Here is a 1,153,433-nt window from a genome sequence, read left to right as displayed (position 1 = left end):
CTCTGCCCTTGATGAGTGTAGGAGACACGTAGTCAGGCTCAGGAAAAGATCATTCTTTCCTTCCAGTGTCTTGTCCTCCTAATGCCATGATGAACCCCACAAGCTTTCTGGCCACCTACCATCCATCTTCTGGGGGCCACTAACCAGAACAAGCTCCTAGAGCTCACCGCACAGGAGTCTGAGGGCTGGGATCAGGGGAGGTATGTTTTCTCTCTCTCCTGGTCTGGTTGAGATGCTCTAAGTTGGTTTGTGGACCCCAAATTCAGCCTCCTTGTCTGCCAGGTGAACCCTTATCTGGGGTGATCACAAGCCCACTCTCCATAATGCTGCACTTGTTAATGCCTGGAATGCTAATGCCTGCTAGAAACAGCTGCTTAAATAGCACCAGGAAGGAGCTGCTGAACAGCCAGCCCCAAGTGGGGTGGTGGGGGAGGGCAGGAGCCGTGGTGGGCCGACTCCACGAGGTCCTGAGCTTGTGCCAGGCAGGAGGCATGGGGGAAGTCCATGGCTTTGACTTCAGGGACTCTGGGTCTGAGTCCTTCTCACCCCTTCCCTTTAGCTCATCCGCTCAGCACTCCATGGCCAACGTCCCGGGGAAGTTGCTAAGTGCTCAGCATTGACCATATACTCTCTCTGGCTCTAGGGCCCAGACAGAGACAATACCCCCAACCCGTGGCAGAGAGAGCTGGTTGGTTCTTGGGCCACCTGTGCACCAGGGCGCCTTGATGTGTGCCCAGACCCTGGTTCCAGACTAAGCTAAATCCCCATGGTCTACATCTGTGCCTCAGCAAACTTAGTACCTACTGGACCTGTTGCCACTTCCAGACCCACCTCCCCGGGAGGGTATTTGCAATGATCCAAAAGATGCCATTCGGTTCTACCCAACATACTTCTCTTGAGTACCTACTAGGGGAACAAGACCCAGCTTGTTCCTGCAGAACGAGGGAAGCAAAGAGCCACCATTTTGAAACAAAGAATTGTAGGAGCCCATGGAGAGAAGACTTGACTCTGCCTCAAGATGGGGGCTGCCAGGGACGGCCTCTGAGAAGGGATAATATGTGAATTGGGCCTTGAAGGATGAGTTGGATTTTTCCAGGTGAAAAATAGAGTGAGAGGTGGGGAAGGGGAACAACGGATGGGGAGAACAGCATGAGCAAAGGCCCGGGGGTGATGGGAGTGATGTCTGGAGTGTAAAGTTGGCGGTGCTGTGAGATGGGGCTGGGATCGCAGGTCGGAGTGAGTCGTGAAGGTCTTCCCTGCCAGCTAAGCATCACATCCTTTGTGCATGGGGCCAGGGGAGCTCCAGGAGGTTTCTAAGCAGGGGAGGGCAGCATGGCCCGAGTGCCTCTTTAGAACAACCAACATCAGGAGTGCCCAGCTCTGCTTTCTTCTCGGCCCCTCCTGTCATTATTCACCTGCTCCCGGCCACCCCCCCAGACCCAGTGCATCAGAGAAAGAGGGGCCGACGGAGCCGCACTACCGAGTTAATACAACCCCCCACCTCCAGGTGCCAGTGCCACGCCAGCCCAGGAGGGAGGCAGCCGTAACAAGAAAGGAGATGACAGATAAGAGAGGAGAAATGGCCACAGCAAGATGAAGGGAAGGCAGAAACTGGCAGAAAACAAACCAAGGTGTCAAGACAGAATCAATAACCATCACCGCGAGGAGAAGAAGATGGGATTCATTACAGAGAGGGTAAAACAGACATTACCCAGCCTGCCCACGAGGCTCACTGCCCAAGTGGAGGAATGTTCGACGAGGCAAGTGCTGACGGTGGGAATACTTGACAACACGGCAGCAAGGGAGAGAGGGAAGGGAGAGCGGGGAGACGGAGAGGAGCAGAGAAGGAGACACACGTGGTGGTCTGGGAGACACAGCCCGTGTGCAGGGCACCACCAGTCAGCTTGGTGCAGGTGCAGAGGGATGAATTTGTGGTGGCGTTGGACTGATTTTGCGCCCCGGTTCTTGGGCCTGGGGTGTGGAGGGACAGGGACCTTTCACACTATGGGGAGCTGGGACAGACCTAAAACTGTCGGAGTGAAAGCTAACGAGGGAGACAAAGGCACGCAGAACAACACAGACCAGTGTGCGCGGAGGCCCCTTGGAGGACAACCCACATCTTCCTGGACGAGGGGCTGAGAGCTGACCATGTTCACATCCGCCACCTTATCTTGTGCAGGGAGAATAGGAATCTGACCCCTGGGGTGGAAAGGTGTGCAAATGGGAGGAGGCTCTGTGTCCCGGGCCAGGACTAGGATTCCCCTCCCCTTCCTTCCCAGAGGCAGGCAGGACAGAGCCTTTCCCCCACACAGGCGGGGAAACTGATGCATAAGGAAGAGTCGAGTCTTCAGGTCACCCGAACTATAAAGGCAGAGTTGCTGCCAGGTCCCAGGGGAGACGGATTCCAGGGCAGCCTCCTCTGCAGCTGGACCAGGCAGAGGGGCAGGGTTGGGGTCGGGGGTCAGGCCGCCCCTGGGGTGGGAAAGAGGCTGGGTGTCAAAGCTAGCTGTAGGAGCTCAGCTAGGCAGAGGGGCAATCTTCAAGCCCGTGATCACAGTCATGACTACTATGGATCCAGCACCCAAGATGGAGTAGCTGGCCCTGATGGGGGGTTGGAATGATGGAAGGGGCAGCAGGGAGCCTCGGGGTGCTCTGGGGCTGACAGCAGTATCCTAGCCCTGGTGAGGAGGAGGTGTGAGACTAACCGAGCAGAGGCCCAGACCTGGAGAGACCAGAGTCTCAGAAAGCCTAGCAAACATAGGGCCTGGAATACCCGACCCTGCGTTATCTGTCCCAGAGCCCTGCAGACCAGCACTGGGCACCATGCTGGTGTAACCCAGAGCATCAGGCCAGAACCGCTAAGATCTACCAGTCCTATTGCTGAACCCAGGCCGGGGGTGGAGCCTACAGGTGGGAAGAGGGAAAGGGGGATGCTGTGCAGTGAGAAATCCCAGCCTCCGGAAGAGGCAGGCTGCAGAGGTCAGGACCCAGGCAGGTCCCGGGACCCAAGGCCCCACCCTCAGACCTGCCTGGATCTTCTCCACCCCGGGTTGCTAAGATGGGCTGGGTGAGAGCTTACCGAACGATGCACAGGGCCGCTGTGGGTAGGGGTGTTGGCATGCCAGAGGACAAAGGATCCAAGAGGAAACTCTGGCTGGACTCTGCACCCCCTAGTCATCCTGCACCTAAAAGGCAGGCACCTGCTATGGCTTGCCTGGAGAGTGCTGGTGTTTAAAGAGTGTACCTGTCAGGGTCAATCTGGAGAGTGAGCAAGATAAGAGCTGGGAGAGCCTTCAGGCCCCAGTGCACTCACACCAGGAGAGGCCGAGGCAGTCAGCCACATGGTTGCTGCTTAGACACGGTTCTGCCAGGCAGGGAGCCCAGAGAGTAATAATAGCGCCACCCAGCAGTTACGACGGTGTACTCACTACGTGCCCGTCACCGCGCTCAGTGCTATATGTACTTCACCTTGTTTGAACCACACACCTAAGAGTGTGCCCGTTTTAAAGAGGAGGAAACAGGTTCAGAGAAGTGATGGAACTGGCCCAAGGTCACACAGCCTTGAAGGGGTAGAACTAGGGTATGAACCCAGATGGTGTGGCTCCAGAACTCAAACCCTTACCCCATTGGGTTGTCTTCGTCCAAGGGCAATCCCTAAGCTCTTCAGATTTCTCCTTTTCAAAGCTGTCTGCAGCTGGACCTCTGAGCTGGCCCCTGTCCTACCAATACCTTGCAACCCCAAATCATCGGGCTTCTTGGCGTCACCTGGGGGTGGTGGGCCAGCTGCCTCTCAGCGCTCCAGGTCTACCCCACTCCTGGGCATTCCCCATTTCCTGGAAGGAAGGTTCTGGGCTCCCTGTGCCAGAGGGGGTGAGGACCAGTGGGTTCCGGGTCCCCTCTCCATCTCCCCACCCGCATCCCACCTCTCCATCCCTCCCACGGTGGGTCCCTTCATCCCTCCTGTCTTTGTCTCTCCCCCTGCATCCTGGCTTTCTTTCCTTTCTGTTGATCTTTTTATTTGTCTCTGTGTTCCTTGTAACATCTGCACCTTCCTCTCTGTCATTACATCCTGCGTCTTAGCCCGTGTCTTGCCTCTATCTTCCTATTTCTTTTTTTTTTTGTGCTTTCTACGTGCCTGGATTTGCCTCCGCCTCCCCTGTCTGTCATTCTCGTACACCTTGCAGAAAAGCCCTAGCCATATGGGGTGATGTGCTTGAGAGATCTGCTGCACGCAGGTATGGCCTGTAGGCTCTCCTCCACGCCCATGACCAGTTTCCTTCCCTTTCCCGGAGCCCGGCTCAGAGTGGGCGCAGTCCTGGGCTGAGCAGAGGAGCTCTTAGGAGAGCGAGGGGCTTTGATCACGGGCAGTCAGCATGGAGACAGCATCCTTGGCCTTTGGGGAAAGAGTGATGGGCTGGAGAGGAACAGGGGTAGTTGAGTTGAAAGCACACGGATACCAACAAAACTCTGGTTAAAACAATGAACTGGTGAGATATAATGAATACTGGTCCCTCTGAGCTTGGGGTGCTACGGATGTGTCCTGTCCTGCCCCACAATAAAAGATGCTCAAGCCCAGCCCCCACCCTGGGCCCGCCATGAGAGCAGCAAATCCAGACAAGCTCCTCCCTGGGGGCCCTAGGCCTAATGACTGTTTGCAGGGGAAGAGCCAGACTCACTGGCACCTGCCTGGACCGCTCTTTCCCCAGAAATTTGCGTGGCCTGCTCCTCACATCCCAAAAGGATTTTGCTGGGATGTCCCCCTGTCAGCTAAGCCTTCTCTGAAAACCCCATTTAAAATTGCCCCTGCCTCACCATCCCTCTCCCCTCCCCTGCTGCAATGTGCTTACCTTGTTCCACCTGTGTGATTCGGTTACTCTATGCCCTCCAGCCTGCGTGTCACCCCTCCCATCTCTCCGACCTACTGCCTCCCCAGAACCTTCCCTAGAGCCCGGTATGTAGTGGGTACTCAATAAATATTGGTTAAGTAAATGGGTACTCTGTATACCTGGGTTAGAAAATTTTGTTGTACCATGGAGATGGTTTGGCAATCTTTATGCATTTTTAAACATTTTTGTCCTTTTTTTTTTTTTCAGAATCTGAGTTATTTTCTTTTGTGTTTTTTAAATTTCTAATTCACATTCAGCCTATTCTTACTACTCCATACTGTTTAGATAATATAAATGGTCATAAAAAGTTAGAAATAACCCAAATACCCAATAACAGAGATTAGTTGGAAACCTATCTAGTATTACAAAACAGAATATATGATGAGATTCTATTTTTGTAAACTAAATCGGTAGGTATAGAGGTATTTATCTCTCATTATTTGGCAAAATGTTTTCTCAGGAACACGAGTATGGTTATTAATAGCTGCCAGATGAAAGGGGGACTCTAGAGTCAAAGAGTTTAGGGAACAACAAAGTTAAACAGATTTTTTAGCTGGGGATCTCTCCAGAGCTTTAAATTCATTTATGATGAAGATCACAATGAATATTCATTACAACGAATATTACAAGCTCCAAGAAGAAAATAGAATACGTAATACTTTTCAACCTTTGACCAGGTTTGTCATTGCTGTTAATGTTCCTGTTTTACAGCATGGAGGGACTGAAATTCTGGAACTTTGTTTGGGAAAGAGGTAAAATGTACACACACACACGAAGAAAAGAATCCAAGGTGTGTATACCAGCTGGTTGTGTCTGAATGGGTGGGCTTATAATTGTTTGTTATATTCTCTTTGCTTGTTTGTATTTCCCATCACATATATTTTTTGTAATAAGATAAAAAGAAGCATAAACAAAAAATAAAACCAAGTGAGACACTATTAAGGGAAAATCTCTGGAATGTTTCAATTTGGCAGTCTCCTCCCTCTTTTTTAAACATTTCTGATTTGTGTTCGGCCTGCCATGCTCTGCTTTTTATGTTTGCAATATCTTTATAATTTTTATCTTGAAAATTAGTTGAAAGTGGATGTTTCCAATCAACAGCCGTATTTTTTATGACCCATTCATCATCCTGACCAAAGAGTCATCTCTGGACCCAATCAGGCAGGGGGATGGGAGAAGGGGTTTGTGGGGGGACAATTGAGAGAAGAAGTGTAGACAAGTGGGAAAAGAGAGGGGGGAGGGCGGGGAGATGGGAAGGAGTGGGAGGAAAGAGGACTCAGAGAAATGGTGGAATAAACAGGAGGAGAGGAGGGAGGAATGGGCAGCGGTGGACATTCCCAGGAGTGTCGTCACGTGCCGAGCGTGGGAGCGGGGAATGGTGCACAAACCCAGAGAACTTACTGTCAGCACAGCCCCACAGGTGGGGCTCCTGAGGGTGGTGGCGGTGCCCACCTGAGCTGCCCTTTCTCCTGGAGCACAGAAGTGGGATCCCTGAGCTCCCGGCCAGGGTCTCCACGGAGGGGCATAATCCAGCTGGGTGGGGGCGGGAAGGGCTGGGCCACCTTCTCAAAGCCGCACGTGCAGTGAGCACACTGTTTTTACAGAGAATGTTTGTTATAAATGGACAAAAATAGATTTTTTTTTTAGAATCGCTCTTATTCACATGCTTTACATAAGATTGAGAAATGTCAATTGCCCACACCAGAGAACACATATTATTATGATGATGTGGAGACTGGAGGATATTATGCTGGGGTTAAAGCTGCCCCCGTCCTCAGCCCAGGGCCTGGCCTGTGTCAGGAATCGGTGTGGTCATGTCCTGCTCCAAACCAGGAACGGGGCGAAAATGGCCTCTGGAGGCCCCTTTCCAGCTTGCCAGTCCCTGAATCCACACACTGTGGTGAGGGCCAAGCCTCAGCTGCACCCCCTTCAGCCCCCAGGCTTGCCCTGGCCCTCATCATAATTACTAGGTCACATTCCTGGTGGGACCACCAGCGGCCAGCACGAGTCCTACCCCCCGCCCCCCTCAGATTTCATGTTTCTGATGGAGGGCTCTGGGGTGCGAGTGTGAAGGGAGAGGAGGAGAGGCTCCGGGGACCCAAACTTAGTGTCTGGAAAAGGGGGCAGGACTGGGCACTGGAGCCGCCCAGCACGACCCACCTCCCTGGAAGGAGCTCCATTCCCTCTTCCCGACCTCTTGGATTTTAAAACCCAGCAGGAAAGGCAGTCATGTCAATGAATGTAGATGTGAAAGGTACCAGAGGTGTCCCAGGTGGGACGGTGAGAGCAGGTGAGCAGGGGAGGGGCAGGGCCAGAGCCTGGGCCTGGAGGAGGTTCTGTGGCCATGGAGAGCACGGAGGGCGAACCAGGGAGGGTCCAGGGCTGGGGAGGCTGAGAGGGCACTGGGAGTGGCTGGAAGGAAAGGGGAGAGTGTGTGAATGCGTGCATGCATGTGCGTGTGCACGTGCGTGTGTGTCCTCCATCCACCTGCCACCCGTGGCAGTCAGTAGGGTAAGATCCTGACTATATCTGCCCTTGATTTGACCTTGGCCAAGTTCCTTTACCCTAACTTGCTGTCTCAGCCTCTTCCTCTGCAAAATGACAGTGACGGCACCTTCCTGGCAGGGTTATCGGTTAGGATTCCGTGAGGTCATCGGGAGCACTGAGATGAGAACTGACACATGACAGGTCCTCAGCACATGTTAATAGTAATACTGTCATTGACATTATTTTATCTGTCAGGAGGAGGACGTGACTTGCCCTAGGAAAGCGAAGCTTGAGATGCAGACGCCCCCTGCCGAGGCCCCACCCTTTTCTGCTTTGGGCAGGTTTTCAGCTGCACCCACCCCCATGGCATCAGAGAGGACAATGGAAGCATCCCCATGCTCCAGGGAATGACCTGGGATGGAGGGGCTAAGGTGTAGCACCCATCTCCCCATCCCATCTGGAGAAGCCCCTCAAGCAACCAGTGACAGATGGCGGTGCTTTGAGTGACTACTTCAATTTTAACTCTTTTCGATAATCCAGCGCCAGAAAGCCACATACTTTAAAACTGTCCCCGGATCATAGATCAGCCCAAAGAGACCGAGTCCAGTTCAGTTAATAACCTCTGGAAACCCCATCAATCACTGGGGGCAGCCCCTCCTTAGTGCACTCCATATTGACTCCTGGCAGAGATGAATGGACCATGACTCTTGGCGGCCCCTCTTGGGTGTTTGCAGCTCGCCTTCCTACAACCGCAACTTGGACTCATCTGAGCTGAACCCAGGGTGGCCAGAGGAGCAAAGGAATGACTGTCTCTTGGAGAGAAGAAGTTGGCATCTCATCCTGGCCCCCTCGCAGGGGACTCTCCTCCTTCCTGAACTCTCAAGGGTGGGGCCTTTCCTTGGCCCCCCAGCAACTGGGTAGAGCCCCAGACGGCGTCCGCCTCTCCTGCAGAAAACTCCTAAGACTCTGCTCCCCGGGAAGTAACCACACAGGGGAGAGCCAGGGACGTGTGGACATGGTGTGCTCCCCATTGGGTGGGAGCCCCCATCTGCAGCCAGCAGCGCTCAGGACTGTTCTGTTCTGCAGAAGCTGGGCCCTTCTCTGGAAGCTGTTTGGCCAGGGATGACATCCCCTCTGATGGAGACACCCGAGGCCTATGGGATCCTCTTTCCTGCCATCTTTTATACCCAGCCCTGCTGCCACCTGAGGACCTGTCCACACACCTGCCTCCGAAATTGTCACCCCACTGGCCTCACGTCAGTTCTCCCACACACCCAGCCAGAGGCCTGGTGGAAGTTTAGACCCATCCTGAGCACATCCCTCCTATATACAAAGCCTCTTTTCCAATGTCTCCCCACTACCTAGGGAATAGGGTCCAAGCTCCTTAGCCTGGTGTTCAAGCCTAAACTGACTCTGCCAGTTGGCTCAATACTTATTCCTCAGCCTGAACCCTTGGCTCAGGTCAGATGAATCATTCTTCTGTCGCCCACCACCATCTGGTACATTTCACGCTCACTCCCAACACTCATGAAACCTCCTCTCTGCCCTCTCCACCTATCCAGTTCTATCTGTTCCATAAGTCCCAGTTCAAGCTTCACCTCCTCCATGAAGTCCTCCTTGACTAGTCCAATCCTCACTCTGGCACTCTGGTGGCATGCACTGTGCACCTGGGCATGTGGCATGGGCAGCTCGGTATTGTAGCCCATCCTGCAGCGTCCTTGTCTTTGATTCTTTTACCCCAGATCTATCTCTACATATCCAGCTACCTCCCAGGCTTCACAGTGGCCTCCTCTGGGACCCACTGGCTCTTTGGAGGGTGATGGAACCAGATGGAAAGCCCAGGAGGCAGGAACTATGTTGTCTTCACCCCCATGTTCCCAGTACCTAGCTCCGAACCTATCACATAGTGGACAAAAGATATGGCTCAGTTAGATTGCTTTGAAATTCATCTTTACATCTTCAGTGGTACTAGTGCCTTCCGCCTTACACTGCAAATTATATTTTCTCTTGTTCTGTAACCTACTCACCATGTGGTTTCCCCGCAATATCAGCAAGGTGCCTTGCCGCAAATGCCAAACACTTGGACGAACCCTGGGATGAAGTCTCCTACAGGCATCCTTGAAAGTTCTCTTTGACTTATGGTAACCTAGATGCGTGTGGGAGGTGCCCTGTTTAGGGGTCTGATGTGCTTGGTTAAACAGCCCCTATCCCAGTGCACGCATACACTACATCTTCTTTACCCATTCATCTGTCGATGGACATTTCAGTTGCTTCCACATTCTGGCTATTGTGAATAGCCAAGTCAATCTATTGCTGTGATGGAATATTATTTTCTTCTTTTTTTTTCAGATTTTATTTATTTATATGAGAGAGAGCGAGAGAGAGAAAACACGAGCAGGGGGAGGGGCAGAGGGAGAAGCAGATTCCCCGCTGAGCAAGGAGCTCGATGAGGGACTTGATCCCAAGACCCTGAGATCATGACCTGAGCTGAAGGCAGATGCTTAACCGACTGAGCCCCCAGGTGCCCCGGAATATTATTTTCTTCTTAAAAAAGAAGAAAACCTTATCCTATGTGACAAGATGGATGAAACATTAAGACATTGGGTTAAATGAAATAAGCCAGTCACAGAAGTACATTTACTACGTGACTTCACTTATAGGAAGTCTCTAAAGCATAGAAGCAGAAGTAGAGTGGTGGTTGCCAGGGGCTGGAGGAGGTGGGGATGGGGACTTGCTGTTTCATGTGTATAAAGCTTCAGTTCGGCAAGATGAAAAAGTCCTAGAGTTCTGTTGTAACCGTTGTGCTCATAGTGAACAAGAAGGTACTGTATACTTAAAATTTTAAGGGGGTAAATCTCACGTTGTGTGGTTCTTTTCCCTACAATAAAAAAAAAAAAAAAAGAAGGAAAAATGTTTAGAGGAATGAAAGCAGTAAATCCGTTAAAAACAAAGCAAAACAAAACAAAGTAGCCCCTCAGCCTCACCATGCCCCTCCTGGGCCAGCAACCCTCTTCCTTCCTGCTTCTTCCTGCCCAGGACTGGCTGCAGACACGCAGCGTTGTGTTCTACAAAGAGCTCTGAGCCGAGACTTGCAAGATTTGGGTTTCTTGACTCTGCTCCTTACTAACTGTGTGGTGTGTGCAAAATATTTAAACTCCTTTCACTGAGCTTCCTTATCTTTGAAAATGGGGAGCATAGACATACCCAGTCCTGGCTCCCTCACACTGTGTGTGAATCTAATGAGCTCATGTTTGAGAAAGCACGTGGTAAATAATAAAGCATTATACAGGTTGCTATTATCATTCCAGTGAAGTTTCTGGCCAGCTGGAGGCTGGGGGTCAGAAGCCGTAGTGCCTCTTTCTGTTCGCTCATTTGAATTAGGAGCAGTCAAGATTGCAATAGAAGATGATCCTGGAGCCTGAGCTGTCCATGGGGCTGCGCTCCAGGTGGGACTGGATTCAGCTACAAGTAACCAAAAGAACAGAAGCTCCTATAAGGTAGGAGTTTATTTTTCTCTCACATGAAAATCTGGAGGCAGCCAGCGAATGTCAGGGAGGGACACTTTGGTCCATATATATCTCAGGACCCCCACGGTCCTTCCCACTTGCTCCTCTATCCCCCACTCAGAGCAATCTTTGTCCTCACTATTCAAGATGGCGACTGTCACAGCCATGGTCCAGGGGGCTTCACAGTCAAGTACGAAAGGGGCAAAGGGCATGCACACTGGCTATAATTTAGGGAAGACTCTCGGAAGCTGCCAGAAGATACTATTGCCTTCGGGCAGAACATAGACGCACGGTCACACTTCGCTGTGAGGGAGGCTGGGTTATGTAGTCTTCACTCTGGGCGGCACATGCCCAGGAAAATTCTACTGCCTTGGAAGGAGAGGAAAACGAATGTTGGGAGGAAAACCAGCATCTCTGTTGTGGGACGGAGAGGGGACAGCAGGGGAAGAGAGGCTGGTCAAAATCCATATTTTCCAGTTGGACTTGAAAGACTTTTATTACCATGTTTCTTTGTGCCAAAGACCTGGAGAGAAGGTTAATAGTGTGGATGCTGGTACTTGTCCCTTCAGACCAAGGAGCCACGGGGATGTCCCAGATTTCAGGACCCATGGTTTAGAAATGTGCCTCAGAGGCAGAGGTGCCCAAGTTATTTTTTCTGATAAAGCCAGAAGCAGGCTAGGTGATAAATGTGGTCTGGGACTCCTATCTCTATCTGTCCATCTGTCTGTCTATACATCACGACAGAGAGACCAGCGTATGAGGCTGTCTTAGCACTAAGTTGTGAGCCGCGGAACAACTGCCTGGAAAATAGCGGCCCCAAGCACTTCCCCATATGCCATCGTGTCCATTTCACAGGAGAAACTGAAGCGCTGAGAGATTCAAGTAACTTGCCCCAAATCACATCGCTTGTTAGTAAACCGAGCCAGGTGTGAACTTAGCGTCTTGCCTTCGAAATTCATGTTCTTACCACTGCACTAGGCTCTTCCTCCATCCGTGTGCCTGTGTGTCTGTCTCGTCAAGACAGACAGGGCTCCCCGTACCTCCCCTCTGCCTCTCCGCAAGGCCCCAAACCAGCCCTTTTCCTGAATCAGGAGGTCCTTTCCCAAGGCCTGCATTCCTCACCACTCTTCTTAAATATCACTTCCTCCAGAGAGCCTCCCTTTAATAACCCACGTGGTCTGGTCATGTCAACCCCGTTCATGCCCCTGTCCAGCAGGGGCTGGCTGGGCCCTAGTTTATGGGCCCCTGTCGTAGGTGGCCTGTGTATCTCTCCTGTGTTCCTGTCCTGTCTGCCGAACCCTAGAGTCAGTGGGCTCTAGTCACAGTGTTGGCCCTGGGGAGTCTTCTCTCTACCCTATGCAGACCCCTCCTCTACTCTGTGAATCTGGCCCCCTCCCCACAGCCCCGGGAACTACACTCCTTCCACCAGTCCCTCTGCACATAGAGCCTCCCCCCAGCCTCCCCTCTGGCCCCTACCCTGAGCCCATAAAGATGCTCAGGTCATCCCATGTGGTAAACAAAACTTCTCACTACCAGGATTCCTTTCCGGGTGCTGTTCTTCCTCCTTCCCTTTCTCAGCCAAGTGTCTTGAAAGAATAGTCCATACTTGATGCTTCTTTTTTCTTATTTCCCTTATCTCCTCCACCAAAGGTAGCCTGGCTGCTGCCTTTTTATGCAATTGACCTTGTCTGGTCAAGGTCACATACGACTTCATATTGCGTATCAATGGGCCCTTCTCAGCCCTTATCATCCCTTTACTCTCCATGGCATTTGATGCTATTAAGAGCTCCCTCCTTTTGGAGACTTTATCTGGCCAAGTTAGATTTGGGAGGTCTTAACCCAACCAAGGATGGGGTGCAGGTACTTGGATTGGCAAGTGTGGAGTTGAGAGAGGACTTAGGGCTGGAGGTGTGGAAAAATCTTTTCCCTGTGGAAAGCCCTCTCATGGCTCCCCTTTGCCCTAAGGCCAGAGTCTACCCTGGGAGGGGCCCTCTCAGCCCAGGCTGGGCAAGTTGGAAAAGTCAGGGGGTCCAGCCAAGCCTGGGGCCAAGTAGGAAGCCAAGTCCAAACCCGAAGAAAGGAGGTTCAAATAGGTTATCAACATCCAAGAGGCCAAGAGCAAGGGCAGCATTAATCCTTATCTGTGGTTCTCAGTTCAGTTTTTAGTACTTCTGCAAAATCTTTCCCACCTCTCTGAGCAGTTAGTCTCTCTGTTACAAGCTTCTACGGCACCAAGCACGTAGCTCCCCTTCATAGCACGGCTTCTAATTGACATTCGCTATTTACATTTCATATCTGTAATTTAAAAAAAATCACATGGATATTGCATTTGATATTTGTGATCTACATTTATGCATTTGATTATTAGATCGATGTTTGCCTCTTAGACTAAAAACTGCATGAGGGCAAGAGTGCTTCCTGTCCCGCTTTATGCCATGATGAGAGAGTAGAGGGATTGATGAGTATCCAGAGGAATCCCGGAGGTGGAGGAAGAAGAGCACAGAATGTTCAAGGTCAGGAGCAATTGCCTGGAACGTGCATTGTCTAAGACTGTTTTTTGTGGATTAGCGGAGGTGGGGCGTATGGGTGGGGCCGGGGAGTGCTGGTATGGGGGCGGAGTGCAGGATCTTTCCTTGCCTGGCTCCTTCCTGGCCTGGAGCCTCACCCCTCCCCACCTCCATCTCCATCTCCATCTCTGCCTCCATCTTTATAATTCTAAGACACTGTTTGTAGCTCCCATGAGTTGCAATTTCATACCCTTAACCTTTATTTATTCATGCTCTTTCCTCTTAATCTTCTGTTCTTACCCATGGCAAATTATTGTTTATCTTCCAAAACTAAACTCAGATGTCTCCTTCTCCAGACAGGCTTTCAAATCCTCCCAGACTTTGACGCTTTCTTCCGTTCCACACTATTCGGGGTCATTCTGTGTAAATGAGCTGGCAGCTCTGTGAAGGCAGGAGCTGTGTTCCTAGTCTTCACTATGCCCCCGGCACCTAGCACACGGTAGGCACTTAATAAGTGAGCGAATGTGTGAGTGAATGAATGGCAACCTAACCCAGATTTTTGGAAACAGTACTGAGTTCAAACAGCCTGTCTTATCATGCCTTACATGGATTCATAGTTGTCACACCATAGGTCCTGATTTTTCTCCTGGAAATTGTGGTTGCTGTAAAAATTGCACAGTATTTCCCAACCTAAGGTCTTTGGACCCCCAGGGAAAGTCATAATAAAAGGTTCTGAGAGCTTCTGTCAATGTCTCAAATAGCCCAACAGAAATCATACTGTTACCTGCACTCGGGCCATAAGGCTTACCTAAAACATCGGCTTTCTCTGCTTTTAGCTGGGATTGTGTCAACTCCGTGCGCTAACAGTGGTTATCTCATGCTCCTTGGGAGCTATGATTGGCTGGGGATGACATCATAGGAGTCCCTGGGGTCTGTGGAAGGAAAGACAATAAAAGAGATCCTGGGAAGTTAAAAGGTCGGAACCACAGCAGGGAGGATGGGGCTCTGGGCTCAGAATTAGGAGACAGGAGAGAACGCCCGTCTTCTCTGTGCTCCCCCCCGCTCCCCCCGTCTCTCCATCTGGAGAGTAGGAACACGCATCTCTGCCTTGAAGGTCAAACAAGGGCAAAGGTGCCTCCAAGAGGGCGAAGTGCTAATGGAGGAGCATGCCACCCTAGGAGGTCCCCAGGAGAGTGCAGGCAGAGGGAGAAGGAGAAGCACTTCCTTGAAGTTGGAGCATGGGATACAGAGAGGGGTGGAGTGGGTGTCATGCTGGGGGAGGTGGTCAGGCAGGTGTCAAGATTGTAAAAGGCAGTGAAAGCACACTAAGGGGTATGGACTATACGGTCCTTCATAGAAAAATCCAAAATCCGTATTGGCCCTCAATTAGGGTGGACGATGTGGATCCCAGTGCTTCCCTCAGTGCTTCTCAGGGAGTAATTTGGACTCAGCATCCACTGCAATGCCCCTCTTGCACTGTTGATTTCAGCCTGAAGCTCTGAAGGTTTCAGCCCAGTTGTGGCTCCCAGCACGCGGAGTCCCCGAGTCCCGAGTGCTTCCTGCAGAGGTGTGCATGGCAACCAGCCAGGTCGCTGGGACCAGATACCGGCACCATGGCAATGAGGGCCAGAGCCGGCGGAAGCCCCTGAGGATGACAGGGTGCCCTTGGCGGGAGGTGTGACTGTGTCCCAGCTGCGCTCTTCTGTCCAGAGCAGGGCAGAGGGAACACTCAGAGCTGCCACTCCCCCCCGCAGCCCCCGCACCCCCCCGCCCACCCGCCGCCGCCACCTCAGGTGTGTTCTGAAAACCCTTCATTCCTGGAGACCAAAGAAAATGCTGCCTTCCGGGGGGAAATCCCACCTTCCCCAAGTCCCAACTCAGAATGAATTCATTCTTTTTTTTAAAATTAATTAATTAATTAATTAATTTTTAAAAGATTTTATTTATTCATTTCAGACACAGAGATACAGAGAGAGAGAGAGAGCACATGAGCAGTGGGAGAGGCAGAGGGAGAGGAAGAAGCAGACTCCCCGCTGAGTCAGGAGCCCGATGCGGGGCTCGATCCCAGGACCCTGGGATCATGACCTGAGCCGAAGGCAGACGCTTAACCAACTGAGCCACCCAGGCACCCCGAATTCATTCTTTCACTGTGCTCGTACAACACCTTTCAGACACCTCTCCTTGCTACTTACTTTGCTCTGCCTCCTGTTTGGATGATTTCCTTTCTTGCCTGTCTCTCCCCGCCACTCCCCACCCCCAAGACCGAGCAGGGTTGCACCTTGCCTGCATTTGTATCTCGAGCCCTGAATGCTGAGCCCGGCAGCTAGGGCAGGGACCCAGTAAAAGTTGTTGATCGCGAGAGAAAAGGTCTTTTGTGGCCACATCTGATGTCTGATTTGAACCTGGCCTGGAAGTACCATGTATACACGGAGCACTGTTACCCCTCTCTTGGGCCCCGTTCTTCCTTCGTGTTTTCTCAGTGTCTACAGCAAGAGGAGTTGAAACGGTGCCCAGAGGGCCCCTTGGAGAAGGTTTCCTTGAAAACGTCAAAAGAGGGGCGCCTGGGCGGCTCAGTCGTTAAGCCTCTGCCTTCGGCTCAGGTCATGATCCCAGGGTCCTGGGATCGAGCCCTACATCGGACTCCCTGCTCAGCGGGAAGCCTGCTTCTCCCTCTCCCACTCCCCCTGCTTGTGTTCCCTCTCTCGCTGTCTCTCTCTGTCAAATAAATAGAAAAATTTAAAAAAAAATTAAAAAAAAAAAGAAAAGAAAACGTCAAAAGATATCTCCAGCGAGGACAACACAGAAGTCACCCCAGAGAAACTCAAGGTCTACAGCTAAAATTTCCCAAAAAGGTGATGATGTCAGCACTACTCTTTGGCCCCATTTTGTACCAAGCAGATTCTTGGAAACACAAAATCCTTCGGGATGTCCCCCTCCTCCTCTCTGAGCCCACTTCCTACTAGGAGCGCCCACATTGCTCTCCCCTCTCCACCTGGGGTGGAGGGAAACCCGCAGAGACCTAGCTGGTGCCTTGGCAGGGGTAGGACCAACTGAGGGAGTGTGTCTGCCGGTGGCCTCAGCAGGTGGGGACTTGCTTCAGGACTGTGTGATTCGGGGGCAGTGCCACACTCATCTTTAGGGACAAGGGAGCATCTGAGAGCAGCTTTTCCTCCCAAGTTCCCTCCAAGTCACTGCGCTGGAAAAACACTTGCCTCTGTCACTAGGCTGCACCTGTAAATAAATCGGAAGATAAAAGAGGCCTTTCTGCTTTTCAAACGATGACAGGCGCATCCTGGTAAATTGCCTTCATGCTTTTTTAATAGAAGTAAAAAGGTTTGGGTGGATTGCCTCGCCTAATACAGAAACACTTTTCTTTCATTTGAGCGGCCGCAGATGGGATAATGAACACATTTTTATCTGTGTCTCTAAACAGAATGCAAAGAACCCGGAGTTAGACAAACTTTCCTTTATGGCATTTCGAGGAAAAAGCTGGGAGTGGGTGGAAACCTCTTGGTGACAAACCTTGCAGGAACTGGGAGCTGAAGTTGAGGGATTTGCTCCCCCAAAGAGCAGGCAGCCTTCTCCTGGGCTGGAAGTGTGTTTGCTCCTGGGATGCAGAGACCCACTTCTGTATTTCAACCTCCATTTATTTACCTGCACGATGGAAGTCAGGTTCCCGATTTCTAGAATTATTGGGAAAGCACCGGCCCAGTTCAGCCACGTGGAGAGTGTTGAGTTAGCGCCAGTGAAAGCCTATCCTGGTTTGGTATCAGGATGTCCACATCACCCAGGCACACGTTCCTCCCAAGAAGCAGCCATTCAAGGGCACCCCCCTCCATAAAGAAGAAGGCTGGGTGAATGGTCTCTACAGGCCTGCCGGACGCCACCCATGTGGTCTGGCCACTGGGGGCCCCCCACATCTCTGCAGCCCCTCTTAGGGGCATGGACTTTCTGGAAGCTCCCTCCATCAACCCCTCCTCTGTGCCATTGCTTTGCATGTCCCATTCTGCTCTGCCGCTCTTTACCTGGACATCGGTCTTTCCTCCAAGAGTGGGAGAAAGCGAGCAAGCCTCATGCTGTTGATGATGTTATGCTCAGCACCCAGGGAAGTGCTGACAAATGTCAGGGACTGAAGGTTTGCGTCCCCCAAACTCCTATGTTGGAGCCCTAAACTGCCCATGTGATGGTATTTGGAGGTGAAGTTTGGGGGAGATAATAGGGTTAGATGGACCCCCATGTGGGATAACCCCCCACCATTATCTGAGCACACAGCAAAATGGCAGCCGCCTACAAGCCAGAGAAGAGACCTCAGAACGAAACTACCTTGTTGACACCTTTGTCTTGGACTTCCTGGCCTTCAGAACGATGAGAAATTTCTGTTGCTCAAGCTATTCAGTGTATGGTGTTTTGTTAGGGCATGTTTGTGGGTGAATGAATGAGTGGCCCCAAGAAGTTTGGTCTTCACACACTTGGGGTGAATAGTCAAGCCGACTGGGGTGCCTGGGAAGCAGGATGTGGCCGAGGCTCCGAAGCTGAGAACTCAGGCTGTCCCTGCGCCCACCCCACCACACAGGGTATGTGACCTTCGCTTCTGGCTGTGTGACCTTTAGCTTCTCATCCACCTCAAGGATATAAAAATAAGACGCAGAGAGATCAGTGAGGCTACTGGGAGGCTTTCTCTGGAGGGAGCTGTCAGTGGACTGTATCCCACCTCCCCCCATGGGAGAGGGGAGGGGGCTGCTTCCCTCCCACCTCCCCAAATGAGGGGACACGAAGGGAGCCCCTGAAGAGCTTGGCTAAGACCTGAGAAGGTCTAAAGGTGAAAGGATGTGGCTGGCCCGGGCGTGCAGATGCTGGGCAGAGAGGGACACAGTGACCTCAAACTGCAGTCCTCCTAGAGTCTGGAAAGGGCACCAAGAGAACCTCCTTCCTCTGGGCTGGTGCCCGCCTTGCAGATGGATGCAGGGAACTTTGAAGGCTTCGCGCCGGCACCAGAGGCTGGGCTATGCCCTTGGCTGCAGGACTGGAGGAGGCGGGGGGTCATAAGCCCCCAGGAGAGGAGGTGTCAGCACATCGAGGGAACCACAGGTGAGAGAACACACATGAGCCCCTGACAAGGGAAAGACTTGGCATTTGGAATCTGCCATGTCCAGAGGGTATGGAGGCCGTATTACCATCCTACAAGTCAAGTAAGACCTGCCCTGGCCTTCCCCCTCCCCCACTGCCCCATCTCCACCCTATCTGACCTTGGTGGGGGGTGGGGGGTCCCAACAACAGATCCGAGTGGAGGAAGAGTAGAACGAGAACATAGTGATAAAACCGTCCATCCCTGTGCCCACTCTGGGTTTCCAACGAGCGCAGGGCAAGCTGGGGGATGGGGGTTGCAGGCAGGATAGGAACTAGAGGCTGATGTTAGAACCACTTCGCCTTTTTTTTTTTTGTTTTTTAAACGGAGAGTCACTCCAGAAGCTATGAGGTTTTTCTAAGAGGTCCTCCAGTGGTCAGGGAAGAATGTGCTTGAAGGTGCTGTAACACAATGACAGAATGAAGCTGCTTTCTGCTTGCACCCTGGCAAATGCAGCTCCCCCGGCAGACGGATGGTACCGTGATCTGCCTGAGTGCTGGGGGAGGCCCAGGAGCACGCTCCCCAGAGGGGCAGCGGTCAGGGAGAGCGCTCGCAGCAACTCCTGGAGGTGTATGCTAGGTCTTCCGGCCGGCAAGCACCCGATAGCCGGCCTGATCCGGCCTACCGCGGAGTTCTGCAAGAGAGGGAAGGGGGTCTTCAAGATGTTCTTCCTAATCAAGACATGGCACATTTTTAACCTCATTAGAGGATAAGTCAGGCACCACGAGAGTTTAGAGGGAGCAAGGGCACGTTCATTTAGGCTGTTCCTTTACATGATTCTTTGCCTGGGGTTCCTTCTCAGCATGAAGTGGGTCCAAATAAGGGCAAAGAAAGGACTGTTGGGAGATTAGCCTCTGAGTAGTGCCTTTATTATTTTATTTATTTTTTTAATCCCCAATGTTCATTGCAATTTTTAGTTTCAATGCTCAGCCAATCTGGACAATCCATTGACATATGGAAAGACCCCCAACTCAGTCAAAACCCAATAGAAATTATCTTTGAATTAACCGTAGTTTTCAGGTTATACGCGTGGCTCCAGAAATAGAGAATTTGCAGTATTTATTTACTGGGTCAGTTTAACCCCTTCCAGACCACCCCTTCCTTTAATTCTTCCCCATGATGAGGACACTCTTGAATAGGGATAGGAAAATAAACACGGAGAGGGCTCTGGCTGGGCAGCGAAATGGAAATGTGTTTAAAGGGTGAGGAAAAAAAAACGATTTTGGGCAGTGAAGTTGGCAAAAAGAGATAAAGGGGATTTGATTAGAAGTGAGAGTTAAATGATAGTAAAGGTCTAGAGAAGCTGTGATCAATAAATATAAAGTTCAACCTCATTGCTTTTTTGTAGCTGAGAAGGGCCGAGCCCCTCCTGCCTCCTGCCACCAGGCCTCCAGCTGCAGATTGTGCTGGTGGATTCAGTTGATGAGGCCCTCTGACTCTGAACTTGAAATTCACTGAGTCTGGCCAGAGCTCTCGCTGAGGCAAAGAAGAGCGGACACCGCGTTCCCGCCATTCTGGCCCAGGTGCATACAGGAAAGCTACGTCTGCCGTGTTCTGGGGCTGCCCTGAACCAGCCCAGGGCTTCCTCTGGGGGATACTGTCCAGAGAATCCTAAATTCCACTGGACACACTGGTTTTAACACAGAATAGTTTAGCCCAAAGTAGAGACTTGTTTGTGTCAATACAAAATTCAGAGCCCCTATCCACTGGCTTTCTCAGCAATGAGTATATGCTTTGGAGAAAAATGAAGTGAGTTTCTCAAATATGATCTTCAGCCTATGAGAGTCAACAAAGGCCAGATGCCCACCCATGTGCCACCATTTGATGAGTCCAAGGTCATATATGCAGGGATAAAAGTATCGGTCTCTGTCTGTACCACCAAGATAGGATTTTGGACCTGGGTGCATGGCTGCCTAGGGTTCTCCATCAGTGCTCTTTGGGAGGGCCTGCAAGCCTGTCATTGAGAAAATTGTTCATTTTAACATTTTTCTGAAGTTTTCCATTTTCTTTTGACCCTCAAAGAGGCTTGGGCTTTCCCAAAAGGAGAAAACCACTGGTCTATCAAGTTCTATAATATCTATGAAGATACTCTGTTATATATGACTATATAGACCAACAGAGATAGGAATATTGAGGAAGTGAGAAGGAGGAGGGGGTTTTGTTATATTGCCTCTTAAAAGCAGGGGAAGATGCTCTGGGGAGGATTTCCTTCCATCTGTCTGTCCGTCCATCCATCCCCCATCGATGAATGTCTAATGTGTGCCAACACTATTAAGTCCAGAGGGTTTAGACACAGACGGCACAATGTGGTGGGGTAGATAGGTATATGCCAAAAAATGAAAACGGTGAAGTAATTTCTAGAATTGATGCCTTTTGGGGTACAAGTGGAGGTACACTGCGGGGAAGGAGAGAAGGGGCTCTGGTGGGCTTCGTAGAGGCTATGATGCTTGAGCCAGGTCCAAAAGGAAAAGTAGAGGCGATAGAATCTTTTTTCTTGGGTGTCTTTAAAGTAAAGATGCCCTCCTGGCCAAAGGCCGGGGCCAGAGAGCAAGACTTTAGAACAGCTGACTGTGCAGGGGAGGCCTGGGGATGTGTGCATGCTTGTTTACACACACTGTTGGCTGTGTGTTTTGTGTGCCTCTTGGGGAGCAGGCAGGGGAGGAGGGATGGAGAAAACGGAGGGGCTCTGTGCTCAGTATTCTCTGGCTTCCTGTTTTGCGTGGTCCCAGGCAGAGAGAGAAGAGCATGGGGCTCACTGGTGATTGACATGTCTTTTGGAGGAGAGAGACAGGCTAATAAATGGAGCACAGAACAGTGGGAGACAATCTGGGCAGGACACTGCTTCCTCATCTCCATCCCCAGCTGCATCTTGAGAGACAACGGATGGTGACCAGGCTGGCCCATAGATTGGAAGAGGCCAGAAGTGATTTTTCTCTCTCTCCCTCTCTGTCCACCTTCCCAGCAGGACCAGGAGTGGAGGGGGTAGGCCTCTGGGTAGTTGGCTCCTCCCCTAGGAGCAGGTGTGAATGAAGGCGTGGATCCAAGGAGGAGTGGGGGGCAAAGCGTTACTAAACATCTGCTCTTTTGGGTTTGGTTGGGAAGACCTTTCACAGCTGGCTTCTACGAAACCCACCCCATGCTAATAAAAGATTGAGAGAGGAAAGACCAACTCAGCCCCTAGCAGGCTGGGGGCCAGGGGAACTGTTGGCCGCCTGGAGGCGGGGCAGTCTTAGCGCTTGCTAACAGATGTGTGGATGAGAATCCAGAAACAGACTTACTCACAGAGATTAACCAGGGGCTCCTGCCCTCCAGGGTCCAGCTCTAATGAGCACTGATACAGAATGAGAAGGCAAGGGGAGGGACTTAAGACCCAGCTCTGTTCCTCTTGCTAATGGACAGGAGACAACAGGTGTTTGGAAAGAACCGACAACCCCTAAACGTGGAGTTAGACTCGTATTTTCACACTTAGAAGTATTTTTTAATGTCCAATAGTCTCCACGTCCGTTTGCTCTTCCCCGGAGCCCTGTGAGGCAGGTGTTTACATTAGTTAGCTGTCTTTCCAGACAGAAACACTGAGGCGCAGAGAGTGCTTTGACTTCAGTTGCAGGGCTAGCTGGAAGTGCCAGGTGCAATTTGGACTTCAAAGCTTTCTGGCTACAAAGCCCATGTGCTTTGCAACTAACCTGCCCGGCCCTTCGGAGCTTCTTGGCATTCACAGCTTGCCCCCGGCTCCCCAGGAGCCCCAGTACAGAGAGGCTGGAAACCTGTCCTTCCTTCATCTGAGGAGGGTAGAATAAGAGTGGGTGAGCAGGGATGTGCACATAGCATGCCCTCAGCAAATGCAGGGAGGAACAATGAAAGGCTCACATTTCTTTTAAATTATGCAGTGATATATGTAGTTACATTTAAAAGTCCACGCAGTGCGGATACAGCCTAAGTGCCCCTTCTACCCCCACCCCCCACTCCCAGGTCTTCGCTAGTGACAACTGGGGGATTGGTGTTCATCCTTACAGACAGGTGCCTCTCTCTCTAGGCACAACTAGAAACATTGGGTCTTTGTTTTTTACATAAATGGTAAAATGTGGTATTACGGCTTACAATTCACTCTTCGCACTTTTTTGCTTAACCATATGACTTGGAGAGATTTCAATTTCACTGCCTATAGAACTACCTCATTTTTAAACAGCTAAATAATATTACATTACATAGATATATATGTATACTTTACATATATGTATACGTGTGTATATTGTTTGACTATCTTCCTCTCTTGGACATTTGGGTCACGTGTTTTCCCACTGTTAGAAATAACGTAACAACAACAAAGAAACAACATAACAAAGGACATCTTTGTCCATGCTCTTCCATACATATAACTGAGGAATTCTCTAGGGGAGACACCCAGAAGTAAAATTCTTGGTAGAAAGGTAAGCGCATATTTAATTTGAATACTCTTTGCCAATTTACACTCCCAACAGCAGTGTTTCAGACTTCCCATTTCCCCACACCCTCTTGAACACTAGATATTATTAATGTTATACTTTTTTGCCAAAATAAAATATTTGATTTGATTTGATTTGAATTTCCCTGATTTCTATTAAACATTTTTCATGTGTTCACTGCTTATTTATCTTTCCTCTTCTCTGAATTACTTGTTTCTATTTTTTGCTTATTCTTACCATTTTTGTGGAAGCTCTTCATACATCCTGGATATTAATTCACATCTGTTATGCACGTTTCACATATTTCTCCCAGTCTGTCAATTACCTTTTAACTTTGTTTATAGTTTTTTTTTTTGTCAGACAGAAACAATTAGTTTTGACACAGTCAATTTATCAATTTTTTTCTTTTATGGTTTTGGTTTTATTGTGTCTTCCCTAAGAAGGTCTTTGCTACTCCAAGGTTATATATTTTTTTGAATTTTCTTCTAATATTTGCATAGTGTTCCCCTTGCTTATGAAGCTTAGTCAACTTGAAATTTATTATTTTGTTATGGTGGAAAGTGGGCTCTATTTTTTCCAAATCGATAGCTTCCATGGTCATTATTGGTGGCCCACCTAGTGTTTATTTCCACTTTCTCTAGATTTTCATTTAGGCATTCACCCCATCCCCATCTATCCCCTGGGCTTTGGGGCTAGGCCTCTTGAGTTTAGGGGTAATCCCATATACCTTGCCTAAACATCAGGATGGCGCCGTCTTGGTCATGGTGTTTCTTTCGGGATTATCAGTATGACACGGTTAAGGTGAGGGGAAGTTCACAGAGTGCACCTGGGTGAAATACTGTGCTCACTTCTCAAAGATAGCACTGGGAGGGAAAAAAAAAAGGCACTCGGAGAGGAAAAAAACAAAACCCAACAAACCCTTTCTTCCTTTGGATATCATGGTTTGTAGCTATGGATCCAGGAGCTACTATAGCTCTTTTGCTAACCATGAGAGAAGCCAGCCTGAGGATGAGACCACTTGCAGAGATGGGCACGGCTATGAACGAAGCCTCGAGAATGGAGTCAGAGCCACTGGGTTGGGCCAACCTTGAGGCCTTGCCACCACCTCATCTACCTCTGGGCTTCCTTATGCAAGCAATATGTTTCCTTATTGTGGAAGACTAGTTGAGTCAAGATCTCTGTTAAGGACAACAGGCAATCAGTTGATACAATGAGCAATTGTCCCAGTGCCACCTGTGACCCATTAGTCCATCCCCCCATCATTGGTTAGAAATGCTATCGTGCCATCATATACACCTGTACGTGCACGAACTCTGTATTATCTGTCCGTTCTCGGGCTGACATCTTGTCGTTCTCAGGACTGTGGCTGATGTAATTATACTATCTTTCATACTGCCAGGGTAGATCCCTCTTGCTCGTACTTCTTTTTCAACAACTGCCTGGCTATTCTTGTTCTTCTCTTCCAGATGAATTTAAATTAAGTTGATCAAATTCTGTAGAATTCGGTTGGGATTTTGACCAGAAGTGGCTTTGAATTTGGAGAATCATCATTTACCCAAGGCTGAGACTCCCTAGCCAGGAACATGAGATGCCTCTCCATTTCTGTAGATCCTCTTCTGTGATCCTCAGCAGAGTTTATAGTTTTTCCATAAAAGCCTTATTCATATCTCACTGGGTTCATTCCTTGGGACCTTAGAGGAATTTGTTGTTGTTGTTTGCTTTGGGTTTCTATTTTGCATATCTGTTTTTTTAAGTGGTGGCATGGAGGGAAGCTTTGGGTTTTGGTGTTTGTTCTGATACTTGACCATCATGCTGGAATCTTATTATCTAACAGTGTATCATTTCATTCTTTTGGATTTCCTAGGAAGATAATCATATTATCTGAAAATAACATTTTCCTCATTCATCCTTCTTTTATTTGTTCTCCGTCCTTCTTTTTCTTCCCTCAATGCAACCTCCGGAATCTTGTTTGAACAAAACGGGCATCCGTGTATTGTTTCCAGGCAGAATGGAGATGCTTCTAATGTTTTTTGGAAGTTCTGGAATTAAGCTTAATTTTCTTCCTGCATTGTTGAGCCTTTTTTTTTTTAATGAGGAAAATGTATAGAATTTTATCAAATGCTTTCTTGGTGCATACTGAGACAACCACATAGAATTTTCCTTTATCATGCAGTGAAGTATATTAACACATTTTATGATGTTGAATCAGCCTTTATTAGTAGGATAAACCCAAATTGCTTACGAGGTATAATTCTTTATGCATTGCTCAATTTGATTTACTAATATTTTATTTTGGATTGGGGCAGCAAAATTCAAAAGTGAGATGAGTCCTTAGTTTTTCCTTCTTGCTTGTTGCGCTCTCCTTATCTGTTTCGAATACGTCGCCGGACACTGCTTCTCAGTCCCTTCGGCTGGACCCTAACCCAGCATGCTCCGGGGCTCAAGCTTTGGTCTGCCTCCCTTCTCCCTCCACACCTACTCCCAGGTGATCTCCCCCAGACCCGTGGCTTTAGTACCATCTATATGCTGGCAGCTCCCAGATGTATAACTTGGGCCCAGTCTTGCCCATTTCCAGACTCATATAACTAGCATTCGTATACACTTAACATATCCAGAGCAGAATCCCTAATTTCCCCTCTGAAAGATGCTCCACCCACAACCCTTCCCAACTGGAAATGGCAACACCATCCTCTGGTTGCTCAGGCCAAAAACGTTGGAATCAATCTTAACTTCTCTTTGTCTTTCATACTTCACATCTAATCCATCAACAAACCCTTTGGTTTTCCCAGGACCTGACTGATCCCCATTGCCTCCAGCCAGCCCAAACTCTTATCTCATGTAGATTATTGCAATAGCGTCTAACCATCCTCCCAGCTTCCACTCTTGCTGCCCTTCAGTCTATGACACAGCATGGTGCTCCCCAACCCCTCCATCCTGGTCACTCTTCTATCCATGCTGGCCTCCATGTTTTTTCTCCATTATGCCGGGTGTGCTTCAGTCCCAGGGCTTTTGCACCTGCTGCTTCCTTTCCCTGGATCACCATATGTCTTTCTTCCTTATTTCCTTCAGGCCTGTGTTCAAATGATTCCTTATCCTGAGGATTTCCACAACCACCTTACAGATCATCGCAACTCTCACTTCCGCACTCCCTACATGCCTTATCCTGCTTCTTTTTGCCCCATAGCACTTACCTCCATTTGACATACTATATATTCATTTGTTCGTTCATTGTCTGTCTCCCCCAAATAGGATGTCATCTCCATGAAGGCAGAGACTTGCCTGTTTTGTTTGCTGCTGTATCTCCAGCACCAGGAATAATGCCTGCACATAATAGGATGTCTCACGAACATTTCTTGAAGTAAAGAACTATTTTTTCTTTTGCATTTGTGGGTTGACTCTAATGCCAGAGAATTTTACATGTATATCTCACTTTTATCCTTGAAAAATATTTGCAATGGAAAAGAGGACAGAATCATAGATGATGCTTTTCTTTTCCTTTTCTTCCTTTCTTTCTTTCTCTTTCTTTCTTTCTTTCTTCCTTTCTCTTTCTTTCTTTCTTTCTTCCTTCCTTTCTTTCTTTCTTTCTTTCTTTCTTTCTTTCTTTCTTTCTTTCTTTCTTTCTTTCTTTCTTTCTTTCTTTCTTTCTTTCTTTCTTTCTTTCTTTCTTTCTTTCTTTCTTTCTTTCTTTCTTTCTTTCTTTCTTTCTTTCTTTCTTTCCCCCTCACAGATGTGAAAGCTGAAGCCCAGAGAGCCTCAGGGATTTCTCAAGGTCAGAAGCCAGTTGATGGTTGTGTTGGGGTTGAATCTGTACCTCGTGTAGACCTGAGGGACTCCCAGGGTATCAGGGGCTGGGGAGCTGTCTGGAGCTGGAGGCATGGATCAGGTGAGATGAGAAGACTCTGTGACCCATCCTCCCTTACCTGCTGTCCTACTTTCTTAGAGATAAGACATTAGACAAGCCATTCGAGAGAGCACAGGTGGAGTTCCGGCTTTGTAATCAGTTGTTGACTCTGGGCGCTTGTAAACCAGGATGTTCCTATCTTGTGTGTGCGGACCACCTGCCGTTGGCCTCTCGGGGCCCCTCTCCGCCCTTCCTCATCCTGCTCTGGCCCACCCCACCCCCAGGCTCGCCCACTTGCACAGAGTCAATGAGCTTCCTTTCGCCTTGGCCCCAGATTGCTCTCTTGCAGGTGGCACCGACACAATTTTGGAGGACAGAACAGTAAGGTCTCGGATTTATTCCCCTGACTCCCTCCTTGCAGGATCCCCACAAGCCGGCTGTGTCCCTTGACTAACGGCCACAGCTCCTATCAGGCAGCCCCCTCCCCACCGCCCTGAAAGTTACTCTCTCCCTGCGCCAGTAAATTCTCCTTTTGTCATCCCTTCAGGCCCAGGGGAGGTGAGGGACCCTGCTGTTGCCAGTCTAGGGATGCTGCACTGGCCTTGGTTAGTTTCCTTAATCCTGCCTGCACCTCTGTAAATAGTTGTCAACTTCATGGGATGGAGATTGAGTGTGCCACCGCCCCCCTGGGGTCCGCGACTGACATTATGGCTCTAAGGACTCCCCAAGGTAACATAAGTGCCAGAGACAGCCCTTGGCACAAAGCAGAGGCTCTCCAAATGACCCTCTTCTCTTCTGGGAGAGCTGAAAGGGATGGTCGAAAGGCAGGACATGGAGGATGGGGCTGCAGGGGGGAGACCCGGGCTCTGCATCGTGGTGTAAGCACCACAGAAGAGAGAGGACCACTTCCAGGGCAGCGTGAGAGGAGCTCGGGTCCCCTCCTCCTCCTCACCTGGGTCCTGCAGTCAGGCCGACTCTGTAGTTGCTTTCAGGGCTGGAGGTGCAAGGTGAAGGAGGCAGGTGGGGACGGGGGAGGGTGGAGGCAACTTCCTGCAAACCTGCTCTGCTGCCATCTCGTAGCAATTAACAGCTCCTCGGTCCCACTGGCCTCCCCCAGGCCACCAGTGGGCTGAGACACAGCTGCCCATCCCCAGCCCTCCCTGCCCCGAGCTGCAGCCTGGCAGCCTCCGTCCATGCCCCAGCCTGGCAGCGGGAGACAGGGCTGTCAGATTGCATCACATCACTGCTTGAGCAGGAACCCCAGCTGGGCCAAGTGACCTTGTAGGTTTTGAGGATCATGGGCGGCGGGGAAGGAGATAAATAGCCTGGCTGGATGTATAGCAACTTTCCAGCCAGAGGAAGGTGGGAGCCAGCCCTCCCTTGAATACCAGCCACCCTCCCCCCATCTTGCAATCACTCTTTGGGATCTGTACCTTCAGGGACCTTGCAGCAGGTAGGAGTCAGGCTAGACTTCAGGGTGACCATTCTGATTCTCAAGGCGACAAGGAATTCCTTAACGAGGGAAGGAGAGGTTGTTCAGGGTAAGGAAGGTTCAACTCCTCTTGGAGCTCACATTCTCCGATGAGTAGTTGAATTACCACAGTTCACTTCTGCCAAGCACTTTGGTGTTTTAAATGCATGATCTCTCTTGAGCTTCACAACACCCCCACAAGGCAGGAATATTTAGCAGTATTTACTATAGCGGAGGAACCAGAAGCCCAGAGAAAGTTAAGTGAACTGTTCAAGAGGCAGAGAGGAGACTCGAATCCAACTTGGCGGACTCCATAACCAGATGACGACTTTCTCTGCAGGTTATTTTAAGTGATGAGATCATTTATTGCCTTTCTCTTCCTCCTCCCTCCAGCTCATTGACTGTGAGCAGCATGGAAACCAAAGTTAAGTCAAGGTTTGGTTTAATCTCATCTAGGTCAACTTCCTGGAAGAGGTGATAGGAAGGAGGTACAGTTGAGAATACCTTCTGTAGATTGGGGATCTTGAAAAAGAACAGCCATTCTGAATCTCAAAGGCCTGCTCCAGAGAGGTCACCGATCATTCCGAAGGAGCCCTTCCCCAGCTCACCTCTCCCTTGGCATGTGCACTGTTTTCCTTCCCCCATCTCTTTGGTGTCTTGGCAGCAGAAGGGATTTCAGTTAGACTTTGGGAAGGACTTCCTTATTCTTCCATTGAGAACCATCTTGTGCATCTTTATAACCTTCCAGGGAGATCACGGTGTGGATCAGGTTGCCGTTATTTGCCATTGTATTTGGGTTGAGCCCGTTCTCCTTTTGTCTTTTGTTTTTGCATTTTCCCCCCTAGTTGCCTATAGGCTTCCCTGATGCAGAGCAATCACCCCACGGGGCATGGCCCCGAAGCTGAGGGGTGGAGTGGAAGCTGTGTTTGAGGGTGACGGTGACATAATCTTGAAAAAGCTCCATCTGTCATCTCTGGCCTTTTCCTGTTTTAACAGCACTTATGGTCCCCGCCAACTGCTGAGGAATCTGTCGGTGGTTTAATTAGCCTATAACTCCAGCCTCCCCCACCATGCAAAAAAGCAATAAACAGCTTCCATCCTCTTAGTGGGGCTGGGCAACCACAGCAGGGGGAGCCACATGAGGCTCAGGGCCAATGAGGTCTTTGAGGGCAAATGAAGGACTCAGGGACCTGCAAGGAATGAGTCTTGACTCCCGCCTCCCCTCCCTGCTCGGGCCACGGGAGACCAGTTGGTGCGTTCAAAGGAAACATAACAACGACAATATAACAATCCCTCGTGTATCTACGGTGTTTTCCATTCAGCACGAGCTTTCTCTGACACTTTCTTATTAGGTACCACTCTGGACCTCAGTTTCTTCTTCTATGAAATGAAGGCATTGGGCTCAATGATTCCTGAAGTCTCTTCCCCATCCGGACTTTCTGTGGTTTCCGTTATCCTAATAAAACCCCAGGGATGCAACTGGATCTGGTGTCAGTAGCCTCATTTTATAACTGAGAATACCGAGGAGCAGAGAAGGGAAGTGGTTTGCCCTAGGTCGCTCAGAGAACCCTGCCAGAGCCGGGCCTGGCATGCGGTGAGGTGGCAAGAGGAAGGAGACACACCTTGACTTCTCAGCTCAAGGAGAGCGGAGGCAGAGGGGTGCTTGGAGGCCCCGAAGCTGTTCCTGGATCATTTTTGAGGAGGGGCCTGCCCTACTGCCCTGCAAGGAAGGGTGGCTGGGGAGGTCTGGGTGGTGAGGGACATAGCCAGGAATTTGTGCCCGAGAGCCTCCTTTAGAATGCCCGCTCCGCGGGGATGGTCTGTCCTGTTCACTGCCATGTCGCTACGGCCTAGAACAGTGTCTGCATGTAGGGGTGATCCAAAAATGCTAGTCAGTGAATGCGTGAGTGCATGGGCCCGGTGCCCGTGATCTCAGGGCCCCCTTCGCAATGCCCCGTTCTCCTTGTGCGGGGCCCGGACGCCGGAGTGCGTGCTGTCAGCAGAACATACTGGCCGTGGAGGGTTCTGAGATCAGACAAAATTCCCACATTTTTCTGGCTGCCTATAAGCACCCCCTGACTTCCTGCTTGCTTCCCTCACTTCACCCAGGCCCCTCAGAATGTGTGATGGATGCCCTGCCAGGGAGGAAGGGTTCGATCTGGGTTTCCAATCTCCTCTGGATGCACCACCACCAAAATACAATACACAATTACGGGGACACGATACATCAGTGATCACTGAGGGAAAGAAACCCCATTTGGACGGCAGAGCTAACGGCTGGTATCTAAACTTATGACTAGAGTCAGCTCTGAGCCCCTCTGGTTCTGCGGCAGGAAGCCAGTAGTCGCCCCCAGGGAACAACCCGGCGTTCCTTCACAAAGCCCAGCCACGTCCCCGTCCCTCCTTCCAGGCCCCAGAGCCCCAGCTCCTTCCGTTTCCCCTCCGGTGTGGCTGCTCGGGCCCTCGGGCTTCTCTGCCCTCCAGCATGTCTGTTGCAGGCACACAATCTTCCTGATTGCCCCCCTTTGCTGCCTTCCAGAGCCAGAACAAAAGACCCTCTCCTTCCAGGAGATCATCTGCTGGGCCACTTGGAGAACACAGTGGAGGTGACCAAGATCCCACCAGATAAGAGGCAGCTGTGGGGGCACCACAGGGATCCGAGGGCCACGGTTCCTGGCCTCTACCCTGCTGACCACTGGCTTCTCTTCCACCCAGAGACCCAGAGGCCTGAAATCACAACCAGGGGAGCACAGGAAATAAAAACCAGAGCCCACTCCAGAGCCTGCCTGTCTCAGGGACTGACCAGCTTCTGGATGGCCTCCTGCCATCTGTCTGGAGGCTGCATCTTCCTCCGTGCAGTATACACAGATCAGCCCAACAGAGCAGGTCCTCCCCTCAACATGCCCTCTTCTTCAGAGTTTTGAGACCTGGGGTGCATGGTCAGGAACCCCTGAAAGTGCACCACAGCTTGGGTGCATGTGTATGTCTGTACTTTTTCTGGCAAGAGTTTTCATAGCCTTCATCAATTTCCCCCAGCCCTTTAGGACAAAAACATTGCCTCTGCCTATGAAGGTGAGCAAGAGAGCAGAGCTACCTCAAATTGTGAGTAGGCATTTTGAAGTTTATTTTATTGCCTTGAGCCTTGAATTACATTTTTTTGGCACGTGGATGGGTCCTCTTTTCTGGTTTGATAAATAGGTTGGTCATTTGCACCCAGGTGCACACACAGAACTAACCTGCCCCGGAGCCTGGGTCACGATTCAACCCTGGAACAAGGAGGACACCAGCTAAACAACATCAGAGTGGAACCCAAGCCCCATCACAGCCCACCCCGCCCCAGCACCCAGTGCACAGTTGATAACCAGACTGGACGCCCACTGGGGTGACTGCCGTCCGAGGCCAGGGGTCCTTGCAGCATACCCTCTTTCCCCAAACCTGCGGGCTTTCGGGGAGACATAGCTGAGCCCCACTGCTAGCCATCCCATGAGGACCCCAGGCAAATCTGCTCATTTGTTTATGATAAGGCCTTCAGTCTCTGGATATTCCAGGAAGATAGCACTGAGCTCACTTGTCTCGCTGAGAAAACAGAAAGGCCTGGAGACCAAGAAGCATCCTCGAGGTCTGTTGATAAATACCACAGCTTTTCAGCCTGCTGAGACTCTATGATCTTTGTTGAATCACCTAATCTACTCAGCTAATTATGCCCCTTTTCCCTTCTCTGTCTCTCTCCTACTCTCCCTTCCTCGTCACAATGTGGCACTTTAGAAACCCTCTCAGAGGAATTTCAAGGAGCCGGCTGGGTCTCTGTGGAGTACACCGCATTATCTCATTACCATCTCGCCTGGCGATCGGATTCCGTTAGCTGACTCCCTTTATTAGCAGGCAAAGGCAAACTTATGAAATACCTTTAAACCTGGATTTCCTTAACAATGTATCATTGGAGAACTGACAGCCCTCGCTCACTTCCCTCTCCCAGAAAGAATTAAGATTGTTCCCAATTTAATCTCTCTTCTGCATCGGAGGCGGATATTTGTTATTTCAGCAGCAAACTTGTAGTAGAGGTTCTGAGGGAGGAGGCTTTGGGTTGTCTCAGAATAGCTTTGATAGGTGTCCCGTGTGCCGTTAGCGGACAGGGCTGGCCCTGGCTTCGAGGAGCCTGGGCAGAGGTCCCCAGTTCTACCCTTGATGGAAACGGCTACCGTCTCTGTAGTTCCAGGGACAGGTGTTGGGGTGATGGCTGGGTTCTCGCAGACACTTCTCACTGCAATGCACGGTAGTTCCTTAGCCTTCTGGCTTTCTGGAAGTCAGAGTCACCAGGCTGGCTCTTGATGGGGTTCTGACTGAGTGGTGTCCTAGCTCTAAACCCCGGGGTATGGTGCAGGGGTGCTGTTGGTGCCCTGCTCAGATCCCCATGGCTGGACTGGTGCACTCACCCCCCAGCTGAGTGTCGGCTGCTAAAGCTCACAGCTGTCCCCCTTCTCTAGAGAAAGAGCCTTAGATGAATAGGAGCCACCTGACCCCAGAGGGTAGTAACACACTGCGCTGCTCACCTTGCCTTAAGCCATTAGACTACGACTGACTCACACAGGGGTACAAAAGACCAGCCCCCTTGCCCCAAGGTGAGTCTGATTTTGCCGTATAACCCATGCTCCTGGGGTTCCAGCGGGACCAGGCTGAAGCTGATCTCAGCCCAGACCTCGTTCCCTCACCTGCTTCTCTTCTGCTTCCCCAGTAACTCACATTCCCTAGGCTCAGCCTCTAGGAAATGGTTGCATTTGGGCTGCTTGGATTTCTGGGCTCTGATGGGCCTCATCTGGAGTCACACTCGGTGCGTGTGGCAGGGAGTCGCCATGGACGGTCAAGGCTGGCGGGACCATGCAGTCAAGCCATGAGCAGTCACTGAGGCCCCATGGGCACTTCCTGAGCACCCTACCCCCATAGTGGACAGGTGTGGCTGGGAATGCCAGGGCCCCTAGCCTGCCTGGCAGGGGCTGCCTAGGACGCTGTCCCCCCCACCTCCCTGCCCACCCACCCTCGCCCCCACCACCTGCTAGTGGAGCACATAAGCCTCCCTTCGAGGCAGCTCTGAACCATGGCCTCTTAGATCTGCACGGCCCCCGCTAGAGCCGTGGAGCCTGACCAGGGTGCACCCTGCCAAGCACATCACATCCCTCCAGGCGCTCTGCATGGAGACGTGGAAGGCTGCAGAGGAGAGGGGGGAGGAACTGTGTTGGAAAATCCTATTATCTAGCCAGGCCCCCATTGATAGCCCATGCATGAAACCAATTTACAAAGTGTTGAGTCAAAGCCTCGTGGACCGCTTGTTCTCACGGGAGCCCGGCAATCACCCTGCCCATGGCCTCCGCGCACAGAATGCCAGGCCGCCCGCCGTCCACGCTGGCTCGCTCCAGAGCTGTCAGTCAGTGCCCTGGCTCCTGCTAATGTCGGGAGAATTTATTACTGTGACAGAAGAGAGACACTTGGAGGAAAGCATGATGATTTTCTGATCTCCACTTTGCTGGTGGCTTGAGCGAGCCCAAGCGAGATTCTTGGGGCTGTGAGCGTTTTCACAAGGTCCGTCCGTCTTCTGTCACTGGATTTGGGCAATGCCGTGGAGGCTCAGGTGGCACTTGTGATCTGGGACAAGGCACTTAACCTCCCTGAGCCTTGGCTTCCTTCTCTGGAAAAGGGAATGCCCTTCCCAGCTGGAGGTCAGGACTATACGAGATGGTGCCCACAAAAGTGTCCGGCGCATAGTAGGTCCTCACAGACATGTTTATTATCATTTTTCACCTCAGCCAAAACAGTTCATACAGTGGGCCAGGGGAGAAGAGGCTACTGCTTTTCTTTGTAGAATATTCTCTTAGGTCTTACATGTGTAACAGTCAAGAAACTCGTTTATTTAGCCGCGGTGTCTCCTGCTGGAAATTATTCTGGCCTCAAAAGAGAATACTACTCCTACTAGCTACCGCCACTATGGTCCTGACTGTGTGCCGGGCCCTGTTCTGAGTATTGCGCACACATTAAACCACCTCAGCCTCCCCATGTCCCTACGTGCTGGGTACTGTTACTATCCTATTTTATGGGGAAAACAAAGAGCAGCAATTGCCCAAAGCCATAGACCATAAGATGCATATCTTAAAGATTTTTTTTTTTTTTTATTTGACAGAGAGAGACACAGCAAGAGAGGGAACACAAGCAGGGGGAGTGGGAGAGGGAGAAGCAGGCTTCCTGCTGAGCAGAGAGCCCGATGCAGGGCTCGATCCCAGGACCCTGGGATCATGACCTGAGCCGAAGGCAGTCGCTTAACGACTGAGCCACCCAGGTGCCCCAAGATGCATATCTTAAATTCATTTAGCTGATTCGTGAGCTTCTCCCCTTCTATGGGAGATTCTCCACTCTGCTTCACCTTGTGAAGTGGACCCACCATCCCCTCAAGACTGCATCCCTCCACAAATTTCTGTCAGGTTTGAACAGAAATTGGGCCACCTCATCTTTGACCTTAGCCCCTTCCTAAAATGTCCTGGTGGAGTGGGGAGGGCCTCAGAGACAAGGGCCTGGCTGGGCCTATCAACCTCGCCTCCCTGCTCCAAACTGGGGCTCTGTCCACTAGGTCATATTTCACTCAACAGTCAATAAGGCTCCTCTTCCCCAGTCTCCCTCTCCAGGGGTTCTGCTCCTCAGTGGAGTGTATCCATCCCCCAGGGAGAGGGGCTCTGGTGCCTTCACCCAGGCAGTAAGAGCGTGCCTCCGGTCTTGGTGCTGAGCGTTCTGGCGCTGACACAGAAGAACACACCAACGTAACATGCAGGCTCTTGATGCAAGTCAAAACCAGGGCCTCAAATTCCCCATCTGTAAAATGGGCCTGAGAAAACAATAGCAGTATTGGGGGTGGGGTGGGAGGATTTAATGTGTCAAATACAGTATCTGGCACATAGGTTAAATAAAGCTTGGCCATTACAGTAGCCAGACTCAAGATTACAAACTGCCTTTCCTCCGCAGTTCGGGTCATCCCATTTATCCAGAGGAAAGTTCACATTTTTTTTTGTTCAAAACAGCCATAAAATTCAGTGCGTCGAAATCAGTGTGAGGCCTTTTTCTCCCAGCTTGGTCTACAACTCAATGCCAAGCCAGAGAGGAGAGTGGGAGGGAGGAGGGGTCTGGAGTGAGTGGGCAGGCCCGGGTACAGAGAGGAGAGATGTCCCTGGAGCTCAGATGTTTAGCGGTCTCCAGGTGAGTCTGTGGAGACCAGAGCTTGTTAGAAGCCTTTGCTAGCTGGCAGCAAACCAGGCCCCATTAGCTAACTAGGCCATCTCTGATGGGGCTTAGGGGGGCGGCCCTGACGGTCTGAGTACATGACATCCTCTAGACGCAGCTACACGACTCTTGTCCTGGGTGACATTTTGCAGACCGTCGGTGCAGGACCCCTCCCGGCCCTCCAGACTCCCCTAGCTGCCTGGGTGGGAGCAGGAGTGGAGAGCCCCCAGGGACTGAAGAAGGAGCACGGCTGGCTGCAAGTTCCCAGGACCGTGACTCTGCTCTGCGATCTACAGAACCCGAGCTAGCCTGTACAAATGCCCTCTTCATGGAACACAGAGGACCGCATCATGGAGGGAGAGCAGATTCTCCCAAAGGGGACCTTGCATCTCTTCTGTGACAGGGTAGATCCCATCAGCCTCTCAGCCTGGTGCTCTGCCCCCGGAGCTGGGCACCAGCCTCTGTTCTTTCTGTCACGAGGGTCCTCAGAATGGACCCCTGACTCTGTGTCCTGAGAGGTTGCTGACCTGGACGGACACCGTGGGCCTCTTTGTAAAAGCCAGGCAGGCCTGGGGAACCCCGGGGGCCGCCGAGGGGCATCTGAACTATGTGAAATGTGGATCTGCTCTGAAAGGAGTTTCTCAGCCACACAGACAAGAGGGCACCTGAGCCTGTGGAGAGCAGGCAGCCGAAACGAAGGCCTCCATTGACGGCTAGCACCAGTCCTGCCTGCCTCCCGGCCTTGGCTTTGAGGGGTCAGAAAATGCAGAGGAGAAGCCGCGGGGCCTATCCTCCCTTGGAGAGTGTCGTGGCTCTTGCTGAGCTGGATTTAGAGCCAGCAGGTCAGAGAGAGCTTCCGAATTTCTCTCTACCCGAGCAGGGCCTCTGGGTGCCCTCACGTTCTCACGGGCCGGCCTCCACCTACCGCCTACGACCCTGGTTGGAATTACCTGGGGGCTTTGAAAAAATACTGATGTCTGGTCCCTACCCAGAAATTCTCATTTTAATTAGAATGAGGTGTGGCCTGGGCACTGAGATTGTTAAAAGCTGCCTGGCCACATTCAATGTATAGCCAAGTCTGAGAACACTGGGGTCTCCACACACACAAAGACAGGGAGGGTTCTGGATCCTGGCTTTGTAACAGAGTATCTATCTCATCTCAAAAGTTGTCCTCAACTTCCCCAAATAGTGTTAGTATACCCTACTTAACAAGGAAATATTTTGAATGAGATTATTTTGGAGGAAATTGAGAAATTAAGCAAAGGAGTGCCTTTCATTAATAATAGAGAATTAATTGTATAATAATCAAGTATACAGTTAACTGTGCTCAACAGACAACATCTGTGGATTGTAACCAGAGGGTGGGGTTAAATGTCAGGAGACAGGTGGTCTGATGCAAATTACAAGTGCACATCCTTGAGGCCTTGGAAAAAACAAGAGAGTTTTATTCGTATTTATTTATTTATTTATTTATTTTTTGAGAAAGAGAACATGAGCAGGGTGGGGGAGGGGAGTAGAGGGAGAGGAAGAGAAACTCAAGCAGACTCCCTGCTGAGCACAGACCCCCCCACGGGGCTCCATCTCACGACCCTGAGATCATGACCTGAGCTGAAATCAAGAGTTGGACACGTAACCGACTGAGCCACCCAGGCGCCCCAAAACAAGACAATTTTTTAAAAATGCTTTTTACTTTGAAAAAGTTATGGTTTCATAGGAAGTTACAAAAATGGGAGGTCGCATGGGCCCTTTGCCCAGCTTCCCCCCAACAGTCACATTTTATAGAACTACGCATAATATAAAAACTAGGAAGTACACATGGGTGAATCCACAGACCTTATTAAAATGACAGACTTTTGGTTGACCTTTCATTCCTTGGTTTCTTCATTCCTTCAAAAAACCTTGATCAAGGCACCTGCCCAGTTGTATCCAAGTGTGGCCTGTGGATCACATGCGTCAGATTCATCTGAGAAACTCATGAGAAATGCAAATTCCTAGACCCCAGGCTCAGACCTACTGGATCACAGGGCACGAGAGTGGAACTGGAAAGTCAGCATTTTTAGCAAGTTTCCCAAGTAGTTCTTAGGTTCACAAAAGTTGGCAATCCTCTAACCGGCTCTATGGCTGACACTGGGCTTAGCACAAGAGAGACACTTAGGAAAGACCAGTTGTTGCCCTCCCAGGATAGAGGAGACACGTCCTAACAGCAATGACAGGGGCTGAAAGAGAGCCATGGGATCTAGCCACGTGCTTTGAGAGCACAAGGGAAAGATCTCTTGGGGTGGGGCGGATGGGCAGGAGTTGTGTAGGTTGGGCATATTTAAGTTGGGTCTTGATGGATGAGTAGAAGTTTGATAGTTGGACAAGACTGTAAAATCTCAACCATAGCTTTGGCATATTGTCTCCCGTTGCCTTTGAAGCTGATTTCCTGCCATGCGGGCTCCTTCCCAGCAGGGAGGTGTCTTGTCCATCTGCATATCCCTGATGCCTGGCACACTGAAGGCGCTCAATAAATGTTTGATGAATCGAAACACGAAAGCTCTGGCTGGCTGGGAGGATAGCGGGTGACCGAGTGGATGGGTGGGTGAATAGCTGGGGGATGGCTGGGTCCTTGCCTGAGCAGCCAGAGTGCAGCTGGGAGAGGCTGCATCCTGTCCCGAAAGGCTCAGCGGTGCTATGCCCTGAAGCCCTAAGGGGAGGAGCCGGAAGCCGTGTGAGAAGATGCAGCAGGGCTCATCCTGTAGAGCTACGCCCTGCACCCCGCAAGAACCCAGGGAGACAGCTGACTTGGAGTGTGAGCTAAGTGGCCTTCACCCTGGGGAGAAAAATAAAAAAGACATTTTTTGAAAGCACTCTCCTGCTCCTTGATAAGTTTATTAATTTTAAATGCCAGAGGCAGACTCGTAAACTCTCTCTTGGAGGATTATGGCCAGAGCCCCGCTTGCTGGAGAGAGCTGAGAGCCAGCCACTCCTGCTCTGGTTAGCAGAGAGAGCTGGAGTCCGCCGTTTCACACGGGGCCTTGCAAAGGTCATCCCTGCCATGTGGCGGACTCGGAAGGAGCCGAGGACCTCTGTTGCCTCTTTATTCTCCTCGCCTCTCCTGCTGGGCCTCGGGAGTCGTGAAGGAGGGCCTCTGGGTGCCAGCACTGGATCAGAGGATCCTGGGAGGAGGGGGGGCACATCTGACCGGAGGCAGAAGAACGAACGGCTGGGGGGAGCTCTCTGTTCTGAGGAACCCAAAGTATGATGCTTCAGCACTTGCACCTTAGCTTCCGACGATGCTTCTAGAAGATGCAGTCTGCAGTGCTGCTGGATCAGACTCCTGGGGTGGTGAGCACCCCAAAACTGCCTGTCTGCCATGCTTCTCAAGTAAATCACAGGCACGCCAAAGTTTGAGAACTTTGCTGTGGGGAGACCTTCTCACCAAGGCTGGATCTAAATAGCCCCAGAGGGTGGTCGTGGGAGACAGCTGAGGTTGCCAGCAAAGGAGGCAGCTGGTGAAGCCGGAACCGCTCAACGTCTCTGAGACCCTATTTGTCCGTTAACAAAACGGGAGTCATGGCCCCTACCTCAGAGGGTGGCGTGCAGATGAAGGGGGAGTTCTGAGCAGAGAGCCGGTGGGTAGGGGCCCCAAGTGTTGGTTGGGACAGGGCCAGGCACTGGAAAGCAAAGCCGGTCCCAGGGCTGGTGACTCGGGCCTGCAAGAAGTAGTGTGAGTTTCAAGAAACATATGTGCTGGGGGCGCCTGGGTGGCTCAGTCGGTTAAGCATCTGCCTTTGGCTCAGGTCATGATCTCAGGGGCCTGGGATCGAGCCCTGCATCGGGCTTCCCGCTCAGTGGGAAGCCTGCCACTCTGCCTACTTGAGCTCTCTCTCTATCTCTCTGTCAAATAAATAAATAAAATCTTAAAAAAAAAAAAAAAGAAATATATGCACTGGCCCCCCCTGAAATTTGTCATCTACCTTACATCCATTTCTCTTTTGCCAGCTGCGCTCTTTTTATGGATTCTGTTCTGTTATCTATAAAAATTTAGGGGCTGCTGGCCAATGATGTCCCGCTTGACCCCAAGCCATGCACTCGACATTTGTCATTAAGCATATTGTTTTATGGGGTGCCTGGGTGGCTCAGTTGGTTAAGTGACTGCCTTCAGCTCAGGTCATGATCTGGAGTCCAGGGATGGAGTCCCACATTGGGCACCCTGCTCAGCAGGGAGTCTGCTTCTCCCTCTGACCCTGTTCTCTCTCTCCTCTCATTCTCTCTCTCTCAAATAAATAAATAAAATCTTAAAAAAAAAAAGAGCATGTTGTTTTACTTAATGATCTTGTGTGCTTGGTCTAGGAGGGCGCTTGTCCCCTATCAGTAAAGAATGTGAGAAGCTTTGTTGAAAGGTGAAAAGCCAAGGTGCTTCTCGGATGAGGTCCCTGTGGGGAAAGAAAGAGAAAGAAAGTTTCAACCGTTATTCCAGTCAGAAGTGCATGAACCATCATAAAAGTCTGTATTGCTAACTTTTCGAGACAGGTTTATTGCATAACATATTGGGGAACGTTAATCAACATGGTTTATTTACTTCATTCTTGTGCCCATCCCATCTCTGACTGGAGGACACTTGTCAGAGGAACTCACCAGAATGTTTTCTCAGAGACCCACAGGGTTGGATGCCCTGTAATTCATTACCTTTTTTTTTCTTTTAAGATTTTATTTATTTATTTGACAGAGAGAGCACAAGCAGAGGGAGCAGGAGAAGGAGAGGGAGAAGCAGGCCCCCCACCGAGCAGGGAGCCCGAAGCGGGGCTCAATCCCAGGACCCTGGGACCATGACCCGAGCTGAAGGCAGACGCTCAACCATCTGAGCCACCCAGGTGCCCCCTCATTACCTTTTTTTATATTTATTTTTTTCCTGAGGAAATCTGAACACAGAGAAGTTGAACCTGTCGGGGGTGGAGGGGAGACTTCTGATCTATCCTAGGACATATAGACATTCAGACAATGGGGCCAGGAGGATTGGGCGGGTGACAAAGGGAGACTGTGCTCAGTTCCCATCGATGAAATGCCCAGCTCAGTGGAATCTCATATTTTAGAGAATTGCAGAGCTATTTGGTAATAATAAAGTCACGGTTTCAGAAGTGATTCACAGACTTGGATGAACATGAGGCATGATTTAGGTTTTGGGGTCATTTTTGGAGGTCCAACGTCAGGACATTCTGAAATGTCATAGCTTGTCACTAAGACTCCACAGTATCTCCAGAACTGTGGACTCAAATGTGTGACCCTTAGGCCCATCTTTGGACCATAGCAAGTTCTAGGAAAGCATCTTCTTAAACCTGGAGGCAGAAATGAACACATTCCACCATTCTTCAAAGAGTTCCGGGCATTAAAAAACAATATTCTCAGCTACTTGATCAAAACTGATCGATGACCCGCACCAGGCCCATGACCGTGCACTTCGATAGGAATAAAATTAATTAAATGGGGTGTGCGTTTTTTCACCCTTCAACATTTGTACTGCTGCTAAAAAATCTATACTTTTAAATATACTTCATTGTTATTCATTAAAACTGCGTGCGATCTGTAGTTACAGAGCCTCAATCACACAGGCCATCGCGGAAAAACCTGGGTATCTCAGGCTAATGTGCCTCCAGCAAGCAGATTGCTGTGTTCCCCAAACTGAGCAGCATTCTGCTTGAGGAGACAGAATAGTCATACGGCTAGGTTGAGCTGGCTCTTTCATAAACCTGGCAGAACGTGATCCACAGACCCCAGAGGACTCACTCTTAAACTGGGGCTGCAATAAAATGGCGGGCATAAATCAGGGCCAGGGATTTAAAGCGGTCGTTTTCATATACTGTGATGGGCCCCATCATTCCTTCCTTGTAACTCCGGCTCCCTCCCCGGCCTGCAGCTGCCCCTGGGTCTCCAGCCCTCTGTGGGATTCTCAGGACATTGTTCTTCCTTTAGCCCTTGCTTCTTCGGGGTCTCCCATCCCACATCTCCCGGTCCCCATTGTTCTCCAGGTCCGGCCCCCCTCCCCTGGCCTGCCTCCTCTAGCTTGGGCTGGCTTCCTCCCTCCTCCCCTCTGAGTTACTTCCAGAATGTTCACTGTCTGGGGGGAAAGTGTCCTTTGATGCCCATGGTTTTTCTATGATTCTATCAAAGATGAAAGAGATGGACCAAATGCCTGTGGTCACAATCAAGTGAAGTTCACGGGCAAATTGTGCCCCAAAGAAGCAAAGCCTAGAATGATCCATTATAGGCAATGGATTAATATCCGTGCTTGTTCTGCGCCTCGTGTCAAGGAGAGAGAGCATTCCCCTGCACTGTGCTTGGTGGTTCAGCTGATGCACGCCCCATGACAGGGAAGCAGGCAGCGGGACCCAGAGATCTGGGGTTATAGCCAGAGTTGCTAGCATTACAAAGAGTTGCTTTGATGTTTCCTATTTTGCCTTTACAATTCATTAAAATGATACAGGTGTCCCCAGAATGTCTTTGTTTAATATAGTCCTTTTCTCTAATATCTTTGGGTAAAATATATGCTTGAGGAAAATACACACTTCCCACCATATCACCTCATAGGCCCAGGGTCACAGCTCCCTGTTTGAGAAACAGACGTTCATTATCACAATTAATTTTTACCCATAATTCAGTCGTGCCCATGAGGCAAGTGAGGGACTGAGACTCATGAAGGTCAAGTGACTTTTTTCTGGGGTCATCCAAGCTTCGGATTAAAAATGTCATCCCAAATCCTGATGCCTACCCACTCCCATTCAATTGCTGTATTTTGCTTTCCCGTCCTGCAGGCCATCCTTGTCACTTGAAGAAGCAGCCTAAAACTTCCAAGCTGCTCAGGACATCCAGTTTTCAGAGAGTGTGGAGGGTGACCCCCCAAACCCCTGCTCCCCATGTCCCTGCGGCCACAGTGACAGCACGCAGCTGACCTGTCCCTTAGAGAGGCAGCTGGAAGTTCGGAGGGAGCGGAACATCCGTATAGTCAGATGGTGGATTCAGCTGTTGCCTCCAGGAATGACAATGGTCAGAGTCACTGGGGGCTGGGTAAGTTGGGTGCCCTTCGCAGAGAGGGACTGTCTGGATGCCCTGGGGGCCCCCCTGCGGAGGCTCCTCTGGTCCCCGGCAGCCTGGACCAAAGCACGGCTCTTGCTTGGCCTCCTGCTCCTGCCCGCGGAAGCCAGGTCACGGCTGGAGCCCTTTCTCCTTCAGGCATCAGCCCGGGCAGGGCCAGCTTGGGGGGTGGGGCAGGTGGTGGCGGCCGCGGAGGTGGTAGCCTGCGGCCCCGTAGGGCTGACCCCTGGCTGCAGTCTGATGTCGGGCAGCCAGGAGGGAAGCAGGGCCGGCTCTGGGGCTCTCCCCACACAGCCTCCCGGGGCTGCAGCCTCCGTCACCTCCGTCAAAGTCTTGATGAAGTTCAGGAGGACTGTTTGATGACATAGACTCCAGGCCACCCTTGGATGGACCCCCCTGCCCCCCAGGATGCCGTCCAGGTGCCTCCATCCAGCATGGTGAATTCCTCTCTGGCTCATTGCCCACTCTTCCTCTCCTCACTGACCCTTAGCCACCCCAAAGCTACCACTCTCTCGTGTTGCCCTAGTCCATGCTGGCCCCCGCTTATAGGGTAAGATTCAGCTTGAGCACTGCCTCTTCCAGGAAGGCCTCCCTGACCATCCCAGCCAGGGGCAGGCAGTCGGACTCTGTGCACCCACAGCCTTCACCCATTCACAGCTGTTAGCTCTCCTCCTGTGTCTCTAGCACTGGACTTTGAGCTCCTTGAGACCTCTTTTTCTCCAGTGCCATGTGGGAGGTGCTGAGTAAAAGTTTTTGGGTAAATAAACTTGCTACCGCATGGATTTGGCCAACAAGGAACCATGGGAGCGTGCCAACAATAGCCATAATGGCTGCCATTTATTGACCACAAACTGCGAGCCAGGCCCTGTGTAGGCAGGTGACACATATCAGCTCATCAAATTCTCAGTGCAGCCCTGTGAGATCTGTCATTCCCATTTCCCAAGTCTGGAAATGGAGCCTTAGTTTGCCTGAGGTCACGAGGCAAGGGGGCAGCAAAGCCAAGATTTCAACGGAGGTCTGTCTGATGGAAAAGTCTACACTTTGAGCCAGCATCAGACTTAGACAGGTGCCCAGTGTCCCTGGGTTTCCCATACCACAGCCTGCAGTGTGGGCTTGACTCGCATAACCCCTTGCAGACATCTGGGACAGCGCCTAGGACCCCAGGAGGCCTGGGGACATCTTCCCTGGGGACCTGCCACAGCAACAGTGTCTCTGTGACTGAGTTGCTTGGTGCCCTCTGCTCTCCCTGGTAGCTTTCGTCCCCACAACCCCCAGCCCCGCCCCGTCTCACTGCGGGGGAGGAGAAGATAAGTGTTAATATTATATGATCCACGATGGTTTGTGTGACAAGGAGTCGTTGTGTCTCTGAGGAGACTTGTCCTGGCCCGAGCAACGCTGGGCCTTGTCCTGTCTGCGGGAGCCCTGACGTTGATGAATGAGTCTTTCAAAGTCAGTCCCCACTTGCAGGAGAAGCCACATCTCCCAAGGAGTGTGGTGGCCGGCACGGGTCCACAGCCCTGTGGGCAAGATTGTGGCAGTTGGCTGGATGCCCCAGGAACCAGTCCTCAGAGAAGCAGAGGAGGGAGAGGACACGGTGGCCCTCGTCCCTGTGTCCCTAACGTCACATTGCAATGTTGTCTCCACCTTGGGCATCACTTTCCCCTCCTAGGGGAACGCAGCCACTCTTTGCAGAAGATGGGAGCTGCCATCTTGCTCCCAGACCTCCCGCTCCTGCTTTGCAGTCTATACTGGGGTGTGACCGTTCAGGGGGAGCAGGGAGGAGCCGAGGAAGGCAATGTGCCATGGGTTATTAGTTGACAAATGGGACTTTCACTATTGCTTCACTGAGGCTCCAAGCTGGGGACAATGGGTGACAAGTTCCTGCACATCGTGAAGACAGGGGAGTGTGCTGGATATCCCCCCCTCCCCCCAGTGTATCCCTGGAGCACAATTCTTCTCCACCCTGGTCCTGCCTGGCTGACCTGTACAGACAGCATCAGCTGGCCTCCTTGGCCCTGGGGTTTCGGGCTGACCTCAGCCAATGGGAGGCACCTGCAGGAGAGCTAAGGGCAGGAGGACAGAGGCCACGGTGTTTATTCCTCTGGTTCCTCTCTGCTTGGCCATGCTTTGAGAGGGGCTGGATCCTTCTAATAAAGGCTGTGTGCCTGTGTGACAATCCTAGATCTCCTAAGGTTCCAGAAACATCTCCCTCCCTTTGCCCCTTACACTCAAGATGTTTCCCAATCCCTCATAGTTTCCCGAACCCTGCCCACAGCTTTATAAACAATCTCTTCAGTTCTCTTCAGTTGTCCCCTCTGAGCATGCCCTGTTTCCCGCCAGGACCTGGCCCCGGAGACGCACTGCCAGACATAGCCAAAGCCTTACAGAGAGAGGGGGAAGCAGGTTCTGCAGCCCTCATCCCATCAGGCACCCCTCCTTGCAGAAGGAAGACAGTCTGACACTGAGAATTTTGGAGGAGAGCTGGTACTGTGAGTTTCCATTCCTCTGTCTATCCCAAGCCAAGTAAAGGAAGCTTCCAGAAAATCACATGTAGAAAGATTTTGTCTCCCAGCAGAAACAGTGGCACCCCCCCGCCCCACGCCTTGCTGGATGCTTACACTGTAGAAACTGAGAGACCTGTTTCTAATTCTCTTGGAGTGGAGCTCAGTCAAGCACCCGGAAGCTGCCTACATGGACAGAGTTTGGAGGTGCAAGGTTACCTCCTGAAGGCCAGATGGGTCATTACAGGTTGGCCAGGCTTGAGCTGTCTTGAAAGGTGCTACAGTGAACACTGGCTGGAAGGGGAGACCAGGCAGGATGTGTGGGGGCACCCCTGAGTTGCAGATGATGGGGAGTCCTGAGAGATCAGTGGGGAGCCCCCTGCCCCTGTCAGGGAACCATCTTATGCAGAAACTGTCTTGTTTCCCAGAGAATATCTCAAAGGCCCCACAAAATCTCCGCCCACCCGAGACAAAGCTTGCCTTCGGACATCTACCCGGTCATTCGGTAACCAGAGAACCAACAACAGCTTAAACCAAGTAAAAGGATCCTGGTCTCCCTGCCCTGACCATGGAGGAGCCAGATGAAGCAGAGAGTCGGGGCGGGGGAAGAGAAGGGCCAGGAGGAAGGATAAGCAGCAAGCTGCTTCCCTTCCCCACTGCAGGGTCTCAAGTCTGGGGTGGGTGCGGCCGGGGAAAGTGGGGAGAGCTTTCAATTGGATAGGAGACTGCGGTTTTTATTTGGGTTGAAATGGATTTTTTTTAACAAGTGAAAATAGACAATACTGAAGTTGATGGAAAAGTTATAGGATCATTTGGTAGTTCAATTTTAAATTTTTGGAGGAACCACTATACTGCTTTCCATAGCAGCTCTACCATTCGCATCTGCACCAACAGTATACAAAGGCCTCCTTTTCTCCACATCCTCACTGACATTTCTTATCTCTTGTCTTTTCTATAATAGCTATCCCAATAGGGGTGAGGTGATAACTTGTTGTTTCAATTTGCCTTTCCCTGATGATGAGTGATGCTGAGCGCCTTTTCATATACCCACTGGATTTGTATGTCTTCTTTGGGAAAATATCTATTCAGATTCTTTGTTCACTTTTTGATTGGATTATTTGCTCTTTTTTTTTTTTTGCTATTGAGTTGTATGAGTTTGTTATATATTTTAGATATTACTCTTTCTTTTTTATTATTATTATTATTTATTATTTTTTTTAAGATTTTATTTATTTATTTGACAGAGAGAGAGACAGCGAGAGCAGGAAGAGGGAGAGGGAGAAGCAGGCTTCCTGCTGAGCCGGGAGCCCGATGTGGGACTCGATCCCAGGACCCTGGGATCATGACCTGAGCCGAAGGCAGTCGCTTAACCATCTGAGCCACCCAGGCGCCCAGCTATTACTCTTTCTATATGGTTCGTGAATATCTTCTCCCATTCCATATGTTGCCTTTTCAATTTACTGATTGTTTCCTTTGCTGTGCAAAAGCTCTTTAGTTTAATGGGAGTGTATCTGAAGGAATTGAAATCAGTATCTTGAGGGGGTATTTGTACACCCATGTTCATTGTGGGACTAATCACAACAGCCAAGCTATGGAAGCAACCTAAATGTCCTTCAGTAGATGGGGAGCCTGGGTGGCCCAGTCTGTTGAGTATCCGACTCTTGATCTCAGGTCTTGATCTCAGAGTCGTGAGTTCAAACCCCACATTGGGCTCTATGATGGGCATGGAGCCTACTTTAAAAAAATGTCCTTCAGTGGATGAATGGATAAGGAAAATGTGATATACACATATAATGGAATATGATTCAGCCATGAGAAAGAAGGGAGTTCTACCATTTGCGACAACATGGGTGAATCTGGAAGGCATTGTGCTAAGTAAAGTAAGCCAGGAAGAGAAAGAAAAATACAGTGTGGTATTACTTATATATGGAATCTTTTTTTAAAAAGCCAATTTCCTAGAAAGAGAGAATAGAATGGTGGTTTCTAGGGGTTGGGGGAAAGAAGACATGGGGTGCTATAGGTCAAAGGTTACAAATTTTCACTTATAAGAAGAATAAGTTTGGAGGATCTAATGTACAGCATGTGACTGTAGTTAATAACATGGTATTATATCCTTGGAAGTTGCTGAGAGCAGACCTTAGTATTTTTACCAGACACACACATACGCACACACAAAGAGTTAATTACGTTAACTAGGGGAGGTGATGGATGTGTTAATTATCTTGGTCTTGGCAATCATTCTACAGTGCATATGTATATCAAATCATCACATTGTATACTTTAAATACATACAATTATGTTTGTCACAAAAAAGAAAAAAAGAAAATTTCTAGAATCTGCTTCTTGTGATGTGGGGGGGGTGTGTGGGCAGGGAGAGGACATCTGAGAGAGCAGGTCTGAATGTGGTAGAGAGGGGGAAAAGCTGTGTCCTCATTTTCCCACCTAGCCCGGTCATTTGATAAATTGGCTTTAAAGTCATTTAAGTCTTCGGGATTCTATGGAATAAATAAAAATATAAAAGGAAGTAATTATCCAACACAGGACTGAAACATATAGAGCAGGTGCTGATGTGACTACAAAGTTGAAGGGAGAGTGACAGGTCACCACCTGCAACCCAGGTCAGAGGACAAACTGCAGGTGGGACCTGCATTCGTCAACATGGCTCTTCTAACTCGTACTGAGCAGGGGCTATGCTGTGCATCACTGGGGGACATGTGTGCCTCGGACAGTGACGCAGACATGAATGCCATCCCCACCTCTGGGAACTCGTGGTCCAGTGGGATAGTTGATTAATCCGGTCCTTTATTGTTCTATAATTGTTCCCTTTGTTTCCCCCAAAGTAGTCAACTCCTAAGAACAGAATCCACAGCAGACAATTGCTTACACATTTACTGAATATCTACCACAGGCCAAGCTCTGTACTGACCTCGGACCTGACCAGGCACCAGCCTGTCCTAAGTCACGTGACTCTTAGCGCATGCTGGGCTCATGGCAGACACGCAATCAAAACTTCCATTTCCCTGCATAGATATGACGGACAGCAAGTAAACCCATCTGGGCAGGGGTGTGCAGGGTCTGTGTGAGTCCCTGGTTTCTTCTGGTCTGCCTTCATGCACCGTCCTGGATGTTTATTTTCCAAGCTTTGCTCGAAGTCCTATTCTTTTTTTTTTTTTTTTAAAGATTTTATTTATTTGACAGAAAGAGACACAGCAAGAGAGGGAACACAAGCAGGAGGAGTGGGAGAGGGAGAAGCAGGCTTCCCGTGGAGCAGGGAGCCCGATGCGGGGCTCGATTCCAGGACCCTGGGATCATGACCTGAGCCGAAGTCAGACGCTTAAAGACTGAGCCACCCAGGCGCCCCTCGAAATCCTATTCTATACGAGGTACATGGGAACATAGCCATGAATAAGACCTGATCCCTGCCTTCAAAGAACTTGGTACCCAGCATGAGAGATGATAAGTAAGCCCTAAGAGCAAACACACGTTAGACGCCACATAGAAGGTTGGGCTTCAGGGGAGTGTGGCGAGGGCAGGGATGGTTGGACCAGGAGAGGCTTCTAGGGAGGCCAGGAGAGGCTTCATATGGAGGCAATGCTGAAGCTGAGAAGTGAACGAAGAGAAGAGCATTCCAGGCAGAAGGAGCTGCTCAGGGAAATCCCAGAGTGCACTGGGGAAACGGTGGGTGTGGGGAACTGGGCAAGGGGCACACCTGGAGCCGTGGACAAGGGCCACATCATGCTCCACTTATAGCCTGTGCTAAGGGGTTTGGATGTCCCTCTTCCAGAAGCTACCTGTAAGTTTTCTTTTTTTTATTTATTTGATAGAGAGTGACGGTGAGAGCAGGAACACAAGCAGGGGGAGCGGGAGAGGGAGAAGCAGGCTTCCCGCTGACCAGGGAGCCTGATGCGGGGCTTGATCCCAGGACCCCGGGATCATGACCTGAGCCAAAGGCAGACGCTTAACGGCTGAGCCACCCAGGCGCCCCTACCTGTAAGTTTTAATTTAAGGAGGTGTTAGCATCAAATTGTCATCTGGAAAGATATCCTCTGGTGGCTGAGTGGAGCATGGGGTGTCAGGGAGGACGGAAAGTAGGAGGACTGGTTAGGAAGCTTGAAGCTGTGGTGATCATCCCGTCGAGACACAGGATGCAGAGGTAAGGCCAGAGGCCAGAACTTGCCAGACAAAGAATTGACCAGAACTAGCAGAAGAGTTGGGGGACTTGGAGGGGAGGCCAAATGGCTGGCGGACGGGTGGGGAAGCCTCATTCCAGCTGGTTCTGATCTGGCCACACTGCTGGAAGTAAACAAACCCCATAGCATAGGGAGGGAAGGCTAGGACCCCACCTGGGTGCTCAGAATCAACCAGGCCAAGCCCCCAGGGCCCAGGGCTGGCATCTGTGGGGCCCAGGATGGGCATCTGTGCTCCAGGCAGGCATCCTACAGGTCCTCTGCCTGGCCCAGGTCTATCTCCAGGCCTGGAGGCTGCAGCAGTGTTCCACAAAATTACATTTTCCTCTTAGAAGGCAGCCTTCGCAAACAGAGCATTACTTAATCGAGAAGATATTTAGATCTGTGTATCTCTTGTAAGGTACACGGCTCCCCATGGTGACATCTTAATGACCAGGGGCATGAAGAGGCAGGTAAATAATCTTTACCTTTGCTGCAGCCTGGGAATTCTCCTCGTTTGTCAGATATGATTAGCTGTTACCCTTCTGGTCCCCGCTTGTCATTCAGGTCCCCGCTTGTCACAGTCACACCCCTTTGGATGCTCACGCCTTGCTTTCTCTCCAGCTCTCTCTCCCTCTGGTGGCACCCTGACTGGCTAGTAATTTATGTATGACAATATGAGACTAATTCGGTTATTATGTCAAAGGGAAATTGAATCTAGGGTTTTAGTGCCGCATCTGGGAGAAATCTTCAAATGAATCTGGAGTGGAGAAAAAAGCCTCCGAGTTCGATTCATCCGCTTGTCACCCTGTCGGCAAGATTAAGTCATTATAGAGGGCTAAGCCAGGGCCAGAAATGGGAAAGGAGAGGAAGGAGATAAAGGGAATGGGAAGGGGGTGGGGGAGCCAACCGAGCACAGGGGGAGGAGGAGGAGAAGGCTGGTGCTGGGCTGGGCTGTGGGAGCAGAAGCCTGGATGCAGCGGGCCTGGGAGGAGGAGGAGGAGGGCTTCCTGCCTCTCTGGGGACTCCTTTATTTACCCACAATGGCGGTCCTAGCTGTGTGAGAGCCAGGGGACAGATGGACAGGGAGGAGGTTCAGTGGGAGGGCATTTATGCAAACATTAGCTTGTCTCTGCTCTCGGGTGTCTTAAACATTGTCTGAGTTAAAATCGGCCTCTCCTGCCTTCCGGGATGAGGGCGCTTTGCTCGGAGACAAAGTGGGCTGGTAGCATTTCTGGAGGCACCTAAGCTGCGGGATGAGGGGTTCCCCAGCCTCCTCACAGCGGCGGGGCCAAGGCGCAGAGTGCACCATGGGCTCGCGTGTCTAGGGGGCCGTGTGCATGTTCACTTTCAGTCCGGCGAGAGAAGAGGAGGTGGATGAGGCGGGTTCCTGGGAGCCTGGGTTGGAATAGTGGGGAAAGTGGACCCGTCAATGTACCTGCGACTTGAGGATCAAGGGATCTGATTCTCGGGAATTATGAGAATATTTTATAAGGTTTTCTGCCCTCCGAGACACTCAAACCCTGCTTACATTGGTCCAGTTGTTAATTCGATTTATTTTCGCTGCCATGATGGTATTCTCCACTCTTGAGCTTGTGGACATGTTTAGGTTCACTCTCACTGGTGGGTACGTTTCATTTCTCTCTCCCATACTATGGCTCTCCCACTCTTGGTGAACTAGGGTCTCTAAGTAACTCCTTCTAGCTGCTGGTCCTTCCTTCCCCAAAGGAAGATCATGGGGGGATTTGGCAAAGGGAGCCACCTTCACACCAAGAACATGAGTTGCCATGTTGGTTTCCTGTGGAAATTTGGGTACCCAGATTTGAGTGTTTTCCTAAACTTTGGATTCCGATTCTCATACATTGGGAGCACCTACTCACATGGGGAAACTGAATCGTGTGGCTACCATGACAACAGGTCTCCCCTCCAGCCTCAAAGTCATCCTTCTTGCTCCTTAGGCTCTCCCTCCCAGCCAGGAGGGGGCCCCAGAAAAGGATGCCAGAGGGTCCTCGACCTTGCTACTTCCTCTAGGCAGGATTTTAGGGGAATGATCAGGCCAGGAATGAATCAAGGCTCATTCCTACGTTTGTCCTTCTCTACCAGCCCTCTTCTTTCCCCTTTCCTGGCCTCTCCACAGAAAAACAACTCCCCGCCCCCCACCCCAAGAAAAAGGAGGAAGCTCAAATTAAAAAAGAAAGCAAGAATTCAAAATAACCCTCAGTTCTTAACTCACGTCAATTTGACTGTTTCTTCCACCACCCACACATCGGCTTCGACCAGACACCCACCTACCAGTACTTATGCAAAAGATATTGGCTACCGCTACTAACCCGAGAAACGTCTCGGCTCTGAGTGGTTTTGTTACCATCCCTCTCTCAGGCCTTTGTGCGTCGGGGGCTTTTTTCCATTCTAATGAGGGTCCCGGTGCCCTCAGAAGGACCTTGGGCTGTTGCAGTCTTGCACCCTCGTCTCCTGAGCAAGTAAGATGCGTAAGCGACTACCCCATCTCCGACCCCATCCACCACGCTGTCTAATCCTAAGCTTCTGTTAATTGGACTGTGTGATCTCAGGGATGGTTATTTATTAATAGATAATTTGGGGCCCTGGACAAGTTCATCATTACAACCCAAGGATCTGAGAGAAGCCAAGGAACAGATTGGTGTTGCTGAGCGTCAGAGGTAGGGTCTGTCTGAATTCCAGGCAGACCCTACCTTGAGTGTGGTGGAGAATAAAACCCTTCGTAATTCTCGGAGGGAAGTGGTCTCTATCCATATTAAAGCATATTAAAGTATTAAGTCCATGTGGTAGGCCTGCCCAACCCCATGGAGGGGCAAATGTCTCCTTAAGTTCACGGACATCCCAGGAGCCCTCAAATCCGCATTCCTGATAAGCTGGGTGTTCCTAGAAGGGCAAATTCTAGGGGAGAGCAAGCTTGTTGCAACCCCAACACTACGTTCCAGTCTGACGGGTCCTGGCATGGGCTTGTCATCAGGGGGCATTTCGTTCATTCTCCTGCTTCCCGGCCCAACTACAGATAAAATAGTCCGACAAACTATTGGGGGTGGGGGGTGCGGTAGGAGCTCTCCTCCTTCTAGAATCTTCTGGGGAAAGGGATGACACGGCTCCCTACAGTTGAGCACAACAATGCCAGCAGACCCACTCCTGAAATCCTCCCCAAAGCATCATACTGCAGATTCAGCCAGAAGAACCAGATGGTCAGAGTAGTCTGAGTAGACAGGTAGGGGGTGGCGATGCCCAGCCAAGGGACCTCATGCTGACTGCCCCCCTGCCCCGTCTCCCACCCTGGCTGTGCCCTAGCTCTGCTCCCAGAATGTCCCTCATGGGAGACTGAAACCAACACCCAAGCCACCTGTCAGTGTAGACCCTCCTGAGACCATGCAGGTAGTCCATTCAGGCCACTTGCTTCGGGGCAAGGCGGCCAAGCATGGCATTTCTGGAGACCCCAGCAGAACCTGCACGCCCTTCCCACTGTTGCTGGGAGGGGACCACCAGTGTTGGCTATCACTCTTGTACCAGTGGGGCCAGGGGGATATAGCCCCAGGAGCAGGGCCCAAACTGGGCAGTGAAAGCTGAGGGGACAAGAGGAGGGGCACTTGGACGAGATCCAAGTAGAGAGACTTTGGGTCTGCAATAAGGACAGGACCCCAGGGCACTGGCTGTGGGACACAGTTCTAGGACAGAACTAGGGACTGAAGACTTTTAGGGGCTGGGCTGAGGCTTGTGGGGGAGGATGGGACTGCGGCTGAAACCAAGGGCCTTCAGCTGAGGAGGGAGGAGGGGCTCTGAGGGAGGAGTGAGGAGACATGCAGGCTATTTCTGAGGAGGACTGATGCCCAGCCAGAGAAAAACCCAAATAAACCAAGGCTGGATTTAGGGATGAACTGGTTTACATTTTGCTAGTGGATCATTCTCTCTAGCTTTGCTTTCCTTAGGAATGTATTTAATTTTTAATTCTACGAGTAATACATGAATACATTCTTGTAAAAATTCAAAGAATACAAGGGAAGCAAAAGTCTTCATTACCTCCTTCCATCCCTCTCCCGTCCTTGAAGGAAATCCCCATTTTCAGTTCACTGTTTAGATAGATGCGTAGGTAGGTAGATAATAGCTAGAGATAAGGAGATACAGGTGGGTCGATGTTTATGGGGCTTGCCGTTTTCACTTGACAACTTCCTTGGTGTGATTTCCATGCCAGTGAAGAGATCCCCCTCATTCACTTAATTGTTTCATGGTGTTCCATCAGTAAGTGGTACCCACGTTTAACTGGAACCCTATTGATGGATATTTACTTTGTTGCTGTTGTTCTCTTATTATGTACAATAAGCATCCTTTTACACGGCTATGGCGGATTTGAAGATGGGTTTAGGAGTGACGGGTGGAGATAGGAGGCCCTTGGGATCGTTGGGGGGCCTGAGGTGTGGAGAAACGGGGCTGGGATTGAAGCAGGCCACGGAATACTCTCCAGACCACGCCTGTGCCTTGGCCAACTTCTCAGAGCAGCTGCTTCCAGTGGGGCCTGGGTGGCTCGTGCGGTTGGGTCTCAGTGCTGCCCCTCGATGGCAACCTGGAGACCCAGACTGTAGCTGGTACAAGAGGCCACGTTCCACCGTGACCGTCTTGCAGGACATGTGCCAACTCTGCAGCCCAGCCGGCTTCAGGCCAGTTAGAGTTTGAGCCTGACCCTGGCGTGAGAGCCTGAGAATCATTCTCTCCCTGCACCGATTTCCAACAGACTCGTTCTTTCTCGAAAAGGATCACAAACCATATTCCTGCAGTGGCCTCAGCTGAGGGACAGGTGCTATTTTGAGCTGTTTTCAGGAATTGGTTAATGCAGGGATGAGTGGGAAGGAAGGTACAAGGGCCTTTCTGGATGCAGGGCTGACGTCATGAGTGAGTTTACAGAGACGTGGTTTCCTGTGTGGCTTTGGGAACTGTTTCTTCCCCTGATCACGTGTTTCTGGGACAGTTGGGGAGGAGGTGACTTCTTTGTTTGCAAACCTTTCATGCAGCCTCAGGCCACCTTGGCCTTTGGTCTTGGTGGGCCATCTTAGAGTCAGGTGAAAGACACAGGCAGCCTGCCCAGGAGCCCAGAGAAAAGCAGTGAAGGGCAGGGGGTCTCCTTGTTTGTGTGCTATGACATCTATTGCGATCCCTTGTCTTTCTCCTGCTCCCCAATCTACCTGCCGATTGATGGACCTCCTCCCATGGCCCCGGCCTAGGGCAAGATGCTGTCCATGCTGCTGGCTGGCCTTGGAGAGGTAAGAGCAAGGGCGCTGGAGTCCTACATCAACTGAGTTTATATCTCGCCTCGTATTCTTGACACCTAACCTCTCTGTGCCTTGATGTTTCCATCTGAAAAATGGGTGCAATTATTAACCTACTTCTCCCCAGAGGGTTATAGTCCGGGCTTGGTGAGAGGGAGCAAATGCATCTGGGAGCGCAGGGCCTGGCAGATGGCAAATGCATAAGAGCTGGCATGATTATTGCATTGTGTTGTAATGCTCTCTTCAGCTTTCTGTTTCTTCCACCAGGTTTTGAGTCCTTTCCAGAGATCAAAATCATCTTCCTTGTCTCCTCAACACGGGTCCTCAAAATGGGTTTAATGAAAGGAAGTGCAGTGGGGGAAATATGGCCTCATTTCCTTTGCAGTTCCTCCCACCGAGGGTCTATTTCCCTGCCCCTCATCTGGTCTGGCCACGCGACCTGCTTTGACCAGTAGAATCCAGCAGAAGTGATGCCACGTGACCTCGGAGCCCAGACCTTACAAGCACTTGCAGCTTCTATGCCTTGGCTCTTGCTACCCTGTGGCTACCAGGTAAGGAAGCCTCCTGGAGGGTGTGAGACAGGTGGGGACAGAGGCCAGGCCACCGTCCCAACCATCCTTGCCATCCTGCTAGCCTCCAGGCATGCGAGCGAGGTGCCTGGAAGAAGCCTGGCCCCCAGCCATGTCTCTGATGGCAGCCACCAACCTGAGCCCTGGTGAGACCAGCAGAAGCCCAGCCCAAACTGCAGAATCATAAGCAAATAGATGGTTGCCATTTTAAAACACTGAGTACTGGGGTGGGTTTTTTTTTTTTTAATGTAGCCATAGATAAATGATATGGGAAGCTTGGGGCAAAGCCTTAGAGTTCATAAGTGACGAGAGGGAAAGCTAGGCATAGTCAGAATGGACCATAGAATTTCAGCAGGTAGAGTCGCCCAGGTTCAGAGAAAACAGTGTCGGTCCCATGTGCAGAGGCTGTACAAGGGAAGATGGCTCGGGAGGGCTGAGAGGCTCCCAAACACTGAGTTCGGATGCTGTGATCACAAATGAGGCTGATGGAAAAAGGGAGGCAGCATGTAGGGCAATGCCCCAGTCCAGGAGGAGCTCTGTGGTGAGCTCAGGCTGTAACAGGGGGCATGTTCCAAAACAGAGGGGAGATGGGTGGAGAGGAGGGTCCACATCCCAGGCAACCAGCAGCTTCGGGAAGGGTACAGTGACACCACAGTCCCGGGTGGCCTGGGAACACCAGGGACAGCGGATACATTAAAGATTTTTAAAGCCATTACAAGTGAGTGAGCCCCATTCTTTAGGGAGGAAATTATAACATTGAGAGAGGCCCAAGTGAAACCACATCCCTACCCTGCTTGTTTCCTATGAAGGAAAACATTCAGCATACGTGTTGCAGGGAGCCATGATCAAGGCAACGGGCCCCTGGAGCAGTGAGTGGCGCCACCACGCTCCTACCCGGGGAACTGCACGCAGCCTCTCAGCCTCCAGCCGCCATAGTTTTTGAACTGTCCGTGAGCATCTGGGCTTCATCTCAATTTCTTTTGTGCATCCATTAGGAAGACATGTCCTAAGGTATCAGAAAAGCCTAAGAGAGGTTATTTTTTGGGGTCTGGGCACACCTAAACATTTTTCCATATAAATGAATGGTAATGGCTTCTCCATTTTGCACCACTTTGGTTTACAAAAGGTTTCATAGGAACGCTACTTTTGGATAGCAGAGGAAACCTGTATATGCTTGGGATTTTTATTTCCAGGCTAAAGTGTGTTTCATCCCAATGCTCAGGAAGAGCTTCACGCAGGATGGACACATCGTCATCATCCCAGGGTGGTTGACCCACTGGCATCAGAATCCACCTGGACACTCTCGTTGAGAGCAGATTCCTGCCCCCAGCCTTCCCTTACCCAGCCTGAATCATCAGTCTCTAAGGTTGGGGACTGGAGACATCTATTTATTTAGCCAACACACACATACCACTTACTGGCACCATTCTAAACAATTTATACATACCTCTCCTTTAATCATTATAATGATTCCACGTGGGAGATCCTCTCATTACTTCTATTTTAGAGATAAGACAGTGGAGGCCTGGAGAGACTGAGTCACAGTAAGTGACAGAGCCCAGATTTGAGCATGGGCAATCTGGCTTCTGAATCCCCCATGCTGTGAACCACGACATGCCATGCAGCCTCTTGTAGATTTTAAACACAGGTATCCCTCTGGCACACTTACATTTGCAAATCACTGCTTTAAAGGATCCTGGGACCAGAAGAGGTAAATGGTGCCCCCATTTATTTCAAAAATGGGAGGGAGAGGAAGATCCCAAAGGCTGTCATCCTTGGTAAGACTCTAGCATTGGTTTTTTAAATAATAGATGGTTTATTTGGACACGAAGGGAAATGGTGAACCCCAGGAACCAACGCAGGCTCACGAAGCACGAGCCAAGCTAAAATCATCTCATTTATTTCTCAAGAGTGTGGCTGGACTAGAGGGTTGGAATGTAGTGAACATTTCCTGACATCGCTTCCACACCCAGATGACTGGTTCAGTTTGAGGCAGACCTAACAGGACTCAGCCAAGGAGACATGAAGACAGACTTGCTCAGAGCTTTGGAGAAGAGACAGTTTCTCTCTCCCTGGATGGGAACGAGGCGTGTTGCTCCAATTACTCTGGGAGCCAGCTTGTGAGCATGAGGGTAATCAGACTTGAAGAAGCTAATGCTGTGTGTCTCTTCCACAAACAGTGTTGGGAAAACTGGACAGCAGCATGCAGAAGAATGAAACTGGACCACTTTCTTATACCCTACACAAGAATAAACTCAAAATGGATTACAGACCTGCATGTGAGACCTGAAACCATAAAAATCCATGAAGAGGACACAGGCAATAACTTCTTTGACATTGTCCGTAGCAATTTCTTTCTAGATATGTCTCCTTGAAGCAAGAGAAACAAAAGCAAAAATAAGGTACTGGGACTACATCAAAGTAAAAAGCTTCTGCACAGCGAAGGAAACAATCAACAAAACTAAAAAACAACCTACTGACTGGGAGAAGATATTTGCAAATGACGTATCTGATAGTGGATTATATCCAAAATATATAAAGAACATATAAGACTCAACACCTCAAAACCAAATAATCCAATTAGAAAGTGGGCAGAAGACATGAATAGATATTTTTCAAAAAAAGACATACAGATGACCAACAGACACATGAGAAAATGCTCATCATCACTTACCATCAGGGAAATGCAAATCAAAACTACAGTGAGATATCACCTCACACCTGTCAGAAGGCTAAAATCAACAACACAAGAAACAACAGGTATTGGTAAGGATGTGGGAAGAAAGGAACACTCATGCACTGTTGGTGGGAATGCAAACTGGTACAGCCACTCTGGAAAACAGTATGGGGGTTCCTCAAAAAATTAAAAATAGAACCACCCCATGATCCAGCATTCACATTACTATTTACCCAAAGAATACAAAAACACTCATTCAGAGGTATACGGGCACCCCTATGCTTACAGTAGCATTATCTATAATAGACGACTTATGGAAACAACCCCAGTGTCTATCAATTAATGAATGGATAAAGAAGATGTAATATATACGATGGGATATTACTCGGCCATAAAAAGAACGAAATCTTGCCATTTACAATGACATGGATGGAACTAGAGAGTATTATGCTAAGCAAAATAAGTCAGAGAGACAAATACCATATGATTTCATGCACATGTGGAATTTAAGAAACAAAATAACAAGCAAAGGGGAAAAAAAGAGAAAGGGGGGCAAACCAAGAAACAGACTCTTAACTGTAGAGAGCAAACTGCTGGTGACCAGAGGGGAGGTGGGTGGGGGATGGGTGAACTAGGTGATGGGGATGAAGGAGGACACTTGTGATGAGCACCGGGTGATGTATGGAAGTGATAAATCACTATATTTGTACACTCGGAGCTAATATTACACTATATGTTAACTAACTGGAACTTAAATGAAAACAAACAAACAAAACAAAACAAAACAAACAAAAAGGTAATGTTGTGGATGGCAGACGAGATGGATAGAATCTGAGCCTCTGGGGACATCATCAAGCTACCGCATAGACCAATCCCGAAGCTGCATCCATCTCTGGGCTTCTTGTTATGTGAGACCAACAATCCCCTTACTGTTTAAACCAATTTGATTTAGGGTTTCTATAACCTGCAGGGAAAAGTCATCCTAACTGATATAAGGGGAATGAATGCCTTACCTATGAAACACTTCAATTTTAGAAAGTTATTGACCACAGCTTTCATCCTTATGGACAAAATGGAGAAACAAGGGCTAAATAATATCATCAAGAAGATTCACGACCAGTAGATCTAAAGTTGACCAGAGGCCAGGTAGAACAAGGTGGGTGGTACCTTTAGAGACAGCCAGGTGCGCACTCAGAAAGGCATACCTGTGCCTTTAAAAGGAGCCCCAGGCAGCAGGATTCAATCTTCTGGGATTCATTTGGACATTGCCTAAATTGGCTCATTTGTGGTGCATGCCTCAAACTCTAACTTTGGTATATAATCCCCTGAGCTACTGGCATTTCCAGACCTGATGCCACAACCCGGCACCCTTGCCTCCCGGACAGGTGTGATTTTTCCCGAGTTTGGCATTTCTCCCTTGACCTTACCCTTTTCTTCTGGATTGGAATTGACCTTTGCCCTCCACTTCTCCCAAAGCGACCCCTGGCGTATCTCTAGTCTTAGTCCATACAGAGCTGTGACTGGCCTTTGACATCGGGACTGGAGTAATGTTTCATAGATCAGTGTCACCTGGTAGGCAGTCTCTAGTAGATGGTACGAGTCTCAGCCCTTGAATCTTGGCCTGGCTTTGATCAATGACTTGGCATAGAAACTCAGCTTACGCAATTTGCAAACACCTCAAGCTGCAAGGCTAACGTACCACCTGACAAACTCTACTTCAAAACGATCTTAAACATAGTTGGAACAATAAGCTGAAAGCGTTGTTTTTGTTTCGTTTTGTTTTTTTATCTCAACTACCGATGTAGCTGATAGTAGTTTATGTAAAATAAAATCAGCTAAGTCAAATAAAACCCCGCAGTTTGTTTAAAACAGTCAGTGATGTGATGTTGCTGCCCAAAAGGTCAGTGGCATTTTAGGGATGCACCCTCCAAGTAAGGTGTCCAAACGATGGAGGTGATATCCCACAGAAAACAGAATTCTTTTGGGGGCTGTGTTTGGAAAAGGGCATCAAAGGAGAAGGACAAGTGTGGAGAGAAGGGAGGTATGGGTGGGGACAGGTGGGAGCCTCTGCAAAACTTGAGGTCAGATCTGGGGTCAGTTATAGGAAAGCAGAGTCTGGTTTATCCTGAGCAACAATTTCCTACACAATATAACTTAAGGCAAGTTAGTGTGACCTGACAGGGCAAGGACTAGAGAGTCAGACAGCCCCAGGTTCAAATCCTAGCTCTGCCCCACCCTAGACGTGTCACCGTGGACAAGCCAGTTTTTATGAGGCGCAGTCTAAGCTCCCGTTAGAAGGAGATTAGAAAGCTTACCTCGCTGGCTCAGCTGCCAGTCTACCTCACGTGCTTAGCATGGCACCGGGCACACGGTCCGTTCTCAGGAAATGATAGTTCTTAATAACAACAGTCAGATGGGGTTCCAAGTCGGGTAATAGGTTCTCCATCATTGCGGTGTTAAGCAGAGGCTGTGTGTCAACACGTCAGAATGTTAGAGAGGATTTTTATGCTCTAGGTTGGAGGTTGAAATAGCTGATTTGTAAGGCCCCTTCGAACTAGAATTTTGTGACTTTAAGTCATTATGAGAGCCCAGACTTCTGGTCGGGTCAGGGACAGTAATCTATTAGTGGGATGGAAATCCCCTGGTGGCCCAAGCGGAGAGAAGTTTCACTGTGTGAATTACTGTTCAAACATGCCATGTGCATGTGAGTGTATCTGTGTGTGTTTGCCCTTATGCGGGTATCTATGTGCACCTGCGTTTCCGTCCACGTGGGAGCGTGTGCGTGCCTGTGTTTGTGCGGGAGCGAGCACCACGCCAGACAACACCCATGCATCATGTGTGACAACACTCTACTTGGTGGCATGATACAAGTAGATTCTGCAGTGACCCGGGTCCATGTTCATCCCGGCGCCTCTGCCAAATCTACTGGCAGGAGGCGTGTCCCTCTGTTGATTTCTGGGATGTTTGTACTTGGAGGGGAAGTTTATCAATAAGGGCCACTGAGGGTCAGGCCTGTGAGCTGGCATCTGAATGCTTGGGGTTGGTACCCTAGGCTGGCCCTTCCGAAAACATTCTTCAAGCACGTGGGCTTTGGGTTCAGCCCCATGAATTCCTTCTCTAGGCTTCCTAGACTTTCCCTTCAGCCCCACTGATTCCCTCTCCAGACTTTCTAGACTTTCCCTTCAGCTCCATGGATTCCTTCTCTAGAATTTTTCCCCTTTAAGAAGCTTTTCCCAAACCCACCTGAGGCACCCTGTACCAATCTGCTACGTTACCCACCCCCTCCTGGAGGAAAAGCCTTTGACAGACACAGCATTGTTGGTGGTTCGTGCCCGAGGAGACCCGCCTTTACCCACGGGATCACTCGCTCACTGAACACAAGCGTGAGTCAAGACTGTGCCTACTACCACCAACAACATAGGGGCTTACAACTCACCGGGAAAGTCAGAGGCCAACAACCCCGTAGTATAAAAATGTTTCAGCCATGGCCAGGTTAAGGAATGGGGAGGAAGGAGCCAATCCCATCTCTCCTAGGACCCAGCATCTCCATTCACTTCTGCCCCGGGGCGGATGAAGGTCGGAATGCTGGTCCTGGGGTAACTTGGGTGTGGCAAAAATACCTTGGAAAAGGAGGCGTTCCTGGGAGACTGCCCATCATCCCACATGGGTAAGTGTCCAATAAAAACTGAATATTTTGCAGCAAGCTTCTGCAGTCTTCTCTCAGGTGATGTCTCGTGACCACAAGTTAGCTAGCACAATCTCCATTTTGCAGACATGAAGCCCAAGGCTCAGGGTGGTGGTGTGACTAGCCTTTCACCAAGTATGAGGTTCCAGAGCCAGGACTTCAAACCAAGTCCTTGAATTCCACATCCCACGTCCTTTCCAGCACATCTGCTCTCTCCTGCAAGCTGCCAGCGGGATGGGCCCTGGCTGTGGCTGGTCCGTCCTGCACTGTGGCATCCATCCCTCCTGGGCTCTCCCACACACGACTGGTGACTGGCTTGAGGGCCCTTGGGTGGTATTTCACTTGGCTGCATCTCGAGCTTGTTGACACCATGCACCACCTCTGGGGAACTCCTTTAGCTTAGCCTGCTCACTCACTTCCCGTCCTAGCTCCTAGCACAGGCAGGTTCCCTTTAGAATGCATCTGGAACACCCATGGCCGCTGGACAGGCTGGTCATGCAGTGGGGTGGCCGCTCCCCAGAGCAAGCCTAGAGGCTGAGTGGATGTGGGCAGCACGGAAGCCTCTCTCTGTTTCTGCATAATTTGGCCCTGTTGCCATGGGGTCCTTTATAAACTCTCTCTTGAGTTATTCCCTATTTATTGCTGTTATTACTATTGATCCAGCCTCTAAATAGCAGAGACCCCAAGGCTCAATTGAAACCATCAGTCACATCGATAATTCCCTTATCTGTAATATTGTCACTTCTGAGACTCTTGGGTTGACTCCCAATATCCTCGAGAGGTGAAGGAACTGGAAAAGAGGGAAACTGAGGCACAGAGAGATGAGGAGTTTGGCCGAAGTCCACAGAACAGAACGGGCCCCAGGCTCCTGATACTTCGCTTCCTTGCTCAGCTCCTGATAGTCTTGTCTCCTCTCCTGTTATGGGATGATCTGAGCTGGGTTGAGATTCTCAGCTCAGTCGAAGATTCCCCAGGGCCCCCACAAAGGCAAGGTGCCCTTTACAACAGAGTGTAGGCCTTCTGTATCTGTCTCTATTCCCCCAAGGCCCTGGTGGGCCTCAGCCCTGCCTCCCCGCTTTGTGCTTCAGACTCAAAGGGGATACAGTGAAGAGCTTTCCTGTTTTCTTCCATCCCAACCCCCGCCCCCCGGATATTGAGAGCTGCTTTGTGAAAGCCACAAGACTCTTTTTTGTAAATAGGGTTGGGGGGGCAGCTGGGGGTGGGTGTAACATCACAGATGCTTGCCTTTTCCATTCTGAGAATATTGGCAGGAGAAGAGGAGTTAAGGTGGTACGTGGGTACCCGAGTTTCCTTATATGCACAGAACAATGTGTCTTCCGGTGGGGGCATGATAACCTCTTTCGGCAGCCAGTGGGGAGCTGTTCTCTTCTTGGGGTCCACAGGCTGACAGCAGTGGCCATCCCCACTCTCCTGTTTCGAGGGAGAAGCTGGTGGCAAATGTGCGCAGTGTTCATGCTGGTTATTCAGCTCCAAAGTGTTTATACTAGCAGCATCCAAGACCGCCTCCATGGGGGACAACCACCAAGTAACTGCCTCTTCTCTAACATACTACTTCGCTCTTCCTTGGCCCTGTTTGTTTGAGTTCTAGGGGCATTTGTGCCCCTTCGAGCAGCCACGCCCTTCCCTGAGCCCCCATTTCAACTTCAGGCCAAGGGAACCTCACCTGTTGGGAGAGGCCGGCATGAGTCAAGCCCCCGTTTCCAATCCTCCGGGCTCATAAAACTCGCCACTCCATGCAGGATGGGGTGGTTCATCCCCTATTTCATCTCTGGGGGAGAGCAGGCGCAGACGCCGCTGATGGATGGGAAGTTTAGAAAACGAAGTCTTGGAAATCGATAGAAGAATATACAAGCTATGTATCATGTGAGCGCCTCTTCTCTGCTTGGCCGTAAATCAAAAGTAATGAATGGCAGGCTTCTGCAACCCAGGAGCCCTGCCCTTCCCTGAGTGTGGGGCTGGCTTCGTGCTTGGGTTTTCATAGTCTGAGCACATATTTTCTACTTCAATAGGCCTAAAAATAAGGGCTTTTACTGATTTTTTTCTTTTAGTGTCTCTGCCCCCACCTCAGCCCTTTTCCTCCATAATTTCCACGGCGCAGGCACTTGGCGTCCCTTGCAGAGGAGGGATGTGTTTTGAGATAAGCGGCCTCTGTGGCTTCGCGAATGGCCGGCTCATCCCCTGGGCTGTGTTCCTGCGATATTAGCAAACTCTGATCCTGCTGCAGTTTGAACACCTCGGCGCCTCCAAGATGATTATCTCTCAGGTTCCTCAGACAGGGGGCTGAGAGCAGCACTTGGCTAAGGAGCCACTCTGAGGAGATTTGCCCAGGGGGTTGGAGAGAAAGGGGGCAGCTGGAGGGCCCGGGGCCACACCTTCCCTGGGGCCCCTGCAGACCAGGTGGGGTCCATGCCTCTGTTCTCTCCCCCGCACCCCGACCATCTGTCCACACACCAGCCTCCCTCTGCCTCTTCTTTGAACACACCCTTCCCTCTTTCGCTAACTGAACCCCCCCTCTGGCTTCCTCCCCACAGCCCCCCACACATAGGGGCCTGTTTTCTTTCCCTCCATCCTGGGGCTGGAGGCAGAGGAGGGTCCTCCTGGCTCCTCACTGCTCAGCTCCCTGCCAATATCCTTCCCTCCTCCTGACAAACACCCAGATCTGAATCTAGGGTCAAAGACTCCACCACTTTAAATTATGATCCCTCAACTCAAGTGGGTGTTGGCTGCCAGCTGGCATCATTCATCATTTCTCTGGTCCATTCATTCTCCCATTCACCCTTCCTCTCTCTCTTTAAACCTCCAACTCCTCCCCTGCATCCTCATCTCCATGAATAACTTTGCTATCTAGTCACTGGAGAAGTGGGAAGGGCTTAAAGACAACCACAAGCTCTCTTCTCTACAACTGCCCTACCACCTCCTCTGTTTGCAAATTCTGCACCCATGCTGTGGACTGACCGCCCCTGCTCCTGGCCATGGCCAGCCCCCACCTGGCTTGTGCACCAGCCCCCACCGTCCCCCAGGCAGGGTCATCACCTGAACATGGTCCCTACCCCTACCCTACCTACATCACTAGTTTCTTATTCTTTCCTGCGCCACTCCTATCAACGTGCAAACCTGCTGTTATTTCTCCCCCATGAGAAAAGAAAAGAACAAAAAAGAAAAGAGGAAAAGCACTCTGTGCCCAGCTTCCTCCTCCAGCGGACAGCTACACTCCTCGAAAGAGCTGTCCACCTTCGTGTCTCTCATTCTTTGCCTCTGTTCTCCTTTAGAGCATTCAGAGGCTCGTCCTGCCAGCCTGCTCTGCCCCTGCATTCTTGTCAAGTCCAGAACGCTACGTTCCCCCGTGAGCCCCTAGTCTCCACTCTACTTGACCCATCGGCAGCATCTGGTGGTATTGATCACTCCCTACTTGTTCAAATGCTCTCTTCACAAGAGCGCAGGACCCCACACACTCCCGGTTTTCCTCTTTCATCGCTGGCTCCCCTTCATCTTGACATTGGAGGCCCCCAGCGCTTAGCCTGTGTGCCGTTTCTATTTTTCTCTCTGCACACAGCCTCTGGGTAATCTCATCCAGACACACGGCTTTAAGTTGGCTTTATGTAAAATCTATATGGTGGCGACTCCAAATTTATGGCTCCTCTGAACTCTGAGGACATGGACATGTCATGACATGTCACTCCCGGCCTAAGCCCTTCGGTGACTTCACTGCCTGCAGAATAAAGCCCCAAAGCCTGAATGGCCCATAAAGGTTCCTTTAGGCTTTTCCCCACTCCCTTTATTTCCCATCCTGAACTCTTGGTCTGGCCCTGCCCTACCCTCCTTGACACTCTGATTCTGTGGACATGCCACGCTGCCACTCACTCAGGCCCTTGCACACTGTTGTCCCCACCACAGACCCCAGCAATGCTCCCTCTCCTCCTCTGCTTGGCTAACTTCTACTTCTTCAGGTTGCACGGGCCCTTGGGGTGCTGTTCCTGCCACCACCCTCCCGGGGTGAGGGTAGATGCCCCTCCTAATGCTCACACGGCACCCTGGATTCCGGACGCTGGTGATGTGGAAACAAACAAGAGTGCACTCCCCTCAGGCTAACCCTCTCCACTTACTTTCCTGTGATCCACAGATCCAGAAAAGATCCAGTTCCTTTTCTGCTGAACACAATCCTAACCCAAACCCATCCCCAGTGCTGGTGGCGCTCCCGGCCTCTGGAAGACGTGATGGTGAGGTGCAGGACTGGAAGGACCTACTGTTCTCCAAACCCACACCCTTCTGGCCCATTTTTATCTACCGATATGTCCAGCAGGTATGTCTCCTCTTTAAGTTGGCGCTCACTCCTTCTAACCTCTGCGCCCCCAGATTTATTAATGTTTCCCACCCATCTGCTGGCTCAACCCCTATGACTGGCATTGTGGCCACTCACGGCCAATTCGGGACTCCCTGCTTAGAATGCCCTGGGGAGTGGGTGGTTGCGTGTATCTACCCCTCTGCATCCCCCACCCCATCCAGAGCCAGAACCCCTGCCTTCCACATCACAGGTCATCAATAAGTGGGGTGTTTTTTTTTTTGGGTGCTGTTCAGTGACTCAACCCACCTTCTCAGGGAAATCGTTCCTGACCGTGGCCCCCACTTCCCGCGTGGCTCTTCCAGTGACTCGTTTCTGTTGCTTAGAAATACATGGAAAGCCCCAGTTTGGCAGGAAGCACATCCAAGTCTGCGTCTCTGCTCTCTCCTCCCCATCCCCCAGGCATTGCCGGCGCCTCGTAGGTAGTGGGGGTAAAGCATGCTCCAACTGGGGCCGAGGCTGACGATTGCTGTTGCTGGTGGGGGCACAAAGCCTGCCTGCCTTTCTGTCCGAAGGCCTTCTAGACGCATAGGATGGTTTTCAGAGCCTTGATTCCTAAGACCTCATGCAGAGATTCCAGAAGCAGTCTGGAGACTGGCTTGTATTTCTCAAAGCAGGCTTCCTACAGCTCATCGCAATTCTTGGTGACACAGTCTCTTTTGACCCACCACACGCCCCTAGTTTGTCATCAGGTCGGTCCTCTCTCATCCACTTCCTCAGGGGCCCTTCTTTTGTCATAGGATTCTGGCTCTGAGGGAGCTTCCCACTGGAGGGGGAGGGGCAGATTAATTCTAAGAATCTCTCTAGGGGCCTCCCTAAAAGTGTAATTCAAGACAAATTGAAACCCCAGGACCTCATCCTTCAGAGCTCCAAGGCAGGAGATAGTCCCCGGGAACAGAAGTATTTAGCCAGTGAATTTAAGGAAGAATCTGTGCCCTTGATTCTTGGAAATATGAGCCCATAGACTGATTGAGCAGAGGATATAAGAGATCATTTGGTTCAGGGGCCCAAAATCAGATGCCACAGGGACCAGGAAGGGGATGGGAATGAGTAAATATAGGGTTCAGATGATAAATGACAACTGACACATGTCTTTAATGGTGGAGATTGTCTTTGCTTGGCTTCCCCCAGAAAGCAGAGCCCGAGGCAGAGGCTTATGTGCCATGATTTTATCAGGGAGTGCAAGAGTGAGGGCAAAGGGAGAGAGGCAGGGAAGAATGGTGAGGCGATATGAGGGTGTGTTATCCAGCTGGTCACCACCATGGGCCACTTTATTGCTCAATCTTAAAGAGTTACTCTCCAAAACCTGCAAAAACTGTCTGTCCAGGGTGAGACAGAAGGAAGATTTAGCTACCAGTTCCAGTATCCTGTTAGTCAAAGGTTGGCCCCACTGAGCACAAACTTCCCTTCTCTTCTGGACTGTAATCCATGAATGCCTATCCCCTCGGCATCCCGAGTCATGGTGTCAGCAGGGCTGGGGGTGAGAGATATGCAGCAGGCAGCACAGACCCGAGGCAAGACCCTCTTGGGTAGCACCTGCGTGGTGTCTGCTGAACCCATGCAGAGATACTCACCACTGCAGCAGGAAGAGATGTGGGTCAAGGTCAAATGCATCTGAAGTGGTGCCTAAGAGATGTAGATATTGTCCACCCCTGGCCGGATCCACCTTGACTTTCCGACATATCTGGCACTCAAAATACAAAATAAGACCTCTTTTTTTGTGAGCAGAGAACTTTCCCCTTTTCTGAAGAGGGGATGTCCTAGAATGTTCCAGACTCCTAGACCCACAATGTGGCAGACCCCTGGATTTTTGTCTGGTTATCTCCCACTTGTGGTTAACGAGTGTCTTACCAGGGCCTCCAGGCATGAAGGCATCATTGCAGTGAAACGGTGTGATGTTCTGCAGAATTCAAAATGATCCGGGTCCCTTTGGACCGCATTGTGACAGAGAACAAGAGAGTTAGCGTAGCCCTGGGGGAAGACAACAAATGTGTCCCCAGCACATGAAAATGAACTGCTTTTGATCCTCCCTATGGATGCAGAAATAGGCCTTTGCTTGATCAATAGTCTCATACAGATGCCAGGGGCTATTTGACCTACTCTAGTACAAGTACCACATCTGGCAGGGAAGCTGTAAGCGTGGCTGCCACCTGGTTAGGTTTATGTTCGTCCATAGCCGCTCCCCATGATCAGTTTGGTCTTAGCAGGGCCAGAACAGTGAGCCGAATGAGGATGTGATGGGGAGCACCAGTTCTACATCCTCTAAGTTTTTTTTTTTTTAAATTATTTGAACAGTATCTTTTTTTTTTTTTAAAGATTTTATTTATTTATTTATTTGAGAGAGAGAATGAGAGAGAGAGAGCACATGAGAGGGGAGAGGGTCAGAGGGAGAAGCAGACCCCCCGCTGAGCAGGGAGCCCGATGTGGGACTCGGTCCCGGGACTCCAGGATCATGACCTGAGCCGAAGGCAGTCGCTTAACCAACTGAGCCACCCAGGCGCCCATCCTCTAAGTTTTTAATGGTGGCACAAATCTCTGCAATTTCTCCCACAATGTGGCAATAATTCTTCTGATTTACTATCTTGGCTGGAACTGAGCTGGAGGGTAGTTTCAGAGCCTCCCACTTGGCCCATCCTACCATAATGGCCCTTCAGTCACATTAGTGGAACCAAATGCGAGGCTTCTTCCAGCTCCTTAGTATATCTATCCCAATTACACACTCAGGAACCAGGGAAATAACCACGGGGTTGGCCCATGGATCCATTGAAAGACAGACTTGGACCAAAGTCCCTTTGCCACCTGAACTCCAGAAGCCCCCACACTAACTGGGTGCCCACGATGGCAGGCAGGTCAAGTCCCATGTCAGTGTTGGCTCAGATGCAGTACCCAACAGTCCCTGGAAATGTGGGTGACATTGCCCAGGGCCTTAGATCTGGAAACCAAGGGAGGGTCTGATGTCATCCTTCTGCTTACCATTTCTTGATATTTAAAAATGTTACATAAGTTAAGGACTACCCTTGCCCACTGTCCCTTATTCTCACATCATGGCTGATTAGTCACCACCAAGTATTCTTACAGGTCAAGGCACCCTGGTTGCTATTCTAGCCTTGCTCCCCATTTTGTCTCTGACACTGCAGTGTTCCTACCTGGCCTCTGCCCTTCTAAAATCCTATCGTGCCCATTAGAGACAGGGAGTCCAGTTTCACCATCAGCTCCAGCCTGCTGGTGTTCCCCCCCTGTCCCAGCCCCACCGGGACATCCCTTATTGTCTTAGTGAGGGGCAGTTCCTCTGGGCATTCCTGGAGTTTCCAGCGCTGCCATAACAAAATACCAGAACCAGGAGGTTTAAAACAACAGAAATTTATTCTCTCACAATTTTGGAGGCCAGAAGTCTGAAATCAAGGTGTTGGCAGGCTCTCTCCAAAGGCCCTAAGGGAGGATCCTTCCTTGACTCTTTCAGTTCCCTGGGCTGTGGCCACATAACTCCAGTCTCTGTCTTTGCTTCTCTGTGTGTCCTCTCCTTATAAGGACACCAATTATATTAGGACTCACCCTAAGGACCTCATTTTAACTTGATTACATCTCCAAAGACCCTATTTCCACACAAGATCACATTCACAGGTGCTGGGAGTTAGGACTTCAACACATCTTTTTGGAGGACACAGTCAACTATAACTGTTGACAACAGTTTCCAGGTCCTTTGTAGAAAATCCATTCTAGAATTCTCTCTGAGCCTCCTGACCCCTTCTTTGATGATAAGCCAAGGAAATCCTGGTGTTTCTACTCAATTTCTGTAGCTTGTTGTCATGGCCAACTCTAAGACGCCATCCCGTCATATCGTCAGGACCAGATGTGAGATGACACTCGATCCTGAGTCCAGGGTGAGTGCTCCCACGTACTACATTCTCCCCTGCGTAGCTTCCCCTCCCCCACCATCTTCCTCCCCCCAGCACTGTCAAGCCCACGTCCACCTGTGCTCATCTAGCCCTGGCAGCTCTCGCTAGTCAGGACCTGCCATTCATTCAGCATATAAGCTCGTTCCTCCTGGAGCAGGACTGTATTTTCCAGCGCAGGCTCTTTGGAGACCTAACCCTGGTCATTGGCCCAGAGGCAACAAATGGTGATGGGGCAGATTTTGAGGGAAACAAGAATCATCTCGAGAGGTCCCTATCTCAGGTGAAGTCACTGCATGCTCTCCAGGCCAGGGGAGGCTTCTCCCTCTTCAGGGGGAAGGTGAATCCATTTGCCAGCATGACATGGCCAGGGCCCTGGAGATTTAAGATTCTCAGGCTCATCCATCCATATACTCCCATCCTGTGGGCTTCAGGATTCCGTGCTTGAGTTAGCAAGAGCCTATCCTTTCTTTTTTTTTTCCCAAGGCTTTCAAAATGCAGTTGATAAAAGGTTTTGTGCCACACAATCATTACTATTACTATTGCTCCAATACTGTTCAGATACCATGGCCCCGGTGTATCCCAATGCTTTACCTTCTGCCTGCTCATCTACCTAGGATTCCATAGTAAATGATGCCTCTGCACGCCAGGGGTTTTCCACCCAGCTGATCACCAAGCGATGGGGTTCGTAATGCCGGACCTCAGTGAGTAACCCAACTCTAAAACCCCACCTTGAGGGGCAGCAGTCTATGGCCACTCCTGATACCAGTGTCTTGGCGTGGGTTTCCGGAAAGCAGAGCCCGAAGCAACAGTCCATGCACTAGCTACTTCTTTACTAGGGAGTGCAATCCCAAGAAGGAAGAGGAGGCAGGGAGGGGAGAGCTACTAGAAGGACACATTACCGAGCAGACTGCTGCCAAGTGCGACTGATTGCTCAATCTTGCAAGACCATTTCGAGAAGCTGTATGTCTCAGGAGCATCTGCGGTGAGGGAGAAAAGGAAGAATTTTCCGCTAGCTCCCATTGTCCATTGATCAAAGTTTTGCCTCACTGAGCATTAACTCCCCCCACTTTTAGGTTGCACAAGTGTGGGTGCTGAGAGGGGTTCTGCAGGGTCCATAGCTCAACATGGCAAGGGAAACCCCGGGGTAGGTGGCGAGGGGCCGGGGTACAAGGTGCAAGCCCTGACTAGGCTCTGCCTGTGTCACCTGCATGAGGTCAGGCGGAGCCCACCCAGGGCTGGGAGCAGCGAAGGCTTTGAGACTGGAGACAGGGGGGGCCAAGAGGACGGAAGGTGCTGCATGCTCAGGGCTCAGGGAGGGATTAACGTCCCGTGGGGCCCATGGCAAAGCGGACAATGTGTGCTTCCTAAGGGAAGGAGCTGTATGTAGCCCCAGCTGACTGCACGGTCTGCTAGCTGTTTTTCAAGGAAGCTAGTGAGCTGAGTTTTCTGTTAAAGTTGACCATGAATTCAGATTTACAATATGATGTTTGCCAACACTGTGCAGGTCTAAGGAAGCATGTCTCACTATTGCTGGGTTCAGGGTGGGGGGCGGGGGGCGGCGGGGAGGGGGATGTCTGCTGGTTTGTGATTTCCTGTTCACTCATCTTATGAAACCAGGGCCACAAGGGGGTAAGGGGGTGGGTCGGGACCTGGTGTTAGGCCTCCTGCCCCCAGACCAGCGCTCTTTACTTTGGCAAGGTGCTGTCTTAGCGCTCACGGCCCCTAGCCTGTAGAAAGATCCCTCATCTTCCCTGAGCTGCCTCAGGGGCCTTTCTTCCACTGGGACCTAACTGCACAGGGGTGAAGCATCTTTTGGCCACATAGTGAATCCACCCCCTGCCCCATCCCTCACAGTGACGGCCCCTTGGCATCACATTGGTGCCGAGGACCCACGCCCCTGTGACTCTCAGCCTTGTTGGCCTGGCTAATGAGATAGAGCCGGTGGCTTCCCACCAACACTGCCAACCTGAGACCCGGGACCCATCCATCCTGCTTCCCCATTGCTGAGGATGCCCCGAGTGACAGATGAAGGGCCCCGGCCATGAATCATCTCGCTTACATTTCCCCATCTCCCAGCCAGCCTTGCAGAGCAGGGAAGATGAATGTCTGCAGAATCTCACCTGCTCTCTTGAATAATTCCCCTTTAAAAGAGGCCACTTATCAGTAATTCATTACTGGGCTTTGTTAGCATAAACAAGGCCTGGAGGTGGGGGGGGGGCTGCTCCCCGCTCCTCCTCCCAGCCCCCGCCACTTCTGCCTCCATCAGTCCCGTCACATGGGTTGACCTCCAACCTCAGCTCCACCTTCTTGCTGTGGAGAAAAGCAGAGCCAGGGTCTGGAGGAGAGCTGCTCCAGCTGGTGGTACCCATTCCAGCAGATGGCATACAGCTGTTTCTGGTGACATCTGGATGAGCACAATCAGTTCCAATTGACGATTTCTTTTAATCTTGAATTAAATGTCACATGTTGCCTCTTTCTCTTATGGCCCATATTCGCCCTTGTCTTGTGTTGACTCTAACCATGGCATAAGGTATTACTGGCTGGGGACCACTTTTCTGAAAGGCAACCTTGTCCCTCTGTGGCTTCTGTTTGTCAGTAGGAGCGTGAGGAACTACCTGGAACAGCAGAACTGACCCTGGGAAGGATGAACATCCAAATCACAAAACAAGGGCCATAGCAAATGGAGGTCAGTCTGGACTGGTCCTGCTCCCCTGGGGACCTTCTTGGTGGGGGTGGGGGCACCTGGAGGTGGTGGTTTCTGCAGTAGGTACATATCAGAGGTGTGATTCCAGAGGTGCCCTGTGGGGGCCCAGACAGGCAGGCAGGCCCCACCCCTCCTACTCCACGCAAAAGCAAAGAAGACAAGAAGAGGACCTCAGATGTCAGCTTAGTTTGTCCCCTAGTTGGAGACCATAGCTAACTTTTTTATGCTGCTACCAGGGGACCGGGAAGCAGAGATTTTTCTTGTGACCTCATCCCTCAGATCCAAGTCCCCCCACCCCCACCCCCCACCCCGCTTCTCATATCTGGCATCCCACAATGACCATGTTAGCATCACAGGGGCCATTCAAGGACACCAATTTTATAGCTCTCCCCTACCCCATCCATTCTCCAGCAGCTGTGGGGACATCTTGAAATCATAAATCTGAACATGCCACCCCTTCGATTAAAAACCTTGAATGGCTTCTAGTCACTGCCTTCAGGATCAAGCCTTACGGCCTGAATATGGCCTCTCATGTGCCCTGGCCTTTGCCTGCCCTTGACTCTCATCCTGCCCCTCCTCATCCTCCTCCTCGTTCATGCCACACAGGTCTTCTTGCAGTCTCTAGGGAGCCTTTAGCTTTTCCAACCCCAGGACCTTTGCACTTACTAGTCCCTCTGCCTGGAATGCAATTCCACTAACATAACTCCTATTTATCTTTTAGGTCTTAGCTTAAGTGCCAGGGCCCCAGGACCCCTCCTTACTGCCCCAGACTAGACTAGACGTGCCATGTTCTCCTGTAGCTCCCTGACTTCTCCCTTTCGTCAGTGCACCTAAAAATGGTTTGCTTATCCATTCTCCCCACCAGACCGCATGTCCACGAGACACGGGCACTGTGTCCTGTTCCTGCTCCTTCCCCAGTGGTGAGTCCAGAGATGGCCACAGAGGGCCCTTGGTGGAATGAATGAATGAGGGAGCACGCACACGTGGGAGAATAGGATCCGAGGCCTGACCAACATCTTCATGGTGGTCTCCCCACAGACTCCCCTCTCCCAGGCTCTGCCTCCACCATCCAAGAGGTCTGCCCTCTGTTCACACTCCCTCAGCCATAGCCATGTCTCCTGGTCTTTTCTGGTTCCTGGAAGGGCAAGGTCCTGGCTCTGACCGCAAGCCCACCTCCTCTCAGGCTTCAGGGTGAAATGGCTTTTTAAGGCCCAAGGACCCCAGCCCCACTGGCCTCTTCCTCCGGAGAGGGTGTCAGACCGCAGCGTCCCCACCCGGCCCAGCTGTGTCTCCTCCTCCCTCAGAAGTCTGGGTCCTCCATGGCTGGCCGGCTTCCACCCCCTCTCAGGGAAAGGCCCAGAGCTCACACTGCCTGTCATCTGGCTTTTCAAACTCCCATCTGGGGTCAGAGTTCATCTCAGACAGCACAGGCAGAGATTAAACAATACAGCACATTTGCAATTCAATTGCCACTCCATCCTTTTGTCTCCGGCGGCCTGAACCGAGACCTCAGTGTGGCATGATTTTAGGGAGGTTGGAGGATGTTTGTCACTGGATGGTGGTGTAATGACTGGTATCCTTGCTGCTAGGGGCCTGCTGTCCAGCGCTGGGTGCTAATATCCTTTCTCTGGGAACCCTGAGGACGTGGCTGTGGCATCATTTGCATAGATTTGCATATCCACTGCTGCCCTCTAACCCAGGATCTGCAACCTGGGGCTGGACAGCCAAGCTGGTCCTGGTCGTGGACTCTGCTGCTACCCCTTCCGTGACCCTCGCAGGCCACTCTGATGGTGTTGCTGCCGCTTGCTCATCCATAGTCCACCAGACAACGGCCGCTCGCCTGCGCCTCCCAGGGGTCCCCAGCTCACCCACGGGCACTGATACCCTGGACCTCTCCCAGGAGGACAGGAGTCCCCACCCAAATAAGCCTCCTGGAACCGGCCCCTGCATTTCCTAGGAGCAGAGAGGGGCTTCTCACTCCCATGGCCACGTTGGGGTCTCAATAACCGTTTTTCTTTCTTGACTTCTTTTTTTTTAAGATTTTTATTTATTTATTCATGAGAGACAGAGAGAGAGAGAGGCAGAGGGAGAAGCAGGCTCCCAAGGAGCAGAGAGCCCGATGCGGGACTCGATCCCAGGACTCTGGGATCATGACCTGAGCCGAAGGCAGACGCTTAACCATCTGAGCCACCCAGGCGCCCTCTTTCTTGACTTCTGATCCCAAAATGTGAAAGGCAGACAGGGCAGCAAGGAGGGAAACTGACCATGAAGTTACTCAGGGTTGGCAATGGGAGAGCCAAGTTCCAGAATGGGCCCAGTCCTGGGGAACTCTTGGGGGACTCTGGTCATGGCCCAGCCTCTCTGAGCAGGGTTGTCTTCTGGCCAATCCCCAAGAGACCAAGACACTAGGCAACGGTCTGAAGGCTCCAGTGGGCAAGGGCAGTTTCCCTTTCCCAGGCCTACAGAGGTAGAGACTTCATCAACATCTTTCCTCTGGGGTGCTCTCTCCTCCTCCACTGCCTGTTTCTGTTGGAGACCCCCGCGGCTCCCATTCCTCCTTCTAGGACACTGCCCTCCCTCATATGGCAGCCCACGTCCAGAACGTCACCACGTCCTGTCCTGTCCCACTATCTCTGCTACCATACTAGCTGAGGCTGGAAGGATCTTGCTGCCACCATGAGTGCAGGTTTTTAGCCCATCTTCCTGCCGACAGTCTGAGCAGAAAGTTTAATAGGTAGAAAAAGTGATTGTTTTCTGTTGGCTAGCGACAGCAGGTAGGATGGGTGATGATGAGGACACCTAGGGACAGAGAGGGGCCATAGGAAGAAGGTGACCCCAGCGAGATTCAGGGCAGGGCTCCAGCTTGGAAGGAGGGCGGGTGGATAAACAGGAGAGAGGAAACGCCCACCATTCAGTACTCTCCTCACACAAAGAGGGTTTTGCAAAGGCTCTCCCCTGTCCTTCTGGTTCATATGAAGCACAGTGAGCATCGATGGAGTCATTTTTCAAACCATAAAGCACTGCACACACATTTGTAATATTTTTCTTCTGTGCCATAGGTAGTGTTTGGGTTTTTCTTTTTCTTTTTCTTTTTTTTTTTTTCAGATTCTCTGCTGTTTAGCAAACACAAACTGTCTTCCCCAAAATGTAATTCTGGGGATGGACACCTTTAAAAATGTTATGCTCTGGTCAAATCCATAATGACTATTTTTTTCTATTGATGACTCCTAGTTTCAGTGAGTCACTGCCAAGAAAACTCACCTGGAGGCCAGAATTGTCTCTAATGGCCAGTCTAAGACAAGCATCCCAGCTTGAATCCTCTCCCTCCCAGATGGTAAGCTGCTTGGGAACTAGGATTGGATCCTTCCCATCTTTTATCTCGAGAACCCAGCACAGTGTCTGGCCCAGGTCAGACTCTCGGTGAGAGCATGGGGGATTCTGGTTCTGGAGCTCTACCACTCATTGTGTGAAGTTATTTCATGCTTTTGTGGCTCAATTTTCTATCTGTAAAATGGGAATGATCTCAGTAACCTATTTTATAGGGTTATCGTGATGATTTCTCCCTCCCTCCCTCCTTCCCTTCCCTCTCTGCCTCTTTCTCTCTCCCAGTTGGACCCAAACAGTTGTTCTGGCACTCAAAATCCCATGTGTCCTATAGCACGCTGCAGTCCACAGGGGCTCTCAAATACATTATCTCATTTATTCTGAAATAAGGGAATAGTAGCTTCTCCACCTCTCAGATGAGGATGCTGAGTTCAGATGTGGCCAGGACCATATAGCTAGTAGTTAGCAGACATAGGACTCAAACCAGGTTTTCTGACACCAAGTCTCGATTCCTTTGGGTTAAAAGAAGCCAGGCAGTAGTTCTGACATAAATGACATTTCCTCAGTCTGGTTCTAATACAGCTCCCAGATAGCCTGTCACTTCACATGGGGAGAAATCAGTCAAACCGGGTGTTTGGCACTGAGGGAAGCAAACAACCAGTAAAAACGCTGCATTTTCCTTTTTTCCCCAGGGGGCCTTTGGGGCAGGGCTCGGGGGCAGCCAGTGGAGGCAGGAGCTCAGTTTGACGTCCATCAGGAAAGAGCTGCGGGCGTGTCTGCAAGTGACCTCTGAGAATCGGCTGCCTCCAGATGCTGGGTTCCCCAAGATGAAGCAGTGAAAGAAGGGGACACTCACCGAGGGATTTCCCTGGGACAGGAGTGTCCCTGTGTGGGAGTACCTCTCACCCTCCCGACCACTTTCCTAAGAAGATAAGATGGTGACTGCTCTGGTTTCCCATTTTTAAGATGGATAAACTGAGGCTTGGCTTGCTCAAGGTCACGCAGCTAGTAGGTAATGAACACCCCACCGGCTGGGTGCACCCTCTCTTGTCTTGTTCTACAGCCCACCCTGGTTGTTTCTGGGCTCCAGAAGGGGCTTATGGACACCAGATGGCTCCCGTCACCAAGCGAGTCTCTGTGACGGGCCGGGCATACAAGCCGGGTACGTGGCCTCCCAGCCCCAGGCTGCTTCTTCGACCTCCCTTGAGGGTTTTCGGCACCGAAGAGGGAGCACTGGCTGCAAGACCCTGGGAGTCCTGGAATCCCAGCCCTACCTGAGAAAGTAAAGTTCCCGTCTGCCAAGGATGAGCGGGGCTCCTGCGAGGAGCGAGCTTCTGGGGTGGCTACGAAACGTCTGGTGACAACATTCGTGTCTAAAAATACAGCAGCCGAGAACCAGCTAATTACAGCCTCTGGAGTCATTCATAACTTGGCACGTCCCTGTTAAGCCGATCTCTCGCACGGATCCTCCACGGCAGCAACCACAGAGGAGGCCTCGTGTAGGTGGAAAGCCGCTCAGGAGGGCCCAGGAGCGGCCCTCAGCCCATCCATCCTTCCATCCTGGTAGCTGCCCCTTCCCACTGGTGCCAGAGAGCAGGAGTTTCTCGAGCCAGCTCCGCACCCCCAAGCATGCACACACACATGCCCTTGGCCACGCGCCTGTCGGGGGTCTACCCCCCCTGCCAGGGCCCTCCAAAGGTCAACGGTCTGGGTGTAACCTCATGATGAGTGAGCTCAGGAGAGATGCTCAGGGTCCAGCAGCGTGTTGCTGGGGGGCCTCTCTCCTGGGGCTACTGCAGGGTGCAGAGGTTCTGTGGAACTGGCATGTGGGCTAAGTAGGCATTGGACCCTACCCCTCCCTGCTCTGGGCCTCCCTCTCTCCTAGGGCCTCTCTCAGATGGTTGGAGCCTCTCCTATCAGGAGGCAGGCCACGACTCAATTGCAGAAAGGGTTGAATGATCTGAGGGGAGACCAGGCACAGCCCCTAGGGTGCCCCATTCCTGCCTGAATGCTCACAGTGGACACGGGGCACAGCAGAAATGGGAGAACGAATCCCACGTGGGGGGATGTCCCCACCCCCTCCAGGAGAAGGGATTCTTTTTAAATGAGGGAGGCATTCGGGGCGCCTGGGAGGCTCAGTCGGTTAAGCGTCTGCTTTCGGTTCAGGTCATGATCCCAGGGTCCTGGGATCATGCCCTGTCCCAGGTCACTTTGTGACTTCAAGCTACCTGCTCAGTGGGGAGTCTGCTTCTCCCCCTCTCTCTGCCCCTCCCCCTGCTCGTGCACAGGCTCTTGTTCTCTCTCTCTTTCTCAAGTAAATAAAAAAAATCTTAAAAAAAGATAAATAAATCAGGCAGGCATTTGAAAATACAAGGCCTAACTAACACTTGGATGGTATGTTTGATTTGCTGTCATAGACACAGTGCTCTGTGGTTCCCATATTAATTAGATGCAGTGGTATCTATGATTATGTCCACTTTATAGATAACTAAACAGAGATGCCGAGATGCTAAGTCATTTCCCAAGGCTACCCAAGTCATGACTAGCCTTGACCTCAAGGCTCAGCCTCACCTCCAGGAATCTTCCTGCTACACCCACAGGCCCAACTACTGCACCCCATGCCCACCTTTGAAGCTCGGATCGCCAGGCTGATTGCAGAAGACACCGCACTTGCTACTCCCCCCACACGGCACCAAATTCAACCTAAATTCAGCTGTTTGGCTTCGGAAATACATTTTAATCTCCCTGGGAAGCTGGATCCATTAGCCTATGACCTAGAAGAATAAGCCGGAGCCTAAGAGAAAGCAGGCAAAGGGAGAATAGGCAGGAAGGGAAACATCACAAGAGTTTTCCAGAGGGAGGCCATCTGCTTGTTGGTCAGCGCCTCTGACATGCCTGAGCCAGGTCAGCTGGGGCTCCGAGGGGTCAGGAGAGCACCAGGCCTGGCCCCTGGCTGTGGACGACACCTGACCCCCCAGGAGAACAGCACCCCAGGAACGGGCTGTTGCACACCTTCTTGCTAGTCAGCACCAGGCGTGATGGAGCACCCTGACATTCTTTAGCGAAAGTTCAGCGGGACCACGACTCAGGGCTCTGCATGAGGAATGAGGCTTAGGTGGAATCCTGGAATCCAGAAATTACAGATGAGAAAGAATGCCGAGGTCAGAAGCAGCCCATCCCCAGGGGCCGCGTGCAAGTTCTTCCTGGTAATAGACTTCCCCCTTATTCCTCCCGTTGGGGCTGCTACCTCCCTGAAGACCACTCCCCGGTGTTTGTGGAGAAGACACAGTTTGTAGGAATGAGAGGTCTGTGCCGATCCGTACTTGATTTGTTATGAAATTTATTAATCATTCAGAAGCCGGTGAAGAGGGGCGGACCGAGAGGCCTGAGCAGGGCAGGGAGGAGCGCTGGAACATTCCGGAGCTGGCTGCCGCCCCGGGGCAGTGGGGCACCGTGCGGTCTGAGCACTCACTTGCTGTGCAAACTTCGGCAAAATGTGAACCTCTCTGAGCCTCTGTTTCCCTATCTGCAACCTAGGCTGATGAGGTGCATGCGCAGGGCTGCAGGGAAGATTAGGGGGAGTTAGTAAAGGAGAGCCTCACTTGTGCCTGGGCCGTGGGAACTACTCCACACATTATTATCATCATTCCCCTTTCCTTTCCAGATCCACCTCTGTGTCTGTCAAACAGGGCTAATCAGGCTCTTTGTTTTGCTCACTGCTCACTCCACATTCCACCAACTTTTGCAGAGACACTCCTACACATCACACTCGCAGAGTAATGATGATGGAGACAGACAGGTTCTCTGACCTCACTGAGCCTACTGTCTTCATGAGTTTTCTGGAAAAAAATGGCTAAGAAGCTAATAAGGATGCTTCCCATTGGATGTGATGGTTGTCCTGCACACGTCGTGACCCTGTGACCCCTTGGGGACAAGAGACGGGTCACAGAAACAGGACGGCATTCCAAAGAGCGTGGAGTGTGGTCATGCAGCTTTCCCCCTCTGCCCCCTCCAGTGGCATGACTCCAGCACCATCCTATCCCAGCTACTTCCCTTGGGCCCAAGGTCACCATATCCCCTAGCACACCTCGGCTGGTATCGGCCGGAGGATGCTTTTACACACACACACACACACACACACACCTTCTAGTAGCATCTAAATCGGTCACTCTTAACCTTGCTGCACATCAGTGGTTCCCACCCAAGGCTGATGCCCAGCCACATCCAAGTCAGTTAAGTCAGAATGTATAGGAGTGGGACCCAGTCATCAGAATTATTTCCGGGGGCACCTGGGTGGATCAGTCTGTTGAGTGTCTGACTCTTGATTTTGGCTCAGGTCATGATCTCAGGGTCCTGAGATCGAGTCCCAAATTGGGCTCTGTGCTCAGTGCGGAGTCTGCTTGAGATTCTCTCTCTCCCTCTGCCTCTGCCCCTTATCCCTGCTCTCTCTAAAATAAATAAATAAATTTTTAAGAAGAAAAGAATTAATACTACTAACTAATACTCCTCTCACCAGGCGACAGTGAAGGTGAAACCAGACTTTGGGAGGGTGCTCTGGGAAGGCCTGCAGTGTGAGCAGCCTGGGCCCTCTGACCCTCCCAGCAGATGCAGGTCAGGGAAAGGCAGCAGGTATGAACATTTCCTTGGGGGCTAAGCACTGAGCGCACACCGAGGGTTTGCATTGCCCAAGGGGATGCTGGGAGGGTCACCTTGGTGAGTGTCCCGTGCGGAGTTCCCTTCTGACTAATGGGGACAGTCACCCTGAAGCTGAACTGTCAGCCCCCCTGCCTCCCCTCCTCCACCTTCTCGCCTTGTCCTCTCTCCGCTCCTTCATCCTGGCCCCGGTCCTGCTATCTCTACATGCTGCATTTCCAGGACCTTCTGCCCAATAAACATTTGTCGCCGGCAGGTGTCAGGGTTCGAGAGGGGCCTGTATTAATCACAGTGAGATACGTCCTGTCAAGAGTGCAGCCAAGGTCGTTTGAAGAGCGCTGGAGGGGAGCTGCCAGCCGCCGGCCGGGCCCACCAGACCAGTGCATGGAGCCCTGTCTGTGGCCTCAGGCCTGGACGGTCACCCAGAGGGCCGCCCAGATAGCACAGAGCCGTCCCTGACCTCACCTCCTTTATAACCTATATCGGGAGTGACACACGCCGGGCTTTAAAAGGCTTGCAAAGCAACATACAGACAAGTGCAAAGTAGTGAATCAGGGCTGAGGAAGTGGTGAAGAGGAAATTTCAGGTGAGAAGCAGACCTGGGGTAGGAAGAGGCCTAAATACGGAGTATCAGAGGAGGTTATGCCCTGCTAGTGGGGAGACCATAGGGAGGGGAGGGGAGGGCATTTGCAGGCAGTTTTATGAAACTTTTGTTTCAGTTTTGTGGGATGTGCATGCATGCATGTGGGTGCACTAGGCCCTGATAGAAAATGTATTTCTTACTGTGAATTGTGGTCTAAAAAGTGTGCACCACGGGGAGTCGGGCAGTCAAAGCTCGGGGTTTGAGATGAGCACAGGACTGACTTTGGTCCACGTGACTTCACCTTTCAGCAACTCCCTTCCCTGCCAGAAAACTGTGAATGCCTCTCCCTGCCCCACTCTTTACCTTCCCGGCTTTGCTGTGAGGCTGAAATAAGAATCTATACATGGAAGTGCTTTGTGTGCTGAAAATTCCAAGTAAGAAGAATCCATTCTCATTAGGTGAAGTCACTCAGAAACCTTGATTTTGGCTCAGGTCATGATCTCAGGGTCCTGAGATCGAGTCCCAAATTGGGCTCTGTGCTCAGTGCGGAGTCTGCTTGAGATTCTCTCTCTCCCTCTGCCTCTGCCCCTTATCCCTGCTCTCTCTTTCTCTCTCTCTAAAATAAATAAATAAATTTTTAAGAAGAAAAATAAGAGGTAGAGATAGACCTGGATTCTGAAGAAGATGGTGATAATGATGATCAGGACAGCCCAGCCTCAGATGGAGCTTGCCAGGTGCCTAGCATTGTCCTAGGAAGGGGCAGAATGTGGCCTGGGGGCAAGGAGGAGGCCAGGGAATCGGGACCAAGCCAGGTAACCAGAAAGCCTGGGTGCTGGGCCAGCAGCACTTGGTGAGTTACAGCAAACAGAAATGCTAAGGTGGGGTGCTGGGTGCTCCTCGGCACAAGGACAGCTAATCTGGAGAATGAATCAGCTAGCTACATTGGGGTGTCCCCAAAGCCCCCAGCAGGGGTGTGCTGAAATGTGTCCATCGGGTTCCCTTGCTGCAGGAGAGAGAAGAGCTGCAACCTTACTTTGAAGCCTGGTGACCTCCTTCAGCCAGCAGCGAAGCACCTGTTAGCTGGGAAGCTACTTGGAGCCAGAGTCTCTCCTCAGGAACACCAGACGCATCGCTCTGGGCAGACAGGCCCACCTGCAGCCAGGGAGATTCTCTTCTTCCTGGCCAGAGGCCCGCGCCCACCTCGGATGAGCCTGCCGAGGAGAAATCCCAGACCCCAGCCGGAAGGTTGTGATCAAGGAGCAATTGAACACTTGCTGCAGGAAATTGGAGCTGCCAATCCCCTAACAATTGGGGTATTTTTTTACACTCAGCATTTCACGAATGTATGGTAAGTGCTTGGGAATCACAGAGGTCCTATGAGTGCTCTGTATTACAAGTCAAATCCTGTTACCGCAAGTACCATTGCAATGGAACTTTTTGTATATGACAAAAGCAATTTCCATGTCCTAGTCGACGGCGCGCTTATTTCAAACAATATTCAATATGCTGACAGGGAAAGTTCCCTTCTCTGAGCGCTCGGCTTGCTGATTGTCCATTCTGCTCACTCTTTAATGCGCTCATGTACCATCTTGAACCATTCACTGTTGTTGGATGCTTATTATTCTTGCCGGCCCATCTGGATGAAGAAGTCCTCAAGGATGGAGCTGGTCCTGCCCTGGGGACCAGCATGTGTGGAGTGGAGCATGCTAGGCCTTTGCTGGTTCCCGCACCATGTTTCCTGCTCATCCACTACAAGTGTTACACTGGGTGTGAGATGACCATACCAGTAAGATTCAGGTCCTGCTCTCAAGGGGCTCCCAGACTGGCAGGGGGAACAGACAGCTAATTCAGGATGAGAAGTCCATCCTATAACAGGGCTCAGAGCAGGAATACCTGGAAGTGGCACCTCACACAGATCAAAGGGATCCAGGAAGACTTCCTGGAGGAGGTGACACCTAAAATACAACTTGACAGATGAGCAGGAGGTATCCAGGCAGGTTGTGGAGGGGGAGGGTCAGGGCAGTGGAGGGAGCTGGACTAGAATCCAGGGGTTGCATCAACACCTCAGTAACAGCTCACTTTTATTAAATTCTTGCCATTTCCAGCTCGAAATACAGGCTGTGATGATTTTATTTCATTTAAGCCTCACATCGACCGTACTATCCCCATTCTACAGATGAGGAAACTGAGGTTTTAAGAGGCTAAATATTTTGCCTAATTAATTTGCACAATCTGGGTATTAGCTGTCATTATTATTATCATAATAATCACTGTCAGTCTCCCAGCCTAAATTCACCTCTTCTGGTAAATTAGATTTCTGATTAACCTCACCTACGGACAAGGTCGCACTGCTAGTAGAGGGCAGTGTCAGGTTTTGAACCCAGTACTTAAGGCTGCAGAGGTGAGATCAGGACCCAGAATGGCTCCGGCAGGGGTGGGTGGGGCTGGTCACGAGGTAGGCAGGGTTGGCCGTGAGTGGCAGCCCTCCAAGGGGTCCAGGTGCAAAGGACATGCCCACTTGGGGCTTTAGAAAGAGTCCTCTGGCTTCACCACAAGGAATGTGTTTCGGGGGCACATCTGGAAGCAGGGAGATAGGTTAGGAGCTGTTTTCTCATCTGAGCAAGAGAGGTGGGCAGCCGAATTCAGGCCTCATCTGCATCAAGAAGTGAATGATAAAGGAGCATTGCAGGAGGTGGGCAAGGCGGGGCCCCAGACACACCGGCTGGTGCGGAGAAGGCAGCGTGGACCAGGGAAGAGACCCAATTCCAGAGGCTGGCTCTGCGGGGCGGGGCGGGCATCCGGAGGTCCCACTGCCCATGCCCAAGGGCGCTGGCGAGGCAGAAGGGGCTCTGGTGGCATGGTGGATATTTGGGTGGAAGGTGATGCTTACAGCCAAGTGGCAGTGGCCTCTGGTTCTGCGGGACCATCCCCTTCACTGCAGTGAAGTCCCCAGCTCCCCGGTGAGGATAAGGGTAGGCATCAGGTAAAGCCAGGCAGGCTACTTTCCAAATAGTCGGGAGTCAGAGGGTTAGGTCCAAAAAACAAGGACTAGCCAGATCACCATGAGCATGTTAGGGTAAGAAGTGTTAGGGCTGCAACCCTGGGATTTCAGGGGTGCCTGGCGCGCCCCACAGATAAAGACAGGGCTGGATTCATGGTGCACCCAAGGCAGCTGCCATCCTTCCTGAGGACCAGGGCACCAGTGACTCTATCTGGCTGGGCCCACAGGGGCGGCATCTTTGTTGGGCCCAGCCCAGTGGGGAGGAGGGCGTGGTGGGCACTTGGCAGGTGCAGGTTAGAACTGCGGTCTGGTATCAATTCCCAACTTACATCCCCACCCCCAACTTTCGAAGTCTGTGGTATTGACACTGTGTAGTGTTTGGAAATCCTAGAAGGAGACAAAGTGCTCAAGGGGATGATTCTAAAATAGGTAGTGATGCTCCCCAGCCAATACTTTGTGTGTTGTGGGGAGAGAAATATATCCAGAGACAGTGACACCAGAGCGCTACAGGAAAGCTCTAGAGAGAAGCGTCTCTTCTCTCCCTCATTAGGAGAGCACAGCAGTGTTCTAAATTCTTTAAAGTGGCTCTTCAGTCAAGGAGGAGTTTATAAAAATAATTTCCGCAGCAGGGAGGACAGCGGGTGACAGGCAGCAGCTGGGCGAGAGGTTGAGAGGTTGAGAGGCAGTTGCTGGTGGGTAAACAGGGCAGAGCCCTTAACCCCAGGGTTGAGCGGGGCAGGCTCCATCACAGGCAGCACTGGGCGGCCACGCAGCCCGCAGCAGGGAGGGGCTCGGCGGGCTGATGGCTGGGCTGACAACTGGCGGGTCCCCACCGCTGGCCTCTCAAGTCCCATCAGGGCTGGCTTCAGGTTGGTCACTCCTAGTCCATACAGAGCCTCTCCAAGTGGTAGGGCCAAGTGGTAGGGCCCACTGGGCAGGTGCAGCTCTGTCCCAGGATGCAGGCAGGGCACAGCCGAATCTGAGCCCCTTGGCCGGGTGCCCTGGTGTCGCGGTCCCCCAGGGACAGAAGGGGCATCCTGGTGACACGCTGGGAAAGAGAGCTTGCAAGCAGAACTGGAAAATCATAGCAACCCAAGAGGAACAAAGGCATTTTAAATGGGAAAAAAAGAAAAAAGTACATTTTAAGAGACAGAAACAGAGAAGGCTCCTGATTAGGCAAGGCAGCAATGGGGCATGGGGCAGGGGGAGGGGACAGCTGGAGCAGTCCCTTCCCCAGCTAGAGCGGGCTGCCAGTGGCCGGGTGCTATATTAACCGTAGCCTCGCTAAATCTGCACCCATAAACGTCTGGTGGAGGGAATGATGTAGAAGAGGAAAACACAACTCAGGGGTTCTCGTGATTTCCCGAGTCCTTTCAACAAGGCCAGGGAGAAATGGGAACGCAGGTCATCTGACTTCAAACCCAGCCCTTGTGTTAGGCAGCCTCCATGGTGTGGCAGATTGCAAAGGTGGACACCAAGGCGTCTCCCCTCCTTGGACCTGTCTGCCCCTTCTCCATTAAGAGGTCAGATTTATTCCCCGTCCCCTTGACCTAGGCTGGCCCTGTAACTGGGCTTTGGCCAACGGAATGCGGCAGAAGTGACCCGGAGCCGGGTCTAGGCCTAAAATCGGCATCGTGCAGAGACACACAGGCTGGACTGTTGGCTGCCGACAGACCACACGGCTCGGTGGGGCACAGGGAGAGGCAGAAGCCGGGCAGCCCTCCAGCCACCCCGTGTGCCAGACGCGGCAGCGAAGCCCTCTTGGATGCTCCAGCCCCAGCTAAAGGCAGCCTCACGAGGAGCCAGGCTGACACCGCACAGAGTAGAAGAGCTGCCCAGCGGAGCCCAGCTGCCCCCAGAATGGTGGTAAATAAGTCACTGCTGCTTCTTACACTGCGCTGCACAACCAAGACACCCAATTAGTGCCAGACTCTCCCCCTGGGGGGCTGATATTGGAAGGGTGCCCAGGCTGCCTTCCTGGCTCTGGTAACTGAACGACACCAGCCGGGAATGCTCTAGAGGGACTTGACGGCCATTCATCTTGTCCTTGTTTATCTAGAGAGACCCCGCTCTGCATCTAGGACTGTGCCTGCCCTGCCCTTCTTCCTCTCTGTCCTCTTGCCCACCTTGGGCTGGGAACTCCGCGAGGAGAGGACAGTGCTGTGCTCTGCTTTCTCTCCAGATGTGGGGACAAGTCTCTACACACCAAGGGTGCTTGGGTGTGATGTCGGCGCATTAGTCTGCCCGTCTAACTGGCTGACTATTAAGGTAAATACCCAAATCAGACTCCGCTGACCATCCACTGGAAGGAGCTCTTTAGTGGGTGACTTATTTCAGTGGGATGATTCAATTTCAGTTTGTATTTTGCTGTTAGAGCAGGAGAGCTTGGTCCAGCTGAGGAGGGCAGGCTTTTCAGCTTTTGCTGTATTGGTCTTTGCTCCATGGAAGCCATCCTAAGCGACCCAGAGGTTCCAGAATATGGCCCCACTTCCACCCCACCATCCACTAACTGGTGGTACCTTGTCATGCATGCTGTGTCCCAGCTAATAACGTGTTGTCATGTAAATTAATTATAAAATGACTAATGTCAGTTTCCCTTTCATCGGGGCAGGCAGAAGGACTGGGGACCTGGGAAGGGGATAGGAGAACTGTAAATGGAGCCACATCTTTTCCGTGGAGAGAAAACTCCACAGGATCCGGGCACTCCCAGCATTTCCCCACCTCCAGCCGCCTCCGTGAGCCGCTGCAGGGAGATTTTTCTGAATAATGGAACATTTTCTTGTTTTAATCAGATGCAATTTTGCAAGTAGTTTTTATGATTTAGCAAGTCCATTAAAACTGGCATTTGTTCTGCTCTGACACTTGAAAGGGGCTCCACAGAGCATAAACATTGGAAATTACTTGTAGGGAAAGACAGTATGAAAATTCCCCAGCCTGGGCCTGTTGTCTGAGAAATTCTGTTATCAAGCATCATGCCAGCTACCATGAGAGTCGCATGAGATATATGCTGCGTCCTCTTTACACACTAGCTGGGGGTGCTGGAGCTCAGGCAGCAATAAAGACTGGATGTTGTTCTCTTTCAGCACTTTTGGGCATCAGGAGGTGAGTAGGTTTTAAAGGGAACTCACTGGAAGGGCAGGTCATAAAGTGCAACATCTGAAGGAAGAGGGTGGGTGAACACATGCTTAAGGGCAAGCCTGGAAATTGCTTTCCGGCCCACAGTGAATGATAGGGTATATCAGTACGTAATTAAGAAGGTCAGTTTATCAATTACACTTGGTAGTCAGTTCTCAATTATCCGTGTACCGACAGATGACCAGGGTCAAATAAAAACTCTAATGAAACTCTCCTATTGCTCTCTCTGCTTCCCATCGGCCCTTGTCTCTGCACTGTCTTTGGGGAGCGTTTCTGCTCTCCCAATCAAGGCAAAAGCAATAGCAGAAAGGTAAAACCTGGCAGATCAAACTACATAAAAATAAGAATTTATGCAAAAACCAAACACTTCTATGAAAAAACAAACAGTGCCGGGCCAGCACAATAATCGATGTTATTGACCCACTATAGTACACTATAAAAAAAATTTTTTTTTTAATTTAAAAACAAGACTAAAGCAAAATATTTGCTCCCAACCTTCAGGCCAAGTGTTAATGTTTGAATATAAATAATTGATATGTAAATTGAAAGGAACATTCTAACAGTCAAGATGGGGTAGGGGTGGGGTGTGGAGAACAAACACAAAACAGGTAAAGGATATGAATGGCAACGCAAAGATTTTTTTTTAAACGAACATATGTTAGAAAGCGGAAGCTCACTTGTAATTAAAGAAACGTGAATATAAGATATAATTTGGACTTCCAGCTAACCACGGAGGATTGGGCATGTGTTTATTTCCTCTCCCTTCCAAATCCCCACTGCAATGAAAATAAGGAATAAAAGAAAGGCATAAACTCACAAGAGCCCAAAGAATAGGAGGGGAGGTGGTGGAGGAAGCCAAACACTGAAAAGAGTCTTCGGGAGGATGGGCAAAAGCCTGGGGGTTTGCCACTGAGCCCCAAAGCTCAGGAACTAGAAAGCGCCAGGGCTCAGGAATGGCCAGGAAAAACTCGGGGGGCAGAGCAGAGGTTCCATGGGCTGGAGAGAAGGATGTAGGGGTGGGTCGTTGTGGGATTTAGGGCTCAGAAAGAAGGGGCAGGACTTTCAGTTCAGCAGAGGGATGGCCTAGATAAGCAGATGCATGCCCAGGACAAAGACCTAGAAAGGCAAGTAACCCAACCGACTTTTAAGACAGTAAGAAAATTCACCTCAGAGCCAGACACAAGGCACCTGGGACAGAGCAGGAGGCACTTGAATTGACACATAGCAATTGTGTGATTTTGCCAGCTTTGGTGACCCAGGATGTGGGGTTAGTGCTTACATGGGGCCCGAGGACGAGGCTTTGGGCCTTCTCAGAAGGAGTGCTGGAATTGAGATCCCTGCATAGAGCCTTGGCCCTCAAGCGGTTATACTTCCACTGAAGAATGGGATAGAAGAGTCCACTGCTAGTGCAGAAGGATGACAAGGAAGCTTGTCCCAGGAAGAGTGGGGTAGAGGTCTCATCTGGTAATTTATAACCAGGGACCAATTCCTCATGCAGAATTGGTCTTCGACTTCATCCTAGCTTCATGCACAGAAATAAACAAGCTGATTAATTTATATTAAAAAGTGGTCCTGGGGGGCGCCTGGGTGGCTTAGTTGTTAAGCGTCTGCCTTAGGCTCAGGTCAGGATCCCAGGGTCCTGGGATTGAGCCCTGCATCGGGCTCCCTGCTCCGTGGGAAGCCTGCTTCTCCCTCTCCCACTCCTCCTGCTTGTGTTCCCTCTCTCGCTCTCTCTCTCTCTGTCAAATAAATAAATAAATAAATAAATAAATAAATAAATAAATATCTTAAAATAAATAAATAAATAAAAAATGGTCCTGGGTTGGTGGATAGATTTGGGACTCCTAACATAGGCAAACACGAGATGTCCTTAAAAGGACATTTTCTCATCTGGGGTTGCCCAGGATCCTAGAGATGAAATGCTGGGAGAGATGTATTTACAACACAAGTTAAAAACACATGAAGACCTTGGTGGTAGACGAAGGGAAGAAAGACGATTGCCACAGTGGAGACAAGAATGGGAATGTTTGACAGGTCTCACAGTAGTTAAAGGGGGGCAGGTTAGGGACGTGAGGGCAGATGGTAGTTGAGAATTTGCTGGAATTTATGAAGAATCCCAAGTAAGATAGATGAAACTAAATGCACACCGGGAAACATTACTGTGAAATTTCAGAGCACTGAAGGCAAAAAAGATATTTGAAATCAGCAGAGATAAAAGACACAGATTATCTAAAAGAACATTTGTACTGAAAATAGTGGAAGATTTGTCCAGAAAATACCAGAAGAATATATCTAAAGTTTGGAGAGAAAATAACTGCCAACCTTGAATTTTATACAACTCGAAGTCATTTTTTTCAAGAGTAAGGGTGAAGTAAAGACATTTTCAGATATGAAATGATGGAGAGTCTTTAACTGCAGAGCTTTGTTGAAAGTACTATTATGGAATGCACAAAAACACAGCAAAACCATCATAAAAAACATGGTACATGTCAACAAAATGAAAGAATCCTATGCTGTTCTTTAAAATAAAAGAGACAGACCACATAGTAATAATGACAAATTGAAGATATGAATCAAAGAGGAGTTAAACAAGAACAGGATAGAGAGGTTGGGGAAGGGGTGATGGGAGTTAAAATGAGGAGTTCCGAGACCCTCATTTTAGTTGAGAGGAAAAGAGAGACACTGATTAACTTTGGATTTTATGTTACATATAGATATTAAAAACTTAAGGGTACACACTTTTTTTTAAAGATTTTTTTATTTTTAAGTAATCTCTGCATCCAGCATGGGGCTCGAACTCACAACCTAGAGATCAAGAGTCACACGCTCTACTGACTGAACCAGCCAAGAGCCCCAAGGCTATACACTTCTAAAGTCAAAATAGAACGTGTAACTTCCAAAACCATAGGTGGAATAAGAGGATACTTTTTTACAAGCCTCAATTGTTCCAATAGGAGGCAAGAAAGAAAATAAAGCAAATAAAAAGCAGAGTGTGGTGGGTTATATTTTCTGAAAATGTCTACAACAATATTTCCAATCCCACATGTCCTTCCAGAACGTTGCCACTCCCCACCAAGAGGTAAAGTCTCATACTCCTCCCCTTGAACCTGGGCAGGACCTTGTTATTACCTTGAGAAACAGAATGTGGCGGAAATAATGCTCCATGATTTCTGAGGCTTGAGCATAAAAGGCAACATGCCTTCCACTTGGTGCGCTCTCTCAAGATTCTTGCCTTTTGAACTTGGCCACCAGCTTGTGAGGAACCCCCAGCCATACAGACAGCCTGTGTGTAGGTTGTTTGGTCTGATAGTCCCAGCCAACGTCAGCCCCTAGGGGGCAAGTTCTGAGACAAGTCTCACCTTCAGGTGTCCCAGAGGAGGCCCCAGATGTGGTGGAGCTGTGCCCTGTCCAGTTTCTGACCCACAGAATCCAGGAGGATAGTAAGTGTCTGCTTTATAACACTAAGTTTTGGAAAAATTTGTTATACAGACATAGCAATTGAAGTACAGTGTGAGTAAAAAAAGCCCAAAATAAGATGACAGCATTAAATCTAATATATAAATAATCATAAGAATGTAAACTGGTGAAACTCACTTGTTAAAACAAAGATTGTCAGGTTGAGTTTTTAAAAAAGGTTCGTCTTGTTTAGAAGTGATAGATCGTGAAGAAAAGGCACAGAAAAGTTGAACAAAAAAAAATTGGAAAAAAATATACCTGTCACATACCAATCCCAAGAACACTGGTGTGTAAGTATTTTATTGTACATTAACATAGCTTTTATTATTAAGAATAAAGATGGACACACACACAAAAGAATAGAAATGGACACCATATAATATTAAAAGGATCCATTTGCCATGAATATATAGAAATTCTAAATTTGTGTGAAGCGACTAATACAGCCTTAAAATATATAAAGTCAAGATTGACAGAATTCCAAGGAGAAATTTACATATCTAAAATCATAATGACAATTGTAACATAGCCCTCAGCAATTGATAGATTGATAAGCAGATAAAAATGAGTAAGGATTAAAGGTTTGAAAAAATAAAACCAAGATTGAGCTGCACTTAACAATTGGAGGACACATCTCCTTTTCAAGTGCTCATAACACACTTACAAAAACAGACCACGTGTGGGGTCCTAAAACAAGTCACAACAAACACCAAGGAACTAATATCATAAAGGCTGTGTACTCTGTCCAGAGTATAATTAGGTTAGCAATACATTTTTAAATCTTTTTAGAATATCCCGTGCAGTTATAATTTTTTTTTAAGTAGGCTCCACACTGGGCTTGAACATGGGGCTTGAATTCACGACCCTGAGATCAAGACCTGAGCTGAGATCAAGAGTTGGACACCAAACTGACTGAACCACCCAGGTGCCCCCAGTTATACATTTTAAAACATTTTTATTTATTTATTTATTTTTTAAAAAGATTTTATTTATTTATTTGAGAGAGAGAGAATGAGATAGAGAGAGCATGAGAGTGGGGAGGGTCAGAGGGAGAAGCCGACTCCCTGCCGAGCAGGGAGCCCGATGCGGGACTCGATCCCGGGACTCCAGGGTCATGACCTGAGCCGAAGGCAGTGGCTTAACCAACTGAGCCACCCAGGCGCCCCCATTTTAAAACATTTTTAAATAACTTGTGGGCCAAAGACAAAATAGAAAGGGGGAATTGGAAGACATTTAGACCTAAAAGAGAACAAATATATGAAGCATCAAAATATGAGGGATGCAGCTCTAGCAGTAATGCATGGGGGAGTATACAGCCTCAGATGCTTAGATCATTAGGAGGAAAGATTAAGCAGTTAATGAGCTAAGAGTTCATTTCAACACGCTGGAAAAAGAAGACAGGGTAAACCCAAAGAAAGTAGAAAGAAGATAAAGGCAGAAAATAATGAAATAGAAAATGTTTTAAGAGAAGAAGTCAATAAAACCAGAACCTGGTCCTTTGAAAAGACTAATGAAACAGACAAACTTCTGGCAGGATTGATGTGAGGGTAAGGGATGGGGAGACAGGGGGTACACACAAAGGTGGAAACGGAGATATAACTCCAGATATAGCAGAGAATTGAAAAATCATAAGATTCATATGAATATTTTTTTTAAATAACTAATACTCTAAGAACCATAGGTAAAATGTGTTTTCTAGAAAAAAGTAACTACTAAAACTTAGAAGAAAATTAGAAGGCAGAATAAACCTATAATTATTGAAGAAATTGGATAAGTAACTAAACATTCACCTGTATCAACAACCTTAGCCATGACCACAAAACATTGTTCTCAGGTGGTTTTATAGGGCGTGTCTCCCATATATTCGAGAGACAGAGAATCCCAGTCTTATACAAAATGTTCTAAATCAGTGCTTCTCAAACTTAAATGTGTGATCAAATCACCTGAGGGTTGTTCAAATGAAGATTCTTAGCTGTTGGGTTGAGGGTGGGGCTTAAGCTTCCACATTTCTTTTTTTTTTTTTAAAGATTTTATTTATTTTTTTGACAGAGAGACACAGCGAGAGAGGGAACACAAGCAGGAGGAGTGGGAGAGGGAGAAGCAGGCTTCCTGCTGAGCCGGGAGCCCGATGTGGGACTCGATCCCAGGACCCTGGGATCATGACCTGAGCCGAAGGCAGACGCTTAATGACTGAGCCACCTAGGCGCCCCAAGATTCCACATTTCTAAAAAGCTCCCAGGTTGTGTAGGTATTAAGGCTTCTAGAAATCACTAAGATAAGGATAAGCCAATAGAAACTTGGGCAAAAGTTATATACAGACATACCTCAGAGATATCGCAGGTTCGGTTCCAGACCACCACAATAAAGCACATATCATGATAAAGTGAGGCAAAGCAATTTTTTGGTTTCCCAGTGCCTATAAAAGTTATGTTTACACTATACTGTATTAAAGCGTGCAATAGCATTATGCCTAAAAAAGCAACATACATACCTTAATTTAAACATACTTTATTGCTAAAAAATGCAAACCTCATTTGAGCTTTTAGTGAGTCATCATCTTTTTGCTGGTGGAGGGTCCTGCCTTGGTGTCAACGGCCGCTGACTCATCAGCGTGGAGGTTGCTGAAGGCTGGGGCGGCTGGGGCAAGTTCTTAAAATAAGACAACAATGAAGTCTGCCACTTCGATGGGCTCTTCCTTTCACAAACCATCTCTCTGTAGCATGCGATGCTGTTTGATAACATTTTACCCACAGTAGAACTTCTTTCAAAATTGGAGTCAATCCTCTCAAACCTGCCGCAGCTTTATCAACTAAGTTAATGTAGTATTCTAAATCCTTTGTTGTCATTTCAACCATCTCCACAGAATCTTCCCCAGGAGTAGATTCTATCTCAAGAAACCAGTTTCTTTGCTCATCTGTAAGAAGCAACCCCTCATCCATTCAGGGTTTATCATGAGACTACAGCAACTCAGTCCCATCTTCAGGCTCCACTTCTGATTCTAGTTCTCTTGCTGTTTCCACCACATCTGCAGGTACTTCCTCCGCTGAAGCCTTGAACCCCTCAAAGTCATACATGAGGGTTGCAATCAAATTCTTCCCAACTCCTGTTAATGTTGGTATTTTGAGCTCTTCTCATGAATCACTAATGTTCTTAATGGCATCTAGAATGATGAATCCTTTCTAGAGGTTTTCAATTAATGTTGCCTAGCTCCATAGAGGAATCACTATCCACGGCAGCTATAGCCTTATGAAATGTATTTCTTGAATAATAAGACTTGAAAGTCAAAATGACTCCTTGATCCATGGGCTGCAGAATGGATGCTTTACTAGCAGACATGAAAACATTCATCTCAGGGCGCCTGGGTGGCTCAGTTGGTTAAGCGACTGCCTTCGGCTTGGGTCATGATCCTGGAGTCCCGGGATCGAGTCCCGCATCGGGCTCCCTGCTCAGCGGGGAGTCTGCTTCTCCCTCTGACCCTCCTCCCTCTCATGCTCTCTGTCTCTCATTCTCTCTGTCTCAAATAAATAAATAAAATCTTTAAAAAAAAAAAAAAAGAATGACTGAAATCTAAAAGAATGAAATGCTAGGGGCGCCTGGGTGGCTCAGTTGGTTAAGCGACTGCCTTCGGCTCAGGTCATGATCCTGGAGTCCGGGAATCGAGTCCCGCATCGGGCTCCCTGCTCAGCGGGGGGTCTGCTTCTCCCTCTGACCCTCCCCACTCTCATGTGCTCTCTCTCATTCTCTCTCTCAAATAAATAAATAAAATCTTTAAAAAAAAAAAAAGAAAGAAAGAAAACATTCATCTCATTTTACATCTCCATCAGAGCTCTTGGGTGACTAGGTACAATGTCAATGAGCGGTAGTATTTTGAAATAAATTTTCTGAGCAGTAGGTCTCAACCGTGGGCTTACAATATCCAGCAAACCATGTTGTAAACAGGCTTTGTTGTTCCATTTATGGCGCTCAGGCAGAGTGGATTTAACATGATTCTGAAGGGCCCTAGGATTCTGGAGTGGTAAGTGAGGACTGGCTTCAAGTTCAAGTCACCAGCCGCATGAGCCCCTGACAAGAGAGTCAGACTGAACTCGGAAGCCAGGCTTTGATTTCTCTCTAGCTATGAAAGTCCTAGAGGGCATCTTTGTCCAATAGAAGGCTGTGCAGTCTACACTGAAAGGTCTGTTGTTCCGTGGAGCCGCCTCCACTATCTGAGCTAGATCTTCTGGAGAACTTGCTGCAGCTTCTACTTCAGCACTCGCTGCTTCCACCTGCACTTCTACGTTATGGAGACGGCTTCTTTCCTTAAACCTCATGAACCCGCCCCTGCTAGCTTCACGCTTTGCTTCTGCAGCTTCCCCACCTCTCGCAGCCTTCACAGAATTGAAGAGACTCAGGGCCTTGCTCTGGATTAGGCTTTGGCTTAAGGAAATGTCAGGCTGGTTTGGTCTTCTATCCAGACCATTCACACTTTCTCCACATCAGCAATAAAGCTGTTTTGCTTTTTTATCATCCGCGTATTCACTGGAGTAGCGCCTTTAATTTCCTTTAAGAACTTTTCCTTTGTACTCACAGCTTGGTTAACTGGTGCGAGAGGTGTAGCTTTCAGCCTGTCTCGGCCTCGGACATGCCTTCCTCACTAAGCTCAATCATTTCGAGCTTTTGATTTAAAGTGAGAGATGTGCAATTCTTCCTTTCCCTTGAACATTTAGAGGCCATTGTAGGGTCATTAACTGGCCTAATTTTAGTACTTCTGCATCTCAGGGACTAGGGAGACTGGAGGGGAGGGAGAGAGATGGGGGGATGGCCTGGTTGGTGGGGCCGTCAGAACACACACAACATTTATCAATTAAGTTTGCTGTCTCACGTTGGTGTGATTCGTGGAGTCCCCAAGCAATTATAATCATAATACCAAAGATTGCCCATCACAGATCATAATAAATCTAATAATGATGAAAAAGTTGGAAATGCTGTGAGAATTACCAAAACGTGGCACAGAGACATTAAGTGAACAAATACTGTTGGGAAACAGTGCCGAAAGTCTGGCTCAGCACAGGAATGCCACAAACCTTCAATTTGTGAAAATTGCAATATCTGCAAAGCATAATAAAATGAGGTATGCCTGTGCATTGAGTCCGCAGAAGAGGAAGCTTGAATGCCAGTAAAAAGACGCCCAACCTGATTGTTAATAAGCAAATGCAAACTAAGAGTAAGCTACTGTTTCACATTAACCAGATTAGCAAATCTGGTTGGCTAAAAATATGAACTACTGGAAAATATGTGGACTCAGAAAGCCTTCCATTGTTGCTGATGGGTGGGAGGATTAATTGGTATATTTACTTTGGGGAACAATTTGCCAACATGTGTGAAGTTGAAAAACTGTATATGCCATGACACAGCATATGGGTCCAGAGAAATTTTGCACATGAACTCAGGGAGAAAAGTACAAGAATGTTCAGACTAGCAACTGTATGTAAGAGTGAGACATTGGAAACAATCTAAATTTCTGGTAACAGGAGAATAATTGAATGATTAAACGCTACACACCAGGAAGGCTCCATGTTGGACCTCAAAAACTGTTGAAAGAAGTAATTGGAAGATTCTTAGGTATACTTTGATACCCTTATATAAATACAAAATATTTAATGTAATAGCATATATTATATATCACATATATGTAGCAAATTATAAAAACATGCACGGGAGTGAAAAATACCAGTCAGCTGTGGTTGCAACTAGGGAGGCAGGGAAGGAGAATGGGGTAAGGGTTATATGCCAACTAAACCTATCACATTTTATTTATTTATTTATTTTAAAAGCTAGGAAGCAAATATAGCAAAATGGTATGAATGATTTAACAAAACTGAAGGGAAATATATACATATTTTGACATTATCCCCCATACTCACCTATATGTTTATAATAATTTATAATTATAATAGTAATAATATGTAACAAAGAGGGTATAGCAAATGAGAGATAATCTTAAATGTCTTAAAGGCAACAAGTGGTGAGGTGGTCACTGATAAAGCTAGAAAAAGAAGGATCTGCTACAGAGAATGTAGCCAACTTGTCCAGGGGAGCAGATTTTGATCTCAGATGTAAGGGACAACAGAGAATGAGGGTGCTATTTGGAGCTATATCAGGGAGGCTGATTGAAAATCCATGTACCAAATAGTAGCAGCCCATCCCCACACTGTGTAGAGTTCCTGGCAACCATATTTCTACCCTCCAGATCAAAAAAAAAGTTTCTTCTAAAAATAAACTGAATAACCCTAAAGCAAAGATCCTGCTTTACTGTGATACTTAGGTGTCTCCCGGTAAAAGGACTGGTTCATAGCCCAATCATCCTGAGATGAAGTGCATCAGCCAGCCAGTCCTGTCCGTGAACACAAAGCCCCTAAGTGGCTTTTTATTTTCTCATTCTTATATATGAAAAGATATCCAAGAATCCCAAACACTTGAGACTACAAAATAATAATAACAACAAAGAAAAACAAACCCCAGAAGATGACAGTTCAGGCAACAGAAAATAATTTTAAAACAAATACTAAAAAGATCAATTAGATCCTCAGGGAAATTAAGATGATATTGTGTACATGTAACAAGAACAGGATGCTATGAAAAAGGAATAATTAAAACAAAAAACCGTGGAAATGTATTTTTGTATTTATTTAAGATTTCCTAAATTTTAGAAATTTCATAGAAAGTTAATTTCAAAACAGTGTTATAAAAGAATTTCCCAGAATTGGAGAGGATAATTTGGATTCAGTGGTTCTATGGGGCACTCAAGAAAATGAGTGAAAATTGAGAAGGCTAAGGTTAAAGAACGCTGGGGTGGCTAGAACAGTGATATGGGGGAAGGAGATAGTAACAGGTCATCTACAGAGACTAGCATCTGACTGCTGTCACATTTTTCATCTGTAACATCGGGCTCCAGATGGCATTCAAGCGAGTCTTCAACGATCTGAATGGGAATCACTTTCAACCCCAGGAACCTAGAATTCTATACCTAATTGAGCACAACAGCCAAGCAAATATACTTTCAGGCACACAGGACTTGGGTAATTTATCTTTCATGTGTGCTTTCTTAGGGATTTAGTTGACGGCGTGCTCCTGAAAAATGTAATAAATCAAGAAAGAGGAAGATATGGGCTGGGGAAAGCACCGGATCTAACCTACAAGAACAGTAAGAGGTAATCCTGGGATGGCTGTCCTGGTCATCCAAAGAGCAACCAATCCAGATTGGAACAGGACGACTGAGGTGTCCAGGAAGAGGTTTTCAAGAAAAACAAGAAAGGCTTATAGAATACCTGATGTGATGAAACACTGGAGAAAAAGAAAAAACCCCAAAACAAAAACCCGAGGAATTCTATAAAGACAAACAATGCAAGACAAAAAGAAAGGAATTAGAAACTCTAGGGAGAATAAAAAGTTGTACAGAAAGGATGTGTGACTAATTTGATGAGGCAGTAAACAGTATTTCCATAAGCAAAGTAATAATTATTTATTGATTTTTACCAAAAATAGTAATCATGGAAAGATGAGAGAAGGAGGAGGTAAGATAATTAAACACTCAACCATCATCACAGGGCATCAATAAATAATGTGTAAAGTACATAAATCAAGACATTATCAGTAAAAACAGTATTTAGAGATACAAAAGTATTTACCAGAATAAATCAATTTAAAAGATAAAAAATGGTAGCCCCTCAGGAACAGGACTGAAATTGTTGACAAGGGTAGAACCAAAGACTTTTGTGGTTCATGATAAGCCTTCTGGTACTTTTGGCTTTTTAAATCATTTGTCCTGTTGTTTTTGTTTTTTAAATATTTTATTTTATCTTTTTATTTTTAAAAAAGATTTTATTTATTTATTTGTCAGAGAGAGAGAGAGCACAAGCTGGGGGAGTGGCAGGCAGAGGGAGAAGCAAGCTCCCCGCTAAGCAGGGAGCCCAATGCGGGACGCGATCCCAGGACCCCGGGATCATGACCTGAGCCGAAGGCAGATGCTTAACCGACTGAACCACCCAGGCGCCCACAACGGCACTTTTTAAAAATCCAATCTTTTACGCTTCAAACGTCATCAAAACCATTTTCAGGGGAAAACAAAATTTTCTGGACTTTACCTACTCTTATTTTGTGGTCTGCTATTGATTGATTTTGAGCGACCATGAGCAGGTGCCCTGTTACACTTTTTGGTTGCTTAGAATCCCTAAAGTTTTAGTTCAAGTCTAGCTCTGGAGGAGTTGAGATCATCTTCACCTCTGTATCCCGGCCCCTGTATTCCATTATCGAAGCCCAAGATTGTGTTGACCTTATCAACAGCCATACATACGCTATGGCTCAAGTTGAGCTTCGAGTAGGCTAAAGCCTCATGTTTGTCCCCTCCTTCCCCCATTTCATGAACTGCTGTCAAGTCATAGTATCACTGTTCCTTTTTTTTTTTTTAACAATTCCTTTTTTAACTCAAGTATGGGATTATCCATGCTGCTGTAACATTATTCCTTGGTTTCTGTCCGATACTATAATCTGCTCAGATGGTTTAAAATTTGACTCTAGCATCTTTCCCTCCCGACTTTAGGTCACCTAAAAATTGGATACACCTGCTTTCTAGGTCAATCTTCACTCCAAATCATTGATAAACATGTTGAACAGGATCGAGTACAAAACAGTCCTGTGGCATGTCCCCTAGGACTGCCCTACCAGTTGGGGACGGCTAATAGGTGGTGTGTGTGTTCTGACTGATGGCTGAGGGCTGCTTGGAGTCCTATGCCAGGAAGGATCACGAAGCTCCATCTGGATTCAGGGGAGAAGAGTGATGCAGTTGCTTAGCAATGCCAGCTTTGGGGAGGGCATGGTGGGGTCGGTGTCACAGATTGTCTTCCCTGCTCCAGAACAGCCTCCCATCCATTAAACAGTGTGATTTGCATTTGTTGTTCAATCTCCCTGAAGTCCACCTTTACCAAGTGCTGTCCCTCGGCCCACATTTCTCCACCTTGTTCATAAGGACCGGAGAGGCTTTGTCCATAATACTGTGGAATCGATACGCATTATGTCTGTAACATTCTCCTTATCTACCCGTCGAGTAACTTCATCCGAGGAGAAAATGAGGAGAGTCTGGGAGACTTCATTCTGGGTGAACCTGAGGCAGAGTTCCTCATGACCATCACTTCATTTTCTAAAATTGGGTGCAACATCTTTAGTTGCCTGTCTCCCAGATATTTTACCAGCTTCCAGGACTTCTCTAGATTTGTAGACAATGGCTCTGACATCCTATTTGTAAGTTTTCAGCACCAGAAAAGTAAGCCACTTGCACCTGGAGAGATGAATAGTGAAAGCAATCAATTCCCTTATTACCTTTACACCTATCAATTGCCATGTGTGTCGCTGTTGTATTCATTATAGAAATAATGCATGTCTATTAGAGAAAACCTGGACACTATGGAGAGATGGAAGGAAGAAAAATCACCCACGATTTCAGCTCCTTTTCCCTTGTACGATTCTTAAGAGTTTGCTTTTGTGTCATTTTATAGAGCTGTGACCATAATGTATGGACGACTTTGTCTTTTGAGTTTTCACATAACATTGTATCTTCAGAATTTTTCAAGTCGATATTAATTTTTAATCAGCATAATTTTTAATAGCTGCATAATATTCCATCTAGGGGATGTGTCATGGTTTATTTCACCATTCCACGACTACTACTGACCACTGAGGCCGTTTCCATCATTTTCCTACTTAAAATGCCCATTCTTTTATGTATTCATTATTACTAAAGTGGATTATGTGCCAGGCACTATGCTAGATGCAGGAGATGCAGAGATGAGCAGCCCTCAGGGAGTCAACATGGAATGACAATGGAAGAAGGGCATGTGGGGGCGGGGCATAAGCCCTCCCCGTGGGCAAGCTAGGGGAGGCTTCCTAGTAGAGGGAGGTGCGTGCAGATGCTTAGGAGCTTCTCGCGCCCTGGTAAGGAGTGAGATGCAAACCCAAGCAAGCTGCTAAAGCACTTCAAGCATGGTCAGAAGCCCTAAGTGTGAATTCCAGCTCTGCTCTTTTTTTTTTTTTTAGAATTCTCAAAGCTCCCTTTTATTCATCCTCAATATTCTAAGAAAATATGTAAAATTTGGTGAAAAAAATCTTGTTTATTTCTGTCATTTCTATATTTTCTAATTTTGTATTTTTTAAATCATTATGAGGTTGGGTTTAATTTTATTTTAATTTTTTTATTCTTATGTTAATCCCCATACATTACATCGTTAATTTTAGATGAAGTGTTCCATGATTCATTGTTTGTGCATAACACCTGGTGCTCCATGCAGAATGCGCCCTCCTCAATACCCACCACCAGTCCAGCTCTGCCCTTGCAAGCCCAGCACCCTTAGGCAAACCACGTAATTCCTGAGTCTCATTTTCTCTTTCTGGAAATTGAGGATACTAATTTATCTGCTACCTGCCTTCCAATGTTACGGTGAGAATCAAAGGAAGGTAATCGGTATTTTTGTGAAGTGGAGAGCACCGTAAAAAATGTGAAGCACTGTAGGAGAGGCTGGATAAATCCTCATAGAGTGGAATTCAATTCTCTCTCAGAAACCTGACTGCGAGTGGGGGCAGGGAAGGAGAAAGAGAGGACAGGGCTCACGGGTCTGCTCCTCCTGGACACTTTTAGCACAGTGATGGGAAGGTAGAGGAAGCTTGATCAAAGAGAGGCAATGAGTCAGAGGAGCTGCTTTCCAGACGAAACGTCTAGGCACAGTCCCTGTCCCCAACCCCCCTCCTCCAGGCGTCAGAGCCCAGCTACACCCCTGGTCTCTTGCTTTCCTTCTGGTACCAGGGTATAGAGTGAGAGCAGAGTTACTTCAAAGGCTGGCCTTCCTCCCGAACCCCTCCTACCCCAATTAATTCTTGCCAGGAGGTATTTGAGCTCTTTTGATCTTCTCCAGTCCCACTATGTAGCAATTTACATGGGAGCCTTGGAATGACATCTTGGGGAAGCCAGTTCTCTCTCTGTCCCAGTGGATCATATATAATACATACATTCATGCACACATGTACACACACACACACACACACACACACTGTGGAAACTTGCTGAAAAGTATCACTTCATAGGGCTGTTTATAAGCATTATCTCATTGGATTCTTACAAGCACTGTAAGAAGAAAATAATGGGATATTATTATCCCTATTTCACATAGGAGGAAGCTGTCAAACAAAATTTGCAAGGAGGCTGCAAGGCAAACAAAATTTATTGGGGTCTTTGGAAATGCAATCCGGGGAGACACAGATTCAGGAAAAAACCCAAATAGTGCTCTGCTGAGGGGGGAAACAGAGGGTCTTGAAAGGCAAAAAGGGGAATGCCAAGAAGGTTTACATAAACCGTTTGGCAAAAGTACGATTAGCTGAAAGAGTCTAGTATCTGTTGAATTTACATCTTGTTGTCTAGGGCTGCAAGAAGAAAGATACTGCAGTTTGGCAATGAGCTATATACTTGAAGTTCATGTTCTGTGCAGGGGTGGACATGCATAAACCCCACTCCCCTCATGGCTTCCCGGTTCCATTTGAGATGGGCTCTCCCAATGGGAGTGACCCCCATTTCAGGCTTTTCCTTTACAAAACAGAGGCTGAGAGAATTGAGATACCCTGCCCAAGAGCAGACAGTAAAAATAAGCAGAAGTCAGTCTTCTGACGTGATGCCCTGGACTTTTCTTTGCACCCCTCTAGGTCACATCTAGCAGGCAAGACTCAAAAGAGGTGGCCTCCAGCTGGGATAAAAGGATGGTGGGAGATGGACCTTAGCCTCACTCAGGAACCTTCCCCCAGCACCCTCCTTCCACTGTTTCCCGGCAACTTCCCCCGTGGGATGAGGGCTCGGAACAGATATTTTAAGTATGAAAATCTGCCCGTGGAAGCCCGGGAAGCCTGCAGTGACCCCAGAAACCCAGAAAGGGCCAGCTCCCCCTTCCTTCAGAATTGGACTTCGCACAACCCTCGAAGCCAGCAGATGAAAGGGGGACCTTGGGATATTTGGCGTGTTGCAATAACAGACAGACTCCAAACTGTCTTGGCAAGATCAAACCCCAAGGCTCAGGCTATGTAGGTAATTCCATCCTGAGGAATGTCTCTTGTTTCTTTGTTCTGGTTTTCACTTCTAATTTGAGGCAATAGGATAAATAAGCAAACAAATCTGAGTCGTAGGGAAAGAGACGCCTTGGGCTTTGACATTCTCTGCATTTTTGTCCCTAAACTTTTGCAAGCTACAACTGTCATTGAGGGGACGTGTGGGCTGAGGGTGCCAGAGGGCCAGATTGTCTTTCTCCAGAACAAAGCCATCCCTGTGGGATCTGAATTCTGGACAGAGGTGTTGGGGGTGATGGCAGGGTACTCAACCCTACCTCTGCCCAAACTCCCTGCTCTGATTGTCTCAAGGGACAGATAAGAGCTCTGGGGCCCATCTGTTCTCTCTCCCCTCCCCACAGGTATCTTGGGAAGGGCCCCTGAATAGACCAAAAGCCCTGGTGTCCTGTCTAGGGCCCCACATCTGAATTCCCTCTTGGCCCTCATCAAGTCGTGGAGTATTAAAAAATTACTCCGACCCCTGTGCTCCAGCATTTGTAAAGAAAACATCCCTGGTTAATGATTGGATCCATCTTTTGGGGGGAATCTTTGAGTTTAGCTGTGGGGAATGCATCTAAGAAGGTGGCATCTTGCCAGAAAAAAAAAAGTGCTATCAAAGAGAAAGAGGGTCTTCCCCCTAAGAGACCTGCATTTGTGAGGGAGACTCGGATGCATGTGATGGGCCCGGATATTGAGGAGAGTGAAGATTTTATCTGAGCTCTGCCAAGTGATGGTCACTAAAATGGTGTCTGCCCCATGGAGGAAAATCCAGAGATACGGAACTCTTGAAACCAACGGGGATAGGATGGGACCTTCAAGCCCCTGGAAACAAATGGCCCAGCTGCAACCCATTCTCCCCCTTGGCAATTCCCTAGTTTCTTGAAAGTATTATTGGAACCAAGTTCCAACTTTGTCTTCCCTATGCCATGGGGAAGAAAGAGGAGAATTCTGCCCCTTCCCTGAGGCTGAGTGCTATGAGAAAGCAGGCTAGGGTCAGCTGGAGCCAGATTGGAGGACCCCAAAGTAAAGAAGACTTTTAGATGCAGACAACACACATGGCCATCCACCCCACTGTACCAAGAAAATCTCACCAAGAGCCACTTTGGAAATTCTTGGTCTTATTTTTATTAAAGAAAGATGGCATTTATTTATAGTAGTACACTGACTAAAAGTTCATTTAGAATGATTTTTCCCTTGAACAAAGGGACAAAGGGCGGTAGGGGGCCTAAGAGTGAGAGATAGATACACTGGTTTGCAAACTTTTATGTTAGCCACAGAAACCTCTCCTCTTACCAAGATCTTCTGTGGGATGTCATTATTGAAGACGGATCAAAGTGGATGTGTTCTGGTTGAAGAGGGACATGAGGAAAAGTCTTTCCCACTTGGACCCTTTCTATTTCTCCTTCATCACCAATCATCCCTGAGGTACTTCCCAGAATCCTCAGGATCTATAGCAAGCATTTGAGAAGCATTAATTTTATCCAAACTCCCCACTCATAGATGATGAAACCTAAGTCCAGAGAATTGAGGTGACCTGCCCAGGCTGGTTAGCATACCAGTGGGACGCCAGCCCAAGGGTTCCAAAGTAGAGTTTCCCAAACGGTGGGCCATACCGCACTGATGAGCTGTTAGTAGGTCTCCAAGCTCGGCAGACCGACAGGTGGGGGTGGGGGCTGCTGAAGTACCCTTGCTAAGGTTCTTTGGAAAATAGCAGGAGTGGAGCAGGGTATGATGGTGTATCTTGTGGTCCTCCCCAGCAGTGACCCTGAGCAACTCCATCGCACTCTGCCACACTGTGACTTGCTAAACCTGGCCCAGGAGATAGATGCTCCTCTACCTGGTTATCTACTCGAATTGCCAGCTCAGAACAGGCCACCGCCATTTAGCTGCTGGGGGAGTTTTGGTTTGGAGTGCCCAAGTGCATGCCATAGACCCCATGGTGCTGCTAGACAGGGCTGGGGGCAGGGAGGGTGGGTGGGGCTGCTGGTAGATGCACTTCCAGCTAGTGTGTCTTCACCATACACTTCAACTCTGTATCTTCACGAATATCAGATGCTTCTAAACATTTACAGCCCCTGCGCCTTTTTAGTGGCATCCAAGCAAAGATGCAGGGCGAACGCTCTAACAATGCACACACCTCCTCCAAATTAGAGCCTCGGCATCATTTTAAATACTTGATATGAAAAAGCTCCATAGCATTCAAATACATTAGCATCATCACAAGATATTTTAACATTACATTTGTCACTGAAAGAAAAGGCAAAGCTCTCCGAGTGGCTTTAAATATAATTTCAGTGGCCGTGAAATGTTGAATGTGCTGCTGACTTGTGCACTTAAAGTTTCTTGTCAATGAAGATTATCAAGAATTTGAAGAGATCTGTATTGAAAACCTGGAACAAGAATTACATGGAGGCATTTCAAACATAAAACCCGATACAAAAGGTTATGTTCATGGAAACAATATTAAACTACCATCTAAAAATTAGAAAATGTTTTTGAATTTCCAAAATCTAAATTCTCTGCAAATTTAACTTTTTAAATATCATCCCTGATATTTTGTATTTTTATTCACTCCTTCGACAAATATGATTGGAGAGCCAGGCAATATTCCAGCTTTGGGGAATATATCCCTGAACAAACAGACAAAGACCTCTGTCCTTTGGAGTTTATATTTTAGTGGAGAGAGGCAAAGAAAAAGTAATAATATAATATAGCATGTGAGGTGATGAGTACTAAGGAAAAAATCAAGTGGAGTACAAGAGATTGAGGAAATAAGGTGGTCAGGGCAGGCCTTATCGAGAAGGTGACATTCAAACAAAGATTTGCAAGAAGTGAGGAAGTAAGCCATGCAGATATCTGGGCAGAGGAAAGACCAGGGGCAAAGGACCTGAGGCAGAGCACGTTTGGCATGTTCAGAGAACATCAAGGAGGCCTCTATGGCTGGAGAGGAGTGAGCATAAGAGAGTAGTTGAAGACGAGGTTAGGGAGGTGATGGAGGACAGATTATAAGGGGGCTTGTGGGACATTTTAAGAATGTCGCTCTTCACTCTGAGTAAACTGGGGAGCCATCTGGGGCTGGTAGCAGAAAAGCAACATTATCTGACACTCTCTAAGGATCACTCTGGCCATTGTATTGGGAAAAGCCTGCAGGTGTGGAGATCAGCGTAGGCGGACTGGTTAGGAGGCTATTGTAAGAATTCAGAGGAAAAGTGACAATGGTTTAGAAGAAAATGAGAGCAGTGAAAGTGGTTAGTTTGTGAACGTGTTCCAGAGGCAGAGGCCAGAGGATGTTCCGAGGTAGCCTGCGTACATACATACTACAGAATACAGAATACACACATCCATAGAATGTGTAGAGGATGTAGAATCTGAAAGAACAAGTAAAAGGTGACTCCACAGGTCTTAGCTTGAGCAGCTAGAAGGATAAACAAGACCATTGACTGCGTTGGGAGAGACAGCAGATACAGTGAGCTGGTGGTGACGGCAGGAGGCCCAGGTGTTGAGACGAAGGTACGCCATTTCTGAGATATCTATTATACTTGGAAGTGGAGACATCCAGCAGGTGGTTGGCTATCAAAGCCTAGAGTTCAGAGAGACTTTATTTTATTTATACCATAATAATATAATGTAAGGAAAATGTAATGCGCTTCCCCCTACCAAGCCATGCATCTCCCCCACCTCTCTCCCTCCCTCCCTCCTCACCACCCCTCCCTTTCTCAATTTTCTCAAGTTCACCCCAGTGTGCCGTCAGGTATTTTCATTTTCTATGGAGAAGTTTGGGAAGCATGTTCCCAATAACATGGGTCCCTAGGCATCCAGGAGCCCTGAGTTCTAATTTTGCTTTGCGCGTAGAACGGATAATCAGCATTGGGCATTGCCATGGAGGAACCCTTATTTCTGGTGGCATTGCCTCAGACTGACCAGAGTCGGTGTCCCACCAGTTGTTTGATATTTTGAACTTCACCACCCTGGTGGCGGTAGAGAGAGCATGTCACTCGGAGCCAGGAAGACATGGCTTTGTGCTTGCTTGACCTCTCACCTGCTTTGTGGTGGCTGGGAACACCGGTCTGGTTTGCTAGGTCATTAGGTGTTGGCGGCTCAGTTCTGGAATCCCCCTTCTGTATTTGGGAGCCCATCAAGTGATTCTTGGTAGGAGTCGGGATCCGCTGAAGGTGCCCTGACCCTGGCAGCATGACCTACTAACCCTCAGATGATACCACTTGGCACTTTGGATTTTAAGATAAGGATATAAAGGCACGGAACTCATTTGAAATGCAGTGGCCAAAGTGCCATCCAATGTCCAGTGCGGTGGTCTCCTGACGGACTGTTCTTGGTGTGGTCTTGACCCTCACTCAGCCATCTTGGTTCATGTGTGTCTTCTAAGCTTCCTATCCATTCTGTAAGCTATCAGCATCATCCCCTCAAATTTTCTTCTCTATTAAATTAGCTAGAGTCAGTTTTTGTTGCTTGCCATCATGAACTTTGAGGCACCGACCTAGGGCAGGCTACTTACCTCCTCTGAGTCTCATGTGGCTCTTGTTCTCAGTTCTCGCTACACGGAGGTACTATTGATTGTACAGAATGTAATGAGACAATAGCTTCAAGCACCTAGCATAGCACTTGGCAAACAGTAGCTACTCCAACACCATTATTTCCCGATAATAGAATTCTCTTTCCCTTGGCTGCCCTTGGTTCCTTCATCTTGGAAGTGGAGATGACAGAGAATGCAAATTCATCTCATTCTCTTAAAACTCTTAAGAGGACAGCAGACTGGTTCATAGGGTCACAAGACATGGGTCTGCTTAAAAGGCGAGAGAACTGGGAACAGTGCAAAATGAGGGCAGGAACGGGCTTGCTGGTGTCAGGAGGAGTCTCATTAGCTAGTCCATAACTCAGCAGATCATAGCGTATGTGCCCCTGGTTCCTGAGTGTTCTGCAGTGCGGGCGATGCAGCCTCATCCATCAGCCCGCCATGCAGAAACGCAGACAGGAGACACCGCAGTGATGCCTGAGTCAGCGTGGGGCAGTTAGTTGTGGGACGGAGGCTGAGGCAGAGTGAGGAGCCCGTTCCTCCAGCACCTGGCGTTTCTAAGGCTGTATTAGCAGGGGGCTGTCAATCTCTGGGCAGAAAAACAGGAGAGAGAAGGAAGAAACAATTGAGAATCAGACAGCATCGAGAGATGGAGCGAGAGGCTGGAGGACTATTTTAAGTAATGTTTGATAAATTACCTGCCTGTCCTGGCTTCCCCAGAAAGGAGATGCTGTGGAACTGATGTTTGCGTTTGACAACTCACCGAAAGAGCAGGCCACAGGGATGAGACAGACCAGGGCTGAAGGAGACACCTGTGTGCCGAGTAGGGGCTCAGGTGCGGGGCCATGTCCATTGGTCACAGGCGCACGTGTGACCTCACGTGCAGCATTGCGAGCACGCACACACACGTCTGGGTGCAGAGGGGCCGTGATGGCCATGCTCGTTCTTATGCACAGACATACGTAAAGTACACAGGCACGCCCACTCCATACTCCACGTGCTACCCACGGGTCCCTCCCCCTCCAGGTCAAGGACAGTGGCGAAAGGCATTCATTGGCAGCTAGGGTGCTGTTTCCAGGGAGGCAAGAGAAGATGCCCAACCAGGAGTAGGCACCTTAATTGCTGGGGTGGGGAGACAGGGGCATTGCAATTTTCCAGAAGTTAGCTGCTCCCTCCTGCATCTTGTCTAGATCTTTGTGCTGCCCTAGGGAACCCCCCAAAGCCTATTAACAAGGACAATTAATTTAATTAACAGCCTTCTGTGAAAGTGGTAAGAGAGCTGTAGCAAGGAGGCTTCTAAAGAGGGTACCTAGGCCTGAATGGGCACACAGCTTCTGCCCTGCCCTGCCTCTCTTGACATCTAACTCGCCCTCCCTGCTTCCCCCAACAGAACCATCTGGGCATGGGGTGAGCACATTGGATTCTCCATCTGTAAAATGGGGATACTATTACTGACTTCTGTCTGCCTCCCAGGGTTGTTATGAAATGAAAATGAGATTACGTCCATAAGCATGTTTTGCATTTCGTCAGGTGGCCTGGGGAACATACAGGCCAGCTGCTAAGAGAAGCTACAGGGTGTCATGCAAATTTGGAAGACCCTGGTTGGAGTCCCTGCCTTCTTGTGACTTAAGCAGAATGCCTCAAGCTCTTTTCTTCAGTTTTCTTGACACCCACCCTAGTCCACCTTGGTGTCATAAGGCGCCAACAAGACCACTCACGTGAAAGTGTTTTAAAACTGCCATGCAAGCCAACCTGGCTTGTTAAGCTAGTGATGGGACCTGGAACACCTGGCCTTTGCCGGGGCTGGGGCCAGGGCCGTGGGGTGGGGGGGGGGGGGGTGTTAGAACTAACTCAGTCATGGGCTAATAGCCGGGGTGCTGGCAATCTACAATTGCAGGGGGGCCTGCTGCCCAACTAAAGCCAGGCCCTTCTCGTGGAATATTCCAGAAGCCCCTGACCTGCTGGAAGGAGCTCAGTGGGGCTGTGACATCCCGTTTCTGGACCTCATGGCCAGAAAGGAAACGGGCTGGATGTTTCTTCTAGAAATCCCGCCAATGCCATGGGCTTTGCAACAAATCCAGTTTTCATCTTTCCTTCCTTTCCTGTAAGCCTGAGGATTCCCTACAAATAAGGTCTAGGAGACTCTGGACAGTCTGGAGGAATATAAACCGTAATGCCTCTTGAGTCTCCGAATGTCCAAATGCACAAGGCCATGCAGTGCTTGGGTTCCCTCACCTGTAACACGGAGACAGCATCGACCTCTCAGGGAAGCTGTGAAAATTCATCAAGAAAGGCCTCACCAGACAGACACGAGGCAAGGTTCCCACATGGCTCCTCAGTAACCGGGAGCTCACTGCTACTCACCAGCCTCTTGGCCCACGGCAGTCACTTTCCTGCCTCCGCAAAATGACAAAGCCTCCACGTGGAAGGCCTTTGGGGACAATCACACATGGCCAACATGGAAATGTTACCTCTGGGATGCCCTTTGGAATTCCCTTATGACAAGTAGCCCAATGGGAATCGGAGGCCTTGACGTGAACAGGGCTCAACCCAAATGTCACACAGTCCAGAAGATCGTGTCCCTGGACTAGAATCAAATGTGCCCTTTGCTATCTCTGGAGCCTCCACTGGCTTTTCTGACCAACAAGGCTAACAACTGTGCAAGGGGGATGCCCTGGGAATGATGTGTAAGAGGATCCAGGAGCCCCAGCTGGGTATTCCTAAGCCTTGTCCAGAGCAGGGGAGCAGGGCAGTTGAGAGGCTATAGCCAACACATGGCTGGGTGGGCTGGGAGGAAGGGAAGAATGTGCTGGATTGTTCCAACCTTCCAAGAGCCGTGGTAGCCAGCTGTGCGGCCTGGCCAGGGTGCCTCCTGCTCACTTCTCTGGGCCCTGCCCCTACTGATAGCTGGGGCCAAGGAGAGAAGACTCTTGAGTCAACAAGAGACAGCAGAAACCTTACCTTTCATCTCCCGCCCACTTGCTTTCTTGCTCGTGGCGGAAGATGGCCCAAGCATTTGTTCTTCCCTGAATGCTTACTGGGATCAATGTGCAAGCAGGCCCAGAGGGGAACCATGTAATGGGAACATCGTCTTCCAAGTTCCAAGCTCTCCCCCGGGATTCCAGAAGGCCTGCCGTGGCTGGCTGCCCAGTGAGAGCCCTACACAGATTTCTGCAGTATTGTCAGGATTCTCACCATAGGTACCAACTTGCTCCTCATCGGGCGGACACATCCATCTCTGCTCTGCCTGGGAAGGAACGGGCTGTAGAGGGAAGAACACAGAACTTGGGGCAGGAATCCCAGGGCCTCGCGCACCTCGGCCACTAAGTCACTGGGAGTGAGTCCTCATCTATAAAGTGCGATGCGTAGCATCTGCTGCGCTCGCTCCATGGGCTCAAACAAAACAGAATGCAAAAGCACTTTGAACGAGGGAAGACAAGATTTATGCATGGAACACCCGCTCCGTGGCAGGTACTTCACCTGCGTCTCCCCTCCTTACTGATCACTTGACGTGTGTCATCTCTGCGGTCCCTTCGGTGGCCTGATAGGTGGCTGGCTGTTCTCCTCCCCATTTTAGGGATGAGGGACTGAGCCCTGGAGAGATTAAATAGTATGCTCCGGGTCTCACGGGCAGGAAACGGGGAAGCTACAGCGTCCTGCAGCATCCACACCCTCCGGGAGCTGGTAAATGCAGAATCTCAGGCACCACGGCAGATCTAGGAATCAGAGTCTGCGTTTTAACAAGATCCCCAGCTACCTGCTCTACACCATGTGGGTTTCTGTCAAGTATTCAGATGCAAGCCCAAAATAAGGTGTTACAGTAGTATGGTCAATCATAGCATAATAACCTTTGGAGCAAACTCTCCCTGCAGGAAAAACTTGGGTTCCCGTTTCTTGGAATCAAATCTTACTTTCCCTGGCAATTTATCAGGAAGTCAGAAACCGCAGCCCTGACTGGGATGCTCCAGCAGCCCGGACAACAATTTCCAGCCCCACCCTGAGCCTGCGGCCGCTTCTCCTTCCTGGAAGTGAGGCAGGAAAAAAAATGCTGCTTGGATGATTCTGGAACTTGCTTCCTCGAGGAATTTCTAGCTGGGAAGACAGCCTTTGCAGCATTTTTCCTCCCCATTCCACACTGCCGGCCCCCCACCGGGTGGTGATTGCCTGCTTGGCCCATCTTGCAGGAGCCCTGCTAAGTGACTTGATCTCAGCTCCCTGCATTCGACTCGGAGAAGCAGGCCAGCTGCAGTTGCCCGGGCCTCCTGAGCCCCTCTCATGGGAGCTTTCCAGCATTTAGTTCTGCCACAGCCTCCCAACCAAAATTAACGGAGTCTCCCAGGGGCCCTCAAAGCTCTGCACCCACCCAAACACTCTGGCCCCCTGGCATTCAACAGCCAGCCAGTGGGGCGCAGAGCTTGACTCCCCTCCTCTCCCTCACTGTCCTCCAGGCCGCGGCTGGGCTGTTCCCAAGAAGAAGCCAGCCTAGACTGGGGTGACAAGCCTTGCCTCTGCTGCTTGGTGCAGGGCATGCGCCGTACAGAGGGACTGCCGGAGCACCATAGATGCCAAGCCTCACCTAGGAGGCTGCGGCACCTGAGCCTCCTCCCCAGGAAGCGAGGCCAGGTAGGTTAATCCGGGTGGTGGGTTTGTGGTGGTGACCGTGTAGCCCAGTGATCCAGTGGCCAAGCATTGGAATTGGACACCAGGGTTCATGTGCAAGTGTTCAGCAGTTAGCCTCTCGAGCTTCAGTTTCCCTATCTGTAAAATGGAAATAATAATGCTTAATAGCACCTGCCTCACCGAATGAGGATTTCATGAAATCATGAATGTTCGGGATTTAGCAGATGCTTGACAAATAGTAAGCACTTAATAAATTATGGCTGCCATTTTTATTCAGTGGGCTTGTCCCTGCTGCAGAACATGCATAAAAAAGAAACTCAAAAATAAAGAAACAGCTTATAAACAGGAGCCAATGAATATAGTTGTTCATTCAGAATGCCTACTGTGAGACCCTACTGCGTTCGGGGCATAGGATGTGGCCCTGCCTCGGGAGCTCACAGAGGGGAGCGGACTGGTGGTTGACATGCTTAGAATACAGGGTGAGAAGTGGTGCCCTGGGGGGGCATTTGACCTAGCCTGGTGACTGGGGAAGGGTTCTTGGGGGAAGGGGTTCCAGAACTGTCTTAGAAGATGAGGTAAGGAAGCCAGGAGGGACTGATGGAACAAGGGGGAGAAGGTAGAGCGTCACAGGAAGGAGATGGAGAGCACTCAGGCCCCGGAGGGTTAGAGCACTTGGGCCCAGGGTGGGGTGGGGGCACAGGGCAGGGCCAGACCGTGAAGGACCTGGTATGCAGGCCAGGGAGTGAATAATCTGAAAGGACTTCATCCAGAGCGCCTGGTGCACGTAGGTACTTGATAAATATTACTGTCGCTAAAGAAAAGATAATGCTAAGCCTCTGAAGGATTTTAAGCTAGGGAGTTACATGGTAAGTTATCAATTCGGGAAGCTCTCTCTGGGTGGCAGGGAGAGAGGCTGGCTGGGAGGAGACCCACGCCTAAGTCCAGGAAGGAGCTGACAGGGTGGGTGCAGGGGCCTGGGGAGCAGGGCACACGGGGCGGGCGGAACCAGCACCAGAGAAAGGCGTGGTGGGGTGGGGGTGGGGGGTCAGACAGGACGGCTCTAGAACACATTGTGGAGACACGGAAAAACAATAATCTGGTAGAGAAGAGAAAGCTAGTGGCTACCAGTCTGGGGGAGGAGAAGCGGGCAGGAGGAGAGGGGTGTGTGTGTGTGTGTGTGTGTGTGTGTGTGTGTTGGGGGGGGTGGTAGTAGGCATGTGGGAAAGACAGATTTGCTCACCCAGAATGTCCGGAGGAGAAGGACCATTGAAGGGGATGAAAAATCAGGACAGAAACGATTCCCTTGTGTCTGTCCCTGCGGCGTCAGCTTCCGGGCCCCTCCTGATCATCCTTCATGCCTCGAGCACTTACCGTGGGCCAGGCTCTGTGCAGGGACGGGGCAAGCAGAGAAGAAACATCTTGGCCCCTGTTCACCAGGCCCTCCCAGGGCAGGAATTGTTGACAGAGCCGTATCACTGTTCTCAGCTGTGCTGTAGAAAAGTCTCGGAGCTTGTGACTGCTCTCGACAGGGTTTGGGACAAAGATGCTGCTGGAAGCTCCGTGTTTTGCTGATAAATATGGCAAGGCTTTCACTAGAACATTCCACCACTCTGGAGGAAAGCGCCCAAAGAGCAAATTCTGCTGGTTAAAACCCTCCCTGGGGTCCCCAAATGGTTAGACATGCAGGGACAAAGCATCAAGGTGAGGATGCAGAAGGTTATGATGGGCTTGAGGGTGGGAGCCACAGGCCATAAATGCTCTACACAGGTAGAAAGTAGCACACCCCAGATTTGAACCCAGGTTAATCCCAAAGTCAGAAGGGCCAGACCCTACCTAATCACCGGCGTTCACCACGGGTCTTTACAGAATTTTTTAAAGGGGTTCTACAGGTGCATATGATGATGCTTCTCCTCTGCATGCAAAGTCCCGCGTGGAAACGCTGCGAAGGCCCACACTCCTCCTCCCCGCCTCACTCTGGCTGGTGGCCCCTCTCGCTCCCCTGTGCCCCCTCTGCCCGTGTCCCTTCCCTCCGCTACGGAGGGGGGGCAGGGTGTGTGGGACACCCAGGATAGCCAAGCCATTGTTTTGAGATTCATTTATTTTAATAACAGTTAAATCTCGCTGCATTCCCATCCGCAAGCCATCGATATTTCAGGACTATTGCTCATCCCAGGTTGGCAGAGATGGCCCCCTCCGTGTTGGAGGGTGGATTCCAGTTAAAAGTTCACCACAGAAAATTTGATGCCTAATAAATTGGAGCCTTCCCTGCTTTAAATCATTTTTAAACCACGACTGCCGCACAAAATATAATTATTACAAACTGGTCATTTGTAACAGAGAAATCTCATTAAAACGATTCCATGCTGGAAAGGCAGGTGGCGGGGGGGCGAGGGAAGGGGGTGGCAGAGGCAGGCGGAGGGGGCTGAAGGAGCCAGGAGGCTAAGGAAGGCTTGGAAAGGGCTGGGGGATGCTCTTAATTACAGATTGATTATTTCTGGTGACTGAGCACAGAATATAATCAATTCAACATTTCCAGACCAGAGCAGAAAGGGTGGGGACAGGCCGGATGACAAGGGCTGAGGGATCTTCCTGATCTCTATTCTGAGCCCAGCAGCTGGCTAAGGGGTGGGCTGCAGATGGGTCAGAGGGACACAGTATGGCACCAAGCCTCCCCCATCAGACTTCTGGCTAACCCCTTCTGGCTGCCAGGGAGGGAGCTGCGGCATTTGCTATAGGGGTTGTGGAGCTATTTGCTTCATCCATAGTAGAAAGGGACTGCAATCTTGTTGGAGCTGTGGCCAGTGATCAGGGAAACAGGATGTGGGACCAAACTCAAAGGGTTCACATCTCAGCTCTGACCATTGGGAGCCAGTACGTGGGGGCATCGATTCACCCAAAGTCCCCGAGCCTCAGTTTCCCAGTTTCCCAGTGAAATGGGCATAGTCTTGCCCTCCCAGAACTGCAGGGCTGTGCTAAGGATCACCTAAGACAAGGTTAATTACTTTAGCTGGCATAGAACACACCCTGGAAAATCTGTCCCATCTAAATTTCCTGACAAAGACTGAGGATGTGGAAAGAAGCTGCCAGAATGAAATTTCTTTCCTGGGAGAACGTTAAGAACAAGACAGGCCCTTCTCTCTCCCCAGGCAAGGTGTGGGGAGTCCTGGGTGGTCCTTCTCTGAGGCAGGGGCGGGGTGGGGGAGGTGGAGTCTGGCCCTGCCCTGCCGGGAACCAGCACATGAGGGGCTCTGGTGTGTTTATGGGGTCGGGGGCTTCACTTCGCCTGCTGCTGCCCCCTGGGATTGTTTACCCCTCCTCCACAGCCGCTCCGGGAAGCTCCACTAGGTACAGGGGGTGGGTGGGGGGGAGACACAGCCCCATCTCCGCTTGTCTGGGAGGCAGCCAAGGAAAGCTGCCTGGGAGAGGGGCAAGAAAATCCAGAGCAGCTTCCCTGTCTTTGCCCTCAGCTCCACGCCTGCTGAAGCAGGTGCCCTGAGCTCTTCCCCTTCGTCATCCCAGTGCCTCTGTCCCCAGCCCAGCCGCTGTGGTGGGGTTCAGTGCAGCCCAGGATACCCCCCCCCCCCGCTTGTTTCCCAGACTTCAGCCCCTCACCTCCGGGCTCAGCTCTGCTCAGGCCTTGGGGATCTGAACCAGGAGCTCCTTACTCCCTCCTTGCTCTGAGGAACCCCCCTGGGGAGGAGTTCCAGGCTCCTGCATCGTGGCGGGAACTGGAAAGAATACGGGTGATGTCTCAGTCCACTCAGGCCACTACAACAACATGCCACAGACATTCCTTACTCACCGTCCTGGAGGCTGAGAAGTCTAAGATTAAGAAGCCCGCAACTTTGCTTCTTGGCGAGGGCTCTTTCTCTGGCTTACAGAGAACCACCTACTGCACATCATGGACGTCGAGGCAGAGCTTGGGTCTCTCTTCCTCTTCCTCTTCTAATAAGGGCACTAATCTCATGATGGGGGCTCCACCCTCATGGCCTCATGTAAACTGAGTCGCCTCCCCTAGGCCCTACCTCCTAATACTTTCACACTGGGTATTAGGGCCTCCAGGTATAAATTTGGAGGGGGCACATTCAGCCCATCACAGATGGTCTCAGTCCTAGTAGGTCCTTGGGGGCAGGTGACCCCCCATCCCAGGGGACAGTTGCCTTCACATCTCCAGGCCTCGACACAGACAGTCAATCGCCTTACAAGGCGGACTCCCCCCCCACCTCCGGTTCTCTGTAAGCCTACGGAACATGGGCAGGTAGCCCATAGGCATGCGTGTGAGGACAGGTATGCACACACCTGCACTTGCCCTCTATCCCCCAGAAGCCGTCCAAGGGCAGGACCACAATTTCTCCCTGTCCCTAACCCCCACTCTGCCTACACATGGCAAGACCAACGCACGGGACAAAGATCCTCCCTTGGACCTGACCTTCCCCAGCACACTGGGTCTGAGCAACGCTTCCGCCGCGTGGCCTTGAGTAGGTCTCTAAACCCCTCTAGGGCTCGGCTTCCCCTTCTGTAAATTGGAGATGATGATAACAGCTGTCCCGCTTATTCAGGGAGGACAAAGGATAGGCGACGTGGCATTATTACGAGTGCCTTCGTCATACACCTTATCACTGCATGGCCCAGGGTCATGGGGGAAGCAGAGGAGGAAGAGGCCGTCCTCCTGATGGGAGTTCCTCAGTCCTCCCTGGGGACTGGAGGAGGAGGCGTCCAGGCTATGCTTACCCCCAGGGTCTCTGCCTTGGGCATGCATTCTGCAGGCATGTCTCCGTGATTGGCCGGTCAGCCCAGACCCCTGTAGGCTGGACGGGTTCAGCCAAGGGCCCACATGCAGGGGCCGGAGCGCACTGAAGGGGCACCTGTGTGCCTGTTGGTGGGACTCCAAAATAGCTCTGCAGCGCAGCGGTGGCCAGGACCAACCAGTACGTGTGGTCCGGGGTGGGCTGCTGCCTGAGGGTTGCCAGGGAGACCCTGGCTGCAGGGGCCCCCAGCCACTCGCCTCCCTGCCATGGAGACGGCGAGCTGGAGGCAGCAAGTCTAATGGAACAGGTGGCCCCCGCCATGGGCTTTGAGAAACCTCGGCAGCTCCCACACCCATCCCTGGGGGAGGGGGCGGCCTCGGGATCAATTTTCCGATTACAAAACCATGTTCAAATGTCAATTCCTTCTCTCCTGCTCGTGGGCTTTCTCCCTCCCCACCTCATCAGTCTATCCCTGTCCCTCTCTCCTGTTCCTGGCTTGCATTTCATGTTAGCACGACGCTGATCTTAGAAGAATGAAATTTGGCAGCCACCGAGTGCCTAATATGACCTCATCCTGTCTGGTGTTTTCGGGGAAGGACGCCTCCTGAAAGGCGGGGAATGCATGGGGGTGGGGCGCACAGGGGGACAGGCCAGGAAACCACGCTGGGGTGCTTGTGGGCTCTCTAGATTTTAATGGGCCTCCTGCCCACACAGGGGTTGGGAGGTCTGGGACTTTTCTCCTCAGTCAGACCCCCGCAGCCCAGCTTATTTCCATCTCTAAGGAAGACCAGGAGTTTGGGCCAACTCTGGCAGTTTCTAGAAAACTCTTCAAACTTCTTTAGTAGCAACAGCACATGGGTTCCCTTCCAGGTCTTCTGGTTAAGAACTGGGCTAGGGGGCTCTATTAAGGTCATCCCATCCAGCCCCGGTCTCCCCCACAGTGTCCGGGAAAATGGCTGCCCCCTCCAGGGCCACCAGCCCTCTCTCACTGCAATATAAGCCCCCGTCTGGGGGTCTGGGCTCACCAGAGAGGGAGAGAGGCGCCTGGCATCTCCTCAAAATGAACACCCAGGCCTTCATAGGAAGAGGGACCCTTCCAGCTTCTCCCCATCTCTGCCCTTTACATGGGCATTTTCCCATTAACTTTGTTAATCAAGCAATGTTAGTTTTTGGTTGTTTATGTTTAACATTACCCATTGACTATTTCTCCAGGTAAGCTGACAATGGAGAGCTATGACTCCTAGAAGTCACCAGCCCACAGGGAACAGTTCCTCTCATCAGCTCCTCAGGTCCTGACCTCTCAGCGGCCACCGTGCCCAGCCCCCCCACCATCTTCAGCACAGCCCTGGCCCCTCAATTGGATTCTCCACCACACTAGCATCCGCAGCCCTTCCCCTTCCTGCTCTGGGTACCCGGTTGTTGGCCCGCACACCCTGCCCACTGGCCCCACTCCACCCCACCCTGGCCATCTGTCCATCTGTTGGGCTTGCTGACTTGTATCTGCCTGTTTGATGTTCAAGCCGTCAGCTGTGACAATCATATCTGATCATTAATAATGCAATAATGGAACAGTGACTGGAGAGACACTTAGATAATCAGCTAGCGTAGGCTCATTAGTGGCACAGAACAATCACAGCGATGTAATAACAGATCCCAGGAAATTTCAATTAAACCTGGAACTTTGTTAGGGTTTCATTTTATTTTCAGCACGGCGAAGGACAACGTAATTGCAATCAACTAAAGCCAATGCAAATCTCCAAAAGAGACCCCTTCCCCTGGGTATGCTAAGGAATTAAGTCTCATTCTTCCTTAGCTCCTGCCCGTCTTGATTCTGAGCCATTTAATGAACTCCTTCTCTGCCCTGAAGAATGTTCCAGCTTCGGTCCCTAGCTTCTCTTAACAACAGGATCATTCTGGCTTCTGGCCGTAGTGGGAAAGATGATGATGCTAGGATTTAGCATTCATTGAGTGCTCAACATATGCTGGGCGTTATGCTAAGCCCTTTACATGGATTATCTCATTTAAAACTCAGTACAGTGTACAGAGGTACTCGTTAATATGGTCACCATTTTACCTACGAGGTCACTGAGTCTCAAAGTTAAGAAAGACTCTCTGGGTAGCACATCTTACAAATATTAGTGGTGTGGCCAGATACCCAAGCCAGATCCACACGGGTCCAAAGCCCACGATTACTTGCTCATTCCTTCTCTCTCTCTCTCTCTCTCCCCCCTCTCTCTCTTCCTCCTTCTCTCTCTCTTCCTCCCTGTCTCTCTCCTTTCTCTCTCGCTGCATTAGGTATTGGGGAGCCTAGAAATTTCAGAAAAAGGGTGGGCGGGGCGCCTGGGTGGCTCAGTCGTTAAGCGTCTGCCTTCGGCTCAGGTCATGATCCCAGGGTCCTGGGATCGAGCCCCGCATCGGGCTCCCTGCTCGGCGGGAAGCCTGCTTCTCCCTCTCCCACTCCCCCTGCTTGTGTTCCCTCTCTCGCTGTGTCTCTCTTTGTCAAATAAATAAATAAAACCTTTAAAAAAAAAAAAAAAGGAAAAGAAAAAGGGTGGGCAACCCAAGTACTGTACTGTGCAACGATCTCATGTGGGATCCTTGGCCTCCAGTCTAGGCTGGGGAGATTTTTAAAGAACGGTTTCTGTAAATGCTGCCTACATCAAACCATCCAATCAGACTCTCTGGGCATGGCATCCAGGCATCTTTATTTTCCCAAGGCTCCTTCGGTCATTCTAAAGTCCACTGTGCTTAAAACCTCACCCAGTGCTTCTCCACCTGGCTGGTGGGGACACAGATCTGGGCCACTGGCCTCGCCCTGCACCCCATGGGTCTGAGAGGGAAAGGGAGTCAGAACAAGGTTCCTTCTGGGAAGGTGTGTGATGACTCCCCTTCTATGACTTCAACTCCGGCTTCCATTTCCTCCTCCCCGACAGGAAGGGTTGGACGGGGCGGTCCCTAAGATGCCTGCTGGTTCCAGCGGTCTGCAGAGGTTTCCTAGAATAGGCAATGCCATATCTTAAGTTCATGAATTGCCATGGGCTTGTAGGGGAGATAATTCAGGGCCAGGAGTACCTTCCCAGAACCCCTTGTTTCTCTAAAGTCAAATCGCGTTATTTCATACTTGCCCTTAAATCGATTCACTTTTACTGAAAAGTTTTTAACAACGAAATTTTACCTCATTATTATATATGGGAAGCCATATCCCCTGCCACAGATTGAAGGTAACCATAAAAAGTTTGCCATTTAATTAATCTATATCATCAGGGGTGTGCGGAACAGCCCGTCTAAGCTCTGTTCTGCAAGCATGATCCCGATGGCTAACCAGATCCAGGTGGACGGCAGACCCCCTCCTCTCACTCCTACAGGAAAGAACCCTGTGGGAGGGTCTAAGCCTTGAAGGGAAGCTGTCTTTTTGTCCTACTGTTTGGGTGTCTTGTCCTTCCAGTGGGACGCAGTTCTAAATCTGCAGCATGACCCTTCTCTGAACCTCAGTTTTGACACCTGCAAAATGGGTGTCATGAGACACAAGATACATCTCGTGGGCTTCGTGGCGGTAGGAGCTTGCTTTCTCCTCTCCCAGCTCACAGGGGCAGGGGCAGAAGGGGCTAATGGAGAGAAAGAGAAGTCAGATGATTGTGTGGTGAGTGGAGGCACCTTTGAAAGGTCCTTGAACTTCAAAGTAGCAACCTCTCCAAACTCCCAGGAGACAACTTATCAGCCACAAAGCGCAACCCAGAGTTCTGGGAGTAGAGACCACTTCGACCCATCTGGGCCTCCTGTCTTCATCTGCAATACTTGTTACAGACTTGTTACTTACTAAGCCTCAGCTCAGCACTCACTGGAAGGACTATGACCCAGCCCTGCCTTTCCAGAGCTCCATTCCGGCGCCAGGGCAGATGCATGAACAAAGGTGCATGGGCACTTCGCTCAGTGCTGCCTTAAGGGGGCTGATCGCAGGGAAGGAAAGGAGTCGCTCAGCACACCTCCACAAGCTCTTGCCTTAAACTCCTCCATCGGAACAGAGCCTACACCTTCCCTGCATGGAATGCGAGTCTGTGGTCTTGTCTATTGGGGGTCCATTTATGAGTGGGAGCTTGCCTAGAGGTTAAGAGCACAGGCCTTGGGGCTGGCTCATTTTAGGATTTGTGTCACTCCAGGCAAAGTATTAACCTTTCTCAGCTTCAGGTTCCTTATCTGCAAAACAGGGATGCTATAAAGATTATGTGATATGTGCGGAGAAAGGGGAACCCTCCTACACTGTTGGTGGGAATGCAAGCTGGTGCAGCCACTCTGGAAAACTGTATGGAGGTTCCTCAAAAAGTTGAAAATAGAGCTACCATATGATCCAGCAATTGCACTACTGGGTATTTACCCCAAAGATACAAAAGTAGGGATCCGAAGGGGTACGTGCACCCCGATGTTTATAGCAGCAATGTCCACAATAGCCAAACTGTGGAAAGAGCCAAGATGTCCATCGACAGATGACTGGATAAAGAAGATGTGGTATATATATACAATGGAATATTATGCAGACATCAAAAGGAATGAGATCTTGCCATTTGCAACGACGTGGATGGAACTGGAGGGTATTATGTTGAGTGAAATAAGTCAAACAGAGAAAGACATGTATCATATGATCTCACTGATATGAGGAATTCTTAATCGCAGGAAACAAACGGAGGGTTGCTGGAGTGGAGGGTGGGGTGGGAGGGATGGGGTGACTGGGTGATAGACACTGGGGAGGGTATGTGCTCTGGTAAGCGCTGTGAATTGTGCAAGACTGTTGAATCTCAGATCTGTACCTCTGAAACAAATAATGCAATATATGTTAAGAAAAAAAGAAGAAGAAGAAGGTAGCAGGAGGGGAAGAATGAAGCGGGGGAAATCAGAGGGGTAGACGAACCATGAGAGACGATGGACTCTGAAAAACAAACAGGGCTCTAGAGGGGAGGGGGGTGGGAGGATGGGTTGGCCTGGTGGTGGGTATTGAGGAGGGCACATTCTGCATGGAGCACTGGGTGTTATGCACAAACAATGAATCATGGAACACTTCATCTAAAACAAATGATGTAATGTATGGAGATTAACATAAGAATAAAAAAAATAAAAAAAAAAGATTATGTGATATGATGTCTGTAAATTGCTCAGCAGACAGCATGACACAGCCCTCTAGGAACATTACTTGTAGTTATTATTGTACTTTCTGATAGAAATTCTAGTTTTGGAATGGAACAGCCCTGGATTCAAAGGCTGGGTCTACAGCTTGCTATCCATACGACTTTGAGCCTTGAGTTCTCATCCATAAAGAGAAGCAATTACAGTGGCTTCTCAGGCAAGGCTACAAACACAAGGTCCCTAATGCTGCCCACCTCCTTCCCCTGCTGGGCACAGAGAGGATGCCACATGCCCAGCAAGCATGGGGCAAGTCTAGGTGAAAAGTTCAAGGTTCACCTGTATGCCCCCGATTCCCTACTCTGCCCTAACTCAGCCCAAAGTGGGCCTTCAGACGTGCTGTTGCTTTTTTGACGTTCACTTTCATCACCACCCTGAGCCCCATGTCACCGAAAGGACAGACCCACCCTCCACAGCCAGATCAAGGCTGGCCTCCCAGTGTGGACAACACTGCCGTTGACCATGACAAGGGCCGTGTGCAGCCCATGGAGGAGGGGGCCGCTGCCCCAGGTCAGATCAAGGTGCAGAGCTGCAGGAAGGAGAGGGAAGGAGAAGGAAAGAGAAAAACATTCCCTCCTCTTCTTCTTCTCCTCTCAATCCCCCATTCCCTACCTGCTCATTTAAACCCTCAGAAGCTTCTCGAAACTCTTCAAGGGGACGCTGTGGCTTCCTCGCCGAAGACAGGTGTTTGAATTCTGTTTCTGCCTTTGCCAGGTGAACTTGGACGTCCCTGCTCAGAGCTGGAGAGGGTAGAGCTCTCCTCCAACCATCACCGTGAGCAGTAAATGAGAAATTTTCAGAGATGCAGCTTCTCTTCTTCCCCCCCTTTCTCCTCCTTTGAACCCATAGCTTTTCAGAAGCTACAAGATCTTTACTTCCTCTTCCTTCCCACCTCTGAGCCCCTTTCTGTCTCCCAGGCCAGGACTCCCTCACTGCCACCCACCTGGTGATACAGAAGCCATATTTTCAGGGGTCATGAACTCCTGGAACATTGGGACACTGACGGTGTTATTAATCGTTCGTCCTCTGGGTGCAGCCCACGGTAGACCGAAAGGCCCCTTTCCCAACAACTGGAGAAGATCCCTGACCCACCAACACTTAGACCAGAGTGCATGAACAAAGACATGATACCTCAGAAGGGCACACGGCACTGCCCAGTGCTCCTGAGCCAGGAGATGCCCCCTCCGGACCCCGTGGAGCCCCCATCCCTCTCGCCTGGCATTTCTGGCCAGAAGCCACCAGCCCGCGATCTACTCTGCGGCATCCCACACTCCATGCAAACAAGAGCCAGTGTGCAGTAAAAACCCTCCAGCAATTACCTTTGGAAACAGGGTGGAGAGTGTTGGGGACAGGAAGAGGAATTTATTTATTTGTTCTCTGTGCTTAGAGTTCATTTTTAAATTGTCCTTCTGTAGATAAAGGCATCTCTCCAGCAGCTCAGCCCAGATCACGGCAGCTAATCTGCATCCGGCAGATCAAAATAGCCTCCAAACCAGATGGAGACCCAGAGCACACCAGGAGAGCAGAACCGGTTCTAGCGCTGAACGTGGGGATTTAAATAGAGTCACGTGAAGCCTTTTTGGGATTTTTCTGGGACAAGAGGGGGTAAGGAGGGGAGACTGGGATTGCCAAGACTGGGAAGATGCAGGGAGGAGGGGGCAGAAGTTAAAGAAGGAAAGCAAGAATTCACACTGGCACTTGCCCCATAATTTTCTTCCCACCCTTGAGTGGGAGCAACCTTCCAGGAGGTCAGGGTATTCATGTGTCTGCAGTGCTCAGAGGGGAGCAAAGGAGGTGGGGGCTTTGCGTGTTTCCCAGACACAACAGGGTGCTGGAGAAGGCATGGCTCTGGGGCCAGACGTGCTTATGTTCTGCCCATGCAAACTTTGGATGAACTAAACTGCTCCCTCGAGCCTCAGCTTCCTGGTCTGTAAATTGGGATTATGATGTTTATCTTTTAGGATTTTGACAGGGCTTAAGATAAGGAATGGGTGTATCTATGTCTTCCCCAAATTCATATGTTGACATCCTAACTCCCAAGATGATGACATTAGGAGGTGGGCCTTTGGGAGGCCTTTAGGTCATGAGGGTGGAGCCCTCAGGAATAGGAGTAGTGTTTTTATAAAAGAGGCCCCGGAGAGCTCTCTAGCCCCTTCCACCACATGAGGACACGTTGAGAAGGCTTCCTGGCGTCCATGAACTAGGAAGTGGGCTCTCACGAGACACCGAATCTACCGGCACCTTGATTTTGGATTTCCCAGCTTCCAGATCTGTGAGAAATAACTGTTTATTGTTGAAGCTATCTGATCTAATCCTGGATTGCAATCCCGGAATCTGCCTCAGGGATGGGTGTGTAGGGGGACAAGCTAGAACCCTGCCCGGTAGAAGAGGAGAGGTTCCATTTGGGTCCTCACGGTCTTGACCCAAACTTCAGTCTCTTCTTGGATCCAGCCTCCCCCATCCTGGGGGCTCTGGTGTGCTTTCAGGCTGACAAATGGATGCCTACTTCCAGATTCAGGGTCCACTAGAGGGAAGGGGCCATGTCTGTTCACTGTATCCCCAGGGCCAAGTACAGTGCCTGGGACATAGGGGACACTCAGTAAACACGGGCTGATGGAATGATGGAGTGAGTGAATGATTCCAGAACAGGAGGAGAGCAGACTCTGACCAGAACCAATGACAAAACTTTGGAACAAGGCAAATGACTCTTTCAGGGCATTGTAGGAACTTCCCCAAATGCTCCCATCTGGCAGCTGCCCCAGCCCAGCTCTAGCCCAGCCCCAGCCCGTGGTCTGTCTGACTCCCTGGCTTGGGGTCACTCAGAAATGAACACAGCCAACCTGCCCTGTCTTGGGCTGTCTCCTCTGTGTTAATATAATCATCTGGTCTGGGGGGTCTGTGTTCCTACTGGAATGGGAACTCTTTGGGGGCAGGGAGAGTCTTGGGAAGCTCTAATCTTGGGTGCCGGGCACAAGGCCTGGCAGGTATTTGGTGGGAGGGCCGGCAGGAAAATGGCAGGGAGTGGGGGGAGGGGGGCGGGCCAGGTGCTGCACCAGGTGGGACAGGGTTCCTGCCGGTCCTGGGAGGGACCTGAAGCCCGGCTCCCACGGCAGCCACAGCGCGGCCCATCTCAGGCTTGCCCTTCCGGCCTGCTCTATCCGCATCCAGCATCCGGCCCCTGGCTCGCTGTGCTCCCCACAGCAGCCTGCCCTCGCGCCCGGCCTGGCCTCCCACTCACATGTTCATCCGTGACCAGTCCCCGGGGGCTGCCAGGACTTAATCAACTGCCGAGCTGCTAAGGCTGCCTTTGTTCCCAGCAGTTCAGGGAGGAAATCGATACCATTAATGGAGAAAATCTGGGTTGTGATGTGGAGACTGGGGAGGGGCCCTGTGGCCCTGAGAGTGGCCCACCTGCTGGGGATGGAGGGACTGAGCCCTGCGGGGAAGCAGAGAGAGCGGTCAGGCCCGAGGGCTCCAGGACTGGGTTGGGAGAGCAGAGTGACCACCTGAGAAGGCACAGAAATGCTAGAAGGGGAAGCTGGAGTCCCAGCGAACGAGCAGCACAGGTCCAGGTGTGCTGGGGAAGGGAGGGGGCAGAAGGCAGGAAGATGGGCGGACTGGTTGGCGGCAAGAAGCCAGAAGGAGCTGCAGGGAGAACATTGGCCTTCAACAGCCTGGGGACAGGAGCGTCAGGATGCCAGCCAGCCCAGTGAGCAGGGTGGCATGGCTTACACGGATTCCTCTGTGCTGAGGAGCGAGGAAGCTGGGGAGGAGTCTGAAACTGGAATGGTAGCAGCCGGCGTGATGAGATCAAGTGGGGAAGAAGAACCTGAGCACCACCAGGCTGGGCCCCAAGATGGGGCAGGACGCACAGGGAACCGCCATGCGGTCCTGTCTCGCTCACCCCACCCGTGCCTGCTCGCCCGTCCCCAGGCCCGCTGCCACATGCTGTCACTGTCAAAGGCCCCCACCCACGTGAAAGGCCCAGGGCACGGACTTGGTTCTGCACCAACTGGCTCTGTTTTGCCAGGCACCGTGCTCCTGTGTCCTGCTCCCTCCACCCTGGCGCTCAGCACAGGGGTGATGGTGACAAGGCCTGCAAATAGCTCTGTGTTTCCACTTTACACCTAGCAGCTGCCTGTCGTCTAAGGCAGCCTCCTTCCCACCTGGCCATCTGGCGGGGCACTCGCAGCTCTGGGCTCCCAGGAGGCCACTCAGCACTCCAGCCTCCCTGTGGGCTTGGGGCTGCTCAGCCCGCACTGGTCTTCTGCTTCCCTGGTCAGACCCAGAGCGCACGTCAGGGTGGGAGCCCGTCATTGCTGCATGGACACAAGGGGCCTACACCCGGAGGCCTGCCCCTGCACCTGCTCTGGGCCCTAACTTCATGCAAGTCCCTGCTCCTCCCAGATCCTGGGCTTCCTCACTTAGAAGGGAGACGGTGGTAACACTTGCCCTGCTACCTCACAGGACCCCGTGGAGCCCTTGAGGGGGGGAAACAGGTGCGCAAATACTGTATCAAGTGCGGGACATATGCAGTTATAAATGCCATGGGTACACACACACTTCCTATGACTCCTTCTCCAATCACACTTTACGGGAGCTCTTCCCTAGTGGCCAGAACGACCCTGAACTCTGTGAGAGGCACCGTCTGACCCTGCAGGTGTTTCAGGGTCAGAGGAAGCTAGAGGACGAAACATCACAAACATACACAGAAATGCACGATCTTGCTCTGTGCCTCTGCCAACCCCACCTCCACCCCCCGCCCACACCGTCTCTAAGGATGGAGTTTCACGGTCCCAACTGAGAAAAACAGATGCTCTTCCCAACGATCCCCCAGGATTGCAGACACCCAAGGCCTTGGTTGGAAGCTGGGGACCTAGCCAAGGGGGTGGGAGATGTGCTCGGTGTCCCTGGCCCGGGAAGTACAGGGAGGCAGCAGGTTGCAAGAACAGGGCTCCCGTGCTAGACAGAGAACAGGGTCCTTCGGCCCCTCGCCCGCCCTCAGACTATAGGGCTGGCTTCCCCCCACCCCCCACCAATCTCCGCCAAGAGTACCCAGGTGGAGCCCCACATGGCGCTTTGCAGACTGGCCAGCTCTCACACCTGGGAGGGGCATGAGAGCTCAGTGTCCCCCCCCTCCCTAAGAGCAGCACCAGAGAACAAGTCTGGGTGTGTGAACCATCTCCATCCTGCATTGTTTCCTCCCATTCCAGTGCCGCTGGGCCCGGCTAATGGCAAGAACCACTGCCCCCCTGTGGGGGGAGGGGAGGAGGCAGGTGTTCTGAGGCCTGGGGCCAGTGAGCTGTTCTCAGAGGGGGCAGGGCAGGGGTCTGATGTTGTTGTCGGGGAAAGACGCCAGCCGAGGGGGTTCATGCCAATGGGACTTACTGGAGGCAAGTCTCGGCAGGGCTTTTTGCTCAGCAGTCTAGAAAAGTGGCCTCAGCCTCGTCCCCAGCTCTGACCCAGGAAAAACCTCCCCTGGGCTTCCTAGCCAAGGCCTGCCACCCACCCTGGGGACCTGGGTCCGGGGCCAAGCAATGGTCAGGGAGGAGCACATTCCTATGGCACGCTCACATCCGACGTCCCCTCAGTGGCCAAGGCCGCCTCCGTGGCCTCCACCCAGCCTCGTCCCTGGGCTTCTGAGCTCCATGACCATGGCCACAGCCACAGAATCTGCTCTGCCACTCAGCAGTGAGAGGGCAGAAAGGTTTCTGAAGATGCTCGTTTTCCCATTTTTAACCACAGGAATCAGGATTGGCCCATGGCACAAGTGGGCATGTTAACCCTGGAATCAGAGCCACATGAGAGCTAGAAGGATCTTTAGAGTCATTCATTGCACATCCCTGATTTCATGGACCAGAGGGGCGCACACGCCCAAGAGTGCGTAGCTGGTAGGGACAGAGCCCATCCCGGAGGAAGTCCAACCTGTCCCCAGCCTCCTTCCCACTTGAGGCCCCTCTTCCTGCCTGTCCCTCAGGGTCCTGGGATGGGATCTCAAGGGCTGAGTGGTCCGCAATGCTTCTTGGAAACGTGCCTCTCAAAGGAGGAGCCCCGTGGGGACAGGTGACAGTGGCAGGATCAGAGAGGAGCCAGCTGGAACTACCACAGCTCTGGCCCAGCCGCCCAGGCAATTCTCCCCTGAGCTGTGATGTCACAGAGGAAGCACCGGCCATGAGTCGGGAGACCCAATCTGCTACGTGGAGCTGCGAGTAATGGAATCTCTCCAAACCTCTGTGCTCATCTGGAAAATGGGCGTGCTCTACCTCCTTCTCAGATTCATCGAGAGGGTAAAAAAGCACCCACATTTAGAGTGTGCAGCCAAGTGTGTGTGGTTCATAATAGGCACCCAACCATTGCTGGCCATTCCTCTTTGCACCCCCCTTTCCCTCTGTGGATTTGAACTGTGAAAGGGAGAAGTGAATTAAAATGATTTCTGTTGTATCTATGACCACCATCTCCAACCCGCGAGTCATTTTTTTTTTTTAAGATTTATTTATTTATTTGAGAGAGCGAGAATGAGAGGGGGGAGGGTCAGAGGGAGAAGCAGACTCCCTGCCGAGCAGGGAGCCCGATGCGGGACTCGATCCCAGGACTCCAGGATCATGACCTGAGCCGAAGGCAGTTGCTTAACCAACTGAGCCACCCAGGTGCTCCTAAATCTATCTCTTTTTTAAAAGATTTTATTTATTTATTTGAGAGAGAGAATGAGAGAGAGGAGGGTCAGAGGGAGAAGCAGACTCCCTGCCGAGCAGGGAGCCCGATGCGGGACTCGATCCCGGGACTGCAGGATCATGACCTGAGCCGAAGGCAGTCGCTTAACCAACTGAGCCACCCAGGCGCCCCCCGCGAGTCATTTTTAAAAATTCCCAGTGACTCGCTGGAGCCACACACACGTTCTGCAGAACAGCCCTTTGCCATACACACACACAAAGCCACACCGGGCTCTCTGACTCTGTCACAAAACGGAATTTCAGTCCTGGGTTACACGTGCCCTGGGAACATAGCATTCATGGGTTTTCAGGAACAGTTCTGATTTGTGCCTGTTCATCATCCCAACTGTGACATTTTTAGAAGGAAAGTGTTGCCAGGACAACAGGTATAAACCTGGAAGGGCCTTGGGAATCCTAGGAATACTCATCTGGGCCTCGAGCCTCAGCCTCGGGGTCAGGAAGCCTAGGCCACTCCCCTGCCTGGGATGCGCACGACTCTGGGTCTCTGCTCTAAAAAGTGTCCCGACCTTCACAACTCCCCGCTGCCCTATGATCAGCCACTTACTTCTCTGCCTCTCCCACTCACCCTGAGCAACTTAGGCATGAGCATCCTGTCCCTGACACTACCTGGCATATAGTATGTGCTCAATAAATACGGATGGCAAGGAAGAATGGATGAAGGCCTTGGCGAGGAGAGGGAAACCAGGCAGAGAGGAGGGGGTTAATGCAGCTGCTGCTGGAAGCTGGGAGAAGTCAGCTTAGCAGGAAAGAAGAGAGCTATTTTTTCCTACCAGGCAAGCCAGAGCAGGCTTCTTCTGCGCTTTCCCCTCCATCCCCGACGCACACATCTCTGAGCATGGCACCTGGTGGTTGGCCAGTGAGCTGACATCTTTGTGCCCACAGGTGACAGGCCTAGAGGGCAGCCAGTGCTTTGTTGAAAGGCTCTCAGAGTTGGAAAGTCTCTGTGCCCAGAAGAGGGACAGAAATTCAGAACCCCGAGGGGATTGCGCTCTCCCTCTCCAGACAGGGCCCGCCCCAGCCGCAGCATCCAGAGTGGGTCCCCCGTGCACCCTAGTGGGCTGCCCAGGTGCTGTCACTTGTCACTTGACAATGGAGAAGGATGTTTCTCTATTTTCCAGCTCAGATGAGCTTTCGAGGACGCTCTCTGGCTGGGATATAAATCCATTGAGAAAGCCCTGGAGGGAGACCCTTGCAAAGCCCTAAATTGGACACTAAAAACAGATAAAAGCCAATGGTTTAAAGGCTTTGTGTGAGCTCCATTTGGGGGAAGGAATGAAAACAGGGATTTCGTTTGTCCTCTCACACCAACACACTTCAGGCGGGTGTGGCCTGAGATTTTTTTTTTTTTTAAAGGTTTTATTTATTTATTTGCCAGAGAGAGACACAGCGAGAGAGGGAACACAAGCAGGGGGAGGGGAGAGGGAGAAGCAGGCTCCCCGCAGAGCAGGGAGCCCGATGCGGGACTCGATCCCAGGACCCTGGGATCATGACCTGAGCTGAAGGCAGTCGCTTAACCAACTGAGCCACCCAGGCGCCCTGTGGCCTGAGATTTTTTAAATCCTTTGTGTCCCTGTTGCATGGATCCGAGTGGCCAAGGAGCCAACGCTGGAGCGGGGTCCTGGAGCTAAGACAGCCTCAAGGGCCTGTTCCCCTGACCTCTCCAGCACCGCTGCCCGCACCCCTGTTGGGATGGCCAAGTACAGGGCTCAGCACTTGAATGACTGAATGCACCGACCCCAGCAGCTGCCCAGGGTTGAGCCGGGTCCAGGAATGCAGCATTTCCCTCGGGCGAGCCGGTCAAGTCGACACCTGCCACCTCTGCAACCCCAGAGCCCTCGCTTCCCGAGGCCCAGTCAGAGGACAGGCATGTCAAGTAAGAAAGTGTTGCAGCCTGTCTGGACATCACCTGCTCGCACACTTCTGGCTTTCTCAGCTGCTACATTGCAGCCAGCAGACCCGGAACGCAGCAAGGTGGAAAGGCCAAGATGAAAATTCCGAGTGGGTTTTGGCCCACCACACAGCGCGCAGTGCACGCTGGAGTGACCGGGGCACATGTCATCCTGCAGCCCTTCTTTAGGGTAAATCATGAAAAGTGCAGCTCTTCTGGTCAAAAGGATGGGCCGTCACTTCTGCAAAATATTGCGAGGGAGGGAAGAGGATCAGTGCTAATCTTATTCTAACTCAGTGGTTCTCAACCCACATATTAGAACGCTCCTCAGGATGCATTTTAAAATCCCAACATCAGGGCCACACCCCAGACGCACGAAATCACAAGTTCCGGGGTAAGACAGAGGCATCAACAGTCTCAAAGCTTCCAGATGATTTCAACACACGGCCAAAGCGGGCAACCACTGTTCTAATTGGCTAGACCTGTTAATGACCAGGTAGAGGCTGGGGTCAGTGGTTTCTGTATTTCTCAAGACTCTTGTCACTCCTGTCTTCATCCCCATCATTTAATTCAGACCTGAAGTGGAGGGAGAGGGGCTGGAGGGATGCCCAGTGATGAAGGTTAAGAATGTCACTGTTTCTTTCCCCCAGACACGGTGAACCTGACCTCAGTACAGTCTGCATTGGGATTTGCAGACTATGGAAACAGGCCACCGGGTCTGGGATTGTGCTGGACATGGGAGGGATGTTGGAAGTCATATAGGTCAAACATCCCTCTAGTTTTATAGGCGAAGACACCAAGGAGAGTGGGGATGTGGCCTACTAGGGTCACTGAGCACTTGTCCGAGTCCTGCACTCTATCCTTTACATGATAACACCTATCTTGGGGCTTCCAGCTCTGCACTGAATGGTGGGGGCCTGGGACAGCAAAGCCTTTTGGCCTCTGGTAACCTCTCTGTGAATACATTCCCCAAGACAGAGAGGAAAAGAGGAGTTGTCATAGCACCAAGTTTAACAGACGTGTTCTTGAAACTTGGCCCCGCCATTTAGAGGCTCTGTGACTTTGAAGCTGCTCTTAGCGTCTCTGAGCTTCTGTTCTACTCATCTATAAGAAAAGGAAACTATAACGATCGCACAGAGCTCTTCGGTAAGCGTTACGTGGGATAATGTGTCTAAAGTATCCGAGCTACACGAAGAGTTTAGCAAAAGCTACTTTCCATGCTTCCCTTCCCTCCTCCTGGTCCTTTCCTAGAACCAAGATGATGCTTCCTGCAGGCAGGATCGCTGCTCTCAGCCCCTGGAAGGGTGCTGACCTGGGCTGGTGTAGGATGTGTGTCCCCAAACACCCATAGAAAGCAAGCTTAAGGACCCTGCTCTTTCACCAAGAGAATCCCTTGCATTATACAGAAAGAGTAGGTCAGCTTCCTTTAAGCTTCATAGGGATGTTCCTAGCAGGTCAAGCCTCTGAGCAGAAGGTTCAGAGTTTCTGGCTGGCCCCTCCAGCCCCAGGTGTGGCATCCTTCGCAGCCATTGACCTAACTGCCCTGGAATTAAATGAAATAATTAACTGATTTATCAACAAATACCAATGGAATGCCTGCTGTGGGCCAGGGATAAAGGAGTGACAAGACAGACATAATTGTGGGCTCTCATGGAGCTTCCAGGTGAAGACAGATGCTAGACAAGCAATTTCAGTTTGGGGAGTATGTGCTATGATGGGGGAAAGAGATGGAGCTTTGGGAACACTAATGAGGAAAACTTACCCAGGCTCAGAAGCCAGGAAAACTTCCTGGAGGAGGTGACCACTATGCTAAGAACTAAAGGATAAGTAAGAATTATCTATGAGAATTTCCAGGGGGCTGAATCATGTTCTAGGAAAAAGGAAGAACAAACATAAGGGGTGAAGACTGTAGGTTCTAGAGAGAACCCTAGGCCGTGGAAGATCTGGTGGATTGTTGAGAGACACGCACACAAGAGCCAGCTAACCACAGACCTTTCAGTGCAGTGATCCTCAGGTCTGAGCACGTATTAGTCACCAAGGAAGCTGGTTAAGCACAGATTGCTGCCCAGGCCCCCAAGAGATTCAGTAGGTCTGGGGAGGGGTTTGCAAATTTGCATTTCTCCCAAGCTCCCAGGTGACACTGAGTGGCTGGGCCATGTGAGGTTGTGAGAGGGCTTGAAGAGGAGGGAGAACCATGAGGTATCTTCAGCTGAAGAAGTAGTCAGATCCCACCTGGCGGCAGTGCTAAGACCGATTGCTGTGGGGTGAGTGGGCACCTGCGGGCAGGGGACCTCAGCATCCCCTGTTGCTCCCCACTGCGACTGGGAGTAGACTCTCCACTCGGAACGGCTTCTGCTCGAACTAGATCAGGAGCACTCCGTAGGAAGACAACTTTCCATAGGCCCCTTGCGTTTGGGCAGGCCTTATGATTAACTGGCTTTATTCTGACCATCTTTTCGAGAATATTTGTATAGTGAGCAGCTTTGGAAGATGGAGACAGTGTGTCTCTGGAGCAAAGGAAAAGCTAGCTTAGCGTCCCGTATAAAAAGATAATGTCTCCTTCTGGGGCAAAGGTCGGGACGGCTTCTGTCCCATCATAAAAGGTTCAGGTTCCCTGAGCTCAGAATTCCTTCTGGGAGAGCAGACCACTGCACATGCACGTGCCACCCGGCCCTCTTCTGGTCACCCCGTAGGAACTGGGGATCCGTGCATGCTGACCCTTTGGCTACTGCCATCGCTCTGAGTAACGGCCTTTGGTCCCTCACCCGACGTCTCGTGTCTTCTGCCGGCATCCAGGAAGCTGTGGTGGGCTAACCGGTCAGCTGGTGAGTGTAGTAAAATCCGAGACCCTCCCAGCTCTCAACACCCCCCCCCATCCCATGGCTCCCCTCTGCCTCCCCCAGTGGCCTCTCTTGGCAGCCTCCCCCACCCCCACACGCCCACATAAAACTGCACCAGCCCCGCCTCCAATTCAGATTCTGCAATATCCACATGTCAGAGACTCCTCTCCAGGACTTTGTAGCCGTGGTTTGTGCATGGACCCTCCATGTTTGTCTGCAAGTGGGTTTTCTCTGAAGACTTCCATCCTCCAGGAATCCAGCGCTTGGGGGCAGCAATGGTATTTTCGTTTCTTTCTTTCTTTTTCTTTTTTTAAGATTTATTTATTTGAGAGAGAGAGGCAGAGAGAGCACGAGCAGGTGGGAGGGGCAGAGGGAGAGGGAGAAGCAGGGTCCCCGCTGAGCAGAGAGCCCAACACTGGGCTCCATCCCAGGACCCGCGAGATTACGACCTGAGCCAAAGACAGACGCTTAACCGACTGAGCCACCCCGGCGCCCCAGCAACAGCATTTCCATAGTCCCACATGTGCTTGGCTTGTACAGATCCTTAGGTACTTGTGCATCCATCACTGTATTTGACTTTTCCACTGTGCGGTGGGGGGGCGGGGGGCTGATTCAGTCCCCATTCTACGGTTAGGGAAGCAGATGCCCAGACATTGACACGCATCATTAGCAGGGGCAGGACCAGCTCCAAATCCCCTGATCTTTTCCACAACCCCACAGTTGTTGCTGTTTTCATGTTTTAATGTCAACCTGAGCCAAGCACGATTAGGTAGGTAAGGTCTGATGGCAGTTAAAAAAAAAAAATTCTACAAAGCCAAAGAGAAATGGTTCAGGAATTACATTAGCATTAATAATCGAGAGCTGACTGCCTGTACATTTAAATATTTCCAGACTTAGCTTTTACCCAAGGCTGGGAACAAAGCATGGGCCCCATCACATGCCCTTACACAAGGATGTGGTTGTGGGGGGGGGGGTTCCTTTTTAACAGTCCAAGAGAGGGGCTGTGCTTCCCAGGTGGCGGTGGGGTTTCAGGGGCAGGCTGCAGGCTCACTGCAGGCAGCAAATCTTGTTTTTGAACTGTAGATTGCCCCGTGTGATTGGAAAGTCAGAAGTGTAGCCAGGCCCCCTGCAGACCTATTTATGTAGAACTGGTCTCCTCTTTGAGGCTGAATAAACATCAGAGACTGCCCAGCCTATTGTCAAAGAAGGTGCCAACTTCAAACCAAAGCTGAACATTTGGGGAGCGCTGGAGCCCTGAAAGGCCCCCACCCCTGCCCCGGATGTGCTCAGGATTTCCTTCTCCGGCTTCCCGTCTGCAACCAGCCACATGAAACTTTTAGCACCTGCCTCCTCCTCGGCTCCTGTGAAGTTCAGTCCCTTTTTTTCCTCCACCACTTCCGTTTCATCTCTAAATGATCTAATATTAATGTTCTCGTCATTACAGTGTTCAGAAGAAAAGAACAGGTTTTTGTCCACAGAGAGAGGGAGTTGAGAAATTAATATAATATTTGTTCAGGATTGATTTCAAGCTGTAATCCCTGCTGCCAGAGAGACCCATCTGTTTAAAACTATCAGACACTAATTACCCAGAGCTCAAACACAATAGCAGGATTGAGGAGCGATGTCCTGATACTCCCACACAGACTTGCAATTTAGCATTGTTATTTATTAAGAGGAAAAAAAAATCTCTTCGTGAAGAAGGATCCCCCATCCACTTGACTGGCAGAGGTTCCCAGAGGACCGAGCGCAGTAGGGAAGAAGCCCGCAGAATTTCTTGATCAAAGACTGCCAGGAATTGCATTCATCTGGCTATAAAGGCCAAACCCACTCCAAACTCTTGTCCTCTTGCCTCTCCAACCCAGTCAGACACCCCACAGAACCAAGTCTTTGGTAAAGATACCATGATCCTCCGGGTAAACCAGGGTTGAAACTGCTGATTCATCTTTGAGTGCATTCTTTCTTTCATCCTCCTGCATAATCAGGTGCCAAGTCCCACAAAGTCTGTTTCTACCACTCCCTCACATCTGACCCTGCTCCTTCATTTTCAAGGCTAACACCCAAGTTCTTGGACAGTATTCCAAGTCATAGGTGTCCAACTCCTGTCTCTATCTCCTTCCAGTTGATCTATGTTAGGCTCCATTGCTACCTGAGTGGGAGAACAGTGAGGGGGGAGGGGGAGGAGGGAGAGAAGGTGGGGGAGGATGGAGAGGAGAAGGGAGAAGATGGAGAGGAAGAGAAGGAGGACAGGGAAGGATGGGGAAGAGAAGGGGGAGAAGGGGGTAGAGGAGGAAGGGGACCAAGAGGAGGAGGAGGATGGAGAGGAGGAGGAGGGGGAGGACAGAGAGGAAGCAAAGGAGAATAGGGAGGAGGAGGTGAAGAATGGAGAGGAAGAGGGGGAGAAGGAAGAAGAGCAGGGAGAGGACAAAGAGGAGGAGAAGGAAGATAGGGAAGAGGAGGGGAGAAAGGGTGGGAAGGAGGGAGAGGGAGGAGGTGGAGGAGGAGGGAGAGGACGGGGAGGAGGAGAGGGGAAGGGGGAGAAGGGCAGAGGAGGAGGAAAAGGAGGAGAGAAGCAGAAAATTGGCAGTAACATAGCTAATTAAGTCATTCACCTGTTCAAAAACCCTCAGTGGCCCCCCTGGGCCACCAAATAATTGGATATTTAACACCCTCCAAGCTCTGGCCTCAAGGCATTTCCAGCTTTCCTTCTTCCTACTCTTTTCATTCTGTGAATATATAATATGAAGTGGACCGTTCTAGTCCCCAGATTCACTGTGGATGTTCCTGTGTTCCCCCCTTTGTTAAATTCATTCTTACTCTATGGAAGGCCTGACCCTGCTCCTTATGCCCCCTCCTTCTCCAAGCCCTCCTTATCCCACAGCCAGATCTCTCTCCCTTCTCCTCTTCGTCACTGTAGGGTTTTATTTGGGTCGTGCTTTACCGTACCTATAATTTGCCTAATATCCGTGTGCGTATCCCTGTTATACTGGTCCTAGTAGACTGGACCCTTATTGAATTGCTGATCAGTATTCACGGAACTCCTGTTCTGTTCCAGACCCTGAGCAAGGTGCTGGGAAATAGCCATAAATGGAAGAGTTTCAGTTCTTTTATGAAGAGTACAGTGTGGGAAGATAGGCAGTAAATCACCCACGGATGTCACACACCACCACGAGGAGGCGCTCTGGGTCCTAACCAGGGGATGTACTAGCTGGGGTTGGGGGGTGTCTCCACGAAGAGGCAATATTTAAGGTAAGGATTATCGAGGCAAAGAGAGGAGAAGAACCTTTTTGTTTCTATTTTTTATCTGGAAGAAACAAGTTGTATCCAGGCTTTTCGGAGATCACACACAGGGTCCAGAAAGCTCCCGCTGGAAGCAGCATAAAGCACTGGAAACCTAGTGGGGAGGCTAACATAAGAGCTCGGATGTGGGGTAATAATGACCTAACCTCGGCTGGGGAGGAGGGGTCAAGTGTAAGGGATACTGAGGAAGGAGAATCACCAGAACTTCATTTCCAACTTGCTATTGGTGGAAGAAGAGGAAAAAGTCCAGGTTTCTGGATTTGCGGTGGATGGCAGTGCCCCCATCCAGGAGAGGATGTGTCAATATGTGAAAGCCCACTGGAAGTAGGTCAGAAAAGGAGTGCCATTTTGGATATACTGAGTCTGAGATTCTGCAGATGTTAGGAAACTTTTAGCACTTTCATAGGATCTGCCATGGGATTATGTGAAACCACTTTATTGAAATATAATTGACATATAATAAACTGCACATATTCAAAATGGAGTTTGGTAAGTTTTGACCCAGACCTACACCCACGAAACCATCACCACAGTCAAATAGGGAATATACCCATCACTCTAAAAGTTTCCTCCTGCCCACTGTAACGCCTCCTTCCTATCCCTCCCCACCTCTCCTCCCAGGCAACCACTGATCTGTTTTCTGCCACTATAGATTAATTTGTTTTTTTCCAAGATTTTATTTATTTATTTGTCAGATAAGAGAGAGAGAGAACAAGCAGGGGGTGCGGCAGGCAGAGGGAGAAGCAGGCACCCAGCTGAGCAAGGAGCCCGATGCGGGACTTGATCCCAGGACCCTGGGATCATGACCTGAGCCGAAGGCAGCTACTTAACAGACTGAGCCACCCAGGCATCCCTAGTTTGTGTTTTCTGGAGTTTTACGTAAATGAGAGCTTACAATACATACTCTTCCTTTGTGTGGCTTCTTTCATTCAGCATGATTATTTTGAGACTCTCCATGTTGTTCCATGTTTCATTAATTCATCCTTTTTTTATCAATGAGTAATATTCCATCGATTGGAGATACCACAATTTGTTTATTCGCTTACTGATGGGCATTTGGATTGTTTCCAGTTTGGAACTATTACAAAGCGAGCTGCCGTAAACATTCGTATACAAATCTTTCACCTGATAAAAAACTACGCATTTCCCTTTCTCTTGAGTAAATGCTCATGTGCGTGGCTGTAATCCCACAGTGGGATTCTGGCAAGCCGCCCCCCCACGCCCCCCCCACCCCCCCCCCCCAGTTCATGCAGGCTCCTCGGACAAAGGGCAGCGTCTCCCCAAGACTGCCCTCGCATCAGATGCCAGTCACAAGTTTGGGGATCCCCAGGCCCCCTGTACTTCTGACCAATTGGCCGCAAACCCAGACATTCTTACAACTTCCTCAGCTTTGATCATTCACCAGACGACCTCACAGAACTCTAGAAAGCATAATACTTACAGTTTATGATAAAGGATGCAAAGCAGGGCCAGCCAAATGAAGAGACATACGGGAGGGGAGAGGGTCTGGGAGGGTCTCGAATGCAGAGCTTTCAGCCCCTTCCTTTCTGGAATCCAGATACATTGCCCTCCTAGCATATGGATGTCTTCACCAACCAGGAGGCTCCACTGAGCATTGGTGCCCACAATTTTTATTGGGGTTTCATAATGTCGAAAGGGCTGATTGCATGCTTGGCCACGTGACTGAACTCACTCTCCAAACCTCCTTCTCTCTCTGGAGGACATTCAGGCCAAGTCACATAGCTCCAAGCCCAACCGTCTAGTGACAAGAACCAGCCCCCATCCTGAGTCATCTTTTTAGCATACACTCAGGTGTGGTCCCAATAACAAATGTATTCCTTTCAAGGATTTAGAAGCTCCCTCCTGGGAACCAAGAATAAAGATCTGTCAAATTCTTTGTGTACAACAATGGTGTTCTATAGTCAATAAATCTTTGTTAAATGTATTAATGACTAAATTAATAAATGAAAACCTGCAAAAAAATGAATGACCAGGAATAACTCTTTTTCGTTGCATACGAATGAAAACCATCTCCAACGAATTAAGCAAAATGTTGGCTTGCAAAGTGGAAAATAACGAAGAGTGTTCAAAGAATGAAGGGCTGAAGGTATCCAACCACCAGGAGCCAGAATCAGGAACCGGGGCCATCAGAAATCTGCCTCCCTGCATCCAGATCTCATTTCCATTTGTCTATTCCATCAGCAGAAAGGCTCTCGGTCCCCTTGTGACAGGGAAGACAGCCTTCAAATGCCCTGAGTCATAGCCTTTTCTTTTGCTTCGGCAATCTCTTAGCACAAATATGTAAGTTTGAAGGAAGAACTCTAATGGGCCCTATTTGGGTCATGTACTCAATTCTTGGTCTGATCACCGTCCCAAGGGAGGAGGTGACAATCCAGGCAGGGGTCACTTGCCTGTCCCTGTGGCCTGCTGTGGTGATTGACACACCAGTGAGAACCGTGGGGACTGGCGGGTCCCCCAAGGGAGAGATGGCAAACAGATAAACATCAAATATGCACTATACTTTGTGTCTATGTTCTAAAGTCTAGAAAGTGCTTCCACATACATTATTCCACGTAATCCTCACAGTGGTTAGGTGAAGTAGGATTGCACTTCACAGATAAGGGAATGAGGTTTGGTGAGGTTTAAGTTCAACTGAAAAATCAAGCTGCAGCTGGGACATATCGATTCCCTGGCTCCTCAGCCCCGACCCCCAGCCCACCCAGAACACCTCCCATAACCTCGAAGGCTCCCTCTCAAACTCCTTGGTGATGAGCTTGCCAGGTCTGAAATGTGGAGGAAACCAGAAGAACAAATGGGAAACACCCAAACTGCAGCTTGAATTATTGCAGTGTAACTAAGGGCACTCTTTCCGACTCTTCTGACAAAGAAATCCTGGATTCTCTTTGGCAGTAGGATCTATTTTCACGTGGCGAGGGTGGTCCCCCAAGGACCGTGTGTGCTCTTTCCAGGGGCAGAGACATTGAACTTACCAGGGTCTGTTCCAGCTCTAACCTTTGAAGCTGGAATGGAAACCAAGCTCGTTTCTGGCTTTTGATCTGAAGAGAACATAGAGAGAGCTGCATCGCTATCCTTTGGGAAGCTGGCCCTGCCTCCATGGTCGTCAGGAAGCCGTGTAGTATGTCCACGTCAGGACCGACGACTCCTCTGGGAGACTATCAAATTAAGACCCTTCAGTCGGAAGGCCTAATGCTATTGATTAAAGAACAGAAGCCAAAATCTGGACTCCCCTGGCCCTTGGCCGAACAGATTTATGTTCTCCCTGCCTCTAAATCTGGAGCTGGTACACACTGGCACCCCTAGGAACTCGGCACTCAGACAATCAGCAGAGCCCTCTCCCCTTTTCCTGGAACATTTCTGCATCAGCCTCGGTGAGGGGCTTGTCCTGATTCCAGGGCTGTCTGTGTGGCCTGGTGTCCCGTGACTTTATGAACAGTCACAAATATCACACGCAAGAGACCCCACTCAATTAAAAGAATTTGCAATGTATTTCATAATTTCACTGTCTTTGCAACTTTGGTGTTCTTTACATTGAGACAAACACCATGGACAGCTATTGAAATTGACCTGCTGGTCCAAACAATGGAACATTCTTCTTGACTGCCTGTCCAGCTCCTGTGTTTCCTCTGAAGGCACGGCTCTTGTGGGATGTGTGATGCCTTCCCTTGGTACATACAAAGCACTTATCACACAGCCCTGTGTATGTATGCATTTGTCTTCCCCAAGACTGTGAGTGCTTTTTCCCGCTGTTCTCACTGGTGTGTCAATCACCACAGCAGGCCACAGGGACAGGCAAGTGACCCCTGCCTGGATTGTCACCTCCTCCCTTGGGAAGAACGACCATGTTTTCTTATCTCAGCAGCCCCCGCCCCTGCTTTGCCTGTGACTGGTGGGGCTGGAAAATCAGCAAGTTGTTTGTTCAATGAAGAATTCAGTGAATGGATAAATGGGTTACTTGAGCAGATCAGGGCCTTTCCTCACTTTGAAATCTCTGTGGCCACTGGTCACAGGTTGGAGAACATTGATCAGAATCTCGGCCTAGAGCAACTGGTATGGGGGTCTCAGCATCCATTGAGCAGTAAGCCCACAAGCTACCTGTGCTCTCTCTGAGAAGCTATCTCCATTCCCACCACCTCTGGGGATTGCGCACGATGAAACAGAGATGCTAACAGGGAAACAGCCATTTCTGGGGCCTGCACCGAAGACGGAGGTGAGATGGAGTGATGTGGATAGAAGCCACAAAGGACGAAGGGACAACTGCCTGCAAAGCCTCACCTGCCAGACTCCTGGCCCTGGGGACAAGGGCAGCAAGACAGAACACAGCCTGCCTGGTCACTTCTAAGGGTAACTCCTAAAACCACAGAGGGCAGGATTTAGGTTACACCGATTCATTTGCACAGCAAGACCCCAGAAGTGGGGAGGTGGGGACAGACGGAGAATAGAAGTTCCTTTTCTTCAGTTCTTGGAAAAAGCTGTGACTTCTGCCACACCGTCACCCTCCCCAACCCAGGCAGAGAAGCCAGGGCTCCGTCCTGCCTGTAGGCAAGGGGAAAAGATTGGAATCGCCACCAGCAGAGAGAGAGGGTTGTGGGAATAGCCTGGCATTCAGTCGCCAGCATGCCGGGCGGCCACCGGGACAGCGTGGGGGGCTTCCCCAAGCCCCCATTCCAGGCTCAGCAGTGTCGTAATTAGAGGGCTCTCCTTCTTGACCTGAACAGAAGCGAGTGTACCCAGAGAGGCCCAGTCTTACCTGGAGGGAGGTGGGGGGGCTGCTGCTGGCTGTGATCCTTCCTCCCCTCCCGGTGGGTGTGAGGCTGGCGGGTGTGAGGCTGAGCCAGGTGCAGGAAGCAGCTGAATTAAACAATGTCACAGGGGTGGGAGGAGGGAGGGAGGGACGGTGGCGCTACAAGGAAATGCTCATTCTGACAAAAGGAAATCAAAGCCCCAGTGATCCCACAGGGAGGAAAGGTGAGCGGGAGGGAAATGAAATGGAAAATAGCAACAAATTGGAAATCGGGCACAGGGGTGGAGGGAGGGAACGTGGAGGCTCTCAAGCGGGGAGGCAGCTCCCTAAAGGGCTGGGCTTTCTGGAGAGGACCTGAGACCCTGACAGGTGGGAATCGCATTTCCCTGGACTCAAGGGGAGCCCAGAGTCTGCCGCTGTTGCCCAGAAGAGGGGGCCCGCGCGGAGGCACCTCTGGGCCTGGCAGTCCTCCCTCTGTTCCATGCGGAAGTCAACCTAGCAGTCACCTCGCAAAGCTGGTGGAGTCTATTGCAAAGAAGAATCTCCTGGGAAGGCGAAGGGCCTCCTGGGTACCCTTGAGAACATTCCCAATCTTGACTTCACTTCAGGGAAAGCGCTGGTAGCCAGACACATCTGTGCAGGTGCACGAAGAAGCCCGCGTGCAGTGTGGGCTCCACCAAGTTCCGCAGCCAAATGGTCCCCTGGCCTTGGCAGGTCCCCTGGGGCTTGAGCATCCTTGCTAGAAGGTTTTTATAGGCACAGGGCTCCTCTGACAAGGCCTCGTTCCAGGGTCCCGGAGCCACCTGTGGATGGCCTGGCTCCCTCTCTAATCTCCTGTTCCCCCCAGCATGGCCTCCCAGCTTCCTTGTGCCTGAGTCTCTGGCTCCTGCCTCCTGCACTGGGAAGGGCCCTCCTCCAGCATGTTGTCCCTGCTTCCTCCAAAAACCTTGGCAAGGGGCCACTGGGTGCTTCCTCCACGGCACTGCTCTGGGTGCCCTGTGCCTGTCACTTGGTCTCTCTCTCCTGTTTCTTCGAGCCTGCCTTAACCCAAGAGGCCCTTATAGCCAGCTCAGTCTCTTCCTTCCATGACCTCCCTCCCCTCTAAGCCTGGGGTTCAGGCCCAGAGTGAGTGCCCCACCAGCTGATGACTGGCTCCCCCGGGTCTGAACACCACCAGCAGGATCAGATTTGCAGGGCTAACTTGCTTTGGGGACAGCAGTTATGATGTCACTCTTAGAAACCAACATGCTGGCCTCAGGGTCATTCATGAGACCTGCGAAGTCACCTGGAAGGAAGGAGTCTGAACTGAGATGGATTTCCAGTGTTCATTTCCAGTCAAAAGGACTTAAAACTCTGTGTGAGAAGAGCCGTTTAAGGAGCTAGGGCTGTTCTCCTGGAGGAGGTTTATGTGCTAACACCTTCCAGTGTGAGCCAGGCTGTCATGGAACCGAGATTAGACTCCATCCTTGTGCTTCAGAGGGTAGAACCAGAGCTGGGATGGCGTGGTGGGGGGTACCAACTCAGTGTGGACAGACTTCAGCTCAGTGGTTGGAAAAGCCATTAGAACTTTTCAGGCCACCCTGAGCCTGAAAACATACTGAGCTCCCTGTTGCCAGAAGGTTATAAGTGCAGTGATGACCAACTTGTAGAGGAGGTGTAACTGTGGAATGGGGAGAAGGGTAGGCAGTTGGCAGAGAGGGAGAGGAAAAGGGATCAGATAACTTTCAAAGTCTTTTCAGCCCTGGACAATCTGACCATTACTATAGGACAATGGCTTTAAACAACAAAGGACTTCAAAGGCCTCCAGAAACAATGGTCCTAATCACGCAGCATAAACTCCAGAGGTCATCTTCTACCACCTCCCTGTCCTAGGTGGTCCCGTCCAGCCATGAGTGTATCAGGGCACAGGTGGGATTTCTGCGGGGGACAGTGGGAGGCTTGGTGACAGCAGGCGGAGAGGAGGCGAGCTCCCGGGCCGGGCACCGAGCTAGGGAAATCTTGCTGAGGGCCCCGTCCTCCGCCGTGAATGGGTAACAGCCCACAGATGTCCTCTTCGGGCTGGAGGGAGCTCGGCTCAGCTGGTGGCCGGGAGACAAGTGTCCCTCCATTGTAGAGCTGCCTCCCCAGCTGCTGACACAGGTGAGTTTGCAGACAGACTGAACCTACAGACGGATGAAAGTCGCTCGGAGACAAACACACACACACTCACAGAATTTCCTGAGCTTCAGCTGTTTGGAAGCTCCTGTCATAGACGCACCTCCAGAAAAGAGAAAGGAGATGAGCGGGAAGCGGCAGCTGCCGATAAAGGCTGGGGAAGTTTCCCCGGGGCTGGGACTCCTCTAGAATTCTCCTCCTTCATCATGGAAGCTTCCTTTCATTGGAACTGGGGAGTGGTTTGACTCATGATTGCAGTGCCTTCACTCCTCCAGGAGCAAGACGCTGGCTCTCGATGGAGATTTTCCCAGAACCCTCTGGGGGGCTAGCTCGTGCTGGCTAATGGGGCCAGGGCCCCTGAGATGCCAACCCTCTGAGCCTTGGAAGCATCTGGTGAGCTTCCCCCTTTCTGTACAGGTGGTTGGCGTCCTGTGGGCACAACCACAAGATCTCAGAGCAGGTCCAGGGCCAAATTGTCCTCCCGATGGTAGGACAAGGAGATTGACTGGGCTGAGGCCCCATTGCCCGAGTCTGTGCTGCTACTTAACTCTTGCTAGCTGATCCTTCAGACTCTGCTCTGCTGTCACCTCCTTGGCCCTGAGCCCCACGCCTGGTTGAGACACCACCTCTTTGTCCTCATCACCCGGACTTGCCTCTCCCTCTGCAGAGCACAGAATATAGTCTGTTTACTGTTCTACCTCACCCAGGAGACTCGGAGATCCTCCAGGGGCCTCTGCAGGGTCTGTTAAACGGAGTGAGTCTGCACTCAAGATTATAAATGGCTCAAGAGCAGAGCAGGGCGGGGACGAGGGTGAACAAGTGAGGCGCCCACTCTGGGGCTCCCCCAAGCCAGGTCGGCACCTGAGAGTGGATGCTTCCCTGTAACGCCTGGGCTCACTCAGCTCTTGGCCCTGGGGCGCAGAAAAGGAACGAATATTCACTGCTAAGAACCGACCCCATAGAGACAATACGTTATTTCACGTACTCCTCAGAGCAGCTACAGAAGATAGGTGCTGGCCTCTCTGAGGAAGCATGAAGCACTGGAGGCTGGGTACAGCCTTGGACCTTGCTGCTGGTCCCAGAGCTATGATAGAAGCCGAGACTGAGCCCCCAAGTGTTCCGAATGCAGAGGTCCATGCTCTTTGCAAGAACCCCACTGCCTCCAGCAACCATGAGCAGTTGCTGCCCCAGGTCACGTCAGAGCAGCTCTGAAGGGGAGTCTCTGGGACTTTAGAGGTCCTGGCTAACCCTGAAGGGACAGACGCCTACCACTCCAGACTTGACGGGAGCGAGGGTCGCTCAGACCAGTGCCCCCCAATCCTGACTCAGTAGTTCCGGTGGGGGCCTGGGCTCTCTGTGTGAACCAGGCTCCCCAGGAGATTCCAGTGCCCGCCTGCAGGGGAGGCCCCGTCCACAGCACCTCCTCACTGCCTCTGAGCCACAAGTCCTTGCTTGGGTCTGCCCTCATCTGCCAGCCGTGAAATGCACAGCCTCCCCTCTCATCCAGGCCTCCGTGGAGACCCTCTGCAGGCGCTTCCTGTCTGGGGCTGTCCAGGCTGCTAGCTCGCACTGCTGCTCAGGTGGGACCCCGGGGGTGGGGGGTGCGCTGGGGGGAGGGACATTTATTTTGCCCGTTGCCACAGGCTGAAGGAGCAGCCCCTGGAGGGGGCCAGGTACTACGGGGACCCTGCCCAGACTCAGAGAGCTGAGCCACGGGTAAGCATGGAGATCCATCAGCAGCACTACTGGGCCTGGATGGTTCTTCATCCTCGGCCCCACCGGTGGCTCTGGCTTCTGCCTTCACTGCCGTGCTCCCTTTCCACCAGGGATGGCCACGGAGAAGTGGGAGCAGACAGGGGTAACAGGATGCACCGAGGAGACCACTGAAGGGGTGCAGGAGCTCTTGGCAGCCTGAGCAGGTCCCGTGAGCTCCCGAAAGCTGGGCCCCGGCAGTGGCAGAGACCAGCCTTGCTCCAGGTTTCCAGAGAGAAGAAAGCATCCAGCGCTCAGGATGGATTCCAGGCGGTGCGATCAGCAGGTGGCCCAACTTGGAGCCAAACCATCTCCCCTGATGGAGCGACCAGAGGCCCACCAGGAGAGGATTTTCTGACCCCTCCCAGCCATCACTACCCTCGTTACCTCTCCCCTGCCTGAAGTCCTGGGTTAACAGTCCTCCATGGACCGCCCTGCCCCCCACAGGCTGCCTCCAGCCCAAACTACAGAACTTCGAACCTCACATATTTACCTTCCCAGGCACAGTGGTGAGAAGCCACAGGGTGCCGTGAAGGGGGAGCTCGGTACCACACAGAGACTCCAGGCCCCTGCCAGAGCTGAGTCGGGATTGGGGGGCACTGGCCAGAGCGACCACCTGCCCACACCCCTGCACTTACTGAGTTGAGAACCAGCCCCTCACCCTGGCTTTCCCGGGAATCCATGGTCCGGCCCAGGCTTCTTCCACCTTTTCTGTCCCCAGGTCTCCTGGAGGAGTCTCTGCTGCCCCTTCAACCCACCCTTCATTTCCCTATCTTCCACCCTCTTCTTCTGGACACCCCAGTCGCCTGCGCCCACTTCCCCTTGGTTCTATTCTTCACCCGCTAACATCTGACTGATCTTGAAGATCCATGTCAAGTGCTACCCACCTTCCCCTTCTCCTGTGCCCTAAGCCTTTGACCTCCCAGAGCTCTCGGCCTGGTGCTTGCCATGGCATTTGCATCAACCCCCTTCCCCCCCGCCCCCCCAGACACCCCAATCTAATCTATAAGGCCCTTGAGGGCGGAGAGCCCCCCATCCTCACTGCTGTGCTCCCCGCTGCCCACCTGACCCCTTCTACTCCAACAGTGCCTTCAACAACAGAGGCTCTTCCTTTCGCTGACCTTTGTAGACAGGAAGTTCTGCCTTACATCTAGCCTAATTCTGCCCTGCCTGTGGTTCATTTTCATTCCTCAGTGGAGATGGAAAACAGTGGATTATCTTCCCCTAAATAATGATGCTTCTTAGGCTTTAAGGCTATTATTAAATCACCTTTGAGCCACTTTCCTTCTCCAGGCTAAATAATTCCAGTTCTTTTCATGTTCCTTCAGAATGTTACCCGCCCCTCCCCCCCCGCCGCCCTATTATTAGCTTGGCCACACTTCTGAATTGGCCCCAGCTTCTCTACACCTGGAATGAAGAAGGCATTCAAGAGGGTAACAGAAAGAACTGAACTGAGGGCCTACTATGTGCCAGGGGCTACCTTCTCCCCTGCCCACACACACACTAAATATCATCTTCCTAGCCATAATGAGGTAGCTGTTCCTCACCCCATTCTATAGATGAGGAAACAGAGACTCGCTATGGTAGACACGGTTTCTCAATCTAGGCACTATTAACATTTGGGGTCCCACCATTCTCTGTTGTGGGGGCTGTCCTGTGCACTGCAGGATGTTTATTTAGCAGTATCCCTGGCCTCTACCCCATGATGCCGATAGCAAAATCACACTCCCAATTGGGACAATCAAAAATGTCTCTGGAGGGACGGCTGGGTGACTCAGTTTGTTAAGCGTCTGATTTTGGCTCAGGTCATGATCCCAGGACCCTGGGATCAAGCCCCATATCGGGCTCCCTGCTGAGCAGAGAGCCTGCTTCTCTCTCTCCCCCTACTCATGTTCTCTCGTTCTCTCTCTCTCTCTCTCAAATAAATAAGTAAAATCTTTAAAAAATGCCTCAAGACATTACCAAGTGTCCTTAGGGGGACAAAATCACCCCTTTTTGAAAACTACTGCGTTAGGGGGACTTCCCAGAGATCACTCAACTCCTAAGTAACAGACACTAAATTCAACTCTGTCAACTTCAAAGACTTTTCTTTCTTTCTACTACCTCCTTACAACCTCCTAAGACAGAGTCTCACCTGGGAAAATTATGGGAGAATATCATTATGTTTTCTGCTTTATCACTCCCTACCCTAACATTTAGTTCTCTCTCTCGGATCAACTAATAGATTACTTTGCTCCAGGCCTAACTAACCCCACACTCTCCAAGTTTACCTATCCTCAACTTGAAAACATTAGCTTGGGTCCACTGTGACCACAGGAACTTTCTTAATGTTCAGTCAATTTCTTTGTACCATTCATTTCAGTCCCACTGCAGGCACCTGGAGGCAAACAGCAAACTCCTCCCACTCCCCCAAGAGCCAAAGGTCTAACCTAGGGACTGGCCGTACACAGGAGCTGTTCCAACACTTTACTGGGAAAGCACACACTATTCTTGTACCAGCCCTAAGCAGGCATTTGGAAAGTAGGAACACCAAGTCCAGCGAGCAGTTGCTTAGACTGGAGATTCCAAGCAGCCAGTTTAAGGAATCCGCTGAGGGCACGGTGAGGATGCTGCCATCAACCAAGGCAGACGAATATTGTGGACTGCAAATTGTGACGGGGACATGCGTGCTGATGGGAGGCGGCGTCACGCAAGCAGGGGTCTGCATGCTGCACTTGCCATTTCTGTGCTCCAGACTAGCCCAGGGGCCCACGCTCTGCTCTGAGGCAGGTTCCCCGCTCCAGGTTTTACCTCCTCTCTTCCAGGTGCCAGAGGTGGGGGGAAATGCCAGGCTTGTACACAGCGGACTTTTCCCTCGTTCTCCCGGGCATTCACAGGAAGCCAGGCCCAGCCTTCCTGTAGCCCCTTCTTTTCCCTCCATCTGTCAAAATCAGACTTCTGCTCCAAGACCCATTCCAGCACTGCCCTCCAGCCCCTGTCTTTCAACCCCGCCAAACCAGTCTGCTGGTCTCACCCAAACATACAGTTTCCCCCGAACGTTCCTTTTCTCATCCATTCTCTCAACAGAGAGCTTCTGAGAATCTTCTCCGTCCTAGCACCATTCTAGACACTGGGGATACAGCAGCTTGCAAAACAGACAAAAATCCCTGCCCTCATTCTTGGGGGGAAAAGTTGACATTCTGGAGTTATTATTTCTACCTGGGTGCTTTGGCCTCATCCACCCCCTCTGAAACCTTAAAAACCCAACCCTTCCTTCCGCCATAGGTCTGACCTCACCTCCTCCATGAAGCCCTCCCTCTTCATCCCAGGCAATGTCACTCCTCATTCTGGACTTCTGTTGTCTTTCCTGTATGAGCCATGCTCACAGTGTCTGCATATAGGCATCACACGTTGCCTTTTATTACCTGTGTGTGTTTTGTCTCCCAACTATATGTAAGCTCCCTGGAGGGCAGGAAACAGGTCTGTTTTACCTCTGTAGCCTTGCAGCACCCAGCAGAGTAGCCTATGGAGGGAAATGGCATATTAGAAAAATAATAATAACTAGTATTGATGCATGCTTACAAAGGACCAACTGTTGTCCTAAGGACTTAATAAGTATCAGCTCATTTGATCCTGACAACAAGCCTACAGGGGTGGGGGGCAGGGGCTCGCGCAGGGGTAGGAACACAGGTGGAGGGGGCGGGGGCCGAAGCGGCAGAATAGAAAATACTGCGTGCCAGGAAGAGGTGGTGGCAGAACATGGGCTTCGGAGCAGGACCTGGACTGAAGTCCTGGCTCCGTCACCTCCCAGCTGGGTGACCTTGGCCAGGTGACTTCTCTTGTCTTGGCTCCTGTGTCCTCTCCAATGATGGGATGGCGACAGCATCCACGTCATAGAAGCGCATGACAATGACATGAACTAGTGCAGGTGGCACGCCCCAAGCACAGCGCCTGAGCCCCCCCAGAAGCACTCAACGCACGTGCCTGCTATTAATATTGGCCTTGTCATCGTTGTTACTCCCCCCTTTGGAAAATTGCTCACACCTGCTTCCTGTCCTATGGCTGCCCCAGCTCCCTGTTCCCACTCCACACACACACACACACACACACACACACACACACACACACCCTCCTTCCCACATCCTCCACCGAGCAGAGGAATCCTTGAGTGCAATATACTGAGAAGAGCCTCTTCAGTTGCCACCTTATTCCTCCCCTCCTAGCAAATGAGCCCTGAAACAAATAAATCCCAGACATCAGGTCTCATTTATAATGACCCAGGTCCCTGGGGCCAGAGAGGGGGCGGGAGCTCTCCCTGGGCGTTGCCAGAGCATCGAGGACTCAGAAATCCAAGAAGGCAGGGGGACAGCCCGGGAAGCCAGCTGCCAGGGAGATGCCACCACCTCTTCCTCAGCCACTACGGACATCTGGACATCGGCCGGGCGCTTGCACAAGAAGGCTCGTGATGCTACAAAGAAACACCAGCGGGCTCCATATGTGGGCGTAAAGCAATCTCCTGGGGGAAGCAGCTCTATTTATGTTGGCTATTCGTGCTAAGGGCCCGGTCACCCATTGTCTCTTTGGGTTGGGTGGCTCCGCAGCCCATGACCTTTGATCACTCCGTGTTTTGCAGGGTACCAGGAGCGCTAGACCCTCCACGTGGCTCATACTGTATGGCAGCCTCCTTCTCCCTGGCTTTCATCTACGCATCCCTCCATTTCTGCCTGTGGCAGGGAAGCATCAATGATATACTCCAATTATGTGATTATACATATTTTCACTAATTAATAATAATTCTTGCTACTCATCCTGCCAACTCCTGTTGGAAGACCTCAGAGGCCATTCGAGAGGAGAACTCAAAGCTTTGACACCAAGGAACGAATGAGCAAGGCCTGTGGAACTTCTGGGATGAAAGGGAAACTGAGTCACCATGAGGCACCTCCTCCAAGTCTGTGAGAGAAGGGACCACTGATTCTAAGACTTGGTTTTGTCTGGGTAGATTATTTACCCCAATGTATGGGACTGCTGGATGGTACTACTGCCTAGAGAAGTGGCAGGAAGAAGAAAGTAGTTTGGCCCAGGGGTGGTACTTTGTGGGTGTCACACTGGCGGATGTTCAGGTTAAAAGTTTCTCCTATTTACAGAAATCTGGATTTTTTTTGGTTACATATCATACTGTGTCCTCCCCTCCGGAGACTTATTAATACGCTGTGAGGGAAGTTATTTCATGATCTGGCCAAGAGCTTTGCTATATTTCCCAGGATCATATTTCAGATCAAGATGGCCCTGGGAGATCACCAGGTGCCGCCTCCTTGTTCTTCACAGAAAAAGCTTGAAGCCCAAGCCAATAAAAACTACAAGTATACCTCAACATCTCATCCATTGTCAAATTTAATTATCGAAGGAACACTGTGAGGTAAATTTTACTATCCCCAGATCACGGAGAAAGCTGGGGTCTTACGGACTTGGCCCAAGGTCACACTGCTTCTAAGTGACAGAGCTGTGACTAAAACCAGGTTCCAGTACATTCCAAAACCAATGACTTTTTCACTGTGTCATGTTGATAACACAGCCAATTAGTGGCAGAAGACTCGAGCACTTTGATGCATATGACAAATCCATGAGCTCTTGGAATAGAAGATAAGCCAAACTGACAAAGAGAACAAGACATTCCATCCTTAAGCTGAGTCTTCCTGAAGCCAAATTTCATTTTGACTGGTACAGTCAGACAGCAGTCCTAATCATTGAAAAAAAAAAAATCAATCAAAGCAGTTTGCAGACTGAACAGACTGATCGGTATAAGGGACCTGATGAGTTCGGGTCCTACGGTACATCCAGGCTGAGTTAAAGCCTTGAGTGATGTCCGGATTAGATTTGCACTTCCTTTAGAGACAACCTCACAGGACTGAGTCCCACCACCAGTGTGCTGTGCCCCAGCTCCCCTATTGCCCAGCTGCCTGGGGCCCGGACCAGCAGGGAGAGCTGGGCATGGTGGTCCCTCAGCCCTGCCCCCAGCCACAGCGGGGAAACCAAGGGTCAGGACCTTGTTCCTAGTGACTGCGGCCAAGAGCAGAGTTGGCTTCAGTGGACTTGGAAGTCAGAACTTACACCCAGGAACAAGAAAACCTAACAAAAGGAGGTGAAGCTCTGGGTCAGCCACTCCTCTCATCAACCCTCCAACCCCACAGGTTGGGCAGGGGATCCCAACAGAGAGGGGGCCAGTAGCCAAGCACTGAACCAGCCCCATCACAGAAAAGGGTCTGAGGCCCTGGCCCCTGCCCCAGCTGCTTCGTTCTGGGAAAACGACAAAACCCCAGCATTCCACTTCCTGATGGGAGGTCGTCTCCCTCTCATACCTACATCTTTTTATCAATTCCTCTCATAGAACTGATTTGCTGTACCATGAATGAATTTTCTGTATGATCTTCTATTGCCTCTATTAGAGGTTGAGAGAGTTGGTATCAAGGTGCCATTAGGTACACATAGATAAATGAATGGCCAATAAGTACGTGAAAAGATGTTCAACATCTTTAGTCATCAGGGAAATGCAAAATAAAATCATAATTAGATACCACTACACTTCCATTAGAATGACTGAAATCTAAAAGAATGAAATGCTAGGGGCGCCTGGGTGGCTCAGTTGGTTAAGCGACTGCCCTCGGCTCAGGTCATGATCCTGGAGTCCCGGGATCGAGTCCCGCATTGGGCTCCCTGCTCAGCAGGGGGTCTGCTTCTCCCTTGCCCTCTTCCCTCTCATGCTCTCTGTCTCTCATTCTCTCTCTCTCAAATAAATAAATAAAATCTTTAAAAATAAATAAATAAAAAAATAAAAGAATGAAATGCTGAGTGTTGCAAGGATATGGGATACCACACAGCCCCACGCAGTGGGCTCTCATCCATTACTGGTGGGAGTGTGAAATAGGACAACGCCCGTGTTGGGGAAATAGACAGTTTCTTAAAAAGATAAACACACAGTTACCCATACACTAGACCCAACATACACTGAACCCAACGTACACTAGATCCAACCATTCCACTTCTAGGTATTTACCCAAGAGAAATAAACATGTCTACACAAAGACCGGTAATGTACATTCATAGCAGACTGATATGTAATATCAAAAACTAGAAACAACCCAAATATCCATCAACAGGTAAAGAGATAAACAAACCATAGTTGTTATACAATCAGTGGAATATTGCTCAGGGAAAAGAAAAGGAAGGAACTGCTCACACATTCAACACAATGGATGCATCTCAAAAAAAATTATACTGAGTGAAATAAGGCGGATAAAAAGAGTACACAGTATATGCTTCCATTTATATGAAACTCTAGAAGAGAGAAATCTCAGCTATGGTGACAAGAAAGCAAATCAGTGATTGCCTGGGACCTCGAGTGGTAGGAGATCGGACAGAAAGGAGCACAGGGGAACTTTGGGGTAGTGGATACATTCATGTCATGATCGTGGTTGTGCTTACGAGAGGGGGTGCATCTGCCAGAACTCACTGAGCTTTACATGCTCAAAATAGGCCTATAACTTCTACCTCAATAAAGCTGCAGAAAAGCCATGTACAAGATCATTATGAACAACCTTAAGTTTGGATTTAAATAACACCTTTAAGTTAAGAATATTTAAATCTAACCCAAACTTAGAATAAAAAGAACAAATGTCAAATAAATGTTCAAAGAAGAATACACACATACACACACAGATGATATTATTGATGGACTCTGTCCTGGGGACCCAGGGATACCTGAAAGCTATCCCTAGGGAGATTCTTTAAAGAGATGGCATATATTGGGCGCCTGGGTGGCTCAGTTGGTTAAGCGACTGCCTTCGGCTCAGGTCATGATCCTGGAGTCCCGGGATCGAGTCCCGCGTCGGGCTCCCTGCTCGGCAGGGAGTGTGCTTCTCCCTCTGACCCTCCTCCCTCTCATGCTCTCTGTATCTCATTCTCTCTGTCTCAAATAAATAAATAAAATCTTAAAAAAAAAAAAAAGAGATGGCATATAAACAAAGGAGGAAAGCAAGACAAAGAGATAAGTTTTTTATCAGCCATCGTGTTGGCCCCAAACTCCATTGTGGAACCCTAGTAAGCTAGCCTAACCTGTGTCGACACATCCATTTGCAAAGCCAGGTGGTCTTGAATAGAATAAAACCACATGAGCCCCACCCCACTCTTGCTCCCAGTGCTCAGACCCAGGTCCTTGAATCTGCTCAGCTCCTGTAAGCCATGGCCACCAGCACCAGAGGCGACAGAGCCAGAAATGGGCTCACTCAGGTTTATTTCATCCCCTAGAGCATCACCCACTGGCAACTGCAGCCTAATCCATGGCCAGCAGCACATCCTTACTCTAAAACAGGACTCACAAATCAAAGTCCTACAAGGGTCCACAAATAAGGTAAAGAAATGGGCAAAGTGGGAACACTGTGAGACAAGAGGGAGTGGTGGGGACTGCAGTGGACCCAGGAATACCCAAGTCCTATGTGAATGGAGCACCATTCTGCAGGGCCAGTCCATTGTTGGCAAGTGTTGTTAGGCCTTCTGATTTCTCAAGAGAAGCCAAAAATTCAAGCTTTCATGTGAACTGTCTCAATTTTAAATATTGGCAATGAGTTTTTAAAATTTTAAACATGGTATGAGCCAAACAAAATACATGCTCAGGCCAAGGCAATGAAGAGCCACCAGGTTGTGATACTGGTCTAGAGGCTGTCGTGGTAGTGTCCAAGGGCTGAATTCACTACTGAAAAGATGCTGCTTAACCTCCCAGTCAAGACATAAATCCCCGAGTCAGCATTTCCAGCAAGTTCTTTGCCAGCTCATTCTTAAAACCTCCAGTGACTGAGAGATTGACCATTCCATCATGGGATGGGTCAGTTTATCCTCTACCCCTTCAGCTGGCTCTGACTCTTCCTCCAGGACTCAGCCAAGATGCTACCTACTGGAGGGAGCTTCCCCTGACCCCCATACTTAGACTGGATATTCCTCATGTTTACTCCCATGGCCCCCTAGACTTCCCCATCTCAATACTTTCCATATTGCATTACTTATCTGTCTGGCTCTAGGTGCAGAGCTCCTGGAGGGTGGGAGTTGGGGGAGAAGGTGTATATCCAGTGATTAATGCACACAATTTCTGATTGCAAGTGATAAAAATCTATCAGATTACTTAAGTAATCTTTAAAGTAATCTTTTAAAGTAATCTTTACTTTGCTTAAGTAAAAAGGAAATGTAGTCTCCACGTAAGTGGCCAGGAAGGCATAACCTGGACTCAGGCATGACTGAATCAGGGGTTCATACCATGTCTCGCTCCACTTCCAGCTCTGCTCTCCTCTACACGCTAACCTCCATCTCAGCATCCAGGTGGGAGCAAGACGGCGGCCACAGGGCGGTGATGCAAAGTGTACATGCGCATCATTATTATCCCCATTGTATGGATAAGGAAATGGAGACACAAGGTACTAAGTAACTTGCTCCAATCACACAGCTATGAAGTGAAGGAGGGAGGAGACAAAGGAAGCAGTTTGCCCCCAGAACCTGTGTGTTAGACTCCATATAATCCTCCCCCTCAAGATATGCCTTTTCCTTATTCACTTCCAGATGTGGCCTCCTAGGACCTGCAACCTTTGTCTAAGTGATGCAGCTAACATCCCCTCCCTGCCCCCTATAACATCAACAGTATATAATAGAGAGAACAGAGTCAGTTCTGATAAGCAAGAGAATGGGAAACACGGATGCAGGGGTGCCTGGGTGGCTCAGTCATTAGGCGTCTGCCTTCAGCTCCGGTCATGGTCCCTGGGTCCTGGGATCGAGCCCCGCATCGGGCTCCCTGCTCGGCGGGAAGCCTGCTTCTCCCTCTCCCGCTCCCCCTGCTTGTGTTCCCTCTCTCGCTGTCTCTCTCTCTGTCAAAAAATAAATAAAATCTTATTAAAAAAAAAAAAAAGGAAACACCAACACAGAGGGTACCGACCCATAGCACACCCCACTCTCAGTACCTGGTGGATAGCAAGGGTCTTTGCCCTTTGGTGTGTTTTCTGGGCAAGCTCCCTTGCCCACTCCTTCCATGGCCATGTTTGAGGTGGACATTGGGCAAGATGTAACCTCTAGAATGTAGCTCTCTACTTTATGAGGCAGTAGGGACCTGAGGACTGCCCTAGATGATGGTAACTTATACAGATTATTCAATAGATTGGGTGTTTCTCTTATAGAATAATTCCCTTGGGTCTTTAGTAGACTGTTGGTATTTGCTTCTGGTCTGGTCCATGGGTTTGTACCTGAAGCCAGAACTCTTGCTGAGGCACAGTCCTTGTAGGTGTAACCTGGCTGGTGCTCTGCCCGTCCCCCTAGCCAACAGGTTCCCAGCCTCCATCCTGGACTCCACCTTCCTAAGGTCATTGCAAACAATGGCCTTGGGGTACCAGGGGATTATTTAGCTCTTTGACTCCTACTGCATCCCTTTCATGGAGCAGGGGCTCATCACAGGAGGTGACTGGGAAGGGCCTAGGGGACCAGTGCATTCCCAGGACCTAATCTGATTTCTGCAGTTTCCCACTTTCCTGCCCTTACTCACACTCATTTTAGGTTGGGAAAGATAATTTAGATTTCCAACCTTGCAGGCCTTCAGATTTTTGGATTCTCAGCTGTTTTGGATTTCAGGTCACAGGCAGGAAGTGGCTCTCTCAGTCAAGCCTCATGGAAAAGCCCTCTGCTTTCAAGCAAGCCAGTTTCAACCTAAGCTTTGTCACTTCTCAATCGGGCCTTCCTGGAGGTCACTTCTGTGTGACGAGGCCCCATTCTTTCGGCCCAGGGAGCCCCATCCTCATTGCCCTGCACCCTACCTCCTCGCGGAGTGGTCTGTCACTTGCACGTTCCCACTCCTGGAACTAACATCTGTCCCAGTTTGGTTTAAGAGTAACAGGGTGCCTGGGTGGTTCAGATGGTTAGGCGTCTGCCTTCGGCTCAGGTCATGATCCCAGGGTCCTGGGGTGGAGTCCCGCATCAGGCTCCCTGCTCGGCGGGGAGTCTGCTTCTCCCTCTTCCTCGCTCTCTCTGTCTTTCATTAATAAATAAATAAAATCTTAAAAAAAAAAAAAAAAAGTAACAAAAGTGGGGGGGGTGGGCGGAATGCGTTGGCTCATCGATCTGAAAATCCAGTGTCTGGTTCCAGGCACAGCCGGATCGAGGACCTCACACAACGTCCCCAGGACATAGTCGCTCTGTTTCAGAGGTTTTTTTCTCAGCTTCCCTGTGGTTAGCAACATGTCACCCATAGTTCCAGACCTGTGTCCTCATCGATTAATATCCAGCAGGTTAAAGTTAGAGCTTTTCCAGTAACCAAACCAACCACCCCCGCTCCCCAGGGTCCACTCTCAGCTGGACCAGACTTGTCCCGGGTCCATCCTGCAATTGACCACAGTGCCTGGAGAAGCAGTGCTCTGATTGGCCAGGCCTGATCATGGGCCCGCCTCCGGAGGCGGAGTCAACTACCTGTCAGAAAGGGAAGGCGGTAAAAGGGACCTTTTTCACAGAGAAGCTGGGGTGCAGTTGCCTCCTGCAGGGCCGGTGGAGGCCAGGTGACCAAAACAGCAGGAGTCCATACCGCTGATGCTCAGTAAGCACTTCTCCTCTGAATGAACCCACGAGGGGACTCAGCGTCTGAACAGGAGTGGGAAAGGATGCTGGAAATACATGACCTCTGTTTTTTCTTCCTTACTCGGAAGTCCGAGCCAGCAAACATAGTGTGTCCTGAGAACATGTTTACACTAACGGTGAATTCCCAGGGATCCGAAGTGACAGATTCTCTCTGGATTATCCAGGTCGTGTGTTTAACCCCCGGCCAGGGTCCTCTGGTGCTGCAGGCCTCCAAGCAGAACCCACGACGCCAAACGAAATGACTTTGAAGTTCCCTTCATTCAACAAGGCCTTGCCCCGTTGCTCGCCCCCAAATTCACACGATGGAGCCCCAGCCCCAGGGTGACTATATTTGGACATAGGACCTTTATGGAAGCAAATAAGGTGAAAGAAGTCCTAAGGATAGGGCCGTGGTGCACTAGGATTCACACACACACACACACACCAAGGAAAGGCCATGTGAGCACAGAGCAAGGAGACCATCTGCAGGCCACAAAGCGGCTCTCACCAGGAAGGGAACCCTTAATCTCAGACTCCCCCACCTCCAGAACCGTGAGAAATAACACCCATTGCTTAAGCCACCCGGTCTATGGTATTTTGTCATAGCAGCCAGAGCCGACAAGACACCCATTTCCCAGCTATTACACAGTGTGCCCTCGGGGGAGGAGCTCATTTTAATGTCTGCCCAAGCAAAGCAGACATAGGAAAGCAAATCCACTTTTGGCAGGAGGAGGCAAGGGTGAGGCTGGGCTGGGAGGTCATAAAAATCCTCCAGAGCCAGACCTGAGTAGTCAGATGTGCACATGCCTGCGAGTGAGCACGCACCTCATGTGCGGTCTGGGCTTGTCTGCATTGCTGTCTCCAGCCCACTGGCATGGATACTCAGGACCTGACCGTCGTGGCGGGGCCACCACACTGTCTAACCCAATCTAAAGTAGGAAGTGGGGGCGCCTGGGTGGCTCGGTTGGTTGGGAGTCTGCCTTCAGCTCAGGTCATGATCCCAGCGTCCTGGGATCAAGTCCCACATCCCTGCAATGGGCTCCCGGCTCAGTGGGGAGCCTGCCTCTCCCTCTGCCTGCTGCTCCCCCTGCTTGTGCATGCTTTCTCCCTCTCTCTCTCTCTGACAAATAAATAAATAAAATCTTAAAAATAAATAAATAAAAATAAATTAGGAAGTGTGTGGACTCACTGTTGCTATCCATGAGCCTCTTCCAAATGTGCTTCCGGGCTGTCCTAAGCTGGGCTCCTGAAAAAAGGAAACACGTGCAAGGTATTTATGAGAGCAATGCTCCCTGGAGAAGCCAGTCAGATGGTGGGGCCATTAGCACGGGGAAGAGAAGAAACCAGGAAAGATTGTGATTTCAAGCAAAGCCCCAACTTCAGCCTGATTCCATGGAAAGCTCTGGAATGTAAATGACACTGCTGAGTTTTTTTTCCAACTCGAGGCAAAGGTACCGGGCTTTTGTGCCACCGTCTCGGAGGTGGTGGGTGAGGGTGAGGGGTGAGGTCCCTTCCCAGGCGCGTCCAGGTGAGGGGGCTCCAGGAGCCCCAGAGCCATCCTCTGGAGGCTGCCCGTGCAAGCTGTGAGCAACGGGGCATGCAAGCAGGGGCATGGGTACACAGAAAGATGAGAGGGACATGGGGGACCTAGTCCTCGGGTTCCTAACTCTGAGGCATTTCCCTCTACCTCCTCCACCTGGCTCCTGGTACCTTCCTGCTATGTGGGCTTTCCTTCGTTCCATCTCTCCAGTCTGCTCCAAGCTGGAGACGGGTGGCTTGCTGGAAATTGCCCTTGCGCTCGTCCACCCCCCAGGTCCCCAGCAGCGAGGAGCAGGACACTGAGTCCTGATTTCCCCTACATGTGCCGCTCTGCCAGGGCTGCCTTCTCGACAGATGGATTACAGCAAGTTCGCTTTCCATATCAATCGCGTCACAAATCATTAAGCATATTGACAGAGAGAGGAGCCAGCCTGTGTGCCCGCAAAGGGGTTGGTGTTTTTCCACTGCTGAGATGGAGGGGCCTCTTCTGCCCTGTTCTCAGTCAGGGGTCTCACCCCCTCCAGGGCCCAAGCCAGTGGCCCCACCAGGCTCCTTAGACCCACAGGGTGGGCAGAGTTCACGGTGATTTATCTATATCCCTGTCAGGGCCCTTCCACAGGCCACAGCCTTGCTCAGGGGCAAGCCCCTTGGCAGGGCCACCACAGGGCAGTCCAGCTCTGAATTCATCCAATAGCAAAAGCTGGTCTCATATATAGTCAGGGCCTCAGCCTGTGTAGACTGGGCTCCACACCTTCAAGGAGCCCCCAAGTTACTCCAAGGTCATATCGTCCAACCCCTACCACTGGGCAGGACCACATTTTTTGTACCATGAGAATCTCAGCGCTTTCTCACATTATCTCCTAAGCCGCAGAAAAACCCTACACAGTTCGTATTTTTATTGGTGTTTTACAGAATTGGCCCAGAGAAGTCCAAGGTCACACGGCTAAGAAGCAGCGGGGGCTGGGTTTCCAACTCAAGTATGTCTGGTGTTACAGTTGGTGTCGGTAACCACCACGCTATATTCTTTGCCTTTCAAGTCAGATTTCCCCCCTGTAATCCTGTTACACAGTCCTCAGTATACCTACCTTCTCATATCTAAATTAATTCCCTCTATTTGTACCAGAAACCCATCTCCTGTCTCTTTCATAGAGTCCACCTTTATAATAAACTTAATTTACTAGTGGACGGATGGATGGTGGCTCAACCCACTGCCTTTCCTTTTCCAGATACACTTTTTTTTCCCCAGGAGATTTTATTTATTTATTTGACACACAGAGAGGGAGACAGTGAGAGAGGGAACACAAGCAGGGGGAGTGGGAGAGGGAGAAGCAGGCTTCCCGCGGAGCAGGGAGCCCGATGCGGGGCTCGATCCCAGGACCCTGGGATCATGACTGGAGCCAAAGGCAGACACTTATCAACTGAGCCACCCAGGTGCCCCGAGATACACTTTTAATGTTTGAGCATACATGGAGGAAGAAGGGAGAGGAGAGGGGGAGGGAAAGAAGAGGAAAGGATTATGTGGTAGACAGAGTGACCCCCTCCCCTTAAAGATGTCCATAGGTGCGGGGCGCCTGGGTGGCTCAGATGGTTAAGCGTCTGCCTTCGGCTCAGGTCATGATCCCAGGGTCCTGGGATCGAGTCCCGCATCGGGCTCCCTGCTAGGCGGGGAGCCTGCTTCTCCCTCTGCCTCTGCCTCTCTCTCTCTCTCTGACTCTCATGAATAAATAAATAAAACATTAAAAAAAAAAAAAAAAGATGTCCACAGGCTCATTCTCAGAACCTGGGAATTGTTACCTTACCCGGTGAAAGGGACCTCTGCCAATGTGGTCAAGTGAAGGATCTTGAGATGGGAAGATTATCCTGGGTTATTTGGGTGGGCCCAGTGGAACCATAAGGGTCCTTAGAAGAGGGAACAGGGGTGTATCAGTGCCAGCAGAGGTCAGAGAGGGAGATTTGAAGATGCTACATGGCTGGCTTTGAAGCAGGAGGAAGAAGACACACACCAGGACAGGAGGAAGGCTTTGAGCACATGGAAGAGGCAAGGAAATGGGTTTTCCTGTCAGAGCTTGCAGAGAGAATGCCGCTTGGCTGACATCTTGACTTGGGCCCAGGGAGACTGATTTTGGACCTCTGACCTCCAGAACTCTAAGACAATAAATCTGTGTTGTTTAAAGCCACTCAGCTTGTGGTCACTTTTACAGGAGCAAGAGGAAGTTAACCCATGGAGTAAAACAAGACCATTGTCCAAACAGTTAGGAATCTGTTCTGGTGGCAGATTTCCACAGAGTCGTAAATCTGGGAGGAATCCTGAGAGCTCATCCAGCCTCACTTCCTCATTTCATACGCACAGGAATAAACTGTAACGTTGACAATTCTTCCGTACTTCAGTGTCTTCATCTGTACAATGGGCACGTCGACGGTCACCTCTCAGGAGTTTGTGAGCAGTAACTAAAAGACCATCTGTCTGGGGGCACCTGGGTGGCTCAGATGGTTAAGCTTCTGCCTTCAGCTCACGTCAGGATTCCAGGGTCCTGGGATCGAGCCCCACATCGAGCTCCTGGCTCAGCAGGAAGCCTGCTTCTCCCTCTCCCTCTGCCTCTCTCCCTGCTCATGCTCTCTCTCTCTCTCTCTCTCTCTGTATCTCTGTGTCTCAAATGAATAAATGAAATCTTAAAAAAAAAAAAAAAAAAAAAAAGACCATCTGTCTGTAAGCTATTGTCCCAGGGAGAGAGAAGCCCAGAGAGGTGAAGATTGCCCACAGGCACACGTTTAGCGGGCTTCAGAGCTGGGTCCCCGACGCCAGGCTAGTGAAACCTCTCCCCGGTTCTACACACTCAGCACTCCATTTCGTCAGTCAATAAACAGAGATTTGAGGTGGGAGCCTATAGCGAAGGGAGTGTGGGGAAAACTCCTCAAAACATTGCCAGGAGTCCCTCTAGCACCAGCTCCCAGGATCCTGGACCCCTGTCTGCTGAGCTTGACCTTGCAGGCTTGTGCAACCACTGTAGTCCCTCGGCGGATGCACAGAATACATTCATGGCCAGAGCATCACAAACACAGGGCATGCAATACTCCCTTCCCTCTGCCACAGTTCGAAGAGCTCTCCAAACCATCCCGGCCTCCTCCTCCAGGAAGTCTTCCCAGAGAGCAAGAGGAGAGTCCTCTGCTCCTCAACCTCACCTTCCTGGACAGGGCACAACCATATTAGCCTAAACTCAGTGGTTGTGCTCTCTGCCTGTTCTCTGCACGTTGTCTCCTTTTGTCTGTATCATGGGTCTGTTGGGGGATTATGAGCCAGGGGCTAAGTCCACAGTGTCCCCTTGGCACAGAACCCAGCCAGCACCCTGTGCCAATGAGAGTCTACTTGCACGACACCTCCTTAAATTCTGTCCCCCAGGTGCCTCATGCCTCACCCTAATCCAGGCCTGTGGGACAGTGTGCGGGCTCATGCCTGTCATTTTGCCATCCCTGAAGTCCTCCCCCACGGCTGCCCCCGTTCCCCCTTCCTTTGACCCCTGCCACACAGAGCCTTCCATCCCTTGCTCCATGACCCCTCCCTCCCTGGCCCCCCCCCCCCAACTAATGCATGAAGCCCCACACAGCATCCTCCCTGACACTCTCCTCCTCTGGCTCATGTGTCCTGTGTCCAAGAGCAGAATCCGTGTCTCTTGCAGAAGCCACCACAAAAGAATTGTGTTGTGATTTTCAAAGGAAATTGAAATCCTCTCTTTACTGCTTTCTAAATGAACCTTATAATTTTCTCCTGTCTATGACATCCCTATGAATTGCCGTGTGTGTGTGTGTGTGTGTGTGTGTGTGTGTTCATGTGGGAGAAAGCATGCACGAGCTCAGTGCCAGCCAGCACCAGGCTGGGCATGCATCTCTGGTGGATCAGATGAAGAACCACTGCCCTGACACGGCTGAGTGTGTGCTCTGTGGCCAGAAGCCACAGCTGTACCAAGCAGCCTTTCCCCACCCCACTCTCAGCCCCTCAGATTGAAGCCTCTGAAACGGAAATGGCTCGACCACATCTGGCCAGGGGATGGGACTAGCCCAACCTTTCAAGAGAACTCAAGGCTAGAGGGGTACAGCAGGGAGCCCTGGAAAGAATTAAAGGGCGGGAGGAAGGTCTCAGGAGACCAAGGACAGAGGTGGTCCTAGCAGAAAAGTCACAGAAGCATCTAGAAGAGAAGCATAGGGCTGGGGCCAGGAGGAGAAGAAGGAGCCCAGGCCAGGGCAACATGGGTGATGGACACATTGACTATACTTGTGGCATCTAGGTCTCCAGAAATCCCTGACCCTCCCTAAGTCTTGCTGTCATCCAAGGAGGCTGGGAAATCGGGGACCCCCTTGTCAGTCAGCAGGAGCAGGGAAAGGTGAGTCCAGGCAGATGGTGCGTCAGGGCCATACCTGCACCATTAGGAGCCGGCTGGTTCCCAAGTATCCTGCTCCAACTGAGGACAGTGGTCTTGGATATTTGGGCTATGAGTCTATAGAACATGGAGCCAGACTTTTTCTGCTACCCCAGAGGAGGAAACTAGGACCCACTGCTGAAAAAAGGTATCAAAGACTCTCATATCCTAAAACAATTAGGCTTAGACCACTCCTCAGGGTGTAGGAAGAGGCTACCCTGCTGGCTCTGTCCCCCTCACACTCCGTTTCTGCCATTGCTCCCTTCCCCGGGCCTAGGATCCACACCCCTGCCAGACAGAAGGACAGACGCAGGAGGAGTTGGTGCTCATCATGGCATGTGGCTGGGACGGATACATCGTCCATGGGTCAAGGGACACTGCAGAAGGTAATGGCCTAAACCACCTCGCTGGTAGACCCCCACAGGAGGGCAGCCCACCAGGCCAGGGGACCCCCAGAAGAGGATCACCCAGAGAAGCAGCACCGCCCCATGCCCTTAGTCAGTGCTAGGTGCAAGGCACATGTCCCTCCCCTCCCTGTCCTCACCTCCATATGGGAAGCCTCCCGCGGGGAGGGGGCTACAAGCATGGAGAGGGAACCTGCTAGAAGGAAGCTGTCCCATCCCCACCCCCCTGCACTCCAGGAGGAGGAGGAGGAGTGAAAAGCAAACCACCTCCAGCCCCACTCCAGGCCCCAGGGCCACAGGCGGTGAGGAGAGGTGAGTTGCAATCAGATGCAAGATGTGGATTCTTCAACTTGATTTATTTAATAACCAGAAAGAAGTTACAGAATCTGCCCAAGATATTGTCAAGGGACAGAAGAGGGAGATTCAAAAGAGTTCAGTTGAAAACAGTGACTTGAGAAAAAATTTTTAAATAAATATTTTATGTTTATGCTGAACTGAATTGAGCCTGAACGATAAACCAGTTACACAAGGGGCAGACTGTCTTCCACCAGCTCAAGGATGCCGGGGGGGGGGGGGGGGGGGGGGGGGCGGGGGGAGTATAGTTAAGGAAACAAACAAAGTAATACGTAAGGAAACCAGAATCCCAAGGAAGTCTTAACAGTGGGGCCGAGACGCCCGGATAGGAGAACCCTAGGGCTGTTCAGAAGCTGGAACTGTCCCGGACCGAGCAGAGCTTTGTGGTCGGGATTCAGATCCTGACTCTGCCCTTAATGGGCGATGTGAGCTTGGGAAAGCCATTAAGCTCCCCAGTGCCTCAGTTTTCTCATCCATAAAATAGAAGAGTAGCATCTACCCATAGGGTAGTTGTGAGGATTCAATGAGTCAGTATGATAAAAGTTCTTAGAACAGTGCCTGACCATGGCCACTTTCCTTCCCTCCGGTGTTCCGTCTTTGTGGCTTAGCTACCCTCCCTGCACCTGCCTCTCCCTCTGCCCCTCCCCCTGCCACCTGCGCCTAGCCCCACCTTCCACCCAGCCTTTTCTCTACCTCCCGGCCTCTCTCGCCCATCCCATCCTGACCCAGCCTGGCCCAGAATCGACATCAGGGCCTCTTGCTGTCTGTGCTCAGGCTCCAGCCACTGCTTCGGGGCTCACCATCTGATGCTTCCTGGATTCCTGGTTCAGGGGCTCAATCAAGCACAAGAAGCTGGAGGGCCCAGCCATCCTGGTTTAAGCTAGCTCCTCCCAGGCCACCCAACTCTTGGGGCCAGCATGGGGGCAGCACGTGATACAAAACATGGCCAAAGAGGCTGCCCCTTCAGCAGAGGCTGTGGGAGGGGCGCGAGGAGAGGGGCGCAGTTTCTCTTAGGATGAGCGGTGTGTGAGCCAGGCAGGCCTCATGATTCCCACACCTTGCACAAACAAGGAGACTTGTTCAGTCTGTCTCAAGGTTACCGTGATGGGAGGACTAGAAGAGCGTTAGGAAGACTCTACCAACAATAATGTGTCAGATGCCATCTGCGTGCTCAGGACAATGCTGTGTGACCTGCAGACCCGGCCGTGCAGGGCGGGAGGAAGGGGTAAGGGTGGTTCCAGCCCTCAGGGGAGGAGGCAGATGGGGTCGGACATAGACTTAGTGCCCCTTAGTACCCCAGGGCCTCTCCTTCCCTCCCTCCCCCCCACAGCACCACTTGCTAATGTGGCAGCTTGGACTTCCCCAAGCCCAGGACCCTGGGAGACTGGGGTCCCTGCTCCCCACCCTTCTTCTACCCCTTCAACACAGGGGCTCCTGCTGTGCGCGGGGCTTCTCTCCCCAAACCTGCCAGGTCTACTTCAGAGGAAGCTTTTCCTACCCCTCCCCACCCCCAACAGCCATGCAATTTCCGGGGCCCCCAGGTGGCCCACCTTTGTGTCTTTATTTTGTTCGCGTACTTACATATCAATCTAACTGAGTTCTTTGAAGGCAAGGATCATGGCTCATTCATCTCTATATTCTGGCCCCTGGTGGCTCAAAAAAAAAAAAAAACCTTTGTAAAATGAATAGCTGGCTACAGAAGGGCTGAAGTTGTCTGGGGAAGCTTCCCTAAAGAAGGAGAGCTCTGAGAAGGGGAGGACTGGGACGGGAGAAAGGAGGCAGGGGAAGATACTCACAGGAAACAATATGGGCAGAGGCAGGGACAGGGGACTGGGGGAATGCAGAGGCATGAGGGGGCCCTACAACAGGGGCGTGTAGGGGGAGCACGGGACAGTCGTGTCCCCCCACCCTCTGCCACCTCAGCCATCCGTCACTGGGCTCCTGCCTCTCCCGCCCCACCCCAAAGTCCTCCCAAGCCTCCCGACTTGACCCCCGCCCTGCATGTACCAAAAGGCTGTCCAGGGCAAGACTGATGCTAGGAGATCTCCCGAAGGAGCGAGCCGGCTCTAAGTGCCAGAGCAAACCCGCAGGTTGATTGGCCGTCTTTATCTTGACAGTGGCAGGATGGTCCTTCCCAGGAACCTGCTGGGAAACTGTCTCCGTACCTTGTCCAGCCAAGTCCTGTCCTCCTCTGGACAGCTCCCTGCACCTGTTCCTCCTGCGACCTCCAGCGTCATTCTGGGGTCATCGATTTCTTCTTTTTAAAGTTTGTTTATTTTTAAATAGTCTCTTTTTAAAAAATTTTTTATCGTTATGTTAATCCCCATACATTACATCATTAGTTTTAGATGAAGTGTTCCATGATTCATTGTTTGTGCATAACACCCAGTGCTCCATGCAGAACGTGCCCTCTTTAATACCCACTACCAGGCTAACCCATCCCCCCACGCCCCTCCCCTCTAGAACCCTCAGATTGTTTCTCAGAGTCCATAGTCTCTCAGGGTTCGTCTCCCCCTCCAATTTCTCCCCCTTCATTCTTCCCCTCCTGCTATCTTCTTCTTCTTTTTATTTTTAAATAGTCTTTACACCCAATGTGGGACTTGAACTCACAACTCCAAGATCAAGAGTTGCATGCTCTCCCAACTGAACCAACCAGGCACCCATTCTGGGGTCTTCTTTGATGCCAGTGGTGGAGGGCTCACCCATCCAAGGCCCCTTTACTCGAGATCAGGCAAACCAATCTTGTCACTGGCCTCAAAGAGGAAAAAAAAAGAAAGCATAAGATCTTAAAGGAATTCTTGCAAACTCCCACCATCCCTCCCTTTTCCTTCTTGGAGGACATTTCCTGTTTTGCCATGCTTCTCAGGTCTCAGACTGTCTTTTCTGCCTCAGCTACCATTGTAGGGACTCAGTGGAGTGAGAGTGGGGAAGACGCACACCACCTGAGCTCAGACTAAATGCCACTGGCTTGGTGGCATCACCTCACTTAAGCCACAGAGGGAGGTCTGAGTTCTCTCAGGTCACCCCTGGGAACTCTGGACCTTTCGCAAAGGAAGTCCTGGGATTTCAGAGGTTGGAAGAAAGCTCCTGTCGCCCCCGGGTTCCCCCCTCCCTGCCCATCCCCTGCCGCCTTCCCCGGCTATGGAGGAACCACCTGGGAGATGTTTGGATCATGAGATGCCCAGGCCCCAACCCTACAGATGGGGCTGGGGGAGTCTGGAGTTAGCCAGGTTGAGAAAACAGATGAGGACCCAAGGATAAGAAGAGAAGGGACTCGCCCCAGGTGAGTACTGAAGGAGGCTGGCCTAGAGGCTGGTCCTCCTGGCTCCTTGCCCTGTGCGTCCTGAGCTCCTCCAGGACAGCTCATCAAAGGCCCTGTCTCCTCCAAACCGGCTTGCCCCATCAGCCCTCAGTGGATGGGACTGCTGGTTCCTGGGTGCCCCTGGCCTCAGCCTCGGCTATCACAGGACAGAAGGAGGGTTCCCATTTCATGCACTGCCTTGTAATCGCCCGCCGCAGATGGAGACGCTAGCAGAAAGGGGCCCCGACTCCCTATCCCCAGAGCCTGGCCCCGCCTGGTCATGTGGAAGGCGTTCAGTATTTGTTGAGACAGTCTATTGAGGGGCTGGGTTCACGACTTCACTCCTTACACTTATGAGGACATTTGCCAGTTTTAAGGCCAATGCTTAACCCAAAGGCATCGCATGTTAATGGTGGGATTTTTGACAATTCTCACTCACCAGTCACCCCCCATTTCCTCCTTGTGGTGCCGTGGAGTTCTTGACTGAGAAGCCGGCTCCCCTTCGCTCTGCTCCTCATCCCTCCACCTGCCAGCTGAACACAAAGCCCCAGGCTCCACTCATTTGTGACGCCCTGCTTACGGATTTCTAGATTATGCGCAAAGCAAGGGAACCTGACAGGCTCATTCAGCAGCCTCTTCGGGCCTTGGCCAGGCCAGCAGCCGCCTCTAGCTGGGGTGTCCAGGAGACTGCTGGGGCAGAGGGAAGCAAATTCACTTCTGGGGGGGGAGTTGAACTGATGAGCGTATTGGTGCCTCTCACCGGCTGACTCCTTCTTTCTGCGGATAATCTCACGGGCCATGGAGCTTCCTGTGACAAGAGAGAGGCTTTGTTCCGGAGACAGTGCGGGCAGGCAGCTCGTGTTGGAAGGCTTTGCGAGATCTTCTGTAACCCTGCCAAGCCACCCCTTCACTGGAGCTGGACTCGTGAGAAAGAGGGGGGGCCAGCAGAGATAGGAGACAGACATCTGCTGTGATCCCAGCTACGCCAAGTGGAAAAGGCCATACAAATATTTTCCAAGTGATTGATTCCAAAGAAAGGTGCTGGTGAGAAAGGAAAAAAGGAGTCCCTTCCTGGGCCCACAGTCTGCTTGATGGATCATACATGTAATGACACAGGGCATCTGCTCATTCCCCATACCCCACCCACATCTGTCCCTAAAATGGGCTCTCTGGCCCCCTCCCTCCTCTGCTTCCCAAGGGCGTCAGAGTCCTTCTGCCTCCCTACCCAGAACATCTGGGATTCCAGGACCTGGAAAACTCACACCCTGGCCCTTCCTTGTCTTCTTCCTAAACAGCATTCCCTGAAAGCCACATCATGGCTTCTAACCCCACCCTACCCCCCAGCCCTGAGGCAGGTCATCCTTCTCTTGGACAGCTGAGGCAATCAGAGCTCAGAGTAATTAAGGAACTTGCCCAAGGTCGATGTAAGCAGCAGAGCCAGGAACCCCAACCAGGCCTGTCTGAGTTTCCACCCTGCCTCCATGAGAACAGAGACCCCCACACAGGCCTGCTCTGACCCAGCTCCTTCCACTCCTTCCTCTGGGTCCTGCTGCCCCAGGAGCAAGGCAAGGGTTGGGGGCGGGGCAAGAAGTCACCTTAAATCTTTTCCAGAACAAGATGGGGCATGAGCCAAGCAAACTCTAAGTGTCTACGTGAGAAAAACTGAGATATTTTTCATGAGGCCTGAGAAGTGTGTTAGGGTTCATCTCTGTGGGTTAAATAATTCTGGTCAGAAGACTGACTTTTCTTTACCTCTCAACTTTTAACTATGAAAAAAATGTATACATACAGGAAAGCTCAAAGAATAATACAGTTAAGAACCCATAGGCCCCAAATTTACATTCTACAATTAACATTTTGTCAAATTTGCTTTATCCAAGTATTTTTCTAGACCACTTGAGTATACGTTGCAGACATCAAGAGGTGTCCTAAATACTTCGGCCCCTATCTCTTAAAGAGAAGGACATTCTTTTACGCAACCAAATGTCACTCTCACACCTTAAAAAATTAATAATTTCCTAATATCATCCAATATCCAGCCCATATTCAAATGTCCACAATTATTCCAGAAATGTCTTCTATAGCCGTGTTTTAATAGCAGATGCCAAAGGTCAAACATGGCATTTGGTTGTTCTATCTGTTGAGTCTTCTTCCATCTTTAAAGTAGTCCCCCCCCCCTTTTTTTTTGTCATGACATTGACTTTTTGAGGCAGTTGAGCTGATGGGCTGGCAAAATGTCCCACTTTTTGAGCTCTCAGGGTTATTTCCTTATGGTGCCATTGAACTCCTTGCTTTATTCCCTGTATTTCCTGTAAACTGTACCTTAGATCCTGGGCTTGATTAGATTAAAGATTTTTGGTGACAAAACATCGATGGTAGCAGCTCCTAAGAGCCCCGCCTCCTGGTACTGACACCCTTGTGCAGTTGCCTCTCCTGGAGCGTGGGCTAGACTTTGGGATGCGCTTCTAATACATAGAATACGGCGAAAGTAATGGGTTGTCACTTCTGAGATTAGATTATCAAAAAGCTTTGGCTTCAGCTGTCATGGGTGTTTTCTCTTACTTTTGGGTTGTCCATCGTGGAGGAAGCTAGCTGAGACAGCCTCATCTGTCTGCCTCTCATCCTTTACCACATGCCGGGCAAACACTCCTGCCTTCTATTCAGCTGTGTTGAGTCAAATTACTTAGACTTACCTGCCTTTACCCATACCCTAACATATGTCAGGACTATGAGGATGAGGCAAGCATCTTTCTTTTTTTTCTTTGATGCTTTGGTTTTATTTTATTTTTTTATTTTTTAAGACTTTATTTTTAAGTAATCTCTACACCCCACGTAGGGCCTCGAACTCACAGCCCCAAGATCAAGAGCTGCATGCTCTGTGGACTGAGCCAGCCAGGCTCCTGGAAGATAAGTCAGGCACCTTTAAAAAGGAGCTTAGAATGTAATAGGGAAGATACAGATTGATGGAAGAGAATTGACAATGCAGAGATAGACCCTCACAGTTAGTAACTGGTTTTCAACAAGGGTGACAAGACAATTCAATGGAGAAAAAGATAGTTCTTTCAACAAATGGTGCAGGAGCAAATAAATATCCACAATGAATAAAGTCAGATTACTACCTCACACCATATACAAACATTAACTCAAAATGAATCAAACATCTACATGAAAGAGCTAAAAGTATAAAACTCTTAGAAAAAAATATAGGTGTACATCTTCATGATCTTGGATTAGACAATGGTTTCTCGCAAACAACAAAAGAAAAATATAAAGTGGATGTTATCAAAATGTCAAAGACACCATCAAGACAGTGCAAAGGTACCCACAGGATAGAAGGAAATCTTTGCAAATCATGTATCTAATAAGGGACTTGTGTCTAGAATATATAAAGAGCTATTAAAACTCTATAATAAGAAGACAAATAATCCAATTTAAAAATGGGCAAAGAATCTGAACAGTTCTCCAAAGAAGACCTATGAATGGCCAAGAAGCACATGCGAAGACGCTCAACATCATTAGTCATCAGAAAGATGCAAATTAAAACCACAATTAGGTGCCACTACACCCATTAAAATGGCTAAAATCTAAAAGTAGTTTAGATTTAAATTCAAAAGATGTTACGAATCAGAGTAACTTGGGTAAAGGGCACCAGGGTGCCCAGGATCTCTCCGTCTTATTCCTTACAATGGCATGTGAATCTACGATTATCTCACAATAAAAAGTTTCATTTTTTAAAATCCCATGCTGTTTATAATTTCATAGTGCAAGCTCCAGAAGATTAAATGGGGCTTTAAAAAAGCGTAAGTTGGGGCGCCTGGGTGGCTCAGTCGTTGAGCATCTGCCTTCGGCTCAGGTCATGGTCCCAGGGTCCTGGGATCGAGCCCCGCATCGGGCTCCCTGCTCAGCGGGAAGCCTGCTTCTCCCTCTCCCACTCCCCCTGCTTATATTCCCTCTCTTGCTGTCTCTCTGTCAAATAAATAAGTAAAATCTTTAAAAAATAAATTAAAAAAATTAAAAAGCGTAAGTTATATGTATATGCATAACATGTATCTTATGTGTATTATCGTATGTGTGGAAACACATAGGCCCACATACACAGAGAAGGGGGCATGCAGCTTCCATAAGTATGTGTTCAAGGCCCTTTGAAAGTCCAAAGGAGAGAAGATAGAAAACCACTAAGGGAAAGATTGCCTGGACTTAGGAGTTAATAGGATCTCATCTCCCTGATGCCCCTGAGGAGGGCATCACGTGCGCACCTGGGCATCTGCCTGCCACCTCCAGTCAATACACAACTCTTTGTTCCCTGTCTCTTGCTTTACCTCCCCTTTGTCATTGCCCTTCACTCACCAAGCCACTAGAGAACTCTATTAGAATGATTAATTGTGACTCTAGAGCAAACAATCCCCAAATCCCAGCATTAACTTCTGCTCAAAACTTGCACTTGGGATGTTTCTGATTGGGCAGCTCTCTGGGGAGGTTCTTCTCTTAGCGGTGGTCTGGACCTACACTGCCACCACCTTGTGGCTTCCAAGGTCACGCCAGCGCTGTCCAGGCAGCAAAGGAAAGAGAGAGCATAGTAATTGAATTGCACGAGGAGGAGATGAGCACTAGAAGCAGAGCACAACACTTCTGTCCATATTCTTCTGGCTGTAACTTAGAAATATGGCATCACCGGGGCACCTGGGTGGCTCAGTCATTAAGCATCTGCCTTCGGCTCAGGTCATGATCCCAGGGTCCTGGGATCGAGCCCCACATCGGGCTCCCTGCTCCACAGGAAGCCTGCTTCTCCCTCTCCTGCTCCCCCTGCTTGTGTTCCCTCTCTCACTCTCTCTCTCTCTCTCTGTATCAAATAAATAAATAAAATCTTAAAAAAAAAAGAAAAGAAAAGAAATATGGCATCACCTGTGAGGGAACTGGGACATGCAGTCCTCCTGTGTGCTTTTATGGCATCATTTCTGCCATGAGGATGCTTCCTAGTTGGTCCTACCAGGGGTCTGCATAGACGTCCGCGCCAAAGATGCTGTGCCCTGATCCTCCCATAACCCGTCTTTGAGATGCCGGAGCAGGGAGGATGGCTCACTCGGCACTCTGTTCTGCACTCTGCTACCCCCGGCCTGGGACTGCTCGGCGTGTACCCCAAGTTTCACAACGTGCCCATGGAAACAGCTCCTTCAGCTTCGGGCTTCAGTCCCCTCCCCACGTGAACCCCTGCTCGCCACCGGCCCACTCACTCATCCCCCTCCGCCTCCCCAAAGACTCACACAAAAAGGAACTTCTTTCCTTCTCTATTAGCCTAAAAATAAAACACCTGGCATATCATTTCAGAAGAGTAACACACTGAGGGGCTCTAGCCCTCCAGGCATGCAAGCAGCTGAGCTCTGCCCCTCACTCAGCAGTGGCCTGGGAGCCCTGCTCCAGGGGACAGTGATGCAATGGACCCAAAGGTGGTAAGGGAGGAGCACTGTGGTGTGAGCAGGATCAAATGGGCTCCGGCTCAGATGTCTTGTACTTACAGCGCCACGGGTGGGTGCATATATGGATCTGAAGCTCAGGAGAGAGATCTAGACCAGGGTACGCTATATATCTTATATGCGCTAGGATACAGATGCAGCTGCTGTTACAAAATGTGAAATAACAGTGGCTTGAATAGGACGAGGTTTCCTTCTCCATCATAAGCACAAGCAATCCAGGCTGGTGCGGAGCTCGAAGGAGTCAGGGCCCAGGCTCCTCCTGTCTCGTTGTGTGTGTGCAATCCAAGATGACTCACTACCATCTGCATTCCAGCAGACGGAAAGGGGACATCGGGCAAGGGAAGGGCAAGCCCCTTCCCTACAGGGCATAACCCTGAGAGATGCACTCATCACTTCTGCTCACATCCCAGAAACTGGTCACAAGGCTACATCAGGCTGCAAGGGGGTGCTGAGCAATGTGGCTACTATTCCAGGCAGCCATGTGCACAGACCATTTCTAGTACCGCGGAAGAAGGGCTGGGTGGACGTTCTGGGATGACTGGGAATCTCTGCCACACACCCCATCAGTAAAAACATTGTTGAGCACATACCCCCCAATATATGTGTATTTGTTCATAATTCATATGTGTCAGTATGTATATTATATATTTTTAAAGATATTTCCTTGGGGTGCCTGGGTGGCTTAGTTGGTTAAGTGGCTGACTCTTGATTTGGGCTCAGGTCATGATCTCAGGGTCATCAGATCGAGTCCCGCATCAGGCTCCACGCTCAGTGCAGTCTGCTTGTCCCTCTCCCTCTGCTCTTCCCCCTTGTTCACATTGTCTCTCTCTGTCTCTCTTAAATAAATAAATAAAATATTTTAAAAAAGACATTTTCTTTCTTACTTTTTAGATAAAAATAAAAGCAATATTTTCTTTTTATACCTCAAGAGATCCTCTAGCACACACCCCCTTGGAGAGTACTGGTCTAGACTAAAGATATAGGTTTATAAATCAACAGCAAATATGCAGCAAATAGCTGAAGCTCTACCTTTGGATAAGATCGTCCAAGGAGAGCATGGGCAGAGAAGGAGAAGAAAGTGCCAAGGATGGGAGATTAGGGAACATCAACATTTAAGATTTGGGCAGAAAGTAAAGAAGCAGGAATGATCTGAGAAACTGAGCAGGCCTCACTGAGAGGTAGGAGGAGAAATGAGATATAGCGGCCATAGGAAATCTGGGAAGAAGAGAATTTCAGAAAAAGCCATGCACAGCAAAGACGGAAAGGGGGCTGTGATTCACACATGTGAAAATCACTGGTAACCAGGCTGGGAAGTGACAAAACTCAGGATGAGTAAGTAAGGATTAGATGGTACTAGAAAAGAGGGAGCCATGGAGGATTATTGAGTAGGGGCGTCACAGGAGGACAGCTGAATGTAAGGAAGATGCCATGGGCATTTGTATGAAAAGTGGGTTAGAGGGGCCAGAGTCTGAAGTCTGGAGACCCACTAGGGTGTAAACTCAGACCAGGCTGACCAAGTCAAAATGGCCTCAAACACATTGCTTAGGAGAAATGGAAATGACCCAGTGACCAACTTGATATGGAGACTTATGGAGAAGGAAGAGAATATGGGCTCCAAGGTTGTGGGCCCTGGAAGCGGAGAGAGCGGAAGCACGACGACGGTTTGGTGAGGTTCTGGTGGGCAAATGCAATGCCGATCCCTGAGTGCCTGGTCTCCTGGCCCAGGCTCCTCTCGCATCCCTAGGCTTAAAAACTCTCATGGGCAGACTTCCCCAGCCCTGCCCCATGGTGCCAAGGATGTGGTCATGACTGCATAGTATCCTAGAGACCCACCGAGCAGCCAAGCCGCTTCCATGTGATGCCCGGGGGCTGTGAGATCGTCACGGAGGGCAGAGAGCTCTTCCTTCCCCTGCAGAGTCAGGCTCCATGAGATGCCAGCAGCAAAGGTCCCGTCAGCGGGCATGAAAGCAGGACACATCCGGGCCACAGTGCACCTCATCTCTGAGGCAACTGCACACCCAGCTCTAGGAGTCAGGACATAAATCAGCGCTTGCTAGAACGACCCTCAGCCCTTGACATGGCCTGTGTCTCTTGCCTACCTCCCATCATCAAGAAGTGGGTAAAAGGATCACTGATATGAGGAATTCTTTTTTTTTTTTTAATTTTATTCTTATGTTAATCCCCATACATTACATCATTAGTTTTAGATGAAGTGTTCCATGATTCATTGTTTGTGCACAACACCCAGTGCTCCATGCAGAACGTGCCCTCCTCAATACCCACCACCAGGCTAACCCATCCTCCCACCCCCCTCCCCTCTAGAACCCTCAGTTTGTTTTTCAGAGTCCATCGTCTCTCATGGTTCGTCTACCCCTCCGATTTCCCCCGCTTTATTCTTCCCCTCCCGCTACCTTCTTCTTCTTCTTTTTTTTTTTCTTAACATATATTGCATTATTTGTTTCAGAGGTACAGATCTGAGATTCAACAGTCTTGCACAATTCACAGCGCTTACCAGAGCACATACCCTCCCCAGTGTCTATCACCCAGTCACCCCATCCCTCCCACCCCACCCCCCACTCCAACAACACTCAGTTTGTTTCCTGCGATTAAGAATTCCTCATATCAGTGAGATCATATGATACATGTCTTTCTCTGTTTGACTTATTTCACTCAACATGATACCCTCCAGTTCCATCCACGTCGTTGCAAATGGCAAGATCTCATTCCTTTTGATGATTGCATAATATTCCATTGTATATATTGATATGAGGAATTCTTAATCTCAGGAAGCAAACTGAGGGGTGCTGGAGTGGGGGGTGGGGTGGGAGGGATGGGGTGACTGGGTGATGGACACTGGGGAGGGGATGGGCTCTGGTAAGCGCTGTGAATTGTGCAAGACTGTTGAATCTCAGATCTGTACCTCTGAAACAAATAATGCAATATATGTTAAGAAAAAAAAAAGAAGAAGAAGGTAGCGGGAGGGGAAGAATGAAGCGGGGGAAATCGGAGGGGTAGACGAACCATGAGAGACGATGGACTCTGAAAAACAAACAGGGTTCTGGAGGGGAGGGGGGTGGGAGGATGGGTTAGCCTGGTGGTGGGTATTGAGGAGGGCACATTCTGCATGGAGCACTGGGTGTTATGCACAAACAATGAATCATGGAACACTTCATCTAAAACTAATGATGTAATGTATGGGGATTAACATAAGAATAAAAAAAAAAGAAAACCTTAAAAAAAATAAAAATAAAAACTGCAAAAAAAAAAAAAAAAGAAGTGGGTAAAAGGAAAGAAAATGTAGTGAATCTGTAAGCACTTGAGGAAGGAGATGCTGTTCTCAACAGCAACAGTCTCCGTCCCTGAAGGAGGGCCCTCCACTGTGCTCTGCCTTGGGGGCCTCCCTGCGGGATTCTGGTCCAGTGGGCTTACGGGCTACACTGCCCCTGAAAGTCCTCCCTGGGGAGGCTCCCAAGCCCTCATGGACTGGATGGGAGTTGGATTGCAGGATAAGTCTGGCGAAAGGTATTCGGGGAGCTGCTCCATCGGACCTGGATGATTCTGGGCACCAGGAGGGAGGTACACTGTTCTCCCACCTCTCCCGGCCATGTCTCGGGCTCGACCTGACACTCTCCAGGGTGAGGGACTTCAGTGTGGTCCTGGGTGCTGAGGAGGCCCCTCCCTCAGGGGTCAAGAGAGACCCCAGCCCTGGATGGAGGTTCTAACTAAAGACTAATGGGGAGGCCCACCGACCTCCGCATAAGGAGCAAAGTCTACCGACCCAGCTGCCTCTGCATAATCCACAAATTATCTTAAAGATAAGATGGGAAGCAATGAATCTCATACAAAGGGCTAAGTTCTGATATTTGGGCTAAGTAATGCTAAAAACGTCAAGGATAAAACAGCTATATGGTACCCTGGATAAACGTGTTGGGGGGCACCATGGATTTCCTTGAGCATCTCAGAGGGTGGAATTCACTTACACTTGACGAGTCTCCACTCTGCACCCTGCCCACCCTCTGGATCTTGAAGGACTAAGGAGTTTAAGCAAAGAGTAGAAGGTGTCCCAGGCTGAAGGAACTGCTTGTCTCAGGGGACCAAGTGAGAGAAAGCATTCTATGCGGGCAGGATGAAATACATAGTGAAATTCTAGGTCAGTCTGGCCGTAGCAGAGGGAGGGAGGACAGCCGTAATACCAAGGCAGGAGAAGCTCTAGCCAGCTCAGGACATGCTTCTGTGGTGGGAGTTTGGGCTTTATCCAGAGGGCAATGTGGAGCCACTGAAACATTTTAAGCAGAGAGGAGACATGATCAGATTTGTTCTAGAAATGTAGCAGGGTGGTTTGTTAAGAATGTAATGTGGCAGAATAGCCTAGTGAAAGACTAGCTGTGTCTTGCTTTCTCCACTGTGGGCTCCTTGGTAAGGAATGAAAGGTATTTCCACCCCTCTTCCTCCTCACTCCCACCCCAGGAGGGGAGCCAAGCCATTGTATCTTTGAGGCCCGGGCTTTCCTTACCCACAGTGGGGAACTCACAGCAGTTTTTTGTGTTATAAGACAAGAAGGAAGAAGTTGCCAGGCCGGTCTGCATCTTTGTTTTAGAAGGCCTGGGTCCAGCCTGGGAGTGTTTGTGCTGAGAAGTGAGGAACTAGACCCAGAGGTTATGGGATGTGTGGGGACCTCCAGACAGTCTGAGAATAGCTGTGAACCCAGGGGAAGGAGGATATCTCATGGCTACCCTGCTGCCACGCAGCCCATTGCTCTCTCCTACCCAGGTGTTGATCCCCGGGGTTGGTTCTGAAGGTCGCTGACCACTGTGCATGGATGGGAAGTCCCCAGAGCAAGCTCCAGACCTAGGACTCGGGGTCCTGGCCCACCATGAAGCTCTGTGTGAGGTGGGGCCCATAATGGGCTCTTGGGCTTCATTTTCCTCATCGGTAAAACTCGTGCTTTGGACTTGATGTGGCACGCGGCTCCTTCTGGCCCGCATGTTCTGTGAGGTCCAAGCACACGCTTGAGTGGCCCAATGGAGCAGAATGCATTGTCAAAGCACAATGACAGGCACACAGAGCAGCCCAGGGGAGGGCCCAGAACCCCCCAGGAGTCTCTGGAGCCCAGCATCAGGCCCTGTAACTGGGGCACAGGAGGGCAAAAGCACCTGCTCCCGGGGTCCTGAACACACGAGGGGCAGCCACCCATAGGGAGGCCGACACCGGGAAAGGCCGTGGACTGTCAGACTGTCTCCAAAGTGCAGAAAATACTGCCAAGTTCATAGAAGGAGAACGTGGGAGAAAGGCTGGTGGGTCCGTGCAGGTGGGCGGTGCAGGTCAGGCCGAGCCTTGTCCTGGGGTGGGTCACACGGGCTCCTGCTGGCCTCGGGGCAGTCCCTACTGCTTAAGGGGGTAGTTTCAGCTTTTGCTTCAGGGTCTTTCGCCTGAGTTTAGAGAGCCATGGGACAGAAGAGCTTAACCAATTACAAAGTACGGACTGAGGTCAGAATGGAGGTAGTTACGTCCTCTTTCAGCCCCTGGGTCGTAAGGACACTGAGAAAGCAGCCACTCTGAGGGCGCCTCACGTGCAGGCGCTCCGCTGGGTGGACAACTGTCCGGCACCGGGCAGGACCCGGCAGACACCAGTGCCCGCGTGCTGACGGCCCCGAGAGCCCACCAGGGTCACTGGCCCTGACTCCGCGCTCCGCGGCCGCCCACTGCCCGCTACCTCTCAGGGACGCCCTTCCAATAAAAAGGCACTTTCAGAGGCTGTGGCTCATTTTCCATTCTCTTTCTCCAACCAATTCTCCTCTCTCTTCCTACTCGATTATCCACAAGTCTTCGTTTTGCCGATTGCCTTCCCCGGGGAATGGACTCCCCTGGACCAGTGGCCGGATGCCCTGGACGGTGGGAAAGGGAAGCAGTTAATGGCAGGAGAAATGTAACTAACTTGATTGAGGTTTATAATCTCGCCACATAGGATCGTCATTGGAGGGATTGTTACCCCCATTTTACAGATGAGCAAAATGAGGTCAAGGAGTAACATAACTTGCCCAAGATCACAAAAACAGTATGCAGGGAGGAAAAAAAATATTTTCCTCTCTCTAAACTTGGTTCTTCAGCTGTGGGCCTGTAATGAGACTGACCAAAGACAGATTAACAAGAGAAAACAAACAGAAATGTATTCATGTGTGCACCCTCCCATGTACACACGGGAGCACCCAACAATGAGTCACCCAGAGGGGTGGATAGACTTGGACTCACGCACCATCTTAGACCATCCAAAGGAGAGGGTGCTTCTGGGCAGAGGTGTTAAGCTGTGGGAAGGTGACCAGAAAAAATGGGGATGGGGGTGTCCAAGTTGTTTAGTAGGGTTTGGTTTGCAGATATAAGTCCGTGCATGGTCCACTGGAAGGAGTCCTGAAGAGTCTCCTCCCGTACAGGAGAGGGAGACACGTTTCCAAATGGAAATTGCCTTTATTGATGTAAACTCCCTTTACAAAGAAAACGTGTTCCCTGTTTTAGAGCTTTCCCTATACCTGCCAGCTCTCCATGGCCTTTAGCTCTAAATAATCCGTATGCCAGAGACATGTTTTGGGGGGGATCTCAAGTAATATCAGGATTTAAGTCCAAATATCTTTGGCTTTCTTTGAGTTTCCCTTCCCAGTCTCCCCTCAAATGTTTACTGACCATCTATTTTGTTCCAAACCCTGTACTGTACTCCTGGAGAGTCAAAGACCAAGGATACCACATGCAGCCTTCAGGCACTGCGATCTGTACGGGGGGGGGGGGGGGGGGGGGCGGCAGACCCCGAAACAAATGGTGTGATGTTTGGAGCGGGGGACTGGGGAGTGGACATCCCAGGGGTGTTCCAGAGGGTGGCCTGCAGTCTACCAGGCAGAGAAGGGGTCAGCACACGGGAAGGCTCCCGGGCGATGCCGTACCTCCGCACCTCCTGGGCTGCCATGCTTCCCACCAACATCCCTGGATGCCAGGACTGGTGTGAGGGTCACTGTGGTGCCTTTCCTCCCAGGGCCCCTTTCCAAGGGGCCCGGGGCCTAAGACTCTACCCCCAAGCCTGGCTTCCTGGGGGATGGCTCCGCCGGTGCGTGAGGCCCTCCTGACAGCCGCAGCCCCCCTCCCTCCCTCACTCGGATCTTCAGTTTAGCTAAGCTGCTGGGTCCCTTTGGGTTTGATACCATCTAATTGGTTGTGGCTAATCCCGTATTAACTCTCCCCACAGAAGCTAGAGGGCCTCTCCCCACCCTCCATCAAGTCCCAGCCCCTACAGAAGCTTCTGTTATCATGTTTATGAGCCTCCACAACCACAGACAGGCAAATTTGCATATAAATAACCTGCCGGCGCAGGAGGCTGAGCGAGGCACCTGGTAACGACTCTGTTTATTACTCAGGAGAGAGAAGAGGATCCGGAAGGCCTTGTGCTGGGTGGCCCAGTCGGGACGGTCACATTTCCACCTGCTGATTAGCTGAGAAAGAGGCTATGACTCTCAAAGTGCGAAGGAGGAGAAAACACGAAGTCTCTCAGTTCCTCCCTTTTGGGAAACCCTACACCAATCTACTCCGTCATCTGAGCCAGGAGGGCCGACCCTTGTCGCCAAGGCCCGCCCGGCCGGAGCATTCCATTCGAGCAGCCAGGGGTGGCCCTGGGCTTGATGCAGTTCGGAGATATGATGCAAAGGGAGATGGGTCACATCCTCAAAGAACGGTGTATGGCAGAGGACACGTCACAGACCTAGCAGGGGACCCTGAGCAGACAAGACTTTGGGATGAGGGCGGCGCACCGTGTGGCGAGGCCGGGAGGTGCTGGAGTGAGTCCTCACACCTGAGAAGGCTCCAGGGCAGGGGCATCTGGGCGGGTCCTTGAAGAAACAGAGACCTTGGTGGCCTGGGGGAGAGCAGAGGAGGAAGTATTCCAGTCCAGAGGGAACGAGGTCAGCAAAGGCACTAAATGAATGCATCGCCAAGTGGATGATCTGTCGGGGGTGGGGGTAGGGGGGGGAATAGGGAGATAAATTGGAAGAGCAGCAGAAGTTATGGTCTATGGGGTGCGCACATCACTAAGTTGTGACTTCATCTCTTAAACCTCAAAGGTTTTTGAAGACGGGAGTGACGTCAGTGGGGGGGGCAGGTCTGTGGGCTAAACCTCCCCCCAAATGTGGGATAGCCTCAGGCAGGGACGAATCACCCTTAGCAGAGGTCTGACATCTGTTAACACGCCAGCAAGGCTTAATTCAGAATAGGCTCTGCCCCGGAGACTGGGAAACTGGACATCAGTGAGCATCCAGAGTCTTAGAGGAGGCAGGGGTGAGGAGCACAGATTCAAAGGACAGGGAGTCTATGATTGGACTGTAGAAGTAAAATTAGAAAAAAAAATCTCTCGGGGCGCCTGGGTGGCTCAGTCGTTAAGCGTCTGCCTTCGGCTCAGGTCCTGATCCCAGGGTCCTCGGATCGAGTCCCACATAGGGCTCCCTGCTCGGCAGGAAGCCTGCTTCTCCCTCTCCCACTCCCCCTGCTTGTGTTCCTGCTCTCGCTATTTCTCTCTCTGTCAAATAAATAAATAAAATCTTTAAAAAAAAAAAGAAAGAAAAAAGAAAAAAAATCTCTCAACCCAGAAAACCTCTACAATGGTAGTGGGGACAGTTTCCTTATCGAATAAGCATTAAACCAGAATGTGATGCATATCACAGCTTATCCCCTAAGAGACTTCAAAGACAAAATGGAATCTCACCCTCTTGTATAGCACAGGGGAGAAAACCCTTTTTCTCTCTACCCTCCTAGGTTCAGTGGCTGGGTTCAGTTGGTATCAAACTGATAACCAGACAGATTAACCAGAAAATAAAAACGGTTTTAATTACACACACTCGCGCGCGGGAGTTCACAAAGAAAAATGTAGCTCGGAAAGGGAGCCAGAATTTAGGGACTTACTTCAGGCTACACAAAGAAAAATGGGCTTGGGGCTTGGCAGCGGGGAGGAGAGTTATGGGAAGGTGACCAGGAAACATATGGCAAACAAGGGTTTTTCAGTAGGGATTGTCACACAGATTGAAGTCTTTTCCTTTGATAAGAGCTGTTAAGAGTCTCCCCCTCCTGCTACAGGAGACGGAAACACTTGTACAAATGGAAATTTCCTTTACTGATGTCAAGTTTCTTGACAAAAGGGAAACTTATGCTCTGATTTTAGAGCTTTTCCTGCTTCTGCTGTTCCTCAGTGGCCTTCCAAATAATCCTTATGCCAGAGGGGCATCCTTTGGGGTGGCATATTCTGGTCCCCTTCAGTAGCCCGGCAGATACAACCCATTATATACATGCCCCTTGTTTATACACCATGATAGACAAGAACTCGTCCTCAAATAAGAGGTCTTGACAGCACCATTTGTCACACATATTTCATCCTGCCTCTACCTGGTAACTGGGCGACCATCTGCATTAGCTTATTGGCTTTATCCAGAAGAAAAACAAACGCATAATTTGTGACTGGAGGTGGTTCTGCAAATGGGAGCGAGGAACCCACCAAAGTTAGGCTCCTAGCCTCCCACAGGAGCTCAAGAGAGGGGGCCTATCTCCCTTGATGTTTGCATTTCAGAAAGGTGGCTTTCAGGTCTTTGAGGAAATGCCTGAGCTCTGAGACCAGCAGGAGACTGATCTAGCCATTATAAAGATTTCCATGCATTTGACAAGGACACAGGAAAAAACTCTGAAAGAAAAGTGAGAGGAGGAAGAGGTCCTCTCCTTATTTTCAATAGGGAGGAATACGCCTCCTATTTTAATTTATATTCACCCTTCCCAAACCAATAGGCTCAAGAGTAGCTGGGTCCTCCTGGGAGCCGCACTGACCGCCTCGTCAGACCAGTTCGAATCCCACCTCTGCCTTGTGCCCGCTGGTGGACAAGTCAACTCTCCTCACCTTTGAAATGCAGATTCGAATTGCCACCTCATAAGGTTGTGAGGAATAAATGAGGTAATATTGTAAAGTCACCTGGGGCACATTGGGCTTTAGGAAATACTGTCCTTTGAAATTAAAGCGTATGCTATCGTGAGGGTTGGAAGGGCGGGATGAAGGGTAGGTAGTTCACCAAATCCCAAAGCACCGAACCCGAGGGGACTCCTTGAACACTTACATCACATAGGTATGGAGCAGATCGAGGGGACCGCTCCTCTGAGCAGCTGGGCATAAATTCAGGGAGCTCATTTCCCTAAGAGGTGTCACAGTCTGTTAAGGAAGGGTTTAGGACACTCATGAATGCTGGCTCCAGAGGGGCTGTTAGGAAAGTGGCAGGTATTGGGGCATGATCCTAACTCTGAGGTTGACAGCTTCTAGGGCAAAGCCTCTCCCATAAAGTCCTAGCAACACTGTCACAGGCAAGCTCTGGCCAGACCCATGTATCACGGGTTTGGACTTAGAGGATAATTCTTCTATGTCTGTGCTCCACAGCTCACAGGTCCCCCAAATCCGCCAGGATGACAGGCTGCATTTGCAGTGGGATGGTCTCTACTGCTCCCTGGCCCCTTCTGCCATAAGGCCCGCGGCAGGACCCCTGCCCACCTGTGCTCCAGAAGGGCCATGTCCCTTAAGATGGGGGGAGGAGGGCCCAGCACAGCCATCGTGGTCAAATTTCATGTCCCTCTGCACTCTCTGGCCCCCTGCCCCTTTTGCGTCTGTGGGGGCTGCCTTCTTGTTGCCGTGGCAACCGCGTTCCCAGGGAGGAACTATCTTGGGATAGACATGCAGCCCCAAGATGAGGCCGCTGGAGCCAGAGGGAGGGAGTATCCTGTGGGGAAACCGCACTCTCTGGGCTTTTGACTGTTTGAGGCTGGGGAGAGGTTGAGAAGAGCCTTAGGCCACGGTGGCCCGCAGCTCTGGGGCTTTTCCCAGCTTGCTTTGGTGAGGGCAACCCACCTTGCCAGCACCTAGGGAGAGTCTGGAGGCTGAGAGGAGGAGAGACCCTCTCTTCCCTCCCATCTTCCCAGCTACCCTCTCTGGGAGTCAGAAAGTGGCTAGGGTAGGCCCAGACCAGAGCACTGGGTGGTAAAATCTGATGCCAGGGAGGGCGGGCTGGGAAGGAGAGGAGCCGGGGTGACAGAAGGAAGTAGATTTTCATCTGGGGTGGCTGCAGGGCAGAGGGGGGCTGGCAGAGCAGGTGACAGGATCAGGCCGGGTGATGGGGGTGACAGAGCCCACAGGGAGGACTGGAGCAGAGCTAAGCCGTGCGCTGGGGGCGGGGTGGGGGGGTGATTGAACGGCAGCTCGGGAGGGATTAAAGTGGGAGACACAGGATTTGCTGCAGAGCCCAGCGCCCTGATGGAGCACAGGACGCCTTGATGCCCAGGCTGAGATCGCAGGCCTGGAGAGGGGGAAGGCGGGGAGGAGGCTGATCGAGGCCCTTGGCAGGCAGGACTGGCTGGACACGTGCTCCGGGGACCGAGCTGCGGGCTGAGCCCATCCGTCCCTCGCTGAAGGCGTGGTGACAGAGAGGGCCCGGCGGAGGGCCGGCGGGCGGGTGGGCCCAGAAGCACAGCGCTGGCCCCGGAATGCAGCCTGCAAGCACGTTTTGCCCTTAATGTTCAAACCAATTCCAGGGCAGCTTTTCTCCGGAAAAGGAAGCGTGGTTCAAAGAGAACATAATGAATTGGCTGAAATAAATAGCTGATTAGTCGCAGATAATCTCAGAAGCTCCAGAGTGCAGGGAACAGCTCAGCAGCCCTGGCAGCCACCTCCCCCCGCTGCTGGACACAGCCTCCCCCCTCCCCGGGGGCAGGGCTGCAGGCTCAACCCGAAAGGAGGTCTCAAGGCCTGCAGTCTCAGACAGCAATCCTTCACTGCTGGGACAGCCCCCTGGCCGTCACCGAGGGGCCTGGCCTGTGGGGAGAAAACTAGGTGTATAGAAACAGCACGTGGGGGGCTAGAGTCCAGGCTCTAGAGCTGCCAACTTAGACAACTTCAATGGCCTCCCTGAAAAGGGAGATAAAATAGGGGCACCTGGGTGGCTCAGTCGTTAAGCGTCTGCCTTTGGCTCAGGTCATGATCTCAGGGTCCTGGGATCGAACCCTACATCGGGCTCCCTGCTCCACGGGAAGCCTGCTTCTCCCTCTCCCACTCCCCCTGCTTGTGTTCCCTCTCTCGCTGTGTCTCTGTTAAACGGGTAGGTAAGATCTTTAAAAAAAAAAAAAAAAGAAAAATTAAACTAATGTCTGCCCTGAGTGCTCCCAGGGCCTTTTCGAGAATCAAATGAGAAAGAGTATGGCACAAACTCTGACAATTGTTATGCATTAGACACGGGCCCCCCTAGGGGAAGGGGGTCTGTTTTGCTCACATTTGCACCCCCAGCCCCCGCCCGCATGTAACCTAATGCCTGGCACAAGTATTTGTTGAATGTTCTTGAATAAATGTGGACCATTCACGACCCCAGTGGTACCCCCCCCAGTCCTTCACAGGTGGACTGGTCACCAAAAAGTTGGGGGTCTAGTCTGGGGGCATTTGGTTGTGACGCTGCCCTAAAGCCAACCTCAGATGATGTTGGGATTGGCCATCATTTTGAATGAACCATAACTCTGTCGGCCTGGAACACAGAGAATGGGGAGTTATTTAAAATTTGATGGAGAAGGTGAGCCATGCACTAGATTTGCCTTCCGTGGTCCAGGAGCCTCACATCAAGAGCAGAGCTGGGCTCCTCCTCCGGGAACTCCTCTTCACCTCTTCTCCTCTTCTCAAATCTTTCGCCTTTTTCAGCTTTCTGATTCAGAAGCAGAGATGGGGAGGGACGGGGCATTTTATGACCTCCTTCTGCTACTCAGTCTGATACTTGGAGGCCACACAATGTATCAGTCATCTTAAGCTGCAGACACACTCCACATTAATTATAATTTAGAATAACTGGGAGTTAAGTGGCGGTTGACTAGTTGACATGTTTTGTAGACATGTAATCAAACATTTATTAATTTTGATTTTGCAGTTTTCTTTTGGCTTTGTGGGGCCAATCAGCTCTCTTTTCAGATACCAGACACTTCTGGAGGTCCTTCACTTCAGAGGACCCCGGCTCCCAAGCAGCTGGGGAAAGGGAGGAGCCATTGGGGTGCCGAGATACCCTATGCTCCCCTAGAGAGGGGAGAAGCAGCATGGCCTGTGGCTTCAGCGTTTTCATAGGAAATAGGACACGTGCATCTGGGCCTATATGCTGTGTGACCCTGGACAAGCTCTGTGACTTGTCTGGGCTTTAACTTGGAAGCCTTTGGAATAGAGTTTGAGAAACAGGGATGGAGGCTATAGGCAGAGAGCGGTCACTGGGCCTTTTCTCCCCCAGATCAGAAGATACGACTGCGAACATGTTGTGGAGGCTCAGGGCAGAGTGGTCTGGACACCTGCGAGATGAGCTAAACAAGGGGTGCCTGGCTGGCTCAGTCAGTTAAGCATCTGCCTTTGGCTCAGGTCATGATCACAGGGTCCTGGGATCGAGCCCTGCATCGGGCTCCTTGCTCAACAGAGAGCCTGCTTCTCCCTCTCCCTCTGCTGCTCCCCCTGCTTGTGCTCTCCTCTCTCTCTCTCTGTCAAATAAATAAATAAAATCTTAAAAAAAAAAAAAAGATGAGCTAACAAGCCTGTTTCCCCTGGGGAGACCCTGTGGGGGGAAGGTGGGGAGCTGGTACAACGGAACTGGGGTCTGTCTATGCCCTCTTTTGGTCTCCAGTGACCCTCACCAGTCATTTTATATGATTATTACCCTGTTTCCTGTCAGTCCGCGCACAAAGGGCCTGAGAAGGTGGGGCTCCGGCAATGCAGTTGTCTTCCTTCTGACAACTATGTGTGGCTTTTCCACACCACAGCCCATCCTGCAATTCTCTGCAGCCAACCGAGTGTCCTATAATTCAACTCTATTGTGACACTAACCACCCAGAGTTAGCGTCAGACCCCACAGGTTTCAGGGCTCAGCCCCACGAGATTGCCCCCACTTCGAACACCAGTCGCAAAAGTCCTGGGGATCACCCGGACTTCTGACTGACTGGCTATAAATCAGGGGTTCTCACAACCTCCTCTCGGGTGCAATAATTCCACAGAATGACTCACAGAACTCAGAAAAATGCTTTATTTATGTTTACCAGTTTATTAGAAAGGACATAGCCAAATGGCAGAGATGCTCAGGGCAAGGTCTGGGAGAAGGGTGGGGAAGCCAGCCTTCCATGCCCTCTCTGCCCGCCATTTTCCCAGCACATCAGTGAGTTCACCAGCCTGGAAGCTCTCCAAACCCTGTTGGTTAGGGCTTTCTTTCTTTCTTTCTTTCTTTTTTTTTAAGATTTCATTTATTTATTTGAGAGAGAGACAGAGATAGCAAGAGAGAGCACACGCGGGGAGGAGAGGGAGAAGCAGACTCCCCTGCTGAGCAGGGAGCCCGACGCGGGGCTCCATCCCAGGGCCCTGGGATCCTGACCTGAGCTGAAGGCAGACGCTTAACCGACTGAGCCACCCGGGCGTCCCTGGTTAGCGCTTTTTATGGAGGTTTCATTACAGAGGCATGACTGAGTAGATCAATAGCCATTGGTGATTGGAACTCAGCCTCCTGTCCCTCTCCCCCTCCCGGGACTGAAAGTTGTAACCCTCTAATCCCGGCCTGGGCTTTCTGGCCACCAGCCCCCATCCTGAAGCTGTCTGGTCCCCCACACACATTCCAACCCCTCTGGAGTCATAGCATTAGCACACAGAAGAAATGATACTCTTATCACTCAGGAGATTCTGAGGGCGTTAGGAGCTGTTGGCCAGGAACCCTGGACGAAGGCCAGAGGTTTTTATTTTATTTTGTCTCACAGTCTTTTTTATTATACCACAAGCAACTTGCAGCATTATCCTGCAGTCCTTGAGGGAGGACTAAGTGTGAGCCGAGCTTGAGTTTCTCAAACCTTCCCCCGATGCACATCTTTGGACCCCCAGGCAGACCCCAGGGTTTTTTTTTTCCAGATGTTTTCTACAGCCCCGTCCTGCTCATCATCCTTGTTAGTCAGGCCCTAAGAAGAAAGACCTAGAGAGACAGAAAGGAGGATAAAGACACTCTCCCATCTCCTTTGAGCCCCTTTCTCAAGCACCCGACTGTCTGTCCCCCTCTGTTTCCATGTCTGGGGAGTAGGACCCATGCATTCTCTGACATATAACAAGGCTAAGCCCAGTTTTCCCAGTTTGCCTGGCCTAGATGTCATGATAGGGACTTCTCTTCCTCCCTTTCCCACTCAAACATGCAAACACCCTGTCTCCCCAGAGGGTGGAGAGGCCAGAACAAGCTTCTGGGAGTGTGTGGACAGAGAAATGAAAACAAACTTGGCCCTTGGCGATTTTCCTTTTCAGGTTTTATAAGCCAGCCCAGTTTTGGAGTGAAATCGGATCCATGTGGGTCCTGATTCGTTTGCACACTGGGGAAGGGTTTGTGCATCAGAGAGATGGAGATCCCAGGGGCTTCTTTTAGTTGATTTAACAAATCCCTTTCAAGCTTTTATTTTTTCATTAGGAAGCAGAAGTAGCTTGTTCCCAAACGTACACACAGGCACATATACTACCCCCCAACCCCCGGAACTGGTTTAAAATTCTATACCTTTCCTAGCCCGCAGCCTGGAATGTCCCCATGAACCAAGAGTTAGGGGACAATTTTGCATCTTCTCCACTTAGCACCTGCTGAGAAATGGCCCAAGAAAGAAGTCTAGGAAGAATGTGCCGGAACTGGGTGGAAGGAGGCGGTGCCCTCCGGCCTGGGGAGGCCGGCACCACGAAGCCTCAAGACAACGTGGCTGCAGGCCCCCCTCTCATGTCTGGGTTCAATTTCAGTTTGGTGGGAGGGCCCCGGGCTAAGAACAAAAACTCAAAGGGGATGAGGGAGCCCTGAAACACACTCATGTCTTATGTCCTCAGTGGACCTGAGCATGCTGTCCTGTGACAATCTCGTTGTCCTGACTGACTGGGTGCACGTGCTCCGCACACAGCCCGCTGTGGGAGAATGAGCTTGGCCGGCAGGGAGGAGGGCAGGATCCTGGGACGGCCTCGCCTCTGAGGCCTGGACTGTGCCAAACAGCACAGCACCTCCATTGCCCAGCAAGCCACAGAGAGAGCGAGGTCCCTCTCCTTTCTCCCTCAGAAGGAAAGGAATCGGAGCAGCTTTGACTGGTTTTCAAATCAGTGGGTGTGAAAATGCACCCGGATCTTGGGCTATGAAATATGTCATTTTCATCTGTGCAATGTGTCCCCACTGACCTTATATCCTCCCCAAAGCTGGGGGACTTCCTCACCTCCTCCCTCTGATCTGCATCTGATTTGCTGGCAGGCCTCAGACCCATCTGCATCTCTTAGAGCCATTTCCTTCCACTTAGGAGTAAATGGTGGATCTAGGGAGCCGGGCTGATGGGAACCCCATTCACCCCAGTGGCCGGCACTCCTTCTGCCTTGCCCTTTTAGGACCCCGCCTAGCGAACACGGAGGTCCCAGTATGCCGAGATTTGCAGACTGCCTCTGTCTGCACCCACAATTCAATCACACGACCTGTCTGTGAGCATAAAAACGGATTTTCTCTTCTAATGACTCCCTTAACTGAGCTGATGGCCGCCCTCCCTCCGGGCCCTGCAGGCAAGAGAGCGGGAGAAAGATGGCCCTCTCCCCTCTGCATCACTCGGCCCCTCCTCCCCACCGTGTCTTTGAAGCAGAGGTGCCCAGATGGACACATTCCTTGAATGGGCCCAGAGCGGAGAAGAGGGGCGAGTGCGCTGAGCGACAGGAGGTGGGCTGCATGGTCCCCACGGGGCTCTCCCTCTCCTGCCAGCCCTATCTCAGTTCCATTAACCTTGCTCTGCGTGCGCTGTGTTAATGGGCTGAGAAGGATAGTTCACCCTGCTCGCCTGCCGAGAGGAGGGGCTGCTACTTGTTGCCAACCTCCCATCGGCTGGGAGGGCAGGACGCAGGGCCCAGGCAGGCCCCGACTTGTGGCCTGGCTCCCCGCTGCACCCCCAATCCCGGCCCCAGGGCGACGTGAAGGGCAGCCTGATGCTGACAGGGCTGGAGAGAAAAGTCCTTCCCTGATCCTCAGAGCCCCTCCTCAATAGCTAGGGAGACTCAATAATGTCAACTTGCTAAGTGCAGTTGGAGTCTCTGAAGAAACATCCCTTTGATTAACTCTTCCACTTCCGCTGGGTGGATCTCATAATTCACTCGGACGTTCGCGAGGAAGAGGAGGCTGTGTGGGGAGGATCCGCTGAAGCAGAGGGACAAGCCACGTGGCAAGCTGAATGTCACAGGCCTGAGCGGTCAGAGACCCAGCACGGGTGGTGCTTCCAGTGTCCTGAGTTGGAGATTTCTCCTTGCCACATTTCACGGAGTCATCTCTGAGAGTGGGACTAGACCCAGTTGCTAACTGAAGCTGGATCACAGTCTCAATGGACAAGGAAAGAATAAAGCTGTCGGCACGGGCTGGAGAAGTGAGAAGCCACAGAAGAGAAGGCAGGGAGAGTCTGGAAAGAAGAGCCATAAGCGCTGGCCCTTGTGGGGCCTTGGAAACCACATCTCGAGAGCTACCCTACAGCCCCCCCACCTCACCTCGTCTTCCTGTGTGAGCCCCATGCCCCAGCTCCTGTCCTGGGATGTTATCATGAATAGTCTTGTAGTCAATCTCCATATTCTGGACAGGCTCTGGATAAGCTGGGGAAATAGCCCAGGGTTTCCCAAATTTACCTGATTCGAAATCACCTGGGCAGTTTGTTAAACCTACAGATTCCTGGGTTCTTTCCCAGACCAAGGAACAGAGTCTCCAGGATGGATCAGTATATGCACTTTTCACAAACACCCAAAGTAGGTCTTCCAGCAAGTTGGGGAAATACTGGCTTACTCTCATCCTCCTTAATTCATCCATGCAAGTCAGCTGAGTTGAATGTGTAAAACCACATTGCTTCTAAAAGAGGGGGAAATGCCCATGTAGGGGCACAGCCAGGCAAAAAAAGGAAGTTGCACAAATTTCTTACTCCCGTTCCTCCCCAGCTCCAAGGCAGGATATTCAAACAGTTGGAGCAGTTCCCCCCAGGATGGGTATGATATCCATGACCCTTCCAGGACCATGAATTCACTGCTGCTGAGTTACCATCTTCAGTGGTAGGAAAGAGGAATATTTCAGTTCTGTATTAACTCCACTTGTCACCATATATTCATTTTCCTCTTCTGTGGTAATAGAATTTTATTGTGGTAATAGAATTTTTAGCTGAACACATAACAGCCCAAATAAAGAATACATTTCCAGCCTCCCTTGCAGCTATATGTGGTCACGCAACTAAGCTGTAGCCAACGGGATGTGAGCAAAAGTAATGTATGCAACTTATGGGTCAAGGCTGCTGGAAAAGGTGCATGCCCTGCCCTCCCCCTTTCTCCCTTCCTGGTTGGAACACAGAGCTGTGGGGAGGCATCTTGGCTCACATGAACAAGGGTGTATCAGACAGGGTTCTCCAGAGAAACAGAACCAATAGGATGTGTGTGTGTCTACATAATTAACATATATACTTGCATATATATTATATATTTACTTATACATATTAATAGACACACACAGAGATATAAAGAAATTTATTATAAGGAATTGACTCATGCAACTATGGAGGCTGACAAATCCCAGGATCTGCAGCCAGCAGACAGGAGCCCCAAGAGTGGTGAGGTTCCAGGCTGAGTCTGCAGGCCTGAGAACCAGGAGAGCTGATGGTGTGATTCTAGTCCAAAGGCTGGCAAGTTCGAGGTGCAGGAAAAGCCAATGCTTCAGTTCAGGTCTGAAGGCAGGAAAAGACCAATGTCCCAGCACAGAAGCAGTCAGGCAGGCAGGAGGAACACCCTCTTACTCCAGGGAAGGCCAACCTTTTGTTCCTCGGGCCTGCAGCTGAATGGATGAGGCCCACCCATATTAGGAAGGGCAATCTGCTTTACTTATGCTACCAATTTTTTTTTTTAAGATTTTATTTATTTATTTGACAGAGAGAGACACAGCGAGAGAGGGAACACAAGCAGGGGGAGCGGGAGAGGGGGAAGCAGGCTTCCTGCAGAGCAGGGAGTCCGATGCAGGGCTCGATCCCAGGACCCTGGGATCATGACCTGAGCCGAAGGCAGACGCTTTACGACTGAGCCACCCGGGCGCCCCTCATGCTACCAATTTAAATGCTGAATTTATCTGAAAGTACAGAAAACCCAGAATAACATTCAACCAAATATTTGGACACCCCATGGCCCAATCAAGTTGACACATAAGATTAACCATCACCAAGGACAACTTTAGGCATGCCAGAGAACAAGACTAAAAGGGCCTGCGGGGCAGGAAGCCTGCTTCCCCCTCTGCCACTCCCCCTGCTTGTGTTCCCTCTCTCGCTGTGTCTCTCTCTTCAAATAAATAAATAAAATCTTTTAAATAAAAAAGAAAAGTCTAAAAGGGCCTGGGTCCCTATCCTATGACACTCCCATACCAGCTCTGTGGTAGGAGAGAGAAATAAACTATTTTGTATAAGCCACTATATTTTGGATTTTGTTACAGCATACTGCAGCTGTATCTTAACTACAGGGTCTTAGTGTAATTTTTACCCAAGAGGTGTGTTCACCACAGCTGTCCCACTTTTATGGTGGGACTCAACTGTCCCTAGAAGGTTCCCCCAAATGCCTCCTATCCATCACAGCAGGACCTGCGCTTCATAGGTCCTTGTTCCAAGGGGCAGGACATTGGAAAGAGAAGTTGCCTCCTATGGGTATATCCAGTGACATCCTAGCATATTCCATACTCAGTGGATTTTTGAAAAAACCTTTCCTATAGTCAACAAAGTTAGTTTCAGTAATAATCATGAAATGAAACTAAAAGTACAGAAAAGAAACACAAAGAGTAAAAATGTTCTTATATTGAACTATATATATACATAAAATCAGTCCAATAAAAAAATAATAATATTTTAGGTAAATAATTTTCTAGTAATTAATAAGTGAATTTTAATAAAACCCAAACATTTGCAAATGGCACAATTTAGGCCATACTAAATTGCACCAATGATGTTATATTTTATCTTTTGGACTCATTCTTTACCTTTAAAACCATTAGCAATTAATACTTTTTAAAGAATAATACATTTTCATTTTAAAGATTTTTTTAAATTAAGCAACATATTTCATCTATTAAAAAAAAGAACGGAATTTAGGAATTCTTTATCGTTGTCATCATTATTGGTGCGGCAGCATTATATTTAATCAACAAGTATCTGCCAAGATATTTGTTCCGTGCCCAGCGCTATTCTAGGCCTGGCCAATTAGCAGTGAGCAAAACAGAAATCCCTGCCTTCATAAAGCTCAGTTCTGATGAGAGAGACATAGGCAAATATGGGAGTGAAAAGTTCCAAGAAGAAAACTAAGTCAGAGTCAGAAGGTGGGTGGTGACAAGGGTGTTTCTATGGGGCGGGGGGAGGGGGTAAGGGAAGGTCTCTGGGAGGAGGGGGCATAGGAGACTTGGACCCCATTTCCTACCTCCCCAGCTCAGGGCGTCAGGCCCCCTGGAATCCAAGACTGCAGGCCCTGAACTGAGCACCTGTTTCCAGGAGTGATGAGCACAAGGGGACCTTGGTGAACCCCAGGGCCTGACTACCTCTGAGTTCAGACACACGTTGTAGGGAGACAGGGGAAGGGGAAGAGACAGCCCCTGCCTTCAAGGGGACAGGCAAGCAGAGGAGGGAGGGCATAAGGCATGTACACAGGAACAGAGAAGTAATACCAATTAGCATGATGCAAACTGTCCATCTGTCAGGCAGGCTGCACGGGGGAAGGGGGAGCATCAGTGGTGTCTATGGTGATTCTACATCCAAGTCCAACCCACATGTCACAGGCTTCCTCATTCAGAAGTCAAAAGGTGGTCCCACTAAACTTAATGCCTAAATCTCAAGGCTCTGAGCCCCCAGCTGCGTGGTGGCAGGAAGGTCAGTCTTTTAGGGTGTCACTGTTCCCATAGCGTGCTGAGACTCTTCAGGGAAGTCCCATGTGGGCTCGGAGCCACTCTGGCCTTGTTCTCTGCATCCACCACCCAAGTCCCAGGGCCAGCAGCAGCCCTGCGACATTCTAGGGCTCCTTTCTTTTTTTTTTAAATTTTTTAATTGTTATGTTAATCACCACACATCACATCATTAGTTTTAGATGTAGTGTTCCATGATTCATTGTTTGCGTATAACACCCACTGCTCCATGCAGAACGTGCCCTCTTTAATACCCATCACCAGGCTAACCCATCCACCCACCCCCCTCCCTTCTAGAACCCTCCGTTTGTTTCTCAGAGTCCATTGTCTCTCATGGTTCATCTCCCCCTCCGATTCCCCCCCTTCATTCTTCCCCTCCTGCTATCTTCTTCTTTTTTTCTTAACATATATTGCATTATTTGTTTCAGAGGTACAGATCTGAGATTCAACAGTCTTGCACAATTCACAGCGCTTACCAGAGCACATACCCTCCCCAGTGTCTATCACCCAGTCACCCCATCCCTCCCACCCCACCCCCCACTCCAGCAACCCTCAGTTTGTTTCCTGAGATTAAGAATTCCTCATATCAGTGAGGTCATATGATACATGTCTTTCTCTGTTTGACTTATTTCGCTCAACATAATACCCTCCAGTTCCATCCACATCATTGCAAATGGCAAGATCTCATTCCTTTTGATGGCTGCATAATATTCCATTGTATATATATACCACTTCTTCTTTATCCATTCATCTGTCGATGGACATCTTGGCTCTTTCCACAGTTTGGCTATTGTGGACATTGCTGCTATAAACATCGGGGTGCACGTACCTAGGGCTCCTTTCTACTGCGGGTGTCTTGCCACTGCCAAGGCCACCGACACCATAGTGAAGAAGGCCTAGGGCAGAGACCGGGAAGGAGGCTCCTGATTTTGCCAGCCCTGGGGAAACTGAAACTCAGTACGGTTGCTGTCGCAAAGTGAAAAGGGAAATGCTTCCAGCACAGAGAGAAGGGCAATGTTCTACAGTTAGTCAAGCAGCACGCCCCTGGACAGGGTCGGGGGACGGCCTCCACGATGACCCCCATGCCTGGTGGCCATGCCAGAGCTCATAGTCCAGAACAGGCTCTGTTCCGATGAGCAATCCCCCCCCCCACCCCGCCCCGCTTCTCCCCCAGCTGCAACACTGACTTTGCAAACAAGGAGAATGTGTCTGCTTCCTCAGTCAAGGGCGGTCCCATGGCAAGGTTCCTGAGCACCCACGGCTTACAGAGATCTCAGTTCAAGGGCACATACAGCTCTTTTATCTCAAACCATACACATGTTAGCAAGGGGCTGGGGCAGGAAGACTGAGGTGCAGGACCAGAGACTAGGTCTGGCTTACCGTTCCTGATACCTTTCTCACTCAGGTGAGTTTGTTTTGAGTGTCCCTGACATTCTCTCATGTTATCTGTTTCCTTTGGGTCTCATCCCTCCCCTTGCTCCCTATAGCCCCCATCCTTCAGACATGTTTGCGTCCATGCTCCAAGAGTAGACCAGATTTGTCTTTTAATCCCTGGAAGGTCCCTGGCCTTCACATACATTTTGGGAGAGGGCCCCCCTCCGTGCCGCTAACAAGACCAATGGTCAGAAACACTCAACCCCAATACGAGGAGCAATGGGACCGAGTCCTAGCCGATGCCAAGATGCTCAGAATGTCCTGTTGCCCATGATGTGCATTTAGCTTCCAAAGGGGAAAGTCTCCACAGTGGGTGCTACCATCCTGAAAAACAGCATGCCTTTATGGACAATTGATTGAATATACTCTGGCACATGCATACAGTACCATGCAGCTGTAAAAAAAGAAAGAGGAAATCACTATGAATTGATATGGAGTGATTTCCAGATGTTATTGGGTGAAAAAGGCAAAGTGCAAGAGAGCGTGTGTGGTATGCTATCTTTCGTGTGAGAAATAAAGGAAAAGAAAAAAATGTACATATATCAGCTTAGGATTACAAAAGAAACAGAGGAAGTTTAAACCAGAAAATAATGAGGTGGATTATCTATAAGAAATGGGAAAGAATGATGCTATCGATGGAGTATTTGTGTCCCCCCCCACACACCCAGATTTCATATGTGGAAACCTAATCCCCAATGGGATGGTGTTAGTAAGTGGGGCCTCTGGGAGGTGACGAGGCCATGAGGATGGAGACCTCAAGAATGGGAAAACCCGGCCAAAAGGACCTACCATCTATGAACCAGGAAGCAGGCTCTCACCACACACCAAAATCTGCTGGGGCCTCAATCTTAGACTTCCAGCCTCTAGAACTCTAAGAAATAAATTTCTGTTGTGTGTAAGCCACTCAGTCCATGGGATTTGGTTATAGCAGCCTGATCAGACTAGACAGATGGTAGGGGGGAGGGTTATGGGAGAAAACCGTACCTCTGAGTGTATCTTTTATTTTTTTTTCAATCGTTTTGACTTTTGCAAGCATGTCAATAGTCTACAAATTCCAAAAATAAATTAAAATCAGTAAGAATGGGGAGAAAGGAAAAGATGGAAACAAATGAGCCTAATTATATTTCAAGAGAGGATCATAACCACACTGAAGGGGGGAAAAGAGAGAAAGAACAAATCCAAGTAACTTATAAAAATAGTTTTTGACTATTTACCCTCAGTCCGGTGCAGGATAGGGTGTGTGTGTGTGTGTGTGTGTGTGTTGGGGTGTGTTTTAAGAAATACACACTGAAGTGTTTAGGAGTAAAGAGCCACATGTATGTAACTTACCACAAATTGTTCAGAAAAAAATTATGTATGAGCATACAGACATATAAAACTATGTGTACATATAGTATATATACATATATATACACAAACAGAGGGAGAGAGAGAGAATAAAGAACAGAGTAGATGGGGTAAACTGTCAACAATAGGTGAATCTGGGGCGCCTGGGAGGCTCAGGCCGTTAAGCATCCAACTCTTGGTTTTGGCTCAGGTCATGATCTCAGGGTCATGAAATCAAGCCCACGTCAGGCTCTGTGCTCAGCACAGAGTCTCCTTGAGAGTCTTTCCCCCTCTTTCTCCCTCCCCCTCTGCTCCTCCCCCTTGTGCACTCATGCTTGCGTGCTCTCTCTCTCTTTCTCTCAAATAAATAAATATATAAACTCTTTTTAAAAATGGTTAACTCTAAGGAGAAGAGGGTTAGCTTTCTGTTAAAAATAAACAATAGGTAAATCTGGGCAAAGCATATGTGGATGTTCTTCGTATTATTTTTAGTTTTGCAACTTATGTGAGTTTGAAATTCTTTCCAAATAAAACGCTTTGACTTTTTTTTTTTTTGGCATGCTCCAATGCGCTGGTTCTTCTCATCCTCCCAACAACCCCATGAGGTGGCAGGACACGCCATGTTATTCTATGTCCCATTTTTACAGATGAGGAAGTGGACGCACGAGGATGCTGAGACACTGGCCAAGTATTACCCCCTGTCAAACGGGGTGGGGACCCTCCCCCCGAGGTGTCAGGCATCAGCTTCCTCCTGTGACAAGCACATACATTCTCCCATCCTCTCAGAATCCATTACGGTTCCTGCTAGTAATCTCTCTGGGAGGTAATGAGTTCCATAATTCTATTTCCGTGAGTTTATTACTCAGGCCTTTGAAACCCAAGGCGGAAGTCCACTTCTTCACTGATCCCCTGGCCCCGGTATCCCCTCCCGCGGCACGCCAGAGGTCCCTTATTTGTTCTCCCCAGGGCTGGGACACACACTTACTTCAGAACGGCTTGCATATTCTGTCCTTAGGTCCTATTTGTTTCTGTTTGTCTCCCTAAAGGGCAGGGACCAAGTATTGTTCCTCTGACCCTGAGCCCTGAGCTCTGTGCCCAGCCCTGAATGCTTGCCCAGTAAGAGGCTGTGGTGATGAATGAAACCTCCTCTTATTTGACCCAAACTCACCTCAATCAAGTCTCAAAGTGAGCCTTTCATCATGCAACTGGAATTAAGTAGGATTCAAGTTAATACTGTCTTGGCTGGCCTGCCTCACCAGCTCCTTTCTCTTTCTTGCAGAGGATTGCAGATTAAGGGCGAGTCCAGGCCACACAGAAGCAGGGTGGGGTCCCCCTCCCCCGAATACAATAAGGAAGAGCTTTCTAGTGAAAGTGGTCCAGAAGGGAGCAGAAAGCATCGAGTTCAGGGGATGGAGTGGTCTGTGGTCTTCCCAGCACGGCTCCGTATGGAGTGTGAGAAAGTGGATCTTCCAAATAAACCCCTGGATTTGAGACAAGGCTGAAATCTTATTTGAAGGGATTTGCTTTCGATTTCATTTTTTAAAATGCATTTTTAATAACAAGCCTATTCAATCAAAAAGGGGTATTTGACTGCTTGGAACAGCAGTGGGATCTCCCCCAACGTAATTTGGATCTATTCCTAAACCCACTTCCTTTGACTCTGCCAGCTCAGATCTGTCTTCAGTCGGTAACTCACAAAGCCTGTCGTCAGTGGTGAGGAAGAAATTCAGTGAGGAGCGCCCCTAAGTACATCGCCGGACCCATCCCTGTAAGGCAGGAGAGTAAATTCCCATTCACTGGACAGCAAGTGACATCACACAGATACTTTAAATGTTAGAGGGGGACGGACCCTGGGTCATATGGGCCCAGAACCTCTCACAGCACTGAGACCCACATGGCCGACCTTCGGGACCACCCATGGGGATGGACATGTTCCAGCTCCTGTGGCTGACCTGTCCTTCCTCTCATCGAGCAGGAGGCTGGACGTTCCTGGTTTTCTGGATCATGGAAGAAGCAATGAGCACTCCGATCTGACAGGCAAGTCCAGAGACTCTTGGATTAACTCTCCAAAGGAAACCAGGGAGGCCAGAGGTAGCGCTAACCTCTGGGGTTGAGCTGCTCTGAGTCAGTCTTGGTTGGGCCGTGGAAGTCAGCCGGAGGTCAGAGAGCTGGAGGCCCTGGACCTCGAACAGGTCTCAGTTAGACACAGCAGTTTTGCTGGGATCCCTCTAGCTCAGAAGAGGGAGCTGCGATCTAGGCCTCTGCGGCGAGCAGCGGTGTCCCTGTGGTGGAGTGGCCAGGGACAGGAGGTGCTAGCAGAACCCCACGGCACAAAGACAACCTGCAGGACTTGGGAGAACTTGACCAGGGCAGGAGCCTGGGTGTCAGAGCTGGCCGTGGCTGGCACCCCTAAGGCAGGGGTGGAAGATGAGGCGACGGTCATACCGAGATTGGGCCAAGTCAGCCTCTTCGCTCATGGGTACAAACGTGTGACACGTTCAGCTCAATGTTTTCCTAGAAACGTTCCTATCCTAGCAGAGTTTAGGTCATCTGGTAATCATATGCACCTTTTCCAGTCCCAGGACAAGGACAGAGTGAGGACCTAATGGAAATTCGATGTATTCTCAACACAGTGGCCCGAAGGATCCCGGAAGAGCTCTCCTCTGTCAAATCTCCCTGTGGCTTCCCATCACACCCCCCAAACCCTTACAGTAGCTGCAAAGCCCAGAGTGTTCTGGCCCCATTACTTCTTGGCCAGCAACCCCTGTGGGCCCCCCCCCTCATTCCAGCCAAGCGGGCCTCCCCCCTCTTCCCCCAGCTTGCCAGGCCTCAAGGCTTTAAGCTTGTTGTTCCCTCTGCCTGGGTCTGCTTCTCCCAGATGTCCCCATGGCTCTAGCCCTCACCTCCTACAGTCCGCTGAAGCATCATCTTCTCAGAAAGCCCTGCCTTGCTCACCCAATTTTAAATTGCAACACCCCCGCACTCCCTATGCGCCTCCTCTAAGTGTAGACCTTATTTCCCATCTGACGCACTAGGTGTTTAATGATCTGTTTATCACCTGGCTACCCCAGTAGAAAGCGAAGCTCTGTTATGTTTGGAATTTTTGCCTGTTTCACTGACCACTCACTCATGACGACCTAGAAGAGTGCCTGGCACACAGCAAATATAGCAAAATATCCACAGAATGAATGAAGGTGAAGAAGGTGAGCATTACTGGCTCCTAGCTTGACCGGCCACGTCGGCCTGGGCCCCTATCTGACCACCTTCTAACAGGGTTCTTCTCCCAGACCCCAAATTGGCTTAGCTCAGTTCCCGGCTCCTGACTCCCCTGCCTGCCTTCTGCCCTCTCCCACAGCCTAGCTCAGTCCCGTCCCATCCCCATGATAACAGAGGGGCTGAGACATGTGGGCCTAACCTCAGCATTTCCCCATTTCCCACAGCAGTGGATCCACCTGTCTCTGTAACAGCCTTCCTTGATTTGGAGACTCAGTTAGCAACCCAGTCCCTCTGGCCTCTTTCAAGCAAAGCAATCCCAATATCGTGTGTGTGTGTGTGTGTGTGTGTATCTTGGACCATGATACTTAGGCAAATAAGCCATCAATTTGGTCACAGCAGGTGACCCTCTAGCCACAAGGGAAGCCACCTCCAAAAGAAGGCTTGTCAGGGGGCAGGCAGGCTTCCTTCCCAATAAAGGCCTGCCTCGTAACCCTCTGCCATGGGCAAACGTGGCCGAGGTCTCCTCCCCATAGACTCATCAGTGAGCCAACACAAAAAAGAGCCCCTTTTTGAGCCTGCTCCCTAAATCAAAGGAACGTCTGCTTTCAGAATCATAAAGTACATGACGACCCAAAAGAGAAATTCAGTAGACACACGTCCCATTCTGCCAGAGCAATTCTTTCAAGGCTCACCGACGTTAACATCCAGAACTGGTGTCTAAACAGCCCCGCACAGACTCAAGGATTCTTCAAAGCAGTAGAGCAAAACAGAAACACCAGCCATCTGTCTCTTGAAATTTTCTAGGGGGGGCACCCCGTAGCTGGGAAGCCACGCAGAGGCAGGTTTCCAGTCGGAGATGCACCAAACTGAGTTCTGGGAGCAGGATCTTTCGGGAGGCCTTCCCTCCGCTGCTCTGGGTGTGAAGCAGGCGTATTTCCCACCCACTGCCTGGCCCCTGTCCACATCCAGTGGTCACAGCAGTGCGGGACCCTGCGGGAGCCAGAGAGAACCTACAAGAATGCTGACTAGGGAGAACAGATCCAGGCCCCCATCATTCTGAGCCAAATTCAGTGGAAATGAGACACTTTTCAAAAACAATTTCTGGGTAAGTGGTGGAAAAAAATAAGATCACCCTAAACACGTGGAGCAGAGAAAGGAGCAGCCCCATGAGTGTAGAGATGGGTCCTTGGCCCTCGGGGGGGGGCGAGCCCAGAGGACCGTTCCTCACACACCTTCAGTGCAGAGGCATCGGCTTGGACAATGACTTGTGTGGGTTGTCATGACGATGAAATTGAAACTGGGATAAACAATAGCCACTCAGCCAGCAGCCTCACCTCCAAGCTGACCTGTCATTATGCTAGCAGCTGCCTGGGTCTCAAGCAGGCATCAGGAGATGAGCATCTTGGGGGCAGGTTTTCATAACAGGTGGCCAAACATGAGGCTGGAAATCAACTGGGCCTTTTTGCTCCTTCTCGAGCTCAGCTAGGGAATCCAGCGGCCTCCTAGAAAAGGTCCCCGGAGCCGATGGAGGGACAACAAAGCACAGACAGTTAATGCCATGGGCCCAAAGACCCACAGCATGCCAGCAGGGAAGGCAAAGAACTGGGACCTCATCCTGAGTTCAAAACCTCAGAAATCGCTGCTCACGGGGGCGGGGGGCGGTGCAGGGGGCACTTCTAAAGCTCAACAGGACTTCCCGGCATTCCTCACCGAATGGACCAATGCGAAATTGAATTACTGTCCTGTTAGAACTTGAAAATCCCTCTGTAGTTCCAAGGCAGATGCAACTGCAGTCCTGTGACACTCTGTCCCACCCTCGCCGCGGGCTCTGCATGCCTCAGACTCCCAGCCTAAGCCCTCACCCACATCTGCAGGAGCTGAGCGCCAGGAAAGAGAATTGAATATGCCCCATCGGGCTCAACTTGGCTTTACAAAATGGTATTGTTATTTATATTTAATAGGGGCTTCAGAAAAAGCTGCAAATCCTAGGGCACAGCAGAAATGTAAATGCTAACTGATTGTTATTCTTACAGAAACTTAGAATTCAAAAGTTTAATCATCCTCATTAGCATAATTTGGGTGACTTCAGTCCATAACCTTACCCCGGACTTGATTATTTATGGCTCCCTGAACAGAAGTCAAAAATTAACTTCGATTTAATGTAACAATTCCATCCCCAGTATAATTTATAATGCAGATACGTTTGTCAAAAATAAATCAGGCTGCTTTGCCCATCTCAGAACAGGAAACCCAGAAAGAAATAGGAAGAGAATCCCTAATCTTTGGTTTCTGTAGTTGTTCGGGCTCACCCTACCCCTCCTCCAGTCTGTGCCTGCCCAGGGACAGGCTTTGAAGTAGGCTGAGGGCGTCAGTGTGCAGAGAAATCTATAGATCAAGACAGAAGGGCCGGGTGGTAGTGGGCATCCCTCGGGATAGACAGCTTGCTTCTCCTAAGGGTTTTATATCCCAGTAAGCAGTTTTCTAAGAAGATGCAAGGAGAAAACTTACCACAGGGGCTAGTCTGCTGGAAAGGCTGTGTGTGGAGAGCATACTCTCATGTCTTGCATGTGGTTGAGATATATCTGTTTATCCAGCATTCCTGTACTCAGTCCTCACAACAAGGGCTAGGGCCGATGGAAACTGAGGCCCAGAGAAGTTAAGCAACTTGTCCACATCCCATAGCTGGGAAAAGGTGGGGCTGGCCCTGGAATGCTGGGCTCCCGGCACCATCTGTCAGCAGCTGGTCCAGGAAGGCAGAGTTTAAGCACTCCATCAAGGGCTGGGGCTGACAATGGGGGACACTGCTCCCAGAGCAGACAGCAGTCATCCTCAAGACAGCACCAGCTCACCAATTCCCAAGAACTCAGAAGTGGCATTCACTACTCCTGCTTTCTAGAAAAACCCAGAAAATGTAGGTTTCCCAACCATGCAGCAAAAAGTACTGTAGAGAACCTCCCCAGAGGATGGGGTCATAGTCATGCTGGGATCCCCTTTATCCCACTTCACATAAATTTGCCTCTGAGATGTCCCAAGCTCTCCGCCAAGGAAGAAAGATCTTTCCACGGCCAGCACCAAGGAGCCGGGCTGGCGTGGCCATGCAGGCTCTCCCTCCGTGCTAATTCTCTGTCTGGACTGCTAAAACCACCCAGACGTGCCAAGCTTTAGCGGCAACAGGATTGCCTGCCAGTAACCAGCATCCTCTGCTTCCTCTTGCAAGCACCTACAGGCTGGGCAGTGCCAGCCCCCCTCTCCACGCCAGGCAGAGCCGGTGCCCCCTCAGAATGGGCAGCAGAGCAGTAGGCCACCAGCCAGGGCCTTGGCCAGTGGCTGGCAGGAAAGTGACCAAACTCAGATGATGCCATTTGGCTCTTTGGCTTCTGCAGTGGGAAAGATCTGGCCAAGAAGAGGTAAAAGCTGTTGGCAAACTATAAAGTTTGGGTTCTCTTGGTCCCAACTCAGCGGGGATAATCATGAGCTGGCATAGCTTTTCCTTATGTGAGTGTGTGTGTGTGTGTGTGTGTGTCTCTGTGCGCACGCACACGTGTCCTCATGCGTAATCACGTAGCTTTAACAGTTATGAAATTAAGATGAAACCAGGCCACCTGAAACTAACATAACACTGTATGTTAACTAACCAGAATTAAAATAAACACTTAAAAAAAAAAAAGACAAAACCAGGCCAAAAGTTGCATTGTGAAACAAGGCACCCAGGGCCTTGGATCCAACTGTGACCAATCTCAGATTGGGTCCCCATGATGCCAGAAAAATGAATTGATTCACCCAATTAGAACCACCAATTGGTTCATCCAGTTCAAATAACCACCTGATCCCAACATTGGAAAAAAAAAAGTCAGTTGTTAGAGCTCTTGTTAACCAAATACTCAAGGAGTTGGCTGAATTTGATGTTTTACCAACTGAAGGTGATGATGCTTTGGACCCACCTCCTTCAGGGTGTCACTTTGCTGAATGAGAGGCCATTCCTGCTTCCATTTCTGGAGATGCAATATTAATAATGACAAGAAAGCATAAGAGGTGCATCTACCACCAGCCAGTTCTCTATTGTGTACTCTGTATATGTTCTCCCAAGTAACCTTCACAACTCTATGAAAGCAGTGTTTTTATCATCCTGACTTTAAAGCCGAGAAAACTGAATATCAGAGCAATTAAGGAGCTTGCTTAAGGTCACAGAGCTAGTAAGCGACATGTGCAAGGCCCAGACCCATACCCATCCGGTTTCCCTCTTTACACTTGCTTACATGGATGCAGTTGTCTCCCAGCTAGATTGTAAGCTCCATGGCAAAGGGATCTGGATTCCCACATCTAAAACAGTGCCAGCATACAGGTCCGGAATAGGCTTTCAATGAATATCTACTAAGTCAGTAAACGATTGAATGAATAAATGAATGAGCCCCACCATCACTATGTCATGAAACCAAGGAGCTTTATACCCACACCCTGACCTGAAATCCCCAGGGCAGAGTAGCTAAGGATAGACACTGGGGGGGGGGGGGGGGGGGGGGGCAAGGGGGAGGTGTCCCCACGCCCTCTGCTCTCTGCAGGGTACAGGAGGGCAGAGGCTGCCAGCCATCTTGTCTCCTGGATATTGCCCTCACCACTCCGCCATGCAAGTTATCCCGTCCGCCATACGTCTCCCTGATGGGCCTCTGTGCTGAAACGCCCTGTGCCCCTTAGCGCCCGTTATCATGGCTTCATCTTTGCACAAGAGCTCTTAGGCCTGGACGGCGGATGGCTTCGGCAATTCTGGAAATCCAGACAGACAAGTTTCTACCTGGACTTGGGCTCAGTCAGTGACTGGATAAGAGGAGCCAGAAAGGAGACCTAGAAAGGAAGGTGCCTTCCGGTTTCTCATTCCCAACCATGCAGGGCCAGGGGCAAGGGACGCGCTAATGGCAGTGGGGAAACAGCAGTGGGAATATACCTGTTTGGGACCGATAGGAGCTGGGGTCTCCCATTCATCCCCTTGCTTCCAGGCGTGCCTGCACACAGCTCATCTGGGACACGCCTGTTCTTCCACAGCCCCCGGACAGGAAGCTCTCTGATATCATATCTACCCGCCACGTTCAGAACTGGGCAAGGCCACAGGAGTGGGGACATCCAACAATCTGACGATTCCCTCCAGGGCTCAGGACAGAACCAGCATCAGTTCTCAGCCTAGCTTCTCAAATATATGTGTTGTTACTGCTGCTGTCTTCAAAGACCCTGACTCCATTTATGCCTCGTTCCTTGCTCCTCCTCCTAGGACAAAAGACACGGAATAAATAAGAAGGCAGGCTTGACCCCTCCCTTGGCAGGGATAGGAATTTGCCAGAGTTGGGTAGGAACAGAAAGTTTTCAAGACAAATACCTTGGGCTTGCAAAATGCTTTATATTTGACAAAGCATTTTCTCATTTGAGCCCTGAAGCTGTGAGATATCAAGTCCATACGACAGATGAGAACACGGAAGCGAGGGGGCGCCTGGCTGGCGCAGTCGATTAAATGTCGGGGCACGATCTTGGGGTCCTGGGATCGAGCCCGGCGGAGGGCTCCCTGCTCAGTGGGGGGGTCTGCTTCCCCCTCTCCCCCTGCCCCTTCCTGCCCCGCTCGTTCTCTCTCTCTCAAATAAATAAAATCTTTGGGGGGGGCGGAGAACACAGGGGCTAGGCCAAGGCCACAAAGGTTTTCTAAGCCATCTTTCCGCTCCTCGTCACCTAGGTTCTCGGCCCCTGGAGAGCAGGAAGAGACAGTGGGGCTAAGAGGCCCCATCAGCAGTCCATTGCCCCCTTGGGAGAAGGTCGTGTGTCACAAAGCCTGCTGCATCCTGCTCTGCTTCTGCTCTGTGAGGGCTGGGGCGGGTGAAGGGTTAGTGGGCCATTATTCTGGGTGTATCTGTGAGGATGGTACAGGAGGGGATTACCATCTGAACCCCTAGAGGGAATCAGGCAGACTGCCCTCCCAGTGTGGGTGGGCCTCGTCTAATCAACTGAAGACGCGAATAGAACAAAAAGGAGGAGGAAGAGGAAACTCCCACTGTGTGCCTCTGGAGCTGGTGCTTCCGTTCTCTCCTGCTCTGGACTGGATCGAAACATGGGGTCCTCCTGGGTCTTGAGCCTAGCGGCTCTCGGCTGGAACCAGCCCACCGGCTCTCCCGCAGACCCAGCTTGCCCACGGCGGATCTGGGACTTGTCAGCCCCCATAATCACGTGAGCCAATTCCTTCCTGTAACTCTCTCTCCATTTCGATGTATCTGCATCTATGCCTGTCGGTTGTTTTCTGGAGAATCCTGACTCTTACAGGGTCCTGCCCAGGCTCTGAATGGGGAGATGAGCTGCAAAGCCAGGCTGAGCTGAGGTAGGCAGGCCTCCCATCCTGGCATCAATCAAGAGAGGAAGTGTTTTCTGCTCTCTTGCAAGGACTCCTCCTCGGAAACTGCCCTTTTTCCCACAAAGCATTTCTTCAAAAATATTTATTGACACCTGCCTTGGGGCAGGCGCTGTTTTTGGAGGATGGGTATATCCGTGAATGAAACAGACGAAGGTCCCTGCTCTCATGACCTCAGTTTCCATGGCAAATGTAATAAGGAAATTAGATAATATATTACAAGGTGAGAAATAGTATGACAAAAATTAAAAATTGCCTAGGGTGGGGGGCGGGGACCGGGTGTGGCGAGGGCGGGGGGACAAGTGTTGTGTTAGCCGGTGACGAGGAAGGCCTCCGGGGGAGTAAGGTTTGAGTGGAACTGAAGGAGGCAGAGGAACTAGCCCAGCAGGGACTTGGAGGAAGACAATCCAGGCAGGGAACAGCCAGTGCAAAGGCCCTGAGAGGAGACCTGCCTGGCGGGCACAAGGAACCACAAAGAGGCACAGTTGAGGACAGAAGGGCAGGCGATGGGGATGAGGCCGCAGAGGCGGGATGGCGCGGGGCCACTGGAAAGCCTTGAAAGGGGAGCCTCGGCAGGGCTTCTGACAGAGGAGGAGGTGATCTGCTTTTAAAGGGATCTCTTTGGCTATCTATTGACCCCTTCTGCAGGGGGGTCAAGGATAGATGCAGGAAGACAAGTCAGGAGGCTCTTGCCAAAATCCACGCCAGAGATGATGGTGGCCCTGCTCAAGGTGGTGTCAATGGTCAGATTCCAGATGGAGTCCGACAGCAGGTGGAGAGGCCCCCCCAGAGCGGAGCAGGCAAGTTCCCATCTTGGGTCCTTCTGCTCCCTGCCCAGGAACGTGCCCTACAGACACCTTTGTCCCTGGGTCCCCCCAGGGGATATGCCTAGTCACAGCTAGGAATAGTTTTTTATGGACAGAGTTGGGGAGGATGAGAAGGCCAAGCTCTACCCTCTTCCCCAACATTTGGAGCAGACATTAAGTCTGGATGGTACCATTCAAGTCCTAGAGCCAGGTGGGGGGCAAAAAGGAAGAGGATAGTGGTCAGTGGTATGCTGATAAGTGTTCAATGACTGGCTCTCTAGGAAAAAAAAAATGTGGCTATATGTGCATAATTTTGCTGATATAAAAAATAGGTTGCAAATATTTTACAAATACTAATAAAATGTACAATACCCTTTACTGTAAATTCTGCATAGACTGTGGGTTCTCACAAAATGCTTCTGTTGATTTTTGCAAAACTCGTAGCCAACCTATGGTTGCAATTGACAATGAGAGTAGTTCCCACCTGAATGTTGGTTAATATTTGCATTTACATTAATGGGTAAAAAGAAAGAGAAGCCACAAAGGTGTTCATCGGGAACTTTTTTCTGTTTGTCACCGATGTGAGTGACTTCTTCCCTGCATCTGATAATAGTCTTCAATTACTGCAAGAATATTTCCTCGATTTTTGGTGCCATTTACAATGTAATAGCTACACACACAAAACTCTTTTAAGTTCAATCTGCATTATTAAGATTTTCCCCATCACTGTTAAAGTCTAAACAAATAAAAAAACAATAAATGAAGACCTGACTCAAAGCATCTACTAATTTCCATGTTCTGGAGACTCCCACCCTGGCTGATCTCAATCTACCAACGTGACATTATCGAATGCGGATTTGGGAAGAGATGCTTAGCCATGCGCCATTATATAGTATTTCCAACATAAAGATACAGTTGATGTAAATAACCTCAGGAGTATAGATAATAGTAAAATGGAGTAAAATAATTAGGACTCAGTAATGAGTTTTGAGTATTTATTACCTTTGTGTTTAATATAACTTATTTAATTGTAAGTTTGTATAATTTAATTTTTAATAATGGCCATGTTTATCAACCAGCTTGCAAAATCACTGAAAGTTTAATAATCGTGGGCCAGTTCAAGGCAGCTCTAGCACCCGGTCGACTTTTTCAAACATCACCCGTCTTCCTTACGGAGAGATTCAGTAGCTACCTGTCAAAGAAATGGGGAAACTGAGGCAGAGGGGATGAGGTGAGATGCAGCTGAGGTCCTAGAGCAAGGCGGCCTCAGGGAGGAGTGGCTGGTCTCGGGTGGGGGAGGGTGGGGGAAAATCTGAGAGAGGCAGTTTCAGATGAGGGCGGTGAGGTCCGCGGAGGTTGTGGACGCGAAGGCGTTCAAGCCCATGGCCACATCACCACCACCAGCTCCCCTCAAGCTGCCTAGGCCAGCTTCTTCGAATGGGATCTTCTTAGTGAGTCTTCATGAAGAGACAGCCACACCCACGCTGGAGGCTGTGGTTGATTAACAAATTAGCTGCAAATCACTCGCCAATCAACATTCCTAACAAGTTCGCTGGCGTGATGGAAGATCTGCCCGAACCACCCTGCTCACGGAGTCAATATATGAGGATCGGGCCACAGGGAGTCAGGTGGAACGTCTGGCCCCATTGGCCCAAGGCATTAGTGTATCGGGAGCTGGCGGCCCAAGGATCCCAGCTGCACCTGCCGGGTAGGACCGGCTCTCCCTCGAGACAGCCCCCACACACTTCGTCCCCCTCAAGCCCTCGGGGTCCTGTTTCAGTTCCCCAGTTTCCTTCTTCACTCACCAGTGCCGCCAAACTTGAACTTCTGGGTCCCCAAAATGAGAGTCATGGTAGCAATGCCAGGCCCTCCCGAGCTCCCCAGGCCCACCCAGGACTTGAACATGAAAGGAGAGCAGTGTGTCGTCCCGAACAACCAGAGAGGATGAGCAGTGGCCTTGAGCACAATCGCCCTGAGTCTGGCTCAGCTTAGAAACCGAGGGCACAGCAGGTGTTCTCAGGTTCTGGATCCTGTAAGAGGTGGGGGCTGCAGGGAGAGCGGAGCCAGGGCCCGGCCAGAGAGTGGCCCACACCCCGGCTTCTGACCACCCAGCCCGGAGCCGTCTCTTCTGACTCCATTATCTGTGTGACCGTCGTGGGCAGGTTGAAAAACTTCTCTGAGTTTCCCATTTCTTCATGTTAAAAAATAAGTTAATAATACAATACATCCTTGGCTTTCATAAATTTAATATTTGGCCTTTGTTTGTTGTTGTTTTTAACTATCTAATGATCTGCCTGTTTGCCTGGGAAGCACCCACTCGCTGGCCCCGTTTGCCTTCCCAGAAGTCCTTGGTCTCCAGCTTCACCAGTCCTGATGAAAGCTTGGGAAGAAGGACCCAATGCCTCCTTCTAGCCTCCTGCTCCCCACTCCTCAGTCCAGAAGCTCGTTCCCCCAGTGGGACTTGGAATCTGGGTGCCTGTAGCTCAAGCCTTACAATTGATGGCAAAGCACCGGTAGCTCCACACCGGGATCTGTGTGGCCCTGAGTGGGCCAGCTCTGCCTACTCTCCTGATGTCCCTATTTTCCCAACCTTGGGGATGAGGGAACACGTGGGCCTGGGGGCCCCCCCAGACCGTGGGGCTCGGAGCTGGTTCTGCTACTGAATGGTTACTGAACACAAGCACGTGACGTGGCTTTTCTCTCTCCAAGTCTCCTTCCTGCCTTTTTCATGAGGGGTCTTATGGAAGATCACCTGGGACCACAGAGAGGACTGCCTGCCTGGGACTGGGGGCGCGTCTCCATCCTGCTCTCCCCTCCCTGCCCACCCCACCCCCTCAAGTTTCCCAGCCACTAGGGACAGCTCTGCTCCAGGAAGGAGCTGAAATCAGGCCCAGCTTAGCCTTGGGCAACTCCTGGCGGGGAGAAGCAGGGGGAGGTGAGCAGCAGGCTGGGAGGAACAGGGGTGAGCGGCAGATCAAGGGCAGCCAACACCAGAATGGGAAGGTAGGAGGGGAAGGAAGCGCTGACACAGCACTCAGTCTGCGAAGTTCTGCCATAAATCACTCTCAGGAGCAGCCTGCGAGCCCTCGCAGCTGGAGGGAGGAAATTCTAGATATCCCAGATTCTAAGCCTAGAACATTCTCCTGGAGGGCTGGGAAACTTGGTCAGCTCTTTGTTCTTGCTGGGGGGTCCTCAGTTTACCCCACTGAAAATGGGGAGCACTAGCCCCCTCCTCTTAGGCTCTGTGCAGAGACAATGTCCCCAGGAGCACTGAGGTCCCCACACAGAGGTGTGTACATAAGCAATGGGATTGTTATTAGTGATTATCGTTCCTGACAGCATTAGTAAAAAAAAAAAAAAAAAAAAAAAATCACACCGAGCTCAGGAACATGCTTGCTCTGGGGTGTGGAATCATAACTCATGTTTATGCAGCGCCTCACAGCATGAAAACCCCAGTCATGTGTATTTTTCTCATTTGATTCCCACAACAAGGCAGCAATGCAGTTAAGGTGGAGATCTTTCCTCTGGTTTTACAAACGGGGAGTTTTCAGTCTCCGGAGGTAAAAGGGCTGTCACTGGCCACTGAACCAGGTCGCTTGGGGGAGCGAGAACAACAACTCACATTTTCCCTTTCCACTGCCTCAACTCAAGACACTGGGAAACAGGGAACAAGCCGAATCCTGGGAAAGGGGGTATCACAGGCCTTTGGGGCCCAGGTTTGGCTCCCAAATGTCCTGCTTATCAGTGGAGTGGCCTCAGCTACTCCCTGGTATGATGGAGGTCATACAAGCAGTCCCCACCTCCTGGGGTCCTTGGATGGGTTAGGAGAAATAATGAATCAGGGGCTCAGCAAACTCCCAGCACAGAGTAAGTGCTCAGTTAACACCAGCAACCGGCTTTCTCATTCTTAAGCCTTAAGGGGGATGTGCTCTTGGTTTGCTTGCCAACTAGAGGCCAAGGGATGGATGTGGTGACAGCCCCCCCACCCAGTTCTCTCCTAGTTTGAGGGGCCCAGAAAGTCATTTCCATGTCTTTCTCACTTTTCCCCTCCAGGGCCACAAAAGCTGGCCTCACCAAAGGACCAGAGGACATCAGCAAGGTGATGGGCGTCCTGAGCTGAGGCAGAGGGAAGCCCGGATCTAGACCCTGGGGAGTGAAGAAGCTTCTGCTCTCACTCTGGGTTTGGAGCTGATCTGAGCCCAAGGCAGGCCCAGGAAAGAAGATCTGCTTCTCACCCAAGCCACGGAAGGGAGGAAGCTTGGGGGCAGTGCCAGGAGCATGGGCTCTGGTCCCGGCTGATCGGAAAGCTACCTCTGCCTCAGTTTCCTCAACTGTGAAGTGGAGTTATAGTACCATAGAGAGGATTAAATGTGGTTGTCTGGTAGAGAGGTTCCCTCTCTTCCTTCCCTGTGGAGGGCAGACCACCAGGCAGAGCAACCTAACGACCTGGCTTCTCTGTCTGTGAATGTCGCTGGGTAGGGTTCCCGGGGCTGGGACCCTCTCGTCAGGCAGGACTGACAGACGGGAGCGCTGGCCATGGGAGCGCGCAGGGGCCTCTCCCACGTCTTCAGGGCATACCAGCTGCCTCCGCCTCTCAGGGTATGCTCGCCCCCGACGCGATGACCCTCAGACACTGCCCTGGACCCTCCATGGCTGCCTGAGTTCCCTGGTCCCTAGCCCTCCTCCAGGGTCCCCTTGGCCTCCATGCCACACTCGGGCATTGCACGTGGCCTCGTCCTGCCCTGCTCACCCCCACGGTGGGCCAGCCAGGCAGGTGACGTGTTGCGAGACTCCCAGGGCTCCACTGTTAAGCAGTGTCATTTAGCCTGGGTTCTGTGTTTTGATTTTGCCCACCTGCATCTGTGTGCATTTAGATTAATCCTGTTAGCTAGCGGGAGCAGGGCTGCCTGCTATTTATGAGGAGTGCTTGTGTGATTCCCTTTGGACACGTAGCCACCTTCCCTGGGTGGAGAAGCCTCCAGTTTTCTTCTACCCACGGGTCCCGGGAGAGGCGTTGGCGTCCACTGAAGGGGCTGCCAGAGCCACCTGCATTCCGTCTCGCCCAGATCCACCCACCAGCCTGCACCGCCTCTTCCATCCTCAGCCCCTACCCACGGTCCCACTTTTATCGCACGGCCTTTGGTCTGCTGCAGCTCGGAGTCTAGGCTAAGCAGAAGCTTGCCCTGAGGGTGAAATGAGAGTATTTGTTGACAGCATTTGACAGGAGTCAGCCCTGGTGTGCCAGGCACAAGGCAGGAGGGGGGTGTGGTGGGCATCACCGGAAGCAGGGTCGGGCTCCGCTGTGATAGGTAAGGAACTGGTATCATTCCTATTTTGTAGGTGAGACAACTGAGGCCCAGAGAACTTGCTAAAGATGAGTGACCCCATGTCCGTGGGATTCTGGAGCTGAGAGCCGCGGTGGTGTATTGCCTTCCCAAGGTAGACAATCAGGGTGTGTTGAATGAATGAGTGACTTCACTGACAGGGACACCTTACTACCCCACGAAGCAGTCCGCTCTATTGCTGGATACCTCTAGTTCCTGCAAAATTCTTTCTTTCGTTGAGTAAACACTGTCTGCCCTTTATCATACCTCCTTCCCGCTAGCCCTGGTTCTGCCCGTAGCAGTCCCCTGATGCCGAGGGGCTCGGGTCACCACTGCTAACTCCAGCCCTGGGATCCAGCGGGGCCCCTCCCTCCCCCACTCATAGCCTCAGGCACAAGCCCAGGCCTGCCCAGGGACCACAGGGCTGAGTCTGGGGAGTGACTGCCTCCCCCTGGGTACAGAGAGAGCCAGAGCCCCCTCCCTAAGGAGCAGGAGCTAAGGCCTCCACGGGGAGATGAGGCTCTTGTCACGGTGATGTGGGAGCCATGGGTCCTGGCTTTGTAACCCCCCTCAGCCACCTGGTCAGGTTATGGCAGGAGCAGGACCCAGGTGAGAGCAGGTGGCTGGGAGGGGGTGCCCACGCTCATTCCAGCAATCTGAGCAATCCCACGCTTGGTTAGCTCTGCAATGACATGGCTTCGGAGCCGACCAGTTGTGGCCCCGAGGCTGACCTGACTCGTGAGACCCAGTCTCAGGCTGTGAGGCCTCCACAGCACGTGGGGGGCAGGTGGGCAGGGGGTGGGAAAACGTCAGGGCATGAGCCTCCCCACCCCCCACCAAGGAGTGCCACCAGCCTGTCGTGAAGTCAGGCAGGGGAGAGCACCCGAGTCCGCAGCCCGCCCCTCCAGACATGGTGGGAAGTCCGCCGGCCTGCAGGAATCATCCTGCCCCGGCCACCTCACCACAGCAGGGGTCCCAGCGCAGGGGCCCCCTTCGGTCTGCCTGTGAGGAGTCAGGCTGGGTGGGACAGGCTGGGACTGCCACCTCCTGCCTCTGGGACTGAGACCCTCAACAATCCAGGGCCTCTGGCCGCGTGCTGGATGCCGAGGGAGCTCCCCCCTGACACCAGGAGCCTGGAGAGCCATCGGTTCCAACAACACCCACCAGTCAGTGTGACAGTCGCGAGCCTGGGGCGGGGGTCAGGGAGAGTCGAGCTTGAATCCCGCGCCTGCAAGTTACTTCACTGCCCCGGCCTCAACTCGCATGTCTGTAAAGTGTGGATGTGTGATGCTTACCTCATCACCTCACAGGAGTCCTTCAAGCCAATCCCAAAAGCCGACATACCCTGTGATTCTAGATGTGTGATTGCTTACCTCGTCACCTCACAGGAGTCCTTCAAGCCAATCCCAAAAGCCGACATACCCTGTGATTCTATTTGTTTGGCATTCTTAAAATAGCAAAACGAAAGGAATGGAGAACAGATCAGTGGTTGCCAGGGGTCAGGGAAGAGGGGGGAAGGGGAGGTGAGGGTACCTACGGAAGGACAACAGAAGAGACCCTCGTGGAAAGAATGGAAATCAAGAGGGCGCCTGGGTGCTCAGTCCATTAGGCATCTGCCTTCAGCTCAGGTCATGATCCCAGCGTCCTGGGGTCGGGCTCCCTTCCCTTCTCAGTGGGGAGTCTGCTTCTCCCTCTGTCCCTCCCCCAACCCCCATGCTTGTGCTCTCTCTCTCTCTCTCTCTCTGTCTCTCTCAAATAAATAAATAAAATAAAATTTAAAAAGAATGGAAACCAAGGAAATGCTCTGCACCTGGACCACATCACTGTCCATAGCCTGCTTGTGATATTGTATTTGGGTTTTGCAAGATGGTGTTATTGGGGGCAACATGGGATCTCATTGTGTTATTTGTTACAACTGCATGTGAATCTTCAACTGTCTCAAAAAGCTCAATTTTTTAAAAGTAGTTATTTTATGTCTGGCGAAGATTGAGCATCTATAACATTCACTATTCATGCTCCCCATCCCCTTGTGTTCCTTTATGAACTGGTGGGCCTGGGGAATTGGCATCATATAAAACTGTCATGGCAAACAGGGGGGTAAGAAGAGCCTGACTAGGTGTTTAGCATTTTTTATTTCCCTGCCCTCCATGAGTGCCTAATAAATGCGCAGGTGATGGAATGAGTAAGTGAGTGAATGAACGAATGTCCATTACAGCAAGACAACTCATAACCTCTCAGGAGATGAAATGAAATGGATTTAAAGCAAGAGGTACTTAGGATAGACACAGGAGGGATCTTGCGGCCCCGAGACTGGCCAGCCCGAGTCCCTGCCTGGCTGTGTCCACCCCGGGCTGCACCATGGGGCGTGTCAGGGGAGGGGAAGTGGGCGGCGGGCCTCCGAGGACAGGAGCGCGACACACTTTAATTAGCCCAAGAGTAAATTACATCAGACGTAGAGAGCCCCGACTTCTCCCGACGGCTTGGGGAAAATGGAAGCCTAGCATTTTCAATTTAAGGTTTAGTTAGATAATACCTATTGGTGCCAGTAGATTACAGAGTGGATATTAAATCCTTCAGGATTTGGAATCGGAGCGTACAAATGGAATCCATAAGTAGGCGGAAGCTGCCAGAAGGAGCGGGCCCTCTGTCCTCAGCTAACGAGAAAGCCTCTCTGTGAAGGCTCAGTCAGCACAGACCGGGGTCCTAAAGCTCCTACCAACGGCTCCAGGGCAGTGAGGGAGGGTTGGTGATCATTCTGGGGGCTCCCTGAGCAAATTCTTCCCACGTTACAGGCACGGATGCCGGGCCCCCGTGCACCCCACATTTTAACAATCAGAATTGGAACTCACACCTCAGCTCCATCCAGCCCTTCCTCTCCTCTTCATCTGGTCAGCTCCTACACTACCTTCAAACTGGCTCAAGCCTCCCTCCTCCAGGAAGCCCCGAACTCCACTCAGATTCCTCCCTGAGCCCAAGGAGCCTGGACTTCGGGGTGTTGCCTTCACCGACGGTTATCTTCTTCAAGGACGACCTCATGCCCTCACCTCTCAGTCTTGGAAGGGAGTGACATGATCTATTCTGCACCCTCACTCCTAGGTGCACAGCGAGATCCAACACACATGAGCTGCACAAAAGGGGTGTTTACGTTACATTTGTATTGATTTGGGGGCAGCTGATGCATTTTGAATATGCAATACATTCACAGCCTTTGAGACTCAGAAAGTAGAGAAGGATCTGGGGCAGAAGGCTCCCTCCACCCTGCTTTGCAGGGCCCCAGCTTCTCCCCAGGGTAGCCAGTCTCTGGTGTATCCCTCTGGGCTCCAACCTCCAAGCAGATCGGGATGTCCCTTTGCCCCTTTCTTAACAAAACAGTAGGACACATTCCACGTTATTTCCCTCACCACCTTTCTTGGAGACTGTCCTCATTCCTGCGGGGGATATCTTCAGGTTTCCGTCATCTTTGAACCAGGAAGACCCTGCAGCTCCAAGGACGGGGAGCCAGTGGGACAGGGGGCTGTGAGGATGGACTCCAGGGTCCCCCCCTCTGCCCCCAGATGGGCGTGAGGTTGATGGGGCGCCTTGAGATGGCCTCTGAAGCTGACCTGGACCAGCAGGCTTGGGAGCATGAACACAGGGCCTCGGAGCCTTGGGCAGAGCCCGTGGGATGGCAGTGATGGTGTCATCATGGCTGGATGACATCCCTGGCAGGCCCAGCACGAAGTCTGGGGCTCGGTGAAGAAGGAGGATACAGCAGCTTATTAGTTTAAGCAGGATGAAATGTGTAAATTAATTACCCCGGCCACCCATGCGTGTAGTGGCTGGCCCCGCACTTGGGGAAGACAAGCATTAGCGTCCGTTCCTGCGGCCTGGTAACCCTGGCAGACGCGGCTAGGAGGGTCCCTGGCCCCCTGCCCACCTGGGGGAGGAAGGGTCCCAGCTCAGCCTGGCCGCAGGAGCCAGAGCCGGGTGGTCCTGCCGGATAATCGGGTCCTTCCCTGGGATGGTGAGCTTGAATTCTGCCTCCACCAGCAGCAAAAGCAGGGGTCAGAAGAGAACGGGCAGAGGGGGTAAAGGGCCCACCCTCTGTCCTGTTCTGGTCACCTGAGCTCTTATTTATCAGGTGATACAAGGTGCCAGTCACTGTGGTGACCCTTTACTAGCTTCCTTTCATCTGATCCTCACAAAAACCCCGAGTGGACTCCATTATGAGCCCCATTGCACAGACGAGAAAACCGAGGACCAGGAAGAATAAGTAACTTGTTCTACTGACCCAGCGGCCAACTGGCCGTGTCGGGATTCAGATCCAGGACAGCACACGGCCTCCCAGGGGGACAGACAGGCAAGGAGCCATCTCCGGGGTCATGTCACCCAAATGTGCCCTCCCTGCTTCCACACCCCTTGGCAGGAGTCCCTCCCCACCTCCACCGTAGCCCGGAAGCCCCCGCTGTTGAGCTGTGGCCTCCCTTCCCCCACAGCTGGGACCTGCTCGCCCACCCACCTCACCAGCCCAGGGGCTCTCTGCTCTCAGCCGGTTTCCCAAACTGCCTCATCCTCCTATACTCCTAGCCTCCATGGCTCTGCCCGTTCCTCCACCCGGACGGTCTACCCGCCACAATTGGCCCCATCGTCCGTGTCTCCGGCCGCCGTCATTGTCCAGCTGGACCTCCACTGTCCACAGCATCACCATCCATCCCAGAGCCCTCTTCTTGGGGCGCTAATCTGATCCCTCACCATCCTGCGGTGGCAACACCACACTTACAGGAAACCCCAACTCTCCGTGAGAGTTGTGTGATGGGACCCCGCCTCCCTCACCGCTGTCCAGTGTCCCCTCCTCAGCACCCCCAGCCAGCTGACCCCTGCCCTCCCCACACTTGCAGAAAACACTCTCCAACGCAGGTCCCCTGCTGGACGATCCTTACCCCCAGGTCCACCGCCCCCCCAGGAGAGCCCGCCTCCCTCAGCCCTGCTCCCCCATGTCCCTCTGCAGGGTACTTATCACATCTAAATCAGCCCGCATTCATTTATGACTTTATCCTCGGCTTCCCTGACGGGCAGTGCCTCCTGTCTCCCCGTGCCGAGGTCTTGGCACGCCATGAAGATTTAGGAATGGACAAGGAAACTCCCTCTGTCCCACCATCCTGAATCCTCAACCCAGCCCTCTCTCTCGCCTGGGCTTGCACAGTGGACCCAATCCTGGGCTTCAGGTTATCTGGTCCACGTCCCCCTCTAGGCAGGTCCCCACCTGAGCCATCAAAGACCCACAACCTCACCTCGCAAGGAATAATCATGAGTCCTTCTCAGGGACAGGCTCTCAAGGCCACGCCTTCCACTGATGGATCCGCCTTCGGCAAGTTGCCTGTAAGGACCAGGGTTTGCAGTCCACTAAGGGTCTTAACACGAAGATGGAACCAACCTCAGAGAAATGCAGTTTGCCCCCCCCCAGGCCAACCAAGAAGCCAGTGGGGAAACAAATTATCAGTCCACTTAGGATTAATTTCTTCACCATGTGTGAGCCAAAGACCTCCACAGCCTGGCTTCTGTCCTCCCTGGAGAGCCCCAGGGACTAGGGTGTCGTTCTCAGCCCTGGGGAGGGTTCCTGCCTCCCCACCACTCTCCCTCTTGCAAGAGGGTCTAGTGGTTCCCACGACCCTCAGCCCCACCCCCTCCTCCTTGCCTTTGCCCTTCTCAGCCTCCGCCTTGGCGGGGTGATGGGTTAGGAACCAGGGGCTGGCCCACGCACCCAGCAATTAGTGTTTATCTCCCTCGTATATGCGGCTGAACAACAGTTCATTTTCAAACTTAATAGTCAACATTCAGAAAGATAAAACTGCCTGGGTCCCTCCTGGGAGGCAATTTGAGGATTTGGTGGGAAGACCTGGATAGGAGCTGGGCTCACATCTCTGCCTCCAAGACCCTGCCCCCTCTGGACGTGCGTCCTGGCCCCAGCTTTTACCCTTCTGATCTCCCTGCACAATCAGGAGCAAGATACCAATCTCCCCACCTTGCAGGCAGGAAATCTGAGGCTGAAGGAAGCCAAGGGACTCTGCCCCTCAATTTTCTCCTGCCTTGGATTTTGAGGACTCTGGCTTTCTATTTACCACCTGGCTTGGTAGGCTGACCTGTAGAGTCCCCTCAACCTTCAGGGGCTGCAGGACTCAACCTGACATGGCCACCAGGCCCCCTCCCTCAGCATGCCCGCCTGCAGGGAGAGTCCAAGGGTAGCAGCCCCCCACATGGATGAGACCCTTCCCATGCCCCACACTGCAGTCCCCATGCCAGGCTGGGCGGGGTGAGGTGGGGTGAGCAGCAAGCCTCTCATTCCTGCTCGGCTGGGGGACTGCCGGCCTGTAATCACACATTCCACAGCCTGGGGCAAGGTCTATTTAGCTAATGAAGAAGGAGTGGAGAAAGGGGCTCCCCTGGTGGGAGGGCTGTGGGGCCCCGGTCCTGACAGTGGCTTGGGGAGGGAGGTTGAGTGCCCATAAACTGCAGCGAAATGCTGCCACCTGCTGGCCATGTCTCAGACTACAGGGAGCTGTGGAGCTGGTTCCGGGGCTGGGAAAGTGGAAACTGGCCCCCTTCCCCCAACCCCCCCATGGTCCCGAAAAGGCTGGGGAAAACGAGCTTGGTCCCGGGTTGGGATGCTGTTGTTGCTGCTATTGTTGTTGTTAGTCCGACAACAATATTACTGTGCCTCAGTTACTGAGCACTTGCTGGGGCCAGGTGCTTTGCACATTGTTTTTGTGTCCCCAGCAATCCTCTAAGATGCTGTTTGCTTCTGACAGGCTGGGTAGCTAGCCGAGGTCACACAGCTGGTGAGTGCCACAGGCGGGATTCTAACTCAGGCAGTCTGGCTCCAAACTGTCGCCCAAAGTCTGAATTCCAAGTGTCAGCTCCCCACAGGAATGTCCCGGATTACCCGCCCCCCCCCAACTGCTTCTTAGCCTCCAAGGCCTGCCCACATGCCCACACCCTTCTAGAACAAAAAGGAATAACCCCTGACGTCATGGAGTCCATATTGCAGTGGGTCCTGGAGATCCAGGCCCAGAGCAGGACTCAGATGCTTCTGAGACCCCCAGGCCCCCTCACCCCCTGCCCTTGTGAGCAGGGGAGGCTTCTGCTTGGGGAGGGGTCCAATCCCTGACTGGCAGGGTGTGGAGCTGAGGAGGGGCAGCTGGGCTGGGTAAGGGGCGCCTCGGGGATTTGAGAATCCAATCCACCTGGCTCTCAACCCCGTCCTGGTCACGGAGCCCCAGCTGGGATGGGAGCTCAATTTTCCAGTCCCTCCCAACCACCCTTGCTGCTGTGATCCTTACCCCACAAACTATTACAGCTGGGAGAGGACCTCAGGAATGATCCAGTGAAAATACCACCAACTTCTGTTGATGGAGAAGGAATGATCCACTGAAAACACCACCAACTTCTGTTGATGGAGAAGGTCAGGCCCAGAAAGGGCAAGCGGCTGGCTCAGATCACACAGCCCAAAGTGACTGAGCCAGGAAGAGAACTCCCAACTACCTGGCTAGGGCTCCCTGCTGAGCCCTAGTTCTGCTTCCCTCCTCCCCCAGCCCAGCCCCCTGAGGGTCCTCCCCCATCTGCCAGCAGGCTGCCCACAGCATGCCTGGAATTGCCTAAAGCCCAGAGCTAGTGGGGACCAGACACAGGGGAGCATGGACCAGGCTTGGCTGGTGCTGAGAGGAACAAGAATGGAAACAGTCTTGCTTCTCTCCTTTCTCTCCCTTTCTGGGGAGAGATGGCTCCCTTCCCCTCGACTCCCATCCCGGAGCCTGCAACGGTCCGATGTTTTCACTCGCTGAGGAGGGAGGCATTTGCAAGAAATGGAAGAAAGGATTCTCCCAGTTGCTTTCGAATCACAGCTCCAGTGGTAATGGAACTGGCGGGGAATGATGGGGAGAGCATGGTGCTCAGGGGACATCTCCACCCAGGCCCCAGCCAGGGGCCCAGGGCCCCTGGACGCGGCTGTCCTCCTGTCCTCCCACCATGCCAGCCTCCATACTACCAGTAGTTCCTGGTGAGGCCCCGGCCCAGGACAGGCAGGGGTCCAGGGAATTCAGCTGGACTCGGTCCCTCCCCTTCTTCCCTCCTCTGGAGCCGCGGCTTTGGGAAGGGCCCCAAATGTGGGGGGGCCAAGGCCTTTCCCCGAGAACTGAGCATCCCTAGAGCCCAGGAGCGTGACCCTCCTCCGCATCACAGCCACGGGGATTGCAGGTCCTAAAGCAGGTCCGGGAAGCTGCAGGGCACCAAGTGCTGGCCTGGGGAGGTGCTCCAGAGAGCATTGCTCATGGAACCAGACCCGGAGCAGGGGCTGGGGAAACAGCAGCAGCCGATCCAGGGGACACTGTCCTCACAGCTCCCAAGGGAAAGCACGGAGGGGGGGGGGGAGCATGCTGGTTCCATGGGAGGCAGCCTCCTTCCTGATGGCGCTGCACTCGGCCCCCTCACCATCCTCTCGTCTCCTACCCGCTCCCCTCTGCCCTCTTCGTCTGGCTCATTTCTCCCTTTCCTTTTCTGATCCCAAGGACCCCCTACCTCTACCTCCAGAAGCCTGGCCACTGGCCCAGCAGGGTGGGGAGAGGGAGGAGGGAAGGGGGTTGCCCCTCCACGATGCGCCAGCAGCTAGCTCATTTAGGTACTTTTACTAGGTGGCAGGGGAGAGGGCTGCTCCCCTGGTGTGGTTTGGCCTCAGGTGAGGAGCAGAGCAAGGAAGGACAGTGAGAATGAAGGGGCCTGGGGGGGCGGTCCTGGCCACACCAAGGAAAGAGTGCGTTTTGCTTGCACCCTCTTTCCCTCTCTTCCAAGTCATGCTTCCTCCTGTCTTGCTTACCTCTTCCAGGAAACCTTCCCTGACTACCCCTCCAGGCTCCTCTCCTTCCTGCATGCCCAAGCCCAGGAGGGTGCTGCCCTCAGGAGCCTGGTGGTTCTTCTGCCAGGCCTTGGCTGTGGGGTCCCCCTGCCCAGGAAGCTCTCCCCACCACAGAGAAGCCCCTGACCAGTCTCCACTCCAGCCTATACACAGCCATTCCTGGGGTCCTGCTCCCTGCCGGGGATGGGGACAGGGACAGGGGATGGGGACAGGGGACCCAGGATGGGGACAGGGGACCCAGGATGGGGACAGGGATGGGGTGGGGGATGGGGACAGGGGACCGAGGATGGGGACAGGGGATGGGGGCGGTCTGAGCACTCACAGGCCTCAGGGTATTCAGCGTACCCCAGGGTGCCCTACTCCCCCCATCCTCCCTTCTGTTCACTGTTAGTGAGGCCCACCAAGAACAAAGGTCCAGTCTCCTGCACTGCACCCCAGGGGCTCTGATGGGGTGAGAGGGAGACTTGATGGAGCCATGTCTTCTGGAGGAAAGAGGAAAGATGACCCCACACTAATCAGTGGTGGGAAAGTGTCCTGAAGACCTGCAACCAGTCCCTCTGGGGACCCTCTAGACATGTTTGTTCAATACAAAAGAAGTCCATGATCAATGGTTTATTCCAGAGGGGAAAGCCCAAGCTGAATGCCCCCCTTCTCCCCCTGGCCAGCTGGCCCCCGCCTCCTTGCCCCCAGGGCCCTTGGGAGGGATGGTGAGAGGAGGAAGGGCCCCACCTTGCTGCTCTTACTTTGGTCCCTCTCCAGGCCCTGCGCCCCATGACAGCGTGTGACATGGAAGGTAGTCAGAGGGAGGAGGAAGATGGATGGGGGCAGTGGATGAGGGTGGGCGGCGGTGGGTAAGCTACCCTTAGAAATAACAGCAGCAGTTACCTGGAAATTGCAAGTGACCAGCCGAGACACACCGTCCCCGGCCTGCTCACTTGCTGTCGCCAGGGAGGACACAGAACAGCAGGACAACCAGGATTCCAGAGGAAAATGGCATGTCCCTTGGGCAGCTGGGCCAGGAACTATGTTCATGGATGGATTATATCATGTTGAGGGAATTGCTTATCTCAGCAGGTAGAAGAGGGACCTATCTTGGCTAAGACCATCCTTGCAGCCAGGAGAGCCCATCCCCAGGGACCTCGGGACTCCGCGCGGTTACGGTGACGCCCGGCAAGGTGGGGATGATGCTGAGACCCTGAGAGCTTCCCCTCCACGGCGGCCCAGGGCTGCAGGCTCGGCCTCCTGTTGGGGCCGGGCTGGTGGGAAGGAGAAGTTGGGCCCACGTGGATGAGAGACGGGCAACTATCCTGGCCAAGCACCTACTGACCACATCACGGGGAAGAAGCCTTGGAGAGAAACGGCCAACAGGCCTCATGACAGCAGGGGCATGGGTGGGAGAGGCAGGCTGCCACCACGTGGGCCCCAGCAACCCCACCCAAGAGGAGGGTGGTGGATTAGGGGAGAGAAGCCAACCTATCTCCCACCCCTGCGATGGCTGGTCTCTGAGCACAGGAGAGATGGTGACCATTAGAAGTCCCAAAGCTGGAGAGGGGCCTGGATGGGGCCTGGCTGACGGGGGGACGGAGGAGGGGGTCCCCCTTCCACGCAGATGAGCACAGTAGCGAGAGCAGCAGGATCAGCCGGGGAGGGCAGGGGTGCCAGGGCCTCGGTGTGCTGCCTGTCTGGAACTCACGGGGCCTCGTTGGACCCCATCCCATTGCCTTTGTTGACATAGAAGGGCCGGTAGTGAGACTGTCGGGGAGGGGAGGGAAACAAGAGTAGTTAGGGAGGGCAGATGGCAGCAGAGCCGACCAGCCAGACCCACCCTAGCCTCACGTCCCCCCGGGGAAGCAGCGGTCCTCTGAACCCATGGTTCTAGGGGCCTGTGGCCCAACCCGCAGGCTCTATCTACCCAATATTATCAGAGTCTCCGGGTTCATATCCCACTCAGAGTTCATTCCCGCCAGCCGGCTGATGAGCATGAACCTCAGCCCCTCATCCAACCTTCTCTCCATGGCCTAGGAGCCCCCCTCCCCGCCCCAGCACCACCAGCTCCCTTTCGCACAGCATTGTCACCTCTCCAGAACTGCGCTGTGCTGTTACGTGTGCCCTGTATGGAAGGACTCGTGGGGTTTTTACAGCCGCCCAATTAAGTGGGTTCCTATTACCATGTCCATTTTATAGATGAACAAATCAAGGCACAGAGAGGCTAAGAAACTTGCCCAAGGCCACCCAGCTGGTGAGTAGGGGAGCTGGGATTCAAGCCCCGGCAGTCCAGCTCCACAGCTCCCCCACGACCCCCACAACCCCACCCATGTCTCCAGATTGCTCCTTGAGTCTCAAGGGCATCAGGCATTTGCTTCTGGGCTCTCCGCATGATTCCTCTGACAGAGAGGGTGCAGAGAAGGCAAATAACTGCCCAGCCCAACACGGAGGTGGGGTCCCCAAGCCCAGCCCCTTCGCCTCTCTCATCCTGGCCCCTCATTCAGGAAGCGGTCTCAGCACAGAGCCGGCAACAACCTTCCCAGCTCTGCTCTGCTCCCAGTCAGCTCCCTGGTTCAGGGTCATAGCACGTCAGAGCTGGATGGGCTATAGAATCATCCAGGCCCCCGACTCCTGTTACAGTTGTGAGAACTGCAGCAGAGGAAGAAAGGCTCGCAGGAGGCCACACAGCAAGTGGGTACAATGGTGAGGGCCACACCCCAGGCATCCTGACTCCCAGGACAACCTCCCTCCCACGCGAGCACCTGCATCCATTCTTCCGGCGCTGCATGCTAGCCACAGACATGGGAACCCTGCCCTGCCAAGCAAGTGTCTCAAGACGGTAATGAGCTTTCTCTGCTGAGACCCAGGCCCTGGGAGGTGGAAGAGTGTGTGGTAGGGAGGGCAAGGACTGAGTCCAGGAGCAAAACACCTCTTTTTTTCCTCCCCATATCTGCTTTTTGCAGTCCTGCTCTTGCAACGCCCCTGGGCCCAGCTCCAAATTACACACGCAATCACTTAGCTCCCATCACCAGCAAATTAAAGATTCTCTCCAATTAAACCAGCCCCAGTTGCCGTGGCCTGGAGCAAATCACCTCCCCATGCTCTGACCTCCAAATGCAAAGATGGCAGGGAACTGGGGACCTTAGCCCCTGTCCCCGGCTGAGCCCCTGCTGCCACCCATATCCCCCGGCAGCTGTCTGTCTGCCTCGGCCCCAGGAGAGAAGCTTTCAGGGCAGTGGAGTCAGCCTGTGAAGGAAGGCCCTGCTCACTGAGGTCCTGGGTGGGGGTCAGGTCGGAGGGGCATCAGGGACCACCGTATCTCAGTACTGCATTACAAAACTGCAGAAACAGAGTCTCAGAGAGGGAATCTGACTCACCTAGGATCCCCTGAGCTGGCCAGACCCCAAGGCCACGCTCCCCTCTTGTGTGGTTCTTCAATTCCCAGTTCAGGGACATTAGCCATTGAGCCCCTAAATATCTCTATTCCTGACTTTACAGGCTCTGCCTCACCATGTTATCACCCCAACGTCCTCTGTGCTGTCAGAGCTGGGGAATGGCCCCAGGAAGGTGGGACCCATCATTAGGATGTCTGTCCCCTGGACTGAGCATTTCACACTCGCAGAGCTGATGGGGACAAAGTCCCCATTCAGCAAGTACAGACACCCAGCAACCATTTGCCAAATTAAAGAATCAGGGCTGCCCACTTTACAGATTAGAAAACTGAGGCCCAGAAAGGGCATGCTTACCCAGATGCACTGCCTGTTAGCCCTGGGTCTCTGCTACCTTTCACTGAATGCAGGAATTCAGGCCCTGCTGCCCCCTCCCTCTGTCCGATGGCCCGGGGAGGTCACATCCTCCCACCACCTCCCCTGGGTGATTGATGACCAGCTGCCCCCCGGGGAGCCCCGTTCAGTGCCCATTCGGGACATGCCTATGCCCAGACAGGCTGTCCTGGCAGCCCCTCACTCACCAGCAAAGTCTGCTTGCCAGATTTCCAAGTCTGGGGCTGGGCCTTGGGGCTCTGGCTCCTGATGAGGGAAGGATAGCCTGCAGAGACAGGAGGCACTGGTCGGAGGAAGGAGGGCTGGCTGCTGGGGCCTCCGGGGAACACAGCAGCATGGGTACCATCTCCAAAGTGACCACCAAGCTCCAACCAGCCCACTACCAAGGGCAGCGACCCCTGAAGAGATGTGCAGCAGCTGGGGGGTGGGCACCGGGGGAAATCCTGGGGAGGCTGGCCAAAGGGAGGAGGCACCCAGGCAAACAGAGGGCGGAGGAAAAGGCCAGGTGGGCTGGGCCAGGCGGCAGGGGAGTGTCGCCTCCAAATCCAGGTCCGGATCAGGATCACATTATTCCGCAAGGATGTCCCCCCATGAGCCCTGAAGGTTCAGACCGCGGACCCCGCCCCTTCCCATGAGCACAACTGGCCAGGGTCTCCACCGGGAGGCGCCCTTTCCAACGGACTATGCTGCACGGCCAGGGCTCCCCCTCCCCACCGTGCAGACCTTCGCACAGGTCTTCTCGTTAACCCTCACCCCGTTTCTGGGAGAAGTTTGCCCTGAGCTGCACCTCCAGGAAGCGGCAGTCAGGATGCGAACCCAGGTTTTGCTGGATGCTGAAGCCCATCCTCATGTTCCTCCTGCCCGGTTCCAGGGCCTCTCGCCTGCCCGTTCTAGGAGCAGGAGGCTGGGGCCAGGGACAGGCAGTCACTTGCCATGTGGCTCAGGTCCACGGTTAAGACCGCAAGCCCACGGGGCCCGGAGCACGTGGGTGCTATCTGGGCCTGGTCCTCCCACCTGCCCTGCTCCCCCTCAGCCCAGTGGGATCTGTAAGGAGCTCTGGGCCACAGAACTGTGGAAAGCACTCCTGGTCTCAGCCATGGGCCTGCAGGGACAGGCCTCGGGGCCTGGGAAGGAACAGACTATGACCCCGACAGGAGAAGCTCAAGAAATAAATAGGGTCTGTCCTTGGTTGGGGCAGCCCAGAGCCCCGTTCCGGCTACTGTAAGGGAGGATGAGCCAGCCAGGCTGACCCTTCCCACCGTTTGCATTTAGCAAGAGGGTGGAGACGGAGCAGAGAACCCGGGTCTCTCCCTGCATTGGGGGTGGGGGGGCAGCCTTGGAAAGAGGGTTTCATGGGTCCTGAGTGGGAGGTGGAGAGAGGAGGAATTCAGATCTCAATTCGCAGTTCCCAGAAAGAAAAACCCACGCCAGCCACGCAGGAGAGGTGAGGATGGGGATGGGGGCAGGGGGTGGTCCAGAAGACCAGCCTTGTGCAGCAGACAGAAGTCCAGTGGAAGGGTGAGCTAGGGATGGTGCTGGGGGTGGGGGGGGATGCATCCCTCTTCCAGCAACTCTGGGGAGGAGGACCAGGACACCCTAGAAGTGGCAGAGAGCCCCAGAGGATGTCCCATCTGCCCTGCTGTGGGAGAGAGAAGGGGAGGGAAGACAGGCAGGTACCAGGATTATTTTTAAACCGCCCACTGCCGTCCAGTGGTTTGGAAAACTCTGTGGTGGCCTGTCCCAAGGTGGTGAACTGATAGGGGGCTTTCCCAGTGCCTGCTGGGAGAGAGAGAGGGATTAACAGCACAGCCTGGTCCCAGAAGGGGCCAGCAGCAGTCACACCTCAACCTGGGGTGCTGAGATGCGGGAGCCTCCCTCCAGGACTGCTGGAGTAGGAACAGGTGGGGGCCAGCCTCATGGGCGGGGCTCGGTGTATTTGAGGAGGGGCTCTCCTAGGGCAAGGTCTTTGCGGGGCGGGGGGCGGGGGGGCGCTGCAAGCCGATGGGGAGATACTCTGGAGCGTGAAAGCTCCAAATCACACCGGAGGTGACCGTCTTCCCTGACCTGTAGCCTTTGATCTAGGCTTGACCAGAGAGCAGGGAGGGACTGCTGGGAGCCAGACAGGTCAAGGCATGTGCCAGAGTTTCCCAGGCCTGGCTTGGGGAGAGGACATCCCCCGGGGGTCTTGCAGGCTGGGTCCCTCCAGTCATATTCACCTTCTAAGGTGAGCAAGGTGAGCCGGTCCTTCCAAGAATCCCTGCCCTGGGGATAGGCTGGGATTCCAGCCTGGAAGGGACAACTGAATGATAAAGCCACCTTCGAAGGCCACTGCTTGGGGGCCTGCCTGCCCTGCCCTCTCTCTTCCCTCTCCCTGACCCCAGCCAGCCCGGTATCCTTGCATCCAGGCCAGATGGTCTCGGGCGTCAGAAGACAGACTGGCTAACACCACAGCCCACAGAGCTGCCCCTAGGGCCTTTCAGAAGAGACAGGAGGGGCCTGGCCAACTCAGCCTGGTCTGGGGAGCTGAGTCAGACTTGGGAGGCTTTAGAGATCTAGTCTAGTCCTGCCTTTCTGGAAAAGGGCCTGACAGGACTCTGGCTCTGCAGGATGTGGCAGGCTGCTACGTGGCCACAGTGTTCTAGAGTCAACGGAGGCCGGCCGGCACTGGCTGAACAAAGCTAAACTTTCTGCAGCAGGAGGACTCAGTTAGGCCTGATGGAAGCCCGCTGGGGATGTCAGGGGCAGGGGTGGGGTGTGGCGTCCCCACCTCCCTGACAATGCAGCTCATTGTTAGGGACCAGCATTCGCTGAAACAAGCCCTGGGCTCAGGCTCCCCTGACAGCTGAGACTCGGATGGAGGAGGCAGCTCCCTGGCTCTCAGGTCGGGGTCTGTCCCCTCCAGGGTGGGTGGCTGGTAAGGGAGGGAGCGGAGGCTAGAGCAGAGCTTGGAGAGGGACAGGAAAGGCAGGGCGGGGCGGGGAGAGCTCACCTTTCAGGGAGAAGGAGGAGCTGCCTTGGACTGCAGGCCCCTCATCAGAGTTCTGAATGGTGGAGGAGTATTCCCAGACCCTGGAGCTGTAGTTACCTGGGGGGCACAGCAAGGCGCATCAGACCCGCGCAGCCTGGCATGGGGGTGGCGGGCAGGGCGAGACCATTTCTGTGAATCTGCCCAGCCCCTCGGCACGCTTCCTGCCAATCCTTCCCACCATCAAAGTTGTCCTAAACCACCAAGTGTCGGCCAGTCCCTGACGCCCCTGAAGGCCCACGGTGCTCAGACTCAGGTACCTAGTCCTTAACCAGCACACAGCCGATTTCGGGGGCTGCTGCCTGCCTGCCCCCCTCACCACCACCTCCACTTCCTGGCTTCACCTCCCTCAGCAACCCTCCAACACCCCACCTTCCATCTGGGCTGCCTCTGAGCTCCCGCCAACACCCCAGGCTCTCTCTTGCCCTAGGCACGATGCAGATACTCCACCTGCTTCCCATCCTTAACAAATGTGCTGGGTCTTCTGGTGTCAGCTTCCCTGTCCTCTTCCCCCAGTCTGTGTGTGCCTCAGCCCCAGGCCTCACGTCACTCTGCTCCCCATTTGTCCCCCCGTGTTATAGTGGCAAGTTTAATTGGGGGCAGGGGACACACCTATCTGGCCCAGCATCACATCCAGCGCCTGGTGTGAAGCCTGGTCCCTAGGAGATTTCATTGTATGGTTGATGGGTGAATGAAAGAACAAATAAATAAATATAAACACATGCTAAAACTTGGGGACAGAGGCAGTTGGTACAAGTCCTGACACTCTGTTTGCCAAGTGGAAGAGGCTGACGAGGGTCCGCTTAGAAGGACGCCCCTGCAGTCTAGAGGAGAGAGGCAGTGGGGAGGGTGTGGAAGGAACAGCAGGAGCACCATGAGGGCACTCAAGTCTGGGGGCTTCAGAGCCCCCCACAGATGACGCACCTGCCCCGGGCCCGCCCTCTCAGCAGCCCAGAGCACTGGGACTGTCCCCAGTCAGCTCACTCCATGGCGGAGGGCCCAGTCCTGGTTGGTGGTCCTCTCCCACAGCCGCCTGCAGGAGGGCGGGGGCCTGACATTGGGGCTCAGGAGTCAGAGGCGGCTGGGGGTGTCTGCCCGCCCCACTGTGAACCCCTGCCACATCCCAGTGGGCCCATCCACCCAGAGCTCCAAGGGGCCAGAGGCCCACCCTTTCATTCACTCGTTTGTCCACCCCTCCTCTCTTTTGACTCATGTTCCCTGAGCCCCTCCTTCTGGGCCGTGGGATTGCAGTAGTGAGCCAGAGAAACCCAGCTTCTGCTCTCCTGGAGTGCACAGCCTATCGTGCATGTGGGAGTAACCATGGGCATCCAACCCTGACACAGAGGCCTGGCCATTGCCCTGTCTACAGGTGCCCCTGACCCTCCAGATCTCTCAGGGCCCGTGTCCTCACTGAAGAAGCCCCCCACTCCCCACCTGAGACCTCCCGGGGCCGTGTCTGGTGGAGCTGCCCCAGGCCCACCCTCCCTGCACATGTCTGGCAGGCACCCCAGAGCCTCCAAAACCCTGGGCTCTTCAAGCGCATGGCCCTACACTTGGCACAAGGGTGCCCTCGCCACACTGGGCAGAGGGGTGTCTATGCTCAGTAGCTCTCCCTGAGGAAGCCACGGCTCCACCCCTCAATCACCTTTTCTGGGTCTTAAGGACGTGTCCCTCACCTGGCATGGCAGCAATACGTCCTGGATCTCCAGGGACGGCCCTGCTTTGTGTCCTACCATCCATCCCGCTTGCAGAAACTCTAGTCTGTCTTAACCATCATGATTTCTCAACACAGACGTGCACCCATCAGCAAAGGGCCCAGGTCCTCTGCAGGTCCTTGGGTCACAACACTTGCTAAACATAACCCCCCCTTCCGGTTTCCCTGACTCACTGTTCAGGGAGAAGAAGATCCTATGGACTCAGGGATTTCCAGGCTGCCTCCCCACAGCCTAACTGATGATGTCACACACCATCACACACACAGACACACACGCACACACACTTTGAGCTCAGTAGGACTCCTCCCTGCCTGTCTCTGGGTCCCTAAGCCCATCCCACCTCTCCACATTCCCCTCACATTGGGGAGTCCAGCCCCCCGGCCCCTGGCCCACCCCCCACAGGCCCTGCCCCTCCTTGTGCTGAGCCACTCTCTCACCTTTGGTGCCATAGAGATTGTTGAAGTTCTTCTGGTTGGTCTCCTTGGAGAGGCGGCTGGGGGACCCCGGCTGGTAGGCTGTCCTGGCCCCACCTGTGAAGCAGATGAGCTGAGTCAGCTTCAAGGCAGGCCCGTGGCTTCTGACTTGAGGGGGTTATGGGGGACTCCTTGTCCCCAGACAGCTCCTACTGCCTGTCCCAGGACCCGGGGTTCCACCACTAAGACAGCTCCTCTGGGTCTAGATTAGGCAGCTGCTTAATTTTCCCTCCTGATCAGGACACTTAAGAGTGAAAGGAAGACTATTAGTAAGTAAGCAGGAGCACCTGGAGCCTCCTGCATAGACAGGGACGTATGGTCACCCTACTTGGGCGGCTTTGAGGATCACCAAGGCTGGAGAAGCCGACACCTCCCTCCTGAGCCAGTTTCTGTGTGACGGAGACCCCAGAGGCTGGGAGATGGGGTGCCTGTGACAAAGGAGGATCATGGCAGCTGTGGGGGGCACAGGTGTTGGGCCCTTGGCCAGGTGAGGGCTCGCCAGTGATGATGAACCAGTGGCCACAAACATCTCCCAGGTGCTCCCCCTCCAGGAACAAGACCTCACATTGCTCAGGAGCCTCCGAATTTGGGTTCTCAGAACAATCTTGAGAGGATGGCAGAGTGGGCTCCATACTCCCACTTTACAGATGAAGAAGGCATGCTCCCCACATGTGTCCGGGTCCTTCGATCAGCTCCTCCCCTCCCACCTAACGAACACCCCGCTCCCGGATCTGGCCTGCCTGGCCAAGCACCTGCTGGTCCTTCTGTAAGCCTCTGCACCTATGGGTCCTCTCACCTGGGTGGCCTCTGTCCATCACGGTCATGCCTCTTTACTGAGCACACTGCCCGTCTTTCAGGGACCTGGAAACCAGCCTCCACTGGGAAGTCTTACTGCCTGAGCTCACTGCCCCAGAGCCCCCAGACTCATGCCAGTGGCCCTTGGGTGGCCTTATCTCCCAATCCCCTTGCTGACTCTCCCTGGCCCTTCCCTTGCCTCTACCCTGAGCCTGGGAGCTCCCAGAGGGCAGATTTCCTCCTTCCTCCTGTTCTCAGTGCAAGGGCAGGGACACCGGATGAACCTGTTTCTTCCACCTACAAATATCACCTCCTGACTCAGTGACAAGCTGAAAGACTTCCTAGCATCTGAGCTGAATTTCTCTCCTCTCAGGACCAAGGTCCCCAGGTCCTGGCTCAAGGACAATATCTTGGCAGGTGTTCCTCCCTCTGTCCCCTGTTGCTGCTCTGTTCCTCTCCCCACAAACTGCAGTGGAACCCACACCCCCCTCGGTCCCCTACGGAGCTGGGGGAACCAAGCAGGGACCAGCTGAGGGGATCAATGCACATCGGGGTCCTCAGAAGGACCGACCAGGGCAAGGGACACTGGGGAGGCTGGTTAATGCCGCTCACCGGCTCAAGGATTGGGCTGCAAGGACAGCGCCCTGGGAAGGGAAGGGGCCAGGCTGGCTGGCCTGGCCCACGCCAAGAATGTGGGGCAGGGGGGACTCGGCTGCCCAGGTGCCTCGCCAGGCCTCTGCCAGGGCCCAGGTGTTGTTTTCAAATTGGGTGGAGCAACAGAGGTTCCTCCCGCTGAGCTCATCTCTAAATCCCCTACGCCCTTCCCATGGTGTGTGTGTGTGTGTGTGTGTCTGAGGTGTATGAATCAGCGCTCAGGCCTGGGCGCTCCCCTGTCCCCAGCCCCTTCCCCACATCTCCCTGCCTCCTTTCTCGCTTTTCCCCACACCCCACTCTTCTGAAGACCACTCCATCACGCGTGCACACACACCCCCTCTATCTGAGGGCTGACACACCTGGCTCACCCCCCCTCCCCCTTATGTAACGGTCATTGTTGTGGTTTGTTGCTGGTGCAAAAAGATGCAATAGGTTTCCCCAGGCCAAGGACAGGCAGGCTCCGGTCTATACTCCACCCAGGCTGGCACAGGCCGGGACCATCCAGGATCCAGAGAGGGAGGGCTAAGGGCCAGGCGGCATGCCGGGAGGGAGAGGTGAGGAAAGGTAGACCAGCTGGCTATCTCCCTGTCCTTGAGGAGCAGAACGGCCCTCCCCCAGGACTACAACAACGCAAGCAGGAGCAGAACACAGCTCAGGCCCGGCAGATGGTTGCTGGAGAAAATAGCAGCCAGAAGACCCTCTGGAAGGAAAGGGAAGGATGTGTTCAGACTGGAGGCAGGGACTGGAGGGGAGGGAAGCCAGGAGGGGCAGGTGCCGGTAATTTATCTCTAACCTGGATGCTTCTGAGGGAGGAAGAGGGGACTGTTTTTGCTTCCACCAGGACAGCAGGTATGCGCCCGGACTTCCGCGGGCAAACCCAGTGACGGTCACTCTGGCAGGGCAGAACCCGGCTGAGTCTCCGGGCCCATGGCCCTGAGGGGCAGGCTGCTCTCTCTTACCCTTGGGTGTGAGGTACATGGAGTATCTCTTCATGGTATCAGGTGTGCCCCACTCGCTTGAGTAGCTGTTAGTGTAGGTGCTCATATAGCGGTGGTCAGCCCCTGGGAGAGACAGAGACCGGTCATCAGAGGGGCAGGTGGGGAGAAGCGGGCCCTTGGGGGCACCCTGGGCTCTGCTGAGTCAGCCCACAGCCCCTCCGTCCCAGGCAGAGGCGAGGTTCTCCAAACTCAGAGAAGACCACACCCTGCCCAGCATCCCCTCTGCTCCTGAGCTGCTAGGACGTGAGAGAGGGTCTGCAGGGATCCATCTACTTCCTTGGGCTGACCCCCATGAGTAAGACCGTAGGCACAGCACCTCGCAGTTTACAAGGTGCCACCGACATCCATCTCTTATTTGTTGGAGATCCTCACGCGTCAGACCAGGAAACTGAGGCTCAGGAGGTAAGTGAAGTTATTTGCCCAATGTCACATGGCCAATAAGGGCAGAGTTGGGGTGTGAGCCCTCATCCCTACATCCTCACTTTGTCCCATCCACTGTCAGCAGCCCACGGGGATGGAATGAGTTCCGAGCGTCGGCCTCTGTGGCCAGGGATCCAGCCAGCTGAGCAGAGGCGCGCAGAGGGGAGTGAGCTGTGTGGAGGGGCCCTGACTCTCCCCACTCCACTCCCCAGCCACCAGTATACCCTCAAACCCAGACAAATCGGTGGTGCCACGCTTGCCTTCCCCCAGCTGCCCCGCACCCCATTCCTTCCCCATCTTCCACATTCCCTCTGCCCCTCCCTCTCCCCCGGGCAAGAGAAGGAATGAGTGGCTCGGGCCCTCATCCTTCATCTCCACCACCTGCACCTAGCAGGGGTCTGACACACAGGAGGGCACTCCACGACAAACACGTGTCCTCCCAGGTGTTGGCCTGGCCCTTCCCACAGTGCTCCCCACCCCTGCCTGCCCCACAAGCTCAGGATGATGGTGGTCAGTCCCTGGGCCTTTGGGGTTAGGACTGAGTCCCTGGTCTGATGGGTAGGCTGGCATCCAGGAGGAGAGGAGGTCTGACTCTCTGGCCTCCCATCCCCCCCACCCCGCCCTATAGCCAGACACACTCCCAAGAGACCAACATGGAGGCCCCGGGGCCCCAGGCCCAGGTGCAAGGCCACTGACATGATCAGCACCCACCCTACTCCTCGCAGTGCCTCCCTGCACACTTTGCACAGGGCCCAGGGCCACAGCTGCTCAGAGGCCATGGTCAACACAGTTATGACCTAGAAATGGCACAGCGCATGAGCAGCAGGCAGAGGTCCCCGCAAGGCTCACAGGCCACCCTGGCCCAGTCAGGGCCACCCTCCTCCGTCTGGGCAGACCTCAGCGGAGGGGCTCCACCCCTGGGTTTGTACCCCAAGGACCGTGATCCTCACACTCCCCAGCCGCTCCGCTCGGCCACCAGCCACAGCAACTTCCCGGATGGGAAGACACGGGAGGCCGAGGAGCAGAGTGTGAATCCTAACTACATCCCCTGCTCAGCTGCGTGCCCTTTGAAAAGCTACTTCTCTGAGCCTCAGGCTTCTCATCTGTGAAATGCGGTGCATCCTGCAGGGAACGTGAGCCACGGTAAGTGAAGCGCTCACACAGAGCCGGCGCACCGGGAGTCCTCGGTCACTGTCGGCCACCACGGCTAATGCCATCGTAATTGTCATCAGAAGGAGGATTTCCGGATCCGAAAGCCACTGGAAGCCTAACGATTGTCTTGCTGCAGTGCCTCAGGGATCCTCAGGTGTGACTGAATGTCCCTCACATTTCACAGGGACACTGTGTGATGTCACCATCACCAGGATATATGGATGCCCCCCTAAGCCCCGGCCCATCGGCACACTATTATCCCCGTGTCATCCCCAAAGAATCACACGCTCCGCCTGGAGACAAAACACAGGGACCGCTTCCTTTTGGGTGTTTGGGGCCAGAAGTGTCCTTAAAGCCCTGTGCTGGGCCTCGGCCACCGGGTGGGGCCTTGGGGGAAAGTGCTCCAGCTTCAGGCCCTGAAGGGACTGCGCTGGGCTGCTGAGAAAAGACTTAATGGATTAGTTTCTCAGATGAAGAGGCTTTCGGTGAGGTGATTCACCTGGCCTCAGTGGGGGACGGGACAGCGTGACTCAGAAGAGAAACTGTCTTCAGGGGAGCGGGTGAATCACTGAGACACATGTGTCCCATTGTCCCCAGCCCAGCCCGTGAGGCCAGGTCCAGCCTCCGGGTTCAACACCACTCAGTGCGGCCATGGTGACAGGTCAGGTCTCCTTCCCAGCGTGATGCAGTTCTAGGTCACGTCTACTGGAGTCTGCAAAGTCACCAGGTTAGCACCTGGCCCTTACAAGTGGCAGCATCCACACAGGTGCTGGGCTGGGCCCCATAATCAGATGTAGCTCTGAACGAAATCAGTCCCTGGGTTTGATGGATGACCCACAGAGAGGAGACATCTGTGCAGCTAATGCCCAGATGCTTGCTGCCCTTGGGGGCCCTCGTAACACCACATAACCTTGGCAGCCGGTTCAGTGGAGGGTTACAATCCCTGAATCCTAGTCCCAACACCTTGCGTAGGACGGGCGGTTTGGGACAATGAGAGGCCGGCTGGCTAGATGCCAGCCCAGGCAGCAGGGATCGGCCTGGGAGGAAAGTGCCTACGGCCGTGGGGCAGGCCCACAGAGGACACCTACCGTTCTCCATGTGGTTCCTCTCGATGAAGTTACGGCTCAGTTCCGCCTTGCACATCTTCTCAACATGGCGCATGCACACATTGAGCAGGTCATCCTTGAAGTTGCCAAGTGACTGTCCCAGGCCCTCCCCCTCCAGCAGAACATGGTAGGTAGGCAGGGGTGGGGGGAGGGAGTAATTGCTCATCAATGCACCAAATTCCTACCAAGGAAGGAAAGAAGCCATTAACTTTCTAGGTCTTTAGTAGCTACGGGGACACTTCTCTGCAGGGAGCTCTCAGTCCAGCTGGAAGGCTCAACGCTGGGAGCCTTGTGGGTTCTAGACACAGCTCGGCTATGAAGTAGCTCCACTTGTCCTCACCTCATACCTTTCTCCTTCTGTAAAATGAAAGGGTTTGACCAAACTCCACTAGATGCTAACATCCCTGATGGTGCTAGTAGTCAGATATATGACTCCACGGTTCCCACCTCTTCAACCAGACATGTCATCCTACCTCACAGGGGTTTCTGAGAGCAACACAAGCTGTGACATCTTTGGGAGTGAAAGCACTGAGGAGATGCAAGGTATTTCTAGAATGTTCTGGGTCAGTCATGGTGCTACCGCCACCTTTACAAACTACCCTCTAAGCCTGCCTCTGCACTTTGTGCTTCTCGCCTCCCTTCTCCCCTCGCCGGAGAGTCCCTCCTCTTTCTGAAACCTTTATGCGCCTTTAAGACCTAGTTCAAATTCCACCTTCTCCACAAAGCTGTGTTACATTACTCCAGCATGCTTGCCCTTCCCAGAGCTTCCATGGGCACTTATCTCCTGAACCACACGCTTTATCATTTAATTACATACTCTTCTATATTGCTCTCTAATTGTACAGGTCTTATCTTCGCAGCTGGATTGCAGCTCCTTGGGGGCAAAAACCATGTCTTATACTTCTCTATTCTACACAGCACCTACCAGAGTCCTGGGCATGCAGTGGTACCCGAAACACTCTAGCAGTTGGAAGGATGAGTGGATGAATAGACAGACAGATAAGGTCAAGGATAACACATAGGCAGCACTTCTATGCCACGCCCCATACCCAAAGCAGACCTCACTAATCAACCCCACAACTCTTTCCTACTGAGCCTGGAGCACCGTTAGTACATATCAACTGAAGTTGGTACAAGGTGATATTTGCGTGCCATCTTTGGGGTAGGTAGGGAAATGGCTCAGATGGAAAAATTAAGTGGGCAGATGGAATGGAGCTTGGAAGGAAGGATGGATGGATGGATGGATGAAGGTTCTGGGAATGTGGATGTAAGGATTGAGGGATCGAATGGTAGAGGAGTTGCTTTGTACCTGCAGAAACAGCACCGAGTCACTGATGCTTTGCATCTGCTCCCTCGTCTGCTTGTCCTCATGCAGCACCTTGGCCCTCTCGTCCAGAGCATCCACGATCACCTTTATTTGGTCCACGGCATCCTGCTCCCGCTGTTCCAGTGTAGCCCTCACTTCCTCCTTTTGCTTCTCCAGGTCCCGCACCAGATCCTGGAAGTTTTGCTCCAGGAGAGACTTCTCACTGGTGGTGAAGCTCTGGGTCCAGAGTGAGAGGAGAGAGGAAGGAGGGTTTCGGGAATTTTAAAAACCTCCCGAGTGGGGTGTATCTTTAGGTTCCCAACCCAGAGTCAGAACCAGGACATTTCTACTGCCCCAACCCAGCAAGCCCGTTTGGCTAAGGATCTCATTCAAAGGCATCTTTGAATGTCAATAGAGATGGCCAGGTTCATTCACAGCCCACTCTTCTTTATCTATCTGTGACTCCTCCCCTGGGTGGGTTGACTTGAGCCATCATTCCAACCTTGGGCAACTCCATGGACCCAGAAGATACCCCATGAGTCAGGTGGCGCTCAATGAAACCTCAACTAGAACCAAACATCGTTCAGAAAGTGAATTGACAGGCTGTTTATGTAGCCAGGGTCAAGAGTCAGTGATTTCAGATAGTGGTTTGCAATTACTCAAACCATGGCAGACATGTATCCATCCAGCCATACTAGCACCAGTAAAAGGACAAGGTCATGCATTTGGTGGCTGGGTGGTCTGGTGCACGGAGTAGACACTGGAGGACACACCGGAGGACAGGTTGATCTAGGTTCTTTATTTGCTGGGATGGTGTCAACTGAGCATTAGCTGACAGACGAGATTCCACCTGAATGCCTGGCCCGGACTTAAAAAGGGAATTGGTGGGGATGCCAGGGGGGTGGGAGAACCCAGAAGAAAGAAGTGTGGAGTATAAATGGGGGCCTGAGGCCTGGAACAGGAGGCAACGCCTGCCCCCTCCCAGGTAGGACAGGCGGGGTGAGCATACAGCAAGACCATGGCCCCAGGGGCAGCTCACCTTGATGCGGTCCTTCTCCTTCTGCCACTTCTCAGCTTCATCCTCAATCTCGATGATCTTGAGCTGCAACTGTTCTTTTTGCAGGGACAGCTCTGTCTGCAGAGAAGGAGCCAGGGTTAGAGAAGTCCGGCGGGGGTAGGGAGGTGCAGGAGCATCAGAGAATCAGGGAGTGGGCCCAGCCAGGGAGCCAACTTGGGCAGGGCTCACCACTCAGCCCTTCAGCCTGTATTCTGCAAACAGTCACTGGGACCTCGGATATGCCAGGCCCCAAGCCTGTCACCAGGGATCTGGCAATAAGTCAAACTGTTGGATGTATGTCGCTATAAACTCGGGCCTCAGGGGCTAGGCGTCCCAGCCATGTCTTTATAAGGAGTAAACCTCTGCCACGTCCCCCCACCCAAAGTGAGCAGGAAGGTTAGTTCATTTATGGGGTTCCCACTCCTTTCAATGGACCTGAGGCCACCAGGGAGGGAAGGAAGCTTCTACCTCTTTCAAGCTTCAGGGAGAAAGGGGACCCAGCCCAGCCCAGTCCAGCCCAGGGAGTGTCCCATGGCAGGAACAGTGTGCAGCATTTCTCTGCCATGACGTGGGACCTGTGTTGCAAGCAGGAGCCCAGGCTGCAACCAGCAGGGATTCCGTCTGGACAGGCACAGCTGTAAACCTGTTTATGGGAAAGGCCGTGCAGTCCGCAGTTTGGGCAAGACAGGGACTTCTTTTCGGGGTCGGTGAGGTGGGGGAGGCAGTAAAGGGAGGAGGAGAGAAGACAAACAGACTCCAGGGATTCCCCACTCAGGGGAGGACGCAGCCTGCTGGGGTCTGGGGGTGGGGTTGGGAAGAGGACCGACGAGGTGCCTTGGGATGTGAGCTCTAATGGATACGGAAAGTACGGATAATATTTTCCTTCCATTGGGTTAATGCCTTCTCTGGAAAGCAGCTACAACAGAGACAGAAGGGGAGGCATGAAGCTAAGGCCAAGCTGATTCAGCCAGGCCAAGAGGCACCTCTTTGTTCTGCTGGGACCCCTGCCAGTGATCTCAAAACATCTTCCAGCTTAGAAAGACTGGTGGGTGATCTCCACCCGCAGGCAGGAAGACTAAGGCATCCAAGAACGCCTTAGGGTGCTCACAGTCTCCCCACTACCTTTTGAGCAGAGTTCCACGCCTTTCTCCAGCTATCTCTTTGAGGAACCCACAAGAAAAGTCAAGATGAGGAAGCCACAAGCCACTAGGAATGTGAGCTCTGTTGGCAAGGAGTCCTGAGCGGGGTACAGATATGTCGCACCTCTGGAGGGCTCCACCAGGCCGACGGGGTGCTGACTAGGGTCCCTCCACAGACACCCAGGGAAGTGGATTGGGAGTGGAGAGAGCTTCCCTGGCTTTCTTGGAAAGGCTGCCCAGAGGGTCAGGGAGCAGGTGGAGAAGATGGGGAAGGCCCGGACGAAGAGCTGTGGAGGTCCCGGACAGAAAACCCCTGATCCCACCCCACAACCCCTCTCTGCCCACACTCCTGGGCTCTCCAGGCAAGGAGACTCCAGGTTCTCAGGTAGCATCTGCCCCACCAGCAATGGGCAGCAAATCCCGCACCATGGAAAATGCTATCACCAGAGATGGACAATGATTGTCAGGAGGAAAGGAGTGAAAGGAGATGAGGGTGGGATTTGGCCTAGTTTCTGGAACAAAGCTGGGGAGAAGCCAGGAGCCAACAGACACAGTGCCGGGAAGGTGGAGAGCAGAGGACAGAGAGCAGATCCAGTGGCCTGGAAGGATCTGAGCCATAAAGAAGAGACAAACGACTGGACAATGGGTCTGTGCCAGGCACCTTGCCCATCCCAGGAGAGCTCCCAGCAAGGCCCCAGGTGAAGGGGAGAGCCGGAAGCCACCCCACTGCAGCTGACACCTCCTGACCCGGCTAGAGAGGGGGCATTGGTCCCTGGGTCTCTCAGCCCTACCTCAGCACCCCCAGAACAAGGTCTGATGGATGGGAAAGCAGAGAACGAAAGTTCATTCACTCCCATGCCCCAGGGCCTGTGGCTGAGGGTGGGGGAGGGCAGCCCTCCCATGAATGAGCACGGGTGAGCCAGGAAGGACCCCACCCAGAGCTGGGACTGGGAGTCCAAACATTTGAATCCAGTTACCACCACTTCTAAGCAGGTGGCCTCTGCAAGTGACTTAAGTTCTCTGTGCCTCAGTGGCTCTATCTTTTGTGGACATAGTGAGAGGTCTGCCCCCAGAGGCCATGGATGAGCTGGGAGTTGGGAGGTGAAGCTCTCAGAAAGTGCCCGGCACAGAGAGAGCCCCGGCCAGAGGTCCAGCGTCACGCTGTGCGGGGCACGGTCCCTGGGCTAGGAGCCGTGCCGGGTGCTCTCCCTCCTGCTGGGCTTGGAAGAGAGGGTGCAGGCCAGTGGGGCACAAGTGAGCGGGCGGGGGGGTGGGGTGGGCAGGTGTGATCAGGGGAGGCCTCGGTGGTGTTCAGCAGTGAGGACGGCAGGTGCCGCTGTATTGGGTCCGGGGATAGTGTGTAAGCTGTCGGGGTACAGGGAGAAGTGTGGGCCCAGAGGCCTGCATCGTGGAGAACTGACACTTGGAGGACAATGGGGAGAACAGAGCAGAGGGAGGGGACGGGAATGAGGGTAGGCTGACCTTGCCCGTGGGAAACGGTATGACCAGAGAAGGTTAAGGCCAGAGGACTCATGTGGGGTGAGCAGAGGTGCCGGGGCTACCTGCCAGGAGCCATGGGAGCATGAGGCTGGGTCGGGGCCTGCAGGTGAGAAGTCTCACCCGACAAGCGCGGATTCACTGGCCCAAGAGCAAGTGCAAAGGAAGGGGGTTAGAACAATGAAGAGCCCAGGCCAAGGGCAGAGGGAGTCAGACACTGGGGGTCCATCCTGCAGAAGAAAAGGAAGGAAGCAGGCAGCAGGGCCGGCTGAGGTGTGACGAGGAGGGCCAGAGGTGTTGGCCAGTGACCCAGGAGGGAAGGGCGGGAGCAGCCGATCTGGAAGCATGCAAGGGCAGGGTCGAAAGCGGAGACACACTGTCTGGAGCAGTGGGCGGAAGACTCAGTCAGGGGGGAGGAGAGACTCGGCTCCGTATTTCTTTGGGGCACGGGGGAAGTCGGACCCAGGCTGGGAGGGGGCCTTGCAAGACCAGACTTGCAGGACACAGTGGGCCCGGGGAAGGGGCCTTGGACTGGGAGCTCCGTGCGGCTACAAGGGTCCCTTCTTGCCTCTGGGATGAGGGCTCCCCTCTGCGGAGGAGGCTTTGGGGTGAGACCCCTGGGGGTGTATGCAGCATCTGTGTGGCTCTTGGCAACTTTTCCCTGCTAACAGGGCTGCCTGAAGCTGGAAAAGGCAGATGTGGGAAAGAATATAACATAGGAAGGCTCCAAGATAGTGGGTTCCCCCACAAAACTAGGAGAAGGAAGGACACTAATTGTATTATTGAGCACCAGCCTTTTTCTTCTTTCATCTGCAAGTGGTGTTACCCCATTTTACAGATGCAGAAACTAAGGCCTGAAAAGATTAGGAACTTTGCCCAAGTTTTCAGAGCTAGAAAGCCATTAAGGCCAAAATGTAACAATAGGAATCAGATCTCATTATGTGCCCTCTTAGCCTCTAGACTCTTCTCTGAATCTTCCAGACATTGTCCTCCCCTTCACGCCTGCTAACTTAAGCCTGCCTAGACTCCCCCAACCCACAGATGGTACAGTTTGGCCATCCTGCCTCTTTCCTCGTCAACCCTTTTTCCTCCCCGCACCCTCCTTCTCGCCCCCTGAGGCCCCAGCTCTCTCTCTCCCTCTCCCTCCTCCCTTGGCATCTGACGAAAGCCCCTGATATCTGATGGGACCTCAGCTCCCCCACCCCTCCATCCCCATCTACACCTCCCTCCTCAATTCCTCCCACTCCCGGTTCCTTCCCTCCACCCTGCCCAGGCCCATCCCTAAATGCCTCCTTTGTTCCTTTCTCCCACACTCGTCCAGTTGCCTCTCGTTCTGTTGCCTGGGATGGGCACGGAGGAGGCCACCCTGCCCGCAAATCCCTCTGGCCTTGGGGGAGCAGAGGTTTCCCTGAGAGCAGAGTGATGGCACAGCAGCGGGGGGTGCCCCAATCCAATGGGCCTTCCGCTGCAGACACCCCTGAGCACTCACTTGGACAGGTGTTACCTGCATGGCCCCCAGGGAAGGGGGGATGAGGCTGTGATCCTCCTCAGGCTTGATTTAACCACATGGGCCGTTGGCTCTGATATTTGCCAAATGAGCCAGTTAATTGCCAAATTTGTATTCTCAGGCAAACGGTAATTATCTGGATAAGAATCTGAAATGCTGGGTAGATTTCCCCATTTCCACCCAGATGTCAAATAGCCCAGTACTAGTCTGCGTGATGGGGGCTCCCAGTCCCTTCTGCTTCCTTGGGTGTCGGGACAGGGACCGCGCAAGACGGGGTAGACAGAGTAGCACCCAGCTGTCTCCAGACTGGCAGTGGGCCCTTGAGAAAGTCACCCCACATTTACCACGCCTCGATTTCCTCCTGGTGATGTTGGACAAGATACCTGATTCCCAACCTGGCTACACATCAGCATCACCAAGGGAGACTTAAAAATACAGATCCCAGGCCCCAACCCCCTGAATGAGAACCTCCTGGAGAAGGGCCCAGGCAGCTGAGTCTTGATTCTCCAGGTGATTCCAATCTGAGGATGCGCTCCCCCCCGTCGCGCCCCCACGCTCCCCAGGATAGCCTGCCATCCTGTGAAAACAAAGTGTAAAATGGTAGAGAGGAAACTGCCATCAGAAAAGTCTGAATCCTGGCTCTGCCACTCCATGCTGGGACTCTGGAGAAGTCTCTTGGCATCTTTGGGCCTATGTCTTCATCTCTAAAATAGATGCGGTAGCCCACACCCTGTGGTGATGTTGTCAGGAGTGACAGGTAAACAGCCGGTGCTCCATAAAAACCGGAATGTCTCCTCCCCTGCCTCCTGTCTCTAAAGAGGTTCCAAGATAAACTGCTTCCCCTCAGCATCCATGGAGGTCACCCCTCTCTGTTCTCGCCCACCCTGTCCCAGAGCAGGAGCTCCCCCACCAGCCCCTAACAGGATCCTTCCTGATACGATGCAGCAGGAGGGACTTGGGATAGACAGAAGGATGGGCCATGAGACACAGAAAAGGATGGGGGCGCCTGGGTGGCTCAGTTGTTAAGCGTCTGCCTTCGGCTCAGGTCATGATCCCAGGGTCCTGGGATCGAGCCCCGCATCGGGCTCCCTGCTCAGTGGGAGGCCTGCTTCTCCCTCTCCCGCTCCCCCTGCTTGTGTTCCCTCTCTCATTGTGTCTCTCTCTGTCAAATAAATAAATAAAATATTAAAAAAAAAAAAGAGACACAGAAAAGGATGGATAGGTACACTGTAATCTCATCAGCCTAATCCAGCCTGGGGAATGTCCAGAGGCAGAGGAGTGGACATCTGTAGGATCCCTTCTAACATTTGGAGTGGAATCGGAACATTCTGATCTTGGATCCACCAGAGAAGGATGGGCATGTTTTCACATCAAGTGGCCTTTGCTCCAATAGGGCCCCCGCTCAGAGGCTACAGGCAGAGTCGAAACCCAGGAGATGAGCACCCACGGTCCGGCTGTCACCTGCAGCCTCGTGCAACCATTCAAGATCGGTCTCAGATGACCTCACCCGGGCCTTCACCAGCTGGCCTGCTGAACAGGTTCTGGACAGGGCTCCTTGCAAAAAACTGTGTGTGGGCTGATGTTTGGGTCTACAGGGGATGCCTCCAAAGGAAGCCAGGATTGACATGCTTATTCATTTCAATCAGTCAACCCACTAACCCTGCTCGGTACCAATGTCCCCCACGTCTGACATTCCAGCAGAGCCAAGCCTAGACAAACAGCTGTGCTCCAGCCCAGTCTCCTGGCCACCCTGCACCCCTCCTTGACCACCCCTATGCCTCTGGGGTGTGCGTGCAGACAGACAGACACACACACACATGCACGTGCGCACGCGCACACACATGCTGTCTGAAGCTCCCGCTGTTTAAGTCACTCCAATTGATCAGACATTTTCCCCTGAAACCCCTGTAGAGCCCACATATCCTGAATCCCATCTCCTCAATGCCCTTCCCCTCAGTTGCTCTCAAATATTGGAAGAGAATTAGGGAACTTCTTCCTTACCCTCTACTAGCTTGGACAGGTCCCTCCCTCTCCCGGGGCCTGTGTCTGCAAGGTGAAGGAGGAGACGGAGGAGATTGCTAGGACTCCAGCCAGCCTCCATCCTGCCCGCTATGGTTTGATGTTGATCTACAGTTGCTTCTGTGTAACTGGGTGGATGCTCCCCGGGCTTGTTTGTGCGTCTGAGCTTTGCCTCCTGACCTACATTGTGAGCCCTCGAGGGCGAGGGCTCTGTCTCTGAGTCCTACAGTGGCTCCGAACACCTGAAGGTGAACTCCAAGTTCCCAGCGCCTCCACAGAGGGCTGCCCAAGACCCTTCAGCCCTCCAGGGGTACTCGGGTATTCTTTAGGTGACACTCTGGTTTCAGATGCAATTTGCGTGCAAACCCGACATATAAAACAGATAAATAAGCGTGTATATTGCTTGAAGTGGAAGTGGGCACCTGAGGCCACCGCCTTCTTGGCACCAATTTGCCCCCCTCCTCATCCCTGACATTTCCAAGAATCCTGGGACTCCGTGGGGGAATTTGAAGACCACCAATCTAGTCCAACACCTTGGGTTCACACACATAGGGAAACCAGGACTGAGAGAATGCAAGGGACTTGTCTGTGGTCCGATGGCTAACTAGAGGCAAAAACCAGGGCTGGAACTTGGTTGGCTCTCCCAGAACCTAGTCTGAGGCTCTGCAGTTTTTTGGGTTGCACCAGATGAAGATGATTGCCCCCTTGGTTCTGTTGTGGTTTCCCAAGGAACCTCCTGAAGGATGGGTTCCACCGCCCTGCCCCGTCACTGTCTCCCAGCCCGAGGCTTGAGGCCAGACTGGGGTGGGGTCACCGGGGAATTGGGAACACCTTCCTGGGCCAAACAAGGCTCCTGAAGAGGATCTTTGCGTCTTTTCCCATTTGTAACCCGTCTCTCTCTGCCCACGGGTGTGGGTGAGGGGCACAGAAAAAGGATCAGCTAACTCTTGGCCAGGAAGCCTGGGCGGGGAGGGGTCCCGGGCTGCCCCAATCGGAGGCGTAGAGAGAAGCTGTTGAGGAAGGCCACGTCCCCCGCATTGAGCACCAGGAGGTTCACCCCAGTGGGGGGCTGCCCAGTATCTGTGGGGCAAGGGGCAGCAACCCCAGCTGAGCCTTTGGCCCAGAACGCCTTCTCTCCGTGTGCAGCCCTTTCACAAGCCTCCACAAGCTTCTGCTCCTCCCCAGGGAGGTCCGGGCACCGTCACACGGACAGCCATCATGCAGATGCACTTGCCTGTCCCATATACAAACACAGGCACCAAACACCCGCTGCATATACAATACAGACACATATATGTACGTCCCACCCACCCACAAACTGCAGCCCTCCCCGAGCAGCGTCCCCTGACAGGCACGTGCACCTGCAACCACACACATTGAGCGCCAGGAGGTTCACCCCAGTGGGGGGCTGCCCAGTATCTGGAAAAAAAGCATTTAAGTGGACCCCAAATTCCCTCCTCCTCACCCACGACCCCTGCCCCAGCGCTCAGTCCTGCTCAGGTGGTAAGAATTCTCTCTCCCTAAAATAAAAAATAAAAAAGAAGAAACACTGCAGCCAGGCACAGAGCCCAGGCTTGAGCCCGGATGGATTCTCTGATCCGATTTGAACTTATCCTGTGACCTTGATCAAGCCCCCAGTCATTCCTGAGCCTCCATTTGCTCATGTAGGCAATGCCCCTGTCTCCTGAGGCCTTAGAGGATTAGGGAAACCCCCTCTGGCCCCCAGCGTGCAGGTGCAGAGGGGCGACAAATGGATTCGGAAAGAGCCAGGGACAGCAGAGACTCAAGGCCCCAAGCCCAGGAGCACCCAGGGGAGCAGATGCCCCTGCGAGTTACCTCCTTCTCGGCCTTGGCCTCTTCGACGGTCACCGTGCTGTGATTCTTGTGCTCTTGGAACATGCAGAGGTAGCAGATGCAGGTCTGGTCCGTCTGGCAGAAGAGCTCCATGGTCTTGCCGTGCAGGGGGCACTTGCGGGCCTCGAAGTCCCGGATGGGCTCGAGCAGCTTGTGGTCGCGGAAGGCGGCGCCCTCCAGGTGGGGCTTGAGGTGCGGCTCACAGAAGGAGGCCTGGCACACCAGGCAGGACTTGACGGCCTTCTGCTTATTGCCAATGCAGGAGTCACACAGGACCTCCTCGGAGCCCGACTTGGAGCGCAGGAGGCCGCCGTTGGCCCGGGGGTAGCTGTTCCGCCGGGCCTCCCCGGGCTCCACGATGGACACCATGGGCTTTCGGGGCTCCGAGAAGATGGACTTGCGCAGCTCCCCCTTCTCGGCGAAGGAGAGGGGCGGCTTCCTGCTGGCCCCCAGCTGGAGCCCGGCGTAGGGGGACCTCTTGCCGTCCCCAGAGTCCATGCTGAAGTAGCTGGAGCCCTTGTCGTCCACGGACTCGACAAACTGGATGATGGGCCGCCGCCACTCGTTCCCCGAGAACAGGGAGCTCTTGCCCTCCCCTGTCTTCAGGGCACCGCCCAGGCTCTTGCCCTCGGCCGCCTCCCCGCCGTGCCCGTTGGTGGTCTTGGCATCTTGGCCTTCGGCCTTGGCCCCATTCTCCAGGGTACCATTGGGGCCCAGGGGGTTGCGGGCATCCCTGGCTTCCGGGCTGGCCCCGTTGCTTCTGGAGGCATCTGTGGCTTCCATGGCCCGTCACTTGGCTGGTGTGTTTGGGACTTGCTGGGGCTGCAGGTGGGTGACCTCTCGGGCTGGCGTCTGCGCGGGGAGTGGGTCAGGTAGCCAGAACCCAGAGACACACCTATAGGGAACAGGGGGGAGGAGGTGGAGGAGGAGGGGGCGGAGGAGGGGGCGGAGGAGGAGGAGGGGAGAGGAGGAACAACCAGCCCAAGCCTGACGCAACGGGCCTGGAGAGCCGGCGGCTGGCTCCCGGAGCCAGCAGAGCGCCTCATTACACAGGGGGCCACGCCCTGCACATTCATACCTCACCCGATTTCTAAAGGACGTGGGGTTTTGTTTCTCCCCTGGTTTAATTATTTTCCACAGCTCAGCAACCAGTCTGCCTGCTCCTTTCTGACGCACCTTCTTCTCCCGAGGAAGCGGGGGACCTCTGTCCTCCTAGGTGGGCAGGCTTTGCTGAGCCAAGGGGCCCCTGGGGCGAAAGGTGAGGTGTCTGCCGAGGTCTACGGGACAGAGGGCTATTAACTGGGTCACGCAAGCCAGATAGCCTTATAATTTGCGGGCCCGGATTTCAGAGGAGAGATTTCCCACCCTGGGACAGTGGAGTTCCTCCTCACCTTAAGGAGAAAGGTGGGTCTGGTTGGATTTGGACTGGAGGATGGGCAGTGCAGTGACCTCTGATTATTGAACCCTATTTGCCAACTTCCAGGCACTGTCCTAGGTCTGTCACCTGCAGAGGCTCCTTTCCTCCCCACCACAACCTGTTCAAGTATCCTATTTCATAAACAAGAAAACTGAAGCTCCAAGAAGCTGCCTTACTGGCCTCAGTCAAGTGCTAGGGTTGAGATTTGAACCCAAGACCTTTGAGCTGCCAAAATCCCTTCTTTAGCTAGGGTGTCAGGGAGCCGCCCGAATGTCAATGACGTCTAGAAGTCCTGCCTGGCCCAGCGGCCCTAACGAGATGCATGCGGCCCTTAGGTCATTTCTTTCTTTCTTTTTTTTTTTAAATTGGAACTTTTTTCATATTTTCTAATAGTTATTTTTTTTACTAAGTTTTTTTTTTTTTAAAGATTTTATTTATTTATTCATGAGAGACAGAGAGAGAGAGGCAGAGGGAGAAGCAGGCTCCCCGCCTAGCAGGGAGCCCGACGCGGGACTCGATCCCAGGACCCCGGGATCATGACCTGAGCCGAAGGCAGACGCTTAACCATCTGAGCCACCCAGGCGCCCTTTACTAAGTTTTTTATTTTAATTCCAGTTAGTTAACATCCAGTGTGATATTAGTTTCAGGTATAGAATTTAGTGATTTGACGCTTCCGTAACAACACCCGGCGCTCCTCACAACAAGTGCCCTCCTTTCCTCATCCCCCTTCTTCCCCCCTTCCCGCCCCCCCCCAACTCCCGTTTTAGGAACCAGCAGTTCGTTCTCTGTAGCTAAGAGTCTGTTTCTTGGTTTCTCTCTCCTTTTTTTGTTGTTTATCCTTCTCTGCTCTGTTTTGTTTCCTAAATTCCACATAGGAGTGAAATCACATGGCATTTGTCGGCCCTTATGTTACTGCCATCAGAGCAGGTCAGAACCTGTTTGGACCGAAAGGACAGAGCAACATTCATGAGGAGAATGCAGGCAGCAACAGGCCAGGTGGCTGAGGCCCCAGGGCCCAAACACTTCACTCTCCTCTGTCTCCACAGCAGTTTTGCTGTGTGACTCAGAAAACCCGCCTGCCCTCCCTGGGCCAGGCCACAGGCAATACCCTCCAACAAGCAGCTGGTGAAGTGTAGCACTCGGTCAATCTCAGAAGTGAGCTGTTGGACTATGACATCATATAAATACAGACCTCAGGGAGCAAAGTGAGAAAAACTGCTCCCTCCGCTTTCTCTCTCTGACCACCCGCAGGAATACTGAACCCTCGGCTCTTGCCAAGACATGCCACCTCGTCACCTCTGGCGACAACCCACTGCCTTGCTCCTGGGCAGCCAGCACCCCCATCGAGGAAAGGGCTGGATGGGGCCCAGCTGCGGTGGCAGGCTCTGGGCTGTGTGGAGGGGAGTCGGTTTCCCGGTCCTCCCCTACCGTCCGGGTCGAGTTCTGGGAGCCCTGCCTCTTTGGCTCACTAGGCTGAACTCGCTAATCCTTTGCAATAACAGCCTCTGGGAACAGGAGCAGAGACAAGCTTTTCACAGAGCAGCCAGAGTTTTAAGAAGAGGTGTGGGATGGTGCTGGAGGGGTGGGGTTTCCTCTTACTTGAGGACTCTCTCCCCAGGCCCCACCAAGCCCCCTCTTGTTTGTACTCACTGGTTAAGTTGGCAGCAAAGGAACGTTTTTGTTCTAAAGGCCTTGAAAGAAAGGGATCCCATGAGCAACCTCGGTCACTCATGCCTCATCTTCTCCTGTTCACCCTCCAACCTCGCTTAAAGCCCTCCTGCTGCAACGCCTCTCGCTATGCCAGGTGCGGGTGGACTTTGGCTACGGCCCCTACCCTAGCCCTTGCAGGTTTAGGAGGTGAGAAGAGCGGGCAGGTGGGGCCTTCAGGGAAGTGTCCTTATGGAGCTGGGATGAAGTCAGCTCCTTCAGACGAGGCAGGCCCAGCCAGCCCCCAAGGAGTCCCTTTCTCCCACGCCCACCTACCTGCCCACCCCAAACTTCCTCCCAGGCTTCTTTCATGAGGCATCTCAAAGCTGTTCCCCTCCTAGAAGACTCCCCTGATTCAGCAGGTGGCACGGCCTCAGCCACCCATAGCTGTGGCCTGGTAAGCCCTGACTCCATCACCAGTCACCTCCAGATGAAAGAAGAAACCCCTTACAAGGAGGAAACTCCTCTGGCTTCCTTGGGATCCCAGGGTTGGGCGGCAGCTGCTGCCTCTGAACAAGGCTGTATCTAGAAACGTCCTCTAAAGGACTCGAAAGGGAAGAGACTTCACCACCTCCTTCAGCCATCCACATCAAGCTGGAGGACTGTTCACTGCCAGAAGTTCTTCTTTGAGTCTAACTTAAATATTCTATAAGGAAGGGAGTTAGCAATGAGGAACTGACCCTCCAGCCCAACGAAGGGCGAGATAGGGGACAACTGTATCCAGGAGGGGACAGATCTAGTCCAGTCTGAGTGCTTTTATGGTTCTTTTGACTTCCTGGCCTCTCTGTCCTAGAGTACCCTTAGTTGTAGACAGCAGCAAGAAGGCTGTGGTGATTCAAAACTTTATAGCAGTAAGAAAACTTCGGAAGTCTCATTTTCTCATTCTGCTATCTTCATAGTGTGGAGTTTATCCTGAAATCGGGAGGGTGGACTGTATATTAAGAATTCTCTAGATTGGGTGGGACTATTCCTGCCTTCAAATTATCTTCTTAGATGAACTTTAAAAACAGGACTGATTTCTACCTGCCTAGATTGTTCCAGGCCTCCACCTGCGGGGGAGGGAGCAAGGGAAGGGGAAGGGCCAGAGACCTATGCACATTTTCAGTGAGCCATGGTCCCAGCCTGGGGTGCAGAAGAAATGAGACACTGTCCCCGCCTTCAAGGGCCCTTTGGCCTACTGGATCCTCAGGATTCAAGCAATAGTCTTCTTACACTTCCTCCTACTCCAAGAGCCCCTCCTTTGCTCCTTCCAGGCCTTTCACCCCCTGAAAAGACACTGGGTCTTAACTGTAACTCTCAAGTTAGCAGAAGCAAGGAGGGGCCTCACCAGGGGCAAGCGGTCAGGTCTGGGTCTGGTGGCATAACCCTGACCGAGGACACCTTCAAGATGAGGAGCTCCACAGAGGGATCCGCCATCCCCATGTCCTCTGGCTTGGCACCTACCCAACACTTGCCTAGGACTCTGGGAAAAGGCCCATTGGATCAGATGGACTTCTCACCGTGGCTCCCCATCAACACCCATAAAGGAGGGGTGTGATCATTAGCTTTATGCGTCAACTTGGCAAAGCTGTAATACCTAGTTATTTAATCAAACACTAATCCAGGTGATGCAGTGGAGGGATTTTGTAGATGTGGTTAATACCTATAGTCAGTTGACTTTAAGTGACGATTATCCTCTATAAAGTGGTTGGATCTCATTGAATCAGTTGACAGGACTTAAGAGTAAAAACTGAGGTTTCCTAGAGGAGAAGAAATTCTGCCTCAAAACTATATCAGCAGCTCTGGCCTGAGTCTCCAACCTGCCAGTCTGCCCTCTGGATTTTGGACTTACCAGCTCCCACGATTACATGAGCCAATTCCTTGAAGTAAATCTCTTCATATAAATATATATCCTGTAGGTTCTGTTTCTCCATGAAATCCTGGCTGAGTCCTGCCACAGCCCCGCTCTGGTCACCTGGGGGATTGGAGAGGCTTCTCATGAGAAGGGGCCCTCCATCAGGGCCCTCAGACGTCGGCTTTCTGTGGGTACAGCTGGGTTGGGGTGAGAGTAGCATGCAGGGTAGGGGGTGCAGGGTTGGGGTGAAGGAGCCCTGGGACTCTCTTGGTGTGTGAATTTGGGCAAGTTACTTAATCTCTTGGAGTCAATTTCCTGGCCTACAAAATGAGGCTAATCACAGCTCCTTGGAAGGACTGCAGAGGGATTAAGGAGGTAACAGTTGTGAACATGCCAGGCTGGTGCACAGCTCACAAGAACTGCTCGACAGGGTTCTGTTTAAGGAAACACGAGCAGGGCTTTCCTCTGCTGGAGGAGGAGCTGTCTAGGGGACACTGGTCTTCCTTCCCCACTCCCCCCAGCCTGGGTGGGGCGAGGCCTTTAACCCTCTGTGCCTGGCTCTCCCCCGTGCATCTCCCAGGTACCTTCCAGCTCTGAAATTCTATGATTATAGGGTTGCATCCCACAGAGAAGGGCAGTGAAAATAATTAAAGACTTGGAAAACGCAACCGGAGAGGAAAGGGTGAATGAAGGCACTGGTATTATTTAGCCTGGAGACGGGTGGCTTAATAACACCCTTCTTAACCAGGGAGGGTTATTTGGATGTAGGCGCTGGCTGGCCAACTTCTCTCCCCTTCTCCAGAGGGCAAACAACAGCGAGCAGACACACAGCACCAGCTAGAGGGACTGGAGTCGGTCAGCGGGGTGTCTGTCCCACCTGAGCTAATGTATACTCCTTTAGAGGGTGGGGGAGGGGGTGCTGCGAGGGTGCTTTGCAGACCCGCCTTGTGGTTGGCCATGGATTGGGTGACCTCTGGGTTTCCTCCCTGCTGTTTGATTTCTGGAAACTAATTTCCCCAGAACTGTGAAATCTAGAAGGAAAAGAAAAACCTGAGAGCAGACAACAGGTGTGGTGAGGCCGGCCCAGAGGTTGGGAGGGGGTCAATCAGCTTGAGCCCCATGGAGCAGGGACAGTCATCAGAAGAATTCTGTGCCCTGGGCTGCTTCTAAGACCTCAGGAGGCACCTGTCCTCCCCATCCCCCTCCCACACACATTCAACCCGAACCTGCCCAGGTTCCGGCAGTGCTAACATCTCAGAAAGACATTAAGGAAAATAAAATGCACTTTTCATCCTGAGGCTGTGGTCAGTAGTTCTCTTCTTCCAGGAAACATGCAGACATGTCCAGTGCCCTCCCGGACCCCTGAGCTTCTTCCCCATCTCCATCATCAGTGACAATACTCTTACTATTTCTAACGGAGGGCAGACTCTCTGCCCCGCACATTACACAGATTACCCCTGATTTCACAACTCTCCCTGGTACATGATTCATGGTTCAGCTGAGGAAACAGGACAGAGAAGCCCAGAGAGGTGAAGCGGCTTGCCCACAGTCACGAAGCAGAGCTGGGACTCAGTCCTGTGCCATCCATCCACGCCATACCAAACTTCGCCACTAATCACCGAGATAGCATTATCCCCATCTTCCCAATGAGGAAATTAAGACTGAGAACTGGTCATGAAGATACCCCAGCGGCCAAACCTGAACATTTCCCCTAAGAACCTGAGGATGATGGAGGGCACCCCCCCTCCCCCCATCTGCAGGTCTCTCATCCCCACATAGGGAGGCAAGAAATCCTGCGAAGGTTCTCCAGTGGATGGCAGACAAGGTCACTCCCCTGTCCTTCAGAGGGATTGGACAGAGTAATATTAACAAACAGCATTCCTATCACTGCTTATTAAATATGTACCATGTAGCAGGCACTGGGCTCAACCCTGAACGTGGATTAGCTCACTCAACACTCCCGTGATCTCACAACGTGGGGACTTCCATCCTCCCCATGTTACAGAGGAGGAAACTGAGACATGGAACAGCTAAGTCACTTGCCCAAGGTCACAAGGTTAATAAGGAACAGAAGTGGGTTTTGAGCCCCACAGAATCTGGGGGCCGAGCTCTCCTTCCTACCCCTTAAACCGCATGATTAATCTTTTCCTCTGCAGCTAAGCACGCTAACTGATTTTAGAGTCGTACAGCAGCTACCTCGGTGGTGTCCAAAAATTCCTTCCGTGTCTTCCATGTTTTTCCAGTCTCTACTCCACCCCATGGCTGCTGCGGCCGCCACCCCGGCTCAGGCGTGGGGGAGGCCGCAGGAGAGGCCGTGAGGTCAGATCTGCCCTCCCGGCCCTGGCAAGGTCTGGCTTCCTGGGGACGGCCTCACCTGTGGGCATGACTGAGCCCACATTGGAACCGGAGCCAGACCCCCACCCATAGCACAGTCAGACCTGGGGCTAGAGCCACGGCCAGAACTAGACCCAGACCCAGAACCAGCGCCACAACCGGGACCAGAACAGGGACTGGAACTAGACACAGAGCCGCAACCAGAACCCGAACCAGGGCCAGAGCGCTCCCCGAAAGGCAAGGGGGGCCGAGGAGGCCGCCCGACCCCCCAGAGGCAGAGGCGTAAGTCACAGGGAAGAAGATGAGGCCAGCTCCACCTGAGCCACTGCCTGGCCGGAGGGCTATCTGGAGGGAGGACTGGTGGGACAAGGACGGGGCACAAACTGGGGAGCACCCAGGCACCAGCTCGGCACAATCCCACGCCAGTCCTGTGCTGTTCCAGGGGAGGCCGGCCCACCTGGGAGTCCTCCCGACCCGGGCAGAAGCACCAGTGCCCAGGGGAAGGGGGTGCACAGGGCAGGCTGGGTGTGGCCGCTCCGGCGGGGGAGCCGTCCTCCTCTCCTGGCCAGGCCCACCCTTCACACTCAAAGTCTAACCAAACGGAACTTTCCAGAAGGCCCTGCCATTGAGGACTCACCCTGGGGCTGTTTCACCTGCTGCAGCTTTGCCACTCCACCCACTTTGGGCCATCTCTATGGCCACCAGTGTCTAATTCAGTGCCTGGTACACAGTGGGTGCTCAGTAAATTCCTGTCGAGTTAATGGATGGTTAGAACCGAAGAAAAGAGAGAGCCAACTGTAGGCATCTTGTGTCCTACCCTAAAACTTGAGGGTTCCGGAGCCGTCCCAGGCGCTCAGCTGGTTGGTGGCAAGAACAATGGGGGAACAATGCTGACAGCAAGCATAGGCAGTTACCCCCATGGAAGACGGGGTGGGGCGGGGCGGCTCCGGGAAGGAGGTGGACTGGGGCGCAGGGAGGGGAACCCGGCTCAAATTCCCCTCAAATCTGACAGTTTCCAGGGAGGCCAGGTGAGGCGACATGTCTGGGCAGAGGCAGCCTGCCCGTCCTGTTACGGAGCGCTGGCTCGCAGAGAGCCATGTGCAACAAGAGCAGCCTGCCTCCTCCCAGGGGAGGCGGGAGGTGACAGAGCTGTGGGGAGCAAGAGAGGAGAAAGGCAAGAAGCAGCGCCTTCCGTAATCTCCCCAAAGCACGGCGCTTGCTGCGCAACCAACGACATCAAGACAACGCCCTGACCCAGACTGCGGCTGCCAGCGCCCTGGCTCAGCAGCCAACGGGAGCCATGGGCGGATGAAGGGCAGTGGGGTGGGGAGGGGAGGTGGCCAGGCAGGTGAGAAAGGGAAAGGGACGGGTCGGAGAGCAGTAGGAACGATGAAGCAGAACAGGAATGCAGTAGAGAGCAAGAACCCGAGTGCAGAAACGAGAGGGACAGGGAGGCAGATCAACGGGACAAAGCTCACGTCAAAATGAAATGTGCTTCCCAGCCTACAAAACCCTTTCCCCAGCATTGTCTCACATAACGCACAACAGCCCCGCAAGGCACAATTATCCTTTCCTTTCCTTTTATTTCACTTTTTATTATGGAAAACTTTCAGAAATACACAATGTAAACGTAATAGTATAATTTAGATCCCTAGGTACCCATCACCCCACTTCCACAATGATCAAGCTGTGCCATTCTCTGCATTTCCATTACATTTTCACCCACTCAATTTTTATTATTGACATTGCTAGTTTTTAGAAAAATTTGCATACATTAAAATGTACAAATATTAGCTGTGAAATGTTGATAAATCTTTTATCCAAGTAACCCACATCCCTGTCATAATATGGTACATTACCAACTCACTGGAAAATTCTCTCCTGTTCCTTCCCAGTCAATTTCACTACCCACCTCCACCCCAAATTAATCTCTTTTTTAAATTATTATTATTATTACTTAAGACCTTTATTGACAGGTGTTTGCTGTTTGTTGACTTTTTAAAATCAAATTGTAACTTTTATTACAAATTAAAACTGAGGTTCTTTAAAAAATCTCAACTTGACCAGATATAAAACGATTTAAAAACCTTTAAAGACGTATTGAGAAAAACCAGGCTTTAAACACACACACACACACACACACACTTACTTGTTAATTACTAAAAAGAGACCTCTTTAGATAAAAATAATAAAAACCCCAAGCTGCACAGACATCACAGATAGTTCTAGTTATCCAGTCAACAGGGAAAAATCACGCAACTTGAGGTCTTCAGCTCCAACCTTGTTCATTTCTTCCAGCTGAAGTTAATGTTCATTTCCTCTTGTTGGACTAACCCGATGATGGTAGCCATGGGAGGCCGCCATTGACTCAGCCCGCCCTGCTCAGCCTCAGGAGGGATCAGACAAGCAGACGAATTCTTAAGAGTAGAATTACCCAAAGAGTAGGTGTATGTTGAACTTTATAAAAACCTGTCAAACCTTTTTCCAGAGAGGTTACCCTGTTTTGCATTCCCACCCGCATGTATGTGCATTCTGGTTGCTCCACAGCCTTGTCAACATTTGGTTGTTGTCAGGCTTTTAAAATTTAGCCATTCTAGGGGCACCCAGCTGGCTCAGTCAGAGGAGCTTGCGACTCTGGATCTTGGTGTCATGAGTTCGAGCCCCACAATGGGTGTAGAGATTACTTAAATAAATAAAAACCTAAAAAAATAAAATAAAATAAAATTTAGCCATGCTGGTGGCTTCACTCCGATGATTAAGGATGTCAAGCAAGGGTTCGTGTGCTTATTGGCATTCACACATCTTCTTTTCTGAAGTATCTGTTCAAGTCTGTTGTCTATTGTTAATGGAGTTGCTTGCCTTTTTATTATTGAATTATAGGAGTTCTTTATATATTCTGGTAACAAGTCCTTTATCAGATATTGTTTTCTGACTATTTTCTCCAAATTTGTGGCTTCCCTATTAATTTTCTCAACGGTGTCCTCTTATCAAATCTATTAAGGCATAATTCACATAAGATTCACTAATTTTAAGGGAACAATTCAATGAGTTTTTAACAAAAGTGTAAAGTTCTGGAACCACCGTAAAATGCATGATCTGGAACTCCAAAAAGTCCCCTTGTGCTCCTTTGTAGGGAATCCCGCACCCCTAGCCCCTGCAAATCATCCATCTACTTTCTGACACTATAGTTCTAACTTTTCTAGAATGTCGTATAAATAGAATCTTGCAGTATATAATCATTTAGGTCTGGCTTCTTTCATTCAGTATAATGTTTTTGAGATTCATTCATGTTGCCTATACAAAAAGTTCCTTTTTATTGATGAGTAGTATCCCACTGTATGGATAATCCGCAATTTACTTATCCACTCACCACTTGATGGACATCTAGGTATTTGCATTTGCAGCTAATATAGATAAAGCTGTTGTGAATACTTACAAAAATGCCTTTGTGTGTTTATTTTTATTTCCCCTGGGGAAATACCTAAGAATGGGTTTGTTGGATCATATAATAAGAATGTGTTTAACTTTAGGGGCACCTGGGTGGCTCAGTCAGTTAAGCATCCAACTCTTGATCTCAGCTCAGGTCTTGATCTCAGTGTCGTGAGAGAGAAGAGTATGTTTTACTTTATAAGTAACTATCAAACTGGTTTCCAAAGTGGCTATGCCATTTTTCATTCCCATGAACTAACATGACTTCCAGTTGCTCCTCATCCTGCCAACACATGGTAGAATCAGTCTTTTTAAATCTTAGCTATTCTAGTGGTTTTGTAGTGGTACCTCAGTGTAATTTTAATATATGTCTATCCAATGATTCGTGATGTCAAGCTTCTTTTCATGTGTTTGCCATCTGCTTACATCTATGGGTGAAATGTTTCTCTAAATCTTTTGCCCAGTTTTTATTTTTATTTTTTTATTATTATGTTATATTAATCACCATACATCACATCACCAGTTTTTGATGTAGTGCTCCACGATTCGTTGTCTGCGTATAACACCCAGTGCTCCATGCAGAACGTGCCCTCTTTAATACCCATCACCAGCCTAACCCATCCTCCCACCCCCCTCCCCTCTAGAACCCTCAGTTTGTTTTTCAGAGTCCATTGTCTCTCATGGTTCCTCTCCCCCTCCGATTTCCCTCCCTTCATTCTTCCTCTCCTGCTATCTTCTTTTTTTTAACATATAATGTATTATTTGTTTCAGAGGTACAGATCTGTGATTCAACAGTCTTGCACAATTCACAGTGCTCACCATAGCACATACTCTCCCCAATGTCTATCACTCAGCCACCCCATCCCTCCCACCCCCCACCACTCTAGCAACCCTCAGTTTGTTTCCTGAGATTAAGAATTCCTCCTATCAGTGAGGTCATATGATACATGTCTTTCTCTGATTGACTTATTTCGCTCAGCATAACACCCTTCAGTTCCATCCACGTTGTTGCAAATTTGCCCAATTTTTAATCAGGTGGTTTGTCTTCTTATTAAGCAAAGAGAATTTTTTTTTTTAAATATTCTGGAGCCAAGTCCTTTATCAGATACATGTTTTGCAAATATTTCTTACCCCATTGTCACTTGCCTTACCATTTTTTAAAATGTGTCTTTTAAAAAGCAAATGGTTTTCATTTTGATAAATCTAATCTATTGATTTTTTTTTTTCTTGTAAGAGTTGTGCTTTCTGTGTCCTATCTAAAAAATCTTGGCTAACCCAAGATCACAAAGGTTTTAGGTCTTTGACCCTCCATTTCAAGTCAATTGTTGTTTATGGTATAAGACAAGGTTCTTTCTTTCTTTCTTTTTTTAAAAAGATTTTATTTATTTATTTGACAGAGAGAGAGACAGCCAAGAGAGGGAACACAAGCCAGGGAAGTGGGAGAGGGAGAAGCAGGCTTCCCACTGAGCAGGGAGCCTGAAGCAGGGCTCGATCCCAGGACCCTGGGATCATGACCTGAGCCAAAGGCAGACACTTAACAACTGAGCCACCCAGGTGCCTTCCTTCCTTTTTCTTTCTTTCTTTCCTTCTTTCTTTCTTTCTTTCTTTCTTTCTTTCTTTCTTTCTTTCTTTCTTTCTTTCCTTTCTCTCTTTCTTCCTTTCTTTCTTTTTAATATTTATTTATTTATTTATTTATTTATTTATTTATTTATTTGAACATTCAGCTGTTTCAGCAGCACTGTTTGTTGAAAAAAACTATCATTTCCCCCACTGAATTACCTTGGCACCTTTGTGAAAAATCAATTAACCATCTACATGTAAGTCTGTTTCTGGACTCTGTTCTGTTCCACTGATCTAAATGTCTACTCTATACCATAAGACACTATCTTAATTACTGTAATTTCACTGTAAGTCTTGAAACCAGGTAGTAATTCCTCCAACCTTGTTCTTTGTTTTTCATATTATTTTAGCTATTATAGTGCTTTGCATTTCCATATGAATTTTAGAATCAGCTTGTCAATTTCTCACAACACCTACTGGGAGTTTGGCTAGGAGTACGTAAAATCTGTAGATCAATTTGGGAGAATAGACATCTTACCGATATCAAATCTTCTGTCCACATACATGGCATATCTCTCTATTTAGATCTTCTTTAATTTCTGCCAGCAGTATTCTGTAGTTTTTAGCAGCTATATAAATTTTGCTAATTTGTCCCTAAGTATTTCACTTTCTTATGCTATTGTAAATGTTATTTTTAATTTAAATTTTCCAGTTGTTAATTTCTAATATAGAGAAATACAACTAATTTTTCTAAATTGAATTTGGATACTGCAACCTTTCTAAACTCACTTATTAGTCCTTAGTACCCTAGCTTATTTATGGGCTCCTTAAGATTTTCTAAACAAAAAAAATCATGTTGGCTATAAATAAAGACAATTTTGGATCTTCCCTTCAAAACAACATACCCTTTATTTCTTTTTCTTAAATTATTGCATTGGCTAGGACTTCTAGTACACTGTTGAATGGAAAAGTTGTAATGGCAGGAGTAAGGGAGATGGGAGAAAGTGGTCAACAGGTACAAACTTCCAGTTATAGTATGAATAAGTTCTGGGAATGTAATGCACAACATTGTGACCATAGTTAATAATACTGTATTCTATATTTGAAAATTGTTAAGAGAGTAGATCTTAAAAGCTCTCATCAAAGAAAAAAAGTTGTAACCATGTGAGGTGGTGGATGTCCACTAAACTTATTGTGGTGATCATTTTGCAATATTTATATTTATCAAATCATTATTCTATATACCTTAAACCAATACAATGTTATATGGCAATTATATCTCAGTAAAATGGGGGTAGGGGGAATAGTTATAACAGATATCCTTGCCTCTTCCTGATCTGAGAGGGAAAACAATCTCTCACCAAGTATGATGTTAGTTGTAAGTTGTTGTTTTTTTTTTTAAGATTTTATTTATTTATTTGACAGAGAGAAACACAGCGAGAGAGGGAACACAAGCAGGGGGAGTGGGAGAGGGAGAAGCAGGCTTCCTACAGAGCAGGGAGCCCGAAGCAGGGCTCGATCCCCGGACCCTGGGATCATGACCTGAGCCGAAGGCAGATGCTTAATGACTGAGCCACCCAGGTGCCCCTAGCTGTAGGTTTTTTATAGAAGTCTTTTTTTCAGATTGTGTAAATTGTCTTCTGTTCATAGTTTGCTGATGTGTCTTGATGTCGTTTTTCTTATTTTTATTCTACTTGGGTTCATTGGGGTTTTTTTTTGATCTGTGGTCTTAAGCTTTTTATCAAATCTGGAAACATTTTAGTCATGAATTTTTCAAACACTTTTTTCCTGCCCCCTTATGAGACTCTAATTACATGCATATTAGACTGCTTGCCATTGTTCCATAGATCACTGAAGCTCTGTTCATATTTTCCCAGTGTTTTTCTCGCTGGGCTTCATTTTGAATAATTGATATTGCTGGATCTTCAAGTTCATTGATCCTTTTTTCTGCAGTACATAACCTGCTAGTAATCCCTTCCTATGTATTTTTTATTTCAGATATTACATTTTCATCTCTGGAAGTTCCATTTGGGTCTTTTTATATTATCCATTTCTCTCACATTATGTTCGTGTCTTCCTCTACCTTCTGGAACCTGTGCAGCATCTTTATAATACCTCTTTTAACATTCTTATTTGCTAATTTTATTGTATATGTTTTTCTGTTGGTTGATTTGTCTCCTGATTATGGGTTGTATTTTCCTAATTCATTTATACTTAGAAATTTTTATTAAATGCTAGGCATTGTAAATTTTATGTGTTGGGTGGTGGTTTTTGTTGTGTGCTTTTTGTTGTGTGCTTTTTAACTTGTAAGCAGTTGGAGCCTTTTAAGCCTTGTGTTTAAGCTTCATTAAAGTGGATCCACAGCTGCCTTTAGACCAGGGTTAATTTAGCCCCACTCCTAAGGCAATGCCCTTCTGAGCATTCTAGCCAATGTCCCATTATAAGGTCTCTCCACTCTGGCCAGAGGGATAACAACTTCCAAGTTCTGTGTGGACTCCAGAACTTGTTCTGCTCACTCCTTTCCCTAGTTTTGGGCCATTTCCTTTCACATAGTATAGATCAGTAACCAGGCGAAGACTGAAGGGACCCCTCTGCAGATCTCCAGAGCTCTCTCTTTCTGTGTAGCTTCCTCTTCTTTGGCACCCTGCCTGTAAGTCCACCACCTTGGCTCCCTTCTACACCAGTCACTTTCTCCTCAATTCAATGAGGACACTAGGCTCTATTCAGCCTCTCTCTCCCTGTTCTGTAATCTGGAAGCTCCCTCCAGGAAATAAACTGAAGTATTTGTAAGGTTCACTTCATTTGTTCCCCTCTTCTCAAGGATCATGGCCCTGTACTGACTGTTGTCTAGTATCTAAAAAAATCTTTTATTATGTATTTTGTCTGGCTCTTTATTTTTTTTTTTAAAGATTTATTTATTCATTTGAGAGAGCGAGAATGAGAGAGAGTACATGAGAGGGGGGAGGGTCAGAGGGAGAAGCAGGCTCCTCGCCGAGCAGGGAGCCCGATGTGGGACTCGATCCCGGGACTCCAGGATCATGACCTGAGCCGAAGGCAGTTGCTTAACCAACTGAGCCACCCAGGCGCCCTTGTCCGGCTCTTTAATTGTTTAGGGTGTCATGGTAGATCTGGTCCCTGTTACTCCATCATGCTGAAAGCAGAAATATTTATTGATAAACACAGTTTTAGTTGTTGTTGTTTTAATTAAAGCTAATTTATTATTTTTTTCTTTTATGGTTATTGACTTGTGGGTCCTGTTCAAGACCTCTTTGTCTACCTTTGGATTTCAAAAATATTCTCTCTTATGCTTGCTTTAAAAAGTCTTTATAGTTCTTTTTTTTTTTAAAGATTTTATTTATTCATTCGAGACAGAGAGGTACACAGAGAGAGAGAGAGCATGAGCAGGGGAGAGGCAGAGGAGGAGGGGAAGCAGGCTCCCAGCTGAGCCAGGAGCCAGACATGGGGCTCGATCCCAGGACCCTGGAATCATGACCCGAGCCGAAGGCAGACGCTTTAACGACTGAGCCACCCAGGTGCCCCAAAGTCTTTATAGTTCTAATTGCTATATTTAGGTCTGTGATCCAACAGACTCTAATTTTTTTTATATATGGTATAAAGTTCAGTAGTCAAGGCTTACTTTTTTTTCTAGATAAAGATGTGCAATGTTTCAACACCACATGTTGAAAGGTTTTCTTTTCTCTATAGAACTGTTTTGATACCTCCATCCAAAATCAATTAGCTGAGTAAGTATAAGTCTATTTCTACAAGCTCTTTTGTGTTTCATTGATCTATTTGTCTATCCTTATGCCAATACAACACGGCTTTGATTGCTACAGCTTTATAGTAAGTTTTACAGTGATCTACCATAAATTCTTGAGCTTTGCTTTTCTTTTTCAGGATTATTTTGGTTCTTTTGAACTTCCACATAAATTTCAGAATAAGCCTATAAAATGCTACCAACAAAGCCTTCTAGGATTATGATGGGAATTACATTAAATCTGCAGATTAATTTGGCAAAAATCACATCTTATCAATGTTGAGTCTTTACAAATATTGTATATCTCTTCATTTATTTGGGTCTTCTTTTTTAAGATTTATTTATTAATTTGAGAGAGAATGCACACGGATGCTCACTTGCTCATGAGTGGGGCAAGGACAAAGGGAGAGAATCTTCAAGCAGACTCCCTGCTGAGCATGGAGCCCAACTTGGGGGTAGATCCCAAGACCCATGAAATCATGACCTGAGCTGAAACCAAGAGTTGGACACTAACCTGACTGAGCCACCCAGGCATCCATAGGTCTTCTTTAATTTCACTTAACAATGTTTCATAATTCTCAGTGCACAGTTCTTGCATATCTTTCATTAAGGGCTTTCCTAAACATTTTGTTATTTATAATAAGTGGAATTTTTTGTTTTCCAATTTTTTGCTGCTAGTATGTGAAATTACAATGTACATGTTTATATTGACCTCATGTCCTACAACTTTACCAGATTCACTTATTAGTTCTAGGAAGGTTTTTATCCATATAAACTATGATGTCATCTGTGAAAACATGCTGTTTTACTTCTTCCTTTCCAAAATTTATATTTTTTATTTATTTTTCTTGCCTTTTTGCAGTGACTATGATCGCCAGTACAGTGTTGAAGAGAACTAGTAAAAGTAGACATCCTGCTCTTATGGGGAAGTGTTCACTTTTTTGCCAGTAAGGATGATATTAGCTGTAGGTTTCATAAAATGCCCTTTATCAGATTGAGAAAGTCTCTTATTTTCCTAGTTTACTGAGAGTTTTTATCATGAACAGGTGGGATTTTGTCAAATGCTTTTTGCACATTTATTGAAATAATCATGAATTTTCTCCTTTATTCTGTAAATGAGGTGGATTATAATAATAGATTTACAAATATGAAGTTACAAACCTTATATAGTCAGATATATTTTATATATTGTTGGATTCAACTTGTGAATATTTTAATACATTTTTTACATATTTATATATATTGTTGGATTCAATTTGTAAATATTTTTTTCAAGACTTTTGTATATATGGGGTTTTTTCTTTCTAATTTTTATTTAAATTCTATTTAGTTAACATACAGTGAAATATTGGCTTCAGGAGCAGAATTCATTGATTCATCACTTACATACAACACCCAGTGCTCATCACAAGTGCCCTCCTTAATACCCATCACCCTTCTAGCCCATCCCCCACCCACCTCCCTCCATCAACCCTCAGTTTGTTCTCTGTCTTTAAGATTCTCTTGAATGGTTTGTTTCCCTCTCCCTTTTTTTCTTTTACCCCCCTCCCATATGTTCACTTGTTTTGTTTCTTAAATTCCACATACGAGTGAAATCATATAGTATTTGCCTTTCTTTGACTGACTTATTCCACTTAGCATAATTCACTCTAGCTCCAACCATGTCGTTGCAAACAGGATTTCATTCTTTTGATGGCTGAGTAATATTGTGTGTGTGTGTGTGTATACACACACATATATGTATATACACACATACCACATTTTCTTTATCCATTCATCAGTCTATGGACATTTGGGTTCTCTCCATAGTTTGGCTATTGTTGATAATGCTGTTATAAACATTGGGGCGCATGTACCCTTTAAAATCTGTATTTTTGTATCCTTTGGGTAAATACCTAATAGTACAATTGCTGGATTATAGGGTAATTCCATTTTTACCTTTTTGAGGAACCTCCATACTGTTCTCCAGAGTGGCTGCACCAGCTTGCATTCCCACCAACAGTGTAAGAGGGTTCCGTTTCTCTGCATCCTCACCAACACCTGTTGTTTCTTGTGTTGTTGACTTTAGCCATTCTGACGGGTGTGAGGTGATATCTCATTGTGGTCTTGATTTGTATTTCGCTGATGATGAGTGATGTTGAGCATCTTTTCATGTGTCTGTTAGCCATCTGGATGTCTTCTTTGGAAAAGTGTCTGTTCATGTCTTTGGCCCATTTCTTAACTGGATTATTTGTTTTTTTGGGTGTTGACTTTGATAAGTTTTTTATAGATTTTGGATACGAGCCCTTTATCAGATTTGTCATTTGCAAATATCTTCTCCCATTCCATAGCCTGCCTTTTAGTTTTGTTGATTGTTTTCTTCTCTGTGCAGCTTTTTATCTTGATGAAGTCCCAATGGTTTATTTTTGCTTTTGTTTCCCTTGCCTCTGGCGACGTGTCTAGTAAGAAGTTGCTACAGCTGAAGTCAAAGAGGTTGCTGCCTGTGTTCTCCTCTAGGATTTTGATGGTCTCATGTCTCACATTTAGGTCTTTCATCCATTTTGAATTTATTTTTGTGTATGGTGTAAGAAAGTGGTCCAATTTCATTCTTCTGCATGTTGCTGCCCAGTTTTCCCAACACCATTTGCTGAAAGACTGTGTTTTTTCCATTGGATATTTTTTCCTGCTTTGTCGAAGATTAGTTGAGCATATAGTAGTGGGTCCATTTCTGAATTTTCTATTCTGTTCCATTGATCTATGTGTCTGCTTTTGTGCCAGTACCATACTGTCTTGATCACTACAGCTTTGTAATAGAGCTTGAAATCTGGAATCATGATGTCTCCAGTTTTTCTTTTTCAGGATTGCTTTGGCTATTCAGGTTCTTTTGTGGTTCCATACAAATTTTAGGGTTGTTTGTTCTAGCTCTGTGAAAAATCCTGGTGATATTTTAATAGGGTTCACTGTATATATGTTTATGAGAGATAGTGGCCTATAATTTTCTTGTCTTTGTCAAATTTCTGTCTCAAGGTTATGTTGGACCCTGATAAGACTTGAGAAATGTTTCTGCTCACTATATTTTCTGAAAGACTTTGTATAGTATTCGTATTATTTCTTAAGTGTTTGATAAACAGTGAAACCATCTGGGCCTGGTATTTCCTTTGTGGAGAAGTTTTCTGTAACAAATTCAATGTACTGGATAGGTATAGGACTCTTTTGATTTTCTATTTCATTTTATGTGTGTTTTGATAGGTTTGACACTGTGGTAATCAAGAAGTAATGGAGTAGCAGGATGGCCAAAAAAGAAGAGATAGAATGTTTCCATGAGATCCAGCAGTTCCTGGAGGAGACCTATCATATTTCTCCTGGGGGAGAACAGGGGACATTTCAGGCACTAGGGAAGCAGGTTCTATTGGAGGACAGGGGGAATTCACTGGGTCTCACTAAGGACTTCCTGGTGACACTTTACAACACTGGATGAACCATCATGTGTTCTGAATACAAGCCCACAGAGAAACCTCAAAACTTAATCAGCATCCCAGAGAAGCGCCATATTTGGTAGACCCAAATATTACACATGCTTTACGGTAATAGCTGCACATTCATTACGGTAATAGCTAACTTTCTTGGTACAGCTGTGTGTGTGTGTGTGTGTGTGTGTCCTCAATATTTGAGTCTGCCAAATATGGTGTGAGGATGTCTTACAACCTGTGAGAATCTTATATACTGCATTGATATTATGCTTCCTGTTTCAGTCTCCTGTAAGTTTGTTTATCGTGAATTGGTTTCCTGGAGATAGATTGCCTCCAGTTGCACTGACAGAATCAAGCTTCAGGTTGTGAAAGCAATGGACACACTACAGATTTCAGTGATACCCCTCCCCCACACACACACATACACATAGTAGGTACTGCTCCCTTTTGAAGGCCTGACACGGGATCTAGCCTGGCACACGGTGGCTTGAGGTGGTACAAGAAATGAGGAGGGGCTGGACCAAGGGCTGAATCCCACATACACATGTCATCTTGGATATTGCATCTGTGTGACCCTGTCCCCATCACCACCCTGGACTTGTCAGGAGCCTCCTGCTGCGCTCCCCACAGTGACTCTGACCCACTCCAATTCATTCTCCATTAGGCAGCCAGAGGGAACTTTCTGAAACAAATTTGATCTTGCATTCACCTCTTTCCTTCACATGCTTGCCCAACCGAAGTCCCTTCATGACTTCCCATCTCTCTCTTGGGTAAAGACCCAAGTCCTTAAGATGGTCCAAAGCCTGCAAAGTCTGGCTGGACCATTGCATCTTCAGAGCGTAACACACAGCAGAAGCTTATTGAATGAATGGCATCCTTAGGTGACGAATGCTCTGAGTGCCATCCTAATACCCCCTCAGTCTGTGGTGCAGATTAAGTAACTCCGGTGAAAGTGCTCCCTAAAGCGGGAAAGCGCTACAAAGTAGTGTGTGTCTTAATGAAGTGGAACGTGGGAAGGATGGAAGCGGAGGGGACGGGCCCGGGCGCGCGGGCGCCCCCGTGTGGCGAGGCCGGGCCGGTGCGGAGGCGGCTGGGAGCTGGGAGGGTGGGAAGCCGGTGGCGCCCAGGCTCTCAGCGCTCCCGGGCCTGCCCCGGCTCGCTCGGCTTTGATGGCTGTTTCCGCCCCCCCACCCCACAAAGGCTTGTTTCATGCCCAACGCTGGAATGGGCCTTGTGTTTGCCCTCGGGCTCCCGGCAGCCGGCGGATGGGGGACCTGAGTTCGGTGAAGAGTGAGCATCTGGGGGTGGCAGGGGCCTGAGCTCCAGAGGTTCTGTGGAGCATGGGAGGAGGGGCGTGGGGAGGACGAGGCCCAGCCTGAGCAAGGCGGCTAAGGGCTGTTCTGAAATCCACCGTCCAGCCAGGTCACCGGAAAGATAAAGATGGTGCCCGTTTTAAGCGGCAGTGCAGCTAGTATCTGCGGGTGGTGTGTTTTGTACTGGGCTCTATGCTGAGCCCCATTCATTAAGTGTCTCAGTTTCTGTCTCTGGGTCTGCTTCCCTGCCCTGGGTCCCCTCCCCTCTTTGCAGGCAGCCATCATGTGGTATTAATTCATTTCCCATCCCTAACACCAATGACCACCCAGCACAGTGCAGGATTGCAAAGGCTTACTGAATGAGCAAATATACTCATATAATGCTCACAAGTATCCTCTGCCATGGGGGCGGGGGCCTGATGAGGAATCTGGGGCCCGGGGAGGCCACCTGCCCAGGATCGTGCAGCCAGAAGTGAGCAGGTGCAGCAGAGCTGGATAGATAAAATGCATTTCTCATGGGAGTTCCCCTGAGCTCCCTGGGCTCTAACTGGCCAGCTCCAGGGCAGAGAGCCCACCCTGACCGACGGGCCCCCAAGCACTGCAACGTGGGAATGGCTGGTGGCGAGGAAGCAGTCATGGTGGGGCTGAGGCAGCATCTCACGTTCTGAGCTCCTGGAAGGGTGAGCGGTAACCTCAGCCTCACTCAACCTAAGATGCCCAGCTCGCCCTTGGATCAACGCCCTCATCACTGAGGTCGGGGCACATGGGCAGAGCAGACAAGAACCCCGGGGAGGCCCACTGGTTACACAGTAACCAAGAACGGCTGGGACTTGGGCTGGACATTTAAGAGCTGAGGACTAAGCAAAGCCTCGGTTGCCCGCTGTGTCCACAGTGTCCATCAGGACAGCAGCGTCAGGCTCTGCACGGAGGGGACCAGCCTCTGGTGGTCATCTGAGCACCCCAGGAAACAGTTCCCTTCCTTTGCCTTTACCACTGAAGGTGGCCCAGACAGAGATGGTTTCTGTGCCATCATGGATCCATCTTCCACCCAGGAAGTCCCTCCTGGTATCCAACCGCAATGCCTCCTGCTGACGTTAGCTCACTCATCAGGTTCTGACCTGAGAGGTGATGAAGGCTGCCTCTCCACTCTCCTCCCTGCCCTTGGCCCAGGGAAGGTTGTCATAAAGCTGAGGAGGGGAAGTGTTCTCGAACATCAGACTTGACATCCAGCTGGCCGTTCCTTGAGGTTCAGGAGCCTGGCAACCAGATACCGGACTGATGCCCTACAGCTCAGCCTGACCAGCTCTGGGACTGACCCATTAGGCCGAGCAATCTGGCATATCGGGGCCACATCCTGGAATCCCTTATCCGTCACAGACATGCAGGAACACGTCGACATGCGGACTGGCCCTGCCAGTGTCACATTGTGACAGGTCCCTGCAGCGGGGAGCTAGGGAAGCAGCTGGGGCCTGTGTGCTAAGATGCTGGCCTGGGGGCCTGGCCTCCTGGGGCTGGCTCTAGCATGTTCCAAGGTGAGGTCCTACCCTGGTCCCTGGGGACAGGATCCCAGCCCAGCCAGGCCACACCCACACCCAGGGACGGGAATCAAAGCAGGACCCACCCCCTGGCTGCCTATCCTGCCCAGCTGGCTCCAGAGGAGGAAGAGACAACCCTGCTGTCCCTTTTAGGGGGAAAAGAGAAAGCGAGGGGAGGTAGCAGAGGCAGCTCTCCTGAACACAGCTCAGGCGCCAGATGCACAAGGCTACACTCACCCTCTTCTCATGAACAATCCCCTAGTGAGCCTCCTTGGAGAACCAAGAACAGTGCGGAAGAAAAGTGGGTGCCATTGGGAGCCTGCTATAGCAGTCCCAGTAGGACAGGGAGGGCCTTGAGGAAGGCCAAAGCAGGGGGGGCCGGGTCTGAGAGTCCTTGGAGGAGGCACACCCTGCACCCGAGCCCTAGCCTGGAGACAGGGCAGTCGGAGCAGTGCCTGAGCCCAGGGATGCAGAAGGGCGTCCCACAGCTCCGTCTCAAGCTGCCCTTTGCCGGTCCCCTCTTGCCCAGGTCGCCTGGATTCACCAAGCCTATGATCTCCTCTTTAAAATGGAAGGGAAATGCCCCACATCTGCTCCAGGTGCCTGGTCCTGGGCGAATGGAGGGGAAGTGGCAGAGAAGGGAAACAGGAGCGCTGGCAACCCACCTCTTCCCACCTCCGGTTCTGCCTCAGTGGCCTGAGTTGGGCTGGCCAGAGAATGAGATGTGGCCAATCAGCTCTCTTGCTACCACCCCCCCGCCCCCCGTGGCCGAGATGAGCTCTAGCTCCCACCTACTTCATGTCAGGAATAAACACTCAGCAGTCCCCAGTCCACTGCTTTTCGTGGGGGAGCGTGGCAGAAAGCCTTGTTGAGCACGTGCTCTGTAGGTCTGTGCTAGCTTCGGGACGGTGGGCCTGGCAGAACCCCTCTACAAGTCGCCAACCTTGATTTGGTTCTTAGCATGTGCCAGATGTAAGGGTAAGCACTTTGCCCTCAGCCCTGCAGCAACCCTCTGCAGTATCCCATTTCACGGGGTCCAAGAGGTTGCGTAAGCTGCCTAGGTCACGCAGCTGGTAAATGGCAGAGGTAGAAGGTGGACAGTCCCACACTGAAGGAGGCATTGGGCTCTCTACCTCCCAGAGCTTCTGTGTTCAGCAGATGAGATCTCAGGTGGGAAGCACCTGCCCAGCACAGGTGAGAACTCAAGTAAGGCTCATTCCCCTTTGGCCCCATCACCTTTTTTTTTTTTTTTTTGAAGATTTTATTTATTTATTTGACAGAGACACAGCAAGAGAGGGAACATAGGCAGGAGGAGTGGGAGAGGGAGAAGCAGGCTTCCCGCAGAGCAGGGAGCCTGATGTGGGACTCGATCCCAGGACTCTGGGATCATGACCTGAGCCGAAGGCAGCCGCTTAACGACTGAGCCACCCAGGGGGCGGCCCCATCACATTTTTAAGGGACCCAGACTGTGGTTCCTCGTTCCGACCACAGGGTGTCTCCACGCCCCTGCTTGACCAGCCACCCCAGGGCCCTGGCTGCCTTTGACATAGCCCTTCATGGGTCTGGCCTAAATCCTTCCTGCTACTAGTTAGCACGTTTCCCCCTGTTTGGTCTTCAGGGGAGAAGGTCCTGCAGACTGTTGTAAGCACAAGGTAAGTCACCCTCCACACCCCACCTTACTGGGTTGAGCTGAGTGGCCTGGAGCAGAAGGTGTTGCTTTCCATGTGGCATTCTGTGGGCCCCTGGGTGGTGGGTGACCTCCTCAGGTTCCAGCACCCCCTCTGTGTCTTGTCAGCAACTCGAGAATCATGGTGCAAGGAGCTTTTAGGAAATCCTGCGTGTGCGCATGCTCACACACACACACACACACACACACACACACGGTGGGCCTTGACCAGCCTGGAGAGAGGCTCATGCCACCTGCTCTGGCGACCCCTCCCCAGTCTGGCCCAGTAACTGGTGACCTGGGTACTGCTTTCTAGTCTCCCCCAACCCAGGTTCTCATGAACTTCTCCCTGGGAGGGTAATTAGAAGAGCCATAGTTATCTCCTTTTGGAAGATTAAGTGAGGTTAAGTAGGTGAAAAATATTATGTAAGCTTTGGTGAAAAATATTATGTAAGCTTTTTATTACAATTTAAACATTGGTTGCCAAAGATAGGGAAACTGAGGCCCCACAAGCCACACAGCACGTTAGTGGTGGCCGCAGGGGAGAAGACTGGGCCGCCGGATCCCGACCTAGCAATTCTGCCAAGAAATCACATTCGGCTTTGGAATGGTTCCCTCTGTGTGACCGTAGTGCAGGGGTTTGAAAGGGAAGCAGAACAGAGTTCCCAGGGGGAGAGAGGAAGCCAGGGACGAAGGGGTTAAGGGGGCCTGGAGCTGGAAGGCTGTAGGCTATTAACAGACCAGTAGGAGAGGAAGAGGCCAGAGAAGGGGTCTGGCTTTGATTAGGTCCCAAGGCCATCTGGAGAGTCAGACTCTGGAGATTGGTTGGTTTTATAGGGGGCAAATGGCATGAATTATAGGGGAAGGGGGCTCTCCCCATAGTGTCTCTGAAAGGGGTCGGGGTGGGGCCTCTTCCCTAGCAGCCTGAACCAACTACATCAGCTCCCGCCCCTGCTGTGCCTTCCTGCCCACAGGACGGTACCCTCCCCTCCACGCCCCACAGTGCCCACCCCCTGAGGAGTCTGGGAGGATGTGCCACCACTCAAAGGAGAAAGAGACCCTCTGTTCTCTCTACAGAAGCGACATCAGCAGGGGTACCAGCCAGGAGCCACTGTGCGATGGGTGAACTACCACGTGGCCCAGCGAAATACGAGCAGCCAGCTTGGCCCCGAGCTAACTGCAGACCTTAGACAGTAATCCAGCCATATCCCTGTTGGTGAAGCTCGGAGACCATCCTGTCCAAACACTTCCACAGAGGCCCAAGGCCACACAGCTAACCGCTCAGTGCTGGACTTGAACCTTAGAGCCCCAACTCTTGAACCTGTTCCTTTTCATGACAACACTGCAGCACCCAGCCTCTCTGGGTCTCAGTTTTCCTTCCTAACCAACAATACCTGTTTGGCCTCCCTCACAACTGAAACAAAATGAAATGTTGAGTGCAAAAGGCTTTGAAAAATTAGATCCACCATGCATATGATTGCAGTTGTGTGACCAGAGCTGGGAAGCCCATGGAGCCCCCCGGGGGCAGGCCAGCCAGCAGCCCTGCTCTGAGGAGGAGCCCACCTGACACCCACTGGCACCCACAGTCCCCCTTCAATGTGGCTCTGCTCAGGGGAAGCAAGCAGTGGTCAGCCTAAGCAAACATCATTACGGGGAGGGGCCATTCTGGAAAACAAAAACAAAAAAACAGCTCACATCCTAAAGCAAGAGATGATTTCTTATCACCCTTGGGGGAAGTATTCCCCCCCATGCCCCGGTGTCCCAGATGGGTAAGGGGGAGGGATGCAGGGTTGACAACCCATTCTCCCACCACTTTGGATATAGTTTTGGCTAGGCAGAAAACAGCCTGAGGATTGTCTCCCACCCCGAGGTATATTTCTCTGACACAATTCCTCTTCTACAAATCTACCCCTCTTAGATTCCCACAGATGTGTTTATAGAAGGCTGTCCATTACAGTTTTGTTTGTAATAACTAACAACTATCATTGTTGGGGTAAATACATTATGGTACATCCATACTATATAATACCAAAGAATGAAATAGATGTTTATGCGTATATAAATGAATATATGATCTCTAAGATACACTGTTAAGAACAAGTCAGGGGGGTCAGTAGAACATGTAGCTCTTGATCTTGGGGTCATGATTTCAAGCCCCATATTGGGTATAGAGCTTACTTAAAAAAAGTCAAAGAACAAGTCATATATGGAAGAGTATGTATAATACGTTCCTATTTACCACCAAAAAAAGGAGATGCATATAAAGCACAGAAAATCTCTGAATGATACACAAAAAGTTGTTAATAGTAGTTGCTTCCCAGTTGGGAGGCAGGTGGTCTGTGGTAACAGAGGACTTACTTTTCAGTATCGTCCTATTTTAGCATTTGTATATGTGCTGCTTATCCAGTTAAATGAAGAAAAAAAGAGGCAGTCTAGAAAAATAACTGCTTGGACTCAGCTACATCCCTCAACCCCATCCCCTTTCCAATTTCCAAAGTTTTACCTCTGCTTCCTTCCCACCCAGCTGTGACCCACACCAGGCCAGAAGGATGTTTCCACTGGAGCCACAGCCCCTGGGGGCAGCCACCCTTCATTCTGTGAGGCCCAAGGCCTCCCTTTCATGCCCGGCTGGAAGAGGCATACAAGGCCCTCAAATGCTTAGAGAAGGGAAATTGCCCCAGGTGGGAGCCGTGGGAGCAAGCCAAGGGGCTTGGTTTCCTATTAAGTGCTGGAAGGAGTGGCAGTTAAACACCAAGCTTCAAAGAGCCTAGGATTTTCAAAAATTGTTTTTGGGGAATATGCAGCTTTTATTGGAGGTGTCAGACATTAATGAGAGTTCTGGATCTTTCCCAGCCTGAAGAGCCCTCTCCCTCTCTTCCCCACCCCCACTCCTTCCAGCAACCAGCTAGCCCCCCTTTGATGAATGGAGAGAGCCTGAATGTTCCAGGGGTATTCCTGTCCCACTCTTGAGCCCACCTCCTTCCACCCTCTTTCCTTCTAGAAGAAGGTGTGGAAGCTGAGAGGATCCAAGGGGAGGGGAGTGGGAACCCAAGGGAAGGGCTGGGGGGGCAGGTTGAGACAGAGGCAAAAAGACCAGCCTTGCTTACCTTCTCCTTTGGAAAAGGTTTCATGGCCAATGATTAGGAATTCTGAGGCCTGCCCTATGCCAGTTGGATGAAACCCTCAACACACAATTGCTCCCTCTGGGAAATGATCATGCTCTTAGATATTTTGAGATCCTTAAACAGAAGGAATTGTGGGAGCTCCATTTTGTCTGAATATGTAGAGTTACGACTGAGCCTTACTTGACCACATTGTTAATGCTAGCTCATTTCCCCATCTTGGAATGTACCTAGCGTGCTTGAAAAGCAAGCAGGATGTCCAAAATAGAGGGGTGTCTGCCAATAGACTCTGAACAGAAGACACCGCAAAAATATTTGTAGGACGAATCTATGGAGAAGTGAATGAGCATCTCACCTTTATCTTTATTTACAACAGGAAGACATGAGATTATACATTAGAACTTATACATTAGATGATATTAGATATGTAAATTAGACATTAGAAATTACTCCTGTTAGGCACTGGAACCTCTGAAAAGACTATACCATGAGTTCTTAAAGGAAAGGATCCTTGTCTTATCTTTCAATAAATGATGGATGGATGGATGAATGGATGGATGGATGAATGGATGGAGGGATTGAGGGGTACATAGTCTCATGATTCCTGGAGATTCCTGGAGATACTGGGTAAGTAATCTATATAAGACAGTAAGACAACAATATATGAAAAGTTACTCTGGGGGCGCCTGGGTGATTTAGTCGGTTAGGCAGCTGCCTTTGGCTTGGGTCATGATCTCAGGGTCCTGGGATTGGGCCCCTCATTGGGCTCCCGCTAAGCAGGGAGTTTGCTTCTCCCTCTCCCTCTGTGCTCGCTCTCTCTAATAAATAAATAAAATATTTTTTAAAACGTCTGCCTAAGACAGGGGGAGGAGGAACAAGATGAGCTATTGGGTCTGTTTCCAACCCAACTATCTACAGCTAGAGTGAGTATTCAGGAATATTTGTATCTAGACTCTGAGCATATGATGTTACTCGGGTTTCTCAGAAGTTATTCCTTGCCAGCCTACGAGCAGCCATCAGGGAACTCAGTCTCTCCACTGAATGAGTAGGGTAGAGTGGTCATTGCCAACTACTGGCCCCTGCATCCCTCTTCTGCTGTCAGTAACCATGGTAACTCTACCTGGTAACCCACCAGGAGCCAGTGCCCTCTAGTCTCATCTCAGCAAAATTCCCTGCGTGAAGATGGGGAAAGAGTTCTGTCCTTTTCTCAGTGCCTTCTTCCCAGAGAGTGTCTCAGGTCAAACAGAGAACTAAAATGGAGATATGCAAAGTTGATTTGTTCATTTCATTCAAGGATCAGGTAGATCTTAATAGCAATACAACCTTAGAGGAAAGTTAACTTGTTAATTTCCAAGTACCAACAAAGAAAGGAGGCAAAACAGCCACCTGCCTTGAGATACACTTCTGTCCCCTTCCCCCCAGATCTCTTTGTCTCTCTTCTTAATTTCCCATCCTTTCCCTAAAGTCCCTTCCTTCAAGGACCAGTGTCCCTACTCCTTCCTTCCCCACAGAAAGCCCTCGTATTTATGGCCTCAAATTTAGCCTGATGCTCATGAAGACTCTCCTCTTGGCAGTAGGTGTTAGTGAGTCTCCCATGGGAGAGCTGTGGCCAATGTCCTCATTAGCCAAGAAGCAAGCATGTCTCCAGTCCTGGTGAGCAATTGGTCTTTTCCCAGAGCCAACACAGTCTGGTCTCATGGGAGGAAGGGATATTTTCCCTCTTAGCTTGTCTTTGACCCTGCCCTTATAGAACAATAACTCCAGCATTAATTTACCTAAGAAAGCATCACTCATTCCTGAGCTTGGCTTACAGTAGAAGCGTTACCACATCAGTTGCTAAGTGTTCTCAGCACCTCGAATGACTAATTAGATTCCTTCTAATTTCTAATATCCCCTTGATTAAAAGTGGGGAGGCTACCAGGTAGTTCATTCTGCCATAATAATAGTTATCATCTAGAATGGTTCATCCAGCTAGATCCTGTCTCTGACCAGGGTACAGAGAGTATACTGTTCCCATATCACCAGTGGGATGCTAGTGGGGGGAGGGGGGGAGTGCATCCAAACATCCCTTATTCCCCTGGTGGACATTTACCAATGACTTGACCCCTTACAGTCTGCCAAGTGTGTTAACGTGCATTATCTCTTCTAATCCAACTCCTGGGAGGATGATAGTATTGTTATCCCTATTGCCTAGTTAAGGAAAAAGCAACTGAAATTCAGAGACTTGCCCAAGGTCATATAATTGGTAAAAGACCAAGTCAAGCCGAGAACACAGGCCTCCTGACCCTCCTGCTTTCTCCACTTTACCTTTTTCAAAAATGTTTTACTTTCACCCAGGCACCACGATTGGTGCAGAGATTGCTACTGTGCATAGGAAGAGTTACAAAAGCATTTCCCTCTTCCCGAGCCAGGGCTGGATGCTGGATGTCCTGAAACGCAGGGAAGCAAATGCCGGCATTTCTGATCTTCTAATGCCTAGAAGGAAAACAGGCCATGAACAAAGACAGCCCATTACACCCTCAAAAGGGGAGAGAGAGGAGGAAAGGGAAGAGAAGGAAGGAAGGAAGGAAGGAAGGAAGGAAGGGAGGGAGGGAGGGAGGGAGGGAGGGAAGAAGGGAAAGGAAAGGAAGGGGAGGAGAGGGGAGGCCAGTAGAAAATCCTGTAAGGATTTCTGCAAAATCACATACACTCCAATGCACGAAGCTCACACACACACACACACGCCCTGCGCATCTGTATGAGGGGGTAATGGAATGAGCACAGGCTTCAGAGCCAGGTGGACCTGGTCAGTTTCCCAGCTCTAGCATTACTGGCTGTGGGTAAGTAAATCACCAGATCTTTCTAAGTCTCTGGTTTTTTCATCTGCAAAATGCGGGAAGTTAAGCCCATCCAAAGACCGCAAAAAGCTCAAGAAAAATGTGGAGCCAGAGGCTGGAGAGGGGGAGTCGGGGAATCTGAGCAGAGGGAGAAAGGGAGGCCCTAATGGGAAAATGTTCGAGAACCTCCGATAAGCATCTAAGAAGTCCTATTGAAGAAACCATTCTCTAGAATTCACAAACCCCAGAAGAAAGTTCAAATTCTTTTCTCCTTACGATTTTGATATCAAGCCCAGCTCCCCTCCCTCTTGAGAATCCTTTCCTTCCATCCCCACCCTAATGTGTCCTCCAGACTTGGCAAGAGGACTCTCCCAGCTGCCTCTCTGTGGCCATGCCTCCTCCTGCCTTCACCCCCATCTCCCGTGCCAGGACCTCTCCCGGACGGGAGAGCCTGAGACAGACCTGAGCCTCCTGACCCCGGCTGGCTTCCCTGTGGTCCACCGCAGACACAGCAGCCGAGGGGAAGAAGGCTCAACACAGGGAGGCCGATGGTGGGACTTGGAGGGGTCAACCTGGAATGAAGCTTTGAGAAGGTCCAGGGTGGGGGAAGGGCCAGGCCCACTGTCTTCAGTTTGCCAGCTGGGGCAAAGGCCAAGGGCAAAACTGAGAGGCAGACGCTGAGGTTACTGAGCCAGACAAGCTTGGCTGAGTCCAGAGCCATGCTCAAGGACGAAGGGCGGCGGAGCTGGTGCTGAGGCCCTGAAGACACCGTGGGCCAGAGAAGGGAGCATGGCGTGGATGAGGTGGACGGTCGGCAGCCACAGGTGGCCCTGGGCATCCACACAGTGGACTGAGTCAGCAACCCAAGCTGGAGGCACGGAGAGGGCACCTGGGCCTGGAACAGGCCTCTTCAGAAGTAAGCGCAGGCAAGGTGCTGGGTAGGACAGAGACCAAGGCCATTCCATCAAGGAGGCCCCATGAGAAGCCGAGGTGGTAGCAGGCCCAGCGGTCTTGCACCATTCCCAGCGAATGATGCCCAGGGCGGCTTTGATCCCGGCAGCGTGGCCTAGCATCACGGGGGTGGGCGGCCTCTGTCCAGGGAGCCAGCCCCTCTCCTCTGCTGCCTCATTAAAATGGATCCTCCCTCCCCACCCCTTCCTTGTGCAACATCCTAGACTCTCCTCTGCCCCCGGCTTCCCCACGACACCCCACCCTCACTCTCCCTCTCCTATTCCACCTGCTGCGATCCACCGCTCAGCCTTTCTTCGGCATGAGTCAGCAAGCGTGCAAGCTGCCTCCTCCAGGCCTAGAAGGGCAAGAATGGACACCCTTTGAAGGCTTCTCCTTGACAGCCTGGCTCTCCTCCTGGCTGTGTGATCTGGAGCTTTCCACATCATCTCTCTGTGCTTCATCCCTGCAGGGAAACAAGGAAGGTTCTTGTAAGCCCCTGTGCTCTGCAGTTCTTCTTGCAATATTAGTACAGCTGGGATCTCCTGCATTCTAGACACTGAGCCAAGAAGTCTTCAAGGCAATTGAAGTTCAGAGAGGTTTAAACCGATTACCCAGGATTGCACAGCTGAATCTAGACTCTGATCTGTTTGTCTCAGGTTGGATGCACAAGAGCCTCATTGAGCATTGGCTGATTTGCTGCAATGCATGTTCTAACAGTGACAGACGGGAGAAACTCAGTGGGGTCAGCAGGCTAAAACAGCTCCGGGTCCCCAAGGCCTGGGGCTTTAGTGATGTTGCCCCCAGGATGGAAGGTCTCCCCAAAGGCGGCTGAGCCTATTCCCAAGAATCTCTGATGACTGCCGTGCACCCAGCCTGGACCCTCTCTCTCTCCCACTCAGAAAAGCACAGCTGTGCAGACTGGCCATGAACAACAAAGATGGTGGCATGGGGGGCACCCACTGCACTGCCCTCTGGGAGATTCCAGCCCTGCAAACAGCCTCTGAGTCCTTGTGCAGGGACAGGCAAGGGGAAATCAGCCCAGCCCTTGCTTCCTTCTACAACACCCCGGCAGCCCAGAGCCTGGGTCAGAAGCCTAGGTTTAGGAGGTCCTGGGCTTGCTGGGCACTGAGTCAAGGCCTCATTCAGGGGAAAGTTGCCTCTACCGTGCTGGGGCCTCAGCTTTCTCCTGTTAATTGAGATAATGATCCAACTCTCAGGGCTGCTTTAGCTTGAAAGGGGCTTTGAGATGCTGGGATGAAAGGCACTGGAGTTGAGTACAAACCAGCATAAGCTGTCCCAGGGAGTGGGAGGCCTGGCCCTGAGCCTTCTCCAGCCCCCATGCTGAGTCACTTCCTCTTTCTTGCTTGGATTTTGCCTCGGTAATCCAGAGACACTGAACTCTCCTTTCATGACAGTTAGGGGGTGGGGTGGGGAGGTCTTCCCAGAGAGTGTATGCAGGACACAGGCCAGGCATGAACCTCAATTCACCATCACTGGGCCCCCGCCCGGGAGATGTGCTGGTCTGGATGCTGGTGGGGAAGCTACCGCGCATTTATAGCTTTATGACTCTCTCTTCCCGTGGTTGGGGAGGGTGAGGCAGCTCAGGGAGGGGCATCCTTTTGTTACACCTGAAGAAAGTAAGGAACAAAGAGGTAAGGAAGCTTCCCAAGGTTTCCCAGCACATCTGAGGAGAGAGCAGATCTGAAGCCTTCTGACCCCCTGTGTCCTTCCCTCAGAGGGTGGCCAGACCCCAAGTTACTCATTCTTTTAAATATGAGGCTCTCCTACGAGCTTCTTGGCCCCATGCTTTGGGTTACCAGCACCTACACGGGCTTTGCCTTCAAGGAATATCTTCTCCTGGTCCACCAGTATCTCTTTAGTACATGGAAAGATCACCAGATATTTCAGGATAAAAAACAAAAACCTGAGGCTTGAGCAGGGGAGTGAGGTCTTCCGGAAGGTCAGAGTGAAGAGGTGAGCATTGCCAAGGGCAGGATTCTGGTGTTGGCCTCTGCCCATGGAATAGAATTGCAAAGTCCTCCAAGAAAGGCTCCTCTTGCAGGCCTTCAGTTGGCCTCCCTGAGATTCCAGAGGGCTTGGGTTCCCTTCACCTGGTGGACCTCAACTCACCTCCCCCCAAGAGGCTGGGTTTCCAATTCAGCACTCCCACAGGGAGCTAACAGTTAGCCAGACCCCACTCTGGGCCAGTCCTATGCTACAGACATGCTTCCTGCACTTAAAGAAGAAACATGAGTGGGCCACCAGAGCAAGAGAGGGAGGAACAGATGTGAGCTGGCAGGGACCACGCTTTGGGAGCCGAGGAGGAGGACTGAGCGAAAGCCCAGAAGGCTACTCACTGGCCCTTTGGAACCGAACGCTCCCCTTTTCCTTGTTTAGGCAACACCCCCAGTTCAAGGGGGTGGCATCCCTTAAGCCAGCAGGACCTAGCTGAGTTCAGATGGAGCTCTGGGTGGTTCTCCTCCTGTGAGCTTTCTCTTCCCCAGACACCCAAAGAGTAGGGGTGATACCACCAGCTTCAAAAGCAATGGGAGGGGTTTGCGTGATGAGGAAGGAACTCTCAGAAGGAAGGCAGGCGAGGGTGGATAAGGCCCAGAACCACCAGCTGAGGGAGATTGTGTAAGGACTTTATGGGAGGGCTTTCCAGGAGGCTGGGGCTTGGGCCTGAGGCTGGGAGCTGTCCGCAGTGACCTCTCAGGTGTCCTGGGGCTTGGGCACGTCTGGAAGGTGCAGGCAGCGCACAGGACCCAGAAAGAGTGAGTGTGAGGGTTTGCTCAAAGGGTTTGCTGCAAAGGGTTTGTTTTTCCTATTTTTCTGGGCTCGGGGCTCGCTCCTCCTGGCACTGGTCCTTTCTGGGGCCCCAGCTCCAGCTTGTTAGTTTTAACTGGAACAATTTCCTTTGAACTCAGCTTGAATTAGCATCACCATGGCGATGGATCCGAGTTTTCACTAGCCGACCTGGTCTTCACCCTTCAAGCAATTAGCTCCAAGGAGCAAAGCAGAAGGAGGAGGAGGAGGAGGAAGGGAGAAGATGAAAGGGGGAGGGTGGAGGGAGACATGGGGAGGGAGGGGACGGAGGTGGAGGAGGAGGGGAAAGGTAACGGAGTAGGAGGAGTAGGGGAGCGGGGAGAGGGATGGGTGAAAGATGAGGAGAGGGCAGGCAGTGGGAAGCTGGAGGAAGGAGGAAGGAGGTGAGGAAGTGTAGGAGGGGCTCCCAGAACGGCTGCTGGCTGGGCTGCACCTGCCTGCGGGGAAGCCAAGCAGCGAGGGAACCAGCAGATGCACCTTCCACATGTAGCCTGGGAGGCAAGGTGCACTGTTCCCACTTTCTTAGGGGAGAGCCGGCAGCCAAGCCCCTGGCACAGTCACCCCCAGGCAGTAAGCCTGAATCCTGCAGGGACCAGGCTGGTCAGAGCCAAAACAGAGCCTCCAAGGCTGAGAACTGAGGAGGAGTCACAGATCCCACACTTACTGGCCCCACAACCTTGGTAAATGGCAATGGGGGAGAGGGCCCAGTGGGAGGACTACCCTGGCATGGTGGTCTCTGTGAGGTCATTGCTGGCCTGCTTCTCTGCTCCCTGGCTGGTTTGGGAGCTTCCAGATGTCTTAGTCATTGGTGAGTTCCCGGACATGAGCACCAAGCCTGACACACATTAGGCAAGCAATAAGGGTTTTTGCAAACAAAATAACAAGTGGATGAACTATTGTTTTTTTAATGGGTGATGAGAGCAAGGAAAGGGGCATACCAAACGAGAATCCTCCAGAATTTGATGGAGTCAAGATTCTCTTTTTTGTTCCACCTCCTCCAGGAAGCCCTCGGGGACTTGTCACTCCTCCTGCCACCTCCCCAGGCTCCTCACCTGCCCTGAAGCCCCTGAAATCATCCCCATCACTCATCCATCTCCCCAGCTAGGTCGGGCTCCGCAAGAACAGGGACTGTACCTCGTTCTCCAGCTCCTTGCCTGCTCCAAGTACCAAGTCTGTGCTCTAAAAATGTCTGTGAATGCATGAACCTGAGTATTTGTGGAACGCCTGGACCATCGTTCAGCTGTGGCCCGCGCAGGGCCAGGTGTCAGGCTTCCGGAGGCCAGTCAAGGCGATCCCTGGGTGAAATAAGTATGTAAACAGGACTGGAGGTGCAGCAAGCCAAGTGAAAACCAGGGACCCCAAGAGGGTGAGGTCACGGGGGCAGGGGTTCTGAGGACGCCTGTTCCTGTCTGCTCTCCAGAGAACTCAGGGGGAGAGGTGTTTCTTAGGCTCTTGAGGGCACAGAGCATTCGAAGAAAGAAAAACGTCTGTCACTTCTCAAAAGGAGTCAGATGGGGGCGCCTGGGTGGCTCTGTCGGTTGAGCCTCTGACTCTTGGTTTCGGCTCAGGTCATAATCTCACGGTCTTGAGATCAAGCCCCAATTCAGCTCCCTGCTCAGTGCAGTCTGCTTAAGACTGTCTCCCTCTCCCTCTACTCCTCCCGTTCATGCTCACTCTCTCTCTCTCTCTCAAATAAATAAATCTAAAAAATTTTAAAAAGGAGTCAGATGGGAAATGTGCTCTATCAAAGTCTGTGTGGGACCTTCTGAACTGACCCTGAAGGGAAGGACCCAGGTGTGGTTCTACAGGATCAAGAGTGGTCTCTAGGGGATAATGACAGCCCAGGCCCCCTTGGCTGGTTGTGAGGATTGGCTGAGGCAGGGCTGGCGAAGCACCCAGCACAGCACCCGGCATGCAGGAGAGCTCAGTCAGCCTTGGTTGGTGTCACCCGGCATCCCTCTGAGGCTGGTTTCCCATGTGTAAAATGGAAGTAAGATCCTGCCACTTTGTTTCATCCACCCCCTGCCTCCACACAAAGGAGCACCTTTCTTTTCCTCGGCCCTCTATCCAGCGCCATCAGCATTCCCATCCATCCCAAGAACTGCCCTTTTCTCCCTCTGTCCGCATTTCTGGCCCTTAGCTCCCTTGACATTGTTCCACCTCCCTCCCGGCCCTCTCTTCTCCCAAGTCCTGCCTTGGGCCTGTCTGTCTCTCCCTCCCCTTTCCTCCTCTGCTGCTCATTATAAAAAAGAAATCTTTCTAAATACGCCAAAAATGCACTCATCCCCCACGGACCCCAGTCTAGCACAAAGGGCTGGTTCTTTCTGGAGGCTCCATGTGGCCTCCTTCTTGCCCACTGCCTTTGAATCGTGGCCTCGTTCACATGACTGGAAGGGCTAACTGGAGATTTTCCCATGTGGCTGGGTGGGGAGGAGGCTGGGACGGCCTGGAGTTGGTGAAAGAGGGTGGAGACAAGCAGGCTAGGATCTTCCCGAGTTTGGTTTATTCTCCAGGGGAAGAACAAACTGCTTACTTGATATCATGAATAGCTCCTTGAAACCTGAAGAATTTCACTGGATTTGAGGGAAGGATTCAAGTTAGTAAATCAGGAGGACTGTGCTGGACCAGGCTATCAGGTGGAATGTTAGGTCTCAAGGACAGTGCAGAGTTGGCCCTTCTCCTGGGGCAGGTTGGCAGTCCTTTGGCCTAGAGGCAGAGGAGGGCCTCCTCCCCACCCCACCCCCTCCCCACCCCCAGTGCGCTCTGTCCACAGGGGCACTGACCCAGAGGGTGAGCAGCCCCTCCCCTCCAAAGCCAGGATGACCTTGCTCAGGAAAGAAAGACAACTGACGCATTCAGGAATGGGAGAGGAAGACAGGGGCAGAGGAGGGGGCATCCAAGGCCTTCTCCCAGGGGCTCCGAGACAGACCCAGGTGGGGCTGGCTAGTGGAGGGCCTCAGACTTTTCTGTCCAGGCTGGAGAAGGCCTTGGCCTCAGCATTCCCTGCACTCAGGTCCCCTGTGGATTTCTGAATTTCCCACTGTCCTTCCAACATTTTCCCTCGGCCACCTCCCCTCCCTTCCCAACCCCACCCCACAACAGCTGGGCTGCTGGAAGTTAATGGTGTTCCTGAGTTAATCAAAAACTCCTGTACTTTGCCCTTGAATCAAGGCCATCGTTCCTTTGTCCCAGGGCAATAGGGTCAGCTTGCTCTCCTCTGGCTTAAATAGTGTTGGAAGAGTGAAAGGCGGCGAGGAGAAAGGAACTAATGTTTAGCAAGGCCTCCTGCTATTGGGCCCTGGGCTGGGCGCTCAGCAAATGCTGACCTCATAACTGTCCTCCTGATGGGGAGGGGCAGCTAAATGCAAACTCCAAGTTGCACTTGAGAAACTGAGGTGCAGGGGCGCCTGGGTGGCTTAGTCAGTTAAGCGCCTGACTCTTGGTTTCTGCTCAGGTCATGATCTCAGGGTCATGGGATCAAGCCCCGTGTTGGGCTCTGCACTCAGAGGGGGTCTGCTTGAGGTTCTCCCTCTCCCTCTGCCTCTGCGCCTCCTCCTGCTTGCACGTGCTCACTCTCTCTCAAATAAATAAATAAATAAATAAATAAATAAATAAATAAATAAATAAATAAATAAATAAATAAAATCTGAAAGAAAGAAAAAAAAAGAAAGAAACTGAGGTGCAAAGCCTTACAGAGACTTGCCCCAGATCTCATGAATATGAAATGAAGGATGGAGTGTACCTGGAGGTTTCCAGTGGAGTTCTGAGGGGGTTCCCAACCATGATTAGGTTAGAAACCCCTGTGATAGTCTGTCGAATATGGACAGGAAGCTAAGAATGGCTGCCATGTGGGAGCAGGGAGAGAGAAGGGGGGTCTGTGTGCAGTCTGCACTTGCAGGCAGAGGGAGGCCCCCAAGGGGGATTGGGAAGGCCCACGAGGTTGGACATTCCTTTGGACCTGGAGGCCACCAAGACAGCCCTGGGTACAGATGGGGGGGCTAAAGAGCACCCCAGGCCTCTTTAGGACCCCCCTCCACCAGGAGCTCTGGAGCATCCTGGTCCGGCTTGAAAAGATCAGGAATTTGGGACACATGGCTGGAGAGGCCTGTTCATAGGTCTTGTCCTCACGTGGGCCAGGTGGGGCCTTAAAATGGTTGCCCAGCAAAGCAAGGGGCACTTGGGGAGCACAGCTCTGTCTCTGCTCCCTCCACACCTGCTCCCCTGGCCACCCACCCACTGGGCATCCTGCCACAGCACCAAATGGGCCCCTCCTTCCCTCCTAGGCCCAAGTAAAAGTCAGGTCCTCTGCTTCTCTCCACTTTCTCTTTCCCACGTACCCTCTCCCCCTTCCTCTGCCTGCTCCCCTCCCCCACCCCATCTGCCCTAAAGAGCAAATTCCTATCCTGACTGGGGGAAGCTTTGCTGGAATCTGGGAGGCCTGGTTTGGCTAACAGAGAAGAGACAGCAACTGCAGATCCAAGAGGAGGCCTGAAGGAATGAAAGGGGCAGAAGGAGGGGTCAGCAATGGGGACAGATGCGGGGGGAGGGGGAAGGCCAGTGAGATGAACCCACGAAGCTCCTGGAGAGATATAGGGTGCAGGAACGGAAGAGGCAGGTCAGGATAGGGGGTCCTCGGGGACCCCTGCCTTACAGAAGGGTCCCACGGTAGGTGGGGTCCCTGGGGAGGCACTTGGGTCCCAGCTCAGCCCACCAGGGTGTCTGGTGTAGGCTGTAGTGAAGCAAAAACAGAGAAGAGGGGCCCGGAGTCAAGGGAGGCTGAGGAGTGAGCAGAACACAGGCCGCGCTCCAGGGGCTCACCAGGAACGGTGGCCACGCTGACTCAGAGTGCTCATTCCTGCGGACCCCTCTCCTAGCTCTCCTCCAGGCCTGTCGGAAAACAATGTCAAGGCCCAGCAGCAGGGCTGGCTGGCCCCTTCCACCAAGGCCCAGGTTAACCCTTGCACCGCTGGGCAGCTTCCTCCTGTTTCAGCCCCCCCCCCCCCCCCCCCCCCCACTGCAGGCCCCTGGCACATCTAGCCCCGGCTTCTAGCATCCCAGCACATAGTGGCCTTCCTCTGCCTGCCCAGCCAGCTCCCGGAGCATTGACCCCTTCCCTGTCCCCAGTTTGCTCCACCCGGGCCCTGCCTCTGATACTCCCAAGAACCTGGCAGTTCTGCCTCCCCAGATGGCCTGAGCACTGGGACCGGGGAGGGGAGTAGCCTGGGCCTGGCCCAGTCAGCCCTAGAGAAACAGGCTGAGAGGGTCCAGAGTGTCAGAGCGGAAGGGCCCCGGCAGCGCCCCCACCCCGGTCTCCCCGCCCTTTGCAAGGAGACCACTGAGCGCCCGAGGCACACAGGTGCTGAGGGCAGCTCCGGCCGACCCGAGGAGGAGGAGATCCAGGGTGCCCAGAGCCAAAGAGGAGGTGAGGGGCAGCCTCTATCAAGGAAAGAGCTAGAGGATGGGGAAGGGCAGGGGCATTCCCAGGCTCGAGAAAGTACCTGGCTCTTCCAGGGGAGGGCAGGCCTAGCCTGTCAGCTGAAAGGGCAGGTGTCCCCTGAGGCTGGGACTGGCTCAGGGTGGGTTTCTGTAGGAGGCTGAAAGTGAGTCACACCTTCTGTGTGCACTGCACGGCCGTGTGTGGGTGTGCTGAATCAGCATCTGTCGTCCTGCATCCCTGCGCGTGTCAGGCCCCAGGGTGCCGGCCCTGTGTGTGTAAGCGGGCCTCTCTATCCTGAGGAGCCCTGCTTGAGAGTGTTCTCCCAGCGTGCTTGCTTGTGCGTCCCGGGCCTGCCTCTGTACGCCAACCGAAATGTTGGCTCCAGGAGTGCATGTGCGTATGTGGGTGCGTGCACGCCGGGAGCAGCAAAGGAAGAACCCACCGCGGGCGGTGTGACAGTCGTGCTCGGATAGGGAAGCCCCAGTGTGCTCTGAATTCCAGGAAACTCCAGTTCCTGCGTTTCCAGCTGTCCCAGCGGCCGGGCACAGATGTGTGTCCCGCTTCTGCCGCAGCCATAAACAGACCTCCCAGGATTTTTCCAGAGGAAACAGAAATATTCTGGTGTCTGCTCTGGGCACTAGGCTCGGGAGTGGGGATGGTGCTTGAGGATAGGGCCTCAAAACGAAGGCGTCGTAAATCCAAGGAAAGCTGAAGAGCCCAGGGTGTCCCCCAAAAGGCCAGCAGAGAGGGCCGGGCTCTGGTGGCTTCCAAACCTTAATAAGGCCCCAGCTACCGCCCGGGACAGCGAAGTCCCGGCTGCCAGGGCCCCCAGGAGCCCGGCCCACCACTGCTCCACCTCCCCGGCCCTCTCTCGGGGGCGTGCAGAGTCCCGGGGGCGGGCAAGCGCCCCGCTGCCTTCTGGAAGACCTCAGGAGCACCCCTCCGCACCCGCCGCAGCCCAGGCAGCACCCCGACGCGGCCAGCGGACACACGCATGCGCGCCGGCCACCGCCGCTCTGCCCCCGCGCACCCAGCCACACGCACGCCGCCACACACACTCACACGCACGCCGCCACACACACTCACACGCACGCCGCCACACTCACACGCACGCCGCCACACACACACGCACGCCGCCACACACTCACACGCACGCCGCCACACTCACACGCACGCCGCCACACACACACGCACGCCGCCACACACTCACACGCACGCCGGCACACACACACACACGCCGCCACACACACGCACACCGCCACACACACACCATCACCGTGAACACACACACGCCATCACCACACACACTCACACACACACGTCATCACCACACTCACACGCACGCCGCCACACACTCACACACGCCGCCACACACTCACACGCACGCCGGCACACACACACACACGCCGCCACACACACGCACACCGCCACACACACACCATCACCGTGAACACACACACGCCATCACCACACACACTCACACACACACGTCATCACCACACTCACACGCACGCCGCCACACACTCACACACGCCGCCACACACACACACACGCTGCCACACACTCACACGCACGCCGCCACACACACACGCACGCCGCCACACACTCACACGCACGCCGCCACACACACTCACACGCACGCCGCCACACTCACACGCACGCCGCCACACACACACGCACGCCGCCACACACTCACACGCACGCCGCCACACTCACACGCACGCCGCCACACTCACACGCACGCCGCCACACACTCACACGCACGCCGGCACACTCACACGCACGCCGCCACACACACACGCACGCCGCCACACACTCACACGCACGCCGGCACACACACACACACGCCGCCACACACACGCACACCGCCACACACACACCATCACCGTGAACACACACACGCCATCACCACACACACTCACACACACACGTCATCACCACACTCACACGCACGCCGCCACACACTCACACACGCCGCCACACACACACACACGCTGCCACACACTCACACGCACGCCGCCACACACACTCACACGCACGCCGCCACACACACACGCACGCCGCCACACACTCACACGCACGCCGCCACACACACTCACACGCACGCCGCCACACACACACGCACGCCGCCACACACTCACACGCACGCCGGCACACACACACACGCCGCCACACACACGCACACCGCCACACACACACCATCACCGTGAACACACACACGCCATCACCACACACACACACACACGCGCCATCACCACACACACACACACACGTCATCACCACACTCACATGCACGCCGCCACACACTCACACACACGCCAGCACACACACGCACGCCATCACCACACACACGCCACCACACACACTCACACGTCATTACCACACACACACGCCATCACCACACACACTCACACACACACCATCACCACACACACACCATCACCACACACACGCCACCACACACACTCACACGTCATTACCACACACACACGTCATCACCACACACACACCATCACCGCGCGCACGCACACACACACACACACACACATCCTATGCCAATATTTCAGACACAGTCGCAGATACCACACAAACAGTCCCGCCGCACACAGACTCAACAATATCCTCTGGCAAAGTGCACCCCCACCCCCAGCACACAGTGATCCCACACACCCAGCCCCTACTCTTCAGCCAAGTACATATACCAGGAAAAATCCCCCCACTCCCATGCATAGTTCCAGACCTTTCCAAGCCAAGAAATAGGCATGATACTCTGCTTAGGCTCCTTGTCAAAGCAAACTATTTAAAAAGTTTAAAAGAATTTGCCTTGTTCCTGTCTGAAAATTACTTGGATTGGTTTAAATCCCCCACCCCTGGGGATGAAAGTTCCCATGTAAATGTGCTCCTCCCTCCTCCTTCCCCAGGGGACAGAGGGGGCCCTCTTCTCAGCCAGTGACTGGGGGCTGGGCCCCCTGTGCTCTAGGCTCTGGGGTCCGAGAGATCCTTGTGCATTTTCCCAGCAGCTCGTCCACGCCTGGCATGCGCTGGGCAAGGGAAAGGCACAGAGCTGGGGGAGATGATTTCTCTCCCCTCGGGGAGCTCATAGCTCAGCTGCCCGAGGGGACTCCACGGTCTGAGAGCCCGGCCAGAAGGCAGATACAGTCTGGAGGCGGATGTGGGCGGGCTTTCTGGGCCGCCCTCACCTGTGCACGTCTTGGGGCGAGGGTGAAGAACTGGGCCTCGCCCCCACCCCGCATCACCCTTTTCACCGTACCCACTTACCTGAATTTACCTTGCTTGTTTGAATATCTGTTTGTATCTGGCTCCACCCCTGCCACGTGAGCTAAGCGAAAGCAAGTCCACTGCACTTAGAACAGGGTCTGGAGCCCTTTAAATAATGGAAGGAAGGAAGGTGGAAAGGGAGGGAGAGAGCCTCGTATGCCAGGGCGTGGGAAAATGGAGGTCAGCCTGGCAGGAGGAGGATGGGGCCGAGCTCTGAGGGCCAGGCTGAGGAAGGGGGACTCCGAGCACAGGGCTAATGGGGAACCACTGAGCTTGCGAGCATGGCACTGATGTGAACAGACCAACGGGTCCCTGGGCCAGCTACTGAAAGTGTAAAATTTCTTTGATTTGGGGCATCTGGGTTTCAGAGGAGGCTCATTGGTAGGTAAGCTATATAGTAACAGGATTCAAGAAATCTATGACCTTTAGCATTAGTTTATACACAAACCTATTATATAGCCTTATGGCTGACATTATAGGGGTGGGCCAGGCAGAAACAGACCCTCAATAAACAAGACTAACTCACATAACCTTCTCTCCTTAGCTTCACCCTGAGACCAGCCAACAAGAACCAATCTTAGATGGAGGCAAGTTATGAGGCAAAAGCCTTATCTTGGAGAAAACACATTTATATGGAGAGCCACATGGGTGCCTTTATCTAGAGCACATGAGGAGTGCGGGTGCAACGTGCCCAAAAGGGAAGTGTCTTAATCACTCACCCTGTCCTGGGAGCCCCCCTGCCCCTCTTTGGAGTGTGGACTAAGCCAGGGCCCAGGGCTCACTGCTGCTAGGGAACAGCTCACTCGAGTTCAGGGCCCAAGGGTAGGTGGGAGCTGAAGGAGAAGCCTTTTGTGAGCCAGCTACCTGTCTGCTTTCCCGAGGTGGGATGCTGGGGGGAGGTTTCCCTTTTTCAACTTCGTCCCGTTGGAGGGAGGCTTTATCTCAGCACACACCACCCAAGAAGGCCTGGAGGGGCAGGTGGGCCCTCCCCAGCATCGAGCACGTTAGCCCGCTGTGTGGTGTGTGTTGAGCTCCCTGATAGATCTGTCATCCCAGCTGGAGCCATCTGAAGACTCCCAGTCCCGGAGCAGGAAGCTCCAGAAACCCCTAGAGAGGCTGGGGGTGGGGGTGGGCAGAGCCCTGTGTTCCCAGGGACACCCGACTGGAGCAGGGCATCTCCCATGTCCCTTGGAGCCAGCTCGAGTCCGATGTCCCCAGGCTCCCGGAGGGAAGGGTAAAGCAGCAGAAGGGACCGGATCAGAGAGACAGAGTGGGGGTGGGGGCACACGCTCTGGACTCTGAGAACCGAACGTCAGCCCCGCCTCGGCCACCGGCCAGCTCTGCTTCCTTGGGGAGGTCACTCCGGCCCTCTGCACCATAGCCCCCTCATCTGTAAAACGGAGACACCCATCACCAGTCTTCCTGCTTCAGAGAGAAGCCATGGGGATCAAATTAGGTGGGAGACAGGAGTTCGTGCTGCTCACCTGGGAAAGAGGCCACTCGCGGCAGGGAAGTAGCAGCAGGAGGGACTAGAAAGGCCCCACACTCAGGATTAATTAAGAGGCTTAATTAGGAGGCCGGAGTGCCAGCTCCATCACTCCCCAGCTAGGTGGCCTTGAACCAGACATCTCAGCTCAGCTCGCTGGGCCTTAGGTGTCTAATCTTTAAACTGGGAGAGAAGGAGCTGATGCTAAGGATTGCTAAGCTCTGTACTTGATCGCCAGTCCCTCCATCCCCAGACTCCAGGGTCTGAATTCCCCCATCTGCACTGTCTGAACTCACAGCCAAAAGGAGGATGGGGAAGGGCGGGTGGTATCTGGGCTGCCCGTGAACCCTCCACCTGCTGGCTTCTGAGCATGGCTACAGATGGGCACAGAGCCTGGGACTCACCAAGTGCCAGGAAGAGCAAAGGACCCAAATTGAGCCTACAACTGCCTCTTATACAGAGGGGTAAGAGATGGGGGCTGGGGGTGCCCACAGGGGAGGCTCAGGTGTGACCTGGCCCTTCGTCCTTTCTTCGGCACCACCTTCCGTGTCATTCATACACCTGCTGAGGCAGCAAACCTTTGTCGAGCTGCTACTACGTGCCCAGTGCAGTTCTGGGGGTTGGGAATCCAGGAGCGTGTTCACAGCCCCATGGGGAACGAGAGAGGTAAACAGCTGGTGCTCACCAGGGTGAGCACTGCTGGGAGAGCGGCCCATACTGGGCACTGAGGGGCACGGAGGAGGACCTGCACCCAGCCAAGTGGGACAGCTCTCTCCTTTGACATGGCAGTCGGCTTGCAGAGATGATGGGAAATACAGAAATTGCTTGGTGCCTCACAGCTTAGGGGGTGGTAAAGAAAAAAATGCCCGTGAGAAAGGTTACCAGGTGGGATAATTAATGTTTTGCTAAGGAGGAAAATATTAGTATGTGTTGCTTAGCATGCAAACACCTCAACTAACAAACCACTCAGAGAAAACAAGTGGAACCGCAGGATTTTTCTCACAAAGACTTTTTTAAAAAAAAGAAAAGAAAAGAAAAAGACAGCCGTCATGGAGATACCTCCTTTGTGGCTGAAAGAACATTCCCCACCAGGTGAGCAAAGCAGGGCCCAGCCCTGGAAAAGGGCCTTACTGCTGTTCCTTTCTGGGTAAAGGCCTCCTGCATGCAAACCCCGCTCCCCAGCTCCTGACTCGGGCTGCCATTTCATGTCAAGGCACTCAATCTCAGTTACTGAGGTGCGGGGAATTTCTGGCTGAGTGTGTTAAGGAACAGAGACTTCTGATTCCTGAGGCTGTATTTAGCAGGTGCCACTTTCAGACACGTGCCTCTTAACCTTCGTGGGCAAGGTTGCATTGTCTATAGCTCATGCTCACAGGGGAAGGACCTGTTTAAAAGGAGAAGAGAGAAGAGTTGTTTTTGTTTCTAATTATATGAACTGTAAATATGTATTCAGAATCTTCAGGGGACAAGGAGGGCTCAAATGAGCCACTTTGCAAAGTGATGACAAAGCTTGATGGGGGATGCCAATTTGTGCTAAGAAAACCCACCAGAACCAGGGCGCTGTCTGCTACTCTTCCCCACAACCATTCCAGGGCCATCACCCCTCAGGGGGACAGCTCTAGCCTTAGGCTTCCCTCCGGAACTGGATCCGGGCCTCAAGAGACAAAAGCTCAGGAAGGGTCTGCTTTCCATTGTCATCTCCAGAATGTTCCGGGCGTTGGGGCCTGATAAGGGAAAATCTGTAAGACGGGGTTGTTGTTTCGGCAGCAAACTGACCTTGAACTCCCCCTTGCCTCCCTGACTACAACCAGATCAGGCCCCAGAGTCCAGGTAGGGGACGCGTGCTCAGCTGGGTGAGGGCCGGAGATGCCTCAGAGTCCCTTTCCCTTCCCTGGGACAGGGTCAGGCCTGGGTCTTGCCAACCAGCTGGAGCATGGGTGAGCCTTCTTTGTGTGCCCGGGGGAGCCAGCAGTCCCCACCACACAGGCCGGTAGGGAGAAGATTCGGGGCTTGCGGCTGTGGCTGCCGCTTGCTGGGCCTGGAGCTGTTGGCAGCTCTGGTTCCAGACCCCGTGGTCAGCCTGAGCTCTGCCCCCACCAGAGCTGCCCACTGTCCCCTTGGCCGTCAGAGCCTGCCGCAGGCCGTTGCTGTTCTCCCCTCTCTGCTCCCCCCACCTGCACCTGCACCTGAGGTATGAGTGCCCCTCTCAGGGGGGTTCGCATCCCTACCTGAACACAGTCTTTGGCCAGTCAGCTCTTTTCCACAATAGACCCCACAGGTCAGGGTCAAGGGTCTCCTCCACATTCTATCCCGTGGGCAGAGAGCATCCTCCAAGTCACCGTGGATCTGGATGAGAGTCCCAGCTTTGCCAGGTACTATTCGGTCTTGACAACTTCTTTAACCTTTCCTCAACAATAAAATAACCAGAATGTTTATTTCATAGATTTATTATCTATTATTGACTATCCCACCCCCCACCTCAGAAGGGGTCATAACCTTGGGCAGTGCAGCCCCCTCCCTCCCTTCAGCTGAGGCGGTTTTGCAGGCACAGAACTGTGAGCTTCCCAATGAGCGCCTCCAGCCTGATGGGGGCTCTGGGCCCTGGGCCCCCGCGCCCACTACTACAACCTCCCACCTCTCTTCTCCTACCCCAGGCCTAATGCCAGTTTCCAAGAGGGAGTTGGATTCCCTTATAGCAGAGAGGCCGCCTGGGAATGAGGAGCCTGCCATTCCTATTTGGGCCCAATTCTTACCTAGAGAGCCCCCTCCTTACCTCTCCTTTTTTTTAAAGGGTAGGGAGGGCAGAAGGAGAGAGAGAGAATCTCAAGCAGACTCCATGCTGAGCATAGAGCCCAATGCAGTCCTCATTCCATTTATTCTTTTTTTTTTTTTTTTTAAAGATTTTATTTATTTATTTGACAGAGAAAGACACAGCGAGAGAGGGAACACAAGCAGGGGGAGAGGGAGAGGGAGAAGCAGGCTTCCCGCGGAGCAGGGAGCCCGATGCGGGGCTCAATCCCAGGACCCTGGGATCATGACCTGAGCCGAAGGCAGTCGCCCAACCGACTGAGCCACCCAGGCGCCCTCCATTTATTCTTTCTTGTGCCTCTATAAGCTCATCCCTTCCTGTGGCAGGCTGTGCGTCATTTTGTGAGGTGAGGAAAATGGACCACCAAATAGCCCTGGCACCCCCCCAAGACGGCCTGGAAAGCTCTGGTCCAGGCCCGGTGACAAAGCCGCTAATTACAGGATCGGAAGTGGGTTTGGTGTGCAGGCAGCAGGCTCTGAGCCCCTGGACGCTGTCCTTGGAGGGGGCTTTAGTCTCAGGCCTGGCTTTCTCAAGAGGTTGAAGAACAGTAGTGGAGGTGCCTGGAAAGGAGACGGCAGATGGGGTGCACTGGGGTGCTTCCCGTGAGCACCTTGTGTTGGTGAGCCGTGTCCTGTTGGTGAAGCCAGTGGCCCTCCTGGCCCACTCCCCTCCCCACCCCTGCTCCTGACTCTTAGGAAGTCTCAGTGGCCACATTCCTCCACCATCAGCCTCCCTCCCTGGGAGTGAGATGTGCCCCAGAATCACCCTTTAATTCAGCAGGGCTGACTGTACCCACTCCGTGTCTGTCTGGCCCTCCGAAGACATGAATCATCCTTCCTTCCCCCAGCCCAGCGTCATTTCTGGGTACTTCGGAAGCCTGGCTGTCCTGCCTTTCCTTTCGACTCATTGTCCCGAACTGCTCATCTAGACCATTTCGCCCAATTTAATTCCTGCTTTTTCTCTCCTCACCCCCTTTTTCACTAACCGTTTTTGGTGGGAGGGAGGGAGGCCCTCCAAGGAAACTGAACTTGCCACACCAGTGCCCTCTGTGGCCGGGGAGTTCGTGGGAGGTTCAGAACCGGTGTTCCACTAAGGCCCCAGACCAGCTCCTTGTGCACCCGTGGATGCTGGTTCTGAGGCTCCCAGGTGACTTGGAAGTGGGAGCACTCGAAGCTTGGAGTTGGCCTCAGCCTCCCATTTGCTTGAGCTGCAGTCACGGAGGAAAAGGAGCCTGAATTCTGGCAAGACCCCTCTCGCCACAGGGTCAGCATCACCTGAGAACTGATTAGAAATGCACTTCCCCTCTCGGGCCCCACCTCGGACCTGCTGAAACAGAACTGTGGCAGGAGCCCCCTCTCCCCCCTGTAATTTAATGGGCCCTCCAGGTCATTCTTACTTCCACGAAAGAAGAGCAGGCAGGAATTCCTCCAGCCCACTCTTTCTCCTTCATTCCACCTCAGGTGAGCATGAGAGGCCACCAGCATCACTGTCAGGGAGTCTTACAGAGCAAAGGTGGTTGTGGCCTCCCCTCAGAGTGTCCTGGTATGGGTGGTGAGGAGGGAGTCCAGAAGGATTCCAGAGGAAGGTTCTGGAATGAAGCCCATTATTCCTAGGGACCTCAAGACCTGGGCTGTTCCACAGACCCCAAGGCAAAAGGGTCATGATTCTACTGTATGCAATACCATCCACCCCAGAGTCGACCTCCTACAATGGCTTCATATCCCAGGGAAAAAAACCCAAAGCCCTGGGGGGGGGAAAAAATAAAGAACCAAAGTTAGTCACTTGCCCAAGGGGTCTCAGCAAATAACTGGCAGAACCAGACTCACATAGAAGGGAATGGATCTGAAAGAAATCCCAGCCTCTGGGGTTACAGGGATTTGTCGATCTATTTAGTCATTTGACAAACAGCACCTCCAGACTGCCACGCACCGCCACTTGCTGAACACCGAGCCTGTGTGGCAGGGTGGCCATTCCCATTGTTCTGATGAAAGGAATACGCTTCCAAAGGTGCCCTCGCCCTCCCCAGATCTACGGCAAGTAGCCGGGTCAGGATTTGAAGCCTGGTGGCCAGCCGTAAGCCCAGAGTTTGACCCACAGCTTATTTCTCCCATGAAATAATTCTAATGGCCAATGCCACCTGCTCTTCTTACCCTTGAGAAAGCCCATGAATGGTGATCTGTCCCCAGTGCCCCCCCACCCCCAGCCCAGGGACATAAGCCAGCTCTGCTCCCAGCGCCAGGCCCGGCCCAAGAATGTGCAACAAGAGCAGAGGAGAATCAACCAGAGGGAGGGCTTTGGCTGTGCCCTTACACTTGGCTAGACCCGAGCCTGCCTAGGACCTCCACCCCACTCCCTGAGCCTGGAGTGCCTCCCCACCCCCAGTTCCGAGGCTTCAGGCAGGGCCCTGCCGTTAGTTCCAGACACCACGTCTCCTCTATTTATGGGGTTTTTTTCTTTGCTTCTGTGGTTCTCCCTGGATGAATGCCCCCTTTCCCTGGATTTACAGCATCCTCCTGCGGTGGGGTTGATGTCCCTTTAATGAGAGTTACAGCTGCCTTCGACTGTGACTGCCACATTCCAATTTCTCGCCTGGCCTCCAGGAGCCCAGCAGGACTTCTCTGGCGGGGAGGGGTGGCCTCACTCTCAGGCCTGGGATTGGGGTGGAGGCTGGGGGATTGACTGATGTCTCCTCCTTGTGTCTGTAGCCTGCCAGCCCCAGCTCCGAGCTAGGGCTCCGTGCTCCTTGGTGAACCCTGAGCCCCAGGGAATGGTCAGAATCGGGACCACAGGGAGGGATAGGGGCCTGGTGCAGGTTTTACCCCAACGCAGGAGGTTTGGGAAAAGAGATCTCTTGGCTCTCCAGACTCCTTCTCCCCACATCCACCCCCGTGAGAACCAAAGTTCTGAACTGGAGAACTGGAGGGCAGAAGAAGGTGGAGGCCTTCACAGAAAGCCTGTTGTTCGTTAGTTGAATCCAGATGTGGAGGAGGGGCTTGGAGGGGGCAGGAGAAGGGAGGGGGTGCTGGAGGCAGGCCTGAGGGAAGAGGGGCAGGAGGAGGGGAACTGGGAAAGCAGAACTCCTAGTAGAGATGCCCGAGATGCCCTGGAATTATTTCTGGCTTTCACTGCCTCTGATTGGGGTCTACAAGTGTCACCCCAAATTGGCCTCCATTGTCCCTAATTAATAAATATGGGGCAATGTTGCCAGTGGCTCAGGAACCTACAGAAAACTCCTACGGCTTGTATGGCCATACAAGAGGCTTGTTAAGTACCTCTTACTGTGCATCTGAGACCTCCGGGCTCTGTGGACTTTTCCCCTTGCCCTGCACCTCTGCCATCAGCCGGACTGCAGAGGTGAATGCCCGGCTCTGGCCAGGAGGCAAGCCCTTGGCCGAGTGGCCTGTGTCTGATGCCCCAGCCAGCTTAATCTACCCCCATGCTCTCCTGGGAGGTGGGAGTCACCTCTCCAGTAGGGAAGCCAGTGCTGTCCCGGAGGGCACAGGGTGCTGATTCTCCTATAGGCTCTTGACCCTGAGGAGGGGAAGGGCCAGTCCCTCCCCTATGCCACCCCCCTGTGGCATCACCCTTTGCAGGAACAGGAAGTCCACAATCAGGTCCAAAGTCACAGCTGAGAGACGGATCCAAGGGCTGCAGCAGTATGCACATCTCCCTCTGCCAGCCCCTCTGGGGGACCCAACAGAGAGTGAACACCTGGCCCTGGGCGAGAGGCTATGACTAGGGTGGGGGCCGGGGGGGGGGGGTGAGTGTAGAAGGCCCCAGAGAGCAGAAGCAGGAGCTCAGACTTAGGAGTCAGACGGCCCAGTGTTTAGCCCTAGTCGGCCACGCTAGCTGTGTGACCTTGGACAGAACACCGTATCTCACTGTGCCCCTCTGTAAAGTGGGGAAGTCATAGTTCCTATCTCCCGGAGTGCAAGTGGGTATTAAGTGGGGTGCCATATTTAAAGCATCTGGGCCAGTGCCTGCATGTAGAGTGCTCAAAAGATGTTAGTTCTTACTGTTCTAAATCCCATTTCTCATACTGCCGCCGTCGAAGCCAGCCCCAGTCTCCTTATGCTTGCTTGGGAAGAAAGATCCTGAAACCATTCAGTTTCCTCAGGACTCCCTAAACCTCTCATTCCAGGGACCCAAAGGACCGTAGAGGTATTAATTAGCAAAGCCTCAGGACAGGCCCAGGCGGCAAGGGAGCCTTGTTGACGTTAATTGGTACTATCAGATCTTTGCCCAGTGAGGACGGAGCAGTGCAGGCTGAGACAAGGTCTCTGCCGTTGGGGTTCGCAATCTGCCCGAGACTGCACCCCTGGTGCCACGGCCGTGGTGGGCGGAGAGGGCAGGCCGCTCCCCCCTCCCTCTCCCTCACAGGGCCCAGCAGGGGATGAAGGGCAAGGGGAAGGAAGGAAGCAGGAGGGTTGGGACCAGGTTCTCGGGCCGCCCAACACTCTCTGAGGGCAGCCACGGTGCAGGGACCTCACGCACACCAATGCCAAGGGCTACGATGCCAGGCTCTAGCAATGGCTCTCGACTTGTTTAATGAGCCCAGGAAGCCTGTTTAAAATGCACAGTCCCAGCAATGCGCTCGCTCAGTGGCTGAGGTGCAGGGTGTCTGTATTTTTAACAAGCACCCATGAGATTCTAACGAGGCCGGTCTGTAGGACCACACTTTAGGGAACAGTGGTCTGCTGTCTATAGGTCCAATATTAGTGCAAAGCCAAGCACGTAGTAGGTAACAGTAAATGCCAACTGATGGAATGAATGAATGAGTGAGCGAGCCAAATAGAAAGAGACTACAAAGAGTTCTGTAAGGTCTTAGCCAGAAGTCTGACTTCCCCTAGGAATTCCCTCCCTCAGGGAAGAGGTGGGTCCTTCATCTCTGCTTCACTCCTCTGTGGTTGGGACCAGACTTTTCCTACGTAAGTTGCAAGTTGCTAAGTTCAAAGAAAAGTTCTAGAACGTGTGCAAGAAACCTCACCGGGTCCTTCTCCTACCTCATATCTATCAGGTCAGGGATCCCTGAGGTTTCTAATTCCAGAAAAATACACACAAAGATTTGCCTCTAATTTCCAGAGTTCAGGACCCTGAAGTTACCCATGGTTAAGGATCCCTCCTGGGGGTGTCCTTTGATCTGTGAGTCATTGCTGACAGCAGGGAGCTGGACAAAGAGGAGGGTAGGACCAGGAGGAGGGTCTGGGCAGAAAAGGGAAGTGGCCAGGGCACTGCCCCAGGAAACCAGGGTTTGGCTTGGGTTTCTTGGCTCCCTTGTCCTTCTCCAGGAGAGCTCAGGGATACTCAGGGGCAGCAGGTTGGAGCTGGGGGTCTGAGGGACAGGAAGGGGACAGGAAGCAGCTGAGGTGACCCAAGAGTGTTACAAGGTGACACTCCACACTTGCTTCAGGACCAGAGGACAGGGAAGGCAGCAAAGGAAGGGGAGAGGAAAAGGTTTTACTGGACTCCATTTGGGGCAGGGACTGGGCTAATAATCGCATCACATTTCCACACTGTGATAAGCCACCGCCGCAGGAATTAACATCCCTGTTTTACACAGGAGGGAGCAGACTCTGCATGAGGGCAGGGCTGTCTCTGGCCCAGTTTCACATAGCCAGTTAGATGGTAGGGCTGAGATTTCAAATTCAGACCCAACAAACACCAAAGCTGGGATCCCCCCTAATCTAGGGCACTGGGACAGACTCAAACTGCAAACCCATTGGCTGCCAGGGGGCAGTTCCTGCTCTCGATCCTCCTCTGATACCACCACAAGCCCTTCCACACATCCCCTTCTGTTATTCGCAGGAAGTGATAGGGAAGTTCCGAATGAGCTGTGAGCACCAGGTCCCTTCCGCTCTGCCCTCACCCTGATGGCCTTGACCCGGTCCCCCCACCCGCATCTTACCCCGGGTCTTGGGTTTACAAGCTGCTCTGGTCTTCCCTGACTGTTCAAGGTCATCGGGGCAACCACAAGTACAGAGAGAGGCCTTCCAGGTCTCCAACTTCCAGGAGGCAGCAAAAAGATTTTTTTTTTTTAATTAAGAACCATATAGTTGATACAGACACCGGGACATTTAGGAGGGACGGGAGGCAGAGCCCGAAGCCCAAGACCTTGGAGTTAGACTTGGGTTCTAGGTCTAGCCCCACTCCTTTCCGGCGTGACCCTGGGCAAGCGTATTCACTTCTCTGAGTTTCAATTTTCTCCCCTATTAAATGAGTAATAATAATTGCCTCCCAGAGGTATTAGAAGAATGAAGTAATGGGGCACCTGGGTGGCTCAGATGGTTAAGCGTCTGCCTTCGGCTCAGGTTATGATCCCAGGGTCCTGGGATCGAGCCCCGCATCAGGCTCCCTGCTCGGCGGGGAGTCTGCCTCTCCTCCTCCCTCTGCTTCTCCCCCTGCTTGTGCTCTCTCTCTCTCTCTCTCTGTATCTCTGTGTCTTGAATGAATAAATAAAAAAATCTTTAAAAAAAAAAGAAGATTGAAGTAAGAAGATGAACCCAAAGACCCCAGGCTCCCAGCAAGCAACCTGTGCATAGCCACATAGCTTCTCACTGCTTCATTTTTAATCAGTAGGGCATTGGGGGGGAGGTACTTTGAAATTCCAAATAGGAAACAAATATAATGAGAAATAATTTTTAAAAGCTGGGGTTGATTGGACACTCTTCACATCTGTCAAATGGAAATCATAGTAGTACCTACCTCAGAGGGTTGTTTGGGATTTGATGAGAATTTATGAAAAGCTCATGACATTCTCTAATAGAATATTAGCATATGTAAATGATTCCTATTACTGACCACACTCTCCTGATTTGCACAGGGACACCATATACAGGCGAGAAAAAATGGCCACACCAAGAACAAAGTAGAAAGCTTAAATTCAAGGAGATTTGTGTTGTGCTTTGGAAAGAACTTTCTAATTGCAACTTGTGTGTAATTAAGTCCCCTCTGGATATTATGGGGTCTTTTCCCTTCACGAACATTAAAAGAGAGATGGAACACTCTGTCTCTGGGGCTGCTAGATAGGGCCCTGGATGGAGGCCGGGCTTAAAGCTTATGTCCAGGAGATCAACCTTTGCAAAAAGCATTGCTATTATTCATACTATATTGATGCATTAAATTTCATATTCTGATCTCCTTCTAAATCTTTTCTGCAAGATCATATAGTAGAAAAATAATAACAAATGACTAGAGTGAGCTATTAACTGTTTACTCGATGGCATGCTCTAGAACTATTAGAAATAACATGTGAACCAAGTCAATATGTGGAAATCCACAGATGAAGTAACGTTGAGAAAAACAGAATAGTAAATGGCATGAAGTGCTAACTTTATAAAAGCCACAAAGCTCAGAAGGGCATTTGGAATAAGTATCGATCAGGTTTTATTTTCTCTCAAGTCGCCGAAGGCCTTTATAGGCATCTTCAATATATATCTGTAATGGGATGATAGGTGCGTTTAGGGTAGCGGAAATACTCTCTCTAATACTGTAATGGTGGATACATGTCATTATACATTTGTCGAAACCCATGGAATGTACACCACAAAGCATAAACCGTAACGTGAACTACAGACTGGTGATAATGATGTGTCACTGCAGGCTCGTGATTGTCTCAAAGGCACCACTCTGGTGGGAGATGTTGATAATTCGGGGAGCTGTGTGTGTACTGGAGCAAGGGGTATATAGGGGTGTTCTTTTTTTTTTTTTTAAGTGGGCTCCACCCCAAGCATGGAGCCCAGTACAGGGCCTGAACTCACGACCCTGAGATCAAGACCTGAGCTGATGAGGTGGCTGGATGGTTCAATCAGTTAAAGCATCCAACTCTTGATCTCAGCTCAGGTCTCAATCTCAGGGTTGTGAGTTCAAGCCCCATGTTGGGCTCCATGCTGGGCACATGGAGCTTACTTTAAATTTTTATTTTTTTATTTTTTTTTATTCATGGAAGTCAGAGAGAGAGAAGCAGAGGCAGAGGGAGAAGCAGGCTCCCCGCCTAGCAGGGAGCCTGATGCAGGACTCGATCCCAGGACCCTGGGATCATGACCAGAGCCAAAGGCAGACGCTTAACCGTCTGAACCACCCAGGCGCCCCATATGGAGCTTACTTTAAAAAAATAAATAAATAAAATAAAAGACGCAAGCTGAGATCAAGAGTCAGATGTTTAACCGACTGCGCCACCCAGTTGCCCCAAGGAAGTGCTCAATTTTCTACACAATTTTGCTGTGAACCTAAAATTGCTCAAAAGAACAAAATCTATGAAAACAATATAAAGCTCTGTTGGGATATGAACTGATAATGCACTAAATGTATATATTATCATATATATGTTATTTTCCCTTCAATAAACCTGGTATCTTGCCATTTGCTCAGAAACATAAACATAAACATAAATCTTAGAAAAAAGAAGTCATGAGAGTGATGGTTGTTCTGAGTTTCTGGTTTGGGAGAGAGGGCCCCCCTTTTCCATCAGATAAGGAAGAGATGTGATCCCCACTTTTGGCCCCTACTGGGACCTGACCCTCCCTCTCTGGGTAACCCTAGGCCCTTCCTAGGCCATCCTGTCAAAGCCCTGATGATACCACCAGCCAGATGGGAGCCTGAGCACATGGAGATGCTACAAGGACCCAGCAGCAACTGTGACAGGCAAAGCCAATGGCTCTGGTCTGAAACAGCCCCCCTCCAGGCTCAACCTGCTCATACCCAACTTCCTGATGAGCAGGCAGGACTTCCCATCCCAAGCCATGACGTGTTCATGAGCTTTGTAAGAGCAGTAAGAAGCTGGGCTAAAAATCCAACTGATTTTTTTTTTTTTTTTAGTAATAAATTTTCCTCAGAGTTTTGCATAAAGAAAAGAATATTTAGCCATGAAAAATATAATAAATACAAGGCACACAACCCTGCCCGGCCCCCTCCTCTTGCTGCAAGCATACTAAGATCTCTGCTGGAGCTGAGGGTATGGTTCCACAGAGCAGGGGCAAGGCCCCTCTTCTTTAAGGTCTCCAAGGGCACGCCCTGGTGATGGAATCATCAGGGCATGAGGAGACAGGATGCCCTCAGGGACACACATAAGTGTCTGCTGTGATCTGTAGTATACTCTGTACTTTTTGTGGTTATCCAGGGGTGGGGAGCATTACCGGCATGTGCAAATGGCCTGAGGTCTTCTGTTTTGATGAGGAGGCCCAGCCTGTTACCTGGAGGTCCCTATTCTCCACGGACCACACACCACTAAGATTTTTTTTTTTTAAGATTTTTATTTTATTTATTTGACAGAGAGAGAGACAGCGAGAGAGGGAACAACAAGCAGGGGGAGTGGGAGAGGAAGAAGCAGACTTCCCGCTGAGCAGGGAGCCCGATGCGGGGCTCGATCCCAGGACCCTGGGATCATGACCTGAGCCACCCAGGCGCCCCACCACTAAGACTGTTGAGGGCAGGGGCCTGTGCCCCAGACTCTCTTCCCCACGGCAGAGTGCCAGGAACACAGGGCTATAGAAGATCTCATTTTTGAGCATCCTCTGTGTACCAGATGTACAAAGATGGGCCAGATCCAGTATACCCTGCCCCCAGCAATGAAATGGAAACCCCATGTGGGGTCACAGAAGGAGGCTAGGCCTGGCTTCAGAATGCCAGACTTCTAATCTGAGCAGTGCCACTATTAACTGGCCTCTGTTCTTTTGTATCTTTGGTTCAAGTACAAATGCTGTGAAATCATTACAACAAAAGGCAGAGGATGCAGAGCTACCAAAAAAGTCATCTGAGGGCTCCTCCCCCAACTTCCCAATCTCAGTTCACAGTGCCACCCAACTGCCCAAGCCAAAACCAGGAAGTTGTCCTTGACCCTTCTCCTCCCTCACCCGCAAGTACAAGGAAATATCAAACCCTATTTCCAAATTCTACTTCCAAACCACAGCTGAAGTCCGACACGTTTTTCCGTTCCTGCTGCCACCACCATGGGGCAAGCCACCATTATCGCTCATCTGGATAGCTGCAATCAATCTACTTCCAGAACGCTCTTTTTAAAATGCACATCTGGTTATGTCACCGCCTTACATAATACAGTGACTGTCCACTGCTCTTAGGAAAACAAAGCCCACATCCTAGCACCGCCTGCATTACCTGGCCAAACTCTCCCGGAGTTAACGACTGAGCTGCTCTCTGCCCCCAGCGCTCCTGGTACTTGGCAAAGTTGCCAGGGAGCCCACCAGACTCAGGCCCTATACATAAGCTGTTCCCTCTGCCCGGAATCTCATCCCTGCTGATCCATCCTGATTCATCGTTTAAGTCAGCCTAGACATTGCTGCCTTCTCAGGCCTCCTGGTCTAGGCTCGAGTCCCCGCTAATTCTTCATGGTACGAGCTACAACAATTGTAATTTAAATATTTGCTTTCACACTTATTTTGTTAATGCCTGCTCCCCATGTAGCTGTAGGCTCCATCCCAGGGTAAGGAATTGCTGCATCTGCCTTATGCCACTGAGTAACTATAGCATCTAGCCCAGTAGTGCTTGACCTTGGATGGATGGATGGATGGATGGACCAGTGAGCATCCAGGTGGGGGAGCAGGAAAGGCCTCCTGGAAGAACTAGCATGGAGAAGAAGATGGTTATGTTCCTGACCTTCTAGAGTCACAGGCCTGGAATCAGAGTAAGACGTACCTTGTCTTGCAGCTCTGATTACTCAAGCTTCCTTTTCCTTTCCTGAAAGTCACTGATTCAGCCCGACTCTATCTAAACTTCCCCTCTGCTGGGTTTTCTGCCTGGGGAGAATGGATGCTCACCCCGCTGTTCTGGCTCTTTCCTTGCCACCCTCTACCCCGGCCTGCTGCCTCTCCAGTCCACTTTCCCACCACACCCTTGGGTTTATGTAACTGAGTAATTGTGTAATGCTGTAAAGCTAATTGGCACCTCTGCTCAGGCCATGAAGTGACACGCTTTGCAGCCTTGAGAGGCAAAAGACAGCAAGCATCCCGTCGCATCCCCAGTTCCTCTTCAGACTCAATGTGCAGGTGGCCAGCCCTATCCGTAAGGGCCCAGTAACTGAGAGCCATACCGTCACCCAAGCCAAAGGCCAGCCACAACAAGAAATTGAAAGAAAAATCTTTCTACTGCCGCCAACGACAAGCTTCGTATCACATTCTCCCCCTCTCTGGATAGAGGTGACTTGTTCAGTTTCCCTTTCAACCCTTCTACAGGACCCTGTCAGCACCTGTCTTCTTGATCACCCAACTGAGGCACTCTAAGACCAAAAAACCAAAGGGGAGACTCCTCCCGCCTGATGTTTGGCGGCCCACTTCCCAGTTTGAGAGGTCCTGAGCGATATAAAACCAGAAGACCTAAAGAGAACACAGAGAAAAAAAGTGTTCTTGAATGAGTGTGTGTATGTTTAGGGGGTGAGCCAAGAGAGGAGAGGGTCGTGTGCAGGCCACACAGGGATTTGATATTTGATACAATGGGAGCAAAAAAACAGTATTAAGTAATAAAAGCCATGGTTTATTGGGCCTTTACTATATGCCAAACATATTGTAAAGTGTTCTGTATTCAATCTTTCATTTAATTGTCAAAACAACCCAGGGAGGTAAGCATTGATATGCCCATCTTACAGATGAAGAAACAGCCTCACTGAATCATGCAGCTTGGGAGTGGCCAAGCTCCAGGGCTGAGATCCCGATGTCCCTTGCTTTGAACCACTCCTCGCAACTGCTCTCCTAGGGCGATAGATCAGAAAGGAAAGGAAATTGGTTTATGGTGGGGCAGAGGGCTTGAGATTAGACATAAAGAATATTCTGACAATGAGGGCTGTTTGGTCGTAGTCAGGGTAATTAGGTTCGTTAGAGCTCTTCCTCTGGGGCCTTTACAGTTACAAAGAATGGATGCTTCTATGCCTGGCTGGTTTAAGGGACGCACTCTGTGTTCCAAGCACGGGGGCTGGCCTATTTGAATGAACTGACAGCCTGGCTGGGGTAGAAGACTACCACACAGGAAACCGTTAGATTACAAGAGGAGATAGTACGGGATGGGTGCCTGAAGGGGGCTGGAGGCAAGCAAAGGCTGCTGGCAGGCACATGCTCTTGCAGTTATAAGCAAGGGCTCTGTGGTCAGGCAGAACCTACTCTGGAGAGTTGCCATGAAAATTAACTAAGATGATACACGTAAAGAACTTCGACATAAGGATACAGTGAACGGGAGGTGTTATCATAATTGTTATTGTGGGAGTCCAGAGGCCAGAGAGAGAAGCACAGGGCAGAGCTGTAGGTCAGTAGCTGAGAAAGTCTTTCTGGGAAACTCCAGTTTTGTCCTGGATCTTGAAGAGTGGGTTGGGTAAAATCAAAAGGAAGGACTGGGGACAGAGACGGGGGGCTCACACGGTAGAGCGAGACTTCAGATTCTGTATCTTAAAAGAAAAATCTAATTTGGTCTGTGGTTACACTAAAGGAAGAAGCTGACTTGGGCAAAGGGGTGAGAGAGGAAATGAGGTCTTCTTTGTTTCCAAACTCAGAATTTGCATAGAGGTAAAGACAGCCCCCAGAGACTTAAAAAAGAAGCCAAACACACAGGGCTTTTCTGTTTACTTCCGGGCTCTCCCTGGGGTGAAGGGGAAGGGGCTTGGGAACGTGAATTGGGGCAGAATGGGCGATGGATGGGGGACAGGCCCAGAAACGGGGTAAGTTAGGAAATGTGGGTGAGGCCCTAACGACCTAATGACCATGTGACCTGACTTATGTGAGAAGACCCAGCTCTAAGGCTACATGGAGATGAGTAGCCTAACAGGCAGGAAGCCAGTTTTGAGACCCTGGGCATCTCTTCTTCAGTTCTGCCAGCTTGGGGTGGAAGGGCCCAGGAGAGCAGTCTTTGTGTTAATCCATTATTCTCTGACCGCCTGCCTTATCTCCCTGATGTGAAGATCAACTCCTTAGGGGCCAAGGTAGTTTTAGATCCTTTCTGCTCAACCCTCTGTCAAGTACCAACTGTCAGACCCTTTAGATCAAGCATCACCTGGGCTTTTGTTAAACATACAAATTCTCAGCTCTTTTCTCTAGGGAGTCTGTTTGGCTAGATATAGGGACCCAGGTGTTTGTTTTTTTAACAAGCACCCAGATGATTCTTTTGATAAGGCAAATTTGGAAGACACTGAGTTACAAAGTCTCTTGAATCCCTTTCAGTCCTATCAATGTAGGCAGCAGAGTTCAGTAGGAAGAGCCGTGGGTGGGCAGTAAGGAGACAGGTTTTAGGCCCAACCCTGCAGTTCACAGGATGGGGGCCTGCTATGGGTGCCCTTACAGTACCTGGCTGTCTGGGTACCTGTTGTCATCTTTGATACTAATAAGAACATTGTGCTGGGGTTAACCTGGAAGGGAAGGAGGCTGCAGAGCAGAGGAGAATATTCACCATCTATGATCAAGATCTCAGAAGGAACAGGGGACCGAGACTAAACAGCAGTGAAATGGACATCAGGGAACAATAGGTTCTGAGGCTCTCCCTGGGGCTCTCTCTTCCATGGAATTGGCAGGACGTCGTAGGCCTCAGCAACTCCCACTATACACAGGGGAACACTTAGGCCCAAAGAATTTTTAAAATGTTCCGAAAGCACACAGCTACTCAGAGGAAGCAGGAATCCAGATCCCCCTGCCCTCACCCAGGTGACCGTTGGGGTGCACAGCAAGGCAGTCATATATTCTTTTTTTAAAGATTTTATTTATTTATTTATTTGACAGAGAGAGACACAGCGAGAGAGGGAACACAAGCACAGGGAGTGGGAGAGGGAGAAGCAGGCTCCCCGCAGAGCAGGGAGCCCGATGCGGAACTCGATCCCAGGACCCTGGGATCCTGACCTGAGCCGAAGGCAGTCGCCTAACCAACTGAGCCACCCAGGCGCCTGGCAGTCATATATTCTTGGGACTTGTGGGACAACCCCTGTGGGTCAAGCGCCAGTGTCCTGAGTCCCTAGTCATTCTCCTGAACTTGCTGGGAGGGAGGATGGGGGTTTGGGGAGGTGGGCAGGACTGAGGACAGGCCATGAATAGGACGAGTGAGTGAGGGAGATGGGACTGAAAAGAAAAGCAGCCCTGGGGTTCACAAAATGTGGGCAAGTCGAGGGCCCCTTTCAGAGAGGTGGCCTGACTTACCAAACTATCTCACCCGAGGGACAGCAAAGCGGGAGGAGAACCTCAGCTCATCTCTCCAGACCCAGGGCAATCAAAAGACTAAAGGAGAGGTGAGGTCTGATTTTGCAGACACTTTTTAGAAATTCGCTGTCAGAGAAACTAAAACACGAAACAAACCCCCTAAAACAACAAGCCCGGTTATTTCGTCCACGTGGCACAAGAACAAGCCAAAAGGGGGGGGGGAGAGTCACCCGTCCCGCCCCTGCTGGGAGGAAGGGATTTGCCGGGCCAGCCAACTCCTGACACAGCCAGGTCGCACGGGGCGCGGCAGGGAGGAAGGGAGATTGAGAAAGCCCTTTTCCCACAAAGCCGCTGCGCCGCGGTCCCCGGTCCCCGGTCCCCGCCCCCGCCCCCGGGCCACGGCCGCAGTGCGGGGAGCCGCCGCGAGCCCTTTAAGGGCCGAGAGGTGCGCGGTCTCTTTAAGGCAGGTCCTGGTGGTTTCTGTTTTCCGAAGGAAGTGACGGCGGGTGGGATTGAATGAAAAGTGCAAAACAGAGTCTCGGAGCGCCGGAGTCGGGGGCCGCGGCGGTCGCGGCGCTGGGCCGGTGGGCGCGCGCGGGGGCCCCGGGAGCGCCGCGTCCGCCTCGGAGCCGCCGGGGGGCGCGCGGCGGAGCGCAGCCCACGTGCGTCCGCGCCCCGTCGCGGACCCCCGCGCCCGAGCCCCCCGGGGAGCCGCTGCCCCGCGCCGCCAACTAGCCGGGAACTTCGCGCGAAGTTTGGCAGCGCCCCTCGCCGCGCGCTCGCGGCCGGCCGGGGCCCCGGGGATGCGCCCGCCCGGCCGCCGCGGGCTCCCCACGGCGCCCCCCGCGCTGCTGCTGCTCGTGCTGCTGCTGGGGGCGCCGCGCGGCGCGGGCGCGGGGCCGGGCGCGCCGGCCGAGCTGCGGGTCCGCGTGCGGCTGCCCGACGGCCAGGTCACCGAGGAGAGCCTGCAGGCGGACAGCGACGCCGACAGCATCAGCCTCGAGCTGCGCAAGCCCGACGGCACCCTCGTCTCCTTCACCGCCGACTTCAAGAAGGTGAGGCACCCTCGCTCGCCCGGCGGGACCTGGGAGCCCGAGCGCACTGAGGCCTGCAGGTGGAAGGCGGGCCGCCGGGAGGGGCACGGGCTTAGCCAGGGTCACGTCGTCGGGCTCTTCTCTACACCCCTGTGCAGGCTCCCCAGCGCGCGGCCCTTTCATTCTGCCCCGGGGAGTTCTGCCGCCGCCCCCTCCAGCCTTTCACCCCTTTGCTGGGGGGGGGGGTGTTCTCAGGCCCCTTCTCACTCCCACTCCCCGACCAGCCCTTTGCCCACTTCTCTTCCAGATCTCCCAGGGCCCTCCAGGTGCTGACTCCCTTCTTGGGGTAATTTCCCTGTGCTCTAGAGGAGAAAGTCCTGGGCTAGCAATCAGAGATCCTGGGTTCTTGCCCTGTGATCTTGGGAAGTCCCGTTCCTTCTCTGGGCTTCCTTTTTCACCTCTGTACAGGTCAGTGCGGTGGCTCCAGGCCTCTCAGCCCTGACATTTTGGAGTCTATAAACCAACTCTCCTGTTGCACTTTCCTAGAGTGGAGACATGGGGGGTGGGGTGGGGCAGGGCGTGGGGTAAGAGCTGATTGTCCCCTGTCCCTCCGGAGCCAAGGAGAAGCTACCTCTCCTCTTTGGTCTGGAAGGCTGGAAAGCTTGCAGAAGGAGGACCTGGGGAGAGGCCCCACATGAGGTCCCCACTCTCTCAAGAGCTGCCACTCCTTACCCTGCCTGGCAGGACAGCTGGCCAACCTCCGTGGTTTGGCCCAGATTGCAGGAAGGGGGACAGAAACCAGCCTCTACTCAGGGTGTGTGTAAGGAACCAGAAGGAACCTTGTGGAAGGACTGGAAGGTGGACCTGGCCCCCAAGGTTGCTGGGGATGGGGGAGGCAGTGGAGGAACTGGGGCGTTATCAGCAAATGGGCCTGGAAGGCTAGTGAGGGATTAACAGTGACCCAGCAGCAGGAAATCTGGGAGGAAAAAGGGTGGGTGGTGGGTACTCAAAGGGAATCTCCTGATCTATACACACACACACACACACACACAGCAGAAATTCTGGAAGGAAAGAGGGTGGGTGAGGTGTAGGTACTCAAAGGGATCTACACACACACACACCCAGCCCCTTTTCTGCTAAAAAAGAGGCCCTGTCTCTGGGGGACTGGAGAGGCGGGGACAGTTAGATAACTGGACAGCTGGAGAAGCTCAGGGCTGTAGAGGCTGGCCCAAGCCACCTCTTCCTCCTCCCCCTTAGAGAATGCGAGCTTGAGAGGAGAGGGGGCAGACTTTGGGGAGTCAGCTAGGGACCCAGCAAAACTGCCATAGAGAGCACGGGCCAGGGTGGGGGCGTGGGGGGATCCAGTGGACAGTGGAGATAGGGCTTGACTGCTGATCTGTCCCCAAACTACTGAGTTATCACCGACATGGGACACAGGTGGGCCGTGGGAGTGTGGGGGGTGGTCACAGGTGGGAAGACTTTCTAGCCCGTCCTTACTGGGCAGGCACAAGCTAGGTTCTCCCATTCAGGCAGGGGCCTGGAAGGGCAGCTTTGAGTGTGGAGAGAGGGAAGCTGACAGGGCCAGAACACCTCCTGTCTCCCCACGCCCATACGCCAGGCGAACTTTGTCACGTGTGTTCTTCTCCTGGGAAATCCCAACAGTCGCTGGACCCCTCAAGAGGCAGTGGTCTAATCTTCCCCTTGAACCCTCCATCGAAGCCCTTTGTCCGTGAGAGTGAGCCTCTGGCCCAGCCGAGAGTCTCATAATTTCCTGCCCCCTGCCCATTGTTCTATGGCATCTGGAACCCTGGAGAGAGGCTTCCCCATTCCTGGGACCTCTCCTAGGCTGTGGCTAGGGCACAATGGGTAGGGCTGAGCTTTTATAACCCCTGGCTGCAGCATGAACGATTTTATTGCTCTACCCTGCAGGCAAGGAGAGGGGAGAGCCCCTGTGGCAGTGGGGTGGAGGACTGGGGCCTGGAGCTGAGAGTATTGTTGGGGGGTAGACGGCCCAGTTAGAGAATCCATTTGGAGCGGATTGCCAGAGCTCCATTTTAATCCCTGCAGTGGTTCAAACCTCCACCCAGGTTTCCAAAGTCTGCTTTTCATGTTAGCCTCTGCCCCAGAAGCTGGCATTTCACACCCTCCCTGGCATCTCCGATTTCACCAGCAAGGGCAGGAATCGGGGGTGGAAGGTGCAGAAAGGGAAGCAGCTCTTTGCAGTCTCCCCAGCTCCGGGTTGCTCACCTGGCCTGTGGCGGAGCAGAATAGCCTTCACCCCTGCCCCAGGCCACTGTCTACACTGGCCAGAGCAGCTTTTATATGCAGATCCTTCTGGGGTGCTCACCTCTCCTGTGGCTCACTTAGTTCCCAAGGCTTCCTCGTGCCCCACGGTCTTTGGCAGATTTGCACAAGGTTCTATCCAGAAGGAACGATTTTTCCTGTTTCCAAGAAATCTTGGGTATTGTGTTTCTTTTGTGTACCAAACACATTTGGGGTGCTTTGGCAAAAATCCCAAGTCTACTTAGGAATAGTGACCATTGCCCTTTTCCCACCTCTGGGAGACAGTCCAGGCTGAAGTGAACAGACCTGGTTTAACCTGGTCAAGGTACTTGATCTCCGCAGGCCTTCATTTCTTCATCTGTAAAATGAGGGCGATGATGGTACCAAGCCATGGCTTTCAAGAGAACTAATCAGGTAATACGTCTGAAATACCCACTAGGCGTTTGTTGCTGTGCTAAGTGCTTGCGAAATAGAAGGCCGCTAACTTTCCTAATCGTTGCCCACATAGTGGCTTCTCCCTGCTGAGCTTGGACTCAGAGAGGTTGAAGGATGGACCCAGAGCCACACACAAAGTCAGCACTGACTCAAGGTGCTCAGGGTGCCTTGAGCCCCTCATCATAACCTTTTCCTTGAGGCACCATGTATTGGAGCTCTCCAGAGAAACAGAAACAATAGGACATAGAGCAAGAGATATAGAGAGAAATTCATGGCAAGAGATTGGCTCACATGATTTTGGAGGCTCAGAAGTCCTGCGATCTGCCATTTGCCGGCTGGAGGCCCAGGGAAGCTGGCGGCTTGGTTCCAGTCTGAGTCTGAAGGCCTGAGAACCAGGTGCACCAGTGTCTGAGGGCAGAACGTGGACGTCCCAGCTCAGGCCGACAGCACGCTTGCCCTTCCTCTGCTTTCTGTTTTGTCCACACCCTCACCAGACGGGATTATGCCCCTCACACTGAGGAGGGCCATCTTTTTTACTCGTTCTGCCAATTGAAATGTTCGTCTCTTCTGGAAACACCCTCACAGGTACACCCAGCAGTAATGTTTTACCAGCCATCTGGACATCCATTCATGCAGTCAAGTTGACGCATAAAATTAACTGTCACACTCCTCAATTGCTGGCCAGCCCCTCCGAGCCCAGAACCGTCGTTCCTGTCCTGCCAAATACACAGGGCTGTGGGGAGTGCCCCTGGGCTGGACGCATCCCAGCCCCAGGTCTGGCCCATCCCAGCCGCACCCTCCAGCCCCCCTCTCTCTGTTCACCTCCTTCAAGAGGCAGGGTTCTAGCACCGTCTGGCTCTCCCCACATGGCCACGCTGGACCCGTAGGCGGTGAGGCATTAAGAGTATTTTTTTTTTTTTAAAGATTTTATTTATTTATTTGATAGAGAATGAGAGACAGAGAGCACGAGAGGGAAGAGGGCAGAGGGAGAAGCAGACCCCCTGCTGAGCAGGGAGCCCGATGTGGGACTCGATCCGGGACTCCAGGATCATGACCTGAGCCGAAGGCAGTCGCTTAACCAACTGAGCCACCCAGGCGCCCCGAGGCATTAAGAGTATTGAGAGTAATCGGCTCGCTGTAGGACACATAGCCCGGAGCCCAGGCAAGGATTATAAACTCCGCAAGTAGCTTGGAGCTATCAGTCGCCGTCATGTGTCACTGCGCGCCCTGTCCCAAGGCTGCTGACCATCAGGCAGACGGAGCTGAGTTTTCAAAAAGAAGTGCCATGGCTCAGGGGCTCCCAAACTTTGATGCCCATTAGAATCACCTGGATTGCTCTGGAAACTCCCAATGCCTGGGCTTCCCTCCACAGCAATGAAATCTGATCTCTGAGGGCAACAGTATTTTTAAAGAGGCCCCGGGGATTCCAGTGGGCAGTGAGTTTGGGGACCACTGGCGTGGCTGCTCCAGGGAGGGGACTTGGAGGAGGGCCCAGGTTAGGCTGTTAAATGAAGGTAGAGCCCACACTCACCTCTTTGCAACCTGTCATTCTACGCACAATAACCCTAATGTGTTTGAAGCCGTGGATCGGCGTTAGGCCTAATTCCACATGCCCTCAGTACACACACTGTAATTCATAATACACACCCAACAGGCAATAGTCTCCTTTATAATCCGGACCCTGTGTGTGTAATTATACCCGTATGTGCATACTCACTGGGCATATCTAACACCAGGCACATCACCAGCCCCCAGGCTCTAAGCTGGCTTTTTGTCCATCAACCCTCTTGGTCCCCCCCACCCCAAGCTCGTGTCCCTGTCCAAGTTCTCTTTCCCCTTTACCCCGAGTCTGAATATCCAAAAGCTGGAGGAGGGGATGAGTCATGTTCCAGGCGTTGTGGTTTGGTGCTGACCGGATGGCTAGGGTGGGGCTGAAAGATAGGGGAAAGTCATGTGCAACTGTTTCAGGGTGGTGGGTACAATGGGGGGTGGTGGGAGGAAGGAACCACAGACTCCAGAAGTGCGGCGGGAGGGATCCTGAGGGGCTGTGAGCTGGAGCCAAGATAAGGGGAGCCATATGGTGGTGTGGGTCAGCCCAAGGTCACTCTGAAGGACCCAGAAGGAGTGGAAACGTGAGCCCTCCATGCCCTGGCCTGAGCACCAGTGGGTGAGTGGGAGTCAGAGGAAGGAACAGTCGAGAAAGCGCCAGAGTCCCTGCCTTGGGGGCTCCTCGTTGGGGTGGGGGAGCAGCGTGGGAAGCCGTCTGGAAGATGTGGAATGTGCAAATGACCTCGCCGGGTGCCGGAGGCTGTTTATTATAACAGGATTGTCACATCACACAGAGGTCAGACAGGAGAAGCTTTTAGACACCAGTCTCCCCCTCCCCTGTCTCTGTGAGGTCCCTGAAATGTAGCAGTTTGGAACACAGGCGTGTGATGGATGGGTTGTCTTCTTGGGGAACAGAGGGCAACAGAGATGTTTTCAGGAGAGGCCCAGACATTTCTGGAGTCCAGAGCATTTCCTCATAGGAGTTTATGAGAAGTCACCAGATGGAAAGACCTGGATCATGTCCGTGGGGCCCTTGGATCTAACAGCAGTCCTTCTGCCATGTCTGAGGAATTCCTCCATGGATCAGGGATCACTGGGCCTGCCTGAAGATGCAGATGTGCTCCCTGGAGTTTGGCAAGCATCTCCCACCCTTCAATGCCAATGTCCAGGGGGAGTCCTAGCCAAAGATCCTGGATCAGGCAATGAAGACTGCCCCTTGGACCAAGAGAGGAGTGGCTACTAGAAGTAAGATGGGGAGAGGCAGACTGGGGTTCTTCCCTACCAGGCTGCCCACGCTACAGAGAAGCAGGGGCGGTAATGGTTGTAGAAAAACTCAGGACAGACTCCTGTTCCCAGGAAGACAGGGTGCAGCCTTGTGATGGGAAATGCACATCCCCGGATCTCATGCACTGAGAGGTCACTCAAGTCACATGCTGTTGGTTGCTTTGATGCACAGCCTCATCCAATTCTCCCCGCTGCATCGCGAGGCAGGTGTTGCCCCCGTTTTGCAGATATGCAAACTGAGGCTCAGAGCTACAAAGTAACTCTGACAAGATCAAGTAGCTAATGATCCAGGATTCGGATCCAGGTATCCTTCCACTGTATCATGATTGTGTGGGCCGTACCATAAGAAGGCTCCTTCCAGAAGACTGAAGAAACCGGAATAGAGGAGAGGAAAGGCAAGGAGTTTGACAGAAAACCTTAATGCAGAATCCTCTGTATAGACTTGGGCTGGACCCCTTCCCCCCGAGCCCATAACCCCCAGTGGATGTGAGTATTGACCCCTTGGGAGCTTTGTGCCGGAGACTCTTCCTCTGGAGAGGTGGGGGTGCGGGGGCGGTTTGTAAGAGATCTCACAGAGACCCCTGAGTACTCACTGTGTACGTTTGTCTGCCCTTTACCAGCCACGCGCCTGGACAGGCCGCTCACCCTCTCTGTGCCCCAGGCTCAGACGCGGCACAGGCAGGATGGAGACAATAGCATGATGCTCACAGGCTGGTGAGCGGTGAATTCTAAGAGGCTGTCGCCAAGCGGAGGCCAGCGGAGGCACGTGAGGAGTCAAGTAGCGGTGCCAGCCAGGGCCCAGGCAGCCCCCCCCCCCCCCGCCCCAGCTCTCCTTCCTCGCCGGGAAGCACATCCTTCTGGCACCTTTATTTCCGCTCTAGGGGCCAGAGCATCATTAGGAGCTTCCATCCCTTAGGTTGGCAAGTGTTTAAGCAGCATCCACTTGCGCATTCCAATAAAGGGCAGGAAGCAAGGGAGGCGTTGGGGCTGGGGATCTGGGTGAGAGAGAAGTCGGGAGCCCATCCTAGGAGCCCTGAGTCAGCGGGACAGTGGGGCGCAGTTGATCCACATAAAGCCTCACATTGTTCCCTGGGGCAGTTAGAACAGTAGTGACCTTTGCAATTTGGCTGACAGAGAACTGGGGGCTCAGGGGGCCGCTGCTCATGGCTGGTGGCTGCGCTAATACCCCCATAACAAGAAGCTTTTGTCCCAGGACTAGCCCTGAGGGTATACAGGCGCCCCTAATGGGGCCAGCCTAAGTCCCAGGGCACCAGTCTGGGAATGGGCTTGGCCTGGCTTTGGGTTGACTCCGTTCACCCCTGTTCCTGCTCAGGGGGACTGGGCAGAGTCGCCAAGGTGCTCCTGTGTCTGCCACCGGGCCGCCAGCATGGGGTTAGGAGAGTGCTGGTTCCTGGCTGCCTCTCTTCATGGCTACAGCCCCACGAAACTGGCCCCTTCTCTAGCCATGAAGCAGCTCCAGCCAGGAGCAGAGGGATAAATATTTAGATTGGCTTGGCCCGGGCCTCAGAATCATGTGCTTTTTGCTGGGAGAGGAAGGGGACAAAGATGGTAGGGCACATTCCCAGGGACAGTGCCGGCTGTCCAGGAGCAGGGAGCAGTGGGGGATGTGGTGCTCGGCGAGAACCCTAGAGAAGGCCCCCCGCCTGTGTGTCCCAGAGGGCAGTGAGGGACGGGGTGGCTCCCCACCCCAGCCCCCTTAGTTTTGGGCACCCCATGCTGGAGGGCTGGGCTGAGAGAGCGGGCGGGCTCTCGGGAGGAGGGGGCTGAGTGGGACAGCAGTGTGAGGACCTTGTTCGACGTGGCTGAGAGGGTGTATGAGGGAGTGGGTGAAGCTTGGAGAAAGGGGTGACATGGAGGCTCCACGGGGGACACCGAGGGAGGCAGCATGCTCCGTGAGCAACCGTGGGGGCCGGGGAGAGACGGGAGCAGCCGTGTGTGAAAGAGATTGTTCGGGAAGCAGCAAGCGCGCCAGGAAGATGATAGACATGTGGCCTGTGAATGGGGGAAAGCAGGTGAGCAGTTAGGATTGCGGTGGGCTGTAACATAAAACCCCAGCGGTGGCCCGCATCTTCTGCGAGGCTGGAAGTGGGCAGCGGAGGGCAGGGTGCCGGCTCCACGGTCATCCCCGCTGAACTCCAGGGGCTCTGTGCAGCGTGGCTCCCCCTCCGAGCAGTAAGCTTCCCCTGGGGCCTCTGGCCAGGCAGGCTGCACCTGGGCCTGGCACAAGATGTCTGTCGGTCCAGGGCAGAGGGCTGGGCCCCTGCTTGTCCCAAGACACCTGTCCGCTGTCCTCCTAGGTGTTCACCCCGAGCCCCAGCCTGCCTGGGCCAGCACAGACTTCTCTCTCTGAGATGCAGTGGATCTCAGAAGTGCAGCCTGGCAGGGGGTGAACACAGAGAAGGAAGATATCTGGACAGGGGCTGACGGGGGTGGGAGGGGGGGCCCGGAGGAGCATAAGGATCCGTGGACTGTGAGTCAGGAGGTCCGGGCTGCTGATCCTGGCTCTGCAGCCGCCTGACTTGTGAAGGTCACTTCCCCAGCCGGAACCTCACTGGGTCATGAACTAAATGATCCCCTGAACCTGCTGAAAGCCAAAATAGCAGTGGTAGAACTACCAGTCTTCTTGCTGGAGGCGAGGCAGCCGATAGAGGCCCCAGAGCGCACATGCAGGCGGGCATTCACTCAGCTACTGAGTGTTGAGTTCCGGCTCTGGGCCAGACCCTGAGGTTACTGCCTAAGTCGGGTCTAGTCTCTGCCCTTGAACCAGGAGCAGATCTCAGGCGGGGCCTGGATGACTTGTTGCCGGGGCAGAAGATGCCACATGAGGATGGGGTCCTCTATGAAGGCATTTAAATCAGGTGCACACTGGACCAGCACAACTCACGTTTCAGATCCAGCTCAAAACCCACCCACGGGACCCACGGGAGTCCAGTGACTTCGGGGGATCTGCTAGCTGAAGCTCAGACTCCGTGGCTGGACTCAGGCCCGCTGCTCTGCCCCTCGTACCAGCCTCTTCCTTTGATCACTCTGCCCTCCCTTGCCCCACCCCGTCCCAGGTGGTTTGCTCAGGATGCTTCCATGCTCTTGTTTGTGTGCTCCTTACCAGGCACTTGTTGAGCACCTGCTGTGTTCTAGGGGGTGGGGAGTCACTGCAAATAAGATACTTTCCCAGAGGATGCCTGGGTGGCTCAGTCTGTTAAGCATCTGCCTTCGGCTCAGGTCATGATCCCAGGGTCCTGGGATCGAGTCCCGTATCGGGCTTCTTCCTCAGCAGGGAGCCTGCTTCTCCCTCTGCCTGCCACTACCCCTGCTTGTGCTCTCTCTCTGACAAATAAATAAATAAATAAAATCTTAAAAAAAAAAATAAGATCCTTACTTTCCCAGCCTCACGGAGCTGAGTCTGGAAGGTAAGGCAAGAGGTGGTTACACAGTGGGATTCGTGCTGTAGAGGTTAGGAGCTGGGGCCGACTGAGTCTGCTGATGGGTTGGTGAGGGCAACATTGGGAGGACAGGCCAGAGGAGGGGATGCATGTGAACCGAGCCCTGAGAGATGGTAGGCATAGGGAGAGAGGGCATGTCCAGCAGAGGAATCAGCTCAGGGACAGGCACAAGGCTGGGAACTGCTCATTCTGGGAATTGCCAGCTCTTTAGTTCAGTGCTCAGGGAGTGCAAGAGGGGCTGCCAGTGGAAGTGGATGCCAGCCTTGGGAGGGTACACTTTAGGGCGAGGGCAAAAGGATTTTCTGAATGGCATTAGGCAGATCAGTGACAACATGGAGGGACAGATTGGGTGGGGATGTTATGAGAGCCTCACATTTCCCTGTCTTCTGTAAATTCAGTTCACTCTCTTTGCTAGAAAGTACCCCCTATCCTTTGACTATCAGGGACCCCTGAAATGTCCCTCACTCTGGAGAAGTCTTCCCTCCTTCCCCGCCTCCCAGTCCCATCCTTAAGGGGACAACAAATGCCCCTTCATCCATCCTTTGCCCCATAGCACTTGTCCCCCATAAACCTCCACCCCAGGCCTTACGTGGTGCACTGACTGTTGTAGGAGGGGCAGCATCTCCATGAAGCCCCTTGAAGACAGGGGCCTCTGTCTTGGGCTTGGCCATTTTCCCACCCAGCCTGGTGCCTGTGAAGGCTCTGCCCCGGGTAATGCTAATCAGTGCTCTCCCATGGATTTGCTGATTCCCTACAAGCCCCAGAGGAGTCCCCTGACCTCTCTGGGCCTCAGGTGCATCTTGAGGAGAACAGTCTTTGCTCCTGCTTCTACAGGTCTGCAGTAGATCACAGTTGGAGCAAGGCCAGCGATTGCAACAGTAATAGACAAAGGGCTCAGCCCACTCTGTTCTGAGACCTTTCACTGACTTTTTTCCTTACAATAATCCCCAGAGGTGTAGGTATTGTGAGTTTAACTCGTTTAACAGATGTGGAAACTAAGTACAGGGAAGTGAGTTCCCCCGAGGTTACATGGCTAATACCAGCAAAGCCAGCATTGAACATGGGTGGTGCGGACGCCAGAGCCTGAGCTTGTAATCACTGTGCTGTCCGGCAACCTACCTACTCCTGACTTAAAACCACAGAGGACTTCAGCCACTGCTCACGATCTCCATGGCGCATGCGCCACACCCTGACACTCAGGTGGCCACCCTGGTATCCGATGCTCCGCGTCTTCCTGGTGGCCCACTCCCGGTGGGCTGGAGGTTCCCGGGAGCTCATGCGAGCAGGAGCCTTATAGAAACTTCCATCTCGGGCGTCCTAGCCTGAGTCCTGGACCTGAGAAACCTGCCTCCAGCACCCTGACATCTCCAGCTGTGCCATCTGCCTTGGGCATTAGGCCACATCCAGGTGACTCATCCCAGGGCACTCTTGGGCGAGGAGGAAGCTTGGGAGCCAGGCTTCCTTTTGGCCTGGGCCTAGCATCGGGCCAGATGTTTGCCGAAGCAGGGAGACCTCTCCCCCTGCCCTTTGTGCTGGACGGAAAGGGGCCCCTGGCACCTTGGCAGTTAGTTGGAGGTGTAGAGGGTAGAAGGTAGGAGGGACCCTGGTCAGGATGATGGAGCCAAGTTCATCCAGAAGCTAGGGGTGCCCACTCCCTTTCAGGGGTCAGCAAGTGGAAGGTGGTTTTTCTAGAGAAACAGGACCAGGAAGACTGGAGAATGAGGGGTCCGCAGAGGTTCTGGGGAGGCAGGCAGGTGGAGTAGGAGGGTGGCCCGGCCCCATGTCACCCTCCTATCTGTGTCAGACGCTTGTTCTTGTTAGTCACCCAGAACTGTGAATGTCAGCTGCCACACTCGCAGGGCAGGTCTGCACAGGACTTCTAGGCATGGCTGGAAGAGGGAACTGAATTCTGTTCCTGGCCCTGCCACTTGCCAGCTGTGTGGCCAAAGGCGGCCCACCCTGCCTCTCGGTTGCTTGAGCTAGGCATCAAGGACATCTGGGAGGCAGTGGGGGCCTTGTGGTTGAGAGAGCGCAGGCTTTGGAGTCAGACTGCCCGGGGTTAAAATTCCAGCCACATTTCCTCCTAGTCCCATGACCTTGAGCAAGTAACCCATTCCCAACTAAGTAATAATCATCCTCCCTACCTCCTATTGTTGTAAAGATTTTAAACAGGACAATACATCCTTTTTGACTCATAATAACAATGACTTGTCCCTTCCAGTTATAAACTTCAATAAATCTTTGCCCTCCACAAGTCAATCTTCTCTCTCAATGAGAAATCCTCAGTCCCTCTCTTCGCCCCCATCAGATTCCCATTTTGGTATCATTTTGCTGTTGTCGCCAACATTGTTGTTTAATATAATAGAGTCAGGGAAAGACTCAGAACAGGTGTTTTTCGTTTTGTTTTGTTTTGTTTTGTTTTTAATCCTCCGGTCTGGTCCAAGAGTTCAAAAGCTTTCTCTTAACAGTGGGCAGGTGATATCTCTGAGCAAAGAGACCGCAGGGTATGGCACGTAGCTGTGGTTTTGGAGAAGACGCTGTGACTATTCTAGATAAGGTTCTTTTTTGAAGAGTCATTGCTGAAAATCCCCGGGAAGTAGACATTGGCTCCTGCCCCGGGGTCCTGCCAGGGACACCCGGCTGACTCAAGCCCTCAGAGGGGATGTCTGGTATCAGGTCTCACGTGGCAGGAAGTGAGCCCCGAGTGGAAAATACACTAGTGGACTAGCCTCCAGTGTCTCCTCAGCCGACCCGAGCGAATGGAAGATCGGGTGGCCCAGGCTGGCAGGGCGAGGAGATGCCAGCCTCATGGCCCAAGAACGGATTTCCTGTTGAGAGGAAGCTGGGGTTCACCCGAGCTCTGATTCACCTTCCCCATGAGTCTGGCATCAACAAAACCCTCATGGGGCCATTCTCACCAGCTGGGCCTTGGTTTCCATTTCTGCACTATTAGATGGGAAATCTTCCCATACATGCCCACACCTCCTTGTCCTAGAGATCATTTATAGTAGAAGGAAGCAAGAGAAAAGTCCTTGTAGAGGCAAGGGACTTCACCAGTGCAGGGGGCGGGGGGGCGGGGTGGCACTGACTGGCTCCGAGCACCTGCAGGGAGGAGATACACCACAGCGAGCACCTGCTGAGCATTGAGTCGGGGTCTGGATAAATGGCCCAGTGTCCCTGTCTTACAAGTGAGGCTTACAGAAGCTGGAAGATATGTCTGGGGCTTGGTTATACGTTGCAGAGTTGGGGTGCAGCTGCCCCTCACTGCCTTGCAGGCCCTCAGCCCCTGTTTCGGAGCACTTGTACTCTAGCACGTGCTCAGTAAGCCCTTCGTGAATGCGGGCTCTTAGTGGGCGAAGCCAGGGCATACACATTGGAAGATGAATAGCTACGCAGGGCTGTCTCTGCTCAGTGCCAGGGCAGGGCCGTTGGGTTTCTAGAGGGGCATGATCATTATGGCCAGGGTGCCTCCCTGGCCGGGGGGTCTTGGCAGATTTAGACCCCTTTTGACCGGGACCTGCTGATTTCTCACTGGGAGCAGTTAGCCAAGGCACAGAGTTGGGTGAGAGCAGGGGTTACCTTGAGTGCAGGTGGGTCAGAGCACAGGGTTCCAGCAGCCAGATTGGGAGGGGGAATCCCATCCTGCCCTGCGGCCCCCTCTCCCTTCTTCCTCTGCTCCCCTCCAGTCTTCCCCATTCATGCAATGAGTGAGTAACAGAAAGGAGCCATTGGCCTGCTGGTAATGCCATTAGTAAGCCGGTGAGGAAAGGGGAAGTGGGGAGGGGAGGAGAAAGGTGAGCCATCCCAGCTCCCTCAGGCCAGAAGTTGGCAACAGCTGTAGCCAGCCTGAGCTGCGTCTGCCCTGAGCCCTGTCCTGTGCCCTCTGGAGTCTGGCGGATCGGAAGTACTGAGGCATTTTTGAGGAGCACCAATTTCTGGGCCTCCCAAATAAGAATGTCTGTGAGAGAAACTCTGGAATCTATCCTTGTAAGAAGTTCAGCCCTTCCCCTATTAGGCCCTGGTCAGGTAGTTTATAGCGCCTGTGACCCACCCTGATCTGGGTGCCACAGGGGTGGTGCCACCAAGGGGCTGCATCAGCTGTGAATGAACCAGGCACCCCAAAAAAGTGCTGTTTCTTTTAAGGCGAAGTTCTATACTTATAAACAGCTCTGTTTTGAAAAGCTTTTTAGTGGTTCACTACGTGAATTTTCCAGGAGGTTTTGGAACATCTGGGGTGTGTGCTTTCTTTTAAGTCATGGGTTTAAATGGAAAAGATAAAAATTGTTAGACCAGCGGGAGGGAAATGTCCATTGCAGGGCAGGGTCCAGGCCTGCGTCCTGTCCGAGGCCTGAGCAGAGCCCTGGGTGGGCTGGGAGGGGGGCCCCACCCACTCCAGCTTGTCCCCATCCTCCTGCCCTTTCCCATCAGGATGTGAAGATCTTCCGAGCCTTGATCCTGGGGGAACTGGAGAAGGGGCAGAGTCAGTTCCAGGGGCTCTGCTTTGTCACCCGGCTGCACCACAATGAGATCATCCCCAGTGAGGCCATGGCCAAGCTTCGACAGGTGAGTGCTTGCCTCAGGCCTGCCCTGGCCCAGCTCTTGCCCCAGAGCCCCCAGCCCTGCAGCCAGTCTGGCTCCAAGCCTGGACCCTACCCCAACCTCAGTCTCCCACCCAACACCTGACCCACCCTGGCCCTCATCCCTGGCACCCTACCCTCACCCTGTACTCCCCATCCCCCTGATTTGCCCCAGGCCAAACCTAACCCCAACACCCCAGATCGATAATCTGCATGGACCCCCAACTGCCAGATCCCTCCAGTCCCCTAATCTCAGCTCCTCCCCCTTTATGGTGGAGGCTGGGGGCTTGGACTCTGAGGTCAGATCTGCCTTCAGCCCCAGCGACACCACTCTTCATCCAGGGGACGTTGCAGGAGCGACCTCGCCTGCAAAGCCTCTATTTTCTTATTGAGAAATGAGAATTTCTGGGAATTAAATGAGCTAATGCATGCAGTATTCAGAATGCTTCAGCCTGTTGGCCTGTGCCCCGTCCCTTCCTGGACCCTGAGCCTCTCCCCAGCCTCACCTAAGTTCCCTAAACTCTCCAGCTCGGCCTGCTCTAGGCCCTTCCCAGAGACCCCGCCCCCTGCATGTTGGAAAGTCTAGGACCCCAGAGGTCCTCTGCCCTGGGACAGCTTGCCTGGCTGCCCCCAGCACCACCCCCAGCCACTGTCAGAATTCCCCATCAGCCCCCAGACATCAGCCAGCGACTAGCTAGAAAGGTTTGGCTGTGCCCTGAGCATTGGTTTCTCCACCAGTTAGAGGCGATGCTTAGTGGCCCTTGACTGCCAGCCTGCTCCAGGCGACCTGCCTCAGCTGGACTGACACTCAGGCATCAGGCGAGGGATGGGCAGAGAACATTCTGGGGCCAGGTGGGAGCGGCTCTTCCTCTCCACACAGAAGAACCCTCGGGCGGTGAGGCAGGCGGAGGAGGTGCGGGGCCCAGAGCACTTGCACATGGACATCGCCGTCAACTTCAGCCAGGGGGGCCTGCTGAGTCCCCATCTCCGCAATGTATGTGCTGAGGCCGCTGACAGCATCTACACCCGCCAGGAGGACGTCCGGTTCTGGCTGGAGCAAGGTCAGCGGGGTGCCGCGCACGGCAGCATCGCAGGGCCCGTGATAGAGTCATGACATACGGGAGATCAGAGGAGGGACCCCTCAACCGGGCTGGGATTGGTCAGGGCAGGCTTCCTGGAGGAATGGGTGCCTGTGTGCCTCTTCAGTGAGAGGAGCGACCCTTTCTGGGTGGACACACAGAACTGTGACTTGCTAGGCCCCCTGGAGGGAGATACCCGGGCAGCACCTACCTCGTTCCTTCCCTTAGTGAGAACACAGGTGGGACCTCATGGAGGGAGGCCCAGGTAGCAGGGTCCGGGCGGGGCCCAAAGACACCCGTTCCTACCCACCCATGTCTGCCGCCCCCCTCGGAAGTCAGCGCCTCTCCGTTCTTCCGTGCCTCCCCTGGTGCCAGCATGTCTCCCCCACGATCCCTGAGCGCCCCCCATCTCTGTGTGCTCCCTGCCTTTCGGCCCGTGTGGCTTTACTGCTGGCATTCCCAGGACTGTCCTCAGGTCCTCCGTGGAGAGGGCACAGGGAGATGGCGCGGTTACCAGTCCAGGTCCCTGGTCCTTCTGCCCAGCCGGCTGAGCACTAGGCAAGTGCCTGCCCCTCCCAGGGCACCCCTGGATTTCGAAATGGCCAACAGAGCTGTGGTCCTGCCCTCCGCACACAGCGCTCCCCGGTGAGCTGCACCCCAACTGCAGTGCAAGTCTGATACCATCCCCACCCCACCCCCGAGGCCGGTCCCTCCCGTGGCCAGAGACCAGGTCACTGCCATCTCCCTCCAGCACCCCCGCCTGTGCCCTGGCCACGCTGACATCCCGGCACGTTCGTGCTGGCCCTCCTCGCAACCACCTCCTTGAGCAGCGGCCCCTGACTTCCCACTCATCCCGTCGCATTCTAGTTCAGCGAGGTGTCTAAGCGCGGGCGGCAGCGTGCGCCACATGGAGGCCTTGAAGTCAGACAGCCCAGGTTCCCTTCTCTCTCCGTCCTTACTCCGTGACCTCAGGGAGATCGCTCCACCCCTCCGGGCCCAGACTTAGCTGCTGGGGTTGACGGGAGGCCCCGAGAGGCCATGCGGGGTGCAGGGGGGGGCTCCCGCTCTCTCCCCGCCGCTGACCCTGCCCCTCTCCGCCAGGTGTGGACAGCTCCGTGTTTGAGGCGCTGCCCGAGGCCTCGGAGCCGCCGCGCTGCGGGCAGGTGGCGGACGGCGGGAAGCCGTGCGTCTGTCGCTACGGCCTGAGCCTGGCCTGGTACCCCTGCCTGCTCAAATACTGCCACAGCCGCGACCGGCCAGCCCCCTACAAGTGCGGCATCCGCAGCTGCCAGAAGAGCTACACTTTCGACTTCTATGTGCCCCAGAAGCAGCTGTGTCTCTGGGACGAGGAGCCCTAGCCGGGGCGGGGGCGCCGGGGGTGGTCCCCGACGTAGCTGCTCCAGGTCCACCGCGCTTCCCCCAGCCTCCAGAGGGGGTGGCAGCACCCCCTCCCCCACTGAGGCCTTATTGCCCTTCTCCCTTCTTCCCCGGAGCCTCTGGCCCCATCATGCTAGACTGTGAACAGGGGTGTGGCACGGCAGGGGTTAACTCGTGAAGGCAGCCCCCGCTCGCAGCCCCGTGCCTCCCCTGGGGACAGAGGGAAGGGGGCTCTCCAGATTTGCCCTCCTTCCCTCAGTCTCCCCTGAAGTGTTCTCTTTCAAGCAACCAAAATGTGATGGCCCGCGATTCTACTTAACTCTTTGAAGGCTTAGACCCTAGAAGGTGTCTATGCCTGGGATGCCGACCTCCCCCCGCCCCCACACCACCCCACCCACCGACTCACCCGTCTGGAAGGAGCCGGCCCCTCGGCACCATCGAATGCCCAACACCGAGGGGATCCCTGCCCCAGAGAGGGGGCTGTCGGGGACGTTGCCATAGCCCCTACACCAGATCACAGCGCATTCTTGTCATCGCTGGCTCCAGCGCTGGGGCAGGGGAGGACCTCCCAGCCCTGAGACGAAACCACGCGTGCCTTTCCCCAGACCCAGACTCTGTCCCCCAGACCCAGACTCTGTCGAGACAGTGGGCACCAGCGTGCCCCCCCAGACGGAAATATTTTTGTAAGGCTCTGGGGCAGGGAGGGAGCATGAAGTATGAGGAAAACTTGAATTCCAGATTTTTAATGCAAAGTATTTATCATTTGTACCAGAAATAAAAGTTTAAATTTTTATTTGACTGACAGCACCCAATGCAGGGTTCTGTGAGAACTCTTGGCCAATGCTGCCACCTGGTGTCAGAAGGGTTCCATTACTCTACCGGTGACCCGGCTTGGGACACCTTCTAAAGCACCTGCTGTGTGCTCAGCCATTGGGCAGCTGGGAGGGGAGAGGATGGGGGAGGGGGGGTGTGCATATTAAGGAAGGATAAGACAAAACTGCACTTAAGAAGAAGAGGCATACATAGATGAGCAAGTCAGACAGTAATCAGCATAAGCTAGATTAAGGTAAGAAATAAGGCATAAACTCCAGAACCAGACTTCCAGGGTTCAAATCCTGGCCTTGCTTCTTATTTCCTGTGCAGTCTTGGGTCAAGTTACTTTACCTCTCTGTGCCTCAGCTCTCTCAGCTATAAAATGAGCTTAACTGTGAGACTGACGTGGGTTCATACACGTGGAGTGCCCAGCACATAGTGCTCACTGTATTCGCTGTTATTAATATCGTTAGTGAAAAGAGCAGACATTTCCTCCCCTGTAAACCTGAGACAGCTAAACCAGACCTCTTGAAGGCCTCTTCACATCATAAGTACCTCCCAGTATAAAGAGAGGAGATTGCTTGGAGAAGGCACCTCCCACCTCCCACCTTATATGTGCCTTATTTGCTGGGGGTGGGCTCCCCAGGTCATATACTTTTCTTACTCACTTTCAAATGGCCAAAAATAAGGCTGTTTTTTGAAGAGTGCTTTTCTAATCTTCCTTGGGAATAACTAGCACCTCCCAGCCTGCCTGTCCCTGCCATGAGGGGGCTTCTGGACCCTGTCACCACAGACTACCCTGCCTGGTCTTAGGGCATGGGGATGAGAATTAAGATTCCCTGAAACTTCAGGCTGATGTCACACTCAGGCAAAGCCCACACTCCCGCTCATTCCAAGCGACCCTCCCCCCTCCCTGCCCACCCCCTCGCTCTCAGGTCCCTCCAATGCCACCACCACAGTCACTTGTCTGGCAAGGGTCTCAGGGTTCTGTGTACCTCAGAATCACTCAGGAGCGCAGCTCATTAAATACATGTCCAGGGTCAGCTATTTGAGAAACACCCGGATAAGGCTTTACTTTCCTAAGGAGGCCTTTTTGCACTGTGAAAGCCCTCGGGGGAGGTAACGTATCTACAAGGAACGCTCATTTCTCTGGTGCTTCCGAGTTGACGAAGCGCCTTCCTATCAAGTAGCTCATCGGCTCGTTTGTAGCAGCAGTTCTGTGACACTTTATGGATGTGGCTCACCAGTAAAATTATGTGACTTGCCCAAGGTCAGACAGCTAGTTAGAGCACCCTTGGGATCCAACCCTCAGCCTTCTTACTCCACACATACCTACTAACCCTAATGGGTTTATCAGTCTGGCCCCCTAGAACCCTAGAGAGCACGGCTCACCCCACCCGCGGGGTGGGGAGAGGGGGCGCAGTATGAGGTGTGCAGCCCCCACTGGGGGGGCAGTCCTGCAGTAGCAAGCACTGAATATATGGGGGTACGCACACCGGTCCCCTGCCACTGGAGTCGGCAGGAGCAGGCTCCTGCTTGGTCCCTTTGGCCAAGGTAAGCAGGGCTCCGGGTGGGAGGCCAGGACCCTGGGTCTCATGGGAGCCTCTTCAAGCCAGAGAACCACAAGTGGTACCAGGCGCTCCCTGGCAGGATCACCCCAGCCTGGGCTGGGCCTTGCTGTATGTTCCATGGGTTTCCTTCAGGCTCCTCTCTCTGCAACCTTAGTCAATGAAAGTCTTGTCCTGGAACCTAGATGTGGTGATTTGAGCCACCAAGGAGCCTGGAAAAAATAGGGCAAGGACCTCTCCCAAGAAGCAAAGCTTGAGGGTAACGATGCCCGTGAGGAATGGGGATACCGGCTTCGTCTGAGCTGTGTGCAGTCTGGGGTACGTCACGCCCGTCACCAGCCCCCAGTTCCTCATCTGCGAGGAGGCGGCCGCCTCGAAGGGCTTCCAGACCCGGCGATCAGTGTGTCCTTGCGGGCTGGCATTCTACCTCGTATTGTTAGGCATGTGGCACTGGTGGACAATCGAATTGTCCGTGACTGGCTCTTCCAAGCCATGCTGTAGAGAAATGCTAAACACGGAGCGCTACAAAGCCCAGTACTTGGTAGAGACTGACGAACTGCCCTCCACATGGGGCGGTCCCAATTTACACCCTCACCAGCAAGTGCATGAGAGGTCCGTTTCCCCACATTCCTGCTGCATCAGTCGGGGTTCTCTAGAGAAAGAGAACCAATAGGATACACAGAGAGAGAGATTTATAGTAAGGAATTAATTCACGTGATTGTGGGGTCTAGAAACTCCAAAATGCTGGCAGCTTAGGCAAAAGTGGATGTTGCCGTCCTGAGTCTGAAATCTGCAGGGCAGGTCAATTGTCTGGAAATTCAGACAGGATTTCTGTTACAATCTTGAAGCAGAATTCCTTCTTGGGGAAACCTCACTTTTTGCTATCAATGTCTTCAACTGATTGGATGAGGCCCACCCACATTATCAAGGGCAATCAATCTCTCTAAAGCCAACTGATTGTAGATGTTAATCACATCCACAAAAATACCTTCACAGCAGCATCTGGACTCGTGTTAGACCAAACAACTGGGCACCATGGCCTAGTCAAACTGACATGGGAAATGAACCACCTGTTATCACTTGATCTTAGTGTACGGTGTTGGCCATTTTGACCTTGAGAAACATTAAATAAAGCATTCTGGGGTTTCCTCTCAGATCTCAACTATTGACTGAAGCCAGGTAACAGGTAGGTAGCCCTGCTGGTTGTTCCGGTTTGCCCCCCCCATTCATTCCCTACACTCCTCTGCTCTGCTCTGTACCCCAGGACACCAACCTGTGGATCGGTCTCACCTGGGCCCCTTTACCTCGGGCTCAGCCAGTGAGAAGCACCAGAGATCAGAGGGCAGGACGAGAGGAATTTCCGGGCATATATCCCTGCTCCTTGCTGCTTCTGGACCACACCTCTGCACTGGCTTCCTTCCTCCAAGCTCCAGACCTCCTTGGGCTCCTAGGACACGATTTCCTCCTCCTGCCTCTTCAGCCCCAGCCTCTCAGCGTCCCGAGTCCCTGGTTCCCTTAATCCTGCTCGCACCCCCGTGAATCAGCAGCACCTTCATTAAAGGCGTTCCTCGTGTTGCGTTGATTCTGTTTCCCCGCAGAGACCCTGACTGCTCAGACGGCAGTCCGGGGTGGGGACCCAGAAGAATGGACAGTGGGAAGGAAGAAAGCAAAAGGGAGGTGAAGGAAAACACAGGCTCACGTGGCAGGGACTCAGTGCATCCCTTCTCCTTGGAGAAGAGCCCGGCCTCGGCGGGGAGTGGGGTTCAGATGGAGCGAGGGAATGAAGGCACATCACAAGCTACCTCAGGCCCCAGGCCCGGCGGGTGTGGTGTCCACCTCCCCTGCGGTGACCCGCTGCCCGCCTCGGCCGTGGCTCCGGCTGTGGGTTGGGCTGAGGGAATGTCCTGACTCCTGAGCAGGGAGAGGCGGGATGAGGGCCCACTCCAATCGTGGCTCCCCCTCTCCTGTGTCATGGGAAGTGGGCACAGACCACCCCATCTCTGCTGGGCCTGCATGCCCACAGGCCTTTCCTGATCCCCTCCTGCCGTGATGGTGCAGGAGGTGCCCCCCTCTCTCCAGACCCCAGGGCTCTGAATCCCAGCCCTCCCCCCCTCCTCCCTGGGGAAACTGTCCCCTCACTCTCTCCCACTCCTCTTTCCTGCCTTCTTCCCATCAGCCCTGAGAGGATTTAAATCTTTCCCGCCTCAAAAACAGAATAACAAATACCTCATCCCCAGGTCCCTCTCCACCTCTGCCCTATTTCTCCCTGTGTCTTCAGTCACGGTCGGGGTGTAGCTCAGAAGCCCCCCAGGGCACTGTGGGAGGTAGGATATTTTAACCAGCAGAGCTGTCCAGCAACAGGATGGCCAGGACTCCTGTCACTGCATTGATTGGGCTAAGGCTGGCTGACTCAAACTGGGGTTCCATGGCAAAGTCTGGCATTTGATAGGGAGCACGGACCAAAGACCCAACAGCACTCTGAAACCAAGATTCAATATCTCCGCCATGCCTGGCACTGGGGCCCTCACCCATAAGCCCCCCAGCCACGGAGGGGACACTCAGGGTACCACAGCAGTGAGATGTCTCCAGTTTTGCAAGTGAGGATGCTCGAGCCTAGGGCACACGCCCCCCGATCACCGCAAGAGGGCGCGCTGGCCTTAGACTTGCCCCGAGCGAGCGGGTGGACCTGGAGGCTTACCGGGGCTGAAGTAGACCCAGAGAGTCCGGAAAGGACTGAGGCAGGGTTCTGCTGAACGTGTCATCAGAGTGGCCAGACCCAGGCCCAATGCAGTCCCTGAGACCAAAAAAGCTCATTGGAAGATAGTTGTTATGCTGTTTTAAAATCAAATCCGTATCATTACGTTTTTTCAGAATGTTCAAGTGCAAGTGAGCAGTGAGTTTATGTGTATATGCCTCCCTGTAGAGGTGAGCAAAGGCTTGGTATTGGGGGGGCGTGTCCGGGGTTGGGGACTCAACATTAGGGACATCAGGGGCAGGGAATAGCTCAGTGCCCTGACTCCCTTGTCCTCTCTGGTCCACTCCCCAGAAACAGTGGCTTTATCCTGGTTCCCAGAGCACCTCTCACTTTGTCACCTGACCCTAGCCCCCCCACCCCCATTCTGCAATACTCCTCCTGGCAATGGAGCCATCAGATTGTCTCTGAGGTGTGATTTTAAAAGCGGCTTGCAAGTTCTTCTTGGCCTCTACTTTCCTTCCATCTGCTCTTTTGGGAAGCCTGAGCTGGGATCCATTCCATTCCCTGTGGTTGCCCCAAGGCAGGGAGCTGACCCCAACCCCGTACCCCCACGCTCTGGGCACTAGACAGAAGGAGCTAGAAGGGACTTGTTGTTTGGTGGCCTTCCAGGATGCCTCCCTCCCCACCCTTCTCCCAACCCTGACAACTCAATCCAACTGACATGACAGGAAATGAGAGTGAGCAACAGGGCCCACAGCCAAGAAGGCCACTTCTCTTTGCCGAGGCAGAGAACAGGGCCAGGGGCCCACCTCCCTCCCCTAAGCACCTTCTCTAAATGGGAGATAGTGCATCCAGCAGTGTGTCTGAAAGGAGAGGCTGGTTCCTGGAGGCTTCTGCCCTTGAAGCAAAAGAAGCTGAGGGCCTGCTCAAGTAGAAATGGGGCCTCGGGAGCTAGTGACTTCCAAGGGGATCAGATGTCACCCCAGGAAGAACAGGAGGACCTGGAGCAGAGTCAGAGTTGATCACAGTTTGGGGACTACAGTATCCTGGAGTAAGGTTTTGGCTACTCTCTGAAAAAGTCCTCCAGCTGTTGAGAAAGGGTGGGGGTAAGGGAAGCAGGGAGTTCTCATTTGCGTGTCATTTGCATTGCATTTGCATAGGCCTCTTTTGATGTCCAAAGGCAATGAAATTTCCCCTCCTTGTTTCTTTTTCCCTTTCTTTTCTCTGTTCCTTTTCTAACCTCCAGGCAACCTCCTATCTCTCTTCTCTTGCCCACAGCTTTTCTTCTCCCAGGACAAACAGAGAACACGGAGTATTAGGCCCAGGGGTTGGCACCTTCCCCGGGATCTCCCATCTGCCCAGAACTCAAAAAGCTGGTTTCACGGAGATTCTGAGTTCTGGGAACGAGGAAGGGATAAAGAGGTCTTTTGCACTCCCATTCAGTTCATTTAATTGAAATGATCATCAAGCAAGTCGGAGAGGGAAGGAATAGAGATTGTCCAGCTTTGCCCATTGCCCCATATTTGCATGCCACTAACACACCTGACCTGCTAAGACTCTGGAAGAGCATATGAAGGAGGAGCAGGGAGAACAGAAAGGTCTCTGCTCTGCTGTGACTTATCCACTTGCCCCGTGACCCTGGGCAAGTTCCTCCCGCTGTGGACCTGGGTTCCTCATATGAATGATAGTCTACATTCCTTCTACCTCGAGTGATATGATTACAGAAGAGAAGGGGAGACTTCACCACAGACACTGGAGGGTAGGATTAAAAGCACCAGCTTTGGGCGCCTGGGTGGCTCAGTTGGTTAAGCGACTGCCTTCGGCTCAGGTCATGATCCTGGAGTCCCGGGATCGAGTCCCGCATCGGGCTCCCTGCTCGGCAGGGAGTCTGCTTTGCCCTCCGACCCTATCCCCTCTCATGTGTTCTCTCTCATTCTCTCTCTCTCAAATAAATAAATAAAATCTTTAAAAAAAGAAAAAAAAGCACCAGCTTTAGGGATTCCTGGGTGGCTCAGTGGGTTAAGCGTCTGCCTTCGGCTCAGGTCATGATTCCGGGGCCTGGGATGGAGTCCCACGTTGGGCTCCCTGCTCAGCGGGGAGCCTACTTCTACCTCTCCCACTCCCCGCTTGTGCTCTCTCTTGCTATAACTCTGTCGCTGTCTCTGGCTCTCTCTTTCAAATAAATAAATAAAATCTTTGAAAATAAAAAATAAATAAATAAAAGCTCCAGCTTTGGAGTCTGGCAGACCTGTCCTAACTCCTAACTCTGCCATCTACTAGTTGCAGTAACCTCCCTGAACCTCGTCTATAAAAGGAGTCTCAAAACTGTATCTTCCTCCTAAAGGTGTGCTGAGTAAATAAGAAGGTGCCTGCCTAGCATGTAGCGCCTCTCTTGGCAGATAGGAAGCACTCAATATTTATTGAATGAATGAGTCCAGGGATGAAGGTGAGGTAATGTCTGTCACCCTCTCCCCACCCCCACCCCCTCACCCTCCCATCCTCCCACCCCCTGTCTGGAATCCTGTGCTTCCCACTGTGAACCTTCAAGGTCCCACCTCTGCTCAGTGGTTCGCCATCCCCAAGAGCTCTGCCCCCACTTCATCCCCAGGGCCCCAGAATCCTAGCCTGCTGGAACTAGAAGGCCCTTGGAAACCATTAGTCACATGCCACCACCCCACCCCCCCACCCACCCGCAACCCCGGGCTTCTGGAAAACCAAAGCCCAGAGAAGAAAGGTAACTCTGCACATGGACAGAGAAGCAGCAGGTCCCAGATATGGTGGTCAGAGAAGCAGACCCTCGGTGCACGCAGTCACACAGATGCTATGCAAATTGACATATGGAAATCACAAGCACGTGGGGGTATATGAACTATGCGCAGGCATTTTTCTAGCATGATGGTAGGCGAAATACAGCTGTAGATGAGAAAGGGACCTCAGGGAAGGAGCCAGACCTGGAGAGGAGGAGGGAAGGGAAAGGAGGGAGAAGAGGAGGGAAGGAAGGGACAGGGTAGAGGTGTCCTGAGAGGTATCCCTGGGTTCAGGGGGCCTGCAAGGAGCCTTTACTGATCTCTTTCCCCAGCCAAAGAATCAGGAAGAAAATCCTCTTCCCTCTTGCCGAGAGTGGGAAGAAAAGTTGATGTGACTGGCAGAGCGTGGTTCGTATGAACCCGAACAGGGACTCACTGGGCACTTCCTACTTCTTCACGGCCTCTGTGGCACCCACTGAGCCCTCCCCCAAAGCCTGTGTGTCCTGGCACCGAGTACAGGCAGCCAATTAGTTAACGACCGGGAGGCAGGATAAGCAAAGTCCCACGGAACCCACTACAAGGGCTACGAAGCACACTGAAGTGTTATGCTAATTTAGTAAAAGATCCGATCATTTCCAACTTCAGAAAGGAGGTGGCATTTGAACTGTGCAGAGGGAGTAACGTGCAGTGTTTCAGAACAGGAGCTCTGGTACTTCCTGGCTGTGCAACATCGGGCAAGTTCCACTCTCTAAGCCTCATTTTACCCACCTGTTAAATGGGAATAAGAGTCCCATTTATGAGTTGTTATGAGGACTACACAAGATCGGAAGCCTTTAAAGTGTTGGTTAGCACAGTGCCTGGCACAGAGCGAGAGCTCAATAAATGCTGGATATTGGGCGCCTGGGTGGCTCAGATGGTTAAGCGTCTGCCTTCAGCTCAGGTCATGATCCCAGGGTCCTGGGATCGAGTCCCGCATCGGGCTCCCTGCTCAGTGCAGACCCTGCTTCTCCCTCTCCCTCTGCCATTCCCTCTGCTTGTGCTCTTCTATCTCTCTGTCAAATAAATAAATAAAATATTTTTTAAAAAATAAAAAAATAAATGCTGGATATTATAATAGGGATCATTGGGGTGGGGGGTGGGTAACGTGTCAGATGAAAGACACCGTAAAGAGGCAGAAAGGCTCAGGACCTGTTCTGTGAGCAGGAAAGAGTCCTTGAGACTAAGATGAAGGTAGGTTAGTAGGGACACCTCTCTGGAAGGAGGGCAAGGTCCTGTGCTCGTGTCAGCCCATGGCTCTCTGGGCTTACAGACAGGTAAGCCCTTGGCCTTGGCACCACTTCCTGGGACCTAAAGAATGGAGGAGAAGAGTGGGGGGAGCTTAGACAATGAGTCTATAATGGGTGCTACAAAGAGCACTGGAGTGGGAGTCCAGAGACCTGGTTGAGTCAGGCTCCTCTCTAGGAAATGGTATGCCTCTGGTGAGTCCCTTCCCACCTCTGTAGATGAGGCAGGTGGCTGTCCCCACAATCCCTGACCTTGGTAACTAATTTTCACATCATCTTCTCATAGAAACTCAGAGCTACCTGGGACCTGGAGGACAGGCAGGGGACAATGTCTTCACCCTGAAAACGAGATAATAAGCTGGGCCCCATCCAGCTCCCAGGATGTTGTGAGCACGTTCGGGGTGGGGGGCGCGCTAGGTGAGTTGGGCCACCTGCTCAACTGCATATAGATAGATGCCAGTTGTGATGAGCACCAGCCCGTTTTACAGACGAGCAAACTGAGCGCAGGAAGGTGAAAAGCCTTGGCTCTTGTCACCCAGCTGGTAAGCGATGGAGAGAGAGGACTCCAAAGCCAGATTTTTCCCAGAACACCCCCACGGCTTTTCTAAACGCTCTAGACTCCTTGCAGCGCTTACCCTTTGGGAGTCTGTCCAGGCAGCAGCTCAGGCCCCGGCTGGAGAATCCATCAGGGGTTCCTAAAAAGGGCGAGCTGGACCAGGAGTCTGGGTGGCTGTGGGCGCCCTAGGGAGAGGCTGCCCGGCCAGGTCAGAGAGGACAGGTGTTCCGCAGGGTGGGGACCCGCCCCGGCAGCAGCCCCTGTCCCCCTCCCCAGGTCCCCAGCTCCCCGTATGCAAATCGCTGGTTTGCATGGGCCCGGGGCCAGGCGCGGGGGCCCTGCCAGGGGGGCGTGGCCGGCGGCCCCCGCCCCGCGCCGGGCCGCGTGCTCACCTGGGGAGTGTGGCAATCCTGGCGGTGCGGAGCGCTGCCCGGGCGGGAGCAGCGGAGCGCGCGACAGCGGCGGCGACGGCCCCGGCAGCGGCTTCCACGGCGGCGGCGGCGGCGGCGGCGGCCGGGGGCGGGAGGAAGAAGACCCTGGCTTCCCAGGGGGCCCGGCTGGGGCAGTCGCGAGGGGCCTGGGGGGGCGCTGGCCTTGGCCCCGCCTGGGGCAGGATGGTGAATCTGGAACCCATGCACACAGGTGAGGGGCGGAGGGAGTGAGCGCTGACAGGTGTCAGAGAAGGGGCGAGGGGGACGAAGGAGAGGGGCACCGTTCTTGGGGGGGTTGTCTGCTTCCCCAGCGACCAGGAGATGGCAGTGTGGGTAGCGGGTCACCCAGGGGCCGGCGGCGTGGGAAGGTGGATGTTGGGGGACCCTGGAAAAGAATGGAGGTGGGGACTACGGGTGTAAGGGGCGGGAGGGCTTCTGAAGCCTCCAATCTGGAGAGTGGCAGATGTGTGGGACTTGGGCATGCTGAGCTGTTGTAGTCTGGCTGAAGTTCTGTTCACTGATCGCAATAGGGTGGCTCACTCACTCAGCCAGGGGTGTGGACCTGGGAGTGCACAAGTGAGGAAAATACTTGTATCCACATGTTCCGTGTTTTGTGTCTCGGTCCTTTATGTGAAGTGGAGGCAGAGTGGGCATTTGTAAGGTCTGGTGGGGGTGCGCTAGGAGAAGCAAGTGGGGCCTGGCAATTACAGAGACACACCTGGGGCAGGTGCGATGTATTGATTAGGGCTTGTGGAAACATGTGTCCCTGTGGATCAGAGGTGAGTCTACTGTCCTCGTGTGTTGGGGGCGGATGGAGCAGACCCCACGGGTGAAGCGGTGCCTACCCACAGACTCTGTGGATATACTGGTGGTACTAGGGGTGCTTCCATTTCGGTGTCTCAGAGAGGCTGGTGAGAGGTCCACCCTCTGTGTTCCATGTCACATGGATTCAGATACAAAGCCCCCCTTTCTTCAGGGGAAGGAAGCTAGGGGATGCAAATGCTTTTCCAGGAGTCAGTTTCCCCTGTGTGAATGGTGTGTGGGCATGGCATCCACCGAAGCCCCTCCACTCACCCTGCTGATCCATCCTTCCACAGATGGGCTGGGGCAGGTGCTGCTAATCCTGAATGGTCACGTTTGGTGTTAGGGTGGGCCTTCTAGAGGTCTGAGGCTTTGAGTGGAGAACAGACTCAAGGTGTAGAAGGCTAAACCTGATTTGGCCATTTCAAACCAGCACTTTGCCTCTCAGAGAGGGAGGGCGGCACCACATAACTTTTATTTAGGATTTCAGGGCTGTCGATGGGAATTTTGTACCTGCTCTCCTTTCTGGAGGAGTAGGGAGGAAGAGTGAGGAGAGGCAATTTTCCTGACCCACCCCAAAGAACAGAGCAGTCTGGAGGCTTTGGCCCTTCCTGGGTCCCACCAATCCTGAAAACAGGCAGCAGCAGGTGCATGAGGAGACCCAGGGTCCACAGTTCCCCAAACATGGTCCTGTCAGGGCTGAATGAAAGTCAGCCTCACAGAGAGATGTTGACTCTGCGTGGATCCCCAGGTGCCAGGACATGCCAGAAAGGGCCAGATGAGGCCAAAGGAAGCATCCAACTGGGTGTCATCCAATATCTGGAGAAAGTCTGTTTCCAGACCCTGTGGCACCAACACGGAGCTGGGCATTCCTGGGGGCTGTTCCCCTGCTCTCCCCACTTCACTTCCCATCAAGAAGGCCTAGGCTGGAATGGGAGCAAGACCTCAGAAAGGTGGGCCCTCAGTGGGAAGTTCTTTAGGGACAAGATCAGAGACTTCCTAGGGGTTTTCCACTTCATTGTCTACTGGAGGCTCCCGCTCTAGAGGAAGTGGGAGGAGGTGGGACAGCTGGGACCCAGCAGGGAAATGCCTAGGGGCTAAGAGGATCTGGCAGAGAGGAGAGCTTTGAGAGGGCCAAGCCCCCCACACCCTAGCCTTGGAGGAAGCTCCAGGCTGACGCCTCCCTCACCATCTCCTGGTTCCGAATGCAAAAGGGGAGATTGAGCTAAACCCAAGATACGGTTCCCATCTACCTTGGGTGGGTTGCCTGGCTCACTAGTCTACATTTACTTGCTGCCCCTCCCCAGCCCACTTCTTTAGTCGACCTGCACCCCCCTGAGAGCTCTCTCAGTCTCGGCCCCTCAGTGGTGTCTGGTTCCCCTTTAGTGGCACCTCAGAGGGATCTCTCAGCTTGGGACTTTCTGTGGATCTCTCTGACTGGGTCTCCATTCGAGGGTTTTCCTTGCTGGGTCTTCTCGGGCTTTTCAGTCTGAGGTCATCCTATGGGGTCTTTCAGTGTGGGGTCTGAAGTGGAGGGTCCCTCTGTGGAGTGTCTCATTACAGGTCCCGCTCTAGGGTCTCTAGTCCAGGATCCTCTTGGTGGAAATTTGGTCTCTTCTGAGTCTTACCTCTCCCCCCCCCACCCCCACCCCCAGCTCCCAGAATTCTGTGTCCTGCTGTTTCTTCACAAACAGCACTTTCTCTGTGAATTTCCAGTCCTGGGCCCTTGGGGACTCCTCTTCAACTGATTTTACTGGAACAGTTTGGGTGAGGAAAAGAGCACACAAAATAGGGCACAGACTCACACCGAGTCCTGCACTCAGATCCACGAGCTCTGTGGCCCCCGAGTCGGCCCATCTTTCTACTCAGATGGCCTGGGTGCAAGCCATGATTCAGGTCGGCCTGGGGTCTGGGCACTTTGTACTTTATAGGGCATTTCTCTCCAGGAGCATGAACACCTGAGCAGGCATGAGGTCACCAGACACGGGGGCACCCCAGCCAAGATGTGGGGCGGCCTCCCTACTTCCCGGGTCAGAAACAGGCAAAGGGGTAGACAAGAGTCAGACAGACAGCTGGGGAGGGAAAGAAACAGAGGAAAACAGTGGGAATCTGGCCGGAGGGGAACACCTGGTTGCCCCAGGGCATCTCTTTTTCTGTCTTTCTCCTCACTGTTGCCTATCAAGGTTGGGATCAAGTCTCACAGACTGATACCAGTTACAGCTCAGGAACACCATTTGGGTTGGAAGGTCTCATTGTGAGAGGAAGTGGCTTCATCTTAAAGAAGTGACAGAAGTCTCTTCCAGGAGACAGTTGGACTCATGACTAGCTCAGAAGTGGTGGGCCTCTTGGCTTCCTTCTGGTAAAAGTGCCCCCATTGATGAGCCTGTGAGGAAGAAGTCAGGAGGGAGCTCCAGTCCCTTCAGAGAGATGGAGATGGACAGTAGGAGAGAGAAGGGTAGGCTCTCTGCTTCCCCCAACCCCCGGCCCTGGCATAGCCTGGACCTGGGGGTTCAGCACACTGTGGACCTCAGCCTGCAGCCCGGGGGAGACGCTTCCTCTTGGACTTTTCTCCTTCAGGCTCACACACACATCCTGTACACAGATGTATGAAGAGGGGCTGCTCATGGGTCAGGCCAAGGCACAGGGAGGGCAAGGTCAGCAGGTCTTGCCCCAGCTTCAGAGTGTGATGGTGCCGGTGAGGCTGATGAGGGTCTGTGTCTGGTATCTGGGATCTTACACAGAGCAGCTAGGCCTCCCCAGGCAAAGGAGTGATGGCAAGGAGGCTACTCAGTCGCCTGCCTGCCCAGATAAGAGCCTAAAAGACTAGCCCCACCCCACACCTCCCTCACTCACCCCCGGCAAGTGCTGTCGGACAGGCAAAAGGCTATGGCGTCTTGGGGAGTTTCGGTGTTGGCCCATTTTTAGGCTGAGACCCAAGAGTTCGTCCCACCCATCAGCCTCAGCCTCCTACCCACAAGAACTGGTTCTCAGTGTCTTAGCATCCTGTGGGACTCATGAAGAGCTTCTATAGATCATCCCAGCCTGCCCCGCCATTCAGGCTCCAATCCCTGTCCAATCCCAAGGTGTCACCATGTCGATCCCATAATGGGTACATCAAAGGAGAAGCTGTCCTGGCAGAGTATGGGCCTTTGCCTCCTTCAAAAGTCATTTTTAGACATGATTAGGAGTACCTTTTAAGCTAATTCAAAGGCTGAGTGCGAGATGGCTTTTGGCTATATTTAAAGGCAATGCAGGGAAAGGGTGTCAGAAGGGAGTCTGGGTTACAGGCATGAAATTGTGGTTTAGCTAAACAGTTACCCTTCTTAAATATCAGGAATTTGAAATAAGTTGATTTGAGAATCTGGTCATCATCCCAGCTTTTACTGCTCTTAAACCCATACTGTCCCCATGAGCTCTTTCCCCATGAAGTCAGAATTTGGAGAATGCGTATGGCTTCCCAGGTAAAAGACAAATTATGATAGCACTGAGACAGAAAACCAAAGCTATTTCTTGTTATGGGAGAAGGGCACTAACAGAGAAGCCTAAGTATCTGTTTAGTTCATTCTTCTATCGAGAGCTTACTTTGCGCCAGGAAATGAGCCAGGCGGTTTTCATTCAGTATTCTGTTTGCTCCTTAAAAGAACTCAGGAAGTCTCGTTATTCCCAATTTTTAATTTTTTAATTTATTTTTTAAAAATATTTTATTTATTTGACAGAAAAAGCGAACACAAGCAGGGCAAGCAGCAGACAGAGGGAGAGGGAGAAGCAGGCTCCCCGCCGAGCAGGGAGCCCGATGCAGGGCTCGATCCCAGGACCCCGGGATCATGACCTGAGCCAAAGGCAGATGCTTAACCGACTGAGCCACCCAGGAGCCCCTCATTATTCCCGATTTTTAGATGAGAAAACTGAGGTTCAAATATGTGGCCAGGGTCCCCCAGTAATTAGCCATAGCGCTGGGATTAAATCGAGGTCTGCTGGCCACCAAAACCAATGCTCTGAGGCCGCTTAGAAAACTGAGGGGCCAGTCTCTGCCTTTTTCCTCAGCACCGTTGAAGATCCCTATGGGGGAAGCGGGAGCTGAGCAAATCTGTGTTAGGCCGTGCCCAGCTCCAGGGGTCGTACGAAGCAAAGCCCATTTCTCCATAAGAGCAGAAGGTGAGCAACAGCTGAAGCCCTTTGCAGATGTGTCCAGGTGACCCACACTAGTTCTGCATATTCAGACATGACTGACTATACAGAAAGTTTCAAACTACAGCAGGAAGGACTTAGGTTAGGCTCAAGAAATGACTTCCTAAATGTAGCACAGTGGGACAAGTGGTGAGGTGTGGTTCCAAGGTCTCCCCTAGGGGTCTGTGACTGTGCGGGACATGGAGCTCCAAGTATTTGCCTGGCAGTCGTCACTTAGGTGGGTCTCAGAAATATTCCTCAAACCACAGTGGTTCCCGTAGTCGCTCATTCCATCCTCTGCTTCTGGGGTGTTCTAAGAGCTGGAGAGCCTCTGAACCTCCGTGTCTGCCTTGCTTGGCATGGCAGTCACCCCTCCCGCACTGCAGTCACTACACCCCCAGGGGCCATAATTTAAATCTCTGCCAGAGCCACACACATCATTGCCCTAAAAAAAAAAAAGTAGGTTTCTCCCCGCTTTTCCCGCTTTTCCTGGGGCGGAGGTCCACCCTTTTCCCTCATCCTGATCATCTCCAGACCTCAGGCGTCCTGACTGCCAACTGCCTGATTACCTGATGCAAATTAAGACTGCATGCTTAACTGGGATTGGCTGGGGAGCCGGGTATGCAAATTGCCTCACCAAGACTTTATCTGGTTTGAAAGAGTTAAAGTGCTGCCCCAGAGAAGAGGATGGGGGTGGTGGGGGTGGGGGGGGTCAACACGATTTGAATAAAATATTCTTCTGTCTTTAACGGCTTCAGTATTTGGGTGGTTTAATAAGGAGAGGAGCTGAGAGAATGAGTTAGTTCAAAGTTGCCTCTTTGCTTCTCTGCTGATCCTGGAGGAGACTTAGGGACCTCTTAGGTGGTGGCAGCTGTCTGTTAGGGGTAAATGTTTAATTTATTGAAATGAAGCAGGGCAGCGAGGCCGGACCAGCAGCACTAGGGGGCTGAGACCGGGCCTGGTGTAGGTATTCCCTCTCTGCAGGGCACTGACCCGCCCACCATCCCTTTCTCCCTGAGCACGTTGAAGGAGTAGGAAAGAAGGTAAGGATCCCAGAGGAGAAAGATCTCCGGAGGGCCACACAGGAGCTAGGATTTGATCCCCAGACAGTGGGCTGACCACTGAGAACCAGACAGAGAACAAGGGCAGGAATTGGGCAAGAAAGGTGAGAAGGGCAAGCCTGGGTTCAAGGGTACTCTTACCTCCCAGGGTAGGGTTATTACGGGGCGGGGGGGGGGGGGGGCGGGGAGGGGAGATGGATATTTCTTATGCTACTTAAAAAAAAAAACAAAAAACAAATCCTCCAAATCCCAAAGGCAATGAGGATTGAAAATGGGAAGCATTCTCCCCCACCCCCCACCTCGCCGTACCCCTCCCCTTGTTAAATTTTTACCAACTGAGCCTGGTGATTGAAGGAAGTGACAATGAATGATGCAAAAGGTGAGAGATCCCACAGTAACAGCAGAGAAGGGGAAAAGAAAGGCCAGGGAAAGGAGGCAAGCCTGGGAGGAGGGGATTTGTGCCCCGAGCTTATGAATATTCTAATGGTTGTATGTTCGGGAATCAGGAATTTGAAAGTCTGATGGTTGTTGTAATTACACATTCATCTTTGCTGTTTAGTTAAAGCCACATATGTCATAGCAAGAAAAATTGTGACCTGTTATTAAAATCAGTTGTGTTTTCCCTGCAGATATCAAGATGAGTGGGGATGTAGCAGATTCCACGGATACTCACAGTGCCCTCAGCCAGGTGGAGACAGGTAAGGGTCTTCTCTTCTGGGGAATGAAACACGAAAGCACGGGTGGGAGCGAGTTGTTGCAAATCATCATGGAACAATGCGGTATCTTTTCTTGCTCAGTCTTTCAGCCAATCAAACCCCAAAGCTGGGGCTTAGGCAATGAAGGAATTCCCTTAGAGACATAGGATGTGACCCTGGAGGCTTTGAACAGTAGATATTGGTCTAGAGGGGGACAAAAATCCCTGGAACTAGGCTAGGAAAGGGCCAGATCCTGAAAAACAAAATGGAAACAGGAAAGTTAGGGAGATCAACTTTTTGATGTGCCATTCCAACACCCGTGGAAGCAGCAGGCTGCGGCCCTAGCCGCTCTGACTGATGGAAAGCACTGTGTGTCTTCAGTAGATGGGGACCAAGGCCTTTTAACCCCAGATTTCTCAACAGGCCTACTCAAGGAACCAGCCAAAGAGGGCCGTGCGCAAGTCTTCCTCTTCCAAATTACATGCATGTGGGTGGTAAATAGACCCAGAAAGAAAGGCTCGGTGCCTGGAAGATGACTTTGCTTTGTAAAGAAGAGAAAGAGGGCAGCAAAGAATTGAGAAGAAAGTTTCATAGCTCTCTGCTTTTAACTCCATAGCCCAAGCTTTGCTTTGAGAGCTCCATATAATTAAAAAGAACTTAAAGAAATATGAGTATAAATTGTAACACCACCAAATAACTTTAATAGCCTTCCAACAAGACCTCAATTAGTCTTTCATCTGGATCATTAGAGACATAGAAATTAGAAGTGGAAGAGAATCAATGTCCCCCAGAGCTAAACTCTTTTCCCAAGTCTTCAGGTGCCATCTAATCCCATTCTTGAAGCTTGGGTCAGGGGCAAGATAATTGGGGGTCCTGTGGAGGCCATCTGCAGGATACACTTACCATAAACTTTTCTACCCCACAATTTAATATTAAAACAATCCTATTGCACAGGTAACAATACATGTTAGAGCTGTAGGTTCTATGGTTTTCTTTGTGAGTAGGGAGAGCTGGGCTAGGAGACTCTCTGGGCCAGTTGCACTCATTTTTCAATTGACTTAATTGCTGAGTATGTTTTACTGAGGGTCTGTGGAGGGGGGCACTTGTTCTCCCCAGTTGAGCAGAAAATTTCCTCCAACCCAAAGAATCAGAGCAAGGTTTTAAAATCAGTTCAGCTGGGGGTGCCTGGGGGGGCTCAGTCGGTGAGGCATCCGACCCTTGATTTTAGCTCAGGTCATGATCTCAGGGTTGTGGAATCGAGCCCTGCGTTGGGCCCCACACTCAGCGTGGAGTCTGCTTGGGATGCTCTCTCTCCCTCTGCCTCTGCCCCTCCCCCTGCTCACTCGCTCTCTGTCTCTCCATCTCAAAATAAATCAATAAAATTGTTAAAAAAGAAAATAAAATCAGTTCAGCTGGAGAGGGATAGGCAGTCTCGGCTCTGACACTCTTCCCTGGAGAAGACTCAGACTCCAGAATCCACTATCAGGAGAAGCTGGATTGCCCTTTCCTGGTAGCAGGCTGGCTGGAGCCAGTCCTGTTCACCTGGGCCAGGTCTACTACCCCAGGTGTGTGGGGACACAACTAAGAGAGTGCCTATGTGGAAAGAAGACCACACTTAGCTGGCTGGCTGGCATGGGCGTTCTGTGACTAGCTAAGCGACCGAGTCAGGGTAACCGTGTTGGGAGTGGGAAGGAGCTACATGGAACCCTAAAAGGTGAGCCAGGGGAGAGAGTGAGTTCAGATTCTGAGTGGGGGTTAGGAAAACGAAGGTGTTAAGAGATGATCTGTGCACATTCTGGCCTCCTATCTGGAACTCTGGGAGCTATGTATAGACTAAGTTGAAGGAGAAAGAATCCAGACATAAACTAGCACTTTGGGGATCTGTTTGCCATCCCAGGGCTACTCCCAGTTCCGTATGTGACCTTATCCCAGCTACTTTGCCTCCTTAGGAGGCAAGAACAGATGATCTTCGAAGGGTATGGATTTAAAATCACAGCCTAGCTGCTCACCAGTTGTATGATCTGCTAAGTTAGTTTAGCCTCGTCTCTTCTGTAGAGGGGGGTTAATTAATGTAGCTGAGATGACCTTTAAAGCCCTTAGCACACTGCCTGACACAATGCAGCTGTGATCATCATCTCGTCTAATGACATCTTCAAGATCCTGTGATTCTGTAGTTTACAGAAGGAGCATCGCTGCTAAGCACTTGGGGGCCCTAGGTAGCTGGGATGCCCTTCTCCCGTTCACTCCGGCCAAGTGGGTCAGCCCCGGAGGCTGGTTTTTCTCGTTTCCCATTCAAGAAAGGATTCTGTGTGGGTCTTCCTCAACTCCAAGGAGACCAAGAAGTCCGTGCTCTGTGCTGTCTGGAACTTCTCCACCCCTAGATTCTTCACTTCTGGGGACTCAGTGCCATGGCTGGTACCATCCATACTTAGGTGATCATCAAATTACTGTATGTTTTTAAGGGCGAGAAAAAAGAGGTAGCTAATTAAAGTAACCAAACTTCCTGGAAAGTCATTCTGACTCATTTTTTTTTTTTTTTTACAGAGAAAAGCTTATTATGAGTCACAATGGTTACCAACTTGGTTAAATGGCTTCCTTTGGATTTTTAAAAGGCAGATCCCCCTTCCCAGCAGTGCGTGAATTAGGGGGTGGTTTGTCTCTGAGTTTTAAAGGAACTACAAACAAAAGGTGACCTAGAAACCCCCAGCTCCCTGAGAGCACCTTCTGTGTTGTGTGAAATCCCCAAGGGGCACAAGGGCTGGGAGCTGGGAAAGGGAAGTCATTTCCCCATCCACACAGGCTAGGACTGCGAAGGAGGACGTTCTCAGGTCCAGACACAGACCTCCTGGCTGGCAGAGACCTGACAGGCAGCTCATTCATTCTTCCCTTTCCTCCTGCTTATAAGGAGCTGAGGCACGGACAGAGGATGAACTGCCCAAGGCCTCCGAGTGTCTTTGTGGCAGCACTAGAGTCCAGAAATCTCCTGATCCCCTGTTCAGTCCTCCTTCCCGACACCCTTGGTACCCGCCTCCCAGAGGACTGGAGCCAAGTTTCTAGATTTCTGAATCATCAGCTTTTCTATCCTTTCTTTTATGTCCCTGTTATTTTTCCTTCATTCTTAAGACTGACAACATTTTCTTTCCTTGTTCTCAACTGAGTGGTTGATAAGAATATACAGGCTTACCGACATTTCGAAAGCCCCCGCATCTGTAACTAACAAACCCCAAGCACTCATACAGCTAACCCTGGGACTTTTGACCACACGGGTCACAGAGTAGCCTCAAACACAGCGGAGGACAGATATGCTGGGCACGGGAAAGAGGAGAGAAAGTCCAGCCACGTTCACGCAGCCTCTTCCCCATACCTGGGCACGTGGACGTGTGCCTAGGATTTCACGTGCATCATCTCATTTCATTCTTATGATCCCTGTTTTTATCAAGGAGGAAATTGTGGCTAAAGAATGAGAAACTGACTTGCCCAGGATTGTACAGCTTTGAACCAGGAATCAAACTCAGGCCTGACTCCTTTGGATTCTTATCTTGGCTCTGCCATTACCTCTCTGCCCAGATTACTGGGCAAGTGTTTCCGCACCGGGACCTTTGGATTTGGGCTGGATAATCTCTAGGAGCTGAATCTTGAAAACAGTGTACATGTTCTGCTTTTCCAAATTCTTTGCCATCACTTTCCACGTCGTGCATTTGTGTAAAGGCTTCCCCAGAGCTAAGCCCTCCCTCGCTACCGCATCGCCCTCAGCCCCTCCCTAGTCCCTTTATTCCAGTTGCCTTCTCCGTGTCCCCTTGGACACCGCCAGCCTCCTTGCTCCATTTATCTCTGATCCTCCGCTCCGAACTAGCTGGTAGTCCTGTAACCAACATCCAAGGAGCACGCTAGTGTAGACCCTGGGCTCAAAAAGATGAAGAAACAGTCCGTGTCCTCAAGGGGCTTTCCCTTCTATCACAGGAATTCATGGCGGAAGGGATGACAGTGGCAGTTGTGTCTAAAAGAGCACAAACATCCAATGCATTTGGCCCTTCCAACAGTTCTGTGTGGGTAGATGGTATCATCCCACTTTGAAGATGAGGGATTTGAGGCTGATTTTCCCAAGATCCCATACCTAGCAAAAGATAGAGTTAAACCCGCGTCTTTCTACTGACTTTCTACCCAAAGATGGGGGTGGGAAGACTGGGGACCAACACAGGAGCCAGTGATAGAGGACACAGGAGACTGGTAGCAGCAGGAGAGGTCCCAAGATTATGGAGGGGGCACCAGCCAACAGGGCTGGAGGGAAACCAAACCCCTGGAAGGTGGGTTGATTTAGTCCAAGAGGCAGAAGCCTTATCTGGGGCCAAAACATGCTTCCTGGGGAAGAGCAGGAACTCTGGTGAAATGGGGAGGGTGAGAATCTAACCTCAGAAAGAATTTTCTCCTTCCCTCTCATCCTGAGCCAGCCTCACTAAGGCACCAGTCTCCCCCCGCCCCCAACCCTCTGATGGGACACTGGGGTGGGGTTGCAAACCGAGATGATAGTAGAGCAAATTCCTTGGCACCCTTGTCCTGCTCAGAGATATGGGAAGGAAGATTTCTGTGAGGAGAACCACGGGAGGACAGGAGGCTAGAGATGAGGGAGGGACTGAGCTTTGTCAGTTGTCCATTCCTGCAGCTCCTCTCCACCCTCAGTTGTCCTGTCAGTGAGGCGGAATGGCTAACACTTGCCCTACTCTCCAGAAGGACCGCCAAGGCATCTTAGCTCTCTGGGGACCCTTTTGCCCTTCACCTGAGAACTTCCAACATGGTTTTACTAAGGAATGGGCATGACCATGTAGGGAGTACAGATAGGCTGGTGCCTCTCGTAAGGTCCCACAGGAAGAATGAGTAACTGACCCAAGACTAGAAAGTCCTTCTCAACCAATTCATTCCTCACCATCTCCACCCTACTGAGTCCTCAGGAAGAGAAGCCAAGGGTAAAGAAACTATGTTTCATCACAGCCAAGAAGTGAAGTTCTAGGCAGAAACAGTTCAGAAGTCTTTTAGAGATGTGTATGGCTTTCAGTCCAAATATTTATGGAATAAAACCATTCTTTCCATGACAGAGAGGACAGCAGAAATCTAGGAAGTACTTGGGGGGGTGGGGGAGGTGAAGAAGAGTCTCCTATTCCTAGCCCTTTCTAAATGGGGTACACATGCACACACACCCACCCCTTTCATGATTAAATGACAGAGTGGGTATGAACATGCTTCACAAAGGGTGCACCACTGTACAAATACAATCCATCATTAGGTTGAAAATTATCAGAAACATTCAGGAGACAGGACAACGCTCTGTCACTGAGCCACGTGGGACATGTCTACCTGTGCCCTAGACTTGAGTTTCCTTGTTGTAATAGGGGGAGGAGGGTGCTAGAAGGGGATGGACTAGTAGTCTCTAGGATTTGCACTTGCTGACCCTGGTCCTGCACCTCCCTCTCTACCTGCTCTGCCCCTCACCTCTCTTGAAGAGGAAAATGAAGCCACAGCCCTTCCAAGTGTCCAGGGAGGGGGGCGGGGATATGAATTCCTGATGGTGTAAGGACTCTGAGGATGTAGGGATTCTTGTCTATGCCTCTCTCTTCCTTTGGAGACATTTCAAAACCATCCCTGGAAAATGAAGGAATCTCCTGGTCTTAGAGATATTTTCCTTAAGAAAAGCTAACCCCACGATTTCTCTTGGCCCCCTGTTCTTGTAGGATACAATCCTCAGTGCCTAGAAGTCGTTCTCATCTCTTGCCTGAGACCCCCAGCATAAGCCTGTTGCCTCTTGTTAGAGCCTTCTAAACCAGAGTGTTTCCAGTTTCCGTGCTAGGGAGATTAGAAGGTACTAACTCACTCCCCAGGCTTCATACCATGGCTCGTTGTGCCAGAAATCTCGGGAGAGCAGCCTGTGGTGTCTGGAATTGCCTGTCTGCCCCTAGCAATCAGAGAACCCTCGCAAACAAAACAGCTTCAACAGCTACTCTCACCTCTACCAGCCTTACCACTCAGACTCTTGCTCATCCATGATTCCCAAACCCAAGCCCCCAGGGCAAACAAGGCAGCATTGAGCTGCCCAGGTGAGCCATGGGTGACTGGGCCAGTCCTGCCTGGCGCCGGCCCTTCCTTTTGGAAGGAAGTGGCTCCCCACCACCCTTGCCTCCATTTTTGCGGCCCCCAGAAGAACGTGGACCTCCTTTCTCTTCAGCCTAAGAGGGGACAAAGAGAGGGAGCCCAGTGGGGGGCATCCATGTGCTGTCTTTTACCATCCATGTGGTTTCATCGGTGGGCATTCCGTAGGGGGCACTGCCTCTCCAACAAGCTGGGGTACAGGACCAGCTGTTCCGCTTCTGGTCTGTCCAGACCAGCACGCGGTCCCACCGCGCAAGACAGCAGGTCATACCCGCCACACGCAATCGAGCTAGTCCATACCTGCCCGCGACAGGGAGAGCCCACTCCTCACATGCTGGGGGCTCTATTAACACTTCTAAGTTCACTCTCTGTGTTTGTATTATCGGGTCTCAGACTTTCACAAACAGCTGGCGGAGCAACCCTGGCCGTTTGAGCACACATCGAGGGGCCCTGTCTTAGAGTTGGCCTTGGTGTCAGAATGTCCCTGTCCTTTGGCATGCCGTGAGCGAAGGGTACTTCCGACCTTGGGTATATCTTATGACCTTCACATTCCTCCCCGCCCGCTGTGGGTATCGTGGGTGTGATGCTAGAGAGATCCAGCAGGACAGGTGGGTCCCAGGCTGTGCTCTGCGGGCAGGGAGGCCTGACCCCCCCCACCCCACCCCCACACACAGAGTGGGAGACTCAGACCACTGCCGCTTGCTGGGCCTCAACCCTTCATTAAGGCATCCCACATTTATAGCCCACCCCCCCAGGTGTGAGTAAATGCTTTTGGTCTCTTGGGTCCACCCTCTTCCTCAAGAAACAATTAGGGCAAAGAACACCTGGTGTGGAAAAGTGCTGACCAAGTGGAAAAAGAATTTAAAGAGAAAGGAGCTACCAAAGTAGGATGTGTTTTAGGGGCTTGAAGAGCAGCCCAAGTCCAGGCAACTGAAATGCAGTCCCACCTTGCCCCTCGGATCCCCATCACCGCTCCCAGCCCACAGACAGACCCACTTACACACACTCACAAAATCCCCACCTCCAAGCCCTCCGGCCCCTGGGGGTGCATCCACTGGCAGTCTTCCCTCCTGGCAGAGGCTGCTCTTTCAAAGGCAGCCTGGGGATCCTGGGCAGGGGTTTGTGAACTTCTGCTGCAGGCACCGGGGAGACCCGATGTCAGAGTCTCAGGCCAGCATTTGCTAGTGGGGTCCCTGTGTGGAAACACCTCCCCTGGGAAGGGCTTTGCCTGGAATCACCCATCCTTAGGAAAAGTTGCTGAGAGGGAGAAGCAGCTTTGGGAGGAGAGGGAGGGGATCAGAGCTGAGTGTCCTTACAAGCGAAGCTGCCTGAGGTCACCCCAGCTAGGGCTGGTCCGGCCTCACTGGAGCCCCGGGGGTTTGGCTGGGCCGGGCAGGCTCAGAGAATGAGGCGGTAAATTTCATTTCCAGGGACTTCAGCCACTGACATTTCTGTCCCCTCCTGCCTCTTCCGTGGGCTGGTGCTCACTGGGGTGGGGGCGCTTCTGGGGTAACAGGAGGGCCCTGGGAGACTCAGGGAAGGCAGGCCTTTGTGCCAAGCCAGGAGCATGGGAAACTGAGCTGCAGGCATCTCCCAAAAAGCACCAGTGCAGTTGACTCAAAAAATAATAGTTGTTAATTTGCATGGCATTTTACATACAGGTTCCATGCTGGGCTTTTCATCACCTACCATGGTGCCATGGAAGCCCCCTAGGTCTCCCCTCTTCCGCCACCTCTTTTGGGGGCCTTTCTGTGTCCTCCAGACTCCAGAACTTCCCCCCCCCCCCCCCCCCCCACCTAGTCCATCCTTGGATTAGCCCCGGCCAGGAAAAAAACACAGCGGCTGGCCTCGCTTGGGTAGGCTCGGTCCAGTCCAGATTTGCACCAGGAAAGCATGCAGGTGGGCTGGCAGGTCTGGGCCCTGCTGGCCATCTTAGTTAGGGGTGCCCCAACCTGTCTGCTGTGGGCCACAGCGAGGCCACTGGCAGGGGGCTTGCCCACCCCACTCCCCCACCTGCTCCAGCTGGGAAGAGGAGCAAGCCAGAGAGCCCAGAGAGGTGCCTAAAGGAGAGGAAACCCAGTGGTTGCTATGACGATGGGGTCTTGGCACCCGATTTGCATAGGGCTATGATTTCCATACTGCAGGGTGAATTTCCATATCCCTGCCTCAAAGCCTGTTGGGGCGGGGAGGGGGAGAGGGGAGAGGTCATTTGAAATTCAAATGAGGATGATTAAGGTTTTCTTGAGGAGGGAAGCTGGGACAAAGGGGGTGAAGCCGGCTGGCACTTGTCTGCCCCAGGCTCAAAGTTATCAAAGGGAGGCAGCACTGGGCTGACTCCCTCCCACCCCTGCCTCCACAGGCCAGGGGAGAGGTGACAGAGGTCAGGCTGGGCTGAGTGCTAGTGGCCTTTGCCTCCTGGGAGAACTGGATAGGTCCCCCTCCTGCCCCTGGACTCAGTTTACCCCTCCATGTCCTGAGGACGCTTGAGCTCAGAGCAACCATTGAGTGTGTTCTACTTCTGGACTCGAGCCTACCTCCCTCTGGTGACCACAGACTGGTCATCTCCGTTTTTCTACCCATGAAATTGGAAAAACAATCTGTACTTTCTCATTCGGCTGAGGAGATGTGAGGACAGACGGATTCTAGCCTCTACCACCCACTTGTGCTCTTAGACAATCGCTTCCCATCCTTGGGTCTGAGCTTGTGCATTGGATAACCGGTGTGACCTTGAGGGTCTCTAAAATTATTTGTAAGATGCTTGGAATGATGTGAATTGCTGCACCCCTGCCCCCAGCTCACCAAGGTGCAGTCATGAGGAGCTTAGACTTTGGAGCCAGAGTCTGTATGTGAATCCCAGCTTCTCTGCTTACTAGTTATGACCTTGGGCTAGTTACTTAATGGTTCCCGAGTCTGTAAAATGGGGATAATAATTGTACCTATCTCATGAGGTTGCTGTAAGGATCGAATGGGTCAATACTTAACTTAAACACACTTACCTCAGTGCCTGCCATAGAGTAATGCTGTTTGCTCGTATTAGTATCAGAAGCATCAAGCGTCCACAGAGTGGGGCAGGGACTCAACAGCCGATCCAGGGAACCTCGATTAGTAATATAGGCTGTCTCCTGAGTAGCCCTGCCTATGAACTCATTCACTTTGGCCAGCAGGCCGTTGTAGCCACTTGCATTTGGGAGTGGGAAGCCTGCTTCAGGGGAAGGGCCCAGGAGCAGCCCTAGCTAAGTAGTCACCCCACTGAGCGCCTGCCCGGCTAGAGGGCTAGAGGGGCCAGTCACCTCCACCCCTGCGGGCTCCTCATGTGGATCCTGACTCAAGCCTGTCTTTACTTCTCAGAAAATAGGGAAATGACAGGAGGAAGGGGAGGGAACAGGTGGAGAGACCCCCTCCCCCCAGGACCCAGTGCTAAGGCACGGGCCAGGTTTAATGAGATTAGGGGACATTGCTAGTTCTGGAAAATCTAAAAGTCCTTTACTTCCTTCGAGTTTCTACAGCAACCACATATGACGCTCCATTTGGAGATGGTGTGATGTAGTGCGGACAGCCTTGCCTGGTGGACAGATGTGGGCTTGAGTTTCTGCTCAGTGATTTACTAATCAGGAAACTTGGGCAGGTTGATGAACCCCTCTGAGCCTCCTTTCCTCATCTGTGAAATGGGGATAATAAGAGCACCTACTCATAGGGTGGTTATGAGGATTAAATGCTGCATGTGTATAAAATGTTTACTGCAGAGCTTGGTGCGTAGTAAATGCTCAATAAATGTCAGCTACTAATTATTCCTTATTTGAAAACAGTGTTCTGCTGCCAAAATGTTTAAAAATGCTCTGATCTAGTCCTATTCTCCCATTTTATGGGGGGAGAGACTGGGGTCAGAGAGGGGGAATGACTTTCCCAAAGTCACAGTGGGGATGTGAGAGGAAGGTATCTTTAGGAACACTTTCCCCCCACCCCAGAGGCAGTATCCTCTGTCCTTTGTTTCTGTTTTGTCCTTTCCTTGGATTAAGCCTCTCCTCTCTCTCCCCAGCACCCTTCTGTCAGAGGCGGCCCCTGCAGCCCCCAGAGGGGAGGACCACCTTACTCTACAAGAAGGAAAGCAGAGAGAAGGGTGGTGGGGTCTGGGCTCTGCAGTGGGCTGTGGGACCTATAACAAGCCCCAGCCTCTCTGAGCCTCTAGTCACTGGTGAAACAGGAGTCCTGTCATTCCAGCCCTGTAGACCTCACAGGCAGGTGGGGTGGGGACCACATACGAACTGGAGATGGAAATGCACAGCACAGTAGAGAAGCAAACCCAGTGCGTGTCACTGTGATCAATGTGTGTTGGCAAGGACACCGGCCCTGGAGCCAGAACTTGAGATCCAAGTTCCTGCCCCTTCCCCCTCCGCACCCCCCACAGTGCTGGTGCGGGGACCCAGCCTCGGTTTCCTTGTCCGCAGAACAAGCTGTGAGGAAGGAATGAAATGAGAGCCTACCCGTGGCAGCTTTTGGACGTGTGAGTTGTTCCGCAAGTGTGAGAGAGCATCTCCTGTCCGAGCTTGCTTTCTATGCGCGCACCCCTCTGAGCTGCACAAGGTCATGTGCGCACCCACAGGAGAGCCCGAGCCCAGCCACGTGGCCCTCCCAGGCATCTCCTCCTGCCCTTCTCAGCCCGCTTTACTCTGTGCCGGGAAGAGGGCTAGGGTAGAGCTGCTCAGTCTCCGACTGACCTTAAGCCTCTTTGAACCTCTTCCTTCCCCAGGCTGGGCCAAGGGCAGAGTGGTGCTGGTCTGGAGTCGACCTCTAAAGAACCCCCACGGGTGTTGTGCAGGGTCAAGTCTGGGCATTGAGCTCTGGGGAGTAGTTCCTGCTGTGCCGCTTGTTACCTGTATGACCTTTAGCTCATCCCTTGTCCTCTCTGGGACTGTTTCCTTCCCTGCAAATGGCAGGGATAGCACTGGGAGTCTCTAGTCCTCTTGAACATTTAATACTCCTGATAGAAAAATCGCAGGCGAGGCGCTTCTTCGAGATGTGCTCATTAGTGCATCCAGAACCCTGGGCTTACTAACAGAGTTCTTCCTTTGGAGTTGGATTTTTCTTGTCTTCCAGGCTCAGGGGACTATGAGTTGAGACTTTGGCGGGGACCTGGCTCTTCTGGCCGCATTCCTTGCCGCAGGGACCTGAGTCCCTGGCCTGTTTTTCTGGAACTTGGTGCATCTGCCTGGATACTGCTTCCGTGTGGCCTCTGACAATGCTGCCCACTTTGGGCCAGCAGGAGGTGAGGGGGCACTGTAGGGGAGCCCCGGGGAGTCCCATCTACAGCTCAGGCTGAGAAGCAGTGGGGATTGTCAGGCCTAAACAATGAGAAGGCCATGTGAGGAGCCTTTCATTTGTCAAAGAACATCATGACAGATGGCAGAGGGAGCTGGGAGGATGCTGGGCTTCCCTTCCAGCCAAGGGGTGCCATGGAGCCCCTTGTGTCCACTGTGGCTCAGCCCCAGGCTCCTGATCTGTGGGAAGGGACCAGAGAGCAAGGCTTCAGGGTTCAGTCTCACAAGGGTGTGTGTGTGTGTGTGTGTGTGTGTGTGTGTGTGTGTGTGTATGGAGAAAAGGCGTCAGTCAGGTCGCTCACCTGGGCCATGTCATGAGGAATTGCTGGAGAGATTTGCTCTACCTTAGGGTAGAGAGGAAGAAGCTTTAAATCATGAAAATTCCCAACTCCACACATGGTCAGAGGTCAAGGGCACCTGAGAGATCCCCCTGTCCTGGGGTGGTAAATGGGTTTCTTCAGGAGAGCTCATTCTGACCATCGGTGGTGGTCGCTGAAGCAGGGACGTTAGAACAAGGAAGAGGGTGCAGTGATGCATTCGTGACACCTCCCTGGGCATGGCTTGCACCCACATGCATGTCTGTATTTGCTGTCTACACCCCCCGAGGTAAGGTGACTTGACTGAGGACCCTGAGCTAGTGGAGAACTGGGAGTCAGATCTCCCCCAACCCCTAAGCTAGGGCTCTTTCTCCTCTCCATCCCAGGTCCTGCATCCCGTTCTTCAGGGGTCTTCAGGGGGTCCTCCTCAGGGTCCTCCTGGGCATTTCCTTGCCCCTGTAAAGGAGGTGGCAGGAATGCAGACAGAAACTTTTTTGTATTAATATTTAAGGGAAATTGAAGGCTACAGAGATTAAGCCACTTGCCCCAAGTCCAGCGTAAAACAGCCTTTGAAGTAACCCTCGAGCTCAGTTTCCCGTGTGTTCTCTGTACAGAACTCTGACCATTAGGCAGCACTGCCAGTTCCTTGGAGGAATCTCAAGTAACAGAAAAGGTAGGCATGGTGTCTGTGGGGTCCTGGAAAACAACCGCTTTGACTGGTTTAAGTGACCGTGCCGGGAAGTCTCTCCTGGTTTGCTCTGGTAGCTGGCGCCCAGGAGTGTTTCCAGGGTCCTGGGAGCTTTAAGCATGGCTCTCCCAGGAAGTGCCCACCAGCTGCCAAGTGGTCAGAAAGTGGCACTGAAAGTCTTACTGGGTTATACCGGGTGCGGAGCTGGTGAGAAGAGAAGCAGTCCAGAATTGGGAGAGGTTCAGCCCCATTGCCGAGCACTCCGCACTGTTTACCAGGCAGAAGTGAAAAATCCTGCTTGGACAGTTCTCCATTTCTGTGCTTCCACCCCCCTCACCCAGAGAATTGCTCCCCAGGCAAACTCACATCCCGGTGCTGCCAAAGCTATGAAAATCAGCAGGTCTGCTGCTCAGAGGTGGGAACGCAGAGGGCTGGTGTGTCTCCTACTGTCTGTTGTGGGCCCCCCGGGGTTCTGATAGGTTGTACCCATCACCTAACCTGGCTGAGACTCAGTCTCCTCATCTGTGAAATGGGGTGAATAATAATGCTTCATCTTCCCAAAGGCAGGGAACTTGCCCCGATGATCTCCTGAGGTCTCCCCCAGGCTCATGAGCCAGGGTTTCAAGGTGTTGGCTCTCCTCCTGCTTTCTTTCTGGGAGCCTCATGGCTCAGAGATGGCCAGGGGGCCATGAGAACCCAAAGAAGCCTGGAGAGACCCCAGTGGGTGCCCTTCCAGCTTGGCATAGATCTCACCCATTTGCCCCCAAGACCTCCAAATGGGGGATTCTAAAGCTTCCTTCTCGAGCCCTGTCTGCCCTCCCCCCTGCCTTCTATGTCCTTATCTTTTGTTTGTGTGCAGAACAAACAGGACAGAGGGAAATGGTAAGAAGAGCTCTTTGGTCCTTCTTCTGCCTCGCTCTGCCTATGCTGCTGACAGGGACCAGTTTCTGGGAGGGGAGAAAAAACCTTGGTGCATTTCAACCAGCTGCATTGAATGGAAAGACTTCAGAGATGGAAGGAATTTTAGAGATTCCCTGAAATCCCCCTCTTGATGCCATCAAATTGTCCCTCGATTCCAAAACCACTTCTGTAACATCGCTGAATACAAGCAGCCCCTGGCTGAATGTTCCTAGCAATGGGGAGCTCTGACGATGTGAAATTAGTTTCACTGCTGAACACATCCACTCTTCACAAAATTCTTCCTCCCACTGCAATGCAGCCTGCCTTCCAGCAGCTTCGCCCGTGGCCCTGCTCTGCTCTTTGCTGCTTCAGGCTAAGCTTGGTTCACTTCCATGCCAATATTTGGAGAGGAAGGAAAAGTCCACTGATATTTATTTAAGCACTTACTATGCACCAGGCACTATGCCAAGTGCTTTCCAATGTTCCCTCATTGAATTGTATTTAGAATTTTTTATTTTGCGAAAACTCAGACGTACGGAAAACATAGAAAACAGTTAATGAACAGCCATATACCCATCACCTGGATTTGGTAACTGTCAACATCTCGCCATCCATATTTGCTTCATCCATTTGTTTCTGAAATCCCTTTTTTTTTTCCTTTTCAACTTTCCCTTGTGGACATTGTCAAACACACATGACAACAGAGACAAATACAATGAGCCCCCATATACTCATTGTCTACTCTCAACAACCATCACATTTCTGCTCTTCCTGCTGCTGGAATATTTTCTTATAAATTCTAGACATTGCAACATTTCCATCCTAAATATGGCAAGGATGCATCTGTAAAACAGAAGGAACTTTTCCTTCTTAACTACAATACCATTATTATACTTAAAATGAATTTCTCATTTAATTCTCACGGCAATGCCATGAAGAAGTTTTTATGTAAAGACAAGTGTTGTCATCTCTAGGCTAAATCTCCTTTCCTCATCTGATGTGACATCTGGGTCCCTTACCATCTTGGTCCTCATGCTCGGCAGCCCAGTTCCTCAGCCCAGTTCATCCCTTTTTCAAACTGACGCCCTGTACTGGGCACAACGCTCTCAGTCAGGGATCTGCCTTGATCTGCCTCTCCATTAATGAATGGGACCGCCTTAGCTTTTTTTTTTTTAAAAGATTTTATTTATTTATTTGAGATAGAGAGAGAGAGCATGAGATGGGGGAGGGTCAGAGGGAGAAGCAGACTCCCTGCCGAGCAGGGAGCCCGATGCGGGACTCGATCCCGGGACTCCAGGATCATGACCTGAGCCGAAGGCAGTCGCTTAACCAACTGAGCCACCCAGGCGCCCGACATATCTGATTTCTTTAGGAGATTCAGCCTCTCTCAAAATGTAACATACAGAGGACAGACATTTTGGCGGCAAAATGCCTGATGCTCTGCACGCTTGAATTCCTAGTCACCATATGTATCCGCTACGATTATTGCTACTGTAGTTTGAAATTGGTTATTGGTATGTTGAAAAAGCTTTTTATGAGGCTTCCAATTATAGCACGTAGTATGGGGTTTTTTTCAGCTTTGTTGATGTGCAAGTGATAAAATTGTAAGAGATTCACAGCGTACATCATGGTGATTTGATATGTGTATACATTGGGAAATGATCCCCTCCATCTGGTTAATTATCACGTCCATCACCTCACCTATTTACATTTTTTTGTATGTGAGAGAACCTTTCAGTTCTCCTCAGCAAATTTCCATTATACAGTAGAGTCCTATCAACTATAGTCACCGTGCTCTATATGATATCCTCAGACTTTATTCATCTTACAGCTGAACGTTTGTACCATTTCACCAACCTCTTCCTATCCCCTCACTCCCTCAGCCTCTGGCAACCACTTTTCTACTCTCTCACATTCTGTTTCTATGAGTTTGACTTTAAAAAAAAATTTTTTTTGAGATTCCACATGTAAGTGATACCACGCAGTATTTGTATTTTTCTGTCTTATTTCACTTAGCATAATACCCACAAGATCCATCCATGTTGTCACAAATGGCAGGATTTCCATTTTTCTCGTGGCTGAATAATATTCCAGTGTGTGTGCGTGTGTGTGTGTGTTTTAAGATTTTATGTATTTATTTATTTATTTGAGAGAGAGCATGAGCGAGGGGGGGAGGGGCAGAGAGAGAGGGAGAAGCAGACTCCCCACCAAACAGAGAGCTGACGTAGGGCTCGATCCCAAGACCCTGGGATCATGACCTGAGCCGAAGGCAGACGCTTAACCTACTGAGCCCCCCAGGCGCCCCTGTTGTGTGTGTGTGTGTGTGTGTGTTTAAATAAACAACATCTTCTTTATCTATCCATTCATCGATGGACACAGATTGTGTCCATATCTTGGCTGTTGTGAATATCACCATGGTGAACATGGGGGTGCAGATATCTCCTTAATAGCATTGTTTTCATTTACATTGGAGATATACCCAGAAGTAGGATTGCTGGGTCATACGTAGCAGATAGTCTTCTAGTTGGGTATAACTTTGTGCAATTTGACTACGTTAGTGGACTACCCAACATAAAGTAGAAAAGCAGATTTCTGGGATAGCGTATTTGTTAAAACAGAATTCCCTAATTAAAAAATAAAAGTCTCTAGTTTACTTTTTGTCTGTTTCATTTTTGTTGAGGTAAAAAAAAAAAAACAACACATGACATAAAAACTAAATATAAACCATTAAATTTAAACATAAAATTTACCATCTTAACCATTTCTAAGTGTACAGTTCAACCTCCCCTGTCTTTTATATATATATATATATATACAGTTGATTTTGTTTAACCCAAGTACAGGGCTTTACATTTATTCCTGTTACATTTTACCTTGTTGGTTTGGGCTTCCTATTAGAACATGCCAAAATATTTTCTAATCCTGATTCTATCATCCAGTTTTCTGCATTCATCTCCCTCTCTGCTTTGAATCATTTCCAAATTTGATCAACATTTATTTACCTAAGCTGTTGATCAAAGTCAAACCCTTGGTTTCTCTGTGTCGGCCACTGGATGCAGTGCCTTTTTTTTTTTTTTTTTTAATATAAGCTCTAGGCCCAACATGGGGCTGGACCTCAAAACCCCAAGATCAAGAGTCACATGCTCTACTGACCGAGCCAGCCAGGTGTCCCATGCAGTGCCTTTACTGGGAAAACTGTATGAGTATAAGAGTTGAGAAATCAAGCTTTGGTCTTGATTCAAGTTCTCTGAGGCTGTGTGTCCTCTGCAAGGTGCTTCCCCTCTGAGTTTGGACTTCAGTGTCCTTCCAACTCTTCCTTCTGTGTGTCTGTCCTGCTTTGTTTTTCCTGCAAGTGATTGCTACCTTCCAAAGAGGGAGCCAGGGCTTGGAAACATGATATGTTCAAAGTTTCGGCAGATGGTGGTACCTGTGACTTTCTCAGGTCAGAATCAAAGATTGGTTTTTGGAGCAGTTCCTTAGTAATTTGGATCAAACACATGGTCATTTGGCACCTACTGTGTATTAGGTACTTTAGGCACTTGAGGTTCAAAGATGAATAAGATTTATAATAATGCTAACCTCTAGGAGCTCATGATTTCATGAGAGAAACAAACACATGAACCACTGGGTCTAAAAAATGTGGTATGTGCAATAAAAGTCATAAATAAGAGGTGTGGAAACACAGAGAAAATCCCATATTTTGCTTTGGGAAAGTTTCATGGAGGATGTGACATTTGAGTTTAGTCTTAGAGGACGAGTGTGTATTTTCTTTTTTTTTTTTTTATAATTTTTTTTTAAGATTTTATTTATTTATTTGAGACAGAGAGAATGAGAGAGAGCACATGAGAGGGGGGAGGGTCAGAGGGAGAAGCAGACTCCCTGCCGAGCAGGGAGCCCGATGCGGGACTCGATCCCGGGACTCCGGGATCATGACCTGAGCCGAAGGCAGTCGCTTAACCAACTGAGCCACCCAGGCACCCGAGTGTGTATTTTCTAGGGAGAGAAGGGCACAGCGCATGCAAAGTCCCTAACATAAGACCAGGCTTAGCCTGGATAGGGGAATGGCCCAGGATGTCTGGAGCCCAGCTCTACAACTGGGGAGTACCTCCCAGTGCCCGAAGCATGGTCACCAGCTTTCTCTCCTTTGAGCTTTACTATAATCCTGGAAAGTGGGTGGAATGGGAATTATGACCTTATTTTGCCATTGAGAAGCCTGAAGCGTCTGGAGCTGCCTGCCTTGATTAAACTCACACAGCCCGGGAGTGATGGAGCCAAGCCTTGAACCTCAGTTCTCCACTTCAAGTCCAGGACTGTTTCCAAGTACGCCCTTGCTGCTTCTCCACAGAGCATTGCAAAGGGGTATAAAGTAAGTCTCAGATGATCGTGGACCAGGATTTCACCTAATAGGATAATTGCATCCTCTCATTTCTCCCTGAAAGAGGAGCACCTACCTCACTGTGTCAAAGATGAATAAATTGAGTCCCAGGAATGGCTCACCAGTCATCTCTCAATCTAGAGCATTAGCAGTAGAATCAGAATCAGAACTGGAATGGCTTTGGGGAGCTGAGCCCTTCCTAAGTGCCCAGCATTGAGCTATAGGGCACTCTTGACTCTGTTGGAGTGTCATGGGGCCAGTCTCCTTGGGAGGTCCTGGCCAACCAGGTACCTCATTCACTTAGGCTGGGTTTCAAGAAAGATTAGGTACAGATACCAACGCAGGTAAGAATGAATTTGATGAGAAGGAGAAATGTCCTAGTGAGGACAAGTGCAGCAGGTGCATCCTCATGATAAGAGGCCTCTTGAGAAGGGCCATGGAAAAACTTCTAGGCAAGAGAAATTATTAATTTTGTTGGCTGGTGAGTTTTAAAATTAAACTCTGAATTCTGCTTGCTCATCTTTCCCATTTTGTGGATCTCATAAACAACATGATAATTGCATTCACAGAAACCAAAAGCAAAGACCTTCTTTAATTGCCCACAAAGCTGATGACCTCCTCCAAGTCAAACTGTTTTGGCCCTCCACTGTTTCTCTCACTGTATTAATACCTCCTTCTGGAAACATCTTCCCCTTTTACCTCCCAGTCACCATCCTTGCCTGGTCTTCCTCCTCCTCGAGTGCCCACTCTTTCTCCGTCTCCTTCGCTGGCTCCTCCTCATCATCCCAGCCTTGACTTTTCTTTCTTCTTCATCTGGACTCAGTTCCTTTGTAACCTCACTGAATCCTGTGGCTTTAAATGCCACCTATAAGCAGATAACTACCCAGGTTATACTTCTGACCTCACACTTCTCCTGAGTCCAAACTCACTTCCCTGCCTCTCCTGGGATATCTCACTGGCATCTCAAACTTACCTCCTTCAGAAACATAGCTTTCGACGTTCTACCCCCAGCCTGCCCTTCCCTGAGCCACCCCCATCTCTGGTAATGGCACCACCGATTATTCCATCAAGAAAGGCCAAACCCTAGAAATCATCCTTGATTCCTCTCTTTCCCTGCACCCCACCTCCCATCCATCAGCCAGTCCTGTCAGCTATCAATTCAACATTCTAAATCCAAGCTTTTCACACCACCTCCACTGTCGCTGTCCCTTCCACTCTGCTGCCCTTTCTCATCTGGGCCACGGCAATGGCTCTCAACTGGTCTTGCTTCCTGCTCTCTAACCCCCTACCAGCTCATCACTGTAGGTTTAAACACTGAAGTCAAGATCATGTGACTCCTCTGCTCAAACCCTCTATCACTTCCTGTTGTCCTTCAGCTTTCACCATCACCTGTCTGCCAGATCCATGTCAGCTTGCCTCTGATTACCCCATTCTTCAGCCCTACTAGCCTCATTACTATTCCTCAGCATGCAAGCCTGCTCTTGCCTTAGATCCTGATACTTCTGTCTGGAATGATCTTCCTCAGACCTTCGAAAGGTTGGGTCCTCACTTCATGGAGTGAAAACCTCACCTCCCCTCAGTGGCCTTCCCAGACCATCTGCTTATGAACAGCCTCTGACACGCCCTTCCCCTGACAAAGTATTATTGTTCTCCACAGTAATTATCTCTAAATGAAATTCTATATTTGTTTTCTTATTCCTTTTATGTCTCCTCAAGTCGAAAAGAAGTCAGGGACTTCTGCTGTCTTCTCTAGGATTGTATTCCCAGTGCCTAGAACAGTGCCTGGCACCTAGTGTGGGCTGAGTAAATGCGTATTGGATGAATTTGCTCTTGTGGCAAGTTTTAAAATTACTCCTTATTAGGCCAACTTTACAATGTCATGGAAGGATTTTTTTTTTAAAGATAAAAGCTCCTCAAAAAATAAAATCTAGAACTACCGGATTATCTAGCAATTCCACTTCTGGGCATTTATCCAAATAAATGAAGACACTAACTCAAAAAGATATCTCCCCCCCAGTTCAGTGCAGTATTATTTACAATAGCCAAGACATGGAAACAGCCAAAGTGTCCACTGGTGGATGAATAAGTAAAGAAAATATGCTGTGTATATGTCTATATGCACACATAACATGGGACATAGAACATTATTCAGCCATGAAAAAGAATGAAATCTTGCCATTTGTGACAACATGGACAGAACTTGAGGGCATTATGCCAAGGGAAATAAATCAGGCAGAGAAAGACAAATACCATATGATCTCATTTATATGTGAAATTTCAAAAGCAAGCAAGCAAACAAACAAACAAACAAAAACAAAAGCCAAGCTCATAGATACAGAGAACAGATTGGTGGTTGCGAGAGCTGAGGGGTGGGGATAGGTGAAATGGGTAAAGGGCGCCAAAACTTCCAGTTATAAAATACAATAAGTCCTGGGGATGTAATGAACAGCATGGTGACTGTAGTTAATAAAACTGGATTGCATATTTGAAAGTTGCTGAGAGAGTGGATCTTAAAAATTATCATCAGAAGAAAAAAAATGTGTAACTATGTGTAGTGATGAATGTTCGCTAGACTTATTGTGATGATCAGCGTGTTCACAATGTATACAAATGTTGAATCATGCGGTACACCTGAAACTAATATAATGTTATATGTCAGTTACACCTCAATTGAAAAAAAAGGTAAAAGCAATTTTGCCTTTAAGTCTATCTGTCTATGTGCAACTGCTTTCAGATTGTGGGCCCTTCCTACCTTTAGCTCTCCTTGCAGATTTTATGTATTATCTTCACTGATCTCAAAATCAGGCTGCTATACAGAGGTCACTCCATATCTCCCCGTATGCCCTTCTCAGGACCCCATCCCTCTTCATCCTCTGCTCTCATCTTGCTGCCCTAGTTGCTGGAGGAGATGCCCTCACAACCATAGAGGAAAGGGCACGCTTCCCCATGCTCATTTAGAACAGAGCAGGGCAAGGGGTTTAAGTTAAAACTCCAGAGGATTCTCTTAGGTCCCATTCATTCTTCTACCAGGCATTTCTTGAGACACTGCACTATGTTAGGAACCGTGGTAGCCATTGAGAATGGAAGTCATGTCCCCATTTTCATGGAACTCATAGACTAGCAGGAGAAAAGCGCACAGAAAAGGAGTCCCATGATGTGCCATGCAGGGGCAGCGAGGGCTCCTGGGGTCCAGAGTGGAGCAAGGCTAACCAACTCTGGGCAAGTGTGGAGACAGGACAGGCTTGGTATGTTTGCACCTGAGCTCAGGGTGCCTGGGAGGGAGTGAGGTGGGATCCTGAGGGACAGTCATATGGGGATTTATGTGTTGTGCTAAGGAATTGAGACTTTATTCCAAAGTTATTGAAGAGCCAATGAAAAGCAGAAGAATTTTCTGATTGAAAGTTCTGAATTCATTCACTTGTCCATTTATTCTCTCATTCAACCAGTATATTTTGAACCCCTGTTATGTACTAAGCCCAGTGCTATGCCCTGAATGTATGGTATTTAGTAAGTAGTCATTGTCCTTGCTGTTACAGAGCCAGCCAACCATGGCGCATAAAGGAAGCATGTTTGGTGGCTCCTGCCATAGTTTGGTGGGGGTTTTTGGGGTTTGGTTTTTTTTTTTTAAAGATTTTATTTATTTTGACAGAGAGAGAGGGAGAGAGCACAAGCAGTGGGAGCGGCAGAGGGAGAAGGGAAGTAGGCTCCCCACTGAGCAGGGAGCCCGATGAGGGGCTCCATCCCAGGACCTTGGGATCATGACCTGAGCCGAAGGCAGACGCTTAACGACTGAGCCACCCAGGCGCTCCACTGCCATAGATAATTATAGGAAAAGGAAACCTTATTATAGCTAACAATAGAAGCAAGTCCCCCTAACAATAGGTGTATATTTAAGCAAACTACGGTCCCCAGAATGGAATATTAGGGAACCATTAAAAACGATGTTTACAAGCATTGGAGAAATAAAAGATTTATGGTGCCTCTTAATAGTAGAGGGGAAATATTAATGATGTTCACTGGGAAAAGCGGGGTAAAATTTATACAGGGTGGTGAATATCAATGAGGAAAAACAAACATAAAAAAAGATGATAACATATACAAAAATATGAATTATAGCTGCCCCTCGGCAGAGTGATTTTTCTGCTACTTTATACTTCTCTATAACAAATATTTTTCTCTATTAAGCACACATTTACTTATCCCACCATAACTTGTTCCGTTATAAAAGGAAAGAGATGAACAGACAAGAAATGAAAGCCAGAGGGGAGAAAGCAAGGACAGACACCTGTCTATCTGACATGACTTAGGTGTCATGTCCCCAGGAGGACCAGGATGGGGCAGCCGTGTTAGGTGGCCGGTCATCCCTTGCTTAGCCACGACAGCTTGTTATCTGTCTGAGGGAGTGCCACAGAACGCACGCTCCGGGATGTCAAGTTCCATCCCGGGTGACTCTGTGTGACCTCGGACAAGTCACCACCCTGGAGGAGATTTTCCAAAGACCTCTCCAGGAAACAGGATAAGTAGGAAGAGCCTGGCCACAGGGGAAGCGGGTGTTCTTTTTCAAAATCTAGACAAGCTCCTCCCCCACATTGCCATTTCCCTCTAACCTTCAGTCCGTCCCAATCCCACTAACAACTCATACTTTCGTTTTTATCTCTTTCAGGAAATGATCGAAATGGCCTAGATTTCAACAGGCAGGTAAGGTCTTTCAGAAAGCAACCTTTATTCTATAAATATTGAGGGGCAGGGGCAGGGGGCGGCCACTTAGACTACGCCAGGTGCGGGAGATATAAAGAAGATTATGTCAAGTTTGAGGGTGTTTATTCATAGGCTCTGTAGCTTTCAGGGGCCTATCAAGGGCCTTTGTGTCCAGCCCCTCCCCAGTCAACAAGCCAACGCTGGGGTCCCCACTATCCCCTCAAAAGAGTACTGACACCTGGAGCACTTATTTAGGACTAAGTACTTGCCTGATGTGGTGCAGAATCTAAAACCACAGCTCTCTTCCCGTCACGGCGTTTAGTCCGAGTTGCCTCTTGGGTGAGTCGGTCTGCGTGGACCAATTGTTCAGAGAGGAATGTATGGAGGTACCAAGGATGGAGGACCTGAGACCCTCAGGGAACTCCCGATTGAAAGGGGAAGATAGGGGACAAACAGGAGGAACAGAACAAGAGAGCCCAGGACAAAGTGTATAACCTGGCTCCGTGGGACAGTGTAGACACAAGCTTGGCGCCTTTGAAGAAAACCGAGTCGTGTGGGGTTCGAGTTAGTCTGGGAGGGCTTCAGGTGGGGGCAGATGGTGTTGGACAGAGTGCGGGATGGACAGATGTGAAGGGAAGGATGGAGCAGAGGGAGAGGACTTTCCCCCTTGAGATCAGGCTGGCGGGAAGCCGGGGGGAGAGGGCTCGCACAGGGCATGATGCCAGAGCAGATGTGGGAGGGTATGTTGGTGGGAGGAAAGCTAAGGTGGTCTGAGTTTTCTCAGCTGAAAAATTAATTGATTTCCTAAATTTGGCCGGGGGTGGGGTGGGGCATATACACTATGGCAGGTGTGGGAATACAAAGAAAATTAAGACATGCTCTCTGCCCTGCTGCAGCTTATAGTCTAGCATGGAGAGTGCAAGAGAGAGATAAAAGGAGAGGGAGGAGAGAGAGAGAGACTCCTCGGGGAATAATTCTAATACACTCACAACCCTGCTTTACTAGAGGTGTGTAGAAAGCATGGTGTCAAACAGAAATGGAAAGAGTTCATTCTTCCTGGGAGCTCAGGGCAGGCTTCATGGAGGAGGTAATATTTGAACTAGCTCTAAAAGGTGAGTAGGACTCTGTCAGGCAGAGAAGAGTGCGGTGGAAGGGCAGAAAATCCTGATGTGGGGGTGCATTGGAGGATCACGGGTTCCTTCTTGCTCTGATATTCTGCGTCCTAGTTTAGGTGACAGTCTGAGGTGGGACTGGAGATCAGACTCCTTTATCTATACAGTGATTTGAAGTCACTACTAACGTTTCCTAAAGGGCTGGGTACTTTCTGGGTATATCCCTCATGGTCAGAGAGAGCAATAATCTGGAGTCCCAAGCCAAAACCTCTCAGGCGTTCTGCATTTTGTTCACTGTGGAAGTCGTCTAACGAGTGGAGGCAAACTACTCTCTCTGTACGCGAGGCCTAAAGTAGAGAGAGGCTTCAGACTTAGGACTTGCCACCAACATGGTCGTTAAACACCGGAACAGCCACCAAGGGAAAGAGACAGTAGAGTCAGCTTCTCACCCATGGTCTTTGCATATGAGACAGAGTCTTCTCTCAGGGATAGTTTTGCCAGGTTTGCTTGCAGGGCGGGAGGATGGAGGAAATTCCCCAGGATTCTGTGATCCTGAAGGAGAATCCTAAGCAGGTTGGGATGGGGCCTGTGCCCTGTGCTTTCCACCCTGAGGAGGCAGGATGGCAGCCTGGGACCCACCTTTCACTGTCCCTGGCCCTTGGAGAAGATGCACAGGGAGGAGCCCATTCCACACCAAGATGTGACCACACCAGCCCAGTCCGGAGGTGGCCTGCTCCACAGGCCTGGTGGGTTGAACTGCCTATGTGATCTTTTGGGAGCTTGAGAAACCCTTGTGCTTGGGACAAGACTGGGGGCAGCCCCTCTGGCCCTAGGCAGCATCCAGAGAGGTCCCTGGCCCTTTGAACATCTTTTGGGGTGTGGTGTCTCCAACAGTCGGGAGAAAGCATGCTGGCTTCTTCCAGGAGTGGGCCTCGCTTGAATTTGCTTCACTTAGCTGAGCCCCATGGGGTGGGCTGTTCCCTCCTCCCTCCCCTGGAAAGGGTTTTTGGATTTCTCATTACTGACAAGAACAGACATGACAGATCTTTCCTTTCAAGAAGGGGAGAATTTTGGAGAAAGAGGCTCAGCCAGGTCACACTCCTTTACACTCTTAGGCCAGAGCACTCCTCTGCTCACGCGCATCCACATCCATCCCACCCACCCACCCCCCGCCGCCGCCCATGGCTCCTCCCTGCGACCAGTCACTCTATCCCTCAGTGCCATCCAACACGGACACCCACAGGTTCACGTTCATACCAGCTCGCCTGCAGACCTACAGGTGGGCACCCAGGCTTTCTCGAGCCACTGCGTTGACCGTCATCCCTCCACACTTCACAGGGAGGGAAGTAAACCAACATTCACTGCCTGCCAAGCTCTGTGGAAGGGGCTTTGGGCACTTTATCTCATTGAATTCTCACTATAGACCAAGGGTTACTATCCCCATTCGACAGGCGAGGAAGGCGCCTCCCAGGCAGCCCCACCTTTTTTTGGCAAAGGATTTGGGAGATGAACTAATGTGCCGAAGGTCACATAATTGGCCACCTGGCAGAACCAGGATTCGAACCCACATCTCTTGGACTCCAGAGCCCATCTTTCCCTTGATGGCCTGCTGCATCCTCCTCTACAGTCTCTCCACTCTCCGCTCCCGGCACACACACCGTGCTCAGGGAGCGGCTGGGAGCCAGGGGCTGAGTGTGACCTCACTGTGACTAACTGGGAGGAAATGGGAGGCAGAGGGTGTGGGGAAGGGAAGAAAGGGTGGTTGTGAGGAGCAGCCTGGTATGGCACAGGGAAGGGGTTGACAGACACCGGAGAGCAAAGGATGAGCCCTCGGTGAAGCCCCAGTTGGAAAGCCTCAAGCCAGTTGGTGCAATCGGGAGTTGTAGCCAGATACTGGCTAAACAGTCCTACAGTTGCATGAGCAAGGGACACTGGCTCATCAGGAAGTTTCACGCTGAGCCTGTTAGCTTCCTGGTCCCAGGAAAGCAGCCTGAGCCTGTTTGGAGGAGAACTGTGGGACGACCCAGGGACCCAGAGGCAGGGCTACCCTGCCGTCCCTGGGAAGGATAAGAAAGTGGAGGGGCAACAGGATAAGCCCAGATCCCCGGATGGGGAGGCAGGCGTCCTGGTACCAATGCTGTTTCTCTACCTCTCACTAGCCGTTGTCCTTAGACAAACCTCTCCATCTTCCTGGCCCTCAGTTTCCTCTCGGATAAAATGAAGAAGTTTGCATGGGGTGATCTCTCAGGCTCCCGCAATCTGTCTGTTAGGTTCCCTTATTTCTTTCATGACCTATTCAGACTGGTTGGTTTGACTTCCACTCTCCTTTCACTTTTTTCTTCGAAGAGAAATAGGGAAGAGAGTGTCCATTTCTTCACCCTGAGCTGGAGAGGGTGGGGGAAAATAAGTCCCATGATGTCTTTCCAGTCTTTATGATTTTGTGTGATCCCGTGAAAAGAATCGTTTGGAATGTAGGGGCAGAGGCAGAAGGACGCAGCTGGCTGGATTTGGGGCCCATCATTCATTCTTTGAATGTTTAGTCATTCCGAAGCGCTGGAGAGGGTGTGTCAGGAGTAAGAAGATAAATTGCAAAACTGCTCAGTGAATTCCATGAGAGACGGGTAGCGCTGAGCTCCTGGGTACCTGCCTGAGGACGTCACCAAAGAGATGGTGTCTGAAGTGGGGGGCAGGGGAAGTGTAAGGGATTTGGCTGGCTGAGAAGGGCGGCGAGAGTATTCCAGGCATAGGAGCCAGTGAGTGTGAGGGCTCCCTTGAGAAAGGGCGTGGCTTCAGGGTAAGTGTGAGAAGATGAACATGGGGGGAGATGAGGCAGGGGAAGCAGGAGTTGGGGGTCGGGCCACGTTGTGAAGAACTTTGAATGCACACCAAAGGATTTTCCCCTGTGGGCAGTAGGGAGCCATTAGGCGTTTTCTAGCGTGACTAGTTTCATTTAATGGAAGGGCATTAGAGGGCGTGTGGGTGAGGAGGGAAGGAAGGATGAAGGAGAGGCCTGATGGAATGCTGTTGTATGAAGAAACGGGCAAAGCTCAGGAGAGGCATTATAGCAAAGAGGTCAAGCACACGAGCACAGAGGCAGCCTGCCTAGGCTGGAATCATGATCGTGTGGCCTTGGAAAATTCCTCCCCTTCATTGTTCCTCACTCTCCTCATCTGGGAAATGGGGAAACTAATGGTACCTATCTCACAGGGTTGTTGCAAAGGTCAAATGAGAGGGCGTGTGCCTTTTAGACAAGTGTCTAGAACCTAGGAACTGTGTACGTATTCGCTATGTTTATGACCGTGACAGTATGCATGGAGAGGCTCAGATTTGAGAGAGAGCTCTGAGATAAGATCAAGAGGATTTTGGCAACAGGTTGGACGAGATGGCAAAGGAATGGGAAGGGTCCAGCACGATTCTTAGATTTCTGATTTGGGATGCTAAGCATTGGAGGGACTGCAAGCAGAGCCCAAGAAGCCAGAAGGTAGAACAAGTATGTCCAGACGATGGAAGAAGCTGGAAGGCTATAAGTACCAGTACAGTGACAAATCGGGATCTGGAGTCCGGGGGACAGGTCAGGACGCCTAACAGGGAGTCACCATTGCATCGTGTTAACTGAAATGGTGGGAGGGAGGGAGGCCCCCTAGAGATGGTGTGCAGAATGGGATGGGGACGCTGGGAAGACCTGCAGAAGAATCACATGTGGGACAGGCTGAGGAGTGGGTGCCTGTAGACGGGATGAAGAAGACGTGGTTAAAGGGATGGGGGTGGGGGTTGGGGGAGGAAAACCACCCCCACAAAGGAGAGATTTTCATGGCGCTGGGGAGAGCCACAGTCAAGGACTGCAGAGGTATTGTAGAGCCCCAAGCCTGAACACGGTTTCTGGCTTGGCAGTGAGACGAGCAGCGACGTCCTCATCTGGTGTCTGTGCTGAAAGCAGATGCCAGATTGCTGCAGGCGGGGGGGCAAGTCGGAGTTAAGGAAATGAGGGAGATGTGCTCATGAGGTGACAAAGGGGTGGGGCGTTGGCCTAAAGTGGAGACACTGTAAAAGGAAGGCTTTGGAAGACCGGGGAGACCTCGGTGGGTGTGGGCTTGGGGAGGGATAGGAAATGCCATCAGCAGAGGAGACAGAAAAGACAGAATGCAGACAGAGGACCCACTGGAAAGGGTAGCCTAAGAGAGGAGAAGGACTCGTCCGAGAGGGTAGCAGGGCTGGGTGCCCTGTCAGTGAGTTCAGGAGCCCAGGGGACAGCTCTTCGCCTCCCTTCCCTGCTCTTTGGACCAACAGCTAGCTTCAGAAGGACCTTGGAAGATAGAATTGGCTTCAGGGGGCTTGGACAGTCCAGAGTGACAGGTGCGCCCCTGGGGAGCCTCACGCTCTTCTGTCCTGGTGACTTCTGAATCCCTCGCTCCCCCCGGGCCACAAGTTTCCACCAGACAGAGCAGAGCAATGTTTCCACATATGTTGTTGAGTGCCATTTTGCTAGAAGACTCCAAAAGTTCTCTGAGGCCAGAAGGATATCTGACACAAGTTGGCGGTTGTCCTTGTCCCTAAGCTTCTTGCCACCAAAGCTGAGAATCAGTGACCTGGGGTTTTCTCTCCGTCCTAGGCTTGATAGCTTTCTCAGCTCACCTGCACCAATAGATGATTCTCCCATGCCAGCCAGCCAAGAGCAGATACCCCAGCGTGCCCCCATATAACATTTAGCTTTAAATTGGATGGGATTTTCCTTCACTGTTTTCTTGAGCGTGAACCACCCTGGTTCTCTGGCTGCTCCCAGTATGTGTTGATTTGTACTGTTTAATTGGCTCAGTGAGGCATCTTCTCTAAAAGCAACAAAATTCAGCCCAAGGAAAGGTCTCTGAGGGTCCAGAATGATGGAGAGGCTTCTCCAGGGAGGCCCAGGAGGAGAACCACAGGCCAGGCCAGAGCAGGCTCTCGAGCTGGCAAGGGAGGGTCTGCCGGGACAGCCTACTCAGCGCTCGCCCCTGGGAGCTCAGGGAGCAGCCTCGGGAGAGCCGGCACCGGAACGGCTGAGCACCAGGCGGCAAGGTAAGGAACTGAATGACCAAGTTCAGCCATTTCGTACCACGGACCTGTGCTTCGCTGGGTAGTGAGGAGTCAGAGGGGACTAGAACATGGGTCCTGCCCACAGGAGCTCCCTGCCAGTGGGGAAGAAAACACAGCGGAGGAGGCAGCGAAAGAGAGGGAGGTCCCCTGCACTGTAATATTAATGCCAATGGGGCTGGTTCTGCAGGTCTCAGAAAGCTGGGCAGGCACACATTGCCAGGCATGGGTCAGGGTAATGAGCCAGAGGGAAGCTCTGACATCTCCCCGTAGGACCCTGGGGGCGGGAGTGGGAATTAAGGATGGCAAGGCTGTCGGTCCTCTGAGGCTGGTTTCCCTCTGCGGGGCCCCCAGCTTCTGCTTCCACGCTTCCGAGTAGAGACAGGATTACGGGGGTGCGGGGGCAGGCTAAGAGACAGAAGAAGATGAGGAGTCTGCAAACTGCATTTTGCCCAACCTCAAGTGTTGATACAGAACATCCTTCGTTTTTTTCCCCTCTGAGGTGCCAAAGCAATTGAAAATCAGATCCGGGAGCCTGACGGAACTGTGCTGGGGACATGATTTTGATGCAAGGGCTACAGTGGGCTTCCAAAGACCTTACTTCAGAATTAAATACAGCGGCCAGGCACAGGTGTAGATCTGGGGGAGGACAGACCTTAAAGTCCCCTGCTAGCCAACAGGCAGTTCTGAACAGAGGGACCAGAAGGGACCAACCCCCAAACACCCACTTACTTCTAAAACTGTGGTTCTCAGCCTTGTCAGACCCAATGTCCCTTGGAACGAGGATTCTAGAAAGCCCCCTGAATCTCCTAGAATGGAATTTATAGAAAACACAAACATCCACAGGTTGCTCTGATTTGAATAAAAGAATGAAAAAGAATTTAGAATAAAATAATAGATATTTCAACAAGGAAATCCTTGGGCACACTCCCCAGGAAGGTTCACTGGGCCAGTAGCATGCCTAGTGCTCAGATGACAGACACAAACACAGACTGATAATGGCATGTTCTATTGGCAGCTCAAAAACCATGGTTTTCCAAAATGTTAACTCTGCATAAAGGTCCAAACAAAATAAGATAGAAATCTTTCCTCAATTTACACAGAAAATGGCACCCCCGGAAAAAAGCCAGTGCCTATTAAAAGTAGGCAAAAGATACTTGGTGCCCCTATAAAAAAAATGCATTGGGTTCTAGGCTCCCATGATTATAGGCAGGCTACTCACTGACACAGATGTCCAGTGGGGCATTTGGAAGTTGAATGAAAGTTGCCCGGAACATAAGTGTTTCTTGTTCAATATGCCCTTCTGCATTGCAGCAGGTCTGGAATGCCTGCTCTCTGCCCAGTAAATGCAAATCAAGCCTCCCCATTAGCCAGAAAAACCACCCCACGGGTTTCAGAAAATGATTTTCAGGGGCACCTGGGTGGCTCAGTTGGTTAAGGTCTGCCTTTGGCTCAGGTCATGATCCCAGGGTCCTGGGATGGAGCCCCACATCAGGCTCCCTGTTCAGTGGAGAGCCTGCTTCTCCCTCTCCCTCTACTGCTCCCCCTGCTTGTGTTCTCTCGCTCTCTGACAAATAAATAAAATCTTAAAAAAAAAAAAAAAAAGAAAGAAACGAAAACGATTTCCAGGTTGGCCATCATCCCCAGTAAGGACAGCTGACCCACCAGGGGGACAGGTCCCTTCCACCAGGAGAGCAAGATTTACCCGTGGCTGTGTAGAAATACAAGGTAGTGGAAAACAGAGGCTCCCCAGCAGTGGAAGGAGGCGCCCCAGAAAGAACACACGCGGCCTCCACCCTCGGAGAACATACTTGCTATCCAGTGAGGGAGACAGGTCTGAGAAATTCCTAAAAATATCAGGACAAGGGCTATGTCAGCCAGGGCTGCCGGAACAGGGGTTAAGCTGGGCTCATCGAATGGCTTAGCTAGATGTGCTGCAGAATTAATTTTTAGGCAGGAGGTGACGGGTAAGATTAAATGACTCCTTTCTCCAGAGGGATTTCCCCACTGGTCAAGATAATATAACAATAATCGTATTTACTGGATCCTGCCTGTGTGCAGGCCCTGAGTGCAAAATGCATTATTAGCTATTATTATAATGCCAAATATCCAGTATTCCATTAAATACTTCTGGCAACCCTGTGAGGCAGATGGGGTCATTCCAGGTCTATAGATAAGGAAACCGAGGCGCTGAGTGGTTAAAGAATTTCCTACAGTCACGCCGTCCAGAGGCGAGTTGAAAGCCAGCCCGCCGGACTCCAGGAGGCCCCTCCACAGCCCTACTTGTCTTGGGGGAGGCATCAGACAGCAGGGCTGACCCAGTTGTATTGTGCTTCTATTCCTCATCCGAAGCTGACACCAGTGAGAGTTTCTCCTTCCTAGGCATGTCGTAAGGATTAATTACAGCTGAGATATATAACTCAGCATAGTCTCTGACATACGGTAATCGACCAATAAACATTAGCTCCTATTACTTTCTGACGAACCCATAATTTTCTCGTCCTCTTCTCTCCCTGTGTGGCTGCTGAGCTGGGCTCGCCCCAGTTTAGATGAGCTGCAGATGCTACTAGAATGGTAATTTTTTTTCTGCGACCCCTGAGCTCGCAAGCTAGGCCTCCCACCCACCCCAGGGTTGGGTGGGAAGCCCCTGATAAGTGTCTTTGCTTTTGGAGAGGTGGGACTTTGTCTTCCTTTGCCAGCCATGCTTGGCTCTTTGGCTCGAGGCTCAGATGTCAGCTGCTTGGCGTTTGTGGCCCCGGGCATCAGCCCCAGTATTGGATAGACCGAGCCTTGTTGAGAGCAGGGCAGGGAGGAGGAGATAGGAGTGCAGGAGCAGCTGTGGATTCTCAGGAGGCCTGTCCCTCGTACAGTCCGGGTTACCAGATTGCGCCACCACCACCGCAAAGCCCCTCTGGGGTCCTGGCTCCAGCACTGGCTGGATGCATCTAGACGGGGCATGGAGATGGACTCTTCCTCTCTGCGCAGGTGTGGGATGGAGAGCAGCAAGGATGCCAGGCACCGAGGCCAGCATCCGGACCCTCTCCCTGATTCTGCAGGGATACAGAGGTGGACTTCCCTTGGAGCTTTCAGTGAGTTGTCTTTGGTGGATGCAGACTCCGGTGAAGGGCCAGCCCTTCCCCCTCTCACGCAGGAGTCTTTTTGGAGTAGCTGGGTTGAAAGGGAAGCCGGATTTGGCCCCCATCACAGAAGAAGCCAATACCATTTCCCGAGCCCTCGGCTCAATGAGCACGCTGGGTTGAGTCCTTCATAAGTAGTATCTCATTTAAACCTGCCAGCAACCCAGAGCAGTAGCTTTTATGCTCTTTATTTTACAGATGGGCAAACTGGGTCTCAGAAAGGTCAAGGGCCTTGCTTAGAGCCAGGATTCAAACCGAGGATGATGGAATGCTCCAGGCACTTTACATAGAGTTATATCCTATTCGCTATTACTTAATTCTTACGACAGCCTGGTGAGGTGAGCATTATTATTCCCATTAGATAGCTGGGGAAACTATAACTCAGAGGTGAAGTAAGTTACCCAAGGTGGAGCTCGGATACACAATAGGTCTCTCTGACTACCAGACTGCGAGAGAGAGAGAGAGAGAGAGAGCACGCTCCTGTGGGTGAGACATGACCTCACGTTACCCAGAGCCCCTCGTTTGACACGCGTACAGTACTTTTCCACCTTTCCAGAACCTTCTCACTCATACCGGCTCCTGCAGACCTCTCACAGCCACGGCTTGCCAGCTAGGATGGCAGAGATAGCATCTGCAGGCTCAGGGAAGGGTGCCAGGTAAAGGGTGGGGTAAAGAAGGGTTCCCACCCAGAGGGTTCCCCTGGCCCCACGAGAAGCACCCCCTCCCTGGGCCTGTGCGTGAGAAGGGTGCAGGGAGAGGAGTGTTTGCCTGGGTATGTGCCTGCAGGGCAGGGGGTGGGACCTGGCTTTCTCTCTGCCCCCGAGTCAGAGGGCTGTCAAGGCAGCTCTAGTAACCAGGAGTTTACTTCTCCCAGACTCACAGCTGCAGCTGAAAATACACTTTTCCATCTCAAACTTCCTTCTCTGGGTCCAGCCCCGAGAATGGCTTTGAAGGCCGCTCCCAGGGCTCAGGGTTCAGTTCCCTAAAATGGTGAAGTGACTTGCAGGGAAGTGGTCGAGCCAGGGCATATTCAGTTTACCTTGATGCAGTGTCTCCTTGCCAATAGGCACTGTCTTCAGCGCTGGTCTGCTGTCTCCAGATCCAGCTGGTTCTGCTAATCGCAGCTGCCCACACTGTGCCCATATTCCCTGGACCTCTGCTGCTTGGGTGCACGTCAAGCTCCTCTGCCCTGTGTGGCCACTAAAATCCCCTTGGCTCGCAACCCCCAAGGATCCTTGATTCATCCTGTTTTGTTTTTGTTTCTTGGCGGCTCCTCTCCTGGGCTGGCACCCAGATTCTTCTGGTGTGGACTGCTGCAGGGTGTCCCTGGTTTGAGGCTCACAGATGACAGCGTGCTGGTCAGAGGTCCAGCTCCGGCATCACACAGACCTGGATTCTCATCTTGGCTCTACCAAGAGGCTCTGTGTCCTCTGGTCACTTCACTCTCAGCCTCAGTTTCTGCCTCTGTAAAATGGGGGGAAATAATAGCACGAACCTCAGAGCATTGTCAAGGGGAGGATTCAATGAGATTTTGAATGGAGAGTATCTGGGACACGGTAAATGCTCGACAGACTTGAGTGATTGGTGCTCTTGCAGTAACAGGGGTCTGGAGGCCTGGGCTTCTTCACCTTATTCCAGATGGCAGTTCTGCTCAGATTTCCCCAACTGCTGGCCTTCCTCTGAGGCTTTTTCCTTGTGCCCTGGGACCTGACTCAGCCCATTACTGGAGCAACAATAAGAAAAATAGGCCAGACTTGGTCTGTGCCAGGTAAACACAGGCCTGTCTCACTACCTCACTATACCTAAGAGGGTGGTTTCCTGATATGCCCATAAGTTGAAGTTTTGTAAACTAAATCTCATTTTCTTCACCAAGAGAGCCTGCTATTTAAAGGAATATTAGACTGAATCTTTTTTTTTAACTTAAAGATTATATTTATTTATTTGAGAGAGAAAGAGAGCACGAGCAGGGGAGGGGCAGTGGGAGAGGAAGAAGCAGGCTCCCCGCTGAGCACAGACCCCATGCGGGGCTCGATCCCAGGACCCTGAGATCATGACCTGAGCTGAAGTCAGACGCTTCACTGACAGAGCCATCCGGGCACCCCTAGACTGAATCTTTTCAAATAATGAAAAATGCCCTTTTACAGTCAGTTAGAACCAAACATCATCTATAGCATTTATTTGCTTAAAGTGAGTTATATGTTAATCTGTCCCGTGACATCTCTCGGAGAACGTGTGGGATCCTTACAAGAACAATGTTTCAACTTTACACTTTATATCCCATCTCTCTGGATGGGCTCATCTGAGGACTGGGAAGTAGGTTTTGTAGACCACTCGTGTGGCTGGTAAATGAGGCCTGGAAAGATTTGGACACCCAGTCCCTGGGGGTAAACGTGGATTCCTGCAGTGGGCAGGGGTGGGGTGCTTCTGCGCCCCCTAGCTCTGGGCTGGGACCCTCAAAGAGAGGAGCCATCGAGTTGCTGGGGCGAGAGCAGGCCAGAACAGGTTAATAGCATTCTATCTCCAGGAAGAAACAAGGCAGCCACAAAGGCAAGGTCTCTTCCTCTCTGACATGAACCGGAACCAGCTTCCTTTCTGAGGACTTGGTGCTTCCCCTCTGCACTCAGTCTGGCAGCACCGAGGGAAGCTTCCTGGCTAGCAGGGTGCTTCCCAGAGCGTGGCCTTGCCCAGGGGCCCGGGAGGGATGGACACTTTGCTGGCATAGAGCAAAGTGGGACTAGCAGCAGGACCTAGGCGTCGGCCCTTGCCTGGGATCTGGCAACTCAGCAAGGACCCAGCATTCTCAGGGAATGCTCAGGCAGGCCTCGGAGGGAACAGGATCCGGAGAGTCCAACTCCCCAAGAGGCCATCAGGTGCCGTCTTGCCCAGATCCCAAGGACATCGTAAGTTTTGCTTGGGTGCTCTGAAGAACCAAGGAGAATCCTCTTGGAGGTGATGGAGGTGTCTTGAAGGTAGAGAGAAACGGGAATTACACAGGCAGCTTGACTCTGTTTGGAGTGAGCCCTGGCGCCAGTGTCTACACCCACTCTCACCCCCTGCCCCGTCAGGCTCTCACTCATCTTTCCAGACCCAGCTCAAAGGTCTCCTTCTCCAGGCAGCCTCCCAGGGCCATCCCCTTGACCTTCTGTGTCTCGGCAGGCTTCTACCATGAGTGGGTCTGTCTCTCGGACCAGACTGTGAACTACTTGAGGAAAGGGTCTGTATTTTATTTATCACAGTAGAGCAGTGTCTGGCACGGGGTGGACGTTCGGCAAGTGTTTCCCAAATAAATGGATTGAGGGATAGTTGGCATGAACCTGCCCACCTCCCCAGCCATCCCTCGGTCCTGAGGACCATGAACTCCGTCTCTCTGCTTTTCAGGACCCTCTGTTCTTCATGCTGCTCTGCTCCCTGTCATCCTTTTCTCAGCAAATGAGCCACAAAAACTCACCCCTTTCCCCAGGAAGGTGAGCTTGTTGGGATTATGCAAATAGAGTATGTCATGGGCTCCATCCAGTTGGCTTTGGGTAAATATTTCCCAACTCCACTTACTGGCTGGGCCCCGGGAGCCAGGAGCTGTTGGCTGAGGCTCAGTGGTTGCTCCGTGCTAGGGCTCCCCGTCTAGGGATCCAGGGTTTGCATAGAGGACTCTGACCAACCCAGGGTTTTAAGTGCTTTGAGGATGGGTTTCAGCACCAAGCCACGGAACCCAAGCCTGAAGGGGCCCCTTAACAAAGGCTCTTTAGGGTAATGCGGCTCTCCTGGGACTGCCCTCTCCTGGCCACTTCATGGAAACGGTGGGGGCAGGGTTATCCAATGACACCTGCTATCACTGTGACTATTTTTCATCAGCAAATTTGGGATGAATCTCTAACTCTAGAGTGAGTCGAAGCCACACAGAGTCTCAGGGCCGAAGGATCCCATAGGTCAAAGGTCCCCTGTTCCCAGAAGGGCTCCCCAGACCACTGCTATCCCCCACAAAGGCTTTTTCTTCCTCCCTTCTACCTTGTATGTCAATATACTTACTTATTCATAACATAACATCTTACGACTAAGCTTTCACTGTCTGCGGTGACATTTTAAAAGAAGAAAATAGAGCAAATTTTTATGAAGTTAAATATATTCAGTTTTTACCATTTGAGATTTTGCTTTTTTTTTTTTTGGTGTTAAAATATTAGTTGTATGTAATGAAATTATCTCACACCCCTGTCAGATGGCCCTTCACCCCATGACTCTGCCAAAGCTCACCCAGGGAGTTCGGCTTCACCGCCCAAAATGCAGCCCACTCCAGGGCTGAGAGGATGGCACCATTCGGCCATTTTTTTCCCCTGTTAGACCCCAGTCAACCTCCCTGTGGTCACCATCTCTGGAGTTGTCACTCTGCTGGCCTTCACTCCAGGCCCCGAGTCCTTCCCCTCCACCTGAGAGCCGTTCCATATTTGAGAAGAGCTATTACCCCGAAATCTTGCCCTTAACATGCAGATATCCACAAGTCCCCCAGTGGATCCACACATCAGGTTTCTGACCGCTTTCCTGAAAGCAATTACACACATAATACAGGAATACCTTCTGGTTGTAAAAAAAATTTAATAATAGAGATAAAAAGGAAGACTTTTGAATCCTGCCCCATCTCAGCCCTCTTCCCAGAGGTAACTCCTTTTCCCAGTGTGGCGTGGATATGTCTAGAAGACTTTTCTTTCTGAGATTGCACGGACATGGGTACAAATATAAATGTCTAAATGCTTGTGGGTTTTTGAAAATGCATATATACGTACATATATGTGTATAAATTATACTGTGTGTATTCTTCTGCAACTTTCTTTTTAAACTTAAAGATGGGATTTATAGATTGTTTCATGGCAAGACATATCGTTATATGATTTTTGTTAATGACCACATAAAATTCTATGGTTCCAGTATAATTTTACTTTTTTATTACCCAATCGACGGGCAGTAGGTTAAGTATTTTTTTTCAGTGCTCTGATGACCCCTTTGAACTCCTATGTGCCTTCATGCCTTTATATGTGTATATTTCGGTCTACCAATCACCCTCTTTAGGCGTAATATCCACAGGTGTGCAACATTCAATTGTCAGATGACATCTGGTTAGGCCAGAGCACACTGGGGTCCCTTGTTCATTCGCTCATCCATTTCCTCATTCAACAAGCTTTTATTGAGCAGGTACTCTATCTGTGTTATGCCCTGATAATGTCGTTCCAAGCGCAGACAAGCCTGTAGCTGGCCAGTCTTCATGGAACTTACACGGTCAAACAGGGGAACCTCCCTTGATCCTCTACTTCCGTTACTACAGCCTAGCCTACAGGTTGTTTTAAAAGATAATTATATCACACTGTCAACTTACGTGCTCTTAGAATTCATTAATGTCTCTCAAGTATTTTTAAATATTAACTGTTGCCTCAACTTGTAGAGCTCATTTTCATAATCTAAGTAAAGGATTCTTATATTTGCTCCTACGTTTTTATCTTATTACTTTCTTCCCATCCTTCCCTTTGTATTTTCAAGATTTTTTTTTTTTAGTCTTGATATCTTGGGGCAAAGTACTAGGTAGCCCTGCTCCTCATACGGAGATTTATGAAGTATGCAAGCTATATCTTCATCCCATTTACTGATCACATTTGTAGCAAGACTGGACCATGCGCAGAGTCCAGTGGCATGCCATGGGAGACGTCCCTCCTGGATGGCAGTGACCTGTTAATTAGTCCTATCTCGACCATATGACCCCATCTTGACCTCCAGGGGTAATACATACATGCATACGTGCGTACATACAATAACTGCAGCATTCGCCGGATCCTCATTTCAAGGAACCCAATAGGAAAGGAAATCAGCCTAGTTTGGCATGGCTTTTTAAGTAAGCATGATACGGTGGAAAGAGGGTTGCTTCTGGATCCAGTCAGACCTAGGTTCGCATTCTACCTCTGCTACTTCCTGGCTGCAGGACCTTTGGGAAGGCATTTGACTTCTCTGAAACCCATCTTCCTGTATTCTAGGATTGTCGGAAGCATTTATGCATTAATCCTCCCCATGGATCTAATAAGCACCTACTAAGTAACAGCATCATGCTCTGCTGGGCAAGCCGTAGCAAGCAAGACAGGTCTCCCAGGTAATAAATGAGCACCATCATTATCTTCATGTTGTTTTGGGGGCAAAAGCAAGGAACACCTTCCTTGGAATATATTTTACAGACATTTAGCCCAAGTCCTTGAGACCTGGGTAAGAATCCGAGATTATTTCCCTTTTCTAGGTAGGGAAATAGATAGATGGTTAGAGAATCCTTTGACTCAAGTTCACCCAACATTTTCATAACAAATTTGGTAACGACTCCCGAACCTTAGAGAATTTAGCTTACACTGTCAATTGCAAGGGTTCAGCCAACCATTGTCCCTGGAGCCCTATCCCTGGCTAATAAGGGTAACAGGATAGATATGTATTCAATAAAAATAGAACCAAAGGGTGAGCCCAGTGTTAAAGAGAACTCCATAGAGCTACCGCAGTGCAGAGAGCCCGAAGCCTCACCTGTTTAGAACCCCACTAAAAATAAGAAGGGAGCAAACCAAACCCTTTCTCAGAGCCTTGAATTTTTATTTTAGAAACGGTTGTAATAAGCTTAATGATCTGGTTTTTCCAGCCCTTAGCAAATAAAAGCTGCAAATTTGAGCTAATATAGGGGTTGCTAGAAGCAAACATACCAACAGTAGCAGATAAAAATCTGGTGTGAGAAAGTAGTTTAAAAAGCAGAGCTGCAAAAAAACCACAAATAAAAAAAAAAACAACCCCAAAACAAACAAACAAAAAGAAACTACTGGGGGCCGCTTAGTGCCTAGGCCAACAGAAGCCAAACACTTTGTCCCCCTGAGGGCATGATTGCTTTTAAAAGGAGTTCACAATTATGACTTGAGTCATTCACTAAATTATCTTTCAGGGACTCTTCAAGGGAAAGTAGAGATGTATCTATCACCTTTTAGCAAGATCTCTGTTCAAAATGAAACCAATCAATATCTATCCCTAACTGAAATAAAAATCTCTGGAGCTGCAAGGGGAGAGATTTTGGGACTGAAAATCTGCTTATGTGGGAGCGGTGGGAAGAATCCTAAGGATTCGAAAGACGTGCTGGATTTTAAATCAGAAGACTTGGGTTCAGATCCTAGTTCTCCTGCTAGCCAGCCATGTACTTTGGATAAATCTCTTACCTTTCGTCAACTTTGTTTTCCTCAACTGTAGGGTGGGAATAACATCACCTGCCTTTTCAATCTCGTGGGAATATGCTGAAAATCAACCAAAATTGCATGTTTGAAAGTGCTTTGTAAACCGTAGAATATCACGGAAAGGTCTAAGGGAGGTCTGAAGGCCACATCCCAGGCGGTGCCTGCTGGTAGATGGTGACTTAAGATGCAAAAAGAGAAGGATTTGGGTTATTACTTACTGCTAAACACACACGTACACACGGGAATATCCGGGTACGTGTGTGTGTGTGTGTGTGCATTGCCATCACGTGCCCCTAAACCTCTCAAGCGTTTCCTTTCCCCAGGCAAAAGAAGAAACTCTGCAACTAACTTTAACACCTCGTAAACTAAAAAGTTCTACATGGATACATGACATTTGGAGTGCTTCTGGTTTCTAATCTTCTTTTTCTTCTCATTTAAAATTAATAATTAGCTTTTGAAAATTAAACAGTGCAGAACTGGGTGAACTCACAAGTGCACGCCTTCTGGAACCCCAGCGGCCCTCCACCCCATCATCCATCCAGCAGTGGGGTTGGCCGTGGCCTTTCAGACTGGTGTCTGGGTTGGTTCTTTCGGTCCTGTGGGCATCCAACAGGGAATTCCCAAAATCGACAGTCCTTTGTTATGAAGGAGAAAGCTTCAGGGGCAGAACCATGTTTTCTGTCCCCAGATCTCTCTGTGCTGTTTTGGCCTTGGGCGCCTCCTCACTGGTTCTTAGCTGGACGGTTGCACTCGACCCCCTTTTACCAGCTGCCCTGCTTGTGTTGTATCCTTTTCCAACCCATACTCCACACCGCTGTTGGCATAACGGAGCAGAACGGCAGTCTCTCCATGCTGTTCCCCTCTACTTCCAGGGGCCCTGGCTGCCCATCCCGGCCTCCCTCTCCCTACCCCACATAGCAGCTGCTCAACTGCGTGTTGCTCTCGTCCTCTGCAACTCTGGACAAGCTCTTCCCACCGCCTGGCATGCTCTTCTTTGCCTTCTCGTGGTGAGCCCCCTTCACCGTTCAGCACTGCTCAGAAGGACTTTTCTTCTGTGGGGCCTTCCTTACCTCACTGCCTATCTCTAGCAGTGCTCTGCCCTGCCACGGTGGGTGACAGTCTCTCCACGCGACCACTGTGCACACTTCTGATCGCTGCAAGCATTGCATGGCAGCTGGTTCCTCCCTGTGAGCTGTCTCCTGATTCACCTGGGAGGCCCCTGTTCGTCTTTGTGATGCTAATTCCCCGGAGTATACAGTAGGCGCATACTAAATGCTCGTTGCGCTAAACCGAACTGGGAAGGGGACCTTTATGGGACAGGAAACCTGTGTTTCAAGCATGCCACATAGGAGACCAGCTGATGCCCCTGCTATTGGAGTAGACCCAGTGTTGGAGGGTCACGAGGGGTGCCTCACTTTATCTGGGGGTGCCACAGGAGTGCAAGACCCAAGGACCTCAGCCTTACTAGAAGACTGTTCTCAAAGATGAGAACTACCAGGGAAAACCGTTTACTTCTCATTGATAACCAATGCTCCGACTCTCAGGGGCAGGCTTCCCGGTGTCGGGCAGCTACCCGGGAAATGCCAAAGAGAATCCCATTCAGACTTGTGTCAGCCTTTACCTTCAATAACTATGGAGGCCCCACAGGCTCCCCTCGTGGAAGTGTTTACACCAACCATGCACCACATGTGACAACAACGTGGCACACAGAGCAGACAGGGCTTCCGCAGGCACATTTCTGGGGGGGAAATCCGGGAGGGGGATGCCCAGTGGGGTTGCCTCACAGAGTGGTACAGACAGAAGAGGGGGAGGGTCTGGAGGTGAACGCCCCAAGTAGAAGGTCAGGCTGTGCTCTTCCTGGCTGTGGGATGGTGGGCACGTTACACACATTCTCCTAATTGTGTCTATATCTGGATGAACGTTTGATAAGATTATTTCCCTCATTGAATTGTCATGAAGAATAAATGACGATATATTTGAAAGTGCTTTTTAATCTCTAAAGTGCTAAAAAAATATTATGTTCTCTCTTTCTGGAGCTGAAGCTCTTGGAACTAATCTGTGGAGTGCTTTGCAGTCACAAGCTGGTGCTGTGTGTGTGTGTGTGTGTCCAGGACAAGCAGGACATCTTCCTTACATTACTTTCCTTTGGAACCCACTGTAAAATATACAGTGGGATGGGGATTTCATGGCATGGCTGAACCTTCGCTTTTCCCTCCTTATTTATCTTCCTTATAATGAGGGAGGGAGGGAAAGAGCAAATATCAAGCTCCTGGAGTGCATTCCTACATGTCAAGGAAATACAGGAGGCTGGTTCTTAAGCCAAGTACATTATGTTATCATATCTAGTAGACGTGTGCTTTATCTGGACATAAACCTCACCCCGTGCAGGGTGCAGTAATCGAGAACTTGGAGTGGGGCCTTTCTTTTGATGAAATTTCATTAGGATAGTGGGATTAAGGTTACTGCTGAGTTATGACAGGAGCCAGAGTAGGTAAGGACCATGGGAGTGATAGGAATAGAAGAACGAGCCACACCACAGTGCAATGGAATGGATGGAGTACTGAGTGGGGAGTTAGGAGACCCATCCTAATGGGCCCTGGCTTGCCGACAATTCCAGCTGCGTTGCCCCAAGCAACTTATTTCCCCTCTCTGGGCTTCAGGACTCAGAGCTGTGAAATGAACTGTCTGGACCAGGTGAGAGCTGCATTTCCTTCCGGTTCTTTTTTTTTTTTTTTTTTTTTAAGGTTTTATTTATTTGAGAGAGAGAGTGAGCAAGAGAGAGAGAGCACGGGGAGGGAGAGGGGCTGAGGGAGAAGCAGATTCCCTGCTGAGCAGGGAGCCCTATGCGGGGCTTGATCCCAGGACTCCAGGATCATGACCTGAGCTGAAGGCAGACACTTAACCAACTGAGCCACCCAGGCGCCCCTCCTTCTAGTTCTAATGGGGAAGGAAGGGCATCAACACTTGTTGAATGTCTGCCTGGCACCTGGCAGGCCTGCACTTTGCTGCCTTGAAGAATCTGTATGAGCCTGTGAATCCATCACACACAGGTGAGAGTTAGGTTTATGGAGAACTATGGAGTCAGATTGACTTGGGTCAAAATCTCAGCTCTATTATTTACCAGCAGTGTGACTTTAAGCAAGTCTCTCAATGTCTCTAAGCCTCAATCTTTTCATCTGTAAAATGGGTCTGGTGACAAGCATACTTTATGCTCCCAAGTGTCCTCCTCCCACTCTCTTTTATACATTATGAATTTCTTACACAGATTCCATCTAGTCTCCTTCCCTCCTTTTGTGGAGAAACAGTCGAGGGCCTAGAGAACTGAACGAAGTCACTGAATATTAGATCATGCAACTAGTTAGAATCAGGGATGGAACCTAAAGGCAAGATGCCTGGTTGACCCTGAGCCTTGTGCTTGCTTTCTGGATGTCTTTTTTTTTTTCCTTTTAAAATAATCATCCCCCGCTCTGGGAAAGACAGCAAAGTCCATCCATGATAGGCAGCCCAGGCGTATGCAGAAGATCCCAGTGTGATGGCAAACTACATTCACTCACCAGACCCTTCCCAAGAATAGCCACTGGGCTCAGGAACCGTTTTCAGGGTTTGATTTAGAGACCATGCTCAGCATTTCTTTCCCCACTGCACCTCCTACCTCCTGTACTTTCATTCATTTGGGGGCAGAACAGCTCTCTGTGTGGGCAAATCAACTGTTCTGTGAACTCCTCCCTAGACAGTCATAGCTCTGGGCTCTTTTCCACCAGGTGGGCTCCCAGGAGAACCAGAAGAGTCTGATTCAAAGGGGATCAGGGTCAAAAAAGAGAGCTCCCATCAAGCCACGGGAAGGGAACGCCACAGGCATCTCAGGAGGGCTCTGAAGGAATGCAATGTAAAGTTGCTCAAGTCCTGGGCACCAAGAAATATTAGTGAGGATGCGTCCTCGGTGAGGGCACAGCCCCTTCCCAGAGTTATTAAACTTGAAGGCATGGACTTATGTGCCAGAGGGAGAAGAAAACTTTTATGGGTTTAAAATGATGGGGTTTTTCACACATGCGTCAGCACTAGCAATGCTGGGTCTTAAGAACTGAAGCCAAAGCATTAAATGCTTGTTGCATTTCCAGAGTAGGTGCAAGCCAGAAAAACAAGGATGCCTCTTTGAAAAGTTTCTTTCCAGGAGGTGGCGACTCCAAGTGGCCCAGGCTTCCTAAGAAGCTCTTAGTTTATTCAAGGGCCCCTGTCTCCTCTCCTCCTTTGCCTAGAAGTTTGATGCAGTCAGGAAGAAGATCCCAGTGTCCATAGGCAAAGGTGCATCTAGGCCGGTCTGTCGTAGGTCCGACTAGAGACCAGGGAATGGGTGAGGCCATCTCCCCAGGCACTTCCCAGAGGCATCTGAAGAGGAAGGAGTCTTGGACTCCCAGGAACCAACCAAGAATGACGGAAAGAGGAGGGCCTTCCAAGCGAAGATACAGCCAACATCTCCTGGGGGACTCTCAGCCTTGTTCACTGAGATGAGCTACCTGCCTGCCCCCTTCCACCGCTTGAAATATATTTTTAGGATGTTTTCATGAGCAACGTGTTTGCTACCAACCCTTTAGAGATCAGTTACAAAACAGAAACTCTTCCTTACTTCCTTGGGAGAAGTGTAGAAGGGGGGAGAAAGAAAGAAAAAAAAAGTCTTGCCTGTAATTGAAGGCAGGTTGGGAGATGTTCACGCTTTGAAATTCTCCTTCTTGTGAAATGTTTATGAAACACTTTCCACAAACGAGTTATGCAACCAAGACAACAGCTTTGATCGTCTTCATTGCCAGTGATCTGTTCATTAGCGTTGGGCTGTTTCCCCCAGAGAGAACCATGTGAAACTGTCATGGGAGGGGCTAAGGAGGAGTACCCCAGCACCCCCTGCCCCATCACATGACCCCAAAACAGATGGTTCATAAGGAGGTCCACGGGTGTGTCTGGGCCAGAACACCACCTTTGTCATCACCCATAGTCTACGCTGTCTCCTATCCCTGGGAAGTCTACAGTACTGTTTTGTAAAAAGAGCACCAGGAAAAAGTCAGAGGATCATTCCCTTAAGGGACTTTTGCCAGTGTCTTGTTATGTAACTTTATACGGATCTCTGAAGCTCTCTGGGCCTCCATGAGATGGGAAGGTAAATACTCGTCCCCACACCCCCCCGGCTGGGAGGCGAAGCCGAGTAGGAATGTGTGAAGGCTTCCAGCTCCTCAGAGGGGGCTCTCTCCTCCCAGAAGGAGGCTACTGCTTTCTCAAGCAGGTGATGTCAGGGAGTTCATTGGGATTAGAAAAGATAATCATGCATGATGACTTTTTACCTCCCTGGTCACTGCCCAAGACTCAGTGTAATACCTGTGCACAGTGCAGTGGGTGGAGAAAATTCTGAACTAATAAACTTATCTAATACATGGACAGGATGGTCAGTGACTGTGACAGGACAGAGCCCTCTGTGACAGCCCATATCCCCAAGGATTAGTCCGTCCTGAGCAGGGCCTGGAGAGAGATTCCATTTGCGTGAGAAGAGCCACCAAAGGGACCCTGGAGACAGTCTTCGAGATTCCAGGCAGGCTGTGGGTTTGGTTGGGTTTTCACAAGTACGGGGGAAATTGGATTTTCACCCAATTTGCCTCGGGTTCTCACATTAGAAGTCAATGGGATTCCAACAGAAGCCTCTCTATCTCACCATCCAGATCCACAGCCAACACCCAGTTGCCTGGAAAGGCTCCAATCTTTTCCATTCGACAGCAGTGAAAGGGATTTTTTGATTTGGGAAGGGCTTTGTTTCTTAATTTTGTAGTTTCTTAGCCCATGGACTCTTAGAGAATTGCCAGAGTGTGCTGGAGGCTGGAAGAGCCCTGGATGTGCCTTTCCTCCCTTCCTCTCTTTCTGAGACCCACCCACCAAAGCAGAGATTTTAAGAACTCGTCCTCGAAAAAGGAATCTCCTTTAGTGTCTCTCAATTTGGCTTGCATAGGACTCTCTTCTTTCGGGGTTACTGCCAGCCACTCACACCCAAAGGCTAATGAAGTATGAAAAATGAAGGAAGAAAAATGTTGGTGAAGCACAATGTCAGGAGAATGACACATGAGGTTTGGGGTGGGGAGGGGGTTGTCAGAACGCCCCAGATGAACGCCCAAAGGGATTTCTGCTATCAGTTGCTTCATTTGTAGAACTGGGAGGTCGGCAGTGCCCCTAAAAGGGTTTGGAGGGCAATTGATCCAGGAAGCAGATGAAAGGGTGCGTTTTCTTTTATGATGGCGCTGGTTTCTGAAATTAAGTGTTGCAGGAAGACCTGGCACTGATTCTAACAGATAGCACTCAGGTTGGAGGCAAAGCACATGTTTCTGAGCTCTGTCATAGCTGCACCTTCTTATCTCCTTTGCGCATAATGAGTCTATAAAGGAACCCTGCCACTTGCCTCTGAGCTGGCGCTCTGCCAAGCCGCCCGCAGTGGACCCGTGTGCCTTTGGCTCCAACTTTCCGCACTCTCCCTCTGTCCCCCTTCCTCCATCCTGCCTCACCCACCCCCCCCCCCATGCCCCGGGATGAGCGATGCCCTGGGGCAGGAGGGGGATCTAGAAGGGAGATGCGGGGAGGGGAGGCTGGTCCCCAAAGGCTTTGTTTCAGTAAAATCTCTTAGAGCAAACCTTAAGGGTGGTGGTGGTGGTTGGTGGTTTTAAATAAGTAGTCTTATCTATTCCTAGCTTTTTTAAACCTGCTAACAAATGTTTCCCTGGAATCTAGGATGTGAAAACTCTAATTTCTAGGGGAAGAACTAGGACACCAGAGCTTCTTAAACGGAGATGCCAAGCGTAGGTGGGAAGAGCTGAGGGGCACTGGGGGGTAGGGATGGGGGCTGTCTTGGAAATCCCTCCCACATGGCCATGCCTTTAGAGTTTTCAGAAAGTCTCAACTCTCTGTCCCCACTGTGCGACTTCCGGTCTCTCTCCCTTCCTCCTCTCCGCTTCCAAGGCTCCAGGATAGGTCTCTTTAGGTGAGAGAAGAGAGGAGTGATTTGGAAAGATGGTCCCTGGAAGAAGCACCCTCTTACCAATTTTGGTGTAACCCCAGCTTTTTGGTGCTGTGTAGGTCCGCTTTACCTAAGAACATCACAGCAACCTGGACTAGACAAGTCTGCCAAATGCACTAGGGAACTGGAACTTTTAATTCCATTTTAGGACTGTAAGAGAGAAAAATCATATAGAATCATAACGGATGGAGAAACCGAGTCTCCTACAGGCTAAATGATGGCTGGAGGTTGCATAGTAAGTTAGACCCGGGGTTAGGACTTAGAAGCAGGGTCTAGCTCCCTGTTCAATGTTCTCCTGACTGTATCCCACCAGAGACTCTAGAGAGATGGGTTCTCTTTATGTCTTTTATTCAGTTAACTCACATGAATTCCCACTATGTGCAAGGCACCACATTTAGGACACTAGCTCTTTTCTTGGTCTCTGACGTCACTCAGTAGGATCTTCCTAGCCCTCCGGCCAAAGGGAAATCTTTCTTTTGTGATCCAAAGACCATTTCTCTGCAGTGATGAAGCACAAATTTTGCTGTTAATCTGAACCTTTAACTTGGGTTAAACCAAGACAGGAGAGATTCTAGGATGTCAGTGACACTCCCAGTGTAGACCAAGAAAATGGTTCTATGGCCAAGAATTTCCATCAGAGGGTCTCCCCACTGTCTTTTAAAAGGTATGGTCTAGATCCTATGCTTTTTGTCATCTTATATGAATTCAGTCACTTGGCTCCCCCCTCTCCAGTGGACTTCCCAAAAACCTGCCAGAGGGAAGTTTTCCCTGGGTGGGAGGAGGGGTGGCATCCTGCCCTGCCCTTGGACACCTGGGAAACCCACCCACCTGTGGTGGATAGAGGCTAGAGAGGGTTTAGAAGCCATCGCAGGCCCCTCGGGCTGCAACTGCAGTAGTGACTATGAGGGAGACATGTCCCCACTTGTAGGGAGACAGGCAAAGACTGTCACCAAAGCCACATGGGCGAAGAGGCAGCTGAGCACGCAGAAGATGGATAACTGTGGAAAACAAGTTGGGGATGGAAGGGAAACTGGCTCCCAGACTTTGGGATTTTGTGGACCAGGAATATAAAAAACAGAGCATGGGGAAGATTGGTCAAGGGTTTTCTTTTTTTTTTTTTTTTTTACATAATAAGGTGGGGAGTTTTTATTTATTTATCTTTTAGGATTTATCTATTTGAGAGAAAGAAAGAGTGCAAGCAGGGGGAGGAGCTGAGGAGAGGGAGAGAGAGAATCTCAAGCAATTTCCACACTGAGTGTGGAGCCCGACACAGACGCTCCATCCCACCACCCATGAGATCATGACCTGAGCCGAAACCAAGAGTCAGATGCTCAACTGACTGAGCCACCCAGGCTCCGCGAGGTGGGGAGTTTTTAAAATGCCATTTAGGGGGTGCCTGGCTGGCTCAGTCAGAGGAGCATAGGACTCTTGATCTCAGGGTTGTGAGTTTGAGCCCCACATTACGTATAGAGAGCACTAAAGAAAAAATAATAAAAAATAAAAATAAAATAAAACACAATTTAAGATCAGCATCATTTCACAAAAGAAATTCTAACATCTCCCCTAAGGGAAAAAACAAGAACATCATCTCAGAATTTAAAAGAAATATTTGAAGTCATTACAATATACTTAGTTTTTCTCATCTCATTGAGCAAGAGGGTAAACTGCACTCCGTCCCGGCACAGCCCGCCGAACGGTGCCAGGGGATGATAGAGCTCAGGGAATCCCTCCCCACCCGCTTACAGGTTGTTACTCCAGAGCACCACTTGCCTCTCTCTTACCAGCTGAAGGGCACAAGCAGGCAGGAATATCAAGCTGCAGCCCCATGGGCACCACAGGCACTGAGCTGGCTCTTTACTCTCTGGGCTTGTCACTCATCCACTTTGACCTTTTCCAAGTCTCTGTTTCTGCCTGCCTGGGGGAGGCCCAGAACTGATGCTCTCCTCCTGCTTCCACATACAGATTAAAACTGAGGACCTCAGTGACTCCCTGCAGCAGACCCTCTCGCAGCGGCCATGCCACCTGAGTCAAGGACCCGCCATGATGCCTGGAAACCAAATGTCCGGGGTAAATGCCAGCCCATGCCAGGGAGCCCTGATAGTCTCAGCGGGCCAGTGAGTTTAATTCAAGCCTTCTGCAACATGCTTCACCTCTAGACCTGGCTCTCAGTGAATCCAGATTGGTCTGAAAAACCGCCCTGCGGGGGAATGTGACGAAGGGATGAAGGCCTGGGGTGGAGGTGGGATGACAGGGGAGCCCTCTTAAAGGGAAAGCCTGGCTACCTCTACCTCTCTGGGACAAAGGAAGCCGATCTTGCCAAAACAACGGACCTCGCAGCTAGGGGGCTGGTGTCTGCCAGCCATTTCGGGGGAGCCCTATGCTGACATACACTGCTACAGATATAGAGCAGATCTGTCTCCAGTGAGCCCACTCTCCTCCCTCAAGCTTTTGCATCAAAGCCAAACTAGAACAGAGTGCTGTGGGGGGAAGAAGGAGGCACCCTGAAACAGTAACGACAAGTGTCTGAGAGGGCGGATGTCCATGTGGCCAGCCCCTCTCTGGGTCTGGATGACCTGGGGAAGAAATACTACCCCTTTTCTAGAAAGATTTAAGATTAGAATGTGCATCCATTCCTTCTCTTCTTCATCCAGCAGGGGTTTACCCCGTCTCTGTGCACTGAGCCTGGGGGTCTGGATCCCCCAAGCATTGAGATTGGTATTTACCCTTTGGGAGCTGGTGGGAGGAACCCAGGGGACACGGACTTTCTGTCTAATCAAACTGCTTGTATTAAGACCTAATAACTTGCTCCTTCGTCCAGGAAAGGTTCAGGCCCAGGAAATGGCCAAGACATGACTTTTAGCACAGTCAAGTGGCGTGAGATTAAAAAAACAAAATTAGACGATTGGGATTACATGTCATTTCTAGGCGAACCTCTGAGAGATGAGTGATCCTCAGCCTGTGCCTCCGACCTTTACGGTCTAGTTGGGAGACGAGACTGACAGACACAAAAGTTGAATAACAAGGCAAAGTTTAAATACGATGGGCTGCAAGGCACTGCTTGGCTGAGTACAGAAGCTGTAACAATGCCAGCATTAATGGAAAAGCCACTACGTGCCAGGGACTTGAGCTACGCAGAGGCATAAGGCAAGGTCACTGCCAACAAAGTCTCCAAGTCTGGAGACCCTGTGGGACAGATGGAGCCAGCACCCCCCGCGTGTAAATTCTGTGATGTTTGTGCTCCGCCCCCCCCTCCCCCCATGTGCAGGACATGACCTCCCTCCATCCGCTCCAGCAGCTCGTGCTGGTTCCTGGCCACCTACAGTCTGTATCCCAGTTCCTGCTATCTCAGACCCAAACTGGGCAGCAAGGTAAGAACCCTGGCTGACGTTTCCCACATCGGCCAAGTCCAGCAACGTGCCGCCACTGCTTGCTGGATGAGTGAGCCCAAGTGTGGGGCATGGGGTGAGTGGCTCACCCCTCTGGCTTTAAGACCAGCTTGTCTACCTCGGCACCTGGGGGAGGGACGCCCCGGCATTGCCCCTCCAGGCAGAGGATCCTTCTCTGCTTCTCCCTCTCTGTCTTCCTCAATGTCCTGGTCAGTACGGATTGAGGTGCAAGGTAGCCAGGAGCTGGGGGCAGGGGGAGGGGCGGCGGTACAGGGAGGAGGAGCTCCTGGGGATCTGCAGGGCGGGCAAGTCCCAATTCCTTGGAAATCCTTCATCTCCGGAAAGTGGGCTGCGATTCTGTCTGGGTAGAGCTGCAGCGCCACCCACAGGCTGTAGAGGGGGTTTTCAGGTGTTCTTTGGCAGGGAAATGGCTACCAGAGAAGGTCCCCTTGGCCAGGAGCAAACAAATTAGAATATTCATAATAATAGCTAGTATTTCTTGAGCATGATATGCCAGGAGCTCTGACGAGTGACTTTCCTGACATTTTTCAAAATAACCTTGTGTGGTAGATAGTCATACTATGTCTCCTGTGACATAATAAAGTTCTGCAAATTTGTCTGAAACCTGTGTTCTTGGCCATTGCCCTGTACTGCTTCTCTCTCTCTCATCTCTACCAACTGGCCCAAGGGAGGGAGGGAGTAGGAGTTTTCCACCAGTGCACGAATCCCAGGTAGAGGCTTTGGAAATCCAGAATCCAACTCTGTCTTCTGTCCCTACCACCTGCCCGAATTACAGTCCCTATCCCTAGGTTCCATGGCATCTCAGAGCATTTTTATAATGACGAATAAGAACATACTTGAACCTCTAAGTACCTATTTTAGCCAAGCAATGTCTATCATACTCCTAGAATAGGAAAGAGAAGGTAACAGTTAATTCCCTTCCTCTTTAGAAGATAGTGATATCAAAATGGCCCAGACATAGACATATAACCAATGAGGACAGTGTATGATACAGGGGGAGAAACAAAGAAACAAACAAAAACCCCTCAAAATTTGGAGTCAGAAAACTCATTGGTTGAATTTTTTTTTTTTAATTTAAAAAAATAACTTACTAGCTGTATGTCCTTGGGAAAGTTAACCTAACCTCTCTGAATAAAAACAAAGTAAAATGAAACAAAACAGAATACTAATAAAAAATAGAATAAGAGTAAAATTCTACCTCACAAGGTTATTGAGGGTTATTTGAAATAATGCATATGAAATGCATTTGTACATTTCAAAATGCAATATACATGTTAGATGACTATTAGTATTCAAGCCTCTGACTCCCGGTTCAGAGCTCCTTATAAGAGTTTTTTGTTTATTTTAATAAGGAAAAATTAAGCCCTGCCTTTTACAGACTGGGGAGCATAAAGATCAGCATCAGCAGATCGGTACATCAGTGGCCCGCAGCAGCTTAGGGACAACAGACACCCCAAGGTTCGGGTTTGTGCTGAGTGATCTGGGCGACCTGCCCCATTGTCTGCTTTGGTAGCTTGATGGCTCCATTCCTGCCTCGAGAGCAAGAGCTCCCTGCTGTGGCCCTTCCTAGAGGGAGGCCACAGTCATGACCAGCAACCAGGCAGAGCCCTTCGTGGACCATTTCCCCGGAGAGGGAAGGAGAAAGTGGTCCTCAGGCAATACAAGGAATGGGTAGAGGCCATACCACCAGATAGTTTCCAGAGGCTTGGCCCCTGGTCTTCCCTTCTCTCTCTGACCTTCCTCCCAAGTAGAAAATGTCCTCATTCTGCCAAGAGCCCCTGGCCAATGGAGCTGTCTGGCCCCATCCACTTGGTCGGGCATCCTTGCAGACTTGCCCAGGCCTTTGCAGCCCATTTCTGTAGGCACAATGGAACTCATCAGCACCTCAGCTCCAGCAGCCTTTCCTTCCCTGTTGGATTTCTTTAGGCGTGGTTATCAGATCCCAGAGTGGGCTGCCTTGAGCCTCCTCGGCCCATGCACCAATCCAGGCTGGCGGGCGAGCGGAAGGACTGGTTTGGGGATGGCTGTTTACATATTTATCCCCATGTCTCATTCACCTCCACCCGTGTGTGGCAATGCCAGGGCCGTGCCTGTGGGGGCCCTGTTCGTGGGGCTTGGGGTGGGTTGAGGGGACCTGACCAGGTCTCAGGGGGTGGGGACAGTTATCTCCATTCCAGAGCTGTGGAGCATGTCTTTCAGATGGCCTGGATTTTATTTGTTTGTTCCTTTGTCCCTCCCCTTTCACCCAGGTCTGCAGCCAAATCTTCTCCCCTTTCCACAGCAACAAAGCTCTCTCCTCCTCCCACAGACTGGGCCCGGCCTGGCATCCCAGGTAAACAAACACATTCTTCCTGTTTCCTCCAGGAATGCCTCAGCTCTTGACAGAGCAGCTCACTGGTTTCCTCCCACCCCCTGGATGGGGCACGTACCCCTCTGGGAAGAGGGACTAGCAAGGGATTATCCCTGTTCACACTTGGGGAACACAAGCCACAGCCATGAGAAATGATTGACCCAATATTACCCACGGAGCCAGAAGAAGAGCCCAGAGATTTCAGCTCCTAGGCTATCCTGCTCTGTAGTGCAGGCCCTCCACTCCAGCCTTGAATGGGCCCTGGCTTCACTCACTCCCCTTAGGACCAGGGGTCCGTTAACTCTCCAGGGATGCCACGGTGACCCCCAGCCCTGCCACGGGTGCTCTCAAGCCCCAAGGAGGAGACCAGAGTCCCATAGGCCTGATGTCCCAAGACCGCAAGGCCACAGTCTCTCGCCTCTGGGTCCCTCTCAAGACCCACTGTTCTAGACTGCCTCCTGCAGTGTGTGCGCATGTGCGGGTGAGCAGGTCTGCGATCTGCGAGGGGGCAGTTTGCAGAGCTGCCATGTTTCCACGCAGCACCTGGTTGCCAATTAGAAGGAACCCCTTCCTCTGGCCAGATGCAGCCTCATGCCAGGTGTGTGGCTTGCTAAGAGCTGCAGGAGCTGTATGGGGGTTGCCTCGCCTCCCCTCACCAGGGTGCCCCCGTGCAGTTAATAACCTGCACAGCTGCAGGGATAGACGTGCAGAAGAGCCAGGAACAACTGCAGAGCCCCAGTGTCCCTTCTCTGGGCTAAGATCCCCCACGCATCACTAAGGACCCTGGCTCTCCAGGGCTAGAGAGGGCACTGAAGGCATCTGGAAGGGGAGAGGGTGCCATCTAGTGGCTAATAGGAATGGGAACACGGGAGTCCTGAACTCTTCCACTTCCTCCTGAGGACTCAGAATCTCATCATCATAGACTTAGTCTGGAAGAGATCTTATAGAGGCCTAAGATCAACTCTTACATCTTACACTATAAGAAGCAAAAAAAACTGTTCAGAAAGTTATTAAGATCGTCCTGGGCAGCGGTAATAAGGGACTTGCTTAGGGTTGTGGCAATAAGAATAGAGAGGAGCGGGCGAACACGGAGACGTTTGCGGAAGTTAAAGGAATGCAATTTGGCATCTGATTGGATGTGAAAGGGAAGGAGAAGAAGGTCTAGCAAAGAACTCAGTATTTGTCAGATTACAAAACAAATGAATCAAGGAAAAGGAAGTCTCAGGAGGGCTGAAGCTTTGCCCTGAGGGCCACCCCACCCTGCAAAGCAGGATCAAATCCATAAGGCTTCTGAATCATTCTGTTCTAAAAGATCCTTCACCAGGGAAACGAGTCCTTCACTTCTCTCTGGTCCTTTTACCTTCCTCCTCTTAAGGATGCCCATCTGAGTGGTAAATCTGCATGTCTTGGAGGAGAGAAGGAGGAAAGTTAACCCCAGTCCAGAAAAAGAGTGAGCTGGGAAAGGGAGAAAAGAAGGCGGACCTGGACCAAGTTGTCCACATGGGCACTGGCCCCGGGACTGGACACGGTGCCTGGCCCCATTGGCCTGGGATTTGCTCCTTGTGGAGCGATGGATGTCTTCAGGAGCTGGATTCACTCCTGACCCCAAAAGGGCACAACATGGACTCCAGGTTTTAAGGTCCATTTTTCTATGAAAATACACTGAAGGAAGACTATCTCCTGACAACCGTAAATGAGATCAAGCTATATGTAGATGGCACTGGAATACCTCTGATTGGAAAACAAACAACAACAACGAAACACTCTCATGAAAGAAAAGGATGGGGTAGAAAGTATAATGGCAGTCCCAAGAGTTTAAAATTCTATGGAAATTCCATTAATATAACAAGTCTCAGATGTCCTCTGTTACCTTCAGTTAATGCCTGTTGAACACCTCAGTTACTTGGCTTTGTGGAAAAGAACAGGCAAGGCAAACAACCTTTTCCCCATCCCATTCTGAGATTTGTTTTGAGAATCTTTGTAAACAACTCCTTTTACGGTGGAAAACTGAAAGAAGGAAGTTACCTGCTCAGAGTCAAACAATGAGTCATAGCCTAAAACCCAGAAAGGACACCTCCCTGTCTTGCACTCCTACTGTTTCTACCCAACTATTCTAGCTATTTGCTGTCCCTTCATAGAAACCCTCAGTTCTCACTTCCACACCACTGAAAAAACAGGAATCAAGTGTACCCAGGGGTCTGTCATCCTCTAAGTGGATCTGTTAATACACAATAACAGAAAATGCCATTTGATCAGTTGATTATTTGTGGATCTGTTCGGCATGTGTTCCCTCTTAGGCAATTGGGCGCCCCGGGCTGCCAGGATCTTCTTTAGAACCTCATCTGGAAGCGTCCCCGCATCTCCCAGTGCCCAAGCATCTACCCAGCTCTGGAGGGGCTGATGAGCCCAGTGACCTGGAAGAGCTGGAAAAGTTTGCCAAGACCTTCAAGCAGAGGCGCATTAAGCTGGGCTTCACACAGGTCTGGTTTGCAAGGAGCAAGAAGGAATTAGGTTGAGTGAGTGGAGACGGGGCTTCCCGAGTGTATGTTTCAGGAGCAACCTGAGGTTCGATGTACTTGGGGCAAGCCCATCGTGTCCCTGTGTCCCCAGAGAATAGGGCACAGTTGTCGTGGGTAAGGAAACTGAGGACACTGTGGGGGGACAGGGGAGGAATGAGAGCCAGTCAAGGGGTTAGGCCCATGGGCACAGCCCACTCGGAGTCTGAGGAGGGAAATGAACCAAATTCCCCCCTGAGAGGGAAAACACCTGGAAAGGAGCCAAGGTGATGGGTGGGTGCTTGGAGGTTCTCCGTGTGCGTGGTTGGTGCTAGGATGGTGGGACAAAGAAAAGAAGGTGCCTGTCTCTCCAGCTTCTCCCTCTTGATCCCTACGTGCAGGGAGATGTGGGGCTGGCGATGGGAAAGCTTTATGGCAATGACTTCAGCCAGACCACCATCTCGCGATTTGAGGCCCTCAATCTGAGTTTCAAGAACATGTGCAAGCTCAAGCCGCTGCTGGAGAAGTGGTTGCATGATGCAGGTAGGTGGCGGAGACACAGGGGTGGACAGTGCCCTAGACGATTCTGCAGGGAAGGGGCTAGTGGCTTGTCTGTGTTGGGGTTTGAGGTAGTCATTATGTAAGACCCCTTCTTCTCCTGAGTCTGGAACCATTTGAGAAATAAGACACAGGAGACAGGCAAGTGGAGATGGAAATGTCGGCTTCATTCCTGAGAAGGCCCTTTGGAGGACATGGCTTTAGGTCTGTGGCCCATGAAGACTTGGCCCCATTCTTTTCTCCACCAGAGACCCACCCAGTCTAGACCTTAGGGCAGCACCCCAGAGCGAACACACGTATCCACCTTGCTCTCTGGACCATGTCTAGGTTAGGAAGATAGGGAAGTGGGTCCTCTAGGGTCTCATGGGGGAGAGGGGGAGGCCATAGACACAACACAAGCCCTTTATCCGGCTAATCTTGAGTAAGTCTTCAGAAGGCAGGGAGTTACGGTGAGCTAGACTAGTGGGGAAAGCTTCCAGCTGGAGTGGGGTTAGCAGGATTCAGTCCACAGGGTGACCTGGGAGGCATTCCAGGAGGTCAAGGGTGTAAGCTGAGGGCCAAGTGTTTGGAATACTGGATGGAAGAGTTTGGTGTCGGGGAGCAATGTGGGACAGGGTTTCCCCACGGCATTATCGATTTCTTGGGCAAGAGCATTCTCTGTTGTAGGAGGCTGTCTTGTGAACTGCAGGGTATTTAGCAGCATCTTTGGTCTCTACCCACTAGACTCCAGCAGCACCTGTCTCCCACTGAGACAGGCAAATATGTCTCCCGATACTGCCAGGTGTCCCCTGAGGAGGGGTGCAAAATCGCCCCTGGCTGAGAACCAGCGGTGTGGGCAGAGAGAGAAGGAGCAGGGTCTGTGCCGGGCCAGACTCTAGTCAGTAGATACACGTGGACGAGTGGTTACTGTGGAGAGGAAGGATAGGCAGCCAAGGGGGTTACCCTCTCAGAAGTCCCTCCATGTGAACATAGGAGGGGCAAAGAAGCTGCCCCCGACAGGCTGTCCCTTACGCAACTCTTTCGGGTCACCGAAGTGAGAGAGATGACCAGAGGGGCTGAGGACCTTTGGGAAGAGGGCTTATAAGTCATTTCTAGTGTGACCCCCTCCCTGACGCCTGAATCCTTCCTGAGGGGTATCCCTGCCCATCGGCCCTACAGCCTCAGCTCCAACACTTAAACACTGAAAAGAAAGTGACATCCACACCAAATTCTGGCACTGAGTATCATTGCTTTTAGCTCAGAACACCACTTCCCACTTTACTCAGTATTCACGTCCAGGCATCCAGGCACCCTTGGGGAAAAGACAGACTCCCGAGCGTTCCTTGTAGGAGCTCTGCCTGCACCCACTCACACCTACCCATGCCGCCGATGGCCGAGTGTCCCTGAACCATGACTGCAAACACTGGAGGCGCGGAGGACCTTTGCCCAGAGCCAGGAGGAGAAGCAGGATGTTTGGCCTGTTCCAGTTCTCCTGCTGGCGGTGGGGGCTGGTCCTAAAAGAACCACTGCAGAGCTCACCAGGAAGTGGTGTTGGACCTCAAGGCCATGAACACAGAGCCTGACCCAGCCAGTGCATTCTCTTCTCTGAGCTTCCTTTGCCTTTCCACCTCCCTACAGAAACCTCTCCATCAGACCCCTTGATGAACACCCCCAGCTCTTTCCCCACCCTCAATGAAGTGTTCGGTAGGAAGAGGAAGAAACGGACCAGCATCGAGACCAATATCCGCCTGACTCTGGAGAAGAGATTTCAAGATGTGAGCGGCTCCCCCGGGTGGGAGCGGGTGGGCTGATGTACACAGTTGGATGAGCGGACACACTCAGGTCCCTGCGCACCACACCTCCCCTGGGAAAGGGTCAGAAAGCAAGCACATACACCCTCTGCAGGCCCCCATGTATGCCAATGAAAGGGACTGCCAGGAACTTCTTCCCCCCACTGACCCTTCTTGCCCTGACATCTTTTGAGGGCCCAGTGTCTCTCTCACTGGGAGATTTAAGGAATGGGGTATAGGGTCCCAGAAGAGGGTGGATCTCTGTCTTCAACTGAGGTAAACCAGAGCACTGTATAAAATTCTTTCTTTTTTCTTTAAGTATAGTTGGCCTATAGTTGACATATATATATATATATATATATATATTTTTTTTTTTTTGAGACAGAGAGAATGAGAGACAGAGAGCATGAGAGGGAGGAGGGTCAGAGGGAGAAGCAGACTCCCTGCCGAGCAGGGAGCCTGATGCGGGACTCGATCCAGGGACTCCAGGATCATGACCTGAGCCGAAGGCAGTCGCTTAACCAACTGAGCCACCCAGGCGCCCCGACATATATTATGTTAGTTTCAGGGATACAACAGGGATTTGACAGTTTATACATTACAAAGTGCTCATCATGATAAGTATAGTTACCATCTGAAATTCTTTACTTTCTATGCATGAATTTGTATTTTTTAAAATTATAAATGTAGTAAATGCTCATTGTGAACAATTAGGAAAACACAAGGAAGTAGAAGGGAAAAAATCTACCATCAAATGGCATCTACCTGTCTTTCCTTCTTTCTTCCACATGTATTTAAATGCTTGTGATCACATTATACATACATTTGTTTGAACTTGTAGCAAAAGCATATTCCTGAGCCAGTATGTGGCAGCTAATAATACCAGCTACGTGCCCCATCGAGCTGGGGAAGGGAAGAGGGGAAAGCAGGTGTGTCAAAACAGCTTCTAATCAGGATCCCTTAGGTACCAGCTTCCAGAGCCTCAATCCACACCACACCACACATGTCCCTAGAGGAGGTGCCCTTGGCCTCATTGAACACTGTGGGCCCGGGGCCTCCAAGACTGCTGCCCACTCCGGCAAATCTGCCAGGGCATCTGGCTCAAGGATTTGTTGGCCACTTCTGGCAGGATGACAAGAGCTGGCTTCTCCTGCTGATTAGTTTCTTAGAGCAGCATGAGTAAGGGAAGGGGGTGTAGGAAGGAGGGAGAGGGGCTGAGATCAAAGATTGGGTGGAGGGAGAGGGTGGAACAAGAGAGTAGAGAAATAGATAGATATACACATTTATAATATATATCTATCTATATATTATATATATAGATAGATATATATTATAATATCTATATATAATATAGATATTGTATATATATAATAATATATATCTATATATAGTATAGATATATATTATAATATCTATATATAATATAGATATTGTATATATATAATATATACAATATATAATACATATATCTCCTCAGTCTCGATGGATCCACATGCTTTGGCTCTATCTTTTCCTATTTTGAGGTAGGACAGGAAGTAATAACACAAGAAAAGGATATCAGGTCATGAGGGGAACATGGGTTTCGGATGCCCCACCCAACTCAGCAGGAGACTCCTCTTTTCAGAACTTCTGAAGGAAGAAGTGAGAGAAGCGAACCACATCTATGGATCCTCTGTTCTGTGGCAGGCCCCATGCTGGGCAGTTTACACACATTTTCTCATTTTATCCTCACAAAAATCCTATTAGTAGATATTATTATTCTCACTTCATAGATGTAAGACTGAGGCTCAGAGAGGTTAAGGCAGTTTCCTAAGGATACACAGTAACCGATAAAGCAAGCCAGTATTCCACCCTAGGTCTGATTCTAAAGCTTTTGATCCATCCCTTGTTCTATCTTGTTTCCTTGGAACATCTGGCCCCCATTCCCTGATTCTTGACCCTATTCCCTTTTCTTGTTGACCATTCTATCCCTTTGGTCTCTGTAGAACCCCAAACCCAGCTCCGAGGAGATCTCCATGATTGCAGAGCAGCTGTCCATGGAGAAGGAGGTGGTAAGAGTCTGGTTCTGCAACCGACGTCAGAAGGAGAAGCGAATCAACTGCCCTGTGACCACACCCATGAAATCACCCGTCTACAACTCCCGCCTGGTGAGTGATTAGGAACCAAGCTGCCACCAAGCACTGGGGGGAGGGACAGGAATGGTGCCTGGAGGGCAAAGAGTCTTCTCCATCCTGGGGAAGATGGCAGTTGGGAGTTGCGAGGGGCATGCCATAAATAAACAAATAAATAAATAAGCAAAAATATGCCGTATATAGAATCTACATAATATAAACGAGAATAAAGAAGAGTAAGGGGATTGAAAGTAACTGTGGGGAGATGCTTTTTTAATAGAGAGGTCAAAGAGGACCTCCCTGGTCAGGTGACATTTGAGTGGAGCCCAAAGTGTTGAGAAGGAAAGAACTATCTAGAACAAAGAGTGTTCCAGGCAGAGGGACCAGTAAGTAAAAAGACCTGGCATGTTTGAGGGAGAGAAGGAAGCCAGTGTAGTTGGGGCAGGCTGAGGAAGGAGGAGAGAATAGGAGGGAAAGTCAGAGGAGTAACACAGAGCAGACTACCCAAGCTCATGGAGGTCACTGAAAGGACCCTGGCTTTGAGTTTGTATGAAGTAAGCCACTGGAGAACTGTGGGCAAAGAAGTCTGAGCTGGCTGAGGTGGGCTGCCGCGTGGAGAATAATCTAGAAGCAGGACATGGGTGAGGAGAACTACAATACGCAGGCTGAGAATAGAGGTAGCTTAGGCTAAGAAGGTAGCCATGGTGGTGACAAGAAGTGGTTGGATTCTGAATACATTTCAACCATGGAGCCAACAAGATGTGCTGACAGCTCAGATACGGAGTATGAGAAATGAAGCCAAGGTGACTTCAAGGGTTTTGGCCTGAGCAACTGATCGGAGGTGTTGCCATCTTTTTTTTAAGATGATGAAGAATGCCGGAGGTACAGGTATGAGGGAAAAGACTACGAATTTGGAGCTGGTCAGATTAAGCTAGACGTGCATCTAAGCATCCAGAGGAAGTGTCAAGTAGACAGTTGTATCTATGATCCTGGAGGTCAGGGCTGGGAATAATTTGCGGTTTAGGCAGACTTGGAAGTTTGGGGAATAAGAAATATCTTCTCCATCCAGGGAGAGATAGTGCCTGGAGGGTAGAGGTGGGAAAGTTCTTCTTCATCTTTGGGGATGATATATACGGTTAGAAGGTTAAGGGAACTGAGGACAATGGCATTGTCCTCAAATCTTCCAGCACTCAAAGATGGGTAAAAATCAGCCTTGTCTGGGGTGGAACATAGCTGTCTCATAAAAATGACACCATTGTTCATTCTTTCACCAAACATTCTTTGTCCATCTACTATATATTGATCTTTGTGCAGAGTGCTAGGGTTACACAAATAAATAACATCTCTCCCTGTCCTGGAGGATCTCACTGCCTAGCAGAGGAGACAGACAAATAAACAAATGAAAAACAACGTGATAATTTCTCGAGGAGAACTTAGCAGTTGCAGCTAACAAAGCCTTACAAGGTGGTGGTTAGAGTAGGCTTCCCCAAGGAGATAATTAATACCTGAGCTGAGTCTAAAAGGACAAGGAGTGAAGAGGCAAATAAGTGTAGGGTGGAGTTCTCATGGGGGAAAGTATGAGAACAGTAGGATGGAGCAGGGAGAATGAATGTATGACACGTTCCCAGAACTAAAGGTGGTTCCCTGTGGAGGGATGTTGAAAGATGAGGCTGCAAGAGACCAGCAAGGGCCAGACTGAGGTGACAATGTGCAATGCTAAGGAATTTGAAGCCTTAGAGGAGTCACTGAAGGATTTTGAGCAGGCCATTGGCACCATCAGATTTGGCTTTTGGAATGATCACTCTGCTGTATAAAGGGTGGTTTTGAGAGACGCAAGACTGGTTGTAGGGAAACCAGCTACAATGTGTTTGCAGTTATCCAGGAGAGAAGTAATGAGGGCCGAAGTAAACCTAGCGGGTAAGAATGAGGGGATGGGAGAGACTCAAGAGATAATTAGAAGGTAGAATTATTAGGTCTTGGGTAATGAATGGGAAATCGGGTGGGGGCAAGGAGAACGATGAAGGAAAGGGAATACTCTGACTCTCAGCCTTCAGGTTGGGTTGATGGGGCAGGTGGTATGCCATTGATGGAACAGAAAAACACAGGGGGGAGCTGATTTGGGAGTGGGAAAAAGGGACGATTCCCATTCTTTACATCCTTATAATGTACAGTGAAGCCTGTGGGACACCCAAGTGGGAATGTCCTTGGGCACCTGGAATTATGGGTCTGGAGGTCAGGAGAGAAGGCCAAGATAGAGACATGGATCGGGGAATCAAAAGCATAAGGTGGTGGCTGAAATCCTGGGGGAGGAGGAGCTCAGTTATGGAGTTTGCACAAAGGAACCAAGAGAAAAGTCTAGATCTTAACCCTAGGGAACACCAGCATTTGAGGGACGGGTAAAGGAAGAGGATCAAGGGAGGACACTAAGAAGGAGGAGTCAGAAGAGGCAAGACATTGCAGTGAAGATGTGAGGAGCCCTGTAGGGGTGCTCTGGGAGCCCAGAAGAGCACAGATCAAAGACACTCCAATCAGAACGGAGTTTGGGAGGGCTGACCCCCTAATTTGTTTGCAGAACAAATTAGAAGTTAGTGAGAACAACATACCAGGCAGAAAGAACCATCTGTGAGAAGGCACGGAATTATAAAACAACATGCTGCATTTGGGGAATCGCAAGCATTTCCATCTGGCTGAAGCAAAGGCTTGGGGACTAAGAGAAGTTGATGAGGGCTGGATCACAATGGGCCACAGATACTAAATTACCCCGCAAGCTCTAGGGAACCATTGAAAATTTGAAGTTGGAGGCAGCATGATATTCATTCACGGTTCCTTTCTTAAATATTTATTGAGTACCCACCAAATGTTTGGCATTGGGACACGGGGGTGCACAGGACGCTTAGGATCCCTGCTTGCAGTCCAGAGGGGAAAGTAGACATTGAACAAATGCCCTCTGGGATAAAATCTCCAGAGGGGATGCAGGAGGATTTAGAGGACCTAACCTAGGGCAAGGTGTCAGGGGCTTCTCAGAGGAATGATGCTCAAACTGACAGCCAAAGCGTAAGTAGACAGTAATGGGGGTGCGGGTGCACAGGGAGGAGAGAGTGTAGGGAAGAATATTCTAGGCAGAGGAAAGAGTGTATACGAAGGCCCTGAGGCTGGGCAGGGTGGAAAGAGGAAGCATAGCAGGCTGGAATGGGCTGGAACCCGGGGAGGGTGAATGAGGAGGCAGGAGTGCTGGGCGGGGATGAGGTTATGTCGGGCGTGTTAAGGAAATGGAGCCATGTCAGAAGAGCATTGAAATCTTTAAACACAGGGCTTTGGGAAATAGGTTCTCAATTTGGTTCAAGCCCAACCCAGGACACCCACATGGAGAAAAGCAGTGGGAAGCATAGAGGACCTGGGAAGGAGCCTGATTCCTTCTCATCATTCATGCAACACATATTTACTGAGCACCTGCAAAGTTCCAGACATGGTAGTAGACACTGTGGTAGAACTCCTCAGGCATCGTCCTGCCCTTAGGAAGCCGACAGCCTAGTTGGGGAGAAAGATGTTAAATAAGTAATGACCGTTCATGCTCGTGATGTTATGAAGGAAGCAGAGGGAGAAAATGTTCTGACTCTATCTTCTCCTCAGGTCTCACTGGGACAGTCTTCTTGGGACTAGGACATAGTTTCTTCTGCTCTGATATGAAATGATCTCCAGGATATATAGTTAAGCCAAAAAAAAAAAAAAAGGCACCAACCACTGTGGGCAGAATGCTACCATTTATGTAAACAATTAAAAAGGGGGAGTCATATATACCAAGATATATATATCTGCTTGCATATGCATAGCCTGCCTCCAGAAGGAAACAGAAGAAGCTGGTCACAGTGACTAAATACATTATTTATTTTAAAACAACAACAAATTTCTCAGGTGTGCCAGTAGGGAAGGGAGGAGGAGGAGGAGAGGGAGAGAGCTAGTTGATAACATCTCTTACCACACGGCCCCACACCTGTCCCCACCCTTCGTGGGCCCCCTGCCTACTGAGGAGGCTCCTTGTAAATGGGCAAGTAAGTGAAGACAGAAGAGCCGCAGCTGATTAATTGGGAAATGAGTTCATGCTGCATCCTGTTGGGATGGGATGATCCAAACCAGGGAGGGGAGGAACATTGATTCCCAGCTCCCGGAGCAGAACTTCCTTCCAACGTCCTTCCCCTGTCCTTGCCCTGTCGGCATGAGAAGAATGAAGCAGAGGCAAGGTATGCAGACTTCAGCTCAGAAGAAGAGGTGAACAGCGTCCAGAGACAGTCGGCGACTAACTTCAGGGAGGAAGGCAACTAACATTTAACAAGCCTGGTGCTCTTTGTCAAGCATTGAGGGGGAAGCTCATCTCATTAAATATTAATTAAAAGGAAATATAGGGGAGGTATTAGCTCTGTTCCATGGATGAGAAAACCAGATCTCAGTGGGGTTAGGTCACTTGCCCAAAGTCACATGGAGCGTTATGGTGGAACCAGGTTCTCACCCCCAGATCTGTTGGGCCCCCAAGTCCATTCTTCCTATTACATCTTGTTCTAGGTTGTGCTAAGGGAGTAATCTGAAGGGGGAGAGTCCTGAAGGGCTTAAACTGAATCCTCTTAAGTTCCTTCCCGATCTCAGAGTTGATGATGCTGTGAGGTCTCCAGGGCCAAATGAAAAGCTTCAGCGTCCAAAGTTCAGCCCCTCCAGTTTTTTTCTGGGGAGTTGGGGGTCCTCTCCTACATCAGGCTGGGAAGCTGCTGGGCTCTGTTGCCCTGAGCAAAGGGATCTTTTATAAAAAAAAAAAAAAAAAAAAAAGAACTGGGGTCTGGCGAATAGATAGCCAACAGACAGTGTCTGCCCCAGCAGGAGCCGAGAGGCACCGCTCATCACCCCACCTGGCCGTGAGGAAGAGCCTTGCCAGGGGCCACGGCAGGGAAGGCAGGGCCCGGTGTCAGCAGCGGGCAGCCCCTGCTGGATTAGGCCAGAGCTGAGCCAATGCTGCCGTGGTCCAGAGGCCTTCTTGTGGAAGTGGGGGATGAAGTGTAGGTTTGGAACTAGGCAGTCATCAAGGAAGCTGAGTCCTGCTGTCTGCCCTCTGGGGGCCCGGCACCCTGGGAGAAGCACTCAAGATCGGAGAAAGAAGCAGACACAGACATTTACAAACTTCTGTTGCCTTTCAGGTCTCTCCCTCTGGGTCTCTGGGCCCCCTCTCTGTCCCTCCTGTCCACAGCACCATGCCTGGAACAGGTGAGCTTTGCCATGGGGTTTCTGAATAACTCCAGAAGTCCTTTCAACAGGGGGATGGTAGAGGTGAACGGTAACTGCTTAGGTCAGCATTCCTTAAATGTCTTTCGAAGGCTAGGAAGATCTGTGCTAGGAGAAGAAGGGTTCCACCATCGAGTAAGTTTGGGAAATGCTGGAGAAGCCAAGATGAAAGCAAGTGTTTGCTTTCTGTCTTAGTTGCCACACTTCTCAGCACCGGAGTGCATTTAACATCCCTAAAGGAGCTGTGTGGAAGGCAGGCCTTCCCAAACCAGTTTCCTACCGAACTCTATTTTTCAAAAAGTACTTAGAGACTTTCAAAGAACTAGGAGGGTGACCATCTGTCTGGAGATGCCCAGGACAGTCCCAGTGTCTGCCTCTTGTCCTGACATAATGTTCGACCGCACTGCCTCCCATTCCTCAGAGTATCTTGGCTTGCTTGGATGGTAAGGTATCTGTCACCTTACTCCCGGAACGCTGTTCGGGAAATCCAAAAATGAGCATCCAAATCTGCCATTTTACAGAGGACAAAAATGTGCTTTGGGGAAGTGAAGCAAGGCACCATGGGCCAGAGTTGCTTAGTGAATGGCCAGGGACTGAGACTTGGGGCTCCTCTCTCTTGGCTGTGCTCTTTCTAGAAGCCTGTGTATCTTTTTTGTGGAAATGGGCACACCAGAGAGGCTGTGCTCTCAGATTCTCTTTCCCTCCCCTGTTCACTGTTCCCTCTCTCTCTCCTGCTCCTCTCCTCCTTTCCAAGAGTTCCTGTTCTTTGGCCCCTCCCCTCTCTTGGTCTGGGGCTACATATGCCCAGCCCAGGGTGTGTCCTGGAGTAGGATGATTTTGGCATCTGTCCTTTTGCATTTGGCAAGTCTCAGACCTGCAGAACCAGCCATGCCGCTCTTCAGGGCCCGCGCTGAGAGGAGTATTTATGATGAGAGCCCCTCTGGGGCCGGGTGTTGATGCTAACGTGGCAGGAGGTGGGCAGGTGGGTGGGAGTCAGGGAGAAGTGGGAGTTCTCTGGGGAGACATGTCTGAGGGCCATGTCAGGAGGTCCCAGGACCCAGCAGCATCATTTTCCCCTTGTTTTTGCCTCTCTTCATCCTCAGTAACGTCATCCTGTTCCCCTGGGAACAACAGCAGGTCTTCATCTCCCGGCTCAGGACTCCAGGCCAACAGCCCCACTGCATCTCAAAATAACTCCAAAGTGGCAGTGAGCTCCTCCAGTTTTAACTCTTCGGGGTAAGGTGGAGGAGAGAGTACCGCGACATCCTAGCAGGGTCAAGGGACACGCGAGAAGTTGGGTCCATAGCTCTGGAAAGAAAGCTCGTCACAGGGCTGGAAAGGGGAGTGGGGTGGCAGGGGTGGGGAGACAGAGTGGACAGCTGGGCTGGACCATGTCCCTAGGGAGTGGGCTTTAAAGAGAAGCTTCGGCCAGGGAGCAGTCCTGGCAAGGAGCTGATGTCAACAAAGCCAAAATTTCCATCCTCACTGGGAGGGTGGAAATTTCCAAACACTCCTGTTAGAAAGGGCCAGGTCCTTCAGTGGGCTTAGGAGTGTTCTTCTTCATGCCGGGAACCCTGTTCTTGAGGTGTTCCGACGTGAGCCGGAGTGGCCAAGTGTGGCTGACAGAACGAGAGAGAAGGACTACCGCTCCCTCGCTCGAGCTCCCACCTGTGATGCAGTGAAGGCAGTGGCCTCTGGGGCCCACGAGTCTGCTCCTTTTGAAAGCTATTCTCGCAGCACGTGCCTTGAGAGATTCTTCCCTGAGTCAGAACAAAGCAGAGATTTGAAAATTAGGCAGTCACCCTGTGGGAAGAGATGAATCCTCTTGTCCAAACCCAGGCCATTCAGCAAGGCAGCCAGCTCTTACCAGCCCACGGTTGCACAGCCCAAAATATTGGGGCTCCTCAACCTCTCCCACCAAAAAAGGAGGAAAAAAACCCCATATAATGTACATTTTTAAAAAATGTTTTGAGATAGAATTCACCTACTGTAAAAATTACCATTTAAAGTGTACGACGCCTGGATTTTAGTGTATTCACAATTTTGCATAACCATCACCATAATCTAATTCCAGAAAGAAACCCCATACCTGTTAGGAGTTCGCTGCCCATTCGCCCCTTCCCTCATCCCGTTAGCAGCTTTAGGATTGACTTGCTTTTTCTTCCTTCCAGATCTTGGTACAGATGGAATCATCCCACCTACCTCCACTGAGGCCAAAAAGTTTCTCTGAATCCACCTGGCCCTGCATGTCCCCCTGGGAGGAAGGGAATTACGCCCTCTCTGTATGGACAGATTACTGTCAGAAGAGTGGAAGAGAATCCCCACTGTCAACCCAAACTCTTGCTTCTTCAAGAGTGAGGGCCTCCAGAGATCCAAACTGTGACTAAACCATGCACTGGCTCCTAGTGCCCTTGAATCACATCCCCGCCCCCCCCACCAGGTGTTCACCATTTTCACCTTCTTTCCCTGTCCTCCAATCCTTGTTCCAAATACTTCCCATGGCTTCCCTATGGCAGTAGTCTTTCTGAGAAAGGACACCTTGCCGTTATTTTCCAACTCATCTGTGGGCTTCTGGGGACAGCAGTTTGCCTGGTGTGCCAAACAGCCAGAAGGAGAGATCATGGTTTTGACTCCAAACTTGGCCACAATCTCTGAACCGATCTCTAAAATCTGTGAAAAGATTGGAATCTGATGTCTCCACCAAAGCCTGGATGCTCTCTCTGTTGAGCAAACTTTTCTGACTGACTCTTCATTTCACCCCATGTTCTCTGTAGCCCCGCCCCCTTTTCTAGAACCAAATCCACTCATGATGGCCTTCTCCAGGATCCCTCCTCTTTACAGAAGGCTGAGCCACCCTCAGTCCCATGGGCACAATTCTCTGCCCACAGGTGCTCTTCTGTGTTCTACACCTGCCCCAGAGTTCAGGAGTGTTTATTCCTTCTCTCCTTCCTTGTCCTTATCTGGTCCTCTCTCCCTTCCCCTGCCTGCAGGAGGAAGAACAGAAAAGCAAACACATAACAATTATGTTGGCAAAATACCTGTATATAGCCCCTTCTTGTTTTTGCAGCTACGTTCTCTCCTGAATGTGGAATTTTCCAGCAAAATGTTTAACTCAGGTGTGAATTTTGAAGATATCTCTGTAATATTTTATCTCCTTTTTAAAAAAAGAAAAAGAAAGGAAAAAAAATGCCAAAGTGTGAAATACTGTGCTACCTTCCACAAGAGAGTTCCCACATGGGCTGGGAATATTTGTTGACTTCTCGGGAACATTATCTCTAGTCTCCTTCTTTGTGGGCCAGTGTGTAGAGATGTAACATGAAGCCATTCCAGAAATGGTAAACTTAAAAAAAAAAAAAAAAAGACTGTATATCCAAGAAAATGTTGAGATTCAAAGGAATCTCTCTGTTCCTAAATAAATTTGTATAGTTATGATAAAAATGATTCTACTATTGATAAGAAGAGGGTTAGGTTATTGTTCTGTGTCTTTTGTTGAGGGGAGGGGATATGAGTGCATATAGTGAAATGGGATGGGGGGGTACCTGGCTGGCTCAGTCAGTGGAGCATTCAACTCTTGATCTCAGGGATGCGAGTTTGAGCCCCACATTGGGTGCAGAGATTACTTAAAAGAAGTGGGATGGGGAAAAATGTTTCAAATTGGTGCAGTAAGTCTGTTACTCTCCAGACTGAAGCTAAAGATGACAAACATTAATACAGGGCTTTGAAGAGTTCAGAGTTCTTATTCTTTTTGACAGAACTACCTTGAGGGCAGAGTAGCAGGAAACTGGTGGGAAGATTTTTAAGCGGGAGGATGGTAAATGTTTAAGGCCAAGTCATTCAGACTTTAGAGATGGAAGCAGAGGCTGAAAAGCTCATATTGCAGATATCCTGAAGGTCAATTATTAAAGATTCACAATGGGAAGCAATAGATATGTCAGGCAAAGCATAATCCAATAATCAAATATATTTGGCTTTTGAATGCACTGTGACTTTTGCTGAGGAGCTTGAGGGACAAGGAAGCTCTCGCGGTGGTTTTTCTTAGGTTAATAAAAATTTAAATAGCTACCATTCCTGAAGGAAACACTGACCTGTGGGAAAGGGAGGCCCTTCAAAAATGTAATGGCTCATGGGGAAAAACTGAAATTGGGACGAAACATTTGTTGTAAACAATATCCAAGTGGGAAATCTATATGTAAGTAATTAAGACTTACCTATTTCTAATGTTTGAATGGGCCTTATATTCAGACAAATATTTCATGTCACGAAGCTGGAGAAGAAAGCCTACTGGTAGTGGTTACTGTCTCAAGAAAAGATCCAGTTGGAAGGGGCTAGGTATGCAGCAAAGAGACATCAAGAGGAGGCTTTGGGACTCATTTAAATATATAAAGGGACAACTCTGTGACCCAGGAGCCCATGGGTAGTTACACTGTTTACAATGCTGGTTTTCTTTTCTTTCCTCTCTCTCTCTCTCTTTTTTTTTTTTGGCATCCCTGGATGGGCACGAACCACATGCTGGTTTTCATTCATTTCATCTTTTTAAAAAAACTTTATTTTTTTAGAGCAGTTTTAGATTTACACCAAAATTGAGAGGAAGGTACAGAGATTTCCCATACACCCCTGCCCCCTCAAGTGCATAGCCTCCCCCATTATCAACATCACTCACCAGAAAGTACTTTTTTTTTTTTTTAAACCAAGGAAGAACCTACATTGACACACAATAATCACACAAAGTTCACAGTTCATCTTAGAGCTCACTCCTGGTATTGCACGTGATGCAGCTTTGGATAAAAATATAATGACATATACTCATCACTGTAATATGCAGGGTATTTTCACTGCCCTAAACCTTTGTGCTCCACCTGTTCATCTATCTCCCCCCTACACCCTGCAAACACTGATTTTTTACCATCTCTAATAGCTTTGCATTTTCCAGAATGCCTTTTGTTGAAATCATAGTACATAGCCTTTCCAGATTGGCTTCTTTCACTTAGTAATGTGCATTTAAAATTCCTCCATGTCTTCATGGCTTGATAGCTCATTTCTTTTTAGCACTGGATAAATAATATTCTATTGTCTGAATACACCATAGTTTATCCATTCATCTACCAAAGGACATCTTGGTTGCTTCCAAGTTTTGGCAGTTATGACAAAAGCTGCCATAAACATCTGTGTGTGGGGTTTTGATGTGGACAGAAGTTTTCAGTTCCTTTGGGTAAATACCGAGGAGCATAATTGCTTGATCATACAGTAAGAGTATATTTTGTTTTGTAAGAAACCTCCAAACTGTCTCCCAACAGAATGTGGCTGCACCATTTTGCATTCCCACCAGTGTATGAGAGTTTCTCTTGCTCCACATCCTCGCCAGCATCTGGTGTTGCCAAGCGTTCTGGATCTTGGTCATTCTAATAAGTGTATAGTAGAAGCTCAGCTGTTTTCATTTGCATTTTCCTGATGACATATGATGTGGAGCATCTTTTCATGTGCTTATTTGCCATCCATATGTCTTTGGTGTGGTATCTGTTCAGGTCATTGGCCCACTTTTTAATCAGGTTATTTATTTTCTTATTGTTGCATGTTAAGAGTACTTTGTCTATTCTGGGTAACAGTCCTTTATCAGATGTGTCTTTTGCAAACATTTTCTTCCAGTCCATGGCTTGTCCTCTAATTCTCTTGATATTTGTCTTTTGCAGAGCAGATATTTTTAATTTTAATGAAGTCTAGCTTACCCATTATTTCTGTCATGGGTTGTGTCTTTGTTGTTGCATCTAAAAAGGCATCACCATACCCAGTGTCATCTAGGTTTTCTCCATCTAGGTGTTCTCTTCCTGAAATGTTACAGTTTTGCATTTTACATTTAGGTCTATGATCCATTTTGAGTTCATTTTTGTGAAGGGTATAAGGTCTGGGTCTAGATGCAATTTTTTTTTTTGCATGTGGATGTGTGGTTGTTCCAGCAGCATGTGTTAAAGACACCATTTTTTCTTCATTGTATTGCTTTAACTCCTTTGTCAAAGATCAGTTGACTCTGTATGAGGGTCAATTTCTGGGCTATTTGACCATGGTTTTTATGAAAGAAATGCAGAATTGTAGCCTCACTGCTCAGCCTCCAGTAGCTTCCATTTCCATTGTCTTGGACAACTGTTTAACAGAGTCAAATCTGGAAGCGGGCACTGATTCACTTTTCATGTATGCATGATTCTATAAAATTCCAGTGAAGTTTAACCAAAGCTTGGTTAGCTTCCTCAGCAGCTAACTAGGCACAAGAGAATCTATGGACAAAAACCAGTCATTGCCCAGGCAGAAAGAAAGAGAAGAATTGCTCCTGCTACTTTTCAAATTTTCATACTTCAGTTTTTAGTTGACTCAAGACTGGTGGGCCCAGCTGTGGGCTCCTAATACTAAGGACTTTTGGTGAAACTCAGAGAATAAACTTAGTTCCAGGACTGAAGTCAGGAATTCTGCCCTGAGCCCCTAGGTTTTAGGCTCAGTGCCCCTCCTCCCTGTGCACTCTGCTGTATCTTACGTACTGCATTTGCTGATTCTTCTGCTTCTCCTTCTAGACTGTGGGAAGCTCCTTATAGTGGAGGCTCTTTTTCTCTATATCCCCATGATTAACACTGTGCCTAATACTGGGGCGCCTGGGTGGCTCAGTCAGTTAAGCGTCTGCCTTAGGCTCAGGTCATGATCTCAGGGTCGTGGATCGAGCCCCATGTCAGGCTCCCTGCTCGGCTGGGAACTTGCTTCTCCCTCTTCCTTTGTCCTTTCACCTGCTTGTGCTAATTAATAAATAAAATCTTAAAAAAAAAAAACCCCAACACTGTCCCTAGTACATAATAGGCAATTAAGATTTTTGAAAATTAAATTCCTTTTTTTACCTCTGAATAACTTCTAGTGCCCTTCACTGAGGCTAGGAGCTGTGAATACCTAATAATACAGTACACATCTGTAGGGGATTCTAGTCAAGTTCAGGCAGCATATCTTGGTGGTTGAGAGCATAACCTCCAGAGCTATACTGCTTGGGTTCATACTCAAATCTGCCTCCTACTAATCATGTCACCTTGAGCAAGTTCCTTGACTGCTCTGTGCCTTAGTTTCTCACCTATAAAATGGGGATAACAAGAGTACCCATTTCATAGACCTGTGAGAATTAAATGTTAATAATATACATAAAGTGCTTGGAACAAAACCTGGTACAATAAGTGTTGTCTATTATTATTGTGATTATGATCACAATTATTGTCATTATTATTCTAATAAATTGGTGGAGAGCTTCCTGTCCCCTGCTCTCCTTTACTTCTTGGGGGGATGCCATTGTTGACTAGTATCTGATTTGGTAGAACAAGGGTTATGGCCAAACATATGTAAATTAGTAAATTTAAGCCAAGGTAATGAAGCTTGAACCTGGACTATTAATCACCCTAGGATAAAGGCCCATTAAAGGCTTCAATGGAAAGAACTTTCCCTTATCCGCCCAGCCTTTAGACCCCTGAAGCCTTTTAGTATTCTGTTCTTCCCTGGAAAATGGTGGCAGCAAGAAAGTAGTTCCAAATTCAGATACTGGAAGAAGAAAAAAATACTACAACAATTATAAGCAAATGGGGAAAGTTGAGATTTGCATAGTATCCATTTAGTGAAATGGATCCTTCCCCGTTCTCCTTCTTCAGGCTCTCATTACCTCTTATCTGGTCTGTTCCAACCCACTTGAAGCAGGCTGTCTTCTCCAATTCGTCTTATAATGACTTCAGTTGGGTGCATAGCAGTGATTGTCAACTTCGGTTACACATTGGAATTCTGAGATTCTGTGTTTCTACCAAACTCCGGGAGCTGTGGATTTTGCTGGGCTATGGACCACACTTTGAGTAACAAGGGCTTGGAGAACATGGTAACATTATCCCCTTGCCCAATAACATCATAGGCTTCCTGTTACCCACATAATAAGATGCCTCAGTCTAGCATCTCAGGCTGGCAACAGGGTCATTTAACGTCCTCTGACAGCAGTGGTTCTTAAACATGACTAATATCTGAATGACCTGTGGGTTAAGTTTTAAAAGATACATATTCCTAGGCCCCACACTAAGCCTACTAAATCGTACTTTTCAAGATACAGCCTACAAGGGTATTTGGAAGACACTTCCTAAATGGTATAGAAGATTAACAAGGTTTAGGAGCCCCAATATGCTTCCAAGACACTTTTCCAGGCTCATTTCCCATCCATCCAACCAGTGAACATCTAGCACATCTGCCTCCTACCAGGTATTAGACAAACAAAGATGAAAACAGTTTGATCCTTACTCACGAGAGATTGGCAAGATAAATGTCAAAACTAGATTATTCACTACTCCCCAGCCATGGTGTAAATGCTCACACCTCTACTTAACGACTTCTCTTTTTAAGACTGTCTGGGCCCCTCAGCATCCCATTGTTGCCCATCCTAATAAACCAATCCACATACCCTCTTTACCCCATTTGAGCCTCCATACTTGTTTGGTCATCTCTTCCAACTGACTTTCGGTGGTATTAAAATAGATCTCAAAGAGGAGAAAGGATTTACCGGAAGTGTGGAAATGTCACCGATCACAATAATTAACATTTATATAGTGACTTCCTGGGGCCCGCCATTGTTCTAAGCAGTTTACATAGGTAAAGCGTGTAAAAGTCTCACAATGGCCTTATAAGATGCCTATTATTACTATCCCCGTTCTGTGTTTGAGAAAAATGGAGGCACAGAATAGTTAAGTAACTTGCCCAAAGACACAGAGTCAGTAACCAATCCGGGTTTATTTTTAAGCCTTATATTCTACCGCCAAGTTGGTGGCAGGGCTGTCACGAAAAGGACTACTAATTCCCAAGCCTAAGCACTTTCCTGGCAAATTAGTGATCTGTGTGCTTGTTTCACAACTGAGACTCAAGCGTGAGCGCAGAGATGAGATCTTGTATCTCCCACAGTGCCTAGTAGGGGTGCGAGCCCTCAGTTACCGGATGGGCTGTCCCAACCTGGGGGGGGGGCGGGGGACGGGATGGCTAATTATTCAAACAAACAAACAAACAAACAAACAACAAACACGCAAACGAGGGCAGCAGCCTGCGGGTCTCACGTGATCACTAGGTCACACCCCGCTATCTCCCCCCCCCCCCCACCCCCCAGCCCGGAGCGCTGGAGGAGCACCCTCCGGTTCCATCGTCCAGCTCGGGTTCTGCGCTCCGTCCTCCCAGCCACAAGGTGCCCCCAGACCCCGGGCTCCTCTTCCGCCGCCGTCAGAGCATCGTCCTCTCTCCGTCTCTCCGCCGCTTCCTGCTCCGGGGATCCTCGCTCTGAGCTCTGGGGCCGAGGCGCCCGAGGCTTCCCGGGGCGCTCGGCCAGGTAACAGCGCGGCGCGAACGGTCGGACTGCGGCCGCCGGGCTGGGCCGGGGACCAGGGCGGCCCGGTCCGCCCGGCGCGCTGGTGGGGAAGGAGGCGGGCAGATGGCCCCGCCTGGCCGCCGAGGAGGGGCTGGGGGCGCGCGGCGGCGTCCTCCTCCTGCCTGCGGGCGCGGGCGGGCGGGCGGGCGGCGGGAGGTCCGCACAGCGGCGCGGCGCAGGTGCTCGCGAGCCGGGCGTGGCCCGCGGTGCGCGGGCGCGTCGGAGGGAGAGGCGCTCGCAGTGCCTGCGGGGCGCCCGGGTGGCCGCTCGCGCCGGCCACGCCTGCTCCGCGGTCGCCGGCCAGGTGGGCCCGCCCAGCGCTCCTCCTCCCGAATCTGGCCCTGGGACGGGAGGAGCGAGGACCGGAGCTTTGGAATTGCGAGCTGGAGCGGCCACCCCAACACCCTTCCGTTCTTTTGCCCAAGAGTTAAAAAAAGAAAACAAAAGCAAAACCGAAATCCAGGGATGGGGTGACTTTCCCAAGGTCACAGACTTGTATCTGCCCCTTACAAATGTCTATTCTTTTATTTAAGTGTTTGTAAATAGACTGTTTCCTCTGTTCTGCCAGGGAATTAGGATTCAGGGAAGAGGACTCTAAAAATACTAATCAGCGGATCCAAATGAGCTGATCCGTATTACGGGCCGGTGACCCTGGCATTTAGAAGGAAATAAGCGAGGACGGTTCTTTTCACTCTGGGTACTTTGTATTTCTGGCCCTTGCTCTGAAAATTGGCCTAGATGTTTTACAAAATTTATCTCAGAACTCCTTGTCAGAACTGGGCCAGATTAGAGTTTTCAATCCTCTTTTCTTCTCTCTTCCCCCCATTTTTTTAACGGAGGCTCAAGAGGTGAAAGTGATTCGCCCACACTTTTATGCCTAGTTAGGGGCACAGACAGAATTGGAACTCAGGACTGTGATTGACGCCTACTGTTTTCTTGAATAGAAACCTGATTTCAGATGAACGCTTTACAGAACTTGACCTTCATCAAGCTCTCTCTGGATAGCATTCTCGGGAGTGCTTTGTGTTGGTCCATGGATAGTATTTCACTTGTCAGAATAGGGTTAAGCAATGAGTGTAGCCATGCAGAAAATTCCTGCTGAGATGAGACACATATCTGCAATGTTTTCGACTTTTTTACTTGTACTTTCAATAGAGGAGCTAACGAGTATTAACAACAACATCTTGGTTGCTTTAAGATTTTAGTCCTGTATGGCCAAATTGATTCAGTTACAGTCATTCTTGGCTTGATATATTTGTCATCAGTAAAAATTTCAAAGCGTAGCTTTCTGACTTTGATGTTTAACTGAATAAATGCCTTAAGGATATTTTTTATATCTCAACAAAAATTTCCCACTTATACCTTCTGCTTCCCCCTTGATCAGTCTTTGAGTTGGATTTCAGAACTAGGATTTTTTTTTTTTCCTTCCGAAATACCTAGACTCCTTTTAGTTCCCTATTCAGGTTTACCTCAAGTTTTGATTTTAATTGATAAACCTGTGACCCAAATCGAAACTTCAGTTGAATTTAGTATCAGCTTCAAACCACACAAAACTGCTATGAGTCATATGACCTCTTGTAGAAACCACAGGTGGTGGTACCGTTTTTTCGAGAGAGCTTCTTATTGGGATTTTTGAAGTGTGAACACATTATCTAATACATGTATTGTATTCAAGGTCAGTCACCACTGGCAGGTTATTGTTGACATTTACTCATCGTAACAACACGTTTTATCAGGCAGTCTACCAACTCAGAATGCAGTTCCTGCTTTTCGGTTTAGAGCTTTTATCATCTCTAAGGAACATGGAATCAGAATTACAGCCATGCTTTAATGGAAGATTCTTGGCTGTGTCGAAAGGAAGAAGTGTTTCAGTGAAGGCAGTATTTTTGTACTATCCTAGAGTAGGAATGAAGATTATATGCAAATTGACCCAATGCTGTTTTCTTAGGGTGCATCCTTTGTTTTTCTGGTTTTGGTCTTTTCATCATAGGATGGCATTAGCTCTGTGTCCGCAGGCGCTGTGCAGCCTGGGGGGCTGGCTCTCACTCTACATTTCTTTCTGCCACCTGAATAAGCACCGAAGCTATGAGTGGAGCTGCCGGCTGGTTACATTCACCCATGGAATCCTCTCTATAGGCCTCTCAGCTTATATTGGCTTCATTGATGGCCCCTGGCCTTTTACCCATCCAGGTAGGTGGGAGACATTAGAGGATTTTCCCTAAGGGGATCATAATTGGGGGGTAGTCTTGGAAGGAAGGGACATTTTCACAGAATTTGTACAATATTGGAGAATGTTGAAGAATAATTACCATTGTAATTTGTATTGGGCGTCTTCATTTTTACCTCTTATACTGTATATGTCCCTACTTCTGCTTTTCATAACTCTCTACTTTTAAAACAAATTTTAAATGCGTGTTACATTGTAATCCACCGAAATATATAAAACATAAAGCCAATATCAACATCTTCTACCACCCCCTCCAAAGAGACACAGATGGCCTGTATTATACATGCTTTTTGATAACCTGCAATTTTCACTTGATTGTATATTCAGAGGACATCTATGTACATAGATTTCTTTTATCCTTCTTAATTTGTGATGTAATATTGTGTTGTATGCATATACTATCATTTATTTAACTGATGTCACATTATTTGCAGCACTTATATTGATTTTTTTAAACTACTAGATGTACAAGTATTACCTCCTTAGAATAAAAAAGGTTGTATCCCCTTGAATTAGTTTGCTGGAGCTGCCGTAACACAATGCCACAGACTGGGAAGCATGAACAACAGAAACTTATGTCTTTTTTTTTTTTTTTAAAGATTTTATTTATTTATTTGAGAGAGAGAGAATGAGAGAGAGCACATGAGAGGGGGGAGGGTCAGAGGGAGAAGCAGACTACCTGCCGAGCAGGGAGCCCGATGCGGGACTCGATCCCAGGACTCCAGGATCATGACCTGAGCCGAAGGCAGTCGCTTAACCAACTGAGCCACCCAGGCGCCCAGAAACTTACGTCTTCACAGTTCTTCAGGCTAGAAGTCCAAGATCAAGTTGTTGGCTGGTTTGGTTTCTTCTAAGGCTTTTCTCTTTTGCTTGCAGGTGGCTTCCTTCTTGCCATTTCCTCACATGGTCTCCCCTTTGTGTGTGTCTGTGTCCTGATCTCCTTCTTTTATAAGGACACCAGCCATATTGGATAAGGGCCCATCCTAACAACCTCATTTTATCTGAATTACCTCTTTAAAGGCCTTCTCTCCAAATACAGTCACATTCTGAGGAATTGGGGGTTAGGGCTTTGACATAAGAATTTGGGGGGTAACAATTCAGGCCAGAAGTCCCCTAGGATATGATTTTTTTTTAATTCCTTAGTTTTTGTTTTTGTTTTTTTAATTTCCTTAAATTCCTATATTTAGCTTCCGAGGTTTTCCCAAAACTATTCCAACTGATATGAAAGCAGCTATTAAGCTGTATGTCTTATATGAAGGTTTTAAATAGATTTGAACATGTCATGTCCTCGCACTTGATTTTCTTGGGCTGGGAATACACTAACTTCTGGGGTTCTTTCCAAGGTCCACTTTCAAGAAGGGTAGGGCCACCAGCGTCCAGACAATCTAACCCACTGAGCTAAGAAATTAATCCAACATCCAGGGCAGAATAACTAAGAGAGCTTGGAAACAGACCTTTAAAACTGGTCAAATAAATAAATAAATAAAATTTTAAAAAATAAAAAAGAGAAAGAAACTAGCTGTAGGATTTTAATTGAAAGGACAAAGCAGCTCAGTTTTATGCTGCTCCATAGAGAGGACACTGAGATTATGGCTGGTGCTCAGTTCATTCATTGAGATCTGATTCGTCAAAACAGAATTTCCCAGGCCTGTGACATTATTGGGTTTGATAAAGATCAAGGTTTTAGATGTTAGTCTTTCTTGGTCGTCACTCAGATGCATGAGCCTGCCTTTGTTTTTGCTCTCGGTGGTTCAAGAAAGCTTGGGAAACACTGGACCCCAGTGTCCCGGTGCAGGGTAGCTCAATTCCCAGCCACTCAGTTTGCTTCTGTCTTGGTTTATTTCAGGCTCACCCAATACTCCTCTCCAGGTGCACGTTCTGTGTCTCACCTTGGGCTACTTCATCTTCGACTTGGGCTGGTGCATCTACTTCCAGTCTGAGGGCCCCCTAATGCTAGCTCACCACACACTGAGTATCCTGGGCATCATCATGGCCCTGGTGCTCGGGGAGTCAGGCACAGAGGTCAACGCGGTCCTCTTTGGAAGCGAGATCACCAACCCCTTGCTACAGATGCGCTGGTTTCTCCGTGAAACAGGCCACTACCACAGTTTCACTGGAGATGTGGTGGACTTCCTCTTTGTGGCCCTGTTTACTGGAGTGAGGATTGGCGTAGGAGCTCGCCTCCTTTTCTGTGAAATGGTCTCCCCCAAGCCCAAGTGGTTTGTGAAGGTTGGGGGAGTAGCGATGTACGCTGTGTCTTGGTGCTTCATGTTTAGCATCTGGCGCTTCGCATGGAGGAAGAGCATCAAGAAGTACCATGCCTGGAGGAGCAGGTTGAGTGAGGAGCGACAGCAGAAGCACAACGGCCATCTCAAAACGCACTAGCCAAGGCTTTCTCCAGACGGGGGACTGGGTTCAGCCAGCCACGGGACCCAGGTTGGAGATACGGCTGTTACAGAATCAGGCTTACGACGAACTGAGGTTTCACAAAAGGGCTACACCTTATCGGTCAGTTTGGTCAGTCTTCGAGTGGAGCCCACACTAGTATTAAAACACTAACGTCTACCGTGGCGCGGTTGTAGAAAAGCGAGACTACTCGGTGGTAGTTGTGAGTACGTCAGCACCATGAGGTGAGCAGTGCTGCATTCCTGTTAGTTCCTGGTGTCCCTGGAGCCTCTTGTCTCTGGGATGCCTGACGGCTAGACAGCTCAGGAAGGAATTTGAGAATCCCTTCGAGAACTGACTCCTTGAACAAACCCTTATTCCCGCTTTCCATGTAGCAGTTTAAATAAAGTCACCCCATTTACTATAAAGGGAGGGACTTTCAGGAAGATGAACGTCTGACATCTGAGCATCGGATCAGGGGACCGGCTGTGCTCACACAAAGGGAAAGAGCTGAGAGGAGGATGGGGTGAAACTGGCCTTGGTAATGGGTCACTTCTTGAGGCCTCCCTATACCAACTGTTGAGGGTCCCCAAGACCCACTCCCCCCCAGTTTTGGCGCTTTGCTTGGGGGATTCACATGACTCAGAATGTAGTCAAGCTCCTAGCTGTGATCAATTACAGTGAAGGGGTACAAAGAGGGCAGCAAAGGGAAAAGGTGCCAGGGGCAGAGTCGAAGGGAAACCAGGCCCAGGCTTCCAGAGTCCTCTCCCAGTGGGATCACCCAGGATGTGCTTCATTGCCCTAACAACAGTTTGTGGCCAGATGTGTAAAATGGCCAACGAGGAAGCTCATTAGCTGCTCAGTGCCCAAGTTTTTTGGGGGGGCTGGTCATGTAGGCAGCCATTGCCTGGCATGGAGCAAAATTCCTGACTCCCAGCAGGAAAGTAGGTGTTCAGCATGAACCATATTGTTTGCACAAACAGCTGAGGCATGGTGAGCCATTCTCAGCAGTTAGTGGAGGGAGTGTTCCCGAAATCTAAGTTCCCAGACGCCAGCTAAGGGCCAACCTTGCAAGTTGGCCTTCCCAAGGACAGGAGTTCAGGCCTGCCCTGTTAACTCTTTTCTGCACAAAAACCAGAGAGCTAGGGCTTTGGGTGAGAGATGAATGAGGTGTGGGCAGATTTACCAAGTCCTGTTGTACGGGTTCTGCCCTACCAGGAAAACTATGCCAATTCTCAGGGCTTTTGTGCATTAATCTCCCAGGCATGAGAGGCTGTGAGTGAATTCCATAGGGATTTACCATGTGGATTCCACTGTGCTTGAGATGGCAGTTCAAGTTTCAGCTCTGCTATACGTACTGCAAACCAGAACCAAAGACAAGTGTACTGGCCACAGGGTGATGAGGCTAATTTTTTTTTTTTTTTAATTTCATATACATTCCCTTTAGCCCTCTTAACTACCTTTTCTTTTCTCTGAAAAAGATGCCCCTCTCTATGGATAAAGTATTATGACAAGGGCAGTCTCAGAAGGGAACAAAATATTTCTTAGTGCAATAGTCTCTAATCTCACCCAGGGAAAGCGAGAATGTAAGCTTAGAACGAGAGGTTAGGAATCAAGACTTCCTGGGTTCTTTTAACTAATTTGGCTGCTCACTTGCCAGATCAATTGGGCAGGTCACTTGTGTACTCTTTGTCTCGGCTTAAACCCTGTGGTGAATGAATGAAATACCCCGTTGGGTATTTCACAGCAACACTGTGGCATTTTATTAAGGGGTGTCTTTAATGTAGGACTTTTATGGAAAAAATAAGTATTATTTATTTATTTGCTGTTTATTTATTTATTTGATTATGTATTATGTTATTGAGACCACTGGGGATTGATCTCAGTTAGTGAGCAAATGTGTGGGGCCACTGAAGGCTAAGCCTAGGTTGATAGGAAGTTTCCACCCATTGTGTGGTCACGGGTAATACTAACCTAATGAGTGGTCTTGAAAATGGATGTCACTGGCCAGGCATGATGGAGTGTTGGAACCGCATGAAGTCCTTGTTGCTCTGGCAAAAGCAGCTTTCAAGGCATGTTAACAGCGGGTCTTTTAAAATGACTGTCATCTGGTTAACGAGTTTTGCTGCACATGGAAATAATCCGACAGTAGCGTCTCCATCTCTTTTCTTCTGTGATCGGGATCCCCAGAATGCTGGTGAGCTCCTTTCCAACAAAACTGTGGTCAAAGTAGGATGCTGGGGAATGCTGATTTTAGCAAAAGCCTAGTAAAAAAGAGTGGCTTGGCGCAGGAGCTTAAAAAAAGAAAAAGCTGGCTCTTGAATTTTGGCACAGTGCAACCTGTTTCATACCAGACAAATGAATAGGCTTAATCTGGTACCAATTTTTTTTTTTTTTCCTTTTTACTCCTCAGAAGCGAAGGGATTGCAGACCTTGCTGTTTTAGGGGTACTCTCATGGGAATGTACATAGGTTTCTTTTGGATTTTGAATGACCTAAATAATAAGAGAAGAAAAATTGTTCATTTCCGCTTTTCTTGATGTTTTAACTAATAACTATGAAGGAACCTCCCTGAGAGAAAAATGGGACATTAAGGTGAGTCAGCAGTTAAGATGCTATGTTTCTTTTTTTTTTTTTTTAAAGATTTTATTTATTTATTTGAGAGAGAGAGAATGAGAGAGAGCACATGAGAGAGGGGAGGGTCAGAGGGAGAAGCAGACTCCCTGCAGAGCAGGGAGCCCGATGCAGGACTCGATCCAGGGACTCCAGGATCATGACCTGAGCCGAAGGCAGTCGCCTAACCAACTGAGCCACCCCAGGCGCCCTAAGATGCTATGTTTCTACATCACAGGTAAACGAAGGGCTAATTAACATGTGGTATGGTCAGACAAAATGAAGTATTTTATTCATTTGCCTTTGGATTACTATGTAATAATTCCAAACATTGCTCAAGATTTATACTTCAATGAGATTTGTACTAAATTTTATAAGAATAAACAACTTTTTATCAACCCAGAGTCTGCCTTTATATCTTTATTGTGGTTTTGCCAAGAAGTAAAAAAAAAAAGTCTTTTGGTCTGTAGAAATGTTGACCCATATTTATACTTATCTGTGAAACACCTCATCTGCTCTTACCATCAACCATTCCCAATAACTGTTTACTTTTGGGGGCAACAATCTACATACAGGAAAAAGATTGCCAAAGAGAGAGGAAGAACTAAATTTCTTTATTTTGCCACCCATTTGGGCAATTGCCTTGAATTTTTATTTATTATATTGGGTGGGGTAGGGGCAGAGAGAGAGAGGGAGAATCTCAAGCGGATACCCTGCTGAGCACAGAGCCCAACAACGTGGGGCTCAATCCCACAACCCTGAGATCATGACCTGAGCCCAAAACCAACAGTTGGACTCTCAACCAACTGACAGGCACCCCTGGGCATTGCCTTGAAAATGATGATGTTGAATGGGCTCCATGAGGACAAGGGCCCTCAGGTCTCTTCAGAACTGTTTAGAATGCCTAGAACAGTGTTAGATACATAGTAGGTGCTCAATAAACGTTGAAAGAACGGATGAGGATGTGGTTTAGAATAACCACGCTGCCCCCCTCCTGGGAGGGGGGGGACCTCAAAGAGCATGTGCCATGGATTTTGTCACCAGTGTCATTTTTTTAGGTAAGGGACTAATGACCGTGGGCACTGTGCTCTACCTAGACCGGTGTGACTCTTCTGAAGGCATTCTTTGGATAGAGCCTTTAGAACAGTCTAGAGCTACCAACAGCTCTAAAGAGGCTTTCAGGGATGTTTTTACCATTAGAGCTTTGTGGGTGAACATAGGGATTTTCATCATTGAAAAAAAAACAGTTCTGGAATGAATAACCACTGGCTTAATTAAATCCTTTGCTTACCATCTTCTGAAGTTTTCCCACAGCAAATGCCTTCTTTGCTCACAGCTAGAACTTTGGGTCTGTTTAAGTTTGGAAAGATCTTGAAAGCAGCCTGCCAAGAGGTTTTGTATGCAAGGAAGAGAAGGTGAATTAGGAAACTTTCCCAGTTTGTTTTATTCCTGAAGCTCAAGTAGTGAGGCATTCTTGAAGGGAAGAGGTGAACTCATTTAAAAAAAGGCATGATTTGATGAGTCACTGGGTCCAATTAATTTCATACCTACCCTGTAAATTATTAGAATCTGGCAAAAAGATATTTAGTATGTTTAAGGAAGATATATGTTTGGGGATAAAGTTTGCACTTTGGTCATTTTATATAGCTGGACGGATCTCTTTCCAGTTAATACGCAAAAAATACGCAATTTAATAACAAGAGTTCTCAGGGTAGAATTATGCTAGGGTACACCAGCAGGTGGCGATGTATCCTGGTCTGATCATTAGGAAAGTGGCTTGGAACGTTAATCTGCTGCTATTCTTTCCCAAAATAAACATTACAAAATTAGCTGGCTGTGCCCTGAACTTAAAAAAAAAAAAAAAAAAAGCAATAAAGAGTCATCTTTGGCCTCTGTTTATCTTTTCCTTTTTTTACCCCGTTCTAACGTCAGCCTTAGCTCATGCATCTATTCAGGGATAATGATCTTTTCATGAACTGTTGCAGGTTGACTTTTAGAAACAGCATTGTTAAGACGTAATTGTTTCCCCTCTCCACATCCACTGTTTATTAAATTTGCTTTACCACTTGATTTCCACAAAAAGGCTGAGGACCCTCACCCACCAATACAGGTTTAAACCCATTAAGTCTGAAAACAGGTAAAGGGACAGCCACTTTAGACACTGGCAGGCAGAACCGAACTATATTGTATGTGGTACTTAAATTGCTACACTATGGAATTATGCAACCATAAAACTAGATGGATATCTAAATGTACCCGGTAGGGAAAAAAAAAAAAAAGAAAAAATATGGGAACTCTTCAGAGAGAACTGCAATGCTTTCTACTGGATAAATTATTTGCTGCTCCCATTTCTCTCCACAGCAAGCTTGTGAAGTCGCTGTGGAAAGCACCATGCTTTCTCCACTTGGCAAATCCTACATTTCATTTTGCCAAGGCAGAAGCAGCCCCAAAGCAACATTATACCAAGAAATCCTGGCTCCAATTCCCAAACTCTCTTTCCCCCCAGCCCTAGACACCTCCGTCCTCTAACTCTCCCCTGGCAGCCAGGATTTGTGCGTGGCGGCCCCTGCCCTGGGATGAAGCCAGCAGGTGCCCCAGGTGAGCGTCCAAGGCCAAACCCTCTCTCTGCTGGGGTTTGCTGCCTTAGAGAGGGACGGTGTCCAGGCACCTGGACCTGAGTTCTTCGCTCCCGTCAGTCACAAGCGGTCTTTACGTGTTATCAGAAAATAAGAACAAGTACGTTCCATTAAGGAATAAACGTTTCCAGGGCAAGGGGGCGGGTAATTCCCAAAGAGCCTCTCGTCCCGGACGCCTCGGGACCGGGGGAGTGTTCCTCGGCGGTCTCCGGGGAAAGCCGAGTTAGTACAAGCCAGGCTGCAAAGTACAGCTCCCCGGCGCTCGCGGGGCCCTCGGGGGCGACGCTGGGTGGGTGGGTGGGCCTCCCGGGGCGGGCCGGCTCCCACCTCCCTCCGCCCCGCAGAACTACTTTTTCGCTCCCCCAAACGAGACTCCGGCGGAGGCGTCCGCGCGGCCGTGGCGCGCGGGGAGGCGCGGGGGCGACGACGCGGCCGGGCGGCGAGGGCGGCGAGGGCGGCGGGGCGGCCCCGCGCGCCGCGGAGGGATCCCGGGTGAGGCGGCTTCCCGAAGTCGGAGGGGAGGAGGCCAAAAAAAGTCGGCGGGGGAGGGGAAGAGCGCGCTCGCGCTGGACGCGGCCGGGGCCGGGAAGACAGAACCGGAACCGGAACCCGTGCGCGCGCCTGCGGTCGTCGCGCGTCCCCCGCCGCCGGCGGTCTCCTCCGCCCGCCGCGCGCGCTCCCGCGAGGGCCCCAGGACCCGGCGAGCCGGCCGCCGCGCTCCGAGTGGTCGCCGCCGCCGCGCTGCCGCCGCCGCCGCCGCCGCCGCCGCCGCCGCCGCCGCCGGCCTCCGGGGCCGGTGTTTCGAGGCCGGGCCGGACGGGAACCTCCCGCCCCTCGCGGGAACGGCCGCCTACCGGCGCGTCGGGGAGGAGCCGCCGCCGCCGCCCGTGCGGACTGCGGAAGAGTCCGGGCCTCGCAGGGATGGGGAGCAACCCGCGGCACTGAGAGACCAGGTTCCTGTCACCTCTGGCTGCGGGACCTCCTCCCCCGGCGCCCGCGGTCGTCCCAGCGCCCGGAGCCTGGTGGGGGCGGCGAGGAAGACGAGGGGGGTCCCCCGGCCCGGGGACATGGAGCCGCGCGAGCCTGGCGCGGGACGGCCCGAGACGCGGCCGAGGCTGCGGCCACGAGCGCCCGGCAGCCCCAGATAGAGCGCGGAGAGCTGAGCGCCCGGCCCCGCGGCGGCGGGGACTCGCAGGCCCCCGACTCTCCGGAGGAGGAGCCGACACCCGGCCCCGCGCTGATCCCGCCCCAGCCCCGGAGGGATTCCCGGGCCCCTTCCCCTACGGCTCGCCGACTTCCCTCCGTGACGAAGTTTTCTCCTGGTGCCTTCCCGAGGATTGAGCTCTAGCTCTCGAACTCGCCTTCTGGCGGACTTGCTCGGTTTGTTTTGGGAGATAACCTGTTTTGCTCCGACCTACATCCCCTTTCCTTGACCCTTCCAGTCGGATGTTCTAGATGACTGAGTGGAGTTTTGAGTTGGACGTTTGTGTCCCTTACGGAGTCGGGCCTGATCCCAGAGCACTGGGGGTGGGGTGGAGGTGTTACTGTAAAATGCAAGTTGGATAAAAGGAGGACCTCTCGCCAAGGGCCCCAATGAGTGGCACACAGTCTACTATCACCGACAGGTTGGTATGAAGCTCCCTTTGCGCTTAGCTTCCCCGGATTCGGCCTGACCTAGCAGAGAGTCAGTGATTGCCGATTGCCTTTGACCAGTGAAGTTGACAGGCATAGGAGAGAGGGTTGTTCAGGAGCTCTGCAATTAGACTGGGGTTGCTGCCAAGTTACCCAGTTGATTGAATTTGGAAATGTAGCTTTTTTTCCGGAGAGAAACTTTTCTCCAGATTCTCGGCGAAGGGGTAGGTAAAGCCATGATTGTGGTTTTTCGGTTTGTAGCGTGCATTGGGATTCTGTACTTATCTTGGAACCAGAGGAAGGTCATTTTGGGTGAAGGTCAGTGCCCGAAGTCGGCTGGGGTATTGGTGCATCATTGGTTTTCCTCCTGCCCTGTAGTTCTCTAGACACTGTTAGATTTTAGGAATTGCTGTTTGTGAACTTCATTCTGAGACTTACTGCATGATGATTTTTGAACTTGGTCTTCTTTGAATATTGAGCTGCGTAGTGTTTATGATCTAATAATTTTCCAGAATGTTGAAATTACTAGTAAATCACAGGCTCTTGCTGGAGCTAAAAAGGGGGGAGGGAAAGTCATGGGGCTTGATTTTAATTGCTGCATTTTTAGTATTTCATCTTCCAGAAGCATTTGCATTTAAGGGATACAAACCCTAAGCGAATTAGGTAGTACAAGCATGGCAGGTGGATTCGTTGAGTTCTGTGAGTGAGTCCTTTCTACTACTTATCTATGTTGCCTGGTGGTTGGTGAATTGAGCTAGACTATGTGGTTTAAATGGAGCTTCTTTACTCTTAAGGGTTATTCTTTGGAATATTAGGTTAAACAGTAAATTCCTTTACTGTATTTTATTTCTCAATTTCATTATGACATTGTATGCTGGTTCCAAATTTCAGTCAACCTTTTTTTTTTCAGGTCAGTATTCAAACCATTACATCATTTAAAAAAAAAAAAAAGGATCAAATAACTGAATTAGGGGGCCAAAGAAAGCACTTTGATGAAAAGCGCAACAATAGTGCTTCTGCAGAAAATAGTTGAATTTCCTAATAGGAGAGTTTCACCCAATCGTCAGACTCATTTGTTGATTTTAAAAAGGCCAAATTCCATTATCGTACCATAACAGCTACTCCAGAAACAGAACTTCCTCTTCCTGTTGATGCTTTCCAGTGTCACGTGAATGTGCACCTAAAAGATTCCATTAAATATTTAAACTATATTCTTTGTTTGTGTATTTTTTTTTTAAATGCAGTTTAGTTTTCAACTTTTCAGACTGTACCCGTAACAACGAGTAGCAACAATGCTTATCCCAATTTCTTCGGGTCATCCCCATTCCTGTTCCTTTTAGGGTGTTTTGCTACTGAGAAATCACTGTAATGGGTTTGTGGGTAATTGTTTTTATTTTCCTGGTTCATTCAATTCTGGCCCTCTGTGTTGAGCCTTTAGACAAGAAGTCTTATTAGGAACTAATGTAGTGTAAGTAGTTTTTATTGTCATACTAGGGGTGGTTAATTTTGTAGAAATAGAACCTAGGGTCACCCGCTCATTTCACATGAAAATCACCTGATAGCACCCACATAATAACCTTCTTCCTCTCTGCTTCTCAGAGATTTTCTTGCCTTTTTTTATTATCTTGGAAATAAAATCTCAGGATTTGGGGTTTTTTGATAAGTTAGATGGGGGATAAATAACACAGGAAACATGCAGTCAATGAATGTTCTTTGCCAGGCCCTGTGCTAGGCACAAAGGATTAAAAGACGGGTATTCTAAGTATAAGATGAATCTGCAAATTGGTTTGGGTATTAATATCCTTGAATTAGTTCAGGTGCTGGCTGATTTCACATACTTTTTTAAATGGGGAAGAAAAAACTTTAAAAGCCGCTTAATTTAATATGCATTGCAGAGACAGTATGGATACCTGTATCTTAGGAATTTGTACTAGTTTTTGTTTTTTTTTTAAACAAGATTATTCTTGGGTGACTGTTACATTTTCTTTAAACACATCTTACTCTGTAAATATCAAGCATTCATTTGCTCACTGGGAGAGTAGTTGTCCCTGATTTGAATATATGTTGGGGTGAAATCTGGAAGTGCTGGTTTATTTTTTTTCCAGGGTACCTTAACAAAGTTATGAGTATAGAGTAGTTCTTAGCTTCTTCTCAGCTCTATCTACCTCATTCTCTTTTCTCTCTAATTCCAGTGTCCTCTAGATATATTTTGCTGATTCTAGAGCTATTGGCAAATTAACAGTGCCAGTAAAGCTTTTTAAAGATCCTTTCAAGTTTGAAGTACTGTATGTGGTATGGCTTTGTTTTGTAGAGTGTGCAGACCCACCAGGCCAGCTGTGTGAGTTAGAGTTCTTTCATTGTGGTGCTTCTGACTACAGAGTCTGTCTGTCCTCATTTGAAATCAGACTAGCTGGTTTTGGGCGTTGTTCTGTTTTGCAGTTTGCGGCAGGCGACACATGGCTGAACAAGATAAGAAGGGTTTTATTCTTGTGTTAGGGACGTGCTGGGGCTGGGATGGAATTCAGCTATGTTTAGGCTCTGATTGGTCACTGTGGATACTCAGAACTCTGTTATATCCTGTTATTATTTTACAGTTAAATTAACACATTCATTTACTCCCTTCTCTTCCTCTTCATCTTCTACTCTCCAGATCCCTTACCCCCTTCCCCCTTTTTAAAAGGTGTATTCATCAATTTAAAATCCAAACTATGTTCATGGTAGCGACTGTTTTTATGTAGTGTGTCTGAATAGTGGTTTTTTTTTTTAATCTAAGCAGCTTATGAATACCATCTAGTGTCTTGCTTTGTAACTTCCGTGAGACGTATAGTTTTCCACTTCTAGAATCAGCACTTGTAAAGTGGTGGAAATATCTGATTGCTGTTCTTCAGTTTGCATCGATTGCTTTATTCAGTCCTGAAATACATCCTAATTGTTTGCAGTTCTCTTAGACACCTATCTTCTGTCCCTGAAAGTTTAGGGGTCTTATGGCACTTGGAATTTCTTCGGAGAGATAGGGGAGAACGCCCTCTCAGTGGATTCACTAAATGATTTCAGGCTAGATTCTAGAACAGTGAATTTTCAGGGACGATACAGGTGGGGTTTTGTTGTAAGGGTCTTACTTGAAATAAATGGATCTTTGTTTGGTCTAGGACTTACCTAGGAACTAGTGTAGTTAGTTTTGATTGATAAACAAAGGTTTTTGATTTATTGGCATTTTCTTAGTACCAAGTTCAGGTGTAAAGTTGTTTAACTTAAGCAAACTTCTGGTGAGTGTGTAAACCTGTGACTTTATATGCATATACGCAGTAATTGACATTTTCATCCAGGTTACTTTTTCTGCCATCATATAATGCTGTTGATTAAAAAACAAAACAAAACGACTCCTGTATGTGTACCATTTTCAAGGTTGCCTGAGTCGTCTGCAAGCTTAAATTATGTGTACCATTTACTTGTAAAGTCAGTCATTTGATAAATACAAAATTGAGATTAGGGACTAGGATCACAGTGCTAGCTTTACATTCAGTTTAATGTTCTTCCAGTGCCGTATAAAATTCTGGTTCATACGGACATGCAGTAGTACAGTCCCTTGTACACTTTTACAGGAGTCAGCATGTACAGGACCAAGTAAACTTTTAAAAGAAGTGCAGAGCTGTAGTCTTCCTGCTGAGTGGCACATTTATAAGATGTTCATATTTATTTGGTGAGGTGACAAGAGAATCTGTCTGAATCACTATAAAAATACGGTAATCTGGAAATGCTTAACGCATTGGTGGTTTATCGTTAAAATGTAATAAATGACACCAAGGTAACGTACAGGATTTTTTAACTAAATTTGAATTTTCAGTTTAAAAAGTGAAATTTGAGACACACTTTGATGAAATCCATACAGGGTGGATTTTACATATTTTTCTGTGGAGCATTATGATTCCAGAGAAAACAGTCAGAAAATCTTTGAGTGAGCGTATGTGGTGAACCTCTTCTGAAAGCCATCTAGAAATGGGTATGAATTGCCTACGGAACTGATACGGGTCGAAGAAAGCAGGATATTTTAATGGTTTTCCGGAGGTCATTGGAGAGACTCTTACGTTATGGTTGTCTGACAAAATTATTAGAAATGTTTCTTATCATATAATTTGCTTATCTCCTAGAAATTGACCACGTCACATTTCCAGGAACAGGGAGCTGGAGCATAACTTCTTTTAGTCTCCTTTGTTAAAACTTGATGATGTTTTAAAGTTGAAAACATTCTCTTTTCCCTTTTAATAATTTAAGAGTCCTCAAAATAGTGGCATTTGAACTGAAATTTTAAAATGAGCAAAATTATAAATATTTTGTTTCTTTTTGAGTAAAATACTCTCCTGTATGTAACGATATCTTATTGCAGTGTAATTCTTTAACATTTATAATGTTTTGACTCCCAGTACGGCAGATCATCATTTACATTTAGGCAACTCATAGAGTTTAAGTCAAGATTATAAAACTGGAAAGGAGAGACCCATGATTTTAACCTAGATTTTCTGATTCTCAAGTCCCCCCCCTTTTACTTTAAATTATTGTCTTTGTATGTGCATTATGTTTTTCTGTCCTACTTTCCTTTAGTAATTTTCCGATCTGGCCAAGTTAGTGTTGGCTTTTTCTCTTATAAGATGTTTTCTAATTATCTATTCTAGAGGATCAAGCTCTGGTCACTTCCTCACGAGACTGAACAACAATCTGATTGATCTAGTAGTCAGGAAGTTTTTCCTGATCTTTAGCTCAAACTTTTAATTTGTCCTGTTACTTGTATATACTTGCTGTAGCAGGCTAAATAATGCTGTCATCCCATTTTGTGTTTATACAACTCTAAATGGTTCAGTTAACCAGCACCCTTTCCCTACCCCCACCCTTATTCTTTGCTTAGCCAAGTTGTATGTTCTATTGATTTGTCTAAAAATCAACCTGTCCCTCTTAATGTCTTATTAGCTTTTCCCCAATTGCTCTCCTAGTGCAAAATGATTTTTTTCCTCAGATGTGCTCCTAGGACAAAATGTCTGTATTTTATCTTTACCCATATTCTAGAGCAGCAAGTTCCAACTTCAGTTTAATGTAATCAGGGGGCTTTAGTTTTCTCTAGGCATGGCCCAAGATTAGCGCTGAAGAGATTCTGAAGTTCATTTTAATTCACTTTTAAGTTAGATAGTTTTTAGAATGGATATGGGAGATGTCATGATCAAATAAAACAATAAATTTATACAAACAGCATAATTACTAAATCAACTAAGCAATTACTCATGTTATAAAAGGCTTCTTTACAAAGCGATTCTTTTAAATATGAGTGCCCCTAATGTAAGAAGTGTTATCAATTATGTGACAGATGGGTAGCAAACAAAAATAATAAGCATTAGGAGCCACCCTTGGTTGAAAATCAATCAGAAGTGAAGATAAAACATCTCTGAACTTATAAGTAAATGAAGAGATGTGATTGTAGCTCTGAAGTATCTGTTGGAATGTGGTGAGATACATCTGGAAGTTGTTATTTTTTTTTTTATTTTTATTTTTTTGCAGAGGTTTTTCAGTCTCACCTTAAATTGTATGTCACTTTTCCCATTTTTTTGTTCATTGAGTTTTGCCTTATTTTTTGTTTTTCCCCCACATATGAGTGAAAAGGACTTCATCTGCAATACTTAGCATTATTTTTCCCGTGAAATACAGTATGGTTAAAATTGAAATAACATTTTACTTTTTTGCCACTGTATTTATACGAACTACTACTAATGATAAGAGGCCATAAAAGAAGGAAAAAGTGCATATTTAAATTATAAAGTACAATAAGATTATAGAGCTCTTGAATATTTTATTGATAGATCTTTTTCATTGATAGTAACTTAGTTTAAAGTCTTTGTTCTTTTGTATTTTGCTAGCAGTTTTGTTTCCTCAAACTTTAGAATTTTGGAAACATGCCCAAGTTAGGGCATTTTAATTTTTCAACTTAGAATATGTGGAATGCCAAGATAGCCATATATGAAGGATTTTGTGAGGCAGCTTCTAACTCCAAGAGAACCCTATGAAGCTAGTGCCTTAGAATAATTTTTAGCTTTTTGATTCTATGGAGGTAACACATGATGGTCTGAAGGTCAGAGGCTTTACCTAAATTGCATAAGCGTACGTTTGTTGACTTTCAGTAAAAGAAGAAATACACTAAGTTTGCCTTATTGAATCAGCATGCACCAATGCAGCTGACAGTTTAGATTCATACCAAAACAGGATCTTTTACTAATTCAAATGCTGAATTCTGGTTTTTGAGATCATAGTCACATGATAGGCCTGGGTTTCTTCCCAGTGTTGAAAGACAAGCAAATCTAATGGCCAATGAAAAATTAGATTTCCTGTCTTGGGACTATGAGTAACAATTCACGAAGAAATTCACAAAGAAATGTAAGAAAACCTGGTTTAGTTAATGCTTACAATTAATTAGCCACTTGCTATACTGCTTTTTCTTTAATGTTATAAAACCTATTCTAGTCATTTAAAGATATTGCTCTGAGACTACAGTTTTGGTCAAGTATTTCATTTAAATGTTCATTTTAGGTTCACACCCTCAAGAAATCAAAGAGGATTTTATAGGTCATCTTTGGATTCAGAAAATGTAGATTTTATATATATTGTTGAAAAACTGGTGATTTCATCAGCATCTGAAGAAGTTATATGTGAAATTGATCATGTAATGCAGAAGTTGGCTATATCTTGTCTAGAAGAATAACAAGTCCAAAATACAGATCATTCCCAACTAGCAATGGTTTGACTTTAAGATAATGCAGAGGAGATATGCATTCATTAGAAACTGTACTTTGGATTTTGAATTTTGATATTTTTCTGGGCTAGTGGCATGCAGTACAGTACTCTCTCTTGACGCTGGTTAGTGGCAGCAGGCCTGTTGCCCTCAGCCATATGATCATGAGGGTGAACAACCAATATACTTAAAATCATTCTGTACGCATATAATCGTTCTATTTTTTACTTTCAGTACAGTATTCAATAAATTACATGAGCTATTCAACACTTTGTTATGAAATAGGTTTTGTGTTAGATGATTTTGCCCAACCGTAGGCTAAGGTAAGCGTTCTGAGCACGTCTCAGGCTAGGATAAGCTATGATGTTCAGTAGGTTAGGTGTACTAAATGCACTAAATTCAACTTACGATATTTTCACCTTACAGTGGGTTTATTGGGACATAACTCTATCATAAGTCGAGGATGATGTCCATACTTAAGTACATATAGCAAATCTCTTGAAGGGGCTTAGACATACCCTTCCGTAGATTTTAGATGGGTTATCTGCCTGTGTTCCAGACACAAGGTGGTATGATGTGGTTTGAGGGCACTCTGTGGTTTAACTCAGAGGAAGTGGTTCTTGCGGGTGAAGGTCTGATCTTTTCAGAGATTGTTGGTGGCACATGCAACGTCAGCTTATTTCCTGTTTTATTGGCTGTTTGGGTAAGACCTTCTCAGAGCAAGTACTGCTGAAGGGGTATTTAAATATTTTGTAGTGGCAGGATAGATGGTTATAATGTTGTATAATATCTACCTCTCAGGTGATATGAGGGTTAAATTAATGTTTGTGAAGTGCTTTGAGATCCTAAGATGAATAGTGCAGACATGTCCCTAATCATGTTTGCAAGTTATTGCTATGTTCAGATATTGCTCAAATTTAAGGAAAAACATGTTCATGCAGTAAAGCGTTGCTGTGTGGAACTTGACTTTTGTAACCATTCAAGTGTTGTTTAATCACTGTAAGAGTCATGGTTAGGATTTTTTCCTTTTTTTTTTTTTCCTTCTAACTCTATAATTTCACCCTACATGGGTTAACTTAATGGAGTAGATATCTTGTCTATAGTACTGGTTAAAGCTTTTTTACAAAACTTAATGGTTCGAGCATGCTTCCTCACTAGTTTAACTGGCATACTAAAATAATAGAATTTAGAGAATTTCCTTTGAGATCCGTGGTTGACCCACCCATGTACAAAACCCTTTGTTGGCTTTGCTGGAACCTTAAGATGAACAAACTGATCAAATTGCAAATGTCATAGTTCTGATTTTTTTTTTTTTTTTTTTGCCTTTGCATGTAGCCTTTGCCACTTAAAAAAATTAACAATGAATATTTTCGGGGAAGAGGCTTTCTTTAAAGCTACATTGTCAACTAAGTTTTGAGTTCCTCAAGGGTAGGAAGATAGTTCTTACTCATTTTTAAGTAATTGTTATTTGCTTTATTGTATTTTTGTTCCTTTTTTAATATTAAAAAGCATAATGAAGATAAAATAGCCCAAACTATTCAAGTACTCAGACAATGTTGTTCAGGTTAAAAAAAAAATACACAAGAAAATTCAAATGATATATAATGGTAATAATAAAGTCTCCCTCTGATCTTACCTCTATCCCCATACACCTACCACTTCTCATACTCTCCTCAGAAGTAACCATAGGTAGGTTTTTTTGGTCTATCTTCCAAAACATCCTTACAAATATAGCAGCCTATTATTTTTATATTCTTTGTATCTACCCCATAGTAGGTATATCTATCAGTTTCTGCGAGGTTGTGCTACCATAACAACAGCTTCAAATTTCAGTGGCTTACAACACTGGTTTATTTCTTGCTTACATTACACCTTGTCAGCTGTGGATTGGCTGCAGCATTTTTGGAACCCTGGCTGAACGAGCAGCCCCTGTCTGCGTATGTCATTTGCATGGCAGAGGGAAAGAGCAGGAAAACTGATGCAAACATGTAGGGTCTCTTAAAGCTTCCCCTCAGTCATGGTGTACCTAAATCATTCACATATCTTTGGCCAAAGCAAGTCATATGGTCAAGCTCATTGTCAGTGTGCCAGGGATGAATGCTCCTCCCACAGGTGGCATTGCAAGTCACATAATAATGGGTAAGGGTGTATAATCCTCTTAAGGAAGGGAAGGGGAGAGTAAAAAGTTAGGAACAATAACATAGTCTATCACAGGAAGTGCTCAATAAATGCTTGTTAGATGGGTTGTTTTGAATCTGTGTAAGTTTTTTTTTTTTATTCTTATGTTAATCCCCATACATTACATCATTAGTTTTAGGTGAAGTGTTCCATGATTCATTGTTTGTGCATAACACCCAGTGCTCCATGCAGAATGTGCCCTCCTCAATACCCACCACCAGGCTAACCCATCCTCCCACCCCCCTCCCCTCTAGAACCCTCAGTTTGTTTTTCAGAGTCCATCGTCTCTCATGGTTCGTCTACCCTTCCGATTTCCCCCGCTTCATTCTTCCCCTCCCGCTACCTTCTTCTTCTTTTTTTTTTTTCTTAACATATGTTGCATTATTTGTTTCAGAGGTACAGATCTGAGATTCAACAGTCTTGCACAATTCACAGCGCTTACCAGAGCACATACCCTCCCCAGTGTCTATCACCCAGTCACCCCATCCCTCCCACCCCACCCTCCACTCCAGCAACCCTCAGTTTGTTTCCTGCAATTAAGAATTCCTCATATCAGTGAGATCATATGATACATGTCTTTCTCTGTTTGACTTATTTCGCTCAACATAATACCCTCCAGTTCCATCCACGTCGTTGCAAATGGCAAGATCTCATTCCTTTTGATGGCTGCATAATATTCCATTGTATATATATATACCACATCTTCTTTATCCATTCATCTGTCGATGGAAGACATCCAGATGACTAACACACACATGAAAAATGCTTAACATCACTCATCAGGGAAATACAAATCAAAACTACAATGATATCACCTCACACCTGTCAGAATGGCTAAAATTAACAACACAGGAGACAACAGGTATTGGTGAGGATGCGGAGAAAGGGGAACCCTCCTACACTGTTGGTGGGAATGCAAGCTGGTGCAGCCACTCTGGAAAACTGTATGGAGGTTCCTCAAAAAGTAAGTTTTTTTTTTTTTAATGGGCTATTTCAAACATACACAGAAGTACAGAGAATAGTATGAAGAACCTCCGTGTTCCCATCATTAGCTTCAATAATTATCAATGTACAGACAGTCTTGGTTCATCTGTTTCCTTGCCCTGCTTCTCCATCAGATTATTTTGAAGCAGTTTCCAGAGATTTCAACTATAAATATTTCACTAAGTATCTCTGAAAAAGTCCGAAAGTGTGACTTCCTTTAGTAAATTCTTACTGTCTAATAGTTTGAGGTAATGGTACTAGGGACTGACAAGGTGTCAAGTAGGAGAGGATGTTCATGGAGTGCATCTGGAATTTGACAGCCAGAAACCTGTTTTGATTTCATTTTGAATATTTCTGGAGGAGGTTTACAGCAGAATGTCATGTTTTTCCCAGCACCTCCTTTTCTCCGTGTGTGTGTGTGTGTGTGTGTGTGTGTGTGTGTCTGTGTGTCTGTGTGTAAGAAGCAGGTAATTAACCCCTGGAAAAAATAACATTGCAACAGATTTGATTTGCAAGAGGTTTCATTTCTCACTGAGCCTCTGTTGGAATGATGCCAACTGAAAGGAACCACAGCCCTTAATGGCTCTAAGTCTTCTGGGAGTTCCCAGTCAGTGATGTTATTTACTCTGAAGGAGGAACATCAGAACCATTTATAAAAATCTTATATTCACCTATCCTGTTTGCTGTGCAGAGAAAGGCTCTATCAGTCTTTAAGGAGATCCCTAAGATGATCTAAAAGTAAGGAAGAGAGTCTAACTTTAATTTAGAAATAATTGACACTTGCTTAGGTTAGTTGTCTGAGGGACTTAAAGCCTCCATTTTGACTCAAGACTACAGATGTTATTAGCATGCAGGATAATACAGTAAGTTTCATTTCTTCATTATGCATCTAGAATCATCAGCTTCACAGGAAATTCTTTGGGGGAAAGGGTGTTATGTAATCAACAGTGGGAAGCAAATTAAACAGATAGAATCCCTTCTTCGGTTTGTAGATTGGCAGGTGACAGTGAGGTGATCAAAGATTTATACAAACTAGTGAATAAATTATTATATATAACATGATGAAAGTAGTTTATTTTAGTATAGTACTACTAGCTAATTTTGCTTTCTTGATGGGCTTCTTTTGCTGTGCTTAGAGACACTTAGGTTAAAATGGTCTTTCTAGGTATCCAAATGGTTTGTTTTCTTTAATTAAGTTATATTGTTAGTCTCATTTCAGGATCTGCGTAGTAACTGCAGTAGAAAATGCTTGGCTTGTAAAATCATTGGCTTGTAAATACAACTTTTATTTAAATTTGAGTTTTTCTTGGCATTGAACTGATTTCTGGCTTTGGTTGCTTGGGACAATATAGTCTATTTAAAATGTAAATAGTTTTTTCCCATGGAGAATAACTCTTGGACTTGGCCATTGTTCATGTTATTTTTCTGTTGTATCAAAATAGAAAAACATTCATTTTCAGAGATAATAATTTGTCGGTACCTTTGTCAGAATAATATATTTGTACTTCAGTTGCGTTTGTTAGTTGCACAATTTGGGGAAAGGTTTGTGGTTTCCAGTTACTGTATTTACCCAGAAGCTCTACAAGATGAGAATTCTTGAGACAGCATTTAAAAGTAAGTTGGGTGTGTTGCCTGGATGTGACTAGTAAAAAAAGAGAAGCTTCTCCCATGCAATTATTGCTTAATTGGATACAAGGTACAATTCTGTTTCCAAAAATAGGAATTAAGTAGAATATTATATGGATAAACATTAGCAATTATATTAATTTTGACTCCACTGGCAGAATTCTTTTTGAGACTATCTTTGTCAGAAATTAAAAGTAGCTGTTAAAGGAAAAGATATTTCAGCTCTTAATTTTATGTGTGTATATATATTTTTATATAATATATACATGTATATATATTTACTTTTGTAAAAGAGAGCAATAGAAGAGAACTGATTGAAGATGATGTAGAAAAAAGAGCTTCCTGGGCTTAGTGTGTCTGAACAGCAGTTTAGTTTCCTCATCTGTAAAAATGAGGGTAACAATACTTAATTTTCAGAGCTGTTGGGAAGGTTAAGTGAGAATGTGTTTAAGTACCTACTGTTTAAATCTCTGAAGTTGGTTTGGTTTTCCTAAAATTTGATCTGTGCATGTAAAATGATTTTGAATTCACATGTATTTGCTGTTGCTACTACTGTGACAGTGTTTTCTTCTTGCTGTGATAATATTCCCTATCCTTTATATTCCAGATTATAGGTTGTTTTTAGAATTAAGATACATTTGGAAGGGAGGAATAGACAAAAGAGAGAGTTATTTCAATTTAGACTGAAACAGTAACCCCTCTAGTTGCTAAATTGGTAAGACTTTTAGGCTTGGCAGTTGATGTTTAAATCTGCCTTTGATCACTCAGGATTTGTCCGGTTCTATCTTTACAACATTAGGTCATTTGTTTATTCATTTATTCAGTAAATAATGAATGCCTGCTCTGTATAGGTCATTGTGTTGGCAAAGTTACTTTGAGCTCTTGCTACCTGCAGATTTATATTTAACAATTAAGAAATTTACCTGTAAGAGTGATACTCATTGATTCATGCTAAAGATTAAGGTGAGAAGTCATGTGTATTTTGGGGAAATAGGGCTATGAAATTATCAATGATGAAATTTTTCTTGTTTTCCAAATTAAATTGTTGTGTCCCATGACATACTATCCTGTTATGTTTCCTTTTTATTTTTCAGTTTAATTTTATTTTGGTGAGTTACCTAAAGTGAAAAGGGCAGTGTTTTAAGTTGAAATTTAAGAAGCTTTAGATGTTCGTTGCTTTTGAATAGAAGAAATCACATTTCATTGATTAGTATTGCTTTAGTCACTATTTGAAAGAGAACTCTCTACTCATGAGCTACCTCTTTGAAGGTACTAACAACCTGTTAAGCCTATACTTTGTACATCCAGTGGTAAATATGTTGATTTGATCAGTCAAAGATTCTGGAAACTAAAATAGTTCATTTAGCAAGACAGTCTTAAATCCTGATTACTTGCTGCACTAGCGTTTTATACTTCAGAAAGGTGGAAAGATGACTGTGGGTGAAAAGGAACATTTTAAGGTAGAGGAAGTTTAGTCTCAAAGAAATTTGGGATGTGGGAAAGGGTTTTATATTTATTGAGTACATATTAAGTGCTAGGCACTGTCCCAGGAACTTTCTGTGCATTGTCATTTTTAATCTTTTAGCTGTTTAAGTTAAATATTGTCCCCAGGTTAAAACAGAGAAAAATGAGGCTTTAAGACATTCACTAATTTGTATAAGGTCGCATAGTTTCTAAGCAGAAGAGTTGGGATTATGATTCCAATGCTCATTTTCTTTTGGCCTTCTGGTCTCAGGCTTGCTTATACTGAGTAAGATTGGCTCATCTGGATCAGTCAGTTGATCTTTTGAATCAGTTGGATAAAGCCCAGAAAGTGGATTTTTGTCTTCAACACCACCATTAAGTGTTGTCTTACATTATAATTTCATAACTATATTTTATTCTTTCTATTTTTAACACCATTAAGTGTTGTTTTACATTATAATTTCATAACTATATTCTTTCTATTTTTAATCACCTATTTGCTTACTCTCATTTCCTCTAAAGAGGAAACATTGTGTTTTGGTTTCTTATTCATTGCTTTAAATATACACAAATGTGTAAACACTGGACTCTTTTGAAGCCTAATATACATTGCTTATAGATCATTTTCCATTATAACTATTCTAAAGTTCTTTTAAGAAGTAAATTTAAGGCCCATCTAGAACAACTTTTGTGAGTTTGTTTTGTTTTGTTTTGGAGGGTTTTTTGTATTGTAGGCACACAAAGCAGTAAGAAGAATTGTTATACTGAGTATCTAAGAGGAAGAAAAGGCAGCAAATGAATGATTTTAATGCTAGGTGATCAGGCCTTTGTGAAGTATAAGTGATTTAAGCAAATCGGGTTTAAGTTAAGTGGCAGTGGAGATAATACTTTTCTTTTTAAGGATTTCTTGTTGTAGTAATGATCTTCCCTTTATATTTTACCATTCAGTTTATATTTTCTACCACTTAAAGAAATATGTAAATATCCCTTTTATTCTAAAGCTCTAGATTTATCTTCTGAACCATAAAATAGTTACTTTTTCTTCATTTTTTCTTTGTAAATGACTTTTTTGTTGTTACTGAAATTCTATGGCATGAATCATTTTAGTTCAGCCACTTTTTATGCCGTAACATTGGAAGGAAAATTTGCTTAAGAGATATTTAGGTGTGTTTTCTAACCTAATCCTTTTTAAGTATAAATTGTATTATTATTATTATTATTATTATTTTTTTTTTTTGCATTTTCTTAGTAACATCAGAGAATCTAGAACAGAGGTAGGCAGATAGTTGATTTAAAAAAGAAGCCTACAAACTAAATCTTTTATTGAATAAGTACTGCTTCTAGGTAGAGAAAGAGTAGGAAATTACAATTTGAGAATTTTATTACTAGGTTTAAAACCCACAGAGAGGATGCATGCAAAAAAGCAATGCCCTTTGAAGCATTCTTATGGATGTGGAGACTTTTCTAGCCCTTAGGGACATCTACAGACATCCGCTATGCTCAGTTCTGGGAAGCTGCTTTTTCCCATGCTTGCAGCCTCCCTGTGGGGTAAAGGTCTGTTAATTTTGCATAAATATTTACCATATCTCATTTTAGCTAGCATTGCTTCCTCACACTGTTAGCAATAAGGAAACCTTTGCTTATCCAGCTTGAAAAGTTTACTGTTCACGATATGACTAGTCTAGAGTATGTTCTGTTATGTTCTGAGGGTTGCTGAAGTTAAAAAATCAGATTGGAAAAAATAACAAGGAGGTAAACAACCAATTCATAGTCTATACATAATCTGGTTATTGTAGAAATATTTGCCCACCCTTATTTTTTGTATTTAAAAATGAGAAGGTTATTATCACACAGCAGTGTGATTCACTTCAGTCTTGTCACATCTAACAAGTCAAATTATGGTCGCTTTCATATACGTATTTGTATGATGCTAGTAGTAGTTGACATTTGCATTTACTATACTTTTACAACTATTTCTTCACTTAGTAACAATAGCAAATAGTTTCTGTTTATCAAGCATCATTCTAAATGCTTTATAGGCATTATATTTAATACATATAATAACATCCCAAGGCAGATATCATTCCCATTTTACAGATGAGGAAAAACTTAGATTCAGAGACATTCATTGACTACTAGTCCAGTATTTCCCAGCTAGTACATTTTTGGAGCGAGGTTTCTAATCCAGGTCTTTTGACTCTTGGTTCATTGTATTTGCTACTGCACATAATTTTGGGTACCCATCATTTTCATAAAGTTAGAATCCAAACACAAATAGAAAGTATAAAATTCAAGTATAAGAAGTTTCAGTCAAAGAAGATTATTTAGTTTCTTTTCATAGAATTTACAGCGGCAATTTCTAAATTGTGATCCAGAGAACATCAGGACACTTTAATAGAAATACAGTTTTTTATTTTGCCAAATTACCTTATGATCCCTACATTGTCTCAGGCACTCAAGGCAAAAGGTAGAATGTAAAATGGAATCAGTGTGTCATCCCCAAACTTTTATTTTATTATTTTAAAAAGGTCCAATCTGTTTTATTAGTCAAAAGCGGTCCAGTATTTGCAATTTCATATGATTTATCCTGGGAGCTTTATCAATATGAATACATCTTAGATCTTGTCATTGCTTGGAAGGATTCTACTTTCAAATTTTTGTGTTTTTCTGTCTCTTACCTTCTCTTTTTTCTCCCTCATGCCCTTTTGGATGTACCCTTTTTTCCTTCATTGTCATCACCAGGCTTCTCATCTCTCCTATCTGATGCCATCTAGAACCTCTGCTCTTCCTCAACCTTTTATTAATTTCTAGTTGAGTCCTTTTGCCATGCCCTGTACTTTTCTGACCACATAGTATACACCCAATAGACTTCCTGGATTACCTCTCATTTTTCTTTAGAGTGGCATAGCAAAAGTTATTTCAAAGATGATACTTTCTATTTTGACGTTTCTCACTCTTTCTTTACCTACCTAGGAGGTAGTAACCCAACCATTAATCTCTCCATCCAAAATGTATTTATTGAGTAAAAGTTATATAATAGGTACTGTAATATTTTATGCATATTATTTTATTTAATTTTCATAATGACTCTGTGAAGTAATGGGTTTTGTTACAAAATGTCCAATTGACGGGAAGAAACAAAAGCTCAGAAAGTTTAAGTGGCATGCCTAGTGAGTTGTAAAACTGAGATTTTAGTCTGAATTTGTCTATCTTTGCAACCTTTATTCTTGAATACTATGCTATACTACCAGATATAGTCAGCATTGAATCAGGTAGTTTCTGCATTTTAGGATTTCTAGTCTAATGGAGACAGACATGTAGGCAACTAAGTGCACAAGGTATAGTGGGGACTCGAGAAGAATCAATACTTTCTGGATAAATCAGAAATAGCTTCATAGGGGAGGTGAATACTTCCTTTGAATCTTGAAACAAGGGGTGTGGTTACCAGACAGGTGAGGGATAGAAGACCATTTCAGGTAGAAGAAGTAGCAATGTGAACAAAGGCGCAGAGGTGAAATAGCTCATGTTTTCTAGGAATGCATGTAGGTGATTAGAGCAGGGAGGTTAATGATGGGCACAGCAGTTGGTAAAGTTGCAGCGATAGGCACCAGATTATTTTTATGTTCTGAGGAGGTTGGGTTTTATCCTCTGGATTGTGGGAAGCCACTGAAGACCTTTTATCAGATGGGAAATAAGATCAGTGTTATATCATGAGAATGATCATTTGGGTAGCAGTGTGAAGAATGGGTTAGTCTCGAGAAGCAGTTTTAGGGGCAGACAGACCACCGGGGAGACATTTTTCAATAATCCAGATGAAAAAAATGAAGTCCTAAACTGAAATTGTGACAATATCCAGAAAAGCGAAGAGACAAATAGAGCTATTAAGAAGATGTTAATACCAGTAGTATGAAAAGGGAAGATGGTGAAGTGAAAATGAGGACCTTTCTGGCTTGGGTGTGGGTGTTGGTACCACTTGCCAAGATGGGGAATATAAAAGGGAGGAGGCACAGTTTTGTTTTGTTATTTTTGTTTGGTTGGTTGGTTAGATGAATATTGAGAGGAGAACAGATGTAGTAAGGGGCAGATTTTGTTTAACGTACTGTACTAGTTGTCTGTTGCTGCACATAGTAACATACTATAGTAGTTTGTTGCTGCATATAGGTTATCACAAATCAATAAATACCCTTGCACTATCCAACATGGTAGCCATTTAAAGACACATGTAGCCATTTAAATTAGTTGAAATTAGGTAAAATTGCAAATGTAATTCTTCAGTCACACTAACCACGTTTGAGTGTTCAGTAGCCACATGTAGTCAGTGGCTACTGTGTTGGACATTAGACATAGAACATTTTGATCAGGGGCCTTGGGTAGCTCAGTCGGTTAAGCCTCCAGCTCTTGGTTTCCACTGAGGTCATTGATCTCAGGGTTGTGAGATTACGCCCTGCGTCCGGCTCCACGCTCAGCACAGGGTCTGCCTGTCCCTCTCCCTCTGCTCTTACCCCCTCTCGCTCTTTCTCTCAAATAAATAAAATCTTTTTTAAAAAAGGAACATTTTAATCATTGTGAAAAGCTCTGTTGGACACCGCTGCTAAACATTTATTATCTCCTACAGTTTGCTATGATCAAATCTGGGAGCAACTTAGCTGGGTGGTTCTGCTTCAAGGTCTCTAATGAGCTTGTAGTCAAGACATCTGCTACTGAAACAAAGGCTTGAATGGAGCTGGTGGATCCACTTCCAAGGGGACTCACTCACATGCTGGGCAGGTGAGTGCTGGTTGTTGGTAGGAGCCCTCAGTTCCTCATCAGGTGGACCTTTCCGTAAGGATGTTTGAGGCAGCTGGCTTTACCCAGAGCAGATGATCTTAGAGAGCAAGGTGGAAGCCATAATAACCTTTACGGGCAGACCTTAGTCAGAGGTCACACTGTCATTTTTGTACTAGTCTGTTGGTAACACAGATCCTTTCTATTCAGTGTGGGGAAGGACCTATTCAGAGCATGAATTCCAGGAGGCAAGATTCATTGGGGAATATTTTAGAGGCTGCCCACCACAGGTACTTACGGAATATCCAGGTGTAAATGGCTAATCAATGACGTATGTGTCATCTATATAGAAGTGAGGGCTTGGCTACTGCTATTGTGTTTGTGATGCTAGTTGAAGTAATTTGAATAGGCGAGTTCAAAAGAATGAGATTACACGGGAAGGATGGCCAAAATAATATCTTGGGGGAGGAGAGAAGTGTTCTCAAAGGCTATTGAGAAATGGTTACAGAGAATCAAGGCAGTGATTACAGAGGAGTAGGAGTACCAGAGAGCACAGTATATACAAAGGAAACTTCAGAAATGGATGAAAGTTGAAAGTAAAATGTAATTAACATTGCTAAATGATACAAAGTAGTCAAGTAAAACATAGGAGAGTTATTCTTCCAAAAATTATGTATTGAATAACTATGCTAAGAACCAGAGAAAGATATGTAGCAAATAAGACAAAGTTTCTAATAACTTATAGAGGCATACCTCCTAGATATTGTGGGTTCAGTTCCAGATCACTGCAGTAAATTTAGTAATAAAGCAAGTCAAATGAATTTTTGGTTTTCCAGTGCATATAAAAGTTTTGTTTGCCTCATACTGTAATCGGTTAAGCATGCAGTTGAATTATGTCTAAAAAAAAAAGTACATACCTTAACTAAAAATACTTAGTACTAAAAAATGCTAGCCATCATCTGAGCTTTCAGCAAGCCCTAATCACTGATCGCAGATCACTATAACAAATACAATAATAACGAAAAAGTTTGAAATATTGTGAGAATTACCAAACTGTGACACAGAGACATGAAGTAAACAGATATTGTTGGGAAAATGTCACCAATAGGCTTGCTCAATGCAGGGTTACCACAAACCTTCAATTTGTGAAAAATGCAGTATATGCAAAGTGCTATAAAATGAGATATGACTGTAATACAGTCTGAGGAGATATGGTTAAGGGAAGTTTTCTTGGAGAAAGGTTAGATGTTTGTGAAGAACCTCTTTAAAAGGTAAGGATTTGAGTTAGATGTTTAAGTGTGTGTAGGTGGTGGTGGTGATATGGATAATAGAATGGACATTTTAGACAGAAAGTATGTTTTTACGTGTGGAATATTGCTAGAACATGAAATTTGTGATGAAGGAAAGTGGTGAGAAAAGACACTGGAAGGATAATTAGAGTGGTCTTGAATGCATGTTAAGGAACTTGCCTTTATCTTGTAATCTCTTTTTTTCTATACTTATATTATTTGGGTACTACCTTAATAACTTGCCATAGTCTTATAATCACTGAACTATCCGTTACTTATTTTTTAAAGATTATGTTTTATTTTGCTTATAATTTTAACTTGAGTTGTTGTAATGTTTCTTAACATTGCTTTTTAAATTGAAAATCCATTTCTAAAGGAAACTTTATTTCCTTATTATAAATAGAAAATCAGTATTTTTGCCACTTATAGAAGCAACAGTAGAAAATTATGCACTATTATTAAATTTTTAAAACTTAAAAATGAAATACATAATGCATCCTTTGGTTTACTGAAATGTCTGCCTGAAAATTAGTTCCTCAGTGAGAAAACTGGTTTTAGTCAGCAATGAAGGGATATTTGTTTGGACACTGCTTGGTGTGTAACTAAGATGAGACTTAAGATCATTAAGACAGATGCATTGTTAAAATTTTGATGTTAACAAATACCAAAATCTCAACTCTCAAAAGTATTTGTAGTTGGAAAGGTCAGAAGCTAGTTAATGGACAACTTTGATCAGCAGTTATATACTAATAAATATTAGGTCTTTTGTTCCAAGAAATCATCTAAAGGAATTTTTAGAATCTGTTCTTCTGAATGTGTCAAGTTATTTATTAGGTGATGTTCATGAAGTGGAAAAGGGGGTTCCTCAACTACTCTTTGCTGCCATCCAGTTTGGGAAAATTCTTGTGAAAAAAAATCTTTCAAGCATCTTTTATAACATTCAGGATATTTTCAGTAGTTTTTCAGAGGAGTCCTCAAGTAGTCCTTTCAAAGAAGAAAAAAAATCCAACTCACATATCTTGTGATTCTAGTTTTGCAGTTGTCTTGTTCACTTTGTTTTTTGTACACGGAATACTTAAATTTGTCAGGATAAATTTAAGTTCTTCACATGAGCAGATATATTTGTCAAGATGTGCTTATTTGCAAAGCTTGTCTCAGTCACGCATATGATCTCACAAATTGAAGATTTCTTCCAAAATATTTGAAATTCTTCCTGCATCTCAAATGGATGTGTGAAGACTTTTCCACTATTTCTGCCAGACTATACATAGTTCCAGTTTTGAAGTTAAGATAGGGAATGCTCTCATACGATTTTTTTTTTTTTTAAAGATTTTATTTATTTATTCATGAGAGACAGAGAGAGAGAGAGAGGCAGAGGGAGAAGCAGGCTCCCAAGGAGCAGGGAGCCCGATGCGGGACTCGATCCCAGGACCCTGAGATCATGACCTGAGCCGAAGGCAGACACTTAACCATCTGAGCCACCCAGGCGCCCTCCCATAAGATTTTTAATGAATGTTTTCGAGCTGTAATGCTGACAGAAAGCATGCAAATAACAGCGTTAGAGATGCTGCAAAAGTGCTCAGGAAGAGTATCATTCCTGATGTGAAGATACAGTTTTGGGAGTGTCTTAAGGTGGCCGGTTACAGTTAAGGAACTGTTGGAGGAAATGTGGTAAATATGGGTGATCATTTAGGAATTCATGAAGTCTTGTAACATCCAGGGTAGCTAAACATGATCAAGTCATGTGTGATCAATATATTTAGGAAGAAGAGAGGGGAGAAGCAATAGTTGAAATCTCTTGGGCAACCTCACTTTAATGGACTCACTCCATTTCCTCTGTAGAGCATGACTTTTACCTACAGTGGGTTAAATGCTTGTGTGCAGGAGGCCACTCCATGGTATGTCTGAATACCTTCTGCTTCCTTTTGAACTGCATAATCCCAACCTGTTGTACTTGTATTGGAATTTGATAGTTTAATTAAATATTATGAAAACGATGAAATATGAGCATAAAAAAGAAAGGCATTTCTGTGACAACTGAGTTGTGTGCCCCTTGGAAATGTGAGTAGAGACGTATCACTAAAGAAATTGCTGTCCTATTAGATGTGACTGAAAAACAGCTCTTAGCTATTTGGGAAAAGTAGAGTCTAGTGAGTATTTTTAGTTTCTTGCTCCACTGTAAGGAAACTGAAACAGGAAATAAATCATAGCTGAGGTATTTTAGTATAGTTTATACAAGAAAGATAATAGGGCACTCCAATCAGCACATCCTTATTTAAGGAAAAAGCCTTGATCCTACATTTAAAAATTGGTAAATAAATGTACACTTACGAATTTTAAATTGAAATGAAGCTTCAGGTATCTATGAGTGTTTATTTATTTACTTCTAACACTTCCTTACTTTAACTGCTCTTTTCCATTAAATGACCAATCACTAGTATCAGTGAATTGAATAGGACAGTTTTTACTCTATGGCCAAAGGCATGTCATGACTTCAGGAGATTTGAAGAGAGGGAAACATTGAAATGCTTTTCCAAGGCTGCTGTAATGACCAGGTAACAAGTGTGCTAATTGTTAGTGTTCCTACTTCCAAGAATGCTTTATTTGCATTTCACTTTTACTTTTTTAAAATTTAATAATGGTTTTTGTTTTTGTTTTTGTCCACTGTTGCCTTCCATTTGTGGCAAATAATATTGGCTTTTTATTTATAATAGTGAAATAAAGCTTCCTTCAGAAATGAAAGCAATAGTACTTAAAGGAAAACATTAAGTAACTGATAGTTCAGGGGTTATGTGACTGGCAGATTAGTAAGGTATTATTTAAGTGTGGGAAACAGTAGCCTATAGGTTAAAGGCAAGTTCCTTAATATGCATTTAAGACCACTTGTGATATGGCCTTTGTCTAACTTTTCCAGTGACATGTCTCACCTCTTTCAGTTATCTCAGAGATCATGTTGGTCAGCATAGGGACAGCCTCATGTCAAGGATTGAGCCCAGGGCGCCTGGGTGGCTCAGTTGGTTAAGCGACTGCCTTCGGCTCAGGTCATGATCCTGGAGTCCCGGGATCGAGTCCCACGTCAGGCTCCCTGTTCAGCGGGGAGTTTGCTTCTCCTCTCTGACCCTACTCCCTCTTGGGCTCTCTCTCTCCCTCTCTCTCTCTATCTCAAATAAATAAATAAAATCTTTAAAAAAAAAAAAAAAAGAATTGAGCCCAGACTGGATCCAGAAGGTAGTTAGTCTGGAGGGAATTTGATAGCTCTGAGGACAATGCTTTGGATGGAGAAATCATGGAACTAATTTTTCCAGCTTTACTGAGCTTGTCTGATTCACTTTTGTGTTCCATACCTAGAAGGCAGTAGGCAGTAAATATGTGAATAGATGAATGAATAAACAAGTAAACCCAAAGTAAGAGTTACAGCATTCTATAGCTTAAGGCTTTCTATAGCCTAAGGCGTATCTTGAGTACCAAGCAAAAAAATTTCAGAAGAATCTCTGAGGCCGTGCCTTGCTGTGTCAGGAACTTTATCTTTTTTCTTTCTTTCTTTTGTTATTATAATTTAAGCAAATATGTCATGCCAGGGAGGATTGTGGTAAAGCAGTGTTTTTTATACTCTGCAATTGAGCATATAAATTGGTTTTAAACTTTATACAAAATAATTTGACATTATAGCTCAAAAGCCTAAGAAATATTTAAACCTTTTGATCTAGTAATGCCAATTTTGGTATGTATCTCAAGACATAAAAGGAAGTAGAGCTTTAGTTGTGAATTTTTATGCAGAGATGTCAACCCCACCATTATTTGTAGTAGGGGCAAAGAGGAATCAATCTAAGTCTAGTGCTCTCAAGAGACAGACCTAGAAATCATAATGGCAAAGACTGTCAGGACACCAGGGTTACTGTATAACGTTTGACAGAATATTATAGATTCAAGAACTGAAGATATTTTCAAGTAAACTTTAATGGGAAGGTGTCCATGGCATGTGAAAAGTAGGAGATAAAACTTCAAATATCATGCCAATTATGTTTTAAAAACATATAGTGCTTAAAATTTAATATATAGACTTCTCGGTCATGTAGTAATTTTTAAAATGTTTCTGCGTTGTGAGATTATGGATGATTTTTGCTTTACTTTTTATATTTATCTGTATTTTCCAGGCTTTCAATGATGAATATATGTTGCTTTTGTAATTAGAAGTGTTTTGTTTTTAAGTGAAAACTCTGTCTAGTTTTTATTTATATATTTATTTATTTGATTTTTATTTTAATGAAAAACTAAGGTAGTATTCTGAAAGATGATTAGAGGGAAGTAATTCTTTGGCCCAACGTGGGGCTTGAACTCATGACCCCAAGATCAAGAATCATATGGTCTACCGACTGAGCCAGCCAGGCCCCTGAGAGGGAAGTAAAGAGACTAGGAATGCAGTTGGGAGGCTACTGTGGGAGGCAGAAGTTCCTACTGTGAGGCAGTGGTGATAGGGTTGCAGAGGACTGTAGTGACCAATAAGATAGAGGGATATAGGAAAATGAGGGCTGTAGGAAGCCCCTGCTCTGGATGTTTAATGCAAATGTAAAGAATTTGAGATGAAAGTTTGGCTCTTAAAAAATGTATTCTTCTTTTTTTTTTTTTTAAAGATTTTGTTTATTTATTTGGAAGAGAGTGAGTGAGAGAGCACAAGCGGGGGAAGGGTCAGAGGGAGAGGGAGAAACAGACTCCCCTGCTGAGCAGGGAGCCCAACGTGGGGCTCGATCCCAGGACCTCAGGATCATGACCTGAGCCGAAGGTAGCTGCCCAACCAACTGAGCCATCCAGGAGCCCCTAAAAAATGTTTTCTTATTTGTGGAACATATAAATTTCATGTGGTCATTAACAACTTCAGGTTCTGTTTCCTTTATACTTCTTTAAATCCTCTCTATTATTGAAGATCCTATTTCTAATTTGATAAGGTTAAGATCAGATATGTGATAGGACTATGAAGATATGTTTCTGACATCTGTCACCCTGTGGATTGCCAGTCAGTGGACCTGGTTGTCCTGATAGGTATTAGCTGACTCACTCGCCGATTTATATGCACCACTTTTGAAGCTATAATCTTAGTCAAGAAGGTTACCTCCCAAGTAAGGAAGGATAATTTTTAGGTCAAATTGGACAAATTACATCTACCCCTGGTAGCACTCCTAACAACAACAACAAAAGAGGCAGAAATAATATAACCTGCTAACTATCCCTCCACTGCAGGACTCTGGAAATTGAAAACAAAACAATATCTTTCTTGATGACTCCAAATTTAATTTAAATTTAATCTGGGGGCATCTGGGTGGCTTAGTCGGTTGGGTGTCTGACTCTTGGTTTTGGTTTGGGTCATAATCTCAGGGTCGTGGGATCGAGCCCCGTGTCGGACTCCACACTCAGCACCGAGTCTGCTTGAGATTTTCTCCTTCTCCCTCTGCCCCTCACCCTGCTTGTGCTCTCTCACTAGTGCTCTCTCTTTCTCTCTCTCAAATAAATAAAATCCTTATATTTAAATGTATCTGCTTTGGGAGAGTTACATTAGATTTCTTTTAAAAATCTTTTCATGATGCTGTGGGCAATAAAATAATACAGTGAATACTCTTCTGGTGTATCAAATATGAGGTTCCTTATTTTTCCACAAAAGTATGAGCTGATCTCTTCCCTTTTCTGACTGTGAGCAGCAGGTAAATTAATATGACCACTGTCTGACCCCCAAATCCTGACTCCAGTTACCTACTTCTAAACTTACCTGTCTTCCTTTCTTGGAGGTCACATGATAACGTATATTCCAAATAGGTGGATAGAAACAAATAGAAAAAAGATTTTATCTGGATACTACTACATTATGGCAAAGTAGAGTTTTAGGAAGCTTCATTGCTTCTTACTTGCAGTAGATGTACTGCATCTGATTCTTTTGGGGATTACACAAGTAGGAATCCCACAGCATGGGAAGGAAAGAGTATATGACTCATCTGTCATTCTGCTATGAACATCTCAGAACTGTTGTGATATGTGAATACTTTTGAGACTTTTCTGTAGTTTGGGGGGAAAATATGTTAGTGCGACTTTTCCAAGGATTATATAAAAGCACAAAAAGATTGTTCCTGTTGTTTACATGCTTTTAATAATTTTAAAAAATACGTTGGAATACCTTTTTAATGATAAAATAAGATCCAAAGGTTGCATTGTGGAATAGAGAAGAAAACTTCGGTGGAATGTGGAATTTAAGATACTATCTTTTATTTGAGAGGCATTTTTATGAAAGGGAATCAGCATTTGTTTATTACCTGGTATGTCCTAAGCACTGGGCTGTATGCTTATCTCATTTAATCCTCACAACATTCCTGTAAAGCAAGTCCTTAGTTTAATCATTTGTGAGGAAATAGAGGTTCAGTGAAGTTCAGTAAGCTTTTCAGGGTCACCCAGAGCATTGAACAGCTGTGCCAGATTTTGGCCTCAATCTGACTGATACCAAAACCCGTGTTTTTTCCTACATATGTTTCCCTTTTAGAAAAGTTTTATAATAAATATTGTCTGGCCTCCAGCATTTATAATACATAGGTGTTATTCTTTAGCTGCTGAAAAAGTAGAATTGGTTTTGTCCTTGGTTTCTAGCTATTTCCATGATAGCAGTGTGATCTTATATGGTGACTAACGATTACAGAAGTGTACACACAAATCTTTTGTTTTTAATTGAAAACTTAAATAAATTTCAGAGATAAGGGACAGCTATTTCGGAACTGGTGCTTGCTGATAAGTTTTAGAAAGCTTTAAGTCAGTGAACTGGTGGCATAAGCCCTTTAAATACTACATTTATCATTTTATAGAGATTAATTGGAGTGATGCAATTTTAACAAAAGTAGGATTTTGGAGGAATATAGGAATATTCTTTCAGTGAATTAATTCTAAATTTAAAAAAGGAAAAACCGATGCTTTCTCAGTTTTATTAAATAGAAGCCTCAATTAGCTGTAACATCTAATTTTAATATTTTCTTTTCCTCTCATTTTACTTCACTGTGAAATATTTCAAGCATAAGACAAAAAAAAAAAAAAAAAGAAAAGAATATAATGAATATTCATGCACCTGCTACCTAGCATCATCATTTTTGGGAGAAGGGGAAGAACTAAAATTTCAGATAAAGTTGTGTCTCTCCTGTGTACTTTTTCCCCTAATCATCGCTTCTCTTCCTCTGCGGAAGTAAACACTATGGTAGATTTGGTGTTTGTTGCTCTCATGCATGTTTTTATACTTTTTCTAAATAGTTAATGCATCTTCACACATTACAGGCTTTGGGGGGCATATTTTTTAACTTCATAAAAATTGAATTCATGTTGAATATATTCTGCAGCTGGTGTTTTTAATTAATAAAATATGATTATGGTATGAGGTAGAGATTGTTTTATTTTTCCTTACAGATCACCAGTTGTCTTGCCCCCTTTGTATAGTCTGTCTTTTCCCCATTGATTTGCTGTGCTAAATTTGTCATTATATCATGCTTCCATATTTTGTGAGTTTGTCTCTTAGCTTTTTGTTCTGTTCCACTGGTTTGACTGTTTTTGTGTTTTTTGTTTTGTTTTGTTTTGTTTTAGTTTCAGAGGTAGAATTTAGTGATTAATCAGTTGAATGTAAGACCCAGTGCTTATTCCATCAAGTGCCCTCCTTAATGCCCATCACCCAGTTACCCTATCCCCCCGCACCTAGTAACCCTCAGTTTACTGGTATGACTGTTTCTACACCAACACCAAACTGCCCAAATTACTTAAGCCTGTAAGTAGAGTAAGTCTCCTTACCCAGTTCTTTTTCAAAATTTTCATTGCTATTCTTGGCTTTTTCTTTTCCCATATAAATTTTGGGATCAGCTTCTCAGGTTTCATAAAAAGCCCTTTTATTGTAATTGCATTGACTGTTTAGCTAAATTTAGGGAAAACAAACATCTTTATGATACCATCTTCCTGTACTTGATCATGGTATTTCTTTAGAAATTTCAGGTCTTCTTTTATGTTCTTCAATAATAATTTGTGATTTTATTCATAGAGGTCTCAAAACATTTTTTGTTAAGTTTAATTCCTAGAGCCCTTATGATTTTCATTACTGTTATAAATGAAGGTCAGTTGGTCTCCCTCTTTTCCTTCCCTCCTCCTCCTTTTTCTTTCTTTCTTTCTCCCTTTCTCCCTTTTTTTCTTTTCCCTCTGCCACCCCCCATTCCCATCTCCTTTCCTCTGTCCTTCATCATCTAATAATTTTATGTTGTCCTGGCTGAAAGCCCTATTTAAGGTGGTGTGGTATAGAGAAAAGCATACGGGAGTCAGAACTGCTGAAAATTAATCCCAGCTTTGTCCCTCAAAGATATGTTAACCTGTCAACTTTTTTGTCATGTTTTTTGAGCCTACCTCTCCTCTAATCTATATAGGGAGTGTCATACTTACCTTTACCCTGTCTACCTTACAGGTTCAAATAAGATTAGATCATTTTTCAGAATTAAAAGCTTGATGTGAAAAAGAGTAATTTCTAATGGGGGAGGAGTCTGTTTTCCAAAATCAGACTATAGATATTTATTAAAACCAGTACTATTAAAGAAAAATACCTTGAATACGTAAGCTTATTTTGACTTTTAAAAATTATTTTTATTTGTTTTTTTTTTAAGTAGGCTCCACACCCAGTGTGGAGCCCAGCCTAGGGCTTGAACTCACAACCCTGAGATCAGACCAGAGCTGAGATCAAGAGTTGGACCCTTAACAACTGAGTCACCCAGGCACCCCTAAAAATTATTACTATTTTTTTTAAAGATTTTATTTATTTATTTGACAGAGAGAGCACAGAGAGAGAGAGGGAACACAAGCAGGGGGAGTGGGAGAGGGAGAAGCAGGCTTCCCGCGGAGCAGGGAGCCTGATGCGGGGCTCCATCCTAGGACCCTGGGATCATGACCTGAGCCGAAGGCAGGTGCTTAACGACTGAGCCACCCAGGCGCCCCCTAAAAACTATTTTTAATACTTATACCCTATATCCCATCCCAAAGGATGTGAAATGGTTTATAATAAAGAACACACATGCACACACAGACACACACAGATCCCAATTAAAGACATTAAAATGAAAATAGAAGATCAAGTTTTTACAGCGATGGAAATGCAAATATGATAATTATGAGGGTTGATACAACCACTGTGAGTAAGCTTTTCCGCTTTCGGGATGCTGTGGGTTAAAAACTTTAAAAAGGGGCGCCTGGGTGGCTCAGTTGGTTAAGCGACTGCCTTCGGCTCAGGTCATGATCCTGGAGTCCCGGGATCGAGTCCCGCATCGGACTCCCTGCTCGGCAGGGAGTCTCCTTCTCCCTCTAACCCTCCCCCTCTCCTGCTCTCTCTCTCTCATTCTCTCTCTCAAATAAATAAATAAAATCTTAAAAAAAAAAAACTTAAAAAAAATTGGAGACACTTAACTATGGAGAACAAACTGAGGGTTGCAGGAGGGGAGATGGGTGGAGGGATGGGGTGACTGGGTGATGGGCATTAAGGAGGGCATGTGATGTGTAGTGAGCACTGGGTGTTGTTTGCAACGGATGAAACCTAAATTTTACCCCCAAAATAATAATACACTATATGTTAACTAGCTTGAATTTAAATAAAACAAAAAAAATTTTTTTTTAAATCAGGATGCTGTGGGGAAAAGATAAATATGATTTGGCTGTTAGTGGGTGTATTTCCTCCTTTATAACAAGCCACATTTTTATTATTTGTCGTTAACTTCATAACAAATTACTATTCACATAGATTTCAAGACAAAAATGGGCTCAGTGTCTCCTGCAACAGTTTTATAACAGGTTATGAGCAACTTTTTAAATGTCTTTTCTAATGACCTCTAGTAAAAACCTGAAGGGATAAGAGTGTAACTCACCAAAACTATCCTTTGCATGGACTAAGCTACTGTTACTTGTATATTTTATAATCTATAAGGCACGAACTTGGATTAAAATCTAGAAAAGTGGTACTCTAAACATTTTTATGTTACCTTCATACTTTTGAATATTGGAAGTTTTGGTGGCACCCTGAAAGCCACTAAAGTTTTTAAGAGAACACTAGGTAAGTAGTAGTAACTACAAAGTAACCACTACTACAGTAAAGATGCCTTGTAAATTACAAAAGATTGTAAATTACCTCATTATTTAAGCAGTCCCCATTAGCACTGCTGTCTGGGTTTCAGTAGAACTGTTCACTGCTCTGATGTGCTGATGAGGTTTTCTTTTGTATTCAGGACGTAAAGTTCTCATATATTCTAATAGAGATACCATCTTTAACATGGGCTTGATATTATTTAATGTTCTGAATTATATTTCTTTGTGCTTCAGTACACTGTGTCTTATACCAGCCCAATACAGAGTTCTTCTGGCAGACCTTTGCCCCAGGGTTACTAATCAGTTTGCTTTGCAGGGTTCAATCTGCTTTCAAATATAGCTTGATCTTCCTAGGCAAATGAGCAATAGAGTATAGGAATCCTTTCTTGGATTTGAAAGATTTATTTATGGGAAACTGAAGTTTGTTTCTTAGAGATAAGACCAGGTACTCAATTTTTGTAAGGTTTTTCCCCACAAAATTTTCCAACTTTTGATAGGAAACAGAATTTACAATCAGATATGTCTGTTTTCAAATTCTCTCTCTACCGTTTGTTAGCTGAGTGACCTTAAGATTACTTAGCCTCTCTGACTTAGCTTTTGTCTCTTTATATACTATAATATCTACTTCAAGGGATTTTGAACAATATATTTTTTGATTATTAAATTGTAGGTGGTTGGTAATTTTTTAAGGGAGAATCTAGCTGAGATACCTACCTCTAGAATTAAAAACAAATGCAGACACAAACAAAAGGCTCTTCGGGATGAAACTAGTCTCAAACTTTTTTTTTTCTTAGAAGTATATGTAAAGTACACTTTTATAACGTAAAATTTTAGACGTACATTAAGTTAGAATAGCATAGTGAACCTTCATATACCTGTTAGCTTCAGTACTGAGATTATAGTTTTTTTTTTTTTTAAGATTTATTTAATGAGAGGTGGGGGGAGGGGCAGAGGGAGAGGGAGAGAGAAACCCAAGACAACTCCACGATGAGTGCCTGATTCAGGCCGGATCCCAGGACCCTGATATCATGACCTGAGCCGAAACCAAGAGTGGGACGCTTAACTGACTGCATCACCCAGGCACCCCTAAACCTATAGTTTAGGTTAATCTTTTTCAACTATAGAAGAAAGTATAAAGTGACAGGTTCCCTCTCTTCACCCATTTGCTTAATCTCATTTACCAGATGTAGCAACTATTAAGTTGCTTTACACAAATGAAATTATATGTACTGTTTTGTAATTTGAAGTTTTCATTTAGGAATATACTTTTTAAATATGTTTTATTTCTGTGTGAGTGCCTATGCTTTGTGGCTGTACCATATTTTATTATTATATAGCTATATAATAATTTCTTTAACTAGTAGAATAATGATGGGTAGTAAGACTTTAGGTGGTTTTCTTCCTTTCTGTTTCTTTTCCATATTCTTTTCAGTGAACAACTATTTTATAGTGATGGAAATTAATTTGAGAACAAAATTAAAATACAAAAAATGTATTTTTATGGTTACACATAGTCAAATGTCTTACTTTATTATGCTGTCATTAACCACCCCCTCCTGCATGTCTCCTGGGTCCTTCTCCGGTGATCATTTCAGAGTGTAATCTTTGTTCAGTGTAGGAGAGATGCTTTAACTTTTAGATACGCTTTTTCTCATACAAAATGAATTGCATAGTTAGAACTTTTTTAAAAAATGTAACAGTTCTGTAATTTTTATATTGCTGGCCTATTTTTTCCTTGGGTAGAGAAGAAACAGTCACTCCTTTTGATTTAATCACCAGTAAAGAGTGGGGAGGTACTTCTGGAGATAAAGTGTACAGCTAAATATGTATGTGAATGTTAGGATACTTGATTATAAACAGCTTTATTGAACTGAGAATCTCTGGCTGATTTTTCTGTTCAGCTCCAAAGGTTCACAAAGCTAAGAATACAGCATGGGATGCCTCGGTGGCTCAGTCGGTTAAGCCTCTGATTCTTGATTTCAACTCAGGTCATGATCTCAGGGTTGTGAGATTGAGCCCCGAATCAGGCTCCAAGCTCAGCTCTGAGTCTGCTTGTCCCTCTCCCTCTGCTCCTTCCCCCACTCTCTCTCTTTTTCAGATAAATAAATAAAATATTTTTTAAAAAAGGAATACAACATAGCAGAAATTACCTTCCAAAATGCAAGATTAACCTTGTGAATTTTGGTATAACAATCAGTTCTTATGTAGTTGCAAATTTAGAAAAAAAGAATTTTTAAGAACACATTTCTCTTGGGATAGTGAAGATTTTATATGGCTGTTTTAGCAAAGAATATGCTTTTATGAATAACTGATTACATCGAATCATACTGATTAGTGATTCAAATCACTAATATAACACTATTAAGTTAAATCTACCATACAAAGCACAGATACTGCAGACTGAAATTTCAAACATTTTTGGGTATCAATCCTCAGTTGAGGGCACATTAATAATTTGCTTTTACCCAACCAAATCTTTTTCAGATTTGTAAAAGAAATTAAAGAGATTGGTATTTCACTTTAGTTTCCCAATGAAGATTAAGAATGAAAAGATAAATGACTTAATGGGCTGAGAGAGAAGACTTCCTTTAAACTCAAATGAGCATGTTCAAAATGACCCTCTCCATTTCTCCTCACCCCATCGTTAGCCACTGTATTTCTCAGATTTTAAGCAAAATTAGTCTTCTCATCATGGAAACTGTGAACATTCATTAACAATTGGGTTTCACTTTGAAATTTATACAGCAAACACCAAAGAATGAATTGTTGTTATAATCCATGGGAGTCTTGAGATTGACGTCAAAACACCAGTACAGCTGTATAAGCAGCGGGAAGAGTATTTTTAACATCCCTGTTAGGTCATCTTTTGACCCTTCTTTTTATGCTTTCCCTTGTTCCACTAAATAGTTAAAAAAGAGAGAGGGAAAGAAAAGAAAAGCTTTATAACATAATTTTCTACCCAAGCTGTACTGATGTTCTTTAAATTAATACCTGTACAATCTTTTTCTTGATTCTCTTCCCTTGGTATCTTTCCTTTCCTTTTCCTGTTGTGTTCTAAGTTCTTCTGCGATGGACTTTTTAAATTGGTAGTGGAGGGGGGACGAGTGTTTTTTTAACAGTTTATTTTTTAGAATGGGTTTAGATTTACAGAAAAATTAGAAACCTAGGACAGAGAGGAACATGTACTTCATACTTGCACACAGATTCTCCTGTTATTAATGTATTACATTAGTATGGTACTTCTGTTAAAATTAATGACTGAGTTTTAATACATTATTATTCATTAGGTCCAAAGTTTATTCTGATTTCCTTAGTTTTTACCTGTTGTCCTTTTTCTGTTCCAGGATCCCGTGCACGATACCACGTTTCTTTTTTTTTTAAGATTTTATTTTATTTTATTTTGACAGAGAGAGACACAGCGAGAGAGGGAATACAAGCAGGGGGAGTGGGAGAGAGAGAAGCAGGCTCTCTGCAGAGCAGGGAGCCCAATGTGGGGCTCGATCCCAGGACCCTGGGATCATGACCTGAGCTGAAGGCAGACACTTAACAACTGAGCCACCCAGGTGCCCCGATACCACATTTCATTTAGTTGTCATGTCTCCCTTGGCTCCTCTTGGCTGTGACAGTTTCTTAGACTTAACCTTGTTTTTGATGGTCTTGACAGTTTTGAGGAGTACTGGTCAGGTATTTTATAATATGCCTGTACATTGAAATTTGTCTGTTTTCCTCTGATTAGACTGGAGTTAATGAGTTGTTGGGAGAAAGATAACAGAGGTATAGTGTCATTTTCATCACATCAACATGGTTTATGACTGTTGATGACCTTGGTCACCTGGTCGATGTAGTGTTCATCAGGTTTCTTTAGAAGTGTTTGTAATGTTCTGGTAAGGATATCCTAGTTGGGTGAATTGCTCTGGTAATTGCTTGGGCTTTAGGTATTGAAGTAAGTCATCATATTGATATAGTGCTCATTGAAATGTTAAATATTTTTATAAATAACACGTTCAGAGCTAAGAATTAAATTTTTAAAATGCTCAGCCTTTCAAGTTTTATTTTTGAAATAAAGGTTTATTTTTCTGTGGAATTCTAAAGATTTTATGTTAAAGCAATAACTTAAGTTTTATATTTTAGGTAGGGAGTTAGAGAAATTAGTCAATTTATCAGCTATTTAAATTATGGACTTAGAGACACCTGGGTGGCTCAGTCGGTTAAATGTTATTAAGGTTATTATAAATGGTAATTAAAAATTAATTGTTCATTTGTTGCTCGTATATAGAAATATAATTACTTTTTGTATATTGATCTTGTGTACTGTTATCTTGCTAAACTTATTCTATTTTTTATAAATATAGATTTCTTTGGATTTTTTTTTAAGATTTTTTATTTATTTTAGAGAGAGAGAGAGAAAGCACAAGCAGGGGGAGGGGCAGAGGGAGAGGGAGCAGCAGACTTCCTGCTGAGCAGGGAGCCCGATGCGGGACTCAATCCCAGGACCCTGGGATCATGACTTGAGCCAAAGGCAGACACTTAACCAACTGAGCCACCCAGGCAACCCGATTTCTTTGGCTCTTTTACATAGATGATCATGTCATCTGTGGTTAAAGGCAATTGTATTTTTTTCAGTCTGTAAACTTTTTATATATTTACTTTATTGTCTTATCTCTCTGGCTAACATGTTAAATAGAAATTGTGAGCATAGACATGTAGATACCCCTGCCTTGTTCTCAATCATAGTGAGAAGGCATTTAATTTGTTACCATTAAGTGTGATGTTATGTGTTTGTTTTTTATAGATGCCTTTTATCAGTTTGGGGAAGTTATCTTCTATCTTAGTTTGTGAGATATTTTATCATTAACAGGTATAATTTTGTAAAATGTTTTTTTGGCATCTAGTGAAGTGATCATGTAGTTTTGTTGTTTTTTTTTTTAGACTGGTGATATGGTGAATTACATTGAATGTTGAGCCAACCGTGCATTCCTGGGATAAACTCCATTTCGTCATTATGTATTATTCATTCTGTATATTGATAGATTTGGTTTGCTAGTATTTTGATGAAGATTTTTACATCTATGTTCATGAGGGATATTGGTTTTCATTTTCTTATAATGTCATTGCTTGTTTTGGTATTGAGTGTAATGTTGGCCTCAGAGAATGAATTGGAAAGTGTCATGTGTTCTCAGAAAGAGTGTGTGTAGGATTGTTATTATCTTTTCCTTTAAATGTTGTGACAGTCACCAGTGAAGTCATTTGAGCCTGGAGTTTTCTTTGTGGGAATGTTTTTAACCAACAATCCAAGTCAGTACCTAAGAGTACCTACTATACTGACTTTCTAGCATTATATACTAGTTATTCAATAACTTCTTTATTTTGGAATACTTTTAGATTTACAGAAAAGATGTAAAGATAGAGTTGAGAGCTCCCATATACCTTACACCTAGTTTTCCTCGTTGTTAACCTCTTGCATTACTATGGTTCATCAACTAAAACTAAGAATACATTGGTATTAACGAAACTATAGATTTTATTTGGATCTCACCAGCTTTTCTACTAATGATCTCTTTCTGTTCCAGGATCCAATTCAGGATTCCACATTGCAGTTTTCATGTTTCCCAAATCTCTTCTGGTTTGTGAAAGTTTCTTAGGCTTACCTTGTTTTTTATGACCTTAACAGATTTGAGGAGTACTGGCCCAGGTATCTTTTAGAATTTCCTGCAGTCTGGGTTTGCTGCTATTTTTTATTATTAGGGTTATGCGTTTTTAGAAAGAATATGACAGAAATGAAGTGGTCTTTCATTTTGTATCAGAGATACATGATGTCTACATGACATCTATATGACCTCATTGGTGGTATTAGCTTTGACCACTTGGCTAAGGTAGTGTTTCCCAGGTTTCTCCCTTCTAAAGTTACTCTTTTTCTCTCTCTATACTTTGTTCTTTAGAAGCAAGTCACTTAACATTCAATCCACACTTAGGGGAGGAGGAAGTATCTACATATATGATTCAGAATTCTTCTGTAAGGAAGATTTTTGTGTCTTCCTCCATTTATTTATTTATTTATTTATTTATTTATTTATTTATTTATTTATTTATATCAGTGTGGACTAGTGTATATTTGTTTTATACTTTGAGTTCTAATCCAATACTATGTTTTTATTTTGTTGCTCATATTGTTCCAGCTCTGACTGTTGGAAAAGCTTTCAGGTTGGCACTTGCCTCTATATTTTTTTGTTTTTTGAGTACTTCCTTATTTTCTGGTACTCTAAAATGCTCATTTTATATTTTCTTTGCCCTAGTTTCAGCCATTTTCCCAAGGAGCTCCTTTTATAGGAGAATGGTATTTAGAAACCAAACTGTAGGTGCTGGGTATGCTCACGGCTATTGGGGTGCCAATGCTTTTAAGCCCTCTCAAGGGACAGAACTAGGTAATGTATATATACCTGTGCATACACACATATCTGTAATTGTTTTTGCATCCATTTGTATATGTATTAAGCATGGGTTCTTCCTGGTGTATCTGATTTTAATCCAGTACCAGGGTTCACTCTAGTCTTCCTTTCTTGTTTATGTGTGAATTTCACAGTGAGAAATTTGGCTCCAACCATGTATTATCCATTTACTTATTTGTTCAGCTCCAGTATATATGAAAAGCTATTTCAGGACTGTTAACCTGTGTACCCATGAGAAACAACCCTTCCAATTAGAGTCCAGTGTTTATTTTTGTCGTTAGTCCTACAATTTCCAGTAAAAACATCACTTTCCAAAGTTAGTTAGGTCGGCTCATTCCCCCCCCCCCGCTTCGGTGCAGTTATGTCATAATTTGTAATGCAGTTAGATTCATTTATCATGGTTCTACATTTCATCTTGGAGTCTTCCAACATTTTGGTTGATGGATTTTTATTGTTGTTTGGTCAGCATTCATAGAAGCTCACTCTTCAGAATGTGCAGTTCTGTGGTTCCTAACTAAGGAGTAGAGTCATGTATCCACGTCCCTAGTATCATACGGAAAAGGTTGCACACCCTAAATGTGTCCCTGGGCGTCCCCTTTGTAACCAACCATTCTCCCCTCCACTAATCCCTAGTAACTGCTAATCTGTGTTTTTGTCTAATTTGTTTTTAATTTTGCTTTTTCCAGAGTGTCCTGTGAATGTAACGATATGAAAATCTTTGGATTTTGCATCTGACTTCTTTAACATAGCAAAATGCATTTAAGTATTATCCATATTGCTGTGTGAAATGATATTTCATTCTTTTTAAATTGTTGAATAATATTCCATGTATGAATGAATCATGTTTGTTTATCCATTCCCCCACTGAAGGACATTCTGGTTACTTCCAATTTTTAGCACTGATGATGAGGTAGTAAAGCTGCTATAAACATCACAGATTTTTCTGTGGACAGAAATTTTCCACATCATTTGGATAAAATACCTCAGAATGTGATTTCTGGGTCACATGGTTGGGTGGTAAGTTGTATCACTGCTTCTCTATTAAGTGCTTATAAATCATAAATTCAATAAATTTGTTAATATTGTCCAGGGAAAGCCTTAAAATCATTAGTCTCTAGTTTACCAAACCTAAAAATCTACTCATCTGTCTATGCTTTGGTTCTTCTTCCTTTGTTTATTTTTTTACAAACTGCATTTGCCAAGGTGTGGTTCCATGGAAGCTGATTCTTCATAGATCACTAACTGTGACTCCGAGGTTCTGTGAATTTGTTTAGAAGTTTACAGAACCCTAGGCAATAATTTAAGCGAGTGCCATGATTACTGGGTTTTCACTTAAAATTAGATATATCCAGATGTTTTAGGGAATATGTTTTATCAAACAAAGAATATGTTTGTCATTCATTACTAATGTAGTAATCCCAGAAATTACGTGTGTGCAAATTGTCAAATTGGGTTGATGCTTCAGGAAAGGAAAATAGAGGCTAACGAGTCTTCTTAGTGTGGCAGTGCCTTTGTTAGAGAGCAGTATTTGAGGCAAATTACTGTTTTAGCAAAATTACATGGCTTCCAGGGATTAAATTGAATGAGTGTGTGTCTCTGTCCCTCCCTCATTGTACTGTAAGTGGTAGGGATGCAAGTTAACGGAGTGCCAGACATCAGAATGCCTGGGGCATAGTTAGAGACCGGGGAAGATTTACAATAATCAAACACAGACAAAATAGCATGAAGAAATTTCAATCCTCCCAGCCTTGCTTACAAACTTAATTAGGCTTATTGGGGCAGAAAGTATTTTTCCTCCTCCCGTTTTTATCTGTTCCTCCTCCATCCCCACTGCCTGTCCCAGATTGTCGTTGAGGGGATCACACTACCAACAAAAAGAGACCTTTTTTTGTAAATCTTCATTTATTTGGTTGATTTGCCTTTAGGGAAGGGAGCAGGAGCAGTAACAAAATTTTAAGATATTTGAGGAACTCCATTTTTCATAGAGACACTATGTTTTTCTAAAAAATCATACTTTATTCAGGAAATTCTGAAGAAAATTTTTGTGGCTCTACAATTAGGTCTTTTACGAGAATTTTTAATTTTGTGGGAGCTGCTTGGCCTCCTCCCTTAAAAAACTTGTCAGCTAAATCTTTGCTTTCTTTATCTTTTAAGTATTTTTGTGGTTGTGACCTAGAGTCGTGTTCATGGATGCTGTTCTTTGCTTTTTTCCTTTAGCAGCACAGTGTTGGGCTTTGGGTGATGGTGGTAGACGACTGGGGGGTGGGAGAAGAGGTGGGGTTTCTTCATATCATCCCTCTTGTGGGCAGTAAAATCATCCGGCAAATGCCTTTCCAAGGATGTCGAATGTATGTATAAAGGAAAAGCCTAAGGTTGCTAAGGGAATGGTGTTTTGGTGAGGATTTCATTCTCTTTTACTCCATGGAAACAAGCCTTTTGAGCTTTTACTTGTCTGCTGATTTGTCCGGTGATCCAGGTAATCTATAGCAGTCTTTGTTTTCTCGGTGGTGTATGAAATGTAGGAAAATGGTAGAAAAATAGCTTCAGTGAAAGGGATGTACCTATCACAGAGGAGCAAGATAGAAAAAGGAAGAGGATATCTTTACATTGTTCATTATTCTTAAAATAGCTTTTAAGGTTTTTTTCATGTTTTAAAAAAGCCTAATGTGACGTAAAGGAAGAAAATTTCCAGTTTTGAAAATCTGTGCTTTAATTGCTTAGCTTGAGAACAAAGGTTTTAACATCCAGCATTGCAGGGATATTTGTATTCAAAAAAATAGGAAGCAGCATCCTTCTTTTACCTTTTTAGAACTGAATTGACATAACTTCTCTTGAATCTTAGCTAGGGACTTTGATTTATTATTCTGTAAATTGTGATTTAATTATCTGAAGCTACAGGATAGTGGTTTCCCTTTGATACCCAAGGGACCTCGGATGGGGTATGGGAGGACAGGGATTAATCCTATGGTGGGGGGAAGGGAATGTTTTTATAGGGTAATCTTCATGATTGTTTTTTCATTTGAAACTAAAATGAAACATACAGTCATTTGGAAAAGGTGATATCCATGATGCCAAACACTTATCAATTTGAGTTATTTTATCCTTTGTTTGGTTTGTGGGATTTTTGCCTTTGTCAGCTAAAATGTTGGTTATAAATACGAAGAAGCTGCCGGATTGCTATGTGATGGCATTGGAATTGCCTTCTGCTTTTTTTTTTTTTTCTGCATTCATATCTGTGAATACAAGAGCAGAGGCATGAATGTGAAAAGAAGTGGTATAAAATCCTGCAGCCTTTTTTGTTTCGTCCTGAATGTGTTTTTCATGGTGGAAGTTATTTTCTTGTGGACAGAAAGATTCAGGACCATAGTTTACGACACTAAAAAGTGTTTAGCGCTGCAGACAGCTCTGTTTAGAAAAGACATCCTGAAACCATTTTTAAGCATACTCTGAAGCTTTCAGTTAATTTGATCATCTCCATCAGGGTGATTGGAGTTATCCTACTGTTTGCCACATTTTGAAAGCTGGTTGACCCCTTAGAATGAATATTAACAAATTAACAATTACTTATTGAGTGTTTATATTATGTTCTGTGCTTTAGCTATATATGAGGTTTATAGTCTAGTGAGGCGTATAAAAAACTCATGCATATGATGTACTCTTTTTGGGGCTAGGATACGAGTAGTGGTTATATAGTCGTGTGCTAACATGTGGTATTTTACATAAGCTGCTACATTTAATCCTCATAACAACCCAGTCACAAAATTACGACCGTCCCTTTTTTTAGATGAGGAAATTTATATTTTGAGAGATTAAGTAATATAAACAAAACCATGAAACCTAGGCCAGTCAATTCCCAAAACTCCACTGTTTCCATATGAGCAGATTGAAACATTTTATCACAATTATTTGACATCACAAAGAGTGATGCCAGTGGAGCAAACAGGAGATAGGGATCCTAATCTCTGTCAAGTACTGGGTGATTCTGTAAATAATTTAACATCATCTGTCAAGTGTGAGATTGGACTAAGTCACCTTAAAGTTCAGCTCTAACATTATATGATTCTATTCAGTGTAAGAGATGTTCATGTGCGGCTTATGGAAATAAGCCTCATTAATGTGTCATTACAAAGGTGTATCACCTTCTAACATATTACAGTATACATTTATTAAGATCATTATTGTCTGTTGTCTCCCTCTTCCCTTTACCCCAAATATATTGCAAGGACCTCGGTTAGTGCCTGACTACAGAGTATGCAGTAATAAATTCATTTATTGAATAAAGGGATGAATGAATGAGTAGTAGACTTGTATAGTACATCGGTAAAATATATAAGTGACTTTGTACTTTTTAATACCAACACATTCTGTTGGGGCTAAAATTATTATTACAGTGATCTTTTGAAGAATTAATTAGTGTGAGAATCTTGAAGAGAACCTATAAAATAATCAAATTTAGGCAGGTAAACTAAGTTTGCTGAAATTTCTCCATACAAAATTATTGATAGTATAGAATTTGATGACCATAGGCTTACCCAATATTATATTTAAAAATACTTTTCTAAAGCATTATTGGATTATTCCACCTAAGCAAGCAAACAAACACACACAGTAGCAGAGTTCCTCTTTGATATATCCTTTATGTATACTCTCAAATCCTATTCGTTTACAATGGGTAGAAAATATTCAGACCATTGAGTCTTTTACTTAAAATATTTCTTGAAGTGTGATATAATGCTTACTGGCAGTTTTGGTTCATTTGAACATTAGGCTTTTTGAGATTTTAACAGGTGTATTGAGGTATAATTGTGTAATTAACTATTTATGTTTAAAATACACAGTTCGATAGGTTTTGATTTTTGTATTCAATGGGGAGACTCTCCACTATAATTAAGATAATAAACATATTCATTACCCCAAAAGTTTCCTTGTGCCTTTTGCAGTTCTTCCCTTTGAATCCTCCCTACCCATCCCCAGCAACCACTGTTACTATCATTATGGATTAGTTTGCATTTCCTTGAGCTTTATATCATGGTATAAATATATACGTGGCATGTATTCTTTTTGTTTGACTTTTTAATTTCTGCATAATTATTTTAAGATTTGTCCATGTTACGTGTATCGGTAGTTCATAACTTTTTATTGCTGAGTAATACCCCAACATATGGATAAACCATAATTTGTTTATCCATTTGTCTGTTGATAGTCATTTGGTTGTTTCGAGTTTTGGCCTATTAAGAATAAATTAACTTTGGACATATAAGTCTTTGTATGGACATATTTTTTCATTTCACCTGGGAGTAGAATGGCTGGATCATGTGGAAGGAGTATATTTACCTTTTTAACAAACTGCCAAATTGTTTGTTGAAGTGGCTATATTGTATTAAGTTCTTACCAGCAATATTCCAGTTGCTCCACAGCCTCACCAATACTTGGTATTGTCAGTATTTTTAATTTCATTCATGTAAGTGGGTGTATAATGGCATCATATTGTAGTTTTTATGTGCATTTCGCCTAATGACCAGTTAATGTTGAACATTTTTCCATGTGTTTATTAGTATTCATATGTTTTTCTTTCACGAATTGTTTAAGTTTTGTTTTTAGTTATGCTGTCTTTTTACTATTGAGTTGTAAGAGTTCATTATATATTCTGGATCTGAGTCCATTATGAGATACTTGTTTTGGAAATATTTTGTTCCAGTCTTTGATTGGTCTTTTCATTCTTTTAGTATTCTCTCTCTCTTTTTAAATAGCTTTATTGATAATATAGTTTGTATTTCAAAGATCAGAAGTTTTTAACTTTGAATTGCAGTCTGTTAGTTTTTCCTTTTATGCATTGTGCTTTTGGTATATATATCTAAGAAATATTTTCCTAATCAATATTTTCTTTTGTGCTTGCTTTTAGAAGTTTTGTAGTTTCAACTTTACTTTTAAGTCTGGGATACATTTTGAGATAATTTTTTAATATGGTGTGAGGTATAAATTGGAAGTGTATTTTTTTGCATATGGATATCTAAATATTCCAGCACCATTTGTTAAAAAGACTGAATTTGCTTTTGTACCTTTGTCAAAAACTAGTTGTTCATATACATGGAGGTCTCTATTCTGTTGATCTGTTTGTCTCTCTTGACTCCAATAGCACACTGTCTTGACTACTGTTGCTTTATAATAAGTCTTGAAATCAAGTAGAGTTGGTCCTCATGCTATGTTCTTTTTCAAAATTGTTGGCTCTTCCAGGCCCTTTGCATTTCCATGTGAACTTTAGAATCAGTTTATCCATTTCTGGAAAAAAGCCTGTTGGGATTTTGATTGGAATTGCATTGGACCTATAGATCAATTTGTGGATGAATGACATTTTAACATTGAGATTTCCAGTCCATGAACATGGAATATAGCTCCATTTACTTAGGTCTCAGTTTTTCTTAGCCATGTATGTTTTCAGTTTATAGGTCTTACACATCTTTTGTCAGATTTACCCTGTGTATTTAATATTTTAATGTTATCATGGGTGGTATTATCTTTTTAATTTCAGTTTCTAATTGTCTGTTGCTAGTATTTTATATGCAGAAATACAGTTGGTTATTGATTTTTGAATCTTGCAAACTTGCTAAACTTATTATTTAGTTCTAGTAGGTTTTTTGTTGATTTCATAGAATTTTCTATGTAGATCATCATGTAATCTATATAAATACAGTTTTACTTCTTCCTTTCCAATCTGGATGCCTTGTTTTTTTTTTTTTTTTTTTTTTTTTTTTGCCTTACTGCACTAGCTGTAATAATAGTACAGTGTTGAGTAAAAGTGAGGAGAGGGGGCATCCCTGTCCTGTTCCTGATCCCAGAGGAAAAGCCTTCTGTTCTTCACCATAAGTATGATGTCAGCTATAGATTTTTGTAGATGCCAGTAATCAGGTTAGGCTTTTTATGAATGTTTATTGCTATAAGAACTAGAAATATAATTCATAATACTCTTGTTCAAATTAAGTAAAAAAATTTTAAGTAGAAGACACCACGTTTACATTTTTAAAGAACAAAGATTTTCAGTATTTTTCAGTTATGATAATACTCTTTTTAACAGAGAATTCTACCACTGCCAAAATTCTGGCATTGCAAGAGAAGTTACAACTAAACAATTTCTTAGTATTTTCTCTGCTCTGTAATAATTGTGACATAAAGTTGAGTTCAGATATATTATAAGAACATGATGAGGAAGTAGAAACTATAGATGTATAATATGAACTTTAAAATACAGTTGACCCTGACCCTTGAACAACATGAGGGTTAGGGGCACTAACACCCCTGCTATTAAATCCATGTATAACATTTGACTCTCCCCAAACTTAACTACTGATGGCCTCCTGTTGATTGAAGCCTTATGGGTAACATAGTCTGTTAATCCATATTTTGTATGTTCTATGTATTATGTACTGTGTTCTTAAAAATAAAGTGAGCAAAAGAAAAGAAAGTGTTACTAAGAACATGGTAAGGAAAAGACATTTACAGTGCTGTACTGTATTTATCAAAAAAATAATCCTGGGGTACCTGGGTGGCTCAGTCGGTTGAGTGCCCAACTCTTGATTTTGGCTCAGGTCACGATCTCAGGATCCTGATTCAAGCCCTAGGTTGGGCTCCACGCTCAGTAGGGAATCTGATTGAGATTCTTTCTCGCCCTCTGCCCCTCCCCCACTCTACACACACGTGCTTGCTCTCTCTCTCTCAAATAAGGAAAATAAATCTTTAAAAAAAAAATCCACATGTAAGTAGACCTGTTCAGTTCAACCTTGTGTTGTTCAAGGATCAGCTGTAATAAACTTTTTTCGTTAGTTTATGGATTTTCTTTATTTCCTAAAAATCAGTAATAATGAGTAAAATCACATTACTTTAGAAGTGTCTTTCAGATTGAGTCTAATCCTTACATTTTACAGATGATGTTAAGTGGATCTCTGGGGGAATCCCACCTATTCTCATGAACAGTGCTGTCATGTTGATGTCATCTCAATCTGAATTTCCGGACTGGTATCTTCTCTGAACTCAAGTCCTTAGTAGACATGTCTACTATGGTGTCCTGCAGTTACCTTGACAAACAAAACTGCTTCTTACCCAGACTTCCTCTGCATTTCTTTCTGTGGTGATTGGCACAATCAAGTGTTTTGTCATCTGATACAAAATCCTGGGAGTTTCTTTCTTTTTTTTTTTTAAAGATTTTATTTATTTATTTTACAGAGAGAGAGAGAGAGAACAAGTAGGGGGAGCAGCAGATGGAGAGGGAGAAGCAGGCTCCCCGCTGAGCAGGGGCTCATCCCAGGAACCTGGGATCATGACCGGAGCAGAAGGCAGATGCTCAATCTACTGAGCCACCCAGGTGCCCCATCCTGGGAGTTTCTTTCATTCCTTTTCTAGGTTTGCTAGAGGTTCAGTGCTTATTTCTGTAATATTTTTTATATTTATTCCTTTTTCTTTATTGCTTTTGATATTGTTTAGATCCTCATCGTTTTTTAAATCTTTACTATTACTATTTTCTAATTGGTTTCCTGGCCCACGGTTTCATTCTTCATTTTGTTTCCAAGGTGATATTTCTAAAATACATATTGGATCATATTACTGCCTGGCTGAAAACCTGTCAGTGTGCCTGCATTGTCTCTAGCAGTGGTTCTTTGGAGGAGAACTCTTTTTAATGGACCTCTTTTGAGACTGTCTCTAGAGATTCCCTCACCCCATAATGGTCAATACGTATAGAAGCTGAAGTCTGGGTTAAGAACCTTTCTATTCCTCTGTTTGGTGTATAGTTCCCTCTTCAGACATTATTACTCTCCCTCAACCCAACCCTCATGCTCTAGCCATTCTGAGCTACTTGGATTTTCTCCAAACACATCAGCATATGCTTCTTCCCTTGCTTAGAATTTCTCCACGCGTCTCTTTTCCATGGTTGAATTATTCATTCAAGAAATATTTATTGAACACCTTGAGGAGCTGTGCCAGGGGCTGAATTTACTGTGTACTCATAGAGCTGCCTAATGATATAAACCAACATTAAATACAAGATAATTATAAAATGTGTTAAACGAGAGAGAAAGAATAGGGTAATTGTGGGAGACGGTAACAGGAGGAACCTAATTTAAATTGGGGAACAGAAGTCAGGAAAGGCCTTTCTAAAGTAGCAACCTTTAAGCAAAGACATAAAGTATACTCAGGAATTGGGTTAGTAGGGAGAGGGTCCCAGATCGAGCAGCAGCATGCAAGATACCCCTTTTTGGGGGAAGCATGCATGTAAAGCACTAAAGGAAGGCCACTATAGCTGGAGTATAGTAAGTGAGCAGGAGAGTGGTAGAAGTTGAAATTAGAAAGGTAACAAGAGCTGTATTTTAAAGATTTTATTTATTTGACATAGAGACAGTGAGAGAATGAACACAAGCAGGGGGAGTGGGAGAGGGAGAAGCAGGCTCTCCACCGAGCAGGAAGCCCGATGCGGGGCTCAATCCCAGGACCCCGGGATCATGACCCGAGCCGAAGGCAGACGCTTAACGACTGAGCCACCCAGGTGCCCCAAGAGCTGTATTTTATATTTGCGTCTTGCATGTCATGTTTGGTGTTTGGATTTTTTTTCTAAGTGCAATGTAAAATTATTGAAAGAATTTAAGCAGGGGAGGGACACACTAAGATTTGTGTTCTGGAATTAAATGGTTCCTGTATAGGAAAATGAATTGGAGGATGTGTGCAAGAGTAGAAGTGGCAAGGCCTGTTAAATTATTACAGTAGTCTAGGCTTGGGACCAGGTGGCTAGCTCGAACCTAGCAATGGCGAAGGCCAGAAATAAATCTGAGATATCTGTTGAAGGTAAAATCAGTAAAATGCAATGATGGATGTTAACTCCATGAAAAAGGAGACCTATTTATTTTCTGTCTTCAGCCTTTAGAACAATGTGTGGTATATAGTAAGTGCTCAATAAGTATTGTTGGGTGGATGGAGAGTTGGGTGTATTGGATGTGGGGAAGGAGAGGAAGTGTCATTGATAACTTCTGGATTTCTGACTAGATCAGGTAGGTAGATGAAGGTCTATTTGTTGAGATGGAGAAGCAAGTTTTGAGAGGCAGAGTAAGAACTTAGCTTTGGATCTATTGAATTTGAGATGCCAGTGGTATATCTAAATGCATATGCCCAGATAGCAAAGCTTTAGAGCCCAGAAGATAGAAGAAGTCCATTTGCCTGAGTCTAATGCCCATTGTATCATTAGACAAATATTTATTAAGTACCTCCTCTGTGTGTAGCGCTGCCCTGGGATATAGAAGTGAACCAGAGATCAGGGAGCTTATATTCCTGCAGGTGGGGTGCTGAGTTGGGTGGGTGATATATCAGATGATCTTTTTTTAAAACATTTTTTTTTAATACTGTGTGCACAAGTACCATATAGGGTATAGCGAGGATACAAAGTTAAGACAAATTCTCCATTGAGGAAATACTAATGTTTTATTGAATGGCAGTAGGGGTGGCTTTTGTTACAGGTATTTGTTAGTTTCTGTATGTTAATTGATCCAGTGCTCACCCTCAGTCCGTTTACTGACCTTCTATATTCCTGAGTTCTTCATTTTGAGGATATTTTTTATTGGGTGCATTTTGTCTGTAAGTAGTTTTTTTTTTTTTTCTCCAAGAAGGGCCCATAGATGCTTTGTTTCCTTATTTCTCTACAGATTTCCTTGTATCTTAATTTCCAGTATGCATAAAAATTTTTTAAAGAAATTTTAGACGTTGTGTCATTATTTTCTCACACTGGAGTCATATCTTATGGCATATGGAGTCTTTTTGTAGAGAAATCTTGGGGCTAACTTAATCTTTCCCACTGGTACATGACCACATGACTTAAATTTTTTTGTAACTCTATTTTTAAAAATTTTTATTTTAATTCCCGTTAGTTCACATACAGTGTTATATTAGTTTCAGATATACAGTGTAGTGATTCAACAATTCCATACATCACCCTGTGCTCATCATGACAAGTACACTCCTTAATCCCCATCACCTATTTCACCCATCCCTTTACCCCCTCCCCTCTAGTAACCATCAGTTTGTACTCTGTAATTAACAGTCTCTTTCTTGGTTTGTCTCTGTCTCTCTCTCTTTTTTCCATTGCTTATTTGTTTTGTTTCTTAAATTCCATATATGAGTGAAATCATACGGTATTTGTCTTTGACTGACTTATTTTGCTTAACATTAGTCTCTCCAGCTCCATCCATGTCATTGCAAATGGCAAGATTTCATTCTTTTTTATGGCTGAGTAATATTCCATCATATATATATGCCCCAGATCTTCTTTATCCATTCATCAATTGATAGACACTTGGGCTTCTTCCATATGGCTATTGTAAATAGTGTTGCTATAAACATGGGGGGGTGCATGTATTCCTTTGAATTAGTGTTCTTGTATTCTTTGGGTAAATACTCAGTAGTGCGATTCTTGGATCATAAGGTAGTTCTGTTTTTAACTTTTTGAGGAAACTCCATATTGTTTTCTACAGTGTCTGCACCAGTTTGCATTCCCATCAACAGTGCATGAGTGTTCCTTTTTTTCCACATCCTTGCCAACACCTTTTGTTTCTTGTGTTGTTGATTTTAGCCATTCTGACAGGTATGAGGTGATATCTCACTGTAGTTTTGATTTGCATTTCCCTGATGGTAAGTGATGTTGAGCATCTTTTCATGGGTCTGTTGGCCTGGATGTCATCTTTGGAAAAATGTCTGTTCATATCTTCTGCCCGTTTTTAAATTAGATTATTAGTTTTTTGAGTGTTGAACTTTGTAAATTCTTACATATTTTGGATAGTAACCTTTTATCAGATTCGTAATTTGCAATTACCTCTTCCGTAGGTTATCTTTCAGTTTTGTTGGTTATTTCCTTTGCTGTGCAGAAGTTTTTTATTTTTGATGTAGTCTAATCATTTGTTTCTGCTTTTGTTTCTCTTGCCTCAGGAGACACATCTAGAAAAAAAAATTGCTTTGGCTAATGTCAGAAAAATTACTGCCTGTGCTCTCTTCTAGGATTTTTATGGTTTCAGTTCTCACATTTAGGTCTTTAATGCATTTTGAATTTATTTTTGTGTATGATGTTAAAAAGTGGTACAGTTTTTCTTTTGCATGCTGCTGTCCAGTTTTCCCAACACCATTTGTCGAAGAGACTGTCCTTTTCGCATTAGATACTCTTTTCTGCTTTGTTGAAGATTAATTGACCAAAGAGTTGTGGATTTATTTCTGGGTTTTCTGTTTTGTTCTGTTAATCTATATGTCTGTTTTTGTGCCAGTGCCATACTGTTTTTATACTATAGCTTTGTAATACAACTTGAAGTCTGGAATGGTGATTGATGCCTCCAGCTTTGCTTTTCTTTTTCAAGATTGCTTTGGCTATTCAGGGTCTTTTGTGGTTCCATACAAATTTTAGGATTCTTTGTTCTAGTTCTGTGAAAAATGCTCTTGTCCTATAACTCTTTATTTAAAAATCGTATATTTTCATAACTTTAGCAATGTATGTGTTAGTGTTGATTATTTTGTGTCTGTTTTTATAGTATGGTGTGTTGTTTAGAATTCACTTACTTTGTATTTTGGGGGATTTTTTCTGGTATATTTTTGAATATTATTTTTACTTGCATAAAGCATAGTGGATTAAGAACAAGAACTGTAAGGTCTGGGTTCACATCACAACACATCTCAACTTCTCTGCTTACCAATTGACCTTGGGCAAATTTCTTAATCCTTCTGTGCCTTAGTTTCTTCATCTATAAAACAGGGATAATAATAGTATTTACTGAGGATTAAGTGAGTTAATATATGTAATATAGTTACAGCAGTTACTGGCATATGTTATATGCACAGTAAATGTTAGCTGTTAATATTAATTAATCCATTTTTCTGTTGCTTACTGTTCTTTTCTGTGTTCAAAAGGGCTATGTGGTTCACAGCAATGTTCTTGAGGTCACAGGGTTCTCTGTGTTGTGTTCTTTTTTTTTTTTTCTGTGTTGTATTCTGATGGCAGGTGCTCTGTCTTTCCCTCATTATCTCCACTTTACCTCCAGCAGTATCATAAGCCTAGGAATGTGTCAGCATGATTTTCTTCTTTAATTTTACTTCCTCCTGCTATCCTGGGTCTTTACAGAGTCCCCTATTCCCTTGTTCTATCCCTGCACTGGATATTGACTTCCTAATCAAAGGACAGTTAGATCTTCATTTCAGATCTGTGATCCTTATGTTTCAAGAAATTGGTTTCCTGTTCAGGTCTACCAAGACTTTTTTGGTATAGATCCAAAATTTAGTAGATTTGGCAAGTATGTTTTGTAGTTAATGGTTTAAGGTTATAATCTATGACCTTCCTTCATAGAAGATGGATTTTTTCCCCCTTCTGTTTTTGCTTTTACTGTTGAGGAAGGCTGGAAAATTGTTTTTATTATCTTTCATCTTTACCTGGAATTTAATGCATATTTATTGAAAGAACCAGTGGTTTGTGAGAGTGTTGCCTTGAAGAAACACATTCAGGTGGAAACAGGTTTTCCTTTATGATGTGTAGCTGGCAAGTTGCCCATATGGCACGTAGATATTAACTGAATTCTCCACTCAGCTTTGGGATTTGGAGATGCAGATTCTATAGGATTGGGAGTTCTTTTGTAACCACTTTATGTTGGCTTATCTTTTCCTGCAATTATATAAAGGGTATGAATACCTTTCTAGCTAAATATTTTGTAGTTATACCAGATCTAATTTTCTGATTCTCACTTATGTGAAAACTTTTGTTTAACTATAAAAAACTATACAAAGGGAAAATAATGTTTTGTGGTAATGCAGTAGTCTAGGGGTTGAGAACAGGGACTCTAGATCACAAAGGTTTGAATCAAAGGTCCTCTAGCTACTGGTTATGTAACTTGTATAAGTTACTTTCACCTCTTTGAACCTCACATTTCTCTGTTATAAAATGAGGTTAAAAGTGGTATTTATCTCTTAGAATTATTGTTAGAATTAAATTAATATATGTAAAGTACTTAATGCAGAGACTCATATGTTAATAACTCTAATGAAACTAGTCAAGTAAAGTTTAGCTATTATCATGCTTTTAACTGTTAATCATTATTCTTATGAATAATGGAGGACATGTATTTGGAGCAGTTTGCCTATAATTTGTGACTACCCGGTGTAACGTGAAGGTATTGTTTCTCAACTAATCATTCTTTCCAAATTGAGTATTTTTCAGGGAGTGCAACCCCAGGAAATATGCAATAGCTTACTGTGTTATTCTTCACCTCTCTAATTTACAATTATTTCCAGCCACTTTATCTCCTCTTTAAAAACAAGTTCAGTAGGATGTTTTTTCCTCATAAGAATTCAGAAACCTTTGTTCTGATGATGAGCTCATTTAAATTTGGGTTTGAGCACTGATAGAAAACTAAGCTGGGTTCCCTTAATGGGGAATCTGGCCATTCATCCTCCTTCACCCTCCCAGGGTAGAATTTTTTTCAGGAACTAAATAGCTTTATCTAGCAGGGTCTTCCTGCCGTTAGCAGTGGAACAGTACAAAGGCCACATTGAGCATAGCTGCTGGGGAAACCCTTTTTCCTTCTCTGGCCTGTAAATGCTGTTCTGTCTCTGTGAAAAGCCCTGACATCAGCTCTTGGAAAAATCCAAATACTTGTGTTAGAACAGGACTGAAACACTTGCCTGGGCAGACACTAAATGCTGAACTATAGTTATAAGTTTACCAGATGCCTATTAGTCATGTTATGGTTTAAAAAAAAAAAAAAGTTACATCTATGAGTTTCAGACATTATCTAGAGAAATTAGGATAGAAATGATAATTTAGCAGCACCCCCCTCCCCATCCTCATTTTATCCTTTAAAAAAAATAATATCTAACTTCAAGATAATGTGGAATTCATACATGGTGGGGACAGAATATAGCAACATTATAAACTTTGAGTAGTGTTCTTCACATATTAGGTGTTTCATAGGTATTTGATATTTGGAGCAGAATACACTGTTACTGTAAACAGACTAAATTTGACTCTCGGTGTTCAGCTCTGTGGTATATGAAGGTTTATTCATCAGAGTGTTCCTTTTAAAACATCAATTAGGTCATGCCTTAAAACCATCTTGTTTACATTGTGCTTTGAATAAAATCCGAATTCATTGACATGGCTCACATTCTTACATTATCTGGCCCCTGTCTATATCTGTTAATCTCATCTCATTACTACTCTCTTGGTTATTTTCTGTGCTCAAGCCACAGTGGACTTTGTATTTCTCAAATATACTAAGCTTCTTCTCTTTTATGACCTTTGTCCTACTATTACCTTTGCCTATAATTCTCTAGCCCCAGATCTTCTCATGGCTGGCTCCTTCACCTCATTTAGGTCTCAACTCAAATGCCCTAGAAGTCTTCTGTGAGTAAACAAAATTAACCCAATTAGTCACAGTCACATCTCTTTTATTTTTCTCATAGCACTTATCATTATCTGAAATAATTTGGTACAATTATTTGTCTAGTCTGTCTTCTTCTTGTAGAATATAAGCTTCTTGAGAGCAGAGGCTTTATCTGTTCTTGGATGTAACCTCCAGTGACTAGAACAGTGCGTGGCACAGATTGCTGTTTGTGTAACTTAGTGTGTGTTTAGTGGCCTGTAACAGGAAACCTAAGTAGTAAGGACATTTACTGGCTCACATAAAAAGAACACCAGAGGTAAGGTTCAGGGATTTTTGATTTAGTGGCTTACCTGGGTGAAGGGCCCAGGTTCTTTCCAGTTTTCCACTCTTGCCATCCGTGTCAGCTTCATCTTAAACGAGTTCTTAAGGATGGATGCTAAATAGCAGTCAGGGCTACTTGCTTCCTCATTCCTGTCCAGTGGGAGAGAGGAAAAGAAGTTTCATGTTCTTTCTTAAGAGTAGGAAAATACGTTCGCAGATGCTTTTAGCAAACTTTGTTTCTATTGTTTTTGTCTCTTTCTGGACCAATCACTTACCCACCAATGGACTTACCATTCAGTGCAAAAAAGCCCTTCTCTGTTCCTGCGATGGAGTCAGCTTCCCTTGAATCATGTCAGCTCTGAGGAAAGTGCTAGATAACTGAATAAAATTGGGGTTAGGAGGAGGATTGTGGTCTGTATTGGGAATCACTTATGTCTTCCATAATTCTAAATAAAAGTGTTTTGAATGAATGAATTCATTTAGTAAATATGTACTGAATTGTCTAGTATATGCTCAGTACTATACCAGTAAATTAGAATAAAAAATCAGATAAAACATGGTCCTCACCTTCAGATAATTTAAAATCTAGTGAGAGAGACAAGTTAACAGAGTATTAAAATTATTTAAAAAATCAATTGATTAAAATAATTTAATCCAAAAGAAAGCAAAAAAGGTAAAAAGGGGAAACAGAACAGATGAGACAAAAAGCAAATCACAAGATGATAGACTTAAACATATACATATCAATAATCACATTAAAGGTAAATGGTCTAAACACCCCAATTAAAGGCAGAGATTATCAGAGTGGATAAAACAGCAAAGCCCACCTATATGCTACAAGAAACACACCTTAAACATAAAGACATATATATAGTTTAAAAGGATAGAAGAAGATATGCCATGCTAATATTAATCAAAGGAAAGATAGAGTGATACATTAATATCAGATAAAGTAAACTTCAGAACAAAAATATTAGGGATAAAAAAAGTCATTACATAATGATAAAAGCATCAAGTAAAAAAGACATAACAGTTCTAAACTTTTATATATCTAATAACAGAGCTTTAAAATTCATGAAAGAAAAACTGATATAACTGCAAGGACAAATAGACAAATCCACAATCGTTACCAGTGATTTCAATATCCCTCAATAATTGAAAGTAGAAAATCAGTAAGGGTATAGAATTCTTAACACTATTGACCAATTTGATCTAATTGCATTTATAGAACATTCTATCCAACAACATAGTACACTTTTAAAAAATTTTTGGTAAGTATCCATGAAACATTTCCTAAGACTATATTATGGGCATAAATAAGTTTAAATAAATTAAAAGGATCAAGTCAGGGGAGTGTGGGTGGCTCAGTTGGTTGAGCATCGGACTTGGTTTCAGCTCAGGTCATGAGCTTGCAGTTGTGGGATCAAGCCCTGTGTCTGGCTCCATGCTGAGTGCAGTCTGTCTCAGATTAGAACTCAGTATAAAATAAATATACATGAGTTCAGTATTAACATAAATGATTGCATAATAAGTGAAGGAGACGACTGAATCCCCTCTGCTCCTCCCCCCCTTGCATGCTCTCTCTCTCTTTCTCTAAAATAAATAAATAAAATCTTTTTTTTTTTTTTTTAAAGATCAGTCATATAAAGTATGGTCTCTGACCACAGTAGAATTAAATTAGAAATCAATAAAAGAAAGATCTCTGGAAAATCCCCAAATATTTAGAAAATAAACAACACACTTCTAAATTACGTGCGGGCCAAAGAAGAAATCAAAAGGGAAATGGGAAATTATTTTGTGCTGAATGAAAATAAAAACACAATTTATCAGAATTTGCAGGATGCCAGTAAACCATTACTTTAAAAAAACATTAAACACTTGTTAGAAGAAAAGCCTGAAGTCAATGACATCAATTTCTGTTTTAAGAAACTAGAATAAGAAGAGCAAATTAAAAACAAAGTAAGCAGAAGAAAAGAAAGAATAAAGATCAGAGTTGGAGTCAATGAAGGAGAAACAGAAAAACAATAGAGAAAATCAATGAAAGCAAAAGCTGGTTCTTTTGAGAATATCAATAAAATTGTTAAAACTCTAGCCAGGCTGATCAGGAATAAAAGAGGGAAGACAAACATTACCATTCTCAGGAATAAAAGAGGTGACATCACTACAGATTCTACAGATCTCAAAAGGATCATAAGGGAATATTATGAATAGCTTTATGCCAATAAAGTTAACTTACATGAAATATGGCTTAGAATTTTATAAATTTCACCAATATACAAACGTATGTGTATATAACTTTTTTATGTATAGGAACATATAAAATACATGTATGTGTATGTGTATGTGAGCATAAATACACACTTACAGTTGTATGTATATATACACACCTATATACATACATCTGTACATACACACCTGTATACACACACATATATGTAAACATATAAAAAGAACAATACATCATGATGAAGTGGAGCTTATCCCAGGAATACAAAGTTGGTGGAAACTAATTTTCTCACTGTCAGGGGATTCAAGCAAGAGGGAAGATGAATGAACCCTGTAGTACTGGAGTAGAATTAGAAACATCAGTATGAACTCATGTTTAGCTTAATATAGATATAGATGGATAGATACTGAAGCAATTATAGATTTTCTAGTTCTGTCTGCTGAGAAAGCATAGAACAAGCAAGCACACCCAGAACCTAGATCTGGTTTCTAAATACCATTCCCCCCAAAAATGGCTCATTGGAGAAATGGTTGATTCGCGGGTTGGAGTAGGGAAAATAAAAGATGAGTCTAGAGCACCTTGTAGTGCCAGAAGCAAGGAAGTGCTCAAAAAACACAGAAGGCTGGGGGCATGTCAAAGGGAAACTAGTGCCAAACTAAAATACCTCTGATGGCTTAAGCTGAAATAATTTGAGCAATAAAACAAGTAATATAGTATTGGATTAGAACTCATAGTATAAAATAAATATACATGAGTTCAGTATTAACATAAATGATTGCATAAATAAGTGAAGGAGACGACTGAAATATTCCTTATGGAAGAGTTCCAAATAGCATGTGTACATTCTCCCTCATCTGGGAGATGGAGCTTAATCTTCCCAACTCCTGGTGTGGGTTGGATTTAGTGACTTGCTTTTAAAGAATAGAGTATGAAAAGTGAAAAAAAGGTAACTTTCCAGGGAGAAGTCTGGCAGACACTACCTTGACCAAATGATCACGGCCAACATTACTAGTGACAGGTCATATTGATAGTGTACACCCCCTGATATGTGTTGAGAAGGAAACTTCACCTCTGTGGTATTCCAGAAATAGACCCACATCTATATAGACAACTGATTTTTAACAAAAGTGCAAAGGCAATTTAGTGGAGAAAGGATGGTCTTTTCAACAAATGATGCTGGAACAATGGGATTTCATATACCAAAAAAATCAACTTTTATCCATACCTCACATCCTATACCAAAATTAATGCAAAATGTCATAGACCTAAAAGTAAAATTGAAAGTCCTTAAACTTCTAGAAGAAAATAAAGGAGAAAATCTCTGTGACTTTGGGTTAAGCAGAGGCTTCTTAGGTATGACATCCAAAGCATGTGCAATGACCCTATTTCCAAATGAGGTCATTTTCACAGATACCAGGGATTAGGACTTCAGTGTACCTTTGTGGGGGACACAATTCAACCCATAACAAATGCAATAGTTCCCAGTTTAGGGATTGCTTTCATGTTTAATGCAAGGGAACCGAGACTCTCTATATGCACTTGGTGCAGTTCCCACACTGCATAAGTAATGCGTCTTCCACATCTATGTTTACTTTTTTTTCAAATGTAATGATGGCGTTATAATTAATAAACTATACATGTAGCTTTTTGGTATTTATTCAATTTGTGGATAACATGCCTCTAACTGGTTTTATGTGGTTCCCTGCTTTGTTTTCACTTAAAAAAAAAAAATTATTTATTTTGAGAGAGCGAGCGAGCAGGTATATGTGGGGGGCGGGGGGCAGAGGGAGAGAGAATCTCCAGCAGACTCCTCACTGAGAATGGAGCTCTATTCCACGATCCTGAGATCATGACCTGAGCAGAAGCCGAGTCAGATACTCAACCAGCTGAGCCACCCAGGCATCCATTGTTTTCACTTTTTTTATTGAAAGATTTATTTGTTTTAGAGAAGGGGGCACAGAGGGAGAGAATCTTCAAGCAGCCTCCCCGCTGAGCGTGAAGCCACACGCATGGCTCTCTACCTATGAGATCAAGACCTGAGCCAAAACAAGGAGTCGGACTCTCAACCAGCTGAGCCACCCAGGCAGCCCTGTTTTTCAGGGTTGTTTTTTTAAAATATTTATTTACTTGAGAGAGAATTTGAGAGAGGGGTGAGGGACAGATGGAGAAGCAGAACCCCCACTGAGCAGGGAGCCCAATGGGGGGCTCTATCCCAGAACTCCTGGCTTGTGACGTGAGCTGAAGGCAGACGCCTAACTGACTGAGCCACCCAGGTGCTCTGACCCCCCTGTTTTTCACTTTTAACAGAGAATCTCTCTCATGTGTCTTGTGAGAAAAATTTTGTCAACTTGGACACCAAAGTACTGTTACTCTGGCCCTGTGTCTTACAAGGTCTGTTCCCAAAATGGCTCTTTCAGCTTCTTGCTGCTGTGTCTTTCGATAAGGGTTAAGCATGGGTCCATGGGATTGAGTTAGGGGAATAGTGGCTCCTCTCTTCTGTTTACCTGGTACACACACAAACTCCTCTTCTAGTCCAAACTCCCATGTGGATTCCTTATTCTAGATAAATTCATCCTAAGGAAGAAATCAAGAGGGAGTGCATAACTTGAGTTACAAGGTTATTTGTTACAACAATATCTGTTTTACTGAAAAAACTGGGCCTAGTCGAAATATTTAAAAAGAGAATTGGTTAAATTAAGTAAATAGCCATATCTCAGACCACTTTGCAGCTATCAGGAATTAGTTGTTTAGAGATCTTTTTCCCATCTTTATTTTATTTAGAAGTTCAACATATAAAATAAATAAAAGCTAAGCAGCTCTAGGGGCACCTCGGTGGCTGAGTTGGTTAAGCGTCCAACTCTTGGTTTCGACTTCGGTCATGAAATCAAGCCCTGCACTGATCTCAGTGGAGAGACTGCTTAAGACTCTCCCTCTCTCTTTGCCCCTCCCCACCGTGCTCTCTCTCTCTCTCTCTCTCTCAAATAAATAAATCTTTTTTTTAAAGCTAAGCAGCTCTGATGTATGGGGAACCTAGAGTCCCCATCTACCCACTTTTGCTCCTTGAGGGATATCTTTTAAATCCTTAGGGTTGTGTGCAGCACAATTTAAAACCAGTGCTGTAGTGAAATATTTAATGATGTAAAATTATGTCAGTGTTTTATTAGTTAAAAAGGTTACCAAACAGGGACACCTGGGTGGCTCAGTCATTAAGCGTCTGCCTTCGGCTCAGGTCATGATCCCAGGGTCCTGGGATCGAGCCCCACATCGGGCTCCCTGCTCCGCGGGAAGCCTGCTTCTCTCTCTCCCTCTCCCCCTGCTTGTGTTCCCTCTCTCGCTGTGTCTCTCTCTGTCAAATAAATAAAATCTTTAAAAAAAAAAAGAAAAGGTTACCAAACAATATGTCCTATATGCTGTAATTTTTATTGAAAAATTTTATACCTTGTAGCTACACCATATACAGATAGAGAAATCTGAATCTTTAGAAAAGATGGGGAAAGTATTCATAAAAATGCTGGGTATTGAGTTTATGGGTGATTTTTATTTTCTATTTTGTATTTTTAAAAAAATTTTTGTACATGTATTTTTTTGGGGAATAAAGAGAAGATATATCTTTTAAAAAAAATATTAGAGAGAGAGAGCACCAGCAGGAGAGGGGCAGAAGGAGAGGGACAAGTGGACTCCTCTGCTGAGCAGGGAGCCCAATGTGGGGCTCGATCCCAGGATCTTGGGATCACGACCTGAGCTGAAGGCAGATGCTTAACCGACTAAGCCACCCAGGTATCCTGAGAAGGTATTTCTTCATGTTGAAAAGTAGAAAACCATTGCTTTATAGGAAACCTTACACTTTGGGAAAGGTAACAGTCTCATTCCTCAGTCCCTTGAGGGAGAGGAATTAGCTTGAAAATTTATAAAAATAGTAACATAGTTCTGTTTAGAAATTAATGTCAATAGTCTTACATGTTAAAAGTGCATTAGGATAAGTCACATTTTTAGCATCTAAGGGAGAAAATAGAACTGAATGTCAGTGAATTAAAAATGACCTGAACTTTGTAAAAGTGATGTAAGAGAATGTCAAAATATTTAAAACACACTTTCTCTCCAACTTTCCAAATTCAGTGCTGTGGTGAGCCATTGTTACTGATAAGAGTATACCACCTACTCTAATTCTATGGTTTGGGGCCAAGAAAAGCTCTTGTAGAAGAAAGTATGGAATAGCATGCATAGAATTAATTTTCTCACCTTTTCCCCTCAAAATGAGAGGTCTTTTTTCCTTTGTGCTGGTTTGAAAGTTTGGGTATTTAGATTTGGTGTAGAAAATGTGATTTCAGGGGCACCTGGCTGGCTCAGGCGTCTGCCTTCGGCTTGGGTCATGATCCTGGGGTCCTGGGATTGAGCCCCTCATCGGGCTCCCTGCTTGGCGGGGAGTCTGCTTCTCCCTCTCCCTCTGCCCCTACTCCCACTCATGTTCTCTCTCTCTCTCAAATAAATAAATAAAATATAAAAAAGAAAAAAAAAGAAAATGTGGTGTCATGATAAACTAAGTGGATAGCTAAGAGGAATTGAAGAATTGTTAATATTTGATGCCAAAACCAAAGCATTTGTGAAGAGAAGTCTCTAGTTTAAAGCCCAAAATTGCGTTATAACATTCATTATATACATAGCTAGTAAAAGTAGTTTTAATGAAAAATAATTTCCTTAGAAGAAAATAAGAGACTTTTATGAATATGGGATGTATGTTATATAGAAGATTTAATTGTAAAGATATTGGCTATGATCAATTTTTATTAGTCTTTACCAATATTTTATATTCATATAGCTTGTTTTATTTACTTATGGAAATATTTCACCAACTAAGGCATATGACATATAAATTTAATGATAAGCAATTAAAATACTCATAATGTATTTCTTATATAATTTAAAAAATTTTAAGTAGAGAACATGGAATGTGAACAGTCCTTGTTCTCTTAGAGTTCTTCCTGGAAAGTATATAAAGTTTTTATTTCTTTATGAGAAATAGGCCTATGTTGGTTTAGTTCAAGGAAATTGTGAACATTTTTAGAGTATATGGAAACTAAGTTTATACTTCTCTGACTCCCTGTTTCCTTGTGCTGTGATTTTTTTTTTTTTTTTTTTGGCAAATCCTTGTCGATTCAGCTTTGTGGAATAGATATGATGGTGAATTAGGCTTCTTTATATTCAAGGAATGAGTGCATACCAAATACAATACCTGAAGGTAAACAGAACTCATGAATAATACTCTGTGATTTGGGTGTTAGTGTAATTCTGACTGTTTTTCCTTCTCCTAAGATTTTCAAAATAAGATTCCTATTCTTGTAATTGTGTTGGTATTTGGTAAGAAATGTTTAGGAACATTTAAGATAAATCCATTATAATTTGTTTTCTTGTTAAATCGGTATTCCTTGCTATGGAATGCTATTTTTATGGATGTTTTAGATTTTTTCTTTAATAAAAATGCAAACAAACTGCACATATATATGTACTTTAAAGTGATACATAAAAATTTACATTTTGAGTAGAACTTTTTTACGTCATAGGAGGTATACTGTTATTTGACATTTTATATTTTAATTTTACATTTTCATAAAATTCTCAAGTTCAGATTAATGGTGGAGTTTGTCTCAATGACACCTCAATACAAAAGGTAAAAGCTAACTAAAACTTTCCACTTTTTCAGAAGCGCAGTTGTATCCTTTGACAAATCTGCAGAAAGCAGCTTATCCTAACAAATTTTGTACAGTTCTCACTTCAGTTTACAAAATTTGAACAATCTTAATCTATTTTATATAAAATCTTTATATAACTCTTTGAGAGAAAGAGCGCGTGCATGTGTGCACATGAGTGGGGGGAAGGGCAGAGAGAGAGAGAGTCCTCAAGCAGACTCCCTGCTGAACATGAGCCCAACACAGGGTTGGATCCCAGGACCCTGAGATCATGACCTGAGCTGAAACCAAGAGTTGGCTGCTTAACCGATTGAGCTACCCAGGTGCCCCTATTCTGTTTCTTGAAGTATGCCTGCATTGCTATGAATTGCCCTCTTCTAATTGCTTTTGTTGTATCCCATAGATTGTTGTATGTCATATTTCTGTTTTCAGTTGTCTCTAGACATTTCTTTTATTCCTCAGATTTCTCTGTGGTTGTTTGGTAGCATATTTAATTTCCATATTTTTGTTTTTTCGTTTTCTTTTGTAATTGATTTCTAGTTTAATACCATTGTGGACAAGGTGCTTGATGGGATTTCAGTCTTCTGTAATTTACTGAAACTTGTTTTGTGGCTTAACATGTGATCTGTCCTGGAGAATGTTCCATGTGCACTTGAGAAGAATGTGTTCTGTTGCTTTTGGATGGAATGTTCCATATATATCTATTAAGAACATCTGGTTTAATGTGTTGTTTAAAGTCAGTGTTTTCTTACTGATTTTCTGTGTGGATGATTTATCTATAGATGTCTACTATTATTGTATCGTCAGTTTCTTCCTTTAGGTCTGTTAATATTTATTTATTTTGGTGTTCCTATGTTGGGTGCATATATACTTATAAATGTTATATCTTCTTGCTGGATTGACCCCTTTATCCTTATGTAATGCTTTTCTTTAACTTATTAAAATCTTTATTTTTTTTAATTTTTATGTATTTATTTATTTTTTAAAGATTTTATTTATTTATTTGACAGAGAGAGACACAGCAAGAGAGGGAACACAAGCAGGGGCAGTGGGAGAGGGAGAAGCAGGCTTCCCTGCTGAGCAGGGAGCCCGATGCGGGGCTCAATCCCAGGACCCTGAGATCATGACCTGAGCCGAAGGCAGACACTTAATGACTGAGCCACCCAGGCACCCCCTGTCTTTTTTTTTTTTTTTTTAAGAATTTATTTATTTGAGAGAGAGAGAGAGTGCACAAATGGGGGGGAGGGGCAGAGGGAGAGGAAATAACAGATTCCCTGCTGAGAGTCATGACCCGAGGCGAAGGCAGGCGCCTAACCAAATGAGCCACCCAGGCGCCCCCTAAAGTGTTTATTTTAAAGTTTATTTTTTGTGTTACAAGCATAGCTACATCAACTTTCTTTCTTTCTTTCAGTTCACATATGCATGGAATATTTTTTTCCTTCCCTTTACTTTCAGTCTCTATGTTACTTCTGAAATTATTCTCTTATAGGTAGCATATATATGAATCTTGTTTTTTTAATCCATTCAACCACTCTATACTTTTTGGTTGGAGAATTTAATCCATTTACATTTAAAGAAATTATTGATAGGTATGTACTTCTTGCCATTTTACTAATTGTTTTCTGGCTGTTTTGGTAGTTCCTCTCTGTTTCTTCCTTTCTCTTCCCTTGTGGTTTGATAACCTTCTTTAGTGTTATGTACAGATTTGTCTTCATTTTCTTTTGTGTATTTACTGTAAGTTTTTGCTTTGTGGTTACTGTGAGGTTCACAAATGCATCACAGCTTTTTATCTTATGTGACATCAAAAATAAAACATGGGGGCTGTAAAAATATAGTTTTAGAATGTATTCAAATTTAAGCTGTCATCAACTTAAAATAGACTGTTATATACGTAGATGTTATTTGTGAACCTCACAGTAACCACAAAGCAAAAACTTAGTTTTTAATGAATTATTGTAGTTATTGATACTTTTACTACTTTTGTCTTTTGACCTTCATACTAGCTTTGTAAGTGATTTTTTTTTTTTTTTTTTTTAATTTTTTTATTCTTATGTTAATCCCCTTACATTACAACATTAGTTTTAGATGAAGTGTTCCATGATTCATTGTTTGTGCATAACACCCAGTGCTCCATGCAGAATGTGCCCTCCTAAATACCCACCACCAGGCTAACCCATCCTCCCACCCCCCTCCCCTCTAGAACCCTGTTTGTTTTTCAGAGTCCATCGTCTCTCATGGTTCGTCTACCCCTCCGATTTCCCCCGCTTCATTCTTCCCCTCCCGCTACCTTCTTCTTCTTCTTCTTTTTTTTTTTTTCTTAACATATATTGCATTATTTGTTTCAGAGGTACAGATCTGAGATTCAACAGTCTTGCACAATTCACAGCGCTTACCAGAGCACATACACTCCCCAGTGTCTATCACCCAGTCCCCCCATCCCTCCCACCCCACCCCCCACTCCAACAACACTCAGTTTGTTTCCTGCGATTAAGAATTCCTCATATCAGTGAGATCATATGATACATGTCTTTCTCTGTTTGACTTATTTCACTCAACATAATACCCTCCAGTTCCATCCACGTCGTTGCAAATGGCAAGATCTCATTCCTTTTGATGGCTGCATAATATTCCATTGAATATATATACCACATCTTCTTTATCCATTCATCTGTCGATGGACATCTTGGCTCTTTCCACAGTTTGGCTATTGTGGACATTGCTGCTATAAACATCGGGGTGCACGTAGCCCTTCGGATCCCTACTTTTGTATCTTTGGGGTAAATACCCAGTAGTGCAATTGCTGGATCATATGGTAGCTCTATTTTCAACTTTTTGAGGAACCTCCATACAGTTTTCCAGAGTGGCTGCACCAGCTTGCATTCCCACCAACAGTGGAGGAGGGTTCCCCTTTCTCCGCATCCCCGCCAACATCTGTCGTTTCCTGACTTGTTAATTTTAGCCATTCTGACTGGTGTGAGGTGATATCTCATTGAGGTTTTGATTTGGATTTCCCTGATGCCGAGCGATATTGAGCACTTTTTCATGTGTCTGTTGGCCATTTGGATGTCTTCTTTGGAAAAATGTCTGTTCATGTCTTCTGCCCATTTCTTAATTGGATTCTTTGTTCTTTGGGTGTTGAGTTTGATGAGTTCTTTATAGATTTTGGATACTAGCCCTTTATCTGATATGTCATTTGCAAATATCTTCTCCCATTCTGTCGGTTGTCTTTTGGTTTTGTTAACTGTTTCCTTTGCTTTGCAAAAGCTTCTTATCTTGATGAAGTCCCAATAGTTCATTTTTGCCCTTGCTTCCCTTGCCTTTGGCGATGTTTCTAGGAAGAAGTTGCTTCGGCTGAGGTCAAAGAGGTTGTTGCCTGTGTTCTCCTTTAGGATTTTGATGGACTCCTGTCTCACATTGAGGTCTTTCAACCATTTGGAGTCTATTTTTGTGTGTGGTGTAAGGAAGTGGTCCAGTTTCATTCTTCTGCATGTGTCTATCCAATTTTCCCAACACCATTTGTTGAAGAGACTGTCTTTGTTCCATTGGACATTCTTTCCTGCTTTGTCGAAGATTAGTTGACCATAGAGTTGAGGGTCCATTTCTGGGCTCTCTATTCTGTTCCATTGATCGATGTGTCTGTTTTTGTGCCAGTACCATGCTGTCTTGATGATGACAGCTTTGTAATAGAGCTTGAAGTCCGGAATTGTGATGCCACCGGCTTTGCTTTTCTTTTTCAATATTCCTCTGGCTATGCGGGGTCTTTTCTGGTTCCATACAAATTTTAGGATTATTTGTTCCATTTCTTTGAAAAAAGTGGGTGGTATTTTGATGGGGATTGCATTGAATGTGTAGATTGCTCTAGGTAGCATTGACATCTTCACAATATTTGTTCTTCCAATCCATGAGCATGGAACGTTTTTCCATTTCTTTGTGTCTTCCTCAATTTCTTTCATGAGTATTTTATAGTTTTCTGAGTACAGATCCTTTGTCTCTTTGGTTAGATTTATTCCTAGGTATCTTATGGTTTTGGGTGCAATTGTAAATGGGATCGACTCCTTAATTTCTCTTTCTTCTGTCTTGTTGTTGGTGTATAGGAATGCCACTGACTTCTGTGCATTGATTTTATATCCTGCCACTTTACTGAATTCCTGTATGAGTTCTAGCAGTTTTGGGGTGGAGTCTTTTGGGTTTTCCACATAAAGTATCATATCATCTGCAAAGAGTGAGAGTTTGACTTCTTCTTTGCCAATTTGGATGCCTTTGATTTCTTTTTGTTGTCTGATTGCTGTGGCTAGGACTTCCAATACTATGTTGAATAGCAGTGGTGATAGTGGACATCCCTGCCGCGTTCCTGACCTTAGGGGGAAAGCTCTCAGTTTTTCCCCATTGAGAATAATATTTGCTGTAGGTTTTTCATAGATGGCTTTTATGATATTGAGGTATGTACCCTCTATCCCTATACTCTGAAGAGTTTTGATCAAGAAAGGATGCTGTACTTTGTCAAAAGCTTTTTCGGCATCTATCGAGAGGATCATATGATTCTTGTTCTTTCCTTTGTTAATGTACTGTATCACATTGATTGATTTGCGGATGTTGAACCAACCTTGCAGCCCAGGGATAAATCCCACTTGGTCATGGTGAATAATCCTTTTAATGTACTGTTGGATCCTATTGGCTAGTATTTTGGTGAGAATTTTTGCATCCATGTTCATCAGGGATATTGGTCTGTAATTCTCCTTTTTGATGGGGTCTTTGTCTGGTTTGGGGATCAAGGTAATGCTGGCCTCATAAAATGAGTTTGGAAGTTTTCCTTCCGTTTCAATTTTTTGGAACAGTTTCAGAAGAATAGGTATTAATTCTTCTTGAAATGTTTGGTAGAATTCCCCTGGGAAGCCATCTGGCCCTGGGCTTTTGTTTTTTGGGAGATTTTTGATGACTGCTTCAATTTCCTTAGTGGTTATAGGTCTGTTCAGGTTTTCTATTTCATCCTGGTTCAGTTTTGGTAGTTGATACATCTCTAGGAATGCATCCATCTCTTCCAGGTTATCTAATTTGCTGGCATAGAGTTGCTCATAATATGTTCTTATAATTGTTTGTATTTCTTTGGTGTTGGTTGTGATCTCTCCTCTTTCATTCATGATTTTGTTGATTTGGGTCATTTCTCTTCTCTTTTTGATAAGTCTGGCCAGGGGTTTATCAATCTTGTTAATTCTTTCAAAGAACCAGCTCCTAGTTTCGTTGATCTGTTCTACTGTTCTTTTAGTTTCTATTTCATTGATTTCTGCTCTGATCTTTATGATTTCTCTTCTCCTGCTGGGTTTAGGCTTTATTTGCTGTTCTTTCTCCAGCTCCTTTAGGTGTAGGGTTAGGTTGTGTACTTGAGACCTTTCTTGTTTCTTGAGAAAGGCTTGTATTGCTATATACTTTCCTCTTAGGACTGCCTTTGCTGCATCCCAAAGATTTTGAACAGTTGTGTTTTCATTTTCATTAGTTTCCATGTATTTTTTTAATTCTTCTTTAATTTCCTGGTTGACCCATTCATTCTTCAGTAGGATGCTCTTTAGCCTCCATGTATTTGAGTTCTTTCCGACTTTCCTCTTGGGATTGAGTTCTAGTTTCAAAGCATTGTGGTCTGAAAATAGGCAGGGAATGATCCCAATCTTTTGGTACCGGTTGAGACCTGATTTATGACCTAGGATGTGGTCGATTCTGGAGAATGTTCCATGGGCAGTAGAGAAGAATGTGTATTCCGTTGCTTTGGGGTGGAATGTTCTGAATATGTCTGTGAAGTCCATTTGGTCCAGTGTGTCATTTAAAGTCTTTATTTCCTTGTTGATCTTTTGCTTAGATGATCTGTCCATTTCAGTGAGGGGGATGTTAAAGTCCCCCACTATTATTGTATTGTTGTTGATGTGTTTCTTTGCTTTTGTTATTAATTGCCTTATATAATTGGCTGCTCCCATGTTAGGGGCATAGATATTTACAATTGTTAGATCTTCTTGTTGGATAGATCCTTTAAGTATGATATAGTGTCCTTCCTCATCTCTTATTACAGTCTTTGGTTTAAAATCTAATTTGTCTGATATAAGGATTGCCACCCCAGCTTTCTTTTGGTGTCCATTAGCATGGTAAATGGTTTTCCACCCCCTCACTTTCAATCTGGGGGTGTCTTTGGGTCTAAAATGAGTCTCTTGCAGACAGCATATCGATGGATCTTGTTTTTTAATCCAGTCTGTTAGCCTGTGTCTTTTGATTGGGGCATTTAGCCCATTTACATTCAAGGTAACTATTGAAAGATAGGAATTTAGTGCCATTATATTGCCTGTAAGGTGACTGTTACCATATATTGTCTGTGTTCCTTTCTGGTCTATGTTGCTTTTAGGGTCTCTCTTTGCTTAGAGGACCCCTTTCAAGATTTCCTGTAGGGCTGGTTTTGTGTTTGCAAATTCCTTTAGTTTTTTTTTGTCCTGGAAACTTTTTATCTCTCCTTCAATTTTCAATGACAGCCTAGCTGGATAGAGTATTCTTGGCTGCATATTTTTCTCATTTAGTGCTCTGAATATATCCTGCCAGTCCTTTCTGGCCTGCCAGGTCTCTGTGGATAGGTCTGTTGCCAATCTAATGTTTCTACCATTGTAGGTTACATATCTCTTCTCCCGAGCTGCTTTCAGGATTTTCTCTTTGTCTGTGAGACTTGTAAGTTTTACTATTAGATGTCGGGGAGTTGACCTATTTTTATTGATTTTGAGAGGGGTTCTCTGTGCTTCCTGGATTTTCATGCCTGTTTCTTTCCCCAAATTAGGGAAGTTCTCTGCTATAATTTGCTCCATTATACCTTCTGCCCCCCTCTCTCTTTCTTCTTCTTCTGGGATCCCAATTATTCTAATGTTGTTTCGTCTTATGGTATCACTTATCTCTCGAATTCTGCCCTCATGATCCAGTAGTTGTTTATCTCTCTTTTTCTCAGCTTCTTTATTTTCCAGCATTTCATCTTCTATATTACTGATTCTCTCTTCTGCCTCATTTATTCTAGCAGTTAGTGCCCCCATTTTTGATTGCACCTCATTAATAGCCTTTTTGATTTCTACTTGGTTGGATTTTAGCTCTTTTACTTCTCCAGAAAGAGTTTAGCTTTGTAAGTGATTAATTCACTACCTTAACTACATACATTACCTTTTTCAGTGAGATTTTTACTTTCATATGTTTTCTTGTCATTATTTAACGCCATTGCTTTTTCGCTTAAAGAATTCCTTTTAACATTTTTTTAAGGGCAGTTTAGTGGTGATGGACTCCTTTAGCTTTTGCTTATCTGAAAAATTCTTTATCTCTTCTTCTATTTTGAATGATAACCTTGCCAGGTAGAGTATTTTTTTTCCCTCAGGTAGCATATTCTTGGTTGGAATTTTTTTCCTTTCAGTACTTTGAATATGTCATGCCACTCTCTTCTGACCTGCAGATTTTCTGCTAAAAAATTTGCTGATAGCCTTATGGAGTTTCCTTTGTATATAACAAATTGTTTTCCTCTTGCTGCTTTTCAGATTCTCTTTTTATCTTTAACTTCTGACATTTAATTATAATGTTTCTTGGTGTGGATTTTTGGGGGTTTGTTTTGTGTAGAACTCTCTGTGCTTCCTGGACCTGGATGTCTGTTTCTTTCCCCGGGTTAATGAAGTTTTCAGCCATTATTTCTTCAAATAAGTTTTCTACCCTTTTCTCTCTTTTCCTTCTGGGACCCCCCATAATGGGGATGTTATTCCACTTGATGTTATCCCATATGTCCTTTAACCTATCTTTATTTTCTAAAGTTTCTTTCTTTCTTTCTTTCTTTTTTTTTTTTTGCTGCTCTGTTTGGGTGAGTTCTGTTGCTTTGTCTTATAGCTCACTGATTGTTCTTCTGCTTCATTCAGGGTGCTGTCAAACCCCTCTAGTGTATTTTTTTAGTTCCAGTTATTGTATTCTTCAGCTCTTTGACTTCTTTTTGGTACTTTCTTGTATTTTCTCTTTGTTGGTGTTCTCAATGTGTCTATTCCCCCAAGTTTGGTGACCATCTTTATGACTGTTACTTTGAACTCTTTAACAGGTAGATTATTTATCTGTTTCATTAAGGACTTTTTCTAAAGTTTCATCTTGTACTTTTGTTTGCCACCTATTCCTGTCTCCTCATTTTGCCTGAGTCTCTGTGTTTGTTTCCATTTATTAGGCAAAACAGCTACCTCTCTGGGTTTTGAAAGTGGAGCGTTCTATAGGAGATGACCCATGGGACCCAGAAGTGCAGTCTCCCTGGTCACCAGAGTCAGACTCTCGAGGAGCATCCCCTGTGTGTGTTGTGCATGCCTGCTGGCTATGGTGGGGCTGTGACTGTGGCATCAGGAGCGGGGGGTGGGGTTGCCTGGCCGTGGCATGGTTAGGCACTGGAGTGGGGGATACCAACCTGCACTAGCAGGTTAGAGGGAGATTGTAAAAATTAGCAAGGTAGCATTGGCAAGGTAGAATGTGATCACAAAAATGGTACTTTCCAGTGTTTCTGTTTTTGGAGAGAGTCCCAACAGGTACCTGCCCCTCTGGCAGTTGCTTTAAGATGAATAATTGGGTCTGCTTCACATATGGTGTAGGAGCTTTTCAAACTGCTGCTTTTGGATTGGGTGTCACAGCGAGTAAATCAGCCTGCAAACCCTTTAAGAGTGTGTTCTCAATTGCCTACATTTCTGTGGTTCTCCTGGACCTAATCCCTGTTTATATTAAGTTTTGGGGGCTCATCTCGGTGGTGCATGACCTGGGGTTGAGGTGCCTGATGTGGGGCACAAACCCCTTGCTCCTCAGGGAAAAGTTCGTATTTTTTGAGATCCCTTCTGATTATGGGTCACTGTGCCTGGGGTGGGTTTTTGGCAAAAGCATGTCTCTGCCTTCCCTACCTGTCTCAATGTGGCCCTTTTATCTTTTGTTGTGGAGGAACTGTTCATCTAGTTTTCAGAACTTTTTCAGAAGAAATTGTTGCATTTTAGCTGTTAAATTTTTGTGTCCATAGGGAGAGGTAAGTTTAGGATCTTCCTATACTGCTGTCCTGAACCACCTCTCCAAGCAAATTCTGAAATCGGGAATTGTAAAATAAGATTAAGGTTTAAATCCCTATCTGCTAAGCAAAATAAGTCAAGAGAAAGACAAATACCATGATGATTTCACTCATATGTGCCATTTAAGAAACAAAACAGATGAACATAGAGGAAGGGAAAGAAAAAATATGACGAAAACAGAGAGGGAGGCAAACCATAAGAGACTTTTAACTCTAGGAAACAAACTTGAGGGTTGCTGAAGGGGAGGTGGGTCGGGGAATGGGGTAACTGAGATATGGGCATTAAGGAGAGCATTTGAAATAATGAGTGCTGGGTGTTATATGCAACTGATGAATCACTAAATTCTACCTCTGAAACTAATAATATAGTATATGTTAATTAAATTTAATTTAAATAAAAAATTTAATTTAAAAATATTTAAATTGCTATCAAATGAAAATTATGTATCATTACTGTTTTGTCAATTGTAAGATTATTCTGTAGAGTCCAGTTTATTGTTTTTATTGTTTAATGATGTTAATATCTCATATAAGCATAGATTTGATAGTTTGAATGGTGTTGAATGGAATGAAGATACTAAGTAATTTGAGGTTCTCATACTTTTTTCTGGCAGATCCCTTTGCTTGGTTTTTTGAAGTGAATAATTGGAAGTCTAAAAAGACACTGTATAAGTTAATGATGTACCCATGATCTCAAAGGAGAGTTATTTAGAAACCTTACAGGAGATATTCCCAAAAGTGATACTGTTCCAGATTGTCCATGAGGAAAAAAGAGCCTGTAATAAATAAGATACTATTTTTATTATGAATTACTTTTCCCAGTTCAGAAACAACCAATATCCGGTTTATAGTATCTGGCAGAGGCAATTAAAATAATTTAGAATTTACTGTTTGATTTGTCAAAGTATGTCCAGGAAAGAAAAGCCACTTACTCTAAGGGTTGTCATGTGTTTCACTTCTTCAGTAAAAGTGGCAGTATCCTAAGCTATATTTAAGAAGTTAATTTGAGATCTTCTTACATTACATTTTAGTGAATCATTTTTGAATTTTACACCAGAACTGAGCCTCCCTGGTCCTCGTTTCTGTGGTTTTATATTGCAAGGTCCAGAGGTTTAAAACTAATAACAACACCATGAAAATTCTCCGTGAGTCATCCTGTCAGCTGTAGCTTCTGTTTGAGTCTTTCTGATATAACTAATGTTACTGCCAGCTCTGCTAACAACTTGCCATGCTTTAGATCTATATCCTAATAAAAAGGTACAATGGTAGATAATTTTTGAACTTTTCTTTTTTCTATTTCTGTAATTTTTGGTTCTTTTAGTGAGTCTAAGCTAGACCAGTTATAAATTGTAGGTGGTGAAAAGATTTATGACTGGTGTTTTTTTTTGAAGGATAGGAGTGGTGGTGGTCATTACTACTTTTGGTTCTATGAATCTTACTGTCCAGAGATCTAAAGATTGAATTAACAGTGTAGCTGAAGTCAGCAATATGTTCTAAATCCCTATACTTAAGGGTACTTATGTATTGCAGACAAATGCCCTTTTAGCTGTTTTGTTTGTTATTTTGTGAAAAATGATATAATGCTAGAACTAGCTGGTTCATATTCACATTGGAGTAATTTCAAATTTTAGTGTTGTGCCTCAGGATCTTTAAATTATTTTGTAGAAATAGATAAATAAAAAACTTGATTTACATCCAGGACACCAAAAGCCTTAATCCTTCTTGATACTTTAAAGGAGATGCAGAAATAATGGACTCTCTTGCTAAGTGGCAGGTATGGTCAATGCAATTTCACAGGCTTTAAAAAAAAAAAAAAAAAATCCCTGGCCCTACTTGCTAGGAAAATTAAAAGTTTTGGTTGTAACCTGATCTTTTCTCTTACCCTGCAGCATCTGGGAAGTTTGTTAACTTGAGTATTGACTTTAATTTTATATGACTTGGCAAGTTAAACCTATAGTTTCATCATTGACTCTGAATTATGCATTTCTGTGGATTTTACTGAGCTAAAAACCTATTTGAATATTGTTAGTCTTTAAGTTTATTTTTCTTTTCTACTTAATTTGAAATTAAATCTCTAAAGTTCAGATTTTATTTTTGTTCTAACAGTTAATGGTAATTAAGTGGTTATTATGTGCTAGGCAGTGCTTCTCATTTAATGCTTTGCATTTTCTAATTCTCAAAACAAATTTCTAAGGTAGGGACTAGTCTTTTTTTTTTTTTTTTTTTTAAGATTTTATTTATTTGAGAGAGAGAGAGAGAGCACATGAGACAGGGGGAGGGTCAGAGGGAGAAGCAGACTCCCTGCTGAGCAGGGAGCCTGATGTGGGACTCGATCCCGGGACTCCAGGATCATGACCTGAGCCGAAGGCAGTCGCTTAACCAACTGAGCCACCCAGGCGCCCAGGTAGGGACTAGTCTTATCACTATTTTACAGAAGATTGTTTGAGAGCCTGAGCACCTTGTACCAGTGTAAAAGCACCTTTTAAATTGTGAAACTAGAATACAAACCTCATTGTTGTTTTTTCTGAGGAGCCCCTGTCCCTGAGGCCTTGGAATCCCATGCAGTTTTCATTGACTGTAACAGTATTGGAATGCTGTATTTTTGCCTTGATGTTTGTCATCATTTTATGAGGATTGAGCCTTAGACTTCTCTTTACTGTGTTCTGTTTTGCAGAGTTCTTTGTCTAGCAACTCTCCTCACTGGCATGAATTCCAATAAGCTAGTGCTATATTTCATTGATTCCAAGGTGCTTTTCATCCTGCCTTTTAACATTGCTAAGATCAGGATGTATCTTACAACGGAATTATTGAGAATTCTAAATTTAGTAGCTAACGTTGTTTGCTAATGAAAACTTGCCCACTATCCAGCTTAGGTAAAATACCCTGAACTTAACTCTCCTCATTTCAGTCATCTCTTACGAAGAATCATCCAGAGTCTTAAATTCTTCATCATAAATAAACCTGAGAAAAAAAACATCTAATACCTTGAAGGAGAGAGAGAGGGTAGGAATTAAGGTTTGAATGTGGTATTTCTATTTTTTCTTTCAGGAGTAATGTCAAAGGCTAGTTCTTTTCTCACAAAAAATCATCTATAAAAGGAAAAAATGACTTCTAATAGGCTATATATTATAAGCAAATATGTGTTAACACAAATTTTGATGGCCCTTTGTAATGTTTTTAATCTAGAAGAAATTCTGTTTAACAGTCTTAAAGGGATATCCCAATTAGAAAATCATGTATATGTATGTATGTATTGTATTGTTAAATATGCATATGTGTGTGTATGTGTGTGTGTGTATAGTTAAACCTGGCTAAAACTGGAAGTTTTACTAAAGTAAATATTATTTATTGGGTTAGGGTTATTTAATTACCAAATCACAACTCCCTTTACACTGTAATAACATATTGGGAGGAATATGAAAATTAAAACTTTGGGGAGGCTTCTCTATCTTTGCTACCTAGGGCTTTAATATTAGAGCTCAGAACTTACATAAGAAAAAGGCATTCTGAGTCAAGTGAGTAAATGTAATTGTGACCTTTAAGGCTCTTGGTTAGGATTTGTGGCACTCAAGTATGCTTAGTATAGGTAATCAAAAGTAAGGGCATCTAGTTATCTTATCCTAATGGCTCTAATTTCTGACAACGCTTTCCTTTTTAAATTATGGTTCTTCATATTGGTACTTGGACTTCGTCTTACATCTGGAAAAATACATACACACATGTAAATATGCACGAACATGTTCATTGTTGGCTAAATGTCCAAGTCATCAATATGATATTTTCGAAAGCCAGATACAATTTGATTAAGCACATCCAACATAATTCATCATTCAACTACAGCTCTTTTCCATAGATATCTAACCAGAGGAGGTTGTCACAGTTGTATGATTGGGTTACAGAATGGACAGGAACTTGAAAATAGAGGATTTTGTGTACCAGAATTGTTTCATCAGCCTAGGGTTGGGCTAATTGTGGAATTTAGTGATTAGAGAAAAAGTGCTGTGATTTAAACATTTTTGTTGGGGAGAGGCTCTTCACCTGTACTTTAAGAATGTAGTACAGAGAATATGTTAAGCAAATTTTACCATACAGTAGTCCTTGTTCTTCATCTTTTCATTCCATTTTTATCCTCTTTCCCCTCCTTTTCCATTCCCTCATAAGAGAAGGCAGCTCAGGAAGCTGACTTACAATCAGTAGTCTGGGAACTTCCGGGATTCTTTACCAGAATCTCCCTGGATGTTGCAGTCCCTGACGCAAGCAGCATTGTTTGGGGGTAGGAGTTTTTATAATGGCTATCAGGAAGAGTGGCTAAGGTTGCTAACTGCAGGTATTATGCTTTGTAGAAACTCAGTTGGGAATTCTTTTCTGCCAGCTCCTATGTTCATTTCTAAATTAAAAAAACATACTCCCACCTCCCCACACTCCCCCAACAAGTAAGGATGGACTTCCTATTTCTGAAAATCTGATGATCTTTTGTAGTCGGTCTATTCTCTAGAGCAGTTTACTCTTACCCCAAACCTCTTTTCCTTGTTATCCCTAACTTTGTTGTGGTTAACATGCACTTCTTATGGAAGTTTTTAGATTTTTTGTTTTTGTCTTTGGATCAGTTCTGGTTTATAGAGGAGTTAAAGGAAATTGTAATTAAACTTGTACTATAGAGTTTTTTTTTAACTAAACTATCTCCATGATAAATAAAATAGTCATTTAAGTATTGTTTTATGTTTGTTTCTTACTATGTTTACTAATAACCTTTTTTTAAAAAACAATTTTTATTGATATTCTTAATAAATCCCATTTTTGTTACCCAGGCTAAATAATCTTTACATAAAATGTCATGGGTTGAGGTAATTTCTGAAATGACAGATCTGAAAAGGGGAATGGGAGGAGATCCAAAAACACTTGTAGACTTAGTGTTTATGTGTAACATCAAATTCTTATCAAGAAGCCTCTAGTAATGTTTCTTTGAAAAAAGGCAACCAGGAGGAAATGCAGTAATTCTTTTTTTTTTTTTTTTAAGGTTTTATTTATTTATTTGACAGAGAGAGACATAGCGAGAGCAGGAACACAAGCAGGGGGAGTGGGAGAGGGAGAAGCAGGCTTCCCGCGGAGCAGGGAGCCTGATGTGGGCCTCGATCCCAGGACCCTGGGATCATGACCCGAGCCGAAGGCAGATGCTTAACGACTGAGCCACCCAGGTGCCCCAGAAATGCAGTAGTTCTTAATAGCTTATAGAACTGAAGAAAGACAAGATGTACCCTTTGTTATCTACTTTTGGAACATATTCTTAGTAACTGGTAGTACTGCAATGGTATTTTCTCTAGATTTCTGTTATAAATGCTAAACATAAATAAATGAGAATTTGTGATTTGATTATGATCAAAAGGTAGTAGACACAGATCAATAGAACAGTAATTAGCACCCAGATATCTTGGGGGATGGGGAGAGGTGGTGGACAGTAAGAAACTCTCCTTGCTAGGGAAGCTAAGTATAATATTTTAATGGTAAGATATTTCTCTTTGCCTTAGTTTTTTTAAATCTGTAAAGTGGAAATATCTTTTATTTTTTTTTAAAGATTTTATTTATTTATTTGACAGAGAGAGAGTGTTAGCAAGAGCAGGAACACAAGCAGGGGGAGTGGGAGAGGGAGAAGCAGGCTTCCCGCTGAGCAGGGAGCCCAATGCGGGGCTCGATCCCAGGATTCTGGGATCATGACCCAAGCCGAAGGCAGATGCTTAACGGCTGAGCCACCCAGGAGCCCCAATCTTTATAGATATTTAAATGAGATAACACGTGTCAACAGTTTAGAATAGCGCTTAGCATCTAGTAAGCCCTCAAGTAAATTTAACTGTTGCTATTCGTATTTAGATTTTTAAAAAGAGAACCAATACTCAGTGACAGATCATGGTAAATGCACCTGCAATTTAAGATTTAACAAAGGAGTTATTAAAAAATAGCATCCAGCTCCTTATTCCACCTGTTTGTTGAATCTTGCTTTGGGAATGTTAGCATAAGATTTAAATCTCTTAGTCTGATTTAGTAGAATGAATAAACCTAATAACAATCTTATAAGTGAAATAACGGCATATTTCCTTTTTTTTTTCTTTGTTTCAGGTTTCCCCTCAAAAAACCTATAAGGTAAGTTGTTCAGTTGCCCTTCATACGCTTAGGTTAAATCTTAATTAGAAGCATTCCTTTGAAATTATGGCAGAGTTTTGTGGCTTTTGAAAATGTGGATTTAAGTAGTTTAAAATATCAGAATGTTTTACAAATTTAAAATATAACAGGTGTTGCATGTTTTTTCTGGAAGACAGCATTGTTTTGATAACATTTTCAATGTTTTTAATATAAGCATTTTAAAAGTTTGTTCAAATTGATAGTTAAGGTCACTCCCTATGAAGAGATTTAATTTTAAAATCTATTGTGACTGTTTTCAGTTTTGAGTAGCTTGGGGAGTGTAAATGGCTTGCCAGTTTTTGATGTATTTTATCACTTGGGTAACTACAGCTGCCTTTAGTTAATGAACTTTGGCAAACTGAATCAGTCTTAATTACTTTAAGACAGGAAAGGAAAAAATCCAAAATGTTCAAATACGCCTGTGCTCAACAGCTATATCTCTATATGTATTCAGATCCTGGGACTAAATGCCTTTTCCTCAGTGCTTATTCTCACTGCTCTCTCATCCTAGTTGTCATGAATATTATTTAAAATGTAGGTAGTGTATCATTCCTAATTATGTTAGTACTTTTATCATTTTTAGTGACAACATGGTCCAGGATACCAATGCTAATCTTGGCATTTCAGTTAATTAGTAGTGTATGTATTACAGTGAGGGTCTTATTTGCTGCCCTGCCATTATCTGATCAGTATAATTGAGTAGGCCATAGGAAAAAGAATAATTCTAGTGTCATCTGGGCCTGCCTGACTTCTATAGCTAGAACTCTAGTGAAGTTTGCCTAAGATTTTTTTTTTTTTTTTAACTATTCTCATCCATGGTACATTTACACAGTGATTTTGAACCTGACCATAGAATATGTAGGGTCAGGTCGGGAAGTGTTAAAGTGTTGAATTAGTTTCAGGCACTGTTTTCACTGTTTTCTTACCTGTTCAGTAGAAGTCATAGTAACCTGTGAAATCCACTGAAAGAATTTAAGTTATTTTATTTTATTTTTAAAGATTTTATTTATTTGTCAGAGAGAGCACAAGCAAGGGGAGTGGCAGGCAGAGGGAGAAGCAGGCTCCCCGCTGAGCAGGGAGCCTGATGCAGGACTTGATCCCAGGACGCTGGGATCATGACCTGGGCTGAAGGCAGACTGAGCTGCTCAGGCATCCCGAATTTAAGTTATTGCTAATACTAAATGCTATTTCTAAGTTATTTCTAAGAATAAAATAGACTTAATACTAAATACTACTTTTATTATTTTTAAGCACTTTTTATAACTAGATTCTTTATTACACATAGCATAGACTGAATTTAAAACTTCTTGAAAAATATAAGTTAGATTTATGAGGATGTATAAGGTAAACTGATTACTTGGATTCTCTTTGTAAGACACACTTGCAATTTTTTAAGTTTTTATTCTGTTGATTTGCTTGTAGTAAATATTTGACTGCTTTACTTTAATTTAGGCATGGGAGTATTTTGAACCGAGAGTCACCAACAGATAAGAAGCAGAAAGTTGAGCGCAGTGCATCACATGATTTTGATCCTACAGGTAAAACATTGTTTGTTCTTCCAAAGAATATTGAGAGTAGTTTAGTTCAGCATAATTGAGCTTAAGCTGTATAACTACCTGAAATACCCAGGAGTTAGGGTTTGGTCTGTTTCCGACTCTTCCTTCCTCTTCGATGTTATAATACAAAACCTGTGCTTTCAAGAGGAATGCAAGCATTTTTAACGTTCAACACTATGGATTCCACTGTGGAAGCATCATTGTAGAGTATATTTTATTAAAAAATAATGATGATAATAAAAATTATCATTATTTCATAATTGGAGATTCTAGTCAGACCAAGCACTTAATATTAAAATAAATCATTAAGTGTGAACGGTAGTATCTCATAAAATCAAAGCTCTAACAACTACAGATTTCTGTAGTCATTTAAAAATTCATGTGTGATCATGGTAAATTGGAGTATTAGATAAAATCCAACTTTGGAAATTAATGATCATCTAATTTTAGAGTAAGCAAATGAATAGAGATCCCTTTTTCTTCAGTCAAAAATATTCTGAGCTCAGAGAATCTTTTCAGTAGTGTTGATCTTTCCTAAGGTTTTCATGTTAGTAGACTTCTGACTATTTATATTCTTAATTTTATATAAATAGATTGAATTCCTGTTGTACAATGTGGGCTTTTGCTTTCTCCTTATAAAGTCACTTAGTATTTAGTTTATAAAAAATGCTGGATAATTTGCTTTTGTCATTTGAAACTGATAAGTGTTCTTTGTGTACATACTGTTTTACTCAGTTGTATGTTCCTATGACAAAAGATAAAGTAGGCAATTGCTAAGGTCATGGATACATAAATAAAATGTATCTTTTTAGATATTTTTGTTTAGAAATACAATTTTTAATAGAGCATATTTTTTGTATCCAACTCAGATGTTTCATACTTTTAGTATAAACTGTTATTTTGAAAAAACATAAATATTATCCAGGGAGGGAAGAATAGGAAGTGAATATCTAATAATTTACCTGCATTTTGGGTCATAGGTAAAAATGAAATCTCGATCATCAATTTATTTAGGCTTTGGTGGTGGGGCATAACTTCTGGATCTCCATTAAAAGATAATTTTTTTATTTCTGACATCTAATTTTGATCTGATGGGGCTCAGAGGCTTTTATTAATATGATTAGTTATTATCTTGCTAATGAGTTTCTGCCCTATGTTCATATAGACATTAGAGTCTTGTTAGATTGGCTTACTCCTCTGTGGTGTGCCCATTTCCAAAGGCAGACTTAGCGGAGTGGTATGCAGTGCTTCAGAATGAGATTATTACAGCTTTTAGTGCTTTTGTCATCTCTGTGATTGTCAGATGATGTATTTTGTAGACTGTTCATGTGTTGTTTTGTTTGAACATATTTTTATTGCACTGTCTTTTCTTCGATAAATCTTTAAAATATGTCATTACTTGTGCTGTTCGTGACTGTTCTAAGTGCTATCACCTGTGATGTTCATACTTTGTGTTTGCACGATTTAACTTGATCATGATTCATTCTTTTTTTCCCCCATGAATTTTTCCCCTCACATTGGTCTCCATATTTTCTATATCTCTCTCCTTTTCTCCCGCTCTTGTGCAGATAGCTCCTCCAAGAAGACAAAGTCTAGTTCAGAGGAGAGTAGATCCGAGATATATGGTAAGCTAATGTAGCCAATTCAGCCTTGCACCTTTGGAGCTTGCTTCATGCTGTTTCCTTTTTTTTTTTTTTTTTTAAATAACTGCAGCCTTCCTTGTGTCTGCTCTGCATGGCATGACCTACTGCAGGGAAAGGGAGCCTGGGGTTTTAAATGTGGCTGCCACTGGGAAGCTTAAGGTTGCTAGAAACTAACATCATAGAGTAAGAGTAGGCCACATGACCCCTCTTCTCTTTCATCTTACGTATGATGGGAAAGTGATAATGTCTAATATGTTTGAGTTGGGTTCCTCCATATAATATGGGTAGGCTTTGAATTCTTGGCATCTTCTTCCCATGTCCCATTTGCTGAGTTTGGATCATGTAGAATTTCATGGCACCAGTCGTTCCCTCTAAGCATAGCACTGGTGTGACTTAGAGCTGTTACCAGTTCTTTGGAATGTTTATTTGATTTTGTTTATTTGTTTCTTTTTATTGGCCTCATCATCTGGAAATGCTGTTCGTGTATGATTTATCCACAACAGCAAAAATACGTTAAGTATTTTATTTCTGTGGCTTGAAGAATTTGTTTATGCCTTTCATAAGTTTCCCTGAAGCTTATTCTGAATGGGAAAATGTCAGAATGACACCTTTTAAAAATAATTTTCACAAAGAGCAGGTTTAATCTGAATGGTTAACTTTTGCAACAGATGATTGAAGCACTAATATTTCTAGGCTGTGTCCTGTCTTCAATTTAAACCATGTTTGTGAAGTTCATACACGTTTTTCCCTTTCCTCTGCACAGTTTTACCTGCCCTCTTCCCTTGTTTTGGCATCCAATTAGTGCTTTGAGAAAAGTGAACAGGAGAAATACTGCTTGGAACCAAGACTTTTAAAATAATCTCTGAAAGACTAATAAGTTATTCCTTTTTAAGAAGATTCCAAATTTGGCCTCAAAGGAAAACCAGGTCTTCTCTAAAAAAGCCAAAAGTCTATCAAATGAAAGTTTCCCCAGATGTAGCTGTGTGTCCTAGCCTGATAAACATGAAAGGAAAAAAATATATATGAAAGCGCCCCTCCCCCCCTTAAGAATTTTATATCTCCTGACACTTGAGCCCCATAGTGTCACATACTTTTTAATATTATGAGGCCTCAGTGTTTGGTTTTAAACAAGTTAATGCTTCTATGTTAAATAGATAAATATAGCTCTTTGCTTCGGTTTTTGTGACCAGTGCCTTTTTGTGTGTAGTTAAACCTTTTACAGTTAGTTCAAGACCAAATGTGTTCCATGCTGTATGGCATGGCAAGTGTATGTTTTTTTCTTCTGTCCAAAGTATTTGGCTCCTCCTAAGTAAGAAAGAGCTTCCGAATTTCTCAAGACATGTCTCTCTGTTCCATATAAAGAGCTTCCTATGGCTTATTCTCCCCCTTAGGAATGTGAACACTATCTTTATTGGCTCCCTTCTTTTCCAGTAGCCTTTGAAATGTTGTATTTCACCTCCCCCACCATTTTCCTAGATCTGTGGTATGTATGCAAAAGCTTGCTATTTGCTTTGGATGCTAGGATGTTTGCTTTGGATGATAGGTATGTATGCAAAGGCTCGCTGTTTGATTTGGATGTTAATATTTCAGTGATAGGAATATTAACACTAGTTCAGACATGCCATTCGCTTGTTAGTAATAGAAACATTTTAAGTGGTAATGGGGAAATAAGGTGTGGCTTCTCTGTATGTTTGTTTCTTGAAAACCCTCAAAATACCTTTTTTTTGGAAGGAACTGAACCATGAGTCCTTCAAAAGCACTTATAAAAGGGATGACTTGATCAGAACAGCATTAGTGTGCTAACTTAAATCTCTTTGACATTACAAATATTTTATCACCTGTGTGAATAGACTTCCTCAGACTTTGTGCCGTTAGCACAGATGAAAAAGAATCTCTAGGGAGTCGAGAAAAGCGTGGGAATGATGGAAGATGATTGAGTAGAGTCATGGCAACTGCTGACTTTGCCTTAGTGTAGGATCTCTGACCAAGCCCACTTCGTAAGTTTTGAGATTTTACACTGTCTTGGGGTAGGATTCATTAGCTCGATACTTCGACAAATGCTAGTTCTTCACTTAACAAATTATTTATTTTGAACTCTCTTAGCTATTTTTAGAGCTGTTTTGGTGAGATAGATTTACTCGGCTCATTTTAAAAGAAAACCAGGTGCTTGTTTTGCATTGACTTTTTTGTGAAGTTTCTGCCTGCGGCAGGAGGTCAGTATTTATTCCATTTCTTCTTATTTTTCCCTCTGTACCTTTTGGAGTCTATTGATCACATGCAGATCATGTTTCTGATCTACAATTTCAGTTACACTTAATTTTCTATTTTTCTCATGAATCTCGTAATGGAGAAATTTTGTGGATTTTTGTGGGACGTGAGAGAGTTAGCGAAGGAATTTGGAGTTTGACAGCAGCCTCTTCTTGCCTTCTGTCTTGGCTTCATGAAGAGATTCTAGTTGATAGGATTATATACAAAAAAGTAAGCCATGTCTTTTTGAAACTATCTTAATCTGCTGGGGCTGCTATAACAAAATACCAGAGACTTGGCTTAAATAACAGAAATGTATTTTCTCTCCCTTTTAGAGGCTAGAAGTATGAGATGAGAGTGCCAGTTTCTGGTGAGAGCTCTCTCCTGGCTCGCAGATGGCCCCCTTTTTGCTTTGTGCTCACATGGTCCTTCTTTGGTGCAAGCACAGGTAGAGAGAATAGTCTCTCTGGTGTCTCTTCTTATAAGGACACTAATCCCATCAGGAGGTCCCCACTCTTATGACCTCATCCAATTCTAATTACCTGCCAAAAGCCCCACCTCCAAATACTATTACACATTAGGGGTTAGGGCTCAGCGTATGAACTGGGGGAGGCAGGAGGGACACAAACAGTAGTCCATAACAGAAACAAACTGTTAGTACTTGAACTGTCCTGGTTGGATACTTCAGAGTGTATTTTTTTTTTAAAGATTTTATTTATTTATTTGAGAGAGAGAGCTCATGAGCAGGGGGGAAGTGCAGAGGGAGAAACAGACTCCCCACTGAGCAGGGAGCCCGACATGGGACTCCATCCCAGGACCCTGAGATCATGACCTGAGTCGAAGGCAGACACTCAATTGACTGAGCCACCCAGTTGCCCTTCAGAGTGTATTTTTAAAAAATTCTTACCTTTTTTAAGTTCAGCCTCCTCTGATGTATAAAGGTAAAAGTCCCCAAGTTATTCTTTCTGCTTTCTTCGTCAGCCTGGCAGAGAGCACTGTACAACAGGAACCTTCTATGTCCTTATAAGTCACTCACTTCCTAACCTCTTGAAGTCTGACTTCTGAACACATACTATCTGGAAGGTGAACCAAAAGATCCTACTTGAAAATCTGTGAACTCTTTCTCAGTTCTCACCTTCCTCTGAACAAATTGGCAATGCTGATACCCTTTTTTTTTGTTTCTGTAATATTACATTAATCTGGTTCTTTTCTCTCTGCAATTGTTTTCTCTTTTCTTTACTTGATTGCTTTTTCCCTTTTATAGATGTAGGGGTGGCCCGCGTTTCTGTCCTTGATCTTTTCCCCTTGTCAAGTGTTCTATTTTTAACTGTTTACTGAATACTTTCACTCTGACCATCTTTCAAATTCAGAATAACCAATGTGCAATTCATCCTTGTTCCCTGTGACTAGAAATCAGTCTTCCTCATGATTCCCTGATTCTTTTCATCGCACTACCATTCTGCCACTCACCTAGTCTCGTTTTCTTCAAGTTATCTTTTTTTTTTTTTTAAAGATTTTATTTATTTATTTGACGGAGAGAAACACAGCGAGAGAGGGAACACAAGCAGAGGGAGTGGGAGAGGGAGAAGCAGGCTTCCCTCTGAGCAGGGCCCGACGCAGGGCTCGATCCCAGGACCCAGGGATCACGACCTGAGCTGAAGGCAGACGCTTAACCGACTGAGCCACCCAGGCGCCCCCTTCAAGTTATCTTTGACTGCTCCCTTTCCCCTGTCCTTGGGAGTCAACAATTGGCCAGGTCCCGTGGATTCTACCATCACATTATCTTTCATCCCTCAGTCTTTGGTTCTGTCGCCACTGTTTTGTTCAGTTTTCCATCGCATCATGAGACTATTTGCAGAGACTCATAACTTTCTTTGACATCGATTTCACATTGATTCACTTCCTTTTCTCCATTCCACTCTCTCTGTTAGATTAATATGATTAAAGTAAGGATTTGGTCATTCACTTAGTAGGAAAGTACAAAGAGTTAAGTAAGATGTTCTGTAATTTGTTTCTAGTTTATCATTCTGCCTTAATCCACTGCTCTTACTTCTGCCATTTACCTAAAGGTACCAGCCTGTCCTCCAGTTTTCCCTTTCCAAATATGGCTTGATATTCTTCCTTTGCTCATGCCATTCCCATTGTTTTGAATGGTTTACGTCCTATAACTCTCCACCCTACAAGGCCCAATTCAAATACTGCCTCCAGCACAGGGCTTTCCTGGGTTTGCCCCGAGCCTCTGTGGTCTAACCTTTGACATCCTGCTTTGTATCTAGTTATTTGTGTTTATGTCTGTCTTTGCATCTCGCACAATGCTTGCCACAGTGGAGGCACTCATTTAATGAGTTTTGAATGAGTGATTATTGATATCGGAATGAAATATTTTAGTAAGGAGAACTGATAGCATAAGCATCTTGATTGGATTTTTCTTCTCTTCAGAAAAATTTCAAGGTACAAGAAAACGTAACTTAGAAAAGAGACTTAACTGCTGGTAATAGTCTAAAAGAATGAAATCAGCATACTTGGAAGTTAAAGCTTCCTCTTGCTGGCAGAATTGTGCATTTAGAATCCAGAAGCTTCTTAATCAAAGGATTATCTGAGGTCTTACTCATAAAACATGTATGTCTGGCAGCAGTTTAAAAATGAGCTGTTTTTATGAGGTTGCACATGGTCTTTCTCCACACCCTTCCCTGAAGCTAATTCTTGAGAGGTGAGACTTAGAGAAGTTTGGTCATGTAATAAAATGAAAGGTGAAGAAAGACTAGTGTGCTTCCACTAGAATAAATGCAGTATGGAAGGTTCGGCACGTTGCCTTGCATATTTAACACTCCGTTTTCCATAATTTGCTGTTTGGTACTATTGTTGTTGCTTTTTTCCAGGAGTGTATTACAGTGAAATCTGAGAGTACTTTCTCCTCTTTTTCAGTGTACCTTTTTATGACTTCTTCCGCTCCCCACTCCAAAGCCTTACAAAGGCTTAATTTTTTTCACTTTCAAAATACCATCCTTGGTAATTATCTTTTGAGTAAGAATCAGTTGTTTTATGTTGGTTTCAAATACCACACTGTCATAACAAGAAAAAGAAATGCTCTTTGTTATAAAGAGAAAAATAAAATTTAGGAAAGGATAGTATTTATATAAATTTTATAGAACATTTTTACTTCACTGATGATATGAAGCATGAGATCTATTATTGGCTTCCAGGTGAAATAGCATAATCCTTAACAGACAGGAAATAAATAAAAATGTATTGGTAACTAGAGGAGTTATTTTAGGGTAGGTGGGAAATCAAATTGTTTCAGTTAGAATTTAGGCAGGGCAGGAGGAGGTTAGTGTCCTTCTAAAAGTATTTCTCTACTTGGCATGGTTTTCAGGGCTATGATTTTACTTTTTCCTAGAAAGTGATTGGGTATGATTTAAAATTTCCTGTATCTAAAATAAATTCAAATTTACTTCGTAAATATTCATTGATTACCTGTTGTATGCCAGGCACTATGACAAGGGATAGAGATACAAAGATAATAGGATCTGTACCTGCTTTCGAGGAGTTCACAGTCTAGCACAAAAGAAGAATCTTTTTTTTTTTTTTTTTTTTTTTTTTTTTACAAAAGAAGAATCTTAATACATTGTGGTAAATACATGAGATATGCACTTGTTTACCAATACTCCATGTGCCCTTAAAAAGTAGATAGTTGTGAGAAAAAAATCTTCTATGGCTCTAAGAACGATGAGAATGAAGAAATATTACCATGACCAAATTTCATGGGAGGTTGAGCCTCATCATTATCTTATTTATTGGACACTCTCTGCCTGTCTTCACACACAGTGCTTGGATGCAGCTCACAGTAAAGTGATTTGTGACCTTATAAAAACTCATATGCAGAGGTAAACACATTATATGGTAATTCTAATAGAAAATAAGTAATTTAGCATAACAAACCAGCCAGCAAACCATGGACTATATGTGTGTGTAAAAACCAGAAAAAGTGGGGCGCCTGGGTGGCTCAGTCATTAAGCATCTGCCTTTGGATCAGGTCATGATCCCAGGGTCCTGGGATCGAGCGCTGCATTGGGCTCCCTGCTCAGCCAGGAAGCCTTCTTTTCCCTCTCCCACTCCCCCTGCTTGTGTTCCCTCTCTTGCTGTCTCTCTCTCTCTCTGTCAAATAAATAAATAAATAAACTCTTAAAAAAAAAAAAAGTAAAAATGATGGAAGGTGTTGGTTGGTTGGTTGGTTTTAATTAATGAAATGTGAAGATGGCTATTTTGGAGTTAGGGCTCCACTTTTAACTTTCCCTTCTTTTATAAAATCTATGGGGCCTGTTATCTGGTCTATACTCTGATTCTTCATTAGACATTGCCATTGTTTCCCTATGTCTCTGTTGTCCTTTCCTGCCAAGATTTTAAGTTCTTTGAGGGCACAGACTTGTAATAGTTTTGTCTTCCTCACAACACCCACAGACTGCAGTGTTAAATGACTGATAGATATTCGATGCGAATTTGCTAAAACAAAAAAGTGGATTTTTGTTTGTCAAAAAGGACACTTCATCGATGTGATAATTTAGTCCTTGGTGATTTCAGGTTGGTGTATCGGTAATTTCAATGTGAAGTATTGCTGATTTCAGTGTTAAGGGTGTGAAAGGTGGAATTTATCCTCTGTGGTGGGTTAAAACAGCTTCTGGTCTACAACAAGTAGAACATTTCTCTCAAGGAAAGAAAAAGCATTTTATTTGATTTTGAATGGGAAGAACATAATAGATCTAAGCATTTGAAAGACTGGATTTCTGAATTTTGAATGGCATGGTAACTTAGTTTTTTTACTTAATTATGACCCCAAATCCAAGTTCCTGCAGATGATACAGATTCCTAGGACAAAATAGTATCATCAGTTTGAATTGCATAGATTCTGAATTGGCTGTATACAGAAGGCATGTTTTCCTTTTGTATTGTTTTAGTGATTCTTATGATTCTATATGATCTTATATGTTAAGTACATCAAGTTCTCAGATTAGCAGATAGACTTGGAATAATAATAAAGGGACAATATAGTGGGGTGGGGAGAGGAGAAAGATGAATAGGATATGCACACAGCTCTTTCTCTGTTTCCTCCTTATCCTTTGTTCCTCATCTCCTTTTGATGTAGAATTAAGAGGGAAAGTTATCAGGCTGGACAATTTTGAATTGTAGAAAACAGGTTTGCAATATTCTGAAGTAATGCTGCTACATTTACTCAATTTTTAGCAGTCTGTTAGGACCCTAGGCAAATTTGCTAAAATTGACTCCATGTCAATAACCTCCCGCTCTGAGCTTCCATCCATCTCTAGACCTCCCAACTCCTCTAATTTTTATTAATTCATGAGCAATTAAAAGAAATTCCTTCTGTGTCTGAACATTTGCCAGTTCCTGAAATAAGATTGTAAACAAGAATAGAGCCCCTACATTCTTGAAGCATATAATCTAGTCAGTGGATAAAAACAAATAGGTATCAATTGGGAGCGATAATGTAACTAGGGGGGTAAATAGAGGGCGCTGTCTGTAAGGGGGAACCTAACCTGGTCTGGATATTTAGGAAAAGCTCACAGGAAAAGGTGATTTATTTCTTCAGGCCTTCTTGCTGTCTCCTATATTCTAAAGTTGACTTCTTAGAAGAAGCCCTGCTCCATAATATTTCCCTTCTCTATTCCTTCCCCATCCAAAACTAGTTTGCTTGTTTGTTAAAACAAAACAAAATTTAGACAAAGACATAAATGAGGATTGATCCTTTTAAGGAGCATTTGCATTAATGATAGGAGTTTAACATAAAAGTGTTTTTAATTGATGGCATGGATAATTGAGTAATATATTCCTGAGTAGGAAAATCCAAGGGCATTGTAGCCCTAATCATAATAAAATACTATGAGTCCTTATTTGTATCAGGCATTAAGCTAAATACTTAATATATATTATATACAAGTGAAATACACAAACGTAGAGCACGAACGGGGTGGGGGAGGGCAGAAGGAAAGGGAGAGAAAATCTTGAGCAGTTCTCCGCAGAATGTGGACCCGACATGGGGCTTGGTCTCACAACCCCGAGATCATGACCTGAGCCAAAACCAAGAGTTGGACGCTCAACTCACTGAGCCACCCAGTTGCCCCAAAACGTAACAAACTCTTAATGCCAACTACTCCTCTCCCTCATTTTTTACAAGCATCCTATTCTCTACAGGGTTCAGAAAAACAGTCTGTTTAAGAAGCCCAGTGGCTTAGCACAGCAAACCCCAACATTAGAAACTTTTAATTCACTGATTTTCGTTCAGCTCTTAGGAGGTGGGATGGGAGAACTGGGGAACATGGATATAGTATGAGAAAAATATTGTGTTGCAGTTGTCTTGATTTTTATTTTGAAGTCACAATAATTTATTTATTTTGAAATTTTAAAGAATTGTAAAGGAGATCATCAAATGTTTATGTTTCCAAAACCGGGCGTGGATTTTAAAAGATTCTGGTAAAACATTGTCCTTATTCTATTCTGAAGGTCTCTAATTCTTATATTTATTTTATTACATAGTAGAAATTAATAAAGAATGCTTTTTCCTTGATTTTATGTATTTATACCCATTCTAGTTATAGTTTTCCCCAAATACTTGAAGGATGCAACATTATGTCAAAGATTGAATTCTGATAGGTTATCTTTCCTCTGCCCCCATTACAATTTACTATTTTGTGGGAGTGGTGCATTTGTTAATTCAAATACTGTTTGGTGTGTAGTAGTCTCTAGAATTGAGGGCTAACAAATTTTGATGTGGCAAATCATCTTTCTTGAGGTACAATTTACATAAAATAAGATGTCCTTTTAAATGTACAGTTGGATGAGTTTTGACAAAGGAATACATTCATGTAACCATTACCTTAATTAAGATATAGAACATTTCCATCACCCCAGAGAGTTCCTTCATTTCTCTTTGTGGTCATGCTCACCCTTCCTCTCCACTGTGGAACCACTAATCTGCTTTTAGTTACTATCCTTTAGTTTTGCCTGCTCTCCACTGGAATCATATAGTATGTACTCTCTTTTGTGTCTGCTTTCTTTTGCTTAGCATGATGTTTTTGTGATTTCATCCATGTTTGTTGCATGTATGAGTTATTACTTTTTTTCCTCGCTAAGTAGTACTTTATTATAATGGATAAACAGCAGTTTGTTTATCCATTCATCTGTTGATAGATGTTAGAGTCGTTTCTAGTTTTTGGCTCTTGGGAACAAAACTACCATGACTGTTTGTATACCAGTCTTTATGTGGACATGAGTTTTCATTTCTCTTGGGAGTGAAATTGCTGGGTCATATGTAAATGTGTACTTACCTTTATAAGAATTTTCTAAACTGTTTTCCAAAGTGTTTGTACCATTTTACACTCCCACCAGCAATGCATGAGAGTTCTAGTTGCTCCACATCCTTCTCAACATTTGGTAATATCAGTCTTTTTATTTTTAGCCAATCAAGTTGGTGAACAATGGTATCTCATTGTGGTTTTAGTTTGCATTTTCCTGATGACTGCGAATGTTGAGCACCTTTACATGTGCCTTTTGGCCATTGGGGTATCTTTCTTTGTGCTGCGTTTATTCAAATCTTTTGTTTTATTTTGTTTTAAAGTAATCTTTACGCCCAACATGCAGCTTGAACTCACAACCCCAAGATCAGGAGTCGCACACTCTACTGACTAAGCCAGCCAAATGCCCCGAAATCTTTTGTTCTTTTTAAAATGTGTCCCCCATTATTGAACTGTAGAGTTGCTCTTTTTTAAATATAATCTGAATACAAGTCCTTTATCAGATATTTGTATTATGAATATTTTCTCCCACTCTGTGCCTTGCCTTTTCATCTTATCCGTGTCTTTAGAAGAACAGATATTTAAAATTTTGAGTCCAGTTTCCTGGTTTTTTTCTTTTATGGTTGGTGCATTTTGCATCCTAAAAGATGTCTGCCTACCCTAAGGTCTTGATGATTTTCTCCTGTATTTTCTTATAAAAAGTTGTAGCCTTTGTGTTTAGGTACATGATTTGCTTTAAGTTAATTTTTTGTTTAAGGTTATGAGTAAGTTCATGGTTCGTGTTTTCTGTACTGTGATCCACTTATTCCGGGCTTTCATTTGTAGTAGGCTCACATACTTGAGACATTTCATTAACAGCAAGAAATATATGTATTCATTAATATGCAGTCTTTAACATATCCTTTGTTTTGTACATCAGACTTACTTAAAAGGTCATGCTCTTTGTGTAAAAATCCTTATTTTGAAGAAATTTTTATTTTCCAACCATCAGTATACTTGCATTATTTTACATTTCATGTATTGATTTTTGGTGAAACAATTAGATTCTGCAAAGCTGAAAGTATTAAATCTCTGGCTAACACAAAGTTCAGGATCTTCAAATCCTGATCTGTGATCAAACAGCCCTAGGTACTAATCAGGGTTCTGTGATGGGACATCCCTGTTCCTTTGGTTGTGGTCCTCTTTCTTTCATCTTGCCTTGACTACTTTTGTTTGCTGTTTGCTAGAAGGAAAACAAATTCTCCTGTAGGAATCAGGTAAGTAAGTGAAAGAAACGGATTGGTTGAGCTCAGAAGTTCTTTATCTTTTATACTTTTTTCTCCTTTCTATTTATTTTTCTATGAGCCTAGGTCTTTCTTCTCTTTGAACATGTTCTTTCTCCCTTTTGGGAGAAGAGCTGCCATGCTCTGCAGGCACTCCTTTCTTTAGATAGTGTATTTTTCTCAGAATGAGATTAGATTTCTCTGGGATTTACCATGGGATGCTTCTAGCCTAATGTCCCAAAATGTTTGATTTTCTAGGGTTTAAACATCAGTTAGAACACCAAAAACACAGGGCAGTGGGGACGATTTCATGTTACAAATAAATAGCAGAGATGTGAATAGGCCTTCCTTCTGTCTCCTCTCTGATACTTCTTTTCCACTTTGCCATAGCTGTTTTTAATCTCGGAGCAATTCTACTCTACCTCTCCAGCGAGAAACCAATACATATAACTTTGTTTCATTTATGGGGTTAGTACTGTGGTTTGTGATAATGGGTTTCACGTGCCATCTTGTGTTTCTCCAGATAGAATATAGTTTGTTACAGTTCATTACTAATATGTAATTATGTCTTTTTCTCTCCTATTTTCTCTTCTCTCTTTACCCTGTGGTTCTTGTGCAGGTCTTGTTCAGCGTTGTGTGATCATCCAGAAGGATGACAATGGATTTGGGCTGACGGTCAGTGGAGACAATCCAGTCTTCGTACAGTCTGTCAAAGAAGGCAAGGCATTTTTTAAAACGTTCTTGTCACTTGGGAGCAAACACAGTAAGAAGAGAAAAGCTTCATGTCTATTGCCCAGAATAAAATAATCACATACATTGCAGGTCATATGGCCTGTTTTAGATTGGTGTTTAGTGTCCTAGTTATAGGCATGAATTCACCCCAATTGATTTTCTTTGTACGTACTAGAAAGAAAACAGTCTTACATAGTTTTAGAAACTATATACATCATCACTTAGAGAGGTTTGTGGAATTTTATTTCTTCATGGCACCAGAGATATTTGGTAGACCAGATTAAAGAAATGGTTATATGCTCCAAAACATCCACTTTCCCCAAAATGACAATAATGTGTTCTATTACCATATATTGAATACTTTCTTTATGTTGGATGCTGTAATTTGAGGTAGGTATTTTTTACCCACATTTTACAGGTGATATTAAGGCTTAGAGTGAAAAAAACGTAATCCGTGGTCACACAACTAGTGAGTGGCAGAGGCACATGTTTTTAACCATTTGGTTATTCTGCCAGTTGCATGTACTGAAAATTATCAGTGCATATACCTTACAGAAGAATTTTAAGTAATTAATTTCTCTTGCAGATGGAGCAGCCATGCGGGCTGGGGTACAGACAGGTGATCGAATCATCAAGGTAAGAGGAAAAGACTATTATGGAATTTATGGTAGATTTAAAAACAGCATATATTAACCATATTTTATTTTTTTCACTTGGATTTTTACAAAAAGCAGTACATTATATATGATATATTTGTTGACTTAAAAAACATTTCATTTATTTTAAAATTAATACTACTTTTTACTGAAGGGCATAATAAAAGGTGTGAATAAATGGAGTTATGTGTGTTCTTAGATAGGAAAGTAACTCACTGTGATAAAGATCATTTCTCTCCAAACTAATCTGTTAGTAAGAAATTCTCATCAAGGGTATTAAAGAGGGCACGTTCTGCATGGAGCACTGGGTGTTATACACAAACAATGAATCATGGAACACTACATCAAAAACTAATGATGTAATGTATGGTGATTAACATAATAATAAAAAAATTCTCATCTCTATATATATATTTAATTTTTTGTATTTATTCATGAAAGTCAGAGAGAGAGAGAGAGAGAGAGGCAGAGGCAGAGGGAGAGAAGCAGGCTCCCCGCCTAGCAGGGAACCCGATGCGGGACTCGATCCCAGGACCCTGGGATCATGACCTGAGCCGAAGGCAGACGCTTAACCATCTGAGCCACCCACGCGCCCCTCTCATCAAAATATATTAATATGACTGGGGAGATGTGTCATTATTTGTCAAACTGATGAGTCTTCCAAATGAATTTTACAGAGGTATAAGAATAGCTAAAAAAAGTGTTATGTATATGGGTATTGTGTGAGATGAGATGGTAGGGATTAATTCAAAACAAGTTGCTCTAGTCTAGATGTAGTCCTATCAGTCCAGCAACAGGCCTTGAATTCTGACCAGTATAGGAAGAGTGGATTGGTCAGTCATTACTCTTGAGATGGTTGAGGAATTTGAATACTTAAAAAATCAAATTATTATACAGGAAAAGGCACCATGAATATATTTACAAACAACTATCTGGAAAAAATTATTTGAAACTAGAGTAGAATACCTTACTTGTAAAGAGCACTTTTAAATTCCTAAGAGAAGAATAAATAAATAGATAGATAGCCTAATAGAAAAAAAGACAAAGAATTTTATCAGGCAGTTCCCCAAAGTAATTGAAATAAATAATGTATTAAGGAGGATATGTCTCACCTCACTGATAACCAAAGAAGTAGAAATTAAAATGACAGGTGAAGGGGGACCTGGCTGGCTCAGTTGGTTAAGCGTCTGACTCTTGATTTTGGTTCAGGTCATGATCTCCGGGTTGTGAGATTGAGCCCCATGTTGGGCTCCGCACTGGGCATGGAGCCTGCTTAAGGTTCTCTCTCTCCCTCTTCTCCTCTTCCCCTTTTCTCTCTCCCTCTCTAAAAAAATAAAATAAAATAAAATAATAGGTCAAAATATATGTGGTTGTCAGAAATGGTATGTTTTGTCATTTTTAATGGTTAGTTATAATGTCCTTTAAATCAAGGCCTTGTTTTGTATTCAAGTTCATTTTGTTGCTGAGTATACCTTACAGAAGAATATCGATAGAAGTGAATATTGAACCAAATATATACATATTTTAATATAGTTCTAAGTGCTATATTATATAATTGGTTGTATTATGTATAATAATTCCTAAAGTCAATATATCCATTCTCAATGGAATGTATCTGACATGCTATTTTCATTTTCTTACAGGTGAATGGAACTCTGGTGACTCATTCAAACCATTTGGAAGTGGTGAAGCTAATCAAATGTAGGTGAATGTTATTCTCAGTTTTAATTGGTTTCTGAATGCCTTAAAGCAAGGATCAGAAAACACTTATGTAATAAGCCAGAGAGTAAATATTTTAGGATTTGTGGGCCTGATGGTCTACTACTCTGTTTTCTCTTTGTAGCACAAAAGCACCCATAGGCAGTATGTAAATGAATGGGCGTGGTTGTATTTCAGTAAAACTTTATTTTGTCAAAATAATCTGTGGGTCAGACTTAGCCTCTTGGCTGGAGTTTGCTTTAACCCTGCATTAAAGGAAAGTCTGAGGTGAAAATTCTTAATTAATAATAACTATCTTTTGTCCACTTCATGTATGTGGTTGATTATAATATCCTTGTCACTCTTGGTAATATAGAAAGCATATATATTTGAAAGAAATGCATGAGTCATCTGAGGGGGAAGAGACTGAGAATTCAGATGGAATGGCCCGGATGAACTGAAATGGAACTTTAAAAATCATCTAGCATAGTCATGTTTCCTCAGATAAGTAAATCATTAAATAAAAACTAGGGTAGTGATCTCTTGGAAATCTCCAGGGTTAAGAATTTAGAATCTTCTGCATCAAAACTCTTCCACGGTAGACTACAAATAAGAGATAGTTGTTTATGGCCAAGCAGAAACACTACTATTTTATTTAGTCCTGTTTTTGTTTCATAGAGTGGACATCTTTAGAATAAATTTAATAAACTGAATTACCCATCTTACTGTTTAACTAAAGCAACGCCTGAATCCTTTTTACCTTTTCATCAGACTACCAGGGCTTTAAATCGTCCCTGTGATCATAGTTCTTCACGTTAGTACTTTGTAAAAAGAAATGGGATGATCAAAATTAAATCCCCATTCTTGAATCAGTTTGATTATTTATGTAATGAGATTGTGGTTTATACATTTTTATGTGCTACATTAATATGGTGGTTTTTGGTCATAAATATATGCCTGATAACTATTACAAAGAGTAAGATTATTTCTTTAGCTTTTTAGGTTATATATTTTACTCATTCCAGTGTAAATTTTACTTAAAAAAAGTAAATCCTAGCACTGTAGCAGATAAGATGACTTATCCAATACTGAGAGCCTGTCTAAAATTTTAAAGTAAGGATAAAACACTATGAGCCTCTAGAACAGATCTAAATTTGCAATGCCTCACACCTGGGTACTCGTACTGGTCCCTCATGTCCTACTGTGTAATGCATCCTCTGGACATGATAAAAGGGATTTTAAATGAAAGCAGTTTAAACATAGCTGTAGAAGAGAGGGGAAGAAATAGGAAGCTAGTGGAGGCAAGTAAAGTAAATAAATATATTTATGTATGCATAAATATATATATATTTACTTATACATGGATAAGTAAATAAGCTATAATACATAACTTTCTGACAGAAATACAATTGAAAAACCTTAAAAAGTGTATGTCCCTAAAATACCCCCAAATCATTGCACTTGTGACCATTAAGTGTAGAAAAAGGCTTTTAGAACATTCTAACTCAAACACTGAAATAATTGACAGTGAGTTCCATGGGTGGTTAAATAGGGGGAAAAGTGTGAAATACATTTAGAAGTTCTATTGGAAAGTCTAAGAGGAAGATTTTGTCATTCAGAGGTCAGTTATCTAGAAAAGTCATTGATTTGGAAAGTCTCCTTTCTTCTTGATGCTAGATAAATAACGAATGTCTGTTGTCGAGTCTTTCTGGTCAGGGTTGGTTTTGCTTTCTGTACTTTCTTCCTCCTGTAATATGCCTAGTGAAGTTCTGTCTTCTCCGTATTTAAAAAATAAAATCTTACGGGGCGCCTGGGTGGCTCAGTCATTAAGCGTCTGCCTTTGGCTTAGGTCATGATCCCGGGCTCCTGGGATCGAGCCCCGCATCGGGCTCCCTGTTCAGCAGGGAAGCCTGCTTCTCCCTCTCCCACTCCCCCTGCTTGTGTTCCCTCTCTCACTGTGTCTCTCTCTGTCAAATAAATAAAAATCTTAAAATAAATAAATAAATAAATAAAACAAAATAAAAAAACACATTTACTGTGTGTTCTTTTCTAATTTTTGTGGGATATTTTTTTGTCCCTTATCATTTTTTTAAGTTAATTTAAAATTGCATCATGATATTGCAGAAAATCAGTTAAACCCTACCTAATTAGTATCATTTCAAAATATGATTACTTAAATCTAAATGTACATTTAAGAAATTAATTGAACATAACCATTAGTATAAGGTTGCTGTTAACTCACCCTTCCCTAAATGAAAAACAATTCTTGGGATTATAAGTTTTATTTGCCTTTGTGTAATACCTGATCTTATGAAAAGTAATTTGCCATCTGAAAATGGCATTGTTCTTTTAGATTTTTAGGGGAGTCATAAAGAAGAAATGACAAGTTGGTTTCTTTTTCTGTGGAACAATGGTTAGCAGATGATCAAACTTGCTCACATAACTGGATCTTATAGAACTGTCAAAGGGGAAGTAGCAAAATGCTGTAAACAAGCTTTTCATAAGTGTTATTTTTCCTTCCTCTCTCTCTCCACCGCAAGCTGGTTCCTATGTAGCTCTCACTGTGCAGGGACGCCCACCTGGGTCGCCCCAGATTCCACTTGCCGAATCTGAAGTAGAGCCATCAGTCATTGGACATATGTCTCCCATCATGACATCCCCTCATTCACCTGGAGCATCTGGGAACATGGAGAGAATTACTAGTCCTGTGCTCATGGGGGTAAGAGGGGAAAACTTCTTTTAAACGCTCAGTTTATAATGATGCCTTTGCTTTATATTAAGAGTTTTAAAGTATTGATCTGATAGATAAAAGTTCAGGATACTGGAAAATAGCTTCCTAATATAAAAAAAACTATGTCATAATTTGAGATGATTACAGAGTTGAGATGATTAAGAAATATTTAACACCTGCCATGTTCAAAACAGGGTGCCATTCACAAAAATATAATTAAGATACCCTATGTTCAATGTCCTTAGTTATCTTAGAATATATACTCTCAGAGGACAGAGTTTTGTTTGTTTATTGTTATGTCCCCCAGACCTGAAATATTGCTTGGCATATAGTAGATACATAAACCCTGTTATTTGAGATAGAATCAAGAGTATACGAGTAATTATAATACCAAGGCAGAATGTAGACATTATGAGGGGGGAAATATTAAGTTCTGTGACAATTCAGAGGAGGGAGGAAACACATCCGGTTGTAATAAGGAAGGACTTTATGGAAAGCTATTATTTGAATCGAGCCTTGAAAAACAGGTAACATTTAAGTGGTGGCAATGGGGAGGAAAGGAGCCCAGGTAAAAGAAGTAGAATAAATACAGAGAAAGAGCCAAGAAAGCACCAAGTATTTGGGGGAAGTTCCAGGACTTTTGTTTGGCTGGTGCCTGTTAAGGATTTAAGTAGTGGGAGATGAGGCTTGAAAACAGTAGGACTATTTATTTTGAAAAATCACAGCTACCAGGCTAATTTACCTGTAACTGGAGAGGCAGTAAGAATCCATTAAAATTGGGGGGGGGGGGCAGAGAGTGATGTGATTGTAGCAGGATTTGAGGAAGGCTAATTAGATCAAATATTACAAGGTTGTGAAACTTCTAAGAAGAGATGGTGGAGAGGAGTTAGGGAGCTGTCTGAGTATTTCAGTCAGGAAGTACTGGGAAGTTGAGTCATGCATGGGGATCGACAGTACAGATCCAAAGGACGGAAAGTGTAAGATATTATTCTTGTACTTAAGGCGACTTCATTTCCCCAGCTAATATCAATATTTAATGTTTTCTTGAATCTAGCTTAGTAAAAATGAAATAGAAGGGCTGAAATTTCCCTGTAACCTTCCGACTTTGAGTGTCATGTCTCAGCCTATCTCTATAACCGCTGTTTATTTTAGCTTCACTTGCCCTGTATTGGTTGGTTGGTTGGTGTTGTTGGTTTTTTTTTATCTCTTTTCTAGGAGGAAAACAATGTGGTTCATAACCAGAAAGTAGAAATTCTGAGAAAAATGTTACAGAAAGAGCAGGAACGGCTGCAGGTACTAAATTAGAAATGGGGCAGTTTACAGGCCAGTGAAAATGTAAGTGGGCCTAGTTGAGTTGGTATTTGTTGTGATCACAGTCAACCAGTATTGTAATCAATGCCATCCACTATTTTATTAAGAATGGACTTTTTCTATATTTTCTTGACATAAGTAATTAATTCTCAAAATATTTTTATAACTTTTCAGTTATTGCAGGAAGATTACAACCGAACACCTGCCCAAAGATTGCTAAAAGAGATCCAAGAGGCCAAGAAACACATTCCTGAGCTGCAAGAGCAGCTATCCAAAGCCACAGGCTCTGCTCAGGTAGCATCACTATTAAAAGTGCTACCCAACTTTTTGCAGGAGATTTTTCTTCTGGGAATGTGTTAGAGAATGTTGCAGTTGCCTTTTTTAAGAAGTTATTTTTTCTAGCATAGGCCAAGAGGATGTCCTGTGTAGCATGTTACAGAAATAATGATTAGCTAGAAGAAATGTGGGCTTCTGATTCTTTGCTTGCTCGTGGTATCATGTTTCTTTGTTCCATAATAATTTTAAAAAGAATTGAGTGCCCTTGCTTTGTTGTGACAAACTACTAAAATGTATTTAGATACATATGTTTACATTTCGAGGCTCATTCTCCCATTCTCCCATTCTCCCATTTTGAAAGAGAATGCAGTTATGTTTTTAAGTAGGAACATAAGATTTTGTAAAATGACAGGCATTATGCTAAAGACAGAGACAAGTGTTTTCTTGCCAATCGTCACTGCAACCCCCTGAGATTGGATACTACTATTGTTTGCCCCCATTTTACATTTTACATATGCACTTAGAGAAACTCAGAGAGATTAAATAATCTGTCTCAGGTCATGTAGCTTAAAAGCAGTGGAACTGGAATTTCAACCCAGTCTGATGAGTTCAGAGCACTTTCATATTCTTAACAACTATATTTTTTACTGAAATTTTAAACTAGATTTACACAGAATTTGTTACACAGGTGTAAGTTATGGAGATGGTGGTCTCATTAGAAACAATGCTCAACCACATTTCTACTCTAATATTCAGGTCTGGGATATGAGAAGCTCCTTATAATCTCATCTTAAAGCAAAATGGACATATTCCTGTACCATTTGAAATGAGTAAAAGCTCTTGATTTATTATGCTTCCTGAGTCTGTGAGTGAAAGCCCCAGTTTCATAGAACTCAAAGGATTCTTTGAGATCATGTATCCTTATCTGTTCGTTTTAAAGTCAAAAAATCATGTGATTGAGAAAATTAGGGCCTGAACAGGTTAAATGACTTAGCCAGGGTCACACAGCTGTACGATCTCCTGACTTCTTGGTTCAGTGTACTTTCGGTTACACAGTATTTAGCTTTTTTCATTACTTTCAATCCCATTAGCTATATGAGATTTTGAGTATTATGCCTCAGTAATGTTGACAGTTTTATGTTGTTATAATTACTGAGTAAAGATGACATTCTTACTCTGTTCAAACAATAAAAACGTGGTTCCTGGTCTAAAAGCCTGTATTATATTATAGCATTGTGTCCCAGAATTGGAAATTTATTGAAATTCTAAAGTGTTCGAGGCAGTTAACCAGAAGTTATAGTGTAATAATCTTTACTATAATGGGCAGGAAATATGAGTTACGTAATTTAACCAACTATTTTATCTTTTTGCTCTATTCAGAAGTTTGAACTTTTTTTCTCCTTGCTAAAATATCACTTTCCCTGTCTCTAAGATCATGCCATTTTAGAACCACAGAATTAGTAGTTACTTATGCTTTAAATTTTTAGAGGCTTAAGCATTCTTGATCACATCAAACTGGCCAACCTTTACCAGTCTCCATTTAGATGACAGTGCAAGTCTGTTTCTTCATGCAGTCAGTAATGCATTTTTTTTTATTGTGTTGGTGTGTGTGCATGTGTCTAATCCGTTTTAGGATGGAGCTGTTGTTACATCCTCCAAGCCTTTAGGTGACCCCCTGACAGTCAGTGAGGTGGAAGCCGATCCTGGTGACGGGCTAGGCAGAATTGACTCTAGCAGTGGAGATGCTTCTCGGCCCAGTAGTGACAGCGCAGACGTAAGTGTTCTACGTCTTGATCTTGTTTTCTTCTTTACAGCTCCTCCCCGTATTTGATTTTAAGTTACGTGAATTACGAGTTAAGTGAATTAGAAGCGTTCTCTTATTATTTACTTTTTATCACCACCACCCTTAAGGTAGCATTTTGATGAGCAGAAATTCTGGACACTGTTGTCTGTGAGCTTTTAATTCCAGAGGTCACTTTTTCCCTTAGATACACGTTGCCAAATGTTTCTTTTGAGGAGGTGGAATTTCCCAGCAGGCCTCTTGTTTGTGGGTTGAGAAGTTAATAATGCTAGTGTTTTTTTACTGAACCAAGAGGCCAGCTGTTGATATCTTTAAGAGCATGTTAATATTCCATTTGTGGTCAGAGTGACTCAGTCTTGAATCATGGGGCACTTTGCCATTACAAAGAGGAAAAGCCTTAGTCCTGTTAGATAGACTTGAGTTAATAGCCCTTGTTTAGTAACACTTTCTTGATTAACCCCCAAATTGCCAGGTGAAGATGGATTATTTGTTAGGAAGATCATAAGAAAACATTTCAGGTTGATTATGATGTACCACCATAGTCATATGAATACTTACCAGCTAAGGTCACTGTTGCTTGCTCAACAATCCTTTGTAAGTAGTATGCAGTGATAGGAATAATGATTTAAAAATAGATCACCCTCTTTAGAAAAGTGATGAGGAAAATAATCTAAACCAGTTTTTTGAAACTGTGGATTGTGGAATCAATTTAGTGGGTTGGGACTAGCATTAAAGAAAAGAATAGAATAGGAAATAATGTGTTTTGCAAAATGCAGATAAGGTAAGTGCTACTTCTTGTGACTTGTTAGACACACATATGCACGTGTGTGTTCGCGTGCTGTTGACAATGTAAAATTTCTTATTGAAGGTCATGGTAAAAAAAGTTTGAAAGCCACTGGTTAAAGCCATCATTCAGGCCACCTTTTGAGGCTTAGGCCCAATGAATCAGAACTTCATTCAAGGAAAATTTGAGGGTTTTTTTTTTTTTTGGAAAGATAATGCTAGCAGTCTTATGATTGGATGGGCTCAAGGTTTTAATGAGAAATTTCAGTTTTATCTCAAGAAAAAAACATTTATTGGGCATACATGCCATATGCTGTAATGAATGTTTTACATTCCTTATTTTAGTTAATTCTCAAAACAACCTTATGAAGTAGTACTATTGTTAACATAATTTTACAAAAGAAAAAACTGGCCAAAGGGAGTTAACTAATTTGCTAACTTACCCAGATAATAGGTGATCTGCCTACATCTAGCTCTAAAGTACCAGTACTCTAAATATAAACAAAGGTACTGAGGAATAAAAATGTATAACATTTGGGAGACCGGTGAAAATTTTATTGCTATATTATGGTTATGGATGGAATGGCTAAAGTTTATCTTAGAAACAAAGGCTTAAGTTCAGGTTGTAAAAGGCTTCAGGTTGTTCTAGCAGTACTATGCTTAGGAATCCTTCTTGCATTCTCCCTTTAGACTTAGTGCTACTTCTCCTCTCTGTTTTCATGTCTCTACCATTAGATAGTTTCTTAAGAGGACAGGGACAGTCTTAATTTGACTTTATGTCTCCAAAGCCTAGCAGATCCTACAATTAGGAATTCACAACAAATGGTACGAAAGAAAAATTTGAATTTTATCTTGTATTTAGAGGAATGTTACAATAAAATGTGTGGCTTAGAAATATAACTTTATGGGGGCGCCTGGGTGGCTCAGTTGGTTAAGCGACTGCCTTCGGCTCAGGTCATGATCCTGGAGTCCCTGGATCGAGTCCCGCATCGGGCTCCCTGCTCAGCAAGGAGCCTGCTTCTCCCTCTGACCCTCCCCCCTCTCATGTGCTCTCTCTCTCTCTCGTTCTCTCTCTCTCAAATAAATAAATAAAATCTTTAAAAAAATATATATATATAACTTTATGAAACACAGAATGAATTGGCAAGTGTAGAAATAGGCATTCCAGTGACTTGAGACTGTTTGAGATGTACATGTTTAATAAGTATTTGAATGAACAACAGAATGAATGAGAGTTTGGGCTTTATCTTGCTTGCAGAGGAGAAGCACAATCAGGAACATGTCAGTGTGGAAATGAATTAGAATAAAGAGACAGGGAGATCTGTAAGGACAGAGGACTGCTTGGCTTAGTAGGTCCTTAACAAATGTGCGCTGAATGGCTAATAAATAGTTAACATTTATTGACTACCTCCTCTGTATCAGCAGTTGTGACTAATGCTGTACAGATACTCTCAATTCTCAATTCTCCCAATAATACCAAAGAAGTAGTATCACCATTTTATATAGAGGAAACTGAAGCCAGGTAAATAATAAATGGATGTTGTAGAAATCCAGGGGAGGGATGATACAGTACAGATAGGATATTCACTGAACTCATAACAAACTAGTTTAATTCCCACAAGCATCTATTTGAAGCGAAAGATGTGCTGCTTTTAGCTTATGGATTTCCACATTTGTATTAAGACTGTAGGAACCAGTCTTCCTGTCTTTTCAATCAGTGCCTTTCATTTTTTTTCCCATTTTCTGCTCACTTTTATAAAATGATCTTCTTGTAATGTTTGTGGTATCATTATTATTGTAAAGCTCCCTGCTTATGCTCATCTCAGAGAAGGCTTTGAAGAATACCCACACACCCAGTTCTCACAACAGAAGCAGGTTCATCACAAATCATCATCTAAAATCTAGAGCTTCTGCCTCTTTGATTTTTGTGAATTTGTGGCTGATGTTTTTAAAAACTTATTGCGGAAAAATTTTAAACCTATTGAAAAATAGAGACTAGCATAACAATCCCTTCTATGTACCTGATCACCCAGCCTCAGAAGTCATCAACAAGTACTCAGACTTGTTTTGTCTGTGTCCCCCATTCTTCACACCCTCCAAATACTGGAGTATTTTCAAATAAATCCAAGCCATTATTTCATTAATCTGTGTCTTTAAGAGAAAAGACTTTTTCAAAAATACAGCCATAATAACATTATCATAAAATTAAATTTCTTAATATACAATTTGATTACCCTAATTGTCTCATAATGATCTTTCTGCAGTTGGTTTATCTGAGTCCGGATCTAGTCAAGGTCTTCAGCCTTTGGTTCATAAGTCTTTTAATTTATTACCTCCTCTTTTTTTTACCTTGCTATTTTTTTGTGACAGAAACTGGGTAATATGCCCAGTAAAACAAACTCACATTTTTAATTGTATTTTCATGGTATTGTTTCATGTGTTCATCTCTATATATTTCCTGAAAGCTATTAGTGAGATCTAGAGTCTTGATCAGATTAGGAGCTGTTGTTTGGCAAGAACAATTCATGGGTGGGACTGTGTTCATCCTGTTACATCACATCAGGAGGTGAATGTCTGGTTGTCTTTCTGTGGCTGTAGGTTTGTTTAAGGTGTTCAGATGATGTCAGCGTGGTTCCTTCATAATCAACTTTTCCACTAAGCTTTTATGTAGTGTTCTTACCAGTCACTGATGATCAAAATGCCTGCATCCATTATTTAATTAGTGGTTTCAACAGGATGATATTATAATTTTGTCATTCCTTCTGTATTTACTAGTGGAATTATTTTGCAAAGAAGAATCTTTTCTTACTAGCTTTTAGGTTACCCTAAAATATAGCTTATGCAGGAAATGCAGGATAAATACTTGATTCGTATCCCTCTATATATGTGTTTCCAGAGGAGTCAATACCCTAACAAAATCTAACGGTCACTAATGTGGGGGGGCGGTGTGTGCACATGCGTATGTGTAATATTTTGAATTCGTAGACTTTAACATATTTGTTTATTGTGTTTTAGTCCATTGCAGTCATTACTTTTTGTTGTTGCTGAAACTGTCCCTCTCCTGGGCAGTGGGAGCTCCCTTGAGTTGTCTTCAGTATTCTTTTAACATGACATCCCAGTACCTTTGGTAGCTTTCTTACTTTTTGGTGTGACAAGGTTATTCTAGCTTCTTCTTTTATATCTCTTGCCCAGTACCCATAGTCCTCCATTTCTCCAAGGTGGGGTTTATATTTGAAGCTACTATTGTCTTTATCTTGTGCTGTCTTGATATATGTATAAATAGCACGCATCTTCCCTGTTGGCATTCACACAAAAATCTCTTGTACCTCATTTTCAGCTGCTCTGAAGAATGGCTCCCTTGCTTTGGGGTGTTGCTTATCACCCAGAATTGAAGTTCTGCACATCATATTGTTTCTGGTTTATATTCGGACATCCCAAACATACCGTGCAAATTTTATAAGCATCCACAAATCACTTTCACATGATACTCACAGAAACATAGACAGAAGCTTAATTCTATTCATATAAATAGGCCAGAATGCTTTTAACTTGCATAGAAAGAAGAGTTGGGGGCAGGGGGGTTAGAAGAGGTGGATAAAGACAGAGTTTGACTTTAACATAATGAGTTTGAGGTACGTAATACATCTAGTTAGGGTTACTTGGTAGAAATTAGCCTGTAGGCCTGGAGTTCACGAAGTACAACTGTTCTCTTAGTGTGATGCTGTTTATCAACATAAAACTAAAACAGCTGAGGGGCGCCTGGGTGGCTCAGTCGGTTGAGCGACTGCCTTCGGCTCAGGTCATGATCCTGGAGTCCCTGGATCGAGTCCCGCATCGGGCTCCCTGCTCGGCAGGGAGCCTGCTTCTCCCTCTGACCCTCCCCCCTCTCATGTGCTCTCTCTCATTCTCTCTCTCTCTCAAATAAATAAATAAGGGCGCCTGGGTGGCTCAGTCGGTTGAGCGACTGCCTTCGGCTCAGGTCGTGATCCTGGAGTCCCGGGATCGAGTCCCGCGTCGGGCTCCCTGCTCGGCGGGGGGTCTGCTTCTCCCTCTGACCCTCCTCCCTCTCATGCTCTCTCTCTCTCTCATTCTCTCTGTCTCAAATAAATAAATAATAAAATCTTAAAAAAAAAAAAAAACTAAAACAGCTGAGAATAAGTGTATTGTCAAAGTCAGGAAAACAAATAGTACAGCCAGGTATTATATGGAAAGATATTTAGTAAGGTTTCAAATACAAATGTGAAATTCAGAACCTTATTTTTTCACCCTGTTTTTCCTTATCCTTTTTTTGGTGAGCCTATTGAAATGAACTGAATGTCTTTTTTTTTTTTTTTTTTTAAGAGTCCCAAGAGTGCCCTGAAAGAGAGGATTTATCTAGAGGAAAACCCAGAGAAAAGTGAAGTGACTCAGGACACTGTGAGTATGAAATCCACAACATGGTCGTGCTTTCTTTAGCTTTCCTTCTACAGAGACAGACACACCTCATATTTGTGGATTGGGGGTGGGCGTGCGGGTTGGGAGAGAAAAAGTTTAAAATTACTAATAAAGATTTGATAAATGGAGAGCTACTCCACGGTGGTTGGTTGACATTAATAGGTGGTTTAATGTTATTTCGCTTATTGTAGTAAAATACACATAACATAAAATTTACCATTTTAATAAGTTTATGTATACAGTTCATTGTCATTAAGTTGTATTGTCACTGTTGCACAGCCTTCCCCGTATCCGTCTTTCCTCTTCTCCAGCTCAAACTCAGTACCCATTCGACACTGCCTCCCCACTACCCTCAGCACTGGGCAACCACCATTTTCCTCTGAATGTAACTACTTTGGGGACCTTATATGAGAAGCATCATATGAGTTTGTCCTTTTGTGACTGGCTTATTTCACTTAGCATCATGTCCTCAAGGTTCACCCGTGTCGTAGCAGGTGTCAGAATTTCCTTCCTTTTTAAGGCTGAATAATAAGCCATTGTATGTATAGACCACGTTTTGCTTATCCTCTCATCTGTCAGTGAACACTTGGGTTGTCTCCACCTTTTGGCTATTGTGAATAATGCCACTATGACCATGGAAATACAGATATCTGTTAGGTTCTTTCTTTTAGTTCTTTTGGGTATTTATTCAGAAGTGGAATTGCTGGATTTTGCATATTCTTAAGTGAATACTTTTTAGCATTCTGATTTTGTTTTTTAATTAGATTTGTATCAAGTTTTATAGTAAAAGATTTAACAGCATATTGTGACCCATCAATTATTAGCAACATAAGGACTACTGAAAAATCAGAGACACTGAAACAGCTATAAAATCAGAAGTTGTCTGACAACCACTCTAAACACATTTCCCTTGTTTTACCATATTTTTAAAAAATGACTACAGCCTTGGCGTTCAAAAAACAAGGAGTAAGAAAGGCAGAATCGAGTTTAGAAGATGCAGGTACAGAGATCTGCATCACACCTAAGGAGGGGAGACAACAGCTACAGAGTATTTTGTTTATAACTGGATCCATGTGCATAGCTTCGGCTCGGACTCCTATACACACGACCCCCAAATCAGGATAGCCCCGCTCTCCTTGCTCAGCCCCACATCTTGCATGTTCAGCTGCTGTCAGGTTTGAGCCGAACTCATTCTTTCCCTAGATCTTCCCAAATTTGTATTTCTCTTCATACTGCATGGCCTTAGATTTTAGTATTTGTGATCTTCAACCATCCCATATTTTTTACATTATACATTAATGCCCTTACACTGCCTTTTTCATGCTAAATCCAACTTTGTAAGTGAGCTGACAAATGGATGAACTATTATTGCATGGGAGGGAGCTCTGCCAACCTACAATTTATGTTTGCAATTTTGGTTCTTTGTTTCTATACAAAATGATTTTAATTTTGTGTGATTACTTGAAAATTTTGTTGCATTATGCCAGCGATTTTCAACCAGGAGTGATTTTGTCCCTCAGGGAACATTTGGCAGTGTATGGAAACATTTTTGATTGTCATGACTGGGAGGCTGCTGCTGGCATGTAGTGGGTGGGTAGAGGCCCAGGATGCTGCTCAACATCGTACAATGCACAGGACAGCCCCCACAACAAAGAATTATCTGGCCCCAAATGTCAACAGTGCCAGGGTTGAAAAACCCTGTATTATGCACTTATGAAAATGAATTGAAAATGAAAAAACAGGGTTCAGGGACAGCTTTCAATTATGCGATGTTAATAGAAGTCTTTGTATTAACCTCTCTCCTCACTTCGTCTTATCATTTCTACTCTCGTTTTTCCTTTGTCCTGTGGTCTTCATTCACTTTTCTTATTGTCTCTTTAGAATTGTAATTATTTACGTAAGCCAACTTTCTGCCTGTGACAAGGTGTATATGAAATGAATGGAGTACACACAGAGTGATTAGAATCAGATATCCAAGAGTGTAGTGAGCAAAAGGTGTTAATTATTTCCAGAGGAAATGTTTTGTTTTGTTTTTTTCTCTCCAAGAAAAGGTCGATACTGTTGTGGTTTTCTTTGCTAAAGTGATTCATTGCCTTGAAAATTTGAGAATCACTTCTTTGAAAATAAAGCACTTAAAGGGAAATAATTAAAAAGGAATCAGTTTTAGTGAACCATTTCTTTTTGATGATTTGGCTTCATTCTTTCTCTGATTTGACCAACAGATAATTTTTCTGTTCCTTTTCTCTAGGATACTCAGTCACTCATCGGGAGTCCCTCTCCCCGTATAGCACCTCATATTATTGGAGCAGAGGATGATGATTTCGGTACTGAACATGAACAGGTGACGACATTTTTTTCTAAAACACAAATTATTAATTCTTCAACATGTTTGATTTTTTTTGTGAAAATGAATGCTTTTTGGAGATTGAAATTCTGTTTGTAAAGATTTAAGGCCGTGTCTTAGAACTAAGATTAATTGTTTAATTGTTTGGATTTTTATTTTAACTTTGACCAGTAGAAATGACTTTGCTTTTAAAGGTGATAAGGAGTGATGGATTTACACTTAAGTACTTCATTTTGGGAGAGGGGAGTGTAATTGTAAATATATATTCTTTTGATTTAAAATTCCAATTGTTTATTGATGGTGTATAGGAATATGACTGGCTTGATTCCTGTCCTTGTATCCCATGGTCTTGCTAATAAATTCACTAATTCTACGGGCTTTTTAAAATAACTTTTTGGGATTTTCTACATAGACAACCGTATTTATTTCCTTGTTTACTTACTTGTTTCCAATCTGTTTATCTTTTATTTCTTGTTCTTTATTGCACTGGTTAGGACTTCCACTGTGAGATTGAATTGGAGTGGTGAGACAGGACATTCTTGCCTTATTTCTGACCTTGGAGAGAAAGATATTTAGTCTTTCATCATTAAGTAAGATGTTAATGATAGGTATTTTGTAGGTACTTTTTATTAGGTTATGGAAGTTTACTTCTATCTCTGGTTGCTGAGAATTTTCATCATGACTGGATGTTGAATTTTGTGGAATGATTGAGATGATCATGTGGGTTTGTTTTTTTTTTTTAACTTAGTCTCTTAACATGGTAAATTACATTGATTGATAATAGCATGTTGAACCAGCTTTGCATTCCTGGGATAAACCACAGTTGGTCATAACGTATCTTCCTTTGTATAAATTGTCAGATTCAATTTGCTATTATTTTGCTGATGATGTTTACATCGGTTTTTAAGGGGAATGTTGGTTTGTCATTTTCTTTTTTTATACTGTCTTTGTTTTTGATATTTGGGTAATGCCCTTTTTTTAAAGATTTCATTTATTTATTTAGAAAAAGAGAGAGAGCAGGGGGAGGGTCACAGAAAGAGGGAGAGAGAGAATCCCAAGCAGACTCCCCCACCCCACCCCACCCCCTGTGCACGGGGCCTGACGCTGGGCTCGATCCCTTGACCCTGAGATCATGACTTGAGCTGAAATCAAGAGTCAGACACTTAACCATCTGAACCACCCTGGCGCCCCTAATGCTGGCCACTTAAAATGACTTTGAGACGTGTTCCCTCTTTTTGTATTTTCTGAAAGAGATTGTGAAGAATTGGTATTATTTGTTTAGATTAACTTTCTTCTCTAATTTATTTAGAGATGTGAGAAATTAAATGGAAATTGTGATTCGAGGTTACTTTAGGTTTAACTAGTAGTTTCCTGTGCTCGGTGTAGTTAGGGAGCATAGAGTTCTTCACAGAGTCATCTTGCTTAAAATTATGTATCTCCATTTTCATACCACCATTTCTGCATTAGCTCAAAAGAAAAGAAAGACAGCTATTTCATTAATAGGCAGAACACTTCCTATTTCATTTTTAGAAATGTTGTTAATGCTGTTTTTTGCATCCTGATATGTAGACATCTGAGCTCCTCAATCATCATCTTCTAAACTTGCGTTCTCCTAAGGTAGTCTTTCTTCCAACCTGTTTCTATGAGGTTATTAATTTTCAGGGGAAGAGATTCCATAAGCCTGTATGCTAATACATTCCCATGGAATTTTTAAAATTTTGAACTTTTTTAGGGTAGGTCAAAGTGAAATTTGGATAGTTGTGTTTAACTGAGCTTACCTTACATTTTGCACCTGTGTGGTGGAGTTCTTGATGTGTCGGTACTTCCTCTTCTAGATCAATGGGCAGTGCAGCTGTTTCCAGAGCATCGAACTGCTGAAATCTCGCCCTGCTCACCTGGCTGTTTTCTTACACCACGTGGTCTCACAGTTTGACCCCGCGACGCTGGTAACGTGTTTTGACTGTTCAGCCAGCTCAGAGTTCCTACACTGATTCTTACACTATAAAACCTCTCACTTCTGCAAGATGAGTTTCTAAACATACCAGGATAGATACGTAAGATAGTTAAAAAGAAATTAAATTATTTTTTAAAAAGCTTGGTTGCACGATAATGATGACATTGCTCGTAGTGGCCTACTTGCTGGAAACTTTCCTCTTGGTGAAGATCTAGCAGGTGACATTTTTCATGATTGCGCCCTTTTTCTCTCTTTTCCATTTCTTCCTCTACTACAGCTTTGTTATCTCTATTCAGACCTGTATAAGCAGACCAATTCCAAGGAGACTCGTCGTGTCTTCCTTGAGTTTCATCAGTTCTTCCTGGATCGATCTGCAGTAAGTTACCAATTAATATTATATAATCTTTGCTGTAGTACATTGAGTTATTGGACTCCTACTTCCAGTCTTCCTTCCCCTGGTTTTGGGCTTTACTGTTTTGGACTTTCGGACGTTTGTACTGTATCTCAGTTACTGATTACTCTTGACCATTGCTTTTCTCATTTCTAAATGAGTTGTAGGCTATGAATTCTCACAGTAGGTGTTAGGGGGTACGTATATATATTGGGGTTTATCTGTGTGCATAATTAAGAGAGTGCAAAAGAGAACACAAATGATATAATACATATGTATTAGGATCCAAAGGATAATACTTGCATAATGAACTCTGGTTGGCCTCTTTGAAGTTCAGAGGCACAAGTTTAACTAAAAAGTGGTAGGAAACATCTTACATAAATGATAATAGTGTTTTATTTTACCAGTAGAAATCTTTATAAGGTTTTTAAACTAATGAGTTTTATTATTCTTAGCCTTTCCCTAGGGTAAGTCACAACCCTTAATGCTTCCTGGGTAATCGTGCGGCCGCTCCCCGGGCCTTCCACGGTTTCACTGCTCTTTGATGACTGTTGCCCACTTTCCCTCTCCCGAAACCTCATCGCTTCCTTTCCTGTCCTTTCTCAGTGGAGGACCTTGCAGTTTCTGTGAGAAATTTGAAGTATCTGCAGAAGAACTTCTACCACATATATCCCCTACCTTCACCATCCTCTACGCTCTGGCCTTTCTCCTGAGGCCACAGAGAGCTTGCCTTCTTTTCTCCAAGGCTTACTCTTCCCTGTTCACCTTGTATTTCCTTCTGCCTGATGAACAGCGGGATCCGGCCAGTTGTCATCCTTCCCTCCAGCATCACCAATTTTTTGTTTTCTGCTGAATGGTTCACATGAGCAAGCAAACATTGTGAGTTTATTTAAAACAGAAAGACACAGAAACATTTTGGCTCCACTCCTCCCTCCAGCTCTTGCCCCGTTTTTGTTGTTTTCCTTTACACAGTTGCCTACACACCTCCACGTGGTGGGATACACTTACCTTCTCAGGGAGGCCATCCCTGACCAACCTACATGAGATTTTACCCCCTTCCCTTTCTGTCACCTTTCCTGTGTTATTTTTGTCCATAGAACTTTTATTTATTTATTTTGTCTCTGTCCCTGCTCTTCTGGAATGTACAGATCCCCTGAGGGCGGATATTTTTGCTCTGTTTGTTGCTCTTTCTCCAACACTGAATAGATCATGGTACAGACTGATCACTCAGATATTTATTGAGTGAATTCATTAGGGTTCTGATAATACTGCCATTGTTTAAAATATTATATGTTATACTTGTTAAGATAATTTACTTCCATGAAAAAATGACAGTGTATTGAAATATATTTGAATTTTATATTCCTTTCTTGAAAATTGAAGTACCGTTGACATTTGGTATCGTATTAGTTTCAGGTGTACAACATAGTAATTCAACAATTACATACATTATATAATGCTCACCATGAAAAGCGTAGTTATCATCTGTCACTATAGAAAGTTATTACAGTATTATTGACTGTATTTCCTGTGCTATACTTCTCATCACCATGACTGACTTATTTGTTTTTCTTTTAAGCTTTTATTTTAATTCCAGTTCATTAATATATGGTATTATATTAGTTTCAAGTGTATAGTATAGTGATTCAACAATTCCATCTATCACCCAGGGTTCATAACCACAAGTGCCCTCCTTAATCCCATCCCCATCTCTTGTGTAACCCAACTGCCACCCCACTCCCTCTGGTAACCCTCAGTTTGTTCTCTTTAATTAAGAGTCTGTTTCTTGGTTTGTCTCTCTCTCTTTTTTTCCCTTTGCTTATTTGTTTTATGAGTGAAATCATATGGTATTTGTCTTTCTCTGACTGACTTATTTCACTTAGCATTATACTCTGTAACTCCATCCATGTCATTGTAAATGGCAAGATTTCATTCTTTTTTATGGTTGAATAATTTCCATTGTCTGTCTAGGCACCATCTTCTTTTTTTTTTTTTTTAAGATTTTATTTATTTATTTGACAGAGAGAGACACAGTGAGAGCAGGAACACAAGCAGGGGCAGTGGGAGAGGGAGAAGCAGGCTTCCCGCCGAGCAGGGAGCCCCATGTGGGGCTCGATCCCAGGACCCTGGGATCATGACCTGAGCCGAAGGCAGCCGCTTAACGACTGAGCCACCCAGGCGCCCTAGGCACCATCTTCTTTATCCATTCATCAATCAATGGACACTTGGGCTGCTTCCATATCTTGGCTATTGTACATAACGCTGCTATAAAAATAGGGGTGCATGTATGCCTTTGAATGAGTGTTTTTGTATTCTTTGGGTAAATACCCAGTAGTGCGACTGCTGGATTGTAGGGGAGTTCTATTTTTAACTTTTTAAGGAACTTCCATACTGTTTTCCAGAGTGGCTGCTCCAGTTTGCATTCCCACCAACAGTGCACGAGGGTTCCTTTTTCTTCACATCCTTGCCAACACCTTTTGTTTCTTGTGTTGTTGATTTTAGCCATTCTGACAGGTGTGAGGTGATATCTCATTGTGGTTTTAATTTGCATTTCCTTGATGGTAAGTGATGATGAGCTTCTTTTCATGTGTTTGTTGGCCATCTGTATGTCTTCTTTGGAGAAATGTCTGTTCATGTCTTCTACCCGTTTTCAAATTAGATTATTTGTTTTTTGGGTATTGAGTTTTATAAGTTCTTTCATATTTTGGATACTAACCCTTTATCAGGTATGTCACTTGCAAATATCTTTTCCCATTCCATAGGTTGCCTTTAAGTTTTGTCATTTTCTTCGCTGTGCAGAAGCTTTTTATTTTGATGTAGTCCCAGTAGTTTATTTTTGCTTTTGTTTCCCTTGCTTCCAGAAACATATCTAGAAAAAGGTTGCCACAGCCAATGTCAAAGAAGTTACTGCTTATGTTCTATTAGAGTATTTTTATGGCTTCAGGTCTCACATTTAGATCTTTAAAATGGTTTGAATTTTTGTGTATGGTGTAAGAAAGCGGTCCAGTTTCATTTTTTGCATGCTGCTATCCAGTTTTCTCAATACCATTTCTTAAAGAGTCCTTTTCCCATTGGATATTCTTCCTGCTTTGTCAAAAATTGGTTGACCATATAGTTGTGGCTTTATTTTTGGATTTTCTGTTCTGTTCCATTGATCTGTGTGTCTGTTTATGTGTCGGTACCATATTGTTTTGATCACTACAGCTTTGTAATATAACTTGAAGTCCGGAATTGTGATGCCTGCAGCTTTGCTTTTCTTTTTCAAGATTGCTTTGGCTATTCAGGGTCTTTTGCGGTTCCATACAAATTTTAGGATTGGTTTGTTCTAGTTCTGTGAAAAATGCTGTTGGTATTTTGATTGGGATTGCGTTGAATGTGTACTTTGCTTTGGGTAGTATACACATTTTAGCAATATTTGTTCTTCTAATTTTTGAACGTGGAATGTCTTTCCATTTCTTTGTATCATCTTCAGTTTCTTTTATTAGTTTTCAGAGTACAGGTCTTTCACCTCTTTGGTTAGGTTTATTCCTAGGTATCTTATTATTTGTGGTGCAATTGTAAATGGGATTGTTTTCTTAATTTCTCTTTCTGCGGTTTCATTATTAGCATATGGAAATGCAACACATTAAGTAGATGACTTAAGTAGGTATACGATACAAATAAGTTGATTTTGTGTCCTGAGACTTTACTGAATTCATTTATCAGTTCTAGCAGTTTTTGGTGGCATCTTTGGGTTTTCTGTATATAGTATATCATGTCATCTGCAAATAGTGAAAGTTTTACTTCTTCCTAACCAATCTGGATGCCCTTATTTTTTTTTGTTGTCTGCTTGCTGTGGCTAGGACTGCAGTACTGTGTTGAATAGAAGTGGTGAGAGTGGACATCCCTGTCCTGTTCTTGACCTTAGGGGGAAAGCTCTCAGTTTTTCCCCATTGAGTCACATGTTAGCTGTGGGTTTTTCAAATATGGCCTTTATTATGTTGAGATATGTTCCCTCTAGACCTGCCTTGTGGAGGGTTTTTATCATGAATGGATGTTGTACTTTGTGACTTATTTATTTTGTAATTGCACATTTGTACCTCTTAATCCCCACCACTCATTTCACCTATCTTCCACCCCATTTACCCTCTAGCAGCCATCAGTTTACTCTGTATTGATGAGTCCATTTCTGTTCTTTTTGTTTGTTTGCTCATTGCTTCATTGCTTTTAGTTTTTAGATTCCACATATAAGTGAAATCATATGCTATTTGTCTTCTCTGGCTGGACCATTTTTCCTTAGCGTAATACCCACTTGGTCCATCCATGTTGTTGTGAATGGCTGGATGTCATTGTTTTTTATGGCCAAGTGATATTCCATTATGTGTATCTACCACATCTTCTTTATTCATTCATCTATTGATGGGACACTTAGGTTGCTTCTGTATCTTGGCTACTGTAAATAATGCTGCAATAAACATAGGGGTGCAGATATTTTTTAGAATTAGTGTTTTCATTTACTTCAGGTAAATCCCCAGGAGTTAATTTCACATTTCTTAAGAGCTCTAAGCTAAGTCAGATCTTTATTTTGCTGCTCATGATCTGTATTAAATTTATCAACATTAAAGTGTGAGAACCCTGATAGATTTATTTGCTAATTATTCTTTTATACCACAGGTGATACTTGTTTCCAATAATACAGAAACGAGCATGTAAATCCTTTTTTGCATTTGGGCTAGCAATACTTCTAGGACACTTGATTTGAGCTACTGTGTGGCAACTTCAGTTAAAGAGAAAGCTTTGACATCTATTTCACTGTTCTTCAGACAAATATTAGAGATCTCGTAATTTTCAGCGATGACTTATTTTCTAATATAAAGCTTTAGATCTAATAAGAATTGTTTAAATTCTGGAAGCAGATGACTTAAGTAGGTATACAATACAAAGTAAGCACAAAGTAGTTAAGATTATTTCTCTAAATGTAAAATAAGTTTTCTCCCTAAGTCATTTCCCAGATTGATGAGAGAGAAAACACAGCTATGTGGTAATGGGACCAGAAACTACAGTTATTATGGGGAAAATCCTAGCTAAGTAGAAGTTAATTATGACTCAGTTACCTTAGTTGGCTCAACAGTAAAAACTGCAGAAGGTTATTGGCGATTTAATACTCCAAAGCCTCAACATTGACATCCAGTACCTCCTCACTGGGGCGTGAATGTTGTGAGGGTTCTTTAACTTTATATAGGAAATTACTGGCAATGTGGTCAGTAGTCTCAAATACAGCAAAAAAAAAAGTCATGGTTATATATGACCAAGTTTTTCATAAAATATACACACAGTTTAAGTTTTAGCCGTATTGATTCAAATGATGTAAAACTAAGTATATTAACCAGTGACTATAGATATTTTCCGTATAGCATGATCCTTGGGGAAAGGGCTTATTTTCAAGTTTAAACAGTGGGACCTTCCAGAGCTGTGACATTTGGATGGGATAAGTGAGCTTATACCTGAATGTGATTGTAAAAATAGCTATCCAAGTTGCATCTCTTCACTTTATACAAGTACTTACATATACATCTTGGAAAGTCCTTAGTGGTGTTTGACTTTCTGTTTGCATTTTTGTTTCAGCACCTGAAAGTTTCTGTGCCTGATGAAATATCAGTAGATCTAGGTAAGTGTGGCGCGTCAGTATCCTGGAGAATTATATCTCTGTAGAGTTGTAGCTCAGCTCATCTCTAAAGGTTTTATCGGTCATGTGGTGACCAGTAGGGCATCTGAATCACAACGGAAAGAGAATCTGTAATACATTTAAAGGATAGTATATGAAATCTGCATTGTGAGGTAAAATACATAAAATGCACTGAAGACCTTGTCTTTGTCCTACTGCAAGTTCGCACCAAATAACATCGATATGTTGCCAGTTGTAATGCACAGAATATACCTTTAAATCACATAACTCCTTGGCTTTTCTTTATGCAGAAAAAAGAAGACCTGAGCTTATACCCGAGGATTTGCACCGCCACTATATCCAAACTATGCAGGAAAGAGTCCACCCAGAAGTTCAGAGGCACTTGGAAGATTTTCGGTAAGCTTGGTGGGTGATATAAGTTGATATGGTCATTCTGAATTAACCTTTTTTTGGGTAGGAAAAGGTTACACACCTAGCATGTAGTCTTTATCAATGTGATTAAAACATAAATGGACCCTTGGAGTCAAAGAGTTGTTGTGGTGCTGAGTCCCTAGTCCCCATTCCGTAGGCTTTCAGGATTTGAGCTCACTGCTCTGCTAGGCTAAGTGTGCTCCTTCAGGATGCGTGTTCTGTTGAGTGATCGCCTCTAGAATTCTTTTTCTCTGGTGTCCTAGGTGACAGGGGCCCCAAAATAGAAAACTGTGACACTTTGCCTTTGCTAGCTATGGAAGCTCTGATAAAGCATCTCCAGAGAGAGATCATTCTTCTGTAGGCTACCTTAGGAAGTTTGTTCTGTTCCCTTTAGGCAGAAGCGTAGCATGGGGCTGACCTTGGCTGAAAGCGAACTGACTAAACTCGATGCAGAGCGAGACAAGGACCGGGTAACTTTGGAGAAGGAACGGGCATGTGCGGAACAGATCATTGCCAAAATTGAAGAAGTGTTGTAAGTAACAGAAGTATATGTGGACATGCCCTCTCTCCTGAGGTGCTCATTATGCTTAAAGCACACTTTGAGCAAATTTAGAAGGGGTGTCAGATTGTGTATGTGGAGCTATATAGGGGGATTTTAATGTTTTAATTTTTGCTGGTGTTTTAGAAAAGTTCTTGTGTTTCTTTTTCTGTGTATTGGTAAAACGAGTAACTATAAAATTTCCAACTGATCAGAAACAGGTTGAGCACTTTCAGTAGTTTCAGTTCATAGGCTTTGAAACTATTTCAGGCCAGAGAACATTGACAGTTGATGACATGAGTGAGAAAAGCCTGTAGTCCCTTGGGTGGTGTGAGTTCTTCTGGTATTTTATGCCAGGTGACAGAGACTGAGGATGGCCCAAAGCATCCGGTGCTATTCTGTTGTTTTGGGTATCTAATAGCAACTTATTTAATTTTGAAATATTTTTATTTTTAGGATGACTGCTCAGGCTGTAGAAGAAGATAAGAGGTAATATAACTGGGTTTTTTCGCCCCTAGAATTTTATGAAAAAAAAAACAACAACAACTATCTTTTCTCCTGTTGGTCTGAAATTAGGATTTCTTTCTCTTAACTTCGGAATTCGGACGATCTCCCTCTGGTGGCCTCGATTTTATTTGACTGATATTCTAGTGTCTTGAGGAGAATCCTGTTCTATTTGCAATGAACAGACACTTCCTTAGTTTTTACTTGGTGAATGAATTCTGAGGATTCCAGCTTTGGGGTTTTTGAAGCCATTCGATAGCTTCTTTCTGTCCACCCTCCCTTTTCAGGATTCTTACTTGATTTCGTCCTTTTCCTCTAGCTCAACAATGCAGTATGTTATCCTTATGTACATGAAGCACTTGGGGGTAAAAGTGAAAGAACCTCGAAGTTTGGAGCACAAGCGGGGTCGGATTGGATTCCTCCCAAAGATCAAGGTGAGACTGGATACTAAAGTGTTCAGGTCTCTGTGCTCCTTGACCCGGGCTGCAGTGCTCTTCTCCTTCGTCCTTCCTGTTTCCGTGGGCTAGTGCGAGGCATGCTGAGAGGTGTGCGATACGGCCCCTGTTCTCAAGGAACTCAGAAATCCAGCAGGAAATCCAGGCATGTGAAGTAATGGTGAGACGGTGTGAAGAGTGCAGATGGCACTTTATACAGAGCGCTGTCCCAACCCTGTCACGGCCTTGGCCTCTCCTTGTATGGCACCTGTCACAGTTTGTCATTACAGATGTATCCCTTTACTTTTTGTGAGGCTGTGGAGTTCTGTGAGGGCAAGGGCCCCCTTCATCGTGTCCCCAGCTTTTAGCACAATGCCCTCACCCATTAAGAGCTTATTAAGTACTCGTTCAACGGACGAATGAACTGCTTGGAACAAGCTCCCAGTAGATGTGTTATAAAACTACTTCTTGGTTTTCCAAAATTACCAGCTCTAAAGGGGTTGAAAAGACGTCTTGAGTTTGATGTGTGTGCGGTACCACGTGCCGACCTCTACCAAGTGCTGTGTGTGAGTGTCCTTCACTCCCGTTTAACCAGTTCTTCCAGCTGCCCGTTAGAACTGCATTTGTGTGTTTGAAAGCCACAAAAGAAATCTACTCTGTTATGTATCTTTTACCTCTCTGATTGCCCCTCAACTCTAGCAGAGTATGAAGAAAGATCGAGAAGGCGAAGAAAAAGGGAAGCGCAGAGGATTCCCCAGCATCCTGGGACCCCCAAGGAGACCAAGCCGTCATGACAACAGTGCAAGTATGTTAAGCTAGAAAAGCGGCGTTCTCACCAGCCCCTGCCGTCTTCCCTTCGGAGGCTCAGTTAGCTAGAATGAATTGCTGGAGAAAGGTGTTCTTGAAATGGTCCCACTGAGCTTCCATTGTGCCTTGTTTATGTTCAAGGTTATTTCTGAACTAACTACCCCCATGTGGGCTCTATGATTATCTTAAACATCTTCTTGAATGGCAGCATCTTAGCAGTTGTCCATAACATAATTTACTTACCTAATCTGATTTTGTTTGCATTCAACTTCTATTTGTTAAATTAAAAAAACAAAACGTGCATGGATTTCTCCACCATTCTTTGTTTCATCTTTCTATATACATATTACTCGCTCTCCGTACTTCTGCAATTTCTCCGCCTCTCCATTGTGCTTTATTTCCTGACCTCCCTCCACCGTCAGGTCTAATGGAGAGTGATCAGCCTGCTGATCGGGGAGAATTAGGGAGGGTGGTACCTCAGGGAGGGAAATCAGGTCACGTTGTGGTCTTCGACTGGGCAGGACCACGTTTGAAAATACTGGCCAGGTTGGAGTGAGGGTGGTATTGTGGTACAGTGACATGGATGTTCTGCACCGTGAGGAATTCTCAGATACCGGTAGTTCCTCTTGTTGAGAAACACTGAGAAGATGAAGGAAATTCTTAGAGAAGAGGTTGAGGAGAATGGAGTATCTCAGATTCTGACCATGAGTTCCAAGGCATGTAGAAGAAGGATTTAGGAATGAGGGAAGGAAGAATTTTAGGATCAGGGATGTCCAGAGCTGCATGAGGGTGTGCGGCAATGTGGGCAATGATGATGTGAGTGGGTTTCACCTCTTGTGGTTCCCGACATGAACAGGGCTCGTGAGCAGGCTTCGAGCAATCTCCATAGTCTCTGAGGCACGTTGTGCTGATGAATCTGCAGGTGTTGGGGAGGGGGGCGGTGGGGGGGGCTTACCACGAGCTCACAGAGCTAACAGGCTTCATCCTCACTCTCACAAGTGAGTGCAGTTCTGTGTGCCTCTGTCTCTCAGCATTCCCGCCCCCACCATTGCTCTCATCTCCTTTTCTCCCTCCTGTCTCTCGCCATCGTCTTCCACCTACTCCTCTCTTCTCTCCAGCCCTCCTCCACCTTCCCCACCTTCCTCTCTTTCTTTCCCTCTCTCTTTCTTCCTCTTGCCTTTCTTTTCCTTCCTTCCTTCCTTTTGTTCTCTCTCTTTCTCTCTCCCTCCTTTCTTCCTTTTCTTCCTATCTATCTATTCCTCGCTCTGCAATAATCCATATTTTCCTAGGGCCCACCATGTTCCAGACATTTTTTTAGATCCTTTAACATCATCTTTTTTTTTTTTTTTCTTTTTAAGCTTTTTTGCAACACAAACTGTTAACACTTGCTTTCTGTTCAGTTGGCAGAGCCATGGAGCTACAGAAACAGCGCCACCCAAAGCACTTACCCGCACCCTCTTCTGTAAGTCCTGAGCCTCAGGATCCTGCTAAGGTGCGCCAGAGTGGGTCAGCAGGTGAAGGAACAGATGTCGGATACCTGCCAGCCAATTCCATGTCCTCTGTGGCATCAGGAGCCGCTCCTTCCCAGGAAGGAGGGAAAGAGAATGATACAGGTGAGCTAATGTTGCAGTGCGACTTAACTAAGTATCAAGATTTTACAACAGTCACACTAAGTAACAAACAAGGTGGCATATTTTTCTAATCAAGAATCCCAATTTAATTTAATTTTAACATTTTAATGTTCTATAACCAGTGATAAATCCATGCTGAATGATAATTTTGAGTTTTCATCCACTCAGAAATACTGACTGAGCTCTCTGTCATGCATTAGCTTTGTATCAGATGTTAGCACACAATAATTATATGGAGATTCTTGCCCTGCGCCGCTAAGTCTCATGGGGAGATAGTCACATAAGTAAAAATTCAAATTGTGCCAAATCCAGTAATGGAAGAGAAAAGGAGTGTTGGGGGGACTTAGTCAGTAGCTAGAGGCAGATGTGGGGGGGTAGTCTGAAAAGACTTTTTAAAAAATCTGAGTTACTAAAGTTTTTTTTTTTTCTAATACTAAAGGGAAGCCCATTGAGAGGAAGAGGTTGAAGAAGCAGGTGGTAAACTGTATATAACTAATAGGACAGAGTTTTGAGAAGGAGAGCGGAGATGAGAGGCAGAGTGTGTGTGAAGGGCAAGGTTATCAGCAGAGAGAGAAGGCTTAGCGAGAAGGGCAAGGGGACTTGAAGAGTAGAGAAAGATGTGTAGTAATTATAGATCATTGAGAGAAGAGCTTCTTACCATATTTCTTCATACTTGTTTTAATGGGTTTCTTAAGCAAGTGAGCTGGGAGAATCAGTGATTTTATTTGGAGAAGGGAATGCCTATCTGTATTAGTGATTTTGGAAGCAGTCCAATTTCTGGTATGACACGGTCAAGGATAAAGCTGTGGGAGTGGTCACTGAAGTGGCCCAGGGGAAGCTACTAGAGATAAAGAAAGTAAGGAACCAAGAAGTCAGGAGTTGGAATACCTTAACATCCCCAAATTTTGAGGTCACCTCATGTGATACTAGCAGGGAGAGGAGAACTATGAGCCAGCAGCTGAAGGTTCAGTATTGCTAGATGATTGTCACGAGGAGGGGGAGAGCATGTGATAATACCTAGAAGTGAGAATCTCAGTGCAGCAAGGGATTTTTATAAGAAGGCAAGATACGGTCTAAAAGTAGTATTGAGGAACAAGGGTATCTATCTCATCTCCACCCTGAAGTACACAGTGTCTGTTGGAAACATCCATCTCTATTTGAGAGGGCTGTAGCAGAACGGGGTGGTGGGGGGGGCGTGGATTTAAGACAAAGAAGGAGGGTGATAGTTATAGAACAATCTGGAGGTTTTGTCTTATATGGAATTCTGAAGATGTTGGGTTGAGTACATGCATGAATTCATGGCTCCCAGCTCTCATTGAACTTAAAAACATGGCAGATAAGTAACCCAATAGCAACTAAATAAAAAACACGAAGAGAAAGGAAGTAGAGGAGGAGAAGATGTTATCAACAAGCAAGAGATTTCAACAAATCTGGGGGAGATTAAAAGTGGACAAGCATGGTTGGAAGGATAAAACAACCTAGAGGAAGCCGGAGTCCATAACTTGTTCAAGGAGTCCCATCCCAGGTGGAAGCCAGTCGGCCCATTAGAACCCTGGAGAGACTTTGGGCTCTGAGTTGGCATGTCTTGTGGAGTGCATGAGTAAGAAGTAAAGCTGGAAATAATGAATTAATTGAAGGTCTGTAATCAAAACAATGATGTCAGCAGTTCCTGATCCTTGCATGGTAGAATATGAGCCGTCCGTCATTTATGTACCCGAAGAAAATGAGTGTGCTCTCTTTTAGAGAGTTGAATGAAAGGTAAGTCCTCCGTGGTATCAGTGCCCTGGAGTTCTAACATTTGGGGGCCTGAAGCCTGACAGTAAACATGCCAAACTCTCACCCTGCCCAGAGAGCTCCCAACTGAAATGGACCTACTTCATATAGCTGCAAAGAGAGAGCCGGAGCAGCTACCCAGTCTTGCATATGCAGATATGAATAGTATTACTCACTCTTGGCAAAATTTGCTTGTTAGAATCAAGACCTAAGATAATACATAATGCCAAACTTACTAATGACATACAAAAGAGAATAAAAATAAACAGAAAAACTGCCCCTAGCAGAAAACAGTAATTTAGGTAAAAGACAAGAACTTAGAAAAAAATACCTCTAAATTAGATAGTATACTTGGGGAAATTTTAAAAATTATTATATCTATAAAACAAGAATAATGCTATGAATAAAAGAGCATTCAGAGACCCAAAAAAATGATTTAATATAACTATTACATATAATACAATAACTACTGTATTTGTTATCAACTGCTTTGTGATAAACTACCTCAAAACTTCATAGCTTAACACAAAAAACACGTATTATGTCACGTTTTTGGTGGGTGAAGAACATGAGAGCAGCTTAGCTGGGCAATTCTGTCTCTCCTGTGGTTGCGGTCAAGGTGTCAGTCAGTCATCCGAAAGCTCAGCTGGGGCCAGAGATGTGCTTCTGCGTTCATGCAGGTAGCTGGTAGCAGGGGGGCTTAGCTCCTTGCAGGAGGCCTTGGCTTCCCACTGTATGGGCTTCTCCATAGAACTACTTGAATGTTCCATGACGTGGTAGCCAACTTCCCCCAATGTGATCCAAAAGAGAGAGCAAGAAAGGAGCCCCCATACCTTTAATGACTTAGTCTCTGTGGACGCACATTGTCATGTCAGCAAGTTAGAAGCCAGCCCCTAAATCTAGCTCACACTCAAGCAGGGAGGAATTAGGCTCCACCCCTGAAGGGAGAGAGGAGTAGCAAAGAATTTGTGCACATATTTTCAAACCACCACAGCTGCCAAGAGTTAAAAAAAAAACGGTCCCTAAAAATAAAGTCAAGGAAATATTTGAGAACATATATCAGAAATGTCGAGAGAGAGAAATCGGAGAGACAAGAATTACGTAGCGAGCCACTTGAGAGGTCCGATGTCTGCCGACATCTGTCTCTTTGACGAAACATCAGCAGAGGAGATGGAGGAGAGGCAGTTGGAGAAATGATAGAAGAAACCATCTTAGAGGGAAGATGACTTGTCTTAAGACAGAAAGAGTTGACTGGGAACCACCTACTATGAATAATAACAATAGTAATAACAATAATAAGAACAAGAGCCATACCTAGAATGTCTCTGGAAATTTCCATGCACCAAAAGAGAGCCCCGAAAGCTTTGAAGGGAAGGAAAATGGGAATTACGCTGCCTTACATTTCTCATAATCACACCAGGGGCTAGAATACAAGGGAGCAAGGCCTTGCAACTTACTAAAAGAAAATTATCGAACTTAGAATTCTATGTCCATCCAAATTTCCCATCAGAAATGAAGGAAGATACAAAGACATTTTCAGATATGCCAGGATTCAAATGTTAACTGAAATGTGCCCTTTCCTTGAACATGATTTGTAGATACACACTCCCGTAAAATGAGAGAAAAATGAAGGAAGAAAATGTTACGGGGTCCAGGAAGTAGTGGAAACATACCAGGGAAGTGGTGAAGGGCAGGCAGGTCTCGGACGATAGTTAGGTCACAGGCCGAGGGAGCAGCTGCCCCAGATTGGAACGCAAGGACTAGGGGATAAGAAAAAGGGAGATTTTAAGCGTTTGGTAGTATGATGTAGCAAATGAAGAAATCTGAGACTTGATAAAATGATAAGTGCTTTGACAGCAATAAAGTCGTTTAGAAATGCTAAGATAAACGAAGTTGTTCAAGAAAGTTAAGTCATGATTTAAATGTGAAACAAAATATGCCATTGGAGACTACCCAGGCTCCAGCTGTGGCCACCATACAAGGAAGGAAGGAGAGAGAGAAGGAAGGAGGGAAAGGGGGACATGGGGAAGTAGAGGAAAGGAAGAAATGTAAAACAAAATAAAACTTGAAGTAACTGATGGAGTATATGACCTTGATGGAATGAACATTCTATTTCAAGTGACCCAGGAGTTGCATCATTGGACCAGCAGAAAAGGAAACATAATCCTAACATACCTCCTAACCTGGCAGGAATAATATGTGTATGTAATACATTATATGTTGTATTTTGTGTATGACAGTATGTAGATTGGCAAAGTGAGGTAAGCACTCTGGGTTTTCAGACTTTTAGAATCAACCAAATAGGCAAGGCAGAGAATATTTAGTTGTGGCCACAGATCATGGAAATGTAAAAAGTCCTCCTAATGACACAAGTAAAAATGTAGTTGAAAGAATGAAAGGTAGAAGGAAAGAAATACAATTAAAGGGAAGGATAGGGATACTAAATACCTAATTTGATATAGAAGAGAGTTAAGGTACTAACTCCTTGATGGAACAAGTATAGATATAATTCTATCATTTAAACTTAGGTAATAAGCATTAACCCAACTAGTAATAAAATTATTACACACTGGGAAGAAATGGGGGGAAAGTGAAGGTGGGAAGTATAAGTGGGCAGAATCCTCAGAGGAGGAAGAAATAGATATTACCTAAAGATAGTAAATCAAGAAAAAGAATTATGAGGTCATTATTTTGAATTAAACCACCATAATAAATAAAATTTGGGTGAAGAAGATTGACACGGGCATAGAAAAAGATGATGTAAGAGAATGTTTCTCCTCATCATATGCTCTTCTGAGTTGTTTCCATGTCTTATGTTGATGTTTAAAGATTTTATTTATTTATTTATTTATTTGAGAGAGAGAGAGAGAGTGCATGATCATAGGGGGAGGAGCGGAGTGGGGGCAGAGGGAGGGAATCTCAAGCCGACTCCACGCCCAGTGTGGAGCTCCACGCGGGGCTCAATCTCACGACCCTGAGATCATGACCTGAGCCAAAACCAAGTCTGAGGCTTACCTGACTGAGCCACCCAGGCCCCCGTTACGTTGATTTTTTAAAAGTTGCTTAAAAATGATACTCCTGTTTTGTTTTGTTTTTTTTTTTAGGGCATTTTAAAATTTTATATATTAGAATTTTGGTTCTAGCTAACATGCAATTGTTTAAGAATGTGGCCGTGGATAGGTTGAATTTCTCTTTGCGGACTGATTTTTTTTTTTTTTTTGGAATTATTATCTTCATTAACACCATCTGAGTGTCCGAATTTTGTCTTTTCAGGATCAAAGCCAGTTGGAGAAACACCAGCATCTGGAGACTGCATAGATAGCACCCCTCGGACTCCCAATACTGTCTTTGATTTCCCACCTCCTCCCTTAGACCAAGTGCAGGAGGAAGAGTGGGAAGTGGAAAGGTAATTCAGTGATATCTTTGGGGGTAGGGGAGGTTAAGAGTAGCTTCAACTGTTTCATTGTATACCATTGCCATACTTTGTAGCATTTTTCCCACATGTGGTTTTTTTGGGGGGGAGGAAGTCCTAGAACTTACTGGTAGTAAATATTAGGTACTGAAATGTTCTTAGTTTATATTAAATCATTAGAATATCCAGAAGAATTATTTATTAGCTACTGTAATTTAATCCAGTTTTGAGTATCCCTGGCATAAATTTCTTTTTTTTCCCCTTTTTATTGAAGTATATTTGACATACAATGTCGCTTTAGCTTCAGGTGTAGGACATAGTGATTGAACAAGTTTATACGTTGTGCTGTCCGCGGGTGTAGCTGTTGTCTGTCACCATACAACCCTGTTACAACACCATTGGCTGTATTCCCTATGCGGTGCCTTTCATCCGCTTGACTCACACATTCCATTAACTGGAAGCCTGTACCTGCCACCGCCCTTCACCCATGTTGCCCATCCCCTCACCCCCTCCTCTCTGGCAACCACCAGTTTGTTCTTTGTATTTATGGGTTTGTTTCTGCTTTTCTTGTTTGTTCATTTGTTTTTTTAGATTCCACACATAAATCATATGACTTATTTCACTTAGCCTAGTACCCTCCAGGTCTATCCATGTTGTCACAAATGGCAAGATGGCATATATCTTATGGCTGAGTAATACTCCATTGTGTAAATGTACCGCGTCTTTATTCATCTGTTGGTGCATACTTAGGTTCCTCCCATATCTTGGCTATTATAAATCATGCTGTAATAAATGTAGGGGTGCATGTATCTTTTAAAATTAGTGTTTTTGTGTTCTTTGGGTAAATATCCAGTAGTGGGATCTACTAGATTGTATGGTATTTCTATTTTTAATTTTTTGAGGAACCCTCCATACTGTTTTCCACAGTGGCTACACCAATTTTCATTCCCACCAACAGTGCATGAGGGTTCCTTTTTCTCCACATCCTGACCGACCCTTGTTATTTCTTGTCTTTTTGATACTAGCCATTCTGACAGGGTGATATCTCATTGTGGTTTTGATTTGCATTTCCCTGATGGTTAGTGATGTTGGACATCTTTTCTTGTGTCTGTTGGCCGTCTGTATGTCTTCTTTGGAAAAATGTGTGTTCAGGTCCCTTGGCATAAATTTCTTGATTACCATTTTGTTTTCGTGTTGACTCTTTGTTCTCCATTGTTTTAGGGTGACTGAACATGGGACACCAAAGCCCTTTCGAAAGTGAGTAATCCTAAAGTAGCTTTCAATAGAGGCATATTTGAAGAAATACATCTTTTTTCTCAAACATCCTAGTTTTAAAGGAAAAGAAAACCTGTACACAGATCTGTTAGATACTTTAAAAGAAAATTCTTAATAAACACAAGTCATGCAAAAGATATTTATAGAGGTATATATAACACATATAAGTCATTTTGTAGGGGAGGGTGATGTTTCAGCCCTGTGCTAATAAGCACTACTTGAGAAATACGACTTATCTACCATAATATAAAAATCTGTGCTATTTCCCATTGTCCATCTGATGTCCTCAAATAGAATTCATCGTTTTTTTTTTCATCAGGTTTGACAGCATAGCTTTTGGAGAAAGTCAAAGTGAGGATGAACAGTTTGAAAATGACTTAGAGACAGATCCACCCAACTGGCAACAGCTCGTTAGTCGAGAAGTATTACTGGGACTAAAGCCTTCTGAGATCAAAAGACAGGAAGTAATTAATGGTGAGTTTAATTAGATTTGTTGTTGTTCACATATAGTGAGTTTTATTAGACTAAAGCCTCTGAGCTTTAGAGTTTGCTTCAAAATTTCTGCTAGCCTTTTGTTCTATACAAAGGGAAATTAAACTAGATAGATGATCCTTGAGCTTTCCAACTCAAAAAATGTGAATGATTCTACAATTCTTAATGATAACTTAAAAGGAAAAGGTGTTTAGCTTTCAGGATATTTAAGATTATAGATCTTGAACAGTCATTAAGACAACCTTGGTCCGTCACTTTACTTTCGGCCAAAGTTATTTTTATGCCTAGATTATAAATGAGGAAGCTCAGGCTCAGTGTGATTAGTTGAATTAATCAAGATCATACAGCTAGCTGATAAGTGATAGGGAGGAAACTGGGATCCGGGTGTCCCTTTATCCTAGTGTGCAGTGTTCTTTATTTTACCCTAGCATATATGTGACAGAGATGTGGGTGACGTGGGTGCTGTGCCCTCCACTGTCTTTAGGATGCAATTTAAATAAATACCCTTCCTGTGTCTGGTAACTTTGAGTTGTAGTGAAATAACAAGTCTGGCCTCAGAAATGAGGGTTTATAGGCCAATTAGATAACCAAAAGTACTGTTCTTTCTAAAGAGGGCTCAACTGAAAGTCTATATGCTGTTTGGGCTTACAGGTTTCCAATGTTGTAGCTGTGATTGGTGGGTAGTATTGTGAAAAGACAGAAGGATTTTGGAGTACATTGTTAAGTTTAATATACAGAATAGTTTGGGGTTTTTTTGGTTTTTGTCTTAAAGATTTTCTTTATGTATTTGAGAGAGAGAGAGCAGGAGTGGGGGGAGGGCCAGAGGGAGAGGGAGAAGCAGATTCTCCGCTGAGCAGGGAGCCCTGATTTGGGGCTCGATCCCAGCACCCTGGGCTCATGACCTGAGCTGAAGGCAGACGTTTAAATGACTGAGCCACCCAGGCGCCCCCAGAATAATTTTGAATGATATTTTTCATTTGCCAGCATTCATCTCTTAGAGCCAGTATGTAGGAGGGTCCCATGGAATCAAGAAAGTGACATGAGAGATACTACATGCTTTCAAAACTATAAATAATTATTATAGAGCTCATTTGTTGCTTAATTCCAGTTTAAAGCCTGTGTTTGGTCTCATGGAATTATTCTAAATGAGGTAACATTTCATATTTCCTTTTTTTCTGCTTAGAATTATTCTACACTGAAAGAGCTCATGTTCGAACACTGAAGGTTCTTGATCAAGTATTCTATCAGCGAGTGTCCAGAGAAGGAATTCTGTCACCTTCAGAACTACGGAAAATTTTTTCAAACTTGGAAGATATTCTTCAACTTCATAGTAAGAAAATCGACTCTGATCTTTGTCCCTAACATTTTTAGTAGATGAAAGATTGTGAGTATATAAAAGCACCATAACAATAAAATCTTCTAAGTGTATCCATGTTAGCATTCCTGAAATTATATAATTATACATGAGCACATCACGTAAAGAAGTGATCAGATCGTTGAATACCTCCCTCCCCAGACACTCACCCGCACCATCAGCCTTTTGTATACAGTGTTACCACAGGACTTAGGGCCTAAAGTTAATGTCTATGATGAAAAATATGAATAGTGTATGGTGACTAACATAACATAATAAAAAAAAAAAAAAGGTAAAAAATTTTAAAAAAGAAAAATATGAATAATTAAAATTACCCTTGGAAATGTCTTATCAATTGCAGTGTATATGTTTTTAAATATATCCCATATAATTGTGTATGTGTGTGTGTGTGTGTGTGTATAGTCTATGTAATATTCAGTGTGTAATTTCATGATGGGGTAATTTTCAGGAATTAAATTCTTTTGTTGTTGCTTGAAATGCTTGAGTAAATATATAAAAAATTCTACCTTGCTGGCTTTCCTTGGTTATAGTCACCTCAGACTTTTGTAGCCACAGTTCCTCTCTCTGTAAGTCACTGCTTCTCTGTGATCCTTAATTCTCAAGCTTTCTTTCGTCAAGGATGCCATCACCACCTGCCAACACCTGCCTCCCCAGTTGATGCCTTTTATGTCTTTGTGGGTGATCTTAGGTTTCACCAGCATGCATTGACAAGTTCAGGTGGATTATATCCACTGCCTGTGAACATAAACATTTTGAGAGGAACAGTGGGCAGAATCACCTGTTCTATTTAAGTTTCTTTATGAGCATGGTTATGATGGGGGCTTGAAATTAATGCATAAGTGATGTACCTATACTCTATGTAATGTGCTATTTCCACATTGTTTTATGCTTTGGCACCTGTTTTTCAGATAGAGCGCACAGATATCCATATGCATAAGAATTGTGTTCAGATTTATATTTAAGGAGACTAGAGGCAGCTATACTACTGTGAAAATCCTTGTTTTTTGAAAATTTAGGTTCTCAGTACAACCAGTAGTGCAGACTAAAAAGAGTGCGTGCTTAATTATTTTCCGTTGTTTTTTTCCCCCCTTAGTTGGATTGAATGAGCAAATGAAGGCTGTTCGAAAGAGGAATGAGACCTCAGTTATTGATCAGATTGGAGAAGATTTGCTGACCTGGGTAAGGAAATTGGCTATTTCATTTTAATGTTTTTATAGACACTTAAAGATCAGATTCACGGTTGAGTAACTAATCTTTCCAAATATGCAAACTCCATCCATTTTGCAAAGGTACTGTAAAGATGAAAGGGGTCCAAGTATGTATTCTCTTGGTTAGCATCTTTATTCGTTAATATTTTTCAATAAGTGCTCATTTGAACTAAGTGCTCTTTTTTCATCAAATTAAAGATAGTAGTTCTCTGTGTTTTAACAAATAGAGAATCAAATGAATCTTGATGAAAATAATGTAACTAACATAGAATTTTCAGCTTCTGTTGTCCAAATCTCAGAATTGGACTGTAAAACATTAAACAGTTGTAGATCCAGAACTACCATCACAAAAGTAGAAAAGTGACCATTACTTGATCTTATTTACAGTACAAGGAAAGAGTTCAGAGACGATCATAGCTGTTTGTCACATTCTGTTTTTCTGTCTGACTCTCTGTGAGAATACCCCACAGTATGTATGCTGTTCGAGGTGCTGGGGAGACAGTGGCAATCACGATGGCCATGGCTCCTGCCTGGGTGGCGCTTATAACTAGTGGAAAAACAGTCATTAGTCCTTTCAAGTGTGACAAGAGTTACAAAAAAGGGGGAGAGTACAGGTTGTTATGGGAAGATACAGCAGGGAGACCCACACTAGGATGTATAGAAAATTTTCCTAGGGGAAAATGGGTTTGATCCAAACTTTTAAAGAAAGTACTGTAGTTAAGGCTGTGAGTAATAGTGAAGCATAAGACACAGTTCTCCAAATATTAACACAGGTTGAACAGGAACTGTTTAGATATGCTCACAGAAACTTACTTCAGTATGCAGATTACTTGAGGAAATGCCACGGGATTTTGGTAACCGTACAATGATAACTTTTTAAAAGATTGAATACCAGAAAGTTGACTAAAACAATGTTCATCTTACTCCTTTTGTTGATGTTGAGATCATGGCTAAGAATCTACTAATCCCATAGGAGATCTTTCAGCTACTTGACTCATTGAAAAGATCAGGGAATCACGGTCCACTCTCACCTTGCATTTACTCAGCTTTCCAAAGCATCTTCTCAAGGCCCGCTCAGGCATTATTGTTATTAAGGAGATTTAACTTCCTTGAAAAACCCAGCTTACTGTACAGCTACTCGGTGATAGTGTGGCTCATTTTGTTTCTTGATCTCAGGGTAGCAGTGAAAGTTGTAACTGAGTTCTCTTGGCTTGGCAACACACTACTCAACTTGAAACAATTTTTTTTTAAGATTTATCTATCCATCCTTCATAGAGAGAGAGAGCAACAGTGTGGTGAGTGGCAGAGGGGGAGAGGGAGAATCTTGAGCAGACTCCGTGCTGAGCATGGAGCCTGACTTGGGGCTTGATCCCAGGACCCTGAGAGCATGACCTGACCCGAAACCAAGAGTTGGATACTCAACCAACTGAGCCACCCGGGTGTCCCTGAAACAGAAAATTTGTAGTATGACAAGTAAAGCATCAATTAGAATCCCACAGAGTTGCTTCCTGGAGCAGTTAGTAACTTTTGTGAAGCTGTCAGATTCTAAGACAATCAAGTATCAATCTCAGTCTTTAAGCCTTTTGTGTCTTCTATTCCCCTAGTGTTAACCTTTCTGTTTAATTTAGAAGTGGTCTAGACTGGAAAGGTAGTAAATTGTGGGAGGCTGTGAGCAGGAAAACATTGGAATGTGATCAGAAAAGGTCTGGATGTGTCAGCGTCTGACCTTTTTGATGGAGAAACATTGATAGTCCACAGAGATATGTAGGTCTCCGTTTCTTGTCACCTGAGAGCACTTAGCGGAATAGTGAAAGGATCATGGTGGTCTCTCATTTTGCCTGGCCTTCCATAAGCTCAGTCTGCCATTCTTCGTTGTGTTCTCTGCATTCTTGGCACAGTTCAGTGGACCAGGGGAGGACAAGTTGAAGCATGCTGCTGCCACCTTTTGCAGTAACCAACCCTTTGCCCTGGAAATGATCAAGTCTCGTCAGAAAAAGGATTCTCGATTCCAGACCTTTGTGCAAGTGAGTTGAGTGAGTCATGTAAGAAAATAAATAGTGCAAATTTTTTATTGAATGGAGAATAAACTGGGGGAAATCTAAGACTAAGATTCTTACAAGGATTATGTTAACCCTTTTTAAAGCCATATGTTAGTTCTTAAATTTCTGGAGAGTATGAAGGTGATATTGGAATGATAAATAATGAAGATTATATGTCAGGGTTAAAATATTTGACAGAGAAGTCCACCTTGCCGTGGAGATATTGTCAGGAAATGTCCCACGTAAACTATTACAATAATATGGTCAGAACATGAGAATGGGCTCATAACTAGCCCAGAGTGTGCCAACAGCCATGCTTATTGAGGTCTGTATATTGGTGTCTATCAAGGGTCAGTAAACTAGGGCCCACAGTTCCTATCCAGTCTCTTGCCTGTTTTTGTGGGGTTTTATTGGAACACAGTGTAGTAAATTTTTGCTGCAGTAGAACAGATGACCACAAAAGTAGCAACTTAATGCAGGAGTATTATGTCACAGCGTTTGTGGAGTGGTTTAGGAGTACAGATATTGTTTGGCGGGTCCTCCCTTCGTGCTTGCACCAGGCTGAAAGGAAGGGGTCGGCTGGAGCCGCAGTTCTCCTCGGAGACTTGGGGTCCTCTCCTAAGTTCCCTGGTGGTTCACAGAATTCATGTCCTTGTAAATGTGTAACCACGATCCCTGTCTTCTTGTCGTCATTGGCTAGAAACTGCTCTCGGCTCCTAGAGAATGCCCGTGTCTCTTTCACGTGGCCCCTACAGGTAGTTTACAAGACAGTTTCCTTTCTTGCAGGCCAGAAGGATCGTGTCTCTCTGGCAGCTTTCTTGTAAGGGCTCCTCTGATTAAGTCAGACTCACCTAGGAAACACTTTCCTTTTTGATCCCCACAAAATTAACTGATAGTAACCTAATCATATGAGTGATAACCCATTGTGTTCACCGGTTCTGTCCACACTCTGGGGCAGGTGATTATACAGAGTATGTCCACCAGAGAGTGGGAATCTAGAAGGCCATCTCAGAACTCTCTACTACACACAGCCACGTTCATTCATTTATGTACTGTCTGTGGCTGTTTTAGTGCTAAAACAGCAGAGCTGAGTAGTTGTGACAAAGACTGTATGGCATGCAAAGCCTCAAGTATTTATTGTCTGGCACTTTCCTTAAGTTTGCAGACGCCCTGTTAGAGATGAGCTGGGGTATATCCAGCCTGAGGATCCATTGTACCTACTTGGAATGGCAGATAGCAAATCAGCTGACTAACTTTTGGTAGGTTTGCCAATCATAGGAATGAATATGTGAAGATAAAACTGTTTTATTACAAGCAAGCAGTTCTTAGAGTTGATTATGAATGTTCTCAATTTTTGCTTAAACAGATAAGAAAGAAGCCACTGGCTTAGTGATAAAGGCTCCCTGCCCCCATTGTGTGAGTAAAGGAGAAAGCAGAAGTATAGTGTGGCCATGGTATACCTTGCTTATTTTAAGTCTTGATTTAATAACCAGGACGGTGATGTTGTAGACCCATCCATGATGAATATATGGCACATGATGGGTAACTATAGTCCTGATAAGAATCACAAATTCACTTATTTTAATTTTAGGATGCTGAGAGTAATCCTCTGTGTCGTCGTCTGCAGCTGAAGGATATCATTCCTACCCAAATGCAGAGGCTTACCAAGTACCCTCTTCTGTTGGATAATATTGCCAAATACACAGGTACAGCATTCTCACTGAAATTAAAAAGCTTAGGAACAAAACAAAAAACCCCACGTCCTGCTAAATAATCTCTCACCGCGTCCTGGTGCCCAAGGGTTCAATTTCCAGAGTCTGGCAGCATTTTCTAACAAGATCCAATCCAGTCTTCTTGAGGCTCTTTGATTTAATGTGCTCCATTAGAAGCACATTAAACACAGCATTTGGCAAACTACGAATCGTGAACCAAATCTGGCTCATCACCTATTTTTGTAAAAAAGTTTGATTGGAACATAGTCGTGCTCATTGGTTGACAAATTGTCTCTGACTGCTTTTTGCCTACAATAAGCAGAATTTAGTTGTGACGGAGAGCAGTTTAGCCCCTCAAGTGCACATTATCTGGCGCTTTCCAGACTAAGTGCTCTTTGTACAGTCCTTCATATAGCGTATGTTGTATTTGCTTTGAAGAAGTCTTATGCTGGGTGAAGAGATGCTCTGTGTCTATACATGTGCTTTAATTAAACCCGACCAATGCATTATCACCCCAGCTCTCCTGTTTTAAACCAGGAAGTGAATCCTAGTTTCTCAGTTGAGCTTTAGGCTCTTATACTCAGTTCTCATTAATAATTTTATGCAATCAAACTCCTGTTTCTTATGCCTGAGAATTTGAAAATACTCCTACATGTTAATTTTTTTTTTTTTAAAGATTTTATTTATTTATTTGAGAGAGAGAGAATGAGAGACAGAGAGCACGAGAGGGAAGAGGGCAGAGGGAGAAGCAGACCCCCTGCTGAGCAGGGAGCCTGATGTGGGACTCGATCCCGGGACTCCAGGATCATGACCTGAGCCGAAGGCAGTCGCTTAACCAGCTGAGCCACCCAGGCGCCCAATTTTTATACTTTAATATACCTGTTCAATATAGGTGGACTGTTGTTCAGAGGGTTGTAATTTTAAATATTCCAGTTTTGGCATTCTTTACAATGTAGGCTTCAATGTAATCTCAACACATTTTGGTAAATTTCATCTTTTAATGATACAAATGCTGTAGTCTATTTTCTTTCCTTAAATGTAATCTCAAGTGGCGCCTGGGTGGCTCGGTTGGTTAAGCGTCTTGCCTTCACCTCAGGTCATGATCCCGGGGTCCTGGGATGGAGCCCCACATTGGGTTCTCTGCTCAGAGGGGAGTCTGCTTCTCCCTCTCCCTCTGCCCCTAATGCTGGCACTCTCTCTCAAATAAATAAATAAAATAAATGTAATCTCAAATTCAAAGAAATTTATTCTGGAGTTATTTTGAATTATGTTATCATTTAAAAATTATTGCTTAACAAGTCCACTGGACATAATCACATAGGCTCTGCACTCAGGGGAGATTCTAAGGGGAGAAGGGGTCCCATTTATATAGCTTACAACGTGAATGAGACCCACTCCCTGGAGTGCATAACATGGGGGGCTGATACTTGATTTAAAGCATCGCTTCTTGAACTTGGTATTCTATACAATGGCTTCTTTTTAAAGATGAGTATTTATGTTTTAGTGTACTGTCATAAGATGTCTCATCTGTCCAAAGATTATCTGAATTGAGATTCTGCCATAGATTTTAGCCCGGTATAAAAATATTCAAGGTCGGACGCCTCGGTGGCTCAGTCGTTAAGTGTCTCCCTTCGGCTCAAGTCATGATCCCAGGGTCCTGGGATTGAGCCCCGCATCGGGTTCCCTGCTCCCTCTCCCACTCCCCCTGCTTGTGTTCCCTCTCTCGCTGTCTCTCTCTGTCAAATAAATAAATAAAATCTTAAAAAAAAAAAAATTCAAGGTCTTAGTATGTTTTTCTAACTGCTGACATCAAATGATATCTCATTTACATATATATATTTATGTTCCTTTCTGATTTCCTTTATTTTACATTCTGGATTCCCCCCACCCCATGCTTAGAATGGCCAATGGAAAGGGAGAAGGTGAAGAAAGCCGCAGATCACTGTCGTCAGATCTTAAATTATGTAAATCAGGCTGTCAAGGAGGCAGAAAACAAACAGGTAAGAAGGCGGAAAGCAGAGATACAGGATGATGTAGTGAGCATATTAAGTTAGTGTTATCTGTGATCTGTGAAATAATAATTGAATTACCATTACATGATTGACAGATGGGGCATTTGGTAGCTAGCTATTCATGTAGTAGGTGGGTCCAGACCAATTTTGTGGTAGAACATCACACTTGTATTTGGCTTTTTTGAGCATCTCTAGCTACTTGTTTGCTCTCTCATTCATCTATCCATTCAGCAAATATTTCTAGAGCATCTGTATGCTGAGTGGATGCTGAGTGTAGGATATAGGGTGCTTAAATAAATAAATAAGTGCCCACACTGAGCTTATTTTCTAGCAGGATAGAAAGTATTGAACAGATTTTAGTGCAAGTATTTTATATGAGTTGTGATAGCTGCTATGAAGGAGAATTTTGGGATGCTAGGAATATGTAATAGTGTGGGGGAGGGTGGGGTGAGCCTGGTTTGAGGGTGTTGGGTGGTGGCCATTGGAGAAATCTTCCTTCAGGAATTGACATTTAAGCCAAGCTCTGAAAAGTAAATGGAAATAAACCAAAAGAATGTGGAAGGGGGCAACCTTACAAGTAGAGGGAACGGCATATACAGAAGCCCTGGGGTAAAAAGGAAGCATGGCCTGTTTGAGGAACGGAAAGATTAGGTTAGTGTGGATCGTGCTTAAAAAGCAAAGTCAGAGTGGTGTGAAATGAGGTACAGTAGATCAGAGCCAAGTCATACAGGGCCCCACTGTGGACAGTGTTAAAAGATTTTGATGTTGAGAGCAGTAGGAATTCATTGTAGACACTTAAGGAGAAAGGCGTGTTCAGATTTTTCGCCTTGTAAGTGCCACTCACGCCAGTCTATGGAGAATGGGCTGAAGGGGACAGAGAGGGGGTGAAAGAGCTCAGCCTAGTTTGTTGCAGCAGGGCAGTTCCTGTTGCAGTTCAGGACAAATGGTGGTGGCTCAAGAGATGCAAGAATTGGAGAAGTATTTAGAAGGTAACTGATAGGATGTGGTGACTGATTTGAAGGATTTGAAGAGAGATGTGATGGTAGGAATAAGTCCCAGGTCTCTGGCTTGCACATTTGGGTGGACAGGCTGAGGGAAGAAGCCCTGGATTTGTGGGGCAGATGCAGAGTTCAGTTTGGGATATGAGGTGAAAATGTACAGTATGCATTTGGCTGTATGGATCCACCTCTGAGAGGTGTGCTGAAGAGAAAAGGACTGAGAGGACTGTGCCGAGGAGAAAAACGTAAATTGTGAGCATATATAGAACTAATTGAATCCCTGGACCTGGATATAATTTCTTAGGAACTGAGTATGACGACAGCTCTGTTGATGAGGCTGTAGGAAAACAGGAACTTTCAAATGTGTTGTTTGGAGTGTAAAATGATAAAACCCCAGAGGGCACTTTGGCAATATGTACCTAAATTAAAAATGCACATATTCATACATCTGCCCTTTGACCCAGCGATTTTGTTCCTAGTGATCTACCCAGGAGAAATGAAGATCTGTGCCCACAGACTTGTACAAGAATGTTTCTAGCATAAACCGAATGAGGTATAGTCATAAACTAGGATAATAAATTCCAGCAATAAAAGGGAATGAACTCCTGATACATACGACATGAATGAATCTCACAAACATGGTGCTGAGTGAAAGAAAGCGGACAAGAGTGTGTGTGTGTGTGTATAATTTTATCTCTATGAACTTCTAGAACAGACTAATCAGTGGTGGGAAAAAGGTCAGAAAAGTGATTGTCACTGGGCATGTGGGGACAGATATTAACTAGGAAGAAGCATGAGGAGACGTTCTGTGGTGATAGCAATATTTCTTATCTTGCTAGGCATTTACGCAGGTGCATGCATATGTGAAATCTTGTGGAAAGGTACACTTAAAATATATACATTTCACTCTATGTAAATTTTACTTTAAAAATAACTAAATATCAGACTCTTGTTAATGATATGCATACTAAAATGTTTAAAGGTAAAGTGTGCTTACATTTGTAAGTTATTGTGAAATGCACTCAAAATATATGGTGGATTGAGGGATAGCTAGAGGAATGAACAGACCTATGATAAAACAAATATATCAAATATTAACTGGAATGTAAGTGGTGGGTATATGGGTGCTCACTATACATATTCAGACTTTTCTATATACTTTGACATTTTTATAATCTTGGGGAAAATACACATATGCTTTGATATAATAGTTGTTTCTTTAGAAATTTATCTTACAGGTATGTCTACACATATCTATAAAAATACATGTTTTAAGGCCATGCTATAACAGTATTTATTTGTTATGGGAGAAGATTGGAAGTAACTTCATCTCCATCAGTAAAGTGTAGTTAGATAAACTGTAGATCATTCATAGAGCTGAATACCATACAGCCATTTAAAGAGTGAGTTCTCTCTGTATGTGTTAATGTAGAGCACTCTTCAAGATACATTGATGAGTAATAAACACACAGAGATGTGTATGTGATCATGTCACCATTTGAGTAGTACATATATTAATATATTATGCTACCATATCTTTTTTAAAAGGATATATACACACACAACATGTACAGAGACAAGCATACTTATATATGCATATATTCTCTTTGCTTAGAATTTTTCTCGTAGGCTACCTAAGAAATGGGTATTAGAGATTGCTTTTTTAGAGAAAATTGGGGGTGGGGAGGCAAGAGGGTAGGATTGGAGGGAGACTTCATTTTCATTGTGTGCCTTATATTACTTTTCAAATTTTGTACCATGTACATACTTATATATTCAAAAAATAACCATAAGCTAGTTAGAGGTCAGTGAGTTTGAAAAGCAGATTGAGCAAAAATAGCCAAAGAGGGAAGAGGAAGACTAGGAGGGTGTGATGTCTCCAAAGCCAGGGAAAGGGGGTGGTTTAAGAAAGAGTGAGCTGGAAAAAAAAAAAAAAAGAAAGAAAGAGTGAGCTGTGGGGCACCTGTGTGGTGCAATTGGTTGAGCGTTGACTCTTGGTTTTGGCTCAGGTCATGATCTCAGGGTCCTAGGATTGAACCCCTTGTCAGGCTCCATGCTCAGTGCAGAGTCTGCTTGAGTTTATCTCTCCATCTCTCCATCTCCCTCTGCTCCTACTACCATGTGCTTGCTCTCAAAGAAAGAAAGAAAGAGCTGTCAGTCATGTCTAGTGTTGCAGAGAGCTCTGTAAAATGCAGGTTAAAAACATCCATTTGGCTTCAGAACAGGGAGACCATTGATACCCAAAGCAGTAACCTTGGCTTCATCTTGTCTTAATTTTCAGCGTTTAGAAGACTATCAGCGTCGTCTGGATACCTCCAATCTGAAGTTGTCAGAGTACCCAAACGTGGAAGAGCTCAGGGTGAGAGATGGTCTAATCATAATTAAAAAAATAATAAAATACAATTTACTAAAGACCTGGCAGGGTATTAACATCTCAGAGGGGCATCCATCACCTGAAGAAGTTCTTATATCATAGATTGTCTATATTTATGATTCTGTTCTTCCTTTTCAACGTCTGGTCTATGTGAAGATGACTTTAGTCTTTCATTAGAGGAATATTTTGTGTAAAACTAACTTTATGTAACGATTTGTGGGGGACTTAAGGAACGTTAGTTATTTAATTTTATTGTGTTCTTATAAAGTGAATGAGAGTAGGGGTGTTTGCTCTGGGAACTTTCCAGATTATTGAGTAAAACAAGATAATGTTTTCATGAAGCTTCTTCAAAAGCAGAAATGTTGAAACCATTACGGGAATGATAGTAAAGTATTTATCTATCATGTGGGGCTTTTGTATTAAGGAACTGCTTGGGATTTTCAGTCTTTCTTGTACTGTTTCAGTAGGTGGTTGTTTGAGTAGATTTATTTGGTGGCTAGTAAACTAGACTTTTATATCATATATAACAGCTTATCAAAAGCATGCTTAATATGCTCAGCCCCTTCACTTCCAGAGAATGAGATTTTTCTAGAGCTACCTATACTGAGAGATGATTCTCTTACTAAATTATTAGTATTTAGGGGCGCCTGGGTGGTTCCTTTGGTTAAGCGTCCAACTCTTGGTTTCAGCTCAGGTCATGATCTCAGGGTCTCAGGATCAAGTCCCACATGGGGCTCCATGCTCAGCGAGGAGTCTATTTGGGTTTCTCTCTCTCCTTCACCCGCTGCTCCTCCCCCCCCAAATAAATAAATCTTTAAAAAATAAATAAATTATTAATATATGGAGCAAGGTCAAGTACTACCTGGACTTTTTCATGAGTACTATTCCTTAGAACTCTGTAACTAGAGCCTGGCACTCACGGGCCTCTTACAGATGGATAAGCTATGCATTATCCTCATCTAGTTATTCATAGAAAAATTAGGGGATGGGCTGCAAATCCAGTGGCTGAATGTTTGTAACTTCATTTTCATAAGCAATTATCATATATTTAGTGTGAGATTTAGGAGGCAGCACTCCTGAATGTTTTTCTACAAGATACCTCTAACTTAGGAAATTGTATGCAGCTTACTGTAACTTAGTCTTCATTCTATGTTCAGTAGTTGGCAGATACCAGTAATGATAGTGAAAGTAAATGGTATCTTTTACATGAGGAATTTCTTGAAAAGAGACTCTCTGGAATATCATCACACTAAGTGCTTGGAAATAATCTGTGTGTAATTCTCTTTATTTTGGCAGAATTTGGATTTAACAAAAAGGAAGATGATCCACGAAGGGCCATTGGTCTGGAAGGTGAATCGAGATAAAACTATTGGTAGGTGTAATGTCCGTCAGTTTTGGGGAGAGTGGAGGAAGTAAAGTTCCGTCAGGCGGAAGATAAGAGACAGCCATTTACAAGTTTCAGCGACAGCAGTGAGCAGTGCTGCTCTGTGTTATTTTTGCAGAAGATCTGCTTATGTTATTTTGTTCTAGGTGAAGTGCGTTAAATATTCACCGAGGGCTGAAGCAGAAAAGTTTGTCATGATTCAGTCCTGTCTCCAGCATTCATGTATTCCAGTGAGCTTTCTAATAAGCTTTCTTTAAACCACTCCATTTCAAACTATCTATAATGAGGAATCATTGGGTTTTTTTTTATTTCTTGTCAGTCACAGACTGACACTTTGGTGTGATACAATATAAAAATGAATTATTAAAAAATGAAACTAAAAAAGACAATAGCAAGTCAATTTTTAAAACGTATTAGATTTAACAGAAATAAATTTTCTCTGTCAAATTGTTATAAAGTTTATAAAACACATCTCAATTTCTGCGCTAATCACCTTCTCCCCACTTTGGTTTCTAGATCTATACACATTGCTGCTCGAAGACATTCTTGTATTGTTACAAAAGCAGGATGACAGACTGGTGTTAAGATGTCATAGTAAGATTCTGGCGTCTACCGCTGATAGCAAACACACATTTAGCCCTGTCATTAAGTTGAATACAGTGTTGGTTCGACAAGTGGCAACAGGCAAGTATGTCCACGGAGTGACAGTAACCCTCAGGTTCATCATAAAGTTGCACGAGATATTCGGTATTGTTCAAATAGCCTGACTAGTATAGAGTTTTGTTTCTTTGTATTCTTAGACAAATGAAATGAAATGTATTTACTGCTTAGAAAGTAAATTAAGAGTTTATACCCCCAAATTACTTGAGAAGCCTAGGTTCCTCTGAGCAGTTTTCTGCACTTGAAAATTTCCTGCACGCTACTTTGATCTTTATTCCATGATCAAATCATAGACAGACACCAAGGAAGATGGTGCATTGAGAGGTAATCCCAATGAAAAGGCTTTCCTTAGAGTGGTATGCTTTTTGACTTGTGATAAAAGAGCAAACAAACAAAAACGGAGAGGTGGGTGTAGTTTGGGATTTTTGAAATCAGTTTAAGTTAGCAAATTATATATTAACTGTGGTACCAGTGGAGTTCCTTTTAAAACCTGTTAGTTCCATAACAGCAAGATAAACTGGTGACCTCTTTGCTCTACCATTTATTGAATATTATTAAGTAACTGTTTAGCAAAAGGGCAATTCAAAGTAAATGCAAAAACGTCCTAGTGTTCAGTCATTCAGATATATGGACACCTCCTTGTTTCTGTGAAGTTACTGTGGAATCCCTGCTAGTTTTTATGATCTTGGTTTTGTTGAAGTATGGTATGTAACATACAATAAGTCGCACAAATTTTAAGTGTATAGCTTGATGAATTTTTACAAAGTGAGCCCATTAACCTTTACCCAGATTAAGGTGCATAACGAACCGGGACCCTAGAAGCATCATCCTTCATGGCCTCTGTAGGTCATATTCATGTTGTTAGAGTAATTTCTGTCTTCTTTCTTCCAGATAACAAAGCTTTATTTGTCATCTCCATGTCAGACAATGGAGCCCAAATTTATGAACTGGTGGCACAGACTGTTTCCGAAAAGACCGTGTATGTATTAGATAGCGCTACCTTTCTCTAATAGTTTTTATTATCCTGAACATACTATTCTATCAGCTTAACTTGGTTTTTGTAATAGTACTTTGGAAACCAAAAACTACTTTGAAACAAGCACTTCTCCTGTTTCCTTCTCGAGATGTTTTTCTAAGAACGTGTTCCTTTTTAAAGGATTGATGTCCCATATTTTGATTCTATACTACTGAAAGTATCTTTTCTAAAGAAAAATTCTCAGAAGTGCCAAGTGAAGTTTTTTAATGCGAAGTGTATCCATAATGTTGTTGGTTAGCTTTTTCTTTAAGGTACAGCCATTTTTTATAACCTCTACTTACGTTGCCAAAATAAAGACACTCTCTGGCGGAAGTAGGGTTTTTTTGTTGGATTGGCTTGCTTTGGTTTCTGGTTTGTTTTTGTTATTATTTCTTTCTGAGTGTATTTAAAGGGCTTTTTTTTTTCCCCTTTCCCTTTTGGATTTTGGATCCCTTTCAAACTTCCTGCAGCTGGCAAGACCTCATCTGTCGGATGGCTGCATCCGTGAAGGAACAGTCCGCAAAGCCAATCCCATTGCCACAGTCACCACCTTGCGAGTGAGTCGTAGTCTGCATCGTAGTCGGACTGACTCTGGGCTTTGGTCAGGAAGGGAATGGATGATTCTTACATTTCGTTGCAGTGATGTTTAGGCACCTCATGAAGCTGAAAGGTTGTTTTCCTTCTTCCACAGAGGAGACAACGATGAAGAAGCAGCTCCAAAGTTAAAAGTGGAACATCACAGCATTTCGGTCCCTGGTCTACAGAGTCCAGGTAAACTGACCTGTTAGGGTAACCTGGAAGAATGTAGCCTATGTGTTACTTGTGAAAAGGCAAAGAAACTCGAAGTCTTTTGATTTATGCAGATTCTCGTGTCAGCTGTTTACTTTCACAAACTGCGCTTATGAGCTGTCTGTGTGCCCTTATAACACTGCTCTAAGTGCTGTATATTTTACTTAACAGCCGATGATCTCTGTACTCATGTGGTTATTTTTGTTCCAAGTATTTCCTGAATGCTTCACGTTAAAAATTAAAAGCTTTGTTTAAGATCTATTCTGCTTTTTCTGTTCCATTGAACAGACAGAGATTTGGGATTAGAGTCTCCCTTAATATCGTCAAAACCTCAGTCTCATTCACTCGGTACCTCTGGGAAATCCGAGGTAGATGATCTGTTTGTGGCTGAGAGACAGTTTGCTAAGGAGCAGCATGCAGATGGGACTCTGCAGGAAGCTGGAGCAAGTTACCAGATCACAACCCCAGACCCACACTTGCCTGCCTCAGAAGAACGGTGGGCATTGGATGCACTAAGGAATTGTAAGTCTTACTCATAAGTTAACCCAGATCCTTGCCAAGTACCAGGGTTGTGTCGTATACTGTGCAGCCGCTTAGGGAGAATCCAAGGAAGTGGGAACTCTGACCTCTCCCTTAAAGAATTTTACCATCTAGTTGGGAAGATGATAGAAAACCTCCCACTTTTTAAAGTAACCAGTACAGGTATATGTCAGAATTGATCTGGTTGGGGTGACCGGAGAGGGAATTGTCAGGAGACAAGAGGGAGGTGATTATTGCCTTGAAGAATGGGTAAGACTCAGACAGGTATGTAGAGAATATGCAGGTAAGAAGAATGGTAGGACCAGAAGTACAGAGGCAGGAGGCCCCAAGGGTGCTCTGAGAGCCGCGAGCAGACCACGTTAGTGCAAGGTGTGGGAGAGAAGTTTGGAAAGGTAGGAGACGGGATGCTGAGGCCAGCCGCTGGGAACCCTGAATACCACATTGAGTCCTCTGGATTTTAAGGATGGCACAGCACACAGGGCACCTGGGTGGCTCAGTCGGTTGAGGGTCCCACTCTTGATTTCAGCTCAGGTCATCATCTGAGGCTCGTGGGGTTGAGCTCCACATCGGGCTCTGCACTGGGCATGGAACCTGCTTAAGATTCTCTCTCTCTCTCCCCCTCTCTTTCTCTCCCTCTCTCCCCCACTCCCTCCCTCCCTCCCTCTCTCCGTCTCTCCTTCTGCCTCCCTCCCTCCCTCACACACACACACTTGCACACATGCTCGCTCTTTCTTAAAAAAAAAAAAAGGATGGCAGAGCACGTGCCAGAGCGCAGATATTCTTATTGTTTTTAGAGATTGCAGTACTCTCCACCCTGACCCATCCTCCCTCTCTCTCTCCCTCCCTCTCTCTCTCTCTCTCTCTCTCACACACACACACACACACACACAGCGCACACCCACAAGGTGGGTGGCCCTTGCCACTCTGTTAGCTCCCCCCTCCCTCTCCAGCCTGGCTGAGAATCCCTTACAAATGGGAGGCTGTCCCGTCTCGCAGGTGTGCTGGAGGAGGGGAAAGGCCGAGAAGGGTGGCTCTGGCTGCCAAGAACCATTTGAAGTTTGGAAGCTCGGGTATGACTAGTGAGAACAGACGGCTCAGGCTGAGAGGGTGGAAGGGTTGGGATGCGGGGAGGCCAGGAGGCTGTGGCTAGTGTGAAGGGGCTTGAGGCTGATGAAGGGGTCTGGACTAGAACGGCATCAGAGGAATAAAAATCAAGTGAGGACACAACAAATACTCAAAACAATCGACTTGGTACAAGGGCAAAGAAAAGGGAATATTTAGATGATTTCAGCGTTCTTGTCAGAAATCAAAGTCGGAAAGGACCACCACAGCCCACTGCCACACTTTCTTTTTTCCCCCTTTTTTTATTTGCCAGAGATTATGGGCTCAATTTCAAAACTGGCAAAGCTATTTATAAAGGAAGTAACTGGCAGGAGGTTGGAGTGTTTAAGACTGGGGCTTCGGTGAGAGGGTAGGGGGAGGGATGGGCTTGAGTGTCAGAGCCGTAGGAATGCACAGCATTCTCCTGTACCTACGCAGAGGTGGGTAGAGCAGAAGGACGGAGCGCCAAAGACTAGTGGAGACTGTCCAAAGAAACAGAAGATAGAAATTCAGCCAGAGTTCAGCGTCGGGAGTTGGTCACATTCTCTTAAGATCTAATTTCTTGTCGATTCTCCTGAGTGAACGGTCAGAATGGTTTCTGATGCTTTGACGGACACTGTCGTACTGAGTCTGTCATTATGTGAGTGGCCGCACAGCATACACCTGCCCGTTGAAAATTGAACTGCTTCTCTTTTCAGCAGCCCAAGGAAGCCGTGCCATCAGTAAGGTTGTTTTTAAAACCCATACACATTTTCTTATCCTTTGAAAGTAGACATGCTACCAAATCATTGAAAGTAAATCTCATTATAGGCCAGCTTTATTGTCTTCACCATTTAAGGAGATTCCTTGGGTTATTATAAATGATAAAATAAATGTTCAGAGTGTGTCTAATAAAATCAGAAAAAATAACGCCTGTGTATACAGTGTCTGCTTCTGGACAAAGCAAAACTTGGAGGGCTTCTTTTCTAGCATAACACAGCTTTTTAACATCCTTTTAAGAAGGACCTTGGGGTATTACTCAGGTTATGTGGAAGAGAAGAGAGAGGAAGGCGTGGTGTCAGACATTTAGGAGTGCCTCGCCACTCAGAAGGCGTACATCTTTCCAAGTCTCCTTTAATATTACATCTTCTCTAGATGGTGCCTTATTTCATTTTCCAATACAAAACCAAAAAAAAATGATCACACGAAATTAATATTTTGACTCTATGTTACTAAAAAGGTATTTACTCTTGGAAGTAATAGATAAGTCCACACACTAATTTAATTCCGGCAGTCTGCGGTTATTGGTGTGAATGGACTTTTCCCTCCCTCCCTGAACCTTCCAGTGGGCTTGCTGAAGCAGCTGCTCGTACAACAGCTGGGTTTGACTGAGAAGAGCGCTCAGGAAGACTGGCCACATTTCCCAAGCTACAGGACAGCGTCTTCAGGGGTGCAGACAGACGGTGGGGCCCAGAACTCAGAGAACAGTAAGGCCTATCCTCCTGTCGAAGGACAGATGCCCTTTAGAACTGGAACTGGTGACATTGCACCTTGTCACAGTCCACGGACTTCAACTGAATCTCCGGCTTCACGGGATTCAGTGGTACTGGCCTTCCAAGATAGCCAGGCAAGTACCATCTTCGTCATGGACCACATGCTTATGACCCCAGAGATGCCTCCTGCAGAGCCAGAAGGGAGTCTCGATGAGAGTGGAGAGCACTTTTTTGATGCCCGTGAAGCACACAGTGATGATAATCCATCAGAAGGTGATGGAGCAGTTAAGAAGGAAGAGGATGTTAATTTGCGCATCTCAGGCAAGTTTCTTTCACATTTAAACTTTGATTTTGATCGTTATCTGTGCTGTGTGCTGAGACGAATGTTTGGCTATCCACGCATCATCCTCTGCGTGCGTGTGCGTGTGTGTGTGTGTAAGTGTGTAGCACTTACTCTTTCATGAGATAAATAATTACTGAATCTGCTCTGTGCCAGACCCCATCCTGGGTGCTGGGATAGACGGCGTTGACTAAAACCCAGAAAGTCCACTATCCTTGTGAAGCTTAAGTACTAGTGAGGACAGAGTCATGGTAAATAAGTAAACCAACAGATGTCAGAAGGTCAGAAGAATTAGGAGGAAACGTAAGGCAGACGCAGGGGCAGACAGGGCAGTCGGGTAGCATGGGAGCAGAGCAGCGTGGGCACTGAGAGCGCGGGGGTGCAGCAGAGAGCCGGGGCACACAGGGTGGGCGATGAGGCGCGAGAGCTCTGCGGCCGGGAAGCAGAGGCAAGATCATACGGGGACTTTGTAGTTTCCAGCTTTTAAGATGCTAACTAATCTGAAATTATTCGGAAATCACATGAAAGTTTGCTAAGTTTAGCTTCAACCTGAAGTGAGAAGATTCTGATGTACTTAAAACTGAACTCGGGAAGTGGGGAATTAATGGTTTTTCTCTGTCTCTAATGGCTTTTAAGGTTGTCAGCATATCACTTCATCTCTCTTTTTTGATGTGAGGATGGCAGCACGAAACTCATCAAGCTGCTCTGTGTCTGTCAACAGGAAACTATTTGATTCTGGATGGCTATGAAGCGGTGCAGGAGAGCTCCACGGATGAGGAGGTTGCCTCCTCGCTTCCCCCGCCACCCGCGACAGGCATCCCCTCCATGGACTCTGCCCCCCTGCAGCATCACTCGCCCCGGCATGCCCATTCTGATGGGGCAGCTTCACCGTTCACCCCAGAATTCCTGGTCCAGCAGCGCTGGGGAGCTATGGATGATTCCTGTTTTGAGATCCAGAGTCCCCCTTCTTGTGCAGACTCACAGAGCCAGATCATGGAGTACATTCGTAAGATCGAGGCTGACCTTGAACACTTAAAGGTACCTCAGACCTCAGCGTCCTCACGGCTTGGGTAAAGAAACGTATTTCACAGAGAGGAGGTAGAGAACGACCGCAATGCTGAAGCCAGTGAGCTTGTTCAGGTTCTAAATTTGCTGTTTTCCTTGACCATTACCCGTGAATAGACTTGGGTAAGAAGCCGAGATCAGCACGGTGCCTCTGGTTGCAGATCACAAGAACAGAAAACATCGTAGTACTGTATAGATGGCATGTTTGTGTGGGTTTCTCAGCGTAAGAACCCAGATAAATTTGGGATGATTGGCTGGCCTCCCTGAGAAAATGAACAGCAAGCCAGTGACATAGGAGGGCTTGTGTTGGTATGAATCTCGGCTAGGAAATGCTTTCACTTACTAATTATCCGTGAATTGTTAGGTGATGTGGGTAGTTTCCCAGACGCTCTGACACACAAAAGTTGGCTCCAGTGGCCCCCGTGATCTGGAGAGCTAGACTTGAATGGAATTTTGTGAATTGGAGTTGAGGTCACTGTTGAGGCCGTTATGTCAAAACTGACTTCAGTGGTGATTCTGAGAAAAGGACTTTATCCTAAAGTTTGGCATCGGTAGACACAACTGCTAGAGCCCAAACGTTTTTTCATGACTTCATTTAGTTAGAGGCTTCGGAACATTAAAAGTGTTCTTAGTGTTTAGCTAAAGACTGATGTCCCTTAGTTTTTCTTTTAACTTCACGTGATAGGTTTTCCCTTCTTCGTGTGATTGTACGTGGTGTCATCCAGGGGCTGATGAGGTATCTAGAAGGCCATTGTGGGCAGGTTGTCCCTAACACAGCTCATGTCACCTGTGGGACCATTTTCAGGGTGACTCTAGGGGTAGGAGAATCACCTTTACGTGACAGAGTTTTAAGTTATTCACTCAAGGGAGAAACAGGTAAAAGGAATGCAGTTCACTCCCCCCCCCCCAACAAAATTCTTAACGACGTTAATGTTGAAATCTAGAAGCATGTACTGGTAATATGAAAAAGCTTGCCTTCCTGTTTGCATAAAGAAAAATTACGATGTTCGAATGGCAAACCAGTGGGTTTTATTTTACAGAAGGTGGAGGAAAGTTACAGCATGCTTTGCCAAAGGCTGGCTGGATCAGCCCTCACAGACAAGCACTCAGGTATGTGAAAATTGTGGATTCCCGACTCTCGAATCATTCTGCCTGAACAGTACATCGAATGAAATGATTTATTCTTCTTTAAAGTGGAAACCTCCTGAGATTCCATTTCTTTCCTGTCTTTAAAAAGCCACTTGTTTCCAAACATCGTAGATAAAGCAGAGGCTGTTATCTGCTGACTCTGCGCTTCTCCTTCTACGAGGAGCTGTGGCTGTCTTTTTTCTGCGCCATCCCGCCCCCACCCCCTCTTTCTTTACCTTTGCAAGAGCAGAACACAGGGCAGGGGTAAGCCTGGTAAATCCTAGATTCCTGAGAGATTTGCCGTGCTGATGTGAGGGAGGCTCGTGCCCCGTGGGCCTTGCTGTGCCTTGATGTCTGTCCTAACGGCAGGAGCGCCGTCTCCCCTTGACTGCAAATGGATCTGTGTTCAGTGCAGCAGTTTGTCCTCATTTGCTTACCTGTTTTCCAGTGAGGCCTTTCTGATCCAGAGAGATATACCGAGACCCACAGATGTCAGATGTTCATTTGTTCTTCTTAATTTGATCTCCACACATCTTTATTCTTCCCAGATAAAAGTTAGAGCCGCGTGTCCTGGAGGTGACTGAAGGTTGTTGGACTTTGAGCATCGGCCTCGCATCACCCATCCTGGCTCCACCGCGGACGCAGAGAGTGTGTGTGACAGAGGGTCTGCCTGTGAAGCCCCCAGGGGTGGCCGCGTGCCCGGGCGCCCAGAGCGGGACTCGTTCCTCACCGTCCGGCAGCTGCACGGGTCTGTCAGGGAGGGAGCCCTGACTCTCTCACTCTGCTCTCCTCCTATCGGAAATTCATTTTGATTCAGAACAAAAACCAAATGTATAGAGCTTTGGGTGTAGGATATGAAATTTTACTTAGACTTAAGAAAAAGAGAAAATCAGATGTATTTATTTGACTTCATTCCGTATTTGAAAGCACATTTTAATTTTTATTTTGCCATGTTTTGTTTTAATTGAGTAGTGAGAGTTTTAGCCCTTCGTATTTAGTACACCCGAGGGTCAGTTGCTCCTGAAGCCAAGAGTTCCGGTTGAGGTATTAGGAGGCTGGGTGGGGAGGCAGAGAGGAGGAAGTAAGCCGGGGAAGGGAGGAGCATCCAGCCCTCACGAAACTGTATTCCATGCCCTCTGCCACCCGGTAGGCACTGTCTTTGAGGCTCAGTATGCCCATGGCTCCTGCGTGCAGAGGACTTGAGCTGTGTGCTACCCAGGTGGGCAGAGAGTTAGGTAGGCTTCCTCCCACCTGAGGCAAGCACCTCTTCTCTGTAGCTGGGACCCACCCCCAATTAACAGAAAATCCTCAATGTACTAAATAGCAGGCACTTGAAAATGGGTGTGTTTTCTTCTCTTCTTTTCTATTGAGGGTAGGGGTTTGGGAGGGAGAGGAAAGCAAATTTTATTTTCTTGGCTATACATTTGTTATTCTTGGTATTGTTTCATTTTTATAATTATACATTAGACTTGGGCACTTGTGTAAAATTACCCCTGCGGACGGAGCAGGAAGGAAAAACAAACAAGTGGAGACGCTTCAGATGGTGGCAGGGGTGGGGGTGTGGAGGAAGGGCGGGAGCAGGGGCAAGAGTCTGGGAAGGTTAGCTGACTGAATCACTACTGAGTTGAACCATGGCTGCCGTTAGCCACGGGTACTGCTGAATTTAAGGCCAGTAACATTTTCGTACCTGGAGGTTTGACTCTAATATAAAGTTTGCACTGATGGTGCCAAAGGGCTCTTTGAGTTAAGAGGAGAGCCACGAGCGGGGTGGTGAGGATGTGGTGGAGAAGGCAGGGCTGCTCAGACCAGCTCCAGAACCGCGTCCTCTGACTTCACTGCCGGAGCTTTCTCCACACTGGTGCATGACTGACCTTCACCATTGCAGACCAGAGCATACACTGGAAACTGTGGGCAAGGGGTTGCTGACTGCCTGCTCTCGAATGAATCATAGTACCGGCAGCACCCTGCAGAGGGTCAATGTTGCAGAATCGTGACTCGAGAACTGCTTCGGTTATATTGGCTTTCTGTGGTTTTCTTTGTGCGTCGGGTATGTGTGTTTCGGAGTATTTTTGCCAACTAGCACTAAATCATTTGTCAAATCTTCAAATTCTGTTAATATGCAGACCATTCCTCCACTGCTCATATCTTTCAGTAGCGCCCTCTGAACCTTGTGGGGAATCGGGATGTCATTTTGCTCTTCCCCTGCACTCTCATGGCAAGTGATGAGGCTTCCCTCCCTGCTTCCATAAACACCACCACAGCTTAACCAGCTCATCCGTGTCCGCATTCCCGTTTCCTGCCTTTTCAAACCCGATCTAGGTTTTTAAGTAGCCCAACTCGGATCGTTGGAGCTCATCTCTAAATTAGAATGCTATTCGGAGTTGTAGACCAAGTTTCAATTAAGCCAGAATGGGAGTAAAAATTTTGGAAGCAGAAGCTAGTAAGTGAAGCTTGGGACTTGAGCTTTCTGTAGCTCTTAAGAGAAGCAGGTAGAAACGGAATGGTTACGTGCGGCTGGAAACAGGTCGTCACTCCCGGCTCTGCAGCCACATGACACTGGCGTCCTCGCCGGCATTTAATCAGGAGAAAGGTAAATAAAAAACAGAACTTTCACCTTAAGTTCAGACAGTCCAGGGGTAGTCACGGGATTCTCTAGCATGCATTTAAGAATTAGGTTTCTGTTCTAGCTCAGCCAGATCTTGTCCTTAACAACGATTTGCTTTTCTTTTCCTGCAGTTTAACCTCTCCTTAGAACCGGGCTAACTGGAAAAATACTTTGACCATAGCTCTAGTACTTCCAAATAAATTCGTATCTAGATTTTTAAATGAAGCCCCACAATGAAGTCTTAAGTCTGAAAAGATTCCAGAGTTTTGAGTGTTCTTTTCATCTTAACCAGCCTAACTTCTCCCCTCCTCCTTCCTTCTCAGCCTCGCCTCCCACACCCTCCTTTTCTTTGGGCCTTTATAATCACATCCACTTTACTTTGATACCGTATCTGCCCTTCAGGATGATGGAATTAGATATTCATCCTGTCTTTGAGTGACAGTGGTCACCATCAAAGCTGTTTTCTCAAAGTTACTTGACTAAAAGCTGGATCCAAGGGTGGTGAACAAAGCAACCTCCCCAGAGCAGGAGAGCTGGGTTTTAGCCATTGAAGTGACCTGCTGTGACCCTGGGCTCTGTTCTGTGGGCCTAATGGGTCCTTTGCTATTAAGTGGCAAATTAGACTTGGAGTGTCTCCTTCCTTTTCAGAGAACAGAGTTAATCAAGGCAAATCAGCAAGCCCCCAAAGTGCTATAATTTAAAATCATGATTACAGCCCTAGAAGCCATATATTTTGCATACTTTAAAATCAGCTAACTTGGACTGCCTGAGTTGTCTTGGCTTTTAGAACCTAAACTGTAACTATTTATTATGTTTTACCATAAGAAGGTATATTTCATTAGCTTTTTGGCTTCCCATTCCCCAAAACAACTTCTAACCACTGTTAGAAAGGATGTGCCTCTTTATCTTTTTTTTTTTTTTTTAAGATTTTATTTTTAAGTAACCTCTACACCCAATGTGGGGCTCAAACCCACAACCCCAAGATCAGGAGTCACATGCTCTACTGACAGAGCCAGCTAGGCACCCCAATGATGTGTCTCATTAAAAACAGTTTTTTATTTGTTTTTGGAGGAGAGAGGGGGACCCTAATGTGATTAAAGGAGAAAAGCTTTTTTTTTTTTCTTTTTAGAAGCTAAAGAAAATAATTATGCTTCCTGTGAGTTGTCTTTTACTTGCATACTTTTTTGTGTGGTGTTGGTAAATTTGGTATATTACCTGGAGCTTCTATATTTCAAACTGGAAACTGTCTTCTCTGAAGGTGGTATAAGATGTTATTTTGAGCTACTAGAGTATTGGTCAATATTTCCTTCCCTGTATGTCACAGAGGGTATCACTGAGAAGTGTGTACAGAGGACCTCAAAATAGAAAACTTGGCAGGACCTCCTGGTCCTCTTTCTGCTGGCTAGTTTTTTCCCCTCTACCATTATTAGAGTTTTTGTTTTGCAAATCCTGTTTTCTTCTGACTGTCCCACCCCTTTTCCGAGATCTGCAAAATGGTTCTTTCTTCAAGAAGAGTTTCTTTTGCCTCGTTCCTTAGGCCTTCCCCACTGGTACTGATGGTTTTGATAATAAATTGGTAGAGAAAAAAAAACGTACCTCGTAGAAGGAAGCCCTGTCTGCCATTTCCAGGTGCCAATGGCTAAGATGTACTGCAAAAGTGGTAACTGTAATGTGCACACTATTTGTTATTTTTAATAAGCCTCTTCCTACTAGAGCATTTTATTTTCCTTGTTCACCATACAATCATGTACTCTTTAACAGAAATTACTTTTAAAAAAATCTGGAACTATCTTTAAAAAAAACTTTATTAATAATCATGTATTTTTACTGATCACATTTTGAAATGCCTAAAAGACTTTATTGTTCTAATTATCCAGATGTACCTTTGTAAAATAGCTCTTTTATGAATTAGCTGATAAGGCTGTATGTTTCTGGAACAAAATATTGGTCATCTAAAAACTTTCTGTTTTCTGGGGTCTGGGAAAATAGAAAATGAGAGTTCAAATATTAAATATGCTTAAAGGAACCAAGGATGTGACTTTTTATTTATATTCTTCTTGATCTGACTTACACAAGTTACGCTGGAAAAGCTTAGGCACCGAGGAGGCCTTAATTAATCTTACTGGCAGTGAGCGTCCCACATCTTGCTGCTTGTGAGAGCATCTTTTCTAGTGAGACCAGCCGGCTGACCGCTAACGCGTGAGCCTCCGTGAGACCAGCAGCTGGGAATGCCGCGGCACCTGGGGCAGTTTTACTGAGGCTTACTGCACATAGAGTACAATTCACTCCTTTCAAGTGTACAGTTCAGTGATTTTTGGTGTATTTTTTTAAATTGTAAAACATATGCACATAAAAGTTGTCATTTTAACCTTTTTTTTTTTAAACATTTTATTTATTTATTTGACAGAGACACAGTGAGAGAGGGAACATAAGCAGGGGGGAGTGGGAGAGGGAGAAGCAGGCTTCCCGCTGAGCAGGGAGCCCAATGTGGGGCTCGATCCCAGGACCCTGAGATCATGACCTGAGCCGAAGGCAGACGCTTAACGACTGAGCCACCCAGGCGCCCCCATTTTAACCATTTTTAAGTGTATAAATCAGTGGGATTAATGGTTCACTTGAAAATAACTTGGGCTTCCTGCTACCCTACATGAAAATCTGATGTCTTTATTACCATTCTTATCCCCAATGCTGGACTAACTAAAGGAGCAACACTTCTATGCTTTTATTGATCCCATTTCAACTCTGAAGGCTCACTGAGTTTGGTTTTTGGGTATGTTGGTTTTGACATAGAGGTATCATTTGACTTATTCTTGGGATGATATTTGAATTTTCAGTCATTCAGGGGCACATTTGGCTGATAGATCTAGTAAGGGTAGCAAAAAAAATGCTTTGTATTTTATAGGATTTTTTTAGTTCAGCCTTTTAAAAATTAAGGCCATTCAAATATACTTTGCGGAATTAACCTGTTAGTAGTTGCAGTTGTGTTTACGAGGATAGCTGGGAGGGGGGATGAATACCTCCTCCGTTTGCACCTGCTCCTGGATGGCCATCTTCTAAGGGGAGCACTGTGTCTGCGCTTGAGCAGTTCCTTTCACTTTGGGCTGCCCTCTTCCAGGCTACAGGACCGGCTCACCAAAGGTTCAATACCAACTTGAAAAATAAGAGGATCTATCCCCATGAGTAGTTGCTTTTCAGTGGAACATGATGTCTTCCTACTATGACGAATGTCCTAAAACATTACAGATAAATAGTTAGATGTAGGTGTTACTCATTTTTTTTTTCTGTCATGTCAAGTATAATTCATCCCGCTCACAGCAAGCGCTTGCCTGATTTTAGCCATCAGGGGGCATGTTTGCTTTGCTGCCTATTGTTAGTGAGACACAATCGTTCCCTGAGCGTCAGCCGAGGCCTTGGTGTGAAATCATTGAAGGTAAGTAGAGCTCTGTTTCTATTCTAATGTCTTTCCCCGTATGTGATTAGGCTGCTTTTGGACCTAGGTATAACTAAGGCTTCCCTTACAGCATTTTATTCCAGGGGATCCTTTTCTTTGTACGAGGGACCACAGGGTTGGGGCCACCTGAATGCATTCTGATCAAGAACAATAATTAGGGGACTCTGGGGTGGCTCAATCGGTGAAGCACCTGCTTTCAGCTCAGGTCATGATCCCAGGGTTCTGGGATCGAGCCCAGCATCGGGTTCGTGGCTCAGCGGGGAGCCTGCTTCTCCCTCTCCTGTTGTTCCCCCTGCTGTGCTCTCTCTGCCTCCCTCTCTTTCCTGTCAAATAACTAAATAAAATCTTTAAAAAAGAAGAATTAGGGTACATCTTGGTAATTATTAAAATTTTTTGGAGAATTATCTGTACAGGTCAATTTTTTTCTGCTATCATTATTTTAAATGATGAAGGGCGGCAGTGCTCAGTCGTTTTGATCTCAGGATCACTCCATACTCTTAAATTAAAATTATTGCGGGCCTCCTGGAGGAGCTTGTGTTCATGTGGGCTGTGTCTAGTGACACTGACCTTATCAGAAATGAAAAAGGAAAATTCAATATGAAAAATGAGAGAGCCAATAAAAAAACCAAAAAAATGCCTATAAAAATAATCGTAAGCCCATTACATGTTTTTATGAAAAAATTTATTTTCCACAATAAAATTATTCATGAGAAGAGTGTTTTATAGTTCCTCAAGTGTCTTTAATTGTCTGTCTTAGTAGAAGACAACTGGATTCTTGTATCTACTTCTGCATGCAATCCGGCGTGCTATGTTGTTTTGGTTGAAGTATATGAAGAAAATCCAGCCTCACACAGACACATATTTTAAAAAGGGAAAAGTGTTTTAATAGCTTTTTCAGATGATTGTGGATATTTCCATACTACACCGAAACTTGACAAGTGGTAGTTTCTTAAAAGAGAGCAGCAATGTGGAATCTGAAGCCCTATCCATGAAATTTTTATACCTTGTGACACTAAAATCCATCAGTCCTTTTTATACTTTCAGTGTGCGAAGAATGGTATCTTTTTTTTACCTATGCGTCATTTTGTAATATCCTGTATCGGTAATTTGGAAAATACTGGTTTATGAACTATGCAGGCCTTCAAATGTTGACACATTTCTTTATATAGAATCAAAAGCTCACATGTATTGATATCAACAACTGATCTCATTGGAAAAGTCTCACAGTGGTGGACATGTTTCCAAATTTGTAGTTTAACGAAAATAGTTACGACTCCCTATATCCCTGAAAGTCTTGGGGACCACCAGGGTTTGCAGACCATACTTTGAGAGCTGTCGGGGTGGTGAAAAGAGCCTGAACAGTTGGATTCAGTTCTAGCTCTTGTGCTCACCTGCTGCATGACCCCGAGCAGATTACCCCCTGGGTTCCATTTCCTCAGCTGCAGATCAGGATCAATAATACTTAACGGAGTTGGGGGAAGTGAATGAGAAACTTCCAAGCATGTGATCAGTGTCTCTCTAAAGTTGGTGGTGGTGGTGGTTTATTCTAGGAGTTAAATAATTAAAGCAGGAAAGGTGGAAAATGATTAATGAATTTAGAATTTGTTAATCTCTCTCTTACTAATGCAGCCATATTTCATGTTTTGTAATGGTTTTGTGTGTCCAAACTCTAGGCTCACGTGTGTGTGTGTATGTGTGTGTGTGACACAGAGAGAGAGGGAGAGAAAGGGAAGGAGGGGGAGAATGTATGTTCATTTTTTAAAACTTGGTTGCTAGTCTCTGTTATAATATACTTGTTTAAACTAGTTCTTTTAAATATAAAGAAAGAAAGAAAAAAACTTGGTGATTTAGTAAGAACCTTGTTTTGTTGTTGTTTTAAGATTGTATTTATTTGAGAGAGAGAGCATGAGTGGAGGGGAGGAGCAGGGGGAGAGGGACAAGCAGACACCCTGCTCAGACGGGGTTCAATCCAGGACCCCGAGATCATGACCCGAGCTGAAGTCAGACGCTTAACTGACTGAGCCACCCAGGTGCCCCAAGAACCTGGTTTTAAGAAACTTGTATATTGGGGGGCGCCTGGGTGGCTCAGTCGGTTGGGCGGCTGCCTTCGGCTCAGGTCATGATCCTGGAGTCCCTGGATCGAGTCCCGCATCGGGCTCCCTGCTCGGCGGGGAGTCTGCTTCTCCCTCTGACCCTCCCGCCCTCTCATGTGCTCGCTGTCTCTCTCATTCTCTCTGTCTCAAATAAATAAATAAAATCTTAAAAAAAAAAAAAAAAGAAACTTGTATATTGGACTTGTGCTACTTTGGTGCTACTGTTATAAGGGGGTGGAGTGTGGTCATAGTAGATGTCCCAGAAATTTCACAGTCACGTGTAACTAGTGGTTGTCTTGCTAAAAGCCTCCTTCCATTTGCAATGGGCTGATACTAGGGTTTATCTTCCAGTTTAGCTAGATCTTGGTAGTTTGGAAACATCTTTACTTCCTTGAAATATATGAGCTGCTTTCATTTTTAATTAATGGGAAACTGCATTACATTGTGGTTAATGAGACTTTGTTTTATCTTCCTAAAAACGCATATATTGCTGTATCTACTGCAGTAAGAGCATAAGCTATTTTCATATTCACATATAAATATGAATATGAATTTGATATGCTTTGAGACCTTTTCTGGAGAACACAAACCCCGTAGCCCAGACATCATGACCTGAAGGGCGATGTGGGCAGGGTTTCTGGGGTTTTCCCTGTCTTCCCTTCCTATCTGCGGGGAGAGAGCCATCCATAAGACCAAGGAAGCATGACCAAACCAAACTGAAGTCCTTTCTGCTCTCTGCTCTCATGAGCTCATTGTCTAACCTGGAGCAAGTCATTTACCTCATCTGGTCCTCTGCTTTCTCATCCTCTACTGAGGAAGCTCTAGCCTCCCCTGGCCTCATGTGTTTCTCCAAAACAAGAGTATGATTTTCATGTCACTCGCTGAAATCTGTCCCTGGAAATTTCTGTTTCTCCTCTTCTTCTTTGGCATCTCTTCTTTTGAGAGAGTCCTCTCGTTCGTTGAGCATGACCTACAGTCTGATGAGGCATTATTTACATTTTTCCTTTTGTCCTGATCTCACTGCCAGTTTACAAGAACCTTGAAGGCTTTTGTGGAAGCTGATCTGACATTCCTGGTTCAGAAGAGACTTTCTGAGCATTGGCTGAGGAGAGACTGACAGATCTTTTTTTTTTCTTTCTTTTTTTAATATGGAACGCTTCTCAAATTTGCGTGTCATCCTAGCGCAGGGGCCATGCTAATCTTCTCTGTATCATTCCAATTTTAGTATACGTGCTGCTGAAGCGAGCACGAGACTGACAGATCTTATCTCCATTCCTGCTCCTGTCCTGATGGATGGCCTCTTCTGAAAGGTTTATGAAATTTGGCGAATTCACGAAAGTTGAGTGCCCAGAACATGAGGCAGCTGGATTGGTTATTACCTGGCAAATGCACCATCCAAAGAACTGGTCCAGACAGCAAGAATAAGTCCCAGAGAACTTGGAAGTTCCATGCAATCAAATTTTTATAAACAGCTAAAGTAGAAGAGAAAGAGGCACAACAAAATCTTTCCTATGCTTTGCCACCTATTAAAAGTAAAAGCCTCAGATTTTCTCGACCTTTCCCTCTTCCTTTTGGAAAGTGGCCCCTTTGAGATAAATTCTAACTTGATTGGGCCGTCAGTGACATTTGGCCGCGATACACATGGAGCCTAATGTTTGCTTCCTGTGGGGGTTTCTGCAGTCTAATAGTGTGTGGGGAAGGTTCTGGAGCTGTAAGTGTGAGTTATGATAGATTGACTTACATTCTCAACGTTTTCCTTCCTGTCTCTTCAAAGAGCCGAACTGCAATTAAGACTGGGTACCTGTAGGTGGATTAAAATAACCAGGAATCTTCCCATCTTGGGTCAGAGTACCTTGGCAGCGTGACTGTAGGGTTGACTGACGAATTGGTCGGTTTATTCCTAGCTCTGTTTCAGAAAACGAAGAGTTGGAGGAGTGAGGTGTTTGAAGATGTTTTGAGGAAAAAAAAAAATGTTGGCCTTAGGGGAAAGAGGCAAAAAGTCAGGATCATTTACAGTATTTGTTACTAGGATCTGTGATTCTTTTTTTTTTTTTCTTTCAAACTGTCTTTCTGATTTACTCCTTGCTCTGTTCCCACCGTGGCCAGGTCGTGTTGTACATGGGGATATCTAAACCACCAGCATTAGACCGAGTTCCTGCTCTTCTCTCATGCCCCTGGCTTCCTATTCCGTTTTCCAAAAACCCACAACTTCCCTCATGTCACTCTCCTGCCCAAGAACCATAATGGCTTTATGGAGACTGCTGTAAGGAGATTGAACCCTACTTGGTTTCTGAGATGCCCACAATTCATTTGGCCAACTTGATTTTCCCTCTCCTACCCATCATGACCCTTCGCCTCCAGTCAGGCTTAGCCTCCTCCCTGCCCCCCTCCCCTTGCCTCTAGGTGGTCCTTCCTCATCCTTTGCTCTGACGCCAGCCAAGAACAGACCTGTCTATCCATGTCTGGCTCATCTTCCCAAGCTCCTTCTCTCATTTTCCACAACCGCTAGTGACCGTTCTCTTTGCCCAATTCTTTCTGCAGTTGGGGATTCCCCCTGTATTCCACCAACCCCCCACTTGCACTTAGCTGTACAAGTATATTTGGGTATCCTCTCTGCAGAGCAGTGTGCCACATCTTGGGGAGGACTCAGCGGTGAGGATGAAAGTAGTAGCTACAGTTCACTGCGTACAAAGTACGTGGCAGGTGCCATCCCTTTATGTACGTTACCTCTAATCTTCACAAGCGCCCCGAGAGGTAAGTGGTTTTTCTCCTTTTTTTTTTTTTTTTTAAACAAATGAGGTAACTGAAGCTTGCAGCGATTCTGATATCCCTAGTGGAATAGCTAGAATTCAGGAGGAGATCTGGCTTCCACCGAAGCCTTGTCTTTATGACCCTACTGTGGAAATAGTTTTTCCCTTAAAGGTGTGTTTACAATCAAATAGCGAAGACAAGTGCATGACTATCGCTTTTCTGCCTTTCTCCCTTACTAAATTGCAAGTTACTTATGCTGGACCAAGGGGTAGAAATTTGCATTTCATTTCAGCTGTTTTGGACCCAGCTGAACATAAAAAGAATAAACCCAACAACTGAATCACACTGAGCAGAGTAGAAAGGGGACAGGTAGTAGACAGGGAAGCTAATGGGAAGCTACACCAATAGCCAACAAGAGGCTTGAAATCGGTCATGACAGATTAGGGGGAAATGGTATAGTCGACGTAGGGTTTACAGATACTGCAGGAGAAGGAGGAGTTAAAAAAAAAAAGAAGAAGAAGACTGTTTCATGCACCTGAGAGGTTGGTGTTGCCATTAACAGAAGTGGGGAAGCATGAAGGAGGGAGGCTGTTGGGAAATTAGGTCCATTTGCCACGTGGAGTTTAGGCAGCAGTCTATCAACAAACCTGTCTGCCAAGAAGCTGCAATTGTGGTCCTGGAGCCAAAGTGAACTGAGTCCCACATGTTAGTGTCCTGGCTGGATATAGAACAGGAACCCTGCATTCATAAAACCTCGGAGTGGAAAGCACTTCAGAGTCCATCCGCGGATGAGCTGGTCAACAAAATGGCGCATCCACACAATGCAATGTTACCTGGTCATTAACGGGAATGACGCACGGTACCACATGATGGTCCTTGGAAACTTCACGCCAGGTTACAAAATACCACAGATTGTATGATTCATTTACATGAAATGTCTAAAATAGGTGATTCCATAGAAACAGCAGATTACTGGTTGCCAGAGGCTGGGAGATGGGAGAATACAAATGAGTATGGAGGGATCAAAATGCTCTGGAATTCGATGGTGGTGACGGTTACATAATCTCGCAAATACACAAAGAGCCATTGAATGGTACACTTAAAAAGGGTGAATTCTATGGTATGTGAATTATATCTTTAAAAAAAAAATGAAAGAAAAAAAATTACCTCAGAGACCGCCTCCTTTGTTCCCCTACTGAGTGATTCAAGGCTTTCATCCTTCCCCTACTTACACTCCCTACACATGCTTCAACAGCCCCCATCACAGGGAACTCACCGTCCGCACACTTCATAGGGTTGTGTTGATGAAAAAGAAGGAATAAATGTAAAGCATCTAGTACCTAGCACATAGTCAACACTTGATCAATGGCAGTAATTTTTTTCTTACTTCTCGCCTGCCCTTTACAACACAAAATACCTAGGAAGAGCTCAATCATTACATGTATTTGGTCATCCAATAGCCTAAAAAGCCTATAGCACCAAGTGGAAGCAATGACCTTGTTGGAATAATCTGTGAAAATGTAAGGTTGGTTAGCGGTCTTGTTTTTTAAGAATCTCGATTGGGTCTGCTGATGCTTTGACTGCCAATGAGGTCAGTTGGCTAGTAAGCTTGTTTTTCCCCTTCATGAGGCACGTGCCCAGTGTGGCCAGAGATCGGAGGCACTGTTGGATCGGGACAACTGCGGGAACGCCCGTCAAGATGCGGGGGAGCTCTGTGTTTAGTTTCAACGTTTCAACCCCTTCCCCAAAATGCCAATGATATTAAGAGCTGAGAGCGGTCTTAATCAAACATTAGACAGCTGACCCAAACCTTCCTAACAGCCCTCTGCTTTTTGGTAACTGAAAGATAAAACAAATCTAGTTCGTAAAGGGGTGAAAGTAGTGAGTTGCTTCCTAGATTCTTATCCTGGTCTCAGACTTTTTCTCCCAGTTTTGGCTAAGGTCAGGCAAGTACGATGAAATGATATGGCACCAAAATCCTAAGCAGGAGACAGTCTATTTAGGTTCAATCATCTAGGAGATTTGGACACCTTTTACAAGCCATTTGTTATATGATGTTAGTCCAGTGCAACCTTGGTGGTGGCTGAAGATGTCTGGGTAATCTCTTGGATTGCTTCATTAAACACTGTAATAAACCCAATAGGAGATGCCCCCAATAGCTTTGCACCAAGGGGGCATCCCTCCCACCTCTCATTTCCTCTGCTTCCTATTCCCCACCCCCTCACCCACCCGCGATGCTGGGCAACTGGGACCACGGAACACCAGGGTTCCTTTCAGAGGAACAAAACACCCGAAATGTCCCCACCTGCTTTCTTAACTGGTCAGTTGGTTTCCAGATGTCAGCAGTGTGAAGTATTTTTCCTAATCAATGTTTTAACCTCCTCGATATTTATTCAGCTAGATTGAATATACTCTATTCAGTGGAACTCGACGGACGGGAAAATATATCTGAATTTCGCTTCTCTGGAGACATCATAGCATTTCTAATTATCTGAGGTTAATGTTTTGCCAAGATGTTAACGGGCTGTTTGCCTGCTGGGGATGTCATTGCTTCCTCCTTCCTTCAGCCGCCAAACAAAGGGTTTTGAATGAACTTGGAAACCAAGCTTAATTTCTTGACGACTCCTCTGGCTTTGAATCTCATTCTCTGTTCCTTGCCATTGTAGATCATTTGGTGCTCCTATCTGTCCATTTCCTCTGACCCTTGCCACTGATAATGATTAAACCCTCCATTCTGTTGCTTTTCATTTGAAACTTCAAATTATTGCTGATTATGTGTGCTGTATTTTCTTTATTTAGACCCAAGGTATAATTAGGGAAGAGAGCTGGACAAAGGAGTCTATTTTTTTTCTCTCTCACCATGGCGTTGGGTGGAAAATGCTGTCCAGCTCGTCCGGTAAGATCCCAGCTAGTCCATGTCTTTTGTAGCAGTCGGGGCGGGCGGCGGAGGAGGTGCCTAGCTACTCAAATCCAGATGTGTGATGGTAGCTCGTTTTGTCTTACTTTGTGTTTAATGAGATTCTTCAGATATTGTTACTTTGAAGTACTGCTTCTGTTTTATCTAAAACTCATTAAATGTCAACCATGTGCTCTGTTGCACACGAAGAATAGTATAGTTCTGTCTGGATTAAGACTCTAGAATGCTTGTGGGTTTAGTTTCAATGCTGGTGACTAAAAATATATATCTAGTGGACAGTGTATGTCATCGTAGGGTATGTTTTCCAAATATTTTCTATGAAATTAATACACATTAGACCCTGCCCCTGGGAGAGGCATATATAAAACAAGGCACAAGGAGAGAGCTATAAATAAAATACACTGGAACTTATTTTAAAAGTCAGATTGATCTAAAAGTGAGATTTAATTTTTGCTCTTGTTTCGAATGATTGGTTGAATTTTCTAGCTATTTGGGGTTTTGGTCTTACCAATGTTTTCCATTCTACAACGAACGTTTTGATCTTTGCGTTTGGCCCAAGGCAGAATGGGTGGCGGGGCTCAGTTACAAGGCGCAGAAGTGTGGACTACAGCTCACTTAACCAAGAAGTGGCATAGCTTTGTTGCATTAAACACTTTGTTCCTCAGGTTCTCTATGTATTACACCAGTGGGGGTGCCTGGCTGGCTCAGTCTGTAGAGCGAGTGACTCTTGATCTCAGGGTCGTGAGTTCAAGCCCCACATCGGGCATGGAGCCTACCTAACGTAAAAGTGAATGACTGAAAGAAAGAAAGAATGAATGAATGAATGAATGAATGAAAATAGATAGGTATTACATCAGGATGGCAGAGTGGTTAAGATAGAACTGTAGTGGAAGGGGAATTTTCTTGTTTAAAAAATCAGAAAATACACCTTGAAGGCTCATTGTTTACTACTACTTGCGTGATGTTCCCATCTTTGAAATGGGGATAACACCACAAGTCACAGGGCTGTGATGAAGAACACAGATCTATGATGGCGGCAGCGGCGGTGAGAGCACATTATAAACTGTGAAGTGGGGTGCGAATGTCAGTTGTTAGAATGGTAGGGAGATGGCCCAGAGACCTACATAATAACAAAATTGAAAGGTATGTATCTTGAGAGTGCTTTCTGTGTGAGCGGTTTATTTTGTTTTTCATGAGTAGGGTGCAGGGAAAGTGTGGAGCTGAAGACTGCAGTTAAGGGGGTGGACTCCTAGAGAAGGGCCTCTCCTGCCTCACCGGAAGGAGTGAGGGGGCTTCCGGAGGGCAGGGACCACATCTCCTCATATTTGCCTCCCCAGCACCTACGACAGGGCCTGGCACCCAGCAATCAGTGAGCAGAATGTTCATGAAACCCCAACTATACCATAAAGCAGATACTTATAGGAGCATGAGAAAATACACATCTTGGGGCGCCTGGGTGGCTCAGTCGTTAAAAGCAGCTGCCTTCGGCTCAGGTCATGGTCCCAGGGTCCTGGGATCGAGCCCTGCATCGGGCTCCCTGCTCAGTGGGAAGCCTGCTTCTCCTTCTCCCACTCCTCCTGCTTGTGTTCCTGCTCTCGCTATCTCTCTCTCTCTGTCAAATAAATAAATAAAAAACCTTAAAAAAAAAAAAAAGAAAATACACATCTTGTCTCTGGGGGTTAGGAGAGAGAAGACTTACATTCTATTCTGGTTATTAAATATCTAAATATTTATGTTTAGGTATTTTTGCTTGGGTCTGCTTTTGCCTTTTTTTTTTTTTCAATTTAGTTTCTCTATTTTCTCTTTCCCCGCCAAATTTTTAAGTCACCTCTACAGTCTGCCTAATTAGCATTTGAAAAGCAGTGCACTCCATCAGACTGGGGGGGGGGGTGGGCAGGGAAGGATAACTTAGAGTCGATTTGTATTCCGAAGAACAGGGTATTACTGTGCGTGCTGAGCTTCACCCAAGTGCTTAACGCTTGAAAATGCATGAAGAAAACCATCCTTCCTCTAGCAGGTGGTACAGTCTGACTTCAAGGCATAAAAGCAGTAGATATATTGAGATACTTTTTCATTTTTCTCCACTCACTGTTTTCCTTCCCGAATGTGTATGCATATGTGCACATTATAAGAAGTCATTTAAAAAACAAGCACGATGTTCATCTATTCAAATTGGTCTTCTTTGGGAACTATCGTCCTGTCTTGTAAATAGATTTCCTTCTTTAACAAGGCCATTAATGCTATTTATCTAGTAACACTTGAGTGTATCAGTAATATTAATTTTGTCAATAGAGCATTTAAGTGACTATTGTATTTTCCAATATGAAGTATCTTCACTGCATTTAAAGAAAAGTGCCCATGCATCTAAAGAGAAAAGCCCAAACACATAAGGCATGTGTTTACTTTCAACAATAGGAGTTATGTTTCTCCAAAGATTGACTTTTTTTTTTTTTTTTTTTTGCCTCGGGCCAAGGAGACAGACTGAGAATCCAAGAATTTAGAGACGGAAGGAACCTCATTCACCCTCCTAATCCAATGCTGGAATCCCTTCTCTGGCAATCCTGGCAGATGGCCATCCATCTGCTTGTATACTTCCAATGATGGGAAGCTCATTATCTCCTGAGGCAACTCATAAATTCTTTCTTATTTGAGCTAAAATCGGCCTGTAGCATCTATCCATTGGTCCTGGTTGTGGAGCAAATAGGAAAGATCTTCAGTGTTTGAAGACAACTACCACATCTTCCTTTAGTCTTTTTTAAATTAAGATAACTGGATGCTTCTAAATTAAGACTTTCGCCTGGAATCTGGAAGAGTAAGGATGTAAACAACTGAGTGTTAAACCAGGCAGTAGTACCCAATACAAAACTATTGCTACAAAGCACCTAGTGGGTAAGCGTCTCTTTTATATTCAAACTTGGCCATAGCCCACCGCGCAGTACAGTTCTCGAACGTAACTCATCCCTCATTTAGCTAGGAGTAGTAAGAAATCTGTCCTGGGTGAATAGAAATCCTACGATCTTATTCTTTTTACCTTTCTGAATTCCTTCAGAGGGCACAAACTCCAAAAATTGCTATGAGATAAAATGTAAAGGTTTTCCTTTAGAAGGGAAAATTAAATGCACCAGAACATATATTTTTGAAAGTAGGAACTATGTCCAGTTTTTCTTTCTGTCCCCCTTAGTGCCTAATATCATTCCTGGCAGATGGAAGCTGCTTGCTGATTTACTGTTTTATTGAGCTGAAAAAGAGAACCAGCCAACATTATGTTGAAATATACATGTATTTGGGAATGCACATGCACACACATCTGTCTACCTATCTACCTATCTATCTGTAGAGAGACGTATATATACATGCATATGCACACACATTTTTTTTTACCTTTATACTATCCTGGGGTCGTTTTGTAATAATTCATAGGAAGACTTAATGCCACAGTGCAGACCAAACTGTTCTCTGGATAAGCTGCAAACCCCAACTACCTGGGGTGATGTGAAAAGTGGCATCGTATTAATTAATTATTTATTTATTTACTTACTTACTTCTTTTGGCATCTTATATATTTTTTAAAGATTTTATTTATTTATTTGAGAGAGAGAGAGGCAGGGGGCTGAGGAAGAGGGAGAGAGAGAATCCCAAGCAGATTCCCCCACTGAGTGCAGAGCCCGACGCGGGGCTGGATCCCAGGACTCTGGGATCAGGACCCAGGCTATGGCCAAGAGTTGGACACCCAACCAACTGCACCACCCCGGGCACCCCTTGGCATCTTATTCTTGTATCCTGAGGTTGTTGCGCCACGAGGGCGGACCCTCTCCTGTGTCCCCTCACTGCTAAAGCGATCGTACTTTGCTTCCAGGTAGAATGTGCACCCCTGTTCCTCATCTTCCCTCACTCTTCCTCCCGCTCGACTGTAGAGCTTCTTCAGTTCCTCTTGTTCTTGAAGACCGAAAAGGACAACAGTGAAAGGGTGAGAAAATGTACAACTTCTTTAGTCGTTGCTTAGCGCTTCACCCAATTTGACCTAAGTGGGCTTATCCCCTTCTCACAGAGGATTTGCTCAGCATCCTTCACTCAGGGTGCTTCCCTCCCGGAGCCAGAAGCCCTGAGTTTTAACCCAGCGTTGCCACCTCCTTACTGAGTAATTTGTGTCTATAACACGGTATCGTGAAACCTGCCTAGACCGTGAGCTCAAATGAGGAAAGGTGGGTGTGGAAGCAGAAAGCCCACCACAAGGAGGATGCTGCGTGTAGACGCGCACATAGTACCTGCTAACTTGGCACCAGGTACCAGCCTTGATGGTGCAGGTGAGCGCCATGCCCCTTCCCACACGGGTGCAGCCCAAGGGGCAGGCCTCCAGCCGCAGTGTAGGTCTGTAGAAGATCCAGGCGGAGTGTTACGGTGCGTACCCAAGCCCGTCCTGGGTGCTGAAGACCCTCGGTCCCAACGCTGGACTTGCCATAAGCCACAGGTGCCCGCTGCTTGGCTCCCCCCCACCCAGTCTGCCAGCTAGACCATCACCATCCAACGGAGTTCACTGTGTATGAAAGAGCAGACAGAAAATACCTGATATCAGAAAGCACCAGAACTGTGAGAAGAGACAGTATTTTTTATTTGACTAAACCCCAAGAGGCCAAGCCCTGGATTTGTCTTGTTTTCTATTTCGTCTCCAGGGCCCGGCACATAATGGGCACCGAAGATTTCTGGAAGAAGAACAAATTGCCATGGTGGCTTATCTCCTCTGCAGAGTAGTAAATGGAAACTGAGACACAAGGTGGGGACGAATTAGGTTCTGACGTCGGGAGCAGGGCGGCCTACAGAAGGAGAGGCAGGTTGTATTCTGATCAAGGAGGAGCCAAGTTTTCACTGTAATTTCAGTGTGAGCAGAATCCTGTATGCCCGGACTAATAAAATGGAGATAAGAGAGGTTGGGGGAAGGGAGCTGCATCAGAACAGGGTCGTCAGGTGGAGGTGGGGCTTTATCACATAGTGGAAGACATAGTCTTTGCAGTCAGCGAGGCTGGGCGATGTGCCGCCTTGGGGCCTGGGGGCTGAGCACATCGAAACCCGCCGGTGTACCTATCTGCTCTTTGCTGACACTTGGCCATGATGTCATTAAGCAAAACCACTGTTTAGTGCCTCCTTTAAGGCAGCAGTAAAAATCAAAGTAAAATCAAAGAACAGTTCTCTTTCTCATTTCAGTTCTGCTTCTCAACTGGTTCTGTTAGACATTACCCTTTAGGAATGAACCATGTATCCCCCAAACAGGCGGCAAGAAGGACAGAGAATTATTTCGTTTAACTTGGAGTTGGAGTGTTGCTGCATTTAACACCGTGGGGCCGAAAGGGTGTGCGGTCAGGCTCTTGCTATCTTCAACCTCAAGGCCCTCAAGCAGAACCCTACGTTCAGCTTAGGTTTGTAAAGGCTTCAAGCTTCGCGGGGACCAATGGTTCATACTGCCCATCAGGAAATCCCATCTGGCTCACTGAGACCAGTGACGGAAGCAAATTCAATGTGCCGGAATTGCAGACCTTACTAACCCCTACTTCATGTCGGTTCAGTCACTCAACACATTTACTGAGCACCTACTATCCCAGGCATTCTGCTGTTGATATAGATTTTTTTTTAAGTCCGTACTCTCATTATGAACTTGTGATTAACCTTCAAAGGGATCTTCAGAAAAGAGGTGGTAGGTAAATTTAAGAACAACTGTTCTGTTCTGTGGATCTACCTGAGGCAAATACAAAGAAGAAGCTATCAACAAATCCGAGAGAACAGACTCCTTCCTGTGGGCTCCAGCCTCCAAAGAACTCAGATCCACGAGACTTCACCATGACGCCCAGGTCCAGGCACTACTGAACCCTGGCTGGGAGGGATGCTTCAGTTGAGAAGTTCTAGGGGAGGGAGCCCCATTTCCCAGCTCCTCAGGAATCCCCCAAATGGTCTGGACTAACCTCCCCAGTCCATCCCCACCCCCCAGCTGAGCTGGGGAGTTTAGCTTGTCTGGAATCAAGTTCTGATGGACCAGGGGCACTGACATTCAGGAGAAAGGAAAGTGGACAGCAGGCAGTGAGCACTCGACAGCCCATCAGCTGGTAGCAGAAAGAAGAGAGGTTCTCTCTTTGCAAACCCCCAGGGTGGGGCTGCCAGTGGGCTTCTCTGGCCCTTCCCCCCACCCTCTGACTTGTAGAGGGCCCCTTGCTTCTAGTAAGGGCCGAGGCCTGAGGGGCCAGACAATCATCCTTGCAGGAAGGGGAGAACCTGGGGTCCTCATTAGGTCCCAGCCCAGGCTACCTCAGACCCATCAGCAATCTCTCTGACCTTGTCAAAAGCTCCTTCCCGCCTCCTTGGTTAACAGGATGAGCTCACCAGGCAAAAGAATAAGATGAAGTGTTTCACATAGTATTTTTCCTCCCAAACCTACTTAAGCTTCTATGGTCTTGCTGATCTTGCATCCTTCCCGGAAAAAGGGCCCTGGATCCATGCTTGGCATTTCACAGTTCGAAGTCACTTTAGCGATTATTTAGTTTGCTATTCTCGTGTTTAGAGATGTGGAAATCGGAAGCCGAGGGTCCTGAAGTCTCTTGCCCAGGATCCCAGGATGCCCCTCCAGTGTACTTCCTGCTTGGCCCAGTGCAGTCCTTCTGTCCATCTGGCAAATGACACCCAGCCTGAGGGACTAGAGCTGGAATTAGAACTCAGTTCTATGTAGCCTATTCACCCCCGTGGTTTGGTTTGCAGGCTTCTTCCTCTGTGCAATGGGATTAGTGTCACCTGGCAAAGTTGGTGCAGAGATGATGGGAAAGACTGTACGTGCTGTCGTCGTGGTACACAGTAGGTGCTAAATAATGTCCTCCCTAAGGAGCGCGGGCGCGGCCAGCGTGGGGAGCTGGGGGATGGGAAGTTGTGAGCCACATTGCTGCCTGCAGCCTTGGTGGCAGGGAAGTGGCAAGGGCCGGGCGGCCAACCCTCCCTGGGGAGTTCAATGCCAACCAGTATTCTAATCCCTTCGAGCCCAAGTCCCAACCGCTGGGGCTGAGAACGAGCCGCTCACGGAGGATCCCATCAGGCTGTGGGTGTGGGGCCGCGGCCCCGGGGACCAGACGGCTCTGTGATCAGTTCCGTTGTCAGCCCAAGGCCAACGTGTGGGGTGGAAAAGAGCAACTAATGTTTGCGGACCTCACATGGCCTTGGCCCTCCTTCCCCAGCCTCCTCCGAGGGCAGCTGCGCTCTAGCAAACCGAGCACCGACCGCGTGTCGGATGGCTTGGTTGCCCTCCGGGTCCTGCCTCTCGCTACCTCGCTCACTTGGGGCCCCGGGCTCCGGGCTGGACTGTGCGCCTCTCCGGGCCTCGGGGTCCTCGCGAGGAGACAGCTCCTCCTAAGACGTTTGTATTCATCAAACAGCGCCCTGGATCTACTAGACGGGCGCGGGGTCTCTCCGGCCTCCTGGTTACAATTGGCTCTTCCGTCTCCGCACGAAACCTCCCGCTCTCCATCCTCGCGGCCGCGGGGCCGCAGTCGCCGGCAACCGGGCACGCTCGTCCCCCGCGCGGTTCCCCCAAGCCCCACCAGGGGGCGTCCTTTGCCCGCCGAAGCCGGCCGGGCTGTAACTCCGGGGGCCGGGGCGGACTGCCCCCTCGCGCGGGGCGGTGCAAGGCGCGGGTCGCGCCGGTGTCCCCCCCCCACTCCCCCGCCTCGAGGGCGCTACACCGCAGCGCCCACACCGCGTCCCGCGGCCGCCCGGCTGCGCGCGCCCCTCGCGCCCCGGCCCCGCGCCTCTGCTCGGCCTCGGCCCCCCGGGGCGGCGACAAGTTTGCCCCCGGCCGCCCGGCCCCGCCGCCGCCCCGCTCCTCCTGCACCTCGGCTCCGGGGCGCGCCGGGCGAGGCCCCTAGCCGGCGCTCGGGGCGTGCGGGCTGCCCGGCCGCCGGGCCCCGAAGGGGCGCCCCCCCGGGCGGCGTGCGCGGGCCGCCGCAGTTCCGGCGCTGGCCGCCGGGCGGCGCCCCGCGCCTCGGCCGCGCTCCTCCCGCGCTGCCCGCTCCCCGCTCGCTCGCGGCCGGACACAGACTGCCTTCAGCTGCCGGCGTATCGCGCTGGGGCCGCCGCGGCTGCTGCGGAAGCAGGGAAAACCGGAAAACAACAGCCCGGCGGCCCGGCCCCAGCTCAGCCCCCGGAGTGCGGAGCCGCCCAGGTAAGGGCAGGGCCCGCCGCGGCGCCCCCAGCCCGCCCCTTGGGCTGCCGCCCCCTCCGCGCCCCCCGCGCCCCCCGCGTCCCGGCCGCGCGGGTCCCGCGCGCGCCCCCTCCCGCGCCCGTGCCCCCTACTTCTGACGTCCCTGCCTCTCCGTCCCCCCCGGGGCCGCTGCCCCGCACCCTTCCCTGCCCGCCGCCCCCACCGCCTCCCCGGCGCCCTGCCTCCCCTCTCCCGCCTTCAGCCCGCCCGTCCCCTGCCCTCGGATCCCTGCGTCTCCCGGGCTCTGGACCCCCATCGCCCCGCTCCCGTAGTTCCTCCCGTCTCCATCCCCGTCTCCCTCCCTCCGCAGCCCTTCCCCGGGCCCGCGGTCCTCCCGCGCTGGTCCTCCCCTTCCCCTGTGCAACTCCCAGCCCTGCCTGTGCCCCCTGCAGGGACGCCGGCCCCTGCCCGCCGCCGGCGCGCTCCCCCAGCCGCCGTCACCCCCGCTTCCCGCCCGGCCCCGGCTGCTCTGCCCCATCCCGGCGCAGCCCCGGAGCCCGCGAGGCCCCCTCCCCCTTTGCTCGCTGCCATCTGCCTCCGCTGCCCCCCTGCCCCTGCGCTGGACTCCGGCCACCACCACACCCCCACCCTGCACGCCGCCTCGCTTCGGGGGCACCGGCGTCCTATCAGAAATGCCCCTCTTTCCCTGGACTAATGAGGCTCCCACCCATCTCACCCTAGTTCACCCGAGTGGGAAGTGAGGGAGAAACTCTGGAGACCTGCATTTGGGCGTGTGATGGGGGAGGGGGCTGGGGGGGGGAGGGGAGCTGATTGAGATTCTCTCCAGTGAGGACTGGCAGAGCGCTGAGCTGCTCAGACCTGGCCAGGGCGGAGGGCCGGCTGGCGACAGCTGGGACAGGGGTTTCAAGGCTCGGGGAGCACCTGTGTCTCTTTCCCCGGCTCCCTGGAGCTGAAGAAAGTGAGAGCCGAGGAGCTGGAGCCCGGGGGAGAGTTGGCCGGTCGCGGGGGAGGCGGCGGGGGGGGGGGGGGCTGGGCGGGGGCCCTCTGGCCGGCCTGCCTGCCTGGCAGCCGTGGGGCACTGCGGCCTGAGCTTCTCCCCCGCTGGACCTTTGGCTGCACAGCTCTTGGCATCTCTACTTTATGCTGCCATCTTCTTCCTGGTGCTGTTGTCTGGTGATGCCACGAGGTGCCACCTCCCTGCCTCCCTCCAGTGGCTCTCCTGGGCATGTCTCCCAAGGGCCTGGGTTGTCTGGAAAGAGGAGAGGAGCTCTGGGCATGGCCGGGGCCCCTCAGAGGCCAGACCCAGTGGTCCTGGGGACTGGCCCGGAGTACCGAGCCCTGCCAGGAACAGAGAGCTACCTTCGCTTAAGCTCCCTGCGGGTCACCTGGGTGACAGTGACACTTCCAGGAGCACCTGCAAACAGCATGGCATCCCCCCTCCCCTGGGATAGAGGCTGTCTGGGTTGGCAGTGGGCATCTAAAAGAGCAGTGTGGTCCCCACTCTGCCCACCCCCCCAACTGAGTATCTGTGCTCCTGTGATCTGGCCCGAGGGGCCTGGGGAGGTCAGCTGTGTTCCGCTCCCCCCTCCACCCCCCGCCCGGGAAGGAAGCCCCAGGAACTCCACTGGGCATCCATCAGGCTGGTTGTATTTGGTGAAGCTGCAGCCCATGCCTCATCATTAATCAGGTTTATTATTTTCCTCACTGGCTGGATGTGTTCCTCAAGGTCGCGACCCTTTGGAGAGTTAATCTAATATGCACACATTACAGTGTCTGGGTTTGTTTAATTTTCCGTATTTTGTTCCTTTCTTGCGAGCGAGCCTTCCTTGGGGAGCTGTGGTCCGGGCTTGCCCACCAGCCTCCTGCCCGCCTGGCTGGCTCTGTCCCCTAGCCCTCTTCCGGACCTGCCACCTGAGACCAGAGGCAAGGCTGGTCCCCAGAGCTCTTGGCCGTGCCTGGTGGGGAAGAGGGAGGAGTGAGTGGAGGGGCGCTGGGGAGGACATTCTGGTTTTTCTTTGTTTTCTCCATTCCCCACCCCCTCGCCCCCCAGGCATCTTGATCATTGGCTGACATTTTCATCCGCATCAAAAGTTCTTCCCAGAGCCCAGGTCTGCGTCTGGGTCTGGCTTTCCAGTTTGGTTTTCCTCCCCCGAGGACAGAGAGGGAACTTTGGCGGAGTGGGTGAGAAGTGGGGACCCTCACGAGGGGATGCGGGGGGCTCCTGGAGAGCTGGTCTGAGCCAGACCCAGATGGAAGGAAGGAAGGATGGCAGGAGGACCTGTCCTGGGCGAGGGGAGACAGTGCTGGAAAAGCAGGGGAGCGGCGGTCAGGGGCAGGTGGTTGTGCGGCTGGTGTGGGCCAGGCGGTGGCAGGGAGTGTGTGGGAAGAAAGCCTCTGCCGTCACTTCTGCATAGTACGAATCCCTCATGTGTGTGAGGAGCGCCACCGTTTTCCAAATGCTTTTTAGAATTACTTCATCTGATCTCTACGAGGCCCTACAAGCATTTCATCTGCACTCTCACCCTCCAAGGAGGTATCACTGATCCCCCAGGCGCTGAGGCCCGGGGAGCTTAGGTGACCCGTCCAAGGCTCTGCGGCCACACGGGAGGCCTCTGGACTCCCGGCCCAGTGCTCTGGTGCTGCTACTTGTCGCTGGTGAAGGTCTCTGCTGCTCAGCCCTCCTTCTCCCCATCCCGAGCTTCAGTTCGTCTTCATGTTCTCCAGGGTGGACTCCCCACTTTCCCCTCCCCGTGGGGGCTGGCTGGTGGCCCGCACTCCTGGCCCAGGTCTTGGATCTGGCTAATTCTTGGCTCTGCGTTCTCAGCCCCTAGACTGGCTGCTCCGGCATGTGTGTGTGTGTGTGTGTGTGTGTGTTGGGGGGGTTGTCCCACCAGTCCCACCCCAGACAAGCGCTTCCTCCTGAGTGCCTCCGGCAGAAAGTTCCAGGTTCTCCCAGACACTGGTCGGGGAACCACAGACGCCTAGGCTCTGTCTTCTGCCTCCGCCTTCCCCACCCCACTCCTGGGCGCCTTATCCCTTTGGCGCTCAGTTCTTTCCGGCACTTCTGGTGCCCAGCCTGACCCTTCCTTGCGCACTGCCACTGTCCCACGCGGGACTTCGGCGACTCAGCCCCGGTGATGTTCACACAGCCTCCTCGCTGGGTGGCCCGCGGGCTCCGCTTCCAGGCAGCCTGCTACCACACCTGCTTTCCTACAAAGATGGCGTTTGTGATGCGTGACCAGGTCTCAGGAGCCTCAGTGTCCGCCCCCCCCCACCCCACCTGCACCTCCTGGACACGGTTCCCTGTGGTAGCTGGGAGTTTATGGCCTTCCACCTGTGGCCCCGCTTTGTGCCTCTGGACCTGATCCTCGCGCCGCCCTCTGCCCACCCTCACGCCGGGGCCGTGACGCCCTCAGCCTGCCCTTCCCTCCTCTCCTCTGCCCACCCGCACTTGCGCAGCCTTCAGGATGTGGCCTGGGAAGCCCTCCCCACGCCCCGCGCCCGGTGGTCCCAGCAGGACATGGTGGCAACGTCAGCAGCTAAGGGTTGGGCAGATCTGGCTTCCTGTCCTGATGTCCCTCTCTGGGTGACTTTGAACAAATCGCTTAACCTCTCTGAGCCTCTCTTGTCTCACCTATAAGATGGGGACCATCTCCCCTGCCTGAGAGGGTTGTTGTCAGCATGGCTGTATTTGGGGTGGGGAATGTGATTTGTCAATGGGAAGGCCGCCCAGGGGGCTCCTCTCACGCTGCGTCCTTGGGGTGCTCGTTTAGCTCCCATCCCCTGCCTGCTCTGGGTGTGCACCTGTCTCTGTCTGTCTCCCTGCCCGGAAGGAGCAAGGCCTTTGCCTGGTGCCGGAAGTTTCTGTCCTTGGCTCCTCACCGAGCGTGCCCTGGCTCTCCACACCCATATGTTGGCCCCTGCATATAGTAGGAGTGGAAGAAATAGTTGCTGCTTGATTATAACGTTTGGTTACATAAAATAGAGCATGCCTTACCTTTAACAAATCCAACGTGAAAAAACAATTTATGCCCCAGTACGAGCCAAGGTAAATCATGGGAAGGAAGGAGAGAATCAATTTAACACCGTATTGGCTGCACATCCTGCTCATTTCACAGAGTCACCCCAGCTCCCTTGTGAGCACCTCCATATTTACAGATGAGGAAAGGGGGCCCACAGGGGGCCCCTCTGAGTCCCACCATGGTTCAGGGAGCACTCCAGAACCCCACTTCCTTCCCCAATACATGGGCCTAAAAATGGGAGGGAGAGGCTCCTTATGGAAAGATTTGATACAGGTTTTCTTTGAACAACTCAACACTTCCATCATTTACATAAGCAGGGATTGGGTAGTTGGAGGCACCTCAGCGAAGCAGGTTTAGGATTTGGGGGGTGAGCGCAGGAGGATGCACCACAGGATGGGGAAAGGAGGGGTGCAGGGGTGCGCCCTGGCCACCATGGGCCCTGGTGGTTGGATGGGGCTGGAACTCAGTGAGGAGGAGGAAGGACTTAGCGGGGGAGGAGGGCTGCCCAGGCAGAGTGGGGGACAGGGGTGGCCTGGGGACTGAGTGATGGGTGCGGTGGGACGAAGGGGTCCTTTCTTCAGGGAGTCAGGGTGGGCAGGGGTAGGGCAGAACTAACAAATTCAAGAGGACCTTGAAAGCCAAAGAGAAGAGGTTCAGCTTGCTGCATCGGGTTTGGGGGACCCGGAGCATCCGGGGCAGACGAGTGAGTGCCCAAAGGGGGGTTGAGGGCTGGGGGCGACGGCAGCAGGGGGGTGCATTGGAGTGGCATTTCCAAGGAGCAGCAGACCATGCGGACAGATTGGGAACAGCAGATGAGGGAGCAGAAAGTGTCGCAGAGAACTTTGAGATTGGAGCCCTGGAGGCTCGGCAGGATGGCGATGCCACTTCAGAAATAGGGAAGCCAGAAGGGAAAGCGGGCCTGAGGGAAAGCTGAGGAGTGTGTTCCCAGACGCGCTGTGAGGCAGGCGCCGGGAGCATCTGGGGATGGAGCCTGCGTGGCCTGTGGACTCCAGGATGGCAGCTGAGCAGTCTTGTGCTGGAAGTTACTCCCTGGTGGGTCTGTCGCCTCCAGGGGCCCCTGAGCAGAACTTCCCCCCAGCCTGGCTCACAGGAGTAGCCCCAGTGCCATGCACTGAGCAGGTGCTAAGTAAATATTTGTCTTATTAAAGTGGCTCCAGGTCATGTTTAACAAATGTTTGTTACAGAGAGAAATTCCTGGTGCAAGGTGGTGGGTGAGGAGGGGACAGGAAGTCCGAGGGGGCCTCCGGCTTCCGGGAGTGGGGTGTCCTGGGCCCCCCCCTCAGAATCCAGGCTACTTCTTGCTGCCTCAGTTTACTCTTTGTTATCTCTGTAATCTCAGGCATATAACACACTCGACCTCAGGGACAGAATCGCGGGCAGGCTCCCTGGCAGGGGAGGGGGTGCAGAGGGGCGCGACCCCAAGGACAGGGGCATCACAGTGGCGGCCTGGGAGAGTGACTGTGGAGTAAACACATGTTTAGAATGGGAGTTTAAGGGCCAGAGTTAAAGAGGAGGATTTAATAGAATGAGAAATCAATAGCCCAGAGGAGGTTAAGATGTGTGAGTGAGAGGTTGGCTACAAAGTGCACTTAATAGAAAGAAAATTTCGCGACGCCGTGGAGGATGGCAGCACATCTCGGGGCAGCTGGGGTATGCTGCCCAGAGGCTCCTGAGTAGGGAGACCGGGTTTCGGGGGTGTAGTTCGGCTGTCACCTTTTGGGGGCTCTCTCTGTCTTTCTGGGTGGCCTGAGTGTGACACCTGCGTCCCTCCAGCAGAGGCTGTGTGGTGTCGTGGTGGGCCACACCCGGCTCAGATTGCATGGGACTGAAATCCTGGCCCTTCCAGCTGTCGGGCCGGGAGCTGAGGAGCCTGATCGCGGCCGAAGGAAATCTCAGCAGGTGCGCTGAGCGCCCAGGGCATGGTCACAGTTGTTGCGCTTACAAGTCCGATTACGTTCTCCTCTTTACAGAGTTTCTCCTAGACCAGTTCGGCTCCTGGTGAGAGGGTGGGGGTTGGGCGTGGCCACTCGGTCCAAGTTACAAGGTGGGCAGTGGCCGGGCTGGGGTGTCAGCCCGGGGCTCCAGGCTCCCCGTACTGTGCCCCTTTCCATGGGCTTCATGGCCCTCTAACAGGAGCGAGAGGGCAGGCAAAGAGAGACGTCAGTAATCCATTTGGTCCCATCTTGGCATCCAAACAAAATCGGGTTGGCACTGACCAGGAACACAAACTTAACCCTCTAAGACACTCAGACTGGGAGCCCCTCGGGGTCAAGGAGATGGCCCATGTTTTTGTGTCTAGCAGTAGGCTCACGTTGTAGGCACTCAGTAAGTATTTGTTAAGTGGACAAATTAGTTGACAGCAACAACACCGATGGCAATAATAATAGCGAGTATTTTTCAAATACTTACTATCATGTACCAAGCACGACACAAAGTGCTTTCCGTATATTATCTTAGTTCATCCCCTTACTAACGTTAAACTTTAGGATACTGTTTATGCCCAAAGAGGTCACTGGCAATACTGGGGAATCGGTGAAAGACCCCCCTCATCAGAGCTCCTGAATCATGGGCCAGTCTTTTCCCACACACAGGCCATCCAGGCAAGGGCTGGGAGTGGACGCCGTGAACCGCGGATGAGACTCTCTCATGAGTTGAGAAGTTTGAGGATTGGTGGCACTCAGGGGACACGTGGCTCCTTGAGGTCGCAGCAGCCCCACCCTGCCCGGACCATCCCGTTCAGGGCCCTGGGGCCCAGCTGGCTGGCGTGCGTGGCTGCCTGCGTCATCAGTCGGGGGATCTTGCTGGGGTCTTGGACTCTCAGAGGCATGACGGGGTAGCTCTGGAAGAAATCTGATGGAGCACTTCTGTCACAGTTGTGGTTATTTATCTCTCCAGCATCTCCCCAGGTCTGGTTCCGTTCCTAAGATCATGACAGAATGTCCCCAGCAAGGTTGGTGACAGGATAGGAATTTGGGCATGTCTTTCTGGAGGCAGGAGAGACGTTTTCCGAGGTAGAGAAGACTAGAGTGGGTGTAGGGAGGGCCAGAAGGCCCCTCTGGAGTCCTTTTCTGGGGGTGGTTGTGGAGTTTCTCACCAGCTGTTCACTGCTCCTGAGTTTCCATCAGACGATCAGCCCTCATGCTGAAGCTGCTAATGTCGCTTCCTGGTGGGTGTCACATATTTAAAGGCTTGCAATGTTCTTGGTGATTTCTGCCCTTGCCCCCAGGATCTCTCTCAGACATAGAGAGGGCAGCTAGGAATGATCATCTCAGACTTCCAGAATTTCAGGAATGAGCTGAAAACCAGTGTTATTGGGTTGAAGGGTTGGATCAGGATCCAGGACTCTGGCTCTGTCCACACACCCAGGGCCTTCTGAAAGTCACCCATGGGCCATGCAAATAGCCGAGGCAGTGGTGGAGAATATTCCACAGAATGAAGCAGCATTTGTCCAGAAATGATAATGCCTGTTTTATTGCTGGGAAAACTGAAACCCAGGGAGGGTACTGAAAAATAGAATCTTATTCCTGGAAGGAACTTGAACTCATTCGTTCAGCATCCTACCTGACGCTCTCCTCTTGTCTACACACAGAATCTCCGCTGGCTAGTTATCCAGCCCCAGTTGCTACCTCTTCCCTTCCTTCTCTTCCTCCTCCTCCTCCTCCTCTTCCTCCCCATCTTCTGAGAGCTGACGTTATTGAGCACCGATTACATTCTAGATGCTTTGTGTGTATTAAGTTGATCTACTGACAACCAACCCTATGAGTGAACTGAGGCCCAGAGAGGTCATGTAGCTTGCTCAAGGTGACACACTAGTAGGTGGTAGAGCCAGGCTGTAAATTTGGTTCCCTGGGCCATGCTCTTGACCCCTCCTGAGGCAGTTGTAAACGAGGGAACATGTGAGGATACCGAGCACGCTGTCTGGCATACAGAAGGGGCTCAGGAAATGCTAGTGATTTTCTTCAAAAATACCAGAAGGTTTTACTTTATCCTGAGCCAAATCTACTTCCCATGGGTCCTCGTTCTGCACCCCTCCTTGGAACCCCATAAGGCACTTCTACCCCATTTCCTGTTCCAGTCCTCGGGCTGTGAAGGTACCTCATGAGCAGAAGCAAAGCCAGGATTCAGGCTCTTCGTAGCTGGGTTTCTGTCCAAGACTCTCTTCCCCACACTGAGGCCCCTGGCTGGGAAGATGATGGGGGTGCTCAGAGAGATGTCTAAGACTCGGACTCATCGGCAGGTAGTTACCTGATCCTTGGCCACAGGGCGGTGCAGGTGGTTGCCCCACATCCATTCACAGGGCACGTTTCTGGAGTTCCTCTGGGGTGCCGTGCACGGCCACAGGGTGGCACTGGGTGGGTGCACCCCACAACCGACCCCTTACACCGTGCCCGCACAGATACGGAATCTGTCGGATGCTGCACTGGGCCTTGGGTCCTGGGGGCAGGGGGCTGAGGCCCGAAGGTGACCACCTGCTTCTTTGAGCTCCTCCGAGGCGAGGTGATGCTGCAGATACCCCTCGCCCCGAGAGGGCCAGAAAGTTCAGGTGACCCAAATCTAGGAGTACAGAGTGGGCAACTGGATGGAGAAAGCTCCCCAGTTTATTTGAGCTAAAGTAGCACCATCCCATTCGCCTTTGAAAAGTGAGAGTCCTGCCAGAGTCCAAAGTGAATAGGCTGGAACATGTGGCCGGCCAGGTGGGGTGCGGATTGGAAGTAACCAGGCCACTGGGCTACGTAGGTAGTGGAGAGTCAGCTGAGAGAGCGCATGTCCGTCAGCAGGAGGCTGGCAAGCTCTTGTCCCCTCTGCTCCTCTGTGGGGAGGGGGTTAGCCTGGGGTGGGGGGGGAGGGGTGCGAGAGAGGGGGGATACTTGACCTGGGGCCTAAGTTGCTGGATGGGGCCGACCTTTGTCCCACGTTCCCGGGCCCGTAAGGGCTGTTGCTCTTGCCTCATGTCCATTGTCCTGTGTCGTTGCTGGACCCCGCGGCAGCCCTGCCCCGTGGGGGGTTATTCGTTCCATCTGACCCAGGAGAGAAGGGGTGCTCCTCGAGCCCTAGAGTAACTTGCCTAGGTTGCACCGCTGAGCTGGTGCATTGCCCTTTCTCCCTATCTGGGGCTTCTCCTCCGGGGCCTGCGCTTCTCCGAGGAGCCAGTAGGTGTCTCTGTTCAGCCTCCAGCCCCTGGCAGGGGAGGAACTGGAGCAGCTCACCCAGGGGAGGGTCAGGCCACACCGATGGCCCGGGGCCCGGGGAGGTGGGGAGAGGTCATCACGTCTCCAGTGGCACAGGGGTGTGTCTGTTTCTCAGCTTCGCACCCCCAACGACTAGGACAGTCCCGGCATATAGTAGGTGCTCAATAAATACTTGCGACGTGGATGGCTGCGTTCTTGAGCTCCTTGTGGGCAGAGGCCGTGGATGGGGGAGCCCTCGGCTAGTGCTGAGCTCTAGCTCTGGAAAGCTGGGATGGGTGCTTTAACTCACAGATGGGTGCGGCTGAAGAGTCAGTTAGTTGTGTGGATCTCAAAGGACATTTTCTCCTTGGATCGGGGGGCTAGCGTGACCCGTGATGAGGCACTTCACGCCGTCCTCAAGCCCAGCTGAGCCTGGCATGAAGGGTTGGGGGTGGGGGACTGGACAGGGGTGTCTTAGTGAGAGCAGATGTGGTGCACACAGGGGAGGCGCTCTGACTTGAGATCGGGGGAGGGGGTGCTGGTGCTCCTATGAGTTGGGGCAGGGGGCTCCAGGAGCAGGGGCCTGAGCCCCGCGGGTGCTGTTCCAGACACCCAGTGTGACCTGGGACCGTGTGCACCCTGGTGGAGTGAGCTGTGAGGGAGGGCAGTGGGTAGGGAGGCATGTGGGGAATGCAGGCGCAGAGCCTAGGAAGAGGCTGCCCTTGTGTGGGGACCATGAAAAGGGACCCAGGATCTAGGGGATGAGAGGAGGTCCTGTTTGATATTTCATGCCCTGGGTTCTAGGGCATGATCAGGAGCCATGTGGAAGCAGAGCCTCAGGGACCCTGGCCACCTGCTGCTGGCCATGGTCAGCCGGGTCTGCTGAGTGCCCCCCGCCCCCACGGGCCTATTTCTGCTGATTGGCAACAGTGCCCACAGGGCTGAGTTGAGAGGGGTCTGGGGCTGAGTGTGGGCTCCTGGGACGGGGCCCGGTTTGCCTTTCGTCTGCCGCGGGCACAGGGCAGGATGAATTTGTCAAGTGAGGTTTTGCCCAACCATCTCATTTTACAGATGAGGAAATTACTCCGAGAGGGGAGGTAACTCCCCCAAGGTCACATGGCTTGCAGAGTCAGGATTCCCCAGACCCCTGGTTTGTTCTGTCTCTTGCCTCTGTGACTTGCAAGGAGCCTTTTATCAAGCCAGGGGACCCAGTGCCCTGCTCCCATGCTCCCGCACCATGGCTGGGGCCCTCCCCAGCTTCTAGCCAGCTCCCTCCGCCTGGGCAGGATGTGGAATGGGCCACAGAAGCAGGCCCTGCTCTCTGGGAGTTGTGACTCCAAGAGGCGTATGGAGGAGAGCCAGGCCGAGGCATCCCTGCGACAGGCAGTACATACACTTGTCAGGAGCACCCCCGGGCTAGGGGTGCATGAACACTCCGAGTCCAGGTTGAAATGGGCAGAGCAGGACAGGCTGATGACTCTCCTTTGAGCAATCCACACAAGCTTCTTGGAAGAGGGGGCTTCCTGGCAACGTGATTCCCTGTCTCCTTACTGACTGTGGAGCCTTGGACCTGGCAGTTAGCATATCTGAAGCCTCTGCGCAGCAACAAAATGGGGCCAATAAAGAGCCTATTCTCATAGGGCTTGGGGAGGAACAAATCGGTCACATCTCTAAAAGTGCGTCTTAAGTCATAAGGTTCGTTCATTCATTCATTTTTTTTTTAAATATTTTGTTTATTTGTTTGAGATAGTGTGAGAGAGAGCAGAAGCCGGGGGGCAGAGGGAGAGGGGGAAGCAGGAGAAGCAGACTCCCCCATTGAGCAGGGATCCGGACTTGGAGATCCATCCCAGGACCCTGGGATCACGACCCGAGCCGAAGGCTGACACTTAACCAACTGAGCCACGCAGGCGTCCCCATAAGGTGCTTTCAGCAGATACCGTCTGACTTTAGTTATGTAAGATTCAGGCAAGGTAATATTTGGTAATGGAAGTCAGGCTCGTAGCTACCCTGGGAAGGGGGCGGGAGGGGGCCCTCTAGACCATTGGGAATGCTCTGTGTCTGCATCTGTGAACTGATTGTATGGGAATTTCACTGATCTCTACAGGTGCGTGCACTTTTCAATACATACATTATATGTCACTTTTAAAAGTTTTTGAAGTTCTAATGGCTAGAGTCTGGTCACTGGACAGAATGTCTAAGAGGAGGCCTGAATGACATTAATAGAAGTAGCATGGTGATATTTGTTGAACCCATTATAGGCAGTGAGCTAATCATTCGTGTGCATTTTCTCATTCAATCCTTGCAACAAACCCCATTTTACAAGGCTCCGAGAGGGGATGTAAATGACCCTGGTGTCACACAGCCAGCCCATGGCCAGGTCTGACTGCAGAGCGGGCCTTCTCGGCTGAGTATGAAGCCCTCCGGTGCTGCCCTGATCCCCAGGTCCGTCCCCTAACGGGGGGGCGGGGGGCGAGCGTCCTGGGCTGGGTTGTCTTTGCCCCTCTGACCCGCGTGGGCCTCCTGCTGGGCGCGGCAGCTGGTGCTGCGATGGGCAGAAGAGTCACAGTCGCTGTGCTCGTCCCAGTCTGGAGATGCCTCTAGAATGGAAGTAGGTGGGAAGCAGGAGCCAGAAGGAGGGCGTCTGTCGGAAGAGTAGCAAGTGCCGATGTGCTCGGTGGGAGGGTCTCCGAGGGGAACGGTGGGGAGGGGGTGTGGAGGCTCCAGGGGCAAATGATGGTGTGCTCAGTAAAAAGCCTCCAGGACAGATGCCTGCCAGGTGAGGGACAGAAAAACCATTATTTCTCCCAGCAGTTGGAGGGAGGAGGGAGCTGCTCTGCATAATGCGAATTCCCTCCCTAGCTCCCACTGGTGCTGGGGGATTTGCATCTTCTCGGAGAACTCCGTGCTCCCTGGGAGAAGCCGGGACAAGCCAGGAGAAGCCGGGAGAAGCCGGGCACATGCGGGCATCTTCCCAAAGACTGGGGGCTCGGAGGAAGCTGGGAAGCCAGGCACCTTTGTTGCCTGTATTATTTGGCGAAGCAAGTCAGCCTAACTCAGGCTAAGCCGCCCGGATGTGTGGCCTTGTCGAGGGGGAGAGAGGTAGGACTGTGTTCGCGTTTATATGCAACTGGCAAACCAGATAAAGCCTTACTTTTGTCCAAGGCTTCCAATCAGATGGGGAAAAAGAGGGCCCAGTGGCTTCATTCAGGGTGCTGGAGGACAGACAGCTTCATAGCAGAGGAACCTGCTCACCTCCTCTGGGAGGTTAATCAGGATTAACCCCTTCAGCCCCTTCCCGTTACATTTCAGTCCTCAGCAAGGACATATACACCGTCAAGAGAGTAATAAGTACATTAGCAAGTTCTTGTTGTTGAGGATTGATTTTTGTCTTCAGTCTATCTCCGGTACCTTGATCCTGTTACCCGCCTTTGACTGGAGGCTGGCTGAGGGCAGAGAGTACGAGGACCCTTCCTTTGAGCCTCTCTTTGGGATTCCCTCCTTTGAGCAGGTGCCCATCGAGCCCAGCTAGCTGACTCTAGCTCCCCAGTGCAGCTTTGGCTCTCTGCCTCAGGATGTTTGCACATGCTGTTTACCCTGCTTGGAACCCCTTCCTCCACCGCCTCCCCTCCTCTTGCTTCGCTCCTGCGCATGGCTTCCTCCTTCGGGCAGCCCTTTCCTGCTGCCTCCTCCAGGCTGAGTGAGGCCTGTTTTGTGTGCTTTGAAGCCTCCAGCGCTCCTTCCCGTTGGAGCTCTCCCCACACCACATTGTAATGGCCCATTCAAGGCCCCTGACTGGGCCTGAGCTCTGGGGGAGCCAGGGATTGGATTGGGCTGTCACGGCCACTCCTGGGCCCCAGGCCCTAACACAGAGCCCCGCACGCAGGAGAGTCTCGCTGGATGTTTGTGGAAAGAGGTGAGGCCACTGAGTGCCAAAGAGAGGAGCAAGGTTCTGGAGCTGCTTCTTTGGGAACCCAGTTGCTGGGCCCAGACGCGTCGGAAGGGTTCCCCTCGTCTGTGCGACTCCTTCCAGCCGAGTCTGAGCCCCAGAACAGCTGCTAGAGGCAGGTGTCGAAAGCCCAGCCTGGGTACCAGTGACCACATCATTTTTGCTCCGCACCAAGCTCCTGACAGCTGTGCATGGATGCAGGGTAATTGTGTTCCACAAACATGCCTGGATGTCAAACGGGTAAGACCCCTGTGGGGAGTGGGGAGGGGACCAGGAAAGGTGCTGGCCATCATTTATCCTTCCGTGGAACCAGGTGAGGGTGATTTCAGGTATCCTGCAGTTCTTGGTAGAGAGAAGCCTTCCTCCCTCATGCCCCTCACGGCCACCATCCCCGCTGCGTGCACATTGGCTTTTAGGAGCTTTCATATCCAGCTTGTTCATGTAATACTCCAAGCAACCCTGGGAGGCGAGTGTTGTTGACCCATTTTACAGACGAGGAAACAGAAGTTCAGAGTGGTTATGTGGACACGTTTGCCTCATGGTGCTTGGCTGGTAGGTAGTAGAGCTGGGATCCAGCTGTTCTAGCGTTCCCTACCACAGCTGCCCTTCCTCCCAGGCAGTTCAGCGCCCTGCTTAGGAATCAGGGAGCCCCAAGTGCGAGTCCTCAGAGCAGACCCCCGCACTCTCGCTTGGCGCCTGGGAGTCTGTGACCTTGGAAGGGCCCGTGTTCCGACCACAAAGTGCGGGTGGGAGGGGCAAGTCTGGCTTTGACAAATAGCCCTGTGGTCCCAGGACACGCAGGGCTAATTCAAGTGCAAACAGTGTATTAGTATTTATTACTCATGCTTCACTGCTAATAAAAGTCGAGTTTTAAAAACAATGGTGAGGGGCGCCTGGGTGGCTCAGACGGTTAAGCGTCTGCCTTCGGCTCAGGTCATGATCCCAGGGTCCTGGGATCAAGTCCCGCATCGGGCTCCCTGCTAGGCGGGGAGCCTGCTTCTCTCCCTCTGCCTCTGCCTCTCTCTCTCTCTCTCTGACTTTCATGAATTAAAAAAAAAAAATTTTTTTTTAAAAACAATGGTGAGCAAATGATTTGGTCGATGGCCTGTGGGAAGAGGATGCAGGGAAGGATATTTCATGGAGAGACAGGGGGACTTAGCTTCTGCAGGTTCCTCACTGGGGGGCTGGGTGGGGGAAGGATTCCTACTGGGACAAGTTCCTCAGACAAACGAAGCAGCTCAGCATAGGCTCTACGATGCCTGAGGATGTGGGAAGAGGGAGAGAGGGCCCTGGGGCTTGAGGGGACTCGGAGCTGGATAGCCCTTTGGGGTGAGGAGAGGTCTGATTGTTACACCTCCTCTCCTCTGCGATAGACAGCCCCCCTGTCCCCTGTAATTCATTGGTCCTGCTTGTGTCTCAGGAGCATCATAAGCTGGTAAAAAATGTAGTTTAAAAAAGACAAGACCTGCTACTGTGTGACTTTGAGCAAATCATTTAACCTTTTGGGGCCTTAGTTTGCTCATCTATAAAATGGGAATGCTGAGACCTGTCTGGCGCATCATGGGATCAAGAGGGAAAACAGGGCTGTGCAAGTGATGGGACATCATGAGCCAGCCCATGTTCGGAGACAGTGCTCACACTCTCCTCAGGAAATTGCTTTGCTTAAAGCTGGGCTTTTGGAGGGCTTGGAAAATGTGAGGGTTCTTGCGGTTTGTGTGTGTAAGTAGTACTTGCAAGAGTTTTCAGTACGTATCTGTCAGGAACGATGGAAGGGGGCCTGGCGTTTTCCTCCCTTCGCCTTCCCTGCCCCCCACATGCACCTGCTCTGTAGTGTTGTCCCGAGAAGGGCTTAGACACCCGATGTCACCGGCCGGCACGCTGCACTGGGCACTCTGCCACGTGCTGTCCAAGTCTCACCCAGCCTTGGGGTGGGCACCAGCGTGATCCCATTTCACTGGAGCGGGAAACTGAGGCCCAGAGCAGTGCGGGGCCTACCCAAGGTCACAGTTAGAATTGAGCCCTGCCTGGCTCCTTCAGCACCCTGTGCCCTCGAGGTTCTCGCCCGGGCATGTCATGCCAAGTGTTGTGTCAGTGACGTTGGGGTGACCCTGTGGAGTGGGTGCCTTCCCTTTTCTCTCCCCTGTACCCCCAAGTGGAGACCTGCCCCACCTCTGGATGCCCTGAGCATGAAGATGGACTTCAGTGCACCTGGCAGGTGTTTTGCCTTCAAAGCACCGTGGGCTGCAGGGAGCAGGACTTCCAAAGGCTGAGCCAGGGTCTGTGGCCCCTCAGATGCCTGCCTGATTCTGATTTTGGCCTCTTGGAGTCTCTGCTGGTTCCTCTCCACTTTCGGAAGTGACCTGGCCATGTGCTCTGAACATCCTCGCCCCAGCCCCAGGCCCTGCTCCGTGCACCTGCCCAGGCCCACCCTTCACCCCAGGATCTCTCCGTCTGGCTGTCCCAGTGGGGTCTGCCCTGGGCTTGGGCAGGGTCGCTCTGCAGGGTTAGCAGGGAGTGTCCCACCTGCTGGGAGGCATTGAATCAAGATCTCCCTGGAGGGGGAAAGGGTATTCTTTAGACATTTTGTGTAAATTAGTAATATTGTAACTGTTAATTGAATGTCCATCGATTGCCTGTCAGAGGTTTGATTTAATCTGTCCTTCCCCTCCGAGTCTCAGTCGACCACTTCAGTGCTTTGCTTGCTTTGTCTCATTTTTCTTTCTCTAATGTGGACTCCTCCCCCGCACCCCCCAACCTTGGTCTCATTTCGCTGGCTTCATGATGAGCATCTTCTGTTTTCTGGCACTGGCCTTGGCCTCCCTGTAGCCACTAGTCCCTCCCAAGTGGATCCGCATGACTCATCCCTCAACTGGAGTTTTCTCTGGTATCTGGAGACCCAGGCGAAGACAGAGTTGGCCTGGTGTATTTCTTTTGGGATTTGAATGCTTTGAGATGTTCTACAGGGGTCTGGAGACTTACGGGGTGAGCCCTGGTTTTGCTGATTCATTCATTCATTCATTCATTCATTATTTGGGGGGTGGGTATCAACTTTATGCCAGGCCCTGTGTTTAGCTCTCAGGGAACACATCCTGAGTTCAGCATTTTGTAGTGAAGATGGAGCACTGGACAGATAAATCAGGGCAGCGTGATGTGCTGAGGTGGAAGTCAAGGCACAGAGCCAGGGGGACACAGAGAGGACATGGAAATCAGACGTGGGAAGCAGGGAAGCCTTCCTCGAGGAGGAACAATACCTGTAATATAGCCTGAGCTGATTTCAGAGGACAAGCAGGAGTTAGTCTGGCAAAGAAAATGTCAGAGGCATCTGCGAGCACTCCCTAAGCATGGGGCAGTGGCGAAGGGCTTTCCTTGGATTATCTAGTTTGTACCTATAACAATCCTACCTGCAGGTGCTGGTAGCATCTTTAATCTCTGCGGTGGCAGAGCCCAGATCCCACATGTCCTTGGTAGGAACTCAGGCGTCTGATTCAGGGGTGCTGCTTCCTCCAGCATCCCGCAGCCTCATGGCTGTTGTCTGGCCCCGGGATGCTCTGCCAAGGGTTGGGTCCGTGACCTTGGGGTATCCCCGTAGCGCCAGACTATGGAGGGTCTTATGTGTGTGCACTAAAAAGTATAAACTGTATCCTGAAAGCTACAGAGAACCACTGAGAAATTTTAAACAGAATAATAGCTCGATCAGATTTGTTTTTAGAAATAATTGCTCTTGCTGCGGGATGGAGGAAGGATGGGGCATGACCCAGACCTCAGGCGCAGAGAACAGAGAGCAGTAACTGAGTGTGGCAGTGACCAGAGGCTGGGTAGCTGCCTAAGGCAGGGGGATGGGGGCTCGGGCGGCACAGAGGGCTCAGTGAACCTAGGGGTCAGTTGTACTTGGGTGAGGAGTGCTAGGTGAAAGGCAGGTGTTTAGATGATTCTCAGATTCTTTTTTTTTTTTAAACCAGAGGTTACAAACATTCACTTTTGTAAAATACATGAATACATCTCATCAAAATAAAGTCTTGTCAATAGCCAGATTATTACCGTTACAATTTCCAAATTAATGCAAAATAACTTTGTTGATCCTGGGAAGGCCTCACGCCCACATTCCCTAAAATGAGAAGGCACGGGCGTGTGTAGCCGCGGTGTGCTGGTCCTCCCCACTGACGAGGAGACTCTCATGGGGCATGGATCTCACACTGAGGACCATAAGTTGATACACCGTCAGCTCACTGGCATTATTTATTGCGTTGTTTCCCCCAACACGGAAAAGATGCATGTGAAAACTACACAGGGTGGAAAAGAAAGCCTTCCGGTACTTCATACCCTCTCAATGTAACCGCAAGGCTCATTAGCTGCAGAAATGCCTCATAGCCGTTACCCCAGCCAGGACGGGTGGTTTCTTCTCCCCAGTGTTACTGAGATGTAATTGACAAACCTCGCTGTAGAAGTTTAAACTGTCCGGCATGATGGCTTGACGTACGGATATTGTGGAATGATTAATGAATTTAGCTAGCATCCATCAGCTCATAGATACAATAAAAGGAGAAAGCAAAAAAAAAAAAAAAAAAAAAAGGCAACAGAATTTGTTTCCTTGTGATGAGAACTGAGGATCTACTCTCTCAACAGCTTTCTGTGTCTCCTACAGCCGGGTTAACTACGGTCATCACCTCATACATGACCCCCCTAGGACCGATTCATCCCATAACTGGAAGTTCGTATCTTTCAACCACCTTCCTCCAATCTTCCCCAACTCCCGGCATTCCGCCCTCTGCCTCTGATAACCACAAGCTGATCTCTTTTTCTGTGAGTTTGGATTTTTGGTTTTGGTTTTATTTTTTATTTTTTTAGATTCCACATAGAAGCGAGATCATACAGTATATGTCTTTCTCTGTCTGACTTATTTCACTTAGGATAATGCCCTCAAGCTCTATCCATGTTGTTGTCAATGGCAGGATTTTCTTGTTTTTCGTAGCTGAATAATATTCTATTGTATATATATACTACATATTCTTTATCCATTCATGTGTTGATGGATACTTGCACTGTTTCCGTATCTTGGCTGTTATAAATAATGCTGCAGTGAACATGGGGGTGCAGATAGGTCTTTGGCATAGTGTTCTCATTTTCTTTGGATAAATTCCCAGAAGTGGGATTACTGGCTGATATACTAGTTCTCTTTTTAATTTTTTGAGGACCCTCCATAGTACTTTCCACAGTGGCTGCACCAGCTTGCAAGCCCACCAGCAGTGCACGAGGGTTCCTTTTCTCCACATCCTCGCCAGCACTAGTTATCTCAGATTCTTCTTTTGGGGCAGCTGGGAGTCATTCACCAAGTCCGGGCATACAGGCAAGGACTGGACTGCAGTAGAAAATGATGGACTCAGCCCTGTTTTAGACTCGCTGATTTCCAGTGACCATGGCGATCTCCAGTGAACAGTTGAATATGCCCGCCCAGAGCCCAAGACAGAGGCAAGGGCTGGGGTGGAGATTTGGGAACTGGGGCAATAGGGGGCACACGGGTTTGGATGAGCCCCCCGTGAAAGACATTTAATGGGAGAACAAAGGGGGGCTGATGATAGCTCTGGAGACTGTCCACTTGGACGGCCTGAGTCCACAAAGGGACCAGAAGAAGTAGACAGAGGTAGAAGGACCACCGGGAGAGAAAGGTGTCTCAGAAGGCTGGGTAGACGTGGGGGACTGGTCCCCGGTGTGGAATGCTGCAGAAAGGTGCATACAATAAGGCAAGAGCAAACAGTGCTTTGGGGTTTGGCAGCTCAGGGGTCCTTGGTGACCTTCCTGGGAGAGGATTGGGTGGGGCAAGGGAAGGGGGAAATTCAGGAGGGGAACAGTGTTGGACAGGACAGGAAAGGACTTACGACAGTGGCCTCTGCAACCTGGCTGGGAGGGGGGAGAGACCAGGAAAAGCCGTGGGTGGGGGCAGAGGGCCCAGGGAGGGCTTCTCCAGCCTGAGAAACCTGAGCCCGGTTTACTGACTGAGGAAGATCAGCAGAGGTAAAGAAGGGGGGGGTGGCAGTGATCAGCCATTCGTTGCCCAGGACTCAGGGGCTTCCTGGAACTTGGACTAAACCTGGGATGATCACAGGCAAACTGGGACAGTTGGTCATTCTGGGAGAGCTTACTTTCACTGGTGAGCTGGTCAGTGTTTGACAAAGGGCTTGTGTGGGGAAGCCCTGATGCATAGTGTTTCCTGAATGCCATGGTGCGAACACTCTTGCCATGGGGTGGATACTCTTGCCATGGTGTGAACACTCTTGCCACAGTCCATGTTAAGCTACCAATGTGACATGGCTGAAGGCAGAATTGGGAAATCTTATGAGCTGGTCTGGGCTAGCTCCAGCACCCATCAGAAGAGAACCAGAGGGAGGGGCCTGGGGGGCAAGAGGGGCTTCCCCGCAACGGGGACCAGGGGAGGAAGGAGGGCTCTGGGTGAATTTCAGACCCGTCAGGAAAGTGAGACCCTGCTTGGAGTGGGTAGAGTGGGCCAGGGATCAGAGGTGAGCCTGGGAGGGAGCCTGACTCACTGGGGCTGATGTGGTCAGGGGCGCAGGTGGTGAAAGTATTGGAGTCGGTGCGGGTTTGGGGAAAGAAGAAACAATGACCAGGAGCTGGGCGGCCCTGAGGAGCCAGGTTCAACGTGAGGCAGAGGCCACAGGTGGGCAGCCAAAGGCACGTTTGGACAAGCACGCTTGTGCTGTCACTTGGCTGCTAAGAGGGACAATGCGGGGACCCTCTTACTCCGTGGGCAAGGTTGGGGTGTGGTATGGCAACACTGGGCCAGCCTGGGGAGGCAGGAGAGGCACGGGGGGAGCCCAGGAGGAAAGCACCTGGTCAGGCCTGGTCACGGGTTCTGGAGCCTCTTTCCTCAGCCACGCCCCCCCATTCTGGCTGCAGAGCTGAGCGCCTAGCCCAGGCGCCAGCCCGCATCCCAGGACTGTCCAGGCTCCCCGTCTGGGACAGGGCTCAGCTTGGAGAGTCCCTCTCTGCTCCCTGTGCTGCACTTTGTCTCTGCTCTCGGGCGTGTTTGGGGGCCGACCCAGACAACAGGACGCTTGGCTGGTGCAGCTCTAGACTCATGACTTCTGGGGTCTGGGGAGGCAGCACAATGGCCTCGGAGTCAGAAAGACGTGGGTTTGAGTCCCAGCCCCATCATTTAAACTCTGTGGGTCCCTGGTCAGGATGCTTAACTTCCCCAAGCCTCAGCTTTCTCATCCATGAAAGGAGAATAACAGGAACTCTCACCATAGAGACCTACGAGGATTCGATGAGATAATCCGTGGAAAGCGTTGGGCACCATGCCTGTGAGTGTAGACATCGCTCAGTTAACGTTAGACGTGATCTCCGTGGACAAGTGTCGGCTTCAGCTGCGCCTTCAGATGTTCTTTCTCATCTGCATCTACCCCCTCAAGTGAACGGGATGATCTTGGCTCCCTGTCCCTCCCCTCTGCTCTCTACTCCCTCCCCGCCTTCCCGACTCCTCCCCACAGCACTCACTACCTGCTAATACGCTATATAGTCTACTTATTTTATTTATCGTCGGTCTCCCCTCACTAGAATGTAAGCTCCATGAGGGCAGGAATGTCTGTGTTTTGTTCACTGCTCTATCCCCAGGATCAAGAAGAGTGCCTGGTATACAGTAGGTGTTAAATAATAGTTATGAATGAATTAATAAGTGAAAGCCTCCAATGACCTGCAAACTTTATTCTTGGTATTTGTGTCAGCTCTTAACGTCCCCGTTCCAGAATCTTTCACTATTTATGAAGCCTGATCTGGATGGTCTTGTTCTAGTGTAGTGCAAACAGGTAGGACCAGGAGGGAGGGAACAAATCATTCTACCTGAGGTGAGACTAGGACACGATTCACCGAGATGCATTGAACTAGGCTTTGAGGGATGCATAGGAGTTTTCTGAGCGGGCAGAAGAGGAAAGGATATTCCAGGCAGAGCCAGTAGCAGGAACAGAGAGAGGCACAGTAGTGTAAAAGTCCATGGAATGTTTGCAGAGCAGTGAAGAGTATCTGGATATAAGGAATGTGACGCATGCCGTGGGCTGGAGGAAATGCAGTGGAAGGCTTGGGATGGGGTCTGGCTGATGTATGGAAACATGCCTCAGAAGAGGCTGACTCCAGGGCCAGGCTGCATGGGTCCCCAACCCAGCTCTCCTGCTGCCAACGACATGCTTCTGTTTGCTGTGAAGTGGAGATAATCACAGTCCTCACCTACAGGGCTTTGGTGGGGATTAAATGAGTAAAATGTATGGAGCACTTAGTACCTGAGCAAAGTGATATAAAATATTAACTATTATTATTACAGCAGGAAGTCCGTGAATGCTGAATTTTTTATATGCACGTCCATGCACATATGCTCACATTTGCATTGCCACTCATATGCATCCCTTGCTCATACATAATGAGCAATCCTTAAGATACGAAAATGACTCTATAACCTGCCTTCAAATTTTTCGGTAGTAGGCATGAATGTACATGAATACTATTAGTAAGCTCGGCTGGCTCCTCCTGACCACTGGGCTGCATTTATACCTCGGTGGGCCAAAGCCAGGAATAAATCCGAGACCTAGACAAACAAAGGTAATCATAAAACCATCCTTAGAGGGGAGGAGCTGAAGATTGTAAATGCAATTCTGGAAGCATCGCGCTGAGAAATTGTGGAGAGGGTGAGAGGTGCCCAAAGCCTGCAGATGGGCAGATGTTCTCACAAAGAAGGAAAAGGTAGATTAGAAAATATTATAAAGCAATAAGTGTTATGCCATTTTCCTCTAACATTTTGAAAGAGTTTATGAAGCAGATGGTTTTGGAGCTCTGGGAAAACAAAGAGGTGCTCACCAGGGGTTGGCAGGGGTTCACGAAGAACAAGCCAGGTCAAGCCCCATCTCCCTTTCTTTTTCAAAAGCTTGCCATGTTTCAGTATCTTAGACATAATGTCAGGGAGCCTTAAGCCATGTCTTGATGGTGTCTTTAGAGATAAGATGGAAAGCTATTAAAAAAAAAAAAAAAAAGAAGGAAGGAAAAGCTGTAAACTGCCCTGTGGTACAGACAGGTGGATTCATAGCTGGCAGAACAGTCAGACCCAGGGGATCGAGGAAAGGTCAGGGTGGACCTAGAGAGAACTCACATTCATCTGTTTATTCATTCGGTTGCTCATGTTTTTGCATGACGAATGTTAATTGAACCCTTCCTATAGGTCTCTACTGCCAAGGATGTCATCCTCAGGCCCGTCCTAGTGACATATTTGTCGATGTCTTGGATGGGGAGAGGGAAGGCAGACTGTCAAATTCACATGTGGCACCAGGCTGGCCAGGAAAGGAGCTACACGGCTGGCCGACATAATCAGTACGTAGAATGATCGATAGGCAGAAACAATGGGCCCAAACCAAAGGAGATGGAATTAACCACGAGCGAATGAGAACTCTTGCATATAGATTAAAAAAAAAATCAATTACCTGAACACAGGCTGGGGAGGCCTGGCTTGGCGTCCTCCAGGGCAGAGGACATTCCAAGCAGTGGGGTTGACCACAAGCTCCATCTGCCCAGTGCGTGCTGAGAAGGGCGCCTCGTCGGCAGCCGAGGGACATGTTCCTCACCCTGCACCCCCGTTAGAGTATGCTCAGGGGTGCATTGTGCCCAGAACTGAGAGCCTCACTCTGAGATACGTTGATAAAAGCCACCGTACATCCAGGAGCAGGCCGGCAAGATGGCAAAGGGGCTGCAGGAAGGTGGGAGAGAAGATACAGTGGCTGCTCCAGATGTTTGAAGGTTTGCAGTGTGGCTGAAGGAGAGAGCCTGACTTCCTGTGTCATTCTCCCTTACTCTTTACCCCGCCAGTGGACACATAGGACTCCTCCTTTTCTTTCCCACACTTCCGTCATCCCCCCTACCTGGCTTGCGGATCCTTTAGAAATGAGGGAATGGAAAGAAGGGGGAAATGTGCGCTGTGGGCAGCAGGGGAAGCACCTCGCTGGAGAAGTTTAAGTGCTCTTGGGCCCTAGCCATGGAGCAAGCTTCAAAATAGTCACTGTCCTTGATAGGGATGTTGCATTGCTGTTTATTGGGCATGAAGACAAGGCAGATGAATGTGTACAAATGAGATCTCTGGGATCCCATCAGAGCAGTTTCTGTACTGCCTGGGGGGTTCTACCTGGAAGGAAACGCAAATGGCTTCTGGGAGTTCTTTCCAAACCCGGAGCAGAATTAATCATTCCTTTTTCTCTGGTTTCCAAATACTTTGTGCACCACCTCTATCAGGCGCCTACACACACACACACACACACACACACACACGTATGTCTACATATAACGGATATGCGTTTGCAAGCTACTCTCCGCCCACACCGTGAAGCTGCCTTCTCCTAGTTCCAGCTTCCACCTTGGCCCCATGCCATGCACAAAGTAGATGCTCAATAATGAATGAGTGAATCTGTTGTAGAATAAATATACGTTCTTCGTACAAGTTGGAAGGTATACTTACTTGTTCCTAAGAACAACCCGAACAAACAAGCCTTTGAATGGGTTTCCCTTATTAAGGGGATGGACCCAGGCTGGAGGGCAGGGATATATATATTTATATGTCCTACAGCAAGGAAAACCAGAGAGCAAGTTTGTGATTTATTGCCAAGGCCAATGTTTAAGTAAAAGCCTTGTCTTAAGTATTTAGCTTTAATAAACAGAAGCATGTTTTGATGTCCCCTCCACAGACTTTCATATATATCACACAGCCGTAATGAGAGCAGAAGTCTTTCTTTAGAGATAGGAAGAAACAAACATTCAACACCACCCACCATCTCTGACACCGCACGCATCCGTTGGGATGCGTGTCTGTCTCTGGGATGGGTCTGCTTGCCCAGACAGGTTTGGCACCGGGTCTGTGGGGAGAGGGCATGTTTTTGGAGATGCTGTCCCTTCCTGGGAAGAAGGAATGGAGCCCAGGAGTTGGTTATGGGCAGGCACTTGTAAGGGAAGTAGACACTGTCCTGGGGGCACCACCAACCCCCCACCCCAGTCCACACCAGGCAGGTGTCTGATTCCCCACCATGAGGTCTACGTTGTAAAAGGCTCACTCTCCCAAGGGCATGCACATCCAGCATTGGGACTTAACATTCCAAGCATATTTTCCCTTTCTTTCTCCATGAGTTAGAATCAATTTTCACATTAGTAATGAAATTGTGTGTATTGCATTAGCCATTATCATTGGCTTCCTTGCCGCTGAGGGCTGGCTGGGCAGACTGCCTCAGGTCCCTTATCCTCCTCAAGTATGGAGATAGGCCAGGTACTGGAGCTGGCTGCTTGGCTGAGACCTTTAAACCGGCAGCCTACCTGGTCAATCACCTAGCTCATCCCAGAGAAGGAGAAAGTCAGGAGGGAAAAAAGGGTGGTTTTTCCATTGGCGTGTCAGTGCAATTCGTTGGTAAATAAAGTCTATAGGACAACAATGCTGAGTCCAGGCCAGGGCTCAGGGCTCTGACTGTATCTCAGGATGAGCAAGGGGTCCTCCTGTGGGTATCATTGGGAAGGTCAGTGTCCTCACTGGGCCAGGGGCCAGGTTAGAGGTTTCTTCTCTCCTTATTCTCTGGACTGGGAAATTCTGAGTAAAGGAAGGAATGAAGTCCTGATACCTGCCCCCCAAAGTGTTTGGGGATCCCCAAGACCAAAGCCACTTCCAGATCAGGTGAAGGGCACTCAACTCAGGCTCTGGCTTCGGGAGGGCTCCCTAAGGTGGGAGATTAGAACCTGGGTCTCTCTGCCTAGGGGAAGGCACCCTCAGGGGACCATCTCCCTGTAGGAGGAGAGTGTAGCCCCCTTGCTGGGGTTGGAGTGGCTTTTGGAGACCTGTGGGATAGTCCTGGGCCTTGTGTCCCTGTGGTCTGGGAGAGGTTCTGAGGAAGAAGTCTGGCAAATCACAGGGTGGACCTGTGTGGATGAGCCGTGAGCATCTTAAACTATCCGTGGTAATCATCCCTTACCTTGGTATCCACTTAACAGTGGGTCAGCAAAAGAAGCAGTTTTGCAAACAGTCCCCTCGCTTTTTTACAACACCACCATGGGAAAGAGTACTATTTGCACCTCTTAGCAGATGGACTCCGAGTCTAGCGCTCTGCCTGGGATACACAGCTGTCCCTGTGGCCGCCTGCTATGAGGGAAGCTGGCCAGGGACCTTACTGAAAGAACGTTAGGTCCCACAAATCTTATTTGATCTGGAGCTTAATTAGAGCTGCCATCAGCAAGGTTATTATCAATACCAATGTACTTAAAGTGGTTAAATACTTAAAGCCATGTCAGCTTCTCCCGACTGAACAGGGTCACCAGCCGCAGAAGCCAGACGTCTCCCCTGGGAGCCAGACGGTGGTGGGTCTCTGCAGGGGCCGTGGGTGCTGGGTGGGTTCAGTGGAGCAACCTGAGGGGCAAGGAGGCAGCCAGGTAAAGGGAACCAGGAGCTCTAACCTACTTGGCTTTCGAAGTCCTTCCCAGGTTGCCCCACCAAAGGCAATTTTAAAAATACTTGAGATTCCGTGGGGCTCTGAGTTTGTCATAGGTGGAGAGAATGTGTGTCAGCAGGTAGCACAGGGTGGGGCGTGGGCTGGTTTGTCAGGGGCTCTTCCAGGCCTCTGGGGAGAGATCACCGAGGTCCTACAGGCCTGCAACCTGCCGAGAAAGATCAGGGCAGCTTTATTGTGCGAAGGTGTGGCATGTTGCTTTTAGGGGGAAGAACCCAAACCACAGAGCGCAGGCTCTGAGCAAAGGGATGTGGCCATGTTGCCGGGTTTCTTCCTGAAGACGCTCGTCTGGCGTTTATAACCCGGGGTTTATAAACATGTAGGGGTCCCTGAGAGGGTTCAGGGTTGGGGTACAAGGCCGATAACATTCATCAGGTCCTCAAGGAGGGCTATGGCCTCAAAAATACCAAGAACCACTTGTTTGTCTGCTGTGTAAGGCCCTCCCCAACCTGCCCAGCCAATTGCTCCCGTGTATTTTATCCGCCCCACCCCACCTCCCAAAGCCTGGGGTCTAGGCACAGGATTTAGATATAATTTCTTGAACGTTCTATGCTAGTTCAGGCTCCAAGGTCTTTGTTGGTGCTGCTCTGTCTTTGCCTCCTTCCCCGCCTACCGAACTCCTCCTCATTCTCTATGACCCAGGTCAAGCCTTTTCGGAGCCCTCCCTCTGGGCAGAGCTGATGGCCCCCTCCTTTGAGCCCCAGGAAATCTTAGCCGGATTTCCTGGGTCACCTGTCACTCAGTTTATTCCTGGGTCTGTTTCCTCAGAAGACGAGGCACTTCTGGAGGGCAGGGGTGGTCCTCTTCACTTCTGAATAAGCTTGTACGAGTAGACCTTCAATGCAGTGCGGTAGATTGACCTAAGTCCCTTCAACCACAAGGGTCACAAGAGGTAGGTGACCTTTGTGAAAATGCCCTTTGTTTTAAACTTGGAAATTGGGGAAGTCGGCCATCCTGACACCCTTAAACTTGGAAATTGGAACAGTTGTAGCCCTGCTCCTTGGGGTCGGAGCAGGCTAAATTTGAGTCACCAGGGTGACAAGGAAGAGGGACATCTCGTGGGTCATCAGAACTCTGGTCCTAAAGTAGGGGAGTGAGGTCAGGGCTGGACCTGGGGGGTTGGGGATAATCACCTGCCATGTCATCAGGGAAACCATATTTGGCCCATGTCACCAAGGGAGTGGAAAGAGGAAAGTGGGAAGAACTAGGAGGGAAGAGGACCCAAGGCTTGTTGAGCACAACCCTGGTTCCCAGGATGGGGTCAGACAGGGTGTCTGAGGTGTCTCATTGATCGCCACAGCAACCCTATGCTGGAGTTCCTGTATTCTCTCATTTGTGTGTGTGGAAACTGAGGCAGAGAGCTTGCACAGTTCCCAAGGCCACGTGGCTGGTCAGCGGCCGGGTCAGAACTTGGCTGCAGCGGTCCACTTGGGGAGCCAGAGCACTGCCGTCTCCCGTGGTTGTGTTGGGGAGCCATCTCGGAGCTGGAGGAGGTCTGGGCCGGCCATGGCGGTCACCACGGGGCTCTAATCCCTCAGCCCCAGCTGTGAGGAAACCTCCTGTTGTTGCTAAAAGGTCCTAGAACACTTTTGTGTGTTACACAGGCATGCCAGACGTGGAGCCCGGCTCACTCAAAACCAGCTTATCTCCAGTTTTTAGAATGTTCTTTTGGCTGCCACTATATTAAGTTAATTTAATTGAAGGTTATTTTCCTAAGATGCTTTTTTTTTTTTCTAATTATAAAATGATATATGCTCATTGAAGACAGCTTAAAAATACAGGGAGGCAAATGTAAGGGGGTGGGAGTCATCCATCATCCTACTGTGGAGTAGTAAGCACCATTCTAAGAGCTTGAAGATGCTATTATTATTATTAAGCCTTCTGCGTATGTGAGGAAAGCAGATTCTGAGAGGTTAAGTAACTGGGCAAAGGTCACACAGCCAGGAAATGACAACAGTGTAATAGATACAGTTGGCTCCAGGGTCCCTGCTCTTAAATTCCTTCCCTCTTATGTGAAGTAGCAACAGCAATGAATTTTGAAAGGGAGGAGTTGAAGCTGTTTACTGGGTTTTAACTACTCGGGACTCCAGAAATCTTGATTATAATTGTCAGGTGGGGACCACTGGTTCCAGGCATCTTTAGATAACAGCACCTAGAGGTTCTCTAACGCAGGCTTTATGAAGACAGAGCAAGAGTTACTGGGAACCACCGAGCTGCACTCCGTCATGAGAAGTTCCTTAGGCTAACGCTGTGTGATGAGCGAGGGAATGACAGAGAGGGGCGTGGCTTGGGGCCACGTCACCTATGGGCCCCACTTTGTGGTCAGGTGTCCCAAAGTGGGGCCGGGTACCCTCGGGTTCTCCCCATTGTGCCCTTTGGCTAGTGACCCAGAGGCCTTGGTCTTTGTGGGTTGGTCCAGGTGTTGGCCCTGAGACACCGCAGTTCTGTGCTTCCCATGGGGTCCCTCGGGGCCGCAGTCTCCCCAGGAACCAGTGTGTGGGGGAGACAGGCGGGAGCCCTCACTTGAAAGCCACCCTGACAGCCTTAGCTTGGCCATTTCAGTTTGATTGACTCATCCCCAGTTGATGGCGGTTTGCTCATGGATTTCTCAGGCCTGCACCCTGAGAAAGATGAGCTAAAACTAGATCTGGTCCAGAGAAGTGATCAGCGATGTGTTCCAAGGAGGCCGAGGGGGTGGAGAGAGGGTGAGCCATGTGAGAAGAGACCAGACAGTTCGGGATGGTGCCTGCCCACTTGCTGCCAGGCCGGGGGTGGACGGCTTCTATACCTGCCATTCCAATAGCCCGATTCCTTCTCCCCAGAGATCCACTCAGAGGAGGAGGGCTGCAGCCTGGACAGCAGTCCAGCACCTTGAAGGGGCTGGGCACGCCGTGTCCCCCTGGGAGCCCTGTCACAGAGTGTGTAGAAGGCGACGGCGGGAGTCTCTGGCATGCACATGGATGGTGCCTGCGGAGGCCTGGGGTTTGAGTGCTTTAGCCTGTCAGTCCCCTTCCTGAGTCAGATACCCTCCCCCACCCCCCACCTACCTTCCAGAGTCCCCTCCCCACCCTGTGGCTCCTAGGACTAAGGATGGAATTTGTGGTGGGCTTCGGGCCTCCACGGACAGGACATAAAATGGAAATGCAAGGAGTCGATTCAGAATCTTGCTAGAGGAACCAGATACAACTTTGACCTCTATCTCAGGTTCTGAAACCGAGCACAGCTTCCAAATGGCGAGAGCTTTGGCATCACCTGACTGTCCAGCTTAAGGCTCTTGCATGCAGAGCCCCGGGAGCCTCCCGGGCACCCTGCCTCCTGGGCGCTTGCAGCTTTGCCGCTGCATGCTGGCGTCTCGGTGCGCCTCAGGCCTTTGCGTGACTGTCCCATCTACCGAGTATGCTCCTCCTCCTCCCTCTTCCTCGGGAGCCGCGGGCACAGTGGTCTCCCCCATGGAGCCTCACCTGGAAGCCTTCCCTAGAAACACTCATCTTCTCTTGCCCCCACAGCACCCCGCATGCCTCCAACTGTGGCCTTTAGCATCTGAGCTAGTTTGTTTTGCAGCTAGACTGTGGGCCCGGGGAGGCCAGACATCTCCACATGTCTAGCTCCTAGCACACAGTGACCTCAGCAGGTGGCTGTATGGCTGGAGGGATAGACGGATGAATGTGGGGAAGTGGGGTCACACCAGCCTGAAGTCTCACACACACCTTCAAGGCAGTAACCAGATAAGTGGGGGGGGGGGGGCGGGTTGGGGGTTGGAGCTGGTGAGACCAAAGAGGGAAGACTTCCTCTTGTTTCCAGCCACTCGGTGATGGTTTTTGTCCTAACAAAACCACGCCCGTTTTCTTTTTTTCTTTTTAAGATTTTATTTATTTATTTGAGAGAGAGAATGAGATAGAGCATGAGAGGGGGGAGGGTCAGAGGGAGAAGCAGGTTCCCCGCTGAGCAGGGAGCCCGATGTGGGACTCGATCCCGGGACTCCAGGATCACGACCTGAGCCGAAGGCAGTCGCTTAACCAACTGAGCCACCCAGGTGCCCCCACGCCCGTTTTTCTACGTAGAAAATCTGTCTTAGGGAGAGACCAGAAATTACATGAGCTCGTCATTATTTTTTAATTAAAAGACAGCAACTGCCAGTACTTGGTAAATTCAGTCTCCTCCCTGTGGGTCCACTAATGTGCCGAATTTATTTTTTTATAAGAATCTGTTACTGAACCTGCTCAGTGGAGAGAGCCTTGTTAGAGCTTTAAGAAACTTCTCATTAGCGGGATAAATGTGCCGGGTGCAAGGGGAGTGTGCGGCGCGCAGCTGCTGGGCTCCTGCCAGGGTGAGCAGGCTGCCTGACCTTAAGTCGGGGGGACTCCTGAGCCTTCCTGTGGGAGCATACCCGTGCGGGGGGGGGGGGGGGGACGCTAGGGAGATGCACACATAGGCATCCAGCGTGAGTCGTCACCCGTTACCTGGTGCCAGTAGGCAACTCTGCCTGCTGGTAACGCAAGACTGCCAGACTCCCCAGGCCAGCCCCCTCTGCCCCCTGCCCTGCTGGCTCCCAGGAGTGCCCTGAAGAGTCAAAATGGCCATCAGGCTGTGTTACAAGTGCTGGCCTTGGGAGGGGTGTAGAAGACCCAGGGCATGAATGTCCAGGCGATGGGCCTCTAATTCTTTTTTTTTTTTTAAAGATTTTATTTATTCATTTCAGACACAGAGATACAGAGAGAGAGAGAGAGAGAGAGAGAGAGAGCATGAGCAGGGAGAGAGGCAGAGGGAGAGGGAGAAGCAGGCTCCCCGCCGAGCAGGGAGCCCGATGCGGGGCTCCATCCCAGGACCCTGGGATCATGACCTGAGCTGAAGGCAGACGCTTAACCATCTGAGCCACCCAGGCGCCCCAAGGGCCTCTAATTCTGACTACGCGCCAGGGGTGGGCGAGGATGCACAGAGGACATGATGCAGAGCCTTGATTCTTTTTTTTTTTTAAAGATTAATTTATTTACTTATTTGAGAGCACAAGCAGGGGGAGAGGCAGAGGCAGAGGGAGAAGCAGAGTCCCTGCTGAGCAGGGAGCCCGAAATGGGACTCCATCCCAGGACCCCAGGATCATGACCCAAGCCGAAGACAGACGCTTAACTGACTGAGCTCCCCAGGCACCCCACAGAACCTTGATTCTTAAATAGAATTGCACGGGGTGGAGGCACAGGGCACAGAGGCCAAGGAGAGATTCTAAGCAGAGGGAGCATCTGAGCAAAAGCATGGTGGTGTGGAAATAGAAAGGGGAGGTCAGAGAAGGGCCCAGTGTATTGCTGGGCTGGACATCAGCCTTGCAGGAGGCAGGAAGGAGAAGCGGCTGGAGGCGGCTTGGTTCCTGATTGCCTTGCTGGGGGGTTTAGACATTCTCTTCTAGGCACTGGGGTCTGAGAGAAATGACACCATCCTGTTGGTGTTTTGGGAAGAGCGCTCTGCAGGCAGCATGGAGGGTCGAGAGCAGCGGCAAGTCCTTGGGCCACCTACCCCAGCCCCAAGACCCCTTATGTGGTCAGCAAACTTCTTCTTTGGGGCCAGACGTTTGGTGTGGAATCACAACTCCAAAGTAACATTCTAGGCCAGAGAAGCATTGCACGGTAGACTTGGAATAGGCCCCAAGGCCACTCTCCCAGCCCCTTCATTGTACAGACAGGACACCGGAGCCCCGAGAAGCTGCGATTCCTCAAAAGTTGCTCAGCAGAGGTGGCAGAATTTGCAGGGGAGGAAGGGCGCCCTTGCCCAGGAGAGAGCCTCTGCTCAGGGCCGCGTGAGCCTGCGCCCACAGAATGCCGGTCAGACGGGTGGGCCCACAGCCGGAGGCGGGCCCGGGCACCGTGCATGGTCTGGTACGTGGTCTGGTTCGTGGTCTGGTACGTGGCCAGGTCGCGTCCCCCTTCCCCGCTTCACCATTGCGGGCAGCCGTGGGAGCCGCGGGCTCCGAAGGATGCTCTGTTTCTTGGCTAGTTCTCACAGAAGACGCATGCCCCCAGGGGGTCCCGTTCGATGGCAGTTGTGAACAGACACCAAGTGTAGCGAAGAGGGAATGATACCTTCACGGGAGCTGCAGTGGCATGCGTTGAAAGGGCTCTTTCCTTCAAAAGGACGCAGAGAGGGAGAGAGGAAGGGGCGGTGCAGCGAGCACCCCGGCCCTGAGCCTGGAAAGGGGGGACATGCCCTGAAAGGCAGCTCAGCTCACCGCAGGAGCCCGGGACAAGAAAGAGCCGAGGTTTGGGGGGCGGCGGCGGTGTGGGGGCAGCCGGTGGGGCGGGGGGGGGGGGGGAGAGCAGGAGCGCGAGGGACGGGCCTCTGTGAAGGGAGGGGGGGCGGGGGGGGACCTCTGAGCGGACAGAGCCCCTCGGGCCTGCTGCCGCTCCTGGCCCGTTGTGCCATGTGGAAAAGGCGCCCCTGGATGGGGAGGCATGAAGATCCGAGCTCGCCCACAGCTTCGGCCATTTCGTATCAATAAATTAGCTTCTCTCACCTAAGCCCTTTTGAGTTGGGTTTTCTGCCACGTGCATGGATTTGGTTCTCAGTGCAACGAAAGCCGCTAAGGATTTTGAGCTGAGCGGGGCGGGATCCGATTTCTACTTTAAAAACGTCGCTCTGGCAGCCGTGGGCACAAGGGGCTGTGGAGGGGCAAGAGTGGGAGGCGGAGACCCCTCAGGAGGTGGGAGAGGCAGCTGAAACACGAGGGTTGGTCCTGGCAGAGCGGGCAGACGCCAGGAGTCACCGCACGAGCCGGCACAGAATCCGCGGGACCGCTGCGGGTGGCTTGGAAGGCTGGGGGGCGGGGCACTGGGGTGGGCGGGGCTGTGAGTGACACTGGGGAGGAGCCGAGTGTGAGGAGGGCGTGGCTTGGGCGCGAGGGGCTGGGGGTTCTCTTTGGAGGGGCTTACATTGGAGATGCTGGTGATACAACTCAGTGTAGAGCGATCACGTCAGTGGTTGGATTCAGGTCTGTTGCCCAGGCTAGAGGTCCAGGCTGGGGAGTCGCCAGTGATGAAGAGGAAAGACAGTAATGTGGGGAGAAAAAAATACCGAGGAGAAGAAGAGGGGTGAGGTCAGAGCCCTGACAGAAGCGCAGAGACCGGCATGGAGATGGCGAAGTCGTAGCCAGAGAGCGAGGAAGCCAGGGCAGTGCGGTGCCCTGCATGGCGGGGAGGAAAGGGCCCCAAGAAGGGGGAGAGGAGGGAGCGGTCAGCCGTGTCCATGGTGCTGAGGGGTCACACAGGTGATGAGTGCAGAAGCGTCTGCAGGGTTTGGCAACATGGGGGCCCAAGGGGGCCTTGATCAGAACCCCAACGGGAGCGACACAAGAGTGAACAGGAGGAGGGGGCTGGGGGAATGAGCGCGAGAAGGTCTTTGAGGGGTGCTGTGAGCAGGTGCAGGGACAGGAGCAGTGGCTGAGGAGGGGGACGGAGATTCCAGGGAGCGCATTTTATTTCTAAAGACCAGAGATGGCAGAGCACGTGCGTACAGTGATGGGAATATGGGGTACAGGACCAAACTGATAATAGGGGAAAGAGGGTCACTTCCAGAATGAAGGGCTTGAGAGAGGGACGGGTTGGAAAACAAATGGTTTGGTGTCTGATGGGAGAATAGTCGGGTGGCTGACAGAGAATGTGACGACAGACAGAGGCAAGTCTGTAGATTTGGTAGGGGGAAGTTTAGGGGGTTCCTGTGTACTTGTTTTCCCCATGGACTTCGGGGCAAGGCCATGAGCTACAAGGGACAGGCAAAGGTGTAAAAATGCCAGTCTGAGGGAGTTGGGGTCACTTTACCAGGGATCTGTTGGGGGGTGGTCACAGGGCAATGATGAGTGCCTGTCGAAAGCTTGTGGTTATAAACTAAAGGGCAGTGGTCAGCCGGCTGTGTGGGGCTGTCTGGACACGTTCGGGTGCTGGGGTACAGGCATGGAGAAGATGCTTAGTGGGGTGCAGGTGGATGTGGGATTTTGCCAGGTGAGAAAAAGTAAGGAGGAAGGTGCAAAGGATTAGAGGTTAACATGCAAGGGACAGATTCTAATGAGCTATAATTGTGCATATCCCCAAACTGTCTAGATAGAAGACTCGGAAAATGCAGGTTTGGGGTCATCAGCTAATAGGCAGTGGTGAGGGTTTCGACAGGTGGCCATGGGCGTGTGTGGGGTGAGGAGGAGGAGGGCCAGGGACCAAACCCAGAAAGTCAGCATTTAAGGAGTGAACGGGAGAGCCTTCCGGGAAGACCGACGGAGGAAACCCAGGCGAGGTGGTGCCGTGGAAAGCACGAGGGAAGAGGAGAAGCTGGGGCCGAGCGTGGGGCTTGCTTCCAGGCAGTCCCAGAGGCTGGAACTGTTCAGTTGGAGGCCACCCCAGACTAGACGAGAAGGTTTTCAGAGGAGAGGCGGAGGGGCTGGCCAGAGCCCAGAAGGGAAGGGAGGAGGCGGGAAACAGTGAGTAGGGTCAGAGGATCAAGTGTTAGATACGGAGGGAACTGGACCCCGGTCTGGAGAAATGAGAAATCGGTTAATTTTCCAAGAAGCCGTAGGAAAAAGAAGTTATGATCTGAACTCGGGGGTTATATTTGGAATCAGAAAACAGCACTTGGCTTTCAGGGCCAGGAGCTGTGAGTGAGAGAGCCCTCTGGGTCTGGAGGGGCGGGGAGAAGTTAAAAGGGGTCAAGAGAACAGGCTGGGAGTGAGGACTGGCACTGCTGAATCCGAACCAGCCGAGTAGCTGCACCCGCGCCCCAAGGTGGCTCACCTCTCCCCCAGTACTGAAGTAGATTGTGCATTCCCAGCACCTGCTGAGTGTGGGCGGGGCCGAGGGAGGGAGGACTCCGGAGAGCCCAGGCCCCAGGGTCAAGATCAGGCTGTAACCCCAAGAATCCACTTTGGAGGGAGGTGCTGACGAGCTGGGCTGGATGCAGGGATGCTAACATGAAGTCAAATGTTGTAGGCTTCATCCCCAGCCCCCAGTACCTGCCCCAGGCTGTTGATACCCACAAGGCTCCATGAGTGAAAGAAAGGAGGATGAATATCTGACGTTAAAAATCTAGGGTCAGGGCGCCTGGGTGGCTTAGTTGGTTAAGTGACTGCCTTTGGCTCAGGTCATGATCCTGGAGTCCCTGGATCGAGTCCCGCATCGGGCTCCCTGCTCGGCAGGGAGTCTGCTTCGTCCTCTGACCCTATCCCCTCTCATGTGTTCTCTGTCTCTCATTCTCTCTCTCTCAAATAAATAAATAAAATCTTAAAAAAAAAAAAAAAAAAATCTAGGGTCAGGCCCAGATGGGGCCTGCAAAAATATCTGTGGGTTGCACGAGTGTTTTGAGTCCAGGATTTCACTGGCAGGGACAGTTTGTGCTCTAAAACAGCCCTGGAGAGTCGGGGCGGGGAGGGGGGCAATTCATTATTCTCTGCCGTGAAAGCCTTTGCACATCTCACGGCCTGTTCTGCCCTCTCTTGTTGTATCAGGGTGGGTGGTCAGGTCTCCTCGTGGGAACACAGTATCAGCCTTGCGACCCCTGCAAGGCCTTCTGCCTCCCCTGGGTTTTCTTATTCTCCAGGTTTCTCTTCCCACTCCCCCAGTGGGTGTGTGGCATAGAGTCAGGGGGGTGCTCTGGGTCCCTCTTCCTTTGCAGTCTCCTGGGAGGGGCTTGGTTGGAGAGCCCCTGGGCATCTTTTCATCTCCTGGCAAATGAGGGATGTGCTCAGCTTGAGGGTGCAGATGGCACTGGTGGGGAGGGGAGACTGCAGCCACATCGCTGGAAGGGTGGGCCCCCGAAGCCCACTGGGTGGGGCGGTTGCTCCCGCTGTCCGGGAGACCACAGATTGCTGCCCGCACATCCTCGTGGCCATGCACGCTTGGGTCAAAGTGCAGGTGTTGCTGTGCTATCTACCCATCTTTACCATGGCTTCATGCTTAGCTCCTGCAAATGGATGCATGAAGCCCCAGAAAGCACGGTGGTCCTGTGTTTTTCACAGGCTAGGCTTCCAAATGCAGAGCCCGGCTAGTGGCTTCCTGTTTATTCATTAGATCTGGGAGCTCTCATTCCTGAGTGGCGATCCAGAAGCCACCGTGAGGCAGTGGGGCCAGATGAGAAGTGGAGAAGCTTCTCTGGAGCTGACACAGCACTCCCAGGTCCGGCTCTTGTTTCTCCAAGTCTGATTTGCACTGAGGTTGCTAAGAAAGCTTTCTGCCGGGTCTGCTATGCACTCGACTCACCTAGCCAGCACTCCCAGACTTTCTCATCTTCTTCCCTCGGTGGGATTCACGGTGGGGCTGAGGCTGCTGCCAGATGCACACAGCGGGCATCCTTCTCTCTCCCGGCCCACCTGCCTTCCCTGACCTACCCACTCCTAGGCAGCTGGTTTGGCAGCTACCATTGAGAAGCAGCCAGGGTCCTGATGGAGAGGTGGGAGGAGGGGCAGAGAGCTGTGCCCTCCACCGGCCGTCTTTCACCTCCCAGGAGAGCTCGGAGTAGCACCGAGTATGCAAGTTCCTTTTATGTCTGTCCCCAACCACTCTGTCATCACGAGAGGCCTTGGGGCCCATTCCACCGTCACCGTCATGGATGCCCCTGCCCACTGAGAATCATGGCCAGGCTGAGGCCATTCGTCTCAGGGGCAACAGAAATTGCTTTGCCTTGGATTTGACGATTTGGGAAATGACAGCGTTTAAACGGGCACTTCCTACCCATGTACGGGTCATGTTTCTAGTGGTTTATTTACAAATTGGCTGTTGGCTACCTGAAACCAGTTCTTATAGAATTATGTTTTTGGGTGGGTGGTTAGGTTTCCAAGCCAGCACACACAGGGCTGTTTCACTTGGATCAAAGCCAGGGATCCGGTAGTTGGAAGGGGCAGGTTATAGGTCAAGGTTTACACTGAAGAGAGGATAGGCAGGAGTGGGGGTAAGCCTGGGTGAGGACAAGGTCCCTGCCCCTGGGTCCACGGAAAGCCGGCAGGCTGGGGCATTCATTCATTCGCAATTCCTTTCTTCACCTCATACCCATATTCAGTTCTCCTTTGCTCCATCCTCAGATTATACCCCAAATCTAACCCCTTCTGCTAGCTACCACCACCCTAGTCCCAGCTGCTGTCCTCTCTCCACCTCCTGCTTCGTGCCCCCTACCCCCCCTCCCCCACAGCCAGAGTGAAGCTTTTAAAATGCAAGTCAGCTCAAGTCATTTTGCAAGGATCACACACACAGAGCTGGTCTAGGAGGCAGGAGGTGGCACCTACCCCTCCACGCTCCACCCTCCACCCCATCAATCCCACTTACCTGCGGCCCACTCCACCGAGAGGTGGGGGTCGAGGTTTCTCAGCGCCTGCTTTCTTTTGGATCTGCCTGGTTTCCTTGTGTCCCTGCGTGTTCCTGCTTACTTCCTCAACGTCCTGGGTAACGACTATCTTTGGAGCGGGCTTACCACCTACCCTTTGCTTTAGGACAAAAAAATGGCACCTCCCGCCTCCCACCTGCTGTGTATACACCCAAGAGGACAGGAAGACACCTTTTTTTTTTTTTTACTGTGTTCCACAGGTTCATGACTGCAGTAACTCATCTCTTCCGCGCTCCTTCCTTAATTGTGAGTGGCAGTCACGTTCCCGCCCCCGTGTCAGTTTAGCTCAACTCCGTGCACCAGGCCTTGGATTCCTCCTCATTAGTCACTCTGCCTCCCTGGCGTCTCACTACCCTTCCCTCCTGGGCCTCCAGCCTCCCCTTCCTGGGGCGAGCTGACACCCCACCTTGAGCTGACCCGTCTGGGATTCCTCCTGCCCCGGGAAGGCGCCCACCTCTAACTCCCACTGCCACGTTGGCCTGATAGGCTTAAGTCCCCCCGATTCTCAGGCAGGTGGCCGCTTCTTGGAGCTGTCCCAGAGCAGCAGCTGAGGCTGACTGTTGTCTCCTGTGGCTTCATCAGTGAGTTTCTGGGCCCCACGACACGGCTGCGTGGAATCTGGGACTGCGGGAGCCCCTAGGGGTCATTTTGCTCCTCCCTCGCCCTCTGCCCTTCCCACCAAGGAAGAACCTTCTTCCCTGGCCTGGGACTGTCGTGTTCAGCGTCCTCCTCCTGCATCTGCCTGCAGGCTTCTTGCTGCGGCCTCCTGTCCTTGCGTCAGCGGAAAGACGGCAGTAGGTCCTGCTGCTAGAGCCGCCCACCTCTGGTGCTGCACCCCCGCCGTCCCAGCCTCCTTTCCCAACCACTTGTTTACAGCTTCCCAGCCTCTCTGCCATCTGGGTGACGGGAGCACCCAGCCAAGACAATCTGAGTTAATTTTGCAAGTAAAATTTCATCAGACGACCTATCAAGCGCTTCACTAAATCAAGACATATTACATCTCATGTGTGCCCTGAGCCGATTTATCATGAAAGTCAGCCCCTGAAATGCCAGACAAGCTTAGGCCAGAAAGGAGGAACATTCTTATGTGAAGTGAGAGGGGTCTTCCTTGTCTCTAGATGTGTGACCCGAGGGGCTTCGCTCTGCTCTTTTGCCGAGAAGGCATTGTTGATGGTACTTGAGATTCAGGGTCAGGTGGCCCTGAAACAGAACCCCTGCTTTGAGGCTTCCTCGCTGTGCAACTCTGAGCAAGTTGCTTAACCTCTCTGAGCCTCTGTTTTCTTGGGTGTGAAATGGACATCAGGGCGCCTGGGTGGCTCAGTTGGTTAAGCGACTGCCTTCGGCTCAGGTCATGATCCTGGAGTCCCAGGATCGAGTCCTGCATCGGGCTCCCTGCTCAGCAGGGAGTCTGCTTCTCCCTCTGACCCTCCCCCTCTCATGCTCTCTCTATCTCATTCTCTCTCAAATGAATAAATAAAATCTTTAAAAAAAAAAAAAAAGAAATGGACATCATATCTACCTTAGAGGGCTGTTATGAGGTTAAATGGGATGAGACTCCACAAATTCTCTGTATGATAGCAAGGGCTCTATGGAAGTCCATTCCTTTCCCCCATACGAGGTAAGTTACAAACCCCATGGACATTTTTGGTTCCGACATGCTGACGTGGAGGTATCTGCATACGGCATGAATGATAGGAAATTAACAAGCGAGTAGCTGCTCTGCACGTGGCTGGTACCTGTATGTAGTTGAGAGAGGGGAGGGCATAGTTTCTGTTCACACAGAAAGAGAAAGTAGGCAGAAGTTGTCACCTTCCAGACACGGCATGGGTTCCGTAGGTGGGTCCCTCTCTTGTGTCTTACTTTGTTTCTTGCCCTGGCTCATCACCTGTGAGTTGTTGGTCTTACAGAGACTTCTGGGATCCTTGATAGGGCCTCACTACGGTGATGTTGATGGACCCTCCCCTTTCTGCTTGGTTGTTTGGCTTTGTTCCTGTCATCTTTGCAGGCAGCGGTTGACTAGAGTCATTTAGGCGCAGGCAAAGGGAGATAGAGATGCGTGCTCTTGTATCTGCTGACGACTTAGGTTAGGACTCCTTCCAGAGAAGTCTGGAGGTGGTGACCCCCGTGGGATATAGCAAAGACCCCCTTCGTGACAATTCTACTCTAAGCTTGGCCTCCTGGGAGCTGGGAAAGTGAGGTGCTGGGCTCCCCAGAACTGGTTTTGGAGGAAGCCCAGGCTCCCCAGTTCCCTCTGCCTTCTCGGCTGTGCAAGCATGGGGCACGTGGGCACCAGCACCCCGGTGAAGGTCCGTCATCTTTCGTTGGGTGCTTACCAGTGTTGTGCCCTGAGCCGAGAGGGCCAGACAGAATCTTTCTGTCCCAGTCCTGACTGGCTGTGGTGCCAAAGGACAGAATGAGTTACAGGATGTAACTTACTTCTTTAAGCACCAAAATTTAAAAAAAATATATATTCTGGCCACTTTAAATATTTCCATCCAAATGCACCCAAGAAAAGGATCACTAATATGCATCTCTCTTAAACAGTATACACAGAGCACAATTTGATCATCATTCTCATTACTCAGGGTCATTAATAGAAACATCAGCTACTATCCGGATATCCTATGTCCCACACCAAGTGGCCCCGAACTGCTCATTTCTTGGGTTCTTTATCCATTTTATGATTTTCACTTCTCTCCTGCTTTATCAGTTGCTTCTTGCTGCTTTTGCCAGGCTGTCTGCCTCCCTTCTGTTTTGCATTTAGTGTGAATAAACTCTATCAGCATTAGGCATAGAATGGAGTCTGGGAGGGTCTCTCTTGTTTATTTATTTATTTATTTATTTTTAAAGAGAGCGAGAGAGCTTGTTGGGGGGGTGTTTGAGGGAGGAGGGGCAGAGGGAGAGAGAGAATCTTAAGCAGGCTCCATGCCCAACGAGGAGCATGACGCAGGGCTCGATTTCATGACCCTGAGATCATGACTTGATCTGAAATCAAGAGTCGGATGCTTGACTGACTGAGCCACCCAGGCGCCCCTGTTGTTTCTTCTTTTATCTCAGTGGAGTTGTGTCCCCTGGGTAGGTGGTGGTATCATACTGCCTTGTGTTGATGCTGTGTTGTTTGAGTATATGCCCAGTTTTTAATTTCATTTATTTGTTGAGATATAATTGACATATAACATACTAATTTCAGGTGTATGACATAATGATTCGGTATTTGTACAGATTGTGCAAGAATCATATAGGACCAATTTCCAGATAGATTTTCAGATCGTGGTAGACAAGGGACCTCGAGTCACAGTTGTTAGGCTCTTCCCACAGCAGTGCTCCATGTAGGGCAGCGACCTCACACGTATGTGCGCTCTGAATTTTTTTTTTTTAAGATTTTATTTATTTGAGAGAGAGAGAGCATGCATGAGCATGGGGAGAGGGAGGGGTAGAGGGAGAAGCAGACCCCCCCCAACTGAGCAGGGAGCCCACCGTGGGGCTCCATCCCAGGACCCTGGGATCATGACCTGAGCCGAAGGCTGACACTTAATCGACTGAGCCACCCAGGTGCCCCCACACTGAATTTATCAATGAATCTACTTAATGAAATAGGGAATGAAATTGAATGTATCATAGTTGTATCACTAGAAGGCAAGAGAGTATTTCCATCAGCTATACAAAAGAGACAGTATGATAGTGGGTTAAGACTTAGTAAAATTGGGGCTTTCATTTCAGCCCTTCCATTTACTAGTTGGGTGATTTTAGATTACTCTGTGCCTCAGTTTCCTTGCCTCAGAAATGGGATGATTATAGTGGTTGCCTCATAGAGTTGTGAATTAAATGACAAGATAGCTGTTAAAATTGCTTAGCACATATCAGGCACATAATGAGCATGGGGATGTTAATAACAATGATAAAAAAAAAAAGCCTAAACGTTTGATTTGGTGGAAGAGTGGTGGAGATGGTATGAACTTTTTTGGGGGGGGTTCCTAGGGACCATTCCTCTCTGCCCAGGATTTCCTCCTCCTCCTCCTTCCCCTCTTCCACGCCTCTGGTAAGATCTTTATTTGGTCTCAGGGCTAGATGATTATTAATGCAGAAATGTTAGGGCTGGAGATTTCCACAGCCTTTGAATAATAGGCATTTGGAAAATTAAATATTTCTGTCAAGTATGCCATAAATCTTGGCTGTTTAGGAAGGTGAGAAATTAAAATTGCAAAACAGCCGGGGAGGGAGTGCGTGGTCTAGCCCCTGTGTGTGGTCTCAGGGTGAGGGTGGGCAGGGCGGCAGCCCCTTGGGAGCAGGAACCTGAGCAGGCCTGGGGGAGGGGAGTAGAGGCAGTCCAGAGAAGGTTGCTTGCTGCGGGTCCTCAGCCTGCCAGACTTTGAAGTTCAGATGGTTTTGATGGACGCTTCCTGCTTTGTGTTCTAGATCTGCATCTGGCCGGCTCCTGCTGGGCTTCAATCCTTCTTCTCTTCTTTCCCTCCCACTTTGGCTTTCCTGCCCACCCACCCAGCCCACCAGCGAGGCCCCCTGCCCTCGTCCCGCCTCAGAGGAATCGTGTGGCACCGCGGACAAGAGCCTTTCCATTAGTTCCTTCTGCTGCTGGAAAGCCACCCTGAAGGAGGGCAGCCCATTCTGGGCATCTCCTGCTCCAGCAAAGGCAAAAGCTGTGAGAGGGTCTTGTGTAGATAGAGGGTCTCCCTGACCACACAGAGGGGCAGCACACGTATTTTTCCCCAAGGGTCAGGAGACAGCAAAGACAAGGAGATGTGGGACACTCTGACTTCCAGAAGAACACGACCATCCCCGCAGCTCCGTCTCCCCTCCCTCAGCCCCAGGAGGACCCAGAGACCCCCAGCCTCACCTGTATTGCTTTCCTGCCTTCTTACCTGGTCACGTATCAGGACTTGAGTCTTGTCTACTACACTGCATACATATGGTGTTAGGAGTGTGAATTAGTCACCAGTTTTGGGGGGACCCACATGAAAAGGGCAACCAGCAAAGCAAAGCCTATCCAGGGGACAAGGGCCAGGGGTGGTGAAGAGACTCAAGAGCCTCGTCATGTTCTTTTCACACATTCGCTTACTCAGTTGGCATGGATGAGCTGTTGGAACATTCCTGATATGCTGGATACCTAGGAAATATAAGTAACAGTGAGAACAGACTGTCTTACCTTGTGTTGGACATCGTGCTAAATCCTTTAAATGCATTAATTCATTTAGCCCCGAGAGTCTTAAGATAATACTGTTATCCGTTTTAATAAGGAAGCTGTGATTCAGAGAAATGAAGTGACCTTCCCAGATGGAAGACTAAGAATCAAACCCACATCTGACTTTTATTTTTTTTAATATATATTTTTTAAGATTTTGTTTATTTGAGAGAGAGACAGAGAGAGGGAGAGAGCATGAGCTTGAGGGTGAGGGGCAGAGGGAGAAGCAGACTCTCCACTGAGCAGGGAGCCCGATGTGGGGCTCGATCCCGGGACTCCAGGATCACGACCTGAGCCCAAGGCAGACGCTTCACCAACTGAGCCACCCAGGTGCCCCCACATCTGACTTTTAATCACTCTGGATCACTTGCCAGTAAGGCCTTGTTGAAAATTCAGCAGGGAGTCCAGGCTTGCTCCTAAGAAGCTCAGTCTAGAAGGAGAGTAGGTGAGTATGTTTGAGGGGCAAACTAAGTCTAGGATGGTTGGCCAGGGACTAGGGAGGGCTTCCTGGAGGAGGTGATGCCTAAGCTGAGTCCAGAGGATGCACAGGAGCCAGCCCAGAGAAGAAACAGAGGTAGGGTGTTGTGAGGCTGAGGGAAGAGCTTCAACAAACACCCAGCCCCAAGTGAGAATTTGTGTCGAGGTAACAGGAAGCAGGCTGGAACTAAGGTATGAGGGAGAGAGAAGAAGCCAGAGAAATGGCTGAGATCAGACATAAATGGCCTTGTATTTCAGGTTAAAGGCACCAGGAAACCACTGGAAGGATTTACCCAGAAGGGGACAGGTTGAGACCCTCTGGTGGTGGTAGGGCAGCTGGGTAAAAGGAAGTAGAAAAATGAGGCTGTGGCAGATATTTATGAGAAATGTAGGCTTACACTGAGGTCTGCAAGTGGACAAACTTGAGAGACTCTCTAGAAGGCAGAATCGACGGGACGTAGTGCTGATAAGATATGGGGGGAGGGTGCCATGGATAGAGAAGGGAGGAGCCAGGTCTGAGGGAGCAGGGTGGGCCCCCTGTCCCCACATATGTATGACCCACCTGCTTGGTGGCCATGGGGATCCTCACCATTGACAGGAACCCTGTTCTGGCCTTGTATGGATGAATGGGATGCATTCTGAGCACTGGGCTGTGGGATGCATGTGATTATTGAGATGTCAGTCATGCAGGCAGGGGCCCAGCTGGCCCAGTCCCACCTCTTAGTCCCCTCCAGGCAAACCCCTTCTCTGTCCTTTACAAAGGAAGAAGGCTCTTTCTGTATTGGACATATGGACGGTGTCATTTTTGGCCTCTTTTCCTGTATGGCCTAGGGGTTGCTTGGCCAGCCAGCACTGCGCTTGGACCTAGCTTCTTCTAGGTTCCTAGCATATGGCCGGGGGGAAGGCAGCTGTCAGAAAGCCCCCAGTCTAGGAGCTGTAAGTCCCAAGTTCCCCTACAACCCAGCTTCTCTGGGCTCTGGAGAACACTTTCAGGGGCCTGGATGAACTGGTGCCCAAGGAGAAGCCTGTAAAAAGGAGAGAAGACAACCCCTCTATTTCTGGGTTCCTGCGAAGAAAGCAGGGTGGGTGGCCACCTTCACTTTCTGGAGTAAAATGTGAACTTTTAAAAACTGAGGACCGAAAACTAAGTTCAGTCTTAGCTCAAGCTAGGCTGGGGGCCAGGAGGCCCTCTCGAGGTTAAGGCTGGGATGGGTGGGCTTTGTCCCCCATCCAGCTGGCTTCTCTCAGCTTAGCTGACCTAAGCACTTGGGGAACTCTATCCTTTGGTCCTCCATCCAAGGAAATTAGATGTGGCGCTCCCGGTTACTCGGCTCTGAATTCCCCCCCACCCTTCCTGGAGCTTCCGAGAAGCCCACCTCCTGTTCAGAGAATTTATGAATCCCCATCTGCCTGTTCTGCTGGTTCTGGCACCTGCCACACCTGGGATGGGTTATGCCTCCGGGGCCTACCTTCAGCACCAGTCACCAGTCTGGTTTGACTCCTGACGGACGCCCGAGGCCCTGGTACATTATCTGTCCACCACAGAGGAAGGGTGCCAGGCGTGTCTCGTGAATTCAATACGAGCTCTCAGGGAGCCTTTGGAAGGCTGGGGATTGGGGGTTGGCGGCTGGGCGGGGGGACTGGAGGGGGGTCGTCATCGTCGTGAGAGAACGTGTGCAGTGAGAAAGTTGGGGTGGGGACTGGCGCTGTCCAGGAGCACTGGATTCGTGGCCCGATGAGGAGCCCTGGGGCCCGGCTCCCTCTCACCACGTGTGCGCTAGGCCTTCGTTACTCTGGCAACTCGCCCCGCTCAGAGGGCACCAGGCAGCTGAATCCAGCCCCTTGTTACGGGGGAAAATGCCCTCATTGAAGCGCCCGAGCGGAGCTTCTCTGCCTTTTATTGCAACCGGCGCCACCGGCTTCCATTTGCAAACTTAATAGTGTGCGCGCGCGGCCAGAGGGCCCCGGAATCCGGGCGGCGGCGCGGGGCGACGGAAGGGGGCGACGGCCGCCGCCTGCTAATCAGGGGGCCGGGCCGAGCCAGGGGTGGGCAGGGGCCGCCCGCTGCGAGCGCCCCCGCCCTGGCGTTGCCCTTGGCCCTGCCAGCCCCGATTCCCTGGGAGTCGGAGCGGCGCACGGTTGGAAGGGTCTTAGGACCCAGAGAGGAGACAGGTGTCTCCCGGGGGCAGGACACCCCTCACCCCCACCTGGACACCGGGAGGGGCGGCCCCCGGGGGGGTGCCCAGGTCCCCAGGCCCGGGGTTCCCTGCAGGCACAGCCCGTGGGCGCTTGCCCGGCCCGCGAGGGGAGGCCGCCGGCGCCCCCGGGTTTCCTTCTCTCCCGCCTCCTCCCGCTTTCCGGTGATGGGCTCCACGCGGGGGCGGGGGGGGGAGCCTGTCTGAGCGACCCCCTCCCAGTCCTGCCCGTTCCGCTGGGGACCCTTCGCCGGGGAGGTGACGCTGGGGCAGGCGTGGGAGGACGGACTGCGGAGCCCGCGTCATCCGGCCCGTGGGGAGCGCTGTGCGGGCGGAGAGGCCCCGCCGCCGCCGCCGCCGCCGCCACCGCCACCAAGCCAAGCCCCGAGCGCGGCTTCGCCTGCCTCGTCGCCTCCAGCTGCTGACCTCAGTAGGGCTGGTATCCTGGAGGAGCGGGCCGGTGAAAGGACCAGAAGAGCCGGAACCAAGTGGCTGCGAAGATATCGACAGCCTCCCTGGAAACTCGCTTCCAATGAGCGCTGCATCCCCTCCTCCTTTAATTAGCGGGAGGGAGCTGGACAAGTTGTTACAACTGCAGGGAAAAGGATAAAAGATGGCTTTGTGTTAGTGTGGCAAATTTTATTAAACTGAGAGAAAGGGTAACTGAAACATGACAGCCGTGTGTGTAGTGCCTCCTGAATTTGTAATAACCCAATCTTGTTCTGAATCATCCCTGCGTTGGCAAACGGAATATAAAGCATTTAACAGATCCAGTATTGTAGGAGGTACAACAGAGAACAGCCGAGTGGGGAGGGACAGGTAGGGGAAGAGGACTTCCAGCCCAGGGCAGCCTTCACTGGTTAATGAGACCCGAGCAGAAATACAGGGTCTGGCTCCTGGCTTTGTCTCATTAATTTCTCCTGCCCCCCCCTGGCTCTTTCTTACATCTCGGTGTTTCCACTTATAATTCAGAGGTAATATCTGGCCATAAGAGAAAACTTAATAGCACATTAGTTGGTAGGGAATGGACAAAGCCATCTTTTCCTAACAGGAGTAAAAAAGTAGGCAGGAAATCGGGGAGGAAAGAGCTCAGCCACATTGTGGTGCTGGGCTTGGGGGATGACTTTGGTACTCAAGCTGGAAGGGGGGTGATGCCATGTTCACCGTGCATTAGCTGTGGTGCCCATGGCTATCATTTTGATGATAGGCATGTGCGTGAGGCCCAGACAAGTTAAGTCCTATGTCCAGGGTTTAGTAAATAGCAAGCTTGATCTCACACTTTGGTCCTTCAGACTCCAAAGCCTATGCTTTGCCTGTTACCCTAGGTCTTAGATTTCAGTTGACTAATGAAAAGGGGGGAAAAAATTCATTTGTAGAGGCCCTTAAGTGAGGAATTGTAGCTCTTGAACTCTAGGGGATTTCAAGATCTTCTGATCTAGGTAAGATATTATTTACTCTTCTTTTCAGAGGAAGTGACTGGGTTCCAGAGATGTTAAGCCACCTGTCCAGGGTTATGCAGCCAGGAGGTGACTGAGGAGGGAGACCAGACTGCACATTCCTTCCTATTGAGTAAGGCCTCAGATGTCAGATCAATCCATGCTTTATTAAAATAGGTTCTAGAGGGGAGGAGGGTGGGAGGATGGGTTAGCCTGGTGATAGGTATTGAGGAGGGCACGTTCTGCATGGAGCACTGGGTGTTATGCACAAACAATGAATCATGGAACACTTCATCTAAAACTAATGATGTAATGTATGGGGATTAACATAACAATGAAAAAATTTAAAAAATAAAATAGGGTCTATTTAAGATGATTGCAAGCTAAATCTGTGGATCGAGCCTGACTTCTTACTCCTGCCGTTTCCTACTGTTCGGTCCTCAGTGGAGACAGAGACCTACATCACCGTCTTTCCTGTCACTCTTCCTAGAGTTGAAGGCTGGCATTTATATCTGACCTCTCCCCTTGCTCAAATTCTTCCTGCCAAAGACTGAGCTAGACCCTCGGGGGCTTCACTTCCCACTCAGGAGTGATTAACGTGTCCCTTTTCCAGCACATAGAGGAAATGAGCAAAGCACTTCTGTTTGAAAGGAAAAAAAGGGGGAGAGAGAGAGAGGACAAAAATATGTAACACAACCCCAGGCTCCAGTTTGGGTTTGCAAAGTGGAGAACAAAACAGAACCATTTCCCAGGTACTTTTATGTTATTGCCTCTATAATGTGCCCAAAAATATTTTCCAAGTGATTCATCTACAATCCAATAAGAACAACGGCTGTTGCCATTCCTATGAAAGGAGCCCGAGAGCATTAGTGAGCCATTTTATTTTATGAAGGGGAAGAGGCGCAGGTGTTTGGACCCATTTGCCTGAGGCATCCAGGCCAGTGCCCCGGGGCGTCTGTAGCTCCGGGCGGGGCAGCTGACAGAGCCGCAGGTTGGCTGAGACACCAAGAGACAGTACCCCACGGTTAACTCCGGACGGGGCTACCCATGGTGGAGGCTTTCAACTTCAGTGCACTGGCCTCCCGCCACTCAAAGCTCTCTTTGTCATCTGCTGATTTTCAAAAAGTATCATTAACCGTAACAATTCACATTTGTAAGGGACTTTGTAGTTTGCAGTGCTGCCTTTTATCCATCTTGATAACCACCCTGAGACTGAAACAGTTACTATCATCCCCATTTTACAGATGAGAAGACTGAAGCTTTTTTTCTTATTATGTTATGTTAATCACCATACATCACATCATTAGTTTTTGATGTAGTGTTCCATGATTCATTGTTTGCATATAACACCCAGTGCTCCATGGTGGGGGGTGGGAGGGATGGGGTCTTGGGTGATAGATATTGGGGAGGGTATGTGCTATGGTGAGCGCTGTGAATTGTGCAAGACTGTTGAATCAGAGATCTGTACCTCTGAAACAAATAATACATTATATGTTAAAAAAAAAAAAGATAGCAGAAGGGGAAGAATGAAGGGGGGGAATCGGAGGGGGAGATGAACCATGAGAAGACGATGGACTCTGAAAAACAAACTGAGGGTTCTAGAGGGCAGGGGGGTGGGAGGATGGGTTAGCCTGAAGACTGAAGCTTTGAAAGTTTAGTGCTTTGTCCAGATTAAGAGGCTCCCTTCCACCACCACCCCACTCCCCTGGCCGTTTCCGTATGTCGGTGTCCTCCTTGTAAATGTTGGGGATTTTATGTTGAATTCTTTTTTTTAAAATTTTTTATTGTTATGTTAATCACCATACATTACATCATTAGTTTTTGATGTAGTGTTCCATGATTCATTGTTTGTGCATAACACCCAGTGCTCCATGCAGAACGTGCCCTCTTTAATACCCATCACCAGGCTAACCCATCCTCCCACCCCCCTCCCCTCTAGAACCTTCAGTTTGTTTTTCACAGTCCATCGTCTCTCATGGTTCGTCTCCCCCTCCGATTTCCCCACTTCATTCTTCCCCTCCTGCTATCTTCTTTTTTTTTTTTTTCCTTAACATATATTGCATTATTTGTTTCAGAGGTACAGATCTGTGATTCAACAGTCTTGCACAATTCACAGTGCTCACCATAGCACATACCCTCCCCAGTGTCTACCACCCAGCCACCCCATCCCTCCCACCCCCCATGACTCCAGCAACCCTCAGTTTGTTTCCTGAGATTAAGAATTCTTCCTATCAGTAAGGTCATATGATACATGTCTTTCTCTGATTGACTTATTTCGCTCAGCATAACACCCTCCAGTTCTATCCACGTCATTGCAAATGGCAAGATCTCATTCCTTTTGATGGCTGCATAATATTTCCTTGTATATATATACCATTTATGTTGAATTCTGATATGGAGCAGGATGTGTAGGCTTCTCTAAATGGTAATGCTGCACAGTGTCAGTCACTGGAACAAGAGGAAGGTTGTTAGCCAGGAAACAGGAGTGGTCAAGAGGACCTCAAGGTGGCAGGGGAGAAACTCTGGGCCCTACTCTGGTGAATACAGACTTAGAAGAAGCTGGGCATAGGGAATGGTACTCTCTCCATGCAGGTGGGCGGGGGCTAGGAAGGGTGAAGTGGGAACCTCAGAGTGGGTCTAAGTGGACCAACAGAGGCTGGGTTGGGTAGATGAGTGTCCCTCTTGTTCCTTTCCCCTTCCTATTTCCAGGCTGTTAGAAAAGTCTTATTGAATCATTCCAGTTTCATGAGTTGTGCGATTGGGATTAAGGCGAAGGACCTGTGTCCGCAGCAAGGCATTCTTTGAAGGGGGTGGTGGCTGTTTCTGATACCACCCTGTTGATGTCAGCAATAATGAGTGGGACAAGATGAAGCTTAGGGGACAAGGGTCAGGGAAGAAAGAGCCTGCTGCCTGCCTCACTGGAAAGCCTCCCTCTTCTGCCAACCATGGAAGGTTAGGGTTTGAGGATTTTGAAACCTAATTGTCCACAACAATGTGAATTTACGTAACACTACTGAACTGCACACTTGAAAATGATTAAGAAGGTAAGTTTTATTTCGTGTATTTTACCAATAAGAAAAATAACTAACAATGGCTCGTAGTTTATGAGTCAAAAGGCTTATAAGGGTTCTGAGAGTAGACAGTATTTCTCTGCCCTATCTTTCCTTAACCCCTCAGCCTCCCCTCTTCGAAGCAACGGCATTCAACGTTTTCTCTCTTTTTTTCTGACATTTACAGATCTCTAGAGTTAAATAATATGTATGTATCGCTTAGTTTAATGCATTAATTATATTATCCATTGACTTTCTATTTATGCTAATGAGGATTTAGTTCTCTTACGCTGCCATCCCCTCTGACTCTTACCCTCTATATAGGGTATTTAAACTAGTTAAATCGATATTCAGGATTTACGTTGTGCCTACTTGACTGTGATTCACAACTGACTATTATATTATGGTTATGTTTCCTTTTTTTTTTTCTTTTCTTTTCCTGAAGTTCACAGCCACCTTGTTTTGCTTAACTTTTTTGCTTTGATTTTCTTTGTACTTACCAATAGCCTCTGAGAATAATTTTCCTGAAGGTCAGTCTCATCAATCAATCCGTTCCGACACGTGTCTCGGAGACTTTGCTTCTGGACGCAGCTGTCGTGTCCGGTTGGCTTGTGCTTAGGTCTGTGGCACTGCTGTGACCCTAGGACTTCCCTCTGCTCTGGTCCCAGGAAATCCCTTTGCCTTTCTGTAATATACATTCTTTATTTCTAGGATCTCGCATCCTCTTCTTTTTTGGCTTGCTCCATTGTTTTGTTTTTTTTTTTTTAAGATTTTATTTATTTATTTGAGAGAGAGAATGAGAGACAGAGAGCATGAGAGGGAGGAGGGTCAGAGGGAGAAGCAGACTCCCTGCTGAGCAGGGAGCCCAATGCGGGACTCGATCCTGGGACTCCAGGATCATGACCTGAGCCGAAGGCAGTCGCTCAACCAACTGAGCCACCCAGGCGCCCTGCTCCATTGTTTTGATGGAGCACATTTACCAGGAGTGTTCTCAGGTTCAAAAGACGTGCAGTAGCCAAAGGCCTGGTGAGGACAGGCCGTGGTGTGGCGCTCTGCACTCTGGGCTGGTGCCTTCTGAACCTGGGGCACAGCAGCGTCCTCTCCCCTGGGTAGGATCTCCTGTTTTCTGTAGCCCCCGTGGTCTTTTTTTTTATCCTTTCATCCTGCTGCAGGATTTTGATTTTTAGGAAGGCAGCGCCCTCACCCATGTCACACTAGTAAGGGGCAGAACTGTGACTTGAACCCAGATCCATGGGCTCAAGTCCAGTGTCGTCTTCCGTCTGAGCTATGATCTGTACTCCTTCTACCATAGCCAGGTCTAGTGCAGTCTGGTCCTCACCACTCATCAGCCATCCGGCCTCACTCAACACACCTCACCTCTTCTCCCCTTCCTCCCTAGCCAGCCCCATTGAGGATGCGTGTGTCCCCAGCCCCCTGCACCCGTGCCTGGGCCCTGTCCAGGGAGGGCATAGTCTCCCAGGGGAAAACTCCAAGGTCTGTGGGATGACCTGGTGTTTTGTCCTTTTCTCGGTGGCCGGTCTGCTTGGTGGCGGGGAATGTGGTTTATAAGGATCAAAGTCATCCCTGCCTCCTCCCTTTGTCTGTCACACAGCCCTGCTCAGGCCCCTTTGAATTGGCAGGAGGTCAGTGGAGGGGATCCCCTCTACAACATGCCTGGTCGCTTTCCCCTGGAAAAATTCAGGTCTGAGTCAAGCAAGGGAAGGAATAGCGCATAGGGAGAGAATCAGGCTCCTCTCCATCAAGTCCCTTGTAACTCAGTAGGTGAGAGCGTGTCGTGGCAGCAAACAGGGTGGGAGAGCCTATCTGCCTTGCGGGGCTGTCTCTGGGAGGCCTTGCCTGGCTGACTCCTCCCTCCCCTCCTAAAGCATTGCCTTCCTTGGGAAGTTTTCCAGGCGGTGTGGATGCGAGATGGCCATGCATGCCGGAAGTCATGCATAAGTAAAATCCACAGATAATTCCCAAGCTCTGCTTTAGCCATTAGTTTTCATCTTTCTTCCCACGAAACCTTTCTCCGAACTGCTAAGGGAGCAACGTTGATTGATTTGTGCCTTTCCCCTTTATGTTTCCTCTGCTCCCTCCCTCTGCTTCTGATTAAGCTAGAAATTAGCTACGAAATGACCCAAGTAAGGCCACGACATATTCTGCAAGAAGATAGATAAGCAAGAGGCCTCAGTAATCTATAAATTAGATAATCAGGCCCAACGCCATTGGAGGTGACTCTATGCTATTTACTCATTCATTCATTCATTCTATGATATCTTCTTGATCGAATAAAGTTCTAGGCTCTGGTGTGATGAAATCTTGCTTTTGAGGTATTTAAAGTGTATTTGAAGTAGCGTGACCTCTTGCAGATTGTAGTCACCCCAGGGTCGCTGGCCCAGCTGTTTTGCTCACTCGGTATGGGGTCCTCCGGGTCCGGCTTGGGCTGCAGGACAGGCAGTTTGCTCAGAATGAGAGCCCTGTGAATGTTTGTTGTTGATGGTGATGCTTGATCAATAAAGCTAATCCTGCCATTGTCATCAGGGGATAAATCAGTACTCGCGTGTGTGAGAATTTCCCCTTGAACGTGTTTCTGAGGATGCTCAATCAGACTCTTTATGGTTTCCAAGAGCTGGGGCATGATGAAAAGGGCCTTGGCAATTTGCTGCTGTGGAGAAGTTGAACAGAAAGCAGGGAGTCAATGAATTAGGGCCCCGCGGCTCACCTATGCTACCCCACAGCCGCTGAGGACCCTGGGCCTCCGCTCAACAATCTTCAGCTCAAGCTTGCGGGTTCTTTGATGGCAGTTCAACTCTTGTCTCTCTGGGTGGGAGGAGGAGGTAGACGCAAGGATAGAGAGTTGGCACTGGAGTATTTGGGCCTCAGAGTGGTTGTGAGCAGGTATGTAAGAGAGCAGAGCAGGAGTCTGTAGGGGAGCGGCTGGGACTGGACTTGGACTCAGCAGGCTGAGGTCCTCCCACCACAGACAGTGTGTGCCTGGGCACGAATCAGGAGCCAGGGAGCCACAGAGGTCCAGGGCTTGGGGTTCAAGAGCCACTCCCAGCTCCTTCTGTGTGGGGTGGCCCGGCCTGACAGCCAAGCCTGTGCTCACACTCCAGCTCCTCCGTACCTCAGAGGCCTGGATGGAAGGTGGCTGAAACACGGCTGATGGCAAGGCCTTGGGACTCCAGCTGACTCTACTCCACCGGCCCAGGGATTGGGGGTGTCACAGCTCCGAGAGCATCTCCTGTGACACGTCCTCTCCCCTCTGGGACCAACCCCGGGGCCTCCAGGACAGATTCCCTGATGTGAGATTTAGTTCTTTGTTACCTGTCTTCTCTGCAGCCTTACCTGAAGCTTCCTGAGAACAACTCAGGAAGCTCTTCCCTAGTCCAGACGCGCTGTGACATGCGCCAGGCGTGAGGTAGGGGCTCCCTAAGTGCTGGGTGAATGGAGCAGGGCACTGCGTGGTTGTACCTGAACAGATGGGGGGCAGGGCAGGGAGCAGGTGTCCACGATGGAGTCACTGGGCGAGATGGACCGCCGTGGTTCTAGGTCTTCTTCCAGGGAGGGAAGGACGGAGGGATGGCAATGACAATGAGCAAACACTAGAACGGGGCGTGCTCCGCACCAGGGCCTGTTGGAACGCCTTACACAGGTGCCCTTGTTGAATCCTTTGTTTTCCTCATTTAATTCTTAGCACAGCCCTATGAGGCAGGTGTTCTCATTACTCCCACTTCACAGATGAGGAAATGGGAGACCTGGCTTCCCCGTGTGCATTCTTCACATCTCTTCCTTGGTGAAGGCTCAACTACCCTCTACCTCTCTGTCACTGCATTTCTTACTCTTTCTGGCTGTTTGCTTGTCCCGCTTCCCTAGGACTGACTGTAGGCTCTGTCTGCGCAGGGACTAGGCTTGTCTTGCTCATATTGAACCCCTGGTGCCCGGCATGCCGTTGGTACGGAGTAGATGCCCAGTACATGTCTCTGAATGAATGAATGAACAGACTGCGAGAGTGTCACTTGCTCTCCACTGAAGCATTCCACCAGGCTGCAGGGAGGATGGCTCTTTCTTCTGTGACTCCCCACAGGGCCCACAAGCAGAGGGGCGTCCCAGGACCAGGCACCTCTGTTGAACCCATGTTTGTTGAGCGCCTACTGTGTGCCGCCTCCATATTGAGTGCCAGGGAAGGCGTCCCTACCATCAAGGAGTTTCCAACATCTTCTGCAAAGAAATCCCTTCACTTGAATCTCTCCTAAAGCTCTCTTGTGCTTTTGGCGAATAGCCCCCACTTTGCCTTCTAGGGCTTCTAGGAAGGGGCGAATGAGTGCCATTCTCGGCAGCCCTCTCAGCCTCAGAGGGGGACCCTGCCACAGCCACCCCCCACCTCAGGTAGACCAGCCGAGATGATTCAGTTATGTGCCTTAATGCTTGGATCTTTTGCTTGCTCCTTTTTGAGGACATGAATATTTTTTTTTTGCAAAATCTGAAGCATATGTTTTCTGCTCAGCCTGTGGCGGGCCGAGGGTATCTTTCCATTTACTGTCTCCAGTCTCTCCTCTCCTCTCCCTGCCCAGCCACTGCCTTGTACCTGATGAACACCTTACTTGATGGCTCCTCATGGAGCTCATCTGCATCCCTTCTCTCTGGCGCCTCGGTCTTCCCACCATCTTCCACGCTCTCCTTCTCCACTGGGACATTTTTGCAGGAGATGCCAAGGGTTTTCTGACTGGGGTGTGCTTGTGAGAGTGTGAATGTGTCTGGGGCACGTGCCTCAAACCCTGCCCCAGGCACAACTCTATATACAACTCCTACTCTTGGCCAGTTCTCTGCCCTTTTCCCTCCAGACACCACCAGCCTCTCTGACCCCCTGCTCGGCACCGCCAGGGACGCTGGCGGGCCTCGATGTGCTTATGGACTGAGCAGCAGACAGCTATTGAGGGGGACCCTGAGCAGAGTGGCTCAAACGTGGTCCACACAGCATTTTGCTGCCGCTGGAAGACACAGCCCCTTGCATTTTTGCATTTAGGAAAACAAAGTATGAGTGGTCATAATTTCCTGGGCTCCTGAGCAAATTTGTATTTCATTCTGATTATTGAATGTGTTGCCTAATTGTAGCTATAAAAAGGAATAGTCCATCTTCCCCATGAAAGCCTGGTGCTGGCTAATTGTTGTTTAATTAGTTGATTCCAGTGGTCGAGGGGTGAGTTTGGAATTACAATTACAACTCCTATTATTTCAGGGAGATTGCTGAATTAATTAGTGGGACAATAGGATTCCTCATTATTGACATCTTAAGAATCCACAATAATAACTTTAAAATGGGTTGCAATAATGGAGGTTGGTCATAGATTTGTCTTCTCTGCTGGGTGAGGCTGGACTTCAGGAGGACCGGGGCCTCCCGTTCTGCCCCTCCTTCCAGGGGAGGGGATGGGAGTCTGGAGAGGCAGGTGCTCTTGGTGAGAGTTTTGATTCTCACCAAGTTTTGACCAGGGGTAGTAGGGGAGGCAGGGAGGTATCTCACAGCTGTGCTTGGCTTTCTCATGACCTGAGCGGGTAAAGGCCAATGGTGATGTAAGATGGGAGAGAAGAGGAAGGAAAGGGTCCAGCCAAGAATGTGCAGGGTTTAATTCAAGGTCAATGAAGAGGAACTTTGCTTATAGCTCTGATGATCATGGACAGCCCATTGGACAGGGGCAGGTGGCAGGGCTTCCAGAGAGTCAGGCCCAAGTGGTGACAAGGCCAAGGTCATGCAAGGAGCTCTTGGAGCTGGGTGGGTCCTTGGGAGCCTGTGTTCCCAAAGCCCCTCTGTGACTATCAGCCTGTGCTGGGCCAGGGACAAGGTTGGTTGTTGTTTGGTTCCAGGTGACCTCCAGCCTTCTGATTCAGATCTTACTTTAGCTCCCGCTGGGCATGCCCAGGTTGGGGTGGGGAGCTGGGAGGATTCTGCTCCGTCTCCTTCCTTGTCATTTTCCCCCCTCTCCCCAGGAGTCTCCAGAAGCATCTTCCACTCTGGATATAAAAGAGAAAAATTGCACTGTAGCTTCAGCAAGAGAGGTGATAATGAGGATATAGGAGAAACTGTTTATCTAGGTAGTTAATATATGAATCATCCTGAAGGTCACGTGGCATCTTTCTTTCAAAGAGAGATTCCTACCCCTGCCTTAGCTGCACACATGGAGAAGTGGGGCAGGGCATAGTTCTGTCCCGAATTCTGGATCTTGTGGAGTTGGAGCCTGGAGACGTTAAGCCTGGGATGGAGGTGGGGGCAGGTGAGTGGGCTGTGGCCTCAGAGGAGGGTGGGAGGGAGTGAGGTCCTGTGGAAAGCACTGCAGGGGGTGATGGAGATCTCTTGGTTTGGAAGGACCTTCTTCCTTCAGGTTCTGAAGACAGTCGCCCAATGAAAGCTGGATGGGAGCCCATTCCAGGCACCATGTCCTGGGTGTGCATCTTCCCCTCTCCCCCACCAGTGTGCCACTCTGCTCTTCCAGGGCTAGGCGTCCTCCAAGGGGGCAGAGGGCCCGGGGTTTCTTAGAAGGCACATCATTAAGATTTAATGGGACATTTCCTGCCAGACAGGGGGATTGTAAAATGCAGCTAATTCAGATAGCTAGGGGAGCACAGAGTCATTTTGCCTGTCGGCTAGCAAAGGCCAGACATGAAATTATGCCAGTCCCTGTTCTCTTCTCCAGCCCTCCCCAGCCTCACCCCTGGGCTGCAGCTGGGCTGCCCCCGGAGCCGCTGCTGGAGAGCGTCCCTCCCGACCGGCAGCCCAGTGTGCCGCTCAGCCCACAGAGGGTAGATAGCAGTGCTGAGAGCTTAATGAGGAACGCCACGCCAGGCAGGGTCCAGGCGGCCACGAGCCCCTGTGCAGTGCAGACTCCTTGGCTCTGGCCCTGGGGACCACAGCCGCAGCCCAGGCATCCTTTTGATCCCCTTGATCCCCTGCAGCGGGTTTCCCAGAGCCTTGATCTGTCAGGATCCTATCCCTTTGGCAGGGGGAGCGAAACAGCTCAAGGAAGTCAGTTGGAGAAGGGGGTGCGGTGTGTGAGTGAGTGCATGTGTGTGCATGTGTGTGCGAGAGACAACGAATCAGAGACAGGCAGACAAAGGGAGGGAGAGGGGGCAGAGCGGGAGAAGGAGAGAAATAAGGCTGGGGGCAGGGAAATAGAAGGGCAGTGGTGGCCTTCCCCAGGACAGGGTATTTGGCCAAGGCTGGTCTTATCTGTGAGTCTACAGACCCATAGGAGCTTAGAAATGAGAACATGGAGGGACAGGGGAAGGCACAGCCCACAGTCCTCTGGGGCTCTCTGGTCTGCGCCTTCACGATTGGGCTGAGAACGTGCTGGATTAGACTCCCAAGAAGCCCGAGAGAGGTGGGGGTTTAGAGCTGCCCGTATGTAGGCATGTGATGGAACCATCTCTAGATGTGGACTCCAGAAGGCTCTGCCTCTTACAGTGGGTGTGACCTCTCTGAGGTCACATGAAAGTGAGGATGCTGTTGCCAACCTCCCAGGATTGTCGTGGGTGAACATGAGACAACACAGCCAGAACCTCTGGGACGTACCAGTTAGGCGATGATGTCAGCCACCTTCCCTCCCTTCTGTGCGAGAGGTGCCTAATGCAGGCTTGGCTCTCAGTACAAGCTGGTATAATCAGCCTCTGGAACCCGAGAACCATCTGGGAGCTGCCCAGCGGGACGTGGGGCTGGGCCCAACCTGCCAGTAGGCCCCTACACCGCCTGCCACATATCCCTTCCTTTCTTGCGTGGCCCAACTTTGCCCATGCCCACAGGTACCCAGATGAGAGGTGGAAAGGGTTGCCGACGCCAGCTCCCCAGCGGCTGGGTTTGAGCCCACTCCCTGGCCTCTGCAAGTTCCAGGTTAGCTGCTCCATCCAGAGCGGGGGTGAGGCTGGGGCATCCCACAGGCCGTGCAGGGCCTTTCCTGTGTCTGAGGCCCACAGGCAGACTTCTTCCTGAAGACACATTTGTGGAGTACGTACTGTGTGCCAGGCCCTGCCCCTGGCACCGAGGATTCTGCAGAGGGTAAGACTGGCTGAGGATGACCAGGGGTGAGTGAAGACGATCAGGATGTGATAAGTGTCATGGCAAAATGAAAACCCTGGGACGGATGAGGTGTGGGGTGCAGGATGAGGTGGGGGGCTTTCCAGGGGGAACTGATGGGGCATCTTTCTGAGGAGGTGACATATTTATGCTGAGACCTGGAAGGTCAGAAGGAGCCCTCCACACAGAGGTCAGCACAGAGCCTTCTGGCTGAGGGGAATTAGGCTGGAGCAAAATCCCCCACGTGGGGCATGCTTGGTGTCCTCGAGAGATGGAAAGATAGCCAGAGAGGCTGGCTCATGGCAGACAAAGGGTGGGGGGGTGTGCGGCGAGGTCTTGCGGGCTGGGCAGGAATTTGGATTCTACCCTCAGATGAGATGAGAAGGCAGTGGAGTTTGAAGCAGGGAGGGACATAATCTGATTTATATTTGCAAAAATAATTCTGATTGCCCTTTAAGAATAAATTATAGGGGAGGAAAAGTTAAGAAGTGACGGGCAGTAGGCTGACTGCAAGCTGACAGAGGCTTGGACGGAGGGCAGCCCTGGCGACCACAGATGTCTGTTGGGCAGGATCCAGATATGTGTGCCTTCCTTTCTGATGAAGGTACACTTCACATACGCTAAAATGCACCGTGGAGTGTGAGGTTCTGTGAATTTTGACAAATGCACACACTGTGTGACCAGAGCCACTCAAGATACGGAACGTGCCCGTCACCTCACATATTCCCCTGTGCCCGTTGTCAGCCCCTCCTCCCACCTCCCACCCCTGGCCAACCACCGATCTGGTTTTGTCCCTATGGGTTTGCCTTTTCTAAAAAAGTCATGTAAATGGAATCATACGGTATGTGGTTTTTGGAGTCTTTGTATAATGCGTTCCTTCAGTTAGCGCAAAGCATCCGAGAGCTTACATGAGGTGTGGGCGTGCAGGTATAAATACGTAACTCACTCCTTCTTACAGCTGGGTAGTATTCCATTCTATGAAAATACCAGTTTTCACCACCTGAAGGACATTTGGGCTGTTTTTCATGTCTGGCAATGTCAAGTAAACCCTCGAGTACAGGTTTTTATGTGAATATAAGTTTTCACTTCACCTGGGTCAACACCAAGGAGTGGAATTCTTGGGTCATCCAGTAAATGTAGGTTTCACTTTGTCAGAAGCCCCTGACCTGTTTTCCAAGGTACCATTTTGCATCCCCACTTAGCAATGGATGAGAATTCTAGTTGCTCTGAATCCTTGTCAACACTTGGTGTTGTCCATTTAAAAAAAAAATAAAATTTTTTCCTCCGTTCTAATAGATACATAGTGATATCTCATTGTGGTTCTAATTTACCAGTGCCCAAGGACTAATGATGTAAGTGTCTTTTCATATGCTCATTGGCAATCCCTCTATCTTCTTGGGTGAAGTATCTGTTTAAGTCTTTTGTACATTTTTGTATGGCTTGTTAGTTTTCTTATTATTGAGTTGGGAGTTCTTTATATATTCTGGATGTAAGTTATCAGAGATGTGATTTGCATAGGTTCTCTCCCACTCTGAGATTTGTCCTTCCTTTCATGCTCACTCGCTCTTGCTCACTCTCTCCTAAGTCACAAGATCAAGGATATTTATGAAAATAGAACAAAGACTAAAGCAAACATAATTCTTTTATCACAGACCACTCCTCTGTTGTCAGTCAGAGCATGGTTTCAGAAGACAGCCTCTATGAGAATCTTACCGTGATGGACCAGATCTTGTAGTTTCTATGTTTTTTAATTAGAGCAAAACACACATAACACAAATTTAGTATCATAGCCATTTTTAAGTGTACGGTACCGGGGCACTAAATACAGGTACATTATTGTGTAAGCAGTCTCTAGAGCTCTTTTTATCTTTCAGAACTGAAATCTTGGCACCCATAAAGCAAAATCTCTGCATTCCCTGCTCCCCCAGGCCCTGGCAACAACCATTCTTTCTGCCTCTCCGCATTTGGCTGTTTGTTAAGTGGCATCATACGGTGTTTACCTTTTTGTGACTAGCTTATTTCACTGAAGATAATGTCCTCAAGGTTCACCCATGTTATAGCATGGGACAGATTTTCCTTCCTTTTTAAGGCTGAATGCTATTCCAGTGTATGTTTATGCCACATTTTTTTATCCATTCGTATGTCAAAGGACATTTGTTTACACTTTTTAAAGATTTTTATTTATTTATTTGAGAGAGAGAGAGAGAGAGAGAGGGCGTGCACACATGCGTGAGCAGGGGGTGGAGCACGGGGAGAAGGAGAGGGAAAGAATCTTGAGCAGACATGCTGCTGAGGGCAGAGCCCTGACATGGGACTTGATCTCACGACCCTGAGATCATGACCTGAGCCAAGATAAGGAGTTGAATACTTAACTGACTGAGACGCCCAGGCGCCCCTTGCTTACGCTTTTTGATTATTGTGAATAATGCTGCTATAAAATTGGTTGTAAGCATATCGCTTTCAGACCCTGCTTTCTACTCTTCTATATTCTTTTTTTTTTTTTTTAAAGATTTTATTTATTTATTTGACAGAGAGACACAGCGAGAGAGGGAACACAAGCTGGGGGAGTGGGAGAAGGAGAAGCAGGCTTCCCACCGAGCAGGGAGCCCGATTGTGGGGCTCGATCCCAGGACCCTGGGATCATGACCTGAGCCGAAGGCAGGCGCTTAACGACTGAGCCACCCAGGCGCCCACTACTCTTCTATATTCTTTTCATTCTTTTGACAGTGCCTTTTGAAGAGCGGAAGTTCTTAATTTGATAAAGTCTAATATGTCAGTTTTTTCATTTATGGATTGTGCTTTGGTATTGTATCTGAGTACTCATTGCCTGATCCAAGGTCACAAATATTTCCTCCTACATTTTCTTCTAGAAATTTTGTAATTTTAGATTTTATAGTTTGGTCCATGATCCATTTTGAGCCTTTTTTTTTTACATGGTGAGGGGTGTATGGGTTAAGGTGTTTTTGTTTGTTTGTTTTGTGTTTTGTTTTGCAAATGGATATCCAGTTGTTTTTAGGACTAGTTGTTGAAAAGACTATCCTTCCTCCACTGAATTATTTTTATATTAGGTATGTTTTTGAGCTAGGATTGATAGGACTTGTGTTTGGTTGTGGAACACGAGGGAAAAAGAGGAATTAAGCACGACTGAGTTTTGGCTCAAGCATCTGGTTGGATTATGGTGCCATTTTCTAAGATGGGGGAACATAGAGGAGACCAAGTTAGGGAGTTGGGAGTTGTGTTTTGGAAAAGCCCATGAGGCATAAGAGCATTTGGCAAGGAGACAGCTGACAAAGGAGTCTGGAGTTCAGGATGGAAGTAAAGGCTGGAGATACACATTTTGCAAGTCATTGGTGCATAGAGACAGGTATGCCAACACTGAATGCCATGTGCTGAGTGCAGCGATAGAGCTTTGTGCGAGGGGGGCAGGGCTCTGGGTCAGAGTGAGGCGGAAACATGGAAGGGCCTTAGAGGAGGCCAGGTGAGTGGGTCTTAATGAGTGAGTAGGAATTTGCCAAGAGAGGACCCGGGAATGGCATTTCAGGGGAAGGATCAGAATGTGCAGGGGTATGAGGCATAAGGTCTTCAGGAAGCTGTCGGGTTTGGTACAGCCAGAGGAAAGGTGCACAGGTTAGGAGGATGGGGCGGGGGTGAGTCTGGAAGAAGACAAGGCCAACTCAGGAAGAGCCGGTTTGCAGAGAAAAGAGTTTAAACTTTCTCATGGAGACACTGGGTGAAGCAATGACAGACTTTCTGCGAGGTCGTGACCATGCCTCTGCCCTCACATGTTTGTTTCAGGTAAATAACCAGGGCCATGGTGACGAGTGGGGACCATGCGACAGGAAGGGGGAAGGTCAGGGAGGAGGAGTTTGTTGCTGATGTCTGCACTTGGCAGTGGTGGGAGGGATGGGAAGTTAGAGGGGACAGTGAGGACATTTAGAATAAGTGCGCTCCTCTTAGAGTGTTCCCTCCTTTGGCCCTGCCAGCCAGGCTACCCTTCCTCTGACCCGTAGAATGTGTTTGTCCCTCGGGATCCCTGATTAGATCAAACCCCACAATTTAGATGACTCTCTGTGCTCTGCAAACCTGATGGGTAGTTGAAATCAAGGCACCTGCTCACTCCCCCTCCGCCCAGGCACGGCAGCGAGGGGGGACCAGACACAGGCCTTCAGTGGACGGCTGTTGGGTCTGATCCTTCATCTGTCGGCCTAATCAGACCCCGTCTGTCCTGACAGGAATACAGATGCGATGCTTCTTTTTCATTCTGTCTGAAATTGCTTTGTAATAACAGTAGGAGTTAGAGAGGCATTTTTATTGATTAAACAATCGAGGCGATTTGTCTTTACAAAACTGAAAATATAGAGGTGTCTCTTTCTCCCTCTGTATACATTACGCATGCTTATTTATTAGAGGCCACAGTCTCTGCTTATAATCAAGCTGATGTTTATGATGGGGCTGCTTTACAATGCCAGGCTGAGATGATATAATGGGAGCTGGAGTGAAAAGAAGCCTAATGTAATGACACTGACAATCAGGGGTGAGAGGCCCCTGGGGAAGGCAGCGCCGGCAGGGATGAGTGGTTGGAGGGAACCGTGGAGCCATTTTTTTTTTTTTTAAAGATTTTATTTATTTATTTGACAGAGAGAGAGATAGCGAGAGCAGGAACACAAGCAGGAGGAGTGGGAGAAGGAGAAGCAGGCTTCCCACTGAGCAGGGAGCCTGATGTGGGGCTTGATCCCAGGACCCTGGGATCATGACCTGAGCTGAAGGCAGACGCTTAACGACTGAGCCACCCAGGCGCCCCGGTGGAGCCATTTTGATACGGAAAAAGGATTCTTATAATGTCACATGGGGAGAACAACATGGCTTTGGATCTGATGGCTCAAGGTTTGAATCCTAGCTCTGCCGTTTATTGCCGTGTCACCTGGGAGAAGTTAAAGTCAGATACTTAAAGTCTCTGACACCCAAAATAGGGATAATGATGTCTAATAGGATGGCATAGGCAAGTCGCTTACACAGTGTTAGATGTAGGGAGTCATTACCTTGATCTTTTCAGAATGGGGTTCTAGGTAGGAATGGGTGTGTTAAGGTGCTTGGTCTGGTAATTTGGGTAGTGAGCAAGTTAGGAGCTGCTCAGGCAAGTTCAGGCCCAGCTCATTCATCTTAGATCCTGCTTGCAAGGCTGGCCTGATGGCTCGGACAGGCAGGTACACCTCGTGTTGTGCTACCTGGAGCCTGCTGGATTACTGGGCCAGGTGCCGGTTAGCTGTGCTGCTGGTGAGTCTTCAGGGGGAGAGAGCAGGCAACCGGAGGTTGGTGACTTGCCTTTCCAGTTGAGTGGGTCGAGCGTGGCCTTGTTGGGCAAGGATGCCACGGCTGGAGCTCCTAGCTGCCTTCGTAAGAGGTCTTTCTAATTCCAAACTGATGTGGTGTAATTGTTCCAGCCCTGCAGGGCTCTGTAGGAAAACCCCTGGCAGTCACTTGGCTGCTGGGTTTGCTAAATCGTTTTCCTGAATTCAGTTTATCACCCTCGATTGTGAGCTTCGGCACACAGACCATGGGTATGCAGACTCACGAGGGCAGGCGGCTAGAGGTGAGCAAGACAGATGTTCGGAGCACCCATCTCTGCTGATGTGTGGCTGGACTTGGCCTGCTCTTGGGGACACCCAGAATCCAGAGGGAGGTGAAAGAGCTTAGGTGGGGTTCTCTGCATGCTTCTGGTCCTCAGGCTTCTTGGTGCCCGGATTCAGGGTCTGTTGGTGCAGAAGCTTCTTGGAGTATGGTATTCTTGGTGTTGAAATGTTAGGGTGAGGTGACGACCCTGCCAGTTACCTTCCTTTCTTACTGCCTGGCAACTGATCAATAATTGCACACTGGTACCTACTGTGTGGAAGCACAGAAGGGCATAGGAGCAGGTGGTGGCAAGCATTATACGAGGTCTTTACTGGCTAATCTGGAGTAGGTTTTCAGAGGGCAGGGAGTTACTGTGAATTAACTAGCCTAGTGAGGAAGGCCTTACAACAGGAGTGGGGTTTGCAGGATTCAGTCTGCAGGGTGGCCTGGGAGGCATTCCAGGAGGTCAAGGGTGTAAGCCAAGGGCAAAGTGTTTAGAATAATGAATGGAAGAGTTTGGTGTCAGGGAATAGTGCAGAACAGTGTTCTCAACATTTTGGGTCAGATAATTCTTTGTTATGGGGGCTGCCCTGGCATTGTAGGATACTTAGCAGCATCTCTGGTCTCTACCTACGAGATGCCAGTCATATCCAAGCCCTCCAGCGCCCAAGTTGTGACAACCAAATATGTCTCTAGACTTGCCAGACATCTGCTTGCAAAGTCGCCCCCCTGTTGAGAATCGTTGGTGTAGGGGATAATCAGAGATAAGAGTGAAAGGTTGGCTGGCCATCTGGAAGGGCCTTGGGTTTCTTGTCAAGGTTGGGACTACAGCTCAACAACAACAACAAAATCAACCTGATTAAAAAATGGGCAAAGGACTTGAATAGGCAATTTGCCAAAGATAAAGGACCAATAAGCATATCAAAAGGGGTTTGATATCACTAATCATCAGAAGTACAATCAAAACCACAATGAGATATCACTTCATACTCATCGGGATGGCTACTGTCGGAAAAATAAAAGTATTGACAGGGATATGGAGTTGTACACTGTTGGTGCATCACTGTGGGAAAACAGTATGGCAACTCTTCAGAAAATTAAAGGTAGAATTACTATATGATCTAGAAATCCCACTTCTGGGTATATATCCAAAAATAATTGAAGGCAGGATCTGAAAAGATATCTGCACAACCGTGTTCATAGCAGCAGTATTCACAATAGCCAGGAGGCAGAAGCAACCCACATGTCTACTGATGAATGGATGGATAAACAAAATGTATCATATACATAGAATGGAATATTATTCAGCCTTAAAAAAGGAAGGAAGTTCTGTCACATGCTACAATTTGAATGAGCCTTGAAGACATTATGCTAAGTGAAATAAGCCAGTCAGAAAGGGATAAATATGGTATGATTCCACTCATATGAGGTATATAGCAAGTTCATACATATATAAAGTAGAATGGCGGTTACTCGGGGCTGGGGAGAAGGGGCCAAAGGGAGTTGTTTCATGGGTTTAGAGTTTCAGTTCTGCAAGAAGAAAAAGTTCTGGAGATCTGTTTCACAACAATGCGAATATACTTAACATGACTGAACTGTGTGCCTAGAATGGCAAGGATGGTATTTATGATATGTATTTTTTAACACGATAAAAAAAAATTAAAGGGAGTTGGGACATTATTCTGGAAATAAGGGGGAGATATGGGTAGATGATTCATAGAGGTTTCGCTGCACAACCATCACCAGGATCCATCTCCAGAACTTTTTCACCTTTCAACCTGAAACTCTGTACCCATGAAATACTAACCCTCCATTCCTCCCTCCCCCAGCCCCTGGAGTCACCATTCTGCTCTGTCTCCTTTAGCTGCCTCACAGAAGTGGAATTATACAATATTTACCCTTTCGTATCTGGCTTATTTCACTTAGCATAATGCCTTCAAGTTCCTCCCTTTTAAAAGCTGAATAATATTCCATTGTGTGTACATACCACATTTTGTTTACCCATTTATCCGTTGATGGGCATGTGGTCACCAAGAGCTTTTGCTCAGTTCAGAACTACCTTCTCTGCCAAGGGTCCCCAAAGACAGACGCAGTATGGGGCCCACTTGGCTGGTAATATAAATGCAACAGGCCGGCCAAGCGGAAGGCAGTGCTTGTTAAACAGCTTGTATGGGGGCCCAAGGATGAGCCCTATTTAGTTATACTACCTTGGTGTTTCTCAGGCTTTACCAAGCCATCCTCATCATGTGGAGGGCTGGTGAAAACACAGATTGCTGGGCCCACCCCCAGAGTTTCTGATTCAGTAGAGAGTCAGAAAATTCGCATTTTTATCAAGTTCCCGGGTAATATTTGCACGGCTGGTCTGGGAGAGCAACCGTACTACATAATTTTAACTCATTGCCCAGGCCAGACAAAACACTCTGCAGGCTGTGGGTGTTCAGTGCTTGGCCTCTTCCTAGCAGAGCTCAAAATCCTACCTTTGGCCATCTTCAAAATAGTGAAGACCTGTCTAGGGAGTGCTTGACAGATTGGCGACACCTGCTTTTGCCTCAAGATAAAGTCTTAGGAACTCCTATTGGCTTAGCCACTGGAACTTTCTCAGTGCTGGCTACCCCATTCTCTGGAGCCTCTTGAATTAGATGCAGCCGCTGGAGGACAGAGCTCAGAATGTTTGAAAAATGCACAGAGACATTGAGCCTTTGACCCTTCAGCTTTGGGAGCATTTCCTGTTTGCACTCCCTGCCTGCAGGGGCATATCAGAAGACAAAACATAACCCTTCCCATAGAGGATCCCCTTGGGCCTCTTTCTCCCCCCTGCCTGCCTTGCCCCTCTGGCCACAATCACAGCTGTCCTCAGCAGGGCAGAGCACATTTGTCTCTTTTAATATATATTTAAAAGGTATTGATGGCCAAAGGGGCCGGAGGGACCCATACACAGCCCTGCCCGGGCGGCTGGCATTTTCACATGTAAAGGCTTCTGTCTCCCTCACTCCTAAGAGGTCAGAGCAGGAAGGGGCCTCAAAGGTCATTCTACCCAAACCCCCAAGGCCAGAGAGGGAGGTAAGGGTCACAGGGTCACATAGCCGAGGAGGGGCAGAGTCGGCTTTGGGACCCTGATCTTTCTTACTGATGCATCTTGCCAGTTCAAGGATGTACCTATACTGAAGGTCAAGTTCGGGGGCCAGGAGATCTCAGTGGCCTTTCCATCCATAAAGGATTAATTCCCATTGACTTTTTCTTCTTTCTCTCTAGTGTTTCAGCTCCACCTCAGCACCTACTCCTTACTCTGCCTCTACTTTCCCTCTCAGCTGGCCTGCTCTTACCCACAGGCCCTGGCACCACAGTTCCTGAGTTCATCTGGCCTGGGCAGAACATCTCCTTGAAGCTTCAGACTGTCTTTCCCAGGGAAATAGCATGAAATCGTCTTACAGCCTCTGCTGTCCTCCCCAGAAGGTGCCCTTGGCTGCATGGATCAGCCTGGTGGCCTGGGTCTGTGGTCCCAGACGAATTCTTAGTATGGATTCCCTGCACCCTGAGGTCCCAGTACCACCTGCTGCTGGGTGGTTATCTCCTTCACTGCTGTTTTTCTAGGCTGTGCACAGGGCCTGAAATATGATTGTAGAGTGATAAGTGGATGCATACATAGGCTTCGTTCCTTCCCTTGAGTTGGATTCAGGTCTCTTCTTGCGAACCCCAAGTCTGACCATATAGTGACTCAGGCATAACTGAGTGACCCATGTCGGTGGGATCTTAGGCCCTTCATGCCACAGGGTCCCTTCCTCCAGGCCCCGGTTAACCTTCATTTGGGGAGTTACCGACCAATGCCAGGCACCTGCTAGGCGATTTATGCAATATTGTTGATTCTCTCAGCAGCCCCTATGGTGGGTACTGCTATCTTTATTTTATAGGTTGGTTAAATGAAGATGTTGAGAGGTTAAGGAACTTTTAAGAGCCTTGCCTTAACTACTCCTCAGCTCCCTCCCTCCCTTCCCTGGTTTTCTGTTGCCTCACCCTGACCTAAGGCTTGAGATAGTCCCACATTGTAATGGTTATTGCCAAGAGGCGGTGTGTTCAGCGGTTAAATCACAAGAGATCTGGCTTTTTCACGTGCTTCCTTCTTTTTTGGGGGGTAAACTGAGGCAAGTCACCGCACTTGGAGGATCCGGCCATTTTCTGGGGACTGGGCTCTCTCGCCCCTCTTCCCAAGCCTCTAGCTGGGCTCTGGCAGATGGGCCTAGGCATGACTGTGCCCCTACTGGGCAGGGGACCTAATGCATCCCGAGGGCCATCCTCCGGCCGCCTGCCCTAAACAAGTCTATGCAACTCCATGTCACTTCCCTTCCCTCCTCTTAATATCTTCTCATCCTAGCCAGAGCACCGATCGTGTCAGGAGTTTAGGCTAAGAACGTGTTGGAAGGGTGAACCCCAGATAATCAGGGTGCATCCCCCCCTCCTTCACTCCCTTCTTCTCCCTCCCTCCCCTCCACTGCCATCTCTTCTCGGAAGTTCCCTGGGTCGGGACGGTCACATGCAGCTCTCCCCTGTCTTCGTCCTATGTGGCCCTGGTGTTTGCCTCTGGACTGATGCTCACAGACACACATTTTTGGCACCAGCGAAGGTTTGATGCTTCCATCTCGCTGAGTTGGACAGTCCCTGTGCTGGGCCCTCCTCTGAGCTCCCCTCCTCATCTGTATTTGCCGGCACTGGAGCTCCTGTTCCCATCAGATGAGTCAGGGGAGAGATCTTGGAAGAGTAATTAATTTGAGCAGGTGTGTGTCAGTGTCCCAGGAAATAAGAGATATCGGTACAAGCCAGCGGTGCTTGCTCTGACCACAGAGCCCCGGGAATACAGGTGGGCCTCTCTTTAGGAAAACCCACTAGGTCAAGGCTGTTCGCGTTACAAAAAAAACCAAACAAAAAAAAACCCAAAAAAACCCCACGTCACTTTACTGAAGGATTTACTGCTAGGTTCTTTAAAACCGGAGCTCTTTTAGTTTATGTAAGTGATTTACAGGTCATTAAGTACTTGGCAGAGGGGCTTTAGGGACAGGAAAACTTTATGTTCGAGCTTAAGAACCAATGCCAATTACACATCCTTCAGAAATGAAGATGAAGCATCTCAGAAATTGTCTGTAAGCCCTGGGGGAAATGTGTCTGGCTCACCAAAACAGGGCCCCCCCACACCCTTTTAGAGATGGTTGCCAGGGATTCCTACAGAAATGTACCTGTTTCTCTTTAATGATGAACTCTGCGCCCCTTTCCCGACTGATCCCCTACTCAGTGCTACACCCCCTCGGCTGTGAGGGGAGATTGCCCAGCTGAAAAATCAGAGTTCAGTTCATGGCCTTTCATCCTATGCTGTTCCTCTAGTGGACTCCCTTTCTGCTCCCCAAGGCTCCCTTTCTTACCTTCCCTCCCTTGGGACCTCCCTGCTCACCCCCACGCCCTCAGGCTGAGCTCAGCACCTCACCCGGACCTGGAAGAGGACACAGGGAGGACTGGAAGGCCTGGGATGGAGTGCCCTCGTCTCTGCACCCCGCTCTGCAAGCCTGCCGTGGCTCTCACACGTCCCTGCTGGAGCTCCAAGGGCGGGTCCTCCCACCTGTGCTCTGGATCGCAGCCGGTCCCCTTCTCGCCCACCTCCCCCGGGACGGGTCCGGCAGCATATGGGGCCATGCCGTCGAATGGGGATCTCTGACAAAGCCCCCTGCCGCTGCTGCTTCTCTCTCAGCGTCTGTTCCCGCTCTGCTCCCTCTCTTGGCCCTTCAACTGAGAGGAGCTATGGGCACGCTCAGCCCCAACTCTTTCAGCCCCCAGTCACTCTCCTGCCCACTTCAGTCTGGCCTCTGTCCCCACCACCCCACCACCCAGCTTGTGGGGGCCACTGGTAGCTTTCCTGTGGCCCAGTCCTGGGGACACTGCTCATCTGGGCTTCTCAACAGCATGCAACACCCTCTTCTGCTTGGAGATACTTTCTCCAGACTCTGGACACAGCATTCCCCTGGCTCCCTTCCCACCCCCTCTGCTTGTTCCTCCTTTACTCTTGTCTGCATATTGGAGGTTCCAAGTGTTGGCCCCAGGCCTTCTCCTCTGTCCTCGCTTCCGCGCTCCGTGTTCTTGCAAGGTGAGCTCACCGATTACCAAGCTTTAAATACTGTCTATACAGTGATGACTTCTAGAGTTCTCTCTTGATCTCTGGTCTTGCAATTCTGTGTATTCGAATTTCTCATTGGAATGTTCTACAGGTATTGCAAACATATATATAAAAAAACCCCCAACAATGCAAACTCTTGATTTCTTTTCCCAAATCTGTGTCTCCCTAAATCTTCTCCTTCTCAGTAAATGGCATCCACCAGTTTGCAAGGCCAGAAACATGGGAGTCAGCCCCGATTTCTCCTGTCTCACCTCACATCTCCTATCCCACCAAGTCCTGCCAGTGTACCTCCTGTGTGTGTCTCATATTTATACCCCTCTCTCCATCTGCCCTGCCACCCACCAATCCCCAGGCCACCATCATCTCTTTCCTGACTTAAGACCGTAGGATTGGATTGGTCTCTCTACTTCCATTTTTGCTTCCTGGTCTTCACAGAGCACAGCATTTTAAAAACATAAGATGTTGCACGTTACTCCTCTGCTTCAAACCCTTCAGTGGTTTTGAGGATAATGAATAAAACCCTAACTCCTTGCTGTGCCTTATAAGACTCTGTGTGATCTGGCCCACCCATGAAATCATCCAGCCTCAGCTTATATGCTCTTCTTGATTGGTTGTCCTCCCAACAATCCTTCCTCCCATTTTCCATTATAGCAGAAGCCCGATTGTGTTCGGGCTGGGGGGATTTTTCATGAAAGAGGTGGTGAAATGTTCAGGGGAGATGAGCCCTTCTCCCCTCCACCTCCACTCCAGGAGGTGGCCATGGTGAAGCTGAGCTAATCATGATAATGTTGTGACTCATTGCCAGTGACTGGTTTCAGGGTGGGTGTGGGATTGGTTCTGTGCCTTGGGACTCAAGGAATGTCTACTGGCCATGTGTAGGAAGGATGTGCTGCCTTCATGAGAGAGTTGTGCATGGGGGTGATGCCTCTGTGACACCCTTCCTGCTTTTCAAATGTTGGGTGAGGATGTGGTCCTGGACACCATGAGGGGAGATGCCAACACTGAGGGTGGCCGATGCGGGGGCAGGCCCTCAAAGAGATGGTTGAATGGCAGAATCCACCCTGTAATGGACCATCTTCCTTGAATGGGATAATAGATGTCTTTATGGTTCCTTCTGGTCACTTTTAGGAAGACTTCCATTGCTTGTAACCGACCCTGTCCTAGCCAATATTCTTCCTCTTCTCGCTGTGTTTTGCCCTCATTGCCCTGTCAGCCCCTGGACAGGCCAAACTTTTTCCTGCCCCAGGATGTTTGCACATACCCCTCTGTTTGGAACCTCTCTGCCTGCTTTTCCCATGGCCAGTGCTTGTCCATCCTTAGGTCTCACATCGCTCTCACATCAAGGCTTCCCTGCCCCTATTATTTTCTTTTCTATACTCTGATTAGTTTCATTTGTAGCTCCTAGTGGTATTTTTAAAGTATTTCTTGTGTTTACTTTTTTCTTCCTCTCTAGGCTGTAAGCTCCATAAGGGCAGAGACCATATGTCTTGTACACCACTTTGGCCCAGCCACCTTGCAAAGTACATCACAGAAAGAAGGTGCTCACCTCCTATGTGCACATTGATTGCATGAATGGAAGAACGGTCTGATCCATACTAATTTTCCCACTGTATCCTCTGCTACTCGGTGATGTCTCATGCTTTATACTCTAGCCCTGCTGACCTATGATATGATAGTTTGTAGAATGTTCTGTAGCCTCTCTCACCTCCAGACCTCTACATATGCCTGGGACAGCTCTTCTTTCTTCTCCCAGATACTCCCACTCTTCCGTAGGTCTTGGCTGAGATGCCACCTCTTCCCAGAGTTTCCCTCCCCAGATCAGGTGCCTTTAGGATGCCCTTCAGACCCGCCAAAGCACTTACCAGACCGTAGGTCCCTAAGTCTGCCCCTCCCCCCCAAGACTGTGAGCTCCTGGAGGGGATGCCTTCTTTATCACTTCCTTATCACTATATCCCTAACACCCAGTTCACAGTAAGTATTCAATACTTAGATGTTGAATTGATTCCTTTGAGTAATACTTCTGAGTGCCCACTGTGTGTCAAGCATTGTGCTAAGTGTTTGGGATACAAAGATGAATAAGAAATTGCCTTTATTCTCACATTCTAGAAAGGGACACCAGCCTGTTAACCTGTAAAAATAAAACAATGTGGTGAGTGTGGGAAAGGGGTCTGTGGGGACAGACGTGAGGGAACGGTGAATTCTGCCTGGGGTGCTGGGAGAGCTTCAGAGCCAAAGTAGGAGAACAGCTAAAGGGGGGTTCAAGCCCACAACGTTATTTCCAAGAGGAAGGATGAATATCTGTATTTATATGTATTAGGATCTATAGAATGTAAAGAAGGGGCCGGGCTGGGGAGGTATGTTGGGGTGGGGTGTTCTGAAAAGGGCCTTCAGCAGCTAGGCTTTTGTTCGATCCAGTTCTCCCCTCACCTGAGGCTTCTTTATGTGTAAATACTGGGGTAGTGGGGTGGGGCTTCAGGACCCTGGCTTAGTCCGTGGCTCCTCTCACAGAGCTGGGAACAAACACACCAACCCCATGCCAGTCCAGCCTCAGATGACTCTGTTCCTGGGCTCCCTGGTTGCCAGAAGCATCTCTACTCACCTCGGAGGGTTGGCCCCTTTCCTTTAGGGTTCCAGTCTGGTTCTGCTCCTTACCTGCCGGGTGACCGGGGACAGACCCTTCCCACTGTGACGGGACAGTGATGCTTCCCAAGTGGGGGTCTTGAGAGGCCTCCGTGGGCTAACAAAGCATGCAAAGCACTGTGGGAGCTCCGTGATTGCAGATCCCTCCTTCTTCATCCCCTCCTTGGCTGGCCCTTCCCCAACAGGTGTTGCCTTGCCCCTGCTCTTGCCCCAGCCCCCGGGCCTTCAGCGGAGCCCCATGGCGGACAGCAGAGTCTCCGTGTGATGGAAAGGCCGTTTCTTTAGCTGCTTCTTTTTAAACAACAAAAATAAAATTGCTTCTCCGTCTTACTTGGCTGCCTCAGCCAAGTGCCTTGCCAACATGTTTACATTAAGGGATCGGCGGTGGGGGGGCCCCCAGGTTGTGGGCTGCATGCATTTTGTCTATTTGGTGCGGCTCCTGCTTTGTCTAATTTCCTGATACGGTGCAGCATGCTAATTTTTTCTCTTAAGGTGTGAGAGGGAAAGGGAAATTGCGGCTCTGGATGAGTCCCTCCTCAGCGGCCCCTGTGCCATCTCCCCCCCCCCCCCCCATGTTGTCCTCCAGCCCAATTAGAAACCTGCTTGGCTTTTAGGAGCCAGAGTGCCTGCCGACTAAGATTCCTATTCCAGACCCTAATTACCGCTTGATGGAATGAATAAAGACATTGTGTTTCCTGCATTTTACTTACAGAGTTGCTGATGCAGTGAATGTTGGATGAAACGTCTCTTTCCTCGGAGAGATTAAAAACCAAGTGCCTCAGCGACTGATCCAAGTGGCTGTTTTGGCGACAGACTCCCCTCCTGCCCCTGTGTGACACGGCAGTTTAAGCGGATCTGGGGCCAGGGAGGGTGGGTCCCGAGAGGGACCTGCATTTTCTCCTCTTCTTCATCACGGTGGAGGACCACTTGACCATCTAGTCTGCTGAATACAAAAGAGAGGAGGGCTTATGGAGCACTTGCTGTGTGTTCAAGGTTTTTACTCATTCTGCCCTATCGATGTTCTGCGAGGCCTTGTTAGCCCCACTGTGCAGATGAGACGGCTCAGGATCCTGCCTAAGGTCACACATAGCTAACAGGTGGCAGAATGGTGGTTTGAAGTCAGCCTTGCGGTACCGAGTTCATGGTCTTTCCTCACTGGCTCCTGGACACGTGCCTGGCCTGCTTGGTCCAGTCTAGCTCCCCCCTAGCCCTGGGGGAGACAACCAGTTCTTTCCCTTGAGAGCGGATGGCAGAGTATAGTGGAAGTTAACTTCCACTGCATAACAAACCTCCCCTAACCTTAGGGGCTTAAAGCAACAAACTGTATTGTTTTTCACAGCGCTGTGTCAGCACGGTTGTTCCTTGGGTTTGGACTAGCTTGATGAAGGCCACGTCTGGGATGGCCTCACTCAGTCTCAGCTGGGGAAGAGCCATGTGGTCTCTCACTTCCCCAAGGGGCTACTCTGGGCCTCTTGGTCCATATATTTTATATGCAGATGTAATGTAGACACAGTTACAGGTACCCATCCTTCCTCTTTGCAGTAACTCTGCTGGCGTGAACCCTGTCTGTCTTTACTCATTTGTGAGGCCGTGGAAGGTTCCTAGCAGCGGAAGAGGGAAACCCTAATGGACAACCACTTCTAGAGCTATTTTATGTTAGCTGATGTCTGGTTGGCCAAAGGAGGTCACCTGTCCATGCTCAGGTCACCTGTCCATGCTCAGAGGTGGAGAAGAGATTCCTCCTCTTACCTGGAAGGGCTAGCGAGCCCCATTACAAAGGGTGTGCATCCCAACGTGGGAAAACTGTGATCATTTTGCCATCTACCATAAAGGGTAATGTTCTTCAGAAGGCTGTTTCACCATTCCTGGTCCTGTCAGTGGAGGGCTTGGAGAGGGGGGCGTCTCACAGAGCCTCTGTATCTGGACAGGATGTCACCAAGGCTGTTCCAGACAGATGTTTCTTTTCCTTTTTAACATGCAGGGAACGAGAAAACAAAACCTCCCTGTGGTAATTTATCCACATTCTCATAACCAGCTATTATCTTTCATTATTTTTTATTTCTTGGGACCAGATGCTTCCGATGCCTGGGAGTACATGTTTGGACTTGGTGGTAAGGCCCATCCCTGCTCCGTGGCTTGTCACTACAGGGATGGTGGAGGGGACAGCTCTGTGCTGCATGCCTCCTCCTCCTTCCTCTAGGGCTCGTGGCATGCTCTGGTTTCTCCACTGGAATTTTACCTATTCCCCCCCTTTACCTGGGAAATGAAGACCAGAGAGTTTTAGGCTCACTGAAGGAGGGAGAGGTTCCGAAGGATCGGTGCAGTGACTGAGTCTCTAGGTATCTTGCCAGCTTGATGTCAGAGTCTGTGTTCCTGCCCCCCGCCCAACCTCTCTCCTGCCCCTCCAAGGCCCTGGTGACTTGTTTTCTGAGTAGAAATGGTTTTCATCAGAGATTTGTGGAAGCCAGTTCCAAGGCAGCCTGCCTTGGGTACTTTTGGGGTGTGGGCCTCATTTCAAGATTGCTCTGGCACTCTCCTTCCACCAGGGAGAGAAGAGGGCAGTAGGAGCTATAAGCACCTTGGGCCTTTCCCCAGCTCCACCTTCTTGGGTCAGTCACTGTGGGAGCAAGTCAAACACGGCAAGGCCCCCCGAGGCCTGTGACCCAAAGGCGAAATGCTTTGGGGCTGCTTCACACTATTAGCTGGTTTTGGGTTTTCTCCTTTCCTGCATTGGCTTGGGCACCTAGCCCTGGGGCCTGGCCCAGGAGAAATGCTCCAGAGGGGAACTCACCTTTGACCCCCGTGCAGGTGGCTGAAGGCCACTGGGGGGAAGGCTCCAGGGAGGATGGTGGCGGCAGCTCTGAGGTGGATGGAAATGCAGCTGGTTGCTCCTGGTTGCAAGGAGGGGAAGAGGAGAAGGGGAGGTGAGACCCTCAGGGTGGGGGCCCTGAGGCTACACCACTGAAGCCTACGTGCTTTGCCCTCGGAGGAACTCCCGAGGCTCCCGCTCCGGGCCCCAGCCTTCTGGCTTCCAGCACGGTGGTTGGCTCCTGGTGCTTGTTCACTGTCAGCCTTTATGGGTCCCGTTAGAGCAAGAGAGTAAAAGGTTTTATGTGAGGGTGTTTTTTTCCCCTTTGTCTTAAAGAGAAAAAAGGTAAAGTGTTTTCCTGCAAATTAAACAAATGTCAAGTCAGCTTTGTTTGCTCGAATGGCAGCCTTCCAGAAACAGTGCCTCAGGCTAACCCAGGGAAGCTGGGGTTTCCCCTCCCAGGGCCTCCCCAGAAGGCCTGCCTGGTTCTAGTCTGTTCCGTCAATGGAGGGCTGAGGAGGGATGTCAGGCTTCATCCTGCTCCTCCAATCAGGGCTGCAGGAGATCCCGTCCGGGGAACATTTTGTATTATGTATTGAGAGTGAAATTGGGGGAGGGGTAAATCTGTAGCTTCCATCACACCGTCAGAGAAGTCCGCAGCCCTAGAAAGATGGAGGAGGGCTCATGAGCACTAGTCCAGCTCTCTCACTTTGGACCAGAAGAACCTCAGGCCCAAAGAGGGCAAGTGACTCGATTCGAATCACACCGAACCTCAGTGGTTTTTGTTTAAAGATCAGATCCCTCTGTTCAAGGGGGGGGGGGGGGGGCACAGTGAGGAGGCGAGGCTTTTTCTCATTTGCTGGCGGTTTGCAAGGCAGCTTGCTTCTTAATTGATTGTGTGTGTGGTGGTTCTTTTTGTTGTTGTTGTTGCTGTTGCTGGAATCACTCCCAGAAGTAAAGGGGCTGAGATGAGCAAAATAAATAAGGAATCAACAGGCCCATCGTGTGGAGGATGCAGAAAGTAAAAAGCCGCTGTAAGTTTGGGGGTAAAACTGACTCAGAACTGAATGGGCCACGACTGAGGTTGGGCCGGATGTGTTCTTCATTCAGAGTTAATGAGATGGAAAAGGAGCAGCATAAATGATGAAAACCTAGAACGAGTTTCTGTATTTTGTTTTCTGCCACAGTGGGGCCAAGGGGTTGGTATTTTCTTTAAATGAGGAGCGCCAGGCTTTGGTGTGGCCCCCGACTTTTGCAGGCCCGGAGGACTGACATGGAACTCTCTAGCCTTCTGGGCCATTGATCCTCACCTTTGATATTGCCTGGGTCCCCCCCTCCCAGCTCAGTCACCCTTCGGGTACCCCAGGGCCATCCTTCTCCTTCATCCGGGGCGGTTCCTTACATTTCCAGCTTGCACCACTTACAGTATTGATCCTGGAGCTCCTGGGGGCCAGCTCCACGCAGATGCGCCCCTCCTCTGTGTTACCTTTGACGAGCCGTGGCTCCCCCACTTCTCTCTCTGTAATGATGAGGATGTTGAAAACATCCTTTTGCGATTCTCAGTTGATAAGAGTTTTTGCTTCCTGGGGCCAGTCTCCGTTTAGTATAAACGGAGGATAGAACAGAACTCTTAGGATAAAACAGAACTCTGTAGGAATTGATTACCACCCTGCTGGTGCCTCATAGGCCAGCAGCCCCGCTCAGGGAGGGCCAGCCCCTTCCTGGGAATGGGGGGATGGCCGAATGGGGGCCTGCCCGAAGAGAAAGGAGGAAGGAACCAGCTTGGCATCTTACAGACATTCCCAAAAGCTGATGTCATCACAACCCTTGGGGGCGGGCATTGAGAGCCCATTTTGAAGATGAGATTATTTTCTTTATTTCAGCCCAGAGTAGGGAAGGAGCATCCTCCAGTCTTGACAGGAGGAGGCTTGACTACGGGACTGTCTGAACCCGGGGCGGTGGAAGGCCTGTGTGTGAGGGTACCCTTCTTTCCTGACTGTGTTTTCAGTAGCATCCCGTTAATTCTAGAAATATGCCCACTGTGTTCAGGGCTAGGGCTGATAACAGAGGCTGAGGGCAGAAAAGAGGGAGGAAGAAGGCTGAGGAATGGTTTTTGATGGGGAATCTTCAGAGCAGTGATCACAAATGGGGGCGTGGAGCTGGGTCCCGTGGGCAGACATGCTTTGTCCAGAAATGCCTTTGCTTTGAAATGACTTTGAACACCTTTGAGCAGGGCAGACATTTCCCAGTGAGGCCACAGGCCCACCTTTCCCTCCTGCCACTGCCTGCCCGGCTCACACTTACTGTATTGGCTTGGCTGGCTCGGGAGAGTGATTCTGCACATCTCGCCCCAACTCCGCATTCAGCAGCATCGGGTCGGTAGCTTGAAATTGGCCATTTTGGGCATACTCACACCACCGAAGTCCGAAAACACGACAAATCAGAGCTTTTTATTTATTTTAGTTGGTTGTTTATCATTTGAGAGCTCGTATACCTGCCCACCACTATGTATAGGCATTTGCTTTTGACACTTGCTCTAAAAATCTCCCCAATTTGTTCTAGGCATGTTCACCCAAGTTCATTTATTTAATTCAGTCTCATTGACTTCTCTCAAAGACTCTGCATGGGGAATGTTCACTGACCCTATTTTGAAGACAAAGAAATGCATGCAGGGTAGGGCCAGAGCTGGGATTCAAAGACAAGTCCTTTGCCTTCAAGGTCAAGGCTCCTTGATGGCTCAGCTCCTTGGTTCTCCACTGGGGTTAGTTTTGCCCCCCAGGGACACTCAGCAATGTCTGGAGACATTTTTGGTGATCACGGGTGGAGGTGGCTCTCCTGGCATCCAGTGGGCAGAGGCCAGGGATGCTGCTACAAATGTGTTGTGCAAGGGACAACCTCCGCAAGAAGGATCCAGCCCCAGATGTCAGGAGTGCCAAGGTTGAGGGCCCCTGGCCTAGTTGGTGGTGCCCCCTTGAGTATTTCCCTTCCTTTCCTGTCTCGGGAAGAGATGAGCTAAATAAAGGGAACCTTCATCTTGGTCAGGAAGGGGGAACACCTTTCGGGAAGAGCCAATGTCCAGCCGAGGCAGATTTCGGAATGGGGCTGGTTCTGCCCTGCCTGGTTTATGCCCAGACCTAGGAGTCAAAATAAGGCCGGAGAGGCTCACAGACATCCCTGAGCAGAGGGAGCTGGGCCCCAAATGAAGACATGGGAGGATTTCACAAGAAAAAGAAGTTGGGAGGAAGGTGATAATGAGCAGAAAGAGTTTCCTATCCCAAGAAGAGGCCAGCTGGATTCTGTTAGCCTTAAAGTCTGAGCTGGAGAAAACAGCCTCAAAATTCAGATGAGAGGTTTAGAGGGCCACATCGGTCGTTCCCAAATCTGCCTCATTGTCAGAATAGGCCAGGTGGCTTTAATAAGGAGAAAAAATGTATGTGGCCGGTCCCCACCTGGGACTTTATTGGAAATGCCAGGAGTGGGGCCCAGATCTGAGTTTTTAAAAATTTCCAAAGTGATAGTGATGACCCACCAAGTTGGAGGGCCCCTGGGATAGATGGGTGTGCGGGCTGTTACACATCAAAATGAGGATTTGAGGGAGGCTAGGAATCAGTAGTCTTTCAGGCACCAGATATTTGAAGACTTGACCTATGCCATGCCCAGCTCTGGGCTCACAGCGCGAGGGGGCACGGGCCTCCTGTCCTTTAGGAGCGCACAGGATAGTGTTAGGCAGAGGTGACGGAGTCTCTCTGAGTCTCATTTAACTCTCCAGTTAGATAGGACAACTACTACTTAGAGCACAGGGTCTTTGCGAAGAGCAGTGTGAAAGCCATCAGCAAGTTCCTAGCCAAGCATCTGGGCCGCTGTGGGTTCTTCAGAGCCGCCTGCTGTCTGTGGTTCTTGGTGTAAGAGCTTCCTCTCTTTCAGTTCAAGTTCCACATGGATTGAGGGTCTCCTCTGTGTCCGGGATGTTCCAGGCTCTGAAGGCTATTGAAGTGAGTGAGACCTGGTCTTGATCATCAAAGAGCTTAGAGTGTGGTAGGGGGCAGATGCGTAAGGCCCCCAATCGTCACATACAGAACGCCAGGCGCCCGTGTGCACAGAGCAACGCATGCCCTACTTTCCATGGGTCTGGGGCAAGAGCGTACAAGGACCAAGGGAAGCTGCTTAGAGAGAATTCCTGAGGAAGTTGCTGGATTTTGCAGGAGGAATAAAGTTCTTTAGACAAGGAAGGTGCAGAAGGCTTGTAGGCAGCCTGCACAGAAGGTGCGAGGGAAGGGGGCAGCTTAGAGCGGGTGTGTCCAGGGGGTCTCCGGATCTCACCTTTCAGAGTCTCTAGGCCCATCATTCTTACCTTTGCTTTCTCTCTTTCTTCCTTTTCCTCCTGGGGAATGGCACATATCAGGTGCAGACACTCAAGAAAGTTCATCTGCTCGGTGCTTGATTTATCATTCAAACCTTCAGTAACTGATTTCCAGTCTCATAAAATATTAAATACATCCATATATTGAATATCACATTTTGATATGTTTTCACGCCTCATTTGCCACCGAAGTCAAGGACAGACTCACATTTTTCATGGCATGGGGCCCAGATTTATCCTCATACGATGTTTTATTATATCCCCTTTCCCACCCCTCCTCTGCAGACCTGCATTCCTCAGTGTCTCACTTAAGCATCCACACTGACGCCCACTTGGCTTGGACCTTCACAGGCCCAGGGCAGAAAGGCCACATATATCATCCCCAGGAAAGGTTATTTGCATAGCACTGTAAACATTTGCAGAAGGGCAAGGTCTCTGCCAGACATCTCCAGATCCTATATCAGACGGTGGCCAAGCCAGTGGCAGAGCCTAAGGTGAAGAGGCTATACGTTCATTCTTCCCACCCATTCCAGGTCTTATGCTTGCAACCGACATTTACTGAGCACCTGATACGTGTCAGGTGCTGAGCTGGGCCCTGGGGATTTTAAGGTGATAAACTGTTGCCTTACCTTCAAAGAGTAAGGTATGTATGCCATTCAGGACATGACAGTGCCTCAGGTATCTGGAAAGAAGCATATCATAGGGACTGTGAGTGTGGAGGGGAAGGCACAGAGTTCTCTCGTGCTGGGCACGGGGAGGCAATGGGTGGCAAGATGGACTTCATAGAAGGAGGGATCCTTGAGCTCAGTGTTTGACAAATAGTGCATGTGCAGAAGGCAGAGGGAGGACACAGACAGGCCTCAGAGGGGTGAAGCAGCCTGTTCCTGAGCTGGGAGCTCCTCAGTAAGGCTGGGTGGTAGGACTCAAGGAGGAGCCTGATGAAGCTTGAGTGTGGACAGGGGTGAGGACAGGTCATGGAGAGTCTCTGAAGCCATGAGGATAAAGGTATTTGGTCTGTGTCCTCTAGACAGTGGTCTCTACTCCAGTGTTTCAGGCAAGAGAATGCTATGATCAGATGTGTAATTAGAGATGGTTTCGAGCAGAACAGGCCAGTCGGGAGGCTGGTTCTGAGGTCTAGGTGGGACATGATGAGTGTGGAAGCCGGTGCAGGAGCAGGATATGACTTTGAGACATGTGGGAAGTGGGCTTGACATTGGTGACTAAGCCAGGATTGGGTGAACAGTGAGGCGGGGTTCCCCCAAGAGCAGACCCTGAGACCAGGATTTAGGTTGTCAGAGGTTTGTTTGTGGGAGGTGATCAATGGCAAGGCGAGACAGGGAAGGGAGCCGATGCAGGGAGAATTAAAGAGCAGGTTATAGCTACAGACACATGGGTTCAGTCCCACTGGGGTCTCACAGAGACAGTGGGGGAAACACAGCTCCAACATATCCCACCTGAAGGGCCAGGAGGCTGGGGTCTTTATCATGCAGTTCCCACATGGCATTGGCTCAGGGTTATATCTGCGTTGAACCCCCCAGCGCTGTGGTCTGCGGGAGGAAGTCCTCAGACAGGAAGTCCGGGTACTTGCAGTATGGGGATGGCACTTGCCAGGGGATGTGGGCAGGGCACTGCCAACATCTGTGTAGTGGGTACGCAAGAGGGGCATGTCGAGAATGATTCCCGGGACAGCTGGTTGGGTGGTGATGCCATTCAGAAGGAGAGACTTTTTGAGGGGTAGTCATTTGGGGGCACAAAGGGGGATGATTAGTTCAGTCTGGACATGTTGAGTTTGGGGTGCCACAGGGAAGCATCTAATTGGTGCAAGTAGCTAATCGATGGGATCTAGAATTCAGGAGAGGGATGTGGGCTCGAGACACAGATTTGGGCTTCATTTGGGTAGAATTGCAGCCAAAGCCATGGACTCAGAGGAAGTCACAGTCACATTAGGGATAAGAGGAACAGGTGACCAAGGAAAGAACTGGGGAACACAAGAATTTATGGAGCAGACTAAGGAAGAAAGCTCAAAAGCCACCTGAGGAGTAACCAGAGAGGTAAAGGACACACAAAATCAATCCAGGGAACCCAGGGAGGCAGTTTGCACGGGTGGTGGTTGGAGGTGACAGGAGCTGCTGAGAGAAGGTTCAGTAAGGTGAGACGGAAGGCGTCCTTTGGGCAGTGAGGGGCCTCTTGGGGGAGCATTTTCAGTTGAGTGGTGGGAACAGAAGCTCAGAGCGGAGGCAGCTGTGTGAAATTTATGAGCGAAGAAGTGTCAAGGTCAATGTGGCATTTTAGAAGATCATTCTGGAACAGGTGTACCAGACTGGAGAGAGGGAGGCAGCGAGGAGGCTGCTTCAGGCATCCTGGGTCCTGGCCTGGAATGGAGCAGTGGGCTTAGAAAAGAGGGGACAGATGGGCGGCAGCTTGCAGGGAAGACTTGATGGGGCTCAAACTCGCTAGGCTGAGCGGGGCAGGTTTGCGGTAGCTCTTAGGGCCGGCTCCGCCGGTCACACTCTGTTGGCAGCCTGCAGACTCTGCCGTATCACGAGCGTGTGTGCGTTCCGGGGCTGAATGCTGTTGCCATTAACACACATAGTCGCTGCCCTCCCCCTACCCGGAGGGTGACCTTGGCCGTGCCCTTAACCCCTCTGAAGCTCACAGCGTGGAGGAGATGGTGATACCCGCCTTGCTCAGCTCCTAAGTTGTGGGGGCTCAAGTAGCTCGTCTTTTCAAAGCACTGCATAGGGCGTGATGACCCGTGTGGGTTTTTAAGTATGGACAGAATGACCACCGGGGCTTTTGTCTTTGGAAGGCCCGGGACGGTAGCCACCGAAGCCGACCCTGCTGCCTCTTGCCCTGCTTCTCTGCTCGCTGGGCTCTGAGCCCCCAGTTGTCCCCTTCTGGAAGCACCAGTATGTGCTGACCTTGGCTGCTTCCACCTCAAGGTGCACAGGCCTGGCTGGGTGGCAGCCTGTGGACAAAAAGGTGATCTGCCAGCAGGAGCCCTTTTCTCTCTTCCCTCTTCAATTCAGGGCTGGTCTGCAACCCACTGGCAGGGAGATTATTGAATCTGATTTGCTGAAGTACAATAGCAAATTGATTTTGTAGCCACCAGCACCTGTAACAAATTCCAAGTGATTCGGATAGCACCAGTGTGGGGTAATGACATTTTAACTGTGTGTCGTATTTAGTCTGGCTACATTTTGGAGGCCTAGGGGCCGAGGCCCAACCCCAGCTCCTTCCTCCCCCTAAAGCCCAGTCTGTTTGTCCCCGATCGGAGGTGTTACACCCCCTCTCCCAGCCGTCTCCTACCCTGGGGATTTGGTTGCTGAGCAGTTGGGGGTGACATTGGGGCCAACTCTGGGCTGGCTGGCTCAGATGTCCCCCCTTCCTTACTCATCCTTTGTCCTTCCTTCTCTGCTGCTTCTTTCTCACCCTCTTTGTACTCCTTCACAGACCTGTCTCCTGCCACCTTACTGTCCTATCGCCTTGTCCTCTTTCGCACTCTGTTTTTTGCCCCTTCTTTCCTCTCCTCTTCTCTCCTCTAACCCGCTGTGTGATCTTGGTCCTGTCACTCACCCTCTCTGAGCCACAGTCCTCTCATTTATAAAATCAGGCGGTTAGACTCAGTGGATTTGGTTCTTCCATGTGTCGCTCTTTCCCTCCCCCGTGCCTTCTCCTCCCTCTTTGGATTTCTTCCTCTCACTTCTTGGCTTTAGTTGTATTTTTTTTTTCTTTTTTTTTTTTATGACCAGCCTGCGTGTGGGCCAGGCAGCCATGCTGATGGCCGGGAGCAGGACCTTCCCCTCTCCACGGTACAGGTGGAGGCCCAGGCTGCCTTTTATGGCCTCCGAGCTGTCCACAGGAGATGGATTTAGGAGCAGCTGACTGCTCCCCTCCCCCAGAACAGCCAAGTAATTGAAGAAAACATGAATGTCAATGATGCATTTAGCATTTGGAAGTTAGGGGGTGATTAATATGTTGTAAGTTGTATATTAACACCTTCACGGTGGCATAATGAAGACAAAATATATACTTAGAGATGAGATGGTTTATTCTTGTGTTCAGCACTCCTGGATCCCAGTGCCTTAAGCCTGAGAAAACACGGTGTTGCTGTGTGTGCGCGTGGGAGGGAGTGGGTAGAGGGACAGCTTTCTGGCAGAATGGGTCCTGCTAGTGAGCTGTCCCTGCCCCCTGTCTCTCACCTAGCCCAGCAACTGGGAGCTGGGCGTGGAGGGCAGGAGCATGGCAGCAGAGACCTGGGGCAGCGGGGGAGGGGGGGGAGACTAGATGGGAGAGAACACTGTCCTTGAGGAGCAGCATGCCCAGAAGACAATGCAGCCTGTCCTTCGTGCCTCGTGGAGTGGACTCTAAGTCTTTGAAGGAGCAAATGGACAGGGTGCTATCTTCAGACTGCACCACCTCAGAGAGGGTGAAGTGAGGGAAGATGAAGGACATGGGAACCCCCTGGGGCATCTTGAGCCTCAGGGACTTTGGGGGTTTGCACCCCCTGCTCTGAGGTGGTCTCCTCTCCTGGATGGGGGATCCTTGCTAAGTCACCGGCTGGCCCATGTGAGACACGTTGATGGGACATTCTGACTAGCTTCTTGTCCCCTGCTGATGCCGCGGTGGGGCCTTTTTGACAAGAGCCAGAGGTGGAGAATGTCAGAGCAGGAAGTCTCGAAAGAGCCTTTAGTCCGTGTCTCATGGTTGACCCTTGGAAATGAGGCACAGCTTCAGGCAGAACCGGGTGGCCCCCCTTGCTTGCTCCTCCGGGATTCTAGACCACAGTGCCGAGACTGGAGCCTGGGACCCCTTGACCGGGTCACTCTTTTGGCTGTGTGGACCTGTGGACTGCTCAGTTATCCAGGAGGCCGGGGAGGAATTCGTTCCTGACCTCCTCCCACCCTGCTCCCCCCGCCCCCTACCGCCCAAATTCCAAAGTGTGGATCAGTAGGTGGAACAGGGGTGGATTTGAATCTCAGCGTGACCACCTGCTGGTTGTATGGCCATGGGAAAGTCATTTCCTTTCTCTCCCGTTTATCCAACGGGATAATAATATTTAAGATGTAGTGCCGTGGTAAGGATCACTTGTTTCCCTCCATGCTCAAACGTGATTAGAATCGATGCGTTCGTGTGTACGTGTGCGAGGGTGTGCATGGAATGCCAAGTACCGTTTGCCACAAAAGGGAGGCCCCCCCTAAACCGATGGTACTGATGGTGCATTCTAATTCTTGGTATTGTTGTCATCATCGTTCGCTTTCATGGCTATCGTGGCTACACAGCGGCCTGCTCCCTGTGATTCAGGATTCAGCTTAGTCATGTCCTCTGGGCCTGTCGCCTTGCCGCCCACCCCTGGAGTCTGGAGTTTTCACGCTCGTGAGTGTAGTTCAAGCGTTTATCCATCCGTCCTGTCACCAGAGTCTGCTTGTCTCTTCCCCCATCTGACTGTAAGCTCGGTGAGGGCAGAGACTGTGCCTCGTTCTCCCCGGCATCCTCAGTATCATCCTTCGGCAAATGTTCAGTGAATGAATGAGGGCTCTAACCCCAGGCCTGGTGAGCACAGCATGGAATGACGCCAGTGGGCATGAACGTACCAGCTTCTCCTTTTCTGAGATTCATCCTACGTCCTTTTATGCTACGCAGGGAACAGTGTGCTTTTGGGTTACAGGATCCCCTCGTAGTGATGGGGAGCCTGAGACTCGGCTTACCTCTTTATATGGCCAGTCGTGACATTAGCCTGCTCCTTTCGCAAGACCTTCCCTGCTCGTTCCGTCTTGTCTGTACAGACTCCCTGCTCATTCCGTCTTTTCTGTACACACTCCCAGGGTGCATGGTTCATTCTTCTTCTGACATACTTGTCATTCTACTTTGTCCTCTATTCACTTGCTTACGTAGCCTATTTCCCCCAGGTTCTTTGGGGATATACCCCATCTCTATCCCTATCGGACACCTCTCACCACTTTGAACTATCAGGGTGTTTGTAGTAAACTCTACTGTGAGTATTATATAAATGGTATTTCATTGAATGAATGAATGAACGAATGAATGATTCTTAGATTTCTAGTGCAGGAGCCCGTCCACCTCTTACCTAATTTTTTGTGATGCTAATTTTCTTACTCATCCAGGGTTCGAAGCTCTCAGAAAGAAAGGATCTTTTGAATTATTTCTGTGTCCTCACAGTACTGGGCAAATAATGTTTAATGGGTAATTAGTTACTCATTGATTTCCTCAGATTATCTGTCCTATTAAGACTTTTGAAGAAAAAAAAAATCTTATTAGCCTTGTTAAGGGATGACAGCATTTGGGAGAATTGACTGAGCCTGAGTCCCAATGATGAAACATATGGCACATGGGATTCAGCATGACGGGTGGAAATCCTAAGAGTTTTTTTCATCGTTTCCTGACAGGCCCCGATTCCATTAATGAAGGCAAAAGATCTCAGTTAAAGGGAATGGTTAGACTTGACAATAGAAGCTGTAAATGCATCTCTCAATAACGACTTGGTTAATTGAGCTCGTGGTGGAGGGTAACTGGTGCTGGGGCTTCCCCTGTGACATCTGTCAATGAAAGAGAGGCTCTCTGCTCGCTCCGGGCCAGGCGGAGACCACCCCACGGCTCTGAGCTGCCAGTGTGCGTGGGGTCCTGAGCTAGGGGTCCTAGTGGGCCTGGGGAAAGAGAAATGACCATTGTCAACTTAGAGTCCGGGGAGGACGCAATCACAAGATGTGAATCGGAGGGTCACGTCTTGTGTCTGTGTCTGAAAAAAACAGTTCAAAACAGTCCCACACTTGGGAAGTAGAGCTCGGTGTGTGAATGGTGGGGATGTTGGGGTGAACAGTCATTCAGGGCCAGAAGGGCTGTTCTCTGCCAGGTCATCTCGGAGTGTGAAATCATGGGAGTGATAACTGTCTGTACGCAGTCGTGGTTAGAGCGCGGGTTCTGGAGGCTAGAGAGACTTAAGCCTGTGGCTGAGCCCAGCCACTTCCCAGCTGCTTCGCCTCGGGTCAGTCACTTACTCCCTGTGTTTCTTCCTCTCTCGTGTGGGGTAACATAGTAATTGCAGGCACACCTCGTTTTACTGTGCTTCGCTTCATTGCACTTTGAGGATATTGTGGGGTTTTTGTTGTTGTTTTGTTTTGTTTTGTTTTAACAAATGGAAGGTTTGTAGCCACCGTGCATGGACCAAGTCTCGTGGTACCGTTCTTCCAACAGTATTTGCTCACGCTGTGTCTCTGTGTCTCCTTCTGGTAATTCTCACAATATTTCAAATTTTTTATTATTATTACATTTTATTTATGGTGATCTGTGATCAGTGATTACAACTCCCTGAAAGCTCAGATTATGGATAACACATGGTTTTAACCATAAAATATTTTTAAATTTAGGTATGGACACTGTATTTTATTTTATTATTATTATTATTTTTTAAAAAAGATTTTATTTATTTATTTGAGAGAGAGAATGAGATAGAGAGAGAGCATGAGAGGGGGGAGGGTCAGAGGGAGAAGCAGGCTCCCTGCCGAGCAGGGAGCCCGATGCGGGACTCGATCCGGGACTCCAGGATCATGACCTGAGCCGAAGGCAGTCGCTTACCCGACTGAGCCACCCAGGCGCCCCTTTATTATTATTTTTAAAGATTTTATTTATTTACTTGAGAGAGAGAGAGAATGAGAGAGAGCACATGAGAGTGGGGAGGGTCAGAGGGAGAAGCAGGCTCCCCGCTGAGCAGGGAGTGCGATGCGGGACTCGATCCCGGGACTCCAGGATCATGACCTGAGCCGAAGGCAGTCGCTCAACCAACTGAGCCACCCAGGCGCCCCTTTATTATTTTTTTTAAAGATTTTATTTATTTATTTATTTGAGAGAGAGAATGAGATAGAGAGAGCATGAGAGGGGAGAGGGTCAGAGGGAGAAGCAGATTCCCCGCTGAGTGGGGAGCCCGATGCGGGGACTCGATCCTGAGACTCCGGGATCATGACCTGAGCCGAAGGCAGCCGCTTAACCAACTGAGCCACCCTGGCGCCCCCGGATACTGTCTTTTAGACATAACGCTCTCGTGCACTTGACAGACTACTATAGGATAGTGTAAACCATGACTTTTATGTAGACTGGGAAACCAGAAATTCAAATTGGCTTGTTGCTTTATTGTGATAGTCACTTTAGTGTGGGGGTCTGGAAACGCACCTGCTGTATCTCTGAGGGATGTCTGTGTTTCTCTGCGTTTTGTAGAAGGAGACGTGTCTCCCCACCTGGGACTAGAACCCGGGTGTAGTTAATTCATGTCTTACGCTTTCCACACAAGACAGCCAAAGGAAAGGGGACTGTGTCTGTTTAATTAGCTAGTGTTTGTAAGAGCTTTGGAGATACAAAGCTCTTGATAAGAGCTAATCCTCTTAATCTTTGTAGGGCTAACGTGTGAATGAAATACACAAGGCTATTTGCCCCGGGGGAGGGGACCAGGAGCGCAGGGCAGCCCAGAGAGTGAGAGAGGGAGGGAGGGAGGGAGGGAGGGAGGATGTGTACATGCATTTGCCCACGCACACACGTTGGTATGTCTGAGTGCATGTACCTGTTGTTTATTCTCGCCTTGAGGGCACAGCAGAAATGATGGATGGGGAATAATGTATCACATGGGATTTGGGGGAATTGTCTTCCATGTCTTTCTATCACAGAAATTCTGATTCTATCCTTGGTTGGCAGGCGACCCAGGACTGGGGACAGGGAAGCTCCTAAGTTCTGAATGCACCTCTATGTGGTCCAAGGGAATGATCTCAGAGCCTGGTGCAGGGTTGGCTTTCTGCATGCCCCCCACTCATTGTCTCAGGATGTCTGGAGAACTTAAGAATTGCCCTGATGAATCCCTCTGGCAACGTTGCCAGCCATGCTGTAGCCTGGAAGTGGGGAATCCGTGAATGCTCTGGTCTGCTTTGATTCACAATCTTTTCTCCCAGGGGTCAGTTTCGGTCTTAGTTATCGGTGGGTTCACCCTCTCCTCTGTTTCCTCCTCCTCTCCCTAAGAAGCCTCTGCCCACATCCTTGCTAGCTTCCTTCTTCCTTCCTTCCCCCTTTCCTCTGCTAGGGGATGAGAACAGACCCCCATCATCACGGGGCCTGGCCCACACCCTGTGCTAGACTTGCTCCCCCAGAAGCAGAGCTGGTGTAAAGATGTAAGTGCAGGTGGTTACTTGGGACATGATCCCAGGAAACAGTCATTTGCCTGAGAAACAAGATAGCAGAGAGAGAGAGCAGACAATAAAGCAGTTACAGGTTATCACCATGGGCACCCAGCGCCCAGTCCACTGGGTGTATGAGAGAGAGAGCAGAGCAATGGGCAGGGTATCCTGATGGCCACTGGCTGCACACTGTAGCATTGGGGTCTGCCTACGTACATGGGCTGCATGGGCTCCAGAGACCAGATGGTTCTCAAGTGAGCTGCCCATGCCCACAGCTGGGAGGCCTCTGATCTTTGGATCGCTGAGTGTGAGGGGCAGTGGGCAGGGCCCCACGGCTTCTCCTGGCCATTCTGAACTGAGCTGCAGACCAGACCCATGCTTGGCCCACGGGGGTGAGGGTAGTTCCCATGGCCATAAACTGCTCGCTTGTGGGTGCCAGCTAATCTCTAGGTTTAGGAGCATTTCTACAATTTTTGTTGCCTGAAGAGCCTGGCAGTGATCTGGCTTATGAAAACTACAAACAAGTCGTCATCCCTCCAGGGGTTCCTGGGTGCCAGACGCCGTGTCAAGGGATTTTCCTGCGTACCTTATCTTAGTTCTCACGGTATCCCATGAAACAGGTCTTGTGATGCTTATTTTCCATTTGAGGTGACTGAGGTGTGGTGGTTCAGGGATTTGCCCCCGTTCACACTGCTTGGAAGAGGCAGATGAGGGACTCTAACCAGGCCCTTGGTCCCACCCTGCACGGTCCTTCCACCTCATCTCAGGCTCTGGGAGCTGGTGTATGCCCGGGGGTGGGCCACGTCTGCGGGCCTCCTTGTGCAGACACCTAGATGAGATGGAATTCATCTAAAAGCCCATTAATTAACCACTGGATTATGGATTGATTGGTACGTGCCCCTGGAGGGACGGCAACTGCCTTTAAACCAGGCCCTGAGGAATGGCCCAGCCTCTGGCCCTTTGATGAATTTATCTCTACCTGGCAGGGCCTGGCAGCTACCTGGGCCCCCTTTCTCCTCCAGTCCAGGAAGCCCAGCCATACCAGCTTCTGCTTGTCACTCCCTTTGTCCCGGGGAGCCCCTGGAGACCTCTCAGGAACACATTCTACCTATTGGGCCTGGCTGGCACTCTCAGCCCCCAGGGCCTGCTACAGTGACTCTGCCATCAGGCTTCAGGATTGTAGCTCACGGACAGGGGACCCCAGGGTCCTCTTTAATTGGGTGCTCAGTTTTCATTTGAATCATACAGCTGAGGAGCCCTGGAATAGGAGATCTTGATTTAAATCCCACTAATTGCTTGTATGTCCTTGTACTTCTCTTCTCTGGGCCCTAGTTTCTTCATAAGTAATGGAATCTGGTATCTCTTCTAGCGCTCAGATCCCAGGAGTCGGGGAGACGTGGGATGTGACTGGGTTACACAGAGGGAGGCGGGTTAATAGCTGATTTTAGATGCAGGTCTCCCTTGGGTCACAGCCATCTGTCAGCTGATAGTTCAAGCACCCAGGATCCTTAGAACAGTCCCAGAGACCTTGGATCCCGCCTGTCCTAGGAGCTTGAAAAAACTGCTGGCCATCGATCTTCATGGGGATAAGGGGCAGAGGGAAAATGTGGAGACCTGTGCATGTGTAGAGTAGTTGGGGAGGAGAAGGTCTGTGGACACAGCCAGATTTGAGCCACTGGAATGTGGGCCAGCTCCAGGAAAGGAGGGGCTGGCGGAATGGACCAAGACATGATGGATTGTACCCGCTGGCTTCTGGGTCAGTAACCCCTTCAATGAGGGATCCCCAGGTACAGCTTAGCCAGAGCTCAGTCATAAAGACAGCACTGGAGAACAGAGCTTGCATAAGGGGGTCCCGAGGAAGAGCCCATTAGATTGTTTTTTCAAACTGGCTATGAGAGACATGGCCCTCAAGGAGCCATTATGAGCTCTCTCTCCCATCAGATGGAAGCTGGCTACTTCATTCCAGAAGATCTGACCCTAAGCTGTTCAGCCATGGTGGATGGAATTGGAGGTTGGCCCCTATGGAGCCTCAGCCTGAGGGCACGGGGCTCAGCTAGCATGCCTGAGTGTCTTCTTCAGCTCCCCAGCCTGCCCTCAACCCAGCCCTCTCTGCCCATAGTCTCTGCTTTCCCAAAGAAGACCGAAACATTAACCAAGCACCTGTTAGGGGCCTGGCACTGTGCGAGGCTCTGGGGGAGCCCAAGGTAGATCAGACAGAGACCCTTCCCTCAAGGGGCTTAGCTCCTATGGGTAGAGACAGGACATGTGTAAGTGTTCCCGGCCCCCATGGAAGATGAATACAGAAGAGAAGAGAGTGCCACGGACTGGGATATAGGTGAAAATTCCCCAGGATTTACCCAGGTGAGGGAGAGGCAGGGGTGGGGGTTCCTCTCTAGTGCAACTGCAGAAGCAAAGTCCTGATGGCAGGATTTCGTCCCTGCCCATCTTGGATGAACTGGGGGGAATGAGGCTAGGTCTGGAACAAGCATCTGGGAACAGTGAGCAACTCTGGCCCGTGTTCTAGATGGGAGGCAGAGCCTTGAGTGGGCAGGAGAAGGACTGGAGATGGACAAGCACGAGCCACTGACCCCTGCCCAAGGATGGTCAGAGACCCAAGGCCAGCAGGTAAAGCCAAGTGGATAGCTTGAGGGAGCAGACAGATAGCAGACATGGGGTCGGACTGCTCGGAGTTTTACCAGATAACCCTCTGCCCCAGGCAGTGAACCAAGGAGCTTCTCTTATTCTGAACAAGCCTGAGATACACTGTGATGACCTGGGCAAGTGATTCCAGTACCCCCCACCGCATCAGGCCATTTTTATAGGGCTCTGGGGTTCCTTGAAGGCTCCTCTCAGCCTCCATGAGATGGGTCAGGAGGGGTTCCAGGGGTGGTCGTAAACAAGTGTGGCTGGAGCAGAAAGTTCACCTAGGACAGAGATTCTCACTGACCACTTTCTCTGAGCCCCTTGAATGTTGGTGAAATGTTACGTATATGTAGTGATGTGTGTTTTTTTGGAAGAGAGTCTGAAACTTTCAATCAGATTCTCAGAACGGCCTTTCCCTCCCCTCAACAGCTAAGGTTTAGAACCTCAATAAGCTCCGTGAGAACCTCTCTCTGTCCACCTTGCTCTCCCCTGTATTCCCAGACCTAGCTCAGCCCCCAAGCTTGTGTGGGCTGCTACAACAAAATACCATAGACTAGGGGGCTTATAAACAATAGGCATTTATTCCTCACAGTTCTGGAGCCTGGCAGTCCAAGGTCAAGGCGGCAGCAAGTTCAGTAGACCCATCTTTCCCCTACAGTCTCACATGGTGGAAGGGCCAAGGGAGCTCTCTGGAGCCTCCATAGTGGGTCTGATCCCATCCATGGGGGCTCCACTCTCATGACCTCATCACCCCCCAAAGCCTCCCCCTTCCTAATACCATCGCATTGGGGGTTAAGATTTCAACATAAGAGTTTTGGGGGGATACATTCAGTTTATAGCAGTGCTTGATAATGGTTGGATGACTAGATGATTCAAAGGAATTATCGTTCCTTTGGACGGGGAAAGAAAGCATCTAATGCAGACGTTCCCAGCCCTGTGGAAAACTTCTTGTTCAATTTATTTAATAAGTGTCTCTTTAGCTCTTGCCATGTGCCAAGTATTACAGTATTGTTATTGCTACAGTGGTTCTTTCTAGCAGCCCCCTTTTACTGGGCATCCGTGATGTGCCAGGCATTGTGCTAAGCCCTTTACAAGCATGATCTCCTTAATCCTTACGATAGTCCAGCGAAATAGACATCATTACCCCTCTTTTACAAATGAGGCTCCGACCACAGTTAAGTCACTTGCCCAAGATCACGCAGCCAGTAAGTAGAAAAGCTCGAATTCCAGCCCAACTTTGCCTGACCCCAAAACCTGGATCCTCAGCCATTATTTCAGGGCTCGGAGACTCAGGGCTGAGAAAGAGGATTCCTTTAGCCTTGTCCCTGTTGCCCCAGATTGGCTGAATTCTCTTTGGCTGAGTGATGTCATGGAGCAGTCTACACAGCCTGCCTGGCCCAAAGCCCTTGGCAGCTAGGAAAGGAACACGATCACTCTCAGTCCCGGGTGAGGTCAGGAGTGTTGCCAGGGCTCCACGGTGAGTCTGGAGGATTGGCGGGTGATCCTCAGAATCCTCTCTCCAGTCGGGCCTTTTTCACAGTCCATCCTGTTGTCTCCGGTTAGCTGGCTGCTTGGACGCCTGCAGGCTCTCCTGCTAGACAGGATCAGGGGATCAGGCACTTGGAGCTGTCAGGGAGAAATATTGGAATCATTTGAACAGGTAATCATAGGATATTGTGAGCTTGTTCAGTGCAAGGAAAGCTCATTGGCGCAGAAACCCTCTCCTGGATAATCAATGGACATGGCATCTAAGGGATTTCCTATGGGTTGGACACAGAGGAGGCTTGTGTAGGGCCCTGCTAGTGGGACAAAGGCCTGGGCTGGAAAGAGGCCTGTAGGAGTGGTAGCCACGGTGTCCTAGGGGCAAATAAGAGGTTAAGGGAGTTGGAGTTATCGTGCCTTTGCCTTAGGAGTTCAAAGACTAAGATCCAGTCCCATCATGGTCATTTTACTAACCACGTCACCTTGGTCAAGTCAATGTTCTTTGGGCCTCAGTTTCCCCCTCGCTGAAATGAAGGGGCATGCTTGCATGATTTAGTCCATTCACTCTACAATTCTGCCATCCCTTGAGGCTTCTCAGCTAGAGCAGCAAAGGGCCTTTGTGATAATTAACATGGCATGGGGTATGGCTTGTGCCTGACTCCCCATGTGTCTGGTATCATCAGCGTTATTATTAACCATAACAACAAATATGCGACTACTAACATTCCTTGAGGATGAGGTATGTGGTGGGCCCTGTGGGAAGTGCATGATTTCATATCATCCTCACAGCCCTTATTCTAGAGTGCAGGGGGGTAAGTGACTTGCCCCAGGCCACATAGCCTGTAGGGGACAGAAGTGAGTTATTTGTCTGCACTTTGACTCCAAAGCCCAGGATCTCAGCCACTGGGCCAGTTTTTCAATCTTCCTGAACACGATCCACAGCAAGAACTACGTTTCAGAGCCCAACCCAGAGGACCCACGGATAGATGTATTATTGAGCTGAGCTGCTATGTCTGTGTGTTCTGGCAGTCCTACCTCCCCTGCTCTTGGCTTTCTCTTTTTGGCTTTCATTATTGTATTAGTTTCTTGTGGATGCTGTAACAAATGACCACAAACTGGGTGGCTTAAGACAGTAGAAGTTTAGGGCGCCTGGGTGGCCCAGATGGTTAAGCGTCTGCCTTCGGCTCAGGTCATGATCCCGGGGTCCTGGGATCGAGCCCCGCGTCGGGCTCCCTGCTCCGTCGGAAGCCTGCTTCTCCCTCTGCCTCTGCCTCTGCCTCTCTCTCTCTCTCTCTCTCATGAATAAATAAATAAAACATTAAAAAAAAAAGACAGAAGTTTATTCTGTCGCAGTTCTTGAGGCTGGAGTTGTCAGAATGTGCTCCTTCCAAAGGCTCGAGGGGAGAATCTGTTCCATGCCTCTCTTCCAGCTTCTGGGGGCTTCAGGCCGTCGTTGGCTTTTGACTGCATCCCTCCAGTCTGCATGGTCACACCGTCCCCCGCGTGTCTGTCTCCTCTGGATACAGGTGATTACATTCAGGGCCCACCTAATAGCCCAGGGTCAGCCTTCTTTTCAAGATCTTTAACTGAATGAAACCATTTGCCATATAAGGTAATATCCCCAGATTCCAAGGATTAGGACATGGACTTAGGTTTTGGGGGACCCCCTTTTATCTCACTACAGCTATGGACTCGTGAATGGTTCAGTGTATCTCCATCAGTTATCCTCACTCTTCTTCTTGAAGCTCAAATTGTCCCATCCTCAGCTAGTGGGAGCCCCTTCCGGTCAGCCCCTTGCTCATTAGGACCCCAAACTAATATAACACTGTATGTTAATTATACAGGACTTTAAAAAAGATCAATTAAAAAATTTACAAAATTAAAAAAAAAATTGGATAGGACCTCCTTAGTCTAGGAACAATTCCTTGGCCTCTGGCACAAACTGTCATAGGCTTACCTGGGCATTCCTGGCCTCTGACCAGGTCTTTGTCCAGGTGGCCCTGATTTCTTTCTGTAGTGAGCAGTATTTCTCTTGCAATACAGTTCATTCTATGCCATTAAAAAAGATATACTGATTGCAATCTAATATTTAAATGATTTCAGAGACCCGCAGTTTGAAAATCACTGTGGTGGGCTATTCTGCCTTTCTTTGCCCTTCCAACAGATTTTAGGAACTTCTATCCCGTTTGAATGTGAGGTACCCCAAAGGCAGGACCAGATCTCCATTCACTGGCTCTCCCTTGGCCCCAGGACAGGGTTTGTGTCTGGCTCCTGGCCAACAGCCCCCCCCTTCCCCTCCCTCTCCTCCCCCTTCCCCTCCCCTTCCTCTCCCCTGCCCCCTCCTGCCCTCCTTTCCTTTGCCCCTCCCCCTCCCTCCTCCCCCTTTGCCCCTCCCCCTCCCTCCTCCCCCTTCCCCCTCCCCCTCCCTCCTCCCCCTTCCCCCTCCCCCTCCCTCCTCCCCCTTCCCCCTCCCCCTCCCTCCTCCCCCTTCCCCCTCCCCCTCCCTCCTCCCCCTCCCTCCTCCCCCTTCCCCCTCCTCCCCCCTCCTCCCCCCTCCCCCTCCTCCCCCCTCCTCCCCCTTCTCCCTCCTCCCCCTTCCCCACCCTTCTACATCACCATAGGGCCTCTGATTTGCCATTCTAAGAGGCTAATGTGAAAATTGCTCACAGATGGTACAAACAATGTGGAAAAGAGCCTCTCTCTTCATTAGAGCAACACAGATAGTGTTTTTAAATGATTAAATTGTTATCGAAATAATTATGCCGAAATCCAAACATCTCAATGTCCTGCTCCAGCCTCTCATCAATGGCTCCCGAGGCCCCCATGGGGGTTCTCCGGAAGCAACACCTCCAGAGAACCCAAGGATGGGCTGCCCAGTCCTTTCTGTGGCCTTCAGTGTGGGACCCCACATGGACGGAAATCCGGGCTGAGGGGTTGTCTCCCCTGCAGCCCCTCACCTGTGACCAGGTGCCACCAGACCGGGCTCTAGCAAACTTTTGTCTTCAGTGGCCACCCCTCCCTCAGCAGTCTCCTCCTTGCCCCACACCCAGGCTCTGAGCTCTAAATTAGCCCACAGGCCCTCCTGGAGGGCTGGTCCTGTCTACCCCTCTGTGCTGACCACCCTGGCTTCTAGAATTCATGGTTCTCTCAGCGCCCTCTCTGGAGTCAGAGGGCTCAGAGCAAGGAAAGGAAACTGGGTGAAGTCCTTCACAGGACACACACTTGATCTCTTACCCTCCCCAGAGTATTTGCATTTTTGGAGTGTCTTGGGGATCGCTGGCATTTCAGCCCTCCCTCCTTACCCATTAGTGCCTAGGTTGGTAGGGGGGACTCTCAGGTCTTCCTTCCAGGACTGGGAACCGCCTTCGCTTCCCCTCTTGCCCGCCAGTCCCCACCCCACCTGCTGTCCCGGAAGGAAAGCTCAGAAAACCGCACAAAAAAAGACAGATTCAAGCATCCGGTGATCTGAGGGGGAGGCCATGGGGTGGAAGAGAGACTTAGGTAAGGTGAAATGCACCCGTGTTAAAAAGTAAAGACTAGCCATCAGGAGACTGCCTGGCATTAAACAAATATTTAGAAATAGATTTTAATTTCACAGTGCGGTCAGCTGGGAAAGAGATCAAGACGGAGGGCAATAAAGAAGGGAATGGTCCAGGAGCAGCTGGGAGGGAAAGAGGAGGGGGGGGAGGCCTAGAGAGAAGTGGGTTAATTATTAACAGACTGCTTCTTTTTAGGTTAGGAATTCAGTGTTAACTGCTGCTTGTCACTAACGTTGGAAATGCTGATGGGTCAGCTCTTTAGCTGTTCTTTTTTTTTTTTTAAAGATTTTATTTATTTATTTGACAGAGAGACACAGCAAGAGAGGGAACACAAGCAGGGGGAGTGGGAGAGGGAGAAGCAGGCTTCCCGCCGAGTAGGGAGCCCGATGTGGGGCTCGATCCCAGGATTCTGGGATCATGACCTGAGCCAAAGGCAGACGCTTAACGACTAAGCCACCCAGGTGCCCCTAGCTGTTCTTTCTTTTTAGATCTTTCTGTCCCCCCCCCCCCCCCTTTTAATAGCGACAGCTCCATCTGTCCAGTAGAGGAAACATTTTGGTCTGGGTTTCAGTGGACAGAAGTCCGACCTGGCTTGTATATTCTTCTCGTCCTCAGTTCTAAGCAAGAGTGCCAGAGATACGGTATCTACGGTGTGTTTGGTGGGAGGTGGGTGGACAGACAGGTGAATCAGCACTTCCAGGTAGAATTGTCATGTTGGGGGACCAACTGGTCAGCAGGGGGAGACCGGCCTATAGGGGTGTGGGGAGGTGTCAGTGGGGGCCACCCTGACCCGCCCCAGGCTCTGATGGACAGACACTGCTCCATCCTTCTTCCATTCAGATTCTACATCTGATCAAGGGCCCTGACACAATATTTGAAGAAATATGAAAAGCCAAGTTCATCTGCCAGGATAGAATTACATTAAGGAGGATGAAATGAAAGGCTTTTCATGGAAAGAGATCTCTAGGATAATTTGAGGGAAGACTTTAATTATTTCAGAGTGCCCCCCGAAAAGAAGCTTTAAAAAAGAATTCATTTGGGGGAATCACATAAAAATATCATGTAGGAGTAGCTCTCTGAGTTGTTACAGCTGCTGCTGATCTAGGGCCTGTTGGCAGTCCACAAAAGGGGGTTCCAATTCCCCGCCCTCTCCCCTAGGTGCTGGTGACAGGTGATGCAAGACCCTGCCCCCAGGGGAACAGAGACCAAGTCATGGGAAGTGGGTTTAAATTACTCTGATTAGACACCAGGAAGGACTTTGAAGCCATTTTGCCTGCTTTAATTGACTTGATGTAGATACTTGTTTGGAAGGAAGCTAATGAGTTTCCCCTGCCGTTGGAACACAGAGCAGCAGGTCTTCTGTGGGTTGGGAGGCACCGTCCAGAGGTCGTGTTGTCTCAGGGCCACATAGGGTAGTGGTTCTAGGACCCCGTGTCCTGTGGCCTGAGTACCTTTCCACTGCCAGCCCAGTACTGCTTGCTGGTGCGCTCCTCTCTCAAGCTCCTCTCAAGCCAGGCTTTTCCCAGGGAGCACCGAGCCCCTAAGGACCCCCCAGCGTTCGCTCAGTCCATCCATCCGTCTGAACCCCCATTCGGATCAGATCTCAAGAGTGACCAAGCTGCTGTCCATTCATTGCTCGGCACCCACACAGTCTAGAAAAGCCTCCCACTTCCCTTTCAACCCATTCTTCCTTGTTCAGGGCTTTTCCAGAAGGCTGGTAGAGTCAGCTAGGCAGACCTCGGTAGGGTCAAACAGATGAGAATGTTTGCTAGATAGTCTGCTCTGAAGAAGCACCTGCCTGATGTGATTGGCAGAGAGCCAAGCCTAGCAGTGAGAAACACTGACGGTCAGCACCGCGGTTCCTGATGTGCCACCTGACACCTGGAGGCTCAAGCGACTCTTCTGCCCGAGGCTCCGGGCACACCAGTCAGTGACGCCTGGGAGCAGCCCTGTCCATGCTGATCTGGTCTTGGGAGCCCCTGGGCGGGACCTGGGGGTGCATCTGGGCTTGTATGGTTCAGTGGCCATCTGCATCGTAGTCCAGCTTATTTACTGCCGCATCCCCAAGGACAGAACATAGTAGGTGTTTCGCTCATATTGGTGGGTGAATGAACATTATGGAGCTTAAGTTAATCCAGTTCTTTATTCATCAGAAATCGTAACACTGGCCATTTACTCACAAAACCGACATGAGATGGAAACCTTCGCTCTCTCGGTCTTCCCTGGAGGAGAAGGCGCACATTCTGTGCAGGGAGAGCACTGGACTGAGAGCCATAAAGCTGAGTTCTAGCCCCAGCTCTGCCTTCGTTGGCTTTGTGAACCCCCGTCTCCCTGCCTCTCTGCGGTGGGACAGGCGGGCTCTGCTCCCTCTCTCCAGTTTTAGAGAATCCTCTTCTTCTGTTTCCTGCTCCTAGTCGGCCCTTTGCTTCCCAGAGCCCCAGGCTGGGCGGTGGGATGAGGCCTGCAGGACCAGCTGCACCAAGCCACCTCCCTGTCGTCCTCACCTCCTGCCTGCTTGCTTTGTATAACTGAGGCCCTGTCAGTCCTTCAGTGATCTGCCGTACACAGCCCCAGGGCTGCCCGGCAGCTCCCAAACCCAAGTCACCTCCTGGGGAGAAAGGACACCTGTCCTGAGGGGCAGGCGCTGTTGGAGCCAAGCTATTGTCCTCTCGGCTGCTGGGCTACACGCAGCACGAGCTTGTGGCCTGGGGGCACCTGCTAGAGTTGTGTGTGAGGGCCTGACTAGTCCCTGCTGGAGCAGCTGAGCCAGACAAGCGGAGAGAGGCCCTTAAGAGCGGCCCTCATCAGGCTGCACACTCCCCAATTCCAGCATGAAATCATTCTTCGGGTCATAACATACTCCTTGAAGAATAAATGTCAAGGCATGCTTCAAAGAAGACTCCCGAGCTCGTGTCAGGGTGCTGCTGGCAATTGCTATGCCCCTTATTTCCCCCGAGCCTCAGTCTCCTTGTCTGCAAAATGGGCCTAGGATGTTCGTGATGAGATGGTAAGAGGCAAAGGTCGTGAAAGTGTTTGAAGAATGTGGCCTTGGGCCGTAGAGGCAGCCTGCGGCAGGGGTGCTGAAGAAGGCTGGGGGCAGCGAGGGCATGCCCCATGGAGGGGTGCTAGAAAGATGGCTCAGATGTGGGGAGAAAGTCAGAGGCTTGGTGAGCGGGTAGGTGGAGGGAGGGTGAGCGGGCTCTGTCTTCATCCCCTGACCTTTCATCTGACATCTCTGGGCCAGGCTGTTTGTGGATCTGAGTGTTGTCTTCTTCCCGGCCTAGAGGAGTTATAACTCTTGCCCTAGAAATAGATCTTCAGCCCGTGGCATCAGGAGACCCCAGCTACCCCCGACACCACTCACTGCCTCTCAGCTGCCCATTCCCTTGGCAGAAATAAGGAATCGGACTCTTGAAAACCTGTTTATTTGTTGTTCATTGGGCCTCTCTGACGGCCATGTGCCCTTTTGGGTAAGAGCTTCCCTTGGGGATCGTAGGTCCCCCGAAGTCGGGAACTGGGCTCCCAGCATCCCCCTGACAACATATAGCCTGTGCAGAGAGGGACTTGTGGGGCAAGAGATTGCCAGCTCACCCCTGCACTGGTCCATGTCACCGCCGGATGGAGGAGGACGGGAGAGGGCAGCTCCGAAGGGTCCTGCGGAAGCCCGCTCCACGGACCCAGGAGGGCCTGAGGGTAAAAGCAGCCTCGTCAGCTATTGGGGTGGAAGGCTTCTCCAGAAAGGGTGAGAAGCCCTACACTCAGTTCTCGTTTTTGTTTCCTATACCATGCAAAATAAATGTGAGGTAAAGAGGGTTTCAGGAAAAGATCCCGCCCTCCCTTCCTTCCTTAAATATTTATTGAGCAAGCTGTGTGTGCCTTACGTCATGCTAGGACACCGAGTGTGAGGAGCATGTCTCCTGCCCTCTTAGGAACTCACAGTCTAGTCAGGAAGATGAAGCAACTACCCAACAAGGCGGTCAGATAGGGCGTGCAGGCACCGAGGGGGGTGCCGTAACCATTCCGGCCTGGGTGGAGTCCAGGAGGGCAACGTGGAGGAGGCGGCCCAGAGGTGGGCCTTGGGCGATCGCGGGGATCTGGAGAGGTGGGAAAGGTCGGAAGCACATGGTGAGAACAGAATGGGTTCAGGGTCGTGGTTGGTGATCTGAGTGTGCATCCTGGCTGTACCACTGAGTATCCACGTGGTCTCAGACCAGTCACCTTCCTATGTGAGCTTCAGTTTCTTCATTTGAGAAATGGGGGCAATCACGACATCTACCTCACAGGGTTGTTTGAGGATGCGGTGAACTACCGAGCACGTGGGGCCAAGCTGCTCCAGAGGACGCACACCTTTAGGAAATGGAGGCCATTGCTGTTCCTAGGACCGCCGGTTCCGCTCTCCGCCCTCTGCCCAGTCGTGCCCTCCCAGCCTCCCCACGGCTCTCTTCTGGGCCATATATGCACCTGCTTATGTACTCAGGCCCTTGGCCACTCCCCTCCCCCAAGCAGAGGAGGCCAGAGCACCTCAAGCAGGGGTGAATTAAATCCAGCTTCCCTCCTGCTCTGCTCCAATTGTCCTCTCCGGCAGAAAGTAAGTTTCCCTGCGAGGCCGATGCTGTTTGTCTTGACAGCCCCAGCCACCTCTACCTCCCTGACGTCCCCCCCGCATGCTGGGTGGCTGGGGAGCTGGCCTTTTGCGAGATGAGGGGGGCTGGTCTGCCCTCAGAGGCAGCGTCTGCCCACCCCCTCTGGAGCCTGACATTTTGCCTGCACCAGGCCAGAGGCCTCTGTGCTGATTGGGCCCGTCCCGGCGGTCCTGGTGTTAATCTAGGGTCATGAGCCTGCAGGACCCGCTGTGGACTCAGGTGCAGAGGACCCCGCCTGCACATGAAAAGCACCTGGTGTTTGTGTTGGTGGGAGGGCCGCCTTGGGGCCCGGGGCAGCTGCCCTTCCCAGCCGGGGTCTAGGAGCCCACTGAGCTCGTTCTGCCCTTCCCTGGGAGGGTCACAGGCTGCAGAGTCACTCCTCTTTCCAGCCCGTCACGGCCCTGGCCCTCGGCTGCCGCTCACCTGTCAGCCTCTGGGGTGAGCAGAAGGCCCTGCAGCCCCAACGTGGGAGCTGAGCCCCTCGGGAGTGGGCAAGCCAGGCCTCCCGGGGCCTGCTCTTTCGCTGAAAAGGTTGCCTGGCCACTTTGTGATGCTCTTCTGAGAGTGTTTCTGAAAGAAATCGAAATGTGCCTGAGGAAGAACGGTGAATCAGAATCTCCTTCGCTTGTGTGTGTTCCTGGCAGCCCGCTGGGAAGAGGGGGCAGTCGGGACTTTGAAGCAATACTTCCGCCAGGGCTCTGAGCTCGCAGCCCTCTCCACCCTCCCCGCACTGCATCTGAAGAGAAGCCGGCTCCTGACTCTTCTTCCCCGGGCGCCGGGCTGTGTTCGGGGTGGCTGGGACCCTGTCTCGGGAGCTTCAGGTAAGGGAGAGACTCTCAGGAGCGAACTTGTGTTACGGTCCATGAGTCCACATCGCGTTGAACACAAATGAGCTAACGATTTGCTCCAGGCCCTTTCGTACAACACCACTGGATGCTGGGGAAAGGCAGTATAGGATTCTGGGAAGTACACCGACCAGGGTTTTGGGGTCTCGGCTGTGGGATCTCGGGCAGGGCCCCTTCTCTTGCTGGGCCTGCTTCTTCATCTGTAGGATGAGAACGTGTGCCCAGGTGACCTCCGAGCTCTTGGAGAAGCGCTCTGCTTCTTACCTACCTCTGCAGGAAAGAACGCGGCAGGGGCCGGGAGCGTTGGATGGTCTGGCTCCGGGTCCCAGCTCTGTCATTTTACAAGGTGGCTTAGCCGGTCTCTGCCTCAGTTCTCCTGTTTGCAGAATGGGAATCATCCCAGCACCGGCCACTCCGGGCTTCTGTGGGAATTGGTAGAGATGCGCAGAGCGCCTGGGACTCCGAGACAGCACCTGGAACGTGTCATCTGTCATGTCTGCTCTCGCATTGTCACCATGCCTTCCAGTTCTGACAGTGCTGGCTGTGAGGCTGGTTGGGCGTTCCAGAACACTTTTCAAACTTTAATCTGCTCATGAATCACTTGGAGACCTTGTCAGAAGGCAGATTCTGACTCAGTAGGACTCTGAAATGGAGCCTGAGGAGGTGCATTTCTCACAAGCTCCCTGGTGATGCTGTTGCCACTTGTCCCTAGGCCACGCTCAGAGTGGTCAGGCTGCAAATGCACGGCTCGGCCATCGAGGCACAGGGTGGGTCCGTGTGTTACCCGGGGCCAGGGCTCCGAGTGGGATGGGAGCCAGGTGGGGTCCAGGAAGAGATGTGACCGGCCTGCTAAGTTCAGCAACCCTGCCATCAGAGGAGAGAGAGAGCAGGCGGAAGCCTCTTGGGGGGTGCCATGAGGTCAGGAGAGGTCTTCCCCGCTGATGTCATGAGAGTTTGAAGATGATTCTTTTTGTGAACTCATTTTCTCATAATTTAGAGCTGATTGTTACGATTGCCTCATGAGTCTTGGGCTTGTCTCTCAAATTCTTCTGAAAGCTCTTTGAGGATAAGGGTCTGTCTCCTATTCTTCTTCACCCCAGAGCTCCCAGAATCTAGGTGGGCTTGTAAGAGGCAGGTGGGACACACCTGCCTGGAGCCCCAGCCTTGGAGCTTGGTGGGGTGGGTGGGGGCGTGAGGATGTGGGCTTTGGAATTGGGTGACCCCGACTAGTCCAGCGTCGTCATGTGCTGTCCAGCAGCTGCCGGGGGCACGTGTCTTTCCTTCGGCAGCCTTCTGCATCTGGAAGGATAGAGATGGCAGAAGCCATCTTAGAGATTTAGCAGGATTAAGTGAGACGAAGGATGGAAAGTACCGAGCTCCTGGGGGGCTTCAGTACCCAGCTGCTCGCATTCTGTCCTCTTTATCTCCATTCTGTGTCTTCATCCGTATTTTCAAGCTGCAGCATGCCTTCTTGGAATCCTGGAGCAACTTAGAACTCCATGCTCATTGCCAAGGGCATCACTGTGTGGGCCAGTCCTACCTCCGGGTTAGCTCTAGGCCGTGGAAGGTCTAAAACTTGTCCCTCCTTTCCTGAGGGTCTCTCCCCCTCCTGCCTGCCTCCTGGTCATCTTCTTTTATTTTTTAACTTATTTAAATTCAGCTGGTGAACAGAGTATTATTATTAGTTTCAGATGTAGAATTCAGTAATTCATCAGTTGCATGTAACACCCGGTGCTCATTACGCCCCCTGTTCATCTTGCCGAGAACTTTGGTGTTTCAGGAATGGTGTTCAAGTCGCGCTGCCCAGCGAGTCCTGGGGGCGGGGTGGGGGAAGCTCCTGCTGAACTCCGTTGGGGATTCCCAGTCCCCTGTAGCCCTCTGCACTACCACTGGCAGCCCCCAGAGGCCTCTGTGTGTTCATGGTGAACAGGCCTTTCTGCAGGGCCCCCGGGGCACCCTCATTGTGTGTGCCGGGAACGGGGCATTGCTGAGGGACACCTGGGTTGGGGGAGTTGCTGCTAATGCCTTATTCCTTGCTCCTGTCTGTAACCCTCTTAGAGTTCCCACGTGGTTTCCTTCTTCCTCACATAGAACCCGGGAGGCAGACCCACTATTTCGCAGATGAGGAGACCCAGAAGTCACCTGGTTCACTCAGGCATGCAGTCAGATGGTGGCACCTCCGTCCCCCGGCTCTAAGTGCCTTGCCTTTTGCCGTGGGTGACCACTGTCCACGGGGCCACCAGCATAGTGGCGAGGATGAGCGTCAGCCAAGGGCACTGTCTGTGCCGTAACAGCGATTTCCCAGTCTTCTTGGCCTGAGCCTTCACTTAGGATGAAATGCCATCAGCAGGGTAATTATCATTATTGGCATATTTAAAGTGCTTAAATATCGGGCGCCTGGGTGGCTCAGTTGGTTAAGCGACTGCCTTCGGCTCAGGTCATGATCCTGGAGTCCCTGGATCGAGTCCCGCATCGGGCTCCCTGCTCGGCAGGGAGTCTGCTTCTCCCTCTGGCCCTCCCCCCTCTCATGTGCTCTCTCTCTCTCATTCTCTCTGTCTCAAATAAATAAATAAAATCTTTAAAAAAAAAAATAAAGTGCTTAAATATCTGCAGCCATGTTGGGCTTGCACAGCTCCCTGAATCAGAGAGGTAGCAGCTCGGGGGGCCAGTCTCGGGAATCGCAGTCCTCCCTGATTAGGAGCAGAGAGCAGGCCGTCTTCGGGAATGGCCCCGTGTGTGTTTGCGTGTATCGGTCTGAAAAGTCCTTTTCAGCACATGGCCCCATGTCTGAAGTTAGGCTGCCGCGCCTGTCGGTGGGGTTCAAGTAGGGAACCGAGAGGCTGTTAACTTTTATTATTTAAGAGAGAAATTCTAAGCATTAAAACTGTACTGATATAGCTGTTCCAAGTAAAGAGGGACGTGAAAATGATATGTTTCCTAGGGGGAAGGGGAAGGGCTGTGTTGGGGCCTGCAGGGGGGCAGGGCTGGGAGAGGGTATGCGAACTTCTCTCCCCTCTGCTGGCTTCGTGGTGGTTGCTGGGGGGAGCCAAGCAGAGACAGAAAGGAAGCATGGCTGGGTTTGGAGATGTTTTTGGGAGAAGTGCCCCACTTGCAGAACATCTACCATGAGGATGTGCAGAAAGGTCACTGTGAGCCTCTTTGCTTATGCAGCTGAGTAGCTGTGAGCATGTGAGGGTTAGGGATAGCTAGCGTTGCGGAGAGCAGTGCAGGCTCTGGAGGTGGCCAAATGTGGGTTCGGACCCCATTGCTTCCGCTTGAAAGCTCTGTGAGGTCAGAGCAGCAGCTCTGCTGCTTATTCTGCACCTTCCCGAACCCCGTCTCTAAATGGGGCTCTTTAGACGCGCCTTTCAGAGCGATAATGTATGCGAAGTACGTGGAGTGGTACCGGACATGTTTATAAGTTCCCTAATAAATGGCAAGAGGTAGACTCTGGTGCCCTGTGTTTGATGGCAATCTCTGTCTCTCTAAGGTGGTTCGAGTGGTTGTCGTGGAACATGACTACTAACATTCACTGACACCTGACTACGTACCAGGGCCATGTCTGAGGTCTCACAGCCCACAGAAGGTGGAGGTGAATCCCACCTTCCCAGGCGGAAGCAGAGGGAGCCCAGAGAGGCCTCCACCTGTCACACAGGGTCTCCTCCTCCCTCAAGGGTCCTGCCCCAGCCGGCTGGCCCTTCTGGAAAGAGCCCTCCCAGGTGCGAGATGCCTGGCCCACCAGCCTGTCTTCCCCAAGAGGCACTTCAGAGAGAGTCTTTGTTCCCCTGGGGACCTATTCAGGGCAGAGTCTGTTGCTATGTCTGGAAAACCCACTGATCTGGAGACAGCGGGTTTGGGAACAAAGTCGGGAGCTCGGGAGAGTTTCCTCTCCAAAGCTCTCATGAGACCCTCGTAGGCAGGAGGGGGCAATTGCCCACTGCCAGGGGTTTCTCTCTCTCTCCTCTCTGCCAGTCTCCTTGCCCGAGCCAAGCCTGGGAGAAAACGGAGCAGTGAGACCCGGGGACCTCGAGCAGCCCAAGGGGTTTGCTTTCAGGACTGAGAAGACGGGAGGCCAGCAGTGGGCAGCAAGGTGTGGCCAGCAGCAGTCCCCACGGAAGCCTTAGGTCCTGGTCCTCACGATGCATCTGGCTCCTGCTCTGCTTGCTGTGAGTTTTTGTCAGAGATCACACACCTAACCATTCCCACGTGCTCAGAATCGGGGAAATATTTGGATAATTCTTAGAAACACGATAGAGCTGCCCAAAGTACACCCAATCAGCTATGTAAATTAAGAGCTATAGGTCAAAATCCTGTTTGTTCTTTGGCAGTATAAAGTTGCAGAGTCCCTGGCAAGCCTTGCACGGACACACCCATGACATCCGCCAAGTCCGCATCTGTACATTTCTGTCGCCGACTCTCCTTACCTTGGGACTGACCCCAGGGCCCCCTGCAAAAGGTGCCTCCCCCCACTGTGGCTCATGCTGCAGGAAGAAGCAGGACGCTCAGCATGTCCCACGGCCTTTGGATTAAGCGATGGCGTCAGGTGCGTTGAAGGTGCTGGGGAGGTGCCCACCACCCCACCGCTTAGATCTCTCTGCTCCTGCCTGGCAGTGGTTACTATTTGGAGTTCAGGCAAATCTGCTTTATTAAAAAGGAACTCCCTCAGGGAGGGGTAATACTATTGAACTGCTTTTAGTCATGGACAATTTAGTGTGAATTAATTAATCTGATGCTTTCTGGTGTGACTGTAGATGAAGAGGTACGTTGCAGATTGGAAGAGGCATAGGGCCACTTGGGTGATTGAGAGCGAGTAAAAGAATGGAGCCAAGGGCTTTGAAGACAAGCAGATTCTCTGCTTTGCCAGCTTATCTCTTATTTGCCTTAAAATTTTTTTTAAATGTAAACTTTTTGGTGGAAGTCTATCCAGTGTACTGACAAATGAAGAAATCATAAGTGTACAACTTCGATTTTTTTGCAATGAACACACCCTTATATCCAACACCTGGGTTGAGAAACCGCACAGTTGACCCACTCGGACCCCCCATGGTCCCCATGATCCCAAGGTCTCCACTGTCCTGACTCCCAGTACCAGAGATAAGCTTTGCCTCTTTCTGAAGCGCATGAACATGGAATCATACAGCATGCATCTTTTGTGTCTGGCTTCCTTTTGTTCAACGTTCTCTTTGTGGGATTCATCATGTTGTTATAGTTTGTTCATTTCATTGCTGTGTTCCATTGTGTGAACATACTGCAATTTATCGATTCTGTGGTTGGTGGCCGTTGGGAAGTCCAGTTTTTGACTTTCATGAACCGTGATGCCTCGAATATTCTTGGACATGTCTTTCTTATTTCTCTTTTACATCTCAGGTTAGATGGTTTTCTCCTGGGAACCCTCCTCCGACTTCCATCTCCAGGGGAGCTTAGGTGCCCTGTGTTTGCCGCCCGCCCCCCCCATGGCACTCTGTAGTACTCCATGAGGGCAGGACTGTTGAGCAGTAATATTTTCAGCTCCTAGGCCAGTGCGTGGCGCTGAGTAGATGCTCAGAAGTGTTGGTTGGATGAATGAGTGAACAGATTTTATGTAGATCACAGTTTTGCCCGGGGCTGGTCTTTATACCAGCTGGTCTAAGAAAAGCAGCTTAAGAAAGCTGTACTGGGGGGGCACCTGGGTGGCTCAGTCGTTAAGCATCTGCCTTTGGCTCAGGTCATGATCCCAGGGTCCTGGGATGGAGCCCCACCTCGGGCTCCCTGCTCGGCAGGAAGCCTGCTTCTCCCTCTCCCACTCCCCCTGCTTGTGTTCCCTCTCTCGCTGTGTCTCTGTCAAATAAATAAAATCTTAAAAAAAAAAAAAAGCTGTACTGGGGTGTCCTGGGGACCAACCAGGATTCCTCCCTAGAGACAGTGTTGCAGGGTGTCCTGAGTGTCCCTGAGAATGGGATGAGTCCAGGACCGTGGTCAGAGGTGTCTGGCTGGGCAGGAGCAAACTTCTCTGGAAGTTTCGCAAAGACCCAGAGACTAAACTGATGCAAAATGAGCTTCTGCCCCCTCTGTGTCTCGGAGGGCCCTGATGCTCTGGGCTGCTCTGGACATAGGCCTTTGGTAGCCAGCTGGGAGGGAGGAGTCATGAAGAACAGAAGAGAATAAAAAGAGGTAGGAAGGAAGGGAAGAGCGAAAGAAGGAGCAAGAGGGAGAGCAGACACATGAACAGATATTTTTCCTTTCCTTTCTGGAAGCAAGGCATGGGGACAGCCACACAGGCATGGAGCCTGTGATCTCAGGGGGAAGCGAGTGACCTCGTGTTTGGGCTGTATCGTTTTCACTAGCAAGTGACAAAGTAGAAGCAGGAACACAAGCCTGTAGAAATACAATGTCAGGGTGCCCTCATGGGATGGGCTTTTCCTCCCCCCACCTCGGCGCTTGGCAAACCTCTTCTACAGGCAGAGGAGCTTCTCAGGCTCGCTGGCTGAGCGGTGTTGTTGGAGCAGGTTATTCTTTATTCATACACCTTTTGCTGAGCTGCATAGCAAATGTGCTGTAAATTTCAGTGCTTTAGAGAGAGAGCCTGATACATAAAACAGGACTACCTCCCCTAATATCACAGAGGCTGGTCAAATTCCACATACATCAGAACTATTTGGGGTGCCTTCGCTGTGTTTCCGCAGGAAACATAACTTCTTGAAGAAGATCCACACCCAGAATAATTATTGCTCAGAGTGATCTGAGGCTAAAGCTGGTTTAATCTATTCATTTGGCTCAGCCCTGTATTTTCCCTAGTGAGGAGTGCCGGAGTGCTCTAAGCCCACACTGCAGAATGCTCCTTCTTTCTCCTGGGCCCCTTGGTCTGCGGAACCACACCTCCCCCACTCCCAATTATCTCGTTCCAGGTGACGGCATCTACATCCCCGTGTTATGCATGTATTTTTATTAATTTAACAAGTATGGAGTACTTACTGTCTGCCAAGCCCTCTTCTAAGCTCCTTAACAAATGTTAATTCACTTAACCTTCACAGCTCTATGAAAAGGCACATATTTTTAACCCCATTTTCCTAATAAGGGCAACAAGGCACAGAGAGGTTAAGTAACCTGCACAAGATCACACAGCTAGTTGGTGGTGGAGTTGGAATTTGTCCCCAGCGTCCGCGTTCTTCATTACCATGCTCTGCCGTCTCTCAATTGTGTCTTCTAAAGTGGCATGAGAAGCAGGGGCCTGCCTTTTTTCAGGAGTGAGAAACAACTTTCTGTGCCTTTGTGAACATTCTCCCTCTCCAAGATGGCCCCTTGACCTTAGAAGAGCAGAGGGTCAGCCCCTGGGGAAGAAGTCACAGGCTATGAAGTACACCTACCCAAAGGCTCCGCTGAATCGGGAGCATCACAGGTGGAAAGGTGACCTTGGAGCTTAGGCCCAAATGGTCTGAGCTCTAGATGGAAGGATTTCAAGGGCCTGCTGTTTACTCTCTTCTTGCTCGACATGCATACTACAGGTGTTCTTGGCATCTCGAGGTTTGCTGTCCCTTCCTCCTGATTGTTGGTTCCTCTGTTCTCCCGGGGTGGGGTGTCATTCCCCAGACCTGCCCCTACCTGGCCTCCCCTGCCTCTCCCCTCGTGGCACCAGCGTCCACACAGGTGCTCATTCTAGACGCCTTCTTCTAGAGTAGTCATTCTTCCTTCTGGTTTCTGCATGATCTGGGTCTGATCACTGTCAGCTCTACCTCCTAAAACGGTCTCAAATGCAAACATGCCTCTTTCTGTACTGTCCTGCGTTAGTTCACGTCATGCTAGTCTCTGGCCAGCACGCCCATCCAGCCGATAGTCCCAGACTCCAGACTAAACCCTCTCAAACTATTCAGGTTGCAGCCAGAGTGATCTTTCTATAAGTAATTCTGATAATGTCACTCGTTTACTTCTAACCCTTCAGTGGCTCACATTACCCTTAGGATAACATTCAAATCTCTTAGCATGGCTGCCAAAGCCTTGGATGGCCAGGTCCTGCCTCCCTCGGGGCATCGTTTCTCACTGCGTTCAGATCCCTAAAGACCCCTGTTCCCTCCTCCCACCGCTCCCCTTCCCTCTGGCTGACTCCAGCTTAAACATTCTTGCTTCTGAGGAGTCCTCCTGATGCCCCTACTGTGGCATGCAGACCCCTTTCCGGTGTTCCCACGGCAACCAGGCCACACTTCCTCCATGATTACACTGTGCACCTTATATGTGAATTTGATGGCTGCCTGTGTGTTTATCTGTTCTGCATAGTGTCTTGGTTCCCAGCACCTAGTGCAGCGCTGGTTTGTGGAGGACAGTAAAAAAAAAAACCCACCAAAAACCGCCCCCCCAAAACACACAAAAAAACCCTGAAACATTTTAATGAGCGAATACTACATGAAAAGGGCATTGACCAAGCAGTCAGGAGACCTGGGTTTTAGAACCTGCTCAGGCACCAATTCTTGACCTCGATTAAGTCCGTGTTGCCTCTCTCAGCCTCATTTTTGTATCTGTGAGCTTAGGAGCCTGTTCTAGGTGATTTCCAAGGTCCCTTGCAGCATGGAGATTCTGGGATCTGTCTTCACCAAGAGTTTGGTTTTCCCTGACTCAACTCTCCAGGCTGTGAGGACCCACCGTCCCCGTGGCCCTTCGCCATGTTCGTGTCCCTTCAGGGTGTGCTGATAAGCAGAGCCTGGCTTCCAGGCTTCAGCTGGGTTCTGACATGGCCTTGGGTTCTCCTTGCATCCCGGACAAGAACGCCTTGAAATTCTCTGATGCCCTTCTTCTCACTCCATCTTGTTTGCTGTCAGAACATTGTAAATAGGGAGCTTCTAATGTTGCCTTTGTGTCTGAACTGTCACTGTAATCAATAGGCAGTCCTCCCATCTCCATGCTCCTGAGGCTGCCCTTCCCCCAGCAGATATGGGAACTCCTGCTGGCCACAGCCCCCTCCCCAGAATACACACGGCCTCAGCACTCTGAGTGTGCAACGTTAATACCCATTTACTGTTCAGAGGTTTCTCCTATTCGTTCAGCACCTTTATTGAGTGCCTGCTGTATGGCAGGCATTGCTTTAGGTGTGTTGGACGCCTAAGGAACAAAGGAGACCAAATTCTTTCTCTTGGGGAGCTTACATTTTAGAAAGCATGTGTCGGGGCAACCCATATAAATAAGAAACATAAAGAAGTCAGCAAATTACATAATAAGCTAGGAGGTGGTAGGTGTTATGGGAAGAAAGGAAAAGTGGAATGGGGAGGATGAAGGCCTCCCGAGACTGGGAGACTGGGAATCAAGGCCCAGAAGAAGGTGAAGGCATGTGCCAGTCTTCTGGGGGAAGAATGTTCTAGGCAAAGGGCAGGACCCATGCAAAGGCCCCTAGGTGGGACCCTGCAGGGAGTGCGCAAGGAACTGCAGGGACTTGGTGTTGCCCTTCAGAGCGCACTGCTGGGTGCATAGTAAGTAGGCCCACCACCAGGCTTTGTGGGAGGTCAGAGCCCTGGCCGCTGGGCCTGCAGACAGACAGGCTACAATTAATCAGAACTGTGCCATGTACTAAATCTTCTCTGGCCCCGTGGGAGAAGCTGGTGGGTCTGAGTCAGACAAACTGTTTGCATCCTGGCCCGTCGCTTATTAGCTTTGTGATCCTTGGAGAATCACTTACCCTTGCTGAGTTTCTCTTTCTTCGTCTTTGCAGGAAGGAGGGTTCTGATGAGGGCCTCAGAGGGTTTTTGTGGGACCAGATGGTGGAAGCACACGGAAGGGGCTAAGTCACCCATATGCGCATGGCGCAGAATGGGTGCCCAGGAACGTTAGTCCCCGGGACACCCCTCCCCTAGCCTTTGGGCCAGACATTTATTTTCTCTGAGCCTCAGTTTCCTCTTCCAGAAACAGTGTAGTCATTCCTCTGCCGCCGCCTGCCTAGACTCATAACTACCAGGTCACACGGTGTGGATAATAGTACTTTCAGGGGCTCCGTGTTTCTGTGTGTCTGCACAAGGGTACGTGCATATGCATATATACGTGTGTACGATTGTGTGGGTGTGTACAGCTCGACAGGACACAGGTGGGTTTCTTTTTTATGATTCATAAATGCTTCAAGGACAAGGACACTGTCATTTCGTATTAGACCTTATGCTTCCACACATGAGGTGCTCAGTAAATCCTCGTGGAATGAATGAAATCATGCTGATGAAAATGTTCTTTGCTGGATTAAATGTGTGGACCCGAATCGGTAGAGCTGTTTGCTTCTAGGTAGCAGGAATGTGGTGCCCTTGTGGATTATATTTGGAATATATTTACTGGGGGCTCAACTATGTGCCAGGCACCGTCCTAAGCACTTTATACGCATTTCTCATTTAAAACTGCCAACAGCCCTATGAGGTAGATGCTGTTATCATCACCCAGACTGAGAGGTCAGTGTCTTGACCCCAGCTAGTAAATAAGGGAGCTGGGATTGGAAGCCAGCCTTGCAGAGCTGATGTACCTGCCTGCCCTTCTGATAGCTTCCTGAAGCGTCACTGCCCCCCTTCCACGGTCTGATTTCTCAGGAGGAGGAAGAGGAAGGGCTGCCCTTGCAGCCAGGGCCCGGAGGGAAGTCCCCGCTTGTAAAGGCACTTCTCAGGTTCTTGGCAAACATTTCCAGTAGAGGGGGGAAAGAGGAAGGGCTCACCTCTTGCCTGCAAGAGACGGTGAAGATGGTCAGAGACAAGGCTTGTTTTCTGCTGTGCACCTGAGTTTGTCCCTTTCCTTTCGGCTTCAGAACATGTTAAGATCTTGGTGGGACTATGAGAGCCTTGGGCTCCATGCCTCCCTTTTAGATGCCGAACACCTGGCTATGTGTGTACGTACGTGCACACATGGTACATAGTGTATGTCTGTATGAAGGGTACACGTGCGTGCTGTGTGCGTGCATGTGTGTATCTGCATCCTTCGACACCAGCATCATGGTCCTTGCCTGGGCCATGCCAGGGCATCACTAGAGCTCTCTGCCTAGTGGCAGCACTGCTTTGTGTCTTGGCTGTGTGACTGCCCGGCCCAGCCTGTGCCCAGTGACGGATGTCTGTGCCTGTCTCTCCTTGAAAGAGTGTCTCATGTCATATTGGCTTTTCCCTCACTTGCCACCAATGCCTAATAAACGCATGCCCAGTGTATGGATGAAGAGCTGAATGGTCTTCATGCCACCGTGGCCCTGTACCAGCTTCGGTGAGTGCATTGTTCTACCCCTGATCGCTCGTGTGGGGGTTACTATCAAGGAGGGTGCCTTCCCGTGGGGTGGCGTACTTGGCCATGCCAGACATCCTTGGCATCCAAGCTCACGGAGAGATATCAGGCAGCGTGGAGCTGACCCAGCTGTTCTTCGCTTGCTCTCCGATCTGTGGAGGGTGCTGGGCTGGACAGCCAGCTGTGGTCTGCTGGAAGACCTTTCTTCGGCAGTTCTGGAGCATTCCCTGTCTGGTGCCTGCTAGCTTCCTGTCCCCTTGCCTGCTGGCTTCTCCTTGGGTCTGTGTGGAGAAGGAAAGCCTTGGGAAGTCGTTTAAAATGTTCCCTGCCTGCTGTGTCCCCCTGTGCTCAAGTTCCGGGCAATTACCCTCCTGCCGGGTTTTGTTGCTGAGCACAGCAGGTGGGCCTTGTTTGTAATCCACTTGCACCATTAACGCTGGGTTAGCACCATAAGGGCGACTGATCCACTCGGTGCCCCCAGCCCCAGATGCCACTTGATAGCAGGTTGTTAGATTGGCTTGGGGGTCGAGGCATTTCAGAACTCCACATAATGTGTTTTCTCCAGTTGAAAGCAATGAGAAGCTTGATCTATTGGCAGTCACAGAGCACACCCCATCATCCACACTAATGGGAAATCTGTATCCAAATGCCAGTCCCCTCCCCCCAAATCTCGGTGATTTGGCTCTGGACAATAATGGCAGTAGTCACAATAACACAGTAATGGCTCTCAGTAAGCTCAGCATCAGGGCAAGCATGGCAAGCTTTCTCTTTGTAGCCACAGCCAAAGATCACGGGGAATCTTTGAAAGCAACCTTAGGAAGATCTAACATTTTCTCCATTTTTGTGGGTGGGGAAACTGAGGCTTGGGGAGATGACTCACTTGCCCAGAGTCACTGAGAGTAAGAAGCAGAGCCCCGACTCAGGGAATGGTCGGAAGCAGACACAAAGTTGTGCTGTTAACCTCTGCCTTCCTCCTCTGGGAGGAATTACGTGGAGTTTTGTGAATGAAGATGGGGGGCAGGCGAGAGATCTCCCAACCTGCCATCCTAATTATTTTTTTTCCTAGCATTGATATTAAGATGAGTCACTGAGTAGGGGAATGATGAGTAGGATTAAAACATCCTCTATAGATTCACTTTTATTAATTAATCATAGATTTATTGAGCTCCAGCTAGGTGGAAAACATTGTCTTAGGTGTTTTATAGAAAACAATGATAAATCATTCATCTGTTCCATCAGTCTGAGAGATGGGGAGTCAGACATATTCTAGGACAAAAGACAGGGAATAAAATGTTGGGGATGGGGGTGGAGGAGGTAAGCAGGAACAAACCCCAGAGATCGATTTAGAAGAAAATCTTCCTGACTTTCTGATTACATGTTATGAAAACATTTTTGGACACATAATGTCCCCTTTGATTTTTGAACAACCCTGTGCCCGTTTTATGGACACCTAAGGGGTGGAGAGGCTGCAGGACCCGACTACACCATTATCCTGCAGGGAACAGTGGCCAAACCAGGTTTGAAAGCAGGCCTCCTGACTCCAAGTCCAGACTCTTCCACAGATTCCCTCCCCTTTGGGCCTCGTCCAGGTTCTGCCGCATGTTTGATGTCCCATGTCCTGCCGAGGCTGGCTTTGGGGCTGCCTGGGGCTCTGCTTTCCTTGGAGACCCATGAAGTCTGTGCTCCTGCCCAGTGCTTGGCAGCCCAGAACCTTTTTTTTCCAGTCATTGGGCAAACCCTAATGTTTAGGCAGTGCAGGGACCGTTCCCTTCAGGGTGCTGACGAGTGGCCCAGAAATGCTGTGAGGGGCCTGGGCAGGCCCAGCAGTCAGTCACTGAGCACTTGAACCTGAGGTGTTATTAGCCTCACTATACAGAGCAGGGGGACCCAGGCTCAGGGGCTTAAGTAACATGCCCACGTCTTAGAGCCAGTCATTGAGAAAGTTGGGATTCTTTATTGTTTTTTAAATTATGAAGTAGATTTCTTAATTGAAAAAGCAATCCAATCTCTTAAAATGCACACAGAGAATGCTTTAGAATGAAAAGCAAGTCTCCTTCCTACCCTGACTGCCATTCTAGAACCCTCTCCAGGGGGCAGCTGGTCAGCAGCCAGTGACTGTTCTCTGTCCCTCACGGAGCCTGGTGCCAGGCCTTCCCAAGTAGACAGCTGTCAGTGCTAACAGAGCTGGATGGCAGGGAGGGGCGGATGGACCCTTCACAGGCTCTTCGGCAAGTCGCAGAGTCTGTGCTTAGCTTGGATGACCCCCGTAGAATAAGTTCAATTGCTTTGCATCTTGAAGGGGACACCACTTGCTTTGCTATGCACCTTTATTTTACCATATCTGGTTTTCTTCTCCTCCTCACCCCCCACTCCTCCTCTACCCAGTGCCCAGGGGGCCCATCCTGGGCTTCCCCAAGGAATGCACACACCTAGGGAGGGCTGCATTGGCCCCTACTCTGGCTAGGACTTAAAAAAAGAGGACGGGGCCTTGCTTTCTGACTGTGGTATCAGAGACACCAAAAAACTAATATGTACGTGAAGTGACTATGGACAGGAAGAGGCAGGAAGGTCTCCACTTGGGCACGATGGAGCCGGGCCAAGGGGTGGCTCCGTGTCTGCGACCTGCTTCTTTATCACTAACATCGGAGCACTTTCCTCTGGCTTTGACCTCAGTGAAGCTGGAGATTGTCTGCGTACCATCATCCATAAGTCTATAGTAACCCATCTCTGGCTTCTGATCATTAAATTCTGATGTACCTGCCCTCCCGCATCACACAGTGCTCACCCAGCCCAACCGGCTCTTTGCAGATCTCCTTAAGGAAGGCTGCAGTGCATACAGCCTCACTCTGGGGCATGGCCAAGCCTCTCCAGGACGCCCCCTCTCCTCCCAAACGCCCAGACAGATCCTGAGCGGCAGGGGGGGAAGACCTGTGTTTATCTGGAAGTAATTAAAACGCTATCCTTAAAAAGCAGTTTCTCTCTGCATCTGCCTCGTCCCCTGCTCACTCTCTATTCCTCTGTGGACACTCCTGCAAGGTCTCTCTACTCTGAATGTGTTACCAACAGCTCCAGCACCAGGCAATTTTATTTCAAAGCCTCAGCTCACGTGGTCTCTGCTAGGAGCTCATCTCCCCCAGGGCCCAGCCTGGTGGCCTCAGATAAATGCCAGGGACATTTTTCACCATCCCGAGCCAGTCTTGCGCTTCACATCTGACCCCGGGATCCTCTTCCCACCTCCCCCAGCTCACTGAGGCTTGTGATTAAGTCCCCATCTTCTCACCTCTAACCACCTCCTTTGCACTGGAAAGGAGATCCGGATGCTATGCTTTCCTCACCTTGTCTGGGAAGATGGCTGGGTCCAGTGCGAGGTTCATAGAGACAGTCAGCTTTAGATGCAGAACTGCATCCAGGACCTGGGGGCGCCTAATGAGGGAGACTGGATGTAAATACAACAGATGGAGAAGATGTTTCTGCTTTCCATCCTCTTGGACTCCCTGCCATTTCCAAAACATACTGTGCTGGCTCCCACCAGAGGCCTCTGGATCCCCTCCGTGTCATTCCTCCGTCTGGGATCTTCTCCCTGCCCACCCTGTCCCCTTTGAGAGATCTGGCTAACTCAGGTCAAACCTTTTGTCTTCAGGGAAGCCTTCCCTTCCCACCACATGATGTCCCCCTGCCACACACTCCGTAGTATCCTGTACTTTTCCCTTCATTTTCTGTAATTATGGCCTCCGGTTTCCTGGATATGGGATTGATCTCCCTCCCCTGACTATAAGCTCCAGGGCCTGAACAGTCCCTGGTAGTAGGCGCTCAGTAGAATTATTTGTGGAATGAATAAAGCATAAATCCCGTAGTGCTATTAAGTATATTTACATGCTTTGGCCAGTCTAGAGGAAAGGAACAACATACACCATTTTGCTTAGAAAGCACTTTACTCATCTGCGAAGTAATGCTCCACTCATTTTCCCATTTGGTTCTCTTAGCAACCCTGTAAGGGAGATGGTAGAAGTACAATTTCCCCATTTTATAGAAGAGAGGTTAAGAGATGCGTTCGAAGTCAGCTTTCCACCTCCAGTCCCTGGTTTTGCTCCTCCACGAGGCTGAGTCTGAATGAGGAAGGAAAACTAACTTCTTCAGAGAAAGCTTCTGGGATGGGGTTGACTTGGGGCAGCGTTTTGGGGATGGGAGGGCTGTGCAATATTATTGGCGAGAGGCATGAGAGGCTGTCTTGTTGGGAGAGGATGTGGATGTGGTTCCAGGTGCCTGTGTATAGGGCTAGAGGGAAGCCTGAACGGGAGGGTGGAGAGAGGAAAGAAAGAAATTCACGCTGACTGATTGCATTACAGCTAAAATCTGTTGCAACAACTTTTCAAGGGAGGTGCCATAGTCCATGGTTCACGTTTGTGGAAATGGAGCTCTCAGAGCTTAGGTGACCAGCTTAAGGACACAGAGTGGCCGCTGGGATTGGAAGCCAGGGACGTCTGCTCTGGCCTCTGGTGAGGGGCAGTTGTTGAGAAGTGGATTGAGGTCTTCAATCTGAAATCTATAAGGGGGGTGGCTTGAAGGGGAAAAGAGACAGTTTATTCCTCATGTCCTGCTCACTAGTGTCTGAGAAGGGGGGACGGCTATCCCTCGTCACATGTCCCGAGTGCTAGCAGATTCCTGTGATTGCTGTGCTCCCTGAATACCATTCCCCAATATCAGGCCTGGGCGGGGCCAGCCACCGCTCTTCAATATCCTGATGAGTCAGACCAGGTCCAACTCCCAAGCCAGTGCAAGCTGCCTTTGGCTAACCTGCCACATTTTAACTCATCACAAATTCCTGGGTGCATCTCCTGATGGTAAATCCTAAAAATTGAGGACTCCCAGGCTGATCATTTGGCCAGGGGACACTCTCAGACTCCTTTCTCTGTTGCTTGCTTCCCCTGATGTGAAAATTGTACAGATGGGCCCTGGATCGACTTGGATTTGACCACTCTTCTTCAACATCATGATAATCATTATAATCACATTCCAACGTTTCCTCAAGTACCAACTGTGTGCCAAGTTCTGGGATACAGAGAGAAGGCACGTGTAGAGAATAGTGAGTAAGAACTGGTCTTGGAGCGGGTGGCCTGTTATTCTCGTTGGCCAGCCAGCCGACCTTAGCGGGTCTCACTCAACCTTAGCATCTTCGGTTTCCACATCTACAGGTGGAGAAAGTGAGAGAATCTGCCTGACAGGGCTCTTCTGAGGAGCACCGAGGCTGAAATAGTACTTTGCACATATTAAGTATATATTCGGTAAATGTTAGCATGAAGTAGAATTCCTAGAGCTGCAGAATTACACCACTTAGAAGAACTTAGAGATCATCTAGGCCAATCCCCTCATTTTACAGAACAAGAAACTGAGGCTCAGAGAGGTTATCTCCCAGAGCCCGTGAACACCTGGGTCCCTGCCTCCCAGGACAGGCCTGGGTCCCGGCATCACACTATTTGCCGGGGAGATGGAAAAACATACACGTGCTGCCCAGCTGTATCAGGCCCCGGAGGTTGATTCTCCCTCAAGGAGACCACAGGGTCTGGGGTGGCCCCGCTCCCCTGGCCACCCTGCCATGCTGCCACCCTGCATACTCCGTCCAACCTGCTGGCTGTTGCTGGGAGTGTCTTCCAGCCGGCGGGGTTGGGGGGGGGGGTTGGAACAGCAGAGAAGCCCACATCCATTTGTCTTGGGGAACCTGGAGCGTCATGAGGAGTAATCAAAATCTTGTTGCCCACAGACGAGAGAAAACCTGTAATTAATCTGGCTGCCCCTCTGATTTCCTCTGTCATCCCCCCACCACCAAACGCCGTCCGGCGGCTGTCAGCTGCCTCTCGGACCCACCCCGGAAAATCACGATTAATAGTGTAACAGCCCTATGAGGACGAGAGAGAGAGAGACGGGGAGAGGGACTGCTGACAAATCAGGAGAGGGGAGGCCGTTTAGCACAGCTGGGCTGGGGGGTCCGGCTCACTGCCTGAACGCCATCAGCCGGCGACACGCTGTGCTGTGTATATGAACCGGCGTGGGTTGGGGATCCACAGACACTTCCTGAGCCTCTACTCAAGTGTAAGCACCACAGCAAAGTGTGTCGGGAAGATACGTGGGTAGAAGAGATGTTCCTCGGCTCCCCAGGAGCTCATGGTCTGGTTGTGGAGAGAGGACATAACTAAGCACAGGGTTAAATAACCACTCATGCTGGCCTTGCACAAGGCCTGTTTGTGGCCGCGGGGGGCGGGGGTGCCCGGTCGCTGTTCCTGGTGCTGAAGGCCTGGCCGAGAGCTGGAGGGAGAAGGGCCTGCCCTCACAGAGCCTGAGCTCAGAGTACAACCGTGGAAGTGGGCCAGAGATGTCTGGAGACTTTAGGGATCCTCTGGCTTGAGGAGGCTGCCCCGACCTGAGATTCTGGAAAAAAAAAAAAAGGGGGAAATTAGGTTCTAATTAGGTTCTTCTTTCGGAAGAAGTGGGGACGAGCGTTTTTTGGTGTTTGGGTGAGGAAACTGCCCTGGGGCTGGTAAGCAGGAGAGCCAGCTTGCCCCGCAGCACGTCCTTCCGGCGCTCGGGACAGTGGGCAGTCAGACGCTGCCCGCCACCATGGACGCTGAGGGCCAGAGCTTCCCGGCACAGCCTGTGCTGCAGAGAAATGGGGTCTAGACTGTAGGCTCCTTACGGGCAAGGACTCCAAATGGAAGTCATGGGTGAAGACTTCATACTGCCAGAGCCTTTTCCACGTATGTTGTCTGACTGGATTCTGTCATTATCTCCACAGATATTTTTTGAGTGCCTACTATGTGCCAGCTAGTGCTAGGCATTGGAGACACAGGTGGAAGATCCCAGCGTGTTCCCCGCTCTCCTGGTGCTCATCACCCTGAGAGGTAGGCATCGCTGTGCCCATGTTACTGATGAGGAGGTGGGCTGTGAAGGGAGTAAGCCGCTCAAGAGTGTTCCCTCAGTAAGGTCCAGAGCCACCTCCAGCCTGGCTTCCGTCCTGGCGTGGCCCGATCAGGAGAGCTACCCCACGTCGTCCAGAGCAGTGTCTTCAGTGACACGGGAAAGGGCTGCGTGGCGACTCTCTGCCTTCCAAGTTCCCAAAAGTCCAGGAGTGAGGCCCAGCTCTGGTTAGGTGGGGCCAGAGACCCCCAGAGAGCCAAAGCCATGCTTAGGTGCGTGCTTTGAACTTAACTTCTGCCAGAAAAGAACAGCACATGCTTGCTTCCCTCCCCATGCTGTGCCCAGATCCACATCGTGATGTCCCCTTAGATTGTTTGAACCACAGCAAATATACAAAATGTACAAGTCAACTGGCAATTTATTTCATATTGGTGTAAACTGAGCAAACATCTTTTTTTTAATTTTTATTTTTTTTAAAGATTTTATTTATTTATTTGAGAGAGAGAATGAGAGAAACAGAGAGCACATGAGAGGGGGGAGGGTCAGAGGGAGAAGCAGACTCCCCGCCGAGCAGGGAGCCCGATGCGGGACTCGATCCCGGGACTCCAGGATCATGACCTGAGCTGAAGGCAGTCGCCTAACCAACTGAGCCACCCAGGCGCCCACATCTTTTTTTTTTAAATGGCCCCTTTATTTTTTTTTAAGTAAACTACCCCCAACATAGGACTTGAACCATGACCCCAAGACCAAAAGTCGCATGCTCTACTGACTGAGCCAGCCAGACGCCCCAGCCAATGTCTTTTGGATGCCACCTGTTAATATTTTCTTTTGGCCAATATTAACAGAGCACCTACTACGTGCCAAGTAACATGCTAGGTGCTTGTCATAGTCCCTTCCATCACCACTGATGGTTCTGTGGGCAGACAGCATCCTCCTAGCAGGCTGTGTGCCCTAAGGAAGAATGTTCCAGGTGTGGTGGCAGCCTATGGGGAAGAGATCACAGAAAGCCTCAGAGGGGAGGTAATGCAGCAAGCCTGCAGAAAACTGTTTCTAGGCCATCGGGTTGAGACCACATCCCACGTGGAAGCTCACACAGAGCTGGCATATTGGGGAAGTCGGGGCTCAAGCTCCGCTGGAGCGTCCAGTGCAGTGGGCTGGGTGGTATGGACAGATGAACAGGAGCCAGGTCATGAAGGGTTGGCCTGTGGACTGAGGAGTTTGCCCTCGATCCCGGAGGCAGGAGAGAGCAAGGGGAGACTGGGCCTGGGTGTGTCATTATCATTATCATGTTTGCATTTTAGTAAGAATCCCCGCCACACAGCTGAATGGAGAACCAGCCCGGGAGGGAAAGATCCAAGGGAGGGAGGCCAGGAAGGCTGCTCTGACCAGGGTCCAGGTCATTGCTGACAGACATCCGGATGGGGGTGGGGTGGGGGTGGCAGTCCATGAGGATGCAGAGACAGTCATGGGGTTTAGGAGACAGAGCTGTCCAGATGGGGTGACTGATCAGAACGGGGTGTGGGGAGGGAGCCATCTGGGCGTGACTCTCAACTTTGTGGCTTGGGTGATGAGTGGGCTGTGGTGCTGTCTACTAAGAAGGAGGGCAGAGGAGAAGCAGCTGGTGGGCACAGGGGAGAGGTTACCCTTTGCCTAGGACAGGGTGTGTCTGAGGTGCTCTGAATCGCGGGAGGCAGCTGTATACGCCAGAGCGCTGGGCATTGGTTGGTTGCTGATTTAGAAGCCACACCGTGCAGGTGGCAAGAAGCCACAGGAGGAGGGGAAACTCCCCAGGGAGGGACAGTGTTAGTGGGAAGAGGGCCTTGGTGCTGTATCTCTTTTTCCTCCTAAACTATTCAAATACTTTTAGTTGATAAAGGCTGCCCTCTTTGGTTCTAAGACCAGATTCATCTAAACGTTAAAATGAAAACAAGACCTCAGATTTCTTTGCGCTTTTTGATAAAGAATCTGAAAGCTTCCTCTTTCTGTTCTTCTATGTAGACAATAAAGCCAGACAAGCAAAGCCGGTGGAGTCAGAGACCTGGCTGTCCCCGGCTTTGCCTCCTAACAGCTGTGTGACCTTGAGCTAGGCACTACTTCCCCTTTCTTGGGCTCTGCTTCCTCAGCTGTACCAGAGCTTGTCCTGTGGATTAAAGAAGAAAGAGACCGTGGAAAGAATTTTGCAAACCGGCGAGCCTTACAATCATGTAACACCATGGTTCTTTTTATTCCTGTAAGGTTTGGGAGGAGATTATTTCTCATCTCTATGCCCCAGGTTATACAATCGAGGCCCCAGAGCAGCCCAGGACCTCTGTCATTGCTGTCCTTACATGTGGTCTCCAGGGTTAGCTAGGCTTCCGGGCCATGAACGACAAGAGTCAGGGCTGCACAAACGGATTGTAGTTGTGTCATCAAATAGAATTTCCACAGGCTAATCTGACACCTATTTAGCAGTCTGAATAATAATTACTTTGCGGCGTGCTGATCGGGCATAAATGGAAGGCATCTGACATAAATGATTATAGTTAGGATTGCTTTTACATAGCCTAACCAGATTTTTACAGTTCTTTCCTCTTTGACAGCTGATTCATTTATCCATTCAACAAATATTTATTGAGACTGTAATATATGCCAGGCCCCGTTCTGGGCCCCGAGGAGACAGACGAACAAGCTTTCTGCTCCCTGCCCCACCTCCTTTGTTTGAGCTTGCATTCCAGTGGGGAGACAATCACTGAACAATCAACTTTATCCATAATGAGTAAGAATGTCAAGCTTCTCTCTCGAGGCCGTGTGTGCTGTAATCTATCCTTGCACCAACACCCATGAACAAAAGGACAGATTCTGGGCCTGATTTGCCAACAGCAGAGTTGCCTTTGTCTTAGTCCTTTACCTTTCTTTAACTCTGACTCCCAATAGCAGGTGACTGCTTGAGCCCTTCTAGTCTTCGAACAAATTCGTACTGTGCACCTGTCGTAAGTAGACTCTGGGGATACAACAGCATGCTGGCAACTGTCCTTGCCCTTAAGAAGACCACACCGATCCCACGTGTGGGCATCTAAAGGACCAGCAATGGGAGAGAGGGCTGTGAGAGCCACTATAGTCTGCCACGGTGGCACAGAGAGGGGCTCTGGATTCTGGCAAAGGGCAGGGGTTGGGGAGAGGAGCATCAGGCCGAGGGAAGCAGGGGTGCACAGGACGCTTCCTGGTGCTGGGTGTGGCTGGAACATCAAGTGTGTGGTGCTGGGGGTGGTGTCATTAAACAAAGACTGACTGAAGTATGTAACACACACACACACACACACAAAAGTGAATATAATCATAAGTATACAGCTCAGGGAGTTTTCACAAACCGAACACACTTGCATAACCAGCACCTAGAGTAAGAAACAGGACATCAGCAGCACCCCCAGGAGACCCCACATGTCCCCTTCTAGTCACTGCCCGCCCCCAAGGGTAACCACCAGCTGGGATTCTAACAGTTTTTTTGTACTTTTTATAGAAAGAATCATATTGTATGTATTCTCTGTGCCTGGTTTCTTTCAGTCAAATTATGTTTATGAGATTCATCCAGAGTCTCAGCACGTGGTTGCTGATGATTAATTTTCTTTTTTTTTTTTTAAAGATTTTATTTATTTATTTGACAGAGAGAGACACAGCGAGAGAGGGAACAAAAGCAGGGGGAGTGGGAGAGGGAGAAGCAGGCTCCCCGCAGAGCAGGGAGCCCGATGCGGGACTCAATCCCAGGACCCTGGGATCACGACCTGAGCCGAAGGCAGACACTTAACCAACTGAGCCACTCAGGCGCCCTAATTTTCATTTCTATGTAACGTTCTGTTACATGAATATACACTGTATTTCTCCATTCTGCTGACATCTGAGTAGTTTCCAGTTTGGGGAAATGCAAAGTGCTGCTCTGAACATTCTAACACATTCTAACACATCTCGAATACATCTAACACATCTGAGCACATAGACACACATTCTGCTGGAAATATGCTTATTGCAGGGTTTCTGGGTCCCTAGGGTACATGTAAAACTCTGGGTTTTGAGAGCATAAAGGCCAGTTTTTCAAATCAGTTCTATCGACTTACATTTGCCTTGACACTGTATGAGAGTTCCAGTTGCTCCACATCCTTGTCAACACTTGATATTGTCTTTTTTAAAAAGTCATTCTGGTGGGCATCTATTGGTATCTTATTGTGGTTTGAAATTGCATTTCCTGATGCCCAGTGAGGTTGAGACCCTTTTTAAATGTTTATAGGCTTTTGGATACAGTGACTAGTGGAGTGTCTGTTCTAGTGTTTTGCCAATTTCTCTTTTGGATTGTCTGCTCAGGGGGTACTTTCCTGACCAAGGGTGACCTGGGGTTAGCATATCCAGGTGCTTACCAGCCCCACTTTGACCCCATTGATGCGCTGCAGCTGGCAGGCTACAGACTCTGTTCTCAGGGTGTCCGAGGTCTCGGGGAAGGGGGACAGGCAGGGGACAGCACCCATACTGCCTGGGGGGAGGCAGTCCCCTCCAAGGCTCTGGTTTTGACATCAGAGGCCCATCGGCCCCGATTGGTGGAAAGGATGGGGAGGGGTTCGTTTTCGGCAGGTAGCAGGAGCAGATGTAGAAACCAGCTGATGACCTGGTATGTGTGCTCTGCCCTCAGTATTTGCTGAGACCAGACCTCTCCCATCTGGGCCAGGGAGGGATTGATGGTGTGTAGCCCGTCCTTCAGGCTAGGCCTGAGCACAGCTGCTTTTCCCCTGTTATCTCAGTCTGCGTGCTGTTCACCTCTCCTACCTGTGTGACATCGTGCTGGTTTTACCTGTGAGGAAACTGAGCTGAGGGGCTGAGGAGAGTCCTCACGAAGGCCACCTAGCTAGCATGTGGAGGAGCAGGACTTGAAGTTGAACCCAGTCCCTTCCCCCTGCCACTCCCCAGTGAGCAGTGCATGTGACGTGTCCCTGGGGCAGTGGCCTAACCTTGCCACCCCTCCTTCTCCAGCTCACTCATGGCTCTTGTTTCTTTCTTTCTTTCTTCCTTTTTTTTTTTTTTTTTAAAGATTTTATTTATTTATTTGACAGAGAGATAGAGACACAGCACAAGTAGGCAGAGTGGCAGGCAGAGGGAGAGGGAGAAGCAGGCTTCCCGCTGAGCAGGGAGCCCAATGCGGGTCTGGATCCCAGGACCCTGGGATCGTGACCTGAGCCGAAGGCAGCCGCTTAGCCGACTGAGCCACCCAGGCGCCCCTATGGCTCTTGTTTCTTAAGAGCAGATGAAGGTTTTCATTCCCAGTTGGAATTTCAAAGCAGTGGAGCCCCTTCATTCAGTCACAGTTATGCCCATGGGCCCCCAACTGGATTGGGGGCTGGAGTTCGAACCTGAGCCTTCGGCGGGCCTGGCATAGGGAGGAAGGACAGGGGCCTGGAGCTGGCCTGGAGCTTTCCCACAGGTCCTGCCAGCCATTCTGCGGGGGCCTGTGGGCCCCCCGCAGAGGCTGTTTGGGTGGCAACTGCGGTCACGGGGCCGGGTGGGTGGCTGCGTTGCTCAGGCTTCCGACTCACGGGCTCCCTCCGCTCTCTCGCAGAGTTATGTCATGCCCAGACCAGCAGAGGGCTCCATGAGGATTTATAGAAGATGCCCCACGTCTCGGCGCCTTTGGTGCTGCTTCCTGCGTGGCTCGTGATGGTCGCCTGCAGCCCGCACTCCCTGAGGATTGGTAAGTGCTGCTCACATGGCACCCTGGGGGCAGCCCAGCTCTGGCTGATGCCCCCGCCTGTAGCCCAGGTGTCCACAGGGGACATCTGCTCCTACACCGTGCCCTCCCCGAGTTTAGCTGGACTAGCGGCGGTGGTGGGGGTGCAGCCGAGGGGCTCACAGCTCCGATCCGGCGGTCGATCTGTCCGGCCCCCTTGTGAGGAGAAGAAAGACGTTGAGTCCCTGTTACAGTGTGTGATGGACTCAGCCTGGCACATTAGGGGGCAGCTGTCAGATGAAGGAGGGTGGGAATGGCCGTGGGGATTCTAAATCCAGGGCTGGAGATGAGGGAAGAGATCACCTCTTGTTTTCTCTGATCAATCCAAGAGGGCTTCCTGGAGGGTGTGCCTCAGATCAAGTCAGGGAGTGCTCTCAGGGGCCCTGGCCGTCTGCTTAGCAGGACCCTTGACTTGGTGTGTCTGTTCTCCCTGGCCTGGTTCTGGAGAGGGAGGGCAAGGCCACTTCAGTGACCCATGTTCTCTCCCTGGCCCTGCTGCTGTGGGGATGCCCAGTCTAGGTGTGGCAGGCCAGCTGCTCCCTGCCCCATCAGCAGCCCCCTTCCAGGAGGGAGGCCTTCCTCCCCTGGGAACCTGGGAGTGCCTAGGTAGTCAGCTGCCTCTTCTTCCCCAGGACTGTGCAAGCCTCATTTACTGCAGGCCTAATCTGGGTCGTAGGGAAACATCCCCGGCTGTAGGGACAAGGAGATAGTTCAGTCCAGCATGCACTGTGTGGTCATCTGACAGCCCAAGACTGATGTGGGGTGTCAGGGATTGGGGGATTGTCTGTATATGGGGAACAGGTTCAGTGTGGACAGATGGGTGGGGACACAGCAGTGAGAAGCCCAGGCAGGTGGGTCATTGTCATAAGAAGGCTGGATTAACAGCAGGACCCCTGGGGCAAGATGAGGCAACAGCCCCAGAAGGACTCAAACCTAGGCAGGTTCTACAGCCAGGTACCCATCTGATGTCCCTCTTCCCAGACTGGGGGTAGGGAGTTGGGGTGTGTGTGTGGGGGGAAGTGGGTACTGCCAACAAGACAGGATCCTAGATCCTAGACCTGAACCTGAAAGTGTTAGAGGCTGATTGAGAAGGAAGGTATCGGTATCGTGACACCGAGTCTCAGGAAATTGGCTTTAAGCCGGTTGCACTCAGGACTTTCCAGAGTCCCAGAGGTTGGCCTACTGGTGGTGGTCAGGAGACCCTGGGTGGGCAGAGGCAAGCCAGAAGCTGAGACCCCGGCTAGGCCATGCACCACGGGCCAGAGGCCGAGCTGCAGGTCTCCGGGCTAACCCCGTGTGGACTTGTGGGCACATTTCTCCATGTATAATCAGCAGCGGCTGATTAGAATCAGAAATGCAGACAGGTGACTTAGTTCTTCTCACCCTGCCCTCGGCTCACCACTCTGCATGCTTAAAGGCAAGGAATTAAAAACAATTTTCTCTCCCTCTTCCCCATTCATTTCTACTGAAACTTCAAAACCTAATTTAATTCTGCTTAGCAGCCAAGCAAAACGGTTCGTATCCTTAAGATGCTTAATTTATAAGATGCCTACAGTTATTCAGCGTTTGCTGTGAGGTTTTCTCCCCCTCTAGATGAGTGGATAAAGCGGTAACCCATCAATTTCCATTTGTCGCTAATGGGAAGCGGAAAGGGATTGAGCCAGAAACGGCAGGGCCTCTCGGCCTTGGCTTTCCTGACACTGGTTCTCCGGGAGGGAAGCCGAAAGTGGAGCTGTGCTGACAATGGAGGGTCACAGATCCCTCTCTTCGTGGCTGTGCTGACAATGGAGGGCTTCAGAGGGACCTCGCCCCCCCCTCCCCGCTCCCATACCCACTCCCGGAGCATTGCTTGTCCAGTTCTGTCAAGACGCTGTTGGTCCTCTGTTTTGGTTCACGCCAGGCCACTTGCAGCCCATCTCCAGCCAGGCGCCCTGCTGGCTGGCAAGGTCAAACTGGGCCTCCAGGCCAGGAAGCAGAGTAAAAAGCCAACAAAGGGAAAGAAAAGAAAAGGAAAACCCAAACCCGCAATGCCAGGACCCGTTTTCCCCGTCTCCTTGGTTATCCTGGGAGCCAGGAGCTTTCTCGAGTCTCCTGAACCTAATGGACGGGAAGGTGTTAATTACTGTGGGCTCCAGAGGGGATCTGGAGTGAGGCAGGGATGGGAAGAGAAGTAGGTCAAGAAAACAAGTAGCTGAGCTTGGCAACAGGCAGCCTTGAGCACAATGGGCCGGACCAGCGCTGGTGGGGCTGGCGTCTCCCGCGGCCCCCAGAGGTGCATGGGAAAGGGAGGGGTGCAGCTCCCCCCTTCCCAGGGGTCACTTCTCCCTGCGTTTGGTGTTTTCCCGGGGTTCCTTCCAAACCCCTCAGCCTCAGGATAGAGAGCTGTGAGAGCGAGGCTGCAGGAAGGGCTGAGGAGTCTCAGAGATGAATCGCCCTGCCTGCTCCATCCTCAGCCCTGCTTGTCAGCCGGTGACAATATGGATGTTTGCAAAGAGGTGGCCAAACCCATTACCCTGCCTGGGGACTGCTGTTTTTAATTCCAGTGAGGCACGGGGCAGGAGATCCAGCCAAATTGTCTATTACGGTGTCCGGTGTTTACCCCCCGAATGAGGTTTTGGGTAAGAGAAAGGGATTTTTATTTATGGCTATGAGGCTGCCCGCATAAATTCCCCAAACTCTCACACATATGTCAGCCCCCTTCAGTCATCCATCTTCTGAAAATGTCTTTTGATTTTGCTTCTGTCCCTATGGGTTCTCTGAGTGATGACTGTGGGAGCCACAAGTTAATAAATGCCCAGAGAAGACCCCCCTCCCATCTCTCCAGCCCTATATTACTCCAGGTGATCATCATCTTCTCTTAGAGCCGTGAAGGATTCTGAGGATCCCATTCTCTAAGCCGCTCGTTTCACACATGAGGAGGGAGGCCTCAGGAGGACGTCGCGAATAGGTGGCCAGGCTGGTGGCAGCCCACGCTAGAACCACTAGAGTCCTTGACTCCTCCTGGCCCTGCTCGCTTGGCCGCCCACCTGCGGGCTTGCCTGGCCACTGGGGAAGCAGGTTGGCCATCGGCAGTGTGGTCTCTGGTGCTTTTCTGCCATCCTGCTCCTGAAGTTAGGAATGTTACCCTTGCCCCGGACACATGAAGTACTCAGTAAGGATTTGTCAGCTTTCTAGACTGTCTGCTGTTACTCCTTCCTTGGCCCTAGTTTCAGCCACATGGAACTACTGACTGTTACCCAAACATACCAGGAAGGTTTACTCTGGGCTTTACCCATCCCCCTCCCGTGCCTGGGAGCTGCTCTTGCCATTCCAGCTTCTCTGCCTGGAAAACTGCTACCACTACGTTTCCTCTTCCTCTCCTCCTCCTCCTTCTCCATCACCATTCTCCCAAGCTTAAATAGCTCTTCCTCCGCAAAGTCCTTTCTCATGATCACCCTGTCCCTCCCGGGGAGAAATCATCTTTTTCCTGTTGTATTTCCCATTCCCTGGTACTTAACACCTGTTCCAGCACCTACTGGGTTGTGCTCTGGCTTTTTCCCACCAGACTCTGAACTCCAAGGGCGAATGACCACCTGACACACTCCATGTATGTAAACGTATCACTTGGATTCAGTGAATGGGAATGTGGGGATGGATCGTTGCCTGTTGCAAGACCTGGTTCCCCAAGAACACGTTTTGGTATCGTTGTTTTAACTTCCTGTCTTCAGGTCTTGCGTATGCTTAAAGACGTAGACTTACTGGAGGAAGGGGGAGAAAAAGGAGAAAAGGGAGAAGGAGAAATTGTGCTCTGTTTTATCTAGAACAGATAACCAGAATGGGCTGAGGATCCTCCTTGGGTTCTTATGCAGATGTTGGCTCTAATAATAAATATGATGATTCAACCATTCATTCATCAGTGCACTCGACAGGTGTCTGTCTGTTGACTGCTCGGTACGGAGCGCTGAGGACTCGGGGGCATGATTATAATCATCAGAGTACCTCCCACTTGGAAAGGCCTTCCTCCCTGCCACGCGCTGTGCTATGTATTTCATGTATATCTGGCAATCTCCACGTCAGAATTAACCACCGGATGTTTAAGATGAAGAAGACATGAAGGCTCGAGGAGTTTAAATAACTCTTCCGAGATCACGTAGATACAGAAATTTGAACCCGTCTCCAAAGCTGTCTCTTTCTACTCTGCTCTCCTGCAGCTGGTACACCCCTGGAGACATTAGGGATATCCCATTATCAAAGCAGTCACGTGGACGGTACCGTGTTCTACCCGGGAAAGGAATTGACAGATGGAGTCTTTGCCTCATAGTCTCTAGCTCTTCGCTGATTCTTTTCCCTGCAAATAATTTCCTAAGGGCACAGAGAAAGTCCATCTGACCGATGGGGAAACAGGCCTGGGGATTTGAGAAGCTTGCTTGTGGAGGCACAGAAGTCCCGATGAGCGTGGGGGGCGGCAGACACATGAGCAGGTTATGGGAGCCATTGCCTCTCTTTCATGTTTAGAGTTTCCCTGGCTGGTAAAGCAGCGAGAACCTGGATTTATTTGATGCTCTGCCTTACTAGGACACCCAAGCACTTTACAACTACCATTTTTTACTTGGTTTGTTTCCCCCAATGAGTTCCAAGTCCTGTAGAAAGAACGTTAAACATAGAACATTCAAATGTTATAAAGATGGAGATAATAAGAGAACTGGGGGAAGGAAGGGGAAGAATTAAAAAACACCATTTTTTTCATCCTCTTCTGCTGTGTATTAAATATATTTGAAACACCGAGATCCAGATATACCAGCAGAATTGTGCACCTTGCCAAGGATTCACCGTGGGTTTTTTGTTTTTGTTTTTGTTTTTTTGAGGAGTGGTCTCCCCTTAATAATGTTACCACGTGATGGTGATTTATGGAATTTTGATGGGCATGTAACTTTTCATCTCTTTTCCAAATTGAGTCACCCAGGTAGGCAATCAATTGGTCTTTTACATTAGTGACAAATAGAGATTGATGACTTTCTCCTTCATCTGTCATCTAGAGAGGGAATATGGAAAGATTTCTGGGACACAGATCTCTCCCTTGCCGAACACCTTAGGGGATCTGTGTCTTTCTTTATGTCTGTATTCCTGGGTCTAGCCCGGTGCCTGCCCCAGAGTGGTGCCTACCAAATGTTTGCTAGATGCATGCTCTGATGGCAAGTTTTGAATCTTGAGCTTGACCCGTCCATTTTCAGATTTCTCTCTCCCCAGATATTGGTCAATGCTCAAAAACACCAAGCAATATCATTTAATGATAAGTCCCTGTGTGTGTGTGTGTGTGTATGCATGTGTGCCTGCCCCAGGCTGTCTCTCCCTGCTTCCCACCCCACCCCTGCTGCTGCATCTCTAGTGGGGAGGAGGGAGCCTCCAGGCCAATGAGCTGTGCAGAGTCACTCGGGCCAGGATGTCATCATTTGCCACCCTATCAGCGGGACTCCCTCCCGTCAGAACGTCGCCCCCACCATGATGCCCACTGGGCTGCATCTTGTCTTCTTCCAAGAACACCACACAGGACGCTTTCGGGAAGTTTGGATTTTCTCTCCACCTTTCCAGAACCCTTTTGTGAAGTACGACCTCAGGCCATAGTCTCTTCTGCTGAGACGTGAGGATTGAGTTCGGTCCAGATGGGCTTCATGTTACTGATAAGAAAAACTGGGGTCCCTATAAGGTGAAGTAAGCCAGCAAAGGGCCCCTTAGGCAGTGCCACAGTCCTTACTCCCAGCCGCCTGGAGACTTCTGTGCCATGGTTTGCAGTGTGTAATGTGTTCTCACACCCGTGTTAGGTCAATTTCCCCAACAACCTGCAAGGCAGGTAGGAGTGAGCCCATCTTATGGAAGAAGGTCCAGAGGTTCAGAGTTTGTGACTTGCCCAAGCTCATCCAGAGCAGGGTGGTGGCCTCGAAGGGAGGAGAGGAGAGGGCATGTCCCAGGTGTGGTAGCAGAGGGGTTCTGGGGAGCAGAGTTGGAGGACAGCCAAGGTGGCGGAGTCCTGAATTGCCTGTCGGAAATACGTTCTTGCTGGGTGGGACCCAAAGCCACCAGAGGCCAGCGTGCCAAGACCCAAGGCCTCCCGAAATCTGGCTGAGCTAAAGAGAATAGGCAAGTAACAGTAGCAAACATTGTGTTTTCTTAAACATACTGTGAATGATCTCTGGGAGGAAACTGGGAGAGGTCCCAGGAGCTGAGGTATCAGAGCAGAGGAATGGGGCTATTGTTCTATAACTAAAAGTTCTAGACAATAGAGCTGATTTTCAGATTAGTTTTGGTGTGTGGCTGCCTGGGTTCACTTGTGCTAGAATGGCCTGGTTTCCCCTGGGCTCTCATTTTGCCCCTTCACACGTGTGGTGGCCTGACGGGAGCTGTTGCTCTGCTGGACAAAGCCCGGCCTGGCAGAGACGCACGTGGTTTGGGAGAAGAGTCCTAAGGGTATCGAGTTAGACTTTCGAAAACCTGTCTCTAGCTCTGTGAGATTGTTTACAAAAGTCTTGAAATGGGGAGTGAGTCATTAGCAAGCTCTATTTTTTCCCCCCTGTGGTGGTTTGGGGTATGTGTGGGGAAGGTGGAAATTACAGAGAGAAATTTGGATTTGATGTCAAGAAATGTTTATCAGACAGATGGAGTGAGCCGTTCTGGGGACTGAGGCTCCCGCAGCTGGAGGTGGCCACAGATCGGTTGGACAGGGATTTCAGCCTCAAAGTGGGGGTTTGGACCTGTTACCTCGAAGGCCACTTTGAACCTGGGATTCTGTGAGAGAATACTTTGGCCTTTGGTCTGTTCTCATACTTCCATAGGGAAACATTCCATTATCCTTGTGTCCTCATTAACAACCCTTAATAAGGGCTTAGAATGGAGGCAGCCACCTACTTAAGTCCTGACCCCATCTGGCCCCAGCTGCTTGGGCAAGCCAGATAAGACATGAAGCCCTCCTGATTCTTTTTACTTTGTCAGTGTAGACCTGTCTGCGTGTTTCCTTTATCTCTGCGGCCACTGATGGGGGAACTGGAGAAGCACGGGGGATGGTGGGAGCTGCTGAGTGCCTGAGTGGGTGGGATACACATGTGTCTGTCGCCAGAGCCCACACATCCTGCTCACAGCCTCGCAGCTTGGTTCCAGGCGTGACAGTGGTCACACGTACTGTCACTGGTCTGTGGGACTGGACACACGTTCCACATCAGCTTGATGGGGCCTGGGCTTCGGCGGCTGGGGAGCACTGGGCAGCGGGAGGCCCCAGACACCTGTCAGGCTGTCCAGCAGCACCGCTCTGTCCTTGTGGCTTTCTTCCCATGGTGCTGAGTCCTGGCGCCCAGCTATCGTGGTGGCCAGGTTGGTGAGGCCCATTATGCTCACACTGATGAAGAGGGTTGTGGGGAGGGAAGAGAGCCCAGACCGGTGTAGGGGTGCTCAGCATGCAGCTCTGTTGGCATGCCCAGGCGGATGGTGCCCCCGTGCTTGACTTGGGAGGCACTACCGCCCTCACTGGGGCTCTCCGGAGTTGAGATTCTCTCTGTTAGCATGACCGTTCTCAGGAGAGGTTCACTGTTCTGAAACTCTAGCCCAGGGACAGACATCGGCCACATCTCCTCAGCTCCTCTCACTCCCTCCCTGTATTCCTACTGGGGGTGAGTGGCCATTGGCGGCGGCCCACAAGAGGGTCCCTCGGTGTCTCCTCCTCCCAGCGCCTTCCACCCAGACTCTCCCAAATGTCTTCTGTGGCTATTCCAAGCTGATTGGTGTGTGGACGGCACAAGGAAAAGGGAGCCAGATGTGTTCTGGGTAGCACTGGGGTTGGCTCTGGAAGCCTCCGGCATCGTGAAGGGGTTGATGCCAGAGCGTGGACTCTAACCAGACTGCCTGGGTTCGAACCTGAGCTCCACTCTTTATTTGTTGTACGACCTTGGGCAAGAACTTGATATCTTAGTGCTTTAATGTCTTTATCCATAACATGGGATAACAGCAATCCCCACCTCAGGCTTTCACGAGAGTTCAGTAAGTGACCACAGAGCAAGTCCTTCGAGCCTCATCAGGTGTGTAGTAAGTCCGGGACAGCGATAGCTGGGATGACGAGGAGCACTTTGGGGTCCCCTTCTGCACTCCTCCACCAAATGCTGTCTTTCCCTTTTTTCTGAAGCCTGCTTTAAATTCATCTCTTTCTGGGAGCTGGAACTCTGCACCTGGTTGGAAAAGCTCTTGCTTCCAGAATTTTCAGAGTGCAAGTTGTGTGCATGCTCATGCGTGCACCGCCCTGTGTTCACTGAGGCACACCTACCTGTCCCTTATTTGAATTCCATCTACCCCACAAGCCTAAGAGCTTCCCGAGAGACGGAACTCTGTCTTCTCCACCCTTGAGGTGGGCTTTCCACACTGGGTGACGGTCCCAGGTCCTGGCTATGGGATCTGAAGAGTCTCCTAGCCCCACATCCTTCTTCAGCTAACACCCCATTTCTCTCCTTCCCTTTACACAGAAACTCTGCAAGAGAATTTCCTGCTCAAAGCTGTCTCCATTCCCTGTCCTCTCTCACCTTATCAGTGGGACTCCCTCCCGTCAGGACGTCGCCCCCACCATGATGCCCGCTGGGCTGCATCTGGTTGTCTGTCCCGAGGCCTCAGCTTACCGGCATTGATGTAGCCTCTCCCTCCCTCTCCTTTGAAACACTTCTTGCTCTTGGCTTCTGGGCATGCTCCATCCTGGTTCTTGCCCTGCCTCACTGGCTACTCCCTCTCAGTGTTCTCTGCTGATTCCTCCTCATCTCCCTGACCTCTGAATATGGATGCGCCCCAGGGTTCTATCCTTACACACCTCTCTCCACACCCACTCCTTAGTGATCTCACTCAGTCTCAGGGCTTTACGTTCTTATGGCTCATCTCCTCCCATCTCCAGCCCCGACCTCTCCCACAACACCAGACTCCTGCGCCTACTCACCGTCCCCACGTGGGTGTCTGAGAGAAGCTTAAACGTGGCCTATCCAAAATCCAGATGTGGATGTCTCCCTCCATGCCTGTTTCTCCTACTGTCTCCCCCATCTCATACATGGGAATGCCATTCTATCTGTTTGGACTTAGATTCCAACCTTTGGAGTCACGCTTCATCCTCTCTTTCCCTGACATCCTGTATCTTCTCCGCCAGAAAATCCTCTTTGCTCTACTTTCCAACGACACCCAGAGCCCAACCACTTCTTGCCACTTCACATGTGTTTTCCTGTTCCAAGACAGTATCATCTGGCACCTGGGTTACCACAAAGCCTTCCTCCTGGTTTCTTTGCTTCCGGCTTGCCCGGTCACTTTTGTTTCTCAAAATGGCAGCAAGAATAATGATTTAAAAATGTAAGCTGGATTATGTCTCTTCACCTCCTCGGGGCCTTCTCGTCTCAGAGTAGAAGAAAACATCCTTACAGTGTCCCACGAGACCCTCCACGATCTGCCCCACTGTTGTGTTACTTTTCTATCCCATCTCTTACCACTCTGCCTCTTTTTTTTTTTTAAAGATTTTATTTATTTATTTGACACAGAGAGAGAGACAGTGAGAGAGAGAACACAAGCAGGGGGAGTGGGAGAGGGAGAAGCAGGCTTCCCACGGAGCAGGGAGCCCGATGCGGGGCTCCATCCCAGGGCCCTGGGATCATGACCTGAGCCGAAGGCAGACGCTTAACGACTGAGCCACCCAGGCTCCCCACCACTCTGCCTCTTGCTCACCCCACACCAACCCTGACCCCACTAATTCCCTGGCTTTCTCTCAGACGTGCCAAGTACGCGCTCACCTCAGGGCTTTTGCACATGCTGTGCTCTCTGCCTAGCACACGCTTCATCTAGTTATCTGCCTGGTCTATACTGCCACCTCCTGCAGGCCATGCCCTGCCCCACAGCAAACCACCCCCGCCCCCCCACCCTCCAGCCACCTGCCCTCTTGCTTGCTTGATTTTCTCCATAGCACTTATCGCCACCTGACAAACTGGTTCTAATTGTTTCTCTCTGAGTTCTCCCATCAGGAAAAGCCCTTTGTTTTCTTCTCTGCTGTTTTCTCAGCACGTCAGACAGTGCTTGGTGTATAGAAAGTACTCACTAAATAGCTACTGGATGAATGAATGATGCAGCCCCAGAGGGGGTCCCAAAGGAGCTTCAGATTTGCCTGCCATTGGAAGCCAGAGACGATGATGGTCTCCCTTGACACAGAAGCAGTTCTGAACAGGTGCTTCTTGCTAGGACCGTGCAATGGATCCTGCTGGCTCCCTGTCCCTACATTCTCTGGTCCCTGCAGCAAACTCCAGGTCCCGGGGCCAATCTCAATCCCATTCTGAGGAAGCCCAAGCCAGCAGCTAATGACTCAGCATTACAGTGAATCTTGGCTGTTGGTCTTCCTTCATCCCCTCAGATCCAAACACCAGGCTCTTGACTTCTAATCACCCCCCCCCCCCCCCGCATTGCTGGTGCAATGCCCAAGATGCTCTCTCGTCGGTAGGTCTGAGACCTCACTCTGACATTCTGACTGTGCCCAAGCTCCCCCGGGCCTAGGACCCGCTCTCCCAGCTACGACCCTGCCACCCGCTTCCAGCTCTTTCCAGAAGCTACCAGTGTTGGCCAGGGTACCTATCTGTTGTCTGCCAGCAGATGTTCCCAGGGCTGTGCTCCCCGCCTGTCTGTCTGTGCTTCGATTAACAAAACCCTGATGGTGGCTGGTCCCCCGGTATAACCCATTCCACTTCGAATAATGCCGACTATTGGTTTTTCTATCAAGCTCAAATCTGTCTGTCCGTCTGTGCCTTCCACCTCCTGTCCTAGCCCTGCCTGTGCCTCAAGAGCATGCAGAGAAGGTGTCTGCTCTTCCCGGTGATGGCATCACTGAAATCCGAAACACTGTCATGTCACAGCTCCTGGCATCTCCTTTCTTCCAGAGATTCATCATCAGTGCCTGCGTTCCTTCCTTCTCAGCATCCTGGTCACCCTCCTCCAAGTGGGTTTTCTCTTTTCTTCTTCCCAGGCAGTATGTGGCCCCCAAATCAGAGGCAGGCCCTCCCCTTAACTGCTTCCAATTGAACACAAGCACCTGCTCCGGCTCAAAGCCCCTTGTTGGACCCATTCCCATCGAGCCCTGGCTGACCAGTCTTGAGATAAAGGAAAGCCCATCTGGGGGATGGGCTCTCTGCCTGTGAAATGCTCCCCCGCTTTGGCTCTTCACAGGCTGGGCTTTGCTCTCAGCCCCCAGAGCTGGTGCCACTCGGTGAGAGCCTGCAGTAGGATGGCCCAGGGTCACCCGTGTAAAGATCCCTGTGTTAAACAGCCTGGTGCTGGCGGTCCGCCCCTTTGCGACCCCTGTGGCTTCTCCCAAGATGTGCTTTTCCCCATCCTTTCTAGTACATGGTCTTTCAAGCAGGGAGTGACACAGGCAGGGGAGGGAATGCCGCTTTGCTGGCAACACTCATAAATTCCCCCCAGTGGCAGGGATCTGACAACATGAGACTTTGAGCTTTCAGCTCACAGATGAAAGAACAGGGATTTTCCCCGAGATGACAGAAAAGGGAGGCGTACAACCCCTGGGGCCTCAGCAGGGGGCTCTGCTAAGGACTTGTCCCAGAGTGGCATCAGCTGCCAGTTTGTGTGGGAGTCGGTTTGCACTGAGTGGCCCCAAACCTCGGGGCAGCCGCCCTGGAAGTCTTAGGCCAACAGACCAGGCAAGGGGGCGAGCTTTGCGAAGGCCATCAGTAAGGAATGCTCCTTGTACCTTCTGGAACTCCTGGGGTTTCTGAACCTAAGGGGACCTTTACCTGGAAACGGTGGTTGAATATGACTCTCCCCTTCTGAGCCAATTTGGAACGCCAGGAGGGTCCAAGGAATTAAGGTTAAGTGGGCCTAAGTGCCGTTGGTGGAGATGAGTCAAGGTATCTGTGGATTGCTCCTATTGGAGCTCTCCTTATCCTTTTTTTTTTTTTTTAAAGATTTTATTTATTTATTTGACAGAGACAGAGATAGCGAGAGCAGGAACACAAGCAGCGGGAGGGGGAGAGGGAGAAGCAGACTTCCCCCCGAGGAGGGAGCCCGATGTGGGACTCGATCCCAGGACCCTGGGATCATGACCTGAGCCGAAGGCAGATGCTTAACGACTGAGCCACTCAGGCGCCCTCTCCTTATCCTTAATTAGCTTCCTCCTCATCGCCCCCGGGGCCGGCTTGAGCAGGGCAGGTGGGGCAAGGCTCTCTGGGAGCCATTACGCTGTAGGTTTGTGGTTCTAGCCTGGGCAGGGGGCTCCCTTTTGGGTCACGAGCCAGTGTCTCTCTTGGATTAAAAATTCCTGGGTACAAATCTCCCTTACTGGCCATATTCCTTTAGGCAAATTGCTCAACCTTTCTTGCACTCAATTTCCCGTCTGTACACCGGAGATAACAATGTACCGTAGGAGGTTATTGTATTAATTGAGAGAAGATATGTAAAGTACATGGTATGTGCATCTAGTAATATTTAATAAACATTTCATTTCCTTTTGTTTCTTAAAAAATAGTAATATATACTATAAAAATAGCAACAATTTGCTCAACATCATGGCAAGCATAGTTTTTGGATGTTGTCATAGGGTAGTAGAATAGGGATGGGCTTTATTGACAAAGAAAGTTGGAATTGAATTATAGTTTCAACATGTGACCTTGGACAAATTACTTGGCATCTGTTTTCTCCTATAAAAGGGGAGTGATATTACTCATCCTGGATGATTGCTGAGGTTGGTGTGTGATAACATATGCAGAGTAGCTAGCATGGTGCCTGATAATTTATAGGTCAATAAATAATAGTTATCAGTAGTTCTATTATTATTACCATAGTTAATAATCATAATTATTATTACTGTAGTTTTCCATTGCTGTCATAATGAATTGCAATGAATTCAGTGGCTTCACCAAGAAACATTCATTATCTTCTAGTCTGTAATTCTGATGTCCAACACGGCTCTCGTTGGGCGAAGAAAACTACCATGTCGGCAGAGCTTTATTCTTTTTGGAGGTTCTAGGGGAAAATCTGTTCCTGCTCATTTGAGTTTTTGGCAGAATTCAGTACTTTACAGTTATAAAATCAAGGTTTCTGTTTTATTGCTGGCTGTTGGCTAAGGCTGCTCCCAGCTTCTAGAGTCTGCTGCATCCCTTGGCTCGTGGCCCCTTTCTTCCAACCTCAGAGCTGGAGGTCAAGTCATTGTCACATGGCAGCTCAGCCAGGGAAGGCTCTTTGATTTTCAGAACTCATGAGATTATATTGAGCCTACTGGGATAATCTCCCCATCTCAGGGTCTGTAACCTTAATCACATCTGCAAAGCCCCTTTTGCCATGGAAGGTAACATATTCGCAGGCTCCAGGGAGTAAGAGGTGGACGTCTTTGGGGGCCATTATTACGCTCCTCTGTTTGGACGGCCTCCAAGATGGGAGGCTGAGCCACTTGAAAGCCTTCTCCTGAGCAGTGCCTTGTGCAGGGGGCTGTGCATGCACTTGGAAACTGTCCCCAGTCCAGTCCTTGGCCCGAGCTGCCTGACTCCTGTTACGGTCAACCATTTTGCATGAGAACCGGGCAGCCCAGAGCACCAAAGCCAGTGATTTCCTTGATGGGTAGAGGGAACCCGAGAGGACAGCCGTCTGACTGTGACTGAGATTGTAGCACATGGGGAGAGAGAGCCGGGAAGAGACTATGTAACAGGAAGCCCTTCATCATGTTGATTTAACGTGTCAGGTTCTAAAGGAGTAACCTACAAGCTGAGTGTTATCTGAGTCCGCGTCACGTGGGCTTTGCTGGGCCTGGCTTGGAGTGATGCGTTTATTTCCTGTCAGAGGGCCCAGAGTCTCAGCAGACTGTCTCGTACTCTGCCTGTCATCCTTCCAGAAAGGGACAGATCCTCCCTTCAGTGCTTTGAGGAGCACCACATAGGAAGGTACTGCTCTGAGCAAGGAATTAGGAGACCTGGAAGCTGGTCCAACCTGTCCCTCCATCCCCCGGTACTTACTGAATGCTGACAGTGCCCTGCAGTGGGCTTACCTCTGTGGGACATACGGGACAGAGAATATTTTGTTAATGTTCTAAATATGGAGACGCAGGACTCTCAGACATGAAGGAACCATTGGGCAGTACAAAACAGGGAGGCATCCAGTGCTAAAGGGTCAGCAAGCAGCAGGGACGTGGTGATCCAGGGACCTTGGGCACACTGGCATTTTGGGCCTCTGTTGCCCTTTTTGATGTATCTCCTGCTTCCATCTCGAGTGAGCTTAATGGAAGGGTGGTGGGCCAGCCCTTTCAAGGGTGTTAGCACAGGAGATGGAATGATATTCACATTTACCGAGCATCTGATATGTACCCATCATTTCCTATGGATCACGTACTTAACATTTTGCAAGTCTCCAGAGGTAATAGGGTTGTAATGGCTGGTATTTAGGGATGGAAACCGAGGCTTGGAGAGACTAAGGTCACTCATGCAGAACCTGGAGGACCCTGGATTTGAACCCAGAGTTTTTTGGCTGTTCTCTGTCCTCCACACCAGGCACCTCCCTTTCTTGCCCCCACCTGTGCTGCCTGCCACAGAGCCCCCAGGGAGAGTTGTGGGGGAGAAGGGGGGCATGAATGAGGTCTGTCTCCCCAAGGGCCCTGGGACACCTCAGTTTCTTCAAGGAAGCAGAAGGCAGATGCTGCCCCTGAGCCCTCCTCCTGGTCTTACCCTTGCAGGCTTCCTTTTCAGACATTTGGGAGAGAGCAATAGACTTGAAATTGAACCATAGGAGGGGCGCTGAAGGCACCTTTAGGCTGAAAATAAGAGCAGAACCTGCACCGCTCAGAGGGGACAAGTCTGCATGCTGCCTTTATTTATAGCCACTTATTTATTAGATTCCAAATGATGTTTAACCAGGAATCATATGGCAGTGATCTTTGATTACTTATGCGGCTAATGGCTGAACATATATTATTATCGCTATTTATTCAGCCCTATTAAATGTACCGGGTACTGCTTTTCCTGGAAGGCACCAAGGAAAAGGGCCCAGAGAGTTCTTGCCGTGTAAGATCAGCGTGGGGCCCCAGGGGAAGGAGAATGGAGAAGGAGGCTTGGCAGGTGGCCCTAAAGACCAGGCAAGGGGCCCCACTAGGAATTTTTATAAAAATGGGGCAATCCTTTGAGGTAGAGGGAGTGGGGATGGGAGTGAGAAGGAACACTCCAAAAGGGAAAGAAGAGTTTGGGGTAAGATTTGGGTCTTTGGGGGCCAGAAGTATCTAGCCTTATAATAATAGCAATGTTTAATGAGTATTTATTACATGCCAGGGACAGTGCTGTTCAAAATGATTTAGTCTTATCATCATGTCAGTTTTATAGTTGAGAAAGCTGAGGCTCAGGGAAATTCAATAACTTACCCCAGGTCACACAGCCTGTATGGGGCTGGAGCCCCATCTGCCTCTGGAGACTAGATGCCCATTACACCGTCCTGCCCAGCTTTAAAACCAGTACCCTTCTCCTCTTTTGATGAAGCTTGACTTTTTGAGTAAACAGCTCAGGAAGATAATGGAAAACTTCTTGTCCTCGGAGCCCGGCAAAGTGTGGGGACTGGAGTTCTTGGCTTCTCTGTGCTCTCCCATGGCGCTTTACAAGCCGCTCAGGATGAGCTTTCAGCCCCGGGGCACAGCCCACCCACCTAACACAGACCTGGAGGGAGGGGCACTTGGGGAAGGGCAGGGAAGGCGACATTTGGGGTGCTGAGTACAAGTTTACTCAGACAGTGGGACCCCCTTCTGCCTAAGCTGTGGGGCATGACAGCCAAGAAGGTGGCAGGGTCCTGGGGGCGTCAGGCCCTGATGCACCAGGATCCAAAGCCAAGGCATCCCCACCCAGACGTCTGAGGGGAGCAGGACCTGCCTTGCGGGGAGAGCTTGGCTCACTGAACGTCCCCACACCCACTGCTACCGCTCCCGGCCCTGGCCACCCTCCCTGTCACCTCTCACTTCCTGACTCTTTCCTAGTTTTGTCTTTCTAGAAGAAAGAGCAGACTTCTTTCCAGGGTATCTGAAGCCTTTATAAGCAGGCTGCAGACTTTCTAGATGGCATCATTGCTCAGTATCACTCCCTCCTCCCCATATCCTGCCCCATAACCACTCACTAGCATGCCTCCCACTTGCTAGACACACAGGAGTCTCCAGAACACCCTTGCCTCTCACGTGTCTGGACCTTGGCTCCCTCTGCCTGGAATGCTCACCCTCTCACCTTGCGGGCTGGTGGGATTTTATTCATATTCAAGGCCTTGCTGACCTATGATCTCCTCCTGTGACCCCCACCCCTCCGACCACCCTTTCTGTGTCAAGGACTTTGGCCTCTCCTGTGTTCCCCTTCCACGGTGTGTGTGACTCACAGAGACCTAGTGACAGGAGTTGCAGGCTTTGGTTTCTCTTTTTACCTGCACTCCCCTGGCCTTGCTCAGAGCAGGTGGTAAATAAACATCTGTGGGATGAATGAGTAAATGGATGACTCATTCTTATCCTGGGCTGCTGTGGAGGTGGGTATTTGTTCCACAAGGGGCCATATACCCACTGGCTTTGAAAATGGGGACATTGGGGCAGGAAACAGGGACTAAATGAGCTAAGTTATGCATCTCGAAATAGAACAGCAAAGAACATTCTGGTTGGGGGGGAGGGGAGCTGTGGACTGGCTGTCTCAGGGTTTGGAAGGGAGGGAAAGAGACCTGGGACGGGGGGAGGTGGGGGGATTTCAGGAGCGCCCTCCCTGTGTCTCGTCCTCCCTGTCATTACGACGACGGGCCATCTCCAGGCTTTCCAGTTATAGTGGAATGCACTGTGGGAAGCATTTGACCTTTAGAGATGGTATATGCTTGGCCCAGCATCACAGGGGCCCCCTGCCCTGCTTGGCTCTGATGCCTGAGTCCCACCCAGGGAGGCGCCACCCCGCAATGGGGTGGGCTGACCTCAGGCTTTGTCACCCTTCTCCCTCTTCCCTCAGTGCTCTTCCCTTCATCCCTGCAGATATAGCCAGGGGCTGCCAGGGGCTTGGCCAGAGGCCAGGGGCCTGAAAGTGAGGATTCTCACAGGGTCCGGTCGGGTTGGAGGAGGAGTAGAGAGGCACTGGGGAAAAGGCAGGCTGGGGCAGGAAGGGCGGCTGGAGCAGCTCAGGGCTTGGCAGGGAAGCCCAGGATGAGAATGAGTCCTGGGCCGGGGCACCTGCTGCCCCTCAGGGTCACGGCGCCTCTCTGGGCCTCCGTTTCTCAAGCCGTGGTCCTCCAGGTCGCCTCCAGCCTGGGATTCTGTCCTGTGCGGTTCCTCTCCGTCTCTCGAGGCTGCAACAGACGCGTTTTAACCTCCCCGTCGTCGTCCTGCTCTGCTGTTTTCTCTCCCCTCCCTCTCTTCATTCTGCCCCTCCAAGTATTTACTGTCCACCTGGGTCTAGATTATCCCCTGATTAAGTGCCATTTAGCTGTTGGCTGCCTGTTCACTCAGTTTTATAGACACATTCAGCATGGCACAGAGGCCAAGACCTGATTTTGGAGAGGGAGGGTAATGAGAACAGAGCACAGCGGCGGCCCACTTAGATTGGATTTTAATAAAGTTTCCAGCTAACCTAAATCATCCTCGTCACAGGCTGCCTAGAGACCACAGAGTGTGCCTGTCAGCCCAGTGCTGCCTCCCCAGACTGGGGCAGGCAGGAAGGTGCAGAACTGGGGGGCAGCGGGGGGGTGCTGGAGGCAGGGAGACCTGTCGGAGAGGAAGTGCCCTTCCCTAGCAGAGGAATCGGACCCCCCTTGCGGGCAGGGGTGGGGCTGTGGTAGAGGCTCTCAGAGGGGAAGCCTGTTGCCTTCTCTTAGAGCAGCTGTTAATTAGTTGCAGATGATGAGATAATTCATAAAAATTAGCAGTGATTTCCTTCATTGTGTTAATATCACTGGGCAATAAAACTGCTGTTAAGGATGACTTTTCTCTGCATCAAGGAGCAGGATGTCAAGGAAAAAAAACAGCCCTCCGCAGGGGTAGAGGGAAAAAAAAGGAAAACAGGACCACAGAGAGAATGACAGGGGAGCGATTTCCAAGCTTTGGCTGGAATCATTGGAAAGAAATCAAATTGAAATGCAAATCCTGGTGTCTCTCAGAGCACTGGCTGGGAAGAAATGCATTTGATGGTGTCACCTTGGCGTTGATGGGCAGACAGCTGGGCCTCAGGGAGGGCTTCCCTGGCCGCTCACCGAAGGAGAAAGATGGCAGCAACCAGAGGCCACAGCTTCAGCTTCGGCCCCGAGCAGGCCCTTCCAGTTGGCCTAGAAATTTCCAGGAAAATTCTCCAGAGAGGGGACACATTTGCTTTGGAAGCCTAAGAAGCATGATCTAGCCTTGACCCCTTCCATCTGCATCTCTCCCTAAGCTCTGCCCACTCTGACCTGGTGTCTGGTTCTTCAGCGTGCCCAGAGCCTTCTTGTCTTCAGGGTTTCACACACACTGTTCTCTTTGCCTGGAAGACTATTATTATTTGCCCTGCTGCCTTTTTTTTTTTTTTTTTAATCTGGTCAACTCCTATTCGTCCCTCTCGTAAAATGTCATTTCTGCAGATAAAGCTTTGGACTGTACTTCTAGTTCCTGGCACAGTTCCCACATTGCATATGGGGACTGATAGATAGATGGATAAAGAGTCCTTTCCTTGCTTAAGCCATTTCCGGGCTGCCTGTTACCTCCAGGATAAGGTCCCAACTCAGGTCACGTAGTAGTTAAGTTTATAGTAGCAGCATTAATTTTCTAGGGCTATCAGCACAAAGTACCGCAGACTGGGTAGCTTACACAACAGAAAAGTATTTTCTCATGTGCTGGAGGCCGCAAGTCCAAGATCAAGGTGTTGGCAGGTTTGGTTTCTCCTGAGCCCTCTGTCCTTGGTTTGCAGATGGTCACCTTCTCACCATTTCCTCACGTGGCCTTTCCTCTGCGCATGTGCACGCCTGATGTGTCTTCTGTTCATCCGAGTGTCCTCTTCATATACGGGCACCGGTCAGAGGGGATGAGGACCCGCCCTAATAACCTCATTTTAGCTTCATCACCTCTTTAAAGGCCCTCTCTCCAAATACAGTCACGCTCTGTTGTAGAGGGGATGAGGGTTTCAATATATGAATTTTAGGGGAACATAGGCCACTTTATTATGGTACTCCACATTCTCTGGCCCCTGCCTACCACACCAGTCACATCACCACTTCCCCTCCCAACTCTGGGCTGTGCTCGACGCTCCCTAAAAGCACCATACTTTTCTACCTGCCACCATACTCAGAAGACTTTTGTCTGTAATTCTCGAAAACACCGTTTAAATGTCATGTTCCCCATGTGGTGTTCCCTGTTACATTTTCCCCTCCCTCCTAGTGCTCATACCCTTCTTCTGTGTCATTATGCCTTATAAATATCTTTAGGGGCACCTGGGTGGCTTATCAGTTAAGTTTCTGACTTCGGCTCAAGTCATGATCTCAGGGTCCTCGGATCAAGCCCCGCGTCAGGCTCCCTGCTCAGTGGGGAGTCTGCTTCTCCCTCTCCCTCTGTCCCTCCTCCTTGCTTGTGTGCGCTCTCTCTTTCTCAAATAAATAAATAAAATCTTTAAGAGAAAATAAATACCTCTAGTGTAGCAGGTTTGCTTATGGATGTTCCCTGAACTTCTCCTGCTCTTTTGACTAACACAGAGTAGGTACGGCCATCAATGGTTGAATGAACAAATGAACTCATGAGTTGAAAGATCAAAACATAGTTTTGGGTACCATTTAATAATCGAGGCTGGAGATGATGTTAGCTTAGATTAGGGGGGTGACAGTGGCGATGGTGAGAAGTAAACAGTTCTTTTTGAAGTTGAATCGACCAGTCTTGGTAGTAGACTGATGTGGATGAAGGAAAGCTCAGGAATTACCTGGTTTCTGGCTTGAGCAGCTCAGTAGTCTGAGGGATCATTTAGGAAGAAGGGGAGAATGGGAAAGGAGCAACCCTGGTTGGGGTGGAGGGTGAGGAAGGGAACATCAAGGATTCCATCCGGGAAATGTGGAGTTCTATAGACATCCAAGTGGAGGTGTCAGGGAGTCAAATAGAAATAATACGATATTCAGAAGGGAAGTCTTGGACAGAGATATAAATAGGAGCGTAATTATTAGTAGTCTTCTAGGGAGAGAACAGTGTGGAAGGCCTACGACTGAGCAACCTGCAATGTTTGCTCAGAAAAGAAAGATGATCAAGGCTCATGGGCCATTTTGCAAAGTAGACCTAGTCTAGTGAATCCACAATAAATCACAAAGCTAAAGTATGTGTGAGGGACGTGCCCGGGTGGCTCAGTTGGCTAAGCATCTTGACTCTTTTTCTCAGCTCAGGTCTTGATCTCAGGGTCGTGAGTTCAAGCCCCACGTTGGGCTCCACACTGGGTGGGAGCCTACATTAAAAAGAAAACCAAAAACAAACAAACAAAGGTATGTATGAGTCTCAACCAGTCAAAATATTTTAACCAGCAAGAAAGAGGAGAACGTTGTGAATTTTGTGTCTGGGGAGAATATCGGCTAATGATGCTAGGTTGGCCATAGAGAAGTAAACCGTTGTCTCAAAAAACCACTATGTCTTCTGGTGACCAGTTGACACTATGTTATGCCAGTGTGGCCTCCCATCCTGCCCTGGATAAAGCAAATGTTCGCCCTGGAGTATCTGTTTGCCAGGCTAGGAGAAGTTTTCCCTAGTGATGTGTTGGATAGTTCTCAAGGGATACATCATGAATGCAGACTTGCAAGTTAAGTACAGGACTTTTCCAGACCATTAACACTTTCTTGTAAGCATTCATTGTTCCTGGGAAGAAAGAGTGAAACAAATCGAATATGCATTTAATTGATGGCTGATCCAGTCACTCCTTCATACTCAATACTATGAACAAACCGCAAGTCAAGATTAAGAAGTAAAAGGGTAGTATTTGATCCCTGACGTCTGAGAGCTTGTGGAGATAATACTGACATATGAAAAATTGAAGGGCCATCCAAGACAATCTAATAACTACAGTAAGGCAAAACATATCTTAAGTGCCCAATGAATAGTACAATATATGGTATAAGAGCCTAGCAGAGAGAGAACTCACCCTCGCCGTACTGCAGTAGTCAAGGGAAGCTTTTCTGTGCTCACCTGTCCAATTATGTATCTTGGGAGAGTGAATAACTGATGCTCTTTATGGCGCATAGGAAGTCCAGATGGAATGGAATGGAATCTGCACTTCTATGGAAAATGACGTTTAGATCTGCTGCCATCTGTTGGTGAGTGTGGAAAGGAGCCAGGAATGCAGTCCTCAGATGGTAGAAAGACAAAAGCTGCCAGGAGCCAGGTGTTGTTACCTACCTGTCTGGGACAAGTAAGCCTTGGTCTGCTCCATTGTCATTAAAAATATGGTTCTCAGACCAGCAGCATTGACATCACCTGGGAATATGTTAAAATGCAGAATCTCAAGCCCTGCCCCAGACCTACCAGTATCTACAGTGTAGCCAAATCCCCAGGTGATTCTCACGATCATTCAAGTTTGAGAAACACTGAAATAGTCCTGGTGATTTAAGAATTTTTTGGAGGCGCCTGGATGGCTCAGTCGGTTAAGCGTCTGACTCTTGATCTCAGTTCAAGTCTTGATCTCAGCTCAGGTCTTGATCTCGGGGTTATGAGTTCAAGCCCTGAATTGGAGCCTATGAAAGGAAGGGAGGGAGGGAGGGAGGGAAGAAGGGGAGTCTTTTGGGCTGCTTCCCAGACCCTCCTCCCTGGAAATTCTGATTGGTGGGACAGGGACAAGACTGGAAATTCATATTTTTTGATAAATATCCCCAGATGCTGCCTGCTATCAGGAAAGTTTTGAAAGCTCTCCCTCTGGTATGGCCACATCCTCGGGTCAGGCCAGCTTTCTCACCATGCATACACCTTGCTGTAGGCTTTCTTCTCTCCATTAAATCATTCTGTTGAATCTTCTTTTGAAGAATGCCACCAACCAAATGGTGCTTTCTTGGTCTTCATCCTCTCATCCTTCTTTACCTCTTTATGACCAGTACAGTCTTGACTACCTCTTCCTTTTTGATCTTGATTTCCATTCAAATCTCTGTTGATCATGGTTTCCATTAGACCAGGGTCTTCCTTTTCCTGACTCCTTCTCACTTTTTCTACTCCTATTTCTTCATCTCTTTTCTGGTTATTCTTCTTTCTTGAGCCCTTTACACTTTGCTCACCCTTTCTGGGCTGTCTTGTCCAGTCTGTGGCTGTAAATACCATCTCTGTGCAAACAGCTTCCAGGTTATCTGCAATCCTACCCCTCTGCAGCTCCAGCTGTGTGCAGGAGGTCCCCCATGTGCGGTCATACCGCCCAGGCGGTGGGTCGGGGATGCCACCCTCAGGGAGCGTATGGACTTTAGAGCCAAACACCTTTGGATTTGAGTCCTGCTCTCCACGTGCTAGCTGAGGGATCTCAGGGAAATTAATTTACTTTTGAGTCTCAGTTTACCTCTGAGTGAGATTAATAATACGTCCTTCTGAGGATTGTTTCCAAGTCCAGTTGGGGTAATGGATATAAACTGATAACACATAGTAAGTGTTTAATAAATATTAATTTCTTTTTTAAAAAATTTTTATTCATGATTAACACCTCTATCGAACTGAACTCAGTTCCTTGTACTCATCCTGTGTTCTCTTAGCTCTGTGCCTTTGCTCAAACTCTTCCCTCTAATTGGATTATTTCCAATTTTGCTGCCTTTCAAGGCAAGATCTGTTGCTACCTTGGCCAAATCTGTGATCAACTCAAGCCCAAATCAGCTTTCCCACAAATTCCTATACTTCTTTAACTTTAACAAGTGTCACTCTGATGTCACTTTATACCATGTATTGTAATTATTTGGATACATGACATCTTCCCTATGAGACTAAAAGCTACACTCAGGCCAGCCTATGACCTTACAATAGCTTTATTCTCTAAAAGACCTAGCACAGTGCCTGTCCATTCCATGCCCTTGAAGCTCAGATGTCCTACTGGTAGGGGGTGGGCTGCATTGCCTTCACATGTGAAAGTTAATCATTATTCTCCATTACATATACTAGTGGAGTGTGGAGAATCAGAATTTACTGCTGTTGGCTTTGGAAGGCATTGAGGTATTTGTGCTTCGGATTTACCTTGCTGATTATGTTTCGTCTGGCAGACATTAATGTGGGTTTGCATTCCATGAGCATGCACCATCTGGAAAATGAAGGGGATGATCCAGAAGCATGCTGAGCAGTGGGGAAGCTAGGTTAGGATTTTCAGTTGTCTGGGGATAACCCACAGAGTGAATACTCAACCCCGACATAACTGAGCATTGGCTGTTTTATGTTTATTTCTCTCTTAGCTTTCTCTGGTCAAAACCCTTTATGACCCTGTGGGCTCTCGTCAGGGGCATGCTAATCACCTATCAGGGACATAAAATACTTCTGGTGTTGGAGGAGAAACACTTGGTTTTGAATTGATGTCAGACTGTTATAATAATGGTAAATTCCATTTGTATAATGATTGGTAATTTATAAAGAGCTTTCATGCATGTTATTTAATTATATCTTCTTGATGCCCTGAGGTAGATAGAGTAGCTCTCTATCGTTTTTGACAGATGGGGAAACCAAGGCTCGGAGAAGTTAAAGTGACTTCCCAGACTCTCTTAGCTAGATATAGGCAGAGCCAGGGACCACAGCCGTGGCCTTTTTACTCTTGGGTCTCAGTGCTTTTCCCACTTTACCATGTTCCTTTCATAAGCCTCCAGTTCTTTAAGACATTTATTATTATTCACTTGTAAAATTTCTGGGTGATTCTTTTTATAGTTTTTAATTTTCTGGTGAAATTCTTTATTTTCATCTGTTTTCTACATTTTCTTACCATTTTTGAACAAATCTATCACAGAGTCCTTTTAACTCTGATATCTGGATCACCCATGGGTCTGTTTCTATCATCTGTTTTTTTTTTTTTTCTTCTTCTTGGATTTTGGTCATATGAGTCTATGTCTGAGCATGCCTAATAATTGTATAGGCTGTAGACACTGTGATCTTCAAGAGAGGTTTACTTTTTGCTAGGTAGAGTACAACCAATGATATTAATCCAATTAAAGACCCAACTGAGTCCCAGCTGGGTTGTGTTTTGATAAGGTTTAATCGACTTCTGATTCACCCCTTTCTGAGGAAATAGCCCGCATTGATTGAGGGCCTGGTGTGTTCACCGTTTCCCTTCTCTGCTGGGTCCTGATTCTAGTCTTGTCTCCTCAGCACCTTGAGACTGCAGGAAAAGCTGTTTTATAGAGACTTTCTGCTTAGGTTTTTTGTTTGTTTGTTTGTTTGTTTTTTGGCCTTCTGCTCCATTCAGCTTTAGAATTCTAGGGTGCCTGGGTGGCTCAGATGGTTAAGCGTCTGCCTTCGGCTCAGGTCATGATCCCAGGGTCCTGGGATCGAGTCCCGCATCGGGCTCTCTGCTCCTTGGGAGCCTGCTTCTCCCTCTGCCTCTCTCTCTCTGTCTCTCATGAATAAATAAATAAAATCTTTAAAAAAAAAAAAAAAGAATTCTATAAATGACCTCAGGGGAAAACGGGCCATGCATTTGAGGCCCCTTACATTTCTAATTTCCTCTTTATAGTCCTAAGCTGCTGAAAGTTCTCCTGGCTTTTTTGTCCCCTAGCAGCAGCCCTGTGCCAATGCAAAGCCTGGACTCCCAGCCTCTCATCCTGTGCCCAAAAATGGCAAATCCCTCCAGGTGAGAAGCAACTATAGAACATCAGCTTAATTCCCCCCACTTTCCCCTCTCTGTCATCATATCCTCTCTGATCCCTGTTGCTCCAGCAGGTCTGTGATGCCTTAAAACAGATGATGATTGTATTTTATTTAGCATTTCTACTTGTTCTCAGTGCAAGTATTGATCTGCCACAAACTATCCCAACCTACCTGAAAGTAGAAAGCAAATGTTTATTATTAACTCATAAAAGCCACAGGATTACAAGGGCAATTCTTAGCTGGGGGTCTTGATAGGTGGCCCAGCCAACTGGGGGTGAACCTTCCTCGAGGCATTCACTAGAGTCTCCAGACTGCCCAGCCAGAAGGAGGCAGGCAAATGGATGGGTTGTAAGCACGTGCCTGGGAGGAAGGCATTCATTAGGCTGAGGAATGAGTGTTCGGCAAGCTCAGGAGGGCTCACCACTCCATCAGGTTTCTAATGATTTTGTCAGAGTGTTAATCCCCCGGGTGAGCAGCTGCATTTTGATATCAGCAAACAGATTGTGTTTCAGCCCAGATAACCCAATATGGAGTCCTGCATGAGAGCTGAAAACAATTCATCATATTTTAATGGGGTGGAGAGAGGCTAGGCAGGATAATTTACACTGGAAATAGGGTGATGGGGCTCGCAGTGAGGGTGGGATGGCGGAGAGGCATTGGACATGGGACTGGCCCCTACGTGTACCCCAGTGGAGAGTGCTTATGTGTGTGGGTGTGAAAGAAAGAGAGAAACCGTATGCACAGAGAGTGCTCAGGGACGTGCCCAGTAGGGACCAGGTCCTGGGGATACAGAGATAAGGAAGACCTTATCCTTAAGGACCTCACAGTCTGATGGCGGAGGTCGACAAGTTACCAGATGACGATTAACAGTGGTACTAGGTGCTGGATGGAGCCCAGAGCAGGGACAGGGCTTGAGTGGGCCAGGAAATGCTCAAGCTGACTTCTGAAGTGAGCCAGATGAATGGGGTGCAGGACACTCCAGGCAGAAGGAACAGGTTGAGGAAATGGGCTGCTCCAGTATTACCATAACGTGCCCACGATTTTGCAGAAACAGAATTCCCATTGTCTCTGCCACTGCCCTGGTTGGGTCTTTCTGACCCTTTGCCTGGGAGAACCTTCCACCTGCTTCTGGTCACTTCTTGAGTCTATTGTACATGTCAAACCCGTGTTTTCTTTCTAACCTACAGACCTGGCTCCTGTTGTTCATAGCTCAAGAACTTCCTAGGGTTGCTCTTGTTTATCAAGTAAAGTACATAATCTTTGGTGTGCGTTAAGCCCTTCCACCATCTGACCATAATGTACTTCCTTTTACCATCCTCCTCTGTACCCTCCCCGGCCCTACCCAGGGCTCTGTTCTCTGCTCTGGTCTTACTGGGCCACTCACTCTTCCTGTCAACAACCAGCATTCTCCTGCCGCCCATGGCTTTGTTCATGGCATTTCTTATACCCGATGAAATTCCATTCTTTACTCAAGACCCAGATCATATGTCACCCCCTCTCTGAAAACTTCCCTGGTCCTCCCCATCAGAATGATTCATTTCTCCTCTGAGTTACCTGATAGTTTGCTCCTCGGTTAAAAGCCCTCACATTCTGCCTCTCTTACTGCTTTTTGTGCTCTACTGATAGCAGCCCGCCCCACACCATGGCAATCTCCTTGAAGGCAGGGAGAATGCCTTTTTCATCTTGTAGCCTCCATCAACCCTCACAATGCCCGTGTGTTCCCGGTGCTCGATAAATATTTATTGATCGAATGAATAAATGAGTATTGAATGGGCTCTCCATGTGTTTTGCTCCAGGTGTCTCTTATTGTAATTAAAGTTTGTTTTTTTTTTTACTCAGTTTCAGGCAAAAAGCGAGATAAATTTTATGTGAGCTTTGAGAAGAACTGTAAAAGGGATTTATGGTCGGGTAGGAGGATCTGTGCAAACAGGTTGGGGAGATGCTCACGGGCAGCATCGGCAGGCTCTTGGCATCCCTCCAGACCCCTAGTGGAGAGGCACGGGGCCGCCCTTAGCAGCCATGGCCAAGGCTTGGGGCCCTCAGGCAGAATGCAACCCCCCACCCTCCTGGCATAGGAGAGGCTTTAGTGTGTGGTGTTGACGTACTGGATAAAAACACTCACTTCTGAGAGAGTGTGTTAAGGTATTTATGAGTAGCTTCCACATGTAATGCTCTTGCAGCCCCGTGTTCGGGGATGGTCCTTTTGTGGGGGGCTTGTGCTCTTAGGCACATTTCTACCAATGGGTATAGTTCTTGTCTAGCACGTTCTCGCACTACCACCCTGGCAAAGCCCACATGGGGCTCAGACTGTTGACCTTGGCCTCCTGGCCTCATGCTCCCGCCAGCCGGGCCAACAGCTGAAGGTGGCTACACCTGTCTCTGTTTCAAGAGCGAAGCTGAGGCTGGGCAGCTGGAGCCAGGGCCCTTCCTGTCATGAGTCGGATGCCTGGAAACAGCAGTTCAGCGTGGAGAGTGAGAACACCTTCTAAGAAGCCAAGATGGGTCCCGAAGGGGCCATTTCTCCCAAACGGGGACAACAGCCCTGGGACCTGTGGATTTCACTTTCTGATGACTTGGCACCAACAGCCAGGTGCTGTCTTGTCCCTCCACTACCCCGTATCAGCCATCATTCCCAAGGTCCAGATTTAACTTCCTCTTATTTTAGTTTCAGGCCATTTCTTCTTTTAATGGTGTCCCAAGCTGCCTGAAATAATTCTTGCCCTTCTTTTTTTTTTTTTTTTTAAAGATTTTATTTATTTATTTGAGAGAGAGAATGAGACAGAGAGAGAGAGCATGAGAGGGGGGAAGGGCAGAGGGAGAAGCAGACTCCCCGCCGAGCAGGGAGCCCGATGCAGGACTCGATCCAGGGACTCCAGGATCATGACCTGAGCCGAAGGCAGTCGCTTAACCGACTCTTGCCCTTCTTTTATGTGGCTCTGTCTTGCATATTTATGGGAAGTTATCATGTCTTCGCAGGCCCTGGTTCTCTGGGTTCCATGTTATGTGCCTTTAACCTTCATTTATAGGTCAAGCCTTCTAATTCCTTTAATCATTTTTATTACCTCCTTTTGTATTCAGACTCCCTCCTTAGCTTCTTTTAAAAACAGGAAGGCCCATACTTCAAAGGGTGTTCCAAGAATGACCCCAATGGGGGGCAGTCAGGGACCCCTGTTGTGGGGGCTTTTTTGCTCCTTTCTCCCGATGATGCTCTTATGTATTTCTCGCTTTATCTTGGCCTCACTGTTCTCCAGTCATCTACCCTAAACTTTACCTTCCCATGCAATGGACTTATTCTCCCTGTGGCCCAATTCCCAGACTTGCAATTTTTAAGAGTGCGGAAGCTGAGGTTGGGAGGATTGAGGGTAGAATGAGGTGTGAGCCGGCAGGTACTGAGCGCCTGTGATGTCCCAGGCACGGGGTAAGACACTCCACGTAGAGTGGCTTCATGATTCACACATGAGCATGTGAGGTATAAGTTCTGTCTTTTGGCAGTTAAGGAAACTGAGGCTCAGCATTGTAAAATAACTTCCCGTAGGGCATATAGCTAATAAATGGCACATCTGGGATTTGAACTCGGGCCGTGAGATGAGTCCAAAAAGCTTTTCTTTCCACTCGATGCAGCCTCCTCCAGGAAAGTGGGAGGGGGGTTTTGCAAAGGGAGCACTATAACTCAGAGCAGCTTTAAGGTGAGGACTTTGTTTCCTATGGGGGACTAGTGCCTTTCCTCAGGTGTGGTCTGGCAGGAAAAAAAAAAACAAAAACCCAGAGGACAAACTCACTTGCTGTAGTCCTAATCCCTGTTCCTGAATCCTGAGCTCGGGTTATTTCCTGCCTCTTGTGCAATGGGATGCGTGCGCTTCCAGCCTCCCTATCACTGGCCTGAGGGGCATATTGGGGTTACTGTTGTACTCACCGCACCCCTACTGCTGAGCTAGATGGAGAGCGTTCTCTATCCTAGAGTTTGGGAGTTTTTCCCATAGGTTGATGCTGCACCCATCCTTCTCCGGCTTCCCACCGGGGCTGCTGTGAGTGTACACTCCTATGACCTGTGCATTGGATTGGCCTGAGCATGGCCCCTCTGTGGGGGGGCCTCCCATCCCATCCTCTCTGAGACCAGCCAGGCAGCAGAGGGAGGACATGATGGCCCAGCATGGCCAATTAGCTAAGTTTCAATAGTACTGGGTGTAGGCTACCTTCCCTGTTGCTTAGTGGGAGGTAAGGAAGGGTCTACCATCGTTCTGGTGCCCCCCTCAATCCCTCTGCCTATCATAAGCGTAAACACACAAGAGCAGTGCCCCATCAGGACATGTCAAGGGAAAGGCTTGGCTCTTCCATGGTGGAGACACCCCTCCCTCCAGAGCACACTCAGCTCTGGGGAAGATTTCTGAGTCCTTGGTTCTCAGAAATAACCACATGGGGGCACATTCACTCACTTCAAACCCAACTGTGGTCATTATGCTGGTCTTTGTGCTGGGGAGACCGATGAGTAAGGCATAGGACTTGTTCTCAAGGAGTGAGCAGTCTAGTGGGGAGAGATGACACATAATCCGTACGTGATAACTCAGTGTGGTAACTGCAGGGATGGAGATTTGCAGTGTGGAACCAGAGGCAAGGCGCCCACCAGCCTAGAATAGGGGTGGCAGAGACAGGAAGGGTTTCTAAGGGAGATGTCCCCTGAGCTGGGTTTAAAAGAAGACTGAAAGTGGGTCAGGTGAACGAGAAGGATATGCCACAGGGGAATAAAAAGTAGGACAGCCAGGGAGGTGAGACTGGAGAGGAATCCAGGGCTCAGTCGTGGAGACCCAGTGTGCCAAGTGTGCCAGAGAACTTTGGGAGTAACAGGGAATTTTTGAAGAGGGTTTTAGGTGAGGAGAGCAATTTACATTTCAGATAAGTCATCTTGGTGGTAAGATGGAAGGCATATTTGAGGGTGATAAAATTTTAAAAAGAGAGACCAATCAAGAGAAGGTTACAGTAGTCCATCCATCCATCCGTCCATCTATCAGTCTGTCCATTCATTCTTTGAATAGATGTTTACCAAGTACCCGCTATGTGCGGGCACTTGGAGAGTGGTGGGAATACAGAGGTAGGTAAGAAAGGCAGAGTTCTGCCTTCCAAAGCTGATATAGGAGAGGTGAGGAAGTCTGGACCTGTCTTGTAGAGCAGATAGAGGAAGGAAGATGAAATAAGGAGTCATTTTGGAGGTCCATTTAGTTGGATTTGGTCATTGATTGGATGGGGCGGTGGTGAACATGAAGGAGGAGGTAAGGATGTCTGCTGTTTTCTCCTCTGGATGACTGCAGGGGCTGAGTCAGGAGGAGGTCTTCTATTACATCCTCAGCACCCTGATTAGGTATATAACCTAAGGAAAAGCAGTGTGCCTGCCATGCAGACTCAGCTGTAAGACTGAGCAAGAGGATGGATCAGTGATCGTTCACTAGCCTCATTCCCCCTTTCAGCCTGACTGCCTTTTATTCCCTCCTATAAAAATCCTGGACCTGCCACTGTGTACCTGGGTGGCTGGATGGACCATCGCGGAGGCTGGCATCTAGCAGGGGCAGACGGCGAGCGGTAGATGTGGGGGATAGCAGGTGCCCATGGACATCTAAGTAGAGACATCCAGCAAACGCTGATACACAGCTCTGAAACATGAAGGAGGGGTCTGGATTGGAAGTATAGCTTTGGCATTGGCAGCAAAAGAAACCATGAGAGCAGATAACATGGTTGGCAAGGGGAGAGGGTGGCATCAGAAGAACAACACTGGACTAAATGTCAAGATACCTTGGCTTGAGTCTCAGATTTGTCATTCATTTGCAGGATGACCTAAGCTCTTCCCCCTTGGAGAGCCTCAGACACCTTTATCTGTAAAATGAGATGATCAGACCAAACAAACTTGTTTTTAGTGTTTAAATCTTTTGTTCAAATAAAATCACACACAGAATCCCCATCAGTAAACACTGAGCTGCTGTGGTCGAAGCAGGACATCAGGGGCTGGGGATTGGGCTCCCTTCTCCCTACCTCCCAACACCCAGCTGTGGCCCCTGAGGGCATTCTGAGGACCACCCTTTGAGAACCAGAAATTAATGAGATTTTTTTGGGCTCCCTTCCATCCAGCGCCAGCCTCCTGGAGCCTGATTCATAGGTCACTTGGGTGTGGTCAAGCAGACACTTGAGTCTCCTGGAGGTCACAGTGGGGCTCGTGGGAGGCTGGGGAGGAAGCCTATCTTTCTGTAGCTTCATTAAAATCCAAGTCCTTTAATTTGTTTCCCTTAAAAAGAAAAAAGATTGAGAAGCAAAGAAGAGCAGTACAGACCATAAAACACGGCAGCCTTCCCCTAATGTTTCCCCATTCCTTCCTGCAGTTAGAGTTCTTCCTACTTTATCATCCTCAGGCTTGATCACAGGAACCTGATTATTTCCTTTTCCCCTCCAGAGCGTTTAGGAAGGTTAAAAAAAAAGAGAGAAGAAAAAAAAGAAAAGATCCTGAGCCTCATCTGAAGCCACTTCTGAACCTCCCCCCTCTCCTCCCGTCAGAAGCGTGTGCTATTTATGATCCACAGTCCCCACAGGAGGAGACCCAGAGACCCCTGGCTAAGGGCCCTCGCCCCAGCACCCCCAGGCCCAGGAATGGGGGGGCCTCACACAAGGTGGGGGACCCATGTCCCTAGCTGTGAGTTTGCTAGCTGTTGCCCGACCCCAGAGGGGCTGTAAATAGGCCAACGGCCCCCTGCTCTGGGGGCCTTGGGCTTGTGCTGGGAGGTAGGCTGCTGGCCCCCCTTCCGGCCTGTCAGGGCGCCAGCCTGCTCTCCCCAAGAGGCCCTGGCTCTCCCCGCTGGCCAGCGCGGCTGCTGTGACCTGCCATGAAGGGCCTTATGTGGCTCGCCTCAGGATCGTTTCCAAGATACATATTTCACCCCGGCCCCCGCGAGAACAATTCACTCTGCTCTCCCTGCGAAGAGAGAGAGCGGTTTCTTTGGCCACATCAAGACGTCAGCTCTTCGGTGCCAAGGGGGCTCGAGGCCATGCTTGTCAGAAATTTCATTTATGCAGAAGAGGAAGAGAGGTCAGCCCGCGGGCCTGGAAGGCAGCCACGGGTGGGGAGGGGGAGACGGGCAGAGCCGGCCCTGCCTCGTTAGTGCAGCCAAAGCCCGGTCTTGAGCTGAAGCGGCAGCGGGCCGACCCCCTGTGTGACCAGGGTGAGCCTCGGGGTCATGAGCAGCGCAGCCTGGCTGCATGTGGGTGGGCCCAGCAGAGGCCTGGCGGGGTTGGCAGAGGGGGTCGCAGACCGCTGCCCACGGACCCCGCTGTGGGCCGCCCTGGGAAGGAGCCTTCTGACATGAAAGCAGCAGAAAGGGCCTGAGGGACCCCACACCGCTCACACAAAGCCCTGCCCTGTGGACTGGCAAAGCACGAGGCGCTCACAGGCCTCTACCCCGGGGGCCTGGCCGCGCTCTCCTCCTGAGGGGACCTCCCTCGGTGCTCTTCTCTCCAGTAGCCAGGTCTCTAGCTCTCCCTCGCCGGCAGAGGGATCCCTACCTGCTTCTGCAAGATGGGAGCACCTCTGTGACTTGTCCTACAAATGACAATAGAGCTAACAAGATCTAATTGACTATTAAAGGAGAAAGCAGCCCTGTAGATGCTGCAGGCTAATTAACCCTGGGAGTGCAGAGCAAGAGGATGGATCTCTGCAGGGGCTGCGCATGAGCATGTCTGTGCTGAAGTGTGTCTGCCCCAGTGGCAACCAGGGAGAGATACACCCTGAATGGCAGAGCTCAAGCCACCCACATGCTGTCCTGGAATCCTGCTCAGTGGGCAGGGAGAGGCAGGGCCCACCCCAACTCAGAGCCCAGAGCATCAGACCGGAGTGGAGCCTCAGGATCAGGTCCTATGCACTCATTGTACAGATGAGGAAACTGAGGCCCAGGGAGGAGGTAGGACTTACCCAAGGCTACAAAGCTAGCTGGCTGGTGATGGAGTCAAGATTGCACTTGGGGTTTGGGAAGGCCAGTCTTCCCTGACTTGTGTCTGGGACGGTGTGTGAGGGTCCCCTGCTGTCTTGAGGTGTTCAGGGTCTAATGAGGGAGGCAGTCTCTACAGGTAATTATAACCCTGTGTGCGTAGCCCTGGAGGCACAATCTGAACTGAGTAGTGAGTGCTCTGTGCTGGGATACAGGAGGGCTTCCTGGGGGAGGTGACATCTGAGCTACTTTTTGAGCAAGATGGTTCTAGAGAGAAATGTCAGGGGAGAGCATGTGGCAGAGGAGCCTGGGAAGCTCAAATTCAGTGAGGTCCGATGTGAGAGACCTGAGGTCAGAGAGGGGCTTAGAAGCCCTCCGTCTGGCGTGGAGTCGAGGCATTATCCTGGGTGCCGTGGGGAATCAGCGTAGGGGGAGGCTTCTTCCTATTTCTATTTGGAAGAGAACTAGAGGCAGCCAGGTGGGCTTGGGGTGGCAATAGGGCAGGGGCAGGGAGAGCTGGGAGGAAGCCAGTGCTGCAGGCCAGGTGAGCAGCGTTCAGAGTTTGGCAGTAGGGATGGACGAGTGGGCCAGGAAGGAGCCTGGGGGTGACTCCCAGACCTTGGCACTTTCCGCAGTGACACGGAGCCCGCTCTGCTCTCACCGTCCTTGCCAATGGGCTCCCCAGCTCATAGGCTGTCACACCTGAGCAGAGGCCTTTAGAGGTCATCTGGTCCAGCTCCTTCATGTTTCAGAAGAGAAACTGAGGCCCAGAGAGGAGATAAGATGTGGTGGGACAGCCCCCCGTCTGGAACCCTGGTGTCTAGCCCTTGTCCTAGTGTGTTTGTTTGTTGTCTCTTAGGAGAGAAGCTGCCTTCTGTCTCTGCCCGTCCCTCGTCACGTTCCTCCCCCAGTTTTCCCCTTGGTCCCTGTGACTGTAGCCCTCTGGTCCCACCCAGGGCCACCTCTGCCTTGCAGCTCAACTTGGATTAAGCGGCCAGTTCTATTCTCAAAGAAAGGGCCATGAGAGCCCTTGGTTGGTCGTGGGAGTGAAGGGGAGCAACAGAGGACAAGCCGAAGTGCCAGCCATCTCCAGATCCTAAATGCCTGACAGCATACCATGTTCAGCCTTGTCTCACCAAGTCTGACCTTGAAGACAGTGTGTGTTCCTTTAGCACACGCCGGCTACCAGAGGGAAGGGTAGCTCACTCCACAGGAGCTGGGAGTGAGTCACGAAGCACGCCAGGGCCAATCTACTGTGGGCAGAATATGGCTCCTGTGAAGGGATCAGTGGCACAGTCAGGGGCGTGGGCCTCCACACACTCCCAAAGGTGGGATTTATACTGGCCTGGGGGTGGGGCTGTTGGGTTGGGGGGCCCGCCCCCCTGGGAAAGGCTGGCCGCGGTGAGTGGGGGCCCAGAGAGGTGTGGACAGAGGTTCTCAGCTCCTGCTCCTGCCCTGTCCTCCTTCCTCTCTGCTCCCAGGGCCCCAGGGGGAGGGGTGGAGTGGTTGGGCCAGAGCCACGGGGATGCCACTCACACCTTTCTGGCTCCTTGTGGTGTGGTGTTTCCCAGTTCAGTCCAACCCATTTTATATTAAGTATTTTGAAAAAGTCCACTTTTACTGTCCTAAAATGAAATTCAGAGATACCGTAACCTTTCTGCACACATGATTTAAAAACTCATCATGTCCTAAATATAACATAAAGGATAAATTAAAAGGAACTAACAGAATGGATCTCAATACATAAATGCTTAGACGTTACTACACGGCGAGGGCAAAAATGTGTGCCAAGTTTCCAGCAAGCCTCCTAGGGCTCCTGTTAAGAACCACTAGCTTTGGAGTTAGAGGGACTTCTATTCAAATTCTGTCCCCGGTGCTGATAGCTGGGTGACCTTGGACAGGTGAACCTCTTTGAGCCCCAGTGCCCCATCTGGTGAATTGCACGGAACTGTGGCTGCACCCTGGGGAGCTGAGGTCTTAACAAGATGCAGTATTTTAAAGCTCTTTATATGGCGCTGAATTCTCCCCTGCCTCTTTTGCTCCTGATACGCATCTCCTGGCAATATGTGATATCCTCACCCTCACCTTTGTTCTCTATTTCACCTCTGGAAACAATTTTGCGTTGTCATGCCCTGGCCGCCTGTTACTTCCCACTCCCCATTTCTGTGGCTCCTTGCAGCCAGCTTGGCAGCCCAGTCCCTGCTTCTTACCTGCCCTCCAGCCCTCTGTCCTCTCAGACCTCCCTGAGCCTCTGACCATCCTTATGCTTCTTTGGCTCTAACACCCTGGGGCGGAGGGAGTACAGATCTCAGGAGCCCATTTACCCCCCACCCTGGGTACATACATTTTCCTATATCGTCAGTGCATCGTTGTAATCAGGGGAAGTGGGCTCTTGGCTTTCATCCGTCCCCAGGGAGGCATTGCCCCAGGTAAGAGTTTTTAATAAATACTCCCATCACCCTCCCTGCCGTACATCATGGGGAGAAACCCTGTCTGGCTCAGGGAAGTCTTCCCGCCTGCGTCCCTAGCAACCCCAAACACATGCTCCATCTCAGGCTTTATAGTTCCCATTGCTACTAGATGCTAATGGAACCGATCGTTCCAGTTCGCACGGCTGCCTGTGGCCCTCTGGCCCTGGGTGGCAAGGCACTGTCCAGCTGTGCTGACCCTCTCTTGGTGGCTCGTGTTCCAGCCCCCGTCCTCCAAAGCCAGGGGCAAACTGCTCTAAGGAAAGATCTGACTGGCTCCTTCCAGGCTCCTGCCCTTGAGCTTCGGGACACGTGGGTGGCCCCTGGGGATCACTGCAGGCTCCACAAGCCCCATGAAGGGTAAGGTCTACACCAGGGCCTCTTGGTTCATTCATTCACTGAACAAATATTTATTTAGTGTTTACTATGGACCAGGTACTGCCCTAGGCACTGGGCATGAAGTGGTGAATTAAAACAATTATCCCTGTCTCATAAAGAATATAAACAGTAAATCGTGTGCATCACGTGTGTGTGCACATGTGCATGTGCGTGTGTCTAGTCTGTTGGGGATGAGTATTAAGGAGAAAAATGAAGCAGGGAAGGGGATAAGGAGGGCCCAAGGGAAGGGGTGTGAACACATTAGGATGTCCTGGGGAAGCCTCGCGGAGAGAGTGACGTTTGGATAAAGACTGAAAGGAGGTGAGAGAAGGAGCCATGCAGATGTGAGGGGAAGATCATGTCGGAGGGTGAGCAGCAGGTGCAAGAGGTGCAGAGACCCAGAGGCAGGAGTGGACCTGGCCCGTTCAGGGCACAGCCTGAGGGGCAGTGGGGTGGGGGGGGGATGATGACGTGGTTGGTTGGCTGGGAGCAATGGTGGAGTGGCAGGAGGTGAGGTCAGAGATGCGGGCATGAGGGTCAAACCACATGAGTTCTTCAGAGTAAAACAGGAACCAGGCAGAAGGTTTAGGGCAAAGCAAGGCCATGATCTGACTTAGATTTTAAAGGGATTGCTTTGTTGCTGCATCGGGAAAAGACTGAAGGGGGCCGGGGAGGGGAGCAGGAGGCCCGCTGAGGAGGTGCTCGCAGTGCTGCAGGTGAGAGATGGGGGTGGCTGGCAGGGGCAGGAGGAAGTGGGAGAATTCTGGACAGATTTTGAAGGTAAACCCAGCAGACTTTCCTGACGGTTTAAATATGCAATGTAAGAGAAAGCGAGGGGGCAAGAGTGACTCCAGGGCTTTTGGCTTGGCTCCGGAAGGATGGAGTGGGCATTCACTGAGACAGGGAAGGGGCCCATGCTGGTGTGGGGAGAAGGCGCTCCCTTGACTTCAGTCTTGGGCTGAGGCCGAGATGCTGGTCAGAGGACCGTGCGCTGGCAGTTGGAATGTGAGTCTGGAGTTCAAGCCACTGGACTCTGCCAGAGACACGGATTTGAACGTTATCAGACTACGGATAGTACTTAATGCTGCAGGATTGGGTTTGTGTGGAGAGAGAAGAGGACCAAGGACAAAGCTCTGGGACACTGCAACATTAAGAGAGTAAAGAAAGGGGAAAAAAAAGAGCTTTATTAAAGAGATGGAGAGGTGCAACCCGGGCATAGTGGGAGAACCAGGTGAGTGTGGTCTTCTGGAAGCCAAGGGAAGAGTGGTCTGCTTTAACAAAGGCTCCTAAGAGATCCAGGAACATGCGGACTGAGAGGTGGGATCACTCCGGTGGGGATTTTTGTTTTATTTTTTTTATTATTTTTAAATTATTTGTAATGATTTATTTATTTCAGAGAGAAAGAGGGAGTGTGCGTGAGTCGGGGAAAGGGGCAGAGGGAGAGGGGGAGCAGACTCTGCATTGAGCGAGGAGCCCAACTCAAGGCTCAATCTCACGACCCTGAGATCATGATCTGAACCAAGACCCAAGAATTGGCCACTCAACTGACTGAGCCACCCGGGCGCCCCTCATTTTGCTTTTTAATAATGCTCCACATGGTTTTGGTTCCATGGGTCACAGCCTGGGGAAGAGTAGTGGAGACAGGGGTGGAGAACGTTTCTGAAGGGCCCAGCCCTGCAGAAAGCAGATGGGAGGTTGGGGGAGGAAGAGCTATTGGATCAAAAGGGAAAGAGGAAGATACTGACATAGTCGCAAGTTTGAGATCTCATTTTATTCCCACAGCAAATCCTGTTAGGGAAGTATTTGTAGTGTTATTCCCATTTTAAGATGAAGAAAATGAGGTGCAAGGAGGAAACATAGCTGCCTTTAGGTCTTGGACTTTTTTTTTTTTTTAGAGGCGGTGGGGGACGTGGGGGGTGGGACAGAGGGAGAGGAAGAGAGGGAATCTTAAGCAGGCTCCACGTCCAACATGGAGCCTGGCATGGGGCTCGATCTCAGGATCCTGAGATCATGATCTGAGCCAAAATCAAGAGTTGGTCGCTTAACAGACTGAGCCACCCAGGCACCCCAGGTCTTGGACTTTTAAGTCAATGTTGGCTAACACAACTTTTGGTGATGATGGAAATGTTCTGTGTGTGCTTGGCCCAGTATTGGATCTGTGGGCTACATGTGGCCATTGAGCACTTGACATGTGTCTAGTACAACTGAGATGTCTTCTTAATTGTGTTTAAGTTAATCTAGATTTAAATTTATAAAGAATGACCTGTGGCTAGAGGTCATGTTAATAGACAGTGAAGTTCTAAGTGGTGAAAACTGGATTTAAACTCAGGTCTTCTGACCCCAGGCCTGGGGTCTTCTCAATCTGCCCTCTGCTTCCCAAGAAGGTGGTAGAATGTTCCGAAGAGGTAGTCTGGCCTGAGCAGATTGATATGTTTTGAAGAGAGCAGAGTGTGAGAATGAGATAATATATATAAGCTAAGGGATCCCCTAGAGTTCTTGTGTTTATTGGTCAGTTTATAGGTTCTCCAGGGGGTCCTAAAGCCTTTAGTTCCTACTGCTTAGCCCAGGCTCTGTGAGCTGGGTGGACCAGAGAGGAGAATATACCTACTACTTGTGATCATTTATAAGTCCTGCCATCCATCCATTTCCTCTCCTTCTTGAAGCTTTCCCTGTCTCTTGTATTCCTAAGCCATTCCTTTGAAATATTGTTATTTAAATCTCTTTTGGGGCACTAGGCTGTACCTGGTGTTATTGTCACTGTCTCATTAATGTCTGTGTCCTGCTTTCTGAATCACTAATAAACTCCTGCAGGCAGGTGAATTATGCCACGTCCTATTTCCTGTTCATGGTGGATACTGGATGGTGTGGTGTAAAGAGCACTAGTCTCCATCATCATTGTGTCCTTAGAGCCTAGAATGATGCTTAGAAAATTGGGAGAGCTCTGTATATATGTTTAATAATTTGATGGTTAACCTTAGATTCATATAGTCTGGGTTCAGATTCCTGGGTGTCCATCCACCAGCTTTGTGAGCCAGCACAAAATACTAAGCTCTTTGAAACTCAGTCTCCTCATCTATCAAATGTGTTGACAGACTTTCTTGTGTTCCTGTGAGGATTGAATGAGGTAATGACTGTGAAGTTTTTGTATAGTGCCCAGCACCTATCAGGTGCTCATTAAGTGATAGTATTTTATTGTTTCTGTTATGGTGATGTGTCTTTGGTTTATTTTTCACTAGACTGTGATCTTCTGCAATGTAGGGACTGTATTTTTACTTACCATTGTCTTCTACTTACATTGCATAATAGCACTTACATTGATGCTCCAAACATATTAGGATTTCTGGAAGAGCTATAATATTTATTGCTTGCTGGACACTTTTGGCCCCAACTCAGGAGATGCAGCTGAGTGAGACATGACCCAGAGCCAACAGGGAGCATTTAGGTGAGCTCAAGCTTAGAGGATTCAGGGCTTCTATCTCAGCTTGGAAGCCTGCTTGTTATTTACAGACAGTCTCACAGCTTCTCCCGACGGGACCATTGAATTTCTTTAGATTGCAGGACTGTCCTGGATAATTCACCTACTAGAATGTAAGCTCCATGAGGACATTTTAGTCTGTTTTGTTCAATGTTGTATCTAGAGCAATACCTGCTACATATGGTAGGTGGTCAATAAATGTTTTTTGAATGAAGGAATGTCCACAGGTAGGTATGAGAAGCAGTATTTTATATAAGGGTCTACAAACTTTTTTTTTTTTTTTTTTTTGGTTTTGTTGTTGTTGTTGTTGTTTGTTTTTTGGTTAATAATAGATATTTTAGACTTATGAGACTTATGGGCTATATCATCTCTGTTGTGATTTACTCAGTTCTTCCATGATAGCACAAAAACAGCCATAGACAAATGAGCAGGGTATGTTCCAATAAAACTTAATTTACAAGAACAGGTGGCCTGTGGTATTCCAATTGTCCCAGCACCATTTGTTGAAGAGGCAGTTCTTCCCCCTTGAATAGTCTTGGCACTCTTGTTGAAAAACAGTTGGCCCATAGACGTTTGAATTTATTCTGGATTCTCAATTCTATTTCATTGGTTTACATGTCTGTATGCCAGTACCATGTTTTTATGACTATAGCTTTGTAGGTATTTTTGAAATCAGAAAATGTGAGTCCTCCAACATTTTTTTCCCAATATTGTTTTGGCTATTCAGGGTCCTTTGCAATTCTATATGAATTTGAAGATCAGCCTTTCCATTTCTGTAAAAATGCCATTGGAACTTTGATAGGGATTGCACTGGATCAGTAGAACACTTCGGAGAATACTGCTATCTTAACAGTATTAAGCCTTCCAATCCATGAACATGGGATGTCTTTCCATTTAATTAGATCTTCTGTAATTTCTTTCAGCAATGTTTTTTAGTTCTCAGTGTACAAGTCTTTCAGCTCCTTCATTTAATTTATTATTAGCTACTTTATGCTTCTTAATGTTAACATGAATGGAAATGATTTTTAATTTCTTTTTTGGATTACTCATTGCTGGTATCTAAAACACAGCTAATTTTTTAATGTTCATCTTGTACCCTGCAACTTTGCTGAATTTGTTTATTAGCTTTAGTAGTGTTTTGGTGGATTCTTCAGGGTTTTCTATACATAGAAAAATGTCATCTGCTAGGAATGAAGTTGGGCCCTTACTTTACTCCATATACAGAATCAAAGTCAAAATGGATCAAAACCCTAAGTATAAGAACTAAAACTATAAAACTATTAAAAGAAAACATAGGGGTAAATCTTCATGACCTTAGATGTGGTAGTGGATTCTTAGATTTTACACCAAAAGCATAAGCAAGAAAAGGAAAAAATAAATTGGATTTCATCAAAATCAGAAGTTTCTATGAATCAAAGAACATTATCAAGAAAGTAAAAAGGCAACTTAGAAAATGGGGGAAAATATTTGCAAATCATGTTTGGTAAGAGTTTAGTATCTAGAATATATAAAGAACTCAACAAAAAGGTAACGTAATTTAAAAGTGGGCAGTGGATTTGAATAGTCATTTCTTCAAAGAAGATCTACAAATATCTATCATCTGTGCATGAAAAGATATTAAACTTAATGATCATTAAGGAAATGCAAACCAAAACCACATCCAATAGGTTGGTTATATGAAAAAATACGTAAACATTAAAAAAACCCAGAAAATAACAAGCATTGCCAAGGATGTGGAGAAATGTGAACCTTTTGTACACTGCCAGTGGGAATATAAAATGGTGCAGCCACTGTGGAAACCAGTTTGACAGTTCCCTAAAAAGTTAGCCATAGAATTACCATATGGTCTACCAGTTCCATTGATTGGAAGGTACCCAAGAGAAATGAAAACATGTGTCTGCACAAAAACTTGCATATGAATATTGATAGCATCATTAAAAGGTGGAAAGAACCTAAATGTCCATCAATAGATGAGCCAATAAGCAAATAGTGATCTATGCATACGATGGAGTACTAATCAGCCATAAAACGGAATGGAGTCCTGATACATGCTATGACATGGATGAATTTGAAAATACTATGTAAAGAAGTCGGTCACAAAAGGACAAATATTTTATCATTCCCTTGTGTGAAATATCCAAAATAGGCAAATCTGTAGAGACAGAAAGCAAATTAGTGGTTGCTAGGGGATGGGGGGAGGTGGGATGAGGGTAATTACTGAAAGAGTATGGGGTGTTCTTCTGTGGTGATGAAAAAATTTTGAAACTAGAGAGAGTGGGTTGCACAACACTGTGAGTGAATGCACCAAATGCCACTGAGTTGTACACTTTAAAATATGTGTATGAAATCATAGGAACTGTGTGAATTTCACCTCAGTTATTCGTCTGTGGGCCATAGTTAGCCAACCCTTATGCTAGAGCACTGTTTTCCAAACTGCAGGCCAAGACCCATTAGTGGGCTGGGAAATCAATTTAGTGGGTCACAACCAGCAATTTAAAAAACTAAAAAAGAATAGACTAGAACTCACCAGGGGCATCACAGACTGTAAAGAGTTATTGTTTCATGAAATGTTCTTTCTGTTTTATACATACATCTAGGTATGTGGGTCTTGGTTAATGATGTGATAGATATTTTTTCCTATGGGTCATGGTTAATAAAACTTCAGAGCCACTTTTTGCAGAGTTCTGGGGCCTCTTTTTTGGGCCAAGTCCATTTCCAAAGTCTAAGGCCAATTGTGCATTTTCAGCTCGTCTTCCCTGGAGGCCCTGTGTCTCGGGCTCCTGTTTGACTTCCCCCTTTAGCCACAGCGAGGCCTCCAGGACATCCCACCCCCAGCATTGGATCCTGAACACCAGAGAACTGCTTCCCTTGTCCAGCCCGGTCTGAGTAGTGCACCATTCCGTGCTCATGGACCACGTCCATTTGGTATCCGCTCAGGAGAGACACAGAAACCCCCTCCTGTCTGTTTGTGAGTTTGATGATCCACCATGAAATCCATGTGTCTCTCAGGAAGGGATTGAGGGCCCTAGATCTGACCCTGATGTCTGCCTTTAACTCTCTTACCATGTTTTTACCCCCAACCCTACCCCTGTGTAGATTTCTGGTCAACATTCCGTCCCAGTTTCTTCTGGTCTCCTGGCTGATTCAGGCCCCATATTTTGTTCCTAGCTCTCATTTCCCGCTTCCCCACCCCCTTCATCATGCCCATGTCAGCTGCTGGGGCTCTGAGGGAGTGGGTGTGAATGTGCATGTGGGGGGTGCACTCATGTGTTGTATATGAACCTCTGCTCAGGTCTGCCCTGGGTCCCTCCCCTTCTGCAGGACATAGGAACATGGTGGCCATGGAGAAGCCATCCAGGGAATGGGATGGAGGCTGGACTAGAAAGGCTGACAGGCCGTGTATGTGGTTTTCTGAAGTTTTAGGAGCACAGGGGACCCCTCGAAGGACTGGGGTTGATCTCTGACCCAGGAAATACTCAACCTTCTGGGATCTTTATCACTCCAGACGAACAAGAGTGGGTAGTCTGTTCCATGCAGTGTCAGAGCAATATGGGAGGTTCAAAGATGAGGGCTTATGACCAAGGCCCTGGGGAGTTGTGGCTGAATTGATGGCAACTAGTCCCAAGCCCTCTGTGGCTGCCTGCTCAGGGGGCCTCCTGATTTCTATTTGGTGGCTGGCCTTGTCTCTCATAAGCACTCTTGTGTTTGTTATGGTCACCGTGTTAACATACCAGATGCTGACAGCTACACCCCATTGCCACGGCCCAACACTGTGTCAGTCACCATGAAAGGAATAAATACCCATGGATCCTTGCTGTCTCAGGGTTCTTGTTACAACCAAATGGGGCATTTTTGTCTTTATCAACATTGAACCCCCGGGCTTGGGTGAACCTCCCAGCATCAGGCTTCTTGGGAGGATGCTGCAGTGTGATGCTCATTTACAGAGACCCAGAAACAAGAACTCTGGAGAGCTGCGGAGGGGGCTGAGTACACGAGTTAGAACCACATGCCCTGGGAGCTGGGGCTTGCAGCTCTTCAGTATCAGTGCATTGGCTGAGACCCACTCACTTGGCACCAGCCTGCCAGGCACAGCCCCTCTGCTCAGGGAGAACCATCGAGGGGAAGCCTGAGGATGGACATGTCTGAGTGGGCTGAATCAACTTTGAACTGCCCCCTGTAGATCCCACACATTTGTCTCTCTAACCTCAGAACACCCCTCTTGGTAGGGGACTAGCAAAGGTTAGGGGGAGTGACTGAGAGTCTGGGCAACCCTAGTGACCTAACACAACCACAGTCATTTATTTAGCTCACAGATCTTCAATGGGGAAGGCTGGTGGCGGGGCGGGCTGGGCTGGGTTCAGAAGGCTCCTCTCTGATCCATGTTGCATTGACTGGGGTGTCCGATTGTGGGGTGCGTGTGTTTGGAACTGGATAATCTGCTTCAAGATGGCTCACTTCCATGATGGGCAGGTTGTGCTGGCTGGAGACTGAACAGAACTGAGGGCCAGGGATCCCTCTCTTCCCCTCCACACGGACCTCTCCATGTGGGTGCCGCTGCAGGCTACTTGAACTTCCTCACGGCACGGTGCCTGGGTTCCAAGCCTGAGCAACCCGAAAGAACGGTGCAGAAGCTGTGTTGCCTTTTATGGTTGACCTAGCAGAATCATAAAGCATCACCTCCACTGTAGCCCCAAGCCCACCTAGACTCCAGAGGAGGGGCCACAGACCCCATCTCCCATGGGAAGTGTGCCAGGGTCACATCCTAAGACGAGCATATGGGATGGGAGATGTTGTGACCATTTCTGGAAAATACAATGTCCATATAAGCCATGGAGAACGAAGAGTCATTTGGATGTTATCTCATGCTTGGAATCCCAAGGGTCTTGATGACGTAGTAATGGGTATAAAGGCAAGTGCTGAGGAAGTGGATGTTGGCCACAAAGAACCCTCCTTTCTGCTTAGACAGTGGGGGAGGGGGGAAGGGGGCGGCACAGAGCTTTTGATCCGCTTCTTTGTTCTATGTGAAAGACCCTTTGTAAGAGAAACACTAAATGGGATTTGTGTGTGTTGAGTCTGCCTACCCCCTCCCACCTCTATCTCAGCTCAACAGAAATCCCTGATGAATAATCCTGATCAGGGAGAAACCAGAAATATCTTCCTACTTAACCGCCAGGCAGAGGCAGGGATGAGCACAGGGCTCGGAGGTGTAGCCCCAGCAGCTGGTAGCCTGGGTGTTGTTTTTTCCTTTTGAATCTCTAGGCCCTGGAACAGAGCCACATGCAGGGAGATGCCCTCAGCCTGGTGCTCCTCGTGGGGCTGTGAACAGGCTCCAGAAGACAGAGGCAGCTGCTTGTTCCAGAAATGAAGCTGCCCCTCTGAAGGTTAATTGCCCTCAGCTGTGTTGGGCCAGAAAAGAGTTGCTGAGCCCCCATGTCCTCCCGATGTGCTCCTCGCAGCCTGCACAGGCCGAAGGCTTTGGTGTAGGGCAGGGCGGCCCGGGCAGTCCGGTACTCTGGGGCAGTGGCCACCAGCCCAGAACTGCTGTCCACAGATGCTCCCCTTCCCCTCCCAGCTCCCTCCTTCTCCCGCATGGTGGGAGGTTTGTCTGTGTGTTCCTAGGACTCCAGCAGGGCCGCTGGCTCCTTGCTAATGGCCCAGAGTCTGAGCCAAGTCTGGGTGGGAACATTTACCTGGTGGGCCTGGGGATATTTCTAAAACCCAAGAGCTTGGGGGCAGACTCTGTGGACAGGAGACATAGTAATAGCCCTCAGGAGGACTGACAGCTTGGGAATTCAGGGTCCTTTCTGAGCTATATTTTTCAAAGTTGGGGGTGGGGGCAAAGATTACCTATTTAGAATGTTCCCTGGAGAACTTACTTAAAATGCAGATTTTCTGACCTAGTGAATCTAGAATCTCCAAATCAGGCATTTGCTTTTTATTTATTTATTTGTTTAAGATTTATTAATTTATTTAAGAGAGACCACCTGCATGCGAGAGCGTGAGGTGGAGGGGCAGAGGGAGAGAAAGTCTCAAGCAGACTCTGCACAGGGCTCGGAACCTGATGTGGGACTAGATCTCATGACCCTGAGATCACGATCTGAGCCAAAACCAAGAGTTGGACGCTCAACTGACTGAGACACCCAGGCGCCCCTGGCATTTGCATTTTAACAAGCACCCCAGTGATTCATAGGAATTCTGAAGTTTGATACCCAGTTGTAGTCCCTCACCCCAATGTAGAATGCCAAAGGCAGTGCTCCCGTGACCTCTCTTGAGTACCCACTCTGTGCCTTGGTTAAATAAGACGTGGTACCTGCCAGGGAAGGGATATTCCAGAAATAGTTCCAGAAATTCCTGGACTAAGTGTTATCATCTGAAAATGAGGATTCATTTCCCTGACCCTTCTCATCACCTCCTACCAGCTTTTGGAATTATTTCCGAAGGGATTCTACAAATGCTAACTAGCTTATAGAAAATAAAAGGTCAGTTTGAGAGGAATCCTGGGGAGTTGATGCCATCTGGTTTTTGCAGTGTGGGATTTTTTTTTTTTAAAGATTTTATTTATTTATTTGAGAGAGAGAGAGTGAGAGAGAGAGCGCAAGAGGGGGTAGGGTTAGAGGGAGAAGCAAACTCCCCGCCGAGCAGGGAGCCCGATGTGGGACTCGATTCCAGGACTCCGGGATCATGACCTGAGCCGAAGGCAGTTGCTTAACCAACTGAGCCACCCAGGCACCCGCAGTGTGGGATTTTAATAATAACCATATTTTACTTTTATATGGCACCTTTGACTATCCCTGCAAATAGACAAATCTAGAAGTGTTTGTTTCATACTCAGAATGCTTTGGACAGCTGTTCACATGTTTCCCAAAGCTCCTTCCTTTCCGAGGCTCTTTTAGGTTTTCTGATTATACCAAAGAAAGTCTTCAGTTTTCCATAACCAAAAATGAAACAAAAAAAACAGAGAGGTGTAGAAGAAAGCGTCCTGGACAGAGAGTAAGAAGACCAGGGTTCAGGTCCCCTCTGGGCCACTTATGACCCATGAGACATAGAGCGTGTCTTTCTGTCTACATTCTCCCATCTACCACACTGATACCCCCGACCCCCCTCACAGTGATTAGACGGGGAAGGCAGATGAGGGTGCTTTGAACACTGGGCAGGAGCCACGCGCATGCAAGTGTTCCGATTAGGAACAAGACCTCTGTGCCTTGACTTCAGAATTGCCCCAGGTCATACCTGTGAACAGTGGTCAGCAAGAGGCAAGGCAGACACAAAATGAAATGACTGACCCCATGTCCAATCTTAAATCCTGCATCCACGAGTCCAGATGTCCTGTTTCCCAGTGAACCCTTACAGCAATGTTGAGAAAGAGGGAAGACAGATGTTATCTCTCAGATGAGATTGGACCAGATATTTTCTGGGGTGTCTTCCAGCTCTAAAATTAAATAATTCTATTATTTGTCAGATGAGAAAAAGGAGTTGTTGAACTGAGCGGGGGCAGGGGGAGGTTAGGAGGTCTGGCTAAGACATGCAGCTCCTTAAGGACAAAAGTCAAGATGTGATTGGTGCCTCTGGTCCTCCATCCATGCTCTCCTAGTAGGCTGCAGTGCCTCACCTTGACCCCGCACTGACGGAGCAAACTTTGCTTCTGAGTCTGGTCTTCTGCTGGGGTCCACTGGCCCCCAATTCCCGCTGTGCGAGGCACTGGCTGTGTGGGCCCCTTGCTCCCAAGCTCTGCGACTCACGGTAGAGTCTTTCTTAATAGATTGGAATGAACGGGCGGTTTCTGGCCTCAGGAGAGCGAGGAGCACCTGGCGTTTCTCCGAGGAGGAAAGCACACTTCTAGACACTTCTACACCTGTAAAGATGGAGGCCTGCACATCCCACCCCTGGCTCCTCTCTCTCAGCTGCTTTGCCACCTCGGAGAGTAGAATGAACTGTTGCCACTTTACTATTTTAAATGTTAATGATTTGTATTATCTTAAAATCTGTTTGTGTGCCCAGAGGCCTCTTTGCCAGAGGCCTGGTGACTAAGGAAACAGGCAAATAAATAAACAGGGAGCCTTCAGCAGACTTCCAGGGGCTGGCGTTCTCCGGAGGGCAGTGCGGAACCCGAGCATCCCGCCTCCCAGCCGTACCCAGGATGCCTGCAGCAGGCGGGGAGGATGCGTTGGCTGCTGTGGGGCTCACGGTGGGCCCTGCTGAGCAAGGAGAGGCCGTGAGGCCCACGTCAGCCTCTCTGATAAATGCCGTGCCAGAGCTCATTATGTCCGGGAAGCACGCCTTCCTCGAGAGACGTTAAATATTAATAGCAACAACAGCAAGTAGAGGCCGAGGGTAAACAAAAATGAGTTATAAAATGTTCATTTTAAGGGCCACTGTGTTCACTCTTGAGAGGAGAAGGAGCATTTCAGGAGCAGGACAAAGGAAGGCATTTAACTCCTTGGGTCTTAACTTTCTCAGTGAGCTGACCAAGTGGAGGTGAGTGTTCTGCATTTTGTCTGCTGTCCCAAGTGGGAGACCCCCCCCTGGTGCCCCTCATCTGTCTCTACAAGCCAAGGTGTGTGGGGAGAAAGAGCGTATTCACGCTGGTGTGACTTATGCCTCTGGGCGTGAGGGTGCTGCGGATCCATTTCACAGTACTGCCGAATCACATCCTGGAATGGGGCATATGTTCACGTAAGGGACATCTCCCAGGATAGCCCAAGTTCGGGAAGATAGGCCCGCCCTTCTAGAATCCCAGGGCAGAGATTCCCAGGGCAGGCAGGGGACCATCTTTTCCAATCTCTGGCATAACAATATCAAACAGATCAATCCTTCCTGTATTCCAGGGAAGAATTTCCCCAAATGTCTCTTGCAGGACTATCCAGTGGTAAAGGATAGCTAGGTAATCCACCTAGAAGCTGCAGAAGTCCTATTGGGTTGGAGGGGACAGGGGCTTCCTCCCCAGAGCTTGAGGCCAGGGCTTAGAAAAGCCTCAAAGCTGATATGCAGGAGACAGGAAGTGGGTTCTGAAGGGATGAGAGGCTTGGAAGTCGTAGTAACCGAATGTACCTATCCATACTGTAGTCTGTGTCCCTTCATTTCAAATCAGTTCATTCGTATGTTCATGCGTTCAGAAATACTTACTTTGCACCTGCAGCATGTCGAGCACTGTGCGAGGCGCTCCAGATATAGTAACGAGCAAACCCCACTCCTTCAGCCTCGTGCAGCAGGGAAATTAGATAAGGAAGTGGTAACTGACAAGGGGTTAAGTATTTCGTGCTAAGGGAGTAGTAAGGGAGTACTTTGTGCCATAAAGGGGAAAGTCCTTCGTGCTAAGGGAGCTGGGATGCAGGTTGCTGGAAGCCTCCTCAGAAGGGCTGATGGAGAAGCTGAGTCCTGATGTCCAGCCATGGTTTACCAGTTGGGCGGAGTTGGTACGCTGATTTGGGGGTTGGCTGGAGAGGGGGCAGAAATGGCAGAAAATGCATCCCGAGAGGCAAGACTCAGGAGAGGAGAAGGAAATTGGCCTGCTGGTCTCTGGAAGCACCTTCCCCAACGCAGGCCGCAACCATTCCCTGCTCCATTGGGAAAGGCTCCAGCACGCTTCTGTGCTCTGCCGAGGCAGTACCAGCCGAGGCCATGGGCTCTTCTGGGTTTGTTTTCTCCTGAATTCATCCTCTGCTTAAATCCTGCCGGAGACTGGGTGCTCGCTGCCTCTTGAGGAGCAGCCGTGCCTATTGGTCAGTTTTTCCTGACGTCAAGTCCAAATCTGAGCCTCGTCACATCCCTCTTCGAGCCCTGGTTTGGACTTGTGGGCCTAGGGAAGTGGGGTCCGAATTCTTTGTGAGGTCCTTTACACGCTTGAAGTCAGCCACCGCGTGCCGCTTCCAGATTGGGATGAGTATTTCCTGCTCCTCCAGCCGCTTGATTTCATTTACGCCACTAGCCCAGACTCTCTCCTCATCTAGCTTGTCATTGTCCCTCTGAAAGCGGTGACCACACTGGTCACCCTGCTGGGCATTAGTCTGGCTAGAGCAGAGAACAGAGAGGCAGTCCCCTCCTTGTCTCAGACATCGTGCCATTATTAATACAGCCCAAATGGCACTTAAAAAAAAAATAAGCAGTTGGTCCTCATCAAGCTTGTGGTTTTAATAACAAAAGAACAAGCAAAGCCCACATGTTTTCTTTTGATAAACCTACCCAGGCCAGGTGTCCCCCTGTTTATGGGTCTGCTATTGATTTCTAGAATTCAAATGTAAAACTTCACATTTTCCTCCTAAGATTTTATTTTATCGGGAGCCCACAGTATTCTTCTCTGCTGGTCATTTTGAGTTTGGATTCTGTCACCTGACAGGCTGCATGCAGACCCTCCGAGATTTGTGTCCCTTGCAGATTTGATTGGCAGGTGTGGGCTCTTGTCCTCCCCAGCACCTGCTGTGAGCCCCCAGACCCCGCTGGTAAACTCCATATAGGAGCGGGAGGAAGGCCGAGTGGGCCCCCCTTGCGTGGCGGACACTGGGCTACTCAGTCATTGTCATGTTGTAATTGGCAAATGCAAAAACAGCAGTGTGTTTTGTTCTCCAAGCCCTTTCCCAGGCTAGGTTTAATTGCACTAGGATTTATGACCGGAGCTCGTAGGAGGTAATAGATGTGGCTGTGTCTCTTTCATCCTCACTGGCTACAGAGTATTTCTAAGGAGGGAAGACAAGTGGGACTGGAACTGGAACCCTGCAAGGTGCAGAGGTGGCTACAAGTGACTTGATGAGTGGCGCCTGCGAAGGTTGTCCTAAGAAATGTATGACATGAATATTCATAGTTCCGTTCACCTAGGTGGTGCGTGTCTGGCCTTATCTCTCCATGGCAGCCTGGGAAGGGAGGGGAAAGGAGGACTCGAGTCTCCATTTTACAGAGAGGGCAATTGAGTCGAGAACGGATTTGCTGCCGGCTCGAGGTCCCACTGAGAGGCGAGAACAGACTCGAGGCAGGGATCTGGGTCTTAGGCTCTGATCTCCTTGCCCCGGGGTGCACTGCGCCTCCCATATTACTCTTACTCGCAGGATTCCACCTCTGCTCGTCACTCATCCCTCTTCCACCTTCTGTGTGAGATAATGGGCATGACGGGCACGCTATAAACTGACGCCTGGCGGGGCTCTCCACCGTGTCCGCTATTACAGCTGAGAACTTGCTGCATGCAAGGCACCGTGCTGCGCCCCAGGCGGGATGCAAAGTGTGTGATGCACTCTCCTGACTTTTAAACGGTAGGAATGATGTTTAATAATGGCAGGACTTCACCCAGCCTGGAGGCTCATCTTGACTTCAGATCTACAACTCGGGGCTTTTGGAGAAAGGAAAGCGCTAGTGCTTGTGTCTGTTGCAAACTAAAGACAAGGGACTCCCAGAAGGAAAGGATTGACCCCTTTCTTGCCTTTCCTCCTTCTTCCCCTCCTTCCCCCCTCCCTTCTTCCCTCCCTTGCCCCCTTCCCTCCATATCCCCCTTCCTCCCTCCATTCATTTATTCTCCCAATTCTATTTTCTATCAGCAACTATTTATTAAGCACCTGTTGTGTACCAGGCACTGAACCAGTTGCTGTGGACACAGTGGTGAGCAGGCAGACACAGTTTCTAGCCTCTTAGGACTTAGAATCTACTGGAGGAAACAGAGGACTAAGCACTCATTGAAAAGTGTCAAACACATCCTGATAGGTGAAATATGGGGTACTGAAGGGTCACTTAGCAAGGGCCTGTGACCTGATCAGGCTGCTAGAGAAGCCCTCCTAGGCGGAATCCTAACTTAAACGGAGAACTGGGGTTTAATAAAAGGTGGGGGTTAGGCACAGGTGCAGAGAGTGTGGAAGGGTGGTGTAGTCAGAGGGAAAAGCATGTTCACAGGCTCAGGCGAGAGAGAACATGATATTTTCATGAAGTGGAGGGGGCCAGGGAGGTGGAAAGAGGTGGACCTGGTGGGGTAGGTAGGGACCAGATCATAAAGGGCCTTAGCAATCCTGTTGAGGAGGGTGGGACTTTAGCCTGGTACAGGGGAAAGCTGCTAAAGAGTTCTAAGCAGGGAAGAACATGATCAGATTTCTATTTAGAGACACTCCTCCAGCTGCAATGAGAAGAATGAATTAGAGGTGTTCAGTTGGAGTCCTGCTGATTGTGAAATGCTTCTGGGCTTCCCAGTGGAGCTCTGCATTCTGTAGGTCACTTCATATGTATGTGGGTCTGGAGCTCAGAAGACAAGTATGGCTGGCCATAGGAATGCACCACGTCTGTGTTAGCATGGGGGTCCTAATGCTGGTCCTGGCCAGCTGCCGGGAGTCCGCTTCAACCGTAATTGAGGCCATGGGTGTGGATGCTCCCGCCAGAATGGAGCAGAGGGCCCAGGACAGAATCCTGAGGAGCACCAGCCTATGAGGGCAAGCAGATAATCCAGGAAAAGGAAGCCCATTTTGGAGTCACAGTGGGATCCAGTGAAAGCTGTGAGTCCTCTCTCAAAACAAACTAACAAACAAACGAAGAGATCCAAAGCTCATGAGCCTCCCAGAGGCTGATGAGTGAAGTCTGATGAAGAACCCCTGGCCCAGGGCACCTCCCTAGAGGGAGCACAGGTCCCTGCTCCTTCGCCCTCCTCCGCCTTTCCCTAATTGCCCGCTTCCTGCTCTCCCCCACCTTCTTTGCCTTCACATTTCCTTTTCTAGACATTCGTTTTCCCCACCAATGACTTCCCAGTCAGGTATGGAGAATGACATTTGCAAAGGGCTCTAAGATTCGCAAATCCTGCTGGCCCCAAGCCATGCTCCTATAGCTTTCGCTCGCACCAGGCAGCATGGGTGACTCGCTGGCTGGCTGTCGTGGGGCCAGTGGACTCGGGGGCACAGATCCCACTTTGCAGGTAGAGCTGGAGAGACTGAAGCAGAAAATACGACACGGCTTCCTCTGGGTTCTGACTTCAATTAAATTCAGATGAGTTCAGCATATTCTTCTGAGCCCCTGCTTTGTGTGGAGCACCACGGATTCCAGATGGGGGAAATAACCCAAGCAAAGGCACTGGGGCAGCACCCCCCTGAGCAGAGAAGGGGCTTCGGGGTCGCTTAAGAACTGGGTGCGTGGGAAGTCGCCATGAGGGGAGTGAGGCCAGAGGGTAGGCTGGAGCCCGATGCTGGCGGCCTTAAATACAAGGAGGGTGAAGAGTCCAGACTGTTCTGTTAGGCAGCAGGGCACTGGTGGCGGTTTCGGAAATGGGGAAGGACCATATCAGAGCTGAGGAACGAGAGCTTGATTTGCAGACGCTCAAACCTGGGTTTGCGCAGTTACAGAACTCATTAATTTACCCAACATGAATCGAATGCCTGCTATTTGTAGGCTCAGATCTCAAACCAAAGCATGCAAAGATAAGATGCAGCCGGTGCCTTCAAAGAGTTGGCAGCCTGGCTGGGAAAACAGAAACAGTGTGACAAGTAGATGAGAAGGAAGCTCAGGCCCCCCGGCATGCCCCCTCCCCAGCCATCGCCCACCCTGCACAGGGTCCCTTCCAAGAGGGAGAAGAAGGAGAGAGAATCTTTTCCCCCCGGGGGCTTCCTGGAGAGAAAGCCTCCCTGAGCAGAGACCTAATGATGGATTCGCAGGGAGGAGGTGCTAACTGCACTTAGAGGCTCAGGGCCCTTGGTACAAAAGCCTGTCTGCGTGGCCCCGAACTGGGATTTTCGCTTGGAGGGTTAGAGAGTGTCTTGGCAGGGATTAGGATCCAAATCCCCTAAACATTGGCTGGTGGGACCACTTCATACTCAAGTGGGGAGGGGATGACGAGGAAGCAGCCCCCTGGTGCTGGGACTGGCAGTTTGGGGCTGGACCAGGAGATTGCAGCCTAGGACCGAGTGACCTTTCAGTGGAGGTCACATGCCCCCTGCTTGTTGCAGACCTGGTCACCTTAATGCCAGCCAGGGGTGGGATTGCCTGGCTGGGCTGACACCGAGGAGCCCGAGGGCCGAGAAGCAGGAAGGGACTGCACACACCCAGGTGGTGGGCAGCAGGAGCCCAAGAGCAGATGCTTCCAGAAAACTGACTGCTCTCGGGTCCTGTCGGAAGTGTTTGCATTATCACCAGGCTGGGGACCCCTGCTGCCGCTTTGGGTTTTTACACCCTCGTCCTGTCCGGTGAGTCTGCTCACAGGTGCCGCGAGCCTGCCGAGGACCCGGGAATGCTAAGGTAGCAGAGAAGGACAGGGCCCGCTTCTCCTCTCGGCCACCCCCACCCCGACCTCCTCGCCTGTTTCCAAGGACCCCGTAGGGCCAGGCAACGTGAGTCCCGGAGCCAAAGCCCTGGGTTCCCGGGTGTGATTGGTGACTGACTGTATCAGCTGAACCCTTCCGTCCTCACTTCCTCGTGAGAAGGGAGATAATCATCCTGCTCCTGTCTCACCGAGATGATGTGAGGAGGCTGAGCGGGCTGGTGAAAGAGCGCATCGCTGGGGAGCAGCCTCTGTGTGTGCGTATGTGGAGGGGCTTCTGTTCCGGAAACCTAGCCCGGGGTGGCATTCTAGCTGGCTGTGCACGCGGGGGCTGAGCTCCGCACCGGGCTGCGGCAGAAAATCACCAGGCACTCCTCCCAGAGCCTCCTAGTGCCCGCCCTGGCCCTTGAACGGAGGCGGTCCCCTGCTGCAAGAGGGCTTGAGGAAATGGCGAATAGAATTAAGTCAGGGCAGCTTTTCCCCCTCAAGGGTCTGTCTAGACACACACCTGGTTCTGGAGAGGAATGTCATAAGTCATGCGCTTGCCGCTTTGGGCGCCGAGAAGCCTGTTGCCTCCCTTCTAGTCGGTTGCCTTCCTTCCTCCATCTCGTCACCAAGAACAAAGACAGGGCTCAGCGCTGGAGCCAGGAGACAGCAGCCCTGAGACTGTCACTGGAGTACCCAAGGGAGCGCCCCCCACCCCACCCCCACCCTCCAGCCCCTGCTATGTGTCTGTAAGGCAGTCGGGGCCTCCCGGCCACCTCGCCTCTGTCTTTCCCCGGGCTTTCCAGAAACAGCAGGAAAACCTGCATCTCCGTAGACTGAGGAGTGATGTGGCCAACGTGTCTAAGTTGCTAAAGCATCCATATTCAGGAGTGGATGCTGGCCAGTTTCCATTTTCCCTGAGGACCGAGCGAGAAGAAATAGACGTAGACAGCCACAAGCCGGATTTAGGCTGGGGTGAAGAGGGAGCTCGCTGCTATTGAATGGAGTGATTTGCTCAGCTCTTTGCTGCTGTCTCTCTTTAGTATTCTAAGCTGGGGACACTTAACCTCCAGCTCTAAGGACAGCCTTGTCCCAGCATGGGATTAATCCTGCTCCCGAGAAGGAAGAAAGGAGGGAGAGCATCGAGCATGTATTGAGCATGTATTGAGCACCGTCTGTATGCTGAAGCTGAGCATGGGGCTTTTATCTCCTGTGCAGTCCTCAGCTCCAGCAGACAGATGGACATCCAGGGCTGAAGTCTGATGCGTTGGGAAGGTTAACCCAGCTGCTGTTGTCTCTCACCCAGCTCAGGGTCTGCCAGCGCCCCTCCTTGACTTGGTCCTGCCTTGACTTCACCTTCTTGCCTGGGTCCTTAACTCAAGGCTGTAGGAACCTCCTTACTCTGTTTGCTGCCTGCCTCCCAAGCTGGCTTCCTGGACCTTTCCCCCCTTCCCCGTCATCCTGGCTGGTGTCAGTGCCATGATGACTCCGTTCTGAATCATATCATGACTGGCTGAGCCTCGTTTTAACAAGAGTTGCTAAAACCCTCCAGTCCTTTCTAGAATAAGGTGGTGCTTAAAGAAGGAAAGTAATGGGTTTTTAATAGACAGGAAGAATATAGCCACTTCTATGGACACACAGGAAGCAGTATTTCCTATACTCTGGCCTAACTAGAGGTAGGGGTGGGGATGGTAGTTGAACAGAGGGCCTCCTCCCAGGAACAACCTAGTAGAAGGCGAAGGCTTTAGAGTCAGATCTAGCTTCAGATCCCAGTCTGGACACTCACCTGTCTTGTGCGACCTTGGGCCAACTCCCTGATCCCTTGGATCTTGAGTGCGGTCTCTTTTGGTAAAGTCAGACTGATAGTAATACCTACCTTGTAGTTGCGAAGATGAGCTGAGACATGAAGTCAGTCTCCTGGAGGCCTGGCATCCTCATGCATATACTTACTCCCTCCTACTTGACCTTCCCATTTTCCTTCAGGCCGCAGGAGTCCAGAGTTGTTTGTAGACACCCCTTCTCATACTAAACAGAAATTTCATTTCAGAATCAGATTTATCTGGAATGAGAGAGTTAGAGAAGCTTCTCTCCCACCTCATATTCAAAATCGAATTTACAAAATAGAAAACTAAAGGACAATGGCTAGACTTAACGATGGAGAAAGCTTCATTTTGCATGAAGGTATTTGCTGGGGTCCTTCTAACCACAGAGCATTTTTGTCCGTGTGCCAGAGAAGCCAAGAAAAGAGGCTGAAAGCTAAAGGCTTACATAGGAAATTTGAGGGATCTCTGTTTCCTAAAGATCAATCAGAGAAAGGGTTAAGTAGATCAGAAAAGTAAGATTTGGGGAAACTGGGATTCGATTGATAAAAATTCAGATTGTTTTAGGAAACAACTTTTATGTAAAGCAAAGTACGCCTGAATCGAGGAGCAGTACCGCGCTGCCCCATGTCTAAAAAATGGAGCACATTGTGTGTGTTTGTGTGTGTGCGTGCACGAGTGTGTGTGTGGGCATATGTGTGTGTGGAGAGAGAGAGAGAGAAAGGGGGGAGAGGGGAGATTAAGAAGCGAGGGCCACTATTGGCATGACCATTAAAATTACTTCTGGCAGCCACAGTCATAGCATATTAAGGTCTGCTAAGGCAAGATTGGTCATGAAATCGATCAACACTGCATTTTGTGTCTGACTCTGGTTTATTGTAGACTGTTTTCTCCAGACATCCTCTGATGCGTCTTTGGCCGTGAGCAAACTAATACAGATTTCCCCACCACATTCCAGGTCTCAAGGCTGAGTCCCCCACCATTCTACAGCTTGGGGTTGGGGGGAGAAGGAGCTGTTTGGCATGGTGCCAGAGCCCACCCCCCCTTCCCCAGTCCTAGGCCAGGACAGTGTGGGAGGCAGGATGTGAGTGTCCGTGTGCCCTGCGATGGTCAGGATTTGCTCAGGACCGGGAAGGCAGTAAAGTCTCAGGTGGGAGATGCTGGTGCACAGCCATGGGTAGTTGGAAGAGGGGTGGAGGAGATTGCAGGGGGGAAGAGGTGCTAATAACGAGGATGAGCAACTGGGACTTCATATTTATTTCAGGAGGGCAGAGGCTGGGGAGGGGCAGAGAGGGACATAGACTGAAGATTTTAGTTATGTTTTAAGGACTTGAATGTGGTGGGGTGCAGTATGGGTCGAAGGGGGAGATACCAGACTAAGGGAAATGGAGGAAGGGGTAACTGCTATGTTTCAGAGCGTGATGGGAAGGACAGAGGATCAGGGGTGGCAGTGGAGGAGGAAGGGAAGAGAGAGGAATGGGGAATGGAAGAGAGAGAGGTGAAGAGTTGAAGATGAATGAGTTATACAAATTGGATGAGTGTGTTTCTGGTAATAGTTACCGAGCCCCAGGCATCATGCCGCATGCTGGAGGGAGGCCACGGCTTGAGCTCTCCTGGGTTGACTTTCTAATGGAGGGTCTACAGCCACAAAAACAGGAGGATGACAGTAGCTGTGGGAGCACATGGGAGGGGCATTGGTCAGGGGCTCGGGGAGGTGGTTCTGGAAGACTTCTTGGAACAGGTGATCTCTAAACTGTGAGCTGGTCAACCAAGCCAAATACTAGAATAAAGGCAAGAGAAAGAATAGACACGGATGAGGTTTCCTGTTTGGCGATAAGACATCATGGGTGACCTTCGAGAGAGCAGCAGTCTAGGGGGAAGGAAAGCTATGACAAAGGCAGTGTTTTAAAATACAGGGTGTTAATAGAAAACTTGAGGAACGGTAAGGCCAACAGATCGGGAGAGGACTGCCATTGGAAGGATGGTTTGTTACTTGCAGTTCCCCAGAGGCAGGGGCATGACAGACCAGGGGGCGAGGGGCACATGGGGAGACACCAGAGCTGGTCAGGAGGCAGAGGAGTGAGCATAACACGTGGGCAAGAACGTTTATTGTGGTTTTTGTGGGAAGGGATGAGTGAGGCAGGGTGGGCGGGCTTAGGATTGGCTCGTTGGAATAATTTCAGTGGGTTGTGGAACATTAGGGGCTGGCCCTTATTGCCTGGTACCTGGCCCTGGGATGATTAGGGCAGGCGGATGCTGGAGTCGAAGCATCCAGTGAGGGAGGTGGTTGGGGGTGTGGGCTCAGGATTGGTCGGTTTGTAGTTGAAAAGTGCCTCCGCAAGAGAGTTGTTTACTCTCTTTAGGAATTGGCTAACCCTGGGAGGGTCTAGTCCAGTGTGTGGTCTGTGAGGCCCCAGATGTCACAGCCTCGATACAGAGAATGAAAGACATGGTCAATCCAGACATTTAAAGGAATGATCGTGGATAACATTTAATGACACTGTGCATCGGTTACTCTTCTCGATAATTTACACGTTTTAGCTCAGTTTTCACTGCATCTTGAGGAATTAAGTACTAGTTTCCGGATGAGGAAACTGAATTCAGAGAGGCTTAGTAGCTTGAGCTGAGTCACACAGCAAATAAATAGCTGTGGTCCAACCCACCCAGCACTGGGCTTTTAGGCGAGCTCCCTGGCTGTGTCATACCCATACCGCCACTCTGGTGGGCCCTGGGCAAGTCGCAGCAAAGATCAGGTTACATTCCATCAGCAGTGACCAGTTTAATTAAAGCGGAGAATTTCTTGCATTTCCATGTGGCATTCTTCCTTTCAAACCTTTCCACTTGAGCCTCCTACTTTCACCGAGATAGAGGTAATGGCATCTTGCAGCAGGATTAAAGGAGGATCAGAAAGATTTTGAGGCTTTTCCAAAGAGACATCTTGACTTAGTCAGGGAGCCAGACTCCCAACTTTGCTCTTCTGCAAGGAACTGGCGCTTCCCTCCCTGGGCCACACTAGCAGGCTTCCCCCAAACATTGCTCCTCCTTCATTTGCATGCGCACAAAGTGTCTCCAGACTTCAAGGAATCTTTTGAAGGGGTAAAGGCAGTCTGTGCCAAAGCCTTTGGAGCATTGAGTGAACCCAAATGAGATTTACTTGGTAATTATGTTTTCCTTAAGGAAGTGTAAAGGAGGCAGTAACTAACAGGGCTTTATTCACCAGCCATTGCTCATCAGTAAATGGAGCTTCAGGAGCAGAACCATAAACAAAAGATTTTGAAGGGCTCAAATTCCAAAGGCTGCAGTGAGCTGAAGAGGGAGAAAGGAAATCCTGGGGGTTGGAGCCTGTATTTCGAGTTCCCATAACTGACCTTGCCTCCTGTTTGGGTGGCGTGGCTAAGGTTCCAGGGTCTTCTTGGAGGTACACTAGAGGGTTCACTTGGAGGCTGGAGCTCAACCCCCAGCCTGGGAAGGCCCTCTGGAAGTCTGTGATGTGAAGCGTCTTCCTTTACCTCTTACAAGGTAGTTAGGCAGGCAGCCTTAAGGAAAGACTGAACCTTACATGTACTGTAAATGGGGCAGAGAAGGGAAAAAGTAGCCCCTGGGAATCCCTGGGCTGCTGGTCATTAGAAAGAGGACCTTGTCAAGGTCAGGACAGTTTGCAGCAAGAATGACCTTGACTTCTGATTTTGTCACTGAGTTGCCTTGCCCAGACGTGCCATCTTCTGGACTTCCCACTGCAGGAAACACTTCCCTCCGTGCCCAGTATCAGCGATTTCCATCCACTGCTGGGCTCTGTGCCCACCTCCTGTCCTTTGTGTGACCCTCAGCAGGAGGGGACAGCTGATGGGTCTCCCTTGTGCCTGGCCTGTGAGACCTCTCCTCATTATTAGCACAGAGAGGGCAATGGGTAACGATCAGAACTCCGAAGCCTACCATGAACCAGCCTTTAACAGGGCAAACTGGTGACTCAGAGAAGGTCAGGACCAGCAGTTCAGAAGCTGAGGTTCAGAGGAGAAATGTACTTGCCCAAGGGGGTCAGTTTTGGGCTTTGGAACCAGATCGTCAACCGAAGTGCTGGTTTTCCCACATGAAGTCCCATACGGTTTTGCATGTAGCTATCCTGCTTATTTCCAGAACTGGGTCAGTGAGTCTTGCCCAGGCTCCCTCACAGTGGGCAGGACATGTGGAAATGCTTTGAAGCTAGGAAGCTCTGTACCAGTGGTTCTCAGTGGGGGTGCTACCGATTTTTTTTGAACACTTAAAAAATTTGAGGTATAATTACATACAGTAAAATTCACTTCTTAGAGCATACAATTCTGTTCATTTTGGACAAAGGCACACAAGCACGTAACCCCCACTGCAGTTAAGATCTAGAACAGCGGCATCACCCCCTGGAAATTCCCTTGTATCATTTCGTTGTCTGCCCTTCTCCCTGCCCCCAGCTTCTGGCAGCCACAGATCTGTTTTCTGGCCCCAGAGTTTTGCCTTTTCCAGAAGATCATAGAAGTGGAATCATGCAGTGCTATAGCCTGGGAGGTGGTTAGGTCCTGAGGCTGGAGCCCCCATGAATGGGATTAGCGTCCTTGTAACAGAGACCCCAGAGAGCTCCCTCCCCCCTTTCCACCATGTTAGAGAAGATGACCGTCTGAACCAGGAAGCGAGCTCTTGCACCAGAAACTGAATCTGCCGGTGCCTTGCTCTTGGACTTCCCCGCCTCCAGAACCATGAGAAACAAATTTCTGTTGCTTATAAGCCACGTAGTCCCTGGAATTCTAAGACATACAGTATTATAGCCTTTCAGTCTAGCTGTTCTTTGCTTAGCATAATGCATTTGAGAGTCAATTGTGTTGTTGCCTGCAATACAAGTGTATTCCTTTTCAATGCCCAGGAGTAGTCCTTTGTGTGGATGGGTCACTCTGTGTCTTTCTATCCATTCACCAGTTCAAGGACAGCTGGGTGATTGCCACTTTTGGGCGACCATGAGCCAGGCTGCTATTTTATGGTAATACAAACAGAGCAGGTATTTTGTCAGGGTGTCGGGTCACTTGTGGTTTCACAATAATTGAGGAGGGGGCACTCCTGCCATTTGATGGGCCAGAGCTCTTCAAGATTCAGGAAGGGTCCAACACGATGAAGACGCATCCCGCTTCCTGCAAGACATTTAGGTATTCTACTGGACGTGTATGTAAGTGATAAACTTACTGACTTCTAAATACCTGAACCTAGAAACTAAGTAGGTTGTATTTTGGAAAAACCGAGTGTGCACTGAATGTTCTATTAATGCAACTACTAAGTAACTTTGTTTTGTTCTGAACTTTACCAAAAGGTGTTTAGCGTTTTGGAAAATCACACCACTCTTCATCTGTCTGGCCAACTCAGCATATGGCATTTGAGTTGCTAACACAACATTCCCATATTTGTCTGTCTTTATAGTTGCTGTGCTCACTGTGATTCAAATAAGGTGCAAACATCTGACTGCTTCATTGTGTCTTTTAGTTTAGTTATAGTCAAGTATTACATAATAAAATACTTATTACAGAATACTTTTTAAATTATTTCCTTGTATTATAATTAGAAAATTATATGGATTTCCCAAAAACCATGAGGCATATTTGTTATATATGGATTTCATTTCAGAATAGAAAAGGTGTGTTATAAAATATTGGTTATAGAAAGGAAGTGTTGGTTCTAATAGAGTTCGTGACTACTATTTTTTACGTGAATTAGGTGGTCCAGACGCTTTATCCAAAGCCTAGACAGGGCCGTGTCCTGAGTGAAAGATTTAGATTGGCAGCTGGCAATTTTAGGAGAAAGTTCATGTTCCAGAGTTTGCTGGGGCACAGGGCTTGGTTCCCTTGGCCATATCCGGAGGTATTTGGGAAAACAATTCACTGATAAATACTGATTGAGCACCTATTAGTATCACTGACCACAAGGAGAATTCTCTCGGTGGGGGTGGTGGTGGGAAGGTATGCATACTGACAATATTTAGATATACAAATAAATGAAAGAGATCGGTGCAGGTGCTGTGAGTGCTGAGAATAAGATAAAATAGTTAACAGTTTTGCGTAGGCTATAAAGAAAGGCCTGAGTTCAGACCTATATGGTGAGAAAGAGGCAGCATTGCAAAGGTGTTGGGAAGAGCATTGCAACCGCAGGGAACAGCAGGGGTAATGGCCCTGGGATGAGAAACACATGGGAATGTTTTGGGGACAAAAAAAAGAGAAGAGCCAGGTGCCTGGAACATAGAGAATAGAGAGAAAGTGGAGGGAAGTGGAGTCAAGGGAGACATGATGTTCCAAATTATGCAGGGTCTCACAGGCCACGGTTAGGTGTTGGAATTTGGTTGCTGGTGGTGGCAAACCTTTGGGTTGTGTTAAACATGGGAATGAAATCATCTGAGTTATGCTTTAGAAAGACCTGAAGGGAGAGGGGAGGCAGAGAGACCAGGAAGCTCGTGCAGAAGTCCAGAAGAGGAGGCCTAGACCAGGTGAGAGCATGGAAGTGGGAACTAGTCATTGGATTAGGGATGTGTTCTCTAGGGAGAATGGCCAGGGCCTACGGATATGATTAATTTTGGGATTGTGAGGGTAAGAGACTTCTCTCCTAGGTTTTTGGCCTGAGCAACTGGGAGGGAAGTGGTGCCATTTATTGAGAAGGGCAAGATGGAGAGAGATGGTAGATTTGAGGAGGGAAATGGGCTTCTTCTGGCCGAGTTAAATTTGAGGCAACCTGGTGGAGCATCCGTGTGGACATAGCCATTAATAGTCCAGATATACAAGGTCAGGGTGCGAGATGCGGTCTGGAGGTAAAATTTGGAAGTTAGCAGGAGAGATTTTGGTAAGCTAGTGGCAGCGGAGTTTGGGGATTGGATCATCCCAAATCCGCACATAAAGCCGACAGAACAATGGCATAGCAAAACTGAAATGCCCTAGGCAACACTGATAATAAAACTGGGTGATAGGGTATCCCCAGAAACTCCAAGTTACAACAAGCTGGGGAGGGCCCGTTAACAAGTACAGGACTTGTCTGTTATTGATGTCCATACATGATAAGCGGGGAGAATAGAGGAGAGATGGATCGGAGATCAAGAGAACGTCCAAGGAGCAACCGGTATTCAGTGAAGATGATGGTGGGACACTTTGAGAGGAGCAGCTGAAATTGGGGGGCTACCCTGGTTCTGCTCCCTGCAGTAGCAGGTGAGTGCAGGGAGCCCAACAGGTGGACCAGCCCAACAGGTGCATATTCTCAAACAGTACCTGCCGGGGCTTCCTGCTGGGATCCCCACTGGAGAGAAACTGCAGGGATTGGAATCAAAACCCAACAGGTAAGAGATGAGGAAGGGAAGAGGACCAAGAAATCTCAGAAAGCAAGCCACTATATTTTTACTATTACATACACAGTAGAAGAGGGAACTCTGTGGAGTTAGAAAGGGCACTGGCATAAAGCCACTTTCTAAAAGTTCAGGAAAACTCAGGGCACCTGGGTGGCTCAGTCAGTGAAGCGTCCGACTCTTGATTTCGACTCGGGTCATGATCTTAGGGTCCTGAGATTGAGCCCCAGGTCGGGCTCTGTGCTCAGCAGGGAGTCTGCTTGGGGTTCTCCCTCTCCCTTTCTGTCTATCCCTCCCCTTACTCATGAAAAAAAAAAACCCAAAAACCAAAAACCAAAGTTCACGAAAACTCCTTTCACACAAAAATGAAATGATTATATCCAAACCCCATAAAAGTTACTATAAGAGAGAATGAGGAAAGTAACATCCCTTGTAGGCAGTGAAAGCAGGGGTGTCCAAGCAGGAAGACACGCTCCAAAACAAGAAAAAAAAAAAAAAACCCACCCTCTATCATGCTGTTTGCCCAGTGAGCTAAAAGGCATTTAACAACAACACAAGAAGTGAAACAGAACACAAAATGGGGATTAGAAAAGCTTAGCAATTTAGTGATCAAATTTAAGAGATAATTAGAAATAAAAGACAAAACCATCATTTTATAAATGAAGGCTAATGACAAGGAACACGACAGCAAATAAACATTGTCAGTAACGTCTTATAAGAAGTAGAAGGCATAAAGGAAGGAAAAATTTAAAACCAAAAAGAAATTGAGTAAGCAATAAGCATGATTTGAGAGGAAGTGACAAATATGGAAGAAGGCAAAGAAGATTCAATACATGGATAATAGGTATCCCTGAAGGAAAAAACAAAAAACGAAAATTAATGTAAGATCATGAAGCAAATCCTAAAAATTATAATTCAGAAAAAAATCTGAAAATAAAAAAATATATTTAAAGTGGCATGTTGAGAGAGCATACTATGCTTGAGAATGCTGACCCAGAAGAACCAAGACATTCTAGTACAATTACTGAGCCTTAAAGAAAAAGGAAAAAATCCTTTGGGCATCTAAGCAGAAGAGCAAGTGGCTGATAAGGGGAAGAAAATGATACTATCATCAGACTTTCTGCAACCCCGTCTCATGACAGAAGAAAATGGAGTGACATTTTCAAGGTACTCCAGACAAAGTAAATATGAGAGGCAAGGACTTTATACTCAGCAAAATTGACCTTCAAGTATTAAGAGCACAAGCTTTCATCAAAATAGCATGTACAAACTCAGAGAATTTTGTTCCCATGAGTTCTTCCTTGGGAACCTGCTAGAGAATGAGTTTAGACACCAAATGACCAGACACACATTGACATGAGCCCGGAGGGGTGAGCATTAAACATGCAGGTCCTTATAGCGCCAGAACTATGTGAGGGTTGAAAGGGTTATATTATATGATGCAATGTCAACATGATCTGACAGTAAGACACAGTATATTAAGAAAAGCAGAAATAGAGATAGCATTTGCAAAAACATTCTAAAACTTTCATAACACCCGTTGTGGTGTTCCTGTTGCTACTGTTTTTCTAAGACTGTTGTATGTGTGGTGTGGGGTAAAGCAAATGAATAATTATGGGTTATTCTAAGTCAATCATACTTAGTTCTCTGCTCCAACCTTGAGAGCCAAAATTCTCAGTGCAAAAAGAGTGGAAATACAGACATGGTAGAGCAGGGGCAAAGTAAAAACACTGTAGACCTGAATTGGATTTTTTTTATTTTATAAATTTTGTGTATGTGTTTTATATACATTATATGTCATATATAACATATATGACATTTCTATCTCTATTTGTCCATTTTGCCCCCTAGCTCTGTCCACTGAAAAAGGCATAGAGAGTATGACCAAGAGATGCAACCAGACTATGGTTTTGCTGTACCATTTCCCAATGAAAAACCAGGGCTTCTTGGAGAAATGTCTGATCCCATTTCTAGGCAGGAAATGTACGAAATAAGCCTGGAACAGGTCATGTCAGGCCAACATAAAGGGACTCCTGCTGGCCAGAAATGAAAATTTGAACTCTAATAAAGATAATAATTGCAATTAATTAAAACCCATGTTTAAGGATGGGTTTAATATGTGTATATCCATGAGTTAATAAGGACATTTTTAAGTTGTTTTTTTTTTTTTTTGTATTTTTTTTTTTTTTTTAGTAATCTCTACACACAACGTGGGGCTTGAATCTGCAACCCTGAGATCAAGAATTGCATGCTCTTCTCCTTATTCTTTTTAAAGATTTATTATTTATTTATTTGAGAGAGAAAGAGAGAACAAGCATGAGCAGGGGAAGGGGCAGAGGGAGAGAGAATCTCAAGCAGACTCCCCACTGAGTGTGGAGCCCCACGCAAAGCTTAATCTCATGACCCCAAGATCATGACCGGAGCCGAAATTGAGAGTCGGACACTTAGCCAACTGAGCCAGACAGGCGCCCCCTCATAATGACATTTTAAAACTTACCTAATTGGTCATCATCAGAGGATGACAGGGAACTAATTTATTGTCTTGAAAACCAGGTGAATAAAAGGAAACGCACATGTATCCTATCCTTCCTATATGAACTGTGCCCCTGGGTAACTAAATAATAGATAAAGGGTGGCATCTCTGTAGAAAATTATCCAGGTTGATCTATGAAAACTAAATGAATTAATGGATCTAGGTCTAGACATTGTTGACATTGCATCATATAATATAACCCTTTCAACCCTCACATATTGAACAGCAATAGTTGCTAATACAGAAAAGGAATAAAAGGCGGACATTGTGTGCCTCCTGATGAAAGGGCAAAGCTTCACTTAGAGACTTGGCTAAAGGTTTGGACTTGAGCTTGTTCGGGCCTCTGGATCCAGCTGCCAGTTCATGAGAATAAAGGGACAGAGTTGCAGGCTAACTGCTCCAGGACCCTGCAGGCCACGGACTCGAGGCTGTGGGAATCCCCACAGGGCGAGTGAACTGGATAAATTGTCAGGAAGAGAAAGAGATGAAGGAGAAATCTGTAAATTTAAGATAATTAAAAGTTTCAAAAACTGGGCAAGGAATCCGCTTGGATGATAAAGGCATGAAAGAAAAAAAAAGAACACAAGAAATTACTACAAAGGTCAAGAAAGTGGTTATGTGTGGAGGGGAGGTTGGGGCTCTGCTTGGGTCGGGGACCAGCGGGCCTTCTGGGTGGCCAATAAGGTTCTATATTGTAACCTGTGTAGTTATTATGAGGACGTTCACCTTATAATAACTCACTAAGCTATTTACTTGTTTTGTGTGGTTTTCTGTATTTATCTTTTATTTTACAATAAACAGGTAGAACAATATTTTTAAGTCATGAATCTGTAAGTGGATTTTAAAGCCATGGGAATGGTGAGGTCAACTGAGAGTGTAGACAGGGAAGACAACCAGGACTGAATCTTGGCGGCACCCCAACATTTGGAAGTCTGGCATGAAGGAGAGATAGAGAAGAAACAGTCACTGAGGCAAGAAAGCAAAACCACAGCTAGGAAAAATCAGGTGAGCGAGCTATCAGGGAAGCTTCGGGAAGAAGGTATTTCGCTGGTGGATGCTTCTGAGAGACTAAACAGAGGGAGGATAGATTACCCACGCGCTTCAGTGGATGTAGGTGATTGGTGACTTTAGCCAGCACTGCCTTGGAGTGGAGGAGATGAAGCCCAACAGGGTGGGTTGAGGTGAGAATGAATGTGAGTTGGAGACTATAAAGACTACACTTTTGAGGGCATGTTACATGATATGTATGGGGGGGAGGGATGAGTCAGCAAAGCCCTAAACTACCTTAGGCACACGCAGGAAGGGCATCTGACCCAGCTCCATGACATGGACATTCTCCTCCGAAGATGAGCTACATGGCATGTTCTTCTGCCAACATCTATCACCCTCCACCCCACACCCTGCACCGTCCCACCCCTGCTCCACCAGTGCAAGAGGCTGAGACCTGCAGCAAGGGGGCCAGCTGGTGTTTTCTGTGCTGGGCAAGCAGGGCCTGAAGGGCAGGAGGTACCCTGCTTGTGGGCAACAACAGCCGACTGTTGAGAGGATGCTACTCAGATCAAGGAGCCATCAGCCAGGATTTCTGATCTCTCTCCCCACCTGCTCTAGCAAAGCTGAGAGGGCCAGTTCTCCCTCCCAGTGTCTTGTTCATGCCTTCCTTCCAAAGCTCAGCAGTGGCCCTTTCTCATCTCGATGAGACAGGAGGGTCTGGCGCCTGATGACAAGGCAGGCGTGGGGGTGGGGGGTGGTGTTGGAGACAAGCCAGTGGGGAGTCAGCTCTGACTTGTCCAAATAGAGAAGCAGAGTAGCCCTTTGTTCATGGAAAGATCAGAGCCAAAAAGTTGGAGCAGAGAAACTTGAACAGCAGGTCTAGATGCCTTCTTCAGAGCGGTCTGGCAATTTTAAAAGGAGCATTATAGCCCTTGATCCATACCTATCCCCCAAGCTTCCACTGCCCAGTTTGGTTACTGAGGCTGCGAATCCGTCCATCCTGTAGCCACATACCTTGCAATGGGTATCGCGATGGAAAGCCAGACTTAGGATTCCTCATCCATATGGAGATGGCCACAGTGCCCACCTCATAGAATTGCTGTAGGAGCGAAATGGGTTGCTGTCCTGAAAGGGGACAGAGCTTGCCACACAGTGGGGCCAGTTTAGCTGATCTGGCCCCTGGAGTTCTCCATGGGTTCTGTCTGGACACTTCTGTGAGTCTGAGCCTGGGCTTGCCCCCAGCCCTGCTCCACATAGCAGAGCATGCACAGGGCTGCAGGGCTGCTCAACCAGCCTGCCCACTGCCCAGGGAGTTGTGAGGTGCAAGGGAGCCCAAGGATGATTTTGTAAATCAGAAAACTGAGGCCCATAGGGGAGAAATCCTTCTCTATGACTTCTAGAGTTCTCTCTCGCATTCTGTTTTTCTCTGAGACAAAACGTTTAGCTATCTCATATACATACTTTGGAGCCAGAATTCTACATTGCTTTGAAGATAAATACCCTTTCTCAGGTGGCAATGCTCAGCTTGGTTATACATACGAAGTTGTCATCCAGTATTTGTGGTGAATTCACATGGAACTGGCCCAATCCACGCCTGCCTAATATCTAAAGGGCAAGCCTGGGCTAAAGGGTGACTTTTGTGGCTATAAACAGAATCACACTAACAGGATCATACACCTGCTAAACCCATTACCCATGTCATAGGACTGGGCTCCAGCCAGCACAGACCTCACACGTGCTCCTCCTTGTCCCCCAGGACAGCCCATCTCGTGGCCAGAGTCTGCGTTTGGTAAATGCAGATGGCTGGTTTGCATGACATTGAACAGCTTGGGATCTGGACTACATGGACCATTGGCTGAGTTGTGCAGATCCAACCAGATGTCTAGCATCACATAGATCTAGCTTGCTATCCCTGCCCCCCTTTCTGAGCCTACTCTCAGCCTCCGGGAATTTTAATAAAATGCCTGAGCCTGGCGGGACTCTAGAATCTACAATCTGTTATACCTGCACATAGCAATGGGTTGTAGTTAGGCCACTGGGACAGTCCTATGCTGCCCATGCAGCTGCTTTTGATCTGAAGATCAAGGGGACTGAGGACAATCACAGCTGGTTTCTCAGGGCAGTAGCTCTCAGCCCCTGGCTCTCCACCTCCACATGAAGGGCAGAGCCTCCAGCTAGAGTAAGGGTAAGGACTAGGGCATCCTCTCAGGAAGCTGCCCACCCCACATCATTCACAGCTGCCCCATGGCCCTGTCCCAGCAGGGACTCTGAGCATCATGATCCACCATGCACCCCACCCACGGAGAGGCCCAGTGGGCAGAGGGTAGGGGAACTGCCCAGGAAGCAGTCTGCCATGGCCCGGTGACCTGGGTAGCTATCTTTGATATCTGTCTGAGATCTGGGCTTCCCAAGGTTGGTCTAGAAGGGATGGTCCCTGCCATTGTGTTCCCATGGAGCAGAGTGACTAGTGAGGGGTGGGAAGACAGTGACGTTTCCCCTCCTGCCCATCAGTCAATCCCCCTTCTTGTGAGTGCCTCGCTTAGTGCATCTGTCAAGTGCGGTGGCCTCCCTCCCCCTTCTCCTGGCCATGGGCTTTGCAAATGCTCTGATTTGGGGCCATCTCCTGTGGCTCTTCCACACCTCCTGTGCACCCTCCCCTTTTCATGGAGACGGCGTCTTCCCTTGGTTTTATATGAACCCGAGAGCTGAGACTGCATTGAGGGCCTGACCCTACCCACCCTATATTTCTGGGTCTTCTAGCTGGGCCGGGGACCTAGCCATTGGAGGGAGGCGGGACCTCAGAGAACTGCGGGTTGTGTCTAAGTGATGTGCTCCAGCATCAGTCCCTCAGAGGGATTCCTAAGGCTCCCTCTCATCCTTGAGATCAGAGATCTCAAGCAGATCTCTGGTAGATGCTCCAGAGCCCCCACTGCTATGCTCTCCCCTTCCCTGGGGTAATTGCTAGCATTGAGCATTTAGCAGAGGCCAGGTGTCATTCTGAGCCTCTGCATGCCTTAACTCAGTTACCATTCACAGCATCCCCTGTTGTATAATTGAGGAATTGGGAGACTGGAGACGTTAAGAAACTGGCCCCAGGTTTCAGAGCTAGAAGGTGGAAGAATAGGCAGTGTACTCTTAACAACTGTGTAATTCTGCCTTTCCTCAAAGAACGAGCATACAGACTTCCCTCCTCTGGTGGCTTTCTGTTCTAGTGAATGAATGCCACAGACGGGACCTTAACCTTCCAGGTCAGATGTAAAATGCCTCTGTTCTCCTGGGCATCAATACACAGGCATGTGCTCACGCATGCACATACACAGACACACACATCAGCAGTCATCGCCTTGCTCTTCATTCATTCATTCATTCATTCATTCATTCATTCATTCATTCAAACAACCAGAACCTGTTGAGCCCCACTGAGCCTGGTGGTGGATGCTGGGGCTTGAGAGAGGAGTAAGATGTGGTCTCTGCCCTGAAGGAGTTGTCGGGCTGAGAGGACAGACCCGGAGACAGACAATGGCCCAAAGTAGTTGTAGTCGTAGAGACGTAGAGGCACGTGCCTGATCTGGGAATCTGGGGAAGGGGATCTCGTCCAGGAACGGAGGGAAGGTTGGGTGTAATGGGATCTCGGAGTTAGCCTAAGGAGGGCATGGGCTCCGGTCCTCCTGTCGATGACTTGCTGGGGAGTCGTTGCAGAGCTGATGCGTCTAAGGACGCAGCGTTAGGTTTAGCGTGGACAAAGTCTCATAAGTGTTTTTTTATTTATATTTTTCGACCAACTAGCTTTGTGACCTTGAACAAGTTAGCTAATCTCCTTGAGCCTCAATTGTCCCATGTATAAAATGGGAGCAACCTTATCTGCCTTTGACTACCTTTAAAATAAGGAACAATCCATGTAGTTCAGATGGAAGCGCTTCAGCGTGTGAACCGGCCTCTTTGCCGTAACAGCTGGCCCGGCGTTGTGCGGAGGGAAGCCAGGATCTCGGCTTGGGGCAGGGCGTGACCGACGTAGTCCCTTTAGGTGCTCTGCAGAAGGACTGCGGTGACAGCAGCTGTTGGAGTACGATTCTTCCAGCACCCTGGTCTCTCCCGTGCAGTGGCAGAGTCTTTGTAAATACTTCGTAATAACAACACCCTACGTGATTTCCGGGGGGTAGGGGGGGGTGAGGTGCTGGAGGGAGCCTGAAGGAAGCTGTTGGGTGTCTGCTAAAGCCAGGCTCCCGTCAGACTCTGTGCAGACTTGGGAAGAATGTTCGGGAAGCTGGGGGCTCAAGCCTCCTCCTTTCCCCTGGGCCTGGACGTGGGGCACAGCAGGACCCGGGATACCATGGTCCCCGACTCACGTCAATCAGTTTGGCTTTTTGTTGTTGATGTGGTTTACTTTGGGGATTTAATTAGCACTAAGGAGGCAGGAAAAAAAATTGCTGAAAGGCCTGTTCTCGGGCTGGTGGAGGGAGTCGGGCTGCAAACAATGACAATAATAATGTTAGCCACCGTTGGCTCTGGGGGCAGTGTCATGCCAGCTGCTGGCTGCTCACCCAGGGCATGCAGCCCTCTTTTCCTGGGGAGAGGAGATGGAGAGGCATCAGGAGCAGAGATCCGTGGAGGGAGTGGGGCGGTGCAGGGTGGAAGGAAAAACGTTTGTGAGAAAGACTCAGGAGGAGATGTATGGAGAAGGTAGTGCTGGAAAAAGCCGCAGTTCTAAGTGAGTATTAATGGAATCCATTTTCTTGCTGTTTCCTGCAGGAACACTTTGGAAGTGCAAGTGAAAAAATCACTTTGCAGTAATAACTGTTATTTATATAAGAGAAGAGCATTGGATAGATCAAAATGTGAGGTTTCAAGGTCATAACTGGACCCTCACAATCATCATTATCCATTTAAAAGGCAATTTCTGGGCTAGCAAATTGATAGGGGAAAAAATGGCCTGATCCTACTGTGGTGGTAAATAAATTTACGTTTCAGTTTTATGATTTGATTTCATTCTGAATCAGAGGGGACTTGGGGGCTGAGAGAGTTGGGTAAGGATGTAAATAGGAATGACCTTGCCCAGAGCATCTTTACTGATGTCCAAAGAGGACAGCTGGGGAGAAGCCTGGAGCTTCCATCCCCATCCCAGCTGGAGGGCAACAGTAGAGACAGGAGCATTTCCTGCCAGACCCTCCTGGACATCTTCCAGAAAGTTTACTCCCAGCCCCTGTGTTTCCCCTTCTCTCACCTGCCAGCTTAACCACCATGTGGGAACATTCTTCTGGATCTTTTTCTATTCATACTAAATCTATACACTTTTCTCCTTTCCAAAACAGACGGGGTATCATCCTATACATCTTAGATTGCAGTTGGCCTTTTTCACTGTACTGTGAACCGCTTTCTATGTCAGTTTATGTAAATGTACCTACTTTTTTTAAAAAGCTGCATGTTCTTCCTTTATATGAATATTCTATTGTTTAAGTAACAGTTTCCCCTTTTGATGGACATGTGGGTTGTCTCCATCCCCGTACATGAGTCTCTGTACATTTGCAGGAGATTTTTCTGAAGAGTAATTCTTCGAAGTGAAAGATTTGGAATGTTAGAGGGTATGAATGTTTTACATCAAAATCAACTAGAGCATTATTGACCTTGAAAAATGAGATCCGACAACCTCTGTCCTATATGTCAGATGGATTCTCAGGATGTCCACCAGGTGGGCAAAATTGTGAAAGATCTTTCTGGAAATTGTTGCTTTTGCTTATTTAGGGGCCAGGACAAAGGCTGAGAAAGGAGATGGAGCTGGGTTTGGAATACAGGATGTCGAGCCCCATCCCCACTGGATGCTGTCAGTGGTGTGACCTGGAAGGGATCTGGGGGGTGATGGTAACTCCCTTTGCTATTTCAGTTAGTGACAGTAACACCCACCACTGAGCACTAAGCATGAATGAGGCACTCAGGACTTGCCGTCCAACACCAGCACTGGGATTCCAACGGGGCTGCTCATGAGCTCAGGACTTGGATGTGGTTTTTAATCTCTTCCTGGGGTGAGGCGGGTACCATCACACACAGCTCACAGAGCTCTGCTGTGGGTTAAATATTATAATTCTTGTAATATCGCTTTGTAAAATAGAAAGCACTACTGAAATGCCCATGTCTTTATTGATGATGGATCTGAGGTTGATTTAAAGCTAACCAGTCCTCCCCCACGTCCCCCCAGCCTCCACCGCAGTGTTCAGTGTCCTAGGACCTCAAGAACAAGTGTGTGTTTTCTCTTCTTTGCTCTTTGACCTTGGGGAAGTTACCAAACCTCTCTAAGCCAGAATTTCCCCTTCTGAAAACTTGAAGGAAACACGGTTGTTTAAGAGGCTCAAACTCGTGGCGATCAGTAGCATCTTTTGCCAGAGAACACCCATCTGGTTTGGTACACCTAAGCAGAGGTGCTCTGCTGGTTTTTAGATAGAGTGTGGGTTAGACAGGTAAGTAGGTAGGACAGGTATGTAGGTGGGTAGGAAGAAAAGGTAGATAAGTAGTAAGACAGGTAGAACAGTTAGGTCGGACAGGTAGGTAGGTAGATACATAGGTCATGGGAGCAAGATGAGAAGAGCTAACTGCTTCTTCCTCCAAACGCCTCTTCTATCCTGGCCAAGAGCGGAGGGCCCTGTGTCCTCAGAGACCAAGAACTCAGAACACGGAGCCCTGGCATAGAAAACACCTTAGGAGCCAAGGAGCTGTCCCAGATAGCAGATGGGCCACAGCTTGCACATAGGCAAATGGTAGAATAAAGCTTCCATTTGTATTCAGCCACACTGTGGAGAAATCAAGAAATATTCAGGAGTTGCAAGCAACCGATGAAAAGGTCTCTCTGTCATCATCAGGAATCCCAGATTCCTCAGAAGAGAGGCCGAGAGCTCAGGCTTTCTTACCTTCTCTTAGCATATCACTCAGTAGAATTTTAAGCACAGACTACTCTTGAATTAATGAAGACACTGTGTGTGAAGGCAGGTGTTGGAGGAGGGGGACAGCTCAACAGACTGGTTAAGACTGTGGAGTGGGGATTCCTGCTCCACCACTAGTAAGCTGTGTGACCTTATGTAAATCACTTAACCTCTCTGAGTCAGGGTTCCCACATTTCTAAAACAGGGGTAATAATACCTTCCTGGCAGGCTTGCTATGAGAATTAAATGAGGTAAAATGCCTAGAATAGAGCAAGCTCTCAGTACGGGGAGCTCTGTGAGGGATAGCACCCCTGAAGTAAAGTCTGTGTATGCCATCGCCCAACTCCTAACAACCAATTAAGGCCCACCAACTCAGGCCTTTCCCAGTACCAGCAGACACTGCCTTGATGTGCTAACAGCCCCTAATGAGTACCATGATCATCAGTTACATAAACAAGCAATTAGTGGGCGAGCAGAAGGCTCTTGCTCAGCATTTCCTATTAATCTGCTGGTCGTTAGCTCACATTAGCTGGAAGCTGATTAACAGCACGTCCTAACAGGCACTGGACAACCTCAGTTCTGAGCGAGACCTGTGCATCCCCGGCCTGTCTCAACGTGCCACAGTCCCCTCCCCTCTGAGGGTTTGTGACAAACCCAGTCAGTGTTAGGGATGGTGAAGATGTCTGGAAGGAAGCCAGGGAGTGATGGAAAAAGTCCCAAACCCCCATAAACGGATTACCCTAGATGTAAAGTCAGGAGTGTTAAGGTGGTTTGAGGCTTGTGAGAAACTTGCGACAAATAGCTAAGGCTTTAGAAATGGCTTCAGAGGTATTCAGAACAGGGTGGGGGTGGAAGGGGCGAGAGGAGGCGTCCAGGCTTCTGGGACTCCTGGTTCCGTACCCCAATTTGCTATACTTCTGCTTAATGACCTGTTGTGAGCACAGCCCAGTATTACTGTTAATATTTTTAGTATTGTGGTTAATATGGCAAACACTATTGTCAGATAATTTATTTGGGGTTTTATCAAGGTTTCTAGAAACAGGCACAGGGCCTGGCACAAACTCTTTGTGAGCGCACACACACACACACACACAGTTCTGAAGGCTCACCCTCTCCAAGTATGCTTTTCAAATAAGACCCAGAGTCAGGGCCATGCAGGTCTGAATCCTTAACATGACATGTGAACTTGACTGTTCGCAACCCAAGCCCATGATCCAGTAGCGGAATGGTTTAATTAAGCTTATAACTGCTACTCCAAGCCAGGCGCCTCTGTGGATTAATGTAGCTAATTCAGTATCCTCTTAAGAAGCATCATCCAGGAATGTGATTCTGCTCTGAGAACCAGCCTTCAGCCTCTCCATTCACTACCAAACCCTGGCTGGGGTGTTTGCAGTTGTCTCCCAAGGTGGTCTCTGGGAAGCCTGTGGACAAGTGAACCGCCTCCACCTCCCTCTGTGGCCCTCCTCAAGCACTTGGCTGTTGGGTCCACTGCACACCTTCCCAGCCTCCCCCTTCCTCCTTCCATCTTCTTCCACCCCTGCTGAGCACTTTTAATTTGCTTGGAATAATTGATTCTGTCTTCTTCTTGCACCTCATTTTCTGCTCACTTTTATTTATCACTTTTAAGCCTCTCCTTGATAGAAACAGGCCCTGGTGTCTGCAGGGAGAAGGGAGAGTAGGGTGTGTGTCTCAGGCTGCTGTGTGGCAGACGGACACCCGGGGCTCCTCTGGCCCTGGAATCCACTGTTTCCACTTCCCCGATCCCCCCTGCCCTGGTGCCCTTGTGGCTGTGACCTCAGTGTCTAGAAAGCACCTGGCGCATGAGAGAGTAATAAATAGCTGGACAGAATGATGAATGAATGGGTGACGAAATGAATGAATGAAACATGCCTTGTTTTTTCCTGGCTCGGACCTTTGTACCTGGCTCTCATCTGATGGCCAGTGCCCACCCCTGCACCTCACCCCTACTCAGCATTCACAATAGGACTCCAAACCGACTTCCTCGGCATCATCCTCACTGGTTACCAGTGGAAGTCATCTGGTTCCAAACTTATTTCGTGAAAGAGGAAACTGACACTCCCAAGAGTCCCCATTCCAGGATTGCCCCACAGTGGACCTAGGGCAAGGATTCCGATCTGGAGACTCTTTTGGATCTCCATGCTTCTCTCTTCTGGCACTTTGTTGTTTCTCCCCCTACAATTATTTAAGTTGCTGCTGGGGGATTGATATCAGGTTATTGTTCTTTGAGACCCTTCACAAGATAGACGGCCGTGTTCGCTACCCAGTATTGAGCCTCCCATTAATATCTGCCCAGGGTTATGATAATGATATTAATATCGTGCATCTGAGAATTTCAGTGTCCCTTAGATATCCTGTAGCATTTTGCATGTAGAAGATAAAGTTTCTTTTTTTTTTAAGATTTTATTTATTTATTCATGAGAGACAGAGAGAGAGAGAGAGAGAGAGAAGCAGGCTCCCAAGGAGCAGGGAGCCCGATGCAGGACTCGATCCCAGGACCCTGGGATCATGACCTGAGCCGAAGGCAGACACTTAACCATCTGAGCCACCCAGGCGCCCGAAGATAAAGTTTCTATTGAAACCTCTGGACAGTGAGTCACCCAGGGTCCTTTGGGAGCCAGAGAGGCTGGGCAAGCTGCAGCCTTCCATCCGCCTAGGATTATGATAGAAATCTGCTGCTCTTCCCCAGTACCCCTTACAAAGCACCCCAGTCTTCCTCAGGAAATTGGAAAAGCCCTTTAACCAAATTTGGAGCTGTCTGTATCCTTGGCGTGCGTGCTGGGAGTACGGCTGGGGGCTTGAGGGCAAAAGGGCTTGAGGACCTCTTTAATCCAGTCAGCCCTGTATGTGCTGCCGACCACCCATCACCTGGACTGAAGATTTTGTGGGTTCCTATTTCTAACTCACTAGCCTTAGCTCAGTGGCTGTTCTCAAGTGTTTTAAGCCACCATCTCCTCCTTCGTCTGCTGCCTCCTGAGGAGTGGAAATCGGCCTGAGGCTGAGGTGGGTATACTGCAGCAGGAATGAGAGTTCCAAGGGTTTGGGATTTTGTAGGAGGAGTCACATGTGTGCTTGGCTCCTGGTACTTGTTTGTGCCCTGGGGTAGTAAAACACTTCCTCTTCTCCCTGCCCATCAGTCTCCTGCTGATCTGACACAGCTGGGGAAGACGCAGAGCCCCCCCAGAACTCCACAGAGTAGCTGCCCTCTGGACACTGATGGCTGGGGTGCCAGGCTAGAAGGGAGCCCCCCCCTCGCTCTGTGACCCAGGCGCTGGGGGCATGGCTGGGGGGAGGAGGCTGCAATAGGACCAGGAGGCCTCTCTTCGCCCAGCTCACGTAAGGTGACAAGGAGCTACAGAGAAGCAAACAGTCCTTCTGCTGTCCCAGTGTCCCCCCCACTTGGGGAAGCCATGCTGCTGTGTGGATCAGAGCCACCTGCAGAGCTTTCCGGGCAAGCTGAGGGGGTGCAAACCAGAGCAGATGAACTCCCCAAAAGGGGTCAGACTCCGAAGGCCTGGGTCTGCTCAGCTGAGATTCGGAGGCTTAGCCAAGTGCAGTTAGCATAGCCCCAGAACCCCAGAGAGGCGGCCGAAAGACGGGAAGTACCCACCACTGCTCTGCAGAAGGGTGGTCCCACCGAGGCAGCCTTGGCATGACTCCTGGGAAGGCTGATGGGCTCTGGCGGGGTGGCGGCAAGTTTCAGAATTCGTTTAAAATTTACTTTTATTATTTTTCACTGATGGATGAGAAAGAGAAATCAACCTGGCAGTAGGCCCCAAGTTTTGTGTTGTTGTACGACGTGTGCACGAGAACCCTTTGTTAATGTGCGTTCTTGGCAGCGCTGGGGGAGGGAAAGGAGGCCAGAGCCTTGGGTAGAGCATCCCAAAGTGTTAGCACTAGGCAGAGCCTCAGAGGTCCTGGTGTGACCTCCGTATCTTACAAGTGGAAAAACTGAGGCAGAGAGCTGCAGTGATTGCAGCTACTTTATGGCAGAGCTGAGATCAGCACCCCCTTCCCACCAGCTGCTCCACTCTGTGGGAAGAGGAAGGATAAGCTACTGAGCACAAAGATGGAGCCTCTTTGTTTCTCCCGTGGTGGCTCATGGCAGTCATTAAAAGCATGTTATTGAATTGAAAAAAATAAATAAATAAAAGGCAACTGTTGGGTGCTTGGGTGACTCAGTCGTTTAAGCGTCTGGTCATGATCTCGGGGTCCTAGGATTGAGTCCCGCACTGGCCTCCCTGCTCAGCGGGAGGCCTGCTTCTCCCTCTCCCTCTGCCTGCCCTCCCTCTGCTTGTGTGTGCGTGTGCACGCTCTCTCTCTGTTAAATAAATAAATAAAGTCTTAAAAAAAAGGGGAAGAAAAACAATTGTTGAAACCTGTGGTCTTGGTACATGCTGACCCTTCCTTAGTTGTCAAAAGGGATCTTCAGGGGCGCCTGGGTGGCTCAGTTGGTTAGGCGACTGCCTTCGGCTCAGGTCATGATCCTGGAGTCCCGGGATCGAGTCCCACATCGGGCTCCCTGCTCAGCAGGGAGTCTGCTTCTCCCTCTGACCCTATCCCCTCTTGTGTTCCATCTCTCATTCTCTCACTCTCGCTCTCAGATAAATAAATAAAATCTTAAAAAAAAAAAAATTTAAAAAAAAGGGATCTTCAGATTGGAAACCTCTCTCTCATCCTTCTATCTCCTTGTCTAGAGCACAAGCTCTTCAAAGTGAGGTACTCCATGTACCATTTTATTTAAATAGTATAATAATAGTCTCCTGATTAGCTATTCTGTACCAAGTACTTTAAATTATTCCCTGTAATCTTCGTCAAATCAGGGGAAGGCATTGTCATCCTCATCCCTGATGAGGGCATGGAAGTTCCGAGAAATTAAGTGATTTGCTCAGAGTCCCGTGGCTGGTTTATGGTTGGGCTAGGATTTGAACCGGGATCTGTAGGTCTCAAAGAAATACCTGGGCAGTCAAGCCTTCTGCAGCGTGCAAGGTAAGCAAGGAGGTGTCCTTGCAACATGTCCACATCAGATTTGACTGGCCCGTGTCCGGAGGAGGCAGGGTGGGGAAGACTCCTGCATGAGGACCCCAGTGGAGAGGAAGCAGTGCATTCTCACCTTGGCAAGACCCCCCACCACCCCGAGCCAGACCCCCTACTCGAGCACCATTAATCAGCTCTCCCGTGGCAAGCACAGAACCCAGGCTGGCAGGAGGGAGCAGGGCCCTGCCCGTGGCTGCCAGCAGGAAGCACGTGGCAAGGAGGCTGCTGAGCAGAGGGCAGAGGACCAGGCAGGAGGTGGTGCAGTGTTATTACAATTAAAAAGGAAAAAAAAAAAAGGAAGGGGGGGAAAAAAAAGAAAAAAAGCCTTGGTGGTTCTTGGCTCTGAAACCCAATTTCCATCTCGTCTGGGAGTCATTTGCATAGGAAGTCCTACCGGTAGCTTTATGAAATAAAATAAATGAAATGAATGGGCTGGTGAAGCTGCCAGGCAGACTCCCAAAGCCTGTGCTCTGAGGGGGAAGTTATTGCTTTATTGGGTTCTCCTTCGAGTTCCCAGGATCCCTTACTACAAGGCTGTTTGGGGGAGGGGTACCGGAGCGGGGGGGGGGGGGCGGCGCTGGGGGAGCGACAGGTGGAGCTTTGAGGAAGCAGGCAGGTCAGGGACACAGGACACCTGCCTGGACTCAGAGCAGAACACCGTCCTGCAGGCTTCTCCCGTCTTCCTGCATGGGTCCTGTCCCTCCTGTCCCACCTCCTCCGGACTTCCCAGCTGGGTTCTGTGCCCACTGAATGTCACTTCTCCAAGTTGAAGGAGCACCATAGTCCTGGGGAAGCTTGTCGAAATGAAGGTCCCCTGGTCCCATCCCGGACACTGACGTGGCATGTCAGGAGCGGGGTCCCAGGGATGTGTACTTCCAGCATGCAGCTGGGGGCTGGGAGGTCACCCTTCGAGGACCCGTGCTCCAAGGGGCAGGGGTGGGTGCTGACAAGATGCCCAGTGTTCCCCCCAAGGTGACAGCATCCTCGCCCCAGGGCAGCTGCATGCCCCCCAAGCCCTGACCTCACACCGAGATCTCTAACTTCCTGTGCCAGACCAGGAAAAGACCTTCAGATGGGCCAAGATCTGCCCAAGGTCACTCCTCCAGGAAGCAGGAGAGTTTGATTTAAAATCTCCTTCTTGACACTCAAAATCCTGCTGTGTTTTAGTAGGAGGTCCTTGAAAAAGCAGCAGCAAGCTCTCCTGGTGGACTTCTGTGGTCATGAGTGGGGAGCGGCGGAGGGTGCGAGCGCGCAGGGGGGCGTCATCCTCGGCATAGCCCCTCCCACAGTGGCTGAGACCTGGCGGCAGGGGTGGGGCCAGTCCACCATCTCGGAGCTGTTCTAGAAGTGATGGTGGTGATAGGTGCATACACCTGTGAACATACTAAAAACCAGAGGAAGGCCAGAGGAACCCCAGCAGAGTGCGGAGTGGAGATCTCTGCTCTGCTCTTGAGCCCAGAGGCTCTTCTCACACTCCGGGGATAGTCTAACAAAGCTGGCCTTTAAATGACTCTTAAAAGGTTATCTGTTTAAATTTGTTTTTTCCTTTTAAAGTGACCCCACTTTTGTAAATCGATTATGTCTTCTATGTCTTTTTCCTTCTATGGCAGCTGGGGGGCGGGGCGGGGAGCATGTAGCTTTGCTGAGGGGCCAGGACTGGGACACAGTCTCCTGACGCCCCAGTTCAGAGATCTCTTCACTGGTGCTTCTCCTTTGTTCTGCTCTCTGCTCCTGAAAGCAGGAGAAAGGGCCACCTGTTGTCACTGTTTGCACAGCCAAGGCACAGAGCATGGCCTTAAACAGGGACCCCCAGCCTGCTTCTGGGCCGGTTCACCTTCTCTCCGTGGTGCATCCTGGGTCAGAGGAAGCAGGAGGCTGCAGGCCTTGGTGGGAAGGTGCTCTTGAGGTGCCGCCTCCTGGGTTTACCCCCTCCCCCCCATCTTGCAGCCTGCAGGGAAGTCATCCTGAGAGTGCAGGGTGCTCAGCGGGGCGGTGTGGGGGGGTGCTCACTAGTGCTCCACCTGTCACTGTTCCTCTCACCGCGTCCTTGGCAGGGGAGAAGCTGAGCTAAGGATGGGTGATTTGGCAAAGACAGGAAAGCTCTGGAGCTTTGCCTAGCTTTCCCTAGAGCAGAACAAAACTGTTTCGCCTGAGCCCTGCTCTGCATTCAGCCTGTTTAGGTGAATCTGAGAGGTCTCCAGGGCTTCTGGCCTGAGGCTGGGGAGCTGAGGTGGATGCAGCCCTGTTTCCTCCCTCTGCTGCACAGGGAAGGAAACAGGGCTGCCTTCTAGGCTCAGTATCCAAAAGAAAAGTCTGTCCAGCAGCTGAACAGTCAGACGGCAATGTGTGCGGTGTGTGTGTGTGTTTGTGTGTGTGTGTCCATGAAGGACAGAGGGAGTAAATTAGGGGAGCTTTGCCTAGGGATGGGAATAGTAGACAGGTTATCAATACTGGAGGGGCGCCTGGGTGGCTCAGTCTGCCTTCGGCTCAGGTCATGATCCCAGCATCCTGGGATCAAGCCTCACATCAGGCTCCCTGCTCAGCGGGAAGCCTGCTTCTCCCTCTCCCACTCCCCCTGCTTGTGTTCCCTCTCTCACTATCTCTCTCTCTGTCAAGTAAATACATAAAATCTTAAAAAAAAAAACTTCCATAAAAAAACACTGGAGTCTAGCCATTTACTCTGGTGTCATTCACCAACAGCTGCCTCAAACAGGACATTTAATTTCAATGGCCCTTGATTTCCTCTTCTGTAGAATAGAGATCATAACCATCCCAGCCAGTTGCGGTTGGACAAAAGTAAAATAGGTGAGCACGTTCCCTCTAGAGGTCAGGAGATCATTACCCTGACAATACTGAATTTGGACGAGAGGCCACATACCCTGTTTCATTTTGGGCTGAAAGAGTCATTGCTTTCAACACAACAAAGACCTACTGAGTAGTTATTCAGCATCCAGCCCTGTTTTAGATGCTGGAGGGGATTTGAGAAGGAAGATTCAGTTCAGACCCTTATTTTCCAAAGTTAGAGTCTTAAGAGTTAGATATCAGAAAAATGAAGATATCCGAATCTGGGTGTCGGCTTTGTCTTTTATCTTAAGCAGCTTTGCTGAGCTATAATTCACATAGCCTGCAACTCACCATTTAAAGTAAACATTTCAGCGGTTTTTGGTATGTTCACAGATGTATGCACCTATCAGCACCATCACTTCTAGAATGTTTTCATCACCTCAAAAAAGAGACCCAGTACCTCTTAGCAGTCATTCCTCAACCCCCTCATCCCTTCCAGCCCCTGGAAACCACCGATCCACTTTCTGTTTCTGTGGATTTACCCCTTGTGGCTATTTCAGATGAACTGTAGCGGACAGGATGTGGCCTTTTCCGTCGGGATGCTTTTGTGTAGCATCACGATTTCCAGGCTCATCGTGTTGGAGCTTGTGTGAGGACTGCATTCCTTTTTATGGCTGAATAATATTCCATTGTGTGTCTAGGCCACATGTTATTTATGCATTCATTGGTTAACGGACATTGGAGTTTTTTCCCACTTTTTGGCTGTCGTGAGTAACGCTGTTCTGAACATGAGTATACAAGTTTTCGTGTGGATATGTGCTCTCATTTCTCTTGGGTATATTTCTAGGAGGGGAATCTCTGGGTTATCTGGTAATTCTGTGCTTAACTTTTTGAGGAATTGCCAAACTGTTTTTCAAAGGGGCTACACCATTTTTACATTCCTGCCCCTGTGATTTCTCCGCATCCTATTTCCTGTGTTTTTGATTTGCATTTCCCTAATGGCTAAGAATGTTGAACATCTTTTCATGTGCTGATTGGGCATTTGTGTATCTTCTTTGGAGAAATATCTGTTCAGATCTTTTGCCCATTTTTAATTGGATGATTTGTCTTTTTATTAAGTTGTAGTCCTTTATATATTCTAGATACAAGTCTTTATCATATATAGGATTTGCAAATCTCTTCTCCTTTTGTGTGGATTATCTCTTCACTGTCTTGATGGTGTCCTTTGAAGCAAGATATCTGAATTTGAATTGCAAAAAAATGTCCATGTTAATTACATTGAAACCCCATTAATTTGAACTCTGGTAATTTGGAATTAGGGCAGAGGTTCAAAGTCTGTTCATTCAACTAACAGTGATGGAGACTGTCGGTGGTCAAGGCCTGTGCTAGGCACTGAGGAGGGAGGGGTGAATAAGGTGGTGTTTGCCTTTGCAGTCCACAGTCTATATGAGGAGAACACTCACACATTATCCAGCCAGTGGGCTGAGCCCTGATGGCAGAGCCCTGGGGTAGGAAGAGCTAAGGCTGCTATTCAGAAAAGGTTTACTAAGCAAATGAGCAGTGAAAACTATTTAGGAAAACAAAGTGCTTTTGAAGGCCTCTCAATCCCTGTGATGGCTTTCATTTCTATGCTAACAGAAGATGCAGTTGACCTGGTCCTACCCAGGGAGGAAACTTGGCTTGGATGCTTCTGCTGCTCCTTGTGGGGCCCAGGACATTCTCCTATCCTTGATCTTCATGATGACCTGATGGGTAAACTGTTAGTGTTGCTGTTACTTGGGAAGGTTCAGTGACTTGCCCAAGGTGACAGCAGTTAATTGTTGGGATAGGGTATTGGAAGTGTTCTTCCTCTAGCATCGTGTTGCTGTGTTCTTTCTCCTGGATTCCAGAACCGATCCGACACCAGCAGGGTAAACATGGTGCCTTCCCTAAGACAGGAGTGATGCTTCCTGGCCTGATGGGAAAGCTTGTCACAGGCACTACCCAGAACCGATGTATGTCATGTCTCTTGCAGTGTGAGAGGTTCTCCAGGCCACACCAGCCTGAGGAACAGTAGTGTGTTGTTGGCCTCCTTTATCTATCAGGCCTCACCCTCCAGCAAAATGCTAAGACTGCATGCCCCAGCCTGCTATCAGGTGCTCTGTGGGTCCTGGGGGCTCCTGGCGCATCTCTAACTCTGACCCTCAAGTACTCTGTGGTGTCCTGATGTAGAGAAAATGTGTCACCCTCTGCTGCACAGGGAAGGAAACAGGGCTGCCTTCTAGGCTCAGTATCCGAAAGAAAACCTCTCTCTTGTTTTTGCTTGTTCTTCGTTGCATGTTCTCTGGGGTTTGACTCAAAGCGTGTGTGATACCCATGAGTCATGCTGGACCCCAAATCATTTTTCTTCCCTCCAGTTCTTAAACCCTTAGACCAAGATTACCATCACCCTCTTTTCTCTCAGGGAAAATGGCCTCTCTTGTGTCTTCTCAGTCATGACCATGGATCCCAGTAATCCGACCCCATGGGTCTTCCAGATTTTTCACTGGCCTGATGTGAGCCCATGGCGCAGATTCCGACCCTGAGATTTGTGGGCAGTTTCATCATTTCAGAGGCAGGAAGCACGTTTAGTGGCGTGTCTGGGCCCACCACACCCTGGCGCTGTGACCCAGGGGAGGCTTCCACAGGCACCTTCTCTGCAGGCTTCATGCGGCCTGCATACCCCAGCTCCCTTTCCACCTTTGCCTCTCACCGTACCAGACATCCGCAGCCAGACATCCAGTCTGTGCTCAGCTCATTTCCTGCCTGAAGAACACAGTTCAATGGAGCTGATTTTCCTGCTCTGGAAGGAGGTACAGAATTCCACCCTTGAGTGAGCCCGGTGTACTTGCTCATCAGCTCAATGGCCTGTAAGTCTCTGCAGCATCAGGTGAAGCTGCCTCCTGTCTCAGCTGGAGAGGGGCTCCCAGAGTGGGCCCAAGAGGCCACTGGAGGCACGTCGTTGGCCGTCAGGAGCCACCAGCCCTGCAGAGACACCAACAGATTTCCTGAAAGCAGCCTCTGGGGCAACAGAATGGAGACGGCCACCAGGCAGGGCCTGGCATGTTTTGTGTATTGGGCCATGATGCCTGTCTTGAGGTTTTCTGGAAGGTGGTGTTGCCCACTGGAAGGAGAATGGGCTTCTTGCCAAAGCCTGGCTTTAGTTTTTTCTGGCTGTGTCTTTGGGTAAGTCCTCTAACTTCTCTGAGCCTCAGGTACCTTATCTATAGAATGTGGGTAGTAGTATTGCCTGTCCCACGGGGGTTTAAGAGGCAAAACTGTAACGCATGGAGAATTCCAAGGATGGTGCATGGCCCAGGGAGGCCTCAGTAACTGTTAGTCTCTCTTTATCCATCATCTGTCCACCTCCAAAGCTATAAAAGGGAGAAGCGCTCTGGGGTCAGGCGGCCGCTGTGACACCTCAGTCTCCCAGCCCTCTCTGTTTTATTTTTGGGGTTCCAAAATAAGACTCGGGCTCCAGAAAGGAGGAGAGCTACATTTAAACACTGGTTTTCCCTCTCGGGCACAGAGCCATCGGTCTTCCTCCCTCTGCGGTGACCAGAGGGCCGTTACCAAGTCTCACTTGTCTGTGGAGGAGAGATTGGATGGGGGGACATGCCAATTCCATGGGGGTCCTTCTCTCAGACTTCTGGGGACAGGCTTTCGCCACTCCCACCTGCCCTGGATGCAGTCAGAAAACAAGAATGGAATCTGTAGCCTTGGGCTTTTCCACCCAAGCTCTCCTTGGCAGTACTGTAATGGAAGAGTTTGCAGATGTCTTACAGTTTATGGAACTGACAGCGTGGAGACTGGTTTTGTCACCAGCAGTGGGGAGCCATGCAGAATAAGTGGCATTCCCTGTGGCCCCCCACTTCACTGGAGGAATCCATCTCCAGCACCAACAATCTAAGCTTCAGGATGCTTTAGCTCCCCACCCGGGATGAAGGTTGGGCTGAGATGCCTGCCGGGGATTGTCCTTGGCCTCCTCGTGACCCCTGCAGATCCACGTGCCTGGACATCCCTTACGCTCAGTGCAACACAATTCGTGCCCCTTCCCCCACCCTGGAGCAGGGGCAGCACAGGGTTCAGTGCAATAGGACACAATGTGGCTACAAGACCTCTCCTTCACTCCGCCCCCACCTTTACCTATCTGCCTTGCTTTTCCCAGTCTGAGGACCTAGGGGGCCCTGGGCCTAACATCTGCGTTTCTGGAGTGCTTTAGCAAACTGGCTGCTTGCTGCTGGAGACTTCTGAGGACCTCTTAATGCTTTGCCTCTGCATTGTCTTATCCCAAAGGCTCTAAGCCAGCATTGCACAAATTTTAAAAGAAGCCAGCACTAAACCTATAGAGTCCAGTAGAGTATGACTTGCTTTGGAGTAAAGGGTACCATTGTCACTGAAGTTTGGGAACTGGTGCATGTTATACTCGCTCTCAGAGTAGCACCGAATCAGGGCCTCAGCGATGCCCAGCACTGTCACGAGGTCTCTGAGAAAGCCTGCAGTGAAAACAACTGCTTAGCTTTGTTCCTTGGAATTATTTAAATATCAAACCTGGAACACTTAATAACAGTTGAGTCTCTCTTGAATATATAGGCCATATATGACACAGAGTGAAACATTGCCGAAGATAAAGGCAGTAGCTAAAGATAATCACCAGATGTTAACTGGTCTACAGAGGCATAAATAGTGAGGATGTCTTGGGTATCTCACCTAATAACATCTCATGGGACACTGCTATTCCACAAAATGCAGCCTGGGTAATGCTGTTTTTATGCAATTTATTTGTTTACTTATTTTATTGGAAGTATTTTATTTTATTTATTTTAGAGGGCAGGGGAGGAGCAGGGGGAGAGGGACTCCATGCTGAGCATGGAGTCTGACATGGGGCTCGATCCCATGACCCCGAGATCATGACCTGAGCTGAAATCAAGAGTCAGAAGCCCAACCGACTGAGCCACCCAGGTGCCCCTGTTGGAATGCTATTTAGAGAGTACCTAACTGCCAGGCACAGGGATAGAGTGGAGAACAAGACAAACATGGCGTGGGCTATAAGGGAGCAGGAAGACTAGCAAGGAGGCAGGACAACACTGCATAATAGATATGCCCCATGTGTTACAGAACGGTGAGTCCAGGGCACTGTGGATGGGGATGGTGTATGGCACTCGTGCGTCATCTTGTCTGGGATGTCGCAGATGGCCTTCCTAAGACATTGCTATTTATTGTGAAACTTGAAAGATGAGGAGGGCTGGCTGGACAGGGGATGGGGAGAGGAGAACTTTCTGGGCAGAGGGAATAGTATGGGCCAATGGCCAGAATTGAGAGCTACTTTTGATCACAAGTAACAGAAAACCAAACCCAAAGCAGCCTAATGGTTAAGAAAATGCATCGGCTTTCATAACAGGAAGGGCACAGGTGGGCGGGCGTCTGGTTGCTGGCTGTCTCTGGTGGCTCGGTGAAGGTGGCAGAGACTCAGCCTTTTCCGCATCTCTTTACTCTACTGGCCTCAGCATTGGCTTTATCCTGACGTCGGCTCCCCCTCATACTGTGGGCTTTCAGTAGCAATTTTTTCAAGTCTATCAGGAGAGTGAGAACCAGACAGAGTTCTCTCTCTGCAAGTTTTAATGGGCCAGTTAGGAGCAACCTAACCACCCTGAACCAATTATTGTCACTGGGGAATGCCTGGCTCTGAATGGCTCAGTCTGGATTCTTACAAGAAAAACACTGGTAAGGGATTACTGCAATTGACTTAGATCAGGAATCACCAAACTTCTTCTGTAAAGGGCTAGATAGTAAATATTTTAGGCTTTGTGGGCCATACAGTCTTTGCATATGGTGCTTTGTAGCACAAAAGCAACCACAGACAAGACATAAGTGAGTGAGCCTAGTTTGTGTTCCAATAAAACTTTCTTTATGGATATTAATATTTTTGTATTACATCATTTTCATGTGTCATGAAATAGTCGTCTTCTTTTGATGTTTTTCCCAACCATTTTAAAATGTCAAAAATCTTAGCTTGCAGGCCATCCAAAAAACCTCCCAAAAAAATGGGTGGCAGGCTAGATTCCGTTCATGGGCCACATAGCACGCTGACCTCTGATTGAGATGAATCTGCACTCATTCCTGGAGCAGGATTCAGTCCCCAAACCACGTTGCTGTCACACGGGGTGGGAGGGGTAGAATGGATCGGGAGTCAACCTCAGTGTCCTTCATGGGTCCTTTTGAGGGTCTGCAGGAAGTCCAGTGGCTCCACGGTGGAGACTGAGCATTGCAGCATCTGGGCCATGCTTCATGGTGCACAAAGCCATGGTTAACAGCTCATGGGCAGCCCTTCCTTCTCCCTGCCTGGCTGCCGCCACAACACCTTCCCAGCTTAACTAATATGCCATTTAAAGAATTAATTTTGGGGCGCCTGGGTGGCTCAGTTGGTTAAGCGACTGCCTTCGGCTCAGGTCATGATCCTGGAGTCCCGGGATCGAGTCCCGCATCGGGCTCCCTGCTCGGCAGGGAGTCTGCTTCTCTCTCTGACCCTCACCCCTCTCATGCTCTCTCTCTCATTCTCTCTCTCAAATAAATAAATAAAATCTTAAAAAAAAAAAAAGAATTAATTTTGGAAAATTGTGGCTGGGCAGTCTCCCTGTCATTTCCCAGTAACATCAAAATCCATGCACGTTAGCAGGGTCTTCGTGAACACAGGGCCCGCACTTCTGTTGTCAGACCCTAAGGAGTGGCTGCAGTTAGTCAGTAAGTAGTCACTGAAACACTCACCAGGTTTGCAGCACCCCTGGGTGCAGTAGGGGAAGCAGGAGGAGTTGAATGATTCTCCTTTATAGCGAAGGTGTGGCATGCAAAACAAACACACACAAATCTTTCCAAACTCTGCCGCGCAGAGCGACCGGATGACAGTGGCTTGATAAAACGACCTCAGCTCCCAGCATCTGTTTATGCCACACAGTGAAAGTTAATGAGGGCTGACCCTTAGCAAAACTGGGAAGTCAACCAAAGTGCAGCTTCAGGCTCCAGCCATCCTTTCTGAAGATGCGTTTCCTCTGTTAGTGGTGAACTCTTTCCCAGCCCCATCACCCTATCAGGCTCTCTGTCCTTTCTGACCTTGCTCTGTCCTTTATAAACAAGGACCTGCTGTTGGCCAGTCCCACCGGAGATGGGTTGACAGGGTGTACTTTGTTTTGAATTTCTGTTGTGTTTCTCACATTGTTTCTCACATGGACGTTTTAGTATTTTATGCTTAGTTTTATATTTTGTGCAATGAGACATTGTCTCTGGAGCAGATAATTTCAGGCCAAAGCAAGCATGTGGTGGGGATTGATTTGGAGCTGGGAGAGAAAGGGCAGAAAGCAAAGCAATATTAAACAATGTTTGGGTTTTACTTCATCATTTATAAAGTACCCATGCACACACACACACAGTTTCTCATAAAACCCTGAGCAGTAATAAGGCTATGACAATGTTGTCACCATTATACCCATTTTATGGGTGAAGAAACTGAGGCTGAGAGAGACTGGAAGTGTAGAGTTGCTCTGTAGCTAGTATATTGGTTGGACAGATAGTTGAACTAGAAGTTCAGACTGTGTCAAAATGTATGCTCTTTCCACTGAGATGCTGCCCCTTTCCTAGCCCCTGGCCATCCTCACTTCTCTCTTGGCCTGTTCGTCAGGATAGCCATGAAGATAAATCTGGTTAGGAACTTTTATAACTGACTCATTCATGTAGATAATCCCAAGGCTGATTGAAGTTTTGTCCTCCCTCCCTCCCTTTCCTCCTCCCTTCCTTTCCTCTCCTCTCCTTTCCTCTCCTTTCCTCTCATTTCCTCTCCTTCCCTCTCCTTTCCTTTCCTTTCCTTTCCTTTCCTTTCCTTTCCTTTCCTTTCCTTTCCTTTCCTTTCCTTTCCTTTCCTTTCCTTTCCTTTCCTTTCCTTTCCTTCCTTCTTTCCTCTTGGGACTAGGAATAATAAATACCGTGAATATTGTGCTGTCACTGGCTTCTAGTCATTCATTTATTTAATCAGCATTTGTTGGGCACCTACCACATGCTAGGCTCTGTGCTAGATACTAGGGATGTCAAGAGGAGACCTATATTCCCCAGCCTCTAGTAAACAATTACCATGCAATACCTGAGGATCGGGATGGAAATTCGGGCAGGAAACAGTGGCTCATGGGAAAGAGCGTCTAACCCAGGCTCAGAAGGTCAAGAAAGGAGTTGGTCCAGAAGCTGAATTTGGTGAATAGGCCAGGATATGCAATTAAAAGACATACAGTCAAAGAAGGAGTGTGCACATGTGTGTGTGTGTGTGTGTGTTTGTGGTGTGTGCATGTTTTACACAGGAGAAAGGAGGGGAAGGAGGGATGGGAAGGTGGAGTTATGAGAGAAGGGAGAGAAAGCATGTGAAGAGTGGAGAAGGGTCGGAGCTAGGACCGACCTGGAAGGACTGGTCTTACACAGGCGAGGGGTATCTCTTCCCCTTGGACAGCAAAGAGAATTGGTATAAATATCGATGCATTCATTCACTCATCTAGCCGTATTAAGTCATTCAATCTGTATTGAATGCTGTGATGCGCCTGCATTACTATGCTAGGTAGTGAGGATATAAAGTTGAAAATAATTCAGTACATATTTGCCAAGCATCTATCTACTGTGTACTGTCCTAACAATAATAGCAATATGTATTAAGTGTTTATCGTGGTGCTTGCTTTCATTTGAAGATTTTAGCATCTCTTATTTCATTCAATCATCGTAACGGTATATGCTAATGTTACTGCTATTTTTAGATGGTTAAACTGAGACGTAGAGGTTAGGTAACCTGCCTGATGTTATCTAGCTGGTAAGTGGTGGAGGTAGGCTTTGAGCCCAGTCAGTCTGTGCTCCAGAGCCCATGCTTATAAGCACTGAGTATGCTGTCTCAAGAAGATTGCAGGCCCAGTGGGGGTGGACAGATGCTCAGGCAGACAATTAAAATACAGCAGATGTCTATTTCTGACGGAATAGTTGACTAGATAAACTGAAAACGCCTCTCCTAGAAAATACCAGGAAGTGCTGGGTAAAATATAATAACAAACCTTTGAATGCTAGCTGAGTAAGAAGGAAAGTAAGGAAACCCACGAGGGACCAAAAATGAAGAGAAAGCGGAAAAGCGAAGTGGTGAGCATATAAATTGATGCTGTGGCAGGCCTGCAGTGGGGGCATGGGAGGGGGGGGTATTGCTAGTCTCCAGACTCAAGGAGTTTGGATTTCAATGGCCATGAAGAGGTAGAAGGTAAGACCTTGGAGCTGTGTAAAATAAGAGAGGTAGAATTGAGAATCCCACATAAAGACACCCTCAGTGAAATGGGACTTATAAAATAGCCCGCTCTTAAGCACAGGGTGATAACTTGGGCACTGAGTGAGAAAAAATGGTCTCTCTGAGACTTTATAACCACGGTACCCTTAATGGGTTTGAGGTGTGAATTTATACTTCCTGCTGGCCCAAGAATTACCAAGTAGCAGCAACTGTATAACAAGTGGTAACAGGCTGGTAATGTTCCTGAAGTTTCTGATAAGCAAAGCAGAGCTCCACAAATGGACAAATCTTCAACTCTGGCTGCAAAGGATTTCCACAGATAAAGCCCATGGATGAGAGTTAGCAGGTGCAACAGACATCAGGATTAGACCCTCAAGGAGTACAGCTTGGAAACTATATGTTAGACCAGGTGGACTTAACAGACATTTACAGAACAATCCATCCAGCAGCAGCAGAATACACATTCCTCTCAAGGGCACATAGGACATTCTCCAGGATAGATCATATGTTAGGCCACAAAACAAGTCTTAATAAATTTGAGAAGGTTGAAATCATATCAAGCATTTTTTTTAACCATAATGGTATGAAACTAGAAATCGATTACAAGAACAAAACCAGAAAATTCATGAATATGTGGAGATGAAACAATCTCTTATTGAATGACCAACAGGTCAAAGAAGAAAATTAAAGAGAAAAAAATATCTTGAGACAAAGGAAAATGGAAATACAATATACTAAACCTGTGGGACACAGCAAAAGCAGTTCTAAGAGGAAAGTTTATGGTGATAAACCCCTACATTGAGAAAAAAGAAGAATCTCAAAGAAACAATCTGATTTAACGAATCAAGGAACTAGAAAAAGAAGAACAAACTCAGCCCAAAGTTAGTAGAAGAAAGGAAATAATGAAGTTCAGAGCAGAAATAAATGAAAGAGAGACTAAAAGATAGTAGAAATGATCAGTGAAACTAAGAGCTGGTTCTTTGGAATGATAAAACAGACAAAACTTTACCTACTCTTATCAAGAAAAATAGGACTAAAAAAAAATTAGATATGAAAGAGACATTACAGTTGATACCACAGAAATACAATGTAGCATAAGAGACTACTACCAGCAATTATACACAAATTGGAAAACCTAGAAGAAATGGGTAAATTCCCAGAAACGTACAACTTACAAGACTGAACCAGGGAGAAAATAGAAAATCTGAACAGACCAGGTACTGGTAAGAAGATTTAATCAGTAATCAAAAACATCCCAATAAACAAAAGTCCAGGACCAGATGCCTTCCCTGGTAAATTCTCCCAAACATTTGAAGAATTAATACCAACCCTTCACAAACTCTTCTAGAAAGTAGAAGAGGTAACACTTCCAATCTCATTTTACAAGGCCTTACCTCATTACCTGAGAACAAAATCAGACAAGGACACTACAAGAAAAAAAAAATTATAAGCCAATATCCCTAATTAACATAGATGCAAAAATCCTCAATGTAATATTAGCAAACCAAATTCAATGGTACATTAAAAGGATTGTACATCATCATGATCAAATGGGATTTATTCCAGGGATGCAAGGATGATTCAACATTTGCAAATTAATCAGTATGATATATCACATTAATACAATGAAAGGCTAAAAATCATAGGATCATTTCAGTAGATGCAGACATCCTTTCATGAATAAAAACTCAACAAACTGAGTATAGAAGAAGTATTCCCCAACATAATAAAAGCCATATGTGACAGGCCCACAGCTAACATCATACTCATTGGTGAAAAGCAGGAAGCTTTTCCTCTAAGATAGGAATAAGACAAGGATGCCCATTCTTACTACTTTTGTTCAGCAGGTACTAGAACTCCTATCCAGAGTGATTAGGCAAGAAAAAGAAATAAGGGCCTCCAAATCAGAGGAAGAAATAAAATTGTCTTTATTTGCTGATGACAAGATATTATATATAGAAAACCCTAAAGTCTTTGCCAAAAAAACTATTAAAACTATAAACAAATTCAGTAAAGTTGCAGGATACAGAATCAACATACAAAAATTGGTTGCATTTCTATACACTAACAGTGAATTATCAAAAAGCAAAATTAAGAAAGTAATTTCATTTATAATAGTATCAGAAAGAATAAAATACTTAGGAATAAATTTAGCAAAGGTGGTGAAAAATCTGTACACTAAAAACTGCTACAATTTATGAAAGAAATTAAGACAAATAAATGGAAAGCTATTCTGAGCTTGTGGGTTGGAAGAATTAATATTGTTGTAATACCCATACTACCCAAAGCAATCTATAGATTCAGTGCAATTCCTATCAAAATTCCATGACAGTTTTTACAGAAATAGAAAAAAACAATCCTAAAATTTGTATGAAACTACAAAAAATCCTGAATAGCCAAAATAAAAAGCTGGAGGCATTATACTCTTGATCAAACTGTATTCCAAAGCTATAGTAATCAAAACAGTGTAGTACTGACTTAAAAACGGTCACATAGATGAATGGAACATAATAGCCCAAAAATAAACCCATGTATATATGGTCAATTAATTTATAAGAAAGGAGCCAAGAATACATAATAGGGAAAATATAGTCTCCTCAATAAATGGTGTTGAGAAACCTATAGCCACATGCAAAAGGATGAAACTGGACTTGTGTTTTACACCATATACAAAATTAACTCAAAATGGATTAAAGACTTAAATTTTAAGAACTGAAACTCTAGGGTGTCTGGGTGGCTCAGTCGGTTAAGCATCTGACTCTTGATTTCCGCTCAGGTCATGATCTCAGGGTCATGAGATCGAGCCCTGTGTCAGGCTCCATGCTGGTATGTGGAACCTGCTTGGGATTCTCTCTCTCCCTCTCCACCTCCTTGCCCTCTTTTCTCCCTCTCAAAAAAAAAAAAGAAAAGAAAAGAAAAGAAAAGAAAAGAAAAGAAAAAAGAATTGTAACTGTAAAACTCCTAGAAGAAAACCTAGAGGGTAAGCTCCTTGACATCAATCTTAGTAATAATTTTTTGGGTTTGAGACCAAAAGCAATGGCAACAAAAATAAAATTAAACAATTGGGACTACATCAAACTAAAAACCTTTTGCACAGCAAAGGAAACCATCAACAAAATGAAAAGGCACCACATGGAAGAAGAGAGAATATTTTCAAATCATATTCATAAGGGGTTAATATCCAAAATATATATGGAATTCATGTAACTCAATAGCAAAACAAAACAAAGCAAAAAACAAAATAACCCCAATCTGATTAAAATTGGGCAGAGAAACTGAATAGACGTCTTTCCAAAGAAGTCATTCAGATGGCCAACAGGCAGTCTGAAGGCAGAATTTCTTCTTCCTTGGGAATCTTAGTTTTTTTTCTTGTAAGGCCTTCAACTGATTGGATGAGGCCCACCCACATGTTGGGGATGTGTCTAGAGATGCAGCTGGAGTTGGGCAGCTGAGGGGAGTGGTGGGAGTGGAGCTGAGGGGAGCTCATCCCTTTGCCACCTATGTGACTTGAGCAGACCTAGGCTAACAATCCTTGCCCCCTAGACCTCACTAGGTTATCTAAGGATCTAATGAGTTCACTTTGTGAATTATAAAACATGACAATGGTGATAAGTACTATTTGTAGACGCTTAACGTATGCACAGAGCATAGAAAAGGGGAATTTCCATTGTCCCGGTTGGAGGGGGATGGGGTACGATGAGACTCTGATGTCATCCGGGGGAAGACCTTTCCCAAGCACCTGCTGTATTCCAGATCCTGTGGTGGGTATATGATATGCGGCTGCTTATTTAAACCCCACGCAACCCTAATGACAACCCTTGGGTCAGACAAACCAAGTAAGTTGCCCGAGGGCAGACACTGCATGGTAGAGCGGAAATTGGAGTTTGAGAGTGCCTGACCGTCTCCCCACCACACAGTGTACCCTCTAGGGGTATTTGTGAGGTATTCTTATTATTGTCATGACGGCCTGGAGATGTGATGCACAGCATAGTGATTATAGTCAACAGTGCTATACTGTAAACTTCAAAGTTGCTAAGAGACTAGATCTTCATTGTTCTCACCACAAAAGGAAATGCTGAGTGATACTGATGTTAGCTCACACTGCAGTAGTAATCATATTGCAGCACGTAAGTGTATTCAACCAACATGCCCTATGCCAGAAACTAACATGATGTGATATGTCAATTATATCTCCATAACAAAAAACGAAAATGAAATATGGTTGTTGGGGTCAGGCCGAGCCTCTTTTGCTATCTGGTTGTCACCAGGTAGATACTAGACCACGTGGTACGATGGCAGGCTGGTTAGGACTTCCCCGAGAAGATGTCTTGGTTTGTCTGAGAACCTGGGCATGACGGCCTTCTTCTTCTTCTTTTTTAATATTTTATTTATTTGAGAAAGAGAGCATGAGCAGAGGGAGGGGCAGAACGAGAGGGAGAAGCAGACTCCCCACTGAGCAGGAAGCCTAATGTGGGCTCGATCCCAGGACCTAGAGATCATGATGGAGCTGAAAGCAGATGCTTAACTGACTAAGCCACCCAGGAGTCCCTAAGGCCTTATTAAGAGTGTTAATGAGGGGCACCTGGGTGGCTCAGTCAGTTGTGTGGCCAACTCTTGATTTCAGCTCAAGTCATGATCTCAGGGTCATGAGATCGAGCCTCGTGCGGGGGTTCCACGCTGAGCACAGAGCCTGCTTGGGGTTCTCTCTGTCCTTTCCCTCTACCCATCCCCCACTTGCCCTCTCAAATAAGTAAATAGAGTATTAATAACACTTAATAAACATGACAGAGAAAGGCCAACTTCCAAGTATTGTTCCTGCCCTGGATTGTCAGTTCTGGTACTGCTGAGTAGACTGCTGCAGTACCCTCTGATGAGTTCAGGAATTAAGTGTGTTGGGGGGGTGGCCGGTAAAATGGCCCTGTGCTCGGTCTCTGCTGCGCCTCTGGGACCCGCGTGGGCCACAGTGGCAGGCAGGCAGGCAAGCGCCCCAGAGCTGGAGAGAGGGCTGCATGCCCCCGCGCAGCAGGGGGCTGGCCTCCACGCAGTCTCCCGCCCACTGGGCTTAGCAAAGTCCGAGCAGAAGCTCCCCTTCCTTTCTGCCAGACCTCTTTAGGATTAGTGGCCTTTACAGAAGTGACAGCCTCCATCTCTCTTCCCGGCTCTGTCCCCACGGTGGGGGTGTCTGCCGGATGCTCTTGAAGGGGAATTAGGTTGTATGAGTGACCTACCGCTGCCTAACAAATCATCCCGAAACTTAGCGACGGAAAACAATGCTTATTATCTTGTGCAGTTCCTGGGGGTCAGGAATCCAGGAGCCACCTAGCTGGGTGGTTCTGGCTCAGAGTCTCTCACAAGGCTGCAGTGGAGGTCTTGACCATGGCCACGGTCTGCTCCAAGCTCACACACGTAGCTGTTGGCACACCTCAGTTCCTTGCTGGCTGTTGACTGGGGGCTCTAGCACCTGACAATGTGGGTCTTTCCACAGGGTTGGTGACGGCACAGCCGCTTGCTTTCCGCAGAGCAGGAGGGGCGATGGTGGTGGTGGTTTTGGTGGTGCATCCCAGTCCCACCCTAAGATGGAACACAGTGTGAGAAGTGACATCCCATCACTTCTGTCATTTGCTGTTGGGCAGATCAGCCCCGGGAAGGTGTGAGGGGTGTGAGTTCCAGGAGGCTGAGATGGCTGGAGCCTCCCGGGGGCTGACTGGCACACAGCCTAGCAGAGACTTGACTGGGAAAGCTGCCAGGGAACTAGAAACTTCGCCCAGAGGTCCGCCCTACAGTTCTAAAGATGCTGTTACAGGTTTCTCAACTAGTACCCTTGAGATCAAGTTCAAGTCCCTTTAAATGGCCTAAAAGGCCTAAAAGGACCCTCACAGCCCACCTCCCTCACCACCAACAGCTCCAGCTTTATTTTCTCTTTCTTGCTGGGTGCTCAGGGAAGGCTCGCTGCTACTCTGACACAGAGCAGGGACTGGATGGACCTGAGGATTGACTCGGGAGGACATTTGCGGACAGAGTGTTCTGGACCTATCATGTTAGAATATTTGCTTTCACTTCTACATGTCATTTCTGTACGTTCTTTGAGGGCAGGGACCAGGAATATGTCAGCTCTGCATCCCCACTGCTTTGCCCAGTGTCGGTGTGCGGCAGAGGCCTGAGGAGTGATGAATGTCCTTTTGGTAAGTGGGGGCTGACACGTGAGAGAGACAGGATCGGACACTCCGCGAACTCCCACAGACTCCGGGAGGACTGATGGGGGAGAAAACCAAGAGAGAGAAATTTGTTTTGAGGATTAAGGGCTCGCTCTGTAGATGTCCCTGTGTTTTATAGACAGGGGTGAAATGAACGTGAATTTAAATAAAGACTAGTCTGTCTTTAATGATGTAGTTATTAGACTGCATTTGGCAATGCGTCCCCTGACATAAAGTTTTAAAATCAGCCTTTCAAACACTAAATTACCCTTTGGGTCTGCCAGCTCTAATGATAAATAAAGTGCAAGTTGACCTCATTACCATCAGATTCATGGAGTGGGTTAACGTTTGGTAGATCAACCAGTTCTGAGTGCCGAGGAATGAAAGCTACAAAATGATAGATTCTAATGGAGAATCAGGGGCTGGAGCCACATTTGCACCGAAGTTCATTACACAGGGGTTGATGAGCCTTTGTTTCTAATCAATGGGAGCTCAGATCCCTCCACATTCTTGTAATAGAGTGGCCTGCAGATGCCTTTGGCTCAGGCAGCTCTGAAGTAGTAGACTCTTTGGAGGCAGGAATGGGAGAAAGTACTGACTTGGAAAAGGTGGTGTGAGATGTCTTTGTGGGTCCAGAGAGTGGGTTCCCTGGGAGCCCTGTGCTTTTGGAGGAGTCTGTCCAGCCCTGCATGGGAAGCCCCGTGCTGCTCGTCTGTTAGGCTGGGGAGGGATGAATGCTGGTTTGGTAGAAGAAGGCACCAGAACCTCCATTGTATGTTCCTTCAGGAGGGAGGGGAAGGGCTTCGAGAAAGGCGTGGTTGACTGGGAATGGTTCTTCTCTGCCCCCTGAGAAGTCCCTGAGAGGTGTGAGTCCCGTGACACAGAGGAGGGACCAACCATCCTTGGAGGAGATGGTCTGTAGTCCTGTGTGAGGAAGGAAGGCAAAGTGGAGGAGAAACCCCCACAAGCCTTGTCTCTCCTCATCCTCAAAGCCTAGACAGACAGGGTGGTCAGGACAGGGCAAAATATAGCTGGTGGGTGGGTCCATCAGGAGGGGAGAAAATATCAGGAAGGTGTCCCCTTTCAATTACAAATATCCTGGTGGGGTGGTGGTGAAGGAAGAGAGAGAGTTGGGTTGACTGCCAGCCAGAGGCAAGAAGACATGGACGCCTCATGTTGGCCACCAGACCTTTTAGAGCATGGAGGCCGCTGTGTTTGCTGGGAGTGAGAGTCTGGGCCCAGAGTCACACAGATCTGGATTCAAAGTCACAGTGGATGTGGTCAGGTGATTTAAGGGGTCTACTTTCTTTGTTATTGTCTGTAAAACAATAATAGTAATGCCCACCGTATAGCGTGTGGTATGCAAAAGTTAAGAGGAAAAACATACGCAAACTTCCAGACACATGGAAACATCCAGAAAATAGTGATTTTCCCTAAATCATGAGAGAGGAATCTTCCTCAAGTCAAATAATTCTTTCTCTTCCTTCCTCCCTCCCTGCCTTCTTTCCTTCCTCCCAACTAGCCAGCTACTATTTATACATCACTTAGCACATAAAAAGTGATTTACTACACAGAGCATTCCAGGAGAAGCATTGTGATATACTGGGCAGCATATTGTAGTGGAGCAAAGGATCTGATGTTTACTTTTAATTTCTCGCCACATCAGCTGCATGTTCTTGAGTTGGCTTAATCTTTCTGGCCTTCTGCATGCTCACCTATGAAATGGAAATGGCAATATTTTACTATTATCTCCTACCTTATTATAAGATACAAATAAGATCAGACATGTGAAAGTGCTTTATAATCTGTAAAAGAACACAATTCTTTGGGCGTGCTTAGGTGGCTCAGTCAGTTACGCATCTACCTTCAGCTCAGGTCATGATCCCAGAGTCTCGGGATGGAGCCCTATGTCAGGCTCCCTGCTCAGCGAGGAGCCTGTTTCTCCCCCTCCCACTGCCCCTCCCCCGACTCGTGCTCTCTCTGTCTCTCTCTCGCTCTCAAATAAATAAAATCTTAAAAGAAAAAGAAAACAATTCTTTGTATTTAAAAAATCATTTTTAGTTGTGGTAAAATGTATATTAACATAAAACCTCTTAATCATTTTTATGTACACAGTTTAGTGGTTTTACGTCCATTCACACTGTTGTTGTTGTTTTTTAAAGATTTATTTATTTGAGAGGGCGAGAGGGAGAGTGGGGGGGGAGGGGCAGAGAGAGAGGGAGAGAGAGAATCCTTAAACAGACTCCCTGCCGAGCGTGGTGCCCGACGCAGGGCTCCATCCCAGGACCCTGAGCTCATTACCTGAGCTGAAACAAAGACTTGGATGCTTAACCAACTGAGCCATCCAGGTGCCCCCATTCGTACTGTTTTATAACCATTACCACCACCCAATCTCTGGAACTCTTTTCATCTTGCAAAACTTTCTACCTATTGAGCAATAATTCCCCATTCCCTGCATCGTCTAGGCCCTGGCAACCACCTTTCTACTTTCTGTCTTTATGGAGTGGAACGCTCTTAGGTATCTCATATAGATAGAATCATACAGTATTTATCTTTCTGTGTCTGGTTTCTTTCATTTAGCGTAATGTGCTTAGGGCTTATCCATACTGTAGCAAGTGTCGGAATTTCCCTCCTTTTTTAAGGATGAGTAATATTCCAGTATATATATGTACACCACATTCTGTTTATCCAGCCATCTGTCGATGGACACTTGGATTGCTTCCATGTTTTGGCTATTATGAGTGATGCTGCTATAAATATGGGCATACAAATATCTCTTTGATACATACCCATATACATCAGACTCTTTTGGGTAAGAGATGGAATTGCTGGATCATACGGTAATTGTGTTTATAATTTTTTGAGGAACCATCATACTGTTTTTCACTCTAGCTGCACCATTTTCATTCCCACCAACAGGGCACAAGGGTTCCAATTTCTCCATATCCTCACCAACACTTCTTATTTTCTAGGTTTGGTTTTTTGTTTTTTTTTTTTATTTTTCTTCTTGATAATAACCATCCTAATGGGTGTGAGGTGAAAGGGATTCACGGTATTAGTGGTTCATATAAGCACTTGATTTCATTGTAGCTTACCTCCTTCAAAACAGAAAACAGAAAGCGATTTTTAAACAGATTTATTAAGGTGAGATCCCTCCCTGGTAGAGGTCATGGTTTGGAAAGGAACTGAGACTCTCACATGAGTCTGAACAAAATCCGTGTGATCGTTGGGCAGTGGGGAGGGGTCCGTTTGCCTGGGGTGACCACTGAAGGTATGTGTGGGAGTGAGTTTTTGAGCCAGACCTTGAGGACAACTGGGTTTTCAGTACATAGAGATTTCAGAGGAGGGATGGAGTCGTGGATAGTCTCCAAATGAAAATAGCATGATCGGAGACGTATCTTGGAAGGAGTCGCGTTTGTTCCGAGTGTGGTCCCTGGATTAGCAATGTTAGCAGCTCCTGGTACGTTGTTAGAAATGAAGATGCTTGGGTGCTTCCCACACAGATGCTGAATCAGAAACCCTGGGAGTGGGACCTGGCGGTCTTTGTTCTCATACCCCTCCAGGGACTTCTGATGCAAGCTCAAGTTTGTTCAGAGGAGTAGAAGCCGAGGAAGCTGGGTGTGGGTTAGAGGTTAGTTTATGCAGCGTAGAGCTGGGTCAGGGAGTTCAGGCTCTGCTTATAACCCTCTGGTGACTGCCCATTGCAGCCAGAATAAAATTAAACTTCTCATTATGGCCCACAAGGCAATATGATCCCGTCTGTCCCCCTCTTCACCCCACCTCCTTCCATCCTTCCCGTCATTCACTACACTCCAGCCACTGAGCATCAGCACCTACAGTATCTGGAGGCATTTGGGGGTGTCACACCTGGGGAAGGTGCTCCTGGAATCTAGTCATAGTGACCTCCAATTTACTGTGACCCTTTAGGACAGCCCCCCCCCCCCCCCAGCAAAGAACCCTCCGGCTCCAGATATCAGTAGTGCTGAGCCTGAGAAACACAGCTCTAAACTAGGCTGCTGGATGCAGGAATGGAAAGAAAAAAAAAAAAAAATGAATATTTCTATTCGGCAGGGTAAGATTTTGTCACCATCTGTGCCTACCATTGTGACTTTAAATCTTTTTTGCAACAAAATCAGAAGACCCCAAGCACAGAAAATTCCTCTGGGAATGTTGTGTGCCATGCTTTTGTCCTGTTTCTTTTGGCACCTGTCTCGCACTCTTGCCAATCCTCGTTTTTTCTTTCTTCCCCTTTCCCTTTCTCTTTCTTCCTTCTTCCCTCACCCTTCCTCTGTCCTCTTGCCTTTTTCTTCCTTTCTCTTTCTGCTCCCTCTCTCTCTTCTCTCTCTTAGTTAACTGCCCATTATGAAGATTTGAAGTTTAGTGGGTTTATGGTCTCAGTCCTTAATTTTTAAAGCAGGTAATTGCACAGTCTATACTAAATTAAATTTACTTGCTTTTTACTTCTGTGGCATATGGCATCTGAATGGGGCTGCTTTTTATCTCCTGCAGGTTAGTTAGTGCTATTTCTTTTCCCTTTTCCCTTGTCCCTCTGTGCATTTTGAATATTCTGATGACAGCCACTAAGCAACTCTTTCAGCCAACGACCTGTCTTTAGGAAACTCAGCCAGTTAGCGGGAGGTTGCTGAGACTGAGACCTAGTGTGCGGAGTTGCGATGTGGAACCTTGGGCAGATGCCCCCTGTTGGAGTGCGCCCCTCGATGTCTTGGGCTGCTCTTCTGGGTTCTAGGTTCTAGGGCTGTTGCTATTCCCCAAAGGGGCCACATCACTCCTCCTTGCTCTCCCTCCACAAAGCACTGCGTATGCAATTCCCCAGGGACACCCTGAGGTGCCCATGGACACCTGCTGAAACCTAAATTAGCCTCATGGAAAAACAGGGTGCATATAATGGGTTTTTGAAGGAGGATAGATCTGAGAGGTATTTGTTTTGGTGAGATGCCATAGAGGGTGTTTGAGACCTCTGTAGACTATGTGGGAGGTGCTGGCCTCAGGGAGGCTGATGGGGAGTGAGACAGAGTTCCTTACCTACATTCTAGATGTAGGCTCCATGGGAACTTTGCTTTCCAGCGCAGAGAACAGGGACTGTCCTCGCCAATCAGAAATAGTAATTACAATGTGAGTTAGAAGTTTGACACATTTTGTTGATATGAAGCTCCTCTCTTCCCACGTTAGGGAAAGGGCAAGAGAAAGAGGATGATGTTATCTGAATGCATTTTTTGAATGAATGAGCAAATGACATGTCTGTTCTTCTCCTATTGCGGGGCCCTAGCTTACTCTCTAAGCCCCAGTGTCCTCCTGGATAAATGTTCCCTGTCCTGGTCTCACTCCCAGGGAGGTGATGACAATGAATAAGATCTATTACTTGTGCTTTGATCTCCTGGGAAAAGAGATAACTCCAAGGTGGAAGCAATCAAAGTAATGGCCCTGTGGATTTTTCTGCCATATTCTTGCAAAGAACTCAAACCTGTTCTAATCAGTCATTATTGCTTGCTTGCCCCTTTCTTTGAGTGGAGGGACATTAGCGTCATCCAAACATGTCAAACTTCTAGCTCCCATTCTAATTGTCATTTCCGATCGGAGGTGACAAGGTCCCGCATTGTAAACTGTAGCGGGCACAGTCCTCCTTTATTCACAGCTGTGGGGAAAATGGGGCACTAAGAACCCCTCAGTGCTGTGATGGTCTAGGGTCTCTCCACAAACTCAGGGAAGGGGTCTGAGGGAATGATGACATGACCAGATGGAGACGGACGGGTGGGTCAGCAGACCACACACAGTGCTGGTGACCCAGAGGTGGGGGGATTCTAGGGATGGCACCTGTCCACTTCCCCACTGAGCTCACCTTTCAGAGTCCATCTGGCACACTGCTTGTACTCTCTGCCTCACTCCCCACTCCTATCACCATCTCCCCAACTCGTCCCTGAGTGTTTGAGAGCAGGGGCCAGAGTCGCGTTATGTCTCCACATCCTGTGTTCCTAGCGGTGTCTACCCCACTAGAACCTGGTGTCAGATAGGTGTTCAGTCTGTGCTCATCGAATTGAATTCCCCCAGATGGTGAAGCCGACCTGGGCTCAGTGTCCTCTGGGTGTGAGGCAGACTCCCTGGCATCCTTGGACGTGCTCGACCCATCAAGGCTCCCGGCAGCCCCCATCACTCCCCGAGCCTCTGCCTTCACTCTGCTCCAGCCCATAACTCAGCCAGAAGGCTGTCTCTGGCAGCCATTAGAGAAGACAAACGGGCAGCGCCAGGACCCACTGTTTCTCTCCCCTGCCTGGCTCTGTGTGCAATGAGCCTTGAGTGTGGGGATGCCGGGCACTGCCCAGCCACAGTCGTGCATCTGGTCCCACCCAAGCTGGCCAGGGGAGCTGCCAAGGACAAAGCTGGTGGCTTCCTCTGTGACCATGAGAACACATGGGGACTGTCCTTCCCCCAGAGAAAACCTAGAGGGAGGTGGCACAACCCAGAGAAGGAAGCCAGCTTTGGGTTACCTGGGAATATCAATGGGGTGTGCAGAGACCTTACAGAGCGGCTGTATTAATAAGGCACTAAATGTAGATGTAATTGCTGGTCACGCCAGGGACTTTGTTCATAAATTTTTTCCAGGGATCATGTTCTTTGGTTAACTGTGGGAGGATGAAGGATGAAGGGATGGAGCTAAAGGTGAACCATGTTGTGAAAGTCTCAACAGTCAACACACATCACGATCAGTGCTTCTAACAAGTCTGGGAGGCACGCGTGGTGTGTAGCGTTTGCCCGCGTCTGTGCTGAGTTGTGTGGGGGGCACGGGGAGTAATGAGATGTGGCTTCTGCCCTCGAGGTGCTCAGCATTCAGAGAGCTGTCTCATGGCACCAGGAAATAGCACTCTGCCCCCCTTCTCGTGCACTGGCCCCGTCGCCCACCTTCCCTGGGATCACTTCCCCCTTGCTGCTCTGTGCTTTCTCCCCAGCTTGTACTCCCTCTCCAGACCTCCCTGTAGGCCCTTTTCAGCTTGCCATGGAGCCCCATTCTGGGGAGAACCCACATCTGTCGGATGGAGTGCTTTCCTTTTACCCATCTCCAGAAGCAACTGCTCACGGAGCGGGGTGGGGGGGTGGGGCGCGCTGGATTTCCCTGCTCCCCTTCCTGCCTGTCCTGCCTTGTTCCCCAGGACAAGTCTCCACTCACCTGGCACCTGCAAGTTCTTAGGTAGGGCTGTGCTTCCTGGCTCACCGCCTCCTCTCATCTCTACCTTTGCTCTCGCTTGATCGTCCCCAGCGCCCTTGGGTCCGTTGTCTCGTGCCATTGCCTTGAGGATACTTAACTTCCATCTCCAGTGGCCTTCTCCTCTCCATGTCACTTTCTAACCCACACTCAGGATTGTGGCAACACTGGATGCTCTTCTTCCTCTGAAACCTGGAATTTCAAAATCCCGTGGTGTGCAAACAGTATCCTATGCTCCCCGCTTTCGCCGTCTTGCTCCCACTATGAAAGCCCTTGCCACATCCACATATCCTTGTACTCCCCAGTTCTCCATCGCCTCTCAGCCCTGCGGGGTCTATTCACTTGGACAACTTTTGCTGGCTTTCGCCCCCTTTCCTGGTCGTGCCTTCAACTCCGGTGTCCCCTCATCCTGCCCACTCAGTGACTCCCACCCTTGACAGTACAGACATCTACCTGCCTTGCTTTTATCTGTGTCCTGAGGCTGCTTGCAAGAAAACCCCCCAAAAAACAAAAAAAACACCACACCAACTTCTCTTCATTCCATCCGCGCCCAAACAGAAACACGGTTACGTGTCGGAGCGCCTGTTCTCAGCTTTCTCCTAAAACCACCTACACCATCGTTGCCACTCTTGCTCAGAAGGTGATGATCTTGCCTCTTCAGAGACAATAGAAGCTGTCGAACTCAGTCCCTCTCAACTCCCCCTTCCCCCAAATATTTATTTAGAGCTGTATTGATCAGTATTAGACTGGCCCTGTCCAGTATGGTAGCTACTAGCTTTTGAGCACTAGAAATATGGCTCGTCTGAATTCAGATGGACTGTTTTTGTTTTTAAAGATTTTATTTATTTGTTTATTATTTATTTTAGAGAGCATGCGCTCATGCAGGTGGGGGGGGAGGGGCAGAGAGAGAGAGAGAGAGAGAGAGAGAATCCCAGACTCTGCACTCAGCGTGGAGCCCCTCGTGGGGCTCAATTTCACGACCCTGAGATCATGACCTGAGCCAAAATCAAGAGTCAGACAAGCTCAACCCACTGAAACACCCAGGCGCCCCTCAGATGTACTGTTAAGTACAAAATACACACTGGATTTTGAAGTTTTAGTGTGAAAACAACACAAAAGTTCTCAATGATTTCATATGGTAGAAATGGTCATATTTGGAAATGTGGGTTAAATAAAATATATTATTTAAATTAATTTCATAATTTCACCTGCTTCTTTTTTTTTACTTGTTTTAAATGTGGCTGCTAGAACATGTGAAATTACAAGCATGGCTTGCATTGTGTTTCTGTTGGGTGGCGCTGGGCTGGAGCATGGGCTGGCTCAGGAGCAAAGCGAGCTGAATTCACATGCCGTATTTCAAAGATAGAAGGGTATTTCTCTCGGGTGTGAGTCCGCAGGTCGGCCATGGCCCAGGGTGGCCTGGGGTGTGGGGGCAGGAAGCAGTGTTGTCCTCATCTGTATAGTTCCCATACATTCCTGTTGTCAGCAGCAGCTATATTTACAGTCAGCAAAAAAAGGGAAGGAGAGTCCAGGGCAGGGGGATGGCCTGGATGTGTCATGGTTGTTTCCACTCAAACTCACTGTCCCACTTCAGCTCCTGGCTTCCCCCAGCTGCAGAGGAGGCTGGGAAGTGTGGTGTGTAGTTGGGCAGCCATGCATGCAGGTGATACTTAGGGTGGTTTATGATTAAAAGGAAGAAAGGGAGAAAGGCCCTGGGGGCCAGCGAGCCGTCTCTGCGTGACTTCTCCCTTCTCTTACCTTGTCTTCTCTCAGCCACGTGAACCTACACCCTGTACCCCAGGCTCTTTCTCTACTGGCTTTTTTGCAGCACTTGCTTCAGAAAGTGCCCCCTTGCTTCTGACATTATCAGCTTCTCCCTCCCCTCTGGCTCCTTCTTCTGAGCCCCTTTCCGGTGAGTTTAAAAACCCTTCCTTGGGCAATGTGATTCACCCCAACTACTGCCCTAATCACACTCTTTCTGTTGAAGACAAGCTACTTGACTCATTCACCTTCTTAGCCCCTTCTTGAGCAGCTGGATCACCAGGGTCTCCGGTGACCTCCTTGTTGCCAAATCTCATAGAAAATTCTCAGTTCTTATTTTATTTGACTTTCATCCAGCCTCACTGCTATGTCTTGGCCTCTTGCATCAGCTTCTCTTTCTCTACACGCTCCGCAGATGTTGAGTCCGCAGGGCCTGAGCCTCATCCCTCCTCTCTCTCTCTGTGCCAGATTCAAACTGTCATCACCACCCTGGCCCTGCAGTCCCCCAGGCCTGTGTCTCGAGCCCAGATGGTTCTCTGGGGAGCAAGGCCAGTGACTGCTGCCAAAAAGCATGCCCCAAACTTAACAAATACGACCCCAGACTCATCATCTGGGTCCTTCTCCAGAAACAGAACAGAACAACCTTCATCTTGACACCCCTGTGCTCTCAATGCTAGTCAGTGATGTCACCATCTAAATAGTCAAGCCAGAAGCCCTTCACATCTCCTCCTACCCTCCACAGCCAGCCACCCTGCTCATTACACCTCGTGAATTGTGCTCAGATCTGCCCCATCCCCTTGATCCTCATCATTCTGCCCCTCAGTACCTGCCTCATCTCTTTTTCCCAGGCTCTTAACATCACCCCAGACTCACCTTCCCAGCTCATATTTTGGTTGCCGCTCCAGTCTATCTTCAGTGCCATGAGTGATGGCCCTAAAATGCAAATCTGATGATGTCACCATCTGCCGAAGGTCCTCCTGTTGTTACCGTTCCAGTTCCGGGGCATGACACACAGGGTCCTTCCTGTTCAGGCTTCTGTCCCCCTCTCCCAGCTTCTCCTGCCAGGTGCTTGGGCCCCTGACACCTGCTGAAGCAGTCATGCTTTCAGAGGCTCTGCACGCTGGAACGCACTTCGGTTCCCTGCTTCCCTGGGAAGCTCATGGGCCTGCTTCCAGGTTGTCTCTTCTGTGAAGCCTGGTGCAGTACCTGGGAAGCAGTAGGCACTGGACACCTGTGGTGCGATAGATAAATGCATGAGGCCTTCCCAACAACTTCTCTCCGCTATCCAGAAGGGTCTGTGCTTCCTGGGAACTCTGTGATTTTCTCTCTTAAACCACTTATTGTCTCCACCCCTCCCCGGAAATGTCCTTGAGAGCCAAGGACACACTCATAGTTTTCTGGGATTTCCCAGCACTGTGGGCAACTGGATGGCTTATAGATGGATCATAATGGGGTTTGATCATATCACTTAACCATATTGGGTTGTGGCTATTTGATTTCATGGCCATATTCTCTGGACACTTTGAAAGCAGAGATACATCTTATCCTTCTCTATGTACAAAGTGCCTTGGTTAAAATAGATGTTTTAATAGGTATTTGATGAATTAATAAATAAAGGAATGATTAAGTGGATGAATGCATTGCCTGTATCAGTTACAAAGCCCAAGATTAAGTGCTAAATGAGTGGCACAGACTGTGAGCGCTTTGGAGAATTCGAAGAGGGCAGAATCAGTGTGGGCTGGAGTCATCTGGCACATGCCTGGGTCAAGGCAGGAGTGAACTTAAGAATGGCGCATAATTTAGGTAGGATTTGGATATAGGTAAAGAAAAGCTGAATGCTTTCCAGGAAGAAGAGACCACCTTGAAAAAAGAGAGGGCAAAGTGACAGGCTCTACTCAGTGTTCAGCAAGGGCTACCTTGATGTAGCTAAGTGGTCAAAGAATTTGGTAGAATATGAGCCTGGAAAGGTGTGTGGTGCCAGATTGTGGAGGGTGTGGGTGCCAGGCAGGTGAATCTGCCCCATGGAGAAGCTGGGTTTGCACAGGAGAGACTGGAGGCAGAAAACAGGTGAGGGGTATTGCAGGAGAGAGGCGGGGGTGGGGATGGCAGTGGGAGCAGAAAGAGAGCAGAGGATGGGGGCGCATCCCTTGGTGGTCCTCAGTGACTGAGCAGGTGGAGTGGCAGAAGGGCTGGGGAGAGTGCAGGACCACTCTGCCATGGATCGCGTGTGGGAGACGAACCATTAATGAAAACTGGGAAGGCAGAAAGAGCCCCCCGTTCTATGAAAAGATAATGGTTACATTTGGGACATGGAGTTTGGAAAGACCTCCAAGGGGACATTTCCCTTTAGCAACCAGAAATAAGAGTCTGATGTGTGGATGGGAAAGTAGGGCTGGAGATAGAGGTTTTGGAATTATCTACATAGAGTTGATGGTTGAGAATGAATTCTTCAGGTTTTGGAATTACCTACATAGAGCTGATAGTTGAGAATGTATACTTCAGGGGAGAAAGTGTACAATGAAGAAAACGTGGACTGAGGACTGAATCCAGTGTGAGGTTTAGGGAACACTGCCAACTAGGGTTATAAAAGGGGAAGGAGTTGGAGCTCGAAGGGGCTTGGAAAAATGTGATCAGAATGAAAATCAGACCAGTGTCATATCAGGGATGTTAACACATGATAACCCAGAAAAAACCTCCAGTCACATGGGATTCAGAGCCTCAAAATCCTAAAAAACCACAGAAATATTTGTAAGGAAGGAGAACCTTAGTGAATTCAGAGATGGTGGAGGCTGAGGATGGAGAAGATGCAGTGGAATTGGAGGCAGTAGGTATAGATCACAGAGTTTAAGATGTCTCACTGGCCATGGGTGAGGAGAGAGGGTAGGAGAAGGTAAGAAGGAGCCAGAAGAATCTTTTTTCTCATCAGAGCATTCTCTAAAAAATTGAGGTATCATTTACGTGTAATAAACTGCCTATATTTTGAAGTATCCAATTTGATAAGTTTTGCCATGCATACACCCATTACACCATCACCACCGTCAAGATGATGAAATTTTCCATCACCCAAGAAAAGTTTCTTGGGGCCACTCTAATTCTTCATTTCTGCTCCTTCCTGTTCTTTTTTTTTTTTTTTTCTTAAAGATTTTATTTATTTATTTGAGAGAGAGAAGGAGAGAGAGCACATGAGAGGGGGGAGGGTCAGAGGGAGAAGCAGACTCCCCGCCGAGCAGGGAGCCCGATGCAGGACTCGATCCCGGGACTCCAGGATCATGACCTGAGCCGAAGGCAGTCGCTTAACCAACTGAGCCACCCAGGCACCCCTGCTCCTTCCTGTTCTCATCCCTCCCCCGGCAACCACCGATCTTCTTCCTGTCACTACAGACGTGTATTTTCTAGAAGTGTATATACATGGAATCATAAAGTCATAGTCTTTTTGTCTGACTTTTTAAATTCCATTTTATCACTGGGTAGTATTGTGTTGTATGGATATACCACAGCTTGTTTATTCATTCCCTTATGGGTGGTTGTTTCCAATCTCTATGACAGAGCGAGTTGCTATGAGTTTCTGTGTAGACCTCTGCTTTCCTTTCTTTTGGATAGGAGTAGAATGGCTGAGTCATATGGTAGGGGGAGGTTTAACTTCTTAAGAAATGACCAAACTGTTTTCCAAGTGGTTATGCCATTTGATGTTCCCACCAATAGTGTATGAAAGTTCTAGTCCTTCCAGGTCCTCACCAGCTCGGTGTGGTCGAGCTTTTTAATTTTAGCCATACTAGTAGATTAATGGTGAGATCTCGTTGTGGTTTTAATTTGTATTTCCCCAATGACTAGTGATATGGAGCATATTTTCACATGTTTATTTGCCACCTATGTAACTTTTTTGGTGAAGTGTGTATTCAGATCTTTGGCACATTTTTAAAAAAATTGGTTTGTGTCAGGGGGTGCCTGTGTGGCTCAGTCATTGGAGCATGTGGCTCTTGATTTCGGGGTTGTGAGTTCAAGCCCTATGTTGGGTGTAGAGATTACTTTAAAAAAATCTTTAAAAATTGGATTGTTTGATCTCTTATTATTGAGTTTTGAGAGTTCTTTGTATATTCTGGATATATCTTCATCACATATATGCTCTTTGTATAATATTTTCTCCCAGCCTGTGGCTTGTCTTTTTATGGTGTCTTTTGAAGAGCAGATATTTTTAATTTTGATGAAGTCCACTTTGTCAGTTTTTTATTTTCTTAGTGTCATGTCTAAGAAATCTTTTCTAACTAAAAGCCTCAAAGATTTTCTTCTAGAAGTTTTATAATGTTAAGTTTTGCACTTAGGTCTACGATCTGTTTTGTGTTAATTTTTATGTATGGTACAAGATGGGGTTGGAAAATTCTTTTTTTTTTAAACGTATGGATATCCAACTGTTCCAGTTGTAATGCGTTGAAAATACCATTTTTTTAAACTGTGCTTTTGTCAAAATCAGCTGGCCATATACGTATGGGTCAGAGTAGTAATTTAGCAGGAAGGAATAGAAGTTGGCATAACATCCCTCAAAAGCCAAGACAAATTTGGCTCAAACATTTACGGAGTGCCTCCTGTTGTCAGGCAGGGTGCCAGGGATTGGGGATATAAAAGATTAAGGAGGGGAAGTTAAAGATGAAACTGATCATTTGAAATAGAGTATGCGTGGGATTCTATGGCTATACATACTTGCAGCCCTCGATCAACTTCTGTGTCCAGAGAAAGCTTCCGGAAGGAGGGGATGTCTGAATTGAGGACTCATTCTGAATGAGAGTGGCCAGTGAGCAAAGGTGGGAATGCAGAAGGAGGAGCATGGGTAGAAGTGCACAGGAGTTCAACAGCATGGATGTGCATGCACACACACATGTGTGGGTTTAGGTGGCGCTATGGGAGGTCGCTATTTCTAGAAAGTAGAGAGGGATGAGCGGGGAAGCAGAACAGAAGGTTCGAGAGAGAGAGCCAAGTCTCATGTGCCACACCAAGGAATTCTGTTTATTTTGATACCAAAAGCTAAAAGCGGGGGTTTGCACCTTGCGGTGACCGGCAGCCGCGTGTGGGCATGCCTGAGGATTGCCAGGTGCTGGTTGAAAGGGAAAACCGGGTGAGGGGCAAGAGGTTGCAGTTGAGTAGTCGAGAGGAAAGGACTGAACTTGGACCACGGTGTTGAGCTGGAGAGAAGGGGACAGATCTGGGAAATAGCGAGGGGCAAAGCCAGAGCCATTGGAGGTGAGGGATAGAGGTGAGGCCATGATGCCTGGGTGGCTGGTGCTGTCATTAGCTAAACTCAGGAAGAACGTAAGAGGGAAGAGGGTGCTTTTGCTTGGGGTCTTAATAAATTTGAGATGCTCATCAGACATTTACATGGAGATGTCATCAGGCAGGTGGGCGTAGGTAAAGTGTCGAGATCACTGAGGAAGCCTGTGGGAGTGAGTCAAGAGGAGGGCTCTGCACAGACCCTGGGAGCTCACTAGAATTGAAGGCTCAGCAGGAGACAGTGGACCTTGACACTATGGTCGGAGAAATAGGAGGAAAACCCCAGGGGCTTCGTGTCATGGAAGCCTCAGAAGTTGAGGGTCTCAGGCAAAAGACTCAGGACTCAGGACCCCAAACACTCAGGACTCAGGTTCAGAGGAAACCAGGAGGCAGCTTAACCGAGCGGTCTGGCAGCTCACAGGCTCCGAACCCAGACTGCCATTAAGAGCTGTGTGATCTCGGATAAGTTGCTCACCCTGCCCCTTTCTCGGTTTTCTCACCTGTAAAATGGGGCAGTACGTTGTAGGGTTGGGTGAAGGCTAAATGAAAGAACACATGTGATGTTCTTCAAACGGTCCCTGGCAGACGGCGAATAATAGTGCCAGCTAGTGATAGAATCAGACAAAGAATCAAAGTGCCCCCTGACTTCGCAGCAATGGTTGTTGCTGGTGACTTTGCACGTACAGCCTGAGTGGGCTGGTGGGAATGGAAGGCAGATTACAGTGGTTGAAGGGGATCTGACGTGACATGAAGTCAGCAAAATGTTGAGCAATCAGTCACTTGAGAAATCTGGTTTGGATTGAAGGTAAGATGGAAGGGAGAGCCAGAGGGCCATACATGGTCCGTGCGGTCCGTGGAGGGCCCCTGAGCACGTTCTAGCAAAGGGGAATGAGCTGGTCTGGGGGAGAGATGGAAGGTCAGGGGAGAAGGGGAGTGTGGTGGGGCTCTCCTAGAACTGGAACCCTCATGATCTGAGCCCGTTGGAAAGGGGCGCATGTGACTCTTGATTCTGGGGTCATGAGTTCAAGCCCCGTGTTGGGTGTAGAGATACATACATACATACATACATACATACATTTTTTTTTTTTTTTAAAGAGATGGGGGCACAAAGTGTAGGCAGTTCCCTGCAAGTGGCCTCTGATCAATCTCTGTGGACAGAGAGAGGGGGTGGGAGCTGGGTAACAGCTAGAGGTGAAAATCCAGGTTATGGGCTGACTTGTGTCCAATTCCCCCCCCATTCATATGTTAAAGTCCTAACTCCCAGCACCTCAGAATGAGACTGCATTCGGACATAGTGTCTTTGAAGAGATAATTAAATTAAAATGAAGTCGTTAGGATAGGCCCTAATCCAGTATATGACAAGTGTCCTCATAAGAAGAGGAGATTAGGATATAGCTGCGCACAGAGGGAAGACCGTGTGAGGACCCAGGGAGACGAGCGGAGGAGGGAGGCCTCAGAAGAAACCGACCCTGCCCACACCTTGATCTCCGACTCCTAGAAAATAAATTTCTGTTGTTTAAGCACCCCTCGTCTGCCCTATTTCGTGATGGCAGCCCCAGCAAACAGATAGAGTCTGCAACTCTGTCTGGGAGTGAGTGGGAGCTGGCCAGGCGAGGCCAAGGGCAGAGGATGGTCCTGTGTTGCCCCCCAGGTGAGGAGGAAGGCTGTGGGTTTGGGGTGGAGTGGTCTGCACACTGGCGTGGCTTCCTCCAGCAGGCGGATGACCGGGACCCACAGGGGTCAGGGGTACGAAAAGGAACATGAGAGCTCAGAGGTGAGCTGGGGAAGCTGGTCCCAGGTGAATGGTGACGCTGGGGCTGGGAGCAAAGCTGACTGGCTCTCTGGAGGCTCTAAGCATCTCTTCCGGTTAGGACAGGGCTCTGACCGGCTGGGCCACACAGTTGAAGGCAGAGCTATGTCAAGACTGCCTGTCAAGACTCTCCTGTAAAACCTCTTTATCCCCCCTGCCCCCCCCTTAAGAGATGAGTTATCAAAGTGCTTGGAAATCTTCAGGAGGGAGATTCTGGAAAACCCGAAGGATTAAGGAAGGCTGATTTTCCAACCTGAGGGGTCACTTCTGGGCTGTTGAGGGCAAGCCCTGTTCCAGCTTACACAGGTTACTCCAGTTTACAGCAGAGAGTAGAAGCGCCAGCCCCCAGGTGCCCGGGAGGCCCCCACACCCACCCTGCACTCTGCAGCACTTGTTCGGGGAGACCGCCCTCGGCCTGAGCAATAGCTAATACTTCTGCACCATGTCACATTATTCTTTCACTCAATAACCATTCATTAAGGGCCTACTGCACGCACGTCTGGAATTGTGCAGGTACAGAGATGAATCAGCCACAGGCTTCAGCCTCAAGGAGCCGGCTGCCTCGGGGAGAAAAGACGGATAAGCAGATAGGCATAATAAAAAAGTCAAAAGTGATTAGTGTCTAATGAAAGGTACAGAGAGATTTCTGTGGGAGTTTTAAGGAAGAGGGAATTAAAGTGGGATGGGGAACCTGGGAGTTTCCAAGGAAGGAGAGATCACTCTGAGCTTTTCAGGTTGCAGCTAGCTGAGGGAAGTTTTAGAGAGAGATGTAAGGGTAAGCACCCCTCCAGGGCAGTGAGTGGTCTCTCGGGAAATCTAAGGAGTCAGGGAGGACTTCTTGGAAGAGGTGGGTCTGAGGGGAAGAAGGAGAGTCCTTAAGGAAAGGGGGAACGAGGGACAGGGCTGGTATCGGCAGAGGCATGGAGGCGGGAAGGTAAGCCAGCCCTGGTCCTAACATGGGGGTGTTGTCGCTGTGAGGGTGGAAGGGGGTGCTGCAGCTAGAAGGGCATTTGGAAGCCAGACTGCAGAGGGCCTGGTGCCATCCTAGACACTCAAATGGGACCAACCCTAGGATAATGGGGAAGCCTGAGGACTTTGCGCAGGTGAGTGATAATTGGGGCCACACTCACAGGGTGTGACAGAAAGGATTAGAGTGGGCAGAGCCAGGCCTGCCAGCCCCAGCGTCCAGGGTAGACATAGGCCTGGGCCCAGAACATGGAGAGAAGACCTTGGGGTAGAGGTGGGCCCAGAGTCAAGAGGCCGCCCTTTCCTTGGCACGAGCCTTAGAACTCAGAGAGAACTGGGCAGAGGTAAAGCTGTTGGCCTGTGGGGAGAAAAGCCCAATGTCAATGTTAGGGTTTTCACCAGCTCCCCGGGCGCGAGAGACGCCTGTTGAGGACATGCGGTGTAAGGGTCACTGTGCAGAGAGTCTCCACGGCTGGAAACACTGGGGAAGACCCTGCTCACTGATTGCATGTCCCCATCTCAGCCTTGTCCTTGCTGTAGCCCCAGACCTCCCAGCCTTACAATGCCTACTAGCTGACTTCTCTGCAGAGCAGTCCCGGGGATGGAGGACATGCCAGATGGTATTGCTCCTCGTTAGGCAGCGGCTTGGAGCTCTGAGCATCCTGGCCCAAGCTTGATCGCTGGCCTGGGGGACAGAGCAAGGGGCCAGGAGCCTCAGCTGCACGCTCAGTCCTGAGCACACTGCTCTCCACCCACAGGGCCCCTCGCTGGGGACTGCCAAACTGGGAACATGGTCTTCTGGTGTCCTAGCAGGGCCTGAGCTGGTCCCTCATCCTTTGTGTCCAGCCCCAGAATCTGGGGTCCTGTTATCATCCTGATTATTCTGATCCCAGTATGTTTGATGCCAACCAACCACCCAGCTGAGGCTGTTCCCAGACAGGAGTTAATCATTGTCTAAAACCCAAAACTTAATGAAAAGTACCCAGAGCACAGAGGTTGGGTGAAGTGCAGAGCCCTTTTCTGGACACTGTGGGGGAGGCAGAGAAGGAGGAGGTACTCAGGGGACCTCCTAGGCCCCTTCATAGAAAATCCCCACATTCCCTACTCCCCACCTGGTCACGCTCCCTCTGTCTCAGAGTATGTCCAGTGATGCTCTGTGAGTTGATTATGTGGTGTCCCATGGCTGGCTGGTGTCCTGTACATCTGGGTATGTGTTGGCACATTATTTCTGTCGGCTCGGGCTGCCATAACAAGACACCGCATCGACAACAGACATTTATTTCTCCCAGTTCTGGATGCTGGAAGCCCAAGATCAAGGTGCTAGCAGAGTCGGTTTCTGGTGAGAAAAGCCTGCTTCCTGGCTTGCCTTCTCGCTGTGTCCTCACGTAGCAGGAGAGAAAGAGAGAGCCCTCTCAGGTGTCTCTTAGAAGGGCACTCATCCTATCCGATCAAGGCCTTACTCTTATGACTTCGTGTCACTTTAATTTCCTCTTCAAGGCGCTGTCTCTAAATGTAGTCACATTGGGGGTTAAGGTTTCAACATGTGAGTGCGGGGGTGGGGGGGAGACATATTCAGTCCATGGCATGTGTCCTGAATGTGTACTGTTCAAGAAGAGAGCACACAACCCTGAAACAGACTATCGGATGTATGTTACCTCCTCTGGTTTAGGTGTGATTAGTGCCCTGATTGTCTACTGATGGGACAGAGGCAAGTCCATGTCTATAGCCTGAACAACCTTATCAAAACATTCCTGAAGTAACCCCCCATACCCCCAGAGAGCTGAGTTCCTTTCTCGATTTACAGGGGACGTGGGTGTTTTCTGAGAGATTATTTTATTACTTATTTTATTGCAAGGGATTTCCTAATATTTAAAGCTATTTTTTTTAAGGTTTATTTATTTATTTGACAGAGAGAGACACAGCGAGAGAGGGAACACAAGCAAGGGGAGTGTGAGAGGGAGAAGCAGGCTTCCCGCGGAGCAGGGAGCCCGATGCGGGGCTCGATGCGGGGCTCGATGCGGGGCTTGATCCCAGGACCTGGGATCATGACCTGAGCCGAAGGCAGATGCTCAACGACTGAGCCACCCAGGCGCCCCGGGATTTCCTAATATTTAAAGGTCATATGGTCCAAAGAGAAAAATGCCCCCTCGTCTGGAAACCTCATGGGGGTTGGGAGCATTAGCTAGGGGAATGTCCAGAGGTCCAGGGTCCTGCCTGTTAGTGTTTCAGAGTTGATTTGCCTTGGTGAGACTTTCTTTCTTTACAGTAGCTGCAAAGCTCATGTGCCCCCCTGCTCTGGATGGAACTGTGTCCTCCTAAAATTCACGTGTTGAAATCCTACCCCCCCCAATAGGATGGTATTAGGAGGCGGGACCTTGGGGAAGCGTTCCCTTTAGATGAGGTCATGAGGGTGGTGGGGCCTCCACTATAGGATGAGCGCTCTTATCAGAAGAGTCCAGAGAATGTTGTCCTTTTCTCTCCACCCTATGAGGACCATGTGAGAAGGCAGGTGTCTGCAAACCAGGAAGCAGGCCCCTCGTAGAACCCAACTCTGCTAGCACCCTGATCTCAGGTCCCCCCCACCTCCAGAACTGGGAGAACTAAATGTTTGCTGTATAAGCCATCCAGTCTATGACACCCCCTTCTCAGCAGCAAATCCCAATGAAGACAAGATTTACTAGAAGGAAAATGAGCCTTAGTTCTGGGTACAGAGTCTGCATGAGGCTGCTGTGGGTCACCTTCCGCCTCTCCCCCTGGCCAGCCCTGTGAATGTGAGCAGGTCCCTTCACCTCTCTGACCGTTTTCTCATCTCCAAGTGAGGATGACAGAAGGAACACACTTACCTCACAGGGTCATTGCGGAGATTAAGTGAGATCATGTCCGCTAAGCATTTACACTAATGTCACTGAATAAATGTGTGCCTGCTCACATAAAACCCACGTGCCAGGGATCCCGTGCCTCTTTCTCGTGATTTATGTGATGACTGTGCCAGTTCCTAAAGTTTCAGGTGTTTCTTTTCTATGCTGTAGGGCTGGACTAATGATTTCTATTATATTTTTACCAGTGAAACATTTTTTCCCCCGTATCAAGTCTTCTGTGGAACCCCAGTATCCAAAACGGATGGGTGTGGAGGTGTGCTGGTCGAAGCTGGCGGGGGCTAGAGACCCCCATGCGGCCTCTCCCTCTGCTTCCTAATGGAGCCCAGGGCCCTCCAAGGAACATCATCTGAGAATCACTTCTGTAGGCTACCCTTCTTCCTTTCTCTTCCCAGACTCTTCCTCCTGGGAAAGCACAGTACAATTGTTTAGGTTTCTGCTTCCTGAGTAGCATTCCCATCCCGGTCTTGCTTTCCTGAGGTCACCTGGGTAGGTATTTTGGGTGTCTTCAGGCTCTTCAATCACACGTTTATAGCCCTTTGGCCACTCTTGCCAGTGGTGATCCCACCAGGTGTGTGAGGACTTTGATACCTAATTCGCAGAAACCCACTTTAACGGCTGGGTCTTGGGATGTGCCTCTGTTGCCCAGTGTAACTTTTATTGGGCATGGCTCATTTTTATTGTTCAGCAAGGCAATGCATATAAACACATCCACAAATCAGGAAAAAAAAAAGTCTTTGTCATATTCTGTGTCCCGGTTTTCGGTTTGGAAAATGGGTCACAGTAGGTATGGGAGCAGTGTATAGAAAAGACAGCGTGGGACCTGGGTCTCTTCTGTCTGCGCCCACTGCAGAGATTCAAGGGCCACATGTCGGTGAAACCCATTCGGCTCGATTCCCGGTGTCGCTTTTCTGAGCCTTCAACCTCTGAAAAATAAGCTTGATATTTCTTCTTTTCTTTTTCTGTGAGAGCTTTATTAAAATATAATTCATATATCACACAATTCACTCATTTAAAGTATACAACATGGTGGTTTTTAGTATATTCACAGAGTTGCGCATCAGTCACCATAATCAATTTTAGAACATTTTTCAACGCCCACAAAAGAAACACTGTGTATGCATTAACAGTCACCCCCCGTTCGTTCCAGCTTTTCCATTACCGCCACTAGGCAACCACTCATCTACTTTCTGTCTCTGTGGATTTACCTGTTCTGGAAATTTCTTATAAGTGGAATCAGCCTGTGTGCAGTATTTAGCGTCTGGCTTCTTCCGCTTAGCGTCGTGTTTTCAAGGTTCATGCATGTTGTGGCCTGTGTGAGTACATCGTTTTGTTTTTTTTTATTGTTGAATACTATTCCGTTGTATGGATATACCACATTTGGCTTATTCACTCATCAGTTGATGGGCATTTGGATTTTTTTCCACTTTTGAGCTATTATGAATAATGGGGCTGTGAGCACATATATACGAGTTTTTGGTAGAGATTTTCAGTCTTGTAACTTCCTCTACCAAGAGAATGAATGGTACCCAGAGCTAGATTTGTTGAGTGTTTCAGGTACTGTGCTAAGCACCTCACACAGACTATTCAGGTAATCTACACAATGGCCCAAGGAGTGGGCTCTCTCCCCATTTTACAAGTGAGGAAACTGAGGTCTCAGAGCTGATACAGGGTAGAGCTGGGCTACCAGAACACTTACCCTGAATGCTGCTTCTGGAAGTTGGGCAGCTCTTAGAACTACACCACTGCAACCATTCATATTAAGTCACGCCGATTCAGTTCGTGGGATGTGTCACTTACATACATTACCTTACTGAATCCTCACACCAAGCCCCTGAGGTTGTCTTCCTACTCTTCCTGTTCAGTGAGGAAAAGAAGTTCAGAGAAACTGCCTGGCTCACCTGCTGACATGGTGCGTCAGCGTCTGAGCCTGCAGAGCTGGTGTTCAGCAGTATCTGCCACGGCTCTCCCTCTCATGCCCGGTCTCCTCTCACCCTCTCTTGTCTCAGGGAGATTTCTGCAGATACCCAGAATACCATTGTCAAAGGCGGCCACTGCGTCCCTTCCTTTGCACATGTGTGTTGGTGTACCTCTAAGCTTTTCACCATGTCTGGGCCTCGGGGCCTCCTACACATAGACCCCGGCAGCCTGTTGTGACATTACGGGGTTCCTGAGGTAGATTTGCACATTAGAATTCACGGCTGCACTTGGCTACGAACCAAGACCCTCAGCACATAGAGAACTTGCTTTGGGACTAGTTCCAAGGATGGCAGGGGCGGGGGAGGTGGGGAGCTGCCTGGCAGAGAAAGGTGGCAGAGGGGGGGAGACTGGAGAAAGAGGAGGGTAATGGGAGAGGGTACCAACTGTCTCCGTGTGGTTGCCTGCCCACAGCTGCTATCTTGGATGACCCCATGGAGTGCAGCAGAGGGGAGCGGCTCTCCATCACCCTGGCCAAGAACCGCATCAACCGCGCTCCTGAGAGGCTGGGCAAGGCCAAGGTCGAAGTGGACATCTTTGAGCTTCTCAGAGACAGCGAGTACGAGACTGCAGAAACCAGTACGTAGAATGAGCAGGACTGCCCTCTGCTTTCCTTGCTGGCAGGAGGGGCTGATAGTGTGAGCTGCACCATCACCAGGCCTGTGGTTAGATAGTCCCCAGAGAGGGAGAGAAACATGCACCAGCAGGCCCCGTAGGGCTCAGTCTGGAGGAGATCCCCAGGTTTTGCTGCCAAGTATGTATGGAGTAGAATTAAGACAGGATACTCTTTCATTCATTCATTCCCGCACTCATTCATTCCTTCATGTATGGATTCATTCATATCCTGGACATACTGTACACAAACCCCTGAATGAAACCTTGTATGTGATTAAGAAAAGAGAGAGATAGCCAGCCCGGGGGTTGCTTAGTCAATGCACATCTGATCGCTTATCTTGCTTGTTTATGCTGAGGGCAGTGTTGTGGGACTCGGGATGGAGTCTGACCGCTCTGTGGGTGACCTTGGACAAATTACGTACCCCGTTTAAACTCAGTTTCTTCATCTGCAAAATGGGAATGCTAGGCTGTACTTTGCAAATCTTGTAGGTTGTTGTGGGATTTAAAGGACGTAAAATATAGCAAAATCCTCTGTGAGTTGCGGGGCTTTACAGACATACACAATAGGGCACTCGGGTCCCGTGTATGGAGCCCCTACCATGTGCTGGGCACGGCTTTTAATTCTACCAACATGAGAGCTAAGTGTCCTTGTCCCCACTTTACAAGAGAAGCTGAGGCTCAGCGACAATGAGCACCTTGCCCGCAATGAGCACCTTGCCCATCCAGAGAGCGAGTCAAGGGCAGAGCCGCTCCTGAACCCTGCAGTCATGAGCTCACCCTGCAGGGCCATGCCCAGGCCATGATGACCTCCCTGGAACTTTCTGGTGTGTTGCTGGTGTTACCTTGACAACTTTCCAGGCTGAGCCTCCCAGTCAGTGGGCCGGTGGCTCGGAGCCGAGCTGGTGATGAATAACCCCGGTGCAGAGGGAAGGAGAGGAGAGGAGCCCCTCAGCCCGGAGAGGCGATAATGTCTCTTCCCTAAGACTTCACCTCATCTCCTCCCTTTGTCACCCATTTCAACCTTTGGTTACACTCAGTGGCAAAAACAGACAAAAACAAAAGAACAACTTGCTCAGGTATATATTGAGACAGCTGGTCTTCTGGGGGAGACGGGGCTCAGCAGTGCTCCAATCTGGGCCATTAGTAGTGCGAGAGAAGAGGCACATCCCACTGGCCCAAGTGCAGTAGGTGGGGTGTCCTATGGATCCAGAGAGAGCAGGAAGGGAGGAAGACAGCAGCTCTGTCTCTATTGTCTTTAAGGCTCTTAGAGCATCGAAGCTGTGCTCTTCCCTCCCTGGCTTATCGATTTCCCTGGCTCATTCATCATGCACCTGTCCCATAGGGGGCCACACAGGCCCCATTTACTCTTTCTCTATTCAGGCAACTTTTATTGAGCATTTAGTCTCTTTCAGGCGTGATACAGAATAGCAAGCTTTGGGAACGGTGCAGAGAACAAGGTAGACACAGTCCCTGCCGTCAGGTGGCTCACACTCTCTCCTCAGTGAGTACGTCAGTGACAGCTTTGCTCAGTGTCTCTTGGTTTGAATTTACAAGGTAGAGGATCTGATGGGTACAGCTCATCTTGCTGTGGCCAACCTTAGCAGTCACAGGTGTTGGCCAGATGGACCTAATAACTACCCGTGGAGAGAGCGTCCAGGCTTAGGGACCAAGGGTGGGTTCATGCCCTACAGAACAGGACTGGCGAGACCAGTGGGATCTGTGGACACAGATTCCTCCCGATGGGGGAATGGAGGAAGACACAGGTGCCTGAAATAACCACTTGCTTATTCAGTCAGCCAGGCAACACATATGTAGTGAGCGCCAGCTGTATTCTGTTCTAGGCAGTGGGGATTCAGCAAGGAGCAGCTAGAAATCCTCGTTGGCCGAGAGATGAAATTCTAGCACATGACATTCTTGGTTGTGGGGAGCTGAGGCTCTGCTCTAAGTTGGGGCGGTAACATTCCGATGAAAGTAAGATTCCAATTTCCCTGCCATCTTCCGAATGAAATCAGAAATACCAGCGACAATGTCTTGTGAATCTCCTAGCCCGGTCTGTAGTGGTTCCTTGTCTAGGACAGGTCTCTGATAAGGATCCAGATTCCTAGGTAGCGCTGTAGAGCATTCTTCCAAAAGCCAAGGCCTTCTGCCTTCCCTTTGGTTCTTCAGGGCTTCCGTGGTGGAGGGGAGAGCACAGATTGCGCATTGTGGATGGGGGTCATTAGCACATGCAAATTTCCTCTCCCCGTGACCTGTGCAGCCTGGCTTCTTAAAGTCAATACTTATAAAATATTAAGCCAGATGAATCAGGGGAATAAAAGAAACTGATATTTTTATTCCACGTTAGAGAGCTTTGGGGCATCCTTTTCATGCCCTTCTTTTAGGCGTCAAGTATTGTATTAGCTAGTAACCCTTGGTTCAGCTTTTACATTTCAATGTGTTTGAGGCATGATTAGCATTTGTTAGAAACAGGGCTTCTTTCTACCCCAAAGGCCTTTCATCTGAAGCCAGGGCTCTTCCCCCACAATGGATTTTAAACACCACCCAGATAGTTCATAGGAAGCTTCCAGCCCAGCTATTTCCCTCCCAAAGTAAGGGCGAGAACGGGTGGTGGGTTAGTGCTGTGGGCTACAGCCAGACGGGGACTGGATTTCAGTGACCGTGTTGGGGGAAGGAGATAGGAGGGAGACAGGGTCCCCGGATCAAGGAGGGACCATAGCTCTGCGAAGCCTACTTTGGGGCCTCTGTGTTATAAAGAGCAAGGACATGGGTTTTAGAATCAGACTGGCCAGCTTTAAATCCTGGCTTTACTGTTTACTAGCTATGTGACTGTGGACAGGATCCTGACCCTTTTGCACTACAGTTTCTGCGTTGGTAAAATGAGGGTGATGGGGATGTCGCCTGCTGGGTCATTCGGAGTGCAGCACGGGACAGTGGTGGTGTGGCGCCTAGCTTCGGGCGTGTAATTGGCATTCAGGAAGCGGCTGCTGTGGACTTCGCTGTTGGCTCTCACCCCCTCCTCTGAGCAGGCTTCCTTCCCCTCTTACCATCATCTGCCTCTCTGCTCTGTTCAAAGTTCAGCCATCCCTACTCAGCAACACCATTTACCAGCTCCTCCTAAGGGGCCCGTCTTAATGTCAGCACACCTCCCGGGGCATCCATCGTAACTGGACATTGCCTTTCTCTTTCCAGTTTTCTGGGCTCGATGCCTCTGACAGTGTTGAGCCTTTGGGAGTTGCCGTGGGCCACCAAAGCCAGCTGCCGCTCAGTATCACGGGCTGTGTTTTCCCCAGGCTAGGGGTCCAGGGCTAATTTGCATTATTAACTTAAAACTATCTGAGTCAGGGGCGCCTGGGCGGCTCAGTTGGTTAAGCGACTGCCTTCGGCTCAGGTCATGATCCTGAAGTCCCTGGATCGAGTCCCGCATCGGGCTCCCTGCTCGCCAGGGAGCCTGCTTCTCCCTCTGACCCTCCCCCCTCTCATGTGCTCTCTCTCTCTCATTCTCTCTGTCTCAAATAAATAAATAAAATCTTTAAAAAAAAAAAAACTATCTGAGTCAGTCTGGAGCCCTGAACAGTGCCCCCAACCTCACACCTGTCACCCCTGCCCAGACACTCTGCTCCCAGGGGGCAAAAGAGACCCTAGCAGTGACGTTCTTGGTTGTGGGGAGCTGAGGCTCTGCTCTAAATTGGGGCGGTAACATTCCAACAATGGGCAGTAGTACCGACTTGCAGCAATAAGTGAGTTTCTAAAAGCTCTGTACAAATTGCGCTTTCATGAATCATGTTTGGGGTGGGAGTATCCGTCGCGGGGAACAATGACTATTTCAAGAATCCAAGATTGCAAAGTGTAAAGAAACTGAAGATGCCCGCATCCCGAGTTCCACCTCCTCATCTGATGATTCAAAACGAGGCTGGGAGGTGGGAAGTACCAGCCGGGGGCATCATTAATAACAACCCTGGACACTGGAAAGTTACAAGTACGGAAATCACCTCCTGCTGTACCTGGTTCACTTAGATGTTCATATAGTGGGTTTATGTAAAGCAAGGGTCACCCATAGGGCTTCCTCAAACCCAAGTCGGGTTCCCTTCACCTCCCTGCCCCTTCATCATCACCCCAGGCTTCTTGATGTTTGACTCCCTCCATGCAGCTCCACCGATCTGAAATAAGAGGGTTAAACAAGACCCATGAGGTCATCCCCCTCCCGCCTGGCCCTTTCCTTCCCCCGCGTCTGTATCTTATGTCCACCTCAGCCTTTCTTGTGCAGGGAGGGTCCCGCAGGCCTTGCCCCCTCTCTCTTCCATAGATCAGCGTGTCTCCCGCGGCTGCCGAATTGGAGCTTAACGGAGTGCCCACCCCCTTATCATCCAAACACCCGGAGGCACCTGCTGCTGCCAGAGCCAGTTCGAAGTTTAATCTACTGCAGAGCTAGAAGCAGTCTAGCCCCCCGCCTCTGCCGTGGTTTGTCTCTGTGAGCCCAAGCGTGCTATCAGCTGTCCACACTGTTTCCCCTGGAAACCCCAAGGCGTGTGGGTTATCGGCCCCACGTGGCCCCTGTGTGCTTGGACAGGGGCCCGGCGCGTGGTGTTCCTGCTGTGAGCTTGCTCCTCCTGCCCGAGCTCCCCGAGCTTCTCACAGGCTCCATGGGAGTGACCTCTGGTGATTGGGAGCCACCTCTAGTAAGAGAGGGCGAGCATCCCTCCATCAGTTCAATAGAACAAATCCAAGGCAGCACAAGGGGAAAAAGTGAGAAGCCACCAGAGAAAGTCACACGTATAGTGATGAGTCATTCAACAAACATTCCTTACTCCCCACTCTCTGAACTCCCCATGTCACGTGTGCAGAATATGGACTCAGAAACGCATTGAAGTGCAGTGCTTAGAAATCATCTGGTCTGACCTCCTCATGGTTGGGGATCAGATGGGGAAACTGAGGCTCATAGTCTTTTCCAGGAGGCGGTTAAAACCCAAACATCCGAAGAGTGACGTGAAGTTCAGTAGCTCTGCCGTGTGGCTCAGACACGGGCAGAGGGCGGACGGAAATAGGTCTGAGGTGTAGCCAGGGGTCAGGTAAGGCCTTTGGGCGGGACCGTGGAATGTTTGGTGGGCAGAGAGAAGGGAAGCGGGCACCCATGCAGACCGTATAGGAGTGTGAGCAAGGGCTCAGGGCAGGAAGCAACTGTGACAGATGGGCGTGGCTGGAGCAGAGAGTTTCTGTGGGGCAGTGGTGAGGGCCCGGCTTAGAGAGCAGTGTAGGATAGGGGTCAGGTTCTGGAGTTGGACACACCAGGATCCCAGTCCTGGCTCTACCAGCACCTCGGGCTTATCTTCTGTGCCTCAGATTCCTCATCTGTAAAATGAGAAGAATAACAGTTCTTACTTCAAGAGGTTATTTATTTATTTATTTATTTATTTATTTATTTATTTATTTATTAAGATTTTATTCATTTACTTGACAGAGAGAGAGGGAACACAAGCATGGGGAGTGAGAGAGGGAGAAGCAGTCTTCCTACTGAGCAGGGAGCCCGATGCGGGGCTCGATCCCAGGACCCTGGGATCATGACCTGACCAAAGGCAGACGCTTAACGACTGAGCCACCCAGGCACCCCGAGGTTATTTTTTTAAAGATTTTATTTATTTGAGAGAGTGAGAGAGGGAGCATGAGCAGGGGGAGAAGGAGAAGCAGAAGCAGGCTCCCCGATGAGCACGGAGCCCCGGGGCTCAGGCTCGATCCCAGGACTCCAGGACGCTGGAATCATGACCTGAGCCGAAGGCAGATGCTTAACAGACTGAGCCACCCATGCTCCCCTTCAAGAGGTTTCTTAAGGATTTTTTTTTAAAGATATTTATTTATTTATTTATGAGACAGAGAGAGATCGAGATTGAGCACGAGCAATGGGGAGGGGCAGAGGGAGAAGCAGACTTTCCACGGAGCAGGGAGCCCAATGCGGGACTCGATCCCAGGACCCTGGGATCACGACCTGAGCTGAAGGCAGGTACTTAACCGACTGAGCCACCCAGGAACCCTGGTTTTTTGAGGATTAAATGAGGTGATGCCCTTGTAAGACTTAGAGCAGTGCCCGATATAGGGTGAACTCTTGATACATTTTACATTGCAGCAGTAGTAGAAGAGGAATTCATAGAGTAACTCCTCCCTGGTGCCTGGCACACGGGATGCCCCCGGTAGGTGCTGCTCTCATGGTGGTTTGGGACCGGGCTGAGGCCATGGGTGAGGGGGAGCCGATGCCAGTTCTGCGTTCTCTGACCAGGGAGAGCCCCACCGTGGGGCATGACGACGCAGAGCCTGGCACTCTCGCCCTCACGCACCCCCCTCCTCAGCTCGGGGACCAGCAAGGCCCTCCCATTCGGCCCACTGTGCGCTCTCGGGCGGGGGTCGAGATGGAGCATGCTCCTGCAGGCTCTGGCACAGGTGTGGTTCTTCCAGGTGGATCGAGGCCGTTGTTTGCTTTGCGCTGGGACAGTCCGGGCTTCCCTTTGTGCTGAGTATGCAGCACCACCAGACCCACAGAGAGAGACCTTGCCCTCCCGCCCCACTTGGCTTCAGCATCGTGAAATGTTTTGATGGGAAGGACTCTGGGTTCTCCCAGCCCCCTCTGGTCCACCTCATTGTCAGCTCCCAATGGCCAGGCCCGTTCCCTGCATGGGCTCGGGGAGTCGCTGAGTAGCTCCCCGGAAGTGCCATGCTGTAAGTGAAGAGGACCCTGCCCCGCCCCAGGAGGCCACCCCTGCCCTAGAGGGCCTAGTGGTGCCCATGGTTAACCCCTCTGTATTATCTGCATCACAGCCAGACCCTTCTTCTCCCTGCGAAGACTCAGAGAAGGACTTGGGATCCAGGCTGGAGCTGGTATCTTGAGGGGAAGAAATCCTCCCCGCTTACAACACCACATCAGGGTCGTTTATTCTAGCAGCTTCTCTGCCCCTTGTCTTCCAATGCCTCGCTGGCTGGGAAACTTTGTTGCCATGGCAATGTCACTCATGTCTCCCCATTCCCTCTCTTTCCTGCTCCCTGGGAGGCAGAGGTAAAGTGTACCTCCCTCCCCTCCCGTCCCTCCCACAGACTGCTCAGGGCCCTCACGCAGATGGCCTGGGCCTCTCGAGTCTGGGTCCCCGAGGTTTCAGAGCTGAGGCCCTTCATAAACAGTTTCCATTTGTCTTGAGCAGGGCATCCCTCCTAGGGAAAGAGAGAGCAATTCCCAGACCCCAGGAAATCCCCGGGCCATAGGGAATGGATCATTTTGCATCATTTCAATTCAGTTGAGCAAACATCTGTTGAGCAATTCTTTTCAGCCAGAGCTGAATTGATGTGACCTGAACCCTCAAGGAATTCCTGGTCCAGTGTGGGAGATGGGAGATGGACACTCAGAACGGAAGGCACAGGTCCACAAACCCGCAAGGCTAGATGTTTCTAGAATCCAGAACTTCCCAGATATTGGAAAAGTCATGTGGTACATACACCATACCTTAAGTAACATCTCCAGGTGGGGCCTGGGCCAGAACCCCATATTCAAATACATGCGTACCTATATTCAAATATTCACATACTATAAATAGCCTCACATCTGTCCATTTAGATCAGATTTGCTACCAAATGAGCTTGATGAAAACCATCCAACTTCAGAGCCTTTTGGATTTTTGGAATTGGGAATAAGGGATTTTAGCCTTCTATTAAGAATTTATTTTTAGGAGAAGCTTCTCTCTATTGAGGCCCAACATAATGAACCAGCTTGGGGCAGAAGCTGGCCAAGAATTCAGAGAACAGGGAAGCTGATCGGCCTCAGCAGCTCCAGTGCAGAGCTGACTCAGAGCCACAGTGTGATGTGCATATAAGGAGGAGGTGGTGTCTTCTTGCCTAGGGGCAAGATCTGAACTGGGCACTGGAGGATCAGTAGGAGTTTGTCAAGCAGAAGGGCAAGAGAGGGCCTAGACCATGGTCGTGTGGGAGTGCTAAGGGTGCTAATGGACTCCTTCTCAGAAAAGTGTTTTTATTCTTTTTAAAGATTTATTTATTTATTTGAGAGAGAAAAAGCACGTGCTCAGGAGCAGTGGGGAGGGCAGTGGGAAAGGAAGAGAATCTCAGGCAGACTCCCTGAGATCATGACCTGAGCCAAAACCAAGAGTCGGCCACTCACGCAACTGAGCCACCCAGGTGCCTCACAGAAAAGTGTTTTTAAATGAATAAAATAAAACAGATAGGATGACCAAGAAAACCAGCTATATGGAAATGCAGTTATAATATTTTTATAATGATATATTCTATAATATATATTTTATATTTTATAATATATTTTATAATATATTTATAATGATATATTAAAAATGTGTTTATTAATGTACTAAATAGCCAAGCCTAGCAACATGTCCAACTGCTAGTCTAATTTTGAAATAATAATATAAATGATCTCTTAGGATAATCTGTAGCACTTCAGGGTGACAGGAAAACATTTGTGATGTTTGTTGGTGACAAAGTCAGAGGTACTGTTAAGATACTGTGGTTTACTGCCTATGTTCAAAATTGAAGGAAATGCCAGAGTTCAGTTAGGAGAAAAAATAGTGATGTCATTTCCACCCCCCCCTCCCCCAAGGTGTTCATAGACCACTGACTTCCACCCCAGATCTGAGGCAGCAGGTTAAGAATCCCTGGTCTGGTCAGGGAGAACTACTTGGGAACAGGCTTGAGTAGGAAAATAGGAAGCATGCTCCAGGTAAGCTGGCGTGAAGTAGCCAAGAGCACAATGGGAGAAAGGCGTGGAAAGGTAGTATCTTGAGGAGATCACATACAATTGGATTTTACTTGCTCCTCAGAAGAAACTTTTTTTATGACAGTCTGTATTTTATAATGACATGTTATGAAAGGAATACATGCTCATTATAGAAAGTGAAGGGGAAAAGAAAGGGGAAGAGAGTCATACAGTGTCAGCAGTCCCCATGAACGTCCAGTTAAGCCCCGTGAACCACGGGAGGCTCTGTGGTACAGTGATGAGCGTGCTGACCTGGGGCCCAGGGATTGAGGGTGTGAATCCTGGCTCTGACCTTCAGCCTTTTTGTCCTGTTTTCTCGTCCGTAAAAGGAAATAATAGTTCCTGTCTCATCGGGTCATTCTGAGAATTAAATAAGTCCATTTGTACAGAGCGCTGGAATGGGCCATAATTAGGACTCAGTAAACACAGGCTTTTATAACATCTTCCCTTCGTTCCTGAGCTCATACCTGGTTTTTGTATTTGCTTAGTTGTAGCCTTCCTATACCTCCACGTATAATTTTATATCCTTCTTCTTTCTCTTAATATTATTTCATAAATATTTTTAATACTCTTATAAACTGTTTATAAGCATTTTAAATACCTAAACAATATTTCATGTGGGTATATGACTCACACTTTTAGGTAAATATTCCCTTATAATTGGACCCTTAGCTTATTTCCAATTTCCCACGGAAAATGTTGAGCAGGCTTCTGTGTGGTTCACCAGCTATTTATTGAGCACATAACTCTGAGTCGGGCCCCGTGCTGGGTATGGAGAGCGCAGAGGTAAATAAGACACTCTTTGTGCCCTGCAGTAACACACACACACCTGTGTTTTAGGATTATAATTTGTCTCACAGTCTGGAGAATGGATGGGAAATGAAGAGTTCTGGAGACAGAGAAACCCCTGAAGAGGCAGGTGGAAAAAGGGGTTGACTTCGAACAGTCACAATGGGAGTAGAAAGGAGGGGACGGTGGGCAAGCAGGTCAAGGGGTCAGAACCCGGCCACTGATGGGTTATAGTGAGTGGATTCAGTGAGGGAAGCCAAGGAAAAGTCACAGGTGTCTTCCGCTGGGAGCTTGCGGAGCTGAGTGGGGTGAAGTGGAGTGGTTCAGAGCTTTGGTGCCCAGTGGATCTCTGAGTTCAAGCCCAGCTCTGGCATTTATTACCTGTGGTCTTGAACAAGTTCTGTCGATGTTCTAAGCCTCAGTTTCCCCATCTGTAAAGAGGGACAAATACTGCATCTTCTTCCTAGAAGCATGACGGCCCAATCAGATTAGGAGAAATATCCAGCACGTGTGGTGCAGTGGGCATAATGAGGCCGTGTGGCAGGTCAGGGCCATTCTAAGCACTCTGGGTGTATTAATTCATCTCCTCTTCGGAGATGGAGCCTGCCCGCCGTTACTTTGTCACTGGGAATGACACTGTACAGATGGGCCCCCCTCTGGTACCCAGGCCTCTCTTGGGCAGCTGAGATCCGTGGTGTAGATCTGTGGTTTGCGTGGTCAACGCTAGGATTTGGATCTGACATTCTCCCCGCTGCCTGTACCCCTTGAGGGCGATCACGTGGCCATGTGGGCCAATGGTTAGGGCCCTACCCTGGGGGGAAGAACATCTAGATAGCAGGGGTGGCTTTGTAGCCGACTCAGCGAGCAACCTTGCACTGATCCCTCAACCTCAGTTTACTGACCTGAGAAATGGCTCAGCCTGACTCTTGACGTGAGTAGGAAGAAAAGGTGTCCAGAGGCAAGCTTTGAGTTTTGCAGGGAAGCATGCCTTACAGCGTGTCAGGGAAACTCAGTGCATATTCCAGGGGGCAACTCTTGGGTTCTGATATCACAGTGTGTGTCCTGAGAATTATCTCAAGTTCTGTCTGTCATCTCCTTCTTCTCCCGTCTTTCCTTTCTTGGTCGCTCGTGTTTTAAAATCTGAGATTCACTCTTCTTCTGACCACATAGCCCACCCATCCATTCATTCGTTTAGTGAATATGAACTGGGCAACTAGAATAACATGCACTGGCCACTGAGGAGGTGAGAAGTGGGGCTTTAGAGAGAAGGATGGCTTAGCTCCTGCCCTGACGGGGTTTGAAATCTAGTGGGAGCAGAAAGACATCTAAGCAACGAGCTGAAATAGGCACATTTACAAGTGTCTTAGTACAGAGGGACATACCGGGGGCCTTAGGAGCCCTGGGGAAGATTAATTCCACATAAAGGAGCCGGGGAAGGTGTAAGGAGGAGACATTCGAGGTGCTCTTTGACAGGAGAGTGTCCAGAGTAGAGGAAGGAAGGGCTCCTTCTCCACAGGGAAGCCCAAGACACTCAGGGAAGCAGGGGCAGTGTGCAGAGGTCTAGGTGAACAGGAGGGGCAGAGGGTGGCATTGAGACATGAGACCCCCTTCTTGCCTCTCACTCTCTTTTTTGTGCCTCTCATTTTCTTTTTCTTCTTATGTCTCTCCTACTCCTTTTTGGCTTTAGCTGAGTCTGATTTCTCCTCTCTTGTCTGTATCATCCTCACCACCCTCCTCCCTCTGCTTGTCTGCCTTTCTTCTTCCCCTTCCTCTTTATATTTGATAGGCTAACAGATTGCACGGCGGGTGACTGTTCCGTGAGCGGGGCCCTCAGCTCCTGTGGCAACCATGCCTAGCCGTACCTCCCAACACCCACACTGCAGGCCTGGCGGGATGGCATCTGCAGGTTTCCGCCATTAGCCTCTGTCCTTCGGTGACAGCCAAGAAAATTTATACACCCTGTTGGCTGTGGCCGTATGTTGTCATAACCTGGGTCATTTCCTCATTTAATACCATCCATAAACTCCAATAAAACTGTCCTGGAGTCCCATAGTCCAGAAAAGGAGAGGCACTGGGTTTGGAAGCGTGTGAAAGGGAAGGGAGTGAGGAGGGCGGGGTGGAAGGTGAGGATCCAGCAGGTGAAGGTTAGACTTGAGCCTGAAACCCAGGCAGGGCACCCAGCCCACATCCCACCTGATGAGTGCCTTTTTTCCTTTCCTGCTGCCCACCCTTGGTCCTGTTGCTGACTGCAGTGTGTCAGATCCTCCCCAAGGGGGTGGTCGCTGTCCTGGGACCCTCCTCCAGCCCGGCCTCCAGCTCCATCATCAGCAACATCTGTGGGGAGAAGGAGGTGAGTGCTCTACCAGGTTGGGGGACCCTCTGCGGGCTGGCAACCCGTGCCCCGGGCCCAAAAATATCACGGATTCTCGAGGTCTGGAAGAGCCTCTTTGGGCCTGGTTGGTGTTACCAATAACAACAACATCACAACATTGAAAAGAAGTGGTCCTTTGTTGGGCATTTATTTTTCCCAGGTGGCTTGGGTGGAGGAGACACAGAGGAGAGGTGTCACAACAGGATTTTCAAACTGAGCTCCTCTGGGTCTTTGAGTCCCCAGGGGGCCCCTTGTTAGAGGTGGGTAGAGGGAGAGGCTGTGGTAGGTAGTAGTCCGGGAGGCACCGAGAGGGCGGGAGTCTGAGCTCCCCAGGAGCTGCTTCGTGACTATCCGTTTAGATATCGGGATTCTGGCGAAGAATGCCTTTGGGAGGAGGCGCTTCTACATTTTATTGCTAAAATAAAGTTGGAAACCTCTGTCTTATAAATTCTCTAGAAAAAAGTTTTCTTTCATTTTCTACCCCATTCACCAATTCCAGTATTTACTTCTTCAGTCAGTGAATTCTTCCTCAGGTGTCACCTGGACTTAGAGCCTCTCTAGTTTCAGTGTTGAGTTCATTTCCTTTGGCTCCAGCTCCATGGGGGATAAAGACAGTCGGGGATGAGTTTCTGAATAATAGCCTGCTCCCTGTTCCATCAGCTCTCTCCTTCCTCTTCCCCTGGAGAAAACAAAGTCAAAAGTTTGTTTTTGCTTAGCTCATTGCTGGAATCCTTCCTAGCTTCTCCTAGAATCTGTCTGCCCCTTCACAAAAATCCCTGGGAGACGGTGGCAAATATCCGCTCAGCCTCTCTCTGGCCTCAAGGGCCTTCTAGCCGGGTTCTTGAGAACAGATGGAGCTTGGTGGTAGGGGACGCAAGGTCAGGAGCCAGGGAAGGGACAGGCCAGAGGGACAGAGGAAGGAAGGATCAATCTTGCACCTCCTGGGGCCTGGAGGCTCAGCCTTCCAGAAACGTTAGCTTTGGGAGGATCTGATTCTAGACATAGGAGAAAACCCACTGTAGGACAGACACCTCCTCAGCAAGCTGTCTCTACCGTACACCCTCTGGAACCTACCCCCTTGATATCACCACTTCTTTTTATGATCAGTAGGCTTGGCGAGTCCCTGTCGCTTGGGGCAAAATAGTTATCTTCCCTATTTCATGAACCCACTCTCAGCATCATGACCTGCACTTTAAAGTGTTGGGCTGCCCTACCCCAGTCCTGTGGTTGGTTTTGCTGCCCCAGGGCTGGGCCACTGCCCTGTAGACTAAGCCCCCTTAGTCTTTTTTGCCCCGGGCCAGGTCTCTGTTGAGAGCTCCCCATCCCTATACCCTCAGATGTCCTGAAAGATGACTCTTGACCCATCCCAGGCCAAAAAAGGAGCTTCTGCCCCTACTGTATCCCTCCATCCACCCATATCTCAGAGGCCCCGGCCCCACAAAGTTAGAGCTGATGTTTAATTTAAATCTTTCTTGCCATGCTCCAAGTAGCAGCTCAGATCTGTGGCAGGCTGTTATTCCAGCACCAGTCACTGGACTGGGATCTTCACCAAGTGAGGTTGCCAAGACTTCAGCTACCCATTTCCTCTTTTCTCCTCCCTCCCTGCCTCCCATCACACTGCCTCACTGTTCCTTACGGTTACCCTCCCAACCCCCACTCCAGAATGGCCTCCTTGTGGGCTTCAGTGACACGTTTCCCTTAACCCTGTTTGGCATTTCAGGCCAGAGGCAGAGACCCTGATTTACAACCATCTCCCCTACGCTGCCACTTTGGCCTCTGTGCCAGTGACCAGCCAGCCAGGTCGTGCTGCCCTGGGAACGGCCAGCCGGTTACCCCTCCTTTGTCTAGTCATGTCCCTTCCAGAGCAACCTCTCCTCTCCGTTCAGATTATGCATTTCTTTTCATATTATATGAGGCTGAACTGGCTCACACTGATTCCCCTCCACTCCAGGGAAAAGGAATGGAGTTCTCACCAAAGAGTTCATTCCTTTAAATGCTGCTAACAGCTCTTTGGCCTGTGGCTGGCTGCGTTCTGCCTCACCTCTCCTTCCCCACACACCTCCACAGTGACTTGCTGGGATGCATTTGCAATTGCAAATCAATTATGGATTGATCTTTGTCCTAGAGAAAACCAGCAGGATCCGCCTGGGCCATCCCTGCCTGGGCCCATCAGAGCAGCTCGCTGATTCTCCAGCAGCCTTCAAGATGGCAGGCTGTGCTGGAAACTTCCCACCAACTCCACTTCCTGGAGGGGTCCCTCATCCCTCACACCCCTGCAAGGACAGCCTCAAGAGCTTTTCCAGGAGCCCCTAGATTTGGGGAGAAGGGGGGAAGGAAAGGTGAGACGGCATTGCTGGAATACTTGTAACATTTTAGGTCCTGAGCTATAATGCCCTTCATATGCAGGCTCTCATTTCATCCTCCCAAAGAGCCACAAACCACCCATTAGCATATCCGTCCTAAGGAAGCATAGACAGGTTCAGCAGTTGGCCCCAAATCATACAGCAGAACCTAGATGCAAACCCGAGTCTATGACCTGTAAAACCCATTTGTCCTTCATTTTCCTGAGTATCTTTCCTGATCCATCTCTAGGATCTGTGGCTTGAAGGGTATTTCTACAGGTCCATTCTGTTGGGGGTAAGTTAGCTGGAACCCTGTAGGCCGGATGGCCACACAAGGAGGGCCTGGGTCAGAGATGCTCAAATGTGTAAGCCAGCCAGCCTGGCCACCCTGCCCCCCTGCCCCTGCCTGGCCTTGGCCTCCATCTTGCCCCTTTGTGACCTGTTTTTCCTTTCAAGGTGCATTGGTTATTCTTTTTAGACAGATTGTATGGAGTGCAAAATACAAGCTGGGAAGAAAGACCCTTTATGACACTCCTCAGATCAACCTCCCTCTTCTGAGTCTTCTCTCATAACTCACTAGGCTCTCTCCAGGTCTGCATTTTTCAGTCTCTCTGTGGTTCAAGGGCTAATCCTAGCTGGATTCAGGAATTTTCTCCCTAGTTTCTGCTAAATCTTTCCCTTCCCTTCCCTCAGTCTCAAAGGAGCTCCAGTCTCTGGCTGAGCTCTCCCAGAATCTTAACAGGACAAGGTAGCAGAATCCTACAGACACCATTCAGCATCCTCCCAGACTCTGGGCCAGCCCCAGCCAAGACAATTTCTGCAGTCATTTCTAAATAACCCACTCTAGGGGCGCCTGGGTGGCTCAGTAGTTAAGCATCTGCCTTCGGCTCAGGTCATGATCCCAGGGTCCTGGGATCGAGCCCCGCATGGGGCTCCTTGCTCCGCGGGAAGCCTGCTTCTCCCTCTCCTACTCCCCCTGCTTGTGTTCCCTCTCTCACTGTGTCTCTCTCTGTCAAATAAGTAAATAAAATCTTTAAAAAAATAAAAAAATAAATAAATAACCCACTCTAGGAGCCAGTGAACTCACCACCAGGAAGTTCTTCCTGCTCTCTACCCTCAATCTTACTTGCTTTAACATCATTCAAACCCCATGCTCGCTGTGACTTGGCCCTCCCATAGCATGCTGGTCCTAAGGGAGGACATGAGTTGAGGTTTCCTGAGTCCCATCTCCGGTAGAAGCACCAAGTAGCTCTCCTGGCTCTGGGTACCAGGGATGAGGGTGACAAAATAAAATCAAGGTGGATGGCAGCTTATTATGCTTTAACTTTCCTATTACCTACCCAATAGCTTAAGCTACCAATACAGCAGCATCTGGGCCTGTTAATATCTCTTCCCTGGAGAAGAGAGGCAGGAGGTGGGGACAATGCCTCCTGGAAATGTCAGTAATAGATACAGAGGGAAGCTGACACTGTCCTAATGAAGCCAGATCACGTTTTTATTTACCTGGCTCCACTCGGAGGCTCTCTGGACGGCTTCTCAGCCTGCGGTGCTCCCCGCTCCGTGTGCATGTCTGCGGAGGAACCCATCCCAGGCTGTCACACAGGAAGTTTGCTGGGAGCTGGTTTGTACACACTTGTCGACCAGGCTGGGCTGATGGGGCTCCTTTCTTAGTCCCCAGGGCAGTGTTTTTCTCTTTTTACTGCCTCTGCTCTGATATATTAACTACCAATAAAATATCATAAGGATTATGGCTTCGAGAGCCTTTTGTCTGGCTGCCTAGCAGTGGGCAGTTGCTCTGAGAATAAAGACCATGATTTTGCCCCCTTGGGGCCACAGACCCCAGCACCAAGGTCCAGAGCACATTTATACAGGTCTCTGGCCAGCGGGTTCTCATCCTGGGTGTTCCTATTTTAAGCATCGTCCAGGACGTCATCTTGTCTTCCTCCTGGGGCGTGGGTGTCCTGAGTCCTGCAAGCTCCATCTCCATGGGAGTGTGGCAAAGGTCTTACCTAGAAGAACCCACCATCCACAGCCTCACCTTCCTCGTGCCTGCTCTCCTTTGCATTCATTCTGGATCCTCCCTGCTGCCTGTTTTTGCTCCTCCTCCCAGGTCCCTCATTTCAAAGTGGCCCCCGAGGAGTTTATCAAGTTCCAGTTCCAGCGATTCACAACCCTGAACCTCCACCCCAGCAACACGGACATCAGCGTGGCTGTCGCTGGGATCCTGAACTTCTTCAACTGTACCACCGCCTGCCTCATCTGTGCCAAAGCAGAATGTAAGCTTTCCCCCTCCACTCCGCCCCAGGCGTCCCCACTTGTTTGTGGATTTCACCCTGGTGGCTTTGGCCTTGGCCGCGGATCCACCAGGAAGGGGAGGGCTCCCTCAGATGGCGGGGGTGATGATCAGCCACTTTAGGCATTCCCACGTGTCCTTGGCTGTTTGCCTGTGTGTGTGTGCGTGTGTGTGTGTGAGAGAGAGAGAGAGAGAGAGAGAGAGAGAGAAAGAGAGAGCGCGCGCGCAAGCAGTCCAGAAACACCCTTTCCCAGGCATGGGTGGAACAGAGAGAACTGGGTTACAGGGAGACTGGCCAACCTCTCAGTCTTTTTGCATCTGCAAACTCAATTCCCACATTTTCAGCCTCATTGTGAAGGAGCTACAAAAAGAGAGAGAGAGGGAAAATATAAAATTGGATGCATTTTGTATTTGATGGGCTGAAGAGCTTCTTCCCCTGGAGAGCGGGTTTTGCTGATGGAACAAGGTCCAAGGGCAATGCCTGATAAAGCATTTTTTTGCAAATGCAGGTTTTAGAAATACAGTTTATCTGACTCTCAGACAATTTGTAATGTAAATTTAGTGTTTATGAGATTCAGCTAATTTGAGCCAGCACTTTCTAGCAAATCTGTGCATCTGCATGCTCCCAGTGACAGCTGTGCACCCACATGTGGTCAGGCAGGTGCTGGGCACTGCCTGCCTCTGGGGCCCTGTACCCGAGCCCCATACATCTGTATCCTGTGCAGCTCGCCTGCAGGTCTGGGTGGGCTGGCCGACGAACGTCCTCCCCGTCAGGGCTCCTGTTTATATGGGTTCTTAGAACTGCTCTCCCCACTTAAGTCCTTTTTCCACCCTGGAATCGCTCCAGCATCTGTAAACAACAGCTCCCTCCCAGTCAAGGGTCAAAACCACCTTCTTTACGAGGCATTTGCACCCAACTGCCTCCCTGTGATATGCATTCAATTCCCTTATTTGCATAAACACAGATTTAAGATTTACTCGGTGCTACCCAAGAAAAAGAGTAACTGAGCGCCAACTATGTGTACTTTTTATATAGCTTATTTAATTATCACAATGACCCAGTGGGTTCGGAGGTGTTGGAGTTCCCCATGTCAAGGTTGACTCAAACTCAAAATCAGTGCAGACACGGAACATTTCCATCATCAGAGAGAGTTCTACTGGACAGCACTGCTTTAGATGTTAAGTGTTTTGTGGCTGAAATAAAAAATAAAAAGGAGAAATGTTTGGATAAACACTTCACTCTGTTTCACCCTCACGGAGATCCACATCACACATTACCATGGATACGCTGAGTTGTCCTCTGGCCAAAACAACTGTTTACCTCGTCTCTTCCAAATAGGATGGACCATAAGTCCCAAAAGGATACTGATTGAAAAGGCCACGGGATGCTAGTATTTGATACAACGTTGTTGGGGAACATGGCATTCCACCAGGTGGCCCTCCTCCTGTGGCATCTTCCAACCACTGTATGGTGGAACCAAACCAAGGATTCTCTCCCTGGAAATTTCGGCCACCTGCCCATTCAGGCAGGACTCAACTGGTGGGCCCCATGTGTACAGCAGGAATGTTAAGAGACAGAGGACAGACCATAACTCTCTCCTGGCAAAGATTCTCCTGCTGCCTTCCTCCTGCGGGGTCCAGTGTCTCACCAGCCTGATGGGAAGTTCCTTCTTGTGTCAAGCCACAGTCCCTCTTGCTCGTAGGGTGAGCCCTGCTCTCTCCGCTTCAGCTCTTCCTGTTTGCTGAGCATCTACCGCGCACAGAGGTCTCTGCCTCCTAGGCCAGGGCTCTTTCCCTTAGAATCATGACCTTCCTTGACATTCATATAATTCCTTGCAGATGGCAAAGCACTTTCGCATACATTTTCCCATTTTATCTCCCTCCTCCCTAGTCATTCTAGAGCCAAGAAAACAGAGTCTTGGAGATGTTAAGGGCCTTGCTTGAGGTCACACAGCTGGTACATGGCAAACCAAGACTCCAATTCAGGTCCTTTGACTTGGGATTTCTTCCTCCATGAGCCCTCCTACCCTCTGGTCCGCACAGACAACCCCAGAACAGCGGCTCAGGGCAGGCTCTGCCTGGCAGGTCCGGTGCCCTTCGAAGGGCAGAGATCTCTCTAGAACAGTGTGTCCCCTTGCTCCCTCGAGAAGGGTGCAGGATGGCTGAGCACAGACATGGTCCTGAAGAGGATGAGCCTGCCTGAGAAGCCAGAGGGACCAGGCCACAGCCCAGGCAGGACTCATCAACCACACAGTACTGCCTCTTCTTGAAGAACTCATCCACTGAGGCTGCCAAGTGACTCCGGCCCCAAATACCGGGACCCAGGGAAGGAAGGTAGGGCAGAGCAGGAGAAGTTCAAGGGCAAAGAGGATTAAAATCTAATTAAAGGATGAAGAAATCAGGGACTGAAGGGAAATGCGGCTCAGAGCTGGGGAGGAGACACTCTTCCATCTTCCTTATTAATACAGGGCCAAGAGACGCTGCATGTCGAATTAGAAACAAGCATCTAATTCTATTTACCAGCCGTCAAAATTAGGCAAAACAGAGACCATTCCACAGGGAATCACACCACTTCTTTCCTTTCTTTCCAAAAGTAGAGTTTTAATAAGCAGGTTTTGGACCAAGGAGAGTTGTGGTTTTTTTTGTTTTTTTTGTTTATTTTTTTTTATTCTTATGTTAATCCCCATACATTACATCATTAGTTTTAGATGAAGTGTTCCATGATTCATTGTTTGTGCATAACACCCAGTGCTCCATGCAGAATGTGCCCTCCTCAATACCCACCACCAGGCTAACCCATCCTCCCACCCCCCTCCCCTCTAGAACCCTCAGTTTGTTTTTCAGAGTCCATCGTCTCTCATGGTTCGTCTACCCCTCCGATTTCCCCCGCTTCATTCTTCCCCTCCAGCTACCTTCTTCTTCTTCTTTTTTTTTCCCTTAACATATATTGCATTATTTGTTTCAGAGGTACAGATCTGAGATTCAACAGTCTTGCACAATTCACAGCGCTTACCAGAGCACATACCCTCCCCAGTATCTATCACCCAGTCACCCCATCCCTCCCACCCCACCCCCCACTCCAGCAACCCTCAGTTTGTTTCCTGCAATTAAGAATTCCTCATATCAGTGAGATCATATGATACATGTCTTTCTCTGTTTGACTTATTTCACTCAACATAATACCCTCCAGTTCCATCCATGTCGTTGCAAATGGCAAGATCTCATTCCTTTTGATGGCTGCATAATATTCCATTGTATATATATATACCACCTCTTCTTTATGCATTCATCTGTCGATGGACATCTTGGCTCTTTCCACAGTTAGGCTATTGTGGACATTGCTGCTATAAACATCGGGGTGCACGTACCCCTTCGGATCCCTACTTTTGTATCTTTGGGGTAAATACCCAGTAGTGCAATTGCTGGATCATATGGTAGCTCTATTTTCAACTTTTTGAGGAACCTCCCTACAGTTTTCCAGAGTGGCTGCACCAGCTTGCATTCCCACCAACAGTGTAGGAGGGTTCCTCTTTCTCCGCATCCCCGCCAACATCTGTCATTTCCTGACTTGTTAATTTTAGCCATTCTGACTGGTGTGAGGTGGTATCTCATTGAGGTTTTGATTTGGATTTCCCTGATGCCGAGCGATATTGAGCACTTTTTCATGTGTCTGTTGGCCATTTGGATGTCTTCTTTGGAAAAATGTCTGTTCATATCTTCTGCCCATTTCTTGATTGGATTCTTTGTTCTTTGGGTATTGAGTTTGATGAGTTCTTTATAGATTTTGGATACTAGCCCTTTATCTGATATGTCATTTGCAAATATCTTCTCCCATTCTGTCGGTTGTCTTTTGGTTTGTTGACTGTTTCCTTTGCTTTGCAAAAGCTTTTTATCTTGATGAAGTCCCAATAGTTCATTTTTGCCCTTGCTTCCCTTGCCTTTGGCGATGTTTCTAGGAAGAAATTGCTTCAGCTGAGATCAAAGAGGTTGCTGCCTGTGTTCTCCTTTAGGATTTGGATGGACTCCTGTCTCACATTGAGGTCTTTCAACCATTTGGAGTCTATTTTTGTGTGTGGTGTAAGGAAATGGTCCAGTTTCATTCTTCTGCATGTGGCTATCCAATTTTCCCAACACCATTTGTTGAAGAGACTGTCTTTGTTCCATTGGACATTCTTTCCTGCTTTGTCAAAGATGAGTTGACCATAGAGTTGAGGGTCCATTTCTGGGCTCTCTATTCTGTTCCATTGATCTATGTGTCTGTTTTTGTGCCAGTACCATGCTGTCTTGATGATGACAGCTTTGTAATAGAGCTGGAAGTCCGGAATTGTGATGCCGCCGGCTTTGCTTTTCTTTTTCAACATTCCTCTGGCTATGCGGGGTCTTTTCTGGTTCCATACAAATTTTAGGATTATTTGTTCCATTTCTTTGAAAAAAGTGCATGGTATTTTGATGGGGATTGCATTGAATGTGTAGATTGCCCTAGGTAGCATTGACATCTTCACAATATTTGTTCTTCCAATCCATGAGCATGGAACGTTTTTCCATTTCTTTGTGTCTTCCTCAATTTCTTTCATGAGTATTTTATAGTTTTCTGAGTACAGATCCTTTGTCTCTTTGGTGAGATTTATTCCTAGGTATCTTACGGTTTTGGGTGCAATTGTAAATGGGATCGACTCCTTAATTTCTCTTTCTTCTGTCTTGTTGTTGGTGTATAGGAATGCCACTGACTTCTGTGCATTGATTTTATATCCTGCCACTTTACTGAATTCCTGTATGAGTTCTAGCAGTTTTGGGGTGGAGTCTTTTGGGTTTTCCACATAAAGTATCATATCATCTGCAAAGAGTGAGAGTTTGACTTCTTCTTTGCCAATTTGGATGCCTTTGATTTCTTTTTGTTGTCTGATTGCTGTGGCTAGGACTTCCAATACTATGTTGAATAGCAGTGGTGATAGTGGACATCCCTGCCGCGTTCCTGACCTTAGGGGGAAAGCTCTCAGTTTTTCCCCATTGAGAATGATATTCACTGTAGGTTTTTCATAGATGGCTTTTATGATATTGAGGTATGTACCCTCTATGCCTATACTCTGAAAGTTTTGATCAAGAAAGGATGCTGTACTTTGTCAAATGCTTTTTCTGCATCTATTGAGAGGATCATATGGTTCTTGTTCTTTCTTTTGTTAATGTATTGTATCACGTTGATTGATTTGCGGATGTTGAACCAACCTTGCAGCCCAGGGATAAATCCCACTTGGTCGTGGTGAATAATCCTTTTAATGTACTGTTGGACCCTATTGGCTAGTATTTTGGTGAGAATTTTTGCATCCATGTTCATCAGGGATATTGGTCTGTAATTCTCCTTTTTGATGGGGTCTCTGTCTGGTTTTGGGATCAAGGTAATGCTGGCCTCATAAAATGAGTTTGGAAGTTTTCCTTCCATTTCTATTTTTTGGAACAGTTTCAGAAGAATAGGTATTAATTCTTCTTGAAATGTTTGGTAGAATTCCCCTGGGAAGCCATCTGGCCCTGGGCTTTTGTTTTTTGGGAGATTTTTGATGACTGCTTCAATTTCCTTAGTGGTTATAGGTCTGTTCAGGTTTTCTATTTCATCCTGGTTCAGTTTTGGTAGTTGATACATCTCTAGGAATGCCTCCATTTCTTCCAGGTTATCTAATTTGCTGGCATAGAGTTGCTCATAATATGTTCTTATAATTGTCTGTATTTCTTTGGTGTTGGTTGTGATCTCTCCTCTTTCATTCATGATTTTGTTGATTTGGGTCATTTCTCTTCTCTTTTTGATAAGTCTGGCCAGGGGTTTATCAATCTTGTTAATTCTTTCAAAGAACCAGCTCCTAGTTTCGTTGATCTGTTCTACTGTTCTTTTAGTTTCTATTTCATTGATTTCTGCTCTGATCTTTATTATTTCTCTTCTCCTGCTGGGTTTAGGCTTTATTTGCTGTTCTTTCTCCAGCTCCTTTAGGTGTAGGGTTAGGTTGTGTACTAGACCTTTCTTGTTTCTTGAGAAAGGCTTGTATTGCTATATACTTTCCTCTTAGGACTGCCTTTGCTGCATCCCAAAGATTTTGAATAGTTGTGTTTTCATTTTCATTGGTTTCCATGTATTTTTTTTAATTCTTCTTTAATTTCCTGGTTGACCCATTCATTCTTCAGTAGGATGCTCTTTAGCCTCCATGTATTTGAGTTCTTTCCGACTTTCCTCTTGTGATTGAGCTCTAGTTTCAAAGCATTGTGGTCTGAAAATAGGCAGGGAATGATCCCAATCTTTTGGTACCGGTTGAGACCTGATTTATGACCTAGGATGTGATCAATTCTGGAGAATGTTCCATGGGCACTAGAGAAGAATGTGTATTCCGTTGCTTTGGGGTGGAATGTTCTGAATATGTCTGTGAAGTCCATTTGGTCCAGTGTGTCATTTAAAGTCTTTATTTCCTTGTTGATCTTTTGCTTAGACGATCTGTCCATTTCAGTGAGGGGGGTGTTAAAGTCCCCCACTATTATTGTATTGTTGTCGATGTGTTTCTTTGCTTTTGTTATTAATCGCCTTATATAATTGGCTGCTCCCATGTTAGGGGCATAGATATTTACAATTGTTAGATCTTCTTGTTGGATAGATCCTTTAAGTAGGATATAATGTCCTTCCTCATCTCTTATTACAGTCTTTGGTTTAAAATCTAATTTGTCTGATATAAGGATTGCCACCCCAGCTTTCTTTTGGTGTCCATTAGCATGGTAAATGGTTTTCCACCCCCTCACTTTCAATCTGGGGGTGTCTTTGGGTCTAAAATGAGTCTCTTGCAGACAGCATACCGATGGGTCTTGTTTTTTAATCCAGTCTGATAGCCTGTGTCTTTTGATTGGGGCATTTAGCCCATTTACATTCAGGGTAACTATTGAAAGATAGGAATTTAGTGCCATTGTATTGCCTGTAAGGTGACTGTTACCGTATATTGTCTGTGTTCCTTTCTGGTCTATGTTGCTTTTAGGCTCTCTCTTTGCTTAGAGGATCCCTTTCAAGATTTCCTGTAGGGCTGGTTTTGTCTTTGCAAATTCCTTTAGTTTTTGTTTGTCCTGGAAGCTTTTTATCTCTCCTTCAATTTTCAATGACAGCCTAGCTGGATAGAGTATTCTTGGCTGCATATTTTTCTCATTTAGTGCTCTGAATATATCCTGCCAGTCCTTTCTGGCCTGCCAGGTCTCTGTGGATAGGTCTGTTGCCAATCTAATATTCCTACCCTTGTAGGTTACATCTCTCTTCTCCCGAGCTGCTTTCAGGATTTTCTCTTTGTCTCTGAGACCCGTAAGTTTTACTATTAGATGTCGGGGAGTTGACCTATTTTTATTGATTTTGAGAGGGGTTCTCTGTGCTTCCTGGATTTTCATGCCTGTTTCTTTCCCCAAATTAGGGAAGTTCTCTGCTATAATTTGCTCCATTATACCTTCTGGCCCTCTCTCTCTTTCTTCTTCTTCTGGGATCCCAATTATTCTAATGTTGTTTCGTCTTATGGTATCGCTTATCTCTCGAATTCTGCCCTCGTGATCCAGTAGTTGTTTATCTCTCTTTTTCTCAGCTTCTTTATTTTCCATCATTTCATCTTCTATATTACTGATTCTCTCTTCTGCCTCATTTATTCTAGCAGTTAGCACCCCCATTTTTGATTGCACCTCATTAATAGCCTTTTTGATTTCTATTTGGTTGGATTTTAGTTCTTTTATTTCTCCAGAAAGGGTTTCTCTAATAACTTCCATATTTTTTTCAAGCCCAGCTACTATCTTTAAAGTGATGATTCTGAACTCTAGATCTGACATCGTACTAATGTCCATATTGAGTAGGTCCCTGGCAGTCGGTACTACCTCTTGTTCTTTTTGTTGAGGTGATTTTTTCCGTCTTGTCATTTTGTGCAGAGGAGAATAGATTAATGAGAGAACAAAATGCTGGCAGAGTAACCACGTCCCCAGAAAATATACTCTAAACAAATCAGAAAAGACCTGAAGCAGTGGGATAAGAAAGGGAAAGAGAGAAAAAAGAGAAAGAAAAAAAAGAAAAAGAAAAAGATAAAGATAAAAACAAAAACAAACAAAACAAAACAACAACAACAACAAAAAAGCCAGAATGTGATCAAATATGATCAGGCTGGTATATAGATTAGTGCCACACACTAGATTTGGGGTGTATTTTGGTCTTTTAGAAGAAAGTGCCTCCCAAAATTTTAAAGAAAGAAAAACTTATATATGTACAAAAATAAGGGTTGATATGATGAAGGGATGGAATATGACTGTAAAGATGGAAATTATAAAAAATTTTATAAAAGGAATTGATAAGAAGTTGTTTGAAAAAAGAAAGAGGATTTAAAAAAAGAAAAAAGAAAAAAAAGGGAGAGGATGTGATCAGGCAGGGGAATAGAAAACACCATATACTAGAGATTTAGGGTATATTTTAATCTGTTAGAAGAAACTATCTCAAAATTTTAAAGAGAGAACAACTTATATATAGAAGCCAAAAATACGGGTAACTACTATGAAGGGATAGAATATGACTCTAAAAATGAAAAATAAAAATGTTTCTTTTAAAAAAAGGGATTGATGAGATGTTGGTTGAAAAAGGGAAAAAGAAAAACTCAAAAAGAAAAGAAAAAAAGACAGTTAAAAAAAATTAACTTTGAAAGACTAAAGAATCATGGTAAAAAAGCCGTGAATTCTATGTGCAGTAGTCCCCTAGCGCTGGCGTTCTGCCGTTCTCATTGATCGGTGAACTTGGTCTTGGCCGGCTGTTCTCGCTGATCTTCTGGGGGAGGGGCCTGTTGCCGTGGTTTCCAAATGTCTCTGCCGGAGGCGGAAGTGCCCCGCCCTTGCCCCCTCCCGGCTAAGTGATCTGCTCGGGTTTGCTCTCCGGGGCTTTTGTTCCCTGCGAGCTTTCCGTCCAGCTTTGGAGGCGGAGCGTGAAAATGGCGGCCTCCCAATCTCCGCCCCGGGGGAGCCGAGAACTCGGGGCCCCGCTCCTCAGTGAGCCCCCAGAGAAAAGCCGTCAGTCACTCCCGTCTCCCCGGTCTCCGGCCACACTCCGTGCTCCCCCGGCCTGTGACCGCGCGTTTCTATCTCTGGCTCCCGACCCCCGGTGGAGTCTCCAAACCCAGCACATCCCTGCGGTGCACTCCCGCGCGGCTCCTCCCGGGGGAGGAAGGGGAGTCTCCCCGGATCTGCCGCTTGTGGGGTCCCTGCTGGAGGAGCAGTGGCCCAACTGTGCCGCGGATCACGGTCAATGGCCACCCCGAGCTGAGAGCCCGCGCCTGGGCTCCGCCTCTGCAGCCGGCTTCCCTGCTCCGTTACCTGGGAGCTCTGCCACACTCAGGCACCCCCGGTCTTTCTGTGACCCCGAGGGTCCTGAGACCACACTGTCCCGGAGGGTCCCACCCCCCGCTTAGCCACCAGAGTGACGTCCCTCGGCGGAGCAGACTTTTAAAAGTTCCGATTTTGTGCTCCGCGGCTCGATCACTTGCCAGAAGCGGCCGACGGAGGCCCCTCCCCCGCCGTCTATCCTCCCGAATATCGCCTCGGATTCACTTCTCCGCACGTCCTACCTTCCAGAAAGCGGTCGCTTTTCTGTTCAGATTGTTGTTGCTATTCCTTTCTTCGATCTCCTGTTGAGTTCGTAGGTGTTCAGAATGGTTTGATCCCTATCCAGCTGAATTCCTGAGAGGAGACGAAATCCAGGTCTCCTACTCCTCCGCCATCTTGCTCCGCCCCCGAGTTGTATTGTGTTTTATGTTATTTTTCTTTAATGGGGAAAAAATCAGGACATCTGCAAGTGCCTCATTCTAATGAGGCTGGGGCACGGAGGGAGATGTGGTGTGGGGTCCAGGCATGCTGTACTAGTCATCACCATCAAGCATAGGGGACTTGGCCATTTGGGGGATTCCAAGGAGAGTTGGGGTTCCCCACCATGGCCCTTGAAGGCCCTTTGGTGAGATCACCCAGCCTTGCCACAAGGTTACCTTTTGAGACTCTCAGGATGGACCCAGAGCCTTCGATTCCTTGTTGTCACAAGTACAGCATGCTGGATATTTTCCTGGTATCTTTGTGCAAACTCAAATTCTATTTTGTTTTTTATGTTTGCCTTGGTGTTTCTAAGTATTTTAATGTCCTTTTTGTGGCTATGTGTCCTTCTGCTTTCCATTTACCACCTCTGTGACCTTGGGAAAGTAACTTAGGTACTCTCCAGCTTCCTGTTTTCTTCTCTATAAAGTGGGAATGATGCCTCCCTTGCAGGATGGCCAAGGGGATTAAATAGGACGAGATACACAAAGAGTATGACAGAGTGTCCACACCTGGGCAACAAGAGGCACACGTGAGTTTTTCTTTCCTTGCTTCCTTCGATCCCTTTTGAACAATGCCAGGTCAGGACCTGGGGCAGAATGACCAGAGTTCAGCTCTGTCCTTATACCGTCCCTGTGTTTGCTAAACTCTGTCCAGGTTGTTGGAGAGGAACAGACTCTGATCCTGGGGAGGAAGAATAGCTGGAGAGTAGTGCAGAATGGTGCAGTAAAAAGAGAACCGTCTTTGGAGTCAAACCAAGCTGCTCCACCACTCATGAGCTGTGTGATGTCAAGCAGATCACTGCACCTCCCTGAGACTTAGTCCCCTCCTGCATAAAGTGGGAATAATACTGCTTTTCAGGGTATTTGGGTCGAAGGAATCTGGGCCCAGAACATAATAAACATTTATTTACTTTATCCTGTGATCCTGGTTCTGGCAGCAGGGGGTGGAGGATGGGAGAGTAGGGGTGATATTCAGAGCCCCTTGTGAAAATAGTGGGACACTAGCAGACCTTTCCCATACCAGCCCCAGGAGGCACATGCTGTGGGAGGCCTTATACTTCTAGTGTTACAAAATTGACCATTTATTGAACACTTACTATGGCTTTTGAAATTATCCCATTTGAACCTCACGATAACCATCTAAGATAGGCTCTATAAACATTCCTATTCTCTGCATGAGGAAAAGAGAGATTAAGTCTATTTTCAACACCCATGGTTCTTGTTACCTCCTCTCCCTGCTTCTCCGAACGCTGTGGAAAAGACAGAAGGGAGGGGCCATTTTTTCCTATTTTATGGCTGGTTTGAGGCCTTGCCATGTCAACTCAAGTGAGGAATCAGAGGCCGGAAGTCAGAATCAGGAGATCTGGTTTGAGTCTTGGCCTGTCACAGGTTTCCTAGCTCTACGATCTGTGACTACACCTCCCCAACCGGGAGCACCTGCCCTCTCAGAGCCCTGGGGGTGTTAAATCAATTTTATGTGAAGGAACTGAGGAAACATGGAAGACTGCTCAGGGCAGGGACATCTGCTGAGCCCCCACTAGCTGAGGCCCAAGCTGGAGACATACCCCGAAGTTAGGAGGTGGTGGGAGTGCAGAAGCCAGCTTCTTCCCACACCCACCCTTTCCATCAGAGAAGAGGACAGTCTGCAGGGCCAAGCAAAGCAGAGCACAGTCTCCTGCGAGCAGGAAGCCTCCCCTTCTCCCCCATCCCCTCTCTGTCTCCTCCAGCTCCCGTGGTCTGGCCTCCCCAGTCTGTTCCCAGGGCCAAGCCCAGCTGTGGGATGAGACAGAACCAAGAAGCTGGTGCAGTGCATCATTCAAGCCCTTAAATTTCCCCACTGGCCACTCCTTGGACTCTCATTCCCATCTCCCCATCAGAATCGGCTCGTGGAAAAGGTCTCAAAACCACACACCCTGAGGCATGCGGCCTGGCAGGGGGAAGGGAAATGAAGCCTTATCAGGTGTAGGGCAGTGTGGTCACCATGGTGAACCATGTCATCTCCCTAAATCCTGGCCATTGGCCCCTGAGGTCAGTATTACATCCCTGCCTCCCGCAAGATTTGAAAGTGCCGTCCCTCCCTGGAGTATTAGCATTTTCCAGAAGCAGAGCCCGCCGCCAGGGGAATCAGCCCGTGAAGAGGGATGGATGCCAGTTGAAATGGGTGTTCTTATTTTTTTTTTTTAAAGATTTTATTTATTTATTTGAGAGAGAGAGAGACTGAGAGACAGAGAGCACGAGAGGGAAGAGGGCAGAGGGCAGAGGGGGAAGCAGACCCCCCGCTGAGCAGGGAGCCCGATGTGGGACTCGATCCCGGGACTCCAGGATCATGACCTGAGCCGAAGGCAGTCGCTTAACCAACTGAGCCACCCAGGCGCCCTATTCTTATTTTTTGACACAAGGGTCCTCTCGGTCGCCCGCAGACCCATCACTCAGGTATTTGTGTCCTTGTCCTACGGCCGTGTCCAACCCAGCTGTGCCTTTCACGGCTTCTCCGTCCTTCTCTGGCCCTGCCTGGCCCCCTGCCTTCCCATTGCAGAAACCAGCCCCCCTCCTGCTTCGCAGAACACCTGGCCTGCTGAGGCTCTCATCGATCCATCCTGTTGCATCCTGAGCGACTAATAGGTTCCCCAGGTCCCTCTCAACCTTGGACTTGGCAGTCAGACCTGCTGCTGGGCCCAGGGCCCTGCAGGACAGGAGGGCTGGGGTGGCGGCGGAGGGGGAGATGGGAAGAGAGCAGCTTTTAACCCCTCTGGTGGTAGCTGCCTTTGGTAAATCCCTTAGTTCTGTTGAACAGGTAGAGGTGAGGAGAATGATGTTTGGAAAATTCTACACTGCACGCAGAAACTCCTAATGTTCTTAACGTCGCTAACCCACACTTTCCCTTCTGCAAATTCCTTCCACTGCCTAGCATAAAAAGGGATCCCTTTCTGATTTGTAGAACTAGAGAATCCCTGCACTGAAAAAACACCAATGTCATTCTAGTCCAACTTTCCATCCAGCTGGCTTAATTCACTCTCTGACAGTCAGCAAGAGGGGCTTCAGTCTTTCCTTAACTACCTCCAGTGACAGGGAGCTCTCTGCCACTGCATCGTCAGGCAGCTTGAACAGAGCTAAGTCTGTCTCCCCATGACCTCCATCTACCCTTTGTTCTGGGGTGTAGTCCTTGAGGCTGCCAGGAGCAGGTGTGTCTCATGATGGTCCTTCCCACTCTTCCTCAAGCCAGGCACCCCCTTCCTTCAGCTGCTCCTCAAGTGACGTGGTGTCCATTCCCCGCCTGGTCCTGCTGATCCCCTACTCTGTTAGGATGTAGGGTCTTGCCCTTCCCCCACAGCCTCAGTGTCTAGTTCAGCTCCCCAGCAAGCGCCATGCACCCTGCCTCACACTGGGCATGTGCAGGAGAGTTTGAAATGAGAATTCCTATCCAACACCATGAAATACTTCATGTTTATGTATTTCCTATAATGTATATATGCATGCATATATGCTACCATGTATTTTGCATGGTTTATAACCAAGGACTGTATTTTGTGGATTGGATAATAACCCTGGTAAGAGGAGGCGATGGGGGAAGGACAGTTAGGATGTGAGTGGGTAGGGGAGGGGGTGAACAGAAACCAGATTTGTGAAGCATCTTCTAGGAGACAGACATTGTCCTGCTTCCTTGGTCTCTTTGTACTAACCCTGTGCAGTAGTAGATGTCCTTACTTCACAGATAAGGTCACTGAGGGGCAGAGGGGTGAAGGGAGTTGCCCCCACCAGCCAATCCCAGCAGTCCTAGAGCTGGGACTCACCTGGGGACTCAGCTTCCACACTGTGCTGTTTGTTGCTCCAGGTGTGGTCCAGGCTGGGAAAGGGGTGACAGATAGGAGATCCTGGGTGGCATGCACACTTCCCCCCACCCCCCGCCCCGAGGACTCGCTGCCCTTCTCCCCTCCCCATCCCCACCCTACCTTTCAGCACACACAAGAGAGTATGCTGGATATGATGGCGATGCTGTTTCCTTGTTTAAAGGGCAGCAAAGCACCCCACAGGTCAGTCAAATGGGGTACACCGGGCATTGATCGGAGCAGGGGCCCCAATTTATCTGACATCTGGGAGGTTCTTCCCTAGGAGCGCAGGGCACCTGCCAATTTTACAGGGATGAACGGTCCCTGGGCTGCCTTGGCCAGGCATCTCCATGCTGTGCCTAATCCTGCCATCCTCCAAGCTTCCCTGTCTCGTCCCGCTGAACTTCACTGCCCCTCTGAAGGATCCCAGGGGATTTGGCCTCTTTCCCAGCCAGGCTCTAGTGACTCTCCCTGCTACGCGTTCCGGGACCTGTGGCATTGTCCTCGGCCACCCCTCCCTCGCCCCTCCGGCTGCAGTGCTCCTTCCCCCATAGCACGCCCTGGCAGATCTTTTCTTGAGCCGAAGAGATGGCCAGCACTCCAGGAACACCAGCTCCTGTGGCCTCCCCTGACCTTCTCACAGTGTCTTTGGGGTCAGGTTCTCCGACCTTTATGCAAGTCGGATTTTGCTTTTTGTGAAAAAGGAAGGCTGTCTCTGAGGAAGACACTGTGGATATTCTCTCCATTTTACATATAGACCTAAATGAGGCTGCCCCCATGGAAACCCAGATGATTTAGGCCATTAAACAAAATATGGGTTTGATTTGAACTTTGTCGTAGACTTAGTTGCAAGTCCCTACACTCTAAGCTCCCAGAGAGCAGGGTCTGTATCTGATCCACCTTCTCTGCTGATGTCTTGGCGGCCCAGGGCCTGGCACTTAGGGCGCACACAGTGTCAGTTGAACAGACTTGTACTTTGGTCCCTTTTTGTTCTGCCTCGGCGAGGCACACCTGCCCATTGAGCTGTTGTGGGGATGAGTAAATGCAGGAGGAGGAAGTCTGAAGCCATACGTCCCAGTTCCTAGCATGCTTCCACATAGCATCTCTGTGAGTTATCCCATTTTACAGATGAAGAATGGAGCCTCTGAGAGGTTAGATGACTTCTCAAGGTCACACAGCTGGGGAGGGCTGACTCTGAGCTTGAATCCAGATCTTCTGCAAATCAGGGTCGGCAGGAAGTGCCTGAGCAGCATCATTGCCCCTCCTGATGGGGGCAGTGGGGAGGGGCTGCAGGGGGCACAGATAGAGGGGTGAGATTTACAAGTCTCCTTTGAGGTCCTGTGGGGGAAGGAAGGAGAGACCAGTGGGCTCTGAAGGCTCTTGAATGACAGCCCCTCCCAGGGTTATCCCCTCCCGGCTGCGGCCGCCAGCTTCCCAGACCACCTTATTGGGACCCATGACGGGAGGATGGGGGTTGGCAGGACCCTCCCAGAGCTCCTGTCTTTATCGTGCCAGGCCCCTGGGCTCCACCCTGCTACCTTTTCCTTGTTAGAAAACACACCCAGTGTGGGTTTTTCTCCCCAAGTCCAGAGATGCACACCCCCAGGCCCCTCCTAGGCTCTGTGCCTGCGGCCCTTGCTGCTCATGTCCTAAGGGGCGTCTGGTCTCATGGGAGCAGGGCTGACTGGAGATGAGAAAGTAGAATCCTGGTCCCAGCGGTGTCCTTGTGTGACAAGGCAAGCCTTAGCATCTCTACAAATCAAGGGAGGTGGCTGCGATGCCCTTCAGAGCCCTCTCTCTCACCTTTTCATCTTCAATGATGTAGCAAAGACGTTAGAGTTCAAAGCCGACAGCCAAGAATGAATTCTTGAGAGTCTTTGGTGCAAAAAGGTGGTTTTATTAAAGCACAGGGATAGGACCCGTGGGCAGGAAGAGCTGCACGGGGGTCATGAGGAGTGGCCCATTGTATACTTTCAAGTTGGGAGGCAGTTAGGGATAGCGTAAGTCTCTAAGGAATTTGGGAGCAAGGTTTCCAGGACCTTGAAGGGGCTAGCTGTTGTCAGGAAAAGGTCATTTATTACCGTCTAATAAAACCTTAGTCATGAGACCCTTTAGATGTAGATCGATGGGCCATATGCTTGGAGGGGGGTGATTGCTAACATGTTTCTTGGGGGTTTAGGGATAAAGGAAATTTCTAAAGGAATTTTTATATGTTAAAGTAGACTCACAGGCTCTTGGGGGTCAGCGGGGGAGGGGAGCGGGTCAGACTAGGATTGCCTTTTGCCCTTAGCAAAGTGTCAACATCAAGGTAGTTGAGTCCCTAGAGGAAGGTCACTCTGCCTGTTTCAAGGACTTGGCAGTGGGCTCTAGGTAGTAAGTAAATTTAATAATTTCTCTTCTGCCTTTGTTTCCCACATCACTCAAAGTTCAGGAGGGTGAGGAACCTGTGCGGGGAGGAGTCTGGGGTCACTTTGAAGACATCCCTGCAGTGACTATCCTGTAGCTGGGGCAGGAACTGGAGCACGGGGGTCTTGGGTTAGAAAGCCATCCGTTCTCTTGCCTTCCATGTGCAGAACCATGTCAGGGAGCTGCTCATCTCCCTGTCGCATGTTCCCCTCTGTGTGTGAGATTAAAATGCATTGTAGGATTGTTGTGAGGACTTAGACAAGCCATGTGGAATATTTAGCTCATTATCTGGAACACAATAAGGAATCAATAAACGTAACTCTTGTCGTTGCTTTTGGGAGCAAATGCCTGTACTTTTCTTTCCACTGGAGTGGAGACCGCCTCTTCCCAGGAGACCCCACCCCTCACCCACCACCCCCACCCTCTTCCTCACCTGCCTTGTCAGAGGCAAAGTTGGATTAAGACCCTTGTGTCTCAGTGGCATCATTCTGGAAAACCTCCTCCCACCCCTGCTCCTAGACAGCAGCTAGCTGGGGGGAGCAGGGGAGAGGCCTTCGCTCACAATCCCATATTTTCGTTTTGTTCGGGGCCTGCATTGTTGCCTGTTGGAGTGCAGTTCAAAGCCTGTCCTCTTATAATCATAATAATACCTTGTCTTAATGCAGCCACCATGCTCTGAGGAATTCAAAGGGTTTTTGTGAGAACTGTTTCCTGGGCCTTGTGATCTTGAGGGAACTGCTGTCCACCATCTTCGAGGAAAACAAAGGCCTGGCTCTCGTAGAGCTAGATGTAACATTTGTGGGCATTTGTGATGGGCGAGGCACCAGACTAAGCACTTCATGTACTTCATTTAAACATCAACATGGTCCTGGGAGCTGGCTGCTGTTATTCTTCGTTCTCAGATTAGGGAACTGAGGCCAAGAGCCCCAGCCATGTGAAAAGGTCACTTGGTGTGTAAGTGGCCACGTTGGGGGTGGGGGGGAAACGGGCCTGCTCACCTCTGAACCCAGGTCTTGGCCACTGGGCGGTGCTGTGGGCAGGAGTGGTTATCCTCTCATCCCACTCAAGGGACTTCAATCTCTCTTTAAAAGAGCATTCCTGAGTGAGTTGGGGGAGGCCGCGGGGGCTTAGGAACATTCTTTTTTTTTTTAATGTTACGTTAGTCACCATACGCTACATCATTAGTTTTTGATGTAGTGTTCCATGATTCATTGTTTGCGTATAAAACCCAGTGCTCCATGCAGAACGTGCCCTCCTTAATACCCATCACAGGGCTCACCCATACCCCCACCCCCCAACCCCTCTAAAACCGTCAGTTTGTTTCTCAGAGCCCATAGTCTCTCATGGTTCATCTCCCCCTCCGATTTCCCCCCCTTCATTTTTCCCTCCCTTCCCCTGTGATCCTCTGTGCTGTTTCTTATATTCCACATGTGAGTGAAACCATATGATAATTGACTTTCTCTGCTTGACTTATTTCACTTAGCATAAACCCTCCAGTTCCATCCATGTTGATGTAAAAGTTGGGTATTCATCCTTCCTGATGGCTGAGTAATATTTCATTGTGTATATGTACCTCATCTTCTTTATCCATTCATCTGTTGAAGGGCATCTCGGCTCCTTCCACAGTTTGGCTATTATGGACACTGCTGCTATGAACATTGGGGTTCATGTGGCCCTTCTTTTCACTTCGTCTGTATCTTTGGGGCAAATACCCAGTAGTGCAATTGCTGGGTCATAGGGTAGTTCTATTTTTAACCCACAATGAGATACCACCTTACACCAGTTAGAATGGCAAAAATTGACAAAACAGGAAACAACAGATGTTGGCGAGGAGGTGGAGAAAGGGGAACCCTCTTACACTGTTGGTGGGAATGCAAGCTGGTGCAGCCACTTTGGAAAACAATGTGGAGGTTCCTCAAAAAGTTAAAAATAGAGGAACATTCTTTTTACTGAAGATGGGAATACAGGGCATCTGGGTGGCTCAGTTGGTTAAGCGACTGCCTTCGGCTCAGGTCATGATCCTGGAGTCCTGGGATCGAGTCCCACATTGGGCTTCCTGCTCGGCGGGGGGTCTGCTTCTCCCTCTGACCCTCCCCCTCTCAAGCTCTCTCTCTCTCTCTCATTCTCTCTCTCAAATAAATAAATAAAATCTTTTAAAAAAAAAAAAGATCTTTAGGGGTGCCTGGGTGGCTCAGTCAGTTAAGTGTCTGCCTTTGGCTCAGGTCATGATCTGACGTCCTGGTTTAGAACCCAGAGGTGGGCTCCCTGCTCAGCGAGGAGTCAGCTTCTCCCTCTGACCCTCCCCCCTCTCGTGCTCTCTCATTCTCTCTCAAATAAATAAAATCTTTTTTTAAAAAAAGATTGAAGATGGGAATACAGAAGCCCATAGAGGCTGAGAAACTTGCTCAGGTCAAGGTGCTGTTGCCCAGCACCAGCAGCGGGGTCAGACCCATGGCCCTGCCTCTGGCCTAGGGCTGCGCTCATCCGGCCTGTGCGCCCATGTCTCCCAAGGAAGCACTGTGGACCCTCAGGGGCTTCATCCTCTCTCTCCTCCAGGCCTTTTAAACCTGGAGAAGCTGCTCCGGCAATTCCTTATCTCCAAGGACACCCTCTCGGTCCGGATGCTGGATGACACCCGGGACCCCACCCCACTCCTCAAGGAGATCCGGGACGACAAGACCGCCACCATCATCATCCATGCCAACGCCTCCATGTCCCACACCATCCTCCTGAAGGTGGGACCCGGGGGGGGGCGGTGGGCGGTGGGCTCAGAGCATCCTTCTCCCTCCTCCCTCCCCCTGAGCTGGTATGCCGCTCCCTCCTTGCCTTGGGTGTCACCGGAAAGGAAAGGCAAGATGAGGGTGATGTGGTAGAAGTATTAACTGTGGGTGCAGCCGAACAGCCCCAAGCCAAAACCCTCCCCACCAGGGTCTGTGGGTTCCCACAGGGCACTTGGTGGGCTTGAGGCCGAGGCTCTGTGCTGAGGGGTATAGAAGTATTTCTATGTTTGGACAACCAGGGCAGTCTCGTCGGTGTGTACAGCTGAGCATCAGCCCTCAGTGTCATCCCCGTACGGTGTACTAGTTTACAAAGCTCTGCCATGTGACTTCCCAGCCTGATCTCTCAATGACGAAATGGGGCAGGTACCCTGTCTGCCCTGGACAGGTGAAGAAACTGAGACTCCGCAAGATGAATGGCTTTGTCCGAGGCCCCGCTGGTGAGGAGCAGAGCTGAACGGGTACCTATTGTCTCCGATAGCCAACAGCAGCTCCTTCTACCCCCAGAATACAGGGGTCAGGAAGTCAGGTGTGGCTGGGCAGGGGGTAGGAGGGCTCCACGCTGGAGAAACAGTAGGAGACATCTGGGCAGGCTTGGAGTCATGTTGGCACTAGCTCCTGGCCTGGTGGCTGAGCTAGGCCTGCAATTCCAGATAGATGGACCCCGCTTGCACGCTCCTCTGTGGCCCCCAGCAGTGCCCCCAGCCCCTCCAGGCACATTGGCCTCTTGTAATGCCGTTCCAGTTGCACATTTAAATGCAACCCGCCATCTTCCAGGTTGCGTTTAAATGTGGAGCGAGGCTCCTTGTTAACCTCTGCCAAGCTGTGAGGAGCGGGGCAGACACTCAGATGATCGTCTCTCCCTCCCCCTCCCCACACCACCCCTCCCCAGCTAGTTTTTGTCTCGGAGTTAAGAAGAGATTTGAATGAGTTCTCTGAGTACTGAGGGCTGTCCCTCCAGCCCGTTGCCATAGTAATTCTCCACAGCTCCAAACCCACGTCTGTCTGGGCGCATATACTCCACTCATACACACACTCAAATGGAAATTTTCTCTTTTTCGCTTGTCTTGTGTCTGGGCCTATGATCAATGAAGTCATCAAGGATGGAAGAGATCCTCTAAGTTTCAGGGCCTCAGAGAGATAGGCTGAGGAGTCCCCGGGGAAGATGAGGGACAGGGAGGGAGGTAATGGTCCCCCCCAACGCCCCTTGCAGAGGGCAGACAGAATGCACGGTGCCCCCTGGTAGCCGGAGCTTGCCTGAACAGCCCCCAGGTGGAAGCCTTCTGGGAGCAGCCCTTATAATAATAATGTAATAAGCTCAGGAATATTTCATGGCTCCTAGCATATGTGGTTGGGCTCTTTTTGAAAAAATCATACGTCTATTGTTGAAATTTTGGAAAGTACAGAAAAATACAAAGAAGAAAATAAAAATCATTATAGCTTCTTCTTTCTTTCTTATAAGCCTTAACTTGGGGATATGATAGAAAAATCTTACAGATACATAGAAAAGAAAGACATTCCATCACCTGGAGACAGCCACTGTGAAATTTTAATGTCTATCCTTTTTACCTTTATAGACACATTTGTTTCTTTTCAAAATTATTATCACCCTGCACATACTCTTCTGTAACCTGCTTTTTTTTCCCACTTAATTATATGTCCTGCATTTTGCTTATGTCAATTCATATTTGTCTATAAATACTTTAGTGGCTACATCATTTCTTATCATATGGATATGCCATAATTTATTTAACCATCCCTTTATTGTTGGAGATACAGGTTGTTTTCAATCTTTTGCTATAATCAACAATGCAGGATGCACATCTTTGTACATAAATCTTTATGCACATTCATGAATATTTTCTTAGCATACATTTCCAGAAGTGAAATTACTCAGTTAAAGATATGTATGTTTTTAAGGATTTTGATATGATTTGCCAGATTGCCTTTTAAAAAGGCCATAACAGGGCGCCTGAGTGGCTCAGATGGTTAAGCGTCTGCTTTCGGCTCAGGTCATGATCCTAGGTCCTGGGATCGAGTCCTGCATCAGGCTCCCTGCTCAGCGGGGAGCCTGCTTCTCCCTCTCTCTCTCTCTCTCTCTCTCTCTCTCATGAATAAATAAATAAAATCTTAAAATAAAATAAAATAAAATAAAAAGGCCATAACAATTTATATTCCCACCAGCAGCGAATAGGTGTCTTACAGGACCCTTGCCAATACTGGATATTTTCATTAACAACACTTTGTTGTTGTTGTTTTTAATGGCTGTGCTTTTGAAGAAAGTTCTCCCTGTAATGATGATTATTAGCAAGTGTTTCTGCTGGGTGGACAGTAGCAGGGTTTCCTGAGACCACCTATTTGCCCCAGCCCCTGTGACCTCGGCACCAAGCCCATCACTGACCAGCGAGGCTTTGGAAACCGGCTCTCTTTGTTCCCATTTGACTTCCTAGTGCCCCCAGCATGCAGGCCCTGCATCAGGCCCTGGACTCGGGCTGCAGGCTCGTCCTTGCCGGGGTTAACAGCACAGCCTTGGGAGCACCCCAGGGAGGATGGACTCAGTATGGGAAACAGTGTGAGCAGAGAGCACACGGAGCTTCCGGGAGACTCACCGTGCCCATGTGAGCCTGGCCCCGGAGCTTGGCAGCGCTCTGCTGTCTCTCAATGTCAGAAGGATTTGCGGAGTAATCCCCTACTTTATTGAGCAGCTGTTCCAGCAACAAACGTCATGTTTACCCAGAATTCAGGTCTTAAAAACCAAGGATCTCTTGTCTTTTATCTCTGGGCAGCAGATTTCGCAAATGGGTTTTAACCATCTGACGGTGCCCTCTCCCCACCCCCTGGCCCCAGCCCATCCCTGTGACCAGGCTAACCAGGGCTCCCACCTGTCTAGGCAGTGGTGACAGGCACTGGGACTTTTCTGTGGATGGTGCTGAGCGTGCGGGGAAGGGAGGGACTGGGCAGCAGGCCGTACCAGCCTCTTGGAAGTGGAGGAGGAAACGTAGTTTTGTTTGGAGGAAGAAGGGAGGCCTTGAGCCCCCTGTGACCCCCGTATCCTCTTGCCCCAGGCCTAGAGCCCTTCTGTACTTCAGTTTGCATCGCAATGGTGGCAATAGAAGGACCCCAGACTGCCCTTCAAGGAGCCTGTGAGGGTTCCTGTAAGAATGCTCACAAAATTTTTGGAGCTCCTTGAGAGGTAAACACTTTGTAAGAGGAAAATGTAGTCACCCTTGGCCTTGTTTTCCCCTCATGCACCTCAACAGGCAGGACAAAAGCGGTTTCCCGGGGGCCCTGGGGCTGCAGGATGCATGATGAATATCTGCCTGTCAGAAGGCATGAGGGCCCTGGGGAGAGCTGGCTCATTATTTACCTGATCTACTTGTCGGTGTCTGTAGCACGTGTCACGCTCAAAGGTGGGCACACCGACAGGGGAGGGTGGTGAGGGGCGTCTGTGATGGCTACAAAGATCAGACCAGAGGGAGGCCGTTCTGATGTTGCAGCCTCCCAACCCTGGGATGATGGCACGGGGGTGTGCTGTGATCAAGGGTGAGGCATGTCACTGGCAACTTGTTCGTACTACTAATAAAGGACCAAAGTTTGCAAATGATTCACTTGTTTCCTACATTACTGCAGATTCAAAGACTCTGGTGAGTCTCGCTCGCTCACCTTTGACAGGGGCTGCGTTAATTTGAGAATCACCCGTAACCCGCAGACTCTCCTGTCTCTGCCTCGGCCCCAAAGAGAGCTGTCAGGACTTCCATCAACAGCACGGTCCTCCGGGGAGAGGACAGTTAGGTTAAAAGGATTGAAATTAGGCTGCCTGGCTTTAATTTCATCTTTTCCACTTAGGAGACATGTGATCTTGTGCAAGTTGCAAGGCCTTTTGGTATTTCAAGAGTCTTCAGCGGTCAGATGGGGGTGGATAGAGGAGGAATGATAACCCCACCGCATCGACTTAGCCCAAGTGAAATGCTTTCTAGTACCTGGCCCATGCTAAATAGTGGGTACATGGTAGCCACTGTGATTGCTAATAGTTTGGGAGATAATGATTTTCATGTTTTATTATTTGTTTCATTTCCTTGAAAGTCATTTTGGTTTCCTGTAATATCTGGTTATGTCCATGGGAATGTGTTGTGCATGAGAATGTCAGCTTCTACGAATGTCACTGCAAGGGTAGAGAGCAGGGTGGCAGTGGAGGCACCCTACTCTAGAGGCCAATGTTTCTGTTCTCCATCCTCCCAAGTCAAGGGCAGCGTAAGAACTGAAGGGTAGTGGGTCAAATGACGGACGCTTGGAACCCTCAGTGCTCATTCACTTCCAGTGAGTTTTTGTTTTCTGTCTAATCTCCCTCTCTTCCCTTTGCAGGCAGCTGAACTAGGGATGGTGTCGGCCTATTATACATACATCTTCACTAATCTGGTAAGACATTTTCACAGCTCACCTCCTTGGCGTAGAGTATGAATAACTAGGGTCAGTGGGGTGTGATGGAATGAAGCTTGGGAGATGGGGAGTGGGGGAAATCAAAGGAGAGGAACAGAAGTTAACCAGAGAGGCAAGGCATTGTAGAAACGTTACTGGCCTTGGGAGGATGGGAATTTGGAGAGTCTAATGCCTCCATCCAAATGCCACCGGCTACCTAGCACTGAATCCTCTGATGGATGTGTCTCCTCTCTAGGTCCAGTTACTGGCCTGCCATCCAGTCACCACGTTGCCAGACCCTTATGCTAAGTCAGAAGTAGGACAGCTAGGGCACAAAAGTACACATGTCAGGGGCGCCTGGGTGGCTCAGTCGGTTAAGCGACTGCCTTCGGCTCAGGTCATGATCCTGGAGTCCCGGGATCGAGTCCCGCATCGCGCTCCCTGCTCAGCGGGGGGTCTGCTTCTCCCTCTGACCCTCCCCCCTCTCGTGCTCTCTCTATCTCATTCTCTCATTCTCTCTCTCAAATAAATAAATAAATAAAATCTTAAAAAAAAAAAAGTACACATGTCATACAGTGTTAGAACTGGATGCACCTACAGGGGCTGTTATGGCTGCATCCCCTCATTTTGCAGATGAGAAAACAGGTTTATAGAAATTGTATTGAGTCAGGTTGGAGCACCAGCTTTGCCACACACCAACTGTGCACCCTTCAACGAGCCCTGAGCCTCAGTTTCCTTATCTGTAAAATGGGGATAAGAGCACATATGTTGTAGAGTTGCAGGCATTTTGAAATGGCGTCGTTTAATCTCCATGGAAGCATTTTGAAGCTGTATCATATTAAGAAATGGGAATGGTCATTGTGAAGGATACACAATCAGAGAACAGGAAGAACCTCGGAGAACTGTTTTTTTTTTTAAAAAAAAAGTGTTATGACTTTTTACTTGAAATGATTATAGATTCACAGGAGTTGCAAAGATAGTATAGAGTGGTACCATTTAACCTTAACCGCATTTCCTCTAGTAGTTAGATCTTACATAATGGTCATACGATATCAAAACCGGAATATCAGAACATCCAATCTGTCCATCCTATGTAGATGTGCGTCAAGCCCACTGGAACCAGGACAACACCATCCCACCACCACAAAGATCTCCCTCATGCCGCCATTTTATGGTCTCACCCATGGCCCGCCTTCCCACCACCCCTAACCCGTAGCAACCACTAATCCATTCTCCATTTCGACACTTTTATAATTGTAAGGATGTTATATAAATGGAATCATGCAGTATCTGACCTTTCTCACTCAGTGTAATGCCCTTGAGACCATCCGAATTGTTGCCTGAATCAATAGTTTGCTCCTTTTTATGGCTGAGTCGTATTTCTCAGTATAGATGTACCACCGTCGGCTGAACCATCCACCTACTGAGAGACATTTTGGTTCCTTCCTGTGTTTGGCTGTTACAAATAGAGCTGTTAGAAATAATCATTCAGAGAAGGGGTTTATTTTATTTTATAAATGCATGAGATGTCAAGAGCACTTAACTCAGTGGCCCGTCCATGTCGACGTGCTTTTGAGCACCTCTTATGTAGCAGGGACTGGACCCGGCATTAGGGATTAACATAGGAATAAGAAACAAAGGCTGCCTTTGAAAAACTCAAAGTACTTATTGTAGTGCAAAGTGGTAAATTCTATTAGATGTGGGTATAAAATGCTCTAGATCCTGGAGCAGGCAGGAAAGTCTTCACCAAAGAAGGGGCCTTTAGGCTGTGCCCTAATAGGGGGGTAGGGTTTTTTTTCTAGATAAAGAAAAGAAGAGCATTCTGGGTTAAGGGACAGCATATCCACATACTTGGAGATTTGAGATTTGGCCTGGCCTGTCCAGGAAACAGTGAGTCATTTCGGACTTATGGACTGCTCTGGGGATGGGTGTGCCAGTTAATGACTATTCACTTATCTATTTACATCCATCCTTGAAAGTTACCTATTTAGAGGATGTAAGGCAGATGTCCATTAATTTTAAGATCCTTGCTAAGTTAGGAAGCAGAATACAACCTCTACAGATTTGACTCTTGAATCTTAAAATGAGAAAGGTTCCCGAGCAGTTATGACTTTCTTGGTCGGCATGTGTGATAGGGTGACCTAGGAGATGGTGCGGTGTCCCTCCCTGGATCGAGGGACCAGATCTCCTGAAATGGCCTGCGAGGTTGAGAAGATGCCTGTCCAAAGAGACAGCCTCGGACCCTATAATCCTTCTTCATTTCCAGCCATAGGTTTTTATGAACAGCCTTTTCTTGGGGCCGCTGTGGAATTGTTAACCCTGAAGCGTCCTGAGGCCTTTGCTCTCAGAGTAGAGACATCTTAGAGGAATTGAGTGTAGCTTCTTTTCTGGTATAGGGTCTCCCGCCATAACAGACTTGCCAGAGAGCCACTCAGCATTCTCTCATTTGCTGCTACCACCACACAAAACTACCCGCTCCCTTGCTGGAATTTGTATTTGAATTCTAGCATGCATATAGAAGACCACACAGATCATCTGTGCCCAGCCTAGGGGACATTTTCCAAGTGAGCACACCTGTGTAAGCAGCTCCCAGACCCAAAAATAGAACCCAACCAGTACCCTAGAAGCCCCCCTCCCGCCCCCTCCCTGGCGCTATCCCGCAAAATGGAAAGCAGAAGGAATTTCTTTGTTTGCTTATGTATCTATTTTTTTCTACTGCTGCTGTAAATTAGAACATTAACATGTAAAAAGGGAGAAGAGGATTAGACTAGTCCCAGAGCAATGCAGGAGCATTTGCTTAAAGTAAGGAGACGTCTGGGGGAGCCTGGGCAAGTTGGCGGAGCAATAAAGGGAGATTAAAGTACAACTGGACTCCATCTGGGGAGGCTGGGAAGCAGAGGGAAGAGGCAGGCCAGGGCCCCCCCCTCACATTAGGCAGCCACATCAGCAGAGGAAGACAGAGCTGAGCAACAAGGAAGCACGGTGGTGAGTTAGCAGATGGAAGGAGGCCAGTCATTTGGAATGTGAGTTCCCAGGACAGTCCCTAGAATAAGGTGGAGTTGCTTGGCTTGGAGATTGTGAAGAAAGCATCCCCCACTACCTCTTCTCAGGACTGATAATAATGAGTGTGATGATTTATCTAGTGAGAAAAATCACAGGCTTATGAAGTCAAGAGACTCAGGTCAACACCCCACTTTGCCTTATACGCTTTGGGGGAGTCTCACTGGCTCTCTAAGCCTGTTTTGTCATTTGTAAAACAGGGATACTAAAACCTTACAAGGGTAGGTAAAAATGCATTATAAATTGAAAAGTACTACGGGTTTCTAAGGCATCGTATTTTTTTTATAACTCTGTGATACTTTCAGGTTTCAAAGAGCTTTCTCCTTTTCTGGGGGCATGGAACTGAACAAGCTGAGCTCTGGGAACCTGCCTCAGTCAGAGAGTTCTTTGAACGTAGAATTAACAGGACTCACACAGTTTGTAAGTTTGCAAGGGGAAATCAAAACAGTAACTGTATGAATGATGATGGCTGAGTAATATTCAGGAAAATAAAAAAGCAGGGCCACTGTAAAAATCAGTCAGTGGGAGGATATTCTGGAAGCCTCTTGTGAGTGCTTTGACTTTCTGGAAAGGACAGGCCCCTATTAAGAGGAAAGAAACTACCTTTTAAGTCCATTCTTCCTGCCCAATTGCCCTTGGAGTCTCGGAACAGAGAGAGGGGCTCTGTACAGAGGGAATGAGTTACCCTCCGTGCTTCTCCCATCCTTCCCCCCCCAACCCCCATTCAGATGCCACCCAGCCTTTCATACTTCTTTATTTCTATTCTGAATTCCTCAGGGATATCCATCATGGCCCAGCTCTGATCTCTGCCACGGTGATACAGCAGGTGGTCAGATTAGCTTTTTGAAAGTTAGTGCATGAGCTGGAAAGGCATGGGCCTTGGCATTAGGTAGACGTGATTTAGAACTCTGGTTTGACTAGCTACCGGCTGTGTGATCCTGTGCGAGTAACTTAACCTCTCTGAGCCTCAGAGACCTCGTCTGTAAGTGGACACTATTAATATGTGCCTCAGGAGATGGTATCCAGATAGCAACTGGCTCATAATACAAGTTTAGTAAAGAGGAGGTATTATTTTATGAAGTCCTGTTTATGCTTCTCATGAAAAGAACAAGAGATACTGTTTTTTCTGCCCAGCCTCTAATGGCCAGTAAAAGTGACTCTTATAATGCCATCTGATTTGTTTGCAGAGAATGAATTGAACTTGGTAGTTTAGGTATTATATGTGACTGAACTGACCAGAGTAGGGTTTGTGTGTGTCCGTTCTCATTCTTCATTCCCATCCAGGCATTAAGAAGGCTGATTGATACCTCTATTTTTAGTTTTTTGAGGAGCTGCCGTACTGTTTTCCAGAGGGGCTGAACCAATTACGTTCCCACCAGCAGTGCATGAGGGTTCAGATTTCTCCACGTCCTCACCAACACTTGTTATTTCTTGTCTTTTTTATTTTAGCCATTCTGACGGGTGTAAAGTGATATCTCATTGTGGTTTTGATTTGCATTGCCCTGATGATCAGTGATGTTGAACATCTGATCATGTGTCTGTTGGCCATCTAAGTACCGTTAGATCCAGTAATACAACTTCTGGGTCTGTTTATCCAAAGAAAACGAAAACACTGATTCAAAAAGATATACACACCCTCTATGTTTATAGCAGCGTTACTTACAATAGCCAAGATATGGAAGCAACCTAAGCGTGCATCGATAGATGAATGGATAAAGAAGATGTGGCGTGTGTGTGTAATGGCATATTACTCAGCATAAAAAAGAATGAGATCCACTGATATGAGGAATTCTTAATTGCAGGAAACAGACTGAGGGTTGCTGGAGTGGGGGGTGGGGTGGGAGGGATGGGGTGACTGGGTGATAGACACTGGGGAGGGTATGTGCTCTGGTAAGCGCTGTGAATTGTGCAAGACTGTTGAATCTCAGATCTGTACCTCTAAAACAAATAATGCAATATATGTTAAAAAAAAAAGAAGAAGGTAGCAGGAGGGGAAGAATGAAGGGGGGGAAATCGGAGGGGTAGACGAACCATGAGAGACGATGGACTCTGAAAAACAAACTGAGGGTTCTAGAGGGGAGGGGGGTGGGAGGATGGGTTAGCCTGGTGGTGGGTATTGAGGAGGGCACATTCTGCATGGAGCACTGGGTGTTATGCACAAACAATGAATCATGGAACACTACATCTAAAACTAATGATGTAATGTATGGGGATTAACATAAGAATAAAAAACCCAAAAAAACCCAAAAAAACCAAAAAATAAATAAATAAAATAAAAACCAAAAAAAAAAAAAGAATGAGATCTTGGGGCGCCTGGGTGGCTCAGTCGGTTAGGCATCTGCCTTCGGCTTGGGTCGTGGTCCCGGGGTCCTGGGATCAAGCCCCGCGTCGGGCTCCTTGCTCGGTGGGGAGCCCGCTTCTCCTTCTCCTCCCTCTGCCTGCCACTCCCCCTGCTTGTGCACACACTCTTGCTCTCTGTCAAATGGATGGGTAAAATCTTTAAAAAAAAAGAATGAGATCTTGCTATTTGTGATAACATGGATGGACTTAGACGGTATTATGCTAAGTAAAATAAGTCAGACAGAAACAAATACTATATGATTCTATTTGCATATGGAACCTAAAAAACAAAACAAGTGAACAACAACAACAACAACAAAAATAGAGACTCAAACATAGAGAAGAAATTGGTGGTCGCCAGAGGGGAGGCCACTGGGGGATGGGTGAAATGTGTGAAGGGGATTAAGATGTTACAAACTTCCAGTTATGAAAAAAATAAATTAAAGGGATGAAAAGTACAGCATAGAAAATATAGTCAATAATATTATAATAACTTTATATGGTGACAGATGGTAACTACACTTGCCATGGTGAGCGTTTCATAATATATATTATTGTCAAATCACTATGCCATACATCTGAAACTAATGTAATTTTGTATGTCAATTACATTTCCATGAAAATGAAAAAAAAAATTTTTTTTCATTTGAAAAAGAAGGCTGGTTGAGTTAGGGCTTCTGTAATAAATAAATCCAATTGACTGCTCTAGATTTGACTAGTTAATTACCCAACATAAGAGTTGGGAGAAGAATCTCCATCATGAGTTAAACTTCTAAACCTTCAATGCAGTTGACCCTATAGACGTACAGATTTTTCTCTCTGTCAGGGTGTGGCCAGCAGGAGAGTGAGTGTGCCAGCCCTGAGCTTTGGGGGCCAGGGAAAACTGACACGGGAGAGGAAGTGAGCCAAAGCTAGCTGAGAGAACAGGTGTCCAGCGCTTTTATTTATACATCTATTTTGAAATGCGATTTGGGGTAGTTTGTACTGGTTTCAGAGGTTCAGTTGGCAAAACAGCTTCTTGCCCTGCTTCTGGTTGTGATGGGTCAGGACTCAGTCCCAGCAGAGCGAATCTCTGATCAACAGGTGGGAATGGGCCTCTGAAGGTACCTGGGTAAGGGGGGAGGCCAGGGCAGAGGATTAGTAAACTTATTGATAACTTTAATGGTAAGCTAAGAGCCATGATGTGCATTTGGTCAGAGATCAGGAGAGGAACCAGAAGGAAGCAAGTCTTGGCAGGTAGACCAAGGTGAGGGTTCAGAGTCCAGGCCCAAATAGGGGGCAAAGCAAGGCAACCAAGAAAATGACTCTTTAGAGTCTCCAAAGACACAGATGCATAAGCATAAGCAATCTGAGCACTGGTTCCTGCCTTTATCCAGATTTCTTTCTTTCTTTCTTCCTTTTTTTTTTTTTCCTGCAAGTTTTTAGTGTGGTGAAGCATATGTAACATGAGATTTGCCATTTTAAGTTTACAATTCAGTGGCATTAATTGCATTCACAGTATTATCCGACCATCATCACTATTTCTAAAACTTTCATCACCCTAAACAGAAACTCTATCTGCGGAACGGTGACCTCCCATCCCCCTCCTCCCAGCCCCTGGTAACCTCCTATCGCCTTTCTGTCTCTACGCATTTGCCTCTCCTTGGATATTTCATAGAAGTGGAATCAGACAATATATGTCCTTTTGTATCTGGCTTATTTCACTTAGCATCCTGTTTTCTAGGTTCATCCATGTGATAGCATGCAGCAGAACTTTATTCTTTTTTTCTTTATAATGTGGTCAAATATACGTAACATAAAACTGACAATTTTAACCATTTTTAAGCATACCAGTTAGTAGTAATAAGGAATAAGTTTTGCAGCCATCACCACCATCCATCTCCAGAACTCTTTTCAGTTTCCTGAACTAAAACTTCACACCCGTTACAATAACTCCCCATCCCTTCTTCTTCCCGACCACTGGCGATCATCTGTCGCTATGAGTGTGACTATTCTGAGTACCTCTCAGAATACAAATACCTCTCAGAAATACAAAATTTGTCCTTTTGTGTATGGCTTATTTCACTTGGCATAAAGTCTTCAAGGTTCATTCATGTGTCAGCATTTCCTTCCTTTTGAAGACTGAATAACATTCCACTGTATGTATAGACCACATTCTGTTTATCCATTCATTCATCAGGAGATACTTGGGTTCCTTTACCTTTTTGGCTATTGTAGATAATCCTGCTACGAACGTGAGTATATAAATAGCTGCCTGAGTCCCTGCTTTCAGTCATTTGGGGCATATACCTAGGAATGGAGATGCTAGATCATATGGTAATTCTGTGCTTAATTTTTGAAGAACTGCCACACTGTTTTCCAGAGCGGCTGCACCATTTTGCATTCCCACCAGCAATGTATGAGGGTTCTGGTTCCTTCGTATCCTTACCAATACTTGTTTTTATTTATTTTTTTAATAATCGCCGTCCTAATGGATGTGATGTGGTCAGATGTGTTTCTCGTTTCTGTTTGGAGTTTGCAAATCAAAAGAGGCAAGAGTACATGGCTGAAGTTGAGAGTCAAGCTGATGAAGAAGCTTTGTAATGAAAGAAAGTAGCCAGTGTATAAAAACCCAGTCAGACCTGGTGAAAACCCCTAGGTCAGGAGCTTCCTAGCTGTGCAGCCCTGAAGCTCTTGGAGACCTCAGTTTCTTCATGTGTAAAATGGAAATAATAATATCCATTATTTTTGGTAAAATTAAAAATTAGCTGTTGATCGCACTTTGGATCTGGTAGATAATGCCAACTGCTATAACAGATAAACCCCCAAACCCCTTGGATTTACACAATGAAAGTATATTTCTCATTCAACTCACGTCCCCAAAGGATGTTCCTGATCAGTGGGCAGCCTTCCATCATGTCATGTGGAGGCCTAGGTTTCTTCTGGCTTATAAATAGGTCCTCTTAGGGGCCAGGAATGGGAGACAACCATGGAGATCAGACACCGGAGGATGTTATGGCCCAGGCCTGGGAGCGGCGCATAGTATTTCTTTCTCCTCACGATTCCACTGGCTAGCCCTCAGTCACAGGCCTGCACCTACCAGGAAGGGGGGTTGGAAAATATAGTCTACTGTGTACCCAGGCAGAAGAGGAAATGGGCTTGGTGATCAGTTAGTAATATCGCCACGTTATTAAATTATTAATCATTGTCACACATCTCTCTCATGTGTGCCGGAAAAAGCAATTGACGTGCTAAGCCCTGGCAAGTCTGTTTAGAGGGCAACTGATCCTGTCCGTGGAAGTCTGATTAGCACCTAGATGCAAGGGTATCAGCTCTCTCATAACTGGAAGGGTCCGTGCCTCCAGGTGGGGCAGGCCCAGGACAATTACAGATTCACTGAGCTTGTTCCATGCCTGGGTGTGGAAGGAATCTCTGTCTTCCTCTCGGCCTCAGGCTTTGGCGGGGGTGGACTGCTGTTCTACAAGACTGAGGGAAGTTTGGACAAAGGACACGAGGAATTAAGGGCCTTTGGGCAAAGCCCAGTTGGCTGCTGGGACAGCAGAGATGCCATCCAAAGAGAGGAGGTAACGGAGGAGGCACCTTTGGAGCTAATAAATCTGGAGGGATTATCCAGCTACTAATGAACCCAGGGAGATTTGCAACCACTGCCTAATAGGAAAGATAAAATCACCCTAATCTATTGTTGGAGAGTGCAGATGGGCCCTGGGCCAAAGGAACGAGCTGCCGCTGTGGCAGGGAGCGGTGTCGAGATTTACGGTTAAGGGTCAAAAGTGGTGAAATGTTAGCGGAAGGCAGGAAGTCACTGGGCACTGGAAGCAGGAGGCTGTGCTACCTGGGCTGGCAGCTGGGTGCTGGGCTCACCCCTTCACTGTCGTGGCCCAGGCAGGGCCCAGGACTCTGGGCTCCGGGGGGCACCGCCGTGCCAGAGGCCAGGCTGCCATCTGTGGGGTGTAGAGAGAGGCAGCGGGCACGGCAGGGTTTTTCCCTTGGGGAATCTAGAGAGAAGGGCCCGGGTGCCCGGCTGTGCCGTGCTGGAAGGCATGGGGCAGGGGTACGGCAACAGGAGACCTCATCCTCTAGGGGACAGGCAGTGAAGCAGCTGTGCTTCTAGTTACAGCCCTGCTGTGAACCACCTGAGTGACCCGATAACAGTGATGCTTGACTTCGCAAATACCTTCTACATTCAAGGCTCTGTAATAGGTGCTTCTCTGTTATTTTCGCACGTAAACCTCAAAACACTTCTAGCAGAAGACAGTGTTTTATCCCCATTTTAGAGATGAGCAAGCTGAGGCTCATAAAGCTCAAAAGTAGCGGAGCCAGATCATGAGCCCAGGCAGGAAGCCCTTAACCACTTCACTCTGTCGCATTGGTCTAGGCAAGCTATTGCCCCTCGCTGGGCTTCACTCCATCATCTGTAAAATGATGGCGTTATGTTAGGTGATCTCTCAGGGTCTTTTCAGCCCTGGACTGGTTTTATCCTACACCCCACTGGGGGCATTTCACTTCCCCGCACCCTCGGACTGAGATGTTTCCTGGAGATGGGGGTGGGGGACAACCCTCGAAATTGGAGGGCCCACGTGGCCCATGGGAGTAGTTTCTGTTCAGCTCACAGCTCCTCCGATCCCCAAAGAGTAGCCGGGTCCCAGTGAGTCCTGCAGGATATAACCCTTCTCTGCCCCTGTCTCTGTCTTGTTTGGGCAGAGTGAATCTATGCAGCCAATTTTTCTCCTCTGGGTTCATTTTATTGTCAAGCAGACCAAGTCTATGTTTATTTTTCTAGAGGTCTATCAGAGAGATTAGCCATAAGTAATTGAAATTGCTAAAATTATTACAGAAAGGGGAGTCGGGCCAGACAGGGAAGAGAGAAACCGTTGATGCCAGAGGAGGGGAGCATGCTCACCGTCTGTCCCTTCTGATCCTTGCTGTGGTGAACAAGACCTACTCATCTTTTGGGTCTTATTTAAATGTCACTTCCTTAAGGAGTCTCCCCTGATACCACACTAGGTTGGGTCCCCTGTGACACTCTCCCAGCACCCTGTGTTCTGTATTTTGTAGCATTCTTCTCAAGTGCGAATTCTTTCTTCTGTCTCTGACCCCTCCACCAGACTTTGAACTTCATGAAGACGAGACCAAGTCTGTCTTGTCTATCCCTGTACCCCAGGTGCCTATTGGCACATAGTAGGTGCTCAATAAATACTTACTGAGTCAGTGAATGGAGCAGTTCATAACAGGGTAGCGTTCTTGGACCAGGAGGGTTGGCCAGGTGAGATAGCTTATCTCCTTGCATCCAGTGGGAATTCAGCACATCCCCATGAAACTCATGAGCACAAAGGTCTGCAGCTTAGCCAAGAGGAGTTGGGCCCAGCGTCCCCTTTGCTGAGATGCCTCCGCACTTTCTTAGCCCGTCTGGTCACTACTCAGTCTCGTATGATGCCCTCCCTCCATTCTGGGCTGGACAGACTTGAAAGTAAGAACGTGTAGGACTCCCAAGGGTGTTTTAGTTCAAGATCCAAGAGACAGGATTCCAGGGAGTTCTGATGAGTGGAGGCAATGTCAAAACCTGAGCCCAAAGGTCGGCACCAAGAATGACCATCGAAGTCGGAAGAGGCTGAAGAGTATAAAGATAATCCAGCTGATGGTGCTGAGTGCACTGTGCCACCTGGGGCTGCTTTCTCTCCTGGCCACACCGTGCCCAGACCAACCTCCAAGCACCAACCCCCCCTCCAAATGCAAACTCAAGTGGCCTCTTCAGGCCAGTGCCTGCCTCATGGAGCCAGAACACAATGCTCTTTGAGACCAAACCTCTCCTTCAGGTTTTCAAGGTCATTATGAAATTATCTAGTCCTGTCTGTCCCCACGGTTTGGCACATGAGCTTGGGTAGGGACAGAGGATGGAAGCGTGGTTTAAGGGAAGCAGCCAGGGCCTCAGATTAGAGAGGACATGAGTTTGAAGCCCGGCCCTGCCGTGCATTAGATGTACATGGGGCACATTACTTCACTGGTTAGAATCTTAGTCTTTCCTTTTGAAAATGGGAATGACAATTCCTATGACATCATGTTGTGAAGAACACGGAGAGTTCCTCACCCTCAGTGGGCTAATGCCCTTCCCTCCCTCCTTGCCCACTCCCCTGTTGGGGATTTCCATCCTTAGACCTTAGTTTCCCGATGTCCTGCCTCTAGTTTTCCAAAACTCCGAAGCTAGAATCGGAAACATTTCCAAATTGGCTTCTGACCTAGTCAGAACCACAGTTCCCATGGTGCTTGAGCCCCTTCCATAGCTTGCAGTCCTTTCCGAAAGCACACACCATCCATGTCCACACACATGCATACACACATACTCACATTGCTACACACACACACACACACACAGCTAGCCCACGGCTACAGTCCATCAATCAGACAACTTTCTGGTGCCAGAGCAATTGATTCTAAAGTATAGTTCATTGTAAAAATTATTAAGTCTATCTATATATTTCTTTCTTTTTTTTTTTTAAAGATTTTATTTATTTATTTGACAGAGAGAGACACAGCGAGAGAGGGAACACAAGCAGGGGGAGTGGGAGAGGGAGAAGCAGGCTCCCCTCAGAGCAGGGAGCCCGATGCGGGACTTGATCCCAGGACCCTGGGATCATGACCTGAGCTGAAGGCAGTCGCTTAACCAACTGAGCCACCCAGGCGCCCTATCTATATATTTCACCTTTATCAAGCCTTTTAGGAGAACCACTCTGCATAATACCATACACTTTGGTGAATAAATATGTTTTTAGTGTAAGGAGGAAAAGAGTAATGGAGTGAGTGAAAGCTCTACATGTGTCTGTCTGAGCCTCCAAGCACCAGCCCCCCCCCCAATGCAAACCCTATGAGGTAGCAGATCTGATAGTAACAAATCTCTCCGGGTCACCCACACAGGTATACCAGCATCTAAAGGAGAAACTCTTAGTCCAAAATTGTGCTCTCTGGCTGCTAGCCCTCCTATGTCTGTTCTCCGAGCTAGGTCATTGGTAGGGAGGGGGTGTATTCAGAAGGAGAAATGGCAGAAAGAATTAGAAGGAGATTCAGGAGGTATTGACTAAAGAATTATTCTTTACATTTGCACTTGGGAAAACTGTAGCTGGCTGCTGGAAGCCACTTGGCCCAAGTTATAGGATTATAAAGTGCTTAGGCAGCTGTGATTTAGTGACTTACCTTTGCAAAATGCTACAATCAACTACACGTATGCCATGAAGATTTATGAAGTGCCTACTGTGTGCTGGGGGAATGCCAGCAGCAGCATGGGGGGGCGCTTGGAGGGCTCCAGCTGTCAGTGCGAGGTGTGGGAGGCCAGAGCGGGGAGCATTTAGGGCCTCTGTGGGAGCATGAGGAAGTTTTACAGATATGGTTTCCCTTAATCGTTTATTTATTTTTTTTTTAAAGATTTTATTTATTTATTTGACAGAGAGAGACATAGCGAGAGCAGGAATACAAGCAGGGGGAGTGGGAGAGGGAGAAGCAGGCTTCCCGCAGAGCAGGGAGCCCGATGTGGGACTCGATCCCAGGACCCTGGGATCATGACCTGAGCCGAAGGCAGACGCTTAATGACTGAGCCACCCAGACGCCCCTTCCCTTAATCGTTTATTGAGGGATGGTTAGAGATGAGAATGGAGGAGTGACACGGGGGCGGAGGTATGGGATGGGTCTGAGAGAGAGCACAGTAGAGCGCTGGGGCTGGAGAAGGGGGGTGGGGGGACGCAGAGGGACGGAGGCAGAGCCAGCAAAGCAAGGTTCTGGTCAGATGACGCCCCATCTGCCCTGCAGAGCTGCTGGACTTCTTAGCCCCGGAGCTGGCATTGGCAGGCTCAGGGTCTTGTCTTGGCTGCCCCGCTAACTGCCCGCGCGTGTAACTTTGAACAAGTCCTTTCTCCCCTGGTCTCCAAAGACCTCTCAACTCTGATGTGCTGTTGACTCCATGGATTGGACGAATATTGATGAATGGCTGAGTGACTTCTCCAGGCCAGCATGTTTTCCACGTGAAGGAGATGACTTTCCTCTACGTGGCTTTTCAGGGTCCTCCAGTGCCCCCCACAGTCCAGGTCCCCGAAGTGGGGCAGCACCCCTGACTTGTGAGCCAGGTGGGTCTTTCACTTCCCCTTGCCCAGCAGGAGCCGGCCTGTCTCCCGCGCCTAGCCCAGTCTCCTGCTGGGTGATGGGCCTCCCCCATCTCAAAATGGATGATGATAGCATTGAATTGGGGGACCTCTGAGAGCATCTAACTCAATCTCAACATTTCCCAGTTGTGGAGAATAACTGAGGAGGGTGCATGACTTGCCTGAGCTCTCAGAGCGAGCCGGGAGTGAGGCGGCCCCCTGGTGCACAGGCCCACTCATTCACTGGATCAGCACTAACTGAGCACACATGGTGTCAAGGATGCAGCGATGAATAAAGTCCCATCTTCGAGGAGGTCAGAATAGAGGGGGAGATAAATCCAAGTAAGTTATTGTAAATCAACAGGTGAAATAAAGTGATGATGAGGATATTCACAGGGCATTATGGGGCCTTCAAAGAAGAGGCCCCTGGCCTAGCCTGACAGGCTCAGAGAAAGCTTCCTGGGGAAGGCTACCCCCAAAGGGCCTTAAAGAATCTATGGGGCTCAGCCAGGTGGAGATGGGGGATGGGCAAGACATTCTAAATGAAGGATACACACGGTTCAACATCTTAGACAACATTTGCTTTTTAACCGAGGCCTTAACCAAGAAAGAGGGCAATATGGAAAACTGTGAAGGTGGTGAGGAAGGTTATTTTGGGGTGGGGAGAACCTTTCAGAGCCTTCATGACTTCACGCACATGCAGGCCATTGATTTACAACTATCCCGTGGAAGGCAGGGCAAGAGGGGGGGTTGAGTTCCAAGTAGACCTGAGTGAACATCATGAGACACAAATGCCGGAGACACTTTGGGCTCCCTTGGGCAGCTGTGAACAGTTGTCCCCCTGCAAGGTGATGGGCACCACCGGCCGAAAGAACTGAAGCCAGGGCTGCCTGGGGGGGAAAGTGGGGTGATTTGGCCAGTCCTACAGGCGGGTTGGCCCTGATGTCCTCAGGAAGCAGCTCCTAGTAAGTATCTGATGAGCACGCTCTTCTGCCAATCCAGAGTCTGCCCCATTCCTTATCATGAAGCAGGCTCGGCCTGGCCCGGCAGACTGGCCCCTTCTCTGCGCTCCCCCACTGGTAGGGCCTTCCAAGCCTGAGCCCTCGGGAAGGAGCCACTCCTTCCTGGAGAAGGAATGCTGTTGCAGCTGTCCACAGCTGTCCAGGGGGCGGAGGACAGTGGGCACGGGTCCAGACCCAACTCAAGATGCCAGGTGGTGTAACTTCAGCTGGGGCTCCAGGCAACCCTGGACTGGCAGGGCTCGTTTCTCATCCTCGGTCCACCTGTGTTATCTCCACGCTTCCCATGGCCACTCCTTCCGCAGAGCTTCTGGAAGTTCTCTCTCCGTACTCTGGATAGTACGTGGTGCAGGGCTGTGGAACAAGAGGCATTTGAATCAAGCCCCTGTCTGTCTGCGCTGGCGGATGCGTGGCTACTCACTGAGTCAGGCTGGGCGAGGCCCCTCCCCTTGGCAAGCCCAGGTGACCACAAGAGTCCTCCCAAGGGACATGGGAGGCTTCTCCAAGAACTACCCTATTTGAGATAGTCCATGTGTGTTCCTTCATCTGCTGTCTACCCAAAGCAAGAGTCGGTCTCAGCTGGGGCTGATGAATCCGTGGATCTGGGTGGGGGGGGGGTGCGTGGAATGAGATATTGTTATCAGTTATCCTGGAAGAACCAGGCGCCAGCAGCAGGGATGCAGGATCATTGAAAATGGAAATGACCCAATTAGGCCTTAATCCCAGAACTTGGGTTGCGGGGGAGGAGCCTGGCACCTGGGCTTCGCTGCGGGCTCTGGTTTCCAAAGCTGAGGCAGGAGCTTCCAAATACGCTTGTATCCTTACCGCGCGGGGCAGGGGATGTGAGAACAGAATCGGTATTGCCAGGAAAATCGGTGGAAACTGAAGAAGCATTCGATAGGGGGTTTTGAGATCCTCACAGAGGTGAAAAAAACCACTTCACCTCGAAGGAGGCAATTATCAGACAACCCCTTTGCTGATGTTTGACAAACACCACGACAGTGAACGTGGGTCCCAGGGGGCTCTCAGAACTAAAATTGAGATATTTGTGTATCATCAATTTAATAGAAATCGAAACTTACTTGTTCCCTGTATCTGCCCCAACACACATACCCACACACGCACACACACTGTCTCATCCATGCTCGTGTGTGTCGCTGACTGGGTGCACCAGACTGTGTATATGAAATAAATCAAATTGAAATAAGGACCAGGCTCTGGGGACTACTCTGGTTCAGTATCTCTGGAAACATAATGGAAATGTCCCCCTCTGACTGCCCAGCCTTATGTCTGATAGAGCTCTGGGAGAAGGGAAAACCTGCCTTGCCCTCAGTCACGAATTTGTTAAAGATTCAGAAGTTGCATTAATTCAGTGAGAAATGCCTTGACCTCCCCTTCTGTCCAGTGACCCAGTAATCCCCCATCACCTCCAGTCAAGAGTCTGATCATAGAAATCATTTCCACAGCTGGGATAGTTGGAGCAAGCACCGATGTGCTGGATGCCATTCCAAGTTCTTCCGTTCAGGATCTCAAGTCCTCGAAACATCACTCCCGGATAGGTGGTCCGGTTCCACAGAGCAGGAAAGCGAGGCCCAGAGAAGTTTGAGAGCCTTGGCTAAGGTCATTCAGCTGACATGTGCTGAGCTTGTAGAGCTGAGAATTTGCCCTTGACCTCCCAGGCCACACCTTGTCCGTATCAAATTGATATTTATGGCTTTTCCTGTGCTGCATTAATTTTCTGTTGCTCTACAACAAATGACCACAGAGTTAGCAGCTTAAAATAATGCCAATTATTAGCTCACAGTTCCGTAGGTCAGATGTCCAGCATGGTCTGGCTGGGCTCTCTGCTCGGGCTGAAATCGAGGTGGCGGCCAGCTCTCTTCTCATCCAGAGTTCAGGGGCTTCTCCCAGGCTCCTTTGTGTTGGCAGGATTCAAGTCCTTGCAGTTATAGGACTGAGATCTCTGTTTTCTTCCCAGCTCTTGGCTGGGGACCACTCACACCATTCAGAGACCACTCTCTGGTCCTCGCCTGTGACCACCTCCATGACATCCCCCGCTCATCTCACCCACAGGAAACCTCCCTGTGCGCCAGGCCTTCTCATACTTTGAATCTCTGTGACTTCCTCGTCTGCAACCGACCAGAGAAAACTGTGTTTAAAGAGCTCATGTCCTTAGGTCAGAGCCACCTGGATAATCTGGACCTTATAACCTAATCATAGAAGTAGAACCGGCCATAGCCGCAGTCCTGGCAAGAGAGAGAGAGAGAGTGTGTGTGTGGCGAGGTGGGGCAAGTTTTGGGGGCTCACCTTAGAATCCTGCCTACCTTGTGCCAACCTTGTAAGTCCGTTTATTTCTTTGCCATCCACCCCCCCCACACACACACTATCATCTGCAGAAGGGGTGGACAAGGAGGCATCTAGCCAGGGAATCAGGAAGAAGAGACTGGAGGTCTTGGGGCAGGAAATGGCACATCCCCTGGGAGGTGATACAGCCAGGTTCTCTCTGCTGGCGCACTGCAGGGCTCCGGGCAGGGAGCACCCCCGGCCCCTGAGAGAAGACTGAGAGCTGGAGTCCAGGGGGGAATTTGAGGCCACTGGGCACTGTTGTAGCTACCACAGAGGCGCCTGGCGCTGAGGAATTTGGGCCCTGCTGAGAAGAGTGTTTGGAATGTAATGAATGTTTGGAAAGCATAGGGAGTCTGAGAATAAAAGACATTGTGGCAAATCATATTATTATTACATTATAAGTGCTATTGCATCCCAAGTGCCATTAGGAGTAGCAAGTGCTGTTATTACTAAGCAATCCAGCTTCTCTGTCCCCAGCATCAGACTCCACTCAGTGTCAAAGGCATCAACAGCTCAATTAATCACCATCTGAGGCTTCCCCCAGCCCCGTCTTTGTGGTTCTGACACTTCACGTTCACAGCCCCAGCGGTATGCAGGACACCTGCCCATCTGGCCAAAGCCTCCAGCAATAACCCACATGGTGGATTCCTCTCCTGTGAGTTGCAAAGCTGAATTTTTCTCTTGCCCGAGCATTAAGATCCTCTTGAAATGATGCCTGATGCTCTCTCTCTCATGCTTAGGACCCTTCCATACCTCCCCATGACCCTCAAGATAAAGTCCAGAGCAGCCTCTTAGGCATTTCCCTCTGGGCTTTACCCTGCCCCAGGCCCCACCACCCACAGCTCACTCCAGCCAGGCTGCGTTCAGAGACAGTTCTTTGAATGTACCACACACCCTCGCTCCTGGGGTTCTGTGCAGGCTGTCATTTCTGTCTGGGAAGCTCCTCCCCGCACCTCTCCATCTGGCTGGCTCCTGCTCATCTTTCAGGCCTCGTCTTGCAACCAGCTCTCAGCTTAGGAGAGTCAACGGAAATTCTGATAAAAGGGACCGCCTTTATCGGCACCTCAGGCACTCACCCTGACCCACCATCTGGGACTTGCCCTCCGCTTGCTGCTCAGTGTATGCGCCTGAAGACGGGGAAGGGGCTTATTGTGTATCTCGTGCCTAAAGACATGTATCCTGCAGGTGGTGCTCACGTTTTTGTGGAGTGAATGAGGTGAGAAGGGCCAAGGTCTGAAAATCTCCCGTTAGGTCCATTGCCCTCACCCGTGGGAAGATATATCTGAGAGCCCAGTGACCTGAGTCCTGGTCCTGCCTGAGTCACATATGTCCTGACTGATCTTGAGCATCCCTCGTGGGAGCCCATCCTTTGGTCCTGCTGCAGAGCTGCGGACTGGCAGAGTCAGTAGGAGGCTGGGGCTGCTGATGAGAGCACCACTCATCTTCCTCAAAACCTCCTTAGACCCCTGGTAAGATGGGGATGGGGGTGCCTGGAGTCTCTACATGCCTGAGGCTGATGAGTTGGCACCTGGGAGGAGAGAGATTTTGCACCTGATATGTAGCCAGGAGGCCTGATCAATGGATCCTGAGTGCGGGGGACCTCGGATGTAAGGACTCGACGCCTGATGAAGGAAGCAGGCCTGCAGAGAAGGGGAGAGCACCGTGTCCACTATTTCTCATGTCAGGTCAACCCGTGGAGGTTTCAGCTTCCCAGTTAATAACCACTTATTGAGCCCCAGAGGCACAGAACAGTCTTCGACATACAAAATGAAGATGGTCTCAGCTCCTGAGGCGCAAGTGGGAGGGTTCTTCCCCCCCCACATGGGCCTCTGCCTTCCTCTTCCTGGGAGCAAAGCCCGAAGGCTTTGGAAAGGTGGTCCCACCCTGATGGGTGTTTACAGGTGAACATTAATTCATTTAATGAATGTGTAGTGGGCATTTGCTAAGCCCAGGCATGGGGTAAGGTACAGGGAACAGATCAATGAACAAGACAGAATATGGTCTGCGTTTGGGGATTCATGTTGGGAAGAAAAGCAGAAGAGGGACAGGGTCCCTGGGAGGAATGGATATGTGTGTTTAGGTCATGGGGATATATGAATAGGAAGCATGCAGGGAGAAGAATCCAGGAGATCTGGGGGCTGAGAGGTTTAGGACCAAACCTCCCATTAAATGGAATTCACTAATGGGTATGAATTAGCCTCCCAGCTGCTACTTTCTTCAAAGACCTACTCCACAAAAAGCAATTGCCCAGCCTGCAGAGAGCAGAGGCTTTGATGCAGATTAATAGACAGACAGGAACCTGGGGGTGGGGGCGGGGGGGGGGGGTGAAAGGGTACCCAGCAGACTCTGGACTCCTGGTGGCTCCAGGGTTTTCCTGAGAAAGGCTGAGAGAGCACTTGTGAGACACGGGTCTGGAGCCGGACCTCTGCCGTCCCTTGGGTCCCCGGGAAAGATGAGTGGCTCTAGCCCTAAAGAGGTCCAGACTGTCAATGGAGTAAAATGAGGGACAGCCTGATAGGTGCTCCCTGCTTAAATTTATTCAGTTAATAGTGTTAACTTTTTTTAAAGATTTTATTTATTTATTTTAGAGAGAGAAAGTCGGGGTGGGTGGGGAAGAGAGGAAGAGAGAGAGAGAGAATCCCAAGCAGACCCCCCACTGAGCATGGAGCCTGTTGCGGGACTCAATCCCACAACCCTGAGATTGTGACCTGAGCTGAAGTCAAGAGTCGGATGCTCATCCAGCTAACCCACAAAGGCATCCTAATAGTGTTGACTTCTTTCTCTGTGGTGTGCACCAGCGTAGCTGCTGGTAATGTGAGTGCATTTATCTCCAGAGCACCCAGTCCTCAGGAAGTAGCTTTGAACAAACACATGTGATGAAAGGCTCTAAGTGATGATAAGTATAGCTGTGAGGTATAGTGGTGGCCCAGTTGAGGCAATGGCCAGTTCTGCCTGGTTTGGGTGATGGAAGAGGTCAAGGTGAAGAATGAGCAGAGGGGTAGACAGGAATCATAGCATGAAAAGACATGTGTGTCAAACTAAGGAGTTAGTTTTTGTCCTGTTTGCAGTAAAGAGCATTGGGAGGTGGAGAGGGACTCATGATTAAATGTAGGGGTTAGAACGATCCCTCCAGCAATAGCACCAAGAAGGAGCTTGGAGAAACGCAGGACTGGAGGAAGGGAAACCAATTAGTTGGTAGCCCAAGAACAAGCTGGTGAAGATCTGAATTGAGGCAGAGGCGATGGGGATGGAGGAAAGGGGAAAGATTCAAGAGATCGTTGACGATGTAAAATGTTCTCCAGCAGCCCATGAATACATCCTCCCAGGAATGAATGAGATGGGGAGTGTGAGAGAATGGAAGAAACAGAGAAGGAGTTACAAATTCTGGACCAAAAGATGGGTGGATAATGGTCACATTCACAAATAAGCAACCAAGGGAGGGGATCAGATTGGGGTGAAAGATAAAGAGTTCAAGTTTGGGAGTGATACAGTCTTAAGGATATCTTCCATCAATCCAGCTTCATAATAATGGCTTAAGAAATTGGAATCTTCTGGTCCCAGTTCCTGGAATGAGAACATTAGAAGTTGTCAGTCATTAACAACCTCAATGAAGGGCGCATGCATTTGAGTTTGTACTGTGTCTCCTGGTGACCTAGTTCTGAGTACACAGTTGGGAAAAATGGGATAATCAGCACTGATCTTATAAGCCAGTACCCAGGTCTTAATCCCACCTGTCTTTTGGGCAAGACACTTAACTCCTTGTCATCTTAGTTTCTTCTTCCCCCAAATGGGAATATGAATGTCCTGTCTACTCTGACTGTGCCTGTAAAGACCAGAAGTGATATCTGGAAGTGTCTCGTAAGCTATGCTGAACCATGTCAACAGAAGTAGTTAATGTTATTAACTCCATAATAAACTGATGTTTAATAAATGGCTTGTGATTTGGGTGATGCAGGCTGCTGGCCTCCCCTTTCAGGCAGGGAGAAGCCAGGGCTGGGGCACGGAGGTGAAGGGATCAAGGGCAGGGTCTTGGGTGAAAGCAGACAAAAAAGCAAGGGTGTGTTTGAAACACCACTGTTAAGACTAGAAACCAGTTCTGGAGTGGAGGGTCTGCAAAGACAGTCACAACCTGATTGGGTCCAGGTGGCCAAATTTGGGGAGATTTCAGAGGTCGTCAGGCATCAGGGTGGTACTGCTGAGGGGTTGCCCGTGGGCCTGGCAAGAAGGGAGCTGTTAGGTTCTTGGGCCACCGAGGGCTGAGGGCTTTACGCAGGATTGGAGAGGCTCACCTTTGGGCACATCTGGTGGCCTCCCCCCCCAATGCCATCTCCTCCCTGCCTGTTAACTAACGATGCCTCAGAGTGCACGCAAGATGCATTCCTTGAGCGATTTTTATCGTTGCTTCTACTAATACTAGTAACTCAATGAATTAATATGATCCTTTGAGTCTACGGAGGGCTTTTCCTGTGTATTATCTTTTTTAAGCCTCACATCAACACCGCGAAGTGTTATTTCCCCCACTTTGTACCGAGAAAACTTGTCTAATTAAAGAGATAAAAATAAAGAGATTAAAAAATGTAAAAACAAAGACTGGTTTTGGAACATGGGGTTATAGTGAGGAAAGTCTAGGACTAAATACCCAGAGACAATATATGACTTAAAGTGTTATAACTCCACATTGATACCTGCTCTGTCCAGAACAGTTATTCTCCTAATCATTTCATTAAACCAGTGAGCCAGCTTTTGGTGTCACTGACTTTTTCCAGGCAGTAGGGACACAGCAATGAATGAAACAGCCCAATGAGTGAGACAGCGGGGAAGCATCTGTGGCCAAATGATGGTGACCGTAGAGGGATCTTAGGGATGACTGTGACTCCTGAATAATTCACACAAGATGGCCAAGGTCATGAAGCAGCATCACCACCTTCTCTCTGCACCTTAGCCACACACATCTTCAATTATACCACCTTTATTTCCAGACACCACCCCCCCACAACCTGCTTCACCCTGGTGTTTGCTCATATCCCTTCTCTGGGCTCTTTGTGCTGAACGGTGTGGAGCAAACCTCGGCTCTCCCATGTTCTCAAGATCATTGTTCAGTTGCTCAGTCTGTGGCCTGCACCAAGCCCCAGACCCCTTTGTAATTAAAATGCTTCTCACGCGGAGATTTAGTTGATGTTTGGTAATCCCTTTACTCAGACTACCGGTGTTCATTTTGTAGCCGCGAATCTTCTCGTCAGTCTTTAAGTTGAGGTGTGCGTTCTGAAATCAATTGTAACTCAATTTTCCAGCCGTTTTTACAGCATCTCACGGTGAACCCAGAGGGCCGCTGGCCCTGGGTGCTCCCCACGTCGAGGCCACGCTGGGGTGAGTGGGTGGTATGAGAACATGGAGCGCTAGCTTTGACGTCGGCTGGGCCTGGGTTTGAGTCCAGAGCCCTTTGTTTACAGCTGTGTGCCCTAGGGAGAGCCACTTCACTGTTCTGGGTCTTGGTGCCTTCAGGCTCACAATGGCAATCATAGCTACTATCATCAGTGAGAAGGCTGCTATCGGGAGGAATTGAAATCCTGCACAGAAAGGGCTTAGTTTTGCCAGGCACACAGCTGGTGGTCCATGCATTGTAGCAATTATTAGTATTCTAAGTATTGCTTTGTTATAATTATTTATGGTTGGAAGATCTGGAACTTTAAGGCTTCTGTCTTGACACAAATAGCCACACTAAGCAACTGACACCTTATGGTGACTTGTTTAGCAAAACTTTTCTCCTTTGACAAGTAGCTAAGAAAAGCTTCTTAGAGAGTGAAAGGCAGGAGAAGCCCCCAAGCCAAATATTTCTCCTTGTCAGGATCCAGCCCTAGCATAGGAACCAGGAAAAGGAGAGAGAAGGGGCCATCGTGGAGGATGGCCTGCATTTGGGGAGAACAGGACTCACATGTCTTGAACGCCCATGAGGCACCAGCCACTTTCCATGGATTATCCCTGCAAGGTAGATGTTCTTACCTGCATTTTACAGGTGAGCAGGCTGATATTCAGAGAGGTTACTGACCTGCCCAGGATCACCCAACCAGTTTGTGGCCACATCAGGATTGGAACCCAGGATCGTCTTATTTCAAAGCCTGTTCTCTTTCTACTACATCCTGTTGTAGTACATAGTGTCCTGATGAGACCGCCACATTGCACAACTTCAGGGGGCGCCACTCTCACTGCCATCGATGTCAGTGGCACCTGGGAGTTGGGCAATGGAGTGGCCATGTCTCCTGAGGTCAGAGGTGTGGTCTCGGGTAACAGGCTGTTGCAAAGGAGAAATGATGAAGGCCTGACCTGATGGGGTTGGAAAGGGAGGGACAGACTCAAGAGACGTTCAGGGAACATTCGAGAGACAGATTTGACAAAACTGGCAACTGGCTGGAAGTGGAGTTAAAAGATGAAGGAGAATTTGGAGTTTCTAGGTTACGTCATCGGGGTAATAGTAATGCGCTTCGTGGGTAAGGAATACAAGAGAGAAGGGGCTGCCGGGGAGACAGAACATCATAGAATGTCACCTTTGCTACTTCCTGTTTCACTCAGGTGCCCAGGTCCAAGTGATGTTGGGGTAGGGGTTGGATTGTACCCAGGAGCCCATGATTTATCTTCCCGCTTTTCTCCTTAAAGTCGAGCACCAGAACTGAATCTGGATCATCCAAAGCTCTTGTGCTTTTAGCTCTAGTTGACCGACCTTGTCCCCCGACTCACAGCCTGCCCTTGCTTCTGGCTTGGTGGTTGAGAGCCATAAAGTCTCTGCAGGTGGCTGGTGAGTGGATGCCTGTTGGTGGACCAGGGCACTGGAAATGTCACACCTGCTGGAGAAAGTGAGGGGCACTCAGCTGGGTTGTACCATTCCTGATGACCTCTCCGTGTTGCTCTCTAGCCCTTAGCCATGAGGCTTTCCTTCTGGGCCTGTTCAAAATGCCCCTCATCCAAGGGTAACCGTCCCCTGAATCCATCTGTGGCTGTGACATGACCTTCAACTGTAGTTATGTAGTTCCCCGCAAATCATTGCACACTCAAAAATGCACACACACACTCACTCACATACATGCATGCATACACATTTAAAAAGGTTCTAATGTGAAAGCCAAGTGATAAGAAAACAAGCTGTCAGGAATTTGTTTTTCAAAATACAATAACGCAACCTCCAAAGGATAGCCGGGGTGGTGCAAATTTTACTCATGTTCTTACGCCTTCTGTAGGATGAAGACTGCAGATTAGTGGTAAGAGTTAGACACACTGGGGACCCCAGGGTCCTCAGCTGACAAGAAATGTCTTCAGTCAACAGTCCTCAGCCAGCATTTACCAGACAGCTGCCGAGTATCAGGCACTCTGCTGGGTGCAGCATGGGGTTCAAAGACAAGGCAGACATTGTTGTTCTCTGGGAACATATGGGCCTTTGGAAAGAAAGGCCACACACGTGAGAGGGTAAGGGCGGCACAGGGGCTATTATGAATTCATGCAGACTTGGAATAATGGAAGATTCGGTCTTGGTCTGCTCTGCTGCTCGGCTTTACCAGGCAGCCCCCAGCTCTGTTCTTCACCATGGTTCCCCTGGTGTCACAGCAATGGACAGGGTACTGAACAATGGCACCGTTTAGGGGTTACCCATGGGCCTGGCAGGAAGGGAGCTGTTAGGAGTGGGGACCCTTAGGATTTCCCTTCCTGAACCATTTGTTAAGAAGAGAATGAAGGCCCCACCCCACCCCTTTAAGAACCTGTTCAGCCCCATGGCTTCCAGCTTCTTCTCTCATTTCAAGTAAGGTTGCAGCCAGCCAGCCTATGTGGTTGGGGGAGCGCAGGGGTCCGAGTGAGCCAGGTGTGCATTCTTAGAGCTTGTGGTGGGCGGCAGGAACCAGATGGCTTTTAATCCCCTCCAATCCTGAAATTTGTTTATTTTATGAAATATCCCTCTCAGCAAAATGTTTCTGCCACTTGATTTGGGGGTTATAATCCATGTTTCCTCGAATGTGTTTAGAGTAGCATTTCCCAGGGCTCCTGGGTGGCTCAGTCAGTTAAGCGTCCGACTCTTGATTTCGGCTCAGGTTATGATCTCAGGGTCATGAGACCCACCCTGCATCCTCCATGCTGGGCGTGGAGCCTGCTTGAGAGTCTCTCTCCCCCTCTGCCCCTCCCCGCCCCCACTCGCACGCACACAGCCTCTCTCTCTCCCTCTATCTCTCTCTCCCCACCCCCCTCAAAAAAAGAGTAGCATTTCCCAGTGTATGTTTTGTAGAACACTACTGTGAGACCCTCATAGGTTTGGGGAGAAAGAAGTGTTCCATGGTAATACATTTGGAAGGTTCTGGGTTGAACAAAATTTTAATAAAGCTGCTTTCCTATAGGACTTCTTTAAACCTTTAACATTGCTAGTATGTGTTATAAATCTAGAAGAGGCAGATACAAATAATACACAATGTGTTCTCACCTTAACGGGGAACCTTGTTTCTGTGAAATTTCTATTAACATCCTGGAAAAGCTAGTGTCCCAAGGAACACATTTTGGGAAACACTGGCTTAGAAGATGTTCATCATGTAGAAACCAGCAGTGGTCAGCTGTTCCCCATTATTCATTTAGAAATCAACCTTCACCAGCAGCAAGACAATCCAAGTTTAGACATAAAGAGGCACTTCCTACCTGAGAGGGCCCTCGAGGAGTAGAGTCTAGAGTGTCCCGGGAAATTATGATAACAGAACACACCACCCCCCTTCTTGTCCTTTTGCAAGCTCTCCCATGAGTCATTATAAATAGAATGAATTATCAAGGAAGCTCCTGGATCTTTTTATCTTAGGGGGGCCTTTGAAAAAGGATATAATTGAGGGATAAGAAGGTAGGAATTAAAAGCAAGAGGACAGATGGGCTGACTTCTAGAAGGGCTGTCTCTAAGTGTCTGTAATTAACTCATTCAGTCTTCCTCTGCCCAGAGCACAGAGTTGAAGGTAACACATTCCCGGAACTGACGTGGAGGGCTGGCATATGCCTGAGATCTCAGGGTCGTATTTCGGTCACTGTCATACGTCGAGGGCTTCCATGTGCCAAATACCATGCAAAGCCTTTTGTGTGCATTTTCCGTGTTCCTTCAGCCTGTCGGGTTGCTGTCATGATGGCTCCCATTTTACAGAATGAGGATCTGAAGCCCAGAGAGGTTAAAGACCTTCCCTAAGGGCATACGTCCAGTACAGTGTGGAACCTGGATTTGAACCCCAACGCCCTTATTCACTATATGCACCTACAGCCACGGGGAGTCTGTAGACATCTCAGACATCAGGACTCCCTTGAGATAGGCCTCCTTCCATCAACCTGTGTGGGGGAAAGGGCAGAGGGGAGGGGTGATGATGGGCCACATTGACAAGGAAGCCAAGGGAGAGGGGAGATCTTCCAGCTGGTGAGGACCCTCGGTTGCCTGACAGCAGCCTGGCTCTGTGCCCCTGCCACCTCCCCCGCCCCTTGCCAGATGCATCTCTTCTTACTAGGCATCTGCCCCTTGTGCTGCTGGTGGCCCACAGCACATAGGCAGGTGTCCTGTTCAAGAGCCCAGAGATAATACCAGTTTATGAATCAATACGTTCCCTGGCACATCTGTGTTCCCCTAATGGGAATGTGGCAGGATCTGAAATACACTTAATCCTCATCTGACTCCACACTGTCAGGGGTTGGAGGCTCCCAAGGAACCTTTGTAATTCCAGTCTGCAAGCTGCAGTTAATCAGGCTGGACTCTGGGCAGGGGAGCTGAGGTCTGCGGCCTCAGGCCTTGGCAGTCACTACACAGAAGTGAGGATACAGGGGACAGGCCAGGGCCCCGGAGGAGCTAATCTTAAGAAAAGGAGTCTGCCTGAATGGAAGCAGTGCTTCTGCCCAGCCAGATAATAAGCCCGGGGCACCTGCCATCTGTTCTATCAGGCTGAGCGGCTCTTGGGTTCGTCCTGGGCTCTGTAACCACCGTGCCCCCACGGGGTGTGGAGCTGTGTGTGGGGTACTCGGAATGAACGCGTGATGGATGTGACTTCAGGGTGTGAAGATGACCTGACCTGCATTGGAAGCCATTCTTCCAGGAGCAGGATTGGTGAGCTGAATAAATGGACCCCCTCTCTGCCTGGTTTCCTTGCATAGAGCCAGGGAGGGCCTGCACGCTTGAGCTCAGCCCTGCCGGAGGAGGGTGATTCTTCTCCCTTGGGTGCTGACTAGCCTCGGTGGGACTCATGCCTGCAGGCTTTAGCTTGCTGAGAGAACGGCTGACTCCAGCCAGGGCCCCGGAAGAGGGGCGTGGGTCCTGGGAGAATCCGATTGAGCCTCTAAATGTCACTACCCTGGATGGGGTCTCTCTGACTCCCCCATCTAAAGTTGCAGCACCCCCCCCCCCCACACACACACTGTGTACCAGTGCTCCCATAGATGGCTGAAACTCTGTTTTTGTGTGTGTGCGCTTATAGTCGGCCTCCACCATTAACCCACAGCCTCCTTGAAAGCAGGACATGTGTCTCTCTTGTTCATATCTTTTGTGCCTGGGTCTGGCTCATGATAAGCACTTAAATATCTGTTAAATGAATGGGAAAATATAATAATAAGTGAAGGCACAACTCTTTGTGCAGACCTTCAGGCTGGGATTCTTCGAAAGCAAATTTGGCTTTGTCACTCCTCTGCCGACAGTCCCCTCGGATCCCATCCTCTACAGGATCAAGTGCAGGCTGCCTAGCCCGCCAGCCAGACTGCTGAGCTCTGGCCCCTGCTGACCTCCCCAACCTCATCTCTCACCGTTCCCTCACCTCCTGCATCCCATGTGCTCACCCAGCAACTCCCACCTGTTGCTGTGTACGTGACCTTGGGACCCGCTGAAAAGGTAGACTCCTGGCCCTCAGCTCAGGTGATTCAGATTCAGTTGGTGCTGGATGGGGCCTAGGAATTGTCACTTTTTTTTTTTTTTTAAAGCTACCTCGGAGATTTCTAATGGCGGGTACTCTGGGGACCACACTTCGAGGAGTGATGCCCTGTCCGAGTACACGGCAGGCAGCTGGTTGAGAGGGCCACACTTGCTCACTTCCGTGCCTTCGGATCACGGCCGCCGTGGTGACTTCTTTCTGGAGTCACCTTTGTCCATCCTCATTTGCCACCCAGAGGACGCCTCTGCCTCCTTCAAGGCTCAGCTCAAAGGGTCACACCTTCTGTGGACACAGTCCTGCTTCCCAGGCACATTAGACTTTCCCTCTCTCTGTGCCGTGCACGTTACACATACCCCTTTCTTAGAGATCATTCTGCTTATTTCTCTTTTCCTCCTCCATTCCCCCAACACCGTGAGCTCTCAGAAGAGCAACCCGTGGTTCTCTCTGGACCCTGAGTACCTAGCAGAGTGCCTGCCAGCAAGTGTTCATGGGACTAGACGGAGAGCCCCGGACATGCTCCATCCCCACGCCTCCGCCCTTGCTAACCCTGTTCTCTGATTCATGGATCTTTTAGGAGTTCTCGCTCCAGAGAATGGACAGCCTTGTGGATGACCGTGTCAACATCCTGGGATTTTCCATCTTCAACCAGTCACATGCTTTCTTCCAAGAGTTTGCGCAGAGCCTCAACCAGTCGTGGCAAGAGAACTGTGACCACGTGCCCTTCACGGGGCCTGCGGTAAGTACCCGCCGGAGCCCTCCCTGCGCCCCTTCACCTCCATGCACACGCACCCTCCTGGAGTCTAGCCCTGTTGGGCCCCCGCTCAAAGAGAAGTGTGTACCGGTGCTGGGAAGTGGTTATAAGGGAGAAGGTTTGGGGAGGAGTGAGCTGGAAACAGCAAGCCTCTTGGAGGTCCGCAGGGAGAGCCCTGTGCAGAGGGAGGGATCTGTCATTTATTGATGTCCTCATGTCCATCCGTCTCCTACAGCCAGACTCCCGATCACGCTGTTGCTGAGAACTGCCTGAGTTTAGGATCCAACAGTCCTCCTCTTGGAAGGCACTTATAGCTCATCCGCTTCCTCGTTTTTCAGGATAAGAAACTGAAGCCCAGCCTGGGAATGGGGCTGAGCATGGGGACGTGGAGGTCTTGTTCAAAGGCAAATGCCAAGCCTTTTGCAGGGTGACACTAGATTCTAAGATTTCCTGACTCCTGGTCCAGGGCTGTCTCCATCACGCTGGGCCACTGCCCTGAGTAGGAGCTCATGCAGAGAGGCTTTCTTTGTGCCCTCACCCACGTTCTTCCTCTTTGTACTTCCTTCCCCTGCTGTGTGTGTGATGGAAGCAAAGTTTTCCCTGGCATGCTGCCCTGGGTTTGATGTCCTTACTCTGTGGGGCAGGTCAGGTATGTGGGCTCGTGTCCGTCTGTTAAAAGGCAAGTTCTCAGGAGACGGGGATTGCCTGGCTTTCTAGGTCCTGTCCCAGCCATGTTACATTTAAGCAGCTCACGTGATGCTCCCATAACTTTTCTGAGGTCTGCTATCAGTATCTTCACTTTGCAGATGATGACACAGAGGCCCAGAAAGGTTGAGTAAACAGCCCAGGGTCACACAGCTAGTAAGCAGAGGAACTAGCTTCAGAACCCAGTTCAAAGTTTTACCTGCTATGCCCTTTTCCCCTTTCTGGGAGCATCATTGTGTTGCCACTGCAAATTGGCCTGGCAAAGTGAAAGCAGTTAGTGGGTATTCATCAAACGAATGAGTGAATCAGTGAGGAAGGCAGAGTAGTGAGCTAGAGATAGAAGGAACTGGAAAAGAAGTAGTCCTGAGAGGTGGCAGTGGAACCGGGCACCCTCCTGGAATGGGACCTTCCCTGGAGGCTTCTAAAATAGGAGAAAGACCTGTCTTTGATACATGTCCGGGGGCGAGGATGTTTCTGGACATCTGCACAAATGGACACCTAGTTAGTGGTTGGCCAAGGCGGTCATCCAGCAGTGGGCTTCCTGAAGGAGGGGGCATGGATAGAGTGCCCGTCCAGCAAGCTGTGTACCTCCATGATTGCGTGGCCTGGCGGAAATCCTAGGAAGGAAGGAGTAACGAAGGGGTCAGAGCTGATGCAGAGCTCAGGGAGCTGTGATCAGGGAGTCAGGGAGGAGAAGACCCTTGAGAACTGAGTTTCAGGAAAGGTTTAAGGAGCACATCCCAACAAGGTATTTTAGACCTGAAAGAGGTGAGAGTCCACAGGAAGGACCTGGCAGGGGTGAGACATCTGAAGGAAAGCGGTTCTCACCACTAGTAGATGGGTCAGGGACAGTGAGGGACATGCTCAGGCACAGCATCACGGTAGGCCTGGACTTGTCCCTCCCAGCCGGATGCAGGCCTGGCCCCCTGGTTTCCCAGCGGGTCTTGCTGCCTTGGCTCCCGTATTCTAATGAGGTGCTGGCAGACTGGGAAGGCCCGCAGCATAATACCAGGAAAGGAAACAAAGCCTGCTGCCTGCTCTCCAACCCAGACTGCTCCACATTTGGCACCTAGCCTGGGTGAAATAAAAGGTCCCTGTGCCATATTTCTAGTTGCTCTCAGAGGAGCGAGCCCTTCCATTAGTGCTCATGCTGACCACAAGCAGGCAGATGAGAAGCCCTCCCAGGACGCCATGGGAGGGCTTGCAAGGACCTGACGTGCAGGCCAGTCAGTGCCTTTCATGGGACTCTGGGGCCAGCCGTGGTCACACGCACGAGAGAGCACTAGCCTCGGAGACCTAGGACCTGGATTCAAATACCAGCCTTGCCATGTTCTCGCTCTGTGATCTTCGGTAGTTACGTAACTCTTCTGAGCCTCAGATTCTTTATCTGTCATTTGGGGCTGATTCTGCTTGACCACCTTAGGAGATTTTTGTGAAGATAAAATGGAATATAATTCTACCTTCAAATCACAGTTATTCATCGAATGAGCTAATTTAACATGCTATATGGCAGACACAGGGATAGGCATTTACTAATGTATCGGGTAGCTTTTGCTGTATAAATGCTGGGTAACAACCAACCCCCAAATGTCACTAGCATGTGACACTAAGCGTCTGTGTAGCTCATGCCTCTGAGCTTCAATCAGCTAATCTGGGGGGTGAGGGAGGATTAGCTACGGATTCCTAATCTAGCTGGGGGTCAGCTTATCTGAGCAGTTCACCCCGTGAATCTGGGCTGGGGCAGCTCCGGCTCCACGTGCCTCTCATCCTTCCCCTGGCCCAGCAGGCAGGCCAGCCTGGCATATTCTCATGGTGATGGCAGGACAGTGACGAAGCAAGTAGGAACATACCAGACTTTTAGTGCTAATTTTCCAGAACGGGCACACGGCAACTGCCGACTCATGTTGTTGGCCAAAGAATGGCACACAGACAAATTCCAAGTCGGGGAATGAGGAAACAGGCTCTACTCTTTTAGAGAAGAAAAGTAAGGAGTCACATGGCAAAAGGCCTGAGTCCAGGGCAGAATGAAGGATTGGGACCCATCCCGTAGCCCATCCTGGTGAAGAAGAGCCAAAGCCTCTACCTTGCAGGGTTCATGATGTGGGAAGTAAGATCTGCCTCCACCTCTAGGAAAATGGTCCCATGTGGGATCCTGTCCTGTGGAAGCAGAGCGAAGCCCCTTAGTTCTGCCTGGAATGATCAGGGAAGGCTTCCCAGAGGAGGGGGAAGTGAAGACCTCACGGCTGCTCAGTTAGTGTGCGGGACACTGTGCAGGGTGTGAAGGCATCCAGGGTGGAGCTGGGGCCGCATGTCTGGTCACACGGAAGCAGCCCTCCTGACCTCATTTTTGTCCTTCCCAATCCAGTCCTGGACCTCCCAAAGCCTCAGCATCCTATGTTCCCCAAGAATGTTGGGGAACGTTCAGGGAGTGGGGGGTTCTCTGGAGGCTCCCTCTGTGTTGGGGGTGGAGAACAAGAGTACAAGCCTACTTCAGAGGGGTGGCGTGAGGAGATTAAGGGTGAGCCTGAGACCTAGCCCTGGTCCCCGGGAGGGGACGGTCAGTCTTGGGTCCCAGATTGTGGCGCTTCCTCAGTCAGCTTTCTGTTGGCCAAGCTCTGTTGTTTTCTTGCCAGCAAAATAGGGACGTGTGTTCTTTCTAGCTCAGGAGCCCGGGGTGTTCATTCCATTTGTTTCATCTGTGCACAGAGCTGAGGAATACTGGAGCACTTCCCACGAAATTATCCCACCTCGACCCCCTTTTTCCACCTCATGGCATCCTAATAGCAGATGAGAATGGTCACACACCCCTTGTTTGGTAAATGGGGAAACTGAGGCACAGACGAGGGAGATTAGAGCCCAAGACTGCCTCTCGGTGCCAAGAACCTTGTAGCCACCGTCTCTGTACCTCCGAGGAGGAAGGGGAGGTGTTATAGAAACTCCTCACCTAGAGGAATAAGGAAAGAAAGCTCACAGCTTCAAACAGCAACAAATCCTTCTCGAGGCTTCTCACTTAGCAACTGCCTTTTGAAAAGCAGTGCCTCTTCCTGTCTCTTTGGGGGTTGAAATTCCCAGCACAAACAGCCCAGCCCTTTCATTTGATGGGGAGCTGGAAGGCGAGAAATAATCAGTTCCAGGAAAGCCCAGGCCGGTCTGTCTCCCCATCCAGCTTTCTCAAAAGGCTGCAGCCAACTCCTCTGCAACGACCTGCTCTCTCCTGCCTCCAGGGCCCTCTTCTCTCCACAACGCCCCCCCACCCCCGTTCCCCTCTGCCCTGTCTCTCTGTCTCAGGTCCAGTCTCTCTTCCTTCTCCTGTCTTCTCCCCGGCCTCTTCCCTTCCCCTCTTCTCCTCCCCCAGTCACCCTCTCCTCTCCCCTTTCCCCTTCCTCCCCTACACTCCATTTGCCTTCTGCACCCTTGGCATCTCTCTTGTCCGTTTCTCTTCCTCCCGGATTGTGTGGCTCCCCGCCCCCGTGTGCCCCAGGGGGCTGCTGGAAAGGGGGCTGCTCTGAGGACACAGAGAGGGAGCATCTGAGCTGAGGGGTTAGGAACCTCGAGAGAGAGCTGAGCACCGCCACCCAGGCCCGGGCTGCACCGCCAGGTGGCTGACAGCGCGCAGTTCCCTTGCTTCCCTCCTGCCGCTAGGCGAGCCGTGGATAGAGACACATACCCACTATTTCACATGCCGTTCCCATTAATCACACTGCAAAGAACAAAAATCGTAGAAAATCGTTAAAATTACAGATGGCTAGGTTAAGTAATTAGAATTTAGACAAAAACAGATGTTTGTAATTAAGTGTTTATTTCATTGAATAAAACCCAGATTGTATGGACTATTCGACGAGATTTTAATGGCTCCTGTCCTGGTCTGATTTTGGGGGGCAGAGTTTAAGCTACAGAGGTTCAGAGACAAATGGGCATCCAAGAGAATGGGAATCCAGTGATCTGGGCAGGGGAGCTGCCGGGGGGTGTGGAGGATGAGGGTTACAGGTGTGTGTTTGGAAGATATGCTTATTTTTCCTTCAGGGGAGGGGACGGAAACTCAGCCTCTGTTCCCTGAGTCAGATTGATTCATCTTAATTTTTACAGAGTCTTTCGTTCCCCTAAACAATTTACAAACAGCTCAAAAGAAAATAACAATGAAGAACCAAATGAAAATATAAAAACAAGGGAATTGAGAGTCCCTTGCCAAGCAACATTTTGGTGCCAAGAAAGAGGAGAGGATTTTAAACAAAGATTGAGCCATTTGGGGGATTTAATATTTAGAAGATCAGGGACAGGGGAAGCGGAGACAAGACGAGAGAGGCGTGCGCACAGATGGGGCACGGAAGCCACAGAAAGACAGAGGTGGGTGGTGAAGGGAAGGGCGATGGGTTAGGATAGGAGGCGGGAAGGTGGGGGGACGGAGGGGACTCTCCAGCCGGACTAGAGACATGGACAGAGCGCTGCCCCAGAGCCGCTTTCCCCCAGCTGCAATCCCAAGTGCTTGCCAGAGCTAACTTAGTAAATAATAACAGAGAGCAAAAGCAAATAGGAGAGCAGCAGATTGCTTTGGGATGGAGATCTGCAGCGAGCTGAACAGTTGACGAGGCAGAGATTACAGGCTCTCCCGCCAGAGGAGAAATTGGCTGAGATTGGCATCTGGGGGCAGATAAGCAGGAGGAGCGCAGGATGGGCAGCAGAGGCTCAGAGAGGCAGTTGGAGGATCCAGGTGAGAGGCCCGGGTGCGTTGTCAGGAGCCTGCGAGACAGGGGTTATGTGCGGAGGATCCTGAGGAGACCCAACTGGGGCGGATGATGTTCAGGGTTTAGGAGGTTTCAGCTTAGATGGGCCCAGACTGAGCCACAGAGAGGACCCATGAAGCCCAGAGCGCACTGGGGACCGCCACCATGTCACCCTCTGAAGGCAATACGCAGATGGAGAGGAGACAGGAGCCCTGAGGCTGCCCCCCTTCCCCACCCACCCCTGCCCCCAGCATCCCTCTCCAGGCTATAATTCCTAGAAGTGCTGGAAGAATCTGGAAGGTCCCAGAGCACAAGATGCCAAAAGAACACCGCAAACAGGCACACGCCACTCCCCCGGCATCCGGACCATTTGCTAATAAGGGAACATCAGCCAAGAAAACCGCATCTCAGATGAGTGGGAACAACAACAAGCATGTGGGAGGGTGTGAGAAATGGCGTGGTGAGCTGTGTCTGCCAGTCTGCGGAGACTGGGGTCTCTTGAGGCCCGGCACATAGCCTCCTGAGAAGAAGGGCCTGTAGAGGGGGATGAGGAGGCCCAGGCCTCTCTGAGCGCCTGAGGCAACCGTGCCCTGGGAGGAAGGGGGTCCCTCGGGCCTTCGTATTGGTTAAGGTGCATTCAGCTCCCAACAATGGAAACCTGGTATTAAACTGCCTTATGGAGAAAAAGGAAGCGTGTGACCTTGTGTCATGGCAAGTTGAGAGGGAAGGCAGACTCTGGACTCATGTCTTCAGAAACCCAGTTTCCTTCTATTCCTCTCTGTCCCCCTTGGTGTCAAGTCCACCCCTGGGCCGGAGCCAGGCTGGCTGCCGCAGGCCCAGGCATCATGTCCTGACATGGTAGTGCCGAGACGAGGAGGAAGGACTGCCTCTCTCAGAGACAGGAAGCTTTTCTGAGACGTGACCCCTCCCCCCTGGTCTCAGTTCGTGTCTCACTGGTCAGAATCAGGCCACTGATTGGTCACATATTGGTGGGGGGATGGGAGGACTCTTGGACCACTCCGGATCCCTGGAGAGCTGGGGCTGGATTAGCCACCCCTGATGGCTGCTTGGGGGATGGAGGATACTTGAACAAAATGGGGGTTCTGTTGGGGAGGAAGAAGGGGAGAATGGGTGCTAGGTAGGCAACTCATGGTCCCCTCCCACTGTCCCCTCTGTCCTGCTCTGTCCTGTTCTAACAACATTTCCAAGTGGCTCTTCACTGAGAGGCTAACATGAGGACAACCAGTCGGACCAAGGGGCAAAGTGGGTGATGGCCAAACCCAGGACAAGAGAGAGGCCTGCCCACTCCCCTTCCCTGCCCCCAGCTCTGCCCCAAGAGTCTCATGCTCCTGTCTGCTGTTGAGAAGGTGACCACGTCTAGAAGATTGCCCATGTTGTCCCGGGAGGCTGGGCATGGGGATAAATCTGACAGAATAATGACTCACTGCCGGCTTCTCGAGAGGATGGAAGGACAATGTTTCAGACACAGAAGGAAACCAGACTGGAGAAAGGGTCCTGGGACTCCAGTCCTGGCCCTGCCTCTGTCCTGCTTGGTGACTTTGGGCAGGATGTGAATTCTTCGAGCCTCAGTTTTGTCATTGGTAAAATAAGAGAGCTGGACTCTTTGATTTCTAGGATCCTTCCTAGTCTAACAGGCCAAGATTTTGAGACTCTCTGAATGGACAGATTAGCTGGGAGGCAAAGGAGAGAGTGGGACAGAAATTAGTTTACCATATCATTTAAATAGCCAAACAGAAGGATCTAGGGGCCAATGTCAGCAGCGGTAACCAATGCCCCCCCTCCTCGGGTCAATGTTTATCTAAGCTGGAAAGGGAGAGTCTGTAGCTTTGATCATTTCCATATGTCCTTTTGGCAAGGAAATGTGAGAGGTCCATTAATAAAGGAGCCACATGTACTCAGGGGGAAATGAATTATGTGCAAAGGACAAGGACAGTTGTGGGCTCGCTGAGAAGCATCGAGTGCCTTGCAGGTGAGCCTGGAATCAATGAAGAAGGAGCTGAGCTGCAGAGGGGAAGGCGGTGGGGAGGAGAGAGCAGAAGGTGATGGGCGGGAGGGACCTGAGGGAGGTGGCTGGTCAAGCATGGCTCAGCCCAACTGCAGAGCTTTCTCCTGGTCCTGATCACTCCGTTTAGTGCCCCTACCTGCTTGGTCTTTAGGCCACAGGGCACTTCAGGGCCAGGGGACAGAAAGGAGAGGTGATGGAGCTGAGCGGGATGAAGGCCCAGCCCAGGCACAGGGAACACAGGGGCTCCTGCCTATATGGATGTCTCGGAGGAGAACAGGAGAGGTTGAGGTCTCCAGTGCTGCCACATCGTAGGAGCTGAATAAATGTAGGAAGAAGGAAAAGAAGCAGGTGGAAGGAAGAAAAGAAGGAGCAAGAGAGGGATTGAGAGAGGGGAAGAAGGAGGAAGAAGGAATACACGGGCCAGGCAGTTTTGCAATGCAAGTGAACGTGGATTGGGGCAGGGAAACTCTCTTGGGCTGTTCTCCCCTATAATTGCCTTTTAGAAAGATGATCCAAAGTCAGCAAACCCCCCACCCCCCCACCCCCGCCAAGTCGCTGTCACAGGACTCCTTGTCCAACAGGCAGCTGAGCTGCAGAGGGAATAAGTCACTCTTCCCAGCCTGTTTCCTGCCTTGAGCTCCTTGTTCTTGTGACTCTCCGTAGACTTCATTCAGCCAGCACCTGCTTCCCGAGCTGACACCTGCCCTCACCCAGGGGGTGCACAGTTTGCAGAGCACATTACAAACCTGCGAGCCAGGGAGGCTGCCTCTCATTTACGGGAAACCATTGTTCTCTCCAAGGTTCCACAGCTCCAGATCACTTAGCACATGCGTGAGGGCTGGGATCCAAACTCTGGGTTTAGTCCTCCCGGTTTTGAGCTCTTTCTCCTGCACCTCCTGCCTCAAGATGCCTCCACTCTGTCTTGAGAGCTTGAAAAAAATCCCAGAGGTCAGGAGATGGCCTCCCTGCCTCCCTCCTTGGAGGGGTCAGTCTCCTAGGGCCTGGCCAAGGAGGAGGAGGTTATAAGAAGTGACAGACCCCAATGTCACTCTTCCCATGGGGCCTCCCCTCAGGGGTCCTGTATGGTTTGTCCCTATTGTCATTTACACTCAGTCGGTTTTTCTTGTCGGGGACTGTATGTGCACAGCCTGGTGTCTTTGCCTCCTTAGATGTCACACTCCTCAAGGGCAGGCAGCTTCTGTTTTTCTGCCCCTACCCAGAGCTGCTAACCTCAAGTCAACTCATTGGGCAGTGCTCCGGCTGAGCCTCGGTGGGCAGATTTCACCCAAAACTTAATTCAATTCTGGAAATATGTCTTGGGGGAGCCTACGACATGCCGGGGCCCAGTGCTAGGGGCTGTGCGGAATATAGAGATGAAGGCCCTGTGTGTTCCTGCCCTAAGAGCTTGCAGTTGAATAGGGAGATGAAGATACGAACAAGCTTCACTGGCTTCTTCCCCGGGCTCTGACTCCCTCCTCAGACCTGCCTACAATGCTGATTTGTTGCTTCTTCCCCTCCCACGCACCCCCAAGTGTGCCCCACACTTTCCACCCCTTTGTGTGGGCAGTGCTACTTCTGGAGTGCCTTTCCCCTGTCCCCAGCTGCTCCCCCTCCCAGATCCAATGACGTTTCTACCAAAATCCTTCAGTGCTCTGTTCCAACACTATGTCCTTCAAGAAACGTTTTCTTGATCAGCCAACAGGATCTTCCTCTTTGGACCCCGCCAACCTTTTTGTGTCCACTCACTCAGTTTCCCGTTACCCTTATTTGGGTCCTGTCTCCCGTACACCCTCTCCTTTCCACTGTAATCTATTGCGGGAATCTTCTGCAGCCTTAGAAAAGCTGGAGAAATAGGAACGGATGCGCTAATTGTAGCAGGAAGCAGGAAGCCCGCCTTCATTGTAGGGCTTTGCGTTTACCATGTGCTTCGTAAGTACCCATCACACTGAGTAGTACAAAGTAGTAGACCGATAGTAGGTATATCCAGGAAGACGCAATATCCTGGGGTCTTCTAGGAGTAGAGGACCTTCAGTTGAGCATCGTAGACTGGGCAAATCCGAACGTAGCGTCCAGGTTCCTTCCTTCCTTCCTTCCTCCCGGGATAGGCAGCCTCATCCCCTTCTTAGGGATTTCTGACAGCAATGGGAGTTGCTACCTCCCTGGAGCAAAGAGAGAAGAGGATATCCTTGAAATCAGTTGGGGCTCAAAGGGACACCTGGATGGTCCAATAGCAGAGAAGTCTTTGCCACCACTGTCTGCCTCGGGCAAGCACTTGAACCCTTAGGTGAAGCGGAGCTGGCCCAGAGCCAGGCGGTGGGCCCCAGGCAACAAAGAAGTGCCCTTATTTCTTCTTTGTTTCTCTTTTCTCTCGTCCCCCCTCCCTTCTTTCCTTCCACCTTTCCCTTCCCTTCCCCTCCCCCTTCACACCCATCCCTCCGTCTCCCTGGGCCTCTTGTCGCTCCCCGCCCGCCCGCCGTCCGCCCTCTCCCAGCTGTCCTCGGCCCTGCTGTTTGACGCTGTCTATGCTGTGGTCACTGCGGTGCAGGAGCTCAACCGGAGCCAGGAGATCGGCGTGAAGCCTCTGTCCTGCGGCTCGGCCCAGATCTGGCAGCATGGCACCAGCCTCATGAACTACCTGCGCATGGTGAGGGGCGGCTGGGGCCTCGCAGGGAGGGGGTGGGATGCTCTGTTCGTGGCCCTGTGCCCGCAGGCCTCCTCGGGATATCACAGTCACAGATAAAACAGCCATCTGCGGTGACCCCATTCCGTGCACTCTGGGTCACAGTTGTTCCCTGATCCCCAACGCCCCGCTGAGGAGGTATGGTTTGGAGCTGGCTTTCCCAGCCATGTCTCCAGCCGTGTCCCCTCTGGTGGGGTGGACGTGGATCTCTAGCCCACGAAGAAGACATCTCCTTCAGAGAAGGCTGGTGCAGAGTAGCTTCGGTTTTGCATTTAGAGTCAGGTCTTCCTGACTTCCTGCAGACCCGAAGGTGGGTGAGCAGCTGCCCAAAGAGGATAGATTCTATTAACAGCCAACGGCCTGGAGGAGGGACACTGGAGAATTGGAGTTCAGGCTGCCATCTTGGTATTGTGTCGGTTTATGCAGCGGCTATGTGGTCATGGGGTGTGGGGCATCCTCCTCCTCCTCCAGCCCCAGCCAAGTCTGAATTCATTCCAGGAACATCGCATTTGTAGTCACGAGATCCTGTGGCTGAGAGACAGGCAGGAGAATGGACCCTGATGGCCTGCTTTCTCTTGGGCATCCTTAAATAGCCCATGTGTGGAATTCTTGGAGCCAAGTAGAACACGGGGCCCATTTGGTGCTGTAACTCACTCTCTCTTGGACAGGTAGAATTGGAAGGTCTCACCGGCCACATTGAATTCAACAGCAAAGGCCAGAGGTCCAACTATGCCTTGAAAATCTTACAGTTCACCAGGAATGGTTTTCGGCAGGTAAGTCTGGCTCTGCCGCCATGATAGTACATCCTTCCTCATTGTTCCTTTCTGTGTCCCCAGCCCTCCCATCCCATTTCTCCTTGGCACGCAGGATGGCCCCTGCTCTCAGTTATCCCCAGGAACTACAGGCTGCTTCCTGTGCACGGCTCCTCGCATCACTGGCCTCCCCCTCTTCCTGCCACTGAATTCGCTAGTGTGGGTTAGGGAGGGCAGAATACCAAGAGGGAGGCCTTCACCTTCTGTAGGGACAGGGGGCAAGAGGGTATCACGTAAGGAAGGAATTCCCAGGCCATGCCCACTGTTTTGGATTACTCTGCTCCCTGACTTTAGCCCTAACCCTGGAATCAGTGTCAGACTCCGGAGAGCACGTGGAGAAGGAACCAACTGGGTCCCTTTGGCATTGGAGGGGACGGCCAGCTCCCTCCTGCTGGCTCTTTCCTGACTGATCCACGCCCGCCTCATGCCGGTCACAGCCCTCCCCTCCTGTCTGCTATCTGTCTTCTTCCGTCAGCTCCGGATGGCTCCATCCTCTGAAGCTCCTTTTCAACCCCCTCCCCCACCCCCACCCCCCTGCCTGCTTTTCCTCCACGAGCTTATTCTCCCTCTGTCCGGTCCTCTCACATCAGTGGGACAGGGATTCTGACAGCCACTCCAGGGGCCTCCTTGAAGTTCTCCCAACCTCCCCGTCGACCGGATAATCAACCCCCTATTCTTAGGCCAGGCTTTCTGCAGCCTTAGAAAAGCTGGAGAAATAGGAACTGATGTGTTAATTATAGCAGGAAGCAGACACACTGGAGGGCTCCCGGCTGTCAGAGCAGCTGAGCAAGGGAGTATGCCTGTGAAGGGGCTACAGTCACCTTTCCCAGAGATTATGCAGATTCTTCGTCCTCTTCCTCCTGCTCTTCCCCTTCCTTTCCTCCTCCCCCATCATCATCATCGTCATCATCATCATCCTCATCCTCATCACAGAGCATCTTGGCATTTCTTAAGCTCTTACCACTGGCCATAAACCATATTGGTGTGTCATATGTCTTTTCTCATTTAACCTTACAGGCTAGGTGCTTTCAATTTATTTTTATTTTAATTGTTTGTCACCTGCGCATAGAGACAGTCTTCTTCCTTTCCAATCTGGATGCCATCTATTTCCTTTTCTTGCCTGGTTCAGTGGCTAGAACATCACGGTTCAATATCGATAAGCTGTTTCTGATCTTAGGGGGAACGCACTCAGCCTTTCACCGTTAAATGTGCTCCTAATAACCGTAGGTGTTCTGTAGATGTTCTTTTTTTTTTTTTTTTTTTTTAAAGATTTTATTTATTTATTCATGAGAGACACAGAGAGAGAGGCAGAGGGAGAAGCAGGCTCCCAAGGAGCAGAGAGCCCGATGTGGGACTCGATCCCAGGACTCTGGGATCATGACCTGAGCCGAAGGCAGACGCTTAACCATCTGAGCCACCCAGGCGCCCTCTGTAGATGTTCTTTATCGAGTTGAGGGCATTCCCTTCTCTTTCTAATTTCCTGAAAGTTTTTGCCATGAAATGGGTGTTAAATTTTGTCAAGTGCCTTGTCTGGGTCAACAGATAGAATCATGTTATTTTTCTTCTTTAGCTTGATCATATGGCGGATTACATTAATTGATTTTCAAATGTTTAACCAGCCTCACACACCTGGAATAAATCCCACTTAGACACAGTGTATAATTTTTAGGCATTGTTGGATTTGGTTTGCTAACATTTTATTTAGCGTCTACGTTCTGAGTGATTACTGGTCTGCAGTGGGCTTGGAGGGTTTTTTGCTTTATTTTTTTACTCCCTTTGTCTGCTTTAGGTATCAGGGTAATACTGGCCTTACAAAATGAATTGGGAAATGTTCCTTTCTCTTCTGTGTTCTGGAAAGAGTTGTATACAAGTGCTGTTAATTCTTCTCTAAATGTTTGGTGAAACACCCCAGGGAAGCCATCCAGGCCTGGAGATTTCTTTTTCAGGAATCTTTAAATTACAAAATCAATTTCTGAAATGGTTATAGGACTATTCAGGTTATTTGTTTCATCTTAGTTAGGGTTTATTCATCTTAGTTGGTAGTCGGTGATAGGTACTTTTTATTAATCCCTATTTTGTAAGCGAGGAAATGAACACTCATGGAGGTGGCCAGACCTGGCCCTGAACAGTTAGTGATGGCAACTGGTTTTGAACCCAGACATCTCTGACCCTGAAGCCCACGTTCTTAACCGTTATGACAGACAAATCATGCATCAAAATCACCTTGGTAATTTGTTCAAAAAGCAGATTTTTAGACTCTACCCTACAAGGGTCCCATTGGGTAGACCTCAGATAGGACCCAGGAACTGATATGGCCACCGAGGGCTCTGGGGGATCCCAGTGAATATGCTAGGCCACCCTTCTTGGAAAACAACAAGGTAAAAGGAGAGAGTCCAGGGTTAGGTAGATAGCCAGAAACACTGGGCTAGAGTATCACTGAATGGTCATCTCATTTATCTAACCAGTAGATTAGCATTTGCTCAGTATGAGTATGAGTTCTGGCTTCCCCAACTACACATTTATGCAGAAGAAGCAAGTCGTTATGAGTGTGGATTTGACCCTAGAGGGTCAGCACACCTACCTTTTTCTGTACAATTTTTCCTAGTAGCTATTACATTTCCACTCTTGGATCTAGAAACAGAACTGCTTCCTTCTGTCAGGCACTGTGCTGGGCTCGGAAGAAACCAAGCTGCAGAAGGCACAGTCCCTGCCCTGAAAGAGCTCATAGTCTGGTGACACGGGAAAATAATAAGTGCAATTTGGGGGTTATGAAGCTGAGATCATGCCCTCGGGCTCCTAATTCCCTGAACAAATGAAGCCTCCAGCCTGTAGGGAAATTGCCAGCCTGACTTCTGTGAGCACAGGTTTTAAAAAAATGGGCAAAGTGTCAGCTTTTCTGGGGGCCATATTGTAGTATGGGACAAACAGTAGGCAAGCAAATCCATATATAATTCAGTGTCAGTAGTGATAAGTGCTATAGGAAAAATAAAAAAGGGTAGGGAAATGTGAAGTGTGTGGGGGTAATCATGGTGGGGAAGCAGTAGTTAGGAGAACATAATGCTCAAACCAAGCCCCAGACTTACTCCACAGAAGGCCCAGTCCCAGGCTCTGAATATCTCTGCATTGAACCTCAGGCCTGCATTCGGAGTGCTCCCCGGAAAGAGCCCCCTTCCAGCCCCCTTCCGTCAGGCAACCTCGGGTGGCAGAGTTGGCTGGTGGCCCTGACCCCACCCTCTGCTTGAATGACAGCTGATTAGGCTCAAAGTACCTCTTCCCCTTTTAACGCTGCTTCTCCAGCAGCTATGTCTCAGGTTGGGAAGAAACAGCATCACCAGCCCCTAGCTCAGCTCAGCCCAGCCCAGCCCAGCCCAGCCCAGCCCAGCCCAGCCCAGCAGGAGATTCTGCTTGGGGGCATCCTAAACAGCAGCTACTGGTCCTTCTCCCTGGCAGCACACAGGGTTGGGGTAAGTAAGGCATCTCAAACCTAGATGTGCACAGGAATGACCCAGGGTACTTGCTGTAATTGTACATTCCCAGGCCCCACAGCTATAAATTCTGAGTCAGCAAAACGGGGTGCCTTCCAGGAATCTGCCTATTCTTGGCTAGCACCCAGATAAACGATTACAGTGCGGCAGGGGGGCAGGGGGCACAGGCTATGTTTTGACAAATAGTGCCCTCTGTGCATAGAATTTCCTCTTAACCTCCCCACAGCCCACCCCCATCTTTTTGAGCCAAGGAGTCCATCAAAGAGGATGGTGTTTTTGACCTTCAGCTACCCTAAGGGACACACATTTTTCTAAGTTTTTATTTTAATACCGACTTGTTAACATACAGTATAATACTAGTTTCAGGGGTCCAATATAGTGATTCAACACTTCCATACATCGCCTGGTGCTCATCACAAGTGCGCTCCTTAATCCCCATCACCTGTTTCCCCCCTCCCCCCACTCCCTTCCCCTCTGGTCACCATCAGTTTGTTCTCTGTAGTTAAGAGTCTGTTTCTTGGTTTGCCCCTCTCTCTCTTTTTTCCCTTTGCTTGTTTGTGTTGTTTCTTAAATCCCACATGTGCATGAAATCATATGGTATTTGTGTTTCTCTGACTGACTGATTTCACTAAGCATATACTCTCTAGATCCATCCTGTTATTGCAAATGGCAAGCTTTCATTCTTTTTTATGGCTGGATAATATTCCATTGTATATATACCCCACATCTTTATCCATTCATCAGTGGATGGACACTTGGGCTCCTTCCATAAGTTGGTTATTGTAAATAATGCTGCTATAAACATCAGGGTGCATGTATCCCTTTGAATTAATGTTTTTCTATCCTTTGGGTAAATACCCAATTGGATTGTAGGGTAGCTCTATTTTTAACTTTTTGAGGAAGCTCCATACTGGTTTCCAGAGTGGCTGCACCAGCTTGCATTCCCACCAACAGTGTAAGAGGGTTTCCGTTTCTCCAGGGACACACATTCTTGATTGGATTTATAAAGTGGATTGCGATAATCCTCTTTATTACCCATTTTTCTTCAACAGATCTGGTGACTGTCCTGCAACTTTCCTGTCTCGCTCAGGCTCTGTGAATACCGGTGAATACCGTGCAAGGTGTATCGTGGGCACAGACGTAGCTCTGCAGCCCTGGTCCCCAGGTCCCATCTCAATCACCAGCCCAATCTTTGCCTCTGTATGTTTCCCCTGATTATTACAGGATGAAGAAATGGTTTGGGGAGTGATAATTAATTGGGCTTCTTTTTCAGGGTGGGAGGAAAGTCAGTATCTCTGCTCCAATAGTCTTCCAATGCCATCCAAGGTGGTGCTGGCAGGGGAAGGCGGAGTGACCAGGAATAGAGGAAATAACATCTCTTGAGTACCTATTGTGAATCAGGCACCACATGTGCACTTTGCACAGATCCCGTCTGACCTGGGGGACTGCCCTTGAAGGTGGATAAACTCCCACATCACACATAAGGAAACTGACGCTCAAGGAAGATAAGGAACTTGACCCAAGTTCACTATTAGCAAGGACTTTGGGCCCGGCTAAAATTCACGCTCAGGCTTGCTGTTGGACCTTCTGCTCTTGGTTTTTGCTCACTTTCCTGGAATCCCTAAGCTCCCAAATCAAAACACTTTACCCAGGTCTGTCGCTTTGCTGTCACCTGCTCCCAGGGACCTGCTGGGCTGGGCTTTCCTTAGTAATGGTGTCTTCTCATTTGGATTTGGTTTTGTTCTTTCTCTGCCTGTCTGGGCGAGCAGCTATTAAGAATGGGTTTTGATTACTTAGAAAGCACCACACAGGGACCCAGTGGGTTGTAATTGGTAAAATGTCTGAACCAAATGCTATATTCCCGGCTGGTGGCTGATTAAGGGATTATTACCATTTTAAAAATAGTCTTTCAGGATTCAGAGTTATTTTTTACCATTTAAAAAATTACTATTTTGATTCTGTTTGGAGAGGGTTTTCCATCTTGGAATTCTGTAGAACTCCCACTGGAGACTGTTTGGAGGGAAATGTTCCCTAGAGTGTCCCGTAAGTGACATTTCTGAACCTGAACCGTCTCCCAGTTGCTTATTTATGGGCCTAGAAGTCAATGGTATTGCTTCTGGGTTCCCTAAGTCCATCCTCTAGTTCCGCCTATGTGAGCTCTCCCTTCTCCATCCCATATTCTTTCACTTCCCAGAAGATGTCCTGGATTGCATTGGAATAGTATAATCTCCCTTCTTCACTTGGGATAAATCAGATTTGAAAGAGACAAGGGAGACGAAAGAAGCACGAAGCACGGCCTTAAAGGGCCCTTAATTTCCTTCATTTAACTTAGTCTAAAGATCAGAGATTCTGAGCAGCCCCCAAGTGACTTTGTTAGGGCTGTAATAGAATGAGCACACCTTTCATCTGAGGATCGGAAATGGCTTAACGGGCTCTAATTAAGCCTTCGGGAGAAGGAAGGCTGAGGCATGGGGGTCTGACATCCCTAGCTAAAGACGCAGATCTCACATTTCCTATTGGATCACTGTGCATCACAATGGGGGTACTTCAGTTTTCTTCCTCTGTGTGAAGATGGTAACCCCTCAACTTTTGGCCTTGTTAAACCCAAGGATTAATGAAACTAGATTTACATGGCACTCTCTTTTGCTTGCCTGTGGTTAGGTAGAATGCTGGATCTCTGACATAATAATGATAATAGCTCTCCTCCATGATGCCCCATGCTGAGTGTTGTACATAGATATTTAAAATTTCTCATTTTGTATCAGCTATACATAAAGGCTACTCCCTCCATCTTGCAAGTAAAGAAACTGAGGCAGAGAGAGATAAAGTAATGTGTCCACGTCCACACAGCTACTAAGTTCCAGACTTAACTGAGTCCAGGTTGGGCTATCTTCAAAGTCTGTGGTCTTTCCACTCTGCAGCTTGGCCCCAGAATGTGTTAGGGGAGACCTCCAAGGCCTCTAGTCTAATCTTCCATCCCAGTGCAAGAATGCTTTCCATGCTGTCCCTGAGAGAAGCAGTCACCCAGCCTCTCCTCGAGCTGCCCTGGGCTGGGGAGTTCGCTCCCTCCCAAAGGACACATTCCCAGGTCTTCCAGGCAGAGGGTCAAAATCTGCCTCCTAATTCTGCCCTCCGAAGCAGCTAGAATGGCCCACTTTGTGTTTTTTTTTACCAACTCTTCAAATATTTGAAAATAGTTTGATTCTCTTCATTCATTCACTTCTTCCTGAAATTTAGCATAACACTGTTTGAGCACCTTCTCTGTGTCCAGGGCTGGGAATGCGAGATACATGAGTCATGGTCCCTTCGAGAGCTCATAATCCTTGGGGAAAGGCAAAAACTGTAGTCAACAATTACCATGGTGACCCTCTGATATATTTCCTTCCAAAAATAACAGCCCATAGCTGTTCCCAATGCAATATGGCCTCCAAATCTCACACTATTGATGCTTTTGGGTTTGTTTAGGTCTCTATTAAAGCATGAAGCCCAAATTGAGGACCACATTCCAGATGGGGTGAAGTGGGATAGAGATAAGAACACCACCCGCACAAACACTAAATTTCCACTCCCCGCATTAGCTTGCTTACTGGAATTAGCCTTCGAATCTTTGATTCATTCAGAACTCCGGACCTTGGGGTCAATTAATTTGTTCCAGTTGCCCCCTCCCCACCCCCCAAAATACTCGGGGTTATTTTCACATGAACTTTTCATAGAAACTATGCTTGAGCCACCCCTTCCTTGGACCACTTATGTACTTAAGTCTGTTCCTATGGAGATGGAGAGAAATGCAGATCTGGCCAAGAGTGGGCGAGGAAAAAGCCTTGAGAACTGATGGCCATGTTTCGTTTTCCAAAGCTGATATAAACTCAGCTTTTCAAGGGGCTGGTTCTCTGGAATGACTTGAGTGTAGTTCTAACGAGGCAGGGGGATGAGCCAGATGGCTTTCGTGAGTCACCCTCGCCAACCAAGAACTCAGGGGTCCCATGTCCTCCAGAAGATTCAGGGAATCCAGCTCCAACTTCCTGAGTTCCTGCCGGGCCCACCAGTTGCTGGGAGGACAGGCTGCCTCTCTCGAATTTCCTCGCCTGCCACCTTCCCCGACAAGCCCCCACACAGCAGGCACGCCTGCCCCCACCTCCAGACCCTTTTTCCCGCTTCAAAAGCAAACAAACGAAGAGCAACAGAAAACCCTAGAAAGACCCTGTCCCATGAGAGTCTGCGCCACCATTGCCTGCAGGTGGCATTGGGGGGCGCAGTGAGGAGGGGGTCTCCCCTCCATGGGGAGGCTCTGCCCGGCATCTGTGCCCTTTCGCCCAGCCCCTCCCGTCATGAGCCTCTGTGACAGCGCGGGTCCCAGGTCCCATCCGCGCTAACGGCAACAGCCATTAAGGCTCAGACAGGTTGCCAGCTGCTCTGAGAGTGTCCTGATTGCTACTGTCTATAATACATTTTCAATTTGAGGAAGGAGTTTACCATAAATATGCAGATCCTTTGAAGCTGCCTTTGCGGAGCCTGGCTCGGAGCGCTGAGCGGGGGTTGGATTGCTGGAAATCCGCAGCCTCGAGTGCCAGCTCCCTGGCTGGGGGATGGAGCTGATAGGAGTGGGCCGGCCGGGGAGGCTGCTCGGTGGGCCATTCCCCACGAGCCAGCGAGCCGGGGAGCACTTTGCCTTTGATGAGGAAATTCTGGGACAGCAGTTCTTGGGGAGAGGATGGGGGCTGCTTTGAGGGTTACTGAGAAGTCACTTGCGTCTTCCTTTTAATTAAGGAGCCGGGAGAAGGGGAATGGGCATGAGGTTTGAAATAGCTGATGTCTCCTAGAACGGCGTGAATTCTTAGAGCCAGAGGAGACCCGAAGGGTCATCGGGCCTAGCTCTCCCTCCGGAGAATGCGGATGGGCGTGTGTCATTCCAGGGCTTGAGACCCCTCGGGGGCCCCATTTGCTCCCAGAGTGAAATGGCAGCTCCCCAGCAAGGCCGTCACAGGCTGGGCCCTGCTTCCTCTGAGCCTCCTCTGGTGTCACGCGGCTCAGACACTCTGCCTCTCCTGTAGGTTCGCTGACCCTCATCCTTGAGTACAGACACAGCCCTCCCCTGCCGAGAGTGGGCCTCAGCGCAGGCCTGGAGAAAGGGATGCACCAGCAAACGAGGGACTCGTGTGTGTGCAGAGCCAGGCGCCGGGGCCTGGGCAGTATGCAGGGAACATGCTGGACGGACCATTCCAGCCCTGAGGAGCTCATGTCCAGCAGGGCCGCCAAAGCCCTGGGGGCCTAGGAGTTTGTCATGAGAGCTCTCTAAAACTGCTGTTCCCCAGTTTGTTCAAAGTGTTCCTATGACAAGCCTCTCCATTGGCAACTGGAATTTGAAGCTGTGAAATGGGAGACCCCTCAAATCATCGTACACGTCTTTCCCTTCTCCCAGAGCACCACCCTCTCTAGTGAATTAAAGGGCTCTTCCGTCCCTCCTCCTGGGAGGGCATCTGGCTTTCCTGGCCACCCCCAGATGACACACAGCCAAGGGGCAGATGAGCTGGCTTTGGAAGGGTGTGACCTGAAGGACCCTCTCTCCTCCTGTCTCCCCAGCCCACATGCATCTGGTTCTTTCTCCCAAAGCACTGGCACTTCCTGCTTATCAGCTTTGATGGGAAATTCACTGACTGCAGAAGCTTATTCACACATCAGCCAGCAAACAAATTAGAGCTACTTAAATTTTCAAATGGGGGGCTGCTTTTGGGCAGAGGAGCGGGGTTGCAAAGTGCTACATTTTAAATATATTTCTTGTAATATGCCCCATCACGCATCCTGAGCCCAGCCTGGGGAAGTTTGCCAGTACAAAGTGACTCTTCTCCGTGCCTCTTCAGCCAGCTCATGCCTGGGAGAGCTAGAAGAGGCTGAGCTGCTAATTTGGTCTCATGAAGCAGCCCGCGTCATCAGCTCTGCTGAGAGGTGGGCACGCCACAGACCAGAGGTGTGGACAGTTGAGGGCAGGCAGGTCGGGTGGCGGGGGGAGCCCAGGGAGGTGAGGGGGAGCCATGTGCAGGGATCCTAGCATTTTTTCCCTCCGTGCCCCTCCCTCCGGTAAAATAGGGCTGATGGTCCTAATGATACCAGCTTCATGGACTTTATAAAATTATTGTGAGAACAAAACAAAAGGCTGTTTGTAGATGTGCTTGGAGGATTCTGCTGTACTGTGCAGAATTGAGTCCTGTCCTCTCTCTCCTGGGGATGTCTGTGTATATATTTCTCTGTCTTTGTATGCAGCATTCCTGGAGTCTTGCTCGTAGCCTGGTTCAGGGCAGAGAGAAGGACAAAGCAGGGCTGAGCCATGTGCTTACGTCACTCCTGCTCCAAGTCCAGAACCCTGCGGGAACGCACCGAAGGCCAGCCCGTGCTTGAGGGAACTGAGTTCTGCCATCCAGCCCCTCCCTGCTGCAGGAGGGGCTCCCCATGGCCTTCCCCTCCCCTACTTCTCTGCTTCTCTGTCCCTAACCTCTGCCCTCCGTCTGCTCCTTAATGCGGCAGCATCACCCCTACTACGTGGCAGTGGCTCTGGGTGGGGCGAAGATAAGACCCAGAAGTCACGGGTCTCCCTTCCTGGGAGAATCTACAGAACATCTAGAGCCTACCTAACACAGCACTGCTCCAACGAGAGCTGCCGACACCCCCAAACTAGAAATTCCCCATCTGCCCAGAGTGCGGTGAGGCCCCGCCACACACCAGCTTCCTGTGAGCCCGCCTCCCGGTAGGGGCAGGGATGGGCCCTTCCCTGTGAGCTCAGCATCCTACTGACTCTTGAAAGACAGGGAGCAACCATCCTCCTTCAGGCCCAGACCCTTCATTAGAACCATTAGTTCAATTGGCATCTGCCTCTCAGAGCTCAAAGTTGTGTGTTATTAGTACAACTACTTTCCCAAGACACTTCTCTACCTGGCGAGTTTAACAAATAAATAAAGTCAGGCGCTCTCCATGCCCCAACCGTGGCATGTTTATTGGCAGTAATTCCCTCAGAAGATGAAAAATCTCAAGCATGCCTGAGCTCTCTGATAAATTCTCTCCTTGGCAGCTCATTTGAAATCCCTTCTACCTTCTGGGAGGTGGGAGAGGGACGTGCAGCTGGGTTTTCCTATTTACAGGCTCTGCCGTGCACTCGGCCCCTGCCAGTGTGAGCCAGACCAACTTGGGTCATCCCCCTGGAGAGGTTCGGAAGAGAGTCTGTGAGGTTGTTGACCACACCAGTGAAAAGGAGGGAGTGATGGAGGTAAAGGAAATTCTTCAACTCACGAAGTACCTCTGTCCAAAAGGAGAAGCAAAAATACAAGAAGGAAACACAGTCCGGGCACCCTCGCTGCCCTGTGTCGGAAGGTTGCCCTTCTGGAGCCCCGAGCTCATGGGAGAGCCTGCGAAGTCCCCCGAGCATGTCTCTGGAGGGCGGCTTTTTTAGTCAGAGCAGCCTGCCGTGCACTGAGCTGCCCTGGACAGTCTTTATCTGTCGCTAGAGTCCCTGAAAATAGCCGCTGTGGGTTTGTTCTCTTTGGCAGCAGGAGCGGTGAGGGCCGGGCCAAATGCCACTTCATATCCCGGAGGGCGGGGAGTCGGGATGGAGGTCTGGGCCCATCTTGGCAAGAGCCAAACGCTCGAGCACACACAGAGTGCAGCTGACTCCTCATTATTGGTGGATTCTGCTTTTGCAAACCCATCCACCCCCTAAAATCTACCTGCGTCCCAGAAACAGTACTCGCGGCACTTCTCCGGACTGGGAGAGGAGTGAAAAATGTGAGTCAGCGGACAGGCACGTTCCCAGCGTCTGTGTCTGCTTTCAGCCCTCGTACTGTAAACACATGGCCCTTTTGTGGTCTGCTTACTGTCATGCCTTTCACACCGGTGTGTTTGTTCCTGGGGACTTCGCTGTTTAAGATGACCCCCCGCCCCCAGCTGAGTGCTGCAGTGCTATTTAATGGACCTAAGCACCAGAAAGCCATGATGTGCCTTACAGAAAAATGCAGGTGTTCCAGAAGCATCATTCAGGTGTGAATTACAGTCTGTTGTTCAATATGAGTGAATCGACAATATGTATAATGTATGGTGTGAGGAAGCAGAAACACATAAAACGAGGTTGTGTGTTGACTGTTGAGGAAAATGTCGTAACAGAGCCTCCCAGGACCCTAACCCTGCATCTCCCCTAGGAGCAGTGGCTCGGCATCCCCTAATTTAGTATTTGTGGCAACTTTATTGAACGTAATCGCTGCAAATAATGAGAATCTACTGCAGTGAGATTCAGCCAGGAGAGAAGACCAGGAATGAGTGCACTTAAGAGTTGTTGAACTTGTCCTACAGTAGCCTTTTCTCTCTGCATTCACTACCCCACACTCCTACCCTCTTGTTTTCTTATAATATCTGAGGGTCTCCTCTATTCCTTGATGCCCTGGTCTTCCTCCTGGTTGCCCTCATATAGAAGTAGAATCTAGATCCTACAGTCCTGGGGCCAAAACGAAAAATAAAGGTCCTCTAGACCATTGCTTTAATCAGATGTTTGGATTCTTGCAAATGTGTTCTCATGAAGTAGAGTCTGTGCTTGAAGGTCTCCCGTGTCGGGGAACTCACTACTTATAGGAAGTAGAAAGCTCTCATTGTTAGAAAGATTTGCTATCTATTGGGCAAAATTCCTTCTTTCTGAAGCCTTTTCCTTTTGTCCTTATTTCTGTTTCCTTGGTCCACACATCTATTCTATCCTTTCCATTGTCTGTGTTTCCTTTTTCCTTATATAGTATGACTTCAGTCTTCTCACCTTCCTGGTCAGTATCCTTGGAATACACTCATTAATCACTTAAAGAGCAGTGTCTGGAACAACTTGCAGTATTTCAGGTGTGGTCTGAGTAGAAGAGTACTGTCTTCCCTCACATCAAACCAGCCATCCCTTTGGCAATGGTGTCCACAGTGGAGCAGTGCTAACGCTGCCAATTTATTTGCATGTTAACCAAACGGAGTCTTGGCTCCAAGACCAGGCTCTACTGGAGGAATGCCAGGTGTCAGCCACAGGGCATAGGGAGAGCTATTTCATGGCAGGAGGGAGAGGGCCCTTCCTCAAACCCCCTTCTTGGTGGCCACCTTCATGGTACTTCATCTTCGAGCCTGTGCAGCTGAGCTTCTGGTCACCTGTCCAAAGGCTCTGTGTTGTCCCTCTTGGGCCTGTCTCTCCCTGGCTTTGCCCCCAAGGCACTTTGAAAAACCATACCACATTATAAATACAGCCATCATTTTTAGGAATTCAGGTTAGAGCTGGATAGGACTGCACTATATCCTTCTTTTATAGGTGAGATAACTGAAGACTAAAACAGAAGTGACTTGCCCGAAGGAATTTCATAATACAATTAGGCAGATGTTTATCGAGCACCCATTATACCTTATAGGCCAGGCACTGTCCTGGGAGCTGGAGCTACGTAGGGGAATTTATGAATGCAATCACTAACTGTTTACTAAGCACTGATTCCCTGCTAGGCATTAGGGGTATTAGGGAGCAAGACAGAGCCTCATCATTCATGGAGTGTACTGTGTAGTGGGGGGAGATGGGCCCGAAACAAATAATAACTGAAATAATTACATGATTACAAGCATGATGCATGCTGCAAAGGAGAAGCGTAGGGCCCTCTGCATGAGTCCCTGTAATGGGGACTTGACTGAGTCAGAGCGGGTGGGCATCCGCCAAATAACGGGGAGCATGACTCACCTGAGCAAGGGCCTCCTAGAGCTAGTGGTCTGGTGTGAGACTCTGAGACCCGAGCCGGTTGATGGCAGAGCCGGATTGGGAAGCTGGAACTCCTGAAGCTTTACTTTTTCCACTGTTCTCTTCCTCAAGCTTTATTTAAATATCCTGTTGTGGGGCACCTGGGCGGTGCAGTCAGTTAAGCATCCGACTCTTGGTTTTGGTTCAGGTCATGATCTCAGGGTCCTGGGATCAAATCCTGCATCAGGTGCTGTGCTCAGCACGGAGTCTGCTTGAGATTCTCTCTCCCTCTCCCTCTGACCCTCCCATTCATGCACTGTCTCTCTCTCAAATAAATAAATACATAACTTCTTCCAGTTATGGAAGTCAGAATCAGAGACAGGGAAAAGCAAAAGCTGACTTCAGGGATGTGGACTCTCAGACAGGAACTTTGTAGCAAATACCAATGGGTGAGGAATAACAATTCAGATGTTTACTAAATGGTTATGCTCCATAGCCTGGGAGAATTAGTATCTCAGGGACAGTGTAGTCCAGTACACCTGCCTGTGTTTGCATCTGAACTAACTTACCCTTCCCGAGTCTCAGTTTTCAAGTCTGGTAGCAGTATCTCCCTAGTAGTGTGGTTGGGAAGATTAAATAAGATGACAAATGTAAAGCATTTAGTCTAGTATCTGGCCTGCGGTAAGTGTTCAAAAGTATTAGCTTGTATAATTTTCTTAGAGTCAGTCCTTGTGTTATACGTGATGAGGACTAGGAATTTATGGCTGCCAAAAATGTGTTTATTGAGCATCAGCTTTGTTCCAGGAGCTCTGCTAGGGGCTGATTATAGTGAACAGGCAAGGTGTCCACATCCTTTGCTCCAGGCACTTTCATACTTTGGGAGCGTGACTTGCACATGGGTTGCAACTCAGGAACACATGGACACCTGCCTGTATGTAACTGAACCCAGAGCTTATGAAGCATGGTGGCCCCTGCCATGGGGGGTAGATAGACTCTCTGATCTAGTCTGGATTTCGATTTCATTTTTAAGGTGCAGTTCTTAACCCACCAAAGTGATTTCAGAACCCACTAATGGGAAGCAGCCACACTCAAACAAAACACTGCCTTAGACCAACTGAGTCGTGGCTTAATAAAGCACAGGTGGACATTCCTTTCATGCAAAGTCTTCCCAGTTTTCTCAGGGCTTGTCTCTGATCTCTTGCCTTTGGTATTTGCTGTTGTTGTCGTTTTGTTTTTTTGTTTTTTGTTTTTTTAAAGATTTTATTTATTTATTTGACAGAGAGAGACACAGCGAGAGAGGGAACACAAGCAGGGGGAATGGGAGAGGGAGAAGCAGGCTCCCCGCGGAGCAGGGAGCCCGATGCGGGGCTCGATCCCAGGACCCTGGGATCATGACCTGAGCTGAAGGCAGACGCTTAACTACTGAGCCACCCAGGCACCCTGCTGTTGTTGTCGTTTGATCCTGAATTTTCACAGCATTCTGTATGTAAGCATATATTTTGTGTTAAAAGAATATCTTGGCTAAGAGAACAAGGTCTTTGGCCAACATCAGCAATGCCTTTTGTTCCCTAAATCACCCCCTCAGACAGTCAACTGGGTCCATCCTTGTGACCCAGTCTCCCGTGTAAACTAAACTTTAAGATTGGAGATATCGGATGTAAATTCAATAAATGCTTAATTCCTTCATGCCAGGGGTATTTACGGTAGGGGTTTACATTACAAGCCTTTGAACTGACCTTCAGTCAAGCCAGGTACAGCCCTGTACTGTAGACTCTGAAACTGTAACCCAATCTTCATTAATTCCGGGGATCTCTAGCCATAGTGTCTCATTCCTGACTGTCGTCTGTCCTGCCTGTAGGTCAAAATCAGTTCTGTGCACTCAAGGAGATGTTCATGTATTACTGTATGCATCCTTCCTCGTGAGAATTTCAACTTCAAACCCTGAACCCGAGGTCAAAAAAAAATGAATCCTTGGTTATGGTTTATCCAACTTTGGATGGTCCCAGAGAACAAGGATCTGGAATAAAAAAAGAGCTTGCATTTGGATAGGTCTTTAAACTTTTGTCACATCTGGGATTACCTCAAATCATCGCAGCAAGTGGAGAAGGGAAGGAAGACTTACCCTTACCTTCTAGGTAGCAAAATTGACTTCCCAAACCACATGGCAAGGGCATGATGAACTTGAAGTCAAATCTCCTGATTTCTGGTCAGCCGCATTGCTACCAGACAGATAGTAGTACTGTTATCTTCCATTCCCATGGCTTCTTTTGGCTCATCAAAAGCCATCATAACGTTCTCTCAGTTGATTATCCACAACAGTGCTGTGTTATGGGCAAGTGGGTTCATTTATTTCCATTTTACAGATGAGAAAGATTTAAGGAGGTTACGTGACTTGCCCAAGATCACACAGCTTATGCATGGCAGAGTAGGAAAGAAAATGTGGGTCTTCCGGTTGCATCCCCCAACCCTGCGTCCCCTTGTGTCAAGCAACCTCCCTGCACCTTGGCCTCGATTTTGTGGCGTCTTGTAGGAGACTCTCTTCAGGGCTGTGTTGTCCAAAGAACAAGTTTAGTGATCAGAGAGGAATGTGGAAAGGCCCAGGTCCTAAGATCAAGATAGCCTACACCTGCCCCAACTTGACCAGACAGTATAGTAGTAAATAGAACATGGCTTCAGATCCCAGTTTAACCTTCTATTAGCTGGAATCCACAGCAAGTTGTCTGACATCCCTGAGTCTCCATTTCTTTTATTCTTTCATTAATTCATTCAGTCATTCAATAGTAACTTGTATCAAGTGCCTATATTAAGCATTATTACTGTTGTCTGAAGTGTCTACATCTCTCAGGGGGGAAAAATAACAGAATCAGGGAAATTTATGTAAGCAAACCGGTGGCTGAGTGCCCAGCATGCAAAGGTGATCAGTAAGTGTTTGCAGACTCTGGCTCTGGAGCAGAAGGGCTTGCCTGGCCTGGGAGTGGTGTCAGCTTCTCTAGGAGCTAGATCCCGGCAGCACAGAGTGCAAAGAACAATCACCCAAATGTACATAAAATGTTAAATGTTACAGAGTACATACCCACAGACACAGGCAAGGATGTGAGGAAATCCCTCGGGGCTTTAAAAATGAATCCCTTTTTACCTACTTGGGAGAGAACAAATGGGCAAAATGACAGCCCTGAGTGATTCCAGGCGGGCCTGAGAGGGCTGTTCGGGAGGGGCCCGCATGGCTTCTCTGGGCAGGACCGACCTCCTCAGGTGACAGCAGAGGGCTTGCCCTTGGTGGCATAGCAAGAAAGATAGGCAGTGAGCAATGGTCTCATTGCTGAGTATATAATTAGAGCCTGAGACAAATGCTCGGAAAGGGAAGAGAAGATGGTTTGGGGAGAAGTTTGACTTTGGGAGAAAAAGGAAAGAAAGGACTCCTGGAAGGAGTGACTTTTGACCTGCAGCCTGAAGGATTCACAGGTGTGGCCTAGATCAGGGTTTGGAAAACTTCTCTGAAGGTCCAGATGGTAAATAGACTTTGCAACTCTACCCTCGTAGATGAATGCAGTCACCGATAATACGTAAGTGAACGGGTGTAGCTGTGTGCTAATAAAACTTTATTTCCTAAAACAGGCAATGAGCCATGTTTCGCCTGTAGTCCATGGTTTGACAACCCCTGAATGGCTGAATGAGGCCTGGGGTCAGGGTGGGTATGCAGCAAGGAACATTCCAGAGGGGAAATGTCATGCACACAGACCCTGGCAAGAAGGGGCTTGTTGCACTTGAACACGTCAGTGTGACTGCCACACAGATAAAGCTGGAGGAGATAGTGTGGGATGAGCATGGGCAGTGGGCAGAGGCCGGCCTTGCAGGGCCTGATAGGCTGTGGGAAGGATCTCTGTCCTTAAACCAAAATGGGAAGAATTGCAGGGTTTTAAGCCGGGGGCTAGTGGGGTCATATTGGAGATTGTGTCGAGACAACTGCCCGCTGCTGGGTGGAAAACAGAACAAAGGGCCAGAGTGTCACCTTGTCCAAGGGGAGCTCAGTGGGAACTAGGACGAGAGTGGAGGCCAGGGAAGGGGGAGACTCGGGGAAGTTTGCTGACTTGCTCAGGGCCCCTGGGCGCTGTGGCCACAGAATAGATGCTAACATGGGCCTCCCCACCCCATGTGACATGCTACAGTTCTTTCAGGAAGCAGCAGGGGACCCCTGGGGTCATGGCCCTGGATAAACATTTCCCAAGGCGGATTGCTGAGGGAGTGATCAGCTTGCTTACACTGACCCAGGGTCACACCCAGATTAAATGCAGGTCTCCAACACTCCTTCAGTTGTCCAGCAGTGGCCTTTGCAAAGGACTGTGGGTAGTCTGTATTGATGCCCCGGAATCCATTCACTGGAGCCCCGTCATCCCATCCGGGCTCATCTGTGTTCTCCTTATGGCAGTTCTTTCGATCTTGGTCCCTTGGTTGCTCGCCCAGGGCTTAGACGCAGCTATCCTGACAGCAGTCCCGAGTGACGGTTCACAAGGAGAAGAGACGCTCTGAGAAGTGGACAAATTAACTTATCAAAGCACAGAAATGAAGGCAAGTGGCCATCCACATTGCAGTAACGCATAGCAACGTTGTATCAGAGCACTGCCTTCATAACGATGACACTGAATTAAGGCCAAGACTCTCACTCTATTTAAGAGGACCGTGCAACGTGTAATTCTCTTTGAAAGAATTTTTGGGAACAGTGCTTTCAAATAAATAATTAAAATCTCCAAAATTTTAGTGCTTAAGGAGCAAGATTATTATTAATTCATATGAACAGAAATTAACGTGAATCCTGCGTCCTTTAGGAATGTTGGATGAAGGATACCTTCTACGTACACACAGACACATCCCGTATCCTTTATTTACAGACATGTTCGTATGTGACGAAACACTCCGATCATGAGATGTTTCTCCCGGGAGCATCAGAGTCAGTTGTGAGAAGAGGTACATATTCATTGTAAACATTATGATCTCCGTGAAGTGGCACATTTGGCCTTGTCTCGAGTCCTGTTTTCTTCCACTTACCAGCTCTGTGACTTGGGTCAGTAAAGCCTGCGGTAGGGGCACGGGAGAGATCCCACCTTCTGTCTCAGACCATGGCATTAAAAGTAAATTAACGAATGCTTGCATAGTGCTCACACACGTACCATCTCCTTTAGTCTCGTTAAGTAGTCTGTGGGGTGATAATCACTATTGTCACCTCCATTTTGTAGATGGAGGAAACTGAGGCTCAGGGGGATTGAGTAACTTCCCCAAGGTCACACAGCTCATCAACAGAGAAGCCACATTAAACTCAGGTCCTCCCACCCTGGGACCACTGCATTCATAGTGCAGATGGTGCAGAGCTCAAGAGTGAGGACAGGATGGAATCCAGCACGCCCATCCGTGCACCTGCGTGGCCACATCGGCCCAGCGGAAGGTGCCTTTTTCTTACCTGCATTAAGGTGTTGTCGAGGCTATCACAGCGTCATCCAAGTCCATGGACATGGTACAAAGGCAGGGCAAGTAGGAGAGACAGAAAGTACAGAAAGAGGGCCACGGGACGACATCATTTGAACATAATTAGGCTGGCACATGAAGGCATGTGGAAGAGGCTGACAAAACAGCTGTTCCTGCAGGAAGTTTGGGGGGCAGGTGTCAGCAGGGTGGAGCAAGGGAATCCGGCTGGAGGCAGAACAACAGATTGTCAGCCACGAGAGCTGTGTCTCCTGCCCACCCCTGGCATGTGTGTGGTGTGGAAGGTGCCCAGTGGGTGGGGCAATTAGCCAGTATCCCAGGGCGCCCGGCTCTGTCTCTTGCTTTCCCTCCCACCGCCTTTCTGCAATTAGATTGCGCTGGGTGATAGCTGCCAAGCCACTTTGTTGCATCTGATGAGTTTATTAATTTCTTGGGGGCTAATGGGAGGGTGGGTGGGAGATTCATTTCCTGACTAGAGCTTAGGGGCTCTCTTTGCTGTGTCCCCAGAGGTTGGTGGCAGTGGGGGGGACACATTGCTCCGACTGTCAGATCTGGCTCCGGGTAAATCATTTCTATCCCTGGCTTTTGTGGGAACCTATCTGATGGCTTGGGTAAGATGAGGGAGTCTGGGGCTGGGACAGGTGGGTAGTGAAAATCGGGTCCCCTGAGAACAGCAGAGGTGAGAAAGTAGGGGTGGGCGGAGCTGAGGTCTTGCTGGCCCTTCTGGTGTGAAATACACATTGAGGTGACAGATAGGACTCTAAGAAGTTCAGTCTTTGTCTCACACATCCAAATGCTGACATCCAGCCCAATTGTTCTTTATGTCCTTCTATCTAAATCTGGCCCTTCCCACCCTAAGAGACCACTGGGAGCCAATTCTAGCCCTTTTGAAGACAGGGAAATGAGCCTCCAAGAGAAGAGTCATCTCACTTGACATTGGAAATGGAGTGTAAAAACCCAAGAGAGAAAGGCTGTCCAGGGTTCTTGCTTTCTCTGGTTCGCCAGGCCTGCTTTTATGGAGCCCATGTTGACATCCCCGCCCAAGAGACAGCAGAAGAGACAGGCAAGTCTCATTTTAGGAGTCAGACAACTCCAGATTCAAGCCCGTGCACCACTACTAGGTGGGTGACCTTAGGCAAGCCGCTAAATCTCTCTGAGCCTTGGTTTCCTCATAAATCAAAATGTCGGCACTCTCCACAAAGTTGGGGAGAGAGTTCAAAGAGATGATAGAACACATCTAGCCCAACAGGTGTCTCGTCACTATTGTCCCCTTCCACTCTGTGCTTGAAAATCATCCTTCCCACCCAATATCCCCTGCAGAGAGAGGCAGGTAGGGGGGCTCCAGCAACAAGCTGATGTGGCTGGCCCCTTCCAGAAGCAGTAGGTGCTCCAGAGAGCTAGTGGGGGCTCACTCGCCTTCTGCCCACACTCCATCAGCAGCAGCAATCTGCTGATATGAAATGCTGGCTTCCCCTGCTTCCAAGTACCAGCCCCCAAGCAAGATGTTAGGGTATGAGCATAAACCGGCCAGCCCCACACAGGCTAGTGGGCAAGACAGGCAAACGAAAATGTGCAGTAGGACACTGGAAGAGCCAGACAGGATGGCCATGAAGGCTTGCTTGGGAAGATGCATCTGGGGCTGAAGCTCAGGCCTCTCAGCTGATGGGTGAGGCAACCCTAGGACAAGGTGGAAGGACTCTTATCTCAGCATCAGTTTGTTTATCTGTCAAATGGGGCCTCCCATGTGGCTATGCATGAGACTCTGCTTGTAAACTAGAAATGAACGAGTGTATGTTCAGGACCCTTCTGCCCTTGCAGACGTGGAGAAAGCTGCCCACCCCTCTCCAAGTGACATCCTCATAGGGGCTTGGAGGGGAATTTGGGGTCATCTCCCCTTTGGCAAATGAAAGGCTCACCTATGAGACCATCATAGCTTGGCTCTGCCCTCTTCAAGCTGCAGACCATGATGACAGAGAGAGGGTTACTGCTCCCCAACACCCTACTGGGTGGGGGCAGGGGCCAAGGGTGAGATATGTCTTCATTGTTGTTCGATTTTTCACAAGAAGAACCCGGAGCCCAGCTCTGGTGAATCCATGGAACTTGGGAGGGTTTTCCAGGGAAGCTGCTGCTGGTGCCTGGAGGTGCCTGGCAGAGGTGGATGTGTGCATTTCATTGGGTTTCCAGACAGCTGTCAGCCATGTCTCCTGGCTGCCCACCTCCAACACTCAGCAACAGAAATGATTTGCCAGGGGCTCTGGCTAGTAGAAATATATTGGTATCACAGACACACACACACACACACAGGCATGCATATTTATAAAAGGGGTTCCACTGAGAAAACAAACCATCTAAAAACCCAATGAGGTTGAGTTTAAGTATAGGTGACTTTCTAGAATGGAGAACTGAGTCAACTGTGCATTTCCCCCCCCTTGAAGACAATGGGGAAGAGGAAGGAAAATAGTGTCAAATACATTCTTACAAGGACCCAATGACATTTCTGTGATTATTCACATTTTATAGATGAGGAGACATGCTCAGAGGGGGTCAGTCAATTTTTGGAGGTTATGCATTTGAGACCCATGCTCCTGGGCTGGGCTGAATAATCTAGCGTCAAACTGGTGCATCCAGGATCTCGGTTGGCTCTGAGGGCAAACATTAGCACCCCCACTGATAGATGGGGAAACCGTGATTCGGAGAGATTTAAGTAACTTGCCTAGGTTCTCACAGCTAGTAAGTTAATCAACCAGGATGAGAACCTGGGTCTTCCCACTTCCAGTTCATTCACCTATTGAACACCTCAAGCAACATTCACTGAAGGGCCAAGTATATGCCGGTTCTCTCTGCTATACCGTTCTGATTCTTACTTAGGTAATCGGAATTACTGATGGTAGGCTGAAACAAAAGAGCTTTGTGGCTCATTCCTGACTTAAGATAATGTGATTCCCCATGTTTCATTCCCTTCCGTGTGAGTGAACATCTCTGAAACGCATTCCATTCTTGATTTTTCTGCTTTCCTCTTTCACCTCTCCTGGGTCATTACCCCTGTCTCTCCTTCCTTTCTCAGTGCCCCCCCATCTTCTCTGACCCCCTCAACCCTATGAAATAGTAACCCTGCCTTCATCCAGCCCCTCTCCATACTCCACATCCCTGCCTCCTTCTACAGCTTCTGTGTGGCCCCAGCCAGAGGCAGGGGACTGGCCTTTCAGCTCCTTCCAACCCAGGAGGCCCGCACATGACCTCAGCAACCCTGCTCCCCAGCTGCCTCCTAACCCCATCTCTTCCCAGCCCTCTCTCCTGTGTCTCCTCAGATCGGCCAGTGGCACGTGGCAGACGGGCTCAGCATGGACAGCCACCTCTATGCCTCCAACATCTCCGACAGTCTCTTCAACACCACCCTGGTTGTCACCACCATCCTGGTAAGCGGGGTGGTCCCGGGCCTCCCAGCTGCAGCTCCCCGGGGTGCCTCCTCCAGCTCTAGGAGCGCCCGGGCTTCCCAGGTAACGCAAGATGGGAGCTCTAATCACAGCACCGAGGCCAATTTATGACAGTGTAATTAAATGCAAGTTGCTGTTTCATATGGAAATGATATTTGATGAGTTCCAGAGCAGCTGGGGAAGAGGGATGGAGTAGAGAGACACCACAGTTTGTGGATGCCTCTTCCGGGGGCACCCGGTCAGTCAAAGTGGCTGTGCCTGGCCCAGGGAAGGGGACCTTCTGACTCGGGGGGGTGGGGGGTGGGGGAGAAGCCCAGCAGGGGGCTGGATCCAGTCCACCACGGTGGCCCCCACTCTTTCATGACAGCCTATCTCACTTGGCGCCTGTTGTGTATAAAATGCGCCCATGCAGTAGATACCCGTATAACATGCGTGCCCCCCCCATTAGATACTCGAATCTCAGTAGGTTTTTATGACCTGTTTCTTCATTTCCAGATGGTCAAAAGAAAGTTCTCAATCTATAGAGCAAGGGACCATCTGCCTTTTTTATTTGATTCAATTCTCGTCAACAATTACCAAACCCTTCTCCGCATGGGTCAGGCACTGTGCTTATTCCTGGAGACAAAAAGATGAGTAAGACTTGGTCTCTAGCTTCAAAGAGGTTATAATTTAGTAGATGGCACAGGTCAAGTGCGTTCATGGCCAAGGTCGTCGTCTTCTTCCCCTGTGAAGACCTCAGGTTTTAGAAGATTTATCAATTACCCCAACTACATATATTAAGCAATAATCAGTTTGTTCCTCTCCCCTCGCCCTCCCCTTTTAACGAATCACAAGCATATTTCCCGGTCTGGCACAGTGTCTTATCAGCAGGAGATAACCACTGTTGCCACGTTGATATAATTCCAGCCCAAAGCAGAGACTTGATGTACTAGTTAGTCTGCTCAGCCTTATCATTGCAAATTGCGCAAGGTCTGCCAATGTGTCTGCTTCTTTAGCCTTTTTGAGATAATGAAAGGGCTCTGGGACCTCCATCCCTACCTTCATGAACTCCTGGGGCACAGGAACATTAGACTGGAATTTTTGATCTACTGTGGGCAGAGTGCAGGAAGAGCCAGGAAAGAGGGGAACAGCTAGAACTCTGGGGTTTGCAGGAGGGAGAGGTCCTGTCCCATCAGGAAGGTCAGCAAAGCCCCCCAGAAAAGAAGGGACACTGGAGACGGGCTCCTAAAGACGGGGAGAGATGGGGAGGGAGAGATGAACAAAGGACAGCATTATGGGGTGTTTAGGAAGTGCCGAAAAAGGCAGCTTCTCCAGGAACTAGGCCTTGGTGGAGGGGGAAAGGATGAGGCCAGCAAAGTGGGCTGGGCCCATAATGCTTCAGGACTTGGATGCCACACTGTTGAGTTTTCCCTTCGTGGTAGGAGATGGAGTCAATGAATATTTTCATGCATTTATTCAGTGAATATTTGGGGGGCACTACTGTATGCTAGGCATTGTTGTAGGTGTCCAGGAATGGACAGAGCTGGAGGAGGGGAGTCAGGGTGCTGAGAGTGCAGGTGTCCATGTGGACCCCACTGAGCCAGGGAAATCCCAAGTAGAGACCTGACTGGGGAATGAGGGAGCCAAGCGGCCGTCTGGAAGGGAATATTCTAGGCAGAGGGAATGCAGAGCAAAGGATGGAGAGAGCAGTCCCAGCTCCCAGGGTTTTGGTCACTCTCCCTCTCAGCTCCAGCCTTAGCCTGTCTGAACCAATGTGGAAATGCCAGAAAGATTGGAGGCTGGTGGTGTTACCACCACCCCTCCTGAGGTCTGGTAGAGCCTGGCTGAGCTGGGCGATGGCAAGCTGCCGTCCTGGCTGAGCAGGACGGCGGGGACCTCCCTCTTGCTGGCTTCTCTACCTCTGCTGTCCCCTGCTGTCTGTCCCTAAAGCCCATGACCTACCTGAGGCCCATTTCCCTCTTTCACCTGAGCGTGACCTCCTTAGAGGCTCTCTTCCCAATTGCTCAGTCTACCCCCCATACTCCCTTCCCCTTTGTCAGCATGGTCTTTCTAAGGAGGACCCACCCCTGCATTTAGAATAGAGACCCCTCATAAGCAGGCCCAGCCTGCCATACCTGCTTCCGCTCCATGTGGCTTGGGGTCTGGTAGTCCAGGACTGCCCGCCATTTCCTCACCGTATCATGCCATTCCCCGACTTCCCTGCCTCTGCCTATGCTCTTCCCTCAGCCCAGAATACCCTTCCCCCTAATTCCCATTTCCAGCTGGAATGCCTGCTCACCCTTCCAAGCTCTGTTGAGATGTCACTTCTTCCATGAAGTCTTCCCTAACCTGACTCCTGCCCTCTCCCCCTGCCTAGCATTTTGCACACGCCTCTCTTGTGGCATTTCTCCTGTTAGAGGTGTTTGCTTCCACTCTACTCCCCTTCTAGAATGAGAGCGCCTCAAAGATTGGGGTTCCTGACACAAAGTAGGAGCTCAGTGATTAGAATTTGAATAAAGGAGTTTCTTCCGACAGGGTAAGGGGATGTCCCTTAAAAGCCAACCAGGGTTTGAGAGGGACGTGGGGTCAACGCTGGGTTATATTTCTTTCCCCTCTCAGGGGCTGGACTCGGACAGTGCTCAGAACTTTGGCATGGACCCGGGACACTGAGACCACAGGGTTGTGTTTCTAGACCGGGAAAGGCAACCTGACTCTGTGTGTATGAGCGCATGTGCACGTGTGCACGTATGTGTGTGTGTGTGTGTTGTTCACATATGCATATGTGTGTTCACGAAGGGTGGCAGCAGGGCCCCTCTGTGTCAGGTGACATTTAATAACACGGTAAGCACAATTCAGACCCAGATCTTGTCTTGTGCATGTGTGTTTCAGATGGCTGCTATAAGTCAGTAACTCGCCAGGAATGATTATCTTAATTTAGTCCCTGGGGACCATTTGTGGGTTATCCTTGGCAAACGCTAATCCGGAATGACTTATCCCTTAAAACTCAGCACACATCCCTGTTGTCTCCTGTTGTTGTGGGGGTACACTTGGGACATGTGAATGATGTATTTGCACAGAATTAGCAGTAGCTCTCACTCCCTGGACACTTAGCCTGTGTCAGACCCCGAGTTAAAACTTTTTGCCTGCTTTACCCCCTCCATTCTCGCAATGCTCTTGCCAGGACAGGGACTTCTGCTCCAGGCCAGCACGCGGTCCCCACATACTCCAAAGTGCTGGTGAGCCCCAACCTTTCTGACTTTTTGACCTTCCCACCCATCTCCTCCCTCCAAGATTGGCCTTTTGTATGTTTACTTTGAACATGTCAGTGAACTTCTACGTTAACTTGAGAGTAGAGAGTATCTGGGGAGAAGAATTTCGTGAAACTCGTTGGGTTAATTAAAGGTAGGTTGGGATGTTGCCAGTCCAGGGGTGGGATCCCCAGCCAAGCCCTGTCTCTAAGGCCATTTGAGCGCTGTTCCCTCAGTCCATGAGTGCCTAATGCTGGAGCCAGATGAGGGTCTTAAAGAAGGGGAAGGGTCCATCCAGGCCCCACTTACACTCTCCCGGGGAGCACATTCTAGAGAGTAACTGGACCCTGTGGGTCCCTGGCTGTGAGTGCAGCAGGAGTTCTGAGAAGTGAGTTGGCACCAGGGGAGGTGATGGGACCCCAGGGACAGAGGTGAGTTACGTTAAGCAGAAGAAGAGGAGGGAGAGTGCTTGGGGCAGAGAGAAACCCTTGAGCCAAGGATAGCATGTATGGAAGGCAGAGTCCAGCCCATCTCACTGACACGGCAGTGAACTTGGTCATGAAGCAGAACCACATCACCTTCCACTCAGAGCTCCGTCTCCCTGACACACAACCTTCTGCCTTCTTCTCTCCCATTTCACACCCACAAAATCACTCTCCCATACCATCCCCTCATGACCTCCGGTCCGTCTGACTCTCCATCTTCCCCAACCCAGCGTGAGCTCAGCAAACCAGCATTTCAGCACTTCCGTCTCTTAGCTTCTAGCACAGTCTCCACCATGATGCTCAGCCCTCCCACCTCATGTCTGTCCCAAACCCAGTTGTCCCTACAATCCCTGCAATCCCAGCTCCCTGTCTACAGTCAACCTCCCGACTTCACCTGGGCCTTGACATTTCCTGGGCTCATGTCTTGTTCTTTCCCTGTCCCAGGCCCTGAGCAGTTCTGTCAAACCCTTCTGCACACCAAGACTTCAATCCTGCCACCAACACAACTCTGTGGGCTGGCAGATTCCCTGCCCTCCGCCCCCTCCCCTCCTCTCTGTATCCACGTTCATCCATCTCTCCACCTCACCTCCAGGCCCACTTCCCAGCATCACTCTCACCTTGGCCCTGTCTTCTTCCATTCATCCCTGGGACCTTGCTGCACCAGCTAGCACTTCTCTTCCTTTGCTAATCTCTCCTTCCTCCGGGATTCCTCCCCTCTGCCTACAAATATACCCGGGTCCCTCCCATCCTCCAATACCATCGCCACCCCCTTACCCATGCTCAGCTGCCCCCCACCCCCAGCTACCCTCCAGTTTAGAGGATCGTAAATCGTGGTGTCAGTGGTTTACAGATGGGGAGCTGAAGCTGGAGGAAGACATGGCTGGTAGCCGTCAGGAGGAGAGACAATCTTCCTGCCTTCCTTTATCCCCTAACTTCTCAGAATTCTGGTCCCTTCTCTCGTGCACCTCTCATTTGCTCCCCATTCCTGCAGAGTCCTGCTGGCCCCACTGAACCTGCCTCAGAAGGATCGCCAGCGACACCTGGCCCAGGTGCCCCTTCACAGCCCTGTTTCATCTCTGTGTGGGACCGTCTGCACACTCCTTCCCCAACCTCCTTCCTCCTTGGCTTTCATGGCCATGTTTTCCTGATTCTCAGCTTTTCTAGCTGCTTCTGCTTTGTCTCTTCTATGGCTACTCTTCATCTTCCCATGGTGCAAGCAAGGGACAAGAGGGTCTTGTCCCTCTTCTGTCCTCCCTCAGTGCTTCCCCCGCGGTGGCCTCACGTATCCTGCGGCTTCAGCCATCCCCTCCTTACAGAGGCCTCCCAGGCCCTGCCCCAGTCTTGCTCTCACTCCCCAGTTTAAGCATTCATCCAGGCCTTTCCTCCTGGATAGCCTACCAGCACCCCACATTCAACATGTTCCAAGTCCTCTTCCCTTCCAAACCGTCCATGCGAGTGATGACACCATCCTCAGTCATCCACCCACGCTCCACCAGCATGAGGGCCCCTACCCTCTGCACCCCACACCCACCCTGCTGTCCAGCCTGACTCTCTTGGCGTCTCTTCCAGCTCCCAGCACTACAACCTGAGCCAAACTAGGCTCAGGACTCAGTGTCTCACATCAGGAGAGAGTCTGCCCTCACCCCCAGATGTCTGTCTTATGACTTGATATTCTTAACCCTTAAGTCTTGCAAACCCTCCCTGCTTCCCTACTATGTATGTACAATGTGCATCCACCTTGTCCTGGCTTCCAAGGCCCATCGGACCCTAAATCATCTAATTTATCCTCACAGCCACCCCGTACGCTCCAGCTGAATGGAGAATCCATTGTCCCCTGAAGAGGCCATGCTCCTTCTCACTCAGGATCATGCCCTAGGTCTTATGTTTCCTCTTCCTATGGTACCTCCGTTCACACCTACTCTATCCATCTTCCATCGCCCTCTGGAGCCCAGCTTGGGTTCTGCCTCCCCCATGGAACCTTCTCTGGACATTTCACCAGAGAGCCCCACCCCTCTTCCTGGAGCTCTCATGGCTTGACGTGCTCTGCTTTGAGGTGCAGATGGTCAGTGGGTGTTCTTACCCCACCTGCTATGTTGTTGGCAATCTAGTATCTCGTGATGCGCTGTGATAGGTCTGCGTGCAGGAGACAAAAGGAAGGAAAAAGGGAAGGGATGGAATGGGGGGTGAGGTCAGATGATGACCTTAAACAAGATGGAGGGGCTTCAGCTCGACCCTCTGTGCACTGGGGACCCTTGTGTGTTCCTGGTAAGAGAAGTGCCTGGAGGTCGGGAGGGGAGCTCCTTGCCACCTCCAGGGTAGCCCCCCGTCACCTGAGTCACTTCCCTCCCCCTCCCCCCTCCTCCCCAACCTCTGCCTTGGCACCCCCATCTCTTGTGGCTGAGACACCAGGGCTAAGATGAGAATGACAGCTGCCCAGTTTTGCTGCAGGAAAACCCGTATTTAATGCTGAAGGGGAACCACCAGGAGATGGAAGGCAATGACCGCTACGAGGGCTTCTGTGTGGACATGCTCAAGGAGCTAGCAGAGATCCTCCGGTTCAACTACAAGATCCGCCTGGTCGGGGACGGCGTGTACGGTGTTCCTGAGGCCAACGGCACTTGGACGGGAATGGTCGGGGAGCTGATCGCGAGGGTAAGGAAAGGGCAGATGATCTGGACTTGGAGGTGGGCTGGGGAGGGAGAGGGAAGGGCCTAGGGTCGTGCCGTATGTTCATGAACCATCCACGTATTCAGGCAATCACGCATTTTTCATGTAGTTGTCTGTTCATTGCGCACATCATTTCTGAGTCGGCACCGAGCCAGGCATTGGTGGTACACATTGGTGAAGAAGACCACCGTGATCCCTGCCCTGTGGCTCTCCCAGCTCAGCACCTGTCCCAGGTGCAACGGAGGTGTTGGCCAGTCAACATGGATTTGAGGGTTTGGGGTCCATTTCTGGAGGAGCTTGGTGCTTTTGTGTGTTATGATTATTTCACTGCTCGGTAGCGCCCCGTGGCAGAGCTTGGACAGGCCTGAGAGGGTAGAACGCACCACATCCATTGACTTTGACACTGGAGAGGTGCCGTCAGGGGAGATAGGGTAAAATAATAGGGGGAAAGGGATGGACTGTCAGAACAGTTGGTCATGGTTACGGTTCTCTTGTTGCTCTTTGTCTTCTTGTCTGCTCTTGTTAATGTGCTGTCACAGACCCAGAGCCAAGGTGCACTTGGACAGGCTGTAGGTTTCCAGAGTGAACGTAGGGACTTGGTTAAAATGCAGGTGAGCATCACAGAATGTCAGTCATCTGTTCAGTTAGAGCAAGGATAGAGAAAGTTCTTCCAGGGGGAAATCTCTCGTTTTCTTGGTACACACTATTAACACCTGTAAAAATTAATTAAATCATTACTGATTCACTGTCCATGTTTCTATAACCGAGTTTTTGGGGTCAGGTCCTGCTGGCGGACGCTCCGTGCCGAGAGCTCCGACCTGGCTTCTTAGTGCAACCTTGAACCAAGTCCTCTCCTCCTCTGTGTTTTCCAAGTGCAGAAGGAGCCCCTGCAGGGCTCCTGCAGCCTCCCTCTGAATGCCAACGTGCAGGGTGCTTTACATACATTATCTCTAACCCTCTTTAAACATACCTTTTAGCTAGTTGTTACCCTCATTTTACAAACGAGCCATCTGACGCTCAGAGGGCTTGAATGGCTTGTCTGAAGCCGCAGGTTAATATGAGACGGGGCTGGGATTTGAACCCACATCTGTCTAACACCAGGACCCACGTTTTTTCCCACCGCCGCTCACCACCGCAGCTGGACTGTGATGTCACCAAGAAAGGTATCCTTCGGTCCAGGCCCTTCCTTGCCCCCTTACTTTTGATGCTCCCTCCCTCCACATCTCCCTCCCCTTCAGCCTGGCTTTCTTCTTTTCTTTCCTTCCTTCTTTTTTTTTCCCCCTGCCCTTGATCTCTAGAATTAATATGATTTTAACCCTTCCTACATGCCACACATGGGACATGAGACAAATTTCTGCCGTCCTAGTGTTGAAGGATGAAAATGTTAGTCGGGCTGTTAAAAAAGAAGCAGTCCTTGGCAGTGCATCATGAAACGTTCTATCTGGACAGGAGCACGGGAAGATATTTAAGAGCTGAGGAGGAGGGGTGCTTAGAAAGGGTTGCCTGGCAGGATAGACAGCATTTGCAATAACCCAGCGGGGTACACGGCGAGACTCGTGCAGAGAACTGTGGATGCTCCAGGACGAGCTGATTCCGAAGTGAGGCCTTGCTCGCAGGGCGAGGCTTGCCCACAGAGGACTGATCAATCAACGGAAAGCCTAGAAGGAGCTCTGGGAGCATCTCACAGGGGCAGGGGGTGAGAGTGATTTCTTCCAAGAGCTGTCTGCTTTCTTTGAGACTCGAGCCCACCCTGCCAACAATGCCCTTACTGCAGCACAAAAGGATGTGCCACTCCTCTGTTCAGTCCCAGAGCCCCTCCTAGAACAGTTTTCTGGTCTGCATCTCACTGTGGAGCCCAGTGGTTAAACCCCAGAAAGCTAAGCTGCTGAGCCTTTTCCTTCTCCTCTTCCCGACAGATGTGGTCACCTTGAGCCCGTTTCTTCAGCCCCCTTGGGCTGCCTGGTGACTGGTAGGGTGACTTCAGGGATGCCAGAGTTAGCGTAGAGCCAGTCCCCTTATCAGCACCCTAATGAGCTGTGACATGGGCTGGCAGGGGGAGGAGAGGAGTCTGGGGCTCAAGGACACGCAGTTCCATACCGAATGACTTAGGCCATCAGCCAGGGATCTTAAAATTCATCCCAGGTCATCTTTCAAGCCAAAACACTGCTGCTTTGGTCTCATCAAGACCTGGCTACATAATATTAATTAGTTAATTAAACCATTAATTCCATAACTATTTATTATATACCTTCTGTTATTCCAGATGCTGGAGATACAGTGGGGACAAAACGAACACAGATACTCCCCCATGAATCTTACCAGTGAGAGACAGATGTTGATGAAGGATCATATTACTATATAATTTCCACCATAAGTGCAAGGGAGGCAAAGTCAAAGGAGCTATGAGAACGCATCTGAGGGCAGTAGGATCCAGTCTTGAGAAGCAAGGGGGCAGGGGTGGGAAGGCTTCCCTTGGGAAGTGATGTCGGGGCTGGTGTCGAAGAATAGGAAGAGCATTCCAGCCCGGAGTCTGTCTGAACGCCACTGGGGTTCGTCCTGGGCAAGAGTGGGTGCTGCTGGGACCCCACCTTCCCTTGGTTCAGTGCTTTGATATGTCTGCCAAGATGTTCCCCTCGGTTTAAAGTTAGTCCTAAAGCCTGGATCCGTCCTGCGTGACCTCCTCCCCAAGTCACACAGGGACATTTTAGAGGCTGCAACAGCAAAGCCTGGAATGTCCCACCTGGAAGAAACTCCCGAGCCCACCACCCCTAAATCTGTCACTTCTGCCGACGAGAAAGCCGAGGCTCAGAGAGGTTAAAAGATCACACAGCTGGTAAGTGGAGAGTCAGCACTGAAGCCCGGGTCTCTCTGACTTTAGCGTTCATGGTCTCGGAGGACACAGATCCTGATGCTAGACAGACCTGAGCTTCAGTTTCAGTTCATCCCCTTCCGGATGTGCTGAGTTTCATTTCTCCTTGGCTGAGGTTCACTCCATGGAGTGTCACCTCCCCTATGCTTCTGGATTGTGCTTCAGAACCCTGGGGCCGCCTTCAGAGAAGTCAGATCCTGAGGTAACAGTGACACACCCTAGTGCAAGCCACAGTGGATGGGCGTGAGCCACTGACCCACCTCCCTGCCTGCGGCCTTCCTACGGCTGGACGAGCCCGCGCAGCCTGGTTCCCGGGAGGCCCTGCGCACTCCTGCATCCCAGCAGCCCCAGGAAGCCTCAGGGCAGGAGGCTGGAGGCATGGGAATAAGGGGTGAGGTGAGGCTACACAAAGGGTCAGGAGGAGCAGATGGTGGGCCAGGCCAGCTGGGAGAGTGGAATGCCAGGGTGGCAGGGCCCCAGCCACCAAGGCAGTGATAGAAGGTGCCATGGATTATCAGGCCACCTGCCTGGGGCCACAGGTAACACTGAGCAGAAGTCTTTGTGGCTGAGGGAACCCGGAGGCGAGCATTAGCTGGTTTGGACCAAGAGTGATTTTTTTTTTTTTTTTTTTTTAAGTAAGCTCTAGGCCCAGCACAGGGCTTGAACTCATGACCCGGAGATCAAGAGTCACACACTCTACTGACTGAGCCAGCCAGGTGCCCCTCAGGAGTGATTATTATGAGGCTCATTCAGGTATAGCAGCTTGTGTCTCAGTAACCCCCTTCTTGTTCAAGGAGATTGCCTTCCCCCATACAGAAAATGAAACTAAGCCAGTCATCTGTTGACTGCTAAGAGTGAAAATGATTGTTCACAGCACCACACCGCAGTAAGCGTGAGACTTCTTCATGGGGGTGTAGCGGTCCTGCGCCAGTGTCTCCGTGCCAGGGCTCAGGGCTCGTCCTGCAGACCTGTGCAGCTTTGGGGGAAGAGAGTGTGCAAAGGGGGAGGCACCCGGTGGGTGTGTGTACAGGGCTGCCCACCAGCTCCCCCTGGACAACCGGCAAGGCGAGTGCAAGTAGAACTACGCCAGGAGAGAAGAAGGCTAGACATAAAGGGGGACCACACCCCACACACGGGGGGCTAAGGAATCTCTTCCTTTAGAGAGTTTGAAGAACACAGCGGCCTCCCTCACGTGTGAATGATACGGAGAGAAGTACAGAGGTGTGCACCATCTCCAGTGGGTGTTCTAGAGCCTCCGAGTTCATGTCCATTATCATCTGCTTACCCAAGGCCCTTGGGCCTGGACACATGGCGTATTAGTTGCAGAAGTGCATTCGAGCATGTTTACTGCATCTGTTTAGAAATCATCAGGATATGTCTCTTGGCACAAATCCCATGACAAGTGGGAGTGTGGTTGGAGTGACAAGTGAATTCACATCAACTGGACCAGGTGGATGGCCTCTCACTCTGGTGCTCTGTTTGAGCAGCGGAGATGAGAAGGATGACTATTTGGGGAGGCTGTCAGGTTTGGATTCATTTTGCCCGAGTCAGAGCCTTCCCCACTGAGCCCGCAACAGTCCTGCCCACAGTGATGGCGTGTGTCAGTGGAGGGGTACTTGGCAGAGAGGAGGGGATGGACTAGAATAGTGTGAAGCAGGAGGTACCCCAGGAACAGTCTCGGGGGCTTCCTGTATCACTCCGTTTATTTAGAGATTTCGTTGAAACGGTTCGAGGCATTCAGATACAAAGATGAATGAGATAGGTCCCAGGTCACTCTTTGATGGGGACAGCTGGCAGAAATCTCAATGAGAAAGACAGTGATGGGGAAAAGCAGGGTATGGGGAAGGGGCTGGAGGATGGACTCTTAATTCTGCTGGTGATGTCTAGGAGAGATGCCTGCAGGAGGTGATGCTTGACCAGAATCTTTAAAGATGAAGAGAGGTTGGCCAGGCATGAAGGGACATAGAGAAGAGCATGTCAGGGGGAAGGAGCACGAGATCCTAGGCTGAAGGTGCATGGATAGTTTCCGTCTTAGGTTAGAATACCCAAAACAGATCATGGTGGGAAATGAGGCTAGGAACTGGGCAGTGGTCATTGATGAAGGGCCCAGGTGTCCTCCTGCAGTGGAGCATGGACGGCTGGGGGCAGAGGGGAATAAGACAGAGGCAGGGGAACCGTGGAGAAGGCTTTACTGTCACAAGAGATGATGAGAACCAAAAGTAACTTAGGAGTTCAAAGAAGGTACACATTCAAAGGCTAACTGAAAGGTAACAGTTTTTCTTTTATACAGAAGAATATAATCTTTTTAAAAATACATGTTTTAAAAAACAAAATATGACATATAATTCCACCATCCAGTAGTACCCCTGGTTAACATTTTAGTTTACCATCCCTTCTGATTTCTTAACAAATATATATATTTTACACAAGTAACAATGGGGTCATAGAGGATGTACTGTTTTGTAACCTGTTGAAAACTATTTAATAGATCAATCATCAGGACTCAGGGACCAAATGAGTGTGGACCATGCAAGAGAAAGAATACAGTAAGAAGACTCCAAGATTGCTAACTTGGACATCGAGGTGGATGATAGTGCCAGTCATTGAGGTAGAAAATTCAAGAGAAAATCAGGTGTGGGAGGAAAAGGAAGGATGAATTTAGTTTTGGAACTGGGAACTTTGAAATGCCTTTTGGATGTCCAGGTAGAGGTGTTCAGCAGAGGGTTGACTACCGTGGACTTGGCACACTGAGGCTATAGCTTCTAGAGTGCCCCGTGAATAGGAGGTAGCTGCTGAAGCCATGAGCGGTGAAGAATCACCCAGGAGAAAAACACATGCTCAAGAGGCTGCTAAAGGCCATGGAAAGAAAATGGATATAAAGAAGTTTTGCAGCCCTTGAAAGGAAGTACAGAAAAGCATTCCTCAGTTTTAGCAGTACAGAAGTCACGGGCAAGAACAGTCTCAGTGGGTGGCTGGACTGAGATCAGATGGCCATGGTCAATGCTGGTGGAATGGTCTTTAAAGAAGCCTAGCTTTTGTGGGAAAGCAGGATGAGGGGGTTGTAGCTAGAGGGAGCTGTGGAGCAGAGGGGTGGGCTGTTGTTTAAAATGAACTCACCATGGAAAGGGCTGCTCAGCGTTCAGAACTGAGAATAAGGCCTGGGAAGGAATACAGGGTGGGGGGGTTTGGAGTCCTCACCAAGACTGGAGAACTTCTCCCCATGGCAGTGGATCACTGGGAAGCCGTGCAGTCGGGTGTCTCTGTCCAGGGTGCTGTCTCGGCGATGCTTTACATTTGTGCAGTGATTTCAGGTCCAAAACCACTTGCGCGAGCATTCACTCTTTACCTTTCACCATAGCTCTGTGAAGTAGGTATTACTATCCCAATTTTATAGATAAGCAACCTGAGGCTTAGAAGTACAAAATGTTTCTCCCAGTGTCCCACTGCCAGCGAGTGGTGGAACAGTGTCAGGCTTAGGCGCTGAGTCCTTGTAGTCCACTGCGGCACATGACCCCACCTCACTGGAATGGTAGCAGGTGTCATTCACTTCGGAGATGTCCTTCTAGGCAGAGGATTTGGAGGGTGCCCAGGACTTGGTCCCCAGATCTGGTTCTGGCCCATGAAGGGGTGGCACTTCATCCAGAAAGTGAAAGAGCTGGGCAGAGGACCTCCAGGACCCCTTCCTCTCTCACCCAGTGTGGGTGAGGCATTCTTGTCGGTGTAGCCAGGAGAACTGGTATCCTGGAAGGGGAGAGACTGCATTTCGTATCCCCAGGACCCAGCTCGAAAGCACATTCAGGAAGAGAAAGAGTCCACCTCCAGCTTCAAAGTTCAGAGCCAACCACCCTGTTGGCATTCAACACCATGTTGGCAGAATGGCACATTTAGGTTCAAAGGGAAAAGGGCTTTGGAAGGCTTAGAATCAAGGCTCATAAGCCTTTGACATCAAATAGCTCTCACCAGTAACATTTTGATGAATTAAGTGTAAATGAAGCTGAAATACCTCATTCCATTTCCCCTGCTGGGCCCCTTTGAGAAAGGATTGGGGAAAGTGTTTGCCAGGGACCTGGTGAGGTGGGCCGTACGTGGCCTCGATCCACTGGGAAGGTTGTCCAGAGATTTTGCTGAACTAAAAAAATACCACAGCAAGTCCCCTGGGATTACTTTTCACCATGAAGCCAGAGACTATTTTAACTGCAAATAGGTCATAGAATTCTATTCTTTAAAGAAAGATACTGATCCAGGGGCTAAAATTGAGTCTTCAACTCTTCCCCCCCATGCAACAGCTAAGCTCAGGGAGAGTTTTACTCTCAAGGCCTGGTTTCTGAATTTACTCAAATCAAGAAGAGATGAGCTTCAATGATCATTCATTGACTCATTGATTGATTGATTCATTCATTCATTCATTCATCAAAGTGCCCACTCTCTGACAAGCACTACTTGGATGTGAACAGTTGCCAGTAAGGAGTCCAGCAACTACTCTAAGAGGCAGACAGGTAAAGCAAGAATTATGGTACAGGGTGATACATGGTATATTAAGAGTGATGGTAGTAATAATAATGACTGACATTTATTGTTTCCTATGAGCCAGGCACTCTTCTAAGCACTTGACTGTATTAACTCATTTAGTCCTCACAACAACCAAATGTTGCAGATGAGGAACCTGTTCAAGGTCAGGTGGGTAGTGAGTGGCTGGGGCAGGTTTGGTGGAAGTATGGGCAGGTGTGAGCAGGAAAGGGCTCACCAAGGAAAGGACGTAGTGAAGATGGAGGAGGATCATCTTGGTAGGAAAGAATATTCTAGATGCAGCAAAGGCCGAGACACAGACTGAGTCATGTGAGTGGTTTTGTGTGGCTGGAGTCAGACATGGGAAGGAGCAGAGGAGAGTAGGGCTATAGGCAGGGGCCCGTTGTGATCGGATTTATGCGTTTGGATATTTAAGCTGTATCCAGAAGACTCGGGGGAGCTTTTGAAGAGCAAGGTGGTCTATTTTGCTCGAAGAAGGGAATGGCATAATTGGCTTTGGTTCCCGAAGGTTCCTGTGGCAGGAGAGAGGGGAATGGTTTGGAGGTGGGAAGACCAGATGTGGGCATACTCATTAGACAGCTGCCCCGTGATCCAAGTGGATGGGAGGGGGCCCCAAAGTGGGGATGATGCCCAGGAAGAGATGGCGACATGTAGGGATTTCAGCATGTGATTATAGGACCTGTTGCATGGAGTGGGCTTCCCTTCCTGTAGGCCTCTAAGCGCGGGCTCGGGAACCTGCCTCTCCGGGGAAGAGGGATGGCTGCCTGACTCTGGGAAAGGTCCTTTCTGGAAGAGCATCGTGAGGGAGGCATGTCTTGTAGCAGTGCCAGCATATGGCTCCCAGAGACCTAGGAAGGGAGGAAATCCACCTTGTCTGACTCATTATTCACAGACCATTGTCCTTGAGAAGAAAAGGGCCAGAGCCCTAGACCGCATGTTGGGCCACAGCTGCCTCCGCCCTCCCTCTCAGCAGTCCCTGCCTTTACACCACTCTGTCTCATTTCCAGTTCTCAAAGCCGCCTTTCAGCCATGCGCCTCCTTTTACCTACCTGATAAAAAGCCAGTAAAGTGGTTTTGAGATTGCAGTCACACTCCCGTCCTTCGGACAGGACAATATCGGCGGCCACCAAGGCAGAGGGCCTCTCCTGTCTACCTTCATGACTGCTTCCCTCTCCCCATTCCGGGGTGCCCTGCATGCACCCCACAAGACTGGGGCTGCAGAGCCACAGGCTGAGATCAGGGAGAGCCCCCAGATTCAGCAGAGGGTTCTGCCGAAGCCTTCAGATGTTCTCCTTCCTCTCACTCCCCTTGGCTGTGTGTGTCTCCTCTGCTCCGGACACTTGGTCACATCTCTGCTTAGTTCAAAGCTGAGCCCCCAGGAGAGAAAGAGAGTAGGAGCGTCAAGGGCCAGATGCTGTATAGGAGCTCGTCTTGCTGCACTGCAAGGGGCCCGTGAGAACTGGTGACTGGAACAGGGAATGACTTTGGCCGAGTCTTCCTGTCCTCCGTGTCTGCTTGCTGGAATAATGGGGAGGAAGGAAGAGGCTACTCCAGGAGAATGGCAGTAAGGGAGACAGCTGAGTGGCCGGCTGGAGAGGGACACTTGGCTGACGCTTATATTTTAACCCTATTATCCTGGGGGTGAGTGTTATGGTAACTGCTTCCTTTTTACAGATTAAGAACGCAGCCCCAGAGAGTCCAACACTCGGGAGTGCTAGGATTTGAAACCAGGTCCCTTCCCTTTAGGAGCTCTCCAGCTAGAAGGGCAGGCAGACAAGCAGAAATTATTTTAACATGAGGTTATATGGGATAAGTGCAAACTACATTGTACTTGAATAGCAGTGTAGAAGGCAGGAATTACGTCTGAATGGGGGTTGCTAGGATGGATTCTTAGTGGAAGGAAGACTGGCAGCTCCTTGAGGGCAAGCACAATATCTTATTCATCTTGACATCCTATGCACCTAACACAGCGCCTGGAACACAGCAAAGCATTAATAACCAGTTCCTTCGAATCCTGCAGAACAAGGTGCCATGTGCTAAGTATTCCTTGCATAAACTTAGGGAGCTCATCCCTTATCCTTTGATGCTATCCCTTAATGGCAACCCAGCTGGCAACCCAAGGCTTAGAAAACCAGGCTATCAATTGAATCGTCTGAATCAGCAGAAGGTAATTTAACACCTCCTATGTGTAGGTCCCAGTGCTAGGGGCTTGGGGTCAAAGGGCAGACCAGATTTGGTTCTGTCTTTGAAAGGTTACAGTCGAGGTGGTGTGGAAGTAGGGGGAGTATGAGCACATCAAAGAAATGTTTGCTCTGGTGTGGCCACGAGAGATGTGAGTACATGGCCAGGGGAGCACCAACTAATGACATCGTACATCCTCTGTGAAGGTGAACAGCTTAAACCTTTATGTCCCCTAAAGCAGGCTTTGAGAGCATGAGGGCCAGAGAAGGTCAGCCCGGATTCAGGAAAAGACCTCAGGGCTCTGTCTCCCCGTCCTTCGATCCCTGTGGTGGTTCTCTTCCACAACAGGAGTGGAGGTGGGCATCTCAGGGGGATTGGAGTTTGGCGGTGTTCACGGCTACGTCAGCCGCTTCAGACTGGGAACTCCTCCAAACCCCATGGGCGTCTAGAAGCAGCCCGGGGAAATTGTCAGAAGGCTCACTTCTTGGGAATTATTTCCGCCTTCCCCACGGAGTGCCATCCATTAAGGGGAGTGAGGGATCTGCAAAAGAAGTGGAAATGTATTAATTAAGGCATCTCTAAAAGCCTTGCAAGAGATTGGCCTGCCGTTCAACAGAAGAGACAGGCCGCAGGGCATTGATTTGGGGCAGGGGTGGGGAAGGAAGCTATAGAAAATGGTATCTTATTATCTTCTGAGGGTCCTCTTGTCCTGATTGCGCACCCCACCCGGCAGAGGTGAGGTGTTATATGCAGGCTCATGCAGGCTCTGGACTCTAAGGAGAGCTTTCAAGAATTCCAGTTCGGCATCAGGAACCTAACTTCTGTCTCGGTCCCCAAAGCATGTTCTCGTTCACCACCCAATTTTAGTAATTCAGCTCCTGATTATTCTTCAAGCCCGAGTCTCTCATGTGGCTAACCCTGGTCCTTGGGCTCCCCTTTTCTCCGGGAGTAAGGAGCCTATCCCTGAACCTGAGGCCAGGGCCCTACTCGCCCGCTGATATATTCCCATCCTCAGCCAATATTACCTGCCCCTGGATATGTGGATTCAACATCAGTTGTGGCTTCAGGTTGATAAGACACAGTTCTTACTTTCACTGAACTCTCATGCCATATACATAGAACCTCCAAATACAGCCGTACAGGTTGTACATTGTACAAGGAGTGAATGGGGCCTGAAACCTAGCCTCGCACTACTCACCAAGCATGTACTGTGGTCTGGGCGTGTATCTACCTGTAGATTCTCTTCCTACAGAGAGATGCCTTTCATTGCCCAAAACATGTGCCCACTAAATCTACTGGGAGGATCAATTTTTATAAGTCATACTATGGCCCCAACTACACTGGGAATGAGGCCTGGTGTATAAAAAAATAATGAGACCATACGTGTGATATATGCAAAATAGAATCGTACAAAACTTTATGGGAACATGGAGAAAAAGGGTAACAGTTCACCCCCAGGAAGCCAGGCAGGACTTTGGAGCGGAGCTAATGATAATAATAGCTATTGTTTACTGACTGTCTACTCCTTGCCAGGCATTTGTCATAGACCAGTTCCTCTCCAACAACAATCTGAAAAGATGACTATTATCATTCACATCTTATAATGAAGACACTGAGTTTGGCCCCAGCTTAGCAGAGAGGCTAATTCAAGGTCACACAGCTAACAAGGGATTGATCTGGAATTCAAAGCCAAGGCTGTCTGACATCAAAGTCCATAGTCATTCTAACTCACTATGATGCCTGAAAGGGAGGCATAGTAAAGCTGGACCTTGATGGACAAGTAGGAATTTGATAAGCACCAGCGGGGAAGGAGTTGCAGGCAGGGAACTGCGTGGGCAGACATGGAGTCTGAAATATTTGACAGCTTTAAGGAACATGAGTCATGCCCTGTAGGCTCCTCACAAGCTGAAGGGAGGGCAGTAGCTTGATGCTGGTGATGCTGGAGAGGCATACCTAGGCCAGGTGGGGAGGCTCACTGTGAGGAGCTGGGGCTCTGTTTTAAAGGCGGCAGGGAGCCCCTGGAGTTTTGTAAGCAGAGGAGTGACATGATTAGATCCTTGGTGTAGAAACAGGTTCTAGAGCCCTGGTTCTCAAACTGTGGTCCTTGAGCAGCCGCAGTAGCAGCATCACCGAGGACTTGCCCGAAATCCAAGTTCGGGGGCCCCATCCAGACTTACTAAATCAGAAACTCTGGAGGGGGGCCCAGCAGTTTGCCTCTGAACGAGCTTTTTAGGTGATTGTGATGCACATTCAAGTTTGAAAGCCCTGGTCGGTGCCCACGCGTCTCCACTTTGAGAACCGCCAGTACCCATGCAGCTCAGTAGATGGATGGCGTGGGGAGGCCCTGGAAGCCACGAGACCAGTGCAGAGACTACTGAATAATTCAAATGAAGACGTGAATGATGGTAGCAGCATGGAGAGTCGAGTCGCGGTAACGGATGAAGCAGGTGTTGCAGAAGTGAAATGGATGGGCTTGGTTATTGAACGGGGAGAGAGCAGGGAAGGGAGGGCGAGGGCAGACTCCAGGCTGACTCCTGCTCTCTGTTTGGTGGATGACAGGTGGCTGGTAAAGTAATGAACTGAGAAATAGTACACGGAAAAAGAGTCGCTTTAGGTGGCAGAGATGTACGTGACGTGAGTCTGATGGCGAGAAGGACAGGAAGTCATGGGGAGAAGCCAGAAGGAGGGCAGAGCTGGACCTGCTCTGCATTTGGGAGTCATCGGGATACACGGTAGAGAAACGGAAGGACTGACCGCATTCACCCCTGTCCTCACACCCCTTTCCCGCCCCCCGGGCCACCTGTGCAGATCCCTGCCCTACCAGATGGGAGCTGTGAGGGCAAGTCCCCCAACATTTCTGACCCCCATGTTTTCATCTTCAAAATGGAAATCAGAGCAGCCACCTCTGGGTTAGTGTGACGAATCCATGAACTCCAGTCTCGGCAGTGTGCCTGGCATGTGGTAACTCTCAGGGAGGGTGAGCCCTCTCTCTGCTGTCCCAAGAGTCTGTTACTCATCTCTCTAGAGGAGACTATGCTTGCACTTCCTCTCTGGGCCTAAAGCTCAGGTCCTCAGCCTCCCCACCATCCGTCCCTGCCCCTCCGACACACGCATGCACGCACACATGTCCACCTGCTCCCTGAGATGTAAGCAGCCTGGGCCGGGTTCCTCCCTGTCTTGAGTCTTTTTGCCACACTGTGCCTGGACACTGTATAAGCTTACCAGATCAACCCAGAGCAAGTAGCCCACGTCCAGTCCTGCTCCTACAGTGGGGAGGTCCAGCAGCCTTCCAGAGGTTCTATGCAATGGTGGTGGCCTGCTGTGCTGTTCTGAACCCCCTCTTTTCTTGCCCTCTGTGGGAAAAGGGGGCACCAGGAGCAGAAACTCCCTCCAGAGGGAGGGCTCTCTGGGCCATCTCTTGGGGGAGGAGACACCTCTGTTAAGTGACAAGGGGCTGGTAAGTCCACGTATCCTCTTGGGTTGAGTTGCAAGTCAGGGTCTTTCCCTGAACCTTAAATTAGTGGCTGAATCTTCCTGAGCTACTGTTTGCTCACCTGTTAAATAAGCATATCCATCTCCCCCGTGCTCTGCCTTGCATCCGCCACAATTTCACCAATATTCCTGGGGTCTGAAGGACTGATGCTGAGGCCCTACCTCTCTCATCACTTGGCTCTCACTCTCTATGCTGCATCCCTACTGGCCTTGTCTTGGTTCCTTGGACACAGCATGCTTCATTCCAGCATATGGAAATTTGCTCTTCATTCTTTTTTTTAAATATTTTATTTATTTGAGAGAGAGCGAATGAGCAGTGGGGAAGGGCAGAGTGAGAAAGAGAGAAGCAGATTCCCTGCCAAGCAGGGAGCCTGATGTGGGGCTCGATCCCAGGATCCCGAGATCATGACCTGAGTTGAAGGCAGACGCTTAACCAACTGAGCCACCCAGGTGCCCCTATTTGCTCTTCATTCTATCAAAAATCTGTCTTCCCCCAAGTCTCCAATATGCTGTTTCCCCCTCATTATCTAGGTCTAAGCCAGGTGTCACCTCCTCTGAGAAGCATTCTTTCTCTGCCACCCTAAGGGACCTCCATCCTTTCTCTTAGTCACACTCTATCACATTACTTTGTTGCATTATCTTCCATGAGATTATCATCATCTAAAATCATCTTGCTTATTATGGGACTACTTTATTCTCATGTGTCTCCCTTAACTAGAATGTAAGTTCTCAGAGATCAGGAACTACATCTGTCTTATTCATCTGCATAGTGGTAGCACCTGGAACAGGCCCAGAATACAATAACATTCAGTAATTACGGGATGGATGGATAGGTGGACAGAAGGTTGGATGGATGTGTGAGTGGATGGATGGATGATGGATGGATGGATAGATGGGTAGGTGGATGTTTGGGTGGATGGAGGGACAGACGGACAGATGGACAGATGGATGAGATGCTGTGAAGGCAAAAGAACTAACCATTACAGCCTCTGACCCCAAAGAAGTTAGAGCCTGGACAGAACAGCCCAATGCCAAGAACCAGCTATAGATTTTCAGACGACCCCTTTGACTGGTAATAGGGAGAGCACACCAGTGGCCTAGGTCTGCTGCTGCATTCATCAGGCTGGGGTTGTAGAGCTGATGTCTTCCCTGGGGCTGCCCTTTCACGCAGCCCTGGGGCCTGCATAGGCTTCCTATAAATCTCTGCCTCCCCTTCCTGGTCTCTGCCTTCCAAGCTCCCCACAGCTGGGCCTCCAGCTCACCCCACTGCACACCCAACCCCACCCCATTTGCCACGCCAATATTGTCTTGAGAAAGAAGAACTTAAGCAACCTCACCCCTCTGTCTTCTCCCCAGGAGGTGGGAATGTCCAGGGTTAGTTGTCTGGCTCTCAAATTGACCCCTGGGGCTCCTGATTTGTTCCCCGAGTCACAGATCTACCACTGACCACTCTTCAAGCTTCAGCTGGCCTAACTGGGTATCTGCTCAGCCCCCACCGCACACACATTTATCTTCCAACTGCCTTTGGAGTAAATCTTGTCCCGTTGTACTTGCTGGCTTTGTTTCCTGAGTCTGTGTGTTGAGGGGGGACAACGGCCTGAACATCATGGACCAGACTCCAGGATCACCTGCCTGGACTTCTGAGTCCCCTCCCCTGAAACTCAGGTGCTGGGCTCCGGCCCTTTTGGTTCCCTCTGCTGACCTTCTGCCCGTGCCTTGGCTAGAAATCGCTCTAAAGATAATCCTGGGCCTGTTGGCTGAGCACTTGCTATGTACCAGACAGTGCTAATAATTGCTTTCCAAATATTATCTCATTGACTCCTTAAAGAACTTTACCAGGTGAAGTTTCATGACCCCCGTTTTGTAGATCAGCAAACAGGCTCTGAGGCTAACTCATCCAAGGTTACGTGGCCGTGAAGTGGCAGAATCAGGCTCCAAGCTCAGATGGGTCCATGTTGTGTTCTTTTAATTACTGCACAGACCTGCCCTGAGCACACACCAGGCTTTGCTTACCTAGCCGTACCTCAGTCATCAAATCCTGCCGCCGTGGTTCCCTGCTCTGCCCGAGCAGGCAGGCCCAGCTCATCTCTTCCCTTCCTGTGAATAAATAGGCCTGCTTCAAAGAATCCAAATGTGACAGCTCCCTCCGTCCTCTGGCCATCCCTCTCTCACAGAAATGAATTTGCACCAGAAGGTCTTGTGGTGTTCAACTTGCTCATTGCCGTGGCTTGGCCTCCCCTTCTCACAGCTCCTGGCCAGCATCATGATATGCTTTGAGGGGCTTATTCACAGACTATTTTTCTCGCCATCCTAGAGCTTGTCAGGAGCAACTGACCTCCCACCATTTGTCAGCATGAGAACCAGGCCTTGTCTTGATCGTGCCAATGGATGCATTGGCAGCGATGGAAGCAGCCGCGAGCCCCGTTCTGCTCCAGACCTTTCCAGAACCCGAGGAATTATTCCTCCTCTTCTGCAGCCCTCAGATATGCTCCCCTGCTTGGTGACAAACTCCTGTTCCAGCTGTGTCTACATTTGCAATGTAGGCAGCCGAACAAGGGCCTACATCTTTTAAAATGGCTGCGTGTGGCCCAGTCAGTGAATTTGGACTGCTCCGAAAGACACTGTCCACTCTTGCCAAATGGATCCCTTATCCAAATCCAGGAGACACCCGGAGCAGACCTGCCATGTCCTGGATGATGGTGGAACGGTGGGCTGGGGCCCCAGCTGGCAGCCGGGGAGTGGCGGACCGTGGGGCGCAGGCGGGAGACCCAAACAGAGGAGATGGGGTCAGGAGGTATAGCCAGTGTGCCCGTCGGTGTCATTCTGGCCGAAAGGGAAGAGGAGTCAGCTGGAGCAAATCAGGTAGAAGGGTTCAGCCTTCCGGAAACCCCCACCAGGCAGGATGGTGCAGCCCGAAGCAGAGGCCAGATCCTAGGGGCTTCAGAGGGAGTAGGCAGAGGACAGAGGCAGGATGTCCGAATCAGCGATGATGTAACAATGGCAGTGAGCATTTACTGAGCCCTGAGCACTGACTCTGCATCAGGCCCTGTACCTTAGCTCATTTCATCCTCACAACCCCATGAAATAGAAGCTGTTACCCTTCCTGCTTTGCTCATGAGGAAACAAGTTCAGAGAGGCTAAGTGAGTTGCCCAAAGTCACATAGCTATCAAGGGGCAGACTTACACCCAGGGCCCTCAGACAGCCCTCTGTCACAAGACACGACGAGAGCATCGCTGTTGAATCTGTGACGGACTGGTCTCCCTCTCCTCTGGGTTTCAAGACCCACCTCGGGTGGGGGCTGCCTGGTGCTGGAGGGTGATGGCAGTTCCCAGCAGGGAGGCCTGGTGTGCAGCGGACAAAGAGTTGGCCCCTCCGGAAGTTTCGTAGTCTGTTCAGCTGTTTGGACCAGACGAGGGATCTAGACTTTTCTGCATCCAGATGCAAATGCAAATCTAATTAAAACATCCAGCTGTTGCTTTCCACCCTTCTTGAATTAGAAGTCGCCCAGATGTTTACACAGAGATGCACAGTAGACGCGCTGTGCCTGAGCTTACCTTTCTTGGGGTGTGTGAAATCCCCAGACCGTGGTACAGTTAATGCAGGGACTCCAGCACTGCGCACCCCCCCCCCCTTGTGTATCTTCTGGGCTTTCCTGTCCCAAAGAATCATCAAGGTGCTCCGTGTCAGGCTTGAAGGGGGCCATTCTTTCTTCTGCTTGGGCAAATCACTTGACTTTTTAAAAAATATTTAGATTTAAATATACATATAGAAGCGTACACAAATCTTTAGTGTCACCTTCATGAATTGTCTCAAAGGGGACATATTTCTGTGATCACTATCCAGGTGAAGAAATAACACCATTACTAGCACCCCGAAGGCCCCTTGTCCCTGCCCCGCTGACATACCTCCTCTTTCTCTCTACACCCCCTCCTGCCCAAAGGTAACCATTATCCCCGATTTTTTTTCTTTTTAATTTTTTATTTAAATTGAATTAGCCAACATAGGGTACATCATTAGTTTCAGAGGCAGTCTTCAGTAATTCATCAGTTGCCTATCACACCCAGTGCTCATCACATCACGTGCCCTCCTTAATGCCCGTCACCCAGGTGCCCCATCCCCCCACCCCCCTCCCCTATCCCCGATTTAATACCTCATGACTCTGCTGAGCCTCATTCCCGAGGCTCTAAATTGGCTTCTGCTGACCTGGCAGGTGTTGTGGGGCCGAATGCAGTCTGTGAAAAGCACCTTGGGGATGTTATTATTGGTGGGCACACGAGCCATGTCAACACAGTGGGACACCTCTCAGAAGTGGATCAAATGCACTTTGTCACCCAAGAAGGGTGGCCAGAGGTTCATGCGACTTCTCTCGCTCTCCTCTTCAAAAAACTACAGGGATCCCTGAGAAAATGCCCTGCTGTCCTTTGCAAGGGTTTTGACTTGCGCATATACTGATAACAGATGAGAAAAAGACTGGGTGCTACCCACATCCTGGATCTGATCGGTCGGATCATTGCTCGCCCTTCCTGGTGCCATTGGGTAGCTCAGAGCAAGTGTGAGGCAGGGCTGGGACCTCGCTCCTTGCCCAGCAGGACCATGAGGGGTGGGCAGAGCCGTGGAGGGGGACTTATTGGCTTGGAGCTGAGAGGGAGCAGAGGGGAAACCTCTGGAAGTTCAGCAATGCTTCCCACAACTGGTGGTGGTTGATTTCATCCCACAAAAACCATCCTAATAACAGGGCTGGTGAGTGACACTGATTTTCATTATAAGGCTGGCAGGTGACAAAGGAAATGAAAGCAAGACGGCCCCGTGGGCTCGTGATACTGTCAGAGTCCTCCAGCCGAAGCCCCTTGCCTGAGCCTGTGTGAACGTGCTCCCGCAGTGTTGACTTGGAGCCTCAAGGCCCCAGACAGATGTAGAGCCAGAGTGGTCATTGCAAGCCCTCTGCTTAGGCAGTCAGGGCTGCAAGTTTGAGCCCCCGTGGGATCCGTGGTGGGGCCCCACGCTGCACCCCAGCACTCACCCAGCTCCTTTGGCAGCCAGCCAGAGTGGGAGACGGGCCCAAGTGTGCAGACTTGCCAGTGGCAGTTCCGTGCCTCTTAATGCCTGGCCTGCTGGTGACTTCACTGTCACATGGACTGGAAGGATTTCTCGATCTGGGGGGCAAAGGGGTGTTTGTATTAGAAATGAGCATGTCGGGCGCCTGGATGGCTCAGTTGGTTAAGCGACTGCCTTCGGCTCAGGTCATGATCCTGGAGTCCTGGGATCGAGTCCCGCATCGGGCTCCTGGCTCGGCAGGAAGCCTGCTTCTCCCTTTCCCACTCCCCCTGCTTGTGTTCCCTCTCTCGCTGTCTCTCTCTCTCGGTCAAATAAATAAATAAAATCTTTAAAAAAAAAAAAAGAAAGAAAGAAATGAGCATGTCATCCTGCACGTTTCAACACGATTCTATTTTCTTTATTTGACATGTGATTGCTGGCGGGTCTTCAGAACGTCGGGTGTGATGGGGAGGATGATGATGATGATGGTGATGCGGTGTAAGCAAGCAGAGCTCGGGCATCTCAGGGCTTCAGGGCACAGGTATAACCTGCCTGGACCCCAGTCTTGGTGCTGTTCCTTCTTGGTCACATCCCAACCACACAAACACCATGTCACGCACATAATACACATCGGTTTTCCAGTCGTGGGGTTTCTTTGCATTCTCTCAAAACCTATGCCAATGTTTTTGAAACAATATTTTTTTAATAGAATTGAAGTTCATCCTCTAATGTGAAACCCACATATAAAAATATTAGCTTATGCTAATATTTCCTGTTCTGGGCACTGTTCTAAGTGCTCTTCACATATTAATTCATTTGGGCTTCACAACACACCTATGAAGTTTGTATTATTCCTGTCCCCATTTTCCAGATGAGGAGACCAAGGTACAGAGAGGTTAGGTAACTTGCCTAAGATGCTGTGGCTGGCGAGTGGCAAGGTCGGCCCTGGCGTGTGTACTCTTAGTCAAAACCCGACTACAAAATTGCTCCCCCAGTTCAGAATCAAGGTAAGAGAATGGCATGAACAGAGCTCCTACTTTCTTTGATTCACCCGTTCATTCATCAGGTGTATTGGGTGCCCACCACATACCAGGCACTGTTCTAGGCTCTGGAGATACATGTGCATACAAGGAAGTATAGGCTCCTACCTCCTGGAGCTTGCATTCTAAACAATAAACAGCTAAATGAATGAATAAGGAAAGAAGACCATTTTGCATCATAATTTTTGCTGTGAAGAAGGTAACACAGGATAATAAGACAGAGAGTGTCAGGGAGAGGGGTCCTTTAGATGGGCACACAGGGAAGCCTGCTCTGAGATCTGAGCAGTGGGAAGAAGCCAGCCTAGCCAAGGCCAAGGCCAGGGTGGAGCACTGCAGCCAGAGGAAGGAGATGTGAAGACGCAGATGAAACTGCAGGTGTTGGAGGAGCAGGACGAAGGCCAGTGTGGCCGGCGCATGGCGAGTGGGCAGCAGGGCGCAGTGGGCCGTGGTCAAGAATGACATTTGGCCCTTAAATAACATGGGTTTGCACTGCGTGGGTCCACTCATACACAGATCTTTTTCTGTAAATACGGTACAATATTGTAATACAGAACAATGTATTTTCTCTTATGATTTTCTTTTATTTATTCAACTAATTAACATATAGTGTGTTATTAGTTTCAGAGGTAGAGGTTTTTTTTAATTGTTTTTTATTCTTATGTTAATCCTCATACATTACATCATTAGTTTTAGATGTAGTGTTCCATGATTCATTGTTTGTGCATAACACCCAGTGCTCCATGCAGAACGTGCCCTCCTCAATACCCCTCACCAGGCTAACCCATCCTCCCACCCCCCTCCCCTCTAGAACCCTCAGTTTGTTTCTCAGAGTCCATCGTCTCTCATGGTTCGTCTCCCCCTCAGAAGTAGAGTTTAGTGATTCATCAGTTGCATACAAGACCCACTGCTCATTCCATCACATGCCCTCCTTCATGCCCATCACCCAGTTACCCCATCCCCCTACCCCTTCCCCTCCAGCAACCCTCAGTTTGCTTTCTATGATTAAGAGTCTCTTACGATTTGTCTCCCTCTCTGATTTCATCTTTTTAAATTTTTCCCTCCCTTCCTCTATGCTCCTCTGTTTTGTTTCTTATCCTTATGATTTTCTTAATAACATGTTCTTTTCTCTAGCTGACTTTATTGTAAGAATACAGTAGAGAATACATACAACATACAAAATAGGTGTTAATTGACTGTTTATTATCCATAAGGCTTCTGGTCCACAGTGGGCTATTAGTCATTAAGTTTTGGGGGGAGTCACATGTTACACATAGAGTTTCGACTGTGCGGGGGGCCAGTGCCCTACTCCCGCATCGTTCCAGGGTCAGCCTGTTCTGTTCGTCAACTGGGAAATCTTTTTTTTTTTTTTTAAGATTTTATTTATTTATTTCACAGAGAGAAAGAGACAGTGAGAGCAGGAATACAAGCAGGGGGAGTGGGAGAGGGAGAAGCAGGCTTCCCGCAGAGCAGGGAGCCCGACGCGGGGCTCGATCCCAGGACCCTGGGATCATGACCTGAGCCAAAGGCAGACGCTTAACGACTGAGCCACCCAGGCGCCCCAACTGGGAAGTCTTTACGCGTTCTTTTCTTGGGGTCCATGCATACCCAAGGGTCTGAGGATAGCATTAAGACAGACCATAAACTCAGAAGGGACAAATTGACATCTATTTTTTTTCTAAACTTAAACTGAAATGTGGTACTTCCTTCCATTGTGGCTGTGGGCAACAGCCCGTGGTGGTGTTTGCACCACGCCTGCCCTGTTGTCACTGGTGGTGTCAATATGATAGTGTTGCTCTTAGACCGACCTCTAGCTCTTCTATGCCCTGTAGTGCAAAAATGGAAAAATATTTTGACAACTGTCTTTCTGCATCCTACAGTTATGCAATCCAGCAAATGGCATAAACATTTGTAAACGTTTCTAAAGAAGGGGTGAAGAGACCTCCCCAGAGTGCGAAAAGGGTCCACGGGCGTAAAAAAGATTAAGAAGTCAACACAGAATAGAACAGCATAATCTGCTTTAGTTTCTCAAAAAGCCTCCTCTGGCTACAGTTGGAAGAGGGGATAGTAAGAGGCAGGACCACACCTGAGCTCCATTTACATAGGTTAGTACTTCTAATCCTCACAGCAACCATAAAAGGCATTATTTTGCCCATTTGAGAGAGGAGGAGACCGAAGCCCAGACTTGATGTAATTTGCTCAGCTGGTGAATGGCAGGGCTGGGATTTAAACATACATCTGTCTGACCCCAAAGGGCAAGAGGGTCCATGGCCCGTGAATGGGAGACTGTGACAAGAGGTCAAAGGTAAACAACATTTGCTTGGACCCCTGCGCCCCACCCCCTCACCGTGGCTGAATGGCCAACCTCTTCTTACTTTAAGCCTGGTTCTTTCCTGAAATCTGCCCACATAGGCCAGTAACGCAGCCCTGAGCCGAGCCAACTAAATATTTCATGGGGATTTTAATTTAAGTCTAAAGAAATTCATCCAACCCTGAGAGTAGACTGTCACTTCGAGAAACAGCACTGGGGAGCACTTGGACCTACGAATGACATGGCCACTTCCCCGGGAATGCTAATACTCCTCTGGACCTCTGCTCCCCGAGCATGACCGAGGGTGGACTCGGCCCACAAATGTGGGCTTAGATTGGTTTGTGAAAGCCGTGATCAGAGCCTCCCTCTGAACAGGGAGCAAGCCTTCTTTGGGGCCTGGGTACTGGCCAGGTTGGGGTGTGTGTGTGTGTGTGTGTGCGTGCATGCACATGCGTGTGACAGGTAACTGCGCGCTATCCTCTATTCCCTCATCCTTGCTTCCATATCCTGGCGTGAAAGAAGGGAGGAGTGGTGGGGCTGGCATCCAGCATCCCCAGTGGATGAGGACACTGTTTTGCAGGTGCCGTGTGAGCCCCAGAGCGAGTTTATCCTTGGCCCCAGTGCACAGCGGGCGGAGTGGGTGTCAGCTTGCCTCCCGCTGCAGGAGAGCAGATGTGCGCACTTCTCAGGCTTGTTATTAGGAAGGCCTAAATGATGAATTTTGCTGAGGCTCGAGCCAGGAGTGGGAGTGAGCTTCCCTGTCTCCCTTCAGATCCTGCTGCCTCTAGGCCTGGTGACCTCCGTGAGTCATGGCAGGTTCCCTGGGCATCTCGCTAGGCGGGGGCGGGGACGGGGAGGGAGAAAGGCACCCAGCAGGTGAATCGATCCAAAGACAGGAAGTAAGCAGATAATCTAATTTGAAATGGGCTGAGCTGCAGATGTTAATCTGCTCACTGCGCAGCAGGAAAGGACTGAGGGCAGGCAAGAGTCTGGAAGGAGGTCAATGGAGCCAGTCCTGCCTCTTCTCTCTGGCCGCTGGGCCCAGCGTGGGCCTGTCCTAACCATCCCTGTGCTTTCCCGGGGGGAGAATTAGAGCACCAGGCTGGTTCCTCTCCTGCGTGGGGCTCCAGGGCACCAGGCCTGGGGGGGCGTCAGGGGGAAAGGGAGCCCTCTGGCCAGGGATGCGGGGTGTTGAGTCTTCTTTAGGCTGGAGGAGGAGGATTGCATGGATCATGACCTGAATCTGGTTCTACCATTCTGACTTGCTGATAAAATCCCTCCTACATACAGGGACGTGTCAGGCATCAGCCTCATTCTGCGGTCAGCAAGAAGGCACTCGAGGGTAGGCCACGTTTGGTGGGTTGTCCTCCTTTGTCCCGCGTTGTTGGCTGCCCTGGTTGTTCATTTAGGGACTTATTGGCTGCCCACTTTGGGAAATTCCCTGTAAACAGCGCAGCCATCAAAAGCAAAGGACATAGTCCTGAGACTACATGTGGGTCTGAAGCTAACTTTCTCCATGTCCTAGCTATGTGTACTCGAGCAAGTTATTAACCTCTCTGGGTCTCTGTTTCCTTGTAAAACACGTTGCCAACGGCAACGCTGAAATGGTATATATATTAAGTATTTTAAAGACCTTGTCCCTGCTTCTTATAATCTGATGGGGAGCTAAGAGAGGCACTTGAATGCCCACAACGACGGTAATAACAGGAAGGGCTAACATTTACGGAGAGTTATTCTGTGCCAGGCCTAGGCTTTGCATGGCTCGCTCATTTGATTCCCATAGAGACTCCGTGAAGGTGGGAACTGTTGTCACGCCCCCTTTATGGAAGAAGAAACTGAGGCACGGAGAAGGTGAGTGCAGAGCTGACACCCAGTAAGTACAGAGTTGGAGTAGGAGCCCTGGGCCCCTGTTCTAATCCAAGGCAATACATGACACATGCCCCTTGAGTGTATAAGCAGTGTCTTATCACCTTTGCTGATTGAGCAGAGGAAGGGCTTATTCCTGGGAAGGTGACAGACGTTCTTGCAGAGAAGGTAAACTGTGAATGGACTTTGAAGACTCGGTGGTGTCGCGGGTTGGACGCTCTAGGTGGAGGACATAGCGTCCTTGGAGCTATTGCTGTAAGAAAGCGCAAGGTGTGTTTGGATTCAGCAGCAGGGGGCCCCAGGGAATGCTGGGAAGTGAGGCTGAAGTCCCAGGAGTTCAGGAGGGCTGACAAGGGGAGTGAGGATCATGGATAATTGTTTAAGAGCGAGGACAGGTATAGTTGTCATGGTGCAAAAGTTAATTTTTTTAGAAAAATGGGGCTGGTCCTTTCTTGTCCCTCTTTAGTGTTTTTTCTTCACTAGAGCCAATTGAATTGGTTGCAGGTTCAGGATACAGTCTCTGAAACCAAACTGCCCAGGTTTGAAACTGGTTCGGCCACTTACTTGCTGGGCAACCTTGGGCAAGTTCCTTAACCTCTCTGAGCATCATGTTCCTGATCTATAAAACGGGGGTAATAATAGTAACTTACCTCATAGGGATCTTGTGAGCGCTAAGTGAGATAACACACATAAAGTGCTCAGTCCGGTCCCTGACATGCAGGAAGGGCTATAGGTGTTAGCCACGGTAGTGTTACAGATCTTATCTTGTAGGCCATCCCCTGTTTAAAATACTCAGGGCCACCCGATTACTCTCTAACCTGTTGCCTCTTCTGCCTGCCTCTTCAGCCTCATCTTACAGCATGCCCCCCAGCCCTATGTCCTCCAGCCACTCTGGCTTTCTTCCAGCCCCTAGAATGCACCAAGCTTCCTCCTGCCTCAGGGCCTTGGCACATGCTGTCCCTTCCACTGGGAGTGCTCACCCCAGGCCTTGTCACAGGTAATTTCTGTTCAGGCAACTGCATTTCATCTTGGGAAAACCCCCATGGACCTCCCACGGACCTTCCAGACTCTGTCAACCCTCTGTTCTACCTTCTTATGGTGCCTTCTATGACTGCTTTATAAAACCTATTACAGCCGTAATTTTACAAACATTTTCTCTGACAGTCTAATGACTGTCCACCTCCCCACCGGACAGTAAGCCCTCTGCCATCAGGGGCCATGCCTGTATCTCAGCACCTGGCCCACTGCCTGGGGCAGAGTGGAGAGTCAGTAAAGAGGGGTGAGGGAATGCTGAGCATCACAGAGGAAGAGGGCATACTGAGTTCCGTGCACTGTCTCTGCCTACCCCGAGAGCCCACACCCAAGTGGGGGGATCCCAGGACACAGCATTTACCAGGAGCTCGATGAGCTCAGTGGCCCCATGTCATCCTCAGCCAGAGCCTCATGTGCATTATCCCTCCCTGGCAAGCCGGGCTTGGTGGACTCGGAGCTCCTTCCTATCCGGGCATTTACACGGTATGGCAGCTTCTGTTCTCACAGCCTTAGGCTGGCCTTGCTTGGAATTCCATAAGCCTTCTCAATATATGGGGGATCTCCAAAGACAATTACCTTGGAATGAAGGTTTCCAGGAATGCTCAGTACAACCTTATTCTGTGTAGCATTTTCTCATTCCATCTGTAGCCTCCCAGAGCTTTCCAGAGTTAAGTAACACAATTACAGAGTTAAATGACAGCAAAGAATGTGAGGCACCGTGGGGCCTGAGCAGCAGGTGAAATAAAGTGTGTGCAGGCGGGGGAGCAGTCGGCTTCCCCAGGGGGCAGGAGGCTGGGGACGTGGGGGCTGGGGGGGGGGGCTGTAAAAAAAGCCAGAGAGAGAAGATCTGGAAGCTGATCATAGATAGCACAGTAGATCCGAGAAGTCAATGGAAGCTGGGGAGGTCATTTAATCTGTCCCCAGAGGAGCATCACATAACAAAAAAGAGACTGTGGGAAATGACTGGGTTTGGTCTCCAAGTTGGGTGTCAGTTTTTTCCTTGAGTTTTCTAAGCAGTGGGACAGGATGAGGCCTAAGAGGATCCTTGTATGAATCTTCAGAGACAGGCAGTCACACCAGTGTTAACACAGCTCCGTGCATGTCCCTGGGTCACCCGGGAAAGACCACCAGGGGCCAAGTGTCTGGGGCCTCTGCCGTACATGGAGCTAGAACAGGCCTGGCTGCCTTCCCGACATTCCTGCTCAGCATGGGTCAGGATACTGTCTCCAGAGGCCCTTGTTGAGATTAGCCTCCTCATGGCAAACATGCACTGGGTACTTACTTTGAACGGGGCCCCATGCTCAGCATGTACAAGCATCATCTCATTCAGTTGCTCAGCAATTCTAGGAGGTAGGTCCTATTATTATTCCCACTTTATATATGAGCAAACGGAGGCTCAGGGAGGTGAAGTGACTCGCCTAAAGTCACACAGCAAGTCCAGAGAGGTCCGGCCCACCCTGAAGGCTGAGCCTCAGCCACCCATTCTGCTGCCTCCACAGCTGCCCCCAGGCCTGCCAGAGCTCTGCAGGGTGTTCGGGTTAGAAGACTCTTCCACATCCATCCATCACCCCCCCTTGACTCTCCCAGGACGGTCATGGGCAGGCATTGCCCGCACCGTCTAGCCCAGTAAAATGAGTCCCAGAGAGGCTGAGTTGCTATGGGCATGTGGTCTTCTGCCCTGTCCCATCCTCTCCTTAGCTTGGCTCTGTGGAAGGGAGGGGCTGCCAGGCAGGGCAGGGGGGAGGCCGGGCTGAGGCCCCTGGCGGTCAGTCCGTGCTGCTGGGGCCCTGCTGAGGGGAAGGGAGAGCATTTTGCCCGAAAGGGGGCAGCAGCTCTCTAAAAGAGGAGGAGGACACTGGAGAGTGCTTTGTTCCCTTCAGCGGGTCCAGGAGCCCGTGCGGCCATCCCGGGGGTAGCAGGGTCCTCAGGGAGGCGCCCGGTGGGAGCAGCAGGCTCAGGCGGATGCAGACCGGAGCGCTGCTGTGAATTGGCTGCCGTCTTCCCAGCCAGGGCCCCAGCGCCCAGGAGAAGAGTGGCAGCAGCCACGCGGAGCCTCCAGGCTTTGATAGGAATAGTGCCAGTTGCATGACCCCTATTAAACTCCATGAAGCAAAGGATCGTCTGTTTTGGAACAGACGTCACCTCCAGGCTGCTCCAGCCTGCTCTCCCCTTGTAAATTCCACAAACATCCAGGAGATAAAAGAGGGGGATCTCTCAGAGGCAGAACATGAAGCTCTTCAAAGAACACTTTCAATCGAAAACGGGAAAGAGAGAGGTCTTTCTCTCGGAGGGAAGGTATTTATATGCCCCTGTGCATGCCCCTGTGCATCCACACACTCACACACACGCACCCCAAGACTAGGAACACCATCATGTATACAAAACTTTCTGCCAGTTCTCTTTTATCAGCCCTCCTTCTCTTCCTCTGGCTCTGGGGGATCCGCACCTTTTCTGGTTTCCCAGCCCATGGAGTTACACCCCCAGACCTGCTATCCAGATGGTGGTGTACCTTCCTGACCTTTCTAGATTTCTTTCTCTAAAATGTCCCCGCCTGGGGTCCCTCTCAGCTGCTGTTCTTTACTGACTAGTCTGAGAGTTTCTTCCTCAGAACTCATTCTCCTCATCTGCTCCAGAGCATTTGATTCTGCAGACCACCATCATCTTCTTGAGCGAAATAGGGGCCAGCGAAAGTAAGGTCTACCTGTTCGAGCCAAGCGAAATGAAAGTGCAGGGTTTGGGAGCTGGAGAAGAGAGTTTAGAGGGCATTTAGTTACGCCCTTTCATTTTACAGGGGATGAAGCTTCAGCCCAGAAAATGGAATAACTCGCCGACGGTCACAGTGAGTTTGTGGCCTGGCTACAACCAGAGTCCGGGCTTCTGATGTCCTGGCTCCTGCTCTTTCTGCCAGAGAGCAGCCCTCCTGTCCCGAGCGGCCAAAGACTCAGAAGGGCTGGGTCGGACTGGAAGCCTGCCCACCCCTCCCACCTTCCCCTATACTGACAGTAGCTAGCATTCTATACTCCCAGCCCCCTTTGCTTGTTAGTTTGGTTTTGTGGCATATTATCTCCTCATCTAAGACTGCTTTGTAGCATAATGTCTTTTTAACTAAGGTGAAATAAAATGAATGTGGGTCTTTTGGAATAACCCGACCCCGAGAGGTTGTTGTTGATAACTTTGGGGTGTATTGAAGCCAAGGTAGATAATTACTATTCTATACTGAGTTGATTAAATAGGAAAAACAAAAAACAAAAAAACACCACCACAAAACCTCCATGGTGTCTTTTAGCTTGCCACTGCTTTTTTCCATCCCACACCTCCTTCCCTGCCTCCCCTGCCCCCAACTTACTCTTGACAGAGGTGCAAAGGGAAGAGGGAGTCAGCAGTGTCCACATGAGGTGGTTATTCTGTTTGGCCCAGTTTGGGAAGTGTCTCTCTGTGAGTAGACAGGGATGCCTGTCCGAGCCTGGGGCACACACTCTCCCTGGGTATGCAGTCATTCTGCATGCACCCGGGAAAGGGCCGTCCTGGGACACTGTCCGTTTCCAGCATTCTCTCCATATGGAATGGTTTTACCATAACGTCATTGTTGGCCAACTTTTATAAACTTGTGAACGGATTTCCAGATTCCAATCCAAAGTTTGCCCTTTTGGGGGGAAAGCTGTGGGTGAGGTAGAGAACCTTGGGGGCAGAGTTGTTGAGTTCAGTTAATTTGGGAGGGTGGGATATGTGTTTTTAAATAACCGGAGAGGGATGCCTGGGTGGCTTAGTCGTTAAGCGTCTGCCTTCAGCTCAGGTCATGATCCCAGGGTCCTGGGATCGAGCCCCGCATCGGACTCCCTGCTCTGCAGGAAGCCTGTTTCTCCTTTCCCACTCTCCCTGCTTGTATTCCCTCTCTCGCTGTGTCTCTGTCAAATAAATAAATAAAGTCTTTAAATAAATAAATAAATAAATAAATAACCAGAGAAAGGACTGGGAGTTGTGTTTACCTTTGCCCATTTCATCTGTTTTGGTTTTCGTCCTCTTTTCTTCAATTCCTTCAATCCAACCCAGCTGACTCTCGTCTCGTCCTCCCAAGGTTCATGCAGGGCTTGGCTGCTGACTGGCTGGAAACCCGCACACATGGGACTGGCACTGCGCCCGCTGGGTCTTTGTGCTGGCTTGATTTCTCTTCTTTTTTTTTTTTTTTAAAGATTTTATTTATTTATTTGAGACAGAGAGAATGAGAGAGAGCGAGCACATGAGAGGGAGGAGGGTCAGAGGGAGAAGCAGACTCCCTGCCGAGCAGGGAGCCCGATGCGGGACTCGATCCCGGGACTCCAGGATCATGACCTGAGCCGAAGGCAGTCGCCCAACCAACTGAGCCACTCAGGCGCCCCTTGATTTCTCTTCTTCTACACCTGTGCTCTCGAGCGAGCGGAACTGCAGTCAGAGCTGCTGTCCCGGAGGAGCCGAGGTTCTGAAAGGCCCCAGCAGCCCTCCAAAGAGTCCCCCAAATGAAAGCATTAACAACCTTCTAATCAAACTTCATTTATGAATCTCAAGGGTTGACTCACTTGATAGCAGTAATCAGCGCTCCCTCGGAGAAATACAGAAAGAGCACAATGAGGCATTCACGTATGTCGTTTTTCATCAAAAAGCTCTTACATCGGCACCCTCGTTTCTTTCCTTTGAGCCTGGCCTCCCTTTATAAGGCCCTAGGTTCCTTAACCTACGCCGGATCACGTGGCTGCTCCCGCAGACGGAACGCGATCGGGAGCAGAGGCTCAAGGTTGAGATGCAGGAGAGACTGACCTTTGCCAATAGATTTATCCCTCTTGTACACACATCGCCAAGTCCCTTGTGTGCAGAATGAGGGCCAGCGTGTCTATCTCTCTATTTTCTTTGTAGTGATTTAGGTAGACTCGTTTACGTGTGTGTGTGTGTGCGTGTGCTCGTTCAGAACTGCCTGGCCTATTTGCAAACTGTTGGATGCTTCACTTTTCCTCCTTTCTAGAACTCTTCCTCTCTTCCATCGGCTGCTCCACCAGAATCAGAAGAAGGAGTTAAGCTGAAATGGAAACCCGTGGGGGCCAGTCTGAGATACACGCCTAGGTTATAAAACATGGTTCTTCAATATTAGTGGAAGTCGGAATCAGCTGGGCAGCTTGTTACCAATACAGATGCCCATGTCCTGCCCACAGTATGATCCAGCGGGTCTGGGATGTGACTCAGGAATTCGCATTTTAATCAGCTCCCCCAGGTGATTCTGATGCAGGTGGTCAGAGACAGGATGTTGAGAATCCCTGCTAGAGAATTACTGGGCAGGGTCCTAGCACTGTCTTCACCTCACATCCTTAGTTTAAGGACAAGGTCAAGGACGTCTAGGGCTGTGAAGTGACTGGCCTAGGTTAGGGGGTTTGTGAGGGACCAGAACAACACGCCAGTTCTGGGCTTTTCCCCTTTGCACCATAACAGGGGAGCAGACCAATAGGAAGTGAGTTTGCTTTGCCAGGGGAAGGGTTTAAATTAGGGACAAGAAGAACTGTCTGGCAAAGAGGAGTACTGAGGAATTCAGTAGTATCTCCTTCCCAGAAGGCTTTAAATCAGACTCTCATCAGATGTGGGCATCTGCGGTGTCATGAGGGGGCCGAGAGCAGGGAAGGCAATGTCTTCCGAACAAATTCTGATGACTTTTGCATGGAGAGCCAGAGACCCTTCTTTTACTTCTTTGGCACCTGAATTGTAACCTTGGCAGCAGCTTTAAGTGTCCTGGGGTCCGGGAGGCCCGAGGTCCAGTCCTGGCTCTGACGAGGACAAGCTCTGCACCGTGGGGCCACCTGCTCAGTTCCTTGGTGGTGGTAGCTTGTTTCTCACTTCTGTGGTGGCATCCATTCTCTCTTCCTCTCTAACTCCCCCCACCGAGGCTCCTCTTCAGCCTCGCACTTCCATCAAGTTCTGCAGACTGAGCAAATTAAGAAGTTGAATTTAAAAACTACTTACTGTTGAGAATCCAGCAGCCTCTGTGTGCCGGTTTTCCCTCCTCTCGGGCATTCTGAGACTGTCTCTGGACAGTCCTCTGTTGTTTATACTTACTGATGTATTTAGAGGCATCTGGCCGCAAAAGTGCCTGAGTTCCAGCTTCAACACCCATGTCCTTTTGTGAATGATATTCGGGTCGGAGATGGATCAGGACTACCCAGAGTCACTCCCCACACAGAGAAGCCGGACCAGAGTGACATCTTCCCAGTGGTGACGACCTCTGGCCACAAGTCCCTGTCCCTGCATCTCACCTGGCCACCCCACTGATGGGCTCTCTCTGTCCCTTCCAGAAAGCGGACCTGGCCGTGGCGGGCCTCACCATTACTGCGGAGCGGGAGAAGGTGATAGATTTCTCCAAGCCGTTCATGACTCTGGGAATTAGCATTCTTTACCGAGTTCATATGGTAAGAGACTTATTTTATAAGCATTTATGTCATTAAAGCTATTTGCATGCAAACACTGAGTTATATGGTAATAATGAATGACTCACGGAAATATTTAGATTTCAAGACTTAAATGCAAATGAGCTGGGCTATTTTCTCCCCCATCAGCTGCATGGACTTACAAACAGGAAGAATGGGAAAGTCACACTTGTGGGCTTTCCAGTAAAATTTGCTTTTGCCTCACTGACTAGGGATGGCCGAGAGTGATCTCTTCACCCTGGGTGCGTACGGTGTCGGGGAGTGGCCCTGTTGGTCACTCTGTTTCCTCCTAGGGACAAGGTCCCCAGTCCAGATGAGTCACCCCAGCATTTTCAAGGGCTTTGCAGATTCCCAGGTGCACCTCTGTTCCCTCCGAGCATTGCGTCTGGTGAGAGAATGTAGACTCCTTCCCCTCTGGGTTCGTCATACTGGTGAATAAATAATGTCATTTATATCTGGCCTGTCCACTTTTCTGCATCCTTCAAAAAAAGAGAGAGAGAGAGAGAAAGACTTCTCTGGTTAGGTTGCCTAGAGTGAGTGTCTAAATGAGTTTGTGAAGGCACACCAATGGGTGTAAGGACGGACCTGACAGAGGACACTGGCTGGTGGGGGATGTGGGGAGCATCAGGAGAGTAATGCTGGCTGAGCCTCATCCACAAAGAGGGTAATAGTTACGTTGTCAGCACATAGTTGACTGAACCAGAAGAACGTTCTTCTCATCCTTTTATCCAAACTGGCTCTAAGTGCACAGCTATTATATGGATTTCCCCAATACTCAAGTCATTCTCGGTGTCCAAGGTCACGCTAACACAGTAGATTCCAGGGTGTTACCTGGCACCACAAGGCTGCCCAACAGGGAAGGAATCAAGCGCTCATCCCACGTGCCTGCTGAAGAAGTGACCCCTTCTCAGGCCCCAAATCCCAGCCCTAGGGAAAGGGGATTGTCTGTATTCGCTATCCCAGCCTGGGCTCACATAGCGGGAGCTGCTAGGGCATCAAGAACCACAGCCCATTTCTGTAAGAGGGCAGGTCCCCTTGTCATAGAGCCCGTTTGAGCAGCTTAGAGGAGCGTTGTCCTGTGCTGGACCTCAGCATCCATCATGATCCCTGCCTGGCTTAGAAAAGGAGGCCACATCATCTAGAAGAAGAGGCAGCATCGAAATCCCAAGCTCCCCAGGCTAAAGACAGAAAGCAATCTGATGATTTGGTCATTGTAGACGCTGTCATTGATGTGTCTGTCTTGTGAATTAAGGGCGATAGTCTTTTTCACGATGATGAAAGCCCCCATTCATTGAGCACCTCCATGTGCCAGATGCTCTTTCGGGCACCTGTGAGGATGTGGACTATTGTTATGGGTTGAATTGTGTCCCCTCAAAAGACCTGTTGAAGTCCTAAAAGCCCCAGGACCTGTGAATATGACCTAATTTGGAAGTAGGGTCTGCAGGTATAATCAAGTTAAGATGAGGTCACACTGGATTCAGGCGGGTCCTAATCCAAGGAGGGGGTCTTTATAAAAAGAGGGAAATGTGGACACGTGGGAGAAGACCATGTGAATTTGGAGACAGAGTAGAATGATGTCTCTACAAGCCAAGAAACGCCAAGGATTGCCAGCAACCACCAGAAGCTAAACACCAGAAATGACAAGGAGGGATCTTCCCCAAAGGCTTCAGGGGCAGCATGGCCCTGCTGATACCTCAGTGTCGAACTCCTCGCTTCCAAACTATGGGACAATACATTTCTGTAGTTTTAAGCCACCCAGTTAGTGGTACTTTGTTACAGCAGTCCCAGGACACCGGTTCACTTTTGTTGTTCTTCTAAGTAGGTGAAAGAGCAGAGTTCAAACCCAGGAATGCTGTGCCTCGAGCATGTGTTCTCTCTGGGACACCAGGCGCCCCCCCTCATTTGCGTGATCTTTGAGTAACTTGTCCTGGAAAGCATTCTTGTGTACCTTTTCTCATCTGGTCCTTAGGACTGCTCTTTGAGAAGGGGGAAGGTATTAGAATTCCAACTTGACAGTAAGGAAACTAAAGTCACACTTGGAACTGACACAGGGCTGGGCCTGGAAGCCAGGTGTCCTAAGTCTCAGGACAGTGTTCTTGTCATCCTTACACCTGTCTGTAGTCCCTAGGTGATTTTCCAGCTAGCACCATGTGTTGAGCCCACCTCACCCCGTTCCTGTCACTGAGCCTCAAGGCAGCATCCCAAAGAAGTGGGGACATAGGACCTTTCTCCAAACCATATTGCTATGGCCAGGCTGTATGCCTTGATTTCTTGATTAATGCCAAGGATACTAGAGCCCGATGGACCATGAGAATCCATGTGGGTGAAGGCACCTGTTCCCTAGTGTTTCTACTCAGTACCTGGGAACACCCACCGTTAGGCTACCCTCACCAACGGGGACACCGCTGTCCAGAATATCAACCCCAGCCAGAACCAAACAAATTCTATATCTGACGTCACCTGAGTCATGAGTGATTATTACCAAAATGTGAGCATCTGGTGATGATGAAACCTGTGTGCAAAGGTTAAAATAATTAACCCAAAGTATAAATGCCTCTTTCAAAAATATTGCAAAACCCTCAGAAGTAGTAAGGGGTGGCAGGTACGTGTCTGAAGTCTAGAGACAATCAGAAATAATGTGTGGATTTCCAGCCATCTAAGATTACCTAGGATTAGTTTTTCATGACCGTGGGATCACCAAGAGTCAATGATGTGGTATTTTCCTCTTCTCACCATTGGGGTATAATCTATGTGTCTGCTCAGGCATCTCTAGGACCAAAATCAGAAAAATGTTTTGCTCTTTGGACCACCTACTCCTTGCCACTCAGAGGCTGGCTGAGAATTCTGACTTGTTACTATGAATCCCTCCCACTTTCTAGAACTCCCTCCATTCCTGGGGTCTAGGTCACTGTTTCTTCTTGATGTTCCTCCTACCGCTCTGATGGTGGCCACCCCCCCAGCATTCCAGTTGACCACCCCCCTCTGTCTGCCCCATCAATGTCCCTGGCGCATTTCCCTTCTCTCTTGAACAGCTCTCTTGCCTGGCTAATATCACCCACTGCCACATCTGTAAATCTGACCCTGGCCACTCCCCTGAATTCTAGAAGCATATTTCTAACGCATGACTAGACATCACTTGACTGTCTCTCAGAAACCTCAGCTATGGTCTCACAAACCATATTCGGTAGAATTCTTCCTCCTCTTCCCCTGCCCCATCTCACATCATGACATCTCCACCCATTCCCCTGAGTTGCCCTTCACCTCTCTTACCCCACACGTTCAGTCGGTCTGCTCACCTCCTCAATAGTTCTCAAGCATGCTCTCCACCCCCACTGAATCCACCTTGGTTCAGGCTCTCCTTATCTCTGACCTGAACTGCTGCCATTCTGATGGCCTATATCCTCCTCAAGGTCAGGGTGTTTCTCATCCAGCACCGTATCCCCATCAGAGGGTCACAGTCATTGCCAGCATTCACTAAGAAGCGGGAGAAAGTTCTGGAGCCAGAGCGGCCATGTACTCGCTGCATGTTCCCTGTGTCTCAGTTTTCTCATCTGTGACAATGGGTTGTCATGCAGACTGAATGAAGATATGTAAGCGCATAAGTAATGCACTTACAATGGTGCCTGACCTGTGCACAGTAAAGCGTTAGCTTTTATATTTCATAAATGTATGTGACTTGCTAAGAGTTAGTTTTTAGTTTACTGTTACTTTTTTTTTTGGCAAATGGAATCATATCAGCCGCCTATGTAAGATCATCCACTGGCTGCCCATCACTTACAAGACCAAGTCCATCCTTCTGAGCATGGAGAATAAAGCCCATCTTTCCTGTTCCATTTGCAGCTCCTGCGACAGGCATCCCCACCCCATAGCGCTCACTGCTTCACCATCACCCCAGCCTCTTCCTATCTAGGTCCGTGCCCATCTTCTTGTTTCTCGGCCATGGAACAAACTCCTCCCGAGCCTTCAACACCCAGCTCAAATGGCACTTGCTCTTCAATGTGACTCCCCTAGATAGAGCTGATGGTCTCTTTCCCCAAGCAGCTGCCCTCTGTCCACACCTCCAGTACAGTGTGTACATCCTGCATTGTACTATTCTTTGTTTATCTCTTTCTCCCTAAGTGGATCCTAGTGGAACATACATTGAGGAGAAGGTACCCTTTTGTCAGGCCAGGAGCTTTTCTGATATGGTTTTTGGTATAGAAACGTGATCATCCTAAACAGGCTGTATTGGCCTCATAATTATAGAAAGAAGAAATGCAGGAGGGAAGGAACAGGATGAATGACGTAACTAGATTTCTTATTTTCCTTTCTGGCCTTGACTCCAGTGGTCTGGAGAACAAGAGGAGATAGGAGGCAGATGTTTCCGGCAACCCAGGCACAGCTTCTGCTCCAGGCCTGCACGGCTCCCCCCGGGACTCACTGCTCTCTCCCCACCAATGCCTGTATATCCCACACACAGCCTAGCACCCACCTGAGAAAGCATCGCAATCCCTGGCCGGGGCTAGATGAGCTTCCAGAACATACATACGGAGTCCAGCCTTTAGAGCCTGGGTACTGAATAAATCTGAGTACCCCTGGTATTCCAAGGATAGGAATGAAATAACAGGACATCTGAAGTTCAAGACTCTCTTGATTTCTGTGGCACATCAGCTCATTCATTCGTACCGAGAAGTTCTGTATATACTGGAGCAGTAGAAACCCAGAGGCATCTGTACTCTGGGGTTTTATGATACTGATGCATGCTGTGAGCACTCCAATATCTGTGTGAATGGAGGAGAGAAGAGCACAGGAAAATGAAAGCATTCATATTGAACATTAGAGTGTATCGTGTCGTTTCACTCTCTCTTTTTTTTTTTTTCCTGCAGCAGCAATTTGCTTAATGATGTTTTGCTCCGATTAATATTAAAGTAAGTTTGTATTCCTCAAGCACACACTGACTGTTGTAGAAAGGCATCATCCGAGTGTGCCAGACCTGAGATTTGACACTTGGCACATATAGCCCCCAAATGGGTAATTACATTTAAAAAGTTCAGTGTTGACATATTCAAGGAGGTTCAGTATACGTCCAGGATACTTGTGTGTTGACTAACATCTGTCTGGCGTCTCTTTATTTATGAAGCACTTTCGCATAGAGTCTCTGCTTTAATAGGGCAACCCCCAGGGGCAGGTAGTGTGATTTCCATTTTACACGGAAGGATGCTAAGGCCGTGGTGGCTAGTGGTGCCGTGGAAAGAAGAGAGAGCACAATGGTTGGGGGAGGCATTGAACCCAAGTTTCTGGTCCCCAAGCCCATACACTTCCAACTACCCATCTTTATGGTACAGTTAGGTGCATTTCTCCATGTCAAGGCCATGTGTCAGGGGAACATTCTAGATCCTTTCTAATCTGAGGATACTGTCTATCCCATAGTGTCTCCACCCAGCCAGAGCATCTAAGACCCCCTCGAAAATGTGACTTTGTTATTTTCCCCCTACAACGTCCTACTCCACCTTTGATTAACAAATGGGAAAGTTTTATACTCTGTTCTTTTTCTCTTCTTAACTCTTAACTAGAGTCTTCTCTGTCAAGAAAAGTAAAAAAAAAAAAAAAAAGGTAGACAGTGATTAAAAAGTAAGAGAGACATAAATGCCAAAATTAAATTAATGCCCCACATTTTCGCTGGATATATGACCCGTTTTTTTCAAGAAGGTCTGTTTCATTTCAGAAAGACTTGTCTAAGAAAATGGAGAACAATGCCAAGTAAACCAGTAAATCATTTCTAATACTGCTTAATACTCTGCTATAAGGAAACAGAAAATGCAGAGTTCTATTCCTTAAGGCTAAGTAACATGATAGCCCATAACATGGAAATATGGTTTCCTGGGTGTATCATCACTTTAATATTGGCTATGTATTGGACGCTCCTATCTCAAGAAGCTCCAGGTGTTCTATCAACATTACTGTAGTAATTCTCACATTCCCCCTTCATGTTGATGACTGGGGCCCATTTTCTGGAAGAAGACAACGGCACCCAGAGAAGTTGAGTGGCCTCCCTGGAATCACACAGCAGGCCAAAGTCAGTGCCAGGATTAGAATTTAGATCTCCTCATACTAGATTTCCAACCAGCAGAGTGAAAATAGATATGCTAGCGTGTGGGTTACATAGGCAACAAACTCATGTGGGTGTTTTATGTGAGGAGGAATTAAGTGCTTGCTTCTTTTTCCCTCTTGGCTTCAGAGGTGGGAAGTGCATGCTAAACCCAACTATCAAGACAGTCAGTTGCAGACACCCAGAGGAAAGCTACCCGTGGGTTTCTGGGGCGGGATAGGAGGAAATCTTCTGCCTCTTCCAGAAGGAGACACGGGCACTGCCTCCTTTTATCTCTTCAGCCCTAAAGAGTATTTTATTGATTGTCGACCGCTGCTGAGAATCGAAGGAGACCTCTGAATACATTGCCATTTAGTTGTAAAGACCACCTGGAGGACAGGAGGAGCCTTTGTCCTTGGCTCTGAGGGAGAGGGGAGGGGGTGCAGGGAAGGAAGAGAGTCGGTACCACCAGTTTGTGTGGTGTCACCACGAAGGAAAGGGGGACCGGGATGCACAGCCCTTCCGCGGACACGGGAGAACCCGCCACACATCTGACCCACTCCATCTGTGACTTGGTTGGGAAGGCTGAGGCGGAACTGAGGTTGGAATCATTGGCTTCTAAGAACCATCCTTCCAGAATAGCGCCTGGTATTGCCCTCATGGCTTCCCTGGAGAGCCCTGGGGAGCCCTCATGACTTGTGGAGTATAACCCATAGAAACTCTAGGAGTTTTGGAATGTGACTGTGGCCACATGGCATTCTCTCCCCAAGCATCATTCGCATCTGTCACTGTAGGACAGAAAAAGGTATTTCTGGTCCGTTGAGGGAGAATCAATATAAAAGGAAGTTCTGTCCTTTGTCACATTTCCCCTCCTCCCTCCCCACGCATTCATGGCTACCATTAGACAGAGGGGAAGCCACCACACATGGCTATTACTATGTGTTAACTCATCCAGCTCTCAAAACACCCCCCTGAGGTAGGTTTTATTGTTACCCCCCATGTTACAAAAGAGGAAATGGAGGCCCAGAGAAGTTAAGTACTTGTTCTGGGTCATACAGTTGTAAATGATAAAGCCAGGATTCAGTCCTGGGCAGGCTAGCTCCAGAGTCTGTGTTTTAACTTACTGCCTGTCCTGCATTACCTGGCTCTGGGGTCTTTATACATCTGGCTCCCGACTCTGGGAAAGCAACTGCATTCTCACTATAATGTCATTTCTTCCAGTACACATAGAATAAAGTATCTGTGAGTCAACAGATTATCTTTAAGGACAAGAGGAATTTTCGACATGCAAGGGGCATTTAGTACCACTTTGCAGCTCTATGCTAACATTCAAAGGGTCTCCCCACGCTGGGATGGTGATCAGTTGGTGACCAGCCCCTTGGGTCTCTCCCACCATCAGACAGCATTGAGAATGCTGGCTCTGGCATGGTCAGCCTGAAACACAGTACAAAAGTCAAGGAACTATGGCCGCCTGGGTGACTCAGTCAGTTAAACGCCTATCTCTTGGTTTTAGCTCCGGTCATAATCTCAGGGTGGTGAGATCCAGCCCTGCGTCGGGCTCCGCACTCAGCGCAGAGTCTACTTGAGATTCTCTCTCTTTCTCCCTCTGCCCCTCCCCACCACTCGCTTGCATGCTCTCTCTCTCTCAAATAAATAAATCTTTCTTTAAAAAAAGTCAAGGAACTAGTTAAATTTTGGTGCTGTCTAATTTTCAGCTCCATCTGCAGGGCTTGGCCTGTCCTGGACATTTGGGGCATAGACTATATATAACCAATTATCTACCTTCAAAGTGGTTGTAGTCACCAGAAGGAACTGGCCCAACTTGCAGCCCACAGGACATGTATAAATCAATACAAATGCCTATAAATACAACAGAGTGAAAATAAATGATGATGGGTATAAATAAATAATGTTGAAGAGGACTTTAAGGGGTTGAGATAAGGTAGGATGGGATTCTGGGTGCATTGGGGAGAAGGCATGAGATTAATTAGGAGGTTTACGGGAGCAAGTTGCAAAGATAAAAAGGAGAGGAAGGTGCGGTACAGCGGCCATTTGAATGAAGGAGGGGTCCTTCATATCTGTGGCGTGGCGTGATGAACGAGCACCAGAGAAACTGAAGCAATCACCAGTGATTTGAGCAAGGCACTTAACCTCCCTGGGTCTCCATTCTTCCATCTGTCAATATAGAGAACTGGGTATTGAAATCAAGAGAACATAGTGAAACGTTTTGAGTTCTTTGGAAGTATTGCCATCATATATCCTCTGGGTTAAGGAGAATCTGTTATTTGGAGGAAATGACTGTGGCATATCACACCTGATTTGCCCCCAAGCACCAGTAACTCAGATGTCTTTGGGGGAAAGAAGCAACCAAAGCATCCGCATAGAAAAAAATAGTAGGAGTTCGGGGCCTGCAAATAACATACTTCTCTTTGCCATTGTATAAACAGCCTGGGCTCAGCCCAAACCAAGGCAGTATAAGCCCAGACCCAACTCTCAAATAACTGCCCACTCCTTGCTCTTTTGGTTGGCGTCAGTCAATCACAAGTAGAATCAGATGTTCTCTTGCCAACGTGACTGATATGTTTCCAGCGGAGCTATGTTTATGTCTTGATCTTGTTTGTGTGATGCTCTATGTTTTCTAACTCGAGTCTCCAGGAATTTTTCCCACGACTGTGCATCATTCCTTATCACCCATAACCAAATCCGGCAGCTTTAAATAGTGCTGTCATTTTCCTCAGTTCACTCGTTGTGATATAATCAGGTATAGATTTCTGACATTGAGCATCTAATGGGGTTTCAGATTCAGAAAGCAACAATGAAAGATTTTTCTTTTCCCCCCTGGGTATCTCTCAATTAGGAGACATGGAGTGAAATAGTCATGAGCGACAGGGCACTAGAACCCATGTCCATTTGCCCCGAGGAGCTGTGGGGTATGGAAGGACAGAGGGAAGGAGGAGTTGGAGAGAGCAGGCTGCATGTAGAGGGGGCGACCACCACTGAGCTCCAGGCCATTGGCGATTTAGGCCCAGAGTTTCCAGACCACCCCGTTTTGTGAAAGAAGCCAGAAATCTGGATTTTTATATGAAATCTCGCAATCCATGATAGTAACGAATATAGAATGGGCGAACACGGCAGGGTAAACAGGCAGGTGGTATGAGAGCTGTCTGTGGTAAGACAGCGGTGTGGTCCCTTTGATCTAAAGGGGCTCCAGCCAAGGCCAAAGAAGGGCGTGCACTTGCTCAAGACCACACAGCGACAGACAGAGGGGATCAATGAACTCCATTCTGCTCATTCCGTTTCACTTTCCTCCAGAAAACGTCTGGGGGCTTGGTGCCTCGGTTTCTATTCCTGGCCCCATCCTTTGGCTCCCGTGACTCTGGCCAGGCACACCCCTGGGCTGGGGACAGACCATGTCTCCCCACAGCATGATGGTACCTGAGCCCTGAGCTTGGTATCAGAAGACGTGCATTTGAGTCCCAGCTCTCCCACTTACTAGCTCTGCGACCTTGGACCCACATCTCTCAACTGCCCTGGGCTTTTGGTTTCTTCACTAGTAAAATGAAAATAATAACCTGCCTCACGGCACCGTTTTGAGGTTAACGTGAGAAATCTCACTGTGCGTCAGATCACCCTGCAAACAAAAAACCAAGGTGCCTGTTACATTAGCATCCTCATGAGAAAGACAGGAGTGTCAAAGAGGGGTGCTGTCGAACTCCAGCACTGCGGACACCAGGGGCTCTAAGGTGTCTCTGAGCCCACCATGCCATCCCCGGGAAGTGGGGGGGGGAGGGACACAGGGCAGTACATGAGGGACGCTGAGACCTGTTCCCTTTGCCCAGCACAAAGCCTCCATCAACCTAGGAAGTGACGTGGCCCCAGCTGTCCCTTTGTTTGGTCTGCTGAGATCAGGGCTGGCTAGGTGTTGGAGTGGCCCCTCTACACCTTGGGCCCCAGTGCCATTTAAACCAGTCACCCAGAACCCCAGAGGGCAGGGCCGTCTGGGGCCAGACCTGCACCCCCCACACCTACTCTGGCCTGCCCCACCCTGCCCAGGGGCCATCCTGACCGACCAGGTACAGTGAATCTGGTTTTGTCTTCATTTCCAGGGACGCAAACCTGGCTATTTCTCCTTCCTGGACCCATTTTCTCCAGGAGTCTGGCTCTTCATGCTTCTAGCCTATCTGGCCGTCAGCTGCGTCCTCTTCCTAGTGGCTCGGTAAGCTCCTTGCCCCTTGCCTGTCCTCGCACCGCCACCTGGCGTCCACCTCTGAGCACTGCATGGGAGGGGCGGCGAGTGGGAGGGGCGGCGAGTGGGAGGGGCGGGGTCAGAAGACCTTAGAGCCACGCTGGAGGGGTGGGAGAGGGACTTGGGACCTGATCTGCTCTCTGACCTGCTGTCCACCTGGCACTACCCATCCCCCCACCTATGCACACCTTCCTTAGCTTGCAGAGTGCAGACAAGCCAGCTTGTCTGAATTGTCTCCTGTACTCTTGCGTCTCCCCCCTCCCATTCCCCCAGCTCTAGGCCCCCTGTTTGTGTGGGGGCCTTGGGAGATAGAGGATGGGGGGGGGGGGGAAGGTGACAGGAAGATTACTCTGATTAAGCACTATGCGTTTGGCTGCCCTGGCGTCAGACCTTGCCAGGATCTGCCACAGAGTGCTGAATGACAAGAACCAGAGTGGGGGGACCGGAGGCCTCAGGGCATGGGCGAGGGAGAAGGTTTCCTCTGAAGAGGGCCTGGCCCTTCCCCAGCCCAGATCTGCCAGTGAAAATACAGCTGCCTTGTTGAATGAGAGCTGTGGAGGATGGCATACGACAGGAGGGCGGGATGGAGAGAGGCATCTGCAAGTAGTGTTGAGTTGCGACAACTGGTCCAGATCAGGGCTTGGGGACAGTTAGGCCCTCCGCTTCCCCTGGAAACAGAAACTGTCCCTGGGCCTACAGAAGAACCTGAGGGCGTCCCATGGCTGAGGCCTCCCATGAATGTGGACAGAGAGGGTTGTTGCTCTCCGAGGCTGGGCCATTGGATCAGCCTGGGCTTCGGGAGAGCCAGCTTACTACCCAGAAGCAGAACAAGCCCAGTGGCTCAGGGCTCACTCATTCGGAATCCCCGCTCTCTGCTCAGTGCTCAGCTGACCATAACGGAGGACCAGAAAGGGCTGTTACTCAGGAGCAGAGAACCACAGGATGAGCTTCAGGAATGCTAGTGGAGACTGTTCCAGCTGTCTTCGTAGTGGTCTCCTTTGCCTCGGGGCCACAGTGGCAGGACCAGATGATTCCAGTGTATGTCCCACCTCTGCGGGGCGAGGTCTTCCCCCCGAGCATGTCTGCTCAGCGGTTCAAAGAGAACATGTGCTCCCTCGAGTTAGAACACGGAACCCCAGGGAACCCCAGAGTGCCCAACCCCCAGGGCAGCTCCCAGCCTGCCCAGGGAGCATTGTCTCACCTGGTCTATGCCTCTTCCAGTAGAGATCAAAGCCAAGTTCAGGAAAGTCAGCCTGAGCCCATGAGATCCAGCCAAACGGCCGAAGGCCTGGCTTACAAGCTGATGGTCTTCAAAAGGCTGCTATGTGTTTCTCTCGGGTGCCACCTACCCCCCTCGGGCCTGGAGGTATTGCCACGGTCAAGTATCTGTTGTCAGTGACAATGGGCGAGACGTGGCAGGAGGCTGGCGTGCTGGATGACTCGTCCCCTCTCCACTTCACCATGCTGTCTGCGGCTGCACTCGGGAAGCTGTGTGCTGAGCCCTGGCTCCGGGCTCTGGAATGCACTCTGGCGCCCTTTGACTGGGCCCCCGTGTGCAGCTAGCCCAGCTCTCAGGGGACCTCGGGGGCCCTGGAAGTGGTCGGAGGGCTTCGTTACTAGATACACAGACACACAAGCCTGCTTTACCAGGCCTGCCACAGCCTGAGGCTTTTCAACCAGCCCCGGGGGCTTAAACAGCCCCTCTTCCCTACCCTGCACACACACATGCACACACATGCACACGCAAACTGCCCCCAGGATCCAGCATTAACAAAAGGATTATCAAAAAAAATACCCCCATATATATCTATATCTATGTTATATCTCATATATATATATATAATGCATGAACCTAGGCTAATTTACCTACCTTAGGTAGGTACTAGTTTTCAAACAGGGTTGCATGGGGCATGAAGGCTCCTGGGAGGTGCCAGAGACTTTGGAGGGCTGGCGAAGAGGCTGGGCTCTGAGGCCTCAACTCCTCTTCATGCAGACCAGCTCCACTTTTATCTCTTGACGTATTGTACTTCTGGGTGAGATTTTGGAGGGGGAAAGCTATTTGGAAACCACTAATCTAAGGCAGCCATTCCCAAGCCGGCTGATGTCAGAGTCACACAGGGAGTCTTTAAAAATGTGAATTCCCAGCTCCGATCCTCTCAGCACCTCTACTCACAGGGAATGTGTATCTCTGAAGCCCACTTCCAATAGCCTGTGGGCATGGAAACCACTGAGGACAAGCCAGCTCCGTAGGCCACGGGGAGAAGGAGCACATCTCGGGACACGGGCCAACGATGACACACTGGCGTCCTATTCAGGATCTAGAGGGGCGGTGGCCATGTGGGTGAGGCATGGCAGAACAACAAGCAGGCTAGGCCGAGGGGAGGGACGGGAAGGCCGGTGATGAGAACAGCACCCGGGGAGCCCGTGAGCGCACAGTGCCTGCCCTGCTCGGCACACACCCATATGCATCCGTCTCGGCAGAGCCGGGAGGCTTTGCGTGGGAGACGGGCCGGGGCCACGGATCCGAGGATGGAAGGCGTGTGTCTGGTGGGCAGGAAGAAAGGGCCTTCTGGACATCGGAGAGGGTGGCGGGAGGGAGGGGCAGGGAGCTTAGAGCAGCCCTTCTCGATCCTGGGTGCCCATCACACTCACCCGCGGAGCCTTATGAAAGCACGGTTGCCCAGGCCCCAGCTGGACAGATGAAATCAGAACCTCTGGGAGTGGCATCTCGTCATCGGTGTTTCTGTGAAAGCTCCCAGGTGAGTCTGACACAGAACAGGGCTGAGACCCACAGCCCGAGGGACTGTCTAGGTCAGGGTTGCTCAGTGTGGACCAGGGGTGTCAACGTGACCCAAGAGCCTACAGATTCTTAGTCAGCACCCAGAATCCCTGAATCGGAATCTTCAGGCGTTGAGCCCATCAGTCTATGTTTTAACAAACCTTCTTGGTGATTCTGATGTAGGCTCTCGTCTGAGAACCACTGTTCTAGGCTGACGGTTTTCACACTGGCTCTGTGGGGCCCTCGGGTCCCTCCGTGACCAGTTTAGGGGGCTGGGGGTGGCAGAACACGCCACTTCCCAGCCATCCCCTCCTGCCACGCCCAGCTTCTTCTAGTCAGGGCCCTGCACTTTTATCTGTTTTGTGTTTGGAGTTCCACATCATGGTTTATTTAAAAGAAATAAAAATGTTTTTTTAATCAAAGAAAAGCAGTACAAACACAGCCAACGTAGTCCAAGCCCCTCGGTTTTTGGTTGGGAAGATCCCGGTCCAGCCAAAGCCACAGGCCAGGGACTGAAGTACAGAGGTGAGGCCAGAAAGGAGAGCCCCTCCCACTGTCCCCAGCACGTTCCGTCACACCCACCCTCCCTGGCACTGGTCTGTGCTCCTTTTCTCCCACAGGTTGACCCCCTACGAGTGGTACAGCCCCCACCCATGTGCCCAGGGCCAGTGCAACCTCCTGGTGAATCAGTACTCCCTCGGCAACAGCCTCTGGTTTCCCGTTGGGGGCTTCATGCAGCAGGGCTCCACCATCGCTCCCCGAGCCTTATCCACCCGCTGTGTCAGTGGCGTCTGGTAAGATCCGGGGCAGAGGAGGGGCCAGGCCCAGTGCGGGTGGGGAGGGACCCCAAGGGGGTCCTCAGGTAAGCCCTGCTCTAGCTGTGGGTAGGCAGGAAGCTCACAGAGAAGTCTCCCTTCCAAAACGGACTAGCAGGGAACTGGGCTGCATTCCGCCAGCTCCACAAGGCTTGGGAGCACTGTCTTGGGAGCCCTGGCTTGGGCACACTTTGTACCATCTTTTCCTCTTCCCCTTTCCCTCTGCCTCGGAGGTCTGGAGACAGAGGGGAGGGAGCCAGGGCAGGAAGGGGATGCAGAAAACAGCCTTGCAGGCACACAACGAAGCCATTATAACTTCCTGACCTGAAAATGACCTGAGGTTGAGCGGCTGGGTCTGTCAAGGCCTATGCAGATTTATGCAAATCGGAGTGTTCCGCAGGAAGTGCCTGCTGGAAGAATGGAAACCCAGCTGCAGTCACATCTGGTCCCCTCTGCCAGCTTTCTTGAACTCTGTCCCTCTGGGCCTGGCTCTGGGGCCTTGCCGAACCTGTCCAGCTCAGCAGGTGTGGGCAAAGGCAGACTCTTGTGGCCCAGAGTTGGACAGGAGCTCCGGAGCCGTCCACATGGGCAGTCAGCCAGCCTCCGGCTGCAGCTCCCTTCTCCTCTTGGCTCACCCAGGGCAAAAAGAATACGGTTGAACGATTCGATGTGTGGGAAAGCAATCTGAAAACTCGAAAGTGCTACATAAATATGTGGACTCATCATTGCCGTTAGACCATTATGGGGAGAAATGAAACCCACACACACATACACGTGTTGTATATGGATGTAGCAGAGGCGAAGCTTGCAGAATCCCAGCTCCCCAGCCTCGCTTAAAAACCCACTGTGGGTTTGGCTGTCCCAGCCTTTAGGACTTACAGCCTTGGTTCTCTCCCCTCTTCTCAGCCTGTGTAAGCCAAAGGAGAAAGGAGAAGTGGTGTTTCCACCTTGGGCACCAGTGTCTGGACAGTTACCAGAGGGACACTGGACTGGGACTGATGGGAAGGTAAAAATGCAGCTGGGACAGTGACCCCCTACCCAGCTGGGGTTTTTGTTTTCTCTGATAAATGATAAATACAGTAGGATTTAAGACTTCTGGGCGAGGTGCTCACCCATTACCAGATAGTGCCCAGAAATTACCACGTAGATCAATGGGAAGGACTGGGTTTTAATGTTCCTCAGAAAAAGGGACGGTCTTGGCAGGGAAAATCACAGAGTTCCCTCAAAATCCTGGAGATCTGGACAGAAGCCATACAGACGAGCAGAAGTCGGCCACAGACTCTGATCTCTTTCTACCTGGGGATTTTCCTTCCAGAGGGTGGTGTTTCTATGCATTGCATGGAGGGCCCCATTGTCTGTTTCATCCACCTGTCAGCTCCCCAACCCCCAGGAATTCCCTCCTCCACAGGAATGTCTGCCTGAGAGCCAGGGAGGGCCACCTGTCCTGCAGGCTGCTCCGCCTTGGCCCACTGGCTCAGCAGTACTTTAAATAGCTGTCCTGGGGGGGCTCCCTTATGTGTGTGGGAGGGGGGCCCTTGAGTTGTTAGGGAGCCCCTCTGCCTCTCGGAGTTCTCCATTATCAAATCAAAGCCTCCGTTTGGTCAGCTCCCTGAAGGAGTGGGAGATCCGAAGAGAGGGCCATGGCGGCCTGCCTTAGATTCCTCTCCCAGAGCAAATGACGGAAAATGCCATGTTGCCAACATGAATGGCAGCCTTTCAGACTGGAGCAGGGCTCCACTGACCCCTCGGGAAAGAGGGTGTGATTCGCTTTCTCAGCAGAGACGATAGGCTTGCCCTGAGCTACTTGGCTCTCTGAGCCGTTCCTTTGTGACCAGTGGTAGAAAGCACCACACGGCCACCCAGGGTGGGACAGAGGCCGGGCCTCCACACCCAGGGCTCGTGAACCCACGGCACTAGCCAGGGTAGCTAAGCCGCTTTAGAATCCTGGCCTCAGCGTGGAGATGGCTCACCTTGCCTCCCTGGCCCCTACTGGATGGTCACGAGAAAGAACTTCCAGCAGAGTGTATGAGCTGAAGCAGGAGCAGGGAAAGCAGGTCTTAAGGACGGAAGGACACCTGGCACTTACAGGTCCCAAATAGGGAAGGTGGCCAGATGCTTTTCATCCCATATTCAGTGGGAGGGTCTATCTCTCCATTTCTCTATATCTCACATTCATCTGGTCCTTTACAGAGTATTAGTCACCAGTGACATACTATCTCATTTGATCTCACAATTCTCTGAAGACAGGCAGAGCAGACATTATGATCCCCGAGCAGACGAGCTCGGAGGAGGTATGTGGCTTTTCCCCCAAGGTCTCACAGGTGGAGTGCAACAAGGCCAGAAGTAAAACCAGGTCACCTCCCTGGTGGTCTGGCATATGGAGGTACCCATTGAGTTGGTAGATGGCCCTGTCACTTCCCACCTGGGAGGCAGCCCACCGGAGTCCTTGGACACAGTGGTAAAGGAGACAATGGGACTTCCTGCTCTGAAAAATCCCCTGGAAGCTGCCGGCCTCTGAATCTTGTGGCGAATGCTATGCTTTAGTTGACAATGTCTTCATAATGCGGAATGCCTCATTAATTCAGACACCACTGATTCAGAATTTGTGATTATCCAACCTCAATTATGCTTGGATATGTCTTTGAACCCCTATAAACAAATGGACTGGGATACAGATCCACACTGCTGACCAGATGGTAGAAGGATTATTTAACCTACTTAAGTGAACAAACTAGTTGTAATGGCTTTAAGCATGGATACTCCCTGAGTTGCAAAATTATTCTCATTTTAAATGAGTTCGCACCACCCAATAAAATACTCTCCTATTTTGAAATAGCTTGCCCATTGCAAGAGTAGTTTCTTTTTTTTTTTTTTTTTGCTTTTTTTAGATTTTATTTATTTATTTGAGGGAGAGAGAGAGAGAGAATGCACGCATGAGCAGGGGGGAGGGGCAGAGGGAGAAGCAGGCTCCCCACTGAGCAGGGAGCCTAGTGCAGAACTGGATCCCAGGACCCTGAGATCATGACCTGAGCCGAAGGCAGATGCTTAACAGACTGAGCCACCCAGGTGCCCACAAGAGTAGTTTCTAATTCCAACTTCTCAGCAGTTCAAAGGTGCTTGTCACCAGTTAATCTTAAAGAGTTTCTTGTTGGTAAAACTGGATTTAAAATATGGATTTATCTGTGTGTTACTTGGCAAGTTCCTTTGCTTCTCTGAGCCTCCATTTCCTCGTCAGCAAAATTGGGATAAGAATTTTACCTCCCTTAGTTGTAGGGAGTACGTGAGATGGTGTGTGTGGTTCATGGCAGGTGCTCAGTACATGACGATGCACATCTGATGGTTGGCAGCATCATGAGAAGACAGGGGCAGCCACCCAGCCCCAGCTCTAAACAGAGCCCTCAGAGCTGTCACCCTTATCTCATTCACTAGCTCATTCCTTATGGTCTCCGAGATGGTCTCATGTGCATGGGCATACCTCTTTTGAATAGCAACCCAATAATCACCTCTTTTAAGAAATGAGAAAAAAAATTAATGGTCTTCTTTCAAGCAAGCCTCACACACTCTGTTTATTTCTGTTGACATCATATGCCCTGCCTCCTCTCTCTTCCCCCATGGAGCTGGGAGCTCCTTCCTAAGAGGGATACCTGGTCTCTCCTGTGTCGCTGCAGGACTGGGGATAGGGGCTAAAACTCCTGGGGGTACCGCGGCAATGATGATTTCCTGGTCTTTTCCTACCTAGGTGGGCATTCACGCTGATCATCATCTCATCCTACACGGCCAACCTGGCAGCCTTCTTGACTGTGCAGCGCATGGATGTGCCCATTGAGTCAGTGGATGACCTGGCTGACCAGACCGCCATTGAGTATGGCACAATTCACGGAGGCTCCAGCATGACCTTCTTCCAAGTAAACCATTGGGCTGCTCACCAACATGGGGAATTGGGCAGAATAAAGTTGAGATGTTTGTCCTCTAAAGATAAAAACATCAATCTTCATCCCATTATCTCTTTTGAACATCTAGCTTGGAGGTTCACTTGGGGCTCATTTATCCCCTGCTCTACAAAGTACCCTGGAGTTAATAGGTATCTAACCAACCTACTACCCAAGACGTGCATTTTCACATGAAACAAGTCCAAGGCCTTCAGTTTTCTGTTTTCCATACAAGCCTCAGTGCCTGTTGGCACCACAACGACTGAAGGCATCATGCAGAACCACAGGTGTGGATAGACACACACACCTCCCCTCTCCCCGCAGCAACCCCCCCCCCCCCCCCCCCCCCCCCCCCCCCGCCGGCCGAATGCTCTCAGTCTTCTTATTGTTTGTAAAAATAGAGACCGGGGCTGGATCTGGGATTGATAAGTTGGTTTAGGGTCCACAGAAAACAGCTGGCGCTCCTCCTTCAGATGGTGTCTCTTAGAACCCCCTTGGAGTTCGCTGCCTCCAACCTAAAGGACAGCGAAGGACACAACCAGAATTTCCATTCTTCATTCTGTCAGAAGCCGGAGGTTGGCAGTGGAAGACTTCTCTAGGGTAGATGGGGCAAAACCGATTATCAAACCACTAGGCAGAGTTTACAGTGCCTTAGGGCCCTGTTCTTTCCTTGCCTTTCTGTGAAAGATATCAAAGGCACAGCCCCCTCCTCCTGCCATGATACAGTGGCCATTGAGAGACGGAAGGGAAAAGGCTATATTGAAAATAATGAGGGGATTGAGTAACAAAAGGGCCAGGATTTTCAGGTCCACTTTGATTCCCTCCCTTTTAATGCCAACATTTCCCTTCTCTTGTTCTAACCCTGCTTCCTTGCGTTCTTTTCCCAGAATTCCCGCTATCAGACCTACCAACGCATGTGGAATTACATGTATTCTAAGCAGCCTAGTGTGTTTGTGAAGAGCACCGAGGAGGGAATCGCCAGGGTGTTGAATTCCAACTACGCCTTCCTTCTGGAATCCACCATGAATGAGTACTACCGGCAGCGAAACTGCAACCTCACTCAGATTGGGGGCCTGCTGGACACCAAGGGCTATGGGATTGGCATGCCAGTCGGTATGCAGGAGAGGGACAGCCCCTTTGGGTAGCACCATCCAGGCAGGGTCAGAGTAGCTAGGACCACTGAATGCAGCACTGAATTCGACAACCCTGTTCTAGAACCAGTTAACAGTGACTTTAGGTGGGCATTCTCCAGGTTAAAAAACAAAAACCAAAAAACAAGCAAATCCACATACTTCTACTGATCAGCGATCCCATTCTCAATCTTTAATTATGGAAGGGTGACTTGATTAGTTATTAACTGATTAATTACTCAAGGGCATCTTGATGCCCTTGGTGGATTCTCCAGGGCTTTTGTTCTCCCCTCTTCTGCTTCCTGCCCTTTGGCCCTTTCTCTGTTGATGGACCTCTCTACTAGCAGTGGGAAGGAGACGGAAGAGATGGTCAAACTTAACTAATTTTGCTATTAGTGTCCCTAGTGAAAGGCTTATTACAAAAGGAGACTGACATGATGAGATAAAGTGGTTTTCAGATCATTTGTGGGTCTCACGGACCCATCTACTCCAAATCAGCGTAGGTCATTGAGAAGAAGGAGTAGAACTCAGTATTCACCTGGCTGTGTACCTTCCTGGCTGTTATAGCATGGTAAGGATGTTTGGCTTCCAGAAAGGTCTCCCAGCTGTGCTTTCTAAAGGATATTCACACTTTGGGTCTTCCCCAAAAGGAAGGTGAGGGGAAGCATATTGAACTGCTTTTTGGATTGGCGAGGGAATCTGAAAATATTCCCTGGGTGTTTGGCCACATACACACTTCCCCCACCCACCGTGGAGAGCCACATTGTATAGGGCTGTCCTCACTCAACACTGTTCTTCTACAAGGTTATCCTGTACAAGGCAGCGGGGGGGGGGGGGGGGGGGGGGGGAGCAGCAACTGAGGCCATCAGACCATGTGGGGAAAGCATGTACATCTTTGCTGTTATCTAACACACTCCTTCTCTTGATCTTTACCTAACTCAGAACTCTGTTGGATTCACTATACCTGTGTTGTGTGAAAAGCATGGGTTTGGAGTCAGGCAGACCTGGGAATGCACCTGGTTCCAGGCTGTGGGACCTCAGATCATTTAAGCTCTCTCTGAGTCTCAGTTGTTCCATCTGTAAAATTAGGTTTCTAATACCTGCCTCATGGGGTAATTAAGGGGTAAACCTAATAATCCAGTCACGTGCCTTACCACAGCATCTCCCACTTAGCCTGCTTGTGGGGAACATGAGTGCCCTCCCCATCTTCTCCCTGATCCCCTCTGTTATCTGATAAAAGCAGATGACTTCTTTTTTTTTTTTTTTTTTTTTAAGATTTTATTTATTTATTAACAGAGAGAGACACAGCGAGAGAGGGAACACAAGCAGGGGGAGTGGGAGAGGGAGAAGCAGGCTTCCTGCTGAGCAGAGAGCCCGATGCGGGACTCGATCCCAGGACCCTGGAATCATGACCTGAGCTGAAGGCAGACGCTTAACCAACTGAGCCACCCAGGCGCCCCCAAGCAGATGACTTCTTAAAGATGGGTGGGAAGCCAAGCCAACGAGCATAGGCAATGATACAGTTCCTTCTTGAGCTCAATGAATCCTGACACTAGCAGTTCTATAAACCAGAGCCCTCACTCCGGGCACCTGTAAACCCACATACTCTCTTCTTACCATATTTCATTGATATTTGTTAATATACAGATTATGGGCCTCTTTGAGAAATTTATTGGCTTCTATTTTGTTTCAAGATGGTGGAGTGAACCACAAATAAACTTTTAAGATGCACCTTGATCAGGATCCAGCAATTTAAGAAATTTAATTGAAATCTCAAATGCTTCAAAAGTTTTCATGGAACAAACCTGTAGAGAGTTGACACAAAGCAGACCAATTCTAGAAATTTTTATCAATAACGAAGGGAAAAGGGAAGGAAATACATTTTTTCTGTATCTGGCATGATGCTGTTTTTCACATGTCAGTCCACCTGCGAGGTAGATGTGGTCCTTCTCACCCTAGAGGAGAGCACTGAGATTCAGAGGGGACAACTTACTTGTCCAAGGTCACACAGTAAGTAGAGGAGCTGGGTATGAGCCTAGACTGCCTGTCTCCAGATTCAGTGCTTCACTTTCCAGACCATGTTGCCAGAGGGTCCCACCGGTTCAACAAGACAGAATAGGTGGGAAAGTGAGCTGTGGGCTTGTCCAGGTTCTCAGCTCAGGCTGGGAAGAGCATCACACAATCCATTGATGAGACAGAATTTATATCCAGCTGAGGTTACATTCAGGAAAGACGACAGCATGTGTGTCATTTTTAAGTGGGGGGTGGGGGGGGTGGGAGGGGATAAGGACATAACCAGAGAATAAGTAATGTGCTTGGAGCCAAGAAAATTAAGAGAAACAGAACAAGGAATGAGATGGGAAATGAGTCAAGTGGTTTAGGGGCAAAGCAGGCAAACATGGAGTAAATCGAATAATCTTTTCAGGGGGCCCCTGAGGTGCTGTTGAGGTTGGGTTGAAAATGTCTTGAAAACTGCTTGAAATGCCTGGCTGGGCTGGACAGTTGTCTGTAAACCTGCAATGTTCTTTAGTCTCCCCACCTAGCAACATCTGTAAGTTCAAGTAGCCGTCTACCGCACATGTGTGTTGAGTACCTATATACATGAGGCACTCTTGATGTTGGCCCACGTTGCTTGCATAGACACATTCTACGCCGCAGCCTTGGGGGTGTGCATGCCCAGGCGTAGTTGTATCTCCAGTAGGGAAGCTTTCCTCTGTGGAGTCATGGGCTGTCAGAGTCCAAAGAGATCTTGGAGTTGATCTAGTCCCTGGCCTGTCAAAGTGCAGTCTATGGCTGAGCGGCAGGCCATCCCCTTGGAGCTTGTTAGAAATGCACAATCAGAGGGCGCCTGGGTGACTTAGTCGGTTAAGCATCTGTCTTCGGCTCTGGGGTCCCGGGATCAATCCCTGCATCGGGCTCCCTGCTTAGCAGAGAGTCTGCTTCTGCCTCTGCCCCTCACCCCACTCATGCTCTCTCTCTTTCTCTCACTCATTCTTTCAAATAAATAAGTAAAATATTAAAAAAGAAAGAAAGAAATGAACCATCTCAGGCCCCATCCCAGACCCATGGAATCAGAGTGCAGGTCAACCAGATCCCCAGGTCATTCCCGTGCATGTTAAAATTTGAGATCTATTTGTTCCAAGCTTCTGCCTGAACCCTTCGCCGTAGCCTTTTCCCCTGAGGCATCTGTCCACATCAGGCCTTCACAGAGCTTGAGCAAGAAAACTGAGCAGCTTAGTTGGTTTCCAGCCTCTTGGCAGCTTTTTCTTTATGATCTCTGGCCTCAGCCCGTGCTGAGGCATTGAGCTTTCCATGGTTTCATTTAAGCCTATTTTTGTGATTAAACCTAAATTCCAGAACCAAAGCTCCTTGACCATATTCCATTAGAAAAATTAAAAAAGAACTGCCCTGAACAGAAGCCTTCTGTTTGAGGAGGGAGGGAGGGAGGAGCGGTGTGCACAGGGTGATGGATGGGGACGGGGGGCCGTCGACGACACTCAGCAAGCAGGTGGGAAGGTTGGAACTGCCCGTGACTGGCTTCTGTGCACAGATGGTGGAGAGGTGGCTTCCGTCACTCTCTGGGGTGGCTCTTCTCTCACTGGGGGTGCTCTGGGTAAACAGTTGTTCAGGTGTAATGTAGCAAGAGTTACAAGTGCCTGGGAAATGAATTTAGATCAAGTAGAAGACAGACCGCTGACCGAGTGAGAGGTGTCACAGGTTCCCCACCTTGGCCTCTCAGAGGCAGATGGGAAGCCTCATGACCAGCTTCCCAAGTGTCCGTGGGCAGGTCGGTTAACCTCAGTTGAAAGTGGTGGCGAAGTGGGGCTCCACGGGTGCCTGGAAGGTCAAGCTGTCACTTGAGCGTCACTGGGTTCTCGGCGGGGGGCTGAACATGGCGTCAGTGGAGAGAGAAGGCAAGTAGAAAGGTCCGAGTGCCCTGCATACAGTCAGAACTCCCTCTCTCCATGGAGGGTCCTCAGAACCAGCCAGGCGGAGAGCTGTGCTCCTGTAGGGACCCCTGCCACGTCTGTCCCTCTCCTCCTGAGGTGAAGTGGGCAGAGTGGCCAGGAGGTGTGCCGGGGAAAGGAGTGGAGTGACACATAACAGGGCACTTACACCCTGTGTTCTGGGCTCTCCTGTGACCCCATAGGTTCGGTTTTCCGGGATGAGTTTGACCTGGCCATTCTCCAGCTGCAGGAGAACAACCGCCTAGAAATTCTCAAGCGCAAATGGTGGGAAGGCGGCAAGTGCCCCAAGGAGGAAGATCACAGAGCCAAAGGTAAGGGGGTTCCGGGGCGTCCCCCTCCTGCTCTAGAGGACAGCAGCTTGTTTCTGGTGTCCAGAGTCCAGATGATGATCGCTAGAACACACCGAGAGCAAGCCTTGGAAGAAACTTAGGGCTGGGCAGGGCTGGGCTGAGGGCTGGGCTGAGGAGGCTCCCCCAGAGAGGCCATCCCTGCCCTCATCCGTCTCTCCCATCACCTGAGCTCTGCTTTGGTTTTCTTGTCAGGCCTCATCACTCCCTGATACTATATGTTCTATTCATTTATTTGTCTACTTTCCATTTCTTCTACCAGAATATGTTTCATGAGGGCAGGACTTAACCTTCTTCACAGGACTATCCACAGGGCCTGGCATATGGATATTTTATTGAATGAATGAATGAATGAATGAATGAATGAATGAATGAATGAGTGAGTAAACGAATGAAGTTTAAATCACGCTGGATAGAAAGCAGTCACTGACTGATAATACATGGTTGTGGAGTGTCCAGGGTCCCTGAGCACCCAGGATTTTTTGTAGGGGGTTTGCCCAGGATAGTCCCGGGCTACATCTGTTGTCGATCAGTTAATGCCTATTAGTTATTTTTAGAACGCTCTTTAAGTCTCATAATGTCCTGGTTTGGACAATAAATCATATGATCACCCTAGTCATCTATTGCAGCCTTGCTAAAATACGTAACAAATTTACCTATATACGCTATCCCCTAGGAAGGCAGCTGAGGAGTGAAATGAATAATACCATGTGCTTCCCTCTCTGCTCAGCGTGAATGATTATCCATGATGAGACAGTGAATGAGTGACTTTGTATTTCCAAGGGTCTCTATGGGGGTCTCTGTCTTGCAAGGAGAGGTCTCGGAAATATGGACCTATGGGTAATTTAGTGGCCTTTTGTAATTTAGAGGAAATGCTGCCCCTTCCCACACAGGAACCCATGGAGGCCACACATGTCTTGGCTCTCCACTCCCCAAAGATCAAGTGTGGAGGAGACTAACTCTGTTCAGGAAAAAAAGAAAGAAAGAAATGAGGGTATCAGAAAAATTTGTGGATTTGGTTGAATGAAGTAGATGTTGAAGATGCTCAGGACCTGAGCAGGTAGGGAGGGTCGGAGGGGGTATTGCAGACAATGAGCCCCTCCAGGAAGATGCGGCAGAAATTCGTGCTGTGGGCCGGGGCTCTATGTGGTGCAGGTGGAGCAGAGTGAGATTCCTGTGGGGAGAATTGAGCTGTACAGAGGGTTTGTACTGGGAAGGTGTGGGGAGTGAAATGCTCCTGCACCACCCCCTCCCCACAAAAAGACCTATGGCTTGAAAACAATCTAAATCTGACTGGGCCTGGACTAGTCAAAATAAAGTGAGATTATTGATAAGGTAACTTAGGCTAATGTTGTTCTGTGATAACAATGAACTTCAGAGCAGTGGGATAGCACACCATCTTACCAAGCAGGTGGAGAGAACCAGTGGTGGGTTTTGATCTGGAGCAGTCTGAAGTAGAAACAGAGAGGTGGATCTGGGCCCCAGAGCAGAAGGCCCTTGAGTCCTTCCCCTGACTGATGAGTGAAATAGGAGAAATGTCCAGGTATCTCCCTTCCTAGAAGCCTTTGGTCCCCCTCCACCCCCATTCCCCCAGTGGGTTGGGTGCCTTCTGTGACTTTGGACAGAGCACTCAACACACCACATTGCAGCTCCTGGTCTCCTCTGCTTGGCAGACGGCACCGTAGCCGTGGACCCAGTCTCATTTGTTTCTATGTCCCTAGCCTCCCCTACAGAGCCTGGCACATAGTAGGGACCCAGCAAATATTTGTGGGATGTGTGACTACAGCTACTGGCTGGTAGTTGTCAAAAGCTACCAATGGCTGTGTTCTCCTGGGTCACATTAGCAAAGGGACCGATGAAACGGATTCGGCGACCTTCCTGCGCAACCTTCACTCCGAGCTCTCCACTCAGTCAAGTCGTTCCTGCCTCTGAGCAGCTGACCCAACGGGTGTGGTGACACAGAGACACTGTTGATGAGGGAGGCTGAAACACAGAGGGAGGGGGCCAGGAGCCAGGGCTCAGAGCGGTGCAGGGACCCCCCCAGACTCCTGCGTTGTCTCCCCCACCCCAGCTGGCAGCCAGCTCTGCCAGCTCCAGATCTCCCGCCCCTCCTGTTCCCACCAGCTGTGGGTTCCCCAGCTTTCCCTGCTTTTGTCAACCGGATGCCTGTTTGAGCTCTTGGAGCATATTTCCCCTTGACGCTCACCGCTGAGTTGCTCCCATGTCTCCAGTTTCCCCCTTTCATCCCTGATCCCGAAAACTGGCTGCAGGTCCTTCTCTTTTGTGCACGTATGTCTTTGCTTGTGTTTATTTATGCATCCTGCTAATCCTAGAGAGAAAAGTTGGAGGGCAGCAGAATTGGCAAATACGATGATCTGGGTGCCTTACCGTGGTCACTCACGGCCCCCCATCTGGATCAACTCTCTGCTACTCACGGTGTCACCCGAAGTCCAATGGACTTCCCCCAACCCTCCTCCCACCCTCCAAGAAGGGAGCTCATCAGACTTTTACTCTCCTACCTGTTTGTTCTATCATCAGCCACTAGGATAGCTCTCTTCCCTCGGGCAGTTTCGATAGGGTTCAGGATCATGGGCCTTAGTTCAAATGGACCCCACCCCATAAATGGCCTTGTTACAGACACTAAAAAACATCTTTGAGCCTCAGTTTCCTTCTCTAAGAAATAGAGATGATGATTAATAATTATGTCAGCTGCCAGGGCTATTGTGAAGATCAAATGACATAAATCATGTTAAATAAACCCTCTGCAAAAGTGCCTGGCACAAAGGAAGTGAGAACTAATTTTATTCCCAAATCTAGGCTTCGAGGAGCAATTAAGGCACAGTAAGAGGTCCGAACAGTGTCCACAACCACAAGTATGCTCACTCATCACATGCTACTTGAGACTAGATAGCTCTTCTAAAATCCACACTGATGACATCTATTTTGCATCTGTTGACATTTGTCCCCCATGGACTATAAAAAACTCAAATGCGGGGACTGTGTCTTATTTATTTTTGTATCTTGATGACTAGCATTATCATGTGACATCTGTGTCTGATGTAAGGATGAATAGTGAATGAATGAAAGAAAGAAAGAAAGAAAGAAAGAAAGAAAGAAAGAAAGAAAGAAAGAGAAAAGAAAGAAAGAGAAAAGAAAGAAAGAAAGAAAGAAAGAAAGAAAGAAAGAAAGAAAGAAAGAAAGAAAGAAAGAAAGAAAGAAAAGAAAGAAAGAGAGAAAGAAAGAAAAAAGAGGGCGCCTGGGTGGCTCAGTCGGTTAAGCGACTGCCTTCGGCTCAGGTCATGATCCTGGAGTCCCGGGATCGGGTCCCGCATCGGGCTCCCTGCTCAGCAGGGAGTCTGCTTCTCCCTCTGACCCTCCCCCCTCTCATGTGCTCTCTCTCTCAAATAAATAAATAAAATCTTTAAAAAAAAAAAAAGAAAGAAAGAAAGAGAAAGAAAGAAAGAGAAAAGAAAGAAAGAAAGAAGGAAAGAAAGAAAGAAAGAAGGAAAGAAAGAAGGAAGGAAGGAAGGAAGGAAGGAAGGAAGGAAGGAAGGAAGGAAGGAAGAAAGAAAGAAAGAAAGAGAAGAAAGAAAGAAAGAAAGAAAGAAAGAAAGAAAGAAAGAAAGAAAGAAAGAAAGAAGAAAAGAAAGAAAGAAAGAAGGAAGGAAGAAAGAAAGAAAGAAGAAAGAAGAAAGAAAGAAAGAAGAAAGAAAGGAAGAAAGGAAGGAAGGAAGGAAGGAAGGAAGAAAGGAAGGAAGGAAGGAAGGAAGGAAGGAAGGAAGGAAGGAAGAAAGAAAGAAAGAAAGAAAGAAAGAAAGAAAGAAAGAAAGAAAGAAAGAAAGAAAGAAAGGAAGAAAGAAAGAAAGAAAGAAAGAAGAAAGAAAGAAAGAATGGAGTGGGCAGTCATCTCAAGAACCTCCAGACTGGTCCCACTTCCTATGTCTGTTGCCTCCCAAACAGGAACCCTGACACCCCAGCTGGTGGCATAGAAAGTGTTCACATAGCCCCATTGCATCCAACATACATTGTAAACCAGTGCCTGTCAGGCCCTGTGCTAGGCTCTGAGATTACAAAAAGGACCAGGACATGGCCCCATCCTCAAGACGCTTAGAACCTAGAGAGAGGCACAAATCATCACTAATACTGCTTGCACTGTAGGAATGCTTTACGAGAACCATAAAGAAAGTGTTTATGAAGCCCAGGGGAGGAAGGGATTAATTCTGAGCAGTGGTCAGGGAAGACTTTAGGGACATTTGACCTGAACCTTGAAGCATTTATCAGGAGTCCCTGCTTTAGGAATGTTGTAGAGCAAAGCTGTTGCATTCAGAAATTGGTTTGAATAAGTAGGACAAGGTTGGAGTTGAGAGCCTTGAAAACTAGGAGGAGGCATTTGGACTGCAAACCGGCCTATTCTAAGCTTTTCTGTGGAAGGAATTAATAGCAGCAGACACTAAGCCTATACTCTTCGGGGCCGGGGAACATCGTCTAAAACAGCCCACCGTGCTTGGAATGTCCTTGGTCTTCTGTTTCATCCTAAAAACACATGAATTTTGCAACTTATGACATAACTAGGCATGTTTATTTAATGTAAAAATGCTTTTTCCACCTCAACTCTAAGTAAAATTAGTGTCCCAGGGAGATGCTCCATAAATATCCCAGAGCATTGTCTATGTCTCGGCACCCTGGACTGAGTTGGAGAGTGTTGGCTCCAGACTTCAGAGGTGCTGGGCTAAGACGGGGCATGATGAAAGCAGGTGCTGGGATGGAATTCTGAGCTGTCACTGGCATTCATGGTGTCAAGGGACAGTCCTTGCCTCGGGAGGAACACAGAATCAAATTACTGACTTTAAGTTCCAACAGTTCTTATAACTCACAGAGACAGTGTTGTTAGAAGCCAAGGTTTTTGATTTGCCAGAAGAGTATTTTGCAATACAGAAGGTTAATACTTAAAGGAAGCTTGGCATGAAGCTGGCACTAGAATTTAGAGAGTAGAAAAATAAGAGAAGACCCAGGCCACCTAGTCTGCAAACCAGATTTAAAAAATAAATAAATAAATAACACCCTGGCCAGGACAGGGAGCTTCTGAGCAGGAAAAGGGTATATAAAAATGTGGAGGGTCCCTGAGAAGGAGCTTTGTGCCCTGCTGGGACACAAGACAGTAGCAGATAGAACTCCTAGATTAGTTGGGGATTCTAAGAGGTAAAGAGATTTTTACTTGCTTCTGGAGTTTGGGAAGCCCCAGAAAAATGTGTCATGCTACAGTGAAGAGGGGGCATGAGAGATGGGACATGGGGACCCAGGGCAGGGAGGCCCCAGTGACAGGCCTGCATTTTCCTAGGCCCCACAAATAGTGGAAATCTAAGTGGAATCCCTCATTAAGACCAGATACCTGACCCACCCCCATGACACATAATCTCCTTCCTATCCTCGGACCTGAAATACAACCAGGGGTGAAGCAGGAACAGAGAAAACACTGCATTTAGCTGAATTTAAACCCCAAATGACTGAGAAGTCGCTATGTTTTTGGCAATCGGGTGGAAATGGGTGATTTATAGAAAACTTAAGTTAGAATTTTTGCCAAGTGATTGGCTTTGGAAACCCTTCCCCAGTCCACAGAGGCTGAGGAAGACTGATCTGACGGCACAGCCCAGGAGGGATGGAGGAAGGAGGCATACAGGGAGATCGGGTTCCCAGGGAAGATGGGGAGGTCGTACAGGAGGCTCCACTCTGCACTTGGGGACTAAATGTTTCCTACCACAGAGAAGAGAACGGAGCAGATGAAAAGGGGAAAATAAAGAGCGAGGTCACCCTGCCCAGGTCCCAAATGCTTCAGGAGATGCTAGGGTTCTGTCACCTGGCCCGTGTCAACTCTGTGCCACTGTCCTTTGGAAGGAAAGGGTGAGCTGTGTTAAAACATCCAAAGGGCCCTGTCTGGGAGATGCTGTGCAAATCATCATAAGAGCCAGGGCTTCAGCAGCTAGTGCCAGTTTAAGCCAGTGGCCCCATTTCTGCATGACCGAAACCCAAACAAACATGACTCAGAGAGGCAAAAGGGCTTCCTAGCCAAGCGAAAGTCTGCGTGACCTCCTCCAAGCCAAGCAAGAAGCACTAGCCTGGAGCGAAAGGCACCAGTGCTTGGCCTCTCTCTGGCAAATTAGCCATCAGACTTCACGGAATATAACTTCCTGCTCCAGGGAGCCCCTCCTGGGGCAGAAGAACAGGACCAGCATGACCCAAAAGATCTCTTCCTTTAAGTCTTTAAATGGTTGCCAGGAAAGCCGCCACAGGAACTTTTTTTTTCCTTGCTTCTCAAACCGAACAAAGGGCAATCGTATTAATTTGCTTTCCCAGCGGCTCCTGGGTGATCTTTCTTTTCGTGATGTGAGTCCTTTGGCTTTCTCATGAGCCTAAAGGACGGGGGAGACTATGGAGCAGGCAGAGAGGGATGGAGGCGGGATCCCCTCCAGGGATGGAGGTAAAGGGAACTGCGAGGAAGGCCCTGTTGTCAGAGGCTTCTGAAACTTACCGTGGCTGTAGGCACTTGGCTTTCAAGTACAGCTGGTCCCTGACTTACGACGGTTTGACTTAGAGTTTTTCAATTTTATGGTGTTGCGCAAGCAGGACGCGTTTTGTATACAGCGTACTTGGAACTTGGGGTTTGGATCTTTTCCCAGGCGAGCGATGTGCGGGATGATCCTCCCCTGTGATGCTGGGCAACAGCAGAGCTCCCAGTCACCCCAAGGTCACCAGGGTCAAGAACCAATATACTGACAGCCCTTCTGTACCCATATATCCATTCCAGTGTTCACTTTCAGGACAGTGTTCAACCAGTTACAGGAGATGTTCAACACTTTGTTACAAACGAGGCTTTGTGTGAGACGATTTTGCCCAACCCTAGACTACTGTCAGTGTCCTGAGCACGTCTCAGGTGGGCGAGGCTAAGCCATCATGTTCAGTAGGTTAGGTGTATTAAATGCACTTTCCACTTAATGATATTTTCAACTAACAGTGGGTTTATTGGGATATAACCCAATCATAAGTCGAGGCAGATCTGCAGCGTGTACTAGTCAGTGTGCAGGAGCTAACACAATCCTTTTCCACTTTGTTATCCTATTGAAATGCAAGAAATTTCAAAGAAAAGGATCTGGTGCTATCCTATGTCTAATCCAATATTATAGCTCAAACATCACTGCCAAGTTCCAGAGAAGAACCCTAACATTGGGATGATGCCACCAAGCCTAGTCTTTTTGCCAGGCCTCCCTTGGCTCTAGTGCGAACCACAACATTACCCCTTCACCGTACCTCCCAGATTTCTTTCCCTGCCTGGAGCTCAGTGACCATCTACCTTAGTCCGCAACTGAAAAATGAAATGGTAGAGTGTATGGAAGGCTTGATTCCGAGCTCTTTCATTTCCCTCTGCCCTTTCTTTTCAAAAACACTTATTTTGTTTATTCTCTCACTCAGCCCCTATAAAAAGAAATCTCCGTTAGCTGCTCACAAATGCCGGCACCCTGATTCAAGGGGATTGGGTTACTGGAGGCTTTGCAGAACAGTTGTGGGACGAAAAGATAGTTGGTAAATTCCAAGGAAATCAAATACCTTTATCTTGAAAAACACAAGCTCACAATTGGGCTTCAAAGGAGCATAAATACACCACCAGGCTGTGAAAATCAGGGTCCCCTTTCAAGGATGGAAAAGAGGCCAGTGGTATTGACTCACAAAATCCTTAGAGAGCAGGAGTTTGCTGTCTGGCACAGTGGGAATGAAAGTGACTAGACTCTGCTGGGTCTAGTCAATGAATGTCATGGGAGGAGTAAATGGCACACTTGCTCTTTCCGTCCTCGGCCGTGCAAACCTGACGAGTCACTTCGTATTTTCTGGGAAGGTCATACCGGTCAGCTCACACATGGTCTCGTGAAGTTGCCATTTACAGTAAATAAGTCCAGGGAGATGAGACCATTTAATATATTTGCATGGAGGTAGGTGAATGTGACTCTGAAATAGTGCTCGAAAGTCATTTTGGTCAAAGAATTCATGGGCTTGTCAAGTGTTTTCAGTGTAGAACGCCACACAGAGCTTCAGCACACAGCATAGTGCTCAGCTCAGCTCACGGAAGCTTCTCAAGAAAGATTTGTTGACCAACGTCCAAAAACAAATACGCTCTCCCTTGCTGGGATCGTGGCGCCAGTCTCTTTTCTCTCTGTACCCACTTCCCTGGCTCTTTGGCCTCGGCCTCTCTGCCTCCCAGGCTAGACCTACCCTTTCCTTGTTCAAAAGGAGCATCCCCGCATCTCAGTTGCAAATTTCCACAGCGCTACCGGGAGATATGCAAGGGTAGCAAGGCACGTGAATCCAAAAATGATTACTCTCAGGTCAGAACTGAAGGCAGAGCAGGTGCGTGGAGATTCAGATCTGTTCAGAGGTACTCCCTTGCAGGTTGCCATTCCCCTCTGTAGTTTTAAAGATTTTATTTATTTATTTCAGAGAGAGAATGAGAGAGAGCACATGAGAGGGGGGAGGGGCAGAGGGAGAAGCAGGCTCCCTGCCGAGCAGGGAGCCCGATGCGGGACTCGATCCCGGGACTCCAGGATCATGACCTGAGCCGAAGGCAGTCGCTTAACCAACTGAGCCACCCAGGCGCCCACCCCCTCTGTAGTTTTAGAGACAAGGAAAGTTGTTAGTTTGTCAACCATAATTTGTATTTGTGGACAAGCTAGGAGCGACACCAGAGTTAGTGTTCAATCAGCCAAGAGTTTGCAGGGGGAGTTTCGTTCCGTTTCAGCTGATACGGTCCTATTGCTGGGACATAGCTGAGGTTCTGAGCCTCAAGTGTCAAGAGAGACTCTCAGTCTGAGAGCCATCTGTCTAGGTGGCTTCTGTGGGGTCCAGCTGAAGAAGGGATGGGGGCGGTGATTAGCCAGCCCCCTCCTTGCAGGGGCCGGGGCGGCTGTGAGCTCATCGAGGGCCTGGGGTCAGACTGGAGGGTGTCCGTGCCCGAGGAGAGGCTGTGCGCTGCGGAAGGCATTTGACTTTAGGAGAGTGACTGATGGCAGTGTTAAGTAGAACTGCTGTGCTCTCCTAGCGCTCGCTGCCTGCTCCCACTCCATCTGCTTCTCAACTCTGACTCTGCCAGCAATCTATTCTTGCCTCCACTTTCCAGTAAGTTCCTAAAGGCATGGGTGGCACACAAGCCTCGCTCCTGGGAGGGGAGGCCGCCCAGCCAGGAATCAGCATGCTGGAGCTAACAGCGTGATTAACATGCTGGCCCTGAAACATGAGAAGCTGGGAAAGCAAGACCTGGGGGTGTTTCAGTGACGCATGCTTTCTACTCACATCCTGTTAAAACCTCAGCTCCTCCGAGAAGCTTTCCCTGATCTCATCAAACTTATCCTGGCCCCGATCACCTGTCTGTGTATAACCTTGCACCTGCTGGGGACCCGGTACCGTGGGTCCACGTTGTGGATTAGCCCATGTCAGTGTTCAGTCCACCCTCGGCCAGCCACTCTGCACAGTCTGGGCCATCTGCCTCTGTGACCAGGCTCCGAGCACCCGACAAGGGCTGTCGCACTTTACTATTATTTCAAACAAAATTTAATTAGGAGTGGATACATTTCACAGTATGGATCCAAAGCTTTTGATAATACAGGCTTCTACATAGGAGACATCTTTATCCTCTTAGTTTCTGTTCATTCTTTCCACAAACATTTATTGGGCTCCAATTATGGGCCAGGCACCATGATTGTGGGGTTACAGAGTTGAATGAGACCTGCATATTTCCCTCAAGGAACTCATAGTCTAGTGGCAAATCCAGAGATAGCAGATCAAACTAAGGTATTATCTGATACAATGTTAGATGGATTCACGGTGCATTATCAGTGAAATACCAAAGCGGTATATCTAACAGAGCTAGGTAAGATCAGAGAAGGCAGCCTGGAAGAAGTGACGATTCAGTGAAGCCTTAAAGGAAAGGTTAAGGTTAGCCCAGTGTGTGTCTGGGGGTTTGGGGTAGGCACCAGGCGGAGGTGTTCACAGGAGTAAAGGTACAGAAAAAAGATCGGGGCAACAATGCTGTGTGCCAGGAACTGCGAAGAGTTACTAGAGATGTGTCGCAGTTAGAGTTTGCATTTTGGGGAGATCACTCAGGCAAACTTAGTGGACGGTAGAGTTGAGCTATACGGCTGCAAGCAGGAAATCATTTCTGAGGCTGCTGAATAGTCCAACCAAGAGACGGTGGGAGCCTGAATGTGAATGAGGGAAGTGGTAGCAGGGATAGAGAGAAGGGTGAGAAATTGAAAAGTATGTAGGAGGCAAAATCAGCAGGACTTGGTACCAGCCAGTGCAGGAGGGAGAAGCAGGAGACCAAATGCAGGACAGTGAGGAGACAATGTGCCTTAGAGCAGTCAAAGGCGTTGAGAAGGTTGCAAGAGAGCAATGTCTTTATAAAAATCCAAGAAGGGGGTGTGGTTGGCAATGCCAAGTGCTACAAGAGGTCACTTAAGATCAGGACTAGAAAATTTCCAATAGGTTAGAAACGTAATGTTCATTGGTGACCTTCGTGTGGGTGGTTTTAGTGGTGCAAGACAGAATTGCATGCGGTGATGAGTGAATAGGAAAAACAAAAGTCAGTTCAGATAGAACCACTTTCTTCTTCAGCTACCTTGGGCCTAAAAGCTTTTCCAAGCATCCAAAATTATGTTTGAGGCCTGATAAAATTTATTAGCTTCAAGATGCAAAAAAGAACCTGCAAAATTAAATTAAGACATGTTTAATTAAATATCTCCAAAATGTAACATTGTTTCGACTTCATTAATTTTTAAATTTAATATTCATAAAAGCTTCATTACATTTAGAAACAATTTTTTTGGTTAAATTTTTCTCATTTTGCAAACATTCCCTGGTATGCACAATGATTGCTGAGAAATCATAGCGAATTATAAATTAACTGTGGCTTGCTACTCAGTCATCTCACAAGCAAAATTTTAAAAATTCGTTTAACATAAGATGTGGGTGCATTTTCTTCTACTTGCTTTTATGTGAGATAGGGCCTCCAAATGTACGCTTTTTAAGGGCTTTAAAATGTCTTTAAATAGTTCTGATATAGACAACTGTTTCAAAAAGCTTGGACAGGGAAGGAAGGAGAGAGAAGAGGTGTTCACTCGACAGAGTTGGAAGGGGAAGGAGGGTTTCTTATTTTCTCTCTGAGAAGGGAGGCATGTGAGTATGTGTATATGCTGAGAGGGAGTCAGGAGGAAGAAGAGAGTCGGGAGGGTCGGGGTGGTGCTGAGACAGGCAGGGGAAGCAGCTAGAGCCCAAATGGCAGAATTGGCCCCACTGGGGGGGTGTTCCCTTCTGTAGAAACAGGAGGAGAGGTTGAGGCCTTTCAGGGGGATCCTAGTCTTTTTTTTCTGTATCAGGCGGAACCATCCCAAAGTGATCAGAGTCTTATAGTACCTTCACAGTCACTTGGGGACTCCGTTTCCCTGAACAGGTAGGCATCCTTGGTATCACTGTGGTCACTTCCCCTTCGCTGAGGCCTTCCATCCAGCCTTCTCCACAGCTGGAGTATCTAGTTCATCCATGATACTCAGATGCACATCACAATGCCCATGCATCTGTTGCTGGAGCGGGTCCCAGAATACCCCAGCCTCTGTGCGCTCTTCTTTCTCAAGTGTCCTTTGTGGCTGCCCCATTCACGTGGTTCCCGATGTTTCCCATGGTCAAAATCTTTCTGCCCAAATGATCCCAGGTTAGAGGGGCAGGTGTTTAAATGAATCCCAAGCACCTTCCTCCCACCCCACGCCCCGGAGAGTAGAAATTCTACTCCAAACCCTATATGCCTTCCCTTAGAATTGAGTTTTTAAATATCCCCCTGTTTGGGGCTATTCAATAGAGAGGATCCAGATCTGCACAGCTCTCAGAAGTCAACCGTGGGGACCTGCAGGGCACAGGAAACAGAGCCCCTTTGCTGCATTCACGAAGGGAGCCTTGGTAGCGGATGATTCGTGCAGGCCGCCCCTGCGCCGGGCAGGGCTCTTGTCAAAACAAAACAAAAAAGAAACAGACATCACTCGAGCCTGTGTGAGAGGAAACCTGAGGCATCTTGAAATGGCTACGTAGGGCTCTTTTACCAGCTCTCCAAGATGCAGAAATCGGGTCAGATTTCTGCTCCTGAACTAAGCTCATCTTGTAGTGGTGTGTGAGGTTGGCTTTCCCTAATGCTGACATAGCTCCGTGTTCTACTACTGATTACACGGACCCTCAAACGTGTGAGCATTCTGGAATAGCACAGGGCGTAAGCTACCCTCCTGGCATTTTCCTGGATAAAAGATGCTTTTTGACTTACGATTGTGGTCCCTCTTGAATCAGGGTCTCATGGGCTTATGACACTCCCCTAAAGTTTGGGTTTCTCTGATACCAAATAAAGCATCCAGTGACATAGTAAACTCAATGTTTGACACTGTGGAAATGAAACAACCATAAAACCCTACAAATATTTACTGAGTGTATGCTATCTGCCAGGTATCATGCTCAGTGGTGAGGATACAACTGGAAACTGCCGGACGTCAAGGAACTTCATGATGTACATTGCTTCTAAAAATACTAATCTGCAAATGAATTTTAGGTCTGGCTGGAAAAGAATCACCTGTGAAATGTATTTTCAAATGCAGATTCCTAGGCCCCACCTCCAGAGATAGGGATTCAAGAGGTCTGGTATAAGGACAAGGAATCTGTATTTTGAACAAGCTTCCCACATAGTTCTGATGGCAACCACTGGTCCGGAGGGATAAAAAAAGTTCTGTCTCAATAAGTATTTGAGTAACCTATTGACACAGATACATAAATGGAATTTTTTCTATCCATAGCTTGGTTGAAACAACTGCCTTATATCCAGGAAACCCAGTATTGTAAAGATTGACTAAATTTTTTATGAAACATCTAGAATTTATAGGTATTTTGGTATTATCATGTCTCTGGAGGCTAAGTCAAATTTTCACTGACCTTTTCTTAAAAAAAAAAAAAATATTTATTTGGGAGAGAGAGAGAAAGAGAGTGAGCAGGGGAGGGGCAGAGGGCGAGAGGGAAAGAATCCCCAGCAGACTCTGTGCTGAGTGCAGAACCTGACGCTGGGCTCGATCTCACTACCCTGAGATCACAACCTGAGCCAAAAGCAAGAGTCGGACGCTTAACTGACTGTGCCACCCAGGTACCCCTGACCTTTTTCTTAAAATGACTCTCACCTCCCACCCCCAGAGGGCCTTTTGGAGGCTTCTCACTCGTCTTCTCCTTTTGCAACTGGATCCTACTTCCCCTTTTCTACTCCAGCTCTGCCACACTTTTTTTTTTTTTCAAAAGAATAATTATATCTCCTGCGAGGAAGATGTGTGTAAATCATCTACAAGACTCAAGTTCTGGTTGGTTAAATGACTTTCAGCATTTTGGTAGAATGATTATGTCTTGTAGCCCTCTTACGTTACTTTGTGTTTGTTCTCACTTTCTTACAGGACTGGGGATGGAGAATATTGGTGGAATCTTTGTGGTTCTTATTTGTGGCTTAATCGTGGCCATTTTTATGGCTATGTTGGAGTTTTTATGGACTCTCCGACACTCGGAAGCTACGGAGGTAAACTGTCAAATGGGTACGACCAGTAGTGTTGGCAGATGGGCTCACGCACCTATAAGTCATTTCAGACAAAACCTGTGAGATCCCATAAGAGGGTGGGGCACCCACGGGACAGTGCGGCGGAAAGAATCCCAGTCCCACGGGCAAGAGATCTGGGATAAAGCTTCATCACTTACTGATTATGCAGCCACAGAAAGTGCGCTTAGCCCCTGAGCTTCGGATTCTTTTCCACAACAGCCCAGCCGATAAATACATGATGGGTGTTTTACACACAATGAATTCTTATACAACTATAATTTAAGATGCAGTGTGGCAAAGAAAAACAGGCCAAAGTACCAGGCTTCCAGTGAAAGCGAAGACTGGTTCTTCCGTCTTCAGTATGTTTTCGCCTTACCGGTAAAGACGTTTAGAGATATCCCAATTCACATAAGGCCAAGAAGTACATCATCCTTCTCAGGGATTTTGAATCCATTTAATTCCCGAACCTGTGGCTTAGAAACTGGGTTAATATAAATTCCGCACAGACTGAGAAGTCTGAATAGAAGGAAGAAGACTTTATCCCATTCTGTCTCCATTCTACCTCAGAGAAGGGGCACCAATCCTTACATGCTGATGGCATTATTCAGTTTTTAAAGTACGTTAGCTTCTCTCTCAGTCTCTCAACTCTCGGTCGTCGTAAGTCTCCTCCTTTAATTGATGCTGGAGAAACAGGGGTGTACATGCGCCCCTCCATCTGGGGCCTTAATACAGCACTGCCTTCTGGTCTTTTTTTTTAATATTTTTATTTATTTATTTGAGAGAGAGAGAGCAGGAGAGGGGGGAGGGTCAGAGGGAGAAGCAGACTCCCTGCCGAGCAGGGAGCCCGATGTGGGACTCGATCCCGGGACTCCAGGATCATGACCTGAGCTGAAGGCAGTCGCTCAACCAACTGAGCCACCCAGGCGCCCCAAAAAAAGATTTCTTATTTATTCATTTGAGACAGAGAGAGAGAGAGCAAGCGAGCATGAGCAGGGGAGAGAGGCATAGGGAGAGGGAGAAGCAGACTCCACACTGAGCAGGGAGCCCGATGTGGGACTCGATCCCGGGACTCCAGGATCATGACCTGAGCCGAAGGCAGTCATTTAACCGACTGAGCCACCCAGGCGTCCCACTGCCTTCTGGTCTTTTTACTTTTCCGTGCTCAGACTCTTTCCCATACCCACTGGGACTTCCAAACCATCATGCACTCCTCATATTCCTTTGCCCCTTCATGCATAAAGGTTCATTTTACCTCCCACCCACCCCCACAAAATCAGGAGTGGCTAGCCCCAAATTAAAACCCCCGTGAAAACTTTACCTACAGCTAAGGCCGCCCCTGCAGCCACAGCAGGTGCCCCTGGGCATCACTCTGTCTCTGCCCTCATCCCACTTGCCTTGGCTACTCTAGGATTTTCCTTTTTTTTTCCCTTTATGTTTGCTTCCTGCTCTCTCCCCAAAATCTAAAATTATGCTCAAGTTTATCCTCTATTTTATTTTATTTTTTTTTATTTTTTATTTTTTTTAAAGATTTTATTTATTTATTTGACAGAGAGAGAGACAGCGAGAGAGGGAACACAAGCAGGGGGAGTGGGAGAGGGAGAAGCAGGCTTCCCCGCGGAGCAGGGAGCCCGATGCGGGACTCAATCGCAGGACCCTGGGATCATGACCTGAGCTGAAGGCAGACGCTTAACGACTGAGCCACTCAGGCGCCCCTATCCTCTATTTTAAAATAATAGTAGTATTGGGGCGCCTGGGTGGCTCAGTAGGTTAGGCATCTGAATCTTGATCTCAGCTCAGGTCTTGATCTCAGAGTCGTGAGTTCAAACCCTGCATTGGGCTCCACACAGGGCTTTAGCAAAAAGCCACAAAATAATAGCAGTGTTCCTATTGCTCTTGCACTATCCTTCTCCTCCTCCAAACCAAGGGGATCCGGCTGTCTCCATTTCCTGACCTCCCATCCAGTCCTCAATGCAGGGCAGTCTGGCTCCTCCCTACCCCTGCACTGAAAGGTCATTGCTGAGGGGTCTAACCCCTCCCAATGGACAAAACCAAAGAGAACCCAATGGGCTTTATTGGACCTCAGTGTGCCCTCCACGAAGTGGACAGTTCCTTCCAGAAGCTCTCTCCTCCCTTGCCTTGCCTGACACCAAGCTTTCTTGGTTCCCCTCCTACTTCTCCCTCCAGCTTTACTGGCTTTCTCCCTGTCCACTCCTAAAACAGCGGTGCTACTTACTTACTCTATATGACTCAGTTCAGGTGTTCCTTTCCCTATGAAACCTTCCCCAGTTCTCCTGCTTCTTCTCTGGACAAGAGGAGTTGATCATTTCTCCTCTTTTCCAACACCATTGCAACCTGGGCATCAACCACCTATACATTGTGTTGCAGTTATTTTTGTATCAGCCTCCTTGCTAAACATTGCACTGCCTAAAAGTCAGGACTGTGTCCACTATCTCTGTATTTCCATGCAAAGCACAGTGCTTGATACATAGTTGACAGCCAATAAATGGATGTCTTGTCACGTGTAATAGATTAGGCAGGTGCTCTTGTTTTAGCTGTTACAGTTATTACTGCAAGCACAGAGATGTTAAGGGACTTGCCCAGACTCTCTGATATTTGTAACAGGTCTCAATTTAGTAAGTCTAAATGGGCCATATCCCATTAGGTGATACTACTTCTCTGCAGCCACTTCAAGTAGAGGATCTGTGCACATTTGGTTATTCTCAAGAGCTTAAGCACCTTGATGTACCTTGAAAAATTCAGTGAGGACTTCCAAGAGCTAAAGTGAAGAGTAAAGGCTCCATTAGCTATTTGGCTCTGGTAGAACTGTTCCATTGATAGAACTCAAAGACTGGAAGAAAGACCATGAAAGAGCAGGTTTCAAACCTAAAAAGCTTGGAAAGTTCCAAATTTTTTATAAATTTGTTGCAAAGTACACTTAGTGACAAAACGTGCACAGGTCCGAGGCTAACGTTAATGTTTATGGTCTTTATCCCACTCAGTGTAAAGGTCCATACGTTTTGCTACGGAAATGCTAATGTGGTCTTTTCCAGTTTTATTGATAATCGACATATATTACGGTGTAAGTTTAAGGCATACAAGATAATGGTCTGATTTACCGATGTTGTGAAATGATCACCACGGTAGGTTCAGCTAGCATCTATCATCTCATACAGATACAAGAAAAAGAAAAAGGAAAGAAGGAAAAAAGGAAAACCAATTTTCTCCTTGGGATGAGAATTCTCAGGACTTACTCTTTTAACAACTTTTAATGTGCTTGAATATAGGGTCTGCCCCAGACCCCACTGGGTGTGATTACACAGTATACTTCACGTGTGTTGTATTACCTCTCTAAAATCGAAAATATTCTGAAACATGGCTGGACCCAGGGGTTTCTTTTCAGGAGACTGTGGACCAGTAGGGGCGGCAGTTGCTGTCGCTTTTGTTGTTATAGTATTATCTCGAGCTATAACCAGTTGACCCAAAGAGTGAGAGTCTTTAGCCTGAGAACAGAATGTTCATGGAGACATGGCTTTTTCAAGTACTTGAAAGACTGACCTGCAGAAGAGGGCCTATTTATTTAGTAGGCTTCACGTTACAACTTTAACTGGGATGGATGGAAAATTTCAGGGAGACGAATTGTGAAGTGTGTAGAAGGAAGCACCATTACATGGGCTCTCTCCCAACATGGTGAGGACATGGTCTTTGGAGGTGTCCAGACAAAGACCGGATGACCAGGTGGCAGGGCTGTTGAACACTATGGTATGGAGGGCCTTCAAATGCTAAGTGGGAGGTGGAATGAGAGGATGGATTGAGAGGTCCTCCCAATATCTCCATACCTACGATGATATGATTCGGAGACCCTTCCCCCCAGCCCCCACTGGAACAGATACGCAAGGGACGTGCCAGGGACCCGCAGGGGGTGGTTCTGAGAGGTTGTTGGGCTGTGACCTCCTCCTTCCCCCCAGGTGTCCGTCTGCCAGGAGATGGTGACCGAGCTGCGCAGCATCATCCTGTGTCAGGACAGTGTCCACCCCCGCCGGCGGCGCGCCGGGGTGCCTCCGCCCCGGCCCCCCATTCCCGAGGAGCGCCGGCCAGGGGGCACGGCGACGCTCAGCAACGGCAAGCTGTGCGGGGCCGGGGAGCCCGACCAGCTGGCGCAGAGACTGGCCCAGGAGGCCGCCCTGGTGGCCCGTGGCTGCACACACATCCGCGTCTGTCCGGAGTGCCGCAGGTTCCAGGGCCTGCGGGCGCGGCCGTCTCCCGCCCGCAGCGAGGAGAGCCTGGAGTGGGAGAAGACCACCAACAGCAGCGAGCCCGAGTAGCCTGGGGGCGCCGGACACGTGCGGGCCCGGTGGGGACTCGGGAGGGCCGGCCGGGGGTGGGGGGGGCGCTGCGCTCCGCGGGGAGCCGAGACTTGTACAGCGTCCATGCTTCTCGCCGGAGCCTGGATCCAGGAACTTGACCCAAAGAGCGCAGAGCCTGCCGCCCCGGCCAGAGCCAGCCCCCGGGGCCGGGAGCTGGGGCCACCCAGAGACGTTGCACCCCAGCGGCGAGGGGACGCCCTCCCTGCCAACCAAAAGGACCCATCTTCTCCCAGTGGGCCTTTCCCTCCCGCCAGAATTACGGAGCCTGGGGTGGGGGTCCCTGCCCAGACCTGTCCAATGAATTAATTGGTGGAATCATCAGTGGAATTTCCCCTAGGAAGGGGCCGTTGTACCCTGGGTCTAGTTCTCACAGGAAAACAAATTAAACTCAACAGGGAAGTTTTTCTTTTCTGGATTTGTATATTTTTTGTTAATGTTCTTTTGTTTTCCCTTCTTCCCCCCTTCCCCCGCCCCCACCCCACTTTTCTTCTTCGTTGTCCTCTCAATTCTAGCCATTTGTTTGGGGAGTGGTTTTTTGTTTTTGTTTTTGTTTTTTGGAGGGGGAGGCTGGGTTAGGCAATGGAAGTCTAAATAATCCGTTTCTTTTTCCTAAATTTTAGGACATGGAGTGGCCAGTGCATCGGATTTCAGGTGCCAACCTCTCTTTTCTGAGTGGGAATTGGGGGCACCAGAGAGTGTAGGAGAAGGGTCTTGGGAAGGATAGGGTGGAGAGTCTCCAAAGTCCATTAAAGTAATTTTTCAAATGCCAAAATCCAATCAACTCCTAGTTTACTCAGAAAGACCTTGAAATGCCTGGGATTTCAGGGGTTACTTTGTCTTCTCTTTCTCTTTCTGACTTTCACTGTCACTGGGTTTGATTTGGTCTTTTGTGAATGTGATCTCTAAAGAAGAGAGATGGGGAGGAGAGCAGAATGCAGGAGGTGTCCTAGGGCCTTGCTTAAGGAGCAGAGTGGGGTGAAACACTTTTCCCATACCCTGGCCTTGGCTTCAGATGGAATGTGCTAGTCACGGGCGGCGGGGGGGGGGGGGGGGGGGGGGCACCCTGTTGGTATTGTGCAGCCTTTGTGAACGGCATCTTTTTTTAACCAAGCTCAGTAGCTGCCTATGAAGCCAGACCCCCAAGGCTATCATGGATTGGGTGATTTCTTTATACTAGATGTGAGACTTGGGTGCAAGCCCATGTGTGTGTGCGCGCATGCTCACGTGTACGTGTGAGTGTGTGCTGTGTGTGTTTATTAAATGGAAAGACCTTAAGTAATCAAGAACTTGCCAGGTTCCTAGGAGACAGGTGGAGTCTCACAGCTGATACACAGGCCTGGGAACTGGGGACTCTTGAGCCCTAACCTCAGCTTGGGCAAAAGTCCCCTCGCTTGAGTTTAAGTAAAGCATTTAACTTCTCTTCCACTTCCGAAATCAGAGTTACTGATGCTTTCCAGGCTCTCAGATGGCTTCTAGTTACCGCTCTACTTGTGGGATGTCTGCAGGGTCCAGTGCACTCAGCTGATGGGAGGGGTGAGGCTTCCCAGCAGCTGCGTGACCTCTGCTTGGCTCTGCCAGTTGGGAGTTCCACGCAGAGAGTTTTCATCTTCTGATGGAAAACAAATTCTATGCAATTTCTGATTGTAAACTTAGAAAATTCAGAGGGAGAGAGAAATAAACAGCCCCTACCACCACCACCACCTTGAATCGAATTGTCCTCACATTTCTGTTCTAAATGTACTAAAATAAAGACATCTTTGGAAGATGATGAACTTAATTCCATGTTTTGTTTTGTTTTGTTTACCATTTGGGTAGTTCAACATCTTCTGTATGCCAGGCCAGTTAGTTAGAACTGCTATCCTGGGGGCCAATTGGGACCCCGATGATTCCCATTAAGGATGCCAGTTTTGTCCTACGCTGACCTTCTCTCTCATGAATTTGAATCTTTTTTTTTTCTTTTCCTCTTTAACCATCAAATGATGGCAAGCTCTGAGAGGACTCGAGTATTTTTTTCAACCTTGCCTCGTGTCTCGTGGATTGGGTGGGAAGGGCACCGAAGGCCGCCTGACCGCAGACCCCAATGGTGCCACACTGTTCCAACCCACAGCTCTGTTCCTTGCTTCCAACAATGTGGTCTCTACTGTCAGATCACACTGGGGGCAGGAAGGGTTGTTTTTTTTTAAAACTCGTTTTTATGAGCAGGATATCTTGATCAATAGCAAACTTTTTTTAATGGATTAGTGAAATAAATGTCCCCATGAATCATTTATAAAGTCTGTTTCTTTCGCCGCGTGGAGTGAAGATAAGACTGACAGCGCTAGACAGTTTCTATTAGCTGCTGGGACTATCGCTGCACCTCACTCAAGCTGGTCGGTGAACCTGCAACCGGCTAGTCCTCTTCCTTGGTTTGTCTCCACTTTTTATCTGTTGGTTGTTGGCTTTCTTTTCCATTCTGTATTTTCTATCTGACTCTGTATACTGTATAAAGTAGTTTTTTCTTGTTTGTTTATCTTTCTTCGACTGGAATATTTACAATAAAACAGAAACAAACCCTGAAGTGTTAGTGATGGATGAAAGCTGTTTGGGTTTGGGAAGGATAGTTTGGTGTGTCCAATATCCAGGTACTCTAAAAGCAAATAAAAATATAAACCCACTTGGTGTCTTCCCCTCCACCTGCCCTTCTCTTTCTCTCTCTCTCTCTCTCTCTCTCTCCCCACTCTCTCCAACTCCCTCACCCCCTTCGACTCTTTGTTCAGATCCCAGAACGGTCTAGGTGGTTTCTTTCAATTTGTAGTCCTGGGAGTCTGAGCCAACCCCCCTCCCCTCCAAACGGATACACATGTTAATGAAGTTTGGGATTTGTAGGGTTTTGTCTTCCTAAATGCACTTTCACAGAATAGCCATCTATTGATGCCCAGGGTAACTCTAGTCAGATATCACCCCAGATTCCACTGGGAGCTTGAAGATTACATCAATTAAAATATAATACTTTGCTTTATTTCTTTTAATTGCCTTGCAGGGCCCCAACTGTCACAAGATCTCTACCCCAGAACCCAGGTGGGGTGTAAGTTGAGCGTGTAGATGGCCGAAAATCTTTTGGCTTCCTCTAATCCAGTGCTCATATGAGAATATTCATCCTGGGAACTTGCCAACCGGCCACCTTATTGGTTAGGTGAGACTAACATATCATGATAACCAATCCACCAGGGGCCACTCTGTGAAAGTTTATTAGTTTTGGATTCCAAGGAGTTGAATTTTCTTCTGGAATCCAAGGGGGACTTCCCCATGGTGTAGGAGTCAAATACATGAGGCCAGCAAGGGCTGGGGCATTTCAGACACGGCAGATTGGTGGTTGGAATGGAGCTGGAGAGAACCATTTGTGGCTCTCCCACCAATGGGGTGTGCAGAGCAAGGTAAAATAGTCTGGAAACGATAAGGGAGATTTAATTCCCTGACTGGTTGTTCGCTCTCTTGGGGTAATAACAAAGAGGTCTGTTTGGAAAATTTAGAAAAGAATCCTTTCATAAAGATTTTGCTGAAAGCTGGTGCTTCCTATGGGGCCCTCTCAAGACAGAAGTTAAACCTTTAGTTACGTTGAGTTATGAGTTATTCCCTTGCTTTCTGTGAAAGATAACTTTCTCCCCATAGGCAAGTCCCTACCATTACCCAAAGGGGGCCCCTAGGGGGTGTCAGCCTGGTCATCCAACGGTGTACCTTAGAGATTGGTGATAACATGCCTTCAAAAAGCTTCTCATAGAGAAAAAATATATATTTTACTTTATTTTATTAAAATATGTGTCTTATATAAATATGAATATAAATATTTATCTATATATATAAGGAGAGATATAGCTCTATTTTACAACTTGGTGTGGTTTCCAGAGGAAAAAAGTGGCCAAGTTTTAGAACTGAAGGGGTCAACAAACCTGTTATAATTTAAGGACCACCAGGCAAGAGAAGTTCTGTCACTCTTGATAGAACATCATTGTTCAAATTTTATTAATGCCATACTCCTAAATCTGAAGAGTGAATGAAAAAATACTAATATTACCATTACACAGTTAACACCGGTGTTGAGAAAGAAAGAAGTCTACAAAGGCAATAAAATGGAAAACAACCTCTCTGGTCAAAAATGGCAGAAGACTTGAGGCTCTAAGAAGGAAGGAGCATAAAGAAACTGAGCCTGTGATCTGTCCAGGTATTAACTAAGGTCAATGCATATAAATATATCCCTGGTTGGGATGTATGGAAGCGTGTCAGGGAATCAGTGCCTTATGACTGAGGTTGTGTCTGGGGATTTAACCGTAGTAACAGGTAAGACTGTGTAGAGTCCATATTATGGAGAATGGAGATCAAACATGTGAGTGCAATGATCCTCCTGCTAGAAAATTACCTGAAAGATCGTGCCCACTTTCATATTCCTTGAGCCTAACCTAATGTTCTCTCTTGACTATACCAGAGAAGTCAGAGGGACCAAAGGACCTCTCATCCTGTTGGCACATTTTTTAGGTTGGTGAGTGACCTTGAGAGGGTATTTCTTTAACACACAGCACCAAATTAGATTCTGTGGGATGTAATGAAGAAGTGGAAGAGATTTTCCGTACTCTGCCTAGGCAGACAGAGCTCACCTATGAAGAACAGTGGAGGCAAGGCATGAAATACCCAAGTGCTGGAGTGTGTGATTTGGCATATAAACCACGTAGAAATTCAGAGGGGCTAAGGACGCTGTCTAGGTGGTTGAGACGGGCTTAGTGGAGGAAGCAGGACTGTGACTTGGGGTTGTTAAAAACAGTTTTCATGGATAGAAAAACAAGGCTTTGCTTCATCTCCCTTGGAGTGCACTATGGTTAATTCAGGTTGAATTGAGCGCTCTTGTGATGAGATAGCTTGTTGTTCCTATTGTTTGCCTTCATCCACATGTTCCTTTTTGTGGGACTCTAGCTCTCCTATTATGCCCCTTCCTGTTCGCTGCCAACACTGGAGATTTGTACCTCTATCTCATTCCTGGGCTTCTTTAAATTATATTAGTGGGATTAGTTGCAGAGACAGACAGCCTAGCCCCACAGAATACAGAAAGACTAACTGAAATAAGCAATGAAATGGTCTGAAGTGGATGATGAGCTCAAATATTTTTTAAACTGGGGAGAAAGAGTGTGAATACAGAACTGAAGGTGTGGAACCAATGTGAAAAATTAATACAGAACCAAACCCCCCAATTTGTGATGTATAGGAACATCGAGAATGATTTTCCTTTTTAGTCCATTAAACCATCCTGTTATCCATAGCACCCAGCGTCCGCCTGGAAAGTTATTCTACTTGGATTGTTCTGATTAGGTTTATGGTAGCTTTTCCATTAAGAATAACAGAACGTAACTTCCATTTCTACATCATCTGAAATCCTGTAGCACTAACTGAGCATAGAAAAGCATTTCAAAGCACCAAAACTTGGTCAAATGTGAAGGTCAGGGAGAGAAGTCACAAACAGGTAAACAGCATCCAGCAGCAGTACCAGGGGACTGTGCATGCCCACGCGCTCAAATGTGAGGACAGGACTTGAAGAACTAGCTTAAGGAGGATCAGGTGAAAAATGGTTCTGTACAGAGAGATTTAAGTTGTGTTTCTTTGCTTCTTCCCTTTCCCCTTATGTAGGCTGAACCGTGCGTGTGTGAGGGGTGGGGGGAGTGCATGTGTGTGCCTGTGTGTGTGTGTGTGTGTGTGTGTGTGTGTGGTTTAGCACAGACCTGCAGGTTCTGTCAGTGCTCCCTATGCCCATTTCAAAAGAGAGAGGATGCTTTGCATTATCACTTCAGCCTTTCTCCATGCTGCTAGATAATATTGCCAGGTTTAGTCCTCTGGCTTAGTTCCCACTGAGTGATCTTTGATGTAATTTATTTCTAAGCCAACCATATATGTAGATGCATGAAGTAAAAGATGTTTTTTCCCCATTCCCAGTTGAGTGTTAAGAGGCCTGAGCTGACTTTTTAAAACCTCTTTCCCTCCATCCCCATCAGCTGCCAAGCAAAGTCCCTCTAGTATTAAGAAGTGACCAGACAGAACACAAAGCTGATAGTGTTACTGAACACAACCTATAAGAACGAGAGCAAGGCGGGTTGACTTCCATTTACACTCTGTACTTATCAATAGCCATGTCCATTTTAGGCAGAAAACAACTTTCAGAAAGGTCAAGACAATGGCACTGTTAAAATTTGAGTAGTTGGGTTGGCCAATAAAGTACAGAATTCAGAAATAACATTTTTATTCAGCTAGCACATCTTTTGTTCCAAGCAAAGCAGCAGATTTGCTGAGGCTGCCATTATTTCCAGAGGATTTAAGGTCCTCCCTGATCCAGCGCAGGCTGATCTTTCAAACTTCTGAGTTTTCTCACCTACCTTCCATCCACCCTGCAGTCAAACCATACCACTTCCCATTCTGTCTTCATCCTGTTTATTCTGTGCTTTTCTTCTATGTCTTCACTTGGGCAGTGCTCACCTCCTGGAATGCCCTTCCCTGTCATCTCTATATTGCCAAAGCCTACCTATTGAAGAGCTAGCTCACATACCATCTCCCCTGTGAAGTCTTCAAGGATTCCCATCACCAAAGGAGTAAGGAAATAACCTCTCCCTCTCCTGAACATTTCCAAACTTTTTAAACGGCCCTTAGTACTTCCGTCATTGAATTATGTTTACTTGATACGTATGTTGTTCTTACCCTCACCTTCCAGAGTAAGGCACTGAAAGTGCAGAGAAATTGCCTTTTTCATCTTTTATTCTTTCAGTGTAGGATTCCTGGCACATATTGAGTTCCCATGAAGGAATGCATTGAATGAGGCAAGTTCAACTGAGACCAAATGTACATAAAAATAATGCGGGTGGGACACTGGGTGGCAGGAATTTGTTAATATACCCTTGATCTAAAGCAGTCATGCATAGAACAACTTAATAATTTATACCAGGCAAAAATATGATTTCCCTTATTTTACTGGGGCATGAACCGAGTGGGGAGAGCAGGTTGATAACATTCAGAGGCTGATGGAGCGTTGGTTCCAGTCAATAGGTACAAGGGAATGTTTTCTTCCAGCCATCTACATGCCCTCTCTATAGGTTAGAAGGATTCTGCCTCCCAGCTCCCACACCGGCTTTTGAAAAATCAACCAGCCTTCTCCCTTCTCTCCTCATTATCCTCAGAAAGTGATTTCTGCTCAAAATAAAATTACCAAAACATGGTTCATGGGCTATCCATTTCAATATAAGTCCATCAAAGTCGTACTTGCTCAGAACAAATGGGATCGATCTTCTTTAACAACATAATCAAAATCAACTTCAATCTCCTCATACTTGCCAAGAAAACCAAAACCTTTCCCCTTGATGGTTTTCTTTTAAAATGTAAAACATCGTCACAGTTTGAAGGTCAACAAATTACAACTCTAGCACATAGACTGATTACCATACTGAGAAGTCTCATCAGTTTTGATGAGTTTCAAAAATGCTGTTTTCCTTAACATATACTTTAAGGTTCCGGTTTTTTTATATAATTAATAAATTAATACACATGCATTATAGAAAATTTGGAAAATCTAAAAAGGAGAAGAAAAAAACAAAGGAACCCAAATGGCAGTACCTAAAGAAACTCAGTATTAAAATTTTATCTTCTAGTGATTTTTTTAATAACATATAATGTATTATTTGTTTCAGAGGTACAGGTCTGTGATTCATCAGTCTTACACAATTCACAGTGCTCACCATAGTACATACCCTCCCCAGTGTCCATCACCCATCCACCCCATCCCTCCCACCCCCCTCCACTCCAGCAACCCTCAGTTTGTTTCCTGAGATTAAGAGTCTCTTATGGTCTGTCTCCCTCTCTGGTTTCGTCTTGTTTCATTTTTCCCTCCTTTCCCCTATGGTCTTCTGTCTTGTTTCTCAAATTCCTCATATCAGTGAGATCATATGATAATTGTCTTTCTCTGATTGACTTATTTCACCTAGCATACCTTTTAGTTCCATCCATGTCATTGCAAATGGCAAGATTCTGGGTTTTTTGATGGCTGCATAGTATTCCATTGTATATATATACCACATCTTCTTTATCCATTCATCTGTCGATGGACATCTTGGCTCTTTCCATAGTTTGACTATTGTGGACATTGCTGCTATAAACATTGGGGTGCACCAAAGACACAAATGTAGTGATCCGAAGGGGCACGTCGTCTAGTGATTTTTATTTGTTATTGAACCATTGTGATCTGTGTGCTACTGCATTATCTTTCCCTCTGTACACACCGAGCTTATCCAACAAGATTGTGAGCTACTTGAAGGCAGAAATTAGGTACCACACTTCTCTGGGGTCCCTGGAGTAGCAAACAATAAGCCTTGCTCAATGCCCTTAGCCATAGTAGGTGCTGGAATAATGAGTGGCTTAGTCACTGATTTATCAGTCAATGAATTAATAAAATCTATAAAACAAGGTTCTTATTCTTTGAACATTTACAATCTGTGTTCAAAGGCAAATGTATAAACATTCTCACCTATATGTCACAATATATGACTGTCAAATGAAGGATGGGATACTTGTAGGATACTTCTTAGAGGTGACACACGGTGAGGAAAGTGGCCTGGGTGGGACATACCTGGAGGGGGTAACTAAGATGGAAGAATCTGAGCTTCTTTTTTTCCCAACCATCCAATAAGCCCCCAGTAGAAACAGGTTGATCTACCTCCAGCCAGTTCCCATTATTCTACCCAGAGCCAAGCAGCCTCTCCATGGACTCACTATATTCTATACAAGCAAAAGAAACCGGAGCTCCTCTCTCTGCACAAGGGGAATTACCCAGCTAGTGTCTCCTCTCAGCTCTGGGACAAGGAGGGAATTCTAGGCTACGGAGGCATGCGGTGGATACCTTTCTCCACTGGTCAACCTAAGAGAAAGGGGTTTTAAAACTTTTCATAGTTCTTTCTGTCTTTTAAGTTTGTCTGCTCAGGCAGAGGTGCTGAAACAGTACTCTCTGCTGCCTGGTTATCTGATCATTGTGGTCTCAGGGCCCCCATTATGCAACCTGTGCTGGAACATTCTGGAGCTGGGTAACTTGCTTTAGCTCTGATGGGCAGCATGTGAGGGACACCCAAGGGACCTAGGGGGCTTCTCAGATGGCCTGAATTCAATGAATAGTTCCCAGCTTAATCAATAGGGGCATAGCAATCAGGTGGATGTAAGTAGGGCTGGATCTGAAGGATTTCCAAGTAATCGTATTGGAGGATTGCCCTGGGTATAAAGAAATGTATAATATCAAGCCACATTTGGCATGCTCCAGTGAAGGTTGTGGCAGCTTGTCTGACAGGGTGCCTGACTCTTTAACAGCTCTTTTAATTCCAGATGAAATGAAAATTCCCTCCTTAGTCGTCATTAAGGCTCCAATTTTATTTCTCATTGTTAAACCATGAAGTTGGCCAAAACATTTAAATTAAGCAAAATGAGGAGATTTATGGGCAAATTGGAGCCTAGGTGAAAAATTGAAGCCTAATCTCCAAAGATTAAGAAAAACACAATAACCACACAATTGGGGGGGAAAAAAAAAAAGCAAATCTCAGAGTAAACAGGGGGAAATGTTCCTTCTTATTTTTCCCAAAGAACCAGCTCTTTAAAATTGAGTTTTTAGATGATGATTTCATGCTTGGTAATACCCACATGATTCAAGAACTGTTGGAACAAGACGTAAATGGTATTTTAGTCTCCGTGTAGAACTAGAGAAGTTATGTCAGATTGATAGCCCTAAGCAGCCGACAGCCTCCTGCAGAGAAAGAACACTCTGGTGAGGGCAACATGAATGATTTCAGATCCCCCTTGCCCTAAAGACAGACTCCTGCTAGGTGGCCAGTGTGGGGGTCAGAGATTAAACTTGTTTCATCTTCAGTTTCTCCACTGAGCGTGTCAGGAAGGGGCTGTGGTGCCAGAGGGGAGTATGTTTCTAGCCAGCTGGGTGTTTGTGGGTGAGCATAGGGCTGAGGCCCTGTTTGGATTCCTTATCAGAGGCCACCTTCCTCCCAGAGGAGGATGCTGCTGCAGGGGCAAATGTGAAATGCTGACTGAGAGATGGAAGGTTCCAGAGGCCAGCCGCCTAAGCCAGCCAACCACCATTTCAAGCATTTTAATTTAAGACCAAAGAGTGTCATGGATAATCATAATCTCATCTGTTGGTCCTAAACCTCTTCCAGCAGTGAAGAGAGGCAGTTACCTTAAGGGCAGTGAGGACAATGATTGCTCCCTGGGGGCTTTCAGAGAAAAATCCATTTACTTCCAAACGGAACGGTTAAGGCTTGCCCTGAAGGTAAGTGGTATGATCTGGAGGCTAGTGTTAATTACTGCCGGACTCCTACTGTCCCCCAGATACTGCATCTCCCCCATAAATCTGTGGTACCTGAAATTGTCAATAGAATGTACGATATGGAGCTAATCATTGTAAGTCAATTGTTACCCAATAGTAGAGACAAAGCCTGGGAGAAGTCAACTTCTGTGAAGGTATGAAGGCTCATGCAAGGTGCAGGGCCAGCAGACCTGCCTCCAAGGACGCTTAGGGGGCTGGGGGTTGCCGGGAAAGCTGGTCCCAGAGACGGAGGGGTAGGGGTGGGGGTGGGGGAGGAAGTGAATGAATGTTTCTTCCATGTCTGTTGTGTTCCAGACATTATACAAGGTGCTTTCACCTAAGTGATCATATTTCATCCTCACAGTACTTCTGGAAGGCACGTACTCTTACCCTCATTGGAGAGCTGAGTAATCGGAGGCTCGGGGAGCTGAAGTAATTTGCCCAAGTTCACAAACCTTTCCCAGCACGGATGTGAACTCAAGTTTGCCGGCAGCAAAGAGCACGCTCTTTCTGTGGCATCATGCTAACCCCCTGGAAATGAAGAAATGGGGCTTTTTCACAAGTGAGTCAGCCAGGATTCACCTGCCTAGCAGCCTATAAGGGAAACTGTCTCCCTTTACAACCCTTCCGAGATCAGAGTGGAGGTAGAATCTCTACGTAGAACAGAAGACTGGATTGATAACCAGATTTCAGTCCCCTCAAGATTCACCTTTCCCTTGGAGTCTTGTCACCCATTGCTCTTGCCGCCATCTATGTCTCCAGGGCCACTTCTGCTCTTTCACAAATCGGGACTCAAGAGACTTAAGACTCTTTCCTTCATTCCTTGTAGTAGGGCTGCAATAAGGCTAAAATGATGAAATAAGACTTAATTAAAGGCTCAGAGATAACAGAGGGAAAATAAACACGGATTAAGAGGCAACTTACTAATCAGGCCGGGGAGTTGTGGCTGCTCCCCAGAGCATGACCCAGCCTCACAGGGCACCTGCCCGCCCAGCTTCCAGCCTGCCTCTGCAGCGCAGGGGCCAACTCCTCCACCCCACCCCACCCCACCCTACCCCAAGCACCCAAGAACATCTTCAAGCGTGTCTGAGGAAGTTCAGCACACTGTTTAAAGTCAATCTTCACGTTCCCCTTTTTAAAAAATTTTATTTTACTTATTTGTTTGAGAGAGAGAACACAAGCAGGAGGGGCAGAGGGAGAGAGAATCTCAAGCAGACTCTGAGCTGAGAGCGGAGCCCGACGTGGAGCCTGATCTCATGACACTGAGATCACAACCTGAGCTGAAACCAAGAGTCCTGCCCTTAACCAACTGCGCCACCAGGTGCCCCCAGTCTTCCCATTTCTAAACAACTACTTTCCTCATGCAGATGGATGCCAATCTTGACTTATTTATCTATTGCTAACACCAAATTCATAACCCAATCTGAATAGAAAAATGTAAATAGCATAGGAAAAGGGGAAGAACTTTTTACAACTTGTTAAAATATGAATACCTGTGACATTTTTATTTTTTAATACGACCACTCAAAGCACTGGCCGCAACTGGTTTCCTTGACCACAGTCATCGGACCTCATTGAACAAATTCTTCTCATGTACTATCTGTTTTATTTAGAACAAGCTCTATCTTCACAGAGGTACCAAGTCAGCTATTATCAAACACTTGAAGACCTTAAAAACTACAAAGGAATATTTCACACCCATCAGGTAGGCAAAAATAAATAAATAAAAATCTGTTAAAACCAAAGGTTGATGAAGACGTGTGGTCAAAGAAAGTCTCCTCCACCTACCGCTGCTAGGAATGTAAACTGGAGAACAATTTGGCAATAGCTAATAAAGGTAAAGATGAGGAACCACCCAGTGAATCATCAATTCCATTTCTTAGCATGTACTCTAGAAAAATTCTTGGAAATGTTCCCAAGTAGACATGAAAGAGAATATTCACTGCAACAGTTTGTAACAGCAAAATAAACAGACCTTTTTTAAGTAACTGGAAAAAAAATTAAAGCTACACCAATAAAGGGATAGATATTTTAAATTATGATTTAATCAATGCACTGAAACAATTCACAGTTATAAAAGTGAATGAACCAGCTCTACATATTTCCATACGGATAAGCCTTTATGATACAATATTGAGTGGGAACCCTGCATCCCAGGTGAACTACGCAGTCTCTCAAGCTTAATCATTGGCCAGGAAAAATGCTTGCTCAACTATTCTTTCAAAGCAGTATTAATTATATAGACATGGCCGCAGCTAGGTATTTTGGACGGTGGAACTTTCAATCTCAGGTCAACAAGGATGCTTTTCCTTAAGGAAACCATTCATGGTTGGAGTACATTTGTAATACATGGATGGTCATTATACCAGTGCCGGCATGCCCTAGATGTGTGCTGAAGAAATGAAACACATGCAAACAGGAAAGCAAACCCCCAAAGCAGCTCCCTATCACAAATGCGCAAAAGGGGCAGTGACCTCAGTACAGGAATGCAGATAAGTGGTTTTTAATGAGAATGTGTTAGTCAACAGAAATCTGGATGAGACTATTCAAGAACTCAGATTGCACTGTTGCTACCAACAAAGTACAAGGGTTGAGAAGTGCTTTCTCCCTCTCTCCTAGAGTATTAACTCTACTCAAAAGATCAACAGAGTGATTTCTTTTTTCAAATGATGTTTAGTCCTCTTGTGCCACTGGGAAGAAAATCATACAAAATAGAAAGGGATCGTAAGACATGGGGGGAGAAGGGAAACTCCTAATTAAATGGTAGAAATATAGAGGCGGCCTGGTATGGTGGAAAGTCAGAACTGGAGTTGCAATCTGTTCCACTACTTAATGAACTCTGGACAATTCATTTCATGGCTATGCAGGCAGACCTTGCAGATATTGGGGGTTCAATTCCAGACCACCACAATAAAGCACATCAAATGAATGTTTTGGCTTCTCAGTGCATGTAAACGTTATAGTTACACTTTACTATAGTCTATTAACTGTGCAATAGCATTATATCTAAAAAAAAGTACATATCTTAATTTAAGAATACTTTATTGCTAAAAAGTGCTAATCATCATCTGAGCTTTCAGAGAGTCATAATCTCTTTTTGCTGGTGGAGGGTCCTGCCTTGATATCGACGGCTGCTCACTCATCAGGGTGGGGGTTGCTAAAAGCTAAGGTGGCTGGGGCAAGTTCTTAAAATAAGACAACAGTGAGGTTTGCTACAACACCCGACTCTTCCTTTCATGAACGATTTCTTTGTAGCGTGCGATGGTGTTTCATAGCATTTTACCTACAGTAGAACTTCTTTCAAAATTGGAGTCAATCCTCTCAAACCTGCCGCAGCTTTATCAACCAAGTTAATATTCTAAATAGTCTAATCCTTTGTTGTCATTTCAACAATCTCCGCAGCATCTTCCCCAGGAGTAGATTCCATCGCGAGAAACCACTTTCTTTGCTTATCTATAAGAAGCAACCCTCATCCATTCAAGTTTTATCATGAGACTAGCAATGCAGTCCTGTCTTCAGGCTCCACTTCTGATTCTAGTTCTCTTGATGTTTCTACCACATCTGCAGGTACTTCCTCTGCTGAAGTCTTGGACCCCTCAAAGTCATACATGAGGGTTGCAATCAAATTCTTCCCAACTCCTGTTAATGTTGGTATTTTGAGCTCTTCTCATGAATCACTAATGTTCTTAATGGCATCTAGAATGATGAATCCTTTCTAGAGGTTTTCAATTAACTTTGCCTAGCTCCATAGAGGAATAACTATCCATGGCAACTATAGCCTTATGAAACGTATTTCTTGAATAATGAGACTTGAAAGTCGAAATGACTCCTTGATCCGTGGGCTGCAGAATGGATGCTGTGTTAGCAAGCATAAAAACAACATTAACCTCGTACATTTCTGGCAGAGCTCTTGGTTGACCAGGTGCATTGCATGAGCAATAATATTTTGCAAGAAATCTTTTTTTCTGAGCAGTAGGTCTCAACAGTGGGCTTAAAATAGTCAGTAAATCATGTTAGAAATAGCTGTGCTGTCATCCAGGCTTTGTTGTTCCATTTATAGAGCTCAGACAGTCGACTTAGTGTAATTCTGAAGGGCCCTAGGATTCTGGAGTGGTAAGTGAGGACTGGCTTCAAGTTCAAGTCACCAGCCGCATGAGCCCCTGACAAGAGAGTCAGACTGAACTCGGAAGCCAGGCTTTGATTTCTCTCTAGCTATGAAAGTCCTAGAGGGCATCTTTGTCCAAGAGAAGGCTGTGCAGTCTACACTGAAAGGTCTGTTGTTCCATGGAGCCACCTCCACTATCTGAGCTAGATCTTCTGGAGAACTTGCTGCAGCTTCTACATCAGCACTCGCTGCTTCCACCTGCACTTCTACGTTATGGAGACGGCTTCTTTCCTTAAACCTCATGAACCCGCCCCTGCTAGCTTCACGCTTTGCTTCTGCAGCTTCCCCACCTCTCTCATCCTTCATAGAATTGAAGAGAGTCAGGGCTTTGCTCCGGATTAGGCTTTGGCTTAAGTTTTGATCTTCTATCCAGACCGCTAAAATTTTCTCCATATCAGCAATAAGGCTGTTTCACTTACTTATCATTCATGTGTTCACTGGAGTAGCGCTTTTAATTTTCTTCAGGGAATTTTCCTTTGCATTCACAACTTGGCTAACTGTTTGGCTCGAGAGGCCTAGTTTTCTGCCGATCTCCACTTTCGATATGCCTTCCTTGTTAAGCTTAATCATTTCTAGCTTTTGACTTAAAGTGGGAAACGTGTGAATCTTCCTTTCACTTAAACACTTAGGAGGCCATTGTAGGGTCACTAATTATTCTAATTTCAATATTGTGTCTCAGGGAATAGGGAGACCTGAGGAGAGGGAGAGAGAGATGGAGGAACGGCTGATTGGTGGAATAGTCAGAACACACACAATATTTATCAATTAAGTTTGCCATCGTATGTGAGCACCCCAAAACAATTACAATGGTAACAACAAAGATCACTGATCACAGATCATCATAAAGAATATAATGAAGACAGAAGATTAAAATATTGCAAGAATAATCAAAATGTGACACGGGGACATGAGGTAAGCAGATGCTGTTGAACAAATGCCATGATTGTCTTGCTCAACACAGGGTTGCCACAGACCTTTAATTTGCAAAAGATGCAACATCTGCAAAGCACAATAAAGCGCAGCTCAGTAAAATGAGGTATGTCTGTAATCTCCAATGTCTTCTTTTGTAAGATAGAACCTCTTGCAGTGTTACTGGGAGGATTGCGGAGATAATGCATATAAAGTGCATGTGTACAGGGCTTAGGAAATAAGAAGGGCCCAAGAAATGGTAGAGCTTGTGATGATGATGACTATCCTTTTTCAGGCTGCTACTTCTCATTGCTGTCAAATATACCCTCCTTCTAATATTTATGATGCTGATGGGAAAGGCATAGGAAACTTACAAACTGATCAAAATTTAAGTCAGTAAAGTATTTACTAGCAAGATGTAATTTTCTGCATTCAGGTGATAGCCAGTCAGTCCATTTTATTAATATAGTGTTTTCTGATTCATTTTGACTTTATCGTTTGCACATTATTGATCAGCAGAGAGCTGATTCTATAGACTAGACTGGGTTCTGGTAGAATTATTCTCACGGAATTACCCTTTGGTGAGATGCTTCTAGCTAAGATGGAGGGTCTCTATAAGGAACAGCCCAGTGAACCTCACTGACTCTACTCAAGACTTTATTTGGGTATGATATTCACTGCATCATACGGTGTCCATTTCACCAGGCCTCTGGGGAAACCTCCTACCTGATTTTAGTGCCAAAAATGGCTAAAAGTCCCTTGAGCAATTGGTTTGATCCTGTGGATACTCTGAACATACAAGGTTCCTTTCCTTTGAATCCATATCTGGAAAGCTCAGCATGAAGTCTGCAAACTGTCGTCACCGTGCGCATGTTTTAGGCCTCACCTTGGAGTTATCTTTGTTCCTGACCCTCTTTTCTCTTCTTCTTTCACCCTGCTTTTAGCTGGGAAAAGACACATAGAGACATACATATATACCAAATAGTGCTCCATACTAATCTATAAAAGAAATTATGTAGTGTTGTCATTCTGGGTGGTGTAAGGATAGATTAGTATACAATAGACTAGTCTGAGGCTTTGTTTCTCCCATAGACCCTTCCTATGCACATGTTAAAGCACAGCTCTTAAAAAGGCAGTTAAATTGTTAAATTGTTAACTCCCATCCAAATCCTAAGTAAGTGTTTTCCCAGGACATCATTTATAATGTAGTGTTGCACCTCAGGAGATGAGGTATTGAAGTGCTACTTGAAAACATGCTGGGAAAACGCTGGAAAATAACTTACTAAAAGGAAAACAGTTCAGGGAAGCAATTTTATCTTCCATTTTCCTGGTGGGATTCTCTCTGGACTGGGTTGCCATTTTTTATGTGTAAGCAACAATCTACTTCATATGCTGAAAGAAAGAGCAGAGCAGTGCCCATCTGAGACATTAACCAGCAGCACTCAGCAGATCATTTATGGGGCAGAGAGTCAAGGACTTGTACTTCCCCAATCATTGTCATTGTTATGCATGAAGGACCACCATTACACCTTCTGACTTTTGCTCTCTGGTGTTTCTGCTTGAAAAAAAAATTATATATATTAACGTTTGCCGCAGGTTGAAAGGTATATCTTAAGACATTCAAATCACATGCCTTGCCCCTGAATGAGAAGAGGACACACAATTCAGCATGATGACTAAAAGTGAGGTGATGGGCCTCCATTCTGAGCCACGCATACTCCCCTTTTAGAAAAGGCACAGGGACACATTCCTCCGGCCAGACTATTTTGCTTCGTAACTGTTTGTAATTCTTTCCTCCCCCTGCCCCAATTCTTTTTGAGCCAAGTACTGGTGAGGTGCGGTGGCATGGATGTGATGTCATGAGGGGAAAGTGTGAGGAAAGGTCCCTCTTTCATGCCTTCATTTTCCTCGAAATGCTGGACTGCATGCTTTCTTTTTTTAATTGTGGAGTTAATGGAGAAAAGGGGAGAGCTTGGTCTTGTGGAAGAGAGGTCCACAGAGAAGTTCCTCAGGAACATGTAGGAACAGAATTAGCGGCCATCAAACGGGACACAAAAGTCTCCATTCTTCCCTGAAAAAGCTCAAACCCACGGCTTCATTCCCTGCAGGACAGGTTGCTCAGATGAGGGCTACAAAGCCCTAACAGTTGAGCTGTAGGCTCTGGAGGTTCAGTTCCCAACTCTACCACTTTATGTTGTGTGGCTTTCCGCAAACTGTTGCACTTAATTTCACTAACCCTCATCTGCCTCACCTATACACTGAAGATGGTAAGAATAGTCCCTGCTTCATAGGATTGCTGTAAGGATTAAATGAGACAGTCTCAATAAAGCCATTAGTATAGTACCTGAGCATATTAAGCACCAAAATATGTCAGTCATTATTATTTATAAGATCAAAGTCATTTTAAGGATGGTTGATTCACAAATTTTTACTTATAAAGATCACTTTTTAATGAGAAACTATTCTTCATGCTCCCACATAATAGGATCACAGTTATATGTTTAGTGTTGAGTGATTAAGAATTGGTATTTTTAAGATTACAGATGTTGACATACATTTTTTTTTATTTTTAAAGATTTTATTTATTTATGTGAGAGAGAGAATGAGATAGAGAGAGAGCATGAGAGTGGGGAGGGTCAGAGGGAGAAGCAGGCTCCCCGCCGAGCAGGGAGCCCGACGCGGGACTCGATCCCGGGACTCCAGGATCATGACCTGAGCTGAAGGCAGTCGCTTAACCAACTGAGCCACCCAGGCGCCCGACATACATTTTTTTTTAAGCAGCCATGTGTATTTAGGGGCTGTTATTTATTCAGGGTTGGAGCACATGGGGATTTGCAGACCCCTCACCAAGTCTGAGTCCATAGCTAAGGAACCATGGCCTCCCTGTAATCAATCCTCTGTGTTCTGTGGAACAGTAGGGTGCAGTGACATGTTATAAGGTATTCCATGACAAAGGGCTCCAAGGCCAAACATGTTGGGGACATGCTGTATGAAATAAAGTTAAACCATTTTTCTCTACTGCAGGACATCTTGGAGTATTTATAATGCAAATATGTTCAGTGATTCTCTAAAAGATAAGATGCTGCTTCTCCCAGACATTTTTGACAGAAGGGGTGTGTGTGTGTGTGTGTGTGTGTGTGTGTAAGAGCACCTGTAGCAACTTGAGAACATGAGAGCTTGGAAACTCACCTTCACCAGACCTCCTTTCACTGGCAGGAATGCTCAGTAGCTTCTAAAGTTCCCCTGCTGCTTTACTGCCACCACCAACACTGCTGTTGACCTCCATGCTACCTATTTCAGAGCGCCCCTCTTCTTAAGATACTATAGCCCTTTAAATAGGCTCTCCAAAGTGTTGCCTCACTCTCTGCATTTACAAACTCTTCCATAAGAATGTTCCCAAGGAGTGGCCTTAAAGAGTTTTCTGCCTGTTCTATGTGAGCTTTCCTTTCTGCACACCACAATGTTGTGATTCAGAATGATCTAGCCACCTTGACTCTTCTCTACCCCCAGGCAAGTTTCCTTCCTATCCCAGAAGCTGGGGAAATATTTTTCCCACCTCTTTTTAGTGTGCTTTAATTCCAGTGTCTTCTGATCCTGTTGACAACAGGAACACCAACTTCTCATCCCGTAAGACTCACAGGAACCTGTTCCATGTTTCTCTGGTGGGCAAACATAAATCTTTTTCCTATTTGTTCATTAAACAAATATTTATAGAGTTCCTATCTGAGTCAAGCATCTGTGGAGATAGAGATAAGTATATTTTGGAGGTAGACAGCACTTGGTAGAGTCAAGAATGAATTCCATGTCACTGGTTTTGGCAGCTGGTGTGGAAAGTGGTGCTGTTTACTAAGATGGGGAAGATTTGTTTGGGAGGGAAAGCAGGGACGGGACTGAGATTCCTTTGACACATGTTAAATTTGAGATGTCTAAGGACTATCTACATAGAAATATTTTGGAAATACAAGTCTGGGGGTTGAGAGATATCTGGGCTGGTGATTTAGAATTCATTAGCATGAAGATGTTCTTTAAATTCAGGGCAATAGATGACATAATCTAGGGAGAAATGGGAGAGGACAAGGAAAGAAGAGGTCCCAGGAACCTTAAGGAACTCTAATATTTGTAGGTAGGGCAGAAGAGAATAGACTAGTCAAGTAGACTAAGGAGGAGCAGCCAGCATGACAGAGGAAAACCAGGAGCAAGTAATGTCCCAGAGGCCAAAAAGGGAGAACTTGAGTGAACCAAATGCTACTGTGAATTTAAAATGAAAACAGACCATTAGTCACCCTCACAAGAATGGTCTGTGGAGAGCTCTGGAAAGAGATCTACATTGGAGTCAACCCAAGAGGGAATGGTGAGAGAAGAAGCAGAGACAACAAGTGTAGCCAACTATTGTGAAGAAACTTTCCTGAGAAAGGAGCAGAAAAATAGAGCAGTAGGAGAAAGGGTATAGAATGTGAAGTCAAGAAGATGGGAAATACTAGAGCATGTTTATGGGAATGATCCAATAGAGAGGAAGACATTGGTGAAGCATAAAAAGAAGGGGAAAACCAGAAGGTAGAAGACTTTGGGTGGATGAGAATAAAAGAAATCTGGAACACAAAGAGAGGAATTGGCCTTTGATAGGTGGAGGGATACATCCTCCATTTTAGCAGAAGAAGAAACAGGGGCAAGTGCAGGTCTTTGGGGGGAGGTGTAGAAAGATAAATAAGTTTCCACTGATGGTATTTATGTTTACTAATGAAATCTGAAGTGAGGTCATCCACCTAGCAGGAAGGCAGGCCAGGGATATAGGAAATCTGAGGAATGAGGAAGTCATCTTAAGGAGTGGGGAACTAGAAAATCTCAGTAAGATGGGTGAGCGGTACCAAGTGTCCACTTGCAGTTACAGATGAAATTAAAATGCATCCAGTCAGCTCAGTTGTGTGGTATTCTCTAGCAGCACTCAGCTCCTCTAGTCCTAGCACAGTTAGGTTCACCCTCAGGCACTGCAGTTGGGGATATTTGCAAGGGGATGAGTATATTGATAGACCATGGGGTCTAAACTGTATAACACCCCTTATGGTGGCTGGTACACAGTAGACAATTATGAACTAGTGAAGAATGTACATCTCCCCTTACATGGCTTCCACAATTCATTTATATATCCTCAACAAAGTTGGAAAATTTAAGTCTTGTGAGTGGAAAGAGTATTTGGGCAGGGATCCAGATTCTATAAATTCTCGAGTCTTATCCTACTATAATCATCTAACTAATTCTTCACTTTCCTTTCCTCATTATGGTATTTGATGTACATATATATCGAATACACACACACACACACACACATACACATACACAAGAGACAAGGATATTCTTTATTTTTGTGAGGTCTTTGCCTTAAACCTTCCCCTTGAGGAATGTGGGGTCCAAGGGGGGGTGTCACATATATAATAGGTTACTTGTCAAAACTATAATAGGAGAATGTGAAAAGTACTTGGAAGCATAATGGAAGGAGCAATTTTTTTCTTGTAAATGGGCATGTCTTCACAGAGGAATTGACATATGAGCTCAGACTTAAAAGACAAAAGTTTCATTTAAGCCTTAACTGTTCAATAGAAACTCACTTCCCAGTATAGAAAGAACTTATAATAATAGCTAACACTTATTGAGTGTTTACTATGTGTGTGTCAGGCACTAAGCACTTTATATACTTTAGCCATTTAATCTATAAATAGGTTCTATTTTGACTCCTATTTTTTCTGATAAAGATTAGAGAGATTGATCACTTTGCTACTGAGAGGCCCAAATGGGACTCAAACCAGATCTTAGTGACACTAAAGCCCAAGAAGAGGAAATAGCACCAGCAAAATTGTGGCAAAGGTGCAAGTGCATGAGATGCCTGTGTAAGGGAGAGCAGACTGGACAGGGGCAGAGCAGGGAGAGAATACAGGAGTGGGGACAGGAAGAACAAGGAAGATGAGCTAGGAAACCTAGGTTGTGACCAGATTCTAGTCTTCAATTATGAGTGAGTTCTAGTTGTCTATTTGATGTACAACCAACTTCCCCAAACTTTGTGGAGGAATCATTTTATTATACTCATAAATTTGGTGGGTCAGGAATTCAGAAAGAACACAGTGGAACGGCTTGTCTCTGCTCCATAAAGCCTGAAGCCTCCACTAGGGATACTCAATGCTGGGGGCTGGAAATATATGAATGCTCAAGGCTCACTTACATGTCTGGTTGTTGACGTTATCTGTTGGCTGAGACCTTAGCTAAGGCTGTTGGCCAGGGTTGTTCCATGATCTGACCGTGTGGCTTCCTCATAACATGGTGGCTGAGTTCTAAGCACAAGTGTCCCAAGAGAACAAGAGCATAGTATGTGGCATTTTACTCCACTGACTGGGGCAGACCAAAGGCCCACTCAGGTTCAAGGAGAGAGGACACAGGCTCCACCACTCAGTGGAAGGAGTGTCAAAGAATTTGTGACATACTTTAAAATTACCACAGAGTCAGTAAGTGAGGTCATTAAATAAAGAGGGATCTTTAATTTTATGAAAAACTAGTCTACTACCACTGAGGTGATGTTTATTGCTATACAACTTCCTCACGTAAAATGTACGGAATAATACTAGTTGTTCTGCCAAAGACCCTCCTGAACCTTTCTTTTTCTCATTTCCTTTCCCTTTTCTGGGCTACCTTACTTCCCTCATTTATAACTTTACATGAGAAGAGCCAACTTTAAAAGAGTCATATGGGAGTACCTTGAAGGTTCTTAGAGAAAAACAGCTATAAAATTCTAGCAAGTAAATAATGAAATAACATAATGGAATTTTATATTGAAGAGGATTAGCTTCCCAGTACCTCAATAGTTGGCTGAATCTTTTGGGCTAACATTATGTATAATATTTTTAATTACACTCAGTGTTATTTTGAAATTGGTACAATTTTTTAAAATGACATATTCATATTGCTCAGTGGAACCTCCTGAGGTAGGTGAACAGCTAAACTTTCCAAGACAGATGGATACCTGTGAGCAATATTTAATCTTAATTGCAAGCCAGGTTTATGTATGACATATTCCTGGCTTGGAAGCAATGCTTACTGGGACACAACTTTGCTGAGCTAAATGGTTACAGAGAGTGAAGAACAAACAGCTGCATTATTGTGAGCCAGCATTTAAATTGTGCCTAAGAACACATTTGCTTAGATGCTTCTATGCGTCTTCAACTGTGCCTACAAATGGTTCCTTAAAGTGTAGCTCAATAATACAATTACTAGTTCAATTACATTCCGACATTATTAATATGTTTATTCCACAAATTTTGTTGCCTAACTACCATGACCAAGTCTTGAGCTAGTCACTGAATGCTATCAACAAACTATAGATCAAGGAGTTTGTCATTTTTAGAGAGATTCCCACTTTTGTGATTACTCTTTACTGGAGAAAATACATTGGCTTTGCCTAAAATTTATCTTTAGAAGTTAAAGGAGTAAGTGTATGAAAAGCTAAGAACAATATCTGGCTCTAGCAGGAGCTCAATGCATGTTTAGCTGCTATTATTATTAAGGTGAAAATGCTCCCTAACATTCTCTCAAGTTCCCATATCCCTTCTCACTGTATTTCTTGAATTAGGTCAGGGACTAGTAAAAATAGCAAAAAAAAAAAAAAAAAATGTTGTAGTAGAAATGATTTGGCAACTTCCACTTCTAGCATGAACCCTTTGAAACTAAGTCTCCCTCTGAAGACAGTAGAAAAATTGGACAAAAAAAATTTTTTGTTTGTAGGCATCAGATAATTAGTAAGGTAAAGAAAGGGATCAAGATTCAAGGGAAGACAGTACCCAGAGAGGCACTGAAGCTGTTTTCCCCTGGTAGTGTCTGCTGATTTAGGAAGAGACCACTGAGAGGCTTATAAGCTGAGCAGTGTTTCTGACAGCCTCATGGGACTAGGAATACAAAACTGAAGACAACAATTTGTCTGAGACCTGACAAGGAAGGACTTGATAATCTACCATGTTCTGGCTAGGTCTCCAAAGAACTACTTCTTAGAAGGAAGGATGAACTGGAATTAGACTAGCTCACAAAGATTTTGAAGCCTAAATTCAAATAATGTCTAAAATTGGATTAGAGTGCTCAGAGATTACTGGTGCCCTAGTTACATGCCCAAGGCTAATCTAAATTCTTTCTGGAGAAATATCGCCATTTCCTTAGGCCTTAAATTATTGCTACAATGTTTAACCTACAATTCATGTCCTGTAATTAAAATTAATCAGGCATGTGAAGAGGTAAGAAAACATGAAGGAAAACCAAGAGAAGCAATGTAAGACCTACAAATAATAAGCTATAAAGCACAGACTTTAAAATAACTATGACAAAATATTTTTAAAAAATAAAAGATTGAGAATTTGGGCAGAGAACTTTAAATTATAAAACTCAAAAGTTAAAAGAACTCAATGGATGGATTGTAAAACAGATTACGGACAGCTGAAGAGAGAATTAATGAACTGGAAGACAGGTTAGAAGAAAATATCCATACTAGATTGTAGAGAGATAAATACATGGAAAATTCCTAAGACATAGAGGATAGATCAAGAAAGTATAATATACATGTAACGAGTGTCTCAGATGGAAAGGACAAATGTGTCATATAGTCGGTAAAATTTTTCAAAATTGATGACCTTCCAAAAGAAACAGTGGAAGCTAGAAGATAATGGAATGATATTTTCAAAGTGCTGACTGAAAATATCTGCCAATCTAAACTGGTACAGCCACTGTGGAAAACAGAAAGGAGGTTCCTCAAAAAGTTAAAAATAGAACTACTCTACAACCCAGCAATTGCACTACTAGGTATTTATCCAAAGGATAGAAAAATAGTGATTCAAAGGGGCACAGGCCCCCCCAATGTTTAGAGCAGCAATGTCCACAATAGCCAATCTATGGAAAGAGTCCAGACGTCCATCGACAGAAGAATTTATAAAGACGATGTGGTAACTGTATACAATGGAATATTACTCAGCCAACAGAAAGAATGAAATCTTGCCATTTGCAACAACATGGATGGAATTAGTGGGTATTATGCTAAGTGAAATATGTCAATCAGAGAAGACAAATACCAGATGATTTCACTCATATGTGGAATTTAAGAAGCAAAACAGATGAACATAAGGGAAGGGAAGGAAAAATAGGATAAAAACAGAGAGGGAGGCAAACCATAAGAGACTCTTAACTCTAGAAAACAAACAGGGTTACTGGAGGGGAAGTGGGTGGGGAGTGGGGTAACTGGGTGATGGGCATTAAGGAGGGCACTTGCAACTGATGAATCACTAAATTCTACCCCTGAAACTAATAATACACTACACGTTAAGTAAATTGAATTTAGATAAAAAATTAAAGAAAAAAGAAAATATCTGCCAATCTGTAAGTCTAAACTAACAAAAATATCTTTTTGGAATACAAAGGTTAGATAAAGACCTTTACTTAAGACAGAAGTGAGAAAATTAATAACATTTGGTCTATTGCTATAAGAAATACTAAAGGGTGTTTTTCACACAAAAGAAATGATTCCAGAAATAAGGTTGTAGATAATAGGAAGGATGAAAAACAATAAAATTTGAGTTACATCAGGAAAACAGAAGACTGGGAAGATCCAAAATTTTGTTTCCCCACAAACCATTAAAAAAAAAAAAAACCCAAAATTATCTGAATAAACTTTGTAGGAGCCTTGAAAACAATTAAAGGTTTACAGCAATCAAGCATGTCTAATCAAGAAAAAACATCTTCAAAACTGTAGGAAAGTGCTGTGGTGCTTTTGCTCATCCTCATCCCACCACCTCCCTGAGGCAGTGGTGACAGTCTTGGTTTTCAACACCAGCAACCCAGTTCTCCATCTTGAACAAAAGGGAGCAGAACAGACTTTACCTGAAAATTACTGTGTACTCAGTTCTGACATGATTGACTCACTCATTCTGCCTTATATACTTTGGACTATAGGTGGGGAAACTGGTGCGCATGGCTAGTAAAAGCTATAAGGGGGCTATAAACCCACAGACCCCCGAGGCAAGAGATTCTAGGTAGAGACATACAATATAACATCAAAGGCCCTGGGAAGAAGCTGAGGTGAGACTCTGGAAAATTAGGACATTCAAAAGCAACCACATATACAGAGGAGTTTAGAAGTCACATGCATACCCAGAAAAAACCCATTCTCAGAAAAGTCGTGAGAGGACTTCAAGTTTTCACCTTAGGCTGATCTCTAGGCTCAGAGGAAGCACAGCTAATCTGTAAAGGACTGCTCAACACAGATCCTATTTTCAAAGACTGGGAAACAAGGTTATTCTCTCTCTCTCCCTCTCTCTCTCTCTCTCTTTCTCTCTCTCTCAGGTGTTTGTGTGTGTGTGTGTGTGTGTGTATTTCTGTGTATGTTTGTGTGGTATTTGTTGGTTCCTAGCTTTCAAGGAAATCTCCATAAAAACATTGGCATGAAAACAGAAACTCCAGTGAGCTCACATGACAAGGAATAGTCCTTCTGAAAGTAGTTTGTAAAAGCCTCAAAACAAACAAACCTGCAACAAGTTATAGCCTTCAGCAATGAAAAAAAAATAGTAAATCTTAGGGAAGGGTGAGAACCTCATTTCCAGAATTACCACATTATAGTAATCAAATATCCAATTTTCAACAACAACAAAAATTCACAAGGCATACAAAGAAACAGAAAAATATGGTTCATTCAAAGGAATAAAATAAATTGACAGAAACCATCCCCAAGGAAGTCCAGACATCAGGCTTACTAAAAAAAGACTTTAAAATGAATGTATTTGGGGCGCCTGGGTGGCTCAGTCAGTTACGTGTCCGACTCTTGATCTCAGCTCAGGTCATGATCTCAGGGTGGTGAGATGAAGCCCTGTGTCAGGCTCTGCACTGGGCGTGCAGCCTGCTTAAGACTCAATCTCTTCCTCTCCCTCTGCTCCTCCCCCCACGCAAGTGCTCTCACTCTCTAAAAACAAAAACAAAACTCATAAATATGCTCAAAGGCCTAAGGAGAAAATGGACAAAGAACTAAAGGAAATCAGGATAACAGTATATGAACGAAATGAGAATATCAACAAAGAAATAGAAAATATAAAAAGGAAGCAAACAGAACGGAAATTCTAGAGCTGAAAAGTATAATAACTGAAATGAAAAAAAATTCGCTATGGGGGTTCAACCCCTGATATAAGTCAACAGAAGAAAAAAACTCAGTAAATTTGAATTTCAGACAATTGAAATTCTTCAGTATGATGAGCAGAAAGAAAAAAATAATGAAGAAAAGTGAACAGGGCTTAAGGGACTTGTGAGACAACATCAGGTGGATAAACATATGCATGATGGGAGTCCCAGAAAGAGAAGAAAGGAAGAAGCAGAAAGATTTTTCGAAGGTAAAACCTTAGACAAAACTCCCCTAGTATGATAAAAGATACAAACTTACAAATCCAACAATCTCAACAAACTCCAAGTAAGAGAAATACAAAGATGCCCACACTGACATATATTATAATCAAATGTTCAAGGCCAAATAAAAAAAGAGAATCTTGAAAGCAGTGACAAGCAACACATCACATATAAGGAATCCTTTATAGCTCTTCTCCCCACCCCATTTTATGTTATTGATGTCACAAATAACATCTCTATATACTGTGTGCTAATTAACAAAGATTTATTATTATTTCACACATTTGTCTTTATTATTTTTTAAAAGTTTGTATTCATTTGAGAGAGAAAGAGAGAGAGCATGAGTGGGGGAGGGGCAGAGGGAAAGAATCTTCAAGCAGCCTCTGCTGAGCCACCCAGGTGACCCTCATACATTTATCTTTTACATCTTGTAGAAAATGAAAAGTGAAATTACAAAATTTACAAATTTGAAATTACAAAATTACAAAAATTACAAAAGATAGCAATAATATTAACTTTCATATTTTTCCATGAATTCATATATTCATACTGTTTCAAGTTACTGTAAAGCATCCTTTCATTTCATACTGAGGAACTCCCCTTAGCCAGGTCTGGTGGTAATGAACTCTCAGCTTTTGTTTATCTGAGAATGTGTTAATTCCTCCCTCATTTTTTTAAATACTTTTTGTTTTAAGTGGGCTCCACACCCAGCATATAGCCTAATGTGGGGCTTGAACTTCATAACCCTGAGATCAAGAACTGAGCTGAGATCAATAGTCAGACACTTAACTGACTGAGCCACCCAGGTACCCCGAAAGATATTTCTGAGAGGGAGATTCTCTCCCTCTGCCTCTCCCCCCACTCATGCTCTCTCTCAAATAAATAAATAAAATTAAAAAAAAATAAAAGACAAATGTGTGAAATAAATTATAAATCTTTGTTAATCAGCACACAGTATATAGAGATGTTATTTGTGACATCAATAACATAAAATGGGGGAAAGAGCTATAAAGGAATACAGTCTTTGTATGCAATTGAAGTTAAGTGGGTATCAATTTAAAATAGATTGTTATAACTTTAAGATGTTATATGTAAGCCCAAAGATGTTATATGTAAGCACAAAGAATGTATCTATAGAATATACATGGAAGGACTTGAGAATGGAATCAAACCATGTCACTGCAAAAAAATCAACTAAACACAAAAGAAGGCAATAATGGAAGAAATGAGACAAAAATTCTATAAGGCATATAGAAAACAAATAACATAATGGTAAAATTAAGACCTTCTTTATCAGTAGTTCTTTTTTTTTTTTGAAGATTATTTATTTATTTATTTATTTATTTATTTATTTATTTATTTTAGAGAGACAGAGAGAGCGCGCACGAGCAGGTGGAGGGGCAGAGGGAGAAGGATAGAGAGAATGTGAAGCAGACCCCCACTGAGCCTCGAGCCTACCTTGGGGCTTGATCTCAGGATCCTAAGATCATGACCTGAGCTGAAATCAAGAGTCAGATGCTCAACAGACTGAGCCATCCAGGCATCCCCTTGTCAGTAAGTACTTTCAATGTAATTGGATTAAATGCCCCAAGAAAAAGACATACATTAGCAGAATGGATAAAAAACCAAAACAGAATCCAATGACAGTCTCTAAAGAGACTCCCTTTATATCTAAAGACACACTTAGGTTGAAAGTGGAAGGATGAGGGGTGCCTGGGTGGCTCAGTCGTTAAGCGGCTGCCTTCGGCTCAGGTCATGATCCCAGGGTCCTGGGATCGAGCCCCGCATTGGGCTCCCTGCTCCGCGGGAAGCCTGCTTCTCCCTCTCTCACTCCTCCTGCTTGTGTTCCTGGTCTCACTGTCTCTGTCTCTGTCAAATAAATAAAATCTTAAAAAAAAAAAAGAAATTGGAAGGATGGAAAAAGATATTCTGAGCAAATAGTCAAGAGAGCAGGGGTGGCTATACTAATATCAAAAGTAGACTTTAAAGTCAAAAACTGTTATAAGAGACAAAGAAGGGCAGTGTATATCGATCAAAGGGTCAATTCACCAAGAAGATATAACAATTATAAACCGCTATGCACAAGAAAATGGAGCTCCAACGTACATGAAGCAGATATTGACAGAATTGTAGGGAGAAATAGACAGCTCTACAATAATACTAGGAGACCTCAGTATCCCCGTTTCAAGACTGGACAAACAGGAGAGCACTAGGGAAACTGCCTTGATCCATTTGGGCTGCTGTAACAGAATACCATAGACTGGATGGCTTATAAGCAATAGAAATTTATTTCTCACAGTTGTAGAGGCTGAAAGCCCAAGATCAAGATACTGACAGCCCACTTCCTGATTCATAGATGGCCAGTTTCTCACCATGTTCTCACATGGTAGAAATAGAAAGGGAGCTTTCTGGGGTCTCTTTTATAAGGGCACTAATCCCATTATGAGGACTCCAACCTCATGACCTAATCACCTCCCAAAGGCCCACCTCCTAATACCATCACATTGGGATTAGGACTTCAACATAAACATTCATTCCAACAACACTGTGGACCAACTGGACCTAACAGACATATAAAGAATACTCCACCCAACAATATCAGCATACACATTTTTCTCAAGTACACATGTAACATTCTCCAGGATAGATCATCTGTCAGGCCACAGAACAATTTTTAATAAATTTAAAGGACTAAAATTATACAAAGTGTTCTTCCTTGTCATAATGGAATGAAATGAAATCAATGGCAGAAGGAAAATTGGAAGATTTACAAATATGTAGAACTTAAACAACACACTCAAACAATCAAATGGGTCAAGAAAGAAATCACAAGAGAAATTAGACAATATGTTGAGATAAACGAAAATGGAAACAAACCGAACATTGAGACGTAGTGAAAATGGTGCCAAGAGGGAAATGTATAGCTATAAATGCTTCCATTAAAAAAGAAGATTTCAGGGCGCCTGGGTGGCTCAGTTGGTTAAGCGACTGCCTTCGGCTCAGGTCATGATCCCGGAGTCCCTGGATCGAGTCCCGCATCGGGCTCCCTGCTCGGCGGGGAGCCTGTTTCTCCCTCTGACCCTCCCCCCCTCTCATGTGCTCTCTCTCTCTCTCTCATTCTCTCTGTCTCAAATAAATAAATAAAATCTTAAAAAAAAAAAGATTTCAAATCAACAAACTAATTTATACCTTAGGGAACTAGAGAAAGAAGAATAAACTAAATCTAAATGTATTAGATGGAAATGAATGATAAAGATTAGAGCCAAGATAAAATAGAGTATAGAAAAATAATAGAGAAAATCAAGTGAAACCAAGAGTTGGTTCTTGGAAAATATTAACAAATGTGACAAACCTTTAGCTAGTTTGATGAAGAAAAAACGAGTGAAGACTCAAATAACTAAAATCAGAAATGTAAGTAGGGATATTTATACTGATTTTACAGAAATAAGAAAGATTATAAAAGAGTATAAGAAACTGTGGTATGGCAATACAATGGATATCCTGGATGGAATTTACAAATTCATAGAAACATACAGCCTACCAAGACTAAAGCTTGAAGAAATATAAAATCCGAATAGGCTTCTAACTAGTAAGAGGATTGAATCAGTAATCAAAAACCTTTCAACAAAGAAAAGTCCAGACAAAATAGTCTTTAAGCTAATAAGCACCACTGGAGATAAGTGGGATATTTCACAGTGAGAAAGTTCAACTTACCAGCAGGAGAATACAGTTTGAAATTGGTGTTTATCTTATAACATAGTATCAAAAGGTACAGATCAAAAATTTTCAGAACTACAAGGAGAAACAAATTTATACATAGTCATAGTCAGAAATTTTAACATACCTCTGTCAGCATCTAATGAAAGAAGGAATGGATCTGCTTGTAAGAATTGTTATAAAATCAATTGCTAACAAAAAGTAAGAATATAGGAAGTTTGAACAACACAATTAACAAACCTGATCTATTGCTTAAATAGTACATTGAACTCAACAATGGTTGTATACATATTTTCAAGCACTCAGAAGAATTATCTCAAGTTTATCATATGCTTAGCCATAAAGCTAAGCTCAATAATTTCCAAAAGATTGAAATCCTATGACATATGTTCTCTGCCCACAGTTTAATTTGACTAGAAATTGATTTAAATATCCCTTTAAAATCTCCATACATTTAGATGTTAAGAAATATACTTTTTTTTTATTAAGTTCAATTAGCCAACATATAGTATATCATTGGTTTTTGATGTAGTGTTCAATGCTTCATTAATTGTGTATAACATAACACATAGGTCAAAGAAGAAATCACAAGGGTTATAGATTGCATATTTATGTCCCGCCAAAATTCATTATGTTGAAATCCTAACCCCCAATAGAATGGTATTAGGTGGGGCCTTTAGGAGGTTTGGGAGGTAAAATTTAAATGAGGTGTTGGGGATGGGGACCAGATGACAGGATTAGTGTACTTATAAGAAGAGGAAAAGACTACAGCTTGCTCTCTGTCAGCTGAGGATATGGGGAAGGAAGGTATCAAAAGCCAGGAAGTAGGTCCTCACCAGACACCAATCTGCTAGTACTTTGATCTCTGACTTCTCAGCCTCCAGCTTGTTGTTTAGGCCACTCAGTGTGTGGTATTTTTGTTATAGCAGCTTGAAGTGACTAAGACAACAAGTGAAACATGAACTGAGTGAAAATAAAAATACAATTTACCAAATTTTGTGGGATACAGTAAAGCAGTGCTTAGTGGAAAATTTATAGCATTGAATGTCTGTATTAGGCAAAGGAGTAAGATGTAAAATCAGTAATCTAAGCTTCCACCTTAGGAAACTAGAAAAAGAAGTGTAAATCAAATCCAAACTAAGCAAAAGAAAAAGGAATTAAAACAGAAATCAATGAAATTGAAAACAGGGAATCAACAGAGAAAATCAATAAGATCAAAAGCTGTTTCTTTGAAAAGATCAATAAAACTAATAAGTCCTTAGCCAGGCTATCTAAATAGAAAAGAAAGGAAAAATAAATTACAATGATCAGAAATGAAAGAGAGGACATCACCATGGACTCCATGCATGAGAAGGAAAATAAAAGAATACAACAAACAACCCTATGCCCAGAAATGTGATGACCCAGATGAAATGAACGAATTCAGTGAGATGCAATTTGCCAAAACTCATGTAGGAAGAAACAGACAATCTGAATAGCCCTAAATCTAAAAAAGAGACTGACTCAATAATAACCTTTCAAAACAGAACTAAGCCCAGAATTCACTAGTTAATTCTACCAAACATTTAAGGAAGAAATTATATAAATTGTCTACAATCTCTTCCAGAAGATAGAAGCAGGAGTACTTCCTAACTCTATGAGGCCAGGATTACCCTAATACCAAAACTAAACAACAAGATTATAAGACAAGCAAATTACAGACGAATATCGCTCATGAACATAGATGCAAAAATCCTAAAAAAAAAAAAAAATACAAATTGAATCCAACAATGTGTAAAAAGAATTATATACCATGACCACTGAGGGTTTATTCGAAGTAGGCGGGGCTGTTTTAACATTCAAAAATGAATTAAGGACGAGTCTCAGAGGCAAAGAGAAAATCCTGAAAGCAGCTCAGGAGAAGAGATATGTAACCAACAATGGTAGAAACATTAGATTGGCAACAGACCTATCCACAGAGACCTGGCAGGCCAGAAAAGACTGGCAGGATATATTCAGAGCACTAAATGAGAAAAATATGCAGCCAAGAATACTATATCCAGCTAGGCTGTCATTGAAAATAGAAGGAGAGGTAAAAAGCTTCCAGGACAAACAAAAACTAAAGGAATTTGCAAACACAAAACCAGCCCTACAAGAAATCTTGAAAGGGGTCCTCTAAGCAAAGAGAGAGCCTAAAAGCAACATAGACCAGAAAGGAACACAGACAATATACAGTAACAGTCACCTTACAGGCAATACAATGGCACTAAATTCCTATCTTTCAATAGTTACCCTGAATGTAAATGGGCTAAATGCCCCAATCAAAAGACACAGGCTATCAGACTGGATTAAAAAATAAGACCCATCGATATGCTGTCTGCAAGAGACTCATTTTAGACCCAAAGACACCCCCAGATTGAAAGTGAGGGGGTGGAAAACCATTTACCATGCTAATGGACACCAAAAGAAAGCTGGGGTGGCAATCCTTATATCAGACAAATTAGATTTTAAACCAAAGACTGTAATAAGAGATGAGGAAGGACACTATATCCTACTTAAAGGGTCTATCCAACAAGAAGATCTAACAGTTGTAAATATCTATGCCCCTAACATGGGAGCAGCCAATTATATAAGGCAATTAATAACAAAAGCAAAGAAACACATCGACAACAATACAATAATAGTGGGGGACTTTAACACCCCCCTCACTGAAATGGACAGATCGTCTAAGCAAAAGATCAACAAGGAAATAAAGACTTTAAATGACACACTGGACCAAATGGACTTCACAGACATATTCAGAACATTCCATCCCAAAGCAACGGAATACACATTCTTCTCTAGTGCCCATGGAACATTCTCCAGAATAGATCACATCCTAGGTCATAAATCAGGTCTCAACCAGTACCAAATGACTGGAATCATTCCCTGCCTATTTTCAGACCACAATGGTTTGAAACTAGAACTCAATCACAAGAGGAAAGTCGGAAAGAACTCAAATACATGGAGGCTAAAGAGCATCCTACTAAAGAATGAATGGGTCAACCAGGAAATTAAAGAAGAATTAAAAAAAATTCATGGAAACCAATGAAAATGAAAACACAACTATTCAAAATCTTTAGGATGCAGCAAAGGCAGTCCTAAGAGGAAAGTATATAGCAATACAAGCCTTTCTCAAGAAACAAGAAAGGTCTCAAGTACACAACCTAACCCTACACCTAAAGGAGCTGGAGAAGGAACAGCAAATGAAGACTAAACCCAGCAGGAGAAGAGAAATAATAAAGATCAGAGCAGAAATCAATGAAATAGAAACCAAAAGAACAGTAGAACAGATCAACGAAACAAGGAGCTGGTTCTTTGAAAGAATTAACAAGATTGATAAACCCCTGGCCAGACTTATCAAAAAGAGAAGAGAAATGACCCAAAACAACAAAATCATGAATGAAAGAGGAGAGATCACAACCAACACCAAAGAAATACAAACAATTATAAGAACATATTATGAGCAACTCTATGCCAGCAAATTAGATAACCTGGAAGAAATGGATGCATTCCTAGAGATGTATCAACTACCAAAACTGAACCAGGAAGAAATAGAAAACCTGAATAGACCTATAACCACTAAGAAAATTGAAGCAGGCGTCAAAAATCTCCCAAAACACAAAAGCCCAGGGCCAGATGGCTTCCCAGGGGAATTCTACCAAACATTTCAAGAAGAATTAATACCTATTCTTCTGAAACTGTTCCAAAAAATAGAAATGGAAGGAAAACTTCCAAACTCGTTTTATGAGGCCACCATTACCTTGATCCCCAAACCAAAGACCCCATCCAAAAGGAGAATTACAGACCAATATCCTTGATGAACATGGATGCAAAAATTCTCACCAAAATACTAGCCAATAGGATCCAACAGTACATTAAAAGGATTATTCACCATGACCAAGTGGGATTTATTCCTGGGCTGCAAGGTTGGTTCAACATCCGCAAATCAATCAATGTGATACAATACATTAACAAAAGAAAGAACAAGAATCATATGATCCTCTCAATAGATGCAGAAAAAGCATTTGACAAAGTACAGCATCCTTTCTTGATCAAAACTCTTCAGAGTATAGGCATAGAGGGTACATACCTCAATATCATAAAAGCCATCTATGAAAAACCTACAGCAAATATCATTCTCAATGGGGAAAAACTGAGAGCTTCCCCCTAAGGTCAGGAACGCGGCAGGGATGTCCACTATCACCACTGCTATTCAACATAGTATTGGAAGTCCTAGCCACAGCAATCAGACAACAAAAAGAAATAAAAGGCATCCAAATTGGCAAAGAAGAAGTCAAACTCTCACTCTTTGCAGATGATATGATACTTTATGTGGAAAACCCAAAAGACTCCATCCCAAAACTGCTAGAACTCATATAGGAATTCAGTAAAGTGGCAGGATATAAAATCAATGCACAGAAGTCAGTGGCATTCCTATACACCAACAACAAGACAGAAGAAGGAGAAATTAAGGAATCGATCCCATTTACAATTGCACCCAAAACCATAAGATACCTAGGAATAAATCTAACCAAAGAGGCAAAGGATCTGTACTCAGAAAACTATAAAATACTCATGAAAGAAACTGAGGAAGACACAAAGAAATGGAAAAATGTTCCATGCTCATGGATTGGAAGAACAAATATTGTGACAATGTCAATGCTATCTAGAGCAATCTACACATTCAATGCAATCCCCATCAAAATACCATCCACTTTTTTCAAAGAAATGGAACAAATAATCCTAAAATTTGTGTGGAACCAGAAAAGACCCCGCATAGCCAGAGGAATATTGAAAAAGAAAAGCAAAGCTGGCAGCATCACAATTCCGGACTTCAAGTTCTATTACAAAGCTATCATCATCAAGACAGTATGGTACTGGCACAAAAACAGACACATAGATCAATGGAACAGAATAGAGAGCCCAGAAATGGACCCTCAACTCTATGGTCAACTCATCTTTGACAAAGCAGGAAAGAATGTCCAATGGAAAAAAGACAGTCTCTTCAACAAATGGTGTTGGGAAAATTGGATAGCCACATGCAGAAGAATGAAACTGGACCATTTCCTTACACCACACACAAAAATAGACTCCAAATGGTTGAAAGACCTCAATGTGAGACAGGAGTCCATCAAAATCCTAAAGGAGAACACAGGCAGCAACCTCTTCAACCTCAGCCACAGCAACTTCTTCCTGGAAACATCGCCAAAGGCAAGGGAAGCAAGGGCAAAAATGAACTATTGGGACTTCATCAAGATAAAAAGCTTTTGCAAAGCAAAGGAAACAGTCAACAAAACCAAAAGACAACTGACAGAATGGGAGAAGATATTTGCAAATGACATATCAGATAAAGGGCTAGTATCCAAAATCTATAAAGAACTTATTAAACTCAACACCCAAAGGACAAAGAATCCAATCAAGAAATGGGCAGAAGACATGAACAGACATTTTTCCAAAGAAGACATCCAAATGGCCAACAGACACATGAAAAAGTGCTCAATATCACTCGGCATCAGGGAAATCCAAATCAAAATCTCAATGAGATATCACCTCACACCAGTCAGAATGCCTAAAATTAACAAGTCAGGAAATGACAGATGTTGGCGGGGATGCGGAGAAAGGGGAACCCTCCTACACTGTTGGTGGGAATGCAAGCTGGTGCAGCCACTCTGGAAAACAGTATGGAGGTTCCTCAAAAAGTTGAAAATAGAGCTACCATACAATCCAGCAATTGCACTACTGGATGTTTACCCCAAAGATACAAAAGTAGGGATCCGAAAGGGTACGTGCACCCCAATGTTTATAGCAGCAATGTCCACAATAGCCAAACTGTGGAAAGAGCCAAGATGTCCATCGACAGATAAATGGATAAAGAAGATGTGGTATATATATATACAATGGAATATTATGCAGCCATCAAAAGGAATGAGATCTTGCCATTTGCAATGACGTGGATGGAACTGGAGGGTATTATGCTGAGCGAAATAAGTCAAACAGAGAAAGACATGTATCATATGACCTCACTGATATGAGGAATTCTTAATCTCAGGAAACAAACAGGGTTGCTGGAGTGGGGGGTGGGGGGGGAGGGATGGGGTGACTGGGTGATAGACACTGGGGAGGGTATGTGCTCTGGTAAGCGCTGTGAATTGTGCAAGACTGTTGAATCTCAGATCTGTACCTCTGAAACAAATAATGCAATATATGTTAAGAAAGAAAAAAATAAAGAAGAATGTAGCAGGAGGGGAAGAATGAAGGGGGGGAAATCGGAGGGGTAGACGAACCATGAGAGATGATGGACTCTGAAAAACAAACTGAGGGTTCTAGAGGGGAGAGGGGTGGGAGGATGGGTTAGCCTGGTGATGGGTATTGAGGAGGGCACGTTCTGCATGGAGCACTGGGTGTTATGCACAAACAATGAATCATGGAACACTACATCTAAAACTAATGATGTAATGTATGGGGATTAACATAACAATAAAAAAAATTTTTAAAAATGAATTAAGGTAATCCACCCTACCAATAAGCCAGAGAAATTAGGAAATATTTAAAATCGAATGATAATGAAAATGCTACATATCAGAACTATGACACACAACTAAAGCTGTATTTAAAAGCAGATATGTAGTTCTAAATGTATATTTTTAGAAAAGAAGAAAGTTAGAAAAAGAATAGTAAATTATATCCAATAAGAGCAAAAGGAAGGAAGCAATAGAAAATAATAAATAAGAAAAAATAGAATGGAGAGATTTGACAAAACTGATTATTAATTCTTTCAGAAGACCAACAAAATTTGTGAGACTAATAAAGGAAAAAGCATGGCATAAGTAACCAGTAGCTAAAATAAAAATGAGATGTCACTGCAGACCCTGCAGCTCTGATAAAGATAATAGGATATTATAAACAACTTCATACTAATGCATTTGAAAATTTATATGGGGTGGGCAAATTCATTGAAAAATACAACTTACTAAAACTGATACAAGAAGAAATAGGGGGTGCCTGGGTGGCTTAAGCGACTGCCTTCGGCTCAGGTCATGATCCTGGAGTCCCTGGATGAGTTCCGCATCGGGCTCCCTGCTCGGCAGGGAGTCTGCTTCTCCCTCTGACCCTCCCCCTTCTCATGTGCTCTCTCTCATTCTCTCTCCCTCTCAAATAAATAAATAAAATCTTTTTTAAAAAAAAAAAGAAGAAATAGGAAAATTTGAATAGTGCTGTAATTAAGAAATAAATTGAATCTATAATTTAACACTTCCCATGTAGAAAACTGTAGGTCAAATGGCTTTGTTGGAGAACAATCAGCTAAGGAGTTAAAAATGCCAATATACAAGATTTTCCAGAAAAAAAAAAAAAGAGAATGCCTTTGAGTTAAGCTTATGAGACCAATAAGAAAAAGACCAACTCAGTAGAAAAAAGGACCCAGACTCTTCATGAAAGAGAATATCAATTTGCCAATAAACATAAAAAGAGGGGCGCCTGGGTGGCTCAGATGGTTTAAGTGTCTGCCTTCGGCTTGGGTCATGATCCCAGGGTCCTAGGATGGAGCCCCACGTCCGGCTCCTGGCTCAGCGGGGAGCCTGCTTCTCCTTCTGCTTCTCCCCCTGCTTCTCCCCCTGCTCATGCTCTCTCTCTCTCTCTCTCTGTATCTCTGTGTCTCAAATGAATAAATAAAATCTTAAAAAAACAAAACAAAACAAAAAGAGACAACTTCCTTGTCATTAAGGAAATGCAAATTAATCCAAAATAAGATACTAGTGCAGAACCATCAGAATGGCTAAATTAAAAAGGCTCACAGTACCAGGTTGGTTTGGCTTTTTTAAAGATTTTATTTGTTTGAGAGAGAGAGAGAGAGAGAGAGCCTGACCAGTGGGGAGGGGCAGAGGGAGAGGGATGGATAAGCAGACTTCCCGCTGAGCAGGGATTCCCAGGTGGTCTGGATCCAGGTGGGCTCAATCCCAAGACCCTGGGATCATGACCTGAGCCGAAGGCAGACGCTTAACTGACTGAGCCACCCAGTCACCCTCATAGTACCAGGTTTTGATGAAGATTTGGAACAACTGTAACTCTCATACACTGCTTTCAGGAATGTAAATTGGCACACAGCCACTTTGGAATATTGTTAGGTAGTATTACCTAAAGATGCTCCATCCAATGTAGTAGTTCATAGCCACATTGGTTATTGAACACTTGAAATGTGGGTAATCCAAATTGCTATAAATGTAAAATACATATTGGACTTTGAAGATTTAATACGTATAAAAGAATGTAAAATATCTGATTAATAATGTTGATCTTGATAACATGTTGAAATGATAATATTTTGGATGTCATGGGCTAATAAAATGCATGCTTGGGGCACCTGGGTGGCTCAGTGGGTTAAGTGTCTGACTCTTGATTTTGACTCAGGTCATGATCTCGGGGTCATAGGATCAAGCCCCATGCAGGGCTCTGCACTGAGTTGGGAGTCAGCTTGGGGATTCTCTCCTTCTCCCTCTGCCCCTCCCCACTGCTCACACTCTCTGTCTTTCTCTAAAAATAAATAAATAGATAGATAGATAAATCTTTTTAAAAATGCATGCTTAACATCAATTTCACTTTTTAAAAAACTTTTTTTAATGTGTCTACTAGAAAATTTTAAATTACATATGATGGCGACTTGTACTACATTTCTAGGACAGTTCTGATCCAAAGCTAAGATCCATTAATTTTATTCCTGGGCATATTCCCAACAGAAATATGTATATATGTGCAGTAAAAGTTAAGCACAAGAATGTTTATAGCAGCATTATGCACAATAACTAAAAACTGGAAATAGCCCAAATGTCCTTCAACAGGGGAATGGATAAATAAGTGGTAGTGTGATTACAATATGAAATACTATTTAGCAACAAAAATCAGTAAACTACAGCTATATGCAACAAATGGATAACTCTCACAGCATTAAGCATTTAAATCATCTCATATGATTCCACTTATATAAAGTTTAAAAATGGGAAAATAAGCTACAATATTAGAAGTCAGAATAGTAGTTTGGGGAGAATAACGGCTGTAGTGACTAGGGAGGAGGCTTTGGGAAACTGGCAATGTTCGATGACTTGGTAGCGTGGTGTTACACTGGTTTTTGCTTTTGATAATTCATTGGGCTGTACATTTGTGTACATTTGTATGTGTAGTAATCTGTATGTATGTTAGTAAGGCTTACATCAATTTGTTGCCAATGATTTTTAATAATGCAAGGCCTCCTTGAAAATTAAGCTCCACATGACTGATCCATTTATGTAAATTGCAGAAAAGCAAATTAAGAATTGTTTTTTTAAGACCATATTCTGCCCAGTAAGGAAATCTGGATACTTTCTAAATCGTTCTAGGTATGACTCTCCAGTTTAAAATAAAAATATCTCTGCCCTTTGCTTGGTCAGTAAGCTTGGCATGACAGTCCATTTCCTGACAGATATGTCAATAATGTTGACAAAAATAAAATATAGAATCTCAGAATTGCAGAATTTAAAGTGACAATGAAACCTAACATTTTTTTGAGTTGTGATTTCTTTGTAAATCTGATGGAATCTCTGACACTTTCTCTTGAAAATGCATGTATGTATAATAAAGGTATATACATAATATTTTAATTATTATTTAATTATAATTATTCACCCTGGTAGTTTTTCCAGTCCAGGTTATTTGGTAGATAAAGCAGGAAGAGGTCCAGTGACATGGCCGGTTAGTGGAAAAACCAGGACTAATATTGCAGACTTAATTTCCAAACCAATCATTATTCTTTCAAGTGAAGTGGTTGTTTTTCCCTTCTCCTGTGTTCCCATATGTGTACTGTTGTTGTTTTCATGTAATTCTCATATATATGATTGAATTCTCATATAATTCTGTCCTCATCCTATTGCCTATTGAGAGATGCCTTCAGCTAAGAAGATGACTTCCCTTTTAAAATAATATACTATTAATTGTTCTCTATCACTATTATTTGAGTATATGCATGACCTTCCCAACTACACTGTAGGAGCCACGCCTTATCCATCTCTGTTTTCCCCAAACTACCTAAGTGCAAGGAATATATTCATTATAAAACCAACAGTTGTTACATTAAGAGGATGTGCAAATATATGATTGAAACTTCATGGTAGAACTCTATCCCTTAATTACAGGGTTATTACGAGCTCAGCTTCATACTGACCTAAATATGGATTCAGCCTCTGCCATTTGCTAGCTGTATGTTCTGGATATATTGCTTAACCTGAGTCTCACTTGGTAAATCCAAATGGACTTCATACGATCACTGTGGGGATTAAGGAAATCATCTATGTGAAGTATCTTGAGCAGTATCTGATACATAGACTTTGGCTAGCTATGACTGTCATTATGGTTTACTCAACCCTTGAATTAAAGAATCAGTAGGAGAAACCCTGATTTAGATTCTTAGACTCAGACCAATCAAGCAGTCTACCCAATCCAGGAAATATTCACACATTGTTCCAACAGTCTGCTTTGGCTTAACCTATCCCAGTGACAGGGAACTCATTAGAACCAACTGAAGCAGCTCCAATTCTTCCAAAGTTCTTCCTTACTATTAGGTTGAACCGTATGAAATTGCTGTTTCTAGGTCAAAATAATTGAATTATCAACAATTTCTAAAAACAAAAACAAAAACAAACAAACAAAAAAACCAACCAGACCAGAAATTTGCCTTTCTTTTACTGCCTCTCACTTTAGTTCAACACTTCTTCTCTCCTTCTACATGACAATCCTTTGAAGATAATGGAGAATCAATGGGGAACAAGATAGACCTAGCTCCTGCCTTCATTGAGGCTTACATGCTTATCAAGGAGACAACAAAATAAGCAATTGTGTAGAATTTTCAGATTCAAGGAGGTGGAAGAAGAATGTTTTTTTTTTTTTAAAGATTTTATTCATTTATTTATTTGAGAGAGAGAGAGCACATGAGAAGGGGAGGGTCAGAGGGAGAAGCAGACTCCCTGCCGAGCAGGGAGCCCGATGCGGAGCCCGATGCGGGACTCGATGCAGGACTTGATGCGGGACTCGATCCCGGGACTTGATCCTGGGACTCCAGGATCATGACCTGAGCCGAAGGCAGTCGCTTAAGCAACTGAGCCACCCAGGCGCCCCATGGAAGAAGAACGTTTCAAGCAAAGGGCTTAGCTGAGCAAATTCCCACAGTATATATCATACATGAGGTATTGAGAGTATAGAGCCTCACTGCCCAAAGAACTTGCTATGATGATAAAAATATTCTGTATCAGTAGCGTCCAATATGATAGCCACTAGTCACATATGGTTGCTGAGCACTTGAAATGTGGTATCATGTAACTCAGGAAATGCAATTTTAATTTAACTTAATTTTAATTAATTTAAATGTAAATAGCCACATGTGGCTAGTGGCTACCAGGCTGAACAGAGGGCAATAATGCAAGAGGATAAAAGGGCAAGAAATGAGACTGGAGAAGTCAGCAGGGTTCCAGACCCTGAAAAGCCTTGAGGAGCATGTTAATAATTGTGACTTTACCCTGAGAGTAAAGTCTCAGAAGGATTTTAAGTTCCAGAAAATAACATGATCAGATAGGAGTTTGAGAAACATAATTCTGGCCATCTTATGGAGATAGACAGGAGAAGGGTGGAGAAATTGATCTTGTCTTCAGGAGTTTGCTCTATAAGGAGAAAGATGGGAACAAAAGCAAAATGACTCGATGATATCTCAAAGAAACAAAGACATATATAACTGATCACACCCAATCAGACAATACTCATATATGTATTTATATACATTGTCCACCAATGATCCACATTTCTTGCCTTTTTCTAGCTGCTCACAGGACATCTAGCCTCCTGAGTATTTCAGTGTGTCCCCAGTGGTACCTGAGCTCACAGGGAAGTCTATCAACAAAATATCCATGCAGCATCAACCTTGTTCTTCCTCCTCTGTGCACATATCCCTTTGTTCTTCTCTGGTCCTTGCCACTGAGGGTATTTTGAAGGTACTGCTCTGTTCTCTGCAGAAGGAGGAAAGTCCCCACCTCAGCAACCTAAGTCACCCTGCTTGGCTCACCCTCCTCTTGATCCTCAAAGCATTTTCTTTGACCAGTTCTTTTGGAGGGGCACCTTGGTGGCTCAGTCAGTTGAGCATCTGATTCTTGATTTTGGCTCAGGTCGTGATCTCAGATCTTGAGATCAAGCCCTACTCTGGGCTCTGCACTCAACGGGGAGTCTGCTTGAGATTCCTTCCCTTTGCCCCTCCCCCTGCTTTCTCTCTATCCCTAAAATAAATAAATCTTTTTAAAAAAGCCATCTCTTTTGGGCTTTTATCCCCCTCTAACTTCTCTAAGCTCTACCTATGGGGTAAGACAAAACACGATTAGAGAGTTAGTAAGTCCCTAGGAGTTGCGGTGATAAGCTACCATTGGGTCCCCCTTAAAGAATTTTGTCTCCCCCACTCTAGGAACCAATATATAAGTGTGCATGCATATCACAACTCCTCACCAGCTCCATGACACACACCACATAAAAACACACACACCTTATGTGTGTAGCACATAGACCTTTCCGATTCCTAGCACTTCAGCTGACATATCCATACAAGGCTGAATTCTCTTCAGGACCAGCCAGCACCATCCCTATTCCATTTTGTTCCTGCAAAAGAAATGGACAGATAAGTCCATAAGCAATCACAGCCCAATGGTCACATATAATGTATCTGGAGCTAGAGTAATAGCATGTCATAATGTGGAGAGCATGGACTTGAGTTTGGCGCCAGACTGACCTGGATTCAAATCTCAGTCTGATCACTTTTACTCACTGGATGGTCTTGGGCACATCACTGAACCTCTGTGAGCTTCAGTTTTCAATTCTACAAAATGCTTACTTTTGCAAGTTGTTAAAATTAGAAATAGCCTGCGTACAGTGCCTAGTACCTGGAAGGTGCTCAATGCATGGAAATTGGTATTACTCCATTGGTGCCAAAGCGCTGAAAGCTCAGGATGCCACCGGCCTTGCAGAGGGGACACAGAAGAAAGGTCAGAATGCTAGCACAACCTCATGCAAAAGCATCTTGGGATTTTTATTAGATTACAGCCTAGAGCTCGCCTGGTGAGGAAACTGAAGCCAGGGGCAGGAAGCAGGGTCACACAGAAAATTGGTGACAGAGCCAGGACAAAATTCCAGGTAGGTCTGCAAAGGTTCAGCCCAATGCTCCTTCCTGTAAAGCCACGGCCTCTCGGCTGCCCAGGCTCTGCTCTGACCCGTCCCCACCGCACTCTGATGGGACAATTTACTCCTCCTTGGCACCTAGGGTGTCCCCTCCGGACGGCCAAGCGGAAGAGCTGATGCAGTGCGTTAGCAGCGAGGACCAGGCCTGCGCAGGCCTCCCCGTTGCCACGGCAACCCGAGTTGGTGGAGGAGGATCTGCTCCCGCGGCGCCCCCTCCCATTCACGCAGCGGACGTGACACGTGCGGCAGGGTCACGTGTTGTTGTTGGGCCGTGAAAGCTGCTTCCGGGTCAATGCGGGACACTGGGCTCCGGCGGCCAGAGTGGGGGACGAGGTGAAGCGGAGCCGGGCCGGGGCCGGCCGGGACCAGGCCCGACGCTGAGCGGCGGCGACGGCAGTGGCCGGGAGGGGGGAGGAGAGGCGCAGCCCGAGGAGCCGCCGCAGCAGCTCCCCCGCCTCCCGGGCTGAGGGGTGAGTGGAGCCCGGGCCCGCCGGCTCCGCCGGCTTCTCGAGGCCCCAAGCGCTCCCCTCCGGAGCCGAGGCGCGGAGGGCCGTTCCTGCTGGGGCGCAATGTGGGGAAACGCGGGGAAGAACCCGGAGCGGGACGAGGCCTACCTGGGAGGAAGGGAGGGATGGGCCACCTGCCCGCGGCTGGAGGGAGAATGGGGCCTGGCCTGGCTGGGGAGGCGCAGGGAGGGCCCTGGGCTGGGAGGAGGCGGAGGGCCTGGCGGGTGGGGGGGGACGGGAGGAGGCAGGAGCCTGAGTCCCTGGGAGAATCCCGGCTTCTCACCTTACCAGGGCGTGGGGAATGGAAAGATGCCCCCTGGGTGGTAGGAGATGGAGACGAGTGCTGGGGAAATAGGAAACTTTGTCTCTGAACTACTGTATCCAAAGGGGCGGGGGGGGGGGGGGGGGAGTAGAGGACATGTCCCCAGGGAGGTTTGGTGGGGAAGGGAGCTGGCGGGCATTTCCAGGCTCTTGGGACACTAGGCCTGCTCCTTCCAGGCGGCTGATGAAAGGATGCGTTAGTTTAAGACGGGCTTTTGGGAGAATCGTTTTGCCCTCAAGTTGGGAGACGCTGAGAGTGAGGGGATTGGAGTAAGATGGGGCCTGGAAGGAGTACCCTTTCCTGGGATCTGGGAAGGGGGCAGTGTAAGGGTCCTGTGTGGAGCTTCATTCTTTGTTGAGAACGGGGAGTACAGAGTTCTAGATCCTCTCCCGGGAAGACATCTGGGAATTGATGAAGCGAGATTTCATACTGTCTTCTCTTGAAACAGTGATTTTAGAAGTTGTAGTTAAGGAAAGTTGGTTGGAAGAGTTCAACTGTTAACAGCCAGTTGAGGAAGGAGGAGCTCTAGTCTGAAGGTTGCTCAGTTAAGGAGAGCTTGTAGGCACCGCCTAGGGCTGTTGTTTGGGGAAGTTAGCAACCCTTTTAGGTCCAGACACAGGCTTAGCTGGGGCTGTCCCTGTTCTTTTTACGCTGCCCTGGAGCTCTTAAATTGGTTTCCAAGAGGCCATCTTGAGCAAAGAGATTAGGTGTAGGTGCTGAGGACTAATGAAAACACTCAGCCTTTGGGTACTGAGGCATTAGAACTAGATCTCTAGGGTAAGAGCTTTCAGACTTTTTTTTTTTTTTTTAATCATGCCCCATGTTAAGAAGTACTTTTTACATTATCTTCTAGTACATACCTATATATGAATGAAAAGTTTCACAGAGCACTGTTTACCCTTATTACATGTGATGCATTCTGATAATTTCTATTATGTTCCGTTCTCTTTCATTAAAAATGCTGACTGAAATCCACTAAATTGATTTGTGGGTCACAGGTTGCACTTTGAAAAACACTGTCTCCTAGGCACATTTCTTTGGCTTCAGTTAGTGTTCTCATGTTGTATGCTCCTAAAGAGCCAGGATGATTATAAGGAGATGGGTTTGCGTGGGGGTGCAACTGACTGCTTTATTTGTTTACATATTTATGACGTAGCATATTTGGCATTTTGGAACGTAATCTTAATCTTTGATATCTTAATCTGGCCTGATTATTTTATGAAATTTTTGAAGTGTATGCTTTAATTTTCTCTATCCTTTGCCATGTGAAAGAAAACGAGAGGCCTAATTCCATTTAGTTGACTTATCCCTACAATATACTTAAGGTAATTTTAATATTATAGTGTTGTAAATATACACTGATTTGCTTTTCTGCTATTTAAAAACTCTCAAGCTGAAACCTAAACTCTTCTTATTCCAATAATATATAGTTTAATAATTCTACGTAATTAAAGATAAAGGTTCATGGCTTTAGTATATATTTTAAACTTAATCATAAACCTAAGTGTAACTTTGAGTCAGTTAACATCTAATTTCCCCCCCCCGTGATGTTTTCATCTGTTTATAAAATAGATTAGGTCTTTATATGAACAGTATTATAATGAACATTAATAAGTATTGGTGAACAAAGTGAGAGACCTTCATGAATTTGCTATGTTTAAAAGTCTTTTTAAAGATTGTCATCCAGCCTATTGTTACATGATGTTGAGTGTCAAGTAATGTTGCCTGATTTCAGTAGGTAAATTTATAGGGTATGTATTTAAGACCAGTTTATTGGTGTTAATTCTTGTTGAGGATGCCTTCATATTATTTGGGACATGGAATTCCAAGTCATAGCCATCAGGAAAGAATTACCCAAATTAAACTTCATCCTTGGGGCCATATTCTTGATGAGATGCCTTATGAAAGCATTTTTAATCATCTTCAAACTTTGTGTGTTGTAAATTACATATTAATTGACTATATCTTGGGTACTGGTAAGAGGATCTATGTTGGCATGTATCAGCCATCCTTTAAAAATTATCTTTTTATCAGGTGAATATTTGTTTTGAAATCTTTAGCTTTAAAGAATGTTTAAAAGCTTTCTTTTTGTGGTAGTTGCTTGGAACATGAAGGAAGAATCTCATTAATTTCGTTTTTCTGGGAATCATGTGTACCTGTCAATAAACAGTTGTGGAGAACTTACCCTGAGTGATTGTGTGTGCTTTTTTATAGTTTTCATTTTTTCTCTTGAACCTCAGACTCTTAGGTATGTCCACCTATAGCAGGCTCTTTTCTCCAAATTTTTGCTTCCAAACTGCTGTGGGTTTGGAAATTAGATGCTTATATTTGTTAGAACTTTGTGTAAAATAAGATTATGCAGCTCTGAATAATGTTCTTTCTATTGTATATGTATATATGTTTATTATATATACACAAATACTCTTTTTAGTGTATGAACTATGTGATATGTATTTTGGCTGGTCAGAGGCCTATTTACTGACCTCTTAATTGTGGGCTGTGTTTTAAGTGAACTCTTTATATACTTAGTCTAATTAGCTATATAAGAAAAAGTTCTAAAAAGTAACATGAAACTGACAGTGATACAATTTGGACTTTCAGAGTGAAGCAGTCAGCTGTGATTGTTGCCTTTGCCCTACCTGCCTGAGTCATTAAGCGTTGCCGTTCCCTTCCTTTCCAGTTGTTTTCGTTACCCTCTCCTGACTTTCATTTTTTTGAGATTAGAGTGCTAACAGCCTCACTATTGCCATTGTCTGTTATTCTCGTTCTACTTGATCTTGCATAGCTTCATCAGAGTACTCTTCCAAAGAACAACACCCGAATTTATCATTTCTCTCCTCAAAAACCATTAACTTCCTAGTGCCAGCACTGAATAAAGCCCATACTGTTTAGGTTGACACTGATGGTATTCTAGAGCCTCTATTTTTTTTCCTGACATTGTTTTTCCATCCTAACTGCAGATCCTCTGTTCCTGCCAAGCTGTCTGCTCATTGTACTTTCTTTTGTAACATTATTCCTGAAAGTCTGGGAAATGTGTTCTTCATGAATTCCTACTCATCATTTTATTACAGATGACCCTTCTTCCTTAAAGTCTTTCTTGCCTGTACTATCTACACTACTTTTCCTACATTGCTTTGTATTATTTGTATATGTTGTTTGTACCCCTGTTAGATTGAAAATTCATAGAGGACAGGAGGCTCAAATAACCTCTAATCTTTAGGACACCTAGCACAGGGTTTATCAGAGTTCATGGACCAAGTGAATCAGAATTGACTGAATTTGTGGTGAAAATTGCAGGTCTCTGAAAATTCCACCCTCAACTTAGTAAATCAGAATCTTGGGATTTGCCTAGGTGGATCTTCTGTACAGTAAAATTTGAGAATTACTTACCTAGCATTATGCTTTACATTGCAGTAGGTACACACAGTTTTTGAGCTGTCCCATTTGTCTGGACTTCTTTCTCAGCATTCATAATAATAATAATGACAATTTGTTGACTACTTACTGCATGTCAGATACAACTAGATGCTTTAAAAACGTCATTTAATCTTCACAGTGACTAATGACTACGAAATAGCTATTAATAGTTCCATTTTACAAATGAGAAGGCAGGCATAAAGAGGTAAGTAACTTGTTCAAATTCCAGTGCAGATCTGTGATTGAACTTAGGCCTAACTGAAGCCCCGTGCTCTTACTCACAGTGCTCTTCTAAAAACAGATTTGAACAAGATGACACATTTCCAAAACTCCAGACTGTGGCTTTGTGAAACTTTTGCTAATAATTCATTAATGGCCCTTAGGAATGTGATCTATTACTGGCACTGTTAAGAAAAGGATAATTTAAAAGTTCTGAGATTAGTGCTCTTCCGGTGATTTTCTTAATTTCTCTTTCGATTTTGTCATACTCATCACCAGTGTACTTGATTTTCATTTCACTGCCAGAAGGTGTTACATCAAAGTAAAATTCACTCTTTAATTCATTCGGCAAATATTTGTTGCCCTGTGCCAGATATTCCTGCATGTCACACTGAGCTGGACCGACAAATCTTTACCTTTGTGGGACTTAGGTTCTGGTGGAAAGGGACTGAAGCCCTAAATTAACATATACTGGAAAGTTCCATAAAGAATGAGAGAGGCTGGAGTGATTGATGGTAGCAGTGGGGCTATTTTTGATGGGTTGGTCAGAGGCAGCCTTGTCGAGAAGGTAACATTTGTGTTTAAAATTGAGGCTTGGATGCTGAGATGAAGCCAGCAAAACCAAGAGCCAGGTAAAAGGCATTCCTGTGAGAATGTCTTAGAGGGAATCAGCCTGGCAAGTTTTGAAAAGTAGGAAACCATGCTGGCTGAAACCTAGTGGGTGGGAGGAGGTGAGGTCAGAGAGGTGAGCAGAGAACAGATTGGAGGGAGCCCTGAAGACCCCGATAGAGATTGGGCTTCACTCTAAGTGTGAAGGGAACAAAGCCTTTGGAGAACTGAAAGGACATGATTTGACTTAGTATTTTGAAAAGATCACTTGGCTTCGTTGTGGAGGATGCGTTGTATAGTCGTGAGAGACCAGGAAGGGAGCTATCGCAGCAGTCCCAGTGAGAGGATGAAGGCTTCAACCAGAGTAAAGTAATGGGGATGGAAAGAGTTGGGTTTGAGAGATACTGCTGATAAACCTTGCTGATTAATTATTGCATGAGGGTGTGAGAGGAAGAGAGAAACCAAATACAGCTCCAAAGGTGGGGACTGGTGGAGGAAGAACAGGCTTGAAGAGGGGAATAAGAGTTCTGTTTTTGCCCTCTGTGTGCCTCTGCCTGATAATACAGCCCTGCCCTCCAAGGATACCACAACCCTGAATTTTGGGTTTGTTACTCTCTGACTTTTCTTCATAGTTTGTATTACATATGTATGAGACCCTAAACAATACGATGATTAATATTCTGTTTTTGCATTTTGTGTAAGTGGAATTGTACTATATATATATATATTTATATATATATATATAATTGTGATTATTTTATCCTTTCAACAGTGTTTTTTTTTTTAAATACAAGTTTCATGTATACAGGTTTATAATTCACATCTGCATACACTACAGAGTGGTCACTACCATAAGTCTAGTTGCCATCCATCACCAGTCAGTTGACCTTCTTCATCTATCTCACTCCCCACAGCCACCTTTCCCCTCTGATAACCATCATTCTATCCTCAGTATCTATGAGTTTATTTTTGTTGTATTTTGTTTGTTCATTTGTTTTGTTTTTTAGATTCCACTTTTGAGTGAAATCATATGGTGTTTGTCTGACTTATTTCACTTAGCATAATACCCTTACGGTCTATCCATATTGTTGCAGGTGGCAAGATGTCATTCTTTTTTATGCTGAGTACTATCCGTTGTATGAATATACCACTTCATCTTTATGCATCTACCTGTCGATGGACAGTTAGGTTGTTTCCATATCTTGACGATTGTAAATAACGCTGTAGTGAACATAGGGGTGCATATCTTTTTGAATTAGTGTTTTTGTATTCTTTGGATAAATACCCAAAAGTGGGATATAGCTGGGTCATATGGTGGTTCTATTCTTCATATTTTGAGGAATGTCCATACTGTTTTCCACAGTGGCTGCGTCAATTTACAATCCCACCAGCAGTATACAAGGGTTCCCTTTTCTCCACATCCTCGCCAACACTTGTTTCTTTGCTTTTTGATAATAGCCATTTTAACAGGTGTTAAATGATAATCTCATTTTGGGTTTTGATTTGCATTTCCCTAATAGTGATGGTGAGCGTTCATGTGCCTATTGGCCATATGTATGTCTTCTTTGGAGAAATATTTATTTTGATCCCCTGCCCATTTTTTGATCGGGTTGTTTGGATTTTTTTTGTTGTTAAGTTGTAGAGTTCTTTGTATATTTTGGGTATTAACCCCTTATCAGATATGTGGTTTGTAAATATCTTCTCCCACTCAGTAGGTTGCCTTTTGTTTTGATGATGGTTTCCTTCACTGTGCATAAGCACATTAGTTTGACGTAGTCCCATTTGTTTATTTTTGTTTTTGTTGCCCTTGCCTTTGGAGTCAGATCCACAAAGATTCTGCTAAGACTGAGGTCAAGGAGCTTACCATTTATGTTTTCTTCTAGGAATTTTATGGTTTCAGGTCTCACATTCAAGCCTTTAATCCATTTTGAGTTAATTTTGTGTATGGTATAGGATAGTGATACAGTTTTTTTCTTTTGCACGTGGCTGTTCAGTTTTCCCAACACCATTTATTGAAGACGGTCCTCCATTGTACACTCCTGTTGTAGATTAATTGTCCATATCTGTGTGGGTTTATTTCTGGGCTCTCAGTTCTGTTCCATTGATCTGTGTGTCTGTTTTTGTACCAATACCACACTTAAAAAAATTGGAATATAATTAATGTACAGTGTTATAATAGTTTCAAATGTACAATACAGTGATTCTATAATTCTTTACATTTCTCAGTGCTCCTCAAGATAAGTACCCTTAATCCCCTTTATCTATACCATACTGTTTTGATTGTTGTAGCTTTATAGCCTAGTTTGAAATTAGGTAGCATGATACTTCCAGCTTTCTTCTTTCTCAAGGTTGCTTTGGCTGTTCCAGGTTTTTTATAGTTCCATACAAATTTTAGAATAATTTGTTCTAGTTCTGTGAAGCATGCCAATGGAATTTTGATAAGTATTGCATTGAATCTGTATTACTTTGGGTAGTGTGGACATTTTAACAATCTGAATTCTTCCAATCCATGAGCACGGAATATGCTTCCATGTATTTGTGTCTTCAATTTCTTGATTTTAAAAGTCATTCATTTTGCTTAGAAAACCATAGAGAACTATCAATTGTTAATTTCCATTGCTCTGTAACATTTCATTTATGAGTATAATGTAATTTATCCCATTACCTGTTCTTGGATATAAGGGCCTTTTTTGGGCCAGGATTTTCAAAATTTCACGCAGTATTGTTGTGGACATTCTTGTGCTTGTTTCCTGGTGCGCATATTACAAGTCCCCATAGATTTTACACTGAGAAGTAGAATTGCTATATTACAGGGTACGTGCATCTTCCACTTCACTAGACAATGATAAAGTGTTGCAAGGTATTCATACCAGTTTTTATCAAGATATTTGTATTCCCACTAGCAGTGAAAGAGTTTCTGTTCTACATTTTCTCTGATACTTTGGTATTATCAGAACTTTTAAGTTGTTTTTTTTTTTTTTAAGATTTTATTTATTCATTTAGCAGAGAAAGCAAGAGAGAGAGCTCACACAAGCAGGGGGAACAGCAGGCAGAGGGAGAGGGAGAAACAGGCTACCCGCTGAGCAGGGAGCCCAATGTGGGTCTCGATCCCAGGACCCCAGGATCATGACCCAAGCCAAAGGCAGATGCCCAACCGACTGAGCCACCCAGCTGCCCCAGAGTTTTTAAGTTTTGCTGATTTATATAAAGTAGTATTTTACTGAGATTTTCATTTTCACTTCTGAATATTATTAAATTTTAACATCTTTTACATATATTAGTCATTTGAATTTTATCTTCTGTTAAATACTGTTCATGTCTTTTGTCATTTTTCTATTGGATTGTTTGCCTTTTTCTTATTATTTTTAGGAGTTCTCCGTATTAGTTACATGTGTTGGGAGCATCTTTTTCCAGTTTCTGATTTGTAGTTTTTCATGTTTAATGTCTTTTGATCAAAATTTTTTTATTTTTCTTGTTGATTTTTCCTTAATGGATTCTTTTTGTTTTGTTTATGAAATATTTCCCTAAATGAAGATCTTAAAGCTCTTCTCCTATTAGAGAAAAAATAACTCTCTTCTTCTCATAGGGATAAAGTTTGACTTTCGCATTTTATTGGGAGTTGAGTTTTTCTGTGTTGTGAGGTGACGATTCACTTTCCTTTTCCCAGATTGATAATCACTTGTCCCGAGACCAGTTACTGAAGTTTACCTTTTCCTACTGATGTCTTTGCCATTTGCTGCCATATTCGCATGGGCCTGTTTGTGGGCTGTCTTTTCTATTCCATTGATTCCCCCCACTCCATTGTTTAACAAAGTACAGTCAGTTCTTGATTCTTGTTTTTTATGGTACTTATGTAAAGTTGCCATGAACACTGAATGAGTAAATATGGAACCATTGCTCCTACAGGAGATACAAGGTTAGGTTCCTGCCAGCTTCTGATCATAACAGTTTTGTCAACTGATTGCTACATTTTTTTTAAACTTTTTTTTTTTTTGAAGATTTTATTTATTTGATAGAGAGAGACAGCAAGAGAGGGAACACAAGCAGAGGGAGTGGAAGAGGGAGAAGCAGGCCTCCCACCGAGCAGGGAGCCCTATGTGGGGCTCAATCCCAGGACCCTGGGATCATGACCTGAGCCGAAGGCAGATGCTTAATGACTGAGCCACCCAGGCGCCCCTTTTTTTTTACATTTTTGTATGTGTGTCTGTTTAAAGATGCGTTATTCAATATATACTGTTGAGTTATTAACTTTGAATTCAGAGTGGATAGCACTGATAGTTCATGCCGCAGTAAATCTTATCTAACATGGATTTTCTCCATAAGACATACCACAGGCTTCTTGTACGTAAGAAGACTAGGCAGCACTTCCGCAGTTCACTTTGGAGCTGTTTTCAGTAGTGAATTCACCAACCAAAAACACACAAAAATGTGAAAAACATGGCACTAAATCACGAAAAGGGCACTTGTTTACAGTAGGAGAGCTGACGCAGGATGACAGAGCATGGCCCTGTTCTATCTCAGCGGGAAGCATGCACGTTGGACACCTCAAATTAGTATCTACAAATAACTAGGAACATGCTGCAAGTACTGATTTTGGGGTTAGAAACAAATTTTATGGAGTGGGCCAATTTGCAAATAATGCTGTAATAATGACGCTCAACTATACTATGAAATCTTGTGAGAAGCAGTTTTTCAGGAAACCATTACCTTCAGCACTTTTTTTTTCCTCTCTCATGCTTACACATGTCTTTATAACATTTTATTTTAAGAGAATAATGTACATATGTCTTTATAACATTTTATTTTAAGAATAACTTAATGCAATGGATCTCTCAGATACTAAGTTCTGATTGCTAAATGCCATTGTCTCAATAAAAACACTTTTTGTTAGAGAATATTTTTATTTATAATCTCAGTATCATTATTTAGTTCATAGATAAATGAATTTTAGGAAAGAATTGCAGGCCTTAAAATGTTGAAAACAAGTGTAAATTATTAAACCCTTATTATTGTGACTTTTGTGTGAGGATCATATTTTCTCATAGGCGCTCTTAGTAACTTAGGGCGTAAGTTTTGTAAAGGCAAGTGCCCTTTGGAGGTTTTTAAAATGTTAATTTTAAAATTAACTCTATTAATTCTTCATCCGTTAGTGGTATTTCTCCATGTGAACATAGGTAAAGGAGTCCAAGAAAGATAAATGAAGATTGTATACTTCATAAATCAAACCTCTCACAAAATGCATTTATTGAGACTTGGCTAGTTTATCCTTTACTCACCATTTAAGATTTTTTTTTTTTAATTTATTTATTCATGAGAGACAGAGAGAGAGAGAGGCAGAGGGAGAAGCAGACTTCCCGCGGAGCAGGGAGCCCGATGCGGGACTCGATCCCAGGACTCTGGGATCATGACCTGAGCCGAAGGCTGACGCTTAACCATCTGAGCCACCCAGGCGCCCTCACCATTTAAGATTCTTAAGTGAATTGGTGTTAATTTGATAAGTGAGCTGAGAGAGTAATAACCAGAAATTTTGGGCTTCACCTATGTTCATCTTTTTTTACATACACAGCATATATTTTATTCCTTAATTTTTTGAAATATTTTTATTGTGGTAAAATATAAAATGTACCATTTAAGCAACATTTTTAAGTGTATAGTTCAGTGGCATGAAGTACATTCACGGTGCCATCCCTCTCCAGAACTTTTGCATGTTCCCAAACTGAAACTCTGTCTTCATGAATCAGGAACTCCTTATTCCCCACTCTTCCCTAGCCCCTGGCAACCATCATTCTATTTTCTGTCTCTATGAATTTGGCTACTCCAGCTACCTCATACAAGCATAACCATATGGTATTTGTCCTTTTGTATCTGGTTTCTTTCACTTACCATTGTCTTCAAAGTTCATTCATGGGTCACAATTTCTTTCCTTTTCAAAGCTAAATAATATTCCATCATATGGATAGACCACATTTTCCTTATCCACTTATCCATCCATGGATAGTGGGGTCATTTTCATCTTTTGGCTGTTGTGAATAATGCTGCTATGAACATTGGTGTACAAGTCTTCCCAAGTTCAAGCTTTCAGTTTTTTTATATATCTACAAGTAGGATTGCTGGATCATACTGTAATTACAGGTTTAATTTTTTGAGGAACTGCCATGCTGTTTTCCACAGCAGCTATACCATTTTACATTCTCACCAGAAAGGCACGTATATTCATCTTTAGTTACCAAACAGTGCCTATTGTTCTGAAGTATGGCAGAAATCATTAGCTTTTGTGTATGAAATGTAAAGTATATGGATACTAAAATAATCGGTATTAAATTTGTTGTGGCTATAGTTTTTGCAGAAGAATTTAACTTGTGCTAGGTAGCAAGTATTTCTGACTGCTCCTGATTCATTGCTCTATCATTTCATCTCTCATTTTTGGAATCTCCATGGAGAGGTACACATAATTATGCATTTCAGTGGTAGCTACGAAGCATTTTTGTTCACAAGTACTCAGATCTCTGAGTTTATTAACAAACCTGCTTTTTTTTATTTTGTAAAATACATTTCATATACACACTCAGAAGTGATTAGAAAACTCATTGATTAGCACATTTATGGAGTGCCAATTATATGCAAAATTCCAGCCCTGGATAGATACAAAGAGGCATTATGGTATGGTCATTTCCCTCAAGATCTATACAGTCTAAGGCCGTGAGACACAAACAGGTGAAAATCACATCACTATGCACAGTTCAAATGATAATGGCATGTGGGACAAAAATGATGCCATGCCAACATGTGATTGATTAATTGCCCACTGAAAGTTTTAGGCAACAGATTCCATGAGCTCAGCTCAAAGGAAACAGATCATTATGGCAGGCAATATCTGAAAACCTTTATCTGTGAAGTATATTCTGAGCAAGGTGTTGAAGAATACATAAAATTAAGTGGCACTAATTGGCATAGTCCTGCGACCAAAAATTAGATCAAATCTATTTAACAAAAATATACCCCGAGGTGTATATTAATGCTCCCATGCTCCCGGGGTAGTGATGGTGGTAGTGATAGGGTAGCAGTAGAAGCAATAGTAGATGGATATTTATTAAGTTCTTTCTAGTTGCCAGACACTGTGCTAAACACTTTTTACCCGTTTTATCTCCATTCTTTAGCAACCCTATGAGCTATGAGCTAGGGGCTATCTCTTACCCCTTTTTATGGACAGGACTCAGAGAACCCAAGTAATTTGCCCACCACCACACAGAGTAGTGGAGTCAGTCCTGACTTACCTCCAGGCAGTTTGGTTTTAGAATGGCAGGTGTTACCCTTGGGCAATACCTCCATAACACTAAATGTGAAGGGGCTAGTGAATTTTTTTTTTTTTTTAAGTGACTTGTAAACTTTGCAACTTCTCTGTGTGGCTGATGTTTAACATTCTGGTAATCCCTGGTTATGAGCCAGAATGGTTTGTAAACAACTCTAGAAGGTTGCATGCAGAGTAGTGAACTAGTAGTTTGTTCCTAATAAGGCCTTGTTTTAACTTGATAACTTCTGTAGGTGTTCAGGAGGAGAGATAATGGGAGTAATCTCTTCTGTAAACAGCTGAGTAATGGCCTTAAACTTGTGTATTCACAGCTGAAAGATAGCCTGCATATATGATTTTCTTCTAATGAAAACTACTCTGTTCAAGAAACTAATATCCGGGCGCCTGGGTGGCTCAGATGGTTAAGCATCTGCCTTCGGCTCAGGTCATGATCCTGGGGTCCTGGAATCGACTCCCGCATCAGGCTCCCTGCTCAGAAGGGGGCCTGCTTCTTCCTCTCCCTCTGCTGTTCCCCCTGCTTGTGCTCTTTTGCTCTCTCTGTCAAATAAATAAATAAAATCTTAAAAAAAAAAAAAAAAAGAGAGACTAATATCCATTGCTTTTTGGTGAGAACAGGAAGTTGATAATTTTTGCACCTTTGGTGACTAGACCAGTCAGTCCTGCTACTTAGTTTTGTGGTTCGGGTACATTGATATGGTTATAAGAGGTGTTTTGGCTGTAAAGGTTTTCAGTTATTTTAATAAGTTGTATTTCTATGATTTGTGTGTGATGCCATATACTGTTGACATGAAATATTCTTGTTTTTAGTAAAGATAGCATGCATGACTCAACAGAATAGGGGTACAAAAAGTATGACTTAGCATGCTGATTGGACCATTGAAACTCAAACAAGTCACCACAGTTTAGTGTCCTGTAAACAGAGATAAGTGTTAGTTTGTCTATTTCAGAAGGTGGTTATGGAAATATCTAGGCTTTAAAAGATTGTGAATCTCGGTGTGGGGACACTTGGCTTTTGGGGAACTTCAACTCAAGAATAAATGTATCTACCTCTTGAATTTTGAGTGAGTGCAACATTAAAGCCTTGAGATTTTCCCAAATGGAATCTGGCTGCATAGAAAGGTAGGGCTGGATGCAAATTTGTTGGTGAAGGAGTCGAGAGGGGAAATTAAGAGGGAACTCTCCTTAGAAGCCATTGAAATAAAAGGTATAGTGACTGTTAAACTTTTTTCATTGTTCTTGTGATTGCTGAAAGTGTATGGAAAGTGCTTTTTTTTTATATATATATTTCAGAATGCCTGATTTCATAGGATATAGACAACTCACTTAAGCCAACATTTCTGGACAGTAAGAAGCTGTGCAAATCAAGAAAGAAGTGCTTAGAAATATTTTCACATAAGGAGGTACTTAAGTCTAAATAGCAGTATTTTCTTTTTTATGTATGTGTTTATTTTTATTTTATTTTTTAAATAGCAGTGTTTTCTTAACTTTTGTCTTCTCAAATACTTTTCCATCAAAATCATAAAATTCGTGGGCTGGAGCATTCAGATCAGAAATTTCAAGTGCTGTGTTTACATCTAGTAGACCCTGGGCATGACAGGAAGTCATGTTTGCTAACGTGCTGTTGTAGATGAGAAAACAGACTCTGTCCAACATCAGACGTGCTGCGTGTACAATGTAGTTCTTTAGTAGACAATACAGACAGCTCTGAAGTCCTACTTGCCCATAGCATAGAGACACAGTTTTATGCACATCTTTGGTGCCACTAATAATAATGAAGCAAATGAATCTGGGGTAGATATTTTAATGTCTGTCATGCTTTCAAGGTGAAGCCAAGTGCTGTGCTAAGTGAAGAGAGTAGCAGTGCCCTACTAAAAAAAGCATAATCCCAAGGACTGACCAAGAGTCAGAATTCACATTTCATTTGGCAATGTTGGGTTTGTTTGGGGTTTTTTTGCTGTTTTTTTTTTTTTTTTTTAAATCATCTACCAAGAAGAGTTGATGTGCCACATTATTACACTCGGATGTAGTTTAGTGTACAGCTGAGACTGAGAAGCAGGGTAGTTCAGAGCAGGGTGTGAAATTGTGGTCGCATGGTGTGTTCTGATAATGGACTTATCAGCTACAGTCAAGTTGGGGACTTGGAATGCCCAGAGTAAATTTATGAATTACTGAACTGTAATTCTACAGACTAATTCTGAAGCTTTATAGTTTATTTTCCTTATTTTTCATCCAAAGAAGCCATCCACTTAGGTGTATTAAATAATGGTCAGGGGAGGTTATGTAAGATAAAATTGCAGGTATACATACTGTATGATAAATGAAATTAGAAGTCATGCATGATGACACTGTCTAGCTTAATGATATTGCCTTGGACAGTGTCCCTGAAGTGTTTTTATGGGTGAGATAGCTGCCATTTATGACTTTAGCTGCAAAAGCTTGTTAATGGAATACTTGACAAACTTTAAAAATGATTATTATGTAGATATATATTTACTGATATAGAAAGTTTTTCATGAGCTATTTAGCAAAAAGGCAGGTTACACAAGGACCTAAAAGTGAATCAGTTTTGTTTAAAAAAAAAATATGTATCATGGAATATTATGCAGCCATCAAAAGGAATGAGATCTTGCCATTTGCAACGACGTGGATGGAACTGGAGGGTGTTATGCTGAGCGAAATAAGTCAATCAGAGAAAGACATGTATCATATGACCTCACTGATATGAGGAATTCTTAATCTCAGGAAACAAACTGAGGGTTGCTGGAGTGGGGGGTGGGGTGGGAGGGAAAGTTAAAAAAAAAATGTACATAGCATGGAAAAAATGGCCCAGAAAAAACACACACCATTAGGTGCATCCTCAGGCTTAACCTACTTGCTAAATCTGTTGACCAATGCTTCCTGGTTTGGCTGTGGCTCTAAATATGCTATGATATGCTTCAGATATGAAAAGCTTTTGGTAACACTTACTTATATGCTTAGCTCACCTAATAAAAAGGGAAACTATACCTAAATGAAAACTATATGGGGTTACAGGTTTTTTGCTAATTTTCAATTGGAAATTTAAAAATATTCAGAATGTCTATCACTTGTATTTTTTAAAACAATTATTTAGAAAGAAGCTTATTTTTTTTATTATGTTATGTTAATCACCATACATCACATCATTAGTTTTTGATGTAGTGTTCCATGATTGTTTGCATATAACACCCAGTGCTCCATGCAGAACGTGCCCTCTTTAATACCCATCCCCAGGCTAACCCATCCTCCCAACCCCCCTCCCCTCCAGAACCCTCCGTTTGTTTCTCAGAGTCCATAGTCTCTCATGGTTTGTCTCCCCCTCCGATTTCCTCCCCTTCATTCTTCCCTTCCTACTATCTTCTTCTTCTTCTTTTTAACATATAATGTATTATTTGTTTCAGAGGTAAAGGTCTGTGATACAATAGTCTTACACAATTCACAGCGCTCACCATAGCACATAACCTCCCCAGTGTCTACCACCCAGCCACCCCATCCCTCCCACCCCCCATGACTCCAGCAACCCTCAGTGTGTTTCCTGAGATTAATTAAGACTTCTTCCTATCAGTGAGGTCATATGATACATGTCTTTCTCTGATTGACTTATTTTGCTCAGCATAATACCCTCCAGTCCATCCACATCATTGCAAATGGCAAGATTTCATTCCTTTTGATGGCTGCATAATATTCCTGTGTGTGTGTGTGTGTGTGTGTGTGTGTGTGTGTGTGTGTACACACACCCCATCTTATTTATCCATTCATCTGTTGATGGACATCTTGGCTCTTTCCATAGTTTGGCTATTGTGGACATTGCTGCTATAAACATTGGGGTACACGTACCCCTTCAGATCCCTACATTTGTATCTTTGGGGTAAATACCCAGTAGTGCAATTGCTGGATCATATGGTAGCTCTATTTTCAACTTTTTGAGGAACCTCCATACTGTTCCCAGACTGGCTGCACCAGCTTGCATTCCCACCAACAGTGTAGGAGGGTTCCCCTTTCTCCGCATCCCCACCAACATCTGTCATTTCCTGACTTATTAATTTTAGCCATTCTGACTGGTGTGAGGTGATATCTCATTGAGGTTTTGATTTGGATTTCCCTGATGCTAAGTGATGTTGAGCACTTTTTCATGTGTCTGTTGGCCATTTGGATGTCTTCTTTGGAAAAATGTCTGTTCATGTCTTCTGCCCATTTCTTGATTGGATTCTTTGTTCTTTGGGTGTTGAGTTTAATAAGTTCTTTATAGATTTTGGATACTAGCCCTTTATCTGATATGCCATTTGCAAATATCTTCTCCCATTCTGTCGGTTGTCTTTTGGTTTTGTTAACTGTTTCTTTTGATGTGCAAAAGCTTTTTATCTTGATAAAGTCCCAATAGTTCATTTTTACCCTTGCTTCCCTTGCCTTTGGCGATGTTTCCAGGAAGAAGTTGCTGTGGCTGAGGTTGAAGAGGTTGCTGCCTGTGTTCTCCTTTAGGATTTTGATGGACTCCTGTCTCACATTGAGGTCTTTCAACCATTTGGAGTCTATTTTTGTGTGTGGTGTAAGGAAATGGTCCAGTTTCATTCTTCTGCATGTGGCTATCCAATTTTCCCAACACCATTTGTTGAAGAGACTGTCTTTTTTCCATTGGACATTCTTTGCTGCTTTGTCAAAGATGAGTTGACCATAGAGTTGAGGGTCCATTTCTGGGCTCTCTATTCTGTTCCACTGATCTATGTGCCTGTTTTTGTGCCAGTACCATACTGTCTTGATGATGCCAGCTTTGTAATAGAGCTTGAAGTCCGGAATTGTGATGCTGCCAGCTTTGCTTTCAACATTCCTCTGGCTATTCGGGGTCTTTTCTGGTTCCATACAAATTTTAGGATTATTTGTTCCATTTCTTTGAAAAAAGTGGATGGTGCTTTGATAGGGATTGCTTTGAATGTGTAGATTGCTCTAGGTAGCATTGACATCTTCACAATATTTGTTCCTCCAATCCATGAGCATGGAACGTTTTTCCATTTCTTTGTGTCTTCCTCAATTTCTTTTATGAGTATTTTGTAGTTTTCTGAGTACAGATCCTTTGCCTCTTTGGTGAGATTTATTCCTAGGTATCTTATGGTTTTGGGTGCAGTTGTAAATGGGATAGACTCCTTAATTTCTCTTTCTTCTGTCTTGTTGCTGTATAGGAATGCCACTGATTTCTGTGCATTGATTTTATATCCTGCCACTTTACTGAATTCCTGTATGAGTTCTAGCAGTTTTGGGATGGAGTCTTTTGGGTTTTCCACATAAAGTATCATATCTGCAAAGAGTGAGAGTTTGACTTCTTTGCTGATTTGGATGCCTTTGATTTCTTTTTGTTGTGTGATTGCTGTGGCTAGGACTTCCAATACTATGTTGAATAGCAGTGGTGATAGTGGACATCCCAGCCGCGTTCCTGACCTTAGGGGGAAAGCTCTCAGTTTTTCCCCATTGAGAATGATATTCGCTGTAGGTTTTTCAGAGATGGCTTTTTTGATATTGAGGTATGTACCCTCTATGCCTATACTCTGAAGAGTTTTGATCAAGAAAGGATGCTGTACTTTGTCAAATGCTTTTTCTGCATATTGAGAGGATCACATGGTTCTTGTTCTTTCTTTTATTAATGTATTGTATCACATTGATTGATATGCGGATGTTGAACCAACCTTGCAGCCCAGGGATAAATCCCACTTGGTCGTGGTGAATAATCCTTTTAATGTACTGTTGGATCCTATTGGCTAGTATTTTGGTGAGAATTTTTGCATCCATGTTCATCAAGGATATTGGTCTGTAATTCTCCTTTTGGATGGGGTCTTTGGTTTGGGGATCAAGGTAATGGTGGCCTCATAAAACGAGTTTGGAAGTTTTCCTTCCATTTCTATTTTTTGGAACAGTTTCAGAAGAATAGGTATTAATTCTTCTTGAAATGTTTGGTAGAATTCCCCTGGGAAGCCATCTGGCCCTGGGCTTTTGTGTTTTGGGAGATTTTTGACGCCTGCTTCAATTTCCTTAGTGGTTATAGGTCTATTCAGGTTTTCTGTTTCTTCCTGAACTTTCTTCAGTTTTGGTAGTTGATACATCTCTAGGAATGCATTCATTTCTTCCAGATTATCTAATTTGCTGGCTTAGAGTTGCTCATAATATGTTCTTATAATTGTCTGTATTTCTTTGGTGTTGGTTGTGATCTCTCCTCTTTCATTCATGATTTTGTTGATTTGGGTCATTTCTCTTTTCTTTTTGATAAGTCTGGCCAGGGGTTTATCAATCTTGTTAATTCTTTCAGAGAACCAGGTCCTAGTTTCGTTGATCTGTTCTACTGTTCTTTTGGTTTCTATTTCATTGATTTCTGCTCTGATCTTTATTATTTCTCTTCTGCTGGGTTTAGGCTTTATTTGCTGTTCTTTCTCCAGCTCCTTTAGGTGTAGGGTTAGGTTGTGTATTTGAGACCTTTCTTGTTTCTTGAGAAAGGCTTGTATTGCTATATACTTTCCTCTTAGGACTGCCTTTGCTGTATCCCAAAGATTTTGAATAGTTGTGTTTTCATTTTCATTGGTTTCCATGAATTTTTTAAATTCTTCTTTAATTTCCTGGTTGACCCATTCATTCTTTAGTAGGATGCTCTTTAGCCTCCATGTATTTGAGTTCTTTCTGACTTTCCTCTTGTGATTGAGTTCTAGTTTCAAACCATTGTGGTCTGAAAATAGGCAGGGAATGATCCCAATCTTTTGGTACCAGTTGAGACCTGATTTGTGACCTAGGATTGATCGATTCTGGAGAATGTTCCATGGGCACTAGAGAAGAATGTGTATTCTGTTGCTTTGGAATGTTCTGAATATATCTGTGAAGTCCATTTGGTCCAGTGTATCATTTAAAGTCTTTATTTCCTTGTTGATCTTTTGTTTCGATGATCTGTCCATTTCAGTGAGGGGGGTGTTAAAGTCCCCCACTATTACTGTATTGTTGTTGATGTGTTTCTTTGCTTTTGTTATTAATTGGCTTATATAATTAGCTGCTCCCATGTTAGGGGCATAGATATTTACAATTATTAGATCTTCTTGTTGGATAGACCCTTTAAGTATGATATAGTGTCCTTCCTCATCTCTTATTATAGTCTTTGGTTTAAAATCTAATTTGTCTGAGATGTAATGTATGGTGATTAACATAACAATTAAAATTTTTTTAAAAAATCTAATTTGTCTGATATAAGGATTGCCACCCCAGCTTTCTTTTGGTGTCCATTAACATGGTAAATGGTTTTGCACTCCCTCACTTTCAATCTGGAGGTGTCTTGGGTCTAAAATGAGTCTCTTGCAGACAGCATATCGATGGGTCTTGTTTTTTTTATCTAATCTGATACCTGTTTTTTTTGATTGGGGCATTTAGCCCATTTACATTCAGGGTAACTATTGAAAGATAAGAATTTAGTGCCATTGTATTGCCTTTAAGGTGACTGTTACTAATATTGTCTGTGTTCCTTTCTGGTCTATGTTGCTTTTAGGCTCTCTCTTTGCTTAGAGGACCCCTTTCAAGATTTCTTGTAGGGCTGGTTTTGTGTTTGCAAATTCCTTTAGTTTTTGTTTGTCCTGGAAGCTTTTTATCTCTCCTTCTATTTTCAATGACAGCCTAGCTGGATATAGTATTCTTGGCTGCATATTTTTCTCATTTAGTGCTCTGAATATATCATGCCAGTCCTTTCTGGCCTGCCAGGTCTCTGTGGATAGGTCTCTTGCCAATCTAATGTTTCTACCATTGTCGGTTACAGATCTCTTCTCTCGAGCTGCTTTCAGGATTTTCTCTTTGTCTCTGAGACTCGTAAGTTTTACTATTAGATGTCGGGGTGTTGACCTATTTTTATTGATTTTGAGAGGGGTTCTCTGTGCCTCCTGGATTTTGATGCCTGTTTCCTTCCCCAAATTAGGGAAGTTCTCTGCTATAATTTGCTCCAATATACCTTCTGCCCCTCTCTCTCTTTCTTCTTCTTCTGGGATCCCAATTATTCTAATGTTGTTTCATCTTATGGTATCACTTATCTCTCGAATTCTGCCCTCATGGTCCAGTAGTTGTTTATCTCTCTCTTTCTCAGCTTCTTTATTTTCCATCATTTGGTCTTCTATATCACTAATTCTCTCTTCTGCCTCATTTATCTTAGCAGTTAGAGCCTCCATTTTTGATTGCACCTCATTAATAGCCTTTTGATTTAGACTTGGTTAGATTTTAGTACTTTTATTTTTCCAGAAAGGGTTTCTCTAATATCTTCCATGGTTTTTTCAAGCCCAGCTAATATCTTTCAAATCATCATTCTGAACTCTAGTTCCAACATCTTACTAATGTCCATATTGTTTAGGTCCCATATTGTTTAGTCAGTACTGCCTCTTGTTCTTTTTTTTGAGGTGATTTTTTCCGTCTTGTCATTTTGTCCAGAGGAGAATAGATGAGTGAGAGAACAAAATGCTAACAGGGTAAGAACATCCCCCTGAAAATATACACTAAACAAATCAGAAGAGACCTGAAACTGGGGGAATAGAAAGGGAAAGAAAGAAAAAAGAAAAAGAAAAAGATAAAAACAAACAAACAAACAAACAAAACAGACCAGAATATGATCAGATATGATCAGGCTGGTGCATAGATCAGTGCCACACACTAGATTTTGGGCATATTTTGGTCTGTTAGAAGAAAGTGCCTCCCAAAATTTTAAAGAAAGAAAAACTTATATACGTACAAAAATAAGGATTAATACGATGAAGGGATGGAATATGACTGTAAAGATGAAAATTATAAAAGATTTTATAAAAGGAATTGATAAGATAAGAAGTTGGTTGAAAAAAGAAAGAAGATGATTAAAAAAAAAAAAAAGGTAGAGAATGTGATCAGGCAGGAGACTAGAACAAAGCCATATACTAGAGATTTAGGGTATATTTTGGTCTGTTAGAAGAAACTGTATCCCAAAATTTTAAAGAGAGAACAACTTTTATATATATATACCAAAAATAAGGTTAACTACTATGAAGGGATAGAATATGACTCTAAAAATGAAAAATAAAAAAGATTTTCTAAAAAAGGGATTGATAAGATGTTGGTTGAAAAAGGGAAAAAGAAAAATTCAGAAAAAAAAAAAAGAAGAAGTTTAAAAAAAATTAACTTTGAAAGACTAAAAAATCATGGTAAAAAAGCCATGGATTCTATGGGCGTTATTCCCCTAGTGCTGGAGTTCTGCTGTTCTCGCTGATCAGTAAACTTGGTCTTGGCTGGCTGTTCTCGCTGATCTTCTGGGAGAGGGGCCTGTTGCCATGGTTCCCAAATGTGTTTGCTAGAGGCAGAATTGCCCGGCCCTTGCCATGTCCGGGCTAAGTAATCTGCTAGGGTTTGCTCTCGGGAGCTTTTGTTCCCTGCAAGCTTTCTGTACAGCTTTGGAGGACGAGAGTGAAAACGGCGGCCTCCCAATCTCCACCCCGGAGGAGCCGAGAACTTGGGGCCCCATTCCTCAATGAGCCCCCAGAGAAAAGCAGTCAGTCACTCCCGTCTCCCCGGTCTCCGGCCGCACTCTGTGCTCCCCCGGCCTGTGACCGAGCTTTTCTATCTCTGGCACCCAACCCCATGTGGAGTCTCCAAACCCAGCAGATCCCTCTGGTGTGCTTCCGCACCGCTCCTCCCGGGGGAGGAAGGGGAATCTCTCCGGATCTGCCGCTTGTTGGGTCCCTGCTGGAGGAGCAGTGGCCCGACTGTGCCACGGATCATGGTTTGTGACAACCCCGAGCTGAGAGCCCGCACCTCGGCTCCGTCTCTGCAGCCAGCTTCCCCACTCCGATACCTGGGAGCTCTGCCGCACTCAGGCACCCCTGGTCTTTCTATGACCCCGAGGGTCCTGAGACCACACTGTCCCGCGAGGGTTCCACCCCCTGCTTAGCCACTGGAACGATGTCCCTCAGCATAGCTGACTTCTAAAAGTTCCGATTTTGTGGTCCGCGGCTCTATCACTTGCCAGAAGCGGCCATCGGAGGCCCCCTCCCCCACCATCTATCTTCCCAAATATCGCCTTGGATTCACTTCTCTGCACATCCTACCTTCCATAAAGTGGTCGCTTTTCTGTTCAGAGAGTTGTTGCTATTCTTTTCTTCGATCTCCTGTTGAGTTTGTAGGTGTTCAGAAAGGTTTGATCCCTATCCAGCTGAATTCCTGAGACCAGACGAAACCAGGTCTCCTACTCCTCTGCCATCTTGATCCTCCTAGAAAGAAGCTTATTAATAGACCTTTATTCATTCATTTATTTAATCTTTCCTGAAGGGAAAAATATATAACATACCTATATACTTTCCCAGAGTAATTATGTTTTATTGGGGTGCACTTATGCTGAAGATCAGAAAGATTTAGAAAATGAAACAGACTGGAGTCCGAGCTACCTAAAATGTCTAAGAATCTGGCAGCGTTTGGGTATAGTGGGGATTTTTCTAAAAAGGAAGCTCTCTGGTGATGATATTAGGAGTCCACAAAGCAAAAGTTAAGTGGGCTTTAAAAAGAACAAACTTGCAAAAATTGAGAAAGCTACTAATCTAAGAGATTTCTTTGAAGCTATTCAGGAGATTTTCCTCTTTAGACCTCTTTTGTCAACCACTTCCCCCTACTCTCACCCCCAAATTCAGCCTATAAATTTCTCTTTTGACCTTTTTAAAAAAGAATGAGATATAAAACTCTCTTTCTAAACCCTTGGTGTTTCTTCATCAGTTGTCCTTCTTCCATCTGAGCTTCTCAAATGTTGGTCTATAATCAGTCTTCACTTATCTCCTGAATTCCTCATGCTATGATTTCTACCCCCTGTCTGTACTGAAAGTGCTTCCCTTAAGAGGAACAAACTCCTAACTGCCCAGTCCTTTAGGGATTAAAAAGGTCTCATCATTTTTGATCTCTTGATATACTTGGTAAAGATCGGTGCCCTCCATCCTTGTACTGCATTCATAGCGATCTATCAAAAGTTTTCTTTTATCTCTATAAGAGGAAGTCAAACCTGAGCAAGGTCAGTCATGAGCTGACCATGTCCACCTCCTGCCTCACCTGCTCTCCCCACATGTATTTTATATTTTAGCATATCACATCATACCATGTCTCCTGTCTCTTGTGCCTGTTCACATTCTATTATTTCCTGTGCCTGGAATGCGCTCCTCCACCCTGTTAACCTAGTCTTCATCATCTTTCAAAATGGCTCGGGATTTACCTTCAGCCTCCTCGATCATACTTCCAAAAGTGAATCACTTCTTCTGTTTGAATTCACTATTTCTGTGTGGCTTATTTCAGGTATTGTGTTATCTCCATGTATTTCCTTCTAGACTGTGGATGCCCTGAGGGCAGAATGTGGATTGTACTCATTCACACTTTCTTTCATGTTTAGTGCAGCATTTCGCACAGATTCAATGTCTGGTTCATCTTTGTTTTTGTTTGTTTGTTTTAGGTTCATCTTTGTTGAATGAAACTAAATGAGATGGTAAACTTTGTGAGGGCACACATTTTATGAATAAATGAATGGGCAAATAGGCCTAATGGGAACCACTTGATAAAGTGTGAAAAAAGAAATAGTAGAGAAAACTAAACATATTTGTTGTCTCCATTTTTATGAAACAAATGATAAAGACATTCCTGGTCTCAGATTGTCTTGTAAAGGAAATAGGCAGCTAAGTGGAGAAAGCGGGCTGGAATGGAGTGTCATCTGGCCAAAGGACCCGGCGGTGACATTGTAGAGCCTTTGCCAAAATGTTTAATTCAAGTTCTGTTTTCAAATATTTGGTAGCAAAATATTGGCAGGTAGCTTTTAGAGTGTAGTTTTTCTGCCCTTCTCTGATGAATAGATAAGATGGGTTGGTTGTATATAAATGGGTCCATGACAGATGACTGAAAATAATTTTCAGCCACCCAGGAGTGTTTCCCTCTTCTCCATTATTTTTAATGCTATGAAAACTCTTCCTTTGATACTTAGGCTCATCCTAAATTAATGCATATTTTGAAGGATTACAATTTATTTTTTAGAACTCTGTATCTTTCCCAACTATTGACTATTGCAGGGATGTGAATCCTGCATGTTCAGCTTCCTGCGGCAGGAGGCACCACTCTTGCTGTTAGTCTCCTCAGTGAGAGGTGACCAGGAGGCCTGGGGCTCCCAGTGCCTCCCTAGCCTCCTGGAGCCCGTGTGGTTCCCAAAGTCACAAGGGTTCTGGTACAGTTTGGGTGATTTGTACGAAATGTTTAGTTAACTTTTATTAACACATTTGACCTGGCTAGCAAAGGAAGGGACCCAGCAGGCCTGAAGGGTATTCCTTCAACCCTTCTGTACACATCCTAGTGGACTTTTGCTTTGCTTTTCTTAAGGCCGTGGAAAACCCAAGAGAATACTGTGCTCTGTCTCTGTTGTCTTACCCCCTCCTCTCATTTCAATTTAGTTTATTCTGATATTTCATTCTTTTTCTTTACCATGCTGTTTTATAAAACTATTTATTTCCTTTTGGCCACTATTTTATTTCTCTTGGCTTCCTCACTCCCCAATTCCTTTTTAATTAATATTATATATTTCACATGGTCCAGTTTGGAATTTTTTCCACAGACAATTGACAGTAATGAGGAATTAAAAACCCATGTGACAAATTATTAGGTCATTTCCAGATATATCACTTAAAAATGTTTATATTTCAGAGAGATAATATATGAAAGCAAAAGATGATGTGTGTATGCAGTGAGTTCAGGTGGTTCAAGTGGGTGAACTTATTTCTTAAAGCAAATCTCCGTCCCACCCTTATTCTTCCTTTCTTCTCTCTGGCATCAACCATAGGTACTAATTTTACTAATTTCTATTTTATCATATGCATATATAAGCAGATCAATCTATTTCTTTGTAAGATTTAAAATGTATATTTTGAGAGTCTATAGGGTGGTATTTTTGGCTTTTTTTTTTAAGTTGTGAGTGAGGCCAGTAGTATTCACACTTTATGAAGTATGGTACTCTACCATAAAGTTTATTTGTGAAGTCAATACTGATCTTGCATACCAGCATAAAGATCTATCTTGTATACCTTCCAGTGTTAGTGATCAGAAATGTTCTATTTTCGGTTGTGTTCAGTTTCATACTGATTTTGACCTGACCCTTTGATTGGGAACATAAAGTACAAATAGTTTGACAGGTATGTGGAGTTTTAGGTGACTGGATGTTCTATTCTGATACTAATCTATTTGGCAAAAAGGTACTGAGCAGCTTATCCTCCAGTTTTCATTTCATCCTGACTTTCTCCAAGCACTTTATAAGAGCGCATTATAGTTAGGATCTGAGGCACAAAGCAGTTGAGATTTTCACAGGCACACCCCAGGACTTGGTAATGGAACCAAGCAATATCACCCAAGATTCCTGGCTCCTGGCTTTCGGAACCAGTTCAGAATACTTTAGAAATGCATTAAAACTTTGCCAGCTGTAGAGGTAGTCAGATGTAATTTGACACCAGTTCTTTCCAGAAATTGTAGATTACCCCCCCACCCCCAAAGAAACCTTTTAAAAGGCTCCAGTTAAAGATCTTTTTCCATCCTGTATTTCCTCATTTTTCAGTCTGTTTGGTTTTCAGTTTTTCCGTTCCCACCTACTGTTCCTCCTAAAACTGCCCCAACAGATTTTACATAGATTTATGTTACTGATCCATTTTGCAGTCTTAATGTTCTAATTCAAAACTTGTGTATTAATGCGTACACTATCTACATTCCTGGAACATTATTCCAGTAGGCTATCCTGGAAAATGACCAGGGAAAGGCTCCTGGCATTGCTTTTAAGTCTTTAGGGAAAAAAAAAGAAGATACAAAAAAAAACAAAAACAAAACCCAGAGTATTTGGAAGAGTTGTTAAGGCATGAGGCCACGAGAAACAACTTGTTAAGTTCCCATGATTGCTGGCTTACTAGCACTTATTTTAAGAGACACACTTATTTGAGTGTGTCTGTAATGTTGCCATCCCTCGGTTTGCCTATATTTGAATTGTGTATAAGATTGTTGCCCTTGAATTGGTGGAGGTGGTTCTAAAGCCTCCAGTTTAAAGATGCTATTTAAACTCGGTATTATTTTGACAGTGTAGCACCCTCCCCACACTTTTTATTCTTTTGAACTGCTAATTGTATAGAAGGTAGCAGTGTAACTTCTTTGACGTCTGTTAAACATATCTACAAATTCTGTTGGCATTCTGCTGGAGGCAGGTCCTTGATGAGAACTGTACTGTCTGTCCCTGGTGGCCTAGGTCCTGCTCTGTGTCGTCTGCTGTTGGCGATAAGTTTACATTGTAAAAGAACCTTCCACCTGAAGGTTCCTGGAGTCTTAGATGAACACACACAGTTCGGTTTTGACACAATCAGTGCCGGAATAGAGGACAGCAGCGGACATTTATCACTCTGTGTGGACAGAAAGAACACACTGTCTCGTGCTAAAACTGGTTCTGTCTTTAAGCTTACAAATGAGGATCCTGACCGAGGGCAGCCATGAATTTTCAAGATGACCTGTGATATCCTTATTATGAAATGTACTTGATAGTCTAAGCCTTGGTAAATGAAACTTTTGTTCAGTAGATGGACATGTGCTTATTAGTATCTTACTCTATGTTCTAGGCATTTGAGAATTGATTTCACAAAGTACAGTGGGTATGGTCCTGGTAGTAATCTAGGGAATGAACCAAGTTTAGAGACCATTTTTTCTTTTTAACGATTTATTTATGAGAGAGAGAGAGGAGGAGCAGAAGGAGAGGGAAAGAGAATCCTAAGCAGACTCCATGCCCAGTGTGGAGCCCGACGTGGGGCTCCATCTCACAACCCTGAGATCATGATCTGAGCTGAAACCCAAGAGTCTGATGCTCAACTGACTGCACCACTCAGGCAACCCTAAAGTCCACTTTTATATTCATGAGTTTTTTCAAATTCTTGTTACAAACCCAAGAGAAAAAATTAGCCCATTAGAGAGGTTACATAACTAGCTTGTGTTCTACCCAGCTAGTAAATAACAGCCTAAGTCTTCTGTGTTCACGTGCTTTCTACCGTGCTACAACCTCCATTAATATATAATTAGTAACATCTGTGTGTTTTAGAATATTACAACAGCCCTGTAATCCCAATAATGCATTTGTATATTTTAGAGCTCTATGGAAACCCTGAAATCCAAGTTGTATAGATATTCATATCTTACTTTACGAAGACATTGGAGTCCTAGAAAATTGTGTCTTGCCCAATGACACAAAACTGTAGAACTGAGTGGGGCTTACACCTACTCCCCATCCTGAATTCCCTGCTCTTTCTACTCAGCACACTGAAGGCTAGTATCACTTCTCAGCAACATTTATTGAGTTATGTGTAGTACACTGTGCCAGATGCTGTGAATTCATGAGGGAGAAATAAAATGACACACCTACGCTCCCCTTTATAATGTAATGGTGGCGTTAGGACAGTCACATGAGAAAAATACCTACTGCTCAGTATCATTAAACTGTATAAGCAAAAGTAAACCAGTGTAACACAGTGAAGTAAATGTGTCACTTCCAATGGTAAACAATTCAGAGCATTATCTGGCTGGTATCAAGCAGACTTCTGAGAAGTTTTTAATGCTCATACCCGCTGGTTGCTTCTAGGACCATATACCAGTAGTCATCTTCAGCCTCTTCAGATCCACGGGCTGCTTCTCTGTAATCTATAACCATGTTCAGCCCTCTTCTATTTTAAGAGGAAAAATCTGGACAGTTGTCCCCGGTTCACTACTCCTTCCTGTTCCTGCCTCATTTATCAGCCCATTTCATCCTCCCCTGCTTGTCAGCTGCCCTTCTAATCAAAACTTCTCAAAATGTTGACTGTACACTCTATTCTGGTTGTTCCTTTTATTTTCCTTCATGACCCTGCTTCCTCTGCCTGTCCCTTAAACATCAGTGTCCCAGAGAGTTCTGTTGTTCTGCCGTTCTTACTAATAATATTTCCTATATGGTGATGATGTCACAATCTTCCCCTCCAGCTCACAGTTCTCACCCAACTGCAGACTGTTTCCTTGGATAGTCCACAAATGCCTCAGGCTGCATGTGTATGCAGTGGGATTCATAATTTTCTTCTGCAAAACTCAATCTCTTCATATTTTCTGTTTACTTAATGGCATCATCAGTCACCTGGTCACCTGTACTAGAAACCTGAGGGTCAGTCTTTACCTTCTCCTCAGCCCCCATAATTCCTGAAAAGCTTGCTTTCTAAATTGACCTTGAATCTGCCACTGTTTTACTGTATCACCTCAGGCCCTCGTCGTCTCTCCTGTTTTGTTTTGGGTGTTTTTTTAAAAAAAAAACAAAAACATTTTACAGCATTGCACTTTATTTTTTATTGAAGTGTAACTAACATATAATGTTATATTAGTTTCAGATGTACAGCAATCCTGTACATCACTCAATACTCACCATGATAAGTGTAGTTAGTATGCAATGTTATTACATACATATAACATTATTAGAATATTATTACATACACACAACATACATACAATGTTATTACCATATTATTGACTATATTCCTTATGCTGTTCTTTTTATTTTATCTCCATGACATTTTTATAACTGGAAGTCTCTATCTTTTAATCCTTTTTATCTATTTTGCCCATCTCCCCACCTGTCTCCCATCTGTCAACCATCAGTTTTTCTTTGTATTTAAAAGTCTGGTTTTTGGGGCTCCTGGGTGGCTCAGTCGGTTAAGCATCTGCCTTCGGCTCAGGTCATGATCCCAGGGTCCTGGGATCGAACCCCACGTCGGGCTCTCTGCTCAGCAGGAGTCTGCTTCTCCCTCTCCCTGCTGCTCCCCCTGCTTGTATTCTCTCTCTCTCTGTCAAATAAATAAATAAAATCTTTTTTAGAAAATTTTCAAAAAATTAAAGTCTGGTTTTGGGGTGCCTGGGTGGCTCAGTCTGTTGGGCATCCAACTCCTGATTTCTGCTCAGGTCATGAGATCAAGCCCCGCATCGGGCTCCGTGCTCAGTGGGGAGTCTGCTTGAGATTCTCTCCTTCTCCTTCTGCCCCTCCTCCCCCTCCCAAATAAATACATAAATAAAATCTTTAAAAAAAAAAAAAAGGTCTTTTTTTGTTTTGTTTTGTTTTCTAAATTCCATATATAAGTGAAATCACTTGGTATTTGTTTTTCTCTCTCTGACTTACTTCATTTAGCATAATGCCCTCTAGGTCCATCCATTTTGTCCCAAATGGCAAGATCTCATTCTTTTTTATGGCTGCGTAATATTCCATTGTATGTGTGTATGTATATATGTGTGTGTGTATATATATACCACATCTTCTGTATCCATTCATCTGTTGACAGATGCTTGGGTTGCTTCCTTATCTTGGCTATTGTAAGTAATGCTGCAATAAACATAGGGGTGCATATACCTTTACAAATTAGTGGTTTCATTTTGGGGGGGTAAATATTCAGTAGAGAAAATACTGGTTTCTCTATTTTTAATTTTTGGAGGAACCTCCATACAGTTTTCTACAGTGGCTGAACCAATTGACATTCCCACCAACAGTGCATGAGGGTTCCATTTACTCCACATCCTCTCCCAACACTTATTTCTTGTGTTTTTGATAATAGCCATTCTGACTGATGTGAGGTGGTGTCTTATTGGGGTTTTGATTTGCATTTCCCTGATGATTAGTGATACTGAGCATCTTTTCATGGGCCTGTTGGGCCACCTGTAGTCTTCTTTGGAAAAGTGTCTATTCGGATCCTCTGCCCATTTTTTAATCAGATCATTTGGCTTTTTTAGTGTTGAGTTGTATAAGTTCTTTATACATTTTGGATACTAACCCCTTATTGGATATATCATTTGCAAATGTCTTTTCCCATCTAGTAGGTTGCCTTTTTGTTTTGTTGATGGTTTCCTTTGCTGTGCAAAAGCTTTTTATTTTGATGTAGATCCAATAGTTTATTTTTGCTTTTGTTTTCCTTGCCTGAGACATCCTATATTTTTATAGTATCCTTCTAGCTCTTCTCCCTACTTTCAGTATATATTCCTTCATATTCATCAGCTATTTGATTGTCAGAATGAGTTTTCCAGAAAATTTGGTTGTTATATTCCCTTCCTTAAAACCTGTTAATTTCTCCTTGTTTTCTATGGAATAAAGTTCAGCTTCTTAATGTAGCACATGATCTCCTCTGAGGTTCCTGTTGAGTTAGTCCTGATGCTGTTTTCTGTTAGACCACATATATTCACATTGTTATACGTTTTTTTCATGATATCCCTTCTTCTTAGAGTACTCTTTATTTTCCTTAGTAAAAAGCTTGTCATCTGATAGTTCAAACTACAGAAGTCAATTGCCTGTATTTTGATTCATATTTAATATAGATCACAGACCAGCCCCTCAAGATAATGGGTTAGCAGGCTGTCAGAAATTAGCATGTTTTTAATATTACCTGTTTTAACCTATGTATGAGTACTGAGAGGATGCTGGAGTTGGACCCGTAGCTGAAGTTAGACAGTGAAGACTCTACCCAAACTCAAAACCAAAAGAAACGACATTCTGTATTAGTCAGGATTGGGTCCATTTGTAAGTAACTGAAAAATTGAACAGTGGCTTAAATAAAACAGAGGGTTATGTATCTTTCACTGAAATTTCCAGAGATGTGCAATCCAGCAGCTCAGTTCCATGAAGTCCTCAGGGACTTAAATTCCTTTTGGCTCGGGGAGCCTGGGTGGCTCAGTCATTAAGCATCTACCTTCGGCTCAGGTCATGATCCCAGGGTCCTGGGATCGAGCCCCGCTTCGGGCTCCCTGCTCAGGAGGAAGCCTGTTTCTCCCTCTCCCACTCCCCCTGCTTGTGTTTACCTCTCTCGCTGTCTCTCTCTGTCAAATAAATAAATAAAATCTTAAAAAAGAAATTCCTTTCTGCTCTTTGCTCCACCTTCCTGAGGGTATTTTCCTTGGGCCCATAGTACAAAGTAGCATTTGTTTTCTAGGCAAAAGAATCGACCCAGAGACAAAGAAGGAGGCAAAGGATACACTCTGGCTGTCTTTTAAGGATGATTCCCAGAAGCTGCCATAGACTATTTCTATCCCATCGACTAGAACTTAGCCATATACTCATTCCTAAGTACTATGTACACAGTTAAAAATTCTTTTACTGAGGTGCCTGGGTGGCTCAGTCGGTTACATGTCCAACTCTTGATCTCAGCTCAGGTCTTGATCTCAGGGTTCTGAGTTCAAGCCCTGCATTGGGCTCCATGCTGGGTATGGAGCCTACTTAAAAAAAATTCTTTTACTATGGAAGAAGAGGAGAATGGATTTTGAGGGATAAATAACAAAGTAGTCCTACAAACTCTAGTCTGATGTTGAGTCTGCACCTTTTTTTTTTAAGTCCTTTTTCCTCTTACTTACCACATAAACCCCATGTACCAGCAAAAAGTCTTCCTGTTACCCTTGATTGGAAATGATTATCTCCTCATCACAAATTATCTTTTGGCACTGTTAATCCATATTGCAATTATAATATGCTGAACTGCATTGCTGTCATTTTTCTGCATATATAGCTCCCCTAAATCATAAGGTCTCACCACAGTGTAAATTCCTGGGGACAGTGACCGTGTCTTATATGTCTGCAAGGCCTGGGCTAGTGCCTTATAAATAATTGGTTAGCAATAAAAGTTTCTTATATGGCCAATAAATAACTTTGACGATTTCTTGGTTTCTTGTAGAATTTTAGGAAAGGAAGATGGATCAGCCTAGTGGAAGGAGTTTTATGCAAGTATTATGTGAAAAATATAGTCCTGAAAATTTCCCTTACCGTCGTGGTCCTGGGATGGGAGTCCATGTCCCAGCCACACCTCAGGGCTCTCCTATGAAAGGTAAGAAAGATGTGACCTAAAACGTTTACTTACTGGAGCTTAGTACTTAGGACCTCAAACCAGAATATTGTCTTGTTTGCAGATTATTTCCTTTATTTCGGAATTAGAATTGCATAGTCTCCCTTGTCATGACTTCAATTTTTTGAAAAACTCAAAAGGATTTCTTTTCCTCCTGATTGGCCAGAAGGCATCTTAGTTGCACAAGACACAATATTTGAGTGGTAAGGTTTCAAATACGTATTCTGTTGAGGAGCTTGGAGGATGCGAGACAGTACAAGACTGGTGTGTGTCCTCAAAAACCTTACAGCCTAACTGGATTACAAGATAATCACATTTACAGACATATAACACAAGGCAGCTTATGTTGAACCAAATGATTGGCACAAAAATTTAGGAGAGTGTTAATTAGTATGATCAGGAAAGGATTCAAAGCTATGAGACTTGACCTAACCCTTTAAGAATATAGAACTTGGTTAGAGGGGAGAGCAAGACATTCTAGGAGAAGGGTTATGGTGTGAGAGAGATCTACAACATGGAGAAATGTGCAAGGTGTGTCTCTCACTTACATCGTAGCCTCATTTGTATTTAATAGTTCTTGGAAGTAGTTCTTTGTGAGTATGGGAGATCAGGATGGAACAGTGTTTTAGTTCTTGTGTTCCTCAATACAACTTGTCTTACCACTCCATATAAACTGGAATGGCAGAAAGAGATAGATTTCTTACTTGGTCATTTTTTTTTTCAGGATCCATTCCTATTCTGAAAAATTTGATAGAGAAAAGTACTGAGTTGAAAAATTATGTAATTTGAGGCCTCCATGAATAAAATATTTCCTGAGTCATTATTTTATATCAAAGAGGGAAAAAGTTGTTGGATTCTCATGTCTATCCTTTCTACAAGGACAAACGTGGTTATTGACACATGTGTTTTTGAATCAGGCAGTAGTTTAACTACCCCAGTTTGACCAAATTCATTAAATAGTTTAAGACTCTGAAACAGTTTATCCCACTACAATTATGTATTTTTAAAAGTCTGATTTTCATAAGGGACACATTCTATGTGGATATGAAATGGAAATGGTTGATAGACAAGAAAGAGACCTAGATTTTTAAATGGATCCACTTAAGCAAGGAAGATTTCTTCAATGATATGAATTTGAAGAACAGAAGTGGTTTCATAGTAGACCATCTAATAGTTTGAGATAATTTTCAAGGGCAGCATAGGCGGAAATACACATCAGACAAAAAAAGAGCTCTCCAGAATGATACTTTTGAACTAAATTTAAAAAAAGAAAGAATTGAGGCCAATTAGAAGACAGTAGGAGTCCAGATGAATCACATGTTCTAGTGTTCAGATGATGAGATGACAGCAAGGATGATAGCTGTATTGTTGGTAGTTGAGATCAACCATCCTGTCAGGGGTAAAGCCTACAAGACTTTTTTGGTGGTACTGGTCCAGTATTTTTAATCTCCTCCTGGGCCATATTTGGCTGTTTCCCCTTAGAACTCAGTACCCTTGGGTTCTGGAGGGGAGGGGGGTGGGAGGATGGGTTAGCCTGGTGGTGGGTATTGAGGAGGGCACATTCTGCATGGAGCACTGGGTGTTATGCACAAACAATGAATCATGGAACACTTCATCTAAAACTAATGATGTAATGTATGGGGATTAACATAAGAATAAAAAAAATAAATTAAAAAAGAAAAAAACAAACAAACAAACAAAAAGAACTCAGTACCCTTGGACCCCAACATATTCTCTTTTTTTTTTTTTTCCTGAGGTCTTCATGTAATTTCACACTATTTGATTTTGATTCCTGGGGGCTGAATATATGTTAGACAAGAATTAGGCTGATTTAAAAAGTGTTGTGTTTCCCCCATGATTCAGATCGCCTCAACCTCCCAAGTGTGCTCGTGTTGAACAGCTGTGGAATAACATGTGCAGGAGACGAAAAAGAAATTGCTGCCTTCTGTGCTCATGTGTCGGAACTAGATCTTTCTGACAACAAACTCGAAGACTGGCATGAGGTAGTTTTTATATTCCCGCATTTTGGTGACTTCTGATGAATTCTGGTTCTCACTTGAGATTCTCATCTCTGTGTCTCAAGATAAATAACTGACTGCTTCAGCTGTTCTGTGGTGATTTTTTCAGCTAACGTTGTTATTGCTAATTTGTTTTCCATTAATATGGAAAGCACTGGGGAGCTTTTTTCCAGGCATCAAGAGGTTAATAAGACACAGAGGTTTAGACTGCTAACCATGCATTGGGCTTTTTACTGTCTCACCAGTATACACATCCTGTGTTCATTCTGTACCACCACTTCAACATTTAGTGCTCTAAATTGACATAAAAATTGCCTGAGCTCGAAACTCAGATTACAAAAATATTTATTTTTGGTACTGAAATTCACTCCCAATATTTTAGAACTTTTCCTTATTTTATGAAGTCTCCTAGTTGTTTTGACATAACTGATGTCTTTTGACCTCAGAGTAAGGCACACCAAGTACACAAATAAAAATATTACAACATTCTTTCTTATTATTTATGTAACATTGCCTACATGATGATAACATTACCTCGTGGAAGCTATGCTTAAGAATCAGGGAAAATTAGTTCTTTCTCCTTGATTCATTCCCCTGCCTTAATTTAGGATATTCTTTCTTGAGAAAGCTTCCTGATGGATTTTCCTGCCTCTGGTTTTATTCTGCTTCCTGTAAGCTGTCTTCTATAGTGCGACCAGACTCCTTTTAATCAATGAAATAAGATTATGACACTCTTGCTTAAAGTCCTGTAGTTGCTTTTCACTGCCTAGAAACTAAGGCCTGAACTCTCTAAATGTAGCCTTCCACCATATGGCTCTTGCCTACTTTTAGAGCTTTATCTCCATCTTTAGCCATATGCTTTTTCTTGCAGCTCATGATAAACTCTTGACATGAAAAGCTTCCTTGCTTTTATTCATTCTGAATCTACTGCTTTTTCCTTGTCTACCTGATCTCCTCCTATGTATCTTTCAAGACTTGGCCCAAGTCACTATTCCTCTATGAAATTTTCCTTGGTTCTCGCTCAGGCAGAGGCAGATTATCCCAGTACCTATATCATGATGCTGTGATAAATGCAATCACTTATCACAATGTAGTGCAATCTCTTGCTTACTTGACAGTTTTCCTGCTAGACTGTGAGTTTATTCAAAGTAGAGATTTTTGTCTTTATTACCATCAGCACCCAGAGTGTCATACTAGGTACTCAAATGTTTGTTGAATGCATTAATGAACAAATGATTGCATCTTAAGGATTGATCAAGACCACTTGGTCCAACTTTTCCTATGATTTTAAGAAACTCACTTAATCCTTTAGTGCTTCACTTTGCTCAACCCTAAGACAGGGCTGCAGATAAAATTAATCATTGAGGTGCTTTGTAGGTATTAAATGCTATACAAATTCTAAGACAGCTTTTTTTGTTTAAGAAAAATCTGTTTATAACCTAGTTTTCTTCAGCTTTTCTTACATTTATCTATTTCATAGTCTAGCTTAATCTGATAACTGTGCTTCTGGTTGTATTTCCTATTTTTATTGAGATGTTTACCAAATTCTTTGAGATGCATGTTGTTTGATTTTTAAGTGACTTGTTAATATATGCAGATTTACTGGGCTGTTCCAAGAAATAGTCTCTGTACATGTGTTTATTTATTAATTCATTTATCTAAACAACTGGTATAGTTCACTGTCCCACAAATTACAATCTGTGCCTTCTTGGTCCTTTGAGATGCTTAAGTGACGTGAGTGCTCTGTCCACACTGCACAGATGCCAAAAGAACTGCCTTGTTTGGGCGCCCGGGTGGCTCAGCTGGTTAAGCGACTGCCTTCGGCTCAGGTCATGATCCTGGAGACCCGGGATCGAGTCCCACATCAGGCTCCCTGCTCAGCAGGGAGTCTGCTTCTCCCTCTGACCCTCCTCCCTCTCATGCTCTCTGTCTCTCATTCTCTCTCTCGCAAATAAATAAATAAAATCTTAAAAAAAAGAACTGCCTTGTTCATCCTCCTCCTCCCTGATTCCCACAGTAGTCTGCTGCTGAACATCTGGTGAGAGTTTTTAACCTGCATGGGTGGCAAGTCAGACCACATCTTCCTCTGAATCTTTTCACCTATGTTCATAGGGCTGATTCCCTTAAATGTGTTTCTTTGGGAGTGTAAAATTTCAGAAAGGTTTTGTGCTTTGTGCTCTGACCATGTACATAAGCTAGGCTTTTGCCAACTGCCAACAGTTTCATAGTTTTATAGCTGCTGCCTCAGAAGAACAATCTATGTCAATATGGATCAGAACACAAAGTTCACACTAGGCAGTTCAGCCTTTTCTCTGCTTAGACAAAGGTCTACACTAAATGTTTTCCAGGCCACGTGGGCATATATAGACAGAGGGTCCTATGTTCCTTTGTGCTCAGTTTGTATCTTCTTACATGTGCTCTATAGTCTGTTTCCAGGCAGTTTTCAAATAAGTCTTCGCTGCTCTACCCTTTAGGCTTCCATCTTCCAATTTATTTTTGTTTTCATCATCCCTTTATTTTTTGTCCTTTGCTTTAACTGTAGTTGATTCCAATCTTCTAGAATATCTATCAGAGCACAGAGAGGTGGGAGAAGTACTGACAGCAGAAGCGTATTGATTTTTAGGATTGATTAAACTTTTTGCCAGGCTACTAATGCCTCATAGGTCACAGTTTTAAGACATTACATTTCAACCCCATTGCAACCCGTGTACCTGATTACCAAAAAGATAATTTGTCCCTGGCCATTAAGTAAGTTTATTTTGGCCTGTATTTGAGATAGCGATGTGGGACAAAAATAATATAGTTTGTTCTTTGAGTCTTTTGAGTGGTTACTAATGTTATAAGTAACTTCTTTTGTAGTTTAAACTACTGGCTGCTGGATATCCAGAGATAAAGATAAATACCAGTGAGAGGTGTAATACTGTGGAGGGAGGCAAAGATCTGTCTCCATCCTTCTAAAATTGGGCATCCGCGTGTGAAAAAAGATGCATTTTTTAGCTCTTGACTTGAATTTTAGCTAAGTACATTTTCGTCTCACCTTTCCCAAGGCATCTCCTTTTTCCTCCCTTCCTTATCAAAACCATTTTATAAAAGAAATTAAACCAAGTAGTTGAGAGGAGAGAGGAATTAGCCCCTCAGGTGAGGCAGAGAATAGCTTGGGTATAAGTTACAGATGGTTATCTTACAACCCTTTCCCCATTTTTCTTAAAACTTTAGTTTCTTCATTTTTAGAAGCCAGAGTGAGAGGGTCCTCAATTAAATCATAGAATTGTGGAGACCTAGAAGGTCATGTAAGTTCATCTCCGTGTTTCTGTGCATGAACAACACAGGTTTGAACTGCATGGGTTTGTTTGCATGCAGACTTCTTACAGGACAGTACTGTAAATAAATTTCCTCTTCCTTATGGTGTTCTTAATAATATTTTCTCTAGGTGGGTGGGGGAGGGGCTAAATGGGTGATGGGAATTAAGGAGGGCACTTGTGATGAGCATTGGGTGTTAATATGTAAGGGATGAATCACTAAATTGTACTCCTGAAACCAGTATTACACTATCTATTAACTAACCCGAATTTGAATTAAAACTTGAAAGATAAAAAAAAAAGGTTTGCTATTAAAGAGGCTCTCTCTCTCTCTCTCTCTCTCTTTTTTTTTTTTGAGATGGGGAAAGAGAGAGACAGAGAGGGCGAGGAGGGGCAGAGGGAGAGACAGAGTACCAAGCAGGCTCCACGCCCAGCACAGAGCCCAACACGGGCTCAATCCCACGACCCTGAGATCATGACCTGAGCCGAAATCAAGAGTCGGACACTTAACCGACTGAGCCACCCAGGGGCCCCAAGAGGGTCTCTTTTGTGTAAAATTCTAAAATATCTAGAGATGTAAGTGTATATGTTGGAATATGCATACATTTTTTTTTTTCCGGGAAGAATCACAAAAATTTCATTTGTTCTGTTCGAATTTCAAAACTGTGAAGATTTTGTTATTGTTTTGTTTTGACGTCACTGAGGATAGTGGGCTGTGAATTTATAGTGTTTTTTAGTTTTCTTTATATTTCTCTATATGAAAACAAAACACGTTACTAAAACAAAACAAAAGCAGAACCAAAAAATTTTTCTCTACCTCACTTTATTGTAAGAATACAGTCTATAATACACGCAAAATACAAACTATGTTAATTGACTGTTTATGTTATCTGTAAGGCTTCCTGTCCACAGTATGCTGTTCGTAGTTAAGTTTTGGAGGAGTCAAAATTTACCTGATGATTTTCAGCTTTGTAGGGTGTTGGTGTTCCCTAACCTCTGCATTGTTCAAGGGTCAGCTGTATCACTGTAGCTAGATGAGTCTTTTTCTTCTTGATTTTTAGAATTTAAGAACGATAAGTCCGTGTACTGTCCCAGAGACTTCCTGAATGTTTGTTTGGCAGACTTTGCTGTTAGGACATTTTTATAAGTAAATTTCCCTGTGTAATTAATATACTTTCTAAAATCTTATCATTAATGTAAGGTTACCCCTGAATCCTTTTTAACTTTAGCCTCTTAAAGAATGTATTTATTTATTTCTAAAATACATTATTTTTTCCTGTTTGAATTATTATACTGTAGTCCAGTTGCGATTTTTTAGACTATTCCAAAGCTAATGTGTCATTATTTTAAATGTTTATTATCACGGGACAGCTGCATAGATGCAAAATATGAAGAAGATTTTATCACATAATTTCTGGGAGAACTCCTTCAAAAACCTTTAAATTATCCATTTGGGGATATTTTTTCTTTTTATTATAAAAATAAAATACGAGGAATGGTGGTTAGCAAGAGGTTTATGTTTTGTTTTTATTTAACTGGGGTTATATGATAATTGGTTATTCTTCATGCTGTGCTTGGAGTGCAATTCCTCTTCATCTTCTTTTGCCCTTAAAAGAGTTGAAGCCAGGCGGCCATCATCCCGTGTGGGAGCCCTTCACAGCACTGGTATTCAGGAGGTAGAGCGAGGTAGAGGACCGATCAGTGCGTGGACCATTTAGCTGTGTTGTAGCCACAGACTCCACTCCAAACCCTGGCCGTACGTCACACAAATGCTTGGTACCATTTGATCACTAAAGGGATCAGGCAAGAGAATATGTGCAGACTGGTATAAATTACTTATATTTTAAACTGAAGCCTAGTGTGTTTTTCTCTAAAAAATAGCTCATTTCTTCATTTGCAAAATGAAGATAAAAATGGTCCCACTTCACAAGGTTAGCGTGTGGCATAGCTGAACTAGTATGAGGACCGGGCCCTCTGACCTACTCGAACCTTCTTGGAATTAGTCCACTTCGCAGTGATTTTAGAGCTCCTGACCTGTGTGGTCCGCACAAATCTGAGGTGAAGTGCACATTACTTTTTCTTTCCACCCGTAGCTCTCAACGCTGGCTGCCTTTTTGGCATAACCTATGGAGCTCTGACAAGAAACCAAATCTAGGTCCCAACCATGAAGCTTTAGCTCACCTTTGAAGCTCCTGATTTAGTAGTTTATGGTAGAACCTGGGAATTCGTGTATTTTTGAAATTATACCAAGGATTTTATTTTATTTTTATTTTTTAAAATATTTTATTTATTTATTTGAGAGAGAGGGAGAAGCTAACTTCCCACTGGGCAGAGAGCCTGATGTGGGACTCAATCCCAGGACCCCGAGATTATGACCCAGGCAGCTATTCAACAGACTGAGCCATCCAGGCGCCCCATACCAATGATTTTAAATAGGACATATTAAAATAAAGATAAATACAATATAACATATAGCTAGGGTTGACATGTTGGTTCATACTATACTTATGTTAGTAATAGTTACATTTACTGAATGATTTTGTGCCATTAATTTATTCAGCAAACATTAAGCACCCACTATGCAGTAGTGAACTAGGTAAGTACTATCCCCGCTTTCATAGAGTTTATATCCTATTGGGGAATAGGTAAGAAAATAAATTTCTAAAAGGTGTACCAATCACTCTGTTAAATGCTTTACACATGGATCTCATTTAATGCAATCCACAGTCCTGGGAAACAGGTGGGTCCTGTTTTCTCTGTGTTACAAATGAGAACACTGAGACCTGGGAAGGTGAAATAACCCATCAGACCACACAGCTAGGAAGTGTTGGAACCTGGCTTGAACCCAGGTTTTTTGACTGTGAAACCAATCCTAACTATTCTGTTGTACTTCTTTTCTCATAAAGTTTAGTTACCACATTGATGCTTAATCCATTTACTGGGTTTCTAACATTTACTTCCTACTTGTTTAAGCTAGTTCTTTTTTTTTTTTTCGGGGTATATTTATAATTTACTAGTGGTGGTATGCTGGAAGAACAATGGTCTGATTTTTATTTATTTTTATTTTTTTATTTTTATTTATTTATTTATTATGTTATTAGTTTTTGATGTAGTGGCTCTGATTTTTAAATCCTAGATTTGGTTTTTGTGTCGCTGAGACCTTAGTCAAATTATTTAACGTTTCTGAGCCTCAGTTTCTTCATTATTTAACATGAAAATAGTTATCTTGCAAGTTGTTTTGAGAACTGAGTGAAATAGGATATCAAAGAGACTAGTACTATACAGAGCAAGTAGTTAAGGTCAGTAATGCTACTTTCCTTTTTTAAAAAAAAATCTTCTTGCCTACCAAGTTGCTAGCTAAATCATTAAATTGATGATCATGTTTTCTCTTTTCTTATATAGTTATGGATGCTTTTTGGTTTTTGAGTATATATATATTGAAGTTTGGTCATCTTTGAACCAAGCTGAAACTGTTTCTTTTTTTTTTTAAAGATTTTATTTATTTATTTGACAGAGACAGAGACAGCGAGAGCAGGAACACAAGCAGGGGGAGTGGGAGAGGGAGAAGCAGGCTTCCTGCTGAGCCGGGAGCCCGATGTGGGACTCGATCCCAGGACCCTGGGATCATGACCTGAGCCGAAGGCAGTCGCTTAACCAACTGAGCCACCCAGGCGCCCAAGCTGAAACTGTTTCTAAGTGAGCGTGGCTATGTAGTCAATTTTGAACACTTGAGCTGTTACCATGTGTTCTTCAGTAAAGCCTTAATGTTGTACTGAGGACAAAAGGAAGGAGAAATTCAAAGAGAATTACATGACCCAGTCTCAGCTCTTTAGAAACTTGCAGTCTAAAATGTCCTCTAAACTGTCTTTTCTCCATTTATCAAAGAGAATATCATATAGAACAAAATCAAAAACCTTGCCCAAGGCAACATGGAAGGTCTTTCTTTTGTACCATTAATTTTCAATTATGTCACTATTTCATAGAAAGATTAAATTATTTGCCAAGATTTGTTGAAATTACTTTTGCCTCTCTGTAGGTACCATCACTAACACAGGACTCCCTAATATGAATGGCCCCTTTCCTGGAGACCCACTCACTTAAGCTTTGTGAGCATGATTGCTATTTAAAAACTCTGATTACTGCCTGATATGCATTTCTTTTTTTCTCCCTAGGTCAGTAAAATTGTGTCAAATGTTCCCCAGTTGGAGTTTCTAAACCTGAGTTCCAACCCTCTGAATTTGTCGGTTTTAGAAAGAACATGTGCTGGGTCCTTCTCTGGGGTTCGCAAACTTGTCCTCAACAACAGCAAAGCTTCTTGGGAGACAGTCCACACGATACTGCAGGAGTTACCAGAGTAAGCCTAGAGGCATGATGGAGAGGGGGCAATGTCGCCATCTTTGTTAGTACATAGAATTACTGCTGATCTCCCATCTCAGAAACACTAGAACAGCAGAGTGGACGGAGAATGAGGTCAGAAGAACAAAATAATTAGAACCAGGATGTGAGGGTCATTTAGTAGCGTTTTCATTGCAAGACTTGTTCAGTGTTGAGTAGCACCAAGACATAGGATCTGTCATCCTTTGGCTAGAAAATATCCCTGAGAAGCACTTATCATTTCAATATCCACCCACCCTTTCTCCATTTTAATCATCTGATTACCTGATTTCAGAATTTTGCCTCAGTGCTTTTCTTTGGGAGGAAAAAAAATCAAAGTATCTATAAAATATATTAACACTCAGATGATTAAGTGCCTTGCTGACCTGATGGGAAAATGGAGCTCTTTTCAATAATTTAAACAAGAAATTATGTTTTTGTCTGTCAGTTTAGAAATACTTTCTTAGATTTGTTTGTATCTAGTTTAGAGTATGCACCTAAGTGTTCAAAGGAAGTAGTTTAAAAAAATATATGAAACTATAGTTTCTTTGTCTAACTACAGAAATGATCAAGGCCTTTTGAATCTGCTCTCTCCCCATTTATTCCATCCAAGTTTCTCACTATCCCTCTAATGAGATTGGTTTCCTCACCGCATGCAGCATCTAGCATGGCGTAGTATGAGCTTTTAAGTCCCAGTTCCACTTACTGCCATATGACCTCTGATCAGGTAATTAGCCTCACTCAGTAAGCTTTGTTTCCTTGTCTATAAAATGGACATAACTGTATCTACCTTGCAGAAAAAGCAGGACAGTCTATGAAGCACTTGGAGCAGGGCCTGCCTCAGGGTAGGAATTCAGTAAATGATAGTTATTATTTCTGTTTCTAAACATTTTGTTCATGCTGTTCATGGGATTTTCCTCTATGTCCTTGCAACTTATGCAAGTCTACCCTTCCCTCCAGGCCATGTATTCTTTCCTGAGTATTCTAACTGCAATTTCAGTTCCCCTCCTGTATGAACTGCTATTGTACTTGGAGTTAGTAAAGCTTTATTTAGCACTTAGTTATTTAAGCACAAAATTAATTTAGTCCTGGGTTATATCATTCTCTGCTGTTTCATGTGTTTTAGGTTTTGTCTTCCCAGCTGTATTTAAGCTTTAGGAAGACGTCTTTATATTTTCTCCACAATCCCTACCAGAGTCTCCCACATAGTAGGCACTTACTTACTGAACAAATGAAAGTAGCTGCAAAGTAGAAACTTAACTGCTTTAAACAATGAAATATTTCCTTTTTTCTCTGCAGTTTGGAGGAGCTCTTCCTGTGCCTTAATGACTATGAAACAGTGTCTTGTCCTTCTATTTGCTGTCATTCTCTTAAGCTACTACATATAACAGACAATAACCTCCAAGACTGGACTGAAATCCGAAAGTTAGGAGTTATGTTTCCTTCACTGGATACTCTCGTCCTGGCTAACAATCATTTGAATGCTATTGAGGAGCCTGATGATTCACTGGCCAGGTTGTTCCCTAATCTGCGATCCATCAGCCTCCACAAGTCAGGTGAGGTATAGGCTTGTCTCGTTCTACGTGCAAATCGATCTGAACTTATGCATGAAATAAATGAAAGCCTATTTCTTGTAGTCGTGGCTCTGCCTTCTTACAGGATGCATTTTCACGAGTGACATGCAGATACCTATTGATTAGCTAAATTTAAGGCATTCGTTTTCATAAATGCAGAGCATCCTATTAGCTATTTATATTTTATCTATTGAAGAGGTCCTGCTGTGAAAGGAGTGAGATCAAATTGGTGAATTGGACAGTAAAAGGCAGAGTAAGAAGAGTACAAAGAATTACAAACTAGACTATTTTGTCTGGATTTAGGTTAAGGAATTTCACCCTACTATGCCTTGTAAATGCTCACTTTTCTAGTATTTATGTATGATCGATTACCAGTTTGCTGCCATCTGGTTCTCTGTCTCACGGGAATGCATATTTTTAGCCTATTTTTTTTTAAATTAATAAACTTCATTTTTTTAGAACAGTTTTAAATTCACAGCAGACCTGATCAGGAAGTACGGCCTTCCCACATCCTCCCTGCTCTCACACATGCACAGCCGTCCCACTGTCAGCGTGTCAGCACCAAAGTGATACATCTCTTATAATCGAACCTACGTTGTCACATCACCCAAAGTCCACGGTTTACACGGGGGTTCACTCTTGGTGTTGTACATTCTGTGGGTTTGGACAAATGAATAATGACATGTCTCCACCTTTATAGTATCATTCATAGTAGTTTCACTGCCTAACAACCTTCTGTGTTCTGCCTGTTCATCTCCCCATACCCCTCAATCGCTGGCAACCACTGATCTTTTTCCTGGCTCCATAGTTTCGCCTTTTCCAAAATGTCAGATAGCTGGAATCATACAGCATGTAGCCTTTTCAGATTAGCTTCTTTCACTTAAGAATATGCATTTAAGTTTCCTCCATATCTTTTCATGGCTTGATAGCTCATTTCTTTTTAGCACTGAGTAATGTCCCATTGTCTGGATGCACCACAGTTTGTTGTTTATCCACTCACAAACTGAAGGACATCTCGGTTGCTTCGAAGTTTTGGCATTTATTAAAAAAGCTGCTGTAAACCTCCGTGTGCAGGGTTTTGTGTGGACATAAGTTTTCAGTTCACTTGGGTAAATGCCAAGGAGTGCAATTGCTAGATCATATGGTAAGAATATGTTTAGTCTTACAAGATACTGCCAACTGTCTTCCAAAGTGGCTGCACCATTTTGCATTCCCACCAGCAATAAATGAGAGTTTCTGTTGGTTCACGCCTTCATTGGCATTTGGTGCTGCACGTGTTCTGGATTTTGGCCATTCTAATAGGTGTGTAGTGGAACCTTGTTTAATTTGCCTTCTCTAATGACATATGACACTGAGCATCCTTTCATATGCTTACATCCCGTCTGTATATCTTCTTTGGTGAGGTGTCGGTTCAGGTCTTTTGCTCATTTTTTTATTTGGGTTGTTTATTTTCTTATTGTTGAGTTTTAAGAGTTCTTTGCATATTTTGGATAACGATCCTTTATCAGATATGTCTTTAGCAAATATATGCTTCCAATCTGTGGCTTTTCTTCTCATTCTCTTGACATTGTCTTTCAGCCTATTTCTTAAAATAACTTCATAACTAAAAATAACTCTAATCTACAATTGAAAGAACATAGTTTAATTTGCCATAGAAGTCATAAGAGTAGGAATTAGGTTTTAAAAACCATTATTTTGCATAAGGAAGCTGTTGATTGCACAACTCAACACCCCTTGAGCTAACTCTGTTCTTCCTCCTAGATGGAAATACCATTCTGAGGGGAAGAGAACAGTTGTGACTTGGGATAGTTACGCACCAGAGCCCTCGTATATTGCCCCTCTGCTTTTGCCCTTGCTGCAGGTGGATAGAAATAGGAAGGGACTGCATTCTCCGAAATAGATTTAACATATTATAAAATTGACCAGCTTCATTATTACAGGCATACTTTTCCTGGCCGTGCCAAGTATCGACTTGGATGATATATTTGCTCACAGCCATAAGAAGAGGTTTTTTTTTTTTTTTTTAGCGTGAAACAGTTTTAATTTGTTGCATGTTCTTCTTACCCAATGGTTCAGGTTCTCTGTTTTTGTTTTTGTTTATTTGTTTTACTTTTAAAATCTGTTTTCCCTGTCCCCAAAATGAGGACAGTTTGTAAGAAAGATAATATTTAGTTTCTGGTTCTACTGACCTTGCCCCATTTTAGAATTTGTTAGGTGAAAATTTCAGTCTGACGGTATCAACTCTGATCAGTAGTTCCGTTCTGTGAGTCTATATTTGATGAGAGAGTTGACCACATCACCTTTTTTATGTAATCATGGCATCCGTCTTGCTTATTGAAACCACCAGAAACCCTCTTTACGAATCCTTTTGGGGGAGAATCAGTACATTAGTGGGATGTTGGAGAATAAAGTTCTATCTCCTTGACCACTGGGACCACTGGGATCACACATTTATGGTGTTTAACTGTATTCTGTTCTTTCCTTGGATGAAGACAATTTTCAGGATCTCTAACTAGGTTATAAGGATTTTAACATCTCAGAAATTAATTGAAGTAATTTTTTTTATGTTCATCTTCTTATTGGTTTGCTTTTCTGGATTTACTTAAACAATATATTTCTCAAATTAGGTTTGCAGTCCTGGGAAGACATTGACAAACTAAATTCATTTCCCAAACTTGAAGAAGTGAGATTGTTAGGAATTCCTCTTCTGCAGCCATATACCACTGAGGAGCGGAGGAAATTGGTAATAGCCAGGTCTGTTGTCCTGATTACTCTCCTTTCTTCTCTCGGGCCTTGTTTCATTAGAAGGATAACGCACTATTGGGGGGGAGTGCACTGTAAGTTTATCTGACTCTTGAGCAGACAGTGCTTGAAGGAGCTGCTTCTGTAGCTTCAAATCCTAGAAGAAAAGGGACACAATATGGTAAAAAAGATGTAAAAGGTAATTGGCTTGCCAAGACCACTGAAACATTCCCTCACAAATCTATTCTATTTTTATACTTTTTAATATTTACAATATTCGAAGTCCTATTTTGGATTATGAAGAAAAATTAGGTGTAATAGAGAATGAGTTCTATTTTAGTTGTCTTTATTTTCTCTGTTAACATAGTGGTCATTTAAAGTGTAAATATCTAAAAATTGGGCTGTTTCATTAGTGTGAAACTTAAGAGAGCAGCATCTGTGTTTTCTTCTTGAATATACATTGACTCAAACATGACCACCACATCGTTATGTTCTTCCTCTGACTCCCCAGCCTTTTGTGTCACTGACTCTGCCTCCCAAGACCATTGAAATGAGTGTTGATTTAGGTCTGAGCCTTCAGCAACGATAAGATTCTGGCTAAGATATAAAGGGCCATGGAGCTTTCATTCATTTTCTTTGTGTACTATGCATAGTAGTTTTGAAAGGGGCTTTACAGTTCCCTAAAGAAGAGTGGTTCTTCAAACAGGGTGTTGATCTTCCTGCCCAGCTAACACCTAGCAGATCCTTACTGCTTTCCGGTTGTGGACATATACATTAATATCTCACTGAAGAAATACATTTTAACATACTTTTCTTCTAAAAAGAATAAGGCTTATTGTAGACCTTATGCTTTATTGTCTTTACATAATTCTTTTGTAAAGATAATAAATTAATTGCTGAACAATAGAACCCATTTGTCCTGACTACGTGTAGACCTGCGCTGTCCACTATGGTGCTGTTAGCCCTGTGTGACTTTTGAGCACTTGAATTATGGTTATTCTGAACTGAAATTTGCTTTAAGTGTAAAAATATACACTGGACTTCGAATACTTTGTATGAAAAAAGAATGTAAAATATCCTATTAGTTATTTTTTAGTATTGATTGCGGGTTGAAATGATTGAATCCTCGATCTATTGGATTAAATAAAATATATTAATAAAACTATTTCACCTGTTTTATTTTTGTTTTTTTAAATATGGCTATTAGAGAATTTAAAATTATATATGTGGCTTACATTATATATTTAAGTCGGACAGTGCTGGCTAGAATCTTATTTTGAAAGGTAAGGTATAATTATAAAAGGTCAGTGTCCCATCTAAAAATGAAACTAGATATTTTTGGTCCTTTTATTCTATACCACTTTAGTTTGTGTAAGTAATTGTACATGAGCAGAGTTACATCAAACGTGTCCTCTCGAGAGTAAGATGGGGCCTCAAACCAATGATTTTATTTCTAAAGCTAAATATTCTCACTGTCTTAAAATGCCTTTATTTTGGTTTTTACTTACAGATTGCCATCAGTTTCCAAACTTAATGGCAGTGTTGTTACCGATGGTGAGCGAGAAGATTCTGAGAGATTTTTTATCCGTTACTATGTGGATGTTCCACAGGAAGAAGTGCCATTCAGGTAAAAACCCCTCATCGGTTTAACAACATTTTAGCAAGTATTGAGGCAATTTAAGAACTATTGTTTTAGAGCAAATCTAATAATTTGTTACTGGACCCTCTTAGAGGACTCTGGTGATAGGTTAAAAAAAAAAAAAGAAAGAAAGAAACACAAAGCAAACCCATTTTATCTCATTTTCCACAGTGTATTTCTTCTAGCCTTGCACTTGTATTAAGAATGTTTGGGTAAGTATTCGACTACTTCCCCTCCATACTCCATATCATTGATTCCTATTTGAGCCTCTTCTCCAGGGACACATCTCCACCTACCCCAAAGCTGGTGTCTTCTTTCACATTGATCTGCTTTCAGGATATACTAAGTTCTGCAGTTTGGAAGATTTGGCAAATAGGCATGAGGTTTAGAGAATATGAGGAGAGGGCTAGAAAACAGACTCTTTGGGGGAAATACTAAAGGAATTAGGATGGTTGCATATGAAGAGAAATGCTGAGGGCTGAATTTGTAATTGCCTTCAGTATATGAAGAGGTAATATACATGGTTTGAGGAGGAACTGCCTTTTTTTATATTCATTAATTTTTTTATTTGAGTAGCGTTGGCACACAATGTCACATTCGTTTCATGTGTACAACATGGTGATTCCATGGGTTTCTGTGTTGTGCTCTGCTCACCACAAGTACGGCTACCATCTGTCTTCATACACACTATCACAGTACCGTTCACTATACTCCCTGTGCGGTACCTTTTACTCATGCCATCGCTGGAAGCCTGTATCTCCCACTCCCCTTCCCCCATTTTGCCCATCCCAGCCCCCTTCTCCCTGGCAGCTGCCAGTTCTCTGTATTTGTAGGTCTGATTCTGCTTTTTGCTTGTTTGTTTTGGTTTTTAAATTCCACATATAAGTGAAATCTTACGGCATTCGTCTTTATCGTATTTATTTCACTGAGTATAATATCCTCTGGGTCCATCCATGTTGTCGCAAATGGCAAGATCTCATCCCCTTTTTTTTTGGCTGAATAATATCCCATTGTGTGTGTACGTGTGTATTTGTGTGTGTGTCTGTGTGCCACATCGTCTTTATCCATTCATCTGTTGGTGGACACTGGAGTTGCTTCCATATCTTGGCTATTGTAAATAATGCTGCAGTAAACATAGGGGTGCATATATCTTTTCAAATGAATATTTGTGTATTCTTTGGGTAAATACCCAAAAGTGGAATAGCTGGATTATATGGTAGTTCTATTCTTCATTTTTTGAGTAACCTCCACACTGTTCTCCACAGTGACTGCACCAATTTACATTCCCACCAACAGTGTATGACGGTTGGGAAGGGGCTACATTTAATACTCCATAAATGTAAAGGAAATGTAGCAGGTATGATATAGGTAAATACACAAGAAAAAAAATACCCCCAAAACTGGTTTCTAGGTTTTGGTAACTAGAACCACTTACCAAAAATGTTATATGCTTTCCTTAATCACTTTAACAAATAATATGAAATCACATTAGACAAATAGGATGCAAATTAGGAGTGTGTGTGAGTCAAATCAGTTGGTCCTTCTGGTTACAAATTTCTGCAATTCTAATTCATTCTTACCAAACATATCTAATTTTCCCCAGACTTTTCCATTATTTACAAGCTTTGAGGGGGTTAACCCTCTGTAAGGCTTAATCAGTACTATATAAAAAGATTTTGTGATTTTGTTAGTAGTATTTTAAAGCCTAAACTCACATGTGGAACATAAGCAATAGCACAGAAGGCCATAGGGGAAGGGAGGGAAATCTGAAGGGGGAGAAATCAGAGAGGGAGATGAACCAGGAAGGACTCTGGACCCCAGGAAACAAATGGAGGGTTTCGGAGGGGAGGGGGGTGGGAGGATGGGGTAACATGGTGATGGGTACTAAGGAGGGCACGTGTGTGATGAGCACTGGGTATTAATACACAACTAATGAATCACTGAACACCACATCAGAAACTAATGATGTACTATACAGTGGCTAACTGAACATAATAAAAATAAATAAATAATAAATTTTGTTCATAAGCAAAAATAAATAAATAAAAAATAAATAAAAAATAAAGCCTAAACATTTAAAAAATTAAGTAAGAATTTTGAAGATTGTTTTTTAAAGTTAGCTAAGAACAACCAAGTAGGGAGAAATAAATATTACTATGCCTTTAATACAACCTAGAAATATCAGGTTAAGCAGCATGAATTTTGTTTTGTTTTGTTTTGGTAAAAAATAGTCTAATATCTATAGTTTCATTTGATTCCGTCTAACTTATTAGTGGGAGAAGTAAATATTTGGGCTTTGAGCGTATAGTTTATTTAATTTCGTCTGCTGCAGGGAGTAGTATATATATACAGGCAGTATGTTGTTTCCTGTCCTGTTAGCATAATTATCCTAAAGTGCATAGAGGCCTCTGCACTAGTCTGTATTCTTAAATGCAGGTCACAGAAATCATCTTCAATCATAGGAGGAATTTATTAGAAGGATGTTGAAAAACTACAAGAATTGTTAGGCAAGCTGAGTAACCAAATGTAGACAGGAACCGGGGGTGGCAAGGACAGCCAAGGTTTCACCAGTCTGTGCTGGCACTGTCCTTCCCAGACACCATAAGGCCAGACTTTCACCCCTGGACGCTTGTAGCTCTACCGCGGGCTGTGCTGAACATAATCTCTCACTGACCTTTGCCTCATTCCCCAAGGGTCAGAAATCTGTGTCTAACCAACTGATTGGCTATGTTTAGGGTATGTGCTCACATATTGTCTTCAGAGAGATAGGGAGAGGGATTATCTGTCACTCTGGCTTCTGCAGTGAGAGGTAGAATCATCCCCTGTCTTGGGACATTTCCCCAAATAGGAATAATTAAGCAAAAAGAGCATCTCTTGTAGTCTGCCATTTTGACTATCCAACATCTATGCATATACCTTTTCCCCATAGTTGTAGATATAAAAAAATTATTCTCACCTGTCCTAATGCAGTCCTTTTACAAAGGAAAACACACTTCTTTCTCCATGAAGTGAGATAACCTATTTATTCTAATCCTAAAGACTGTGACCAATTAGCTACTGTAAAAGATTCAAGCTATTTTAATTACCAGTCTGGCCTTGCTGCCTGTTTATGTAATGGTGCCCACTTTACCACTCACTAGTGGTTAAATGTCACTGCTTAGTCTCTTCCATTCTTCTTGAAATTGAAGTGGCAAACTGATTTCAGTATCTTCCTGGCCTATAAAATATTTTTCAAAGATGTGAGTGTTCTTCTCAGTAATGTATTTTTCAAGGCCTTGGAAAAGGAAGTGTCTTCTGGGTCCTTTTAGGGTTCATGGATGGAGAATGCGTGAGAGGTCATGGGTGACAATAATTTCCATGATTCCTGTGTCCTGAAATGTTTTATTTTCTCCTTCTACATTATCCCCCAAATTCATGGCATCTCAGCTTCCTTTAGCATAGACCACTATGAGTCCAATTTCTAATCATCCAACTAGATGAAAATTTAGAACCACTCTCAGCCACTGAAGCTAGCTTTTTGAACTCAGAATCTCTGGTAATGTACCTATGTCAACAACATCAGCGAGATCTAAAATTGCTTCTCCTTTCTTGGTCAGCATGCTCAGAATCTATTCCTTTACTAATTTCCTATATTTTTGTCCATATAACCCAATTCTTATAATTCTTTTGATGTGTTTGTAGTCAACCCCACAGAGCATGCTGTGATCTGATGGTAGGAGAGCGCAGTGTATATGTGGAAGGATGAGGCAGGTGGGAATTCATTTACTCTTGCAAGCTAATTCCCTTAGTCAGGGGGATTTTACTGCCTTCTCAAGCAAGAGAGGAACAGTCTCATTCAAACTGCTCACAAGGGGGGCGCCTGGGTGGCTCAGTTGGTTAAGCGACTGCCTTCGGCTCAGGTCATGATCCTGGAGTCCTGGGATCGAGTCCTGCATCGGGCTCCCTGCTCGGCAGGGAGTCTGCTTCTCCCTCTGACCCTCCCCCATCTCATGTGCTCTCTCTCTCTCTCTCTCTGTCATTCTCTCTCTCAAATAAATAAATAAATAAAATCTTCAAACTGCTCACAAGGGGGCCTACGTGAGGATTAGGGATTCGGGATGTTCCCATCCCTCAGCGTCTTCCTGTCTGTAAACCTCCACTCCAATTCATTCTGCCCCACCCCAGCCCTGCTCTCTTTCCAGCCAGTGCTTCAACTTTCACATAATAGTCCCAATATGGATACAAATTTAACTGATCTGTAATTCAGCAATCCGGAGCATCAAACTGTGCATTGTTTTTATAGCTACCTCAGCTTTATTATTGTAAGAGAGAAAAGAGCCTTTTCTTAAAAGTACCTGGGTTTCAGTCTGTGCTTTGAGCCTAGTTCATAGGTATTCAACTTTAATATTCTCTTGATTTAGGCTGTCTTGTGCCTTTAGAATAGCAGATGCTCTACCTCATAGTCTTGCCTTCTTCCGGCCCTTCACATTGGTTTATTCATGGCAACACTCTCTCAATCACCTGGAGCTTTCCATGGGACCACAAGTGGTCAACAGTTTTTTCACCGCTCCTTGTTAAGGCCTTTGCAGAATCCCTTCATGAACACCAATATGACACTCACTGGGCCCTACTAGGCCAGAAACCAATTTCAAATTGCCCGTAATTACCTGAGGGGCTCTTGTTGATGATCTCCCTGCTGCTGATTTCTTAGTTCATACAACAAAAACCAACTCTGGCCAACTTAAGTAAGGTTAGGAAGTGAGTAAAAGAATAATGAATACTGTGTGGCCCACAGAATTGACAAGATTAGAGAATTAGGCTTGGGCAGGATTGATGGAAAGCCGGGCACAGCCAAGATTTCTGTATCTCACTCTACAGACAGTATGCTTCTGACACTGCTCACCAGCCAGTCATCACACACTGCTAGACTTCATTGCCCCCTGCCCCACCCCGTGACATTTATAGCCATGCCTTCGAATTCTTGATTCTTCTATATCTGCTCTGAATAAGCCTGTTAGACCTCGTGTCTTTGTATTTCTAGTAGTGGTTAGGTAGGTTTGTTACCTTTCTGTGTTCTGGCTTTCAGGGAAAGAAGAAAGAGAACATTTACTTCTCTTTAGCTTCTCTAGTGGATAGTAGTTCCTACTTCTCGTCTATCTTGGGTTCCCCTCAATTCAGAAGGGCATTCAGATGCTGGATAGCCAAAGTTGACATATATCCACTGTAATACCTGTTCCCTAGTAGTTTTTTGTCTGTTTGGTTTTGTTTGTTTTAAATTTATTTTTATTTTAAGATGGATGGATTGATTGAGAGAGAAAGAGAGAGCGCATATGCAAGCAAGGAGAGGGCAGAGGACAAGGGAGAGAATCTCAAGCAGAAACTGCACCTCCCCCCCCCAGCCCTGAGTGCAGAGCCTGTTGGGGGGGGCGGGGCTCGATCTCACAACCCTAAGATTATGACCGGAGACAAAATCAAGAGTTGGAAGCTTAACCAACTGAGTCACCAAGGCACCCCTTGTTTTGTTTTCTTTTGTTTTCCTAGTAAGTCCTCTGGTAGAATGATCAATGTACTCAGCAAATGTTTTTTGAGCCATTGTGATATGCCGGGAACTGTTGGGCACTTAAAAAAGAGCTATAATAGCATTCATGCTGATCTCAAGATAGAATGGTGAATGAACATAGAGGATTTTGTATTAAAATGCATTTATTATGAATTAAGAATACTGATATATAAACAGGGTGTTTACTTACTATACCCATTATCTTTTTAATTGTCTTCCAAATTATATGCATAATCTCTCCCTAACATACCAATGAACAGTGATTAGCCAAGTATGTAGTTAGTAAAAGGTGAAAATTTGACACTGGATAATTCGGTGTTTCATACAGAACCACATTTGAGCTTTGGTTTCCAGGGAGGATGGAGGGAGGTATCCATTTGTTTTGGAGGAAACATTCCTTTTCATTTGACCATGGGTTTTTTTTAAGTCAGTACTTAACTTGATTTTCCTATAAATTCTAACTTCTACAACATCCTTTTCCAGTTGTTAGGTTCCCTGAGCTTTTCCTTCTCCTTCTATTTTCCTGTCTTGTGTCATTAAACATGTAATACCTCTACTCAACTTAGACATAAGAAAAATTAAGCAATATGTCTTTTGAGGGCATGAATAAAAAGCCATTATGATCAATTGAATGTCCTTTATGGTAGCACAGTTATTTTGTGAGTCAGTTGGATTACTCACACACATCTGTTTCCATGTGATTAGTTGTTTTAGCAACAGGAGACTTTAAAGATGATCTAGAAATTTACATATTCAATTTTTCTACCTCAGAATAAAATACAGGCTCCAGTTACATGAATCATTTCAATTTTTTATGATGAACAGAATAAAATGTTTAGAGGGCAAAAGGGAGATGTACTTAATTAAGAGTTTTATAGTTTCTTACATGTGCTCGATCATCCTTTTTTATTGTTTTCTACTGATATGTGGAGCTGGAAGTCTAGCTTCTCTACTGTAGATGTTTATGGTAATAATGGACTAACACGAAAATCTGAGCAATCTCTTATGTGTTTCATGTTTATTTACTTTGTGAAATAACAGAAGGTGAAAGATCTCTGTTCCCGATTCTTGGCCTTTAAAAAGCATCATAGTGTTTGCTTTTCCAGTCAATGGACTCTTTCTTCTAAAGCCTTCATCTGTGCCTTGTCTTTTCATGGCTTGTGTAGGAGTGGTGTGCTATTTCAAAATAAGTTCAGTGTGTGCTGCAGGGGGTTGGAAAGATGTCCTCATTGGGCCGGTCCTATTTCAGTTATTGGGCCCTTATAGTTTACCAGAGGAACTTCTAGGAAATAACTCTGGATTCTAGCTGGGTTTCAAAGGACACTTTAATTTATTTACTGAATACTTACTATGAACCAAGAGGCACTGGGCCAGAAGCTGGAGACAAAAAGACAAAAAAATAGTGTCTACTCTCAAGAAGCTTGCCACCTGGGCTACTCTTGAGACATATTTCCTTTGCTGGATCCTCTTCATGTTCCCAACCTCTAAAAATAAAGTTACTGCAAGATTTGGTCTTCAGACCTCTTCTCTTCTGTCCTCGTCCCTTAGATACTTTTATCCAGTCGTGTGGCTCTGCATGCTTTCTGTATTCTAATACCTGCCAGACTTACACCTCCAGCTCTTATCTGCCCCTAAATTCCAGCCTAGTATTCCAAATGCCTACTTGACATCTCCACCTGGATGTTTAAACCTAATGTGTTCAAAACCAAACTTTTGATCGCCTCCCTTACCTTTCCCCGGCCCCTCCTCTACTGTCACATCTCCTCTGCAAGCTTTCCATCGCTCCATTTTTCCAGTTGCTTGGGAAAAAAACCTCAGAGTCATCCCTGATTTCTTTCTCCCATACCCCACATCTAGTCTTTTGGGTTTTTTTTTTTTTTCTTTCAGTAGTACTTGCAAAAACACAGAGAGAATCTGACTGTTCCTTACACCATTCACTTTAGTTCAAGCCTTCATCATGTCTCCCTCCTGTTGGGTCTCCCCGAATCTGCCATTGCCCCCTATAGTTTATTCTCCACACAGGAGTCAGTTTATAAGAACTCAAGTTTATTTAAAAAACAAAAAAACCTTCCATGCTATTCCCGAAACACATCAAGCACGCTCCCACCTCAGGCCTCTGCACTGTTGTCCCTCTTTGGAATGCACCAGGTTAGCTCTGTGGCTCTCTCCCTTGGGGATACCTCCCTGACCAGCCGATCTCAAATAGCACAGCTCTGTCCCCTACGATTCTCTCTCTCTCTTTTTTTTAAGATTTTATTTATTTATTTGACAGAGACACAGCGAGCAAGGGAACACAAGCAGGGGGAGTGAGAGAGGGAGAAGCAGGCTTCCTGCTGAGCAGGGAGCACAATGCTGGGTTTCATATCTCACATTTACATGATCCCACTACCCTGGGATCATGACCCGAGCCGAAGGCAGATGCTTAACCGACTGAGCCATCCAGGCGAGCCCCACCCCGCCTCCACGATTCTCTTAACCCACTTGTATTTTTCTTATTTAGCAATACCTAACTGGCATTTCTTATATACTCGTGGCCTCCCCACACTGTACTATAAGCTCTGTAAGAGCAGGGACTTCTGTTTTGAACGTTGCTTATACCCTCAATGCCTAGAGTGGTGCCTGACAGAATAGCAGCTGTTTAATAAAATGACTGAATCTTCACATTATGCTCACGGAACATGAGGCAGGGTTACTTAGCTCTCCTGGAAGAGGCGGTACTTCCTAGAAAATGATTGAGTCAACCTGATGAAGGTGAGGGAAGAATATTCCAGACAGAATGGACTACATGGGAAGTAAAGACACAGTGGTAGGAAATAACTCCTATGTGCAGTGAAGTGCGGCAGTTTGATAGGACTCCGTGAAAAGTAGTAAGCGGGAAAGAAGTAGTGGCAGATAGCGCTGGGTAGGAAGGTGGGAGCCAGGGCAGGCCCTTAGAGACCTTGGTATGCCCTGCTGGAGACAAGGACTTTTTCTCGAATGCAGTGGGAAATCATTGAAAGGTTTCAAGTGGGGGAAATTCCTAGGGCCGATTTTGGTTTATATTTAGAGGGAGAGGCAGAAGAGAGCCCTCGTTAATAACTGATACTTTGGTAAAGGAAGTGTGCGTTGGAGGCTGCTTATGTCCTTTGACAGAGGTACACATGTTAGGACTGAATTTCGCTATAGAATTTGAAATAGTCCTTTAAAAACATGCTGTGAAGTTCTACTTGTTTTCTGATATTTATGGCCCTGATTTCTCTAGGGGTAGAAGAGTATCATTTTTAGAGAGAAAGAAACCTCTGCGTTTATGAATCTGTACGAATCTATCATTACCTTCCATTTATCAAATGTCTGTCCACATTGCCTATGTTTATCAGTTTCTTTTATGTTGTATTTGCTTTATCTCTTAATTTCCTCTGAGAGAGTGAATTTAAATTGCTTATTTAATACTGAACTAATACCATTCTTCTTCTGTTGAGTTTTAAAGAGAGACAAAAAGAAAAACCATGTAACTTTTCTCTTAGAAATCAACATACCAGGTATCTTTTGGGATTGAACTGTTTCTTTGTTTTGTTTTGTTTCAAGTTTTTATTTTAATCACCTGGTGCTCATCACTAGGCATATACTCCTTAATCCCCATCACCTATTTCACCCATCCCGCCACGCACCTCCCCTCTGGTAACCATCAGATTGTTCTCTATAATTAAGAGTCTGTTTGGGGACCCCTGGGTGGCTCAGCTGGTTACACGTCTCCCTTTGGCTCAGGTCATGATCCCAGGGTCCTGGGATCAAGCCCTGTATCTGGCTCCCTGCTCGGCGTGAGTTTGCTTCTGCCCCTCCCCCTGCTCATGCTGGAGCTCTCTCTGTCTCTCTCTCTCAAGTAAATAAATAAAATATTTTTTAAAAAGAAGAGTCTGTTTCTTGGTTTGTCTCTCTTTTTTCCCTTTGCTCCTTTGTTTTGTTTCTTAACTTCCACATATGAGTGAAATCATATATTTGTCTTTCTCTGACTGACTTCTTTCACTTAGCATTATACTCTCTAGCTCCATCCATGTTATTGCAAATGGAAAGATTTCATTCCTTTTTTATGGCTGAATAATATTCTGATATATATAAATATGTCACCTCTTCTTTATCCATTTCTCTGTCGATGGACACTTGGGCTGCTTTCATATCTTGACTATTGTAAATAATGCTGCTATAAACATAGGGGTGCCTGTATCCCTTTGAATTAGTATTTTTGTATTCTTTGGGTAGTACCTAGTCGTATGATTGCTGGATCTTAGGGTAGTTCTATTTTTAACTTTTTGAGGAACGTCCATACATTTTCCAGGGTAGCTGCCCCAGTTTACTTTCCCACCAATAGTGCATGACTGTTCCTTTTTCTCCACATCCTCGCCAACACCTGTTGTTTCTTGTGTTTTTTATTTTAGCCATTCTGGCAGGTGTGAGGTGATATCTCATGGTAGTTTTGATTTGCATTTCCCTGATGATGAGTGATGATGAGCATCATTTCATGTGTCTGTTGGCCATCTGGATGTCTTCTTTGGAGAAGTGTCTGCTGCCCATTTTTAATTGGATTATTTGCTTTTTGGGTGTTGCATTTTATAAGTTCTTTATATATTTTGGGTACTTACTTTTTATCGGATATGTCATTTGCAAGTCGTCTCCCATTCTCTGGGTTGCCTTTTAGTTTTGTTGATTGTTTCCTTCGCTGTGCAGAAGCTTTTTTATTTTGATGTAGTTCCAATAGTTTATTTTACCTTTTGTTTCCCTTGCCTCAGGGGACCAATCTACGGCCGATGTCAGAGACATTACTGCCTGTGCTCTCTTCTAGGAGTTTTGTGGTTTCATATCTCACATTTACATCTTTAATCTATTTTGAATTTATTTTTGTGTGTGGTACAAGAAAGTGGTCCAGTTTCATTCTTTTGCATGTAGCTGTCCAGTTTTCCCAACACCATTTGTGGAAGATGTTTCTTTTTGGTTTTTTGTTTTGTTATATTTTGTTTTAAAGATTTTATTTATTTATTTGAGTGAGAGCACAAGCAGGAGGAGCGGCAGGCAGAGGGAGAGGGCGAAGCAGTCTCCTCCCTAAGCAGAGAGCCCAACTTGGGGCTCGATCCCAGGACCCCAGGATCATGACCTGAGCCGAAGGCAGATGCTTAACCAACTGAACCACCCAGGCGCCCTTGTTTCTTTTTGTTTTTGATGGTAGTGGGAAGGAAGTAAATTCACTGATTTGGGGTGTCTCTCTTTTTTTCAGACTTTAAAATTTTGTTTTTCTTTTTTCTTTTTTTTTTTTTTTTCTTTTTCTCTCTTTTTTTTTTTTTAAAGATTTTATTTATTTATCCATGAGAGACAGAGAGAGAGAGAGAGAAGCAGAGGGAGAAGCAGGCTCCCAAGGAGCAGGGAGCCCGATGCGGGACTCGATCCCAGGACCCCGCGATCATGACCTGAGCCGAAGGCAGACGCTTAACCATCTGAGCCACCCAGGCGCCCTAAAATTTTGTTTTTCATAAAGACTTAGAAGAGGCATAGCTCTAGTGAACAATTATGTGCTGGGAGGAAACACTGTTGTCAGAGACAGAGTGGCAAAGCCAGAAATAGGCTTTCTTAAAGGGCTTTGCTTTACTTTTATTCTCCTTCGGTACCTCACTTTCTCTTTGTCCCAAGGAGTCCCTAAACTATACCCTGGGAAATCCTTATTTATGATGTCAAGGATTATATTAGACATTCCTCAAATGCTTATTGGATTGTCATTAGTGGTAGGCTTTTTAAAATATGGAGAGTATGTTTTTTCCTCCTTCAGACTAATGGTGTTTCTAAATACTGCTGATTGTATCTTCACATTATTGTGAGAGCAGGGCAGAGGCTTGTATCCAGACACCACCTCAATGAAGGCTTACTTTGTCTTGGATGCTGGAGAAATCCTAGTGTACTGTGTCTGTTACCTCATATTCCTTCCAGACAGAGGACCTGCTGTTGTGAAGGAACATTCCTACATTGGACATGAGTCTCCTGGGGTTCTCCATATTGCCAGGCTCCATCATCCTCTGACAAGGGCCATGACACAGCACTCCTCACATTCAGCTTCCAGTCTCCTGAGAAACAAAAGGGGCTTTCTCCCTTGCGCACCGTGGAGAGCATCTGAAATGTTAGCTTTCCCTGTCGCTTACAACCTTTGTCATTCCAATTACCTTGGACTTTATTTTGACTTCTTGCCACTTTCCCAGCCCAGCAGAAGAGAGGCTCCCTTCCTAATCTTGATTTGAGTAATATATGAGAATTTGCATATACCTGCAAAGGAGAGAAAGAATAAGAACCATCCCTCCCACCTCATGGTCTTGAGGGAGATTATCTTTGGTGTCAACTTTGGTTTTGGCCAGGGCAGGGGCCAGTCTTATCGTTTTTGTTTTTGTTTGCTTTTTAGGATTAAAAAAAATATCGAGAATAATAAAAATAAATACTCATGTTCACATTATTCAGAACTGATGATTACTAATATTTTACTACTTCAAGTTTATTTTTTAATTAAAAGAAATAGTATTACAGATAAAATTAGAGTCATTTTTTGCCCCTGTTCTCAATCCTATTTATGCCAAGAAGTAACCCCTGGCAAGAATTTGATGTGTATACTTGGTGTCTACTTATTATATTTTATATATCCATTGAATTATAAAGTGGGATTTTATAATTCTTTGTCAATATGCATTACAATTTCTTCTCTCAGTCTGTAGCTGATTCCCAGTCTGATTTTTTACTTTGTGTTTTGTTGAAAAGAAGTTTCAAAATTTTAACATTAAATGTTATCAATCCTTTATGGTTTATTCTTATTCCATCTTATTTAACAAAATCTTTTCCTTTCCAAAGATCACTTAAGATAATCTCCTGCATTTTTTTCTAAATGTGTTTTCACATTTGTGTCTTTGATCTGCCTAGAATCTGTCTTTGTGTATGGTGTCAAATAGAGATGTAAACAGATTTTTTCCCCCATATGGGTATTTTTTTTAAATTTTACTTTATTATGTTATGTTAGTCACCATACAATACATCATTAGTTTTTGATGTAGTGATCCACGATTCATTGTTTTCATATAACACCCAGTGTTCCATGCAGTACGTGCCCTCCTTAATACCCATCACCGGACTAGCCCATCCCCCCAGCCCCTCCCCTCTAAAACCCTCAGTTTGTTTCTCAGAGTCCATAATGTCTCATGGTTCATCTCTCCCTCCGATTCCCCCCCTTCATTTTTCCCTTCCTTCTCCTAATGTCCTCCATGCTATTCCTTATGTTCCACAAATAAGTGAAACTATGATCATTGACTTTCTCTGCTTGAAGTATTTCACTTAGCATAATCTCCGCCAGTCCCATCCATGTTGATGTAAAAGTTGGGTATTCATCCTTTCTGATGGCTGAGTAATATTCCATTGTATATATGGACCACATCTTCTTTATCCATTCATCTGTTGAAGGGCATCTCGGCTCTTTCCACAGTTTGGCTATTGCGGACATTGCTGCTATGAACATTGGGGTGCATATGGCCCTTCTTTTCACTACATCCATGTCTTTGGGGTAAATACCCAATAGTGCAATTGCTGGGTCATAGGGTAGCTCTATTTTTAATTTTTTGAGGCACCTCCACACTGTTTCCAAAGTGGCTATACCAACTTGCATTCCCACCAACAGTGTAAGAGGGTTCCCCTTTCTCCACAACCTCTCCAACATTTGTTGTTTCTTGCCTTGTCAACTTTTGCCATTCTAACTGGTGTAAGTATCTCAGTGTGGTTTTGATTTGAATTTCCCTGATGAAAATGATGATGAACATTTTTTCATGTGTCTGTTAGCTATTTGTATGTCTTCTTTGGAGAAATGTCTGTTCATGTCTTCTGCCCATTTTTTTACTTGATTATTTGTTTTTTGGGTGTTGAGTTTGAGAAGTTTTTTTTTTTTTTTTAAAGATTTTATTTATTTATTTGACAGAGAGAGACACAGTGAGAGAGGGAACACAAGCAGGGGGAGTAGAAGAGGGAGAAGCAGGTTTCCTGCAGAGCAGGGAGCCCGATGCGGGGCTCGATCCCAGGATCCTGGGATCATGACCTGAGCCGAAGGCAGACGCTTAACGACTGAGCCACCCAGGCGCCCCGAGAAGTTCTTTATAGATCTTGGATACCAGCCCTTTATCTGTAGTGTCATTTGCAGATATCTTCTCCCATTCTGTGGGTTGCCTCTTTGTTTTGTTGACTGTTTCCTTTGCTGTGCAGAAGCTTTTTATCTTGATGAAGTCCCAATAGTTCATTTTTGCTTTTGTTTCACTAGCCTTTGGAGATGTATCTTGAAAGAAGTTGCTGTGGCCGATGTCAAAGAGGTTACTGCCTATATTCTCCTCTAGGATTTTGGTGGATTCCTTTCTCATATTGAGGTCTTTCATCCATTTTGAGTTTATCTTTATGTATGGTGTTAGAGAATGGTTGAGTTTCATTCTTCTGCATGTGGCTGTCCAATTTTCCCAGCACCATTTATTGAAGAGACTGTCTTTTTTCCATTGCATATTTTTTCCTGCTTTGTTGAAGATTATTTGACCATAGTGTTGAGGGCCCATATCTGGGCTCTCTATTCTGATCCATTGGTCTATATGTCTGTTTTTGTGCCAGTACCATGCTGTCTTGGTGATCACTGCTTTGTAATATAGCTTGAAATCGGGCAATGTGATGCCCCCAGCTTTGTTTTTCTTTTTCAACATTTCCTTGGGGATTCGGGGCCTTTTCTGATTCCATACAAATTTTAGGATTGTTTGTTCCAGCACTTTGAAAAATGTCATTGGAATTTTGATCGGGATGGCATTGAAGGTATAGATTGCTCTGGGTAGCATGGACATTTTAACAATGTTTATTCTTCCAATCCATGAGCATGGAATGTTTTTCCATCTTTTTGTGTCTTCTTCAATTTCTTTCATGAGTGTTCTGTAGTTCCTAGAGTATAGATCCTTTACCTCTTTGGTTAGGTTTATTCCAAGGTATCTTACGGGTTTTGGTGCTATTGTAAATGGAATCATTTCTCTAATTTCTCTTTCTACAATTGCATTGTTAGTGTATAAGAAAGCAACTGATTTCTGTGCATTGATTTTGTATCTTGCCACATTACTGAATTGCTGTGTGAGTTCTAGTAATTTGGGGGTGGAGTCTTTTGGATTTTCCACATAAAGTATCATGTTGTCTGTGAAAAGAGAGAGTTTGACTTCTTCTTTGCCAATTTGAATACCTTTTATTTCTTTTTGTTGTCTGATTGCTGTTACTAGGACTTCTAGTACTATGTTGAACAATAGCGGCGAGAGTGGGCATCCTTGACGTGTTCCTGATCTTAAGGGAAAGGCTCTCAGCTTTTCCCCATTGAGGATGATATTCGCTGTGGGTTTTTCGTAGATGGATTTTATGAACTTGAGGAATGTTCCCTCTATCCCTATACTCTGAAGAGTTTTAATCAGGAAAGGATGCTGTATTTTGTCAAATGCTTTTTCTGCATCAACTGAGAGGACCATATGGTTCTTCTCTCTCCTCTTATTAATGTGTTCTATCACATTGATTGATTTGCGAATGTTGAACCACCCTTGCATCCCAGGGATAAATCCCACTTGGTCGTGGTGGATGATCCTTTTAATGTATTGTTGGATCCTATGAGCTAGGATTTTGTTGAGGATTTTGGAATCCATATTCATCACGGATATCGGTCTGAAATTCTCCTTTTTGAGAGGGTCTTTGCCTGGTTTGGGGATTAAGGTAATGCTGGCCTCATAGAATGAGTCTGGAAGCTTTCCTTCTGTTTCTATTTTTTGAAACAGTTTCAGGAGAATAGGTATTATTTCTTCTTTGAATGTTTGGTAGAATTCTCCAGGGAATCCATCAGGCCCTGAACTCTTGTTTTTTGGGAGGTTTTTGATCACTGCTTCAATCTCATTAGTGGTTATTGGCCTATTCACGTTGTCAATTTCTTCCTGTTTCAGTCTTGGGAGTTTATAGGTTTCCAGGAAGACATCCATTTCACTCAGGTTGCTCAGTTTATTGGCATATAGTTGTTGATAATAATTTCTAATAATTGTTTCTATTTCCTTGGTGTTAGTCGTGATCTCTCCCCTTTCATTCATAATTTTATTAATTTGGGTCCTTTCTCTTTTCTTTTGGATAAGTCTGGCCAGTGGTTTATCAATCTTATTAATTCTTTCAAAAAACCAGCTTCTAGTTTCGTTGATCTGATCTACTGTGTTTCTGGTTTCTAATTCATTGATCTCTGCTCTAACCTTAATTATTTCTCCTCTAATGCGTGGCTTAGGCATCGTTTGTTGCTTTTTCTCTAGTTCTTTAAGGTGTAGAGTTAGTTGGTGAATTCGGGATTTTTCTATTTTTTTGAGTGAGGCTTGGATGGCTGTGTATTTCCCCCTTAGGACCACCTTTGCAGTATCCCATAGGTTTTGGACTGATGTGTTTTTGTTCTCATTGGTTTCCATGAATTGTTTAAGTTCTTCTTTGATTTCTTGGTTGACCCAAACATTCTTGAGCAGAGTGGTCTTTAGCTTCCAAGTGTTTGAATTTCTGCCAAATTTTTTCTTGTGATTGAGTTTTAAAGCATTATGGTCTGAGAATATGCAGGGAATAATCTCAATCTTTTGGTATCAGTTGAGACCTGATTTGTGACCCAGTATGTGGTCTATTCTGGAGAAAGTTCCATATGTGCTTGAGAAGAATGAGTATTCTGTTGTTTTAGGGTGGAATGTTCTGTATATATCTATGAGGTCCATCTGGTCCAGTGTGTCATTCAAAGCTCTTGTTTCTTTGTTGATTTTCTGCTTAGATGATCTGTCTGTTGCTGAGAGTGGAGTATTGAGGTCTCCTACAATTAATGTATTGTTATCAATATGACTCTTTATTTTGGTTAACAGTTGGCTTATGTAGATGACTGCTCCCATGTTGGAGGCGTAGATATTTACAATTGTTAGATCTTCTTGTTGGATAGACCCTTTAAGAATGATATAGTGTCCTTCTGTGTCTTTAACTACAGTCTTTAGCTTAAAATCTAATTTGTCTGATATAAGAATTGCTTCCCTGGCTTTCTTTTGAGGTCCATTGGCATGGAAGATGGAACTCTATCCCTTCACTTTCAGTCTGGATGTATCTTTAGGTTCAAAATGAGTCTCTTGTAGACAGCATATGGATGGGTCCTGTCTTTTTATCCAATCTGCAACCCTGTGCTGTTTTATGAGAGCATTTAGGCTGTTCATGTTGAGAGTGATTATTGAAAGATATGAATTAATTGTCATCATGTTGCCTGTGAAGACCTTGTTTTTATAGATTGTCCCTGTATATTTCTTTTCTATATCACTCTTGGGGTCTTTCTCCTTTTATAGAACCCCCCTTAATACTTCTTGCAGGGCCTGCTAAGTGGTCACATATTCTTTCAGTTTCTGCTGGTCTTGGAAGCTCTGCATCTCTCCATCCATTCTAAATGACAGCCTTGCCGGATAAAGTATTCTTGGCTGCATGTTCTTCTCCTTTAGTACCCTAAATACGTCTTGCCAGGCCTTTCTGGCTTGCCACGTCTCTGTGGATAGGTCTGACGTTGTTCTGATGTTCCTTCCTCTGTACGTAAGGAATCTCTTCCCCCAACTGCCCTTAAGATGGTTTCCTTGGTTCTAAGATTTGCGAGTTTTACTATTACATGCCAGGGTGTTGGCCTGTTTTCCTTGATCTTAGGAGGGGTCCTCTCTGCCTCTAGGACTGGAATGTTTGTTTCATTCCCCAGATTAGGGAAGTTTTCAGCTACGATTTGCTCAAATATATCTTCTAGTCCTCTCTCTCTCTCCACCCCCTCAGGGATTCCAATAATTCTGACAGTGGAACGTTTCATGGTGTCACTTATTTCTCTGATTCTATTTTCATGGATTTTGAGTTGTTTTTCCCTGGCCTCCTCTTTTCCCTTTTTGTCTGTTAATTGGTCTTCTAGGTCACTAATTCGTTCTTCTGCCTCGCTTATCCTAGCTGTTAGATTATCTAGATTAGATTGGATCTCATTGATAGCATTTTTAAGTTCTGCCAATTCAGCTTTCATTTCTGCCCTTAGAGACTCTATGTTGCCATTAATTGATTTCTCCATTCTAGCTATTGTCTTCACAATTGCTAGCCTAAATTCCATCTCCGACATCTTGGTTATATCTGAATCCATTTGTAAATCTGTGGCATAAGTCATTGTCTCTGAGTCTTTCCTATTTTGGGGGATCCTCCTCCTAGTCATTCTGTTGAGGGGTGGTTGAGGGAATGTATAGAATCCAAATTATTGACCACAACCCAAGCAAGATGTACCTGTTTTCTAGGGACCTTAGGGTTGCTGGCCTCTTGTTTTCCCAGCCTGTCTTCTGGGAGGGGGGCCTGCCGTGCTGTTACTCAGGCAACCCTGTTTGGGCAGAGTTACCCTGCCCCCTGTGGTGGGGGATGGGCTCAGTGAAACCGGTTTTGGGGGCTTTTGTTCTCTGGCGGCGTTCCCTGGCAGCTTTGCATCTCTTCCGAGAGTCAGTGCAGAAGAGACCATTTCCAACCCTCCGCCTCAGAGCAGAGAGATTGCAGTCTGTTCTTCAGTGAGCTCTCCAGGCCACACTATCTCCATTTCTGTCTGTGCTGCTATAAACTGCAGCATCCTGGGTTATGTGCCCCTCAGCAGCGCTCCCAGTCCTCACCTCCAGGTCAGGGCTCGTCTCTGCCCTTTGTGCTTCTAAAACCGCTAGCCGCCCCCAGTTTGCACACGTGGCCCCACCAGTCTGGGTTTCCATGAGGGGGCTGCCCTAAAGCCCTTTCCCCGTCGCTACCAGTCTGCGAGTCTGTGCCCAGTCCCTGGCGCGGGAGGCTATCACTCTCCGGTGGTGTAGGATCTGGGCAGCTGGGCTCCCTCCCCCTTCCGTTTATCCTCCGATATCTGCCCACAGAATCACAGCTCCCCGCTTCATACGTGGAAACCAACCGCCTGCGATATTCTGTTTGTAGAAATCCAGATCTGTCTTCTTACATCTCAGGCTGATTTTGTGGGTGTTCAGAGTGGTCTGGTAGATATCCAGCTCAATTCTGGGGACTGGTTGAAATAGGGTCCCCTACTCCTCCACCATCTTTCCCTCACTCCCCCATATGGTTTTTTCCCCCATATGGATAATTGGTATTCACCATGATCTTTAATACCACCTCTGTCATATATCTTGTTTTTTATATGCGTGTGTGGTTCTGCCTCCACCCTGTTCTGTTCCATTGGTGTATGTGTCCATTCCTATACCATTACAAAATTGCAAAATTACATTGCTAAATTGTAGTGAGTATAAATTCTCAGTAAGTTTCCACACCTAATTGTTTTTCAAGTTACCTTAGAGATCGTAGCCCCTCTTCCCTATGAATTTTAGGAGAACCACAAAAATCCTGCTGTAATTTGGATTCTGATTGCATTGAATTCACTGACTAATTTGGGAGAATTGACAGCTTGATGCTATTTTGTCTTCTTATCTGTGAACATAGGATATCTTCCCATTTAATTCAGAGCATCTTTTATGTCCTTCAGCAGTGTTTCTAATTGTCTCTCAAAGGCCTTGCACATATTTGTTAAATTTTGTTTCTAGGCATCTTATGCATTTTGTTGCTATTTTAAATGAAATCATTTTTTCTGTCACTGCTTTCTAATTGCTTCATGTTGGTGTATAAGAATGCTATGTATTTTTGCATGTTGATCACGTATCCATCAGTCTTGCCTGTGTAAAAAGTAATATTTACTTTCTTTTGGGTTTCCATGTAGACAGTCCTCCAGTATAATATTACAAATGAACAGTAAAAGAGGTCATCTTTATCTTGTTTCTCACTTTAAAGGGACTACTTCAAAGTTTCAGTTTGAAGTATTTTGATATGAAATGTGACTTTTGCTGTTGTTTTTTCAGTCTTTCATTTCAGGTTAAGGTAGTTACTACCTCTGTTTTTCTAAGAGTTTCTTTTTAATATGAATGAGTATCGATTTCTTATAGAATGTTCTTTCTGTATTGAGATGAACATGTTGTTTTGATAGGTGAATCTGAATTTGAGGGATACACTTTTCAGATAATGAACCATCTTTGCATTCCTTTCAACACTGCAGAACTTAATTTTATGATGCTATTTGGTATGTTTCCATCTATTTTCATATTTAGATGAAACAAACCATATTTCATATTGGTTTGTAATTTTCTACTGTTCCTTTCTGGTTTTGTTATTGAAGGTTAATTAGCTCTATAAAATGAAATGGATTGGTAATTTTATATTTTTCTATTAAAGTAACTGTTCCATTTAGTTTTAAAAATTTTACAGTCATTCATAAAATTCTTATGATTTGGGAGTAGCTGTTTAAGTTTTTCAATTATTTTATCCTATTTAATTCTCATTTGGACTAGATAATACTTCCACATGGAACCCAATTAAAAATTTTTGAAATGGTGTAGACCATAAACCAAGTCTTATTCCCACTTTTATCCTTAGCAGCTATTCAGATATTTGGTCCCTGGGCAACTACTGATACCATTTTCTTGTTATAGTCACCATTGCTATTCAGTGCATAATTTTTGTACACAGTCACAAAACAATATACATCTTACTTTTTTCACTTAACAGATGTTCAGTAACATTCTACAATGCCCTCATTATATATTTGCCCTCATATCTCTATTTCTTCCTATGTATCTCCTCTCTCTCTTTTTGATTAGTCCTGCTAAATGATTATATTTTTATAACTATCCTTTGTTTAACACCAGGGCTATTGAGGTATGATTGACATAGAGTAAGTTTTACCAATTTTAAGTGTACATTTCTGAGTTTTGACAAAACTACAATTATGTAACTATTAACAATCAGAATATACAGCAATTCTATCACCCAAAAAACTCTCCCTGACTCCATCATCTGGCAACCACTGATCTATTTTCTGCCCTCTAGTTTTCACTTTTCCAGAATGTCATATAAATGGAATCATATAGTATGTAACCTTTTCTTTCAATTGAAAATTTTATTGAGATAATTATAGATTTACATGCAGTTGTAAGAAATAGTAAAGCCAGATCCTATGTACCCTTTACCCACTTTCCCCCAATAGTAAAATTTTGCAGAACTCTAGTACAGTATCACAACCGGGATCTTATTCTGATTTCCCCAGTTCTACTTGTACACGTGTGTGTATGTGTGTGTCTCTGTGTGTATTTTAGTTCTCTACATCTTATTGCATATGTAGGTTTACATATCCACTACCGTTGTCAAGATAGTGAACAGTTCCATCACCAAGATCTCTCAGATTGCCCTTTATAACCACACTCAGCTCCCTGCCAGCTCCCCTACTCCCATCTCTACTCCCTAGCAACCATTGATCTTATCATCATTTATAAAATTTTGCCATCTCAAAAATGTTACATAAATGGAATCATACTGTATATAACCTTTTGGGATTTTTTTTTTCACTTAGCATAATTCCCCGGAGATTCAGCTAAATTGTTGCATGTATCAGTAGTTTATGCCTTTTTATTGCTCAGTAGTATTTTGTGTTATGTATGTACCACAGTTTATTTAGCCATGTGCTTACTGAAGAACATCTGGATCAATTCTGGCTTGGAGTTATTACAAATGACATAATTATATGAATATTCTTGTATAGGTTTTTTTGTGAACATAAATTCTCATTCCTCCGGGATAAATGTCCAGGAGTACAATTGCTGAGCAGTGTGGTAATTGCATACTTAGTTTTATAAGAAACTACTATACGGTTTTCTAAAATAGCTGTACTATTTTACATTTCCACCAGCAATAAATGGGTGATCAAGTTTCTCTGCAGCATTCTCTTGCTAGCATTTGGTGTATTTTTATATTTTAGCCATTCTAATAGGTTTATAATATCTCATGATTTTAATTTTCATTTCCCTGATGGTTAAAGGTCTTGAATATCATTTCATATGCTTATTTGTATCTGTAAAACCTCCAGTGAAATATCTCTATGGTTTTTGCCTATTTTTTTTATTGGATTGTTTCCTTACTGTTGAGTTTGAGAGTTGTTTATATATTCTAGATACTAGTTCTTTTTGGATACGTGGTTTGCAAATATTTTCTGTTAGTATGTAGCTTGTCTTTTTGGTCTTTTCACATGAGCTTTTATAGCACAAAAATTTTTAATTTTGATGAGTTTACCAATTTTTCCTTTTATGAATTGTGTTTTTAGTGTCAAGAACTCTTGGCCTAGGCATAGATATTGAAGATTTTCTTGTTTTTTCTTTTCCCTAAAAGTTTTATAGTTTTACATTGTACATTTAAATCTATAGTCCATTTAGAGTTAATTTTTGTGCAAGATGAAAAGTTGAAGCTGAAGTTCATTTTTTTGACCTTTGGTTGTCCAGTTTTCCAGCACCGTTTGTTGAAAAGCCTGTCTTGCCCCATTGCATTGCTTTGCAACTTTTAACAAAAATTGGGAGAGTATATTTGTGTGGGTATCTATCTGGATTTTTTTAATTCTGTTCCACCAATTTATGTGTCTATTGTTCCACAAGTACCACACTGTCTTATAGCTATATAATAAGCTTTCATATCCTGTAGAATGATTCTTCCCACTTTATTCTTCAAGAATATTTTAGTTATTCCAGGACCTTTGCCTTTCTTTATAAATTTTAGACTAAGTTTGTCTCTGTCTACAAAAAATCTTGCTGAGATTTTGATAGGAATTTTATCAAACCTGTAGATCAGTTTGGGGAAGATTGACATATTTACTATATTGGATCTTCCAATGCATGAACACAGTATGTCTCTTCATTTATTTAGGCCTTTTTATTTTCTCCCATCGGCGTTTTGTAATTTTCAACATACAAGTCTTATAAATCTTTCGTTAGATTTATGCCTGAGTATTTCATGTCATTTGCAAATACAAAAATTCTATTAATGCCTTTCCAATCTGTATGACCTTTTTCCTTTTTTTCGCCTTATTGCAGTGGCTAGAACTTCCAGTACTGTCTTGCATACAAGTGGTAAGAGTGGACATCCTTGCTTTCCTCCCAATTTTGGGAAAAGCATTCAGCCTTTTACCACTAAGAATAATGTTAGCTATGGATTTTTCTAGATGCTCTTTATCAAGGTGAAGTAGTTCCCCTCTATTTCTAACATGCTGAGAGTTTTTATCATAAATAAATACCAGATTTTTTTCAAATGATTTTTCTGTCAATTAATATGATTTCTCTTTGTTAGCTTATTGATATGGGAGCTATATTGATTGATTTTCAAATGTTGAACTGGCATTATATATGTAGAATAAATTCCTCTTTATCATAGTGTATGTTTCTTTTTATATATTCTTTGATTTGGTTTGCTAATACTTTGTTGAGGATTTTTGTGTTTAAGGTCATGAGAGATATTAGTATGTAGTAATCTTTTCTTTAAAACAAACAAACAAACTGTATTTTATGTGCTTTTAGTATCAGGGTAGCAGTGGCTTCCTAAAGTGAGTTGGTAAGTGTTCCTCCTCTTTTGTTTTCTGGAAAAGATTGTGTACAGTTGGTGTTAATTTTTTTTTTTTTTTTTTGTCATTTAAAAAATTCTTTTACATTTTCATTGTAATAAAATACATGTAACAAAATTTACCATCTTAACCATTTTTTTTAATTGTGGTAAAATGTACATAACATAAAATTTACTGTCTTAACCATTTTAAAGTGCACAGTTTGGTAGTGTTAAATACATTTACGTTGTTGTACAGCAAATCTCCAGAACATTTTTCATTTTGTAAAACTGAAACTCCATACTCATTAAACATTCCCTCCCCATTGTCCATTCCCTCCCACCCCTTGCAGTCACCTGGCAATTATTATTCTGCTTTCTGTCTCTATGAATTTGACTACTCTAGAGACCTTATATAAATGAAATCATACAGTATTTGTTTTTTGTGACTGATTTAATTTCACTTAGCATAATGTCCTTGAGGTTCATCCATGTTGTAGCATGTGACAGAATTTACTTTTTTAAAAAGGTTGAGTATTTTATTGTATGTATAGACCACATTTTGTTTAACCATTCATTCATCAGTAGACATTTGGGTTGCTTCCACTTCATGGCTATTATGAATAATTCTGCTGTGAACATGGGTGTGCAGATATCTCTTCAAGACCCAGCTTTTCAATTCTTTGGATCCCAGAAATGGGATTGCTGGATCCTATGGTAATTCTCTTTTTAATTTTTGAAGAACCACCATACCATTTATGTCCATAGTGGTTGTATCATTTTACAGTCATGCCAACAGTACACAATAGTTTCAACTTCTTCACTAGCTAAAACTTGTTATTTTGTATATGTGTGTGGGGGCTTTTTTTTTTTTTTAATGTAATCATCCTAATGGGTGTGAGGTGGTATTTCATTGTTGTTTTGATTTGTATTTCTTTGATTACTAACAATGATGAACATCTCATATGCTCGTTGGCCATTTGTATGCCATCTTTGGAAAAATGTCTATCCAAGTCCTTTGCTATTTTTAAATCAGTTTTTTAAATTTTTTGTTACAGAGCCGAAGAGATTCTTTATATATTTTGCATATTAACCTCTTATCAGATAAATGATTTGCAAATATTTTCTCCCAATATTATGTAGGTTGGCTTTTGCTCTGCTCATCATATCCTTCGATGTGCACAAATTTTTAAGTTTGATGTAGTCCCATTTGTCTATTTTTGCTTTTGTTGCCTGTGCTTTTGGTGTAATAGCCCAGAAATCATTGCCAAATCCAATGTCAATGAAATTTTCCCCTATGTTTTCTTCTAGCAGTTTTATAGTTTTGGGTTGTATATTTAGGTCTTTAGTGCATTTTGACTTAATTTTTGTATAGGGTTAAAATAAGGGTCCACTTTCACTTTTTGCATGCACTGTTTGTTAAAGAAACTGTCCTTTCTCTATTGAGTGCTCTTGGCACCGTTATTGAAGATCATTTGACCATGTACATGTGGTTTTATTTCTGGCCTGTTTATTCTGTTGCATTGGTCTATATGTCTGTCCTCATGCCAGTACCAAACTGTTTTGATTACTGTAGCTTTGTAATATGTTTTGAAGTAAGGGTGTGTGAGTTCGTCCAACTTTATTCTTCCTTTTTGAAATTATTTTGGCTATTCAGGGTCCTTTGATATTCCATATGAATTTGAGGATGATTTTTTCTTTTTCTGCAAAAAAATTGCTGTTGAAATTTTGACAGGGATTGCATTGAATCTGTATATTACTTTGAGTAGTATAACTTCTTAATAATACTAAGTATTTTAATCCATGAACACGGAATGTTTTTTCATTTATTCGTCTTTAATTTCTTTCAGCAATGTTTTGTAGTTTTCAGTGGTGTTTTCCTTTTTTTAAAAAAAATGTCATTTTGATTTCCACTGTCTTTATTATTTCCTTCCTTTTGCTTGATTTGCTCTTCTTTTTCTGGTTTCTGAGGTAGGTTATTGACTTGAGATCTTTCCTAATAAACATGTAGTGCTCTAAATTTTACTCATGGCACTACTGGCTTCCTACATGCTTTGATATGTTATATTTTAATTTTCATTCAGTTCTTTGTCCTTAAAAAATTATTTCATTTGAGTCTTCCTCTTTGACCTATGGATTATTCAGAAGTTTAATTTCCAAGTATTTAGGAATTTTCCTAAATTGTTATCTTTCTGTTACTGATTTCTACTTTGGTTCTGTATGGTCAGAGAACATACTCTGGGTAATAGCAATTCTTTTTAATTTGTTAAAGTTAATTTTATGGCCTATCTTGGTGATTATTTCATAAACTTCAAAAAATGTGTATTCTGCTGTTGTTGAGTGTAGAATTCTATATATGTCAATTAGATACTGTTGATTGATTGTTTTGTGCAAATCTTCCCCATTCTTGCTGATTTTCTGTCTAATAGTTCTATCATTTCCTGAAAAGAGATGTAGGCAGCCTTTTGAGTCTGCTTTCTTTTACTTAGCATGATGTATTTGATATTCATCTGTCTTGTGTGTGTCACTACTGAGATCCTTTTTACTCCTCAGTAGTATACTTTTTCTTTTTTTCTTTCTTTCTTTTTTTTTTTTCTTAAGTAGGCTCCGTGCCCAGTGTGGGGCTTGAACTCATGACCCTGAGATTAAAAGCCACATGCTCTACTGACTGAGCCAGCCAGGCACCCCAGTAGTATTCTTTTATATAGATGTAAAACAGTTTAGCCATTCATCAGCTGAAGTACATTTGAAGTGTTTCCTCTTTTCTTTCTTTCTTTCTTTCTTTCTTTCTTTCTTTCTTTCTTTCTTTCTTTCTTTTTTTTTTTTTTTTTTTTTACAATTTATGAAGAAAGCTGTGATAAACAGTCACAGGTTTCTGTGTGACTATTAGTTCTTATTTCTCTTGGGTAAATACCAAGAACTGGAACTGCTGAGTCACATTGAAAGTGTATGTTTAATTTGCCAAGCTGTTTTCCAAAGTGGTACACCATTTTGCTTTCCCCCCAGCAACGTGTGAAAGTTCCTGTTGCTCCACATCCTCATCAGTACTTGGTATTTTCCGTTTTTTTGTTTCTGTTTTGTTTTTGTTCTGTTTTTTTGTTTGTTTAGTTTCATTTCTTAAATTCTAGCCATTCTAATAGATGTGTAGTGGTATCTCATTGTGGTTTTAATTTGCATTTCCCTGATGACTATTAATGTTGAACATATTCTTATGAGCTTTTTTTTGCCATCCAAATTCCTTCTTTGGTGAAATGTTTGTTAAAATCTTTTGCCCATTTTTGTAGTAGGTTGTTTTCTCATTACTGGCTTTTGAGAGTTCTTTATATACTGCAGATATATATTGCTTCCCAGATATGTGTTTTGTAAATTTTTTCTCTCAGTCTGGCCTGTCATTTTCATTCTTTCAACAGTTTCTTTCAAAAGCAGAAGTTTTAAATTTTGATGACATTGAACTTACTGGTTTTTTTCCTTTATGGATCATGCTTTTGGTGTGATATCTAGGAAATTTTTGACTAACACAAGATCACAGAGATTTTCATGTATGTTTTCTAGACATTTTATAGTTTTAAGTTTTCCATTTAAGCTTTTGATTCATTTGAGTTAATTTTTGTATATAGTGTAGTGCATGAGTTTGTGTGTTTTGTTTTAACTTTGGCATATTAGTGTCAATTGGTCTAGCAGTATTTATTGATAAGACTATCCTTTCTTGAATTGATTTTACACTTTTGTTGAAAATCAGTTAACCATATAGGTAGACTATTTCTGGATTCTGTGTTCTTTTCCATTGATCTCTGTGTCTGTCCTTTTTGCCAGTATCACATTGTCTTGATTCCTGTCGCTTTATAGTAAGTTTTGAAATTCAGATTGTGTAGGTCCTCCAACTTTGATCTTCTTTTCAGAGTTATTTTGGCTATTTTAATTCCTTTGCCTTTTAATATAAATATTAAGATAAGCTTGTTGAATTATAGAAAAAAATCTACAGGGATTTTGATTGTTGTTGTGTGGAATCTGCAGGACAATTTGAGTAGGACTGACATCTTAATATTGAGTCTTCCTGTTCATGACCAGTAGATCTCTCCATTTATTTCTTACTTGATTTCTTTCAGAAATTGGTGTTTTGTATTTTTTCCACATATAGATCCTGCTCATATTTTGTTAAACTTATACTTAAGGATTTCATATATCTTAGTTCTGTTATAAATAGTACATTTTTAAAATTTCAATTTTCAATTATTCATTGCTAGATGTAGAAATACGTGGGATTTTTGTATATTGACCTTGTATACTGCAACCTTGCTAAAAACTTATTAGTTTGAGTAGTTCTTTTGTAGATTTATTGAAGACAGTCATATTGTCTGTGAGGCACGGTGTATGTTTTCTTTTCTTTTCCAATCCATATGACTTTTAAAATTTTTATTTTTTACCTTTCTTGTTCTTTTTCTGCATCTATTGAAAATTTATACAGTTTTTCTCATTTAATGTGTCAATATAGTGAATTATATTGGCTGATATTTCTTTAATGTTTAAGCAGCCTTAAATTTCCAGGGTAAATCTCAGTTGGTTATAATGTATTATCTTCTTTATACATTGGTGGATTTCATTTGCTAATATTTTGATGATTTTTGCATCTGTTCATGAGGCATATTGATTTGTAATTTTCTTGCAATGTCTTTCTCATTTTAATATTGGGATAGCACTGGCCTCATAAAATGAATTTGTGAGTTTTTGCTCCTCTTTTCTAAAAAAATTTTTGTAGTGTTAATATTCTTTCTTAAATATTTTGTAGAATTTTGTTGGTGAAGCCATCTGTACCTGGTATTTTCTTTGCTGAAAGTTTTAATTATGATTAAATTTATTTAATAGATATGATGATTCAAGTTACCTGTTCCTTTTGAATGAGCTTTGGTAGTTTGTGTCTTTGCAGGAATTCATCCATTTCATCTTAGTTATTGAATTTATGGGCATAAAGTTGTTCATAATACTCACTTATTATAAACCTTTAATGCCTATAGGGTCTGTAGTGTTGTCCCTGTGTTCAATTCTGATATTAGTATCTTCTTTTCTTGATCAGTTTGGCTAGAGATTTATCAAATTTGCTCACCTTAAGATCCAGATTTGGGGGCACCTAGGTGGCTCATTCACTTAAGCATCCAACTCTTGATTTTGGTTCAGGTCATGATCTCAGGGTCATGAGATCGAGCCTGGATCAGGTTCCGTGTGGAGTCTGCTGAGGATTCTCTCTCTCCTTCTTGCTCTGCTCCTCCCTGCTGCTTGTGTGCATTCTCTCTCTCTCTAAATAAGTACATAAAATCTTTTAAAAATCCAGATTTGGGTTTCATTGGTTTTCTATTTTTTTCTGCATCCTATTTCACTGATTTCTACTTATATCTTTACTAGTTCTTGTTTTCTTGCTTTGGGTTAAATTTGATCTTTCTCTAGCTTCTTAAGGTAGAAGCTTAGATCATTGTCTTGAGACCTTCCTTCTTTCTCTTATAAACATTTAATTATATAAATTTCCGTCTGAGCACTGCATTAGTTACATTCTATACTTTCTTGTATATTGTATTTTCATTTTCATTGAATTCGGAATTATTTTCTAATTTCCCTTGTGACTTTCTCTTTGACCTATTATAGGTTATTTACAGGTGTGTTGTATATTTTCCAAATACTTGGGGATTTTCCAACTATCTTTCTGTTAATGATTTCTAGTTTAGTTTCATCATAGTAAGATAACATACTTTGTATTATCTTAATTCTTTTAAGCCTATTGAGGTATGTTTTCAGCCTAGAATATGGTCTGTTTTGGTCAATACTCCATACATACTAGAAATAAATGTGTGTTCTAATGTTGTTGAGAAGTGTGTTTTATAAATGTCAGGTCAAGTTTTTAGTAGAATTCAGGTCTTTTATATTGTTAACAGTATTTTGTCTGCTTGTTCTATCAATTATTGAGAAAGGAGTGTTGTAGTCTTCAGCTGTAATTACGGATTTATTTTTACTTTCAGCTCTATCAGTTTTTGCTTCATTATCTTGAAGCTGTGTTGTTAGGTACATACACACTGAAGATTGCTAGGTACATACATACATCTAGAGCTGTGTTGTTAGGTACATACACACTTCCTGTTCAAATTTGCCTCTCCCTATCTAATGACTTTGCAATTGTCTCTAACTAGCTCCCCAGACTCCTGTCACACAGTAATTGCCGTTAGTACATATCTAGCCACCTAAGCAGCAGGTGATTTAATGCAATTCCTGGTGGTAGAGCTGTCTTGTTCCTTCTTTTATCTAGATTCTTTGCTCTAAAGAGGTAGCCCTAGGCAGTGGATCTGCAGCAGTTTTTTGCATTCTTATTTTATGTCCAGCCTCACATCCCTCCAGCCCTACCCCTGCTTCACGCAGTGAAACTGACTCTTTTAATCTTTTAATCTCCTTTGCCTAACAGGACTTTAGCTCCTGACTGCCATTGCCTGCTTTGGATTTAGAGTCCATTGGTTCTGTGGTTAGTTGTATGCTTTGTATTTCTTTTCTGTGTCTGGTCCATAGAAATATCTATTATTTTTGAGCCTGTGCTATGTCTTCTTCTTGGAATTCAACCTTTCATATTTTATCCATTTTACTCTATGTTTGGAGCAGAAGTGTATTAAAATGTGAATTTATGGAGTCATTGTGATCCAAATCGTAATCATACTGATAAATATTGATCAAAATAATTCTTTTAACTGCTGTATAGTATTCAATTATCCATTCTGTTTATCCATTCACGAGGTAATTTTGACAGCACTTGAGTTTAAGAAATAGTGAGTTGAAACAAATTCTATGACTTAAGCCTTGATGAAATACTATATGAAAAGTACCAAGTTCAATTCGAGATACTTTGCTATGTATGAAATGTGAGAATAAATATTCCTGGAGGTAGGTGAAATACAGAAGCTTGAAGAAGACAAGTGGGAAAATATCTATGGCTTAAGCTAAGTAAGAGAATGAGATCTGTGATGGAAGATTATAAAGAGAAAAGGAAGGAGAATCCAGGAAGGAATCTTGAGAACTACCCAAGTGTAGATGGTCAAAAGAGGAATGAGAACCCATAAAGAGAGATTGAAAAGGGGCATTTGAAATGTGGAAAGGAGAAGAGAATTTCTAGAACAGTATTCATTACTCTAGCAAACCACTGAAGTGATGAGAACCAAGACAGAACAATGGTCTGAGAGCCTTCCACCCTCTACTCACCAGCTACTAGACTTTGGGTTAACTGGCCCCAATTACTACATCTGTAAAATATGTAATAGATGATCTCTAAGGTCCTTTCTGTGTCTAAGATGTGATGTTTATGTGTTCTAGTAGGTAGTATATTGGTGACCTTGAGAAAACTGTTTCAGTGGTATGTGAAAGCCCAGTTGTAAGATGTTAAGGAGATTTCTTTGATATGCCACGATATGACACCATATCAAAATGAGAGGAAGCATACCATAGCAAGAGAGATTAAATAACAGCAATCAGATGTGTGGAAAATATTTTTAGTCCTTCATAATGCCTTGGGAAATGAAGTAAACTAAATGAATGTTTTTCTTCTAGTTATACTTAAGTGATTTGGTTCAACCAAAACAAATGAACCATCAGAGATTTTTCATGTTTTATTTGTCACATTTCTTAAAGAGAGAGATGTATGTATTAGGTATTTATTTTGGAGTAAGATGGTCTTTTTTAAAATAAAGACTCCAGTTGGTTCAATATGGGTCTGCATTTGAGGAACAATATATTAACAGAATTGTTAGCTTATGACTACTATATAGGCCACATTTGAGTATACCTCTAGGCAGTTGTAAGGGCTAGATACTTATTGTTCCACTGCGGTCTAGGCACCTGCATAAAATGTAAATCCCATCATTTTTCTCTAGGATGTTCCTTGAGATTGTAGCTATACATACATTTATGGAAATGGAAACTGGAAGTCCAAATGTGGAAGCTTTCTGTTGCTTAAAAGCCCCTGGTCTAAGCTTACTTTAGTTCTCTAACTTCCTAAATATTATATAAAATATTTACTGTTTGTATTATTTAGTTTATAAGGCTATTCAGAACTGAGAATGAGTTAACCTTTTGTCTCCATCCATCTTTGAGTTTTAGGTTTTATTCTAAATTCGCCCTCAGACTAAGATTTATGGTAAGAAATGCAGTCTAAGTAGTGTGTCAAGTCTTCATTTATTCTAGAGTCATAGACCTGTGACTGAATTGTGATTGAGGAAATGCTCTCAGGTATCTCAGGAATCAAGAATGAAAATGGACTATAGGAAGAAGGGGCGTACCTCTCCCAGCCTGACTGTCGTGCTACTGAAATCTGCTCACGTGTCTATCACATCAGGCAGGTGTGCCACGGCCCAGGAGCCCCTCGTGTGTGAGGGCTTGCCTTTGTGCCCTGGAAGCAGAGCTACTCTCGCTCCACTAAGGTTGGCTCCATTCCCCATCCCTCTCTTTGTCAGTGCCACCTTCAACCCCACTTTACCAGCAGCCTGTTATCTAACTGCTCGTGATTCAAAGACCCTTAAAATTGGAAGGAGCTGTTCTCTCAGTGGGTGTTTTTCTTTAATAGGAAGAAAGAAAAAAGCACGATGCCAGTTTGCCTGTGGTAGTCTTCACAAGGTTGCACCTTGCATTTGGTTTCCGTTGATCATTCTCAGTTGCTCCTGTGGTCATGTTGGTCTTTATGCTGTGTGTAGTAAATTTTATTTCTCTTGAGATTGGTCATTTTCTGTTAGAAGGTCATGGTGGAATGGTGTTTAATATTCTTAATCAGTACTTCTATTCTCAATCAGAAGTACTGATTGAGAATATTAATATAAATCAAGATTATTCGTTTTAAAGAATACTTAGTCACCAGAAACCATTTACCTCTCAAGACTGTAGCTTTGGGGCTGATGATAAAAGCTCAGATAATACCAAGTTTGCAGCTATAGTTCAGCTTGGATAGACTGTTGAATAATGAATAAAATACCTAAACTGGAAGACTAGGAAAAATTTGGTTCCTGAAATTTACTGAGCATTTTGTAGAATCATGATTTCTTGTATTTACTGATTTGCCCTGCTTAAAGATAATACAAAATAAGAAAATGGGGATTAAACATATTATCTTCAAATCATACTTTCATGCTTTTTAGGGGCTCCTGGGTGGCTCAGTTGGTTAAACGTCCAACTCTTGACTTTAGCTCAGGTCATCATCTTGGGGTCGTGAGATCAAATCCCCTTTCGGGCCTATTTAAGATTCTCTCTCTCCCTGTTCCTCTGCCCCTCTCCACCCTCTAAAAAAAAAAGTCATACTTTTTACTTATGTAACTTTTAAGGGAGCATATTTAGTGTGTATAGTGATACACAATTCTGATATTTTCCTTCATTTTTATAGAATAAAGAATGAATATTTGTTATAGCCCATATCAAAACTTTTATCCATATACAAAAGTCTATTGGCTTTACCAGCAAATTAATAAATAAACATTGATTTTAAGATTTAAACAAGTGGAAAGGCAGGTGCAGAAGTGGTAATGTTTATGGTACAAAATAAGGATGGAAAGTTATGAAGGAACCAAATAATGAAGGGCCTTTTATAGGTCACTTAGTTTTCTATTGCTGCTATAACAAATTACCCTAAACTTAGTGGTTTAAAACAATACGTACTTATTATGTCATGGTTTCTGTGGGTCAGAAGTATGGGCACAATGTGGCTTAACTGGGTTCTCTACTAAGGGTCCCACAAGGCCAAAATCAAGGGGTTAGCAGGGCTGTGTTCATTATTGAAGGCTCTGGTGAAGAATCACCTTGCAGGCTCATTCAGGATGGTGGGAGAATTCTGTACTTTCTCCTGCTTTCCATGTGGCCACCTTCATCTTCAAGCCAGCAATGATATAGCAAGTTCTCTCATGCTTAGAATCTCTCTGACTTCCTCTTCTGCTGCTGCCTGGAGAAGCTTCTCTGCTTTTAACAGTTGGTATGATTAGATTAGTCCCATTCAATGAATCTCCCTATCTTAAGGTCAACAGTGCAATATAATATAATCTTGAGAATAGCACCAGGGGATGAAGATTGTGGGGGCCAAAATTCTGCCTTCCACAATCATGATAAAGAGTTCAGGCTTTATTCTGATGGGCTTTGTGTGATTTTGAGTAGAGGAGTGATGTGGTCACATTTGTGTTTTATAACAGTCACTTTGGCTGTAATGTAGACAAGGGTCAGTGTGGGGCCACCCTAAAGTTGTGGGAAACCTTTGGAAGGAGTATCATTTGGGATTTGGTTATAGATAACAGAAGTCATGCTAGCTATGTTAAGAAGAAAGGAATTTAATACAGGGAGTAGGTGCTTAACAAAAAATTTTGGGAGGGCTGTGTCGCTAGGATTGCCTTAAAATGTTACCACAGAACCGGCCCACCAATGGCACTGCTGCCTCTGGTAGGATCAGATGAGGAGACGTTCATGAAGCTGCTGTCCTGGTGCTGGATCACACCAGCTTAGCTGTGATCTGGGGGCTCAGCAAACTGCTACCAGGGGTCTTAACTCCAGGAACACAGTGTTTGAACTGCAGTTTGGTAATTGGGGAGCCTATACCCAAACCATGCCCACACCATCTGCTAGATCCATTATATCTGTCCCCAGGGCTGCTGAATGTAACTGATAGAAGCCAAATCTCACCTGCAAATGAGTGTGGAAAATACCGTTTTTACCTTCCCAGTCTTGGCAGTATGGGAGGAAGGCATCCCAGAGGAGGCTGGAACAGATCCCGAGGAAGCTCATCCACAGAATGTTCTAGCACTCCAGGTTATTAATGACAGTGGCTTGAATTTACAAGATTAAAAGTGGGCAAGAGAGGTGCACATAGATTCCGGAAATATTTGGGAATCAAATTGTTAGCACATGGCAATTGATTGGATCAGAGAGGCAGAGAAGAGAGATAGGAAGGAATCAGGATGACTGTCCAGCTACAGGCTAGGATGAGTCAGTCATTCCTGGTGCCATTTACTGACATAAGAAAGACCGGAAGAGATGGTTGGGGAGTGACAATGAATTATTTCTGGATGTGTCAATTTGAGAAAACTATGGAACCTTGGTGTCCTAATTTATAGGTCATTTAATTTGTAGATGGACTTGGCCAGTTGTAGCAAGTAGGCCAGTTTCTGCCTGGGGACCATAATTTTGTGTACAAATCTGTTTATGGTTGAGATTAATTCAGTTGGCCATAGTGCCAAATATAAGTAAGTCTAGAATTATATAATGATTATGGTAAGTTTTAGTTTTATATCTAAATAGATTTAGGGCTTATCACTAGTTTTAATCTCATTGTTGAGCAGAGTTTTTCTTTTTCACAAGGAAGCATGGGTACCCTATTCCCTAAGTTCTCCTTGTTTCAGAATAGTTGGCTTTTAAATTTCTTTCTGAACAAAACTTGGCAAGGTAGACTATTCCTGGGTCCCACTTTCTAATTCATTTATTTGGTCGGCAGTGGCATTGTTGTGTTCCTCAACTTGTTTCATCTGCGATCTGTCTTTTCATCTCCTTCTGTTTATCATTTGTCTTTGAGCTCTTGTTTTATTAAATTCATGCACTTAATAAGTTCTGGACCGCCCACCTTCAATTATTTTTTCTTTCAGTTTGAGTTCTGCCTCTGCATTTTACTTACTGTGTGTTTCTTTTTTTTTATTCCTTTTGCTGCGGTTATGTGTTTAGTTGCCATTTTGTCTCCTGCTTATGCTTAAAAGTGGGCACCTCTCTCCAGACCATCTCTTTACTGAAACATAGTATAAGTAAACTCTCCTTGACCCCTTCACCATTGTTTCTTTTGTCCCTCTGAGGCAGAGTTTGAGAGCTGGGGTATTACAATTCGACTTTTCTGTAGTCTGAAGGGAAAACATCTCTGGAGTTGGGTTCACCTTCTGTTTGACCCCTGCTGTCTTTTCTAAGATTTTGTGAAATTATCATAGCCTAGTTTCACTTGTTAGAAGGCATATAGTAGGAGATAGGGGTAGGGAAAGGTACCCTTAGAGTTTGAATCATTTCACTCTTTCAATTTGGAAAATTTCAAGTCCTGGTGGTTTTGCTTTTTGGGCTTGTTTTGTTTTGTTCACCTTTGCTAAGATCCTGACATACTGGTATCGGGACATAGAGGCTTCTAGTCCTCTAGTTTCCTCAGGCTTTCTCCTGGCTTACTCCTTAGCCCTTCAGCCCAGTTTTCTCTAAATTGGGAAGTGTTAACACACTCAGGAATTTGCTCTTTATCTTCTTCCTCCATAGTGGATTCTGGGGGTTAGGATCTTTGCTTAGCAGAACCACATAGTACACAGCTTCTGGTTCCTTTTAAATAAAGCCTATCATAATAAGGTTATTCCCTCTCTTCTTTTGTTAATTATTGCGGCTAACATTTTTACCCTTTAAAAAATACTGTTTTTGACACAAGTTCTGGGAGAAGAAGATTCTGTAATCTGTTTTATCATAGCACCATCTTTTCAAAGAAGTTCTAAATAGATTTCAATCATTTATTTTCTAAAGGGGTATGTGTATTTTAATAATGTAAATTCCAGAATAGGAGTGTAATGTTTATTTTTTATTTGTATACAGACTTAGAATTTACAAAATACTTATTCATCTATTATGTTATATAATTCTCTTGACTGTTTTATAAGGTAGGAAGGGCAGACTTTTTAATCCCAGTTTTACTAATGAGGAAACTGAGATACGAAGAGATTGATTTGATGAGTCACACAGCTAATTTTAAGATGGAGTCAAGACTCTGAAGTCAGATCTTCTGACTCCAAAGCCAGGACCATTTTACCATATCCTGTTACTCCCTTTTTTTTTTTTTTAAGATTTTATTTATTTATTTGAGAGAGAGAAGGAGAGAGAGCACATGAGAGGGGGGAGGGTCAGAGGGAGAAGCAGACTCCCTGCCGAGCAGGGAGCCCGATGTGGGACTCGATCCAGGGACTCTAGGATCATGACCTGAGCCGAAGGCAGTCGCTTAACCAAATGAGCCACCCAGGCGCCCCTGTTACTCCCTTTAATGAAAACGATTACTTCCGTCCTTACCCACACATGTCTTACTCCATCTTTAATATTCCTACCAAACTTTTAACACTGATTTAACTGAGTTAAAGCCAAAAGTAGGGTGGGGGAATAATCTTACATGACCATTGTATTCTGATCCTGAATTAACCTCAGGATTTCTTGGTTATAATAAAGCTGATATCAGGTCTTCTCATCATTTTTTCCTTCTCTGATTTGTAGAAAATTGCTCAGCTTTCTTGGTAAAATCAGACCTAGATCTTCCAAGGCTGGCAGTGGAGACAGGATTTTCCACATGGGAAATTTGACCTTATGGGCCCTCGTTTCACCTCTATAACTCACTTTCCTCTTAGTATCTTCTGCTCTTTATTCCTGCCTTGATCAAGGAACTTGTATTCCTTGTTTGCCGTTTACCACTTTTTCACAAGATTGTATTCTTTTTTTTTAAGATTTATTTATTTATTTGGGGGGTGCGGGGAGGCAGAGGGAGAAGGGGAAAAGGAATCTCAAGCAGCCTTCCCCACCTAGCATGGAGCCTGACAGGGGGCTCGATCTAATGGCCCTGAGATCATGACCTGAGCAGAAATCAAGAGTTGGACACTCAACAGACTGAGCCACTGAGGCACCCACAAGACTGTATTCTTGACTCTTCTACAGAGACCTTATATTATAGCCAGTGAGACTACACTGGAACATTCAAATAAAGCATCACTGAAAAAGCTGGATTAACAGCTCACATACAACTAGATTTTTTGTTGTTGTTTGTAAGTTGTCTTCTCTGATGGTCAGAAACTGGCCATCTTCCTTCCATCTTCCCATCTGTCACCAAGGAACATGTGCTTAGATATATGCCCTTGATGATGACACCCAAGAAAGCGAGTTCTACAGAGTGATTAGACTTCTCTCTCTAATCCTGTGGTGTCTACTTTTCTAGGTTCTCCTTTCCTCCCTAAGTCTATTCTTCTGTAACGATTAACAGCAGGCATGGTGACCATCTTTAGGACAAACTCTTCTCCGATCCACAAGAATGTGGTTTTATTGTGGCCTCAAAAGGGCAACTGTAGGAATCAAACTGAGGGTTGTTGGAGTGGGGGGTGGGGTGGGAGGGATGGGGTGACTGGGTGATGGACACTGGGGAGGGGATGTGCTCTGGTAAGCGCTGTGAATTGTGCAAGACTGTTGAATCTCAGATCTGTACCTCTGAAACAAATAATGCAATATATGTTAAGAAAAAAAAAGAAGAAGAAGAAGAAGAAGGTAGCAGGAGGGGAAGAATGAAGGGGGGGAAGTTGGAGGGGTAGACGAACCATGAGAGACGATGGACTCTGAAAAACAAACTGAGGGTTCTAGAGGGGAGGGGGGTGGGAGGATGGGTTAGCCTGGTGGTGGGTATTGAGGAGGGCACGTTCTGCATGGAGCACTGGGTGTTATGCACAAACAATGAATCATGGAACACTTCATCTAAAACTAATGATGTAATGTATGGGGATTAACATAAGAATAAAAATATATATATATATATATATAAAAAGGGCAACTGTATAAGATCACAGATACACAAATAGTTCATCAGGCAAGTAGATGGAGATGATATTAGGATAGGGCTGTAGCAGCGTCATTTACTGAAGTTCTGAAGAAGTTCGTAGTTCATGTGCTAGTGGCTTAAGCTGACACTGTTTTTTTATCCTTCTAGGTATCATGAACTGATTACAAAATATGGGAAGTTGGAGCCTTTGGCAGAAGTGGACCTAAGACCCCAGAGCAGTGCGAAAGTAGAAGTCCACTTTAACGATCAGGTGGAAGAAATGAGCATTCGTCTGGACCAGACAGTTGCGGAACTAAAGAAACAATTAAAAACTCTAGTGCAGTTACCCACAAGCAACATGCTTCTCTACTATTTTGACCACGAAGCACCCTTTGGCCCAGAGGAAATGAAGTACAGCTCTCGGGCACTGCATTCTTTTGGCATTAGGGATGGAGATAAAATTTATGTGGAATCCAAAACAAAATAACCTCGACCAGCCTTGTAAAAAACACATACATAAGGACTTCTTGCAGGGCATTTGTTTCCAATGTGGTTTCCTTTAGGAGGGAGAAAGTTGTTTTTGTTTTGTTTTGTTTAGGTTTCAGGGGGTTTTGTATATTTTTTTTCCCTCTAGGATGGGTAGGGGGCTGTTTTTGGTATTTTCTACCACAGATTTCCTCAGCTCAGCCAGCAGAATTGGCCACGTCTCCAGTCCATGTGCCCTCCCTCATGAAAGATGACCAAGAAATCACCGACTTCTTACTGTGTTCACTGGGCTGTGTCTACCGCTTGGTTGTCACGACCATTTAGGTATATTTGTGAAGATAGCGTGAGCAGTGTGTCCCCCCTCAGAAGGGCAACCTGTGGGATTTAAATCGGGAGCAGGGATCTTGAAAGGAAGCGCTAGCACTTCTCTCCCCCAGTTCTTGCATTGTCCCTTCCTCTCTCCCTCCTTTCCTGTTGCGGTTCAGTTTTTCATTTTGACTCATGTCAGCCTGTGTTCCCCTGGTGGTTTTATCCTGCCCATAAGTCACTTCTCATTTCTCAGTGTGGGCAATTTTTTCTTCATTTCTCCCTTTTGAAGTAATTGTAGTGCTTTAAGCATTTTCAACCTGATTCTGAACTCAGGTATTCCGTAAGAACCTGGAACTCTGTTAGGATCTTGAAGAGGAGCCGACGGAGAGTTAAAACCCCGGGAAGACTCGCTGCTGCCCTGGCAGCACAGGCTGAGCAGCCTGGCCCCTCTGTACGTGCCCAGGCCCGTGTCTGCGTCCTGCACGCCTGATGCCCACCCCCACTTGCATAATCCAAAACGTGTCACATGCCCCAGTTCTTTTATTCTTGCTGGCCTGATGTATTTCCTCATCTCTAGCGGTCTTTCTCGTTACTCTAAACCATTGGGACTAGAGGCCCGACTTTCTGAGGGACCCAGGAGAGTAAAGGATACACGTGCCTGGAGAGTGGGGAGTTAGCGAGCTGACTGTTCTCGGTGCGTGCGAGGCAGTAGAGTGGGCGGGAAGTCCAGCCATCCAGGAGAAAGCGTGTTGTGACCTTCCCGCCCGTGTCGTCATTTGAAGCCCTGGCTCTTGCACTGTGCATTACAAGTGGGAAAGCTTAATCAAAGGGAGTTCTGATTCCTGGTCCTTCCCTGGGATTCTGTGATGTCATAATTGGGCAGTTCTTTTTGTTTTACGTTTCAGCTTAGCTGCCCCTCCCGAAGAACAACTCTGCCGAATCTAGGAGTAAAGTCTAAGTGTCAAAACTTCAGAATTGCCTCCAAGTCATATTTTTTGCAGAAGCATATTTAAAGCACTTTTCTTTAAAAGCCAGTTCCTCACCTGCCCTGAAATCTTTGCATTTGTTCTTGTAGTCCTTCGTTAATCAGGTTAACCCCTTTCTGTGACAGGCGTCTTTCTCGGTCTGCCGTGTTTACAGATGGGAGACTCGGGGAAGACTTGGCATCGCTAAGGGCAGGCGATGTGCACATGAAGTATTTTTTCCAAGAATGTAATCATTATCTGATTGCATTTGACCTTTTGACCTTTGTTATAGGATTCCACCGCTCCTACAAAATTCTTTAATTTCGTAACCAAATTTTTAGATAACTCTTGTAAATTCTTCACTTCTGCAGAGTTGTGATTATTATTGCTATTTTTAAATTTTTCCTATGCCATAACAGCAGATGTTTATTCTCTTAATGCACTTCAGGTTCAGTATCTGTAAAGCCTTTGACCCAGGCTTACTGAGTCAAGTCTACATTCACTGTAACATTAAAGGTGGAAACCAAAGGGTTTGAGAAAGATGAATGAAGCCTGATCTCCTGCTGCTGCAGACTTGATCTTTCAAAATCCTAAGAATGAGCAATGGAGATCCAGGCTGGGTAGAGACAAGAATAATTATTTTGCAATCACATTTTCTGGACAGATTTTTGGAAGTTGGAAAAAAGTGTGGAAACAGTGTCATGAAGATAGAAACTGTGGGTGCTTTGTGTATGTGCGCATGAGTGCAGACGAGTTTGAGAGAGAAACTGTGTAATTGAGCCTGTCCCTTTTGTCAGCCTGGGAAACAGATGCACTCTTATTTTTTGAGGTAGTATGACCCCTGATTGTCCCGCAGCAGAAGGCAGAGCAAACACTTGGGTTGTGCTTTAATCATAAGTGGAATGGTCACAATTAATAAGATATTTTATATATGATGAAGTTTTACGAGATGCTTTTTTACTATTAGAGACCTGTTCCTTCTGTTATGACAGAACACAGTGTCCATCAACTGCAGGATAATTCCTCTCTTATACAGTTGCATGTCAGGGGAACATCTCATCAAATTCAGTGGATGTGGGTATTTTTAGGGCATTGTAATTGATGGTTTTAATAATTGCTGAACAATTTTTGATTGAGACAAAGTCTAATGCAATTACCAGTCTTTTAGAGCTACAGAACAGAAGTAAAAGAGAAAAGCTATTTGAGCATGTGTACTTGTAGATTTATTTGGGCGGCTGAGTAAAGATACTGCTTTTGAAATAAAATTGGTGCTGTGTAGACACTTGTAACCCAAATTATTTTTGTAACAGGCCAAAAAGAAGGAGACATGAGACCATGGACCTTTGAGTCTAAAAGTTATGCATAATGGATGGCCGCAACTTCTCTGTGTTTTAATATTGACTTCATCCACATACAGCGAGAGCCTATTATTGGCATTTATAAGGCAAGATGCTGTCATAGCCAGTATTACAGATATGTTGCTGCAGGCACAGTGTATAGAACATATCTTTTCTAAAATAAAAATTCTTTTCAGTGGAGAAAAAGGAAAGGAGTAATAGAAGAAAGCCAGATCAAAACCAAGGGATCCTCTGTGCCCACATGTAGCTGTCGAAGCCACAACAGAAATCAGCTTTTGAAATGGAATTGTTGAAATATCTCAGATTGCTTTAAAGGAGGGAAAAAAAAAGTTTAGAGTCCTGTGTCTTTTATGATTATGATTATTATTATTATCAAAAGTTTCTATTGTTTCTGCAACCTATTGCCACCATGTCCATAAACACATAAGAAAGCAGCAGATATCCTACAACACCTTGTTTCTTGAAGACCTTTAGGTGAAAAGAAGCCCAAAACATGAGCTATGTGTAACAGAGCCACATGTTACAATGCTATGTCCTAAAACTTTGTTCACTTAAAGAAATGCAAGTTCAGTCCTCACCAGATGTTTCAGCTCTGTTGCTAAGTCAGCAGTGTCCAGACCAGAGAACACTGATTGCACAAGGAACTGGCCCCCATTCGAGGCACGCTGCTGATGGCTCTTCCTAATGCATGTGTGAGCATGACTTGCTCCATGGCAAGTGCTGGGCTCTAGGGCACATAAAACAGGAATACAAAATAATAGATTGTTCTAAGCAATGTTATTTCTGTTTATGAATTTGATTTTTCCCTTCATTTCATGTTAGATCGAAAACGCAAAACAAACTGCTTTCCAGTACCCCCAGAAGCTGTGTTACCAGATGTGTTGGAAACACTCTATTTTTCATAGGTGCTTCCTTTACTATAATATGTCTGTTGTAGTGATGGAGAGGGACTGGGTTCTCTCAGGCTCTTTACTTGCCAGTTGTCTCCTGCAGCTAATGGAAATATATATTTTATTTTAGAGTATAATTTAAACATGAAGGTCTATTCTTTGCACTTTTTATTAATACGTATATATATATAGAGATAATCTTTAAAAAAAATTAAAAATCCAAGTCCACTTTCTCTTTGTGTTCTGATTTTTTCTGGAGTTCTGGGGTCAAGATACGTGCTTATTTTTATATAGCTAAAGGCTGACATCACTGCTGTGGTTGAGTCCTCTGGGAAATTGGCTAAAGCTGGGAAGACTTGGACCATTTTGACAAATTTCATTGGAATTTTGCCAGGTAGAAATGAAAACTGCAAAACAAAGATTTATAGGAAGCGTGTCATTGCTTTTGTGTTAGCAAATTCTTATACTTGTAACATGTAGTTGATAATTCCTTTTTATCCTTTTAAGGATAAAGACCTCCCTTTGAGATACTTGGCATCCTGTTTTTTGAGTGAGGATGAAAACCTCAATTTAATGCACTAAAAATTTACATTTCTTTCAAGCAACACTTTTGTGCCTTCAGAAAATGATTTTCTGTAAGAATTAGAGTTTTGGACACTTAAACCCTACCCACTTGTCAATAATTTCTTGGTAAGCTGTAATGAGTTAACCTTATATCAAGAATGAAGGTCCAAGAACTATACTTTATTTCTGTATTTAGAAGACAGCGTCCATTAACTTCTCTCTCAGTGCTCCAGAAGGGTGTGAGTATCATGATCTGTTTAAATTTAAATATTTCTGCCTCTTACTCAAATTTCAAAGAGTATACTTTTAACTTCTATACTAAATGCTATTTAAATAGTTAATATTTATTGTGAGCCTCTCCAAGTATACTTACAAAGTAGACATATGTCAAGACACCCAGTACCCACTGGACTGAAAGATACTGTGACTCCCACCAGTTTCTAGAATGCATGTAAATCAAGAAAGTTAACCTTCAAGAAATGAAGTCACTTTCTCTTTCCAACTCTCCTCTGGAAAGGAAGTTAGTTATCTGTGGTGTCCAACTTAGTTTAGAGCTCAAATTCAGCCAGATAACTTTTATAACCTGTATAGGTCATTTCATATACTTACAACTTTTTTTTAAGATTTTATTTATTCATCAGAGAGAGGTGGAGCCAGAAGGAGAAGCAGGGCCCCTGCCGAACAGGGAGATAGGACTCAGAGCTCCATCCCAGGACCCTGGGATCATGACCTGAGCTGAAGGCAGATGCTTAACCAACTGATACCTAGGCACCCCCATCTACTTTTAACTTTTTAATGTCACCAGGATTTAGGAACTGAGTTAATCCGTGAAAGGAATAGTATACCGTACTGTAACTCCTTACAATATGATGAATTTTTTATTCCTCTCCTTCAAAAATTTGAAACTAACACTGGAAATCTTTAGCTTTTTTGTTTGTTCTAACAAACATCTATTAAAATGGTCAAATACATATATTTGCCTATATATATATATATATATGAATATATACAGAAGAGGTTCTTGTGCTAGCCTCCCACCTTACTCTGAACTAAAGAGAACAACACAACTGGGGGTTTTTACTAATACAGTTTAGCATTATTCTGCTGAGTCAGTGGCCTTTTTACAACTGTATTTCAAAACACTGCAATAGTGACCTAAATAATAACTGATCCTAACAGAGCAAACTAAAGAAAGGAAATCAGTTCTTAAAATAAGAATTACTAGGGCACCTGGGTGGCTCAGTCGTTAAGCGTCTGCCTTCGGCTCAGGTCATGATCCCGGGGTCCTGGGATCGAGTCCCGCATCGGGCTCCCTGCTCCGCGGGAAGCCTGCCTCTCCCTCTCCCACTCCCCCTGCTTGTGTTCCTGTTCTCGCTGTCTCTCTCTGTCATATAAATAAATAAAATCTTAAAAAAAAAAAAAAGAATTACTAAGAACTGTTTAATGTTTTGTCTTATGCTTTTCTTCAGTGTGGCTTAGGCACCTGAATAATTTGCTTGCACTCTGTTTGAAGGTACACATATTAAGAGGGGAGTAACAAACTCATAACCCGGGAGGAAGGAGAACCATAAGTGGGTAGAGTTGCTGGTTGTATGAATCCTTGCCAGGGGTCCAAGCTTACCATGTGTGTTTCTCACGTTTCTTCTAAGCACTAATAATGAGCATTTATTATCAACCAGGACCCATTCTAGATGCTCCACCCGTAGTAAACCCATTTGGTCTTCATGACATCCCTATGAGGTTAGCACGGTTGCTATCCCCATCCTACTAGTGAAGAGATTGAGACACAGATGGGTTAAGTAACTTGCCAAAAGTCACACAGTTGGGTAGCAGAGCCAGGATTCAAACCCAAGGAATTTGGCTGGGGAATCCAGGCATTTGACATCTATTATGTAGTACTTGCTGCTAAAGTTCTCCATAACCCTACACACACACACACACACACATCTTTATTGTCAGTCTTTAAGTCTCATTAAAACGAGATGCTCCTCAGTATCCATTTGCTAAATTGATCTGCTCTATAACAAAGTCACTGATGTGGCTGATGGCTCTAAATCCAAATTGGAATTTGTCCTCAGGCCACGTGCAGAATTGTGAGATGACCATTGGTATGTACCTACTGTCCTCTCTGCCCCTCTGACGTGCCACTTGGACACTTGCGATGGATGCTGTTGACAAGAATAAATGAGACAATAATATGATGCAAGAAAACTGAGAATTTGGTTTTTAACCTGAGGACATTCTAGAGCCTTAAAACTTTGTTTCAGTAAACAGTCAGAGGTGAGAGAGGTCACTCAGTTCAGACTCAGACTTCTGTCAGAGGCAAGAGTGTTTAAGTAGACTTAAAATGGGTGTTTATAGAGGGGAAAAAAGTTTTATAATTGACTGCAACCTGTTGCAAATGTTTTGTTACAGGAAAGGATAAAACTGTCACTGCTATTGTTCCTCCTTAAAATGTAAGTGAGCGCCTTGTGAAGAATATAAATGTTGCTTACAAAATAGAGGAGACAGGCTATCTATTATGGTCTGCAAGATCTAGATCTGCCAAAAAAATTACAATGCAATTTCAGTTTGTCAAGTCTTACACAGACTCTTCATCCTTGAATGCTTTGTAGTCACTGTAAGTAATACAATTAAGGTGCTAAACAAATGAGAATAAGAGGAGGCAGACATCAAAAAAATACAGACAAAAGAGAAAAAAATGTTTTCTGAAATATCTGATATATTTGAGGGCAGATGTAAGATTTACTCCACTATTAAAGAGTAGAAACGGGACATTATGAATTGCTTTGGCTGTGTTAAAATTTTGTTTGGTTTGATTTTCAATTTGTTTGCAAAAAGAAGTCTCTTCAAAAACCATTTGAATTTATTTTCTAAATAAAAAATATTCACATGCTTCAAAAAATCAAACAACGTAAAGATGGTATACATTGGAAAATCCCACTCTAACTCCCTGTCCTTCACCTTTTATTGGTTTCTTATGTGTCTTTCCAGAGTTCACACAAATAATACCAAATAATATATATTGTTCCCCTTTTATACAGCAAAGTTAGCATATTATACACTAACATGCACCTTGCTTTTTTCACTTGAAATACATCTTGGAGATCTCTCCATAGCAGTATACAGGGAATCACACTATCCTTTGTTTGCAATATAATATATAATATTCCATTTATAGACATAATTTATAATTTGTTTGACTCAAACCTCATTGATAGACATTTGAGTTTTTCTTCTCCCTCCCTCTTTCTCTCTCTCTCCCTCCACCCCAATCTCCCTCTCTTTTATTTACTATGTTCAATTTGCTGCAGTAAACAGCATATGTTCATATTTGAAATGAATCTATAGAATACATTTTTAGAAGTGGGATCATTGGATCAAAAGGTCAA

The 1,153,433-nt window shown here is 47.5% G+C and overlaps 6 protein-coding genes, 1 long non-coding RNA gene and 1 other non-coding gene across 31 annotated transcripts; 5 read left to right on the top strand and 3 right to left on the bottom strand.

The window, feature by feature from the left end:
* Positions 1-222,318: 222,318 nt before the first annotated feature.
* On the bottom strand, positions 222,319-245,896 carry TRIM29 (tripartite motif containing 29). Its single transcript, XM_045892881.1, has 9 exons — positions 245,096-245,896; positions 237,080-237,175; positions 236,044-236,277; positions 234,717-234,915; positions 232,018-232,119; positions 229,574-229,666; positions 227,386-227,481; positions 224,585-224,661; positions 222,319-222,381 (listed from the first exon to the last, which is right to left on the bottom strand). Exons 1-9 carry the CDS (start codon positions 245,894-245,896, stop codon positions 222,319-222,321), a joined length of 1,761 nt encoding a protein of 586 aa, XP_045748837.1.
* A 60,274-nt stretch (positions 245,897-306,170) lies between these two features.
* LOC123857727 (POU domain, class 2, transcription factor 3) lies at positions 306,171-407,186 on the top strand. 6 transcript variants are annotated; one of them, XM_064577337.1, is made up of 16 exons: positions 307,021-313,024; positions 313,159-313,300; positions 320,428-320,562; positions 321,457-321,637; positions 339,784-339,852; positions 362,246-362,280; positions 387,824-387,928; positions 389,127-389,229; positions 391,518-391,600; positions 393,916-394,098; positions 394,515-394,656; positions 396,289-396,425; positions 398,426-398,587; positions 403,732-403,798; positions 404,920-405,052; positions 405,988-407,186. In XM_064577337.1, exons 3-16 carry the CDS (start codon positions 320,545-320,547, stop codon positions 406,025-406,027), a joined length of 1,458 nt encoding a protein of 485 aa, XP_064433407.1. In that variant the 5' UTR covers positions 307,021-313,024; positions 313,159-313,300; positions 320,428-320,544; the 3' UTR covers positions 406,028-407,186. The 6 variants fall into 6 exon arrangements, with proteins under 6 accessions (XP_045750790.2, XP_054368211.2, XP_045750789.2 ...); XM_045894834.3 differs by lacking the exons at positions 307,021-313,024; positions 313,159-313,300 and adding an exon at positions 306,171-307,009 and having other exon boundaries at positions 321,460-321,637; XM_054512236.2 differs by lacking the exons at positions 307,021-313,024; positions 313,159-313,300 and adding an exon at positions 306,191-307,009 and having other exon boundaries at positions 389,157-389,229.
* Positions 407,187-412,954: 5,768 nt separating this feature from the next.
* TLCD5 (TLC domain containing 5) lies at positions 412,955-420,835 on the top strand. Of its 5 annotated transcripts, none has more exons than XM_064577339.1 (3): positions 412,955-413,174; positions 415,215-415,403; positions 417,287-420,835. In XM_064577339.1, the coding sequence occupies exon 3, from the start codon at positions 417,391-417,393 to the stop codon at positions 417,823-417,825; it is 435 nt and encodes a 144-aa protein (XP_064433409.1). In that variant the 5' UTR covers positions 412,955-413,174; positions 415,215-415,403; positions 417,287-417,390; the 3' UTR covers positions 417,826-420,835. The 5 variants fall into 5 exon arrangements, with proteins under 5 accessions (XP_064433409.1, XP_045750786.1, XP_045750788.1 ...); XM_045894832.3 differs by having other exon boundaries at positions 413,046-413,174; positions 415,204-415,403; XM_064577338.1 differs by having other exon boundaries at positions 413,070-413,174; positions 415,289-415,403.
* A 3,729-nt stretch (positions 420,836-424,564) lies between these two features.
* On the top strand, positions 424,565-575,111 carry ARHGEF12 (Rho guanine nucleotide exchange factor 12). 8 transcript variants are annotated; one of them, XM_045894828.3, is made up of 42 exons: positions 424,565-424,698; positions 442,342-442,493; positions 499,141-499,164; positions 500,656-500,741; positions 502,328-502,384; positions 513,835-513,933; positions 514,534-514,583; positions 516,247-516,304; positions 518,842-519,020; positions 520,248-520,325; positions 520,518-520,637; positions 522,253-522,393; positions 527,545-527,619; positions 529,886-529,978; positions 531,817-531,927; positions 532,213-532,311; positions 537,931-537,973; positions 538,282-538,387; positions 538,797-538,934; positions 539,397-539,429; positions 539,764-539,878; positions 540,581-540,683; positions 542,086-542,298; positions 547,363-547,495; positions 548,723-548,758; positions 549,096-549,250; positions 550,452-550,598; positions 551,737-551,822; positions 553,750-553,875; positions 555,482-555,596; positions 557,502-557,602; positions 560,894-560,971; positions 562,283-562,358; positions 562,887-563,054; positions 563,922-564,009; positions 564,516-564,602; positions 564,737-564,816; positions 565,123-565,356; positions 567,801-568,268; positions 569,009-569,325; positions 570,393-570,462; positions 571,029-575,111. In XM_045894828.3, exons 2-42 carry the CDS (start codon positions 442,444-442,446, stop codon positions 571,037-571,039), a joined length of 4,647 nt encoding a protein of 1,548 aa, XP_045750784.2. In that variant the 5' UTR covers positions 424,565-424,698; positions 442,342-442,443; the 3' UTR covers positions 571,040-575,111. The 8 variants fall into 8 exon arrangements, with proteins under 8 accessions (XP_045750784.2, XP_064433399.1, XP_064433400.1 ...); XM_064577329.1 differs by having other exon boundaries at positions 540,578-540,683; XM_064577330.1 differs by lacking the exon at positions 502,328-502,384 and having other exon boundaries at positions 540,578-540,683.
* A 4,660-nt stretch (positions 575,112-579,771) lies between these two features.
* Positions 579,772-579,878, bottom strand: LOC123858046 (U6 spliceosomal RNA). The gene has a single exon (XR_006794016.1). It is a non-coding gene; the product is annotated as a U6 spliceosomal RNA (small nuclear RNA).
* Positions 579,879-592,328: 12,450 nt separating this feature from the next.
* GRIK4 (glutamate ionotropic receptor kainate type subunit 4) lies at positions 592,329-1,017,160 on the top strand. Of its 7 annotated transcripts, XM_064577322.1 has the most exons (22): positions 592,329-592,485; positions 638,837-638,938; positions 711,802-711,907; positions 717,499-717,630; positions 836,091-836,255; positions 848,088-848,185; positions 852,659-852,824; positions 871,461-871,639; positions 876,044-876,097; positions 904,464-904,625; positions 914,584-914,736; positions 915,441-915,545; positions 937,571-937,678; positions 943,857-944,060; positions 974,734-974,847; positions 985,039-985,148; positions 988,578-988,751; positions 992,512-992,677; positions 993,589-993,814; positions 997,982-998,110; positions 1,011,649-1,011,767; positions 1,015,751-1,017,158. In XM_064577322.1, exons 4-22 carry the CDS (start codon positions 717,549-717,551, stop codon positions 1,016,105-1,016,107), a joined length of 2,871 nt encoding a protein of 956 aa, XP_064433392.1. In that variant the 5' UTR covers positions 592,329-592,485; positions 638,837-638,938; positions 711,802-711,907; positions 717,499-717,548; the 3' UTR covers positions 1,016,108-1,017,158. The 7 variants fall into 7 exon arrangements, with proteins under 7 accessions (XP_064433392.1, XP_064433394.1, XP_064433396.1 ...); XM_064577324.1 differs by lacking the exon at positions 711,802-711,907 and having other exon boundaries at positions 1,015,751-1,017,159; XM_064577326.1 differs by lacking the exon at positions 638,837-638,938 and having other exon boundaries at positions 592,330-592,485; positions 914,638-914,736; positions 1,015,751-1,017,160.
* A 40,508-nt stretch (positions 1,017,161-1,057,668) lies between these two features.
* On the bottom strand, positions 1,057,669-1,060,725 carry LOC129046333 (uncharacterized). Its single transcript, XR_010407090.1, has 4 exons — positions 1,060,572-1,060,725; positions 1,059,269-1,059,381; positions 1,058,611-1,058,744; positions 1,057,669-1,058,402 (listed from the first exon to the last, which is right to left on the bottom strand). It is a non-coding gene; the product is annotated as an uncharacterized LOC129046333 (long non-coding RNA).
* Positions 1,060,231-1,149,709, top strand: TBCEL (tubulin folding cofactor E like). Of its 2 annotated transcripts, XM_064577319.1 has the most exons (9): positions 1,060,231-1,060,427; positions 1,073,630-1,073,739; positions 1,092,070-1,092,219; positions 1,094,101-1,094,240; positions 1,101,727-1,101,908; positions 1,103,228-1,103,484; positions 1,106,130-1,106,256; positions 1,107,755-1,107,871; positions 1,145,638-1,149,709. In XM_064577319.1, exons 3-9 carry the CDS (start codon positions 1,092,087-1,092,089, stop codon positions 1,145,954-1,145,956), a joined length of 1,275 nt encoding a protein of 424 aa, XP_064433389.1. In that variant the 5' UTR covers positions 1,060,231-1,060,427; positions 1,073,630-1,073,739; positions 1,092,070-1,092,086; the 3' UTR covers positions 1,145,957-1,149,709. The 2 variants fall into 2 exon arrangements, with proteins under 2 accessions (XP_064433389.1, XP_045750780.1); XM_045894824.3 differs by lacking the exon at positions 1,073,630-1,073,739 and having other exon boundaries at positions 1,060,232-1,060,427.
* The last annotated feature ends 3,724 nt before the right edge of the window (positions 1,149,710-1,153,433 follow it).

Source organism: Mirounga angustirostris, unplaced genomic scaffold (assembly GCF_029215605.1).
Source record: "Mirounga angustirostris isolate CCGP_5_RB_7025 unplaced genomic scaffold, mMirAng1.0.hap1 SCAF_13, whole genome shotgun sequence".
In the NCBI taxonomy this organism is placed as follows: domain Eukaryota; kingdom Metazoa; phylum Chordata; class Mammalia; order Carnivora; family Phocidae; genus Mirounga; species Mirounga angustirostris.
The sequence above is the reverse complement of the archived record's forward strand: the minus strand, read 5'-3'. Positions and strand labels throughout refer to the sequence as shown.

Coding starts and splice junctions, on each gene's coding strand:
- TRIM29 (XM_045892881.1), bottom strand. CDS start 245,896: ATGGAAGCCACAGATGCCTCCAGAAGCAACGGGGCCAGCCCGGAAGCC. Junction 237,176..245,095: donor AGGCCAAGGCCGAGAAGGAG/GTAACTCGCAGG, acceptor CCTTCTCTGCAG/ACAGAGCTGTCCCTGCAAAA. Junction 224,662..227,385: donor CTCCTCCTTCTCCCTGAAAG/GTGAGCTCTCCC, acceptor CTGTCTCTGCAG/GCTATCCTTCCCTCATCAGG.
- LOC123857727 (XM_045894833.3), top strand. CDS start 306,758: ATGCGCCCGCCCGGCCGCCGCGGGCTCCCCACGGCGCCCCCCGCGCTG. Junction 307,010..320,427: donor TCACCGCCGACTTCAAGAAG/GTGAGGCACCCT, acceptor CTTTCCCATCAG/GATGTGAAGATCTTCCGAGC. Junction 394,657..396,288: donor GAAGTGGTTGCATGATGCAG/GTAGGTGGCGGA, acceptor ACCTCCCTACAG/AAACCTCTCCATCAGACCCC.
- TLCD5 (XM_045894830.3), top strand. CDS start 414,968: ATGCAGTTCCTGCTTTTCGGTTTAGAGCTTTTATCATCTCTAAGGAAC. Junction 415,404..417,286: donor CTGGCCTTTTACCCATCCAG/GTAGGTGGGAGA, acceptor GGTTTATTTCAG/GCTCACCCAATACTCCTCTC.
- ARHGEF12 (XM_064577329.1), top strand. CDS start 442,444: ATGGAGCTGGTGGATCCACTTCCAAGGGGACTCACTCACATGCTGGGC. Junction 568,269..569,008: donor TGTTAATTTGCGCATCTCAG/GCAAGTTTCTTT, acceptor GTCTGTCAACAG/GAAACTATTTGATTCTGGAT. Junction 569,326..570,392: donor CTGACCTTGAACACTTAAAG/GTACCTCAGACC, acceptor TTTATTTTACAG/AAGGTGGAGGAAAGTTACAG.
- GRIK4 (XM_064577324.1), top strand. CDS start 717,549: ATGCCCCACGTCTCGGCGCCTTTGGTGCTGCTTCCTGCGTGGCTCGTG. Junction 876,098..904,463: donor CATACATCTTCACTAATCTG/GTAAGACATTTT, acceptor TGGATCTTTTAG/GAGTTCTCGCTCCAGAGAAT. Junction 944,061..974,733: donor TCGGGGAGCTGATCGCGAGG/GTAAGGAAAGGG, acceptor TGTCCCTTCCAG/AAAGCGGACCTGGCCGTGGC.
- TBCEL (XM_064577319.1), top strand. CDS start 1,092,087: ATGGATCAGCCTAGTGGAAGGAGTTTTATGCAAGTATTATGTGAAAAA. Junction 1,106,257..1,107,754: donor AGGAAATTGGTAATAGCCAG/GTCTGTTGTCCT, acceptor TTTTACTTACAG/ATTGCCATCAGTTTCCAAAC. Junction 1,107,872..1,145,637: donor CAGGAAGAAGTGCCATTCAG/GTAAAAACCCCT, acceptor TTATCCTTCTAG/GTATCATGAACTGATTACAA.